This window comes from Stenella coeruleoalba (genome assembly GCF_951394435.1).
Source record: "Stenella coeruleoalba genome assembly, chromosome: 14".
NCBI classification, from domain to species: Eukaryota; Metazoa; Chordata; class Mammalia; order Artiodactyla; family Delphinidae; genus Stenella; species Stenella coeruleoalba.
In genome coordinates, this window is record NC_137160.1 from 71,664,043 (window position 1) to 72,764,511 (window position 1,100,469).

Consider the following 1,100,469-nt stretch of genomic DNA (forward strand, 5'->3'; position numbering starts at 1 on the left):
TTTTCAGAATTTTGTGAGTCAGTTGTTTCACAGTTAAATTACATTATATTAAAAACCAAGGTCCTCAATACTCAAAACTCATCACTGCCTCATGATTTTACTACATCCTACTATTACCTACCCTGTTGGCATTATTTACCTTTTTGTATCATCTACCATATAAATGGTTGGTTTCTCAAAATCAGCCATGGGAACATTTACAGCAAGGAAATTAGCAAGCACTGCAAATCGTACCTTGGGCACCAATCCACCCAACGAGCCAGTTGTTAAATGTATACCAGCACCCCACTGGGTTTGGAGCTGGGTCCTGTTTGAACCATCCCTCCTTCATCCTCAGAGACTGGACCAAGGGAGCTCCAGGCTGCCGTTGGCTCCAAGAGCTGGTGGCGGGCGCCCCCTGGTGGCTTCTTCAAGCACCCACCATCCCTGCTGCTGACAAATCCTGCACCTTGAAGAGAAGGCGGCAGAGGGGTGGTCCTCTTCCAGTAGAGATAGAGAACCAACGTCCTGGAGCAGAGGCGCTCCGGGAGCCCTCAGGGGAACGCAGAGACCTGCTCCCTGCCCAGATGGACGGGGAAGCAAGACCCCAGAGGGACTGCCCAAATGTGCCCCCAAGTCCTTCAGCCTCTGGGTCCCCACCGCCGTGATGTGGAGCTCCCCCCGACTTTTCTGATCACTGCCAAAGGCGAAGTGAACTCCTGTTGTTCCCTTAGGAACCGGCCTCCTGCAGGGTCAGTTGTTCCCGCCCACGGCAGATAACCCTCTCCACCAGCGCCCCTGCCGAAGCACCTTGAACACAACTTCCTGTGCATCACACTTGTTCTAGAGGTTCGGGGTGGGGTGGGGGAGGGTAGAAGCAGACAGTTCTCTGCTTATCCCTGATTCTGTCCCCCACGGCCCTGCTGCCTTTCGTGTTCCTCCTGCCTTTCCAAGGGAACAGTCTCTCCTGTTCCCCCAACCCGCCTCTCCAAGCTGCAGCCAATACCCCTCAGATTCAACATTTTCTCTGAACTCTCTCTCTACAGGTTATGCCCTGGAGTGGAGGAGTCCTGCATTCCCAAAGAGGCCCCTGGAGGTATTTTTCTAGAAGAGAAAAAGTCCCCTGAGATGAATGTTTTAGAAGGTAGAAATGTGTGTGTGTGTGTGTGTGTGTGTGTATTGTCCTTCTCCCTGTACAAAAATGACTAAAAGGCACTGGGAAGCAAAAATCAAGAGTTTGGGGCTTCCCTGGTGGCGCAGTGGTTGAGAGTCCGCCTGCCAATGCAGGGGACGCGGGTTCGTGCCCCGGTCCGGGAAGATCCCACATGCCGCGGAGCGGCTGCGCCTGTGAGCCATGGCCGCTGAGCCTGCGCGTCCGGAGCCTGTGCTCCACGACGGGAGAGGCCACAGCGGTGAGAGGCCTGCGTACCGCAAAAAAAAAAAAAAAAAAAAAAAAAAAAAAAAAAAAAAAAAATCAAGAGTTTGAATCCCAGCTCAACCATGGTCAGGAAGTAAGCCAGGCTCTTCACTTCTCTTAAGCCTTTGGCTTCCTGATCTGACCCTCAGGGTCCACGTGGGTTTCAGTGCTTAAATAGGGCCACCCAGTGTCCTGATTGCTGGAGCTGAAAGTCTTATATCCCATGATATAGGACTTTCAGTGCTAAAATCAGGGCAGTCTCAAACAAACCGGGACATCTGGTCACTCTACACTTAAGTCGGGGACAAGCTAACTTTTAGAGCCTAACCCAGCCAGCTGCCTGTTTGTAAACAAAGTTTCAATAGAATTCAGCCAAACTCATTCATTTATGACACAGAGTCAATCGCTGCATTCACGCCATGATGACAGAGTCGAGAAGCCTGCCAAACCCGAGATATTTATGGTCTGGCCCTTTAAGAAAAAGTTTACTGGCCCCCAACTCTACGTGACAGGTGGTCAGTTGTAGGAAGGCCTTGTAGGATGTAGCCAGGCTCCCCCTGTGAGGAGGGGCCGCCGGGTGTTAACGGGAGATGGGCCCCATGTGGAACAGAGGGGTCAGGGTGGGCTTCTGGGGAGGATGGCGTTGATGTTTAGAGGGGTATCTGGCTGAGATTTGGCGGGGGAACCAAATTCCGTAGGCTTGAACTGGGTCACGGGAGGTGCTGAAAAAAGTGGTTCCTGAGGCCAGCACCCTCTGTCCTCCAACAGCCTGAACCCCGCCTCCCAGCTGCCCAAGGGAACAGCAAGATGCCCCCTGAAGTAACCGCAACAGCCCGTGCTAGGGTCTTCCTGAGGGGCCTGGGGCCGGGCGTGAACAGCAAAGGACCAACTCCCCACCTGAAGGAGGCACCTTGGTACCTTGAAGAGTTCGTTCAGCCATCGCTTGTTTACCAAACATTTACTGAGTGTCTGTGCTCTCCCGGGCCCCTGAGCTGGGCCCTGGGAGACTTCGGGGAAGAAGGCAGAGCCCACCCTGAAACAAGGCCACAGGGGGAGGCGAGGGAGGGCGGGACGGGGGTCACTCTGTCACCAGATGGAAGCTCATTGGTCCACAAAGTCCCAGAGAAGCCTGCAGCCTTGGGCTTTCCAAGCCTGTCCAGCCGTCACATGCCCAGCCCTCACCCTGGGCTCCTGGGAGAGATACCCCAAACCGGGAGTGACAGGAAATGAACTCAGGAATGGTGTAACCCCCCCAAAAGTGCCCCCTTCCTGTGCAGTGACCATGGCCACCAGAAGAAAGTGGCAGTGGGGGTGTGGGCAGGGAACGCTGAGTCCTCCTGGGCACATGGGGATGAGATTCCAGCAGCCGTGGGAGGCATTAGAGGGGGTCAAGAACACATGGGAGAAAAAAAAAAAAGAACACATGAGAGGCAGGGAGGTGGAGGCGGCCTCTCCAGCCTCCACTGGAGGCTCCGTTTGTCAGGCCTGGTCTGGTGCCTGGACCTTGACTGTTCTCAGTCCCGTGTAGGGCGGCCAGGGTTCCCACCCTAAACATTCCCATCCCCAGGCGGCTCCAAGGAAGCCCGGACCCATGGCATAGAGCCTGGGTATGGGTGGCGGCCCAGCGAGGCCGCCTGGGGGCTGGTCCTGCTCAGGCAGCCCGGCCGGGAGCTAAGGGAGGAAGCTGTGCAGGGTGAGGTCATCCCCCTCGCGGTCCTCCCCAGACCCCGCCTTCAGGCCCTGGCTCTTGGCCTTGGGCAGGCCCCCGTTGGCCATGGCAGCTGGCCCCTCACCCCCCTCGGGCAGCAGGGATGAGATGCAGACCATCTCGGTGGGGGAGTAATTGCGCACGGGGTACAGATGGTTCTTGCGGGACAGGCGGATGGCCAGCACCACGGTGCATATGAGGAAGATGGTGGCCACCAGGGCCAGGATGAGGATGGCCAACAGACACTGCTTCACCGAGCTGGGGTCAAGCAGGCCCTCTGTGGAGCTTGGGGTCACAGAGCTCCGGGGGAAAAGACTCTGACCATTTTTCCATTTGTCGGTCAAGTTATCAGATGAATTGCCAACTGCCACAATGGTGCTCTTGGGAGGGTCAGAGGGCACAGCGAGGGCTGTGGTTAGGCCCCTTGTGGTAGCAGGTCTTGTGGGCAGGGTCTTCACAGTGGCTGGATCTGTGGGCAGGGCCCCTGTGGTAGTGGGCTCCATGGAAAGAACTGCTGTGGTGGCCAGTTCCGTGGACAGAGCCTCTATGACTGTGGGTCCCATGAACAGGGCCTCTGTGGCAGTGGATCCTGTGGACAGGGCCTCTGCGGACAGGGTCTCCGTGGCAGTGGGTTCTGTGGACAGGGTCTCCGTGGCAGTGGGTTCTGTGGACAGGGTCTCCGCGGCAGTGGGTTCTGTGGACAGGGACTCCGTGGCTGTGCGTTCTGTGGCCAGTGCCATTGTGCTTGCTGGCTCCGTGGGCAGGGTCTCTGTGGACAGAGCCTCTGTGGCTGCAGGTTCTGTGGCCAGTGCCGCTCTGCCTGCTGGCCCTGTGGACAGGGCCTCCACTGCAGCTGATTCTGTGGATGGAACCTCCATGATGGGAGGGATTACAGTGACTGGTTCTTTGGTCAGAGTGACCAGTATGACCGGTTCCATGCTCACATTCCCAGTGGCTGTCCCTCCTGCATCCAGGACAGCAGGGTCCCTTGTGGCCACCTCCAGAGTGGTTGGCTCAGGTGTTAAAGGCCCTGCAGACTCTCTCTGCTCCAGTGTTCCCATCACAGGCAGAAGCTTGGGGGCCTCGGTGCTATAGTTAAGCATTTCTGGAGGGTCCGTCTGTATGTCATAGTCATATATGTCGGAGTCGTCCTCATCCACTTCTCTCCGGCCACGGACAAGCAGGGGGCCTGGGGCCTCCTTGGTTCCATCCTCCCAGGTCTCCCACAGCTGGAGGCTGCTTCCAGGGCCCAGCAGGGCCAGGAGCAATAGGAGTTTCAGAAACATGGCACCTGGAGGGGGATACGGACAGAGGGATGTCAGGATAGCTGTACCCCTGGACCTGCCAAGCGCCCTCGATGGCCACAGCTGGGAGCTCATCTGGCCTGGGGCACCCTTGTGATCCAGCACATGCCTGGTGCACAGAAGACCCTCAGCAAATAGCAGCTATTATTACTTATCAACATCAATGACTCCGTCTGGGGGGTAGCCCTTCAACTCCCTCTACATGGTGCATAGAAATGTGTTTGCCTCCTTATTCTTTTTTATTAAAACTTTTTATTTGTGGGCAAGACAATCTACTGGGGTGCGGGAAGATAATATTAGATCTTCTAGTTATATTAACTTTTATGTCACTTCTTAATTTCTATCTTTGTATACATTTATAATATATTATGAGTGCAGTGGTCCTTGTATACAATTAATAAACAGGCCAATGTTCCTATATCGTCCACTGATGGGGTCCATGAGCAAGTTTGGTGGCTGCAGGTTTGCAGGATAAAGTTGTTCATTTGGCCCTTTGAGGCTTCTCAGAGTCCGATCCTGACTCTTCTCTCCACATCATTCTGTTCCACTTTTCCTTATCTTGGCTCCCATCCCACACAGCCCTGTCCTGTCCCTCAGATGCTCGGTTTTCTCATCCTTTATTGGTGTCTTGGATTGGCCCAGTTCCCTTTGGCCGGGTCCTCACTCACATGATGAGGATGACAGCACCTATCTGGAGACTATTGTGAGGATAACATGAGGAGATACCTGCAAAGCCCTTAGCACTTTGCTCCCATCTCCAGCTCCCACAAAGGGCAGCTACTTGAGTTCTTTCAGTAAATCTATCCCATAAGTCCTCAAGGGCCCAGAGCCATCAACTGCTCTATCTGGGGCCAGGAGATAAACTCAAATCTTTTCTGAAGAGGCTGTCCTCAGCGAGTTGACAGTCATCTCATTTGCCTGTGAGTAGGGAGGGCCACTGTCCATCCTGGTATCACCCCTCAGCCTCCCGAACAGGTGGCCAGAAAGGGCAGTGCCTTTCCCTTTGGACATCTCATTGATCTTTCTACTTGGCCTTGTGAATGCTCACGCCCTCTGGATTTCCCTCTCTCCCCTTACGCTCCCCCTGGCACTGGCTGGTATCTGTGGGATTCAAAATCTTGCAGCTGAGACTCCTGTGGTGACCAACAGCTGTGTTCTGGGGCAGGATTCATATATCACTCGATTCCCTGACATAGCACCCTTCAGCAATACACAGTCCCAGGCACAGTGTCTGGGGCAGAGCCTGGATAATTTCCAGTACCTTTCCTTGTTTGTTTTTTTTTGTTTTGTTTTGTTTTGTTGTTTGTTTTTTTAATTGGAGTATAGTTGATTTAAATGTTGTGTTAGTTTCAGGTGATACAGCAAGGTGATTCAAGTATACATATATTGATACATATATATCTATTCTTTCTCAAATTCTTTTCCATTTATTCAATAGCTTTCCTTGCACTTCATGTAATTCGGGGCAGAGAGCAATTATTCATCATTCTTTGAGTGACTGTAACTCACTCATGGATCCCTCAGCTTCTAGGCTCAATCCAACCTCTCACATGTTAGTTAGAATTATGACGGTTTCTAAAATGCCAGCCTGATTTTATCTTAAAATAATTTCTTAAACCAAACTTGATGATATTTGCACCAGACACATCTGGCTCTCACAGTTGTCCTCACTTTACTGAGGAGGGATGAGACTCAGAGAGGTAGAGCCACTTGCCCAAAGCCACACAGCTGCCGAGTGCCAGAGATCAGATTCGAAGCCAGCGAGGACTCAGGAAGGCTTTGTGGAGAGACCCGATCTAGTTGGAGGGGCAGAAGGAGCAAAGGCTTGGAAGACAGCTTAGCTTGATGGGTTTGTGGCTGCTGTTGGGGACCCAGCTGGGGAATGGAGGGCCAAGTAAGAATAAGGAGGACCTTGAAGGCCGTATCACCCAGAAAGGTCAGCCCCCTCTGTACTGGGTGCTATGAAGGGCACAAGATTGAGGGCACAGATTTTGGGGTCTAACAAAATGATGTTCAAGTCCCAGCTCTGTCCATTACAAGAGGAATGACTTTGACCCAGATCTTTGCCTTTCTGAGCCTCAGTTTTATCTGTAAAATGGGAACAACAAACACTACCCATCTCACAGGGCTGTTGGGAGAATGCAATGAGATGAGGGATTCAAAGGTTCTAGGCTCACAGTAGGTGCTTAATAAGTGTGTTATACACACACGCACACACACTCGTTGCCTCTGAACTTGCCTTTGGGAGGCAGACTGTTTTGCACAGGGGGTCGAGTTCCTTCTTGGGGGAAGAGAATATGGCCTAACGTTGGCCCCACTTTCCGGCAGGTGGGGGACTTTAGGAATAAGCCACCAGCTCTGGGACATATTTCATAACTTGAAGACTCACACCCACCACCCCCACTTGGGCAGTTCTCGGTTCCTGGAAGGCAGAGCCCTCAGTCACTTCCTGGAAGCAGAGAGGGAGAAACAAAAACAGAAGATGCAACCCACCAGTTCCTGGGTCAGGGAGGTAACTGGGCGAGTCAGGGAGGCTGGGAGGGTACTATGGAAGGGACCAGGTTGTGTTCCCCAATGTGGGCTCTCCCCCTGCACCCATCCCCACAGTCCCCTGCACACAGAGGCAGCCTGGGGTGGAGGAGAGACCACTTAGCCGCTGTGTAACCTGAGCAGATCGCTTCACCAAGTGTGAGCCTCAGTTTCCTCATCTGTAAAATGGGCGATACTGTCTCAAATATGAGAATGGAATGAGATGCTGTAGGGAAGATCCCCTGATGCTGGCATCCAGCAGGGGTGCTGTGGACAGAGGAGCAGAGGAGAGGGGGGCCTCCAACTCAGGGAGAGTACAGAGATGGTGACCTCCCTACCTCCCTACATTAGGGAAGCAGTTAGGGAAGCTGCAAAGACCTGTGTGAGAGCAGAGACCTCCCCGCCTCTTTGGGATGCAACCGTGAGCACTGGGGAAACCAGCATCTCCCTGCCTGGGCCTGTCTACGGCTACCAGCTTATCCCAGACATCCGCAGTGTTAGCACTGAAAATCCCTCGTCCCAGTCAGTCCCAGGCAATCCAGGTGCCTAGTACCTGCCATACTGTGGGCTTCAAGGGGAAGGGACCAGGGACACAGCAGCCTCTAGCCAGGCCGTGGCTGGGCAGGCTTCAGCCCATGTGACTGAAACCCACATGGCTTCCAGAGGCTCTGTGGCTCCAAAGAGGCACGCAGTTAACAAGGAGAGGAGCAGAGCGTAAGCACTGTGTATGGCAGGTAGGATAATAACTTTAATCTGTGCTAAAACACACTTGTGATGCATTATAAAACCCCCACTGCGGATGGATCATTTCAGTATCTCATCATCTGGGGGCCTCATTCATCTTCACTCCAGCACTGGCTGCTATGGTTCCCGTTACACAGATTAGGGAAGCAAGGCTCAGGGCAGTGAGGTCACTTCCTTCAGGCCCCACCTTTCACCTCTTCTCTCCTCTGATGGCAGGAAAACAGTCACTTACCACAGGAGTGGGGTGGGCAGGGCTCAGAGATAGGCGCAAGGAGATGCCACATCCTATTTTGCTTGTTGCTTGCTTAACGGAGGAGGTCAGTCAGACACTGCCCGGTTCGTCTTCACCCGAAACCAGGGTGCTTCTGCCCCAAGCCCCACCCAGGCTGTGTGGAGGAGCGAGCTGCCAGGGGCCACACCCCAGCTCCGGAGACCGCACCACATGGCTGCCCTGGACCACTCAGGAAAGGTGCTTGTAGGACTCAAGAAGCTTGGGACCTCCCATTTGGAATCCTGAATCCCAGGAGTCCCAGCGTTCAAGAGCTTGAAATCTCAGGATCCAAAAGACTGAGCGTCTCAGCGTGTGGGTTGAGCAGCCTCGAGAGAGGGGATCCAGCAGGGGCCCAAGTGTCCCCCCAGATCGCAGCACAGGTCTGAGTCCTGCTGCACTGGACATGTAACCCAGCAGGACCCTGTGGGGCCTTCCCAGGACAGACCCCTCCCCCATATCCTCTTCTTTAGCTCCTCCCTGAAGTACCTAGATAACAGTATCTGATGCACATTTCCTGAGCTGTTTTACAGATGCTAAACACAGCCCCACCCCAGATGGAAGAAATTAACTACTTGATGACCCCAGACCTGGCGCATGAGGATTGATAATGTTAACCCCTGTGATGCCACCCTGTTACCTCACCATCAACCAATCAGAGAATTGTGCACGAGCTGATCACAGTCCCTGGAACTCCCCTCCCTCACCTGGCCTTTAAAACTGCTTTGCTAAAACTCATCGGAGAGTTTGGGCTTTTTGAGCACTAGCTGTCCTAGACTCCTTGTCTGGCGCCCTGCAACAAACGCTGCACTTTCCTTCACCACAACATGGTGTCAGTAGATTGGCTTTACTGCACACAAGCGAGCAGACCCCAGTTTTGGTTTGGTAACAGACAGGACCTGGCCCAGCTCAGGATCAAATCCAGTAACAAACCAGATCCAGTCCCAGCTCTGTCGCTTACAAGCTGTGTGATCTTGGGCAACTGAACACACCTCTCTGAGCCACAGGTTCTTCACTTGGAACACAAGATACCAGTAGCGCCTACACTTGGTGGGGTTGTTATGTGTGAAAGTGAGCTGATCCAGGTTGAGCGTTTAGCACAAAGTAAGTGCTCAATAAAGGCCAGGTGTTGTCCCTGTCATTCTGCATGTAGGTCCACATCCCTGAAAAATCTACAACCCTGGGACAGCTTTTTTTTTTTTTTTTTCCACGTGCCCCCTGGGACAGCTTTGACACACTTCTGACCTTGTCAGTCAGAGAGAGCTGGGGCCAGGAGCCCCAGAAACCTGTCTCCACAGTAAGTCCTGGGTGCCATACACAGCCTTGGTCTCCTCTGGTTTGTGTATCAAGTGTAGACAATGTGCTGGACACTGTTCTAAGAGCTATGCATGAACTATTAGCTCACTTGGGCCCCACAGCCTCCTCGTATCAACCCCACATGAAAGATGGGGAAACTGAGGCCCACTTGGTGCTTACAGTCACATGGCCAATAAGAGAAGGAGCAGGAACTTAAACCTGGTTGGTCTTGCTCCAGAGCCCTTAAACCTGGTTGGTCTATGAGGCCACCTCATAGTCACCGCTCTGTACCACCTGTGAACATGACCTGGCCATTCTCCGGAGCCGAAGCAAATGCTGCCTCCTCCAAGAAGCCTTCCCAGATTGCCCAGGCATCATTAGTCCGGTTGTTTAAACCATTTTTAAAAAACGTTTGTTTACTTTCAAAACATTCATTCCCATCAGCTCATAAACACTAAGAGGACAGGAACCACAGACATCTTATGGCTCACGCTACACGCCCAGGGCTTAGCGGACGGGCAGGTGCTTGGTGGGCGCTGTGACATTGGCCCACTGGAGCACAGGCACTGTGGCTGCCCTACTGCCCCCGCCAGACCACAAGTCTCCACAGGATCCCTGGCCCCCACAGGCCTGGCATCCTGGGGGCTCATTAAAGGCGTGTTGCAGGAGTGGACACAGGAGTGGGGCTGGGCAACAGGCATACAGCTGCACAGGACGTGCCACCTGCAGGATTTTGGCCTCACATTTGTCATCCTGCACTTCCCAACCTTTTCTAATCAATTACCCCAGCCCTATCAAGGAGCCTTTCCAGACATTGCTTTTCCTAATTACCACCTGCCCCCATGAAATTTTAATACTGCAGATAAATCTGTTGAATGTTCTGTGACCCTTTACAGGGACACAAACCATAGTGATAGCTAAGATTTCTTTTGCCTTCCCTCCCACCCTCCAAAAAACCCACCTCTCAACTGTCGTACCTAAATTTGCTAGCCTGGTACGGAGGAAGTGAGGTCCTTTCACAAATGAATTCACTGAGACTTACACCTGGTTTTAGTTTAACACTGACAATTTTCAGGGGATATCTGTCTGTCTGTAGACAGATGGACCAACACACAGACACACACCAGCCATCTGTAACAGAGAAGCATAAGCCCGACTCCATCTTGTATTTCTGTCTTTAAAGGATGGGGAATATTTCAACTATCCTTAAAGAAAGTCCTCTGGGGTGCATGTTGGATAAGTGGTCTGATTACAGCTATGAACCCACGAGTAAGAGGAAGATGATATTTTATTGTAACAGTGTGTGGCCACAGTACCTGTTAGGATCTAAGGAATGGTGGCCTTTGAATGGCTCTCTAAATTACAATACAATCCTGAAATTAGAGCTATTCTGTGAAGAAGCAGGGAAGAATGATAAAATCCCCTACATGCAAGCACTTGTGCTATTACATCAGGATGAGAAAAAGTCAGACAGTTGTCGCCTTACGGTATAAAGGCTTGAAAAGAAACCCGAGGCAAGAGCTGTCACACAGGAAGGAAAGGAAGGGAACAAGAATGAGGATACATTGCTCCAAACCTTAAACGCTCCCCTGGCTGAGCTGGGTCCCAGCCACTCCAGCCACTATGCCAGTACCTCCACCTCTTCCACTGCCTCCCATTCTTCTTGCTCCAGCCCCAGTTCCCAACCCTGGGGCTCAGGGAGTGGTCAGACTGGCTCCCTCTCCTTACAGGGATCACTTATTTTCCTGGGCCCAGGGACCTTATCTGGTATCACCATCTAAGACCCAACAGGGCACCCAATTTGGACTGGGAGCCATCCCAGAGCAGGGCAATTACCCCGTAGGGTGCATGAATGAAAATGGCCACCTGGCTGGGTTTCTGTGGATGCACAGTCCCTTGTCAACCTTGGACTTGTTTAATTGGACAATCCTCCTTATAGGGAGAATCCTTTCCGAATGACAGAACTGTTTGCTTCCATTTTTGCCACCCATCACCCTTCCTGGACAGACATACACATTCTTCTCAACATGATCCTTACAGGAGATGAAAGGAGGATGGTCACTGATAAGGCCAGGGAAGAAGCGTACCAGCTCCACCTAATGGGCCCAAATGGTACACCCAAAGCCCACCTGGCAGCACCCACAGTTGAACCAAATTGGGATCCTCAGTGAGGCAGCAACGCCCTTTTCAGAGCACTGCCCTAAGTGCACCTTGGCAGGGCTTTGAAAAGGGGTCCCAAAACAAAAAAGTCTGAAAATATTCAAGAAATTCAGCACAAATCAAATGAAGACCACTCTGAATTTTTGGAAAGGATTTATCAGACCTACAGACATTATACTGATGCCAATCCCAAGGGCCCTAAAAATACTAGAAAGGTAAACATGAACTTTATCGGGCAAAGTGCCCCAGATATCAGGAGAAAGTTACAAAAATTAGATGGTGCATTTGGAATGAATCTTTCTCAGTTGGTAGACTTTGCTTTTAAGGTATTCAACAGCAGAGAACACAAACAGAAAAAGAAGGCACGAGGTGAAATGTACTTTTCTAATTGTTGCATTGGATCCCTGGAAGACAGGAGGCTCTGAGAAAGATAAGCCAGCACTAGGTAAAGAACGATGCACTTATTGTAAAGAGAAAGGACACTGAGAGAGAGAATGCCTGCAATTAAAGAACAAGAGGGCTAAAGACGTGGAAGCAACGTACATGTCCAACAACAGATGAATAGATAAAGAAGATGTGGTATATATATATATAATGGAATACTACTCAGCCCTAAAAAGAACCAAATAATACCATTTGCAGCAACATGGATGGAACTATAGATTATCATATGAAGTGAAGTAAGCCGGAGAAAGACAAATATCACATGATATCATTTATTTGTGGAATCTCAAAAACAAGATACAAAATAACTTATTTACAAAACAGAAATAGACCCACAGATATAGAAAACAAATTTGTGGTTACCAAAGGGGAAAGGGGTGGGGGAGGGATAAATTAAGAGTTTGGGATTAACATATTCACACTACTATAAATAAAATAGATAAACAACAAGAACCTATTGTATAGCACAGGGAACTATACTCACTATTTTGTAATAACATATAAGGGAAAAGAATCTGAAAAAGAATAGATATAAATATATGTATAACTGAATCACTGTGTTGTATACCTGAAACTAACACAACATTGTAAATCAACTATACTTCAATTAAAAAAAATTTTTTTTAAAAAGGAGGGCTAAAAAAGGAAAGGAGTGGGGCCTCTCAGATGTAGAGAGGGAAGAATGTTTAGATGATGAATGAAGAGACCCAGGGGCTCCTCTGGATTTATGACACTCAATTCAAGTATCCCCACAGGAGCCCCAGGTAAACCTGACAGTGGGAAGAAAACTGATTGACTTTCTGGTAGACACAGGGGCAACGTATTCCATGCTAAACACTAAGTTGGCACAGAGAACATCCCAGTCTACCCCAGTCACTGGGGTATCAGGGGAAGTACAGAGCTGACAATTGATTTCAAACCACTGGAGTGTCAATTAGGAGATCTGATATTAAAACGTAGTTTCTTGTACATGCCTGAATGCCCTATCCCCGACCTGGGCCAAGATTGCCTCTGTAAACTGAATGCTCAAGTGACTTTTTCACCAGGACAACTTGATATCAGAGTCCCACCAGAACATGCTTTAACGCCTACAGAGGGCTCTCCTAGAAAATTCAGAAACACAGACAGAACTTGATCCCCCTGAGGTCTACAGAAAGGTAAGATGAGAAGCGTGGGCTGACGGTGCCCCAGGAAAGGCAAATTATTCCTCAATTTGGATTGCCTAACACCAAAGTGACAATGGGCTTGCTTTTGTCTACAAGTATAAGCCGACAGGTATCATATTGATTGGAAACTACTCATTTCTCTTGGGATAAGGCCTTGCCAGTTGCCCTGCGACAGATTAGAGCGGCTCCCAGAAGCAAGCTTAAATTAAGCCCTTTTGAAATATTGGATGGTAGGCCATTATAGGTGTCTGTCCAGGCAGGAGAATCTGTAGCCAATAGGTCTGCAGACTTGGACTTGCAAGCCATCAGAAGATCTTAAGTTGCTGTTAAGATCCTACCAGCCTCCTACCAGATAAGTAACAATGACTTTACTCTCCCATTTCACTTGTACTTGTTGGAAAGGAAATGCTTTAATAAAGCTATCTGTGTGGCCAACAGGGGAAATATGCAAAGACAGCTCAGGGCAGAGCAGCCTAGGTGCCCTCATCCCAAGTGCTGGAGTTTATATATATGTTCAAGTGCTTGTCTAAGTGTTGTGACAGGGCCATAAAAAGGGGGAGCAGTATCCTCATAATGCAAACTGCTTATACCCAGCCTAGGACTCGGGAATACTACCAGTTCCAAGTTGATAAATTCTATTCCACCATCACCCCCTCCTTGCCCCCGTTCAGCAGGAAGTAGCCAGAGTGGTCGTCACCCCTTATCCTGCAAGATTGTGGAATGGACATTGACAGTAGGGAATTGTAACAGAGAAGAACAAGCCTGACTCCATGTTGGATCTATTCCTTTAGCGCTAACCTTTGTGCTCTGTTGCCTCTGCTTAGTCCTACTGGCTCTCCACCTTTGTAAAAGAATGTCATCTATAGGTTGAAATATTCCCGGGCTTGACCTTTAAAGGTATAACACTTTTCCATTCATATAGAGATTAAAAAGTTGCAGAACAGAAAATAACAATTGTCTTGTTGGAGGTTTACAGGAACATCGCAACCAGAACTATGTGGACAGCTGCAAGAACGAAAGATTCCAGCACCAAGAAGTTTGCAACAACCAGCCACACCCCCTCCCCTTTTAGGATACAAGAAGCCTGAATTCTAACTCAGGTAAGAAGGTTCTTTGGGACACTAGTGGGCCATCTTCTCAGTCTGCTGGCTTTCCAAATAAAGTCACTATTCCTTGCCCCAACACCTTGCCTCTTGATTTAGTGGCCTGTCCTGCAGCAAGAAGTACAACAGATAACAATCGTATTTCCTTCTAGCCAGAGGCCACCCCCACTGTCTTCCTGCTCCAGCTCAGCAAAGGAGACAGAGAGACAGAGGCCTTGGGTCTTTGTGGGCTTCACGAGGGTCCTGCAGCCAGATGGGGCCACCACAAGTCCAAGCTCGGCCACCTCCCAGCCATGCTGCCATGGGCTGCTGCTTCCCCCCTCTGAGCCTTGGTTTTCTCATTTGTAAAAAGGGGGCAGGGTTCTCAGATGATTCCCTGGCCCCTCTGAAGGCCTAGGTTCCCAGGGAATGCTCAGCCTGGCATCCCAGCCCATTCCATTGAGTTTCAATCTCCCCTGTCTGCCGGCCAAGCCCAGTGAGGGAGGCATCTACCACGTAGGTTGTGGCCTGCCCGGGGGCCGGGGAGCCACCTCCTGAGGAAAAAAGAATTCTAGGAGACCAGAGCCTGCCTGCCCTGATCCTTGTCTATGGGCGTGTGCGTGTGTGTGTGTGTGTGTGTGTGTGTGTGTGTGTAAGGGGACACTGCTTTAGCTACCAGCCCCCCACCATTCTCTTTTATGCCCCTAAAGCACCCCAGATACAAAAGTAATAAGAGTATTCTAATCATTATTATTTTCTCCTTTGCTAGCAGTAGTATCTTAAAACTAATATTTTAATAATTTGCTGTGGACAAGCACCATTTTCTCAATCCTATAAGAATGTGAAGAACACAGTTTGGAAACACTATTTGGACCCATAGCCTGAGCAAATCCCTTCACCTCTCTGGGCTTTGGCTTCCCAACCATGAAAGAAGGAGTAGGATGATTTTTAGGGAAATGCTCCTGATTTCTCCAGTTTTTTGAATTCAGAGTAGCCCCTAAACCGGCAGCTGCTGGCAAACCTGACAGGAAAGGCAGAGCAGGATCCGGAAGAGACAGCAGAATAAGGCTACCAACTCCAGGCAGACCTCAATCCCGAGTGCCCAGGGCTTTGGGGTGTCCTTTCCAGGGGCTGCAGCTCAGGCTCTGCCCAGGGCTGCCCCCCAGCCCGCCCTTGGCTGTCAGGCAGGTCTGCTGGTCCCTGGAGACCCTGCCACCCAGCCACTCCCTGTGGTTTTTGCAAGCTGGTACTTACCGTGCTCAGCAGAGCATGAGACGGCTGCCTCGTGGGCCCAGGAGAAGCGGCTTCTCTGCTTTAGTAACAAGGACCCAGCCTGTGCTGCCAAGCACGGCTGTGGCACCTCTGCTGTGGTCTCAGACCGCTCCAACCCCCAACGGCCGTGTGTAAAAGAAGGAAGCAAAAGTGTGGTTACTCAAGGCCACGTGACGGCCCACACCTCCTTGTTTGTTGCAGCTTTGGGGACGTTGATCAAGCTTGGGTGTGTAGTAGCAGAAAGGGTCCTGCTGAGCCCAAGGCCACTCTTGGGTTCCTGTAACCATGAAAACACCTAGAACCACATGGAAACTTGTGGGGGAGGGGTAGTTGGTGGGGGAGGGGGGCGGCCCAAGCTGAGAAATGCCACAGCAAGAAATGCCACAGCACTACTCCACGGGGATGGAGTGTGGAGGTGAGAGGGCACCCATCCTGGAAGGGAGGGAGTGACCAGATGCAAAGGAGGATGGTGGGGAAGCCAGCAAGTAAACAGGTAAACAGACCGTTAGGACACAGTGTGGTCACGTCACCCCGGGGTGAGCCAGGGAGGGGCCCCTAACCCACCCTGGGTCGGGGGGGAGTTGTCAGGAGACTCTTCCAAGGAGAAGTGGACCTTGATATGACAAGTAGGGGTGGGCTGGGCGGGCAGCCCAGGGGGAAAGCAGCAGCCCAAGGAGAGGGTAGAGCAGGAGCCATGGCCGGGAGGCCTGAGAACGCACAGACTCTCAAGGAAGCCAAGGAGGAAGGGCTGTCTCCCAGGGTCTGGCCAGTGGCTTTGTACAAGGTGGGGCTCAGGACACATGCAGAGAGAGGTTCACATCCTGCCTTGCACACAGGTTGCTTTAAACTGAAAATCAGAGCCCCAGTGGGTTGTTCACATGACAGAACCTTGATCACTTTAGGAAGCTACAGTTGGAAGGGGCCCAAAACTCAGTCTGTACAGACAGGGAAACTGAAGTCCCCAAAGAGGAAGGGAGACACTCAGAGCTTCCCGCTCCTCCCCAGCAGGTGGGGGAGTAGCCAGCCCTCCGGGGCAGGGGCTGAGAAACTCTGAAAGCCTTACCCAGGAAAGGAAGGCCACTCCCCGACCATAAGCATTCCAGGTACGTCTCTTCTAGCCTGGGTTCACAAGCACTTTGGGGGCGGGACAGTCTCTCTGCTAGGATCTGCCCCGGATGTCCACCCCGAATCCCAGCGCATCCTGAACAACAGCCCATCACCAGACCCACAGGTGTGAAGCCGATGGCAAGATCCCTAAGATGCAGCGGTCAAGGAGAGTGAGCGGACCAGGAGTCAGGGACCTGTGTGACCCTGGGGTGACTTCCCCCCATCCAGGTCCCAGTTCTCTATCTATAAAATAGGAAACCTCCAAAGATGGCAGGTCCTCCAAGAACTGGGGAGGATGCTGATGGCCAAGTCAGAGGGGCACGAGGGCAGCTCTGACAGGAACTTCCAGCGGGCCAATCGCCCACCTGTCAGGGTGGAGAGGGGAACATCCATGACTTTGCAGCAGGCAAGACCCAGACTGTCTGGGCTGACAGTCTACACAGAGCGTGACTGACCATCCCGGCCTGCCTGGGACTGAGTGGGCTCCTGGGATACGGGACTTCCAGTACTAAAACTAGGTCAGCTCCAGGCAAAGTGGGATGAGTAGGTTGTCCTAGAGCAGGGACCAGCCCCTCCCAGGCCACAGGGCCAGGGGACCTGATCATCTGTTCTTTTCCGAATGGGGTATCAGAGGCTGTTAGCTTCACCTGTGGCACTGGGGTGGGGTACTGGCCAGGGGGTCTAGAGCAAGCAGATGCAGAGCCCTGCATCTCCCAGACGCCTCCTTTCCTCCCTGACCCCCATGCAGCTACAAGCTGCTTCTCAGAAGATCTGGGCACAGCCTGGGGAAAAGTTAATTCTGCCACTGTCCAGCCCCCAGTCCCTTATGCCCCTGTGAGCTTTGAGAACCAGCCAGGAGCAGTGCCCTGGAAGGGACCACTCTCAAGATCAGGGGCCTCGTAACTGGCCTTTTACAAGCTGCGTGACCTAGGCAAGTCACTTCTCCGGAGCCTGTTTCCTCACCTGCAAAGCCTCGTAATACAAACGCTTAACATTTCCTTGGCCTCTGCTCTGCGCCAGACGCTGTGCATCTATCCTCTCGTAGGCTCACAGCAGCCTTTGGAGGTGGGGATGCTGAGACTCAGAGCAAGGCTGTGCCTTTCTCAAGGTCACACAGAGTCAGCGGCAGAGTCCAGGGAGACAGAAAAAAGCCCCCAACCTCCACCCCTGGCCTGGGATCGTGCTGGCTGAGTATTTGAGTGCTGGTGAATCTTCTCTATACCAGCAAGTGCTCTATGTAAGGGGGAAGGCAATAACTTAGCAGCAGGTAAAGCTATGTCAAGGGAAGACTTGTGCCGCTAAATCTGCCTTGTAGAGGAGGAAATATTGCTAAGAGGATACTGGTTCTTGGTGCCTGTGCGAAGACCATAAAAGTACAGCACACCTCGTGGCACATAAACACCTGTAAGATGCAAGCATTCAAAGTGAGCAGGTTTCCACTTCCACAAATGGAACCCAGAAAAGTACTCCAGAATGCCCTCAAAGATTGAAGCAATGGTATTTCACCTAAGAAACACTGGGAAGAAACAGTCACGTCCCATGCAATGGAAACCTGTCCCCTAATGGGATAAGACGCAGGTGTTAAAGTCCCCTTTATGCTGAATGCCTGTAAAGCACTCACCCCTCGTTAGGTGTAAAAGCAGGGGTAAGAATGTATAAACAGCATACTTTCAGGGGTGTGGGTGCTCAGAGGATGGACTGAAAACAAAGCTTACAGTGCCCTGTAAGCATGACAGTGGCCCTTTCTATTTTCCTTTTCTATAATTTTAAATAGAAAAATGTATATAATGATGTATATGTCAGCTTTATTATCAGGAAACAGATTTTAAATTCTACGAGGACTTTACAGACACCCTACATTTCAGGATGGCTAGACAATCTGCTGCTTTTGTCTGTTTCTATCCTTATGGGGTCTTTGGGGGACAGCTCCTCCCACCCCCTAAGCTTGTGTTTTTCGGGGCTGCCAGCCATGGTTTCCCAATGCCCCCCGGCCACAGCGATGGGACCAACGATATCACTTCTCCAAATGCTCCTCAGCCTGACTACAGAAGATCTCCGTGGAAGATTCTCTGGAGGGGTTTAGGAACCTGCTCATATCACAGACTAAACTCTCAAGAGAACAATGCATTCCCTAGAATAGAATCAGGGAGCTTTTTCTGTAAAGGGCCAGAGAGCAAATCTTTTCAGTTTTGTGGCTCTGTCAATAACTATTCAAGTCTGCAGTTGTAACATGGAAACAGCCGTGGTCCATATGTAAATGAATGAGCATGGCTGTGTCCCAACAAAATTTTATTTACAAAACCAGGTGGAATTCATTTACAAAAACAGGTGAATTTGTCCCACAGGCTGCAGTTTGCTGACCCCTGGCCTAGAAAAATGGGAGTCACTGGCTATGAGGAGAACCAGATTGGAAAAGGGACCCACCTGGTCCCCACTGATGGGCAGAAAGAAACACTGGTCCCCTTAAGACTACACTGCTGGCTTTCTCAGTGCAGGGCACATTTATTGAGCCCTGACAAGCGCCGGGCACTGGGATAAGCCACAAGCAGGACACACACTGTCCTTGTCCTCTTGGGGCCTTCAGGTTAGTGGTCAGGCCAAAAGCTACCAGGTAGGGCCACTGAATGCAGCCAGGTAGAAAAGACAGCCCTAAGAATCAGGAGAATTGGGTCCTTGCTTCACATTTTCTGTGTGTGGCTTTAGGGAATTCACTTGAGCTCTCTGAGGCTGGCTCATCTGGAAAATGGAGATTTGAATGCTTAGTGCAAAACAATGGAAGGACTCAGTTAAGGCCTGAGAGTAAACAGGTAGGGCTGCCAATATACGCAGAGGCCAACTGCCTCACCTCTCTGACTCCCTGAGTCCATTTACCCTAAAACTCAAGAGCAAAACCTGCCATAGGTTTCAGGATGCCATTCCTCAATGAATAAGAGCAGAAGCCCCTTCTTTGCTCCAAGTGCAGGAACTCTCTCCCTATGCAGGTTTCAATGGCTCCCTATTGTTTTTAGAATAAAGACTCAAATCACCAGTATGGCTGGCAATGCTTAACCACCCCCCTCACCCCTGGCCTCATCTCATTCACATGCCCCCTTGTTCTCTGCTCCGGCTCTTTTCTAGCTCCTTTTATGTTTCCCCCGAAACAGGGTCTTTGCATGCGCAGTTCCTTCTGCCTGGAGCAGTCTTTACTGGTCATCACCTGGGTAACCCCTCCCCACTCTTCAGACCCAGTTCATGTGCCCCCTCCTCAGAAAAAGCCTGTCCTGCCCACCCTGCCCCATTCTGCAACCTCAGAACCCTGTGCCCCTCTCCAATGTACATGGGATTATCTAATAAATGTCTATTTCCCCCGAAGCCCCAGGAGAAAACCATGTCTGTTTTGTTCACTGTGGCATCTCCTGGGCCAAGCACAGAGCCTGGCACATAGGAATAAAAACTGCTAACATTTATCAGGTGCTTCTCTGTGCCAGAGAGTGTCCTAGGTTTTTGATATGTGCTAATTTGTTTCATCGTCACAATTGCCCCACGAGGTAGGTACTATTAGTATTCCCATTTTATAGATGAGAAAAACCAAGGCCCAGAGAGATTAAGTAATTTGCCTAAGGTCACACAGCTAGTTAGTGGCAGAATCAGGGTTTGAACCCAGGCTGTCTGATTACAGAGCCTGCATTCAATCAGATAAAAGGTTGTTGAATAAATATGCAAGTAATTCCAGCTTTTCCTGGCTGGGCCTGCCTGCGATGACCGGTCCAAGGGGATGCAATGCTCCCCACCACCCTCTAACCTGAAGTGAGCAGCTGGGGTGTGGAGCAGGAATTACAATCAGCAAAGCCAATGGGTGTTAAGTTCCTTTCTCTACCAGAGTCCAGTGGTGGGCTAGCCTGGGAACAAAGGCCCATTTATGGGCCTTTTGGGAAAATGTGGTCCTGGGCATTAACTAAAGCCTGTTACTGCTGGAGCAGCCCCATCTTAAAGGGAACGGCGTGGCTCCTTGGGCCGCCAACTGGACGACGAAGGATTTGATATCCAAACAGTCCACAACCTCCTTATACTCGGACCCTCCTAGACGATCATTTGTGCGCTAAATGCGGTCGTGCTTCCGTCAGCTGATGGGCGAAAGTGCTGCAGCTGCCACATGGTGACGGTCACAGCCTCACGGTGGGCACCCAGTCCCAACGGCCTCACCACTGCCTGCACAGCTCTGCTTGTGCAGAGGCCTATCTGGTTGTTGCTCCTTAGTCGTTTCTGGTTGTGGAGTGCGGTGGGAAACCGTCCTTATGAAACTTAATACCATAGAGACAAAGAGAACATTAGGTGGCCAAAGCCAGCAGAGCTTAGCTCCATCGTGGTATTCACCAGACATAAGCTGGTCAGTTATTGAGGAAAACGAGAAAAAACATACAAACAAAAAAACACTTGTGGACTTCTGGAAATATGTGGATAGGCAAGGACAGGCCAGGAGTAGCTGAGATCCAATCATCTTTGTAATTTGCTGGGGACCCGCGGGGCCCCTCCCTCACAAGATGTGTCCACTTCCTGTAGGACCCTATGCCCATTTCCCTGAAAATGGAAAAAACTGCAGGAAAACGGGGGTGGCGTCCCATAGAATCATGCCTGCCTTCCTAAGTGGCCATCATGCCTCCTAGGAAGCTGGGCCTCAGGGAAGGGCCCAGGTGGGCCAGACTGCAAAACCTGTGGCTTCCTCTCAGACAAACACGAGTCCAGCTGGCAGCGCAGCAGTTTTCAAATTTACCCACAGGACACTTTGTTCAAGTGAAAGCAAAGGTCTCATGAAACAGAGAACAGGGATATTCTAATAAAAGGCCCAGCCCTGGAGAGGCAGAGGGGAACCAAACCCAAATGCCTGCCCTTCCCTTCTTCCTCCCCACACACCCTCTTTGACCCAAGGGAGGGCTCACAGGCTGCCATTGGTTGATCTGAATGTCCGAAGGGGAAACGGCCGCTTTGGGCGCCACCACAGCCAGGACGTCATTCTGTTAGGGGAACCAATGACCCAAACTGCCCTCCCTGGCAAGGCCCAATAGTAACCACTTGCATGAGCTGCCTGGCAACAGGACCTCCTGGTGAGGAATGCAGAACTGACAAGCTACCACCAACCAGAATAATTCGGGAAAGGTCAGGAGACGCCGGTCCATATGTCCCTACCAACCTCCCAGAATCCTTCTCGCTGGAATCTATCTTGGCTGAGTGACGCGTGTGCCACCGGGTAGGACCATGAGTCAGAATGACTGGCCAGAGACGACCCGGAAACTAACCCCATCACCATTAAACCCGAGACCGCGAGCCACGTGGCAGAGCAGTTCTGGGTTCCCTCACCCTGCTGCCCTCCACCTGGGCGTCCCTTCCCAATAAAGCCTCTTGCTTTGTCAGCACGTGTGCCTCCTCGGACAGTTCATTTCTGACTGTTAGACAAGAGTCCACTCTTGGGCCCTGGAAGGGGTCCCCCTTCCTGCAACAATTCCCCTCTCAAATGGGAACAGAACTTTGAGGAGTTCACGTTCAGCCCGATTCTGGCTGCCTCTCAGGAGCTGGCGGCTGGGATGGGAGCCTGCAAAGTAAGCCAGTCCTCCAGAGTGGACAGGGACTCTCCAGGGCTCACTGGGTCAGCTTAGGGTGGACAGTGGCCAGCGCAGGGGCTGGTCCCAGGCCTAGAAGGCCAGATGGCAGTCAAATCTAAAGTGCTCCAGACTCCATGAGTTTTCCAAGGAGCACAGCAGCTGAAGAAATCAATGTCTCCAAGGAGCCACCCCAAGCCTGGGCTTGGCCCTAAAGGTACAAAGATGAAGAACTCTGGACCTCGGAACTCAAGGGGCTCTGATGACGGAGACAGAGCTGCATGAGGCAGGAGTTTTGGTTGCAGACAAACTCAACTCAAACCGGCTTAGGTGGCAGTAGGATTCCTGGGGTAACTCGTGCAGCAGGATCTCGGGCATGGACTTAGGGAACAGAAGGGACCCAGAGCGCTTTCTCCATCACTGTGTACCTGTCCTGCCTGCTAGCTCCCTGCACCCCCAAATCCCAGGCCTTTGTAAAGGAGAACTCAGATTTGCCGGCACGGAAGGTGGTGGGCTCGCTGGTCCAGCCTGGGGTGGACTGTGGTCAGGGGAGGGTTATAATCTGGAAGCAAAGCACTGTTGCCCAGATAATCCCACAGGTATCCCCATCTCAGATAATAATGTCTATATTTTCAATTCACTCATTCAGCAAGTATTTATTAACACCATATGCCAGAATCCAGGGATACCATAGTCAAGTTCCCATCCTGTTCTCATTCAATTTGGGAGAGACAGAAACTCAATGAGTTGATAGAGCTGGTGGTGATAGGTGTTATGAGCCCTGCAGACACTGGGGGTGGGGGGAAGGATGGGTGGTCCAGAGAGAACAGCACATGTGAAAGCTCAGAGGTAGGAGGCCTTGTGACAAGGGGACATCAGGAGACGAGGTCAGGAGGTCGAGGGCCAGCCTCAACTTACTGTGAGGATCTTACAGCCCTTATTGAGTGGGATGAAAAGCCAATGGAGGGTTTTGGGCCTAAAAACAGGAGTCAGCCAACTTTTTCCTAAAGGGCCAGATTGTAAATATTTCAGGCTTTGTGACCATCGGGTTTCATTCTAACTACTCAACTCTGAGGGTGCAGGGTGAAAGCAGCCATAGATGCTGCTCAAACAAATGGGCGTGGCTATGTTCCAATAAAATTTATGGACGCTAAAACTTGAATTTGACGTAATTTTTACTTGTCACTGGGTTTTTTCCAGCCATTTCAAAATGTGAAAAAGCTCTTCTTAGCTTGTAGGCTGTACAGAAGCTTTCAGTGGGCTGGATTTGGCCTGTGGGCCTTTGCTTACCCAACCCTGCCTTCATACCTTAAGAGGTTATCCTGGCTGCTGTGTGGAGAACAGACTAAAGCAGAGGACAACAGGAAGCTTGGTTTGGAAGATGGTTAACTTTTACGTGTCAACTTGACTGGGCCAGAGTACCTAGAAATTTGGTCAAGTGCTACTCTGGGTGTGTCTGTGAAGATGTTTCTGGGTGAGATGAATATTTGAATTGGTGGACTGAGGAAAGCAGACTGCCCTACCCAGTGTGAGTGGGTAGGCCTCATCCAATCAGTGGAAGACCAGACTGGAACAGAAAGGCTCAGTAAGCAGGAACTCCTTGCCTGACTGCCTCTGAGCTTGGTTTTTTGCTGCCTTTGGACTCAAACTGAAACACTGGGTCTCCAGTTGGCTGACTGGAGATATGGGAACTTGGCCTCCATAATCATGCAAGCCCATTCTTATAATGAATCTCTCACTATGTATATGGACACATCTTATTAGTTCCGTTTCTCTGGAGAACACAGTAGAGAAGAAGCTCAGCTCATTTCAGAGATGATGGGGGCACGAACTAGCAGGGTTACAGCAGCGGTGTGAGAAGTAGCTGGAATGTGGATGTATTTTGAAGCTGGAGCCAACACGAGTGGCTGAGAGGAGACAGGAACCAGGTGGGAGGGAGGAAGGGGCAAGTCAAGGGGGCTCTCCTAGGGGAAGCTGAAGAGCTGGAGATAAGAGGGGAACCACTTGTGTCTCTCTCAGAGATCTTGACAGATTCTGTTCTAGAAAACATCACTCTGGAAGCAAAAAAGGGAACAGGCGGGCAGAGGTAGAGGAACCAGTTACAAGGCTGTTCAAACAATAGTCTGGTCACTCTACAAGGGGGGGTTTCTGGCAGGTGCCCAGATGCCCATATGGGAATCTCCACCTTGCCGTCTTTTGTGACATTTAATCCACTGCCCTGGTAGAAACTGGCCAGGGCAGTAAGAACGCGCTTGTCACGTTGGGAACTGCGGTTGAGAACGGCAGTGCGTTAACCAGGAGGTGCTTCGTCTACCTTCTACAATCCAAATAGCATCTTGGCACAGAAATGAACCTGCAACAACTTCCTATTATGTATGGGGCAACTTCCCAGTTCTCAGACCTTGTCGCTTAGAGCTCCAAAGCTTGGATTTTGTTGCTGAAACCCTGAAGGTTGATTTCTCGACCTTCAGGGAACTGAGCTTCAGTCCAAACAATGTTTCCTGGCTGGGCCACTTAAGTCACTGGCTCCACTCCAATTTTCTGCAGGCCCCTTAAAATCTCGTATTTCCTCAGTGAATGCCAAGATGAATGGAACCATGGTGGGGAGGGGTGGTTTAGAAATGAGTAATGAGAAGATAGCAGGGCTGTGAAGAAGGTGAAGGCTGCCCTGCCCCCTCAGCTGCTGTAGCACCTCAGGGGCCCCGGGACTCTGTGTGTGACCCGTTCACACTGTGATCCGTCTGCATCACCTGGACTAGTTGGCCGTGAAGGTGGGGAAGGTACTAACTTTGTGTTTGAAGCCCTCAAGCAGAGCACCCGACACCAGGCCAGCTCCTTGCTCTTCCCCTTTCAGACACTGATGACTGTCCGTTTCTTTCAACCCAAAGCTTTCCCTATACCCACAACTGTCTGCCGGGCCTTTGTCTGAATCGTTTCTCTCCAGGGCTGCTCCAAACCCACCACATCATCCTTTCCAAAAATATTCATTGAGTCTTTCAGATCAGCATGAGGAAGCCTCCATTAAAACAACAACAAAAAAAACCTCAGCACCTAGTGATTTTGGTAGCAGAAGAGATCCGTCCGCTTGCTTTTCAACTGCTTCCCAACCTCCTGAGCTGAGTGCTTCAGTGGATTAACTTCCGGTCTGACCCGGCTCCCCGGGAAACTGGACCGGCACTGCTCTCCCCTCACGGGAGCTGGGTTCCTCCCCGCAACACGCCCCGCCCCCCATTCATGAACTCAGGCTCTGAAAATCAGTTTTCTCACCCAGTTTCATTTCCATGCAGTAACGTGAAACTACACTGAATCTCAAAGAGCCCACCAGCCTCTCTCAACTCACCTTCCTCAAGGTTGCAACCCATCTACCAAACTTGGCAGCCACCTGACCCCTGAGGATCTTTGGACCTGGAGTAATTTCTCTCCCTCCACTTTTCCATTCCAGGAACTTGCCCCAAGCACACTATGACTAGCGTCTCCTAGCAAACTCCTTCCACTTCTAAGTTTGTGTTAAACCAGTCGCTGGTGGACTAAATTCCTGGGGGTGGGACAAAGAACACTGCTATCTGCACGTCAAGACCCTCTCGGACTTAAAACTGGACACACTCCACCAGGGAGGTGAAACCATCCCATTCAAACAGAGGCGGCAGCTGGGACTCGGATTAAGCATACTAAAATATATTATCCCATATTGTATTGGTTGGAAACATATTTCCCGGTTTCTGTGGCCTTTGCTTTTTGGACATATTGAATACGTAATTCGATTTTTACGCAGCCACCCTATCTTTTCCCTTGTGATTTATTCTATTGCCAGTCTGAAGTCTAGATAAAAAGGGACTTATTTTTACTTCTAAATTTGAAAACAAAACTACTGACCCCATTAACCACGGACACTGGTGTTGCTGGGAGGCGCTAAGGAGTCCCTGCCCCCAGAGCGACTTTAATGTCCCACCACTTCCTTCCCCACCACTGACTTACGATGCCTGCTTTAAGGTACTATTAATTTCTCACTCATACATTACTTTTTTTTTTTTTTTTTTGTGGTACGCGGGCCTCTCACTGTTATGGCCTCTCCCGTTGCGGAGCACAGGCTCCGGATGCGCAGGAAAAGCGGCCATGGCTCACGGGCCCAGCCGCTCCGCGGCATGTGGGATCTTCCCGGACCGGGGCACGAACCCGCGTCCCCTGCATCGGCAGGCGGACTCTCAACCACTGTGCCACCAGGGAAGCCCCATACATTACTTTTAATAACTTCTTTCTGGGAATAAAGACATTTATAGGAAATTTAGAAATTCAGAAAAAATCCAATTAATGAAAAATTACCCACAACTGCTACCCTACGTAGCAACATTTGTGGTCTTTACCCTACACAGAAATATTCATTATTATCAATATAGGCACATATCCCTCAAAGGGTTTGTCAAAAACAATCTGTTCCGGGGTGGTTAATAACTGAGCCACCGTCTGCTGGACTAATTTTCACTCTCCCAGTTCCCAAACATGCCTCCCGCTACTGTCCTGGGGACAAAATTCCCAGAGGTGAAAATCCTGGGCTAACAGGTAAGAACGTCGAAAACTCCTGATCTACCCTGTCAACCTGCCCTCGGCAAGAGTACCAATTTACACACGCTCCCTCCAGCAGTGGAGGAAAAAACATTTTTCATGTGAAAAAGGAACAAAGGGCACTGTGCAGCTGCCCACCTGCAGAAGGAGAGGTGTGTGTCCTTGACCGTCTCGGGTCTGTGACCCAATGATGGCTTTAGGACGTGGGAATGTGCTATCAGCAGAAAGGGAAGGGCTGCTTCGAGTTAACTGATTCTGAAGCGCCAACCAAAATTCTTCTGGACACAGAACACCAAGTACAGCAAGGGAAGTAGGCTTTAAAAAACGGAAGTTCTCCCTCGACGGGGCCTGGCTGGCTGTCTGGGGCTAACGTGGTAACCCTGGGTCTTCTGGCAAAGGAGCAAGGCGGCCAAGGTGAGAAACCAGTCGGTCGTAAATGCCCCACACCACGCATCTGCCCCCTGACTGGGGGCACCGAGGGGCTGCAGACGGAAGCAGCCGACTTCCACTTCCTGCAACCACAGAAGGGCTGACAACGACCCTGGCCGCCGTTCTCCTCACAGACTACAGCAACTTCAGGAAGAGGGTGTTTGAGGACGGGAGGCTTTGTGCCAAGTAGTCATCATAGTGACATTTAGAAAAACCAAATGGAGGGAAATTCTTTGCTACCATCACTGAGATGTCATGGGACAATGTTTCAGTGCAAAAAGGGAAGAGGAGAGAGGGCCAAGAAATTCAAGTGACCTTGAAAACCTTCTGCTGGAATAAAAAGCACAGCTAAGCCAGGAGTACTGGGCTTCCTACTGAAGAAAGAGCTGCTTTCCAAGGCCCCCATTCCCAGGGAATCAGCTTGTCGTGGGACCCATGGTGGCCGTGCAGTGGGCTCCTTGGGTGGCCAGACGTGGCTATTCCTCTCACTTGAACTCTACGCAAGTCTCGTCCCTCCTTCACAATTCGGGGCTCATCCAGACTAGGCTATCTGCCCCAGATCCGCCCCTGGCAGAGGCTGGAGGCAGGATAGACCCCACTCCATCTGCGGAACCTGGGGCCCACCCACATGTGCCCCGTACTTACCCCCTGAGAGGGTGGTTCCACCGAGTCAGAGACGCTGGGTCAGGCAGCAAGCCGCGTGCTGCCTCACAGACAGTGGCGTGCGAAATAAACACGGACACCGTTTGGTAACCAATGATTTTTTTTTTTTATCTTTGAAAATGGAAGCAAGTGTTTTGACAGAATACGATGGCCGCTCTATAAGAGCCGATCTAGGAGTAATTCACTGGTTTTCCTCTGGGATAGCACGGATTTAAAAAAAAAAGGCAAAACAGGAAAAATAATCCACAGAGCTTGAGGCGCCCACTGAGACTGGCAGGGAGTCCGTCCATTAAATAAGCCTACACTACATATTAAGATCAGGATAACTCGCCCTCACCCTCCTCTTCTCTCCGAACCGCATTCCCTACGGTGTTTCACCGCCATCACCAATTTTGTTCACTTAATTAATTGGGTGTCTGAACCTTAGGACACTTCTGAATCTTAAAAATGAAGGTCCTCAACAGATTATGTTGATAAAGAAACACATACAGGTTTGAATATAAATCACTATTATTGTTCTCTTAACACCTCATTATCCACTTTAATATTTAAAACACACACGCACGCACACACAAAACCACACCAAACATTCAGATGCCCTGAAACCATGGAGATGGCAATCCCACGACTGGTAAAGAACACGGTACCTTCTTCTCTATTCAGACACGAGGACAGCTTGACCATGCAGCCCAACCCACCGACGCCACGCTCTGCCTCAGCCTGGGTCCCTGCGCACAGACGCTTCCAGCCAGTCCCAAACCGTCCCCACGCCAGCAAGAGCACGTGCAAGCGTCCCCGCCGTGGTCCTAATGCTTGACACGATTCCCGTTCCACCACAGGCCCTCAGCCCTTCCAAAGCAGAGGCTCTTTAAATCTTGTTCCTCAAGCACGCACTCTGAGAAAATGGAAATGGAGAGAAGTCCTAGCTAACCCGGGAGTGGGGCAGGCCATGGGAGATCAGTGTCTGGCCGGGGGCTGGGTAGTCTCTGTGCTCAGATCCAGCCACAGTGCAGCTGCAGGGGGGTGCGGGGGAGTTCGTGAAGAGGGTGCGCAGGGACCAGTTGCACCATCAAAGCTACAGCAGACGTCTGCTTCCTTCTCGACCCTCGTCCCCAGTCTCAATATCAACATTCAACAGCACCCTCTGGCCTCAGCTTAGCAGAATGCAGTTAGCACCGAAAGGCAGGAGGAGGGAGGATGGCCGAGGGAGCCCTGAGAGAGGGGGCTGCATACAGGAGGGAGAAGAAAGGGCAGGAGCTCCAGGGGTGTGGGGGACCTGTCTAGCACAGCGAGGGGGCAGCACGGGACTCGCGGGAAAGCAGAGGATCACGTGGGGTGAACGCTTCCCTCCAGGTTTCCTAGTCTGTCTCACCCCATCCCAGGGTACTCGGGAGCCAGGCCAGCTGCTGAAAGGGACAAGAAGGAACACCTCACAGCACGTGTGGCTCCTCGTCCTGGACACCCTTGTCAAGTACTGACCAAAATCTGGAACATGACGTTAAAGTGATGAAGGTAATAGATTCTATGTGTGTAACAAAACCGCAGAAACACATGCTAGTTTAGGTTCGATTATAATCATCTGAAGCACAGGATAACCAAGAAGCAAAGTTCCATTCTGGTACAACCACCCAATTTCTAGAAAAGAGAAAGGAAACGATTCGATATGAGCTTTTTTTTGATCAGAAGACTCGATGGAAAGGGAGGGGTGGGAATATGAATCCACGTGATTTTTCAAGTCTTCCTTTTGTACAGTCATTAAGATGACCAGGTTTGTGCTGCAAAGAAGCCAGCACAGAGTGGCTACTGCTCTGATTGTTCTCAGATGAATGTTTATACAAAATAATATCTTCATTTAGTTTATAAACATACACAGTGCTGTCCCTTTCAAATTAAGGAGAAAAAAAAACCCCACACACAAATACTGCAAAGTAGCAAAATACAAAGAAAAAAAAGCTACTTTTGGTTTTGGCAACATTAAAAAAAAAAAAGAAATATAAAAAGCAATGTGGCATTGGTCCCTGTTTGTAAAAAAAAAACCAAAAACAAAAAAAAACAAAGGTACTTGGGCAGGACACTGAATCAGAATTGGTTGGTTTTCTAAAATTCAGAATATCTGGGATTATCAAAGTAGCACTTTTGTCTTTTAGAAGTTCACAAGTCACATAACACTTAAAACATCAAAAAAAGCTTTCTGGTAAAAAGCTCAGCTTTTAAACCACATTTTGTTTCTGCAAATTTGGGAGACGAGTTGAGTCCTTACTGGAATGTGGCCTATCGCTGGTCGACAGATCTGAAATGTCTCCAAGGGGCAGTGCCTCCCTCTCGCCCTCCCTGGGACCACACCAACTACCAGCCACGAGCGCGTTCCTGCTCCGTCTGCGGGGTGGGGGTGGGCCTTCAGGCTGCTATCTTTGCCATCTGCTGTTCTAACTTGGAAATACGCTCATCTTGATTGCAGATTGTGTCTTTTATAGATTTGATCTCTTTCAAAATCTCATCCAATTTGGCTTCATTTTGCTAAGGAAACGAAAAAAGAGGGGAGGGAAGAGGATGACTAAAAAGCAGCAACGTTCAGCACAGGTGGAATGCACGGGGTATAACTGTGACCTCCCATTTTGGAAGTGGCAGGCTGCAGCAGCCCGGCTGAGCCTTGTAGGAACGCCAGGAACGCTGGCTGGGCCAACTGGCACCCACAGCAAAGCAACAGTGTATCACGGCTCCTGGCCCCACCTGTGCGCCAACCTGGATGGAGACTCCTGGGACACAACTAAACTGCAGGAAGAGACTGATCCCTGCAAGGCTGCCCCACATCCCAACCACCCCGATCAGCCAACTCCAGCAGGAGCATCTTCTATGTGACCAGGGTGACGGGTGACCCGCCAGAGGCTACTGAGTTCCTATCAGCTCCTAGAAAGGTCCTTGGGAACCACATCCCTTGCCCTGCCTGCTCCTCTAAAGAGCCTGAGCTTCTCCCTTGTGGAGCTGATTCTTCTGCAGGAAACCCTGCAGTCCCCAAAGCTGTGGTGCCTCATGTGGCTTGCTCGGTCACAGTCAAAACACTAGCTCCTGAGGGCACTTTGCCTCTTGTCTCTGCCACCTCCACATCGACAATTCCCGGCCCCTCCTGGCCCCCAGAACTCCATTCTACAGCCTGCCGACACCAGCCCCCTCTCCTCCCTGGCTCAACCCTGCTCTCCCGTGGCCACAGGGGTCTTCACTGTCAGCCTCTGGTCTCCATCACTCCCCTGAAACAATTCTTGCCAAGATGCCCAGGATCATCTCTGCCTCTAAGTCCCACTCACCCCAGATCCTTCTGCCACTCAAACACTTAGCAACTTCTAAAATCTCTCACCACTCCCTCCTTCCTGGGACCTCATCTTCCCGGCATCGGTAACAGACCGACTTCTATCCTGGTCATCATAAAAAAGAGAGCTAAAGGAGTCAAACTCATAAATGTCACGTCATCAAGGTGGTTCCTACAAACAGTGCCTGTTACCATTACTGAACCCCATCCGTCCAGCGGGGACAGTGCCCGCAGACGCCCAGGCTGGCAGGCGTGTTCGGGAGGGCCAGGCTGAGCCGGCCCAGCACGCCCCAGGCCCTGCGGTCCTTACCACGCTGGCCGTGTCTGCGGTCTTCTTGGGGACGCTGATCAGGTCGCACTTCTTGTTTGCCGTGGGCTTGCTGTCCAGAATGTTCTTCTTGACCACCTTGAGGTCCCTGTTTTTGCCGGGAATGTATCCGTGCTTCAGGGAGATGAGGAGTGGATCTGCATTCCTCCCCTCGAACCACTCTTCCGCCTCCAGCGCCGCTTCGGGCCCCGCCGTGTCAGGGTACAGGTCATCCTGGAAAAGGTCAGACTACACGAGACACAGTGGAGAAATCCACAGGTAAGGAAGGGAGCTCTGGGATTTTTAAAACCTTTTAAAAACATGGATTACCTAGACAACTGGGCACTTACCTTCCTGGGGACAGTCATGATAATAGGCTCACACTTTCTCTCGTGAAGTTTGAAGAATCTTCAAAGAAGAAATAAAGGCAAAGTTGCATTAAGTGAAACAGGAGGCCAAGTAACAGGCTTAATAATTCACTCGTACGTTCTGTGTTTGCCCATCACCTCATCGGACGCATCGTGGGGAGCAGGTAGAACTCAGCGTTCCCATTTCACAGAGGAGAAAACAGAAGCTGAGAGGAGCTATGCTAGGGAACAGCGGATAGGAGACCGAACAGAGGCCTATGCATCATGGTGACAGTCAAGTTCCAATTACCTGGGGGCAAATCAACTGTGGGGAAATGATTAACACCACCGACAATGAGCCGCTTATGAGAAAATTACCAAGCCAGAAGACAGTGAACACCCATGTCTCAGAGAGTACCTATGACCTGGATGCCACGTCTTCTGCCAACGTGAAGTGGCTGAACTTTCGTTAAGTGTAAATAGGATTTTTAAAAAGGAAACGAAGACAATCCTAGGAATTAAATGTTGGCATCCGAGCAAACCACATCATACATAACACTCAAGAAAAATCTGGAATTATCCAGGGTGTGGGAAGAGTAGGAAGACCAAGCCCAAAACCTGTGCGGCTGGCCTGGGCTGGATGGCCAGCTCCACCCCCCACACCTGGGCATGTGCCCACCTGACCCAGCCTCAAGCCCACATGGGGGGTAAACCAGCACCCGCCTCACAGCACGGGTACAAAGAGAAAGGGGATCCGGGCCGTGTGATTAGCACAGCGCCCAACACGTAACCAACGCCCCAGAAATACTGAGTAACCAGGAGGGGTCCTGAATGACTTCCTTATACAGTCATCCCTCGGTATCTGCGGGGGGTGGGTTCCAGGAGGTGCTGCGGACACCAACATCTGTGGATGCTCAAGTCCCTTACATAACATGGCATAGCATTTTATATTCTAAGTCATTCTAGATTACTTACCATACCCAGTACAACGTAAATGCTATGTGAACAGTTGTAAACACAAAGTAAATGCTACGTAAATGGTTTCCCATGCGCCACAAATTCGTTTTGCTTTTTGGAACTTTCTGGAACTTTTGTTTCCAAATATGCTCAATCCTTGGATTTGGAACTTGCAAATACAAAGGGCCGACTACGTCTTTTAAACTTTTAGATGACAGTAAAATAAATGTGTTCCCAAATCCTGAATGTAATTTTGAAATTCAGATTCAATCTGTTTTGAACCACATTTTGATTAGTTTGATTTAAACCACAATTTAGAATTACCTGTGACAGCTTTCCTTCATTACTCTAGCTATAGAGTTGAAGGTATTATAAAAAAAACAAAAACAAAAAGAACCGTGCAGTGATTAATATTAAAAAAAGGGCTCATAAAGATTTCTTATATTTTTAAAGATGTAAGTGTCAATTATTTGCGTGACCAGGTCAGCACGCTTAGAAAAATGTCCATATAAACGCAGCGTTATAAAAACTCCACAGAGTAGTCCAGAGAGGCGGAAGTTACAACACACAGCCAAGCTTCCTAAGCCAAGCTAACCTAACACCCGCTGTAGAACTTTGTTTCTCTAGTTTCGGATCTGCGGGCTCCACAACCCGGTTTGGAACCTGGCTGGTCCCTCTGCAGGGCAGAAAAACCATCCCTCATTTCCATCCCAGGGAAAGGCTCTTCCTGGTTGCCTCCCAGGGGACACTGGCCACAGTCGCAGCCTGAAGACAAGCAACGATGGTTTCACTACTTAAATCAGGGTGTGATACGCCCCAGTGAAGCCTCTTAACCGCTGCATTTCAAGTTTATCATCTGAAGGATGGGGAGGGCACAGCTGGATGAAATGATTTTGAAGAGTTTCTTCTTGCTTTCAAACTCCACGTTTCTAAGAACAGGCAGCAAACAAGATACTAATTCTACGATTCTACTGCACACACACAGGTAGAAAGACTCAGGCGTGGACACGAATGGCGTAAGCAGGCTGAACACTTTCCGATACCGATTCTTTACCTGGCAATCTCACATTTGTTGACATCGAGTCCCCTCTTGGGCATGTAACCCATCCCCCTCTGAGGTTCCTTGCTGCTGAATGTGTTGAGGTAGTGGACATACGGGGATTCGTTCGTGATCTCAAAATAGCGGATACTGCTGTCACCCTACAAGGAATCGGAGACAGGTTTGCGTTTCACGTTAGCCGAAATATCTGATTTAGGTGGGTGTCTCTCTCCTCTATACACCCAGCACTGACTGGGACTCCGCTACACTGGCTGACCTTTCCTCCCGTTAGGAGGCTTGCCTCGAGCACATGATGGTTTCTCTTCCTGGCAGAGCAAGCCCTCGCTTGTGCAAGGCTAGCTCGCCCTTTAAACAGCCTCCTCTGCCTCCTCCTGAAGGTTCTGACTTTCCTGCACTGAGTCTGGCCCCAAGTCAGAGTCGGAGCAGAAAGGTTAACACCTCCGCCCAACAACTGCGCCACAACAAACAAACAGCAGACCAAGAGGGGCTAGCGGGCAATTACTGACTTTTCAGCATACCTCCACGGGCACAGACCTGAGGGCGCTAACACCAGACAATCGGATAATAAGAAGTAAGATTTTTCTAATGAAGAGACATTAGTTTTAGTGAGTAACCTTTAACTTCAGAGGAGAATGCTATCCCATTACAATGCGTCAAGTTCTGTGATAATTTGGCTTAGAATGGTCAGATTTTTTTGAAGACCTGAAGAACGTGCTAGCCTCTCTCAGTGTAAATAACTGTCTGCACAGTTACATGAACCTGCACAATGAAGGCAATCCTGCCTGAGGGAGGAGATGTGTGTGTAAGAAGAAGTGATGAATAGCTAGGCGGTACTCTGCCCTAACAACCCTCTCCTTTCTCATATTTCCATTTGTTTCAAGGATGTAACTATCTAAAAAAATGGAAGACAAGCTAATCATACACTATTTGTTTTCTACATACTCACAGTAACTTTCCACCCAGTGTTAGTAACATCTGGGTAACAATGCAGTCTATGGCAGCTGTTAACATCTCAAGTAAAATGACTTTCAAGGAAACAGACAAGATCTCAGTTTCTAAATAACTGACCTATAAAAATGTCAAGCAGGTCTGCAGCCCACTCCATCAACTGTGAACAGAAGTAAAACACCCCCAGCTTCATCCCCAGCAAGGGACTATCTGACAGGTTTGGGGAAGGGAACATATCAACAGCTCCATTTGTATTAATTCATTTATTTCAACTACAAAAATTCTAAGGGAAATTGAGCCTACAGAAGAATGAGGAATACTGAGGTCTTTACCTTCTAAAATGAAGTAACAGTAATGATAATAAAGCTACCAACACTTTAGTTAGGCAGAAAGCATCAGGCAGCAGGAAGGTGTCCTGAGTTCAGTGTGGGGTCTTCTTGTAACGACTGTCACCTCCTGACACTTGAGTCAGGCCATGTAATTGCAAGGCCTGGGCCTTAACACTGAACTCCAGGAGCGAGAACCCTCTGGAGAGTCTCTGAGGCCCTCAAAAGCTTATACCCATGGAGCACTTTTCTCTATACAATTGCTCATCTACTAAATCTCTGAAGGATAAACTTTTCTTCTTACAGGATTAAATTTAAGATCAAACAGCAAAATTACTGTTTACCTTTCCACATAAGTAAATGATACTGGTGTCGGGGTCATAGAAAGGTAGCAACACCCCATTGCTAGTGTCCATTTCATGAAGAGCAATTGGTTCCTCCATATTTTTCTGGGGAAAAAAAACACACACACACACGCACACACATTTTTAAAAGGTGAATTTTTATAAGATGATACATTTTTCATCCCTAATTAAGTTAGCCATTTCCCTAAAATAATGAAAGTTTAAACAATGCACATATGATATTCATACATGTAATTACCAACAGGAATACTAGATGAGATCCAACTCACTGAAAATTGTGTTGATTTGGCAACATAATGCACACATCAGTGTGATCCCATGACAGAGATGAGAGCCCATCTCCTTTGTGACTGCTTTCTTTTTTAAAAGTACTTTTTTCTTATTACAAAAATAAACTCATGTTCTTTTAAAAATCAGAAGGTACAAGGAAAAACATAAAAATCATCCCATATTCCGTAATCCCACGGTCCAGTGGGGGGTAGAAACAATTACCATTTTGGCCTATTTCCTTCCAACATAGAAGCACACACAGATTGGGATCATACCATATATGCAGTTCAGTACGTTTTTCCCACTTGTGCTGTCATGAACATTTTCCCAAGCATGACTATTTTGATTTAGACATTTGATCATGTTCTTTAGGAAATATTTTAACTAAGTTTAGAACTTATTTCCCAAGTCTAAAACACTGGATTCTTCACGCATTCTTTCTAAAATCTACAGTCAACAGAGACTCCTTGGGAGTATCAAGAATGCATTTTTAAAATACATTTCGCAGTAAGTCTCCAGTGAGGATGAGAACTTCACATCCAACTTAAAACAAGCATGAGTTCAGCAAACGACACTGAGAACCCTATCATCTACTGCCCAACCCAAAGGCCCGCTCAGAAAAGAGAAAACTCGAGGCTGGGGAAGGGGTGGCAGGGCTGGGAAGGGGCGTACCGGGTTCCAGAGGGCCAGCTGCCGCTCGCTCATGCGGCTGAAACCAGTGGTAAAGACGTTGCCGTCAGCCAGAAAGATGGCCCTCATGGGTCGGGCTCCTTCATGTGCTTTCTCCTTCTCCTGGGCGAGAGAGCAAAGAGGCAGCTTACACAGTCAGACTGCAGGAAGGAAAAGTGGGGGAAAGCGGGGGCTCAGACAGTGAACCCCGCCACCCCACATGGCACTCACGTCAAAGGTGTGTGTGTGTGTGCGTGTGCACGTACGTGCACGAGCGTGTCAGTACTGGCCACCTCCCCTCCCTGAAGGAGGAGGAAACAAAGCGACACCAAGGGATCTGGCCAAGGCCCCTTGGCTGGTGAGCGAGCAATCGCGCCAGGTCTGGACTGAAAGGCCTCAGTCCTTCCACCAGCCCCTGCCACCAACCCAAGTCCAGGCTCTGCAAAAACAAAACACACGAAAGAGCTCTGCCAAGCCTTTGTTTCTCAAGAGTATGATGATAACCTGAAGGTGGACGGTCGCTACAGCATCTCGCAATTTCACAGGACAGAAAGTGGAGTCTGGCTAACCCGTTCCTTAGCCTCATCTCTTCAGCGGGAGCCCACCAGCCCCACCCCTTGGAAGGTTCTAGTGGAGAAAGCACGGGGTGTGGGGCCTTGATAAGCACCAGCCATGCCTGTCACTCGACTCTTGGGAATTATCACCGGCCAAGAGCCACCTTCTCAGAGAAGGGCCGTGACGAGGCAGAGTGGGGTGGAAGTGAGGCACCTCTGGATTCGACACTTGCAGTATCAACCTGACTAAAGGCCCGAGTGTCCATCTTTTGCTGTGATGTGTGATTCTGTGGAGGCCTAGCTCAGGTGGCAGAAACGGGGACGCTGAGCTGTGGAGAGAACCCATGGCATCTTGTCAGGCCCTTTAAAGACCGACTGGGGAGCAGCGGAGGGAATCAACAGATCCACCTGCAGTCCTAAGCCAGCATGCAGTAAACTCTGTGGGTTAGCTGCTCTAGACGTGCACATTCTTAAGCAAACTGATAAAAAAAACTTTGTTTCTTTGTGAGAAATGGTCGCCAAGTGAGAGGGAAGGCTTGGGTAAAAGCTAGAAATGCACAGCTCTGGAGAGAAGGGCAACTGGGAGACAGAAGCCTGGCCGAGACTCTTCTGATTCACAGTTTGGCGTCTGCACACAGCAAAGGTCCACGGACTGGCAGTCCCAGCCCCTGTGGTCTGCCTTAAAACGCAGAAAGTTCTCACTCCCTAAAGCGCTACACATACTGGGGCTTTTGTCCTAGGAATACTTACAGCAACAATCTCCTGTTTCCTAGGATCGATTACTCTCACTTTCTTGTCTTTGGAGGCTGTGCAGATCAGACTGCCGTTCCGGTTCCAGCTCACATTGTAAATCATGTCCGAATGTATATCGTCCAGGTTTAAAAGGGCTTCCCCCGTCCCCACGTTCCAGATGATGATGGTGTTATCACAGCCTGAAAGCAAGCAGGGATAAGAAACGCCTGCACAACAACAATTTGTGAAAACTATCGATACAAATACAGGGAGGATAAACACACCTATGTATTGAAATGGAGATGCTAATTATAAGAAGCCTTACTTACTGGCAGTCAAAAACTGACGTGACCAAGAAAAAAAGAAATTTGTGTAAAAGAAACACATTAAAGGAAAAATACAGCTTGTGAAGTTTGGGCTCATGTGAAACAAACAAAAACACCAACCAAACAAAGAACAACAGAAAAATAGAACCCTATGGTTTTTTTTACGAGTTAACTGGGCTGGTGGACCCTGAGTGATCTTAAGTTTCCTTTTCTAGTAAAACAAGCATCAGAACAAATACAGCTTCTTTTTTTTCCAGAGGAACTAAAAATAAAGGGTTTAAATGGTGGTTTAGGAGGCTCAAGACAAAGACTGGATGGCAGATTATTCCCATCAACCATGCTGTTAAGACATGGTCTTGCACAAAAGCATGGAAATTACAAGTGAAGGGAAATGCCTAGCCATCTGCTCACAGCAGATCTTTATCTTTAAAAGGAGAGAAAAATAGGCCAAGACTGGCCTGATTTGAGAAGCACAAACTGTCGTCAACTGTCGTCAAACAGGCACGTGAATTCAGAACCTGATCCCCAAAGAGGCCACAGGTCCACTGAGCCACAGCCCCTCAGCTCTTCAGCTCCATCCTCCCTTCCCTCCAGGGCTGGCCCCAAGTCCCCGAGGCCCCTTTAAAAAGAGGCACCATTTGCTGCTTCCAGGACATTAGCTCAAGGATGAAGCAAAATAAGGGACGGACATCCTGAAGATGGATTCTTGTCAATAAGCCAATTCTGCAAGCACTTAGAAAAATTAGCCACCAATAACCAGGACACCTACGTTACCTAGGGTCAGAAGTAGGAAATGGGTGAAAAAAACTGTACGACAGACAGTATGAAAAGTTGGAGCTAAACTCTGCGATGGAGATTTGACCCATCCTCTGCCTCGTTCATCATAGGCAAATGAGTAACTTCAGCCACTGTGGATGGATCACGTAGTCTTAAACTATGCAAAACTATGCACAACGCTGCAATCAACCATTCTCCTCTGCGTGTAAAAGAGAGACTGGGCTCAGTCTGCTGACGATACCCTAGATTTGACCTCGATGAGGCGGCCAATAGGGTATTTTCCATGAGGGAATTCCACCTTTGGAATTGTTTTCTCTCCTTATCAGACTGAGGTTCTGAGTAGAACACTGGAAGGCTTCCCAGTTATAGTCAATTGTGATTTAAAAAAAGAGAGTCTTACTTTTTTTTTTTAAAGTAGTTCTTGGTTTCAATAGGTACCAGGCATTAGATTTTTAACTTAACTCACTACGTCACAAATACCTTTCATACCCAGTTAAAAACTGACCTGCTCCTCTCCTTTTTACTGGTGAGGAGAAAGATCTTTAAAATTCTACCGCTAACATTAGCACTGCTTTTTTACTAAGCCAATCTTATTAAGGTATAGTTTGCATGAAATACAATGCACCTATTTTAAGTATACATTGGCTAAGTTTTGATACATGTACATATTCATGTAGCCATCATCAGAGTCAAGATCAACATTTCCATCACCCCACAAAGCTCCTTCCTGTCCTTTGTATTGCTTCTATAAAAGCAGATAAAATCTCAGATTTTAGACAAAGAAAAAGATTTCTTTAAGATGAAACTTGGAAACTACACAAGTGGGAAACCAATAGGAACACTAGGACTTGGTCACAAGGGTTCACTGCAGTGCTGTTTAACAGTGAAAAATCGGAAACAACCTCAGTGTCCAAAAATAGGGGACTGACTAAATAAACAGGTATCCAGACAATGGACTATTAATGGAGTCATTAAAAATATCACACAACATGTAATGGCACCTGAAAAGGACCACAGTGTACCAGCAAGTGCAGAAAGCAGGTCACATGTACAGTGTCTGAACCCATCTTTGTATGTAAAATTGTTTATGGGCACAGAAATATCTCTGGAAAGAAACATCAGAAGGGTAATAATGATGTTTCCTCCGGGTGGTGGGATTGTAAATGATTTTTCTTTTCTCCCTTTTGTTTATATATATTCTCCATAGTACACGTGGACTACAAGTATAAGGAGAAAGATGAAAGTATTTTTTAAAAGGAAGGAGGGTATTTGACTAACAGGATCACCCCAAAGTTGGCAGCAACACCAAAGCTGGAACCCAGGGCTCCTGGCTCCTACTCGGGCTCCTTCTACTACATCAGGAATAACTACAACTGAGGGCCATGGAGGCATGGAGGGCCCCAGCAGGAACCACGACTCTGCTGAAATGTGATTATATAAGTAAGCATGTGTCTGTTCCTAATTCTAGGCAGGAAGTCCACAGCTTCCATTGGCTTTGCCCAAGTGGCCTCGACACACACACATGCACACGGGTGTTGGGGAACTCCCACATTTAGGCACCCTGTCGTGGGTTCCAATGATCTGCTTCACAACTGCCAGCACAGTCAGCATGCGTCTGTTGTTCCGTCCACACAGAGGCCACGAGAAGTGAGGGCAAGGAGAAAGCAGAGGTCAGCTCGGCTCCTACCTGCACTGAGAAGCACGTTGCGGGCCGTCGGGTGCCAGGCCACGATGCCGACTCTCTTTGAGTGGCCTTCTAAAATGACCACGGGCTCAGTCAGGGAAAGGGTGAGTCCGTTTTCTGGGATCTGCCATACCTGTTGGCAAAGGAAGAAAGGTCATCCACATGAAAGCGGTCGGCTTTCATTATCACATTTACTGTGACCATCCAGTGTGAAGCCTTGCTCTGCATAAACAGAACATACAGTGGTCTTTGGATGAAAGGCAGAATGTGGTGAAACACGTACAGCTGTTTTTCAAATGCAGTAGGAGAGCAAAGAGCAGAATATCCATAAGGTCTAAAAATGTTAGACCTCTCTGCTTTTATTTACTATTAGTAGAGATTTTATTTTAAATTCCCTGTTAATGGGGCTTCCCTGGTGGCGCAGTGGTTGAGAGTCCACCTGCCGATGCAGGGGACACTGGTTCGTGCCCCGGTCCAGGAAGATCCCATATGCCGCGGAGCGGCTGGGTCTGTGAGCCAGGGCCGCTGAGCCTTCGCGTCCGGAGCCTGTGCTCCGCAACGGGAGAGGCCACGAGAGTGAGAGGCCCGCGTACCGCAAAATAAAATTTAAAAATAAAATAAAATAAATTCCCTGTTAAGTTCAAAACTCTCCAGTTAGAAGCATACCAAAAAATTGAAAGAAAAATACAAAATGACTGAAGCACCCATGAAGAGACGCATTGGAGTGAAAACCCCTAGCTAAGTCCATGATTCTTGAGGGGAAAGCAAACTCCATCCACCAAACCTTCTTGGGGGGTGGTGCAGTTTTTCAAACATCATATTTTCTATAATTCTACATTGAGAAAATGAAAAGATAGCTAATAGCTTTGTAACATGTACTAAAGAAATCTTCTTACAAAAGAAAAACATTAATTGGACTTCATCAAAATTTAAAACTTTTGTGCTTCAGAGAACACTGTCAAGAAAGTGACAAGACAACCCACAGAATGAGAGAAAATAATTTGCAAGTCATATATCTATCCGAAAAGGGACTTTTTTTTTTTTTCTTTTTTGAGGTACGCGGGCCTCTCACTGTCGTGGCCTCTTCCGTTGCGGAGCACAGGCTCCGGACGCGCAGGCTCAGCGGCCATGGCTCACGGGCCCAGCCGCTCCGCGGCATGTGGGATCTTCCCGGACCAGGGCACGAACCCGTGTCCCCTGCATCAGCAGGCGGACTCTCAACCACTGCGCCACCAGGGAAGCCCCCGAAAAGGGACTTTTATCTCGAATATTTAAAGAACTCTTACAACTCAACAATAAAAGGAAAATAACCAAATTTTTTAAATGAGCAAGGAATCTAGATGTTTCTTCAAGGAAGATATATGAAGAGCAAAAAAACACATGAAGAGCTGCTCAACATTATTAGCCATCAGGGAAGTGCACATCAAAACCACAATAAAACATCACTTCATATCCACATAAAACATCACTTCAAAACCACAATAAAACATCACTTCATATCCACATCACTTCATATCCAGATAGCAACAAGCACTGGCAAGGGTATAGAGAATTCAGAGCCCTCATACACTGCTGGTGGGAATGAAAAATAGTGCAGCCACTTTGGGCAACAGTTTGGGAAGTTCCTCAAATGATCAAACACAGAGTTACCTATGACCCAGCAATTCTACTCCTAGGTACCTACCCAAGAGAAATGAAAACATATGTCCACACTAAAACCTGTACACAAATTTTATAGCAGCATTATTCATAACAGCCAAAAGGTGTAAACAACCCAAGTGTCCAGCAGCTAATAAATGGATACACAAAATGTGATACATGAAGGAATATATGACCACAGAAAGAGATTAAGTACTGACACACACTACAACATGGATGAAGTTTGATAATGTTAGGTTAAGTAAAGAAGCCAGTGATGACAGTCTGCATATTGTAGGATTCATGTATATGAGATGTCCAGAAATGAAAATCTATAGAGACAGAGAATAGATTAGTGGTTGCTTAGTGCTGGGGGTGGTGGAGGGGTGCAATAGGTAAAGAATACGGGGTTTCTGTTTTTGGGGGGGTTCTTTTTGAAGTGATGAAAACATTCTAAAATTGTCTGTGGTGATGGTGGTACATATCTATGAATATACTAAAGACCACTGAATTGTACACTTTAAATGGGTAAGCTGTATGTGAATTATACCTCAATAAAGCTGTTAAAACCAGATATTAAGTAACATTTAAGTTTGTGAACAGGCTAAAGTTTAAAACAATTATCTTCTTCTGTATGAAGATTAAAATGAGTAAATCTTCTACCAAAAAAGATCTTATGGAACTAGTTCATAACAAATTTAGAACTTGCCAGGGGGAAAAAATCATACTCAACAGTGGAACAAGTGAGAAACAGAATTTTCCCTTGTTGGGGATTTTTAAGGAGGAGACAAACAACTGTCTGTTTTTGACTGCTTGGTGGAAAGGCAGAGTCTGAATTAGGAGTGGTTAAGGTTCAGCTCGGTTCTCTCGTCCTGAAAAAAATCAGAACAAAAATGTTGCCAGTCTGAGGACTGCAGGAAAGTTGTGAATTAAGCGATCGTTCATAAACCTGCCTTCTGAGGGCATAAGTTTAGGACGTCACCCAATTTCCCCTGCATGCTCATCTTTCAGCAGATTTTAAACACGGCAGATATGAACAAGCATGGAAGGCAAAGGGAACCTACCTTGCCTCTCCCAACCCCTCACCCAGACCACTGCCTCTCTCCACCAAACATAACAGACTCCGAGCGTGGGCATCTGTTACCCTCCAGAGCTATCTGTTTGCTTTCACCTATTTTTATTCAAGGGTTTATGAACAGTAAAACTGCTCCACATTGAACTTCGCTATTTGAATGTAAAGCAGGACTGAAACTGTGAATAGAAGGAACAGAAAACAACTACTGGTTTAATCAAAGCACGAAGTCGGCAGAGAAACAATTATGAAACGAGACTTCAGAGACTCAACAGGAAATGCATTTTGCAATATGAATTCCGACTCACGCTTAGGACGGAAAGCGTGGTAATTCCACCTGCCGTCTCCAGGGGGCACTGTGACCACGGGCTGCTGGGTTTTCCCACAAGGATAGTAAAACCTTCACTGCCTGAATGACCGAGATTAAGCAGTGTGTTTTCTAAATCCCTAATGAGGCGTGGAGTGATGGGAGGCTTTGGATATAAGCAGCATTTCCTGTCTTAAACATGAGAGCTCATAATGGGACTTGATCTTTTCCTTTCTCTAGCTTCTTCATGCATCTTTTCCTTGGATGGCGAGGAGATGTTAATGATGGAACAAAACGTTTATTATATAATTTTAAAAATGAGGAAACTCTCTGTCCCTTTCTTTATCTCACTTTTGGCAGGTTCCATGGTTCCCTCAATGAGGCTTGTGTATTCCATCCAGGCACCTAACCCATCTCACTACCTCGGTTACTCACCTGTGCAGCACTTTTCTTGAGTAGCCACTTAACGCAGGCCCATTACCAGGCAAGTGGGGAAGGACAACTAAACCCAGGTCCCGCTCTCAAAGGGTTTACGGTCTAACAAAGCAGAGCTGTCTATGAGGCCGAAAGTCAAAAAGACAGCAAAAACAAGCAGTTGGATGGAGAATGGGCTCTGGAGCCAAAGAGACCCTGGTTCAAATCCTGCCCGGGCCTTTTACTGTGATGGTCCTCGGCAAACAGTTCAACATCACTGCACAGGGAAGCATCAGTACCTGTGCTTCCTAGGGCTGCTGTGAGGACTGAGTTAAGAAAGTCCTGGAATAGTGCCTGGCACACAGTCTGTGCCCCCAGTACAGTGCAGGGGTGAAGAATATCCTGATTCTGCTACGTATCAGCTGTATGACCTTGGGGACATTCACCTAACCTATCTGGGCCTTGAGTTTCCTCGCCAATAAAATGGGAGTAATAATGAACCTGCCCTCACTGGGGTTGTCTGGAGACCGATGTGGTAACATGAATCTAAAGCACTTAGATGGGACTTCCGTGGTGGTGCAGTGATTAAGAATCCGCCTGCCAATGCAGGGGACACGGGTTCAAGCCCCGGTCCGGGAAGATACCACATGCCGCGGAGCAGCTAAGCCCATGCACCACAACTACTGAGCCTGTGCTCTGGAGCCCGCGAGCCACAACTACTGAAGCCTGTGTGCCTAGAGTCTGTGCTCTGCAACAAGAGAAGCCACCGTAATGAGAAGCCCTCGAACCACAATGAAGAGTAGCCCCCGCTCGCCGCAACTAGAGAAAGCCTGCGCGCAGCAACGAAGACCCAAAACAGCCAAAAATAAATAAATAAATTTATAAAGAAAAAAAAGAGATGGAAAGGGAGAAGGAAGGAAGGAAATCAACGATCCAGTTTCAAAATAAAAAACACAGATGCAGAGAGCAATTTTCTAAAGAGCTGATGCTCCAAAGAGGCTGGCTGAGGGGCTGACAGGAAAAAGTCACCAGAGTAAGAAAGATAACACCGGCATGAGGATTCCCAGAGGCAGGGGAGAGTGACCAGAAAAGCCTGTACGATGAAATGCAAAGACAGTGGCATTCCGGCCTCTGTGGGGAGAAAGGCGGCCTGCGGGGAAGGGCCGGCACATCTGTAAGTCCTTCCACACGAAGCGGACACAGCCCTGCTTCGGGCCTGCTGGCCCTGCTCACAGGCCTGTCAGTACGCGGCTCTCTGCCCTCTGTAGGGCTCTCTGCTGCAGCCGGCAACGGCCTTCCAGTTTGGACTGGAGAGGTTGCAGAAGTCCCATTCGGTCCCTGTTTAGTTTTCTTGTGCATAACCTGGGATGCAGCCTGGTGTGGTGGAAAGGATGCTGGCCTGGAGCATCAGAAGACACGGTCTCCACCAGAGCTGGGACACTAACTGGATGTGTCAGCATTAAGAAGGGGCCTCACTTCCAGGAGCCTTGATTTCCTTGTTCCATACGGAGGACAGCAGCGGCTCTGCCTCCTCAGGGGTAAATGCAAAGGTCAAATGAGCTGATACATTCTGCACCCCCAAGCACTACCCGAATGTGAACTACTGCAAACGGGGTGACCTTTGACAAAACTGTCACCCCCTGGGCCTGCGTTTCCTGAGTGGTAAAATGGGACACACTCCTGCCTCACTGTGCTGTTAACAATGGTTAAATATAATCACCACATAAACGCTTAAAACAGCACTTGGCAAAAAAAGGATCTACTATATGTTCATGATTATTTTTCTTGCTGGAACTGTGACCCCTATGACCCCAACATGTAATTTCAAGTCTGGACAGCAGGATTCTATGGAATGAAATTAATTTGTCTTCAAATTAATTCAGCCCTGTACCCAACTGCAGGGCTGTTTATATCCAAGATATCATATGTGTGAAAGCTCCAGTTCATGCCCGGGCCAATTAGCACAAATGAGATCGGCTCTGATTTCCAGGCTGGTCCGTCAGCTTCTCTCTGTTCCGTGGCTGCGGCTAGGACTCTCATACCACTCGGCTCTTCCAAAAACATATGCGGTGAGTAGAGAGGAAAAGTGGCATCAAACACCCTCTGCTGTGCCCTGAGTGGGCATCTCAGCACGGCAGCCACTACAAGCTATCCCCTCTCCTCCTGATTTTTTCTTTTCTTTTTTTAAAAATAATACTGTGTATTCCTGGAATTTTCTATGTGGACAACACATTACTATGGCAATGTTTTGTCTTGTTTTGTTTTGAAAGAAAGGAAAAAAACCACAATTAGTCTCTAGGGCTTCCAGATGAAAAAGTGAATCAATCGGTGAAAACCCAACATGGTTCTGGAAAAAACAACTTTAAGCATCCATTCAGGAATGACTATATCACTGGCATCCTTTTCCCATGTGAATTTCTAAATATGGAAAAAGGACAGCTCAAGAGAACAGTTCTAACAAGAAAAAAAGCGAGGAAAGTTAAGAGTGGGTTTCTCTCAAGTAGTCATTTAAAAGTACATTTATTTGATGGTTTTATTTCTCAAACACAGCGCAAATTTAATGCAAACACAAAGTGCTTCCAGACACTGCCTCCCTGTTTTAATCACCCATCGTGAACTTGCTACCAGGTTAGGCACTAGAGTTACAGCAATAAAAACGGCTATTCCCCCCAAACGCCACATTTTTTAAATGTAGAGGAAACCAATTCCAAAGGCAGAATTAAGGAAAGAGCTGATCTAAAGAGACAGGGAGAGTCTGAGATTCTGCAGCAGCTGCAGAGCAGCAACCCCCCTGCAGAAGCCACTGATCCAACACCCCAAGGGGCAGGATGCAGAGAGTCAGGACATCCCTAAATGAACCATGACACTGAGAACAACATTGGTTTTGAGAAAATCAAGAAGTGAGAGTTGGGTTCCGATGTGCCAAGGTTATAATACCCACTTGGCCAATGGCCCAGACGCAATCTGTACAGAATGGAAATAACAAGAAGTCCTGCTGAATGACTGAGTAGGACCAGAGTCCTGGGGAATGCGCTCCCATCACCAACCACATCACTTCTACCTTTATTTCAAGGCAAAAACCGCAAGAGGAAAATTTACAACAGAAGCAAAAATGGGTAAAATAGGGAGTTTAGGGCTTCCCTGGTGGCGCAGTGGTTGAGAGTCCGCCTGCTGATGCAGGGGACGCAGGTTCATGCCCAGGTCTGGGAGGGTCCCACGTGCCACGGAGTGGCTGGGCCCGTGAGCCATGGCCGCCGAATCTGCGCGTCCGGAGCCTGTGCTCCGCAACGGGAGAGGCCACAGTGCTGAGAGGCCCGTGTACCACAAAAAAAAAAAAAAAAAAAAAAAAAAAAAAAGGGAGTTTATTTTTGTTGATTTCCACAGGAGTTTAAGACTGATTTGAGAAAAGGGAAAAGTGTCCATTTAAACTTCATCATTTGGGACCAATCAGAACATCTAGGTAAAGGCAAATAAGATGCTCCTCCTGCAAGATCTTTCCCTCTCCCAGACTCTGGAAGAACCAGTCAGGCAGCGCCACTGTCTGAATTCGCCAGTTTTTGCATCTGTGTTTGCAGATAAGGGACAGTGTTGAATCAACATCATTCACTAAACTTGCCTTGCCTGCTCTTTTATTTATTTATTTATTTTTGGCCGTACCACTCAGCTTGTGGGATCTTAGTTCCCTCACCAGGGATTGAACCCAGGCCCTCAGCAGTGAAAGTACAGAGTTCTAACCACTGGTCCACCAGGGGATTCCCCTTGGCTGCGCTTTGTATTATTTAAACACTGTTATTTTCTTAGAGCTAAAATTTTCCCAAGTAAAATACTTAACAGCTACAATTGTTAAAACTTTCTGTGAGGAGAGTTAGAAAAAAGAACTCACAGTACCAAAAATCTGGAAAACTTAGGAGCAGCGTATAGTTTCTGGGAAGAGGGGTTTATATCATTGCTATCTGCTCATACAAAACATCACTTCAAAAGTAGTACACCATGGGGCTTCCCTGGTGGCATAGTGGTTGAGAGTCTGCCTGCCAATGCAGGGGACACGGGTTTGTGCCCCGGTCCGGGAAGATCCCACATGCCGTGGAGCAGCTGGGCCCGTGAGCCATGGCCGCTGAGCCTGCGTGTCCGGAGCCTGTGCTCCGCAACGGGAGAGGCCACAACAGTGAGAGGCCCGGGTACCGGAAAAAAAAAAAAAAAAAAAAGTAGTACACCAGGATTCCCCTGGCGGTCCAGTGGTTAAGACTTCATGCTTCCACTGCAGGGGGCACAGGTTCTGATCCCTGGTTGGGGAACTAAGATCCCACACTACATGCCAAGCAATGCGGCCAAAAAACAGAAAACAAAACAAAAAAAAAAAAAAAAAAGAAAAGGTAGTACACCAAAGGCAAACCATGCCAATATAATTTACTTTTTGGCTGCTTAAAGAAGCCATCTCTAAAAGATGGAGGAATGTACCATAAGGCTGGCATTCCCTCTCTAAAACTGCAATCAATGTAACATGACTGCCACAGAATCAATTCTCACACAGTGAATAAATCACTGCTTAAATGCAGAGGACATAATGGAATTATACTATAAATACAAAAAGTATTTTTTTTAAATTAAGTTAATCAGTTTACAGATCATTTGGTAAATTGGTTCTACTCTGTTTTTTTCTACTGAATTATTTGCTAAAGATATTCTTACTACCATGAATCCACTATAAGTATATATCAAAACTCACTGTGAAAAAACAGTAACTCATTATACTTCCTGGATCCTCTCAATTGGCTTGTTTTATTTAATTTAGTTTTTTAAGCATGTAAGGCAACTGAGGCTGAGAGCATTTAAGTGACCTGGGCTTATCTCAGCATCCTTTCTCTACTGGAGCTGGACCTTCATATCCATCTCCAGTTGCAGGTCCTGGGCTATTACTGCCAGGAGGCTACGCTTGGGAAACTACAGAGAACTTTTCTGCTTTTTTTTTTTAAATTAATAATGTTGCTGTTTGAAATCATTTGATTTGTTGTACACTGGTCCTTCATCTTCAGGAGAACAAAAGGGAAAATGAGGTATTAAGAAACAGGTGGGGAGAGGGCATACAGCAAAAGCAAGAACTATAATTCTGCAGCCTGTGGAGGGAAAAACCACATTCACGAAAGACAGACAAAATGAAAAGCCAGAGGACTTCGTACCAGATGAAGGAACAAGATAAAACCCCAGAAAAACAACTAAATGAAGTGGAGATAGGCAACCTTCCAGAAAAAGAATTCAGAATAATGACAGCGAAGATGATCCAGGACCTCGGAAAAAGGATGCAGGCAAAGATCAAGAAGATGCAAGAAATGTTTAACAAAGATCTAGAAGAATTAAAGAAGAAACAAACAGAGATGAACAATCCAATAACTGAAATGAAAACTACACTAGAAGGAATCAACAGCAGAATAACTGAAACAGAAGAACAGACAAGTGACCTGGAAGACAGAATGGTGGAATTCACTGCCATGGAACAGAATAAAGAAAAAAGAATGAAAAGAAATGAAGACAGCCTAAGAGACCTCTGGGACAACATTAAACGCAACAACATTCGCATTATAGGGGTCTCAGAAGGAGGAGAGAGAAAGGACCAGAGAAAATATTTGAAGAGATTATAGTCGAAAACTTCCCTAACATGGGAAAGCAAATAACCACCCAAGTCCAGGAAGCACAGAGACCCAGGCAGGATAAACCCAAGGAGAAACACGCCGAGACACACAGTAATCAAACTGACAAAAATTAAAGACAAAAATTATTGAAAGCAACAAGGGAAAAACGACAAATAACACACAAGGGAACTCTCATAAGGTTAACAGGTGATTTCTCAGCAGAAACTCTACAAGCCAGAAGGGAGCAGCATGATATATTTAAAGTGATGAAAGGGAAGAACCTACAACCAAGATTACTCTACCTGGCAAGGATCTCATTCAGATTTGACAGAGAAATCAAAAGCTTTACAGACAAGCAAAAGCTAAGAGAATTCAGCACCACCAAACCAGCTCTACAACAAATGCTAAAGGAACTTCTCTAAGTGGGAAACACAAGAGAAGAAAAGGACCTACAAAAACAAACCCATAACAATTAAGAAAATGGTAATAGGAACATACATATCGATAATTACCTTAAACGGGAATGAATTAAATGCTCCAACCAAAAGACACAGGTTCGCTGAATGGATACAAATACAAGACCCATATATATGCTGTCTACAACAGACCTACTTCAGACCTAGGGACACATACAGACTGAAAGTGAGGGGATGGAAAAAGATATTCCATGCAAATGGAAATCAAAAGAAAGCTGGAGTAGCAATACTCAGATAAAATAGACTTTAAAATAAAGAATGTTACAAGAGACAAGAAAGGACACTACATAATGCTCAAGGGATCAATCCAAGAAGACGATATAACAATTATAAATATATACGCACCCAACATAGGAGCACCTCAAGACATAAGGCAACTGCTAACAGATATAAAAGAGGAAATCGACAGTAACACAATAATAGTGGAAGACTTTAACACTTCACTTACAACAATGGACAGATCATCCAGACAGAAAATTAATAAGGAAACACAAGCTTTAAATGACACAACAGATCAGATAGATTTAATTGATATTTATAGGACATTCCATCCAAAAACAGCAGATTACACTTTCTTCTCAAGTGCACACGAACATTCTCCAGGATAGATTAGGTCACATCTTGGGTCACAAATCAAGCCTCAGTAAATTTAAGAAAATTGAAATCATATCAAGCATCTTTTCCAACCACAACACTATGAGATTAGAAATCAATTACAGGGAAAAAAACGTAAAAAACACAAACATGTGGAGGCTAAACAATACGTTACTAAATAACCAAGAGATCACTGAAGAAATCAAAGAGGAAATCAAAAAATATCTAGAGACAAATGACAAGGAAAACACAATGATCCAAAACCTATGGGATGCAGCAAAAGCAGTTCTAAGAGGGAAGTTTACAGCAATACAATCCTACCTCAAGAAACAAGAAAAATCTCAAACAATCTAACCTTACACCTAAAGGAGCTACAGAAAGAAGAACAAACAAAACCCAAAGTTATCAGAAGGAAAGAAATCATAAAGATCAGAGTAGAAATAAATGAAATACAAACAAAGAAAACAATAGCAAAGATCAATAAAACTAAAAGCTGGTTCCTTGAGAAGATCAACAAAATTGATAAAACTTTAGCCAGACTCATCAAGAAAAAGAGGGAGAGGACTCCTATCAAAAAAATTAGAAATGAAAAAGGAGAAGTTACAACAGACACCGTGGAAATACAAAGCATCATAAGAGACTACTACAAGCAACTCTATGCCAATAAAATGGACAACCTGGAAGAAATGGACAAATTCTTAGAAAGGTATAACCTTCCAAGACTGAACCAGGAAGAAATAGAAAATATGAACAGATCAATCACAAGGAATGAAATTGAAACTGTGATTAAAAATCTTCCAACAGGGCTTCCCTGGTGGCGCAGTGGTTGAGAGTCCGCCTGCCGATGCAGGGGACACAGGTTCGTGCCCCGGTCAGGGAAGATTCCACATGCCGCGGAGCGGCTGGGCCTGTGAGCCATAGCCGCTGAGGCTGCGCGTCCGGAGCCTGTGCTCAGCAACGGGAGAGGCCACAACAGTGAGAGGCCCGCATACCGCAAAAAAAAAAAAAAAAATCTTCCAACAAACAGAAGTCCAGGACCAGATGGCTTCACAGGTGAATTCTATCAAATATCAGAGAAGAGCTAACACCCATCCTTCTCAAGCTCTTCCAAAAAATTGCAGAGGAAGGTACACTCACAAACTCATTCTATGAGGCCACCATCACCTTGATACCAAAACCAGACAAAGATAGTACAAAAAACGAAAATTACAGACCAATATCACTGATGAATATAGATGCAAAACTCCTCAACAAAATACTATCAAACAGAATCCAACAACACATTAAAAGGATCATACACCATGATCAAGTGGGATTTATCCCAGGGATGCAAGGATTCTTCAATATATGCAAATCAACCAAAGTGATATACCATCTTAACAAACTGAAGAAGAAAAACCATATGATCATCTCAAGAGATGCAGAAAAAGCTTTTGACAAAATTCAACACCGATTTATGATAAAAACTCTCCAGAGAAAAGGGAACCCTCTTGCACTGCTGGTGGGAATGTAAATTGATACAGCCACTATGGAGAACAGTATGGAGGTTCCTTAAAAAACTAAACATAGAATTACCATATGACCCAGCAATCCCACTACTGGGCATATACCCAGAGAAAACCGTAATTCAAAAAGTCATATACCACAATGTTCACTGCAGCTCTATTTACAATAGCTAGGACATGGAAGCAACCTAAGTGTCCATCAGCAGATGAATGGATAAAGAAGATGTGGCACGTATATACAATGGAATATTACTCAGCCATAAAAAGAAATGAAATTGAGTTACTTGTAGTGAAGTAGATGGACCTAGAGTCTGTCATACAGAGTGAAGTAAGTCAGAAAGAGAAAAACAAATACCATATGCTAACACATATATATGGAATCTTAAAAAAAAAAAAAAAAAGGTCCTGAAGAACCTAGGGGCAGGACAGGAATAAAAACGCAGACATAGAGAATGGACTTGAGGACACGGGGAGTGGGAAGGGTAAGCTGGGATGAAGTGAAAGAGTGGCATGGACATATATACACTACCAGATGTTAAACAGATAGCTAGTGGGAAGCAGCCGCATAGCACTGGGAGATCAGCTCAGTGCTCTGTTACCACCTAGAGGGGTGGGATAGGGAGAGTGGGAGGAAGACGCAAAAGAGGGAGGAGATATGGTGATATATGTATACGTATAGCTGATTCACTTTGTTATAAAGCAGAAACTAACACACCATTGTAAAGCAATTATACTCTAATAACAATGTTAAAAAAAATAAAAAATAATAATAATTTAAAAAACTCTCCAGAAAGTGGGCAGAGAGGGAACCTACCTCAACATAATAAAGGCCGTTTATGACAAACCCACAGCAAACATCATTCTCAATGGTGAAAAACCGAAAGCATTTCCTCTAAGATCACGAACAAGACAAGAAAGTCCACTCTCGCCACTATTATTCAACATAGTTTTGGAAGTCCTAGCCATGGCAATCAGAGAAGAAAAAGAAATAAAAGGAATCCAAATTGGAAAAGAAGAATTAAAACTGTCACTGTTTGCAAATGACATGATACTACACATAGAGAATCCTAAAGGTGCCACCAGAAAACTACTAGAGCTAATCAATGAATCTGGTAAAGTTGCAGGATACAGAATTAATGCACAGAAATCTCCTGCATTCCTATACACTAACAACGAAAGATCAGGAAGAGAAATGAAGGAAACAATCCATTCACCATTGCAACAAAAAGAATAAAAACCTAGGAATAAACCTACGTAAGGAGGTAAAAGACCTATACTCAGAAAACTATAAGACACTGATGAAAGAAATCAAAGATGACACAAACAGATGGACAGATATACCATGTTCTTGGATTGCAATAATCAATATTGTGAAAATGACTATACTACCCAAAGCAATCTACAGATTCAATGCAATCCCTATCAAATTACCAGTGGTATTTTTTACAGAACTAGAACAAAAAATCTTAAAATTTGTATGGAGACACAAAAGACCCTGAATAGCCAAAGCAGTCTTGAGGGGTAAAAAACAGAGCTGGAGGAATCAGTCTCCCTGACTTCAGACTATACTACAAAGCTACAGTCATCAAGACAATATGGTGCCGGCACAAAAACAGAAACATAGATCAATGGAACAGGATAGAAAGCCCAGAGATAAGCCCATGCACCTATGGTCAACTAATCTATGACAAAGGAGGCAAGGATATACGATGGAGAAAAGACAGTCTCTTCAATAAGTGGTGCTGGGAAAACTGGACAGTTACATGTAAAAGAATGAAATTAGAACACTCCCTAACACCATACACAAAAATAAACTCAAAATGGATTAGAGACCTAAATGTAAGACTGGACACTATAAAACTGTTAGAGGCAAACATAGGAAGAACACTCTTTAACATAAATCACAGAAAGATCTTTTTTGATCCACTTCCTATAGTAATGGAAATAAAAATAAACAAATGGGACCTAATGAAACTTAAAAGTTTTTGCAAAGCAAAGGAAACTACAAACAAGACAAAAAGACAACCCTCGGAATGGGAGAAAATATTTGCAAACGAATCAACGGACAAAGGATTAATCTCCAAAATATATAAACAGCTCATGCAGCTCAACACTAAAAAAAGAAACAACCCAATCAGAAAATGGGCAGAAGACCTAAATAGACATTTCTCCAAAGAAGACATACAGATAGCCAAGAAGCACATGAAAAGCTGGTCAACACCACAAATTATTAGAGAAATGCAAATCAAAACTACAATGAGGTATCACCTCACACCAGTTAGAATGGGCATCATCAGAAAATCTACAAACAACAAATGCTGGAGAGGGTGTGGAGAAAAGGGAACCCTCTTGCACTATTGGTGGGAATGTAAATAGATATAGCCACTATGGAGAACAGTATGGAGGTTCCTTAAAAAACTAAAAATAGAACTACCATATGACCCAGCAATCCCACTACTGGGCATATACCCAGAGAAAACCATAATTCAAAAAGACACATGCACCCCAATGTTCATTGCAGCACTATTTACAATAGCCAGGACATGGAAGCAACCTAAATGCCCATCGACAGATGAATGGATAAAGAAGATGTGGTACGTATATACAACAGAATATTACTCACCCATAAAAAGGAAGAAAATTGGGTCATTTGTAGAGAAGTGGATGGACCTAGAGACTGTCATACAGAGTGAAGTAAGTCAGAAAGAGAAAAACAAATATCGTATATTAATGCATATATGTGGAACCTAGAAAAATGGTACAGATGAACTGGTTTACAGGGCAGAAATAGAGACACAGATGTAGAGAACAAATGTATGGACACCAAGTGGGGAAAGTGGCAGGGATGGGGGTGGTGGTGATATGAATTGGGAGATTGGGATTGACATATATACACTTATATGCATAAAATAGATAACTAATAAGAACCTGCTGTATAAAAAATAAATAAAATAAAATTCAAAAATAAAAAAAAAGAAGCAGGTGGGGTAGAAGATCAAATACTTCTTTAAAATTTTATTTCAACTGCTGAGTTGTTGAAGCATTTTGTAATTACCCCAATAATAATAACAAATGATTTGGGAAACATTAAGTGATTAAAATATCAGCACCATAGTTAAGGGAGTGAAAAAAAACTAGGAGGAAGATTTATCCCAAAGCATTATTTAATTTACAAAATGTTCACTCGGGCAATACCAATAAAGGGGCAACGTCAGAGGATTCTGGGACAATGGTGGTGTCAGTGGCAGCACAGTTTTGGGATCTTCCCAAGTCCCTCAAGAAAAACACAGAGCAGGCAGATAACAAAACAAAAACACAGGGACAATATATACACAAAACTAGGTGATAACCCAAATGCAAGTGTGTGGAGGAAAACCACCAACAGCCACACAACCCGTGTGTTGTCGGCCTCTGTGCGAAAAAAATCATGGGGCAGCAATGGGGTGCCCCACAGATCTGAGAAGAGCAGGCCAATATGAGGCCACAACGGAAACGGGAAGGAGCTTTGCCTTCTCCAACAGCAGGTGAGAACAAGGACCTGAAACGAAAAAGGTATGAAGGGGCTGGAGAAATCTAAACCCCAATACCCTAGACACCAACCAGAGAGGACTCCCTTCTGAGACAGGCCCACACTGAGTGGAAATTCCAAGAAATGGAATCAAATCTGAGCAGGACAGAAATAAGATGGACAAAGGAATCAGAAAGACCAAAAAAAAGCAGGTCAGGAAATCTGACAGCAAGCCACCATGTTTCTGAACACTACCTGAAAAGGACAGAAGAGGGAGCTCTGTGAAGTTAGAACAGCTTTATGAAGGAAGCCAGCTTCTGAAAGCTCGGGAAAACTAAATTCCCATAAAAATAAGAGAGGGAGAAGAAAAAAAAAAAATCAAGGCTCCAAAATTACTAGGAGAAAAAAAGAGAATACATCCCTGCAGACAGTACAAGAATGCGAGTAAGACCAGCTCCAAAGAAAGATAAAAACTATCACACACATTTCGAAAGACATTATTAAGAAAACAATACAAGACAGGAAACATAAATCAGAACTTGAAAAACTCAAAAGTAAGGTGGCGGAAATCAAGAAAAAAAATAGAAATAAAAGGAAAAGTACTTTAGAAACGAAGACTAACGAAGAAGCTAAGAGCAAATAAACATAAATAATGTCCCCAAAGAAATAAAAGGTAAAAAGCAGAAAAATTTTAGCCTAAAAGAAATGAGTAAGAAAAAAGGTTTGGAGAGAAACTGACAAATATCGAAGATAGGTAAATAAGATAAAGCATTTGGATAACAGGAGTCCCTGAAGGGAAAAACCAAAGCAAAGGAACAGAACAAATACTGAAGACTCTAAGTCAATAAAACTTCTCTGCCGGGGGGGGGGGGGGGGGGGGGGGCACCTGAAACCATATATTGAAAGAGCACATCACACACAGAAATACCAACTCAGAATAACCAACAATAGTCTAGTAAAATTACTACATTTTAAGAAAAAAAAATCTTATGAACATCTAGGCAAAAAGAACATATAGTCTATAAGGAAAAGAAAATCAGATTTTTTCTGATCATCTGATTTTTTACAGCAACACTTTGTGCCAAAAGAAAATGAAATATTTAGATACTCAAGGAAATACTGCAAGCCAAGAATTTTATATCCAGAAAAATTCACCTTTAAGTATAAAGGTCACAACAAGCTATTGTCAATATAGAAGAACTTAGAGAATACAGTTCCCACGAGCCTTTCCTATTTGATTCCATCCCTTGGAACTGCTCCTCAGGGTGGGGCCTGTCCTGGAAGGGAGCCCTCTCTGGTTGGTTTCCAGAGTACTGGGGTCTAGAATCTACTAGAGAAGGAGCTTCAGATGATCCAAGTGCCTTTTTTTTTTTAAACTGCTTTCAGTAATCATAATGGTGGTGATACTCTTAGTATTTTTAGTGTGAGACTATTGTATGTATACTGTGAAAAAGCAAATGAGATAGATTAGGATATTCTAATTCATCCTGAACTCCTGAGAACCAGGATTCTTGGTGTGAAAGAAAGGAGCAGAGATGTATTATTAAAGAAGTTAGGTAAAAACTATACAGTCCTGAATTTGAACTGGAAAGATTAAGACGAAGTCACAAGGTATTATATCTTTAAATATATATGTATATTCTAGCCAAATTTACTGCAAAGTCTTAAAAACAATGATCGCTACGGTAACAATGAGCATCCCTAAGCACTCAGAGAGTGATCTAGAAACTCCATTTTCCATTAAAACAAACCAGAGCTTCTGAGAGAAGTGGCGGATTTGAGGTGTGGGGTCAGGGATGGGCCTGAGACACCTGGACATACAGAAGAGCAAGGAAGCAACAGAAACAAGTAGGGTCACTTCAGAAGGACTCAGGAACTGTGAAGAGGTTCCCATCAACACAGACTGAATCCCCTGAGCTTTGAGAAAAGAATTGTAACAGATTGAAACCCATTCAGTTCAAAATGAAATGAAAGGGGGAAAAAAACCTCCAAATGAAAAACTAATTGGTCACCTTCTGAGGAAGATAAAGAACCAATTCATTATTTTGAAAACTGGGTAAATAAAAGGAAAGAATCAAGCATTTATCCTGCTTTCCTATATGAACTATACTCCTGGGTAACTAAATAGTAGATAAGAGAGAGCATCACCTTAAAAATTTTACCAGCTGAAAACTGAAAACAAAATCACAGCATTTAATATCACCATTTTGAGACCCCCTAATGAGTTGCTGGATCTAGGTGCTGGGCATCAATCACAAATCAAAAAACAGCAAAAAACCAGGCATCTTGACACCTCGTGCCTCCTGAGGGGAGACCAGAGCACGAGCTCTAGGCTTGTCAAAGGGATGGAATCTGAATCTAATCATGCTCTAGCATCCAGCTGCCAACTTGCAGGGAATCTGAAAGACAGAGTAGCAGGTTGAACTGGACCACGAGGGTGCAATCAGCAAACTCTGGACTTCTGGAAGCAACAGGTCAAAGATCAGGCTTCTTCAACAAGAAAAGGATGGAGGAGGAACCTGTAGATTAGGAAAGACTTAAAAGGCATATCAAGTTTTTAGAACTTGGAAGACTAAGCTCTAGCGTCCAGAGACGCACACTTGAGTGATTAAAACCACAAAGAAAGGCAAGGAAGTGAGTTTTACTGGTTACTTGGAGAGGGAGGGGTGGATGGGGACTGGGATGGGGCACAGGGAAGAGACTGAGAAGCCTGGGAAAGTTCCATTTCTTGACCTGGGTGGCAGTCACAGGGTGTTCACTCAGTAATAAACCTCCTAACTCAGTTCACTTTTTTTTTTAATTAATTTATTTATTTTTAATTTATTTATTTTTGGCTGCATTGGGTCTTTGTTGCTGTGGGTGGGCTTTCTCTAGTTGTGGCGAGCGGGGGCTACTCTTTGTTGTGGTGCGCGGGCTTCTCATTGCAGTGGCTTCTCTTGTTGCGGAGCATGGGCTCTAGGCGCGTGGGCTCAGTAGTTGTGGTTCGCGGGCTCTAGAGCGCAGGCTTAGTAGTTGTGGTGCACGGGCTTAGTTGCTCCGCAGCATGTGGGATCTTCCTGGACCAGGGATCGAACCCGTGTCCCCTGCATTGGCAGGCAGATTCCCAACCACTGTGCCACCAGGGAAGTCCCTCAATTCACTTTTTCACTTAATTGAACTCACTTAACTGCTCGTTTAGTCTGTTTTATAATACAAAGGTTTTTTTTTAAAGGGCAATGTGACCAATAATGCTGGAGATGGGGAGGGATGGATCAAACCCGCTTCTCCAAGAAAGGTTAAGACTCTCAGTTTAAGATTTGGGCATCAGGTCTAAATACTGTTCCTTCCCCTTAGCAAAATGTGTCTGCAGCCATTCAAATGATCAATTTAGCAAGGCATGTTAAATGGAACAACTCCTTTTAATAGCAGCATATTTCTTTAATACACTTTGGCTGCCAAAATCATGAGATCACAGGAGGAGTTATCCTTAGCCAAAAGTCCATGAGGAAAAATGGGTAAACGTTTAAATGGCACAGTTCAGGAATTAATTTCCCTTTATGTAAAATAACTGTAATTAACAAAGCCTTCCAAACAATGTTTCTAAGTCTGGTTCAGTGCACAGAAAACCAAGAGGGGGATAACCAGAGTGCAGGTCTTGCAGCTCTCCACCTGCCAGGTGTGAGGGTGCCTGAGGGACGACCTGCATCCACTCCAGGCATGACTTCAGGGCTCCCTGTCTGTGCTCTTGCCCAGTCTTTGCAGCAGATGTTGCGCTAGGATTAAAAATGGATCCAAACTCATAATTACATTTGAAGGCTAAGAAGAACATAATCAAGAACAAGAAGCTTCACATTCACAAGTACTCCAAAGCGTGGTTTCATTCACAAGTACTCCAAAGCCTGGTTTCATACATAACCTACCTTTGGAATCTAAACCGGGGAACATACAGAACTTACTTTAACAACCTTTCAAATTGGTTATTTGTATATCTGCATAAAAACGACTTCGTTAACCAGGGTCCACTAGACATTAGCTTGGAAATAAGCACCTACAAAAACTCTTTATTATCTTTCAATATCTGTTTCACATTCCATCTATCTATATAACCTTTGGCATCGTATTTCACTGTAATATGCACTGTAATATATCATGGTAGCAATTTTATCTCTCCTTTTTTAGAGGGGAGGAAGGTCATGTGGTGTAACGGCATTCACAGAATTATTTGAAAGTCATTTTACTTTCCCTAAAATCTTCCCATCAAGCAGATGTGTCAACTGTTAACAAGTATGCGCACACACAGAAGCAAAAGAAGGAAAAAGACAAGAGAGTACAACTCCCTGATATAAACTTGTAAAACGGCTTATCTGCAGTTAAACTTCAGTGTCACTAAATTCTTGTATAGTCCAATGGACAATCAAAGCTCTATGATTTTCTGCATTTCAAGCCTACACACACACACACACTCTTTGAAGGCAGTAGGTGAGTCTCGCTGGCCTGTGTGCCCGCCACACCGAGGGAACTTACCATAACCGTGCAGTCCTCTGAGCCGCTGGCAATGACCTGATCGTTATGTGGGCACCAGTCTATGTCCAGCACTGGTCCTGTGTGACCACACACTGTGGGGTAGGATTTGTCAATTCGACCAGTCTGAAAGGAGAGAGAAACAGACCTATTATGTAACATCAATGCCACAGAGTTCTTATGTTTTGTCAGACCCACTTCTCCTTTATTACTTCTACCCCAAACTCTCAAGAATCTACAAATTATGACGTTCATATCAGCCAACGTCAACTGTTAATAAATGTCAACTTGCATTTCTAAAAAACAGTTACTACCAAGGATACTCCATCAAATCAAGGATCTACATTTCCAGAACCACAGAGATTTTATTTAATCAATGGCACTAATAGACACAGCAAAAGAGAATACAAGAGTCTTTTCATCACAATACAATTCTAACAATAGCCTACTGTAAATTATAGGTGTGTTTTTACTGTTTAAAAAAAAAACCAAACCTGGTATTATTCAAAATGTAAAATATAACCTTTAATATGATAAGCTAATGCCCTTGAATATACAAATTAACAGTTCTGCAAGTGGATGGCACTTCCAGTGAGCAAGCAAAGTGAAGGTAATGAAAAGAAAAGCTTTAACCACTGCTCAGTGGCCGAAGGACATAGTACGTTTCAACGTCTCGGTCTCTTCCGTCAACAGAAACGCCAGCTGGGCCTTCTAATTAACCAGCTTAGCTCTCAGCCATTACCCAGATCCACATCTCATTAAGAACACAACTTCTAATGTTGGTCATAGCAACCATCACAACGTGCTCATGTTACACACTTGAACCTAACCAGCCAATCTGGCTTATCGGACCAATTTTGTCTGGTGTTAACCAAGACAAATGCTATTACAACAACAGCTGTACAAAGGCTGCTTCTTTTTAAAAAGGTTAATGCCAGTCCTTGCTGACGTTCTTCTACATATGCTAAACGCAGGTGAACAGAAAGGAATCACCACAATGCAAAAGTGAACCTATTTTTTGGTTGATGCTACTCTCCTGTTATGGCCAGCTGTCACAACACGGGGGCAGGCTTCTTGGAAAATTTTCAAGATCAGTAAATTTGGATTTCTCCACTTTGACTTGACTGTGGAAATCTCCAGAGAAGCAGTGTGCTAAAGCACAAAGACCACAGGCTCCAGAGTCAGACAGATATGGATTGAAGTCCAGGCTCTCTTGGTTAAACAGTGTGTGATCTCAGACACGTAATCTCTCTAAGCTTCAGCTTGTCATCTGTAAAATGAGTAACAGTAATACTTACCTCCCAGGATTACCGTGAGGAGTAAATGAGAAATGAGGTAAATCATAACCTAGCATTACAACCATCTGTATAAGGTGTGTAAAAAATTAAAGTACCCAGAGCACAGTAACTAAATTAATTAGAGTACCCAGAGCACAGTAACTACTCAATAAAAAGCTGGCGCTTACTATTAGTTCTTCCTGTATAATGTTAACTTACTCAATCATTAAAGAATTACAAGCGTGTGTTATCCGTGAACTCTGGGCCAGACACTGAGCTGAGCTGACACAGAGGTGAGCAGGGCGCCCTCCACGTCCTGGCCGAGCGTGGAGTCCATCTAAAGCTCCAGTTACAGCGCAGCACAAGACATGCAGCACCAGGACAGGCCCAAGGCGGCAGGAACACAGAAGAAGGACATTCAAGCAGCTGTGCGGGGGCTCCAGCCTTTGGGAAGGTTTTCTGCGCAGAAAGGTGAGTTCTGAGTTGAGGTGTGAAGGTGCACCAGCCTACGGACCTGAGGCCTGGGTTTTTTCACACGCTCCCCCTTTCTCTTGCAAAACTAATTCAACCCAGAGTTTCGGTCTCCTGAATTGCATCACCAAAAACAGGAATTCATAAACGAAAACGCCAAAGAAGAAACACAATATTACAGAGAACCTGGGTCTTGTATGAGAAGCCACGTGGGTCACTGACAGGCCGAGAAGCAGTGAGGGTCAGGGACCAGGCTGCCAGGGCTGGGGTGTGGCGCTGCCATTTTCTCCCGAGGCTCTGGCCAAATGACCTCAGTTTCTCACCTGTAAAATGAGAACGCTAGAATTCTTTCTTCAAGAGCTGATGTGAGAATTAACTGAGACAATCAAGGTAAAGCACTTGGTACCGCCCCAGCACCTCTAGTGCTCAAAAAACGTTACCCAACATTTAACAACTGCCGGAATCCATTCTACCAACACCCCTGACCGTATCCTTCCTTAAAGAAGGAGCTGCTACTAAGCACCCAAGCCAGGTAGTTTCACCTAATTCCCCCTGTGAGTGCTCCTCCCCTGGAGTTCCTACCCCACGTCATGGTCTACTACTCAAGGTGCTGGCGGTGACCTCACAGGTGTTTTATTTTCTAATATTATTACTGTTTTATTATGTATTATTATTATTTAAGCTATAGATATAGTTACTCTCTTGAATGTGTGATATTTAGTAATTTAAAACATTCTGAGACACAAAGGCCAGGTTGAGGTCTGACACACATTGCAACAGACATTCCAGAAGGAGAGAATGCAAGAGAAACAAAAAACTGAAGAGATGAGGGCTGAGGATTTTCCAAGTTTAACTGAGGGCATAAGTCTTCAGATTGAAGAAGCACAGGTCCCAAGTAGAATATCCTAGTGCAATTCAGAACACCTAAAACAAAGATAAAATCTCAAACCAAAGCAGCCATAAAGAAAAGACAGATTACCTACAGAGAGAATAACTAGACTAGCTGTGAGCAGACTTCTCAAAAGCAAGTACAGAAACAAAGACATCAGAAACTATCTCAGAAATGGGAAGAAAAACAACCATCTGTGCATTCTATGCCCAGATAAACTATCATTCAAAAGTGATGACCAAACAAACAAACAACAACCCCAACATTTTTAAACAAAAAGATACTGAAAATTTACCATTTAAAGACTCTTATTCAAAGAATTAAGTTCTTGGACTTATCTCAAAGAATTTCAAAATTAATTTCAAAGAACTAAGTTCAAGGACTTATTTCAGGAAAAGAAAGTGAACCAGAAGAAAGAACTGGGATACCAAAACAAGAAGTGAGCAAACAAATTGGTAAATGTGGTCAATGTAAATAGGCATTGACTGTATAGAACAGTAGTAATTATGACTAACTGGAGTACAGGTAAGACAAGGCAGAACTAAAACACTAAACAACAATAACATGTAAGATAGAAAGATATGACCAGAATTCAAAGGTTTCAGGGCCCTTCCCTAGAAAAAGGCAGAAAATTTGACTAGTTTTAGACTTTAAGTCATGTAAGTATGTTAAAATTAAGGGTAAACACTAAAAGAGAATATATAACTTCCAAAAAGTGTATGGAGTGGTAGGAAGGTTAGTGGAATTTTAAAAACTCATTCAATATAAGAGAAAGAGGAAATAAAAAGAAAAAAGGGCAAGAAAAAGCATGAAAGCTAGAAAGCACAAAATAAGATGGTGGAAGTAAAACCAACCATAAATCACAAACTGCGGTAAATATGAATGACTTAAACTCACCTGCTAAAAGACGAGGTGCTTCAGATCAGATTAAAACCAGCTATAAGACACATTTACAAAATAATAATACAAAAAGGCAACTAAAGGAGGGGAAGGGATATAAAAATATGTACCAGGTGGTTATACCAGAACAAATAGATTTTAAGGTGAAATGCATTATTTAAGATTACATTTTAACATTTAAAGAAACAAATCAGAGAAAAGCTATAGTCACTATGGACTTTAACTCATCTAACTACATAAGCTTCAAAATAATTAAAGCAGAAATTGACAGACGTACAAGGAGAAAATGACAAAACCATAATCTTAAGAGATTGTAATAAAGACTTAAGAGATCAAACAGACAAAAATCAGTATGAATATAAACGGCTTTAACAAAAGTAACAAGCTTGATCTAACGGATATATACAACTTGTAGCCAACATTTTATTTTATTTTTTATTTTTATTTATTTATTTTTTTTGCAGTACGCGGGCCTCTCACTGCTGTGGCCTCTCCCGTTGTGGAGCACAGGCTTCGGACGCGCAGGCTCAGCGGCCATGGCTCACAGGCCCAGCCGCTCCGCAGCACATGGGACTTTCCCGGACCGGGGCACGAACCTGCATCCCCTGCATCGGCAGGCAGACTCTCAACCACTGCGCCACCAGGGAAGCCCATAGCCAACATTTTAAAACACACATTTTTTTTTGTTTCCAAGCACACTAATAAACATTTTTTTTTAAATCACCAAATAGAATACCACAAAGCAAATCTCAAAAACTACCAAGGAATCGATATTGTACAGAACATGTTCTGAGTACAACGCAATACAATTAAAAATTAACAGAAGAGTACAAGCCAAAAATCTCCAAAGCATCTGAAAAGTTTGTTTTTTTTTTAAAGTGTTTGCCAACCTATCCAAGTCCTCGACATCACTCCTACCCTTCCTACCGTACCAGGAACATAAACGGTATCAGCCTTCTTCTTCTTCTTTTCTTTTTTTAAAAAATGAATTTATTTATTTATTTTTGGCTGCGTTGGGTCTTCGTTGCTGAGCGCGGGCTTTCTCTAGTTGTGGTGAGCAGGGGCTTCTTCGTTGCAGTGGCTTTTCTTGTTGCAGAGCACGGGCTCTAGGTGCACAGGCTTCAGTAGTTGTGGCATGCGGGCTCAGTAGTTGTGGCTCGCGGGCTCTACAGCACAGGCTCAGTAGTTGTGGCTCACCGGCTTAGTTGCTCCACGGCATGTGGGATCTTCCCGGACCAGGGCTCGAACCCGTGTCCCCTGCGTTGGCAGGCGGATTCTTAACCACTGCACCACCAGGGAAGTCCCCCCAAAATTTCTAATTTACTAAATAATTCACATAGAAAGTCATAATAGCCAACAGAAAAAGGTTAAAATTGGTCAGTAAATACATGCCATATCAAAACTTGTGGGATATAGCTAAAACAAAACTTAAAATTCCAGATGAAATAAGTAAGCTCCTAGAAAATGTGTGATGTATCAAAACTCCTTCAATAAACAGAAAACCTAAAGAGACCCAGAATCATAAAAGGACCAGTACTGTGGGCTTCCCACAGTGCAGTGGTTAAGAATCCGCCTGCCAACACAGGGGACACGGGTTCAAGCCCTGGTCCAGCAAGATCCCACATGCCGCGGAGCAACTAAGCCCATGTGCCACAACTACTGAGCCTGCGCTCTAGAGCCCGCAAGCCACAACTACTGAATCCCGCACACTGCAACTACTGAAGCCCGCGCACCTAGAGCCCATGCTCTGCAACAAGAGAAGCTACTGCAATGAGAAGGCTGCGCACCGCAACAAAGAGTAGCCCCCGCTCGCCACAACTAGAGAAAGCCCGCATGCAGCAATGAAGACCCAACGCAGTCAAAAATAATAATAATAAAAAAGAACCAGTACTGTAACTCCATACATCACTGCCCACCCAAAATCAATCAGTAAATACCAAAAATAATAGGCCCAGATGGTTTACAGATGAGTTTTCCCAAACATTCAAGGAAGAAATCATCTCAAACCAGTGTTCCCAGAGAATAAAAAATAAAAGCGCACTGCTGAACTCACTACATAAGGAATGTACCACCTTGCTATGAAGGACAGTGTAAGGAAGAGAAACTTAGGCTTATGTGACTTATAAATATTGATGCAAACTCCCCTCAAAAAAGGAGGGGGAAAAAAAGTAATGCAAATTCAGCAGTGTGGGTTGTTCTCAAAAAACACAAGTAAAGTGAAAAGACAAGTTGCAGATTGGGAGAAGATTTTGTATCTACGTGTGTGTGTGTGTATACATACATATATACATGTATGTATACATAAAATATATACCTGACAAAATCAATAAACAACTTAATAGAATAAGGGGCAAATGATATGAACAGGGATCCACAGGGAAGGAAGCCTGAAAAGCCAACAGATGTATGGAAAGTACTCCATCTCACTGGTAATCAGGGAACTGCAAATTAAAACAATAAGGTAATATTTGACACCTATTAAAATTGGCAAGAATTTAGAAGTCTAAATACAAGTGCTGGCAAACATGTTTGGAAAGAGGAACTCATAAAAACTACGCACAGGAGAGTATCCTGCTACGATTCCTTTTGAGAGCAATTTGGAAACAACTGGAGCTGAAGTTGCCCGCCCCTCAGCAATACCACTTCTTGATGGTCTGTGCGAGAGAAACGCTCCCATATTTTGCACAAGGGTATTCATGGAAGCACTGTTGGAAACAGTGAAAAAAGCAGAAGCAATGTAACTGTCCTTTGGTATGAGAATAAATATCACTTATATAAAAGTTTAAAACATACCAAATAATAGTCTATGTTATAGGTACATTCACATGTAATAAAGTACAAACATATGATACATACCAACTTTGAGGAGACAATTACCTCTGGGGAAGGAGAAAAAATGGAAAGCAGAATGGTAGTTTAGCTACATCTGTTATGCTTTACTGTTTTCAAAAAAGGGAGATATGAAACAAACATGGCAAAATATTAACATCTGTTTAACCTTGTAGGTGAGTACATGAGTGTCCTATTATTTTGTTTCCTATTTTTAAAAAATAACTAAAATATAATAAAGTTGAGAAACACACCAATATATTGTTATTAATTTACATTAAAAAAAAAATCTATGGGACTTCCCTGGTGGCCCAGTGGTAAAGAATCCGCCTTGCAATGCAGGGGACGTGGGTTCGATCCCTGGTCAGGGAACTAAGATCCCACATGCTGTGGGGCAACTAAGCCCGCATGCCACAACTACTGAGCTCACGCACCTCAACTAGAGCCCGTGAGCCGGAAACTACAGAGCCCACGTGCTCTGGAACCCACGTGCCGCAACTACAGAGCCCACGCACCCTGGAGCCTGTGCGCCACAACTAGAGAAGAGAAAACCCACAAGCCACAACTAGAGAGAAGCCCACGCACCACAGTGAAGATCCTGCATGCCTCAACAAAGATCCCACGTGCTGCAACTAAGACCCAACGCAGCCATAAATTAATTAGTTAATTAATTATTTTAAAAATCTAAAAAAAAAACCCTTTAATCCCAAGGAAAAGAGTTTTTCTACCTGAAATGTTTTATTGTATCCCAGGGTCTTTGCATTCGGAGGCTCACCCCAGCACACCCCATCTGGCATCCTTGATGGCAGAGTATAGTCAGTGAACTCTAAACATCGAAGGACACCAAATAATTTTTTTCAATCTGGGCTAGGAAGAGCTTTTGCTCAGATATACAGCAATTTTGAGGGGAATCTGGTAGTACATTAATACTAGTTGCTCTTAATTATACTCAGAAGCTTACTAAATGACTTTTCTTTTTAAGGTTAAAATTATACAACCCTGGCCAAAAGTAAATAGCTACTCACCAGTATTCTTCAATCAAGTAAGATATCTGAGAATAGTAAGAAGCGTTTCTGCCATTCTCAACTCAGCCCCGACAAGTCTATAGCATAAAAGTAATAAAGAGCCCAACAGTTTCACGGGAACTTGAATGTAATTCAAAAGACAACTGCCACTTATTTCCCCCCTTTCTATCAAAAACAAATAATTAGTAATAAAAATCGCTAGCACTTTCAGAGTGCTTACGTTACATGCTAAGAACTGTAGGACAATCTTTTATGTGCATTATCACAACTACCCTCATGAAACAGCAACCCTATTATTCCCACTTTCTAAGTAAAGAAATAGGAACAGAGAAAACCAAGAAGCAGACATCTAAAATATCACTGACAATCCTACTAGGTTTCTACAGAGAAAGAAAATTTCCACTATGCCATGGGGTTGTGAAAAAGGCACAAGAGTAATGTTGAAATTAGTGGCAGCTGGTCATCAGAAACACAAGTTAATAAAAAATGATACCCTGCAAACAGCTGCTTCCTCTGGTTATAACATCATCATAAATCCTCACAACAAATAAAACAGGGAAAGTAGCATCATCCTGCAGCACAACAGAAAGGGAATCGACTAAATGTCTGACAGTGATAGAGGAACAAAAAGAAGTATGAGAAAAAAATGCCATTTTAAATGTGCAATGATGGGTTTACACACAGGGTGTGCTCCACACACAGTCAAGTTATCAGCTGCTGTGATTCCAAGGGCTTGCACCTCCAAATAGCTTCTTACCCATAACAAAATCAAACCTAAAGCACAACAACATATTTCACCCATAAGTATGTATCTTTAAAAGGGCGGAGCTGGGCAATTATAAACTGCTGAGAGCTCAAGTCCATGGAAACTGAAGGAAACCATACAGTAACGGCCTTATATGGTAAAGATGAGGGCACATCACTTCTGAAAGTCATTTTGCCCTGGGATCTAATAAGAATGCATTTCTCATTCATAATCATGACACATCCTCATTTATCATCCCGTGAATAAACCAAGGAATCCATGTCTAATTCTAGATTGTGAAGGACCATTCAGAAAGACATCATTGCAAGTCATGGTGACAACACGGCTTACCTGCACGTCTAAGCAGCAAGTTTAAATGAATGCTGAGGCTGGGAGAAAGACTGACAAAAACTTAGTAACACCTTTTAAAGTATCTTTTTTGGCTGAACAGTGATTTAATAACTACTCATCAATTTCCCAAGGGTTACATATAGAATAATTTCATTTACTAACAAATCAGTCCACTGTTTCATTAAGGATGCATCACCTCAGTTACATCATCTAGAATATTACTACTTTGCTAGCATGGAATTGAAAGTTTAGCTGAGACTAGCCAGTTGGAGATTCAGATTTCTTGCTTTAAATAATTATTCAAATGTATTGATTACTTACTAGTTATCCCGATCACATGCCATAGAGCTTTTATTGTACCTCTCTAGCTAAAACTCCAAGTGATGAGAATTACCAGCAAGTCAACTCAAGTGGCGAAAATGACCAACACCAAGGTTCCCAAAGGCTCTGGCCCAGACCCCAGTTCATACACTTGTGGGACGCTGGTGAAATAGGTCAGGGCACTGGCTTAAGGACTATTATTATCTAAAAGATCCGGTGGCCTGCAGGAGGCCCAGCAATATGAGCCCCAGGGAAAATGCAGCCTCCAAAGTGTGCGTACAGCTGGCACGAGGGAGAGGTGTGACAGCACAGTTTCCATGCGGCGGCCCAAGCTGAGGTTGATGGCTTTGACATGTTCTGGCTAGCAGCCCTTACGGTGGCAGAAAACCACCTAGACACCGGCACTATCATTCACTTTGGGTATGGGGAAGGCCCTCAAAAATTTCAAAGCAGCCAAAAGCCTCAGCAGAGCTCCTGGAGACTGATGCTTCAACTAAGCTCACAGAGTTAGGCAATACTCTCCTCCTACAGGCTCGCTTTCTTTCTTTCTGGGGGGGAGGGGTGAAAAATCAAAATTGAAGCATCAGTAAATACATATCTTTGTAAAACTGCTCTAAGAAGGAATGTTTATAATTTTAAATAAGTTGGCAAAAACATTTCCTCCTTAGGCATACAAAATTCAATGTAACTCTTATGAAACGATATTTCTAGTTGTAAAGGTATTTCCCATTAGTTTGAATAGGAAACCACAACTGCATCCATTTATATCAAATAGTGTACCTTATTTTTTTTTTGGTAATTTTATTTTACTTATTTATTTATTTTTGGCTGTGTTGGGTCCTCACTCCTGCACGCAGGCTTTCTCTAGTTGCAGCGAGCAGGGGCTACTCTTCGTTGCAGTGCGCAGCCTTCTCATTGCAGTGGCTTCTCTGGTTGCCGAGCACAGGCTCTAGGCACACAGCTCCAGTAGTTGCGGTGTGTGGGCTCAGTAGTTGTAGCCTGCGGGTTCTAGAGCACAGGCTCAGTAGTTGTGGCACATGGGCTTAGTTGCTCTGCAGCATGTGAGGTCTTCCCAGACCAGGGCTCGAACCCGTGTCCCCTGCGTTGGCAGGCGAATTCTTAACCACTGCACCACCAGGGAGGTCCTATCTTACTTATTTGTCATATCTCCTTTCAAAAAGGCATCCATATTTAGGAAGTGCACTCATCCCACACGCCGAAGACACTACCGTTCAATCAAAAGAATTCTAATATATACAAACAGACACGTACAGAAATCTTCTCATAGATGTTTCTATAAAGGAGTTCCACCCTAGGATGTTATTTTCAAGGAAGCTAATGGCGTATTTTACAGGTGCAGGCATTTTCACCCTCCCAAAGTCTCAAAATACAACATTGGGATGCTTCCCATATGACCTTTGCATTAATCATTCAGAATGATTGTTTCTTAGTGTAAGACAGACCCCTCACATGGTAATTGTTTTCGATCCACACATTAGCTCACTCAATATTAGACTGAAGATACTACCAAACTGGTGCCAACGAGGCTCAATCTAATAATTACTGGTTCCTTCCAAAAGTAACATTGGTTAAAGCCACATAACACTTTACCCAGCAGGCTTACTCTTTCTCACAACTAACATACATTTCCACAAAGTTAAAAAAAAAAAACTCCTATGGTGCCAAAAAGTGACACCCATTACTTTTATCACTCAAATCAAATATTCCCCTTTCAGATGCTCAGGGTATTCGACATACAATGTCCTTCTAGTTTACACTCTGGATTCAGTTCTAGAAACACAGGCTGGTCTGGGGCGGTGGGTTGTGATCGCTTCCTAGGCCGTCTCCCTCAGCTAGTCCAGAGCAGGAAGCTCCCTCCCAGGACCTCCCTCCAAACTTCTCATCTGCATTCTTCTTATAATCCAGCCACTTTATAATCCATTACTATAATCTGAGCTTATTATTTATCCAAACTGGTTACACCACCCTCAGATGTAAGGCCCAAACAGGCCCCACTCCACCCCCCACCCTGACTCAAGGAACAAAGATTTTCAAACTGTTCATTCCCTACTTTATATTCATACAGGTTTTCATTTTAGGAAAAAATGCTCATCAAAATCACTTGATGTGTCCAAAGTTCAGTAACTTTATCATATTGTCCACACATTAAAAGATCTTTTCAAAGGCAGAGATAATACCTCATTACTGGCCTTGGAGTAATACTCTGAGAATTCTTGAACCCTCCACAAGGAGAATGGTTAAGTCAAACATGTGCTCGGAAGCAAAGGAAAAGTTTGCAGCCTGGGCATAAGGCCTCCATTCATATTGTGCAGAGTTCAAAGGAGTCAAAAAAGGGTATCTATTGAAGTGGGTTTTCGTTTTTTTTCAACTTCCTTTTTCTTGGAACAGTATTATTTATGTGGATACATGTTCCACTGCAATCTCTTCAGGCCCTGCTCCCTCACAGGGAGGAGCTACAGTGACAGTGGTCGTGGCACAGGGGAGAGACTGGCCAGAAGAGCAAGACAGGGACCCCTGCAGCTTACCAGGAAGACCGATGCACACAGTACAGGGCCTGCTGACAGGCTGGTCACCAAGAGTGACAGCTCGTGGCCCAGGAATAAAACATTCTGGGGAGGTTTTACTTTAAGGGAACCAGAAACGCCAGCCCTGAGGGTGAGAGGAGGTGCTCTGGAATAGCACATAGAGATTGGGTTACCGGGTCCTGGAAAGTAAGCCAGCCGCCACAGCTGCCAGGGAGAGGCAGCATGGTGCTGAGAGCCCTCCCCTGCCTGTGAGTGAAAAGGAACAGTCTTTACGGGCACAAGTGAAAATGCCAAGCAAACCATTTTGGCATCACAGGTCCTCTTTAAAAACTGCGTTGAACAGTGAACAGACCATTTTAAAAGTCCATTAAGAACCTGAGGGCAGTTACTATAAAACTACGGATATTTCATTATCACAAAGCAAAAAGGTGGAAGAGTTGGCATTTCCTTACTCAACCACACCTAAATACACAACAGCAAATGGAGAAGCTCTATTTCTTAACTTCCTGACTTAGCAGAAAATTTATAAAGCAAAATCCTCATCAATGCAGACAAGTAATTCCACACGATCCCTCTGGTCTGAGAACAAAGAAAAACTAGGAGCCCAAGATGAGGTAGAACCTAGTCAAAATACAATTCAGCTCGAAAGGAAAAACTGGAAAGCAAAAGAACTATCAGTTTTAAGTGCAAATATAGGAAATTAAAACAAAGCATTTAATATCCAAGCAGAAAGGAGAGTAACTTGTTGCCTAACCCTTGGTACTGAGTGTCATCTCCAATGACACTGGAGATTCCTCCCATGGGACCCTTGGTGAATGAGGAAAAGCCCCAGAGCTACCCCTTCCAATCCCAGCTCTGCACTGGTTTACCCACAAGCCTCAGAACAAAAACCCACCCTTCTTGAAGTGGGGATGAAAAACAGAAAAATATCACAGCTCTCTTTTTTCTTTTTCTTTAGGCAAATGCCTTGGGCTGCATGGCCGAGGCAGCTCACATCTTGCAGTGGTTGTAAACAGCAGGAGGACTGGAGCAGAGACCCAATTCAGTAGCCTGTATCATTTACTCCCGACTTAAAGCTCAGCCAGAAAGGAAACCCTAGTCCCCGTTCCTCTGAGAAAGCCAACACGTGCTGTGCTCATCACTTGCCCTCCAGGCTCAGCCTTCCCTGGACTCAGCTCAGGTCCCACCCCCAACTAGCATGGAATTCAACTTGGTGAGAGCAGAACGTTTACTACATATGGTTATAAAGAGGCTTCTGGACAAACGGGGACAGCAGAAATCTGTCCATTGCACCTGGAGTCTATTTTAGTAGAGTAATCAGTATTCAGAAACCTGCTCTTCGCTGCTTCCCTGACTTGGGTCATCATCACGTTTATACAAGGCGGCTTCTGGCAGCAGCACTTGCCCATGTGCTCAGCCCAGACTCACGCTCCAGAAAACCAGGAAAGAGTTAAATGTTCTTTGCACTTGACTCAGTGGCTTCCCCTCACCACACACTCCCAGATCCCACCATTCTCCGAGCCAGGCAGCCAATCAAAGCAAAGGAAGGAAATGATCCTGGCCGGCTGACAGCCCCAGCGCTCTGATGGCCATATATGGTAAAAACCACTGTCAGAGCCCTGTCAGGCCTGCAGGCCGGCTGCTGTGGACATATCAGTGAACTGCAGCAGCGTGAGAGGCCGGCCAAGGAAACGCACAAAGGACAGGCTGCTTGCTCATCTCCAGGGGAGGGGGTAGGAGGAAGGCAGGGGAGGGGAGGGGGGAGCCGTCATCTGCCAGGGCACACTCTGAGTCACAGCCACTCACTGTAATCAAAAATAGCCCCAGGGTACATGGTAAGATTCCTTCTGCCAGGACTTTGTGCTCCATTGTTAACTGGGGGTGAGTAGGGTGTCCCCCTCCCATCCCCCCCCCACCCAACAAGACTGTGGAAAACAGTCACTGGGAGCAGATGAAAAGGTCCTTCTGTGGCACTTCATGTGGTAATGAGGCCGTGCAATGCTCGTGGGGCTGGCAGCTCGGAAGTAATTTGGAAGTCATTGTTCTGCACCTGGTGCCCCCCACCCCGCATCCTCCACTGCTGGCCCTGCCCTGCCTCCCAGCCTTTCACAGCCCACACAATTGACAGTTAAGGTGCTCAGGGTAGCAGACAGACAGCATCTATTTCAGGAGGCGGTGAATGGGCATCCCAGGACACATCAGGACACTGGCACTGAATAAAAGCCCCTGCCCATCACACCAAAGCTACCCTGTGCCAGATGTCCACATCTGTACAAAGGGCTACTAGCATCACCACCCTTGTCCAAAATGGGGCACCGCTATTTGTGGGAATGGAAATTGCCTGTCAGCAGCGTACAGTAAGGGGGAGGCGCAGCCAATGCAAATCCAGCAGGTGCTGGCAGTAACTGGGGGTCACAGAGAAAAGCACCATCGGGAGACTGCCATTTCTTTTGAACTAGTCCATGAAAGAAGGCACTTATCAGCACGGCGCCTGGCACTTAAAGGAAGCCCTCAATGATGTGAGCTGCTGCGACTCCATCACTGCCACTGTCTACTCGCAAGGCACGGTAGAGACCAAGCACTTTCCAAACCTTGAGACAATTCTCCGAGCTGCCAGAATCAGAGCCCTGACAGGCTAGTGTTTTTGTTATTAAGTCTTCTAATCCCAGAGAAAGAATGCAAAGGATTAAGTGTCAATTAGACCACGGTTTCTATTAAAAAATCTTTCACACTCAGTGGGAAAAAAATGTTAATCAAAAATATACATGTAGGGCTTCCCTGGTGGCGCAGTGGTTGGGGGTCCGCCTGCCGATGCGGGGGACGCGGGTTCGTGCCCCGGTCCGGGAGGATCCCACGTGCCGCGGAGCGGCTGGGCCCGTGAGCCGTGGCCGCTGGGCCTGCGCGTCCGGAGCCTGGGCTCCGCGGCGGGAGGGGCCGCAGCAGTGAGGGGCCCGCGTACCGCAAAAAAAAAAAAAAAAAAAAAAAAAAAAAATATATACATGTACAGGGCTTCCCTGGTGGTGCAGTGGTTGAGAGTCCGCCTGCCGGTGCAGGGGACACGGGTTCGTGCCCCGGTCTGGGAAGATCCCACGTGCCGCGAAGCGGCTGGGCCCGTGAGCCATGGCCGCTGAGCCTGCGTGTCCGCAGCCTGTGCTCCGCAACGGGAGAGGCCACAACAGTGAGAGGTCCGTGTACCTCAAAAAAACAAAACAAAACAAAACTATATATATATATATATATATATATATATATATATATATACACACACACACATATACATGTACAAACCAAATAAAGATTCAGAGACCTAGGTTCTAATCCACGGAAGACCCCACAACTCCAGGCAGTCACTCAGCCTGAGTTTCAATTTCTGCAACTGTAGAACAGAGGTATGACAGCAACCCCACCGTGTGCAAAAACTAAGACATCATATATGAAGGGGACCCTCCAAGCACATTCTGATGTCACTCTGGAGCCTTATTTTTATGAATATAACATGAAGTCACTGCCTTTTCCTGAAGCTGAAACAGTGGAAAGATGCCACGTAGATCCAGTTTTAACAAAAATCCTAAAATGCAGAGCAGTGCTTATCCTGGTTCTTCTCCGTATAACAGTGAAGGAAAACACTAGTTTTGTACTATTTACACTGGAAGTGAAGGAAAAAAAGAGCCAAGAAGTGTGTAATTTTTCTACCAAAAAGCTGTCCTACAGCTCCTCCCAATCCCCCTCCAATCAAGCATTCCATTTCTCCAACACGAGAAAAGGCCATCCCAACGCAGAAAGAAGGAATGTGGCCCCCCCCCCCCGTTCTTCGCCCTCCTGGGAACAGAGCCCCTCTTCTAACACATCAGTTTAGTGAGTTGGTTGGGCTCCTCTTCTGTTTCATCCCTGGCTCCTACACTCAGGAGAAACCCAACTTCCAACAGAACCTTCTCTGTGACATCTTCCTTGAGCCTCATTTAGAACTCATCTCCCATCGCTGTGTCAGAGCCCTTTAGACACAGACAAACCTCCCCATTGGAGAGATCGAGGTCAACTGTTAGCAAAGCTTTTTTAAGAGCAAGATTCGAAACAGGTCCTGGCACAGAGCAGGTGCTCAAATGTCTGAGAAATAAGTATGTGAATGAATTAATGTAATTTTTTTAAAGTACTGTTTTAGATTTCACTTAAGCTTAAACAACAATTCGCTCTTCATAGAGCTTTGGTAATATTTCTGATATTACTACTACAGAATCCCTCAATTATTCATTTAAGATTTATTATAGAATGCTGTATATCTATATGTATGTATCTATCTATACAGATTTTTTTTTAAAAGGAGAGGTGGAAAGAGTGTTTAAAATTATCCAAAGGCCTTTTAGGCCGCTTTGAATTACTCATTTATTTGTGCATTGTGTGACCTAACATTATTGAGTCAAGTGCCATATCCTGAGAATACAGCTGACCCTTTAAGCACAGGTTTAAACTATGCAGGTCCACTTATATGCAAATTTTTTCCAAAAAATATGTACTACAAGATCCATGGTTGGTTGAATCCACAGAGGCAGAACCATGGATACAGAGGGCCAACTGTAAACTTATATATAGGTTTTCAACTGCCAAGGGGTCTGCACCCCTAACCCCCGTGGCAGGTTTTTCAAGGGTCAACTGTACATGTTTTAGTTATCACTGCTGCTTAATGAGTTACCCTAAGATTCAGCTACTTAAAACAATAAGCATTTCTCATCTCACACAGTTTCTGTGGGTCAGGAGTTCAAAAGCAGCTTATCTGGGTGGTTCTGGCTGAGGGTTCTCCTGAGTCAAGGTGTCAGCTAGGTTTGCAGGATCCACCTTCAAGATGACACACTCACGTGGTTGGTAAGTCAGTGCTGGCTATTGGCGGGCGGTCCTATGGACCTCTCCACAGAGCTGCTTGAGTGTCCTTACAGCATGAAAGCTCCAAAAGAAATAAAGAAGCCAATATGCTTTTATGACCGAGTCTCAGAAGTCACACTCCATCAATTCCTCCATATCCTAGTGGCTACACAGGTCAGCCCTATTTAATGTGGGAGGGAACCACACAACGGCAAGACACAAGGAGGCAAGAACCATTGGAGCCCATCTTGGAGGCTGCTACCACAAGAGAGTAAGGTGAGATGCTGGAGAACCCTACCATACACCCATCCATTTTGTATCCTCCATCCAAGCGAAGGTCAAGAGATCAAGAGCATATAATTCCAACCACCCTCCCGTTATCTGTTATGTGGCTAAGAAAATAATTACATTACAATGTGATAATGCAGCCTGTGGTACTAGTGGCATGAGACAAGCAGCTAAGGAATCCCAGAGGATGATTTCCACTGTCTCAGCAAATTGGAGATAAAATTTGAGTTGGATACTAAACATTAAGAAGGAGCACTTAGAACACTGACTGAAATGAATCAAGATTTCTTCCTCAATAAATTTCTTCTTCAATAAATATGACAGAAAAATACACTAAAGCAGCCCTTGTCAACCTGGGTTCTGTGAAGGAATTAAGTCCTAATGCCCTAAGGCAGCTACTTTATGTAATGGATTAATTTCTCTCCTATCCATCTATAAGGCTTAGCTATGTCCCTTTCTTGAGAAAACTAAGAAAATATTCACTGAAATGATTTTCTGTAGGGGCTGAATTCTTTCACAAAACTCTAGTTGAGAAAGACTACAAAATGAGTTGAAAAGATAGTTCACAGACATAAATAAAGCAAGATCCCAAATATTCCCACACACAGTTCTTAAAATATATGGGAGAAACATAACTGTGTATAAGAAGGCACCTCACAGCTACACCAGAGGAGCAAGAAGAGAGAGGAGACAGTGACCCAAAAGGCTGACAAAGACTTGGCCACACCCATCCCATCATGGCCCAGAGCAGAGCTGCTCTCCTAGGCAATTACTGGGAAGATGAAATTAGCCATCACTCCAATCCTCCAAAGTAAGAACAGTCAAGGGAGGAAGGGAGAAAGCGATTAGGGAAGACAGGAGCCCTCCAATTTGCATCCTCCCTCCAAGCGGATGTCAAGACATCAAGAGCATAGAATTCTAACCAACTCCCTCAACCCTTGCTCCAGGTTCACTGGGATCTGAAGTTTTAGTGTGTATGTGCACGCCTGTGCCCACACACATCTAACATTGCTGTTTGTAGGAGCCACCGTGGCTCACAACAGGGATGGGAATGCCTTGGTCTCACATCACGAGCGTGGCTCCTGCACAAGGAGAGGCTCGTTCGTGCCCTTCGTGCCCACGTGGTAGCGCACAGCGGGCTGGAACCTGTGTGCTCCTGACAAGGCAGCTTGTGTAGTTGTGGGGAGAACGCAACGGCCAAAACCACAAAGCCAACTTCTGTTCAACAAGACTGATATTATTCATCCTATGAAAGACCAAAGAATAAGAAAATGTACTAAGCCACACCTTGAGAAGTCATGACTGAACAGCATGCCACAGCTTGAGGGAAGCATGACAAAAGAAACCCTGAATCATGTGTGTTAATCTAAATCGCCCCACCTCAGGGCTGAGCACTTTCCGTATTCCCCCAGCAGTGATCTCTTAAAATCCTACTTTCTCTAATAAAACCTTTCGAACAAAAACCTCATAAACCATACACTTAAATAAACATATATGCATTCCTAAGCTTACCTCTTGCTGTGTATGTGTCAATGTATTTGTCTCTACCACTCTTTCCATTTTTAATTTGAAGTCCTGGAAGACAGAGACCATGATTCTCCTGGAATCTAATCATAAGCCTCACGAGGTTGCAGTAAGTCCTACTTACTGCTGACGCTAACTAACTTTGAAGAAGAATTCATGGAAGGCCATGCTTTAAAATGGGAGCCTTTCAGAAAGAGACACAATACATCTTAAGATCAGTACACACATATTCAATATTAACATGGACAGAAAGCCCCCAAAGCATCACTAAAACCAACCTGGCTGACTATAACCAGGAAAAAAAAAAAGCAGCGGGGGGACACAGACAGACAGACACACACACACATACACACACACACACACACACACACACTCTGCCAGAAGTCTCTTGAGATAGTGATTAAAAACCATACCCACCTCCTTAAGTTCATGTTTAGAGAAATCCTAGACTGCCATCAACACGTACAGGAGCCCAGTACACACCCAGAGCATCATTTCCCACAATCTTCATTTCAAGCATCACTTCTTATTATATGTGGAAATTTGGTTTTTCTTTGCCTTTAAACAAAAGCAGCACCTCATTGTAAAACTACTTCAAACTTGCCAAGACACTGAAGTTGTAGGATCTCTTTTCCAGGGCAGAGTCCTGTACTAGGATCAGTGGGTTCACCATGTACTCAGGTCCCCAGTGTTTTCGTCCTTCAAGGTTGCACTTCTAAAGGTGAGACAAACACCGCAGTACCAGCAATCTCCTGGGGGCCGGGGAAACTGACCACAATGAAAAGCAGATGCAGTGCTCCTGGAGAGCAAAGATGGCACCCAGCAGGCACTCAGTCTATAGACAATCAAACTACACGTGCATAGTCAAAGAACAGTGAAGACCTCGTACTATATGAACAACGAAATATCTGTAAAAATGTAAAACTTACGATCCGTATTCAAATCTTCATTATTATACTAAAATTATAAGGAAATAGATATCCAGAGGGCAATCAGCCCTTTAATGCAGGCAGAAATGCAGGTTTTCTGACAACGTGGAGCATAGTTCTATTTTCTAAAAGCCTAGATAGTAAGTAGTCAAGGGACAGGGTCTTAGGAAGAAAAGAAAGGTGGGTGTCACCTGACACTTCGGGGCTCCGGGCTAGGCCCCGCCATCACAGCGGATCCTTCTAAGACCTCCCGAGACACAGAACTGTCTACAGGAGCCACAGACCACTTTTCTTTGCTGGGCTCAGCCTTGCCCTTTGAGGAAAAGCAGCCACGAGTAAAAAGGCATCTACTTCCCAAAGTTACGTGTTGACACTAAGGAGGGAAAGAAAAGGAACAACAGTGTTTCCTTTGCTGAATTTTGGGTAGCAAACCACTTTTTTTTTTTTTAACATCTGTATTGGAGTATAATTGCTTTACAATGGTGTGTTAGTTTCTGCTGTATAACAAAGTGAATCAGCTATACATATACATATATCCCCATATCCCCTCCCTCTTGCGTCTCCCTCCCACCCTCCCTATCCCACCCCTCTAGGTGGACACAAAGCACCGAGCTGATCTCCCTGTGCTATGCGGCTGCTTCCCACTAGCTATCTATTTTACATCTGGTGGTATATATAAGTCCATGCCACTCTCTCACTTTGTCCCAGCTTACCCTTCCCCCTCCCCGTGTCCTCAAGTCCATTCTCTACGTCTGTATCTTTATCCTGCCCCTAAGTTCTTCAGAACCATTTAGAAAATCACTTTTATATAGAGCCCCTCACGTTACAGGTAGAGATATGGGAGAGCATAAGGACAGAGTGACATATCCATGTCTCACCACAAGTCGGTGACCAAGACAGGATTGAACCCCTGGCTCCAGACCCATGTTCCTTCCTCGATGCCACACTGACCCTAAGGGCTCAATACACACACTTTAATACACAAAAATCCCAGAATACGTGTGAACCTGTCGATTATAAAAGTCGATAACCCCAAGTACTGACCTTATTTCCAATGGGTGTCACTGGGCTTAGTTTATGCCAATGTCACCTCTTCCAACACAAATTAATATTTAAGGAGTAGAGCCACACAGAATGTATTATAAGCCTGGGAAAAAGACAGACCCTCGAGGCTCCTCCAAAAACCAATGTTTCGTTCAAACATGATAATTTCTGAAGCAACTTATTCTGTCCCAATTCCTAAACAGCTGGTTGAAGAACAAAATAATAAAACCTATTTATTAGGTATTGGTCACTTAATGCAACTGAAAACCAAAGCATAAGATCCAGTTAGCTTAGGACCTGCACACAGGGCCCCCTTAAACAGTATAAATGTAACTCTAAGTTTCCCACGGTTTGTGAAAGCAAAGGTGGACTCACAGAGCCTTTTGTGAATGTGGGACTTGAAGAGAACTGTCTGAACTTGGAGGAAGATTAGCCGTTCAAAAGTTTATTTGGGGCTTCTTAATTGGCTTATTCTCCTTCTTTGAAGCAAAAAGTTGTAAATTTATCCCTATTGAACTCAAAAGAGATCATGGTACTTCAGTGCCTGACCTTGGTTGACAAGCTGAGGTGTCTTCTCAGCTGGCTGCCATAAGACCCACAACTGAAAAGTCAAGTTTCCAAATGCTCCTTGCTCTTGGTGAACAAATCGACTAGAAAGTCGTGGAGATCAAACGCGACTGGCATTAAACTCCAACCCAAACTCCCAAATCAGGTAAGTACAGCTACAATAGTGTAATGTATTGTTCATCACTGAAACAACAATCTCCTCCACAAAAGCAAAAGTATCTGAGTAGAAAATTTAATTTCAATTTAATGAAAAGATTCTCCTTTAAAACATGATTAACAACTTCGCCAATAAGAAAGTACGTTTGGAAACATATGTCAGATTTGTTCCCCAAAGGCATCCATCTCCTCTGTAGTGAGATGGTTCTATTGTGTAATATCACATCAATCCAGCCACTGAGATACAAATCAGATGTTAAAATAAAACAAGTTAGTCATGAGCATCTGAGAGAATGAAAAGTACAAGAGAATTGGAAGTTTTCCCAGCAAGAGTTTTCCTAAGGAAAAAACACCAAAATACAATACTTTGACAGAAATTCATGTTACTGTAACCACTTTCAGAATCACATGGTCCATTATGATGAGACATGCCTCTACTAGGCATGGCTCAGACTCAGGGAGACCCACTGTTCCCAGCAGAGTGGAAACAGCTGTAACATGACCCAACATCTGCATCCTTATCATTAGGGCCCAGGACTCACCAAACTTATTTTCCTCCTAAAAGCTAATCAGAAAATGACTCTTTCCAAGCTCTCTCTTCACAGTGTTTCCCACCCCCCATTATTTGCAATTCTGGGATTTCCTGTTAAAGCTAGTACAGACTTTCATCTACAATTTTCAAGAACAGGCAGAAAATTACAAATCTCCAATCTTCTCCCCTATACTGGAGAGGGCTCTCTGGAAGGATAAAGTCAGAAGAAGGGAGAACTAGGAAGCCCAGCGGGTTCAAACTCACACAGAACCACTTTCAATACAGAGCCTTTATTTCCACCGCTTGTTAACGCTGTTTAGATCCTATGCTGAAACCTACTGCTGTCCAGACTTGAAATCTGCATTGTTTGCGGACATTTTCTTGAGCCCTCATCCCATTTACCATTCAAAACCAAAAACAAAGCAAAACCGAAAAGTCTCAGTCCTCATGACCTCACACACAAAAAAGATTCCCTTATAATCTTATCAATTTCTGCCCATTTAAAAACATAACTGTTTCTAAAATTGCACTTTTGGGAAAAACTTTTATGAAAAGTGGATGATTATGAACCAAATCGTAAAATTCCTGTGCCTGTCCATGCTCACAGCATCATTATAAGAATCTTTTTCATCCGCAGAGAGCACACCCAGAACAGAATTCGCCATTCTGTTTAATGATTCTCTGTCAGAGAAAAACTGATGTGGTTAGTAAAGCGTGTGGAACTTAAGCTCAATTACATCCAAGTCTAATGTTCCTAGAAATCACACAATGCTTAGTGACTATCAATCTCCAAAATCAATCTATTACTGACTAAACAGAGATTACCGGAGGGTGTCTCACAGGATGGAAAGTCAGATGACTTACCTTGTGCAAAGGGAGTACAAGGAACGCTCCTCCCCCACTCGCTTCTATGATTATGGCAACGAATCTGGGATTGACAGCACAAAAGGAACTATCCCAGGTCACTCGAGAAACCCGGATATCATCGTAACACTGGTCATTTTTCACCGCCTGTCCAAATACATGGCGAAACTTGCTCTGTCGTACCACTCGCCTCATCGTGTCTGTGGGAGAACAAAAAGTATATTAAAATCATGCCCCTGAGTGAAAGCTTTACTTTTACAAATGAAAAGCTGAAAAATAACAGAATGGTATGGCATTTTGTCTGCTCTTCTAATATGTAGCCAAATGGCAAATCCAAATTTCCTTTAGCAGCACGTAGCCAGAGAAAACTGCAAAATGTGTCAGGGCAAGAATGACAAAGAAATGAAAAATTCCTAACTCAAGATCCAGAAACAGCTCAACAGTTTTAATTTCAAGAGAAAGATCAAGGTAACGAATGAAGGGAAGTAGCAGGATACAAAATTAATGCACAGAAATCTCTGGCATTCCTATACACTAATGATGAAAAATCTGAAAGTGAAATCAAGAAAACACTCCCATTTACCATTGCAACAAAAAGAATGAAATATCTAGGAATAAACCTACCTAAGGAGACAAAAGACCTGTATGCAGAAAATTATAAGACACTGATGAAAGAAATTAAAGATGATACAAATAGATGGAGAGATATACCATGTTCTTGGATTGGAAGAATCAACATTGTGAAAATGATTGTACTACCCAAAGCAATCTACAGATTCAATGCAGTCCCTATCAAACTACCACTGGCATTTTTCACAGAACTAGAACAAAAAAATTTCACAATTTGTATGGAAACACAAAAGACCCCGAATAGCCAAAGCAATCTTGAGAACGAAACATGGAGCTGGAGGAATCAGGCTCCCTGACTTCAGACTATACTACAAAGCTACAGTCATCAAGACGGTATGGTACTGGCACAAAAACAGAAAGATAGATCAATGGAACAGGATAGAAAGCCCAGAGATAAACCCATGCACATATGGTCACCTTATCTTTGATAAAGGAGGTAGGAATGTACAGTGGAGAAAGGACAGCCTCTTCAATAAGTGGTGCTGGGAAAATTGGACAGGTACATGTAAAAGTATGAGATTAGATCACTCCCTAACACCATACACAAAAATAAGTTCAAAATGGATTAAAGACCTAAATGTAAGGCCAGAAACTATCAAACTCTTAGAGGAAAACATAGGCAGAACACTCTATGACATAAATCACAGCAAGATCCTTTTTGACCCACCTCCTAGAGAAATGGAAATAAAAACAAAAATAAACAAATGGGACCTAATGAAACTTCAAAGCTTTTGCACAGCAAAGGAAACCATAAACACCACCAAAAGACAACCCTCAGAATGGGAGAAAATATTTGCAAATGAATCAACTGACAAAGGATTAATCTCCAAAATTTATAAGCAGCTCATGCAGCTCAATAACAAAAAAACAAACAACCCAATCCAAAAATGGGCAGAAGACCTAAATAGACATTTCTCCAAAGAAGATATACAGACTGCCAACAAACACAGGAAAGAATGCTCAACATCATTAATCATTAGAGAAATGCAAATCAAAACTACAATGAGATATCATCTCACACCAGTCAGAATGGCCATCATCAAAAAATCTACAAACAATAAATGCTGGAGAGGGTGTGGAGAAAAGGGAACACTCCTGCACTGCTGGTGGGAATGTGAATTGGTACAGCTACTATGGAGAACAGTATGGAGGTTCCTTAAAAAACTACAAATAGAACTACCACATGACCCAGCAATCCCACTACTGGGCATACACCCTGAGAAAAACATAATTCAAAAAGAGTCACGTACCAAAATGTTCACTGAAGCTCTATTTACGATAGCCCGGAGATGGAGACAACCTAAGTGCCCATCATCGGATGAATGGATAAAGAAGATGTGGCACATATATACAAGGGAATATTACTCAGCCATAAAAAGAAACGAAATTGAGCTATTTGTAATGAGGTGGATAGACCTAGAGTCTGTCATACAGAGTGAAGTCAGTCAGAAGGAGAAAGACAAATACCGTATGCTAACACATATATATGGAATTTAAGGAAAAAAATGTCATGAAGAACCTAGGGGTAAGACAGGAATAAGGACACAGACCTACTGGAGAATGGACTTGAGGATATGGGGAGGGGGAGGGGTGAGCTGTGACAAAGCGAGGGAGAGGCATGGACATATATACACTGCCAAGCGTGGGGTAGATAGCTAGTGGGAAGCAGCCGCATAGCACAGGGATATCAGCTCGGTGCTTTGTGACCGCGTGGAGGGGTGGGATGGGGAGGGTGGGAGGGAGGGAGATGCAAGAGGGAAGAGATATGGGAACATATGTATATGTATAACTGATTCACTTTGTTATAAAGCAGAAACTAACACACCATTGTAAAGCAATTATACTCCAATAAATATGTAAAAAAAAAAAAAAAGAATGAAGGGAAATTAGCCTTTCAGAGTTGGGTGGGAATGGAAAGACAATCCACTCTAACCCGCCCTCCCCTTTTACAGATAAGGAAACTCCAAAGTGAAGTTATCTGACAGATCTGAAACTGAGGAATCCTTCCTCCCCCAAATTATGATATTGTGGCTTTTTCCTCAGTCTGCCAAGGCAATTTTTCCATTTTTCAGCTTTTTCTCCAGACATCAGCACTCTGGTCTGAGAGCGGAGACTGCTCACGAGCGTTTCCACAAGACCAACTACATGCAGTGGAGAATTCAGCACAAGCAAACCACCCTTGCCTTCAAGAGGCTTCCAACACAGGCAGGACAATCAGAGCAACTCGGAACCAAACTCCTGGTGCTGACTGCTACCAGAAGTCTGACTGCTACCATGTGACAAAAGCCAGGTCTTGGAAAAGAGTAGCAAAAATTTTAATGGAAAGTAGAGACGAGGATGACAAGTGGTCTGACGCTAGCACACTGGACCTCTTAAGAGAGCAAGAAGCGAAAAGCAAGGGGATGGGCTAAGAGGCTGTGATGGTGAACCGGGCCTGAGAAAGGCCTGTACTGATCCCGGCAGCGGCAGTGAGACAGAGGAACAGAAAAACTCAGGGAGCGTAACGGAAACCAGGATGTCAGAGCTGATCACTCACCACAGCCACTTCCCAAGTAAACCAGAGGGCCTAGGGGACAGGAAGTGACACCAAGCTGGTATTCCCAGGCTTCCTCATGGGTCATTTCGGACCCCAACTTCCACTGGGCTGTCCAACTGACATGTGCACTGACAGCGCTCAGGCTTTAGGATCAGCAGCCCCACCTGCCTGAGGTCTCCTGGGCTGCACCACAGCGTCCTTTTCCCGTCTGCTAATGCCAGGGCATTCTGTTCACGCAGGCTAGGGAGGAAGGAGCCACGAGAAAACACGAGTGGAGATGGAACACAGTCAAACCTTCACAGCTCAGCTGAAAACAAGTGCGCCTGATCCCCAAGGACAGGAGGGCTAACTAACACCTGTCCACTCATGCCAAACGGGACACATGTGGGGCTGCTGCTAATTCCTCCCCTTGAATTCCCTTCCTCGTGGCTCTGGGCCCACTGCTAAGCACAAAAGGAGAGAAGTTAGTTTTGCCAGTCTCCTTCTACCCTTTCAAGGCATGTGCAGAAGCGGCCTCTCTCCAAGCCTAGGGCGTGTGGCTGGGCTGAGGTGACAAAGCCTTGGCAGGCTGGTGAGCAGGCGTGTTCCTCAGCCCAGCTGCTGCCAGACCTTCCCAGCTGACCACCAGGACCAGAGGCTGAGAGCACCTGGTGGAGGAGACGGCAAATGACTTGCTTCCGCTTGGCCGGGGTCCTCCATGTGTGAAACAGTATGAATACTTCTCAAACTGGAGGAGATAAGACAGCTTCCATGAGGTGGTGAAAACCAAAAGAAAAGCACATCCACACAAAAGCCAATGTACAGCCAGCTGGTCTCAGGATCCATTTCCCTACCCGACCATCTGCACAAGTGAGCAGAAGCCGGAATCCCTGCCATTACCTTCCAGCAAGTGTTTCAAAAGTAAAGTTAACAAAGAAGAAGGGGGAATTACACCATATACCAAAGAGTTGATATCCTTCATATATAAAGTTTTTATAGATTCCAAACATGAAAATCCCAGTAGGAAATTACACAAAGTACATGAAGAGGTAATTTACAAAAGAAACACAAATGGCATTTTACCTCCACTCCTTCCTGAAATCCTAACAAAATGACAGGAAAGGAATAAAAGCTGGTATAAACACCAAAGGAAAAGCGAAAGGACACTGGAAAGGAGCCTACAAGAGAGCAATGTGACCACAAAACCGTGGAAGAGGAAAGCTGTCAGGCGAGTGTAACTGACAGAAGTGAGTGTTCTCCACTCAGCTGCGGTCTCAGGAGGAGCGGCTCACAGAAGGACACCAGGCCCACTGTGAAACTGCCGAGCACTCAGAAGGGAAACAGACGTGGGAGAGGGGCTGCAGGGAAAACTGACCAAAAACCTAATTAGGAGCAGCTAGACACCCAGCTCTGCTCCTGAGTGCTGCACCATCAGGGGCCACCCCTCACCCGTCCCAGAAGCCACAGGGCAGGCCCTGGACAGAACACCACCAGCACAGGTGAGCACGGGTACCAGCAGGTACCACACAGACGACCCGGTCCTGTACAGGGGAGCCTCCAGCCCTGTGTTCTGGAAGCTCCCAGAAGGCTGGCTGCCTGGCTGAGATAGCTCCCGCCCTGCCCCACAGGAAGTCAGCCCTCACCACCCTCTGTGAGGTCCACCACCCACCCAGCCCCCCTACCCACACAGGCACTGGGGTCAGTTTTTTGGGGCCCACTAATCAATGTGAACGGACATTTGAGGAAGCCCTTCAACCTGAAAAATGGAGACAATCTTTCCTCTTCACTCAAATAGGCCAAGATACCATCTAATCTCACCAACAATATGAATATTAACATAAATATGGAAAGTGCTTTGAATGTCTTCACTGAAAGACATCACACAAATCTGCCGGCTGGTTGACACACCTTTAAAAGTCATTTCTGTATTACACAGAGTGACGTATGTTACACAAATTTTCATCTAACTACACGAAGTCAGAATGATAAACAGGTTCTTTTGCTACAACCATGGAGGACAGTTAGCTATAGAGCAGAGAGAGTGAGAAAAGCCGGGGCTCCCGGAGTGCTGTGCTGTCTGGGCCAGGCCATTCACATCCAAGGTCGAATCTGATCTGGGCTCAGCTGCCCACATGTGGCACAGCTGCTTTTGCTGCGCACAATAGAGAAAGGCAATTAAGAGGGCAGGCTCCAGAGTCAGGCAACCTTGTGAGTGAGAAGCACAGCTGTACCATTTACTTCCTGGCCGTGGTTCAGTAGGGCAAAGTCATAATCTCCTTAAGTGTCAGATTCTCTATCTGGAAAGGGGTACATTACATATAAAGTTAAAGTGATATTAAATGAGCACTTGCTAATGGGACTATAGCAGGAGATGATTTCGTTGAAGTACCCTGTCTGGTTAAAAACACATAACTAAATACACAATAAATGTCAGCTATTGTTATCATCCTAGTACTTAACATAAGGTAATCCAGATTCAAATCCCAGCTCTGCCACTAACCTTTACGAGCCTCCGTTCCCTCATCTATAAAATGAAGGGGATGATACCCATCATAAGAATTAAAAACAACATCTGACAACCCAGGTCCAGATGGCTTCACTGCTGAAGTCTATCAAATATTTAAAGAATTAATACCGGTTCTTCACCAATTTTTACAAAGAATAGACAGGAACAAATTTCCAAACAAATTTTATGAGGCCAGTATTACTCTGATACCAAAATCAGACAAAGACATCACAAGAAAACTAGACTAATATCTTTTATAAATATAGACACAAAAATCCCCAACAAAATACTAGCAGACCAAATCTAGCAACATATGAAAAGGATTATACACCATGACCAAGTGGGACTTATCCCACAATGCAAGGTTGGTGTGACATCTGAAAATCAATTAATGTAACATGTATCAATCAGATAAAAACCAAAAATCACATGATCATCTCACAGAAATCTGACAAAATCAGAACAAGGACAGACATATAGGCCAACGGAATAGAACTGAAAGCGCAGAAATAAATTCATACATCTTTGGTCAAGCGATTTCGACAAGGGCACCAAAACCATTCAATGAGGGGAAAAATAAGTCTTTTCAACAAATGGTGCTGGGACCATTGAATAGCCACATACAGAAGAAGCTGGACCCTGACCTCACATCACATAAAATAATTAACTCAAAATTGATCAAAGATATAACTATAAGGGCTTAAAACTTTAAAACTCTTGGGAGAAAACATAGGAATAAATCTTCATGACCTTGGATCTGGCAAAGGATTCTTAGATATGACAGCAAAAGCACAAGCAACAAAATAAAAAGTGTACAAAATGGACCTCATCAAAATTAAAAACCTCTGTGCTTCAAAGTCACCATCAAGAAAGTGAAAAGACAACCCACAGAATGGGAGAAAATTTTTGTAAATCATATATCTGATAAGGCACTTGTATCTAGAATATATAAAAAATTCCTACAACTCGATAATAAAAAGACAAATAATCCAATTTAAAAATGAGCAAAGTACTTGAATAGATATCTTTCCAAAAAAGATACACAAACATCCAATAAGCACATGAAAAGGTGCTGGACATCTTTAGCCATTGGGGAAAGGTAAATCAAAACCACAATGAAGGGCTTCCCTGGTGGCGCAGCGGTTGAGAGGCCGCCTGCCGACGCAGGGGACACGGGTTCGTGCCCCGGTCCGGGAAGATCCCACATGCCGCGGAGGGGCTGGGCCCGTGAGCCATGGCCGCTGAGCCTGCGTGTCCGGAGCCTGTGCTCTGCAACGGGAGAGGCCACGGCAGTGAGAGACCCACGTACAGCAAAAAAAAAAAAAAAAAAAAAAACCACAATGAAATACCACTTCACACCCACTAGGATGGCTAATATCAGGCCAGAGAATAACAAGTACGGATGAGGATGCAGAGAAATCAGAACCCTCATACACTGGTAGCGGGAATGTAAAATGGTGCAGCTGCTTTGGAAAGCAGTCTGGTAGTTCTGAAACGATTAAACAGAGTTATGATGTGACCCTGAAATTCCACAACTAAGAATATACCCAAAAGAAATGAAAACAGGTATTCACACAAATACTTGTACAGGAATTTTCATAGCAGCGTATTCACAACAGCCAAAGGGTGAAAACAACCCATATGTTGGATATCCACTGGATGAACGGAAAAACAAAATGTGATATATCCACACAATGGGATGTTATTTGGCAATTAAAAAAAAAAAAAAGTCGGGGACTTCCCTGGAGGTCCAGTGGCTAAGACTCTGAGCTCCCAGTGCAGGGGGCCCGGGTTCGATCCCTGGTCAGGGAACTAGATCCCACATGCATGCTGCAACTAAGAGTTCGCACGCCACAACTAAAGATTCTGCATGCCGCAACTAAAGAAACTGCATGACGCAACTAAGACCCAGCGCAGCCTAAATAAATAAGTAAATATTTAAAAAATAAAATAAAGTACTTACTAATACATGCTACAACTTGGATAAACCTTGAAAATATTACGCTAAGAAGCCAATTACAAAAGTCTACATATTATGATTTCTATTCACACGAAAGCCCAGAATAGGCAAACCTAGAGACACAGAAAGTAAATTAGCAGTTGCTTGGAGGGGAGGAAGCGGTACTGCGGAATAGCAGGTTACAGCTAAAGAGCACAGGGTTTCTTTCCGAAGTGATGGAAATATTCTGTAATTTGTGGTGACAGTTGCACATATTTGTGAACAAATTAAAAAGCACTGATGTACACTTCAAGTAGGGTGAGTTGTATGATATGTGAATTATACCTCAATAAAGCTGTTCTTTAAAAATCTGCAAAGTACCTAGCATAGAATCTGAAGCATAGTAATAGGCACTGTCCCATAAATGTCAACAATTGTTATTTAAGAGACTGCTAATAGGTTTCCCTACCCAAAGGGAGAAAACCCAAATCAATTTCCTACTGATTATGAGCCAAAAGTATGATTTTCACGTTAATGAACTAGTATCAGTTATCAAGGAACCTTTACAAAATTTTAGTATGCTGTTTACTACAGTATGCTGTTTACCTCAGTATGCTGTTTACTACAAAAAAAAAAACCCTCTTCTCAAGAAAGAGGCCTGCATTATCAAATGGTATTAGTGTTTCACCAATTTTTTAAACGCTTGGCTATAAATTTGCAAACGTCATATCATCAAACTTAGGCGTTCTTTTATTAAATATCTTGTTCCAAATTATACAACTAGAGTGTCCCCAAAACTAAAGCATTTTATAAAGAAATCTAATTTTCAGTTATATTAAAAGGAGTAAGTGAAAGAATCCTGAACTAATACATAGGCACAAAGTCCAAGGATAGAGTACATTCAATTTTGTGGGGGTGGGGGGTGGCACACCCCAAGGCATGCATAACTTCCCCCACCAGGGATAGAACTCACGCCCCGTGCAGTGGAAACCCGGAGTCTTAACCACTGGACCACCAGGGAAGTTCTCAATTTTAAATGTCTTGTCAGAGTTCAACCTTGGAGAGGTTGCCTGCCCATTAGGTCTTTCAAGTACAAATTCTTCAAACTGCATAGGGCCTTTTCTTAGCAATTATCACAGTAATAAAGGATCCTCGTAGTAATAAGGAGGGAGACAATGTAGCAATAAGTCATTCATTAAGCAAATGAAAGAAATGTTTACAAATTTCAAAATAAACTGATTTTAGAAAAAATGCAACGTGGTTTTTAATTTCCACAAAATGTTGGGAATTACAAACCCTACCCAAGGCCTTATAATAGGCCTGCCCAAATTTCCAATAAGACTGGGACTATTCTAGAATGGTTTTCTTTATAATAAAAACTGAGGTGTCTTTGAAAGACAATGTGAGAGCAGGTTGAGAGCACAGGCCCAACTCTGAAATGCTCTCTCTAAGATGTGGTTGAAACCTCAGTTTTAGAAACAAAGACACATGTCTCCTCTGCCCAAGTTTCTAGATGATACTGAAGGCCAAGCAAGAGTTAAGTCTTGATTGTCCAGCAGCCATCGTAGTAAACCTCTTTTTAGTTTATCTATCTTTTTTATAGTCACCATGCTGTACGTTACATCTTATAACTGGAATTTTGTACCTTTAGACCCCTTCACCCATTTCATCCACCCCCCTAATCCACCACCTCTGGCAACCACCAAAATGTGCTGTCTCCATGAGTTTGGGTTTTGTTTTGTTTTTGTTTTCATTTTTAAGATTCAACATGTTAAGTGATATAGAGCAGTAGTCCCCAACCTTTTTTGGCACCAGGAACCGGTTTCATGGAAGACAATTTTTCCATGGACCGAGGTGAGATGGCGTGGCGGGGATGGCTCAGGCAGTAATGCGAGCCATGGGGAGCAGCAGATGAAGCTTCACTCGCTCGCCCACCACTCACCTCCTGCTGTGTGGCCTGATTCCTAACAGGCTGTGGACCCCTGATATATTGAAATGTTATTTGTCTTTCTCTATCTGACTTACTTCACTTAGGATAATGCCCTCAATATCCACCCATGTTGTCACAAATGGCGGGATTTCCTTCTTTTTAATGGCTGAATAATATTCCATCATACCACATTTTCCCATCCATTTATCTGTTAATGGACACTTAGGTTGTTTCCACTATCTTGGCTATTGTAAATAATACTGCAGTGAACACAGGGGTGCAGATATCTTTTCAAGACAGTGATTTAGTTTCCTTTGGATAAATACCCAGAAGTGGAATTGCTGGATCATATGGTAGCTCTATTTTTAATTTTTTGAGGAACCTCCATACCATTTTCCATAGTGGCTGCATCAATTTTACATTCCCACATAAATTTCTAATGAGTAGATAATATATTCTTGTTTTCTGCTCCAAATAAAGAAAATCTAAAAGCTGACTACCAAGATCCACAATACTTAGCAGCTCATCTAAGGAAACAAAAATGATTAAAATTTTCTTTACATGTTGGGTAAACATCTTAACCAAGAACAAGCTGTAAAAATAAGGTCCATGGTTTAAGGACTTATTTTATAAGCATCAGAGTAAAGTTTGATAAAAATCATTCTCAGAAGAAAATTTCCATCTTACAGTCAGTTGATCATCCTCAACCTCCAGGGGAGTGTGAAGGCATGCTTCTTATGGTACTGCCTAGTCAAGTTACAGAGAAAATTTATTGCACAGGCCATACAAGAAATGTGTTGGGTGTTGGGAGGGAAAAATGTAGACAAGACAGGGTGTTTACAATACTGTAATGGCACCAAATAAAATATACTCAAAACACCTGAATAAATGTTACTACCTTTTCTCTATTCTCTCTACTTCCATCAATCTCGTAAAAAATGACGACAATTTTGACATTTTCCTGTTTAAAGATTCCAGCAGATGCACTTCTGTGGTTTGTATGAAAGGAAACACATCCTGCTAGGAACACATACAGGAAAACCCCTACTAGCAGCAAAATCCTGCTCGGCACATTAGCTGAGACCATTCCAGAGCGTCAATTACTCAAGGACTCAGAAGGCTGAGCACGTCCCCTAGCCAGCAGCAACCACAGGAGACTCCAGAATGTCCCAATAGGGAAAGAACACATTCCCTCTAAGTTGATGCTTTTCTGGCCCTTTTTAATGTGGGAGAGATCGGACACGTTATTTAATAGAAAGTGGCAAGCAGGACAGCAGAGGAGGAAACAAATGTCCCGAAATCAGCTATTTAAATGGCAATGCCAACAGTTAAAAATTCTTTGTAAGAAGTTAGAAAGGTAATATGTAAGCCTACGTAGAAGACACATTCACAAGAAAGCAGACACCGAAAGCAAATACGGGAGGTGCTCTGATTAAATACAAAAATTCAACGTTCATCATTTCTGGATATGAGACGGCTGTGCTTTTTTTTGAATGTCCTTAAACAAAATTCATCAGTGACACTTGAAGAGTTCACCTAACAAATCATTTGTACTGCATCCAATTCCTTAGTTAACAGATTCATATATGAGATACTCAAGAAAAATACGCCTAATTTACCTACTTTAATAGAAGTTGTTTTACGAAGGAAGAAAAAAGACCGCATGCAACAATTTGCTTTATATAAAGCACAGCAGAAAGTCAGGTAGATACACAACATTCCTCATACACAGCAGCTAAGCCTGAAAGGTTTGCACTCCACTTAAGACAACTGACTGCAAGTATGGAACAGCCCTTATGTTGGTTCAATTTATCACGACACCAAGAATGGCGAAAGTAAAGGGTGAAAATTCACACTCATTATAGTCTTCCAAACGCTTTCATCCCATTATCCACCCAGGTATTAGGTTAAAATGCCAAGAAGGAGGCGTACCGACTCTAAGTGCACTTTGTTTCGACTCAAGAACCCATTATCATTTGGTTTTTAAATGTTTCTTGGAATGAAAAGACAAAGAAATGCAAGTCGGATTTACCAAGAAACATCCAGGCTGGGTCCTCACAGAAGCCTGGAGTAAAAAGGGTCACCAGTTCCGGACTTTCATTTTCAGCCCAGAGACACTGTGTGACTTGCCCAAAGATAAAGGACTTCGGAGAGAGACACGATGACCTCGAACCACAAAGTACGGAGCAATTCAACTTTTCACGCCTGAACTTTCATACTTTTTCAGTGATAAACTCCACACACACATACAGTTTGGCTTTCCCACGTCAGCCAGTGATGCCTCTCAGAACCGCTCCATGGGGTGCTGCCTCCACAGCTCACAGTTCCACCTGGCCTGTTGGTGCCGTTTTTAAATAGGAAACTGCGCTTGGCTCACACTTTATACAATACACAAACTGGCTGTTCGCATTCAAATATGCTGAGACCAACGAGAGAGAGCATTAGCTGTGCCAAAGGAAACCAATCTTTGCTTCTGACTGAAAACCCTCAGGCTTAGGCCAGAGGGCTCTGTGCTCAACTGTCCAAGAGCCTGAACCGACATGCCTAAAAGGCTGGAATCAACACATCAAGAACAAGTTCTAAAAGGTGAGGTGCAACGGACAGGCTTTTACTCTTTTTAAAGCTTTCTAAGAAAAGGACTCGACTTTCACACTTTACAATTTTGTACTCATTTTAGGAACTGGTTACAAAAAGAAGTGGGGGCTGCCTGCCATCAACACAGGCACTCCCCGCTCCCCGATGACAGAGTGAGACGTGCAGCTCTGAGAGTGACTGCTGAAAACGCAGTCTGACAAGAGACCAAACGAGCTATGTAGGTACATCAAATCACCGCGAGGCCCACTTTAAATATCTTACAATTCGGTGTGTCAACTACACTCAGTAAGGCTGAAATTTAAAAAAAAAAGAAATAAGCGTGACATGGACAGCAAAATAACAACAGATAAAGATCCTAAATACAGAAACCCAAAACCCTCAAATCCACTCTCTCACACTTGTATTAAAGAGAGACCCTTTACAACTAAAAGATGCCCAAAAAGGGCCTGGAACTCCCTTAAAATAAAGAAGAATGACACGACATGAATTTTACAGTTACTAACACATGAGATTACAAGGTTGTAGGGGTCATCTCTAGCTCTTCAATGACAGAGTTTTTTTTAACTACATTATCAAAGGAAGAGCAGATTTTTCAGAACATAATGTGTCAGGATGACATGTTTACAATCCCTCTATCTCCCAGTTTTCTGCTCATCACCAGCATCTTTATAAACACACCCACTATACCCCTCCCTGGAGCTTTGAGAAAGGACTGCTGAAGAAACCCCATCAGAGACAGCAGCAGGCATTGCCTGCCCAGACAACACGGTGGAACTGAGTAGAATCCTCTGAGCTGCTAACATCTCACTAAAGTGCCCCACAGGAGATCAGGCTCGGAAGCTCGACTCTGCCTCTCTCTTCAAAGAGCCAAATTAATCCCAAGAGCTCTCATCCCAACTGCAGAACTTTTACCGCCATGACTGGCCCAGCACTCTCACTTAAAAATTAATGACGAATGTGTTTCAAAATACTCTTTCTATACTGATGACCTACTTTTCTTATCAACAACTGGGGGAAAGCACACTGTGTACGACTGTTCAAACTTGCTAAGTCTGTTTCCACTACTTAGTCAGATGGAGTTTCTCTTGGAATAAAATTTTCATAATTCTTTGGCAATATACTTATACCAGGAAATGAAATTACTGGACTCCAAGATCTTTTTGTGGGTTTTTTTAAGGCATTTTTATGAAGACCCTCATAAGGCTAGCCATAGCAAAAGTAGCAATGTCAAAAAAACAGAGTAATCTCATTCAACTGAAGAATTTCTGTCTTCCCTTTTTTTTTTTTTTTTTTGCGGTACGTGGGCCTCTCACTGTTGTGGCCTCTCCCGTTGCGGAGCACAGGCTCAGCGGCCATGACTCACGGGGCCAGCAGCTCCGCGGCATGTGGGATCCTCCTGGACTGGGGCACGAACCCGCGTCCCCTGCATCAGCAGGCGGACTCTCAACCACTGCGCCACCAGGGAAGCCCTGTCTTCCCTTTTTAATACCCTATACCCTGGGCAAGCAGTGATTAAATAAACATACTCCTGACCATATTTCAAGGGGAGGTAAGAGTAGGAATAACTCTGGCCTGGATGCAAGACTAGCTTATTCTGACACAGTCACCTAACCACTAAATCATTTTAGTCCTATGGTTGATTGTTTCTTCATCTATAAAAAAGGAGAACTAAAATAAATTATTTCTAGGGTCCTATTATTAATATAATTATTATAATCTAAAGCCTACAAATCTATAGAGAACGCTTCTTTCACTGGGATCCAGTTCACATCCGCTAACAAAACACACACAATTCAAGGAGAACGGAGTTTGCAGCACCCACGGGGTTATACACAAAACACATACAATCGACTGTGAATGCTGAAGAGGTCTTTAATCCCAGTCACTCATCACGCATTTATTCAACAACTATTTACTGAACTCTGACCGTGCGCCTGGCGTGATGCTAGACGCTGCAGATGCAATGGTGAGCAAGCAGATGGGCCCGGCTCTCACGAAGTTGACAGTCTCCAGGAGGAGACACCACAATCAATTATTCACACCAACGTCACTGTGCTGCTGCGACAAACACTGGGACACAGAAGTTCACGGGGGCAGGGAGTCAATACAGGACAAAGAACCACTTCTTAGGAGCAGCTCCCAAGAGCCTTCTCTTTACAAGTAGGGTGTCTGAAAAGAGCAAAAACATAGTGAAAATATTTAAATTACTTATTGTGCCTTTTCAGATTAATAACTGGATCTGTGGCTTCAAAATTAAGGTAGTTTGCCCACAGAGGTGCCCAGAGCTCGAAGGTAAACATATTTAACAGGGGCTTCCCTGGTGGCACAGTGGTTAAGAATCCACCTGCCAATGCAGGGGACATGGGTTTGAGCCCTGGTCCGGGAAGATCCCACATGCTGCAGAGCAACTAAGCCCGTGCGCCACAACTACTGAGCCTGCGCTCTAGAGCCCGTGAGCCACGACTACTGAGCCCACTTGCCACAGCTACTGAAGCCTGCGCGCCTAGAGCTCCTGCTCTGCAACAAGAGAAGCCACCGCAATGAGAAGCCCGCACACCGCAACCAAGAGTAGCCCCCGCTCGCCGCAACTAGAAAAAGCCCGCACGCAGCAATGAAGACCCAACGCAGTCAAAAAATAACCATAAAACAAAAAACATATTGAACAGGCTATTTGAAAATGAAACTAACACTGTTTAAAATAAAAATGAATTTTCAGCCATCCTATAGAAAAAGCAGCAGTATACAGGCATACACAGCTCAACGATATTGCAGGTTTGGTTCCAGACCACCACAATAAAGCAAATCTCAAAATAAAGCGAGTCACAAGAAGTTTTTGGTTTCCCAGTGCATATAAAAGTTATGTTTACACTATACTGTAGCTATACACTATTAAGCGCACAATAGCATTATGCCTAAAAGAAATGTACACGCCTTAATTTAAAAATACTTTATTGTTGAAAGCCAACTATCTAATCTGAGCCTTCAGAGAGTTATAATCTTTTTTCTGGTTGGGGGTCCTGCCTCTCTGTTGATAGCTGCTGACTGATCAGGGTGGTGGTTACTGAAGGTTGGGTAGCTGTGGCAATTTCCTTTTTTTTTTTTTCTTTTCTTAGTTTTTTGCCACGCTGCGCGGCTTGCTGGACCTTAGTTCCCCGACCAGGGATTGAACCCGCGCCCTCGGCAGTGAAAGCACAGGGTCCTAACCACTGGACCACCAGGAAATTCCCGGCAATTTCTTAAAATAAGACAACAATGACGTATGCCACATCAATTGATTCTTCCTTTCACGAAAGATTTCTCTGTAGCATGAAAAGCTGCTTGATAGCATTTTACCCACACTAGAACTTTTTCTCAAAATTGGGGTCGATCCTCTGCTGCTGCTTTATCCACTAAGTTTATGTCATATTCTAAAGCCTTTGTTATCATTTCAACAATCTTCACAGCATTTTCACCAGTAGAGTCCACCTCAAAAACCACTTTCCTTGCTCATCCATGAGAAGCAACTCCTCATCTGTTCAAGTTTTATCATGAGATGGCAGCAATCCAGTCCCATCTTCAGGCCCCACTTCTAATTCTACTTCTCTTGCTATTTCCATCCCATCTGCAGTTACTTCCTCCACTGAAGTCACCCATGACGACTGGAATTAACTTCTTCCAAACTCCTATTAATGTTGGTATTTTGACCTCTTCCCATGAATCATGAATGATCTTAATGACATCTAGAAAGGTGAATCCTTTCCAGAAGGTTTTCAATTGACTTTGCTAAGATCCATCAGAGGAATCACCATCTGTGTCAGCTACAACCTTACAAAATGTATTTCTTAAATAGTAAGACTTGAAAGTCGAAACTCCTTCTTGATCCATGGACTGCAGAGTGGATACTGTGTTAGCAGGCATGAAAACAACATTCATCTCGTGGTACCTCTCCACCGGAGCTCTGGAGTGACCAGGTGAGTTGTTAACAAGCAACAATATTTTGAAAGGAATCTTTTTCTGAGCAGTCGGTCTCAATAGTAGGCTTAAAATATTCAGGAAACCATGTTGTAAACAGATGTACTGTCATTCAGGCTTTGTTGTTCCATTTATAGAGCACAGGCAGAGTAGATTTAGCATAATTCTCAAGGGCCCTAGGATTTTCAGAATGGTAAATGAGCACTGGCTTTAACTTAAGTCACCAGATGCATGAGCCCCTAACAAGAGAGTCAGCCTGTCCTTTGAAGCTTTGAAACCAGGCATTGACTTTTCCTCTCTAGCTATGAAAGCCCTAGGTGGCATCTTCTTCCAGTAGAAGACTGTTTCATCTATGTGGAAAATCTGTTATTTAGTGAGCACCTTCATTAATGATCTGAGCTAGATCTTCTGGATAACTTGCTCCAGGTTCTACATCAGCACTTGCTGCCTCACCTTGCACTTTGATGTTATGGAGACAGCTTCTTTCCTTAAACCTCATGAACTAACCTCTGCTAGCTCCAAACTTTTCTTCTGGAGCTTCTTTACTTCTCTCAGCCTTCACAGAATTGAAAAGAGTTAGGGCCTTGATCTGGATTAGGCTTTGGCTTAAGGGAATGTTGTGGCTAGTTTGATTTTCTCTCCAGACCACTAAAACTTTCTCCATATCAGCAATAAGGCTGCTTTGCTTATCATTCCAGGTTCACTGGAGACCTTCAAGAACTTTTCCTCTGCATTCACAACTTGGCTAACTGGCCCAAGAAGCTTAACCGTAAGCCTATCTTGGCTTTCGACGTGCCTCACTCACTAAGCTTAATAATTTCTAGCTTTTGATTTAAAGTGAGAGACATAATACTCTTCCTTTCACTTTAACACTTAGAAGCCAGTGTAGGGTTATTAACTGGCCTAATTTCAACATTGTTGTGTCTCAGGGAATATGGAGGCCTGAGGAGAGGGAGAGAGACAGGGGAATGGCCAGAGAGCGGAGCAGTTAGAAAACACATTTATTGAGTTCACCATCTTATTATGGGCGTGATTTGTGATGCCCCCAAACCATTACAATGGTAACATCAACGATCACTGATCACAGAGCACCATACCAAGTATAATAATGAAAAAGTCTGAAATATTGTGAGAATTACCAAAATGTGACACAGAGACATGAGGTGAGCATATGCCATTGGAAAAAATGACACTGATAGACTTGCTGGATGCAGGGTTGCTAACAAACTTTCCATTTGTAAAAAACACAGTATCTGTGAAGTGCAATAAAATGAGGTGTGCCTGTACCTCTTGAAATCTTACTGCATCTTCAGACGAATTGTTTTGTCTGATCCTTTTTGGTAAAATTACAAACTATTTCCTTATCAGCACACCTCTCTTCTAAAGAGGGGAAAAACAAAAAACTCAGAATATCAGTGTCTACAACAGAGTACAAGAAACTGGGGAAAATGTAGTTACTACCAAATAAATACTTTACCACCACCCAACACCTTCCGAAGGTCTCAGTTCTTTAGGGGGAAAACGCCACACATCTCCTTTTACCAATAAAATGAAAATACCTCCGGGGAAGTGGAGACAAACAAAACTCACTTTAAGGAGGAAACACTTGGGCTAAGTATTTGGGGAGTGAATTCTCTATTACTAGAAGCTTTTACCAGCCTTAGCTGGTAAAACTGTAACCTTAACCATCCCAATTTCCCTCCAAACTGGATAAAGATTTGAAAAGAAAATCATAGTCCTTAATCCTTTATGTTAAATTAATTGGACTGCATAATAGTAACTACTAAAAGAGAAATTCCATACGCCTCAAATGAAAGCAGGAAGAATCCTTTTCTAAGCATTTTGAGTAGAAGGTTAGCAGAAAGATCAGGGGCTTCCCACCCCTAACAGTACTCTTCTAAAAAACTACATTTACAACAAACAAACTACATGTATGGTTTGTAGTAACCTCTAAAAACGGCCAGAAATAACACACACAAAAACGCAGCTACAGAATGATTCTTTTTTTGTGATCACATGTTACTAATAAGATATAACCAGGGCTTCCCTGGTGGCGCAGTGGTTGAGAGTCCACCTGCCAATGCAGGGGACACGGGTTCGTGCCCCGGTCCGGTCCGGGAAGATCCCACATGCCGTGGAGCGGCTGGGCCCGTGAGCCATGGCCGCTGAGCCTGCGCGTCCGGAGCCTGTGCTCCGCAACGGGAGAGGCCACAGCAGTGAGAGGCCCGCGTACCGTAAAAAAGAAAAAAAAAAAAAAAAGATATAAACCAAAGCCTACAGATTTTCAAATTTTAATATTGCACAAATGAACTCCTAAATGATTCAACAGCTGAAAGGGTGCCCAATTCACCCTTTCTTAACGTACTTGGTTCTTGTCAATTTCTCAAGTTAAATGAACCCAAGCACATTAAATCCTTGGAGATCCAGGAGCCACTGAAATGAGCTGAGACCTGCCCTGTGATTCCCCTGGGGCTGGGCCTAGGGGCCCCTCAGCGTCCAATGCAGACACTTTACAGGCAGTCGATTAAAAGATAAGAAACTCGAGGAAAGGAGAAAGACAAGAAAGGGAAACTCAGTTTTTTCGAGGGCTACCTTAACTTTAAATCCTCATCTTGATACAAATTAGGGTTCTTCCCATATCTGTTTTGACAAAACTCTCCAGCTGAAGGCACACTCACTTCCACTAGGACGTTCCTTCATGGATTCATTCTGAAGTCGAAGTTGCTAACCAAACCACAAATCAAAGCCCTAAGAACTCCATGCCACCAGTACTTTCAATTTATTCAAGAAGTTAGTTAGGTAAATTTGCAATAAAGTACCAATATGTGATGCCACCCTATTTTTCATCAGAATTCACACTTTAAATAACCAGAACTCCAAAATTTGCTTTACAGATAAAACGTTTCAGTAAATAAATGTGTGTATATGCTAACACACTTATTTAAATGAAAATCATGACTAGCTTATCGTAAGATAATTTACTAGGCAAATGTTTACAATCAGTAGTCCTTCTACACCACAGAAAATTTCCTCTTTTCCTTTCATCTTCTAGGAAAATGGGAAGACTAACAATCACTACCACAAGTGTACCATGTAAAACTGAAATTCAATTATTCGACTAACATTTACTGAGCACCTACCATGTGTCACACAGCCCACTTGGAAACGGAGGCACAAAAACATTGTGACATTCTCTGTCTTCACAGAACGTGGCTAGTGTTCACTTTCACAAAGTGGAAAATAATAATTCCACACTTACGTTTACTTAAAATTTCTACTCAGTTAACCCAAAATGTAATTAGGAATAGCACAGAAATCAATAACGTTAGGGACACCCACAAATTACACTTCCAGCTACCTTTATAGCTCTATATCTAAACTATGCTTACCTTTTACACAAACACACCTGTATAAATGTGTATTCTGTTCTCATGACCCTGGACAATCTGGGCCATCTCCCTTATCCATTTGACACTACTCTTCCCCAATTACACCTCCTCTGAGTCAGCCCAGCGCTATTTCACAAACCCTCGGGCAGGGCCTCGACCCAGTGTCCCAGAGACACTGACTCCCCACCACCCTGTCCTCTCAACCCCCGCAGAGCTCAGGCTCCACACAGAGAATTCAGCGTCAAGAATTACATACTTGGGGGCTAGAAGAAGCTTGTAATGTATTTTTAAAACTATTATATCTTTTAAAAGTAAATCAAATTATTAAGCCTGCCATTAACACTTTGTGAACAAGACTTTTTCTAACTGCACCAGAAAAATCAAGTCCCTGATCCTTATCACACTTAGCATCATAAAATGCTTGAAGAAGACGTTCTTAAAAACCAGACAATCCAAACCCTTCAAAGAGGCAATAACAAAAAGGAAAGATCAATTATTTCCCTCTGAGGAAAGAAGGGGCTTTGTGGTAAGAGTTTATAAAGGGACAGAGATATAGTCGGGGACCAGCACACAGCTCTAGTAGCACAAGTTGCCCCAACTCACAACCATTACCCTGCCCTGATCTACTTCTCAAAGGTCCTGGAAACCAGTCACTGCTAAAACATAAGACCCTTTCAAGCTGTGTTTCCCGAATGAAAAGAGAGAAAAAAAAAAAGGATCCTGTGTATTTTGAAAAAAGCTGAGCAGATTCACTGTTTTCGAGGTTACAGGAGGAACCTTTCTAAAGCAGGCAAGGCTTCTTCCCGATTCCAGCAACCAGGGCTAGCCTTCTATATGGGCTCTGTCTGACCCCACTCGCCTTCCTTCAATTTTCCCCTTGAAACATTGTTATACTGACTACATGCCAACATTTCAGAGAGATGATGTTTATCAATAAGGAGCTTCCTTTGTAAAAATATTAACACTGTAGCTCTAAAAGGGTTGAGATATGAGTGAAATAAGACAAAGCCCGCAGTCCTTCTAGCACTGAATAACGGTGCTAGCCTAGTAGGAACTGTAGCCATCCAGGAGCACATTAGCAGAAATGAATTTGAACCATCTGCCTGGCGACTACTATTTAAAGGAGATCAGCTTAACCAGGGGAGTGGAAGCTTCAAGTTAAGAGAGAAGGAAGATGAACTTGGAGGGCTGCTGTGGCATGGATGCCACACAGCCTACACAGACAGGCATCTGGGGTGGAGCAGGGTTCCTTACTTCTTTGTCACATGACTCCCAGCTTCCAAGATCCAGAATTCAGCTATCATCATTAACAGTTTAAAAAGCTGTGCTGTGAATTAAACAGATTTCTTCAGTCTAGGCTGGGAACCTACCCACCACTGTAACACTGAATCTGTACCCAAAAATGCCTTCTCAGTTCCAAATAACTGAGTTAGACTTTGGAACACAACCCAGTCCTGGGTTGGGGACTGAATGTACACGTTGCCTCCAAAACAGAAGCTGCCTCTGGGCTCTCAACCTTTCATGGTTGGAGAACCACATGACTCGCAACTATCCTTCGCAGGTAAGATGTATCATTTGTTCCACTTGACGATGTATAATAATTCAGCCCAGTGCATGTACGATAGCTCTATACTGCATAAGAAGACCAGGGACGTTTCAGGGTATGTATGTATGTATGTATGTATGAATGAATGAATGAATAAATAAATAAATACTTCCAATTTCCTTTTTCCTATGTAACACTGTAAAGCAACAGCGGTTCCCATAAGAGAGAGAGCCTAAGGGATGGTTACTCTATTTCTAAAACAGACAACATGCATCTTATTAAATATCACCCCAAAGAGCTGTGGCCAGCACTTGTTGGCTCTGGCCCTTCTCTTGCTTGCCAAGAAAAACTCGGATGACATTGTTAAGCTAAAGACACTACTAACCGCAAAATTAATTCACCATCTAGCTTGTAAAGTGACTAGTCAGTCTCCTAATAAATCCTTCTGCTTAACGGAGATGATAGCTCAAGTTTCTGTGTGTTTCTCAGTCACCGCTCAGGCAGCATTTGAGTTCTTACATTAATAAACCAGCCTCAATTCTTTAAGTTCCTAAGAATGAAAGGAATTAGAGCCTTTAACTAGAAAAGAATGCTTGACCATTATGAAAAGGAATTTAAGTATCTTTCATGTGAAGTAAGCAAATAATGGTGAGTAAACATTCGTCCTACAGAGGGGGAGCTTGTGAATTTTGTCAAGAACCCTGACAATGTCAAGAGTGGAAATACACCCCCAAAGGCTTCACACTCCCAACACTTCCCTTCCCATGTGTGTTTATGGCCGTTCACGAAACTGAAAAACTAGAGCTTTGTTCATCCAGAATGAAGGCCTCAGCAACTGTCAGGACGTGGGGACATATGAGTCCACAATGGGGCAAAAAAGGCTCTTACACCGAACTGCCATGTGCCCAGATTACCAGGCTGCCTTGGTTCCCCAGAGATAGAAGGACCACGCTGTGAAGTAATGATCAACTTCTGCCAATGCCACGGGGTTTTCATTATGCCTGTCTGTAGTTCCAGTACTGGCTGGATGTTGTTCCTGTCAAAATCAGCCTTTTCATATATGGATGGCTTAATGGGGATGACCTTTGTGATATTAATTGGTCTTTGAAACACCCTAGATAAATCCTTACCAAGACTGCATACTGCATACTAATGGTCAGATTGCATGATTGAGGACACAAAAAGGGATCAATAAAATACTGTCAAGGAACTTTACATGTAAACTAGGAAATGAAGTCTACCAAAGGCTTTTCCAAGAGATTCCACGTATTTTCAAGTTTCCCCAAACTGCATCTAAAAAGAAACCCTGAAAATCTGGACCAAGCTTCATAGTTTAATACATGTACGATCTGAAGATGTGAGGTGGGGGGAACCCATTGGTACTAATTACCAATTGTGATGATGAACTGAAGCGATAAACAGTGAGTAGGCTCAGTTTGTAAATCTGGCAAAAGACTGTGGCATAAGCTTAAGAGGGAATTGTTGCATTGGGTCAAGGACTAAAACTAAGGGTAAGAACACTGGGTTCACACTGTTTAAAAAAAAAAATCCACACCATAGTATAAATCCACACCACCTACTACAAAAATGAATTCACACTACCCATGGAAGGAGGTGGGGGCAGAAGGGAGAAACAGTCAAGTTCCTGATCTTGGGCAAGTCTTTCAAGCACCTGTGACCACAGTCCCCTCGTCCATCAGATGAGGAACAAGGCAGCAAGGTACCTTCCGCTCTGGCTGTGATTCAGAGTCACCAGGGAGCTGGAGCCCAGGCAGCTGGACTGACCAAGGTCTAGAGCTGATCCTCACGGGCATCAAGTTGAGGACCTCTGGGCGTGAGAAATAATCTCCCAACCCCCCAATATGATATATTTTTCAAAAGGTGGTGAGATACTGGGGCTAAAAATATGATCCATTATTCATAATTTTTTTTAATGTAGATAACTGCATGACCGAAGGGGGGAAAATATGTATTGTGAAATACCCACCTTCAGTCATACAAAATACAAGCCTTCCTACTCCCATTTATAGTAGTTTCTCTCACTCCGATCTTTGCATTAATTTGATTTTTCTTGACCATGGCAAACAGGAGGAACAATTTTTGTCATTAATGTAAGATTCAAATGACAGGCCTAATTTAACATCCCATGAGACTATGGAGGCTCTTTTCCCACACAGAATGTTACAATGTATCACAATGCTGCCATTCACATCATACTCAACCCCATGAGCATCTCACACCCTGCAGTGCAATCTCCTTCCAAACCCTAAAAAGATCAATCTTTTGCCAGGAACTAAACCTTTTCCCTTAAAATAGACAGACAGACTGAATAGAAGCATAAGGCCTGAATAAGAGAAGTCTGTCTGAATAGACATTTCCAATTCAGATAGATGGCCAAAAACTGCCTCATTTTTAACACTACCTTCCTATCCTAAAATTAGACACTTTTTTCCTCTCCAATGATTCAAGTTTGATTTGAAGTCTAAAATGCTGAGGCAGGAGGGGGAATCCACACAACAATAGCTTAATATCAGAAATAAAATATATTAAATTTACCCTACTTGATTCTCCCGAGTTCCATTCATTAACAGACATTTAAGGACTTCCCTGGTGGTGCAGTGGTTAAGAATCTGCCTGCCAATGCAGAGGACATGGGTTCGAGCCCTGGTCTGGGAAGATCCCACACACAACTAGGCCCATGTGCCACAACTACTGAGTCTGCGCTCTAGAACCCGCAAGCTACAACTACTGAGCCTGCATGCCACAACTACTGAAGCCCGCGGGCCTAGAGCCCGTGCTCCACAATAAGAGAAGCCACCGCAATGAGAAGCCTACACACTGCAAGAAAGAGTAACCCCCACTCACTGCAACTAGAGAAAAGCCCACGCGCAGCAAGGAAGACCCAACACAGCCAAAAATAAATTAATTAAGAAAAAAAACCAAAACAGGCATTTAAGAGTGAAGACAAAGGGAACACAAATTTATTGGGTGTCTACTCAAAACCCAGCAAGGTACCGTTAGCATCTCCATATTACAGAAGAGGCTCAGGGAGGTAGGTTAATTGACAAAATCATAGCAGAGAGTGAAACCCACCTCAGTCTGGCTCTGAAGGTCTGCACCCTTCATTGCCTCAATTTCTCTAGACAGAACTCTTAGAGCAAGAAACTATGTAAGTACAGATAGCTCATTGAGCCTAAGGAGACAAAGAACAAATTTGAAATTTATTTTTCTTTTTACTGCCTTGCCACAATCCAATCACTTCAGTGAACACACAGAAAACATACCCGAAATGGCCAACTGGTTTCTCCTAATTCTCAAGAAGATACTAAGTGCAGTATTTTTAATTAAAGTATTAACCAGATGCTCTGAGAGAAGCAAGAGCATGAACAAAAGAATGAAAAGGAAGGAAGTATGCACCTCTAAAACCCAATTTACACCCACCATCAGGCGTGCACTGGGGTAGTTCCAGCACTGACTGCCTCAACACCACCAGGCTAAGCCTGCTGCATTTGGTCTTGGTAAATCATCCCAAACCAAATGTGCTCCCTGGCCATCTGCCCTGCTGAGAAGGCTGTGCGCCAGTCATCACTGTTTATTAGGGGGAAAGAACCTGGACAAGAATATTCTGCCCTCAGGAAAATGTTTCAAACACTCGGTTTACATCTGAGCAATTTTTTGGTAAGAGCTGGAATTGGGTGCCAGAAAGGCAGAGAGGAATTACCCCTGTACTTCACGTTATTTTAACATAGGCAACAAAGGTGTAAATAATAACCAGAGAAACCCACTGACCTCAGGATCTTTCCAGTTAACGTCAATAAAAATAATCTTTCATTCAGCAAATATCCAGTAGGCACTAGAGACCATTCTCCGTCTGCTTTCCATGTGAATTTCTCTCCCACATTCTGCCTTCTATGGGAAGGCGCCTTTCAGACGGTAGGTTCAAGTTCAAATCCAGTTCCTCGTAGCAGACAGGAGTGATGAATGTCTGATGCATGAGAGCAGGGACAATGTCTGCCTGTGAGGACTAAGGAAGGTTTCATGGAGAATCCCAAAGGACAAGAGGGATTCACCAGGTGTAAGGGGAGCCGAGTAGTAAGCGCATCACAAGATCTTAAGGCTGGACAGTTCAGGGAGTGGCAATGGAGATGAAAACACAGGAAGGGGAGCAGTGAGAGATGAGACAGGCTGAAATCAGAGCTGTCCTCATCCACCACCACATTAAGTCTGAACTTTAACCACAGACAATGGGGTGGGAGACCACGAGAGGATTTAAACAGGTAATGATATGTTCCCTGATGAACCCTTTTTGATGTAGAACTAACTCAAATCTTTCCCTAATCCTTTCACATTTGGATTTTAATTTATATAACCAAACTACCAGTGAGGATGTGATTTAACGTCTAAATAATTTCTAACTCATTATCAGTTTGGACTCCATTATGCATAAATTAAACTTCACCAAAATTAAAAACTTTTCTACTTCAAAGGACACCATCAAGAAAGTGAAAGGAGGGACTTCCCTGGTGGTGCAGTGGTTAAGTGTCCGCCTGCCAATTCAGGGGACACGAGTTTGATCCCTGGTCCAGGAAGATCCCACATGCCACGAAGCAACTAAGCCCATGCGCCACAACTACTGAGCCTGCACTCTAGAGCCCTCGAGCCACAACTACTGAAAGCCCAGGTACCTTGAGCCCGTGCTCTGCAACAAGAGAAGCCATTGCAATGAGAAGCACGTGCACCGCAAGGAAGAGTAGCCCCCGCTCGCTGCAACTAGAGAAAGCCCACGCGCAGCAACAAAGACCCAGTGCAGCCAAAAATAAATTAAATTAAATTAAAAAAGAAAAGAAAGTGAAAAGACAACTCAGGACTTCCCTGGTGGTGCAGTGGTTAAGAATCTGCCTGTCAATGCAGGGGACACAGATTTGAGCCCTGATCCAGGAAGATCCCACATGCTACGGAGCACTAAGCCCGTGCGCCACAATTACTGAGCCTGCGCTCTAGACCCTGCGAGCCACAACTACTGAGCCCATGTGCCACAACTACTGAAGCCCACGCGCCTAGAGCTCGTGCTCTGCAACAAAGACAAGCCACCGCAATGAGAGGCCCGCACACCGTTAACGAGGAGTGGCCCCCGCTCTCCACAACTAGAGAAAGCCCGTGCACAGCAGCAAAGACCCAGCACAGCCAAAAACAAACAAACAAATAAATTTATTTTTAAAAAAAAGATAACTCACAAACTGTAGAAAATGTTTGCAAGTCATATATCTGATAAGGCACTTGTATCTAGAATATATAAATAACTCATAACTTAACAACAAAAAGATAACCCAATTTTAAAAAGAGCAAAAGCATCTAAACAGAGGTTTCTCCAAAGAAAATATACAATTGTCCACTAATGACTTGAGAAGATGCTGGACATCATTAGCCATTAGGGAAATGCAAATCAAAACCACAATGAGATACCACTTCACACCCACTAGGATGGCTAGCATCAAACAGTCAGGGAATAACAAGTGTTGGCAAGGATGTAGAGAAACGGAAACCTTTATACACTGCTAGTGGGATTGTAAAATGGTGCAACTGCTTTGGAAAAGTCTGGCAGCGCCTCTAACAGTTAAACACAGAGTAACCAATATGACCCAGTAAGTCCCAAGAGAACGCAAAACATATATCCACGCATAAACTTGGACACAAATGTTCACAGCAGCATTATTCATAATCGCCAAAATGTAGAAACACCCAAACATCCACCAACTGATGAATGGAAAAACAAAATGTGGTATATACCCATACAATGGAATATTTTTCAACCATTAGAAAAAGAATGAAGTACTTATACATGCTACAACATAGATAAACCTTGAATACACTATGCTTAATAAAAGACACAAAAGACCACATATTGCATGATTCCATTTATATGAAATGTCCAAAACAAGAGAAATCCATAGAGACAGAAAATAGATAAGTGGTTGCCTAGGGCAGGTGAGGGAGAAGAATTGGGGGGAGGGGGGCGGGGGACCGTTAATGGGTATGGGGTTTCTTTTGGAGGCAATGAAAATGTTCTAAAATTGTGGTGTGGGACATCCCTTGGGGCACAGTGGTTAAGAATCTGCCTGCCAATACATGGGACACAGATTCGAGGCCTGGTCTGGGACGATCCCACATGCCACAGAGCAACTAAGCCGTGTGCCGCAAGTATTGAACCTGCACCTAGAGCCCGTGCTCCGCAGCAAGAGAAGCCACCACAATGAGAAGCCCGTGCACTACAAAGAAGAGTAGCCCCCTCTCTCCGCAGCTAGAGAAAGTGTGCACACAGCAATGAAGACCCAACGTAGCCAAAAATAAATAAATTTATTTTTAAAAATTAAAAAATAAAAAAAAATAAAATTGTGGTGATGACTGCACAACTCTGTGAATATACTAAAAACCACTGAATTGTACACTTTAAATGGGTGAACTGTATGGTATGTAAATTATATCTCAATAAAGTGGTTATAAAACAAAGAAGATTCCATTATGTGCCACTGAAATACAAAATAAGCTCTCAAAAGCAGTGTAGAATCTTGTTCACTCATTTTAAAGCATCTGAACTAGGGCAATGAAAACCCAGAGAGATTCTATTACTTAACATTCTAGGTACTAGGTCATACTGAAATATTCATGAGTATTTCCATGTTTTAATAAAGAAAAGGTATCTTAAGTTTAAAAAGACATACAAGTGTCAGAAAAGAGCTCTGACAGGAATAAGGTGACACTGGGAAGTCACCAAAAGGAAACAACAGGATTTGTACCCTGAATCTGAAAGTGGCACTCAAATTTATTATTGTTCCACCTCTGAAAAAAGAAGTCAAAGGTAAAACAATTAATATAATGTTTCTAAAGCACCGTTTGTGACAAATCAAAGTATTAAGAAATAATTCGCCATCATACAGAATTTCCACACCCCCAGTGACATAACAAAGAACTGATCACTTATCCTTTTGAACGTTCTGTTTCATAGGCATCTGAGTGACTCTCCTCATGGTTGGAGTGAATCTCAAAAGTGACAGCTGCGTTAAGCATAAAACTTACATCAAAAAAATCCAAGTATTTAAAAAGTGTTGTATGTCATGGGTGAAGGAAGTCAAGAAGTACAAACTTCCAGTTATAAAATGAATTAAGTCATGGGATGTAATGGACAACACGGTGACTATAGTCAATAATAATGCAGTGCGTATTTGAAAGTTGCCAAGAGAATAAATCTTAAAAGTTCTCGTCACAAAATAAATAAAAGTTACTCTGTATGGTGACACACCGTAACTAGGCTTATTGTGGTGACCATTTCAGTGTATACAAATATCAGATCATTATGTTGTACACCTGAAACTAACATAATGTTACATGTCAATTATACCTCAATTTTTAAAAAAAATAATGAAGTAGCACACACACCGAAAGTCCTGTCAACCCTGAATCTAATCCCAAATTATATATAAAGTAATAGACATAACTTCTGATTAGCACAATCTACAGGTAAAGTAACAAATGATCATGAAAAATTCAATACTTTGTGCAGTGATCTCTCATTGGTATGAGTCTATTAGAATCCATCAAGCTTTCATGTACCTTCCGCAAATAATGAAAAACAAATACGGACAGGGCACATTCCAGATTTGTCAAAAAGGTGTGTACCCAACCTTTATACCCAGTACACATGACATTTACCACAAAACATGGCAGCTCAAGGCCTAATATACAATTCCCACTTTTATTTCACTTTCCCCCCCTATTTATTTATGCAACCTCTCAGACCCAAGAGTTACTATTAGGCTTCATATCCAAACATTGTGACTCTGAAATGTACCTCCAAGCCAAAAAAAAAAAAATTAGTTTCCTTAGTTTTCTGAAATATACAGAATCAAGTCCAAAATAGATTTTTCCCATTTCTTCAGTTTTATAGGGAATGAAGAGAGTGCAGTCATATAAACAGATATCTATTTGCCTTCACAACTGAACAGACGGTGCAAAGCAACTGCTTATACTTAATCATGTTTCTGTCTATTCTAGCAGGCCCTGGTGTCAGGAGAGCTCTGCCAGATAAGGACAATGAAATGCATTATTACACAGAGTGACTACGAGCCCTACAAGTACTGTTTGAGGATGTAATCCCGGGCAGGAAGGCTGCAGTGAGACGGCCTCATATTATATTTTGTGATAACTATTTGCAAAAGTAAACACATTCGCCACCGAGTACCGGTTTAAAAACACGCACTATATTCAATTCTGTTTTAATGTATTATAGGAAAGAAAGGCCTCTTGCTCTCCTGGGGGAGATGAGCGACTTGCAATTTGCTTCTCACACTGAATCCCACGTTTGCAACATGTAGAGCAAGGACTTCAGACACCACAAAACAAGGACAGCCTACATTAAGGCCAAATATAGGATGTGATTCTAAACCGCGATGCAGTAAAGCGTACGTTTCCTTTTCCAGCAATCAAAAACCCTTTGAACACTCCCAAAAAAGGACGGCAGGGCCAGCGCCTCCCTGCAAGAGGAAGCCCCTTTCTTCTCGGCTCTCCCCGCAGCCTGCCACTTCCCAACACATTCAAGTCATTTGAGAGACACAGAGCTGTGTGCGCGCGCCTGTGTGTACAGGCGGGAGAGGGCTCGGTCCCTGCATTTCCAACCTCTACGTCTGAGTTCATCCTCAGTCATTTAGGCGCAGCGGAGCCCCACCTGCACCTCGCTCCTTCTTACTGCGTCCCTCGCCAGCTGCTCCGCTCTTAGGCGAGCGTATCTCTGAATCACCCAGTTCACGCGGACGCTCCAGGCCCCCGACCCTGCAGCCTTCCTGCCCCATTCTTCCTCTCCCAACCCGCCCCCCCGCCCCTCCCCCGCCACTCCCAGCCCTCCGCTCCCAACGCCCGGCTCATCCTCCTCCCGAGTCGCCCCCACCCACATCACCCCAGCTTCAGCCCTGCCCCACCCTTCCCGACCCCCAACCCAGCTCTTCAGGGCCCAGAGCCGGCCTCGCACCCCAAAGCTGGCAACCCCCAGGCCGGACCACCGCCCTCGCCCCTCCCACGCAGGGACCAGCTCCCCCCGGCGCCACGTGAGCCCGGCCCCTAGCCACCCCCCACCCACTCGCTCCCCAGGGCGGCTCAAGTCCCGCCTCCCAGGCCTGGCGCCCCCCGGGCTCTGCGCCCTAGCCTCTAGCAGCCCCTCCCCACCCAAGACCCCACCCAAGCTGGCGGAGCCCTGACCCCTAAAATTCTTCCCGGGGCAGCCTCGTCCCCCCTCAGCTCCTCGCCCGGCCAGGGTTCCGGATCCCTAAAAGTCTCCCCAGGGCAGCCTCCTCCCCACAGGAACCTGGGCTCACTCTCCCCAGGCCGACCGGTTCGGTCCCCAACTCCCTCCCCCACCGGATCCCAAGTCTCCCGCGGCAGCCCCTACCCCTATCCCATGTACACCGGCCAGGGCGGACCCCTGGCCCAAGGATCCGCGCCGCGCGCGCCCACCCAGCCCTGTCCGCTCCACCGGGCCCTGTCCCACGCCCCGCCCGCTCCTGTCAGCCGGCGCCGGCACACGCTTAAAGGACAGGTCCGTCCGCCCGTCCGGCTCGCTCCCAATCCGCCCCGCCGGGCGCGCGCAGCTCACCAGGGCTGAGGTGCCTGAGGCGCCGCTGCCGAAGTCCCCACTGCAAAGCCCGGAGAAACCTCCAACCGCTACCGCCTCCCGCCTGGCACTGAGCGCCGCGCGGGGGAGGGGCGCGGACAGCCGCCCCCGCCCCCGCCGCTGCACGCAGGCCCCGCCCCCGCGCCGCACCGCGCCCAACCAGGGCCGCCAGGTTGCGGAGCACCACGCCCACTTCCGGGAGGGGAAGCCCGCTTCCCACCCGGCGTTCCACGCCTCACTCTTTCTAGCGCCCCCTCTGGTCGCGCCGAGGGATGCAGGAGTGCCGCGGAGGAAGGCGGTGCCCAAGTGCAAGCACCGCCCGCTAGTCCTCTGAGTGGCCGGAGGGCCAGGCCCACTGACCCCAAAGAACCAGGAGCGGTTACCTTAGAGCCCCGCCCACTGACCTGTTCGGCTCGGCAGGGCCACATCCCCCGGCTCCTCAAAAATTCCCCCCGAGTCCCTTAAAACCGTAACATCAGCTCCTCTGAACCCCGCCCATTGCCCCATCCAAACCCCTTGCCAGCCTCCTGGCTCCCTAAGCCCAGCTCCCCTCTCATTCCTTCAGAACTGGCCCTTCTGCGTCACAAACCCCGCCCCAATTTCTAGAAGCCCCGCCCACGGGCTGGTAACCCTATTCGCAGCATCGCAAGTCCCGCCCACTGCCCATCTAACAGCGTTAATTCTCCAAGCCCCGCCCAGAATTCTCGAATCCCCGCCTCTGGCTCCCGAAGTTCCGCTTCTGCTGCCCTCACACCCTCCCACCACCACTTCTGGGGATTCGCGACGCTATGATCCTCCTTCCACTAGACCTTGTCACTTTGCTAGCACAAGGTGGCGGCCCCTAGGCTGGACCACACCCACATATCCCCCCCCACTACACAGAAGGGCCTATCTTGACCCAATTTCGCAGGTGAGGAAATGAAGGATACAGGGTCCCTCCCTTCTTTTTCCTGGCCAAAGACCCTCTCTTAATAACTGGGCGGCCCAGGCCTGAAAGTCAGAGCACCGGGATTCCAGTCCATCTCTGTTGCTGTCAGACTGTGTGTCCTGAGGCAGTTCCCTTCATCTCTGTGGGCCTGAATCTCCTGACCTGTAGCGTGAAGTTGTCCTCTTTATAGCCAGAGTTCCTTTCTCACATACCGAGCTCTGAAATGCCAAGGTTTGGGGAAACTGGGACTGATGAACTGAATGAACAAAGCAGACCTGCTGATGGGGTAGGCTATTTACTTCCCAAACCAAGGCCTTTTTGCAGTTCACAGCGGGGGAATTTTTCATGTTAAGCATCAGCCACAGAAATATGTGTTATGTAAATCAGGGCCCACCTGAACCAAAACAGCTATCACAGCAAATTACTTCTCTCTAAGCCTCAGTTTCTTCATCAGTAAAATAGGGATAATAGCAGATGCACCTTGGGAAGGATTCCATGAGCTCCTGGTTAGTAATACACTTAGCAGGGTGCCTGACTCGGCATAAGCCGTCAGTTAGTCATGACACTAAAGATGCCTCTCTGGCAGCATGACAGAAGAGAAAAACATGGACTGTAGATTCTGACAGACTCGGCTTTAAATCTAGGCTCCACGTCTTACCAGTTGTGTGACCTCAGGCAAATCACTTCCCCTCTCCGTGCCCTGCTCGCCTCGTCTATACAGTGGGATTCGTCTAAATGCTTACCTCAGAGAGTGGTTTTGAAGATTCAGGAGTTTAGATTCAATGAATTAAATCATGGAGAAGTATCCAGCATAGTGCCTGGCATACAGTAGGTATTTAAAACATGTGGATTCCCATCTCCCAGTTCTATAAATGATAAAATTAGAAGTAAAACTTCCCAGGACATCAATTCCCCCAGGATGACACCACCATACTGCAACCATAGAATACGCTGAGAAAGATCCCAAGGCCTTTGCCTTCCAGTTTTATCCTTAAGGTGGGGGAGGTGATTCTTGCACAGAAAGGATGTAAAGCCAGAAGCAATGCCACCTCACCACACCTGACCCAAATGTGGTCAGTGGAGAGCTGCTACTCCCAGAAGCAGCTGGAAAATTGCATAACTCTTTGCAAACCCCTCCTCCCCCATCATCCCATTGTTCTTGAATTCCTTTCCTTCGTGGGCCCGAAAGGAAACCTTGGTTCTGTCCAAACTGGCCCTAAATGGAGAGATTCAGGTCCAGGTAAGATGCTGGATTTGAGAGTCTTTTCCTGCTCTCAAAACCTGATTTCTGAAGTAGCCTTAAAAGATTGATGCTAGATGAAGATGAATTTAATGATCAGGAAAAAGAAGAATGATTCCATACCCCACATGATACACAGGCCAGGTCTTATATGAAGAAGAAAGAACTGCGGGACGTGCATTTGGAAGCTCCTAAGCAAATCATTTTTCTAGTTTCTCTTAGTAGCAAATGGAGACCTTAGCCTTAGGTTGCCAGGGCAACATGGAAGCTGAGTGGATTAGCCCTGTGGAAGCATTTACAAATAATAATACTATTAATTAAATGAGTGACTGGAAGTAATCTCAGATTACTAGAGTAATCTGATGTGTATAAAATGGATAACTAATAAGAACCTGCTGTATAAAAAATAAAATAAAATTCAAAAATTCAAAAAAATGTGTTAATTTCTACTGTACAGCAAAGTGATTCAGTTATACATATATACACATACTTTTTCATATTCTTTTCCATTAGAGTTTATCACAGGATATTGAATATAGTTCCCTGTGCTATACAGTAGGACCCTGTTGTTTATCCATTCTGTATATAATAGTATGGGATGCCTTTTTTTTTTTTTCTTGGCCATGCCACAAGGTGAGGCATGTGGGATCTTAGTTCCCTGACCAGGGATCGAACCTGGGCCCCCTGCGGTGAAAGTACAGAGTCCTAACCACTGGACCACCAGGGAATTCCCTGGGATGCCTTTTTTTAAGTAAATGTTAGATTTTGAGATAATTGTAGGTTCACATGCAAGTATAAGAAATAATACAAAGAGATCACATGTACCCTTTACGAGTTTCCCCCAGTGGTTAACATCTTGCAAAACTATAGTATAGGGAGACGCAAGAGGGAGGAGATATGGGGATATATGTATATGTATAGCTGATTTACTTTGTTATACAGCAGAAACTAACACACCATTGTAAAGCAATTATACTTCAATAAAGAGGTTAACAAAACACTATAGTATATAATATCACACTCTGGATAATGATATCTTGATACAATATACAGAACATTTCCATCAACAGGAGGACCTCTCACACCCACACCCATAGCCACACCCACTTTCTTCCTGCCCCCATCCCCTCCTTAGCTTCTGGCAACTGCTCATCTGTTCTCAGTTTCTATAATTTTGTCATTTCAAGAATGACAAATGAAGTCATATAGTGTGCAACCTTTGGGGACTGGTTTTTCTCAGTGTAAATCTCTGGAGATGCATCAAGGTTGTTACATGTTTGTTCCTTATTATTTTTTGTTGCTGTTATCTTTTCATTTTTCTTTCGTTCTTTTTTTTTTAATAAATTTATTTATTTATTTTTGGCTGTGTTGGGTCTTCGTTGCTGCTTTCTCTAGTTGCAGCGAGCAGGGGCTACTCTTTGTTGCGGTGCATGGGCTTCTCATTGTGGTGGCTTCTTTTGTTGCAGAGCAGGGGCTCTAGGCACACGGGCTTCAATAGTTGTGGCTCACAGGCTCTAGAGCGCAGGCTCAGTAATTGTGGCACGTGGGCTTAATTGCGGCATGTGGGATCTTCCTGTACCAGGGATCCCCCCTGCATTGGCAGGCAGATTCTTAACCACTGAGCCACCAGGGAAGTCCCTTTTGTTCCTTATTATTGCTGAGAAGTATTCCACAGATAGAGCAGAGTTTGTTTAACCCTTCTCCCATTGAAGGACATCTGAGTCGTTTCCAGTTTGGGGCGGTTTATTATGAACAAAGCTGCTATGAACATTATACACATTCATGTACAGGTTTTTGTGTGAACGTAAGTCTTCATTTCTTTGTGAAAAATGTCCAGTAGTACTATTGCTGGGTCGTATGGTACAGGCAGACCTCAGAGATATTGCGGGTTTGGTTCCAGACCACCACAATGAAGAAAATATCACAATAAAGCCAGTCACACAAACTTTTCGTTTTCCCAGAACATATAAAAGTTATGTTTACACTGTACTATAGTCTATTAAGTGTGCAATAGCATTATGTCTAAAAAACAATGTACATACCTTAATTTAAAAACACTTTATTGCTAAAATATGCTAACCATCATCTGAGCCTTCAGCGAGTTACAATCTTTTTGCAATAGTCACATCAAAGATCACTGACCACAGATCACCGTAACAAATATAGTAATAATAATGAAGAAGTTTGAAATATTGCAAGAATTACCAAAATGTGACACAGAGACATGAAGTGAACAAATGCTATTGGCAAAATGGCACTGTAGACTTGCTCGATGCAGGGTTGCCACGCACCTTCAATTTGTAAAAAATGCAATAAAGTGAAGCACAATAAAATGAGGTATGGGTGTAATTGTATGTTTAGTATTCTAAGAAGCTGCCAAACTCTTCTCCAGAGTGACCGTATCATATTACAGTCCCACCCACCTGCAATCTACGAGGCATCCAGTTTCTCCACATCTTCACCAGCCTTTGGTGTTGTCGCTATTTTTTATTTTAGCCTTTCTGATAGGTATATAGTGATACCTCGTTGTGGTTTTAATTTGCATTTCCCTAATGGCTAATGCTGTTGAAAATCTTTTCATGTACTTATTGCCATCTGTATATCTCTTCGTGTCTTCTGCCATTTTTATTTATTTTTTTAAAATATATTTATTTATTTATTTTATTTATTTTTGGCTGCATTGCGTCTTTGTTGCTGCATGCGGGCTTTTCTCTAGTTGCGGCGAGCCGGGGCTACTCTTCGTTGCGGTGCGCAGGCTTATTGCTGTGGCTTCTCTTGATGAGAAGCACAGGCTCTAGGTGCGCAGGCTTCAGTAGTTGCGGCATGTGGGCTCAGTAGTTGTGGCTCGTGGGCTCTAGAGCACTGGCTCAGTAGTTGTGGCACACAGACTTAGTTGCTCCGCAGCATGTGGGATCTTCCTGGGCCAGGACTCAAACCCATGTCTCCTGCATTGGCACGTGGATTCTTAACCACTGTGACACCAGGGAAGCCCTCTTCTGCCATTTTTAAATGGGACTGTTTGGTTTTTTACTGTTGAGTTTTGAGCATTATATATATGTATATATTCTACATGCTAGTCCTTTGCTGGATATGTGGTTTGCAAATATTTTCTCCCAGTCTGTAGTTTGCTTTATGTTTTTTCATCCTCTTAATGGAGTCTTTCACAGAAAAAAATGTTTTCAATTTTGATGAAGACCAATTTATCAATTTTTCCTTTTAGGAATCATGCTTCGGTATTAGATCTAAGAATGCTTTGCATGTATCCCAAAGATTTTCTCCAAGGCCTTTTTTTTTTTTTTGGCCGCACCACACGGCATGTGGGATCTTACTTCCCTGACCAGGAACTGAGCCAGTGCTCCCTGCAGTGGAAGCGCAGAGTCTTAAGCACTGGACCACCAGGGATGTCCCTCTCTTATGCTTTCACTAAAAGTTTTATAATTTTACATTTCACATCTAAGTCTGTGATCCATGTTGGATTAATTTTTGTCCTACTGGTGTTGTGGGAGCATCCATGAGAAAATGTATCTATGAAGAAAATGCAACTTGCATGCTTGGCTTAGGGCCTGGCATGTGCTGGAGGCTAAGTCCATGCACAATAGCCCTGCTGAATTGAGTTGCTGGTAGAAGCCCTGATGTAATGACTGGCCCTGCCACTTCCTGGCTCGGACATCTTGGACAACTTATGTTACCTCCCTGGGCTTCAGTTTCCTCATCTCTTTAATGGGGAGAAATAATACTAACCTGTGATTGTGTTTGTGAGAGTACCTGCCACAGATCTTTAATACAAATAAACACTATGATGGAGCTTGTATTTATTAAGCACTTAGTCCTCACCAGGCCCAGTGTTACTAACTTGCTAGGCACTAACTCTTTGAATCCTCATACTAAGCTGATGAGAAATAATATGGCTTTTAAAATTTTTTATTTATTTTATTTACTTTTGTCTGTGTTGGGTTTTTGTTGCTATGTGCAGGTTTTCTCTAGTTGCAGTGAGCAGGGGCTACTGTTCATTGCAGTGGCGTGGGCTTGCGGTAGCTTCTCTTGTTGCGGGGCACGGGCTTCAGGTGCACAGGCTTCAGTAGTTGTGGTTTGCAGGCTCTAGAGCGCGGGCTCAGTAGTTGTGGTGCATGGGCTTAGTTGCTCCGTGGCATGTGGGATATTCCCGGACCAAACCTCGAACCCATGTCCCCTGCATTGGCAGGCAGATTCTTAACCACTGCGCCACCAGGGAAGCCCTAATATGGCTTTTTTAAATCAGCATTTTACAGAGGTGGAAACAGAGGTTTGTTACACAGCAGGAACTAACTGATACAAACTTGACCTCAGAACAGGTATTCTACCCAGGCTCAGTAATTCCACTGTCAGAAATTTATCCTAAGGCAATAATCATGGTGACATGCAAAGATACAATCAATTCTCATTATTCTATGTAGTTATATTCTATAAAGTCAACAGAAACACTGAGCAAGTGAATATTGAATCATTGCTCCTAGGGGAAATAAAAGGTTAGGTTCCTACAGGCTTCTGGCCACATTTTTGCCAACCAATCAATATATAACCTGGTTTTATGTGTGCTTTGGTTTAAAGACACCTTATTTAATATGTACTGTACATTGCTGAATTTTATACATATATGTATTTGATTTGTTAACACTGAACTCACAGCCAATAGCACCATAACTCACGTCTGAATGAAGCTAATCTAACACATATACTTCCTCCATAAGGCACATCACAGCCTTCTTGTCCTTAGGAACCCTAGACAGCACTTTATCACTATGCTTAGGGGCCATTTTAAGTAGCAAAATCATGCCAAAACACACAAAGGCTAAAAATGTGGCACTAAATATACCAGGAAAGGATACTTGTTTACAGTACAAGCTGAAACAAGACAGAGCTTTGCCTCATTCAACCTCAGCTGGCAATGTGTGCACTGGGTGACAAATTTTCCTCCACTCTGTGCATGCACATGCCCACAAATGACTACAAAAGGACCACGAGTATGGCTTTTGGGGGTCACAAATTTTAACGAGGAGTTGTTGAATTTGCAAATAATGAGGATCAACTGTATACGTGGAAGAATGTTTATCACACGACTGTCTGCTAGGGAAACAGCCCTTGACACAAACAACCAGAGGAGATGCATTCCAGGGCAGGGACTGGACAGGATGCTATAAATGAAGGATACAATCAAAAAGACAGATGGGGCTAGGCACAGGAGAGAACGCACAGCAGCCAAAAACGTCAGTACCTCTCCCCGGAGGCAAAAATGACTTCCCGGAACCCGAGCACTGCCCTCTCCTTTCATGGGGTCTATGGTCTCTGCCTCCATGTCTCCACGTAACTCCTGTACAGCACGAATCAGGAAGCGTGGCCTCATCCTTTTCCCCCTATGAATCCTGACTATTTCCAGGCCTCCAGGAGTCACAGGAAGTTTTTAAGCAGGAAAAATAAAAGAATTTCATGGAAGAATATTTGTCGCTTAATGGTATGTAAAAATGTTCCAGATGCTGTTAGATGAAAAAGGCAGGCCGGAAAACAGTATGTCCCATTTTTATAAAACACACACACACACACACACATTTTGTAATAGTATTTTGGAGGACTTCCCTGGTGGCGCAGTGGTTAAGAATCTGCCTGCCAATGCAGGGGACACGGGTTCGAGCCCTGGTCCAGGAAGATCCCACATGCCATGGAGCAACTAAGCCCACGCGCCACAACTACTGAGCCTGCGCTTTAGAGCCCACGTGTCACAACTACTGAGCCCACGTGCCACAACTACTGAAGCCCGCATGCCTAGAGCCTGTGCTCCGCAACAATGAAGCCACCACAATGAGAAGCCCATGCACCACAACGAAGAGTAGCGCCCGCTCGCCACAACTAGAGAAAGCCCGCGCGCAGCAACGAAGACCCAACGCAGCCAAAAATAAATAAATAAATTTAATTTTAAAAAATAGTATTTTTGCGTCTGTTCATCAATGATATTGGCCTGTAATTTTCTTTACACAGATTGTAACAGAAATTATCTCTGAGTGACAGGATTCCAGTTATGGGTGAGTCTCCTTTTTCCATTTCCTGTCCTGTGTTTCCTACTTCTTTTGCAAACTGCATTCAACGGCATAAAATTGGGAAAAAATTCTCTTTTTTGAAGGGGGAGGAGGAATTCTATCAATTCAAGGTGTTCTATCAAGACCCCAAGCCCAATGTCACCTTTTGACAACCTCAGCAGACCCTAGCTGGAAGAATTTCCGGACAACGCTCCTGTGAAGATTTTTCAAAATTTAAACATGAATCTTGGCACAAAAAGTGCTTACTCATCCGCGTAAATCTCATTATTGAGGTAGGAAACCTTGCAACTGTCTGCAGCGGCGTGAGCTGCAGCTTCCAAAGCTCAACCTGGCTGCCCCTCCCAAATCAGATGCCTCAGACTCACACAAAAAGGGAATTAGTGTTCATTAGTAACAACAATAAAGGCTTAGACCAGAGGTTCTCAACCTGGGGCAGTTTTGCTCCCCACCTCCCCCTCCAAATGTCCCTCCACAGGGACATTTGGCAATGTCTGGAGACATTTTTGGTTGTCACAACTAGGAGGGTGCTACTGGCGTCTAGTGTGTATAGGCCAGGAATAGTGCTTGATATCCTGCAATGCACAGGACAGCCTCCATCCCAGCCCACAAGAAAGAAATCTTAGGTCCCAGGAGTTGGTAGTGGTGAGACTGAGAAACCCAGGGCTCAGATATATGGAGCCTTATTAAGTCTAGCTGGGCTAGGGGCTTTATAGGAAAGATCTCGCGTAATCCTCACAGCAATCCTAGGAGATAGGGCCTATTACGTGCCAATCTTACAGAAGAGGAAACTGAGGCTCCAGGAAAGGAGGGAACTTGAGATTATGACTCCATCCTGCAGAATCAAGATCCTAAGATCCCGCAAGCTGCACAGCGTGGTCAAAAGTAAAAAAAAGAATCAAGTTGAGTTTCTGACTTGATGGAAACAAAAGAAACCATTTGCAGGAAGGCCCCATGCTCCCACTCTCCAGCATCAGGGCTGCACTTGGAATTTCAAGGACACTGTGCTCTCCTACAGAATCAGGAATCCCTGAACACACAGAGAGAAATCACACCAGACTGGGGTCCTCAGAGCCACGGGACCCCCTCTGTCAAGTGGTTTGGATTTTGTTCCCTTTCCATTTACAGGTTTTGATCGTAGCCCCCATCAGCTGCTGCCTTTCCCAGCAGAAAAATTGGGTGTAAGATCATCTCTCTCCCCAAGGAAGTGCACCTCCTTTTCTGAGAGGCGAGAATAAATGGCTGAGATGGGAGAACGAACGCTGTGAAACAAAACACAGACACTCTTGCCACCAAAATTGCGAGTAGCAGGAAGGAACCGTGCGACATGGGAGTCTAGGCAGCTCTCCCTCCGCGTCTGCATGATGCTGAAATTCTTAAGGGAATGGGTGGCAATAGCTTTTATTCAAGCAAATGCTTTCTGGTTTCTACTCTGTGCCAGGCTCGACTGTGTTCAGTCTAGGACTTCAGATGACAAGGGCTTCTTTGAAAGGAGGCCAGACCTTCAAGGTGGGACAGGAGAAATGGGGTTTGTAACCCACATAGAGGCTTCTATGAGTCCCTATTCATGTCTGTACTGAACTACATTTTCTTCTGTGTTGGGAAAAGCAGCAGAAGGGAAAGCTATGAACGTGAGCTTTGGAATCAGCCCTGGGCTCAGAGTCCAGCTTTCACTCTAATTAGCTGTGTGGCTCTAGGTAAGTTATCAACCTCTCTGAACCCCAGTTCCCTCGTCTGGAAAGTGAGCATTGTTCACTCAACATGCTTTGAGCCCAGATGTGCCAATAAATGATTTCTATGATCTTAATTACTGTTCAAAATCTCATCATTTTTCATTTGTTCTTTCCAATATCTCTGCCAGGGCCACTGTGGTAGATTGTAAAAATGCAAATTATTCTCCTCCATCTAGCCATGCCCTGTGGAGCGAGCTGCTCTCCACTCTGGCTCTGGCTTTAACCATGTGACTGGCCTTGGCCAATGGGACATGAGCAAACACAACACATGGAAATGCTTGAAAACTGTGTGGAGCTTGCCTTGTCTTGTTGTCCTTGGATCCCAGCCACCCAGGAAGAAGCAGCTAGCCTGCTTGATGGTGAGAGTCCCAAGGCCCAGACATCCCAGCCAGAAGCTGCCAACCACCAGACGTATGAGTGAGGACATCCTAGACCATCTAGCCATGAGCCAACCTTCCAGCTGACCACAGATGTAAGCACAAACCTACAGCCATCCAGCCCCCAGAATGGTCACCTAAATAATATATATTGTTTTAAGCCACTAACATTTTGGGATGGTTTGTTATACAGCAGTAGGTAACTGATACATAGCCCTCATCCTCCCACTTTCCAGACAAAGAAACTGAGGCTCAGAGAGGCTTGCCTGAGGTCATGGAGCCAACACACAGTCTCTTTCCCCTACACCATGCAGTGAGGCACCTTCTGACATCTCTGGCCCCCTGATGCAGGACCAACTTTTTTTTTCTTTGGCCACACCGTGTGGCTTATGGGATTTTAGTTCCCTGACCAGGGATGGAACCCAGGCCCTCAGCAGCGAAAGCTTGAAATCCTAACCTCTGGACTGCCAGGGAATTCCTATAGGGCCAATTATTGATAAGACAGCTGGCAGGGTGACAGCTGTGTTCACTGGGTCAGCTCAGTGGTCTGCTGGGAGAGCTGGGCCATGCCCTTGGCCTCATTAGCATGGAAGACCTGTAATCAGCTGCTCAGAAGCTCTGGAGAGATATGTCTAGCCTGGTGCATGGGGTGGACACCCACACAACAAGCTAGAGGATGTAAACTCTTCGAGACCCTACCATTCACCGGGGGACCCTCAAATGTTCACCAGTCCCCTCTGTGTCCTAGCCACCTCTTCTGTGTATCTGATGGCGGCATTAGGGGGATGTATGACCTTTCTAAAATATGTATGAATGAAAAAATACTTTGCTTGTACAAGATGGAATAAAATAGCAAAAAAAAGTACCCAGCAACTCCCTTTACAGGGCATAACCTATGTTACAGACTCTGGGTACAGCTCTCTTTATGCGTTGCCTAATTTTATCCTTCCCTAAACCCCATCATGTGGATCGAAAGCTACAGAGTTGAAAGAGCACTGGCTGAGGACTCAGATCGCCCGGGTTTAAATCCTGGCCGGGCCTTTTACCAGCGAGAGATCTAACTTCCCTGTGCCACACCTTCCCCATCTGTAAAATGGGGGTGTGATAATAGCAGCTGCTTCATGGGGCTGGTATGAAGACTAAGCGTATTAATGAATATAAAGTACTGAAAACAAGGTCCAGCATGTAGCTGGCACTCAGTGCATGCCAGCTGTCATCATTAACACTACTTTACAGATGAAGTAGTGATGAGGCTCAAAGAGGTGACTGCACTGATTAATTTCACTTAGCTAAGTCGACGGTGAGCCGAATCGTGGACCCTAGCCTGACGGACTCTGATGACAACTCCATCATGCCTGGAAGTTCCAGGACCATCTGCCCACCACCCAGGGTCCTGCCTCTGCAGCCAGAGTTCCTGCCCCAAAGTCAAATGAGGACTCGCTCTTTAAGTTCCTAGCTACACAAATGGATTGCAGGATGGTTCCTCAGAAATCCACACCCAGCCTTCAAAACCCAAGGGAAAGACCTTGTTACAACATTTATTACACTGCGTTGGAATAATTTGCTTTTCTGATCATCTTCCCTCACAGAGATAGTACCATATACTACGGGTCTCCCGTGTGCTGTGTCCATATGCAGACATTGCCTTATTTAATCTGCACCACCACCCAGCAAGGTACATTGATTATGCCTAGTCTACAGGTCAAGAACTGAGGCTCTGAGTGGTACAGGCATTTGATCCACAGCACACAGTTGGGATTCAAATAGGAGTCTGTCTTATTTTGTGATGTGGGCTCATTCGAGGCACTGCAGGACCTTTTACTACGAACAGTAAGAAACTCAGTACTTGTTAGAAACAGACTCACAGACGTAGAGTACAGACTTGTGGTTGCCATAAAGGGGGGTGGGGGAAGGATGGATTGGGAGTTTGGGATTAGCAGATGCAAACTATTATAAACAACAAGGTCCTACTGTATAGCACAGGGAACTATATTCAATATCCTGTGATAAACCATACTGGAAAAGAATATGAAAAAGACTGTATATATATGCATAACTGAATCACTTTGCTGTACAGAAGAAATTAACACAACATTGTAAATCAACTATACTTCAATAAAATTAAATATATATATATGTGTGTGTGTGTATGTATATGAGTGTCGTATTTTGTGATGCAGGCTCATTCGAGGCATTGTGGGACCTTTTACTACCAACAGTAATAAACTCATTACCTGTTAATTCATGCCAGGATCCAGGTCCAGTACTGTTTCATAGGCATATCTCATTTAATCCTCAAACCACTGCAAATAAATACTATTATCTTTTCCTTTCAGAAGAGGAAACTGAGGCTCAGAAAGGTGCAGAAACCTGTCCTGCGTCACAAAGCTTGTAGACAGGCTAGCTGGGATTTGAACCCAGTACAAACTATAACAACTGTGGACTTTTTACTCCATCTGCTGCCTCTGTGAATAACTTCAAGCACAAAAACTATAACTTACACTCCTTCGAATTGTCTCAACAGTGTCTGAAATGCTAAATAAATATTTACTGAGCATACCAACGACTGAATGAATGGAGCGCTTGGTATCTCTCCAAGCACTCAGGCAGGTTCCTCGGGTCTGCGCATCACGTGGGGAATCTTTTGAGCACATGTGCCAGAGAAATGGAAGCCGCCTTCCTCATGATAACCCATATCCTGGTTGCATGGCCTCTGATGAAATATTCCTTTGCGAGCCAGATGTTTTTGCTTCCACTCCTTAAAAAGCTTTTGAGAATTCAGAGAAAGCAAGGAGCAATTCACTGACAACAGACTGGGCTTTCTCTGCTGCCCGGCTCAGGTTATTAGATGGTTTAGCTGGCCACAGAAGCAAGCTGTGGACATCTCTCCCTGGAAGGGCTCACGGCCACAAATCAAAAACCAATCTTCACATGGGAACAGTTTGGAAAGGGCTGTTGGTCACGTACGGGGCTTTCCAAATGTACTCCACATGCCCAGAGCTGATAGGATCTCCTATCAAGAGGTCACTTTAGACCACCAGGTCAATTACATGTCAAAGTAAGTGCTGACAATCTGGCAATATAAAAAGGAAAGATGGGGACTTCCCTGGTGGTCCAGTGGTTAAGACTCCCCGCTCCTTATGCAGGGGGCCCGGGTTCGATCCCTGGTCAGGGAACTAAGATCCTACGTACCGCAACTAAGCACGCGCGCCACAACTACTGAACCCGTGTACTCTACAGCCCGCAGGCGGCAACTAGAGAAGCCCGTGCACCGCAATGAAGACCCAGTGCAGCCTAAATAAATACATTAAATTAAAAAAAATAAAGTACGTGGTAGCTATACCCCAATAAAAATTTTAAAAAATAATAAAAAGGAAAGAAAAAAATGGCATTCTGCATCATGAGTCTAAAGAATGCTCTAGTCTTTGGTTTAGTATATTAATTATCTACGGCTGTGAAACAAATCAACCATAACATATTGGCTTAAAACAGCAAAATCATTTATCATGTCTTGTGGGCTGGGGATTTGGAAGCAGCCTCCCTGCGTGGCTCTGGCTCAGGGCTTCTCATGAGGTTGCAGTCAGATGAAAGCCAGGGCTGCAGTCAGCAAAAGGCTTGCCTGAGACCCCACTCCCATTTCCAAGTTGGTCCACCTGCATGGTTGACAAGCAGGTGGGGCTGTTGGTGGGAGGCCTCAGTTCCTCCTCAGGTCTGATTGAGTGTCCTCAGACATGGCGGTTGGCTTCCCCAGATCGAGAGATTCAAGAGACCAAGACAGAAGCTGCAATGCCTTTTATAACTTAGCCTTGAAAGTCACACACTGTTATTTCTGTCCACTCAGGCCAGCAAAATTCAGTATGGAAGGTGACATTAAGGGTGTGAATATTAGGAGGTGTGGATCGCTGGGCCCCCCCCCCTTGGAGGTAGGCTGCCATTTCTGAGAACCAGGTCTAAGGAAAGACGGCAGGTGCTACAAATGTTTTAGGCACGAAGATGTTCATCACAGCATTGTTTACAATAGTAAGAATTTGTAAACAACCTATGTGTCCTTCTACATGAGATTGGCTGAGTCGACTTTAGCACAGCCACACAACGGAATAATGATTACATATGTGCAGATGCCCAGAGGAAAACTGGGAAGACATCATCCCACTTTGAGCAATGGTTATTTCTGTGAGCGGGCATGGGATTGAGTCATAGGGGAAGAAAACTGAGGTTCAGGGTGTCCCAATGTGGGACTGAGTGAAGTAGGAAGGAAGCTAGCTCTTCATTTATAAATCCATCCTGCTGGGTTCTTTCTCCTCAACACCCCCAGAAAATTGAAGCTGAGCACCTTGGTTTCCGAGTACCTGTGTGGCTGAAACACCCTCTTAACCAGGCTATCATTCCAAACAGAGGTTTAGCAGCCAGCTATAGGGTTTAATCCCAAGTAGCAGACTGCCCAGCTAGATGTCAGGGGTCAGCTCTCATTCACTTCTCTAATCCTCTCTGTCACCTACACCAATTAAGACACTGAGGGTCCTCTCCAGCATCCAGGGCAGGAAGGGCCATAGGAGACTCCTTCTCCTGTTAATTACAAACAGACGTTCATCCCCTGCTCCCTCCCCCTCCACCGGTTCAGTGGAAAATGATCAGCCATTTTCTTGATCCCCCGACACATTAATTATCCAGGGATAGCAAAGAAAATGAGACCCTTTCTGGAAATCTATGGCCCCATGTGTCCCTATTTCCCTACCGCTCCTGGATCTCAAAAAGCTTTTAGTGGAGGCAAATACAGGTTTCTTCCAGCCAGATTGCTGCAGTCTCCCTGCAGATCAAACTGAGTCCTATCCCAGAGCCTGGGACAATTTTATCCCTAAAGAAGAGGCTGATAGGGTGAGAGAATTGGATGCCAACTCTTCCTCTGCCTCAGTCAGCAAACCAGAGGCGACAGAGAAAACGAAGAAGCCTTCCTGCTATAATCTGGACACAGATGAAGCAGTTTGGCAAATGAGCACAGGTTTTGGCAGCAGACAGACCCCGTTTTGATTTCCATCTCTGCCAAAGACGTGCTGTGTGGCCTGGGGCAGGTCACTCTGTCTCTCTGTGCCTCCCCTGCAGCACTTTAAAAAGGGTAGAGTAATAAGGCCTACCTCTCATGGGTGCTGTGAGGTGCAACGAGATCACATTTAAATGCCTTGCAAAGTGTATGGCACACGATGAGAGGATTATACTGTTGGATTATACAGTCACAGGACACCATATTCGGGAATGCGGTGACGACAGGATATATGTGTTGTAAGTTTGGAAATACCAGCACTAAATGAGTGGCATTCCGTGCTCCTTCTCTCTGGCTAAATTATTCCCACTTGGAAATCGTGGTGCTTGTTTATCACTTTGTGGTTTGTTTAGCCCCAAAGGAGGAAGAGTGGGGGACGCACCCTGGAGTCAGAGCCGGGGGGGCTGGACTCAAGACCAGGCCCTGCCGGCCTAGGTGGACCCGTTGTGGAATTAGGAGAAGGTGCCCAAAGTGACGGGGGCAGATTGCTGAACCCCCCTGACCTCAGTTTCTTCACCTCCGAAATGGGGTTAAATAAGACACAGCCACCTTGCTGGGACGTTCAGATCAGCTGTTGGATCTGGTGTAGACGGTCAAGCAGGTTTCAAACCCCAATTACTGGACCTCACTGAATTAACTGCACCTGCTCTTCCCCCAGTCTTTAGCACCCCATCCCCATTTCCCCTTCACCTGTGACCAGGCTAGGGTTTTCCCATCTCCAGGAAAAATTTCCCTTCCCCCCACCCAGCGTCACCTTCAGTAACAGCCTTAACTCTTTCACCAACAAGCTTCTCAAGAATTGTAGCGACTTCGGGCAGGTCACTTTGTCTCTCTCTGCCTCCCCTGCAGCACTTTAAAAAGGGTAGAGTAATAAGGCCTACCTTTCACTTCCGGTCGGCCAGGCCAGCTGTCGCTGTCCTCTTCTCTCTCTCCCTCCCATTCTCCCGAATCTTCTCTTCCCAAGGTCACCAGCAACCTGGCTGCATCCAGGGCCTGCTGGTCCTGGTCGACAGGTGCCCAGTGATCCCGGCCCTTTTGGCACTGCTCACCCCTGGCTTTGCTGCTGCTCCTCTGGCAACCTCTCCGATGTCAGCATCTCCAGGGCCCTCCTCCGGCCCCTTCTTCTTGTATCTGCATCCTCTCTCAGGTGTGCCCATCTATTCCCAAATCTCCACCTAATCTCCACCCCACACCTCACTGCCAGCCTCCGGGTCCAAATATCCAATGGCCTCCCGGACACCTCCATGTGGCCACTGCACCAGCACCCCAGACACGAGCTCGTCCTCGTCCCCCACACCCACCTGCCTCCCTCCTAGGTTCCCATCTTAGGCAACAGCCCCGCCATCCACTCAGCTGCCCAAGCCAGAACAGAGGAGCCATCCTTGGCTTTCAAACCAGTCACCACAATCTATCAATTCAGCCTCCTGCCGGGCTCCTGAGATCATCCTCTCATCTCCATCCCCGTCACCTCACTCTCATCCAGCCCATGCATCCATTCAGTGGGCTTTTATTGAGCACCTGCGGTGTTTCTGGCACCATGTCAGGCGCTGGCCACCGGCATCTCTCACTGGATTCCCGGCACCCCATCTTCACTGGTCTCCTCCTCCGAAAACATTTTCTACCCAGAACCCCGAGTGATCTCTCCAGCACAGTGCTGTCCATAGAACTTTCTGCGATGGTGAAAATGTTCTATATCTGTACTGTCCAATATGGCAGCCACATGTAGGCACTTGAAATGTGGCTAGTGCAACTGAGGAACTGAATTTTTAATTTAATGAGCCATGTGTGTATTAGTTAGCTCGGGCTACCATAAAAAAATTCATACTGGGTGGCTCAAACAAAAGAAATATATTGTTTCACAGTTCCAAAAGCTGGGGAGTCCAAATTTAAGGTGCCAGCCAATTCAGTTCCTGGTGAGACCTCTCTTCCTGGCCTGTAAACAGTGTCCTTACATGACACAGAGAGAGAGAGAGAGAGATCTGTGTGTCTTCCTGTTCTTATAAGGGCACCAGCCCTATAGACTTAGGGCCCCACCCTTACAACCTCATTTAACCTTTATCTCCCCTCACAGGCCCCATCTCCAAATACAGTCACGTAGTGACTTAGAGCTTCAACATGACTTTGGGGGAGGGCGGCACAAATATTCAGTCCATAACGATGTGGCTAGTGGCTACCATTGTAGACAGTGTGGCTCAGGAGGGAAAACCAACCATGTCCTTCCACAGTATGCAACCTCCTTGGCTCCCCAGCTCCCTTGGGATGGAGTCCAGACCCCTGACAATGGCCCACGAGTCCCTGCAGGGCCTGCACCTGGCCCATAGCTCTAGGCTCTACCTGTTATACTGACTGCTTACAGTCTGTAGAAGCCAGAGTGCTGGCCTCCACCTCTGGGCCTCTGCACCAGCACCTCCCTCTGCCCAGAACACTTGTCACCTCCAGCTGCCCACACACCCCCACTTCTTCACCTCACTCTGATTCCCAAATCGGGGGTCCCTGTTTAGACTTGTGTGAGGGGCCCTCCTCCATCGTGTGTGGAAGGTTTGGGTCACAGGCAGGCTGGGCCAGTGATGCAATGTCCACATCAGCTGTCCCTCCTCCCCAGGAAGGGACATTATCCCCGCCAGTTCCCCGGGGATAATGCAGAAAGGTGGCCTCAGCGACCTGAAAGTGGTGACCAGAAACAGGAGCAAGGACCCCCTGGCCGTTCCTCTGAGAATCCAGCCCTTGCAGGGTTCAAGGAGATGACCTGAGGAGGCAGTGTTTCAGTGGAAAGAGCAAGGGGCTTTGAACTCAGGCCTGCGGCAGGGGGAGGGGTGTGCTGGGCCCTATTTCTGCAACTCTCTTCCACCCACTCACGACCCTCTTTTCTTTGCGGGGGAGGGGGAGCGGCGCGTGTGGCAAGCGGGATTTTAGTTCCCCGACCAGGGATCGAACCCATGCCCCCGGCACTGGAAGCCCGGAGTCTTAACCACTGGACCGCCAGGGAAGTCCCAGGACCCTCATTTTCACATCAGTAAAATGGGGTAACAACAGCTCCCGGGGAGGGTTACTGTGAGAATTCAATAAGGGAAAGGAGGTTTGTATGGACCTGTTATTATAATCCCGCAACCTTTCACAAAATGAAGTCTTGTCTTTGAGTTTTATGGGTGGAAGGTCAAAGTCCAAGCCATGGTGGCAGAGATAAGGAAACCGAGGGTCAGAGAGGGCCAGGAGTTTGCCTAAGTCACTAGCAAATGGGCAGCAGTACTGAAAATGCAGATGTGAGGATGCCCCCGAGGGATAACTGTCCAGTCTGCAGGTACGATGGAGCGGAGGGACACCCCCAAAGGTGCTCACCTTTTCGAGTGGGGGGGGGGGGTTCTGCCTTCCTCCTTTCGGACCTTGGAACTAGTGGGTCCTTCCGTGGGGAATCGGAGGCAGAGATGGCTCCCGAGGTCCCCTGCGGGGCGCACTGGAGATGGTGCACCTGGAGGCCGGCAGGCACGCTAGAGGCCGGGGGCTCCGGGAGGCCCACGCAGCGCGCACTCTCCTGAAGACCTTACGCAACAGCCGGTGCGGGTCCCGGTGGGCGTCTGCGTGGGTGGGGTCGGACGGCAAGGCTCCAGCCACACGCTGTGGGCGGGGCCGCGGGAGGCAACGCCCCGCTTCCACCTCCCCGAGCACCGCCTTGACCCGCCCCGCCCCGCCTCCGGGAGCTGCAGAAGGCTCCTTGATGGTCATTTGCCACCCCTGGGAGGCTTCTGGAACCGGGGGTAGGTGGATGAGGGTAACAGGGCTCCCCCTCCCCATACTTTGTGAGCATCTAATAACAGCCCAACCCTAGATGCTACTGACCTTGTGTCTTTCCCCTACCTCTCCTCCCAGGGTGGGGGAGGCGACTGAACTCCCCAAACCACGGAACTCAGTGTTCTTCGATTGTCCACTGCCTCTTCCTGCATTCAACAAACAGATCTGAGGCTGAAGTCAAGACCCTTCTTTCCACCACTGTGTGCTTTGAGCAAGTGACTGCCCCTCTCTGAGCCTCAGTTTACTCATCTGTAAAATGGGGATGACACTAATACCACTTTCATCGTGGTATTTCAGGATTTGATGAGAAAACAAGTAGGCCCTCAGCAAGGGAGTCTGTTATTGTTGTGCTCTCCTCCACTCCCCCCAGCCCCTCAACCCAGGAGCCCCCTGCCTGGTCTACCCAGACGCCCAGCCCTGCTGGTTATTTGGGGTTGCATAGGGAGAATGGCTAAGGCCAGAGCTGTAATCAGCAAGATATAGGCTCTGCTACGTTGGACAAGACACTGGCCCTCTGTGGGCCTCAGTTTCCCCATCTTTGCAAGACAGGAGCTGTAAAAACTGAGAGACAGCAGTGCCTGGTGCATTTATGGAGTGCCGACGGTATACTCCACACTTCATCTGCTTCCTAACAACCCTAGGGGGTTGCCAGTGTCAGCAACAGCCCCATTGTACAGGAAGGGAGGCTCAGAGAGGTGGGGTGACATGTTCACAGTCACACAGCTAGGAGTAGCGGTGCTGGGCTTGAAGCCTCACTCTCCTGTCTGAGGACCTTGGGCCCCTGGGAAAGCAGGGCTAACTCTGGAGGGACTTCCTCTCCCCCTCCCTCCTCCCTCCTTCCCAGCCTCCACTGGTAGGTGTGCCCTGGAGGAGCAGCTGCCACCCCACCTCCACCAGGCTCAGCACAGAGGCAAGGGCAGGGCTGGTGCTCTGTCTCCACCTCATCGGAAATGGGATGGAAAAACACAGGAGAGTCGGCCTGGAGGGGAGGGCGCTCAGGAGCTGGCGCTGGCTCTCTGGGGCTGCAGCACAAAGAACTGAAACAAGATTCAGTTCCCTCGGGCATCTGAGCACCTACTGTGTGCCTGGCACTGAGTGGGGCCCGAGGGGCGGGTGGGAGAGTAGGAGCCATACCTGCCCCCAAAGAACTCATTCTCCATCACACAAGCCGTCCGTTACTTCACTTACTATAGGGGACTCACTATGTCCCTTCATTCACCACCACTGAGCTACGGGTGCTGTTATCATCCCCACGGGATGTATCTGGAAAATGAAGCCCAGGGAAGGAAAGTGATTTGTTTGAGGTCACATAGATAGTCCATTTCGAAGCTGAGAGTTGAATCCTTTTTTTCTCTACAGTGCTGTTTACTGAGCCTCAATTGTTTCTCTACGGTGTTTACTGAGCATCTACTATGTGCAGTCATTGTAGGTCATCTCCAACCCTCCCCACAGAGGGAAACCTCAGAGTGGTTAGGGAATTGGTTCAAGATCACACAGCCAGGAAGTGGCAGAGGAATGATTCAAACTCAGGCTTGATTCTCCCAAACTTCTCCTGGCCTGAGAGGGGGAAAAGAGATCAGCTCCACCATTCATTTGTTTATTCATTCAACAAATATTTATTGAGCATCTACTCTGTCAGGTACAGGCACAGGGTGGATCACAATAAACCTGCCCCAGCCACTGCCCTCAGGGGGTCCATGGTCTTGAGCATGCCCATGGGGTACTCGGACAGAAGAGCCACCTCTTCCAGAATTGGGGCGGGACGAGATGCTGCCAGGGATGGCTTCCTGGAGTTGGCTCTGGAATTCTGTCTACCTTCTGGCTGGGCAACCTGGCCCCAAAGTCATTTACCTTCTGAGTGTCTTCATCCGAAAAATGGTGACAAAGTCCACCTTGCCCAGTGTGGCTCAAGAAATGTCACCTGTCATTACTCACATTATGGTCCCAACTGAGCCCTCACGGCAGGGCAGAGAAAGTGGGCAGGGAGGGAAGGGGTGTGACACCATTGAGGTCTAGGCCCCGGTTGGGGACAGGCAGAGGGCGCCGAGACCCTGGGAGCCTAAGAACACAGGGCAAACCAGTGAAAAGAAACCCCAAAGGCCTCCGGCAGGGAGTGGCTGCAGGGAGTCTAGGGCCAGGTCTGTGACCTCGGGGGGACCGCTGGGACCTCCAGCAGGAATGAGGTCAGGGCTGGGGCCCTGTGATTAGATGGGAGGAAGGGACCCCCCAAGATGTTCAGGAAGCAGCAGAGGGTGGGGGTTTGGGAGGGTGGAAGATTCTGGGCTTAGAGCTCTAGTGTTGGTATAACCTGGGTTCAGATCCCATCGGGCACTCATTATGGGACCTTCGGCAGGGGAAGGCACCTCTCAGCCTCAGCTTCCTCCTCTGAAAAACGTGTTTCTAATCCCTGCATGGCCAGACGGAGTCAGATCATGTTAACAATTGTTTTACTTCACAGACGTGTGTACAGCACGTACTGTGAGTCAGACGCTGCTGCACGCACTGCACTTTCTGCCTGTGTATCTTTAGCGAGAGGTACGTGCTCCTGCCACCACGAGGGCAGCTATCGTCACTCCTCTACATCACGTGACTGTGTTACAATGACTGCGCTTGACTTCCGAATCAGGAAAGATGACAATAACAACCAGGAAAGCAAATTCCATTTGGGGAGCAGGCCAGAGCCTGGGGCAGCTCTGGGAGCCCGGCTGTGGGCTGGACCAGGATAAGAATTCGGGACAGCCCGGTCCTGCCAGGGCTGTTCTCCAGGACCTCCAGAAAGAAAACCAAGAATTGGGAACTCTCCTCTATGGGAAATCTGTCTGTCCTGGAAGAGGCCAACGTGCGTGTGTGCGGGTGTGGGTGCAAGTCTGTGCATACGTGTGAGTGGCGGCGGGGCGGGGCGGTGTCCGGGCCCTCACCCATCCGCAGCCCCGCTGCCAGCCGCCAGCCTCAGCCATCTGTTGTGGCAGATGTTTGGCTGTCCATGGCAACGCCAGAACAGGATGTACCTCTGGATTGCAACAGGGACAAGCCCACACTCACAGGCCGCCCACACCGTTCCCTTCCCCAAAGGCCTGCTGCAAAGAACCACTTGGGTCCAGGTCGGGGACAAATGGTGTTTGTATCAGGAGACAGGCAGAGCTGGCATCCTCCGAGGGGTCAGTGGCAGGGGAGGAGGAGGACGCATGTGCACAGCCCAGCTGAGTCCCTCCTCCAGTGGGCTCGTGTCGGTTTCCCTCTGCCCTTCAGAGGATGCTAAGGAAGCAGCGTGGGCAGAGCAGCTGCCGTCAGCAGGGCTGGTCTGTGGGCATCGGATCACTGTCTTTCCCACGATTATAGCAACTACTCACGGAGGGAGTTCTTTGTGCCGGGACTCGTGCTCAGTACTTCATCTAGCAAATAATATCTACATTCACGCGCCTTCACTGTGTGCTGATGACACAGCGCTAATCTTTGTAGCAGCACTATGAGGTCATTCCTGTTTTTCAAATGAGGAAAAGGGGGCACAGAGAGGTTAAGCTAGTGATCTGGGTCACAGAGTGGGTGAGTTAGGGAGCATGACCCTGGGGTGTCTTTCTCCAAAGCCCTTGATCAGCGTGGTGACGCTGCCAGGACCGGCGACATAATTTGCAGGGCCCAGTGGGAAATGAGAAGGCCTGGCCCTCATTAAAGAATTAAAGACAGTGACAGCAGAGCATCGACCAATCACAGGGCCCCTGTGAGTTCAGAGTCCTGTGCAGCTGCCCAGGAAGCCAGGCCCCAAGTGCTCAGGGGGTGGGCACAGTGGCCTGGAGAAGCTCACACGCCAGCCCCTACCTGGCACCCCTGAGCCTCAGTGATCTGAGCGCAATTTCTGTTCCAGGGGGCCCATGTTACCCCATCAGAGGGGAGAAGAGACCCTCCCCGCAAAATGCTGTGCTGAATTCCCTAGAACCATGAGCCTGGGAGCTTGGAGGGCAAATTGCAGCTCAATGCCAAAGCATCCTTTTATTAAATCTTTACATTTTCCTTTTTAAGTATGAAAGTAACATAATAATCCTGTTGCGGAGATTTTGGAATAGATAAAAGCAAAAAACGTCCACCTCGAATCCTCCCCATCTAACCCCATTGCTGTTGGCAGGTGGTGTATTTCCTTCCTAGCTTTTACAGATGGGCTTTCCATCAGGACTGCCAGGGGGTGAAACAGACGGGCTCCTCTTTGTCTCGGGCAACTGGCACACGGCAGGAGCACATGAATGGGAGAGGATGACGGAATGGATGGATGTTACAAAGCGGCCTGGTCTGGATGACCTTTCAGATTCTTCTGGTCTCTAAAAACTCAGGATTCATTGATTCCTGCATAGTAAATGCCTGGTGTTGACCTAGGGCTCAGTCCAGTGTGCCAAGCCCAGTGTGCTGGGGCCCCAGAGGTGTCTGATTCATGTCCCTGTCCTGGGAGAACGTGGTTTAGGCGGTCATGGGTGTCCCCAAGCTTTCCCAGTCTTGGTGAATGAAACTTGGGCCCCATTTTCACAGCATATTTCGTTCATTTACTCTCATCTGATATTTACTGAGTGCTTACTACGCACTAAGTACATTAAGGGCTGTCTTCTTTGGAGAGAAGATGGTGGGGTAGAAAGTGTATGAGTTTGGAGTCAGGCACTCCAAGCTTCTGTCCCTTCCTGGCTGTGTGGCCCTTATCCAGGTGACCTAAGCTCTCTGAGCTTCCACCTCTTCGTTTGTAAAACAGTCACATCTACTGTGAGGATCAACTCAGCAACACACATGAAACACCTGCGAGTAGTAGATGCTCAGTGCAGTTTACTTCCTTTTCCCCTCCCTCCCTCCATCCCTCCTGCCAGTACCAACAGTAAGAGCTGCCACTGACTTACTCAGCGAGTGGTGTGCCAGGCAGAAGAGGTCTACATACATTATCAGCTAATTCTCAAATTATTGCCCCCTTGAGGTAGGTAGCATCGTCCTTCACCCGTTGCGACATCCTATTTCAAAACCAGAGGGAGCTCGGCACCTCCAACCGCTTGTGGGAGAACCTGTCTCTTAGGGTCAGATTCCCGTGTATCCTTTTCTGTGCTGCGGTTTCTGCTCACGCAAATGCTGACGCTCGACTTGCTGAAACCATTTACAAAAAAAGGAATTTGGGGCTAAAACGGGACCCTTTGCAAGTATACTTCAGGGTGCATAAGCAGCTTCCCTTTAAAGGCAAAATACGATGAACCCGATTTGGGGGAGGGCAACACACCTTGTGCCGCCCGGATAGCCTTCGGAGCACGAAGTGGGTCAGATTTCCCAAGGGCTGGAGGCTTCATCTCTGACTCGGATGTTTTCTTGCTGGTACCTACAGGGAGATCAGAGGCAGCTTCAGCTCGCAGCTTCCTACTTCTGGGGTGGGGGGCAGCTCCCAGAGGGTTTCAGGTGGGGAAGGAGCAGTACCTTCTGGCTTCACCACTTTTGAGATGTAACCTTGGACAAATGACTTACACTCTGCAGGCCTGATTCTTCAACTGTAAACGGAGGGTAACGTCAACAGGGCCTTTGGAGGATTCAACGGGATTCTTTAAAGTGCTGGGTACGTGGAAGGCTCAGAAGTGTGTTTCTGCTCCCTCGTTGAGGGCGCAGGGGTGGGTGAGTGGTGTTTTCTGGGCAGAGCTCACTTTGTGCACTGCGGCTGGACATCTTTGGAAAGGGCTTTCCTACCATGAAGTGAATCCTTTTGAAATGCCACGTTGTCCTCCATGGTCTGCTTTCTGGAACCTCTTCCAAGCATCTTGTCAAGAGGGGCCTCCCCCACCACCCCCCAGCATGCAGCTCCTCCCCTGCACAACCACGCCCCCTGCCGGCGAGACCTGGGATCACATTCAACCTCAGGATTGCTACTAGGAGGACGAAATCAGGATCAAAGCAGTCAGTTATAGGAAGGTTCTCCGAGGACTTGAGTGAAAGAGTATCTGATGATCTGGGAACACCCACGTTCTGCAAGGGCGATGTGGGTGGGTGTTGTCTCCAGAACGCATGTGTGGAATGTGATTGTAACTAGCAAAGGGAAAGCCTACTCAATTGCATCACGTTCTTATTTCAATGGTTTCTAAACATGGCATCAGAATTCCCAGGGAATCCATGGGAATCATACAGAGTGCTGGGCCCCACCCTCAGCCTCTGTTTCACGTTTGCAGCCCGAAGAGAATTTGTTAGGTGTCTCCAGCCTTTCCTAGGATGAGCGTCCTGAACCATGACCCTCAGTGGTTCAGTTCCAAAAACCTCTTACAGAGAGGGCTGCATTACAGCTTGGTGGTACCAACGAGTACAGTCACACCACTCACCTTTTGCTTTGATTTCCTACTGAATAAGCAATTCCTAACCATACTTTGGCTTCACGTGTAGATTTTCCTAGAAGGGCTCAATGTGGTAATCGGCAAATGAGAGTAATCCGGTCCGCCTGACGGTTTTAATTCTTTTTGTAAAGTGAAAAACTTGCATTCTGGTCCTGTGAGTCCAGGTGAGGGGCAGAGTAAGTCTAGGTGAACTAAACAAAGTCTTTTCTGGATCCACAGGCGCTGGAATTTCATGGTCACGTCAAGGCACTAGTGGCAGATGGTCAGTGCTCACCCACGTGACTCGCGCGTTGGAATGTAATGTGTGGCACCCAAAGGCGGTGAAGAGGGAATGTGAGTCCCATGCTCTTTGCCCTGCGGCACGGCTAGATGCACAGAACTCCAAGAAGGCAGGGTTTTCTGTTGGAAGCATCCTGACTTGGCTTAGACACCAAGGGAGGAGAGCCACCAAAAGCTCTGACCTGCCGTGGTCTGTGACCTGAGCACGAGGTGAGCCTCTGCTGTGTCCAGCGACTGGGATTCCCTGGGGTTCCTGCCTTGGCCGCTAGCCACAGTGAGCTCCCACTGTCCCCTCTCCCGTGTGAGCAGCTAAGGTGGTTCTGTTGAGCACACCTCTAGCTTTAGCGCTTGTGCAGGGAGAGATGCCACCCCAAGTCCAAGTCCCACCCTGGGTGGTGGGGTGGAGGGACGGGACAGGTTATTTTGGTATACGAGTGACCACCCACAACTGGGCCTGCTCTTCCTTACTGGCGAGATCAGGAGGAAAAAGGATGATTCCTGCAGGAGCTGACCTTCTTCCCCTGGTTCTTTCTTTGGTCTCACCTGTCCAGGTGTTTAGCATGGGGCCCAGCATATGGCAGATGCCCAGTCAAGACCGGCCATCATGATGACGAAGCTGCAACCGAGTCTCCTGGCAAGGGCGGAAGAGGCTGTTGCTTTTTGGCACAAGTTTGGAGGTCATCAGGCATTTATAAAGAAAAAGTTTATTTTCATCACAGGAAGCACACAGACTATATACAGTACACACCAACAGAAGTAAAAAAAAAAAAAAGTGCATTCTGCATCTTCTACTGCAAATTCACAGTACAAAAGATACTGCCTTTTAAATATATAATATAAAAAAAAACAAGAAGAAAAACAATATAATAAAAAAAATCATTGATATCATAACACAACACACTGGAACCCACTGGCGGCTTCTGACAACCAAAGGGCAGCCCATCTTGTGGAGCTCCTGATGGCGGTCTGTACCTGCATTTTGTTGCAAAGAGCTCAGGATACCAGTAGAGAGGGAAACAGGGGGGGCCTAGGTGGTAATAAAAACTCTACTGAACAGGAGTACAGTTGCGTGATGGGGGGAACAGGGGAGGGGCTGGGCTGCGGTCCAGGGGGAGCCTGGACCGCGCCACCCCCCCCCCCCCGGCTGGCCAGCAAACCAATCCCGTTCTTTCCTCGCTTACTACGGACCGGGCCGTAGCTGAAACCGTGCCCGCCTTGCCAACAGAAACCGCCAGCGCCGTTTCTAGCAACGCTCCTGGCCTGGCTGCGGGCAGGTGCGAGAAGCCGCACAACAGACCAGCACAAGCACGGGGCAGGCAAGCTCCAGCCCTAAAAACGCCAACCACCACTGACGAGGCAAAGTATCCAATCACAGAAGGCGAGAGCTTAACGGTTGCCCATAAATACATAGTATTTGTAAACTATTATTAAGGCACTCGATTGTAAAACAATAATTACAGTGTCAGGAAGGAGGCAGGGAGGGAGCGGCCATCTCCGTGAGCAGCGCGGCCGACAGGAAGGACAGCAGAGGACCGGGGGTCTGGTTCTAAGACTCCTGCTAAGAGACCGACACAGGCCGGGGCTGCAGCACCCACTGCAAGACAAAGACGAGGTGGTCACATCCACACCCACCGAGGGCAGCACCGCACTGCGTCGCTCCAGACCGTTCAAGGGGACCCGCTTCATAGCTCGGTGACACAGTGTGCGTGTACGTGAGGGAGGAGGGATGCACGTGATGCTCTGATTCAAGTGATAGACAGACAGATTCAAATATATATATTTGTGCAGAGTGAACTCATACACATACGTATTCAACTGCAGAGCAGACAATAAAAAGACCAAGGAGCTGAGCACGGGGGTCCATAAGTACCTTCATTTGGCATGCCGCGTCGGGGAGACGCTGGGGGTGGGACAGCAGCCGGTGACCCTGCACCACGCTGTCCCGATGTCACAAATCTCCTGCCCGCCTGGCTCCCCTGCCGGAGGTGAAGGGGCGGCCGTCACTGTGCCGGCCGCGTGGGGGCGGGAAAGCCCTGCCGGGTGGCGAGCCAGAGCAGGGTTCTGGGAAATGTGTTCTGGCACCAAGCGTTTCCAGCCAACAGACAGCAAGTCGCTCTTCGGACACTTTGGGTGAGGTTACTCACATGCTCTCGACTACATGACAGCATTTCCTCTCACTAGGGAGCAGGGGCCCCAGGGGAGCAGGGGATCCATCAGCCTCCTGGGATGGCACCTGTGCACAGTGCCGACGTACAGGGTTGTCCTGACGATGTTAATTCTATGGCCTCTTTGGCTCCATCCCAGGCATCCTCTGGGCTTATCCAGGAGGGAAAAGGCTTTAGAAAGGGCTGGAATGCTTTTTAGCTGGAGAGGGTGGGATGGAGCGGAAGGGAGCTGGACAGAGTAACCTGCTCGCCTGATGGACCGGGTACCTCCACCCAGCAGAGAGCTGTCTGGCAGCCGAGAGGCTGGCACTGGCGCCTGCACTGAGACCAAGGAGGCAGGTGAGACTGGGGGCAAGAACCTTGTTGTCAAGAAGTTCATGGAATGATGCACATTGCTCCAAGGCCCTGAAGTAGCTACAAGGCAAAGACATGGAAATCGGCAAGGTCAGGTCCCGATCAAGGGCAGCACGGTTTCCCCTCTCTCTGTGACCACCTCTCCTCTTCGACACAACAAAACTTGATGAGAAGACCTCCCTGTATCGTTGCAAGAGGAAGACCTAGAGGAGTTCGCTCTAATTTTGGCATGCCACGTGAATGAGAGTGCAAGGGAGGGAAAGGTGAGGTGGAAGAGGAAATGCAGCTGAATTCACAGGGTACTGAGCTTATTTAGAAAGCTTTTGTTCTTGCCTAGTTCGACAAAGGCATTCCACGAAGATGGCGGTCACCAAAATCAGTGACTTTCACAGCATAAACCACTGCCGCCTCCATTCGGAATCTCCCCCATCTGCTAAGCTTACAGGTGAAGCACTGGTCAAGATGTGGCACAGCTTACGGCTTTTCAGAGACCGGTATGAATCTGTCTTTGCCAAGGTGTCTCCAAGCCTGGGAGAATGCTCTTGTCTTGTTAGTGTAACATTTAAAATAGCAATCTGCCATATGTTTGTGTGCCACTGATCTGGGTCTCAGAGAAAAGCCTTCACCCTCTTCTCCAGGCTACAGTGTCATCCATCAAGAATGCTTCATTTTGCTCTGATGATGGGCACCTGGGCCCTGGTCTGTTTAGATACCGATAGACTAGCTCCCGACAGCGAATGGATAACTTTGCCAAAAGCCAGAGACCCACTAGTACTCGTAATCCTCCTCCCACCCTTTAACTAGATAAGAAAAATTATGGCTTTCAAAATTAAGGTCTTCAAAACTGTATCATACCCAGGCATGGTTAAAAAACCAACATAAGCCTGGCATCATCAAATTTAAAGAATTATTTTGACACAAAAGTTGATCCACCACATGAAATTTAATTTGGCAAAACACTGAACCTGATATATATTTTTTGAGACTGTGCTCTTGTTGGCTGAGAGAGAGGAGGAAACCCAACTGGGTTTTCCGCAATAAGTGGATAATCACCTTTTAAGCTGATTTCAGTTGACAGTGGTGGGAAAAAAATTCCGATAGGGTAAAATAACGTATACTTTAATAAAAAAAAATAAGGCCAGGGAGAAAAAGTTTCCGGAGAGAGGGTTTTTGCAAAAACTCTACCCACTAGCTGAAATACGGACTAGCCTTCTTCCTGCAGACCCTGCCTGGGCTACTCTTGGGGGCCCGGTTCTGACCAACGTAAGAGGGCGACTCATTTGCCCACGTTTGGAATTTGGCTGGCCCTTGAAGGATTTCTAGTTTCACTGGCCAGGGCTCGGCGAAAGTTTTCTATAAAGAGCCTGATCGCAAGGTAGCTAGCTTAGGCTTTGCAGGCTACATGGTCTCTGTCGCCTATTTGTTAATTTTTTGATAATCCCTTAAAACTATAAAAAACAATCTTAGCTCTTGGGGCCATACACCATGGTTTGCTGACCCCTGAATTAAACTTAACAGACCTCTTCTCTCTCTCCAAAATATTTTAACATCCTGTCTTGCTGGCCAACATCAGAGGAGTCCCTCCACTCAAGATCCTTAGAGGGACTACTCCCAGGGACACTCAGGACCACATGCTGTCCTGCCCACTGGGAAGAGCCGCAGAGAAACAGGAAGCAGCGTTCTCACCGCAAGAAGGGGCGACTGTAAACACCTGCCAGGGCTTCCCCCAGTCCCACTTCTCAGAGAAGCTGCTGCTAAGTTGTTCCTTGAGAGTGACTGAGCGTTCCTCACTGCTGAAATCTCCTTTTCCTCCCCAAACGTGAGTACATGTGACCAAATGAACCTGAGTGCTGGGGCTCCTGACGGGGTGACCCACATCTCAGAATCCCCGGCCCCGCCAGACACTTGAGTCCCTACGAACCACAACACGACCGCATTGGGTTCCGCAGCAGATAAGACTCAATGATACTTTGTGGGTCCTTCTCCCCAGATGGGGGACAACTGAAGACTGACCTTTAGCAACAAACTGAGGACCCCACACACATTTCCCCCCACCTCACCCCAGGGCCGCCAGACACACGTCACTCAGCTGTGACAACACGCCAGGACAGGCAAGTCAGCTGCTCAGAGGACCTCCACTCACCCTGGAGTTGGTCTGACAGCAGCATTCGCGCCTTCATGTCACTTTAACTAGCAGTGTTTGGCGCAGGCACCTTAAAAGTCTTAATACTTTTTGGGGTCCTGACAACCGCACAACAGAAAGTTCTCTTTCGGAAAAATCTTTTCTGACACAGCATTTTTCCCTGGAATGAGCCTTGGTCATTATCGGAGTTTAAAAATAAAAAGCAGAGCAGGATCAGAGGTAGGACTTCTACTGCCATCCAGGAGTTTTCCCAGAAGGGCCTGAATGAGCTAGGACACGTGCCGTGGTGGCGATGCCAATGCCACAGCTATTCCTTTGCAGGTTGTGCCGGAGGATGTTTTGTTTTTTGGCTGTGTTGGGTCTTCATTGCTGTGCACGGGATTTCTCTAGTTGTGGCGAGCAGGGGCTGCTCTTCACTGCGGTGAGCGGGCTTCTTATTGTCGTGGCTTCTCTTGTTGCAGAGCGTGAGCTCTATGAGCGCAGGCTCGGTAGTTGTGGCGCATGGGCTTAGTTGCTCTGCGGCATGTGGGGTCTTCCCGGGCCAGGGCTCGAACCCGTGTCCCCTGCATTGGCAGGCGGATTCTTAACCACTGCATCACCAGGGAAGCCCCGTGCCAGAGGATTTTTGATGTGTGTGCATCACTGTATAAATGCTCTTCTTAACACACGAGAAGCACCCGGAACACCTCATTTGGAGTCAGAGTCTACTGGTCAACAGCTGCTGGTTCCCCCAGGCCACAAAACCAATGCTCCCCTTTCTTCTTGTGCTGTATGTTAGGTATTGTTGTTTCTTCTTCTCCCCTTTGCCGCAAGAGGGGAGGAAAAGTAAGGATAACGCCAATTATTTAAAGGAAATCAAGACAGAAGGGGTGGACCAAAATCCACAGTGAAACAAAAGGAGGGATCACAGAAGTCCAAACGCAGCCAAAGGCGGGTCAGCTTTTGCTCATCCACGAAGGGCTTTTCAAGTTTTCCGGGGCAGATTTCCCTGATGGTTTAGAGGTTGCAGTTGGGGTCCTGGGGGCCACTGGGGGCTCATGCAAGAAGGAAGACTCGCTCAACCTGGCATCCTGGGAGTCAGCCACGGTGGACACGTCGGCCTCACTGGACAGGTCCTCCGTCGAGAGGTTGAGGCTCCCGAGCTTGGCGAGGGAGTGAGAGCGCTTGAGCGGGGACGAGACCGTGAGGCCCGCCAGCCGGAGCCGGGTCTCGATCTCCTGCGTGCGCTGCTTCACCAACCCGGGCTTCCCACGGACGCTGTGGATGCTGTCGCTGCTTGAGCTCCGGGTCAGGTTGGAGCTCATGGAGGATGAGGTCGGGGTGTAGCAGATGGTCTTCAGGAAGTCTTTTGAGAAGTGACTGGTGTGGTCTGGGCGGCAGAGGAAGAGCGGGGGGCTCTTCAGTGGGGCTCCTTCTGACGGAGGGGGGCCAGCCTCGGGCTTCTCGTCGCCCTGGGCCTGGCCAGGCAGAGCCGGGTCCTGGCTCTCCTCGGGGATGCTGGCCTCCAGCCTGCTGGCGGGGCCATCCTTGCAGGGGGCCGCCAGGTCGGCCGGCGTGCCCTTCAGCCTCTCTAGTTCTTTGGTGTGCTTGCGGACCAAGCCCGCCTTCTGCAGCTGGATGATGGATTCCTGGTGCTGCATCAGGTAGCTGTTGGCTGTCGGTTTCTCGGCTTCTTTACTGAACAGGAGCCGCAGGTCCTTGGCTGGCTTCGGATCTTTCTTGGGTGGCGAGTCGTCCTTCGCTACTTCCATGTTGGGAGCGTTCTTAACACAGTGAGAATTCTTCAAAAGGAGGGACTTTGGTAGGACTTTGTGAGTCTCTCTGGAAGGTTCCAAAAGGCTGGCTGGTAGCTCTGGGGCAGCCCCAGCCCCAGGGCTACTGATGTCTGGCCTCCTCGAGCCTGCTGGTGGTAGGCATGGGGGAGTTTCGGTTGGGCCAGAGGACAGTTTCTCTGAAGCTCGGGACCTGCTGGCCACATGGGCCATGGGGGAAGACGTGAGGTGGGGCAGGAAGGTGGGCTGGGTGCAGATGGCGGGAGCACCGGGGTTCTTGCATCGCTCCCCGAAGGCCTCGGGAATCCCGCTGGCTGCAGGGTACATGCAGTCGGCGCAGGATTTGTAGGAAGGCTTCACTTTGTTAAGGATCCCAAAGATCGCATCGTGCTGAAAAGGACAAGAACATCGTGAGGGCGTGACGCAAGCCTAAGCCCGAAAAGTACAAGAAGGGCAGGAGGCAGGGCTGGGGCAGGCACTGGGCTGGCAGTGCTCTCACTTCAGCTGGGGCTGGGATACGGCCCTCTCGGAACCCATACGACCGTGACTAATGCACGTTAGGGATGAGTTAGAGACAGTGAATCGAACTTCCCGGAAGCTACGAGCCCACAGTCCTGGGCAAACCTTCGGCCACATGGCCAGGAGCAGGGCCTCCAAGGGCCTCCCTTCTCAACTCCGCCTCCGCCACTTGCACCAAATGACCCTCTCCAGCCTCTGGTGTTGCCTGGAAACCAGAGTGACTTCGCCTCACCCTTTCCCCTCACGGCCTCGTGAGAATTAGTGAAATAACATTTCTGGCACAGTAGCTGTGTCTCCCTTTCAGAAAGGGTCTGGAGTCTGCAGCCTGAAGACAGCACCCTTCCTGTCTGGCACAACAGAGCATGGCTCAAGGAACCACCATCTAACTGTGCTCTTCACAGAGAGGTGGCCAAAGGCAGAAACGGTTCGGGAAAGACTCTAATACAGACCCAAACACGGGTGCCCACGACCCCGAGGAGGGGGCCAGGCAGAGGTGGGTTTCATACACCAGTGGAAAGCACGTTTGCACCACTTCCCAAGAAACGCCCTGCCTCTGGTCACTGGGGGTCTCTGCGAGCTCAACGTGGGCCTCTCCATCCCGCCCTCCTCCTGATGGGCAGGCCAAGCCCTCACTCCCTCATGCGCCCATCGAAAGGCACCAGGGCTGCTCCTCTGGGCCAAGACCCAGCCGAGAACCGCAGAAGTGGAGGCAAGAGGGTGACTCTCTTCCCTCGCAAGTTGTTTCACTGTGAGACTCCTGAGGCGGTTGAAAACCAAGCCTTCTTGGCAAAAGGTTTCTCCCTGCCCCTCTGTTGTGTCAGGGACCCGTACCATCCTGTGTGGCAGCCCGAGGTCCCCGCAAGCTAAGGAGTCAGGGTCCGGTCCAGTCCTGGAGGAGTCAATGGGAAACCCAGCCCCGATTCCTGGAGGCTTGCAAGGGGGCGTGTGGAGAGCGCCTGGTGGGGCAGGTAGGGGGCCAGGTCTCCTGCAGGACCCTATCCTGGTCAGGATTCCTGGGGCTGGTTTCCAGGTCGACCAGTGGGGCTTGGTCACCCCTGTGGTGAGGACCGAACACAGACATTTTCCTGAAGCTTTGGCCAAAGTGTCTATATGTTTGTTTCTTCTAAAACCTTTAGAATCTAACGTCCTAAACCGTGGTAAAATCTACCACGGTGGGAGATTTGAGAGCACCTTTCAGAGCTCATGGGGAGACAAGGGAGGAGGGAATTCATTCATCCAGCTCCTACTTAGGGAGCACGCCTGTCCTGTGCCAGGCCTTGCACTGGGCGCAGGGGCTACGAGCAAGACAGTCCCTGCCCGCCGAGGGCCCTGTCTCTGGATGCCTCCTAAGCTGTGCATTTCGGTCCCTGTCCCATCCTCTGAGCCACCCCCATCTCAGATGCCTGGCTTCCATCTCACCCCATCAGTCTGCCTGCAGACCACTGCCAGAGGGGCCTTGTCACCAACCACCTAACGCCCTCCCATGCTTCCCAGCGCCCTGGGAGGACACGCGCAGGGCCCTGCCATCATGCCCCAAGGCCCCGCGTGCCCGGCCACCTGTCCAGCTGCGCCTCAGCCACTGCCCCTCAGCCAGGCCAAGCTTTCCACCCTCAGAGGCCTGGGCCCAGAAGATTCTCCTCCTGGCTCTCTGCGCAGCCAGCTCCGTCTCATCCCCTCCCCTCCCACCTTACCCGTGTCACCACACCGAGCACCACCTGTATGTTTTCTTTGTTACATCCTTAAATGTTTACCTCCCATCTCCCTGTAAGACCACGTGTGCTGAACTACCTTACAGCTGTACCCCCTCACCAATCTGGCCCCGGAGTTAATAAACACAACTTGAACAAGTGAATGGATGCCTGTCTCTAGGTCCTAGTCCCTAGATAATGTCACCCATCCACACTCTGGCCAGAAAAGGAAGGCTGGGTCCTTCGTTTATCTTCTTATCCAGGCTTCTCTCGTGGTCCCCATTCTACGACTCACAGCTACGTCATCTCGGACCAACCGAGGTACCACTGTCCCGGACAGAGAGGTTTTATATCATCTATCTTGATGGGCATTTGCTCTTTAAAGGGAAGGTGAGCGGTGAGGGAAATTCGAGAGTAATTACTATTCAGTTTGGAATCTGGGTCCTGATTTGGAGTACGGGAGATTTAACTTCCCAGTTTTGTTTGCATTATAACGTGATGATGGCGAACTCTCTGTACAAGGGGATGCCTCTATCTGCCTCCCCAGTGCTCTTACTAGAGAATCACAGCTGGCCCAGGAGGTGGGTGGTCAGGCCATGGGAAATGAAGCTTCCTGCCCCCGGGCCAGGGCGAGCCAGCAGCAGAGCAGAGGGCAGAACCCAAGACCAGGCAACAGAGGACGTCCCTCCACAAAACCAGCCTCCACGCGTGGGCCACTTGGAGGAGGAAAAAGGCTGGAGGAATTCTTGATTTTCTGAGCAAGTGGCAGGTTGAGGCAAAAGCCCTGTTGCAAATAACCCACGAAGTATGAGAGCTACAGGGGACTGCTGGAGTTAGTTAAGCATTAGAGTCTGAGTTGCAAGGCTAGATACTTGATGATGTCGGCTTTTCCAAGGTGGCAGCGGTGTCATGGTTATAGGTTATAAACGGAAGCGTTTGGGATGGAAACGACAGATCTGGGATTTGATTTGTTTCAGGAGAATCCAGGGTATGGGAACGAGGATGGGGGTGAGACGAAAGGAAGAAAAGCCATACACTGGTAAAGGCTGAAGCTGAGTGAGAAGTTATATGTTTTGTGGGGTTTTTTTGGCCATGGCTTGTGGCATGCGGGATCTTAATTCCCTGACCAGGGATCGAACCCGGCCCCCTGCAGTGGAAGCGCGGAGTCCTAACCACCGGACCGCCAGGAAATTCCCATAAGTTATATGTTTTATGTTTTACATAAGAAAAAAGGAAAGACTTTGAAACTCTGCCTCGGACGTGAATGAGGCACCGGGGTGAAGAGGGCGTGGGGGATGGTCACCATTCCCCAGGGGTCCCGGGTCCTCCGTCGTCTACCATCCCCGTCGGCCTGCAGAATCGCACGGAAAGCCACCCACTGAGCTGGCAGAGGCAGCTGTTGCGGGGCTGCCCCCGGGGCAGAAATGGCGTGCGTGCCGCCACCCCCTCGCGGCCCCAGGCCTACCTCGAAGTCGTCCGGGCAGCTCCTCTTGCTGTTGTTGTTATTTAGGTTTTCCCAATTCAGCAGGTTATCGAGCTCAGTAACAGGCTGCCCCCACTTCCCTGCTCCCGGGGCCTCCTCCCTTTCCATCTCCTCCACCTGCGGCGACGCGCCACCCCGGGCGTGGGGGCTCCCAAACTCTGGTTTCTTCTTCACTTCCTTCTCACAGAGTCCAGGACCTCCTGGGGCGTGTCCGGCCGGCTTGGATGCCTCTGCCGGCTGAGCGGCTTCTTCCAGCAGAGCATCCCTCTCCAGATCCTCCAGGGGGACCCAGCCGCCCGTCTCGTCTCTGGGGCAGTGCAACAGGGGGTCTGAGAGTCGCCGGAGACAGCAGGGGAGAGCGGGTCCCCCCGGGGTCCCGCTGCCCGGGAACCCAGGCTGGGCGGCGGCGTCCAGGCAGGGCGGCTGGGCTTCCGGGCTGCCGTCCAGGGTCTCCGGCAGGAAGTCCCCAGGCCCCGCTGGGTCATCCACAGGCTGCTGGCGCCACAGCTTGTTGTGCCGTTGTTTGCTGGGGAAGGAAGGCAGAGGAAGGTCAGCAGACGCCAGTGCCCAAGGGTCCTGGGAGGAAGGGGGTGGGGAGCCAGCAAGGGGCAGTCCAAGGCCCGGGTGGACACCAGGGGCTCACCTGGGTAAAGCCTCTCTCGGTTCACTGACCCCCAAGAAATTCGAGAATGACGGAAATAGCCTTAGGACCCTAAGTCATCATGGCTCCCGTACATATGGCATCCCGCACGTATGACCCGTGTGGGATCACGTAAACAACTTTGTCATGTGATAAGGATATCGCAGACATGGGAAGGGGGTCTGCACCTGGAATCCTATCATGATCCTAGTGTCCCAGCTCTCCTGGCGAACCTGGTCATGCCACGAATGTTCCGTCTCTGTTTCCCCATCTGTCAAATAAGAAACCCCATCCTCTCCTACTTACGTCGTAGGGAAGTAACGCGGATCAAAGTAGAGAGTCGATAAAGACTTATACACACTAACGCGACCATGTAAACACGTAATGCACCTGAATAAAGCTGGGGAGATGCCAGAAAATTGGAAATATTTGTGTAGGTCAGAGAGATTACAGGTCAGTTTTTAAAATAAGTCTTCTAATGCTGTGTTATTACTTTTATGACACATTTCTTAAACGTGAGGGTTAAAAAAAAAAAAAGAAGAAAGAGGCTCAGAGTGAAATCAGGTAAGTGAGTCGCCTCCATTAACCTCAGAGGATCACCAACATCCAGGGTGGCGACGGTTAAGAGGAGAAAGAAGTAAACATAGAAGGACGTGCAAACTAAGGGTTTGCTGTTGCTCTTCGATGCGAGGGAGCAACACGGTCATTCACGGCCGTCTGCTCTGTGTGCACGTTCCGCGCAAGGCCAAGTGGGCCCGCAGACGGGGCTATAATTCAAGGTCAGTGCTGTGCTGCTGTGAACCTGGCCTGGCAACCCCTGGTGGGCCTGCAAACCCCTGATGGCAGCAAATGACTGAAGGGCTACCGGAGGCGAGAGCAGAATGTGCCCCTTCCTCCTCCCCCGCTGTCCCCCTCGGCCCTGCCTGAGCACCTGTCCAGCTGCTCTCTGGTTGACAGTGAAGGAGTCCAGAGATGTCCGGAGCTGTTCTCCAGACCCGCCAGTTGCTTCCCCAAACGTGGCCAAGAAGCTGGTGGACTTAGCCTGTGGCCTCCTCACAACACCAGGCAGAAACAACCCAGCGAGGCCTTGGACAGATTGAACAGAAAAGGAACAGGGGCAAAGTGAGTCCCTAAGTCCAGCAGCGATCCACCTGGGGTCACTGGGGGACCCCTCCATGGGGGCAGGATCACCTTGCACGGGAGCCCCAGAGGCTGACAGACCCGGGCGTGCCCCCCGATCCCTGGGCCGCCCACTGGCTGTGTGACATGGGACACCTTAACCTCCAGCGTCAGTTCCTTACTCCCCACAAATGGGGGATCCCCTGTCCTCTGCAGACCTTTTTCATGGTGGGGTGGGTGGGTGGAGGTGGTGGGTAGAGAATTACAAAGCAGCTATGTCATCACTTACCGTGAGCCGGGTCTAGCGAAGCAGCTGCACGGTGCTCGTGGAAATTTTACAACAATCCTATCGGGGGATTAGTTCTTAACTCGTCAGAGGAGACTGAGGCGGGGGTGGGGGGGAGGATTGATGAGCTTCCCCTGAGCTACCAGCTCGTCAGCGGTGGGCCCAGGGCTGCCTCTGCAGTCCCTGGAGCTGCCCTGCGGTGAAGCCTGGCACGGGCTTGGCACAGAGCAGGTGCTCAGGAAACGGGGCAGCCCCGGGCCGAGACTCACACGGAGTCCTGCCTTGGATTAGAAGCCGTGCCCTGCTCCCTCCAACTGAAAAACAGCTTTACATGCCAACACAATAAGCACAGATCCCTCCTGGAAACCACTAATCAAACCCCAAACAATCGTTGTTTTTCTCAAACCAGCTCCCCCCAACCCCAAGAGGCAGGATTTTGGCTGTGGAAGCCACCGCTGGGCCAAACGGGAGCACGGCTGGGATGTGGCCGGCAGCCCCGGCCGGCTGGGCGGCAGGGCTTCTGGAGCTCGGCTCTGCCAATTCTTCTCTGCAGACAGGCACCCACCTGGCGTCCAAGATGCCTTCATACTCAGACAGCTGCCTCATAAAGCCCGCGTTGGGGCGTGTGATGCTGCGTTTTTGCTTCACGTAGTTGTAGGCTTTCTCCAGGGGCCAGCCAAATTCCTTCATCGCGTAGGCTATGACCGTGGAAGCAGAGCGACTGACGCCCATTTTGCAATGTACCAGGCACTTGGAGTGGTTCCTCCTGCAGCCGCGGGGGTGGGGGGAGAAGACAAAAGTTGATACAACTGCATTCTCTCAGGCGTGGCACAATGGATCTTTTTTTTTTAAACCCTGAAGTTATCTCATTGCCCAAACCCTCTGAGGTCCTGATGTTTAGGCAGCAGACGTCCACACACCCTCAGTAGGAAATAACTTCACTTCAAAATCAATTAGCATACAATGGGAAATCAAGATCAATCTGGCCTGGCCGGGCCAAGTTTTGCAGGGAGAAAGCTCCCCATTCGGGCGCCTTCCCAGGTGGCTGGGATCGGCCGGGAGACCAGAGCCCCTCAGGCATGAAGCAACTGGGCAGCAAAAGGGGTATTTGCACAAGCTACTCACTCAGCTGCTAGAGCAGATGGAGACAGGGAGCAGGTTACTGTAGAGAAACAGGGTCAGCGAACTGAAAGCCACCGGGCCCCTGGCAGAGAGAGTGCCTCGGCAGACAGGAGAGTCAAGGAGCCAGCGTGAGCCCGCAGCACTTGACTTGGCCACCAGAGAAAGAAGCCGAAGGAAACAGATGGGCCGATAGGCTTTTTGTAGGGAGACGCTACCAGCCCAGGCGAGGCTGATTTAACAGACATGGCAAGGCCAGGAACACTGTTGCTCTAGCTGTCGCCTGCTCACAAAGGTGAGGGGCACCAGGCTAGGGAGGGCTGCACCCGTGAAAGTTTATTTGTACAGGAGGTAGGCCGGCCAGCCTGCCTGTTTACATTAGAAGCAGCACACCTGCTCGGCGGGAGCAGGCTCATTTCCTATACCCCAAGCTTAAAGTTCATCCTCAAACCTCAGGGGTTTTTTTGGACTGCCAAAGTCTATCCCCCAGGAACCCAGGGGAACTAAGATTTGGTCCTACATCATGGAGCTTTGACCTGGGTGCAAAGCAGAAGAGGAAGTGTCTCTTGAGAGCATCTCAAAGAGTTGTCTCTTTCTGGTCCTGACTTCAGTGAGACACAGCTGTTCCACAGGAGAATAAGGTGAGGACAAAAGACACGTGACAGCAGTGACAGGCTCGGGGCAGTGGGGACCTCTGATGGTCCATCCCATTCTACGTGAACAGGAGTCACACTAACTCAGGTGGAGGTGGGCCACAGCTCAGGCATCTGCCCGAGTAGATTTCTGAGTAGATTTCTCCAGGGAAGCAGCCCCAAAGGTGCTCTGAGTCATGTACGATCCGCCCGCCCTCCCCTCTCCTCTGGCTCTGTGACTCCCCACGCACAGAGCTCCCAAGAGTGTCCGCTTGGTACAGGGGCCTTGCCTGCAGCCAGGGCTAATGACGAAACGGGGGTCAAATGTTACGGCAGGCGAAAGAGAACGAGCTCATCTGGGGACCCCTGGAGAAGATCAGTGACTTGGCCCTTTCGATGCTTGGGGTCCAGCACTCTAAAACCAGAGGCCCATCAGACGTCACAGGCCCCTCAAGCCAGGAGGCAGCTGTGTCTGGGGTCACCATTAATGTCTGCCCACCCTGCGGCTGCCGGTCAGCTTCTTCCCCAGCCTGGTTTCTCTGACTTCTCCACCCACTTACTTTGCTTTGTTTATAAAATGGTACGCCTCGTTCCAGTGGGCGAGGAGGTCTGTGGTCTCTTCATCATAGACTCGGATGTTATGATACGCAAATAAGCCAGGGAAAAAATTATCTATTTCTCTAGTGACGTTTAAAATGTAGTCAACACTGCAATGAGAAAAAAAAAAAAAAGAACAAATTGGAGAATCAGAATGTGTATCGACAAAAACCAAAGTAACGACAAACTGAGCAGAGAAAAAATTAAATACACATTTATAAAGGGTCTGTGTTTTTATGGCAGGACTTCATATTGGTGGTCTTTGGGGTTTTTTTGGTATCTTCTAAATACCCTCTACATGATGAGAATACATTATATTTATGATAAAAAACAAATTTCTGCCTAAAAGACTTATAAAAAGAAAGCTCCACCCAAAGCATTGCTGAGTAACGTTGATTCTGGAAAGTAATCACACGTATCACCTAAATACATTTCTTAACTCCTTTGAAGTTTCAAAATTCGTAACTCTTATGAGTATACAGAGGCTTTTAAAAAAATAAAATAAAATCAGGGCTTCCCTGGTGGTGCAGTGGTTGAGAGTCCGCCTGCCAATGCAGGGGACGCGGGTTCGTGCCCCGGTCCGGGAAGATCCCACATGCCGCGGAGCGGCTGGGCCCGTGAGCCATGGCCGCTGAGCCTGCGCGTCCAGAGCCTGTGCTCCGCAATGGGAGAGGCCACAACAGCGTGAGGCCCGGGAGAGGCCACAACAGTGAGAGGCCCGCGTACAGCAAAAGAAAAATAAATAAATAAATAAAACCAACGTCTCCACTTTTAAGTAGTTAAAAAGCTGAATGTATCCATCCATTTTTTATGTCCTTGGGAACTGCCTTAACTCCTTTTTGAAACAAGGCAGGCTGTAAATAAATAAATAGTTGGGAGGGTCTGCTAACCCAGCTAACTCAGGTTCTATAGTTCTCTAACCTTAATACTTACATTCCTGGAAGACCAACATAACTTCAGGAGTTTGAAAACACCTCAAATAGATTTCATAAGAGCAATACTTATAAATGCTTTGGAAAAAAAAGAAAAACCTTTAAAATCATTTATTTATTCCCAGCAAGATAAAGCATGGACAGCATCACCCTATACTTTAAGATCACTTTCTCTTGAAAGAACACATCTTAACCAGTAGTTCTAAACATATATTTTAAGATTTTGTTTAGTCTTGACTTTTAAATGCAGTAATTCAAGAATGCCATCATGTCAGACCCACAGGATGGTGATTTTGTGGCTGTGTTGTTTTTTTAAAAAATGTCCAGACATCTGTTCTTGAAGGTCTAGGTTTAAGCATTTTTTATCCCTGCTGCCGAGTCTTTCTCAGATTGAGACAGGCATGTGTTTCTGGCCAACGCCAAGCATTTAGCTGCAAGATTCCCACCAGGCTCAAAAGTACAACCACAGAGAGAACCAGGAGTGGTCCGGGGAGCAGGGTTGCTGACTGGCCCACCGGTAAGTGTGTCCACACTGGTGCTCTCAGCATCTCTGCAGGGCAGGGGCGGGGGGGGGGGGCTCGTGGCCGCATCAGCACCCAGGCTGTCCTATACTATTTGAGGGTGATTTATAATCATTCTCCCTGACACACACATTTCTAAACCCCAGTAAAATCTAAAACCCATGAATTATTCAGGAGATGGCATTCTGAAGCACATCTGTTTAGCTATGCAAATCAGGATGGCAGCTGCTTTGGAGACTGGGGTGGGCAATTCCAGGCAGGCAGGCAGCGCCAGGGCTCGGCTTCGAATGGACGGCTGAGCTGAGTGTTTCTAAGCTGCCTGGAAGGATGAGGGAAGACAAGGGGAGCAGACTCACCCTGAGCCCTGCAGTTCCTCCAGATTGGATGCATTCCATTCAGAGCCCTGGGGGACAGATCACACAAACCCCCGTGAGTGTCACACGTCAGCCTCAGAGCTGCTTACGGGATGCACGGTGTGCGCTAGCCCTGACGGTGATGGCTATCTCATGGGCCCCCGAACTCAGAGGCCGATAAGAGAGCTGATACAAAGAGGCCGAGATCAGAGCAGGTTCCCCAGGAGTTCGTGGCACTGTCAGGGAAAGGGGCTGGTCGAGGAAACCCTGCCCCCTCTCATCACTCCCTTTCCTAAGACTCCAGCAGGGTCCTGTCACCAGAGGCAGTGACCTCTGACCTCCCACGCGGGAGAGGGCGCTTTCACATACCACTGATTAGAGCAGGAATTGGTTTACCTTTTCTGGGAAGTATTTGGCAATATTAAAAAAGTTCCCACCCTCTGACCTAGAAATTCCACTTACAAAAAGCTACCCCGAGGAAACACCCAGAATTCACAGAGGTATATGTACAAGGATATTTACGGTTATTTATAACAAAACAGCAGAAACCACCCAAAGGTCCGACAAGAAGAGATCATATGATGGAGCCGTTAAAATAAATCATACTTTTGGAGGATATTTAATGACACAGGGAAGTACCACATAACGAAAAAAAATTTTTTAAAGCAGGATACAAAACTATATAATCAAACAGTACAGTTCTTTCCTTTTCTTTCTCTTTCTTTTTTAAGAAGCTATAAATGCATTAAAAAAAAAAAACCCATTAGATAGAAAAACAAACATACCAAAGTGTTACCAGTGACTGCCTCTGGATTTGTGAAATTGAGAATGCTTTTAAATTTTCTTCCTTCAACTTATATTTCCTAACTTTCTGTAACATGTTTTAACTTCATACTTTAAAAATGGTATTTAAAAAAAAACCAAAACCCCCCATTTCTGAGCAGGCAAAGAACACAGAAGGGAAAAACCAAGAAAAAAACACCACTTTGCTCTTAGGAAATGCAATCGACACAGAGTCACAAACAGCAAAAGCACCCTCTTGGTCTCCCTATAAGCTTCCTTTCCCGAGAGGGTGGACGGCTCCAGATGCAGGGGCTGCAGGGGCCCCGATGGAGCTGGCAGCATGTGGGCACTAGCTGGATTTTCATATTGGAGGGAGAGGCTCAAACATAAAAATTCCTTTAGTATCTCTCATGGAAAAAGTGACATAAAGCACCAAACCACACTGAAAAAATAACAAAAGCTCTGCTAAGCCTGTGAGCATCCTCTTGCCGTGATCACCACCTAGTGGAGAGACGGGCCGAGGCGCCTTCAGTTCTGTGTCCACCAGGGAAAACAATCAACTTCCCAGAGAGGATTTAGAGCCGGGGCTGCTTTCAAGATTCAGGCTTCAAATCCACACATCTATACACATTTAAGTATATATACACTGAACATTTATAGATCTATGTATATAGATCAATATATATATAAATGCATTAAATATATATTTAATACGTTAAATATGTACCACGACATACACATTTGGGGAACTACTGATTACTTCCTACAGGCAGAAAACACAGTCGTTCATGCCTTTGGCAGCAAATACACGTCCTCGACTTTCCAAGGATGTGATTCCTGCTCGAACGATGGGTACCATTTTTGAGTGCCTATGGAGACCGCACTCAGTGCTTTAAATATGTACTAACTTAATCCTCATATTCATCCCCTGAGGTACAGGGTGAAGGAAAGGAGAGGCCAAGAGACTTGCCCCCGGGCACCTGGCTGGTCAGGCTGGGGAGTGGGAACCTGCTGGGTGGGTCCGGTTTCCATCGCACCGTGCTGCCTCACTAACTAGTAGCGTGCCTTCCTCTATAACCCCCTGACTTTGAAAACTTGCCAGCTGCCTTCTATGGAGACTTACGGCTTTAAGAAAATCTGACTGAGGGACGGAGTGAAGAGAGGGATGTGCAGGCCCCGCCAGCCGTGTCAGCAGGGCCTGCTGCCTCCACGGGCCCTGGGAGCAGGGCAGGGGGCAGCTTGGGGACAAGCGGGGGTGTGGGGGAGGGATGCTGCGTTTCAGGCGTTTGGTCTGTCTCCTCTGCTGTTTCTCATGTCTCGGGACGAGGAGGCATAATTCTGGGGTTAGGCGCGGGTGTTCCCTTTAGTAACTGGGGTTTTTTTAGTTCGCAGACCATCTGGAGGGGGTTTCTGTTAGTGACCGATGAAGGTGGAGGGTGGTGTGCATCTGAAAACGGTTGCCAGCCAGAGAGCTTTCAAACAACTCCCCGCAGCTCAGCTGGGAGCTGCGGTGCAAACATCTGGCTCTCGAGCAAACCCGTAGGCTGCAGGCCAGAGAAAAGGGGTCAAGAGGGGAGTTCCCGTAAAAGTCAGGACGGAGGCTCCAGGAACTCAAGTTTCTCCCCCTCTATGACTTGCTGCAAACTCCAAACAAATCAAGGTCTGATTTACGTTTCCCAAACCAGACCCTGCCGTGCGCTGTGCCTCTTACGAGATAAAGGTGGTCGAAGATGAGGGAGGGCTTGTCCATCTGTCCCAAGATAAGGAGCATCTCGTTGTCTATGAATTCCTTGAATTCTTTCAAGTTACAGTTCATCTGTTTCTCTAATTCATTACGGATCTGCGGAGTGGAAAATATTAGGAAAGGGGGTTTGTTTAAAAAAAACAAAAACAAAAAACAGTTTCTCCAAAGAAGTAATAAAGTCACAACATGAACTATGACTGTTTTCAAAAGTGTTTTTTGGGCTTTTTTCAGAGTAAGCACATGTGCACTTAAACACGCTGCACACACGCGTGGGTGGTGGGAATGCAGGCTACTCGGCCTCAATGTGAACCTGACTATGGGACGTTTATTATTTGAAAGAAGGAATTTGATTCCCTTGGGATCTTTTCTACTGAGTTGAAAAAACTTACGCTTTTCCAGTTATCAAATCTATCACCGTGAAAACGTAAAATCCATTTCACCTTGCTTTGGAAGGTATCACGATAGGGTTTATTATGTATTAATTCACAAAAAGATTGTACGTGACTTTTATAAATGGCAATTTCAACCTCTTAGATCTACTTAGTTTAAGCTGTGACTACAATTCATTGCATTCCTTGGACAAAGGGCAACAGAAAAAAGAAAAAAGTAATCGAGAAAAACATTAAAAGGCAGTTTCATCTTGCTTTGGAAGGTATCACAATAGGATTTTTTTACATGCACTAATTAATAAAGAGATTGTATATGGCTTTTTAAAAAGGCAACTTCAACCTCTTCGATCTACCCGACCTAGGCTGTGCTAGGGCAACAGGACACAGGGATGCCCATGACCTCCGGCCCACCCAGCAGGGAAGCGCTCTTACTTCCTTGGACGTCACGTTCTCCAGGTCCTGACTCATCATGATGCTCCGGAGTTTGGCTTTGATGAGACGCTCCGTCCTCTCCCCTTCAGTTGGCCTGGAGAGAAATCACATTCAGGAAAGCGCAGAGCCATGGGAAGCCACATGAAGCCACGGGAAGCCTGCGGTCGGCGTTCACAGAAACCCCAGCTGCTCCCGGGCTACACGGAACACGGCTTGGGCACGTTCTCAGCAAGAAGGGGAGAGGGACAGGGAAGTCGCCCAGGGGCCACCAGAGAGGACGGCAGACCAAGGGGGCAAACAGTGGTTGGGAAGCGGACTCGTCCTGCGGGTCTGGAGAGCCTCAGCCTCTCAGGGCCGGATGCTGGAACTGCCATGCGACATCCCCATGGCCCAGACCCCCTAGACTCTGCTGAGGACATCACTGTGTCTTCAGGTAGCCCATGGCCCCAGCTGCATCCGGCTCCTGTTACCTCCTTACACGCTTACACGGAACCAAAATCTATGTGTTTCCCTGCAACTTCTACGCATCAGCCTGGTTCTAACCCTGGGGCCACACGGACCGCGACAATCCTTCTTGTACGTCACGCCCCTTCATATGTTCAAAGGCATGTATCCTATCCAATGCTCTCGTAGTTTCCTTGAGGCCTCATACTACGTGGCTCCCGGTCCTCCCCACATTCAGGGGGTCCCCCTCGGTCCACAGCCTTCCTACGTGTGGTATCCCCAAGGAACATGATGCTCTGGGGAGGAGGGTCCCAACCAGGAGAGAAGGAGAGAGCGGCTCCCTCCTTCTGGAACTAGAGTTAATGGAGCGTGGCCTCGGGCCACGTGGGGCAGCGCTGCCGCCTCAGAGCCGGCCGCCCTCGGCCTGCCTTCGTGCAGTTGTGTTTTGGGACCCAAGGAACCGGATATCACATTCATCACACTCTTATAAGCAGAGTAAGAGGCTTTGGAAATCAAGACTTTGGACCTGAGGAGGAGGGACCAGGGCACCGGTACAGGGAAGCTGATGAACGTTACGGAGCTGCTCCCCAGAAATGCATTCACACCCGAATTTGTCTATCATTTTAAAAGGCGGTGGCGGGGGGCGGTGGTCAGACCCTTCCCCAGCCAAAGACACCCACGGGCTGCAGGTCAGGAACCCCTGCGTGGGATGCTGGTTCTGGAAGACAATGGGGCTGTGACACCGTGCAGACTCGGGGTCAGGGGGCAGGCTCGGGGCTGGGGACCGGGACGGGGACGGAGGCTCCGCACTCGCACTCACTTGTCCGCGAACAGGGCGGGGGAGTCGGGCCTCGTGGACTCCAGGTCCTGCATGGCGTTCCACTCGTTGATGCAGCTCTGCTCGGAGCCAATGCAGCTCTCGTAGTAGGAGGCCCAGAGCAGCGCCACGCCCCCGGGGAAGTAGTTGTGCCTGCGTGCCACCTCGCAGGCCTTGTGGAGGACCTGCAGGGCAGACCTGGGGTGAGGAGGGGAAGAGGGTCAGGCCCGGGAGGCACGAGGGGAGCTGGGCTGGAGTCGCTCTTACATCTGAGGTTACGAGGGGGACACGTGGCCGCCAGGTACCACCGCGGGTCTCTGGGACACAGGCACCGACCCCAAGAGCAGAGACGGCGCCTGTCACCATCCCCAACGAGGAAAGGACAAAACTTTCTAACTCTCCCAATCGGGCAGGCTCCCAGGTCACTTTACATCCGCCAATGAACTCCCAGGAACTGAGATTCACTTCTGAGGCTGTGGTTACCTTGAATGTGGGACCCGCAATGCAGCCGAGCAGCTAGAAGGAAAGCATCCTCAACATGCAGCAGAGATATGTGACTGCATTCCCAGTCACTTAATTTCTAGCTCCCTCCCATCAATGTTATAACAGCTTAGATGCTTAGATTGCGTAAGGAAATGAGACACTCACAAGAACTAACTGCAGAAGAAGTTCTGGGAGGCAGAGTCGGGCAGGAGAAACAGTACTGAAAACGTATACGTTGGTAACAGCTAATTTACTTATCCTTTGTTTACTTCTTTTTACAAAAATATGGGCTGAGTATTTCTCATTGAATGGGGTGAATCAGGTATCAGTGAAGGGTGGATGAGCGAGGCCTTGGATGGAAAAGTTATCAGAGAACCAATGGCTCAACCACGGCGTAAAAACCACTGCAACCCACTTCACTTTCCCCAGTGGTCCACATCTGTCCTAGCTCTAGACTGGGGGAGGGAAGAAACTTGAGCTGAATATTTACGAAATTTTATTCTCGTTCTGAAGTTTTGGAAAAACCCATGGGCCTGTTTTTTGACTCGCTCGTAGAGAAAGAGATAACAAATTATCCAGGGCCATAAAGGAACATCTGGGACGTCTAGAGAACGATGAGTTCGTGATTTCCCCCCAAATGATCCTGAACTGACTGCAGGAACAGAAGACGTAAAAACGAAGCAACGATGTTAGCGCGTGGCCCATGGGAGGATCCTGCATCACTCTCACTGTTCTGGAGAAAAGAGTAATTATTTTGAAACACAGGGCAGAATTCTTCTCATCAGAGGCCACTGGCTTTCTCCTGAGTCTTTTCCAGATTATCTGAGGGAGACTGCTGTGTGGAGTCCGCTGTATGAGTGGTCTGTGCGGCCCTCCAAGGATGAGGAGGCTCTAGAGTGTGTATCGGGTTCAGAGAAGGTCTGGAAGTCGAACGCAGTCTTCACCCACAGCTACCTCACCCCCCATGCAGGTGTCCAGGGAGGCCCTACCCTGCCCTGGCCCCTGCACCCTGCAGTAGGTAACCCACAGCCCGGCACCCACCCCTCAGTATAACATAGGACTCTGCTCTGGGTTTATGGCCACCTCCCTCACCAGACTTTAAACTCCAGGAGGACAGGAATTATGTCCGTTTTATGCCTCCGCAGATGCTCAATGCCTAGCAGAGCACTGCTGTTGCCCTCATGGAGCAAACTGATCACCCTCGGTGCGCCAGGGACAAGGGACCAGTGAATTTATGCTAAAATGACATTTTGTCAGCAGGGACGGCAGAAACATAAAAACAAGGTACCTCCAACAACAAAAAGACCAAACAACCCAATTAAGAGCTGGCCAAAGGACTTGCATAGACATTTCTTCAAAGAAGATATACAAAATGGCCAATCAGCACATGAAAAGATGCTCCAGGCTAATGAATTAGGGAAATGAAAACCAAAACCGTGAGATACCACCTCATACCCATAAGGATGGCTATTATGAAAAAAAAAAGCAAAGAGTAACAAGTGTTGACTAGAATGTGGAGAAACTGGAACCCCTGTGCATTGCTGGTGCAGCTGCTACAGAAAACAGTCTGGTGGTCCCTCAAAAGGTTAGACACAAAATTACCACATGATCTAGAAATTCCAAAAGATCTGAAAGCAGGGACTCAATCAGATACTCTGTCCACCAATGTTCACAGCAGCTCTATTCACAGTCGCCAAAAGGTAGAAATAACCCAAATGTCCATCAGGAGATGAATGGATGAAAGCAGTACCTCCATACAATGAATGTATTGTTCAGCCTTAAGAAGGAAGGAAGTATTAAACACGGATGAACCCTGAAAGCATTATGCTGAGTGACAGAAGCCAGATACCAAAGGGCCAATACTGTATGATTCCACTTATATGAGGGACCTAGAATAGGCAAAGTCCTAGGGAGAGAGTAGAAAAGAGGTTACCAGGGGCTGGGGGAAGGGGCAATAGGGAATTGCTGTTTAATAAGTACAGAGTTTCTGTTTGGAATGATGAAAAAGTTCTGGAAATGGATAGTGGTGATGGTGTACAATACTGTGAATGTACTTAATATCACTGAATTGTGTCCTTAAAATGGTAAATTTTGTTATTTATAATATATAATAATTTATAAATTTATAATATATAAATAATTTATTTATATATATAATATAATAATATACATATTTTTGGCCACACACACACAAAATAAACATACCTAAATGTGCTTCTAAGTAGGTGGGGTTTTTTTATTTGTGCTGTCAGCTAGGGAAGTATTTCTAAGGAGTTAAAAGTCCCTAAAACCACACTTACCACATGGCCTGGACAGACACGGGCTTGAAGATGTGCATCCTTCCTGCCGTGCTGACGCTGAATCCACTGAGAATGAAAAACAAAGGACAGTGTGGTGAGAAGTCAGACCCTCCGACCACATCCCTGCCAGACGGCGGGGGGGACAGCCCGTCGTGGACACCCCGAGGACAAGTGTGTCTCACGCTGTGTGATGAGGGACCACAGGCCACAGAGACAAGGGCAAATGCCAAAAGCCAAAAGCCAAAAAAAAAAAAAAGATAGGTTCTTAAATCCGGAAGACTGGCTTTTAACCCAGCAATACAAAGTCAGCCCAAAACTAAAAGCCCAGCAAAGGGTGTGGGGCAGCAGCGGCACTGGACACCATCTTGCTTCACCTGCCTGCACTGTCCCATCCCACCCCCTACCTCCTGTCCCCCACACTCCATCTGTGTCTTTCATACTTGCATAAGAAATACATTAGTGGAAGACAGAAGTTTAAAAAGGAAAAATGTAAACCATAAGCCCATGTCGTCAATAAATCTAATTTTTATCTTTCCCTCTCAGTTCTATCTACAAGGCAACGTAACTTCTACTGTTGGAATTCAAGTAGAGATAATTTCCTCTCCTGCTTCTTCCTACTCGTGACAGTACCTGAGTATTTCCCCCCAGAATCCGGACGGCCCCCTGGCCCTGGTCTACCTGCCCAGGCCCACCTGGATGATTCCTCCTCTGCAGCCCCCCAAATGGCATCTCAAACACTGTTGCACCTGCTGGTTGTGTGTCTTCCCTGCAGCCCTCAAAGACTTGGCGCTCCTGCTGCATCATCCTCATCTGCGAACTTGCAGGGACCAGCCCATGGAGGGCACACAGCGAGTGTTCATTTAACAAATCGAGGCAAATGGATGAATGTCTGTTCACCGCTGTTCTTGAACTTCATACAGCAGCAGATATCCCGTAAATGTTTCTGTTGGTACTTCGTGACCCAACTCCCTTATATCATGTCCCGAATGTACTCTGCCTTGTGTGGCTCATGGGAGGGCAATGTTATTTCTCCTGATGTGGTAAAAATGTCACACGTGTGACTCTGCTGTTAATGATTATCCAACAATGCCCAAACTGACGCATGTTTCGAAGTCTACAGTGAAAGAAGCCTTCTGAGAGATCTCCTTACCCGTCTCCGTCAAGGTGGATTTTTGTGTCGCTCCACAGTCGGAGAACCATCCCAATGGTACAGCTTTTACTACGTGGGAGGGAAGAGAAGACGCCTAGAGTTAGGGTCCACCCGCCTGCACGTGGTCTTCCCTCGCTGTGTCTCCACCCAGCCTGTCCAGCTCATGGGGGACCCACCACCTGCCCTGCGTCCAGCTGCCTAGGTGTGTATCTGGGAGAAGCTCTAAGGCTGTCTGCAAGGACTGCTCACCACTGAATTCCAGAAGATGTGGGTCTGGGATGGCCAGTGACCCCAGCTTAGAGACAGTCACAGGGAACTCTGACCCCAGCATTCTGGTGTGGCTGCAGCTCCCTAAATGCCAGGTCTCAGCTGCGGCTCTCGGGGGCCAGGAGTAACCAGCTGACCACACGCCCACATTGCAGCAGGGTTGAAGCCGCTGATGGCTGGCACACGCCTGGCACAAGGCCACACACAGTCCGGGGGACACAGGCAGGTCGTGGCAGCCACCCCCAGCCTCCTGTCCTGGAGTGACAGGGGAGGGGAGAGTGCCAACACCATGACTGGAGTTCACTTCTGGACCTCTGTTTCTGTACCTTTTGTGCAGCTGCTGTTTTAAAAACTAGTTTAATCTGCTTTTGTTTTGCCCATCCTAACAGTGAAATGATACCTGACCACTTTAGAGCCTGGCGCCGCTGAGAAACACAGAGGAAAAGAAAGGGCTTTATCAGAGGGTCTCCTCGGATCACTATGAAAACTCTTCAGGCATTTGAAAAAGAGTCTGCTTGTGAGAAACAGCCGTCACTGCCAAGGGCAGCTCAGACAATCTCCAGGGATCCTGTGCTGACATCCCTGCTACCGCCTAACAGCCCCCCAGGGAGTACAGTTACACACACGCGACTGTGCACACAGGCAGCTCTGGGGTTCAAGGAACCCACTCTCCCTCCAGCGCTTCGGCAGCCACGGGGGATCTTTTCCACCCTCTGCTTCTGTATCTGTGGGGAAGGTAGTTTCAAGCCCTTTGGGTCAAAGTGGGCTAAGCCTTTTGTGTTGGGCAAATTCTCTGGTGCCACCCTGCAGTCCTACCCATTCTTTTTTTTTTAACATCTTTATTGGAGTATAATTGTTTTACAATGTTATGTTAGTTTCTACTGTATGACAAAGTGAATCAGCTGTATGTATACATATATCCCCATATCCCCTCCCTCTTGCGTCTCCCTCCCACCCTCCCTATCCCACCCCTCTAGGTGGTCACAAAGCACCGAGCTGATCTCCCTGTGCGATGCGGCTCCTTCTCACTAGCTAACTAGTTTACATTTGTCCTACCCATTCTTGATGGGTTAATGATATTTCCTTTGTAGAGCTGCAAAATAAAATTGACGTTGAGACTCAGAGCTCCCAGGGTTACTCAGCTGTGTCGCACTGGGGAGAGGCAAGAAGGGGGCCGCTGGGAGCCCAAGACAGACATGTAGAAAGCCCAGGCTGGAGGGTGCCCTGGGAGGATGTGGGCAGACCTGGACACTCGCCCTTTTTCAGCACCGACGACCCACACCAGGGACTGGAAATGAGGAGAGAAAACGGCACAGAGAGCTACATGGAGCACAGACTGGGGAGCCACAGGCCCAGGTCCGTGGCAGGCGGAGACGAAACGGTCCTTAGGAAACCAGGGCAGCATCTAAACTGCCCTCCTCCGTTAAGTGCAGAGATGGGGAAGAGCCTGGTGAGAGCTACACACGGTGGGCAGAAGGCCACGGAAGACTTCCGCTCAGGGTCTCAACCTGGAGTCAAGAGTGCAGACCAGAGACCAGGACACGACTGTAACAACTGTGCCAATTCCATCACGTCCCCTTATCTGTTATTGCTGTGAGTCTCCACTAGTCCTGTAATGAGTGACAGTGAGATTTTTACAGTGAAGGAGGGCCTGTGGGTTTATATATATGGGAAGTGGGGACGGGACACGTGGTCAGGGAAACTGGGTCTTTTTAGAGGAAGCACAGCCCTGAAGGATAAAACGGGTGGGTGGGGGTACCTCTAGGGGAAGGAAACGGTCCCCGGTCCCCAGGGCCGGTGCGGCAGGGACAGAGAAGCGGGCGGGGCCTGCGCGGGGGCTGGAGGTGTAGGAAGGAGACAGGCCTGTCCTTTACGGGCTGCAGAACACTAACAAGTGGAGGACGGTGTTCGTGCTCACAGCACCCACGGTGTTCCCGAATCTGAAACAAAATAACCCCAGATGGCCCCTGCAGGGCAGCTGCTCTGATCCCCAGAGGAAGCACGTGTAGATGTGACTCCAGGGGAGAACCCGTGAGCCCGCTGTGGCTGGCGTCATCCCATGCTCTCTCCTGACACTGCACTTGGACCCCCTCTCCTCGCGGGGAGTCCTTTTGGGGGCACCTCATCTCTCTCTTTTTTTGAATAGGAAACAAAATCTCATGGCAGGAATTTAGAAAAACAAATGTATCATGCTCTCAGCAGGCCAAAGGCTTCTGTAAGGACGAGGGCTTTGTTTTCAAGCTGGAGATGGATAAAAGCGCCCAGTTCCCGGCCCCTATGCCTGGGCGTGGGGGACGCTGCATCCGGCCCGACAACAGGAAGGTCCATGTGGTTCCCGCTTACACTCTGAAGCCTCTTGACCCATGTCCCCAGCACAGGAGACCAGCACTGGCCTTAGAGTTGGCACCTGTGCTTGGGCTGTGGCGCAGGCTGGGACAGCGGAGGGGATGCTGGCCTGAGCGCAGAGTGTGCAGCAGAGGCGAGAGGACCCAGGGAGCGGGGACACGCTGAGAACTGAGGCTGGTGCCCAGCGGGCAGAGGAGGGGCAGGGCGCTTCAGAGAGTGGGTGAGAATGAGCACGTGGGCCTGTGTGTAAAGAACGGTCTCAGGGTGCTCGTGTGTCTAACCTTCGTCCATCTAGACTGTGAGCTCCAAGGGAGCAGAGGCCGGTCTCTCCCACTGATGTAGCCCCCACGTCTGGCAGGGCACCTGGCAGGACACCTGGCAGGACACCTGGCACACTGAAAGCGTGTGCGAACAAGGGCACGCCCCGTGACGGTATGAACAGATTGGTGAACGAGGGGGCACAGGGGACAACGAATGGGAAGGGAATGAGTGGGTCTACACCACAGGTCTACAATAAAAACCCAGTTGTGAGTCCCAGCTCTGTTACTAGGATGGCCTTGGTGTAACCACTCCAGCCTCTTGGGCTTCTGACTCCTTGTTTGTAAAACGCGAGTCATAGGACCGCCTACCCCACGGGGCGAGATGCTTATGAAGCAGCGGGTTAACTGCTCTGTGCTCTCTGAGCAAAGCCACGGAGATGACCTGGAGGGGGCGGGGGGCAGCCTCCTATGAGGCCCTGGTGGCTCGGGCTGAGACGATGGGCACATTCTCCAGGGAGGCAGCTTCCAGCTCAGGGCCAGAGAGCATTGCTGGGATGGATGACACATGGTGGGGGAAGTCCTGCCCCCAAAGGCCCTCAGAAAGGCCGGCCAGCCACTCCAAGAACAAACATAACCGTAACACCGTTGAACGTCTCTTTGCCGCGTGACCAACGGACGGAGCCCCGGCCACTTCTGAGGGCACCTGCCTGGGAGCACCCCAACCTGGAGCCCGGAGCCCTGTGGTCTCCAAGGGGCTCCTCGGAGCTCACCCCTTAAAGCACATCCTGACACAGGTCCTTCCAGATCCAGACTTCCCCACCAGCTGAGGCTACGGGCGCCAGCTGGGACTCATGTCCCTAAGTGAGCTGCAGAAGCTCACTCAGAATGCTCCTATGTACTGGGAACGAAGTCATAAAGGAAACACCTTCCCTTTTAGTTCATTTACTTGTGACAAGCAGTGGAGTCCTGGCCACGAGTGTGGAACGAACCCCACACTTCCCCATCACTGGGCCCGTCACCCCAGGTTCTGGTGATGGTTCCCTCCATCCCTGAGCTTACAGGCTCTTTGAGGCCGAGAACCGTGGTTACTATTGCTTCTCTGTTTTCCTGGGCTGAGCCTACTGCCTCATACACAGGAGAAGGCAAATGAATGGTTTGCTTAATGAACGAGCAAATTAATGAATGATGAATAAAGGGCGTCTACTTTAATCCAGTTTTAACAACTTCAGGTTCTGCAATGAGCTCACTCGCATTAACTTATCCTAGAGGTAAGGAGAGCCGTGCACCTTCATTTCGCACACATAACAGGGTCTATGATATAACTAACCTGGCCTCCAGTTATTGGGAAATCCCAAACCTCTCCTCAAGCCTCTGACCCAGGACCCATCAACAAGTACTTGGGAATCCACGGGATATGAATACGGCATAAGGTGCTCGATACAACGCCGATCGATCACATACTTCTACATGGGATGGTCGGCCTGGAGGGCGCCTTCCTGCTTTACCTGGCTGGCTCTTGCTTGTCCTGGGGTGTTCGCCACAGCCGTCACCTCCTTCAGGAAGCCCTCCTGGTTAAGGTGCCCTCCTCTAGGGCACCCCTGATAGGACCCAGGGTTAAATCTCTAAGCACAGTGCAGACCCTGAGCTCTCTGAGAGCAGAGACTGGACCTAGCACAGCACTCGGCACACAAGAGCTAAAATCAGGGGCTCCACCGTTCCCAGTGCCTGATCACCCCATCACCTACCATCACCAGCCCCCGTGGATGTGGGACCCTGAAAACCTTCTTCCAGAAGCAACTCTTGCCCCCATCAGAGAAAGGAGCCGCCGTCCATCAGACTCACCTTTCCTTACTGGAAAAGTCGACTCCCAGCAGGATACTCTCCTCCGTGTCCTGGCGCCCGCTGCTGTCCACCACCACCATGTAGCGGGCCCGCTCAGCCCAGGCGCTCTCCAAGCGCACAGCCTAGACAGGCAAAGATGCTCTTACTGGCCTGCCTTACCAGATGGTCACCCCTTTCCTTCACCAATCCAAGACCAAAGACTTTTGTTTCTACCTTTCCCCCGTGAGTTTAGGAATTTAGATGAAAACTCCTACGTCTCGTTTATATCCCCAGCATGAAGGATGGTACCTGGCTCAGAGGAGACCCCCAAAGTTTGTTAAAGGGGTTAACAAATGAATTCCAGTGAATGATGATTCCAGCTTAGCACAGACTGACCCAGAGACCTGACACCCCCTTTGTCTGCACCTCTGGGTACCGAGGAGCAGAGCGGGCTTTGGCTTTTGAGAACGGTTTGGGAGAACTTGCTCTGATGTAAGAGCCCCACCCCCCCAAGCCCCTGCTCGTCAATAAGTCCCTACCAAATTTCACAATTAAAAATTAAAACTTGCCACTCGCGTCTCTTCTTACCAGCTTGATTCTATCTTCACAACGCAGAAGGTTGATCATTACTTGAAGATGTTGAGGCAGGTCCCCTGTTGGATCAATGAAGAAAGTTTAAAAAAGGTCACCCACCCATTTTCTAGGCAGGATAGGTTAGAATAGGCTGATTCCGAGGGTCTGAAAGAAGACCTGGACTTCCCTTAGTCCACTCCTGAATGTTTTGCATGAGGATGGGTGAGACAGTTTATTGCCACGTTTTTAAAAGTTGCTTTTATTTTCTGAAATAATTGCAATACGGGTTGCATAATGAAAATCTGAAAATGAAGACAAGTCTAGAGGAGAAATGTTATTAAATTCAGGCAAACATGACTTTGCGGCGGGGTGGGGGGCAGCAGAAACTATAGACACAGCTGAAGACAGGGATTTGCTAAGGGTTGGTCTGAAGGAAAAAGGACTGGGGGTCATTTCCTGCTTTCAACTCCTACATTTTCCATAAGAGAGAGACATGACTTCTACAACCAGGAGGGGAAATGTTTAAGTGACTCCATAGCGAGCAGGTACGTGCTGGGTACCCAGAGACATAATCTGATTAAACAGCAATGTCATTTTTTTCTTGCTAAAAATTATGTACTCGTTTGTTTGTACCTCCTTGGTTATTTAAAAGAGGCAGTAATGGGGCTTCCCTGGTGGCGCAGTGGTTGCGAGTCCACCTGCCAATGCAGGGGACATGGGTTTGTGCCCTGGTCCGGGAAGTTCCCACATGCCTTGGAGCGGCTGGGTCCGTGAGCCATGGCTGCTGAGCCTGCGCCTCCGGAGCCTGTGCTCCTCAATGGGAGAGGCCACAGCAGTGAGAGGCCCGCGTAGCACCAAAAAAAAAAAAAAAAAAAAAAAGAGGCAGTAATCCAGAGTCAGCTTTTGAACATCTCTGAGCGGCCCCAGGGTCCCAGGGGTGCCTCTGGGCTATAGGGACGGGAGGAAAGGTTCTCTGAGGCAGTGAGTCTCCACAGCTACGCAGGATCCACCTCACCGAAGAAGGGCTGTGTGTCCCAGGCACAGGGGCCCCCGTACCTGAGCTTCGTAACTAGCAAGGAGCGAGGGTGGCTCCAGTGCCACTTTTTTCCTAGCTTGTGTATTTCAAAAAAAAATGTCTGCATGGGGTTCTTTCTGAAGAAATGGTTCATCTGTAAAGATGCTGATCTAGAAGAAAGTGCAGGGAGTAACTCATAGAAAATCCATATTCATTTCAATTTGTGCAACACCCTGAAGAAAGAGAATTATCTTTAAAAAAAAAAATTACCCTATAGATCACAATTAGAACCCCAGAGGGATCAATCCATTGGATGGGTTCCTTTTGCAAAAGCATCCTTTGAATTTTAGGGGAGATTGACAAATGATGTCCAAATGGTACTTCCTGCCTCAGAGAGGAATCAGGTCGTTGGAAACGTGCCCCCTCGTCTGTTCTCTTACAGGATCCCACAGTGGAAGACACCCTACACTGGCACCACGTCCTATGAGGGACGACTTGGAGGTAACGGTCCCTGTTCCCATCTTGTCCCCAACAGCACCCTCACCTGTCGTGTCACCAGCGTGATTGGGATGGCACACAACCACCATGGCTGGTTCTGGGCCCACCTGGGCCCCACCCCCACCCCCACGATCCACTCCGAATCGCAGCAGCGCACAGACGAAAGCAGAAACCAACCCCTTAACTGATGAGTGGCTCAGTGAAAGGGACGTTTTCCACACAGTGGGACTGTCTGCTGAGATGTGCAATTGCTGACAGAGAAAAATCCCAACCCCGGCCTGGTAGCCACACACAGTCTCTGTACGTTCAAGTGTCCAGTAAGCAAAAAAAAAAAAAAGGCAGAGAATGTGAGCCTAAAGCATAGGTCAGCCCTGGAAAGAGTGAGGCTCAGCCTGACTGGACTGGCTGACATGAGCTGCATTACTTGACATGGACAGAGTGAACCCTCCACTGTACTCGGCTCAGCATGGGGCTTCGCTTAGGGGACTGTGGGTCGTCCAGGGGACTTGACGTGACGTCTAGTCTGTGCCTGCCCCAGGGTCTACTGAGCATCTGTGGACAGTGGGCGCCCCCCGTCTCCTGGAGTTCACCAGCCCTCCTAGACCCTAGGGCGGAAGAGCCAGCACACTAGGCTTCCTTCCTACTCCCGTGGACATGCCAGAGATGTGCCAACCAGCAGGACTTCGGGTTTTTACACGACGGTTCTGCAGTCACACACAGTACGAAAATATTCTTTGAATTAGAGGAAGGACACATTTCATACTTAGGGAACAAAGCTGAGCACTGGCTTTGTTTACGGGTTATGGTTAAGACACAAGCAACAGTTACACTCTTAACAGGGCAGAACCGTTAGCAAATTCAAGAACGAAGGTTCTGTTCATAGTGGTATTGTACCAGCAGTCACCGTAGCAATAATTACAGCAATGTACGCTGAGCACCTAAGAGAAGGTAAGTCTGTTTATGTGCGTAAATTTTAAATTCCACGACGTCTGAGTTACCAATATTTGAGGCCCGTTGTAAAGATTAGGAAACCGAGGCTTAGAAGTTGACGATGAAGGTTCTGTACGGCTGTCGAACTGGGATCAGAAGCCACGTCTGTCTGGCTCCAAAGCAAATATTCTTTCCATGAAACACACTGTCTCCTTGGGCAGGAAGATCGTTTCCTTAGCTTAAAACAGACCTAAATCTTGATTATAAACATCAGTATGTGAAAATATTGACTGAGCCTTCGTGTTTGCTATAAAATGCAAGATAGGAAGTTCTAACCTAAGCACTCAGCTCCCAAATGAGGCTGGATGACTTGAGGTGAGACAAACAAGATGATCCAAGTGACAAAAAAAACTGGCCCCAACTGCTAGCTGCTTTGACCTGCCATTGTTCTGAAAGGCAGAGGCCTTTCCAGCTCCTACTCCGACACGTGCTGCCCGTTCAAGAAGTTCCTGCAGAGGCTCCCCGCCAGCTACAAAGATCCACTTGTACGCAAGTGTTTCCTGAACTCCTCTCTCCAAACTGCCTTCAGGTTCAGAGTCAAGTCACCTAAGAAAACCAGTCTTGTTACTTTGCAGGCATCTCTTATTTGCTTCCTTTTGGACCTCAATTAATACTCAGTTTGATCCCCACTTTATCACTTCTGTCTACTTCCAAAAAAACAAACCCACCGTTAAAGAATAAAGACTTCCCACTCCAGTACATGCCCAAGGCTCGTAAAGAAATTCCCCAAATGAGAGTTTTCCAAAAGCTCAGAGAAATGACGTACTAGGCACGTAGGACCCCAGGGTGGTTATTTTCAAGGGGACCACATCTGGCTATAAGGCGTTCTGGTGCATTTGTTAAAAAGTCGTCCTGTAACTTAAAATCTGCAGTTAACTGATACACTGGGTAGGAAATCTTTATATCCAAACAGAAAGCTGCTGACCTTCTTACGTAGACACCGTGGCCAAAGGGTCGCCGGCTCCCGGTGCCATCTGGAAAACGTGCGTCCCTGCTCGAGAGCCTCTCCCTGCAGCTGTCATTACAAACCTGTGCTCCGCTATTTCCCTGGCCTTGAAAACCAGCAAAGTGCTCACCACCAGTAATGGAGGGTTCCTCTGTGGCCCAGAAAATAAGTCCCAGGGTAAGAGCGTCAATTTAGAGCCATCACCTGCATGCTTGTGGGGATGCTGAAGACTCCGCTGGCCTTGAGGGCTGCTTCCCTGTTGTAAGAAGAGGGCTGCTCCTTTCACCATGAAAAAACTCTCACTTAAGCTGCGGGGGGGGAAAAAAACCAGAGCACAGTTAGGCTGGAATTCACAGAGGAGAATGGGCAGAGACATGCTGCAGAGGAAAGGCTGGAGAGTGGCATGTAAAGTGCAAATGGGATAAAATAGCTTCTATAGTAATTTCACACCATACTCCCCCCAAACCTTTGCTACAAGCCTGCTGCTGGAGAGTTTACGTGATAAAATAATGCTTCGGCTAAAACACCCAAGGTTCTCCGTGGGCTCCTCCAGAGCTAGGAGCCCCATCCTGCAAGATGCTGTAAAGGGACCACTCTGTAATACAACATCTTCTAAAAATAGAGACCAGCTCTCTGATGAGCAGAGGGTGGCTCCCTTCTTGAATTTTTCGTACTCTTGCTGTTGATCTTTGCTTCTAACTCTCTGAACTTTTAACAACCTCACTGCTTCTTGGTGTCTTCCCTTTACAGAATACAAGGAAGATGAAATCAACTTTCACTATCTGTTTGCATCTTAAGAAAAGTGGGTGGCTATTGACCAGTTTAACTTAGTCAAGCTTGCTGTGTGGAAAACCTGTAGAAAATCTCAAGTTGACCCAATGAATTTCTCAGCAGAATGAATCTTTGGTCTTTGTTATTTTAATAAAAGCAATCACATTTATATTCAACATATAATTTTAAAAATTACAATAAAAAATTTCACTTTCACGATTTGGCTACCAAAACAAAATCTTTATCTTATGCAGAAATTAAGACTGTATAAACCAATGGACTGTATTAGCTATTAATTACCACCAATTATTTAAAAATAACATCATCTCTGAAAACTACACATAAGACACACCAAAATTAAGTGTTTTTTTTCTGTGGGGGGAGGGTTGTACCACCTATAATTATCTTCTATTTCTTAGCATCTTCCAAACTTACTATATTGAGCAAATATTAACTTTTATAAATGATTTTTTAATTTTCAAAGTAATATAAACATGTACTATACTTTACAATGCAAAAACATTTCATGTTTATTAATTTTGTGAAAGAAGATCACAAATTATAGGGAACTATACAAATCATTCATTCTCTCTTCAGCAACCAATAAACAATTTGATTTGAAAAAAAAATCTCTAAGTAACAGAAGTGCTATTTTTTTTTTTAATAGAAAGCAAAGCAATTCCTGACAGAAACACAAGGACATTTTCTGTAATATAAAACAGCAAAATCACCACTGCCCCAGACAGCTAATGTAAGTAGTTAAACACTCTCATCCTGGACTAAAAAACTCAGCTAAGTCTAAAATACAACCCTAGGAGCTAAGAAAACTCACCACATGGACTAGCATTTAAGTCAGCAGCTCCTGGAACTGAAAAATGGTTGTCTTCCATACTATGAAGTCCATAATAAAATCTGTTCATTTTTCTGGTTAAATTCTCACGCTAAAAATCATGACGGCTCAAATACCAAATATGAAGGTTTCAGTTCTGCCCCTCTCAGCCAGGCCTTTGAGTTACGGACAACTTGGCTTTCTCTCCTTCCTAAAGGCAACGCTTTACATATGGACAGCACTTCTGCATCTACCATCATGCACGTACTGCCAAGTCATCCTTTCCACTCTGTGAGTCCCGTATCTGTGCTGCAAGTTTCAAGTGTTGAGGAGCCCAGGACTATAAATAATGGAAGAAACGAGAAGCACCCTTTCTGTGAGGCTCACTTACCCACGGGAGACAAAAAGCTCTTTAGCATCCATCGGCCAACAGAAAATCCAGGTTGTCTAGTTTTAGCAAATTGCAGACTTACGCAACACTTTTCCACCCCCGAAACGTATCACCCACTCCTTCCTTAAAACCCTACAACTGAGTTTGCTTTCAGAACTATGCTGTTTTAGATAGACACAGATCACTTACTACCTATTCTCATCACTGTCTGAAAGACTCCAAAACACATGAAACTTCAAACAACAATCAGTTCATCGAAGCAGCTGGGGGAAAAAAATCTTTGCAAGGCATCATCAACCTGTTTTTGTTCATGAGTTTAAAAAAAAAAAAAGGAAAAAAAAAAAATCCATACTGACCAGAAACCTGAGCCCTCTGGAAACCGCCAGCCATTGACGGTGACCTTTGCCTTGGAAATCATGGGCAAAAATTCCCCTTGGTTTCCCTTACATTTCCTTGGGGGAAAAAAAAAAAAAAGGAACAATGCAAAAGCATAGGCTGGTTTTATCCCGTGATCACTTACAAGGCCAGTTGTTCCTCAGTGTTCCTGAGGCCAATACGGAATCACAGCCTCCCAGCTACACGTGAAGTCAGGGGGCTGTGTGGACGGGGGCCCTGAACACTGTGCCTCTGTCCTCCTCCCGAAATTAGTCACAGGCGTTTACTGTAAAGAGGAGATTTGAAGCTGCAGGGAAGCTCAGAGAACAACACATCATCCCAAGCCCGCGAGATGGTCCTGCATCTGCAGAGACAGTAAGCAGATACAGCACGAGGAAAACCTCACTGGATGACTCTCGGAGGCGAGAGGCCACAGAGCACGGCAGTCATGGGACTTAGGAAAACGAGACACAGATATTCTTTATGACCCTGTTTCCCGTCTTCTGCTCTGAGCTCACTCTGGGCCCAGAGCCTCCTGCGCCCTGTGGGCGGCTGACGTGAACACTCTCTCCCAGCCAGGGGCCAGGGCTCTGATAGGAGAGGCGCAGAACCCGATTCAATCCATCAGTCTCAAGACACCCCGCCGGGGAAGGCAGTCCCTTACGAAATCCATTTCGGGGTTGGGGGTGGGGGGCACTCGTACTTTACTAGGTTCTGGGGACAAGGAAACCAACTCACAAACCACCCATCCCAACTATGGAGAAATCAGCCTTCTGCCCAAAGATGCTGGTGCCCTGAAGAGAGCGACTAAAGCTCCAGGAGGTCAGACCCAGGCAAACAAAATGGAAAAGTCCTGACGGCGGATTAAGAACAAGTTCAGCCCCTGGCCTCCCTCCTCCATCCTCACCGCTTTTATCTCCACAATACAGATATGTCTCAGACCCCGGTTTTAGGAGATGACACGGGCTCATAATTTCTGCAGGGCACTGCAGACAGACAGGATCCTCCAGAAAACCCCAGCCCTCAGAGCAGCAACAGTCAGTGTCATCCAGAAACCAAGACACGGCAGGGGCGGGTGGGGGGGGGGCCAGAAATCAGCGGTGGCGATACTTACTAACTTGGGCTGGAAACCTCTGAAGAGCAGAAGTAGGGAGCTGGCTGGCTGGAGGTGCAGACGTCAGTACAACAGAAAAGGTCCGGGACTGCCGTGGTCACATCATGAATTGAACTGCCCCCAGCCCCTGCCTTTCCCGCCCTCCAGAGAAGGATAAACGTCTGAAGAAGAGGCTGGACGGAGCCGTCCAGGAAAGCAGAGTCCCGGTCCCGATGGCGTTCCCACCCAGACGGCAAATGGCTCTGGTGGAACTCTCGTCCTTCCCTGATATTTGGGTTTAAAAAGGCCCTTGTCCCTGCACATCCTGATGAAAGAGGGCCATTCACAGGGAGCAAAACAGCTGAAGTTCCTCTAATCACTTTACTCCTACGGCTTTGCAGTGGGCCTTGGGAATGAGCAGCAGGGTGTGTATTAGAAACCGCGAGGAAAAACAGCTTGTGGCCCAGTAACCCGCCCCGAGCCATGAGGACCCCATCCTTGTTCAAACCGTCACATATCACCAACCATTCACCCAACAGTGACCGTGGGCAGCGGCCACCGTTAGTTATTGGGTGTTTTCACAAGCACCGTTTCATTCTGGAAATCCTTCGGTCGTGCTAATCACTCCTGGAGGAGGCAAATCTGGGGTGTGGGGGACGGCATTCCAGGTAGAGGTCAGCAGGTGCTCTGAGAACCTCAAACAAGGGGCGCAGGGCAGGCTGCAGCGGAAAAGCAGGTGCGGGCCCCAGAGGGTGCGGGCCGGGACTCCGAAACCCACCCAGCGGGAGCAGCTGGAAATAAAGTCAGCGTGCAACCAACCACAGTGCAGGGCAGGATGAGATGAGTCCCCTGCCAGAGGAACCCTGTAGGGCTGGGAAAAGGAAATGTCTAAGTGATGGGTTCTGGAACATTCTGTGAAGGAAGGGCACTGAGTAGACTTCTGGGAGGGCCTCGTCTGGAAGGTTCTCCCAGCTCCCAGATGATCGATTAATCCTCACACAAGAGGATTAAGTGAAACATACACTACGATTATGCTTATTTTGCAGTTGAGGAAACTTCAGCTGCAGGAGCGTAATCTTTACAAGATGGGATGAGACCCACTTCTCTCGGGCCCACGCCCACCTTCTTAACCCCTGGAACGCCCTCGCCTCTGCCCGTCCAGAGTGACAATCAGAGCGGAGACCCTGCAGCCACCTCTGCCCTGCCTGCCCTGACGGCCAAGCTCAGCATCACCAAGGAGTAAGGACAGGACCCATCCCCAGTCCTCCTTCCCAGCACGTGACTGCATCAGAGGCGCGGGAAAGATGCAGGGAAACATCCTCAGAGAGAGAAGACTGGGCATCAGCCCCCGGGGGGCAAGCAGCAGGGCTGCCACCATCACAGTAATGGGCCAGGACACATCAATCGGTCCTTCTGGACTGAATGGGGATCCTGGGGGGCTGGAGGGGGGGGGGAGCAGCACAGCCATGCTGGTCAAGAAGCTGCTTCTCAGCAAGAGCACCGCCACTGCCCGAGCGCCCACCACGTGGTAGAGGCCACACGAGGCTCTCAGCTGTGCCACCCTGTCTAATTCCCAAGCTCTGCGGGGAAGGCCTTCTTTCCTCTCTGACAAATGAAGGAAGCCAGCCCAGCTCCTGAAAGCATCCCGGGGAGAGCCTGGGCAACCTCATCTTCAACCAAGGCCCCTGGGGACTCTGGTACACATGGAAGTTCTAAGAAAATACAAGGCACTGGTCTGGGAATCCATATTTCCGGGTTCTAATGCTTGGTCTATTCTGGGTACGTTCTGATATTCACTTACAGGGCTCTCTGTTCATTCATTCGAATAGCCGAGTATTTGCAGACTAAGGAGAACCACGCTAAGCCAGGCCTTAAGGGATGGGGCTGTGTGTGGGCAGTGTGGATGTGTGCCAGGCCACTTAGAAACATAATTCCTGAAGAAGGGAAACATCAGGTGCAGAAACATCACACTACAGAACAGGACACTAACGCTCCTCATTTCCAACTCTGGCCATACATCGGAAGAACCTAGGAAACTTTTCCTTCTTTTCTTTTTTTTCTTTGCGGTACGCGGGCCTCTCACTGTTGTGGCCTCTCCCGTTGCGGAGCACAGGCTCCGGACGCGCAGGCTCAGCGGCCATGGCTCACGGGCCCAGCCGCTCCGCGGCATGTGGGATCTTCCCGGACCGGGGCACGAACCCGTGTCGCCCGCATCGGCAGGCGGACTCCCAACCGCTGCGCCACCAGGGAAGCCCGAAACTTTTAAAACATATTCACGTCCAGGTCTAACGTCAGACAATTCTAGTTCAGAAGGTCTGTGACGAGTCCTCAGCATCTGCTTTTTTAAAAGTCCCAGAAATTGTCCCAACGCACATCCAGGGCTAAGAACCCCTGAACTTAACAGTAACAGAAGACACAGAAGAAACTGGCTCCCCTTGTGGCCTTCATAAGAGTACCTTACACACAGTAGGTACATGATAAATGTTTCTGCTGGTGGAAGATAACACCAATAAAAACGTGTGGTCCTCTCGGAAGGAGATTAACACAATCAGGTGCAATGTAGGGAGGTCACACTAGGTCAAAAAAACAAAATAATACCCTCCTTGGAAGCAGCAAAACAGGTTAGCAGATAATTGCACGGGCCCTTCTTCTACCAATACTGTCAGACTCACAGGTGTTCCTGCCCTTGAAAGGCAACCCTGCATTACAGTCATCTGAGGTGACAATCATAACGAGGGATCAGACCTCTGATAAGCTCTGCTGTTGACAAAGCACTCTGGCTAACGTCAGCCTATTTGATCTTCATGAAGCTCTCCCATGCAGGCTGAGCGGGCATTGTTATACTCATTTTATAGATGACGAAACAGGAAGTTATTAACCGGTTATGATTTTAGGATTTCTGATGCTACCTCTTGCAAAAAAAAAAAAACCCCAGAGAAAATGAGCATAAAAGTATAGGCTCGGGCTTCCCTGGTGGTGCAGTGGTTGACAGTCCGGTTGAGAGTTCGTGCCCCGGTCCGGGAAGATCCCACATCGGTCCGGGAAGATCCCACATGCCGCGGAGCGGCTGGGCCCGTAAGCCATGGCCGCTGAGCCTGCGCGTCCGGAGCCTGTGCTCCGCAACGGGAGAGGCCACAAGAGTGAGAGGCCCGCGTACCACAAAAAAAAAAAGAAAGTATAGGCTCAAAAAAGGATAGAAATTAAGACAACATTGTAAATCAACTATACTTCAAAAAAAAAGATTCAAATTGACTGGCCTGGTTGAAACGAACTGAACTATTGATACTTTTGCGTGGATAGAATTAACTCTCGATCGCACTCAGCTCTGCCCAGTGATTACTGAGTAGACTGGTTTGTCCAGTGGACTTGACGATAATTCAAGAAAAAAATGGAATGCATATAAAGTTGTCACTACAGAAAAGGTGGTGCCCGTGAACACTCCCAAGAGGAGCTTCCATTAATTCCATCTAGGTTAAATACTGACTGTGCCCCTACCGTGCCTGGTCAGTGCTAAACCCTGGGAATTCAAAGTGAAACAGAAACGGTTTCTGCCCCGGAGCAACAGCACAGTCTAGTGGGTCAGACAGACGCAGGACAGTACCTGCAATGTAGCGCAGCAGGTCCCACGACGCAGGGATGTATAAGGTGCCATATATGCACACGCACGCGTGCACACACACATACACACACACACTCAGGAGGGAGGGATGCCCAGCCCAGCCGGGGGGTCCAGGGAGATCTCCCTGAAACACCACCAAGCTGGGCCTCAAAGGACCTGTAAACAGGGACAAAGAGAGCAAGGAGCAGGAGAGTAGGAAGATTCTGCTACACGTGCCCTCCAGGGAACAGGGGAGGAGGATCTGGTCTCTGTGGTAAGAGGTTCCACTGAGAATTCATAAATGTCTATTCAGGTTTATAAGTCAGTTCCTTATAAGTCTGGTTAGCATGAGTTGCTTTCTCAGAACTTGATCACCCCTGGGTGAACTAATATTCCAGTTTCAGAACGTGCAAAGCTAAGAATCAAACCCTGGGCGAGTTATTGAGCCAGAAGTTCTCAGCACCCGAAGGCCTAGTAGCCACTCATCGAGGGTTATTTTAAGTAAGTCAACGATACCTCCAATCCGAATGGGGCTTCATAATTTACAGAGAGCTTGCCCCTACATTTCTTCACTTAATTCTTACAATGCCACTTTTCTGATGAAAGAACCAAAACAGAGAAGATAGACGACGTGTCTGGCGTTGTACGGCCCATAAGGGGCCGGACGAGATTGACAGGCTTCAAGTTCAGGGCTCTTCCTGTAGAATCCCGAGGTCAGACGGCAGGACGGTGTGACCTGCAGCCACAGGAGCAGCAGGGAGAGCTGGATGGATGCAAGTCTACCTTAAAACCACTCCTGGCGATGGTTTAGATGGATCCAGAACCCCCTTCCTACCAAAATGAAGTTTGTAAAGATGCAAAGGAGACGGAAGACCTGTACATGGAGTAAGGTAAGCGGCCTGCAGGTGGAAATGGAAAACTCTCTTCACTGCTCTCCCATGGGTGCCTCCCTCATTTTCAACTCAAGTTCAAAAGTCACAAAGACCCCGGGCTGTGCCGAGGCCTTATTTTTATTTTGTCCTTTACGGGGCATTCAGCAAGGCCTTGTCCCATGTGCCATTCTTCGGGGCCTAAGCAAACAACTCACCTGACACACTGATCAGCTAGAGCCCCCCAAAAGCTCCCCTCCACACAGGATGCTGACAGCAGGGAAACTCCAGCTCTGCAGGGCCTTCTACTCAGGGAATGGGGTCACTGGCAAGAAATGCTGGCAGGGCTTGTTACAAATGTCTTTGCTGCTGGGGCATGTATTGTTTGGCTAGAAGGCGTAGGCTTCTCTCAGAGAGAAGGAATGTCCAGAAGTATTTTGGACAGTAAGAGACATTCTCTGCAGCCAGCTACGCAGCACTCCTTCCTACCATGGGTAGGAGCAAGCAGCCGAATATACCAACAAGCTCGCAGAACCGGGACTTGCCCCCCCCAAAACCCCGGAAAAGCGAGACAGCAAATAACACACCTTGGATTGGCTTCACAAACCGTGGGATAGCTCCTCGATGGCCCCCAAGAGCCCTCAGGCCCCGTGTGTGGAAGCCGGAGCCAGTGTATCTTCCCGTGAACGTCTGGTACACCGGCATCTAAGCCCCCTTCGTGAGCGCAGAGGGAGAAAGGCCACACTGTGCAGGAAACGCAATGGCAGCAGAGGCAACCTAGCCAGCCAGAAACAACAGGCACACGAAGGAAATGTTTTTGAAGTAACTCAAAAATTCCAAGAACGAATTGTGTCAACTGTCCCCGGTTCTCGGCCCTTTCTTTGGGATGCAGCCCATCCCATATTCATGGGTCGCCAAGCCCTAACCTTTCCAGGGCGCCCTTTCCTTCCCAGTCCCCCAGCCCCGTAAGCCATGCGACGTCCACTCACTGTGTGCCCGGTTCTGTGCTTGGTCCTCAGGGTCCCTGCAGGGCAGTGCTTTCCCAGAGAAAAGACATCTTCTCCACCTGTGCCGTCCAATACGGCAGCCACCGGCCATAGAGGCCTATGTTCTGAACACTCGAAATGCGATGAGTGTGACTGATGAGCTGAATTTGTCATTTTATTTGATTTTAATTAAATCTGAATTAGCCACGTGCGGCTACCAGCTATGATATGGGACAGCACAGCTGTACCGGGAGCTTGCAGCCTAACGAGAGTCAGAGCAGAGAACAGAGGACCCCGTGCCTTAGTTCCCAGCCACTGCTCTTGTTACATTATGTCCCAGCTCCAGAACGTCCAATGATGCAGCATTATCTATAGAACCCAGAGTCCTTGTGCTTGCTTTGTACAGCAGCCAGTTAGCCATGCCATGTCGCTAACTAAATTTCAGTCATCCAGCACTCTCGGACCTCAGGGAGCTTATAATGCAATCAGCGAAAGTGATTTATAATAAAGAGCTTCCTTGTATCAGCTCTTACACTAGTCCTCCCACACTCCATGCGATCTCTGCTCCATCCCCGTCTATGTCATTGTCATCATCAACTCTTCTACTCTGGGTCTCTAGCACAGTCTCCTCTCTCCTGATTGCCTCCCCACGTCCTGTCCACCTTCCAACGTTCACGCCTTCTCCAGGAAGTCCTCCCTCACGACCCTAGCTGCAAGCCATGCTCTTCCCTTTCGACATGTTACAGCACCTTCTCTCACCGTGCTGGTGAAGAACCTGAGGCTCAGAGGGTAAGTCACTCATCCAAGGTCATATACTTAGAAAGGGATAGGAACCCAAGGCCCCAAACTACGTTCCTGGACCTATTTACCTACTAACTGGTGGCGATGTTATCTTCACACCAGTATATTTTAACTTCACGATGGGACTCCAGGGCCAGGACACACGTAATTTTTTAAGTCTCCCTCCCTGCCTGACAGATAATAGAGTCGATACTCAGAAGTAAATGCTCATAAACTGGCCGAGCTGTACCCTTCTCCAGCCTCAAAGCATTTTGTGACTAACTCACCTTGGTCACCTCTGAGCAGCTGCAACAGTGGGCGCTCAGCACACACAGGATGAACAGGACAGATAAGACTCACAGATAACAGAGAACAAACCAGTGGTTACCAGCGGGGAGACGGGCGGAGGGAGGGGCAATATAAGGGCAGGGGATCAAGAGGTACAAACTACTACGTTATGCAATAAGCTACAAAGATATACAGTACGACACAGGGAATATAGCCAATAGCTTTTAAAACTATAAATGGAGTACAACCTTTAAAAATTGTGAATCACTATATTGTAACCTGTATTGTATATTGTAACCTGTAACTTATATTATACATCGACTATACTTCAATAAAAAAATAAAGGGCTTCCCTGGTGGTGCAGTGGTTGACAGTCCGCCTGCCGATGCAGGGGACACAGGTTCGTGTCCCGGTCCAGGAAGCTCCCACATGCCACGGAGCGGCTGGGCCCGTGAGCCATGGGCGCTGAGCCTGCGCGTCCGGAGCCTGTGCTCCGCAACGGGAGAGGCCACAACAGTGAGAGGCCCGCGTACCAGAAAAAATAAAAAATAAAAAAATAAATTAAAAAGATGCCCTATTACTCAACTAAAACATGTAACCTGGGAAAATAGTTCTCAAGCTTCAATCAATTATCAGACACCTCTAACTAAGCATTACAACCTCTGGAAAAAACAAAAGACTCACTGCATAAATGCAGTTACAGTCATGTCCTCTTGGCAACGAAGTGTTTCAAACAACACAACTAAGTTCTCCTCATCACTGGAGTCCTGAGAGCCAAGGCTACGACTTCTCCGTCTCTGGACGCCCCTCAGATGTGCACTCAGTAAATATAAAACCGAGAAGAAACATCTTTGCCGTGTGTCATGCTGGGCGTGTCATACATATTAACCTAATATTAACCTAATCCTCAGCATCCACCTGCGGGGAAACTGCAGCTCAGAGACATCAAGTCGCTTGTCCAAATTCACGTGGCCGAAAAGCGGAAAAGGCAGGAGAAGACACCAGGAGTCTCACCTGTAAGCATTTCAAACCTCTGCCAAACTGACACCCATGGGGAAACACAGAGTGAAGAAAGTAAGTCTGCTTCTCTTCCCCAACAATTCAGACCGAAAACCATCTGGTGGGCAGAGCAAGGCAGGCCTCTGGGTTAGGGAGAGGGTGTGGTGAGCAGCGGAGAGGTGGCTGCAGACAGGGGGGTTGATCAGACAAGTAAACACTTTAGGGACAATGGGAGCCAGGTTCCTATCAGAAAAGGGATTACAGGGGCTTCCCTGGTGGCGCAGTGGTTAAGAATCCGCCTGCCAATGCAGGGGACACGGGTTCGAGCCCTGGTCTGGGAAGATCCCACATGCAGCGGAGCAACAATGCCCGTGCGCCACAACTACTGAGCCTGCACTCTAGAGCCCGCAAGCCACAACTACTGAAGCCCGCGCGCCTAGAGCCCGTGCTCCACAACAAGAGAAGCCACCGCAATGAGAAGCCCATGCACCACAACAAAGAGTAGCCCCTGCTCACCGCGACTAGAGAAAGCCCATGTGCAGCAACAAAGACCCAATGCAGCCAAAAATAAAAATAAATAAAACAAATAAATTTATTTAAAAAAAAAAGAAAGAAAAGGGATTACAAATATGGAAAGAGAAAAAACTAGAATGAACCCAGAGATGTTGGATCAGAATTGAAGGTATTAGCTTGAATTCATGGTTTTCAATATATTTAAATAGAGAAAAAAATACAGATGCAAACGTGTGTGTGCACGTGTGTGCTTGTGTGTGCACGTACCTCCACGTATCCCCTAATTCTGCCCACTGAAGGGGTCTGTGGAGAGCAATGCCCCCAACAGTAATAATAAGTACACTTACCTCAGCTTCTTTGTTTTTGCTTTCCAGATTAATTTGGTATAATTTTATTTCTTCAAAACAAAAGTCCTTAATTAATATTGTTTGTTTTTAGAGAGTAGAAAGAGCTTCAAGGAATCTTTATATAGAGTACATGAAAAAAAATGTAATATTTTCTGCTTTTTTAACTTAGTGGACATTTAGTTCTCAGATATGCCCATGGATCAACTAAAACCCAAATAAATGGAACGTGACAACCTGTATCTACCACTTTCCATGTTCTGCATTCCACTGTCAGATTTCTAGGTCCAGCCCCAGCTCCTAATCTCATCCATCAATTATCCCTTCCAATTATTATTCACAGGGGTTAAAATGCTTCATAAATTCTTTATTAAAAAATTTTTTTGTTGAAGTATAATTGACCTAACACCACTGTTAGTTCCAGGTGCACAAGATAGTGATTCACAAAATAATCACCACCTGCCTCGGTTTTGAAATTCCATTCTCTACTAAAAGGAACTAGGTAGGGCTCCTTGGAGAAATGAGGGATTCCAGAGATGGGGGATGGAAAGTACAAGATGAGGTCTGCCATCTGGTGTCAGAAAATAAGGCAGTGCTTAAAGGAAGATGTGGATACGTCAAGGGACAGGGAAGCCACCTTGAAGGAGACCCCACAGGCTAAATCGGGGACAATTTGAACCTTGAAGTCAAGAACACAATTAACAGACTATGAACCGATGCATGAAACAGACAAACAGGAGTCCACACAGATATAAATAAACGGAAAAGTTGAGGGGGCATCGGGTACTGACCTAATTTCAAAGTATTCCCCCCGCAAGAAACACTTCTTGATAAAGGGGGAAAAGAATACCTGTGCAGTAAAGAAGCCGGGCAAAGCCACTTGAGGACCACGGCGAACATCACCGGTGATGAGACACATGGTGTTGCTCCACCCGAATCTAATTTTGAGGGAACATCAGTCAAACCCAAACTGAGAGACATTCTACAAACTGCCGGGTCTCTCCCTTCAAAGTGTCCAGGTCACGAGAGTCAAAGGAAGACTAAGGAATGCCCCAGACTGAAGGAGAGTCAGGAGACAGGACCACTACATGCAGCAGGCGATCCCGACCTGGATCCTTGACAACAGAGGACACCGCTGGGACAAACGGTGGACCCTGAATGGGGTCTGAGGATTAGAAAAATGTTATTTGTACTATATTTGCAACTTTTATGTACGTTTTGTTTCTGAATTTTTAAAATTACTTAAAAAAAATTTTTTTTAAATTCCACTTAACTGGATTTTGGCAAAAACACTCCTTTTAATTCTTCTCTATTGGCCAGTGATTAAAAACTTAAGACCCTCTCACTGGTCATCATCACTGGCAGACGTCCTGACTTCCTGCTTCCCTCTTAGATGCTCTGACCCGCAGCACCTGAGATCTCTCCCTGCCTCAGGACCATTTCCCCTCTGTGTTTCCATAACAGCAGCAGCCTCGCTTCATGCCTAAGGCAGTGGAGGATGATGGGAAGCTCCCCTCTCTGGGCTCCTCTTGGTCTATGGCTGTCCAGATTTCGAGAGCCTCGCACACACATGGCCCTGGCCCACGTAAGACCTAATTTTAGCGTTTTCCTGCTCTGAGACCACACTTTCGGAAAAGTGGGGGGCCAACCTGCCCGGGCGAGCCTCCCATTGTGACAGGCACGCGAAGTCAGGACGCTGCAGACCTGCAGGATGTGACTCAGCATCCTGTTTTCAACGGTTGGGGTGGCCAGCAGATTTGGCACCAAGCGCTGCAGCTGACCTCACCTCTCAAGACAACAAATACCCAGGTTAATGGGTGGGATGGGCCCGTGGCATCAGCTCTCCCTGTGGGCCTCAGGGCCAAACCTAAGACAACCTGCCTCTCTGCCCATCTCGCTGGGTCTCCTCACGAATACCCATCCGCAGGTATCTACCAGGAACAGTTCTTCAGAGAAACTGACCTGGCGGTATTTTAAGGACACCATGAGTCAAGCAACCGATCTTGTTTCTCTCTTTGCTTTGACTCCCAGGAAGCTCAAAGTCAGATGTATAGCCAAACTCCGGTAACTATACCAACATTATGCCTTGAATCCCACATACAAACGTTCTCCTCACTTTGCTTTATTTTCCCCTATGTTCACCATGTTCCACTTTTCCAATTCTAAATCATACTGTTCCCTTTGAATGTTATAAGCTGTTTCAAATTGCTTTTGGGCAGAGCTATGGTAGACACAGCACACATGTTACCTTTGGAGGGTAAGGACTCTTTTTTTATTTAACATGGAATCCCCAGCATTCAGCACAGAACCCAATACACATATAGGCACCAAACATGCTGGGTTGGCCAAAAAGTTCGTTCAGATTTTTCCATAATAGCTTATGGAAAACCCGAACGAACTTTTTGGCCAACCCAATACACTGGCTGGATTGATAAGGCAAATATAACTCTAAATAAAAACTGCTGGGCTTCCCTGGTGGCGCAGTGGTTGAGAGTCTGCCTGCCGATGCAGGGGACGCGGGTTTGTGCCCCGGTCTGGGAGGATCCCACATGCCGCGGAGCAGCTGGGCCCGTGAGCCATGGCCGCTGAGCCTGCGCGTCTGGAGCCTGTGCTCCACAACAGGAGAGGCCACAACAGTGAGAGGCCCGCGTACCGCAAAAAAACAAAACAAAACAAAACTGCCTCCGTTACAAGGTTGCTTCATAAGCGTCACATCTCCCTCCCACTCCATGTGGTGGGGCCTGCACAGGGCGCCCGGGCTTGGGGAGCGGGCTCCTGTGGAGGCCCCCTTGCCGTATGGCTCAGCGGCCTCCACCCCAGAAGCGAACAGCCCCTCCCAACTTCCAGCTGCTTCAGACAAGACACGGAACAGCGGGCTTGGACATCTGGGCAGAAGGGACAAGCAATTTCCAGAGGCGGCAGCGGGCCCAGCTCTCTCCGAAGCACGCCAACAGTCCCCTCCCTTGTGGGTCCCGATCTGGGGACTCATGCCTTGAGAACTCTCGGCAAGCGTGTGGGAATCACTTCTGCCAGCGCAGGGAGGCCCCCCGCAGGGAGGGCACCAGACGTTTCCTAAGGCGGGGCCTCTGAGGCCTTCTTTGAAACAAAGTCTTTTTAAAAATAGCTTCAAAAGTAGCCATTCAAGGGAAAAAAAAAATTTTTTTAACCTGTACAAATAAATAAATAAAGGCAGACAAGACACGATGCTTTGCCTGGTACCAGGCTCAGTGTAACTTGGAGGGAAACAGGTCAGGCGTTGGCTGTTTTTTCCCTTGGGTTCCACTCAGTTGACCTTTTGGTCTTTGGTCTGGGGGGGAACACGGTCAGGAAGGCGGCAGAAGGGACTCTCGCTTCCCACCATCTATGAAAATACCGGTGCCCTGTGGCTGGCAAGGACCAGACACTACACACTGTGCAAGACGCCCTCCCAGCCTCATACAAGTTCCCTGAACCGAGGAGGACCCTTCCTGTTTCGGGGAGGGCAGGGGGCTGGCCTGAGGTCACAGTCACACAGGCGGTCAGGGGGTGGGTACAGACACGACCCAGCAGCCCCACCCCATCGAGGCACAGCCAACGGCACGATTCCGTAATTTACACGGCGGTCTGGGCATTGCTGATCCTCTCCCCGCACGGCGGGGCAGGACGGCCGGGGGCTGCTCTCATCAGCACATTGCCTCTGCCGCGGGAGTGGGGACCATCGCCAGGGCTTTCCACACCCCAGAGTGGGAGCCTTGTGGGCCAGACGCGTGGTCTTGCCCCCAGCCCCCAGCCCCATCACTCAGCACGCCCTGCAAGTGGCTACTCCTGACTTCGATTAATCCTCTCTGATGAATCCTGTTTTCTTCCTGCAGCCTTCCTCAAAACAGAAGGACTCCCGTGGATATCCTCCTTGTCTTAGGAATTTCCCACTACACTGCCCAGATCCAGGGTACCTGACCACAGCACGACATACGCCAAGGATGAACTCTAAAGGCGGGAGTCCCTTCTGTTCAGACGGCCGCCGCCATGCGTGTGGCCCTGCTCCGGGGTGAAGCGTGCCTGGCTTGACGCTCACTGAGAGGGAAGTGGGTCCGAACAGAGGGTCCACTTCCTCTCAGCAGCCACACCAGTTCTCTCCATCTCAGCGTGACTTGGCGAGATGCCCCACACAGGGCTAACCTTGCTCTCAGCCTGAGAAGAAAGGAGAAACTCTGGACGGCCTGTTAGAAAGCTACCGAGAATGGTCAGAAGTGTTAACAAGGTAACACAGAACTAGACTGGTGGGTGTGAGTGAGCACTCTCCTTCTTGCATTTGGAAGCCATAATCTAATCTCATCTCTTCACTTTACAAAGGAGGCAGTGGGGGCCCAGAGACCTTTAGTGACTGGCCTAAGGTTGCACAGCAGATGACACATCGTAGGACAGAACCTAGGTTTTCTGACTCCCACTCACAGCTTTGCTCCATTTACCACGAGGGTGATCGGGTACCACGATCACCCAGGAAGAAAGAGCTCGCGTGAACGAGCATTCTTGGTGTGCACACAGGCACCCCTGGAGTGCAAACACGCTCCCCTGGTTTGTACACAGGCTCCCCTGGTGTGTACACATACTCCCCTGGTGTGCAAACACACTCCCCTGGTGTGCTAAGTGCACAGGAAGGATGAGACCAGGGCTTCCAGGCATTCTTTTTTTTTTTTTTATTTTTGCGGTACGCGGGTCTCTCAGTGTCGTGGCCTCTCCCGTTGCAGAGCACAGGCTCCGGACACGCAGGCTCAGCGGCCATGGATCACGGGCCCAGCCGCTCCGCGGCATGTGGGATCTTCCCGGACCGGGGCACGAACCCGTGTCCCCTGCATCGGCCGACAGACTCTCAACCACTGCGTCACCAGGGAAGCCCCCAGGCTTCTTTTGAAGTCTAAGCACTGGTATTTCAAAAGTTTAATGAAACCTACTAGACTCTGAGCAAAATCCATTTTAAGTTAACCTTAATAACTTTAATTACGTTCCAACAGAATCAAATTAACTCTTCACCTCTGTTCTCACGTGTCCCCATTCCAGGATGAGTTTTCTAACGACAACAAAATCTATTTAACACATGCTGAAGGCGAATTCTGATTTTAACATCAAACGTTCCAACCAACTGCCCGGAAGAATACCGGAGTTAAACCGAAAGGAAGGGCAGAATGGTACAACGGCCCCAGGACGTTCCACGTGTGTGCACGCCACGCGGGTGGGGACAGGAAGGGATGAGCTGAACACAAACCTGCAGGTGCCCTGTGGGGACAGGAGCAGCAAGGAAGCGACACAGGCTTCTGAGTCACAGCGACCTGCATCTCAAGCCTGGCTCCGGCCCCTGGGAACTGCAGTTTCCTACAATGAGGCAGGCACCTTGTGGGGGTGACAGAAACGAGACAAGCTGCCTCCAGTTCCCAGCCCAGGGCCTGCACCTACAGGCCCCCGCTGAACGGGAGCCACGAGGAGCACCCCTCACCCTCCCCTGCTACCCGTCCAGGCGACTGCATGGGAAGGGGCATCGACTACAAGTCTCACTCTAGGTCAAGGTCAGGGAGCTCACAGGACAGGGCACAGGGCTCACGGTGGGGCCCCTGGGGTTCAGGCCAGAAGGGAGGAGGGCAAAGCCACGGGAGGCGGGCTTGTGGAGATGGCTCTCGAATTTTGGGGCTCAGAGCACAGGCTTTGGAGTCAGAGACTCGGAGCATGAGGGCCCTGGCTCCATCACTTCCTACTAACTGAAGTTAGGCCAGCTACCTCCCTGAGGCTTTGTCTTCTCATCCAGAGAATGGGAACAGAAGTGGTGCTTTCCTTACACAGACTAAATAAAACAACGTCCATGAGGCAACTCACAGAGCACAGCACGTCTGAAGGGCTCACGTCCACAGCCTCCGTCCCTGGTTGACTTTTCCTCCTCAGCACCTGCTAACACACTTAATGTACCTGTTCATCTTACCTACTGTCTTGTCTCCCCCAACAGAATGTCAGCCACAAGGGCAGGGATTTCTGTGCTCTGTTCACTGCTATATTCTCAGCTCCTAGGACAGTGCTTGGCACACAGTAAGTGCTCAGTAAGGATTTGGTGAATGAATGGCTTGTAAGTAGATTAGGACAGGGGTGCTGAGACTGCGCTAACAGCACCTGTATTGCTAAACTGCAGGGGGAAATCGCAGGAAAAATTTCTTTGTCCTTTGCTTCCTGTGTGTTGTCCAAGACCACTCTGAGTTCCTCACCATGAGATAGAACTTGGAAAATTCAATTTACAAGACCTCGATGGCCCATCCAGTGCACACAGGCACCGGGAGAGGTGACGGGAGAGGCGGGGAAGGCTCTGTCCTTAGGGTGGGCTCGTGGTCAAGTGGGCAGCCGCCCTGGGCAGTGGCTCAAGGCCTCGTGCTCAGAAGGGCTCCGAGCTTGGTTAATGCTCTGCTGTTGCCACCTTGAAATTCTTCATCACTTTTTAAAAAGTGGGTCTACAATTTTCATTTTGCACTGGGCTCCACAAATCATACAGCCGATCCTCCTAGCAGAGAACATTTATGTACTTCGGTAAATACTAAACAACAAGTCCCAAGTCTCAAGGAAATACTAAGGAGAGATAAACGCCCGTGGGGAAAAAAAGGAAGAGTCAGAGGCGACCAGAGGAAGCGACCTGAAGGAGGCAGAGGCGGGGCATTTGTCGGAACGTCTATGATGCCACAGGTTATTTTGCCCATTGGAAAATGAGGCCTGCCCAGGTCCTATGACAGCCAGGTGAGGTGACAGATGACAGAGGTGGAAGCCAAACCCAGGCCTGTCCCTCCCCAAGGCCAAAGCTCATGGAAAAAATGTCTAAGGGTCACTGGAGGTGTTATTGCAGAGGTCAATATGCAACATGGGGCAAACACGAGATGCCAAGCCTCCAGGTGTGAAGGCGCGTACGGGTGCTGAGTGGAGAAAATGACGGTCTCTGGCATGTGGTCGACTCCTGCCGGCTCCCTGGGGCTCCTGGCCTCTTCCCACCAGCCAGTGATGCCTTTATATAAGTGATGCCTTTACACCCTGCCACATCTGTAACACTGTACAGAAACCTACTCACTTACATGTCTTGTTTTCTCTACATTAGACTGGGGCATCTCAAGAACTCCCACAGACTGAGACTGGTAGGCAGATTCTGAGGTTGCCCAGGACCCCAGGCCTTGGGGCAGGCACCCTGGATGAGCCCCCTATGCTGAGTGTGCTGGGACCAGGGAACAGGATGGGAGAGCTGCTCCCTTCATTAGGTTATACCCTATGGTAAAGGTGATGGGATGGTCCCTCTCCTGATGGCGTTCCCTGATGGCATCAGATTCTCCTGTAGGCCTTGAAGCAAGCCACCACCCGTGGAATCTACAGCTGCAAGAGAACGCATTCTGCCAAGAACCAGTGTGAGCCTGGAGGAGGACCCAAGCCACAGATGAGATCCCGGCCCTGGCTAACACCTTGACTGCAGCCACGTGGACACAGCTCAACCACGTCCGGGTTCCTGGCCCACAGGAGCTGTGAGGAAATAAGCGTGTATCGTTCTGGACCACTGAGTTTGGAGTAGCTTGTTACACAGCAGTAGACAGCTGACACAGCGGCCTGCTGCACAGAGCCTGGATGCCACAAACGCTCGACATCTCTTGCCGGGACTTAAATGGACAGACTCCCAACAGTCACAGTCAAGTCTTGACGGCTAAGAAACCATCAAGAAAGGCAGAGAGAAACCTCAAAGGGTGGACAGGCCTCGAAGAAGAGGTTGTGAATAAAGATTGGGAAGTGTGATCTGAAGAGCAAGGACACACCAACCACCACCCCTTCCTGACGCAGTTGGGGTGGGAGAAAAGCTTATATGGAGAGCAGGGTCCTCTGGGGATTTCCAGGTCAAGACCGGAAGGAGGAGAGGGTAGAGGGAAAGGCAGAGCTGTAAGGGAGTTCACAGTTTACCACTGAAACCAGATAAAACAGAGAAGACAAAGTCCTGCTGCTTTGGCCCAAACGTTTGCTTGGGCAAGTAAGAAAAGAAATTAAAAGAACGCTAATGATCATTTTCACGTGCTTGACTTGAAATACTGGATGATAAAACCCCCCAAAAAAACAAAACCGCAGGGCTTCCCCTGTGGCGCAGTGGTTGAGAGTCCGCCTGCCGATGCAGGGGACACGGGTTCATGCCCCGGTCCGGGAAGATCCCACATGCCGTGGAGCGGCTGGGCCCGTGAGCCATGGCCACTGAGCCTGCGCGTCCGGAGCCTGTGCTCCGCAACGGGAGAGGCCACAACAGTGAGGGGCCCACGTACCGCAAAAACAACCAAAAAAAACAGCAAAACACTCACTCCTGATCCACACTCTGGAAAGAACACAACCATATTCCCTCCCCAGGGCCCCGCCTGGCACACAACCACTTACGCCTCATGCCAGACGGAGGCGACTCCCAGCATGGTGAGGGAGCCAGGAGCTGCTGCCAGCAGGCCATAAGCTCACCAGTTCCCACAGTCTGAACAGCGCAGCTTCCCAAAGAGGATCGCTGGAGGCCGGCGGCCATCTGCACACGCAGAGAACAGGACAGAGGGAGCGAGAGCTGGGTCTACGGCTCTGCGTCACTCAGCTTCCCTCTGGACGGGCGGTAAGCAGGTCTCGAGATGTCCGCCCGAAGGCCTTCGGAGAAACCATCCGGATGACAATAGAGATTCTGCAGAAGGTGTGTTCCTGTTTACATCCTACAGGGATGTCACTGGGTAAAGGACGCAGGCTAGTCCAAGTCACAGGACAGCCACGGGGGTGGCCCTCTCAGCCCCACACAGTGGACGCGGCACCTGCTGGGGGTCAGAGCCTCTACTTCTGAGCTGTGAACCTAACACTGATAGGAACACCATCCTCTGAAGACCAAACGTAGCCACAGTCCTCCACGCCCATTGTGGACCTGGCTCTGTGCAAGGAGCCCCACGCAAAGTATTCGCCAACCCTGAAAGGTCATAGCTTTATCCATTTTACAGATGGAAGAACGGAGACCCACAGAGGCACAGTGACTCCCAGATGCATGCCGGCACCTCTACTAGTGCAGAAGCCAGGCTCCGAGGCTAGATCTGCCTGACTCCAAAGCCCACGTCTTTCCTCGACACATCGTTCTCACACATGAATGCAATTCGCTGCAGAATCAAAACAAAGTTAATATGTTTAAACTGCTGAAGTGCTTTGTGCAGGCAGAGAACTAAGACCCTGTCACTAAGATGTCACCAACAGTTAGGGACGAGACAAAAACACAGGTACCTGCCAGGGAAGGCAGGTATGGTACCCAGCACAGAGAGAAATCAAGAGCCACCTGCCAAGGAGAGGGAAGCCACAGAGGTTTGGGATGGGAGCATGCTGAGCTGGCCATGGACTGTGGCCAACTGGAAAGGGAACTGGCTTAGAGAAAGAGCCTGGTCAGGGAGCAGGGGCAGGACTGAAAAATGGCACATTCGACGAAAGGCCAGTGACGAGGGTGAAGGAGGAAAAAAGCGTGGCGACCAGGAGGAAGAAGCACGGGCGCTTCCAGACTGGCGTCCCTCTGACAGTGGGGACGATAAACTGACGCAGAGCGATGGGTGGATGGGTGGCCCCTCAGTGGATCAGGGGAGGTACAAGGACCTGACTGATGGTGCCACCAGGGGGGGACAGGGGAGGAAGAGGGCAGGTGACAGAAGATCCAACCCACGGATTCAGCAATTTACTGGCTACACGTGGCTCTAAGATCACTTCTTGGAGGACCCGAAAGATGAAACTGTCAATTAAGGGTAGACAAAGGGGCAAAGAGAGAGGCATATCCTGCGGCCTCCCCAGTTTCTCTCCCTCCCCAGCGCCCTTCAGAAACCAAACCAGGCCAGATTACCTTCAGGATGAATGTGAAGCAAAGAGAAATCTCCTCTCCCCAACTCTCCTCCCCAAGACGAGCAACCAATGAGGGACCATTCCACACTTTTTTTTTCTCTAGGAGAAGCTTAGAGAGCACAGGCCTGAAAATGCAAATCCACACGCAGGTGCCAATGAGTTTCAGTCAAAGCTCACGCCAGGACAGCAGGACTGCTCCTGTTTGGTTCGGAGGGTTAGAAACCAGGACGGTGTCCACTGCCTAAAACGGGGCGTGGACATCAAGGTGAAGGAAGAGGGGAGGAAAGGGGAGCCTGTGAGGATGGGCTCAGAGACCAGGTTCCCCCCCCCGCAGCCCAGGTCTCCCAGAGCTCACGATGGCCCTGGGGACCCACTGAGAGCAGCACAGAGGGACTCACGGTGGTCACCAGGGCGATCTGACTTCCTAGGAGGCACCATCACAAGTCAGCAGGGCTCTTGGGTTCTCGCCCTGCCGCGGCCTCTACCCACCTGGGCGAGCTCAGCAAGTTCCCACGCCTGTACGTGCAACACACCTGCTCAACTGAACCACGAAACTGGTCCCCGGAAAGGTGGTGTCCTATGACAAACTCAGGTGTTGCGGGCAACGGAGGGCCCGCTTCGAAGGCAACCTTGGGCCTCGGATTCCTCACCTGCGACCTGGGGGGAATACCCCACCTCCTGGGGTCGTTGTGAGGGTTAAATTTGGCAATGCAGAGAGCTGCCATCACTTCCCTTTGTACGGTCCTCTCCAGCTCCAAGCTGTGCAGAGAAAGGGGCCTTTTACTGGCCAGCAGCACATACACATTTTCCTACCACTGCTATTTGTAACTTCTTTATTAATGGAAACAATTCAAAACACTGTGCTGTCAGTTCAGGAAGGGCAATTAAAAAACGAAAGACCATCTAAGTGAGAGGCTTAAATGCCATCTCTGGGGCAAGAGGCCTGGAAGAAAAGGATCGGCTTGAGGGGGAGAAGAGTCCAAGTCCATGTAAGGGCTGGTGAGGAGCTGGGGGCGCGGGGATGGGGCCCCACGAGGCGGGCAGCAGGCCCTCCGCCCCGCTCTCCCTCCCCCACAGTCTCCAGAGCAGACTCTACTCCTCCCCTCCCCCCTCCCCCACTTGGGAATCCAGCTGATTCCAGCCTTCGAGACTCTCAGCAACCCACACCCCCAGTCTGAAGAGCAAACGTGTCACTGCCGCTGTTCCTCCCTCCAGCATAACGTGAAAACGAGGACCCACAATTGTAATAAGACAACTATTTCTCTACACATATGAGCTTTAGAAAAAATGGTGCCTCCCTTCCCTCAAACACACAGAAAACTTCAAAGACAGGCGAGGCAGAGCTCTATCACTTCCGCGGGTGAGTTGAACCAGGATAGCCTGCTCTCGGTAATAAACGGCTGACCTCAGTTTCTGAACACATATTTCCTTTTCCAATTAATTTTCCTCCTCCTCCCAAGATGAAACAGACATTAAAAAAAAAAATCCTTTAAATTCTGTTTAATTCTTTTTTTTAAATCTTAGATGTTTACTTTTTTACACTCTAAGAGCCAGAGTTTAAGACTAGTTCTTTGGTGCAGAAGAGTACATTATATAATGAAGTGCTAAATCTTCTGTAAACCAACAAAACACCCAATTTTTGGCAAAGAAAAACAAATGTGCTTTTGGCGTCTACTTGTGAATACAGCAACCGAGGACTACAAGCTTGAGAAACTTCTCAAACGAGTATACGTAAAGATTTCTCACTGGCACACACGCACGCGCGCGCGCGCACACACACACACACACACACACACACACACACACACACACACACAAAACACCTTGAATTAATAAACTGAGGGGTTGAATGTCTGTTTCAAATCAGCAATGTACTTACCTCAAAAGGAATACCTTCCCAAAAGCAGGATGGAAAAGTGAGAACATGCTAAAATGATTATTTTCTTTAAAGCAGAAGTAAAATCTGGAAGGAAGTTTATAAAGATACTCATCATCACGGTAAAGCCAGGGGGGTGGAATACTGGCCATCGTTTTTTTTCTTCTCTAAATGTTACATAATGTTATTAAAGCCGTTTACAGTTAAACGTCTAGATCACTTGTAAAGCTCTCCTTCTGTCTATGTGTTCTGGATCGTTTTTAAAGCACTACTAAAAAGCTGGTGTAGTCTTTCTCGAGGGTCCTCCCTTTTGGAAAGGCACAAGAGTATTTCTTACCTGCTTGGAAGAAAGACTTCAGGACGAAAACACTAAGTCTGCTTACCTGTGGTTTAACTTGCGATCTTCATCGCTGCCAGCCTCCAACTGCAGAGAAAGAAAGAGAATGTCACAGCCCAGATGCCGCTATCGACAAGCCTCAGACAAGGCTCACATTTCCTGCTCTGGTGTCTGCAAAAGATACAGATGTCCAGGAAACCTGGTTCCTTCCAGAGAGCCGCACCCTCTCCTTACCAATCCTGCTCTGCTGCTCCCCTGAGTAATTTCCGCGGAGGAATTTTCAGGTTTCCTGATGTTTCCCCACATGCCTTCCGAGGCATCGCAGACGGATGCCTGCTAACAGAGCGCTCCTGGCCGGCGCTGCTACTCCACACGCTTGTTCAGCCCTGAGCTCTCCATTTTCCAGGGCTGCTTTGGAGCATATCCTGTTTTTCTGTTTTAAGGGGAGGGGGCAATGTCTTAAGAGGCTGTTTCCTCCCTTCAAGCTAGGCAACAGCTGAGTGATCAACACCATTTTAAGCCACACCACACAAGTTAAAAAATAAATAAATAAAACCACCACCACCACCACCACCACCACCATTCCAGGCAAGTCTTTCTTAATGGAATGTGGCCAGGATCAGGCTGTCTGTGGGTCATGAAGCTCTTGGTGGTTCTCAAAAAGGCTTAAAGTTTAATATAAAACTTTCTAGGCTATTGGTTTATTTATAGACATGAAAGAAAGGGACATTTAATATTTCCTAAATGTTACAAGGCCAAGGGCGTTAGAGGCTCCAAGAGTAACCACGATTTAAGCCCTGACTGCAATTTTTCCTTTTTTTTCTTTCAAGGAGAAAACTTAAATGAGAAGAAAACACACATCCCAACGACTCTGCACCACTGGGACTTGGCATGTTTTGTATGTTACACAGAGGAGCCCATTGAATGGGGAAGAGAGAAACCTGGAAAGCAGTGATGGCTGGAAGAGATGCAAGGCTGACTGAGGACAGAAACCAGACAGAAGCCAGCAGTGGTGGGAAAAGGGTTACGGAGATCATGTAGAGAGAGGTCTGGGCAGCAAGGCACACACGCCACAGGTGGCAATTTCACCAAGGAATGAGTCCAGCAGAGGGTCCTGGTCCTACGCTGTCATTAGATCATGTATGTAACGCACTGGGCAGAGGCAGAGACCATCAGTTATTTCTCACACTCCCTACCCGACAACGAAGGAGAAGTGGAAACATCGGGGACAGCTCTGCTGACCACAGGGCCACCAACTTCGGTGCCGAAGTGAAACATACACAAAACAACTCACACAACCGCAGGAACAAACTTGGAAGAGACTGCTGGGTCTAACCCAGTGGTTCTCAACTGGGGGCAACGGATCTCAGCAGGGGACGCCAGGCAAGGCTGGAGCCTTTTTTGGGAGGATGCTACTGGCATCTAGTGGGTAGAGGTCAGAGTGCTGCTACACTTCCTCCAACACACAGGACTGGCCCCTGCAACAGACGGCTCACCCAACATCGGCAATGCTGGGGCTGAGCAACCCTGATCCAACCCCGCCACCTCAAAGGGACTGGAGATCTGCCCATGAAAATTAGTCACCTTGAACATCTGTCAAAAACCACAACGTAAAAAAAAAAAAAAAAAAATCACAACATTACAACCCATTCCTGAGAGCTACTGCTTTACCTATTCTTGGGCTCTCTGCCTGTTCTCACAAAAGAATGAGACAAGATTAATGAGATAATTAAAGATTGGGGGGGGAGGGGCTTCCCTGGTGGCGCTAGTGGTTGAGAGTCTGCCTGCCGAAGCAGGGGACGCAGGTTTGTGCCCAGGTCTGGGAAGATCCCACATGCCGCGGAGCGGCTGGGCCCGTGAGCCATGGCCGCTGAGCCTGCGCGTCCGGAGCCTGTGCTCCGCAAAGGGAGAGGCCACAACAGTGAGAGGCCCGCGTACCGCAAAAAAAAAAAGACTGGGGGGGAAGGAACAAAACTTAAAAAGAGGGAAGCACTGCTTTGCAGGTCGGGCTGTGACTTCCCTTAGTTCCCACGCCGTGCAGCAGGACCACGGGCTGGGGAAGGAAAGAAATGCCCTGAGTGTCTCTGACTCAACGAAGGATGCACATTTTGAGGAGTAAGGAAATGATGGGGGGCGGGGGGGATACAGGCTTCAAAATCATTTAATTCTCGCTCACTCTCTGAGATTCTCAGGATGAAAGGCAACACAAGGTCAGTTATTCCAGAGAAGAAAGCCAAAGAACACACATTAGAGGGAAGCCAGCCCTTTCAGATGAGCTGAGGCCCAGAGAAGGGAAGTAACCTGAGGAAGGTCAGACCAGAGGCACAGCCGGCCTGGTCCACGTCTCCTGATCCTGTGCACACACGCCTGCCCTCTCTGTTCCTTCTTGCATCTTTGTGCCTCGCCCCACATGGAAGAAAGCCTCACCTTCCAGGGAACATCCCAGCCTCTGCTGGCTCCCTGGGCAACTAATGCCGCTGATTTACTCAAGTTGAATAAAAGCTGGTTGAGTTTTATTCTTATTTTGGAGGTCACTGGCATTTGGTGAAAATAAGGCTTTCTATTACAATTTAAAATGTGCCTAGTGGAAACAACCCCAATGTCCAACAAAATGTACATCCGTACCATAGAATATTACTCGGCCGTAAAAAGGAATGAGGTCCTGACACGTGCTGCAACACGGATGAGCCCTGAAAACATGACGGTGAGTGAAATAAGCCTGACACAGAAGGCCACATAGTGTATGATTCCACTTATATGAAATGCCCAGAATAAGCAAATACACAGAGACAGAAAGTACATGAGTGGTTGCCTAGAGTTGGTTACAGCAGGGCAGGGGTGGTGGGAGGGAGGCTGTGGCTGATGGCTCAGGGGTGTGAGGTTTCTTTTGGGGGTGATGAAAATGTTCTGGAATTCGTGGTGATGCTTGTACAACCTTGTGCATACACTAAAACCCACTGAACTGTACACTTGACAATGGTGGATTTATGGTATGGGAATTCTCTCTCAGCTAAAAAATGAGATAATAAAATGAAAATTTTTAAATGTGTCTAAAGCAGAAATAGATCAGGTGCAAAGTAACGCAGGGAATGTGGGGTTTAGAATCAGAGACCTAGGATGAGAGGCTCTTCGTCTAACCTCTTCCTGGAGCTGAACTATTCACTCGTTTTTGAGAAGGGACCATGAGATTAAGTGCAGAGAAGTACTTTGTAAACTGCAAGACAGCAGTTGTAGAAATGATGTAGGGGAACAGATGTCTCTGTGGGGAGGCCAGAAGCTACTGCAGACTCCTCAGCTGCAGGCTACTGGCCACCGTGCAGAGCAGGGACTGTTAGAATCTTCTGTCTGTAGACAAGATAACTCATTAATGGCTTCTCCTTGAGAGAAGGGGGCTGTGAGGTTCAACCCTGCAGCCACTCTGAGAGTGCCAGTCCCAGCAAAACAGGCTGAAGAGCTTCCCCACCAGGAGCTGGTGGGACAGGCAGGGCTGTTAAACCGCAAACAGGTCCTCTTCTCTCACAAACACACACAAACCTTTCCATGTTATCAGTCAACTTCCCCCCAGGGAGAAGGGGCCTGAATTGCCCAGATGCTGGCGGGGCCACTTCCTGGGCCTGCAGGGCCCCTCCTCCAGCCTCCTCTCCCTTCCCTAAACAGCTCCCTGCCGCCTCCTCCAGCCTGCTGTGTCTGCAGGTCAGCACTCAGTCCGGCCACAGATGTGAGTTTAGACCCAACTGGTTCTACTGCTCGGAGGCCCGAGGCCCAGACTAGCACGGTCCAACCCAACTGTGCACTCAGAGGACCAATTCCCCAGTAACCCCAGAGCAAGAAGGCACCAGTCCAGGACAGCCTGGGTCACACGCAGACGCACAGAAACCCGCACAGCGCAAAGATGCACTTTCAGCCCCAGAAAGCACTGGTGCAATCCCAGCAACCCCAGAGTCGGCCGCAGCCACATGCACAGCCAGATGCACAAAAACATGCAGCCCCGAAAGATATCACAGCAAGAAAAACCCAGACTCAGCTGCACACAAAGACATGACACACAGTCACCCAGCACCCTGAGCTCACTCAGCCACTGTCACACGGTGACGCCGGCCCCCGAGAGGCACGGCCACTCACACCCAGAGCCAGAACTCCAGGGGCGTGCAGTCGGGGGAAACAATCTCACCACCCACAGGGGCACCCGGCAGCCTCTCCCCCAGCATCACACAGGCACGGCTCCCAGGGGACAGGCCAGATTCACGCACAGGGAGCGGCACACACAGGCTGGCATACACATGCATACATTCAGCCGGGCACACAGGGAAAGGGCCGAGACAAGCCACAGGGTCCTGAATCTTAGAACCAGCATCTCAGGCAGTTACCCAATCAGGAGTCCCGGTCCCACGTCCAGTATCCCGCACAGTCACCCCCGGACGAGAGACACTGTCACACACTCACGGTCACCCCCCAGACGGGGCTCAAATTCACAAGTCACCCGCAGATGGGGGTCCCACACACACAAAGTCACCCCCAGATGGGGGTCACACACACCGGCTCACGCACACTTACCCCCAAACAGGGGTCACACAGTCACCCCCAGACGAGGGTCACACCCGCACACACAGTCTCACTGCACAGTCACCCCCAAACAGGGGTCACACTCGCTCACAGCCTCCCGCAGTCACCCCAGTCCGGCTGCCAAGGCTGGGTCGTCCAGCTGCGGCCCCGCAGGCCAAGAACCCCTTGAAGCTGCCCTGGCGCAGCCCCGGGCGCCCCGCACTCGCAGCCCAGGCCTGGCGCGGCGGCTCAGGCCGGGGCGCGGGCCCGGGGCTCACCTCGCTGTTGCTGGCGGAGGAGGAGGCGGCGCTGGGCGTGGGCGAGCGCTGCAGGGTCACCAGGGCCATGGCTGCGGCGCGGCGCGCGAGCGCCGCCGAAGCCTCGGACTAGAGCCGCAGCCGCCACCGCCGCCGCCCGGGCCGGGCCCAGGGCGCTCCAGGAGCCGCTCACGGGCGGCCGGGCCGAGCCGGGCCGAGCCGAGCCGAGCCGGGCCGAGCCGGGCCGGGCCCGCCCCTCCCTGCCGGCGTCTGTCGCCGCCCCCACCCCCCGCCCCCCGCCTCCCGCCTCCCGCGCCGGCGCGCGCCGGGCCTGAGCGCGGGCAGGGGCAGCGGCCGGGGCGGGGCGCGCGTGCGCGGCGCGGGATCCCCCGAGCGGCGGCGGGAGGCCCCGGCTGGCCAGTCACGTCTCCCGCGCGCCCGACGCGCGCGCCTCGGCCGCGCGCCCGGCCCTCGAGTCTGAGAAGCGGGGGCGCGCCCGGTGGCGAGCAAATCCATCCCCCGGAGGCCAGCCCCCTTCGCAGGCTGGAAAACTGAGGCCCGGCGTCCGCACGGCCTGGAATGCTCGGGGCGGGGAGGTGCAGCTACCAGGAAATAAAGAGCTCCTGGTCCCTGCGCCTTGAACCCCGAGGAGCGGTCTGCAGAAATTAATTAGTTCATTCATTCATTCATTTATGAAATATTTATTGAGCACCTACTAAGTGCCAGGTACGGAGTATTCAACCGTGAACAACATAGATTAGGCCTGCCCTCAGGGATTTGACAGAAGTGAGTCAAATTACTAGGCACTTAAAAAAAATTATTTTGCCAGTCTTTTTATGTGAATTCTTTGTATGTGTCCAGAAACCCAGCCAACTCCTTGGGAAGTCAGGAAGGGCTTCTCTGAAAAGGGGGCATTTGCTCAGAGGCCTGACGGATGAGCAGGATTAACGGGTGAAGGGAGGGGAGACTGGGGGGTGGGGGGAGCTAAAGGCCCGGAAACGGGAAGGAGATTGTCCATCAGAGGCCCGATCCTAGGGAAGGGAGGAGGGAGAGAGTCACGGTGCACTCTAGAAAGCTCTGGCTGCCGCTTGGAGAATGGACTGTGGGATGGGGTGAAGGGAGACCAGGGATGGGCTGCTGCTGTTGTCCTGGGAGGAGGTGACCAGTATGGGGATGGAGGGAGGGACATGGAGTAAGATACTAAAAAGGTGGTACTGGCTTGACTTGGTAATAGCTTCAATTTCATTCAAATCCCCTCCCTCCCCTCTGTCGCCCCACGCAGGTTCACAAGCATCCGCAAATTTACTGGTCCAGTCCTGCTCCCATCCGTCTCACTGCCAAACCAGCAACCCAACAGCCTCCTGGATCCCTCCAGCTGCTTCCGCCAGGTCCAGGGGCTGGGACCTCCTGCACATTCCCTCAGCATCATTCATCTCAAAGGTGGTTCTCTATGGGGTTACTATAGCCCCCACTGAGTGTTGTGGGGTTTTTGTTTTTGTTGTTTTGTTTTTTAACTTGTGGGAATATTTTTTAATGTCTTGCAGCTGGGGAGAGCTATTGGAGGTTCTGGCGTTCAGAGGGCAGGAGCCAGGAATGCTAAAAACACTAAAAGTCGTGCAATGCACTGGACAGTGATGCTGCCCCCGCCCAAGGAGAATTGCTTCATTCCCACCAGACACCTGTGTGGTGAAAACACCGTTCATAGTTATCTGAAGCCAGAACCTAATTCCATTTTACATATCAACACAAAGTATTTTTCACTGAATTTTCAGAAATGCAACTATGTTTAAATAGAGGAAAGAATATACTTTGTTTTGTTTGAGAGCTTTGTCCGGAGTTGTTCACCATTTGGGAAAAAGAGTTTATAGAGGGAAACACCACTCCTAATATTGGAGCAGTTGACCCAACAAGCAGACATCTGTAGCTGTGCTCTTGTAGACAGACCGCCATATTTATTTAGCACTTATTTTAAAATGTCGAGTGTAAGACAAAATTATGGGCAATATTCAGTTGACTAGTGACTATCTTACTTCTCAGCTCTGAACACATTCATTAAAAACAGACACACTTCAACACAATATTGTAAATTGACGCTACTTCAATAAGAAAAAAAAAGAAAAAACCAGACACACTACTGAGACTTCCCTGTGTCCTCCAGGGGAGTTGTGCCCAAGATGTTACATAATGAAATGGATGTTGTTTCATCATGATGAGTTTTCCTTTTATGTTAGGGCATTATAGATTTTGTTTTTTCACATTACATGTGGAGGTGGGCTTTATCATCTATGAATTTGTTGCCAATGAGAAAAGGAATCATCACACACTAGTTGTAAAAGGGGTGTGGGATTTTAGGGTGGAGAACCTTAGGCTGGTGGTTCTCAAATGGGAAGGTTTGAGAATTCCCTGGAGTCAATACAGATTTGGAGGCCCCACCCTCCGGAGTTGGCGATTCACTCAGCTTTTAATAATGCCCTAGTGATGCTGAAGGTCCTGGTATGGGGACCTCGGTTTGAGAACCGCTCCCTGTACAAATGCCAAGGCCTCCTTACTGGTCTTCCCTCCATACCCTTCCTCTCCTACCCATCGAGAAATCCATACCAAGATCTGATCATCAAAACCGCAATGAGGTACCACCTCGCACCGGTCAGAATGGCCATTATTAAAAAGTCTACAAGGACTTCCCTGGTGGTCCAGTGAGTAAGACTCCACGTTCCAAACGCAGGGAGCTGGGGTTCGATCCCTGGTCAGGGAACTAGATCCCGCATTGCATGCCGCAACTAAAAAGATCCCACATGCCGCAAAGAAGATCCCATGTGCCGCAACTAAGACCTGGCACAGCCAAAATAAATGAATGAATAAAATAAATATTAAAAAATCTACAAATAACAAATGCTGGAGAGGGTGTGGAGAAAAGGGAACCCTCCTACACTGCTGGTGGGAATGTAAGTTGGTGCAGCCACTGTGCAAAACAGTATGGAGGTTCCTCAGAAAACTAAAAATAGAATTACCATATGATCCAGCAATTCCACTTCTGGGCATATATCCAGACAAAACTCTAATTCAAAAAGATACATGCACCCTTATGTTCATAGCAGCACAATTCATAATAGCCAAGACATGGAAACAACCTAAATGTCCATCGACAGATGAGCGGATAAAGAAGATGTGGTAGACCTAGAGTCTGTCATACAGAGTGAAGTAAGTCAGAAAGAGAAAGACAAATATCGTATGCTAACACATATATATGGAATTTAAGAAAAAAAATGTCATGAAGAACCTAGGGGTAAGACAGGAATAAAGACACAGACCTACTAGAGAACGGACTTGAGGATGTGGGGAGGGGGAAGGGTGAGCTGTGACAAAGCGAGAGAGAGGCATGGACATATATACACTACCAAATGTAAGGTAGATAGCTAGTGGGAAGCAGCCGCATAGCACAGGGAGATCAGCTCCATGCTTTGTGACCGCCTGGAGGGGTGGGATAGGGAGGGTGGGAGGGAGGGAGAGGCAAGAGGGAAGAGATATGAGAACATATGTATATGTATAACTGATTCACTTTGTTATAAAGCAGAAACTAACACACCATTGTAAAGCAATTATACCCCAATAAAGATGTTTTAAAAAAATGTAATTATGTAATACATGTAAATAAAAATAATATAGAATAAATTTTAAAAAAAAGATGTGGTACATATATACACTGGAATACTACTCAGCCATGAAAAAGAATGAAATAATGCCGTTTGCAGCAACATGGATGCAACTAGAGATTATCATACTAAGTGAAGTAAGTCAGAAAGAGGAAGACAAATACCATATGATATCACTTATGTGTGGAATCTAAAATATGACACAAATGAACCTATCTGCAAACCAGAAACAGAATCACGGACATAGAGAACAGACTGGTGGTTGCCAAGGGGGAGGGAGTTGGGGGAGGGCTGGAGTGGGAGGTTGGGGTTAGCAGATGTAAGCTTTTATATATGGAATGGATAAACAACAAGGTCCTACTGTATAGCACAGGGAACTTTATTCAATATCCTATGATAGGGACTTCCCTGGCGGTCCAGTGGTTAAAACTCTGTGCTTCCATTGCAGGGGGCATGGGTTCAGTCTCTGGTTGGGGAACTAAGATCCTGCATGCCGCATAGCGTGGCCAAAAATCCCAATATCCTATGATAAACCATAATGGAAAAGAATATTTTTTTAAAAAAAGAATATATATATATATATGTATAACTGAATCGCTTTGCTGTACAGCAGAAATTAATACAACATTGTAAATCAACTATACTTCAATTTAAAAAAAAAAAGATCTGATCCTGCCACCAAGAAGGCACTAAACCCTAATCCTTCTACCCTGGCCCAGCTTAGCTTTCTACCCACCCCCACTGGTCCAGAGACCATCCCACCCCTTCTCACTTCCTCTTACAGCTGAGGGGCCCTCTTCCTTCCCACACTATCTCTTGCCAGACACCACCTCCAAAAATCTCTCCCTGCCCCCCAGACTGGACTCAGCGTCCTTCCGAGGATTTCATAGCTCTCCCCCCACCTACTCCCAGACACACAGCATGTGTCACTCAACATTGTCACAACTATCTCTCTGACTTGTCACATGGTTTCTAAGAAAAACCTCAGGAGCTGGGCTGGGACCAAGATGAGGGCACAAAATATAAGGGGGCAACGAAAACAACAAGAAGAAGAAACCTCAGTAACCAAGAGAAAGACTATTTTTTAAAGAATCAAAATTTATGCAAAAAAAAATCTTCAATGAAGGAAATGTCAACATTTTAAATGGGGTTGGGTGAATTCCCTGGTGGTCCAGTGGCTGGGACTCCGTGCTTCCACTGCAGGGGGCACGGGTTCAATCCCTGATTGGGAAACTAAGATCCTGCGAGCCATGCAGCAGCGTGGCCAAAAAAAGAAAAGGGATCAGTACCATATTACTGATCTTCCTAGTGCCACAGGCTCCAGCAGGGCACAGCAAGGCATTTTTACTGATCCTGTCTTTATTTGACCCTGTCTTTATTTAAAATTTTGGTCATTCTAAACCCTTTTGTGAAAACCCTTCTGTGAAAAGGCCTGTGGGCCTGACTTGTGGCCTGTAAGGGGGTGGGGCAGGGAAAAGAGAAGTGAGAGACCCCTGGTCTAGGCTTCAGGAGTGGAGGAGGGGAACCCACTGAAAGAGGCAGCTCCAAAGTTTTCTTGCATCCGGTAGAGCCCTTTCCATTCGGTATCATAATTATTTTTTCATCATGATTTATTTAATTATCTTTGACCTTGTAGTCTCAGCTCAGTTTTGCAAGGACTAAAAACTGCAAGTTATGGAGTTATTTGCTGTCCGCTAGGCTGTAGACTAAGTGATTTGCCAGTGTGTTGGGGACAGGGGTTTATTAACATGTGAATGTCCCCCAGTCTACCTCCAGGGCTACCTCCTCCAGGAAGCCTTCCCTGACCTGAGGCTGGAAGGTAGGTACCCCTTATCTATGCTCCTGCTGCCCCTCTGCTTGTTCCTGGCTTAAGCCTTTTTATTTATTTCTTGTCACATTGTTGTGGTTCTCATTTCATGGCTGAGGAAGTGGATGCACAGAGTGGTTTAGTCACACACCCAAGGTCACATAGCTAGGGAGTGGTGAAGCTGGTATTGGGACAGATGTTCTTCTACTTTAGAACTCAAAGACAGAGGTTCTTCCAGGATAGCCTAGGAGGGGAGAAGAGAACTCTCCTGATAGTTCCCTTTTTAGAGCAACTAATTTGCAGTTCAGAGGTAGCAAAGTTCTGGTAGACTGAATAATGTTTCCCCAAAGATGTCCATATTCCAATGCCTGGCATGTGTGACTTTGCAGATGTGATTAAATTAAGGGTGTTGAGGTGGGGAGATTATCCTGGGTTATCCACATGGGCCTGATGTAAACCCAAGGGTCTTTATAAGAAGGAGGCAGAAGGAGCAGAGTGAGAAGTAGGAGACGTGATGACACAAGAAAGAGGTTGGAATGATGGGAGGAAGGCCGTGAGCCAAGGGATGCAGGAGGTCTCTAGAAGCAGAAAAAGGCAAAGGAGTGAATTCCTACCTCATCATCTCCAGAAAGAATGCAGACCTGCCATCACCTTGATTTTAGACTTCTGACCTCTAGAACTATAAGAAAATAAACTCCTGTGGTTTTATGCCGCTGAGTTTCTGGTAATTGGTTGCAGCAGCCATAGAAAATGAATATAAAACCAACCTACACATATACTGTGTTAAAAAAGAAACAACAGGCTCAAAATGGAGTCACTTGTGCTAAACCCCACATCAGCAAACCAAGACTTAATACCTAACCTAATTACAGTTACAACCACCCCGAGGAATGTAGTCTTAACTGGTCAGTCTGGAATTTTCTGGTCAGCACTAATGAGGTAATCTGCCATGTAGCCCCCTTCTGTCCTCCATAAGTAGGTTACCTAAGCCTGCAACAATCCATTCTTTTCCCCCTTCTGCTATAAAAGCCTTCCATTTTGTGCAGCTCCTCGGAGCTCCTTTCTACTTGCTAGATGGGATGCTACCAATTCTTGAATCATTCAACAAAGCCAATTAGATCTTTAAAATTTACTCAGTTAAATTTTTATTATTTAACAACTATAAAAAAATTATTATGATGTCATAATCCAATATGTTCCAGGCAATTCTTGGACATTGTATCATCTTCACATTCACTCAGTACATTCAACGAGAATTTATGGAGTGCCTGCGCTCTGTTGAGCACCAGTCTAGGATTTGGGGTCCATCAGGGAACACCACAGAGTCACTGTCCTTGGGCGGTGTCCAATCAAGTGGGAGATATAGCCAAACAACTAATAAGTAAATAGATTTACTACAACGTATGCTAATATATGCATATAAACATGAATATTTAAGTAAAACATATTCATATACTATATGAATATTTAAATAACTATATGAATATAATTGGGTGGTGTCCAATCAGGTGGGAGATGTAGCCAAACAAAAAAGTAAATATATTTACTATAACATATGCTAATATATTCATATAATATATGAATATTTAAATATGTCATTTTAAAATGAATCCCTGTCAGTAAAGTTCTTAGAACATGACACGCACAGATCAGTGTCAAATAAATGAAATATGATGTCAAGTAGTAAAAATCAGTCTGGGGGAGAGGGTGGTGGAGGGGGGTCTTTAGGCAAGTGGTCAGGGAAGCCTCTGGACAAGGTGACATTTGAGCAGAGGAATCACCATGACAACCCCACCAGGGAGGTGTGGTGGTCCTGGGATCTGCCTGGTTCAAACTGGCCTCCTGACTTCGGAGCTGTCAGGTGCTTCCTTTTTCTGAGGCTCACTTTCTTGCTCTGTAAAATGGGGATAAGAATGGGACCACTTACCTCATGGGTTGGTTTTGAGGCTTGAATACAATAATGTACATGAAAAGCACATTGTGCTGTCCTGCTCATCGACGTTACCTAATGTCATGGGTTGAATTGTGTCCGCCCCAAAGACGCTGACGTCCTCACCCCCAGGACCTGTGACTATGACCTTATTTCAAAATAGAGTCTGTGCAGATGATCAAGTTAAGGTGAAATCATTAGGGTGGGCCCTAATCCAAGATGACTGTGTCCTTATGTAAAGGAGAAATTTAACACAGAGATAGAGACACAGGGAAATCTGTGGCCACAAGCCAAGAACACCCAAGATGGTCAGTAGATCACAAGAAGCCAGGAGAGAAGCACAGAACAGATTCCCACAGCCCACAGCGAACCAGCCCTGCCAATAGCTTGGTTTCTGACGTCTGACCTCCAGAACTGTGAGGCAACAAGTTTCTGTTGTTTAAGCCACTGGGTTTGTGGTGCTCTGTTACAGCAGCCCTACGAAATGAATACACCTAATATTATCATTTCCTTGGTTCTAGAAACTGAGGCCAGAGCACAGCTAGGATTTGAACCCCAGCTGACCAGCCCCCCGGGGCCCATGTGTAGGTAGTTGGCCTTTCTAGCCTGAGAGGTGAAACTTTGGATGTGCCCCCATGTGCAGGGAATGGTGTTTGGGACTCAAAGCTTTGGCCACTTGGCCCACAGTGTCCAGGGCGGGTCTGGGCAGTTGCTGGGGTCCAGGGCTCCTGATAAGGCATCTCTCTGGGTGGGTTGATAGGTACCAACAGCCAGGCAGCTGCGAGTTCCTTGCTCCTGTGTGGAGTTGGTGAAAGCCTCCTTTCCTCTACTCACCCCTTGATTTAACTTGGGTTCTCCCTGGGAGCTGGGGAGTCTCTGCCTCCCTCCAGGCCTCCCCTCCCCTCTCCAGTGGGTGTACTCACAGGACTTGGGCTAGCCCGACTGCCTCTAACTTGCTGTGTGACCACAGGCAACACACTGACCCTTGCTGGGCCTTGGAATCTCAGCCTGTAATTTGGAGTGATTAAATGTCCCATGAGAGGTCACTGGTTAAATAAATTTGGGTATGTGCATATGATGGCCCTCCTAGTTGGCCCTCAATGGTCCCCATCTCCTGGTATTCATGCCATTTTGGAGACCTTTTCACAATGAATAGACCTGTGTAAGCACTAGGATGTTGCAGATGTGGCAGCTTCTGGCTTCTGAGGCTAGGTCATACAAGACACCGTGGCTTCTCTCTTGCTCTCTCTTGGATCACTCACTCTGGATGATCAAGCCAGCCACTATGTCCTGAGGATGCTCAAGCAGCCCTATGGAGAGAGGTCCTCATGGTGAGGAACTGAGGCCTCCTGCCAACAGCCAGCACCAATCTACCAGCTACGTGAGTGAACCACCTTGCAAGTAAATCTTACAGCCCCGATCAAGCTTTCAGATGACATTGCAGACACAGCCGACATCCTGATTGCAACCTTACAAGAGACCCTGAGCCAGAAGCACCCGGCTAAGCTGCCCCCAGATTCCAGACCCACAGAAGACACGTGAGATAATAAATGACTACTGTTTTAAGCTGGTAGATTTTGAGATAATGTGTTATACAGCCATAGATAACTAATATAGCAGCCATATAAAAATATGTTACAATATAATGCACTACTGGAGAAACAGTTTCATGAAATATTAAGTTTGGGGAAATAAAGTAGGTTACCAATCACTATATGACAGTAGCATCCCAGTTTTGGAAGAAAACTATGAAGAGTTATAAAACTCTACCAAAGAACGAAAAGAAGACATATATGGAGAGATGGAGAGGATTTTTCCTTCTTTCTTTCTTTCTTTTTTTTTTTTGCAGGGGAAGACTTTATAGTAGATTATCAATCACTCTAAGTTAAATGCAATGCAATTCCCATGAAAATCCCAAACTGATGTTTTTGGGTGTAAGGGATCTTGATAAGAGATAACTGAACGAAATGACAATTGTTAAAGACGAGACAACAAGCCCCAAATGGAGTCATTTATGCTAAGCCCCACATCACCCAACTGCGTCTTAATTACAGTTTTGTTTTTCCCAGAAATGGAATCTTAAATCAGCCAGCCGGGAATCACCTGATCAGCACTAGTTAGGTTATCTGCCTGGTAGATCCCTGCCATCCCCTAAAGGAAAGTAACCTTGCAATACCCAATCTGCTTTTCTGCCCAGTATAACTTCCTTGTTCCTGCTCCCTTCTATTTATACAAGTCTTTCATTTTGTATAGCTCCTGGGAACCCCTTTCTATCTGTTAGATTGGATACTGCTCAATTCATAAATCGTTGACTAAAGCCAACTAGAGCTTTAACATTTTACTCAGTTGAATTTTGTTTTATAACACATTTATTGAACATATACTGTGCATCGTGTCATCTTCAATCACTATTTCATCTTAATTCCACAATAGGGCAAAGTCCCTCGTTATTTAATTTTTCCAATAGCAAGAAACTGTTATTAGCTTCCCTCCCCCCCCCACCCCCTACCACAAATTCTACATATAAAGCTTCAAGAAGAGACTTGTCTGAGATTCTGGGGACCATGAGGAATGGAGCTCAGGTTGACCTCATGTGTGTTTGACACTAACATGTGCTCTTGGACCTCCTGCCATGTGCCTTCCTGATTGTTCTCTGGTTTCCTTTAGTACCAGCCCAAGACCACACAGGTAGAGAGGGCAAGGTTGGGGTACCAGCTGAGTCTGCCTGCCTGACTCCAGAGTCCCTGGTCTTAATCACTAGTCACCAAAAAGGAAGAATAGAAAGAAGGGATCTGTCCTACCAGATATTAAAACATGTGACAAAGCTGCAGAAATTAAAACAGCATGAGCACTGGTTTAGAAAGCCACAGACAGATCAATGGAGAGTCCAGGAATAGACCCAAACACACAGGAAAGTTTAGTGAATAATAAAAGTAGGGAAGTATCAGTAGAGAAAATATGAGAGAGTCAACTAACAGTTTTGGTGCCATTATCTAGTAAGTCAAGCTGGATCCTTAATCCCCTTCTTTCTCCAAAATTAATTCCATATGAATCAAATATTTCAGTGTTAAAAAAAACCCTCAAAAGTTCTACAACGTCTGCATGAGTAATTTATAAAATGGGACAGAGAGGGGAGGGGATGCAAGGTTTCTAACTATAACATTAATGGCAGAAACCATAAAAGGGAAAAACAAAAAGATGAATAGATTTGACTCCAAAAAGGTTTTTATTTAATTGAAGTATAGTTGATTTACAAGGTTGTGTAAATTTCTGCCGTACAGCAAAGTGATTCAGTTATACATATATATACATTCTTTTTTTTAATATTCTTTTCCATTATGGTTTATCACAGAATATTGAATATTGTTTCCTGTGCTAAACAGTAGGACCTTGTTATTTATCCATTCTCTATATAATACTTTGCATCTGCTAACCCCAAATTCCCAATCCTTCCCTCCCCCACCCCTCTCCCCCTTGGCAACCACAAATCTGTTCTCTATGTCTGTGAGTCTGTTTCTGTTTCGTAGATATGTTCATTTGTGTCGTATTTTAGATTCCACATATAAGTGATAGCATATGGTATTTGTCTCTCTCTTTCTGACTTACTTCGATTAGTAAGATAATCTCTAAGCCCATCCATGTTGCTGCCCCAAAAGTTCTAAAACCTTTGAATGTCAGACAAATTGGGGGAAATCTTTGCAACAAAAGGATAATACCCATAAATATAAAGGGAGTTCTTACAAAATAATAAGAGAAATAGCCAACATACTTCAAGAGGAAAATGGGCCAAAAAGGGGCCTTTATAAAGAAATAAATCTAAAGGTCCATCAATGTATGAAAAGACTTGCAGTCTTATTAGCAGGGCTGGAACGAGGCTGAGGCAAGTGGGGATGCGTGTAAAATTTAAGGAGGCTCTCACTCTCAGGATGGTGCAAGTACAGGGTGGGCACCTGAGGGTGCGTGCCTCCTTAAACTTGTCAGTTAATAGAGTCCTCTTGGAGGGCTGTCTGGCAAAATGGATCAATATTTTAAACGTGCAAACTCTTTGGCAAAATGATTCCATTTTTAGGACTCGACCCCAGGGAAATAGACAGGTGTGCCAAGAAACGCATCTAGGATATTTGTAATATCAAAAAATGACAAGGACAGTCCCCATAGGGACCGACTTTAAAAATTATTACATCCAAGAATTTTTAAAAAAATTGTGACATCTGCATACAATGGTAACCTGTGTGAAATGGATACCGTTGTTCTACTGTTGTATGGAAAGGTGTTCAGGACACGCCATATTGGTAACAGAACAGAAGGGAAGTCAAAACAGCATGTATAACATGAGCCCATTTTTGTCACCCAGGTGTGTTTATGTTAACGTTTGGAGACATTCACCCAAAATGTTAATGGCCCCTGTTTCTTGGTGCGGGGGTTGGTAGCAGGTGATTAGTACTTTCTTCTCTCTACCTTCTGTATTTTATACATTTACAAAGGTTATGATGATGTTAATACTTAGAAAAGTTCTAATAAAGCTAATTTCATCTGAGAATGTACGTGTGGGTGTGTGGGGTTAACTGGTTATTCTCTAACATCACCTAGCCCTCCACAGAGTTCTGCCTCCTGCAGAGAATTCTCCCAGCCAAGGATCCTTTTGTCCTGGCCTGAGTGTATTTCAGAGCTGCTAGAAGGCCATGTCATTATCAACCAGCCAGTGGGTCAGAAGAATCTTCAACTCCAACAGCTCCAGCCAAATAAACAGAAATTGCTTCCAAAGGTCCTTTGGGGGCCTTCTGGAACCTCCTATCAGTATGATCAGTGAACTTTGGACTTCAGAGTAGTTTCTCACTGTCCCTGTGATCAACAGACTGAGTAAGCCCTACACCTCTGTGGGACTATGTGCACATCCCCGCCGCTCTTTGGGCCTCACTTTACCCAACTGTAAAATGGGCAGATTCAACCAGCTCAGTGTTTCTCAACATTTTCTTGTTTGTTTGGCCACGCTGCGTGGCATGTGGGATCTTCCCGGACCAGGGATCAAACCTGTGCTCCCTGCAGTGGAAGCACAGAGTCTTAACCACTGGACCACCAGGAAAGTCCTCCTTTTTTCAAAACAAAACGAAACTCATGCTCCCTTCTGATAAAGATAAAAATCTCACATGCCTCCTAGGGGATATCTTCTATTCATGCCAAGAGCCGAGAATATTCTGTGAAACTTTACTTTCTATAGATTGGATCATGGAAACAATGGGTGTCACTCCACTTCATTTTCCAATATTAAATACTGTACTGAATTTGCTTTTTGCACACAGCACAGGACTCTCTGAAGCCAAGGCCGACCTCCGGCTCTGGGGTGTGGGAGTCCTGGGTGCCTGGAACCCTTCTCAACTCTCAGTAAAGCTCTCCAGGATGGTGGCGGAGTGTTCCACCTCTGGACACAGACTGCCTGGGTGAGGGTTGCCAGGTATAACACAGGGTGTCCTGTATTTTTATTTGCTAGATCTGGGAACCCTAACCTGGCTTCAATTTTGGGCTTGTGAGCCATATTATTATGGGCAAGTTCTCTCTTTTTCTCTTTCTCTCTCTCCTTCCCTCCCCCTCCCCCCTTCCTCCCTCCCTTCCTTCCTTCCTTCCTTCCTTCCTTCCTTCCTTCCCTTCTTCTTTCTTTCCTTCTCCTTTCTCCCTCTCCCCCCCACCACTCTTTCTTTCTAATTTTGTCAATCCATTCATCTTAATCTTAAATATGAAGCTTCATGACTTTTCACATAGGCATACACTCCTGTTACCACCACCCAGATTAAGGGACATATTTCTAACATCCCAGAAAATGTCCTTGTGCCCCAGAGGTAATCATTCTTCCCATATCCTTTATCACCATCAATTAGTTTCACCTTTCCTTGGATTTCACATCTATAGAAGCACACGGTACGCGCTCTTCCCTGCCTGGCTTCTTCCACTCAGTGTAGTGATTGTGAGATTCACCCAGTTATTGTGTGTAGCAGTATTTAATTTTTGCTTTGCTGTATAATATTCCATGGCGTGAACTGGAAACTGAAAACACAGTTTGTTTATGCATTCTGATAGACATTTTGGTTATTTCCACTTTGGGACTATGAATGTTCTTGTACAAGCCTTTTGGTTGGCGGATGTCTTTACTTCTCTTGGGTATGTACAGAAAAGTAGGGTTGCTGGGTTATAGGATGGACATATTTTTAGCTATAGTGGATACTGGGAGCAAGTTTTAAAATTTCAACTATGAAGAGAGAGTTAATAATAACGGCACCTACTGTTAGGGCTGCTGCCAGATTGAATGAGATAATCCAGGTAAGGTACTTAGAACTGGCACGCTGAAATTCACAGAACACAAATCATTGCTAGAATGGGAACGGGAATAAAGTTATCTGGCTAACTTTTGTTAACTTTTAAATGTTCCCATAATGAATTAGAGGCACAAGGAGTTTCCCTAAGGTTGTGGGATATAAAAGTGACACATGACTATTGTAAAAAAAAAATTCAAATGAAATGGAAGCATATAAGTAAAAGGTGGAGTTCACCCCATCTTTGTTATTATTAGAGAAAAGAGTATGCACTAGTATTTTGCATGAATTTTCTTATGTCATCTGCACGTTTTTATGTGATAATGCCGAAGGTAAGGGGTTACGGGCTGGACCTTCAAAGCTGCCCCAAAGGATGCTTCACCCGGGGCTGGTTGGTCCCTCTCTCTGGCCTCAGTCTCCCCATCCATACGGTGAGAAGCCTGATGCTCTCTGAGCTCTAATAATCACTGCTCCAGGTCTAGCTCTGGCAGAGGAGGGACCTGGAGTCCAGCCATTCGTGTCTCTGGGATACAGGAGCAAAGAGCGACACATCTTTACAGCCCAAACAGGCATCGCCTTGAATCTCTCCTTGGCCTCATCCACCCAGGATCCCAGAATGGCATTAGGCTGGCTGGCTGGCCCTAGGAGCCCCTGTCCTATACCTCTGGCCTCACCTCAGGGGCTGCCAGGCTGACCACCCCCACTGTGCAGACTCCCCTCCCCCAGGGTGGCAGCAGGAAGAGGGAAGAAAGGATCGTCTCCAGCTGGCCCGGGAGACAAACCTCCTTGTGCCCATCAGCCCTCCAAGAACCCCCATCCATCCTCCCTCCCTCCCCAAAGGCCTGTCCACGGGGACTTAGGATCAGCCAGAAAAGTCAGGCAACTTTTCAGGGACTGGAGCGAGGGGAGGTGAGGTCTCCCAGCCTGGCCCAGGTCCAGCCCCTGAGAGCAGCGTGGTGCCCAGCCCCACCCCTTGCTGTGCCCTGTCCGTAACTTCAGACTTTGACCCTGAGCTCCAGTCCCAGCTGAGGACAGGACGCCCCAGCCTCAGGAGCCTCCCTTTAGGAGATAGGACCCTGCACCCGTAGCAGCTGCCTCTTTTCTCCAGAAATTTGGCACGCCAGGTGAGTGGGGGCAGGGGTGGTGGCGCAGCAGATCTGAGTGTCCTCCCAGTGTCGACAGAGAAGGTCCACGTTAGAGCCTGACGCAAGTGACAACCTTGCCGGGACCACAGGTAAGTGCCTTCACTTCTCCAAGCCTCAGTTTCCTCATCTGGAAGATAAGGGTCATAACTCACCTCTTCCAGGGTTAATCTGAGTATGAAAAGAGGTGAGGACTATAGGGGCTTAGCACAGGACTGGCACATAGCAAGTACTCAATAAATGGTCATTGTTACTGTTTGGGGGGCTGGGAGCTGGTAGCCTGGTTTTCCAGCGTTTACAGAATCTGTCCCATTTTAAAGATAGACTCTGAAGCTTCCTAGGGGTTAGCCACACGGAGCTGATTACATTCATTCAAATACCTCACCCGTGACTTGTTCATTTTTTTTAAAAAAGCAAGTCTTTCCTATTCTTTGCACATGTAGCCATCAAAGGCATGAGCTGCTTCAAGGTTCGCTCTAGGGACAAGGGAAGTTATAAGCAAACAAATACAAGACTGAAAAGTAAGCGGAAGGTGTGAGCTGCCAATTTCTTGCCGGCCGCCAATTTCTTGCCGGCCGCCTAAAGAGCTCTATGGCGCAGCACGGAAAAGCTCAGATAGAACTGGGTCCAGATCCGAACGCTGTCCCACACTGGCTGTGTGACTTCGGGGGAGCGACTTCCTCTCCCTGAACCTCAGTCCTGCGTCCCTAGAACTTCTTATAGCAGTTGAGAGGATAAAGTAAGAGGATGTCTGTACTGCATCTATATGTGTCGGGCAAGTGGCAGGCGGCCAAAATTCCCTTCCTACTCCACAAATACATAGACGTTACAATTACACACACACAGGCACACGTAATAACCCCAGCTGTTTGCATCTTCCTGAATGCACACTCCAAGCACGCTTGTTTGAAGTAATGGCATAAAGCAGAAGACTGCAACACTAATAAAAACGTCAGCAACAGCAAGAAAATGGTTGAACGATAACAGAGCTGTGTGCAGACGAGTCCAGGAGTTCATTACCCACATGCATGAATGATTTTACCCGAGGCTGGGTCTGTCAGATGCTACAGTCTGACTGCCAATTCTGATAAGAACCTTATGCATTTATATTCCACTTAAATGCATGCACACACACGGTTGCTACAATCAGTATCAAATCTGATTCATTTATTTAACTAAGATAATTGACTTAGGACACACATTTTCCCTTTTCAGTTCTATGCCTACCACCAACACAATAAAATTCCTGCACTCGTTGTATTTTGTGTTTTTTTTCAACGCAGGACTCGGAAGCCTTGACTGTTTTTCTTCACCTGCTTGACTTGATGGTTTTTCAAATTGTGGGATTAGCACGGGGTGTAAGCACACAGCCTTGAGAGTCAGCCGGCCTGGGCTCTGCTTCTCACCAGCTGGTGCCTAAGCCTCAGTTGCCTCATCTGTAAAATGGGCATAAGGACAACCCTGAGGGTTGTTAGAAGATTAAAGTAGATAATGCATGTCAATTTCTTTTTATTTATTTATTCTTGGCTGCGTTGGGTCTTCATTGCTGCGTGCGGGCTTTCTCTAGTTGCGGCGAGCGGGGGTTACTCTCTGTTGTGGTGCACGGGCTTCCCATTGTGGTGGCTTCTCTTGTTGCGGAGCACGGGCTGGCTCTAGGCGCGAGGGCTTCAGTATTTGTGGCACACGGGCTCAGTACTTGTGGCTCACGGGCTTAGTTGCTCCGCGGCATGTGGGATCTTCCCGAACCAGGGCTCAAACCCATGTCCCCTGCATTGGCAGACAGATTCCTAACCACTGTGCCGCCAGGGAAGTCCCACATGTCAAGTTCTTAGCACAATGAGTAACACATCATTGTGTTACTCACATCATACTAGAAGTCGAAAAGCTAGCAGCTGCTATTGTAATCTCCCCATTGCCAGGTCTTTTCTTTCACAGAGACTTTTAAACCCCAAGACTCTATAGATTTTTTGATCACAAACATGTGACTTTGACTGAGTGGCTCCCCTTCTGTGAACCTCAGTTTCCCCTTCTGCATGATGCCATCTTGCTTATCTTTAGAATTTTAGACATTGGAGAAACTGAGCCCTATGCTGTTACCTGTCCCTCTTTGTCTTGGCCAGTTGGTTCTAGAAGTTGCTCTGGGTCCCCCCGTCATGATCTTCTCTTGGGCATGTGCCACCATTTCTAACCAGAGGCTTTGCCACAGCCTTGTTATTGGAGACGTGCCATGTGATGGCTTCGGTCTGAAGTCTCTTTCTCCCTGCTCAGAAACCTCTTGCTCAGTCAAGTGAAGTGACTTACCCAGGGTCACACAGCTGGTGTGTGCCAGAGCCAGGCTGTCTAACCCCCAGCCTGGGCTGTTACTGTCACCTCTCCAAGCCACACCGCCTCCTGGGTTCATTATGGGGAATTTGGAAAATACAGGAAAACCCTCTATTCCTGCCTTCTTACTGTCAATGTCAAAAGTGGTCAAGGGTTTCCCTGGTGGCACAGTGGTTGAGAGTCCGCCTGCCGATGCAGGAGACACGGGTTCGTGCCCCGGTCCGGGAAGATCCCACATGCCGCGGAGTGGCTGGGCCCGTGAGCCATGGCCGCTGAGCCTGCGCTTCCGGAGCCTGTGCTCCGCAACAGGAGAGGCCACAACAGTGAGAGGCCCGCGTACCACAAAAAAAAGAAAAAAAGTGGTCAAATTTCCAGAGGATATGCAGAGACAGAAAGCCCAGAGAAGGGAAGTAACTTGGCCAAGGTCACACAGCAAGCCGGCAGTGAAGCCAGGTCTGACTCTCCCTCCTTCCTCTCCTCTCTTCCACAGCCAGTGTTTTTCCCATTGTTATTTTCAAGGTGCTAGGGGACAGAAGGAGGCCACCACAGACTGAGGCCAGGCCCTGTACCAGGAACTTTGACCAGGCTACTCATTTAACCTTCAGGCTGACCCCATGAGATGGGGTTAACCCTATTTCACAGCTGAGGAGATTGCATCTCCTGAGGCAAAGGATGGGGGAGGAGGTGAGGGGTCTCTGAGAGGGTCCCCCTGTAACTAAGCCCAGGCTCAAGTCTGGAAGCAGAATCACCCAGAGGAACGAGGCTTTTCCGCTTTTTGGTTTTATCTCCAACTTGGCTGCTGAAACCCCAACAGAGTCCAGTTCTTGTGCGCTGGAGCCATTTTCCCCTTTACAAAACTAGGACATATTGAGAATGTCCTGCCGTTCAGGGCCATGGGCCGCAGTTGCCAGGAGGCGAGGTCTGTGGGAGGAGAGCTGTGAGCAGAGAGGAGGGAAAGTTGAATTTGGCCCTTCCGGGCACAAAAAGTCCCCTTGTTCTGCCTTAGCAGGAGCCTGCACAATATTTCCCTGCTGTGCAGTCCCAAGCAGCTTCAAGGTCAAAAGCTGGTAGGTCTTCTAAACTTCTGAGGACCCAGCCAGCCAAGCACCCCAAGGCAGGCCTGGAGGGGATGTGCCGAAGATCTGAGCTCTGAGGCCAGACATTGCATCTGACTGGCTCACAGCTGCATCCACTAGCGGCCAGCTTAGCACACACTAGGCGTGCAGTGTGTATCAAGTTTACCTGAATTAAAATTAAATCCTGGCAGCACCATTTACTGGCTGTGTGACTTCAGGTTAGTTACTCCACCTCTCTGAGCCTTCGTTTCCTCATCTGTAGAATGGGGCCAATAACACCAGCCCCTACTTTCTAAGAATGTGAGAGACTTAGACGAAATGACGCTTGGGAAGCGCTTAGTGCAGGGGCTGACACACAGTAGGTGCTCCGCAATGTCAGGAAGTCACTTCTTCTGCACTAGACACTGTGTTAAGCTTTTTACGTTTGCCATCTTGTGGAAAACTCCCATCTACTCTCCGGGGCATGAGTTATTTTTCTCATTTTCCAGAAGAAGAATTTGAGGCTTGAGAAGCATCTTGGCCAAAGTCATGGCCAGCAGGGAGCAGAGCTGAGATCTGAGATTTGAAGCCCATTTTCCTAACCATTAGACTAACCAGACTACAGCTGGCCAGGCACGCTGCTGGGCCCTTTTTTTTCCCCAGCCTGGGGACAGGGTATTCGAGGAGAGTCCCCAGAGAAAGCTGCATCGCTTACTGGCTGTGTGACCTTAGGCAAGTTGCTTTGCCTCTCTGTGCCTCAATTTTCCCATGTGTAAGGGCCACTGAGGGAATCAAGTATAAAAAGGGCTGGGCGGTGTCTGGCATCTTCTAAGCCGTCAGTGGACGGTAGCGATGGTGGTGGTGGCATGCCTCAACCCTGACTTCCCCCCGCAGGCTGGCACGATGCGCGTGGTTGTGATCGGAGCGGGCGTCATCGGGCTGTCCACCGCCCTCTGCATCCATGAGCGCTACCACTCGGTCCTGCAGTCGCTGGACGTGAAGGTCTATGCAGAACGCTTCACCCCGCTCACCAACACTGATGTGGCTGCTGGCCTCTGGCAGCCCTACCTCTCCGAGCCCAGCAACCCACAGGAGGCGTGAGTGAGGGTCCCAGAGGGTGGCCTGGGGCCAGAGGGGCTGAGTCTGCAGAGAGGATGTTCCCTCTCAGGGTTTCCGTCACCAATTACAACCTTTTGTGGAGGCTCTGGCCGGACATGCTATAAAGACAATACGCATAAATATTGTCCCTGCTGTGGGCCAGCAGATGCTATACTTGATCGTGACTGAAAGGCTGAGAAGCCATGTGTGCCAGACAGATGGAGACTTTGTCTCCATCCCTCACCTAAACTGGGTGGCTGGGATGCTCAATGCATCTGTCCATCAGGAATGCCTCTAAGTGGGTGGATGGATGTTCAAGTTTAGCAAAGTGGCAGAGGTCATTGTCAGTTTAGAAACCACCAGCTGCTTCAACAAAGGAACCCTCAAATGAGTTACGGCTCAAACAGAAGTTTCATTCTCATGCCCATAAATTCCAAAACCAGTATTCCTGATCAGTAGGTGGCAATTCAGGGGCCCGGGCTCCTTCCATCTCATGGCTCTGCCATCCTCCTTGTGGCTTCCGATGTTGCCACGGACCAGTGCCTGTAGAAGGAGCACAGCATGAGGACCACCTGGGAGGAGACGTTAGGGTCAGTTGGCAAGAACGCAGCCACATGGTCACACCTATCTGCAAGGGAGTCTAGGAAATGTTGCTGAGCTGTATGCCCAGGGAAGGGAGAGAAAGTATTCAGAAGAGTAAGTGATGCCTGCCACTGGCACTTACAGTGGGGGGTGTCCAGAGTGAGCCTGAACCACGGGGTTCACAGTCCCCAAAGCAGTCAAAGCTTTCATTTAAACTCGCAGCTACGTGATCCCAAGCCAGAGGTAGGCTCCAAATACTTACAATGGAGCATCCTTTTTTTTTTTATTTGAAGTATAGTTGATTTACAATGTTAATTTCTGCTGTACAGCGAAGTGATTCAGTTATACATATATATACATTCTTTTTTTATATTCTTTTCCATTATGGTTTACCATAGGATATTGAATACAGTTCTCTGTGCCATACAGTAGGACCTTGCTGTTTATCCATTCTGTATACAATAGCTTACATCTGCTATCCCCCAACCTTCCACTCCATCCCTCCCCCAACCAACCCCCTCCCCCTTGGCAAGCACAAGACTGTTCTCTATGTTGATGGAGCATCCTTTGTTACTCCTCTCCTCTATCCTATTAATGGGAAAATATTAGAAAGTTTGGGGAGGGGGAAGACCCGTAGCATTTGGGGCACTGCAGAGTGAACGTGGTGGATTTCTAGATCTGGACACATCCCACTAACCTGATCACAGCCCCATGCAAGCCAACCCTTGGAGCTTTCATTAGGTGACTGAGATCTGGGGGATCCTTCTAGGCGCTGGAACCAGCAGACCTTCAACTATCTCCTGAGCCACATCGGTTCTCCCAACGCTGCAGACATGGGCCTGGCCCCAGTCTCAGGCTACAACCTCTTCCGTGAAGCCGTTCCGGTGAGTGAGGAGTCCCTGACCATAAACCATAGGGCAGAGCCTTGATCAGAGACCAGGGGGTGGGGGGGGGTGGTACTTTGAGCCTCTTAGGCAAAGTCTCCTGTGTTCAAAACAGGTTTACTTTAATTTCTATTTTTGCTTTCAAAATCATTTTCATTTTCAACTTTGTTATTAAATTGGCAGAGACCAAAGAATCTTCTGATGAACCAGGGAAACTAGCCCTTCTTGAGTGGTACGGGTGAAATACACACACATCCTGGAGTGGGAGGCACTTGACGCTGAAGCCAAAAGGTTTCCTGCTCCCCTGGAGGTTCCAGGACTTTTCATCAAGATGGACTAAAACACTCACCCTGGCACAGACTTCTAAAGTACTTACTATGTGCCAGGCCCTGCCCTAACCACTCTATAACTAATGACTCATTAAATTTTCATCATAACCAGGAAGTTAAGTGCTATCATGGTCCTCATTTTGCAGATGAGAAACTAGAGGCTCCAAGAATTGGGGTAACTGACTTGAGCTCACAAAGCTTTAAGTGGCAAAGCTCGAATTTGAACCCAGCTCGAATGACAGGCAAAGCCATGGGGGATGTTCTCAGGTTGTTTGGAGAGGGTGGTCCGGCTGGGTGCCCAGAATCCCACGCCAGTTCTCCCAGGCTTATTCAATGTCTAGCACTGTGCTAAGGGCATTACTTTCATTATCTGTTACCTTCCAAGAGTGATTATTAGCTCCATCATACAGATAAGAAAACTGAGTCTCAGAGAATTCAAAGTGGTCAGTGGTGAGGCCAAAATCTCCCCCCAGGTTGTCTGACCCTCCACTCTGCTACCTCCCACTCTCATCCTTTGGTGACCTTCACTGTCGCCCCTTTTTTTCTCCCCTATTTATGACCCTTACCCTATCACTCATCCTTAGCCTTATTCTTACCCTTCATATAGCATCATGGTTAAGAACATGGACTCTGAAGCCAAACTGTGTGGGTTTGAATCTCAGCTCCACCATTTATTAGCTGTGTGACCTTAGACAAGTTACTTAACCTCTCTGAGCCTCAATGGGCCCATCTGCAAAATGGAACTAAAAATAGTATCTACCTCAATGGGTTGTTGTAAAGGTTGGATTGGTATGAGTAAAATGCTTGGAACAGCGTCTTACACACAGAAAACATTATATAAGTTTTTGTTATTATCATTCTTATTGATGTTCATCCACCCCTGTGCCGCCTTCTCTTCTTCTAAAGGACCCTTACTGGAAGGATGTAGTTCTGGGATTTCGGAAGCTGACTCCGAGAGAGCTGGACATGTTTCCCGATTACAGGTAAGGTTACTGCCCTGGGTGAAGGAGCGGAGGCCCCACAGTTCAGATAGACTTGTCCGAAAGATGGAGGCATCAAATCTCCTGTTCCATCCCTGGTCTAGAGCCCCATACTCTGGTCTCCCAGTGCTCCGTCCAGCTCTTTCAGAGAGCCCACCCACCCAAACTGCACCTTAGACTAGGGAGGTAGGGGATACGGAATCATAGATCTCAAGCCCCGAAGTTCCATAACACTATCCTATTTTGTAGATGAGGAAACTGAGCTTCAGAGAGGCCAAGTCACTTCCCCAGGTCACACAGCTAAGTGACCAGAATGGGATTGCAACCCAGTCCAAACCCCTCTATTCTTTTCACTATAGCCTGATGCCTCTCTGGTCCTCTCTTCACCTCACCCCATGTCTAAACCCTCTCTACAGATGCACAGTAATCTCCACTTGCACACCCCAATGTCAGGAATGGCTTCGTCTGATAGAAAATATTCCCTTGCTTCGAGCTGAAAACCACTTCCTCCTTGAATGTCACCCAGTGGTCCTTGCTCCACCCTTTGGGGGCCCAAAGAATGTGACAGCTCCCACTTCCATATGATAGCCTTCACATAGAGCTGTGATTCTGATCCTTTATTCCCACCGTTTGCCTCCTGTGACTCTAGCTATGGCTGGTTCAACACAAGTCTGATTCTGGAGGGAAGGAAGTATCTGCAGTGGCTGACCGAAAGGTGAGATTTTCAGCTTCACTTTGAGGAAAGCACCTCCCAGGGACCAGGGCTGTAGTGGATGATGGTTCGTGGGATTTGTCTTTATATTGACCAACCCCAAATGTTGATGAAAACCTTTAGGTTTGGTGGGAGCTATCCTTGTTCCTGACCGCCTCTGTGCACTAAGACAGTGGCTTCCACACCTTGTTGGAACCACCTGGGAAGCTTTTTACATGTGATACAGTATTTATTATCAGCCTTACTAAAATCTGTGATGGCTGTGTAATAGCTTTAAATAGATTCTCTTAAGTTTTCCAGATATATTTACATCATCTACAAACATAAGTTGGGTTTTTTTTTTAATTTTTAAAATTTTAATTAATTAATTTATTTATTGGCTGCATTGGGTCTTCATTGCTGCGCGCGGGCTTTCTCTAGCTGCGGCGAGCCAGGGGTACTCTTCATTGCGTTGCACAGGCTTCTCATTGTGGCGGCTTCTCTTGTTGCAGAGCACGGGCTCTAGGCACGTAGGCTTCAGTACCTGCGGCACGCAGGCTCAGTAGTTGTGGCTCACGGGCTCTAGAGTGCAGGCTCAGTAGTTGTGGCACACGGGCTTAGTTGTTCTGCAGCATGTGGGATCTTCCCAGACCAGGGCTCGAACCCGTGTCCCCTGCATTGGCAGGAGGATACTTAACCACTGCGCCACCAGGGGAGTCCAGTTTTTATTTTTATACCTCATTTTTTTTCTTGTCCAATTGCTGTACCTCTAGAATAACACTAACTAATACAGATGATAGAGGATGTCCCTGTCTTGTTCCTTATGTTGATAGGAATCTTGTAGTGTTCTAAATTAGCAAACATTAGCTTGAAAGATACAATTTGTACTCATATTCACATATATGCATATTAAGGAAGATTCCATATATTTCCTATATATTATTATTTTATTAAGATTTAAAAAAAAACTGGAATGGATGGTGGCTTTTATCAAATGACTTGGGGAGGTTTTTAAAAATATAGATTTCAGGACCTCCCTTTATATCTACTGAATCAGATTCTCTGGAGTGGGGCTCAGAAATTTGTATTGTAAGAAGTTCCCTGAGTGATTGTAACTATCAGCCAGGTTTGGAAACCACTGTATTAAAACATGGTTATGTCTCTTAACCTTGGGACACTTATGACTCTTATCCAGCCCCTTCCAGGAAAGAATGCTCCCAGTTTTTCCATCTTGAGGAAACCATGTGGATAAAATAATCCTGATGTTATGCTTTAGCTCGCATGTGGTTTACTTCCGATTCTTTTAATGTTTCTACTCTATTTCTAATAGTGACATACGTTTTTTTCTCTGTGAAATTTAGGGAGGGGGTGGGTGTCCCCAGCCCACCTCCTTCCTCATGCTCTGCTTCAGATAAAGAAGCAATTGGGCTTTGTCCCAACCCTGCCCCTCCTCCACCCTGCATCTCACTCCCTTTGATAATACAAAGCAGGGTGGTGGTAGTAAGAGGCCTGGGTTTGAGTCCTAATCCCATCATAGACTCACCGTATGACTTTCAGCAAGGCCCTTCTCCCATCTCCATCTGCCCAACGTGGGGCTTGGACCATCTCAGGTTTCCCAAGGGACATTTCGTGGACCACTAGTCCATCAAGGTGCTCATGAACTGGACTACACAGCCATCTTCTCAAGGAGCATCCTGTGGGACTAACACCCACAAAAGGTTCTTTGGGAAATGTCCCCCACGCCATCCTCTTGCAGGGATGGGACAGAGAACTGAATACTGGATTTTTTTTTATGTGTTTGATCATCCCAGGTTAACTGAGAGAGGAGTGAAATTCCTCCTAAGGAAGGTGGAGTCTTTTGAGGAGGTGAGCTGCCGGGCTGGAAGGGGCTGGATGTGGGAGAGAGGAGAAGAGGGGAGGCCTTTGCTTCCTGTTGCAGGGTTGGGGGGCCCCTTCTCAGGCTCCTAGCATCCCTTTGAGGTCTGTCCCAGATTCTAGGTCTATTTTTAATCCCAGAAGGACTCAGGCATTCTGCCTTGATGTTGGTGTCAGAAGCAAAGGGGCAGTGGGATCATGGTGGCCATTGGGGGCTATATCTATACCTGAGCCTCAGTGAGTTTTAGGGCCAGAGAGCTGGCTGCCTTTTCTCAATATCAGCTATACCACACCCCCAACTCCAGATGCTTGGTGGCTTCTTATCAACATTTGAGACGATGTTCCTACAAAGTCAAGGCCCTCCACTGACTTACCTCCAGAGTGACGCCACTATCAATAATAATGACAGTAGCGGCTACCATCAGCAGGTACTGGCTAGGTACCAGGAGCTTTGCTGTACGACCTCACTCAATCTCAGTACCCAGAACAGCGCTTGGCACATGGAAGACTCTTGTACTTGCAGCCACTAACGTGTACGAGCATCTGCTCTAGGTCAAGCCCTGAGGGGCACTTGGAATACATACTTGACTTAGACACAGTTCTCAATCCCAAGGGGCTCACAGCCCAGTGTGGCAAACACTGGTTCATGAAAAATAGCAGTGCGACCCAGCACTGACCTGTGAGGGGGTCACTGGGGCTGGGCTGGGAGTTTGGGTGCCCATGTGCTACATCCTTGAGCTGTGGAGCTTCCCATAGAATGCACGGAGCTGGGGCTTCCAACGTGCCTTCCTCAGATGTCTTGGCAGAGCAGAAGACAAGAGAATGAAATAAAAAGGAGTCAGAAGGAGGGAGAAGACTATCTCTGTGTCCTTTCTGACTTCTTCTAGAAGGTTCCAAGAAGGTTTCCCCCTTCCGTAGTATTCTTTTCCAAACACTTTTCTAGGCAGAGTCATACTGGAGCCTCACAGCACACTATGAACAGATGTTACCGGCCCCATTTTATAGCTAAGGAATCTGATCTGAAACTTGAGGTGATGGGACATTTCTGAGGTCACACAGTAGGTAAATGGCAGAGCGGAATTTGGAGGCAGGTCCATGGGTTCCTCACTGAGTCCCCTCCTGGCTGTTGCACAGGGAGCAGAGAGTTGCAGGCTGGGGAGGATGCAAGGGATACTAAGGTCCTCATCCCCTTCCATCCCACCTGCCCTGTTGGTTGCTACCAGGTGGCAAGAGGAGACGCTGATGTGATTATCAACTGCACTGGGGTGTGGGCTGGGGCTTTGCAACCAGATCCCCTGCTGCAGCCAGGCCGGGGGCAGACCATTAAGGTGAGTCTGAAGGTGAGGGATGAGCTTCCAAAGATAGAGGCTGAATCCGGGAACATCTGTCAGAGGAACCCCCCAGTGTTCAGGGAATTTGCATGTTAAAGAAACAAGAAACATGACCCTCCCAAACATACTCTTTCTTGGGCGGGGTTCTTCTTAATAGTAAAGCGTGTGTGTGTGTGTGTGTGTGTGTGTGTGTGTGTGTGTGTGTGTGTGTGTGTGTGTGTGTGTGTGTGTGTCTATATGTGGAAGCTGCATATGCCCGCCATAATAAAAAGAGCAAACATTTATGGAATGCCTACTAAGTGCCAGGCACAGACCCAAGTACTTCATTGTGTTAATTAATTTGATCCTCACTGCAACCCTTTGAGATGGGTTCTATCACATCACCATCACCATCTTACAGATGGGAAAACCGAGGCACGGAGGAATTAACTAACTTGCACAAGTTCACATCACAGTAAGTGATGGAACTGGGATTAGAACAGGTAACCTGGTTTAAGAGCCCAGGTGTGTAGGCATTGTTCCACACCACCTCTCACTGTGTGTGTGTGCATGTGTCTGAGGCATGCCTATTCGTGGGCATGTGTGCGTGTGTGTGCCCCTGTGAGTACTGGAGTGCATTCGTAGGTATGTGTGTTCCCGAGGTGGGCTAATGTAGACGTGCATTTACACGTGTTGGGCTTTTCTGTGGATGAGAATGTGTGATGCTCCAGGGACTGGGGTGCTCTCAATCAGGGCAGCTCTTCCCACAAAAGCAAGCAGTCTGGTGCAGACTTGGGACAGAGGGGTCACTGAGGGCTAAGGAATGACTTTGCCACTGTTGTCAGAACATCTGGTCATAGAGGGGAGCAGGCGATGGGAGCCCACTGATTTAACTCTTCTGATGAGACTTCTCTGTCTTCAATCAACAGGTGGATGCCCCATGGATGAAGCACTTCATTATCACCCATGACCCAGAGAGAGGCATCTATAAGTCCCCGTACATCATCCCAGGGTAAAAATCTGATATTGTAGGGCAGAAGAGGGAGCACCTTCCTGCTCTTTTTATGCCCCCGCTGCCTGCTCCAGGGCTCTTTCTTAAGTCTTTTCAGGTTTTTTCCTCCAGTGCTTTTAAGTGAGGTTGAGCCATTAAACCTCTGGGAAGGCAGGACTCAGCCTTAACTGCCACATCGCGCGGCTTATGGGATCCCCGACCAGGGATCGAACCCAGCCCCTCGGTAGTGAAACTGCAGAGTCCTAACCACTGGACCACCAGGGAATTCCCCTGGGCTCCTGGCTTCTATCTTGAACATAATCTGGGATGACAGTAGCGGTGATGCTGGAGACAAAGGTAGTGGATGTGATGGCAGTGACACCAGCAGTGTTGTGAATGGCAATAATGGTGGTGGTGATGGGGTTGATGATGACAATAATATGGATAGAGGAATGGTGGTAGTGGAGATAGTATTGTTACAGCAGAGGAGATCAGTGTTGATGGTGGTGGTGAGTGGGAGTTCGGGGTGGCAGTTGGTGCTGATGAAGATGACACTTATCAATGATGACTTTTAATAATATGGCAGAGATGACAGTCTCAAAGGCCATGTTAATGTTGTGACTGTGCTGACTGCCTCAATGGCGATGTTAGTGGTGTGGCGGAGATGATGGTATCAATGGCAATGCTAATGGTGGTGGTGGAAATGGTGAATGGGATTGATCATGATATATTAATGGTAGCAAAGAAGGCAGTAGTGAAGATGATGTTGTTGATGAAGATGACAATGTTTTTCCCAGATTTATTGAGATATAATTGACATATAACATTGTGTACATTTAAAATGTACAACATGATGATTTGATATATGTATACATTGTGAAATGATTATCACAATAAGGTTAGTTAATGCATCCATCAACTCACATAACTATAGTTTTTTTGTGGGTGTGGTGAGAACATTAAAGATCTACTCTCTTACAACTTTCAAGTATATAATACAGTATTGTTAACTATCATTACTATGCTGTACATTAGAAGGGATAACAATGATGACAGTGATGTTAATGGTGATGGTGGAGATGGTGGTGTTTGATGGTAATGACAATGGCAATTGCAGTGATTTTTCTTTGAATTTTATTTTTTTTATACAGCAGGTTCTTCTTAGTTACCTATTTTATACATATTAGTGTATATATGTCAATCCCAATCTCCCAGTTCATCCCCCCACCACCACCCCCGCTTTCCCCCCTTGGTGTCCGTACGTTTGTTCTCTACATCTGTGTCTCTATTTCTGCCTTGCAAACCGGTTCTTCTGTAGCATTTTTCTAGATTTCACATGTATGCGTTAATATATGATATTTTTCTCTTTCTGACCTACTTCGCTCTGTATGACAGTCTCTAGGTCCATCCACATCTCTACAAATGACCCAACTTTATTCCTTTTTATGGCTGAGTAATATTCCATTGTATATATGTGACACATCTTCTTTATCCATTCGTCTGTCGATGGGCATTTAGGTTGCTTCCATGACCTGGCTATTGTAAATAGTGCTGCAATGAACATTGGGGTGCATGTGTCTTTTTGAATGATGGTTTTCTCTGGGTATATGCCCAGTAGTGGGATTGCTGGGTCATATGGTAATTCTATGTTTAGTTTTTTAAGGAACCTCCATACTGTTCTCCATAGTGGCTGTATCAATTTACATTCCCACCAACAGTCAAGAGGGTTCCCTTTTCTCCACACCCTGTCCAGCATCTGTTGTTTGTACATTTTCTGATGATGCCCATTCTAACCAGTGTGAGGTGATACCTCATTGTAGTTTGGATTTGCATTTCTCTAATAATTAGTGATGTTGAGCAGCTTTTCATGTGCCTCTTGGCCATCTGTATGTCTTCTTTGGAGAAATGTCTATTTAGGTCTTCTGCCCATCTTCTGATTGGGTTGTCTGTTTTTTTAATATTGAGCTGCATGAGCTGTTTATATATTTTGGAGATTAATCTTTTGTCCGTTGATTTGTTTGCAAATATTTTCTCCCGTTCTGAGGGTTGTCTTTTCGTCTTGTTTATAGTTTCCTTTGCGGTTTATAGTTTGCTTTTGCTTAAAAGCAAAAACTTTTAAGTTTCATGAGGTCCCATTTGTTTATTTTTGTTTTTATTTCCATTATTCTAGGAGGTGGGTCAAAAAAGATCTTGCTGTGATTTATGTCAAAGAGTGCTCTTCCTATGTTTTCCTCTAAGAGTTTTACAGTGTCCAGTCTTACATTTAGGTGTTTAATCCATTTTGAGTTTATTTTTGTGTATGGTGTTAGGGAGTGTTCTAATTTCATTCTTTTACATGTAGCTGTCCAGTTTTCCCAGCACCACTTACTGAAGAGACTGTCTTTTCTCCATTGTATATCCTTGCCTCCTTTGTCAGAGATTAGTTGACCATAGGAGCATGGCTTTATGTCTGCTTTCTATCCTGCTCCATTGATCTATACTTCTGTTTTTGTGCCAGTACCATACTGTCTTGATGACTGTAGCTTTGTAGTATAGTCTGAAGTCAGGGAGTCTGATTCCTCCAGCTCCGTTATTTTCCCTCAAGATTGCTTTGGCAATTCGGGGTCTTTTGTGTCTCCATACAAATTTTAAGATTTTTTTGTTCTAGTTCTGTAAAAAATGCCATTGTTAATTTGATAGGGATTGCATTGAATCTGTAGATTGCTTTGGGTAGTCTAGTCATTTTCACAATATTGATTCTTGCAATCCAAGAACATGGTATTTCTGTCCATCTGTTTGTTTCATCTTTGATTTCTTTCATCAGTGTCTTATAGTTTTCTGAATACAGGTCTTTTACCTCCTTACATAGGTTTATTCCTAGGTATTTTATTCTTTTTGACGGTATTATGAGCAGAGATTATAATGTTTTTAAAGTTTATTTAATATTTTAATTTTTTTGGAGTATAGTTGATTTATAATATTGTGTTAGTTTCAGGTATACAGCAAAGTGATTCATTTATACATATACATGTTCATTCTTTTTTAGATCCTTTTCTTATATAGGTTATTGCAGACTACTGAGTAGTCTGCAATAATCTATTGCTACACAATAGGTTACACATCCCTGTGCCTCACAGTAGGTCCTTGTTAGTTATCTATCTTATATATAGTAGTGTGTGTGTGTTCATCCCAAGCTCCTGACTTATCACTCCCCACTATGTTTCCCCTTTGGTAACCATAAGTTTGTTTTTGACACCTGTGGGATGATAATGTTGAAGTTGATTTAGGCAAACATGGTGGTAAGGGTGAGCATGGCAATGACCCTCCCCCCGTTATCTCAAAGGCTTTGTTTTCCTTCATCCTTGACCCTGCCCACTTTTACCAAGGATCCAGGCAGTGACTCTTGGAGGCATCTTCCAGCTGGGGAACTGGAGTGAGACAAACAATATCCAGGACCACAACACCATTTGGGAAGGCTGCTGCAGACTGGAGCCCACACTGAAGGTAAGGTGGGGAGAGATATCAGTGCCCTAGACCAGGATCCTAGCAGCTTGATGATCAAAAGGACACTTGAAGATGGGAAGATATCGTGACTGGGATAACTGGGCAAGATAATTCCAACACGGGACTCTGGATTATACCAGAATTGGACAATGTACAGGGAAGTCCTGCTGCGGGTTGATGAAACCTATCTGGTCATGGCTAACAGTTGCTCTCTCTTGAGGTGACATCCCTTAAACACCTTAGTCTGTCTTCACAAGGAGCAGATGTATTTGTTGCAGAAATCTCAGTCTTCACAACTGCCTGCTAGTGGTGGTAACAATAGTGATGGTCATGAAGACAGGATGGAAGTAGTAGTTAGTGTTGATGGTGATGAAAACGCTGAGAGTGGTGATAATGATGGTGATGAGGCGATATTATGGTGGTGGCTGGTGGGGACGGTGACTGATAAAGATGGGATAGTTGATAGAACTGGTGGTGAGATGGTAGTAGTACAGTAATGATGTTGGTGGCCGATAAAGGTGGTGATGATCTTAGTGGTAATTAACAAAAGTGACTATGATAGTGCTGGTGGTGGTGACGGTAATGAAGTTCCAAAAGTTAACTCTCTATCACCTAAAAATGGCATCAGAAAAAAATAAAATCCAGAGATGAATTACCAACAATTTTCTTTCCAGGATGCAAAAATTGTTAGTGAATGCACTGGCTTCCGGCCAGTACGCCCCCAGGTTCGACTAGAAAGAGAACAGCTTCATGTTGGATCTTCAAACACAGAGGTATGCTCTCCCGGCGAGGAAAGCAATGCCATCCCCCAACTCCTAAGAAGTCTCTGGCATTTTCGGGGGAACAGTCATGCTGACCTGAGGTGGGGGCAGGGTGGCTAATATCCCCTCCTCTATAAATGGGGAAACTGAGGCTCAGTGATGGTAAAGGGCCTGCTCAAGTTTACATAGAGGGCAGTGCCTCGATTTACTAGAGCCTGTGGTCGAATAGAAGGAAAAGGGGACTTTATTGAGCATATGCTTTGTGTCCATAACACGAATGACCTAACTGAATCTCCCCTACAGCTCTTTGGGATAGGGACTGTTCACCCCATGCTTCAGATGAGCAAACTGGGGTTCCCAGAAGTGGAAGTCAACTTGCCTACATCAGACCAGTGGTGAGGGGCAAGGCTGGGATGTGGTTTGAATCTGAGTCCAGAGCCACTTCCCAGATGTCCACGTTGTGACTGCTGCATCATCTCTCTGGGTTCCCCTCTCGTGTCCTGTCTCATGGGGTAGGAACTGGCCTTATTGAAAAGGCAGGGGTTGTCCTGGGCTGAAGGAATCTAGGTCACCCTTCCTCCTTTATTCTGATCCTTTGGAGGTGGGCTGTATAGAAGAGTTTTGTGTATGTGTCATGAGAGGGTTGTGTGTCTGTCTGGAGAGAGGTCATGTGTGTGTGTGTGTGTGTGTGCGTGTATGTGTGTGTGTGCATGTGCATGTACGTGTGTGTGTGTGTGTGTGTGTGTATGGCAGTGGGGTTGGGGGGAGAGTCACAGATAGAGTTGAACTCCCTGCTGATGGTTTTAGCTTTGAAAAACCCCCTTAGCGTCTTGCCTCTCTCCAGGGTCCATCCATACAGCGCCCCTTCTTTTCTTTGGTGGGTAGAAGAGTCTACCTATTAACATCCTGTCTGGAGCAGGATGGGAACAAGGAAAGTGATTTAGGGAACTTCAAATAACTTGACGTGGTGGGGGAATCGCAGACCTCAGGTTCCAGGTGATTCTACTTTTTCTGTGTTGAGTGCTTAAAGCAGGTCTGCCTCCTAAACAGAAGAGGAGTCTAGGGTGTTGACCTCCAACTCCCCAAACACTCCCCTTGACTACCCTTCCAGGGGTTCCCACATCCCACCAGGGATGGTACCAAGAGGAGCTCTGGTACCACCAGGCTTACCTAGGATACTTCAGGAAGCTCCTGAATCTTCTAGGGACCTTCTCTCTTGCCTCTCCCAGGTCATCCACAACTATGGCCACGGAGGCTATGGGCTCACCATCCACTGGGGCTGTGCCCTGGAGGTGGCCAAGATCTTTGGGAAAATCCTGGAAGAAAGGAATTTGCTCAGGATGCCACCATCCCACCTCTGAAGATGCCAGTGACCTCCGCCTCCCCCACAAAAACTCCCTGCTCCCCTCAGCCAACTAATCATCGCACCCATCGTTAACCCCCCACTCCACCTGACTCCTTTTTGCAAGAAGCACAAGGTGAGAGGAAACCACGGGGTCAATTCCTGAAGGAGAGTCCTGTTATCCCATGAGTCCTCAGAGGAAGGAAAACTCAGAATATCCAAGTGGCGAAGGAGCTCTGAGCGAGGGAGAGTGTGAGGGAGCCCCGAGTGAGGGAGATCTGGGTGATGGAGGCTGTTGCAACCTTGGTTCCCTAAGGCCACAGAATGCACTTGACGTAACTGGTATCAGATTTCACTGCAGGAATTTATACATAGAACTGGGGTATAGAGAAGACAGAAGAGGAGAGCCATTGAACGAGCAACATGGGATGCCTGTTCCACATGCAGCACTCCTAATGGCTTCAGCGGCCCACCAGCGGCCCCACGGGCACTATGTAACCCTTGAGGAGGACCCCTTGGGGGTCGTCCCCAAAGGAACCCCTTTATAGATAACTAAACTCACCAAGCAGATGGAACGTGTCCCTTACCTTCCGGCTAGCACACTCTGGGGTAGCAAACAGGCTTCCAGATGTTTCTGAGAGCTTTGAAGGAGCCCAGACGGCACCTTAGCATCTTCATCCCTAATTACCTGCCTCAGCCTCTGAGGTGAATTTTTATCTCTCCGGGGCTTTGGTAAAAACCAGAGCCTAGTATTCCTCATGCATCTGGGACCAGTGACACCCTATGTGCTGTGAGGGGGTCTTGATGGGCCCATGCCATCTATATCCATGTCATCTCACCTGATGGGCTCTTCATGGAGCATATGCCATGAAGGTTTTGGCTGGCCCTAAGCTAAGCAGGGTATGAGAGCCAAGATCTCAGAATTCCTGCCCTAATAATAATAACAACAATTATTATTTTTATTAGTTATAATTTTTTGCATTCTAACGGGCTACCGGTGCTCAACTCTTACAAACATTATGCATTTATTCCTTACAACCTACCCCCACCCCCCCCGGAAGTATCTATTATTCCCATTTCGTAGGTGAGAAGACCAAGGCACAGAGAGGCAATACAAGGCCAGCAGCTGGGAAGGGGTAGAATGGAGATTCAGGGCCAGAAATTATGTGGTTCCAGTGGCTCACTTTCAACCACCATGAAACACTGAATCTCAGGTTGGGGGGAAATACATAGTTACGAAGGAATCGGTTGGCCTCCTCCCCAACTACTGCAAACACACTGTAAAGGAACCAGGTCTCTCCTCCTCACAGTCACATTTGGGCCAAGATCAGGGGACTCTCACCAGATTGGAGTCAGGGACACTTCCTGGTGCTTGGAGTGGAACACCATTTTTGACTAAAGTGATTGCCTATCCTAAAATTCCCCAGGGAAAGTGACCCTTACCGCTCGAGGTTCATTGTCAGCAGGAACACTACAGGGCCCAGAACACAGTGAACTCACAAAAATACATGGCCAGGGCTGCCCCGGTGGCGCAGTGGTTGAGAGTCCGCCTGCCAATGCAGGGGACGTGGTTTCGTGGCCCGGTCCAGGAAGATCCCACATGCTGCAGAGCAGCTAGGCCCGTGAGCCATGGCCGCTGAGCCTGCGCATCCAGAGCCTGTGCTCCACAACAGGAGAGGCCACAACAGTGAGAGGCCCGTCTATCGCAAAAAAAAAAAAAAAAAACATGGCCAGGAAAGTCTCTATTCAGACCCAAAGTGACCCTCCTTTTTGTAAATAGTAAAGACCTCTTTGCAATGTGGTTTCCTCTTGATTCCATCCCAAAATTCAGAATAGAAGGAACATGGGGAAAGTCTGCAATCCACATGGCGCTGTAGGACATTTGCCTTGATGTCTTCATTCTTCTTCACTTAACATTCCTGCTCCTTCCCCAGTGGTGATCTACAACCATATTTACAATGAATGCTCGGCCGCTTGCTGAGTTTATAAAAGTTTATCTTTTCTCATTGAATTGTTTTGGAACTTTGGTGAAAAATCAATTGACCATAAATGTATGGGTTTATTTTTAGACTCTCCTTTCTATTCTATTCATCTGTATATCTACCCTTATGCCAGGACCACACTGTCTTTTTTAATTTTTAATACATCTTTATTAGAGTATAATTACTTTACAATGTTGTGTTAGTTTCTGCTGTACAAGGACCACACTGTCTTGGTTACTTGTAGCTTTGTAGTTAAGTTTTAAAATCAGGAAGTGTGAGTCCTCCAACTTTACTCTTCTTTTTCAAGATATTTTTGGGCTACTCTGGGTCCTTTTAGTTCCATATGCATTTTACGATCAGCTTGCTGATTTCTGCCCCAAAAAGCCAGCTGGGAATTCGACAGGGATTGTGTTGAATTTATAAGGTTAATTTTGGGAGTACTGATTGACACCTTAACAATTTTAAGTCTTCTGATCCATGGTCATGGAATGTCTCTCCATGTCTCTCTCTGATTTCTTTCAGTAATGTTTTGTAGTTTGCAAAAGTCTTGCACTCCTTTTGTTAAATTCATTCCTAAGCGTTTTATCCTTTTTGATGCTATTGCGGGTGGAACTGTGTTCTTACTGATGAATCTGGGAAGCGCTCTGTTCTCTGGCATGGTGGGGGTAGGGGTACTTGAAGTGGTTCATCATCAAAATACTCTTGATTAATTTAGAATGATTACACGTGATGTATCCAGATGTTCCAATGTCAAGGAATCAGAATATAGTAAAGTACCAATGGTGACTAAATCTGGCTGTAACCACCGAATCTTTGAAGAGCTGGAAGGTGCTTCAGAATGTTCTAGAGCTTTGGAATTGGCATCCTGTGTGCCTCCCACAATACTCTGCATCCCTCCATTAGCGCCCGTATCAATCTCTGTCCCACCCATCTACGTTCCCCCCACTACGCTGTGAGTGCATGAAGATAAGGACCATGTCTCAATTCTTTTTCGCAACCTCTGTGTTAAGTATCATGCCGATACGTGGTGGATACTCCATGTATACTGACCACATGCCATGCCATGACCCAAAATACACTTATAATGAACAGACTCCAAAGTTCACCTATGTGCTGCTGTGGGTTCTAGACATACCATTAATTGTCTGTGCCACCAGTAGTTGTCACGGCCAAAGCTGCCATGTTCATGCCTCCTGATCCCACCTCTCCCTGACCCAACTGATTGGACCAGGATTGGAACCAACACTGAACTGGGCCAATCAGCTTTCTCTCCTGAGACTTTAGAAGCGGGACACTGAACAGCTGAGTCAGATGTGTTTGCAGAGCCGAGCCCCGGTGAGCCCGAGCTATATGCATAGTCAGTCAGGCATATGCAGCAGCCATGAGGGGTCAGTAGCAAGCCAGCCTGCAGAGAGGGACAGAAACCAGGGCCACGGACCCAGAGAGAGGGCTGCCTCAGGCCCTGGTGGCTCTCCAGGTCCCGTTCCCTTTATTTCAGCGATCGTTCTAACCTTTCAGAGGCTGCAAACTGGTCGCCCGTCGACCCAATCTGGCCTACAGATGAACTTTATTGGGGCCACACATTCAAACATTCAAACAATCCAACATAATAAAATTTAAAAAAAATTGAGCTAACATACTAAAATTCGGAGATTTCACATAAGAATCCAGATTCTTGTCTTGAAAATCAGGCGATTCTATGGTACAACAAAATCAACAGGAGCTGAGTCGTAGCCGCCCCCCATGTCCCATACTCTGCCACAACCTTCCCCTCTTCCTGGTGTTCCTTACACTTCCGCTTCCCGCATTTATAGTCCCCAGGAAATTAACTACTGTTCCCAGCCTTATATTAAAGCTGTACTGCTTGATTTGAATTAATCTGAGTACAATTTCTATTCCTTGCAACTAAAACAGCCTTGATGAGAACTCTGTCAAGGTTTCTCTCAACTATCTCCCATCCCACCACTATTGTCTTCCTTCTACCAGAATCTCAATTTTGTGTTCAAGAGGCTGTGGGTATCTCTTGATCCTGTGGGAGATCGTAGGCTGGGATGGGCATGCGACCCAGGTTTGACCAGTGCAAAGCAATGGTAAATCTGCTGCGGGATTTCCCTTTCCAACCAAAAACAACAGACCCTTTAAAAAGAAAACCTTCTGTGACTGCTCCTTCCCCATTCTAACATCTTGGAAAAAAACTTGATGCCTGGCACTTTGACAGCTATTTTGTGACCATGAGGTTTCACACATAGGGTCAACGGGCAACATGCAGAGGACGGCAGAGAGGAAAGGCAAAAAGAAGCTGGGTCCTTGATGACATTGTTGAGCTGCTGAACCTTCCCTGGAACTCTCTGACTCTGGGCTTGTTGTCAAGTGAACACTTAATATTCTAATGGGTTAAACTACTATTGGTAGGTTTTACTGTTGCTTGCAGCTCAAGGTTATCCCAGTCCTTTGATGCTTACTATAGTAACCAAGGGATGATCTTATCCTTCAAGCCTCTCTGTTGCTTAACATTATTTAAAAATAATGCACATCCATATTCATTTCAAAGCCCATCTCTAAGATCCTCTTTTATCTCACTGCCAGCACATCCCATTTATGTATTCCTGAGCATACTTGAAGGGAAAGAAAGAAACCATATAACCCTAGCGACACGGAACATCTTTTGCCATTTTCTAAAATCCTTCCTAACACTGAGAGAAACAGATGACATTTCCAGTGCTGAAAAGGGGAGCTTCTGGACAGTTCAAAATTAGATACAAAGGTCTTCAGCTAAAGGTCTCACGCATTTCAGAGGTTTGGGCAACTTCTGTGGCAGCTCTTGTATCATTCAATAATATCGATTTTATACAAGGGCAGGCAATTTAGAAGGCCAAGAGTTTTCACCTTTCATTTTCTCAACAAGAGAAAACCCACAACTACAAGCCTCTTTACTCCAGCCCCTGGAAAACATCTCTGCGCACCAAGCCCTCCTTCCCCACGGCAGCCCCCAGATCCTCCAGGTTATTTGAGGGTGAAGCAAGTGGACTTGCTCATCCGGCAGTGTCTGGCCAGCTGGAAGGCAAAAAAGACAAGCATAGGCTCTTAGTTGCCCAGGAGAGCTCAGCAGACCAGAAATAATTAAAGCTTTAGCCACTCATGGTCCAGGGAGATGTGGGTGTCAGAGAAAGGAAGCTCTGCCACGCTGCCCCCTCTGACTGCCTGGGCTTAGAGGGCTGCAGTACATATATTCAGGGATGTGGGATGATTTGCAGTCGATCTAGGACCTGGGCCTGAAGAAGTCACCCACTGCGACCTCCACACCATTAGAAGCAAGTGTTGCTTCCAACAGACTCAAAGTTGGCTGCCAACTGTGCACCTTTTCCCCCTTGCTGGAAAGACTGTCATATTAAAGCAAATGAAAGCACTGAGCTTACCCTACATGGATAAAGTTGGCAACACCGTTAAGCTGAACCATCACTAGGACGTTGTGACAAACGAACAAACTTCAACTCTTGCAACGTCCATCACCAACATGTTTTAATAAAGGTGAACGTACACATTTGGCTTCCTTGGAATGTCCACTTCAAGCAGATACCTCCAAGCAGACGGTCAGTCTTCTCTGGCCTTTGATGGGATCTGGCATCTCCGTCTCTCCTTCCCTAAGGTCCCGCCTTCCTGGCGGGGAAAAGGCTCGTGGAAACCAAATCCTGGAGGTGGATGTTGTCTGCTGAGACACAGCATCAGCCCTTCCTCTGGAGGCCAACCCCCAAATCCAGTTGACCTCCCTTCTCTTTCTTTGAAAATGTACATGTTTCACATATCTGGGCCCGCCCGTTCCTCCCTACCCATGGTATCCATGCCGTGGGGTCCATTGCTGGAACCCCAGGAGCTGCCTCTATGGAAAGACCAAGCCACCCCTTGACAGCAGGGATGGCAGAGAATCCAGGGAGGAAGGATTCCTGGTCCCCTGGCCCGCACGGGAGCAGGTGGCTGGGGGGAGCATCTTTCTGCTTCTCGGTCCGTTTGGCCACCCACCGCGCTCAAACTCCAAAGCACTGAAACCTGACTTAACTGTTTTCTTGCCCCAAGAGTCACCAATCAGCCTGACCAACGAGGGGGCCAGAAAAGAAGCCCCCTGGCGCGACTTTTGCTGCTTCCGAAGGGGAGGGCCCTGCTTTGGTCGTGGGCTTGGTTCTCACCTCCCTTTTGCCTCCATCCCCAATTCCTGGGGGTAAAAGCTTTCTGAGGCTGTCATCTAGTGCAAGCCCAGCTGTCCTCGTGGCCACATTTGGATCCCCCGGAGCCAGAGACAGCAACTCCAAGAGGGGGCCGGGTGGAGGCACACGGCTCAAGTTCAAATGCATGTCCATCGGCCAGAGTCTCCGCTCCTCAGCCCTGGGAAGGCAAAGCGAGGGGCCCCTTCCCTGGGAGCATTTCTCAGACCCGAGAAAAAGCTGCTCAGGCCACACCCAGGTCACCTGCAATTTCAAAGAAGAAAGCCTGGGGCCGGGGAAGCAGGAGAAACCTAAGAACAGGTCCAGCGGGTGAGTGGCAGGTCTCACAGGGGTCCCGGCCTGGAGTGTATCTACAAAGATCTTTCGGTTGTTGTTCACCGAGGCTGTGACCGGCTGACTCTGGATGGTGTCCAGCTGGCTACCGGCGTCACCAGGCACTGCTGAGGTGGCAGTTTTCCCATGCAGATCCACAGGTTATTAACAACCCCCCACACACATATACGGAGAACCCCCCAGAGCAGATGCCTCCCCAGCCCCGGATGGATCTTGATAAATATGAGAAAACAGTCAAGACACAAAACCTCGTTGGTCCAGGTGGCACCCTTGGGTGAGTTCTTGACGTGGGCAGTGACGATCAGTGCCCCAGCCGGGCTCCAGCAGCTCCCCGCTCTCTACAGCCTCAAAAACCAGCTCAGCCCCCCATCAGTCACTACTCCTGAGAGCCCGAGTTCGACCTAGCGACACCTGTGCCGTGCATCCCTCGGCCGACCATCTCCTGGCCCCACTCCCGATGGCTGGACTCCTGCAGTCCACGGCCTTTGGTCTCAATGGGCAAAAAGCAGGAGGCCAGGGCAGCCAGGAGGCAGCAGCCGCTGTAAACCGCCAGCGTCAGGTACACGGACGATTCCAGCATCACCTGGGGGGAGGGAGATGCACGCCGGTGAGAGCATCCCTTCTGACGCACAGGCACCACCAACCACACAGATAATATCGAGAACGCCAGGCCCTCTGGTAAGCCCTCTTTATCACTGGACTCCCATGGAGTCCTCACGACAGTTTTATCAGGTATGTCCTCCACCCCCATTTTACAGAGGGAAAAACTGAGGCTCAAAGAGGATTAAGCGGCATACCCAAGTTCATACAAAGACTAAGGATGGGGCTGAGATTTGAACCCAGACCCCATCAGGCTCAAGAGTCTATTTAAATCTCTCCCAAAGCAGCATGTCTGCTGACTTCCTAGCTTTACGTCCCAGGGCACGTCACGCAGCAGAGCTAAACCTCATTTCCTCATCTGCCGAACGGGCAGAAGAGCAGTAGCCATCTCCCAATGAGAAGATGCCTCACTTGACACCATGCAGGCACATGGCAAGCTGTCAACCAGTGCTAGTTAATAGTGACGTACAATGGCCAAACACAACGGTACCGGGACGGAATGACTTGGCTAAAACACGTGTTGGAATTCTATTTACACAAAATACCCAGAAGAGGTAAAATTCATCCAGACAGAACGCAGACCAGTGGTTCCCAGGGGCTGGAGGAGGGGGAGCTGGGGAGTGACTGCTGAATGGATACGGAGGTTTATTTTGGGGAGAGGAAAATGTTTTGGAACTAGATAAGAGATGGTAGTTGCCCATCATTGTGAATGTGCTACATGCCACTGAATTGTTCACTTTATTTTTAAAATTGTATTTATTTATTTGGCCGCGCTGCGCAGCTTGCGGGATCTTAGTTCCCCGAGCAGCGTTTGAACCTGGGCCCCAGCATTGGAAGCGCGGAGTCCTAACCCCTGGACAGCCAAGGAATTCCCCAAATCATTCACCACCAGGGAATTCCCTGAATTAAAATGGCTAATTTTATGGGAGGTGACTTTTACCTCAATTTTTAAAAAGTGATAAAAACAGGAAAAAATGAACTGCATATTAAAAAAGCAAAACGATTCCCAAACAAGCTCCCCCCAAAAGGAAAGAAATGCTTCAAGACACAAAGAGCTGCAAAATTCTGCAACGACACCAAATCAACCAACTCAGAAACCAGGGCCTGGGACATTTGTTTCCCACTAAGGCATGGTGGCCTGTTTATTCTCATCCAAATTGTTTTCGGCCAAATCATCGGAAAGACCTGAGTTTGATTCCCAGCTCCTCTACTTCACAGCTGTGCGACCTTGGACAAGTCCCTTGACCCTTCTGAGCCTCAGTTTTCTCATCTGCAAGCAATACTTCTTCGTAGGATGGGCTGCTAGGATGAGATCAGGTAATGCACACCAAGGGCAGGGCAGAGGCTCAGGGTACAGTGACAGCCTGCCACGCAATGGCTTTTGTCACGCCCACCCCCTCTGTATTTGGGGTGACACCTACCTGAGCAATGAACGGGGTGATGAGCGCACCCACCCTTGCCATGCCGCTGCAGGTGCCCAGGCCCAGAGCTCGGGTCGCCGTGGGGTAGACCTGAAACACAGCCGCCAAAGTGGCCGCACTGAGAAAATGCAGGCCCCTCCCTCCTCTCTGGCTCGGGAATGATGGGAATCCCAACCGCCGCCCCACACCCTGCCCCCGGGGGCAGGTGGGCCTGAATTAGGGTCAATCCCTCAGGGGTTGGTGATACCAAGAAGGGGTGGGAGGGCAGGGTGGGGAGTCTCACCCCGAAGGGGACAGGAAACTCAACCAGATGAGGAGGGCAAGACGCCAAGCTGGGGGTGGGAACCTAGGAAGGGGGTCCTCCCTGCCCTGGGTGGTTATATCCAAATGAATAAATGAATAAATACTAAACTCCTATTTTTTCTTTCTTTCTATCATGGAAATTTCAAGCACAGACTAAAGTAGAATTGTGTAATCAGTCGTCTAGGACCAAGCCTAGAGGACCTGTGTTAGTTTCAATCATACTCTCTCACCTCCTTCCCCTCCTGAATTACACTAAACCAAATCCTAGCGGTGGTATAATGTCACCCACTAGATATTTCTGTATATGCTGCTTTGAAGAATTTTTCCTCTTAGAAAAAGACTGCAGACATTTCCCATGTCCATATTTGGTCTTCGCCAGTAGCATAATTTTTATTGGCTGCACAGGATTCTCTCATTAGGATCAATCCTCATTTATTGAACCAATTCTTCATTGTTAGGAATAGCCAGCTGGATTACTTTAAGCCAGGAGTCAGCAAAGTTTGTCTTAAAGGGCCACAGAGTAAATAATTTGGGCTCTGTGGACCATCTGGTCTCCGGCAACTACTCAGCTCTGCCCCTGTAACACAAAAGCAGTTGTAGACAACGACAGCACCACGTGAAGGGCTGGGGCGTGTTCCAGTAAAGCTTTAGTAATGAACACTGACATTTAAATTTCATATAATTTTCATATGTCAAGAAATATCCTTTTGATTTTGCTTTCAACCGTTTAAAAACATAAAAACCATTCTTAGCTTTTGGGCTATCCAAACACAGGCAGCAGGTTGGATATGGCCCGCGGGTCGTAGTTTGCTGAGCCCTGGTATTTGCCCTTGTAGACCTTGGGCCTCCCAGTCCCTGCAGGGCAGGCAGCCTTCTCCTGGTACTCTTCTGGGAGGCTCCGGCAACCAATCCACAAGCCTTTGTTGAGGGTACACTAGGCCAGATGAGAGTCACAGAGTAGGAGACCCAGGCCCTGCCCATAGGGAGCCTTAGTCGGAGTCTCCCTGGGGGACAAGCAAGGTGGCATGACTAAAAATACCAAAGAGGCACACAGACACTGAGGGCAAAATGAAGTTGGGTGGGGGTGGATCCTGGAGGGCTTCCTGGAGGAGGCAGCATTGGAGCTGGGCCTGGAAGGTGGGGTGAAGGGAGCAGGGCTCAGGATGATGACTCAAAGTGAGGGCTCTGGAGTGCTGTGCAGATGGCTTCTAGATGGCTTCTTCCCCTGGCACAGCACCTGGTACATACTATCCTCTCCCTCCCTTTGACCCCATCTAAAATAAGATGAGATAAAATAAATACAAAACAAGTAACCCATAATCCCCGAGTGTGGGAAAATGGACACTCTGAGACGCTGTTGCATGGAGCGTAAGTTCAGGCAACATTTTAGAGGTTGATTTTTTTTTTTCAATCTTTCTCAATGTTTGTAATGTTTATTATAGGCTTTAATTCAGAAATTCCACATCTTATTTATTCTAAAGAAACCACACATGTGCACAAGGATAGGTAAAGCTATTTACCTCCACACTATAATAGTGAAAAGTTGGAAAATGATTCAAATATCCATTGGTAGGAGAATTGTTACAAAATTATGATTTGCCCAAACTATACTATATAATATAGTATAGTATGTAATATATATGATACAGTATAATAAAGTATATTATATAATATAAAGTATATATATTCTATAACAAAGTACAGTATATAATATTGATATATAGCATATATATTATATAGTATAGTAAAGGAATGTACCTAATAATATAGTATATAGATTACCATATAGTACAGTACAGAACAGTATAGTACAGCAGCTATTAAAACGAACAAAGCAGGTCCATATGTCCTGTGTTCCTTGTCTTCCACCTTCCCCTCCAGAACCTCTCTCTACCCCTCCCCACCTCATTCTCTGCCCTGGGGGCTGGCCACTGTGGACCACCAAGGGCTCCTAGGCTCTCTGCCTTACGGTTGGGTTCTGCCAATGGGAAGCCACAGTGGGAGATGGGCGGGAGGTGGGAGAGAGAGGCCAGGGTATTTATTCTCCTGCTCCTTCCGGTCTAGGTTGCCTAAGGGCACACGTGTCCCTCAACTAAAGGTCACAGCTTTTCTCTGCACAGCTCCCTCCCGGGACCCTGTAACACCCCATCTCCTCACCCCACAGGCCTAGGGTGGTAGCTGTGTCCCCAGCCACCTCCACCTCATTGTGAGCTCTGGGCGCTGCTCCACCACTTTTGGGTTTCCCTAAGCCTCTGGGCGCTGCTCCACCACTTTTGGGTTTCCCTAAGCCCTATCCTGCACCACTGTAATCCGTCCTTTATTAAACTCATCTCAGCTGCTCAGTTACCCAATTCGATACATGCACTAACATAAATTAGGAAAAAATCTGGAAGAATATACACTGAACCATTCAAGAAGGTGGTCCCTAGGAAGGCAGAATGTGAGGCCCTTTAGTTTGGGGGTTTTATACAGTTCTGTAACATTTGGAACTCGTACACCGACCATAAGTTTTTATAAGCAGAAAACAATGACTGGACGAAAGCCTGAAATAATGAAGGCCTTCACAGCCGCCACTCAGACTCAAGGACAAATTTCACTCAGAGGAGCCCAGGCTGGGTGTTTCCGGAGAAAACACCCGCCCCCTTCCCACCCTGGCTGCTCCCAGGCATCCCTCCTACCTCAGGTGTGTAAACATAGGCTGCTTGGAAGCCTCCAGAAATAAACGCTCTTGCAATGAAGAGTAACAGAGTGAGCATATTTCTAGGAAGAGAAAAAAAAAGCAGATGAGCAAGTATTTTTTCTGACAGTTTCTTTCAGCAAAGTTTTATCTGCCCAGGTAGAATTTACACCCTAGAAACTGGCAAAGCCCACCTCACCCAACACACCATCAGGCAGGCACGCAGACACACGCATCCCAGTGGTCTCTCGGAAGACCTGCTTTTATAAGTTCATCATTCTCCAAAGTTCCAGGCTGAGATGGTGGTGCCCAGGGTGGGGCACGGCTGGGGTGAAGTGATGTAAATAATGAAAAGTCTAGATAGGACCTCGTGGGGGCAGGAATTGAGCCAGGAACCAGCTGAACCAGGGAAAGGAAACTTCTCTTCAGTATTATGAGGATAATCGTGATCTCCAGCCCTCTGTTCCATCGTTCCCAGAATGTCTTTGAATATCAACATTTCCGGATCTAAGCGACATCTCCAGACCTTTCACAGATCTCTCATCTGTGGTTCGGTCTGGGGCCTCTTGGAGATCAACACAGGCCAGTTCCATATTTTGAGGCTCTTGATAGATGGAAAAAATGGAGAAATGCCAGAAGGGGATTATAAAACAAGACCTTGAGATATTGCCATGGAACAAATGAACACTTTTAACCCATATATGAATTAAACAGCTATATGCATGATCTTACTGGGAGATGATGTCAAAAGTCTACATGTAACGGTGTCGGAGCAAAATTTGGACCAAAGTGCCCTCCTACCCTCACTCCCATCAGAGGCCCCAACTTTGAGCCCAATCTGTTGTCCAGTTATGAAGCAGCCAAGAGCCTCAGGCTTCGTGAGGGGCTGGGGGGGTCCTTCAGGTACCCCAGGGGGTGTAATCCACAGTCTGCAGGCACAAAGACCTGACCGCGAGCTGAGAAGTAAGCCTGCTGGCCAGAGAGCTGAGTGCATGACCCACCTTCCAACACAAATAAACAGCAGGAGGCTGCAGAGGGAGAAGATGACGAAGCACAGGGCCATGGTCTTCTTGCGGCCCAGGCGGTCGATAATCCAGAGGGTCACAAGGACACCTGCAAGGGAGCAGGGGAGCCATGGGAGGCAGCATCTGACACGAGCCCCAATAACCCCACCTCCTGGTGCCGCACGCTGTGTAATCCCCCCCTCTTGCGAGTGGGCTGGACCTCATGACTCGCTTCTAATGACTAGAATATGGCAGAAGTGATGGGATGTCACTTCTTTTTTTGAGTCAAAAAATTTTATATCGGGAAGTCCCTGGCAGTCCAGTTAGAATTCTGTGCTTTCACTGCTGAGGGCCCGGGTTCGATCCCTGGTTGGCGAACAAAGATCCCATAAGCCACGTGGCATGGCCAAAAAAAAAAAAAGTTTTTATAGCAATATTTATGACAAAAAGACTTACAACAGTGTAAAAGCAATCACTTAAAATTATACTTTCCATAAATGTCATGAATGTAACTAGATGCTGACAAACTGCTTAAAATGCCTTGAGGGACTTCCCTGGTGGTGCAGTGGTTAAGAATCCGCCCACCAATGCAGGCGACACGGGTTCGAGCCCTGCTCCGGGAAGATCCCACATGCCGCGGAGCAACTAAGCCGGCACGCCACAACTACTGAGCCTGTGCTCTAGAGCCTGCTGGCCACAACTACTGAGCCCGTGCGCTGCAACTACTGAAGCCCACGCACCTAGAGCCCATGCTCCACAACAAGAGAAGCCACCACAACGAGAAGCACGCACACCGTAACAAAGAGTAGCCCCCGCTCGCCACAATTAGAGAAAGCCCGTGTGCAGCAACAAAGACCCAACACAGCCAAAAATTAAATAAATAAATTTATTAAAAAAAGAAAAAATGTATTGAGTTCTATGTCTACTGCAAAGTATATCCGTGAATCTTAGTCCGTGATTAGGATTACAGCTTTTTAAAATCAATTTATGCCAGTCTTAAAGACATATATCCATATGTCACTAGGGAGGTCACTTCTGAGATAAGCTTATGCAAGACTGACGTCTGTCTTGCTGGCATTTGCCCTCTCCCTGGCTCTTCTCATGAACTTGCCTTGATGGAGAAGGCCACCTGGCAAGAAACTGAAGGTGGTCTCCGGCCAACAGGCAGTGGGGAACAACCTGGGGAGTGAGCATGAAGCAGACCCTGCCTCAGCTGAGCTTTCAGATGAGACCACAGACCCTGGGCCAACACCTCCATTGCAGCCTTGTGAAATACACTGAAGAGAGGACCCAGGGAAGCCCAGGTTCCTGACTCACAGAAACTGTAATAAATATGTGTTGTGCTAAGCCACTAAATTTTGGAATAATTTGTTACACGGCAATGGATAACTAATACAGGCACCAAGGGGAGCCTGAATAGCGGCATTCACCGAAACCAGGCAGCAGACACCTGGGCTGGGCGTCAGAAACACGTAGGTTCTAAGGCCTCATCTTGCCTCTAGCTTGTCATGTGGTCTTAGGTTAGTCCCTTGCCTTCTCTGAACCTCAATCTTCCTTTTTTTTTTTTTTTGGCCATGCCCAGCAGCATGTGGGATCTTAGTTCCCCAACCAGGAATCAAACCCATGACCCCTGCAGTGGAAGCATGCAGTCCTAACCACTGGACTACCAGGGAATTCCCTGAACATCAATTTCTTCATTGGAGAAGTAGGACTAAATAAAAATAACATTCTCTACCTCAGTAGAGGTGGTATAGCATATTGCTTGATAATCATAATAATATAATAATAAAATCTGGGCCAAGCACTTTTACATCTATTATCTTGTTCAATCATCAACACAAACCTCTAAACTATAATGGAAGAGAATAAAGAAAAGAATATAGACATACACACATATATATATGAATAACCAAATCACTTTGCTGTATACTTGAAACTAACACAATATTGTAAATCAATTAGACTTCAGTTAAAAAAAAAAACCTCTACAAAGCATGCTAATAGCCCATTTCCCACTTTTATTCAATCAATACATTAAGTACCTACTGTGTGTCAGGAGCTGTTCTAGGAGCTTGGGATGTGTCAGTGAACAAAACAACAAAACAATACATGTAATAATAGGGAGGAAGAATCTGAGTTTCAGAAAGGTAAAATCATAGAAATGGTGAATGCCTGAAGTCCCGAAAATGGCAGCTGGCAATGCTGGGTTTAACTCCAGAGGCTTTAATGTTACCTGCTAAGCTATGTGGGAAAGATAGACAATGTAGTATAGGAGTGGACTCTGGGCTCTGGGGTGGGAACACAGGTCTTAGCTCTGCCAGCTGTAGGACACAGTGTCTTAGTTGGGTTTTCGCAGAAGCAGACCCCAGGACAAGGGTCCGAGTGCAAGGTGTTTACCTGGGAGGTCATCCAAGGAGGCACCAGTAGGAGAGTGGAGAAGTGAAACGGGGAAGGGACGCAACTAATAAGGGTGCATATCAAGCAAGTTACCACCATGGGAAATTGCTACTGGATTCCACTGGAGGGCTCTGGGAGTCAGTGTGGAACGTGCACCTTAGAATTCTACCTGATAGGTGAGGAAATTGGGGTATTTATACACTGGTTGAAGGCTGTTCCCAGGTGTTAACTCCCTGGCACCTGCAGCCACCTTTCTTGCTTCTAGACACTGAGGCTTTCAATTCCTCCTGAGATAGCCCTCAGCACAGAGATGCAGAAATCAGCAGCTGCAACTGGCAGGAACACACCTCTCCAATCCTCAGTTTCTTCAGATGTGAAATGGGAATGATACTACTTCACAAGATGAAATGAGACCATACCTGTAAACTATTTAGCACAGTGCCCGATATACATACAGTAAGCAATCAGTAAATACCAGATATTATTATTGTTGTAATAATACTATTTTTTAAAGGAAAAAGATAGATCACCTTTGCTTTATGTACAGGTTTGGATTTTTAACACCCCACCAATCCTTTCCAGTGTGACTGGTGTTGGGGAACAATTCTCCACGGGTCTCTTGTATTTCTGCACAGCTTGTGAGCGGAGGCCCTAGCTGCCCTTTGGTTCCAGGCTAGCATTTCAAGGTTGTTTGTAGAGCCAACAGCCTTGGAAGACAGAGATACTGCCTCCTTCTAGAGCAAGGGGAAGGTCTGTTTACTGCCCAGTGTAGTAAAGATGATGTCTCTCTCCAAGGCAAAGGCTGAGCAGGTTTCCGGCAGCCCATTATAAAAGATTTGGGTTCCTGAAGTGTGAGATGCCCGAGCTGTGTTGCAAATCCATTGCACGTGTAAGATTCACCCGGACCCGTCCTCATCATCCCCAGGGGACTTGAGGGCAAGAGGAGCCAGCGCTAACATACTACTCAGGCTGCCTGCTGTGCCGTGAGTAATGGTCTTCTGTCTCTGACCCAGGGGTCTTGTGTCTTCTGCCGGTGTGTGTGTGTGTGTGTGTGTGTGTGTGTGTGTGTGTGTGTGTGTGTGTGTGTGTGTGTGTGTGTGTGTGTGTGTGTGAAGCTGGGCAGCTTAACTTGTTAGCCTTCAAATAGAGTAAAATGTCAGCCTCTTCACAGTTCTTGCCAACTTGTAGCTAAGGGTTGAAAACAAATCCCCAGCTTCCCTTAGAAGTGGGATTTGCGGGCTTCCCTGGTGGCGCAGTGGTTGAGAGTCCGCCTGCCACTGCAGGGGACACGGGTTCGTGTCCCGGTCCGGGAAGATCCCACAAGCCGCGGAGCGGCTGGGCCCGTGAGCCATGGCCGCTGAGCCTGCGCGCGTCCGGAGAGGCCGCGACAGTGAGAGGCCCGCGTACCGCAAAAAAAAAAAAGAAATGGGATTTGCTTCCAGGCGGCACCAGGTAAAGCCGCATTCCCAGGAGGCCCTGCCCCAGCCCACGTGGCACAGGTCCCTCACCTGGGAACTCAGACAGGGTGGTCCACAGCAGGTCCATGTAATCCTCCTCACTCAGGTACTCACAGGCCAGGCTGCATTTTGCCTCTACTGCCTTCTTCCGGCTGGAGACTGGAAGGTGGAGAGAGAGAGAGAAAAAGAGCAAGAGGCATGCGCAGTCTTGGGGTGCAGCCTCCTGCTCTCCACACCTTCCCTGGGTATGATTTGGTTGGGATGCCAGGGAAGGAGCATGGGCTCAGGACTCAGACAGACTCAGGTGTGAATCCCAACCAGCAGTGTTAGAGCTTCATCTCTTTAAGCCCCAGGTTCCTCATAATCCTGGGGCTAATAAACCCTGGGGCAAGGCGGTGGAGACACTGAAAGCAGGTTGTGCATATGAATGTGCTTAGCCCAGAACTGGCACATACGAGGTGCTTTTGTGGCAGACAGACTCTAGGGTGGCCCCAACGACCCCCACCTATATTATCTGGCCCCCATTACTTCCTCGATCGCACCTTCTCTCTCCCTCGCTCTGCTCATACCACTCCAGCCACACTGGTCTCCTTGCTGTCCCTTCAATACACAAGGCATGTTCCTGCCTCAGGACCTTTGCACTGGCTGCTCTCGTCCTCCATTGCACTTTATATATCCCCATGACTAATTTCCTCACCCCTTTCGAGTCTTTCTTTACATCTCACCTTCTCACTGAAGCCATCCTGACCACCCCACTTAAAGCTCTGACTTGCCCACGGCCACTTACTCTGCTCCACACTCCTGACATCCCTTACCTTGCTTTATCTTTTTTCCCCCAAATCATTTGTTAGGAAACAGAGTCAAAGACTTTGAAATGGGCAAAATGTCCTGTCTTGTGAACCCTTATAGGTTATCTCAGCTTTCATGATCTTTAAGCTCTTTCACAACTTCGCATTATAGAATACCAGTGCAGATGATTCTTGTGTATAAAAATGCAAGCGGTGTCTGGTGGTGATGCGATTGACTATTGCCTTATGCACACTGCCAATTTTTGCCTCTAAGTGTAAATCCATTTCAGCTTTTCTGATTGCCTACATACATGTGTGTTTTGAATTCTCCTTTGAACCAACTGTAACCTCTTACTGGTGTTAGCAGACAATTCCCCATGGGTCTCTCATGTTCTCTGCCTGTTTTATAAGCAGAGGCACTGACTGCCTTTGTTCTGGACTATATTTTCAAGGATTTTAGTTTAGCAAACAGCCTTGAAAGATAGAGAGGATCTCCCTTTGGTGCAAAGGGCAGGTTTCCTTATGGCCTTTGAAGATAGAGCATCTTTCTGCAGAACAAAGAGCTGGCAGGCTTATTATCTGGTATAAAAGATCTGGGGGCCCTAAGTTCAGAGTTCCTCTCATAACACAATCCACTGCTCCTTCCCTATCACTTTCCCACCCAGGTATAACAGTGAGTTTTTTTTGTTTTTTTTTTTTGTGGTACACGGGCCTCTCACTGTTGTGGCCTCTCCCATTGCGGGGCACAGGCTCCGGACGCGCAGGCTCAGCGGCCATGGCTCACGGGCCCAGCCGCTCCGCGGCACGTGGGATCTTCCCGGACCGGGGCACGAACCCGTGTCCCCTGCATTGGCAGGCGGACTCTCAACCACTGCGCCACCAGGGAAGCCCAAGAGTGAGCTTTTAACACGGGGTGGCAAACGACCGCCTGCAGGCCAAATCTGGTCCCCTGCCTGTTTCTGCCTGGCCAGCAGGCTAAGAATGGTTTTTACATTTTTTAATGATTTTTAAAATCAAAAGAAGAATAACATTTCATGACATAAAAATGACATGAAATTCAAATTTGTGGTCGTAAAAAAGATTTCCTCGGTGGGAAGTCCCTGGAGGTCCAGTGGTTAGGACTTCGCGCTCTCACTGCCGAGGGCCCGGGTTCGATCCCTGGCTGGGGAACTAAGATCCCACAAGCCGTGCTGCGTGGCCAAAATAAAAAAAAAGGTTTCCTTGGAACACAAGCAAGGCTCGCTTGTTTACATATTATCCATAGCTGCTTTTCTGCTACAATGGCAGAGCCGTTTGGCCCCCAGAGCCTAAAGTATTTACTATCTGGCTGTTTATAGAAAAACTCTGCCAACCCTTCCTCTATAACATCCCAATGGATCCTCTGCTTTGCTTAAGCAGGTCCACTGTTACGGTGAAACCAAGCAGGCAAATCCTGAGTACGAATCCTTTCCATGCTCCCCCTTTCTTGCTTGTAGGAAATAGGCTTCATTCAAGCCTCCTAGACCTTCCCTGAGTTCCAAAGGGCAGGTTCAAACAGTTGCTAATCAGGGAAGGGAGGGGATGCAGAGAAAGGGGAGGAGCTGTCAAGAAACAATAGTGCAGACTTGGGGCAGAGTCCTGGTTCCTCCTCAAGGAATATACATAACAATATCTTTGAGTTCTTCTGCAGGAACTAAGGCCCTCACCCAGGTTGAGGATGGTAACTTCAGGCTGAGCACAAGATTCCTGGAACATCACCCTGTTCCCTCACCACCAACGAAGCAGAAGAAAGTCACATACCCTGTGGCCATCCCCCCCACCAAATTCTGCCTCTAAAAACTTCTCCCCCCCGCCAAACCCTCGGGGAGTTCAGGGTTTTTGAGCACAAGTCACCCGTCCTCCTTGCTCAGCCCTGCCATAAACCTTTCTCTGCTCCAAACTACGATGGTTTCAGTTTGTTTGGCCTCACTGTGTGTCAGGCACACAGTATTCGGCCACAGAGGCAAAGGATTTAGGCTCAATCAATACCAAAGCCAGAATTTATAACTGAACTGCTTCTCAGGGCGGTTAAGGCTCTCCCACACCTCCCAGCGAGATGTGATTCCGCTATATTATTAAATCCTTATACCAATAAACAAAACTATTAACTCAGATTATAGAGGCTTCATATGAAAAAGATAATTGGACAAATCCCGCAAACAGGCAAGAACTTGATCCCTTTATCCCCCATCCCGGGTTCAATGCTAGGAATCTAATATTCCCTTAAAGACAGATTGGTTTGAAGTCCAGACATCTGTGTAGAGACTTTGCTCTTTATTCATTCCTTTTGTCCAGTGCCTTCCACCTCCAGCTCTACAACAGAATCACCTAGGGAGCTTTTCAAACCCACTCATGCCTGGGCCCTACCCCCAAAGCCGCTGATTAAATTGGCCTGGGCATTGTTTAAATGGCACTGCCTTTGTGGAAAAGCTCCCCCGGGTGATTCTGTCGTGTGGCCAGGATCGAGCTCCAACCTGATGCTCAGACTTGATGCACACGCAGAGGATGGCTACACAGGGTCACAGCCATAAAACTCAGGGCTGTACTTCATGGACCTCTTTAGGGGACATAAGATGTGATTCTGCTCTAATGTCAGGTCTACCGTGACAAGAAGGTCCAGGTTTCTACAGAGCGTCTTGGAAACCACAACCCAGCTCTTTCATGCTCAGATTTTGCAGAAACTTTCTCCCTGGAGTTTGTGCAAGGCCAGGCCCTGTGAGGGCAGAACCTGGGCTGGGGTGTGTGTGTGTATGACCTCGTGTGTTGGAAGTGGGGAGGGGCGGGAGGGGACGGTGTTAACTGTGAAAGGGCTGTTGATACTCACTGCTGCAGACATCTCCTGCCTGGAAGAGCTCAGTGGTGAGCAGAACTAATCCATAGTAAGAGAATGCATTGGAAAACCTGCCAGGAAGGAAGCAAGAAAGGTAAGGAAATGATGGGAGAAATGCAGGTCCCCATTCCCTAACCCCTCTGGAAGGACTTGCAGCTCTAGCAGCAGAGACTAGGCTTTGGGCTCAGGCCACACTGGGCCTTTGCGGGGCTTTCCTGCTGCTTGAGCAGGAAGATGGTGGGTACAAAGCATAATGATGTGATAAAGGGAAGTGATCCTGTGTCCTTTGAAAGATCAAGAACTGAATTCTGTCACAGATAAAGCTACCTCCAAGGCTGTTCAGTCAACTGGCAAAAGGAGGGGAAAAAATGGGGGAACCAAAATTTGGTAGAAAACAGTCATTTTGACAGATGCCAACAGATGTCAGGGCTTCTGGGTTGAGTTGAATAGGGAGGAGGAGGAAGATATATTTAATAATACAGGTAGCCCCTACTTTTTCAAAAGTTTGCTTTACTGCACTTCGCTTTTACGAAAGACCTACATTAGTACCTGGTTTTGCTCGCCAGAAGAAATCCGAAGAGGATTTTCACTTTTACGAAAAAAGGGAAAAGCGAAAATAGCATCCAACGCTTATTTTACAGAAGCAGCACCTGCCCCAAGCAGCGAGAGTAGCGCCACCAAGCCCCTTTCCCGGGAACTACACTCAGCACCTCAGCATCAAGCTGCCATTAGCTTTTTTTTTTCAATTGATTTTATTGAAGTATAACTGATTTACAATGTTGTGTTAATTTCCGCTGTACAGAAAAGTGATTCAGTTATACCTATATATACATTCTTTTTCAGATTCAAGCTGCCATTAGCTTTGAACTGTGTCTATGAGCATCTGTGCTTTACCTCCATTTATTTTATTTCTTTTATTAGCAAGACATGTCCTCAGGTAATTACTTCTCTTTATGCCACTTCAGTTTAGGAAAGCTTTCATTGGAACGCTCTACTTTTGAATAGCAGGGGGAAAACTGTATGCAGAACTGGGCTCCAGCTTTGCCCCCCGCCCCGCATTCCTGAGAGCTACATCAACTCACCAAGCATTTATTAAACACCTGCTGTGTGCCCAGTCAAATGCGGAGTCTGCAGACTTCTTGAGCATTTCAGATCAGAATGACGCAGTTAACTAATTCCCGACTGTCCTTGGAACCAGAATACTCAAGTCTGTAGGGCCGGAATATTCTCATCCTGTGGTAGTTATGTGGGAGCTCAGTCACAATCAGAAGCCGATGATTACTTTCCTTGAGTTACCACATGTGCTCTCAAATGTGATTTCTATAGTCTTCTAAAATTAGTCTCTCATTAATTGCTTAGTATTTAAGTAGTGTCAGCCCCACAGAATCACATGCACTCAAAGATAGATACTCTCAATTCTGTTTCCCCACCTTTTAAAATATCCCGCCAGCTCCATGCTTGTACTGGGCACACAGCAGGTGTTTAATAAAGGCGTGGTGAGTTGATTCAGCGCTCAGGAATGCGGGGGGCAGAGCTGGAGCCCCGGTGCTTTGTATTATCAAAGCTTTCCCCTCCTCTTCCCTGCAGTTGACCTCTTTGAGGTCACTCCCCTGCTAATTAGCACCTCTGCTCAAAGGTGAATAGGAAAAGTGAGAACTGTTGAAAACAGGACACAGAGCCTCAACCGGGGTGATTTTGTGCAGTTAATGCTGTAGAAAGAATTGAAAGAAGGGCTGAAATTTGACTAGCTGCGGACTATAAGTTAATTACTCACTACAAATGCCCTCCAGCCAATGCCAAGGTTGTTATTTAAGAAAAAGTGGATCAAGAACTGAAAGTTCTCAGAATGCCCATGTTGACCAAATCAGTGGTTCCCCAAATATTGGCCCTGTGCTGCTGGTGGTACCCAAGGCAATATGAATGGAGAGGGGGATGGATACAGCAAAAGTATTCAATCTTTTTGTGAAAAGAAGAGATTCCTTTAAGTTTCCTTTCAATTCTTTAACTGTATCTCAGTCTTATTTACGGGCTAACGAGTCCCTAACACCTCCCTTCTCTGTCTTTTTGTTTGTTTGTTTTGTAATTTAAGGCGAATCTTAACAGATTTATAAAAGCCGTATATACAAAATACATTTAAACTAACCCCCGCAGCTATACAATACACTGTTTACACTCTTAACCTGGAACACAGCATCCGTAAACCGAGGCCTGTTCCCCACTGTCGGTGCCATTATGCGGGCGGGTGTGGAGCTGCAGCGACACCCCAGGGGCGGTGCCAGTGACCCAGCACTCGGCTGTTGCCCTTGAATTTCCTTTCTGAGTGTAGAGACCCCGGAAGAGCTCAGAGCTCCGTTTCTGCAGCCGCCGCCTCCTCCGATCGCCCCTGCAGCCCTGCCCCCTCTGCGGGGTCCCCCACGTGCTACAGGGGACACAGCACAGCACAGCGGAGGACATGGCAGAGAGGAGGGGGCCGAGCACACCGCACTGAACTTCCTGGCTGCAGTGGTGTCAACAGAGAATAACGTGCCTGCCAATTCTAGCAGGTTGGATTGGAGTGAAGGAAAAGACACTTGGAATGTTTTGCCGTTTGCATAACAGGTCAAAAGGTAATGCTTTAAGATCCTAGAGATGGGCAGACTCAATAGAGATCTATTTTAAATTTCTCGATAAACAGGCTTGTTGGAGAATCTAACAGTTAAGATGATGGGGAGAAAGTTTCACAGGCTGCCCGTGAGCCCTCCTGGGACGGGCCTCGTCCCCGGCTTCCACAGACTCTGCAGCGAGAGCTCTGGCCACCTGTTTGCAGGTGAACCTGGAAAAGGTGCCCGGGCTCATCCAGAAAGCTTGGGTGAGGAGGGAAGCCACGGAGAACTGGCTTTGTTAGCCCGACTGTCAGATCAAGGCTGGTTCCACGTTTGTGACCTGAGTTCCAGAGTCTCCTAGGTGACAGTGCTCTCTGCCCACCGTGGGCACCGATCTTTTTTGAGGGCAGCTTGACAGGCGGTGGTGGGGAGACCTCCAGCGTTACCCCGAGGCTTCGGGAGGCTTCCCCGGGGGCCCGGCCACTGAACGGAGGGGGTGGGGCCCAGGGACACGTGGCGGCTCCGTGAGATGCCTTAAAGCACCCAGGCTGCCACGGCGGCTCACCGGGCCTGTCACCACTCCGGGTGGGCGCTGCGCATCACAAAATGGGGCCTCCCGGAACCCCATTCTCAGTTCCTTCCCGACTGGAGAAATTCTGAAGTCGGCTGAAAAGCTGAGCCCCTGGACCAGCTCCAGGAAGCACCAAAACCCAGAGCTGAGGGCCTGTTTCCCACGACTCACAAGGGTCATGCTCTCAGCTGCCTCTACGTTGGACTTCCCTCGGCCGGACTCCGGGTCAGCCTCCCCAGGTGGGATGCGCGATCCCCGCCTCCCCGGTCACCAGAGCGGTCTGGTTCTGCGACCTGCCGGGAAATTCGGTCCCGTGGGAAACCTCCACCTTGGCTGTGAATAGCTGGGGTTATGTTCATTTGGGGGAATCAATCAGCTTCGGAAAGCACAAAATAAAGTGAATTCAGTGTTAATAAAAAGGCGCCTGAGTGACAAGCCTGGAACAGACTGACCAGGACGACTGTGACCCCGTGCGGCTCAGCCCTGTCTACCCTCTGCGGGCTGTGCAATCAGAGTGCCGGCCACTCGCCCGCCCAGGAGGAAACTCGGGCTGGTCCAGGAACACCCAGTAGCCGCTCTAGTGTTTCACTGTGGTTTGTGTTACACACACACACACACAAAAGAAAACCACCAGAATAAAAACACTACCTTCATAACCAGATCAGAAGCGGAGAACCCAATTTCCAGGGGGAGCCAGGTGTGCGCTTCTCTGTGAAGCGAGCCACAGGGCCGCGTTTACGGCAACAGATGCAAAGTCTTCGGGTCCCTGTAATAAGAACCTCACAGTGACGTGCCAAGGTCATTGCTGGATTTGAGGAGGACGAGGGAGTCACCACAGGTCAGGATGGGGTACAACAGCAGTTCCCTCCTGTTCTCATCTACTCCACACCCTAATTGCTCGCTTCCGGGGAGGGCCCTGCTGCCTACGAGTACTGTGTTTTGGGGCAGGAATCTCATGGTCTATTTCTGAGTTCCACCCCATTTCCTACCCCTTGCTATACTCAGACGCCAATTCCCAGGAACATCCATCCTGCCAGGATGTCTGAGAACTCACTCGGGCCCGGCAACATCGCGCTCCTTCCTGCTGTGACCTGGGGTGGGAGCCTCGCGTAGGAAGTTCCCACGTTGAGCAGCGCTCCACTCTCCTAGGGGCTCACGACCACCGTCAGGGTCAGCAGAACCCCCGCAGGTGTGCGATCCACACCGAGGAGCTGCTCTGGGTATGAAGCATCCCATGTTAACCAGCAAGAGGCAGGCACTGGGGGTGCTTCGGGCAGGTAGCAACCTGTTGTGCTTTAAAGTAGTTTTCACCTGAAGAGATGCCAACATGGTGTGGAAACCAAAACCACCTATTTCGATATGCCATCTTGAGCACGAGTGGACACCCAGCCTCTAAGTTCTAGCGGGTTCTGGAGGGCAAGACCTGGCAGGAGAGCAAGGGCCCACACGAGCAGCCGAGCCTTGCGTGACCTGAAGTCCTCCTCCAGCAGAAGGTAGGAACCAGACACCGACAGCAGGACCGAGGAGGCGGAGTGGCCCTTCCACGCCCCACGGGCTCCACTCCACCCACAGCAAGTCTCGCCACTTCCCTGAACTCAGCGCGTACCACATGCCACCTGCCGTTAAGGGCCGTTAACACAGCAAGTGCTGGCCTCTGAGCCGCCTTAACCAAGCAGCTCCTTCCTCTGGGGACTCGCCACCACCCTCTTCAAGGCCCAGGAGGTGCTTCACAAATGCAGTCAGTAAAAGCAGCCCCTGCTCGGGGGGGCTGAGCTCTCAGCCCTCCCAGCTGCAGGCCCAGCACCAACCTTGGCACCAGGGCCTGCGCCCGGAACGCCGAGTCCATGAAATGCAGAATCCCACACCCAAGGCCCACCTCTGCCTAGGGCTGCCAGACAGACTTTAAAAGGGCTTGTCTTCTTCTTCAAACACAGCTCCCTAAATCTCCAGGCATCCCTGAAGAATGAGGTTGCTGAGCGCATCTGATGTACCTTACGGAGAAGGTGGCGTCAAAAGGCCCAGAAGGACAACCCGACACACAGTCGAAAGCTTAGTGGGAACTTGCTGCTCTTCACTTAAACCACAACAGCAAACCCAGCGTCACTTTCTTCCTGAGGCAGGTCGCAGGTCACAGTGAGGGGAGGATTCGGGGGCCGTTACGTTGTGGACCACAACTCCAGCAGCCTGGTGGGAGTCCTCCATGGTCCTCTGCTTCACGGCTCCTAAGCCCGGCTGCACAGCAACCACCCAGGAAACCAAGAGTGCATCCGTGTGATGCCTGTACTGCACGGCCTCGGAGTGGCTCAGCCCAGGGCTTTGCAAAGCCCCTCAGGTGACCAGACGGCAGCGCCAGAGCTGAGCATCATGATCTAGTCCAACTTTTACAAATGGGGAAACTGGAACCCAAAGAGCTTGGCCCTCAGCCACGTGGATAATGACGAGTGCACGTTTCTCTGGGGTGAAGGTGCGCTTCTGCCTTCCCCACTGTGGGCAGTTTAGGGGCCCACACGTGGACGCACACAACGCCTACCCGGGCAGTGGCCACTGGACAATACATATGTGCCTTTTCTACATGAGAATCCTGAGCTCCATGAGCTCTGTCGACTGGGAATCGTTCACACTTTGCGTCAGTGGTTTCTTCGTTTTGCGATGGGGAAAGTCACCCCACGGGGTTGCAGAGAAAGAGTTCCCACCCCTCCCTTCCCTTGGGCTTCCTCCAGCCTCCGGTCTCTGGACATGTCCATGTCCATCACCAGGTCCTCTCCTCGGGCTCCCAGGTCTCAGGGCAGCAGGATCCCTCCCTCACACACACACACGTGTCTTTACATGTATTTGCCGCTGTTTCTTGTCCTGAAGTCGTGTTCCAGAGGCATCCACACAGCAGTGTTGGTGACAGCGCTCCTGTGTCCCATGTGGAAATAAAAACTGTGATCGACAAGTAATGAACCTTCAAGGAACATTAGGGTTTGAGTTATCCAACTGCTCTGAATTTTGGGGACTGAAAAATTAATGTTGGCTTCAAATGCTGAGTTGATATTTTCTATTAAGCAAAGGAAAACTAAGGATTTATCTTAATAAACATCCAGAAACTGAAGGTGGTCAGATCATCAAACCAGCCCCTCCTGCCAATGCTAAAATGCTGTGCAATGTGTAAGCGGTGAGCAATTCACCCCGACTGCTCTCATCCTAATGGTGCCTTTACTCACAATACCAAGTTAGCGTCTGTTCCCAGGATGCCCAAGTTAGTCAGTCATAACTAGTAATCTTGTTTCAAGATTATTTCCTGATCTTGGAGTTAAAATAAACTGACTCATTTTTATCAAAGAAGTAAAAATATTGCAAGAATAAGGAGTCTAGAGATCTCTATAAATTACAAAGCTGCAATGCAATATCTCTGAAACAATTTCTCTACAAACTGAAGGGTTAAAAAAATATTTCAGTAAAAAACATACACGTGTCCTTACGTGTCCTTATGTGAGGAAAATATCTTAGTTTGAGGAAGTTTATTGTTACACTTTTGTAATAATTTAGATGAGGCACAACTATCTCCTGCTTCTCTAACATGTCAATTTAAAAAAAGACAATAATCGAGGGTAACAGTGAAATTAAAATAAAATAGAAAAGCCTAAGGTTTTGGAGAGGAAAGTGACTACAATCTATGTGTAGAAAGGCTGTAAATGGTTTCAGGTGACCTTGCAAAGAGGCATCTTCTTCTCGGATGCCAACGAATCACGGAATTGAGGGCCGGGAGCCGTGAAGAGAGGGGAGCCCGGCCACAGGGGGGAGAGCGGGTCAGTTCTTGGCGGGGCAGGGCCCACCCCCCTCGGGCTGTCCCCCCTGCTTCCCAGTCCGCTCGGCTTCCCTGTCTATACCAACTCGCTTCCGCCTCTGAAAGCAAACCAGCAACCGCGTCAGAAGGTTTAAAGGACAAACGGCGCTTGCCGACCGTGCCGACCCCAACTCTCCAGCAAGCCTCAGGCACCTCCACCGGCTTCGCCGACCGCGAGGGCCGCCGCCGCCTCCTCCGCCAGGGCCACGGGGAGTGTTTCCAGGCTGGTGAGGAAGCGCGTGGGTCCCAACACACGTGTGAGACCTGGAGCCCGGCGGGCGAGGAGCGCTCTTGCCCCAGGACAGGGTCCTCTGAGCAGTGACAGCGGGGTCTCGGGCCGCCCTGACGCAGCCCATTGAGAATGTTCTTCTTCCTTTAAACCGCGGTCATCGGCCCCGATCCCGGGGCACATCCTTTCAGTTCATGAAGAGCCAGAGGAAGCAGTACAAAACCAGCAGCTTTTCTCCAGCCAAAAAAAAGAGCCGAACCCCCAGCAAACACCCCCCGGAAGCTCTGAGCGCCCAGAGAGACGGGATTTCATGTTGTCTCCTCATTAAAACCCTGTGATAACAAGGCTGACTCAGAAGCAGTTTTTTTCCTCCCTTTCCTTCTGGGTCAGCATCCGCCACAAGATCCCTGTTTACCTGCTGGGTGAAGGCGAGCGAGTCACTCACCAGGGACACAGGACTGGGAACAGTGTGGCCTGGGGATGGGGCCCAGGGACGGTTACTAAACCACAGGAACATTCTGGTGCCACTGACAGAGGAAGCTTTTTTCTCTTTTAAATGCTAGGCAGAGTCCTCAACACGCCAGGCACTCTTGAGTAGAGTAATACACAGCAGGGACCAGTTTGGAATGCAATGTATTTTTAAACACAGTGAAAGACACCTGGACAGAGTAACCGGTCAAGTTAACTGAGTGCAAGATTGACCAGCTCGCGTCAACATTCACAGCCTCTGCAGTTTCACTCAGAGGAGATCACGTCCGACAGTTTTCCTGCGACGTGTGTATGTTAGTAGAAGCGAGAGACCTTGATGAGAACCTCGATTCTCGCCGGCCACCGGAAGGCAGCGCGGAGCCAGGCGGTGTTAACGAAGGCTCTGCTGGCAATGCCGCCAGCTCTTGAAAGCCCCTGAGCGGAAAGGAGCTCTCTGCTTCCTCGAAAAAAGGAAAGGCTCCCTGCAGCGGACTGCAGGTGTCTCTCGGAGACAACTCATCTGCAAGGCCAGTTGGTTTAAGTCTTTGCCGAGGGGCGGGCGAGGGGCGGGGAGGGTGGGCACAGAGGCAGCAGGCACTGCCCTGTGCAGAGGGGAGGGGGCCATTCACGGCAGCGTCCGTGTGCACACCTTCCACCCCGTGTCCTGTCGTGTCGTGGGGTGATCTGACAGGGCGGGAAGAAAGCGCAGGTTGTGGGCACATTAAGTCAAGTCCACACCGCCAGCTCTCACTCCCACCCTCTCATCTAACAGCCGGGACCAACTGGCACAAGAGACTTAAAAGGCAACGCGCTCCCCTGGGGAGGTGGCGGGGACAGCCCGCGATTCACCTCCTTTCACCTCCTACAAACCTCCACCAGGTAATGCTCCTCACGAAGCACTCACGAGTTAGAGACAAAAGCCATCTGCAAAGACGTCGGGTTTTGTGTTTCTGTCATTAAAGACAGAGCATGCGTGCACACACACACGCAGTCCTCAATTACACTGTGTCAGAGAAGGAATAGTTTCTGTAAAAAGAAAGCAAGCTGTGTTATTAGGCATTACACATTAATACCAAAGTGATCGCTGGGGTTTTCAGTAGTTTCACCAGTCCCCAGGATTCAGTAGCTAACATCAAAGTGTCACATCCTTTGGCCTAGAGCGCAGCGGCGTGGCGGGCCTCACAGCATCCCTGAGCCGGGTGTTGAGGGCACAGATGCGGGAAACCCGCTCCGGGACACCGGGGAGATCTGGCCTGTGGCCAGCCAGGCTGCTCAAGGACCACAAGAGTGAGGGGCATCCTCTTTCATTGCAACATAATATTCTTTCAGGTTCTCTTGCAGGATGGTGTCCTTCACAGCGTGAAACACAAAGCAGATGTTCTCCGTGTCTATGGCAGTGGTGAGGTGGATGGCTGCGATTCCGTCTCTTCTGGTTGAAATACTGGACCAGGTAGCACTGGACATCCTCCAGCCTGTGGGGGTCGCCCTTGAAGTCTGAGAAGTGCTTCTTCTTCTTTCTTTTTTTTAATACAAATTTATTTATTTTATTTATTTATTTTTGGCTGCACTGCGTCTTCGGTTGCTGTGCGCGGGCTTTTGCTAATTGCGGCGAGCGGGAGCTACTCTTTGTTGCAGTGCGCGGGCTTCATCATCCAGGTGGCGTCTCTTGTTGCAGAGCACAGGCTTTAGCCGCGGGGGCTTCAGTAGTTGTGGCATGCGGGCTCAGCAGTTGTGGATCCCGGGTTCTAGAGCGCAGGCTCACGTTGCGGCACTCAGGCTTAGTTGCTCTGCCGCATGTGGGATCTTCCCGGACCAGGGCTCAAACCCGTGTCCCCTGCATTGGCAGACGGATTCTTAACCACTGCACCACCAGGGAAGCCCCGGGAAGTGCTTCTTGATGCCGATGGTCTTCACTTTCTCCACCAGGAGGTCCATCTTGTTGAGAGGCAGGACGATGGAGACGTTGAAGAAGAGCTCGTTGTTAACGATGGTCTCAAAGATGTTCATGGGCTCCACCAGGCGGTTGGTGCGCCTGTCCTCCGTGAGGACCTGGTCGTACTCACTGGATGAGACCATGAACAGGATCAAGGTGATCCCATCAAAGCACTGGAACCACTTCTGGCGCTGAGACCTCTGGCCACCCACATCCACCATCTTGAAAGGGACTTTTTCTATGACAAAGTCATGCTCCACTTTGCCCTTGGTGGCCTTCCTCGCCAGCAGGATGTCCTGCTTGCTAGGGAAAGTAATTCAGCTGGCCAATCCGATCCAAGTTATCCAGGAAGTACTTCACTGATTCACCCAGCTGAAACTCCCTCCTCCGGCTGAAAGCTTCCCTGATGCCAGAATCCCTGCAGAGCGCGGTCAGAGCAGGTACATAACAGCTGAAAGGTGGCAGACGCCACGGGCAGCCCTGCTTTGTTCTCAAAGGCCATAAGGTACATCCCCTGCTTCTCATTTTCAGAATACTGCCAAGGAACACCAAGCCTGTCTCGTGCATCAACCAGAAGCCTTGAGCCCTTGAGGATGTTGTTGAAGATGGCGTCACGGAACTCCAGAAGCGCACTCTGGTCGAACTCGCGGCCGTGGACGATGCGCATCTGCTTGAGGAAGGTGGACTTGCCGCTCTCGTGGGGCCCAGCAGCAGGATCCTGACGAGGCGCCGCACGGCGCGCCTCGCGCTGTGCCGCGCCTCGCGCTGTGCCGCGCCTCGCGCTGTGCCGCGCCTCGCGCTGTCGCGCCGCATCGCCGGCGGCGTCGGCCTCGGGCGGCAGCAGGCAACGGCGGAGGGTTTGCACCGCACCGGACATGGCTGCTGAGGCCATAGACCCCGCGGCGGGCGAGGCGGCAGCCGGCCGCTCCCTCAGGCCGCGTCCGCTGCCACTGTCCCGAGGTCCCTCTGTCTGGCTCTTAAATACAGTGGTTCTGTCCCCTGGCAAACCATCAGTCTAGCTACTTTTTTTTTTTTTTTTTTTTGTCTGCGTTGGGTCTTCGTTGCTGTGCGCGGGCTTTCTCTAGTTGCGGCGAGCGGGAGCTACTCTTCCTTGCGTTGCGCAGGCTTCTCATTGCGGTGGCTTCTCTTGTTGCGGAGCACGGGCTCTAGGCGCGTGGGCTTCAGTAGTTGTGGCACGCGGGCTCAGTAGTTGTGGCTCACGGGCTTAGTTGCTCTGCAGCATGTGGGATCTTCCTGGACCAGGGATTGAACCCGTGTCCCCTGCACTGGCAGGCGATTCTTAACCACTGCGCCCCCAGGGAAGTCGCAATCTAGCTTTTTACTGTATGGTCACTTCTCGGTATCCGTGGGGGATGGGTTCCAGCACCCCCTGTGGATACCAAGATCCATGGACGCTCAAGTCCCTCATATAAAATGGCATAGTATTTGCATATAACCTACACAATCCTGCCACATAGTTTAAATCATCTCTAGATTACTTATAATACCTATACAGTGTAAGTGCTATGTGAATAGTTGCTGGTGCACAGCAAATTCAAGTTTTGCTTTTTAGAACTTCCTGGAATTTTTTTTTTTTTTTTTTTTTTTTCCCATCTGTGGTTTGGTTGAATCCATGAACACAGAACCCGAGGCTACGGAGGGCCACTTTTTTATCTTTAAAAGTGAGTTCTGGGGGAGGGATGGACTGCGAGTTTGGGGTTAGTAGATGCAAATTATGACATATAGAATCAATGGACAACCAGGTCCTACTGTGTAATACAGGGAACTATATTCAATGTCCTGGGATAAACCATAATGGAAAAGAATATGAAAAAAAATGTATATATATGTATAACTGAGTCACTTTGCTGTACAGCAGAAATTAACACAACATTGTAAATCAACTATACTTCAATAAGAATTAATTAATTAATTAAAGCGACTTCTGTCTATGGCCTGCAATTAAAATTTTTCCTTAAAGCAGGTATACAGAGTTTCCCTTTAAAAGACATTTATCTGAGAAAAAGTGAGTCAAATTTTTAAAAAGGCTAAGAAAATAATAGTATAGAAAATAATTTTAAAAAGGCTAAGAAAATAATAATAACAGGATAACACAGAAGTGAGGAAAGTGATGCTCAGTTTTGCAAATGCTGCTCAAGATGGAAGAGTTCTCTGTCCTCCAAGTGAAAACCCAAAACAGGGCGCAGAGGAGGGGGACCCGAGAATCAACAAACAGCTCTTACCATATAAACCACAGCAGCAAGGTTGTCCATCTAAAATGGGGTGTGAAGAGGTCCCTCATTTTGCCTCGGTCTTCCTGTTTCAAGACAAAGAATACCATTTGCTCTCCTCCCCTGCGGATGTGCGGGCACAGGTTGGTAGCCTGAGACCAGCGGACACCCGAGGCTGGGAGGGAGGTTTCTGGTGGGCAGGACACTCAGGTCCTGAGAACCCGGGACTCAGATCCACGGCACTCAGCGCCCCCCAGCCCAGGGAGGCCTTCAGCCAGGACTCATTGATGTCCAGAGGTGGAGACATTCCACACCCCACCCCAGCCTGGAATCCTGGAGCTGGGAAGCAGGCCCCTCAGGCTTGGCCCCTCTGAGGCCTCTTGGGCGATCCCATGGACCAGGGAGCAAACCACCAGTCCAAGATGCCTCCCGCCATTTCACACCCTCCCCACCCAAAGCCAGCTCTAGGTCAAGGTAACAGAAATTAATGTGCTGAAAATCAATTCACCAAGAGCCAACTTGCCAAAAGACCAATTAGCTAAACGACTCGCTTGCCAATTTTATATAATTTACTAATTTATCACATCTTTGCTTTACAATGTTCTATTTCAAAATATATATTCTGGGGGGGGAGGGATAAATTGGGAGATTGGGATTGACATATACACACTCCTATATATAAAACAGATGACTAATAAGGACCTACTATATAGCACAGGGAACTCTACTCAATACTCTGCAATGGCCTATATGGGAAAAGAATCTAAAAAAGAGTGGATATATGTATATGTATAACTGAGTCAGTTTGCTGTACACCTGAAACTAACACAACGTTGTAAATCCATTATACTCCAATAAAAAATTTTTTTGAAAGCATCAACAAGAAAAATAATTTAAAAAATATATTCAGAGAATCTATATTCTACAGATTATCTTCTTAGATTTATTTAATGAACATATTATTCTTAGCGGTTTGAGAAGTGCTCACTTATTTAAACATGCTAAAAGCTTTTTTAAAAAAGATTATGGGTTATAGGTGGTTTAATCTACCCATGAATATTGTCTTTGTGAATAAAAATATTTTGTAATATATTCTTGAATAAAAAGACAATACTTGAATAAAAAGACAATTGATATGCTTATTGAATATATTTGAGCATGTTTGTATTTATTGACTATATTTTAGAATAGATTCATTCATTAATATACTTAAGAATGAATTCATTAATATAGTTATTGAGGAATATATTATACGTATTAATATAAACACAGGAAAAATATATTCTTATGTGTTAATATATGTATTAGTATTACATAGGAAAAATCTCTCCCTATTTACTAAATATATTCAAAAAGAATAATCCTTAAAACATGTTTTTGGTAAACATACATTGGCAAGAAAAATTGGCTTTTGGAGAATTGGTCTGCTTTCTGGAAAATCCTTCTCTTCTCTTTTTGGTGATGGGGGATTCACCACCTTCTTGCAGCCTTCCTGGACCTGAGAGAACTCTCTCTCTGGGCCTGGCTGCTCCTGGCTGCATCAGCTACGCACCTGCCCCAGTGACCTCCATAAAAAAAAAAACAAAAAAACAAAAACAGGCCCCGCTGCCGGGCACCCTGGAACACAGAGAGGCCCCTGCGGCAGCAGCTCCTTTCCAAAGAGAAGCCCACAACTGGAGCATCCAGCCGCTGTCACTTTGCAACACACATCTGAAATCACTGTATGCTTTCTCCACCCAGAGCATCTTCCCACAGGAGGGACGGGGGAGAATGCAGTCCCTCCCCAAAGGCAACTAAATGAGCCTCCTGCACCCCAGACTCTCTGGGATGCCCCCTACCCCAACCCCGTGCTTCCCAAAGCAAATTTGGGGTATGGCTCCTGGTTTCTATGTTGTCAGACCCTGCCTAGCACTTCCTCTCAATCTGGTGAAATTCCATTCAGTTCTTTTTGCCTAATATAGAAACAGTCAGAAAAATGATATTATTTTAAAAAAAATAGGGCTTCCCCAGTGGCGCAGTGGTTAAGAATCCTCCTGCCAATGCAGGAGACACGGGTTCAAGCCCTGGTCTGGGAAGATCTCACATGCCGCGGAGCAACTAAGCCTGTGCGCCACAGCTACTGAGCCCGTGTGCCACAACTACGGAAGCCTGCAGGCCTAGAGCCTGTGCTCCGCAGCAAGAGAAGCCACCGCAATGAGAAGCCCGCGCATCACAACGAAGAGTAGCCCCCGCTCACCACAACTAGAGAAAGCCCGCTGCAGCAACAAAGACCCAATGCAGCCAAAAATAAATAAATAAATGTATAAATAATAATAATAATTTCCTTGTAGGGTCTGTTGTTTGCTTAAGGGTATTTGTGATGTTTCTCTAAGCCACATGCTTGATTCTTGAGGGCAGGGACTGCAGCCCTTAATCTGGCTCCCTTCTCCCCACTTGCACCTGCAGTAAGTGCTCATCAGTTTGTAGTGTGGTGGATTCCCTGATGGTGTTGCCTGTGGAGTGATGCACCATCCATTAAGGATGTCTACACAGGGGCAGTTTGGTGTCTTGGATCTAAGTCTTTCGTGGCACTTTCTAATGTGATTTTACTGTCAAGCCTTTGCCAATCAATCACATTTGCTAATCAGACTTCATGGGTGCTGAAAGATGAAACTGAAGCAGTAGTTACGGGACCCATTATGGGACATTCTATTACATTTATCTAATCACTTCCCAGGTGGTACTTTTAGGACTTGGCAGTGAAAGTACACAGACTGAAGTTGCCAAATTTCCTTTGCAGATCCTGCCCACTGCACCCCTCACCCACTCACATATACATGCTCCCAGCACGTGCAGCAACATGCACAGTCAGTCCGCCAGGCACTGACCTGTCTGGAGATGATGAGTTTCCCCAGAGGCATGGGGGCTCCGTTTTCTGTGGCTATCCTCTTTAAGGTGGCGATGGCCTTTTCCTGGTTTCCGGACAGCACATCATACCTTGCGCTCTCTGGCAGCCACTATGAGGACAGGAGACCGAGACGTGGCCAGTTAGGGCAGAACAGAATGCTCGGTCACAGCCATACACTCTCATGTGTGTGTGGAGTCCTTAAGGCCGGAGGCTCTGGGGCCAGAAGCCTGGCTTCAAATCCTGGCACTGCCATTGATTATAATGGCTCTGTGACCTTGAGCAATAACTTGACCTCTCTGTGCCTCCATTTCCTCATCCATAAAATGGGGATAATAAGAGATCCTCCCTCTTAGGGTTGTTGAGAGGCTTAAATGGGATAATCCAAACAAAGTGCTTAGCACAGTGCCCGGAATGGGTTAATGTATCTGTTCCTGTTGCCGTTGCTATTACTGTAATTCGGTGCTGCTGAGTTGCAGGTGACAGCTGAACTAAATTAAGACTGCCACCAAAAAAGAAAAACAGTCCGCCACTCTCACCATCGTCATCATTATCCCTATCTCTCAAGAAACTACACCTCACCTGTGTTCAGCATCGTCTTGCAAACTCAGTCTAAGAGACAGAAAGAAATCACAAAGACCTTTAGGCCTACTAGAGTCCCAACCCCAAGTGACTAGACAGAGATCTCTCCATAAAACAAAGCAACAGCAATCTGTGAAATGAGAGAGTGTGAGACTTGGAGTCAGAAGATTTGGTTCATATGAGTTCTGTTGTTTATTTGCTGTGTGTCTTTTGACAAGTCAATCAACCTTTCTGGGCCTCAGTTTCCTCATCAGTAAAATGAGAATATAGCAGAGATTGCTAGCATCCAGTAAAATTCATGCTTCCCTTTCCATAGCATAGAGTTGTCCTTGGATATGGTTGCCCAGCCAGTAACTACATTTCCCAGCACCTCTTGCATCTAGGCATGGCCATGTGACATGCTTTCACCAATGGCACGAGAGCAGAATATTCCCGGCCAAGTTATTTAAGTATACATCTCTACCTGCCCTTCTTCAGTCTACATGTAGAAGATTCCAAAGCCCCAGACAGTGGCAGAGCTACAAGCTGGAAGGAACCCTGGGCCCAGAATCACACCTGTCAAACGGAAGCACCCATTCTGGACTGTTCTGTGAATGAGAAATAAACTCCTATTGTGTTAAGTTACTGAATGTGTCGGCTTTATTTGTTACAGCAGCTGGTATCATCCTAGCTAATATAGGGGTTCATCATAGTCCTACCTCCTGTGGTTATTGGGAGGACTAAATACGATAACGCATATAAAGAGCCTGGCACAGGGCCTGCTACACTGTTACACTAATAATTATGAATACCTATTGTCATTACCAGTAATTATTATGTTATTTATCATAGATGAGACCTACCTCCCTACAGGCTTATTTTGGGGCCCACTGGCTGTAAAGCATTTCATGGATGTGGTCTTCACATGAAATGATAAACGTGTGGTCTGATCTCGCTGTGTGTGCGGGGTAGTTTATGCAGAGATGAGACGGCAGGATCATGTGAGCCCTTGGACCCAGCCATGCCTGAAGCCAGATATTCTCTCATATGTCTCTTTCACTCAAGCCAGTTTGAACTGGGTTTTGTCACTTGCAACTTAAGAATACACTCACCTTAAGTGTAGCTCTTGTAGTGCAGGGAGAGGGAGCAAGGTATCCCCCATCCCCTTGATATCTCCCTCAAGAATATCCCAGCAGTGTCTGCCTGGAGGAAACCCAACACCCCATACTGGGCCCACCCCAGGCCCTGTACCTTTGTCTCATTTCCTGATTCAAAGAAATAATCTTAAAAGTGGCTTTAGTACCCTCCTCCACACCCTCCCCACCAAAATATAATGAACGGCAGGAGACCAAGTAACAAAGGCTGAGATGTCTTAAAGGATACCTACAAAACACAGAACAGCAAAGAGGAGGAGTGGGACAGCCGAGAGGATGAGCAGCCAACGCCAGCCCAGGCTGGGCATCACAAACACAGCCAGGACAACCTCGAACACTGTCCCGATGGCCCAGAACACCTGGCATGGGAGAATGGGGGTCAGTAATGGGGCAGCATTGGTCAACACAGTGAGCAATTTCAGGATCATTGTAGACAACGTTATCCATGTTGGTAAGGGGGTCCTTGGGGGTCAGGAAAGTCAGAATGGCCATCACTTCTCCTGTGGTTCATATGGTTGGGCCAGGGTCTCCATGTTGTCTATCTCCTGAGGGTACCATCCACACTGTATGATATTTGCATGGTGCCCACTGGAGTGTGCAGTGTGGCAGCTCTGGTTAAGGAGATCAATATGATCAATATTGTGTGGGGCCAGTAGAGTAGTGGACACATTGGTTTTTGTCTACTCACATCCATCTCCCTTGCCCAACAGTGCCCCGGTATCCTTTATCAGAATTGTCTCTCCCCTGTGGGGCTGAATATCTTCTGTCTGTTTCTCTGAATCACATTCCTTCCTTTTCCACCTTGCTCTTTGTATGGACTGCATCCACGGTCCCCCTGTCCTCTGGCTTCACATTGGGTGCAGCCACACAGAAGATGGGGAGGAAAGAGGGATTCGGGTGCTTATTCCTCTGGTTCCTTCTCTGCAGGGTGGTCATGCGCTGGCTGCATCCCTTAGTTGAAGGTCACAGCTCCTTTCCAAGAGCCTTTGCCATACAACTCTCTCTCTCTCTCTCTCTCTCTCTGTCTCTCTCTGGGCTGCTAATTACTCTCTCCCTTTGCCCCTTCAGGGACCTTATAAATAGTCCCTTTATGAAACCCTCTTCAGCCAAAGCAATCTTGAGGGAAAAAAATGGAGCTGGAGAAATCAGACTCCCTGACTTCAGACTATACTACAAAGCTACAGTCATCAAGACAATATGGTACTGGCACAAAAACAGAAATATAGATCAACGGAACAGTATAGAAAAACCTGAGATAAAGCCACGCACCTATGGTTAACTAATCTCTGACAAAGGAGGCAAGGATATACAATGGAGAAAAGACAGTCTCTTCAGTAAGTGGTGCTGGGAAAACTGGACAGCTACATGTAAAAGAATGAAATTAGAACACCCCCTAACACCATACACACAAATAACCTCAAAATGGATTAAACACCTAAATGTAAGATTGGACACTATAAAACTCTTAGAGGAAAACATAGGAAGAACACTCTTTGACATAAATCACAGAAATATCTTTTTTGACCCACCTCCTAGAATAATGGAAATAAAAACAAAAATAAACAAATGGGACCTCATGAAACTTAAAAGCTTTTGCTTTTAAGCAAAAGCAAACTATAAACCGCAAAGGAAACTATAAACAAGACGAAAAGACAAACCCTCAGAACGGGAGAAAATATTTGCAAACAAATCAACGGACAAAGGATTAATCTCCAAAGTATATAAACAGCTCATGCAGCTCAATATTAAAAAAACAGACAACCCAATCAGAAAATGGGCAGAAGACCTAAATAGACATTTCTCCAAAGAAGACATACAGATGGCCAAGAGGCACATGAAAAGCTGCTCAACATCACTAATTATTAGAGAAATGCAAATCCAAACTACAATGAGGTATCACCTCACACTGGTTAGAATGGGCATCATCAGAAAATGTACAAACAACAGATGCTGGAGAGGGTGTGGAGAAAAGGGAACCCTCTTGACTGTTGGTGGGAATGTAAATTGATACAGCCACTATGGAAAACAGTATGGAGGTTCCTTAAAAAACTAAACATAGAATTACCATGTGACCCAGCAATCCCACTACTGGGCATATACCCAGAGAAAACCATAATTCAAAAAGACACATGCACCCCAATGTGCATTGCAGCACTATTTACAATAGCCAGGTCATAGAAGCAACCAAAATGCCCATCGACAGACGAATGGATAAAGAAGATGTGTCACATATATACAATGGAATATTACCCAGCCATAAAAAGGAACGAAATTGGGTCATTTGTAGAGACGTGGATGGACCTAGAGACTGTCATACAGAGCGAAGTAAGTCAGAAAGAGAAAAACAAATATCATATATTAATGCATACATGTGAAATCTAGAAAAATGCTACAGATGAACCGGTTTGCAAGGCAGAAATAGAGACACAGATATAGAGAAGAAACGTACGGACACCAAGGGGGGAAATCGGAGGTGGTGGCGGGGGGGATGAATTGGGAGATTGGGATTGACATATATACACTAATATGTATAAAATAGATAACTAATAAGAACCTGCTGTATAAAAAATTAAATTAAATTAAAAAAAAAAGAAAAGAAACCCTCTTCAAATTATCCTAATGTGAGTATGTTGTTTCCTGCTGCAACTTTGAGTCTACAACCATTGTCCATTCCAAAACATCATCCTTCATCTTCTCCATCTGGGAGCCCCCAAGAGCCTTCCTAAATCCCCTTTCGCTTAAAGTAACCACAGTCCATTTCAATTGCTGACAACCAGAGGGACAGTCAAAATGGCTAACAATTTATAAACTGACCAATCAGAGTGTACACCATACAGTATTGGCCAATCAGAATGAACCCTGGTCACACGCCTCCCCCAACCCTCACCAGACTTTAGTTGCTGCATCATGGGGAGCTCTAGGGAGTCCTTAGAAAGGACAGCGTGTCAGGCAATGAGGGCCAGTCAGGGTTCAGGATCATCTGGCAGATGCATTTCAATATTAAACTGGTTCATCCATACCAGTGTGGACCAGCTGACTACCACCCTGATTGGTCAGGGGTAGACACAGTCAGGATGGTTAAGTTGGGCTGTGGATCAATATTGTCATGTAATCATGGTGATTAGGGATAGTCGTGACTGTGGACCTAAGTGTCCACCAGGGACAAATAATACTGCCGCTGCATGGAGGAGGGCTGTTGGGCAGCTATGTATTTGCCCTGAGATCTTCCAGATCATGGTTGGAAAATGGGTCACAGGACCCTGGCAGAGGGAGGGCTTGAGAGGGACTGGATGGTCCAAGAGAGTTTTAAGGCAGCCTACTGGCCACAGACGTGGCCATGAATAGCGATCTCACACAAGACACGAGTCAATCTGGTGAGGCGGGCAGGAGTTTGGTCCACTCAAGCTACAATGTTCAGCACCAACTTTCAGATAAAAGTCATTTCTAGTTCAGGAAGGACATACTACCTGCCTGCTACCATTTTTTTTCAGGGGTGGTAGATTGAATTTCTTGTCAATGGAAGAATTTATCCATATTGCAAAACAACCATGTTGAAATCAACATACATGATCCATTTAAATCCTTGCATAATGGATCTGTTATATTTTTCTTAAACTCCCTTTCCTTGTCCTATGGCTCAAGAAACCTGGGAATCTCCTGCTCAGAGACTGAGGAATATCCAGAATCCCAGACCATCCTCCTTACCTCAATCAGCAAAATACACTTAGCTCTGGCTTTCATGGGAAGGAACTCAGCATACAGCGTCACCCTGGGAATGCAAAAGACAGAAAGGGCATTAAGGTCGGGACTGAGTGGGAAGATTGCTATGGTCTTCTGAATTTCTCGGCCAACTTTCCTCCAAGAGTGGTCTGTGGACCACTTACATCAGGATTTCTGGGGATGATGGCTAAATATTCAGGGTCCATACCAGACCTTCAGAAACAGACTCTCAGGGGTGGGGTCCTGGCATCAGCATTTTTAACCAACTTCCCCCCGCCACCCCATGTGATTCTCAAATTTAATACCTACTATCACTGAGCATTCCCCAAAACCCAGTAAATGTAGGTGAAAAAAGAGTGGTGGGATGATGGGCAACTTCAATCTAGAACCGTTCCTTAGATTTTCCCTATCACTCAAGTCCTGAATAGTCTTGGAGTAGGGGCCTTTCATACGGCAGGATGCCCCTCATCCCGGGTCCATCTGATGTCTCCCTGTGACTAGACTCAGCCCATGTCTTCTTGGCAAGAACCTCACAGAAATGATGCTCAACTCTTCCCAGTGCCTCACACTGGGGACATGACATCAAGCAGTCCCATCATTGGTGATATTAACTTTCATCACCAGGTCAAGTTTTCTGATAGATATTTCCATCCTAAAGTTATCAATTTTCCATTTGTGATTAAGAAGTACTTTATGGGGGAACATTCAGAGATTATGTCAATATCCTGCTCCCCACAGAACCTCTACTCACCAGCTTTAGCATTCCATCTTTTGACTATTTCTGCCTGAATCAACCACCACTATGATGACAAACTGTATTTATTATTTCCATAACTCCTTCAACATTTACTGGTTGACATTCTACTGTAAGGAATGTAAGCTTTCTTTTCTCCTGTCTCATTTATCTATCCATCCATATATCTATCTACCTACCCACCTATCCATTCATTTCATCAGTATGGACTTGCGGATTCCTGTTTTATTCAATGGGTTGTAATCCATTACTGTCTTTATTATTTTGATGCTCAGACTGTCCCAGATCTGGTCAGCGGAAGCCCTTTCAAGATGATTCCTATGTCTTTTTGACATGTCTCCATCATTCCTTGAGCTCTTTCTTACTTTCTTGTACAAAAAGATGTCCAGGCTCATCTAGTACTTTCTTTGCCCCAACCATGGGGTCAGACATTTTTCTAAGAAGTCCTGGTTCCTTTTGGCAGAAGATGGTGTTTAGAAACCAAGATCTGAGTGTTCAGTGTGCTCATTGCTATGGGGGTTCCCATTGCTTCTAGGCCCTCCCAGTGGACACAGCTAAGAGATCTATCATCCATCCATCTATCTATCTATCATCTATTCATCCATCCTTTCTCTGGGCGTCTCTATTTCTCGCTCTCTCTCTCTTCCCACATGCACACCATACATCTATATCTATTTCAATACCTGTGTATATGTATTTTTAAAAACAATGAGTTCATACTGATATTTTCAGTACCAGTCCAACACTTTAGGATTCTTTCTAACCTTTAAATTTCCAATTTCTTCTTCTTCCATGCAATTTTCTTTTCCAACATTGAGAATTCCATGTCTCATTATCCTCAAAATATTTCCCATCTACTCCATCAATTCACTTGTTTACTCAATGTAACCAATGTCGCAACCATATTGGCTGCCTCCTCCATCTACCTCCACATCCTCCTCCCCTCCCTTTCACTTGCTCAGCTAATGGGCATGCTGGGAAGAAAAGGAAACTTCTAAACTACTCCCCATGCTCCCTTCCATTGTGCTAGGAAGATAAGCCCTTCTCTTTCCCCTCACCTCCCACCTAAGCCAGACAACCGAGCTACTAGATGACCTCGTCTTACTTACTCTCCTGGCTCCTCATAAGGGAGGAGGGGTAGAGGGAGGCTTATTTCCATTAACCCTTTTGAGGCAGGTGGTGTATCTCGATCTCCTGGGATCCCTTTACTAGATCATGGGGCCCATCTATCTGATGCTGCTTCTAACAGCTCATACCTGCAACCCTCTCTTAGGATTGCTTTTGAGTAATTGGAGTGGCCTCGCCACAGAGATATCTGGGAGTTATGCCCTTTCTCTCCAGGGCAGGCTGAAGACTAGTGTTGGGTACAAAAGGCTCATTCCCTGCCTCAAGATGGGACAGACCCTATGAGACAATGAATACTCCAGCTCCCTATGGGATCAAGCTGAGTCTAGATGTCACCTGAAACCACATCCTTGCTTAATTTCTTCCCTTCACCTTTCTTGCCTCTTTCACTCTTTTACAGGATCCTCCTGAGAGCATTCCCTGAATAAATTACCTGTACAAAAATCTCTGCCTCAGTCTGTCTACTTCTATGAAACCCAACCCATGACACCTTTCCCTGCAAAGCATCTATCTTTTTAAATGTTGGCCTCAGCAATACCATTAAGATCTAGAAATAGTTCTATCACTGGTAAAAGTCTTTCTTAGGGTTATGATAAAAGATGCCTCTGTCCAGAGAAGGAAGAATTCTCAGGAGCCTCAGAGGGATAGCTAGGGCTTTAGTAGTTCAGCTATACTCTATGTAGAGAAAAGCAGGGAGAAAAAGTCAATGTCATTTAGTCTTACTTCCCAGTGCGTTTTAGTAAATCCTCTCTGTTTTGGTGTTCTGTCTCTCTCTTTCTCTCTCTCTTTTCTTCATCTCTCTCTTTCTCTCTGTTTGAACCCCTATCTGAGATCATATTCAAGAATTTTGAACCCTATTTTTATTGACTTTATAAATAGTATTTCCATGACATTTTAAATCCTCTTACACACATATATTCTATCATATTCATGAACCATATTTTCCTTAATAATAGCTACCTTTTATTGAGGATCTACTATGTGCCCAAACATTCTTCTAGATATTTTACATGAATTATCTCACTCAATAAATGCTGCAAGTCAATGGGGTAGGTAATTATAATTCCCATTGTGTGTGTCTATCTTTAATCCCTATTTTCATCTTTATATCTGTGTCAGATAAGTTATTTGACCAGGATCACGTAGCTAGTAAGTTGGTCAGTAGAAGAGCCAAAATTTTAACCTAGGTCTGTCTATATTATGCAGCCCATCACTCGCTTCCCTATTTAGGTGGTTTCACAATTATAAACAATACTTCAATAAGCATCCTTCGTCTTAAATCTTTGTTTGCATGTGGTTTCCTTAGGGTATATTCCTGTAAAAGAATTTGAGTCAAAGGGTACACGTTTTAAGGCTTTTGATATATATCATCAAAGTGCTTCCTAAAAAGTTGTTCCAATGTATAGTCCTACAAGTGCCTCTCCAACAAAAACCATGAGGAATTTCATTCACTCAGCTCTGAGAATGGAGACCAATTGCAGTGGTTGTAAAAGATTACAGTGATTACCATGAATGACTCGGAAATTTTATTCTGTTCTCCAAATGGTGTGCTTATATTATTTTTAAAACATCAATACTGATAATAAAATAGGAAGCATGTTTACATTTTCCCCACCAAATTAAAATCAAATTACTAACCATGAAAAAAATGTGCAGTAGCATATTCTAAGGGCAAAGCTAACCCTGTCCTTAGATGTCAAGGATTTGTTTTTATAATGAACTTACAACATGCAGTCTTTTTTTCTTTTTTAGGCACAGAATTAGTACATGAATGCATTCTCATTGTAAATAACTTAGCAATATGCAAGAAGACAGAGTGTATGATGAATTTTCCTCTTCCTCCTTACCCCTGCTTCCATTCCCCTTCCCCAAAGCCATGACTAATAGCAGTTTGCTTTGCAACCTTCCAGCCCCTTTTCTATGTAAATGAATATATAAATTTAAAACTGAATAGACATTTTTCCAAAGAAGACATAACAGATGGCAACAGGTGCATGAAAAGATGTTCAGCATCACAAATCATCAGGGAAATGCAAATCAAAACCACAGTGAGCTATCACCTCACACCTGTCAGAATGGCCATCATCAAAAAGACAAGGAATAAGCGTTGGCAAGGATGAAGGAAAAGAGAACCCTCGTGCACTGTTGGTAGGAATGTAAATTGGTGCAGCCACTACGGAAAACAGTATGGAGGTGCCTCAAAAAATTAAAAATAGAACTACCATATGCTAGCAATTCCACTTCTGGGTATTCATCTGAAGAAAATGAAAACACTAATTCAAAAAGACATGTACATCCCTATGTTCATTGCAGCATTATTTACAGTAGCCAAGATGTGGAAGCAACCTAAGCGTCCATCAACAGATAAATGGATAAAGAAGATGTGGCATTTATATCAATATATATATATACACAATAGAATATCAACCACAAAAAAGAATGAAATCTTGCCATTTGTGACAACATGGATGAACCTAGAGGGTGTTATGCTAAGAGAAATAAGTCAGACAGAGAAAGACAAACGCTGTATGATTCCACTCACATGTGGAATCTAAACACCAAAACAAATGAACAAACATAACAAGACAGAAACAGAGTCACAGATACAGTACAGAGAATAGACAGGTGGTTCCTGGGGCCGTGGGGAGGGGAGGCGAGCAGAGAATTAGGTGAAGGACGTGAAGAGGCACAAACTCGAGCTGCAAAATAAATGGGTCACAGGTATGAAATGTACAGTATGGGGAATATATGCTGGAATTAATTATATAATAATAACAGTAATAATAAATTTAAACAACAGAGTATCTTTTTTTCCCTTCCCTTCCCCTCTCTCCCTCCCTCCCCCTCCTTCCCTCCCCCTCCCTCCCCCCTCTCTCCCTCCTTCCCCCCCTCTCCCTCCCTCCCCTCCCCTCCCCCTCCCTCCCTCTCTCTTCCTCCCTCCCCCTCCCTCTCTCCCTCCCCCTCCCCCCTTCTCTCCCTCCCCCTCTCTCCCTCCCCTCCCTCCCTCCCTCCTCCCCCTCCCTCCCCTCCCTCCTCCCCCTCCCCTCCCTCCCTCCCTCCCTCCTTCCCCTCCCCCCTCCTTCCCTCCCTCCCCTGCCTCCCTCCCTCTCTCCCTCCCCTCCCCCTCCCTCCCTCCCTCCCCTCCCCCTCCTCCCTCCCTCCCTCCCTCCCTTCCTTCCCTTCTGCTCACACATGCAGCATACTGCCAGTGCTCCACCCATACAAATGCCCCGATTCTCACCACCTCTGGCTATGCCAGTCCACCTTCCAACTGCCAGCACTCGCACCTCTTCCCTGAGTGCTTTCTCTGGTCATTAAAGCTTGCTTTGCCAACCCATGTGGCAGACCAGAAGTGCCAAGGAAGTCAAACTTCCCAGGAGCAGCTCTTAACAAATGACAGTTGCCTCGTCCCTCGAACGGGACAGTTTGGAGGATGTGTTGCAGTGTCTCCCAGAGGAAACTCCTTGCTTTTGAATTTCTGTGTCAGGATCTGCTCCTGATAAGACAGTCTGGAAATCTTTCCATAGTAATCTATGTAGAGCCACCAGATTATTTTTTAATAGCCGTGACCTATTAATTAATACTTAGATCGTTTTCAACTTCTTGTTTTTGCAACCTATGCCACAAGGAACATCTTTTCCTGTAACTGTTGTGCCCCACGTCTGGCCATTATTTATAGCAGTTCATGATGAGAAAGAGTCGCTTCACCCAAAGTATGGGGATTATTACAATCACACTGAAGAGCTGAAGAATAAGCGATGAAATTAGCAATGCCAAGCAGCAGCTGATACGGGCACAAACAACTACCCACTGCGAATAACCGCATTTACAGCACCTGGCAGTTAGAGGTTTGCCATTTGGATCACATGCCTGGGAAGGAAATGACCTGTGATCTCCATCTGGCATTTCTGCTTGGTCTTTGGGGGAAACAGCAGCGCCAAGGACAGATTTGTGAACCAGCTTATTCTAGGCACCAATCTGAAGCAACTTCTGAGACAGGTCTCAAGGCAGAACAGGTGGGCAGCTACCTGGGGTATTCATCTTTAAGAGCAGCTAAAACACTCACTCGTAGGATGCCAGGTAGGGCAGGCTTCCATCTCAAAGGTAAGTGGCATTTCTGCTGAAATACACAGCACCCTCTCCTGGAAATAATAAACCATCTGCCTTGGTGCCAACCTGTGTCTTGTATATTTTTTGTGAGGCAGTATGTGCAATTAGAGGTGATTATTATTTTTCGGTGCCTATTTGCATTTTCTAAAACAAAAATGTACTGTTTGTAATGATAAAGTTACATTTAACTCTTTTGCTTGGATTAAAGTCTCTTCCTTCTTGTGGGAATGTAAATTGGTACAGCCACTATGGAGATTCCTTAACAAACTAAAAATAGAGGTACCCTATGATCCTTCAATCACACTCCTGGGCATATACCCAGAGAAAACCATAATCCAAAAAGATACATGCACCCCAGTGTTCATTGCAGCACTATTTACAATAGCCAAGACATGGAAGCAACCTAAATGTCCACCGACAGAGGAATGGATAAAGAAGATGTGATATATTTATACAATAGAATATTATTCAGTCATAAAAAAGAATGAAACAATGCCATCTACAGCAGCATGGATGGACCTAGAGATTACCATACTAAGCGAAATGAGTCAGACAGAGAAAGACAAATATCATATGATATCGCTTATATGTGGCATTTTAAAAAAGGTGCAGGGCTTCCCTGGTGGCGCAGTGGTTGAGAGTCCGCCTGCCGACGCAGGGGACACGGGTTCGTGCCCCGGTCCGGGAAGATCCCACATGCCGCGGAGCGGCTGGGCCCGTGAGCCATGGCCGCTGAGCCTGCGCGTCCGGAGCCTGTGCTCCGCAACGGGAGAGGCCACAACAGTGAGAGGCCCACATACCGCAAAAAAAAACAACAACAAAGAAAAAGGTGCAAATGAACTTATATACGAAACAAAAACAGACTCAGAGACATAGAAAAGAAACTTATGGTTACCAAAGGGGAAGGCAGGTGAGAGGCTTGTGGAGCAGAGGTGAGTCAGCTGTGGCGATAGTAGCCTAGCCAGTCCCCATCCAACTCACCAGCAGACAAAAGACACAAGAGTAAAAGCCCTGCAGAGACCAGAACAAGCAAATGGCCAAACTGCAGTATCGTGAATTAAATAAATTGTTACCATTTTAAGCCATAAGTGTTGCGGTGGTTTGTTACAAAGCAAAAGGTAACTCTACATTCCACTTAAAAACCATCTGACCTTAAGCAAATCCCTCAGGATCTCTGAGCCTTAGTTTTCTCAGCTGTAAAATGGGGATAGTAGGGCTGTCCAATGGACAAGAAGAGGTAGTGTGAAGAGAGAGCTTAGCATGGGCCCTGCACCTGGCAAGCACTCCACTGACATTATTATTATCACCATCACTACTACTCTTACTGTTATCACCAAGGACCAATGTGAACACCTACTCTGAGGGAAGAGAGAAAAGAAAGAAGAAATAAAGGGAGAGGAGGAGTTAGAAAGGCAAAAATTAGGGCAGAGGGATGGGTTCCTTATTAACAATATAATTTCTATATGAATTGGTGGATGTTAGCTAAACTTACTGTGTGAATCATTTGCAAGATCTATGTCATTACACGGTACACCTTAAACTTATACAGTGCTGAATGTCAATTCCATCTCCATAAAACTGAAAGAAAAACAATTTTTCAATTAAAAAATTTTAATAATATAATTTGTATTTATACTAAAAATTTGAGTACATTATAAGGACTTGTGATTGTTGAGCTTTTAACAATTATATAGCAAAATCTTATTCACTTGGTTTTGTGAGATAGCACAACTGGGTAAAGTCCTTCTGAATGAATGGAAACTCTTAGTTCCATTTAATTACACAAAAAATATCTTCGACTAAATGTTTCCAAATAATGAACTTAGGGGAGCCATTTTTATAACTAGATAAGAGCTTTGCATAATTAAGACATGATTATTTTTATGTAAATAGCTGGCGTGAAAGTGCTGGGGAACCAGTGAGTCTCTTGGGTGGCTAAATATTTCTTCTGTAATTTTTTTTTGGGGGGGCCTCGCCACCTGGCATGTGGGATCTTAGTTCCCCAACCAGGGATCAAACCCGTGCCCCCTGCAATGGAAGTGCTGGGTCTTAACCACTGGACCACCAGGGAAGTCCCTCTTCTGTAATTTTGTTCGTGGTTTTTATTTGCCCTCCTTTTACTAACCGTGTGATCTTACACATGTTACTGCTTTAAAGCCTCAGTTTTCTTACCTGTAAAATGGAGGTAATCATATCTACGTCTTAAGGTTTTGTGGGTTTAAAATGGTCATGTGCCTGGAATGCAGTAATAGCTCAATAAACAGACAGAAGGGCTATAGCAGCATTAAGTAAATGAACAGCTAAATGGGGAGGCAAGACATTTGGTGTGTGGGGGAAGGGAGCAGGTAGGCAAGCTCAGAACACTCACGACATCAGGTAAGGGGGTGAAGGCCCTTCCAGCTGCTCTGTGTCCTTAATTTTATTTCCCTGGTGTCCTGTACTCTCTGCCTGAAGATCTCTTCCCTTCACAGTTTTAGGGGATTTTTTTTTTTCTCTCCTCTAGTTATTCTGCCATTGGAATCCCATCTGCTTACAGTCTTCCAGAGGTTCCTCAAAATTTCTGTTCTGCTGATAGCACCTTTTTCTTGCTTTCCAGCACTCTTCAAGATTTATTTCTTATACCTTTTATGACACTTCCAGAAAATGCGGAAGAAGAGGACGTAGAAAAGAGCGTTTCTCATGGCACCATCTTGAAAAAGAATCACTGTGCACATTCTGAATCCCTGGTTCCTTTCCCTTTCGTCATATGGAAAGAAAATCCAGGGGGCTGTTTGGAGGCTGTTCTGTTGCCATCTCCCCGAGCATCCCTGGGAGAGGAATTTAATGTGTACCTCTGTGATCTCATTCCTTCCAGTATGAGGGGAAAATGGTCCCCTAGTCAATGAATGGCTCATGAATGAATGGGACAGTGGCTATAGCTAGAGGAATTCGTGGAGTCAGGCCAGAAGTGGAGCACATTGGCCACAAGCCCCTGCCAGCCCAGATTAATGGACTTGGCTTAACGGCCTCTGCTTTAAGCTCCAGTGGTTTTTAAGCTCATCCCAGATCCAGGAGTCCATGTCAAATGCCTACTGAGCACAGCCCTGGAAGATCAATAATGAAAAAGGGAGGGAAGGATGGAGTTGAACTGAGAGCCTCTAAGTGGCAGACAGTCTGGATTTGTCCCTGTGTTAAGTCCATGTTCTCACATCTCCTTTCCTCTACATTTGTTGTTTCCATAATTATACACCGAGTCCATCGTCCATCTCACTGATGCCTGAGTCTCTTACCAAAGCCTTCAGCAGACGAGCTGCGTGCTGACAGTTTTTGAGTGTCTGCTAGCCACTGTCCTGGGTACTTCACATGTGTTGCCATTTAACATTCTAAGTGACCCATGGGGTAGGTATGCTATTATCCCCATTTTAGAGATGAGAAAACTGAGGTGTAGCAAGGCTTAATGACTTGCCTAAGGATGCACAGCTATTATGTGACAGGGCCAGGGGAGCCTGGTTTTGGAGCCCATGATCCAAGCACCCTGCTTCAGTATTAGCATCCTCCTGTGAGATCACCTCTCCCAGCCTCCCCAAACCGTGACCCTCCAGAGGCTCAAGAAGTCAATCACTGAGCTGTTGACCCTCGGAGGGCAGGGGCTGCGGTGGTGCCTCACCCCAATCTTCACCCACCAGAGCCAATCTTGCCATTTCTGCTGCCAAAAAGCCAGTCTGCCAGCAACAGAGGCCAACATGGAGCCCTCAGGGTGGAACCATCCCATGTCACTTGGTGGCGAGCTTTTTACATTGGACATCTTCCATTTGGGAAGAAGCAGTGATTCATCTTGACCGGAAATGGCACATATTCTGGGTATTGGTTTGCCTTTCCTGCCCACAGGGTCTCAGGCAGCATTATTATCTGAGGGCTTTCCAAGTATTTGACCCATTGACACAGGATCCCCTAGTGCATGGGACCAAGGGAGCCGATGCATAACAAAGGAGATGCAGCAGTGGGTATATGACCATGGAATCCACTGGTCCTTTCACATAACATGCCGCCCTGGAGCTGCTGGCCTGAGTGACGGAGCAGCCTTTTGTAGGTGCCGTGGAGGTGTCAGCTTGGAGATGATACCCTGTGAGGATGAGGCACTATCTTCTAGGACACAATATACCCTTAAATCAATGATTATTACATGGTGCTGTGTAGAAAGAAGACATGGTTCTGGAAATCTAAGAGTCGAAGTAGAAGTGGCCTTCATTGCCATCATTCCCAGTGACCCACTTGGGGGGATCTGTGCTTCCTCCATTCTGCATCTTCTAGGCTCTGTGGGTCTGGAGGTCCTGGTTCCCAGAGAGAATATGCTTCCACCAGTGTACGCAGCAAGAATCCAATAACTTTAAGCAACAGCTATCATCTAGTGACTTTGGGTTCCTTGTGTCAAGAAATGAGTAGCCACGAAAGAGAGTCATCATCCTGTCCCAGGAATTGATCCTAAGCTTCAGGAGGTGGTAGGATTACTGTTACCTACTTGGGTACCTAGGTGATACACGGGACATCGCTTGGTAATCCCCCTGCCCAGTCTTGGTGTTAAATGGACGGGCAGCAGCAATGACCTGAGAAGGGCGTGGTAACAAGGGGCCTCATCTAGATCAGCAGAGGTACTAGCCAAAGGGGAGGAGAATCTAGAATAGGTGGCAGAGGGCAGAGAATAATACACATCGGTTGTAGTCATGAGGCCAGCAGCCATAGCAGGGACTGTAGGTTGTCTCACTAGCCATCCTTTTATAAGTCTTTTCAGGGAAAAGACCAACCAGAATCCTGGACGAGCTGTTCCCAGACGGGGTGAACTTACTATACGATGCGAGCACATCCAAAGGGTCCAGGGAATGGACTGTAGTGGATGCTGTGATGCAGCGCCTGGATTCCCCCTTCAGGGCTGAGGCATACGGTCCCAGGAGTACTGCCTGCTAAGAGCTCAGAATTGAGGCCCTTGCAGGAATTGCCTTGGCCAAAAATAGCTGACTTCCCCAAGGTCATGTTCCCTCCTTGCGGACAGCCCACATCCAAGGTGGCTGATGTGTGGGTACAAAGGCCCAGCCCCCAGGCCTCAATTTGGAACAACCCTAAAAAGCCATCCCAGCTTCCGAACCCCTACAGGATTGGCTGAGGCCCCCATCAGCTGTTACAATCGCATTGCCACTCAGCTTCTCCCTCTGCCTGTGCCCGTTTTTCTCACTCCCTCACAGGTGTTGATCCTGGCCCCCTCTTGCACACAAATCTCTATCTCAGTCTGTTTCCCAGGACGCCAGCCTGTAACAGGAACCGTGCCTGTTTGGCTCACTGCTGTACCCCCAGGACGTAGCACTGGCCCACGTCATAGCAGGAGTTCAAGAAATGTTGGTTGAATGAATGAATAAACTAGAAAGAAACCACCTGGTCCTTGTGCAAAATTTTCCTCAATTATTGCAGTAGGGTTCCTTATCTCCAACCTGTCCAACCCATCACTGCCAGATTAATACTTTTAAAGTACCTCTCCTGCTCAAGAACTTTCAGTGGCTCCCCACTGTCTATAGACAATCCCTTTGGCCTGGGATTCAAGACCTTTAAGAAGCTTGCCCCGGTCTATCTGCCCCATCTCAGTTTTCAATTCTCATGTATCTCAGTCTAACAAGCTACCTGAACTGGACCATTAGCCTTCCTCAGACTCAGCTACGGCTTCCTCTTTTCATGAAATTCCCTTCCTATGAGATATCCTACATCTTCCCCAGTCTCCTCTGGGTCTTTCCAAATCCTTTTAATCCTTCATAGCAAGGCAGTAAAATGCAATGGTTAGAGCCCAGGCTCTGCAGTTAGAGGGAGTGGGTTCAGATTCCAACTCTGCCTCTTGTAGCTGTGTCACCTGGGGCAAGTTACTTTACCTCTCTGTGCCTCAGCTTCTTTATCTGTAAAATGGGGTTAATAATGGAATCTACCTCATAGGGAAATTTGGGGGATTAAATGAGACAATCTGGGCAAATTGTTTAGAACAGCACCTGCTCCTTAATAAACACCAAATATTGGCTATTAATCATCATCCTTGAGAGTGGGGTCAACACACTTTTTTTTTTTTTTTTTTTTGCCACACTGCCGCTTTCAGGATCTTAGTTCCCCAACTAGGGATGGAACCCAGGCCCTCGGCAGTGAAAGCGCAGAGTCCTAACCACTGGGCCGCCAGAGAATTCCTAAACACACTCTTTCTATGAAGGGCTGAATAGTAAATATGTCAGGTTTGCAGGCCATACAGTCTCTACTGAGACAACTCAACTCTGTTGCTGTAGCATGAAAACAGGCGTAGATAATACATAAATGTATGGTGCGGCTGTGTTCCAATAAAACTTTATTTAGAGACCCAGTAATCAGGTCAGATTCGGTCCACCTGCCACCACCTGCCAACCTCTGCTTCAGGATTCCCCAGTCTCCCAGGAGACAGTGACCTCTTCCTACAAGTCCGACTACTCTCAGCATCTTAACAACAGCAACAACAAAATAACACATAACTTACAGGTAATTAGCACCATCCCCTGCCTCCTGGTTAGGTTAGAAGAGGGTAAGAGGCAGCACGCAGTGTAGTTAAGGGCACAGATGTTACAGGCGGACAGACTCAGGTTCTTAGTTCCACCTGCAGCCTGTGTGACTTGGGCAAATGATTTCACCCGCTGAGACTCAGTTTTCTCAGCTGTAAAGTGGAGACTGCACTAATTCAACACGCCCCCGCAACATCTTCTGGGGCTGCTGTGCTGTGTCAAAGAGAAACGTCCAATCAATGCTAGCTCTATTATCTTTATTATCATTTCACATCTACGACCTTCCAGCTACCGTGTTGCTTTTGCTGTTGGTAATCATTATAATACTGACAATGACACCATTCTCTGGCTCCATCCAGAGCCCCTGGATACCAGAAGCCCTAGCGTATGTACCATCTTTGCACCCCTCTGAGGCCATGAACATAGTTGGCTGGCTGCCTGGCTGGGTGGCCAGAGCTGGGTCTTTACTTACGACTGGGGGACCCCTCCGATCCCGAAGCCCACCAGGCCCCGGAGCACCAGGATCCAGCTGTACACGGGCGCGAAAGCACTGAGGATGCCATAGTACAGGGTCCAGAGCACACTGATCTTCAGCCCCTGCGGAGAAGGAAGACACAGGGCTTCTCAGCATCTCCAGGTCACATGTCCCCTGCACATGTTCAAAGTCACCAATAGGGTCATGGTAAAGGGTGAGCCACACAGCCAAGGGGATGCTTGGGGTTCTCTGCATGGGTGGCACCCACCCTGAGGGGGTGTGGGGGAAAACTGTGGGTCATTCTTGGTTGTCCCAATGATCGGCATTTAACAGATACATCCCAGAGATGTTAGATGTCTCACAGCGCGTGAGACCTAATAAAGACTTATCCTGTGTCCCGCACCAGCTCGAATCAAACTTCCCACCCGACCATCGTGCAGTTGAAAACTGTGTATGGTTATCAGCGCCTAGATCTTCACTCTAGTTTACATATAAACAGGATTTTGGAAGGTGGGTCGCGTAATTTTTCAGGAATGCAACTTCTAGGTAAATCAAAGGAGGATACACTTTGTTTTATCCAGAATTTTACAAAATGGTTCATCATTTCCGAAAACCGTGTTGCCAATGGCAACGCTGCGTGTGATAGTTGAGTGACTGAGGGAACACTTCGGCATCTGTCTGCATTTATGGGGCTTCTATGTGTATCTATGAATAGATTGATCTGAATCTTATTTCAAAACGTCAGATATAAAGAAAAAGCATTGACAAGATTCCATTAAATCCAAACTTATTTATAATTGGGGCAAATAGTAACTACTTCCTTTTAGGATCTAGGCAGAGTTGTGTGTGAATATTTGCATACTGAAAGTAAATTTATTAATTACCTCCTTTAAAAATGTTCTCCCTTGTGTCATAGTTAGAGCATTATAACTGACTTTTTTATTATTTTTATTTTTTAATTTAATTTCTTTTGGCCGCACCACGAGGCTTGTGGGATCTTAGTTCTCTGGCCAAGGATTGAACCCCGGCCTCTGGCAGTGCAAGCATGAAGTCCCAACGACTGGACCACCAGGGAAGTCCCTGACTTCTTTTTTAAAACTGTGTAAGCAGCTAGGTTATTTTATCTTTGAAATTATTTCTGGATTATTAGGGGCACTATTAAAAATTTTATAATTTTTTTAAATAAAGGGGACACTGTAGGGAATTCCCTGGCAGTCCAGTGGTTAGGACCCAGTGCTTTCACTGCCATGCCCCACGTTCGATCCCTGGTCAGGGAACCAAGATCCCGCAAGTCGCGTGGTGCAGCCAAAAACAAGAAGACATTGTATTTGATGGGGTTGAAAACCACCTAGGAACACAGTACTGCAGGACAAACCTGGTACGTATTCCTGGAGTGTCAATGACCCTTAGAGACTGAGAAAAAATGAAGGGTGAATGTAATTGAAAATAGAGTTTTTATAACACAACCAACACCAAATGTACTATGGAGTAGAATGCAAATTTAACATGAATTTTAGACCCGCCACATGAGGTCTGAGCAGACCTCCCTCGGCAGCACTCTTCCTATATCTGTAGGGTTGAGCTCACCCTTCTGCCAGCTCCCCATACCCCCATGCTTCAGGGAGAAAGCGTGAGACATACTAATTTTAGCTATAAAATGAAAATGAATTAAAAGGGACTAGAGAGGGAATGTGGAGGTCTATCAGATGATTTCAGGTCTTTTGGAAAACAATTTTAGGTGGAAGAGAGAATGTTTTAAATAACTTTGCATCACCTTGCAAGCAGGCGATCTCCTTTTCATTTGAACCTTCACTTGTCTGATTACGCCCAAGAGGAAGTATCCATGTGGTGCTGGTCTGCCTTTCTTTTCTAAATTTATTTATTTATTTTTGGCTACATTGGGTCTCCGTTGCTGCCCGCCGGCTTTCTCCAGTTGCGGCGAGCGGGGGCTACTCTTCGCTGTGGTGCGCGGGCTTCTCGCTGCGGTGGCTTCTCTTGTGCGGAGCAAGGGCTCTATTCGCGCAGGCTTCAGTAGTTGTGGCTCATGGGCTTAGCTGTTCTACGGCATGTGGGATCTTCCCGGACCAGAGCTTGAACCCGTGTCCCCTGCATTGGCAGGCAGATTCTTAACCACTGCGCCACCAGGGAAGTCCCCCAGCTAGAATTTTATAACATTGTTTTCTTTGTATTTATTTTTGCAGATACTTCCTATTTAGTGCAGTTGCTATTGATTTCCCATTTAAGACTCTCTATCAAGTTTCCTTTTCAAAAAACATGCATTTGAGGATTTTAAAAAATGTTGATATAAAGAGAGATATTAAGTATATAAGAGAACAGGTGGAGCAGGAATTATTCAAGCCCAGGAAAACCTGGATCTATTGTAATAGTGAATAACAATAATAACTAATAAATAATAAAGCAACCTTTCTGTTCCCCTAAACCCAGGGCTATGATATTGGTACCTGCCACACATATACTTGGTTCCTTTCTTTTGGCTTAAGCTAACTTAATAGGGATTTTCTTTCTTGGAACCCAACAAGTCTTGAATCAGTAACAAGACATCATTAGCAGCAGAGAAAATAAAAGAACAGAAGGAAAACAGCAGGAGAAGAGGAGAGGGGAGAGAGGAGGGCACCCAGACTGGCACATGGCAGCCAAGCCTCTCTCACGGGGCTGCCCGGCAACTGTGCTATCCCAGTGAGGTCACCGGGTGCCCCGATACCAGGCAGCAAAGACAAGCAGGCTGATCTGTCCTGTCAGGTCATAGCAGGGTACAGCTGGCTCTGCATTTGCCCGTCTATGCCAGGGCTTTCCAGCTGCCCAGAAAATGAGGACTCAGCAACCATTTGGAAGTACTGTTATAGCTATTGCAAAAGCACCGGCAGTGCCAACAAGCCCCATCTAAGCACTGCTTGGGGACTCTGCAGAAATGTCCTTTGGGTTTCTCATGACCTACAGTTGTCATTCTACCTAACATCTGTTCTGCCTTTTAGATTGTTACCCCTCCCTCCCTTCCTCCCTCCCTCCCTTCCTTTCTTCCTTCCATATTTATTAAGCATCCTCTGTATACCAGGCTCTAGAGATAGATGGATAGATATTATACATTCATTAATTTGCTGATTCAGTTATTCATTCAACAATCAGCATGTATTGAGTGACTGCAGTATACCAGACACTTAGAGATACTGATATATTTTATTCAATACACAGGTATCGAACACCTGCTGTGTGCCCAGCACTAGAGGTACTGAAATGTATCATTCATTCATTCACTCATTTGTTCACTATACATGTATTGAGCACCTGTTGTGTGCCTGGCAGTTGAGGTCCTAATATACATTATTCATTCATTCACCCATTCACTCTGCACACATTGACAGCCTACTGCTTGCTAAGCACTTGGCTTTGTCCTGGGCTAGGGCAGGCCACATGACAGCCAGAGTCTCTGACTTCATGGAACTTTCATTTGCATTTCTTAAATCGCAGCCCCATCATTACACTGGATCCTCACAGTGGCCTGTGGAAAGACGTTATTTTCATGACCACTTTATGAATCAGCATGTTGAGGGCCGACGGAGCTGAGTGATTTGTTCAGGATCAGCAGAGTCAAAACTGGAGCCAGGATGTCTAATGCCCGAAGCTGTACTTGAATGAACCACTCCCCTCCTCCAGGATCTTTGACGGCTCCCCATTACCCCTGGCAGAGAACATACACACATGATGCAGGTGTAAATGCAGCGAGGACAGGTGAGCCTGGGTGAATGAAAGAGAACTTGCCCTGCCTTGCCAGCCTCAGCTCCAGACGAAAGCTACCATCACAGAGTGTGGATCCCAAGCTGCCGGATAACGCAGCTTTCCAAAAACCCACACCTCTTTTTACTTTTATGCAAAAATATGTGATGTTTGAAACGGAGGCAACTGATTCAAAATCCCATAAAGCATTGCATGGGATAAATCATACACATCTGGGGGCCACATTTGGCTCATGGCCCACCTGTTTGCCACCTGGAGCCTGGAAAGGCTTTCATCTTGCTGCCACTTGGATGCCAGGCCTGCAACCCCAGAGGAGCATGCTGATCTCATCGCCATGAGCATTGCTCAGTCTCCTGCAGGACTGTCTGGCTCAAGTCTCCTGGTACTCTCCAATCTTTCTCAAGCACAAGGAAAATAGTCACAGGCAAGGAAACCCGAGGATCTTCAAAATATTGAAAAGAGAGGCCCAGTGCCTGCCAGCCACCTCCTTTTCCTCCTTAGAGATAACGTGGTCCTGTAGCCTTTGAACTAGAGGATGACCTGATCACATTCTAAATCTTTTTTTTTCGAGTCCCAACCAAAAGTAGTTACCATTAATCACGGGCTAACCATGCATCTGTAAATACTGTTCTAAGTGTATTATATACATTTTCTTTTTTTTTTTTTCGGTACGCGGGCCTCTCACCATTGTGGCCTCTCCCGCTGCGGAGCACAGGCTCTGGAAGCACAGGCTCAGCGGCCGTGGCCCACAGGCCCAGCCGCTCCGTGGCATGTGGGATCTTCCCGGACCGGGGCATGAACCCGCGTCCCCTGCATCGGCAGGCGGACTCTCAACCACTGCGCCACCAGGGAAGCCCTACATTTTCTTATTTAATCCTCCCAGCAATCCTTTGAGCTCCTACTGTTGTCAACCCTATTTTGCCGATGGGAAAACAGGCTCAGAGAGGTAAAGCAGCTGTCTCAAGGTTACCTCGCTCGACAGGGGGCGCTACGTTATGAACCTGGATGCGTTTATCTCCATCTGCGCAAGGCCACACACCCCCAGTCGCCCTTCCTTTCTGCGGCTGCCACAAGCCCCCAGGCTGTATAAACTTCTGTAGGAATCAAAGCATTCTCGGGGCTTCCCTGGTGGCGCAGTGGTTGAGAGTCCGCCTGCCGATGCAGGGAACACGGGTTCGTGCCCCGGTCCAGGAAGATCCTACATGCCGCGGAGCAGCTGGGCCCGTGAGCCATGGCCGCTGAGCCTGTGCGTCTGGAACCTGTGCTCTGCAACGGAAGAGGCCACAACGGTGAGAGGCCCGCGTACCGCAAAAAAAAAAAAAGAAGCGTTCCACCGAGTCCTAACCCCACATGTGATCCTCCTGCAAAGTCACGCAGCAGACACCCTCACAGAAACCTCCCAGCTGAGCCAAGGAAGATCAGGGAGCTAAGAGGAGGTTCTCCGAGCTTGCCAAGACTCGCCAGCTGTCTGGCTCGCCTGCTGGTCCTGGAGGAGTTCTGGGGAAGCTTTATAATTAGAGCCGGATCCATCCTCCACGAGGTTGGGCCAGAATTCCATGCTGGGGAGAAGGAGGCTCTTCAATCTGGCGGCGCTTTCTCGCTCTCTCTCCGGTCACGCCAGCTTTATGTTGGGTGTGGTATTTAGCAAGCTGCTCAGGAGATCTGGAGGAACCCTCTGCAGGCAGCCCCCTCCAGGCTTCATCTATTTGGGGTGGATGAATGTTCAACTAATCAACTGAATTCCAGGGAATCGTTCAGTGATGTCTCCCAGCAGCCAAGGTCAAGGTGATGGATGTGAACTCTGGAGCCAGATGCACCTGCATTTTAACACTGGCCTTGCCATGTATTGGCACCGTGAGCTTGGCAAATAGGAAGGATAATGGAAATTGAAGAAACATTTCCTCTGTGTCAAAAGCTTTCTGTCACAAGGGTCATTTACTCCCCGTAACAGCCCTATGGGGAAGACTATTATTATACCATTGACAGATGAGGAAACTGTGGCACAGACAGATTGAGCGCCAAGGGGATGGGGGTGGGCACCTCCAGCATCTTCTACGTTCTGAAATGCACATCCTTGGGTCCCACTAGGGATATGTGATTTCAAGAGTCCACAGCCTCAGAGCAACATCTTCTCTTTGCCCTTCAGTGTATCCCTGAATTAATTAGACCCCCACCAAATGCTCAGTCAGCATAAGTTTTGCTACTTTGTCAATGCCATCACAAAGATAACCCAGAGGACACGAGCTTAGGAGAAGTTGCCTTACTGTTTTCCTGCCATACTGGTCTGAGATGTTTCCCCAGAGGGTAGAACTGGACATCATGCCGACAAAGACCACCTGTGTGGGCAAAGACAGTTTCTGTTAGATAATGACATGGAGACGTGGAGAAAAGGAACACCAAATTGAAAGTGTGACATCACACTCCTGTAATAAGAATGAAGCAAACTTTACTGAGAACGTGTTGAGATGCAAATACTAGTCTACATGCTTCATGTTACTGTTTAAGCCTCACAACAATCCTATGGGGCGGGTGCTATTATTATCCCCATTTCACAGATGAGGAAACAGAGACTCAGAGAGGGGAGGTCACATGGCCTGGGTCACACAAGTGTAAGTGATGCAGCCTGGGCTGGAATCAGGCTGCATGGCTGCAGAGCTAGTATTTTACCAATTTCTCACCAAACCCAAGAAATGTCTTATGGCTAAAAAAATGTTAAAGGTTGCAAGGTAGAGTTTGGAGGATATGAAAACAGGAGACAGGAGGTGAGGATGGGAGTTGTAAGCTATTAGCAAGAGACAGCAACCATGGAGTGCTCACTGTGTGCTGGGCAAAGTCCTTGTTCCGTTGTTAACCCTTGATCAGAGCAGATGAGTTATAAATGCTCATACCCATTTTATAGATGGGTAGCTTGGGGTTTAGAAGTTTCAAGAAACCTGCTCTTATCCCAGGGAGGAGAGGGTAGAGACAGGTCTTAAACCCAAACAGGCCGACTAGAGCTCTCTTCACTGTTCTATCCTTTCCAGAGCACTCACCAAGTGTCAGACACCACACTGAATGCTTTTTACATATGTCTTACCTAATTCTCACAGCAGCCCTAAGGAGTGGCTACTGTTATTATCCCCAGTTTACATATAAGGCCACCGAGGCCCAGAGACGGGAATGGCACTGCTTAGTGTGGTCTGAACCCAAAAGCATTCCTCCAGGCATGGCCTAGAGCAGAGGGCTCCAAACCGGCTACACAGAGGTGTTCCAAGGGAGAAGCAGATTCGGATAGTTTTAAAGGAATTCATTTCCAGGTCCTCAACTTCCATACAGATTCTTTCCTGAGAACAGGTTAGGGGTCTCACCAGTTCCCTCCTCCCTTTCTCAACCACCCCTCCCCCACTTCTCCCTACCGCATCCTCCCAATGCACCTCACAGCACATTGCTTTGAGGTTAAACCCTCCAGGATGCCTCCAGAAGGACACCAATGACACAGTTACAAATCCTTTCGCAAGTCATCTTGATTCCAATTCCATTTTATTATTATTTTTTTTAATTTTATTTATTTATTTATTTTTTGCGGTACGCTGGCCTCTCACTGCTGTGGCCTCTCCCGCTGCGGAGCACAGGCTCCGGACGCGCAGGCTCAGCAGCCATGGCTCACGGGCCCAGCCGCTCCGCGGCATGTGGGATCCTCCCGGACCGGGGCACGAACCCGCGTCCCCTGCATTGGCAGGCGGACTCTCAACCACTGCGCCACCAGGGAAGCCCCATTTTATTATTTTTAACCAAATTGCAGGAGAGCCTAATCAAGCTGTCAGCAAATTAGATCACTAAAAATAATTTTTCATAAACGACTGCTGTGTGCTCTTCAGCATGAAACTTGGAAGTTGTTGAAAAACATCAAGTGGCATTAGTTTATTGAGTTATTACAAAACTCCTTCAGTTTCCTCCCCCCAAAGTCTTTATATGTGAACAAAGCCTTTCATATTCATATCCGTTCAATAAATATGAAAAGTAGGAGTAGCCTAGTGGCTGAACCCTGTCTCATTTTAGCAATAAGTAATGATTCAAGAATGCATGACATAATTGGGAAACACTCCGTAGCCCTCATGAAGAGGTGTGTTCCTGATAAGGTGACTTATGTTTAGCAATTATTTATCAAAATTAATTCTATCTTGTTTTGATCTGTTGCTTATTACTAAAAATTATCATGATAACTTACTGCAGGAGAAAAATGTTAATACTCAGAGCCTTATGGTCTCAGAAAATTAAAAACAATAACTTAAAATGTCACAAAAACTATGAGAGGGTGACAAATGAAGTACTTTCAAGCATAATAAAACATTACATTAAGATAAACTTATATGGAGAAATGGAATGAAAATACCAGTTCAAGAAGAAAACAAGACAATGCAAAATTTCCAAATTCTTCTGAAGAGCTCATTCATGTTATTTTTACACAGGTGATGGTGGGTAGCAGATAAATATTTCAATTCCATTGGACACATTAAAAAGAGTGATATGGGACTCCCCTGGTGGCGCAGTGGTTAAGAATCTGCCTGCCAGTGCAGGGGACATGGGTTTGAGCCCTGGTCTGGGAAGATCCCACATGACGCCAAACAGCTAAGCTCGTGCGCTACCGAGCTTGCGCTCTAGAGCCCGTGAGCCACAACTACTGAAACCCGTGCGCCTAGAGCCATGCTCCGCAACAAGAGAAGCCACCGCAATGAGAAGCCCACACACCACAACAATGAGCAGCCCCCGCTCGCCGCAACTAGAAGAAGCCCACGCACAGCAACAGAGACCTGACGCAGCCAAAAATAAATAAATAGATAAATAAATAAATAAATTTTAAAAAAATAAAAAATGAAAAGAGTGATATGAAAATTTAATTTGAACTTTTAATATTTCAATACTCCAGAAATTATATAAGCTGCAACTATAATTTTAAAGTTTTAACGTCAATTTAAAAACTTGTGAGACTCCTGGGGGCTGCATAGTTTTTACACAATTCTTTTCTAGATTAGCGAGAGCAAAAGTGTTTGATGATTACTGTCTTGGGGTAAAGTGTGGCCTTAGTCACATGCTAAATGATATCCTTACATCCCGAAAGAGTCAAGCATCCCTGTAAACACCCGTTTTCCCCCATTCTCACTCTCCCAGGGGAGACCTAGGCACCGCAGAGTACTGGTTATATATCACAGTAATTACAGTAATCTCACACAGTATTGCCTGTGACAGCAACGATGGTCAGTCTTATCCTTCTTATGTACTTTATGCAGCTGAAGCAGCTCCTGCAGTGCCCTAACTTTTCTGAAGAAAACTTGGCCATGGAACTTCACTGCTTTACTAGTCCATGAGTCCAAACCTGATACCATAGGAAAGTGATCCAGGGCAGTAAGCTGGGGGCAGGGGCTCTGAGTCTGCCTGGCCTTGATTTCAATCCTGCCTCTGCCTCTGATAGGCTGTGTGAGTTTGGGCAAGTCATCGCACCTGTCTGAGACTTAGTGTCCTCATCTGTAGAAATGGGAGGAGTAATAACAGCACCTCTTTCATAGGTTGAGAGGGTTAAAGAGGTAAAGCATGGAAAACCCCTAGCACAGATGCTGGCATGTAAGTGCTCGTTGATAAATGGTGGCTGTTAGGAACCACTGACAAGGGATCAAAAAGGCCTCGCATCACAAAAACACAGACCTGTGATTATTCCTTAGGAGGTATTAGTGAGAACGAGGAATATAAGAAAGAAGTATCATCTACCCGACCTCTACCATGGGCTAGGCACTCTAGGGATTTTGTTGACCATCCGAAGTCAAACAGGCGTTATCACCCCTATTTTGCAGATGATGCAATAGAGCCGAAAGTGTCTCATTCAAGGTCACACATCTCAAGGTAACTAAACCACAAAAATCCAGATGTATGCGCTTATGAAGTTCCTTATTGCCTTGTCGCCAAAGGCCAAAGGCACTCAGGCCATTCTAGAACAGTTGTCCGTAGAAAAACAGCATTCTGGGAGGCATTCCTAGTCAGCAATGACTCTGCCACTAGCTAGGCTGTGTGACCTTTTGTGAGTGACTTAACCTCTCTGCACTCATCTTCCTCAGCTCATAATAGTACCTACCTCATAGCACTGTGAGGATTAAAAAGCACAATGTATATTGCACATATATTGTATACAGTGTATATAAAGTCATTTGCACTGTAAATGCTCGATAAACATTAGCTTTTGTGGGTATCATTATTTTTATCCTCTTATCCAGCCTGGCCATTCCCCTCCCTTTTAGAAGATTGCCGTTGAACTATCTCTGACAAAAATTAAGCGTCTGACTCATGCTCCTCCAAGCCTTAGTTCCAGGGAGCAGCAGCTCCTACAATTTATTGAACATGTACTATGTTGTTTCCAATCCTCAAGTCACCCTCATGTGGGAGGAACTGGCATCTCCTTTTTGGAAGAGTGAGGCTTATAAGGTTTAAGTGATACGATCAGGCGTGTTCCAGCTTCCTGGCAATTGAGCAGGATATCTGGGGCCCCCAGGTAGCTGGAACCCCCAGGAGAGGTTAGAGTTGGCTGCAAAGCTGCCAGGATATGTGAGATGGAGAAGGGAGGAGGAATCTGAGGTAATGGTGTTTCCATTCAGGGTTTAAGTCTTTTCTGTTGAGTCCTTGGCAGCAGAAGGAGGAGGGGGACATCCTACAGAAACCACCCCTCCCCCCCGGGGGGACCAGAAATGTGCACAACAGGAAAGGGCTGCTGGGCTGCCTACCGAGGTCAGCAACGCCACCTGCCAGCTGGGCAGCCGCCACTCGCAGTGCAGCTGCGGCGCAAGGATGCTCAGGATCATCATCTCCATGGCGTCGGCCATCTGCAGGGAGCAAGCAAACATCATGAGGCCAGGATGCTGCCCGGGCCGGGGACGGCTGGCCCTTCACCAAGTCCACGACCCCAAGCGAGTGTGTACAAAAATCCCTCTTCTACCTTCTGCTGAGTGCCCTATCACACATCAAAACACACTGAAAGTTGGGACTTCCCTGGAGGTCCAGTGGTTAAGACTCCACCCTCCCAATGCAGGGGACACGGGTTTGACCAGGGCGGGGAAGTAAGATCCTGCATGCCGCTGCAGAGCGGTCAAAAATACAATAGCTAAATTAAATTTTAAAAACACACTGAAACAAAGCACCGTCTGGAAGGGTGGGATAGGGAGGGTGGGAGGGAAGGAGATGCAAGAGGGAAGAGATATGGGAACATATGTATATGTATAACTGATTCACTTTGTTATAAAGCAGAAACTAACACACCATTGTAAAGCAATTATACCCCAATAAAGATGTTAAAAAAAACAAAAACAAAAACAAAAAACACTGAAAGCTCTAGTAGTTAAAACAGTGTGGTGCCATGCAGGAATTGACAACTAGACATTCAACATTCTTTGTGTGTGTGTGTTCTCCCATGTTTGGAAAAACTTAGGGGCACTCCCCGAATGAAGTGGTAAGATACCATATTTCGAAAATCAGAAAAACATTTTTATAGAGGTAGAGAGACAATGACTTTTTTCTCTTATAGCTCAATTAAAAACTAGTTTCTCTTTGGTCATCATTCATGTAGAATTGTCAGTATTGTTAATGAGTGACCTTTTAATATTATTAAAACATACTGGGAAGCCCTGGTAATTAAATATAGTGGTACCTTTACTGGATTAAACAGACAAGAGCAATGGCACAGAAATGAGAGTCAAGAAGCAAACCCATGTAGCCGTGGGAATGTGGTGGATGATAAAGGCGGCTCTGCAAATTAGTGGGAAAAATGATGTGGGGAAATTGATGACTGTTTGGAAAACTATGTAGTTAAATCTCAGTCTTGCACTAGTCACAAAAATCAATTTCAATTGTATTAACGGTCCAGATGCATTATTTGCTTTAGGTAGATTAAGGGAGTTTGACGAGGGCTCATGAGCCCCTTAAAACAAAGGCACATTTTGATCTGTGCATGTTTTTCTAGGGTGAGCCTCACAGATGACATCAGAATCTTATAGAAGCCCTGAGCCTCAAAGGGTTGAGAGCCACTTAATTAACCAGAAGCTTCAACTTCTCCTTGAGGGCAACTGTCAACCACACCTAACCTCCGCAGCCCCCAACCCCCAGACCTTCATTATCACCCAGGGTCACTCAACCCAAACTCTGCTGATTCAAGCAAAGGCTCTATGTGGAAGGAGCTGTGTCCTTCCATGTAGACCATGGAAAGCCAGTTGAGCAGCACAGGTGTTCCTTGGAAACTGAAGGGGAGGTCACTGTCCCCAGAGATACTTGCCCAAGCCAAGCCGGTGAGAACAGAGAGCTTCCATTGAAATTTTCCAAAACCAATGGCTTCCACCGCATCTTCCACCATGAAAGTATCTGGGAAGGAGAAGGGGGAGGTGGAGGAAGGAGTCAGTGCATCTCGCAGTTGTCCTAGTGTGTGGGGCCTAGGTGGGGGCGGGGGTGTCCCTGGCCAAGCTCTTTAAAGGCAGTGCCTGCTGCTTCTAGAACTTATCCTAGAAAAGCCTTCCAGCAAGCATGAAGGTCTATCTTGCTGCGAAGTCCAATGCAACACTGTTTCTACAAAAGGAAAAACTGGACCACCCAGAATGTCTATCAACAGGGAATTGGTTAAATTATTTTATATATTATATTTAAATGTTTATATATCTACATTATGAAATACAACCCATCTGTTTAAAAATGGGCAGATATAGAAAGATGTATATATTGCTAATTTTAAGAAAACAAAGCAAGATGGACCACGGGAAGCAAGTGTCCACAGACTGTCGACAGGGTTATCTGTCAGCATTCACTTTTTTGTACATTTCGATCATGTCTGAATGCTTCCTAAATAAACACATATTATTTGTATACTCAGAAAAAAATAAGGATATAATTTAGAAGCTCATAAGTGTTTTGAGAAAGACGAAAAGACTAAATGCAATGTGGTGTGCTGGATTGGTTCCTGTAACAGCACTGCTGGGAAAACTGGTGAAATCTGAATGAAGTCTAGAGTTTCCTGGACAGTATTGCACCGGTGTTAATTTCTTAGTTTTGACAAGTGTGCCATGGTTAAGTAAGATGTTAACTTTAGGGGAAGCTGCATGAAGAGTATATGAAAAACTAACAAACAGACAAAAAAGATTTTGAGAAAGACAAAAAGAGTATACGAGAACTCTCTGTGCTATCTTTGCAAATTTTCTGTAAATTTAAAATAATCCAGGGACTTCCCTGACAGTCCAGTGGTTAAGACTCTGCGCTCCCAATGCAGGGGGCACAGGTTCAATCCCTGGTCGGGGAACTAAGGTTCGCATGCTGCACAGCAAGGCCAAAAAAAAAAAAAAGTCCAAAATAAAAAGTTAACTAAAAAATAAAAATACTAAAGGAGCATGCTGGGTGGCCTTCCTGTGGGGCCTCTGAGGATCTCATCAGCCTCTGCTGGGAGTTGTCATCTTATTAGAATTTCAATCATGGGCCCCTTATAGCAATCATAATTTTCTCTAGAAGTATGAGCTGGTGTTTATCACACCAGCAGGGTCTGGTTTCCTTCAGTAAAAATACTGAGGAGAAAGCAGAGTGAGTTCTATAACATCATCAATAATAAGAACGGTAATAGTAATAATATAATGGTGTCTTTATGGAGTGCTCCCTGTGGGCCAGGCACTGCCCTAAGAGCTTGATGTACATTATCTCATTTACTCCCTGTCACAACTACTAGTTAAGGCTCAGTCTTAGCCCCATTTTACAGAGGAGGACACGAACTTGCCCACTGTTAACGTAACTGGCACACTGAGATCTGGGAACTGAGCCCAGATCAGCCCGAGCCTGAAGCCACTGCTTCTAACCTCTGCCTCCCCTTCCTCCCCAGTCATTGCCTCCTTAGATCTGCCAACAACAGGCCTTGGGCTCAAGCCATTAATCCTCTCTCTTGTTGGGAATCGCTCTCAGGAATGCATAGAATGTTTTCATCCATCAGCATCGTCAGGTGGTGAGGGGAGACCAGGTCCCCTAGCACCGCTTCAAGTCTCTTGTTTGACCATCTGTATTCAGAGGGAGCACAGGGTCATGGGTAGGAATGTGGGCTCTGAGGCCAGATTTCCTGGGTGTAAATCCAGCTTGGCTAAGTCCTAGCTGTGTGACCCTGGGCAAGACACTTAACCTTCTGTACTTCCGTGTCCTCTCCTGGAAAATGGGAAAGATAATCGTAATACTTCCAATTGGAACTGTTGTGAAGATTAGATGGGTAAGATGTGTAAAGTGCTTAGAACAGTGCCTGGCACAGAGTAAATCCTCAGCCTGTGTCTGCTGCTCTCATCACTACTGTCATCTTCACAATCACCATTGCCACCATCATCATTACATTATCATCAGCACCATCATCATCTCTAGCATCATCATCATCATCACCATCACCATCATCATCACCATCTCATCATCATCATCATTATCATCTCTATCACCATCATCATCATCATCATTGTGGCTGCCATCCTCAGCGAAGTGTTAGTCAATGTTGTTGACTGTCAGGGATTATGATATAACCCTGCCTGCTGAAGAAAGCCATGTAGGTCCAGCCCCACACTTCCAGTGTCACCCCTGGCCTCCAGGCCCTCCTACCTGCCCCTTCACAAGATCCCTCTGAGCATACCACCTAGAGAGGCAACCCTGGTACCTCAGAGCCCCTGACTGTGGCCTGGGTCGACGCCCCAAATTCAGGGTCCCCTCACCGTCAGTGGGATTGGCAAACTCCTTAGGCACAGCTGCCCCATCATCCAGCTCGACGGCCTCTAGGCCTGCACGGACCCCTTCAATCTGGACCTCATGCTCTCCCGAAGCCGTGTCGTCCTCTGACCTTGCGCTCTCGCCTGTGCGACGGAATTTCACCACCCTAGAGGACAGAGCAAATCTGGTCATGATGGCTAGAACTCCTCCTCAACGGCCTTGCAGTATAGCTGTTGTGTCCAAGACAGGTAACAAGCTTTCTCTCATGGTCTAGAGAGTTGAATGGGTGGAGGAGAGGTGGGGGTGGGCATTTCTGTTGAGTTGGACTGTGGGGAGGGTGACAACTTTAAGGGCTGCCTAGTACAGTTGGATGGGTTGGGCACTGCACAACTCCAGGGGGAGCCCTGTTCACATGGCAAGTTATGTGAATGAGGATATCCTTGCGCTAGACCTAAAAACTGGTTGGAAGTACATGTGTTTCAGAATTTACGTTCCTCTATCTATATCTAATGGACGTAACAATTTGGTCACCTAAGGGTAACATTATGCCCACCAAAAGTTGCCCACACAGTACTTTTTTTTTAATTTAAAGTGCATGCCAATGTTTTAAAATTAGGAGAATTCACATAAAAATCCAGATTCCCGACATCTCTTTCAAAAGTAGAATATCTGGCCACCTGGGGCACACATTCTAATAAGGGACCAACGTGGCTAGACCAGGGCAGTGTATCCCCTGTAGATGGGACACACGATGCACAGGTGACCACAGTCTTGTCCTCTCCAAATAACCTCCAGCCCTGACAGTCTCCTGCCACTTATCTTTATACTTGCTCTGTGTTCCACTCACTTGGCACTTTGTCCCCTTTGTCTGGCTCTGTAGGCATTTGAGTTTGAGACCCCGTGGACTCCACTCTCAACACAATACATTCCTTCACACTGTGCTGCTTCTTGTGACTCTGGGAAACGCCTTGACTTTTCTGAGCAGCAACTTCTTAATCTGAGACTCAGAGGCAAAAATACATGTCTCCTCCAACTTCCTCACCCCCAAACACAAAACTCCTGCTCTCTGCCAGCCCTGTGGTGAGTTTCAGGGTGACAGCAGCAACAGGAGAGATGAGTCCCTACCCTCCCAGGAGAGTCATATGGAATGAGTAATGCCCATTTCTCCCAGAGCTTTGAAAAACGGAGTCTGCGATGACATGGGCATGAAGGGCAGAGGGCTGATGAGGGACTGGAGGGCAAATATGGGCAACGTTTTTAAAAGGTAAAAATGGAGACATTTCTAAGTAAAAAGTATTGCTATCAACATCATCATCAATTAATTATTGCATTATTCCATACATTTCACCAAGAATAACTGGTACTCTGGCATAGAAATGGTAAATCTTCAGATTCCAGAAGGCTGGGGAACATTCCCTGCTTGTGAATTTGGAGAAAAGACAGATGAAATCACGGCAGTTTTGTAAATACCTGAAACTCCATTTGATGGCAAGGCTGGGCTTGGACAGCTCCAGCTGTTAATCTCATCTTGTGTTGGAAATACGCGGCAGAGCGCAGAGCACAGGGTTTGCAGGCGGATCGGCTGGGATTGAAGCTTGGAGCAAACACTCCATCCCATCCACTACCACCACTGCACTCTCCACCACGCCCACCACCGTCTAGCAGCACCTGTGCCTCGTTCTAGGTGTTGCTTTCCATGCACTCGCTCTGCACGACAGCTCTATTAGGTTGGTATTATTATCACCATTTTACAGATAAGAAAACTGAGGCCCCAGAAGTCACAGGACTTACCCCTGGTCACAGAGCTAAAAAGGCATGGAGCCAGGGTTCACCCCCAGGTCTGTCTGATCAAAACCTTGCGTTTCTGGCCAAAGACAGGATACCATTCAAACCCTTCCATTACTCCCCATTTACTCCATTCCCCCCATCCAAAATCTTTTATTTTGAAATATTTAAAGAATATAAGATTGAATAGATAACGATGACAGAAATGTCTTTGATTCTGCTGTCCAGCTTAAAGACTAGACACTACTAGTAGGTTGAACCATATGAAATTGCCAACATTTGACCATAATTCAGTTGAAGCCACAATGTCTCTTTTCCAGTCTCTCTCTCTCACATTTTCATCGTTAATACTCTTCCTTGATCAGTGCTCTTTACAGGCATCGTTATTGGACTTCACCCTCACAATAACCCTGAGACGTGGTGACCATTACCATCCCCACAGCATAAGATATACCTATAGTCACTCTGAGCCTCAGTTTACCTTGCTATAAATTAGGTGTAATAGTTTTGTCATAGGTCGAATTCCTTAGAAGCAGATCCTAAAATGGGATTCTCTTTTTTTCACCTGTGGTAAAATACACGTAACATTAAATTCAACATTGTAACCCTGTTTAAGTGTAGAGTTCTGTGGCATTAAATACATTTACATATCGTGCAACCATCACCACTGTCCATTTCCAGAACTTTTTCATCTTCCCAAACTGACACTCCGTACCCACTAAACACTAACTTCCAATCCCCTTTCCCCACCAGCCCCTGGCAAGAACGATTCTACTTTTTGCCTCTATGAATTTGACTGCTCTAGGGACCCCACATAAATGGAATCACACAGTAGTTGTCTTTTCATGATTGGCTTACTTCACTTAACATCTTCAAGGTTCATTCACGTTGTTACATGTGTCAGAATTTCCGTCCTTTTTAAAGGCTGGATAATGTTCCATTGTATGAAATGTGATCCACAGGGAGCTCTGGAGTGTGAATTGTACCATGGAGATTGTCCCACCCAGAGGTCTGGGGGCTTGGCTCGAATCAGTCAATCACTGGTCATGCCACCCCAGGGATGGAAGGCATAACTTCCCAGGTATCCCCAGGTGAAGTGGCTCCCCTCAGTCAAGGGACACCCTCCAGAGGTGACTGCAGCTGTGAGCTGTGAGCACCCATGATTGGCAGCAGCTGGGGGATGATCAATCTGGTAAAGGGAATCTGGGACAGGCACCAAGGGTATCTGCTACCAAGGGTATCTGCTGTATGGACCAACCATACAGCTATTTATTGAGCACTTACTAAATGCTAAGAGCTATGCCTTTTACATTATCTCCTGTTAGTTACCCTGATGATCAACCTACGAATGAGTTAATGTTATTATCCCCATTGTACAGATGAGAAAACAAATGCTCAGAGAGGTTAAGACACTTGCCTGAGGTCACACAGCTTGAAAGAACTGAGGCTTCAGCCTGGACGTCTTTGGTATTAGAGCCCTGGGTCCTAATCACTAAGCATCAGCGCCTCTCGCGAGCATTCACCTGTGTCTGGGGAATGAATGTGAAGCCCGAACCCAGCTGCCCTGTGTGGGTGGGCTTGCCAGAGAGTGGATAACGACGTGACCTGGCGCAGGAACAGAAAGGCACAGCTCGATTCCAGCCTGGCTGACAGCTCTTCAGGTTGTCACATTTGTGCAGGGGCTCTTGAGCTGGATGGAACTTCGAAATCCCTGCGGGGCTGGTCACAACACAGAAGTCGGGGCCCCACTCCAAGAGGGTGTGACTCAGAAAGTCGTGGTTGGAGACTGAGATTTTGCATTTCCAGCACGTTCCCAGGTGGTGCTGCTCTGGCTGATCCAGCGACCGAATTAGCGCCTTAGAGGCAGGCAAACAATTCTGCCCACCCCACCTTCCCCACCCCGAGTGCTGAGGGGCGGAGGCTCCTACTCTGTTGGCTGAGCTGGGTGCCTGCAGCTTACGCTCCTCACGCGAGAGGCCCGGAACCCCCGTGGCACGGGACTCAGACAAACGTCCCTGCAGTCCAGAGCTGGGGCTTCCTTTGCAGCTGGAAGGCAGGTGTCACCTGGGAGCAAAGGCCAGGAGACAGACTGCCTTAGGCTTAGCTATCCGGCATGAAGTTGGAATCTGGGGCTTCATTTAAGCAACACTTTTACAGCAAGAGCACCATTTTATTCACAGTATGTATTGTGTTGGCCAAAAAGTTCGTTCGGGTTCTTTGCAGAACATGGGGGAATCCGAACGAAGTTTTTGGCCACCCCAAAATTTATTTGGGGGTAGCTCTGGAGGGATGGGGATTATGGGGATGCTCTGAAGCCAGTGCCTACAAACTGAGTCTCAAAGCCCCCAAACCATACTGATGTATAGCATTTGCCAATATCTGTGGGGTAAATACTCCCACTGTGACCAATTTTAAGCTCTCAGTGGTTAAATAACAGGCTCTGAGATGTTCTGAATATTTCACAATCTGCGCACTAGAGCTTCTGTGAGCAGCCTCCAGCATAACTACTGTAAAAAGTCCTCAAATCGCTGTCACAAGCTACAACACAGATGAACCTTGAAACACGATGCTGAGTGAAAGAAGCCAGACACAGAGTCACACATGTATGATTCCATTTATGTGAAGCAACTTCATAGAGACAGAAAACAGATCAGTGGTTGCCAGGGGCTGGGGAAAGAGGGATGGGGAGTGACTGCCTCATGGGTACAGAATTTCCTTTTGCGGTGATGAAAACGTTCCGGAATTAGATAGAGGTGAAGGTTGTACGACACTGTGAATGTACGTCCATGTTCCCAGCAGCACTATTCACGACAGCCCAAAGGTGAAAACAACCCAGGTGTCCATCAGTGGACGAGTGGACAAGCGAAATACAGTCTGTACATAAAATGGAATATTATTCAGTTTCAAAAAGGAAGGGAAAGGGGAATTCCCTGGTGGTCCAGGGGTTAGGTCTCCGTGCTTTCACGGTCAAGGGCCCAGGTTCAATCCCTGGTGAGGGAACTGAGATCCCACAAGCTGCACAGCCAAAAAACAAACAAAAAAGGAAGGAAATTCTGACACATGCTATAACATGGATGAACCTTGAAGACATGCTAATAAGTGAAATATGCCAGTCCCCAAAAGACAAATACTGCATGATTCCACTTGTATAAGATACTTAGAGGAGTCAAATTCAGAGACAGAAAGTAGAATGGTGGTTTCAGGGGTTGGAAGAGGAAGGAATGGGGACTTAGTGTTTAATAGGTACAGTTTCAGTTTGGGAAGGTGAAAACTTTCCGGAGGTGGATGTTTGCACAACAATGTGAAGCACTTAATGCCACAGAACTGTCCTCTTAAAAATGGTTAAAATGGTAAATTTTATCTTATGTGTATTTTGCCATTCCCCCTCCCCCCGAAAGCCCCAAACCCTCAACCCTTAGCACTGCATGGATATTATTACTTCTTAGTGAAATAAGTCTGACAGAGAAAGACAAATACTGTATGTTATCACTTATATGTGGCATCTAAAAGATGAAACAAACTAGTGAATGTAACAAAAAAGAAACAGACCTGTGGATAGAGAGAACAAACAAGTGGTTACCAGTGGGGAGAGGGAAGGGGGTAGGGACAGGACAGGGGTATGGGATTGAGATATAAACTACTATGTATAAAATAGATAAGCAACACAGATATATTATACAGCACAGGGAATACAGCCAATATTTTATAATAATATAAATGGAGTCTAACCTTTAAAAGTTGTCAATCACTATGTTGTACACCTGAAACCAACATAATATTGTAAATCAACGATACCTCAATAAAAAATTTTATGTATATATCCACATGTATTTTGTAATTTTTATATGTAAATAATTACATACGTATATAAATATATATTTGTATATAGTTATAAATTTATATATAATATTTATACATTATACATTTATAGATCAATATATAAATTAATGTTTCTAAATATATTTGTAAATATAAATAAATATGTATTTAAATATAATACACATGGATGTATATATTACTACATAGATATTCCTGCACATTGTGAGAAAAGCTGCAAATAAAACGAACCTGATGCAGAGAGAGGCTAGCGGGGGCGGGGGTGACATTTCAACTCTGCAAGCCACCAAGGGGTGGAGCGAAGTGGGTTCCAGGGAGGGAACGACAAAGGAGTAGGACACCCTGTCCCCAGGAAGCAACCTCCCAAACCAAAAACATAAACAGTCCCCCAAGGTATTTGCAGAAGATAGAAATGTAGAGAATTATTAAGCGCAGAAAGGAAATGAACATTTATGGGCATTATCAATGGCTTTTCAGGGGTGAGGGGAAGGCGCATGGCTCGCCCTTGACTCTGCAGGTAACGTCACAGAAGGAGATGGCTGTGTGGCCTGACACTCTCCCTCTCATCACACCCTCTCCTCCAGGACCGTCCAAGGCTCTGTGCTTCCTTCTGTGACTAATAGCGACCACTGCAACCTTTTGGGAAAGTAATCCGCGTTATCTTTCAAATTTTTCAGTGCTTTGAGCTCCCACCCGGAGTGCGTTCTGCAGGCAGTTCATTGTGGGGACGGGCACAGTAGGCAACGATTTACCCTACAAATAATGGCAGATATGATTGCTGGCTTGCGCGTGTCAAGTCTAGTGTTTGCACGTGCATCGATTATCTTATTATTCCCACTTTCATGGTCCCCTTTTTACAGATGAGGACACTCAAGCACAGAGGGGCTGGGAGCTCGCCCAAGGTCACACAGTAAGTGTCTAGGCCTTGGCAAAGCCATTGGATTTCAGTGTCCCTGCTCCCAGCCACTCTGCTGTAGTCTCATCTGGTGCCAGCACACTCCTTGCAGCTTTGCTGCGGTGATACCAAACCAGAAACAATCTTCAGGAAAGGAGTAATTAGATAGACGATGGCACATCCACTAAAGAAAATGTTAAAAAAAAAGTATTTATATTGATCTGTACCACATTAGCCGAAGGTGGAAACAACTTAAGTGGTCATCAGTGGATGAATGGAGAAACAAAGTGTGGCCTACCCATACGATGGAATATTACTCAGTCTTAAAAAGGATGGAAATTCTGACCCGTGCTACAACATGGGTGTACTTTGAAGACATAGTGCTAAGTGAAATAAGCCCAGCACGAAAGGACAATTATTGTACGAGTCCACCTATCTGAGAGGGCCTAGAATAGTCAAATTCACAGAGAGAGAAAGTACAACAGTGGTCACCAGGTGATGGGGGGTGGTGCGGAGGGGAATGGGGAGTTAGCGGTTAATGGGTACAGAGTTTCAGTTGCAAAAGATAAGAAAATTCTGGAGATGGATGGCGGGAAGGGTAACACAACATTGTGAACGTAATTCATACCGCTAACTGTACAAGTTAAATTGTTGAAATGGTAAATTTTATTATGTATATTTTAACACAATAAACACACACACACTAAACACACACACACGTTGGTTGCAAGAACCAACAGGAAAAGATTGCTGGGGCTCATTTTTTTTTTTTTTGGGGGCTGCACCATGCAGCTTGCGGGATCTTAGTTCCTCAGCCGGGTATCAAACCTGGGCTTCCGGCAGTGAGAGTGCTGAGTCCTGATCACTGGACCACCAGGGAATTCCCGCTGGGGCTCCTTATGAAATGTGCTAGACTGTGGTCCCGTGATCTAGGTCCTCGGTACTAAGACTTAAGTGTGGTCTCGAACCAGAGGCCCCAGCCTCCCCTAGGGACGTGGTAGAAATGCTCAGTCTCGGGCCCTGACCCAGATCTACTGAATCAGCATCTGCATTTTAACCAGGTCCCTAGTGAATCTGTGTGCATGTTCAAGTGGGCTCAAGAATATTTTTGCTTCTACAGTCGAACATTCTGGAAGGATACTTAAGAAGCCTAAGACTGGTTGCTTCTGGGAAGGAGGATTGGATGGGAATGGGGAGTTTTAAGGAAAAGAAATTTTTTTTTTTAACTTTTCATTTTGGATCCCGCTGCAATATGTAAATTTTTTAACCTGCACATCTATTAGTTAAAGAATCAATATAAATCGCAATAGCGACTATTCACAGCGCTCTTGTTGGTCTTCTAACATCAGCTAAGCATGTTACAGACTCGTTCGGCTGTGAAATGGGATGTGGACAGGCTTGCAGGACGGCCGTGAAGATTAACTGAGATTGATGAACGGGAAACTGAGGGGCATGGTGTCAATATTGGCTTTCCTCCAACCCAGCTTGGTTCAAGTCACCTTTCTGCCTTGAGCGTGGAGTACACTGACCTTTGTGAAATTCGACTTTGAGAAAATGGCTTAGCTCCCTGGAGTTTTAAACCAGGATGTGTTCACCTTCCTTCTCTGGCAATTCACTAGAAGCCAGGGCCCTTTATTTATTACAACTTGTTTTAGGACGAATGTAAAGAGAGACCTCTGACATGAAATTATAGTCCGAAAGCCAGACTACATTTTGAATCGGCTGGGTTCCTGAAAGCAGTTATCAGCTACAGGAGCCAAGATTTCCCAAGGGGAAAAAAAAAGTAATATGACAGAAAAAGAAAATAGCAGTGGCATATGTTAAATATAGGAGGGCTTCCAAACAAGCTGGCTAATTTCTTGGCATTTGTTGTGTATATATAGCATATCATTTACCAAAATAGCAGGGAACATTTGTTTTACATAATTTTGCTATTGAAAGAAGATAAGAGCTTGAGGAAATGGCTGTCAACCCAAAGACCTCGCTTGTACCATGATGTCATTCACCTCTGTACCTTCAGTTAGGGTCTGAGACTTGATTAGGGTAAAGGCTTGAGTTCTTTTCATCTCAGCTTCTGGATACTTAGCCCCTGAGTTCGTGAATCTATCAGACTGAAAAGGAAGCTTGTACCTAAGTGTGACTATTACAGGGTAGCATTTAATGTCTGAAGAGAGGGGGATTGTCATAGAAAGAAGAGCCCCACTCTGCAGACAGACTGATTTGGGTGTGAATCTCCTGCCCACCCCATTCAGTAGCTATGAGGTTAGGTTACTTTACTTCTCTGGGTCTCAGTTTCCTGCTGGTAGAAGGGAAATGGTAATTCCTATCTCACGGGGTTGCCATGGAGACTAAAGGAGTTAACAGAACATCTCAAAGAGCCTGGCCCCATCATTCTTCAGTATTTTAATAAGTTTATTGAGTGCTGACTATGTGCTGAAGGCTGGGATACAATAGGAGATAAAATACACCTGCCCTCCGGAAGTCCCAGCTGGGAATGCCCTAGCTGGGATGCCCTAGCTGGGAAGACGGTTAATGTACTAGTAACAAGAAATCATTATACATCTGCAAATCAATGAATCTTGAGAGGGAAACAGACAGGGAATAGAGAATGATTGGAGGGAAGAGTAGTCAGGATAGAGAATGATTGGAGGGAAGAGTAGTCAGGATAGAGAATGATTGGAGGGAAGAGTAGTCAGGTTAGACTTCCCTGAGGTCTGAGAACCAGGAGAGTCCCACACAGACAGGGGAGGAGGAGAGAGAACAGCCAGTGCAAAGGCCCAGAGGTAGGACCGAGGAGTAGAGGTCAGAGAAACAGGCTGAATTATAGAGAGCTCTGGAGACCACAGGGAGGATTTTTCATGCTATCCTAAGACCAATGGGATGCCACTGAAAGCTTTCAAGTAGGGGTGACACAGTGGAAGATGATCAGAGTTGATTTAGGGAAGATCGTTCAGGCACATTTTTCTACAAGAAGAGGAATAGATTGGGGAGACTGTTTTAAAATATAGGTTTTAAAAAATGTTTTTGTGTGTCACACTTTTATTTATTTATTGGCCCCGCAGTATGTGGGATCTTAGTTCCCTGACCAGTGATCGAACCCGTGCCCCCTGAATTGGAAGGGCACAGTCTTAACCACTGCACTGCCAGGGAAGTCCCTAAAATACAGGTTTTATTATTATTTAGGTGTGGCAAGGCAAACAGATCAGGAGACAACTGCCTTTGAAAAGATTAGACTCTGTTATACTCACAGATTCCAAGAAGAGGGGGTACACCACACCTGGGAAGCCAAATGGGAAAGCACCAGGGTCAATAACAAGGCAAGAGTGAGGGGAAAATGTGGGCAAGAGTCTTTACTGTGGTTTCCATAGGAAGGAAAAGGTGACGCAGGGTCACCAGGCTGAGGACTGGCTCGTCTGAGTAATTTCTCCAGGCTCTGAGCGTAGGGACTGTCTCCAGTTGTCTGGGATTTGGCTGTGGAGTGATTAGGGCAGGTGGATTAATGGGTCTGGATTGCTTGGTTTGCACATGAAAAGTACACTGGCGGGTGAGTTATTTACTAATTAACCCTGGGAGGGGAGTGCCCTCCAGGACCTTTGAGGCCCTAAGATGTCAAAACATCAGAACATAGAAAATAAAAAGCCTGATTAACACACAAAGATGGGGAGAGAAAGCAGGGAGACTGTGTGGTCAGCTGAGTGAGAAGTGATGGTGGCTCGGACCAGGGGGTACAGCAGGGTGGGTGGGCAGTGGGGTGCTGAAGCTTTTATTATTCACCTCCCCACCCTGACCCCCCCACTCTTCCAATCAGTAGAGGAAAACAGCCACACAGGGAGGCCCATCTGCAAAGCTAAACAGCAAAGGGCCGAGTTATATCAAGTGTCCTCAGATTTGGGGAACTCAGTCAACAAAACTGATGACCAGGGCTTCCCTGGTGGCGCAGTGGTTGAGAGTCCGCCTGCCGATGCAGGGGACGCGGGTTCGTGCCCCGGTCCGGGAAGATCCCACATGCCGCGGAGCGGCTGGGCCCGTGAGCCATGGCCGCTGAGCCTGTGCGTCCAGAGCCTGTGCTCCGCAACGGGAGAGGCCACAACAGTGAGAGGCCCGCGTACCGCAAAAAAACAAAACAAAACAAAACAAAACTGATGACCAGTGCCCCTTAGCTCCGTCCCAGGTACTCAGCTACATCACACTGGGACTTCTTTGGAATCTGAAACCTACTGACAAATGGGGTTAGATGCTGTGGGCCTGGAGCAGAGAAACTGCCAGGGTCACTGACAAATGGACTTGCTTTGTCTCCTTCAGGATAAGACCTGGGGACTCGCTGATCTGCCTGATTTGGTTAGAGTCTTCTCAGGGGCTGAACCTCTGTCTTCCAATATGTGAACTTCTGGCATGTGAAAGAAGGTGCTTGTGCACGTTGGACCCTGAGGATAGAGCTTGAACTGCTGGATATAAAGAGGGAAACAGATTTCAACAAAATATAAGGAGGCTTCTCAGGTAGAGAAGTCCAGAGATGAAAAAGGCTGCTTTAGATGGTAGTGGGCTCCCCTTCATGGAAGGTCTAGGAAAGGCAGGTGTCCACGTGTATGGACTCAGGAGTAATGATGTTTAATACGTAGCACTCAGCATGCCAAGGGCAAGCCTAAATGCTATATATAATTATATACAGTAACTATATAGATAGCATATATATCTTTTTTTGAGTTTTTGTGGCATTATATTTAGTCATCTTGGCTGGTTTAGTCACATTGTTGTTGTTTATTTTTTGGCTGCCGCTGCATGGCATATGGGACCTCAGTTCCCCGACCAGGGATCGAACCCACACCACCTCCATTGGAAGCATGGAGTCATAACCACTGGACCGCCAGGGAAGTCCCTAGCATATGTATATCTTATATAATCTCTTCAGCAACCCTAGGAGGGAGGGTTATTAATATCCCCAGTTTATAGACAAGTAAACTGAGGCTCTGGTCCAAGTCCCCTAGAGTGTATATAGTATCCTAGGTTCCTGGCCTGAGTAGCTCCAGAACCCATGATCTTAACCAGTAGCAGATGCTCCTCTGAGGCCAAGAGTACCCCCTAGGGAACCAATTACAATGCCGATTCCTGGCCATTCTCCAGACCTAAAGCTTTTGCATCTCTGCAGAGCAGGGCCCATGAATCTGAATTTTAATAAGATGTTGATGGTGGCCACAGATGTTTAGAAGCCACCACTTGGATCCCCTCTTGCGTGGAATTGAGAATATGAGGTATAAGGGGTTGGAGTGATGACTTTTAAGGTCCTTTCCGTTCCTGAATGTCTATAAGTCTATAATTAATGGAAAATATAGTTCTCTGTGGATTTTATTTTTTTGTATTTTCCTGCCACCCCCCATTGACCTGAATAGCTTTGAGCTTGTTCCCTGGATAATGGACCAATAGCTTATATTCTAGACAAAAGGCAATGAACACAAATAAATAATAGTTAAAATTTGTTAAGCCCTCACCACGTGCTGGGAGCTCCACTAAGTATTTTATAAGCCTTATGCCCTGTGAGGTGGACGCTATTACTATCCCCACTTTACAGATGATGAAACTGAGGCCCGGAGAAGAAAAGTAACTTGCCCAAGGTTACCTTCCAAGTCTGCAGGAAAGTCAGAATTCAAATCCAGGTCTACTTGAGCAGAGAGGCCACACACTTAATCATTCTGTGATGTGGCCTCAGTGGGGGGATGGGTAACTTCTAACAGGGGGAACTGAAAGCCTGGGGGACAACTTTCCAGGCAGTTTGTCTTTGCAACTTATTTATCCACTCCTTCATTCAACAAGCAGTGGTTCTCAATGGGGCAGCCATTCAGTCTCCCAGGAGACACCGGCAATGTCTGGAGACAGTTTTGATTGTCACAACTTGGAGGGGCAGTTGGTGGTTGTGACATCCTGTGGGTAGAGGCCAGGGATGCTGCTAAACAGCCTATAATGTCTAGGACAGCCCCTCATGACAAAGTGTCATCTGGTCTAAAATGTGAACAGCGTTGAGGTTACAAACCCCATGTTTAAGAAAGAGATGCTCTTAATAATGACACCAGAATAATCACCGTAAGCCAGATGGTACCAGGCACGTCCATCTAGAGAGCTTAGGATCACAGTCTTTTAAAGCCAAAAATGGGGACTTCCCTGGTGGTCCAGTGGGTAAGACTCCACGCTCCCAATGCAGGGGGCCTGGGTTTGATCCCTGGTCGGGGAACTAGATCCTGCATGCATGCCACAACTAAGAAGTCCGCATGCCTCAACGAAGATCCCGTGTGCTGCAACTAAGACCAGGCGCAGCCAAAATAAAATCAAATAAATAAATATTTTCTTAAAAAGCCAAAAATGCCCTTGAAGGTGGCCCAGGCACCCTCTTATGTCTCAGGGAAGTTAAATGAATTGCCCAAGATCACATAATGGTTCACATTCAGATCTGTTATTCTTTTAGACAGCCCAGAGAAGAGCTTGGCTGGGCTGTAAAGCCACTGTCAGGGTCAGTAGGCCCTTGAACAACCCTCTCTAAGGCCTAAGACCACCTAAGCAATGGCGTCTTGGCAAGGAGATTTTCTTTCTTTGGCCTCCAGACTGTTCCACTTAAGTCACTGAAACACATATTCCCTAGAGGTGAAGCTGGCTGGCATGTGTTTGAAACGATGGGGTGTGAGCAGCTTTGAGCCTGAGAGTTGTTTTTTTTTTTTTAATTGAAGTATAGTTGATTTACAATGTTGTGTTAGTTTCTGGTGTACAGCAAAGTGATTCACTTATACATATATACACATATTCTTTTTCATATTTTTTCCATTACGGTTCATTACAGGACATTGAATATAGTTCCCTGTGCTATACAGTAGGACCTTGTTTATCTATTTCATATACAGTAGTGTGTATCTGCTAATGCCAAACTCCTAATTTATTTCTCCCCCACTCCCTTTCCCCTTTGGTAACCGTAAGTTTGTTTTCTATGTCTCTGAGTCTGTTTTTGTTTTGCAAATAAGTTCATTTCTATCATATTTTAGATTCCACATCTAAGTGATATCATATGGTATTTGTCTTTCTCCTTCTGACTTACTTTGCTTAGTATGATAATCTCTAGGTCCATCCACGTTGCTGCAAATGGCATTATTTCATTCCTTTTTAATGCCCGAGTAATATTCAAATTTGTATATATACACCACATCTTCTTTATCCATTCATCTATTGATGGACACTTAAGTTATTTCCATGTCTTGGCTATTGTAAATAGTGCTGCTATGAACATTGGGGTGCATGTATCTTTTCGAATTATGGTTTTCTCTGTGTATACACCCAGGAGTGGGATTGCAGGATCATATGGTAACTCTATTTTTAGTTTTTTAAGGAACCTCCATACTGTTCTCCAGAGTGGCTGCACCAATGTAGAGTCCTACCAACAATGTAGGAGGGTTCCCTTTTCTCCACACCCTCTCCAGCATTTGTTATTTGTAGACTTTTTGATGATGGCCATTCTGACCGTGTGAATACCTCACTGTAGTTTTTTTTGTTTTGTTTTGTTTTGCTTTAAGAAACTTAGTATTATCTTTATTTTCATTTATTTATTTATTTTGCTGCTTAGCATGTGGGATCTTAGTTCCCCGACCAGGGATCGAACCCACGCCCCCTGTATTGGAAGCTCGGAGTCTTAACCACTGGACTGCCAGGGAAGTCCCCTCATCGTAGTTTTGATTTGCATTTCTCTACTAATTAGCAATGCTGAGCATCTTTTCATGTGCCTATTGGCCATCTGTATGTCTTCTTTGGAGGAATGTCTGTTTAGGTCTTCTGCCCATTTTTGGATTCGGTTGTTTGGTTTTTTGTTACTGAGCTGTAGGGAGCTTGAGTTTTTAAAAGCCTGTGGTGGGTTAACCTTGAGGATTCCTAGGCTATTACAATAACTCCCTACTTTTTGCCTGAGGTGGGTGACAATGAAACTCCCATCTCTCCTCCTTGGCCAGGAATCCCTTCCTTTTGCCCCGATGAGCCTCAGGGGGATGGGAGCCAACATGAAGCCCCATGTGTGCCTTAGCCGCCTACTCTGGTCCTGTCTCTGTGCAGCAGTCTCCCCATTTAGAGGAAACAAAACCTGCTTCCAGTTCCTTCCCTAGAACCAAGAATGAATCCTTATGGGCACAAAGAACTTGCCTGGGACAGTTTCAAGAACGTAGTCATGTAATCAGTAAGTCAAACTGCATTCTCTCAACCTCCCTGATTTAATGGAAGGGGATGGGGAAGCAGAATGGCAAATAGGATGAAACAAGGTTATGTGTGATCTTTCCATGGGGACTCAGTGCTTTAGCTGCTAAAACTTAATAATGGGGGCCCCCACTGTTAAGGAGAATGATTAAGCTGATGGACAGATTTTTCTGATTTTTTCATTCATACAGTTTTTTTTGTTGTTGTTGTTTTGTTTTTTTGCGGTACGCGGGCCTCTCACTGTTGTGGCCTCTCCCATTGCGGAGCACAGGATCCGGATGCACAGGCTCAGTGGCCATGGCTCACGGGCCCAGCCGCTCCGCGGCACGTGGGATCCTCCCGGACCGGGGCACGAACCCGCGTCGCCTGCATCGGCAGGCGGACTCTCAACCACTGCGCCACCAGGGAAGCCCTCATACAGTTTTTATTTAATCCTTTGGCCTGGTCTATACTGAACTCCAGTATCAGATGGAATGTAGGCAATGCCCCACCTTCTTGGGATACATTAGACTCCCGCCGTGTGTGAAGCTTTCACACTAGTAAGTAAAGACAGACACTAAACAATAAGTAAGCAAATTACATGGCACGTTAGTAGGTGATAAGCGCTATAAAAAAAGAAAAAGCTGAACACGGTCTGGAAGATGGGGGAAACGGGCTGCAATTTTTTTCAATTATGGTAAAATACACATAAGATAAAATTTATCATTTTAACCATGTTTTTAAAGAGTACAGTTCAGTGGTATTAACTATATTCACAATGTTGCACAACAATTACCACTGTCCATCCACAGAACTCTTTTCCTCTTGTAAAACTGAAACTCTGTACCCACTACGCAGATCCCCCTACTCCACTTCGCCAGCCTCTGGCCATTCGACTTTATGTCTCCATGAATCTCATTACTTTAGGAACCGCATATAGTGGAATCATACACCAGCTGTCCTTCGGTGTCTGGCTTATTTCACTTAGCATAATGTCCTCAAGGTTTATCCATGTTGTAGCACGTGTCAGCATTTCCCTCCTTTTTCAGACTAAACAATATTCCACTGTATGGATAGACCACATTTGTTTATCCACTCATCCATGAAGGGACACTTGGGCTGCTTCCACCTTTTGGCTATTGCAAATAATGCTGCTATGACATTGGCTGTACAGATATCTCCTCAGTACTCTGCTTTCAATTCTTTTGTGGGTATATACCCAGAAGTGGAATTGCTGGGTCATATGGTAATTCTATTTTTAATTTTTTGAGGAACCACCCTACTGTTTTCCATGGAGGCTGCACCATTTGTGACTCTCGCCAACAGTCAGTGTGTAAGAATTCCAACTTCCCCACATCCTCACCAACACCTGTTATTTTTATTTATTTTTGGTAGTTGCCATCCTAATGGCTGTGAGAGAGGGCTGCAAATTTTAAGGAGGTGGTCAGGGTAGGCTTTGGTGAGATGGTGGCATTTGAGACTTGACAAAGGTGAAGCAGATACTCTGCAGAAGAGCTTTCTAGGTAGAGAACAGTGGGTCCTGGGGCAGAAGCCTACATGGTGTGTTTGAGGCAAAACAAGGAGACAGAATGGCTGCATGAGGGGGTGGGAGAGGAGAAGAGCCCTGGAGGGTTTTGAACAGAGGAGGGATGTGACCTGACTTTTAAAGAATCCCTCTGGTGCTGTGTTGAGAATGGGCTATAGGGAGACAAGGGCAGGAACAGGAGGACCAGAAAGATGACCACTGGAATCTGAGAGGTGATGACTGAGAGGTGATGGAGGCTTGAACCAAGGACTAGCAGTAGAGGTGGAGAGAAGTGGTAGGAGTTTAGATGTAGCTCAAAGGCAGGACCAGTAGAATCTCCCGATAGATTGAAGTGAAATATGAGAGGGAAAGAGGGGTCAAAATTGACTCCAAATGGGATGGACAGAGTTACCATCAACTGGTATGGGTGAGGCTGAAAGAGGAGCAGAGTGCAGGAGAGATCAGGAGTTCAAGGTTGGACATGTGCTTCCATGAGCTAGCATTAGGACATTCCTTAGTATTCTGAAAAGGAGACCATGGCTTCTAGGTACTCTGCTACCTGAATAAGCTGGAGGATAAGGGAAACAAGTCCAGAGTCAGGAAGACAAAAAACACCAGCACCACTGGTTGAGCCCTTACGTAGAGCCAGCCACTGTACTGGGAGCTTCCCAGTGGTGACGTCCCTCATTCTCACAACAGCCCTGCCATGCAGATACCGCCATTATCCCAACTTTACCGATGAGCACCCAACCTTGGGGAGATGAAGTCATTAGTCCAAGGCCACCCAGATGCTAAGTGGCAGAGCCAGGGTTTGAACCCAGATCTGCCTGACTCAAGAGTCCACACTTTTACCCCTGCTGCTGCTGAAGCCCAGGAGATGTCAGGAGATTCATGGAGGTGATGGACTTAAGCTCAGTCTTGAAAGACGGGGTTAGTAAGAAAGGAGAGAGAGTGGATTGAGCAAACACAGGATGAAGTTCCAATGTCTTGTCCTCACTCCAGGGCCCTGTGTGGCCGGGTCCCTGCCATCCTCTGCATCCTTCCTTCACACCACTTGCTCGTGAAGCTCCACTGGCCTGATTTTGAGCTTTTCCCCCACACAATTCCCTCTATTTGAAATGCTCCATCCTAGCTCTTTTTCTGGCTGACTCCTACACATGTCTGGGGGTTCAGCTCCAAGGTCACTTCCTCCAGGAAGCCTTCTCTGACTCTCCCCTCCGCTACCTAGAACTACTCTTGTTGCATCATGCACTTGTCCTTTGTAGCCCTTAAAACAATTCTCATAATTATTGTGCAATTGTATGTTCTACATCCGCTTCTCCCATCGAACCAGTGCCGTCCAACAGAACCTTCTGCAGTTCGGGAAATGTTTTGGACCCATGCTGTCACAACGCAACTACAGCAGCCACTGGCCACATGTAGCTAGAGCACTTGAAATGTGGCTAAGGCAACTAAGGAACGGATTCTTCAAACACCACCTACTTTACTTATAAGTCAAATTTTATAGTGTGTATTATATATGAAAATTATTTCACATACTAATTACATAAGTTAAATTTAAATAGCCACATGTGGCTAGTGGCTACTGTATTGGACATTGAAGCTCTAGACTGTGAGCTCCTTGAGGGCAAAGACCATGTATCTTATTTGGTTGTAGAATCCCTTGACCTAGGATGGTACCCAGGAAAATCACTGAATGAATGAATGAGTCAATCAATCAATCAATCAATGTAGTCTGCATAACTTGCTTTCAAGAAATCATCCTAGAAAGGAGAGACCCAGGAAAATCTGACTTGCATAAGATCTCACAGTAAGGCAGAACTAGATATAAAATCTCAGCTTTCTGAATCTCCTGTCCATGGTGCTGTGCCTGAGTGGACAGCAGGTGAAAGGCAGAGGTTGTTTGTGGTCTCAAATGACCCATCCTAGAGCTGTGTGAAGGTGCCTCTAACAGCAGGAAAGGACTATTTCTTAGACACCCTCATCCCTCTTCCCCCTCCCCTGACCCTGTTAACTACTTAGCAGCTTGTAATCTATTAACACTTGGCCTCCTGTGGGACTGAGCCTGTTCCAAGGTCCACTCTTGCCCACCCCCTACAAGGCACTCTGATTTTTTAAAAATCCATATTGCTCTCAGGCAGTCTGTTGCCAGCAATCTGTGAATAATATGTATAGAGTGTGGTTTAAAAAACACCTATGTCGTGACGTGTAACCCACTCAGATTCACACGGCTGCTCCTTTTCTTCTATTCTTTTTTATAAATGGAGGTTAACATATTTCAGGGCTAATTTTGACATCATTCAAATGTACTTTGGGGTTTGCAGATTACATTTTGGGGGAGTCCAGCATAAAGAGTCTACAGATTTTGTTTTTATAAATTCTTTTTCAGATGTCATAATAATAATAGTTAATATGTGTGACTTCTTTGTATCTGCCAGGCATTAGCACACATTATCTCATTTGATCTTCCCCATAACCCTCTGAATCAAGTACTATTATGATTCCCATTTTATGGCTAAGGAAACTGAGTCTCAGAAAGGTTAAGTCACTTGCTCGAAGTCACACAGCCAGGAAGTGGCACAGTCAGGATTTGAAGCCAAGTCTGTCTTCTCAAGAGTCAGTGCTCTTAACCAGCATACAATGTGGCCTCGCTAATAGATATTATATGTATTTATGTGTATAAAAATCAGAAAAATAATCAAGAAACTTAACACTGGGGTTTGGGAAGAGAGAGACTTACTTTTATTTTTGTGCTTCTTTTTGAACTTTATTTTCCCTATCTATATATTATATTAGTACATTATATTATATATTAGTATAAAAACTAAATTAATTTAAAGCTGAAGTAAAAAATTCTTATTAATTTTACTTTTTTAAATTAAGGAAGGAATTGTCATTCTAGTGTCATGTCTATATATTAGATTAAATATACATGAATCTTTGAGTAATTTGCAAAGTTCACATGCTCTGACAGCATTTGAAAATTTATCCCAGTAAAACTGCAGTTCCAATATGTATTCTTATTCTGAGTACCAAATTTCATATTTTAGTTTCTGAATTATTTTTTATTTAGAGATAATATGATAATATTATTATCAGAGATAATATGATAATATTAAACATGATATTTATTTTCAATGAACGTGGTATGTTTTCCTTGAGATATCTGCACTCAGATGTGTACATTTTTATGTATTCACACATCAGCTTTGGATATTATAACTAAGTGTCCTTTAGCATTTGTGAAATAATGCTGTGTTACATAAGATATGCTATTTGAGGATCAATTAATAAAAGCTTAAAAGTAAAAATTTAATTAATTAAAAATATTAATGAAAATTAATTTTATACTGATTGAGAAGCAGACACTACAATACCCTTCAGTACTTATAGCTTCAGAGAGCTGTATCAGTCACGCTAAAAGTCACTTGGGAGAATTCCTCAGTGGCTCAGACAGAAAAAAACATTTAAGTCAAGAAAATACACACATACTAACAACAATGTACCCTTTCCAACAATTCCAACAATTCCAAATGGTGTCTAGTTTTACCATCCAAATGGCTAGTACTTCTAAAAATTAAAACAAAACCCCCATTAATGTTCTTTTTAATGCCCCATCTCATACTCTTGGAATTTGCTTAACAAATCACCATCAGCTTGTGGTAGGAGACATTTGGAAGCCCCTTTACAAGCTCCCTATACTTGCCACGCTTGACTGTATTCCCCCAAGATTTTCAGAGCAAATTTGGCATCCCTGAAAAATTCCAATCCTCTAAGCAGTGTATTTCTGAGTTCCCAAGGAGAGCCGACAGTGAGTCTCACTCTAGCTAGCTGTTACAAAAGCCGTTCATTCAGAAGGCAAGAGGTTTCAGCAACGATGCACAGCCCTCTCATTCACACACTTCATAAACAACAAGACTTTGCAGAAGCCTCCTCTCTAGGAAGGAATCCCTGCTTTTTAGAAACCAGTTTGCAACATCAGTATCATTCCCTTCTAAAAGACCTTGCAGGAAAATTAGGAATTTCACAGCATAGGAGAAGGACTGGAAAGGACCGATGTCATTGCATGGACTCATCAATTCAGTCCGCATCTCAAAACAGCAGCTAACGCTTTCTTAAAACACAGACCTCAAAATGCCTTTAGGATTGAGAGCCATTATAAGGGAAAACATAACATGGGTAGGTCCCCATAAGATTCCGACGGATCTGAAAAATCGAACTGAGTCAGAGATACAGATGCTGAGCTGCTGGGGTAGGAAAATGGCTTGTCTCCTCCAGGCCTAATTCTCTCCTCTGAAACAGTTCCCTTTAAATTCAGGAAGCCACGCTGAGACGCCCCTCTGCAGGTTTTCCTTTAAAAAAGGAAAACCTGTCTGCGTCTCACTCGCCCCCAGGATACTCACGGCAGCTGCCTTAGCTGGAATAAGTCCTCCTCCATGTCCGCGCTGCGCCAGGACGAGCCCTTTTCATGGCCCTTACATGGTGGTGGTGGATGACGAGGGCTCGGGGGCTTCAGCACTAGGGCTCTGGACCGCGCGGCTTCCTCCCTCGGTGGCAGCTGTTCCGGGGAGGGAGCCGCCAGGGGCCAGCCCAAGAGACAAAGCCGCCGCCGCCAGGAGACCGCGGCGAGAGTGGGCGGAGAAGAGGAGGTGAAGGGCAGGGCTAGCTGCGCGGCGAGAGGGGGCGGGGAGAGCCCTTCTGGTTAGCGGAATTTACAGGCTGTCTGTGGCTGGTGGTGTTTTACTGAGATGCCTGTGGGGCACACCAGCCTGTGAAATGGCTGTCTAGGTACCAATGAGCACTCTTTGCTTGACGAAGCCTCTCTAAATATTTATTTGTAGGGATTCATTAAGGTTATTACTGGTATAATATTCTTGAAACCCAGGCTGCTATAACAAAATGCAGAGAATGAAAAAATTGTATACGTACTCATGCATTGAAGCATTGTTTATTGAGCACCTACTGTGTGCCAGGCACTGTAAGACTCACCGGGCATATGACAGAGAACAAGTTAGAAGTGACATTGACATCACAGAGCTGAGGTCTTTTATTTTATTTTACATATTTATTTATTTTGGCTGCGCCGGGTCTTAGTTGCAGCATACAGGCTTCTTAGTTGTGGCATGCAGACTCAGTTGCGGCATGCATGCGGGATCTACTTCCCTGACCAGGGATGGAATCCAGGCCCCCAGCATTGGAAGCACAGAGTCTTACCCACTGGACCACCAGGGAAGTCCCACAGAGCTGAGGTCTTGTGAAATGAATCACACACAAAAAAAATGTACGTTGAGTAGGAGAAAGCTACTCATTCATTCATTCAACAAGCATTAGTGAGTGATTTCTACAGTTTTGGGGGAATCAAAGATTAATAAAACCAAATCCCTGCCTTCAAAATCCTCTTCATCTTGTTTAATGGCTCTCCCATCCCCCTTCCACGAGAATGTCTCCCCCCCCTTTAGCATTTAAGCTCCATAAAGGTTTGTTGATGTACCCCAAGGGCCTGGAACAATAAAATTTATTTATGGACACTGAAATTGGAATTTTATATTCCTAGCTACACTCAACCCCAGGGCTTTGCATTTTGAGCACTCAATAAATGATTGGTAAACTGAAAACAAACATCTTTCATTCAAGTGAGGAGATTCAGTATCTATTTTAAGCCCTAGAGAGTAGGGATAATAATTTATATCAGGGTTGGCAAGTTGGAGATCTATTGGTAATGGATCCAACTCACCCTGGTTTGTTCAGGACTTGAGTTATAGCACTGAAAGTTCCATGTCCTGGAAAGTGCTGGGCTCCAAGCAAACCTTGACAGTTGGTTACTCAACTCCATACAAACCGAAAGCCAGATCCAACACAGAGATGCTTAAAAGGTTTTGAATACTTTTAAGTGCAAGATTTCAAACTATACAACTCTTAGATAAAACTCTAAGACTCATAGGAATAAGTCTTTATGACTTGGAATTAGGCAGTGGTTTCATAGACATGACATCAAAAAGCATAAGGGACACAAGAAAAAACAAAAAACAGATATATTGGACCATATCCAAGTTAAATGCCTTTATGCTGCAAATGATACCATGGAGAAAGTGAAAAGACAACCCACCGAATGAGAGAAATATTTGAAAATCATATAACTAATAAGAGATTTACATTCAAAATATGTAAAGAACCCTTACAACTCAGTAAAAGACAAATAACCCAATTTAAATGTGGGCAAAGGATATGAATAGACATTTCTTCAAAGATGTATAAATAGCCCATATGCCCTTGCAAAGAAAAAGTGTAACAACACCGCAATCAAGATACAGAATGTTTCCATCACCCCAAAAGTTCATCTCTGGCTCCAGACAGCCACTAAGCTGCTTTTATTACTATAGATTAATTTGCATTTTCTAGAATTTATATAAACAGAAGCGTAAAGTACATATTCTTTTGTGTCTCAACTTCTTTCACTCAGCATGGCTTTGAGATTCCTAAGCGTTACTGTGTTGTTTTAGTAGTGCATTCTTATCACTGAGCAATAGTCTATTGTATGGATAGGCCATATTTTACTTACCTATTCATCAATTAATGACCATTTTGGATTTTCTAAATTTGGAGTTATGATGAATGAAGTAGCTGTGAACGTTCATGTACAAGTCTTTGTGTAGATTTTCATTTTCATTTCTCTTGGATAAATAAATAGGGAAGAGTGAAATGGCTGGGTCATTGAGGTAAGATTATGTTTATCTTTATAGGAAACTGCCGGCTTTCCAAAGTGCATGTATCATTTTACATTCCCATCAGTGATGTATGAGAATTCCAGTTGCTCCAAATCCTCACTAACACACAGCATTGATAGTTTCTTTAACTGTCACCATTCTAATAGGTGTATAGTGGTATGGCATTGTGGTGTTCATTTTTGTTTCTCTCATGACAAATTATGTTGACCATATTTTCATGTGCCTATTGGCCATTTATATCTCTTTTTTGTGCAGTGTCTTGTCTGTCCAAATATCTTGACAGTTTGAGGGGAATTGTGTGTCTTCTTACTAAATTGTAAGAGTTCTTTACACGTTATGGATACAGGTCTTTGTTAGATATAGGTATTATAAATTTTTCTGAAATTTGTGGCATACTTTTTCATTTTCTTAACAGTATCTCTCAAAGAGGAAAAATTTAAATGTTGATAAGGTTGAGGTTATCAGATTGTTTTTCTTTTATGATTTGTGCTTTTTTTGACATAAGAGATCTTTGTTTACCCCAAGGTTGCAAAGATTTTTCTCCTATGAAAAAACTCCTCAGAGAGTTTTATCGTTTTCACTTTTACACTTAGGTCTATGATCCAGTTCCAGTAAATTTGTGTGTTTTGTAACATTTGTTCACAATAGTATTCCCTCTATATTTTTAGGTGTCCTTCCCTTTCTCTAGATCTCTATGGGTTATTTGGCCATGGAGGAATAGTGTATCTTGCAAAAAAGTTTGAGCAGGAAGACAGGAGACAGGGCTTGCATTCAAGCATTGTGACCTTAGACCGGCCTCTCCACCTGTATGTGGCTGTGTTCTCATCTGTAAAAGTGGCACTGATCATACATTACCCTGCCTGCTGTCCAAGAGTGTGGTGAGAATGGAAGGAGATGCTACAGATGCCAGCGCTTAGAACTGGTCCAGTTCCAGAGAACATGTGGGGTGCTGTAACTCTCATCATTTCCAAATGATCTCTGTTCCTCTGTCTCAGTGTTCTACCAAGTATTGAGTGTTTACTTTTGAGTGTAATGGAGATGACTTTAGGTGATACATGGGATAAACATTTAGCCTACTTAAATGATCAAATACAGATACTTATTTTTATGTATATTAGAAAAACATGGTTTTTTCCAAATGTGAAAACAATCTAAAAACAAAAGAAATTTTAAAATATTTATGTGATATAGATAAAAAAACTAAACTAATTAAACAAATTGGGAGATTAGGATGGACATATATACACTACCATGTGTAAAATAGGTAGCTAGTGGGAACCTGCTATAAAGCACAGGAAGCTCAGCTCGGTGCTCTGTGATGACCTGGATGGGTGGGATGGGGGCAATGTGAGGGAGGTTCAAGAGGGAGGGGATATATGTATACATACAGCTGATTTACTTCATTGTACAGCAGAAACTAACACAACATTGTAAAGCAATTATACGCCAATAAAAAAATAAAATGAAAAGAAAATAAAGTGACTTCTACAGACAAAAAGAAAATTAAATTAAAAGTAAAGGTGACATCTGGATATGGCCAAAAAACTTTAGGATGCTATCCAAATAGCTGAAGCTTGTCAAAATGCAGATGTATGGGCATCACACTGATACATTCTGATCCATTTGGCTGGGATGGAGCCAGGAACCTACACTTTTAACCAGGAAGTCAGGGGATTTTTGAGCTAAGCTGTGTAAGGCCCACATTTTGAGGAACATTGTTCCTAGTGTCTTAGTTATCTATAGCTGCATAACAAATTACCCCAAAACTTAGCATCTTTGAAAAATATTAACAATTATTATCTTGCACAGTTTCTGTAGGTCGGGAATCCCAATGCAGGTTATCTGGGTGGTTGTAGCTCAGGGTCTCTCATGAGGTTGCAGACAGATATCAGCCAGGGCTGCAGTCTCATATGAAGACTCGAACGAGACAGGAAGGTCCACTTTCAAGATGGCGGACTCACATGGTTGGTAAGTTGGTGATGACTGTTGGCAGGAGGCCTCAGTTCTTTGACAAGTAGACTTCTCCATAAGAAGATCCTCTCCTGAGCATCTTCACAGCTAACATGGTCAGTGGCTTCTTCCAAAGTAAGTGGTCCAAGAGAAAGCAAAGTTGATGTGAGAATGTCTTTTATGACCTGGCCTTGAAATTTACATACTGTCCTTATCACAATAATCTTTTGGTTACACATGTCAGCCTTATTTGATGTGGGATCACATCAAATATAAGGGGGTCTTTGGGGCATATCTTGGAGGCTGGCTACTACACTCAGCTTCCCTTCGCAGCGCAGTATTGTTCCCCATGTTTGAAACTCTCAGAAAAGACAGTAGAGAAAAAACACAAGAGTCTCTGCCAGGAAATGGGGTGACTAGTTTAATTGATGGCAGAAGTTAATTCTGTTATCAATTAACTCTTCTGGGCCTCAGTTTCCTCACGAGTCAGATGAGCTGGCCTCTCATGGCCTCTTCGGTTAAGGTCCTTCCTGATTAGAAAAATAAATAATTGTGACTTTTAAGATGTCATGATCAGATGTTCTGGGAAGCAATGGGCTAAAGTCTTACAGGGCTTCTGTCTGAACAGGAGGAAGTGACTTTTAAGCTAATCTCATTCTTACTGGAAAGTAAAAAGGAATCCAGGCACTGTTTGACAACATAAAAAGTAACATCAAATAGGAGGAGACAAGCAAAACACCATATCCAAGTTCTTGGAAACTTGCATGGGCTTGCTGATTTAAGAACACGAATGTATGTGAAATATGAACTGATCAACCATATAAATTAGGTAATAATTCCCACAATTACTTATTGCAAATCAATTATTTTTATAAAGGATTTATATTGAAGAGCTCCCAAGAAGGCTTAAAGGCGGGTTTATTGTGAGGATCTGAGAGGTAAAGCAAGTTTAAAAGCTGATTTTAAGATCTCTCTGGAGATTGGAGATCAATCCGAAAAGGAGGGTTTGAGTTACAAAGGCTGCAACAATTCAGAACTACCTCATAAAGAAAGATAGACTTATATAGTCATGTCTTAAAAATGTTTCTAATTATGAAAGAAATAAATGATCATGGTAGAAACTCAGATAACATAGAAAAGCATTCAGAAGAAACTAAAACTTACTACTAATCTACCACAAAGAGATAACCAGAGTTACCATTTGGGGGGTATAGCTTTCCATCCATTTTCTGATGCAGGGACACATACACAGACGTCTTCTTACAAATTTGGAATCATATTTATCCTATTAGGTGGCCTGTTTTTTCACTTTTCATGAGCTTCTAATGAGCATTTTTTACCAGAAGGAGTAATAATTTTGATGCTATATTTCCCCTGTGTTTTGATGATGCTTTTCAAGTTTAAAATTTTAAATTATTTTTTGAATAATAATGCATGCACATAGCACAACATTCTCAAAGGACAAAAGGTGGCCTCAGTCACACAGTTCCCTTACCAGAGGCCAGCAGTGTCCCCAGTTTCTTAATTATCTCTATATTTATAAACACTGAATCTTATTCTCACACAAATAATAGCATTCTCTTCCATTGCCCTGCCCCTTACTGTTTTCCCTTAACAGCACATCTTAGAATCTCCCTTATTAGTACACAAGAGCTGGTGCATTATTTTCATAGCACATAGTACTCCACTACACGGGATTACTATAATTTTTCTAGGTATTTAGATGCTTCTAGTCTTTTATTATTAGCAGCAATGCTGCAATACATATCTTCATTCTTATGTGTGTGTGATAAATATGTAGGTCACAGAGTATGCAGATTTGTCATTTTTGTAAATAGTCCAAATTGCCCAGGGTGAAGATGGCACCCATTTACTCTCCCACAGGGATGCCCAAGAGTGTCTGTTTCCCCATATACTTACCATCACTGTGTATTGTATTTTTCATGCTTTGTCAATCTGATGGGTGGGAAAAAATGTTTTCTGATTGGAGTTTTAATTTGCATTTCTTTCATTACCAAGTAAGGTGGAGCATCTTTTCAAAGGTGTAAGAACCAGTTATGCTTCCTTCCTAACTACCCCAGCTGGAATCAAGACCATGTGCCCAAGTGGGTACTTGAAACCAACACAATGTGGAGTACTGATCACAGTGTGGGGTAGTAATGGTCCCATCTTGATGGACTCAAGTCTGAGGCAGAAGTGTCCAGCCTAAGACACAGACCTTAGATCCACACAGATCTGCCTGACATCCTGTATGGTCACAAACCAGTTGTGTGACCTTGGCCAAGTCATTTTACTTCTCTGGGCTTTCCTCTTCTGTGAAGTGGAGATTTTTTTTTAATACATTACACTTTATGCACATGTAACACAACTTTCTAGCAAGTCATCTTTTTAAAAATTAATTATTTGTTTTTATTTTTGGCTGTGTTGGGTCTTCGTTGCTGTGCGTGGGCCTTCTCTACTTGTGGCGAGCGGGGGCTACTCTTTGTTGCAGTGCACAGGCCTCTCATTGCGGTGGTTTCTCTTGTTGTGGCGCACAGGGTCTAGGCACGTGGGCTTCAGTAGTTGTGGCACACGGGCTTAGTTGTTCCGCAGCATGTGGGATCTTCCCGGACCAGGGCTCGAACCCCTGTTCCCTGCATTGGCAGGCAGATTCTCAACCACTGCACCACCAGGGAAGCCCCTGAAGTGGAGATTTTAATAGAACCTACTTGGTGGGGTTGTTGAGAGGATGAAATAGGACAGTGCACGTAGGTACTTAGCACAGGGATCTAGCCGCTAGCAAGTGTTTGGCAAGCGGTTTCAATTATTATGTTTACAGCAAGGAAAGTGTGAAACCCAGTGTATGAGTCAGGATTCTCCATATTCCTCAATTTTAATTTTTAATAGTATAAGTATAGTTAGGTATAATCCACTTAAACAAAACTCTCTATAATTTATAAGCGTATAAAGGGGTCCTGAGACCAAAAACTCTGAGAACCACTGAGCTAGAACTTTGATTTCCTTACTAAAGCAGTTGCAACTACTTGCTCTGGAGTTGGGGGAAGTGATTAAACGGGAGGGCAAATCCTCTCTGGCTCCAGTGCTGTCCAGCGCAGTAGCTGCTGGCCACTTATGACTATAGAGTACATGAAAAACGGCTGGTTCAAATTGAGAGGTACTTAGTACAAAAGAAGAATGTAAATTATCTCATTAATAATTTTTCCATATAAATGACCATATTTTGGACATATTGGGTCAAGTAAAAGATATTGATAAAATTAATTTTATCTGTTGTTTTTCACTTTAATGTGGCTACTAGAAAATTTAAAATGTTTACTTCCATATATTTCTATTGGACACTGCTATTCTGGAGACACACAGACTTGCCTGCCAATCTTGTTTCCACCACTTACAAGCTGTGTCAAAAGACTTTTTCTCTAAATTTCTTGTATTTCCTGGGATGTAAAAACTGTGAAGACTGAACATGAATAATGCATGTTACGTACTTAGCAATGCATTTAAGTAAACAATAAGTTTGGTAGCTGTTATTATTAAAGGTCTCGGTTTCTCTATAGGTGTCGTCAGAGATGTGCCCCATGCTCATTAAAGGCCCTTCCTCTGCGATCCATTTCCACTCCGACGACAATTATAACTAAAGGTGGCCAAGTTGTGATCCCGTTTTCAGGCGGGGGTCGCCCTCTTTACACCGAAAAATAAAAATGACCCAGAGTCCCTTCTGCAAATGGGATATGTATAACTATGAACAGGGCCCGAGCAAAACTTGAAAACCAAGCGACCCCGGGCCGCACGGTCTCCCTTAGTAACCGACGAAGACGCCAGTGACTAAGGGGGAAAAGGAAAAACAAGGCGGTGGTCCGTCGACTCCAGTCCTCCGGTGAGAACCACTTCCGTTTCTTCCGGGAGCCCGTCCTTCTGTGTACCCTCCCCGGAGGAGCTGGGACTTTGGCCGCGGGTTCCGCCGTCTCGGGAGCCCCCGGAGCCCTGGGTCCGGCCGCGGAGATCGCGGCGGGGGTGGCGGCAGGCCTCCCGCGCAGCCGCGATGCTGAGCTGCCGGGCTGAGGCGGCGATGACCGCGGCCGACAGGGCCATCCAGCGCTTCCTACGGACCGGGGCGGCCGTCAGGTGAGCTTTGGGGGGCGGGACGGCCGGGGAGTCCGGGACCAGAGGGACCAGGGTACCGAGGCTGGCCTGTGGCGGCCCTTTCACGCCCTAGTAAGGGTCCCCAGGGGCCGGAGTGCGCATTCCAGAGGTTTCTGCGTTCCGAAGTGTTGGAGGCCCAGGCCTTGGGGCGGGAAGGGCGACGGGCCTCCAGGGCCTCCAGGCAACGGTGATTCTGTCGGCACTCCCCAATTGTGCTGGCGCTCCCAGTTTTATCAGTGCCCCCTCCACCCCCCTCCTCCGCCTGCCAGTGCCTCCTGTAATCCTGTCATTGTCCCCAGAATTTGCAGGGATCCTCAGCCTTGTCAGTGGCCCCCTCGGAGCTCTCAGCGCCTCGCAGGCCTTACCGGACCCCTTCATCCTTTCAAGACACCCCCAATCCTTCTGGGCTCCCTAGTCATGTCAGTACCTGGCCTGCTAGGGTTCCCCAACCTGTCAAGCTCCCCAGTCCTGCCATGGTTCTCACAACCCTGTAAAGTGCCCCGGGCTTGCTAGCGCCCCCCCACCCGCACTTTGTCAGTACCCGTCTTCCTGTCACACCCCCCCCCACACTTTTGCCAGGGATCCCTTAGTCTGTATGGGTCCCTAATCTAATTAGTGACTCCTTATCTTGCAAGGGCACCTAAACCAATCAGGACCCCTTAACCTGTTAAGGCTCCCAGTCCTGTTAAGATCCCACATTCCTGCTAGGACCCCCAATAGTGCGGGTTCTCAACCCTGTCAGTGTCCCTATGTCCCTTCTCTTATCCACCCTCCCTCGGGCTCCAGGCTTCAGAGCTGAGCAGTGTGGCTCCGTCCCTCCCCGCAAGCCCCCTTCCTGACCCTAAATGACTGAGACCCATTGCTCAGGTCAGCTTCCTCCCTCTGGAACTGGAGCAGTCTAAAGAGCTTATCATCCCAGGGTTGGAAGTCCTCAGTGGCGATCCTGTCCAGTGCCCCCATTCTGTAGTTGGGACACGGGCCTTGAAGTGACCATGCCTGTGGTCCTACAGCTGAGCTGACAGCAGAGCTGCGGGGAGAAGCCAGATCTTTTCACTCCCAGGCTCCACTACTCTCCTCGTGTTGTGGAGTTTCCAGAGTTGGCCCTGGGTTTTTTATCCATGCCCTACATAGGACCTAGGCAGGCCCTCTCTCCCATCCTTTTGACATTCTGTCCTTCAATTTCCCCATGAGCTTCCTGGTTTGAAGCACAGACTTGGCAGCCCAACAGACATGAGTTCAGATCCACGTGGCCTCACGTGAATATACCTATTGTGTAAAAATCAGCACAATGTTGCATTAAGAAACTTCAAGAATAACTTTCATGAATGAAGCTGAGATTATAATACTTGATAATTGCAGCAGCTAATATTTGTTAGGCTCTTACTATGCACCCCATGCATTAGCACTTATTCAGTCTTTACAATAATTCTGTAAGGTAGGTCTCACAATTGTCCCCATTGTACAGATGAGGAAGCTGAGGCTTAGAAGGTGCGGTGACACCATAGGGAATAGCAGAACCAGAACTGAACCAGATTATGGAATTCCACTTTCTTAACCAAGTTCTGTGCACATTCTACCGACACTGTCTTGGGAGAACAAAGATTTATTTGAAATTCAGTCATCAGTTGTGTATCACATCAGCCATGACACTGGAAAAATGTTGGTTGTTGTAGACAGAGTTACTAGTATTACCAGTGGCTCTTCCCTGAGTTAACGTTGACTGAGTTGAGGTCAAAACAATATTCACATGATCCATACATGGGGATAAGAATATTTTAAACATACACACACACATATATGTAGCTAACACATATATATAGGTATATATTGCACAGATATATGTAGGTACATATATTGGTTGCCTTATTTAGTGGAAATACATAACTGTGTATGAAGACAGTGTTTTAAGTTACTGGTGAAATTTCTTTATTTGTAGTAAAAGAATAACTTCGGTATTCGAGTCAAGCCTCAAATGAAGAAAACTGTAATATAATAAATATTTAGAAGATCTTTTATACTATTGTATGCCTCTCCCTTACCCCGTTTAATAACCTACAAGATAAATCCATTTCTGTATTTCTCCAGGTCCCAATCATTCAATAAGTATTATCAAGAACCTACTATGTGATCTAAATACTTGGAAACACTTGGGATATGTTAGTGTGTAAAACAAAGATCCCTGCCCGTGGGGACTTTGCATTTCAGTTGCGGGAGACCGAAAATAAACGTGGTGAATAAGTGAAAGTTAGGTTGGAAGGTGGTGAGCTCTGTGGTAAAAAGAAAACGTAGAACTGGGTAAAAGGGCCACGAGTGCAGGTTCTAGTAGTTTGTTAGAAGTGAAGGGATGGGGAGGGAGTGAGCCAAGCAGTGGGACCTGGGGAAACAGCATCTGAGGCAGAGGGAGCACAGTGCAGAGTCCCTGGGGTGGGAGCTTGGCTGTGGCCCCGGTGGCGGGGCGGTATGGCAGCAGAATGAGAGGCAGAGCAGGAGGAAAGCCCTGGCCGGTGGGGCTCTGGGGAGGTTGTGCTCTGACTTCGGTTTCAAATCCTAATGTCTAAATGTGCTGATTTTCAAGACATAATCCTATACTGTATATTACTTTAATCTGAAAGCAAGGTATTTGGCAGGCCAGTGGTTATTTTGATGAAATGTTACTTCTGTGTACCTGTACCTGTATATACACATATTGCATTTGTGATGAGGAAAGACAGTAAACTTATTTTCTTTTTTAGATATAAACTCATGAAGAACTGGGGTGTTATAGGTGGAATTGCCGCTGCACTGGCAGCAGGAATATATGTTATTTGGGGTCCCATTACAGAAAGAAAGAAGCGTAGAAAAGGTAAGAATGAAGCCTTTGGATCATGGTCTATAGACTGGACCCAAACTCTTATTGTTTAAAAACAGTACAGAAAGGGGAAGACATTTTTGGTTCTCTTGTATCTTCAATTTTGTCAGTAGTACTTTCTTTTAAACAGAAGTTAATTTTAATGACTCATTATGTTATACTCCACAGTAAAAAGATTTATGTTTCACCCGCACTAAGGTCATGAGTTTGAGACATGCTTCGTAATGAAAAATTTCAAGTGGCTTAATTGTCTAAGTGTTCTCATTGCTATGGCCATTGTGTTTTTCAGTTGTACAGTTGCCTAATTGTGTGACGCCTTTGTGCTTTCACTGAATAGCTGCTAGTCACTAGTAAATGTTTCAAGTTTGTTTCTTCACTAACACAAAAATCTATTTCCTTATTTTTAAAAATGCCCCCCTTTGTCCATGTTGCTCTACTTATATTGATTAAAATTCAGCCAAAATAAATAAATATATAAAAGGGACAGGTGTAGCAAGATGTTGATCACTGTTAATTCTGGGGATGGTTGTAACTGGGGTTCATTAGATATCTACTCTTCTTTTGTGCATGTTTGAGAACTCTCATAATAAAAAGTTGTTTTTGTTTGTTTTTGTTTTTTAATTTCAGCGGAAGAGGGAAGTGTGTCAGATTTTGTTGATCTCTTTGCAGAAGGACTGATCAGAATGGCAGTAGTGGTGTCTTTCCCACTGATTATAAGAACAAAATCATTGTCCTGGGGAACAGGAACAGAACAATTGTTTTCTTCTGTTGTGAGAAACATTGCTTTCTTAACAAAGAAGAGAGAGAGTGAGGGAGAGAAAGAGAGAGAGAGGTTACTAAGTGTCTCTGAACATTCAATGGAAGCCAGGCTGTGCCAGACACTCTGGTGCATTTCAGTAGTCACACGCGGCCCGGACTTGTCCTTCTGCGGCTTACGGTCCCCTGAAGGAGCAGTGGTAGGACTGGGCCTCGGCTAGGACAGGATGCCTGGCCCCCTGCTCTCTGTGGATGAGGACTTTCTGAGGTAGGGGTTTTCAATCCACGGCCACGGTGCAGGAATTCTGGGTCCCAAATGGGAGAAGATAAAGGAGATGGTCCAATGCGATGCACTGTTCTCTTGTTGCCCCCACTTTTTTAGGGCTTGTGCCTGGCCTTGTCAACCTGGGGAACACCTGCTTCATGAACTCCCTGCTGCAAGGCCTGTCTGCCTGCCCCACCTTCATCAAGTGGCTGGAAGAGTTCACCACCCAGTACACCAGGGGTCAGGAGGAGTCCCCCCAACAGCAGCGCTTGTCCTTGACACTGTTGCGTCTCTTGAAAGGTACCTACCTGGAAATGTAAAGGGCGCGCTGTGCACTTTCAAAGCAGCAGCCCAGATGGCAGGCAAACGGTTAATAGCCTTTATGTAGATAAAGATCATACCTATCATGATAAAAGCACTAAGGGCCCAATAGGTAGAGACAGGTGTTTTTTTTTTTTAATCAAAGCTGTAATCGTTTATTTTAAAACTTGTCAGTTTAGTAACAGCTTTTTAGGGAAGGAGAAAAATCCACTTCCATTTAAGCATTTTGACTGTAAGAAGTACCCTGGTTTCACAAACATCAAAGTTTAAAAACAAAAAGTGTCTTAGCCTAGGAAATAAGCTAATTCACAAAAGAAATAATACAGATTGTATTGAGATAGATACAGAATGCATCTAACAAACAAAATAAGCAATTTGGCCATCATCAAAGAAATGTAAATAACATAATAGTGAGGTACCATTTTTTTGGCCTGTCAGCAAAGATTGGAAAATCCACAATCCTGACCAGCTAGCTGCTGGGTGACACGTTCATAAATGCTGGTGGTGGTGTAACTTGGGGCAGCCTTTCTGGAAAACAGTGGAACCACACAGTAATAGCTTGCAAAATGTTCAGTACCGTTTGACCAAGTAATTGGTGGACTATGATTTACACTAGCCTGCAGTGGAGTTCTCAGGGCAAACAGGTGTGGGACTGGCCCGATACTGGTCCCGAGCTTGGAGAGTCACAGTGTACACGGGCTTGGTAAAGGTTTTAGGAAGCCACCAATCTAACTTCATTCTGAAACCACTTTTTTTGACTGTAGAGCTGGGTTTCCTCCTGTAGCATCTGGACAACCCCACACGCAGATACCAAAATCTGCAGATGCTCAAGTCCCTTATATGAAATGGTGTAGTGTTTGTGTATAACCTATGTACATCCTCCCATAAGCTTTAAATCATCTCTATGCTACTTACAATACCCGATCCAATGTAAATGCTATGTCAGTAGTTGCCAGTGCCTGGCAAGTTCAAATTTTGCTTTGGGGAACTTTCTGGAATTTGTTTTCCTGAGTATTTTCTTTTTTGGGGGCTGCACTGTGCAGCGGGATCTTAGTTCCCCGACTAGGGATTGAACCTGGGCCCCTGGCAGTGGAAGTGCGGAGTCTTAACCACTGGACCGCCAGGGAATTCCCTTCCTTAGTATTTTCAATCCTTGCTTGAATCTGAGGATGCTGAACCAGTGGGTATGGATGGCCGATGATATGTGCAAAGATCTCCAACGCCTAGTGGTAATGGGGGGAAAGGAAAGAATATGGTTATCCAGCAGTAGAATGATTAAGCAATCAATGGAATGTTGCATAGCCATTAAGCATCATCTTTATGAAATGTTTCTGTTTTCTTTTTAATTTGGGAGAGGGCATAGGCTATCCTATTAAGTTTGAAAGAGTGGGGTACGAAATATGGTATAACTTTACTTCAGCCAAAGCAAAAACTTCCACAGATAAAGGCTGGACAGAAAAAGCCAAAATGTTAGCCATGGCTCTTTTGGCATGGTGCAGGTGACAGTTTAAAAACATGAAAAAAAAAAAACAACGTTCAATAATAAGCGTGTATTACATAGTCAGAAAAACAATTGGATTTTAAAAACACTCAGCTAAATATTGCTTCACTGAGGTATGATCTCAGCTTGACACAGAAACCAGTATGAAAAGTAAGTTCTGCTCTTCTGTATAAGAGGCAACTTGAAAAAAAAAGAGGCAACTTGGAAATAATTTTTTTTACTGCCCTGTTAAAAAAAAAACATACCATCCCAAAGACTGTGTTAAGAACTGACACGTCCACATAGGTGTCATGATGTAGGGTTAGGTGTTGTCCTCCCATTATATCCTTCCTTCTCTGCTTCTGCTTCTCAGTGTCTTTTATTTTGGTTTTTAGAAATAGTTTTCCATTATATAAGTAATTCATGAGTAAATTCTTCTTGTTGAAAAATTAAAGCATTACAAATAAGGCTAAAATTCTCTTTATCACTACCCGCTCCTTTCCTTCCTTCCCAAAAGTAAAAGATAAGTGTAACCTTCCAAACCGCTTTCTGTGCATTTAACTATGTTTCTAAATACCCATAGAAATGATATATTGTTTTGTTTGTTTTTTCATGACCAAATAACATGATATGTATTAGAAAAATGGCCATTTCATTACTTGTAGCTCTGCCTCATTCACCGTTTTTTTTTTCTTTTTGTGAGTTTACTGGTCTCATGTATTTTGTCTTCTGTGAACTGCCAACTCATATCCTTTGCCCATTTTTAAAAATTGAGGTGAAGGGGCTTCCCTGGTGGCGCAGTGGTTAAGAATCTGCCTGCCAATGCAGGGGACACGGGTTTGAGCCCTGGTCCGGGAAGATCCCACATGCCACAGAGCAACTAAGCCTGTGCACCACAACTACTGAAGCCTGCATGCCTAGAGCCCGTGCTCCACAACAACAGAAGCCACTGCGATGAGAAACCCGCGCACCGCAACGAACAGTAGCCCCCGCTCTCCACAACTAGAGAAAGCCCGTGTGCAGAAACGAAGGCCACATGCAGCCAAAAATAAAATAAATACATAAATAAATAAATAATAAATAAATATTTGAGGTAAAATATTCATAATGTAAAATTTACCACCATAACCATTTTCAAGTAAACAGTTCTGTAGTATTAAGTATATTCACATTGTTGTGCAACCATGACCACTATTCATCTCCAGAAAGTTTGCACCTTCCCATATTGCAACTCTGTATCCATTAAACAATAACTTTCCATTTTCCACTACCCCCAGACCCTGGTAACTACTATTCTATTTTCTGTCTCTATGAGTTTGACTATGTACCATATTTAAGTGGAATCATACAGTATTTGTCCTTTTTTTTTTTCAATATTTTTTTTTTTGCGGTACGCGGGCCTCTCACTGTTGTGGCCTCTCCCGTTGCGGAGCACAGGCTCCAGACGCGCAGGCTCAGCGGCCATGGCTCACGGGCCCAGCCGCTCCGCGGCATGTGGGATCTTCCCAGACCAGGGCATGAACCCGTGTCCCCTGCATCGGCAGGCAGACTCTCAACCACGGCGCCACTAGGGAAGCCCAGTATTTGTCCTTTTATGTCTGGTTTGTTTCACTTAGCATAATGTCCTTGAGGTTCAACCACATTGTAGCATGTGTCAGAATTTCACTCCTTTTTAAGGCTGGATATGAGTCATATTCCGCTGCGTGTGTATATGTATGTATATACACACTACATTTTGTTTAGCCATTTATAGGTCAGTGGATGCTTGGGTTGTTTCCACCTTTTGGCCATTGTGAATAATGCTGCTGTGGAGACTGGTGTACAGATATCTGTTCAAGCCCGTGCTTTTAACTTTGGGGGGTATAGACCCAGAAGTGGAATTGCTGGATCAAATGGTAATTCTGTTTACTATTTTGAGGAATCACCATACTGCATTCCACAGCAGCCTTGGCATGTTACATTCCCACCAGCAGTGCACAGATGTTCCAGCTCTCCACATCCTCACCAGCACTTGTTATTGTCTTTTTTTTTTTTTTTTTTTGCGGTACGCGGGCCTCTCACTGTTGTGACCTCTCCCGTTGTGGAGCACAGGCTCCGAACGCGCAGGCTCAGCGGCCATGGCTCACGGGCCCAGCCGCTCCACGGCATGTGGGATCTTCCCGGACCGGGGCATGAACCCATGTCCCCTGCATCGGCAGGCGGACTCTGAACCACTGCGCCACCAGGGAAGCCCCTTGTCTTTTTGATGAGGGTGAAAGTGATATCTCATTGTGGTCTTGATTTGCATTTCCCTAATCATAGGTTATGTTGAGCATCTTTTCATGTGTTTATTGGACATTTCTAGGGGTTTTTGTGTTTTTTTTATGAAACGTCTATTCAGATCTTTTGTCCATTTTTTAATTTGGTTTTCTGTATTTTTGTTGTTGTTGAGTTTTAGGAGTTCCTTATATATTTTGGGACTCAAGCCCTTATCAAACATGTGATTTACAGACGTCACACACCTTTACAGCTGCAGAGCATCCATAATCGCAAGACATCCCGGTTTAATTAGCCATTTGCTCCCGGTGCCTCGTCTACATGAACAGGCTGCAGTGAGCATCCTTGTACATGCCCATCGTGCACATAGGCACCTCTTTCCCTGAGGCAGATCCTGAGAAAGTCATACTGCTGGATTGTAGGATATGAAAATTAGTAGACATTGCCACATTGCCACACAGCATTTTCGGCAAAATTGGGCTGAAGGGGACATTCAGATTTTCCTTGGGAGGGTAAAAGCTAACAGAAGGGCTGCCTCGGAATGCAGGAGGAAGAAGGAAGGAACAGGACCTCTCCTGACGGGTCTCCTTCATACTGGGGGGTAAAGGTCTGACCTCAGGGTTTATTTGCACTGATAACTGGCTACTGGCTGCCAACGCTGCTGCTTCTCCACCGCAGGTCACCACCCACGGCACCAGCCATGTTCTGAGAGGGGTGGCGTTGGCAATGTTCAGACCCTCCAGAGTCAGAGTCTGAAGTATTCAGAGCTATCTCTCAAGTTCACTGACTGCAAATCAAGGAGGAGAAACAGGCTGGCTTAGTTTATCTGGAGAATCACTGAGCTCCCAGAAACTGCATTGAGAGGGCAGGCTCCTGTATTTTTATCTCCTCTGCACTAGCAGTACTGGCCCAGTGTGATATACTGGTCCATAATAATATGCTGTGGGACGGGGGGTGGTCAAGATCAGGAATTAACAAACTATGGCCCTCGGGCCAAATTTGGCCTACCGCCTGTTTTTTTTAAATAACTTTATTTATTTATTTTTGGCTGCATTGGGTCTTTGTTGCTGCGCATGGGCTTTCTATAGTTGCGGCGAGCGGGGGCTACTCTTAGTTGCGGTGCGCGGGCTTCTCATTGCAGTGGCTTGTCTTGTTGTGGAGCGCAGGCTCTAGGTGTGCGGACTTCAGTAGTTGTGGCTCACGGGCTTAGTTGTTCCGTGGCATGTGCGATCTTCCCGGACCAGGGCTCGAACCCATGTCCCCTGCATTGGCAGGCAGATTCTTAACCACTGCACCACCAGGGAAGTCCCACCGCCTGTTTTTGTGAATAAAGTTTTATTGAAACAGCCATGGTCATTTGTTTACATATTATCTATGTAATATGTAATATTACATTTTATTTATGTAATATGTAATATTACTTATCTGTCGTCTATGGCTGCTTTTTGTGCTACATGGGCAGAGATGAGTAGTTGCTACAGACACCTGCAAAGCCTAAAATGTTTACTAGCTGACCCCTTACAGGAAAAGTTTGCCAACCCCCATCTAGATGTAATTGTAATATAAATTCATAAGCCCATCAGACTTTTATTTTTGTCTGTTAGGCTTGATTCTACCTTGATTGAAAAGTAAACAACTCAGAAGACCGTTTCAGGCTGCCTCACAGAGCTTGATGCTTTGCGGTGATAATCAGAAACTCAAATGCAAACAAGTCCCAGAGAAGGCCTTATGGCCACAGGAGGGAGTCCTGTAGAGAGGGGTTAGGGCAGTGAGTGTAGGGTTGGACCAGATGGTTGTTTAAAGGCTGGTTGTTTAAAGGCCCTCCTGTCCCTCAGAGTTGTGAGTTAAAATCATTTTATTCACTACAAATCTTGCAACAGTAAATTTATATTGATGATAGTAATTCAGATATCTGAAAGTCAATTACTTCATTTAAATGGTGCAGCCTCATGAAAAATTACATTCATTCAACAAACACGAAGTGTCTGCTAGTGTACTAAGCATTGGGTAAGGCTACAAGGAAGAATAATGAAAGAGATATAGTTCCAAGGTGAATTTTACAGTCCTTACATTATTAATTAGCTTTGACACGTGTGCTGTGCAGCTTTTCTGGTTGGTTGTCATGCTGGTTCACTTAATAACTGTGCTCCTTTTTTGTTCCCAGCTTTATCCTGCCAAGAAGTCACTGATGAAGAGGTCTTGGATGCAAGCTGCTTGTTGGACGTCTTAAGAATGTACAGATGGCAGATCTCTTCGTTTGAAGAGCAGGTGAACACAACATTCAAAGCAGGTTTCCTTGGAGAACGTTTCCCACTAATGAGGTGGGGCCTGAGCTCCAGAAACAGCTGCATTGCTGCAGGGGGAAAAATAAACGCCAGCATTGACCTTGCAGTTGTCTGACCTGCGTGGACATTTCTGTGACATTTTAGACAGCCTTAGTGTCCCGAGACCAGATTGTGAACTTTATTCCTGCTCTCGCAATCAGGGGAGAGGGAAGGTTCACAGGATAGGGCGTGAGCACACAGCTGCCAAAGAGGGCAAATCTTTTTAGTTCCTGAGTGACTTTGCATTTCAGTGGATGGTGGGGACATCTGGGGCCTATTAGAGAGAAGCAGGTGGCTTTACCTTAGAGGCTCAGAGGTTTGGGTGAGACCCTTTTTTAGACTATACCTTCATTAAAAAAAAAATCAGTCTTCGGAGGCTGGGTTAAAGTGGCCGCAAACCTTGAGCAGCTGTCATATGCAGTCCCAGGGCCTTCCTCCAGCCACTCTCGCCCCCCTTTTCCACGACTACAGCTTCCTTGTCTTCTTTGGTACTGGCCACCCTCCTCCTCTTCCCCAGAGGACGAGGCTGAGGCTGAGAGAGTGAAGCTCTAGGGACCAAAACTTTCGCTTCTGTTTGTGTACACTTCGGCGGTCCATCCCCGCCGCCACATTTCCAGGCTGGCCCTGGCCAGCGTTGGGTTGGCTGCTTCTGCCTCCCCCAGGGAGCCCCTGGACCAGAGCCCCTGGGCTCCCAAAACTGTGGGGCTGAAGCAGGAGGCATGTAAAAACGGAGAAGTGAGGCGGGAAGGCTTCCTCTCTCCCCTCTTCTTTAGAGATGATCTCTGTTTCCACTTTCATCTGAAGCCATGTATGTGTTACTTCTTAAACACGACGTTGAGAGTATCCTATACTTTCTTAACAGTGCTTCTCGATTGATCCATTATATGTTGAAATATTTTTCCATTTAGAGAATACTTTTTAAATCCTCCTCTGGTAACTGGAATTATTTAGCTACATTTTACATTTCTCTAAACTGAGACAGTGACTGAGATTTAGTCCTTAATATCAGATACCTGTCGGCTGAAAAAAAAATGCACAACCTCAAAGTTGAGAATTAGGTTTTATTTGACAGACGTCCTGAGGACTTAAGCCCGGGAGGCAGCCTCTCAGATAGCTCTGAGGGACTGCTCCCAAGAGGTAAGGGAGGAGCAGGATATATCAAGTGTTTGCAAAATCAACAAAAACAAAAACAGATAGAGCATCAGAAGATTACTGTCAATTAAAGAAAAAACAGACATGTCAAGTTAATGAATTTAGCATTTTTCTGTGTAAGGGAAGATGCAAGTGTCTGAGTTCATTGAAATCATTCCTTGGAGATGCCCCTTAGCTGTCTAGGGCCGGTATCCTGCTTTTCTCCATCTTGAATCCTCTCAGAGGACACAGTAGGGGGCGGCTGCAAGAGCTGATGGCTTGGTGGCCAGCAACGTCCTTTGTTTACTGATATGACAGGTGACATTCTTTGCCCACATTCCTTTTCTAAGTCCTGCTCTTCTGTCAAGGACCCACTTAAGTCCCAGTTGCTCCTGGGGAGTATTTCCAGTGTCTGACACTGAGCCACAGAGTGCCGTAGTATGTGTGGGAAGGAGAAAGCATGTCTGTCTCTGGTTCTGTTCCTTTTTGAAGGTACCCAGAGCATCTAGCATGGGGCCTTGTCCACACCTTCACTATTAATGATCTGGTCATCCAACCACTTTTCAGTGTCTAAAGCTAGAGCTGTGGGGTGCTTTGGGCCAGGTATGTGAATTATCTGATGGAATCCTCACCACAGCCCTGTAAGGAGTTACTGTTACTATCCCCATTTTGCAGATGAGAACACTGAGGTTCAGAGCAGTCAAGTGACTTGCCCAAAGTCACACAGCTATTTGAGTGACAGAGCCAGGATTCAAGCCAGTCTGGCGCTAAAGTGGCTGCTCTTCAGCTCTTCTGCGATACTGTTCCTTTTCTCAAGGCCAAGTAATCACATGGCTGATGGTGACAGAATAGGTTTTGGATCCGACTCCATCCTGTCTTGGGATTTTTCTCTGTGGTGAACCCTTGCTCATGCTTCATGGGCTGGCCCAGATGCCTGGTCTGTCAAGGCTCCTCGAGCCTTGCAGGAAGAGATGATCCTCCCTCAGCTCCATGTCCAGGGCTCACTGGTCATAACAGGGCCATAGCATTGCACTGCTAGATAGTAGCAAGGCTGCCATGTCTGCCCCTGGGTTGTGAGTCCCTGAGGGCAAGAGCCTTGCCTTACTTACCTTGGACTCTCCATCACTCTCTCGCCAACTGCTGGTCACAGCCTCAGAGGGGATTCATTTATATGTGCAACAAATGCTTATGGAATGCCGGCCTCGGGAAGGGCCTGCTGAGGGCGCTGGGTGGTAGTATCAGGCGTGACTTGCAGGGACCCTGTGCTCAAGGAGCTCGCGGTGTAGTGAGGGTGGGGCTGCAGACCGTCCACAGGTAACTTTAACATGTGCTAAGAAGGTGACGTGAGAAAGTGTGGGGAGGACGGGCGGTGAGAGGAAAGCGGCAGGGGGACTCCTTAGAGGGGGCGGCTTCTCTAGAGGCCTGAGGTTTCAGCTGAGACCTGGAGTCTAACGAGGAGCGAGGCCCGGGGTGCTGTGGGCGCAGCGTGCCAGCCGGAGGAGCAGAGCCGGGGCAAAAGCCTTGAGCAGCTGCAAGGACACAGAGTTGAGAAGGGCAGGAAGGGCAGGGCAAGCAGTGGAGGAAGGGGGCTGTGGGGACTGCAGGGCCTGGGAGGCCAAGGGCTGGAGCTGGGCTTCTGCTCTGCGTGCAGGGGCAGCCGCTCGGAGCTTTGGCAGGGGACCGCTTTGGCCCGACCTAACGTGAACAGGACCATGCCGGCCTCTGTGTACAGGAGGGGTGCAGGGGGGCAGGACGGGAGCAGAGAGGAAAGCTGGCGGTGTGCAGACACCCAGGCCGGGGAGGGTCCAGCTCAGGCCGGGGCTGAGGCAGGGCAGTGGAGAGACCTCAGAGATTCAGCGGGTGGTTTGGAGGGAGAGCCTGCGGGGCCGCTGCTGAATGGCCGGGGGTGAGGTTAGGTCAGGGAGGGCTGGTGACGGAGGGTTCCCTGAGGAGACCTGAAGGATGAGAGAGGCGGCCGCGTGAAGGCGTGAAGACCCGGGCGCGGGAAAGACCCAGGCGCGTGAAAGACCCAGGTCTGAGGTGGGAGCCGGCTTGGCACATTCAGGGAGCAAGAGAAGGCCAGGGGCTGGGGCGCGGCGGGACGGGGAGAAGGTTCTAGGGCCGGGGCGTGTCAGGGCTGGCCAGCCAGCTAAGAAGGGAGCCGTTCACTGCAGCAGTGAGGCCATCGGGAGGTTGAAAGCAGAAGAGAAAAGTCATTTCCCTTTAGAAACAGATCGCTCTGGTGACTGTGGACGGAGCCAAGAGTGGCAGCCCAATGAGTATCAGCCGCATCAGAGTTCAGGGGGGACAGGCTGCCCATCCCAGGAGAGTCTGGGTGGCTTTGGCTTTTGGGGAGAGGGGCGTTTGAGTTGATCCTTAAAAAATAGTCCCCTGCCACATGAGGCAGCAATTCTGCTCTGAGTGTACGCCCGAAAGAGTTGAAAGCAGGGACTCATATTTTGTGTAGCCCGGTTCACAGCAGCATCATTCACGACAGCTGAAAGGCGGAAGCAGCTCACCTGCCCATCGATGGCTGATGGATAAACAAGATGTGATGGGTGTGCATAGTGGAGTATTACTCAGCCTTTAAAAGGAAGGAAATTCTGTGCCACGTCATAGATGAATCGGCATATTGTGCTAAGTGAAACAAGTCAGTCACAAAAGGACAGATACCGTATGATTCCACTTCTCTGAGGATAAGCGGAATTCATAGACAACAGAGGAGAACAGTGGGTGCCCAGGGGTGCGGGGGATTGGGGAGTTAGTGTTTAGTGGGCGTGGAGTTTCCATTTGGGAAGATGAAAAAAGTTCTGAAGATGGGCAGTGGTGATGGTAGCACAACAGCGTGAATGTGCTTCCTGCCAATGAGCTGTACGCTTAACAAGCTTAAACCGGATGAGCGTTTTACCACAAGGAAAACAAAACAGCAGTCAGGTAGCGCAGAGGTCAGAGCCGTCTCAGTAAAGCCAAACCAGGCTCAGAGATGGCTCAGATCAGCGAGAAGCCTGCCCACCCAGCATTCGTTCCTTCTCTCTCTCCTTGGGCCTCTCCCTTGAGGGCCTTTACTCGTGAAGATGTCTAGGATGTAACCATTTCCATGTAACGCACTGGGCCTTGAGAAGGTGGAAAGCAAATTCTGCCCACCTTAGCCATAGGGGGTCTTCCTGGTGGTCCACACAGGGGTGGTTCTGACGTTGCCGCGGCCTCTTCGGGCCACTCTGAAGAATGCTTTGCCCTTTGACAGGACGCTCATGAGTTATTCCATGTCATTACCTCGTCTTTGGAGGATGAGCGGGACCACCAGCCCCGGGTCACACATCTGTTTGACGTGCATTCCCTAGAGGTAAACCATTAACACTCTCGATACAATGAATGCGGTCTGTGCATATCGAACAGGTACAGGGAATACAAATGTAATTTTCGTGTAACTTTAAACTCAAAAGTACGATTCGATAAAAACCCAGTAGTGGGAGTGAGGCTGGGGGAGGGTCTTAAACGTCACGCTTGGCAGCGGGTGACTTTGGTTAGAGATGTCGAGCTCTTAAAAACGATTCCCTGCTTCAGTCTGTGTTGGGCTTGAGACGAAAGAATGTATTTCCCCCCCTATTTAATACAGGAGAACAAGGAGCCACAGGAATGCTAAATGAATCTTATTTCTCTGGCACATTATAAATGTTAGGGAGTCGATAAAAGTTAATTAGTAAAAGGGGGGGAGTATTCCGGAGAGGCAGTATGTTCAATTGCATTTGGTGAAGGAACAGGTACAGTAACCAACCAGAGAGCATAATTAAGGCCCCTTTTAGGAAGCTTGGTTTAAAGTTGACTTTGAGGGACTTCCCTGGTGGTCCAGTGGTTAAGCCTCCATGCTCCTAAGGCAGAGGGCTCGGGTTTGATCCCTGGTCGGGGAGCTAAGATCCCACGTGCCGAGCGGCATGGCCTAAAAGTAAAGAAATATATAAATAAATAAAGTTGATTTTGAACTGTGCAGTCAGCACAGAAACTTGTGAGATTTAGGAGTGGGGTGAGGGTGGGTGATCAGAGAGATTGCAGTAGGGTTTTCAGCCTCTCTCTTTTTCGTCCCCTACAGCAGCAGTCAGAAATGACTCCCAGACAGATCACCTGCCACACCAGAGGTAGTCATTTTCCATTGAACTGTAACACGTGAGATATGTACTTTTTAGAAATGACAATAATTTGCTTTATGTTTTCTAAAAATAATGTTTTTTCTGGTGACACCCATTCTGACTTGGAGTGTGTGTACTTGAAAGGAACCTGTGTTTTGGGAACAGTTATAAACTGTCCCCCGGTGAACATTTTGAATTGTTCCATCCCACCCGAGCCCTGCTCAGTTTCCTCTGAACGGACTTACTTCTCCCTCAGACTAGCGTTTTTCTTGACCTTCTTGAATTGGTCCTCTGGTGAACTTAATAAGCTGAAACCGCCGTGTCCTCAGCATCTACACTTTGGCCAACTATTCCTGCAAATGATCCCTTCCTCCTTGGAAGGAAATTATTGTTTTCTTAACACTTAAAAAAAATGACGTATCCATTCCTTTGCACACTGGTAGTAATGAGAACAATTCTCTTTTGGGTCCATACCGTGTGCCAGGCACCGTAATATCTCACTTAAGCCTCCCAACAGCTCTATGAAGTTGGTGGTATGGAGGATAGTGGGGTCATAATTATCCCCATTTCCGGCAAACTGAGGCTTACAGGGATGAAGTCTCTGGCTCTGGCCACGTGGCTAATAAGCAAAGCCAGGACCCAGCCCAGGCCGGCCTGACATGGCGCCCGTGGTTCCAACTAGCACACCACGCTGCTGTGTTTATTCCGCTAGCCCCCATCCTATCCCCCCCAAAGCTCGTGTTTTTCAGAACTTGCTTATTCTGATGATTTCAGAGGTTTATCTCACTTTATGGAATGTTCACCAGTGGTATCATTCTTGTGACATCTCAAACATTTGAAGCAAATGTTTGTAAAAAGACATTATCAAACACAAATTTCTTTTTTAAATGTGGCTGTGCCTATTATATAGAAACCACATTTAAGGACCTGTGTAAATTCTCCTGTGAAGGGAACTGGTTGTGTTTTTGATGGATTTCAATAAGGGAAGCTCTTTCAGTGTCCTTTTCAGGAACTTTTTTTTTTTTCTAAAGAAGGTGTGTCTACCACATACTAAGAAGGGGGGTGAATTTTGAGGTTGGTGCCAGAGGGCTAGAGGTGGCCTATCCAAAGGTGTTCTGTATTCCAGGGTCACCTCATCCCACATCCAGCCACTGGAAGTCCCAGCATCCTTTTCATGGAAGACTTACTAGTAACATGGTCTGCAAACACTGTGAGCACCAGGTAAATACTATACCAATACTTGATATTTTCTGGCAAGGTTTTATTTAAGTTAAGATTCATGGGGCTTCCCTGGTGGCGCAGTGGTTGAGAGTCCGCCTGCCGATGCAGGGGACACGGGTTCATGCCCCGGTCCGGGAAGATCCCACATGCTGTGGAGCGGCTGGGCCCATGAGCCATGGCCGCTGAGCCCGCGCGTCCGGAGCCTGTGCTCTGCAAGGGAGAGGCCACAACAGTGAGAGGCCCGCGTACCGCAAAAAAAAAAAAGATTCATGAAGGGTCCAGAGCATGAGGACTGACATTGGTGTCTGGCTTCTGTGATTTTTCTGGGGTCTGTAGGCTTGGTGGACCCACTGCCCCACCTTGGTCAGTGCTGACATATCAGTTGATTCTCAGATGGCATCTTCTGTACCAAGAGCAGCAGACCCATTGTGATTGGCAGCGTTTTGAGTCCTAAGGTTGGGTCTATACCCATGGTGAACACAACAGATTCTAGGGCTGTTTTTTGGGGGGTGTGTGTGTGTGTGTGTGTGTGTGTGTGTGTGTGTGTGTGTTTTGCTTTTGAGATTTTAAATTTTTATTATGCAGAATTTTGAGCATGATGCAAAAATAGAGAATTGTACAACTGTCACCTCAGTCAGTTTTAGAATATTTTTCATCACCCACCCCTTGCTCCCGCACACACAAAAAAACCACCCCTGTACCCGTTAGCAGTCATTTCTCATTTCTCCCCACACTCTGTCAGCCCTAGGAAACCACTAATCTACTTTCTGTCTCTATATAGTTTGTCTATTCTGGACGTTTCATATAAATGGAATCATATGGTGCTTTGAGACTAGCTTCTTTCACTCAGCATAATGTTTTCAGGGTTCTTCCACATGTTGTATCATGTATCAGTACTTCATTCCTGTTTATTACCAAATAATATTCCATTGTATGGATAGATCACATTTTGTTTATCCATTCATCAGCGGATGGACATTGGGTTGTTTCCACTTTTGCCTTGTTTCAAATCTTAAGAAACAAATATTTGGTGTTTCGTAATTAAGTATGATGTTATCTTTGAGTTTTTGTATTCTCCTTTTATCACACTGAGAAAGTTCTTTTCTATTCCTAGTTTGCTGAGAGTTTTTATCATGACTAATAATTGGATTTTGTCTTGCTTTTTCTACATATATTGAGATGATCTTTTTTTTTCTTTTATTCTGTTAATATGGTGAATTACAGTGATTGATTTTTCTAATGTTAAACTACCTTTGTGTTGCTGGGATAAATTTCATTTTATTGTGATGTCATTCTTTTTATATATTACTAGATTTGGTTTGCTAACATTTTCTGAAGGCTATTCGTGTTTTATGTTTATGATTTTCTTGTAATGTCTTTCTCGGGTTTTATTATAAGGGTTATGCTAGCCTCATAAAATAAGCTGGGAAGTATTCCTGCCTCTATTTCCTCAAGGTCTTTGGGTAATATTGGTATTGCTTTTTCCTTAAGTGTTTGCTAGAATTTGTTTCTTTTTATTTCTTTAGTTCTATTTTTGCTGAATTTCTTTTGAGACTTTGCTGTTAGGCACATACACATGAATTAATTATGATGAGTTGACTCTTACTGTCGTGATAAAATGTCCCTCCTTATCTCTAGTAAGACTCCTTGTCTGGAAGTCTGTTTTGTCTGTTTAGTTTCCATCTAACTAGTGTTTCTATGGTATGTCTCTTTCTGTGCTCTTATTTTTGACCTATCTTTTGTCTTTGTATTTAAAGTGTGGCTTTTGTAGAGAGCATATAATCGGGTCTCGCCTTTTTATCCAGCTTCCTATCTGCCTTTTATTCGGTGTGTTTAGTCCATTTACATTTAACGTAGGTATTTATAGGGTGGATTTAGGTCTGCTGTTTCACCGTTGGTTTTCTACTTGTCTCATATAGTTTTTGTTTCTCTGTTCCTCCATTCCTCCCTTCTTTTGGGTTAATTGAATACTTTTTAGTATTCCATTGTAATTCCTCTGTTAGCTTTTTAGCTACATTTTTTCACATTTGTGTGTGTGTGATTACATCCTGCAGTGTTAACTTATCACAGTTTGTTTAGAGTTAATATCATATTCCTTTGTGTAAAATGTAGGAACATTATGAAAGTATAGTTCTGTTACCCCATCTTTTGTGCTTTGTCGTATATATTATTTACATGTACATACATTATAAACCCCATAACACTGTCATAAAAATTTTTACTCTAAACAGTTATATGTGTTTAAAAGAAATTAAAAGAAAAAAATTTCACGTTTACCATTTGCAGTATTCCTCAGTGCCTTCTGTAGATCCAGGTCCATTTGATGTTTTTTTCCCTTCAGTCTAAAAATATTCCTTTAATATTTCTTGCAGGTCTGTTGACAAATTCACGTAGATTTCATTTATATAAAAATGGTTTTGTTTTGCCCTTCTTCTTTTGGAAGACTGGTTCGGCTGTGTATAGAATTTTGGGTTGACAGTGTTGCTGTTGTTTTGGTTTGGTTACATTTATGTACACTATTTTCACCAACTTTGAACATTTTTTTGGCCACTGTTTTTTTCAAAAAAATCTATGCCCCACTCTCGACTTGTTAGTCCATTTCATATTGTCCCACAGGTCACTGAGGCCTGGCTGGTTCTTTTTTCTTCAGTCTTTCTCCTCCGTGTCCTTCAATTTAGATAATTTCTATTGACCTATCTTCAAATTTCCTGACTGTCTTTCCCATCTTCAATCTCTGTTTGCTTGCCCAGTGAATTTTTCATTTTAGTTATTGTTCCTTTTAATTATCTATCTCTTTCGGTTCTCTATAATTTCCATTTCTCTGCTGAGATCCTCTCTTTGTCCTCCGCTAGATCTGAATAACTCTCTCTTCCTATATGTCCTTGGGCATATTTATAATATACTCCTTTAGGGTCCTTGTGCCAATTGCACCATCCAGGTCCTCACCTCCTCTTCCCTACACACCACGGGTCACACTTTCTTCTTTCTTTGTACTGTATGTCTAGTACTTTTTTAATATTGACACTGTAGTAGAGACTCTGGATTCTGGTATGTCTCTCTGAGAAATAATGAACTCTGTCCTAGCAGGCAGTTGCCTTGGCTGAGCTTAAACTCCAACCCCCCTCTCCAACACTGGGCGGCAGACTCTCCGCTCAGTTTTCTCAGCCTCCAGCCGCAGCTTCTTGCTGAGTCCCTGGAGTCTCTTCCGTGTCTGTGCACTTTAGGGATCAGCCATGGAATCAGGCAGGGCTTATACACAGATTGTAGGGCCTATCCTCTCCTGGCTCCTCTCTTTCTGGGATTTCCTCCAGCCTCTGTACCAGCCCTGAACTCTGTCTCCTGATACCTTAATTCTGTAAGACTGCTGCTTTTTCCCACCCAACACTGAACTGCATGGATTAGGGGGGACCCTCAGGCAAAGAAGCCACACATAGCAAATCTCACCCACCGAGGTCCCGTTTCTCCACGAATTGACTTCTCCATTTCCGCCTGCTTTTGGTAGCCCTCCAGTTGTTCAATTTGTTTTGTTTTGGTCCAGATTTTACAATTGTTATGTCAAGGAGAGTTAGTCTAGCCAAACTACTGTGCCATAATTGAAAGCAGGAACTCTTTTTTTTTTTAAAATAAATTTATTTATTTATGTATTTATTTTTGGCTGTGTTGGGTCTTCGTTGCTGCGCGTGGGCTTCCTCTAGTTGTGGTGAGCGGGGGCTACTCTTCGTTGCGGTGCGCGCGCTTCTCATTGCGGTGGCTTCTCTTGTTGTGGAGCACGGGCTGTAGAGCGCAGGCTTAGTAGATGTGGCACATGGGCTTAGTTACTCCACGGCCTGTGTGATCTTCCCGGACCAGGGCTCAAACCTGTGTCCCCTGCATTGGCAGGCAGATTCTTAACCACTGCACCACCTGGGAAGTCCGAAAGCAGGACCTCTTAACCCTGTTTTATCATTTGTTGTTTTGGGGCTTTTTTTGCAGTTAATAATATAACATGCACATCTTTCCATATAATCATGTGTAGTTCTACTACACTATTTTTTTTTTTTTTTTTTTTTGCGGTACACGTGCCTCTCACTGCTGTGGCCTCTCCCGTTGCAGAGCACAGGCTCCGGACGCGCAGGCTCAGCGGCCATGGCTCACGGGCCCAGCCGCTCCGCGGCATGTGGGATCCTCCCGGACCGGGGCATGAACCCGTGTCCCCTGCATCGGCAGGTGGACTCTCAACCACTGTGCCCCCGGGAAGCCCCTCTAATGCACTATTTTTAATATAGTATTCCATTCTATAATATATGGATATGATATAATTTATTTAATCACCCCCTGGAATTTTCACCCATTCACATTTTGCCGTCATAAATGATGCTGTGATAACCACATCCTTGTAGTTATATTATCCATGGTTATTTCCTTAGGATAAAAATCCCAAAATTGCTGGGACAGGTATGCTATCATATAGTTTTTCCAAGATATCCTTTAGTATTATTGTAGTTCTTATGTTTACAAGGTTGTTCTTAATAGAATTTGCTTCTAGGTAAGTACATTATGTTTGACTGTTACTGTTGGGCATGTAAATATTAAACTGTTTTTATAGGCATATATCTTCCCATCTATAAAGCTTTGAATTGAACCTAAGTCCTTTCTGGTTTTTGCTGCAATATGTGTTTCAGAGTCCCGTTCGATTTGATACCTTCGATAGCCTTTCACTAAGTATTCCAGCTGCCACATGGGTATGTACTGATCTGTGGTTTACTTGGGGTCTGTTTTGGAGACATTTGAACCTGAAAGGGCTTTGAGACATTTCGTGTAGCTCAGCTACTACACATGACTCAGACACATGGTTGGTTGAACCCATCTTAGTTTTAATCTGTGGTACCATGGCCTGTCTTGGGGGGAGAAGGTGGGCATTTTCTCTCTTGCTGCAGAAATTTTGGCTTTTTTGAACACACACACACACACACACACACACACACATTAATCTCAATTTCAAAGCTATCTACAAGAACATGGAAGCCCATAATTTTCTGCAGTGTTATGTCCTCATACCCTTGAATCCATCCATAAGAGCAAATCCAAGATGCTCTGGGCTCCCCATCTGTTCAGGAAACACCCAGTTGTGTCTGTGAAGCCTCACTGCCTGCCTAAGCAGAATAAAGCTCTGGGCTTCACACTGTTAACAGTTTCAGTCTAGCTCTCCTTGAATTGTAATCATGAATGTCCTTCTTGTGCTGTAGGGTCATCCACTGACCCTGGACCACTGCCTTCACCACTTCATCTCGTCGGAATCCGTGCGGGATGTCGTATGTGACAACTGTACGAAGGTATGGCTTTAACCCCAAGTGCCATTTCCTGAGCCGGCCCACGTGTCCTGATACAGCGCTTCCCACACCGTCGGCCCTGAGCTCTGCCGACTACCCCCAGAGGCTCTCTGCAGCCACAGCCACGTCCATCTAAGTTGCTGAGGAAATTGGCAGCCCACGGACCAAATCTTTTTCCCAGATGAGTTTGGTTTCATCCACAAAATGTTTAAAGAAAAAAATTTGAATGCCATGCTTTGAGGTGGGACAGGCCCGCTCCAATTCACTGCAGTTCCCTCCGCACCCACCTGTTTCACATCTGCCTCAGCTGAGCGACCTGCCCGACTCCCCCGAGCAATTAAACATCACCCTCTGAATTAAGAGGAACTGTGGGGGCCAGAAATTTTGAAGATACAGAACAAAACAGATGACATGCTAGTGTCAGTTTCAGTGCGGCCTCTTTACTTCTTTTGCCTCCACGGTCACCATTAGTTAATGACTAAAAGAGTGAAGACAACGCACAGAAAACTGGGCAGCTGAGTTCCTTCAGCAGGTGGACGTCAAGTGCCCAGTGAATGCACTTGTAACGCCAGCCTGACCCGCAGCTCTCCCTAGGGGTCCTGTTTCAAGAATTTCTGCAGGGGGACTTCCCTAGCGGTCCAGTGGTTAGGACTCCGTGCTTTCATTGCCGAGGGCGTGGGTTCGATCCCTGGTCGGGGAACTAAGATCCTGCAAGCTGCGCAACGCTGCCAAAAAAAAAAAAAAAAAAAAAGAATTGCTGCAGAGAGATGTTTCCTTTATTTCAGATTGAAGCGAAAGGGACGCTGAATGGGGAGAAGGTGGAACACCAGAGGACCACGTTTGTCAAACAGTTAAAACTAGGGAAGGTGAGCCCATGCCGCATGCTTGGCCGGCTCTGCTCCCGAGGGCCCCCCGGGTCCCGCTCCCGACCCGCAGCTCTTTCCGTCTCTCCCACCCGCAGCTCCCCCAGTGTCTGTGCATCCACCTCCAGCGGCTGAGCTGGTCCAGCCACGGCACGCCCCTGAAGCGGCACGAGCACGTGCAGTTCAGCGAGTTCCTGATGATGGACATCTACAAGTATCACCTCCTCGGACACAAACCCGTCCACCGCAGCCCCGAGCTGCATGAGAAGGCAGGACCTGCACTGGAGCTGCAGGACGGGCCGGCAGCCCCCAAGCCAGGTGCCCGCCCGAGGGGCCAACGCAGCTGGAATTGGCGGGTTCCTTGTGCCACGAGGGCCAGGCTCACCCGACGGCTGCTTAAATTCTTGAGAACAGCAGGATTGGGGGTGGGAGAGGAAAGGTTTTGTAGAAGAGGTTTAACTGGCACAGTCACGAGATGTCTAGTTTTTAAAAACTCTCTGACAAATGAAAAACTGTAGGCAGGAAAGCAAAATGTTGCTTTCTGGTCTTCTGACTAAACAATAATTGGCTCAACTCATTCCAGTGAATTTCTTCTCTTTTCTTCTCCCCAGTACAGTCACCTCGTTTAGACAGGAACTGTGGGGAGGAATGTCCTGGCTGAAGATCCCTGAACATCTTATTTGGGTTGATACTTCTTTGCTGAATTGCTTTTTGTCTGATCCCATTACCATCCTCCCTTGAAGCTAATTATTGATCGGGTCCCAGTGAAGCCAGGTAGCTATTATCACTCTGTCTCACTGAAGAGAAAACCAAGGCTCCCAGAGGCTGATTGGTCCAGGGGCAAACAGCAGATGGGGGATCTGGTACTGGAATGAAGTGTCGGGACAGTTTTTTTTGTTTTTTTTTTTAAATTTATTTGTTCTTGGCTGTGTTGGGTCTTCGTTTCTGTGCGAGGGCTTTCTCTAGTTGTGGCGAGCGGGGGCCACTCTTCATTGCGGTGCGCGGGCCTCTCACTGTTGCGGCCTCTGTTGTTGTGGAGCACAGGCTCCAGACGCGCAGGCTCGGTAGTTGTGGCTCATGGGCCTAGTTGCTCTGCGGCATGTGGGATCTTCCCAGACCAGGGCTCGAACCCGTGTCCGCTGCATTGGCAGGCAGATTCTCAACCACTGCGCCGCCACGGAAGCCCCGTTGGGACAGTTTTGTAAAGGTGTTGTATGTAATTTGTTCAGTTCTTTGTAAATGAGGAAAACTCACCGACTTTCAAGGCTCCAAGCCTGAACTCGCCACCCGTGTGCCAGGACTGTCTTCCCTGCACCCCAGACTTTCCCCACCTAACACCCCTTACTACCATTATTCTTTCCTACATCCATTTGTGTGGCCTGACAGGACATCATTCACAGGGAGACCGAGCTTTGTCCTTTCTCAGAAGGTCAATAGTTTAACATTGGGAGCAGCTGGGGTGGGAAGAGGGCCCAGTTTTACATCCAGGACCTCCTTGCCCTGGCTTCCTCTTCTCCCTGGCAGGGGTGCAGGTCTTCAGCAAACAGGGCTGGGAATCTCAAAGACTCACAGAGTTGTCAAAGTGAGCAGGAGGCTAGGAGCTGGGTACATTTTTCCTATTTGGGGATTAAAACAGGCAGAGACAAAAAGGAAGTTTTATGAATCAGCATAGGACAAAATCACATATCTGTTTTTCCTCTGTAGCCTTACTGGGGAGTTAAATTTCAAGCTAATCCAAACCATGTCTTGTTTACCCAAAGCTGCTGCTCACTTTCATTGCCTTCGGCCTTTTTCTCTTGCAGTTCGGAGTCACCCGGGGGGCCCCAAAACACAGATTTTCATGAACGGCGCCTGCTCCCCATCTTTCTTGCCCACGCTGCCGACCCCGATGCCCTTCCCCCTCCCAGCTGTTCCTGACTACAGGTGAGCCACTTTTTAGACGCATATGCCTCATTCACTGATGGCTTTCAAAATAAGAATTATAAAGTCCATAAAATGTAAATGTTATGTGTGTATACATGTACATATGTATGAAAGTATGTACATAGAATATAAAGAAAGAAATTTAAAAAATTTTGGGGACACCACCTAAAGATAGATCACCAATTAAATCTTTGTCTTCCACTCTGTAAAGCTGTGTGTGTGTGTGTGTGTGTGTGTGTGTGTGTGTGTGCACGCATATACTACACAACATACATACACTCACAGAATGGACAGTTTACCAGGCCAGTAAATACAGGGCTCTATTTCAGTGCTTGCATAGTATTCAGTTGTATAGCTGTACCATTGTGTCAGTCCCCTATTGTTGAACATCTAGTATTTTTTACTCTTTGCTTTTTTTTTTTGTGGTACGCGGGCCTCTCACTGTTGTGGCCTCTCCCGTTGCGGAGCACAGGCTCAGCGCCCATGGCTCACGGGCCGAGCCGCTCCACGGCATGTGGGATCTTCCTGGACCGGGGCACGAACCCGTGTCCCCTGCATTGGCAGGCGGACGCTCATCCACTGCGCCACCAGGGAAGCCCTCCTCTTTGCTTTGCCTCTAAACCTTCCTTGTTGTATTTGTAAACCACTGGCATTTGTTCCTACCGTTCAGCTCCTCCACGTACCTCTTCCAGCTGGTGGCAGTTGTTGTCCACCACGGAGACATGCACTCGGGACACTTCGTGACCTACCGACGGTCCCCGCCTTCGGCCAAGAACCCTCTCTCCACCAGCAACCAGTGGCTGTGGATTTCTGACGACACCGTCCGCAAGGCCAGCCTGCAGGAGGTGCTGTCCTCCAGCGCCTACCTGCTGTTTTACGAGCGTGTTCTTTCCAAGATGCAGCACCAGAGTCAGGAGTGCAAGTCTGAAGAATGACTCTGCCCTGGCCCCAAAGCTAGAGCTGATGGCTCCGTCCAAGCTGTGTGCGTGTGCGTGTGCGTGTGTGCTGTGGTGTGTACGTGCAAGCAGCCCCACTAGAGTCCTGCAGCCTTCTGGTGTGTTCTAGGAGCAGGCTCCACACAGGAGCTGGTGGCCCCGATTCAAACGAGGTCAGGCTCCCCGCACAGCTCTGCCCGTGCGTACCAGGGCAGCGGTGCCAGGCTAGGATAACAGTCATTGCGTCTAGAGCGTGTCTTGTCACTCACCTGATCCAGGTAATGAAAAGAAACCAGACTCCAGAAGCCACCTTTTTTAGATTGATACATTAGGTGTTCTCAGAGGGGAGTTAACTTTGTCTGATCCTCCAGCGTTTCAGCATAGATCTTTTATTTTTAATAAGCAGTCCCATAAAAATGGTTGAATTAGTGAAGTTACTAAAGGCAACAACTTCGAAGAAAAAGTGCCTTTCACTCTCAATTGCTTTCGTAGCGCGTCCCTTCTGGAAAACACACCTCATCTGGGAATCATATCAACAATTTTTGAAAAGCTCCGTACCTTCCAAAGTTACCGAATAGAGAGCAACAGAACAGTTAAAAGACGCCTGATGCGCACCCGCCTTCCCTTTTTATATGTCTTTTTCTAACCTTTCGATTCTTTATATGTAGTAAAAGCTCATGTGCCAAATCCGCCCCTCGGGGAAATTCTTTCTCTACTTTGTCAGTTACCAGTGACCAGCTTTCTCTTTGCTGTTATCTTTTGTATCCTGGACTCCCAAGTGTGATTATCGCATATTATATAACTGTGTGAACAGCCAGAACTCGGTGGCCTGTGTGCCACACCTAGGACTCCTCCGCTCTGTAGAAAGCCCTTTCTCACACGAGGACCCCACGGTGGACAGCTATTCTCATCTATTTATTTATTGCCCATGAAGAGCTCCTGAGGTTTACAGGTGGAGCCGGGGGCTGTGTCAGAAAGACAATCCTGGCCTCCATTTGAGAGCTGGATTCTGAAAGAAGGGCACTGACCTTGGGGCTGCTGCCTCTCTGGACCTCAGTTTCCTCATCTGTAAAGTGATGAGTTAGATTCCATGACCATCCAAGTCCAGCCCTTCCCACAAAAAAGAAGTTTAAAAAAACTTTTTGAACATAAAATTATGGCTGATATCTAGTACTGTCATTCTGTTCTAGGTCCATATTCTAAATGTATTCGTTTCCAGTAGCCTCATACAAAAGGCCTCTCTTGGGCATCCTCCCCTCTCTTCAGGTAAGTCTAATGAAGGCAGCCCAGGGCCGAAGGAATTTTGATGACACAGGGGTATCTATGTTTTAGCTAGGCTCTTTTATTTAAAACAAAAAACAAATGCAGACTGACTCTTCAGAGGTAAGATTTGGAATCAGACGTGTCCAAAAGGTCACCTGAGGTCAGGCTGAGGACTGTGCTTGCCCTGGTGGGGACCAGCTGGCAGACACTTCCAGACAAGGCCTTGGTGTCAGCTGAAAGCGCTAGAGGCCCAGGTGATCCCCATTCCCCCAGGCCCAGCGTGCATCCTGAGGACTCGGAACTCTCGCTATTGACAGAACGGACTGTGAAGTTCTCCAGGCCACACACCTCAGGGAGAAAGGAGCCGCACAAAGCTTCTGGTCTGTTCACGGCAGACGTCCCTTCCCGACTTCTTACAGACCCCGGCTTTGACGGTGAAAGGCACGTCCCCGTGGTACCCGCGGCCTGGGGGAAACAAATGCTCAATCACGTGACCTTAACCTGCCTGGCAAAGTTGTAGCTTGGAGCAACTGCTGCTCTGCCGCTGCTTACGCTTTGCAATCTGCCATTAAAGAGAGATGAACGGGGCTCATCCTTTTAGCGTTCAGTTGTAAGCAGATCTTTGGTCGGAGGGACTGAGCCACAGCTGTAAATGTGAATGATCTCCGTGCAAAGTCTCTTCCCCTGACTTAAAGGTGACTTTCTCATTTTTTGTAAATCATTAGGCGTTAAGTAGCAGCCAAACAAACACTCTTACTTCTAGCTTTAAGTTATTTACAAAGTCGCTTCTTTTTGCAAAAACTGAAGTTAAACTCGTAGTTTATGCCATAATAACTGCTGATTTATGTTTTTGCTAAAGGTACCTTTTGTATCTGCTGTGTATTATAGCAATAAAAGAATCATTTTGTTAGGAAAAAAATCAACTGGTCTTCTTTCATAATTCACCGACTCGATACAAACATCCTCTGAGTTCAGCATTGTATGTGAGAAGCCCTGCGCTTGGGTTCAACCTTTTCCATGTTCCCTGTTGGTAAAGGAAATGCCAGCTCCCTCTTGGAGTAGAGAAGGAAGGAACTAACAGAAGTACTAGCTGTTGAAAACGTTTTTACTTTGTAATAGGCAGGATTTTCCGAAATGTCAGGTTGACCCGGGGAGCCAGAACATTCTTTCGGACGGGGAGACTGTGGTACCAGTGAGTGTTGGTTGGGTGGTTCATCATAAGTAAGCTTCCGTGGGCCAGCTGGAGCCTGACCACCCCCAGCCTCCGGGAGGGGTGCTTCCCCCGGGAATCCTTATGCCGGAAGAAGAAGTCTCTGCAAGCCCCAAAGGAGACAGAGGCGATGGGGCTCCCGGGAGCCAGCTCTCTCTCATCATCTCTGTGCTCACCAATGTGGTCACGGCCGTCTTTGTACCTGCGGTGAGAAAACAAGCAGAGTTCACAGAACAGCCCTCTGTGGAAACACGCCCACACCTTGTTTGCCTGCAGGGAAACAGTGCCACGAGCACAGGTTTCTGCAGGGGCTGGAGGGCTGCATCTGGTCCACAGATGAGGCAAGCCTTTCACTTTGTTATCAGCCCTCTTTGATCACACGCTTTAAAACCAGTAAGGAATTCCCTGGCGGTCCAATGGTTAGGACTCTGCGCTTCCACTGCAGGGGGCCCAGGTTTGATCCCTGGTCAGGAAACTAAGATCCCACAAGCCATCAAACAAAGCACACCAACAGAGGCCAAACACGAGTCTTAGAGTTCTCCTGCAGGGTTCGTATGTGTAAACCTTCATCGCGTAAGACGGTTTCTCCCTACACTTAAAACCCGTATTCCTCGCAAAGTCTGGCCCCCGCCGGCCTCTGAGCTCATCACTGCTTTCCAGCACCACCGGCGGGATTTCCACTCGAGACACTCCAAGCTCCCTCTGCTCTCCCTCCAGCTGCCTGTGTGGCTCCCACTCTCTCTTGGTTTAGCTATCAGCTCGGACGTCACCCCTCCGTGAACCCTCCTCTAACCATCTTCCCTTAAGCCCAGAGTTCTCAACCAGGGTGACTCTGCCCCCCCAGGGGGCACTAGGCGATGTCTGGAGACATTCTGGTTGCTCTGACCAAAGGGGCCCCCGAAAAAAATGCACAGTCTAAAAGGAGGCAGCCTGTCAGCCAGCTCTGGGGGACTGCTCCGAAGAGGTAAGGGGGGAGCCGACAGAACACGGTCGTTAGAACATCAAAAGGTTACTGATCGTTAAAAGAAAACCAGACATCTCGAGCTAATGAGTTTAGCGCCTTTCTGTGTAGGGGACAGTCTGGGCTCACTGAAGTCATTCCTTTGAGATGCACCTCAGCTCTCTGGGGCCAGTATCCTGTCCTCTCCCATCCTGAGTCCCCTCGGGGCACCCTGGCGGTGGCTGCGGGGCTGAGGGCTTGGCAAGGGTATGTCTCCATCCTGAGTTCCCTCAGGGCTACAGTGGCTTGATGGCCCCGCATCCTCTGTTGGACGATATGGCAGGCAACGTTCTTCATTCACAGGGTGGTCCTGGCATCTGGTGGGTGGAGGCTAGGGATGCTGTCCAACATCCTGCAGCGCACAGGTCAGCCCCCGAAAGAGGATTATCTGGCCCCAAGCATCAGGAGTTGCTGTTGAGAAACCCAGACTCCTTCCTCCCAGCAGTTCTTACATCAGCCTGTTCAATTTTCTACGAGACACTTATCAACGTCTGAAGTTATCTTGTTCGCCTGTTCATCAGTTTGCGGCCTCTCACTCCCGCCATGGTGACAGCTCCATGAAGACTAATTGCTTATGTTCCACTACCACTCCCCTAACTACACGGAAGGGTTATTTGTTGTACAAATGAGTAAAGTACGGTGGAATCCTAAACTCTTCTTTTTGGAAGAGACAGGTTTATAAAATTCAGTCCACTGTCCTAAAAAGTAAAAGGTACAAACAGTTAGGGGGTCACCTGTTGACAAGCACGAAGTTGAAGTTCTGTCCAGTCACTACAGAAACGCGATCCCGGATGCGCTCTAGGACAGGGAGCCAGGGCTTTGGAGACAGAGTAAGGCCCGAAAAGGTGTAGGTCAGCCCAGTGTCACCGTATGTCGCCTGCTTCCTTGGGACATTGTGCCACTTCCCAAACACCTGGATCCTGGCCAGCGCACCTGTGCAGGGGAAACATGGCAGCGCCTCAGACAATCCACTCACTCCCTGAGTATTCAGAAAAGGAAGTAAAACAGGAATAACATCTAATACCCCGACCAGGGACCCCCTCCTCAAAAATCATTGTGGCTCGTCCAAAACGTTCATGTAAGGACAGTGATTCTTGTCCGACACTTGGAGATACACAGCCCTAGTCCAAGTTTTTTATAAAAACACCCTAACTTAATTGCTCACTAGAACCGTAATACAGAGGCTGAAATTGGAGCAAAATGAAGTCAGGTTACACGCTAGCACGGTGATTTTGCCAACTGTGGGGACAAAGGGCATCGATGGAAGATGGTGCTAATTCAGCTCAGGATGGAGGCTGGGTCTCCCGTGGGCATTTCTACGTCTCCCCGTCCCTGTGCTCCGCCACATTGCAGCGGTTCTCAGTGTGTGGTCCCCGGATCAGTAGCACCCGGAAACTCCGGACACTAGACTGCAGGGGCAGGGCAAGCCATGGTGTTCTCACAAGCAACAAAGTCCTCCAGGTGATGCTGAGAACCTCGTGCATAGGAATTACCTGGTAATTTACCATCTCTCCGCTCTCAGCGGACAGGAGATCCCTGTTATTAAGTCTGTATCCCAAGCACCCAGCAAGTTGCTTGGCCCAGAGGTGCCCGGAATATGTGTTCAGTCAATTAACAAACTCATCTGTAATTAATGGCTCCTGGGTTCAGATTTCCCTAAACACGGACCACTAGTTTTATCCAACAAGCCTTCCACACACACCCCACCGTCCCCTGCTTACCTGTAAAATATTCCACTTCTTTCTCTAACTCTTGGAAAATCTCATCTGCTTCGTCTTTGCCAAACAGGACTGTGTAATCGCAGTTCAGGCCCTCGGCTGCAATGTGCCTCCAGCTGAGGCCTGCCGAGTGGACTCCATTCCCCGGGGCTGCTCTCCTGGGCTTTTTCCTGCTGGTCCCCTCCTCTTCTGCCAACCCTGCTGGGCCTCCTCCGGTCTGCTCTTGCCCCCTCTTTCCCATAAGGCCCCTGACAGCCCCCTTCACCAGGAATCTGTCCATCTAGTCTCCACAAAGCAAACACCTGGTAGCCAGTGGCCAGGCCAAGAGAGAGAGAGAGATTGCCCAGGCTCTGTCCCAAATGCCAAAATCCACTCTGCAAAGTGGTCTCACAGTGGCATTCCTCCAGTTTTTAAGTTTCCATTTTAAAGTTTAACACCATGTCCTATAAAGGAAGTAAGAGGAGGTTAAAGCTGGAAGGATCCCTCCCACACCTGGGTAGGTATTAGAATCAGCGGCCTAGCTTGCAACACCCACGTGTGCCTGCCCTCCACCCGCAAATATCCGAATTTTTAAAGAAACACCCGCCCCCCGGAATTCGCACGCCAATGGCAAACTTGGAAACTGCAACCCAAACCCTCACTTTACATATGGGGAAACTGACACACTGAGAGGGGGAGAGGTTTGCTCAAAGTCACCCAGAAAAGCATGTCTCTCTCTCCCTTCCACCCTGCAAAGGACAGGCTGGGGGGTGGGGGGTAGATAACTGGCCGGCCTCCCACGCAAGTATTAAAACAGGTAAGTATTGCGATCCTTACACGGACAAGATTCTGAATCTAAATGTAACAACGGTTAAACGTGGTCATACACCAGGCACGCCGAATTCTGATAGAAAATAAGAATTGTAACACGTGCGGGGGGTGGGTGGTGCCTAGGGGGTCTCTTTAAAATCTCAGCTCCCGCGAAGCTCCGCTTCTCCCAGACACTGTAGAAAGGTCCTGCGGGAAAGAGGAAACACTTACCCCCTCTACAGAACTGCTTCCGGGTAGATTTCAGCCGCGAACTGGAGAAAATCCAGGCAAATCTGCAAAACAAAGCGGTGGGCGGCCTCCGGGCGCCACCTGTTGGCCGTCCGGGCGCGTTGCAAGCACCGCCGTATTTCTGGGTAACGTTATTTGTTCCGCAGCGTGCAGGGTCCCCGGTGGTTTGGCAGCTGTTGTTCGGTATCCTCTCTCCCTGGGGATTAATTTCGTTTCCTGACAGGGAGTTGGGCCAACCAGCATATTGTCGCAGATAGGAGCACGAATTCTGCAATCAGACCCCGTAACTTCCATTTCTGTCTCGTCAACTGTAGCTGTGCGGCTCCTACAGGTCACTTAACCCTTCTGGGCTTGAACTGCCTTCTCTAAACAGTGGGGACTACAAAACCTATGCCATGAGAACACCATGAGGAGTAAATGAGAGGATGTGTGAGAAGGGTTTCTGTGCTTCAAACAAATGTCAGCTTTTATTATCACCAATTTTTATTTACTCTCTCTCTTGGCCAATGGAATGAAAAGAGTTTGGGGGCTTTGTTTTGAATCTTCTTAGCGTCCAGCTCTGCAGATTTCGACAAAGGTAAACAGTTGTGTGACCACACCACAATCAAGATCTAGAATTCTATCATCCCATAAAATTCCCCCAAGTCTCCTAGTTATCAACTCGCCCCCTTACCCAGCCCCTGGCAACCACTGATGTGTTTTCTGTCCCTAGAGTTTTACCTTTTCCAGAATTTCTTGTAAATGAAATGATACAATATATAGGCTTTGTGTCTGGCTTCTTTCACTTAGCCTGACGCTTTTAAGATGTATCCATGTTGTTCGTATCAGTTTATTCCTTTTTATTGCTGAGTAAGCTGCCCTTGTACTCATGCCCTACAATTTGTCCACCCACTTGCCACTTGAGGGGCATTTGGGTTGTTTCCAGTTTGGGGAAAATACAAATAAGGTCACTATATCTATTCATGTACAAGCTCTCATGTGAATATAGAGTCCAATTTCACTTGGGTAAATACGTAGGAGTGGGATCGCAGGGGCACATGGTAAGAGTATGTGTCACTTTATACAAAGCTGCCAAACTTTTTCACAGTGGCTTTTTTCTTATTTTAAAAATAATTTTAAATTATGAACATCTCTTCTTCTTACACATCAAGCTCCTTGTCCTAGGCGCTGGAACACAACAGTAACAAGAATCAAGTCCCTGCCCTCACCCAGGTTACGTGTCGGAGATGGAGACAGAAATAAACAAGGAGAGAATAAATAAGATTATTTTATTTTATTTTGGCCACACCACAAGGCATGCGGGATCTTAGTTCCCTGACCAGGGATCAAACCCATGTGCCCTGCAGTGGAAGCGCAGAGCCTTAATCACTGGACCTCCAGGGAAGTCCCAATAAGATCATCTTAGATAGTACAGAAGTTGAAAATAGAGTGACCTGCTAGAAAGTGGGGCAGGAGGAGAAGGCCCTTCAGAGGCAGGGTCTCGAGCTGAGACCTGAGGTTTTCCAGGCAGGGGGACAGTGCGTGCAAGGTGTAAGACCACACAAGGGACAGCTGGGTATGCCTGGTGACTGTGCTGAGAACCAGACTCATCATGTCACAGCAGCTGGGCTTCCGTGAGAGGGTGAAGCAGCCTTGCCAACTGGTAAGAAGCAGGGATTTTTTTTAAAACCATTTTTAAAAGTTGAAGTATAGTTAATTTACAATGTTGTGTTAGTTTCAGGTGTACCGCAAAGTGATTCAGTTATACATATATACATATATTCTTTTTTCAGATTATTTTCCATTATAGGTTCCATTGAATATAGTTCCCTGTGCTATACAGTAGATCCTTGTTGTTTATCTATTTCATATATAGTACTGTGTACATGTTAACCCCAAACTCCTAATTTATCTCTGCCCCATCCCCTCTGGTAACCATAAATTTGTTTTGTATGTCTGTGAGTCTATTTCTGTTTTGTAAATACGTTTATTTCTATCATGTTTTTAGATTCCACATATAAGTGATATGATATTTGTTTTTCTCTGACTTCACTTAGTATGATAATCTCTAGGTCCATCCATGTTGCTGCAGATGGCATTGTTTTGTTCTTTGTTACGGCTAATATTCCATTGTGCGTATATACCACAGCTTCTTTATCCATTTATCTGTCAATGGACGTTTAGGTTGCTTCCATGTCTTGGCTGTTGTAAATAGTGCTGCTATGAACATTGGGGTGCATATACCTTTTTGAATTAGAGTTTTTTCCCTATATATGCCCAGGAGTGGGATTGTTGGATCATATGATAACTTTATTTTTAGTTTCTTTAGGGAACCTCCCTACTGGTCTCCATAGTGGCTGCACCAATTTACATTCCCACCAACAGTGTAGGAGGGGTCCTTTTTCTCTACACCATCTCCAGCATTTACTACTTGTAGACACTTTAATGATGACCATTCTGACTGGTGTGAGGTGATACCTCATTGTAGTTTTAATTTGCATTTCTCTAATAATTAGAGATGTTGAGCATCTTTTCCTGTGCCTGTTGACCATCTGTACGTATGTAGAAGCAAGGATTTTATTCCAAACATATTTGGAAACTATAGGATTTTAACCTGGGGATTATTATGGTGTAATTTACATTTCAAAAAGATGATTAGGTAGGAAAAGAGAAGACCCGCTGGGATTGTAGTTAGTAGACCAGAGATTGAGAACAGCATTTGAATTTGGGCTTTATTATGGAGATGGACCCAAGAGGACCTGTCCACAGTTTGGATGTGGGGAGGGAGGGAGAGGGGAAGAATCCCAGGTGTATGGGGATGTCTTTCAGAGGATGACTAGTTTGGAGTTTAACCTTAATGACCTCTGTTAAAGTCTCCCCCAAACCTTACAGGTTAGGCTTCTAGGCCTTAGTTTGTCGTCAGTAAAACAGGTTGTGAAAATTGGACAACTAAAAGCAAAACAATTACTTTTTTTTTTTTTTAACAATTACTATTTTAAAGCTAATTTCACTCCCACAAAAAACCCCACGGGGCGGGTACTTTTAAGTTCTTTCACCGGCTGAGAGGTGGAGGGACTTGCCCAAGGCAGAGGTATGATGGGTGAGAAGAATGAATGAAAGAGTAAACATCTGAGTGAACCGACCTAAGGAACCCCGCCCGCTCTAAAGACCTTTCTGAGCCCCACTTCGCCTCAGGGACCTTGCCCAGCGGCCCCTCCCACACATGCGCACTAGGACCTCCGCTGCCCCCTCGCCCACCCCCCACGCCCGGTCGGAGCATGCGCGGGTTGCTTGGCGCCAATTGCTGACCGCCGCGGCTAGCGCCAAGCTCGCGGGTCCCCGGGCAGCGCGCGTTCGCTCCCTCCTCGGCTCCAGGATGATTGGCCAGAAGACCCTCTACTCCTTCTTCTCCCCGAGCCCCGCCAGGAAGCGACGTGCCTGCAGCTCCGAGCCGGCCGAGCAGTGGAACGGAGTGGCGGCGGTAGCTGAGAGCGGGGATGCGGCGGTAAGGCGCGGCGGGGACCGCTCGTGGGGCCGGGGGTCAGGGGGAAGGGAGGGTGAGGAGGGCGAAGAGGGCGAAGAGGGCGAGGAGGGCGGCGGGCCCCGCGCGACCGAGGGGTTGCAGGAACATGGGGCTGACTGGGTAAACTGGGGCCTCCACGTGTTCAAAACAGCCGCCGTGGCGCCTCATCGGCGGCCATGCTGAGGGGTCAGCCAATGGAGGCGAACCTTGGGGCCGACGGCGCCAATCAGAGGCGAGGGGCCCGGCCCACCCTCCAATCAGAGGAGGGAGGGGGTGGGTCCTGGAGGGGAGGGTTTTTGCCGCGAAAAGACCACGTGGGGACGCTAGTGGCGGGACCCGCGGGGCGGGGCCCTGGGTGCTGGGCCCCTTCTCCGCGAACCCCTAGCGAGGCGCTGCGGGCCTTGCTCACAGACCTTTTTCCTGCCCTGTTTTGGTACCAAACTCGAAATTTGGGGCAGCGGCCTGTTAGTGCCGGACTGGGATCAGCCCTGGGTTTCCAGAGTCCGGTTTTGTACGTACCTGCAGAGCGGGGCTGAAACCCCAAGAATGGGTGTCCTCTACCCTGGGCTGTTGGGTTGGGGACGGAAGCTGCGGGCTCCCGGGAGAGGTCCGCTGCAGCTCGTGACCCGTTTCTGCGGGGACCACTTTCAGGCCAGCTCCGCCAAGAAGATCCGGGCCGGTCAGGAGGAGCCCGGCACGCCGCCCTCGTCGCCACTGAGCCCCGAGCAGTTGGTGCGCATCCAGAAGAACAAAGCCGCCGCACTGCTCAGACTCGCAGCGCGCAATGTGCCTGTAGGTTTTGGTGAGAGTTGGAAGAAGCACCTCAGCGGGGAGTTCGGGAAACCATATTTTATTAAGGTAAAGTTGGAGACTGCGGGCACTTGTAAATATAGCAGGCCAAGCCCACGTTTATAGGATATTGCTTTCGTGAGCTCCTACTTTCTGTCCTTCAACATACAGCCATGATGTTTTGAATATGCCCAGTTTAAGATTTTTAAAAGACTATGAGGTGATATCATAGCTTCTTTTTTTTTTTTTTTTTTTTTGCGGTACGTGGGCCTCTCACTGCTGTGGCCTCTCCCGTTGCGGAGCACAGGCTCCGGACGCGCAGGCTCAGCGGCCATGGCTCACGGGCCCTGCCGCTCCGCGGCATGTGGGATCTTCCAGGATCGGGGCACGAACCCGTGTCCCCTGCATCGGCAGGCGGCCTCTCAACCACTGCGCTCCCAGGGAAGCCCTCATAGCTTCTTTCAACCCATTTGTTTAGTCTGCTCCCAAGGAAAGAGTGGCCTGGTAAAACCACAAACCCGACTGAATGAAACCTGCCCTTTAAACAAAAGAGGGAGGGGTTGGCACCCGCAGGAAATCAAGGCTGTCAGGCCAATCAACTTTGACGCAGCCCAAAGAAAGGAATTAAAATGTCGGGAGGGGAACTGTTTTGATTTTTACGCAGAATTTGGATATAAAACTTGGCAAAGAGCTAGCTAAAAGCTCTTCCAGTAGCTTTCATTGGAAGCTTTCTTATTGAATTCTTATGCTTTCCAGTGAGAATCTGATTGTAAATCTAGTTTATCTTTCCATCAGCTTATGGGATTTGTTGCAGAAGAAAGGAAGCATTACACTGTTTACCCACCCCCGCAGCAAGTCTTCACATGGACCCAAATGTGTGACATAAGAGATGTAAGTACAAGTTGTGGATGAATTTTACTAAAAGGGGAGTAGGACTCAAATGGTAGTTTTTAATTAGGGACACTGGAGTTAAGCCACTGTCCATAATTCAGTAATAAATAAAATACTGAAATTGTGAGGTTTGGCGGGCCGTATTTTAGCCTGTACGTACCCTGTTTAACTTTTACTGTGTGTCGTTCATATGGCAAAAAAAGAAAAGTATGTATGTAAACCATGGGTCTGTATGCTCTCACTTGTATTTTATTTTATCCTTAAACCGACCCCATGCCCATGAGAGGTAAAGTGTGGTGGTGAGGAAACTGAGGCACGAAGCAGTTAAGTCTTTTTCAAGTGGTTGTCGGGGGTCCCACCTTGACTTGCGGCTCAGTGTTCTTTCTGTCTGACCACACCATCCTTTACCGTTGATGCTTTCAAACTCTTGACTTGTGGCCTGAACACATCTCCTGTTAACAGATTCCTTTGCTTTGGTTCAGCGTATATACAATGGCTGCTCGCTGTCAGAAGCTTGTTTGTGGCTTCCCACGGTGCAAACTATGAAAGCTGAGGGTGAATACGGCCACTTCCTGCTTCCCAGCCTCACCTCCACCTTCCATTCTCCTCCTTTGGAGCTGGACAGGGCGGTGACCCTCTCCTCACTTCTGTCTTTTGAAAACCAACTAGAGGCATCTCTGGCACCTCCCGGAAGGAGGCCTGTCCCCCACTATATTTGTGATGTGGGTTTCCTTTGTGATGTGGGGGTTTTAGTATCTGCTTGCATTGGAGGTGTTCCATTTTTTTGTTCTCCTTTTGCCTTACTGATTTTGTAAGCTGAGGGTAGGGATCCCGTGATTTAATAAGCACCTGTTAAATCAAAGAGAAGTGAAATTGTTGAAGAAGCCATCGTGATAAGGCTGACACTCGTAATACTTAGCAGACTTCACAATTTTCATTTCAGAGCAAGCACTTCGAACGTACCTCCTTGTTTATAAAGTTAAAAAAAAAACAAGTCCTATTAAATTCAGTACTAGTTTGCCCCTTGTTTGAAGTATGTCCTGTTTTGAGTACCAATGAGCAATATTGTAAAGAAAGACTAAGAAAAGTGCATGAGACTTCTGAGGATCAGATGGCCCGGTGGGGCTTCTTTGCCAATGAGCATGTGGAGGGTCGGGGATGTTACCTGGCTCCTCTGAGGTCCTTATCCGGGACCAGACTGGAAAGCTTCCCCGCTCGGACAGGTTGCTTCATGTTGGGGAATATGCCAGGGGCAGTGTGAGTACCAACCAGAGGAATGGAGAGGCCCATGAAAGCTGCCTGATTGTGGGAACATCTGAAGCTGGATTTTGAAGAATAAAGTGTATGTTGGCTACGGAAGGAGAGTCTTAAGAAGGAACACGGCAAAAGTGTGGGAATGAAGAGAGATGGGTGGGCGGGCACCCGATCAAAAGGCCTAGTAGTATTTTCACACTGACGGTGACAGTGACCTCATTCTCCTCTGGTTCCATCCCTTAAGAGGACACAGGCAGACCTTGTTTTATTGCGCTTCGCAGATCCAGCGATTTTTACAAATCGAAGGTTTGTGGCAACCTTTCATTGTCAGATGATGGTTAGCATTTTTTAAGCAATAAAGTACTTTCTAATTAAGATACGTACTTTTTTTTGACATGCAATTGCACACTTAATAGACTACCATATCGTGTATGCGCTAGGAGACCAAAAAATTTACGTCACTTGTTTTATCGCGATGTTTGCTTAATGAGACAGTCTGGAGCTGAACCCACGGTGTCTCCGCGGCGTACCCGTCCAGGGGAGCAGGCTCCTTCATATGCTGCTGCTGGGCAACTGGAGTTTCTTCAGCTCGTGGAAAAGCAATTTGGCATATGTCGATGAAAATTTTAAATACACTTAATACTGTGACCAGCAACTCTACTCTTCTGAATCTATTCCATAGAAATGAAAGCAGCAGTATGTAAAGATACATGTAGTCGGATGTTTACTGCGTTACTTTTTTAAGGGAAGAAACTGGGAAACCAGCTGACTGCCCATCAACAACTGAGCTCTGTTGACTTAAAGGAGGCCTACAGTGTATGATGTGAGAAACACAAAAATGTAGGGTGATGAGTACAATGACCCTCATTATATATCAATAGGTGATTATAAATGGTTGGATCAGGACTGGGTAGGGATGACCGGGAGATCTTGATATATTTCTGGATGGACGTACTTGTGACAAGGGCGTATTTCCTTTTGTAATTCGAAAAACGAAGGGGATGAAAGCAAAGTTGACCCCAGCTTGTTTCAAACACGTGGGTCAGAGAAGGGAGGAGGCACTGCAGCAGGTGACTGAGGGAAGGATAACTGGGCAATGCAGTGATGGTGCCAAGTCACCTGCTCCCTTCTGGGGGCTCTTAGTTGGGCCGGGAGGGGGGCCTGCCCTTGTCCTCATAGTATAAGGAGTCCTTTGTATAAGTTATCAGCCAGCCAAGGTGTCCGTTCAGACTGCCTGTACTGTAGTGTTTGATCCTCGCCATCTGGTGTTCACAGGTGAAGGTTGTCGTCCTGGGACAGGATCCATATCACGGACCCAATCAAGCTCATGGGCTCTGCTTTAGTGTTCAAAGGCCCGTGCCACCCCCGCCCAGGTACGCAGGCTCTACAGGTGGCTCAGCTCCAACTGTGATCATGTTCAAATTACAGGTGCACCTGTTTGTGGGACCGTCACTAGCCTTTGGAGCAGGATTTCTCAGTTTCTGCACTACTGACATGTGGGGCTGGGTCTTTGTGGTCGGGGGGCTGCCGTGTGCGTGGTAAGATGTTTAGCAGCACCCTTGGCCTCGAGATGCCAGCAGCACGCCCCACCCCCACCCCATTTGTGACAATGAAAAATGTCTTCAGACGTTTTCAGCCGTCCCTTGTGGGGCCACATCACGCCTGGTTAAGAACCCCTGCCTTGGAGGATTTTACGTATCATTTACAAATATAATGAACATTAAAGGTATAAACTAAATCCATCACTTGGGAGTGGGGTGGTAACTCCTGGGCTAACTTGCTTAGGTTTTCCAAAGTTCTCTTCCTTAAACCCAAGCACTGACCGAAGTAAAGGCGTTTGGCAGGTGTGCCTGTCTAAAGGAAGGGCAGCGTTTCCCATGAATCAGTGCAGTTCGCCTGTTGTCCGCCCCGAGGGCTGGCTTTGCAGTTCGCGTGTGTGCTGGAGGGTCCTGGACTTTCCGAATTGTGCTTAAGATTCTGTTTTTCTGTTTGTTTTTCTTCTGGCTTGCTTTCAGTTTGGAAAACATTTATAAAGAACTGTCTACAGACATAGATGGTTTTGTTCATCCTGGTCATGGAGATTTATCCGGATGGGCCAGACAAGGTAAACCAGCCACTGCTAGATGTGTTTTGGATGGATTTCAACTGTCTTTTCTGTCTAGCTTGCTTATATTTTTAAAAGATACCCGTGAGGAACCAGAGAGCTCTAATAAAATGGCTAAGTTTATGTAAGTCAAAGAATGTATCTCACCACCCCCTGATATCCAGGGAGAGGAGATGGGCTGGAGGTTGAATCCAATGCCAGTGGCCAGTGATTTAATCAATCCTGCTTATGTAATGAAGCCTCCATAAAACCCCCAAAGGATGACATTTGGAGAGCTTCTGGGTTGGTGCACGCATGGAGATCGGAGAGAGAGGCAAGCTGAGAGAGGGCATGGAAGCCACGTGCTCTTTCCCTCTGTCTTGCCCTTTGCACCTCTTCATCCGACTTGACTGCATCCTTTAATATCCTTTGTAATAAACCAGTAATCTAATCTAGTGGAAAAAAATGTATTTCGCTTTTATCCTGCAGCCATTGGTTTTTCATGTTTTAATCATAGCATGAAAGGGAAAAGTTGGTTCCTCGTCATTCATATTTTACGTTGAACCACTCAACTTCGACCATTCAGAAGGTGGCCTCAAGTTTTCTCATTTTGACACACGGGTTATGTTGTGTGTGTTTAATACCTATCTGTGGGACGTCTTTCTCCTTTTTTAACAAACTATAATCAGGATAAGGAAAGAACATCTGCTCTTTCCTTGCAGTGAGATTTTTGTTTCAGTGAAACGTCTTGGCCTCCTTGTGTTACTTTCCAGGGTTATTTCATATCAGTTAGGGTATTTTTTGTTGTTGTTGGTGGTGGTACCCGGGCTTCTCACTGTTGTGGCCCCTCCCGTTGCGGAGCACAGGCTCCGGACGCGCAGGCTCAGCGGCCATGGCTCACGGGCCCAGCCGCTCCACGGCATGTGGGATCCTCCCGGACCGGGGCACGAACCCGTATCCCCTGCGTCGGCAGGCGGACTCTCAACCACTGCGCCACCAGGGAAGCCCAGGGTATATTTTTTTAAACAATTCTTTCTGATGATGGATATAATGCACGGTCACTGTTGCAAACTCAGAAGTTCGGTCTTGAAAGTGCAGAGGTGAAAATGAATCTCGCACAGAGGCACCAGCTGGTCACGTCCTAATGCTTTCTCCACCACCGGATTTCAGGGGGCTGCACCAGCTTACATCTCGGGGTGGTTTTGTCATGCGTTGAGCCCATTATTGGGTGTTTAGGCCAACTCGTTTCAGCCTCCCCCTTTTTTTTCTTTTAATTTTATTGAAGTATAGTTGATTTACAATGTTAATTTCTGCTGTACAGCAAAGTGATTCCATTATACATATACATATTCTTTTCCGTATTCTTTATAATTATGGTTTATCAAAGGATATTGAAGAGTTTTCTGTGCTATACATCCTATATATAATAGTTTGCATCTGTTAACCCCAAACTTCCAGTCCATCCCTCCCTCATCCCCCCCATGACAAGCACAAGTCCGTTCTCTCTTATCTGTGAGTCAGTTTGTTTCGTAGATATGTTCATTTGTGTCGAATTTTAGATTGCACGTTTCAGCCCCCCTTGAACCTCCTTCTTCACTGTGTGCTCGCAGGTGTTCTCCTGCTCAACGCCGTCCTCACCGTCCGGGCACATCAGGCCAATTCTCATAAAGAGAGAGGTTGGGAGCAGTTCACCGATGCTGTTGTGTCCTGGCTCAATCAGAACTCGAACGGCCTTGTCTTCCTGCTCTGGGGCTCTTATGCTCAGAAGAAAGGCAGTGCCATTGATAGGGTATGTTTTGGGTTTTTTTTTTTTTAAACAGGTTAGAGAATTCTAGCAGTCCCTTTATGTGGTCCTAGAAAGATCATGTCCTAAAATGAAGCTTATTTTCCCTTAAAACTGTGATAATTAGGATTAGGTTTCCCATCGAAAACTGAACAGAATTCAGGGACTTCCCTGGCGGTCCAGGGGTTAAGAGTCCGTGCTCCCAACGCAGGGGCACAGGTTCTATCCCTGGTCAGGGAACTAAGATCCTGCATGCCACACAGCGCAGCCAAAAAAAAAAAAGGAAAGAAAGAAAATTGAACAGAACTCAGACGAAATGATTAGTTGTGTATGAGGAGAGCAGCTGGCCAGCTTCTGCTTAGATGCAGTTGGTAACACTGGCATAAACTTGCTGCATACACAGAAAGATAACACAGGTCCCCAGGTTCCATTCATGTAACAAACGATGCAGTAGATGATGAGCCAGGTAAGTCTCTTGCTTTCAACAAGTTTGAGGGTATATGGGAAACATGAAGAGTTCCACCTAATCGCAAATGTAACCTCCCCCCATGAAAACACCATCAGCGATAATTATTAAACCTGGGCCCTGGTTGCTGGTCCCTGACACCAACCCAGCTCTTCAGTCTCTGGCCACCCCACCGCATCCTCCCCCGACCCACCTGCGTATACTTGGTTGCTGAGATTAAAAACCGGAAGTCATCCTTGAATGCCCTCCCTCATCCCCTTAAACCCCGTCCTAAAACCATCCTAATCCTGCCTCCCCTCTGTGCTGAGCACTGGCATTTCTCTCTGGGATGCCTGTGACCGGACTGGAGGTGATGCTGGTATGAAGGAGACTGGCAAGGGGAGGAGGGGGCATGGGGCTGGGAGGGAGGGAGACGGGAAGGAGGAGTGTTTAGCTTGGGCTACTGGGAGGCACTGAATTGGGCAGTGAGGGTGGGGGGAGAAATCATAGCATAAACACGTCATAAGTGAGGTAAAGGGATGAACCGAGGCGACATGGCAGTAGCTTATGGTGTATCAGATACGTGCAAACAGGTGTCAGGAGCAAGTCCAGCACTTTTCACACAGCATCTCTCCTGACCTCGACGCAGGCTGTTGGGGGTGGGAGGGATACGCTGACCCCGCTTTGTACTGGGGCTCAGGGAGGCGAGGTCACTTGCCCACTTGGGGTGAATGGAGCTTCGGACTCTGATCCGAGCAGCCAGCTCACCTGGGCGGGCCCGTGGGGAGGCCTGCCCAGCCCACGGGCGAGGGTGGCAGGGTTCCAAGCCAGCCATCAGCTTTAGAGACTTGACTCACGTGTCAGTTATCTCCTCCATTTTCTCTTAAGTGGAGTTCTACCTTTATTTCATAATTTAGGCCTTTTTTCCTTTTTTAAGGTAGTAGATTCAATTCACATGGTTAGAAACTAAAGGATTTCAAGGCCTCCCCTCCCAGTCCCCATCCGTTCCAACTCTTCTTGGCCTCGGGTAGGCACTGGGCTTTACTGTCTGACATCTCCGGCCAGTGTCTTTTTTTTTTTTTTTTTTGCGGTACGCGGGCCTCTCACTGCCGTGGCCTCTCCCGTTGCGGAGCACAGGCTCCGGATGCGCAGGCTCGGTGGCCATGGCTCACGGGCCCAGCCACTCCATGGCATGTGGGATCTTCCCGGACGGGGGCATGAACCCGTGTCCCCTGCATCGGCAGGCGGACTCTCAACCACTGCGCCACCAGGGAAGCCCCGTCCAGTGTCTATACACATGGATGCAAGCAGCAAGGGGGCGTGTAGGTCAGATGGAAGAGCTGCTTTCTCTATAAAGGTTCTCTGTGAATGAACAGGATGTTTTCAGGTGTTTTTTTTTTCGGGAAGAGAATAGTAGGAATAAAACCTGGCATGAACGAACTAACTGCTAAGATCTGATTACCTCGGTAATGAAGTGTGTGTGGGAGTGATTTCCAGTCTGTGTCTTAGGGAGGTTTGTGGTCAGAAGCGCCCTTACTCAGTGTATCTGTAATCTTAATAATGGTTCAGTTTGAAAGTAAACAGTTGTTAAAGTAGCTTGACCATTAAAAACCAGACTTCCCTGGCGGTCCAGCGGTTGGGACTCCGCGCTTCCATTGCAGAGGGCCTGGGTTCGATCCCTGGTTGGGGAACTAGGATCCTGCATGCTGCATGGCACAACCAAAAAAAAAAAAAAAACTGGTAGATTGACCATTAAAACCCAAGTTGCACATCTGTAGCCCGGGGTGTCTCCTGAGCACTAGGCCTGTATATTCAGCTGCTGCCTTACTAGGGACCTGGAAGCACATCAAATGCAACATTTTCCCATTCTCCTTTCCTCGTCCATCCCTCACTAAACTTGGGCCCCTGGATGCCCAAGGATAAAAAGGGCCGCTGTCTACCCAGTTGCCCAACCAGAAATCGCATATCATTCTTGACCCCTCCCTTTCTTTCCCCCTCTACTTCCCCCTCTCCACCCTTTGTATCTGTCCCCACCTCCTGCAACCAGTCATACACAGACTTTCTTCTCTCAGCCCCCCCACCACCTGCCCAACTTAGCCTCAGGTCAGCCCCATCTCATCTTGCCCAGAGCAGAGCGTTCAGACGCCTTCTCCTTGGAAGGCCTCGACCTGGGCTCATGAGCTGGGGTCTGGGCACGGCCCCGGCCTGCCTGTCACCCTCTGTGAACTCCAGGCCCCCTGAACCACCTGGACTTCTCCCCACCCCCTACTCCCCTGACTGCCTTTGAACGTTCTGCTTCCTCTGTCCAGCATGTAGAGGTCTTTTCCTTCCCTGGAGGCTGGCTCACTGGTCCTTTATAATGCACACAGCTCTCGTGTTCAGGGGCCTGCCCCATATGCTGTACCCTGTGCTGAGCACCCGGCCTGCATCCCTTCCCGGGATGCTCTGCGCACACGACCCATCTTTTGTTCTTCACAGGATCTTCCTGAGCTGGCACTGCTGTTAACTTCCAGTCCACAGGTGAAAAGTGACCTGTGGCCTAGGGAGGGTCAGTGACTTCCCTGGGGCTGCGCCACTGCTGAGTGGCAGGGCCAGGACCTGAAGGAACCCAGGTTCCATGCCCTGACCCACACTGGGCTGCCCGGCTTCACTGATGGCCCCTCCTCAACCCAGCCTTGAAGGCAGGGGTATCTTGAAAGACGATTATTTGTTGGGTGATTTTTTTTTTTAATTTTTATTTATTTTTGGCTGCGTTGGGTCTTCATTGCTGCGTGCGGGTTTTCTCTAGTTGTGGCTTGTGGGCTCTAGAGCACAGGCTCAGTAGTTGTGGTGCACAGGCTTAGCTGCTCCACGGCATGTGGGATCTTCCTGGACCAGGGCTCGAACCTGTGTCCCCTGCATTGGCAGGCAGGTTCTTAACCACTGCACCACCAGGGAAGCCCTGTTGGGTGATTTTTATTTAAATACAGGAAAGAATAAAGAAGAAAGCAAAAATGGTCCAGAATCTTCCTACTAAGTTAACTACAGTTGACATTTTAAAAAATTTTAAGTATTCTATTTTGGTGGTGAGATAATGCAAACAGCATAGAAAGGTACAATCTTTCACCTAAAGGAACTACTATAAATAGTGTCTTGGGTCTTATCCCCCCACCAAAGAATTTTTTTTAATTTAATGCATTTATCACTTTTTCTTGCTTTTTTTTCCCACTTGACATATTTTAGAGGTCTCCCTGTGTCAGCATATGCAGCTTGATCTTGTTCTTCTAGTAGCTGTGTGGTGTTGCGTTAACAGAACTTTAGAAAAATATTTGTAATCTGTTTCATAACACTGGATTTATAGTAGGTTTTACCTGATAGGAGCCGTGCACCTCCTCAAGCCTGCATCTTTATGGAGATGTGTGCATCATGGCGTCCTTTACCAAATAACAGTCTCAGCAGTGGGACTGCTGGGTCATAGGACAAGGGCACCTACGAGTCCTATCGAGAGTGCCCAGTGGAGAGCAGAGACGGGTGCTCTGCATCCTTAGGGCCTAGCCCAGGTAGTGGCTCTACCAACCAGTGGAGGATGAACGCACGGACCTGTGTGGATGCTGCAAGTAAACCAACACCGTGAGGAAAGTGGGCGAATTTAGAGCGGTCACAGGGGAGCGGCAGAGCTGACAGAAAGCGCCACAGCCAGAGTGGTTTTTTTTTTAAAGTCCTGAGAGTGTCCCCACAATCTCACTCCCCGTCTCCTCCTCTTTCAGAAGCGGCACCACGTGCTGCAGACCGCGCATCCCTCGCCGTTTTCGGTGTACAGGGGGTTCTTCGGATGCAGGCATTTCTCTAAAACCAATGAGCTGCTGCAGAAGTCCGGCAAAGAGCCCATCAACTGGAAGGATCTGTGACCTTGACCCTTGGGGGTCAGGGGTCTTTGAGTGGTTTTCTAGAAGCTGTGATTGAAGTATCTGTCATTTATGAAGTCAAAGTCAAAAAACAATTTCCCTCATTCTTCAGCACACTGCACAAGGGCACACATTTTCCGAGGAGCAGCAGTGAACTAGGCAGCCTGGGAGCAGCTTTACCTGGCCAGAAGCACAAAAATCTTCCTGGGACCTCTGGCCTGGAATATGCTGCCTGTGGGTCAAGGTTCTTGGAAGGGAGATGAGGTCAAATACTCTGGACTCTGTTCCCCTTTGTTATTACTTTCAAGCAGGGAGGAGATAAGCACCTTTTTGGTACAGCCAGCTTCTACTTGTTTTTACCTGGCAGGTTAGACTTTAGGTTTTGTGGTGTTGGGTGTTTTTATTTGGAAAGGCCCCCTTTCTTTACCCAGCCTGGCGTTCCAGTCTTGGTCAGGTACACTGGCCCGTGATCTTTCACGGAGCTCTCAGGAAGCCTGAGGTTTTTGCAAGTTCCCAGAAATTAGGGATCGAGTTCCTGACCGTCGTACTGGCGAAAATTGCTAAGGAACCATCCTTGGTGTGAACTTTCACTTCTGGAGGCTGGGGAAAGTGAACTGGGTCTAGTCTATGCAATTAGTTATGTAATTCTTTGGGTGTTTCTAGGAATAAGGTATGGAGGTTGAACAGAAAGGAGGAGAAAAGTTTTTGTTTTTTTTTAAGAGGAAAGATGCTTTTTTCCTAGCTGCATCTCGTCTGGGGTTTGTGCCAGCATACACTGCCAGTGTTTTTTCGTGTGTGGGGGGTAGGGGTGCGGTTAGACTGAAATCACTTTGGGATTTTTTTCGGCAACACTGGTGAATTTTGCTTTTTTAAAAAAGATACTTAACGCAGATGTGTACATATATATATATATATTTTTTTTAATCCTTTTTTTAAGAGGCAGTCTTTATTAGGTGTGCACCTCCATCCCAGATGCCGTTAGAGCGCTGTTTTGCTGTTAGCTGGGTTAAAGGGTTAACCCCGCGAGAGTTTGGTAATAAAAGATTGTTGAAGTTTCGCTTGGTGCCTGGTCCTTCTGGGCCCTGGGCGGACGTCCTTCAGGCTGCTCTTGGCTTGGGGCGGCCCGCGGTCGCCATGACAACCAATGTGGGCCGGAAGGGCCGCCTCCGTGCCGCCCTTCCTCCTTCCCCCCTCCCCCCGCCCCTCCGCGCCAGGCCCCGGTGAGCCCTGGGCCGGGTTCCCGGGAGGGGCGCGCGCAGGAGTCGGCGAGGGCGCTGTGGAGGGGGTATGGGGGCTGAACGGGGTCGGGGTCTGCTGGGACCCTAAAGGAGCCACTTCGGACTGGAAAAAGCATTTCTCCACGGATCTTGGCATACTCACCATGGCTGCGTGTCCTGCCAAGCCCTGCGACAGTGCGAGGGCAGCTTCCCCCCACCCTCCCTCAGCTAGTTTTCCAGACTCTTCTCTGGGCTTGAGGTGTGAGGCCAAGGCACTGGGAAGACCCCCTGATGGTGGCCCACTGACCTGGCAGCACTTGGCTCCAGTAGCTGGGGTGGAACATCCAGAGAAAAGGTCGGTGTCCCCTGCTGTCTGATGAAGGGAGCAAAAAGAATAAAGAAGTCTTGGGAACGCGGGTGCTCGTGTTTAAGTGGGCGAGAAGGGCCGCATCCAGTGAGAACGTCCAGTCTAACACGTTTCTTAGGAGGGCAGGGATTTGGAAACTTGCTTGAGAAGATTACTTCCCCTCCGGGCCTCAGTTTTCTCATGTCTGAAAAGAAGGGTTTATGATCCCACATTGTGCAAAATCAGCACGAAGATGCATTTGCAGTTTTCCCTCTGGTAACTTTGGGGTCCTCCACTAAGCGTTCCAACGGATTCCCTTTATCCAAAGAAGAAGTAAGAGAAGAATGTTTATCAGTGAGGTTTTAACACCGATCTCCTAATGCAGTGCTGTGAGTAGGGAGGAAGCAGAAAGCTCTGAGGTACCACATATAATTGAAAAGCAAACTAATTTTTTTTTTTTTTTTTTTGAGTTACGCGGGCCCCTCACTGCTGTGGCCCCTCCCGTTGCGGAGCACAGGCTCCGGACGCGCAGGCTCAGCGGCCATGGCTCACGGGCCCAGCCGCTCCGCGGCATGTGGGATCTTCCTGGACCGGGGCACAAACCCGTGTCCCCTGCATCGGCAGGCAGACTCTCAACCACTGCGCCACCAGGGAAGCCCCTGCAAACTAATTTTTAAAGAAATTATATTGAACCTTGGAAGTGTAGTGACACTTTAAACAGAACACAGAGCAGCATCTTAAATGGTCTATGACCACCCCCGCCCCCGAAAAAGAAATACAAATTCGATCACTGATTTTTTTAGAAACAAGGTTAATTTTGATGAACTTTTAGCTGTGTAGTTGTAACTTTTTCACGTGTTTTCAGATTTGCTATGATTATAGCACTGGGTCACTGGGTATGCAGAGATGTGTAAAAGGTGTTAAAAAGTTAAGCTGAGTAAATGAAGATCTAATTGGCGTCATTAAAAGATTCATGAGTCACGCACCATCTCATCTAGCAGAAACATACTCTGAGGGGTGGAAGGCATTTGTAGAAAGGAGGGTGGAACAAGGAAATCATCGAAAAAAGTGAAAGTTCATTGGAGGAAAGTCAGTTCAAGTGACAGTGGCTTCTCATTGGGGTTTGTGATTGACACTGTGGGGTAACTGACCAGAGTCAGTTACCAGAGGGCATAAGAGCTTCCTCTCCAGGCCTTCCCAACTCCAGTTTTAGTTGAGGTTTCCTTTTATTAATTTTCAGTTACTGCCTTTTGATCAAGATCTTCCTCGAAAAGCATCGCTGATCCAGAGACAGGCTTTCCAAATTCAGCCTTCACTCCTCGGTGCCAGGAAAGACCTTTTCTGGGTGTCACGTCCCACACTGGAGGGAAAGTGCACTGACCAGAAACTGCCTGAGGCCACATTTGAGTAACAAGAGACAGTAGTAGGGAGAACTCACAGGCATTTCTTATCCCAAGTCTGTATTTTGTCAAGGTTGTAAGCGTTGGAAATCATCTCAAAGCGCTGAGCTAGCATCACCTCATTAAGCACATCATTTTCACTAAGGTCCAACAAACAGGAGGTAGAAAACTTAACAAGTATGCAGAGCAGAATTTAAAACAACATAACAAAACCATCTTTACACAGAACCATAAAGATGGTTCTAAACCAAAACCTTCACATACAAAGATGTAGCCAGGAGGTGTGCATAAGGCTGCTGCATAAGTGACAGTATCTGTGGACCCGTTCATTGTACAGAGGCATTAGCATCATTCAACCAAGGCTCATAGACTGTATTATTACCTATTGAAAGGCTGTCTAAATACATGGGTATGTCAGTAAGCTTACAAATGGCCTGATTACATTGGCTGCCCCAGAGTTTCTTAAATAGATACTCGAGAGACCTCATTTTCCCATCCCAGGGTCGGGTTAGATTGAAGCAAAGAACAAGGTTAGGTGGGCTTAGTACCCTCACTTTATAAAACGGGCCCTTGGAACAATTTAAACACAGTGGCATTTGGGATTCCGTTGAAATTACTTCTAGGGTGGAGCCAGGCCAAGTGGCAGTTGAATGAAGTCCAGCTGCAGGTGTTCAAGGGTCTCAGGGCTCCAGGAGCAAGAATATTTTTTCCAGGATTATGGACCTGGCAGATAAGAATCGTTGGTAGTCTGTTTTTTGCAGTTTTGTAGACGTCTCCCCACCAATGGTGATTCATAATTTGAGTCATCTTAAATGTGCAATGGTGGATGAAGGAATGTAAACACAAACGAAAAACAAAAAAAGGGATTTACCAGGGTTCCAGGAAGAACCAGGCAGCCGTCTTGGGTTTTTCCAAGAGCCCTGACCATTCACTTAGTTTACAGCCATTGTTTACCCACCTTAATTTCACTGATTCAGGAGCAGACCGTTGCCATTTTACAAGGACATCAGGATGGCAGAAGTCTGGCAGTGAGGGATGATTTTTTGCAGAAGCAGAATGGATTGCATCCACATGTGTTAACAATCTTTATAGATTCTGTTGCTGTTGCCTTTGAATGAGAGTCATCCAGGACATTTCCCTGATACTCAGGTTCAGTCCTTTTAGTGTGAGTCTTAATTTTGATGACAGCAATTTCAGAAAATAAGAGAATAGCAGTAAGAAGATCGTTTACTTGTTGCCCATTTTCTGTTGGGGTCCCAGAGGATGTCATACAACATTTTAAGATAATAACTAGAATTACAAGTGATAATCATTGTACCAGGTCCTATCAGATTTCTAGGAATTTCACACAATTTCTGGAACGCTTACATACCTGTACAAACACAACATAGAAAAAGCTTAGTGGGGACTTCCCTGGTGGTCCAGCAGTTAAGACTCTGCACTCCCAATGCATGGGGCCCAGGTTTGATCTCTGGTCAGGGAACTAGATCCCGCATGCCGCACCTAAGAGCCTGCATGCCGCAACTAAAGATCCCACACGCCATGATGAAGATCCCACACACGGCAATGAAGATCCCTAATGCCGCCATTAAGACCTGGCGCAGCCAAATAAATATTTTTTTTAAAAAAGGTTTAGTACTATTTCTTGTTTGACAGTGCTTCTCGTGTAATTTAACATATCAAATAAGCCTAATTAGTTTAACAAATATTTTGGTAAGTTCCAGGGGCCCTGTGGGAATATCCCAAAGTTCCTTCCAGGTCAAAAAGACTTCATTTAGAATTTGATTTGGGGAAGCTTGTTAAAAATATGAAAAAAAAAAAAAGGTTTAAAAACACTGCATAGATAGGATCACAGGTTACTGTAAAACATTACTTAGTTATCTATTTAACCAAAGTGACAAAAATAAAATTAACAAGAAAATATAGAAGGTTATACAGGTGTTAGCAAAACTTTAGCTCTTTTAATATTAAGAAGACTCAGTTTTCCTGAGTAACCAAGGACCTGATGACAAAGAGCACAGGAGATCACTGTGATAAAACACAAAATCTTTGCTTTCTAGGCAAATTACTTTTTTTTTTTTTTTTTTTTTTTAGGCAAATTACTTTTAAAGAAAAAGATTTTACAATCTTTTGTCAGGAGCAGATCAACAATCCCAGAAAACTTGTTCTTTCAGCAGATGAAAGAAAATTAAGCTTTAATTTTACATAATATTGAAGCCTATTTCCAGAACCCTTCTGGTAGCAATCCAAATTTTAAACCACTTGACTACAGAAGGTAAATTTGTCCTTCATAAGCAGAAGTTCTAGTTTAGACAAAATTACACTCACTTCCCTTAACAGAAATGCATCTTTATTCTTCATGCCTTTTCTTACCTTTCCTTGCATACAGGGTTGTTTCCCTTATTATTTCTAGTAGTTTCAATAACATATGTTAGAATTTTTAGCCCTGAGAAATCTTTAATTTCTAGTGAAAACTAAGAAGCAAGTAATTATGAACTGTCTTTAATATTAGCATTCTGTGGCTTGGCAAATTTATAAATACTTTTAATAGTTTATAGAAACATGCTTTTTGGTGTGGCTTAAAACATGTTTACTAATAGATCCACTTCGTTTCTCTGCAGTGGGAATTCAAAAGCAGATAAACCTATGATCAGTAATTAATATTCAATATTTTATCTTACATGGGAATGATCCATATATTCAATAAGTTTCTATCATTTAATTTAACTTAGCAAAATTCTAAAGTTTCAGGTTGCCGGAAAGATTTGTGAAACTTATCTGAAAAGTTCACCTAAAAAACCTTTTATCTTACATTTATTTAATTTACTTGCCCTTAGCAGTTATGTTTAGATTACTTATGAAAATTTCATCATACCGAGTTATTTTTCTTGACAAATTTGTAAGCCTAGGTAGAATAAAAGTATTATATTTAATGCTAAAAACTCTAAAGACATGCCTGTTTTATTTAAGCCAACAAACTTAAACTAGCTTTTATTTACTGAAGATTATCCCAGATCACATGAGGCATTTGGGTTAGTTTCTATTTTTCTGAGAATTTAGAATGCCCAATCTTTAAAAGTGCTTGACCTTCAAACCAACTAAATAGAGCTCTTTTACAAAATAATTTTAGCAGTACCATCCGGAAGTAGAAAAATATCTCACATTTAATATCTATATCTACCTATTTATCTCTATATATCTATCTAGATACCTTTATATACATGTACACAAATATATAAACAGATGCAAACAGATTATAAGTTTTCCTTCTTTTGTGCAGGACAGCTCTATAATGTCCTGATCTATTACAATAGGGGAGGTTTGGGGATTGGCAAAAAGGGTGGACAGACCCCTCCACTTATTGTTGGACTGTCTCTTTCTCTCTGGGTACACAGTTCATTTTAACTTAGGGGAGGAGCCTAAAAAAATTACACCAGGCTCTGAATATCAGCTTCCACTTTTCTGATCATAAAGTTATTGAATCCTTTCAAACATCTTGTCAAGATTTAGCCAGGGCAAACAATAAATACTACTGGCAGTGCGAACGTGAGTTGTATTTGTAGTTTCCCCTTGGCTGTTAAAGGGAATAACACAGCAGTTTACCAGAAAATCCCTCAGCGTCCCGTCAACTTTGGTAGGGGCCCATATGGGGGCATTTAAGTTGATGTTGAAGAATTTGCATAAAGTTTTAAGGACAACCACTTTCCCACTGTCCCAGGTGATTACAATTGAGACATCAAGTTCTCTGCCAGTGTTTTTTCTTTTTAATATTTATATATTTATTTATTTGGGGTACTCGGGATCTTTGTTGCGGCATGTGGGATCTAGTTCCCTGACCAGGGAAGTGAACCTGGGCCCCCTGCATTGGGAGCTCGGAGTCTTAACCACTGGACCACCAGGGAAGCCCCTGGGCCAATGTTTTGATAATGAACTGCTAAGAGGGTGAAAAGGGGGAGGCCTAGGTGTTGTTTTAGATACTTTTGCATCTTTAATTGTTTTAATTACCCTTTTGCAATGAATCTTCCAGTGAAACTATTTTGGAATCCTGAAGCATTTTGGTAGCTTCCACGTACCATTTGAAATAGGTGTCCCATCTGTTTGTTCAACTTGGGATCCCTTTCTCTCTAGCGTATTTCTTTCTTTTTTTTTTTTTATCTAGCGTATTTCTTAAATGAACAATCTTGTCTGACTGGAACATTCCCCAGGATGGCCATTGTAATTCTATGTAGTCTTTATTAAGACTTCGCCATTTTTGTAGATATCTACAGCTTCTGGGACCACAGTTCTTAGACAGAATAAGCAGGTGTGTTGGAAGGTGGTGAGCTCACCTCTTTGGATATAAAGCATCTGTTTCTTTTAGCTAAGTCTTTGGGTTTCTTGGAGCCTCACTAATAATCTGGGGAGTGGGGAAAGGGTTTAACCTCCAGGCCCCAAAGAATGAGGACTGTGGGTTGATTCCAAACAAATGAGCTGCAGCTGCTACCAGGAGTTCCCGAAGTGGAATCTGGGGGAGGATTCCAAATAAATGGGGAATTGTAGAGTAAACTGTTAGCAGTTCCCAAAGTGGAATCCAGAAGGGAGTTTAAGGGCTGGTATTTTTCCATCTGGGAAATTGTGGTCTTAACGGCTAGGGACTTAGCTTCAGGTAGAACCATCTGCCAGCTCAAGATGACCTGCCCTGTAAAGGAAAGCCAATGGGGTTGCGAGCTTGAACGCAAAGAGGGTGGAGCCCAAACAGAGGGGAACTTACCAATGGCCCTCGCAAACGGCAAGAAAGACAGTGAACGCAAACCATTGCTCATTGTCCCCGATTGTCATCAGGAGTTTGCTTTGGATCCCCTCACTGCCACCAATCTGTTAAAAAACAAATTTAAACTGAGTAAATTTGAAGATCTAATTGGCTTTATTAAATGATTCACAAATCGGGCAGCATCTCATCTAGCAAGCAGAGAGATACTTAAGTTGTACAAAACGGCAGGTTTTTATAGAAAGGAGGGTGGGACAAGGAAATCAACACGAGAAAAGTGAAAGTTCATTGGAGGAAAGTGAAAGTTCAGGTGATAACAGCTTCTCATTGGCTGAGCTGAGGCCATTTCCATTGGCTGGGCTTGTTACCGGGCAGGAAGAAAATCTTCCTCCTTCTGGAGTAGTAAAGTAGTTGTATTTGGGAGTGCTAGGTATGTCTCTTCTGGTTGGGATCTGTAATTGATGTCTTCCTGTTTGGGGTAATTGATGAGGAATGGGAGGGTTGAGAGCGCCCTCTACAGGCCTTCCAATATCAGTTGCGGTTTCCTCTTACTAATTTTCACAAAGGCAGTCTTGGCTTTGTAGAGCAGGGATCAGCATACTTTTTCTATAAAGGGTCAGATAGTAAATATTTTAGGCTTTGCAGTCATCCCGTCTCTGGGAAATACTCAACTCTTCATTTACACGTACAAAATGTAAATGAATGGTGTGGCTGTGTTCCAATAAAATTTTATGGACACTGCAGTTGGCATTTAATATGATTTGTGAGTGTCACAATCTTTCGATTTTTTAAATAAAGCATTTAACAAATGTAAAAACCACTCTTAGCCCGGGAGCCATAGGAAAACAGGCAACACGGGCCATAGATTTTGGCTCCCTGCTCTAGTACTTCCACTCAGATGGCAGCAGTGATGGGGCCCATCTGTTGCGTCCTCCCACTGCCTGGCCAGTTCCGCGTGGCTTGCTGTGGGAGCCTGTGAGAGCCCAGCCAACAAATGATTCCCTTCTCAGGCAAGGAGAGTAGTATCTATCTGCTGAGGGCTTTTGGAAACACGAGACATTCAGTTATGCAAAACGTTGTTCTGGGAACCCCAAGTTATAAATTAATCGTGTGAAAGCTACTATCTTGTTTGTGACTTAAGTCCAGTGGGGCAAGGACAGGGAGTGGGAATTTTTTTTTTTAAACTGTAGCATGTTGTGGGTATGCTTTCATTATTAGACAATACATTCTCTCCCTCTTAAAATTCCTCTGCGGCTTCAGTTTGCTCGTGGTATAAAAAGCCTTAAGAGTTTTGGATTGGAGAAGCAAACTTTTTGGTGTCTGTGTGTGTGACAGTGGCTTTTCATCCTTGTCAAAGCTTCAAGGCGTACAAGAAAGAACTGGTGGGGGCTCTGGGCTACTTGAAGGAGGGTCCTGGTCAATGACCTTGTCTGATCTCAGTGGGAACCAGTTTTAAAATTTCTGAAGTATGTTTGGAAATGCAGATATTCGTGAGAGGGGCATCCCCAGAGATCAATACATTGCTCCTCAATTGTGTACTTCCTGCGTCCTTGTGTCCCTCTCAGTTAGTGGTATTTGGGGTGATGAAGGGGGGATCTGGCTTCTAGAAAATGCTATGCCGTAAACAGAGTGTCCAGGGAAAACTGAGTGACAGAAAGAGTTCTTTGTGTGTGTGGAACAGGAGGGGGAAGTGTTTCTAGTCTTTTGAGAATAAGGAATTTCATAAAAAAAATTTTAAGTGCCTGTTCTGAGCAAGCCACCATGCTAGAAGTTCAGTGCACACCATTTCGTTTAATTTTCTCAACCACATGGTGAAGTAATTAGATGAAGAAACAGGCTTGGCTATTTGCCCAAAGCCACAGGTGACAGAGCAAGGATTCAAACTCAAGTCAACCTGATTTCAAAGCCCAATAGCCTTACCACTCCTGACACTCTGCCCAGATCACAATTATTTGGAGTCATCGAGGAGGGATTTTCAATGGAGTGTTAACGCAATTTCCCTGAGTCACAGATGGCTCTCCCCGGAGACATAGGAGACCATGTCTATATTTTGAGAGATGCTTCTTCCGAAGGATTGTATGAGCTACTCTAGAGTGAAGCAGGCTTGATAAATAATCTAAGCACCGTCATCGGCTGAGTCCTCGAGCTGCATTATTTCATCCCCAGCTCCTATGAAACACATGTGCTGCTCTCCCAGGCTCCCGCTGTGATACCCAGGCTCCAAGAGGACACGGCAGCAGGTGAGAAATATGCTTCCCGCTTACAAGTCCAATGAAGAAGATTCCAAGAAGTCCACTATTTGATAACTCTTCCTTCTTGGAAAACAAGCCCAGAAATGAAGTTGCTCTGGCATGGTGAAGGCTGCACCTGCAGTCACTGTTGAAATCATTTTTGCATCAGTTCAGGGCCCTTCCAGATGTTTCCACTTGCCAAGCCACTGAACTGCGGTCCCCTTAGCTCTTCTTGGAGCACAATGCAATGCCACCCCCACTTACTGGAGTATGGTTGCTTTACAATGTTGTGTTAGCCTCCACTGCACAACAAAATTCATCAGCTATACACGTACAGATATCCCCTCCCTTTTGGACTTCCCTCCCATTTAGGTTACCACAGTGCATTAGGTAGAGTTCCCTGTGATATACAGTACGTTCCCATCGGTTGCTGCAATGCCCTTTTGTGTGGCCTCTGCTTTCCCTGCTCTGGCTTGGACCTGGACGTGACCTTTATCCTACATGCCTCGGGCTCTCCTCGAGCTGTAGAACACTCTGTCACTGTGGCATAGGCTGGATTTCTGTCTTCCCCGCCAGCCCGAGCGAGAGCCAGCTGACCCCGGCTGGGAACGGAGCTGTTTTGTTTCTTTTTCCCCCACAAGTCCCGAAAAATAGGAAACATTTCATCAAGTGGCATCTTCCTGGAGAGGGTTTTACAAAATCTCTTCCGGGGAGAGGAGCCAGAAGAGTTTTTGATAACGATCATTTATTAACCCATTCGAGCCTTCACTGTGGGCTTGTTCCAGAAGCCATTTCTCAAACACCCAACAACCTGCATGGGGTTAATTTTCAGCATGTCACAGGAGGGCCAGAATGACTTTGGACTTTAGCTGCGCCGTGGCTTAGATATCTAGGGATTTTGAAATAAAGCGAGTGATGGGATTAAAAGGAGGGAGGCAGAACTGCTCCCACTTCACCTGGGTTATGCCTCCTCTTCAGAGTCTTGAAAGTTAAGCGCTCTGGGGATATTTTTAAATGGCAGGGGCCAGTTAATCTAAAAGTGACATTTACAGTCACGGCAGTGAGCAACTAGCTGGCTGAGATGCAGGTCCTCGGCTAACAGGGAACCCGGAAAACCTCAGCCTGAACGCACAATTGAGAGGACACGGGGAAAGAAAAGGTGGAGAGATAGTGGTAAGTGAGTTCCCCCCCTCCCTGGGGTCACTGACCATTCAGCCAGCATCCATGTGAACAGGAATTTAACACATAGTGAGGGCAGCCCCTGGACAGAGACTTGCATGCGGGCACAGAGGCACGGCTGTTTGCGGGAAGCTGATGTAAAGGGCTCGAAATGTAATGTAGATGAAGGACCTTTTCTTTGCTTCTGTAAGTGGTTATGTTGCTGGGGATCCCTGTGCAAACTTGCATCAGCTCCACACACCAAAATAGTTCAGGCTTTAGTTTTACCTACAATGCAATTCTGGGAGATTTTGGCCCCCAAAGCTTCTGTCTTCAAGAAGAGAATTCTGGGGCTTCCCTGGTGGCGCAGTGGTTGAGAGTCCGCCTGCCGATGCAGGGGACGCGGGTTCGTGCCCCGGTCCGGGAGGATCCCACATGCGGCAGAGCGGCTGGGCCTGTGAGCCATGGCCGCTGAGCCTGCGCGTCCGGAGCTTGTGCTCCGCAACGGGAGGGGCCGCAGCAGTGAGAGGCCCGCGTACCGCAAAAAAAAAAAAAAAAAAAAAAAAAAAAAAAAAAGAAGAGAATTCTGTTTCTTATAGATGTCCAATCTCTCAGACTGTTGTTCATTTTTTTTTAAAAAAGCAGACTCTGAGAGTAAAGCATTTCTGGTGGTCCTCTGTTGCTAGAAAGACACAATTTTCTTTCATTTTTAAAAAGCGTAGTACAGAGTAAAAGCCTTGAAGCAGCACAAAGTAAGATGAGGCGTCTTCGTGAACCGTCCTCTGTCTGTCCCTCCTCCTCCCGGGAGGCACTATCCCCTCACCTTTTACAAGGCACAGTTTGGTATAAAGCTTCCCAGGACTTGTTTCCTTCAGACGTTTTGTTCTGGGCATTCACTGTGTGCGTAATCATATCTCTCACGTCAATCATTACTGTTATTTTAACATAAACAGGCAGGCCTGAGGGGGAGTTCCCGGGAAGCAGGTCTTTCCATTTAAAAGCTGAAAGGTATAGACATTGTTTTCTAAATAATTTTTCCTTCTAACAGTGTCTTGGGGGATCTTTACAAGATGTGATTTCTTTACTGACTTCTCCAGATTTTAAATGGAAAGACCCAGCCAATCCTAAGTCAGGTGGTCAGAGGTGCAAACATCCCCAGATCGTGACGTTATTTGAAGAGCTCTCGGAAGGCGTTTTATATTCATGCAAAAGAGTTTTATTTGCTCCTGCTCTGGTGTCACGTGAACTCCCTCAGACTCTAATCACCTTCAGACGTGAGACAGAATTTAGACTATGAGGTTGTATGAGATACTTGCTCTTTTTTTAAAAAATAAATTTATTTATTTATTTTTGGCTGCGTTGGGTCTTCGTTGCTGCGCACGGGCTTTCTCTAGTTGCAGCGAGCGGGGGCTACTCTTCGTTGCGGTGCGCGGGCTTCTCATTGTGGTGGCTTATCTTATTGTGGAACACGGGCTCTAGGCACACAGGCTTCAGTAGTTGTGGTACACGGTCTCAGTAGTTGTGGCTCGTGGGCTCTAGAGCACAGGCTCAGTAGTTGTGGCACACGAGCGTAGTTGCTCTGCGGCATGTGGGATCTTCCCGGACCAGGGCTGGAACCTGTGGCTCCTGCATTGGCAGGTGGATTCTTAACCACTGCGCCACCAAGGAATTCCGAGATACTTGATCTTTATTGGGAAATAAACATTTTAATCTTTTGAAATGGAGTTTCCTCAAAGTCTTATTCCCATAGAAACGTTGGGATACCTTATTCTAAAGCTTCCTCCACATTTTGACTCAGGGATCTTACTTCGGAGGAGAGTGTTATCTGTTCCTTGGGGAAGCCTGGAAGCATGGTCAGAAATCTTGCATTTTATCTGAAAACATCATGTAGAGTTCACATTCTGTTTTAATAGATCTCTTTGTTATTATAACAGTAAGCTTATTACCATAGAGTAAGATGGTTCTCCAGGAAGATAGTCTGTGTTCCATTATTCTAGGGATCCAGGGCTGCTGGGTACAGCAAGGAAACCGAGGTATGGATTACTGAGTGGCTGGCATGTGCCAGGTGTTTACCCACAAGGACACTCCTGGTAAGGAGATATTATTTACTCCTTTTCACAGCAGGAAACCAAGGTTTGGAGAATTTTGGTGACAGGCTCAGGTCAGTCAGATGACAAATGTCAGAGCCTCCACCCAGGTCACTCCCACATCAGAAGTCCCGCTCTCTGCCCCCCTGGGGCACCCAGCACACATTTAGCCACCCTGACCTGTGCTGGGGCCCCAGGAAAACAAGCACACTCTTCCGGGGTTTTGTGCCAGTCCTGTTGGACTCACTAAAGCGCCACCTCTTCAAATCAAATTAAATCCTGAGTGGCAGTGATATTAGAGGGAAACCTTGAATGCACCCTCCTTTCTATTTAGAAGTAAATCGGTCGCAGGCTCCAGTACTAACTGGAATAATCGGTTGCTGGAAACGCCTCTCTTAGCAGGCTTCCTCCACTCTGTTATAAGGAAAGCTGTGCTCTCTCATTTCCACACTCCCAATAAAGTGGGGCTTTCGGAGCCCTCCTGCTGTGGAATAACCGGTGCAACGTGGAAAAACTCCTCTGGTTCCAAGCAGTTCTGGAAACATTGGGCTGCCTGTGGGGAATCCAGACCCTTTCCAGCAGGACTTGTCAGAGCCTTTCCTGGGCTCACCTGCAGTGGGACCCTCCAGGATGTGACTTTGGGATTTGGCAAGGATGGGGACTGTCTTTTGTACCGCACAGCCACCTCTTGAGAAGCATGGAACAATTTAATGCCTTCCTCCCTTCCTTTCAAGAATCCTGGGAGGCAGGATCGTGGAAGGATAAGATTCCAGGCTTGAACTCCTGAGCAGGGTTCAAAGACTGTGTGTGTGTGTGTGTGTGTGTGTGTGTGTGTTTGAGTATACGGAGCTCAAGCTCCCAGGGCTCTGGATGGATTGGAACAGGGAGATCTGCTAACAGATGATTGCACTAACTCAGCTTTGGGTGGAGCTGGGTATAGGAGAAGGGATGGAGAAAACACATGTGCACGTGCACACACACACAGACACTCACACACAGCAGCTGGACAGCCCAACTCAGGTCCCCGACCTGCCACTTGATGATGTGACCTTGGGCAACAGACTCCCCCTCTGCACCTCGTCTCCATTCGCAAGGCAGGAGTACATCCTTCATAGAGTTTCTGCAGACCTTTAAAGGGATGATAAATGTAAACTACGCAGCATAATGCCTGGTAGGTAGTAAGTGTGCAACAAATTTAGCCTTTATTATTATTCAACAGTTTCATTGCTTTCTCGAAGAACTGCTTACGTTCCTCCCGCTGTGTCTACACAGGATCTACCGAAGAGCCCTATTTCCAGAGTCATTTTTTCAGATGCCTGCTTGCTAGGAAAGGGGTGGGTGGGGAAAGATTAAACCTGGGTAAACTTGGGTTTCAAGCCCCGGCTACCCTCCCAGAATTGACTTTCAAGGTGGGGAGACAGGTATGCCCATAACAGTGACCTCACACACAACTGCACGCTCTGATGAGTGCCAGGAGGGCGAGGGCAGGGAGTCATGAGGGTGCAGAGCAGATGCTGGGCATTCTAGGTGTTCTATCTCCTGCAGTCCCTTATATCACAGGGAGGGGGAGCAGGGTGCCTGTCCAGGTGGTTGCCCCAAGCCTCAACTTGGCACTCACACCCTTGGGGCAGGAGGACTGTGCCGGGAGGCAGGAGGGCTGGGCGATCAGACACACCTGAGCCAGGTGCGGGCATCCATGCGTCCAAGAGGTACTTACCGATCCTTCCGTGTGTGAGGCACTGCACTGGGGAGCGGAGAGCAAGACAAAGCTGGTCCTTGTCCTCAGGAAGCTTACATGCCACTGGGGCAGATGGATGAGAGTATGAGTGAAAATATGGTATCATTTCAGCAGGTGATAATTGACAAGGGAAGGGATGTGTCATAGAGAATAAGACAGACCCATAGTGGGTCAGGGCAAGTCTAGCGGGGGAACACTGGAGCCAAAGACAAAAATAAAGGAGCAAGAGATAACCATGCCAGGAGGCAGAAGGAGGCAGGGAAGGGAAGAGCATTCCAGAACATGGGCCAACGCCTCTGGGACTGAAGGGGACCACTGTGACCAGATCACCAGGACCACATGGACCATGGGAAGCAGTGCAAGTGCAGTTCAGCTGCTCACTGCCAGCATGACCTTGGGTGAGTTTTTTTTGTTTTTTGGCTTGGGTCTTCGTTGCTGTGCACAGGCTTTCTCTAGTTGCGGCGAGCGGGGGCTACTCTTCGTTGCGGTGCGCAGGCTTCTCGTTGTGGTGACTTCTCTTGTTGCAGAGCATGGGCTTCAGTAGTTGTGGCATGTGTGCTCAGTAGTTGTGGCATGCAGGCTCAGTAGTTGTGGCACACAGGCTTAGTTGCTCTGCGGCATATGGGATCTTCCCGGACCGGGGCACGAACCCGTGTCCCCTGCATCGGCAGGTGGACTCTCAACCACTGCGCCACCAGGGAAGCCCTCTACCTACACTTTTTACACATTTCTGTTTTTTTTCTTTTTGGCCACACCACGCGGCATGCGGAATCTTAGTTCCCCGATCAGGGAATTACACATTTCTTATAAATTGCAAACATCAGTACCTTTCCCCCTGAATACTTCAGTGTACATATCAGTAGCTCGAGTTCTGTTTTTCTGGAGTATTTTCAAGCAAATCTCAGAGCCAGATAAATACTTTAGTACATATCTCTAAAAGAGATGAGGACTTTTAAAATTTATTTATTTATTTGTGGCTGCGTTGGGTCTTCGTTGCTGTGCGCAGGCTTTCTCTAGTTTCGGCGAGCGGGGACTACTCTTCGCTGCGGTGCACGGTCTTCTCATTGCGGTGGCTTCTCTTGTCATGGAGCAACGGGCTCTAGGCGTGCGGGCTTCAGTAGTTGTGGCACGTGGGCTCCGTAGTCGTGGCTCGTGGGCTCTAGAGCGCAGGCTCAGTAGCTGTGGTGCACAGGCTTAGTTGCTCCATGGCATGTGGGATCTTCCCGGACCAGGGCTCGAACCAGTGTCCCCTGCATTGGCAGGCAGATTCTTAACCACCGTGCCACCAGGGTAGCCCTATAAGGACTTTTTAAAAAAGCCATTGCCATGATTATCTACCTCCAGCACCATTATTTATTTATTTATTTAGGCTGCGCTGGGTCTTAGCTGCGGCACACAGGATCTTTTTAGTTGTGGCATGCGGCATCTTTTAGTTGCAGCGTGCGGGCTTCTTAGTTGGGGCATACGGACTCTTAGTTGCAGCATGCAAGTGAGATCTAGTTCCCCGACCAGGGATCAAACCCAGGCCCCCTGCATTGGGAGCGCGGAGTCTTACCCACTGGACCACCAGGGAAGTCCCGTACCGCCAGCACAATTAATGCTATTTCCTTAATCCAGTATCCAGCTCATGCTCAGTGTCTTCCAGTTGTCTCAAAGGTGTCTTCGAGGTTGTTTTGTTCAAATCGGGACCCACAAAACGTCCTATTGTCTCTTTTAATCTATAATAATCACCACCATTATTTATTGTTTTTTTCACCACCATTATTAAATGCCAGTTACTTATTGAAGAAATGGAGTCATTTGTCCTGTAGAATTCTCCCCATCCTGGGTTTGGCTGATTAAGCATCCTCCAAGTGTCTTTTAGCACGTTCCTCTGTCCCTCTTTTTTTTTTTTTTTGGCCGCACTATGCGGCTTGTGGGATTTCAGTTCCCCGACCAGGGATTGAGCCCAGGCCATGGTAGTGAAAGCCCAGAATCCAACCACTAGGCCACCAGGGAGCTCATCCTCTGTCCCTCTTAATAAGTATTAAGTCTAGAGGTTTGAATCAACTCAGGTCCAAATCCAGTGCATTGTGTCATGTCACATGACTAGAACAGAATGTCTAGTCATCTCACTTTTTTTTTAAATTTTTATTTAATTAATTTTTTTTTATAGAGCACGTTCTTATTAGTTATCTATTTTATACATATTAGTGTATATATGTCAGTCTCAATCTCGGAATTCATCCCCCCCCGCCCCAGCTTTCCCCCCTTGGTGTCCATATATTTGTTCTCTACATCTGCGTCTCTATTTCTGCCTTGTAAACCAGTTCATCTGTACCATTTTTCTAGATTCCACATATATGTGTTAATATGCGATATTTGTTTTTCTCTTTCTGACTGACTTCACTCTGTATGATAGTCTCTAGGTCCATCCGTGTCTCTACAAATGACCCAATTTCGTTCCTTTTTATGACTGAGTAATATTCCACTGTATATATGTACCACATCTTCTTTATCTGTTCGTCTGTCGATGAGCATTGAGGTTACTTCCGTGACCTGGCTATTGTAAATAGTGCTGCAGTGAACATTGGGGTGCATGTGTCTTTTTGAATTATGGTTTTCTCTGGGTATATGCCCAGTAGTGGGATTGCTGGGTCATATGGTAATTCTATTTTTAGTTTTTTAAGGAACCTCCATACTGTTCTCCATAGTAGCTGTATCAGTTTACATTCCCACTAACAGTGCAAGAGGGTTCCCTTTTCTCCACACCCTTTCCATAGTCATCCCACTTTTAGTGATGTTGACTCATCAGAGACTTTGGGGATGGCAGCCTGATCTCCATTGTGAAAATCCCCATCAACCTTTCACCAGATGGTTTTACAAGCCACTGATGGTCGGAGCCTAAAACATTTCATTTCATTGCTGATTGTGGTTGGTGGTTTTCTACCTCTACCAATCCTTCTGCGTTTATTAGCTATAACTTACAACTTTCACCCACCGTTTGGTAACCTTGAAATATACGGGGTCTTTTCCTATAGGAAAGGCAGGATAAATGCTTGATTACACCCCGTATTTTGTAAGTCAATTTCCAAAGTACTAAGTGGTGCCATGGCAACCTTCCAGTGTGTCAATGAGGTCGTTTTTGTGTTTGTTTTGAGTAACATTATGACCTCATGATTTCGAAAATATATTTGATGTATTTCAATCCACTGCAGTTGTCATCTTTTTTTGGCCCCAAATATCTTTTCTTTGGCAGGGAAGCCCATTCACGTGGTGCCTTCTGTGTTTCCATTTCTGCCCCAGCCCTGGAGTCAGCCATTTCTCCAAGGGGTCCTGGTTCCTTTTAGTAGGAATCATAATCCGGACACTAGGGAAGCCTGTGAACATTTTACACGCTCCCTGTGGTTTCTCTGTGCACAGTGGACTGGAGGGACATGACAGGGGCAGCCAGATGGGTTAGGAGGCTGGTGCAATGGTCCATGTGAGAGATAACAGTGGCTTGAACTTGATCTTAGGGAAAGCCCTTAGCACAAGGCTTGATACATCATGGAAAGTGCAACCAATGTTAAATGAATAAATGAAACGTTCTTTCATGATTTGCATTGTTTAGGTATTAGTGAATTGAAACCTCACCAAAACTATGAGGAAGGTATTCTTACCATCCCCACTGAATTCTCAAGAAAACCAAGGCTCAGAGAGGCAAGGAAAGTTGCTCAAGGTCACACAGGAAATGTAGAATCTAGCACCTCCAGATCCTGTGCTCCAGCCAATACACTGTGCTGCCCATAGGGGTCTTAGTTTCAAACTCAAAAATGAGCTAGATTGGGCTTCCCTGGTGGCGCAGTGGTTGAGAGTCCGCCTGCCGATGCAGGGGACATGGGTTCGTGCCCCGGTCCGGGAAGGTCCCACATGCCGCGGAGTGGCTGGGCCCGTGAGCCATGGCCGCTGGGCCTGCGCGTCTGGAGCCTGTTGCTCCGCAACGGGAGAGGCCACGACAGTGAGAGGCCCGCGTACCGCAAAAAAAAAAAAAAAAAAAAAAGACCTAGATTAATTGTTGGCACAAAACCTGATCCATCAGTGAGGCCGACCTGCTCACACTTCATGAGACTGTAAACTGAGATTCTGGTGTGGGGGTGCGTCCCAAGGGCTGGGCCATCCCTCAGACCCTCTCCCTGCCCCTTGACCTTCTGTGTCGCTGTACCTTAGCAGGAAGTGGCCCTCGAGACTGCTACTGCTACTGCTCTCCACACAACCTACGAGCTCTCCCAAGCGTTCTCATTATTCAGTCTTTGCAGGAGCCCCGTGAGGCTGGCATGTTTCAAAACTGGGGAGTTGAGGTCCCAAGAGTCTAATACAAACCATTAAAGATTTTCCTCGTGATGGCACCAGGGCTTGAACCCACAGATTCTCTGATTCTGTATCTACAGCCATTTTTGCTTTTCGGTCTGGACAGAGGAGAGGTTGCTTCTTTTTAGGGAGCAAATCATCCTTGGGGCTCAGTCGATTCTGCTCCGACATTTGCAACCAGATTTCCAAAGCTGGCAGGAAGCTGTGGGGCAGCCTTGGAGGGGAGCCGCTATCCCCAGGGTGGTGTATGGCTCCAGTGGGGAGGAGGACGCCTCCTCCTGAGTTACACCACTGCCTTTCAGTCTGGATGCTGCAATGGCCCTGCCCTGGGCTAGCCTGGGTGGAGGCCCCCAGCCAGCAGAGCCAGGGCAACAGGTGGAAGAGGTGCCCGTCACATAACAGCTCGACATCAGGGGAAAGAGTTGCATAGGATCCCTGGTCCCCAAGGCAGGGACCGTCAGCACTGCTGCTCTAGCAGTCACAGCAGCTCCTCCCGGTTGCCTGCTTCATGTATGCCAGCCTAAGCAATCTACCTGTGTGAGTGCATTTCATCGCCCCGATGGGCTGCTTGGGCTGGGGAAACTAAGGCTCGGGTTAAGCGCTCTGCTTGTAGGTGGCACAGCCAAGATCCCACCCCAGGCGGCCGGACTGTAGCATGTGCTCTCGCCTCCCACGCTGTAGCTGTCCCTCCATAGCTCCAAGAAGGAGCTTTGACTCCCTTAAGCATCTCATGGCCCTGCCTCAGTCTCCATCCCTGTCTGCTGCCCCACACCCACCTCACTGTTTTCTCAGGGCCAGGCCGACTGTGGGGTTCTTGGAGAGGTTCTGTCTCCTCCCGATTCCGGGCTTCTGTATCTCCTGCTCCGTCTGTCTCCAACACTATTCCTCCTCCTTCCTGCCCTGGCACCTTCGCCTGGTGAAATCACACTCCCTCCGTCTCAGCAGAGATACTCCTGAGAAAGCTTTCCCTTGCAGACCCAGACCGGGGCCTCTGTTACTGGCTCTTCAAGCGCTTCTCCTTTGTGGTGATTCTCCTGGTCGTGCCCTTACAGTCCTCCGTGATCTTACTTGCTTCCCCGTGAGACTGTAAACCCTGCGTGGGCAGGACCATTCCTGCACTGTTTGGCCCGTATCTATGGCAGTCAGCACCATGCCTGGCAGGTGCCCAGGAATTACCCGCCGGTGAACGAGTGATGGTTGAAGAACGCAGATTCCCGGCACAGAAAGAATAGAGGGGAAGGAGGGTAGAATTCCATCTGCGAAGGTGGCAGGGGACCAGGACCTCAGGCGTGTGGGACACTTGACTTCGGCAGTTTCTACAGGGATGACTCAAGTGAGACAGGCTCGGAACATATGAGCCCTATAGGCCTTTGAGACAGCAGAGTAAGTTTTCCATTGGAGGCGGGGGACCCGCTCCTCTTACATTTCTTCGAGGCAGGGGCCAATCTGGAACCGTTCGGGCTGGGTTTGCCTGGGCCCCCGCACAGGTCAACCCTATCAAAAGCTTGGCTTGGCTCCCCAGGTGTTAATCAAGCACCTGCAATGCGACAGGCACCGAGGAAGTGCCCCTTTCTAGGTCAGCAGTCCTGGAGGACCCTGGGACTTGTGGTATCTGAACCTTTTCTGAACTGGGGGAGAACTGAAATTCACAGACTTTTCTCAAATGTGTTTTCCTACTGGAAGCTGTTCTCAGATCGGTGGCCCCTGAGGCTGCATACCTGCTCGATTCTAGGATCAAGTGGTTGTAGATATTTTAGGCTTACTCTAAAGGCTTTTGTTTTAGGTTTACTTTAGGCTTTTCAGTATTCGCTGAAAATTTTCCAGAGACCTAGATGTTCTGGCAGGTGATAAGTCTCAGAACTGCTGACCCTCCCTGGGTCTCTTTCAGGCTTCTGATTCCCCCCATCCAAGACAGTAGCCGGTTAATCAATTGAATCAATAGTCTGCTCACCTCCACCTCTTATCAATCTAGGCTTTGGAGCCAGGCAGAGCAGGGCTGGATTCTATCTACCTCCAAAGCTGTGTGACTTTGGGAAATTCACTTCCCCTCTCTGGGCATTGGATTCTCATGCCTGGTCTGTGAAACAGGGTAAGAATAGTACTTCCCTTGTAGGGATGCTGTGAGGAGTAAATGAGATCCTGAATGCAAGGTGCTCATTATAATGGGAGGTGTAGTTGTTGTTATTTATTAGTTAATGTTTGTAGTTAAAGAATAACAGAGAACAGAATCTGTTCTTAGAGGTGAGGGTTGCAGTTCTCTTCCTGTCTCTGAGCATTGATTGGTTCCTCTGGGGTAAGGAAACATGACCTTGTACCAATGCCTTCAGCCATAATTGCAGGGGAAGGTGATGTTTTTAGATTACACGGGGTGTGTGACTTCTCAAGTCTCTCAGTTTTTAGGGAGCTACACCTCCCTCTCCTGTCACCCGAAATGTTGTCATATTTCTTCTTCAGATGCCAAAATACTAAAGAAAACAAATGACTATCCTTCACAGTAGAACCAATTTGCTAATCGCTGCTCCTGGTTTAGTAACTTTGGCTGAATCCCTATCTTTATTTTATTTATTTATTTATGTCTGTGTTGGGTCTTTGTTGCTGCGCGTGGGATTTCTCTAGTTACGGCGAGCGTGGGCCACTCTTCGTTGCGGTGCGCGGGCTTCTCACTGCGGTGGCTTCTCTTGTTGTGGAGCACGGACTCTAGGCATGCGGGCTTCAGTAGTTGCAGCACGTGGGCTCAGTAGTTGTGGCTCGCGGGCTCTAGTAGCAGGCTCAGCAGGTGTGCCTCACGGGCTTAGTTGCTCTGTAGCATTTTCCCGGTCCACAGCTCGAACCTGTGTCCCCTGAATTGGCAGGTGGATTCTTAACCACTGCGTGGTGGCTAAATCTTGATTTGAAAAGCTTTTTTTTTTTTTCCTTTGGGTTGAACTCTCCTGTTTCCCCCAAAGCCTTTCCCAGGAGAAAAACCCCAAGGCTAGAGAAGTAGTTTTGTTACTTATTTCTTGTTTGCATTTTCATTTCTTCGGGGAGTGGACTCAGAGATTTAAAAACAAACCCGTGGTTCTAAGAAACCAAGCAGTACCCCCTGACGCTCACTTCTCAGGTCCGCTGATTTAGGACCTTTCTCAGGGTTTGTAGAAGGAAATTCTGCACAGAGAGCGGAGGGCGTGAAGATTAGGAGTGTGGGCTACAAAGGGAGGCCACCTGGGTCCTAAAAGAGTGAACCTGGGGAGTGGTGGAGCCTATAACAGGGGAGGAAGAAGCGGGACCTCTTGCAGGGGCTGCAGGGGGTTGATGAGATCATGTGTGTGAAGCTCTTAGCACCAGAAAGTGCTGGTGGCAGGAAAGCACTCCCTCTGATTTATTAGAGGGATAACCTCCTTCCCCTACCACCCTCCTCTCCTTAACTTATCCTTTCTTCCCCTTTTTTTTTTCTAAACTCATTTATTAGTTTTATTTTTTCGTATAGATTCTATTCCTTTCTTCCTTTTTAAAAATTCTTTAAAATTTATTTATTTACTTATTTGGCTGCATTGAGTCTTCGTTGCTGCATGCGGGTTTTCTCTAGTTGTGGCGCACGGGGGCTACTCTTCGATGCGGTGCATGGGCTTCTCATTGCGGTGGCTTCTCTTGTTGCAGAGCATGGGCTCTAGGCACGCAGGCTTCAGTAGTTGTGGTTCGCAGGTTCTAGAGTGCAGGCTCAGTAGTTGTGGTGCACGGGCTTAGTTGCTCCATGGCATGTGGGATCTTCCCGGACCAGGGCTCGAACCGTGTCCCTTGCATTGGCAGGCGGATTCTTAACCACTGCACCACCAGGGAAGTCCCCTTTCTTCCATTTTTTAACCCCTGTATTGGCATTTAAGAATATCCTCTCTCTGAATAACATAAAAAGTCACACACACACACACACACACACTCACACACACACATACACACACACACACACACACACACACACTTCTCAGGACCATCTCCACTGATCAGGGAACAGACAGAATTTAATTTACAGAATTTAATTCAGCCTGACGCAGGCTGCTGAAGCCCCAGAGATGCCTCCCCTTTGGGAAAGCACCTGCCCTGCGGGGCTGAAAAGCTGAAGTGAGTCCAAGGACTGTTTCTGATGTGAGTATCTGCCTGTCCCATCCAGGCACCTGACCAGTGTCGGACGGGTGCCCCCACCCACGTGAATCCATTTCTGTGCCTTGGTGGAAGAGGACCCTTACTCACCATCACCAGCTGCATTCTTTCCATCCTGGCTCACCAGGAAGGGGAAGGTGGTGTTTAGCGACCAAACAGATCTTGGTTGATCCTGCCAGTAATCCTGTGAGGTGGGTGAGGCTGGGGATTCTCCCTCCTCTTCTAACATCTTACGGAAAAACCTGAACGAACTTTTTGGCCAACCCAGTAGATGGGGAAACTGAGGTTCAGAGAGGGGACATGATTTAGCCGAGACAACACTCTGTGGGTAGCAGAGTGTCACCACGCGGTGACTTATCCTGCCTGAGGCTCTCAGCTCAGATCGCTAATGACGATCGCTAAGATGACCTGCGCCTGGCCCTGTGCTCAGCGCCCTGCATGGGTGACCACTTTGGACTGTCGAGAACTCCATCTTGGAGCTGCGTTCCTTATGCTGCTTTGCATAGCATAGAACTCCATCCCGGCTCTGCAGCAGAGCTGACGTGAGAACCCAGATCAGGGCACCCAACAAGGTACCCAAGGACAGTGGCTCTTTTTTTTTTTTGCGGTACACGGGCCTCTCATTGCTGTGGCCTCTCCCACTGCGGAGCATAGGCTCCGGACGTACAGGCTCAGCAGCCATGGCTCACGGGCCCAGCCGCTCCGCGGCATGCGGGATCTTCCCGGACCGGGGCACGAACCCGTGTCCCCTGCATCGGCAGGCGGACTCTCAACCACTGCACCACCAGGGAAGCCCGACAGTGGCTGTTTACTGTGAATATCACCCCACACAGGCCTGGAGCAGGGAACCTTGGTGCTAGTCACGGCTGTGTCGTTAACTTCACATGTGACCTCTGGCCTCTGCTCACCTACAAGGCAAGGACACTGGACACGCCAAGTGTCCCCCTCTTAGGCTGCAGGTTGGAGGCTAAGTGGCTTTTTGGGAAACGCAGGGTGACCTGTGATGCCCCCTGCCCTGTGGACTGGAGTGCAGGTTGAAGTATCCACCTGGCAGCTTTGACCACACTGGCGGCCCGGCATAGCTTCCTCTATCACTTTAATGATCTCTGAATTTGCAAAACGTCGTTGCACCGTCGCCTGCCAGCCAGAGGGTCCTCAAACTTCGTCCTGATGCTTTTGCTTCTCTTTCCATCAATATCACCTTGGCCAAACCCAGGTTCTGCTGGGACTCATGCTCCCCTTCTAGCAGGTGTCTTACAGATGAACACATGGGAACAGGAGGCTGGCGTGATTATGGGAGTGTTTAAAACTCATAGAGTGTTTAAAACTCTATGCATAGCACAGGGAGATCAGCACAGTGCCTTGTGACCACCTAGAGGGGTGGGATAGGGAGGGTGGGAGGGAGACGCAAGAGGGAGGAGATACAGGGAAATATGTATATGTATAGCTGATTCACTTTGTTATACAGCAGAAACTAACACACCATCGTAAAGCAATTGTACTCCAATAAAGATGTTTAAAAACAAACAAACTCTAGAGGCTCAGCGTTGGGCAAAGGGGTGGCTGATCACACGAGCAGCTAAGTAGGCTCTAAGTCCAGGAGTGTGGCAAGCCAGAAGGAGGTGGCCTTGTGGGCCAGAGAGTATACACGGCCTCTTAAGTACTTGAGCTTGAAGCTGGGGGAGGGGGAAGGGCGAGGCCCTTGGCAAATGGCTTATATTTGTGGATGACAGATAAGGGCACCTGACTTGGGGGAAAACTCACTCGTGTCCAGCGTGAGCTGGTCCAAACTCCTCCCCATGGACTGATGCATGACACCAGCCTCCTGCTGAAAGGTGACACTCCACGGCCCCAGTTCCGTCAGGCACCCTGTGGGAGCCTGTCAGACCCACATGAGAATGGAGCCGGTGGCCGTGGCCACAGTGGCGGTAAGTGGCAGCGAGCAATCGGGAGTTCATCTTGGCGGGAGGAAACATCCGAGTGGGGAACAGGATGGCTGGTTTAATGCTGACATTCTGCCCTCCTCTGTCCCGCAAAGGCCAGGCCAGGTATGGGTGGCTGTGTTGGAGGCGGGTGGCTGGAGAACAAACTCCCGACCCCCATCCCTCTCCAGCCCTTGCTTGGCTGCCAGCCAGCACCTGCTGGAAGCGAGCAGTTTCCTGCGTTCGTTACGGTCAGGGCCACGATTGCTCTGCACCAGGCAGCTGTTGCTCGAGTTCGGTTTGCAACAAACAAAAATAGCTTCGGCCCTCGCTGGGTTTTCAGGTCAGCTGGGTTGTTTCAGCAAAGGGCAGCAGCTCGGCATGGCATGTCCACAGGGTTCACTGGAAGGACTTCTCTGGCCTTGACTGTCCGTGGATTTGAACCACATGCACGGTGCTCCTTCTAGACCACTGTGCACATCTGGCTCCACCCTCCAGGTACACAGCCAGGTATCTGATTTTAGGGTCGTATCCAGGTGCTTGTGGGAACACCCTCCGCTTTATGGAATTTATTTTTATCCAGTTTCAGTGGTGGAGCAGTGGGAAAGGTATGAGCACTGGGCCTGGATGTGAGCAAAGTCAAGGAGCCGAACTTCTCTGAGCCACAGTTTACCGAACTGTAAAATGGGACTGTAATAAAGACCATAGCAATCGTAAGATCCACCAAGTTGTTCTGAGGATTGGAAGCCTGAAGGCACTGTACATGCTTGGTGGCTTTTTGATGCTTCTGATAGCATTGACACAATGCTATATAGGTGATTCGAAGAGCAACTGTGAGACAGGTAAAGGGGGCAAGACTCAGCATCCCCATTTTACAGATGAGGAAACTGAGGATCAGAGGGTTTCTTTGGGAGCTTTCTCAGAGAGTTCATCATTTGTCTCTATGTACTTACTTGGGAAAAGTTCTCATGTGGTGGCCTGTGGGTCCACCATCATCACACTGCCAAGAAAAGGGAAAGACCCTGAGGTTTTTTGTGCGGGTAACCTCTGCAAGGTAGGTTTGGGATGTTTGACCCACCGGCTCCTATCAGAATAACAGCAGCTCATAAAGGATTTGTCGAGTGAGGGAGGGGGCTGAACTGGGGAGAATTGCCGGTCCCTCCATTCATTAGAACTTCCAATTTAGAGCTTGGTAACTTCACCCACCAACCCTCAATTGCTTACCATGCATGTGTCTCGCCATCTTGCCAACCTGGCCGTCCACTCAACCCCTCTCCAAGCACCACCTATCTATCCTTCCACCCACAGTCCCCATCCGCCATCCATTCATCCAGCCAGCAAGTTCCCAAAGTGCTTGTGTTATGCAAAACCGCATAGTTCAATTGGTTTTCCAATGGAAATCAATGTAAAGTATTCATTCTCAGGGTTCCCAAACTCTGAACCATTGTAGCATATTTTTTCTCTTTTATTTCCTCAGCAATAACTCAAGTATTTTTCTATTTGGGGTAGGGGGAAGCTCAGCATTTCAATGTAATGCACTTAGTATTTCTTATTTCTCAGAATTTCCAGTGGGTACATTTAAAGTGTACCTAAAATTGGCCACATGTGTATGAGGTCTTCTGCTTGGCACTCTACTTCAGAACTGCCATGGAGACACCCAGCTCGTTGCCCTGGTGTTCCTGAATGCAGCTTCAGAAATGAGATCCTGAAACCAAAATTCCTGCCTGCCTCAAGCCATCTGCTGGTGCTCAGTGGGTGTGCATGGATTTATCATTCATTCGGTACATACTTTTTGAGCACTACTAGCCTGGGCACAAGGATCCAGAAATGGGTGACAATTGGTCTGTGTTTCCAAAGGTCTCTGAGTTGGCCAGGGAAGACCAGTGAACAGGCTGTTTCCATGGTGGAGGTCTGTACTGGCTGACTTGCAGGGGGTGGGCAGTGGAGCTGTGAAAGCACTTGGCCCATGTGGCCAGCAGAGGGTGTGAGGGGGGAAGTGGCCAGTCGGCACAGTCTTGAATAACTTCACGCACTACCATAACCTCCTGCTTGGGGAGGATGTAGGGTTTTAAGCTGTCGAGCCTCCAGTAAAGCCAGGATAGCCTTTGCACCATTTTTGGCAATGCCATCTGCCAATTACCAGAGAACACGTGTGAGTCAGTAATTTCAGGACTCTGACCTTTCTTGCTGGTGCTTTTTAAACTTGTCTTGAGAACTTACTGTATACAAGAGATGAGTAAGAAATACACCTTTTCCCCAGAAGCTCCCGTCTCACAGTCTAGAAGCAGGGGGAAAGGAGTGCAGAGGTACAGGAGTTAAGACCAGGGGTTCTCATGTGAGGGCAATTTTACCCCCCAGGGACATTTGTCAATGTCTGGAGATAGTTTTGGTTGTCACAGCTGAGAGGGAGGAGGTGCTACTGGCATCAAGTGGGTAGAGACCAGGGACGCTGCTCGATACCCAACAATGCACAGGACAGTCCCCACCACAAAGAGTTACCCAGCCCCAAATGTCAGTAGTGCACTGACTGAGAAACCCAGAAGTAGGAACAAGGCTTGAGCGTCAGGAAGGTGGGGTGCCGTCGTGAACACGTGCGTTTATGTATTTGTTTGCCCTTGTTTTCAATTCTTTTGGGATATGCCTAGGAGTAAAATCCCCGGGTTGTATAGTGATTCTATGTTCAACTTTTTGAGGAACCCCCAAACCACTTTCCATAGCAGTTGAATTATTTTACATTCCCCCTAGTAACTTACAACTTCTCCACATTCTCACCAACACTTGATATTGTTTTTCCTCCTTTCTTTCTCCCTTCTTCCCTCCCTCCCCTCTCCCTCCCTCTTTCTTTTCCTTCCTTCCTTCCTTCCTTCCTTCCTTCCTCCCTCCCTTCCTTCTTTCATCCTAGTGGGTGTGAAGTGGTACATTGTAGTTTTGATTTGCATTTCCATAATCACTAAGGATTCATGTTTTCATGAGCTCTTTGTATATCTCCTTGGGAGAAATTTCGATTCAAGTTCTTTGCTCGTTTTAAAATCAGGTTGTCTGTCTTTTGGTTGCTGAATTGTAAGAGTTCTTTATGTGTTCTGGATACTAGGCCCTTACCAGATATATGGTTTGTAAAAATCTTCTCCCATTCTGTACATTGTTTTTTCACTTTCCTGATAATGCCCTTTGGTGCACAGAAGTTTTTAATTTTGATGAGTCTGATTTATCTATTTTTAAGTTTGTTGCTCATGCTTTTGGTGTCATATCTAAGAATCCATTGCCAACTCCAAGGTCATGAAGATTTACCCCTATGTTTTCTTCTAAGCGTTTTATGGTTTTAGCTCTTGTATTTAGGTCGTTGATCCTTTTTTTTTTTTTGCGGTATGCAGGCCTCTCACTGTTGTGGCCTCTCCCGTTGCGGAGCACAGGCTCCGGACGCGCAGGCCCAGAGGCCATGGCTCACGGCATGTGGGATCTTCCCGGACCGGGGCACGAACCTGTGTCCCCTGCATCAGCAGGCGGACTCTCAACCACTGCGCACCAGGGAAGCCCCTATATGTCTGTCTTTATTCTAATACCACACTGACTATAGTTTTGTAGTAAATTTTGAAATTGGAAAGTGTGAGTCCTCTAATTTGTTTTGCTTTTTTAACATTGCTTTGGCTATTTGGGGCCCCTTGCAGTTCCATATGAATCTGTAGATTGCTTTGGGTAGCGTGGCCATCCTAGCAATAGTAAGTCTTCCAATCCATGAGGATGGGATGTCTTGCCATTTATTTAGGTCTTCTTTAATTTCTTTCAGCAATGTTTCATAGTTTTCAGTCTATAGGTCTTTCACCTTCTTGATTAAATTTATTCCTAGATATTTTATTCTTCTGGATGTGATTATAAATGGAGTTATTTGCTTAATTTCCTTTTCAGATTGTTCATTGTTGGTGTATAGAAACAACTGATTTTTGCATATTGATCTTGTAGCCACCAACTACTTAATTTATTACCTCTATTAGTGTTTTTTGGTGTTCCTTTAGGATTTTCTATATAAAGAATCATGTCACCTGTGAATAGAAATGATTTTATGTCTTTTCAATTTGGATGCGTTTTATTTCTTTTTCTTGTTTAATTGCTCTGACTAGGACTTTCAGTATGATGTTGAATAGCAGTGGTGAAAGTGGGCGTCCTTGTCTTGTTCCAGATCTTAGGGGAAAGCTTCCCATCTTTCAACATTGAGTATATATTTTCTGTGGTTTTTCTTCATTAATGTGCCTTATTCTTTTGAAGTTCTTTCCTATTCCTACTTTTCTGAATGTTGTTATTAATGGATGTTGGATTTTTTTTTTTTTTTTTGGCTGTGCTGTGCAGCTTGTGGGATCTTAGTTCCCCAACCAGGGATTGAACCTGGGCCCTTGGCTGTGAAACCGCAGATTCCTAGCCACTGGTCCATCAGGGAATTCCCAAGCATGTTGGATTTTTGTCAAATGCTTTTTCTGTGTTCTTTGAGAGGATCATGTGTTTTTTCCCTTTGTTCTATTAATATGGTTTGTTCATTGATATTGAACAACCCCTCGACTAACTTTTTTTTAAAAGGAAACTTGATCTCAAAAGAAAAAAATCTCCTGACCCTTTGTTCTATTAATGTGGTTTGTTCACTGATATTGAACAAACCCCTTGATTGACTTTTTTTTAAAAGGAAACTTGATGATCTTAAAAGAAAAAATCTCCTGACCCTGTGTATTACCTAGAAAATACCCCTGACAACATTTCAGCAAATTCTGTTGCCCAAACTGTGCAAGAAGTACTTGGACCATGTAGTTCTGGGAAATCTTGAGAACTTTTCCACTTCCCTTAAGAGTGTTGTATTGAAATTTAAAAAGAAAATGCAGGACTTCCCTGGTGGCACAGTGGTTAAGACTCTGTGTTCCCAATACAGGGGGCCTGGGTTCGATCCCTGGTCAGGGAACTAGATCCCACGTGCATGCCTCAACTAAGAGTTCGCATGCTGGAACTACGAGTTTGCATGCCACAACTAAGGAGCCCACCTGCCGTAAGACCGGTGCAACTAAATAAATAGATAAATAAATAAATAAAAAGAAAATGCCTTTTAGATACTAAAGTGATAAGCTTGAGTTTTGTGGTCCTCCTTTTTTTAAAAAATTTATTTAGTTTTGGCTGCGTTGGGTCTTTGTTGCTGCGCGCGGGCTTTCTCTAGTTGTGGTGAGTGGGGGCTACTCTTCGTTGCGGTGTGCAGCCTTCTCATTGCGGTGGCTTCTCTTGTTGCGGAGCACAGGCTCTAGAGCGCGTGGGCTTCAGTAGTTGTGGCGCGCAGGCTCAGTAGTTGTGGTGCACGGGCTTAGTTGCGGCATGTGGGATCTTCCCAGACCAGAGCTCGAACCCATGTCCCCTGCATTGGCAGGCAGATTCTTAACCACTGTGCCACCAGGGAAGCCCTGGTCCCGCTTTTTTAATGCTTCTACTGGATAATTATGGCAAAATTGGGTCAGAAATCTCAATACGTTCAGGTTGCGTTTTCATTTGTTTGCTTTTTAAACTATTTCCTGCAAATAATAATTATCTGTTCATTAATAGGGTAGAGTTAGTGTGGTGGTCAGAGGCATGGGTTAGAAGTCGGAATATCTGAATTCATGTATTCAACAAAATGAATTTTTGTCCATTGTTAAGCTCTCACTCTCTACCAGGTGCTGTTCTAGACCCTGGAACAGAACAGACCCTCCTTGGTCTTGCTGAACTTTCTTTCTAGCTATGAGCGTACCTGCATCAGGTGTACTAGCACTACAAAGAAAATGCGACAAGGTGCCCATTCCTCTTTCCAAGGCCGTGATGATGATTGTGATAATAATACAGTGACACTGATGATCCTGGTAGTGATGAAGATGATGATCATAGAAGCCAACAATCCTTTTCACCTACAAATTGGAATATAATGAAGTCTTTTTTTAAGATAAGCTTTGTTGAGATATAACTCATATACTGTTTGACTCATGTAAAGCGAAAAATTCAATGGTTTTTAGTCTATTCAAAGAGTTGTACAACCGTCACCACAATCAGTTTTGGAACATTTTCATCACTCCAAACAGAAACCTTGTACCCTTTAGCTTTCACCCCCATCCCATTAGCCCCAGGCAACCACCGATCTTTCCATCTCTATGAATTTGCCTAATCTGGGCATGTTATCTAAATACATGGAATCGTACAAGATGTGGTCTTTTGGGACTGGCTTCTTTCACTTAGCATGGTGTTTTCAAATTCAGCCATGTGGTAGCATGTACCAGTGGTTCATTCCTTTTTGTGGCTGAACAATATTCCACTGTATGGATAGACCCCATCTTGTCTATCCATTCATCAGTTATTGGGCACTTAGATTGTTTCCGCTCTGGGGATACTATGATTCATGATGCTCTAACAGAGTCTTTTTTTTTTTTTTTTTTTTTTTTTCATTTTTTTTTCAGAGTCTTTTAATGTACCTGATCTCATTTAGTTCTCTCTCACATGCATGTTTATGATTTATGGTGAGTGTGTGTTAGTTTATTTAGAGGTGGGAAACTGAGATCCAGAGAGGTTAAGAAACGTGTCCCAGGGACTTCCCTGGCAGTCCAGTGGTTAAGACTTTGCCTTCCAATGAAGGGGGTGCAGGTTTGATCCCTGGTTGGGGAGCTGAGGTCCCACATGCCTCGTGGCCATAAAACCAAAACATGAAACGGAAGCAATATAGTAACAAATTCAATAAAGACTTTGAAAATGGTCCACATCAAAAAAAAAAAATCTTAAAAAAAAGAAACATGCTGCAGACCACAGAGCATGTAAGCCGGGAGGAGCACCCCTTCTCTGCTCCCTGTCTAGTGCTTTTCCTCTCCAGCTCTCTCAGCCGAATACACAGAACCTTAACTGGCTCTCACCACCACCTCCTTTAAGAGCTGGATAACACGATTACATAAATCCTAAAACGTCTCTCTTATTCCCTTACAGATTTTGTGAATGATCCTGCTTCTTTTTCTATCTTATCTGATTTTGTCCTGCCTGATCTTTTCCTGGTTAAAAAGCTGGGGGAAAATGACGGACTCCAAGGAAGTCACCAAGAGTAAATTGAAGGTGAGCTTCATCGCAAGTCAGGAGCCTCTTCCAGCCTCAGACAGCTCCAGGGAGCCACTGCAGGAAAATTGCAGCAGCAGCTCTCTGCCAGAGACCCCTGACCAGGCTGAGCCAGCCTCCCACAAAGGTCCCAAAGACACCTGCCAGCAAAGAAACTCCCAGCCACCCCTGCTGCAGAATCCCCAAGGAAACCCCCTTTCCTCCGATGACCCCTTCCCAACACGCCAAGCTAACAGGACAGAGAACGAAGGCCTGGAGACCCCAAATACCAGTGGCCCGTCCGTGCTAGCCAGACCCCAGGGCCAGCGAGCCAGAACCCTCTCCAAAGAAGACAGGAAGCGGGCGCACATCAAGAAGCAACTGATGACCAACTTCATCCTGGGCTCTTTTGACGACAACTCTTCCGATGAGGACTCTGGCACTGGCTTGTTCAGAGAATCTTCCCGGAAGGGCAGCCGCGCCAGCCTGGGGACCCTGTCCCTGGAGGCTGCTCAGACCGCAGGCGAGACTGAGACCCCTGTCCCCACTATAAGGTAACGTACCCTCTGTCCTCGTAACCAGGAGGCGCAGAGTTAGGGTGGGGTCCACACCCTTCCCTGCTCAGCCCAGCTCCCCGCTCATGCCAATGCTTTGAGGGTAGCTATGTGCCGAGCAGAAGACATGAGCCTCCCTGCTTCCTTCCCTCCCTCCTATCAAAGTCATTTATTGAGCATCTACTGCGTGTACAGGGTCCCAGGCCAGGAAACTGGCTTTCTAGAAGATCGCGGTCTGGTTGGGGAGGATGACCTTGTATGCAACAACTAGTTATAATTTAAGCAGAATGAGCTCAGGTTGGCAAGAGCCAAAGCAATGATGGGAACCCAAAGGGAGGGACAGTTTCCCCTGACTCCTGATGAGACATTCATTTACTTGTTCGTTCATTTGTTCATTCATCCAATAGGTAATTAACAACTGTAAAACATGCCTTCCCCCAGTGATGCCTTAAAAGCAGAAATTCAAGGGAATTCCCTGGCTGTCCAGTGGTTAAGACTCTGCACTCTCACTGCCGAGGGCCTGGGTTCAATCCCTGGTCAAGGAACTAAGATCCCACAAGCCATGCGGCACGGCCAAAAAAAAAAAAAAAAAGGGGGCAGAAATTCAAATACTATTACCATCCATCAGACTGATTGTTGGAAACAAATACCTACGGGTCCATCACAGGTGGGACTGTCCCGGGAGTGTAGTCAGTGGCTTCATTTCTGTTGTTCTTGTTATCAGACTTTGCCACCCCCCACTCCCAAATTACAAATGGAATACGGTAATTCCAGGTAGAAAACATGGACAATATGGGAGAGCAGAGAGTACAAAAGAGCCACCCACCATGACTTTGCCAGCCGGAAAGAACCCCTGCTGTGTTCTAGTGTTTGTTCGTGCTTCCAGTCTGTTCTTCTGCCCTGGGAGTGGAATCTTGTTGGCCCTTTTAAGCAGCTCTTACACGCTCTCTGCTAAAACGAGGAACACCTGGACTAGGACATGGGCTCTTACAAAGGCACCATGTTCCCGGTAAGCATGGTTGCTGGAACATTTTTAACCCTGGTTACTGGAAATTGGAGATAGAGAAAAGAGAAAAATGCAAATATTCCCTATGCTGATCTTTAGGGGAAGACTGTTTTGAGTTTCTGGAAGGGTTAAAGGAACAGTCAGACGTCAGAGTTGAGTTCCACCCTGGCTCTGCCACCCCGCACTGTGTGACCTTGGGCGTGGCACATCGCCTCTCCTGGCCCAGGTCCCTCATCTGTAAAATTCTGAAGGATTAAATCGGATAATGTTTATAAAGTATGCACAGAGTTTTGTATACAGTAGGTGCTCAATAAGCAGTAAATTCCTCCCCAGCTCCTTTCCCACCAGCACCCACTTCACCCAGCACTCGAATTCACCCAGAGCTTCCCCACTTCTACCTACCCCTCTTCTACCTACAGTTTATATAAATTACCCAGTTATCCTTTATAACAATGGTACAAGGCTGGTGGTGGATCCCTATTCTGCAGATGAGAAAACTGAGGCTCCGAGAGGTGAAATAAATACTACCCAGCTTTAAAAAATAATGAAATAATGCCATTTGCAGCAACATGGATGGACCTAGAGATTATCATATTAAGTGAAGTAAGTCAGACAGAAAAAGACAAATATCATATGATATCACTTACATGTGGAATCTAAAAAAATGATACAAATGAACTTATTTACAAAAGAGAAACAGACTCACAGACATAGAAAACAAACTTATGGCTACCAAAAGGGATAGCGGGGGGGAAATAAATTAGGAGTTTGAGATTAACATACACACACTACTATATATAAAACAGATAAACAGCAAGGACCTACTGTATAGCACAGGGAATGATACTCAGTATATTGTAATAACCTATAATGGAAAAGGATCTGAAAAAGAATATATATATGTGTGTGTGTGTGTGTGTGTGTGTGTGTAATCACTTTGCTGCACACCTGAAACTAACACAACACAGTAAATCTACTGTACTTCAATTTTTAAAAATGGTTAAAAAAAAAGAGGCAAAGTACCTTTTCCAAGATCACGCAGCTAGGAAGTGGCAGAGCGAAGTTTCGAGGCCAGATCTGTTGGACAGCAGGATTCATTCCACTGTGTCACAGTGTGTTCTCCAGTAATCTCCAACATTCTCTTCCTTCCAGACCCTTCTTTCCCTCATTATGACGGTTTCAGCAGGGATTAGGGAAAAACAGTTTATTAAACCAATTCACCCAAATGAAAAAGCATCAGCGATTATGTTAGATGTGGATGTCCAGTGAGGGGTTGCTAAGTGACATCTAAGGAGGAGGACTGGTGAGATACATTTCCCACACTGGCTCCAGCAGGAAACAAGATGCAGAGTCCTAGCAGGGAGATAGGAAATGTACAAATAAACAGGTAAACTGATAAGATAGTTTCCAAGTATGTTCAACGCTAGGAAGGAAACAGGCTACAGAAGAAACACCTGTGGGGATGTTTTAGAAAGATGTGGTCAGGTCAGGGAAGAGCTCTTGGAAGAGGCAACTTTCAAGCCAGAACAGAGCAGTCCAACAGAACTCTCTGCCACCTTGGGATGTTCCAGAATGGAATGTTCTAGAACTCTGCTGTTCAATATGGCAGCCACTCATCATATGTGACTATTGAGCACTTGAAATGCGGCTACTGTGGCTAAAGAGCTGAATTTTATTTATTTATGTATTTGTTTGTTTGTCTTTGGCTGCACTGCATAGCTTGTGGGATCTTAGTTCCCTGACCAGGGATCGAACCCACGTCCTCAGCAATGAAAGTGCAGAGTCCTAACCACTGGACTGCCAGGGAATTCCCAGAACTGAATTTTAAATTTAAGTTTTAATTAATTTAAACTTAAATAGCCTCGTGGCTGGTGGCTGTTGTCTTGTATGGCACAGACCCAGCCCTAATTGATAAAAAGGAAACAACTGTGTGAATTCTTCCTACTGGTGCTAATTAAGAACTTATCAAGCAAATAGGCTTGCCAAAATAATAAATGTTACATTATTATTTTCTCCTGAGTCTTGGATTCCAAGAAAGTTCTGAAGATTAAAATCAACTCATATTTCTAAGGTGCTTAGCAAGAGAATAAAGCACTTAATAAATGGTAGATTAAAATGGTAGGGCGGGGGGAAGACTCCCAAGTTTCTTCTCCCTGTCTTCCACTACTATTTTGAGGAGTCTTTGCTGGTTTGTTCTTAAAAAAACAGCTTTTCTGGACTGGCAAATTTATAAAGGTAAACGATACTTAACTGAGGGCCTATCTTTGCATATGGCTGTGGGCCAAAACAGGAAGTGAATTTTCTGCCCTGGTATCTTCATTGCATAAAACTTAGCATTGTAGGTGAATCATTTTTCCTGCCTTGTCCCAGCAAAGGACTGGGGGAGGGGTAGAAGGATCTTGGATTTTATAAACCAGAGGCACCGAAACATAGAGATGAAGGTGCATTGTGGGGTGATGGGGCACAGGGAGGGCCAATGTGCTGTGTGACTTGGGTAGGCCTCTTCCCCTCTCTGAGCCTCCAATGCCTCATCTGCAGCATGAGGAGGCTGGACCAGACTCCTGAAAGCTCACAGGGCACTGTGAGCTCACTTTTGCCCCCAATACATGTGCTTTTCAAAGTTGAGAATTTTGAATTTTAGTACCAGGGGCAACTCAGGTGGTTCTGCTGGTGCTTCCCAAAATCCTGGTATTTCCATTAGAACATTTCCAGCCCTAGCTGAGTCCCCGAGTCCGGGGCCTCTGATGGAGGAGACTCGCACGTGTTCGCTGTTTCTAATGACCTGGCACGAGAATCCCATGTGGAAGTATCTCCAGGGAGTCAAGGCCCACCTTTACAGTATTGCCCACGTGCCCCTAGTTTCTTGATCGATCACCCTGATGTGTCGTGAAAACTTAATCACTCCTTGAGATCATGTCTTTAGTTTCTCTATTTGTTTACTTGGTTGTTACCTGTCTCCTGCATTGGACCACAAGCTCCATGAAAACAGGGCCATATTTTTGGGGTCTCCGCTTTTCTCCACTGCCTAGCCTAGTGTGGGTTCATGGTAGACTTTGAAGAAATACTCACCAAATGCGTGAATGAAACAAGCAACCCAAACCTGCCAAAGACAGAATTCTGAATTTCTGGGGCAAGCAAGACACTTTGTGAATGAGTCTGGGGATGAATGAATGAATGAATGAATAAATGGATGGATGGGTGGATGGACGGATGGGTTGGTGGATGGATGGATGGATGAACAGATGACTAGGCGTTTTGTTGTCCCTCTTTAGAAGCAGTAGGATTTCTGTTTTCATAAAATCCTTTTTGTATAAATCTTGTGATTTGTAGGCTAGTTCTGAGGTTAAACTCCAATTTCAAATGTTTCTTCTCCCTTTAATACAGTTAGGCAACCTCACACTTCGCTTCCATTTTCCGACTGGACAAGGGCTGGCTACGATTATAGATTGATTACAGATTCAGTGACTGTGCCATCTGCTCAGGGCTTCCCTCCTGTCTCTTTCCTTTTGGGTTCATCTCAAACCAGGAGTTGGAACTTGGTCTTTCTTTGGACTTGGAAACAGTCCCCCATGCAACCTTTCAAAACAGAGCTGATGAGAACATTACATGATGTTAATAGCAAAATAGTTGCTCACATATTGTGAAATGAAGGTTACAGGGCAATCCCACATGTTTAACAAGCAGCAAAGTGGTTAGTACACGATGGACCTGGGCCAAGACACCAGGTTCAAAGCCGCCTCTTACTATCGTGTAACCCTAATAATCCTACCCTATGGGGTGCATATGTGGATCGAGTGGGATGGGACGCATTCAGGATCACGCAATTGCAGTCCTGAAATTTAAAGTTCTGAAACCTAAGTTTATAAGTTGGCAGTGAACTCACTAGCAAAACCTGCCTCGATGCAACGTTATTTATAGTCTTGTCCCATTTTGTGTGAATATTTATGCCTTCTGCTGGTGAAATACTAATACCATAACGTGCCACATAAGGCTTTACCTTCCTAGAAAAATTTCCAAATTCTAAAATACATTGGGCCCTGGGAATTTCTGGTAAGGGATTGTGGGCACATGTATGTCATGTGCTGAGAATATTCCCTGGTGCATAATAAGCACAAAAATACTCATCCTTAATAAATGTGTGTGTGTGTGTGTGTGTGTGTGTGTGTGGCTGGAGAGACTGTAAGGAATGTCTCCAAATAGTTAGTAATCATTGTCTAACTATAGTAATAATTGTCTAATTATGTGGTACACTTACGAGTCATCTAAATTTTCTTCTGCATTTTCTAACTTTCTGCTGTAAATATCATTGTTATAAGAAGTTTTAACAATGTTTAATAATAAACCAGTATAAAAATTACGGGGAGGAAAAAGCAAATCAGTCATCTCACTTCCTAGATAAGAAGCTGAAACCCAGAGAGGTGCAGGGGTCTGTCTGAGGCCTCCCAACAAGATATCACAGGCCCTTCAGCCATTCAGACCCAGACCCTCAGCAGAGGCAGATCAGAAAGTGGTCTTCAAACTCCCAGTGTTGATGCTGCCGCCTAACCTGGGCCCCAGAAGAAGCACCTCCACCCTCCTCCTAACTTGTTCTTTCTATAAATGGGAAGCGTGAGGAGATGAGGCAGTGTATCAGGCAGCCTTCAGCTGTGCATTCGTGGGATTGTCACCTACCCTCTCCATGGCTGGACTGGATGCTCTAAGTCCTTTGTGGCTCTCATAGTCTTTGCTTTTGTGTGGAGGGTTAGACAGGTCTGGGTTCAGATCTCAGACCAGTCCCATGCCCTCTCCGCTGCAATTTCCTCCTCTCTTGAAGGGGGATAACATCAGTGTCTACCTCAGAAGGGTGCAGAGATCAGGAGAGCGGAAGTGCTGGGAGTGGACAGCCCAGAGGCTGCCTCGGTTGCCATCATTTGCTTTTTTTTTCAATTGAAGTATACTTGATTTACAATGTTGTGTTAATTTCTGCTCTACAGCAGAGTGACTCATACATATATTTATACATTCTTTTTCATTGTTGTTTATCTCAGGATGTTGAATATAGTTTCCTGCGCTATACAGTAGGACCTAGTTGTTTATCCATTCAATGTATAATAGTTTGCATCTACTAATCCCAAACTCCCAGTCCATCCTTCAGTTGCCATCATTTGAATGGGCATCTCCCAAAGTTCTTATATGTGGCCACGGCTATTTCCAAGCCCCGCCGGGCATACACCTTTAAGGTATAGCAACCTGTGTCCACAGAGGAAGATGGACTGAAGAGGCAGGTCAAGCTCTCTGATCGAAGGATACAATGCAAAGCAGAGAAGTTGAAATATCCAGTGTCAATGAGTATTGGGGTTTGTCAATAGAGAGTAAATATCTAGAAAAACGTGAGTAAACTGGAGAGCCTAACTGACTTGGGGTAGGGTAGGGTGTTTTGAAATACCTTCGTTTTCTGATTTTAATTGTTTTTCCTGTTTTGAGGTGGTTACGTGGAAGTGTGGGCCATTTGGGTCATGAGTACTTTGGGGTTTTTATTTGAAACTTAAAAAAAAAAAAAAAATCAGCCTACGGCAGGTTTTTTTTTTTTTTTTGGAGGGACTAAAGATAAAGCCATGAAGAGCTTCCCTGGTGGTGCCGTGGTTGAGAGTCCACCTGCCGATGCAGGGGACACGGGTTCGTGCCCCGGTCCGGGAAGATCCCACATGCCGCGGAGCGGCTGGGCCCGTGAGCCATGGCCGCTGAGCCTGCGCGTCCGGAGCCTGTGCCCCGCAACGGGAGAGGCCACAACAGTGAGAGGCCTGCATACCGCAAAAAAAAAAAAAAAAAAAGATAAAGCCATGAAGAAGCTTCTGGAAACTCTGAAGAACTAAGAATTTTGTTCATCTATTTTATTTATGAAAAAAATTTTTTGTTGTTGTTGAAGTATAGTTGATTTACAATATTATGTTAGTTTCAGGTGTACAGCAAAGTGATTCAGTTATACATATACATATACTCTTTTCCATATTTTTTCCGTTATAGATTATTACAAGATATTGAATATATATATTTTAAAATTATTGTTGAAATGTTGTTGAATGTATAGTTAGAGGGCTAACCAGCTAACCAGTGCCCTCAGGCAAGGCTGCTTACACGACTGCAGGGAAAGGTTACTGTTCACTTTGTGGCCGCCTGGATGGCGCCCCCTGGACGTGTGGCCCTAGCTGTGCCTTTAGAAGAGAATTCCTTTGCATTTATTTTATTTCTAATTTTTCGGGTTTGCTATCCACATAAGCTACATTTACTACTATTGCAATGCTTGCTAGGCAGTGTGTCGGGTCTTTTTTATTTATTATAACTACTTGGAGAAGCCAAGTTCATTCATTCACTCATTCTAACTGGAATCAGATTGCCTGGGTTCAAGTCGCCAGCTGTGGCACCTTGGGCGATAGACATCTCTGCGTCTTCTTTCCTTATCTGTATTACGGAAATAAAACAGTAGGATTGCTGCCACGATTAAATGAGACAGAGGCAAATACCTTATCAGAAGAGGTAAATACCTTATCAGAAGGAAACTTACTTAGGGTCACAGGGCATCTGCGTCTTTCCTGTCTTGGAGGCCCTTATTTTAGCTGGGGACCCAGGTGGTTCCAAGTGTGTTGTAGAAGCTCACTGAGGGGAGGGGAGGCATGGAGCAGACACGTCCCTGGAAGTATAGGTGAAAGAATAAGCAAAAACCGGAAATTGGAAGCCAAAAGTTGACTGCGGGGGCTTTTACCAGGCACCGTGGTGACGTCTGACTCACATTTTAAATAACCCATATTTTCCACTACTTCCCTATTGTGTGCGTATTCCAGCATGTGAATTGCTTGCAAGTTTTTCCCAGCTGCCAGTCTGTAGGGGGGGATGCCATCCTGGAATTGTTCTACTCCAGTCCGGGGAGCTGGGGAGCCAAGAGGTTTCTTAAAGTCTCGGGCCACACTCTCCCGGCGCCCAAGGTCAGCGGAGGCTGCGCTACTGGCTGGTCCGGGGCGGGGTGGGGGGGAGGCGGGACCCGGTGTGGGAGATGGCGGGGTCCGTGTCCTGTCCCGGGACAGGAGGCGGGGCTCGGTCAGGGGGCGGGACCTCTAGGGAGGCGGGGTCCGCTTGGTCGGGGCGGGGCCTGGGCGGGCGCGTCTGCCCCGGACACAGGAGGTCAGGACGCCTTTCGGGATGGAGGAAGATCCGCGCCGAGTTGGGCTTCTGCAGGGTGGTGCGCCGCCCGGCCCGAGGCGCTCTACGACCGCGCTTCCGCCTCCCTGTCGCTACCTGGCTGGGCCCCGGGACAGGGGTCTGCCTCACAGGGGTAGGGGGTGCATGCTGTGTATCCGAGCAGGAGCCTGGTGGGCGGCGGGAGGGTCAACATGAGTCCCGCCAAGGGCAAGGTCTGTTTCCCCGATCGCAAAGTAAAGTAAGTAAGACTTCAACTTTGATGACCGTTGTTATCTTTTTTTAAAAGAAATTTTATTGGGGGATAATTGACTTACAATGTTGTGTTAGTTTCAGGTGTACAGCAAGTTATCTTTTTATAAACTCCTGCAGGGTCCCTCCCACCCCCCACTTCCCGCCCCCAGCCGAAGAAAGGCCGGCTTCAGTTTGGCAGCTGGGGAGATGGAGCCTGCCTCACAAACTCTAGCTGGTCTTGACGGTGCAGGTGGTTGCCAGATTTGGCAGAGATGTTGATTGGAGAAGGGCTCTCGGGAGCGCACAGGTGCCTCAAGGTTGGCTGGCTGGCTGGGCCCACGCTTTCCCCCTCCTCCTCCCCTTAGCCTCGATAAAGGTGATGGTTGCCTGATGGCAGGTCGTTTTGAAGCCTGGTGATCGTGAAGCCCGGGGCGAATCCACGTACCCTTGGGCAGGCATCCCACTTACGGTTATTTTCTGAGCAGTTTAAGTGTAGGCATTTCTGTGCCTGAGCCCTTCTTAGCACCACCTGCTTCATTTCATTTCTTTTTTTTTTTGTCTTCATTTTATTGCATTTTTTAAGGTTACCAAAGTGATGCTAAATGTGTTTGTTGTTGAAAATTCAGAAAATTATAGATAAGCAAAAAGGAAGAACAAACTCACCCATACACCTTCCCTCCATTTGATCTTTATTAACAGCTGCTCTATAGTCTTTCAGCCTTTTTTTATTTTTGGTGCAGGTGTGCTTTAATTTATGAACTCGAATCATACAGAACCCTATATTGTAACTTGCTCTTTCACTGGGCATTAAGTAGTCTACCAGTGGACTCAGCTCACTGTGGCCCACAGCCTGTTTTTGTGTGGCCTGCGAGCAAAGAATAGTTTGTAACTTACTTACTTACTTATTTATATGTTTTTTGGCTGTGCTGGGTCTTTGTTGCTTCGCGCAGGTTTTTCTCTCTAGTTGCTGCGAGTGGAGCTACTCTTCATTGTGGTGCACGGGCTTCGCATTGCGGCGGCTTATCTTTGTTGCGGAGCACGGGCTCTAGGCGCGCAGGCTCAGTAGTTGTGGCTCGCGGACTCTAGAACGCAGGCTCGGTAGTTGGGCGCAGGGGCTTAGCTGCTCCACGGCATGGGGGATCTTCCCGGACTAGGGATTGAACCCGTGTCCGCTGCATTGGCGGGTGGATTCTTAACCACTGCGCCACCAGGGAAGTCCCAGTTTTTAACTTTTAAATGGTTGAAAAAAAATATCAGGGAATTCCCTGGCGGTCCAGCAGTTAGCATGCTTTCACTGTGGCGGCCTGGGTTCAATTTCTGGTCAGGGAACTAAGATCCTGCAAGCAGCGCGGCATGGCGGAAAAAAAAAAAAAAAAAAAGAAAAAGGACAGTTGAAAAAATTCACAAGAAGGCTACTATTTAGTGAGATGTGAAAATTACATGAAGTTCAGATTTCAATGTCTACAAATAAGGTTTTACTGAAACATAGCCACGTTATGTATCGTCTATGACTGCTTTTGTGCTTCAAGGGCAGTATTTAGTAGTGGAATAGAGACTGAATGGACTCCAACACCTGAAGTATTTACTGTCTGGTCCTTTACAGAAATCATTTGCCGACGCTTGTTCCGCATGGTGCATTCTAGGGGTCCATAGTGTTCCTTTAAATGGATACACTTTAAAATTTATAAACAGTCTCCTACAGAGAGTGGATATTTGGGCTCTTTCTCCCTTTTTGTTATTATAACTAACACAGTGAAGAACAGCCTTGTAGCTAAGCCTCTCCCTATCCTTTGTTCTTTTCCCAGGATGTATCCATCTGGTCCATAAACATTACCTGACTATCTCCTGAGTGTAAGGCCTGCATCTGGAACCAGGAAGGGACACAAAACTGTTTGGGAAACATGACTTCTGCCTTTTAGGAACTCTTTTTTCTTTTTCTTTTTTTTTAAATTTATTTATTTTGGCTGCGCTGGGTCTTTGTTGCAGCTTGTGGGCTCTTTTTTGTGGCTTTTGGGCTCGTTTTTGCAGCGCGCGGGCCTCTCTAGTTGTGGCATGTGGGATCTTAGTTCCCCGACCAGGGATCGAACCTGGGCCCCCTGCTTTGGGAGCATGGAGTCTTAACCACTGGACCACCAGGGAAGTCCCTAGGAACTCTTGATCTAATGGGGGAAGCAGGTGTTTTCTTAGTAATTCAAATTCAAGGCCCATGGGAGCAACAGTAATTAACTGCTACCCTTCATGGGGTGCTTTCAGGATGCCAGGCTGAACACTTTGTACGTGTGATCTCATGCCAAGTTTACAACAGCACCATGGGACACTCAGTGGGTGCTGTCGTCTCCATTTTACAGATGAGGAAACTGAGGATGTCAGTGCTGGTGATAGCGCAACGGGGATTCCGCTCAGGCTCTTGCCCAAAGGGCTCTTCATGGGCAGCCAGGTTTTAATGCATAATGTGCTTGAATAGACTCTTTCCAAATATAAGCCCTTCCTAATGTTGGACTAGTCAGAAGACTAAAGGACTCGACTGGTAACTAGTTACTGTGGCTGGTGAGCGTGCCAGGGAAGTGAAGCCTCTTAGAGCCAGAAGGGCCTCAGTGGTTGTTTAGTTTCTCGGATGCAGGGTTCAGAGAGGGCAAGAGATCCAGATGTGTGGCCAGCCCACCAGGAGGGAGGCTGACCCTCCAGTTTTTTTGGTTTTTCCGCAGAGGAGACTAACAGAGCCTTCAGGGGCACCCTCCTTGGAGTGCTCAGAGCATGTCTGAGCAAAGGGCCCACAGAAGGATAGGGGTCCCAGATTTGAATCAGAGTCATTCTTGTGCGCTGAGTTTTTTGTGGAGCATGGTAGTCACATTCCTTCCACATTTGGAGCCTTGATCTAACCCATCTGGCCAAAACCCTCAAGTCTTACAGGAACGAAAGCAGGCCACGTGGTCTACAAAGGATACCTTTTTTCTGATCTATAAAACTATTAGCACAAAAAGTTTAACCTATAACTCTTGAATCACACTTAATTGTACACTTTAATCCAAAAGAATAGCTTTCACAAACCACTTTATTTTTTATTTTTATTTTTTAAAATTTATTTTTATTTATTTATTTTTGGCTGCATTGGGTCTTTGTTGTCGCATGCGGGCTTTCTCTAGTTGCGGTGAGGGGAGGCTACTCTTCGTTGTGGTGCGTGGGCTTCTCATTGCGGTGGCTTCTCTTCTGTTGCAGAGAACAGTCTCTAGATGCATGGGCTTCAGTAGTTGTGGTGCGTGGGCTCAGTAGTTGTGGCTCGCGGGCTTAGTTGCTCTGCGGCATGTGGGGTCTTCCTGGGCCGGGCTTGAACCCATGTCCCCTGCATGGGTAGGCGGATTCTTAACTGCTGCGCCACCAGGGAAGCCCCGACACAAACCACTGTAATCCAAAAGAATGAACTTGCACGAAATTGGAATTGTCCCGGCAAGTTCAGACCATGTGACCACTGTATATATAATAATAGGAAGATGCTTTATTGGGTCACTGTATGGCTCCTCTCTTAGCTTAAAGTCGCTAAAAAGATGAAGATAGACAGCTGCACTCTGCCGCTGAGCTCTGTAGCCTTGAAAAGTGCCGTCAACCCTTTGAACCCCGGTTTCCTCCTCTATCAATGGGGCTGATTCTAATTGGCCTTTCCAGGGGTTCTTATGCCTAGCACTCAGGGCCGTGGGTGCGGTCCTAAGTCAGCACAAACATTTGCACAACTGATAACAGTGATGACAGAATTCTGTTGCAAAAGAGGCCTATGCAGTTAAGACGCATTTGGGATCCTGTCCTGGAGGCCTGGACCATCTACTAAGGAACCAGAAATAATAGGCAGGCAAGGTCCCAAGTGCTGGCCAGCATTCCTTGGTGTGCAAACAGGGCCAGAGTTCAGAGAACAGAGAAGTGAATGTGGGTCGGAGTGGTTGGAGGACATCTCAAGAAGAGACTTGAGTCTCTGTTGGGATGAAATAAAGTTGAGGACCGGAAGGCAGAAGAGTCTGGTCTTCAGTGAGCCCCACAATATCCCGTTATGATGTCACTGCCGAGGGAATCCTGCTCAGGACCGAGGCCCGCTGCCCATGTTGAAATGTTGGTTGTTGATCTGTGGGTAGTCTCACTCCTATGTCATGCACATTAGAATTTCCTGAGGGGCTTTTGAAAAACCAAAGTCTGAAAAGTTTTTTTTTTTTTTTTTTGCGGTACGTGGGCCTCTCACTGTTGTAGCCTCTCCCGTTGCGGAGCACAGGCTCCAGACGCGCAGGCCCAGCGCCCATGGCTCACGGGCCCAGCCGCTCAGCGGCATGTGGGATCTTCCCGGACCAGGGCACGAACCCGCGTCCCCTGCATCGGCAGGTGGACTCTCAACCACTGCGCAACCAGGGGGGCCCTGCAAACTTTTCATAAAGGGCCAAATAATCAATCTTTTCGGCATTGTGACAGTATGGTCTCTGTCACAGCTACTCAGCCCTGCCTTTTACTGCCCCAGCTCCCACAGGCAATGTGTAATTGAATGGGCCTGAGTGTATTCCAGTCATGATTTACAGACACTGAAAGTTGAATTTCATATAATTTGCACGTGTCACAAGGTATGCTTCTTTTTCAACCATTCAAAAATGTAAAAACCTTTATTAGTTTGTGGGAGGTACAGAAGCAGGTGACAGACTGGATTATTTGGCCCTTGGGCCCTAGTTTGCTGACCCCTGGCCCAGCCAAAGTGGCCATCTCTGGAGGCACCGAGGGGGCAGTTGGCCTGCGAAATTTCCAAGCGTCCACTTATCTGGGGGTCCAAAGATGAGTTCAAAGCTATCGACCTTTCCTGGGCTATGCAATGTCCTTTCTTGCTTACTTGCTGGGTGATGATAGTAAGGCCTTTACTTCCATCAGGGCATCAGCTCAGAGCAGTGACCATCCCTGTTTTATGAAAGAAATGGTAGGGTAAGGGATTTAAGAGCTGGTTAATGCCAGAGCCTTAGCCTGGTGGCCTCACACTGGGGCTTTTATACTGGCTCCCATGCAGAGAGGCACCTCAGCTAAAGCTCTTTCCTGCAGGCTGGGCCCAGTGGTGAACCCTGGACACACGCTCTAGGCGGCAGATCCTATTCATATTATAAATATTTACATCCTATCAGGGAGGCAAGGCACAGAATATTGAAGCAACTTTCCCAAGATTACACAGGTCATAAGTAGTAGATTTTGGATTCAAAGCCTGGGAGGACGGTTCTAGTCTACTGGGCTTTCTCACTTGTGGCACTGTTCACATTTGGGGCCCTGTAATTCTTTGTTGAGGGCTGTCCTGGGCTCTGCAGGGTGTTGAGTGGCATCCAGGCTTTTTATCCACTACATGCCAGGAGTACACTCCACTCTGTGATGACCAAAAATGGCTGCAGACAGTGCTGTGCGTCCCCAAGGGAGCAAAGTTGCACCCAGTTGAGAACCCCGGATTACCATATTGTCTCTCAAATGTTAAGTGCTTGTTTTTGAAAGTCCAGACCATAGAGTTACTTCCATTTATCTCAGATAGCTTTGTGCCTTGAAATTAGATCCCAGGGGTCAGATAGAATTGGATTGGAAGCCCAGCTCTGCCACTTGCCAGCTGTGTGACTTGAGGTCAGTGGGCCTCTCTGAGCCTCCGTTTCTTCATCGTGAGCAGGAGATGATGGTCTCCCCTGCATAAGGCTGTGGGGATTCAGGGAGGAGCCCCCCTGTGCCCAATATATGGTGACATTTGAGGATGTTTATTCCTTCCTTCCCAGTGCAGTCCTGCCTGGTCTCACGCCTGGGCAGCTCATGGTGTTGGGTGTTTGGCTGACAGCTCTGTTGTGTAGTTGACCGCACCTGAAGCCACTTCCAAAGTCACCGTGGAATATTTCAGCCTCCACACTTGCCTTGGAACGAATACCAGCCAAAGGTCAGTCCCCCAGAGCCAATGTTGATTGGCCTCCAACTTCATCAAAAACAGATAAAAATAACCACTAGCCTCAGGCTGGCCCCACCGAAGCAAAGCCACACCAGCATTGTGCGTTCACCCGTGTGCTTTGCTGGGATGGGTTTGGGACCCTTCTGGTGGAGGGGCTGTGTCACCAGTTTTGAAGTCAAAATGGCGCCGTGAATGGTTTTTCCCAGGCCACAGAATGGTGTTTGTCTAATGGTTGAGTTTTTCTTTGTTGCTCTTTAGGTCAGATTGCTGAGTTTTAATGTTCTGTGTATAAAAGTGGGATGTCTCAGACTTTCTGAAGCCACAGGATCAAGCCAGCCAGTTGGGGAAGACCATGGACAGAGTGGGGAGGGTGGATGGTTGGGGAGGAGGCCATGGGCAGAGGAGTGGCCTGATGCCGTTCTTGGTTAGATTGGGAGATCAGTAGCCCCTGATCCTCCTGGAATCACTGCATTGAAATAATATAGAGTTTACCGTGTGCCAGATGCCATCTTTTACTTTCTATGTATTGACATGAGCTTATTTAATCCTCGCAATCCAATGAGGTACATGTTATTATCCTCATTTTACAGTGGAAGATACTGAGTGCCTTACCGAATGGATACCAAAATGACCATGGCTTTCAGCGTCCCTATTACAAAGTTAATAGCTTTTTCTTCTGACTGAAAATAATATATCGTGGCAGAAGATTTAACAAAGATAGGCAAAGAGGAGAAAACAGAAACCACCCATAATTCAACCACTTTGAGAAAGCTGCTGTTAACATTTTGGTATCTGTTTCCCTAGATCAGGGGTCTGCAAACGATGGCCCTCAGGCCGAATGCCTGTTTTCTAAAGAAATAAAGAAAGTAAAGTTTTTGGGCTTCCCTGGTGGCGCAGTGGTTGAGAGTCCGCCTGCCGTTGCAGGGGACACGGGTTCGTGCCCCGGTCCGGGAAGATCCCACATGCCACTGAGCCTGTGCGTCTGGAGCCTGTGCTCCGCAGCGGGAGAGACCACAACAGTGAGAGGCCCGCGTACCGCAAAAAAAAAAAAAAAAGAAAGAAGGAAAGTTCTTAGAAACAAACTGAACTGCTTGTTGGTTAATGGAATGTAATTATGATGAAAGCACTGTTCATATTTGTAAGATCATATTGACCTTCAGAGTCCTTTGCTAAGTCCTGTTTCATTTCAGCAGTTCAGTCCTAGGAGGTTTTAGAAGAAAAGCTGCTTGCAGTTTGTGGGAGGCAGGAAGGCCAGTTCAGGGGCCGGAAATCATTTGTTCATTTGTTTGTTCTTTTGGACAACATGCATAAGCCTTGTTGAACGGAGACAGTCTTAATTGAAAATACAAATCCTGTGGTGGCATAGCATCATTATCGGTTTCTGTCATTCATTTCTGGTTTTGTTTCCTGGCCAACAAGTCCGTTTTTTCGTTTCTGATAGGCAGGGCTTGGGTTGGGGCAGGGGTGAGGGGGACAGACTGCAGGTTTGTAGAGGCTTTTCCCACGGGGAACTGTCCTGCATGGATAGACTTTATACAACAGAAAATGCCCACACCCAACATTTCCTGGTGTGATGGAAAGAGCCCCAGTCCCGCTGACTTGCTGGGTGATTCCCTTTGCCTGATGGGACCTCAGTTTGCCCATCTGTAAACTGGGCTTTCTCTCCCCAAAGTGGCTTATTGGCTTCCAGCTTTGCTTTTCCCGGTGACGTGCTGGCAGTGTTCCTTAGGGTCTATCAGTTCTTTTTTTTTTTTCAAATATTTATTTATTTATTTGGCTGCACCGGGTCTTAGTTGCGGCACGTGGGATCTTCGTTGCTGCGTGTGGGATCTTTTGTTGCAGGATGCGAACTCCTAGTTGCAGCATGTGGGATCTAGTTCCCTGACTAGGGATCGAACCCAGGCCCCCTGCATTGGGAGCACAGAGTCTTAGCCACTGGACCACCAGGGAAGTCCCGGGTCTATCAGTTCTTCACCAAAACTTTTGGCCCCCAAACCCACTCAGCCCCAGCCTCCCAAAATGCCTGGTGACACAGTTGCTGGATGCACCCCTGGGTGGCGAACCTCTAACTTAATGCCTGGCAGGTGGCTTGGCAGGTGGCTATCTCCCTGCTTGAATAGCCCATTTCCGGGTTGAGAGAGTGGGCTGAATGCCTGATTCTGCACCTGTGAAAACCCCACCAAATGACAGCAGAGATTTTCTTTTTTTTTTTTTTTTTTTTTCCATACGCGGGCCTCTCACTGTCGCGGCCTCTTCCGTGGCGGAGCACAGGCTCAGCGACCATGGCTCATGGGCCCAGCCGCTCTGCGGCATGTGGGATCTTCCCGGACTGGGGCATGAACCCGTGTCCCCTGCATCGGCAGGTGGACTCCCAACCACTGCGCCACCAGGGAAGCCCAACAGAGATTTTCTTAAAGAGCTGGAAACCCATCAGGTCCTGGAAGAACAGGAGGGGAAGTTAGCAGCAACATTTTGGAAGCCAGAAAAGCAGAAGAACAAGCAGCCACTGGCTGAGCAGAACCAAGGTGGCTGAGCCGTAAGGCAGCAGTGAGGGAAGCTGAGAACCTGTACCCCAGAAGGCGCAGGGATTGGCAACATTGGGTGCCTCCGCGTCTGGGAGCATCTACATGAGAAGGATTGGGTGAAAGAATCCCAGACCCCTCATCTGCTCCAGGTGGCTGGGAGCTTCCCACTTCCACCCCAGTAGCAGGCAGGCGGTTTGATCTCTGGAGAGGGAAAGGCAGAGGGTCTTTGGGCTGGAGACCGATGGGCACTATGGAGCCCAAACCGGAGGATGGGTGCTGTGTGCGTGCTGAATCCTGAAAGCTGCCCTGCCCCCCAGACCTGTCCCAACACTTCTCCCACTTCCCCCTGGTCCCTAGGCTCCTGGCCAACCTTTATCCTCCAGGCAGAAGACCCCAAAACTTTTCCTTACTGGGGGAATTGGACCAGCCAGGGAGGATGACTCTAAAAATACTTGGGGTTCCCCAACACACAGTCCTCCCAGATCACCCTGCATTGAGGTCAGGGTCTAGTGACCCCAGCACATGCTCAGTACTTCTCATCAGCCCTCTAGTTACTGCTCTTGGTCATGAGGAAGCAACCACAGCTTATGAAACATTTGGGTGCAGTTTCTGAGATGGAAGGCAGGCCCCAAACATACCAACAAAGGGGACACAGGAAACGTGGGAGACACAGAAACCACATCAGGAGAAGAGAACTTGGAGAAGCTATCATAAATACCCTCATCGGGGGCAGGGAGGATATTATACACATAGGAACAGGATGTATAGAAAAGGGGATATTGACAGACCAAAACCAAGCTCTTAGATGTTAAAGACTCCACTGAACAGTTAGGAGATAAGGCTGAGGGAATCGCCCAGAAGGTAGAAGAAAAGAGAGAGAAAATAGGAGAGGGGAAAAATACATAAACTAGTGGGCAGTCCAGGAATTTCAACATCCAGGTAATAGGAGAGAATGGAGAAAAAAGAGGCAGGGAAGTCACCATGGACATTTTTCTTTTTTTTTTCCGGTATGCGGGCTTCTCACTGTTGTGGCCTCTCCCGTTGCGGAGCACAGGCTCCGGATGCGCAGCCTCAGCGGCCATGGCTCATGGGCTTAGCCGCTCTGCGGCATGTGGGATCTTCCCGGACCGGGGCACGAACCCGTGTCGTCTGCATTGGCAGGCAGAGTCTCAACCACTGCGCCACCAGGGAAGCCCACCAAGGACATATTTGAAGATAAATTCCCAGACCTCAGTTTCTAGATTGAAGGAGCCTGACAGCTTCCCAGCCTTACTGATGGAAGTAGGCACACACCTCAGCGCATCACTAAAATCATCCCCTAAAATTGTAGAATACTGGGGCAAAGAGAAGATCCTATAACCTTCTGGTTATGAAAAAACAGGTCACCTACAAAAGGATCAAGGATCATCATGGCTTTGGTTCTAGCATTCTTGGAAGCCACAACAACAGTGACATAAGGCTTCCAAAATTCTAAAGGAGAAGGTTTTCCCTCTTAGAATTCCATGCACAGCCAAATGATCGGGTCCAATGTGATGGCAGAGGAAGACAGTTTTAGAACATGCAAGGCCACAAAACGTTTACTCCCCTGAACACCTTTTCTTAGAAAGCTACTGAAGGATGTCTTCCATTGAAACAAGAGAGTAAAGCAAAGAGGAGCAAGACACGGAGGACAGAAAAAAGGGATCCGAGAGAGCCAAAAGGAGTCTCCGAGGTGATAGTGGCAAGGGAACCCTATGCAGCCAGGCTAAGACAGGCATGTTGGGGGCATTATTGTCATGTGTCCTGCTATTGTACCATCTTTTTAACTGGATGAAACTACTGGCAGATATACCCCAGGAAAACATGGGAGTCCATCAAGAAAGAGGGAGCCATGTGGTCCCTCATTCAGGATCAAACCCCAAGGAAATGCAAAGGGAATCCTAAGGATGCCAGTGAAGGGAAGTCCCAGTTGATGGTTGCCTAGGGGTTTAGAGAACAGCGTCTGGATGAAAGGAGAGTCGAGGCCTTCAGGAATGATGTGGTCCATGGAAAACAATGGAACTGATCAATTATCTTATGTGTACTAAGAGGCTGAGGAGTGAGATGAATTAGCAACAGATGCAAGGAAAACCAAGCCAAAGAAAAAAAATCACTACAGGAAAAAAAAAAAAGGAACATCTGGTATACCACAGCCCCTCACCTGTGAATAATGATCCCAGACTCATAAAACACCAAATACTGAATTTACCAAATTGCAGTATACCTGTATTGAGAGGTTGGGGAAAGGGGAGCAGATGGGATGGCTGCTTAAGAGCACTAATTCCACATCTGTCAAGATAAGAAGTTCATAGATGGATGGTGTCTTAAATGGATGACTCACGAGATAATGTACACACATTGTTCAGAACCGTGGAGATGTGTAAACGCCAGAAAGAGTCAAACGTGATTTCCTCTGGGGTGGGGTTCTAGAGGGGGATGGGGCAAGGACCCTCTATTTGTTATACATTTTTTTGTTTTCAGTTTTTTCAAAAAATTTGATATACACGTACAGAAAAGCACATGAAAGATACAAACTGTTGAACAAGTGTAAAGTATTAGAATGTGGGAACTTCCCCGATCATAAACTTGTACCCCTGTTCTAAGCTTTTTTGTATTATTTGAGCTCCTAAATTATGGGCATATAAAGTAAGAATGACTCTAAGATGAAAAATGTGATCGTGCAGCTTGGAGCAGGTCAGGGGGTCGTTCCTACTTCATTTGTGATCTGACCTCTCGAGTCTCCTAGTAAAGTGTTTCAGGCTCCCCGGAGAGGGACTGCAACGCAGCTGGGGTCTGGTGGGCTTTGGCTTCTCTGTGGATGTGCATTTCATAGCTGCCGGGTGCCCGACCCCCTCCCCGGGCATCCCAGACCTGCTTGCTCACGGGTCAGTCCTGTTCCCTGGCAGGCCCAGCATGTCCGGACTCCACCTGGCGAGAAGAGGCCGAGAACAGAAGAAGCCGGACCTGCACAGAGACTTTACCGTGGCTTCCCCTGCCGAGTTCGTCGTGCGCTTTGGGGGGGATCGGGTCATCGAGAAGGTACAGATGGGATCCCGGCACTCGGTGTGGGGTGAGGTGGGCCAACCAGCCTCAGGCTGCAGAGAAGAAGTCCTGCCCCTTTGTGAGCACTTGCAAAGGGCTGGGCGCTGGGGTTCATCAGCTTTTCACCCTCACGACAGCTTAAGTGACAGGTGCGTGACCCCATGTCACAGAGGAGGAGACTGGGGCCTCTGAGAAGGGTGGGGAGGCAAAGACCCTTCGTGCAGGGGGCTGCTTTCTGGGTTTCTAGGAGGGGAGCCTAAAACCCAGCCCTGCCCTCTCGAGGGGTATAGCTCCTTACAGGAGAGCAGACCCAGATACTAGAATGACAGGGATGGAAGGAAACAGCTAAAATTGGTGGTTTGTGAAGGCTTTTCACACTGTTTCCTGTTCTAGCTGGTAAAGGCCCTGACCTCGTGCTGTTTGATCATTCCCGTCGTATTCACGGAGAAGCTAGAGCTCAGGGATCTGACATTGGTTGTCCAAAGTCACGTAGGTAGTAAGTGCTGAAGTCAGGACTTGAACCCAGCTCAGTTTGACTGAAAGGCCTTTTGCTTTTCCATTTTATTTGAGGGTGGTAATAATAATGATAACAACAACAACAATGGCGCCAGCTACCATTGATTGAGGGTCTCCTCTGGGCCAGGCATCCTGTTAACTGCTTACATTGTTGTGTCTCATTGAACCATCCCCACAGCGTTGTCAGTGGGTATTACTTTACAGATGAGGAAACTGAGGCCCAGACAGGGGAAGCGGCTTGCCTGGGTCTCACAGCTAATCAGTGGCGGAGCTGGAATTTGAAACCAGAGCCCATGCCCTCACCCCAGCATCCTAAGTACAGCATTGAGCCACAGAGACTCATATAGGTTCCCCAACCTGGCTGCCACCAGTCTCCCTGGCTGAAAATGCACACACCCACACGACCCCCACCCGACCTGCCCCAAAGCCTTGATCTGATAATTAGGTTGAGGAAGCATAGCCCAGCCGTTCTGTCATCACTCATGGGAGGCATTTTTGAAAGGCGATAAGGAACGCAAAAACTATGGTGGCTACTTGCGGGATGTGATGTCTGGGCTCGCATTCCCTTCTGTAAAATAGAGGCGATCACATCCCAAATCTCCAGTGGGACTTGTCCTTCGGGGCCATCATGAAGATTAGTCAGAGATGGAAGGACCTTAAAATTATGGACTTGGTACAGAAGTTGGAGCTTTGAACCTATACACCTAATTTTTTTTTTTTTAACAAGAAAACTAGAGCTTGGTTTTATAGAGACCAAACCAGGAGGTTTACCAGTCTGAGCTCCTCATATGAAGATGAAGCACAGAGTGGGAAGGGATCTGCCTAAGGCCACACAGCAAGTTCACAACACAGTGAGAACTGAAACTAGGACCCCTCTGTTGCTGGGGACAGCCAGCCTCACTTTTTTTCTTCCTTCCCAAATCTGGGACCTTTAACCTTCTGGACACAGAAGCAGTCACCAGGACAGTTCAGAGCATAGGTCATGCTGTGGAGGGCCCACCAGTGCCAGCGCTGCCACTTACTAGCTGTTTGATCTTGGGCAAGTGCCTTAACTCCTCTGGGTTTTAATGTCTTTAACCCCAAATAGTGATACAAATACAACCTCTTTCAAAGGGCTGTTGTGAGGTTGAAATGAAATGGTGCCGGTGAAATACACTGTACTGTAGCTTGGTACATACTAAACGCTCAAAAAATGTTACATGAACGTGATGGTGCCAAACAGAGGAATCAACACTCATTAATCCATCCGTCCATCCACCTGGTCATCCATCCTCCCATCATGCATTCAACCATCCATCCATTGGGTCATCCGTTCATGCATCCAGCAGACTTTAAGTACCTGCTCTGTGCTGGGCTGAGTGCCATAGAACTACGAAGAGGGGCCGTGGGAGGCTCACAGAGGTGAGATGAACCCTGGGGCAGCACTCGGCCTCCAGCACAGGTAGCTGTGCAACTCTGGCCCCTCCCTCGTTTTCCCCTGTCCAGGTGCTCATCGCCAACAATGGTATCGCCGCCGTGAAATGCATGCGCTCCATCCGCAGGTGGGCCTATGAGATGTTCCGAAATGAGCGGGCCATCCGGTTTGTAGTCTTGGTAACCCCCGAGGACCTCAAAGCCAACGCAGGTATTGATACTTGGGCCCTGACTTTCTTCCCCTCTGCCACGTCCCCGCGTCCTTACCTGCGCTCACCTCCTTCACCCCACCTGGGCCAAGTCCATCCTGGACCCCAAACAGCATCGCAGGGGACCTCTCCTGAGCTCGTATTTGTTTCCCCTTTCTTTATTTAATTAAAATTTCTGCTGACAACAAGAGTGACCCATATGTCTTATAAAAATGCAAATGGTTAACATGCAAAGCGGAAATCTCGCCTTTGAGAAACGTTACAGTAGGTTGGTGTTTCTTCCTCCATATGTTTTCTTCTTGCACTTGTATGTACTGTTTTTCAATCATTCCTTCATTTTTCTATTTCTTTACCTCTCCATGTCTATTACCATTGATCATTCTGTTAATAACTATTGGACAATTTGCTTTTTTCCCTGAACAATTGTATCCCTTTACAGACCCTGCACACAGCAGCCAAACAGATCTTTTAAAAACACAGCTCAGGTCCCATCAGCCCCCTCCTGTGTCCAGCAACAGCTACCTCAGCCCCCCGAGCCTCCCCAGAGTTCAGGCACTTGGCTCTGCTCTGCACAGACGTGGCCTCCTTTTTGCTCACTACAGTGAGGACAGGTTTCCTTGTTAGCCCCATTTTACAGATGAGATAATCGAGGCATGAGCGTGTAACTCACTTGCCCGGGGTCATGCAACCAGTATGTGATGCAGGTGGGATTGAAACACTGGGCTGAGTCCACAGCCTTAGGCTGTCGGGTCTCCCATCGTGCTCAGGCTAAAATTCCAGAACCTCACTCAGGCCAATTAAGGCCCACATGACTTGGCCACTGCTGGCCTCCTGGACCCCCATCTCCCGCCTCTAGACATCCATCCCTGGGCCCCAGTCACACTGGCCTCGTCAGTTTTGGCCTCGCTCTTTCCTGTTGCAGAGACTTGGAATGTTCTGGACCTTCTGCTGGCAGTGCTTCCCCGAAGCTCTTTGTACAGCAGGTCTCCACCCCTCCACGCACGACTTGGGTCTCATAGTCCTCCTGGGCAGCGCTATCAGAGAGCCCCGGTGCTGTTCACACCCTGTAGTTATCATGTCTGTCTCTTGTTTATCTTCTCCAACATGATAGTAAAATTCAGTGAGGAGAGGGTCATGGTCTGACTTCTTGCTTTATAATCTCTGGGACCTCTCCAGTCGCCAGCACAACGTGTTGGGTAAGCATCAGAGGCCGGCGGGCCCGGAAGGAAGCATGGCTCTCGAGTTTCTTTCCAAGTCTGCACATAAAGTTCGACATCATTTCTTTTCAGGTCTTCAAGAATTTCATAGTACAGATGTACCAACTCCCGACTTTTGATTGAGTCTAGCTTTTCACAGTTCAAAACACTGCCCCGTGAACACCCTCTTACATCAGTCTTTGGCCTCGTCGATGAGTGTTTTCTTAGAACGTATTTCTAGAAGTGGGATTCTGGTTTTAAAGAACATGAATATTTTTAAATCAAAACATTGTATTGTATTCAGCTTTGAAAAGGAAGGAAATCCTGTCTCATGTTACAGCAGGGATGAACCTTGAGGATATTATGCTCAGTGAAATAAACCAGTCAAATACTCTATGATTCCACTTATATGGGGCACCAAGAGTAGTCAGATTCATGGAGACAGAAAGTAGAATGGTGGTTGCCAGGGGCTTCGGGGAGGGGGAGGGGGAATTGTCATTTTATGGGTATCGAGTTTGAGATGCGTGAGATGAAAAAGTTCTGGAGATGTGTTTCACAACAATGTGAATACTCGACAGTACTGAGCTGTACACTTCAAAAATGATTAGATGGTAAATTTTGTTATGTGTTGTTTTTTTTGTTTTGTTTTGTTGTTTTGGGGTACGCGGGCCTCTCACTGTTTTGGCCTCTCCCGTTGCGGAGCACAGGTTCCGGACGCGCAGGCTCAGCGGCCATGGCTCACGGGCCCAGCCGCTCCACGGCATGTGGGATCCTCCCGGACCGGGGCACGAACCCGTGTCCCCTGCATCAGCAAGTGGACTCTTAACCATTGCGCCACCAAGGAAGCCCAGCCCTTCTTTTCTTTTCTCTCCTGTTTAATCCCAGAGTATATCAAGATGGCAGATCAGTACGTCCCCGTCCCAGGAGGGCCCAACAACAACAATTATGCCAACGTGGAGCTGATTGTGGACATTGCCAAGAGGATCCCCGTGCAGGTAAGTCAGATGGGACACCCCAGTCTACCCACGGCGGGGGTGATGCCCTGAGCTCTGGAGCAACCTGATTCCACAGTTTGGAAGGGATGAAGGAGCTGGGTCCTAGGAGACCCTGAAATCCCGGGCTGATGTGACCCAGCAAAGAGCTTCTGGGGTGTGATGGGAGGCGGGTTCTTGAAGAAAGACCTTTGTTCATGCCTCTTTGTGTTTGCAGGCGGTGTGGGCTGGCTGGGGCCATGCTTCTGAAAACCCCAAACTTCCGGAGCTCCTGCACAAGCACGAGATTGCTTTCTTAGGTAGAGTGCGCCTCCATCAGATGCGTGGGAATTGGGGTGTTGATGGGATGCTCGGTGGGTCAGATTCTCTTTAATACAGCCCTGTAAGGAGGGGACCAGTTTGATATCCCCACATCACACTTCCATGGTCAGGAGCAAATGAATCCAGGGGTGGGAGGTCACGTGGATAGGTCGGCCAGCCCAGGGAAATAGGAGCCATTACCATGGTTACCACAGCAGAATAATGCCGGGCAAGCAGAACCCTCTGCCGCTGTTCCTGTTGGCACTGAGATACCAGTCATGTTCAGATTTCTAACTAGGTTTGGAAACCTTTCTGATAAGGCCACACCTTTTCTTGGGCTGTTCTCAGACCTTTGGAATGCCCTCACCCCTTGGGACCAGAGCCTATCATCTCTACTCCTTATTAGGTAAAATGATACTTATTGTCTATGGCATCTGTTTGTTTCAGGATTTGGATTTGAACTTTGTAAACTTTGCTCAGTTACCCTATCTGTTACGTGTGATGGGAATCATTTACCATCCCCAATAAATCCCTATCGCTGCTCCTTATCTCTGGGCCCACAGCCCAGACTCGCATATAAAGCAGCTTGGTGCTAAGTCAATACCTGATATTCACCTAAGGGTCTGCCTGGTGACCTGTGCTCGCTGATGTATTCTTTGTCCGCGACCTCTGATTGGCTGTCACATGGGACTCTCATTATCTCTCATGTTTAATTCTGGAGATTGATGATCCAGCCCCAGAGCCAGCCAACTACAGCCCAGGCCAAATCTGGCCTACTGCCTGCTTTTGTAAATAAAGTTTTATTGAAACACGGCCCTGCCCATTCATTTATGTATTGCTTATGGCTCGTTATAGAAAAAGTTTGCGTGGTCTAGTGTTTTGAGGTGCTGGCTTGCCCCCTTGGTCTAGCTTTTTGCTAGTGAACTTTGTATAGGCCACAGAGCTTAGGTTGTAAATCATGTTTACAATCCACATGTATTGAAAGTTGACTGGTAAAGTAGCAGACTAATAGATTTTTTCTTCCCCAACTTGATGTTAAATCCTTGGAAGCTGGGACTTGGGGACTTTTCTTTGTGCACCTGGTTGGCACCTGGCTTCCAGGGCCTTGTGGCTGACTTGAGTCTGCCTTCCCCTTTGCCCCAATCCCTCAGGCCCTCCCAGCGAGGCCATGTGGGCAGTGGGAGACAAGATCGCCTCCACCATCGTGGCCCAGACGCTGCAGATCCCAACACTGCCCTGGAGCGGAAGCGGTAAGGGACCCTGAACCTCACGTCGGGGGAACTCCTGGGCCCAATCTTGCTAATGTGAGCAGAGGGGGTGACAGGAGTATAGTTTTTTAATTCTTTCATTAAAAAAATTTTAAATGATCATGAAAGTGGTCCTATGTCATTGTAGACAACTTAGAAACTAGGAGAAGTACAGAAGAAGAAATAGAAATCCTTTATAATCGACTGACCCGGTTTTGATCATTTGTTATATTGTTCCAGCCTTTTTTCTAGGCACATCCTTTAAAAAACCAGAGCTCTTACATTTAATAGTTTGTGACTTGTTTTTTCTCACTAATCTTTCTATGTCAGTAAATACACTTTACAACATTTAAAATGCCTGCATAGGACTATATTACACAGATGTACCGTAATTGACTTAACAATCCTCTATAGCTATACATTTAGGTTGTTTCCGACGAATTTTTTTCTAATTTTGAAAATATTAAAAGCTTTGATAGTCCTGTACCTAACTCTCTATGTTCATTTTAATCACGTCCTTAGGATAAATTCCTAAAAGTGGAATTTCTAGGATAAATTAAAAAAATAAACAGGAAAAACGTCTCAAGAGTTTCTTATTCAGTTTGATTTTTTTCCTCCAAAGATTGAATTTTAAATTTAGAATGAAAGGTTTGTTTCTGTTTTTGTTTTTTAATCTTCACAGGGTTTTGGAAAGTAATGATTCACATACGAATGACTCCATAGGGTAGAGCTGGAGTTGGGATTTTTTTGGATTCAGGTTAATATGGCTGTTCTTAGTAGACTCAGTCTGAATTTTCTTAAGCTTGGTTTCCCATTCAGGGTTGAGTCAGTCCTTAAGGAAATTAAAATCCACTGCAGGAAGCTGAAGGGCTGTGTCTGAATTCTGCTGGTCCAGAGGCCAGGTCTAGAGTGGCTTTGGTGGGAAGAGGCCCTGTGTTTCTGTGTCATGTCTATGCTCTTTTGGGGAAGATTCCGTTTTCTTTGTGACCCTCCAGGTCTGACGGTGGAGTGGACAGAAGATAGTCTGCAGCAGGGGCAAAGGATCAGCGTCCCAGAGTACATTTACAACGATGGTTGCGTGAAAGATGTCGATGAGGGCTTGGAGGTAAACACTCCTGGGGGGGTCAGATGCCAGAACCTTCTCATCATCCTGGTAGCAGCGGAAACCTCTAAAGTGGTCTGTTTGTCCTTTGCCCCCAGGCAGCAGAAAAAATTGGTTTTCCCTTGATGATCAAAGCTTCTGAAGGCGGTGGAGGGAAAGGCATCCGGAAGGTGGAGACTGCTGAGGACTTCCCAATACTTTTCAGACAAGTGAGCTGTTCGCACTGCGTATTTTTCCATGTGTCTTTGGGAATTGTGTTTATTCAGTTGGTGGCCACCAGATTCTTTCCACTAACATTACTGTGTCACAATTAAGAGGACACTTGCGGGAGCTGCAATATTGCTGTGTTGTGTTGCAAAACAAATGTATACATTTTGACTCGCAGAAGTCCGAGGTTTTTGTTGATCTGTACACTGTTTCCTTAAGATGGTTTGATTCTATGAACCGGTGTGTCTCTAAAGGATTTCAGAGGTATCTGTTTGTGAGAATATCTGTTTGTGTCAATATTTGTCTATCGAGAGATGGGCTAGTTTGTACATTTTAGCAGTTTCAGTATTTCTAACATTTCTAGACAATTGATTTTTATTGTCTGAACGAATCGTATATTTACTTATTTGTAGCTGGTTTTCCACTTTTAAAACATTATACACAGGGGGTGGGGGAAGGGATAAATTAGGAGCCTGCGATTAACATATACACACTACTACGTATAAAATGGATAACCAACAAGGGCCTACTGTATAGCATGGGAACTATACTTAATATTATGTAATAACCTATAAGGGAAAAGAATCTGAAAAAGAAAAAAATGTATATATAAAACTGAGTTGGGCTTCTCTGGTGGCACAGTGGTTAAGAATCCACCTGCCAATGCAGGGGACACGGGTTCAAGCCCTGGTCCGGGAAGATCCCAAATGCCGCGGAGCAACTAAGCCTGTGCGCCACAACTACTGAAGCCCGTGCACCTAGAGCCCGTGCTCCAGAACAATAGAGGTCACCGCAATGAGAAGCCCGCACACCACAACGAGTAGCCCCCGCTCGCCACAGCTAGAGAAAGTCTGTGCGCATCAACGAAGACCCAATGCAGCCAAAAATAAAATTAAAAACACAAAAAACACTGAATTGCTGTGCTGTACACTTGAAACATACATGATAGAGTAAATCAACTATACTTCAATTAAAAAATTTTTTAAAATGTCACCTAGCTATAGATTAAAGAAAAACCCGTTATGCCCATTGTTGGCAATGTTTATAAAAATTTATACCGGAAATCTTCCGGTTCTGAACCCAACTATTTTAATATTTCTAGGCTTTCTTGTAGACCTTGCTCACGTGTATATTTAATTTATTTTATTTTTTAAATTTTTAGTTTTTTATTGAAGTATAGTGATGTACGATGTTTCAGGTGTACAGCGAAGTGATTCAGTTATACATACATATCTCTTCTTTTTCACATTCTTTCCTCTTATAGGTTATTACAAAATATTCACATGTATATTTTAAAGAGTTGTCTTTGGCCTACACAATATTTTGTTCTACGTTTAAAAAATTTCAAATTGTGAATCATAAACAGTTTTACCCTGTCCAGTCCTTAGAGTTATTCTGACGATTGCACAGCACTCCCTATGTGGCCATTGTCTCATTTATCAAACGTTTCCTTTTTCGTGAAATGTGAAGCTTGCTTTCATTATTATGCACAGTTCCACTCTAGTATAATATGGTAGTTAATACTATAAATAATATTTAGCTTTTTTTTCTTCTTCTGAATTATTTTCTTGGGTAAAGACCGTAAGAAAGGGGGAAGAAGGATTTAGTTAAATAGCATGTACTTTACATGCACTGACAAATACATACCAGTAAATTGCGTTCTCTAAAGGTTTACCGTTTATACAGCTGTGGGCCATGTGTGAGTATTATATAAAGTAGTGGTTTCACTACCACATGTCCCTATTGGGGTGTACTGGTTTGGGAGTATTTTGGGGGGAAGAATTTATGTTTTCGGGAAAGTTGCAACAGCAGTACAGAGTCCCCATCTACCCTTCACCTCCTTTCCCCTATTGTTAACATCTTTTGTAACAGTACCATGATTGTCACAACTAAGAGATTAATTTCATTAATCCATGTCTATTAAGTGAACTCCAGAGTTGATTTGAATCACCCCACTTCTCCCCACTAATATCCCCTTTCTGTTTCAGGATCCAGTCCTGGATCCTACCTTGCATTTAGGGGTTGTACAGATTTTAAAGCTTTTTTCTTTCTTTTTTAAAAAGCAGGCTTTACTCTTTAGGGTAGTTTTTAATTCACAGCAAAATTAAGTGGAAAGGACAGAGTTCCCATATACCCCCCTGTTCCCCAACTGCATGCAGAGCCTCCCCCAAGCTTCCTTTTTTTAATTACATGAGTGCAATATGAAAATATTCTCGGTGTCAACATTCAGGCAATTCAGTAATACGTTACGAATAAAAAAGGAAAGGTCCCTTTTGCAACATCACCTCTCAACCCCTTGCCCCTTCTCAGATGTAACCCCTGTTAGCCACTGGGTTTCTTTCCAGTACTTTTACTGTAGTATAGACTTTTACATAGACCTTCATATAATTCTGTTTTATTATTTTTCACATAGGTGGGATCATCCCATGTGTTATTGCAACTTGCTCTTACAAAGAATTTGTCTTAGAAATAATTCCATGTGAACACTTATTTTTACCTCATTTTTAAGGGTCTCTGGACAGCATGCCTATGAGACAATGCCTGTCAGATGTTAAAAGTATGGAGTAAATCGGTCTGTAGGTTCCACCGAGGAGAGCTAGCTGAGAGAGTGAATTAAGTGGGAGGAAGAGAAGCCTACAGAGTAGTGTGTTTTGGTTCTATTTTTGTTTCAAGAAACATTTTCTCTGTACACATAGAAGAAAACCAATTTGTACCCAACTCTTAACAGCATATTATCCTTAGGAGATGTTGTTGCAGGAGAATTTCAGTTTCTGCGTTATGTATTTTCACATATTTGACTTAAAAACCACGAGAATGTAATGTCTTTGATGGGGGTAAAACTGAAAGATCGGCAAAACCGCGGGCATCCCTGCCATCGTTTTGCGCCCCCTTTGGAGAACTTCCTGCTCCAGTCCTGCTTCCCCAGGGAGGAGCCAGCCACCCTGCCGTCCCCCCAGGTGCAGAGCGAGATCCCCGGCTCCCCAGTCTTTCTCATGAAGCTGGCCCAGCACGCCCATCACCTGGAGGTCCAGCTCCTCGCGGACCAGTACGGGAACGCCGTGTCCTTGTTTGGGCGCGACTGTTCCATCCAGCGGAGGCATCAGAAGATCATAGAGGAGGCGCCGGCCACCATTGCCACGCCAGCCGTGTTCGAGATCATGGAACAGGTGGGCTCTGGGGAGTTTGGGGGGACGCATCTCAGCTCAGAACCATCAAGAGCTCTCAAGAGTCCAAGTTGCCAAAGTGGGGTGGGTGTCCAAGAGGAGACCAATTGGCGTGGGGGGGGCCCATCGTGGAGATGATTTCAGCCTCACACGGGGTTACTAGAGTACGATCTCAGAGGTCCCAAGGCAGTTTACACACAGCAGGTCCTCAGCCTGCCTTTCGTGAGGGAGCTAGTACGTTTTCCCCGAGAAAACCGCTGGAAGCCCCTCGCGCACCTCCGTCTCTCTGCAGTGTGCCGTGCGCCTGGCCAAGACCGTGGGCTACGTGAGTGCGGGGACCGTTGAATACCTCTACAGCCAGGATGGCAGCTTCCACTTCTTGGAGCTGAATCCCCGCCTGCAGGTGGAACATCCCTGCACGGAAATGATCGCCGATGTCAACCTGCCGGCCGCCCAGCTACAGGCAAGGAAATGGGCTCCGAACCCTGGGGCTTCTGCACAGAGTGGGGATCCCCTGTCCTGCTCAGATTAGACCTCCCTGCTCGTCTCTTGGCTGGTGTCCTGGGGAGGGACTGTTTTAATGTGTGGGTAGCACGGAGAGCCATGCAATGGTTTGTCACCTTCGTCTGGCCATATAGCCCTTGGAGAAGCTGGCAAAAGCCATGGCCCTTCACCCTGGAAAAATCTATTTTATACAATTTGGGAGCATTTGTAGACCTCCCCAGTACCCATTCATAGACCGTTTTTTCATCCCAGCCTCCTCATGGAGCCCTTTTAGACATTTCCGCCCCTAATTTCTCCCCTATGAAATGTTAATATCACAGATATACTGTATATCGGTTTGGGTACTGTAGATATAGCTGTGCGTTATACAGGCATACCTTGTTTTATTGCACTTTGCTTTACTGCATTTTTTGTTTGTTTTTTACAAATTGAAGCTTTGTGGCAACCTGTGTCGAGCAAGTTATAATGGTGCCGTTTTTCCAGCAGCATTTGCTTGTTTCGTGTCTGTGTCACATTTTGCTAATTCTTGCAATATTTCAAACCCTCCACTAGCAAAAAGATTAAGACTCTCTGAAGGCTCAGGTGATGATTAGCATTTTTTAGCAATAAAGTATTTTTTATTTAAGGTACGCACATTGTTCTTTCAGACATACTGCTATCGCACACTTAATAGACTACAGTAGAGTGTAAATGGAACTTTTATATGTGCTGGGAATCCAAAAAATGTGTGTGACTTGCTTTGTTGCAATATTCGCTTTATCGTGGTGGTCGGAATTGAACCCCCAATATCTCCAAGGTCTGCCTGTACATAGGAAGAGTAAGATTATTTTCACCCCCAAGAACAAATGTTTGCCCTCTTGGGCTCACCCCTGCTAAGAACATGTCACCCAGAGTTAGGAACTCTTGCATTAATAGAAACTCTTTCATTTTTTAATTAATATCTCCTTCCTTCCTCCCTTTCTTTCTTTCTTGAAAATTTCTTTTAAATTTTTAAAAATTTAAATTTTGATTAAATTTAATTCACTGAAAATTTAATTTAATTAGTTTTACTTTGATTTCATTAGAATTTAACTTTAATTTCTTAAAAATCCTCCCAGAATTTTTATTCCGTTTTTTATTTTGTTTATTTTTTTCAGTTTGAAAAATTTCAGAAAAGTTGCAAAAATAATACAATTAACACCCATACCCTGCACCTCGGTCCACCACTTGTTAGCATCTGACCACATTTGCTTCCTCTCTCTCTATTTGTGTTTTTGTATAATTTTTGTTTTTTCTTCGCTCAACCTTTTGAGAGATGTTTTGGCTTGAACTTCATGCCGCTTTGCCTCTAACTCTTTCAGATGAGAACCTCCTGGGAATAATACAGTGATAGGATCGCCCCACTCCAGAAATAGAGCTTTGATGCCCTCCACTTACCTATCTAATGTTACTGTCTACATGAAAGTTTTCCCTGTTGTCCCAATAATTTGTTGCTGTCCTTTGTTTTTCAAGTCCAGGATCCAGTCCAGGACCCATACATCCCTTTCCATTTTCATGTCTCCTAATCTCTTTAATCTGGAACCGTTCCCCAGTCTTATTTTTTTGTCCTGGATGTTGACATTTGTGAAGTGTTCCGGCAGAATGTCCTTCCATTTGGATTTGCCTGGTCATTTCTTCCTGCTGGAAGTCACTTAAACACTTTGGCAGGATATTACACAGGTGCCATTGGGTCCCTTTTAGTGTGTCACATCCAAAGACCCAGCAGATTCAGTTTGATCTTTTGGTTCACCTGGTGTCCGTCACTGTCTGTTTTTCACTCGGTCCTCCAGCCCAGCTTTCCCTGTGTCCTTCACAAAACCTTCTTTGACTCTGCAGCTGGACACCACCATTCCCCCACTCCTTCCACAGCGCTCAGGATCTGTAACTTTTATTTGATGCTTGCGATGTTGTTCTGTGACTGTCGCTTCTTTTCCCAGCGACACAGTTCACTCCTTGGGGACAGGGTCAAGCCATCTGTCTTTCTCTCTCCGTGCCTCTCCTGCCACCATGTCGCCCGGTCTGGTGGGCACAGGAGGAGCTCAGTATATCCGAAATCATTCACCCCCTACCACCACCTGCATCGCCTCTAGCACTGGCCTCCACGTTTGGGGACTGACCCTCTGTTGGGATGGATTTCTTGATTTCAGATCGCCATGGGCGTGCCTCTGCACCGGCTGAAGGATATCCGGCTTCTCTACGGAGAGTCCCCATGGGGGGTGACGCCCATTTCTTTTGAGACCCCTTCCAACCCTCCCATCGCCCGAGGCCACGTCATTGCGGCCAGAATCACCAGCGAAAACCCAGATGAGGCAAGTCTGAGGGCCCTGAGTTTCCACCATCTCCGACCTCTCAGTGTGTGGCAGACCCCGAACCTTAGCCTGTTGAGACACCCAGGTTCACAGTTTATAGGCGAGGACGCAGGGATGCGGGAAGGGACATGCCACAGTTTATCCACATGTGATGTGTCCCAGGTACCAGGCAGATGCCTTCATATGTCAGTTACATGACAGCCCTGCCGCTGGGCTTTGTGACCCCACATTACAGCTCGGAGGTTGGGGTGACCACCTTCACACCCGGGACTTGGTGAGGCCATGGCCAAGGCCCACTGGTGGACTTTATAGACCACGTCCATCTTTGGGACAAACAGCCAGGTTTAGAGCACAGGCCCTTGGATTTCTGGCCCCATGAACTTTTTGCTGTAACATACAATCTGGTTCATTCTAAGAAGTCCCTGTGTGACTTGTTCCTACTTGTGCCTTAAGATACCAACCAGCTGGCATCTATCAAGTTTACATGCTTACTGACAGTTGATGGTCACATAATCTCCGTGACCTACCACAATTTAGTTGTTTAATAACTACATTTAAGAAATTTGGGATAAGAGAGGTTTGGGTTTTTTTATTTTTACCCCCCCCACCACCTTTTTTTTTCTGGTAAATAAATTTATTTATTTATTTTCGGCTGCATTGGATCTTCGTTGCTGTGCCTGGGCTTCCTCTAGTTGTGGAGAGCAGGGGCTACTCTTCGTTGCGGTGCGCGGGCTTCTCATTGTGGTGGCTTCTCTTGTTGCAGAGCACGGGCTCTAGGCTCGCGGGTCAGTAGTTGTGGCACGTGGGCTCTAGAGCACAGGCTCAGTAGTTGTGGCGCACGGGCTTAGTTGCTCTGCGGCATGTGGGATCTTCCCGGACCAGGGCTCGAACCCGTGTCCCCTGCATTGGCAGGCGGATTCTTAACCACTACGCCACCAGGGAAGTCCTCCCACCCCACCCCCACCTTTTTAATGAAAGAATTTTAAACTATGGTGACTGTATTAGTTTGGGATCTTTGGCTACAGGCTAACAGTCAGTTCTGATGGTGGACAAGCAAAAGGGGAAATTTTCAGAGGGTTGATGCCTTGTTCACAGGTGCCTGGGAGGATGGAGGATCACGTGTAGAAATAGCCCAGGCACCTGGAACTTTCCATCTCTTGCCTCCAGGCATGTCTGCCAAAACGAATGCCTCCATCACAAGCTTCAAGGGTTCTAATCCCAGCAAGAGGATCCAACCCACCCCTCCCTTTACCACAGTTATACTCAGAAGGGGATGTGTCATCCCCGCAAAGGGAATTATGTGTGTGTTAGCATCAGCAAGGGCTAACCCTGGATTTCCTTACCTGCTGAAATGTTCATAATCTGGAATTGGAAATCCAACTCCTCTTTTTTTTTTTGGCTGTGCTGCACAGCATGTGGGATCTTAGCTCCCCGACCAGGGATTGAACCCGTGGCCCCTGCAGTGGAAGCATGGAGTCTTAACCACTGGACCACTAGGGAAATCCCGCCAACTCCTCTTTTATTTACACTTTTTATTATCAACAATGGCAAACATTTAAAATCAGTATGTACCTTCGCTCAGCTCCATCAGTGATCACCGGTCCCACTTGGTGGTGGTTTTTTGACTTTTTTTTTTTTTTTTAAGTAAAAATGACACACATTGACGTGCTCACCTGGAAACACCTGCACCTCTAGTGAGAAGAATCAGTGTTTTATTCGTCACACTAAGCTCTTGGGTGCGGGGGCGGGGCGGGGCTCTTGGGTTTTCCTAGGATTTAATTCTGATGAAAATATATCTGGAGTAACTATTTCTTCCATTTTGCTTTTTCTGTTCTGGGCTCCAGGGGTTTAAGCCGAGCTCTGGAACGGTCCAGGAGTTGAATTTCCGCAGCAGCAAGAACGTGTGGGGTTATTTCAGCGTGGCTGCCACTGGAGGCTTACATGAATTTGCCGATTCCCAGTTTGGGCACTGCTTCTCCTGGGGAGAGAACCGGGAAGAGGCCATTTCGTCAGTATCTCCCTGCCTCCCTTCCTTCCCTCCCTCCCTCCCTTTGAGGAACTAAAAATTAACCTGCTGCTTCAGATGTAGCAGCACTTTAGGAGATGGGGAGCAGATCCTATTTTATTTTATTTTATTTTATTATTATTTTTTTTTGCGGTACGCGGGCCTCTCACTGTTGTGGCCTCTCCCGTTGCGGAGCACAGGCTCCGGATGCGCAGGCTCAGCGGCCATGACTCACGGGCCCATGTGGGATCTTCTCAGACCGGGGCACGAACCCGTGTCCCCTGCATCGGCAGGCGGACTCTCAACCACTGCGCCACAAGGGAAGCCCCATGTATCTTTTTAAATTGGAGTTTTGTCCAGATATATGCCCGGGAGTGGGATTGCTAGATCTTATAGTAATTTTATTTTTAGTTTTCTGAGGAACCTCCATACTGTTCTCCATAGTGGCTGCACCAACTTACATTCCCACCAACAGTGTAGGAGGGTTTCCCTTTTCTCCACACCCTCTCTAGCATTTCTTATTTGTAGACTGTTTAATGATGGCCATTCTGACCCACGTGAGGTGGTACCTCACTGTAGTTTTGATTTGCATTTCCCTAAAAATTAGCGATCAAAACTCCCTCATCTTAACATTTCTCCTGCCTTGACCTGGGAACAAAAAGGTAAACACCAGTTCAGTTTGTAAAATTAAACATTCTTGTGGAGGTGTCTTTTAGAGTGAAAGACATTTCATTTGCAAAGCATTTAAATCTGTCTGGGCTGGGGCACTTAGCCGTGAATTAAATGGCGTTTGCTGCTTTGAGGGAGAGAGTTTCTTTGCCAGCTTTGAATAATTCATCTTAATCAGTGAAAAATTGAGACGCTTGGAGCAAATAAGGATTAGTAAAAGGTGGGATGGTGGTCAGCCAGCCCAGCTGTCTCTGAGTGAAGGGACCTGTGTCTTGTCCCACACTGTGAGTGGCCAGTAATCACTTCAGCAGAATAGGAAGGAAAAATTCCAGCTCTTATTGCTGTCAGTGTCCAAGAGGGGGATCAACTGTCCCTGTTTTCCCAGGACTGAGTGTTTCCCGGGATGTGGGATTTCTCAGTGCTAAAACTGGGGAAGTCCTGAGCCAACCGGGACAAGTTGGTCACCTTTGAATCCAGTGACTCAGCCTGTAGATGCAGGTTCGGGTCCCACACCCAACTTGCAGTAGCCTATTTGACACCCTCATTTAAGCTCACTGCGTCTTCATTTTCTCACCCTCCTGCTGGGGTCTCGTGGCCCCTTTGTCACACCTGCTGGCAGCATGCAGGAGCGTCGTAACTGGTGTGAAAGCTCTCCTCTCCCAGGAAGGGTTCCTATGCCCCCTCTTCGTCTGGTGCCTTTTCCCCATAACTCTCTCCCTATTATTTCATGGAGAGCGGAGGTTTCTGCCCCTTGGACTGGACACCCTGTTTGGGGGGAGGCAGCCCCTCTGGGAAACTGGAGGCGGTTACAGCCAAGCACGTGTGGGCTGGTGACCGCCACGCCCAGAGGGGGGCACTGGTGTTAGCCGCCTACTCGTGCAACCCAGGCACACTGGACAGCTGTGTGGACAGGTAAAGAGCGGCTCGTTCTTGGGACACTGGGGGATTTTGGTAGGTCCAGCGGGAGAGGGAGTCAGAGCAACTGGCATGGTTAATAACAATTATAATCACTGTAATAAGTCATTTCATAGCAGTTAAGGTTTGTTGATCAGTGACCATGTGCTTTATACAGACTGTCTCATTTTAATCCCCAAGCATCTGTGTGAAGGCAGGGTTATTCCCCCATCTTCCAGATGAGGAAACTGAGGCCCAGGCATTTAAGCCACTGGCCCAAGATTTGCTGTACCAGTCAATGCTGGAGCTGACATTGCCCCGAGCCGTCTGACTCAGGGCCCTCCCTAAACTTCTGTGTGGTTCTGACTCACTGGAAACCACTCTAGACCTCTGATGACGTGTACGTTCATTGGGAAAACAATCCGTGTGCCTTCCCCTCAAGGAACATGGTGGTGGCGCTGAAGGAACTCTCCATCCGGGGCGACTTCAGGACTACCGTGGAATATCTCACCAACCTCCTGGAGACCGAGAGCTTCCAGAACAACGACATTGACACCAGCTGGTTGGATAATCTCATCGCCGAGAAAGTGCAGGTGGGGAGCTGCACGTGTCTCCCCCGGGGGTCCTGGAGCCCTCCTGGCTCCCCGTGGCTTTGGTCACTGTGGATACTGATGTGCAGAGTCTCTCCCAGGCCGAGAAGCCGGATATCATGCTCGGGGTGGTGTGCGGAGCCTTGAACGTGGCCGACTCGATGTTCAGGACCTGCATGACGGATTTCTTACACTCGCTGGAGAGGTGGGGCCCATGGGTACTTCCTTTCCCCTCTTGGGATGTGTGCTGGTGGCAAGTGAGGCAGAAACACGCTTTGTTTGGGTGTTAATCCATCAGCAAGCAATCAGTGACCCTCTCCTACGTGCTTGCGTCTGTAGAAGTCCTTGGATAAACTGCCCTAGAAGACGCTGGGGTAGGGGGCGGGAGGGGAGGGATACTCGAGGCCAACGCAGCCATCATCCTATAGACAGCGGTGCGCTTATTCGCGCTGACCTGTGCAAGATACGTCGTAACACTCAGGAGTCCAGAGAGGAGGAGGTGGATTTGAGAAGCAAAGCAGGTTATAGGTCACCTCTACAAATGGTCCTTTCCCAGACCCTCACCTGAATCAGAGGTCCAGTGAAATGGACCCTGTGGAAGTGGCCAGGAGCTCCCTCTTGGGATAGACCAGGGTTTCCCAACCTCGGCACCACTGACCTTTTGGGCTGGGTCCTCTTTTGTGGTGAGGGCTGTCCTGTGGGACAGGGTAGGAAGTTAGCAGCATCCCTGGTCCCATCCACAGCATCCCCTCTCCCCCTGGAAGTCAGAACAATCCAGTATGTCTCCAGATATTGCCAGGTGTCCTCGGGGTAGAGGCAGACCCCACCTTGAAAACCACTGTGGTAGGCAAAGGAAGCTACTGAAAGGGAACTAGAAGGGCGAAAGTTCTTAGTGCTTGGAGAATATGCTTTTGGATGGTAATAGAATCCCAATCCGTGATTCGTTTCTTTCATAAGCGGGTGGCAGAATTCCCACATAAGGAATTTTTTCAAGAAGCAATATGGTTATTGCTTCTTAGAGGAGCCTTTTTGAAATGTCACATCCTGTAGCAAGAGCAGTTTCCTTAAGTTCTAAGGGATGTCAGGTTCCTTGGGACTCTCCATTCCTTGCCTTTTATCAATCAGGTGTGTTGATAGTTAGAAGAGGCAAAGAGTGGGTGGATTTTCATATCCAGGGGATGGATGGCTGCGGAGTTCTTGGTCACTCCCAAACTGACCACAGGTCTGTCTTCTCTCTCAGGGGCCAGGTCCTCCCCGCAGACTCTCTGCTGAACATTGTGGATGTAGAATTAATCTACGGAGGCGTTAAATACATCCTCAAGGTAAAGGTCCCTGTTAGATGTCTCCCACACTCTGGTGGCTCAAGGGAGTTTTATTTCTGCAGTGGGCCATCCCTGCAGTGGATTTTCTCATGCTTGGTCCCAGGACTCCCCGTGCAGTCCCATGACCTTGAAATCTAAGGTCTTTGGATTTCAGAACCCGTAGGCTTGAGCCACGCTCACAAGGCACGTTAGAGCATGTGTTGGTTTCCCGTGGCTGCCGTAATGAAGTCCCATAAACTGGTGTCACTTCAAACAACAGAAATTTATAGTCTCTCAGTTCTGGAGGCCGGAAGTCCAAAATCAAGGTGTTGGCTGGACCATGGTCTCTTTGAAGGCTCCCAGGGAGCATGCATTCCTAGCTTCTGGTAGTTGTGGGCAGTCCTTGGTGTTCCTTAGCTTGTAGGTTGTCACTCCAGTCTCTACCAGTCTCTGGCTTTGTACGGCCGCCTTCTCTGAGTGTGTCTGTGTCTGTCTGTCTGTCTTCACACCCTCATCCTTCTGTGCCTGTCTCTCTGGGTCTCTTCTCTTACAAGAACACCAGTCAGACTGGATTTAGGGTTCAGCCTAATCCGGCACAACCCCTCCTTAACTAACTACATCTGCAAAGACCCTGTTTCCATTAAGGTCACAAGCCGAGGTTCCAGGGAGGACTTGAATTTGGGGGGACATAATTCAACCCCTTACACAGTGTGAGCCGGACCACTGCTCAAGAGCAGAGCATCTGGCTGCACTTCCCAGGGCTGTGAGACTGGCTTTGTCCAGCGTCTCTGCACCGAGAATCAATGTGTGGATTTCTGACTGCTTCCGGGTCTGTCACCGGCATCCCTGGAGCTTGTCAGGGTCGCTCTTCTCTGTTGGAAATATCTCGTTACCCGTCCTGAGCCGTCCCAGGCCAATTCAGCAGAGTATCAAAGAATGTTTGAGATGTGCGAGCACAGGGTGGGTCCCCCGGGTCCAAGTCGGGGTGACCTTTGGAGCGATGTGTCCCTGGGAAGCCAGGGCCTCCCCAGCACTTCCCAGCCTCACATTCCATGGAAAAGGCAACAGAATTTTTATTTTCTCTTACTTGATTTTGAACGTTGCTGAGCATACATTGAACTTTCAGCTTTGGAGATTCTCAGGCGTCGTTCAGCCACACGAGTGTGTTATCCACGTAACGTGTGTAAAATCGCTTCCCTTTTGCCTCTGATGCTTCCTGGCTACCTCTGGGGGTCCCCTCAACTTGATTTTAAATATGACACATGCTCGTTGCAGAGGATTTCAAAACAGCAAACAAGCATGAAGCGTCAGAAAAACAGTCCACCATGGGGAGCTCCCTGGTGGTCTAGTGGTTAGGATTCTGCGCGTTCACTGCTGTGGCCCGGGTTCAGACGTTTTAGCAGACTTCTTTTCAGTTATTTTTTTCCTTATGCATTGCTTTTATAAAGTTAAGATCATAGTGCAGATGTTTTTACTGCTTTGATATTGTCATGGCCTATAGTTTCCCCCTGTTATTAGCAAGTTTTCCTAACATCAGTTTAGAGTCTGCAGCACGGTCCAATAGTACTTTCCGCAGGTATGGAAATGTTCTAAATCTGCTCTGTCCAGTATGGGCCACCTGGGGCTATGGAGTACTTGAAATGTGGCGAGTGTAACTGAGGAGCTGAATTCTATCTTTCATTTAATTTTAGTTAACTTACATTTGAACATCTGGCTAGGGGCTACCATATTCGACAGTGCAGTCTAGAACATTCCACGGCGGCACCCACTGTTGGAGAGCTCGTTTGATTCTAGGTTTTCCCATAAATAACGTGGCAATAAATATTCCTCTATTTCTTGCCATCTTTTGTCACTATATATATATTTTAGAGGTTGAGGGCTCTTTAGGGTGTTACTTTTCTGAGAGAGAGCACATACTTTGAACTGAGGGCCAGGTGGGGCTGGTATTTCAGATTGAAATGCAGAGCTGAGGCCAGGGCCTGGCCATATATGTCTCCTTCCAGTGTCCCAGATCCATTGTGTGCCCCTGGGCAGGGCCAGGTCTAGCGGGCAGAGCCCAAGTCCATGTCCAGGCCACTGATGGAGGCCCCAGGTCTGCCTCACCCAGAGCAAGACCCCCATCTCCCTGGCTCCCAGGGCAACCCTGCTTGGAGACAGGATCAGAAGAAAGCCCCCAGCCCTCAAGGGCACACAATGGACAGTGATGCCTGGCCTGGGGCTACACCTGCGGCCGGCAGCCACTAGCCCACCCACAGCGCAGGTGTGGCTCGCTGACCCCGGGCTCCCTCCCCGTCGCTGCTCCCTTGGGGTGAGCGAGGGCTGGGTCTCGAGAGGTGAGGTGTCCACCCCAGCACTCCCGCTGTGGACACTAGCCTTTGCTTGTGGTCAGGGGGGCCAGGCGGTGCTCTGGGGGCACCGGGTCAAGCAGGCATCCTCATTTCAGGTGGGGACATTGAACTGTCCCCACAGGTGGCCCGGCAGTCTCCAACCATGTTCGTCCTCATCATGAACGGCTGTCACATCGAGATCGACGCCCACCGGCTGAACGACGGGGGGCTGCTGCTGTCCTACAGTGGCAGCAGCTACACCACGTACCTGAAGGAGGAGGTCGACAGGTGTGTGGTCGTGGAGGGCACACAGAGCCAGCTGTCCCCTGCAGGTCTGAGGGTCTTAGCTAAGGCACCTTCTCTGGAAAGTTCTGGGGCTCCTGGAGAGGTTAATCTCTCGGCTGGAATTCCATGCAGCTGGCAGGCATTTATGGGAGGCTCCCAGGAGGCCCTTTTCTAGTGACTTGGGAGGGTTCAGAGCCGAATGGGACGTGACTCCCAGCTCCACGGCCTGCAAGGTGTGTGCTGAGTGCCAGAGGCTCCGGGTCTGAGCTGCAGTGTCCACACCCATCAGATCAAGGCTTGGAGAAGATGAGGTCGTCCGATTAGGGAAGGGGCTATTTATTGAGCATCTGCTTACACCAGATGCCGCGCTAGGTGTTAGGAGACAGCCGTGGTCGTGACTCATGGAGTCTGTGGGGGAAGAGACACATCGAACGAACAGATGGCGGCAGGAAAGCTTGCTCTGTGTCTGGATGGGTGGAGGACGGGATGATCCGGAAGCACTTTGCACGGGGGCATCGCGTGTCCTCCTGGTCCAGCGTGTCTGACCACCCTGAGCTCACACGATGAAACAGACCCGCCCACCCCCACGGAAAGGCAGCAAAGACCCCCCCCCCCACCAAGAGAATAAGATGGGGAGGAGTGGGGTTCCAGAGGCCCCGTGCCTGAAAAAACTCCAGTTAGATTCCCTTCCGAATCCTCGATGGAAGAAGGTGGACTAGATTCATCCCAGATCGGTGTTTTTTTTACCTCTTTTTAACCCGTGTTCTATCTGCCAAGAATGTTCAAGATGATGATAAGGCATGCTCTTCCCAATTCTAAGGTGAAGGCTTTCAGTGGGTCAGTATTTACTGAATAATAGTGATTGATCGCTTTCTTTATGCCAGGGCCTGTTGGAATTATGTCAGGAAAAGGAGCTAGTTTTCAGCCAGTAAAGGGTCCCACCCAGCTCACTCCCAAAGTCTCTGCGGTAACTGTCAAATGCTACCATTTGGGAAAAATGGAGTAAGTCCCTCAACCCACACACAGAGTGATGCTCCCGGCTGCCTTTAGGAAGGGAAGAGGCTGTCGAAACCCTGACTCGGGCACCTGGGTCGACGGTCCTCCCCAGTCTCCCCACCACCTCCCCACTCCTTCTCTCTCCAGTTACCGAATCACCATCGGCAACAAGACGTGTGTGTTTGAGAAGGAGAATGATCCCACGGTCCTGAGAGCCCCTTCGACGGGGAAGCTGATACAGTACATGGTGGAGGACGGGGACCACATCGAGGCTGGGGGCAGCTATGCTGAGATAGAGGTGACTGCAGAGCTAGCCCCCTGGGAGGGAGGTTGGGCTGCAGCCAGGTCTCCCTTACACCCCCTCCCCCAGGGAGGGCCATCTGCCAATGCTGCTTCACCTAAGCCAACAGACCTCCCCTCTCACCTGGGCTGTCATCTGCAGATTCCTAAGAGAGCCATGTGTGTGGGGTTCAGCCCCAATTCCCTGCAATATCCAAAGGGAAAAAAAAATCTCAGAAATGTATACCTCCCCAGGAGTGAGTAAGAACCGATGAACGATCATGATGCGGACAATTAAACAGTGGTAAGCCGGGCTTCCCTGGTGGCGCAGTGGTTGAGAGTCCGCCTGCCGATGCAGGGGACATGGGTTCGTGCCCTGGTCCGGGAAGATCCCACATGCCGCGGAGCGGCTGGGCCCGTGAGCCATGGCTGCTGAGCCTGCGCGTCCGGAGCCTGTGCTCCGCAGCGGGAGAGGCCACAACAGTGAGAGGCCCGCGTACCGCAAAAAAAAAAAACAAAAAAAACAAAACAAAAAGTGGTAAGCCAACAGAAGCAAAGCACTTCCCACATGGCAAGCACTATTCTAAGCATTTTATCTGTCTTTAATTACCTTCTTTAATCTTCCCAGCAATCATATAAGTTGGACACAAATGGGACCCCCATTTTGTACATGAAGACACGGGGCCCAGGCAGGCTAAGGAACTCACTCAAGGTCACATCAAGCCAGGATTCAAACCCGGCCTCCATTCTCTGCTGCCCAGGAAAATAGTGATTTTTGTAATGAAAATACAGCAACGGTAGTAGCTGACGCTTGTCGGCCTCCTACTATGTGCCATCCTGCTTCATCCTTATCAGCGCCCTGTGAGGCAAGACTGTCATTTCCTCCCATTTTACTGTTGGGAAAACTGAGGCTCAGAGAGGGGAAGGCACGTGTGGAGATCACAGAGTGATGGGTGGGAGCAGGGTTCCATCCCAGGCCTGGCTGACTTGGGTGCCCAAGCTGTGAACTTCTGAGCAAAGGGTGGGACAGTCCTGTCGGTCTGCAGCCCACACGTGATAACAAAACTCATCACGTCCACACGGCCCGACTCTCAGACCAGTTCAAGAGGCTTATGACTGTACTGCCGTCATGTTCTTCATTCCCCAGAGGGTTTTCTCACTGCCTTTAAAAACCGGAGCTGGTCACAAAATGCACCGCATTTTAGGAATGTGTGTGTCAGTCACCCTACATCGTATGATTCATCTGTATTTCTAAGAGAGAGGCCTTCCTTTGGAAATAAAGATCAGTTTCCATGTCTGTAAAATGGGCACAAGGAACACCTGCCTCTCTGGCTGGCTTTGCAGATGGAAAAAATGTATGCCCAGCACTGTGCCTGGTACACAACAGATTGTGTAAATGCTGGTTCCCTCTCTCCCCTCCGCTTGAACTCTGCCCACGGAGTCATTCAATGTAAATGACACGGCCCCTGCTCCAGAGTTACTAGTTTGGGGTGACACCGGCCAGTCCTAGTGGGCTCCGTCTAATTTCTTCTTTCTGCAAAACAGGTGATGAAGATGATCACGACCCTGAATGTGCAGGAAAGTGGCCGGGTGAAGTACGTCAAGCGCCCAGGGGCTGTGTTGGAAGCAGGCTGTGTGGTGGCCAGGCTGGACCTCGATGACCCTTCTAAAGTGCACCCGGTATGTGGCACCCGGCACAGCTACCCCGTGAGCCAGATAGGCTTGTGGCCCCGGATCTCCCGCCACCACCTGCTCCCAGCAGCCAACACGATGGGCGTAGGAGTGTGTCTGCCTGTGCTCACATCCTTCTCAGCAGCTTCCCATCCCACTTAGAATAAAAGCCATGTGTTTCCGATGATCTCCAAGACCCCCCTTGAGCTCTGCCCTGCTTTCTTCCCTGGCTTCATCTCCTCCCCCACTACCCCTCCCTTAATCTAATGCTCCAGACCCGTCCCCCTGGGGCCAGCTCCCTCTGCCTGGAAGAACCTTCTCCCAGACGCTTACAGGGGAAGCGTTCTTCCTGTGAACTTTGACGCAAACATCATCCCCCCAGTACGTTATATAGAGCTGTCAGGTCTCTGTGACATGACATGACTTACCCTCCTAGAGTGAGCCAGGCCTGCGGGGAGGTGGCTTGCCATCTATGCATGTAATTTTGTTTTCTCTACAATAATTAGTGTATATGCCCAGGAAAAAAGAAAAGCTAGAAAAGCATTTTTTTTAAAAATCAAATCGATTCTTTTCTTCAGACTATTCTATTAGTTTCATTTGTTTTCTTCTCCTTCTTTTCATTATTCTTTTTAGAGGGTTCCCAAAGCTAGAAATAGACTGAGCTTTGTTAGATCACCAGGAAGGTCTGTGCTTGCTTTGTGATTCCTTTTAGCAAACGTTTCCCGGGCTAGGTTCTTGAGACAGCGCCCAGCCACAGGTCAGGAGGCTCACAGATGCCCGTGAGAAAGACAGGCAGATAAGCCTTTGTAATTCAGCTCAGTAAGTGCAGTCAGAGGGACTGCGCTTGGCCGCTGGCTGTGAGGGCCCAGGTGGAGAAGCCAGCAGCAGATTGTGGAGAGGGGAGACCCTCTGGTTAATCTTCAAGGGTGAGAGGAGCCTGCAGGGTTGGGAGTGGAGTCGAGGGACAGGAAGCTGAGGGTTCTGGGCCAGCAGAATAGCATGCCCCAGCTCCTGGGTCCCAGTGCCTCCCACAGTTGGTGTTGAGTGGATATTTGTAGAATAAATTAACAGACGAATGGATACATTAAGTCAGTGTTGCCCCTTTAGGGAGCTTTTTATTTGGGGATCCTTTAAGGCTAAATGTTTATGATTTACAAAAAGCACGTACACGGGCTTCCCTGGTGGCACAGTGGTTGAGAGTCCGCCTGCCGATGCAGGGGACACGGGTTCGTGCCCCAGTCCGGGAAGATCCCACATACCATGGAGCGGCTGGGCCCGTGAGCCATGGCCGCTGAGCCTGCGTGTCCGGAGCCCGAAACGGGAGAGGCCACAACAGTGAGAGGCCCGCGTACCGCAAAAAAAAAAAACAAAAACAAAAAAACACGTACACTTGCATGACAGTTTCCTAAATTTTCACCCTGCTAGGCATTCATCTTTGGGGTTCGAGTGAGACTGAAATAAATAGAAATAAATAGATCTTGGTTTGAAAGCAAAGCAAAACAAAAACATCTGTCGACAAAAATAATAAACAGTCTTTAATAGGAATAGCAAAGAGTTTTATTTGAACCAAACTGAGGACCATAGCCCGAAAGACAACCTTTCAGATAACTCTGAGGAACTGCTCCCAAGGAGCATTTTTTTCAGCACAGTTTTATGTCTTGTCAGAACAAAGAACATGAAACAAGTCAGGGATACATTCCTTCAAGGTTTCAGGACACACACACACACACACACACACACACAAACAGAACAGATCAGCATGTACACAGCGAGTCCATATGGCCTTGGCACCTGGGAAGGGAATCTTATCATCAAAGGAGAACCAGCATGGGCGTCCGAGGAAGGGAGGCATTTCATCTTTATTTTTAACGTGGACATTCTTTACTTTTATTTAACAATTAAAACTCATGTACAGTGTATGTTTGATTGGCTACAAACTGGCTGCTCTAGTTAGCATGAAATTCAAGTTAACTCATGTAGAAGCCAGAATCACTTCCCCAGATCTCAACATGTGAACGTTTTGTTTTCAATCACATCTAATGCCCTCCAGAATTATCTGGGGTACATAATTGACTCTGACATTTGTAAAGGGGAAGATGTGGAAACCTCACACAGGGGTGTGAATGTAGCAATTTTAACTTTCCAATACAATGTTTTCTTCTGTTCCCCCCTCCCCCGCAGGCTTCATGATAACCGCATTATGTGTATTGTGTATATTGTGTGTTGGTAGCTCTGCCTCGGCCCTTGGCTTGCATGTCTCTTTCAGAGGCCACAGTGGCCTTGACCTCTGACTCCTGTGGTGTCCCATCAGGCTGAGCCATTCACGGGAGAGCTCCCCTCCCAACCAACGCTGCCCATCCTCGGAGAGAAACTGCACCAGGTTTTTCGCAGTGTCCTGGAAAATCTGAGGAACATCATGAAGGGCTACTGTCTGCCGGAGCCTATTTTTAGCATCAAGGTGGGTCACGTGGGCAGGGTAGGTGTGTATCACACACACGTGCATAGGTCCGCATGAGAGCCAGAAGATCCCAGAGATCTTTATTGAGGTAAGAAATGAGAAAATGATTCATCCTCTGTTGTTTCTATCAAGGACCCATTCTCAGGAAGTTCCTCAGTTTCATTGTAAACATCAGTGTATGTTTCTCTCTGATTATAAACTGTTGTAAAGGTGACATTGCTTTTTGGGGTTGGCTTCAGCTCAACACTGAGAATGTTCACATAGTAAGTTAAGAAAGGAGTCGATGTGGGTCACCCTCTTAAAGAGACGGCGAGGAAGGGCTTTGTCCAGAAACACAACTCTGTTCATCATCCCAGGGTCCCGTTGTCTGTAGAGAAACAAGTCCTCAAATTTTCAGACCTCCGTGAAAGACCCATGCTGCTAAACTCAACGTCAGTAACTATAAAACTGCTACATCCCATTCCATCCCAGAAAAGCCAATCACGGTGCTGGTGGTCATAGTAATAACTCAGCCCTTGTCCTGTACATGCTATGTGCCATCTACTACTCCAAGTACTTGAACCTTATTAAGTCATTTCACCGTCCCAACAACCTAGGAGGTAAGAACTGTTATTATTTCCATTTTACAGGTGAGGAAACTGAGGCACAGGCTACAAAATTTGCCTGGTTTCACCCATGAAGAGGCAAAGAGGGGACTTGAACCCTGGCCCCCTAGCTTCAGAGTCCATGCACTTAGCCCCTAGGTTATGCTGCTTAACTGCTAGAATTACAACATTTTTTTAAGTCTTTGCACTTGCCTGTGTGTGCATGGTTTCATTTTTAAACCTTACAGCCACATTATGGGGTTGGCGCCATTATCCTCCCCATTCAAAGACCATCAACAGTTCTGCTTCCGGGTGAGCCGGAAGCAGTGCAATGCAGCTGTTAAGAGTCTCTGAGTCTGCCTGAGTTTGCCTCCTGGCTTTGCTTCCTACTAGCTGGGTGACTTTGGGTAACTTAATTAACCTCTCTGTGTTTCAGTTTCCTCAACTGGAAAATGCAAATAATGATTATTCCTACTTTGTGGGGTTGTCTCTGAGGATCAAATGAGAATATGCAAATCCAGGACCTAGGACAGTGTCTGGCACAAAGCCAGCGTCCCACAAATGTTCGTTTTTCCCAGGGCCTGGTGTTCTATCCCCACACCAGGCTGGCTGTTTGGATGCATGGAGAGGGGAGTGGGGCCTTCCTGGGTCGGGAAACTGGGTGTTCATTCCCCCTGTGGTCAGGGGGCCATTCTACTCTGGACTGTTCCACAGGCCACTGGGTCTAGATCTTTGGCCACTCAAGTGCACGGGGCCTGGATGGGCTGAGCGTGTCAGCTGCCCCATGGTGGGCGGCCGCGGCCGTGCCCATGCCCCCAGCACAGCCTTGGGCCGACTCTGTGCTCCCCGCTGCAGCTGAAGGACTGGGTGCAGAAGCTCCTGATGACCCTGCGGCACCCAACGCTGCCACTGCTGGATCTGCAGGAGATCATGACCAGCGTGTCGGGCCGCATCCCCGCCCCCGTGGAGAAGGCTGTCCGCAGGGTGATGGCCCAGTACGCCAGCAACATCACCTCGGTGCTGTGCCAGTTCCCCAGCCAGCAGGTGGGTGCCCCCCACCCCCACTCCAGCCCCGCTGGGACCTTGTCTCCCCATCAGTGCGGACGTCCGGTCTCTGATCAAATCGGGCTTCACGAGACCCACCGACAGCCAAGATGCTGGGGACTGGAGTTTTCTTTCACGTCTCCTCTGCAGGATCGCAGCATTTCCCCCAAAACGACAGTTGTTTAGAGGAACATAAACAGTTATTAGGCCTCACTCTGTATAACTCGGCTGCGGAACAGGAGTAAGCAGTTGGTGCAAACAGAGTGAACGTTTTCCAAAAATACGCTGGCTGACACAGTAGAGGACATTGTGAGTTCTTCTTGCCAGTGTGTAGAACTGATTCTCCCCCTCTGCTTTGTGTAAGGTGACAATCTTGGGGCTATATGTATATATAATATTATTTAAGAATGGAAACCATTCCCGGGTAGTATCAGAAATCTCTAATAATTCTACAATGGCCTCGTTTTGTTCTTTTTTGGGGTCGCTTTTATCAGGCGTTTTAAAGGAAATCTGCATTTTGAAGAGCCATCTCTTTTTTATCTTCATGCCCTCTGCCTGGTTATAAGGGCTGCCTCCCACCATCACCCCACCCACATGTCAGCAATTTGGGGCGCCCGAGGTCAGTGTAAGTCAGTTTATTCCCAGAGGTCAACCTCTAGGTTGGAGTATCGTTCGGCCATAAAAAGGAATGAAATACTGATTCATGCTACCCCAGGGATGAACCTTGAAAACATGATGCGCAGTGAAAGAAGCCAGTCATTAAAGACCACGTGTTGCCTGATTCCATTTATATGAAACATTCAGAACTGGCAAATCCACGGAGAAGAGGAAGTAGATCAGTGGTTGCCAGGGGCTGGGGGCGGGGGGGTTGGCGAGTAGCTGCTAATGGTTATAGGATTTCTTTTGGGGGAGAAGAAAACGCTCTGAAATTGGATAGCGGTGATGGTTGCACAACTCTGTGAATATACTAAAAGCACGGAATTAATTGTACACTTTAAAAGAAGGGGAGCGGAAGGTGATGGTATATGAATTCTACCTCAACCAAAAAATAATGAAAACAAAGCTCTCAGGGACCCCAGTTGAGAAAAATACATGTTGGAACCTTCTGGGAATTTGTTATTGATGCAGGTTTTTCATTACATGTTTTTTTTTGTCGCCACAGACAACATGCCGATCGCATTAAATCTAACTGTAAAAATAGGACCCCCATAGCCAACACCCTCATGCTCCCTGGGGTTGGAAATTCCCTTCTCCTCTTTCCCCAGAGCATTTGAATTTGTGGAGAGGGATGATACAGTGGTGCGTGTCTTTATGTGATTGTTGTCATTCTGAGCTCTTGAGTCCTCAAGCCACGTGTTGAGTGGGGTGTGCAGAGCTGTTTCTGGGTGGCCAGAGGGCTTTGGGGCTGGAATTTTAAATTTTTGAATGGGATCCCCATGGGAGCCTGTGGTGGGTCCTTCTGGTGACTTCTGTGTGGCAACCAGATTGTGTGGTTTGAGTGGCCTGTGACCTGTCCTGTTTTCCCATGCAGATAGCCACCATCCTGGACTGCCATGCGGCCACCCTGCAGCGGAAGGCCGATCGGGAGGTCTTCTTCATGAACACCCAGAGCATTGTGCAGCTGGTCCAGAAGTGAGTCCTGGGCCCTCCTTGGGGTGTGGTTATCACACTCAGTTATCCATGTATTGCCCCAGGGTGGTGCTATCTTAAGGGCAGGCTAAGACTGAGAGACAGTGCCTGGGGTCCGATACCCCACTTACAGCCCCAGCACAGCCCTTCCTAACAGCAGAACAAAGCAACACCCTTTACCTCCGTGAATCTCAGTTTGCCAGTCTGTAAACTGGGGATAAAAACACTTCACACACCATAAGTCATTTTGAGCTATGAGCAGATTGATTTTTGTAAAGTGCTGACACATAGTGAGTCCTTGTGGTAGCTTTGATTATGAGACAGTGGGATGAGATGGCTTTATAGGCTGTAAAGGTTTATACAGATTATCCTTGCGGTTTTGGGGGATCCTTGCAAAGGAGGAGTTGGCGAAGAATTTGTATTTTATCTTAAGTAGTTCTTGAGCAGGGAGAACTCTTCTGATGATAAAAAGAACTGCCCTTTTGCATGAAAACTCTACCCAGCAAGAAAGCTTTGCCTATAAGGACAGAATCCAAACATTCTCAGACTTCAGCGAATTCATTCAGCGCATGTTAGCCATGAGGCAGAAACTATCAGAGGTACAGAGGATATAGGACTATAGGAAAATGCCGTCCTTTTCAGGGCGCTCCCTGGCTCATGGGGACTCATACTAATAAGATAGGATCGCAGCTGAGGAAGGAGATGGGAGTTTGGATTCCCCACCAAGTGAGAGTCACAGGTGGATGTGCAGGATCCCTTTGCCTCCCTTAGCCTGCTAACGCTAACCCATCCTTCAGCAATGGAAATGCCTGGGAGAAATGAACAAATGACAAACGAATCAAATTCCATAGCAGGATTTTGTGTGTTAAATATAAATCGCAAAGCTCTGTCTTATGTTGTGTTCGTGTGTGTTTTTAAAATCACATCTGAATAAGAGAGTATTTTAGGTTCTTCCTCTCTTTTGTTGTCCTTTGGTGATGCTGGGGTGAAGCTGCTTTCAGCTTCCCTAAAACTCAGCATCACATTCTCTTACACACTCAATTCCCTGTGTTCTGAAATAGTTTAGAAGAGGAAATGGTTTAAGGAACATCCAGGTTACCATTTGGTTTTAAAACGGAAGTGAAATTTACACAGGGATCTTTTGGTAAATGTCCTTCAAGTTTTGTTTTGTTTTGTTTTCCAATCTGTCTTTATACATTGAGTGGTTAATTGAAAATTTTTGCTTTTCAACCATGCATGCAAGGCTGACCCCTTTCAGCATCCCAACTCTGTAAGTGTTTTTCCTTCTCTCTGGGGACGGGCAGGCATCATCCAAAGGCTCAGGCTTGGCCTCTCGTTGGATGTGTGACCTTGGGCAAGTCACTGCTCTCTCTGGCCTGCGGAGTTATTAGCACAAATGAACTAACTCACACATCCCTCCCAGGCCTAAAGATTAGAGGGAGCAGCCTCCAGTTTCTTTATTAGTGTTTTCTCCTTATTCAAATCATAAAAGTCCTGGCTGTGGATAACTCCGGCACCCCAGGAAGTAGAGTTGATCACTAAGCCAGGCTTCCCTTCCTCCCCAGATACCGCAGTGGGACCCGGGGCTACATGAAGGCGGTGGTGTTGGATCTCCTGCGAAGATATTTGCTGGTTGAGCACCATTTCCAACAAGGCAAGAGTCGCCACCGCAAGCATTGGTGACAAGCCCACGGGGGCAGGAGGGGCCCCGAGCCTTACCCCACGTGGCCTTTTGTCTCCCTGCAGCCCACTACGACAAGTGTGTGATAAACCTCAGGGAGCAGCTGAAACCAGACATGTCCCAGGTGTTGGACTGCATCTTCTCCCACGCGCAGGTGGCCAAGAAGAACCAGCTGGTGATCATGTTGATCGTAAGCAAGAAAAGTCACCCTTTACCCAGAGTGGGGGTAGCTCAGGGCTCCACCGACTTTTTCTGGAAAGGGCCAGAGAGTAAATATATTAGATTTAGCCCAGGATATGGTCTCTGCCCTGACCTCTCAATGCTGCTGTGGCACAGTGTAAGCAAATGGGCATGGCTGTGTTCCAATAAAACTTTGCTTATAAAACTAGGCAGTAGGTAGGATTTGTTGACCCCTGGGGGAGATCATGACTAACCCACAAAGCACCTACTGTGTGCCAGGCACTCCTGACATGCTTTACAAATACTAACTTGTTTAATTCCCTAAGCAGCCCTAGGAGGTCGGTACCGTTCTCATCCTCCTTTGACAGCACAGAGAGGTGAAATCACTTTCCCAAGGGTACCCAGCTTATAAGTACAGAGCTGGGATTTGAACCCACAGCATGGCTCCAGAGTCATGAGCTATGATTAGTCAAGGGGTATTGGATTCCGAGTCTTCTGGTAGGGCTTTCATTTTGCCTTCTTGGTGAAGCGTGGAATGTCTTTGTTCTTATTTCTCCTCCTACTGGGTAATAATTAGCAATCCTTTATAGCTAAAGATTTTTTTCCTTGACGTGACTTAGAAAATGCAGGATCAGCAGATAGTAGCAGAGACTTGGGCTTGGCTTATAGCAGGAAGGGGTCGGCAGATTTCTTTTTTCTGTAAGGGGCCAGAGAGTAAATATTTCAGGCTTTGGCCATGAAGCCTATGTTGAAACTACTCAGTCCTGCCATTGTAGCGTGAAAGTGGCCATAGACAATATGTGAATGAATGAGTGTGGCTCTGTGCCAATAAAACTTTATTTACAAAACTGGGCAGTGGGCCAGATTTGGGCCTGGGCTTATAGGGCAGTTAACACTCTAACAAAATGGATTCATAAATATTGATATTTTTGTAAAGAATCATTTAAAAATCTCCTAATGCAGCATGAGATTCTCTTAATCCAGGCTGTACTTGAGAACCACCTGGGGTGGGGGTTGGGGGAGCTTTTAAAAAATACAGATGCCCAGGCCCCACCCTTGGTCCATTAACTCAGGGTTTCTGTGGATGGGGCCCAGGCATTAGTACTTTCTGAACGCTTCTCCAATGGGAAGTTTAAACGGGGACTGTATATTAGATAATAATATTGGTCTAGTGTTCAATTTTTGGAGTGTTTTAACAGTTCTACAGTTAGCTGGGGAGAGATCTTTTTTCTCAAGGGGGTACATTCTGAAGTAGTGGGAAGGGTCATGGTGTCTGCAACTGAAAGAAAGAGAAAAGAGTGAGAGAGTGTGTTTGCGTGTACAGGCATGCACGTATGCTTACTAGGAAAGCAAATGTGAAAGTTTAGCAATTGCTGAATCTGGATAATTTTCGATGTACTGATCTCCTGTAGTTTTGAAGTTCTTCAAAATTAAATTTGGGGGACTTCCCTGGTGGCGCAGGGGTTAAGAATCTGCCTGCCAGTGCAGGGGACACGGGTTCATTCCCTGGTCCAGGAAGATCCCACATGCCACGGAGCAACTAAGCATATGCGCCACAACTACTGAAGCCTGCGAGCCACAACTACTGAGCCCGCATGCCACAACTACTGAAGCCCGCGTGGCTAGAGCCCGTGCTCCACAAGAGAAGCCACTGCAGTGAGAAGCCCGCACACCGCAACAAAGAGTAGCCCCCGCTCGCTGCAACTAGAGAAAGCCCGCGCACAGCAGCGAAGACCCAATGCAGCCAAAAATAAATAAAATTTTTTAAAAAATTAAATTTGGGAGGAAGGATCCCCAAGTGATTGCAATATGCAGCCAGGATTGGGCACTTAAGACCAAGGACATATCTAGTCTTGGGGGGAATTTCATTGCTAAAATAATATAACCCTTTTCTCAAAGTACCTCCTTTGGATGGAGTCTTCTTAAGTGTGAGTATCTGTAAAACAAAGGATGCCTATAATTTATTACAGTCCACTCACCATTTGTTCATAGGCCAGGGCTTGGGTCTGTGGGTTATTCTGCTGTTTGCTACTCTTTGTGTACATAATAACTCTCTTTTGGGCATGAAGTTCTTAAAAATAATGTTCATCAGAGGATGGCCTGGGGAAGAGGACGGCCTGGTGGAATGGCCCCCAGATCAGAGAACTAGGGCACTGCCAGGGGCTTCTTGGTGAAGGAGGCTAAAAATGTTGTAGCAGGTGTGGTTTGGGGGTTACATGTGAGATTCATTATTCTTCTGGCTCTCTTGTTTCCATTTGCTAGAAAATGGTGAGTTCTTTGCATTTGACGGTATTTGATGCTTTGGAGATTTTGAGCAAAGACTTGTTAATTGAGTGATTACTTGGAAATGAAATGTTTTTGAGTCTTTACAGGGAACCTCATTTCTGAACATCAATTCAGTGGTTATAGGACTTTGCTAATGACAAAACAGAGAAAACAAAACATGATGCTGTGAGCTAAAATACACGCCATGGGACCACTTCACAAAAGTTAACAAGAAAGAGAGTATTTTAGACTTTTGTGTGTAGAGTGTGGTGGCCAGATTTTAAAATTTTTCATACAAAACTTGTCTTGAGTCTTTCCTCTCTTATTTATTTTTTATTCCTATCTTTGGCCATGCCACACGGCTTGCAAGATCTTTCCCAACCAGGGATTGAACCCAGGCCACAGCAGTGAAAGCCCAGAATCCTAACCACTAGGCCACAGGGAACTCCTGAGTCTTTCCTTTCTTAGAAAACCACTAGCCTGGTTGTTGGACAGCGCCTACCTTCTGTGCTATCCTTGGAGTCACAGGCTGGTGGAATGATGGAGACTAATGCCACCGCCACTTGATAAAGCAAATCAGAATTTGGGAGGGAGAGAAAGTTTAGAATAATTTCCCACGAGATTTCTTCAGCACTGACATGCTATGTGTTTGTGTACAAGTGTGAAATATTAATATGTTAAAAAAATTTTTTTCTGACTGTAAAAACAGTGTGGTCTCATTCTAATTAGGAAAATGCAGAAGCAGATGCGGAAAAGAATGACCCCTGGCACCACCACCTGGTGACCACTTGGAGAACGGCCTGGTGCAAGGAAGGGGGGGTGTGATGCCCAGGCATTCAGATTCCCAGCATTCATTGTTCTGTCTTTGTGGGTATTGAGGGAGTATAAGCTCTGAGCCATTACCGAGCCCTTCTTGCATTTAGGGCATAAGAGGAGTTGCAAAGACCAGTCGCATGCGGCCCTGGTCTCCAGCAGAAAGGTCCCTTGTTCAGAAGCAGAGAGGAGGGATGCACGTAGGAACCCTCATCCCTGCCTCTTCTGCAAGTTCCACCTCTAGATCTTCTTTCTTGCAGGAAGCCTCCCTTGACCTATCCAGGCCCTAGATGCTCCCCTCACACTGGGGCTCCTGGAGGGTAGCTTACACACCCTCACCAAAGCCTCCCATGTGGCCCTTACTCTTTGTTCATAACTGCCTCTATTTCCCCTCATCCCTCTTCTCTGAAACTGAGCTCCATAAGTCAGGCAGCAACGTTTAGAGGAAGGACGGAGAGGCCATAGCGACAGGAGAGCCCTGGGTTCAAATCTGGCTCTGCCTCGCACGTGCTTGGTAGCCTTGGGGCAAGGCGCGTTGCCTCTCCGAGCCTCAGTTTCCTCATCTGTAAAATGGGAATCATATAGTAACTTGTCAGTGGGTTGGGGGCATTTGAGGAAATGAGTGGAAAGGGTCTAGCTGCTTGCCCGGCCATAGTAAGTACCTGATAAGTGCTGGCCATTAACAGTGATGCAGGCAGAGACTTTGTTGTCTTTTTCTTCATGCCAGGAATTTAGGGCATGTTTTGGGGTGGATGAATGGGAGAGTGAATGAATAGGGGGGTACTTGGTGGAGAGTGGCCAAGGGTATGTGTATCACACTGTGCGGGTTTGCGGGGGCAGCCACACCCCCACCCCCCTGGCCAAGGGTGAATGCTGGCCTGTTTCCTTCTGGTAGAACAGAGAGCCATTTGGATTGTTTCTCTCCCCCAAAGGATGAGCTCTGTGGCCCAGACCCTTCCCTGTCAGATGAGCTGACCTCCATCCTCAGCGAGCTCACTCAGCTGAGCAAAAGCAAGCACTGCAAAGTGGCCCTCAGAGCCAGGCAGGTAGGGTCGCCAGCCGTGGTCCCCACCGTGCATGACGTCACAGGGTGCCGCCCTTCCCCACACGCGGCCCCCACCATGCATGTCCCCTCTGCTGCAGGACCCGCCCCTTGGCTCCTCCCCATGAGGATGGCTCACCCCAGCCCCTCTGTCCCCTCCCCCTGCAGGTCCTGATTGCCTCCCACCTCCCCTCCTATGAGCTGAGGCACAACCAGGTGGAGTCCATTTTCCTGTCTGCCATCGACATGTATGGCCACCAGTTCTGCCCGGAAAACCTCAAGGTGAGGCCACCTCCATCCATGCACTTGGCAGAGAGCATGCGCCGTGGCCCACGTGGGGCCTGGGGGTGGGGAAGCGGGCTCCCCTTCCCTCGATGGGCTGGCACTCGGGTGCAGGGCACAGCTGCCAACTCCAGTGGTTTAGTCCAGTGTGGCCAGGGCTGCCCAGGGGAGGCTCTGGGAGAGGTTGAGTCCTGCAGGATGGACAGAGCCTCAGGCAGCCAGGCTCTCCCAGGAGGTGTGATGTTAAAAGTTCATGTGTCATGGAGCTTATTGGAAGCTGGGAGCACTCACATGGTTGGGTCATGGCTTCATCTTCCCAGGGCTCCCCCACCTCCTAAATCTGCCTCATTCACAGGCTTCCAGGCACCTCCTCCACATCTGGAGCTGGGAGCCCTGGGAGCAGTCACCCCAGAACTGCCTCCATGTTCAGATCTCGTGGGCCTGGGAAATGGGCAACGTTTCGTGATAACAATACGACCAGCCTCCTTCCCTGCCCCCATCCCTCCTGCTTATCTGACTGCTGGTTAGAACTCGTTAACATTCCCTTTTCCTTCTTTTTCCCACTTCCATTTCCTGTAGAAATTAATACTCTCAGAAACGACCATATTTGACGTCCTGCCCACTTTCTTCTATCATGCTAACAAAGTCGTCTGCATGGCATCCTTGGAGGTAAGTAGGAGAGAGGCCCCCGTAACAGCACCAGTACTGACCATGCCGGTCCTAACATCCACTGCCCGCCTGCCACATGCCTGACCCTGGACCACGTGCCTGGCAAACGTGATCTTATCATTCTCTGTACAAGGTAGGTCCTGTTACTTACACCTGTCTCACGGAGAAGAGAACAGAGGCTCAGAGAGGTGAAGCAACTTGCTCAAGGTCACACAGCTAGGAAGTAGCAAAACCAGGATTCACATTAGGTCTGTCTTAGTCCAGAGTCCTTGCTGGTAAGCCCTGCTATCTTGTGTGCCATTCTAGCCTCCTCCGGACCAGGCACAGTTAAATATGAACCCCCAAGGGCCAAGTCTGAGGCACTTCATCCAAACTTTCCAACTCACCTGCCTTAGATACCTTTGAAAGACTTTTCCACTTGGAACTATGAGAGCCGGAAGGAGCCTAGGTGACAGTTTAAGGTGACCTCCCTGTGTGTCAGGCAGAGATGAACACGAGCAGTGGCAAAACCTGGATTAGAGCCAGGTTGTCTGCTTCCGCTCTGGTCTTCCTGAATTCAGGGGCTGAGAGGTGTTTGGTTAATTTCAGGACATCACGATGTTCCATCTGCTCTTTCAGAATCCTTTCAAGGAGTTATGAGATGATGGGTGTTTTCAACTTGACTGTCTTCCCCGGTGATTTCTCCTCATTTCTTCAACTTGACTGTCTTCCCCTGGTGATTTCTCCTCATTTCTTTACCCTCTGAACTTGGAGTCTCAGTCCCCTGTGGTACCCACTCTTCTGCCATCTTTTAGACCCCATGGGTCACCCATCCTGATGCCAGAAGGTTGACTGGGTCTCCATGGAGACCATTTTGGGCTTGTAAGCATGTTACAGCCAGTGTCTCTGGGCCTGCAATTTTTACCCCTCCCCTGGTTTCGACTCCAAGAACCCCTCCAGGCCCCACTCTTTGTTCGCAGCAGTGAGACCTAATACAGCTCTTAAGTAGCTACCAAGTGTTTTCCCCCGTCTTCAGTTTTCACCAGTAATTATTGAGACCTACTGTATTCCAGCTGCTGGGGATACATTAGAGAATAACCATAGTCTCTGCCTTAGTGGAGCCTCTCTGGCTGGGGAGAGACACACACTCAGTATTTCTTTAATTATACGCGTGATAGGGCCACAGAGGGAAAATGCAGGCCATGATGAGAATTGCACAGCAGTACTTAACCTTACCAGGAGGTTCGACTCAGACTTTGATGAGAAAGTGACATGAAAGTGTCTGAAGAGCAAGTAGGAATTTGTGGGAGGGAGAAGCAGAGAGATTCCAGTCAGTGGCGTGTGCAAAGGTCCAAGCTGTGTGACCTCTGGCAAGTTGCTTTCCTTCTCTGGACTCTTAGATTCGTGTACTTTAGATAGGGATAGTAATGCTGACCTCACAGCATGAGTAAGCATCAGATGTGAGTATTGATCACCATTGTCACCCATCATCCAAACACCTGTCCTATGTAGGGGGTCCTAAGTCTAGGGGTCCTGAGTCAGATAGAAAGCAGCAGCCCACCTTCCCCACTTAATAAAGTGCTGAATCCCATTTATTTCTGTTTGTGATTTTTCTAGGACGCTTTCTTAACACGTTCCATCACTTGGTTGGGCAGTTTTATTGAATAGGATCCAACCTTTTCTTCACGACTCAAGATGAACATTGTAAACATAAGGTTTTCACTTGGCCTCTTGAGTTGTGTAGAGTTTTGTCCCCGCGTAAAATGTGTCTGGTCCTCCCAGACCATGCCCAGGGTCACTGATTCTCTAGGAAGACTCCAGGACTCAGCATATAGATGTGCTCACAGTTGTGGTTTATTACAGCAAAAGGATACAAAGCACAGTCAGCAGAGAGAAAGGGCTCATGGGGTGAAGGCCAGAGGACACCATGCACAAGCTTCCAGTGGTCCTCCAGGCACTTTTAATTCCTTGACAAACAAATTATGGCCACACATGGAAAAGTTGTCTACCACAGAAGCTCATTAGAGACTTAACACCCACAGTTTTATTGGGGGCTGGTCACATAGGCACTCTCTGCCTGACACATACCAAACTTCTAAACTCCCAGGAAGAAAACACACGTTCAACATAAATCATGCTGTTTGCATAGATTAGGCAACGTCAACCATTCTTATCTGGGAATGGTGGGAATCCTCCCTAAATCTGGGTTCTTAGTTGCTAGCAAAAGGCCAGCCTTGCAAGCAGGCCTTTCAAAGGATAGCAATTAGGCCTGCTGTGTTAACTTTTGCTGCACAGTCCCTGGCTTCCCTATTCAATTAAAAAAATTCCCAATGCTTAGACTCTAGAACCATGTGGTCCAATATGGCAGCCACTGGCCACGCATGGCTTTTGAGCCACACTTGCAGTGTGGCCAGTCTGACTGAGCTGTGCTTGAAGTGTAAGATACACACTGGATTCCAGAGACTCAGTATGGAGAAAGAATTTAAAATATCTTAATTTTTTTAAATTGATTACATGTTGAAATGATAATGTTTTAGGTATTGGGGATGACATGAAATATATTATTAAAATTATATTTAACCTCTTGCCTTTTTTTAAGTATCAACTGGAAAAATCTGAAATTGATTTAAAATTGCCTACGTGGCCTGTGTTGTATTTCTGTTGGACAGTGTTACTCTAGAGCAGGGGTCAGCAAACTATAGTCTGTGGGCCACATCTGGCCCACTGCCCGGTTTTGTAAATAAAGTTTTATTGGAACACAGCCACGCCTGCTCATTTACGTATTGTCAGTGGCACGAATGTATGCCCCCTGTAGTGGAAGCGTGGAGTCTTAACCACTGGACCGCCAGGGAAGTCCCTACAACAGCAGAATTGAGTAGTTGTGATAAAGATATATTCCACAAAAGCCTGAAATATTTACTATCTGGTCCTTTGCAGAGAAAGTAGCATCCTGAAGAGTGAGCAAATTTGCTGTTAGCTACCACTTTAGGGATCATATTTCAAGATCGTTTCTGGGACCCTTCAGCCTGAGTTTTCTCAGGTGTTGAGGGCACTCCGTCAGCTGTGCTTCTGTTTCATTAGGTTTATGTGCGGAGGGGCTACATCGCCTACGAGTTAACCAGCCTGCAGCACCGGCAGCTCTGGGACGGCACCTGCGTGGTGGAATTCCAGTTCATGCTGCCCTCCTCCCACCCAAACCGGTACAGAGTGGTACCCACCTGGGGGGCCAGCTTGTGCTGCTTTTCTCCCTGACCACTGTAGCCCTGTTTCTGGAGGGACCCAGCAGGGATGTCTGGGAACTGCTGGGAAGACGTCAGGTGCACCACTTCCCCACCCTGGCATCTCCCCCCATCTTTGTTCTCTCGTCTGTGAAATGGAGATAGCCCAGTGCTTATCTCCGGTAGCCACTGCCCACCTGTGGGATATTGAAATTAAAATGCGTTACAATTAAATTAAAAATTCAGTTCCTCGGTTGTACCAGCTGCATTCAAAGTGTGCACTGGCCACAAGCTCACATGTGGCTTGTACAAACAACGTGGGCACAGTGAGCCTCCCTCATCATTTAGGGAATGGGGGCAACCCCAACTTCCTGGACGCCAGCCAAGGGCCAGCCTTGCAAGTAGGTCCCTTTTTCAGGAGAGCAACTCAGGCCTGCTCTGTGGACTCTTTTCTGCCCCCGTCTGATGAGCAGCCCCTCCTTTGCTTGATTCCAGGACCCTATCCTAACTCCCCGGGGGACCCATTTGGATTTGCCCCTGGTGTGCAGTCAGTTCTGGGGGCAATGGCCACCTGAACTCCAGTGGGCTGCTGGCCTGGGGGTCAGTTTTGGTTTCTGGCCCTGTCCGTAGGGCGGGTTTGATGGAGGGGAGGGGTTAGGGGAGCAGAGGCCCGGAATGTCTTTCAGAACCAAGGCTGGCCCTTCCCCAGCCTCCGGGGGCTGGGGCTCTCCAGGAGGAATTGGCGCTGAGTGCATTCTTACTCTGGGCTGAGTTCACTACTGTGGATTTATCAGGCGACCATGTTGGAATTGGACTTGCCTGCATGCACGTACCGTTCATTCATTTATTCATTCACGTGTGGAGCTCTTGCTCTATACCAGGTCCTGAGGAATCAGATGAGACTCCCCAGCCCCTGTCGCTCTACCCCATCCCTTCCACCCCGATTCTAAGCCCCCCTCTTCCAGAAGGCTCTAATGTGGCGCTGGCTCACCGCAGCTTCCAGGGCAGGAACAGCTCTTGGGGCTAGATCCACGGGTGGCTGCCTCACCCCCTCCTTCCCACTCCTCTGCAGGATGGCCGTACCCATCAGCATCACCAACCCTGAACTGCTGAGGCACAGCACGGAGCTCTTCATGGACAGTGGCTTCTCCCCCAAGTCCCAGCGGATGGGGGCCATGGTTGCCTTCCAGAGATTTGAGGATTTCACCAGGTACCCAGTGTGGCTCAGTCTCCCCAGAACACCCCATGCACAGGGGTTGAGTGAGCTTCCCCTGACCCCCACCCATTCATTGCACACACAGGTGGGGGTGGCCCAGACACACGGCACAGCGAGTTAATAATAACAGAATAATAATATCATCAAAAGCGTGGGCTTTTGTGTCAGCACCTCCTGCTCTTGAATTCTGGCTCTGCACTGCTTCCTGACTATAAGACTCTGAACAAATGATTTCTCTCTGTACCTTCGTTTTCTCATCTGTATAATGGGCATAAGAGAAGGACTGACTTCGTAGGGTCACAAGGAAAATTAAATGAGATAATACATATAAAATATTGTATTTAAACTATAGTTAATATGTAAATAACGTGCTCAGAAATGTCAGCATCGTTGCCCTTTTTTCAACTTGGTCCTGTATGTTATGCATCGTGCTTGGACTATCTGTGTTTGCAGCAGCCTTGGGAGGTGTAGTGGTTACTTTTGTTATCCTCAGTTGACTCAGAGGAGTGAGATGAGGTTGCAAGGGTCTACCGGCCAGTAAAAGGGGGACCCCAGCCATGCCCCCAAAGTGTTGGGAATCATTTCTTTTATTCAGCATCTCAAATCACATAGGTTCATCCTTCCCTTTTGGGAAAGACCCCATCGATGGTGCCTTGGACCTAGTCAGGAACCACAGGAATTCTGCACAGACTTGGATGTGCTTGCAGAGTGGTGGTTGGGAAAGAGTGAGGGTCAGGCCTGACCTATTGCCTTGTGGGGCAGCGGCCCCTCAGCCCTCCCTCTCTGCCTCGTGCCCCCAGGAACTTTGATGAGGTCATTTCCTGCTTTGCCAACGTGCCTAAGGACGTTCCTCTCTTCAGCAAGGCCCGTACTTCCCTGTACTCCGAGGATGACAGCAAGGTGAGTGTCTGAGCAGGGAGCAAGCGGAGGAGGGGGCGGGCTGGGGCCCTGGGCCCTTCTACTGCCTACCCTTGGTTTTCTCTCCCAGAGCCTCCGAGAAGAGCCGATCCACATCCTGAACGTGGCCATCCAGTACGCAGACTACCTGGAGGACGAGCAGCTGGTGCCTGTTTTCCGGACATTCGTTCAGTCCAAGGTATGCTGGGCAGCCTCTGGTTCTGGGTCCCTGGAGAAGGAGGAAGGGCTCTCTTGGTGAGGTGTCCATGTGCCCAAGTCACTTACATAAACAACCATGTACGCATATAACTGTGGGTTGGTTTGGTAAGCATGTGGTGTCCATTGCCGGCATGGATTCTTACCCAGCAGTAGGGACAGCTGTTACATATGCTTAATGACCCCAGCTGCAGACAGATGTGGAGCAGCTTGGCAAGTGTAGGTAGTAGAATTACGGGGCAGGTGCTGTGTGACCTCCAGCAGGTTACTTTATCTCTCTGATCCTTAAGTTTTCCCATCTGTAAAAAGGGATACTTAAGCTCATAAATTAATCACATCTGCCAGGCACACTGTATAGCTGTTAGTTCTTTACCCTCCTGACTTGGTCTCAACTTTAAGAACACTTGGAAATTTTTGGCTGTCGCTTTTTAGTGTGTTCATCTGTACATGTGTTGTATCCCCCATGTTATTCTGGTGGGAGGGACACTTCTTACCTCCTCTGACTTGGTGTCCCTCAGAGGACCTGGCCTGGTGCTTCCTAGGCAGGAGATGTTGGGTGAATAATGCACGGATGATGCCATGAAAGCTTAGGGACATTGTTGTTAGTGATGTACTTAGCCTTGTGTGATTGATTAATCAACAGTGTAATGACGTACATTGTAGAAAATGTTGAAGGGGCAGACGGATCTGAAGAGCTTGCCCCCACCATCCAGGGCAGTGACTGTGGTATATTTCCCTCTAGCCTGTTTCTTAACATAGCTGATGTCCTTACTGGACTTTGAGCTTGGCATCCCATGGCTTAGATAAGGCAGCGTTTGAGCTGTTGGCAGTTTGCCTGCCCCCTAACCAAATCAGATGATGCTCAAGATACTTGGTGGTTCTTCCCCCGAGGGGGCAGTGGAGGGACGTCAGAATCACCTGTGAACAGCCGTGCTATGGGGGGCAACGTGGCTGTGTGTGGGAAGGAGACAGTTCTCTACATATCGACCCAAGAGGATATGCATGAACTAGAAAAGATTAAACGTATGTGTCTCTGTACAAATAAGTGTTTATATACAGCATACCAAAGAGAGGAAAGTTAGCAGAATGTACACCTACCAGGAGAGTGGGAGACATTTTAATGTTACATATTTCTATATTATTTAAAAACTTTTGCACTAAGAAGATACATACGTACACATTCGCAGACACATACACACACCTGTACATTCACGCACACCTGTACATTCACGCACACCTTTAACTGAGAAGAGTAATCAGGCTCCCAGTAGAATCCTCTTCATTTTCCAATTTATCCCGTTTTCTTTGCAACCTGCATTCTGTTAAGTGCCTTACCTCTTTCTGAAATAGGCTAAGACTCTTCATTTCTCCTAGTAATTTTCCTTATCACATGGAGAAATTTAAAAATATCCTTGTTTTCTGGTCTTCTGGGTTTTTTTCCTTTCCTCAGAGAACTATACAGAATAGTATTTATTTCGTTTAGGGAGCAACTAAAAACAGTTTAGTACTTTCCTTGGGTAATTTTTGACTGAAGTCGAATATACACAGCAGTGCACAAATCATGAATGTACAGCCTGGTGAATTTGCACAGGGAATTCCCAAGTGTGACCAACATTCAGATCAAGAAATGACTGCTCTGGCCCCTTCTTGAGCCTCTTCCCATCACTACGTCTCCGCCGCCAGAGATAACCAGCCAGTAGCCTGACTTCTAATAGTAGAGATTAGTTTTGTCTATTTTAGAGTTTTGTATAAACTAAAGCATATGGTTTGTACTTTTTTGTGTCAGGCTTTTTTATTCAGCTTGTCGTCTTCTTTTTTTTAAATACAGCAGTGCCCCATCCCACCAATTTCATTAAAGAGTTCATGAAATGTTAAGATATATATATATATATATATACTGTGTATTCATAGAGTTGTGTAGCCATCATTATGTTTTAGGACGTTTTCACCACTCCCACCAAGATACCCATTAGCAGTCACCCCACGTTCCCTCCACCCAAAACCCTTTCCCCTGCCCTAGGCAACCACTAATCTACTTTCTGTCTCTATGGATTGGCATGTTCTGAGTGTTTCCTATCAATGGGATAAATGGAATTTCATACACTATGAGGTCTTTGGGGACGGGCCTCTTTCACTCGGCATGCTTTCAAGGTTGATCCGGGTGGTGACAGATATCATTCCTTTTTGTGGCCAAATATGATCCCACTGTGTTTTTGGTTTTTAATGCAGCAAAACATCCTTGTGGAGTATGGACTCCGAAGAATTACGTTCCTGATTGCCCAAGAGGTCAGTCCGATTCTCAGCGCATCTGAGTTTTTCGCATTCTTCAAGACTGGGTGCCATCTGTTTGATGTTTACTCTGTAGATTGGGGTGGAAAAAATCAGTCCCTAGAGAAGAGATGGCTTTCCAAACGATTCATTCTAGAAGTGGACTGGGTTAGGGTTAAAAATCACAGAACAGGTCTATAAATATTTAAATGAGTCTTGCTTGATTTGTCTTTCATATGGATTTCTTTTTGCAGAAAGAATTTCCCAAGTTTTTCACATTCAGAGCAAGAGACGAGGTATGGTGAAGAGCAATGAACTGGTTCTGGCTTCCCTGGGAGATTTGATATTCAGCAAGAATATGGTTCTTAGTCCTTGTGGTGTCCCCATATTCTAGAACATGCAACTTTTGTGTAGATTCCAGCCTTCCTCTGGGCTGGTATTTCCAGTGAGAGCCCCGTGTTGCTCTGTGGAGCTCAGACCCCACGTTTCCCTCCCTTTCAGCCTTCACTACAGGTTTCTGTCTCACCTGGATACTTTTTGTACTTGCCGGTGTAACTCTGTAAGACGGTTCTCCCAAACTCTTTTTCTTTTCTTTTTTTTTTTTTAATATCTTTATTGGAGTATAATTGTTTACAATGTTATGTTAGTTTCTACTGTACAACAAAGTGAATCAGCCATACGTATACATATATCCCCATATGCCCTCCCTCTTGAGCCTGCCTCCCACCCTCCCTATCCCACTGCTCTAGGTGGTCACAGAGCACCAAGCTGATCTCCCTGTGCTATGCAGCTGCTTCCCACTAACTTCTGTTTTACATTTGGTAGTGTATATATGTCAATGCCACTCTCTCACTTCATCCCAGCTTACCCTTCCCCCTCCCCGTGTCCTCACGTCCATTCTCTACGTCTGCGTCTTTATTCCTGCCCTGCCACTATGTTCATCAGTACCGTTTTTTTAGATTCCATATATATGCGTTAGCATATGGTATTTGTTTTTCTCTTTCTGACTTACTTCAGTCTGTATGACAGACTCTAGGTCCATCCACCTCACTATAGATAACTCAATTTCGTTCCTTTTTATGGCTGAGTAATATTCCATTGTATATCTGTGCCACACCTTCTTTATCCATTCATCTGTCAATGGACATTTGGCCAACCTCTTTTTCTTATGTTCTTCCAGAACAGTGGTTGGCAAACTATGGCTTGCAGGCCAGCCTCCTGTTTTTATAACCACAGTTTGATTGGGACGGAGGCCACACCCATTAATCACTTACTGTCTCCTGTAGCTTTCTCGCTCCAGCAGCTGAATCGAGTACAGTTGGCCCTCCGTGTTCACGGATTCCACATTCGTGGATTCACCCAACCATGGACGGAATCTCCGCAGTTGGTTGTGTCCGCGGATGCAGAACCCGCGGATTCGGAAGGTGGACTGCGGTTGTGACCGACCGTATACTCCATCAGTCCTCTGGCCTTTTAAGAAAAAGTTTGCTCATCCTTATTCTAGAACAGGTGGGCTTGTTCCCAGCACAAATCCAGTCTCCACTGAACAGTGTTTTAATTTATCCAAAGCCTTACTTTCCTAGTTAAGACGCATCCTTTCTTCAGCTTCTTCATTTTCTCTCCAGTCTCCAGCACAGTCAGTCGCCTCCTTCTGAGGACCGATTTCCACAAGGAAGCTAAGGCTTAGTGACTTCTTGAGAAATACTCTGTGTGGTGGCAGATAGAGAACAGCCCGGTGGTGCCAGCAGGTGCTGGGGACTAGCTGGCTCCCCTGGGGCCAAGAGGCTTATGCCAACACAGGGTTCCATGCTCGTGGCTCTCCTCTGCACCATCGCAAAATCCCAAATCTCTTGAGCTCCCAATTAGAGGACATCATGAATGCTTCATTCCTGAGTTCTAAACCCGCAAACACCAGGGATCTGCAGGACAGGGCGTGGATCAAGCAGGCACGCAGCCCCAGTGTCCAACGCCACCTGTGTCTGTGTGTCCATCTGTTTTCTCTCTCTGGTCGGCCCACAGTTTGCAGAAGATCGCATTTACCGTCACTTGGAGCCGGCCCTGGCCTTCCAGCTGGAGCTCAGCCGGTTGCGTAACTTTGACATAACTGCCATGCCCTGCGCCAACCACAAGATGCATTTGTACCTGGGCGCTGCCAGAGTGAAAGAGGGCGCAGAGGTCACGGACCACAGGTTCTTCATCCGCGTCATCATCAGGCATTCGGACCTGATCACCAAGGTAGGATGTCACAGGGTCTTTCTCCCCCTGAACTTGTCACTCACGTGCTGCCCTTGCCTTCATTGAGTTCCTGCTCTGGGTCAGGCCCTGGGCTGCACTCTGGGGATCTCAGGGTGCACAGGGCACACACAGCCCTGCCCTTGTGACTGACACTCCAGTCTGGGGACGGAGTGGGAGGTGGAAAATGAAGTGGTCTGTTCTCATGGGGCGTCATGTGAATTCTTCCTTCTGTCACAGAGATCTCTCTGCATGAGGAGAGAATTGGGAGGATAGAAAAGAAATATCCTGATTTGTTAAGGGGATTTTTTTGTACTTGCTCATTGCGTGAGAGATCACGTCCCATTGTTTCTTGCATTTAGAAAAGTAATTCATGATTATATTGTGAAGATTGCAAAAAATACTGAAAATATTTTTAAAAATTAAGGAAAAGGACCAGAATCCTGCCATTCAGGGGTCAGCCCTGTTGGTGACCCTTTCTAGGCCTAATTCCATATATGTATTGGGATTGGGTTGTAGGTGTAATGTTACAGATAGGAGCTCAGGCTGGACAAATCATTTAAAGGCTTTTTTTTTTTTTTTCACTGTAGACCTCTTTCCATGTTAATGAAGATGATTTCCTTCATGCAGTTCCCTTGCATGGATGTATATCTTGTGTGTGTAATGTTTTTTAACACATCCCCTAGTGGTGGATGTTAAGCTAATCAGTATTTTCCTGCCTCTGTCACCTAGATATTTTAATAGCTTTTATGATTATCCAGGTACGGTAAGGCCGACAGATCAGGAGACAGTTATGATCAAAAAGATGGTTTATTTGTTATCACAGATTCCAAGAGGAGGGGGCGTGCTGAGCCGTGGGGGCCACATGGGGAAGCACCAGGGCTGCTCAGGAGGCAGAGGGAGGGGGGATACATGGACAGGAGCCTTTATTGTGGATTCCGCAGGAAGGAATGGGTGAGGCAGGGTGAGCAGGCTTGGGACTGGCTAGCTTGAGTAATTTCAGCAGGCTGTGAGCATAGGGACTGTCTCTAGTTGTCTGATACCTGGCCCTGGGGTGATTAGGGCCAGTGGATAGTGGCCTGGAGGGTGAGAGCCTGACAAGGAGGTCGTTGGGGTGTGGGGTCTGGATTGGTTGGTTTGCCTGAAACGCATGCTCATGGGTGAGTTGTTTATAAACTCTAGGAATTGGCTAACCTGGGAGGGGCAGTCCCTCCAGGGTCAGCCAGGCCCAGCTGTCAAAGCCTCAGAATACAGAAAATAACAGAGGTGCTGAATACACGAGACAGCCTTGGACAGCCCGTTACCTCTGGAGGCAGGGCTCTGCTGTCTGACCTGGCACACCTTTTGGAGGAGGGGGATGCTCTCCTTTCCCTTTGACTCTCTGGGCCTTGCGCCCCTGGCCTAGCGGCTGCCCCTCTCCCCCCTTGACAGGAAGCCTCCTTCGAGTACCTGCAGAACGAAGGCGAGCGGCTGCTTCTGGAGGCCATGGACGAGCTGGAGGTGGCGTTCAACAACACCAGCGTGCGCACCGACTGCAACCACATCTTCCTCAACTTCGTGCCCACCGTCATCATGGACCCCTCTAAGGTCTCACCTCTGGGGGTGGGGCTCTCACCAGGCTCCAGGTTCACCTTCACTGGGACCTTCCTGCTTCAGGGTATCGTCTCCTGGTGCTCGAGACCTGAGCTCCAGGATGCGTATGTGCATGTCTGAGCCTCACTTGCTGCAGGTGGAGAACAAACCTTCCATTGATTAATTGTAGAGCCGTTTTTCAGCCACCACCCTTAGGACTGTCCCTAAGGATATTCCCCCTCCGTGGGCACGCTTCACGTTTCGGAAGACACAGATGCCCCAAATGTCCTTTACAAAACAAAATTTTGTCCTCTCCCTAGTTGCAGGCTCTGTTGGGGGCTGCATGTGGGTGGGGGAAGCGGGGTGAGAACCTGAGGTCCGTGGCTCAGCCATTCTCCATTGGCTGGTTCTTCACGAGCAGGCAGAGTCTGTGGTGGTGATTCTGGATGAAAGAAGTTCTAGTCCATCAGCTTGGCATGTGTGGGGTGCAGAGGCCCATGCTGATTCCCCAACTCCACCAGTTCACATAGTTCCTTGAAGAAGAAAATGCATAGGCTTGGGATGCATGATGGAGAGAAAGACAGGGTAACATAGGGGCACTAGCTCTTACCAGCCTCAGTTTCCACATCTGTCAGTGGGGGACAAAAGTACCAGCCTCTCTGAGTAATGATGGGGACAGAGTGAGATAATGAGCTTACATGCTTAGCATGATACCTTTGATTATTATCAGCTTAGAGTTAATGGATACATGCTACGTATTCCTCTGCTATATACATGCAGTGCGTTTTGCATTCAGTATATCTCATCTTTCTGTTATAATCAGAGCTAGAACTATTACGAGTGTGCGCGGAATGGGTCCTGAAATTGAATTGCTGTGGTATGCTGCAGATTGAGGAGTCAGTGCGGTCCATGGTGATGCGCTACGGCAGCCGGTTGTGGAAACTCCGCGTGCTCCAGGCTGAGGTCAAGATCAACATCCGCCAGACCACCACCGACCGCGCCGTTCCCATCCGCCTGTTCATCACCAACGAGTCAGGCTACTACCTGGACATCAGCCTCTACAAAGAAGTGACCGACCCCAGATCTGGAAACGTAAGGCCGGGCTGGCTCACAGAGGTCGAGTCAAAGTGGAGGCAGGCTGCCCGGAGAGCAAGACGTAGATTAAAATGGCACTTGGAAGCTTTGCTGTGTCTGACTGGGGCTGCTCCTCTGAGTTTTATGATAAACGCGTTAGCTTTTGAATCCCAGTTGTTCATTCCTCTGGGAAGGAGAATGAATCCAAAGTTTAATCCAGTCTAGAACCATGTTTGGGATAAGATGTGGAGTATTACGGCTTATTATAATACAGTTCCCAAGTTAGTTCAGTTAGGGAAATGTTATTTTCCCCAACTGTGTTTTGGAATAGACTTTTGTAAAATGAATCAAATTTCCTATTGTCTACTATATATACATGTAGTGGATTACATGTATATGTATATAATCGTTTTATTTTGAAACACTTAAAGACTCTCAAAAAGTTGCAAAAATAGCACAGAGGAGAAAATTTAGGACAGAGAATACTCATGTACCCTTCACCCAGCTTTCCCCAATGATAGCATCTTTTTTAACCAGAGACATTGTCAAGGCAGGAAGTTGACACTGGTCCACTTCCTGTCTTGACAAGTCTATTAACTCAAATGCAGACCTTATTTGGGTTTCACCAATTTTTACATGCACTCTGGTTTGTTTGGTGTGTGTGTGTGTGTGTGTGTGTGTGTGTGTGTGTGTGTGTGTGTGTTAGTAGTATGATAATTACAGTTTTGGAGCTGTGTCTCCACATCTGTTTCCCACAGTGGCAGAGAAGAGATTATTCTCCCGGGCACTCACTTTGTTATGTGATATGTGGTATGCTTCCCCTCATTATTGTAGTTGATTTACGATGTTGTGTTAATTTCTGCTATACAGCAGAGTGATTCAGTTATACATATATATACACATTATTTTTTTAATATTCTATTTCATTATGGTTTATCACAGAATACTGAATATAGTTCCCTGTGCTGTACACTAGGACCTTGTTGTTTATCCATTCTATATATAATAGCTTGCACCTACTAACCCCAAACTCCCAGTCCGTCCCTCTCCCACACACCCTCCCCCTTCACAACCACCAGTCTATTCTCTATGTCTGTGGGTCTGTTTCTGTTTCATAAGAGTTCCTTTGTGTCATATGTTAGATTCCACATATAAGTGGTATCATGTGATATTTGTCTTCCTTTGTATGGCTTATTTCACTTAGTATGATAATCTCTAGGTCCATCCATGTTGCTGCAAATGGCATTATTTCATTCTTTGTTCCGGCTGAGTAGTATTCCCTCATTGCATTTTCACTGAGGACTGGGAAGAAATAAATTGGGCAGGAGTGTGGTTCTCTGAGACTTGCCCTCCTCACTCTCTGTTTTTCTTTCTTTCTGGTCCAGATCATGTTTCACTCCTTCGGCAACAAACAAGGGCCCCAGCACGGGATGCTGATCAATACTCCCTACGTCACCAAGGATCTGCTCCAGGCTAAGCGATTCCAGGCCCAGTCCCTGGGTACCACCTATGTGTATGACTTCCCGGAAATGTTCAGGCAGGCAAGTCCTGAGGCTGAGACTCAGCACTGCCCAGGGTCCCCTTAGGGACTCCACTGGCATCCACACCCCCCATCCTTAGTTACTCTTTTTTTTTTTTTTGGCCGCACTGTGCGGCTTGTGGGATCTTAGTTCCCTGACCAGGGATTGAACCTGGGCCCACGGCAGTGAAAGCACCAAGTCTCAACCACTGGGGCACCAGGGAATTCCCCTTAGTTACTCTTCTGAAGACCCCACTCTAAAGAACACAGTATTCGTGAAGGAAAAGAAGCTAATATTGAGAATGACTTCATAGTATATTTTTCTAAAACAAACCTAATTTCATCCCAGTGATAAAAAGGAATATAGTATAGAAACTTTGGAAGGTAAAGGAGAACGGAAAGAAGGAAAAAGTGACTCCTTGTTCCACGTACTAAAGACAAATTGTTTACCACTTCCTTTTGGTCTTTTTAATGCTTATATTAAGTGCTGGCTACATGCCAGGAACCGTTCTAAGGGTAGATAGACCATGAGGAAGAGGATGGGGTCACTGCCTTTGAGGACTTTTTGGTCTACTTAAAAAAATAATGTTTTATGTTTTTATGATTATTAAATATACACTGGATACAGAAAAATAGGAATAAGCAAATAAAATTTCACTCATAGGTAATCACTTGTCTACCATTGAGGACTGCAATACCATTTTAGTGTATTTCCTTCAAGTATGCTTTCTATGCCTTTATTTTTTTTTTACGTAGAAGGGCCCTTCAAGGAGACTGAGCACACTGGCATTGGTGATATGGGTGCCTGTGTACATCTTCTCCGTTGCCTTGTGAATGACGTTCATGAAACTGAGGTTGTGGACTTCTACTGTCCGCAGGAAAGCATCAGTGTACTTTAGGCATAGGAGATCCAGGATAGTAGGAAAAGCTGCCGTTTAGGGTCCGTAAGGCCTGGGCCTGAGTTCCAAATCTGTCCTTTGCTTCCTGTGTGTCCCTGGGCAAGTTCCTTCACCTCTCTGGGCCTCACTTTCCTCCTCTGTAAAATGAGGCTAATAATATTACCTACTTCCCCAGGTTGTGGTAAGAAATATATATAAAGTATTCAGTAGAATGGAAACTTTTATAATTAAGAATGTCATTGTCTGTATCCTTTTGCCTCAGAAGTCACAGGCCATAAGAATAAGAAACAGACAAATCAGGAATAAATCCATCCACTTTCTTTTAGATAAAGAAACAGAGTATGGTGGACAACACATAAATTTGAAGACAGATGAAAATTTCTGAGAAAAATATATCTTATCAAAACTGACTCAAGAAGAAATAGAAAATGTAAATAGATTATAAGCATCAATGAAATTGAATTAATAGTTCAAAAACATCCATCTATTAAAATTGGGCCCAGCCAGGGACCTCCCTGGTGGCACAGTGGTTAAGAATCCACCTGCCAATGCAGGGGACACAGATTCGAGCCCTGGTCCGGGAAGATCGCACATGCCGCGGAGCAGCTAAGCCCGTGCGCCACAACTACTGAGCCTGCGCTCTAGAGCCCTCAAGCCACAACTACTGAAGCCCGCGTGCCTAGAGCCCATGCTCCGCAACGAGAAAAGCCACAGCAATGAGAAGCCCGTGCACAGCAACAAAGAGTAGCCCCCGCTCGCTGCAACTAGAGAAAGCCCACGCGCAACGAAGACCCAAAGCAGCCATAAATAAATAAATAAATAAATTTGGAAAAAAGCATTAATGAAATTGGATTCGTAGGTCAGAAACACCCATCTACTAAAATTGGTCCTAGACAGTTTTACAACAATTGTTGTCAAACCTTCAAGGGACAGATAATTCCCTTTGTATACAAACTGTTTAGAGAATAGAAACAACAAAGGGAATGCTTCTTAACTCATTTTATCAGGTTATTATTACTTTAATATTAATCCAAGGTAAGAACATTAGGAGAAAGGAAGTTTATTGTCTCATTTATGAACACGGACACGAATCATAATTAAAATATTAGCAAATGAAACCCAGTAATGATTTTTTAAAAAAATTTAGACTAAGTAGTATTTATCTTGTGACAGCTTGTCTGGTATTAGGAAGTCTATAGTTTACCATGTTAATAGATTAAGAACGAACTTAAATTTCTCAATAGGTGCAAAAAATGTATTTGAAAAGATAATATCTATTTATAATAAAAGCTTTTAATAAACTAGGACTAGAAGGGGACTTTTTTTTTAATTTATTTCTGGCTGCATCAGGTCTTCGTTGCTGCACGCGGGCTTTCTCTAGTTGCAGCAAGCAGGGGCTACTCTTCGTTGTGGTGTGCAGGCTTCTCGTTGTGGTGGCTTCTCTTGTTGCAGAGCATGGGTTGTAGGCACATGGGCTTCAGTAGTTGTGGCACGCAGGCTCAGTAGTTGTGGCTCACGGGCTGTAGAGCACACCCTCAGTAGTTATGACGCATAGGCTTAGTTGCTCCGCAGCATGTGGGATCTTCCTGGACCAGGGCTCAAACCCGTGTCCCCAGCATTGGCAGGGGGATTCTTAACCACTGTGCCACCAGGGAAGCCTCAAATTTGTTTATTTTGATAAAAGACATCCACCTAAAATTAATAGCACCTAATGGTGAAATGTTAGAAGTATTCGCTTCAAAGATAGGTACAGATAGAAATATCCATTAACACCCCTTCTATTCAACTTTTTTTTACTAGAGTTCTTGGCCAATGCAAAAATATGAGAAAAAGAAATAAAAGGTATAAAGACTAGAAAGAAGGAAGCAAAGTTACGTTTTTCATAGATGATATAAATGCCTATACAGGAAATCCAAGAGAATTTATGGAACCAATTAGATAATACAGCAAGATCGCTAGATACAAGAGCAATATACAAAACTTAATTGTACTCTCATAGACCAGCAATAATTGTAAAATCTAATTGGAAAAAATGCCATTTACAATATTAAGATCAGCTCCAAGTTTAGGGATAAATCAAACAAAAAACATACAAGACCTTTATGGAGGAAATTTTGAAACTTTACAGAAATACTTTAAGCCTAAATAGAGAGATATATCATGCTTATGTATGATGGGAAGATTCAATATTGTAAAGATAATAGTTCCCCCCAAATTAATACGTTCAGTATAATTCTGGAGTTTTGGTGCAACTGAAAAACTCATAGGGAAAGCAAAAGTTCATGAATAGCAAAAACACTTCTGAAAAAGAACAAAATCAGGAGGACTTGTCTTAGCCATCCTTTAAAATAAGTCATTATTTGGGCTTCCCTGGTGGCGCAGTGGTTGAGAGTCCGCCTGCCGATGCAGGGGACGCGGGTTCGTGCCCCGGTCCAGGAAGATCCCACATGCCGTGGAGCAGCTAGGCCCGTGAGCCGTGGCCGCTGAGCCTGCGCGTCCGGAGCCTGTGCTCCGCAACGGGAGAGGCCACAACAGTGAGAGGCCCGCGTACCGCAAAAAAAAAAAAAAAAAATTAAAAAAAAAAAAGTCATTATTTACTTTCAAGCAGTAGTACGTACTACAGTGTGTAATATTATTGTAACAGAGCTAAACAAATAGACCAATGGAACAGAATAGAGTCTAGAGTCAGACCCACTCACAGACAGAACCTTGATTGAATGCAGAGGTGGGATTCTGAATCAAGGGAATAAATTTCACTAAAAGGTACAAAGAAATTTCTTATCTAATTGGGAAAAAAATTTTTCGATTTCTACCTCATCTGGTGTACAGAAATAAATTTCGAGAGGATTAAAACTGCTCGGAGTGAGTTGAAAGCCTAAGCATAGGAAAACCCCATAAATGTGACTATGTTAAAATTTAAAAGTTATTTATGTAAAAGAGAAAAGACAAACCCCAGATTGGGAGAATATGTTTAAACATCTGTTTCCAGCAAGGGGTTAGAGCAATATTATCTACAGAGCATTTATAAATCAGTTGGAAAAAAAAAAACAAGCAAAACTATAAAAAATATGGGCAAGAGTTATAAATAGGAAATTGACCAAAAGAAAGAGAAACTTACAAGATCAATCAATATATTCTAAGGTGCTCACCTCACTGATAATCAGTGAAGTACCAACCAATATCACAGTACAAAAAAAAAAAAAATCACAGTACAGTTTCACACCCAGCAGATGGGTAAACATTAAAATATTTGCCAAAGCCAAGTGTGGACAAGTATATGGAGCAAAGGAGCTCTCACACATTCTTACTAGAACTGTAAAACAATTTGATAATATCCAGTAAATCTGAATTTTCACATACCCTATGACCCAGCAATTTCATTCCTAGGTATACACCCATTGAAACACTCATCCGTGTTTATTAAAAAAAAAAAAAAAAAAAGACCATAAAAATGTTGATTACAGCATTGTTGGTGTAGAATTGGAAACCTAAATGTTCCTAAAAAGGGTTATGAGTAAATAAATTGTGATATGTTCATATCATGGAAAACTGAACAGCAGGGAAAATGAATAAACCAGAGCTAAATTTATCAATATGGATAAATCTCTCAAATATATTGGAGAACTGGAAAAATAAGTTGTGGAAGGACGTGTCCAGTACAATACCATTATTTAAAGTATAAGTCATGCAAAATAATGCTATGTTTTTTGGGGGGTTTTATTTTTATTTTATTTATTGTTTTTGGCCGCGTTGGGTCTTCGTTGCTGTGTGCGGGCTTTCTCTAGTGTGGCAAGCAGGGGCTACTTTTTGTTGTGGTGCGTGGGCTTCTCACTGCGGTGGCTTCTCTTGTTGTGGAGCCTGGGTTCTAGGCACGCGGGCTTCAGTAGTTGTGGTGCATGGGCTCTAGAGCACAGGCTCAGTAGTTATGGCACACGGGCTTAGGTGCTCCGCAGCATGTGGGATCTTCCCGGACCAGGGCTTGAACCCGTGTCCCCTGCTTTGGCAGGCGGATTCCCAACCACTGCACCACCAGGGAAGCCCAATGCTATGTTTTAAATGTCTGCACATATGATGAAATAAAAATGTAAAAGCCTACAGAGGACTGATGGACAGTAATTCAGGATAATAGTTACCTGAGGGGAGCAGCGGGGAGGAGGGATGGGAATGGGATGGGGAGGGGTACACCAGGGACTTCAACTGCATTTTTCTTATTTCTTTAAAAAAATCTTAAGCTACTGTGGAAAAATTCTGATTTGACAGAGCCATGAGATAGATGCTTGGGTATTTATTTTTCTGCATGTATGCTTTAAATAGTTCGTGATTGAAAGAGAGAGAAAGGAGTAGAAAATGTACTTCCTTACTGATGACTTCAGGTTTTTCTCTTTCCTGTCCTCTCTGTAGGCTCTTTTTAAAATGTGGGGTTCCCCGGACAAGTACCCCAAAGACATCCTGACATACACCGAACTAGTGCTGGACCCGCAGGGCCAGCTGGTGGAGATGAACCGACTTCCTGGAGGAAATGAGGTAAAGAACTGAGTCGCTTTGCTGTACAGGAGAAATGAACACAACATTGTAAATCAACTATACTTCAATAAAATTAAAAAAAAAAAAAACCTCACAGAGCCCAGCCCCTGGCCGGAATCACCCTTTAAAACAATTTCCTCCTGGGGGACTTCCCTGGCCGTCCAGTGGTTAAGACCCTGTACTTCCACTGCAGGGGACATGGGTTCAATCCCTGGTCGGCGTACTTAGGTCCTGCATGCTGTTCAGTGCGGCCAAAAATAAATAAGTAAGTTCCTCCTGAAGAAACAAGCCCGTTTTCTTGTGCATTCGTGTCCTCGCCAGGTGGGCATGGTGGCCTTCAAAATGAGGTTTAAGACCCTTGAGTACCCAGAAGGGCGCGACGTTATCCTCATCAGCAATGACATCACCTTCCGGATAGGATCCTTTGGCCTTGGAGAAGACCTTCTGTACCTGCGGGCATCCGAGATGGCCCGGGCAGAGGGCATCCCCAAAATCTACCTCGCTGCCAACAGTGGGGCCCGTATCGGCCTTGCAGAGGAGATCAAACACATGTTCCAGGTGGCTTGGGTGGACCGGGAAGACCCCCACAAGGTACGTCATAAAGCTGGGGTGGCAGTGTGACTGCGCTAAGCTCATGTTGTATTTTCTGTGCGGGTGACAGCACCTCCAAGGGGGCGGACAAAATCTTCTTGCTCTTTGTGTAGACAGCATAGATATCCATAAAGTACATAAACAGGCAGTAAAATTTCATGGGAGGGGGTGACGATTAGGAAAAAAGGTCTAAATGGGATCCTTAGGGGGACAATAATGAAAAAAAGTTATTTTTTATGTAAACACAGAGTTTATACATACTGAGCATCTCTTGGAACACAGTGCACACCAAGGATGCAAATGTGAATGACAACGTAATCCCTGGCCTCAGGAAGTTCTTAAAAATCATGCAGGAGACCTAGAGACACCAGCTCCATAAAAGGCAAAATGAATAGAGAAAAGCACACATCTTGTGATGTGAAAATGCAGGGGACAGAGTCATTCTGTGCAACCGGAGCATGAGTTCTCAAGGGGGTGGTATTGCCCCCGCCATGGGGGCAAAAATGATTCTTTTCATGTAAAAAGCATACACACACACATATATGTATACATACATACACACATAAACAATATATCTACAATAAAATTTTACTGGGGGGGGCGGGGGGGGTTGGCATTAAGGAAAAAAAGCTCCGTAGGGGAAAGAGAATGAAAAGATGATTAAAAAACATTAAATCAGAGAGCCCAGGAAGAAAGTGAGGTTGTATTGTAAGGACCAGTGGAAAGCACAGAGCAGACCTTCCCTTTATTACTGTTATTAACATGGTATTAACATCAGACAGGTGACTGTGTTATTAACATGGTGTTATTAACACCCCCGCCCCCACCCACCCAAACCAGTGTTGACGTTAAAACAAAACAGTGGCTGTTGAGTGCAGGAAGCTGGACTCATAGCCTTACTGAAGTATATATTTTTAAGGGAATTAAATACCTGTACCTGACTCCCCAAGACTACACCACAGTCAGCTCCCTGAACTCCGTCCATTGTAAACACGTCGAGGAAGAAGGAGAATCCAGGTAAATAACTGACCAGGCAGCGCCTTCATTTTACCTGTGGTTAATTTCAGCTACTCCCAGGGGAATCTGCCTCTTCGCCTCTGGGCTTATGACAGTATATCAAGCAGGTGGTAGCGTTTGTACAATGGGACCCCCCGAGCTCCACTGGGGGCACTGATAGCTCAGACACCTGGGGCATCCTTTAGGGTGAGCCCATCCTTGTCATCCCCAAATGAGGCACGTCCTTCGCAAAAATACCACATCATGCAAGGAGAATTAGGTTGGATTCCCATAGTGTCCCCAGAGCTGCAGGTTCACATTTTGTGACCAAATTAGCCAGACTGACTCAGCGGTGACTTGGTGAGCTGGGAAGATGCCGGGAGGGCCTGCTTCGTGAGAACGTCAAGGGCAATACCGGCTTGTGGGTTGTGGGTTTTTAAAATCAGATTCTGATTTAAATCAGAATTTCCCAGGCTGAGTTTCCTGGAATGTTAGTTGGTGATTTGGGAGGATGGGAGGGAGTGAAAATTTTCCGTAGTCAAGTAAGTTTGGGAAACACTGGGTTAAATGAGATCCAACAAGCATCTTTATCGCAGGCCTTCTCAGAACATTTAATGCACTGAAATGCCGTGTGAATCCCTAATGGGTTAGGCTGTACAGTGTACTTACATGGCCACGGAATCTTGACTGATTGATTATGAACCACGTGGCTTCTCCTTGTATACCCCCATGTCTCTGTAGACCAAAGGCTATTCTAGATTGCTTCTGGAGGAATGCAGGGTGGGGTGACATTTCATTAGGATAGCCTCTGAATAGGCAAACTTTATCTTTGGTTGGAGGGGTGATGATTATCGATGCTGTACTTGCCCTTCTAGAAACTTTAGGGCCAGTCATCAGGGGCCTAGACCCCCGCCTTCATCTCACCTCCAGCTGCTTTATCACCTTCCAATCCCTCACCTTGCTTAGCCTTCCTTCCTCGGGTCCTTGGGAAACGCATCAGCCTTGGATTTTTCTGGGCTAGAGCTCAGTGTTTAACTCGCATTTGGTTCTTGAAGGTATGTCATCACGGATATCATTGGGAAGGAGGATGGCCTGGGCGTAGAGAACCTGAGGGGCTCAGGCATGATTGCTGGGGAGACCTCCCTGGATTATGATGAGATTGTCACCATCAGCTTGGTGAGTCCCCTCCTATTTTCTTTTCCGTCTCAACTTTTTATTATAGAAACTTTCAAATAGTCAAGAAAGCAAAGAGAATTGCTAATGAGCCCTATGTACTCATCACCAGCTCCAACAATTATCAACGTGTAACGATTCCTATGTCCCCATTCCCTCTGCCCCCCTGTTCTGGAATATTCTAAAGCAAACTCCACTTATATCTTTCCATCTGTAAGTACCCCAATGTGGATCTTGACTAGATTAATTTTTTAAAAACATAACCACGGTACTGTTACACCCAACAGTATCAGTGGCAATTCTTTAATATCATCAGAACACAGTTTGGGTTCAGTTTGAAGTGTTATCTCAAAAATATCCTGTTAAGAGTTGGTTGGTTTGAATCAGGGGCCAATCACCTCTTATTTAAAAGGTACCGAGTATTTAGAAGAACTTTTGTCCAATTTTAACTGGTACTAAATGACTCTCTTCCCGCTCCCCAGTTTGGCCTTTTCAAAAATATTTTCTGTTTCTGGTAGAGTCGTAGTAATAGTACTTTTCAATGGTAAACTGTCCCTCAAGATACGATTTTTACCTTCAGTGTTGTATCTTCAGTTTCCAAGGTGGAAGATGTTGGCCATGAGTGTCTTCCTTAGGCTTGTTTTCTAGATGTCATTTAAATATGTTTCATATATATTTCAAAATAAAAAGATTTATGCATATATTTACATATTCCAAAATATTTTTATTTTGAAGAATATAAAAAGATATGTATATCTTTACATATTCCAAAAATATATAAACATATATGTATCTTTTATTTATATATATACAGACAGGCACACCTCAGAGATGTTGCAGGTTTGGTTCCAGACCTCTACCATAAAGCAAATGTTGCAATAAAGTGGATATAGCAATAAACGTCACACAGATTTTTTGGTTTCTCAGTCCATGTAAAAGTTATGTTTACACTATATCGTAGTCTATTAAGTGTGCAATAGCATTAATGTCTTTTTTAAATGTACACACCTTAATTAAAAAATCCTTTATTAAAAAAAAAATCCTTTATTGCTAGAAAATGCTAACCATCATCTGACACACGGGGTTGCCAGAAACCTTAAGTTTGTTATAAAAAAAAAAAAAGCAATATCCGTGAAGTGCAATAAAATGAGATCTGCCTGTATGTCTTTTTATTTTTTTTTATTTTTTTTTTGTGTGTATATCTTTTTATTTTGAAATAGTTTAGGACACACCAGATACGAGATAGCATAGGCAGGTCCTATGTACCCATCACCCAGCTTCCCCCATGACAGTATAACCATCGGACGTGATTGACATTGACGTTGACACAATACTGTTAACTCGGTGCAGACCTCGCTCGGATTTTTCCAGTTTCACACGCCCTCTTAGGCCTCCTTTGGTTGTGTGAACGGCTGCAATGTCTCAGGAGTGACCAAGCTCAGAAGAGCCACAGACATGCCTCTTGAAGCAAGAACCAGAACATTCCACTTCCGCTGTCTTTATAACACTCTTCTTTGCTAACCCCATTCTTTCTGGTTAGGAGGTAGAGGTCAGGCACCCTGAAGGAAGGCTTGTGTCACGCTGTTTGGCCTCCAATCAGGTTGCCAGTGGCCAAGCTTAGCTTCCGTTGGTGCCCAGCGGGTCCCTGGGCTGTCCCCACTGTGGGAGGTGGGGCACGTGGCCCTGGGGAATGCAGGAGGGATCCTGTCTCCACAGGTGACCTGCCGAGCCCTTGGGATCGGGGCCTACCTGGTGAGGCTGGGCCAGCGAGTGATCCAGGTGGAGAATTCCCACATCATCCTGACAGGGGCAATGGCTCTCAACAAGGTGACCTTGAAGGGGCCACTGGGGAGTGGACATGTAGGGGGCGGGGTGGGGGAGGGGTCATTTTAACTTTCCCAGTGTCCCTGATGGGGGATTTTTCTCAACATGAAACCAGTTTCATGCCTACTGATGTAAGAGCTGTTTTTCCATTTTGCAGTTATATGGGCCTCTTATGAGCCAAAAAAAATACGTACATATATTAGGCTCTTCTGGTGGAACTAACTCTGTATTACTGTAATTTAAATTTTTAAATATTTTTGAAATGTTAAAAATTATTAAAATGGCATTACACATTGCAGAAAATTGGAAAAAGACCCCCCAAAAAGTAATTTTGCTCCTACTATAATTTTGGTGTATTTTCCTCTCGTCTTATATCTTAACATGGTTAGACTCCTAGTGAGTGCAGTTTCATTCGACATTTTTCCCTGTATTAAAATGCTTTCCACATTGCTGTAAAGCCTCCATAACATAATATCTGCTAAAACCCCACTGAGGGTCTCAAAGTCCGGCCCCTGAACCGGCAGCATCACCTGGGATCACATAAAAATGCAAATTCTCAGGCCACACTGCAGACCTGCTGCATCAGAAATGTTAGGTAGGGTTTTGCTTTGGAGTTGACTAGAGTAATCAGCTGGATCACTGGTTCTCAAATTGTGCTACATGTTGGAATTTTCTGGAAGTTAAAAAAGAAAATACCAAAGATTCTGATGTAATAGGTCTGGGTACAGCCAGGGCATCGGGACTTTTGAAAGCTCCCAGATGATTCTAACATGCAACCAGGGTTGAGGACCACTGAGGGAGATGACTTCCGAACAGGTGGAAGGGCCCCGGGCCGGGCAGAACCTTGCTAACCCTGCCATGTCAAAGCAGGTCCTGGGCAGAGAGGTTTACACATCCAACAACCAGCTGGGCGGCGTGCAGATCATGCATTACAATGGTGTCTCCCATGTCACCGTGCCGGATGACTTCGAGGGTGTTTGTACCATCCTGGAGTGGCTGTCCTATATGCCAAAGGTGCAGTATCCCCCCCTGCAGCTAAGAGCCTGGAAGACTCTGTTGTCAAGTTCATTTGCCAGGTGGTGTGGGAAACAGGGAGCACTAAAGATGTGTCTGGGTTTAATTTTTCTTTACTCCTCCCTCCTTCCCTCTCTGATACCAAGCCCTGTACTTGCTGTTCTTTGCTTTTTTTAAAATGCCACTGTAAGGATGCTCTCTGTCAATCCTTTAGAAAGAGGTGGCAATTTCAGTGTGGGTGGACATGTGTTAAATGTGGAATGATGTATTTAATGAATTTAAAAACAAAATAGAGTTCTTACAACTCCTACACCAAGACCAAGATTTAAGAGTCATCACTAATATTTGCTGAGCACTTACTAAAGCCATTATGTGAAGCCCTTTATCTTCATGATGTTGTTAAATCCTCACAACAGCCCTATCGGAGAGCTGCTATTATTATTACCACTTTACAGATAAGGAAATTGAGATTTAAAGAAATGCAGTACCTTGTCCAAGGTAATATAGCCAGTAAGTGGGTGGAAACAAGCCTCTAAAATGCACATGCCATCCTGTATGACAGTTACTAGCAAACTAATTACCCTGAATAATACAGCTAGAATTTTACACACAAGGTGCTTTGAATTTTAATGTCAAACATCAACCACTTTAATATTTATTTTTAAATCTTTGTTTGTTAATCCCACAACTCAGAAAGTTAATTGCTAAATATCCTCTTTATACCCAGGGAAATAGTTTATACTATTTACAAAAAAATAATTTACAAAAAAATAATTTTTGTAATAATAATTACAAAATAATTTTGAAATAATTTACAAAAAAAATCACCTCTGTACTATTTCCGTGTCATTGTAAATTCTCTAAGGGAATAGTCGATGGTTGGTGCCTGAACAAACAGAATAAAAGGCTGTTCTCGAACAACAACAAAAACTAGGTGACATTTCCTCTCATCAAAAGAGGTAACATTGGACAACAGAGAATCCTCAAGCTTTGCAGTCAGGCTCGATTTGATTCTTGGCTTCCTCCTCCATAGTAATGAGGCCTCAGGACCATCTCTTAATCTTCCTGAGCCTCGGTTTCCTCATCTGTGAAATGGGAGTAACAATAGCACCCACCCCAGGGTGTTATCGTGATGGTTAAGTGACATGATGTGTCGAGCCCGGCGCTTACTAGCCCCCCCTCACCAAATGCTACTCATAAATGTGATGATGAGCTATTTGGGGTTGAGCTTCTGTCACGTAACCAGGCATCACCACCAGAGGAGGAGAGGAGGGCAAAGAGCAGGCGGCAGATGTTACTGACAAGCACAGAGGACTGAGTTGGAGACCTGGCTTTCTTTTCTAGGATAATCGCAGCCCTGTCCCAATCATCACACCCACTGACCCCATTGACAGAGAGATTGAATTCCAGCCATCTCGCTCACCCTATGACCCCCGGTGGTTGCTTGCAGGAAGGCCTCACCCAAGTGAGTTCTAAAGGGCTTTGCCTGAGACCTGGGTCTTGGGGCTTCTTTTCTGCACCTGGGATAAAGGAACGTATCGATAGAAGCACTGTTACTTGGTCAGATACCCCAGAGGGATACACCAGAGCTCGAATGCAAAGGGGGTGGAGGAATGGAGATTTTTCTCTAAGCTTTTCCTGAGCTATTGACCAAGAAGGGGTGGAAACAGCCTCCGGTTTCTGGAGCTGATGGATGGAGGTGAAGGGTAGCAGAGGTCATGGCCTCCCTCCCCAAATTTCCCCAAATGTGGTAACATAGGTGAAAACTCTGGTGCTGTGACATCAGGGTTTCAAAGAGAAGAATGCTTCTCTCTCTCCCTCTCTCTCTCTTTCTTTCTTTTTCTATTTGGCTAAACCTAATAAGGTGATTCTCCATGAGTTTACTCAGGACCAGCAACTTAGCCTCTTCTGTCCCCATGTTTGCAGATTCACGTGGCTAGATGTGCACACACAGGTTCAAACACCCCCGTGTGCACCCACGTGCTTTCACACACACAATTCTCTCTCTCTCTCTCTCTCTCTCTCTGAAAGGGACAGGTAGGCCTCCTGGAAGGATTTGATTACATTCGGAGCAACCAGAACAGGAAAGCTGAGCCGCCCCTGTTACCACAATCCCGAGTCTAGAATTTCACACGCTGTCCCCTTTAGAACTTGGCCTCCCCATCCAGCTGTGTGGGGCAGGGGACGTGCTGCCAGGAGCGTGCCAGGCCTTGCCAGCAGAAGAAGCCCCAGGCCCTGCTTCTCCCTCTGCCATTTCTCTTGGGCTCTCTCGCCTGCGAGCACTGGCTTTATCTTGATTTAAAAAACGCCTGATACATTACTGACAGTTTTCTCCGGCTAGTCAGGCCAGCCCCCAGGCAGACACTGAGGCTGGGCTGCTTTGTTCCCAGAAGCCCAAGCTCCCGCTCCTGCAACTTGAGATCTCTCGTGCTACCTGGCACCTCGTGTCCAAACTGCAGTCATTTACACCGTGGTGTGGATTCCTGGCCCCACGTCCTCTCCAGGGATGGCTGCAATTGACATCATCATATTCATTCTCTCTCTCTCTCTCTCTCTCTCTCTCTCTCTCTCTCAAATTGAACACTTTCTTCCCAGTTAAATGGTTTTGAAGCTGAAGCCACCATGTCAGGGATGAGTTTTTGGGGGCAGGTGGTCCCTTCTTGAAATCCTACCTTCTGAAAGCATCCATCAGCTCTCTTTGCCTCTTGGGAAGAAAAGGCAGAGACGGTGATTAGGGTCTCCTTGTCTTTGGCCTTGACAGGAGTTGATGTATATAGTTGGATGTTCTATATGGACTGAATTCCTGACTTGCTGTATTTTTTGCAGCCCTGCTTTTGTGTGTTGGGGGGCGGGGGAAGGGTCGGTATCTGTGTAGTTTTCCAGGAAAAAAGGTATTTGGGCTGTCAAGGTCAGGCTGTCCTTAGAGAGACGGGAGAGCAGTCAGCTGCTCCAGGCGGATGCTGGGGGGCCCTTGTCAACCCAGCCCCTGGCCTGGACTTCTGCCCTTCTGCCCACAGCCCTGAAGGGATCCTGGCAGAGTGGATTCTTCGACCAGGGCAGTTTCAAGGAAATCATGGTGCCCTGGGCCCAGACCGTGGTCACGGGACGAGCAAGGTAACCCTGAGGATGGGGCAGGTAGCACACACCTGGCCTCCCCAGGTATTGGGACTCCCAGGTACAAAGCCAGGGGTTCTTTCCTCCTAGGTGGCCCCTAGGGACCCTTTTTCCTGGGCCCAGGATTTTCTGAAAGAAAAGCCAGTGGGGGGCAGGGGGCGTGGTTTTCTGGGTGATGAACTTCTTCATGAAGTCTGGGTTTGTCTCTGGCTTTAGGCATCTCAGCCAACCTCTTGCTGGGGGCCAGCACCCTTGTCCCTCGTGTCTGCCCCTGGGGCAGGGCTCCCTAGCCAGGGGGGCCATGGACCCCTTTGGGAATCAGAAGGTGGTACTCCCCCCGGAAACTGCGCAGACAGTCAGAACCGTGAATTCCCATTTCAGGAGGGCCACAGGCAGGAACCCCTGTTGTAGACCATAGCTGGCAGAAGCCTTAAATGCTTGAATGCTTTGAAAGCGGAGCCTCTCATTCCTCAGTGGTGTAGCCCGTATCTTTTTGGATCACTCCAGCTGCCCAAAAGTTCCTCTTTATATGGAGCCCAAAGCAGCATCCTCATAATTTACCACTCAGATTCCTGACACGATGTAGTTGCTTCCAGTCCAGGTTTGGAGTTGGACCTGAGCTCTGTCATTCACCCTCTCTGGGCCTTTACATCCTCATCTGTAAAATGGGGCTAATAATTCGACACCTCCCCCACCCCAAAGGATTGTTGTGATGATTAGAAGAGATAACATACGTTAGGCACTTAAAATATAAAAAAGGAGTTCCCTGGCGGTCGAGTGGTTAAGACTCCACGCTTCCACCGCAGGGGGCGCAGGTTTGCTCCCTGGTCAGGGAACTAAGATCCCGCATGCCACACAACGCGGCCAAAAAATTAAAAAATAAATAATAAATAAAAAGCTTTTAAAAAATCATAACCACTCCACATGTGGTAGCAGCTCCCATCACTGTCATTATTGTTGTTATTATTTACCTCCCTGCAATTACTATGAAAATACTAAGGCTAGTATTAGAACTTAGCTGCTTCTCCATAAGTGTTTTATTTTTTTTAATATGTTTTTTAAACATGAGATGAAATCTACTCCTCCCTCCATAAGGAAGCTCTTTATCTGAAGACTGCTCTCCCCAAACCTGCCTCATACAACTGTTGGGAGTGTAAATGAGAGTAATTAAGCGCTGCATGTGGCTGGGGGCAGCCAGTGGTAAGCGGTGATAGATGCCGATGCCACGGACTCCCCGTGACTGAAGCTCCTTCAGGCTCAGCATCCCTCAGCCCTTTTCCAGATGTGACGTGGTGTCTGGACCCACGCTGTCCACCGTGGTAGCTGCTGGCCACACGTGACAGTTCAAATTCAGATGAGTTACAGTGAAAGAGCATGACATATTCAGTTCCTCCACTGTCCCTGCCGCATTCCAAATGCTCAGTGGTCACGTGCAGCTCGCGGCTGCCACACTGGTCAGGCAGGTGGAGAACGTGGCCATCATCAAGGAAAGTTCTAGCGGACAGTGCTGCCCCCGTCCCTGCACTGGCCTGACCCTCCCCCCAAACATGACCGCTGTTGCCCCAACAAGGTCACCCAGAGGACCTTGCCAGCCTGCTAGTTTGTGAGGCTTTTCACTGCTTTGGGGCTGCTGCTTTGCCTTCCGGTAGAATAACCTGCCAGACTGAAAACAGCACTGTCTTCTGTATGCCCTCATCCCGGCCACCCAGGACCCAGCCCCTATGCCCGTAGACTATCACGTGTAGAATACCAGCTCGGGCTGGCTGGACCCACCGGTCCCCGAATCTGCCTGGGATGCTGCCCAGCGCCCCAGTTCCCTTGTGCTCCACCTTGCAGGCTGGGGGGGATCCCCGTCGGAGTGATCGCTGCAGAGACACGGACAGTGGAGTTGGCTGTGCCCGCGGACCCTGCCAACCTGGATTCCGAGGCCAAGGTTAGGGGCCAGGGAGCTGGGGCTGCTATTTTCGTGTTGTTTTGGGTTTTTTTTAATTGAAGTGTAGTGTACTTACATTATCATATTCATTTCAGGTGTACAGCACAGTGATTCAGCATTTTTATAGATTATGCTCCATTAAAAGTTATTACAAGATAATGGCTATAGTTCCCTGTGCTATACAATAGATCCTTGTTGCTTATCTATTTTATACATTGCAGTTTGTATCTCTTAATCCCATACCCCTAATATGCCCCTCCCACCTTCCCTTTCACCTTCGGTAACCACTAGTTTGTTTTCTATCTGTGAGCCTGTTTCTGTTTTGCGTATATGTTCATCTGTATTATTTTTTAGATTCTACATATAAGTGATATCATCCTGTGTTTGTCTTTCTCTGACTTATTTCACTAAGTATAATATTCTCTAGGTCCATCCACATTGCTGCAAATGTCAGAATTTCATTCTTTTTAATGGTTGAATAGTATTCCACTGTATATATATACCATTCATCTGTTTATCCATTCATCTGTTGGTGGGCACTTGGGTTGCTTCCATGTCTTGGCTATTGTAAATAGTGCTGCTATGAACATTGGGGTGCGTGTATCTTTTCAAATTAGTGTTTTTGTTTTCTTTGGATATATACCCAGGAGTAGAAGTGCCGGATTGTATGCTAGTTCTATTTTTAGCTTTTTGAGAAACGTCCTTACTGTTTTCCAGAGTAGCTGCACCAATTAACATTCCCACCAGCATCGTACGACGGTTCCCTTTCGTCCACATCCTCACCAACATTTGTTATTGTAGACTTTTTGATGATAGCCATTCTGACAGGTGTGAGGTGACATCTCACGGTAGTTTTGCTGGGGCTGCTGTGTTGGCTGGCTCAGCTGACAAGAGTGGGTCCTAGGTGGTCACACGTCTGTCTTTCCCGCTCAGAGACTCAGGGGAGCCCTTGGCCCTGGGGGGGCTTCAGCACACTCTATGGGGTGCATAATGCTCTGCACTGTCTTCCTCAGAGGATGACGGGTCCCTAGGAATCCCTCCCACCTCCAGCCCCCATCGCTGTTGCTATTTCTAGGGTGGGCCACACCGCATACTGGGAGGAATTCAGAAGTCAGAGGGCAGGTCCTCGGACCCCGCTCAGTGGCCTCTTCTAGCTTGTGCCTGTCAGCGGGCAACGGGAACCTCCCCGGGCTGCAGCGTGAGGGTCACGTGTCTGAGGGTTACAGACGAGCTGTTGGCTAGGTGCCAACTCAGATCAGACTGCCTGTCCTCCGGGGTGGAGTGTGCGGCCGTCCCGTGTTCCGGGGCTGCCCTTGCACAGCGGAATCGGACCCGGGCCACTCTGTGTTGCAGATAATCCAGCAGGCCGGCCAGGTGTGGTTCCCAGACTCGGCCTACAAGACGGCGCAGGCCATCCAGGATTTCAACCGGGAGAAGTTGCCCCTCATGATCTTTGCCAACTGGAGGGGCTTCTCCGGTGGCATGAAAGGTAAAGTGGCCTTCCTTGTGGGTGCCCTGAAGCCTCGGGGTCGGCACTCAGGACAGCCCCCTCGGGGTCCCACCATCACTTTAGCTCAGCTCCCCCAACCCTGAGCCATTCAGGTAACGCTGCCCGTTTTACAGTTGAGGAACTGAGGGTGCCTGGTGTGACTTGCTAGAGGTCACGGTCACACCAGGAGTGGCAGGGGAGGCAGGGGCGGCCCCGGGAAGCTGCCCGGTGACCTGGGCTGTCACCTCCCCGCTTGGTAAGATGGGGAGAAGGCGCCTGCCCTCCTCAGGGGGCTGCCGTGAGCATCAGTGACCTGACAGTCAGGCAAGTGCTTCTGAAGCCACCAAGCGCATTTCAAGATACAGTGACCATTAGTGGGATGTTGAGGAAAGAGCCGGACGGGGGCCGGCAGACCTGGTCTGAATCCTTGCTGGGTGGGTGACTGCTCTGAGCCGCAGTTTCCTTCCTCCATGAGGGGAGTAAGAATAGGACCAACTCAAGGGCCAAGGTGAGGACTCGCTGAGCCCATCACTGGCACGTGGTGTTTACTCTCAGTTTGATTATGGTGGATTTTGTTATGGTGCTGTTGTTACCATGTGGGGTGCCTGGTACTGGATGGACGCCTCTTGGTAGAAAATAAGGACCATCTGCCTGTGGACAGGAGGGAAGGGCCTGTGTTATTGTTGGGGAGGATTCTGTTCTGGGAATAGTGGGACAGGCCAGGTGCATCTCGGAGTCAGAGCTGGAAGGAATCTTAGAAATCGTTCTGTGCCTCCTTTTCCAGGTGCGGACACTGAGGCCCAGGAAGGGAGGGGGACCCGTCCAAGGTCCCGTGAGCACTTAGGGAGCAATCTGTGCCTGGGCCGGTTCCTGCCTCTCGGCCCAGTGAGAGTCTTTCCGTAGCGCTGTACAGCCTCCCAGCTGACCACGCTCTCCCAGAACCCCCAGGACAGCGAAGACCGGGGCCTGCAGTCACCTCACCGGGCGGCTGCCTTGCCTTTCAGACATGTACGACCAGGTGCTGAAGTTTGGAGCCTACATCGTGGATGGCCTCCGGAAGTACAAACAGCCTGTCCTGATCTACATCCCGCCCTGTGCGGAGCTCCGGGGAGGCTCCTGGGCGGTCATGGACACCTCCATCAACCCACTGTGCATAGAAATATACGCGGACAGAGAGAGCAGGTGGATGCGCCACCCCCAACCCACCTTAGCCTTTTCTTGTTCTCACTCCCAGTCCTTAGGCCCCATCACCTTTGAGCCACTGGTTTGAGGATCACAGGGGTGTTCTGAGTTTCTGAAGGGACAGAGAGCCTCCAGTTTTACCAATCTGAAACTAGCATCCAGTGTGCGACTGGATGGTCTCAGTAGAATTAGTGGCTGGAGCCCAGAAGTGGTGGAGGAATTGTCTCTTCTCTCATCACTTATACTCACCTGCTTCCCAAGGAAGTTTGCAATCAAATTAAGAAAGACCCAAAGCATCTGAGCTTCCTGGCAGCCAGGATGAAAAGGGAAATATGACCAGTCATCTAGTTCTTACTAGACTCTGAGTCTCTCCCAAAGCTCTTCTGTAGAGACTGGGTTTTTTTCAGTTTTATATAACCCAGGGCCCAGTACAGTGCTTGACTCCTAGTGGGTGCTTGGGAAATACTGGCCAAACAAATGACTGAATGAATACTTGCATGAGAGGATACCAGTTCTTCAGGGGAGAGAAACCTTCTTGGCACTTTTTTTTTTTTTGAATCAGGAATTCATCCCAGGAACTTTACAGAAAGAATAATTACAATAATACTTGCAACTCAGTGTTTGAGTGCCTTCAAAATGAAGACTATGCCAAATGCTGTGTAGACTCTAAAGGCTTCAAGAGTAGTTCTGCCCAAAATATAGATAGGCACCTTCTTCCTGTGTCTATTCCCTTATTCATTCCTTAATCCAATGAATATTTATTAGGTACCTCCTATGTCTCAGGTGGTGGGTTAGGCATTGTGATATGGTGCAAATGAGCCAAACCTGCCCTGCCTTCAGTGGCCCTAGACCTTCATGGAAGGCTGCTGAGATCACCCTCCCGGAAGACTCAGGACGAGAACAGCCTTGAATGGGGCCATCATTAACTTTTCACTCTGGCCACCAGGAAGCTCAGAGCTACATATAGTATTGCTCAGGGTTTCCAAGCTATCAAAAGAAAAGGGGGCAGGGGGAGCCTGAGGGGTGAGTGAGAGAGTTGGGAATGAGAGGGTCACTCATACCTTGGATCCCTCCGTGTGCCTTTGTGTGCTTTAAAGAGATCAGAAACAGTACCCTGGCCCTAGGAGAGCAGAGATTAGGAAGGCCACAAAGGACTGTGGCTGAAGAGCTCGAGGCTTATGTTGTTCTGGAGAAAGTCATAGGCTCTTGGAGCTGAAAGGGCCTTCCAGAGTTCAGAATAGTCCATTCCATTTTTTACTTTTTGGCCTCACCATGAGGCATGTGAGATCTTAGTTCCCCGACCAGGAATCAAACCCGCACCCCCTGCAGTGGAAGCACGGAGTGTGAACCGCTGGACGGCCAGGGAAGTCCCAGAACACTTTATTTTAAAAGCTGGTTTAGTTCTTCATTCTATGGATGTAGAAGCAGATGACCAGAGAGGGGAAGTGACTTGCCCACGGTCACACAGTGAGTCAATGAAAGAGCAGAGGACTCACACCAGATTTCCTGGCTGTCTTGCCTCCCCCTGCCGTGTCCTCTGGCTGTCGCTTGCTGGGGGACACCTCACACACCAGCACCCCTGCTGCTGTTTTTTTCAGAGCGAGTGTTCTGGAGCCAGAGGGAACAGTGGAGATTAAGTACCGGAAGAAAGATCTGGTAAAGACCATGAGAAGAATCGACCCAATTTACCAGAAGCTTGTGGAACAGCTAGGTGAGTGGGTCTGAAATGAATGACTTCTCAGAGGTCAACAGAGGCTCAGCCCTCTCATTGCTGGAGGTTTCTGGTATGTTAAAAATAGTGAAGACATACCAAAACACAGCAGCAAAAATTATGAGATATTTTAAATGTTCACATACAGTGTATCAACTGCTTTAACATTAAAAAATATACACTATGCCTTAGTGAATGTACTTCTCGGCACACACAAGATATAATAATTGAAGTATTTCGAGCCAATAAGAAACATTAGAATTTTGGTAGCAAAATTACCCTTTAGAATTTTTCCATCAGACATATTTTTGTTTGAGTGACAGCTTTGTTTCACTTGTAACTTTAGGTGTAATTCTCTTTAAAAGTCCATGTTAGGTGTCAGTGTCTTTATAACTGATAACTGATCTGTGTCATCATAAATTCACAGGATTTATGATGATGGTGATGACGGGTGTATAATTTCTTTGATTTGGTATCAGGGTAATGCTGATATCACAGGGCGAGTTGAGAAGTGTTTCCTCCTATTTTCTGAGTTTGAATTGGCACTATGTCTTTAAATCTTTGATAGCAGGTTTCTAACTACAAATTCAACTCCTTTATTATATATAGGAATGTTCAGTTTAATCTGTTTCCTCTTAGGTGAGCTTTCATAGTTTGTATATTTCAAGGAATTGGTCTGTTTCATCTAAATTATCGAATTGGCATAGACTTGTTTATAATATTCCCCCTTAGATTTTACCATATATATTACAAATGGTAACTGATAGTGTCCTGTAAGCACAGCGGGCCTGATAAAAGGCAATAAATTTGAAGTTGCGTGTTGAATGCTGTCTTGCAACTCTGGGTGCATTTTTGAGGCTGCACGAGCGACTTGACTTCTGGGCATTATCAGAGTTAAAGCTGAGGCCTGTCTTGCCCACCCTGGTTCTTGCCCTTGCCTGCAGGAATGTCTGAGCTCTCCGACAAGCACCGCAAGGAGCTGGAGGGCCAGCTGAAGGCCCGGGAGGACCTGCTGCTGCCCATCTACCACCAGGTGGCGGTGCAGTTCGCCGACCTCCACGACAAGCCCAGCAGGATGTTGGAGAAGGGTACCATCTCTGTAAGAGCCTGCAGCTCTAGGGTCGGCGCGAATGGCCCATCCTAAGGTCACCTGGTTTCCAACACACAGAGGATATTTGGGCTCAGGGCTTTGGGATGAGTCAAATGCCACACGTTAGAATCACCTGGGGAGCTTTAAAACAAAAAAATCCTAGTGCCTAGGTGGCTTTCCAGACCAATTAAATCAGAATATGGGTGGTGGGAGTGGGGAGAAGCCAGACATCAGTATTTTTTTTTTTTCAGATCCCCAAGAGATTCCAATAAGTAGCCAAGTTTGGGAACCACCAGTCTAACCTCTGTGTGTGTTTAGAACTGCAGGTCCAGATTTGGGAACCATTGTTCCCACCCTGCATTCACCCACCACTGACCATCACAACCCCGCCCTATTGCCCTGTCCCCACGAGGACATCCCCAGTCCTGCTCCCCCTGCGTCCCGTGCTCCTTCCTACCTCGCCTAAGCCCTCCGTACCTCTGGTGAGCCCGTGTTCTGTGTCTGGAGGTGGACGTGGGCGCCAGGTTTGTTCTCCAGGAGAGGCAGCCTAGAGACCTGGCAGTGTCCTGCCTCTGCCGCCTCTCCAAGCCTCAGTTTCCCGGCCTGTAAAATGGGAATGGTCCCAGAGCCTTCCCCAGCACAGGGCCGGGCCCCGGCAACCTCCCGAGTCCCCCGCCCCACCGTTTCTGGGGGCTCAGGCCCGGGGCTTGTCCACAGGACATCCTGGATTGGAAGACTGCCCGCACCTTCCTGTACTGGCGTCTGCGTCGCCTGCTGCTGGAGGACCAGGTCAAGCAGGAGGTCCTGCAGGCCTGCAGCGACCTCAGCCACGTGCACGTCCAGTCCATGCTGCGCCGCTGGTTCATGGAGATGGAGGGGGCCGTCAAGGTCCTGGGGCAGAGATGGGTGGGCTGGCAGGCGGGGGCCAAGGGGGGCCCGAGGGGGAGCCCCGCCCGGCAGGGTGTCCCTCCCTGACGCAGCCTCTGTTCGCTCCCCAGGCCTACCTGTGGGACAACAACCAGACGGCAGTGCAGTGGCTGGAGCAGCACTGGCAGGCGGGAGAGGGGCTGCGCTCCACCATCCGCGAGAACATAGAGTACTTGAAGCGAGACTCTGTCCTCAAGACCATCCGAGGGTGAGTGCCCGCCCCGCCTGCCCACCCACCTCTTGGACTTGTCAGCGAGCGCAAAAGCCAGGACTCGTGTGACAGTGACCACAGCAGGAAGAGTGTTGGGAGCTCTGGGTGGTTGGCTGCCCCCCGCCCCAGGAATGGGAAGGGGCCCTGCGCAGGGATCTGGGGCTGCCGTAGGGCCCAGTGAACTCAGGAGCAGGAATGGCCTCACCCTTCTTTCCCCTCCCGTGCAGCCTGGTTCAAGAAAACCCCGAGGTGGCCGTGGACTCCGTGGTGTACATATGTCAGCATGTCAGCCCGGCCGAGCGGGCCCAGATCATTCACCTCCTGTCCACCATGGACAGCCCGGCCTCCACCTGACCCCGGTCCTGCCGGCCACTTGCAGGTCCACGGGCAAGAGAAACCGCACTGATCTGCTGACTGCAGGCCCTCGCCTGCACCTTGGGAATTTGCTTTTTAAAACTGCTGCAAGGCTGCTGACCCCCAAGTCGCTCCTGTTTCAATAAAAGTCTCAGAAGTGGCCCCTTCCAAGCAGAAATCACCTCCTCTCCATTGTTGGCAAGTCTGTGTTTTGTCTCTTAAGACATTTTGCTGCGTCACTGAATTGAATTGAACCCAAACACCCCAGTTTCCAGCCACTTTCCGGTGCCTGCTTTGTGGGATCCAGGTGTTCTTTTTAGGCTCATTTTATATCAGAGCATAGAATCTTATTATTATTATTTTTACTCTGAGACCAGCTCATGATGTAATCATCTTATAGCAGCATAACAAAGCAAGAAAAATAGAGGCAAGACAAGAGAAAACCTATTTTTGTAATGGTGCTTATTCGGATCCTGTTGCGTCACCCAGGAAAGGGTATGAATGATTTTTTATTAAGAGCGTAAAATGGTATTTTGCTCCCCATGTGGCCCCTAGTAGTGAATCACTAGCAATGTCCCATTACCAGGCTTAGTTCTCTCATTAGCAGAGAATTGCATAGCCGTAGGTTCAAGGGCATTGGGAGACTTCTTTTATGTGATTCACAGCCCTCTGCCTGCCCCTTCCCTCCGAGGAGGAGAGGACGAACCCTCCCATGTCCTGGAGGGTGCATGAAGAGGCAGGCATCCTCCAGCCCAGGTTGGGAGGACAAAGAAGAGAAGGAAAGCCTTCTCCAAACTCGCAGCCCATCTTGCTCACAGGTGTCACCACTGTGCTTGCTATCACCTGCCTTGGAGGGCCCTTTGGGTCACCTTCACTGTTTCGCCTCTTGCCTCAATGTCCGTCGGTGGGATCTGGCCCTGATGGACAGAGCTGTTGGTTCCCGAGGACTGGAGCACGAGGACCACACTGATTCACTCAGGGAGGGCTTCGCGCTGCATCCGCCAGTACCTGAAGGCCGCACAGCATCAGGACCCGCGACCCTTCTGGCCCCGTCCATCTGTCCCTGGGTGCCAGTGATGGGAGGGAGTTGGCCACCCTCCACTGCTGTGATGGGCAGTTTGAGGACACCAAACATTACACCTGTCCAACTTGGAGGCCAGCGAGGTTGCCCGGGGAAGCCCCTACAAGCTGGGATGCTGGAGGATGTTTGAGGCCGTCGGCCAATGACAGCTCTGGCCGATGAAGGTGGTGTGGGTGCAGCGAGGGGTGGGAGAAAGATAAATTAGCCGTTGTCGCATCCTGAGACTGGAGGGGGCAGGGAAGAGTCCATGCTGCTTTGGGAACTGAATGCTTTCTGTTGGGGGGAGGCCCTGCTGGTTTGGGAGGGATGATAAGTCGATGACTAGCTGCTACCCAGGAACAGTGGGCGGAGGAACCTGCCGGGAAATGTGTGGAATGAATAATTTTTTGAAGGAAGTACTTTGACCTTGGCTTATTTGGACCAGAGAAAGCAGGCCGCCTCACTGGGGAATCACTGCCCATTCTCCGACAACCACTGAGATCTTGTGCAAGCCCCCATCTCAGGAGGACAAAGCTCTGATTTGACTTCCCCTCCCGAAGGCCACCGGGGGAGCGGGGGACCACTTCATGCTTGCAGCTCAATTTCAAACATGGACGCAAGCTGCTGTCTGCCGGCAGCTGAACAGACTTTCCCTGATGGGGTCGACTTTTCTTCCCTCGAGAGACTTAGCACAGGCGCCTCCAGGGAAGGGAGAAAGGATCAGACCCCTGAGTGTGCACAGAGGCCTGGGTGGGCAGCCCGGGTCTAAACTGAATGCTCAGGGTGACGGCCACTGGCTACCTCCAGTGCCCTGGCCTCGTCCCGTGCAATCCCATGAGCTTTTGAGGTGGATGCTACAATTCTGTCTACTTTCTGTCTCTCTGAACTTAGCTATTCTAGGTGCCTCATAGAAGTAGAATCATACAGTATTTGTCTTTTTGTGACTGGCTTATTTCATTTCGTATAATGTACTCAAGGTTCATTTATGCTGTAGCAGGTGTCAGGATTGCCTTCCTTTTTGAGGTTGAACAATTCCATCATTATATAGATCACATTTTGTTTATCCATCATCTGTCGATGGACACTTGGGCTGCTGTGAATAGTGCTGCTGTGAACATGAATGGCAAATATCTGTTCGAGTCTCTACTTTCACTTCTTTTCTTTTGGGTGTATTCCCAGAGGGGAATTGCTGGGTCACGTGGCCAATCTGTATTTAAGTGTTTGAGGAACAGTCGCCGGTTTCCGTGGGGCAACACCATTTTACATTCCCACCGTCACTGCACGAGGGTTCTGATGTGTTCGCATCCTCATTAACCCATGTTGTTTTCTGTTTGTTGTTTTTTTATGGTAGCCATCCTGTTGGGTGGAGCCTAGAAGCCATTTTAACTCAAAAGACATTGAACCTTTTTCCTTGCATCCCTCAGACATCTTGGGCGGGATGTACAGACCCCACCAGCGAGCCTGTAAATTCCCAATTCCTCTGCCTCCGCTTCCGCTGCCCACTCAGTTGCTCCTCCCCCGGTTGCCCTGCCTCCCTTCCTTCCGCCAATGAAGTTTCCCGTGTTTCAGCTGCCTATTTAGTCTTTGCCCTGCTACCCCTGCACTCGGGGGACTGTGACTCTGGAGATGGAAGGTTCAGTATCTGTACCCAGAGGAACGGCATCGGTACAACCAGCATCCTCCAGAGGCACCACCTCATCTCCTACTTCTGACCTTTTATCCTTCCTCTAACCTCCACCAGCTGCCTTTCAGGAGCAAACACTACACCAGGCAGTACGGTGCCGTGGAAGGGGCCAGGAGATCTACAGACCCAGGGTTAAATCCCAGCAGCGTAACCTCAGAGTTTTGGCTCCTTTTTATTTTATTTATTTATTTATTTATGTATTTTGCGGTACGCGGGCCTCTCACTGTTGTGGCCTCTCCCGCCGCGGAGCACAGGCTCCGGCCACGCAGGCTCAGCGGCCATGGCTCACGGGCCCAGCAGCTCCGCGGCATGTGGGATCTTCCCGGACCGGGGCACGAACCCGTGTCCCCTGCATCGGCAGGCGGACTCTGAACCACTGCGTTGGCTCCTTTTTAAACCAGCAAGTAGACAGTGTCCACTGAGCCCTCTGAGACAGACGACTGACCGTGGGGAAGCAGAGTGTCATCGGAATCCCATCTCTACCCCTTGCTAATCACAGGTAAGCTACTCGGCCTCTCTGAGCCTCCGTTTCCTCTTCTGTAAAATGGGGGTGTGTTTGTTTTCTACGGCTGCTGTAACAATTAGCACAAACTCGGTGGCTTAAAAACAACACAAGTTTATTCTCTTACAGTTCTGGAGGTCAGGAGTCCGAAATAGGTCTCGCTGGGCTAAAATCAGGGTGCTGGCAAGGCTGCAGTCCTTCTAGAAGCTCTAAGGGAGAATCTGTTTTCTTGGCTTTTGAAGCTTCTAGAGGCCTCCTTCCATCTTCAGAGCTTGACATTGACTTCCCTCTTCTACTTTGAGCCTGTGATTACATTGGGCCCACCTGGATAATCCAGGCTGCTCTCCCAGCTTAAGGGCAGCTGATGAGCAACATTGATTCCATCTGCTACCCTAATTACCCTTGCCACGTAGCATACAGTCACAGGTGCTGGCGATTAGTATGTGGCTGCCTTTGGGGGCCATTATTCTGCCCACCACAGAGCGTGGCGGCTTTACACCATGGGGAGTAGGAGGGAAAAATAAGATACACTGTGTCATAGTGCATATTGTAGCATGGAGTAAGCCCCCTCTGCTGGTAAGCCAGTGTTATTTGTCTTTTTGTTGTTAGACTGTGGGTGATTTCTCGTGGAGGGGGAAGAAAAGCTGCACAATCATGATCTGAGACTCAGTTTTCTCATCTGGGAAATGGGACCATCCCACTGGCTGGGTGTCTGGTTGTGCTGTTTCAGGGAGATGCTGCGGGAGCAGCGTTTAACTCCACGATGCACACGGCGGGCCCTCAAAGGGTGGCAATGAGTATGTTTCTCCCATTAGTTGGCCAACTGCAGAGAAACCCTCAATTAAGCCTCATTCCTCCGTCTCTCCTCTATGCTTTCTTCTGGCGTCAGTGTGGTCCCTGCACAGGTGGGGTTCTGGCTGTGACTGGGGCTCTTGCCCAGAGCCCGTGACCCTGTGGCCTTGGCATTTTTGCCCTGACTCTGTACATACCTGGCCCCATTTGCCTGTGGTAAGGAATGGATGCGACTCAAGAAAGGGCTCCCCAGCCCTCTCCACGTGGTGATCCAGCCACTCAGCCGCCATCCTCCCAGCTTAGCACCCCAGGAGGAGGGCACCCCTGTGTCTCAGAGCTTCTACAGAGCCCCCAGGTGATGCTTATTGGCTGTGACCAGTATGGCCTGAGTCACTTGCCCCCCAGTCAGTCACCGGGGATGCCCGGGGGTTGTGATGCTCTTATCGGTCAGGCCTGAGTCAACAGGGCCACCCTGGAGCCAAGCTGAGGAAGAGGGGTGCTGGGGAGAGAAAGGCATCCCAGGGCTGCTGCAGGCACCCCCTCCCTGCGGCCTGCCTGTTCTCCACTGAGGTGGGGCCCCATTCAGCACTTCCCGATACCACCCACAGCCCCATCATCCCCTACCTTCCCTACTTGCTAATCGTTGCATGTGTGAATCTGGTCTCCCCAGTGAGGCTGCAAGCCCCTTCCTGGGTGGGCTTAAGAGTTCAACCAACTCCTAATTAACATGCCCTTTTGCTGTTACCTTGGGTGGCAAGTCACCTCCATTAGTCCTCTGAGCCTCAGTTTCTCCGTCTGCAAAATAGGTGTAATAACTAGTAGGACACGCCTCTTAGGGTTGTAGCGAGGATGGAATGAGCTAATTGACAGCAGTGACTGGCGCAGGGCCTGGTGCTGAAAAGGGTGCCCCCTCCTCCCACCTTGCTGCCTTCTCTGACCCCAGGCGGGCACCAAGAGCCAGCTCTGGGGAGCGCTGCTGAGCTCGGGCTCTGGACCTGGCACACACAGACTCAGTCCTGCCTCCTCGCTGGACCCCAAGTCCTACCCAACCTCTCTGAGCCTCGCCTTCTGAACAGTAAGCGGGGTTCACATCACTGCCTGAGCGAATGCCCATCCAGAGCCTGGCACCATGGGATGGTGACCGGCGGCCAGGCTAATTTTACCGATAACGACAAAGTCCTCCCAGTGTCTGGCACAATGGGAACCTGGCATCAGAAGACCTGGGCTCAGTGTTGCCTCTCTGGGCCTCGGTTTTCCCATCTGTAAGGGGGGTGTCTCCGCCGTGAGGGTCGAGGGGCGCTGTTGTCCTTTACCCCTCCCTCCCCCGTCAACCCCACCCACCCACCCAAGCCACAGAGCTGCGTTCAGCCTTTATTGACAGAAGACGGTTCTCCACCACAATGGTACACAGTCCTGGCATCACCCGAACACGCGTCTTCCTTAATGACTCAGACATCTTCTCGGCGGGGGGCAGGTCACGTCACACAAAGCAGCTGAGCAGTGCCAGTCAGACGGGCAGCACTGAGCTGTGTGTAACGATGGTGATGCTTGGTGGAAAGTTCCAGAATTAGGAAGAAGTTAGAGATGGTCCTTTGAGACAGGCCTGAACACCAAGCCTCCCAGGTGGCTGTGGATGAATCAGAAAATTCTGGCTCTAGGGTTCAGGAACTCCCAGATGTTGGTCAGGACAGTGGTATAAGCTGCTGCCGTAGGCTGATCCCTGGTTACCTCCTCTGGTCCCAGCCCACTCACCTGGGTCCCCTCTAACCCGACTGTCTGCAGAACCTGCCACTTGGAAAGTCAGTAACTGGCAACAAGAGGGGGGAAAGAAACATAAAAAAGGTCACGGGGCAGTGAGACAGGCCAAAAAGTACCCATAAATACTCTGCATTGCGGCCTCGACAGCCCCACTCGCTACGTGGGTCAAGTTTTACCTGGTTCACAGTTTACTTTCTTTCCATCAGGGGTGTCTTCAATTCCAGTACAGAAAGCCCCCTGCCATTCCTCCCATTCCCATCCTGACTTGAAGCCTCCAGCGCTCAAAACTAGGGCGCCTCTCTTTTTAGGTACACGTGGCAAGAGATTCGAATCATGACTGAACGGTTAGAAAAATATCTGGTCTCTAATTTTAAAAAATAGGATATTTCCCAGTATCAAAAGTGCTTGCTTGTTCTAAAAAGCAGCCCAAGGCCGCAAAGAGCTGAAGAGCCAGTTGGAGACGTGGTGCGCGGGTAATTTAGGAGTTAGGATCGTTGGGCTGCCGGGAGGGACCATAGAGTCTTGTGCCAGGGGCCACGGGCTGAGTTTGAAGAAGTGGCCTGGACGTGCTCCAATAAATATAAATAAATGTTCGCAGGGTCACAGTGGCCGGCATGGCCCAGGGATTCGCTCTGTGAAACCCTAACGGACTAAGGGAGAAGGGGGCCCGGAGGCCAGCGGGGCAGGTGCCTGGTTCAGAGTTCAAGTTGCTCCAGTCCAAGGGAAGTCGTACGGTCTGCCAGCCCCGCTCCCAGCCTCAGGGCCTGTCCGCCGGAGGCTAAGGCAGGTGTTTCGTCCTAGGAGAATAATAAATTAAAGGCCTTCCCCCTGGGGTGTTTGCATGGCACACCAATGCGTCCCAAGGCGGGCTGCAGGTTGTTTGGGAGCCAGACTGGGGAAGCAGTCTAGAGAGACCTTGTTCTCAGCTCGGCTAGGCCTCGCATCTCCAGCCTCGGAGAAGCGTCAAGAGTGGGGGAGGCGGGGATGCTTGTCCGCTCTCCTCTGTCCTCCTGACTTGGGGAGGCCCCAGAAACTTCCCGTGGAGGTCAGGGAGGAGAGCAGCTACTGCCCTGTCGGCCAGCAGTCCCAGCGACCGTTCAGAGGCCTGTGGGAGGGTGAGGGGCCTTTCTTGCAGGAACACCCGGCTCGGTGAGCATCCTTCCTGGGCCCAGGTTCTGGGGCAGGCGAGGCTGTGGGCTCAAAGCAGGGCTATAGGCTTGTTCCCCGGGGCTCCCAGGTACTGAGAGGAGGAGGTGACGGCTGGCGTGGCCGCACTGTCCGGGGTCGAGTAGGTGCTGTAGAGACCGGTCACCTGCAGGTCTGGGAAGGACTGGTCACTGCCGCCGGAGACGGGGGTCAGGCCCGAGGCCCCCAGCTCACAGCCCAGTGGGGAGTCTCCGAAGGCGCCCAGTGTGTCCAGGCTGAAGCCCTCATCCTTGATCTCCTCCCAGAGGTTCCCTTTCAAAGACAAGAGCGTTCATGTCAAACGGACCCGAGTTCGAAGGCCGTCTTAGGGCTGGGGCAGAGACCACGTGTGGTGTTTAAAGTCACGCGTCACAGGACAGCTTGGAGGAGCCAGCGTTCCCGGCCCTTCCCTCTCCACTGGGCGTCCTTGGGAACGTCACTACCATCTCAGAGCCTTGGGCTCCTCGGGAGGGAATGAGATGATCAGAGAACCCACCGCCTAGGATTGAGAGGCTGAAACTAGGCGATGAGTGGGAAACGCTCGGCCCTCGTTAGGTGGTACCGTCACGGTCAAAGCCAGGGGACAAAACCATGATTTTCCCAGCACGTTTTAACTGCACGGTAATCCAGGCGGAGAAGCAGGGCAGTTCAGACATACCCATTTCACAGCTATAACTGACTAACTTGCTAACTAACTAACCTGATACCTCGTCCAGTTCCCTCACTAGACACGCAACTCCTTGAGGGCAGAGGATTTCTCGGCCGTTGGCTGGCACACAGTAGGCGCACCAGTGTTAGCGAACAGATGACTTATGAGCCTTCACTGAAGCCTGAACTCCCCTTGCTCATTCATTCATTCGTTCCCCGTGGATTGAGGATGACCATGTGGGTCAGAGTGTGACCTGGCACGAGGTTGGCACATGCAGGTTGAAGCAGTTCCTGGTTGAAAGTTTGGGGTCAGAGAGGCCCGGGTTGAAATCCCAGCTCTGCCACTTACTAGCCGGGCGACCTCAGGCCAGTGACTTCACTCCTCTTGGCCTCAGTTTCCTCATCGGCAGAATGGGAATATGAAATGGCAGTGGCCTCCCAGGACTGTTGCAGGATGGTGCCTCTGAAGTGCTTGGCACAAGGCCTGGTATACCGCAAGTGCTAACTAAATGCTTGCTGGAATTTGCTAGGATCAGGTGGTTGGGAAGTGTTTTCTGAAGGGACGCGCTGTGGGGTAAATGCAGACCGCCCTCCTTTCCCTTGCCCTCCCTGACCTTTCGGGCTGCCCCTCCCCCCTCTGTGCCCCTCCCCCCTCTGTGCCCCTCCCCCACTCCCTCCAGCCTCACCCTGCAGAGCGAAGTCCATGATGCTGGGGTCCAGGGCGTCCACCTCGGTGTTCATGTCGGTGCTGATGTTGATGAAGTCCACAGGCGCCCTTCCCACGGTGGGCTGGGGGAGGGGGCTGGGGCTCAGGTGCGGCAGGGCGTGCAGGGGTGGGGTCTGGGCCGGGGCAGGAGAGTCTGGGGTGAGATGTGCCTGGGGCTGGACCTGGTGGTGCAGGGGAACCGACTGCAGGGACAGGGTCATCAGTGGCTGGGGTGGGAGCTGGGAGACGGCCAGGCAGCTGTGGGCCATGGCCACGGTGGTGGCATGGGTCAGCACGGGGGCCTCGGGCTCCCCTGGCTTGCCAGGGCGTCGGCAGCTTTCTGGCCTGTCCGAGATCAGCTTGTCCAGCTCCTCTGCAGGCAAGTGGGAGAGGTCACTCATCAGAAGCCACCCTATGGTTTCTGGGCCCCAGCCCAGGCCTGGATTCACATCCCAGTGATTTTAGCAAGCCTCCTGACTCTCTAGGCCTCAGCCGCTTCATCTATGAGATGGCATCACACGCTGTGCACAGGGTTGTGAAAGTGGAGTGAAATCACAGATTACATAGGGTCTTTGAGGAGTGAGAGGAGTCTCAGATAACATGGGCTCCTCCCGTGGGGACAGTGTTTTACAGGACAATCCTGTAACTCTAGGACTTCACTTAAACCTCATCACAGCCCTACGAGAGGGAGGTAAGGCAGAGGTTACAAATCCCACGAGATTGGGACAAAATTTATTAACATACAAGGGGTCCTAGCCACTCCCTGCTGCTAAAGAGACATGAAGCGTTGCTGTGGATTGAAACCCGGATCCTCCTTAATGCTCTTGGATAGAACAAGACGCAAATTACTCTTGAATTCTTTTTGGTTGTTGGCTTGTGTCTCATTGACTACAACACAGTTTTGAGACTGGATCACTAGGGTCCCAGGATCTATTTGGGTTGCACGCATTTTAGAAACGAGGACACTTGGAATTTAGAAGGTGAAATGGCCTGCCCTAGCCGTCACCCCAAATATGTGTCAGGATGGGCCCTGGATCTCGAACCAGACCCCGGAGCTCTCAGCTGAGGGCCTAGTGGATCCTGCTATGGTCTTTCTCCCCATCTTACTGAATTGTTTATCTCTGAGCTAGACTCCCATCCCCCCTGATACTCAAACCTCAAACACGATGACATTCACAGGGCCAGGCCAAATATTCCTAAGGCTGGGTGGCATTAGCCTCCCATGTCACTCTTTCCATTCATATGTCACTTGTATGTCCCCAGCTTCCATCTCTTAAGTAAAAAAAAAAGCGGGTACAATATTTTTTTTCTAATCTAAAAGTAATTCACGAACAGGGTAGAAGATTTGGAAAATAGAGAAACGTGAAGAATATAAAAATTTTCAGTGGTCTCTCCATTCACAGTAAAGATTTTGGTATATTTCTTCCAGTCCGTGTGTGTGTGTGTGTGTGTGTGTGTGTGTGTGTGTGTGTGTGTATGTATATATATGTATACACACACACACACACACACATAAACACAAATGGGTGTGGATATATTTTAGAATTTTAGAATGTGATCATGCTGTGTATATTGATTCATAACCTGCCTCTTTTCACTTATTGTATTGGGAGCATTTCTTTATATTCCCAAAATATTCTTATCTCTAATACTTGCACGGTATAACATTACATCTATTTAAATAATCCCCTATTGCAGGATGTCTAGATTGCTTTCAATTTTTTACTATCAGAAATCACTTCATGATGGATAACTTTGTTCCTAAACCTTTTGATCAAATCTTTGATGAGTAGAATAAGTGGACCAAATTGGAGGACCAAGTTTGCAAGGTTTCGCTACATTACTTTGCCCTGGAAAAGTTTCACAGCTTACGTTCCCAGCAATTGTACATGATGCTGCTGATTTCTCCACATCCTAGCCCACACTGGGTATTATTGTTCTGTTACTTTGGGAATCTGTACTGATGTGGTAAGAAAGGTAAGGAAGCCGTGCTTTCCCATGGGTGTTTCGTTCGACATGTCTGTGGGAGAAACTGGGGTTGTTAGCGAGATTCTACAGCTGTTCACGTTTCTGACCAGACCCTTCAATGGACCAGCCACCACATAGGGATGGAGAGGAGACGGGTATTCAGGGGAGGGGAGGGGGGATGGTCACCAGGCGCCCATGTCCCCGCCATGGTGACTGGGCTCGTTGTGGGATGGGCAGGATGCCGGGTGGGGATGTGTGTGTGTGTGTGTATGTGTGTGAGGCGGGGCACCCGGGCCTCACCGGGGTTGGCCATGCTCCGGTGGATGGCGGCCAGGTCCTTCCTCTTCCACTTGTGCATCTCCTCCTCCATCTTGTCGATGCGGGCCAGGTTCAAGGCCCACAGGCAGCCCTTCCGCGAGGAGCCACTCATCTTATTCTCCACCTTCTCAAAGCACTTGTTCAGGGACAGGTTGTGTCGCACTGAGTTCTTCCAGCCGTCGGGAGCCGTCTGTGGGGAGAAGTGGGCCTGTGGGAGACCCCTGCAGGGACGCCCCTCTGAACCCTCTCTCTCCTTGGGGATCTCAGACTCAGGGCTAGAGGGGCAGGGGGACGATGTCAGTGTCCAATGCTCAACCTCGAGTCAGGAAGACAAGAGAGAGCAGGGGGGCAAAGTGGCAAACGGGAGGGTCCATGCCCTGATGGTACATGGGTCAGCTGCACTTTAGCTCTGGGCAGTGGTTAAGACATGAGGACAAGGCCCAGGGCTGCCAGATCTCCCGCTCTTTCTCTCCCACTCAGGAAGCAAGCAAGATGATGCTAATATGTGGATAACTGGTCGAGTGCATTAAATGCTGATCATTTTTATAAATGCTCATACTTTATTGTTAGGTAACCAGATATTGCAATGCACCTCATACCTTATTCATTTTATTCTCTCTCTGTCTCTCTCTTACTAGTGGTCAACCAGGTGCCCGGAGCTGCCAGTGCCTTTACATGCAGATCCTTACTAACCTTGCCAGCTGGGTATCATTCTCCCCATCTTACAGAGGGGGAAACTGAGGCACGGAGGGGGAAACTGAGGCTCAGAGAGGCAAAGGTTCTCACCAAGTCTGTGTGTAGCATCATTATGTTTTACTGAATCTGTGCTGAATAACTAGGTTGGCCCTCTACCCTTTGCCCCTTGGGATGCCTGGTGAACTCCTCTTCATCCATCAGAACCCAACTCAAATGCCCCCTTCTCTTTCTGGATTTCTTGGCCCATGTCTGTGTGAGTGCACATTGCAGGTGTCTATGGACATAACTAGGGGACTAAAAGGGTGGTCCCGTTTGGCCCGGGGCCAATCCTGGGTTCTAGCAGTGCCAGGGAGAGGCCAGAGCTACTCCAACATCCCTACCCTGGCTGGGCCCCTCACCTTGAAGTAGGGGAAGTGCTCCTTCATGAAGCTGTAGATCTCGCTCACAGGCAGGCTGCCTGTCTTGCTGTTCTTCAGGGCCATGGCGATCAGACAGCTGGAGGCAAAATGTGGGGCAGGCCAGGCATGAAGTCATCTCAGGCTGACAGCCTAAGCCTCCTCTGCCAGGAAGCTGGCCCTGCTTAATCCTACTGGTTCCAGCCCCTACACATAGTGTTAGCTCTTGATACCTTTTCCTGGCCCTATGTCTTTCCCACCCGCTGACCTTGACCCTGAGCTCAGCCATTGGTACCGATTTGAGAAACCTTGTCTTTTCTTCCTCCTTTCTATCCATTTCCCATAACTAATGGGCCTTTAGACTTTCACTAGGCTGCTTACCCCCCTCCCCAAAATCTTGTGAGGTACATAATACTATTATTTGATGACTTTTTACATCAGAGGGAACTGAAGCTCAGAGAGGCCAAGCCACTTCCCCAAGACCACACAGCTTGTGAGTGACAGAGTAGAGTGCTGGGCTCTGTGTCTGGGGTGGGTTCTCAACCCTGGGGGTTGACTGACCACATGACGGTCCTTCCTACGAACGAGTCCCACCTGGGGGTCCCCCACTCCCCGAAACCTCCCCCTTGGAAGCCTGGGCCACCACACCCAGCTGTCTGAGGTGCCCTCAAGGCAGCCCTCACCCCTCTCCTCCCTGAGGTCCCCACAGCCCCAGCCCCCCTGGACCTCACCTGTATGAATAGATGGGCTTGGGGTAGTGTTTGGGGTGCAGTTCCTGAGATGAATGCACAGCCATGCGGGGCTGGGGGTAGGGAGGCCGTGCCCCAAACGGGGAACCATACAGGCCCACAGGAGCGCACTTCCCACGGGTGGGGACGGGGAAGAGTGGCAGAGAGAGAGACGGTGAGAGAGAGCATCAGTCACTCACGATGACCCCGCCCCACCCCACCTCAGAGAGCCAGATGCAGGGTTTACACCCCCAGCAGACCATCTTGTCTCCGCCCACCGCAGGGTTTTCGGGGGAGCCGAATGGACAACCCCATGACATGGTGAAGCATGTTATTCTCATGTTCCATGTAGGTAAACTGAGGCTCAGAACAGTCCCTCGCCAGTCCAAGTGAGGAGTGTCTGCCTCTGAGTCCAGGGCCCCTCCAAGCCCCCGGTACCTGCTGGACGCCCGGGGGTAGCGGGAACTGTGGTTGGGAGGTGGGAGAGTACAGCTGTGGCGGGTCCTGCAGGCTGGATGCGGGCTGGCCCCCCACAGGGAACTGGTTCATTTGCTGGGGCCGGGAGAGAAGGAGACGGAGGGTCAAGGGGGACTCCAGCCCTGTCGGACACCCCCCTCCCTCCCTGACCCCTGTGGTGGCACTTACGCTGGCTCCTTGGTTGGTCAGGTGACCCAGACCCAGCATGCCTTGGGGGGCCATGCCAGCTGGGCCATGGAGCAGGGCACCTGGGGCGGCTCCCACGTGCAGGTCAGCTGCCCTGGCCAAGGCACCTGGATGAAGGAAGCACAGAGATGCCCAGGCTGGGGGAATGGTGGCTGCGGGCAGGGACAGCTCAGTCCCTGGGCACCTACAGAGAATGGAGCCATCCCCCACCCTTGGGGCCCGGCATATAGTAGGTACTTGACAAATTACTCCTCTGGGTATAGTGGGGGAGAGTGGGTTCCTACCAGCTGCCGGCCCCTATCTGCTCTTCTGCCAAGCGTTAGCTCAGGGATAGCAGATGTACCCCCTTCTCCTGTGCTGGGCCTGTGACAGACATTGCATCTGCCACGGATTCTCACTGCACCAGCCTGCCTTTAGGTAGCCACCTCCAATCCAGCAAAGCTGATGTACAAGGTGGTCCTGCCTTGGGGCCTTCAGCTCTCCTCTGAGTTCTGGCTGCCACCTGGGCTCATCCTTTGTGCTTTGGTCTGTCTGCCTTGTCCTTCTGTCTGACCAGATCCTTAGCTCCCTGAGAGCCAGGACCTTATTTTATGTGACTCAGTGCTCCAAACACCTGGCATAGTGACAGGCACGCAGGAGGTGTGCAGTGATGGAAGGGGCTTGCTTGTTTCACAGTTTACATCTACGGAACATCTACTGTGTGCGAGGTACTTTCTGCATCGAGTCCTCACAGCATCCTATGAGGGCAGTTTTATTATCTTTTCATTGCAGATGAGGAAGGAGGTTCAGAGGGGAAGGCACCCACCCAAGGTCACACAGCTGTCCCTTGGGGTTCTAGATCAGGGATTGACAAACTATTGGCCACTAGGCCAAATTGGCCCACAGCATTTTTTTTTTTTAATTAATTTACTTATTTCTGGCTGTGTTGGGTCTTCGTTGCTGCGCATGGGCTTTCTCTAGTTGTGGCGAGCGGGGACTACTCTTCGTTGTGGTGCACGGGCTTCTCATTGTGGTGGCTTCTCTTGTTGCGGAGCATGGGCTCTAGGCACACGGACTTCAGTAGTTGTGGCACGCAGGCTCAGTAGTTGTGGCTCATGGGCTCTAGAGCACAGGCTCAGTAGTTGTGGTGCATGGGCTTAGTTGCTCCACGGCATGTGGGATCTTCCTGGACCAGGGCTCGAACCAGTGTCCCTTGCATTGGCAGGCGGCTTCTTAACCACTGCGCCACCAGGGAAGCCCCACAGCATGTTTTTTTATATAAAGTTTTATTGGCACACTACACCCATTCACTTACATGTTGTGTATGGCTGGTTTTGCACATCAGTGACAAAGTTGGAAAGTTTCAACAGAGACCATCTGGGTTACAGGGTCTAAAATATTTACTGGCCCTTTATAGAAAGTTTGCTGACCCCTGCTACTTGGCCAAGAACAATTTGTCCAATGAAAGACATACTCCTGGGGACTTCCCTGGCAGTCCAGTGGTTAGGACTGTGCCTCCACTGCAGGGGGAGTGGGTTCGATCCCTGGTTGGGGAACTAAGATTCCCACATGCCACACGCAGCACAGAGAAAGGAAGGAAGGAAGGAAAGGAAGAAAGAAAGAAAGACTGACTCCTAGGCATTAATTTTTCAACTACGGGTACTTTTAATGTACTGTGGTGATTTTCTTTTTCTGGCTTAAAATTACCACGGCATATTTATTTTTAAATACCAAAAGCCTCTCTCTGGTCCATTTTTTGAGTTTCTTTTGATCACTGACAGGCATTCAATTCAGATGTAACCACTTGGTCTGCTGGAGAGAAAATTACACTTATCTAAAAATCTGATTCCATTAATTTTAGCACAGAAATACAGAAGTCTGTGAGAACAATATATTCCTGCTTGTAGCATCTGTGTTTTATTTTAAGAATATAGCTTTATAAAATATAGGAACTTGAGAACCACTCATAAGAGGACAGAAGCAAACCCAGTGTTTGTGTACAGTTAATCCTCCGTCTTGGGGAAGGAAGGCTGCCTAGTGCATGCACTGCAGTGATTGTTTTAGTTGACTGTTTTTCTTTGACACTTTCTTTGTCTCTAAACATTTAATCCACTTGCTTTGACTGCAACTAGCTGCCATTTACTGAGCACCTACTGTGTGCCAGGTCCTGAGCTCAGCACTTTCTTGGAAGAAGTCAAAGTACTTAAAAAAAAATTTTTTTTATGATCATTTTTTTAAATTGCAGCGTAGGGACGTCCCTGGTGGCACAGTGGATAAGACTCTGCGCTCCCAATGCAGGGGGCCCATGTTCGATCCCTGGTCAGGGAACTGGATCCCACATGCATGCCGCAACTAAGAGCTCACGGGCCACAACTAAGGAGCCCGCCTGCCACCACTAAGACCCAGTGCAACCAAAAAAAAAAATTGCAGCGTAGTTAATTTACAACGTTGTGTTACTTTCAGGTGTACAGCAAAGTGATTCATAGCTATATGTCCTTTTTCATATTCTTTTCCTTTATAGGTTATACAAAATATTGAGTATAGATCCCTGTGCTATACAGTAGGTCCTTGTTGTTTATTTTATATATAATCAATGATAGTGTGTATATGTTAATCCCAAACTCCTAATTTATCTCTCCTCCCCCTCAAAGTACTTCTTTACTTTTTAGAGGTAAATGAAATAAACTTTTGTAAAGCGTCAGACAGCAAATACTTTAGGTTCTGCCAGCCATGTCATCTGCCTTCTTTGTTTTTTAATAACCCTTGAAAAATGTAAAAGCAATCTTAACACAAAGGCCACAGGCCACAGGCTGCACTTGGTTCCGGAGACCATCGTTTGCTGACTGCTCTAGGTGTTCAGGATGGACAGGGGTAAGGGAAGGTCTGTCTTTATTTGTTGCTGAAAACTTAGCTCACACAGCGCCTGGCACACAGTGATGACTATGAACAAACCACATCCCCCTGGGGAAGGTAGAGTTAGTCCCATTTTACAGAGGAAGAAACAGAGGCCCAGAGAGAGAGAGGGTGACCTGGCCACGGCCACACAGTGGTGGATGGCAGTGCTGGGCATCGCCCCTCCCCCGCCACCCCACCCCGCCCCCGCGCCTACCTGGGTGCGCGTGTGGCGCACTGGGGCCACCCAGGTCCACACGGCCACTCGTCACCTGCTGCAGCCTCGGCACGTCCACGGCCGTGAGCCACGACAGTGATTGCAGGTCCCCAGGAAGGTCATCATTGCTGGTGGCGGCCAGGAGCCTGCGGGGAGGGGCAGGAGCTCGGGCAGGGGTGGGGAGCTCAGGCCAGCTCTTGGGGCGCTCGCCTACCTCTGGAATCACCCCCTTTAGCCTCTCACCTCCCCCAAGCCACCCTAATCCTCCAATCTACCCACTCCCAGAGATCCCCCTTTGGCAGCCAGATCGCACACCCTCAAATCTTCCCTTCCTTTATTCACTTAACACGTCTTACTCAGTCCCTACCCCCAAGTAATAAGCACTAATGTCTGTTGAGCACTTACTATGTGCCAGGTACTGAATCACGTCCTTCACAGGTATTAACCCACGGAACACCCCAGTCACCTGATGAGGCAGGTGCTATTATTATTCTCATTTCACAGATGGGGAAACTGAGGCTCAGGGCACTGAGTCACTTGCCCAAGGCCACACGGAACAGGAAGGGGTGGGGCTGGGAGCCCAGCCTGAACTCTTCACCGTGACCCCAGGCAGCCCCTGGAGGTTCCAGTTAGGACCCACACCCACCAACCCTCAACTGATTCACAAGCAAAAGCATAGCTTTCTATGGAAAGAAAGTCTGCCCACCGAGGACAGCAGGCAGGTACCCCAATTTGGGGTAACCATGGCTCCCCGGTGCCCTTGAAGTCATGCTCGCCCCACAGCTCCAGGGCCCTGGGCCTCACGGCAGCATCCTGCCCGTGTTATAATGTGGCTGCAAACCGGCCAGGAGCCCACGCCACACCCAGCACACCTGAGGCCCCGCAGGCCAGGCGCCTTCTGGTCTGTTGCCCAGAGGCCCATAGTCCAAATTCTAAACTCCAGGTTTCAAAACTAGGTGTCCTGGGGCCTCAGAGAGAGAGAGAGAGGGACGCAGCCTGTGGTTTTCTCATGCACGTGACCGTGGACCCAGCTGGGGCATCAGTCTCCACCCGCTCCTGCCATCTGCATGGCTGCCTCAGGCCTGTGTTCTCTCTCCTTCCCTCACTCTGTCTCTCTTCCCCCCTCCTTCCCATCTCTCCTGCTCTCTCTTTCCTTGTGTTTTAGGGCCACAATTAGCGTTGCCATGGCACCCGCTGCTCGGTTGTAGCCGGGCCTGGGCCCTCAGCCCACCAAGCTGGCATCAGGTGACCACCCGGCTGCCACGGTGATTGGCTGCCTCGTAGGAAAACAGGGCCTGGAAACGATTTGAAAACTCGGCTGGTCCGTGTCCGTAGCAGCAGTTGGCCCGGCTGCTGTCCCCTGGCGGCCCATTGTGTGACAAACGACTGTTGCCCCCATGGCACGTGGCTCCCATTGTACTGGGGTCTCCCTGCAATTGTTTTTACAGCCCCCCCGGCTGCCGCCCATTTGACCCACTCATAACTCATCTGGACAAGTGACAGCCACAGGCCAGGCCTGGGCGATGCCATCTGTCCCGTCAGGCCCGTGGAGACCATGGGGTGAGGCTGAGGGGCAGGGCTTGACGTGCCGCCCGCTGTAGCTGTCGGGGGAGCCTGGCCAGCCCCCACCCAGGCTCCTCCTCACCCCACGGCCAGCCGACCTCCCAGCATCTGGTGGTACGAGCTCCACTCCCGCTCAGTAACCTGCTATGGCTCCCCAGTGTCCTTGCTGCTCTACCTGGTGCTGGGGCCTCAGGGAGGAGTGGAAATGAGGCCCTGGTGGCAGGTTTCTCAAGAGGGGGGCCCATCAGAGCCCCCTGAATGGTGGGGGACTTGTAAACACACCAGGTTCCTGGGCATCACCACGGAGCAGGATCTCTGGCGGCAGGGTGAATCTGTTAGGTTATGTGTTAGTTAAGAGCTTGGACTCTAGGCTCTACTCCTGATCTTCACTTACCTGTGTGCCCTTGGGCCACTGACTTAACCTCTCTGAGCCTCAGTTTTTGTTTTTTTTTAAATAATGTATATTTATTACTACAAAAGTAATATGCCACAATAACTAATGATTGTGAAAGCTGTGAACTACACAAAAACAATTATTAAGAATTTATAAATAACTATAAGTTTAATGCACAAGGAAATAGGTGGAGTATTAATACAAAGACTGAGAGACAGTGTTAATTGGGTAACCTTAGAAAGACCTTATATCCTTTTTTTTTCTTTTCTCTCATATCACTTTTTTTTTTCACACACATGCACTGTATTTTATTTTTACAAGAGATAAACTGACACCAAGCATTGTAAATGGATGACCACAGAGCCTCACTTTTTGATCTGTAAAGTGGGGCTAAAATAATCGTTCCTATCACATAGGGTATGCTGAGGATTAAACATAGAGTTGCATGAAAAGACCTGGAACCATGTCTGACTTTGCTGTCATTAATATCAATATTAATGTTAATGATAATATTAGCCAAGTCCTCAGGGGACTGGAAATATATCAAAGCTTTGGGCTCTGGGGTCACACAGACCTTCCCCTGCTGCAGCTACCACTAGCGGCTTCCACTTACTGAGCACTTCTTGTATGCCAGATGCTGGGCTGCATGATGTGCCCATTTTACAGATGGAGAAACTGAGGCCCCGAGCTCACAAATGCTCTGAGCTTATTTCCCCCAGAGTGAGAATCACATAATGTAACTGCTTAGCACACAGCTGCACGTGTGGTAGGGGCTGAGTTAATGGTGCTCTTCTGATCATTCTTTTCTTTTTTTCCTGCTGTTTGTAAGCCCTGTTGGGCCTCCCCTTCCCTCATAGCAGCAGCCCCAACACCCCATGGCCCCACCTCCATGCTAGGAAAGCCCTTTTGGCTCTTCCTCCCCCACCCAAACTGTGCCTATCCCTGGAGGCTCACTTCAAACTCCGTCTTCTGGCCTCTTAATGCCAGTCTCCTCAGACATCACCTGACCCCACCCCTCATTTTACCCATGGGGAAACTGAGGCCGAGAGAAAGGAGGCAGTTTGCTTCCAATGTCATACTCCAGGAAACGACCAGGGCAGGGGCTCCTGGCTTCCCACGTGGCCCTTCCTAGCCCAGGAGTACCTTCTCCTCCGGGAAGTCTTTGCCACCCAGACCCCAAGCTCAGGGACCCCCTCTGCATCCTGACTGCTCCCTGGGCCAGTGAGTCCTGCCTTGCCATCCCTCTGCCCACATCCTGCCCCTTGGCTCGCTGAGGGCTGGCCCTGAGCCCCCCCATCACCCTGTATCCCAGGACACAGTGGCACTACTTAAATGCCTGCTTGGCCAGTTGAAACAGGCTGACCCCAGGCCACCAACCCAGAGAACTGCTTGACAGTGACTGTCACATCCAGCACTTTTAGCTGTCCTCTGCCCCCTTGAGTCCTTGAGACAGCCTCAGGACAAGGATAGGGAACAGACAGCCCCACTTTACAGATGGGGAAACTGAGGCCAGACTGGTGAAAGCAAAATTGTGACCAGGACTCGAATTCGGGTCTATCTGCTGACATCTTGGGCTGTACCTGCAGCACCACAGGCAGAGAACCTGATATCCTCTCAGGCAGATGCCCCACCCTGAGTCCTCGGCTCTCAGCTGGGGCTGTGTGAATGACCATCACCCAGGGGCTGGTTCAAATGCAGAGTCCAAGGTCCATCCCAGACCCTGGAATCCCACCCTGGGGCTGTGGGGCCTGGGAAGCTGTGTTTTAGTGCCTCCCTAAGCTCTGGGGGGAGGGCAGCCCTGAGGGGGTGTGGTAGGGGCTTCGGCACAGCTCAGGCTCTGGTTGGATGGGTCTGGGTTCAAGTCCTTATGACCTGCCCCCCCCCCCCCCCCCCCCCGGTCTGTGAGACCTCAAACAAGTTACTTCTGGCCCCTGAGCCTCCATTTTCTCATCTGGAAAATGGGAGAGGAACAGACCACATCTCCCTGGGTTGTTGCAGGGATCAGATGAGCCAGTGTGTGTTCAACTTTTGGCACAGGCCTGGCCCCCATTCTCCCTTCTTGGGGGTTTGCTGCTCATTCTGGGGGTGGGCAGCCAGGTCCTGTTCCCCTGCTGCCTCAGGCATCCCAGGGTGGTCTGGTCCCCCCTCCAGTTCAGGCCAGAATGCCTGCTTCCACGTGTCTGGCCCAGCTGGCCCTGCTGGTCTCCTGAGATGGCTGTGGATGCCCCAGAGCTCTGTGATGGAGTCTGCGGGCCCCAAAGCCTGGCTTATGTCCTGCTGCCCCCTAGGCTCACCTGGCATCCAGGCACCTCTTCACTGTGTGTCACAGGAACCAGGAGGTGATGCTCTAGGGCCTAAATGGGAGTGTCCCATACCCACTGCCGGCCCGGGGCCTTGACCATCTCTGTCTCCTCTCCCACCCTCCTGTGCCCTTGCAAAGAGGCACAAAGCCCCCTCTCCACGGTGGCATGTAAAGGTCCCCCAAACCTCTCCCTTACCAATGCCTAGAATCCCCTCGTTCAAGGTGTCCCCGTGTGCCCCATTCCTGCCCTCTCCTAGCACTTCATTTTAAGTGGCATAAACCATGGGATCCTTGGCAGTTGTGACAAGAGAAAGACTTCTTGGTTCAGGAGCCACCATGGCTTCTGAGCCATAGCCCTTGGAAAGGCACTTAATCCCTAGCCTCAGTTTTCCCACCTATAAAATGGGCACAAATGATAATATGAGCTGTAATATCTTATACCCTGCCTGAGACCAGCTTGCTGGTGTGGAGGCCAAGTGGCTTGTGAACCATCCTGTCATCTGCGAGGGTTTGGGATTATTCCCTGGAGTGTGTGTGTGTGTGTGTGTGTGTGTGTGTGTGTGTGTGTGTGTGTGTGTGTGTGTGTGTGTGTGTGTGAGAGAGAGAGAGAGACAGAGACAGAGACACCCTGTGTCAGTCTCCTGAGTGGGTTTCTCATCTGCTGGAAAATGATGGGATATTTGCAATGCAAAGGAAGAGGCAAACCTAGCCCCATCGCCCTGGGATCTCCCAAGACCTGTCCTACTCACTCTCTGCATCTCTGGGTGAGGAGGAGAGCCAGCCCCAGGTCACCATGTCGCTGATGCCTCCCCACCCAGGGTCACCTCCAGAGGAAGCTACAAGGAGAACAAAACTATGAAACTTCAGAGACACAGCTCCTTCCATCTGCTCCCTCCGCTCTCCCCACCGCGCCCCCGCTGCTATCTCACCCCCGTCCCTCTGTTCTGACTCTCGCCCACTCTTTCCTTGCTGGTATCTCTGTGTTTGTCTCTGTGTATGTCTCTCTGTCTCTCTCTCTCTGTCATTGTGTCAATGGTGCCCAGTGATGAAGTCCTGGCCCCACTTGTCCTGCCTGGTGACATCAGACCTGCTTCCAAACCTTCCTGAGCCTCGGTTTCCTCCTCTGCAGAGTGGGGTAACAATGACAGAGGCAAAGCGCTCACAAGAGGCTCTTAGCAAACCTCTTAGCATCCTCTTCTCCTGTCCCATCTCTCTCTGATGCGGCATCCAGGGCCCCCAGATCTCTTGCAGACCCGTCTCCGTCCCACACACTCATTCACCCATCATTCCTGTGTCCCCAGTGTCAGCACTATTTAAAGACACTGAGCCAGGCTTTCAGGGGATGAAAGCAGTTAACCCATGCTCCCGCGCCCAGGTAATTCCCACACGCCCAGTGCTGGGGAGCCATGGCCCCCGCCACACCCTTCTGCCAGCTCAGGTGACCCCATGCTCTGACACGGGTGTAGTGTGTGACGGGCCCTGGGCCCCAGGGTACCAAATGTTCCCACCTCCTCCAGCACCCTCCATTGTGCCTGCGTATCTTCTCTTCTTTCACAAAGGATGCCTTCCCTTCTCCTTCTCTGGACCTGTCATCATCCCCTCACTTGAGCCCCCATTTCTCTGAGCTCCAGGGAGCCCCTTAGTGGGCCACAAGCTTCCACCTTCTGAACCTGGCTGATGTCCCCAGGGAGGACAGGGGCTGCACTCCCAGATCTTGGGGGGCCCCAGGTCTGGCAAAGAGGAGGCCGGGACAGGGGCCAAGTTCGCTGCTGGGTGCTGATGGTAAAGCAGGACCCTTGCACCCTGGCAGGGGCCACACACCCAGAGCCCATCACAGGGCCGGGCATACAGTGGGTGCTTAATAATTGCTCAAAGATTGGACAAGTGAGCAAACAGATCCAGCTGTCTAGATGTCCCACCCCTACTGCCCCCGGGGCCCAGGCGGGGGTGAAAGACTCAGTGTAATTTTATTTAATTTTATAGTTAAATAAAATTGAATCTTATTACAGCCTGTGGACACAGGTTGGGGTGAGTGAGCCCCCGGGGTGCACCTTGTCCCTAATGGAAGTGACTGATCTCACGTCATCCTCAAGAGAGCCTGATCAGGGAGGTATGTTACCATTACTACCTTCCCATTTGCCAGGTAGGGACCCTGAGGCCCAGGAGAAACAGGCCTGTCTAGGGTCCCCCAGCCAGAGCCTGGGTTGATTACAGCCCCACCGTCCTCTCTCTCTGCCCTACAAGGAACAGTTGAAGAAATGTGCTCTGTGAGTTCTAGAAAATCCAGGCACTGTGCTGCCTGACAGGGAGCCACAGGTGGTTATTTAAATTTAAACTCACTAAAATTAAATAAAATGATAGATGCAGTTTCTTCGTCACGCCAGTCACATTTCGAGTGCTTGGTGCCCATACGTGGCCAATGGCTTCCATAGTGGACCGGGCAAATGTGGCACATTCCCATCATCGCAAAGCATCCTACTAGGCGGCAGCCTTCTGGAACATTCTTCAATCTTGGTGGAACAGTCTGTGGTGTTTCTACCTTGCCTTAAGACAACTGGACATTTGATTTGGATTTGGACATTTAATAAAACATTTGAGTTTTATTAGATGTGGGTGTAAAAGGGTCCTCCACCCCACCCACCCACCAGTGAGGAAGTTATGGGGAAGGGCTCTGTAAAAACTGGAGCTGCATAGAGGCAACTCATGAAGTAGTGAGCTCTCCATCCTGGGAGCATGCAAGTAGGAGCCAAGGGATGGCCTGTCAGGCCCCTGTTGGATGAAAGATGAGCCTTAAGCAACCTCCAAGGTTCCTTTTGATACAAAGACCCTGTAACTCAGGGGAGCAGTCTGCAGCTAAATCCCTGGTTGCATTTGCAAAGTTCTAACATCTTGGGCAAAAGCCCCTTTCCCTCTCCAGGCCTCAGTTTCCCCATCTATAAAGCATTACTGGCAGAGTAGAAGTTCCCGCAGGGTCCCACTGGTCCTAGGGCTCTAGGAAGGCAGAGTAGCACCCCAAGGTTAGGAGTGGGTGTGAACCCCAAGACAGGTGGGCCCGGGCCTGACCTCTTCCTGGCTGTATGACCATCACCTGCCCTGGGCCTCAGTTTCCCTGCATATAAAATGGGAATAATAATAATAATAGCACCTACCCTAAGGGGGCTGTTGAGAACACATTAAGAGTCCATTTAAGCATCATATCAGATGAAGCATCTGATTTCAGTTTAACCTGAAAAAGCAGGTTAAGCTATTACCTCAAGGGTTCCAAAGGGGACCCCTGGCCATGCATCCTTCTCAAACCAAGTGGAGGATTTGTCACCAGCAGGGGATCCTCATTAGTGAATAGAAAGCTTTGGGGGCAAAAAGAAAAGAAAAAGACCTAGGTAGCACTCCAGAGTCCCCTTCTGAATAAAAGGGTTCACTCGCAGCTCCCCGCCCATACAGGAGGCATTTCATTTCAAAGCTCGGCCACATCCATCTTCTCCTGATTAAAACACACACACACGCACGCACGCACGCACGCGCGCACGCACGCACGCACGCGCACGCACGCACACGCCCAGAGGGCATCATCATCCCCTTTCACAGATAGGAAAGGTGAGGCCAAGCCAGGTGAACTCGCCTCAGCAGCCTCTTGGCAGTGGCCCCAGGTACTGGCCTCAGCACCTCCAGCCTGACCCTCCCCAGGCCTCAGTTTCCCCATCTGGAACACAAGGGGGTTGAACCCCTTCCATCTCCATGGGGCGGCCACTGGGACACACCACCTGCAGGGCCACGTGGGGTGGAAGACTGTAGAGGTGGGCAGCCCACCTCTGCCGGGAAGTGAAATGCTGAAGGGTACAGTCCCCTTCTGAGGGGGTTGCGGCATGGAGGGTCTGAGAGGTGGCAGACCCTGGTCAGGAGCCAGGTGGTACCCCGGGAAAGTCGACATCAGAGTGATAACCCTTTCTTGTCAGTGCAATAATGGGGCTGCCATTTCTCAAGTGCTTCCTCCATGCTTATCACTTTACCTGTGTTTCCTGTAATGAGTTTTGCTCTAAAGGTTCTGGGCTTATCAGAAGGCCCAGGCCTGCCCTCCGTAATGCTACATTCTGAGCCCATCTCAGCTAGAAAGCCTGGGCCCTGGCTCCCGTGTTTCTCTTTTTGCAGCATTTCAGTGTAGTTGGTTACGAGGGTAGCCTCTGGGGTCCACCAGGCCTGGCTTTGAATCCCACTCAGTCACTTAGTAGTTGTGAGATTTGTCTGCAGTCATCTGCTTCTCTGAGCCTCAGTTTGCTCATCTGTAAAATGGGAGGGCTAACGCCTGCACACATCTCATTGGTGGCTGTAAGGACTGAATGAGATAGTTCAGGTAGGGCGCCCAGCCCATCAATGTGTATTGCGTGCTAGTGGTTCAGATTAGTGTCAACGTCCTCCGAAGAGTATGGATTCAGCGTAAAGTGGGCTCCGTGGAGAGGTCAACGTGCAGAGTACCCGACACTCAGGAAGCACCAGCTTCATTCCACAAATTTTGCCTGAACTCCTACCTGCCAGGCCCTGTTCTGGCAGACAGACACAGTTCCCTCTCTCCAAGGAGAGAACTTTCTAATTGACCTAGGGATTCAAAGAAGGGGGAGTCTGCCCCGTGGCATGCCCACCTTCCTGCCAGCCCTCTTAGGTCTGCATCTCCCTCGTCTCCTGACGGCCTGTGGGATGGCTATTTGTCATGCCCATTTCGTAGATGGGATGGCTGAGGCCCAGAGAGAGGAAGGGATACCCCTCAGCCACACAGCACGTCAGCAAAGGAGCTGGGACTTAAACCACCCACCCTGGAGCCTCTTCACTCGATGTTCTGCCAGTATGGCTGAAACAAATCAAGACATAAGCAGGAAGGGCAAACCATTATCACGTCATTTTTAGAAGGATCAGGCTGCAGGGTGCCTCCATGGTGATGGGGCCACTGGTCGGGGGACTCTGTGGTAGCCTTGGGCAAAGTGAGATACAACTGGAGTCCATGGCTGCCATTCTGCACTGGCCAGGGGACCAAGCTGATAACATTAATTAACAATATCCTTAATTGATCAGCCGTGTTAGCTAATCCCATGGAGGGATGGAAGATGAGCCGGGAGAGTAGGGCACTGGATGGGGTGAGCCCAGGGGGGGCCTGGATTCCAGTCCTGGCTCCACTCCTAATGGGGGTCCTTGTGCAAGTGACTCAATGCCTTCGAACCTCAGTTTTCTCAGGTGTAGAATAGAGGTGATCAAAGGGCCTGGCCTGCTTCCTGGTTCAGGGTAGGTAAATCACTGCAGGACGTGGTACAGTATGTGGCTCGAGTGCTAGGCAAGTGTTTGTGGAATGGATGGATTTCATACCCAGAATTCAGAGCAACCTTTCAAAAGGGACATTAGAACTAGAACTTGTCACTGTCCTTAAAATCCATCGGGGTAGTAAGAGTCGAGCTCCTTGCCATGATCTGGTCCTTGGCCATTTCCTTCCTTCTCCCCTTTCCTCTAGCAAACCTGTCCATCTTTCAGGTCCCCAAACATTCTATGTTCTCTTTGCACATGCTGTTCCCTCTGTCCGGAATGCTGTTCCATGCACTCATTCACAGCTGGCTCTTTCTCATGTTTCTGGCCATAGCCTAAAATTTCCCTCCTCTGAGAGGTCCTCCCTGGTCACCCCCACCCCTGGTGGTCTTTCCTGTGTTGTGTCTGCAGAACATTTAGCATTTTGCCATGAGGTATATTCATTTATACATGTTTCTAGTCTTTCCACTCTAGGAGGGCAAGGATGGAGAGGCTCTCTATTTTGTTCAGCACCCACCAAAGGGCCAGGCACCCTGTGGGCATTTATTCCATACGTGCTGGAGTAGGAAAGGGAAGAGGGATCCCCCCCAGTCCAGCCCAGTTCAGCTCCAACACATCTTATGTTCCCCAATCTCTATCCATTTCCTGCCCAGCTTAGACACCCCCTCCCCCAGGAAGCCCTCCCAGACCAGTCCAACATCTCCCAGTGTTTCCATCCACGGGAATGACTAGTGCCATCAGTATCTACCCATGGCATAGATTCCTGAGATCACTCATTAATTTTAACTCTCTTGTCTACTCCTGCCTTCTCAGGGCAGAGCCCACATTTAACCCTTTATTTCCTATCTTGGGAATTCCCAGAGTTGAGACAGCAATTGTGCAGTGGAAGGAACACCTGTTTGGGGTTCGAGTCCTATCTCAACCCCTTTGTAGCTGTGTGACCTTGGGCAAGTCACTTCACATCTCTGTGCCTCAGTTTTCCCATCTGTAAAATGGAATAAGAATTCCCACCGCAAAGGGAAATTGTGAGGATAAGATCAGATAACCTGTAAGAAAGGGCACCAGGCAGGTACTCAAACCACATTTCTTTCTTTTCTCCTCTGACCTTTCATGGCTACTAGGAGGGGTTTGCCAAGAAAATACTGTCTCTGCGGGAGTGGGGTGTCAGATCAGCATCCCTGCAGTACAGAGAGGCACGTCCGCTATGATTATAACCAGGAGGTTTTACCTGCCTTCTGGAGATATGGTTAGTAAGAAATTGTTACATCGTTAGCAACTGTTCTTGTTTACAATCCAACCTTTACACAAAAGGGATTAAACATTTCACGGAGCTGTTTATTTAGCGAACGTATCATTTGTAATATCTTTCCTAACCGTTTACAGGAAAAAGAAAATCTAATGCCATTTTAGCAAGCTTAGAAATTCCCAACTGGGCCAAGAGTGAGCGTAATGTGACATGATTGGATTAGGAATTTGGAAAAGAGACTCTTTCCTTTTTAGAACTTGGCTCAGGACTTGGTGTGCGTGGGCATGCTGTGTGCGTGTTTCTAGGGGTGGAAACACAAGACCCCAAAGGAGGACTGCACCCCACGAAGGCTACCCCTCTTTCCTTGTCCGAGGGTGGGCTAAGGAGCTATTCTGGCCACCCTGAACACCCTGAAGGGTGCAGGGTTGTAAAGATGCTCAGATGGTCACTGCTCCTGCCATATGGAGCCCCTCACCCACGGAGATTACAACCTATGGGTGGAGCCACTCTGGAATGGGGGTAAACCGTCCCCCACAGTCAATGCAGTGGGAGGCTTAAGAGGAAAGGCAGGTGGTGTCCGCCTGCCCTGGTCCACGGGACAGGACTTTGTCATCACTTGAGAGTGAAACTTCCCTGAGTTTCCGTGGATGTGCTATTTCTCATGTGATATTTATCCATCCATCTCTCCATCCGATGCATATTTATAAAGTATCTACTGTGTGCCTGGCACTGTGGTTCACTGATGAGAAAACCACTGTCCAGAGAGGGAAAGGGTTTTGCCCAAAGTCACCTCCTTTATTAGAGGAGGGACTGAGGGTTTGGGGAATAAACACCCGGCACAAGGCTCTGTAATGATAACCACTGAGCTGCACGGCCCTGGGAGAAGCTGAAGTTCCGAGGAGCTAGCAGCCTGCCTCCCTTTGCAGCTCTGGGCCTCAGTTTTCCAATCTGTAAAAGGAGGTTGTTAGATCTGACCTCTAAAATAAGGAGTTAGCACACAGTAAGTGCTTAATAACTCTCATTATTTCCTAGTGCCCCTAAGAGTGGATTCCCTCCTAGTTTAGAGCCAAGGGGAAAGCAGCGAACCCACGTTGAGCACGAGCTGTTGTTAGCGGGATGCTGCTGCCCATTTGCTGTCTAGGCCGGGCCACTGACTCTCGACAGCTCCCTGGGGACAGGGCAGCTGCCTCCAGCTGCTACGCCCCCCACCCTCCCTGCACACAGCCATTGAGGCTTAACGGCCAAACTCAGCCCCTGGGGATGGAGGGGCAGGCAGCTGCATGGAGGGCTGCAAGGGGGCTGGAACCAGGCTGCACTAGTGGTCCTCAGAGTCATTCTCTGGAGATGTGGGAGGGGGAATGAGAAGCCCATAAACTTCTCCTGGGCTATTATTCAGGGAGAAAAATGGGAGTGGTTGGAAGGGGTGGGGGAGTCTCTGTATAATCATAAAATCTCCCCTCCATGAGAAAGCACTCTACCCCAGGCCTGGCTGAACACCATTTCTAGATGGAAGCACAGGATCCTCCCAGTGACCCACAAATTGGGCTCTTTCATTGCTCCATTTCCCAGATGAAGAAACTGAGGCACAGAGAGGGGCAGTGACTTGTCCAGGGTCACACAGCTGTGAGGTGGTGGAGAAACTTGCTCTGTTCCAACCCCATGCGCTCTTCACCAGTGGGGCATGGGGGGGGGGCGGTGGTCATGGTACCCTCTGGGTGGGACAGCCTAGGGTTCGAGTCCCCACTGTCCCCGTAACTACCTGCATCATCTTGTAATGTCACTTAATCTGGCTGAGCCTTGATTTCCTCATCTGCCAAATGGGCACAAGAGTGCTACTCTCATAGGGTGGTTGTGGCACAGGGCAGGCAGGTACTAAAGGGTTAAGAAACCACCAGCTATTATTATTGTTGTTGTTGCTATTTTGTTATTCTGCCTTCTGTTTATGCTGTTTAACATAAGAAAACAGCCCTGAATCCATGTGGAAAGGAACAGCTGGACCCCCAGGATTTTTCCAAGATCATATAGTTGGCAAGTGATAGAGTTAAATTGTTATTTAATCTTTCTAACAAGTCTATGCAGTAGGTACTATTTCTGTCCCCATTTCATGGATGAGGAAACTGAGGCTCAGAGGTCCACACAACCAGAGAAGCTGGGATTCTAACTGACTCCAGAGCCAAGCTCCTAACCCTTAGGCTGTCCCCAGCCCACTTGCCATAATTTAAACCCTTTCAGCGCAGAAAGGAAGCCCATAGGTCTTTGGTTGTGCGACCTTGGGAAAACCATTTCACTTTTCTGAGCCTCAGTTTCCTCACCTGTACAATGGGGGCTCATCTGAGCAGCCTCCCAAGCTGGGCATACAGTAGGTGCCCACACACTGCTGTGTGCCTGGCCCACATCTGGGGTCCCAGCCCCGCCCACAGCAGTCTCTCCGCAAATATTTGTTTGAATGTGTGGCCTCATTCGGGCCTCAGAAGGCAGCCTTCAGGCTCACAGCCTTCGGGAAGCAGCCACCCGCTAATTGGGGGCTTCGGTCTTCGCCAAAGGCACCGCTGGTGAGTTGCAATGGCTCCGGGAGGTCAGACAGCCGCTGGGGAAACAGGGCTGAGCTGACGTGACAGCCTGCTCTTCCCAGGCCAGCCCCTGTCCTGTCCCCACTCCACAATCTGGGCTGTGCCCCCTCTACCCATGGACACGGTACTTGCCTTGTGGGTGGGGCACTGGGAACCAGGGCAGCCCTTCAGTGGCTCAAGGGAGAGAGGCTGCGATACTTCCTTTTTCTCCTCCTCCCTCCCTTTGCTGGTGACCTTGGACAAGCCCTTTCTCCTTTCTCGGGGGGCATTTCCTGGAGCCCTGTTAAGACCACTGGAGGAGAAGCAATAACTGCTATTGTCCTCTTAACATCTACCCAGTTGCCCAGCCTCTCACCCAGGAGGGGACAAAAAACTGCAGGCTTTCAGTGGTCCCATTGCCCCACGCCACAAGTCACACACCCTCAGAGAGACCACCTTCGAAACCCAAATCTTCCAGCTCTCCTGCAAAATCACAGAATTTAATGTAACCATAGTTCTTGGTCAATTTCACAAACTGTAACCAGCACATAAACACTTTAAACAATTCAAAAAGCTATCATTTGTTATTGTTGAAGCCCTCACCTGTATTCCTGTGGAGAGGGGTGGTGATTTTGCCCTGAGTTTCGAATAATTCCTGACATCATGGGTGAGATGTCACTTTCTATCATCTCCTTGGGGAAAAGACAAGCAGAAAACAAAGCTCCCATCAGCAACGATGTGGACAGGGCAGAAAACTCATAGTTTTCCCACAGTTCAGAAGGATGGAGCTCAAACAACTAACAGAACACTTTAAAAAAAAAATTGTAAAGCAATTGTATTCCAATAAAGATAAATGAAAAAAAAGTACTAGAGGATTCCTGGGTGTCACAGGTCACTTTCCCAGGGCAATTCTACAGGGCTTTAGAAGCAAATGAAGAGAATGGAATGAAATTCCAGGTTCTTTCAAATTAATGGGGGAAGGGCAGAGGAAGCCTCTAGAATCCAAATGTCAAGTCTTGGATAATGTGGACTTGCAAAATAGGAAGCAGAAAAACCCGATTCCCTTCCAAGCCTAGTGTTTTCAACCACGGCTCGGCTTGACCACTTTGGAAAAAATAAACAAAAAAGGACAGTTTGATGTGTCATGTATGTTTCTCTGGGGGAGCCAAATTCCCACTTGCAAAGGGAATAATCTCCGCAGGGCTCCCGCCCTGGAAATGCCTTCAAAAATGCCACATGCCCTTGCTGGAAACCCAACCCAACTCCCCACTCCACCTCCTCAGCCCCCGCTGCACACAAACTTAACCTTGAAAAGAAATCTTCCCTAAGTTTCTCAAACTCAGAGGCTGAAACGAACACAGAAACCCACTAGACTCTCAGATCCGCCCCCAAAGTCATCAAGGACCCCTGGAAAGGAGAAAAGGGGGGCAAAGAGAGGCAGCCCCCCGCTGCCCCTGCCCCGGGTCTCCCCCCAGGAAACGCAATGCAGGGCACTGCCCGGGAGGAGGGAGCAAAGCCAACCCTGCAAGGCGGTACCTGGAGCCGATCCTCGCTGGGCCGCCGCCGCAGGCGCTCCTGGGGCGGGATGGGGTTTCTGAGGGGGACTCCCTCGCGCTCGCCCCTCGCGTTCTGCAATTTGGCCGCCGTCGCAGCTCGAACCGTTTTTAAATTTCCCTCTCTGGAGCTGTCCAGCTCAGAGCATGCGCAGTAGCTGTGCGGGGGGCTTTTCCCCAAGGGTCAGTTACAGGGCAGGGTCAAGGGGATTGCAACGGGCGTTTCCCACCAGCAGCGAGCCTTGCACGCCCCGTGGCTCCGAGTGGGGTATGGTGCAGGGGTAGGGACACCCCTCTTCAAACTTTGCCAGCAGTGGCCCCAGCTGCACGCCTGCGAGCATGCGTTGAGGAGCAGTGGGAGGGTGATTTAGGCCAAAAGAATTAAGTTGCAAAAGGATGCTGGGTGCATTAAAATTTGCAATCCGTCACTGCCCAGGGGAAAAGGAGGTGGGTGGTGTGGAGATCTGTAGCAGCCCCTTCTCTTCCCCAAAGGGGGGACGGGCCAGGAGGCCGAGTCGGGGCACCAGGTAGACGCGGATTCGGGCCACCTGTCTCTTTAAGAAAGTTGCGCCCGCGCGCATAGGCGCGGCGCGTGGCCGGAGGGAGCCCTCGGAGCCGGGAGCGCTCGCGCCGGGTGCCTCCACCTGCTGGGACCGCTGGGGGTTGGGAGGGGGGAGTGGGCCGGGTGCGGGGCGTTTCGGGTCTGCGCGCCGCGCCCCCCTGTCCCGCGTGGAGGGTGAGTCGGCCCGGAGCGAGCGCGGCTGGGCCAGCGGCTGTGGTAGAGGCTGCGATGGTCGGGGTCCCGCGCGGCCAGCGGAGCGCAGCCGAGCCGTTGGGAGCCGCGGCCCGCCGGTGCGCCCGCGCTCCCGCCTTCCCCGCCGCCCGGCCCGCGCCGCCGGCTGCCCCGCCCCGCGCCCGCCGCGGGAAAGGTGGCGCGGACCGCGGGCGGCGGCGGGGTCGAGCGCGGACAAAGGTCTCCCCAGACGCCTTAGAAGTGGGGCTTGAGTTAGTTTGATCCCCCGAAAAAGCTTGCATTTTCGACTCCCTCCCTCTTGAGCCTCTATTGGAATAGTTTGAAATAACAACAGCAATAATAGTCACAGTCATCCTTTATTTGCTTATTTCTGCCGCCTCGTTTATCCTTCACACCATCCCCTTAGGGGAGAGGATGGTCCCCTTTTGGCACAGAGGGAAACTGGAGCTCTGGGAGGTAATGAGTGGACAAGGGCGCACGGGCAGAGTGGGGATTCGAACTAGGCCACGGCGACTCCACAGCCTCTGCCCCTGCGTGTGGATATTCGACTCAAATCTGCGCCTCTGGCCGAGTGAGGCCGGGCATCCAGTGCTTCTTGGGTTTCTCCAGGCTGTCCTCACGTTGTTTGTTTATCCCGTAGCGGGCAGGGGAACCGCGTCTCCGCACCTGTGGTTGGGAAGCCTTTCCGACCTACTGTTTACTTTCAAGAAGGAGCCGGGACTGCCTAGGCTGAGTGTACAGTACCTGGATTTCATTTTTCACTCAGGTGGGCTGTGACCTGGGCGTTGCTCCATGTCCCGAATGGTTTTCTTGTAGCACCTGGGCGCCCTTGCTCCTTTCTTCTCTGCCAGAAGTAAATAGATCAGCTTGCAGTCTCTAGGGGGGAAAATGTAATTTACAGATGTTAGTTAAGGTCATGGTCATGGTCATGAAACGTCTCAGTTTTCATCTCTCTGCGACCTGCATATATTGAAAATGTGTATTTTGACCGGTTCTAGTTTACGTTGTAGTAATGTAGTTCACTACGTCACTAATGTAGCAATGTAGTTTACATTGCTTTGAATGTCCCCGAATGACCTCCAATTAATTCAGAGGTTAAGTTGTAAGCATTCAAAGCATTTGGGTTTATTTCTGTTAATCCTTAATGGAGTTGTCAGTAAATAGTGTGGGAGGGGTGGGGGGTTGACGTGACAACCTCCTTTTGAAGTAACAGTCCTTTTCATCCAGGTATAATTTTATATCTTTAGAGTGGTTTGCAAAGAAAGTCTCCCTTCTGAAGCCTGGTGGAGTCAGTAAAGCTTTTAAAATAAAAGGCAGACAATCTGAGTTCTGTAGACTCATGCACTATGGAGAAAAAAGAGCAAAGACCTTTCACTAAAATAAAACATTTTTTAAAAATAGAGGTTCAGTTTGTCCTGGGCAGTCCTCAAAACCCCCTTGTTTTCCTTAGGAACTTGGCCTCTCTGCAGGGATTTTTGGTTAGCAACTGTATCATTTCCCTAAAGAGTTGAGCTTTTGAGTTCTTTGCTTCAGGGTTGGTTGGTGACGATATTGGCACTCAAACGCCTACTGTTAGAGTTATTCAGAAAACCCAGGTAACTTAGCAGAAATCCTTCTTTTGTTAGGTTAATGTATTTTCCCTTTTATAAATGTATGGTATTTCTCAAGCCTGCTGAATTATAAGAGTCACCTGGGGTGAAATTAGAACCATAAAAGGGAAGAGCTGGGGAATTCTTGTTTTGTACCAAGTCTCCGGCGATTCTCTGATTGAATAAATATGGGCGCCTGTACCAGGTGATCTTACTGAATTACATAAAGATGGCCAATACTACCCTTTTTTCTTTTTTAAATGAAAGAATGTGAAATTCACCTGTTTCCATGGCTCTATAGCACCTTATCATTTGCTTCTGGCTACGGAGAGCCTCAGATCGATTCTGATTTTGCAAATGGATCTGCTTCCCTGCTAGCAAGATTTCCAAAAGCCTCAACAGTTCCTCAGTCCTCTGGTTATAAAGGAAATGCAGAAAGGAGCAAAAACAATAGGTATATGGCTTTTCTGCTTGCTCTCCGGTTTGATGTAGCAGAGAATGTTCCAACTTGGGCTGGTTATTTCTGAAGTTTTGGGAGTTAAGCAGTAGATTAATTTGCCTGGTCTGTTCAGAGCTAGGGTGCCCAAGGCTATGTAAGAAATGTTTGTTTGGGATGTTGTTGATGAGCTTAAAACCAACTCAGTCATAACTGGGAAGACCAGTTCATAGGCAGTGTGTAGGAACTGTGCTGCTCTTGAAGGATTAAAAACTACTCACTCACTTAGCAAGTTTAAAGCAGGCTTTGTTTGACCAGAAAGCAGCTTGATATTATTACAGGCTATGACTCTTTCTTCTTTTTCCTAAGTTCTTGACTTTTGCTTTGCTTTTTCTAATTTTCCGGTAGTGAGGGGGCAAAGGGCGCATGGTCAGGAATATATGATTTGTAGCAATAAATAATCACTTCTCTTTCTCCCACCCTGATTCACTGGCTGGTGTAGTGAACCACAGGGCGTATCTTTGAAGCAGAAACGTCAAGGTGCTTTTTCACGAATGATTATACTAGAACAACCCGTCTAGGCCACAGCGCCCTGGACTGTGTCTGGCACGCAGGAGACTTACAGGCTTAAAAAAAATTTTTTTTTCTTGCTTTGTCAATTGCAAAATCTAGTCAGGTGGCATTTTCTCATAAGAAAGTTCTCAACAGAAAGCTTACCCAGTATTCACTCCCCAAGGTTGATGCTGCCTCTAAAAGGAACTTCTGATTCTGATTTCCTAAGATGTCGGTTCCATGGCGCTGTGAAGCCCCTGTTTGATGTCTAAACACAGTTTCTGCAGATGGGAGGACAGAATGGGTTTTTTCTGTGGGAGATCATGAAAGTACGCGGGCCGTTGATCTCTTTTGCTCTTGTTAGCATGACTGATACGTGTATTATGGTTCTTTGGGAGTGCGCCTGTAGAGGATAATGCCACTTATAATTGCTGGCATACGTCTTATTTAATAAAAGGATGCTAAACCCTTGGAGGTTTCCAGGAAGGGAGTACTCTAAGGTTTTTATATCTTGATGGTACCCTATTGCTTCCGCTAGTTCAATCACTGCCCTGTCCTACTCTTCAGAAAGGTGGTTGGTAGCTAATAAATTCAGCCTTTTATGGAGCGGGACCCTTGAATGTGCTCCAAGCAGGTTGTTGGAGCTTTGTCCTCCCCTTTATAATAACTTAATTTAGTTGTTGTTTTGGCAATGTCTAGGCATTCCTTTTATTAATTTTTTTTCTTTTGAGAATTTGAGTGTTGAAAGAATAAAACCCGGAGGCTTTTTTTTCTGCGATTTCCCCAAAGCCAAACTGAGATCACTGGGTTGTAGGTTCCAGGGCTTATTTTAACCCGGATAAGGAAAAACTTGCTAACACTAAGAGCAGTCCCAGGCTGGCCTGTCTCCTCTGATGGTAGAAAGTGCCCTTGACCCAGCTGCTGATGCAAAGGTTAAGAAGAGGTGAAGGGGGATTCACAAACCAGAGACAAGTCGGATTAGAGCTCTGAGGTTCACCCAGTGCCGAAATTCCATGGAGTTCTACACCTCACCCTAGAATGTCAGTGCCAAGTCCATGTACACAAGTAGCAATTTTTCTGTTGAACATGGACAAGCAAGTTTCTGTTGTTTTAACAAATTTAATTACAGCTAATCGTGATAATTCAGAGTAAAAAAAATAAAATGCTTTAAAAAAACCCTTAAAATCCGGTATCAATTTCAATGTATGTATCTGGGCAGTGACCCCATTGAAACTATTGGCCTGTTTTTCTATTTGGCTTCAGTTTAAAAACACAAAGACTTAAAAACAAAAACAAAAACCCAAAAACTTTAGAGACTAAAACAGGCTCCTAGAATAAAAATATTTTAAAAAGCTGGGTGATCTTGGCTACCTACATTGTTATAATGCTCCTTGATGTAACGCTCATTTATCCGGCCCTGAAAAACTGTGAGATACTTCTTGAATAAAAAAAGACATATCTAATGGTTTGGCGTAATCTTGACCTGAAGCATATTTTATTTTTGGAAAGTAAATAATCACAGACATCTTAACATGGCAATTCCATATGAATTAGAAGATTTAGAATCGCCCATTCCCTGCAGACTCTAAATGTGATGACAGCACCCTAGGAGGGGGACTTTGTAATGGCTCAGCTGTGAGGCCAACCCGGGTTCAAGTCTCAGTGCTGCCCCTCCCTTCTGAGTAGTTTTGGGGTGAGTTATTCCCGTAATTTTGTTTCCCCATTTTGAAAAAACAACACCCATCTGTCAGGGCTGTGTGAAGCTTGGAAATAGCACCTGATGTATAGGAGATGCTCAACCAATGACGGGCTTGTGTTTCCAGAATTCCTAAAGGTTCTTAATTGTTCTGTAGCTAGATTCTGCTGGAGCAAATAAGGAATCAACTGAGTCACTCTGGGAAGCTCTCAACCTTTCAAATCAATAGTCTGGATTTACTATAGTTCTCTCGTGCTCTGAAAGGTTGGACAGCCTTTTTCTGGCATCCAGGGAGACATGAGATTAGGCTCCCTCAAGATAATGCTGTTTTAGGTACGAAAAAAATATCCAAGATCGTTATCTCCTGCCCCAATCTGTACTTTTACCCAATCTAAGCCCTTTCTTTCATTTATCCACCAGGAATTCCCATTCAGCAATCAGCATGTGGGGAAGGCTCTTGCCTCTGAATTCTATAATTGATTTAATCTGGCCACTTTGCGTACTTTGTCGTGTGTGTATATGTATATTCTCATTGTATATTGCTGCAGCCTCAAGATCTATATTATGGGTGCGATAAATATACCATTCCACATCTAATCAGAGTCTACATTATTAGACAGAACTGTGACGATCGCTATTCTATATTCTGTTTTCTTTGTATGTCTTTTTCTATTGGTTTCTAGCAGGCATCCTTAACCAGGGGTCTGCAGGCCACACGCAGCCACACACAGGCTTTGTTTGGGTCATGGGCTTTCTTTTTAAAAACTTGAATTAGAAGCCAGCATTTTAAAATCCTTCAAGCTGTGATTTCCAGCTTTTCTTGAAAAATCTGAAAAGTTGGCCATGCTAGGCCCACAATCCCAGGGGGGAGCCCTCGGCTCGGATGGCTCAGACTGAATGCCGCTGCCGAACCCCCCACCCCCCCACCCCCGTTAGAGGGAGGGTCACGTGCTTTCCAGTTTGCCACAGGCTCCACTACTCCTTATCGCCCAACCCCAAGGCCAGGGTCTTTGCCATTGGTCTCTGACCATGTTTTTCTTGGATCTTTGTTTTCTTATGATAATGAAGACAAAAGTAAAATGGTTTTTGTGCCCGTGATGCTGTCAGAACCTCAGAAAGATGGTCAGTAGCTAATAAAAAAAAAAAATAAGGTATCCTTTCTGGAAAACTGATTCTGCATGATGATGTGCTAAGTGCTTTGTACATCTTTCTTGGTCCTCACAATGGTGTGTGTGTGGGGGGGTGCGATTGCACCCATATGAGACAGGAGGAAATAACTCTGATTTGGCTCACTTTAGCTATTCTACCTGACCGTGTCGGGGTTGGGGAAGAAGTGGTAGCGGGACCCCACCCTCCTACACTTCTGCCCTGAGTGGTTTCTAATGGGCAGGCCCTTTTAGGCATCTTTTTGAATGATGCATGGCTTGGGACAAGGCACATCCCACTGAGAGGGTTGTAGCTACACCCCAGGGAATTGCTGGTCACCACACAGGTCCCATAGGTGTCATACGTTTAGTTTATGGGGTAGATTATAACAAAAATGAAGTTGAGCGAACTTTGTAACTGCTGAAGTGGTTCCAGCATCTGGGCCATCTGATCCATAAAAGGGAAAATTTGAACCCACCCTAAAAAGTTCAGGAAAATAAAATTGCTGTATGCGTTTCAATCTAGTGGGAAGGCTTCATTCTTAGTAAAGTATGCAAAACTGTCTCAATGTTTGGTATCCTGGCTGTGGTTAGATTTTATTCCAAATAATATACTATTTTGGACAGTATATTTTGAAATTCGTAGCGTTAAAACTTTTGACTGGAGTAACACCTTTTGTGTAGCAAACCAAGACGTGAAAAAGAATATTCTCTGCACACTTCAAGCCAGCTCTTTTTAATATCACAGACTGGTTTTGGAGGCTCCTCATTTGTCTACAAAAAGCTTTTAACAGTTCTTTGCTCAATAGAGAATCCAAACTTGGATTTTTTACTGTAAGTTTCTTTTTTCTGCAAACACCAGACAACCCTGAGTGGTTTTTAAAGACTGCTCAGAGAATTCTCTTACTTTTATCACTACTGCACGTTCAGATCCTGTTCACCAGGAATAAAAAAGCAGTGTGTTCCCTTACTTAAAACCCCTTCCCAAGGTTCTGGGCTGGGTGGTTTTGTTTTTTTTTTCATACCTCTATTTGTGTCTAAAGAGAAGTGAATGTAAAACAGTAGCACACAAACTTTTTGCTTTTTATTGCAAGGTAACAATCCTGGCTGTTTGTTTTAGAAATGGTAATGTTGTATCATTGTAACAAATTATACTTAAAAATCATTTAGTGTGAAATTTCAGATTAATCCCATAGGGACAGGATATTAACAATCACCCAGCCCTTTGGAACATACAGATGGTGAATCTGGGATTTACAATAGGAACAATCGCTGATTACATGCATGGGTGTAACGGACAAAAAGACCTCCACAACTTCAGCCTGGAGAAATGCGGTGGAGGTCCTAGCGCCTGACTTGTTTGAGATGCTCAGTCCCTAAGGATGCCTGCGTTTCATCACCTAGCCTGTGCCATATTCTGCAGTGCCTTCTGTGTGTTCTGAAACCTACCAAGTGCCTATGCAGAAGCATCCTCTCAGTGTGCTTAGCTTTAACGCTTGTAAATTCCACGAGAATTCCTGTAAAGAGCAACTTCATAGTGGGACATGCAGTGGGAATTTGGCAGATGTGCCCAGCCCAGAGAGCTGGTTATCAAAACCAATACCTGCTATTCACTAATTGCGGGGAAGAAAGTCATCCTGTGCTGCATGGACTGGGGGCTAGGGAGGGGTCTCTGCTTCAGAAATTAATCTGCACCAGAAATGAAAAGGACTCCTAAAGATTGATACAATGCCCCTGATTTTGAAACTGTCGGTCCGCAGAGCCACAGACTGAAAACCCCTTGACATACTTAATGTTGAGAGTGAAAACGGCACCCTCGTACACAGTCTTGAATCCAGACCACGTTACAGTAAGTGAGTAGCCAGTGTGTTCTTGGGACTCTGAACTAGGTAAGTAAGCCTGTTTTCTTTTTAAACTATTTGTACTCTTAAAATAACTGTTCACAACAGTTTAAAATCGGAGCCTAGCCATTTCAGTGGTAATTAAGATTCATAGGCAATGTCTATATACAACCACATAAGTTCTCCCTCCAAATCTCTGGTTTGATTTCAGATGTAAAGGTGAGAAATAACTTTCCAATCAGGAGAATAAGTTGTCGCCGAAGAAAACCCAAAAGCCTGAATGCCTAAAAGAGCTTAAGGCAGTTCTCTTGGTTGTTTAGGATTTGTTTCTGAAAAGCAAAGCAAAACCTTATATCCAAATGGACTGTTTATCCTAAGTATTGTTTCCAAACACCGTTTTGTTACAGAGCTCAAAACAAAAGTACGAGTGAACACTGTGTATGTCTGACTCCAGGAATTATCTTGCTTTTAGGCATGTGCACCCCACACGGGTTTTATTGCTTTTCCTGAACCCAGGGATTTGTGACAGAGATGGGCCAGCTGAGTGATAATGACCATGTCCTCTATTGGACCAATTAATTACCCTCCCAGAAGGGTTTGGCAGCCCCATCTTGAGGGGACGCTTGTAAGCTTCTCAGGATTATTCTAGAGCCAGCGTGGCAACTGGCTCTTAGCTCAGCTCTGTTTCTCAGGTGCTGGGGTGGATAGGACCTTGTTCAGAATGATCAATGTGGCCTTTATTGTCATAAATATCAATGATATCAGTAACATTGAGGCAAGACTCATTCCTTGGAAAAAGCCTATCAGGTTTGAAACATGTTGAAGTATCAAGTGCAGGATACATAGTTGTTGATATACTGTTTAGAAAAGCAAGGGATGGCCAAAACAAACAGAAAAATTGGAGTATAACCTAAAGTGTAAAATAAATACCCATGAGCATGTACCGACATGAATGACTGAAAAAAAGCGATAAATGGGGGAGAAACGAGAAATATTCTTAACGGAAGGTCCCAAATAATGTATTTACATCCTCTCTCCTCCAGGAGGCGGATATTAATTCTCTCCCCTTTCCTCCCCCTTCCCCACTGGGCTGGTCTTAACGACTCACCTCCGAATAACAGTGTATAGAGAGGGAAAAATAGTGACGTTACAGGGGAGCAGCCTGGCCCATACAACCTTAACCAAGTGATAAAAGTTAATGTCAGTGATGTCATGTGGATCCCATGAGTCCCTGAGGGGATGGGATAGGATGCGACGAGATGCGCTTCACCTCTGGGGTATTCTTTCTAAATCTCTAACTTTTGCTCTACTGATGAGAACAGATAAACCCAAACTGAGGCACATTCTACAAAATACCTGACCCGTGCCCTTTAAACCTGTCATGGTCATGAAAAACGAAGAACAAGAAACTGTCCCAGCCCAGAAGGGACCGGGTAGGGGTGACGACTAAAGGCAGTGTGGTGTCCTGGGTTGGATCCTGGAGGAAGAAGAGGGCATTAGTGGAAAAAAACTGGTAACATCTGAATTAAGTCTGGAGTGCAGTTAATAGAAATGTCCCACATTTGGTTTCTTAGTTGCGACAGCGTACCATGATGATATGAAATAGTAATGGAGGAAACTAAGTGAGGAGCAGATGAGAGCTCTCTGTATCATCTTTGCAACTTTTCTGTAAGTTTAAAATCATTCCCAGTTTCTTTTAAATCAATTAAATGACACATCCATGTTCACAGCGTTATGGAAAAGAGTCAAGAGGTGGAAGCAACCCACGTGTCCACCAGTGGGTGAACGGATAAACAGAACTTAATGGTATTCAGCCTTAAAAAGGAAGGAAATTCTGACGCATGCTACAACATGGATGAACCTTGAAGACATTATACTAAGTGAAATAAACCATCACAAAAAGACAAACAGTGCATCTTTCCACTTATATGAGGTGCCTAGAAACAGTCGAATTCACAGAGACAGAAAGTAGAATTGTAGTTGCCATTTTATGTGTTTACTCCACAAATTTTATCTGTTTTACCATAATTTAATAGTTTTTGAAAAATCAAGAAAATAACAGTTGTACAAATTATGAAAAGCCTCGCTTACCATAAACAAGACTAGAGAAGGATTCTCAGCCTTGGTGTTAACATTTGGGCTTGTTGATTCTCCGCTTGGCGGTGTGGAGCTGTCCTGTGCTTTGTAGGATGTTTGGTCTACCCACTGGATGCCAGTGACATCCCACCCCCCACGATGAAACCAAAAATATCTCCAGTGATAAATGACTCCTGGGTTTCAGGGGCAAAGTTGCCCCTGGCTGAGGACCATTGGACTATTGTAAGACTGGGGAGGAAAGGAACAGATTGAAAAAAACAAAACCTTCACTGTCTCATATAGTAGTCAATAGCCACATGGGGCTGTTTAAAATGAATTAAAATTTAAATTTGTTGCTTGTTCATTAGCCACATCTCAAGTGCTGGATGGCTACCATATTGGGCAATGCAGACCCAGATCATCACGATCGTTATAGGAGGTTCTACTGACGGCACTGTTCTAGATGTTGAGTTTATTCACTGTATTGGTTTTCATCTGTTTGGTGTGTGTAGCTTCTAAGTCCTTTACAGGCTCTCCGTGCGTACGATGTTGATGGTGAACGATAGAGCAGACTCACCCTTAGCCACGCTGATAACTGTTAAGCAAGCTGCCCCTCGTTACCTGCTCAGAACTGTCCCAGTCAGGAGAAAACCAAGGGGGACAGAAGGCAAAATAACTTGAGCTGAGCTTACCCACCTGTCAATGATCATAGGACACAGCATGGTCTAAGAGCTCCTCATTGCCTCTCTTAAGTTAGGACAGAGCCCCCCATCAGCTGAAAACAATCCTTGTTAGCAGTCCCTCCCAATTCTGGCCATCTTGGTATCTTTCCCACCCAGCTGGGTCTAAGGAGCAAAGAAGCAGATGGAAGCCAAGGTCTCTTGGTCCCAAGGGCAGAGGGTAGAAGGAATGTGCATGTAGTTGGATGTTGTGGATTACGTCTTGCAAGCACATAGAAAGCACTCCTGGATTATCTACTGTAGGTCTACTCTCCTCTCTTAGACAAATAAAAACTAGCTGTTACTATTCAAACACACCTTTAGGTCTCAGAATCGGGAAATGCAGGCTTCCTCCTTCTTTTTTCCAAGACCTTCAGACAGGGTCTTCTGGTGAAAGGATAGCTCCCTAGGATCTGACACTTGGCAAGATCCTGGGTACAAGAGCAGTCCAGTTAGTTGCCTGTTTTTCTTTCCAAATAATCTGCCTTCCGGTTGTCCAGGACAGTGTGAAGCCATTCTTTTATGCTCTTATCTCATTCCTTGTTGGTGTTTTAAAATTCAGTTGTTAAATCACCAATACCTTGTTTATCCACCTGATTTCCTCTGGTCTGGAAAATAACAAGAAAGAATTGGGCTCCTTGTGGGAGAGGGGCCTGGAAAGGTGTAGGATGGGGTAAGGTGTCTGTAGAACACTTAACAGTAAAATACACTTAACAACACTGTGTTACACAGTTAAAAATTTAAGAGGGTAAAACGCATGTTAAATGTTCTTACCTCAATCAGTCAATCAACAGACACATGTTATATGCCACTAAAAAGAATGAGATGTATCCAAAACTTTTTTTTAGCTTTTTTGAGGTATAATTGCCAATTGTAAGATTTAAAGGGTACAACGTGATGGTTTGATAAACATAGACGTTGTGAAAGGATTTCCCCCCATCAAGGTAATTAACAAATCGCCTCACATACTTACCTTTTTTTGTCTGTGAAAACATTTAAGATCTGCTTTCAGCAAATTTTAATTATATAAGACAGTGTTATCAGCTATAGTCGCCATGTTTTTCATTAGATCTTCAGACTGTTCATTTTGTAGCTGAAAATGTGTACCCTTTACCAACCTCACCCTATTAACCCCAGTCCCCAACCCCCGGCAACCACTTTTCACTCTGTTTCTTTGAGTTTGTCTTTTTATTTTTTTTTTTAAGATTTCACATGTAAGTGATACTATGCAGTATTTGTCTTTCTCTGTCTGGCATCCTTCACTTCACATAGTGTCCTCTAGCTTTATCCATGATGTCGAAAATGGCAGGATTTCCTTCTGAGGCTGAATAATATTCCATTGTGTATATATACCACGCTGAGTTTATCCATTCATCTGTCAACAGACATTTGGGTTGTTTCCATACCTTGGCTGTTGTGAATAATGCTGCAATAAACAAGGGGGTGCAGATATCTCAACAAGAGAGTGATTTCGTTTCCTTCAGATATATCACCAGAAGTGGGATTGCTGGGTCATACAGTTCTATTTTTAATTTCTTGAGGAATCTCCATACTGTTTTCCCTAGTGTCTGTATCAGTTTACATTCCCACAAACAGTGCACAAGGGTTCCCTTTTCCACACATTCTTGCCAGCATTTGTTATCTTTTGTCTTTTTGATGAGAGCTATTCTAACAAGTGTGAGATGATACCTCATCATGGTTTTGATTTGCATTTCCCTGATGATTAATGATGTTGAGCATCTTTTCATGTACCTGTTGGCCATCTGTGTGTCTTCCTTGGAAAAATGTCTATTCAGGTCTTTTGCCCACTTTTTAATTGGGGTTTTTGTTTTTTGCTGTGAGTTGTATGAGTTCCTTGCATATGCTGGATATTAAACCCTTATCAGATAGGAGGTTTGCAAATATTTTCTCCCATTCTGTAAGTTGCCTTTTCATTTTCTTGCTAGGTTTCTTTGCTGTGCAGAAGCTTTTTAGTTTGTTTCACTCCCACTTATTTTTGCTTTTGCTGCTTTGCTTTTTGGTATCAAATCTAAAACATCATTGCCAAGACCAGTGTCAAGGAGTTTATCCCCTATGTTTTCTTTGAGGAGTTTTACAGTTTTAGGTCTTATGTTTAAGTTAATCCATACTGACTTGATTTTTTTTTTTTGTTTGGTGTAATATAGGAGTCTAGTTTCATTCTTTTGCACATGGCTGTCTAATTTTCCCAGCACCATTTATTGAAGAGATTGTCATTTCCCCACTGTATATTCCTGGTGCCTTTGTTATAAATTAATTGACCATATACGTATGGGTTTATTTGCGGGCTCTCTATTTGTTCCATTGATCTGTGTGTCTGTTTTAATGCCGATACCACACGTTTTGACCACTATGACTTTGTAATATAGTTTGACATCAGGAAGCATGATGCCTCCAGCTTTGCTTGTCTTTCTCAATATTATTTTGGCTATGAGAGTCTTTTGTGGTTCTGTACAAATTTCAGGATTTTTTTTTCTATCCCTATAAAAAATTTTTTTAAAAAAGTTGGAATTTTGATAGGAATTTTGCATTGCATCTGTAGTTTGCTTTGAGTAGTACAGACATTTTAACAATATTAATTCTTCCAATCCATGAACATGAAATATCTTTCCATTTATTTGTGTGTATAATTTATTTCAATGTGTTGTAGTTTTCATTGTACAGATCTTTCACCTACTTGGTTACATTTATTCCTGAGCATTTTATTATTTTTGATGCTATTGTAAATAGGCTCATTTCCCTAATTTCTCTATCTGATAGTTCATTGTTGCAAAACACTTTAATGGAGAATAGTTTTAAAACTTTGAAAGATCCAGAAACAAGATGAGAATAAATGGAGAGAGAGACAATTTTTCATCCATGAGATAATTTATTTATGGTGGTAAAATAAGTAAAATTTACCATCTTTTTTTTTTTTTTTTTTTCCGCGGTACGTGGGCCTCTCCCATTGTGGAGCACAGGCTCTGGACGCGCTAGCTCAGCGGCCATGGCTCACGGGTCCAGCCGCTCCGCGGCATGTGGGATCTTCCCGGACCGGGGCACAAACCTGTGTCCTCTGCATCGGCAGGCGGACTCTCAACCACTGCGCCACCAGGGAAGCCCAAAATTTACCATCTTAACCATTTTTAAGTGTACAGTTCTGTAGCATTAAGTACATTTACATTGTTGTATAACTATCACCACCATTCATCTCCAGAATTCTTTTCATCTTCCCCAGCTGAAACTCTGTACCCATCAGACATTAACTGCCTTCAGTCTCTGGCCACAAGCATTCTTCTCTCTCTCTCTCTATGAATCTGACTCTACTCTATGCCTCATTTGTGCTTTTGTATCTGGCTTATTTCACTTAGTGTAATGTCTTTCAGTTTTAGCCATGTTGCAGCGTGTGTCAGCGTTTTCTTCCTTTTTAAGGCTGAGTAATCATCTTCTGTCTGTGTGTGTGGGTAGACACACCACATTCTTGTTTATCCATTCATTCATCAATAAACATTTAGATAGCTTCCACCTTCTGGCTGTTTTGAAAAATGCTGCTAGGATCGTGGGTGTGCAAATATCTGATTGAGTCCTTGCTTTGAATTCTTCGGGATATATACCCAGAATTGGAACTGCTGGATTGTATGATAATTCTATTTTTAATATTTTGTGGCACTTCCATACTGTTTGCCATAGCAGTTGTACCATTTTACAGTCCTACCAGCAGTGCACGAAGGTTCCAGTTTCTCCACATCTTCACCAACATTGGTTATTTTGTGTGTTTTTTAAAAACATTATAACCATCCTAATGGGTGTGAAGTGATATCTCATTGTATTTTGATTTGCATTTCCCTAATGATTTGGAGGTGATAATTTAGCATTGTAAATATGTCAGTTCTCCTTAATTAAACCATTTGATAAAATTCCAATCAATTATTAATCCACACTCTTAAGGCATAATGAAAGCACACATGAACAGTGAAGAAGAATAGAGACCCAGAAATGCACTCATGCATGTGAGAAAAGTTTCTCTGACTGGCTCATAAAGGTGAAACTGACTAGCTAATAAACATTTGTGGTTAATCATTCTCTCTAACTTCACAAATAATCAGTAATACAAAGTAAACTGCAATGGAATACCACTTTATACCCGTGAGACTGGCAAAGACTGGAAAGCCTGAAAGTGCCAAGGAAAGGCTATGATACAGAGAACCAGGAGCCATAATGCACTATTGAAGGAAGGACAGACTGACTTCTACGATCATTCTAGAAAAGGGTTTTGCAGAATGCAATGCAATTATGTTCTTATGTGCCTTATGACCCAGTAGTCTCACTCCTGGGCATACACTCCCGAGAGGACTTGAGTGTATGTTCAAAAGAGAACACATCTGAGATGTTCATCACGCTGGATTTTGAGGGAGTGGTGAGCTGGAAATGACCTAAGTATCTATCATTAGGGAAATGGATGGGTTGAACAGGGCGGATCTATACCTGGAATACTGTACAGCAATGAAAAGCAGAGAACCAGATGTGTTTTTAAAATGTTTCGTGATGCGTTGAAAGACCTATACATAAATTGGATCTTCCTTCTTTAAAAGATTTCTTGAAAGCCTCTCCCAGGCACTCCCACTTGTAGCTCTTTGGCTAAATATGGGCCATGTTGCCTCCCCTAGCTGCAAGGGAGCCTGGAAAACCCAGCATTTTACATTTCCATCCTGTCAGATAGGAGGCAAGGGAGGAAGGAGCTCTGATTGGTCTTTGGTGCACAGTGTCTGCCATGCATTCTGAAATACTCAGACAGAATCCTGAGTATTTTATTTTAACCGGGAGATCTTATCAAAAGGCAGATTCTGATTCAGTAAGTCTGGGATGGGGCCTGAGATGGTACAGTTCTAAGCCCTCCCAGATGATGCTGAGGCTGCTAGTTCCTGGACCTTATGTAACAAGGTTCTAGAAGGTCTTCTGCTTTTGAGAGTTCCGCAGGCCTGGGTGTCATCAAGGTGTCAACAGGGGATGGAAAGAAATGGCTAGTCTTGGGATTTGGTCCATGGAGGTCAGTCAAGAGAGTATATGCCTCATTGTTTTGTTTACTACTGGGGAATAAAAAACCACCCCAAATTTTGTGGCATAAACAACCATGCTTTTATTATGCTCACTAATCCTGTGGGTGATGAATTCCAGTAGGGAACAGTGGGATGGGCTTGTCTTTGCTCCTTGATATCCGGGTCCTCATCTGGGAAGACTGGAAGGCTGGGATGGGAGTGATTTGATAGCTGGGCTCAAGCTATCTGAAAGCTTGTTCACTCTCGCATCTGGCACCTGGCTGGGGAGACTGGAGGATGAGAGCTGCCAACCAGAAGGGCTGCAGGTGGCCTCTCCACATAGCTGGGCTTCCACACAACGTGGCAGCCTCAGGGCAGCCGGGCTGCTCTGATGACAGTTGTGTCTTTGAAGCCACACAGTGTCCTTTCTGCCACATTCTGTTGGTTACAAGTGAGTCACAAGCCCACCTAGATTCAAGGGAGGAATTAAACTCTACCTTTTGATGGAGGAATGGAAAGATCTAGAAGAACAGGTGGAATGGGCAATACGCTTGTGACCATCTTTGGAAAAATCCCATCTGCCAAACTTATTTTTAAAACTTTTTTCCTCTTTATGATTAAGATATTTTGCAAAATACACCATTTCAATATGTCTCTTATATAGGTGTTAACGTTGTCATTTTGTTAGAGTTTAAAATCTTGCTCAGGGAACCAGGGGTGAAGACGGTGGATTCACACTGAATCTTTCCAAATGGACCATCCTGAGAGTGGCTTAGTTCTCTCTTCTTTAAGGCTTACACAAGACCTTTGCATCCTTGATGACTATTTTTCATTACAGGGTAAACCCTCTGTCTAGAAAACATTTCTGTGCTGAGGTCCTCTCAGCTCGCAGCCACCTTTGCCAGAAGAGGGTAATCAGATACCTTGGGCACAACCTGCTTGCCTGTCTGTACCTGTGCAGGTGATCTCTTTCACCTGGTGAGTGGTCCCATTATTGTCCCGGTTGCCCAGGGCCCCAGCAGTTTGTATGTTTCTGAATTACTTCCTGCTGCAGCCCTGTCCCTCTACTTCAATCCCATCACACCATCTTGGTCTCTCTTCTCCCAGTCCCAGACTAATAAGTGTAGTTGACAGAAATGGTAATTTCATTTCTTAGTTGTGATAAACCTGCCAGGTTATATAAGATGTTAACATTAAGGGAGACTAGGCGAACGTTATATAAGAATTCCCTGTACTGTCTCTGCAACTTTACTACAAGTCTACAATTATTCCAGATAAGAAGGGCGAATGTGTGTGTACACATATACACGCATGCATAAACACACATACGTGAAGTCAGCCACACTTCCGTTCCAGTATTTTTTTAAACAATCAGTTAAAGGTTACGGTCATTATTTTGAAGTTTTTAATATCAATAGTCACCCTGTTTGGCTAACAATGTAGATCTGAATGTGGTGGGGTGTAAGTGGCCGATGAATGAACGATTTGTGGTGTTATTCCTACTTCCTTATTTAATAACTGGATTCGTAAGGGCTTCTTAAGCCTGAGTGACCCATGTTTTGTTGCCAGACCTATCCCAATGACCCCGACCAAGACCCCTGTCCCAATTCGTCTATCAGAGAAAAATGAATCTATTTCAGGAACTATCACTCCTTATTATCTCTAATTGGGTCTGGCGGCTGGAGACAAGCCTCATTATTTTTAATTGGGGCCCATCGTTCTAGAACAAAACGCCACCCAGTTGCATGCAGATCATGCCTGGATATTTTCTTGCAAGTTCAAAGTGAAATTGCATCGTGGGATTTCTAGGAAATCACACTATTTTTATCCCTTTGTTTCACCTGGCTTTATAGTTGTAGCCTTGGGTTGTTAAACCAAAAATAATCATTGGATTGGGACTGTCTCTGTTTACGTCAGAGGGTTGGTTTTTTGTTTTTGTTGTTGTTGTTGTTTTTGAATATGGGTAGCAGTAGAAGTTTTTCTTTCAAAATTAATGCATATTATAATACTGGACATAATTTGACAGACTGCTCACTTAAGTATCATTTAAATGCTGCTTTTGGGCATGGCATTATGCCATGGATAAATTTTCCTGGTTGCAAGGGACTCTTTTTTGTTAATTATTCTAATTTACTCTAAAATAATCCTTCACGTATCATACGCTTTAGTGTTTCATCATTATTATCCTGTTACTAAACCGTCCGTCAGCGTCTGAAGTAGGAAATCCATTTTAGAAAGTTTGCAGGAGTCTGTCTCCTGTTGATTTTCAGAGCTTTCGGTTGTCCCACCTTTCATATTTTAACAATCCAAGATGGCAAATAATTCCTTCTTGAGCTCACCTGACTTCAGAAGGCCTTTTGAGGAATGGTTTCCACAGGAGGCAGAAGTTCTGAGATCCAGCCTGGGTCATCTCTCTTGAGAGAGCTCATGCCCACACAGGGTGAGGGTCTCTGAAGTCCCCAGACGCCTGGCCAAACATTCAGACACAACGTCTGGGCCCTCCTCAGAGCCAAGAGCTTCTTGGGAAGAAGGGAGACCACCCTGGAAGGAAAATTGTTAGGAGCAGCTTTTATGTGCTTCGCCTCCTCAGGAGAACTTTTTAGACCTTTCAGAAAAGAGAAAAGGGTCGGGACAGGTCTTCCATGTGATGGGAAATGATGGGTACGGCAGGGGCCAATTCCTTCAGTCCCCCCGCAATGATTTGTCCCTCCTGCTCTCAGTTGTAGAGTGTAACTCCTTTTTCAAAGCTGAAGATTTGTTGCTTTTGTTTAATAGTGTAGTTCTGTAGCAGACACACAACCTAACCCGATAAGGATTTTCTGCCACCCTCTCGTGTTTGAGATTCCTTCTGAAATCTCTTTTTGTCTCCAGTAGACACATCAGAATTGGCGCTATGTCTTTTGATGGCAGATTCACCATATAAAGTAGAGGGATTTGTCACAGATCTTCCTGTTTTCGTTCTGTGGACACTCAATGAATATTTACTGATAAAGAAGAAAATGAAGAAACAACAGATGGGCAGTCAATAACTTCTACAAGCATAGGCACTGTTTTCCCCCAATGCACGTAGAACACGTTTATGGCTCCGAAAATTAGCACCACGTGCCTCTTGACTGGGGAAATTTGCCCCCTTGCAGAAAGGAAAAAATAGAACCCTGTGGTCTCTAATTTATGGGAAAACACTTGCTCAAATTGTGATAAAACTGTTCATTGAGAACATTGTCTAGACCTTACATCTGCTGATTTCGGTCCCAACACCTCTCAATTCACTTTTTAGAAGATTGGGTGTGAGGTGTTTGGCCATATTTCTCCCTGAGTAGGGGACCCGTTCACCATTTCCCCAAAAAGCTCGGTGGGAGGGATGCCAGGCTCGCCGCCCCCATATGAGAGCCCCAGGGTCTAATTCCCTGACAAGGCTCACTCCCCAGGCTAGTGTGTGTTTTACATCTTTTCAACTTCATTTTCATAGCACATTTGAAAGCTCAGTTACAATAATCGCGTGGCTCTTAAGAGATCATTTCAAGCTATTACTAACCCAAGTTGCTCTGACATTTTGGTTTTGTCACACTTCATAAAGCAAACATTTTGAAGGTACAATAGAGAAAATGCGGAATAGAGAAGAACCAGGTACTATAGCTGACTTTCTGGCTTTGTGACTCTGGGTAAGTTATTTATCTCCTCTGTGCCTCGTTTCCTCAACTTGAGAACAGGAACAATAACAGTATCTATCTTGTAGGTTATTGTAGGGCGTAAATGATTAAAAATGTATAAAACACTTAGAACAATACTGGCCACAGAATAAGTACTGTGTCAGGATTTGCTACTATTACCAAAGAGCTGCAAGATTTTCATGGACCTTAGTCGTTTTTAAGCCAGCTCCCAAGTTTAGGTGGTACCTAAATGCCTTAGCTACTCTACATCTATCCTGCCATCTCTAATGACCCACTTGCCCATTTGCTTATCCATCACCTTCTCCTTCTTATTTATTCATTTCCTAGTTTTCTCTCCCTCTCTGTAGGCAGCAGTCTCCTCTGATGTTCTTTCACTTATAACCTTTGCCTATTCAGTCTAGTCACTGCCGACTTATTCTTTTTCTTGAGATGAACTGAGACAGCAACCAGAAGCACACAGCTATACATGATTGTGGCTGACATGAGTCGCAGTCCTACTGTGTGTGAAGGCCACCCTCATACCAACCCTGGGAAGTAGCTATCACTATCTACATTTTCACAGATGAGAAAATAAGGCTCAGGAAAATCAAGCAATTAGGAAAGCTAAGATTAGATCTGCTGAAAATGCCGGCTGAAGCTACTACATTTTTTTACCGCCTAAAGCTGCCTCCTACTTTTTTAGCAGGATATTTTCTTGGCCATGTATCTAGAAGCCTCTGTTTCATTTTATAGACATTTCCCCCCTCTTCTTATATTTAGCATTCTTATGCTGTGGTTAATTTTTCTTCCCTGTTTGTTGTTGTTGTTTTTAATACCATCTTTATTATCATTTGAAAACCATAAAATTTACCTGTTTAAAGCGTACGGTTCAGTGAGTTTTAGTATATTCACAAAGTTGTGCAAGAATCACCATGATTCCAGAACATTTTTGTCACGTCACAAAGAAACTCCATACCCATTAGCAGTTGCTGCTCTTTTCCTTCTCCCCTTAGTCCCTAGCAAACACGAATCTACTTTCTGTCTATGGATTTGCCTACTCTGGACACTTCATATAGATAGAATCATACAATATATGGCCTTTTGTGTCTGACGTATTTCATTTAGCAATGTGTCAAAAATGTATCCATCTTACAGTATGTGTCAGAACTTCATTCTTTTTATTTTTTTGGCCATGCAGCACGGATTGTGGAATCTTAGTTCCTGGACCAGGGATTGAAAAGTGCCAAGGCAGTGAAAGTGCCAAGTCGTAGAGTCCTAACCACTGGACTGCCAGGGAACTCCCTCATTCTTCTTTAAAGCTGGATAATATGACATTGTAGGGATATACCACATTAGTCTATTCATTTATCAGTCAACGGACATTTTGTTTTTTTTTTTTCATGCTATATAACTTAGTCCACAATTTCTTTTGAAGAAAGAAAAGAAATGGTCTTTTTGAGGTTGACTGGGTTAGGAGACTTTGTGGCAAATGAAATTATTTCTTATAGAATTATGTATACATTTCATCCCCTTTTCAACAGTATTGTACAGAATTGCTCTTTTCAGTAGCGTAAAGGGAATCAAAGAGAAATAAACCTAACAGATACATAATCTCACCAGTATTCTGCAATATTTTTTTCTGTTCACGTCTGATTTTTTTTTTTTTTTTTAAATCAATGAACTTTGAATCTCAGCAGGTCTGGAACTAGGATGAGGCAAGGGTGTAAAATTTAAATGGTTGCCAAAAAAACCTCAATAGTCAAGATAAACAATGTTTTTAAAAAATCAAAATTAATGTAAAAAAATCCATGATGAGTAAAATATCAAAAATGTAAATAAAGACAGGATCAGTATCTCTGACATATCATACTTCTCACACAGTATGACTAGGTTCTTTTTGGTAATATCCTACTTAATCATACCTTAATCATACCTTAGGTTTAGAGAATTTTGAGTCTATAAAGTGCTATCTTGAGACTACTTCTGTGCCTGGTACCACACTGGTTACTGTGAAGGGCAGGATGCAAGCAAGAACATTTGGATAAGAAGTAAGTTTCAGATATAATTTTGCATGTTGGGATTGGGTGGGAAGGAGGAGGAGCTTTTTGGGTTTTTTGTTTTGTTTTGCCAACAAAGAAAAGTACAAAGAAAGTTAAATAGTTAAAATAATTTGGATGTAATGTTGTGATTTATAAGAAATATATATTTGGTCTTTGTCTATAGTTGCTGGCTCACAGCTTCCCAAACTCTTGGAAGTTTCTAAGTGTTACAAGTGATAAAAGGCATCTTTTGTTATGTTAATGAGGTGGCTTTTGGGATGCACTGGAGGATGGGGGCTGGTTGCCAGGAGACCAGGGCTCGCCCCCCACCCCAAAACCTCTTCCCTCTCTGGGGAGGGAAGAGGGGCTGGAAATTGAATCAGTCTCCAATGGCCAATGATTTAATCAATTGTTGACTTGGGGAAAAAAGGCACAACGGAAAAGCTGTGGGTTGAGTTTATTCAGTATCTTACTGAGGACTATAGCCTGGGAGAGAGCCTCTCAGCTCTGAGGAACTGTTCCAAAGAGGTAAGGGGGGAGGACAGTGTATGTGTGATTTTGGTGAAAGGTACTGAAACCAAGCCCACATCTCAGTAGAAGTTTTCTGCTGGTCACAAGGAATTGATATCTTGGTTAATGGTCTTAGTGCTTTTCTAAGTATGGGAAGATATAAGAATCCAGGATCATAAAATTTTCTCCTGAAAATATCTAACTATCTGAAGGTCTATTTTGCCAGTTTTCCCAGTGTGCAGAGTGCCTCATTCCTGATCTCTGCCCTGAATTCCTTTCAGGGTGTGTTGAAGGCCATTGACTACAGGGGCTCATGACTTAATTCTTGTAGAACTGGGAGGCGAGCAACCTTCCTTAGCTGGCACAACCATGCCAGTGTAATGAAGCCTCCATAGAAACCCCAAAAGGACGGGAGTCAGAGATCTTCCAGGTTGGTGAGCACGTGGAGATTCTGGGACAGTGGTGAGCACAGGACATGGGAATTCCATGCCCCTTCCCACATACCTTGCCCTGTGCATCACTTCCGTCTGGCTGTCCCTGAGTTACATTCTTTTATAATAAACAAGTGATCTAGTAAGTAATAGGTTTCTCAGAGTTCTGTGAGCCACTCTAGCAAGTTAACTGAACCTCAGGAGGGGATTATGGGAACCTCTGGTTTATAGCCAGTAGGCCACAAGTGCAGGTAACAACCTGGACTTGGGGTTGGCATCACAAGTGGGGTGGGGGTGGGGGGATGAACCCTTAACCTGTGGAATTTGGGTATAGTGTCAGCATCAACGAATTGTAGGACACACAGGGGGTGTCCTGAGAATTGCTTGTCGTACAATATGTGTGGGGAACTTCACCCCCCAAAATTGGAATTCAGTAACCAGAACACTAAAAGGGTCTTGAGGAATTTCTTTAGGAATATGACCAATATAATCAGCTTTGTAATTATCAGAAACATACTGAAACCGGGACTTCCCTGGTGGTCCAGTTGTTAAGACTCCAAGCTTCCACTGCAGGGGGCATGAGTTCACTCCCTGGTCGGGAAGATCCCACAAGCTGCCTGTGAGCCGTGCAGCCAAAAAAAAAAAAAAAAAAAGAAAAGAAATATATTGAAACCAAACCTGGAGTCAAAAGGAAGATTGGTTTTATATATTTTTTCTTAATGTTTAAGTTTACATACAAGAATGAGAATAGTGCCAAGAAGACCCATATACCCTTTACCCAGATTCCCCTATTGTGAGCAGTTTATCCCATTTGCTTTATCTCATGCTCCTTTTGCCCTGAAATCATCTTCTTTCTAGCATCTTTTCTCCTCCAGTGCAGGATTTCATCAAGGGTCAGGTTTTATGTTTAGTTGTCACAACTCTTTAACCTGGAACTTTTTCACAGCCTTCCCTGGTCTTTTTTGTTGTTGTTGTTTTTTTGTTTATACTGCAGGTTCTTAATAGTCATCAATTTTATATACATCAGTGTATACATGTCAATCCCAATCGCCCAATTCAGCACACCACCATCCCCACCCCACCACGGTTTTCCCCCCTTGGTGTCCATACATTTGTTCTCTACATCTGTGTCTCAACTTCTGCCCTGCAAACCAGGTAATCTGTACCATTTTTCTAGGTTTCACATACATGCGTTAATATACGATATTTGTTTTTCTCTTTCTGACTTACTTCACTCTGTATGATAGTCTCTAGATCCATCCATGTCTCAACAAATGACGCAATTTCGCTCTTTTTCATGGATGAGTAATATTCTGTTGTACACATGTACCACAACTTCTTTATCCATTCGTCTGTTGATGAGCATTTAGGTTGTTTCCATGACCTGGCTATTGTAAATAGTGCTGCAAATGAACATTGGGGTGCATGTGTCTTTTTGAATTATGGTTTTCTCTGGGTATATGCCCAGTAGTGGGATTGCTGGATCATATGGTAATTCTATTTGTAGTTTTTTAAGGAACCTCCATACTGTTCTCCATAGTGGCTGTATCAATTTACATTCCCACCAACAGTGCAAGAGGGTTCCCTTTTCTCCACACCCTCTCCAGCATTTGTTGTTTGTAGATTTTCTGATGATGCCCATTCTAACTGGTGTGAGGAGATACCTCATTGTAGTTTTGATTTGCATTCCTCTAATAATTAGTGATGTTGAGCAGCTTTTCATGTGCTTCTTGACCATCTGTATGTCCTCTTTGGAGAAATGTCTATTTAGGTCTTCTGCCCATTTTTGGATTGGGTTGTTTGTTTTTTTAATATTGAGCTGCATAAGTTGTTTATATATTTTGGAGATTAATCCTTTGTCCGTTGATTCGTTTGCAAATATTTTCTCCCATTCTGAGGGTTATCTTTTCGTCTTGTTTATGGTTTCCTTTGCTGTGCAAAAACTTTGAAGTTTCATGAGGTCCCATTTGTTTATTTTTGTTTTTATTTCCATTACTCTAGGAGGTGGATCAATAAAGATCTTGCTATGATTTATGTCAAAGAGAGTTCTTCCTATGATTTCCTCTAAGTTTTATAGTGTCCGGTCTTACATTTAGGTCTCGAATCCATTTTGAGTTTATTTTTGTGTGTGGAGGTAGGGAGTGTTCTAATTTCATTCTTTTACATGTAGCTGTCCAGTTTTCCTGGCACCACTTATTGAAGAGACTGTCTTTTCTCCATTGTATATCTTTGCTTCGTTTGTCATAGATTAGTTGACCATAGGTGCTTGGGTTTATCTCTGGGCTTTCTATCTTGTTCCATTGATCTATGTTTCTGTTTTTGTGCCAGTACCATATTGTCTTGATTACTGTAGCTTCGTAGTATAGTCTGAGGTCAGGGAGTCTGATTCCTCCAGCTCCATTTTTTTCCCTCAAGACTGCTTTGGCTATTCGGGGTCTTTAGTGTCTCAATACAAATTTTAAGATGATTTGTTCTAGTTCCGTAAAAAATGCCATTGGTAATTTGATAGGGATTGTGTTGAATCTGTAGATTGCTTTGGGTAGTATAGTCATTTTTACAATATTGATTCTTCCAATCCAAGAACATGGTATATCTCTCCATCTGTTGGTATCATCTTTAATTTCTTTCATCAGTGTCTTATAGTTTTCTGCATACAGGTCTTTTGTCTCCCTAGGTAGGTTTATTCCTAGGTTTTTTTTTTTTTTTTAACATCTTTATTGGGGTATAATTGCTTTACAATGGTGTGTTAGTTTCTGCTTTATAACAAAGTGAATCAGTCATACATAAACATATGTTCCCATATGTCTTCCCTCTTGCGTCTCCCTGCCTCCCACCCTCCCTATCCCACCCTATTCCTAGGTATTTTATTCTTTTTGTTGCAGTGGTAAATGGGAGTGTTTCCTTAATTTCTCTTTCAGATTTTTCATCATTAGTGTATAGGAATGCAAGAGATTTCTGTGCAATAATTTTGTATCCCACAACTTTATCAAATTCATTGATTAGCTCTAGTAGTTTTCTGGTGGCATTTTTAGGATTCTCTATGTATAGTATCATGTCATTTGCAGACAGTGACAGCTTTACTTCTTCTTTTCCAATTTGTATTTCTTTTGTTTCTTTTTCTTCTCTGATTGCCATGGCTAAGACTTCCAAAACTATGTTGAATAATAGTGGTGAGAGTGGACATCCTTGTCTTGTTCCTGATCTTAGAGGAAATGCTTTCAGTTTTTCACCATTGAGAATGATGTTTGCTGTGGGTTTTTCGTATATGGCCTTTATTATGTTGAGGTAGGTTCCCTCTATGCCCACTTTCTGGAGAGTTTTTATCATAAATGGGTGTTGAATTTTGTCAAAAGCTTTTTCTGCATCTATTGAGATGGTCATATGGTTTTTCTTCTTCAATTTGTTAATATGGTGTATCACATTGATTGATTTGCGTATATTGAAGAATCCTTGCATCCCTGGGATAAATCCCACTTGATCATGGTGTATGATCCTTTTAATGTACTGTTGGATTCTGTTTGCTAGTATTTTGTTGAGGATTTTTGCATCTATATTCATCAGTGATATTGGTCTGTAATTTTCTCTTTTTGTAGTATCTTTGTCTGGTTTTGGCAGCAGGGTGATGGTGACCTCATAGAATGGGTTTGGGAGTGTTCCTTCCTCTGCAATTTTTTGGAAGAGTTTGAGAAGGATGGGTGTTAGCTCTTCTCTAAATGTTTGATAGAATTCACCTGTGAAGCCATCTGGTCCTGGACTTTTGTTTGTTGGAAGATTTTTAATCACAGTTTCAATTTCATTCCTTGTGATTGGTCTGTTCATATTTTCTATTTCTTCCTGGTTCAGTCTTGGAAGGTTATACCTTTCTAAGAATTTGTCCATTTCTTCCAGGTTGTCCATTTTATTGGCACAGAGTTGCTTGTAGTAGTCCCTTATGATGCTTTGTATTTCTGCAGTGTCTGTTGTAACTTCTTTTTCATTTCTAATTTTATTGATTTGAGTCCTCTCCCTCTTTTTCTTGATGAGCCTGGCTAATGGTTTATCAATTTTGTTTATCTTCTCAAAGAACCAGCTTTTAGTTTTATTGATCTTTGCTGTTGTTTTCTTTGTTTGTATTTCATTTATTTCTGCTCTGATCTTTATGATTTCTTTCCTTCTGCCAACTTTGGGTTTTGTTTGTTCTTCTTTCTCTAGTTCCTTTAGGTGTAAGGTTAGATTGTTTCCTTGAGATTTTTCTTGTTTCTTGAGGTAGGCTTGTATAGCTATAAACTTCCCGCTTAGAACTGCTTTTGCTGCATCCCATAGGTTTTGGATCGTTGTGTTTTCATTGTCATTTGTCTCTAGGTATTTTTTGATTTCCTCTCTGATTTCTTCAGTGATCTCTTGGTTATTTAGTAACGTATTGTTTAGCCTCCATGTGTTTGTGTTTTTTACATTTTTTTCCCTGTAATTCATTTCTAATCTCACGGCATTGTGGTCAGAAAATATGCTTGATATGATTTCAATTTTCTTAAATTTACTGAGGCTTGATTTGTGACCCAAGATGTGATCTTTCCTGGAGAATGTTCGTGTGCACTTGAGAAGAAAGTGTAATCTGCTGTTTTTGGATGGAATGCTATAAATATCAATTAAATCTATCTGGTCAATTGTGTCATTTAAAGCTTGTGTTTCCTTTTTTTTTGTTGTTTTTGTTTTTTGCCGTACGCGGGCCTCTCACTGTTATGGCCTCTCCCGTTGCGGAGCACAGGCTCCGGACGCGCAGGCTCAGCGGCCATGGCTCACGGACGCAGCCGCTGCACGGCATGTGGGATCTTCCCGCACCAGGGCATGAACCCGCGTCCCCTGCATCGGCAGACGGACTCTCAACCGCCGTGCCACCAGGGAAGCCCCTTGTGTTTCCTTTTTTATTTTCATTTTGGATGATCTGTCCATTGGTGTAGTAAGTGAGGTGTTAAGGTCCCCCACTATTATTGTGTTACTGTCGATTTCCTCTTTTATAGCTGTTAGCAGTTGCCTTATGTATTGAGGTGCTCCTATGTTGGGTGCATATATATTTATAATTGTTATATCTTCTTGGATTGATCTCTTGATCATTATGTGGTGTCCTTCCTTGTCTCTTGTAACATTGTTTATTTTAAAGTCTATTTTATCTGATACGAGTATTGCTACTCCAGCTTTCTTTTGATTGGCATGGAATATCTGTTTCCATCCCCTCACTTTCAGTCTGTATGTGTCCCTAGGTCTGAAGTGGGTCTCTTGTAGACAGCATATATATGGGTCTTGTTTTTGTATCCATTCAGCAAGCCTGTGTCTTTTGGTTGGAGCATTTAATGCATTCACGTTTAAGGTAATTATCAATATGTATGTTCCTATGACCATTTTCTTAATTGTTTTGGGTTTGTTTTTGTAGATCCTTTTCTTCTCTTGTGTTTCCCACTTAGAGAAGTTCCTTTAGCGTTTGTTGTAGAGCTGGTTTGGTGGTGCTGAATTCTCTTAGCTTTTGCTTGTCTGTAAAGCTTTTGATATCTCCATCGAATCTGAGTGAGATCCTTGCCGGGTAGAGTAATCTTGGTTGTAGGTTCTTTCCTTTCATCACTTTAAGTATATCAAGCCACTCCCTTCTGGCTTGTAGAGTTTCTGCTGAGAAATCACCTGTTAACCTTATGGGAGTTCCCTTGTCTGTTATTTGTTGTTTTTCCCTTGGTGCTTTCAGTAATTTTTCTTTGTCTTTAATTTTTGCCAATTTGCTTACTATGTGTCTCAGCGTGTTTCTCCTTGGGTTTATCCTGTGTGGGACTCGCTGCACTTCCTGGACTTGGGTGGCTATTTCCTTTCCCATGTTAGGGAAGTTTTCGACTATAATCTCTTCAAATATTTTCTCTGGTCCTTTCTCTCTCTCTTCTCCTTCTGGGACCCCTATAATGTGAATGTTGTTGCATTTAATGTTATCCCAGAGGTCTCTTAAGCTGTCTTTATTTCTTTTCATTCTTTTTGCTTTATTCTGTTCCTCAGCAGTGAATTCTACCATTCTGTCTTCCAGGTCACTTGTCTGTTCTTCTGCTTCAGTTATTCTGCTATTGATTCCTTCTAGTGTAGTTTTCATTTCAGTTATTGGATTGTTCATCTCTGTTTGTTTGTTCTTTAGTGTTTGTTCTTTAATTCTTCTAGGTCTTTGTTAAACATTTCTTGCATCTTCTTGATCTTTGCCTGCATTCTTTGTCCGAGGTCCTGGATCACGTTCACTATCATTATTCTGAATTCTTTTTCTGGAAGGTTGCCTATCTCCACTTCATTCAGTTGTTTTTCTGGGGTTTTATCTTGTTCCTTCATCTGGTACATAGTCCTCTGCCTTTTCATCTTGTCTATCTTTCTGTGAATGTGGTTTTTGTTCCACAGGCTGCAGGATTGTAGTTCTTCTTGCTTCTGCTGTCTGCCCTCTGGTGGATGAGCCTATCTAAGAGGCTTGATGGGAGGGACTGGTGGTGGGTAGAGCTGACTGTTGTTCTGGTGGGCAGAACTCACCAGACTAAAACTTTAATCCACTTGACTGTTGATGGGTGGGGCTGGGTTCCCTCCCTGTTGGTTGTTTGGCCTGAAGCAACCCAACACTGGAGCCTACCTGGGCTCTTTGGTGGGGCTAATGACAGACTCTGGGAGGGCTCATGGCAAGGAGTACTTCCCAGAACTTCTGCTGTCAGTGTCCTTGTCTCCACGGTGAGCCACAGCCAGCCCCGCCCCCGCCTCTGCAAGAGACCCTCCAACACTAGCAGGTAGGTCTGGTTCAGTCTCCCCTGGGTTCACTGCTCCTTCCCCTGGGTCCCGATGCACACACTACTTTGTGTGTGCCCTCCAAGAGTGGAGTCTCTGTTTCCCCCAGTCCTGTCCAAGTCCTGCAATCAAATCCCACTAGCCCTCAAAGTCTGATTCTCTAGGAATTCCTCCTCCCGTTGCCGGACCCCCAGGTTGGGAAGCCTGACGTGGGGCTCAGAACCTTCACTCCAGTGGGTGGACTTCTGTGGTGTAAGTGTTCTCCAGTCTGTGAGTCACCCACCCAGCAGTTATGGGATTTGATTTTGCTGTGATTGCGCCCCTCCTACCATCTCATTGTGGCTTCTCCTTTGTCTTTGGATGTGGGGTATCTTTTTTGGTGAGTTCCAGTGTCTTCCTGTCGATGATTGTCCAGCAGCTAGTTGTGATTCTGGTGTTCTCACAAGAGGGAGTGAGAGCACGTCCTTCTACTCTGCCATCTTTGTTCCTCTCCCTGGTCTTTATAACATTGACATTTGGGAAAAATACAGTCCCTCTCACCCCATTTGCTTAAAGGAACTTGTTCATCTTGTGTTTGTCTGATGTTTCCTGGCAATTCGATTCCAGTTATGCATTCTTGTCCATAATGCTGCAGAGGTGATGTTGCTTCCTTCTCAAGGAATCAGATCTGGAGTCTCACCATGTCCGTTTGCCCCTCATTGGTGATGCTGACTTTCGCCACCCAGTGGAGGCCTTGGTCTGATTTTTCCACTGTAGAATTACTATTTTCCTCCTTTCTGTTAATGTGCAGTCTGCTGGAAGATATTCTGTACCTTAACAAAATGTCCCCCTGGGTTCAGTATCCATTCAGGATTCTAGCCTGATTCAGTGTTTACTAAGATGGTTGTAAAATGCTGGTTTAAACTCTTAAATGTAGCCCAAAGGCAACAGAATAGAAAAGAAAAAAATATGAGAGGTTTTTGTTCTGATTGTACCAGAACCTGATAAATGAGAACTGGGTACATTTTCCCAGCATCTGGCACAGTGGTTAAGAATACTGGCTTGCGTGTCTATCTCGTATCACTAGTTACTAGCTGTGTGATCTTGACCTTGGGCAAGTTACTTGGTTTCTCAAATCTATATCTTGCTCCTCTGCAAAATGAGGTTATTCGTATTTGACTCAGAAGATTTTTTTTTAACATCTTTATTGGAGTACAATTGCTTTACAACGGTGTGTTAGTTTCTGCTTTATATCAAAGTGAATCAGTTATACATATACATATATCCCCATATCTCCGCCTTCTTGCATCTCCCTCCCACCCTCCCTATCCCACCCCTCTAGGAGGTCACAAAGCACCGAGCTGATCTCCCTGTGCTATGCGGCTGCTTCCCACTAGCTATCTATTTTATATTTGGTAGTGTATATATGTCCATGCCACTCTCTCACTTTGACTCAGAAGATTTTTATAAGGCGAGATGGTTAATTTTATGTGTCAACTTGACAGGGCTAAGGGATGCCCAGGTACCTGGTAAATGTCATTTCTGGGTATGTCTGTAAGGATGTTTCCAGAAGAGATTAGTATTTGAATTGGTGGACTGAGTAAAGATCACCCTCATTAATGTGGGTGGGCGTCATTCAGTCGTTTGAGGATCTGAATAGAATAAAAAGGTGGAGGATGGGGATACATGTATACATATAGCTGATTCACTTTGTTATACAGCAGAAACTAACACACCATTGTAAAGCAATTTTACTCCAATAAAGATGTTAAAAAAAAAAAGCAAAGGTGGAGGAAGGGTGAGTTTGACTTTCTGTTGTTGAAGCCACAAGGTCTCTGGTATTTTGTTGTGACAGCCCAGGCTAAGATAATTACTGAGTTTTTTGACACCCTCTTAAATTTTGCACCCATGAGACACTTACCTCACCTTAGTCCTGGCCCTGCTGCACTGTGAGCATCCTGAGGTCATACCTCACCTGTCTCGTTCACTGCTGAATTCCTAGTATGTGGTACCCGGTACCTCCACAAATATTTGTTGAAGGGTACATGGATGATTGCATTTGGGCATCGCACCTGGGCTCTCTGGCCTTGCTGACCTCATGGTGACTATTTACACCATTCCCACAAGAAAGGACACGCAGCGCCTGCCTTGCCCTGGAGTGGGATTCATTGTCAGGCATCAGCCTCTTGTTAGTTGCAGTCACATCCAATTCACATACCACACAACTCACCACTTTAAATCGCACAATTCAACGGTTTTAAAAAATATATTCAGAATGACACAACCATATACATTCAGAGTCATACAGCCTCGTACATACACATGGAACTATTATAGCTCTACAGTGTTTTACTATCTCAGCAGGACAAACTCCCCCTAAATTGCAATCCTTTTTCTTAGCTGTTATCATCTGTTTATTCTTTTTCAAAACACTGACAATATTTTGTCAGTTTTCAAATACAGATTCATCCGTAGATTGGAATTGCATTCGATCTATATAAATATTAATGGAGGGTAACTGACATCTTTAAGTGTTGTCTTGGTAGCAGGAATATTCAAGCCATCTTTATCTCTTAGTAAACTTAAAACTTTTTCTTTAGGAGACTCCTGTGCATGTCTTTTTAATGTTAGTGCTAGAGAGCTTATGCCCCTGTAGATGAGGTTTTCTTCCCAATGTATTTTCTGTTAGAAAATCAATAGGCAGGGAATTCCCTGGCCGGTTCAGTGGTTGGGACTCTGTGCTTTCACTGCTGAGGGCTCAGGTTCTATCCCTGGTCGAGGAACTAAGATCCCACAAGCCATGTGGCATGGCCAAAAGAAAGGAAGAAAAGAAAATCAATAGGCAAGTGTTGTGTCTTGTATTTATCCTGTATTCAGCCACTTTACCGAGTGCCCTTTTTAACTCTAGGGGTTTTTACATTATTTCTCTTAAGTTTTCTAGGTATGTCATCATTTCATCTGCATTCCTCTTAATTTTTGAAATCTCTGCATGAAACAGCACTCTAGCTAATGTTTCCCTGACTCCTCTTATGCAAATCCGTTTGGTTCTTCCTCGATGCTGTCTGTTAGGTCTCTTACTTCTCCTTCTCTTTTTCCTTCCTAAGCCCCAAAGGACCCTCATCCAGTGACCTAGACCATTCCCAGTCTAGCCCTTTCCTTTCCCCTCACTTCCCCATCCATCTCGCCAGATTCCCTCCCTTCCAACTCCTCTCACTACATCCTTCAGAGCTACATCTGTATTCATTAACACTGTCAGTTTCAAGTGGCAAAAATCCAGCCCAGACTGGGTTGAGTATTGGATCACACGTCTGAAAAACTTGACTGGACCCAAGGGTTTTATGCTGATATCAAGACTTGCTCTCCAGCTCTATTTTCTTCCAAGATGAGTTAATCCTCAGACAGATTTTCTCCTTGAGATCACTTCTAAGAACTACAGGCTAATATCCTACAGTTTATCAACGTCAGTGGAATAAGAGGGCTTTTCTCTCCCAAGGATTCTTTTAAATTCCAGAACGAACTGTTGTCAGACTGGCTTGGGTAAAGCATACAGCATCTGTGCTAATAATAACCCGCTCCCTTTGCTTAGAGTTCCTGCCATAGTACTTATGTTTATAGGAGGCTTTCAAAATCTTGTATATTTTTCTGTAAAAGAATGGTTTGTTCATATATAAAATTTTAGGGGGGAAGAAGTGCTTCCCATTAATAAGTTAACATTTCCACCTGGAGCCATTGCTGTCCCTTTAAAGACTAGAGGCCTTAGGGCGGCAAAGGGCTTGAGGAGCAATATCCCAACCTAGAAACCATTAAGGAAATGACTTCCAATCAAATTTAACTCTATGCAAATTGAAAACAAAGTTTGAAAACGCCTAGAAAATGTCAAAAGGCAAGAAAGAAACTGAGATAATTATTTGCAACATGTGACAAAAGGGCCAATTTCCTTCAGTTATAAAGAGCTCTTACAAATCAGTGAGATGAAGAGCCAGGGTCCAGAAAAGGGGAGGGAGGAGAGAGACAAGGATTAAAGATGAAGAAATTCAAGTGGCCGCTAAGCATAAGAAAAAAAAAGTCTCAGCCTTCTTTACAACTAAAAGAAAGTTGCAGCGATCAAGACTTTTGATAATATGTAGCTGGCAGGCCATATTGTGATGGAACTAATAAGCATCTTTGGGCCTGGCTGGGCATGTAAATTTGCGCATCTTTGACGGAGGACAGCGTGGCAATGTTGAGCAAATTATAAAATGCACATAAACCTTGACTTAGCAATTCCACTTAGGAATTTAGTATCCCACAGTTCTTCGTATATGCGTGCCTCAAAGTCAAGTGTACGGCATTATTTATGGTAGCAAAAAACTTGAAACAACCTAAACACTAATCTCTGGGGTCTGGTTCAATATTTTATGGTGAATTCACACAACAGGAACCTACACGGCCATGAAAAAGACCATTGGCCAATACAGTTGTGTACCTAGAGCGTCTGCCACCTGCCGAGGTCATTTTCAACACCTCTCTCTTCTGTACAGTAAAACTGTTTTCAGTAAGAATCATGAAATTAGACAACGATAGTCAGAAAAAATGTGGAGAGAGTGAAATTTGTCTTATTTCACTTTTTATTGGTTTGGCCAAAAAGTTCGTTCGGTTTTAAGTAAAAGTAAAAGACGTTTTTCGTTTTCACCAAGAATTGTATTGAACAACATATTCACTAAACGAATGAACTTTTTGGCCAACCCAATATATGTAAAATCATGCCAGTAAAAAAAAAAACTTCAAAATCAAAATATTTCAGTACAAAATAGGAAAAGAAGTAATGGATCAGTACTTTTAAATTACATTAATGTGTTTTGTGACAAAAGGGGGAAAAAGTTATGCCTACATATTTTCTGTCACAGTGATGAACAGTAACATTACATTTTGAGTTTTTAAACCTTAACTTCTGCAAATTTTGCCAACGTCTTCATGGCTACCGATCTTTTTTGCATATGCATGTTCAATAGATGTGAAGAAACAGCCCATGCAAACAGTTAGAAAAAGTCTTAAACTTAAGGATAAACTTGGTAGATACTCATAAAAATTCGTTTTCACAGTACATTCCAGAAAAATGCAATATCGCCCATGTCTATTTCTTCAGCTCAATTCTTGCAACTTTCCAATGTCTCCAGAGATGAAAGTTTCCAGCACAACAATTTTATCAGAGAATTCACTATATTCAGTGAAAATTTCTGAAGTTTTTCTTCTGCAAAAATCAGTGAAAACGGCTGAATGACAGCAACTGTGGAAATAAATGAAGACCAACCGAATGACAACAAAGGCTGTTTATTCAGAGCTTGGGACAACAAGGGAGTCAGCCACCATCATTTGTGTTTGGGCAGGGAATCAAAAGCCGGGAGAGGAGTGAGAAAGCCTGCATAGTGGGGAAAAAGGGAAGGCATCAGGGATGCCTCAGCTGGATGTTGTTGGCACAGGGAACTGGACGTGGGCTAACTAGAAGCAGGGCATCGTCTGTGATTATCTAAGGGTACGTATTTGGCTTTCTCTAATTGGTCCTAAGTTGGAAGTGGGGACAAAAGCTAGGGGAGCTGGTGGTTTTTCGTCAAGTCCTGGCCATTTTGAGCCAACAGTTACGGAGTTATTGTTTGGTTTTCCTGAATTATTACTGCCGCAAAGTAACTAAGGCTGTGTGCCACAACTACTGAGCCTGTGCTGTGGAGCCCGTGAGCCACAACTACTGAAGCCTGCGCGCCTAGAGCCCGTGCTCCACAAGAGAAGCCACCACAATGAGAAGCCAGCACACCACAACAAAGAGTAGCCCCCGCTCGCCACAACTAGAGAAAGCCAGCGCTCAGCAACAAAGACCCAACACAGCCAATAAATAAATATTAAAAAACAAACACAAAAAGACTGTGTAGAACTGGTATAAGGATAGACGTGTAGATTAGAGGAATAGAATTGAAAGTCCAGAAATAAACCCATACATTTATGCTCAACTGATTTTCTACAAGGTTGCCAAGACAATTCAATGGGGGAAAGAAGAACTTTTCAACAAATGGTGCTGGGACAACTGGATATCACATGCCAAATAATGAAGTTAGAGCCTCATATTGTATTTAAAAATTAACTCAAAATAGGCCAACTATAAAATTCTTAGAAGAAACATAGGTGTAAATCTTTGTGACCTTGGGTTAGGCACTGGTTTCTTAGATAGGGCACCTAACAAACAGATGAATTTGGCTTCACTGAAATTAAAAACTTCTGTGCTTCAAAGGACACTGTCAAGAAAATAAGACAGGGACTTCCCTGGTGGTCCAGTGGCTAAGACTCTGCACTCCCAGTGCAGGGAGCCCAGGTTCGATCCCTGGTCAGGGAACTAGAGCCCGTGCACTGCAACTGAAGATCCTGCATGCCACAACTGAAGATCCTGCGTACTGCAACGAATATCCTGCATGCTGCAATTAAGACTCAGCACAGCCAAATAAATATTAAAAATAAAATGAGAAGACAGCCTGTAGAAAAGGAAGAAAATATTTGCAAATTATTTATCTATTAAGAGTCTAGTATCCAGAATATGCAAAGAGCTTTTACAACACAACAATAAAAGGATGGATAGTCCAATTTAAAAATGAGCAAAGGATTTGAATAGACATTTCTCCACACAACATATACAAATGGCCAAAAAACACATGAAAAGATGCTCAACGTCATTAGGCATTAGGGAAATGCAAACCCAAACCACAGTGGAATACTGCTTCACACACACTAGGATGGCTATAATCAAAAAGAAGAACAATAACAAGTGTTAGCCAGGGTACGGAGAAATTGGAAGTCTCGTACATTTCTGATGGGAATATAAAATGGTGCAGACACTTTGGAAGATTTGGCAGTTCCTCAAAAAGTTAAACATAGAGTTATACATAACTTACCAGCAATTGCACTCCTAAATATATGCTCAGGAGAAATGAAAACATATGTACACAAAAACTTTTACATGAATGTTCATAAAGCCATTGTTCAGAATAGCCAGAAAGTGGAAACAACCCAAATGTCCATCAGTAGTGACTTAAGATTTTTTTAAAATTTATTTATTTTATTTTATTTATTTTTGGCTGTGTTGGGCCTTTGTTGCTGTGCGAGGGCTTTCTCTAGTTGTGGCGAGCAGGGGCTACTCTTCGTTGCGGTGCGCGGGCTTCTCATTGCAGTGTCTTCTCTTGTTGCAGAACATGGGCTCGAGGCATGCAGGCTCAGTAGTTGTGGCGTGCGGGCTCTAGAGCGCAGGCTCAGTAGTTGTCGTGCACGGGCTTAGTTGCTCCACGGCCTGTGGGATCTTCCTGGGCCAGGGTTACGAACCCGTGTTCCCTGTATTGGCGGGCGGATTCTTAACCACTGCACCACCCGGGAAGCCGCGAGTTAAGATTTTAAGCATGATCTAGTGATAGCCTGCTGGGCACTGAAATGCCAAGAACTCCAAGCTGAATCATTGAGTAAAAATATCAAATTGCAGAACTTTATATACCATGTGATACACTCGCATAAATGTGCACATGTGATCATACCCCTACACACAAATCAACACCGTACTTGTTATGGGTACATGTACAGGCACGTACATGCATAGAAAAAATCTGGAAGGAAACACAGCAAGAAAATAATGGTGGACCCTTGTGGGGAGGGGCCTGCAGAGGAGGTGGGCTTAAGGATGCCAATCTTAGCTATAATATTAGTACTAGCACTTAATGATGCCACTGGTGCCAGGCACCTTTCCAAGTGCTTTACAGGTATTACAATCCTCGTAACAGCCTGGGGAGGTGGTATCATAATCCTCCCAAGTTGTTTTTTTTTTTTTGCAGTATGCGGGCCTCTCACTGTTGTGGCCTCTCCTGTTGTGGAGCACAGGCTCCGGACGCGCAGGCTCAGCGGCCATGGATCACGGGCCCAGCCGCTCCGCGGCATGTGGGATCTTCCCGGACCGGGGCATGAACCCGTGTCCCCTGCATCAGCAGGCGGACTCTCAGCCACTGCACCACCAGGAAAGCCCTCTCCCAAGTTTTATACAGCAGGAAACTGAGGCCCAAGAGGGGAGCCACTTGCCCATGGTCCTTCTACATCCTATAGGGATCATGGTGGGGGTAACAACCCAGATACCTGCTCCACAGAAGTCTTTTAAATAGAATACAACTTGACAAACATAAAATTAGTTCCAGGACTTCCCTGGTGGCTCAGTGGTTAAGAATCCTCCTGCCCATGTAGGAGACATGGATTCGAGCCTGGGAATATCCCACATGCCGCGGAGCAACTAAGCCCGTGCGCCCCAGCTACTGAAGTCTGCGTGCCTAGAGCCCGTGCTCCACAACAAGAGAAGCCACTGCAATGAGAAGCCCGCGTACCACAAGGAAGAGTAGCCCCCGCTCGCTGCAACTAGAGAAAGCCCATGCGCAACGAAGACCCAACGCAGCCAAAAATAAAAATAAATAAAGTTGTTAAAAAAGAAATTAGTTCCAAGCCTGGAAGGGACCAGCTCTGAGTTTCACAACAAAGCCACCTGCAGTTCCACTGCCTCCAAAAACCTGAACGTTGTAATTCTTTTTAATTTCACAAAATTTTCTTTTTAAAAAAATTTTATTGAAGCATAGTTGATTTATAATGTATTAATTTCTGCTGTACAGCAAAGTGATTCCGTTATACACCTATATATCCTTTTTCATATTCTTTTCCATGGTGGTTTATCACAGGATGTTGAATCTAGTTCCCTGTGCTGTACAGGAGGTCCTTGTTGTTTCTCCATCCCTATATGTAATAGTTCTGCATCTGCTAACCCCACCCTCCCAATCCTTCCCTCCCCCACACACCCTCCCCCTTGGCAAACACCAGTCTGTCCTCTCTGTCTCTGAGTCTGTTTCTGTTTTATAGATACCTGAACACTGTAATTTTTTTTTTTTTTTTGCGGTACACGGGCCTCTCACTGTTGTGGCCTCTCCTGCTGCGGAGCACAGGCTCCGGATGCGCAGGCTCAGCGGCCATGGATCACGGGCCCAGCCTCTCCGCGGCATGTGGGATCTTCCCGGACCGGGGCACGAACCCGTGTGCCCTGCATCGGCAGGCGGACTCTCAACCACTGCACCACCAGGGAAGCCCTGAACATTGTAATTTTTAAATGAGGCACACATGCATGATATTTGCTTCTGAAAATGAATAAATGAAAACAAGAGAAATCTCTGGGGAGAGCTAGAGTCTCCACATTCTGGATCTTGAAGTTGCCCTGTCAACTTGCTTCCTTGAAGTCGGAGGATGTAAAGTTTTCCAAACAGAATCAAGAGAGGATTCCAAGAGGATTTCTGCTAAGCTGGATCTAGGCTGGGAGGTCGGGAGAATGTTTACTTTTTCAGCATAGCTCACTGAAGGACCTCATGGCGACCTGTCAGGAACGTAAGTGACTAATCAAAGATCAGCAGTAGCTGTAACATAATCTCGAGGGAGGTCCAGTTTCCAGTTCTTATCACTCTCCAGCAGCCCCGTGTGCACACAGCGGGGTGGCCATAGGACGCAGTCACTGCCTCCCGTGATAAATTATGAATGCTGCTCCGCCCAGCAAGGTACAGTCACCTCATACTTTGCTACTGAGCACCGGGCGTCGCGGGAGCATAAGCCCGTGGGAAGCAAGCTTTGAGTGGCTTAAGCGGAATCATTGCTAACAACCCAGTCTCTTCTGTGCAGGATGGCATCCAAGGTAATGGGACTCAAAGGTGGCCTCGCTGTGACGTTCTCTCTTCTACCTGGAGCCACCTAGACACAGTAATACCTGGGCTTCCATTAGGCATGGGGAGAGAACAGGACTCATGGATAAGATTCTGAAATTGCTGAAAATTTTATTTAAGGCAGTGTTTGGATGCCTCCCTTTTGTTGGTTGGAGGAGGTGGGATCACTGAGAACTGAAATGTGGTGTGTTACAGATTCATTTCAAATCGGTCTAGAGCAGAGCCTTCAATCAAACGTTCTGTGGTGATGGAAGTGGTCTGTTTTCTTGATGTCCCCTGTAGTAGCCCCGGGCCATGTGTGACCTCTGAGTGCTTGTGACGTGGCTGCTGTGACTGGAGAACTAAATTTAAAATTTTCTTTATCCTAATAGCCACATGTGGCCAGTGGCTACTGTGTTGAGCAGCCCAGCTAGAACCTTAAATAATAGATGGTGACCTAATAGTGAAGAAAATCGTAGGTAATTTTTGCCCTTAGATGTGAGACTACCTGTAAATTTTCTTTTTTATCCCAGGTATGTTGTGTTTATTCTTAGACGTGGTGACTCCAAATTATCCCAGGTAAAAATGACCTTAAAAGGCGAAAACAGATATTTTCATTAGCCTGTAGACAATGAGAACATTCTCCTGAGGTGACGGAAGATAGAATTTGAGTGTCAGACCTATTGTCTTTTTCCAGGAATTAATTAAAAGGCATAAGATCTAGAAGGACAGTTTTTTCTGGTTCCCCCCCTTTTTTGGGGCATAACCATCTCATACATTATCTATTCAGAAAAAATTGTGGAAGGATTATTTCTCCTTCTCTAGACAGTCAAAAAGGTTACAGAAGCATTTATATATATAGTTAGAATAATTTAGTAGCTGGCCACAGAACCCTCCTGCACAATGAAGAAACTCTAGATACAGCTTGTCATCGAGCCGTGCAGTCAATGATTCATTTCTATATAGCACCTAATACTGTCTCCTTGGCAACCGGTAACTCCAAAAGGCACTGTCCTTGACCGAAAATGTATTTGAATGCCCAGAGGTCCTGGTTTTACTTGCCATTCCTGCATTATATCTTTTTTTTTTTGTCTGCATTGGGTCTTCTTTGCTGCGCGCAGGCTTTCTCTAGTTGTGGCGAGCGGGGGCTACTCTTCGTTGTGGTGCACGGGCTTCTCATTGCGGTGGCTTGTTGTGGAGCACGGGCTCTAGGCGCATGGGCTTCAGTAGTTGTGGCTCGCAGGCTCAGTAGTTGTGGCGCAGGGGCTCAGTTGCTCCACGGCATGTGGTATCTTCCCGGACCAGGGCTTGAACCCGTGTCCCCTGCATTGGCAGGTGGATTCTTAACCACTGAGCCAGCAGGGAAGCCCCCTGCATCATATCTTAAAATAGGAACTCTGGAAGCCTGATTCACTGGGAGAAATAATTTGGTTGATTGGTGGAGAGGAGTATTCACTGTTGATGGGGTCTTCAGAGAAATGGCACAGGTAGACCTGTCCTCAAGCAAGGTCATGTGTGGTATTTTCTATTGTCATGGCCATATGAAATTCATGTAGAAATTCATGTAGATGTATCTATGTGTAGTTATACTTTCCTTTTTTTTTTTTTTTTTTTGTGGTACACGGGCCTCTCACTGCTGCGGCCTCTCCCGTTGCGGAGCACAGGCTCCAGACGCGCAGGCTCAGCGGCCATGGCTCACGGGCCTAGCAGCTCCGCGGCACGTGGGATCTTCCCGGACCGGGGCACGAACCCACGTCCCCTGCATCGGCAGGGGGGCTCTCAACCACTGCGCCACCAGGGAAGCCCTATACTTTTTTTTTAAATGAAGGAAGTTATCCTTTCTTAATTGGTGAATTAATTCCCAGACTCACTTGGTAAACCATTATTGGAATGGAATACTACTCCATAATAAAAAAGAACAAACTATTGATCCATCCAAGTTGTTGGGTGGATCTCAAAGTCATTATGCTGAGCGAAAAAACATGTCAAAGGTTTGTATACTGTACGTCTTCATGTAATTTTTGAAATGATATTGATTATAGAGATGGAAAACAGATTCCTGGTTGCCAGGAGTTAGAGAGAGGATGGTTGGTATGACTGTACAGGGTAACATATCTTTAGGGATAACGGAGCAATTCTGTATCTTGATTGTCATGGTGGTTACATGAATCCTTACATGTGATGAAATTACATAGAAGCACACACACGAGTACATGTAAAAACTAGTGAAATCCGAATAAAACCTGAAAATTGTCCCAATGTCAATTTCCTAGTAGTAAAGTTATATTTGGGGGACTTGGGTAAAGGTTACATGGGATATCCCTGTATTATTTTTGCAACTTCTTATGGGTCTATAATTATTTCAAAGTAAAAAGTTGAAACTTATTTCGAAATATTAGAGATGAAGCCATTTAGAAATGACCTCAGAGGGAGCTGGGTTTGATGAGAGAAGCAAAATGAAGAACTTAAAGCCCCATGAATAATGATGCTGATAGCTTAGTACTTCGTTCCTGCCACTTGATCGGGCATCATCCATGTTTGGGTATTTCCATATGCTCCTCACTTTATGCAAATCATGTGGTCAGTTGCTTCTTTCCTTCAAGTTAACTGGATCGTAGGGACTTGATCAGAAATCAGAAAACTCTCCTATCAGGTAATAAGGAAGAGACTCATGGTTTACATCCATGTTCAATATCTATAGAGGATGGCTTTCATCATGTTTCAAATAAGTACTTTGCTATGGTTCAAATATATTTTGTGCCTTTATGATACATTAAAGAGTCAAAATGCAGGCTTCCCTGGTGGTGCAGTGGTTGGGAGTCCGCCTGCCGATGCAGGGGACGCAGGTTCGTGTCCGGGTCCGGGAGGATCCCACATGCCGCGGAGTGGCTGGGCCCGTGGGCCATGGCCGCTGAGCCTGCGCATCCGGAGCCTGTGCTCCACAATGGGAGACGCCACAGCAGTGAGAGGCCTGCGTACTGCAAAACAAAACAAAACAAAACAAAACAAAGAGTCAAAATGCAATAAGCAATTTTTAAACTTTTTATTTTTAAAATAGAGACTCATAAAAAGTTTCAGAAATTGTGCAGAGAAGATCCCATGTACCCTTAACCCAGTGTGTCTCTATGGCTACCTCTCACAGAGGTATAGTCAATATTTAAACCAGGACAGATGACATTGGTACGAAGTGCATGTGTAGTTCCATGCCATTTTTTATCACATCTGTAGATCCATGGAACGATCACCACAATGTATTTCTTTTTATGCTGGTGTCTTAAGTGCTCATTAATTAAGCTCATTAAGCCTCTAAGAAACTTTTTCTCCTGTTCTGTTCAGAGGTGGTTTCACTAGAATGTAGGTGAAGTGGTGTCCAAGTAATATGATGGGTTCAGAGAATAATTGGGCTGGATGAGTTGCGTCTTGGGTTTCATTTCCAATAACTTCATTTTTAATTTTGCCACTAATTTTGGTATGGCTTATTTTTATAGCAAAGCTGCATCTAAACCAGGCTGCATGTTTTTGTTATTACTACTATGAAAACTCTTATGAACGCTTTCCTCCAGTCCACTTCCACTATCTTACCTTATTTTTTGACTAACAAAATAAATATTTTATACTAAAATCTTGAAGAAAAGCAAAATCACACCGAATTTTACAGCAGGAACTTATGACACTTTTAAGTAACTTTGTAGTTAACCACTTTTTACTAGAATCAGAGAAAAGCCATTTAAAAGGTTAGTCATTGAGTCCAGGGTTGTTGTCTTGTTCACTGTTCCTATCATTGTATTTTATCTCTAAAGAGATTATAAATTCCCTATAAGGACCAGGTACCTACCACAATGCCTTGCACACAGTAGATGCTCAGAAAATATTTGCTGACTGGGTGATCAGGTGCTGTGTTCATTTGAAAAGTAAGACGAAAGCCCCCATAATTATGATGATTTGCAGGCCTCTCACCGTTGTGGCCTCTCCCGTTGCGGAGCACAGGCTCCGGACGCACAGGCTCAGCGGCCATGGCTCACGGGCCCAGCCGCCCCGCGGCATGTGGGATCTTCCCGGACCAGGGCACGAACCCGCGTTCCCTGCATCGGCAGGCGGACTCTCAACCACCACCAGGGAAGCCACAATTATGATCATTTTGATTGTGCTTATTGTCGTGGTCCGAACGCGGGTTGGAAAAGAATTTCCAGACACAAGGCAGAATGTAAAGAAGATAGAATTTATTAGAGGGAAGGGTCACTGCCGGAACAGTGGGCCGACTTCCTAGTAGTCTGGGAGGGTTGAGCCCGAACATGTGCTACTGATCAGCTTTTATAGCCAGAAAACAAGGAATGGTCCGAGGTGAAAATTTTATTTACTGATTGGTCAAGGCACATATACCTTCCTTCTATAGGGTGGAAGTGGGACAGGGCATATGCCTTTCCTTATTTGGGACAGGTCCCGTTGCCCAGGTGGGCGTTGCCCAGGTGGACTCAGGAATTTCTTAACCATTGGTAGGGAGGGCGATTAAGAGTCCGGTAGGGGGTGTGTCGCTGAAACTTTTTCAGGCAGGGTCGTCCTTTGTCCTTGAAGCACCATTGTCCTTGGGGCACCACATCATGTCCCTATTTAATTGGATCACTCAAATTTCCAATGTGATCGTTGGCTTCGTAAGTGGACAGTACAGATTCTAGGGTCAGCATTTCCAGTAGTAGTTATAGCAGGCTCTGTAAAAGTTTCTCTGCTTGAATCTAACGTAAATGATTCCATGGTAGTCGGAGAAGCTGGTTCCAATTATGCTTTTTTACCGCCATCACTTTCATTTAAAGAAAATGAAACTCTATTTTCTCTCCCCTTTGATTTTCTAGATGTTCAGGATTCTGTCAGATGAGCTTTACTCTCTTTCTTTGCTTCAGAATTTGTTTTACTAATGGAACAAGAGGATGCCCTCAGTATGGTTCAGAAGATGAAGGGTTTTTTCCTCTTTTCAAGGTTAGATCCTTTGTTGTCACAGAAGCCTGGCTCTGCTCATGATTCCACTTTTAATGAAGTCTTTAAAAGATGACATGTAATGATGAAAATAATTCTAGTTCTTAATACTTTAATATCAGGGGTACTTGGCCATAAGACTTAAACAATACCATTGTGGCCCAGAGAACTTATTGGGAAATTAACTGTTGCCTGAATTTTGATTTCTAACCTTGTAATTCTGCAGGTTTCAATTCCAGATGATCTTATACCATGTGATATTTTATAGTGTCCTTCTTAATTTATGAGAATTAATCATGTTATTTTAGAAAAATGACATAAAATCACATATAAAACAGTATCCCAGTATTTTTACACACACACATACACATGGGTGGGAAAGACTAAAAGGAATATTCCAAAAGGAAAACAGTGGTAATTACTTTTTTTTTTTAATTAATTTATTTATTTTTGGCTGTGTTGGGTCTTCGTTTCTGTGCGAGGGCTTTCTCCAGTTGTGGCAAGCGGGGGCCACTCTTCATCGCGGTGCACGGGCCTCTCACTGTTGTGGCCTCTCTTGTTGGGGAGCACAGGCTCCAGACGCGCAGGCTCAGTAGTTGTGGCTCACGGGCCTAGTTGCTCCGCGGCATGTGGGATCTTCCCAGACCAGGACTCGAACCTGTGTCCCCTGCATTGGCAGACAGATTCCCAACCACTGCGCCACCAGGGAAGCCCCAGTGGTAATTTCTGAGTGGTGGGATTATGGATACTTTTTTTTTGTGTGTGTGTGTGTGTGTGTGGTACGTGGGCCTGTCACCGTTGTGGCCTCTCCCGTTGCGGAGCACAGGCTCCGGACGCACAGGCTCAGCGGCCATGGCTCACGGGCCCAGCCGCTCCGCGGCATGTGGGATCTTCCCGGACAGGGGCACAAACCCGTGTCCCCTGCATCGGCAGGCGGACTCTCAACCACTGCGCCACCAGGGAAGCCCCTATGGATACTTTTTATTCTCCTCATCACATTTTCCCAAAATGTCTAAAATGAACGTGTAATTCTTTTATAATCAGACAGGAAAAGAAAAGATAGCATTTTAAAAGAGCTATATTTATGGGGGAGCTTTTAACCGTTGCCTATTTAATAAGTATACTTTTCATCCTCATCTCCCTACTTTATCTCATCAGAAACCATTCAGTGTTTTTTGTTTTTGTTTTTTTTCTTTTGGCTCAGCCGCGTGGCTTGCGGCATCTTAGTTCTCAGATCAGGGATTGAACCGGGACCCTGCAGTGAAAGCACAGAGTCCTAACCACTGGACCAGGGAAGTCCCAGAAACCATTCAGTGTTAATAGCAAAATCCAGAAAAGTCAATTTTAAAAAATGGTACACGTTGATCTTTATCTGTTGCATATTTGTCCCCAAGGGATACGTGTGTGGTCTCCCTCTCTCCCCCTCCCCTTCAGTGAGCCCTTTTCTCAACGCTAATTCTTTCTCCATTTTCTCATTCATTCTGCCTCAGGGGAATTACAGTTTCCTTTTACTTTCAATCTTCCTTAACTTTAAAATTTTCCCTAGATCACTGGGTCTTAACACGGGTTTTATTCAAACCGTAAGGTGCGTACCAGTCACAGAGGGCTGTTGTTAAAATGCAGGTTCTGACTCACGAGTTCCGGGGCAGAGCCTGAGACTGTAATTCTAACAGGCACCCAGGTGATGCTGATACCTTGCACCACAGTTTGAGGAGCAGAGTTATAATTATGATCCTGGGCTACCCTCATTGGAATGGTCTGGGGTACCCGTTAAACACGCAGATTCCTGGGCCCACCCTCTGCACTGTCCCAGGCTTCACCCGGAGATTCTCCTGCGTGTTGAAGTTTGAGAACCGCTTCCTTAGGTTTAAGTGATTGCTGACTGTGCGGGACGCCACAGCCATTTTTCCCTGAGTGTTAGGAAAGCACCCCTTTGGGGATGGGGAATAGTTTAAAAAGCTGTGTTGAAAGTTGTCTATTCTGTGATGTCTATTAATTTCCTCCTTGTCCCACAGGGATGTGGACTGGGGTGGGGGGTTCCCTGGGAAAATTCCAGGCCACACATGAGCATTTGTTGTTCCAGATAGGTTTTAGTATAATCCATGGCCAAGGTCCAGTTTCTGTTGAGTGTTCGCAAGGCTCCCAGACCACGAACCATCTTTCTTTCCAGTGAAAGATAGCTGAGGATACCAGGAAGATTCTCCTTCAGGCAAGAAAACGCTTCTTTTATAAATTCATCTATAAACTCAGAGCAATGGGACTTCAGGAACTTCCGTGGACTTGAGCAAAGGCTAAAAGTAATTAGGATAGATATCCTCCATTCAGAACTACTAGGTTGTACCACCACATTCATTGCAGCATCATTTATAATAGCTAAGACATGGAAGCAACCTAAGTATCCATCGATAGATGAGTGGATAAAGAAAATGTTGTGTAAATATACAATGGACTATTAGCCATAAAAAAGGAAGGAAATCTTGCCACTTGTGACAACATGGATGGAACTGGAGGGCATTATGCTAAGTGAAATAAGTCAGAGAAAGACAACTACTGTATGGTATTACTTATATGTTGAATTTTTTTTTATTAAACTATTGTTGATTTACAATATTGTGTTACTTTCAGGTGTACAGCAAAGTGATTCAGTTATATATATATATATAATTCCATATTATATATATATTCTTTTTCAGATTCTTTTCCATTATAGGTTATTACAAAATATTGAAATATAGTTCACTATGCTATAGAGTAAATCCTTATTGTTTATCTGTTTTACATATAGTGGTCTATACCTGTTAATCCCATGCTCCTAATTTATCCCTCCCCTCCCCCTTCCATGTTGAATCTCAAAAACAAAATAAAACAAAATCCCAAGCTGATAGATACAGAGAACAGATTGGTGGTTGCCAGAGTTGGGGGTTGGGCAAAATGGATGAAGGTGGTCAAAAGATAACAAACTTCCAGTTATAAAATAAATAAGTCATGGGGCTGTAACGTACAGTATGGTGACTGCAGTTAATAATATTGTAGTTATATTTGAAAGTTGCTAAAAGAGATCTTGAAAGTCTCATCAGAGGAAACAAATTGTGTAACTATGTAAGCTAATGGCTGTTAACTAGACTTTGTGGTGATCCTTTCCTAATGTATACAAAAATCAAATCATGTTGTACACCTGAAACTAATATGATGTTATATGTCAGTTACACCTCAATTTTAAAAAAAGAATGTGTATGGAGGAAAAAATTGCTGTAAACATCCAAAGAGCTTTCTTCTAATATTTACGGATCTAATTTATTTACTTATTGTTGGGAAGTAGTGAGAGAAGTCTAGCCCTTGCTTTTGATATTGTTTAGTCCTTTATGCTGAAAAGTATGTGCAGTTAATGGCCATTTCTTTCTCCACCTGCAACTCCCATGGGGCAATTAAGACTCCATGAACTGTTCTAATTCTTACTAGGAGACCATCTAATCCCTAAAGTAATTTAGAAGCATTATTCTCTTTACTGATATTCATAATTATATGCTTTCAGTAGTGATTAAGCGGCCGCAGTTGGATCATCAAAAGCTGACGGTTTTCTTGTCGTTGCATGAAAAGATAGCCCCTCGTTTCAGCCGTTGAGCCATCGGTGTTGAGCAAATTGGATACGTAAAAACTTGCAATATTATAATGCTCTTATCACTCAAGTATGAGCCTCGTCATTTCCACAGCTGTGACCCTTTCAATCAAAATACCAGGCCATGCTTTCTTTCTGGAGGTCTGTTTGGTTTAAGTTTGAGCTGCCACTGAGTACTATCATTCAGATTTGGGGACGGTGCCTTCAGAAGGGTTTTCTTGAGAGCTAGAAGTGTTGTCTATTTAGGGAGCAAACACTAAGTTCTACTCGAGAAACTGCTACCTGCTGTTTGCACAGTTAATTTTTGGTTTGTGTTTGGTGAGCAAAGAAGCAGCTGTGGGTCTGGAAAAGTAACATCTCACCTTGAGTTCTCAACGACCTTATTTTTCAACGTCTAACAATGCTAACTGTAAAAATCTTAACTAAGAAGAATCCTAGCCACAGTTTGAGGGATGTGGCATAAACCATCAGACATTTGTTTGGAAAGGGTTATATTTGAAATTCCACTTTGCTTCTGTTGGTGCGGGCAGCTTTTAAATACCATGGATTCAGAAGTCTGGTTCCTCAGGAAAAGAGAAATTTTTTATAAAGGACCAAATAGGAAATATGTTAGGTTTTGTGGACCATCAGCCTCTGTTGCAACTACTCACATCTGTCGTAGCAGGAAAGCAGCCACAGACAGACATACACAATATCGTGGCTGTGAATTTCATATGATTTTCTCATGTCTTTTAAAAAAATTATTATTATTTGTTTTTGGCAAAAACAGGCGGTTGTCTGGATTTAGCCCGCGGACCGTGGTTTGCTGTTCTCTGACACGGAGCATCAAAACTGTGTTGTTTTTAGAATTTCATTGACCACTGACCGAGCTTCTGTAACTAGCTTCATTATGAATTTTGCTTTCTCCTTAAGTACCCACTGATTTTCTCCAGCATCTTTTCGCTGTTTGACTCTGTGACCAGAGGCAGTTTCCTATGACACATCAAGATGATAATAAGAAGCGAGTGTAACATGCCAACCTCAGGATTGCTATAAAAATAACCATAAAGTGACATGAGTCATTTCTGAGAATCTATGACAGCCAAGCCCATTGGTACTCACTGGTTTCTTATCAGCATCACTAGGTGGTGTATAATCTTCATACAGTTGCAAAGTAGAAACAGCACCAGAGGTGTTTTAGATTTGTACATATTGCCGTATGATTAGCTACATCTTAATCTGGCCAGACTTTCAAGATGGGATTTTTCCCACCACCTTAGGGAAGGATCCTCTGGTGTTAAAACTATTTTATTCCTTTGAGTACCTTTAAAAAATTGGCTCTAAGATAAATGTTTCCCAACTTTTCCTACGAATCGGCTTCTAGGTCTTTGGGTCTGAGTTTTCAGTTAAATTTTTTAACGGAGGCATGAAAGGAATACAGATACAGCCCATCGGGAGTTGGCATGTAGGCTTTCGCTGATGGAGCAAATGTTTCAAGCTGTTGTTATTCAAGATGGTTTTCGGTGTCTGCGCCCGGGAGATGGTCCTTCACTACGGGAGGGTGGGAGGTGACTGGGAGCTGCCTCACTAACTAACAGAACTGCGGGCCGGATTTCTGGCCTGAACCCAGACGTGTCAGCGCCTCGTAGCTCCTAGGGAACCTGACAGGCAATTGTATTATGAAAGCTGACATGCTGAATGGGCCGCTTTTAACGATATTCTTTACCTGTCTCTTTGTGTTAAAGTGGGAACGAGCAAAGTAGCAGAGGAGAGAGTCAAGGAGGGCGGGAGGGAGCTGGCAGGTGGACTAAAATACCGGGCGGGTTTCATGTGCGGAGCCCAATGTAGACTGCGTAACAAGAAAGGGTTGCACAGAACAAATCTCTTTTGTTTCCTGTCATCTTTAAATGAGTGTCAAAGTAGGCAGGGGGGCTTTGACCGTTAACCGCACAATTTAGCCGGCCTGTTGTGTCCTGTGGGCCCCACCTCCTTGGAGTTTCTCAGATTAGAAAAGAAGACCCCAGCCCCTTATAAATGGGCCATCTCTTGTTCTTTGTGTCCAGACTGCCCAGTGTGAAATCCACAGTGACGTTAAATGTTTTCTAATGAATAATTACTGAAAGGAAATGGAGGACTATATGTGTAATGGATTGTAGCGCATTAAAATGTTTTATTTTGCGCACAAAAATGTTGTCCTTCACAAGCACCGTGATTGTTGCAAAAAGGCCTTTGTGCCGGACCTGTTTCAATGGATTATCTGCAAGCGTTTCCATCCCAAATGGGAATCAAAGGCCGCTTTTGGCAAACTAATGTTTTTCAAGATGGCAGCCATGAAACACATTTAGTATTTAAAGTTGCGGGGTTTAAAGGAATGTTTGAACTCGGGAGATTTTCTCACTTACTTTCCCCCCTTTTGATTTGGGAAAGGGTAGCAGCTCCCCCCGCCCCCCACCCCCGACCTCTGTCCTGTTCCGGCAGCCGGACGGACGGTCCTCCTTTAGCGACTCTTGGAGCCTATTTCCTAGAGACAAGCAAAGATGTCCCAGGCGTGGGTGGTTGGCTCTTTCTCTTGGCTAAATTTCATTCTATTTTTTTCCTGGATGCATGTGGATGAATATGTGACTGCAGAGTATTGCAGATGTCACCTTGTGGTGAACTTATTAAGAATTTCCCAGTGGGTTTTACGGGGCAAACTATTGGGATTTGAGTGGCTATTCAGCGTCTAAGCATTGAGATCCTTGGGTTTGTGTGCCCGCTCTAATCGGTTTATGACAAAACTAATGGGAGTTTCTGTGCTGCTTGAATTGGTGCGGGGATATCTACTTCAGAGTTTCAATACTGTTTTGTTGCCAATGAGACAACTGCCATAGCAAGGGTCTTCTCTGTCTTTCCCTGGAATTTTACTAATACTAATGTGAGGGTGCTGAGGACAAGAAGAGCTGTGTCTGATGCTTGGCGAAATTTTTCTGGAAGGTAATGTTCCAAACTCTTTGGTCATCTGCCTTCATGGGGTCGAGGGTAAATGTGTTCATTCCCTGGAAAAAGTCTCTTTGGTCCTCATGGATGTAGCCAAAGACATCCACAGTCTTGCTTTTTTCCATGGGATTAATCATATTGAAGTATTGTACTAAGAAAAAAAGACCAGATATGCATTTCTCATCTGCGAATTAAAGATGTCGACAGAAGTGGGTCTTGCTTGCAAGATGCTGCCTGAAATCCTCGTTGGTTTTTAAGTTTTAGGTAAGAGACACGCCACAGGAGTCTGTGTTAGAAACAGATACAAAAATCAATAGTTTTAACAGGTACAACAGAGTATTGATCTCCTTTCCGATAACGTGAACGTAACTTCCACTCCCCGAGTCCTTCTCTGTTGGTTTATCCTGGTTACCTGCTGTCTTCACAAGTCTAACGAATTTTCCAGGTGAAACAAGCCTTCTCAGTGACTTAGCTTGCCCAGCTAAGATTTTATAGAGAATAAATGAAAAATAAAAGTGTGCACTTCCTCACAGACACTGTTCTCCTACATTCTTTATCTTGAGAGGAAACATGACGATTAAGAGGTGATATTTTTTGGTTTTGTTTTTTAATTTATTTATTTTTGGCCGCATTGGGTCTTCATTGCTGCACACAGGCATTGTCTAGTTGTGGTGAGCAGGGGCTACTCTTCGTTGTGGTGTGTGGGCTTCTCATTGCGGTGGCTTCTCTTGTTGCGGAGCACAGGCTCTAGATGTGTGAGCTTCAGTAGTTGTGGCACACATGCTCAGTAGTTGTGGCACACAGGCTTGGTTGCTCCGCGACATGTTGGATCTTCCTGGGCCAGAGCTCGAACCCGTGTCCCCTGCATTGGCAGGCAGATTCTTAACCACTGTGCCACCAGGGAAGCCCCAAGATGTGATGTTTTTTAAAAGGCTTTTTATTGTGGGGTATAACCCACACACTGAAAAGAGTATAAATAAATGTGCAGTTTGATTAATTATTATAAAGCTCACACCCGTATAACCACCATCCTGGTTACCCCAGAAACCCCTCATGTGCCTCTTTCATTCAACTCCTTTCATAGCCACTAAAGATAATCACTATTTGGATTTTCATGACTTTTTAAAAAATCAATTGCTGAGCATTTGCAAACAAAAATTACAGTTTTAAAAAATCAGACTAGTTTCACAGAGCGGAAGCATCTAGATGATTTTAACTGGTACAGAGATGGCATAGTTGTGCATTCATGTGTATTGGGGAAAAGAACTAGCAAACCGAATGCATCCCTGTTCAGATACTATTACTTAGAACAAAATGAAAGTAGGCCTTGTTGCTGACCTTGCATCAATACAAAGAAAAACAACGGAGTCAATAATAGAAAAAGGTCAGACTTGGACCCAGCAAAAGTCACAACTGAAACGTGCATGACTGGATTCATTAATGATTGTCTTTTGGATAGAGCAGATTGCTTCCAATTTAAGTTTGGAAAGAGAAAGCAGATATCCAATAGCCTTATTGTTCAGCCACCAGAGGCTTTGTAATTCTGTCAGCAAAAATGAGAGCTTTTACTCACAAGCTACAAGTCACCAAATAACTGTTGAGGAACATCAAGGTGTGTCCTTGTTATTTCGTTGATGGAGGGCAGGGCGCCACTGATGGAGAGATTTATTGAGAAGGCATATCCCTGTATTGAACCTCATGGTTTAAAATTTGAGCTCTAGCTTGAGCCCAAAGATCATCCTTTTTCTACTGAATTTATAAAAAAAATTCTATCCATTATGTTATTGTTACCAAACGCAAGTCATGCGCCTGAAGCACAGTGAGGCCAAACAAACTAAAACCTTGGAGTTTGGAGCAGAGAAAGGTTTATTGCAGGGCCGAGCAAGGAGACGGGGGCTTGTGCCCAAAACCCCCAAGTCCTTGAAGGGTTTCAGCAAAGCACTTTTAAAGGCAAGGTGAGGGAGGGCCATGGTTACTTGTTGCAAACTTCTTGGTGTGGGAATCCTTTGTTTTTGCAGCTGTCCACATAGGTCCGGTCACCATGTTCCTGTAAACCTCCAACAAGACAAATTTTATTCTCTGTCCTGCAACTTTTTATCTCTGTGTGAATGGACTCTTAAAGGTCAGAGCCCTGAGAATAGGCTACCCTGTATATTTCAGGCTATAGGCAACATTCTTCTACAAACCATGCAGAGCCAGCATGACTAAGCACAGGAAAAGGAACAGATCTAATATGGAGTCAGATTTGTTCTTCCCTATTACATTATGTCTTATTTCACTGGTTACAAGCAATAGAAATAACTCTAATTAGGCCAAAAAGGAATTCCTTTTTTCTTTTCTTTTGACCTTAGATGCAGGTGACAAAGATGGAGTGTCCCCAAGTTCCTATCACACATTGTGGTCTTTGTGAAGCCTCTCTCCCGATTTGTTTTCCTCCTCCTTCTCCCCTCCATTCACCTTCCCAATTAGAGACTCCCTCCCCCTCAGGGCATTTGGAACACATCCTTAAATATGGCTATATCCACGTGCAACATGTAGCTTTGATTTGCATGTTGCTTGAAGGGTAAATTTGTTTCTTTGTCCGTCATAATGCATGTAATATCTTTCCACGATACTGTGACTTCCCTGGCGGTCCAGTGGTTAAGACTGCTCGCTTCCACTGCAGGGGGAATGGGTTCTATCCCTGGTTGGGGAAGCTCCACGTGCCTGCAGTGCGGCCGGGGGAGGAAAAAAAAAAAGATTCCCTGGGGTGCATCTCCCATGCTATTCAGTCCCTAGTGGTAGACACTGAGGTGACCTCCAAACTGAGCTGTCAGTAATGACCATTTCTCTTCTTTATATTGCTGCAGTCAAGGTCTAAGTCCCTGGAGAGAGAAATCTGGAAGTCTGAACTCTGTCTTCCACCCCCTTCTTGGCTAAAGGAGGTGGGAGCATCTTACTGGACTGGACCACGTGACACCTTCCAGTGGGAGAGAGGACACACCTGTGGTAGGGGTGTAGTCAGAGGAGGAGGTACAGGGGCTGTGAGAGCAAAAACAGACATTTAGTACCACAATAGGAAAAAGAAATAACAATACTCTTGGACTCAGTGTCTGACCAGGCAGTGGGAAAAGCAGACAGACACAAGAAGTGGGAACAGTGTGGACAACCGAGTACCTATACCTGTCACCTCATGTAACTCTGTCTGGCCCACATCCCAGTCCAGTCTGGGACTATTAGCATATATTTGCATATATATTTTGCAGTCACAGTACACATATACATTTGTACTCTGCTGCTCTCCTTTAAAAGGGAGAAAAAATTGGCTGCATCATCTCATAAACATTACTTTAATCTCTATACATACTCGCTCCAGTTGGTGTAATATACTTGAATCTTTACTGTTGTAAATTTGTTGTAGATTTTAGAGGACACCACAGAAACATAGAAACATCAGTTACTCGAAATATTTCCTTAGCAGAAATTCTCAGGCACAGCATTACTGGACCAAAGGTATAATAATTATTCTAATGGTTTTTTTTTTTTTTTTACATATGACATTACCTTTCTAGAGAGAATCAAAACTTACTATGCTACTTGCAGTGTATTTGGTTTTAATCTCACCTCAACCTTGCAAGTATTGTGTATTATTCTATCGCTTACTTGATATTTTCTGATAAAAGCATGATGCTGTTGTTATTTTCATTTGTATGAATTTAAATATTACTGATGTTGAGCTCCAATAGGTAATCTTTGGCCCAGATGTCAGGTACTGCACAGGCAACGGTAGTAATGACAGTAACGTAGCTCAATCCAGGGCATGTTCCTTATTCCAATTTTGTTGCAAAACTGAAAATGCTTCCCAGGCAAGTGGCAGTATGTAGGCAAAACCAAAGGAGATCCAGCTTCTATTTAAAGAATGGCTTTGGGATTTTTCTTCCCATCCTTTTCTTCCATCTCATACTTTTCCCCTCTGGCACTTGGAGCCTCATGGGGGAGGGGGGTAAGCTTGGAGTTGGGTGCAAGAGCTCTGGAGTCGAGCCTCCCTCACTTACCGTCCGTGGGCCTTAGATAGTTCTTTCCTCTTTTGAAAAATCAAGATAGGTGCTATTATCTTTGTAATGGGGCTTTGTAAGGAATAAATGAGATGATGAGGTGGTTGACATAAGGCTAAGGACCCAGCACCAGCACGCAGGGTGCATTTGTGGCCCATCCTCCATCACAGAAGGAGGGTGAGATGCCTCTCTGAGACCCACTACCACCCAGACCATGGAGATGTGCCTTCCCCGGAACTCCGTGTGCTTTTTCTTTTCAGTTCACTTCTTTTTGCCAAAACTTCTCAAACCTGTGTTCCATCAACTTTAGGCACTACAATCGAACCCAAAGCAAGGGGGTCCAGTGGTGAGCTTTTAGCCAAAGCTACAATCTATCCAAGATAGGGGGCTTTGGAGAAGTTTGGGGGTCCCCATCTGTACCCCTCAAGTCTAACCACATAGGGATCCTTGAAACAGCCCTAGAACTGGCTTTGAGGCCATTGTATCTGGTGGTTTTATTTTGTGGTTTAAGTAGGATGAGCAAAGCTATTCAAGGTTCCAGAACAATCTCCTTGCCACAGAACCAGAAGCTCTAAATGCAGGACACATCTGTGGTTCTCACTCAGATGCAGATAAACCTGTTATATGAAAGGGATGAAGTACTATGTTGGAACATTGAAACAGACATAGAAAAACACTTGTATTTGCTACATAAGAGGCCAAATTGAGTAGAGAAAGAAGAATGAGTTGGGAGTGACAGGTGTGTGTTGAATTCCAGCTCAGCCCCTTACCGGCTGTAGGAACTTAGTCAATTCTCACTATCATTACTACATCCATTGTTATTTTATTATTTACTACTTCTGGGGGAGGGACTACTTTTTATTTGGTGCTACCTCATACCCTTACAACAAATCTATTAAAGAAATATTGTGGGCTTCCCTGGTGGCACAGTGGTTGAGAGTCCGCCTGCCAATGCAGGGGACAGGGGTTCGAGCCCTGGTCTGGGAGGATCCCACATGCTGCAGGGCAACTAGGCCCATGAGCCACAACTGCTAAGCCTGCGCTCTAGAGCCCGCGAACCACAACTACTGGGGCCCGCACGCCTGGAGCCCGTGCTCCGCAGGGACAGGCCACCGCAATGAGAAGCCCGCACACCGTGAACTCGCTGCAACTGGGGAAAGCCCGTGTGCAGCAAGAAGACCCAATGAAGCGAAAAATAAATAAATAAATTTATTTAAAAATATATATATATTGTGACCTCACGTTATATGGTAGCAACCTATTTGGGAGATGCTGTACCTTTATAGAGTTCCATTGTATTGCATGTACCATAATTTAATTTACCTGTTTCCTTATTGATGAATATTTGGATTTTATCTTTGTGAGATCATATATAATAGGATAAATATAAATTACTGCATCAAAGAATGAATAGCAAATTACATTTCATTGCCATACTCACAAAGAGTATGTTCTCAAACTTTACCTATCAAACTGATAAAAATGAGAAATGGTATTTCAATAGTATTTCGATATATTTTAAATAGCGTTTCTCTTTGGAGAGAAGTATTTTTTCCTTGTGTTTAAAAGACAAATTTTCATGTTCTTTTCTGTGAATTATTGTTTATCTCCTTTGTCCACTTTTGGGGTGTATGGATGTGGAAGGGTGTTCGACTTTTTCTTATTGATTTATGGAAGCTCTTATATTAAGGAAATGAGTCATTTGTCTGAGCTGTGAGTTGCAAATATTCTTTTCCAAAATTGTTTTTATCTTTTGACTCTGCTTTTGATGTTTTTTCCTAGGCTGAAATTTTTCTGTGTAGTTGATCAGTCTTTTCTTCTGTGGCTTCTGAATTTTGTATCATAGTTAGAAAGGCATTCCTCCCTTCACCTGTATTTTCTTCTAATATTTTATTTTATAATTTTCTTTTTTAATGTTTCAATCTGTGATCCTCTGGAATTTGTTTTGGTTTCTATTGTTTTTGATAAATGTAGTTATCAAGAATGAAATGAAACTTTATCAAATACCATTTCAGAATCTATGAGATGCATAGTTTTTCCACTCTTGATCAATTGATACGGTAGATCTATTATTAATAGATTTTCTAATATTGAATTCCTGAAATAAATCCCACTTGGTCACATTTTGCTATTCCTTTATTGTTACACTGAATTCTGTTTACTAATCACTTATTGAGGAAGTTAGTATTGATATACCTAAATGAAGTTAGCTTAGTTTTTTTTTTTTTTTTTTTTTTTTTGCGCGGTATGCGGGCCTCTCACTGTTGTGGCCTCTCCCGTTGCAGAGCACAGGCTCCGGACATGCAGGCTCAGCGGCCACGGCTCATGGGCCTAGCCGCTTCGCGGCATGTGGGATCTTCCCGGACGGGGGCACGAACCCGTGTCCCCTGCATCGGCAGGCGGACTCTCAACCACTGCGCCACCAGGGAAGCCCTAGCTTAGTTTTTAAAAATATTTTTATTGCAAAATACCATACATGGAAAAGAATATGTATGTGTGTGACTTAAAGAATAATAACTATATGCTTCCACCCAGTGTAAGATACTAAGTACAGTCCTCGGTTTTCCTGGTAGTTGGATCACCCGTGAATGTATCCTTAAGCAACATATTGCTTAATTTTGCTTGTTTGGGGCCTTGACTAAAGCAGAATGAAACTACAGATATATGTGTATATTCTTATGTGACTTGCTTTCTTTGAACGATGCTGCTTTTTTTTGTGTAAATCGAACCATGTTGATGGGCCTAATTGTGATTCATTCACGTTCACAGCTGTGCACAACATAATAGTTGAATTAAACCTCTTTGTTGAATCTCCTTATCCAGGATCTGGCATGTATTTCCATTTCTTGAAGTCTTGTCTTGTGTGCTTCTGGAGTGTGTTAAAAAGAGCATGGACTCTGGAATCAGACTGTTGAGGTTTGAATCTCTGTCAACTATACTATCTGTGTGGCAAGCTATTTAACCTCTCTGAGCCTCAGTTTTCACACCTGAAAAATGGCAGTAAAGTACCTATTACCTCATAGGGTTGTTGAAAGGTTTCAAAGGTTTCAAATGAATTCATATATGAAAAGTACTTGAGGTAGTGCATGTGCTCTGTATAACTGTTTGGTATGGCTATAGCATTATGTGATAGTGATAGCCATGTATTTTATTATTGTTAGAACTTGAGGTTGTTCCCTGCTTGTTACAAATAATGCTGCTGAGTGCTTCTTGTGTTTGTCCCTCACTGCACATAAACAAGAGGAATGAAGTTGCTTGGTCATAGGGTGTGTGTCCTCAACTTTTACTAGGCTATGCTAAATTGTTTTCCAAAGTAGTTGTACCAATTTACACTCCTATCCACAGAGTTTGAGAATTTCTGTTGCTGGACATTTTTGCTATCCTGTCCCATCAGGTTTTTAAAGTTTTACCAGTTTGTTAAGTATGCAATTGTATTCCATTGGGGTAAAAATTTGCCTATTTTGTATTTTTATTGGCCATTTCATTCTTCAACAAAATGCCTGTTTGTCATTGAGCCGGTTGGTTTTTCTTATTCATCTGTAAATTCTCTTTATGTGCTAGAAATAGTTTTTCTTTCACCCTGTACCTTTTCTTTTCACTTTTTAACTATCTTTTGATAAACAAAAGCTCTTGATTTTGATACAGTCAAGATTGCATGTCATTCCCTTTATGGTTGATATATTTTTGTATGAATTATGAAGAAATCCTACCCCATGGTCATGAAGATAACTTTTACATTCTCTTCTAAAGATTTATAGTTTTGCCTTTCACATATAGATCTTGATTTTTGTCACATCTTTGAGATATAATTCACATACCATTCAGGCAATTCACCCTCTAAAATGTACAACTCAAGTTTGTTATTATCAGTATATTCAGTTGTACAACCGTCACCAAATCAATTTTAGAACGTTTTCACCACCTTAAAAAGAAAATTTTTATACTATAGCCGTCACTTCTCATTTCCTCCCAAACCCGCTAACACTGGCAACCACTAATTAACTTTCCATCTCTCTCTATTTGCCTGTTCTGGACATTTCATATAAATGGAATCATGTGATCTCTTGTGACTAGATTCTTTCACTTAGCATAGTGTTTTCAAAGTTTATCCATGTTATGTATCAGTACTTCATTCCTTTTTATTGCCAACTAACATTCCATTGTATGGACACACTACCTTTTGTTTTTGCATTCATCAGTTGATGGACATTTGGGTTGTTTGCACTTTGGGGCCATTATGAATATTGCTGCTGTGAGCATGTCTATATGAGTTTTTGTGTGGACACATGTTTCCATTTCTCTTGGGTATATACCTGAGAGGAGAACTGCTGGGTCATATGGGAAGTCTATATTTAACATTTTGAGGAACTGCTAGGCTGTTTTCCAAAGTGGCTGCACCATTTTATATTCCATCAACAGTGTGTGAGGGTTCCAGTTTTTCCACTTCCTTGACAACACTTGCAGTTGTCTGACATTTTGACTGTAGCCATACTAGTGGCTATGAAGTGATGGCTTATTGTGATTTTGATTTGCATTTTCCTATTTCAACTCTTTTAATATACAGACTATCTTGCAGTGTCCTTCCACAAATGATGAAGAAACTAGATAGTTTGTTCTATAGAATTTCCCAGGCTGAATTTAGGTGATTGTGGCGGAAGCGTTTTTTTTTAAAGTGTTTCTCATTCTTTGTTTTCCTTTGAATTGGAAATTAGATTCCAGACCTGTGCAGCCTAAACACTAGTCACTAGCCAACTTTGGCTATTTAAATCTAAATTAATTAAAATTAAATATTTCAGTTCCTCGGTCTCATCATATTTCAAATGCTCAGAGGCCACGTGTGGCTCGTGGCTGCTGCATTGGACAGTGAAGCTGCAGAATATTTTCATCCTCTCAGAAAGTTCTATTCTTTGAAGTGTTGGCCTGATCAGGTTCAGTGAGGCTTAATCAAGATTAAGCTGTGCATGATTTGAATCCATTGAAATCTGAGATTTGCTTTATGACCCAGGTGGTGGTCAATTTTTGTCAGTGCTCTATGTGCTAAATGTATACTGTGTGATTGTTGGGTGTAGTGTTATACTTGTGTTAGCTAATTGTGCTGTTTAGATTTCCTCTGTCCTACCGATTTTTTGGCCATTGTTTTCTGTCAGTTGCTGACAGAGGTTAGTTAAGGTCTTCCACTGTTGCAGTTGACCCCTGAACAACATGGGGGTTAGGGGTGCCGACCCTCTGTATAGTCGAAAATCCAGTTATAACTTACAGTTGATCCTCCGCAGATTCAACCAACCACAGGTCCTGTAGTACTGCTGAAAAGCAGTTTACTCTTGAAAAAAATCTGCATTTAAGTGAACCCACAAAGTTCAAACCCGTGTTTGTTCAAGCGTCAACTGTATAGTATGAACATACAGTGGAGTACTTTGCATCTAAAAAGGAATGAGGAATGTCATTGTAAACAACTCTGAAGGGATCTCCCAGGTAGATTTCCCAATGAAAAGACAGGTGGAAACATAGCATGTAGAGTTTCCAAGCATATGCCTAAGAAAGGGGGGAAACAAATCTACGTGTGTATTTGCTTCCATTTAAGAAAAGAAACAATTTTAGCATTTTAAAGCTTTTGAAATGATTGTTTACAGTGGGAAGAAGGGAATAGGGCGGAAGGGACAGGCGTGGGAGCTAGCTCTTTGAATATGCCTTATTTTGTTTTTGGCACCATTAAATACATTTTACATAATGATAAAACAAAATTTTAAAATTAGTCTCCCCAAATAAGGAATAAAACAACAGGAATGGGCTTCCCTGGTGGCGCAGTGGTTGAGAGTCCGCCTGCCGATGCAGGGGACACGGGTTCGTGCCCTGGTCTGGGAAGATCCCACATGCCGCAGAGCGGCTGGGCCCATGAGCTGTGGCCGCTGAGCCTGCGCGTCCGGAGCCTGTGCTCTGCAACGGGAGAGGCCACAACAGTGAGAGGCCCACGTACCGCAAAAAAAAAACAAAACAGGAATGAACCTAAATATGTATCTGGTTGCTGGTATAGATGGCCACATGGAAATCAACTATTTCAAGGGAGCTTAAAAACACAGTAATGTGCCTATACAAACCCAGTGAAGTACATTCTGAATAATTTAAAAAATTTCAAACTGTCTTCAGTAATCATGTTGATGATGGTGTTCATATTGCTATTTTGAGACGGTTGTGTGTATTGTGGAATAAAGCCAATGAGTAATTGACCGTGTCACTGAACTGGAATTTTAGATAGGAGAAAGAGGAAGAGATATAAGTAAAATAAGTTTAAGCACAAGCCCCTTAGTTGTGTATATGAATTGGTAGAATCAGAATAAACTCATGATGTATATTATTTTAAGAATACTTCCTTGCTCTCTAGTGAAAAGCCTTAGAAACAATGATCAACCCAGTGGCAATGAGCGCCCCTAGTGTCTGATTATGGTATTTACCACCTCCTCACTGAAAGAAACCAGAGCTCTTTGGGTAGATTCAAGGTCTGGGCTGAGAATATATAAAATAAACCTAAAAACAGCTTGGCAATTTGATATGCATGGGAAGCTATCAAAGACTATTAAGGCCATGTCAAAAGGACTCAAGAGCCCACTTAAAAGGTTCCCACTGGCCAAAAATCGGATAATTTTAGCATCAGTAAGGATAAATAATTGTCACGGAATGAAATATATCAAATACATTTAAACCTACTAGCTCATAATATTAAAAACTCATTGTCCCCTTTGAAGGATGCTACAGAACTAACTTACTCTGAAAATGGGAAATCAAGCATTTATCCTGCCTTTTTTTTTTCTTTTTTCAAACTGTACCTCAGGGTAACCAAGTAATTGATAAAGTTTCTCTTTATAGAAAGATCCCAGCTAATAAATGAAGAAGCGGTAGAAGTGGAACATTACCATTTTTTTTGCAGTCTTCTAAGAAAATGTGGGTTTAGGCAATGTGTATAAGAGCACTGACATCTCAAAATGACAGCGAGCCCTCATGTGCCTTCCACTGGAAGTACACTTCACTGCCTATAAAGTCTTTTTGCCAGGGTAAAACTCAAGCCTGTATTTGATAAGTCCTCTAGGTCACACTACCAGTTTTTAGGAAATGCAGGGCAAAGAAAAACATGTTAAATGACCCCATCAGTATGCAATCAACAAAAGTCCAGAAGGTGGGAAATTCTATAGGACAAATTGTCCAATTTCTTCAACAAATACACTGCAAGAAAAAAGGAGAGGGAGCCCTAGAACAAGAGAGACTTGAAAGACCCATTGACGAAATTCAGTGTGTAGACCTTGTTTGGATCCTAATTTGAGCAAACCAACTATACCAATATCCCATAAGATAGAGAAATTTGAACGCTGATTGTGTATGATAATTAACATTAAGGAATTATTGTGAAGGTCTTTATATATGATAATAGTGTTGTGTACATATAATTTAAGAGCTTTTTACCTTTTAGAGATACCTACTGAAATATTTATAGATAGTGATATGGTATCTGTGACTTACCTTGAAGGAATCCCTCCAGTGTCGGGAGGAGTGGTGAGGCATAGCTGAAGTAAGAGGGGCCGTCGGTTGGTATTTGTTGAGGCTGAGTAATGGGTACATTGGGTTTGGTATGCGTTTGATAATTTTGTGTGTGAACATTTTTTCATAATAAAACTTTAACTGTATATATTTACAGGAAAAAAGCTCTTTAAGGAAACATTTGAGGTAAAAAATAGTACTGGTGGTATACTGATATGACTATAAATGTAAAGGAAGTCATCAAATAATGAAGATTGGGGAACATGATACAGGGGACATGCAGGGGTTTGCAAACTCTCCTTTGCCCTCAGGGCTCCTCAGACTCTCTTCCAAGGAGACATTCCCTTCCACCTTAATCAGAAAGGCTCTGCTTTTTAATTTTGTATATTGAGGTTTCTTATGACTTACCTTGAACAAAGTTGCTCTGAAGTATAAAATAAAATTCAAAAGCTACAACTCTAGGGCTTATTTTCTCCCTTAAAAAAATGCCTCCTTCTCATTTTCCAAGCTTAAGGATAGTAGCCAAACCTGTTGGCTGAGTTTAACATGCAAGAGCTGTGGTTCATATTCAAACTGCTATTCTACCAATGGAAAAGCCTTTTGGCATCTGTATTAGTCAGGTTAAGCAGCCTTAGGCTACAGTAACAAACAGCCCCCCAACTCTCAGAAGTTTACCATAACAGAAGTTTATTTCTTGTGTTCACAAATTCTACTAGGGTCTGGATGATTCTTTAGAACTTCTCCATGTGATGACTCGGGAATCTAGGCTACTTTGGTTTTGTGGCTCATGCATTCAATGAGAGAAGTTCTCAATCATTGCAGCACTGAAGGAGTCCTATAACCCACTAAAGGGTCTGGCACAAATGTCACTTCTTTTCACAACCTGTTGTCTAGAAGTAGTTAATGTGACACCACCTAACTGCAAGGGGAAATGTGGGGCAGCCCATGGAACATCTGGCAGGCATTTCTGTTGCTACCAAAGCTTCTCACCGTCTTTATTCACATTGTGCCCACCTCCTCCACTGCCCTCCATCCCCCGGACACACTGGGTCGAGCAGTAGATTGTGTAGAAGGTGATATGATCAGATCACCATTGACAACATGATGCTTCCAAAACAGTGGTCCCGTTGGGAGCATCTCATTGAATCTCTTGCCTTCAGATGAGTGAAACACCTAAACCATCCAAGACAAAGGGTGGCCTGCTCTATTTTGCAGTGTCTGCTGCGGAGCTTGCAGACTAGTGTCCCATGAGGCTAAATACATGCTATAGGACTTTACATAAAATTCTACGTTTTAAACTTTTCTTAAGGAATTGAAAGGTTTGGATATACAAGGAATATACGTTTTAAACTTTTCTTAAGGAATTGAAAGGTTTGGATATACAAGGAATATATCCTTCCTTGGATATACAAGGAAGGATATACAAGCCTTATATCCGTCAACCAGCCAAAACCGAGCAGTGGCTGCACACAGATGGCCATTCACTCCCTAGTCTTAAGTGAGTCCCAGCCACCTGCAGCTTGACTGAATCCCAGTACCTGCTCTTTAGGTAGCAGAGTTTGTGATCACTGCTGTGTGTGTTTGCGCGGTGGTGTCTACTACAGTTTTATCACCCCAAAGATGGAGTTCTTTCATAGGTATAGTAAAGACCTCTCACTCTTTAATTTCCCTCTTATCTGGTCATTTATGGTGTTAATGTTCTCTTCTTGATAAAGTCTCTTAATCGTCTTCCTTTTGGTCAAAGCTGAAATCCTTCCATTTCTTTATTACTGTTCCCCTTTCTGCTCCAATATTTATCCTTCTGACCATTCTTGTCAATATCATTAGGCTCCTCTAGCTTGTTGACACCCTTCTAAAGGTATTTTGAAACAAACTAGATAAAAGAAATCCAGATATTAGCATTGAAATACTGAGACAAACAAAACTCCAGGCTGACATGGATAGACTGTGCTTTGGCCCTTGCAAGTTAAAATTATTGTCACATTCCTTAATCTAAGAGGCTTTGTCAAATCTCTTTGGGCTGGAAGGTCGCATAAGGCGCTGGGGCTGACTGCAGGACTCACTCCTGTAAGCATGCTGCGGCTCCCATCTCTAGGACTGGAATAAGAAAGAAGCTGTGTTACAATCTCTGCACCCTCCACCCACAGAGGTCCAGCTGCAGTAATATTTGTGGGTACAGCTCCAGAGATTACTTCAGACTCCAGCCCCCTCCTAATTTAATATGGGGCTGGTTGACTACTTACCAGTAGATTTCTTTTTTGCTTTATTATGGTCTTGTTTCTAATAATCGAATTATTAATATTAATGAGGACAGAAGCCAGTACTCCCAGAGCTGATATTGTATCTGGCACTGTCCCAAGAGCTTTCCATGGTTCTGTTCAAACCAATAACCCTATGGAGTAGGTACAATTATATTCCATTTTACAGACGTGAAACAGACTGGGGCTTGGAGAGATTGAGACTTTCCCAAGGATTTGAAACTGGAAAGACTCATGTTCCAAAGTCCTTGTGCTTCATCACTATGCTATACTGCCTCCCTTATAAAAAATATTTAAAACTGGAATATTTGTAATCACTAATATAGTTTGATCTAAATGCATCGTCTTCATTCTTAAGAGCAGATGATTGCGCCTTCTAGCTCCATTTAGCTAGTGAAGGGAGACACCTGGTGGTGATCTTGTTTTTTAAAACTTTTCATTATGGAAAATTGCAAGCAAGTACAAAGTAAACAGAAGAGTATAATCCCTCCTGTACCCATCACCTGGCTTCAACAATTATGAACATTCTGCCATCCGGTTATCATTTTTACCTCTACCTATTCCCCGTCCTCTCCCCACTTGATTATTTTTTATGGTTCTTTTTAAAACAAACTGTACATGTATCATAACGTACAACATTGTAACCATTTATCTTGACAAATAGATACACCCATGTAACTCAGAGTCCTCTCAAGTTAGAGTATATTTCCATCACTCCAAAAATGTCCTTGGCCAGTCAGTCCCCCCATAACCAGGCAGCAATTGTTGTGATTTTCACTGTCGATTAGTTTTGCTTGTCCTAGAATTTCATATAAATGGAATCATACAGCATGCAGTCTTTTGTGTCTGAGTACTTTCACTCAGCATAATGTCTGTGTCATTGTGCATACCTGTCATTTCTATTTTATTGCTGTACTCATTCTATTGTATAGATGTTCCACAACCATTCTCCAGTTGATAGGAATTTGGATTGTTTCCAGTTTTGGACCATCATGAATAAACTCGATGCAAACCCTCATGTTCCAGTCTTTTTGTGGACATACGTCTACATTGCTCTCGTGTAAATACTTAGGAATGGAATTGCTGGATGAAAGGGTAGAGGTTTGGTTAACTTCATTAGAAACTGCCAGACTTTTCCCCAGTGATTCCATCGCTTTACCTTCCTGCCAGCAATGTATGAGAGTTCTGTCTGCTCCACAATCTTGGGAATGTTCGATATCGTCAGTCTTTTTCATTTGAACTCTTCTGGTGGCATCTCATTGCGGTTCTGATGTGCATTTCTCTGATTACTAATGACGTTGAGCACTTTCCTATGTGCTTATTGACCATCTGTCTATCTTCCTTTGTGAAGCATCCATTCAAGTCTTTTGCCCAATTTCTGTGTTTTTTGCTTTTTTTTAAACTGAGCTGTTGGAGTCTTTTATTCTAGATACAAATCCTTTGCAGGTATCTAGTTCATGAACATCTTTTTGCCAGTCTATGGCTTGCTGATTCATTTCTTAACAGTATCTTCTGATGAGAAGGTTTATATTTGATGAAGTTCTAATTTCTTTTTTTTGTCTCTTACAGTTATTTCTTCCTGTGTCCTAAGAAAATTTTGCCTTTCTCTGGATGCAAAGATATTCCCCTCTATTTTCTCCTAGTAGCTTTACAGATCTTGCATTTATATCTAGATCTAAAATCCATCTCAAATTAATATATATTAACTCTATATACTTATGTATATATATATAAATGTATATACTGTACAATATATTTTATTGTATAATATACATATGTATGTAGTCTGATGTAGGGGTTGAAATTCAGTTTTTCCTTATAGATATCTGGTTGTTTGTACACCATTGGTTGAAAAGATTTTCCTCTTCCGCACCAAGTTGTTTTGGTACCTTTGACAAAAATCAGTTGGCACACAGTCTTGATTATCTAAAGAAGTGTGAGTCCTCTAGCTTTGTTTTTCTTTTCCAAGATGGTTGCGGCTATTCTAGGACCTTTGCACAGCCATATGTGCCAGGTGTCCATTTATTGTCTCTCAGATCCAAATTCACCCTTCTGTACCTGCTCTGGGATAATGAAGTGGACTCCTTACGCATTTCTCCTTGAAGAGGGCATGATGTCAGTCTTTGTCACTAGAAGGTGCTGGAAGGGCATTGCAATAGCAGAAGGTTTCTCCTTACGGCTCCTTTTGTGATGTTTTGCTTTTCCTTGCCTTTCAGCTGCTGTCAGCTGCACAGTGGGATGTGGTGGGCAGACATACACGGACTGGGTACCCAGAGCACGGAGTCCCTAGTGACTTTGCAGCCCTGGCCTGGTCACCACCTTGCCACAGTCCTCCCAGTACAGACATCACACACTCCAGCCCTCCTACCCACAGCTCCCCACTCCCTCTGCACACCCCCAGCCTCAGCTTACCTGAGCCCTGGAGAGCTGTTTCCCACGGCCCTCTCAACCCAAACAGGGCAGCACCAGGTCTCCCGCCCAGTGGTGATCTGGCTCCCTTTGCTCGTCTGTTCCTGGGAGGGTTGTTCTGCTGCCTGGTCTGGACTTAGTAACCTAGCAAGATTCTCCACCATCCAGTGGGCTGCCACCAACCTTCTCCGGGGAGGTCTGAAGCCCAGCCTTTGGGAGGAGACCCTCCAAGTTTGTCCTTTGTTGATGTTGAAATACTCCTCTGCAACAAGATAGTCTCCTTCTGACCAACGTTCTCATCACTCATCTGGGAATTACATAGGAAGTTTAGGCAACTAACATTCAGTGAGTACATCATGGTCAGGAAAGCAGGCTATAGGGCCAGGCTATCTGGGTGCATATCCTGGCTCTGCCTTTTGGCAGGTCTTGGACATGTTTTATAACCTCTCTGTCCTCAGTTTTCTGGCCTGTAGAATGGGCATGATAAGAGCATAGGGTCAGAATGAGGATCAAGAGAGATAATACACGTCAAGCATTTAGTGTAGTGACTAACAGTAAATGCTCAGTTCCTGGCAGCAGCCGCTGTTACTACAGTTATTGCTTTTACTATCATTACTTGTATCCCTAACTGGATCATAAATGCTTAATGAAGAGAGCATAATTTAATCTCTGCTCTCAACTATCCCCAGGGTTTGGGATCTTGCTATTTCCATTTTAGACGTGCAATAAAAATGACAGAATAAGTGAGTTGCTGAGGAATGTTCTGTTTCCTGTAGAAAGAAGAAGTGCGGCGGAAGCACATTCGTCTGCACATGGAAAGCGCGCTGACTGCCCGGGACAAGGTCGGGGTGCAGGATTTTGTGCTGTTGGATGCCTACACCAGTGAATCTGCTTTTCTGGACAACCTTCGCAAGCGTTTCAGCGAGAACCTCATCTATGTAATGTAACCCATTTCTCAGCTGTTTTTCCTAGAGTGGTGGCTCCCTTCTGGTCTTGTCTCGATGATCGTGAACAGTATCACTCTAATTAGGTTAGGCATTAAAGAGGGGTGTCGAGGGACCACTGTCAGGTACACTTTGATTCTTTGAATTAAGACTTTTATGTCTGCTGGTGGCAGAGACCCAACTTAAATCGGCCTAAGCTGCAAGAGGGAATCTATCAACCTGTGTAGCTTCAGGGTCCAGAAATAGATCTAGGGTCTAGGGTGATGCCTTGAGGACTCTTTCCCATCCCTCTGCTTTCTTTTGCATCAGTTTCCTTCTGGAGCAGCCTCTCTGCATGGTGGTGAGGTGACTGCCAGCGGAACCAGGCTGATACGTTATCCTCTTAAAGCTGCTACTGAGAAGGGAGCAAGTCTTCTGGGAGACGGAGAATGGTCGGCTCTGATTGGCCCACGTTGGGTCATGTGTCTGTCTCTGAACCAATCCGCATAGGTAGAGGAATATTCTGACTGGCCAGGCTATTCCCAGGCCCACTTCTAGAGGTGAGGGATGAGGCCAGTGGTCCCCTGACCTCATGATATGGACTGAGAGCTGGAGAAGTTCTCTCAGAGGAATCTGTTGGAAGAAGGGGGACTTGATGGCAGGCAGGCAAAAATAAGAGATGTCCACCATATCCCAGGAATCTTCAAGGGTCAAGACTGCAGTATTTTACCAGAACTCTGTTCAAGTTGGTCTCCTTGCTTCTAATGGTCAATTTTTATGAAGATCTCCATTTATCACTCCACCTTGGTTTGATTGGTTGCTGTTCAGGTAAATTCCTTTAAGGGTGCACTCAACAGTGTTTCTCTGTGTGTGTGTGTGTGTGTGTGTGTGTGTGTGTGTGTGTGTTATTGTTTAATTTTATTAGCTTTTGCTAAGAGTAAATGAGATGATCAGAAGCAGTTTAAAAATATTAAAAAATTAAAAAAATTTTTTTCTTATAGTTATTTTGTTTGTAATAGTGCCCGTGACAGTCTACATGTGGAAACCAAGGTTACCAAAAGAAACAAGCAAAGTGTTTCTCAGAGTGTACATTTTTAATTGTGGAAATAGATTTCATCTGTAAGTTTATGTATAAGCAGAAGAGAAATAGTATGGTTTGGGGAAGTATAAGTGGGATGATAGGATCATCATGGATAAACGAAATGTTTCCAATCTGAACAGGTAAATTTCAGAAACTGTGTTCTATCCTGGAAGATTTCTACTGATGGAAGCGATGCAGAGTTTTAGTCAAAATACTCATCTGTGATCCGGTTCTCTGTTTGACTTTGTCCTAGAGATTGGAAACAATAGTTGGAATGATTTTAGCATAATTTAATGTAGGTTTGAGTACCTCCAGTCTTTGAAATGAAAAGCAACAACAAACTCAGAATCTGAAAATACCAGATATATTTTTTATACCATTTTAATTAATTTATTTATTTTTGCGGTACACGGGCCTCTCACTGTTGTGGCCTCTCCCGTTGTGGAGCACAGGTTCCGCACACGCAGGCTCAGCGGCCATGGCTCACGGGCCCAGCCGCTGCGCGGCACGTGGGATCTTCCCGAACCGGGGCACGAACCTGTGTCCCCTGCATCAGCAGGCGGACTCTCAACCACTGCGCCACCAGGGAAGCCCTATACCATTTTTAAAGGTTACTTTCCGTTTACAGTTCTTACAAAATATTGGCTCTATTCCCCGTGTTGTACAATACATCCTTGAACCTATCTTACACCCAATAGTTTGTACATCCCACCCCCAAACCTATATCTTGCTCCTCCCAACCTCTCCCCTCTGGTAACCACTAGGTTATTCTCTATATCTGAGTACCAGTTGTATTTTTTTTTAAATACTGGGATTTTTAAAAATAAATTTATTTATTTTACTTATTTATTTTTGGCTGCATTGGGTCTTCGTTGCTGCGCGCAGGCTTTCTCAAGTTGCAGCGAGCAGGGGCTGCTCTTCATTGCGGTGCGGGGCTTCACCGCAACTACTGAAGCCCACGCACCTAGAGCCCGTGCTCCAGATGTATTTTTTTGTTTGTTTGTTTATATTTTGCGGTACGCGGGCCTCTCGCTGTTGTGGCCTCTCCCGTTGCGGAGCACAGGCTCCGGACGCGCAGGCTCAGCAGCCATGGCTCACGGGCCCAGCCGCTCCGCGGCATGTGGGATCTTCCCAGACCCGGGCACGATCCCGTGTCCCAAACCTTTGTCCCCTGCATCGGCAGGCGGATGCTCAACCACTGTGCCACCAGGGAAGCCCTCCAGATATATTTTTAAAGGAGCCTAAATATTTATTTTTATATATAAGAGCTTAGAACTTTTATTCATAATCATATTCCAAGAAGCTTTCTTCAGTGGCTATACTACAAATATAAGTACTTCAAACACTTGAATATTAGTTGAATCCAACAATGAGATCTAGAGACATAAATGCAGGTAGTGGGAGTGTTTGCCCAGTTTTAGATGGCAGTTGTATATGCTGCCCTGCTTTCACTCAGTCACCAGAAGGACCTTTGTGAAACATGAATCCATCAGATCATGGTGCACACCCTCAAAGTCATCTCTTTTACGTGATAGTTCAGGCCAGTGTTTCATTTCAGTAGCGGGGAGTGGGCTCTCTGACATCCATTGCATGTGGAATGAATCCCCCCAGTTCCTGACACCCTGCGTGGTCTCAACTCACACCCTCCCCAACATCCTCTCTACCATCTTCTAGTCTCCCCTCCCTCACTGGCCTCCAATGCAGAGCCACACATGTCCCCTCAGCCTGAGATGCCCTTCCTGCCTACATTTTTCATGACAGGCTCATCATCCTTCACGTCTCCGCTCAGATGTCATCTCCTTAGAGAAGCGTCCCAAAGCCCACTAGCTGGGTGGCCTTCCTTAGTCATTCACTCACTCGTTACTCTATGTATGCCCTTCTTAGCACACTCATTGAAGCCGTCTTGGGCCCTCAGCTGTTTGCCTGCCCGCCTGTGCCATGTAGGCTCCATGACAGCAGAGACCCCCCTCCCCACCTGTCTTATTTATCATGTTATAGTCCCAGCACTGAAGGAACACAAGGGGATTATAGCACGTGATGGTCTTTTACTGTAGCCATTTGCACCCCGAAATTCCTCACTAGTGCTTTGGTCTATTCCTCTAGACATATATTGGGACCCTCCTCGTGTCTGTGAACCCATACCAGGAGCTTGGAATCTACACTGTGAGCCAGATGGAACTTTATCAAGGGGTCAATTTCTTTGAACTGCCACCGCATGTGTAAGTAGCACCCATGAGGTCAGCAATAGGAGTATTTTTCTCACTTTCTACCTCTTTTTCCCCTCTCTCCCTTCACCCCACACATCCACCCGCCACCCATCCATCCATTCATCTACCCACCCATCCACCTATTCACCCACCCATCCATTCATCTACCCACCCACATACCCACCCATCCACCTATTCACCCACCCATCCATTCATCTACCCACCCATCCATCTACCCACCCATCCATCTACCCATCCGTTATCCATCCACCCATCCGTTATCCATCCACCCATCCGTTATCCATCCACCCAACCATGTACATCCTTGATGCACGCTCTTTAGGTTGTGTATCTCACTTAAACTGCTGCCTTTCAACAGAGTGGAAAACAACAGCAGATCAGATCTAAGCTTAAATATGATGAGAAGTAGAATCTTTGTATGACTCCTGAGAAATCTAAATGTGGCCAGAGAGGTGTCTTCTCTTGGAAATGGATTGCTATAGTGCCTTCTACTGGTACCTGAATGTCATGGCAGCTGAGAAGAATGCCCATTGGTAGGAACTTAGCAGGGCTGCAGATCCATAAGAAAAGCAATTTCCTGCCTGGTCTCTATGTGACTTGGGGTTTGCTGAATTTCCCAGTTCTCCTCCTTGGTCGACTTCTGGGCTAATTATCTAGGTTCTCCCTTCATTTTTCTTGGTGATTTGCCTATTCCACTCCCAAGGCATTTATGAACCTTTCTGCCTCAGCACCACCAGTGATTTCTGAAATACCCAGCTTTCAAATTCAGCCACATACTAAGGTTATACCCTTGGGAGACCTTCCTGCTTTGGTTTCTGATATTGTAGATAAAGCCCTTATACTAGTTTTACCTCTTGTCCTAAAGTTATCACAGAGCTTTTCAAATCTTTCTGGCTTCCTGTCTCTATACTCTTAGTACTTTAGGTTTTGAAGGGAAGGAAACACGAGATGTTATATCTATTGAGTTACTCAATATTTAGACATAATGTTAGTTCCACCTACAGTTAATAGAGCATCTCTTGGGGATGTAACTTAGTATGTAGTTTATTCTTATAAGAAATGTTGATAGATTTTAAAAAAATTGGTAAATTTTGAAAAATCTTTTTATTCCTGCCCCAATTCTTCACTGTAACTCTTCTATTGTTAGAGTTTTGATATCTAGTAAACTCTGTGAGGGATCAGTCAATGGGTCATGGTGAAGGTTTGCTCTCTGTCTGAACTGAGTGCCTTGTACCACAATCTGGACGTGGCTTCTGGGAGGCAGGGTACTTTGTCCTTCTGCTCTGGTGGGCATCAGAGTCAAGGGAAGGAGTGTTATAGTCACTTCCATTCCTTGCGTTTCTGTCTCACTACTTCCCCAGCTACGCCATAGCTGACAACGCTTACCGCATGATGTGCTCTGAGCTAAATAACCACTTCATCCTCATTTCTGGAGAGAGCGGGGCAGGGAAAACGGAGGCCTCCAAGAAGATTCTCCAGTATTTTGCAGTGACCTGCCCAATGACTGAGTCACTACAAATAGCCCGTGACAGACTGCTACTCTCCAATCCAGTGCTGGAGGTGAGCGATCTTTGAGGACCTAGAGAGGGCAGTTCCAGGGAGGTCACTAAGTAAGAAGAATGTTCTGTTCGGGGAGGTCGGTCAAAATGGGCAGGTCTGGAAGTTAAGAAGAGGGCAGTGGATCACATGGGTAGTATTGTGGTTGAAGGGCGTGACCTTGAAGTCCAGCAGGCCTGGAGACTAACGCTGGGGCAGTCATGCACCAGCAAGCTTCTGCAGTCACTCCCCATCTGGAGAATGGGTCTACTCGTAGTACCTACCTCTTAAAGAGGTTTTGAGGATTAAACAAGATGAATGCATAAAAACCACACAGCAGAATAAGTAAGCACTAAAATAATACTCTTATTATTCATTAGTATTTTTATTGTTTAATTAAAATCTTTTTGATGATTATTATTTCTACTATTGCAATTCACTGACTTGCTGGATGATTTTGAACACATTATTTTCTCCTGTGTTTTGGTTGCTCTTTGCGTAAAACGTGTTTATGGTTGAAGGGATTTTCCCAGTAGACCTTTGGGCTGAACAGTTTACATCTTTGATATAGGAAGGTGTCTGGTGATGGGGGCCAATAACTGTGCCCTTCTAGAACAGCAAGGGCCTAGGGTCCTATCTACCTCTCCTTAGGCCAGTTCTAATCTATCCCTAGATTGGAGTCTAGGGAGAAGATATTTTTCCCTTCTTTTCTGTGGGTCCAGCCCCAATATTTGGCATCAAATCCTCTGTAAATAGTGATTCCTTCTTAGAAGATAAAGTATGGCTTTCATTCCTGGTGCCCCCTCCCCTCCTCCAGTGAGCATGTCAGTTAGGGTCAGGGATTCGACGAGCATGGCGAATGACTTAAACGGCACTGAATGACACTTAATGTCATTGAGTGACACGTTAAGTGACACTGAATGACACTGAATGACTTAAATGGCAGTGAATGACAATTTGGTTCAGTCTCCCCTCCCTTTGTATTCCAAGGCTTTTGGAAATGCCAAAACACTCCGGAATGACAACTCCAGCAGATTTGGAAAATACATGGACATACAGTTTGACTTTAAGGTACACTGACGTTCCTACTACTGCTTCATGGGGACCCCTGAACTTGCCAGCAGTGGAAACCCATCTCAAGGCACCTTAAGGGAGGAAGGGCATTTATTGGCTCAAAAAGTTGAAAAATCCAGGATTAGTGCTAGTTCTAGGAAATGCAAATAAAGACCACGATGACATATTTTACTATGTGGGCAAAAATTAAGAAGTCTGATAATACCAAGTGTTGGTAAAGATGTGGATCATTAGGAACTCTCACACATTGCTGGCGGGGAGTACATTGGTACAGCCCATTTGGAAAACGGTGTATCATCTTGTGATGTTGAAATCACATAATCTAAGATGGAGCCATTCCCCGCCTGGAGATACTCCTACAGATGTGCAAACATGCCCACAACAGCACTGCTCACGATGCTAAAGGGACTGGAAAAGAACCAACACATCTCGAGAGAGCTGAATGCCCATCAACAGGAGAACGGCCAAATTGCGGGATGCTCACACAATGAGATGTTTTATGGCAGTGAGAGCATGTGAACGCCAGCTACGCACAATGCAGACGGGTCGTGAGAACGTACTGGGTGTCAGTGTGATGCCATTTCTTATAAAACTTGAAAACATTCCAAAGTAAACAATATATTGCTTATGTGTACAAAATTATATGGCATGGGTTGGCAAACTTATTTGGAGAGGGCCAGATAGTAAATATTTTAGGCTTTATGGACGGACCATACAGCCTCTGTCTCAGCTACTCAACTCTGCTCTTGTAGCATGAAAGTAGCCAGAGACAACACATAATGAATGAACGTGGTTGTGTTGTACACAGAGTTTAAATGAGGCTAATGCAGGTAGGAGGGGTAGACAAAGTTCTCAAGGACATATAATTCCAAGTGACAAAATGACACTTAGGCTAGAGAACAGTAACTGGCTCAGTGTTCAGTGCAGTGATGAGGACAGACTGACTCAGGGTTTCCCAGAGGCTGGAACATGGGTTTCTGGTGGTGTGTGCATAGACTTTGAAAAAAATTTAATAACGATATATATTTTTCACTTTTTATTGAAATTCAACACATAGTAAAAAGGACACAAGTCATGTACACAGCTTGATAAATTTTTACATATGAATCTACCTGTGTAACCACCACTCAGATCAAGATATAAAAATTTCTAGCACCTAGAAGGTTCTCCTACCTGTCTCTGACAATACCCCCCCTTCCCAAAGGTGATCGCTGTTCTGACCTCTATAATCACAGATTAATTTTGCTGCTTCTTGAACTTCAGAAAAATGGAATTATACAATTGTTCTGTTTTGTGTTTGGCCTCTTTCAATCAACATGTCTGTGAGATTCAACCATGTTGCTGCATGGAATTGTTCATTTTTTGATTGCTCGACTTTTATCACCATTTATCTGTTCTCCTGTGTTGGACATTTGGGTTGTATCCAATTTGGGGCTATTGCAAATAGTGCTGTGAACATTCTTGAACCTCTTTTAGTAGATATAAGCACACTCCTTTATGTTGGGTATATATCCAGAGGTGGCATTGCTGAGTTCTTACCAGCAATGTTATAATTGAGAGTTTCGGTTTTTCCACACTTTTGCCAACATTTGGTATTGTCAGTCCTTTTAGTTTTAGGCATTCTGGTGGGGTATAGTGGTTTCTCACTGTAGTTTAAATTTGTATCTCCCTGATTTTTAATGAAATTTTGCCCGTTGGTCATTTAAAAACCCTCTTGTATGTTAAAGTCTTTTGCTCATTTTTAATTGGGTTGTCTTTTTTTTTCCCTTATTGATTTGCAAGTGTTCTATATATGTCCTGGAACACAAACTCTTTATTGGATAGCTTATTTAAAGCAATAATTAAGACAGTGTGATGTTGGCACAAGAATATATAAAGAGGCTGATGGACCAGAAGAGAGTTGAGAAAGACCCCTCCCCCCACCCCACTCACGTATATGGTCACCAGACTTATGACCAAAGCATCACTGTGATTCAGTATACATAGAATTGTCTTTCCAATAAATGGTGCTGGTCAACTGGAAATCCATATGGAGGATAAAGAGATCTTTGGCCTCAACTTCACCCCATATACAAAAATTGAATAATGATAGATCATAGTCCTAAACGTGAATGGTAAAACAGTTGCTTCTAGACGAAAACACAGAAAATATCTTCATGACCGTGGGCGTAGGCAAAACTCTTTTTGAAACGGAACCCAGAAAACACTAATCCTAGAAGATCGTTAGATCAGACTTGATTCAAATTCAGAATTTCAGTTCATCAGAAGACACCAGGAAGAGAGTGGTTTGATTATTGGGGTTTTTTTCCCCGAATTTTTTGTTCTCTTTTGAAGGGCATTCCTGTAGGCGGGCATATCATCAGTTACTTGATAGAGAAGTCTCGAGTCGTCTATCAAAATCAGGGTGAGCGGAATTTCCACATCTTCTACCAGCTGCTAGAGGGTGGAGAAGAGGAGCTCCTTGCTTACCTGGGACTTGAGCGAGATCCCCAGCTGTATAAATACCTCTCACAGGTTGGAAAGACCAGCACCGGTTCTGGTGGCCCTTTGGAGGGCGGGATCAGGGGTGTTTGGGGGACTTCTGTGGGGTGTTCAATAACTTTCTTATTACCATGGTGGAAGTATTCTACTGATTGGTTTCTTGACCCCTCCTTTTACACCTGGCAGGTGTATCATCTTGGTAAAGTAACCAATATCTCGGTGAGTGGTTCTCAGCCCTGACTGAAGCTAGAATCACCCAAGGAGCTTTTGAAACACACAAATGCCTGGGCTCTACTTTCCAGAGATTCATATTTAATTGGTCTAGAGCAAGACCTGGACATCAGGGTGGTGTTATTTTTTTTTTTCTTATAATTTTTTTTATTATAAACATTTTCAGTTTTCAGAAAAGTTGGATCAAGATCATTACATGCCTCACTCACATTAAAAAATTATTACCACTTTGCTATATCTGTTCTGTCATCTAACTGCTGCTGAACCGTTTTAAAGCCATTTGCGATTTTATAGCACTTCCATCACAAATAATTCAGCATGTAGCTTCTAAAAAGAAGAGTATTTTCTTATGCCGTGTTGCCATATTGAACCTTAAACATTAACAATAATTTCCTTATATCATCTAACTAGTCCGTAGTCAAATTTTCCATTGTCCTCAAAATACTATCTATAGCAGTTTCTTCCAACTAAGATAAAATCATGCATCGGTTATTATGTTTCTTTCAATCTAGACTCTTACTTCTTTTCATAAAATTAACAGTGTGAAGAGGCTAGAGCAGTAGATTGAGATTAAATATTTTTGGTAAGGACACTGCATAGATGCTCTGCGTAGGCATCCTGCATCATCTCAGCAGACGCACGTTGTCCATTGCTTCACTGTTAGTGATGCGAATTTGATCACTAGGTGAAGGTGGTGACAGATCTTTCCACTGTAGAAATATTTTCCATCAGGGTTGTTTTAAACATTCCTTGGTGATTAAATGTCATTCAGTGAATCCCCTGGGTATTCTAATGCACAGCTGCGGTGAGAACTTCTGGTCTAGTGTGATAGAAACACACTGTCTATCTGAGTCCACAACCTATGGTACTTCATTCTGCTTTCAGAACTAGTTTGGAAAAGACTTTTTCTGCACCTTCCTGCCTTCCATCCCGAGAACTGTTTTCTGCGAAATGAATGAACATCCTCCCTTACAGAAATAGTTCAGACCATTTCTATGAGCAATCCTAGGATGTAGTGTTGTACAAAGTGGCTTCCAGAATTTAACTTCCCAGCACTAATTTTTTTGCAACCAGCACTAGGGTGTGGGATGCTCAGGATGTCTAGCACCTCTCAGTGTTTGATGTCACTAGCACCTTTTTGCCCCAAGGTTTTTGGATTTTTCTCTTCTCTCTGGGCCTGGCTTGAACGGAGGTCACTTGGTAGAGTACAAAGCAGGGACATCATTTAAGAAAGAGAGCCATGTCTTGTAAAGTGAATATTGTAAAACGAAGACCAGCGTATCATAGTAAATCATGGAGGAAAAGACGACTTGATGGAAATTTATTTTGAAAAATGCAGCTAAATCAGGAAGATAAAAGAATCTCATAATCTCATTTTATACTTAACAAACTTTGTACTAATTTTTTTTTTTTTTTTTTTTTTTTGCGGTACGCGGGCCTCTCACTGTTGTGGCCTCTCCCGTTGCAGAGCACAGGCTCCAGACGCGCAGGCCCAGCAGCCATGGCTCACGGGCCCAGCCGCTCCGCGGCATGTGGGATCTTCCCGGACCGGGGCACGAACCCGCGTCCCCTGCATCGGCAGGCGGACTCTCAACCACTGCGCCACCAGGGAAGCCCTGTACTAATTCTTAGAGCAAAGAATAAATCAAATTTGATTATTTTTCTTTTTGAGGACCTCATTTTTCCAACAGAGCTGTACGGGAGCATCACCTTTGGCTTTTCATAGCATGATCAGAGGATCAATTTGTTACACTCTTTGAGGACTTCATCCATTAAGGATGGATTTCATCCATTTAAGAGGACTTCATTTATGTAGGGCTTCTCCTAACCATTCGATTATCAAATCACTCTCTTTGGGAATGTATCATGCCTCTATCCTTGCAGATTTTTTCTGGCCCGATTAATTTGGCAAGACCCTCATGCCACAGTGGCTTTCGAAATGGCTCAAGCAATTCACCAGTATTATTTTGATCGATTTCATATTCTCCGGTAACTTTGGCAAACTTTGTGACTGCTTTGTAGTATATTTGCACTGCTTCCAAACCCCTAAGTGTCCTCTGAGGACTGACTTAGACTAGCCCTGCCCCTGGAGAGGCAAGAGCAGATGTTGCTAGTTGTGTGGGCAGGGATATTTGGGAGGTTGCAGATTTAACACTGGCCAGTTCACTGGTGAATGTTTTCGTGGTATGACACCTTTGTTTTCCCCACGCAACAAGGAACTCTTTTAAGATAACCAATCTTCAGATAATCAGGAAACTAGGAATACTCGGCACTACAAAAGCAAAACAACGACAACAAACCCTCATCTATAAGGTTTTCTCTTTAAATTGTGATACTGGTAGTCTGTTACTGGTTTAAAACACAGCCTCTAGAGTTAATGGGAAAAGTCTTATTACACTTCCTGTAGAATCTGTGTTTCTCTAGATGCCGAACTTTTATTTCCTTGAGTGAAGGAAATCCTGCAGTGAAGTTTCTGATGTTGGTTGCTAAGTGTGTCAAGATTATTTTCAGAATTTAAACACTGTCATTTTCCTGTATGTTTCAGCAGATATCTATTGAGACAAGTGTTTCCAATGTATTCAGCAAAAATGGCAAGAAAACCTATTTTTGAAAACACACTAAAGATATACCACTAATATGTAACTTTGAAAGTTTTCCCAGACAGATTTTTTTTTTTTTTTTTTTTTTTGCGGTACGGGGGCCTCTCGTTGCTGTGGCCTCTTCTGTTGTGGAGCACAGGCTCCGGACGCGCAGGCCCAGCGGCCATGGCTCACGGGCCCAGCCGCTCCGCGGCATGTGGGATCTTCCCGGACCGGGGCACGAACCCGCGTCCCCTGCATCGGCAGGCGGACTCTCAACCACTGCGCCACCAGGGAAGCCCTCCCAGACAGATTTTTAAACAAAATTACAAATAAATTTGAAAAAAGCAGCAGTTGGCAAATCGTCAGGTGCTAAACAGAATAAAATCCATTTTTTTCACAGCTCAGAACATTATAGAACTAGCTTTTTTGTGCTTGTAGAGAAAATCATTTTGATTAGGAGTGTTTATAAACCTAACTGTCCTTATAAAAATGCTGTTAAGCGACCCAATTCTGTGTCAACAGGGCCACTGTGCCAAAGAATCGTCTATTAATGACAAGAACGACTGGAAAACTGTTTCCAATGCCTTTTCTGTCATCGATTTTACTGAAGATGATCTTGAGGTATGAGCCCCCCGAGGGCAGAGATGCCAGTAGTCAGGTCTGGGATTGAGGAAACCATCCTGGTTTCTTGGTGATTACACGGTAGGGTTGCCAGATTCAGCAGATAAAAAGGACACTTAGGTACATTTGCATTTCAGATAAACACTGACTAATTTTTTAGTAGAAGTATGTCCCAACATTGCATGGGACAAACTTCATACTAAAAATTAGTCATTGCTCATAAATACACGACCATGTGTAAAATAGCTAGCTCGTGGGAACCTGCTGTATAGCACAGGGGGCTCAGCTCGGTGCTCTGTAATGACCTAGATGGGTGGGGGATGGTGGGGGGAGGGAGGTTCAAGAGGGAGGGGATATATGTATACATATAGCTGATTCATTTCATTGTACAGCAGAAACTAACACAACATTGTAAAGCAATTTTACTCCAATTAAAAAAAAGAAAACAAAATCAGTCATTGCTTACTTGAAATTCAAATGTTAACTGGGCATTCTGCATTTCATCCAGCAGCCCTGAATTTTCCCAGTGCTGAGTGCCAGCAGGTGGTCATGTTTCCTCTTCCCCTTAAACCCAATCTCAAATATTTAATCCCCTAGAGTGCTAGGAATATCATTTATTTATGCTTCTATACTGGAACAAACTGGACCAAACTGTAGGATTTATAAACAGTTTGTTTTTACATCTTTTTGTCCTTGTTTTCTGGGTGGGGGTGGGTGGGTTGTTAAACTATTGATCTTTCAAGGACCAGGATATAATTTTTAAAAATATATATATGTATGTATATATATACATAGGTGTGTATATATATATATATATATATATACACACATATATCTGGGATCATGACATTTGAACATTAGATTGGTGGGGAGGCACAGGGTGATATCAAAATAGCAGTGTCTTGTGCTGGAGATGAGTGAGGCATCATCCTGCCCTCCGCAGAGGCTCTTTCCCGGCTTCCCTTAATATCTGGGGAAGGAGGAGACTCCATTCGTTCTGTGAGCTCCAGGCTGGAATTCAGGGGCGGGGAGTTCTCCCTCGGGTATCTCCCCTGATGACATTTATCAATTAGGCAGCCACCGTCTTCTCTCCCTGTCCTCCTCACCACTTCCCACATTCCTAGAATCTCTATGGAATTATTGCCAGTGTCCTACACCTGGGGAACATCTGTTTTGAAGCGAACCAGCAGGGCTGCGCCTGCATACGAGACACCCACGAGATCAAATGGATTGCCAAGGTGACGGTCCAGTTTGGGAGAGCCCCGGTGCGGGGGGAGCAGACACTCTCAGAGATGGAGAGGCCGGGGAGGGGAGTGAGGCAGCCGGATGCCCACGTCCCAAACGGCTCACATCGTGTTCTCCCAGCTGACACTGGTTAGGAGGTTTAAAGAGCGTGGGGGTAGATGAGGGAGCGGGTAAAGGCCAGTTGGTTGAAAGACCAAATATGATCTGTTTTGCATTAAAGCACAGTTAGTAGGGCAGGTACACCTGGACCTGGAAACTCTTTATGAGTGAGTAAAGTTGGGTTACTGAATGGCATTTTGATTTCCATTTATTCAGCTCCTAGGGGTCAACCCATGGGACCTTCTGGAAGCTCTCACCCATAGAAAGATTGAAGCCAAAACGGAGGAGGTAAAAATGGCTCTAGGTGGAAATGTACCTGCCCTTCCCACCACTGCTGCCAGCAGGATGGTGGCCCTAGGGGAGGCCAGACTCCTGAATCCTGCCCACCAGGTCCTGTGTGGTCCAGCTTCTGGCAGCATCTCCTGCCTTAACTTCCCCATCCCCCAACATCCCACCATCACAAGCTCTCTGTGCCTCACACTCGCCCTGCCTTCCCTCCACAGAGTCTTTGCATATGCTGTTCCCTCTGCTGGAACACTTTTCCCTATGCTTCTTGTAGTTAACCCAGCCTTATCCTTCAGTTCCCAGGGATCATTTCTTCAGAGTCCTTTCCCTGCTCATCCCACCCCTACCCTGAAGCACCATATGTATCTCCTTATAGCACTTGTCACTCTCAGCTTGAGAGCAACATGACGCTTCTTTGTGTGACTTGTTGAATGTCCCCCTGCCAAACGTGAGCCCACAAAGGCTGGAACTGTTTGTCTTGGTCATGTCTATGTATCAGCACAGGGCCTGGCGCTCAAGAAATAGCATAAACAGCACAGGCGGGAGGCGCATCTTTCCCCAGCAAGTATCCTTCCCTAGTCATCTTTAAAGCCTAGGTTGAACACTCAGGAGGCCTTTTAATTATTTTAACCTCTGTAAAGATGTACCTGTCGTTCTTCTCAGGTGATATGCCCACTGACGCTAGAACTCTCTGCCTACGCTAGAGATGCAATGGCAAAGGCCGTTTACGGACGAACATTTACTTGGCTGGTCAACAAAATCAATTCCTCCTTAGTGAACAAGGTTGGTCCACACACATTGGGTCATGTGCTCACTAACATGGTAATGTTTTATAACCAACCTCTTGAAAGAATTTGTGAGAATTGACTGTACGCTCCTGGTGGGCAGGGATGGTGTCTTTTCACGTCTACATTTCCAGTGTCTAGCACACAGTAGGCTCACAAAAATGCATGCTGAATGATCTTGGCTGGGTGTCCCCAAGTGTGGGACACACAGCATTGCAAGTATGCCAGGTGGCTTTAAGTATACACAGAAGCTTTTCCTTTTAACAGTATATTTTAATGTGTATAAGAAAAAACAGGCTGACTCCTTTGAATTTACCCCATGGGCATGTTTCCTTTTTAAGTGGAGTTATTTAAATAAAAAAGGGAGTTTACTCAAAGCTGGAAATTAAGGAAATGATGATATGAGGGCAACGGGGTACATAGATGTGGTGAGACTCACGGAGGAAGCATGCAAAGGACAGATTTGGATACATTGACTCAGTACATCATATACAATGTTAAATTGTGTCCCTTAATAAAAAAAAAAAAAAAAAAGGCATGCTCGCTTTAAATAGCCATCCTTGCGGGACAACACTTGGTCCTCTGTTGAAAATGATATCCAAAGTATCTGCCTTCTCTCCTGGATAAACGTCTCCTTCGTGCTGTTTATAGCTTCCTTCTTTCCTTCCCTCCCTCTCTCCCTTCCTTCCTTGTTTTCTTTCTTTTTTTTTTTCTCTTCCTCTTCTTTTCTCTCCCTCTTTCTCTATCTCTTTCTTCTTCTTCTTCTTTTTTTTTGGATTGAATGTGGGATTGGGAGGCTGAAGAGGGCTGAAGCAAGGAAGTGAATCAGAAGATGAAGGTTTCACTGCTCCGGTGATGGATAAGGAAGCTGGGATGGGATCTGGGGAGGCTGCAGGCAGGAAGAGGCAGGCTGGGAAAATTATTTCTACCCTAAGATTCTTCTGTGAGCCATTGCTGGAGAGAGAAGGCATGAGATTTATAGCCAAGTCCCAGATTCGGGGACAGCTACCAGGTTTTGAGGGTCACAGAGTAAACAACCTTAACGATTAATGGTGTGTGTTACATTGACTAGGATTACACTGGGAAAACGGTGATTGGATTGCTGGATATCTATGGGTTTGAAGTCTTTGACAAGAATGGGTGAGTTCGTTGTTACCCACTGGTTCTTTGTTTTTCTTTAAGGTCTGAGTCTGGTTTATGGCATCTCTGATGTTATTGGAATTCATTTTCCTATTTCTAGAAATTCTCCAGATTTGCATAGCCCCTACCTAATAGACTTTTCTAGAACCGGAATAACTATAAAAAATGCAAATGTCTTTTAGCTTGACTCTTCTGATCTATTTAGTAAATTATTTGTTTAATAAGGGCTTTGGTTTTTCTGTATGGAAAAGCATCCTTAAAAATAAGTAAAAGCAATTTTTTAAAACTTGGTCTACTCACGTAGCTTTAGTTACTTAAATCTTTTGCACCTCTAGTTTTGAACAGTTCTGTATAAATTACTGCAATGAGAAACTCCAGCAACTATTAATTGAGAGAACCCTAAAAGCGGAACAGGCAGAATATGAAATGGAAGGTATAGAGGTAAATGTTTCGATGTTTTCTCCTCATTTGATTTCTTAACCTAGCAAAAGACATTTACTTGAGAAATATTATTTCATTGGAGATTTTTCCGGATTAGTACTAAGGATTATTTTTCACTCCTTCTCTGCTTATTGTGTGGGAAGTTATTTTGATATTCAGCAAGTATTCTTTTTGAAATGTTAGAGATAAAAATCAGATTTGGGAAAAACAGTTGGAAAATCAGTTTAAAAGAATTATATTTGATGTTCATCTTAATCCTTCTTGGAGAATTTTTTTCCTCTTTGTCATTTTAGTGGGAGCCAATTCAGTATTTCAACAACAAGATCATCTGTGACTTGGTAGAAGAGAGACACAAGGGAATCATTTCCATTCTGGTGAGAAAATTAACATTGACTTGGGGCCCATTCAATGGTATTTACAATACCCGGAAGATCTTTTCCCCAGGCTTACAAGGGGTTAAGAGTGAAATCCACTGGATTATTGAAGAATGCGGCCGAGCTTCCCTCTCTTGTTCAGATTCACAGACCTAAATTATAGCCCATCAGGAGATCACAAGGAAAGACCTTTTATCATGAAAGCATGCGTGTCTCTCTTCGATAGACATGGCAGGGTGAGCCAGGGAACTGGGGACCTGGTTTAGGCACTTGGGGGAGGGGCTGCTTTCATGCTTAGCACTGAGCAGGGAGCCAGAAGACTTAAAGGAAGGCTTTGTAGAGAATATCCATGGATCCTGAGTTGAGGCTCTGTGAGGTGGGCCTGTGACCTTGTTTTGAACTATTGTGACTTCTGAGAACGTCAGGGTCCTCGAATCCACGATTGTTCCACTTCAAACATCAACGTCTCTAACAAATTCTGAAGGCCAGTGAGAAATGACTTCCCTGCCTTGCCTTCCATTCAGGATCATCTGTACTACGGTTTGCCTCCCTGTTAATGAGAATTACCGGTCCCCTTCCTCCTCCTGCCTCCCCGACAGCTAACTGGTGTGTGAACCCACGATTCTGAAGCACAGCAGGGACATTGATGGGTGGTGACTGTAGTCGCCAGGAACATGGGCACCATCTCGATTCAAATCCCAGCCCTACTGCTTATTAGCTGTGTAAGCTTAGGTAGGTGTCTTAACCTCTCTGAGCTCCAATTTCATCGTCTTTCAGTGGGTCCAGTGATAACAGCACTTACCTCAGAGAGGAGCTGTAAGGACAAATTAAGTGAAATAATACATGCAGAGGGCTTAGAACTATACCTGGTGCGTGGCAAGCATTCAGACTCTATCCGTTCAACAAATACCTATTGAATGCTTACTTTGTGCCAGGATTCTGCCTTGTGCTTTGGGACACGGCAGTGGACAAAACAGGTCAAAACAGCTGCACTCAGAGGCTTTAAATTCTCGCATGGAGAGACTAACAACAAACAGGTGAATGGGCAAAATGCACGGATTGTGCAATGGAGAGAAAAGCAGGAAAGGTTAGATGTGCTGGGGAGGGAGGTTCAATTTTAGCTAAGATGGTCTAGGAAGGATTCTCTGAGAAGGTGACATTTGAGCAAAGACCTGAAGGTGGGGACAAGCTGCGTGGACGTCCAGGAAGCACAGACTGACGTAAGCTAGTACACGTACGTTCAACGTGCCTGCAGATTGCTAGACTAGTATTTTAAAATACCTTAGTAATAAGTACTTGTTTCTATTTGGTTTGCCATAGATGGAATCAGAAAGCATAGAAATGATGCTTTGTAAGAATTGTTTCTCCAACATGAACCCAGCTTTTTTGTTGTTTTAATAAAAGCTACAGGGTTGATTCATTTTTTTTAAGATGGTCAATTAAATGTTATCACTGTTGAGGACCCAAAACGGGAAATAGACGTAGCTTGTGAAATAGGAAAGGTTAGACTTAACTAGTTTTAAGGCTCACTTTCCCTGAGGGCTTTGCTCCTAGTCAAAGAGGGTATGTTCTTGGCCAGCTGGTTACGAGTGGTTAAGAGACAATGAAGTTGAGTGTTTCAGCTGGTTATGAAAGCTGCAAAGTGTCCCTGGGAAGACTTTGGACACAGGTGTCAGACAGGTGGGAGAGTTGACTTTTCATGGAAATTTCCAGTCTCTCTGGTTCCAAGCTTCCCTGATCAGATTTGAGAAGCGGAGCACGTGTGATGGATTACCCTTCCTCCCCCAGAAATGTTCACCCAAACTTGTGTGAGATGATATATTTCAATCCACTACATTTTGCCCCAGCTGGTGGAAGCATTTAAACTTGGAATTGATGGAGGGTGGCGCCATGAACAGAGACTTCTGTTTCTGTTTTGTAGGATGAAGAATGTATTCGTCCTGGTCCTGCTACAGACTTGAGTTTCCTGGAGAGATTGGAAGAGAAAGTGGGCAAGCACGCACACTTCCAAACGTAGGTGTCTCCTTGCGAGGCTGCTGCGTGGGGGAAGGTCACGTAGAGTTGACCTTCGAACAACATGAGTTTTAACGGCGTGGGGCCACTTATACATGGGTTTTTTTTCAATAGTAAATACTTACAGTATTACGTGATCCCATCCCCTGTTGGTTGAATCCATGGATACGGAAGGCCAGCTATGAGTTATACACAAATTTTTGACTGCGTGGAGGTCGGTGCCCCTAAACCCCATGTTGTTCAAGGGTCAACTGTATCTCCGTTATCTTGGATATATGGACAGTGCTCTCCAAGAGTACAGATACTTCTTCATTCCTAGAAATATGATACGCCAACTGCACAACTTTTGTTGGTAGGGGTCAAGCTCATGTGAATTCCAAGTAGAATTTTTTTTTAAGATTTTGTGTCTTTATTCATCATCATTTCATTTTGGACATGTCCACATGCATGAAATGTCTCTTCTTGATTCAGGTATAAAATTCATGCAGTGGTGTATGTAGATCTGAATTGTACAACCAGATGAATTATGATATTTGTGTGTACCCACATCACCATCCCACAGATGAAGACATAGAGCATTTACAGCACCCCAGAAAATCAACTAGAAATTTAACATAGTCTTTGAGACAAGGAGGAGAGAATTTAAGGGCATGTGCTCTGGAGTCGTAGGGAGCTGGTTATGAATCCCAGTTCAGCCACTTATGAGACACGTGACTTTGGGCAAGCAATACTCCTGAGTTTGAGTTTCCCCTTCTACAAGATGGGATAATTAATATACCTACCATATAGCATTGTAAATGACTACATAAATCATCTAGTGTAATTTCTGGCCATAGCAAAGATTCAGCAAATTGCAGTGGCTTCATCAAACCCCTTATAGACTATTGAAAGGATAAATAAGTGGAACTGGATAAGTATATGAATCAAGAATGGGAAAATAAGTTGTAAGATCTTCACAGGTGGGATCATATATGGCCATGAGAATGAACAATCTATAATACATGCAATAATGTAGGTAAATCACAAAAGCATGTGATCAAAAGAAATCAGACACAAAAGAGTACATACTATATGGTTCCATTTCTATGAAATATCAAACCAGGTAAAAACAACCTCTTCTGTTAACTGTCAGGTTGTACCTGGAGAGGGCTCAAGGTTGGGAGTTCTCAGCGACTAGTAATGTTCTGTCTCTTGATCTGATGCGAGTCACACAGAAGAATTCAGTTTGCAAAAATTCATTGAGCTGTGCACTTGGGATACGTGTGTACATAATATATATGTATATACATTTCAAAAAATTTATAAAAAATTATGAATCACCAGGATCTGAAAAACAATGTTTCATCAGTAGTTTAGTCTCTGAGCATCATCAAAATGTAAAGTAGTAAAACTGACTTTTAGGCATCACCTAGAAAAATGGAAGTTATTTCATTGTACAAATAAATGTGTTTCTGTGACTCATGTATTTTTTTCCATTCCTCGGTGCTTATGAGAAGGAAGGATCTAATTTTAGAGAGACCTTGGTCTGTAGCCAGAAGAAATCGGAGGCAAGGTTTCCTGGGAGCTGCCCTTTGCGGTTAGCTTTCAGTGCTGGACTTCAGCTGATTGTCACAATCCTAAATAACTCTTTTGCTTTATATGTTGGTGCATTTTGTGGCAGTGAAGTAGAAAGTTTCAGTTCGTGTCTATTTCTGTCTTGCTGCAGCCGGAAGCTGGCAGGTCCAAAGTGCAGAAAGAGGATTGGCTGGATGGAGTTCCGGCTCTTCCACTATGCAGGAGAGGTCACATACTGCACCAAGGGTGAGTGTCTGTGGGGCACAGGTTACAGGTCACAGCCATGCAGGTGCCCCCGAGTCCACTGAAAAAATGCTGCACATCTGTCTCAAATGTTCCCTAGCCCCGCGTGCAAATACGCCATTTTAAAAGTATTTTAAAAGTTTTTACTTTTATATATAACCACTTTATTGTGATAATTCACATAGCATCTATTTCACCCGTTTAAAGTGTACAGTTCAACAGTTTTTAGTATATTCACTCTGCAATTGTGCAATTATCACCACATTCTGTTTTAGAACATTTCCCCATCACCCCAAGAAGAGCCCCTTTACTCATTAGCAGTCACTCCCCATTTTCCCCCAGCCCCTCTCCCCAGCCCTAGGCAACAAACCAGTCTACTTTCTGCCTCTGTAGATTTGCCTATTCTGGACATTTCATAGAAATGGAATCACACAACATGTGGACTTCTGTGTCTGGCTTCTTTCACTTATATAATGTATCATGTTTTCAGGGTTCATCCACGTTGTCATTCCTGTTTAATTGCCAAATAATATTCCGTTGCATGGTTACACCACATTTTGTTTATCGCTTCATCAGTTGATGGGCATTTGGGTTGTTTCCTCTTTTTCGCTATTATAAATAATGCTGCTGTGAACATTTTTTTCAAAGGATTTTTCAAACGCTTTCTTTTGTCACTTCTGCTTTAGGTTCTAGATAATTTTTACTTGTAAATAAGTTTATTTTGCTAAAAAATCTTTAAAAAGTAAAATACTGTGTATTAGGTTTTTTCCCTTAAGTACAGAGTGGTATAAAAAAGAAAAAACTTTTAAAATAGGACAAATCTCTCTATGTATATAACTTATTGATTTTTGTTTAAGAATAAAGTAATACACATGCAAGGCTAGAAATTTCTGACAGTACAGAAAAGCACAAAAGGAAAACTAAAAACCCCTTTTATTCTTAGTCTCTCCCTGAGGTAAATACAAGAACCAACTGGAAAATACAAATGTCTTATGCATATACTTACACACGTGGGGACGTGCACGTGTGCACACACACACACATCTAAATAACACAGATTGTTATTTTGTGTTATCTCTTTTGCATTTTTCATTTAATGGATATTGGCAATCATTTGGGCTCCCAACTAATATTCATTGAGCTCCCACTATGGGCCAGGCACTGTCCCAAATGCTTTACCTCTGTTGCTCGTTTAGACCTTACAGAACCACCCTGTGAGGTGGGTAGCCTTATTAGCCCCCTTTTAATCTATGAGGCACTGAACTCAGAGAAGTTAAATAACTTGACCAAGGTCACACACTCAGGCCTCTTGCCTCCCGACCTGCATTTGCTCTCCATAGCAACAAACAGATTCCTCTGCATTTCTTCTGAAAAGCTACAGGTACTCCCTGTGGGGCTGTGTCCTGTCATCTGTTTGATGGCCTCTGGTTGTTGCCAGCTTTGTCTCTTGTAAACGCTGGTGTGTTTGACATTTTTGTCTATTCCCACTTAGCCAATTTGCGCACATTATATACCTAGGATAAATTCCCAGAAGTGGCATTGCTAAGTTAAAGAGTCTATCAAAAGTTCCTTTTGACCACTTCTGGGCATATATCCTATTTGTACACCCGTGTACATAGGAGCATTATTCACAATAGCCTAAAGGTGGAAGAAACTCAAGTGTCCATCGATGGATGAACGGATAAACAAAATGTATTCTGTCCTTTCAATGGAACATTATTCAGGCTTAAAAAGGTAAGAGGGCTTCCCTGGTGGCGCAGTGGTTGGGAGTCCGCCTGCCGATGCGGGGGACGCGGGTTTGTGCCCCGGTCCGGGAAGATCCCACATGCCGCGGAGCGGCTGGGCCCGTGAGCCATGGCCGCTGGGCCTGCGCGTCCAGAGCCTGTGCTCCGCAACGGGAGAGGCCACAGCAGTGAGAGGTCCATATACCGCAAAAAAAACACACAAAAAACAAAAGGTAAGAAATTCTGACACCTGCTACAACATGGATGAACCTTGAAAACATTATGCTAAGTGAAAGAAGCCAAACACGAAAGGACAAATCCATTCCACTTACGTGGGGTATGTAGTCAAATTCCTAAAGACAGAAAGTAGAGTAGGGGTTATCAGGGGCTTCAGGGAGGAGGAATGGGGAATTAGTGTTGAACCAGTACAAATTTTCAGTTGGGGAAAAAGAAAAGTGTTCTGGAGATGGATGGATGGTTGAACAACAATATGAATTCACTTAATGCCACTGAACTATACACTTAAAGATAGTTTAAATGGTAAATTTTATGTATGTTTTACCGCAATAAAAATGTAGTTTTGATAAGTCCAAATTGTCATCTAAAAAGGTTATATCTTAGACATTGCTGATGCATCTTTTTTTTTTCCTGATGCATGTCATCTTTAGCTGGTTTTGACTTTATAATGCCATCTAGTTACTAATTTAATTACTAACTGGCTAGGTTTTGAGTGAGCATTGATAAGCCAAGTTTTAAAATTGGAAATAATGTGTCTTCCTTTGATGCCATTGGGTACCACTAGTCCAAGTGCTTGTGCTTGATTTTGTCAGTGATGGGGGTGATTGTCTCATCCATCTACATAGTCTCACCTGGCTGCCCTTGGCAATCAGCTTCCTTCCATTGTTTCAATGTCATTCATTGTATGTGTAGTTCTTTACTAGGGCACGTGTACAATACTCAGTGTAAAGACTCTACATTCATGTGATAGCTCATCGGGGTTTAGCGTGTAGCATGTGAGCTATAGGTCAGTTCTGAGGACTTGGTTCTTGACCAAGGATGGAGTTATCCCCCAGGGACATCTAGCAGTGTCTAGAGATCTGGCATCTAGTGGGTAGGGGCCAGGGCTGCTGCTAAACGTCCACAATACACAGGACAGCCCCCAAAACAAAGGATGATCCAGCCCCAAATGTCAGTATTGCCAAGGCTGAGAAACTCTCATCCTAAAAGATTATTTTTAGAATTTCCCTTTACAATCAGTTGGGACAGAATTGTATTTTTAGTCAAAAACATTGATTCAGGGATTTCTTATTCAATGTTTTACAGGATTCTTGGAAAAAAACAATGATCTCCTCTACAGACATCTGAAAGAAGTAAGTCTGAAACTTAAGTATGTGTGTTTCTGATGGTTATGAGATATCACCTGTGATACTGACTTTGGGGTAGATTTGGCTTTCTGGATTTTTCTCCTCCATATATTATATTAGGACTCCAGCATGTCATGGCCGGAACAGACATTTAAGATCATCTGTATGAACACTTGACTCAACAAACCCATTCATATGTGTGTGGTGTCCTTCCTGTGTGCCAGGCATGGTGCTAGCTCTGGGGTCTCAGTGGTGAACAGGACAGTCCTCGTTCTCAAGGAGGCTTATCATCGGGGGTTGGGGGCAGGGTGGGGAGGGAGGGAGGAGTGGCTGAGAATAAATACATACACAATTAAGTTATCCATCAGTGAGAAGTGCTATGAAGAAAATACGGAACTATGATTGAGAGGGACATTTTAAATTTAGTTTAAGTGGTCAGAGAAAACACCCTCGTTGAGGTGACTTTGAGCTGAAACCTGAACGAGAAGGATCTTGGCCTTGGAAAGATCAGGGGCTACTCCAGGTAGAGGGACCAGCATGTGCAAAGGCCCTGAGGCCCAGGTGAGCTCAGCATGTGTTCAGTGAGGGGGGCATTGAGAGCTCAGCAGGATGAGGTCTCCAGGGAGGAGTAGAGACCTTGTCTTGGAGCAGTGGGAGTACACTGGGGTGAGACAATCCAAGGATGAAGAAACTGAGACCCAGAGAGATCATGACTTGTTCAAGATCATATCTCAAGGTGGGGCTGGAACCAGGTTATGCCCCTGGGGCTACCAATGAAATTCCATCTCTTTCCATATGCCTCACTGATCAGAGAAACCTTCGGGTTTTTTTAAGCCTTTATTTTGTATTAAAATAGTTAACTGTTTTTTTAAAAATTGGATCGTATTCAATGAGCTTGGTTTATGAAAAGCTTAAATAAACCTAGAGAGACATTTTCAGAGAGAACATGCAAACGGTTCATCTCAGGCGTGTTTTCTGCCCTTCCCTATTTTTCTCTACCACTTTAGGACCACTTGTCCCAACCTCTGGGATTCAGGATGGATAAACGATTCCTAACTTTGGATGTTTGCTCCAGGCGGTGCTCTCTGGGTCTGAGTCTCAGCCTGACCCTGTCCCAGCTGGTGAGGGGTGTCTCATGGCGGATTTCCCCATCGGTGAAGTGGGTCTGTTGATGCCTTCCTCTTGGAGTGGAAGGTCCTGTTGGACAAATGGGAGACAGTGTTCCCCTTGTGGCTTTCCCCTCTGTGGGCATTGCCCATCCCCTTCACAAACCCATCCATGGAGGGTGCTTCCCACAGGAAGAATCTCTAAATCTCCCACTTTTCCCACCAGGGCTGAAGTTCCTTGTACTTTCTGAGATGGGTGCTTTCTAATTTTTAAAATTTCCTATCTGCAGATTACTCTCTCATGCCACTGTGAGTTTAAAATCGGGGTGAGTTTAAAAAAATTCTTTTCTAAGTTTTAACTGTGGCAAGATACACTTGCATAATATGAAACTTACTATGTCAGTCATTTTTAAGTGCACAGTTCAGTTGTGTTAAGTACATTCCCACTGTTGTGCAATCCACCTCCAGAACTCTTTTCATCTTGCAAATCTGGAACTCTGTACCCATTAACCACTAACTCCCTTATTCCCCCTCCCCTCCAGCCCTTGGCAACCACTATTCTACCTTGTATATGAATTTGGCTACTCTAGGTACTTACATAAGTAAAATTACACAGTATATGTCTTTTGTATCTGGCTTGTTTCACTTAGCATCATGTTGTCAAGCTTCATCCGTGTTGTTGCATGTGTCAGAATTTCCTTCCTTTTTAAGGCTGAATCATCCTCCATCGTATGGCTATAAGGAAAAAAAATTTGTGTGTGTGTCCAATTAAAATTTTTGAAAAGATATGCACAGAAGGAAAAATCAGACATACCAAAGCTGATGTCCTTGGACCCATGTCAACAAGTCCCTCTCCTGAGAGCCAGCTGTTCTAACCAGTTTATTGTGTATCCTCCCAGGGATGGTACAGACCACGACATGTGTGTGTGTGTGTGTGTGTCCCCCTTTTTCTTTTCTCTTCATACACACTACGCATGTGGTCCTGCATCTTGCTATTTTTTCACTTAACACCGTATCTTGGAGATCATTCTTAAAGAGCTGGTGTGTTCTGTAGCAGACTAGCTGGACTGGAAATAATTATTGCTTTATCATGTCCAGGGAAAAATAATCAGATGGCCTCACCAAGTAGACAGAGCACTGGATATAGTACAGATCTTCCTCAACTTACATGGGTTACATCCTGATAAACCCATCATATACTGAAAATATCATAATTTGAAAATGCATTGACTACACCTAACTACTGAACATCGGAGCTTAGCCTAGCCCATCTTAAAGGTGCTCAGAATGGTTACATTAGCCTACAGTTGGGCCACATCACCTAATACAAAGCCTGTTCTATAATAAATGATTGAATCTCTCATGTTATTGATTGAATACTGTACTGAAAGTGAAAAACAGAATGGTTTTGAGTATATTGGTGGTTCACCCACGTGATCGCATGGCTGACTGGGAGCCGTGGCTTGCTGGGCTGCCCAGCATCATGAGAGTGTTGTAAGCCCAGGAAAAGTTAGAAAAACAAAATTCAAAGTATGGTTTCTATTGAATGTTCATCACTTTCACCCCACTGTAAAGTCAAACCATCGTAAGTCGGGGACGGTCGGTATTTGAACATTTTCTTCTACATACGATTGTGGTTTTTTAAAAAATTAATTAATTTTTTTTTGGTTGCGTTGCGTCTTCGTGTGGTGCACGGGCTTCTCATTGCGGTGGCTTCCCTTGTTGCGGAGCACGGGCTCTAAGCGCGCAGGCTTCAGTAGTCGTGGCACGCGGGCTTAGTAGTTGTGGCGCACGGGCTCTAGAGCGCAGGCTCAGTAGTTGTGGCGCACGGGCTTAGTTGCTCCGCGGCATGTGGGATCTTCCTGGACCAGGGCTGGAACCCGTGTCCCCTGCATTGGCACGTGGCTTCTTAATCACTGTACCACCAGGGAAGTCCCTATGATTGTGTTTTTTTTGTGTGTGTGTGTGGTACGCGGGCCTCTCACTGTTGTGGCCTCTCCCGTTGCGAAGCACAGGTTCCGGACGCGCAGGCTCAGCGGCCATGGCTCACGGGCCCAGCCGCTCCGCGGCATGTGGGATCCTCCTGGACTGGGACACAAACCCGTGTCCCCTGCATCGGCAGGCGGGCTCTCAACCACTGAGCCACCAGGGAAGCCCCTATGACTGTGTTTATTCCCCTCTTCTTCTTCAAGTGCTCCCAAGGCAGATGGCTCTGGTCCACTGTGCACACTTCTGTGAACTTTCCTGAAGACCCTTAATGATTTCTGAAGCAGCAAATGTGGTACTCATTTCTCTTTACCTACAGGTGCTGTGCAGGTCCAAAAACAGAATCCTGAAGGAATGCTTCCGGGTGGCCGAGTTAGAAAACCGGAGAAGGCCACCAACAGTGAGTGGCAGGGGGAAATGCCTGTGCAAAATTGGAAAGGTAGCAAAAATCACCCAGAGGGTGCAAGTGCTTTAGTTACCTATGCTTTTTAAGCTGTCCTCTCCTTTGTTTGGAAGTATCACTCTCTAAATGTTCTACTAAATATATATTTTCCAGGGTTAGAACCAGTGTGTTCATTTGCAGACATTCATTGAGCACCTACTGTGTGTCAGACACTGTGCTGGGCACAGGGGTATCTACCAATAACGGAACAGACAGTGTTCCTGCCCTCGTGGGGTTTACAGTCTAGTGGGAGATGGTATAGGAAGATACAGTAAGTCCCCTACACACAAACCTTCAAGTTGCGAACTTGCAAAGATGCAGACGTGCGTGCCAGCAACGTCAGGCGTGAGTGAAATGGCAGCTCGCCCTCCATCTCCCATTGCTGACGGTCCTTCAGCTCTACCGTCTCCCACCTCCTCTCCCTCCTCCAGTCAGTAACTCTTCTTGCCTGTTCACTCCATGCCAGCCCCTGTGTGCCAGCTGTGGTACTATACTACTGTACTTTTCAAGGTGCTATACTGTAAGATTAAAAAGGTTTTCTTATTTTTTGTTTGTTTTTAATTCACTATTTGTGTGAAAAGTATTATAAACCTATTACAGTATGGTACTATGTAGCCGATTGTGTTAGTTCAGTACCTAGGCTAACTTTGTTGGACTTATGAACAAATTGGACTTAATGTGCTCTCAGAACGGAATTTGTTCATATGTAGGGGACTTACTGTATCATCAAATAAAGAAAGAAATTACGGTAGTGCGAGTGTCATAGAGGAAGCTTGGTAACAAGGAAACAGGAAGGTGGTGGAGGGTGACTGGCTCAGCGGCAATGCTGGCTCCTACGAGGTGCTCACTTTGTATTCGCCAAGTGAGGGAAGCATCCTGGAAAGATGCTTGTCCAGCCTCCACTTGACCAGACTGAGCTTGGGCTTCTCAGGCCAGGACATTCAAAGCCTTCTCTTAATGGACAAAACCGTTTGTGACAGGTAACAAGCAAAACAGTCTGTCGAGTGTTTGGGTCTAAAGGGCCAGTCTTGTGATTTAACCAGTCTTCTCTGTATACATGGGGAGCAACAGTGTCTGTTTAGCTCATTCTCTCTCTCCCTGCAGGTGGGGACTCAGTTTAAAAACAGTCTGAGCAGCCTTCTGGAAATTCTCATCTCTAAGGAACCTTCGTACATCCGTTGCATCAAGCCCAACGAGAGTAAAGAACCCAGTGAGTTGTGAATTGTTCAGAACGCTGAGCTCAGGGAAATGAGGCTGGGCGGAAAACCGAGACGACAGTGGGGCAAGTCCTAAAAACCACCACGGGCCTGCTGCTTGTTCTCTGTATTAAATAATAGAAGGCAAATGAATAAGGAGGAGGGTTCCTTTCACGGTCCTGTGTGAGCTTTGCTCAGAGCGTGGCCAGTTGCAGGACTAACACAGCTGAGCCAAGCAGACCTCAGACGTGAGGGGAAGCAACACTGCTTCTCTCCAGCCAGTGAAGAATCTTCCAAAATGGTCTATGACTTGGGTATTTTCTAAGCTTGTGCCGTGGTCTCATAACAAAGCTGTACAGTCAAAGGCTTATAGAATCCAGGCAGGAAGAGCGAATGAGTGAAGCAGACCAGCTGTAATGCAATAGGGGACGGAGGGGACTGTGGCCAGCTGGAGAGGGCACACCCTGTCTAAAGGGGCAGTCCTCCTTCCTTAGGGCCATTTGTTGCCATGTGGGGCTCTAGGCCCAGAATGGCCAGATCTCATGGATTTTCAAGAGAAACCAGAAATTCAGACTTTCCTGTAAAATTCCCCCATTAAGAGAAACACAATTAGGACCTAACAAAACATGCCTCGTGGCCAGACCCAGCCCACATATCGTCAGCTTGCAGCCTCTGGTCTGCCTTGATTGAAACAGAGCCACAGGGTCCTTCACCATCACTCTTCCTTCTGTGTTTCCAAAGGCAAGTTCGATGTCTTCCTCATCAGGCATCAGATCAAGTACCTGGGGCTGATGGAGCACCTGCGGGTGAGACGGGCTGGCTTTGCGTACCGACGGAAATACGAGCATTTCTTGCAAAGGTAAAGTTTGTCTTGTTGATCTGAAGCCAGTGAAGTGTGTGGCGATGAATAAAAGGCCATCCCCGAGGGAACTCCATTTGCTTCTTAACTGCTGTAGCGGTGACAGTGATGAACACTGACATTTCAGAGAATAGGAAGCTTAGTTTGCCACCTTCTCTTCATTTCGCTAAGCCCCTAAGTTCTTGGAATCTAGGAAGTACGAGACGCGATGCACAGACTTGCCCCCAGGGGGCAGACGTGGGACATGCACCCTTGGGGTCTGTACTTGGCTGGGGAAGACCCTTCCCATGGCGACCATGGGTGCTGGTTTTAGCGCCGTCAGTCTGGGAGCAATCCCCTTGGCCGTGTGGGCTGTCCAGAGACACAGGTGTAGTGGTGATAACATGGGCGTTGGAGCCACAGATTCTTGGGTGGGAATCCCCATTCTTTCTCTTCCAACTGAGACCTGATTCCTCATGTGTAACACGGGGATTAAATTGCTCTCGAGGGGTTTGTAAGGATTTAATCATACATCCGCCACCACTATTACTATGGCCCAAATCGCTTGTGCGTGCAGTTGGGCTGCATGTCGTTCGTGCTACCAAGAAAAGAACACATTCACACTCGCAAGAGAAGCATAATAAAATGGTTCTTTTTGTGGGTCAGCATGGTTGAATATCAGTAATTTCATATTTTAACTTAATATTAGACTTTTTATTTTTAAAATTTTTTTAAGTTGAAGTATAGTTGATTGACAATGTTGTGCCAGTCTCTGCTGTATAGAAAAGTGACTTGGCTATACACATATGTACATTCTTTTTTTAATATTCTTTTTCACTGTGGTTTATCCCAGGAGATTGGATCTAGTTCCCTGTGCTCTACGGTAGAACCTTGTTGTTTATCCATTCTAAGTGTCATAGTTTGCATCTGTTAACCCTAAACTCCCAGTCCATCCCTTTCCCTCCTCTTCTCGCCCTTGGCAACCACAAGTCTGATCTCGATGTCTGTGAGTCTATTTCTGTTTGGTTTTTTTTCGTGGTACGCGGGCCCCTCACTGTTGGGGCCTCTCCCGCCGCGGAGCACAGGCTCTGGATGCGCAGGCCCAGTGGCCATGGCTCACGGGCCCAGCCGCTCCGCGGCATGTGGGATCCTCCTGGACCGGGGCACGAACCCGCGTCCCCCGCATCGGCAGGCGGACTCCCAACCACTGCGCCACTAGGGAAGCCCTATTTCTGTTTTGTAGATAGGTTCATTTGTGAATATTAGGCTTCTTTTGAAGTACAACTTCATAATTATAAAAAGCACACGCGTGAGGTTACATTTTCCATCCAATTCCTCGCATTTTGCAATTTACGTCTAGATCCTGTGCTCTGAAACTTCTTTTGGTGCTCTTATTTTCAGCCCCTCATTTAATCTCAGATTTTTCTCTACCCACGGATCTTGCTTACTTTTCTCCCTTGAGCCTCGTGTCTTGATAATTAATATCTGTTTATATGCATTTATTAAGTAACCATCTCTTTTCTCACTGTTGTTTTTTAATGATTTACCTGCCGATCTAAACCTCTGATGAGTGTCATCAGCACGAACCTTTTGAGTTGATACAATTTCAGCTAAATACACTGAGGATTGTATTGACCTGTGTGGTTCTATCTTGAGGAACAGTGTAAGTGTCTCTGGGCTTTAGAAACAGTGAAAAGAGTTACAGACAACTCCACCCCAAATACTACCTTGGAAGGCTCAGTGGGGCCCGGGACCCCAGCCTTGGAAATCTCTGCCCGGCTTTGCTCTACGCTGTAGGTATATTTGGGTAAGCATCTCCGTTCCAACCCTCACAGATAAAACACCATCACAGGTGTCCCCCTGGAGCCCCGTCTGGAAGGCAGGTAGGAAGGAAACGTGGGACCCTCGAGCAGCCTAGTGTCAGAGGCTGGCTGTCACCCCACTCTCCTTTTTGTCCTCTCTCCTTTGTTCTTTCATCTGTCACCATTTGGGGACCACATTGCCAGTGGATAGCCGTGGTTTTCTTTTCCTAAACGGCTTCATTGAGATATAATTCATCGACTGTACAATTCACCCACTTAAAGCATCAGTGGTTTCTGGTATTCACAGATCTATGCAAGCACAGTCCATTTGAGAACACTTTCATGCCCTCCAAAAGAAACCTCATACCCTTTAGCTATAAATGCCCTAACTCCTTACCACCCTGCCCCAGCCCTAAGCCACCACCACTCTCTACTTTCTGTCTTTATAGATTTCCCTATTCTGAACACTTCATACAAGTGTGGTCGTATCATATATGGACTTTAGTGTCTGGCTTCTTTCCCTTAGCATGATGCTTTTTGTGTGTGTGTGCGGTACGCGGGCCTCTCACTGTCGTGGCCTCTCCCGTTGCGGAGCACAGGCTCTGGACGCGCAGGCTCAGCGGCCATGGCTCACGGGCTCAGCCGCTCCGCAGCACGTGGGATCTTCCCGGACCGGGGCACGAACCCGCGTCCCCTGCATCGGCAGGCGGACTCTCAACCACTGCGCCACCAGGGAAGCCCAGCATGATGCTTTTAATGTTCATCTATGTTATAGCACATGTCAGCACTTCATTCCTTTTTATGGATGAATGATACTCAATTGTGTGGACAGACAACATTTTATTTATCCATTCCTCTGTTGATGGGCATTTGGGTTGTTTCCATTATTTGGCTATTCTGAATAATGCTGCTGGGAACACTCAAGTACAAGTTTTAGTGTGATCATATGCTTTCATTTCTTTGGGCACATACCTAGGAGTAGATTACTGGGTCAGATGATAACTCAGTGTTTGTTTGAGGATCTGCCAGTCTTTTTTTGTGTGTGTGTGTGTGTGTGTGTGGTGGGTTAGGGTTAGGTGGGGGGAACCTCCTTGACATACCAGTTTTGTTCATCAGCGACTTGTCATTCACCCTTATCTCATCCGTTTTTCTGAATCTGAAGTCTAGTGAAGACGGAGGCAGCAGCCACTGGCCACCCCGGCCCCAAAACACACAGGCATCTGCCGTTCCAGTCTTCCTGCGTTTTTTCCTACTTTGCTGCTGTCGGGCTTGTTTATTCTTTCTAGAAATACTAGTGAGCCCCTGCTTTGTACCAGCACTTTCCAAGGTGCTGGGTAAAGCAGTGAACAAGACAGACCCCACCCCTGCCCATATGGAGTGCCCTTTCTACTGGCGATAACAAGGAGATATAGGAGGTCAGGTGGGGCGTACATTCATGGAAGGAAAATGAATCTGGGTTGGGGAAAACGTGGTCCAGGAGGGCCTCTCCAGGTAAGGAAGTGAGCCATGAGGATATTTGGAGGCAGCTGTCTGGGCAGGAGAGCCTGGAGGTGGGAACTGGGCAGCTTGAGGACCAGCTAGGAGGCTGGCATTGTTGCAGGACAGTGGCCCAGGGGAAGGCAGGAGAGGCCCGTGGGAGCGGGCTGGAGATGTGTCCGAATGTGCGCACCCTCCCTGGCACTGCTTCCCTTGATCAGGGAGCGACTGCATCTCAGAGTTAAAAAGGACAGAAGTTATGAGTCCCTCTACCCTGCAGGCATTTCAAGCATCTCCCCATCTCCTCTGTGTCTGTCTAGCCCATGTTTAGACAGCTTGGATGGTGTGTGCTAGTGATGGGCCTGACCAGACAGGAGGGAGCAGGGCCTGGCGTTGCTCTGCGTTCCCTGGGGTTGGCATGTGTCTGTACCTTTGTGTGTGGCAGTAACAGAGGGAAGTAATCAGGGAAGAACATGTGACACTCAATGCCTGTCTTAGTTCAGGCTGCTATGACAAAGTACCATAAACTGGGTGCCTTATAAACAACGGAAGTTTATTTCTCACAGTTCTGGAGGCTAGAAATCCAAGATCAGGGGGCCAAGCACGGTCAGGTTCTGGTGAGAGCCCTCTTCCGGATCGCACCCTGCTCTCTTCTCATCACATCCTTACGTGGTGGAAAGAGGGCAAGGGAGCTCTCTGGGGTATCTTTTATAAGGGAACAAATCCCAAGGATGAGGGATCCACCCTCCTGACCTAATCACCTCCCAAAGGCCCCATCTCCTAATACCATCATATTGGGGGTTAGGATTCTTCAACATGAACTTGGGGGTGGGAGGGCACAAACATTCAGTTCATTGCAATGTCCTTAATGGATTTTCTCACAAAGTATAATTCCAGGAAAATAAACATGTTCTTAACGGTTTGACATTTGATTTTAAAGTAACACAAACCATATAATGATATTAAGGGAAGGAAGCGTAACAGGAATACCGTAGCTAACATGTTTTGAAGTCTCAGACTGTGCCAAATACTTTCCACGGGGTATCTCATTTCAACCTTGTGACGATCCCACAAGGAAGGTCCTGTCATTCATTGTTTGTGCTGCAAAGTGAGGAGGTGAAGCGACTTGTCCAGCTCCTGAGCTGGGCTCCAGCCCAAGCAGTGCGGTTCTAGTCCAGTGGCTCCAGTTGTATCACTTCTAGCCTCAGTCCACAGGCACTTCTGAATCCTGCATTCACTTTTTTCATCATATTACAGACATCATGGTTATCTTTATCGTGACCACATATTAGAAGGGAGTTGCATTTTATACTGAAATCAGGTTCTTAAGTCAACCTTGGGTCCAAAATTACCCTTGAAAAATCCCTCGTCCCTTATCAAGCATGATACCTTTTCTTCCCGTGCTGGACCATACTTGTTTATACATTCCTTTGTCTGCTGATGGACATTTGGGTTGTTTCCACCTTTCGTCAATTATAAATAATGATGCTCCGAATATTCACCTATAAGCTTCTGTGCGGACATGTTTTCATGTCTCTTGCGTATACACCTAGGAGCAGAATTGAGTTTCTTGGGTAGAGTGTCTGATGAGGTCATTGTTCTATGAAGACAGGCCAAACCTCCCACCCTGTTGAAACAGTTCCTCTTCTTTATTGCTGAGTATATATCGTTGAATTCTAGGAAGTGGGTGTGATGAGTCTACTCTATTACTCTGAGTGGCTGGCGTGCCCAGCGGAGTGAAGCTGACCTCTAGGGGAGCTAGTTAGTGTAAGGTCTGCGGCTTCCTAAACATGCCTCTCCCCTCCCTAGGTACAAGTCCTTGTGCCCAGACACCTGGCCGCACTGGCACGGGCCTCCAGCAGAGGGCGTAGAGCGGCTGATCAAGTACATTGGCTACAAACCCGAGGAGTACAAGTTAGGGAGGTGAGTGTCCCGGAAATCGCGGTCAAAATGTTTTCCTAATCGATCTGTATCCATCTTGAGCCTGGAGATCCATTCTTCAGGAGTTTACGTAGATTTATAAGCAGATACTTGGATTCACTCAATTTAAATGCATCTCTGTAAAGAAAAAACTCTCCTGTGTGTCTCTACTCTCAACGCTTCCCTCACACTCAGAACACTCCATCACACTTCTAACACCAGCTGGGTGTCCGACAATTAAACTCACTTCTGACAGTCTACCTGGAGATGGTGTCAGATCCCGCGGGTTAAGGGCTCAGTCTCCCAAGACTGTCCATCCTCCCTTCAGAGACCAATCACAAGTCCCGTTTGTCACCTGTGTTTCTGACCAATCAGCTATAAATTGGAGGTCCCCATGACCCCCTCCTTGGGTTTGATTAATTTTTCTAGAGTAGCTCAAAGAATCAGGAAAATACTTTACTTCCTGGATTACCAGTTTATTACAAAAGGATATAACTTGGGAACAGCCAAATAGAAGAGATAGGGCAAGGTGTGTGGGAGGGGGTGCGGACGTCCCATGCTCTCTCCACGTGCACCCAGAAGATCTCCAAATCATGCCTTTTGGGGGTTTTATAGAGGCATAGGCATGATTGATAAATTCATTGGCCAGTGGTCATTCATTCAACCTCACGCCCAGGAGTGGGGCTGAAAGTTCCAACCCTCTAATCTCAAGGTTGGTTTCCCTGGCAACCAGTTCCCATCCTTAGGTTATCTAGGGGCTTTCCAAACATCAGCTGTTAGCATAAACTCAGGTGTGGTGCGGTTGAAAGGGGTTTGTTATAAATAATAAAAGACACCCGGAGAAAGGGGGTGGGGAGGGATAAATTGGGAATTTGGGATTAGCAGATACAAACTACTATAAACAACATGGTCCTACCGTATAGCACAGGGAACTATATTCCATATCCTATAATAAACCATAATGGAAAAGAATTTTTAAAAAGACACCCATTTCCCCTTTATCACTTTGAAGCTATTTCAGGAACAAAAACCAAAAGATAGATCATAGTGAAAGATGCCCCATTGCTCTAATCACTTAGGAAATTACAAGGGTTTTGGGAGCTGTGACACTGGAACGGGACAGAGACCAAATACGTATTTCTTATTATAAAGCACCGTATCACAAGCGCTAAGTGGTTAGAAAGGCTACATAGTTGCCTGTTGGAGGGGATTAAGTATAAAGGAGCCCCGGGTTCTAAACCTGCACTGGAGACTGGGATGAGCTCCTTTGTGCACAAAATGAGGAGGGTGTCAGCGCGAATCCCCTCATCTCTCTGTGCCTACATTCTTTCATTGTTCAAAATGTATGCATGACTTCTCGGAGGGGATATTTGGACTTCTGCGATGAGAAAGCTCCTCTAGCATCTCCCAGAAAGTGGTGTTCTAGAACTCTAGGTATCATTACTGTAGAGCTGTCGTCCGTGAGCAGGACTTTGCGTACACATTGAAAGCATCAAGGCAGGACTCAGTGGGGTGAACCAGGATAATTTTCATCTGTTCTCTTAGACGTTTTGGTCAGCGTTCATTTGATTGCAAAGCACAGGGCCCACACATGAAGAGGATCTACTCCCAGGCCGCAGAGATTCCAGCGTCAGGGATCGCTGCCTTTGAATCTGTCAGTGGGCTTTCCCTGCCAACTTGTACATGGCCCTCTATGACCACCCTGGCCCCGTTCCATCCTTTATTCTTCTATTCTGGGCCCTGCTCCAAGGAGCAGTTACTTTTCCAAGCCAGATTTCTCAGGAATAGGGCTTAGCACATCCAGTGGGAGGTGGGTCATGGAGGTCAGAGGTGTTATCTGCCCCCGGTATAAAACCTCTGATGGGTTCACGTGGCACGATGCTCTGCTGTCCCCAGTGGCTGGCCTGGGAAGTTTCCCTCAAAGCGTGGGTGGCCGGGGGGCTTGAGGGCAGGCAATAGGAGCTCGATATTTATAATTTACCTTTGCTGGCTGATGGGATCTTCTCCTAAACTTAGACCCATATTCTCTGTCATCACTTTTTAAAGCCCAGGGAAGTCACTTTGGGTTAGGAAGGTGAATTAACTTCCTAGCGCTGCATAATGAATTACCTACAGACTGGTTGGCTTTAAACAACAGAAATTTATTTTCTCACATTTCTGGAGGCCAGAAGGCCAAAATCCAGGTGTTGGCGGGGCCGTGCTCCCTCTGACGTCTCTCTGGGAGGATCCTTCTTTGCTGCTTCCGGCTTCCAGTGGCTCCTGACATTCCTTGGCTTGTGGCATCACTCCAATCTCGGCCTCTGTCTTCACACGGCCTTCTCCCCTGCGTCTGTGCGTCTTTCCCTCTCTCTTATAAGAACACTCTCATTGGATTTAGTGTGATTTTATCTCAATCTTTACCTTGATGACATCTGCAAAGACCGTATTTCCAAATAAGAATCACATTCTGAGGATCTAAGTGGATGTGACTTTGGGGGTGGGGGGAGGACACTATTGAATCCACTACAGACGGTGACGACCAGTTAATAATGAAAACATTTTTTTCATTTCTAGATCCAAAATATTCATTCGCTTCCCCAGAACTCTGTTTGCTACTGAAGATGCCTTTGAATTTAGTAAACATCAATTAGGTATGGTTTTTTTTTTTCCTGCCCTGATTTTAACAGAATGTGATATGAACAAGCTTAGCTTGGGAAACATCTTAAACATGAGTGTTTGATATAATGTTAGAAGCACTGGCTTTGGAAACCCAGAACAAGGTAACAGGATTATAAGATACAGGTGAACTTATGCCTTAACCCAGAACAAGGCAACAGGATTATAAGATACAGGTGAACTTATGCCTTAACCCAGAACAAGGCAACAGGATTATAAGACACAGGTGAACTTATGCCTTAACCCAGAACAAGGCAACAGGATTATAAGATACAGGTGAACTTATGCCTTAACCCAGAACAAGGCAACAGGATTATAAGACACAGGTGAATTTATCCCTTATGTTTGGAGGGCTGTCACGGATGCACCTGGAAACTTAAACACTGCAGTTCTGCCTCATTTTTAGTTTGGATCCAACTTTGTCGTGCCACACCAGGACCTAAACCCATGGAGTCCATCCCCCTTAAATGAAGGGTTTTTTTTAAACTTCATTTGTGTGTGTCTGATGTCGGAAGGTGTAGCTGCAAAGCCCACAGCCAGGGTGTTTGTTGTGAATGGTAAATAAGAAAACTTAGACGGGAGGAAAATGCAAAAAATCACAAATCAAAACGACCAGGGGGTAGGGGCTTCCCCTCTGAGATCTCACCTGGCCTGCTGAGCCCAGCTGTGCTTGAGTAATCTCAGTGCTTGCTGTATTCATGATCTCATTGTATTCTCGGAACAAACCTGTGGACGAGTGGTATTATTATGTCCACTTTACATGTGGGGAAGTTGAGGCCCAACAGCAGCAGAGCGGGGGTTTGAGTGTGTGTCTGTCTGGCTTCAGGGCCTGGGCTCGTAACCACTGTTGTTGGTGGTCTGTTTTTGACCCCTCCGGCAGCGGGCACTGATCACCCAGGATCAGGTTCATGGGCAGGTGCTGAATGCGGGGGCCTGGGTTAACATTTCTACCCAGCTCCCAGGGGATGTGATGCTGCTGGTGTGCGGGACCCTCGAGGAGCCTGGTCTGTGGGGGGACCCCAGTCACTGGGTGCAGGGGGCACACAGTGAATGGAGAAGCTACACGGCATGTGTGTGGTTCCACAGCCCTGGGTTCACACTCCTGCTTCATAGCCGTGTGGTTGCCTCGCACCTGGCAAGGGTCTTCACCAGCTGGGTCTGTGATCTGCTTTGTCAAATGTGCTGATGCCTGCCTGCCTGCCTTGCAGGGTTGGGTGGGAGGATGAAATACAATGCCTAGAACCAGGGGCCAGCAAGCCCTCCAGATGGTGGTTCTGTTCCTTAGCTGGGGGAAGGCAAGAGGAAGAAAGGGAGCCCCAGTTACTGGCCAGCTCTGGCACTCAGGCTGAACGTAACCCGCCCACTCTCGTTTCTATCCCGTCATATCCCGTGGCTTCCTGTCACCTCTACCCTGTGTGCCCCTAGGGCCACAGCCGACACCTCCTCCGAAGGTCACACCTACCAAGCTGCACAACTGAAAGCCATTTCACCAAAAGTTTTGTTTTCTTTTAAGTTGCGAGAATCCAAGCCATGTACAAAGGCTGCCTGGAAAGGAGAGCATACGTGAGAAAAAGACAAGCAGGTAAGAACTGAACAGGACCTCTCGGGTTTGCCATGGACAAGTTTCCCTCTCATCCACATGGCACCTAGACGCACAGGTTCCTTTGAGCATCCTTTTCGCCTGCCTGGCCTTGAAACCTTGGTGTCGGGCATTCTTGGGGTCTGGTTCTGGGGCCTCATTTTTACTCAACAATGTAGCCTATACTTGTTACACAGACATGTTTTATTTGATCCACAACATGTGCATGTTTTTTTTTTTAATTTATTTTTGGCTGAGTTGGGTCTTCATTGCAGTGCGCGGGCTTCTCATTGCGGTGGCTTCTCTTGTTGCAGAGCACAGGCTCTAGGCATGCGGGCTTCAGTAGTTGCGGCTCGTGGGCTCTAGAGCGCAGGCTCAGTAGTTATGGCGCACGGGCTTAGTTGCTCTGTGGCACGTGGGATCTTCCTGGACCAGGGCTCAAACCCATGTCCCTTCCACTGGCAGGTGGATTCTTAACCACTGTGCCACCAGGGAAGTCCATGCATGTTAAAGAATAATTTTTTATTAATAAAAAATAATTTTATTATTTTTATTAACTAACACCATGAGTGCACTTGGAGCCCCTGCACTTTGTCCCTCCTCAATCACTTCTCCGCATCCCCCCACAACACACACACTATTCTTCTGAACTTTCCCTTATTTCCTTGTTTTTTTTTTAATAATTTTATCATCTATGGATGCATCACTAAATAATATACTTGTAGGCTGGAATGTTTTGAACTCCATAAAATTATGCTGTTTGTATTTTTCTTCTGCGACATTTCTGTTGCAATAACTTTACTTACAGACACAGGTGGCCAGCCCGAGGGCCGCAGTTTGCTGACCCCTGTGTGCTATATGAGCGTACCGCAATTGAGCTGTTCCGTTGATGGACATTTGGGTTGTTTCCAGTTGTTTGTTTTTGTAACAATGTGGCCATGAGGAATAAAAGAAAAGCATTTTGAATATCTGAATTAACTGGAAAAACAATCTGAAAAGCATTTAAAAACTGGGACACAAGCCAGAAATCTAATTTTTGTGTATCCCAATTTATGTATCCCCATTTTTTAACGTAGACAACTAAAACTAAGCATGGGGTGAGACAAAGCAAATGCAGTGGCAAGACTAATCTGTGCCGTCAAGTGCCACTCTGGTCCCTCAAAAAGACCTCAGAAAACTGGCCCCTTGTGTAATTTTGGAGCTTCCCTTGATGCTTCCCAGCACCCTCTCCTCCTCTGTCACTCTGGTTCAGTTGTCCGTCTGGGCACATCCGGGTAGAGACTGATGACTCTCATCCCACTTTCCATCTCGAGGGCTAGCGGAGTGCGGTGCTGGGCATCCAGGTGTTTGCGGAGTGGATGAATAATTCTGGAAAAGGCTTTTGTATTTAAGTGATTGTGCTCACCTTCTAATGCCAGCAGTGAACTCTTTCAGCCATTAAACTTGAAGCCCACTGGCGTGGAGCCCTGGCTCGGAAGGAGGCCAAAAGGAGAAAGTGGGCTGTGCAGATTATAAGAAAGTAAGTTCTCAGTTGGGTCCAGTAGGGAGGAAAGGTCTCTAAGTGCTATTGTGCTGCAGAGGGTGGTCATGGACTTGGAGGTTTTGGCTCTAGGCAGAAAAGTCATCTTCCCTGCAGGATGTCAACCCTTAGGAATTCTGTTCCCTCTCCTTCTTCTGAGCTTCCTAATTTGACAGTGATCGCAACTCAGAACGTTTGTTGTTTCTCTTAGCCTAGTTCAAAAGTCACAAAGTCGAATGCCTTCTGAGGCCAGGCAGGGACAGCGAGTCTCATGAGCTGGGCTAAGGCAATAAGGTAGGGTAGGGACTGTGGCAAACTGGAAAGCTCAGTCCACCTAAGAGGGGCAGTCACTACTCCACTTTAGCAGACTGCGGCCAGCCCGGTGTTGGCAGATCTTTTTTTTTCAAGGAAAGCTGGAAATCTGGCTTTCATGTAATACTTCCCAGTTTGTTGTTGTTGTTGTTGGCAATGAATTCAAGTCACTCAAAAGAAAACAAAAAATGGTGTGGGTGAAATAGAACATATCTTTGGGCCAGATTTGGCCTGTGGCCCTACTTGGAGAACAAAGTAATCTCCACCGTTTTGGCCACCATTAAATCAAACCAGTGGGGGAGAGAACGCAAGTTTCAGTGAAGAAATGGGAAGTGAAGAAATAGAAAACTAACAAAACTCTCTCCCGCTTAGGTTCATAAAGGGATTCATCCATCGCAACAAGCCCCTCTGTCCTGACAATGAGGAGTTCATCGTGTTCGTGCGGAAGAATTACATCTTGAATCTTCGGTATCACGTCCCAGAGAACGTCTTGGACGACAGCTGGCTGAGGCCTCCTGGCCTCTTGGAAAATGTAAGGACTGTTCCAGGACTCAGGTTGCAAATGGCGTGGGCACGGATGGAGCTTAACTTGTATATCTTTTGGTGCCGCCCCCCTCGCCTTGAAAGGGCTGCCTCAGCAGACAAACCACTTCCCTGCAAGAGTGATGCCCAAGGGATTTAACTCTTCGCAATTCGTATATCCTCTCTAGAATTATAAAGCCCGTGGAGGTCTGTTTACACAGAGCACTCTTGAATGCTTTCTGTCCTTGATGTAACATTTACAGATGGGTTTAGGGACTGTTGCCTAGAACAGTGTTTCTCAGTAGATGCTCTGGGGACCCTCTGTGTCTGGAGTGCAGAGTGGGGGTGACTAAGATTCCTGGGCCCCAACCCGGGCCCAATGAATCAGCGTCTCTAGGAACCTCCTGGCCAGCAACTCAGGTGACTCAAAACTCATTCAAGATCAGGAACCACTAGTTTAGCAGCGGCGAACAGTGAGCCCAAGACTGGAAGATGAGCTGCTTTCTTTGACTAGAAAATATTAAGGCTGTCCTTTACCTCAAACTGAATTCAGCTATGCTTTCAAAGCTTCTGTTTTGGCGGCTGAAGCCTAAAGCGGGGGCGGGTGAAGGAGGCAGGTGGAAAAGAAGAGTGTTCTCCACGCAGGCATCGAATCTGCTCAGGAAAATGTGCATGAGGAACCTGGTCCGGAAGTACTGCCGAGGGATCACAGCCGAGAGGAAAGCCCTGGTAGGGACGTGGCGTTGCGGGCAGGTGGCAAGATGCTGGAGGGGTGGGTGCTGGCCCCTTGTCAGCAATCCTCACCCACCATCTCACCTGTAAGCCAAGGGTCACACAAGGCTCATGCCTCATACATGCTTTGAGGATGAAACGCATGTAGACCACTTAGCACAGAGCCCTCGTTAACTGGCAGCTGTTCAAAGTAGCATCGCTCTTTTGTTACCATGGGAACATCATCTAGACGGCCTCTGAACCGCAAAGCATGCAGGGCCCCTTCTCTGCTGGTGGCGTAGTTCTCTTTATGTTCATTTGCTGGTCAGCAGACTTTTTCTGTAAAGAGCTAGAGGGTAATATTCTAGGCTTTGCCGGCCACACCATCTCTGTTGAAATTATTCTGTCCTGGTACACACGAGCTGCCAGAGACAACCTGTAAATGGATGGCATGGCTGCGCTCCAAAAAAACTACTGGATTTGGCCCACGGGCTGCAGTTTGGGATCTCTGACCTAGAAGAAACTCTCAACTCTGAAAATTCCACTTCCAGGAAGTCAGTGCAAGCAGAGACAAGCCTAAGTGTCAACCTCAGACTCTAATCAGTAGAATTTTTGAGGCATTTTGGCCAAAGCCAAATGTGATTGACTTCTATGTGTTCTGACTCCTATGCAGAAGTATGACAAGGCTCCTTGAGGAGCCTTACTTATTCAGGAAAGCAAGCACTAGTGTGGACCTCTTTAGGTCCCCAAAAGCCTCACGGCCACCATTTTGTACTTCTAATTATGTATTACCAGATGCAGCAAAAGGTGGTTACAAGTGAAATATTCAGGGGAAAGAAAGAAGGCTATGCAGAAAGCTTAAATCAACCCTTTGCCAACAGCCGAATAGGTAAGTCCCTTTTTTCATCTATGTGCTCACTTCCCCTATTTAAAAAAAAAAAAGTCAAAGGAAGATGCTTGATCCGCATTTCCTGACAGCTAGCTCCCAGGCTGAGCTCTTGGTCACAGAGGGACAGAAAACGAGCAGATGCCAGCGGCCTGTGCACAGGGGTGGTATTTAGTGATTTGCTGTGCTCTGGTTGCTTCCTTAGATGAAGGAGACATTAATCCCAAAGTGCTTCAGCTCATCAGCAGTGAGAAAATCCAGGTAAGGAAATGTGTGTCCTTGCCTGAGACAGGATTCCCCTGTGGGGTCTGAGAACAGGGTCTGTCTTCTACGTGAAGGGGGTCTGGAAGCACTATTAAAAGGCAGGGGTGCGTGTGCGTGGGCCGGGCTCTCAGCTGTGATGCTCTGGGTGTTAAAATGGTAGGGATCAGAGTTACGTGTCTATTAGGTACCTGTGGCTGTTCTTATGGCCCTCACCCGTCACCCAGGAACTGTGTTTGGCTTTCTATGAAGTTAAGCGAAATGCAGGCATACACTTAATCGTTAAACATCCCCTATTAGAAGCAGTGTGCCTGGGCGCCGACGTGGGTTTCGTAACTTAGCTGTGTGATCCTGGGCAGGTGACTTACGCCTTCGGTGCCTCCATCCTTCTGTGAATGGGGAGGACGGAGGGGTTGATGGTGTGAAGGGCACAGGCTGCGGCCTGGCATGCGGCAGCTGGTGACTGGCTCCGGTGGCTGCTTGGTCACTTTGGTCCCTGGGGACTAGAAACCTGTGACTAGGTTGGATCACCCTCTGGCTGTCAGGGCTCTTAACGCCTGCAGAGTGTCTTCATCTCTGCTGACCTTTCAGAGCAGCCCCGTGAGGCAAGTGGCTGTGGCCTTGAATACCTCAGAAGGTCAACGTCATAGGCAGAGCTAGGAATCACAGCCTTTCAGGCAGAGAGCCAGGGTTCAGGGAAAACTCATTTATGCAAGATCTGTTTGAGCCCCTCTCCGTTCGGGTGCTCGAAGCAACGTTTCCAGAGGCCGAGTAACAAGGCACTCGGTACGCTGCCGCCCTCCCCCGCGAAGCAAGCGTCGCCTCGTAGTGACGGTCACCTCCTTGCAGTACGGTATCCCGGTCATTAAATACGACAGGAAAGGCTTCAAGACACGGCAGAGGCAACTCATTCTCACTCAGAAAGCAGCTTACGTGGTGGAACTTGCCAAAATCAAGCAGAAAATAGAGTACCCTGCGCTCAAAGGTAAGCAGCAGGCAACCTTCAGAAAATTCACTGGGTTGACTCAGCTCCCGGGCACACCAGCAATGCAGCAGCCTTTCACGGAAAGACCTAAGTGAAGATGCCCACAAAACCCAGGGCGGCCCGGGCTGTGCCTCTTATTCTGGCACAAACGCCAACGGCATCTCACTCCGGCATCCGGGTCGGACACTAGTCACCTTTGACAGGGACCAGCTTTTTATTCCGAGCACAGGTGCTGATTGCAGGGCCACCCCACTTGGCCCAGCTAGGAGGGAAAAAGCCTGGGGTTGGGGACCCCCCAGGCATGCCTTTTTTCTGTATTAATGTCAAGTTGTCCAATTCTTGGCCTCTAACTTTGGATCTGTCCTAAGGTGTCTCTACCAGCAGCTTCAGCGACGGAATGTTAGTCATTCACGTTTCGCCAGAAGGCAACAGGCAAAAGGTAACCTACGGCCACAGGGCTGCTAACAGAGGGAAACACTGCCTAAATCTTTAGCTGCCCCCAGTGAAGCCTCAGTGATGTTCTTCCGTGAAGCCGCTACCACTGAACCGGCCGTGTTCTCTCCTCTCTGCCGCAGGGGGATGCCGTCTTACAGTGCGAACACATATTTGAGGCAGTTACCAAACTCGTCATGCTGGCTAAGAAGGAGAACATTGTAAATGTTGTTCAAGAAAGGTAGGTGGTTTCGTCTGTACTCAGGAAGTCATTCAATGTTAAGTGTCTATTAACAGATCAAGGAAGACGCAAATGTTAATCGTTTCTCCCAGGCCTGCCCCTCCCCGCAAAGTAAGAACTGCCTACCCACAAGGGGTTGGGGGTACCCTTGCCCCCTCCGATCACCAGCTTTCTTCCCTCCACCCCCTAGGACTTGGGCTCCACAGAAATGAAGTCAGTGATCACTTATTCACCAAAGGGAATGAACAGTGGTCTCACCATCTAGTTTTCAAAGGAGGTGCTTATGGTCCTAAGGGAATTTGTCACCCAGTGAAAGGGGGACCCACCCCGGGCGAGAGCAGGTGCCAGCCACACCTCTGCTGTTGATGCCTGTGGAAGAACTGTGCTAAACCGATTTGAAAATAACTACAGGAAGGCGTGGCCATTTTCCCAGTTGCAGAAACGGGTTTCTTTCGATTACTCAAATATACAATAAAACTCTGTAATGAAACAGGAATTTGATCTCGAAACTAGTAAGCGTCACAGGTGAATTTCTTTTGCAGGCCCACAGCTGAAGGAAAAAATACAGTATGCCAGTAATTTATCACTTTGTGTATTTTAAGTTTACAGTTTTATATTAGTCCTGGAAAAGAAGGCACAATAGTTTTTGACACTGGACCAGAAGAACAAATCTATAAAGATAAAAACGGACAGTTAACAGTGGTGAGTGGCCGTGTCTGGGGAAGGGGAGGTGTAAGCAGTTTTAAGTAAGACTATAGGTTAAGATTCTGCCAATTTCAGTCCTCCTGTAGATTGACCAGAATCATAGTCTAGTTTATTTCTCCCTCTGTCCCTGATTCTGCGTTGAAAAATAGGAAGGAATGGGTACTAGAGGTGCAGATTCAAACACAGACTGAAAAGGAGAACAGTTTACTCACATTTGTCAGTGAACCGGAAGCTGACATTAAACTTTTCACACTATTAAATGTCAAAGCCCCTCTTTACTGGATGCCAAAGGCCTCACGCCCTATCACGTGGTTCTCAAGTGAGTCTCCACGGGGGAAACTCCCGACGAGCTTCGAAAAATACCAGTGTGTGTGTCTCCCCCGACCTGCTCCCCGACACCATGACGTAACTGGCTGGGGGTGAGGCCTGGGCTCTGGAAAACAAGGATCCCAGGACTGAGGAGGAGAGGTTTGGGAACCAGGCGCACCTTAAGAGGTCAAGCCTGAGTGCTCGGGGCTTTGCCCTCGCTAGCAAGTCTGATCCAATTCTGCTGGCAAATGACAAACTGAAAGCTGAGGGGGCTGAATCTTTAAAACATGGTTTGTAGCAAATTATGAATACTTGGTATATATATACAAACTAAAAAATGGTCTAACATGGACTGTCTCATACACATTTAACGATGAAATTGTTTTGTGGACAAAGACACATAATTGCCCCTGAAAACAGGTAACTCCTTTGGGGACAAGTTAAAATACTGAAGCATGATTTTTAATGTAAAGTATAAGGTGACTTTTCAGTTTACATGCTGTCTTAAAACTTACCCCCATTCCTCCCTGGCTGGCTCAGGCGGAAGCTGAGGCCTCAGTGAGCCCATTTCTGGATGTGGCTTGTCTCACGGGAGGTGGGGCAGGAGACGGTGTGGGTGACGGGGCTTGGCTGCTCGCAGCTTGTCCACGTCCCCCTCAACCATGCAGGCGGCTGCACCGCTCACTGCCTCCTCCCGAGTGAGAGGAGAGACCTGTAAACCTCAGCGTGTACCTTCCCCAGGTGTCGGTCCGCAGGAAGTCCTGATGGAGGATGACGTCTGATCTCTCCCATCGCCGTTTCTGCTGCAACTGAGGAAAGCTCGAATTTGGTCCAGTTAGCGACACCTTCAAGCAAAGGTTCCAGCAGCTCTAGGAAAAGGATCGTCCCTGAAGAAGCAGAGTGGCATCTTATGCCAAAGGCCAAACCCTCAGGTGTTCTGTCGCACTACATGTTCTCTTTAGGGAGCCAACCTCAAGTCACCCAAGGGGGTGATTTTAAACATCCCCAATAGGACCTACACTTGACGGGCACTTGAACATGTCAGTATGGGGGGATGACAGATTCTCTTTGTCATGCTGCCCCTGGGGCACAATGAAGTATTATACGTGGTCTGAGAGCATAAAGCTGCAAAATCTGAATTTTGCTTTAAATAAATGGAACTCAGAAACATACCCAGTTCCTGCACGGCTTTAGGCTCCACATGGTGAGGTGTAGCTCTCCCCACCCCAAACCTGCAGTCGGAGGCAACAGCAGCCGACCGCTGTTTCACAAGCCCAGCAGCATTTCCACCCAAGGCTTCCGTCCAGTGTTTGAGTTCAAACACTACGGAAAAATGACTCATCTTTTCCACCCTGAGCAGCAACCTTTAGGTGGTGAAGTAGAAGGTGGGATCTCTGCTCTCTTTCCTGTGAACTGCACTTCAGTTCAGTGGCTGGACTGTGCTGGGCATTTCTGAAAAGACCCAGAAAAACAGATTTAAGTAGAAGCGTTATATAACTTTTATTTTACATATGTCCACAGATGCTTGTACAACACACAGTGACTACTTCTGAAGCTCATAGCGTTTTTTTCCATGGCACAAAGAGACAGAAAGGTTAGTGACACACACGTGTTACAGTGACCCTGGGTGGAGCCCTAGAAAACACACATTCCAGAGGGAGGGCCAGGGTACCTGCACAGCGACCGCCCTGCTAAGCCACTACAGGAGGACGATGGAGAGGCAAGGTCCCCAGTCACCACAATCAGATGACTTATTTGAAAAAAAGCCTCATTACGAGGGACCCAAAGCTGTTCTGCTTTTTCCATTGTAAGTTATTACAGTGTAATAAAACTTAGCTCTTCACCAAATCTTAGGCCAGTGTTTGTTTTTACTTGGATGGTTCTTAAATACAAATACTGACTTTTGTTGCCCTTAGTGCTCACATAAGAAATCACTTCTTTGTAGAATATGTTTGATAACAGAGCCTGGACTAGCCAACACTTTGTCATTGTCAGCTCACAGCTGTATGCAACTAACAGTATCACTCACCATGGAATGTTTCATGAACTTGTTCATATCCCAGGGAAGCAAAGACTCCAAACTACAAGTGCAAAGTTGAAGGAAATGTGAAAGTAGAGAGACGGCCAGAAACATTTGGTCATAAGGTGTAGAAGCCCCAACTAATCAGACTGTTCCACAAAGTTAGTTACTCTTCACGTAAACATTTGAAAAACAGAACTTACATGATGGCTTTTCCATTCCTATAGAAAACATCAGAACTGACATTCACTTTAACTTTCTAAAAAAGTTCAACCCAAACAGCAGGGTTGGTGTTTAAAACTTACAACAGTATAAAATATTTACAAAACATTATTTAAGCCCCCTCCCCTCCCATCCTTAGCACTTAATAAAATCCAAATGGCCTAATATGAAAGTTTCCCACACAACAGTTTAAAAAGCATCTACCCGATACATGATTTTTAGGTTGGGTCATGATTGTTTTAAAGTTTTATTGTAGGCTTTGCTGCTGGATACAAAATAAAGGCATACAACTGTCACAAGTAGGGCAGGGTGTACAAAGTCTAAGCTGTAAAAACCATTTCAAAATATAAACTCGTTTTGTTCGAATGCACTGTATCAAAGGCTGCCCGTGTTAACACCTTTGGTATAAAATGGTAATGTTTCCCTTGAATAGCAGACAAAACCCATCCATACCTCACACACATCCGAATCTCCTTGGAACTACTCTACCAGCCTAGTCTCAACCACCCACATTTGTCACCACTCCCTCTGTGCGTCACGGGCGGGCGCGGAGACGGGGAGGTAGGTAACCGAGAACGTCCGTCCCACACGAGCGCCGTGCAGACAGCAGGGCTCCAGCGCGGGCCACCCAGGCGCCATGGGCACACATCCTCATCCACAATCGCACACGTCCCTTAAACAAACATGAACATGCACACTGACCGGACCCAAAAGGATCTGCACGTCCTCTCCGTCTGCTCACCGATGGCCACTCCACACCGTGTAAGGATCAGAGACAGGAAGGGATCTCCAGGCGACGGCTGCGTTGACAGCAGGTGAACCGTCCTGAGGCTGCTGGTGTGAGCAGTGGTCCTGTCTGGACGCCAGAAAAGAGTCTGGGGCCATGTTTAATTTCTTCTAAGCAAAGGGCAGGGCATCCGCTGGGGGCAGTAAGCCCCGCTTAACGGGGCATAAGGCCAAAGAGGAAGGAATGGAACCCACCGGGCAGTGGTTTGTACGCTGTGCCCATAAGCAGGCCAGGCAGCCTTCCCGGAATGGAGTGGGTCAACAAGGAGGGCAGAGGAAGGGGCAGCTCTGCTCTCGGCCAGGCCCTGCAGGGTCCCAACAAGCACCAGACCACAGATCAGCGGAAGGGGCAACAGGCCTGCCCCTTCAACGGAGCTGGGCATCCAGAGCCACACTAGGAACAGCGGCTGAGAGGCAGGAACCCCCAGGTGGTATCTCCACTGCTAAGAGCTGTGGTCCTTCACCAACAAGCTCCAGGATCGATGCCCGAGGCGGGACGGGCTGTTCGCAAAGCCGTGGAGCCTGTGCCGGGCACGGGAATGGGGCCAGGGTGCTGGGGCGGAGTTAGGAAACACTGAGCTCGCAGACACCGACTACAGGACCCGTTTCGGAGTTGACAAACTGAACCGTGGAGGAAAGGCGGCCCAAGAAGCTCAAAGAGGCAGTCAACACCCACAGAAATAAATACCGCAGACAAGTTCTCACACACACACCACACCCACTCATCCTCTTCCTCCAGAACCAGGAAAGCCTGGCTCCAGTGCTTCTCGGATTCTCAGGAAAGCAGAGACCTTGGACCCAGCTTGTTCACTGGCAGGGGTGTGTTCACCTGGGTAAAGACAATCCATTCACCTGGTCGAGAAATACCAAAATCGTCATCTGGCTTTTTATGCAGTCTCTCCGGACGCGGGGGCAGCGGGAGGCCCGGGAGCTCTCGGGGAATCTGAGTGCACAGCGGGGAGGAGCAGGGCGGGCGGGGTGCAGGCGGGGCCCCTGCCCGCTCACTGGTGGAGGTGGGCCCGGTCGTCCGGGCGCTTGATGTGGATCCGCCGCACGCGCTCGATCCGCTCCCGCTCCCGCTCCTCGTCCTCGTCCAGGTGGTGGGAGCGTCCGGCCGCCCCACCCGTGGCCTCCAGGAGTGCGTTGTCGGGTCCCCGGCCATCCTGGGCCTCATACAGCAAAATATTCAGGGTCTCCTCATAGATCCGGGCTTCAGGGAACTCCACCTGTAGCGCCACAAAACACAAGGCAGGTACATTAGCCTCTCAAACCCCCCACCCCACCAGCTCCGCCACCACCCAGGACTTCTGAGCAGGGCCATCTGTCTACACCAGGCCCCTACGACTCCGACTCCGTAAGACCGTCGTTATTATGTTTAAAGCAGTTTTTATTGTCAATACGCAACACTTACACATGGCGCTACATTCACAAGAGACAAAAGGGATACAGTGAAACAGATCTCCCTGCCCTCTCTGCCCCCTTTGGAAGTTTGCCTTCCTTTGGACATTTACATCATTCCCAATGTGTTACTTCTAACAATCAGGGCTGCACCCTTGTACACGAGGCATTCCACACCTTAAAGCAGCATCCTTTCTGAACAGGCACCAGCTGGGGACCCTCATAAAATGGACACAATCCCTCCCACTCAGTAAAGCGCTGCGTGCACTTACTGCCCTTCGGGGTCAGGTGCCGAGAACTAGAGGTGGGTCCCAGGCAATCAGTAAGAACTGGTAAAGCACTTCAAATGTTCTGCCAGGGAAGATACCGATTATGCAAAAACCCAAGTGGAACATCTGTGCAGTTACGGGAGACAACGAACCATGAGTGTCAGCTCGAAAGCACAGGTCCCGGAAGTGTGGGATAGAAGGAGAGGAAACTGTCCCTGAAGGGGCAGTCATCCCAACACCAACTCCCTGGAAAAAGGAAGGAGCCCTGAGGGACAAGAGGCAGAGCGAAGGGAGCCAGGAGAGGGGCTCTGGCCTCCAGCCCGGCTCCACCACTAACCAGCTGCACGAACATGAGCACAGGCTCACTCTGGAACCCGTCCAGGAATCTATACACAGTGGGGATCCGACCACGAGGTCTCTCAGTGCCTTTGCTCGCTGTTAAGCTCTAAAAACGTAAAATCACTATTTTAAAGTTTAATCAATATGACGATTAGCTTTTGAATATCCAAGGGCAGAGGCAATCCATGTATACAAAAAAACCAAACTATGACAAAATGGAGAGCCTAGTTACAGGTGGAATTCACAGCCCTAAAGAAAAGAGGCACGTCTTGTTAACGTAGGAGGAAACGTGAATAATTCTGGTTCCCCCACTATCTTTTTTTTTTTTTTTTTGCGTTATGTGGGCCTCTCACTGTCGTGGCCTCTCTCGTTGCGGAGCACAGGCTCCGGACATGCTGGCTCAGCGGCCATGGCTTATGGGCCCAGCCGCCCTGCGGCATGTGGGATCCTCCCGGACCAGGGCACGAACCCGTGTCCCCTGCATCGGCAGGCGGACTCTCAACCACTGCGCCACCAGGGAAGCCCTCCCCCACTATCTTTGAAAGGAAAAAAAAAGAAAGTGTTTTTCCCTTCCTGGCTACCTTACAACAATATATACCTTTTAGGATACATTCTAAATACTAATGAACCAGATGTTCTAAGAAGTTAAAAAAAAAAAGGGCTTCCCTGGTGGCACAGTGCTTGAGAATCCACCTGCCAATGCAGGGGACACGGGTTCAATCCCTGGTCCGGGAAGATCCCACATGCCATGGAGCAACTAAGCCCACAAGCCATAACTACTGAGCCCGCATGCCACAACTACTGAAGCCCGCGTGCCTAGAGCCCATGCTCCACAACAAGAGAAGCCACCACAATGAGAAGCCCGCGCACTGCAACGAAGAGTAGCCCCTGCTTGCTGCAACTAAAGAAAGCCTGAACGCAGCAACAAAGACTCAATGCAGCCAAAAATAAACAAACAAAAAAAACATGTACCCTTTTAAAAAAAGAAAAAAGAAGTTAAAAAAAGATTTTTAACTCTGGTTTCTACTTTGTGGTCTGATTTTCTCTCATGTGCATTTTGCCTTTGAGGCTGCTCTAGCATCACAGAGCTGTGGGCTCCTGGGACTGCAGTAAGGATAATAACCTGAGCAGGTGACCTACAGATCTGTATGAAGGTGACTAGAGGCATGACCTGCTGCATGTGTCCCTGGTCATCAGATTTCCCCAGATAGGTTGAAAAGGAAATGACACAGTGTATGGGATGATTTAAAAAAAAAAAAAAAGCACAATCAAGATGGTAGAATAGTAGGACATGAACCTTACCTTCCCCCACAAATACAGCAAAAATATATCTACATGTGGAATGATTCTCACAGAATATCTACTGAACACTGGCAGAAGACCTCAGACTGCTGAAAGGGCAAGAAAATCTCCACGAAACCAGGTAGGAAGAAAGAAAAAAGGAAATGGAAAAGAAAAGAAAGTGAGAAAGGAATTGGGACAGGACCTGTGTCACTGGGAAGGAGCTGTGAAAAAGAGGAAAGGTTCCCGCACCCTGGGAAGCCCCCTCACCGGCGGGGAGATGGGCCGGGACAGGAGAGCTTGAGCCTCAGAGGAGAAAACAGCAGCTGGTTTGCGTCAGCCAAAGCAGACGGAAGACTGCACAGTCAGTCAGTCAGTGCTGCCGCCCTGCACTCCCCAGCCTGACACACGAGTCTGCCAGTGCTGGCGGGGGCTGGGTGCTGGAACTCGGGCTTCAGAGATCAAAACTGGGGAGAGGACTGGGGTTGGCATGTTGTGCAGACGGACCGGGGGGGCTGGAATCCAGTGTGACCACAGCTGGGGGTGTATGCAGGGGAAGCCTGGGTCACCTTAGAGGCCAGTCGCCATTGTTTGGGGGGTGCATGAGGGGAGGGGTGGGATCTGCATTGTAGCCTTTTTCTCTGTGCGTGCGCTTGCAGAGGGCAGGACACTACCTGCATGGGCTCCAGGAGCTGACGCAGCGCCCCTCCCCCCGACACCAGGAGTGGTTTCAGGCTACCATCACCTCCCTCCTGGACCCAAGGAGTGGTTACAGGGCCCCCACCACTGCCTGCCCAAACTCCAGGAGTGGCTGTGAGATGCCATCATGCCCATCGTGTGCTCTGGGGGTGCCTGAGCTGCCCGCCGCCACCAAGAACCCAGGACTGGGCATCAGCCACTGCATCTGCACACCCCCGTCAAGGGGATAACGACCAGCACATGCTGAAGAAAAAGGCCACGGGCTTCCATACTAAAAACTGCCCTCACACCAAATATATTAAACTCACAAAAGCTACACAGGGATGACCCCACATATAAACAGCCCTCCAAGACCACAGCAGACAACTGTTTCTCCTAAACTCAAAAGAGAAATATGTAAAAGGAAGAAGCAGAAGAACTACTCCCAGATAAAGGACCCCTGAAGGAACAAAGAGTGAAACAGACCCCTTCAGTCTAATAGGCACTGATTTCAAAAAGAAAATAATGAAAATACCAAAGGAATTAAGAAAGGCTATTGAAAGAAACGCAAAGTACTGTAAAAAGGAAGTAGAAACTATAAAGAGGAACCAAAAAAAATTAGAAAACACATTTGCAGAGACGAAAGCTGAGCTAAAGGCAATGAACAGCAGAATGAATAATGCAAATGAATAAGTGATCTGGAAGATAAAATAATGGAAATCACCCAATCAGGACAGCAGATAGAAAGCCAAATGAAAAAAACCGAAAGCAAGCTAAGAGACCTGTGGGATTAATATAAAGTGTGCCAACCTATGCAGAATAGGGACTCCAGAAGGGAAAGAAAGAGTAAAGGGGATCAAAAATGTATTTGAAGAAATTATGGCTGAAAACTTCCCAAACCTAAAGAAAGAAACATACCCAGGTACCGGAAGCTCAAGGGTCCCAAACAAGATAAACCCAAAAAGACCTACACCAAAACGTATTATAATAAAAATGGCAAAAGTTAAAGAGAGGATTCTAAAGGCAGCAAGAGGAAAACAGAGTTAATTACAAGGGAACCCCCCCCCCCCGCAATAAGACTATCAGCTGATTTCTCTACGGAAACATTGCAGGCCAGAAGGGAGTGGCAAGATAAATTCAAAGTCCTAAAAGGGAAAAAATCTGCAACCTAAGATACTCTACGCAGTAAGACTATCACTTAGTATAGAAGGAGAGAGAAAGAATTTCTCAGACAAGAAAAAATAGAAGAACATAGCAATACTAAACCTATCCTAAAGGAAATATTGAAAGGTCTTCTCTAAATAGAAAAGAAGTAAAAATCTATAGGAAAGAGAAAATCACAATTGGAAAATAAATCACTTAAAAAAGCCAGTAGAGGGCTTCCCCAGTGGCACAGTGGTTGAGAATCCGCCTGCCAATGCAGGGGACACGGGTTTGAGCCCTGGCCCGGGAAGATCCCACATGCCACGGAGAACTAAGCCCATGCTCCACAAATACTGAGCCTGTGCTCTAAAGCTTGCGAGCCATAACTACTGAGCCCACGTGCCACAACTACTGATGCCCCCACGCCTAGAGCCCATGCTCCACAACGAGAAGCCACCACAATGAGAAGCCCGCACACCACAACAAAGAGTAACCCCCAATCGCCACAACTAGAGAAAGCCCATGAGCAGCAACAAAGACTCAACACAGCCAAAAAAAAAAAAAAAAAAAAAGCCACTATACAGATTTAAAAAAAAAAAAAAAAATCAAAATATTTTCGGGCTTCCCTGGTGGTGCAGTGGTTGAGAGTCCACCTGCCAATGCAGGGGACATGGGTTCGTGGCCCGGTGTGGGAGGATCCCACATGTCGTGGAGTGGCTGGGCCCATGAGCCATGGCCGCTGAGCCTGCACGTCCAGAGCCTGTGCTCCGCAATGGGAGAGGCCACAGCAGTAAGGCCCCTGTACCGAAAAAAAAAAGTATTTTCTGTGAAAGTGATGATAAGACAATGAACAGCAAAAGGATGAACATGAAGATGTAAAAGAGGACATCAAAATCATAAAACGTTGGGGAGGAGAGTAAGAAAATGTAGATTTTTTCCCCCTAGAATGTGTTTGAGCCTATATGACCACCAGTCTAAGGCAAATATATATAGGAAGGGCTTAACATGCTTGAAAAACAGGGTGACCACAAATCAAAAACATACAATAGATTCACAAAAAATGAAAAGAACATAAGTATAATGCAAAAGAATATCATCAAGCCACAAAAGGAAAAACAAAAAGGACAAAGAATATGAAACAACAGGAAAACAAAGTTTAAAATGGCAATAAATACATATCTATCAATAATTACCCTAAATGTCAATGGACTAAACGTTCCAGTCAAAATACACAGAGTGGCAGACTGGATTAAAAAAACAAGAGCCGGGGCTTCCCTGGTGGCGCAGCGGTTGAGAGTCCGCCTGCCAATGCAGGGGACACAGGTTTGTGCCCCAGTCCGGGAAGATCCCACATGCTGCGGAGAGGCTAGGCCCGTGAGCCATGGCCACTGAGCCTGCACGTCCGGAGCCTGTGCTCTGCAGCGGGAGAGGCCACAACAGTGAGAGGCCCACGTATGGCAAAAAAAAAAAAAAAAAAAAAAAGAACCTACAATACGCTGCCTACAAGAGATCCACTTATCCACTTCAGGGCAAAGGACACACACAGACTGAAAGTGAAGAGATGGAAAAAGATATTTCATGCAAACGAAAGTGACAAGAAAGTGTGGGTCGCAATACTAATATCAGACAAAACAGGGCTTCCCTGGTGGCGCAGTGGTTGAGAGTCTGCCTGCTGATACAGGGGACACGGGTTCGTGCCCCGGTCTGGGAAGATCCCACATGCCGCGGAGAGGCTGGGCCCGTGAGCCATGGCCGCTGAGCCTGCGCGTCCGGAGCCTGTGCTCCGCAACGGGAGAGGCCACAACAGTGAGAGGCCCGTGTACCACAAAACAAACAAGCAAACAAACAACAACAAAAAAAAACAGACTTTAAACCAAAGCCCATAAAGAAAGATAAAGAAGGACACTATATAATGATAAAAGGATCAATATAAGAAAAGGATTTTATACTCATCAACATATATACCCCTAATATAAGAGCACCCAAATACATAAAACAAATACTAACAGACATATAAAGGGAGAAAATTAACAGGAATACAATATTGGGTTGGCCAAAAAGTTCGTTCGGGTTTTTCTGTGACATCCTCCACAAAAACCTGAATGAACTTTTTGGCCAACCCAACAGTAGGAGACTTTACCATCCCACTCACATCAGTGGACAGATCTTCCAGACAGAGACTCAATAAGGCAACAGAAATACTAAATGATACAATAGAACAGTTAGACTTATTTGATATTTTCATGACATTACATCCCAAAAAACCAGAATACACATTCTTTTCAAGTGCACATGGAACATTCTCTAGGATTGACCCACATACTAGGGCACAAAACAAGCCTCAACAAATTTAGGAGTACAGAAATTATCTCAAGCATCTTTCCTGACACAACAGCATGAAACTAGAAATTAGCCACAGAAAAAGAAATGAGAAAAAAAAATTACATGGAGACTAAACAACATGCTACTAAAAAACCAATGGGTCAATGATGAAATCAAAGAGGAAATTAAAAAATACCTTGAGACAAGTGACAATGAAAACACAACCATACAAAATCTATGGGATGCAGCAAAAGCAGTTCTTATAGGGGACTTCATAGATACAGGCCTTCCTCAAAAAAACGAGAAAAATCTCAAATAAACAACCTAATCTACCACTTAAAAGAATTAGAAAAAGAAGGAAAAACAAAACCTAGTCACCAGAAGGAAGGAAATAATAAAGATCAGAGGGGAAATAGAGATTTAAAAAACAACATAAAAAAATTAATAAAACCAAGAGCTGGTTCTTTGAAGGATAAACAAGATTGATAAACCTCTGGCCAAGCTCACGAAGAAGAAAAGAGAGAGAACTCAAATAAACAAATTAGAAATGAAAAAGGAGACATAACAACTGATACCACAGGAATACAAAAAACCATAAGGGAATACTAAGAACAATTATATGCCAACAAATTCAACAACCTAGAAGAAATGGACAAGTTTCTAGAAACATACAGCCCACCAAAATTGAATCAAGAAGAAATAGATAATTTGAACAGACCAATCAATAGAACTGAAATAGAATCTATAATTTAAAAACTCCCTATAAACAACAGTCCAGAACCAGACAGTTTCACAGGCAAATTCTACCAAACATACAAACAAGAACTTATACCTATCCTTCTCAAACTCTTCCAAAAAATTGAAGAGGAGGGAACACTGCCAAGGACATTCTATGAAGCCACCGTCACTCTGATACCAAAACCAGACAAAGACACCACCAAAGAAGAAAATTACAGGCCAATATCTTTGATGGTACAGGTGCAAAAATTCTCAACAAAATATCAGCAAACCAAATCCAACAACACATAAAAAAGATCTTACATCACAACCGAGTGGGATTCATCCCAAATTCATAAGGATGGTTCAACATATGCAAATCAACGTGATACACCACATAAACAAAAGACAAAAACCACATGATCATCTCAATAGATGCAGAAAAGACATTTAACAAAAATGCAACATCCATTCATGATAAAAACTCTTACCAAAGTGGGTATAGAGGGGACATATCTCTAAATAGTAAAAAATATTTATGACAAACCCACAGCCAATATAATACTCAATGGTGAAAAGCTGAAAGCCTTCCCGCTAAAATCTAGAACAAGACAAGGATGCCCGCTGTAACCACTTCTATTCAACATAGTATTGGAAGTCCTAGCCACAGTAATCAGATAAGAAAAAAAAATAAAAGGTATCCAAATTGGAAGGGAAGAGGTAAAACTGTCATTATATTTAGATGATATAATACTATATACAGAAAAACCCTAAGGACTCCACACAAAAACTACTAGAACTGGTAAATGAATTCAGCAAGGTAGCAAGACACAAGATTAACATACAGAAATTGGTTGCATTTCTTCACACCAACAGTGAAGTATCAGAAAGGGAATGTAAAAAAAATCAATACCTTTTAAAATCACAACCCCCCCAAATAAAATACTTAGGAATAAACCTCACCAAGGAGGTGAAAGACTTATATGCTGAGAACTATAAAACATTAATAACGGAAACTGAAGATGATTCAAAGAAATGAAAAGATATCCCATGCTCCTGGGCTGGAAGAATTAATATTGTTAAAATGGCCATATTACCTAAAGCAATCTACAGATTTAACATGATTCCCTATCAAATCACCCATGACATTTTTCACACAACTAGAGCAAATAGTCCTAAAATTCACATGGAACCATAAAAGACCCAGAATTGCCAAAGCAATCCTGAAAAAAAAGAACAAAGCAGGGGGCATAACCATCGCAGACTTCAGATAATACTACGAAGCTACACTGATCAAAACAGTGTGGTATTGGCATAGAAACAGACACATGGATCGATGGAACAGTATAGAGAGCCCAGAAATAAACCCACACACCTACAGTCAATTGATCTTGAACAAAGGAGGCAAGAATATACAATGGGAAAAAGTCCCTTCAGCAAGCGGTGTTGGGAAGATTGGACAGCCACATGTAAATCAATGAAGTTAGAACACACCCTCTCACCACACAAAAAAATAAACTCAAAGTGGCTTAAAGACTTAAACATAAGATATGACACCATAAACCTCCTAGAAAAGATCATAGGCAAAACATTCTCTGACATAAACCATACCAATGTAGGTCAGTCTCCCAAGGCAACAGAAATAAAAACAAAAATAAACAAATGGGACGTAATCAAACTTACAAGCTTTTGCACAGTAAAGGAAACCATAAACAAAACGAAAAGACAACATACAGGATGGGAGAAAATATTTGCAAATAATGCGACCAACAAGAGCTTAATTTCCAAAATATACAAACAGCTCATACAACTCAACAACAAAAAAACAAACATACCAATCGCAAAATGGGCAGAAAACCTAAAGAGACATTTCTCCAAAGAATACCGAAGGCCAATAGGCATATGAAAAGATACTCAACATCACTAAATATTAGAGAAATGCAAATCAAAACTACAATGAACTACATGCTCACACCAGTCAGAATGGCCATCATTAAAAAGTCTACACGGGCTTCCCTGGTGGCGCAGTGGTTGAGAGTCTGCCTGCCGATGCACAGGACACGGGTTCGTGCCCTGGTCCGGGAAGATCCCACGTGCCACGGAGTGGCTAGGCCCGTGAGCCATGGCCGCTGGGCCTGCGTGTCCGGAGCCTGAGCTCCGCAACGGGAGAGGCCAAAACAGTGACAGGCCCACGTACCGCAGAAAAAACAAAAAACAAAAAAAAACAAACAAACAAAAAAAAGTCTACACAACATCGTTAATCAACTATACTCCAATATAAAATAAAAATTAAAAAGTTAAACACAAAAAAATTAAATAAAATACCTTCAAAAAAAGAAAAAGGTCTACAAATAACAAATGCTGGAGAGGGTGTGGAGAAAAGGGAACCCTCCTACACTGTTGGTAGGAATGTAAGTTGGTGCAGCCACTGTGGAAAACAGCGTAGAGGTTTTCCTCAGAAAACTAAAAACAGAATTACCGTATGATCCTGCAATCCCCAGGCATATACCCAGACAAAACTATAATTCAAAAAAAGATACATGCACCCCTATGTTCATAGCAGCACTATTCACAATAGCCATGACATGGAAACAACCTAAATGCCCATCAACAGATGAATGGATAAAGAAGATGTAGTACATATATACAATGGACTACTATTTAGCCATAAAAAGAAAGAAATAATGCCATTTGCAGGAACATGTATGCAACTAGAGATTATCATACTAAGTGAAGTAGGTCAGAAAGAGAAGGACAAATACCATATGATATCACTTATATGTGGAATCTAAATTATGACACAAATGAACCTATCTATGAAACAGAATCATAGACACAGAGAATAGAATGGGAGAGGGATGGATTGAGAGTTTGGGATTAGCAGATGCAAACTGGTATATATAGGATGGATAAACAACAAGGTCCTACTGTATAGCACAGGGAACTATATTTAATATCCTGTGATAAACCATAATGGAAAAGAATGTGAATATGTATAACTGAGTTACTCTGCTGTACAGTAATTAACACAACATTATAAATCAACTATACTTCAATAAAAAGAAAAAAATAAAAGGGAGGAAAACAAAAGACAAAAACAACCCAGTCACATAGCCTAAGGAGGAGGGTAGGCAAGCAGAAACCTAAAGGGAGTGAATATCAATTAACAGATCTCTAACCACACTCTGCAGCATGATCTAGCTTTGCAAAACATCACAGAGACAGAAGCCAAGGGAGAGGTCAGGTCCACTGGTTTGCAGAGGATGACATAAAAATGGGTCCAGAGTCCAGATCGGTCAGGGAGTCACATGCTGGGAAGAAGCCACCAGATTCACAAGGAGTGCTGAGAGGGCCCCGTGAGGGTGGAGGGCTGCCCAAGTCGGTGGGTAAGAGGAGGACAGATGACAAGGAAGTAGGGGCTCACGACTAGAAGGCCAAGGTCAAGACCTTGAAGGTAGCACTGCTCCTGATGAGTGAGATGGATGGGGCCAGTGTGGTGGGAAACAGCGTCGAGAGGAAGACGGCAAGGAGCTGGCATAGGTGGGGTCAGATCGTTGATGACAGAGGAGAAAATGCAGGCAGCGGGGTACACACGGGTACAAGGACCTGTCTGAATCAACCTTTACAGAAAAGGAACCCATGAGCAGTATGACGGTCTATACTTACTGGGTGTCAGAAAGGAAACGCCATTCTGTTCTTCCAAGCCTACATTTGGATCTTTCCAGGGCCCAAAAGAGAATGAATATTTGAACAACGAGCAGTCAAGAGTCAAGGAAAGCATTTTTAGAGCCTTTCCCTCTTGAAGTGTATTTTGCTCAAGGAGAAAGGGAAGTTTTTCAAATACAGATTTCAGACTAGCCACTCAGAACCGTCCTCTGGAGGCCCTTACCTTGGTCTGTTTCTTCTCGGTGGCGTAGACGATAGAGGTACAGCAGACTTCAGCGATCTTGCGGCCCTGGCCGTAGAAGGACCAGCAGCAGATTTCGTCCCCAATGACATCCTTTATGAACAGGACCCTTCCATTAAAGCGCAGCGATAGCTTATCAAACAGTTCGATGTTCTTCAACATATTGTCGTCAGAATTGCTGCAAAAGAACATTTGATAAAGTGATTGATTACAAGCTGGTGTTAACAGCCACCACTAGTGGGGGAGTGTTTCCACACACCGGGCCCATTATCTCCAACATCCCTTTTCAACCTCACAGTAAGCCCGTGAAGAAGGCACTACAGTCCCCAAAGCTCAAAGGAAAGCAAGGGTCAGAGAAATTAGGGAACTGGCTGAGGCCAAAAACTAATAAATGGCAGAGCTGAGCCTCAAAAAGACAGCTCTGGCCTCTAAGTCTGCGCTCCTCACCAGCGAGCTAGGGCGGACGCCCTGCTGTGCAACAGCCAGGAATGAAATGCTGAAACCACGGGGTCTGCAGGCAGAGGCACCAGGTCGGGGACATGGAGGAGAGCCCCACAGAGCCACATGAGAGGCTGAGTGACCTGCCCGAGGGAGACTTTTTATCCTGGGCCCATTTATGGGTCTTAAATAACTTCATCTAATACCCCTACAACCCATAAGTTCCTGATTTAGAGCCACATGTTCCCAAGAGCCAAAAGGCATTCTAGAAACCTGTATATATTGCTAGTGGGAACATAAAATGGCATAGTCACTTTGGAAAACAGTTCGGCAGGTCCTCAAGTGATTAAACGTAGAGTTACCATATGACCCAGCAATTGCACTCCTAGGTATCCACCCAAGAGAAATGAAAACATGTATGTGTACATGCATGTCCACAGCAGCATTATTCCTAACGGCCAGAAGGTGGCAACAACCCTAATTGTCCATCAACTGATGAATGGACAAGCAAAATGTAGTCTGTCTGAACAATGGAGTATTCTTCAGCCATAAAATGAATGAAGTACTGATGCGTGCTACAACGTGGATGAACTTTGAAAACGTTATGCTAAGTGAAAGAAGCCAGACACCAAAAGCAACATATTATAAGATTGTACATATATGAAATGTCCGGTGTAGGCAAATCCATAGAAACAGAAAGCAAAGCAGTGGTTGCCTAGGGCTGGGGGAGATAAGAGGGTGGGGGCCATGGGGAGTGACTGCTAACAGGTATAGGTTTCCTTCTGAGGTGATGAAAATGGTCTACAATTAGGTAAGTGGTGATGGTAGCACAACTCTGAATATACTAAAAAACACTGAATTGTGTATTTTTAAACGGTGAATTTTATGGTATGTGTGAATTTGATTTCGTATCTATCGATCCATCTGGGCATTCTAGAGGTGCAAAAAGGCCACCCTCATCTGAAGGGAACGAGGGGAGTGGGCCCGGCTGGTTTGAGTGCAGACGTCTTTTCTGGCCAACACCTTACCTGGTATACGAGTATTTGTTGTTACTTCTGTTGTAGAGCAACTTCACGGCTGGCTGTGGGTTGTTTTAAAAAAAGGAAGAAGAGAGTCACTTGGAGTGCAGGTGCAAAGGACCACCGGCTTCCCACAGCACTGGAGCCCTGCCATCCGCCTGAAGAGGCAGATAAGCATCGCCTGCTGGCTGGGGTGGGGCTGGAGAGGGAGACTGCGTGAGCCAGCACCAGGAGAAACAAAAGATGAGCTATACTCTCCCATTCCTGACCCCTTCTCAGGCCTTGCCCGGGCAATTTCGCACATTTTTATTCCAAAACTTACTCAGAATAACCTCCACCACTTTTGGTAGCAAAAGAAATGCCACAAGGTTGCCTCCACCATACCTTATTTGAAGTCGCTATAAGTTTCTGTTCTTCCTTGGATGAGGTGATGACAGGAACTTTGCAGAAAGGCTCATAAGTATCTTTGTTCTGCTGGAACAAAACATGCTTTCAGCCTGGGAGGCCTGCCCAGCATTGAACTGTTTAAGCTGGCCTGCCGGGCAAAGACGGACTCTGGCGAGGGGAGATGGGGCAGCCGTGGCTGGGAAGAGAGGAGGATTCTCAGCACCAGTGAAGTAGGATGGGGGACGACCAGGAGTGGAGTTCTCCAATGAACCCGCTCTTCGGCCAGGACTGTTATATGCCAGGGTGCTTGGCATATAAATACTAACAACAATGACACATTTCACAGCCCAGGAAGCCACTCAAAAATAAACCCTAAATGTGGCAGATGAAATATGATTGCATCAAAGCTCCTAAAACCCCACTGCAATGACTGCGGAGGAATTATAAGCCCATAAGGAGAGAAAGAATGGGAAAAGTGAGGTCAGCAGACAAAAGATGTCAAAAATTCAAGTCTGGAAAGCAGGTCTCAAGTGAGTGATAACCAAGGAGCAGAACGCTGAAACCTAAGTTGGCAGATGGGAAAGAATCCACAGCTTTGAAGGCTGGTGGACTCAGGGCAAGAGCAGAGGGTTGCTTGCTAGTCGACAGAAGCACTGGTGAGACCTCCAGATGGATCCCCTACCCCAGCCGGGCAGGAGAAAAGTCCACTTTCCTGGAGCAGTTTGTACAGGAGAAGACAGGGCTGAGCTGCTATTCCGAAAACGGGAGATTAAGTGAACCATCTACACACTAAATGGTGAGCCCTACCCCCACCCCAGCCCCTTCTCCTACTCAGATCTCAGAAGGCAGCCAGTTGGGCTTATACCCACCAGGCAAGAGAGTGGAGGATTCCTCTACAGGGAACCACCTGTCCAAAAAAAAAAAAAAGGCTTACAGATTCTGACATTGAGAGTTCCCACTGAAAAAGCCAGCCTTATCATCTGCCACTGAAGCCCACTGGACAACAATACATACAGTGTTTCAGATCCTTTACTCTTGAATTTCAACAGACCAAGGACCATCAGATTATACCCGGAAAGCCTCTCAAATATGAGACTGAAACCAAAACAAAGAGAAAAAGTAAGAGAAGGAGTCACACAATGAAGGCAGCAGAAAGAAAACTTCAAATAGTATCATCAGACAGATGAGAGCAGATACCGCATCCCATGAAACAAGATCAGCGTGCTATATAAAAAAGAGCACTCGGAGAACTAGAAAAGGCTCTCGGGAGTCAGAAATACGATAGCAGAAATGAAAAATTCAATAGAAGCGTTGAAAAGATAAAACTGAAAAAACGCTCTGAGAAAATAGAAGGATAAGGGCAAGAGAAATTAGGAGGTCAGTCCTGGAGGTTTAATCTCAGACTAACAGAAACCACAAAAAGGAACCCAGAGGGCATGTCTCTAAGACAAAGATGAAACAGAGATTCCCTGATGTGTCTGAACATACCAGAAGGAGACTGAAGTTTCTGAGAATTTAGGGCTGAATTAGGGATGTGTGCTTAGAAAACCAAGCAAATGAAAGACAATGAAGCAATCACTAATTCTGGCAAACTGAAAAGTTACACGAGAAAGGAAATAATCACTGTATACTCTGTGGCTCAACTGTTAACAATATTTACACAACTCAACGTAAACTCTGAGTACGGATTTAATCAAAACTGTGATAAACTATACTGGGAGAAGGAATACGTGCAGGCAAGTTTGGTAGTGGCTGGGGTGGTACATGAGCTAAATTTTAATCTTCTACAGAAACGCCAGTAGATAATGTGGTAAACTGGAAAATCAATAAATAATATAAGAAACAGGTGAGTAAAGAACTGCTGCAAGAATTAAAAGAGGCTGCTGCAGGGGTGGGAGTGGGTGGAAGGCGTATGCTAGTGTTTTTGACATCAACCTAGCTTACAATACTAACTTGCCTTGGTAAACGCTTTACATGCATTACTTTAATAAACATAACAATGAAATAAAAAATAACAAAGTAAAAGCTACAACATTCAGTTAGATTTACAGAGAGTTCACAGACTGGCAGTAGCGGCAGGGGTGGTGCAAATAACAGCTCCTCAGGCAAATACCAGTTCCTCAGGCAGACTGGCATCGTGGGTACTGTCCCAGTGGAGAGCCACCCAAGAGCCTCACGTTTACAGATCCAATTCCTAGGACAACGCAAAGGGGTTCTTCTGATTCTCTGCCATGTCTTAACTTGCCTTGAAATAAATGGCTGCTGGCTACATCTAGAAGCGTTCTGGTTTTGTAGGGATTTTACTGTCCCTAGACTTGACCCCAGCAGTCCTTCCCCAGCTCCAGCTGAGGAGTGAGGGGTGTCTGTCTGTAGAGATTACGCTGGGCTCTCAACAATGACTTGTGGGATGAGAATAAGTCTCCCAACGAGTCCAGAGAAGGATCAGGTTTTACACCCCATGGCTCGGTACTGAAGGGTTACAATGCACACAGGGAGAGGACCCAACACCATGGGGGCTGAAATAAGCCAGAGAGCAGTCAGGTGGCCTCAGCATCACAGGGAAGCCTCTCGGGGGTCGCGCAGGCCAGAGGGGAGCAGCTCCGGGGTCAACTCATTAACTCTCACAACAGCTCAATGAGGGAGGGGGACAGTGAGAAAGGCAGATGAGTCTGGGGCTCTCCCCGCCCACACGGGGAGAAAAGGTGATACCTACTTGCAGGGCTGCCTGGCACTCTTCCACCAGGCCCTGGACCAGGTAGTACTTGGCTTCTGCCAGCAGCTCCTCGATCTCCCGGCGGCTCTCAGGCAAGGGGACCGCCCCGTCACGAAGGTAGTTGAGTATGGTACCAAAGTGCTTCCCACACCGGTCAATGAGGATCCAGCCTGTGGTGGGAGGAGGCGGGAGGAGAGCTGGGGTGTCTCTTGGCTCCCACCACCTCCGGGGAGAGCAGGACCACAGAGAGGGTTGCGGCCCCACCTGCCCAGCTACCAGCAAAGGGCTGACCAGGCCCCGCTGGCTGCAGACAAGCACACCCCAGACTCACTGGTTTGGGCTCCTTTATTTTATTTATTTATTTTTAACTTTTTGGCCACAACAAAGGAAGGATTGAACCGGTGCCCCCTGCGAAGGAAGCACGGAGTCTTAACCACTGGACTGCCAGGGAAGTCCACGGCCCCTGGGGCCTAAAAGCATGTTCCTCAAGTACCTCAAAAATCCCTACGTTAAGACTATCGCAAGAGGGCCTACCCCACACCTGGATAAAATGGGTCCAAATGAGCACACCCCATTGACAGGGGAAAGGCTTCTGGTGTGAAAATATCTATTCCCTTTTACAACAAAGCTTTTTTTTTCAGACTCCCAAATAACAGAGCCATTTCTAAGGAAGCAGACGGCTCACGCTGCAGGGAGTCAGTGACATCTGACTCCCAAGGGTGACCCCCAGGCACTCACCAGCACCACCACAGAAAATTCCATCCGTAACCCCCCAAACAAGTGTTTAGTGGCTAATGACAGCGATCAGAGATAAAATGGTGACCAGCCAGACCCTGCCCTCAAGCAGTTCAGTCTAACTTGGGGAGATGGCGCTGGCATTCATGAGATACGGAAACACATTCCAGCTGCTGACCGGAACCAGGCACAGTGCGAAATCGTGCCTTGTGGGTGGGGACAAGGCGAGTCCTGCCGCTTCTCAGTGTCTTCTCCAGTCTCCAGTCCTGGCCCTGGTCTGCAGGGCCGCTATGCGGCTTCGCTTCTCGAAATTCCTCCGCTGAAATGCAAATGCTACTGGGAAGAGGAAAGAGGACTGGAGCCTGGGAAGGGGAGGAGGAGGTACCAGAAGGGGAAGCAGGGTTGAGGTGAAGACCAAGTACATCTCAAGAGAAAACGTGAAGCCAGACAGGCGGAGAAGTCCCGGCCTTCCCGATAAGCAGGGTCACCCCGGGAAGGGGGCCCCAAGTCTCCTGCTGCGCACTGCAGGTGAGGAAACGCCAGCGCCCAGGGAAGTTAGGAGGTTCACACAGGAATCACTCATTCTCTGCCCCTGCTTTCCCTCAGCTTGGGAAAAGAGCCAGGTTTCCACTCCTAAGACCACTATGTCTTCCCAAATCCTCCTCAGATCCCAGGCCCTGGATCAGCAGCAGAGGCCAATGGAGGCCAAGGGCAGCCAAGGCACCTTTTCACGTCCGGTCACAAGTCGGCCCGCCTCCCCCGAGTCCAGCCCCGCCAAGTGTGCTCAGGTGTTCTAGTGCACTAGTTAGTGTTCCTTGCCGCCATCACCAGGAGAGTTGACAAGGAGGCCATTTCCACGTTCCGCTTTGCAACTACTCCTCAGTCCACGGTTCCTGGGCCTTTGGTTAAAGGTCCCGTCTCGTCCCCCCAGAGCCTTCTGCGCGGCACTTCCACGCTGCTATGGCCTCCTGAGTACAGCAAGAAGTTAATCCCCAATCTCGGCAAACACAAAGCAAATGTGTGGCCTGGAGTCAGACCCGGGATCCGAGGAAGGACAACGAGGCCTTCACAGGTGTGGTAAATCCTGTCACCTTGACAGTGCCCGCTGGACATTATGTTCCCGCTCCTTTCTCCAGCTGAGACAACAAAGTGCGGACTCAGTATCTGTTCTGCAGCTCAGATGCCTACAGGGGCCTTGAGCACACAGGATAACCAGGTGCAGGTGGGCAGGGCGGACCACAGCCCAGGCCCTGCCTCTCCCCGCCCCCGCGCCCCAAGGGGGTTCTTCCCACTCCAGCCAAAACTGGCCAGGCAGGAATGAGGCCCAGGGCTGACAGAGCCCCTGATGTTCCAGGAGAAGCCAAAAATGCAGATTTCCCTGTGAAATCTCCAGACTTCTAAAGAACAGTAAACTGATTTTTTTTTTAAAAAAAAAACAGAGCCACAACAGGGCCTGCTGGCCAGCAGCTTGTGACCCTTGTTGTTACCGTGGATCAAGTGCTCTCCCTCCAGCAAGCCGACAAGGTATGGAAAGACCGTATTATCTCCCCAACAGTTCCTGGTGATGGAGGCTCATTCCCCTGCATTCTCCTCAGATGAAAACAGAGGCTCAGGGAGGTCCAGGGACACTCCCAAAAGCTGGGGAGGCAGACCGAAACCACAAAGAACAAGCAAGGAACTCGTAGGAAAACTCTTTTCATCATACGAAATTGAGAAGACACGTAGAACCTCAGTCTTTGGGAGAAAGGGCAACAAATTCCACCCAGCCGCTCTGGGAAGAAAATGTCCTCGTCTGCCTTTGATGCGTGGACAACGCAGCCACTCAGAAAGAACGAGGGCCCCTGAAATCAATTACCCAAGTGACAGTCCAGAGTTTCCATAAACGAACAGGCGGACCGTGACACTGGGCTCTGGCTCAAGAATGCTGTCAGGAAATGCTTGTGGTGAAGGAATCATACTTTGGACAAATAAGGGCAAAAAAAAAAGAGCAGAGCCAGACGCACTCTCCATGAGGTTTCAATTAACATTTTGACTTCAAAATATTTTAGTTGCTTTCAAAGCAGGAATCGATCCCTTTGAAGCAGTCAGCTCCAGTCCCCAGCATATAGACAAGCTAAGGGAAGCCAAGCCAGGTCAGGGTGACCTGGGCTCCCTGGCCCCTTTGGCAGGGCTGGAAAGAAGAGTGAGGGGTGTAGACCCGGAGGCTCTGGGACGGGTTGAGTGAGACAGCACAGGCCTGTACTGGAAACCCAGCTCTGCACCTACTTGCTGGATGACGTTGGTGTCTCACTTAACCTCTCTGTCCTACGGTTTCCTGTTCTAAAAATGGTTCCTCCCTGGGCTGGCATAAAGGTAAGATGAGAGAATGTACAGGAAGCACAGAGCACAATGCCGGGTCTGCCAGCAGCCATCAAATAGGTCTCTGATGGTGAGCCCTTTACATATGTCATCATCACTGGAGAACAGACGGGAGTGACAGCGGCATCCAGAGGCAGAATGTTCCAGCCCCCAGGAAGGGGGTCTGCGTGGTTTTTGGGGTGCCTGGGAGGAGGCTAGGCTCAGAGACGGGGGGCTGGACCGCCGGGCTTGCCCCCTCCCAGCCCCGCCAGCAGACCAGGTACATCCTCTCTCCTTCCCTCCCCCACCTCCTCCAGGGAGCTTTCACTGACCTCTCCTTCTCCATACTAAGGTATTTAGATTTTTATGGTCCCCAAACTTGCCTGTTCATAAGTTGCCTAAGGTACTTGGGTCCTTGTTACAAATTCAGGCTCTTGGAAGTAGCCTCATTCCTAAATCAGAATCTCTAGGGCAGGGTTTCTCTGCCTCAGCACTAGTGACACTTTAGACCGGGTGATTCTTTGTTATGGAGAGACTCTCCATAGGGTATGTAGCCGCATCCCTGGCCTCCACCCGATAACATTCCCACACCCAAAACGTGACACCCAGAAACGTCTCTGGATATTGCCAAGTGTCCCCGAGGGTCAAAAATCATCTCTGGTTGAGCACCACTGACTGAAATAGATCAAAGATCTAAATGTAAAAAATAATGTAAAAACTTCGAGGTATCAAAGTCAACAAATCAGACTGGGAGAAGATATTTACAACATAAGACCACAAAGAAATATGATCCAGAATATATACTTCTACAAAGAAAGAAAAAAGGAAAATGGGAAAATGTGTAAAGATACTGCCCGGCAGCTAAATGATGAAACACAACGGCCAATAAACGTAAGTCACTCAATGCACTGGAAATGCTAAATAAAACAACAAAGTACTGTATCATAACCATCAGATTGGCAGTAAGCAAACAATGACAGGTGCCCAGTGTTGGCAAAAATTCAGACCCCTGTGGGGAGGATAACTGACACAACCGCTAATACCTAATCAAGTCGAGGATATGATCCCCAATTCCCCTCTTGGGAATCAACTCCAGGACAGAGCTCCCAATGGTGGGTAGGACCTTAATGCTGTGGGCCCTGGGCCGGGGGTGTGGGGGGGTGGGGTGGGGCTGGCTGGGGCCTGGGGACTCCAGAGCTTTTTCATTCACCAAAGTAAAAATATTATTTTCTGGGTGTGCCATGATGTGGCAAAGGTTGGGAAGCAGAGCCCACACATGCACTGGGAGAGTGTTGGAGAATGATAATATTCCTAACAGTGAACACTGGAAACAGCCTAAATAACCATCACAGAACATGGATCCTTAAACTGCATGGAACACTCTACTTCAGGGAAATGTGTGAACTAGAGCTGTTTTCTCATGGATCAATCTCACAGGCATAACGCTCAGTAAAGCGAAAGCTAAAAGGCTACGTACAAACTATAACATGTAACACCGTTTATATGATGTTTAAAAATGCACCAACTATACGGTGGTTACGGACATAAACAGCTGTAGTAACAGTAATTCACACAAAGCCCCACACCAGTGGTTCTCAGCCCTGGCCGCGCATTAGAATCCCACGGCGAGCTCTTAAAGTCCTAATGCCCACCACACCCTGTCCAGTTACATCTGGCTGAGGAGCGGGGGCGGGGGTGGGGTGGGTGGACGACAGGCATCAAGGTTTAGCTCTGAGGGTGACTCTGTGCAGCAAAGACTGAAATCCACCCCAGTGACCCCACAGTCAAGCTACTTAGAGGTCATGGCTAGAAGGGAGAGAGGCAGAGAGGTTAAGAGAAGCCCCATGGGTCCAGGTAATGTTTTAGTCCTTGTCTGAGTCGGGGCACAGGGGAGTTTGTTACATTATGCAGTTTAAACGCTTTCAACTTATTTCAGAATTTTGCATAAGGCAGGAGGCCTGCGGGTACTGCAGTTTTCCTGCTTATTCCACTGCCCCACTGGTTTTCTAGGGAACGCCTACTGATAATTAGATTAATGACTCTCTTCTCTGATCTAGTTTATAGACTTCCTTACTCCAAAAACATTAGCCAGAGACCAGACACCAGTTAAGGCGGGAAAGTACTACAAGCAACAGGGATGAGGCAGGCAACTACAGGTGAGGGCCGGACAGAAGTCGTGTTATGAAAGGGCCACATAAATCCACCCGCCAATGACGACAATGACAAGGGCTCCGGGAGAAATTCTAGCACTGCAGGAACTGAATCTTTCTGGGGAGGAGTCTGGGAAAGGTCTAATCACTGCCACCGTGTCCTCTCAGAAGAGCGACCCCTGTAGGGGGAACGTGAGACCGCAACACCCTCATCCCACAAGGCCAAGGCAGGCCACTTCTCCACAGCGTGCTGAGACCCTTCCCCACAGCCCCGGCCCCTCTACACCCCAGCCCAGGCAGGACTAAAGCAATAACAGACAGCCCCCATTTACTGAGTCTCCCAAAGTGCCGGGCCTCCTGTCAAGGGCTTTCTAACGTCCTCATGTAATCCCCATGACAACCCTGAAAAGCATTATCATTTGCAACTTTTAAATGAGGAAAGAGGCTCAGAGAAAAAGTTACTCGACTAGTGTCACATCACCAGTGAACAGCAAATGAGCCTGTGTGAGCACAATGCCCAATACGTGGAAACTGCTCCACAGCGGTTAGCTGGGACAGCTACCATGGGACAGAGCAGGACTCAAATCCAGGTCCACCGCCAACACCCACGCTCCTCTCTGTTGAGGAATTACATGCACACGGTATACAACTCAGGCAGGCAGAAGGGCGTGTAGTGCAAGAGAGTCTGCCACCCACCCAGGACCCCAGGTCCCCTCCCCAGAAGCAACCAGCTTCTCAGGTATCCTGTACAGATTTCTAGCAACACAATGCATATACTGTTCGGTATCTTCAGAGCCCTTGTTCTTTAACCAGCATGCCGTCCTGCTGGCTTCACTCGCCTGGGTGAGCCACACTTGGCATTTGGGCCTGTTTGTGGCAAATTTCACTGCCACCGACAAGCTTCCTGCCTGAAGGCCAGGGTGAAGCTGTGAGATGCAGAAAGTCTACCGCGCTTTGTAGATCCAAGGGTGTGCTTAGGCCATGGGTCAGGCTGGGCAGTGTACTCCCCAGGGGCCAACAGGATTGCTCTGCCAGCACAGCGCTGGCTGGAAGACCAGACACTCAGCCTGACACCCCAGGCCCAAAAGGGCTTCATCTCTAAGCTGGTGGTTGCACCATAAGGCTGCCACACTCAGACGACCAGGCCTAGGGCTGGGCCCACATCAAACCACGCACAACAGACAGTTAGAGCCAGCACATCCTGGGTTCAGTAGCTTCATCATTTCCAGCCCTGCAGCTTTTGAAAAAGCATTTCACCTCTCTGAGATGTGGATTTCTCACTTAGCAACTGGTAACAGCAGCCACCCCTTAAAGGGTTAAGGTGAGGCTTAAATGAAACAAAACCCATAAAAGGCCATACTGTGAGCTTTTCATGATGACTTGAAGGGGGCTGGAGTTCTGTGAAGTGGAAACAGCTGAGGTTTGGAGTGTCAAAGGCAGCACTGCTTCCCTGGAGATGCTGGGTTTTCCACGAAGCACCGAGGAAGGACATCCTCTGGCAGCTGTTTAGAAGCCTGCACAGGCCCACTGGTTCCACTCTCGTGCGTCTCCCAGTTGGGGGATGGGAAAGCTTGCGGACTCTGTCTCCTTTGTGACACAGCATCAAGCCACCAAGGTGAGGGCTCTCAAGGAGACACGGCTTCCACGTTGCCTTGGAAGCGAGCCAGCCGCTTTTCCTGAGCCCCGCCAGAGACTGGGCAGGGCGGAAGAAAGGCCACAACAATCCTGGGGTCGCAGATAAGGTCCACTTCCTTCAGCAGCTGGGGTGCTATTGTCTTGATTTCCACAAATACTCCCGGGCCATGCTGGGTGCGGCCCAGCAGAGGGGATCCTCCTACTCATAAAAACCCTGGCGTTTTCTGGGTGGGGCACTGAGGCAGCTCTGGGGCTCTGACCTCATTCACCTGCTGCTGGGCCAGAAACCCAAGTTTGTGGGGAGCCCAGGGAAGTGGGACTGAAGGTCCCCCAGCAGCCTGGCTTCTCCAGGACACAGAGGGAGACGCCCCCACTAGCCGACAGTCCAGGGTGTGGCCCTCTTAGGATAGGAGAACACGCTGTGCACACCAGGCCCAGAGCCCCCAATCCCACCCCTGTGTCAAAACTCGCCACTCTTCCAGGAACTACCATCTCGAGAAAGGCAGGGGCGTCAGCACAGAGGCCAGCCTCGGAAACAGGTAAGGTAGGGTCAAGCCAAGCCGTGGTCTGGCCTGGTCTCAAGCAAGCTCAGGCCAAGGAATGAAGGATGGGGCCATCTTTAAACCTCATGTGACCTGCCCCATAAACCCAGCCAAAGAAGGATGCTCCCTCTTGCAGGGGTCTGAGTGTTCCAGGTGGGTGGAAGTAGTTATGGGAAGTAGGACCATTTTAAACAATTCTTTGCCCTTCATTAACATGACTTTCCACAAAAAGAAAAAAAAAACCACACACTGGGGACTTCCCTGGTGGTCCAGTGGGTAAGACTCCACGCTCCCAATGCAGGGGGCCCGGGTTCGATCCCTGGTCAGGGAACTAGATCCCGCATGCATGCTGCAACTAAGAAGCTCGCATGCCGCAACTAAGAAGTCCGCATGCCACAACTAAGTTCCCATGCCACAACTAAGTTCCCATGCCGCAACTAAAAACAAGCAAAAACAAAAAACCCACGCATTGAATATACATATTGAATGCTTGCTATGGGCCAGCAGTCCCCCCGGGGTGGGTGTCATTGTGCCCATTTGCCAGATGGAGAAATGAGACGACGACAGGCTAAACAACTTGATTAGGGTCACCAGACAAGAAAATGGGGAGCTGAGACTCCAAAATCCAGGTTTGTGAGTCTTTTATCAGGACCCCATCCTAGGAGGACAACGGTCCAGAGAAAACGCTCCCACCTCTGTCACACTCGAGTTTCACTCTGACATCACAGAATCATGACCGAGAGAATGGGAAGAGAGCCAACCAGGGCAGCCAGTCCAGCGTCCACTGTACAGAGCTGATGCCTGGGGCAGGGAAGTGACTTTCTCACAGTCACACTGCAAATCAACAGCTAAGTCGAGATTATGACCCCCCCCATCCCGCTGACTCCTACTCATCTTCAGCTCTCAGCTTAGGTGTCACCTCCTCAGGGAAGCCCTCCTTGACCACCTCCCCCTCCCCCCCGATTAGATCCAGTCTCCCTGTTACTCACTCTCAAGGCTCCCTGCACGCCCAGTAACACTGAGCACAACAGGAAACCTGGGCCTGTGGACACTGCCTGTTTCACGTTGGTTTTCCGAACTGGAAGGAAGCCCTCGACCACAAGCATGTCCCAGAGGCTGGGCTTACCTTCACTATCCGTGAGCACCTCCATGCGCCCGCTGAACATGGCCTTCAGCATGGTGTCCTGCTTGGTCAGCGTCTGCATGGTGGTGTAGTACAGGGCTCCACCCACGTTCAGCTTCACGTACTTGGAACTGGGGCTCGTGCCCTTGAACGAAGTGGTGCGGGTCGCAGCTGCTGGCACCGCTGAGCTCACCACACTTTCTCCTGACATCTCTTCCTGCCAGGGGACAAACACAGGGGCACTAGGGTCACAGCACCAGGCCTGATTTACTTTTCTCAGCCAGTGTGCTGCAGCTGGCCTCCAGATGTGTTCTGCTTAGTCCAAGTGTATACTGCATTGAAAACAAAGTTTACTCCCAGCGTTGACAACTCGGGAGAATTCACAGGAAAATCTGAGTTTCTGGCTTCTCTTAAAATCAGAGGCCAACTAGGCCAGCAGGGGAACCAGTGGTGGGAGCTGGGGTGTCGGCTAACCCATTGGGAGGAGCATGCACTCCCCAACCTGCCCCAAACTCCAAGCAGACAGCCTCATACACTGGCTTCACTGCTGACCCTGCAAGTACCAGTTTGCCACTAAGTCTTGCATTACAAGGACTTCCTTTGTGCCCACTACCCGTATAAATGAACACCCTGGCTGTATCCTAAAGTGGCCGAAAGCACTGCCAAGGTCCCGTTTCCTTACTGCTATGCACAACGGAACAGCTAAAAGTGCCACTTTTCCGTTGAATTACCCATGAAACAAGCTTTCAGGAAATTGAGTGGGGTCTCAACTACCGTTCCCTTACAGGGAATAAGTGTTTCTAAGTACTCAACAAAAGACATAAAAACTCTTGGAAGCAAGTTATTGCAAATTGGAGACTTCCTGTACTAGTACTTCCCCAAACAGCAAGATCCGCTGAGTCTCCCTAAAGAGCACTGCCAGCGACCATGTACATCCCCGTAAGACAAATGGATGCAGTGTCTGATCTAAGCAGACGCAGGAAAGGAGACTGGTACCTGGCATGTGTGTATTCAAAGAAAACTTCTCTTTTTTCCCAAATTTTATTTTTTTAATTGAAGTCTGGCTGATTTACAACGTTGTGCCCATCTCTGCTGTGCAGCAAAGTGGCTCAGTTATACACATGTTTAATATTCTTTTCCACTGTGTTTATCATAGGATACGGAATATAGCTGCCCGTGCTATACAGTAGGACCTTGTTTATCCATCCTATATATAATAGTTTACATCTGCTAATCCCAGACTCCCAGCAGAAAACTTTTCTTGAATAGGGAACATTCTATAGCTGACGATTCCAAGAGTGGCTGAGTCTTTACTGGATCTGGAGCACAGCACTGCTGGCCACGAGCTGGCCCAGCACTCACGCCGCGGCCTCGGGGTTCCCACAGAATGTGAATGACTTCACAGCACATCACCAGCAGACAAGGCAACTCGGCCGCTGATGCATCAAGACAAAAGCGAGGCCCCCCTGTAATTATGTCTGAACACAGACAAAAACAAGGACATTGTCCCCCAAAAAATGACCAATAAGGGTCCTCATGGCTGCTTCTTTACCAATTAGAGCCCCATTCCATCCTTCCCGCCTTCAAGTGAGGAATTACTAAGACCCAATCCCAGAATTAGCCCTGTTTCCCGGCAGCATTCAACACAGAGCAAAGCCCCACTTCCTGAGTCCTTCCCACAATCACCCACCAGAAGCCCGAGTCCTCTTTCTGAGACCCTCCACAGTTCTCCCTCAATGCACCAAGAAAACAAACCCAACTATGACTACAGACATACTCTTGGTGGTTTCAGCTGGAGGGCACTGACAACACAGAACCTTTAAAACTATACCCTGGACTGAAAAAGGACTGTTTTCGTTTTTTATTCTTTATGCTTTTCTTTTACAGACCTCCCACAATAAACACATATTACATTTATACCTGGTAAAACACAACTGTTATTTTTTTAGAATTTATTTATTCATTTTTAATTTATTCATTTATTTATTTTTTGGCTGCTTTGGGTCTTTGTTGCTGCACACAGGCTTTCTCTAGTTGAGGTGAGTGGGGGCTACTCTTCCTTGCGGTGTGCAGGCTTCTCAATGCGGTGGCTTCTCTTGTTGAGAACACAGGCTCTAGGCACACAGGCTTCATCAGTTGTGGCACACAGGCCTCAGTAGTTGTGGCTTGCGAGCTCTAGAGCGCAGGCTCAGTAGTTGTGGCACACGGGCTTAGTTGCTCCGTGACATGTGAGATATTCCCGGACCAGGGCTCGAACCCAAGTCCCCTGCATTGGCAGGCGGATTCTTAAGCACTGCGCCAACAGGAAAGTCCCCACAAGTGTTATTTTTTAAATGGGCTAAGGGACTAATGAGTGGCAACCTGCAATCCACCAGTGATAGTAGAGGCAATGGCCAACTTGCTTGACCTCCATCCCCTCAAAAGAATGGCCGGGAAATCACCCACTGGGGAACCCACTGCTGTCAGGGCGCTGCAGAATGACACGGACGAAGAATGGCCTCCTGGAGAGAAAGGTGTTTTCTCAAGAAACTGTTCCTGCTTCGTTCACCAAGTGAAAACATCACAAGAAGGTTAAGTTTTCAAAAGCTCAGGCTTAGCTCACCTGGGGTCTCTGTGGCCTGATGCCAAACACAAAAGACAGAGGCCAAGAGGAAGCAGTGATGCCTCCCTCCTAGCTTTCGTGTGAAATCAGTCCTCAGAGACCTGCCACTAACAGTTATGACCAACCATTTCCCCCAGAAAGACACGTTGTCCATTTGATGGCAGAAATGGCTTACGGGAGTAAAGAGTTTCAGAAAACTCTGAAGACCTGGAGCAGGGGGGAAAGAAAAGCTTATAATTATGGATTGGGAGTTTTTTTGGGGGGAGGGGGTTAGTTAAGGAAATTTGCCCCCAAACGGAAATACTTTTTTAAGCACCCATTTCAGATCTAAATTTATACAAAAATAAATATGTTTTTGGGAAATGGTACGGCATTTTGTAAGGCACTTACCGTGAAACAGACAAAAAAAGTCATAAAGAATAATTTTATGTGCTGTACTTTTTTGGCTTTCCAGTACCTTTTTTTTTTTTTTTTTTTTTTTGCAGTACACGGGCCTCTCACTGCTGTGGCCTCTCCCGTTGCGGAGCACAGGCTCCGGACACACAGGCTCAGCAGCCATGGCTCACGGGCCCAGCCACTCCGCGGCATGTGGGATCTTCCCGGACCGGGGCACGAACCCATGTCCCCTGCATCGGCAGGCGGACTTTCAACCACTGCGCCACCAGGGAAGCCCCTCCTTACCTTTTTAAAGATAATCTGCATACACTAAAGTGTATTTTAAGTGTAGAGTTTGATGAGTTTGGGTCAACTTATGCATCTATGTAGCCCCTACTCAAATCAAGATAGAGAACATTTCCATCACTCCAGAAAGCCCCTCCCTGACCCTTTCCCACTCCTCCCTTCCAGGAGATACCACCGTTTTAATTTCTATCACCACATACTACCATTTAAATCCAAACAATGCTGGAAGACAGTTATCACTATCTTCATTTTGTGGACTTGGATACCTCAGCCCACAGACAATCAGTCACTTCTCCAAGTGCACTTCTCCAAGTGCACTGGTGTCCTGATGAGGAAGCGAGTGAAGGATGTGGGCAAGTCCTGCTTGGCCCCAAGCCCATGGTTTTATCAATGATCATGCTTGGTATATACAGAGCTATGACACAGAAATTGAGAAAGGGGGCCCCCACCCCCCCATTCTTCAGAAAGTACAAAAAAGCTCTGAAAGAAAGACAGGAGGTCATGTGTGGCTGAGAGCTTGGGTTTGGAAGTCAGACCTGAGTTTAGGCCCCAAGCCCTGCCACTTACCAGCTGTCTGAGTCTAGTCCCGTCTAGCGAGTGGGGACAGTGGCCACACCTTCTAGGGCTGCGAGGCCCCAGAGAGCACTCGGCCCAGCCCCTGCCTCAGAGCAACACAAAGCACTCAAACTACGATGATCTGGGAATGCACTCCAAGTCTCAAATTATCTTCTAAGTCCATTTCCAGGTCTACTGACATTCGACCAAAACACTAAGAGAGAAAGGCAGAAACCATCCTGATCTAGCTTGAGACTTGCAAGTAGACAGAGAAAGCCCTGAACCTTTCCAGAGCCCACCCTTCTAAAGGTCAGTCACTTCAATACTAGGAGAGGCCCTTGGAAAAAAGATTCTGGCTGTGTTCATCCCTAAGCCTGAGTCGCAGGGAGCGGAGGACACAAAGCAGTAGACGATGAGCCTCTCACAGCAAACCTCTCTTCGGAGGCCTCCTCAGCCATCCCTGCTGGGATCCTGCCTTTGTTTCATCGTTAATGAGGTTGGGGAGGTGAGGCAGGAGAGAGCACAACTGGTTACAAGAAAGAGGTAATTAACACTTGCAGTATTGGTTACTGATTCTACTCAATCAGAAGTTTATTCCAGTTAGATCAGTAAGTCCAGGCTTCTCTTTCCCACCTCCCTTGAGCACACTGCTGCTGATTCTAAACAGTGGCTCTCCACTTTAAAAAAATCCTGATGCCTGGGCCTTACTCAGGGAAATTCTGATGAAATTGGTCTGGGGGTGTGGCTAGGCAATAGCACTTTAGAATTCCAACTCCCTAGGTGATTCCAATGTGCAGCCAAGATTTCAACCCGCTGTTCTAAAAGTTCTGTGTCGCCCCACTCCAGTCAGCCTACATTTAACTTCCTGGTCTTGGAGAAGCTCCCCAACCTCTGGCTCTATAAGTCCTATGAATTTCTGACCACACAGAAAAACAAACCAAATCGGAAACAAAAGCAGGCCCCTGCTTCACAGCTTCAGGCCGCACACAGACAAGAAGCAACTGTACGCATGCTTAAAAAATAAAAATCAGCCTAAGGGGTAAAACCTCTGACTCGAAAGGAGACCCAGGCAAGTACAACAGGAAAAAAGGCACCAAATCCCTCACCCTTCCAAGTTTCCTCTACCTCTGTAGAACTGTCTCGTGTGTGTGTGTGTGTGTGTGTGTGTGTGTGTGTGTGTGTGTGTGTGTTGGAGATGTGTGTAGAAAGTCTGAATAAGAGTTCAGCAAACCTAAACCTGCAGTTCTGTGTGATGTTCAGACAAATGGCTTCACCGAGTCTCAGCTTCCTAACTTGTAAAATGAAGTTAAAGCCATAATCTTCAGAATAACCCTCAAGGAATAAATATTTAAGTATTTAGTATAGTTGTCCTTGAGGCCAGAGCTTCCCAGCCTTGGCTGTACTGGAATCACCTGGGTGCACTTAAAAAGTGGTGATTCCTTGGCTTCACCCAGAACAATTAATCAAACTGGGGAAGGGCGCGGCATCTCAGAAACTAGTGTTTAAAAAGCTCTTCAGGTGATTTTAATGTGCAGCCACAAAGCTCAGGTGTTTCTTTAACTAGCTAAGAGTCATTGTCTTGAGGCTAATTATAAAACTCCCCCTACCCTCCAAATCAGGGCACTTCTACAACTCAGAGGTCTGCTGTTCCATTTCAACAAAACTAAATTCAACCAGTGGACTTCCCTGGTGGCGCAGTAGTCAAGAATCCACCTGCCAATACAGGGGAAACGGGTTTGAGCCCTGGTCCGAGAAGATCCCACATGCTGCGGAGCAACTAAGCCCGTGCGCCACAACTACTGAGGCTGTGTGCCACAACTACTGAAGCCCGGGCGCCTAGAGACCACGCACCACAACGAAGAGTAGCCCCTGCTCGCCACAACTAGATAAAGCCCGCGCGCAGCAATGGAGACCCAATGCAGCCAAAAATAAATAATAAGTTTATGAAAAAAATAAAAAAAATTCAACCAACCACATAACTGTAGCATTATTTTGCATCCAAAACTTACAGGACAGCCACTGACATTTCCAAGAGTTTTGTCGAATTACTTTCTCTTCCTGTGTTGTGCACACAAACCATTGGCCTATTTCTTTCAGCAGGCTAGTGAGAAAAACGTTATCATCACTCCCATTTTTAAGGGGAGAAAAGTAAGTACCAGAACTATTAGGATCCTCTGACTCCCACTCTCATGCACCTCTCATTACAGAGCCCAAATCAAGAAATCATCACTCTCATCCCCTGCAGGGCTTGCTAAAACAGATTGCTGGTCCCCACCCCGAGACTGACTCAGTAGTCTGGTAGGTCTAGAAAACTTGGCCATTTCTAACAAGTTCCCAGGTGATGCTGCTGGTCTGGGGACCACCGTTTGAGAACCACTGCTTTAATGACTTCTCTCTCTCAAGTGGAACTTACTTTGCACAAAATGGAGCTGTTCAAAGTCAGATATGGGTTGAATCATTTTTTTCTTCAACATTGGCCTTGGGACCGGTGTTCCCTAAAGACTGCACTTGCCAGGTTAAAGACTTGGGGCAAGCAAGTAAAAAGAGGGTCTGGGCTGAACTTTGGTCATTCCCACCCAGGGAAAAAGGGCTATTCAAGAACAGACCCTTGAAGGATTCCAAGCACAGAGAAACTTCCCACAGCTAGAAGATGAGTGTGAGGCATCCCCAGCTCCTTAGCTGTGGCCACCCCGGGTCTCGACGCAAGTGACTAGATAGGTACCCAGGCGCCAATTAAGGCGCTGGATTCCGTGGCGAAGGTACCCTGACCTCAGGACCCTGGCATCATACCTCCACGGAGTTCCCAGCACCGAGCGCACGCCCACCGGCGGGCTCCCTCGGTTTCTTTCCTCCGCTCCACTGGCCCGTGTGTTCAGACGCACTTGTAAGCCTCGTCCCCACTTCACCGAAACCCAGCGACTCTAGCATAACTTCCAAAAACCCCGAACACTCCGCTCCAAGGAATCCCACTTCGCCCTCTCATAAATTACCCATTTTCCTTCACAGCCCTGCCCAAATCCTCATTTTCCACTCCAGATGTCTATCTTCAGTGACATCTCTTTGTTCTCTTTACAATCACCAATTCTCATTTCCGACCAGCGCTGAAGTCTCAGACCCCCCACTCATCCATGCACATATCTACTCCACGAGCCCAAATGCCCTTTCCCGGATCCCCCAACAGCTAGGGACAGCACTCCCCTACACACACACACACACACACACACACACACACACACACACACGCACACGCACACACGCACGCACACACACTTCTCCGTCCAGAGCCCTTCCCCCACCCCCGGCCTCGCCCCCCATCCATTCCCCCAACCGCCTCTCTCCTATCGCGACAGCCCCTCATCAAACCCCCTCCTCTCGGTCCTTGCCCCCTTTATTCTACCTCTGTCCCGCTCTCTCGCCCGCCCAGAGCCCCCAGTCCGCGGGCAACGCCCTCCTTACCATGAAAAGCCGGAGGACGCCGGAGTCTCCAAACCCGGACTAAGAAAGACAGGAAACACCCAGCTCGCGTGAGCCTAGGGCGGAGGCGGGGCCGGGGCGAGGACTTCCGCACTCGGCCACGCCACTTCCGCCCCGCAGAGGACACCTTCCTAAAGGGTCCGTTGTACTCCTAGATATCGGCCGCTTTCCTTCAAAGTTCCCTGGTTGGAATGGGTTGCATCTCTTCTCGGCTGGGTCAGGCATTTATCCCGCTCCTAATGCTCCGCTTTTTCGGCTTCCATAGAGGGGGACAAGGTACAGGGAGGTTTTCCTTTCCGGACGAAGAAGCTCTTCGGAACTGTCGTTTCCGGAACTGGATAGTGGTTTCCCGGCGGAGCTCTCAGAGTGAACATCCCGGGGCAAGATGGCGGTCGGGCCTCGGCTGCTGCCCCGGGTCAGGCAGAGCTCGGGGGTCTTGGGCTGAGGCGGTGGTAAACTGCGGCCCCGACCCCGAGCGCGGGGGCCTCGAGCGGATAAAGGTCTACGGCCTGCGGGTAGCGAGTGGCAACAGGGTTGTGGGTTCTCTGGGTAGTGGGGCCGGGGACTTGGAGGGAGGTGCCCCTGGGGCTGGGTCCCTGCTTCTCCTGGTCGGAGGGGCAGGTGCTGGGGGCTGGCTTTCGGGTTCCGGTAGGGGGTGGGGAGGGGTTCTCCGTGACCTTTTTATCTCTGGGGTCAATGAGATAAAAAGGGGCAATAGGCCTTTATAAGCGGACTAGCGCTGGACGAAAAAGATTTGTTATTGTGGTTGTTGATGCCGGGGAAAGACGCCGGGCCGCAGAAGTCACCCAAACCGGAGTTCGAACCCTACTCACTGTAACCTTGGGTGAATTCTTTCTCCTCTCTGAGCCCAGTTTCCAACTCTGTGAAATGGAGTAATTAGCTCATGTCACAAAGGGTATTGTGTAATTAAAGTTTTAGAACCATGTCTGACATTCAGCGCTCAATGGAAGCAGCTGGTGTTAATGATACCAATAAAGGAAAGCTTGGTAGTAATTTGACTTTTAGCCCCATGGGCAGCCTTGCATTCTCGATTTTTCTTTGCCTTCCGTGAATAGTGGCGTCCCTGGGTCTTCTCTGTTGCACTTAAAATAAATAATTGCTTTGGGGTTAGAAGTGGGTTCAAATTCAGGAGCCTAGTGACCTCTGACAAGTCATGTCCCTTTCTACATTTCATTTTCTCTGTGTGAAGGTGGGATTTGAAAGCATGCACCTACATAGGCTGTAGCCTTCAAAACCTGTTGCTTATTCTTAAGAAAGTTAGACTGTTGAGACCTGATAGAGCTGAAAAGACAGGTGGTTAAATATCTGTACAGTGTTTGATCCATGGTCCACCCCTAACAAATGGTCATTCAACCAGGTCATTCAACCTAGCTGCCCAGCTATTCCCACCATAAGCGGAAAATTGCCTTGGGCTCAGACAGCAGTTATATATGGTGCTTCACCTTTGGACTACACTCTCTAGACTGTCAGGCTCTTTCATAGTGCTCCATGAAGTTGGCCTGATCCGGAAAAGATTGATTTTGAACAGTCTCATGGAACTATAGAAGTAGAGAAGAGTCCTGACTCAGTATTAAAATCTTGACTCTGCCGCTTTTGGGATTATGGGAGATATTAAATGGGATTCTGGGAGATATTAAATGATCTTATAGGGTTGCTCTTCTTGTTAGATGAGATCACATAGAAAGGACTTGACAAGCAGTGGGTACTCAAATCAACATGTTTCCCTTTGCTTTTCAGACCATCTTGGTTATCAACAATCTCTTGTTTCCTTATCTTTCCACCTATAACATTTTTGTTTCCCTAACTGGATTGTAAACTTCTTAGGGACAGAACAGTAAAGCTCACTTACCTGCTATCTGCTTTCAGATACTCCTTATTAACATTTTCCCGTTTAATCTAATCACAGTATCCTGATGACTAAATCGAGATACGAGAAGGATAAGTTTTCATTTAATCCTTTTAGCAACTCTAGGAGGCAGGTACTATTATTATCCTCAATTTACAGATAAGGAAACTGAGGCCTAGAGAGGATAAGTAACTTGGCCAAATAAGGTAGAACCAGAACTTGAAAGAACCAAGGGCTATTTTGACCCAAGGCTTTCTCTGCTACTCACAGCCTTTTCTATGCACAGCCTTTTCTTTGATTCTCCAGGGCATTTAGCAGAGTAAGTACTTAATAAATACTTCTGATGTGTTTTTATTTGATTGATGAACTGTAATAGATGTTATGCAGGTAGAGGAGGTGAATAAGAAAGAATTTGAAGAACTGCAAAGTATAGACCATTATGTGATGTAAACAGAAACCAACATAGAGCGTTGCCAAGGGGATGATGATCTCAAGGAAGGGATCTTACCCTGCAGGGCCCGCTGGGAGAAGTGAAGTTTTGACATAGTCTTAGAGGTACTTAGTCACAGTTAGCATGCAACCTCCTGTTCTTCTATTGGGAAAAAGTGCTCTCTTCTCCTTCTGCTCCCTCCCCTTCTTCCCCCTGCCCCCCAAGAGGGACTGTCTCCACGTTAAGGAAAGAGTATACCATTGTGCTCATGGCTTGGGCCGGCTTGTTTGTAGCTCTCAGGACCTTGAAGCTGTTACCCAATATAAACAGGGCCCAGGGCTCATAGCCCAAGTGACAGGACTGGTGAGTCTTAGTACACCCAGGGATAGAAAAAACTCTTAACGGGTGACTGTTATTTCCTACCCAGAGAACCACAGTGCCTGTACAGATGAGGGCCTCTGCTGAAGAGTTTTAAAAAAGAAAATCTGTGTGTCTATAAAAATAATACGCCAATTAGACTTACTGACTGTGCGCCCCGTCAGCCACCTCTATAGGTGCTTGAGGTCATCATCTCATTCAGTGCTCATGATCGGCCTCTAAGCTGATTAACAGACAAGACAGAACGACTCCGAGATACCTCCCCCCCGCGGTACACGGCAGAGCTAGGGGCTGGCTCCAGCTCTGACTCACAGTGCCATGTCACGCTACCACATGCCTTCTGTGGAGAGTTCGAGAAACAGACTAGTTAGGGAAGCAAAATTTCCCACAGTTCCCCTACCTCAAAACAACCACTCTTTTTTTTAATATTGAAGTGTAGTTGATGTACAATATTATATATAAGTTACAGGTGTACAATATATATGTTACAGGTGTATAATATGGTGATTCACAATTTTTAAAGGTTTTGCTCCATTTGTAGTTATAAAATACTGGCTATATTCCCCATGTTGTACAAAAGATCCTTGTACTTTATTTTATACCTTACAGTTTGTACCTCTTAATCCCTTACCCCGATACTGCCCCTTCCTCCTTCCCTCGCCCTACTGGTAACCAGTTGTTCTCTGTATCTGTGAGTCTGCTTCTCTTTTGTTATATTCATTAGTTAAAACAACCATTCCTAACGTGTTTTTCCCCCCAGTTTTGTATCTACCTGCGCACGTGATTTTTTCTCTTTCGTTGTGTAATTGGGATCATGTTGTAATAGGGAAGAACCCTTTGTATTCTATTACAAGTTAATCACTAAAGGGATGTTGCCTGTAAGCTTAAATTATACATAATGGCCCACCTCTGGGAACCCTGCCTCCCAAGTAGTGAGCATTAAGCTAAAATACCTTTGTTTAGCTCACAGGAAACATCCTGACCAGGCCCACCTCCGAATGACTGCAGGGAGGAAGAAATTAACACGTCCCCTCTGGAGGCTGACCAGAACCAGGAAATGTTTGACTTTCCTCCCTCCCCTTTTAGTATAAAAGAAGCCTGAATTCTAATTCAGGCAAGATGGTTCTTTGGGACATGAGTCCACCATCTTCTCGGTTTGCTGGCTTTCCAAATAAAATCGCTGTTCCTTGCCCCATCAACTCGTCTCTCAATTTATTGGCCTGTCGTGTGGCAAGCAGTATGACCTTGGACTCTGTAACAGTGTTGGTTCGCAGCCAGCCTCCTTTTCATTTCTTAGACATAAATATTTTTCCAACTTGCTGAAAACGTCAAACATAATTTGCAATGGCTTTTAAACATGTCATCCCCTCTGTTATTCTTAGTTGCCATCACAAAACATTTACAGCTTTAATTCAGCAACTTCTTTGGGCTTATTCTCAACCTATTCCCTTTCAACTGTGAGGACTGGGGAGATACGTCTACCATTTAGATCCAACATTAACTAGAGAGGACACAGATGTTTTTGCACTGTCTTTATTACTTTTTCTCAGTGAGGAAGGTATATGATGCCTACCTAGAAAACTAATCCTAAATCTGGATTTTTTTTCTTCTGCTTCTGCCAGAAAACACAAGCTCCTCTGAAGTGAGAAGATGTCCTCAGCTGTGAGCCCTGTGCAAAGTCACTAATGACTGATTACCTGACATTTCTGTGTCACCGGCAGGTCCTCAGGTGAGTGCTCCAGACTTCCACTTTTGGGGCAGAGTGAATGGTTTGGAAGACTGGTACCTTTTTATTGCCTGTCTTCTCACGCTCCCTCCCATCATCAGGTAAAAGTTTCAAGATGGTCTTACAGGTACTTAGTCACAGTTTGTGTGCAACCTCCTGTTTTACTATTGGGAAGAGGCTCTCTCTTCTGCTTCCTCCCCCACCCCCGACACCCCATGAAGGACCGTCTCCATGTTCGTTTGTCTTGAGAATTACTGATGAGAGACCCACATGTAGGAAAAGCCATACTGTTTAACAGACGTGAATCAATGTCGAACAGGGGCCACAGAGTTCCCCCCGATTTGCTGACATGGGAGGAGCCTCTCGTGACCTTCTTATCCTTGATGTTTTCACGTGGACACTGCTTTGAGTGAGGTAACCTGGTAAAGAGATGGTTTACAAGAAGTCTAGATTTCTGAGGATTTCATTTCAGTGCCCATGTCAGCTGGTCTGATTATATATTTTGGATAGAATGACAAAGTTTTCAAGCATCTAAAGACATCATCTCAGTGTGGGAGGCTCTGTGGACCAGTGCTATGTGCTCTAGGCTGATAGCCAAAGCCATCCCTTTGGGAAAAGACAGTTACTGATGATTTAGATTAAAATGTAATGGCTAATTTAGAGTCCAAAAATACCAGTCTGTGGATGGGGGCCTTTCTACTCTAACGTCTTCCTCAGCCCTTGGCAGGATGGGAACGGTGAGGACAACAGAATAAGTTATGCTTAAAACCAAACATGTTTGATTTAATGGCTTGTCTGGCATTCTGGAATCTTGTACCTTTGGCTGTTTTAGTGTTTAAATGGCCCTTTAAAAAAAAAATGAAAGGCTTCTTTTGTGTTGGGCACAAAGTAGGTATCAGTAAATATTCGTTGAGTGAATGGATAAATAAAATAATGGTGACAGTAAATAATTATGTTTAATGTTTTTCCCTCAAGTCTTCACTTGGCAAAATAAAAGTTGACTGCTCAGTGAAATATCCAGGGACCTTTGACTTAGAGGATGCCTGGCTTGAGTTAGAGCTTTGTGGTTGGAATTGATTCATGCTTTGTTTATTCATTAAACCATTGCAGAGCCCAGACCCTATGCCAGGCACTCTGTTGTTTCTCTTAAAAAAATGTGATAACTTAATATAGGAAAAAGCATCGCTGGTCTGAGGAGTTGCATGAAAGGAGCCGACAGGAAGCTGGGACTTGTGCGGGGACAGCTATCAGCCATTTGGGAGGGAGCTGGGGGGTCCCGAGTAGCTTTCTGCTGCTGCCCAAGTCCCTTCCTGCCCTTTGCTCCTGAGCCCCTTTCCGTGAGTGTTTTTAGTATAATGACCTACATCAGCCACTTGCCATTTTCTTTGCAGGGTTTGTGCAAGTTTGCAAACATGTTCACTGTTTCTCAGACCTCGAGAGCTTGGTTCATTGATAGAGCCCGTCAGGCTCGAGAGGAAAGGCTGGTGCAGAAGGAGCGGGAGAGGGCAGCTGTGGAGATTCAGGCCCACGTACGGAGTTTTCTCTGTCGGCGTCGACTGCAAAGAGAAATCAGGTGGGTGTCAGGAGCTCCTCAGCACGTTTTCTTTTGTTTCCAATTCATAGCAAAAAAAAAAAAAAAAAGATTGCTTTTCTCTTAACAGTTCTTGAACAGCCTTCCAGCTGCTTTGAACTCCTAATTTAAAACGTCTTTTTTTACCCTTCCCTCCCTAGGAGAGAGATTGATGAGTTTTTTAAAGCAGATGACTCTGGGTCCAGTAAAAGAAGTGCACTTTGTATTTTTAAGACTGCCAGGAAACTGCTGTTCTTGTTCAGAATTAAAGAGGATGATGAGGTAAAATAATAATAGCAAACCCACATCGTGCTTATGTGTCAGATCTTTTTGTAAGTATTTGATAGATATTAACTCATTTAGTCCTGACAGCAGCTGTGTGAGACAGGTTCTGTTACCCCCACATCCTGCCCCTTTTGTTTTCTTGGAACCTGTTTCGTAGGGATTATGCCCAGTGCTGGGAATCATCACGATTGTTTTCACATTGACTCTTACAGGCACTTGTCCTCAGATGCGTAGGTTAGCAGATTTATGAGACACAGCATGGTACAAGTCATAATACATGGTAACTGACAGGCGGTGGTGAGGACATTGGAGGAAGAGGTGGGCTGTGGTGTGCCATCAGAGGGGTGGCCGCTCCTCTGCTCCAGCCACTGGGGGACTGATACTCTGATTTTTTTAAAGACACTCCAGAGCTGTTTGACACTCAGTTTACTAATTTGTAAAAATTGGCCGCTAATTTGAAATTTCTCTTAAAATCCTGCAAACCAAACAAAACAGGCTAGTTTTACCTTTGGAATTAGAAAAATCAGCCTAGAAAGTAAAATTCCAGGGGAGCAGCTAGTCATCTGTAACAGTACTAATGGAGACCCTTGAGGAGGGCCTCTGTGTTCCTGGGGGTTAGGCATCCATTACTGCTAAGCTTCACATTGTGCCAAACCCTCTTCTGAGTACGGGGCCCCAGAAGGAAACAACGTGGGCAAGGTCTTTACCCTTGAGGAGCCTGTAGCCCAGCAGGAGAGAGAGAGGAGGACGCTGGCAGTAAACGCAGTCACGCAGATGAGGACAGGCAGGCGCAGGGAGGTGACGCCTGTTTACAGAGGAGGAAACCGCAGCTCAGTCTGGTAGAGCAGCAGCCAGGGCCACACCTCTTTTAAGGGTGGATCCAGGGTTGGTACAGCCAGGGTGTACCACTTTTCTTGCTTTTGCATTTCAAGATGAAAGTGATGATATGACAGTTTGTGAGGCAAAAGTCAGCATCCGTGGTGCTTACAAAATGGCAAATGGCTGAGCACAATTCAGGAGACAGCTGCTAGTCTGCAGGAATCCAGGCCCAGTTTGCCAGGTTGATCTTGTTTTTCAAAAGGAGCCCCAGTCTAAAACACTTGTAGGGCTCATCCTGCCTGCGGGTCACCAGTTTGAGAGCCTTTCCTTAGGCTTTCTGATCCTCGGTCTCCACATCTACAAGTGGGAATTAAATAGGATCCCGATGTGAGTCATCTGGCGTCAGGCTGGCACATCCATGCCAGGGGTCCGCGGAACATTTGCTGCTTTCTCATTTCTCCATTCATTGTGAGAATTTATAACCCCCATTCTGCCTCTCTGCAGAGATTTGAGAAGTTGTGTCGCTGCATCCTGAGCAGCATGGATGTTGAGAATGAACCCAAGGTAAGTGGGGCGGAAGCCAGAAAGTCTCCCGCGACCACTCAAGCTGGGCTGTTTGCCTCTGAAAATTCCTGTTGAATGTTCTGACTGTTGTGTATGACTCTGCATATTCGCGCCCATGTGTAAGTAAGTAATGATCGAAAACATTAACAAAGTGCAGGTGAATTCCTTAGTCTTTGCATTATCCAAGAAGCTGTGCGCTGCTCTTGCCTCATACTCAGGATGGTAAATCCACTTACCAGGCTAGTTTTACCTTTGGGTTTAGTGTTAAAATAAGTCCTCCTTGCTGCTTATTTTTGTGTTCATCCCCCTGCCTTATCTGGCTCTGGACCTAGCTAATTGGTCCCATTCCAGTAGCTGGAATGTGTGGCGTTTGATCCCTGTAACTGCCCATTACATTTCTCTTTTTCCTGTTTGTAGGTGTGGTACGTGTCCCTGGCTCTTTCCAAGGATCTCACCCTCCTATGGATTAAACAGATCAAAGACGTCATGTGGTATTGCTGTGAGTTTCTTGAGCAGCTCAAGGTAAAAAATAAAAACGAGACTGTAAATCTATCCCTCCCACTTGAGGCCTGTAGAATGTATTTTCAGAGTCCTCGTGGTTCCCTCATAGGTTATACCTTTGTGATGTATCAGTTGGAGTCTAGTAAAGAATTACTGGAGCCCCTGTTCCCAGAGAGTGAGTTAGATGCTGTTATCAACTTGAGAGCTTCTTTCATGCACGGTGTTTTGGACATTGACCTGCACTTACCACAGTCTTGATGGCAGGGAATCTTGTCTTCCTTTCAGTGCTTTTGATACAGTGGATACTTTGTAGCTGGCATTATTATACTAGTCAGGCCCCTTGTTACAGTGCAGAAACCCAACATGAGTGCAGCTGGTAATACATACTAGAGCCAGGGGGCTTCTGGATTTTCCCTCTCTTTCCTTCTTTCATGTGTGTTCCCTTTTGGAATCACCTTGTCCTCTCCCACTCTAATCATGGCAGCTGGCAGTTCTAGCCTCACATCCTGACTCTGTCTTGACCAAAGACAAAAGGGAGGCTTCCCCCATCGATTCAGAAATCTGGGAGGACTCATAAAGGTCCAGTGGGATCCTGGTCTCAACCCTGAACTGGTCACAGTGGCAAGATGGGTGGGGTACTGCCACCAGCCCTGCCTGGTCCAGTGCCCACCCTTGTGTTATGGGAAGGTGGGCAGGGGTGTGAGTGTGTACAAACAGCAGCCATTTGCACTTTGCACGTAGGGAGGGAGAAGTTTCAGGGGCAGGGGCTTGGCAAGGACTCTGGTAGTAACTGAGCAATGGAGCAGATGTCCCTAGAGCACCCAGTGATCCATTCCCAGACATCTCTCTCAAGGCACTTGTGAATGGCTCTCTTGGCCTTGACCCAGCATCAAGCATGAATTATAGTCATCGTTATAGTAACAGCCAATAGTATCAATACATAGTGTTCTCTGTGTGCGAGGCACTGTTCTCAGTGCTTTATATTCATGAATCCATTTATTTCTCACAACAACTAAACGAAGGAAGCAGTGTTACTGTCCCTAGTCAACAGAGGAGGAAGCTGAAGTACAGAGAGGTTAAGAAACTTGCCCAAGATCACACAGCTAGTAAGTGGTAAAGCCAAAAGTCTGAGCCCAGAGTCCTTGTTATGTTCAATTGCATTTATACTCTGTTGCTCCAGTGTACATGCATACATATGTTAAATACTGAATGCGTACATGTAGCAGGCCAGCCCTGGTCATTTTGTTTTCTAAGAATTCTCAATTCTCCATTCCCAAGAGTATTTCAGTTCTATGGTCAAGCACTAGTGCGCTGAAATCCCTGTTGTTTAACTCTTACAGTTGTTGTTTAACTCTCATAGTGGTCATTCCTCAAGAGAAAAAGAATAAAGACTTAGAATCCTGACTCATTGGTTTGCATTCAGAAAAGCTGTAAAGCGGTTGCTCTACTCTCTTGGACTGGAGGGCGTGTGTCTTAATCTTACTCTCTTTATTGTTTTTAGCCTGAAATTTTACAAGACTCCAAACTCATCACACTGTACCTCACGATGCTTGTCACCTTTACAGACACTTCAACATGGAAAATTCTCCGGGGAAAAGGTCTGTGAGACTTGCTTCAAAATCTTTCCTAAGTAGCATTTCCATGGAGAGTTCGGGGACCTTTTCAAGAAGTATTTTTGCTGCCACAAGCCTCAGGGAAGGCCCTAGAACCACACACATGGAGACGTTGCACTATGGTATCTAGGATAAGTTCAGTATCGTGTGCTCAGCTCTCTCCCTTCTTGGAATTCACGTTTGAAGGCACAATCCCTCTGAGCTCATTTGTTACAACTCCCACAGCACCTCAGCCTTCAGATTGATAATATTCACTTAAGCCTCATCATTTCATTTGGAGAATATTCGGCAGCAAATAATTCTATTTTGCCCATAAAATTGCATGGTAAAGCTGCCTTCTTCCTTGAACACTGAACTCGGCCTTACATGTTTCATACATTCACTTTATTTATCCGTTTACCCAGTAGCCTGCTGTGTGCCAGACACTCTGCAGGCACTGGAGATAGGGGAGAGGTCACTGCCCTCCAGGGGCTTTAGGTGCTGAACTCTGTGTGCCCGCCCTTCCTCCCAGCACCTGAGTCTGGTGGGGTGGGGAGGAGACAGACACTGAAGAGAGGTTGTATATATATGAATATCTGAGTAGTATACGTGGGTGTGTAGGTCACGACAACAGTGTGACAAGGGGCGCTTGGAAGGAAGAGCCCAGGAGAAACGAGAGTGCAGTGGGGAGGGAGGCCTTGCCTTGTGTGGGGCTCGGCCTTTCCCGAAGCAGTGACATTTGAGCTGAGAGCTGCAGGGGGAGGTGGAGTTTGCAGAGCACAGTGGTGGGGCAGGACTCTGAAGCAGAGGAAACTGTGTGCCGAGGCTCCAGGCCAGGAAGGAGGGTTCATTTAAGTCATGATCCTGGACTCTGGGGGGGGATTTAGAACTCGGTGCGTTCTGGCCCTGCCAGGGGGCTTGTATCCCAGTGGGGAGAGGAGGTAGCCACCGGGGGTAGAAAGTGCCAGGCCCTCGGAGGGAAGTAGAAAATGTGCTGCAGGAGCTTGGAGGCCGGGGATGATACTTCTGGGAAACCAGAGGTCCCGTCACCTAAGAGGTTACGCTTCCACCGGGCCTTGCAGGAGAGAGAATTCTGGAGATGTGGCGTCTCCCTGTCCTCTGGTGCCAGACCCCAGGGGAGCAGGAAGGCAAGCCAGAGGAGCTCTCGTTTCCTTACGGCCTGGGGCCTGGGGTATGTAAACAGTTCACGTTATGGCCAGAGATTTTTTTTCTCAGACTTTTTTCTTCGTTTAGGTGAGAGTCTTCGACCAGCCATGAACCATATTTGTGCAAATATAATGGGCCATCTCAACCAGCATGGATTTTACTCTGTGCTGCAGGTCTGTGACCCCATCCCTAATGCGGGACTCACTCTCCATACCTGAACTTGGGTTTTTACCTCTGGTTTCGGCCTATCTGCTGCCCGCCTCACAGAAGCGCTTTCTGCAGGAAGCGCTCTCTCCTCCCTCCCCGACCCCGGCTTTGACACCCTCTCGATTTGTGTGAAGGGAGGACAGTGACTGGGACCCCTTCACTGTGCTACATTTTTGACTATGAGGATAATCCAGTCATTTGAGACTTAAACTCAGGAAGGAGGTCTCAGGATGTATTCCCTCAGGTTCCTTCTTGGTTGGTGTCTGGAATCGTCTTTCTAGCTCTGTGTCCTCAAACAGCCTTCCGTCCACACTGCATGTTATCGTGCCAGTTCGTACATCCAGGGAATTGTCAGAAATGTAACTAATCACTGTTGAAAAGTATTGATACTTTGGAATTCTTGAGTTTGAGAAGTGACATTGATCTAGGCCGTCCTCCGGCCTGGCACTGAGATGGGCTGTTTCCTGGTTGGGTTTCACTTTCTCCTCACGACAACCCTGCGAGGTGCTGCGGCAACCAAAGGTGGATTCTCAACAGTTCATCTCAGTGGAAGAGTCTACTTGATGCCATAACTCTGAATTGCTTCTAAAATAATTGAGATTTTAAATCTGGTGTTCTTCTTATCGGCTGCTAATTTTTTTAACTATTATTTTTTAAAACTCAAGTGTAATATTTAAACTAGAGAGAGAGTGGTACAGTGAACCTCCATACATACCCATTGCTTTTCTTTCATTTTTTTAGAAACATTCCAATACAGTTTTTTATCTGAAGCACTTACTGTACATTTTTTACGTGCACATGAATATAAAGTTGGCGTCGCCCCCTGACCAATTACAGTGTTCTTTGCAGGTATTGTTAACCCGTGGCCTGGCGAGACCCCGGCCTTGTCTGTCCAAAGGCACTTTAACAGCAGCCTTTTCCCTAGCAATGCGGTGAGTAAGAAACTGCGCCTGAGGAGCCAGCTTGCTTCTGAAGGCCTGCTCCTCCTGCTTTTCTTCTCTTGTTACTGGTATTAGATACGGGCTTGCCCACTTTGTTAGAATTTACAGGAAGTGTTGTTCTTGATGAAAATGACACATCTGTGACTGCCCTGTTCTTAATCTTCCGGCTGTACCCTTGAATGTTTTTGCATCATGATTTGAGGGAAGCTATTCAAAATGAATTGCTTTTATTCTGCCAGGGGCCAAGATATGACCATTTTTCCTTTTGAGCTTTTAGTTGATAAAGGAAACCTAAGAGCTGAAAGAGGCCCAGCAAAGGGCAGGGTGAAAGGATTCAGGGAATAGTGTTGCGAACACGGGTTTAAGACACTGGCGTTCGGAGGACCAGAGAGGATGTGATATTTATCTTCACTTAGTCAGTTTGGAGATGTAAAGTCGTAAGAAGCTAAATATTTCCTGATAGAAATCATACCAGCAAGTCTGAGAGCTGCCAAGTGTAAAGAGCTGTGCTTGTTAATGGGTCCAGAACATACTTAAACTGCTGAAAGGAGCAGTAACTTGGAGAGTTGTTGATAAGATAGCTTGATAATCTGAGATCATCTTAATCCCCAAGATAATAATAATTTGGGAAAGAAGGAGTGTTGTGGTCAAACCAGCTTGGTAAAGCTGCCCGTCTGCCCCTTCCTGGTAATTCACCAGGCACCTTCCTGCTGAAAGCTCTGACAGATCCTGTGGTAGCAAACTCTTTGGGCTTGTTTAACCTGATTTGACCCAAACATATCTGAACATGGAGTACTCTCGCCCAAGTTTTAGATGATGGAACATGTCTGTTACTATCCTGTGGAATCATTTTCCATGGAACACCAATTTGAAAAATGATGGTCTAGATTATAGGTTGGCAAACTTTTTCTGCAAAAGGCCAGCTAGTAAATATTTTCAGTTCTGTGGGCTACGCAGCTTCTGTCACAACTACTGTGCCACTATAGCCGCCAAGCAGCCATAGACAGTACATACACAAATGAGAACAGCTGTGTGTTCCAATAAAACTTTATTTACAAAAACAGGCAGTGGGCAGTTTTTGACCTGTGGGCCACAGTTTGCCGACCTGATCTAGACTGTGTTTTCTACTAACCATTAGCCACGTGGGGCTGTTTAAATGGAAGTTTATTAAAATTAAATAAAATCAAGAATTCAATTCCTTGGTTTCATTAGCCATATTTCAGGTGCTCGGGGGCCACGTGACTAGTTGAAAACCATATTGACAGCACAAATGTGAAACATTTTCATCATCACCAAAAGTTCTATTGGACAAGGCTGGTGTACACCGTCCAATAGAAATATGATGAGAATCACATTAAATAAGTCAAAAGAAAGGGGAAATTGAGTTTAACGATATATTTTATATAAACTGCTATATCCAAATTTATCATTTTTGCATGGAATCAATACTTTTAAATTATTTTAATTAAAATTAGATAATTTATTAATTTTTCTTTCCGTGCTGAGTCCTCAAAAAGTGGTGGCTATTTTACACTTAAAACATAGGAATTTGGCCTAGCCACATCTTATGTGCCCAGTAGCCCCTGACATGTGGCCAGTGGCTACTGCGTTGGACAGCACACCTCTAGAGGCTAGACCTTCATAGCAGGAACAGAATCCAACTGGTTATGCTATGATTAAAGAAGTAGAACAAATTATCTAGGTAACAGTCATACGTTTGTTACATACTTTGAGAGGAGTTTCATAGAGATGTATTTAATGAGTCGTAGCACATGTTTTCCTAGATCAGGTTTACTGCAGCTCCCTCTCCTGAGTCACCTGAGCAGCTCATTCCAGCAGCATCACCCACCCTCTCCTCTGTCACAGACAGCGGAGGATTGACACACAGACGCCTGAGCCCAGGAGTGCAGCAGCATCCTCTAGCTCCCCTGTCTTCCATCTCCCAAGAACACAAGTCGTCTTTCCGTCCCAGCATCCTTCCCTTGTCCCACTGTGGCTGCAGTTCACACTGTGATCCACCAAGAGGGTCATCTAGTCATTCCACCACGTTTCTTCTCCTTTGAGAATATAATAGCGTCCATCATTTTAAGTTTTTTCTTTCCATATGTCAGAATCCATTGACTCACTTGTTAAGGCCAGGCTGTTCTAAAGCCTTTTTCTTGCATAGTGCACTTTTTTTCCTCCTCTGAATATTTGTAAGTAATTGAACAGGACCAGGGCCTTGTAAAACAAGATATTCAGTGGTTTTGTCATACAATATGTAGATACTACTACTAAAAGTCTATGAAGTCATAACTGATATGTTTAGATGTGATCACCAAGTCCTATAATACAAATAGCTAACATTCACGGGCCGCACGTTGTTTTAAGACTTCTACACACATTAACTGACTCCTCACCACATTCTCGTATCTCCATTTTATAAATGAGGCAGCTAAGGCCCAGAGAGGTTAGGTCAGTTGCCCTTGGTCACACAGCCGGGAGGGGCAGGGCCTGGAATTAAACCTGGGCCATCTGACTCCAGAGCCCACACTTTTTATTCCTTACTCTTTATACTTGCTTCATATATTCAACACATTTTTATATTCTAAGATCAATATATATTTCTTAAATTAATGGCCCATGGGAACCTTCCCAAACTCACCTTGTTCCATTTATTATCTGGATATATATTCAGAATAAATTGCCTAATTGAAGTATGAGTTATTGGTGATTTATCACCCAGTAAACATACCCATGTAAGCACCACCCCACCTGTGAAATAGAACAATAGTAGTAGCACCCCAGAAGCCCCTCTTTTCCTCCTTTCCAGTCACTTTCCCCATCCTCCTCTCCCGTGTACATAGTTTCTCATTCTGCTTTTTTTTTTAAGTTGATTATAGCATGAGGATTCTCTCATGTCAGTAAAACTTCAGTAAATTGATTTTTCATAGCTGCGTCATAGACTAAAGTATCACTTATTCAACCTTCCCCCAGTGAATGGGCCCATTTTCAGCCTTCAGTCTTCCTAGAAGTCCTGTGAAGCATAATTCCAAGGGATTTGGGGGTGTTGGTAGGGTTGTTCTTTTGTTCCAGGTTCACATTAAACGTGTCTGAGTAAGGTGATATGTCTGTGTCTAGCCCTGTGATGGCTGCACAATTTTCAGACAATCTGATCCGGCCGTTCCTCATCCACATTGTGTCTGTGCCCGCTCTCATGACTCATCTCAGCACAGTGACCCCTGAGGTGAGTGGGCTCTGAATTCCCCCAATTCCATCTTTGCCTTTGTCCTTAAAATAGAAAGTAAAATGTTTTCTCTGTTAATTTCGACCTCGTCTCCTGATGATTCTCCTAAATCAGTAGCTACCGTAGACACACTTGTGTTAGAAGCCCAGAGAAAAAGGGTCTCATCTTTGTTCATTTTCTTCTTGGTGATGGATAACATGTTTGGCAGCTAGGGGGTGATCTGCAGGGATAGAGTTCACACTCTGGTGGGAAGCTCCTTTTATCAGCTTCCGCTTTAACAGTCTACGATTGTTTGCAGCGCCTCACTATTTTAGAATCTCATGACATGCTCCGTAAATTCATCACATTTTTAAGAGACGAAGATCGATGCCGTGATGTATGTGAAAGTTTAGAAGGATGCCATACACTTTGTCTCATGGGTAAGTATCTATGGCTGGAATTTTATTGTGTTCTGGGCGTTGGGAAAAGCCCAGGTGTTTAGCTTTCCACCATTCTGGAGGCCACAAGCTGTTTTTAGTAAAAGTTGGAAGTGCTTACAATAAAAGACAGGTAATGAGGTAAACAGTTTAAGTAGACACATGAAACTGAAAATCACGTGGAAAAATACATCAGCCTGGCAAACTAGCTGAGTGACTGTAAATGAATGTTAACTTTCAGCCCTTAGCTTCCTGGCAGCCAAGGGAAAAATGAAAACGAGTTACCTGGATAATTCTCATCTCAAGAGAGAAGAGAGCACAGTTTGGTGGGGCTTAGATCAGAGTAGGGTCTACAATGTCTGTTTTACAGTGTTTTCATTTAGATGAGAAAAGGGTTTGGGGATAGAGAAGCATTTGAAACAGCAGAGGTACACAACTCTCGTTGCCTAATTAGAGGAAATTTATTTTACATAGAAAAAGGTTATTGGGGCTACATTTTAAGGGAGTCGATGGTAAGAGTCCTCACAGAAAACATTAAATAAATTCAGTGAACACTGAATAACAGTGATTTTCCAGGACTTTTCAGCTATTCTTCAGGAGGTCATTTCTTGTGTTGACCCTTGGTTTTAGAATCTTGGTGTAAGAAAATGTTATACTAACTTAAAAATCTGTGTACCTGACATTTTACACGTTACCTCTTATAGTCCTCACATCAAGAGTGGGGGTCATCACTCCAGTCTTACAGATGAGCAAACAGACTCAAGAAGTAGGTTGAGGGTCACCTAGCTCGCCTGTGGCAGAGCCAGGATTTGAGGCCAGGTCTGCCTGTTTCTAAGCCCTGCACAGCACTGCAGCCCCAGCACTGATGGGTTCCTCTCTACGTGGAATTTCTTCCTGCACGCAGACATGGATGCATGAGCCCCAGGCAGAGAGCAGGGCTGGGAGGTGAGGAAGCGTGTCTGTCCGGGCCTACCGCACTCAGCCTTCTCTCTTTGTAGGCAACCTCCTGCACTTGGGCTCCCTCAGCCCCAGGGTGTTAGAGGAGGAGACAGATGGATTTGTGAGTTTGCTCACCCAAATGCTCTGCTACTGTCAGAAGTACGTGTCCCAGAAGAAATCCAACCTGACCCACTGGCACCCTGTCCTTGGCTGGTTCTCCCAATCCGTGGACTATGGGTGAGTTCTGGAGGCAGATCGCCGTCTTCCTTGTCTCTGCCTGCCTCTCTTCCACCACTTCCCCCTTTTCATCGAGATTTGTGGGCCAGGCCTGCAAGCCAGCTATGTAGGCATCAGGAAGCTTTTGTCGACTGGGTGGTAAACAGGATGGAATTAGGGTGAAGAACAGATAGAGGGTGTCTGGGATGTGACTGTGACACGTGGGGCCTGGGGGGAGCAACAATGCTGCTGGCAGCACAGGAAGTCTGTGTGGAGCGAGAGGGCCAAGAAAGAGCTTGGTGCCTTCTGCGTCCAGGCCTCAGCGGCAATTTGTGGATCCCATTTCTCTTATAGCATCTTACTTGCCGTGCTGAGTGGCAGTCCCCAGCTACCCTTCCGTGTGGCCATCCAGCAGGTGGAACTGACGTGCCCGCTCTCCTGCTCTCTCCTAGCCTTAACGAGTCCATGCCCTTGGTCACCAGACAGCTGCAGTTCCTGTGGGGGGTGCCTCTGATCCGGATCTTCTTCAGTGACATCCTGAGCAAGAAGCTGCTGGAGAACCAGGAGCCCGTCCACGTGCCGCCAGCGTCCCCACAGAATGTGCTTCCTGTGAAGAGTGAGTGGCTCTCCTTCCCCGAAGTGCAGCGCCTGCCTGGCCCTGTGTACCTGCTCCCCTCTGTCATGTGACCTCTGACTTCTCCCCTGAAGATTTTGAGACGGCTTAAATCAAGTTCACATTTAGCAAAACAGTGACTGGAAGTCCTTAGGGATAGTAAACAAGGACTAGGGAAATGTAACTATGTGAACAAAATCAAGGTTGTGTGTAGAGAACGTCCACAGATGATCCATGAGGGCTGCCATGCTTATCTCTGAACTGCCATTTGGCTCTGAATTTCCAGTGGCCAAAAATGAAAAGGGATTTGTGGACCCTTTATTACTTCTCATTAGTAGGAAGAAGGAGGAAGATCTATTTCCTAGGGGAAGTAGAGCTTTTCTGAGTTCCTAATCATAAAATAAATCTCCCCTGTGGAGCTGCTTATACAGGTGGTAGTGATCACTGACCAGGCTACCACCTCAGCGGCATCCCCGTTGCAGGGTCACTAATGGGTTCCTTGGAAAGGTTTCTTATTGCGCACTCTGATAAAAGTAAGGCAATGCTGTTAACACATAATTCAGTGGAGTTACTTGCCTATGGCAGATTGCCAGGTTCGGTGTGGTTTTTCTTCTGCCACCCAGTGTGTCACAAAGCTCCATCTTGTAGCTGTCAGTGAGCATGGGCTCAGTGTAACTTCAGCAGGATATAGATGCGAAGGTGTAAAACGAGAGTACAACCCCAAACTGATAATGAGTACTGGAGGCTGATGCTCCTACTTCCCTCTGAAAGCACAGAACATTGGGAATTAGCCAGGCCCCCCACCTTTGCCCCTCTTCCCATAATTCAGTCCTTGGAAGTTTCACCTTTGTGGGTTCTGAAGTTAAGTGGTTACAGTAAAAGAATCCACAGTAAGAATCAAATATGTTTGGCTTGTTCTGACAGATCTTGTGCTGTTCTAAAGAGGTCTTTGTGTTCTGTCTACAGACCTTTTGTTACTGCTTTTCTGATTTACCCAAAAGAGATGATTTGAATCAAAGCTGCAGCCTCACTGTCTGGCTCTGGCTGGAAATTAGGAGCTTTACTGAAGCGCTCTCCCCTTTATGGGGTGGAGTTTGGCAGATGGCTGAACTTCTGCTCACACGTTCCTCCTTCTCTCCACGCCAGCTCTCCTGAAGCGTGCATTTCAGAAGTCGGCGTCAGTTCGGAATATTCTCAGGCCTGTTGGGGGTAAACGTGTTGATTCTGCGGAGGTACAGAAGGTTTGCAACATCTGCGTCCTCTACCAGACCTCACTGACGACTCTAACCCAGATCCGGCTGCAGATACTCACAGGTCTGGAGTCCTGAGGTGGTCTCCGCCATCTCTCACATTTGCCAGACAAGTTTTCTTAGAAGTTGATTCTCTCCTGGCTTCCTTGACTCAGAAAACAGATTCTGAAGAAGGGTATTTTTGAGCTATTCTTAGAACTTGATTCTCTTCAGTTAAATAGCTTAAGGTCATTGCAGTCCTAGCACTTCTAGCTTGTTCCTGTGACCTGGCTTTTATTTTCATTATGAAGTGCAACTTGCTTTTTTAAAAGTTAACATTTTTTTATGAATAGAAAACTAGAAAAGACAAGGAAGCAGAAAAAAGAAAACTTAAACCACTCTTAATCCTACAGTCCATAGATAACCACCTGATCCTGAGTGTGTTACATAAATATATATTTAGATTGAAATGCATAATTTTATTTTTTCCTTTCCATTAATCACATTATAAGCATTTTATCATGTCAGAATTCTTTAAAAACCTCATTTTTATTGGTTGTGTAAGATCTCATTGCATGGATATGCCCGACATTTTCCTTTTTAGCTGAGCAAGGAAGAAAGTCCCCACTGTGAGCAGCACAGGAGTTGTTAGTATGATGGGTGTTATGAGGACAAAACGTCTATAAACCTTGAAGCTGTTGACTGCATAAAGGGTTAAGAACTTCTCTGTTACGTTTTACGTTTTTTAAATCAAAGTGCTGCTACTTCTGTCTTTCACACTTACTTACTCATCTTCAGATATTTATAGAGCACCTATGTGTGCCAGGCACTGAGGATGCAGAGGGGAATAAGACAGCCAAGGTCTGTGTTCCCAAGAGGATTACATTGCAGTAGTGAGGAGACCAATGATAAGTCAGAGGAAAGTATATTTAATATAATGAAGGACACTGTGACAATGAAAATAATGAGACATTGTTGACTTGGACTAGGGCAGGGTTTCTCAGCCTTAGCACTGTTGACATTTGGGGCCAGATAATTTGTTGTTGTGGAGAGCATCCTATCCATTGTAGGATGTTTAGCAGCCCCTGACCCCTACCCATAAATTCCAGTAGCACCTCTCTCCCACTTTTGACAACCGTACATGTCTCCAAACATTGTCAAATGCCCCCTGGGGTGGGGCGGTGTGCAAAATCATCCTTGGTTCAGAACCACTGGGCTGATGGAGATGGAAGCCGGAGGATTTACAGTCCACTCCAGGAGTGGAGTTTACAGGTCTTACTAGTAGATTGGATTTGGGGGAGTGAGGACTATAAGTTTCAAAGATGTTGCCAGATTTCTGGCCCAAGCAACTGTGTGGATGGTGGGGCCATTTGCTGAGCTAAGGGATGTGGGGGAGCAGGAGGTGGAGGGGGGATTGTGGGCCATCGAGAGTTCTGTCTGGCTGTGATGAGTGTAAGGTACCTGCTGGACCTGCAGCAGAGATGCCAAGCCAGCATACTGTGTACTGTGTGGAGGCTTGAGCAAAGGGGTGGGGTGAAAGGCCTGGGCCTGAGGGCCATTTCCCTAAGGAGAGTGCAGAAGGAGAAGGGGCCCAGATGAGCTGGCACCCCAGCACAGTGGGAAGGTCTGGGAAGCATACTGAGTGAGATGATTTTGAGGTAATAGCCTGTGTCCACCTTTATAAGATAACCACATTAAGCGTCCCCCATTGTCCCAATGAGAGAATTGAAAAAGAAGGTTTTTGGCCAATTTGAAAGTATATGATTTTAGGGAATTCCCTGGCGGTACAGTGGTTAGGACTCAGCTCTTTCATTGCCAGGGCCCGGGTTCAATCCCTGGTCGGGGAACTATGATCCCACAAGCTGCGCTGCGTGGCCAAAAAAAAAAGACGGAAAAAAAATACATGATTTTAAAAAGGAAGATGAGCTAGTCTAAAGTATATGTATAATATTCATTCTATTAGCTTGGCTATACACAAAACTATACACAAACTAGATTATAGAAAATAACATACTTGTTTTAAAAATACTGCTGTTTTTCTGCTCTCACAATTTACAAAATGTCTTTGTTCGTGCTCCTCACATACGTGTGTTGGTCCTGGAGCCACGTGCTGCTCCTCTGACCCGGCTCTCCAGAGCATGGCATCTTCATTTCTGTCTAAATTGCTCAGGATGCAGCCCTCATTGAATTGGTATATCATGCTGTAAATGAGTATATTTGTCCTGTAGAAGTATACCTGTGATCTCTGCATTGTAACTTCTTACTCCATTTTTTTTAATTGAGGTATAGTTGACATGTAACATTATCTTAGTTTCAGGTGTACAACATGATTTGATATTTGTACACATTGCACAGTAAGGCTAGTTAACATCCATCACCATACATTGTTAAATTTTTTCTTTTTTTTCTTGTGTTAAAGACTTTTAAGATCTACCCTCTTAGCAACTTTCAGAAATGCAGTATATGTTATTAACTATAGTCACCATGCTGTACTTTACATCCCCATGACTTATCTGTTTTATAACTTGAAGTTTGTCCTCTTTGATCCCCTCCACCCATTTTGCTTACCTTTCCCCTACCACCAACCCCCTGCCCCAGCAACCATAGGTACACCAATCTGTTCTCTGTATCTATGAGCTTGGGATTTTTTCTTTGTTTTTTAGTTTCTGCATATAAGTGAAATTGTATGGTATTTGTCTTTCTCTGACTTATTTCAGTTAGTATAATGACCTCAAGGTCCATCCGTGTTGTCACAAATGACAAGATACCATTCTCTTTTATGGCTGAATAGTATTCCTGTGTGTGTGTGTGTGCGCGCACGCGTGCGCACACGTGCACACCACATCTCTTCATCCATTTGTCCATTGGTGGACACTTGGGTTGTTTCCTTTATCTTGGATATTGTAAATAATGCTGCTGTGAACAAGGGGGTACATACATCTTTTCAAATTAGTGTTTCTGTTTTCCTCAGATGAATACCCAGAAATGCAATTGTGGAATCATATGGTAGTTCTATTTTCAGTTTTTTTGAGGAATCTCCATACTGTTTTCCATAGTGGCTGCACCAGTTTACATTTCCAGCAACAGTGCACAAGGGTTCCCTTTTCTCCACATCCTCACCAACACTAGTTATTTCTTGTCTTTTTGGTAATAGCCATTCTAACAGGTGTGAGGTGATATATCATTGTGGGTTTTTTTTTTTTTTTAATTTTTATTTTTTTTTGCGGTACGCAGGCCACTCACTGTCGTGGCCTCTCCCATTGCAGAGCACAGGCTCCAGACGCGCAGGCTCAGCGGCCATGGCTCACGGGCCCAGCCGTTCCACGGCATGTGGGACCTTCCCGGACCAGGGCATGAACCCGTGTCCCCTGCATCAGCAGGCGGACTCTCAACCACTGCGCCACCAGGGAAGCCCTATCATTGTGGTTTTGATTTGCATTTCCCAGATGGTTAGTGATGTTGAGCACCTTTACATGTGCCTGTTGGTCATTTGTATGTCATCTCTGGAAAAATGTATTCAGATCCTCTAACCATTTTTTAAACAGATTACTTGTTTTTTTGTTGAGTTGCATGAGTTCTTTATATATTTTGGATATTAACCCCTTATCAGGTATATGATTTGCAAATATTTTCTTCCATTCCATAGGTTGCCTTTTCATTTTGTTGATGGTTTCTTTTGCTCTGCAGAAGCTTTTTAGTTTGTTGTAGTCCCACTTGCTGATTTTTATTTTTGTTGACTTTGCTTTTGGAGTCAGGTCCAAAAAAATCATTTCCAAGACCCTTGTCAAAGAGCTTACTGCCTGTGATTTCTTTTAGGAGTTTCATGGTTTCAGATCTTACATTCAATTCTTTACTCCATTTTGAGTTTATTTTTATATATGGTGTAAGGTAGTAGTCTAGTTTCATTCTTTTGCCTGTGGCTGTTCCAGTTTCCCAATACCATTTATCGAAGAGACTGTTCTTTCCCCATTGTAAATTCTTGCCTCTTTTGTTGTAAATTAATTGACCATATATGTCTGGGTTCATTTCTGGGCTCTCTATTCTGTTCCATTCATCTGTGTGTGTGTTTTTATGCCAGTACCATACTGTTTTGATTACTGTATCTTTGTAATATAGTTTGAAATCAGGGTGCGCGATGCCTCCAGCTTTGTTCTTCTGTCTCCAAATTGCTTTCCATTCAGGGTCTTTTTTGATTCCATACAAATTTTGATTCTATTTCTCTGAAAAATGCCATTGGAATTTTGATAGGGATTGCATTGAATCTATAGATTGCTTAGAGTAGTATGGACATTTTAATAATATTAATTCTTCCAGTCCATGAGCATGAAATAACTTTCCATTTATTTGTGTCTTCTTTGATTTATTTTATCACTGTCTTTAATTTAATTTTATTTATTTATTTATTTTTTTATTTTTCATTGCATTGGGTCTTCGTTGCTGCGCGCGGGCTTTCTCTAATTGAGGCAAGTGGAGGCTACTCTTTATTGTGGTGTGCGGGTTTCTCATTGTGGTGGCTTCTCTAAGCACACGGGCTTCAGTAGTTGTGGCACGTGGGCTCAGTAGTTGTGGCTTGCGGGCCCTAGAGTGCAGGCCCAGGAGTCGTGGCACATGGGCTTAGTTGCTCCGCGGCATGTGGGATCTTCCTGGAGCAGGGCTCAAGCCCGTGTCCCCTGCGTTGGCAGGCGGATTCTTAACCACTCCGCCACCACGGAAGTCCCTTATCAGTGTCGTATAGTTTTCAGTGTACAGGTCTTTCAAAACTCCTTGGTTAAATTTATTCTAGATATTTTATTCTTTTTGTTGCAGTTGTAAATGGGATTGCTTTTGTAATTTCTATTTCTGATAGTTCATTTCTGATAGCAGCGAATTTTTGTATATTGATTTTGTATCCTGCAATTCTACTGAATTAATTTATTCTAACAGTTTTTTTAATGAAATCCTTAGGGTTTTCTATATATAATATCACATCGTCTCAAATAGTGAATCTTACTTCTTCCTTTCCAACTGGGTACCTTTTATTTACTTATTTTTTCTTGCCTAGTTCTGGCTAGGACATCCAGTACCATGTTGAATAAAAGTGGTGAGAGTGGGCCTCCTTGTTTTGTTCCTGACCTTAAAGGAAAAGCTTTCAGCTTTTCACAATGATGTTAGCTGTGGGCTTTTCATATATGGCCTTTATTATGTTGAAGTACATCCCCTCTGTACCCACTTTGTTGAGAGTTTTTGTATCGTAAATGGATGTTGAATTTTTTCAGATGTTTTTTCTGCATATATTGAGATGATCGTGTGATTTTTATCTTTCATTTTGTTAATATTATGTATCACATTGATTGATTTGCAGATACTGAACCATCCTTGCATTCCTGGAATAAATCCCATTTGATCATGGTGTATTATCTTTTTAATATCTTGTCAAATTCGGTTTGCTAATATTTTGTTGAGGATTTTTGCATCTATGTTCATCAGAGCCTGTAATTTTCTTTTTTTTGTTGTGTCTGTCTGGTTTTGATATCAGGGTAATTCTGGCTTTGGAAAATGCGTTTGGAGGCATTCCCTCCTCTTCGATTTTTTGGAAGAGTTTGAGAAGGATGGGTATTAATTCTTCTTTGAATGTTTGGTAGAATTTATCATTGGGGTCATCTGGTCCTGGACTTCTATTTGTTGAGAGGTTTTTGATTCAGTTTTCTTACTAGTAATAGGTCTATTCAGAATTTGTTTCTTCATGATTCAGTCTTAGAAGATTGTATGTTTCTAGGAATTTATCCATTTCTTCTAGGTTCTCCAGTTTGTTGGCATATAATTGTTCATAATAGTCTCTTAGGATATTTTGTATTTTTTTTTTTTTTTTTTTTGCGGTACATGGGCCTCTCACTGTTGTGGCCTCTCCCGCTGTGGAGCACAGGCTCCAGATGCGCAGGCCCAGCAGGCCATGGCTCACGGGCCCAGCCGCTCCGCAGCATGTGGAATCTTCCCGGACCGGGGCACGAACCTGCATCAGCAGGCGGACTCTCAACCACTGTGCCACCAGGGAAGCCCGATATTTTGTATTTTTTCAATCAGTTGTCTCTTCTTTCATTTCTGATTTTATTTGAGCCTCTTTTTTTTTTTTTTTTTTTTTTTTGGTGAGTCTAGCTAAAGATTTGTCAACTTTATTTCAAAGAACCAGCTCTTAATTTTTTTTTTTAAAGAAGATGTTGGGGGTAGGAGTTTAGTAATTTATTTATTTATTTTTGCTGTGTTAGGTCTTCGTTTCTGTGCGAGAGCTTTCTCTAGTTGTGGCAAGCGGGGGCCACTCTTCATCACGGTGCGTGGGCCTCTCACTATCGCGGCCTCTCTTGTTGCGGAGCACAGGCTCCAGACGCACCAGCTCTTAATTTCATTGATCTTTTTGGTTGCCTTTTCAGTCTCTATTTCATTTATTTCTCCTCTGATCTTTGTTATTTACTTCTTTCTACTAACTTTGGGCTTCATTTATTCTTTTTCTAGTTCCTTAAGGTAAAAAATTAGATTGTTTGAGATTTTTGTCGTTTCTTGAGGTAGGCATGAATCACTATGAACTTCCCTCTTAGAACCACTTTGCTGCATGCCATAAATGTTGAAATGTTTTATTTCCATTTTCACTTGTCTCAAGGTATTTTTTTAATTTCTCTTTTGATTTCTTACTTGACCTATTGGCTATTTAGTCACCTGTTTTTTTTTTAAACATCTTTATTGGGGTATAATTGCTTTACATTGTTGTGTTAGTTGCTGCTGTATAACAAAGTGAATCAGCTATATGTATACATATATCCCCATATCCCCGCCCTCTTGCGTCTCCCTCCTACCCTCTCTATCCCATCCCTCTATGTGGACACAAAGCACTGAGCTGATCTCCCCGTGCTATGCAGCTGCTTCCCACTACCTATCTGCTTTACATTTGGTAGTGTATATATGTCAGTGCCACTGTCTCACTTTGTCTCAACTTACCCTTCCCCCTCCCCGTGTCCTCAGGTCCATTCTCTACATCTGCATCTTTATTCCTGTCCTGCCCCTGGGTTCTTCAGAACCATTTTTTCCCTTTAGATTCCATGTATATATATTAGCATACGGTATTTGTTTTTTTCTTTCTGACTTACTTCACTCCATATGACAGACTCTAGGTCCATCCCCCCCACTACAGATAACTCAATTTCGTTTCTTTTTACGGCTAAGTAATATTGCATTGTATGTATGTGCCACATATATAAAGAAGAATGGATATCTTCTTTATCCATTCATCTGTCGATGGACATTTAGGTTGCTTCCATGTCCTGGCTATTGTAAATAGTGCTGCAGTGAACGTTGTGGTACATGACACTTTTGAATTATGGTTTTCTCAGGGTACATGCCCAGTAGTGGGATTGCTGGGTCATATGGTAGTCCTATTTTTAGTTTTTTAAGGAATTTCCATACTGTTCTCCATAATGGGTGTATCAATTTACATTCCCACCAACAGTGCAAGAGTGTTCCCTTTTCTCCACGCCCTCTCCAGCATTTATTGTTTGTAGATTTTTTGACGATGGCCATTCTGACTGGTGTGAGGTGATACCTCATTGTAGTTTTGATTTGCGTTTCTCTAATGATTAGTGATGTTAAGCATCCTTTCATGTGTTTGTTGGCAATCTGTATATCTTCTTTGGAGAAATGTCTATTTAGGTCTTCTGCCCATTTTTGGATTGGATTGTTTGTTTTTCTGTTATTGAGCTGCGTGAGCTGCTTGTATATTTTGGAGATTTATCCTTTGTCAGTTGCTTCATTTGCAAATATTTTCTCGCATTCTGAGGGTTGTCTTTTCATCTTGTTTATGGTTTCCTTTGATGTTCAAAAGCTTTTAAGTTTCATTAGGTCCCATTTGTTTATTTTTGTTTTTATTTCCATTTCTTTGGGAGGTGGGTCAAAAAGGATCTTGCTATGATTTATGTCATGGAGTGTTCTGCCTATGTTTTCCTCTAAGAGTTTTATACTGTCTGGCCTTACATTTAGGTCTTTAATCCATTTTCAGTTTGTTTTTGTGTATGGTGTTAGGGAGTGTTCTAATTTCATTCTTTTACATGTAGCTGTCCAGTTTTCCCAGCACAACTTATTGAAGAGGCTGTCTTTTCTCCATTGTATATTCTTGCCTCCTTTATCACAGATAAGGTGACCATAGGTGCATGGGTTTATCTCTGGGCTTTCTATCCTGTTCCATTGATATATAGTTCTGTTTTTGTACCAGTACCATACTGTCTTGATTACTGTAGCTTTGTAGTATAGTCTGAAGTCTGGGAGCCTGATTCCTCCAGCTCTGTTTTTCTTTCTCAAGATTGCTTTGGCTATTCAGGGTCATTTGTGTTTCCATACAAATTGTGAAATTTTTCTTCTAGTTCTGTGAAAAATGCCATTGGTAGTTTGATAGGGATTGCATTGAATCTGTAGATTGCTTTGGGTAGTATAGTCATTTCACAACGTTGATTCTTCCAATCCAGGAACATGGCATATCTCTCCATCTGTTTGTATCATTTTTAATTTCTTCCATCAGTGTCTTACAGTCTTCTGCATACAGGTCTTTTGTCTCCTTAGGTAGTTTTATTCTTAGGTATTTTATTCTTTTTGTTGCAATGGTAAATGGGACTGTTTCCTTAATTTCTCTTTCAGATTTTTCATCATTAGTGAATAGGAATACAAGTGATTTCTGTGCATTGATTTTGTATCCTACAACTTTACCAAATTCATTGATTAGCTCTAATAGTTTTCTGGTAGCATCTTTAGGATTCTCTATGTATAGTATCATGTCATCTGCAAACAGTGACAGTTTTACTTCTTTTCTGATTTGGATTCCTCTTATTTCTTTTTCTTCTCTGATTGCTGTGGTTAAAACTTCCAAAATTTTGTTAAATAATAGTGGTAAGAGTGGGCAACCTTATTTTATTCCTGATCTTAGTGGAAATGGTTTCAGTTTTTCACCATTGAGGACAATGTTGGCTGTGGATTTGTCATATATGGCCTTTATTATGTTGAGGTAAGTTCCCTCTATGCCTGCTTTCTGGAGAGTTTTTATCATAAATGGGTGTTGAATTTTGTCAAAAGCTTTTTCTGCATCTGTTGAGATGATCATATCTTTTTTTTTTTTTTTTTTTGTGGTACGTGGGCCTCTCACTGTTGTGGCCTCTCCCGTTGTGGAGCACAGGCTCCGGACACGCAGGCTCAGCAGCCATGGCTCACAGGCCCAGCCGCTCCGTGGCATGTGGGATCTTCCCAGACCGGGGCACGAACCTGTGTCCCCTGCATCAGCATGCGGACTCTCAACCACTGCACCACCAGGGAAGCCCGAGATGATCTTATCTTTGTTTATCCTTCAGTTTGTTAATATGGTGTATCACATTGATTGATCTGAGTATACTGAAGAATCCTTGAGTTCCTGGGATAAACCCCACTCGATCATGGTGTATGATCCTTTTAATGTGCTGCTGGATTCTGTTTGCTAGTATTTTGTTGAGGATTTTTGCATCTTTCATCAGTGATTGGCCTGTAGTTTTCTTTTTTTGTGACATCTTTGTCTGATTTTGGTATCAGGGTGATAGTGGCCTCATAGAATGAGTTTGGGAATGTTCCTCCCTCTGCTATATTTTGGAAGAGTTTGAGAAGGATAGGTGTTAGCTGTTCTCTAAATATTTGATAGAATTCGCCTGTGAATCCATCTGGTCCTGGGCTTTTGTTTGTTGGAATTTTATTTTATTTTTTTTTGCGGTACATGGGCCTCCCACTGTTGTGGCCTCTCCCGTTGCGGAGCACAGGCTCTGGACGTGCAGGCTCAGCGGCCATGGCTCACGGGCCCAGCCGCTTCGCGGCATGTGGGATCTTCCCAGACCGGGGCACAAACCCATGTCCCCTGCATCGGCAGACGGACTGTCAACCACTGTGCCACCAGGGAAGCCCCTTGTTGGAATTTTTTTTTTTTTTAACATCTTTATGGAATATTTTTAATCACAGTTTAAATTTCAGTGCTTGTGATTGGTCTGTTTATGTTTTCTATTTCTTCCTGGTTCAGTCTCGGAAGGTTGTGCTTTTCTAAGAATTTGTCCATTTCTTCCAGGTTGTCCATTTTATGGGCATACAGTTGCTTGTAGTAATCTCTCATGATCCTTTGTATTTCTGCAATGTCAGTTGTTATTTCTCTTTTTTCATTTCTAATACTGTTGATTTGAGTCCTCTCCCTTTTTTTTTTTGATGAGTCTGGCTAATGGTTATTCAATTTTGTTTATCTTCTCAAAGAACCAGCTTTTAGTTTTATGATCTTTGCTATCATTTCTTTCATTTCTTTTTCACTTATATCTGATCTGATCTTTATGATTTCTTTCCTTGTGCTAACTTTGGGGGGGTTTTGTTCTTCTTTCTCTATTGCTTTAGGTGTAAGTTTAGGTTGTTAATTTGAGATTTTTCTTGTTTCTTGAGGTATGATTGTATTGCTGTTAATTTCCCTCTTAGAACTGCTTTTACTCCATCCCATAGGTTTTGAGCCATCGTATTTTCATTGTCATTTGTTTCTGGTATTTTTTTAATTTCCTTTTTGATTTCTTCAGTGATCTCTTGGTTACATAGTAGCGTATTGTTTAGCCTCTATGTGTTTGTATTTTTTACAGTTTTATTCCTGTAATTAGTATCTAGTCTCATAGCATTGTGGTTGGAAAAGATACTTGATACGATTTCAGTTTTCTTAAATTTACCAAGGCTTGATTTGTGACCCGGGATACAATCTATCCCGGAGAATGTTCCATGAGCACTTGAGAAGAAAGTGTATTCTGTTCTTTTTGGATGGAATGTCCTATAAATATCAATTAAGTCCATCTTGTTTAATGTATCATTTAAAGCTTGTGTTTCCTTATTTATTTTCATTGTGGATGATCTGTCCATTGGTGAAAGTGGGGTGTTAAAGTCCCCTACTATTATTGTGTTATTGTCAGTTTCCCCTTTTATGGCTGTTAGCAGTTGCCTTATGTATTGAGGTGCTCCTATGTTGGGTGCATATATATTTATAATTGTTACATCTTCTTGGATTGATCCCTTGATCATTACGTAGTGTCCTTCTTTGTCTCTTGTAATAGTCTTTATTTTAAAGTCTATTTTGTCTGATGTGAGAATTGCTACTCCAGCTTTTTTTTGATTTCCATTTGCATGGAATATCTTTTTCCATCCCCTCACTTTCAGTCTGTATGTGTCCCTAGGTCTGAAGTGGGTCTCTTGTAGACAGCATATATACGGGTCTTGTTTTTGTATCCATTCAGCTAGTCTGTGTCTTTTGGTTGGAGCATTTAATCCATTTACATTTAAGGTAATTATCAATATGTATGTTCCTGTTACAAACAATTTTCTTAATTGTTTGGGGTTTGTTATTGTAGGTGTTTTCCTTTTCTGTGTTTCCTGCCTAGAGAAGTTCCTTTAGCATTTGTTGTAAAGCTGGTTTGGTGGTGCTGAATTCTCTTAGCTTTTTTGCTTGTGTGTGAAGGTTTTAATTTCTCCGTCGAATCTGAATGAGATCCTTGCTGGGTAGAGTAATCTTGGTTATAGATTTTCCCTTTCATCACTTTAAATATGTCCTGCCACTCCCTTCTGGCTTGCAGAATTTCTGCTGAAAGATCAGCTGTTAACCTTATGGAGATCCCCTGTATGTTATTTGTTGCTTTTCCCTTGCTGCTTTTTTCTTTTTCTTTGTATTTAATTTTTGATAGTTTGATTAATATGTGTCTTGGCATGTTTCTCCTTGGATTTATCCTGTATGGGGCTCTCTGTGCTTCTTGGACTTGGGTGGCTATTTCCTTTCCCATGTTAGGGAAGTTTTCAACTCTAATCTCTACAAATATTTTCTCAGTCCCTTTCTTTTTCTCTTCTTCTTCTTGGACCCCTATAATTCGGATGTTGGTGCATTTAATGTTGTCCCTGAGGTCTCTGAGGCTGTCCTCAATTCTTTTCATTCTTTTTTCTTTATTCTGCTCTGTGATAGTTATTTCCACTATTTTATCTTCCAGGTCACTTACCTGTTGTGCCTCAGTTATTCTGCTATTGATTCCTTCTAGAGACTTTTTAATTTCATTTATTGTGTTGTTCATCATTGTTTGTTTGCTGTTTAGTTCTTCTGGGTCCTTGTTAAACGTTTCTTGTATTTCCTCCATTCTGTTTCCAAGATTTTGGGTCATGTTTACTATCAGTACTCTGAATTCTTTTCCAGGTAGACTGCCTATTTCCTCTTCATATGTTTGGTCTGGTGGGTTTTTACCTTGCTCCTTCATCTGCTGCATATTTCTCTGTCTTCTCATTTTGCTTAACTTACTGTGTTTGGGGTCTCCTTTTCACAGGCTGCAGGTTTGTAGTTCCTGTTGTTTTTGGTGTCTGCCCCCAGTGGGTGAGGTTGGTTCAGTGGGTTGTGTAGGTTTCCTGGTAGAAGGGCCTGGTGCCTGTGTTCTGGTGGATGAGGCTGGATCTTGTCTTTCTGGTGGGCAGAACCGTGTCCGGTGGTGTGTTTTGGGGTGTTTGTGAACTTAGTATGATTTTAGGCAGCCTCTGTGCTAATGGGTGGGGTTTTGTTCCCATCTTGCTAGTTGTTTGGTATGGGGTGTCCAGCCCTGGAGTTTGCTGGCCATTGAGTGGAGCTGGGTCTTACCATTGCGACGGAGTTCTCTGGGAGAGCTCTCGCCAATTGCGATCACGTGGGGCCAGGAGGTCTCTGGTGGTCCAATGTCCTGAACTTGGCTCTCCCACCTCAGAGGCTCAGGCCTGACCTCCGGCCAGAGCACCAAGACCCTGTCAGCCACATGGCCATGTACGTGGGGAGTTTCTTGCTTTTTGGGAAGTCTGAGGTCTTCTGCCAGCATTCAGTAGGTGTTCTGTAGGAGTTGTTCCACATGTAGATGTATTTTTGATGCATTTGTGGGGAGGAAGGTGATCTCCACATCTTATGCCTCTGCCATCTTGAAGGTCCTCTCATCACCCTGTTTTTTGTTTTTGTTTTTTTTAACTTATTTTTAAATTGTGAGGTTTCTGCATTTTGTAACCACATCCCCTTACCCTTGAAAACGTGAGGTCAAACCTTTAGGAATAATAATGAGATTGTTGTTAAATTTCTTTGCCTCCATTACAGTCCCTTCAGTTCACCCTCTAAACATCCATAAGTAGCATTGATTGAGTCTGCCCCCAGGCTAATATATCTTCCCCAAACAGTTTGTTCAAAATCTTTGTTCAAAATTAAGCCATTCAAAGTGCTCTGTAAAGTGAGGGGCATTATAAGGACTCAAATATAAGGTGACTCCTCCTTTTCTGAGGAATAATTTGAGGAACACATCTTACTGTACATTCAGTGACAAGTGGAACTTTAGAGCCACACTTTCTAGGTCAATAGCCGTATTAAAAGCCTTCATAGAGAACAGTGATGCAGCTTGTGTGCCTGAGGCCTAGCCATGGAGAAGCCCTCTGCTTCTCCCGGGGTCAATTTTTTGTGTAACTCTTCAGAGTATCTCATATTGTCATTCGCTGCTTTCCCATTTTTAACAGAGATAGAATAATAGCAGTAGATGAGAGGAAAGCTTTGCTAAATGTGGATAAGCCTGCAAGATAGTTTAAAGCAGGGGTTGGCAAACTATGGCCCATGGGCCAAGTCCAGCTCACCGCTTGCTTTTGTAATTAAAGTTTTGTTGGGAACACAGCCACGTGCATTTATTTACCTATTGTCTATGGCTGCTTTCATGCTGTGATAGTAGCACATTGAGTAGTTGTGACAGAGACTGGTCCAGACTGAAAACCTAAAAATACTGACTCTCTGGCCCTTTCCAGAAGAAAATTGCTGATCCCTGATTTAAAACATAATCACTGAGTCAGCAGATCTGGGTTCTGTTCTTGGCTCTGACACTTACTGGTTGTGTGATTTGGGGCCAGTTACTCAATCTCTCTGAGCATCAGTGTCCTCCCTTAAAATGGTGATAACATCGGGTTTCCCAAGGTGAAAAGGAAGTATTTAGAATGGTATCTGACACATAGCAAGCACCCGTTAAATATTAGCCTGCTATTATCATTGTTGTTCTCATGGTGATGTTATTCTTCGTGATTGCACCTTCTTTCTCTCAACATGCATTAAATGGTCACTAATAGGTTTAAGTGTTTTGTTTTCCCGAAGGAGAGGAGACATAAGGGACCAGGTGGAGCCCCACCTGAAGCTTGGGTTTCTCTATCCTTTTCCAGGTCTCACTTACCTTGATGACCTGCTGCCCAAACTTTGGGCGTTTATCTGTGAACTGGGGCCCCACGGAGGGTTAAAGCTCTTCTTGGAATGCCTCAACAATGACACTGAAGAGTCTAAGCAGCTCTTGGCCATGCTGATGCTGTTCTGTGACTGTTCCCGGCACCTCATCACGTAGGTTGACTGCTGTGGGGCTGAATTCCTTTCCTAGAATGTGGAGAGACCAAATTACAGTGTCAGCAAGGAAGCATTTGTTAATGTGATTACTGCAAGCATTTGGACCTGTCATTAGAAGAATTAGACAAGACATTTACAAAGTGGGTGGCACTTAGTAGGGATTCAGCAGTTGTTAGTTCCCATCCTTTCAGGAGAGCTGGGTCATTACCACTTATGTGGGCTTTGGGGTCTTCTAGAGCTCGGTTCAAATCACACCTCGGCTGTTTACTCACTGTGCTAGGTAGTTAATTGGAAAATTCCAGAGCCAGTGTGCAGAACCTGGCTCAGCCACTCACTGAGACACCCTGGTCCAGAGGGGAAGGGGCTCCACCTCTCTGGGCCTCAGTTTCCTCATCTATAGATAGGAGTTCATAGCACCTACCTCTTAGCCGTGTGGGAAGGTACAGAAGAGATCAGTGATAGGCATAGTCCCAGGCACCGGCAGCAGTCAGTATGTGTTGGCTGTTATTCTTACAACTGTTGTCAAGCTGACCCTGGGCAAGTTGCTTAACCTCTCTGAGCCTCAGTTTCCTCAACACTGGAATGGAGACAATATTACCAATCTGATAGGGAGTAAATGAGAAAAGGAATGTCAAGTACCTAGTACAGTGCCTGGCACAGTGAGAAATTAACAAATGTTAGTCCCATTCAGTTCCTTTTCTTTAAGCTTATGTGTCTACTTGAGTATTTGGTATTCTTTTAATTCCACTTTTTCCCAAAAGGTTGGTGAAGAATTGTAAGATAGAATGGACCTCAGGAAGTTATATTCGGTCTGGGAGAGATTGGCAGGAGGGGATTAGGGGTATGTAGGTGGCGGATTGGGTATGAGTCATGGAGGGAGGGCCCAGTGAGTAGTTAGAGGGGAGAGCAGGGGTCTTTGGCTGCTGGTGACACCCCCTTAATTGCCTGGTCAAGGGTGACCCAAGAGTGAGTCAGGCTCTAAAGTGAATAGAGCAGTTATAGGAGATTTTCAGATAGAGCTGCATCTTATGGTTCATTTATTCATATATTCTTTCAGACATTTATTCATTCACCCTCAAATACTTATCAAGCACTTACTCAGTGCCCCTAGTGTCTGTTACAGATGCAGAATAAGATTCCACAACTTCCCTCAGTAGACACAGACTCTCAGTCAAGATTCCTTAATAATTCAGACATGAATTCATAAGCAGTGTCACAGTCAGATTCTAAGAAAAGGGTAGAGCAGAACGTGTCGTTTCTTTCCTTTCTCAATTGTATTTTTTAACTTCTTACTATAGACGATTTCAAATAAATAGAAAGTGGAAAGAATAATATAATGAACCTTCACGTACCTGTCACCAATTTCATTAGTTAGTTATTGACTCATGGCCACTCTTGCTTCATCTATACCTCCACCCACCCTTCCATCATATCCTTTTACCTGTAAATTTTATCTAACAGATAGAGCTTATTTCTTAAAATTATTTTGTCTAGTATGAGGAATAGATCTTTTTTTTCCCCTTCTTTTTAGTGGGAAATTATGAATAATTTTCTGTCTGACTTAGGATCCTTGATGACATTGAAGTTTATGAAGAACAGATTTCATTCAAACTAGAAGAACTGGTCACGATCTCCTCTTTTCTGAATTCCTTTGTGTTTAAGATGATCTGGGATGGAATCGTAGGTAAGGTAAAGATGTCAGCCGTTGTTTAATTGCTGCTACACATGGGAAGTCTAGAGTCTATAACATCAGCTGCTTCTTAGCCTTGTTGTCCATCAAAGTTAATTCAAAATGCACATTTATTCACATAGTTAGAAGTTTTATTTCTCCACTCTTTATGACCCCTTAAGATAGTAGTGTGGTTATGGAAGTCTTACTCTCCCAGGCATCCTTGAGGATTTACATGTGTGTGTGAAGGATTATTCATGATTAATTTTGCCCTGAAACTCCTTTTGATTCTTTGAGTTGATTTTCATGAAGATAAAACACGTGCCTGGTCCCACTTCAAGTTAGAGTCTACCTCCTGAAGTGTTTCCAGTCGATCAGCACCAAACCCCTTAGATTAAAAGGTCCTTTGTATGACATACAAGTGGGAGGCAGCGCGAGTGGTTGTGTCTGAGACATTCCCGGGTCCCACAGGCCCTTAGAATGTACCCAGGGAGCCTTTTAATCCTGTTGATTCCATGTAACGTTCAGCATGAGGGAGACGAAGAACTGCTGGGCCTCGGGGCTGACGAGAGGAGACTCGGGCTATCCTCCTGTCCCCTCCAGTTCTGAGCAGCTCCGAGACTGTGGCTCTCCTGGTTGTTTTCCCCACAGAGAATGCCAAGGGTGAGACCTTGGAGCTGTTCCAGTCCGTCCACGGGTGGCTGATGGTGCTCTACGAGCGGGACTGCCGGCGGCGCTTCGCCCCCGAGGACCACTGGCTGCGCAAGTGAGCTCGGGGTGGGAAGGGGGTTTACGGAGGCTGGAGTCCCTCTGTCTTGCCGCTGGGACCATTGTGGCCTGTTGCTCAGCACTTAAGTTTTAGGGCAGAGAGGACTTGGTCCGTCTTCTTCATCTTGTCCTTTCATCTGCATATGTCCCTATAAAGCACCTGTCAGGACAGGTCACCTCACAGTTGCTTCTGTTAGGACACAGTACGCTGAAGATGATTAGAGCTCAGTGTTGGCAGCCAGAGCTCGCATTGAGCAGATGTTTCACACGCAAACTGGAAAGAAAAGTTCTTTCAGCTGAACTAAGCAACAGGTTATGATCATTAAATGGCAGTTTTTATGAGCAGAATTAGCGGGATAAAAACCACAGCTAGGTTTGTTGGGGGGTTGGGTACGGAAATCCTCTTGCAACAACTAAACATAAGATCATGTCTGCCTTTTTTTAATCAATGACAGATCAACTCTTATGTAACTATTGAAGTTGTGGCACTAGAATAGAGATTAGCAGACTTTTTCTGTAAAGGGCCAGACAGTAGATATTTCAGGCTTTGCAAACCAGACAGTGTCTGTTGCACCTCCTCAACTCTGCCATTGTAGTGCGAAAGCAGCTAGAGACAGTACCTAATGAATGGGTATGACTGTTCCATTAAAATTTTATTTACAAAAATGGGCGGCAGGCTGGATTTGACCCATAGGCTGTAGCTGGCCAGCCCTGCACTAGAGGATGGTTTTCTTGTTCTTTATCCCAAATCCATGTCTTTGTTTTTAAGGGATCTCAAACCTAGCGTGCTCTTCCAGGAACTTGACAAGGACAGAAAACGGGCTCAGCTGATCCTGCAGTACATCCCGCACGTCATTCCTCACAAAAACGTGAGTTGCACTCAGAGCTGGGGTCCTCCCACCAAGTTCCTGACTGTCCATTTTTGTTATCGCGATTATTAGAAATGAATAAAAACGATCATTCAGTAAACACAGATGCTGACTGGCTCCTATGCTGTTGCAGCTGTTATGCCAGGTGCTGGGGGTGCAGAGATTGAAGACAGTGTGAACTGTCCATTTGGCTAGTGTGGGGTGGATGCTATGGGGATGGATGCCGTGGGCACCCAGGGCAGGGGCTCAGGAGAAGACTCCACAGGTAGTCGGACTGTGCTTGCGGGCCCAAGGTGAGAGAGAATGTGGTGCCAAGCGAGAGCCGGGTGGAGTCAAGAAATGAAGCTGAGGAGGTTCGTAGAAGCTGGAGCAGGAAGGGCCTCATAACCCAAGGGTGGGAGCGTGGATTTTGTCCAGAGCCATTGGAGAGTTTTTAGCTGTGGAGGCACCTGGTCAGAACTCTGCTTTAGAAAATTCCTTCTGGCTGTCGCCTGAAGGACTGGCGAGAGGCAGGTGTCATGGCCAACTGGCCTGAACTCGGGTGGGCCCACGGGAGTAGAAAGACAATGACATCAAGAGATTCTGAAGGAGGTAGCACCTCCAGGCCTTGAAGAACGATGGCACTCTGGGGGAAGGAGAGGAGGAATTCGGAGCATGCTCAGGTTTCTGACTTGGGGGCCTGGCTGCTCGAGAGGGCCATTCCCAGAGGTGGGGGCACAGGCAGGAGCGGGACTGGGAAGAGCCGGGAGCAGGCGACGTGTCTGTGGCTCCTCGAGGGTCTGGAGTACAGGAGAAAGGACGGGGCTGGAGGTGGACTCGACATGCGGACGGCTTGCGACCTCCTCAGTGCATTCATGCATGAGGCTGAGGTGGTCAGGGAGCCAGCGGGAGCGAGCAGACCGGGGACGGAGGCCAGAGCCCTGCACGGAGAGAGGAGTGATCAGAGGAAGGAAGAAAACCGGGGTGTGTGGCATACAGAGCCATGGGGCGTGAGAGCCTTGGGAAGGGCCAGGTGCTGCGGCAGGGGCTCCCGGGAGATGAGGGGCATCCCTGGTGTGTCGTGAGCGCTCCAGAAATGTCTGCTCCTTCGGGGGGAGGCTCCTTAGAACCCACAGGTGCCCTTTCCTTTCTCTCCTGACTTACTTAGTCCTCCTCACTGTTCTCTGGTATTGTCTTGACCTTGATGTCATACTTGTGGCTGCCCTTCTTTACTTCCCCTCAAGCAGCGGTTCACAAACATGTGGCCGTTTAAATTCTTACTGCGCCTGAGAGCAGAGCCTCTCAGAAGGCTTAGACAGAACTAAGCCTCTCATGGAGATGACTTAGTCGCGCGCCCTCTATGCGTGAGCCCCTTCAGCGGCATCCCTGCCCCTGCCTCAGATAGAGGATGCGCAGCTTTGCAAAGCAGGCCATTGCATGGCTTCTGTCTTCCCAGTGGTGGAACATCCTTCCTTGTCTTACACAATCTACTTCCCTGTAACTTCTACCCTTTGGTCCTTGAACAGCCACTAAAAGTGGATGGTGTCATCTTCTGCGGTTTGCTTTCTGGGTGGTCTGTTTTCCAAGGGTGGTGCCCTTCCCTTCTCCAGCCAGTCCTCATTTGAAGTGGGTTCCAGCCCTACACCTCGTGGGTCTAGTCCAGGTTGGTGGAATCTGACTTAAAGTGCGGCTCCTCGCCCTGTTCCTGGGTGTCTGACTTCAGCCCTGGCCCACAGCGTCTGCTCTGGAATCTCCACTCTGTGTGTCTGCAGTTAACAAACGGTGCGCTGGGGCACCCCGGTTGCTACAGGATATTTTAATTTTTTGAGGGAAACACAGTGAAATCTGTTGGGCACCGTGTGAAGTACTTGCTTGAGATCACAGCGTCAGCGTTAAATTCTGCTCCATTCTTCTTGATGATGTCCTATTTGCTAAGCTGGGTTTTAAAAAAATGAAATTAAAATATTTTAAATTTCAATTTATGCGTGTTTTTTAAATACAGCTACTAAGTTCTTAGGACATAAACACTTATTAAGTTGTTAGGACTTAACTGTCTACTAAATGGAACTGTTAGGTATTTCTTTTGACCTAAGATTGCAGTAAGAAATATTACTGAGCCGTTAGGGGTGCTGAGAACAGGAAAGTCTGGGAAGCTCTGGGTTTAGCTGACCTGACTTAAGAGTCCAGGCTGTATGGTAATCCTCACCAAGGGCGGGGTGGGGGGCGCTTAAGATCTACGTCATGAAGATTATGAGCCATTCGTCCTTGGCTCATAAATCTATTGCCTCCCTTGGGAAAATAGGGCCCTTCTTCATCTTCTGGCCCCTGTCCTGCTCCTGTGATGGCACCAGCAGGCCTGGGATAGTGTCTGAGGCTTGGCGTGTTTTCTGTGTCTCGGGATTCCCCTCTCTCTTCACAGCGTGTGTGCTGTTCTCTTCCGGTGACGTTCTTACTGGGGCATACAGGGGGTGAAAGCCTCTCTCCAGGCCTGCGTTGTCTCTCTCATCTGTTACTGTTATGCCATCTGCCCTAGACACCGAACCTCTCCCTCATTCTTGATCCCACCTGAGTGGGTGGCTTATAGTGCCTTTATTGCTTTCCTTAATATTTTTAAAAGTCTCAGCTCTGCCTGGTTCACACATGCAGCACTTCATCCTCTGCACTCTCTTATGTTGCTTTTACATGTTTACGTGCAGTTCATCTCCTGACTGGTACTTAAGGCCTCCCTCCCTCCCTCTCCCTCTCCCTCTCCCTCTCCCTCTCCCTCTCTCTCTCCCTCTCTCTCTCTCTCTCTCTCTCTCTCTCTCTCTCTCTCTCTCTCTCTCTCTCTCTCTCTCTCGCTTTGGCCTAGAAGGCCTAGGGCCACGTGTGGTGGGTAGGGGTGGGTAGTGTGGTGGTGTGTGCATGGGCCCTGGTCCCCCGTGCACCAGCTGTGTGACCTTGCATGACAGTTTCCTCATCTGCAAAGTGGGATGATGATCCTTACTTAGATGTCCACTGTGCTCACTGAGGTCTCCTAGCCCCTTGAGAGCTGGTGAAAGTTACCCCAAACCTTCTTCCCTGCCCCACAGAAATCCAGAGCCCCATCCAGTCTTTCTGCAATTCATGGGAGGCCAGCAATCTTGTGGTCACCTCTGTAGTTCTGCCTCTGTGTCCGCTGTCTCTGCTGCATATAGTATTAACCTTGACAGGAGGCTTATCTTCTGCCTCAAGTTCCACAAGACAGCACCCCTTGTTCAGCTGATCGTGCTAAAGACTTGGGGGTCACGGGAAGCAGTCATGCCACATGGCCCCCCGTGAGTTAAATACCTGTGCTTGTCTCCAGCTCCCCAGCACAGAAGGCAGAGGCGAGAGTCCCCGGCATGTGCATCTCCAGCCACCCTCGCTGTCCTCAGCCCGCGCTCTCCCTTCCGCGTTGCCAAGGAGCCCCGAGAGCTTTTGCTGTTTTTCAGGGCACTTCAGTCCTAGTTTCTAGACTTGTAAACCAGCCACATGGCACCCCTTCACTGACTAGTGCCTCCACTGAGCACATCCCCATCTCAGGAGGTTGTCAGCAGTGGCTTTTGCTGTCACCTTATTTACTTCAGGGAGCTAATAGAATGATCAAATGAAAATGCAGTAGCCTCCCCTCATGTATAGTTAGCTCTTATTACTACTGTTATTACTAGTGGCTGTTACTACTTGTTACTACTGCTATTACTAGTGGCTGTTACTACTTGTTACTACTGTTATTACTAGTGGCTGTTATTTTTTGTATTTAACAATGCTCTTGACTTTGGGGAGATTTCCGTTTTTCAGAAAAACAGCTGAGGTTGGAGTTATTCGTTCATTCCGCTGACATGATTTGAGTGCTATTACAGGATGGGGCCAAAGGTCAATGCTCTCCTAAAGGAGCCTGTCAGAATCTTGAGAATGCAAGAGGGTTCTATTTAAATGATACTTGAGAAATATTACTGGTGGGACTGCGATGTGCTTGAGGAGACAGAGGAGGCAGGTAGAAAGGTCAGGGACCTTTATACTGTAGGGTCATTTACACATTTCTGACAGCAAAATATATATATCTTTGAAATGTTTCTGTGTTTTAAATTCATGCTATTGATTTCCTCTAAAGCAGGCACGGCTATATAAAGCACCCTCTGTAATGCGTGCTGCCGCAAGGTTTTTACGGTGGATTATTGACTGAACAAGGAGAATGATTTTTCTCCCAGACTGTTCTTAGCTGGGCTCTGGCTGCAGCCAGACCACTCATTCTGGAACCTTTCCCCTTGGCATGTATTCAGCTATATTTCTAATTCCCAAGAGCATTTGGGGGGAAGTTTACTGTGCTCACAAAACACTTCTAACCTGTAGCACACATCAAAGCATCCCATTCTGGGAGCCTCTCACGTGCTTACATTTCATTAATTTTGTACAGTGTGTTTTAGGGGATCCTCAGTTGTTGACCCCTTTATCGGTCTCACCTTTGCTCATTTCAGAGAGTTCTCCTGTTCCGAAACATGGTGACCAAGGAGAAGGAGAGACTGGGGCTTGTGGAAACCAGCTCTGCCTCCCCTCATGTCACTCACATTACCATCCGCCGGTCCCGGATGTTGGAGGTGAGAAGCCTGTTGCAAAGTGCGCTCTGTAAACCGTAGGGTTTCTAGTGGGTGACCTGTTGCCTCTGAACTGTTCTTATCACTCCTTGATCTAATGACACTGAAGCCAGGGCTGTGGGTGCAGGAAGGGCCTGTTTGTCCTGCCAGCTGCTCTGAGCACTGCTTGATTAAACACGCCCTCAGTTCTGGAGACCCCAGCGCAGCATTTCCCTCCCTTTACCCCACGAGGTGAGAGTGGCCAACACTCTGTGCCTCTGAAATGAGGACAGACACGCTTAGACCTGTGCAGACTCTGTCTGTCCTGGCAGGTGCTTTGCCCAGCCGCCCAGCTGTGAGTGTGGAGGCTGGAGTGCGGGTGTTAATTACTGAGCCATCCTGGGAAATACATCGATCACAGAGCTACACGTTCTTTTTGGACATAAACTTAGGAGCTGCACGTGAAGTGGCCCACCTATGCCAAACCCAGCATCCAGGGTTCCTCCCATGCAGCGACTTTGTGTGACTTTGAAATAGGTGCCTGTCCTCAGGACACTGTCCTCCGTATGTCAGGAAGTTGTCGTGATATGTTGATTTTGCTGGAACAAGACCCTGAACATTGTCATAATAAATGCACGCACCTGCAGCGTCTGCATCGTGCCTGCCACGCGCTCCTCCGGCACTGGGCAGCGTATGTGCGCGTATGGTGATTGAGTCCCGTGTCCCCATTCCCAGGAGCGGCTTGGCTTCGTTGATATGCCCATGCTTGCTCTCTTGCCTTTCATCACACTCCAGCCACAGTTCCTCATCGGCATGTTCTGCAGCGTAGAACAGTCAGGGGATCCCGGACAGCCCGGGGCCGCATCGCCAGCCACCAGCAAACGGCATTGGCAGCAGCCCTTCCTCCGCACACGTTTTCATTTCTGCCTCGGGGCATTTGTGCTGTGTTTGTCGCTCCTGGAGAACTTGTTTAAGTTCTCTGACCACTGGTGATTGACACTGAAAGCTGCCGGGGAAAGGCAGCAGGTGGTGAACAGATGATTTTGACATTCTCAAAACTAAGGATAAGAACTATAAGTGCCCCCAGGGGCCCTGCCAGTCATGGAGATGAGTAGTGCTCGCTGACAGTGTCTCGGCACGGAGCGTTTTGTTTGCATGCTAAATGAATAGAAATATTCTCCACTTCCACTGCTTGCTCCCGTTTTTCTTGAAGCACAGCCCTTGGACTGACCTCACAAGTGAGTTGATAAATGACAACTGACAACCAGCCTCAGTGTTGGGGCTGGTGGAGAGCACATGCCTCTAAAAGAGGCCACCTGAGTATTGCCTTGTGGAGATTTGGGCTCTATAATGCTCCGGCTTGTTAAGAAAGGACCAAAATTTAGGGTTTTGTGTGAAATCCACAGATCCTTTGTGTTGTGAACTAGTCAGGTTTTGTAAAGTACCTGGAAGGTCAGATAACACCTGTCTGCCTATCAAATTCAACCTGCTGGCCACCAGTTTGCAACCTCTGCTTTGACTCAAAGGAAAAAAGGCCCAGCTGTGTTGTAGGAACTCACTTCGCCAGCACTTCCTTTGTTGGACCCAGATGCACCTTTCCTGTCTCTTAAACTCCTCCATCCCACCGTCCGTCATACCCACTCCCATGTGGCCAGCACAACGGGGAGTCTGGGTGGTGGAAACTGTGGTGTCTCCTGAGAGTGACAGAATCCCCGACACCCTCCTCAAGTGTCACTGGGAGATTTACCAGACACCCGCTTACCCTGGGCCAGCTTGTTTAAACACATCCCTCAGGGACGTCAAAGGAGGGATTTCTGTCTTAGATTTTAGGCAAAGTCCATTTTCCTCTTTACGTTCCATTGGGATAGATCCTGTCATGAAATTGATCACTGGTGTTCGTACTGAATTAGGAAGGAGAGAGGGTCATTGATTCAGTTACCCCAGTTCTCACGATTCAGTGGTTTGGGTATCAGAACTTGAGAGCCCAGTCGCCTTTGCTTGATTAGGACACAAGGGGGCATCAAAAAGCCGATGTTTGACCCATGATATCCTGGGCCTTTATTCTGTCCCCTTGTTTATGGTTTGTACTGAAGGTGAGGCTTGTGTATTAGGCTTCCAGGTGATGGTCCAAAGTCCTGCAGGAAGGCCTCTCCTCACAGGGGTGAACGGGGGCCAGAACACCAGCACTGCAGAACTAGAAGGAGCTGTGGACACACCCTTGCTCATCCCTTTCCCCTCACCCCGTCAAAGGCAGGACTGAGGCCAGAGGAATTCAAGGTCACTCAGGTGTCAGTGACAGAGCTGGGCCTGGAAGCCAGTTCTCCCATTCCCCTTCAGTGTTCTGTGCATCCGCTCTTTGAGATGCAGAAAAGAAGAGGAACGCCCAGTCCCCCTTTCACCTTCCCCTGGGGCACAGATATAGAATTCTCCAGAGAGGGCAGTGGGGTGCAATAGGAAGTATGTCAGAGGAGGTGGGCAGCAAATTCCTCTCTACAGTGTTTCAAGGGGAGGCTAAAGTGGGGCTGACCCAGCAAAACTGAGATTTGAGTCCAGCAAACATTCCTGGAGCACCTGCCATGAGTTTGACCACTTGCTAAGAGCTTTCACATGGACCATCTCGTTTAATCTGCATGACTCTGACACACCTCCTAACACATGCTAAGGTTAGGGAGCCATCATTTTAAAGCAGAATGGAGGAAGTCCTGCAGGCAGGGGCATGTTAGAATTCGCTCCCCGTCCCCACTCAGTGCCAAGATAATTACCTTACATTTAGGCAGAATGGTTGAAATGCTGCAGCAGCTGCCTGGTGACTCCCTGTTTTTCTCTCCTTTTTGTCTAACTTAATGATTTTCATATTTCATGTGCATAAAAAAGTACTTTTCAGGATTGTGCATTCAAAACCGTGCTCTTATTCCTTCAGGTGACTTAGGGGACTTCAGAGGTAGTTTGTTCCCTGCTCACTAACTTTGGAACCTAACTCCTAAATAAGAAGGGTAGCCACCATGGCACAGGCCTTTGCATCAGTAGGTGAGCACAAGGAAAACACGACCAGCAGGAAGGCAGCAAGCGTTCCCCAAAACGGGTCTTGCCATACTGGCCTCATTTGCTTTGTGACAAGGAGCCAGACTGGCAGGTGAGTGGGTGCTGTGGAGATGGCCTGTCTGATGTCAGCAGAGCATCTGAGAGCACTGCACTTGTGCCTGAGGGGAGGAACGTGGGGTGGCCACAGTAGGACATGGCAGCTGATGTGTAACCTGTTCTGTGACAGTATCTGAAGACATCGGTTTGACCCTGGTTATGGGGCCTCTCAGGCTGGGCCAGAGTACTCCCCCCTGGGCCCTGTCGTGTTCTAAGCATGGTTTTTTATAATCACTGCTCTGAAATGAAAGCCTAAGCAGCTTGCCCGTCAGCACCCACCTGCCAGGAATACATTTGAGGACAGGCTCTGGAGCCAGGAAGGCCTCGACAGATCAGAATCAAGAGATAGACCGTGCACGATGATTTAGCAGGAGAGCTCCAGAGTCATGTCCTAGCTTTCTGGACAGCGAGACATACCCAGTGGCTGCGTGTCTCAAGGGAGCTGACCGCAAGCCGGAGGTGCTGAGGCCTCTCTTCCCACCGCTTCTGCCCTCCTCCAGGCCCAGCGGCACTCCTGGCACCCATCTCCCTGCTCCCTGACATCCCTCTGCTTTGCTTCCAACAGAAAAATCTTCCTAAGACAGAAAGCCAGCCATGTGAATCTCTGCCTAAACTCTTCTGTGGCTCCCCAGCGCCCTCAGGATATAACCTGAATTTTCCAGCATGACTCACAGCCTTTCATGATCTGGGGAAAGGTACCAGGAGTTGAGTGGTGGGGGGCTCCTCTGATTTTTCATCTTACAGCTTTCGTCTTGTCTCAGCGTCTTCCGTCCTGTCTGATGACCGAGAGCTTGTCGTGACTCATCTTGTCTGATCTCTCCATCTCCTTGCTCTGCATCCTCCTGAGGGCAGCCTCCCCTTGCCAAAGAGTGGTAAAGTCACATCCCCAGAATGAGTTTTTCTTTTAACAGGCTGTCGTCTAGAAGCAGGTGAAAACTGCTGGCTCTCGTCATGCACCCGTGCGTCCTGACACATTTAGTAATTACACTGGGAATGCTTCCCACAGAGGAGAGGGAGCTTTGAGGAGGGAGCCCTGAATTATGCAGAGGGCCTTGGCTTCCTAATGGGCGGTAATTCTGCCCTTGGCAGGACGGCTACGAGCAACTTCGGCAGCTCTCCCAGCACGCCATGAAGGGCGTCATCCGCGTGAAGTTTGTCAATGACCTCGGGGTGGACGAGGCAGGGATTGATCAAGACGGTGTTTTCAAGGAGTTCTTAGAAGAGATCATCAAGAGGGTGTTTGACCCAGCGCTCAACCTGTTCAAGGTATTTAAAGGGCACGAGAGCGTGGTTGACGGCAGCCAGATTCGAGGTGACAGATGAGAAGTGAAGGCCTTGCTTGTTGCAAGGCATTTAACTTCCCTGTCCCTACCCATCCTTTTGCCTTGCAGACGACCAGTGGGGACGAGAGACTCTACCCTTCGCCCACGTCCTACATTCATGAGAATTACCTGCAGCTGTTTGAGTTTGTGGGCAAGATGCTGGGGAAAGCTGTGTATGAGGTAGGCACGTTAAGAACCAGTGAACAGGAATGGAAAATAAAATGTTCTAAGTACTGTGGGCTTCGTATACATGTAAGTGATCAGGTACATAGTGGCAACTGCCTGTCACAAGGATAAAGGTGAGGAGAGAGGGACGGGAACCAGTACCAACCGTGTTCTTGTCAGTGAAGCGGGGATAGTAGAGCTACGTTATTGGGTTGCTGCAGGTGGTAAATGAGGTAATACAGGTAAACATCTCCCACGGTGGCTGGCAGCTGGTCACGGGGGAAGTCGGAGCTGCCATCCTCACTGTTATTAGGAGGAAGGGTGTCTGAGCTTCTGCTCCCGGTGTCATGGGGCCGGGGTGGTGTGGCCTTCTGCAGGCTCTGGGCGAGCCCTCCCAGCTCCTGGTCCCTCTCCCCTGAGAGCCCACCAACTGGCAGGACTGCTTCCAGGTGGCGCTTTACCCCCTGCCCTGAGGATCCTGCTCCCCAGGAAGGAAGTAACGCTCCAGCTTCAGCTCATCAGCAGCCTGTCCCTGTGGCCTCACAGTGGACTCCAGAGCCACAGGAGACCAGTCCCTCCCCAGCCTGCCTCACCCCCAGCGGCCGCCACCTGAGCAGTGCTCGTGTCACACCCATCACAAAGCCCAGGGAGGCCAGGATGCCTTCTAGAGGCAAAGAAGCTATAGCGGGCCAGGCTGAGAGAGGAGGTCATGTGGGGTGAACATACTCTCTAGTCCATCATTCTCTCTGCGTAAACAGCCCCGGTCCACGGCCTCAGCCCTTGCTGTGATGATGTCAGGTGCCCCATGTGAGTCCAAGCACCCTCCAGGCCTCCTCCTGCCCTGGACTGGTTGGGTGGCCTGGGCTCATTCTCTGTGCTTCTGTTTCCACATCTGCAAAATGGAGACAATTTCTCAGTTGATTCCTCTTTTTTACAAACAAAACAAAACGAAAAAAAACAAAAAAAAAAAACCATGAGGCCCTGCCTGGGCATATGCCGTGTTTTTCCTTTGAGCGTGTAGCTGTGATGAGACCCAGGAGAGGCTGGGCCAGCTGAAAAACACCACTTCCTCGCTTTGTAAATGTCCTCCCCCACTTCCTGGGCCTAATCTCCGTCTCCTCCCTCTCTGGCAATAAGGACCTCCTGGGTCCTGATGAGGAGTGGCCTGTGTTAACTCACTTCACACTCGTCCTCAGGACAGGCCCGTTGTGGGGTTTGATTGGCTCTCCCTTCTCAGTCTCTCCAGCCCGCACACCTCTCTCCACCCAGTACAGTCTGTCTGAAGTTCCTGGCGTTGTGCAAGGGCTTCCGGGCTGTGTCCCTGCCTCCAGGCCACTCCCCACAGGAAGTACCCGTGCGGAGAGCCCTCCCAGGGCTCCCTGCTGCCCTCTGGATAGAAACCAGACTCCAGGAGGCTTATGAGCTCTTCCTGATCTGCCCTGTTTGCCTCCCTGGCCTTCTCGCTCACCCCCTCCTTCACACCCCGTGCTGGGGCCAGACAGACCTGTGTTCCAGCCCTGGAGGGCACCTGTGCGCCTTGTACTAAAGGCCTCCTGCCCAGCTATCCCTTCCTCCTGGAAACTTGCCCCACCTTGTTCGTTTAACCCTTAAAACTGAGGCTCTTCTGGTCCCCGTTTACAGATGATAAAGCCAATGCCCCGTGGTCTAGCAGCAGCGGAGCTGAGGTGCGATCCCTGAGCTGTGCCGCTGCAAAGCCTGGGCCCTTAACCACTATGTGGTAATGTCCCCAGGAGGCGCTCGACTGTGTTTAGGTGGTAGGGATGTATCGCTCTCCAGATTGAAAATTTAGGAAGTCTAGAGATGTCATTGGCGCCCTCGGAGCCCCATCTGCAGCCCGAGCCGCCCTGGATGAGATCACTGAGACGGGCTGCTGGGCAGCAGGTGGCAGCTCCTGTCTCCTCTCTGGCAGGGAATTGTGGTGGACGTGCCCTTTGCATCCTTCTTCCTGAGCCAGCTGCTCGGGCACCACCACAGTGTCTTCTACAGCTCTGTGGATGAACTGCCTTCTCTGGATTCCGAGTTCTATAAAAACCTCACTTCCATTAAGGTCAGTGTGGAAGGCGGCATGGCTTAGCTGAGTGCCGGTGTGAACTCAGCCAAGTGACGCCCCGTGGGGTTCAGCTCTACCCCGTCGTCGTGGGGTGGAGTGGGATTTCCTGCTGTGGTGAAGTGGCACACTCCTTAGCCACTGCAGGGCCTCGTGTCCCTGCCTGAGCACTTCCTCCCGGGACTGATGCTCACAGCCTCCTTCCTCCAGGTGACGAGTGGCCTTTTCCTTTGTTTCAAGTTGTACGGCAGCCACAGTGGTAGCTGCCCAAGCCGATGTCATGGGCGGGGAGTGTTAAAACCTTCAAGGATGTAGCACTCCTTGGCCCCTACATTGTCCCTTTCTCTGTTGCTTTAGCGGTACGATGGGGACATTGCTGACTTGGGCCTGACGCTGTCATATGATGAGGATGTCATGGGTCAGGTAGGTGGGCCACTGGCTGAACCTTGTTCCCCCTCCCCACTTTGGCTTCCTAAGACCTGCCCTAGTCTGGGTGTTTTCCGCAGGAGACCCACAGACTGGGGCTGTGTCTGTCTGTCTGTCCACCCTTCTCCTCTGCCTCCCCAGCCCCTTTGCCACCCTGCCAGGAGGGAGGGCGCTCCCCTCCCCTTCCCAGCTGACCTGGCCTTGGCCTGCTCGCCACCCAGAGAGCTCCCACCGAGACCCTGCTCTGCTTCCAGGGCACTTTGGGGTCATTTCTGATGGAAGCTGTGACTCCTACTTTGTACACTGCCTTTCATTACCATGGTGAGGATTAGCTGTTCCAGAGGATCATGACTGAGACATGGGGAAGGAACCACCTGACAGGGTGTGCCTCTAACAGAGCCCTGTCCTTGCTCCTCCTCGGCATGGAGAGCAGAGCCGGGAAAAAAGACCCTTGAAGTCGTGGCAGCAGAGGGGCTTCCCCCGGACTTTCTCTGTCCTGATTTCCCTTGCAGGGCTCCCAGTCCCTCCATTTGCATCCCCGGACCCCTGCATGAGCCCCAGTGTGCATGTGGTGTTAGGGCCGCTCTGGAGCTCGTAGTACAGGGCCGACTTCCCAGGGCCTCAGCGAGGTCACTCTGTCTCCCTGAGCCACACTTTCCTTATCTCAACAAATACCATTTGCCGAATTAGTCCTTGCTGGGACCAGTGTCACCAGACGCCCTCTAGACCACACGCCCTGTCCTCCTCCTGAAGAACCACTGAGCACGCTGGCACGTCAGGGCCCTAAGAAGCCCATGAGAAAGAAACCTGCTGTGGTTGTGTTAACCTCAACCTTCCCCAGCTCATTTGGTCACAGAACTCCTCTTTCAGGGAGGGCACACCACCTCACAGAGAGATTCTCCAGATGGTGGTGCACAGATCAGGAGTTCCCTGCAACCTATTGTGGGAAACACCTGGCTGGGCATTCCTAAGGGCCATCCAGCTTTAACATCCTGCGGCGTCAGCCCCGAGATGTTGATAGCAGTGGGACTAGAGGGCACCGTTACTCCTTTCCAGGTCTCTAGAGTTACAGTATATTATGTTAGGAGAATTTCTATTAAAATTAGCTTTGAAATGATGCATTCTTTGATTTTTAGGCGACCACAGGACTTCTTGAAGTTGAGGAAAGCAGTTGATTCTATAGCGTTTTTGAATCTTTAATCAGAGACTTTAATCTTTAATTTTGAGACTTCTTCCCGACATTCTTAATTTTCTGTCCTGACTATAAAAATAATGCAAACTTCTAACCAAAAATTCAGCTACAATAAAAGCATAAAGGTGAAAGTGGAAACCACCTATAGTGCTGGTGCCTGGAGAGGGCCACTGTTAACATGTGGCCTGAGCCTTTTTAGGTTTTTTCTCCCTGGGCACATATATAATTTTTTGCATACCTTGACTGCTGTTATATAATCTGCTCTTTCCCCCCCACCTTTTCAAGAAATATACTTTTTCATCATATTTTTTAATAGCGCCACTGTATTCCAAGGTATGGTTGTACCAGCATTTATTTATCTGTCCTCCTGTGCTCTTCGTTGCTAACACGTTCCCCTCCACAACACCCCGGGGCCTTAATACACACGTTTGTACGAGGATCAGATGGGAAGGAACCTGTCATATTGATCATGCAGGGCCGGCTTGTTGATATTTAAGCCCTGGCTTTTTGTGAAAATGATTGTTCCCAAACATGTCTCATCTTCCTCTGTTGTTATTATGGATGTCGGCATCAGGCCCTTCCATCTTCAGGAAGCTTTATTTTCTCATTAGAATTCTCTTGAGTAATTGTTCCCCTTCCTCTCCCCCAGCTTGTTTGCCATGAACTGATTCCTGGAGGGAAGACCATTCCTGTTACAAATGAAAACAAGTGAGTATGGCAATTAGATTTTTAAGGTCACCACTTGAAAAGACTTCATTCTGGCTCTCTGGGCTTACTTTGAGAATTTATTAAGATAAATTGAAGTAGAAAGAGGCCATAAACATCATAATGGAATTTACTGGTTACAGTTCATAGGCCGAAATCGTATTAAATTCGATTTGCAAAATAAGAATTGACAATTTATATTTGCAGTAGCACTTCTAAGGTCAGAGGCACCCAGGCTGTGGTGTTCCTAGAAATTTAATGACGGTTCTAGATGCAGACAGATGGGTTCTGAGCCGGTCGGGCACGAAGTCCTGAACCCAGAGGGCACGGAGGTGGAAAGACTCCTTGGAGGGGCTGATCATTTTAGAATGAGGGTGTGTGGCAGTTGTATAAAACACTGTTCTTGAGAAGACGCAGTGATGACGTCAGATGCAGCAGGCAGGTCCTTGGACGTGGGGAGACCCTGAGGCCCAGCAGCTCTTGTCACAGATAACAGGCTTTTAGGAATCTGTCATCAATGGTCCCTCAAAGCAAAGCCCCTGCATGCATGTCTCCACCCAGCCCTGCACTCACCTAGTTAAACGGCAGGACCCGGCTCAAGGGGTAGATATTGGCCCTTTTGTCAGTCTGTCAATCTCCTGCCACTAGGCTCAGCTGAGCATCTGAACTGTTAATCTGAGCATCACTCTCTTCAGTGACAAGCGAGAGCTTAGTCCTACCCGGTGAGTCATTTGGATCAGATGCACCTCACAGCCCAGTGTCCCCAAGCATCGTGTCCCTCTCGGGTCGGATCAGTCAGTCCACGCACTCGGGGAGCTTTTATTTAGACTGTCAGAATAGTCGGGAGAGCAGACCCAATTCTCATCATGATTGAAATACACCCATTTTGACTCTTGGCCACGGGGCCTTAGAGTGACAGAAAGTACAGGGGCCACAGGGTGGGTGGAAGCTGCCTGGGGGTGTCAGAGAGCAGGGTGGGCCCTGAGCCTGCCCACCGTGTGCCTGTAATCATCCCTTCAGAGGATTTCACATGAGAATGCATGTAAAGTACCTTCCAGGATGTCTGGCTCAAAGGAGGCCCTTAATAAATGAGAGCAGTGATCTCACCACCATCAGATATGTTACCCTCGGATGGGCCCTGTTTTGCCAGGCATGGCACGGGGACGATGGTAGGAGCCGTATGTACAGCAGCCAGTGGAGGTGGGTTGATACAGCCTGGGTTGGAGTGAGGTTTCTGTCCTGCCTGGAAACCTACGTGGAAAGTCATTTCACTAACTCTTACGTGTTCTTAGCATAAAACCCCAGTGTAAGGGCAAGGACGTTCAGTCCTGCAGACTCTTAACAGACATCACCAGGACCTGCTCCTGCAGAGATACTTGAGCTTGCACTTCCTGGGTGTTCGATGGGAAAGTCTCCGAGGCTCCCTCCCTCTTTTGGTAAAATGGAACAGTATTAGTCACCTGCTTCAACGAGTACATGAAAGAAATAGCAGTGATAGAAAAAAATCATATTTAAGTATATGAGTGTGCAAGCTTGCCACTGGAAGCTTTTTTTAAATAGGCATATTTTCCAGGTCAGTAACTCAGATCTGAGCATCGTGGGGTAAAACAGATTTATTTGGACTGTACTAATTTGGAATTTTGAGAGTTGCACCTGGGCTGGGCTCACATTCTTTCATCTGAATAAATGGTTTGCTAAGAAATCAGCAATGCTGGCAAGCCTGTGAAAAGGGATTTCACCTGGGCAGAAGCATTGCACTGTGCTGTGCAGCTGCAGATGAACTGCTTGTGTCGGTGAAAGCAGACCTGGAAGACCGGCTGCTGGGAACCGTTGTTAGTGCTCCAACTTCCTCATTAAGCCTAATCGTCAGCCAGCTGCGTGTGGTTAAAACTTTGCGCAGCCTTACCTTCTCATGGCCTAGACTCCTTGTCCAGTCTAGCAAGGTTTTGGTTGAAGTTTCAACATGAAACAGTTTTTCTCTGGAGGACTGAACAGTATCTTAATTGGTTTATGTCCAAAAGGATGAAGTTAAATAAAAGTCCCTTTGTCCAAAGAAGGGCCCTCTCCTTAGCTGGAGATGCCTCACTTTGATTCTTGACAGTGAGGTTACCCCAACGTCTGACCCACTGGCTTTCCCGAGGAGTGCATGAGGTGACGCCCTTGACACTAACGCTTTCACAGTGGCACACCGTGGGCCGTTCAGGAGGGCTGTCATCCTCATCGCCGTTGTTCTGGTGAAGTGCTCTGGTGCTATTTGTGTTTTTGTAAAATGGTTCAGAACCGACTGGACTCATCTTTCAGCGCGTCAGCAACTGCCCACCCTGTCCTGTTAATTTCCGTTGTTTTCCCTTGTTGGCAACAGAATTAGCTACATCCATCTGATGGCCCACTTTCGAATGCACACTCAAATCAAGAACCAGACAGCTGCCCTCATTAGTGGATTCCGTTCCATCATCAAACCTGAGTGGACCCGGATGTTCTCGACCCCTGAGCTACAGCGACTCATCTCCGGGGACAATGCTGAGATCGATCTGGAAGATTTAAAGTAAGGAGTGAGTGCAGGGGCAAGGTTGAAATTCTTAGGCCTCCAAGAAAGCAAGCTGCTCCTTTTTTGGGTTCCTTTTGGAGAGTTTTCAGGGTCCTGTCTCCAGATGGACTCCTCTTCCCTGATCTCTGGGTGAGTTGCTTTGGAAGAAAAGCTCAAGCCCTTGTCTGCCTGGAGACTGAGAAGCAGAAGCAGAGCTTGAGGCCCGTGGGGCTCTCCAAAGTCCTAGGGAACAGTGGTGCAGGGTCTCCTGTCAGCTTCTGCTGGGAAACAACAGGGCCTACAATGCAACGCTCCACCCACTGAGCTTCCGGAACCTGGGGTTACTAAGGCACGAACTTCTGGCTTAACAGAAGTTTGTCGTCACCCAGGCTGGCCAGAGTTTGCTGTGCCGCTTGTCTAAATTCCATGCCTGCCTTTGTCTGTAAGCGCCCATCAGAATGTGTGGTTGAGCCCTTGTCTGCATTGTTTTCAGGAAGCACACAGTGTACTACGGTGGTTTCCATGGAAGTCACAGGGTCATTATCTGGCTCTGGGATATCCTGGCCTCTGACTTCACGCCCGACGAGAGAGCCATGTTTCTGAAGGTATTTCATATGTTATCTATACGTGCAGGGGGCCAATTCCAGAAGTTGATTCTCAAGAGAACCAGTTTTTCCAACAGGGCCTCTTGTAGGCATAACAATCTCTGCCAACCTGTTGAGCTGCTTACCCCCCTCTCCTAGAAAGAGGAAAGCCGGTCTCTCCTAACCACGTGGTCGGTGCCCCTCACAGCAGGCATATTTATGTCTCTGGGTGGCCTGTCACCACACCTGCAGTTCCTTGCCCTGTGCCTGCCCTTTTCTGTGGCTGCAGACAGCCCCAGAGCCAGGGGGAAGCCACAGAACTGTTGTACAGGAGAGAATGTGACTGTACTTTCTTTAAATATAGTGATAGCAGAGCCCCAAGGTTCTCCCTGCCCTCCAATCCTCCTCCTGTCCCAGGAGACTGACCACCCCTCCCTCCCTGGACCAGCTCTGGCTGGCAGCGGGCAGCAGGCCTGATCAGCCTGAACTGGGAGGGGCATAGACTCACCTGCGTCTGTTTCCTCACCCTTCAAACGGGTCGAGTCACACAGCACCTGTGGTATGATTAGCTGAGCTCGGGTTCACAGAGGACACAGCACGGTGTGGAAATGCTTCTAAGTAGGATCCACTGCTGCGTTCTTTATGGTGGAAAATACAGGATATTAGGATAGTAATATATCTTGTCAATACTTCTTGTAAAAACCGTTTCTGAAGCATGACACATAAACTTTTTGGATCGTCTCAGGAATCTCACTACCATTCATGACATTGTTTAAATGGTAATATTTATTTTAAGACCTAAACACTCAGCCTGACACAGAGTTTTGAAGCACAGCTTGGTGTTGTAAGTAGCAGGTCCCTAGATCCCCTGGAGAAGGGAGAGCGTTGGGCTAATGTTGAACTAAAGAAAGCAAACGGTTTCTTAGGATTTCCCTGTGCAGGTTAAGCACTTGGATTTCCAGGTGGGTAGATGCCTCTGTCCAGGCAGGACTAGTCATTTTGGGAAATGACACAGGAGCTACCATCTGGAAAATGCAAGGAATTCCAAGAGTGTAGCAAGGAAGTGAGACTGGCTGCCCACAGGCCCCATTTGGGGCATCCAGTACCTTGGTCTGCCTTCAGCCCCGCTGGCTCCTGAGGCCTGGTTTTTGTTAGCGTGCTGAGAGGAGATTAGGAACCAAGCTCACAGGGGCTGCCCGGCAACCCAGCAGGCCCGCGTGCACATCCTCTGCGTGGCGAAGAAGCCAAGCGGCAAGGCAGGTGCAGAGCGAGCACTCACGCTTGGTGGTGTGCTGCGTGCCCCTGGCCTCGGCCCTCAGCTCAGGCCTCCCCCTGACACGCTTAGCGGGCCCCCCGGCTCCTCCCTCTCCGGTGCTCTTGTCGAGTGGTCTCTCCCTGAGGGCGGCGTCAGCCAGGCCCACTCTGACTCCCGGCCCTGCTTCGTGTTGCAGTTTGTGACCAGCTGCTCCAGGCCCCCGCTCCTGGGATTTGCCTACCTCAAGCCTCCCTTCTCCATCCGCTGTGTGGAAGTGTCGGATGATCAGGTACCGCTGCTGGGGAAGAGCCGGCCCCTCTTGGTGAGGTCTGCTGCACCTACCGGGTGGGGCGCTTGCCCAGTCGTATCCACAGGGCGGGCAGCCAGCCTCCTTGGCCGGGTGAGGAGGTGTCGCGGTTCTCGGGCCAGGAGCACAGGTGGGCCACTTTGGGGCCTCAGCTCTCCTGGAGGTCCCTTCCTCGTTACTCCCTCAGGGAAGAATACCTGCGGGGCATTTTTCGTAGCTGCTGGTACAGGTCTGAGCAGCAGTGTGGGAGAGGGGTTGGAACGTGGGCTCAGGAATTGGACAAGCGCAGGCTTCAACTCCTCCACCTGCCGGCTGTGCACACCTGGGTACGCGGCCTCGTTCCCTCCTCTGCAGAGGGAGAGTGGACGCCCTAGGGGTTATCATGTTCTGTGTGCCACAAGTCTGACCCACAGTGGGTGCTCAGATGGTAGCCGTTGTTATAAGTTTCTCATCCCCACAAAAACCCAGTGGCCTCTGAGTGTAGCTGCCTTCCACGATGCCACCGCCCTCACGCTGATCCCTCCTCTTAGGTGACACTAGACGACCCTCAGCCACCTTACTTAAGGAAGGCTGCCCCAAGTTACGGTCTGTCGCAGGCCACAGCGCTGGCAAGGTCAGGAAGGAGTTTGTTACCATAACGTTTTTACAGTGTTCCGGCTCTTTGCACATTGGTTTACCGATGGTTAGCAGTTAAACCAGAGGTCCTGTTTCCAACTGCTGCTTCATGCAGGCTTCCGCCGTGCAGGACCCCAGGAGCCAGGCTTGCTTCTGTGCACCCACCTCTCCAGGCTGGTTGTCCTCCGCAGGGGGCCGGTCCAGCCCTCTCCCCAGGCGCCCCCCAACCTGAGGCTGTGGGATGTGCTTGCAGGACACTGGCGACACCCTGGGCAGCGTCCTGCGTGGCTTCTTTACCATCCGCAAGCGGGAGCCAGGTGGCCGCCTGCCCACCTCCTCCACCTGCTTCAACCTGCTCAAGCTGCCCAACTACAGCAAGAAGAGCGTCCTGCGGGAGAAGCTGCGCTACGCCATCAGCATGAACACGGGCTTCGAGCTCTCCTAGCTCCCAGCCAGCCTCAGCCCCAAGAGGCGGCGTTCCCCTGGGAGCACGACTGACGCGCCAGGGCACGGTGGCCCCCAGACCCTCTCTATAGCCATAAGACGTCCCCTGTGGCCTCAAGAACTTTGGATGCACGTGACAAAGCTACCCAGCACTCTCCAGGTGACACTAACAGGAAGGGGGTGTTGAAAATAAACCTCCAGATTCCGCCAGCATTGGTCCTTCTTTCCTACTTTACAGCGGCCTGAAGCCGAGGCCTGTGATGGCAGTGGGGCTTCTCTTTTTGTTAATTTGGTCTTTTCGTGAGTTTCTGTTCCTTAACTTTCTGAGCGAGCCATGCATGAACAAGTCCCAGGAACACCAAGGCTCCGGAGTGGTTTTCAGGGCGTGGGCCTGAATGCATGAAGCCGACCTAACGTGAGATGCGTCCCTTCAGTTTCTGAAAACTCTTTACTCAGGTAAGGCCTCGCCAAGCCTCTATGCACCCTGCAGAGTCTCAGCCTCCGTCCCGTCCGCAGCAGCCTCTCTCCAGATAGCCAGGCCCACCTGCCCCCGGGCAGCAGAGGTGCCTGCCGGTGAGACCACGGAGCACTGGAAGCTCAGGGTGCTGCTCCCACCTCAGAGCCACGAGTTCCACTCGGCGGCGGTCCTCTGCCCATTCTCACCTCAGATGCTCCGGGTCCTCAGCAGCCGGGCTGCCAGGGAGCCCCTCCTGGCTTGCTCCCGTCTTGGGCACTCACGTTGGCATCCCGGGTTTGGGAGAAAAAACCCGTCGTTCCTTAAGAGCAGCTCCGTTTCCAGAAGGCGCTAGCTGTTTCTCGAAGCCTGCTGATGCCTGGGGAGGGCGGCTGCCTTTCCCCTGCTTGTTGGCCACACTTGTCGTCTAGTGAGGAACAAGCACCAGCTGAAGGTACCTGTCCCATCTGGGCAGTGGCTTTACTCTGTAGATTGTAAAAGTCCCAAGAAACTTGGGTCTTGTTTCCCGTCCTTCCTCAGCACTGGGAACCCGGGAGCCCTTTGCACTGACGGAGGCTCATGAGGCTGAGGAGACTTGCGGGCCCTCCGGGTTTTTTGGTTTGGGGTTTTTCACTTTGTTTTCTCTTCCAACCCATTGCACTCTTCTGCCGTCATTCTTCACCTTTATCACGAGAACTGTACTCTAGATCCAGGGAACTGAGGCAGAAGCCATGTTATTGTTCTGTGTGGACAGCCACCCACCTCGCCCACGTCACCACACTCCCGGTGCATCCCCACCAGCCAGATTGAAGCCAGACTAGAGGCCAGGAGCCGGCAGAGGACTCACAGCTCTCTTCCACATAGCAAAACACCTTCCAGAAAGAACCTTCATGTTGGTGGCAAAGCGGGCAGGACCTGTCTCCATGGCCTCCGGCAGAGGGTTTCAGCCAGGTGCCGGCATCCTGCCCAGGCTCACGTTTGGCCATGTTAGAGCCCCAGGCTTCTACGAAACAGAGCACGTGTTTTACCTTGATGGGGAGACGGCAAGGAATTTAAAGACAGATAGGAATTTATTACTCTTATTAAGATTTGTCAGTAATCTCCAATTCTGTGGACTTGCCACTATCTTTAAACACTTGATTCCTTGGGAAATTCCTTTTAAATGTGCGTGTTGTGCTCTGGGCAGGTGGGTACATTTATGCTGGTGCCTAAAAGATTGTCACCCTGCACTAAGAGGTTTGATTCTTATTTCCTAGGGGTCTGCCAGTGTGGGATGCAGAGAGAGTGGGTTCCTAAGCACCAGCATCGACTTTGTTCTTCTGACGAGGGGGGGTAGTTTGTCATTTCATTTAACTTCAACAGCTGGAAGTATTGCACTATCTGAAACCCTGAGTCTGTGCTTTTCTAGGTGGTGTTCACAGACACCTCGATGGCTCTTGATGGCTCTGAAAAGTTGTGGGGTGGAGCTTGTTTTCATAGATAACTTCGGATTAAAACAACAAAAGCTTTATTAAATTTGTACTCAGCACACAGTGGCTTTGTTCTGCTTTTTATGTCGGGAAGGAGCACTTTGCAACCGAGTGCCTGGAGAGCTCAGGATGGGGCATCTGGGGCTTAAAGGGCGTGCAGGCTTCCACAGCGGGAAGAAGACACAGAGGATGATGCAGCAGACAGCCGAGGCTCACTGCCTCACCAGGGTCAACAGTGCTGGACAGTGTGTCACCTTTCAGGTAAAGCTAAAGCCCCCTTAGGCACCCTGCATGCTCCCCATCCTTCTCACGCATTTCCCAGAGGCAGCCACCACCCTGGATTACATGCCTTCCACGGTAACGTAAAATGGTGACAGGTGTTTATTGAAAAAAATCCAGATAATTCAGAAGTGCTCAAAGTAAGATTTTCCAGCTAATCTGGGTGTATTCGGCTTTCCTCCATTACTGAGGGTCGCATTTGCAGGACACGCCAGCCCTGTCTCTTCCTGTTACACAAGACCAGGTTTACACCCAGCAGAAAGCCCATCTCAACCCTGCCAGTCTTTCCAGCTCCTCCCGTGAGTTCTTGCTGCCTCCCCTGGCCTGGGGGCACCTGAGGATCTGAGCATCAGGAGAGAGGTCTTGAAAGCCTGCCAGTTGGGCCACCTGGGCTCCCAAGAGGAATTCGCATATGCCAGGCTCCCTCCCACAGAGCATTTATATCCTGCAAAGGAAAAACATTCTGCAGAGTCCCCCAAATCCATCAGTGGCCTCCAGTGTGGGACACACCCACCTAAAAAACTAAAGCCTTATGCTGTGATATTTTGGCTTTTAATTACAAGTTAGTACTGCAAACAGAAAGTTTGTCTTTATAACTAGGGAAAACAAGTGGGGTGTTTTCCATTACTATTAAAATGAGGACAATTCAATACACTGATAGAACTTGCAGGTGCCTAAGAATATTTAGGTGGAACGCAGTTGGAGGAACACAGGTCAGCACTGTTTCTGACTCCAGCAAAGCCATCAGCCTATGTTTGTGCTGCTGGTGTAGCCGATACACGCTGCTAACTGTGAGAGGTACAGACAGGCGGGTTGTCTCTAAAGCCTGGCTAACGTGTAGACCCAGGGCCCCCCTTAGGCTGAAGTCTTATTTCCTGGAAATGTCTTAAATTGATAAGAGCTGGTGGAGAACTGTGGAAAGTGTTCATTCTGTGTCTTTTCCAAGAAACAGAGGCACGTGTGCAAACCCGGTCCCTCACTTCCTGCTCTAATTCTTATGGGGCAGCCTGGTTGTGTGCATTTCCGGGAGTCCTGGTGCCACCACGGGGGTGGCCAGAGCTCAGTGGCGTGATGTGCACCCAGCACGAGTCAGCACTCAGATGTCAGCCCTCTTCCTGCCCTTCCTCACCTTTCACGTTGCGAAACCCGGGCTGCCCCCGCACCTGGTCGTCGGGCTCTGGCCAGGCTTCCAGAGTAGTTTCTGGTGCTACCGACAGTCACAGCAGGATGAAGAGAGATGACACGGAGGAGGGTCCTCTGTGATCTCTGTGGAGCTTCTGCAGAGTGGGGAGAAGCACACGCCCTCCTCTGCACTGCCTGCGGCGCAGGGCTGAGCAGGAAAGGACACAAGCAAGAGCACGTCAGCCAGAGGATCCTGGCCCAGGTGTTCCCAGGCTTGTGCCCCCCATCCCCCAACCAACACATGTGCACACAGCCACACTCCCACACAGTGTGACACTTGAGTAACGCTGAGAAGGGGCTGCTCTGAGGCCCAGACGGGATCCACGGTATTCTCCAGCCTTTGGAGCATGGAGTCAGAATGAAGCAGCCTCTCATTATAATCATCGTGATGGTTAACATTTGTTACAAGTGTGTGCTTAACAGGTGGCAGCTGACTCCCGAGTCTGGTGGAGTGCAGCTCTAACTGAGGACGCTAGAGAGAGCAAGGGCTTCGGAGCATCTGGAACTGGGTTCGCGTTCCAGCTCTGCCTCCCGCCAGCTGGGAGGCTGTGGGTGAGGCCCCTCGCTTCCCTGGGCTTCCATTAAGTAGGCGGGTGGCACTCACCGTGCCACGGAGGAGTCGGAGTCAGCGGCCGCAGGACCCCAAGGAGCTGGGCTCCACCATGCTCAGCCCAGCCCCAGGGGTGCAGGTCCTCCTCTGCCCGAGCCCTGGCGGAGCTCTGCGCTTCCCCGCACACTCAGGCCAGGCATCTCCCCAACCCAGGACTCACAGCTGCATTCCCTTTGTGGTTTTCTCAGCTCTTGGAAATTTGGGGGGACTGGGGTGGGTCTGTCAGTTTACAGACCCTACACCTAGAAGCCAGACTGCAGGGATCCCCCCAGCGACAGCAGAAGACACCCCACTGAAGCTGGGCCACAGAGGAAGCCAAAGCAGAGCGTCGAAAACACTCACGTGCACACGAGTCCCCAGGGAGATGCTGCTTCAGCTGGTCTGGCTGGGGCACTGCGCCGCAGACCACGCAGAGGAGCAAGGGCTGGAGTGTCGTCCGCTAAGCCCCAGCGATCAGGCTAAGACCCTGGACTTGGCATCAAAAGCTGAGTGACCCTGGGTAAGTTTCCAGCTCCCTGAACCTTCTTCCCTCATCAGTAAAATCACCCCAGCGATGGTGGTATCTGTCCTGAGAACCTCACGAACAGCTGGGGTGGAAACATGGACTGTGGGGTCACAGACACAGGTGCCAGGCCCATCCCGGCCACTCATCAGCTGCAGGAGCTTGGACCACCTCCGCCAACCTCTCTCTTCTTATCCAAGAACTGGGCATAGTGAGTCGTGCCTTAAAGAGCATCGTCATGGTAACAAGTAGTGTGCAGGGGTCAAAGAAGAAGGGTCACATCTGTTTAGGCAGGAGGGGGCCGTAAAGGAGGTGTTCTTTCATTTTCACTTAGAGGGTTTCCACTTCAGAGATGGGAAGGGAGGTATTTGGGGCAGAGGCAGCAGCCAGACGGAAGGTGTGAAGGTGGTGGACGGTGGGAATTAGAACACATCTATCACCAAGGACGGGAGTGGGAGCGTCCTACCATAAGTATAGTGATGGTAGCTGCCATCCCTCGGCCTTCGCCCAAGCCCAGCACTGCGCTCAGCCCTCTGCACAAGTGGTCACGTTCAGTCCACCCGGGGACCCTGGGCCCTGGGAGCGTAACTGGTCTGTTCTGCAGATGAGGACACAGGTTCAGAGAGGTGGGTTCGCTTGCATGAGACCACACAGCTCAGAAGTGCCAGAAGCGAGATTTGGCCCTGCGTCTGTGAGACCACGGAGGTCCCCCTTCCACCACTACTAGCACTGCTGCCAAGGGGAACGGTCTGTGCAGGACACCCCATGCCGTGAGGGGCGCTGGAGGTGGCAAAGCCTAGGGGGTGCAAACAGACCCAGGGGGGCTGCAGGGGAGGGGCTGCCAGGGGAGACCGGGGAGCCTGAAGTTAGAGGCAGAAAGAGACAGGTCGGGGAGACACAGTGACACTTTGTCCTCTTGACAGTTTGGGCTGCTCTGGACACCTATCCCAGACGTCAGGCTCCATGGTCCTTTCGCTTTCCCTCTGGGCCTGGCCCCACTGACTCCCCACCCTGCTTGTGGCCCACCCAGGGACGCTGTCCAAGGAAGGGACCATCACCCAAGTGGGGCAGTGCAGGGCCGCATGGCGTCTGCTGTGCAGCGTGGATGGTTTGGTCACCGTTAACAATGGTGCCAGATGGGCCTGGCAGCTGGCAGGTGTCCCAGCCAGGAGCTGGCCCAGGAAGCCATACTGCCAGGGAGTTCAGGCTCATGCCCATTCATCTAACAGATAGATAGCCAGGACCTACTATGCTCTGGGCTGGGCTCGGTGCTGGAGGTACAGAGAGAAGAATGTGGGCACCACCCTGCCCTGCAGAGCTCGATATGGGGTGGGGGAAGAGGCGTAACTAATCCAAGGAGGACGTGTGTGAGCACATACGGCATCACTTGTCTCCAGCGTGGTGCTGCTAGGATGCTCACTTCACAGCTGGGAAAACTGAGGTTCAGAGATGATAAGCCCCTTGTCCGATGTCTCAGCATCAGTAAACGGCAGAGCCAAGGTTTGAACCCAGGTCTGCACACTGCAGAGCCCTTACCTGGTTTGAGCAGGCAGAAGAGGGCGTGGGAGAGCCTTCTAGCCAAGGGGCCAAGCTTGAGGGAAGCCCCAGGGGCTGTTCTGTCCCTTGTCCAGAGCCCGCTGTGTCTGCTGCTGTCCCCTGTCCCACCTACCCTCTTGGGGGCTGAAGGAAACAGACAAAATTGCACCCACCTTGCAAATAAGGCCCTGCAGCATTTTTAAGGACTTGCTGAGGACCCCAGAGCTCAGTCTCCCTGAGTCCTGGTAAAACCAGAAGTGACAGTTTGCACAGCTGCACAGGTCCCCAGCTAAAGAGCTAAAAGGCAGGGTTGGGTTTGGGAGTGCACCTGATAAGGGGTGCCCTGCCCTCGTATTGTCACTCCCCTGGCCCCTCGCACAGGTTGGGGGCTGTGCCTGTCTGACCCTCCAGTGTTCCATTGCAGCTTTAGCCTCACACATTCCTCCCTCCTAATAGAGGTTTATTAGGACACCCCGTCATAGAACTACCCCTGCTTCCTTGAACCTTCCCCAGAGGACCTGACACAAGCCCAAATCCTCTAGGTCCTTTCTAACACCCTGTTCCTGAAACACCCCGCGGCTCTCTGTATTGTGTGCTCTCTCGTTGCAACAGGACAGTCGATCCGACTTTGCTCAACTACGGGCGTGGGTGTGTTCTTAGAGGTCTTTAGCTGGAGATCACTGTAAATTGGAGACCCAAAAATGTCCCCCTGAACAAAGCGTTTGCCTTAACTAAATGTAGCACTGCAGGGAGGGGAGCAGGACCTGGTCCCTAGCACAGCAGGAAACAGCCTTAGAGGGAACTGAGAGGGAAACAGCCCAAGGAAGCGGCTTCCAGAACTATAGCCCTTGCCCCTAGGAGACCCGCTTGCTGGTGAGAGGAGCGATGGATGATGGAGGCAGAGGCTGGAGGTGGGCTGGGGGCAGGAGGTGTCACGCCACTTTTCACTGGCTTTAATCTTAACTTTGCATGTTTTAATGTGAAATGTAATTACAGATTCTAAATTCTGCTGGTGAGCTCATCAGGGCTGACTGATCAATTAGACTTACAAGTGTTTGGGTCTCAAAGATCTCTGACCCTGGTGTGTCGTCTCAAAGCCCTGAGAAATCCCTGTCCTGCTGGTTTGCTCTCTTGGGGAGCTGTAGGGTTAGGAGAACCCTTAGGCAGCCTGAAGACCCATACCTACCTCTGAGGCCCCCACCCTTTTGAAATCTGCGAGGGATTTGGCCCAGGAATTCAGAAACGTCAAATACACATTATTTATTGCATTACCTCCGTAGGAAGCCATGGCAGATATCACTAATGGATTACCAAACTCCTTCCTGCTGCATCGGATGCAGCTTCAGGCTCCTTACCACAGCCCTTTAGGCAGCCACTACCAATCAGTTGGAATTGGCATTTCTTGCCCATCCCTGGGATAAGCCCTGTCTCAGCAGAACAGAGTTGGACAAGGAAGCTGGATTCTGATCTAGGAAACCCGGGTTGAGTGCTGGTTTTTCCACTTGCTGACTACGGCACATAGGATTCATTACTCTACCCGATGGGGCGCCAGTTTGTCCGGGTAAAGTTAGGGTGATAATCCAGAACAAAAATCCACATAAAATAATTAAATGTGAAAGTCCACTGTCTACTCTCAAATTCTGTACAAGTTAAAGATGCAGCAGCCAACGAGGGACAAAGAAGAATGCCAGCATCCTCAACATCCTGTGAAAAGCTGGTGTGATTACCGGCCGGGGGCACTTTAGTGGGGCTGCGATCATTTTTCTTCCCTCAGCTGTTGTCCTAGAATGGAAGCCAAGCGTCCACATTCAGGCTGCACAGGGGCTGCACTCCAAACAGCCAGCTGTCTCCAATAGAACGAACGCAGGGCACACTCACCAGCCTTCTAGTTTTTGGAGGGGCCCCGTGGCTTTGGCTGCTGGTGGGCGCCCTCCCCTTGGGCTGTTCTCTTGGCTCCAAACATCCCAAGGGAGGTAGATGATTTTTTATAGGCAGGGAAAGCAGTTGTCAAGTTTCTTTACACTTTTTCAATCATGTTTATTATACAAGTACGCCTCTGTCAAATCTAACCCAAATATGTTGTAAAAAAAAAATTAGGAAATCCAAACAAAAATGTAAGTAGAAACCACCCAGTAATCCCACGATTTAGAGATAAGCATTATTAACATATAGAATGAATCCTTGCATCTTTTTTCTATGGTATATTTACACTCATGTTTCTTTTACAGGATTTGGATCATTCTATACCTACCATTTTATAATTGGGGTTTTTTTCCCCACTTAATAGATTGTGAACACTTTTGCCTAGTAATAAATATATAGGCACCATCATTTTCAGTAGCTTTATGATATTTCCTATAGTCCCTTATTGTTAAATATTTCTTCTTTAATAATAAGCTCCCTATTGTTGGACATTTGTTTCCAGTTTTTCTCTGTAATGAGCAGCATGCACTGAAAAGAAAAAAAACAACCCTATGACTCCACTGATGAATCTATTTCCTTCCGAGAAATTCTCAGACACGGAATTGCTGGGTCAGAAGGACGCACATTTCCAGGACTTGGATAGGCATTGCCAGATTGCCCTCCTGAGAGGTCGTACCTAACTCCACCCACCACAGTGGAGTCAACGTTTCTCTCTCCCCGCTGACACCTGCAGGTGGAGATCCACAGGCTTAGAACTGGCTCCAGCTGCCAGTCCTGCAGCCGGACCCCTGAGGGCTGCAGGAATCAAGTTCCTCCCCTTCCATGCCCCATCCCAAAGCGCCTGAGAGAGCCCGTCTGCCAGGTAAGGCCAGGGTCCCGATGCCACCCGGTGCGGTCCCCCGCAGACCCCGACCTCCTCCCCTTCCACGTAGGCGCCTGATGTCTCTCCTTGAGGCCTGCAGCCCACACCTTGTGACGGGACAGCGAGCTTCTGAGCTATCGGCAGCCTGATTTCCCTCTACAGCTCCTACGGAGTTAACAGATGTACACACGTCTGAGGCAGTCATGCGGCAAGAGACTTTGGGGCCAATCCTTCCCGTTTTGACAGTGTGTAATCGAGGTGAAGCCATAAATTTTATAAACAAGAATAAACGACCCTCAGCAACATATGTCTGCTCGACCCTTTCCAAGGTGATCGTAAATAAAGGCACCTGCTCACTGGGGAGGGACGTGGGCACTGCAGATGGCCAAAGACAAGGGCCAAGGGTTTGTGCCTTGGGAGCAGCTGGTGCGGGGAGGACCCCCAGGTCCTGGGTCAGCTGGACGCCTTTCTGCCATTTATTCAATCCCTTCCCCAGGCTGCCTTTGCCCTGGTGCACGCTGAGCGGGCCTGCTGCTCACCCTTCCTCAGAGAGGTAGCTTGTAGGGGGCTTCTCCCGGGTTTAGGTCCCCTCGTCTCCTCCTCTGCCCCAGTTATTTGTCAATCATGTCCTCTGTCCCAAGAGGGCACCTTGTGGGAATCCGAAGACCAGGTTCTGCTGCTGCCCGCAGGGAGTCCTCGGGCACTGATCCCTTTTGGCTCTCGCTGTTCTGTGACCGGGTCACCCTCCCTTTCACTTCGGCCTGTTGCTCCTGGAGCCACATCCCCCTGGGCTGGCCTGGCCCAGGACCCTCTGGAGGTCCCCATCTCCCACCGGCTCGGGAAGTCTTAACAAACCAGAGGTGCTACTCCCGGTCCTGTGCGCTCCACCTGGGCCTGAGCTATTTGAAAGTGCTTTGAAAAAGGATAAAACCTGATTCAAAAGTAGCTACATTTTATTTTTGTTGAGCTGCTGCCGTGTGCCAGGCCCATGGACATATTTCCTGAACCCTTGGAAGTTGGTATCATTGTCCCCAAAAATAAAAGCTGAAGATTGAGGTTCAGAGTGGTTACAGATGCCCTCACGGTGACTCAGCTAGGAAGTGACAGAGCTGGAACTTGATTTCAAATAATAATAATCAAAACAATAATAGCTAACATGAGACGGGGGAGCATGCTAAGCCTTTTAAACATTGCCTCGTTAAACTCTCCCAGTGGTCCTGTGGGGGGGATATGATTTTCATTCCCATTCTACAGTTGAAGAAGCAAGTCCAAGGAAGACGGAACGACTTGCCCAGAGTCGTGATGCTAGGAAGTAACAGAGCTGGTCTTGGACCCAAGTCTGCCTGAAGCTGACACCCATGCCGGGCGTTTGACTGTTCTCGCACCACAAGCCTGGGGCTCCGCAGAGCCAGCAATGAGGCCGCTGGAGCAGGCAGCCCTGTGCACGGACTCACTCCTGAAGTGGGTGCTGCACTTGAGAACTGAGAGCAGCGGTTCTTCCCCGGGGCTTCCACGGGTTGTACGCAGACTGCTGTATCTACTCAAAGAACTTCTCTTGTCCTTTGCAGATGTTTCACTACGGTGGGAGAGGATGCACAGAGCCTTCATCAGGAGTTTGTGAATCTGTGGAGTGGGAGAGCACCGGGACACCCCCAAAGTTCCTGGGTGTCCCCCAACCTTCCAAATCCCGGTGTCCCCAACCAGCTCATCTCCTGCCTCTGCTTGCGCCCAAGCATTGTCTTCCACGATGGACTCCAGAGAAGAAAAGTGACAGGTCAAGGCAAATGAACACTGCACCCTGGCTGGGCTGCAAAGGGGGCCTCAGTCCTCTCCCTAAGCAAGGTGGGACCAGCGTGGGTCCAGTATCGCCAGTGGGCCTGTTCTGAAGGGAGGGGTGAGCCACAAATCCTCCCAAGGCACTGATTTATGTAGCATTCATGTGGAATTTATTACACAAAGGATTTTATTCAAGTAAACTTGAAATGTGTCTGGATTCTTAAAGGTTCAGTAATGATAACTGGGACAGAGGGATCATAAAACTGTAGGGGTTGTCGGAGGAAGGTGTGAGGGTGGGGTGGGGGGACATGAGGGTGACATTGCAGCTGATGGGGGATTTGGTACCGGGGACGTTTGTCATTGGGATGCGTTACAAGTTCGGGTTATGAAAATTACTCGGTGAAAAATGCACATTAACAATAGCCATGAAGTATCAGTTAAGGGAAAGTAGGTTGAGAAATGAGACAGCAGAATCTATTAGTGCCTGACATTGTTCTCAGCGGCCCAGGGCGTGATTAAAATGACTGTCAAGTGGCAGTGGGGGGAGGAGCACTGGGCCGGGAGTCACAGGGCTGCGTCCCTGGCCCACATCTTGGCACTGACTCCCTGACACAAGCTGGTTTGCAAGTCTGTTTCCCCCCTCCTGCCATAGACAGTGCCTCCCTCGGGGTTGCTGTGAGGTTTCAATGCAATGATGTTTGTGGAGCCCCTGGCCTGGGGCCTGGCATGTCAAGCCCTTCGACAATGCTGGCTGGTGGGCTTCTCGCCGCTGGAATATCCAACCACCTCTGACTGTGGCCCTAAATACGATCCTGAGAGCCAGGCCTGGACCAGGGAGAGGCAGGTGGAGCACTTTCTTGGGTGCAAAATGTATGGGAACACCCCCAAATCCAGGAAGCAAGAGAAATAACTTTCATGCAATTTTTTACAGAATTTTTTCCACTGCAGTATTTTTTTTTAAGATTTTTTTTTGATGTGGACCATTTTTAAAATCTTTATTGAATTTGTTACAATATTGCTTCTGTTTTATGTTTTTGGTTTTTTTTGGCCGCAAGGTATTTGGGACCTTAGCTCCCTGACCAGGGATCGAACCCACACCCCCTGCACTGGAAGGTGAAGTCTTAACCACTGGACCACCAGGAAAGTCCCTCACCGCGATATTTTAAAAAATCAAATTTATGCAAAAACAAAATCTATGATCGACAAGGTATCACCATTATAAGTAAAAACAGCCTGCCATTTCTCTCCCGACCTGCGTTGCTGTGTGATGCGGACGACCATTTACAAGGGTTGACAGCGGTTGCAGACGGGCTTTATATACAGTCATGTGTTTCGATCACAGAGTTTTCATTAACTTTTCCCACTGGGTTCGAGACCGGGGAGGATGTTTTGCTAAGTGTACGGGAGTGAACACATTTTTCCTTTTGCTTCCAGCTCCCACATGGCTATGTAAGGTACAGCAGAGGAGCGAAAGTTTCAAACTGACCCGTCCCCTGGGCGAGCCCTTCCCCAGCAGGCCGCCTCAGTTCTTCCCAGGTCAGTGGCACAGGACATGCCTGCACCTGCATGTTTCTCAGGGGTGTTTGTTTCTCGGGGATGTTTGCTGGTGGAAGGGATGATGCAGGGGGTGTGGGACCTGGGAACCCAGAGTTACCATCTGGCCTGCGACAGCCCCTCCCAGCAAGGGCTGCTGGGGAGGGGATATGGCTACAGGAAAAGGCCTTGTTTCAGAGATCATCCCATGAGGACGCTGTATCTACTCAAAGAACTCCTCTTGTCCTTTGCAGATGTTTCACTACAGTGGGGCATGTGGGACTTTTTATTATGTACGTCCTGCTCCTTCCAGGAAGATGCTAAGGTGTGGGCAGGACCTAGTCACTTGATGGATTTGCTGTGGGCTCTTGGAACATAACCCTCCCCGGTCCAGCCTGAGTGCCTGCCCGACAGTGAACCACCTTTAGCCTGTTCTGTAATGTTCCCAGTTCTGTTCACACAGGCCGAGTGCCCACCATGCACCAGACCTGGCGCCAACTGCTGGCCGGGGCCACTTCCTGGAGGGTTTTCACTTTCACTCACGGTCACCTGCACCTCAGCCACTTTGCCCAAGTCCAGGAACGAAAGGACCCAGAAGGGACGAGATAATGATGTTCCTCCAACAAAATGAGCAGGTAAGGTGGTTAAGAACGAAAGCAAAGCTAGCACAAAACTCATCATTTTAATGTTTCCTAACTGCTGGCAAGGATGGCTGGAGGGACCAGACTTCCGAGCTTCAGGCTAATAAATGATGGCTGGATGGAGTTCACTGGGCATTTCCGCCCTGACAGTTAGTGAGAGCCTGCCCTTCCCAAGTTGTTTCCTGCAATTAGTGGCGTGGAGTCTTCAGGTTCTCAGGGCTGCCTCCTCGCCCTTCATAAATATCCCCCTTCCCAAGGACACAGCTGGCACTGGCAGGGTCACTTCCTAGCGGGAGGGAGCAGCAGTGACAACTGAAATAAAATACAGCTGTGGCCCGGATCTCAGAGGCATAAACCAGCCAAGTGCAACATCAGAGAAGTAGGTCTGGTCTGCGTCAGTGTCGCTGGAAACATAAGAGCTTATAGTCTGAAGCTGAACGCAGTTCACCTCTGACCCTGGACGCCACCTGCCCGGGCAGGACATGCCCTCATTAAAGTGGTGGTGTTCCTCTCCCCGGAATGTCCGTCCCTTGATGGAGGAAGGCTCCCCTTTAGAGAAGATTCTCCGGGCTGCACCCTCGCCACACATGCACTTCAGTCCAAGTGTTTCCGAGGCCTCGCCTGTCAGTCTGCAGCCGTCCTTCCCCCTTGATGAGTGGCTCAGAGGTGACTAAACTCCAAATCCTGTCTGCCTTACTCTTTATAAATGTGACATTTTAAAGCCCCTTTGGCACAGGTAAATCACAATTACATTTCCAAGGGCCTCTGGTACCATTCCAAATGAGCTGCCAGTGGAGGGCATCTGTCTCTTTCTCGCTCTCTCTCTCTCTCACACACACACACCCACACAGACACACCCCACACACACCCTCAAGCCTTTCCCACTTTTATTCTTTTTTGGAAGGCTGAGGAGAGCCCAGGGGAGGGGGCTAGAATTCTCCACCGGCCTCAGCTCCTGAAGGAAGTGGGGGACCCTGAGAGGAAGCGGAGTCTGGACAAAAGACCAGCTTCTGGCCCCTCTGGGTGAGATCTTCAGGAATCAGGACACGAGGGCAAAGTCTTCCTTTCCCGTTGTCACTGTGGAGGAGTCTGCAAAGCTCCCTTTTTCCATTATTTCCAAGCGCCTCAGGCATGGACCGACAAGTCATTTTTCTTGTATATTTTTTCTGGATTCCCCTCCTTCATGGCTGTGTATCTGGCTAACGTGAAGAGATAGTCACTGAGTCTGGAGGGGCAGAAGAAGGCAAATGGAATGATCTGAAATGAGAGATCAATGCTAACAGGGTCCTCCCTATATTAGCCTTCTAGGAGGAAATATCAGTCACGTGCCCCAGGAGCATCGGGTGCGACAGCGGGTGCTCAGCCCACCTGGGCTTGATGGATGGCGCTCCAGGCCAGCTTCCTGAGAGCCCAGCGCCCGACTCTGGCGCCAGGGCTGGGGTGGTTCCTGCAGGATGAGGCCACTACCCTGTCTGACCTCACAGGGCTGGTGACTTTGGGCCACTCCCTGGTTTCTGCACCTTCCAGTGAACAGGACTGGTGCCTCCCAAACTGGGGTGTGCACACAAGTCAACTGGGGATCCTGGTGACATGCAGATCAGATTCTGATTCGGGAGGACTGGCTGGGCCAGGCCCAGGATTTGGCAGGTCTAAACTGTGCCCAGGTGATTCTGGTGCTGCTGGTCTACTCTTTGAGTAGAGGGAGCCTAGAGCAGGCTTCTCAAGCTCGGCACTAGTGACATTCGGGATCATTCCTTGTGGCTAGGTGATCCTTCGTGGCAGGAAGAGGGAGCTGTTGTGTGCATCGTAGGACACTGGGCAGCACCCCAGCCCCCACCCACTTGTCTCCAGACATTGCCAGACATCCCGGTTGAGAAGCACTGGCCTGGAATGTTCTAGTGGGGTAGACCCTAGTGCCCCCCTCCCTTCTTTCTTTGACCCGGCGGCGATGGGGCCTCTGGGCAGGGCTGGGTGGGGAGGGAAACAGGAGAGGCAGCAGCGAGCCTGCCCCTCAGCGGCTGGCAGTTAGCTTGCGAAGCTGCCCTGTGCTCTCCCTTGTTTCCGGGCCGCACGGACCCCACCCTCCTCTCCTCTCCCTGCCCCAACCCTACCCCGCGGCCGGCTCCATGCCAGGTCCTGCTGGAACCTTCCCTGACCCGTGCCCCCTCCTGGAACCATGGCCCCCTCCTCCTGATGCCTGGCTGTCTCTCTGGGAGTGTGGTGGGGGACTGGGCAGTGGAAGAGACTCCGCTCTGGGTGATCGCCCCCGCCGCAGAGCTGTCATATGCTGGTTCCTCATCTGCACGGTGATGCCTTCCTTGCTAAGAGAACGAACTGGCTCAGCCCACACAACCTACATGGCTGGAAGGCTCCCCAGGATCACTACTGTGACATGAACAGAACGGTCCTCACTCCCCTCAGGCCCACTCCCCTCCCAGGAGGAAAGGAGCTGGTCAGGACCATCAAAGCCCAGGCCATGTCCTGGGGGAGGAGTGACCACATCAAGGGGCCAGACCCTGGCTGTGAGGTCACTTTCTGGACCCCAGGCAGCTCCTGGGGTCCCTCAGCTCTCAGCCCTGGCCTGGCCCACGCTGGAGCCACACGAGCCAGGGCTGGAGCCACGAAGTGCCTACCTTTTCAGAAAGACCCTCCAGATCCCATCTGAGTACCTGTTTAAGAACTTGGCCACGTTTGCATCCGTCTCACCGGACTGGACAAGAGGCACCACGCTAGAAGGGGAGGAAACAGCATCACACTACGTTACGGGCTCAACACGCTTGGGGGCAGGAGCTGCGTCCTGAGTCAGCATTTCACTCCCGCTGCAGCCTCGCCAGTCTGTGTGCAGACACGCTAGATGGTGCTGTCTGCTGAGCGCCAGTGAGCTGGCAGCCCCTCCATGCACGTCGCCTCTGCTACGTAACTCCTGCTGGGAGGTGCTCGCCCCAAACCGAGGCCCCAGGTTTGTGTCTCCTGCCCCAGGGGCTTTGTCACCTGGGCACGGGTTTGGTGTCCTCAGGAACCGCCCCCCCGGCCATTCCCTGATGTTGGGCCTTTGGGTTGTTTCCAATTTTTTGCTACTCTGAGCACTGCTGATGTGGACAGCTTTGTACAAATGACTTTTTTCCTTTTGAAGCTGAAGCTCTTTTGTGACTCAGCATCACTTTAGGAACCACTTGGCCCCAAGGGCCTTTCATGAAAAGTGAAATCTTTATGACATCGGGCTATGGACGGAGCTCAGGTATGGAGCAGACACACCTGGGCTCCAATCCAGACTCTGCCATGGACCACCCAGGTGACCCTGGCCACGGTGTCACCTCTGAGCCCCAGCATCCTGACTCCAGTAGAGTGGGGGCTGCCACCACCTCTCTCCCAAGGTTACCACAAGGAATCAATGAAATAATGGATACAAAGTGCCCAGCACGGTCCTGCCGGTTATACAAAGCAGGGCTTTATTCCCATTTCTCTGTAAAGCCGGCTGGCAGCCTGGCCTATGAGTGGTGTAAATGGAGATGTTGCAATTACTCTTTTTTTTTTTAATTTATTTTTTATTTTTTTGCGGTACGCGGGCCTCTCACTGTTGTGGCCTCTCCCGTTGCGGAGCACAGGCTCCGGACGCGCAGGCTCAGCGGCCATGGCTCACGGGCCCAGACACTCTGCGGCATGTGGGATCTTCCCGGACCGGGGCACGAACCCATGTCCCCTGCATCGGCAGGTGGACTCTCAACCACTGCGCCACCAGGGAAGCCCCGCAATTACTCTTTTAAAGTTTCCTTGAAAAGGCAGTCAGGAGCTTCTGGCGGGGGGCAGGGGGGTGTCCCTCCTCTCCTGAGTTGGGGGATTGGGGTAGCAGGTGGCTGATCTGGGCCCTTCTCCACCCAGCAGCCAGCATGTCATCTCATGGCCTAAAACCCATCAATGGCTCACAGGATAAAGGCTCTCAGGATAACTGCAGAGCTCTCGGGGCACATGAGGCCCTGCCCGGCCTGGCCTCAGCTCAGCCTGTAGCCTCGTCATGCCTCACGCCCCTCACTCTGGACCAGACACTCGGCGTCCTTTGTGTGTGTTCCATGCAGACTGCCGCCTCTGCCCTTGCTGTCCCCTCACCCTGGGCACTCTGTCCACTGTGCCCCCAGTACCCCCCATGCCCAGTCCCAGGCTGGGTCACTCTGGTGCCAAGTACCCTCCCTCATAGCTCTTATCATGGTGTGGAGCTTTTCAATCCTTTCTGCTCAGCTGAGACCACCCCCACCATTTAAATTAACCCCAGGAACAGGGAGTCCTCACTGAATACGCACCTGAATTTCATACCACGTGAGTGTTGTTATAATTACAAATAATCGCCTAGACCCGCTGGGCCTCCCCCTCCCCTTTCCTGGAGCTGCCTGCTTCTGCACAAGCTCTGATCCCGACGTGCTGTTCCGCCCCCACCCCACCACCCCCGTCAGGATCACTGTCTCTCTGCCCAGGCCCCGCTCCCTCGGCCCCGCACCCCTGTACCGTCTCTCAGCTCGGCGGCACACGGCCCGACAGAAATGCAGTGCGGAGCTGCTCTTGCCTCCGGACTGAAAGGAGAAAGCGGGTGTTGGCTGGAAGGGTGGGGGGAGGGTGCCCACTGCAGGCAGGGAGCCTGGATGGACGGGGGGACACACAGGCCCCGCCCATAACAGGCAGTGTTCTGTCTCCAGGGGCCCTGCCGGGGCACACCCACTGGGTACCCCTCTCCAAAGCAGGCAGGACTGGGGAGGGAGCCGTGACGGTCTGGAGGGGACTTGGGGGCTGGGGGAAAGCTTCTGTCGCTGTTAAAAATTAAAAGGGGGGAGGCTGAATCCCTGCCTGTGTGTTTTGGTCAACACACTGGCCCGCAGCCACCCCCAGGTTGAGGCAGCCCAGTACCTACAGGCAGGATGAATGCCGTGAGCGGGGGCAGCTGGCTGGAGTATCTGTCGATCCACTGCTCCAGCTCCAGGATGGGCCCTGCCTCGAACGTGGCATGTTCTGTGGAGCCAAGGAGAAGTGGCCGTGAGGCCACTGCCCCAGGATCACAAGGAGCCCACCCCATCCCTTCCACCTGGGTGCCCACCAACCATTCCCCTGGCTCAGAGGGACCCTCTGTCTCAGGCTGCACAGGCCAGGTTGACAGGGGTCCCAGGAGACACCCAGGACAGAGTCATTCCCCCCCGCCCACGGGCCCAGGCGCCCCAGGGCCCTCTGAGCACACACAGTGGGTTCAGGGAGAGAATTACTTAAGTGAGCCTCCCTGGCTGAGGAGCGCGGTGTTGCCAGTGCAGAGCCGACGTCCTGCAGGGAGCATTGGATCTGGGGAGGAATGGAAGGCGTGGGTGAAGACCCTGTTACACGGGCCAAGCGGGGCTCTCGTGCGTCCACGTGCAGGGCTGGGCCTGCCGGGAGCTGTCAGACCTCTAAGGAGCCGGCATTTACAAAGGCTAATCAGCAAACTGTCTGAACCTGCAGCACAGCACTTCTGCCCCGTTGGGAGGGGCCCTGGGTGACGCAGACGGGGAGTGTCAAGCGCCCAGGGATAGTCAGGAGGAGTCTTCTCACCCCGACCCTCCTCTCCCATGTGCCGGGCCCTTCGAGGTTTTTCTTTTCTCTAAACTGACGGCCTTGGTTTTCTAACCTATAACACCTGGGCGGAGAGACCCAAATTGACAGTGCTTTTTAAACTATACAGGACAGGGCTGTGCCCTCTGATGAGACAGCCACCGTGGCAGTGTGCCGGGAGCAGGACACAGTCGGTGAGAGTAGACGGTGCCCACCCGGGAGTGGACTGGAACCTGTTGAGCCACCGAGCAGCAGACTCTGGGTAAGTTCCTTAACCTCGTGGCGTCTCTGTGGCTTCCGATGGAAAGGGGCGTCACAGTACTACTCCGCGCCGGCCACCTGCGGCGTTTACCCCGGGGGCTGGAGAGAGGTGGCCCCAGTCTGGGAATCCGATCCCAGCCCCGCTGATTCCTGGCTGTGCGGCCTTGGGCTGAGCCTCAGTTTTGTCCTCTGTAAAACGTGAGGGCTGGCCTCCACCTCATGGGCTTCTGCAGGGAGAGCCGGGAACAGGCTGCCTGGCCTGCCATAGGCCCGGAGCAGCTCCCGGGGGCCAGGCGGGGAAGCCAGCTGAACAAGTCACAGTCTGCACCCTTGGGGCGCCCAGGCCACACTCCTGGTGATGCTTGCCTTTAGAGGCAGAAGCACAGGAGCTGCGGAAGCCTGGGAGAGGCACCAGCTGGAGGCAGGGGTGGCCAGGGAAGGCCCCGGAGGAGGTGATGTTGAAACTGTTACCCAAAGGACGTGGTCTAAAGCAAGGGAGGGGCTCATCACGCCACTGACCCCCTCTTCCCTCTGCAAACCCCGCTCAGAGGTGAGCAAGGCAGACAGAAACGACCACTGTAGACGCCAGCAATTCCTCATTCTGAGGCTGAAGACCAGTCTCCCTCGTACAGGAGGTGCCTCATTCATAGAATGTTCCAGCAGTTTAGGCCTCCCATCTTTCTGCAGCCCCTCACTACCCTGTGTCTGCTCCCAGGGGCCCCAGTGGGCTCCAGCCTGGCCTGGAGGACTGAAGCAGGCCGAGGGCTGACCCTCCAGGGAGCAGCTGACTCAGGTCAGCACGCAGACTAAAACCCCAGGTACATTCTCCATGTTCTGGGGGTGGTGGCCCTGCCTCTATTTCTGAAGTCCTCTCTGTGGGCCAGAGCCCCCGCTGCCTCTTAAGGAACAGAACAGTAATTCTAAGAACCCTACCATCCCCCCCACTGAGGGCTAACCACAGCTGGGCCTTTCAAGTCTCTCAACCTCAGGGCCACTAACACTTTGGCCCAGGTCATCCTCTGTCACGGGGACCGTCCTGTGCGTTGTAGGACGTTTAGCCTCATCCCTGCCTCTACGCACTAGATCCCAGTAGCACCTCCACCTCCAGTGTGACAACTTAAAACATTTAAGTTGCCCAGACAACTTAAAATATCTCCAGACATTGCCCTGTGTCCCCTGAGGGGCAGAACTGCCTGGGCTGAGACCACTGCCCTTCACATTTCCCTCTCTGAGGCCAAACCTCACCACTCCCCTGTGAGGGAGGGTCATCTCTGTGTGTCCCCATCTTACAGATGAAGAAACTGAGGCTCACAGAGGGTAAGTGGACTAGTCCCAGGTGACACAGAAAGGAACTGATGGTCAGTTGGCAAATCCAGTTATGGCCACCAGGCCTTGGGGTTGGAAAATCCCAGCTCGGGGTGAGACAATGTTACTCACTTTCTGAAGCTCTTCCACAAACGGGTGGCCCTTTTCTGCAATTAATTCCATAGCAAACCTGTGAGGAAGAAGGAAGAAGAATTTGCCTCGAATATAACATCCCCAGGCCCTGTCTTGCCGGAAGGCAATACATTCTCAGGGGATTGGCCATTTTGCTAATTGAGCTGTCACAGGAAGGCCGTTATTTTCTTGCTGACATTGAGGAACATCGTAACCTTCCATGTGGTTGGGGGTATTTGTTTTTCGCCGCTCATCCAGCCAACAACTCCTCTTTCAGCGCCTACTCTGGCCAGGTCCAGGTGATTCAGTATAAACAGAGGTGACACAGGCCCCGTTAGGCAGGACAGGGAGATGTGAATCAGATGTCACACGACTAACAGTGAAGTTGCAAACTGAGGTCAGTGCTCTGAAGGAAAGGGTGAGAGTCCTGGGATATTTGGCCTTGATTAGGGTTCAGGGAGGGCTTCCTGGAGGAAGCAATGCTGGAAGTGGGACTCTGAAGGCTGAGTAGGAGTTCGCTGGTAAGGCTGGGTGGGGCAGGAAAATCAAAGTGCCCCCGATGCAGGTCAGGACTGTGGCCCTGGCCTCCCTCAGAACACTGCACCCTCTTCTGTACCAGTCAGGGTCCTGGCCAGACAGTGGTGTGTTTGAAGGGTTCCTGGAGAAAAGCTTCACGAAGGGACTACTGACAGAGTGGGAAGGCTTATGGGAACTGCAGATGGATGGCAGAGATGAGCAAAAGCAAGAGCCTGAAGGGGCAAGGGAGGGTCAAAGGCACTACCAACCCTGAAGAGAGCTGCATTCTGGGCAGAGGCCACCGCCAGGAGCTGGGCAGCTGGGAGAAAGCAGTGGAGAGCCCCACAACTGCCAGAGCCGCACAGGGCTGGGGGCAGGGTCACACATACCCCTACCCCTCTCACCCTCATCCGATCTCCTGCTGGTGCTGCCCATTGGTTGGACCAACTCTAAAGCCAGAGGACAAGGGAATCGGGGTGAGACCGTCTCCAGGCCAGCCTCACAGGCACAGGAGAATGGCTTTGAAAGGGCAAAAGAAGAACTACTGTGCATCTTCTAGCCCACCTTACAATCAGAACTAAATAAGCACACACGTAAGCTGTCCCGCGTTGGTCTTCCCCTCTGGATGGTGAGGCGGGGGCGTATGCCTCAAGCCTGGCACATTGGAGATGCTTGGGAATATCTGCTCACCGAGGATGTTCCCACGACAGAGGCCAGTGGGAGGCCCCTCCCCATGCTCGCTCCATGCCCGCTCCCACCACTTGTGGCTGCCCCTCCAGCGTCTGTCTGCTCCGCCCCACCCGCTGCACCGCACCCGCAGACCGCAGGCTCCATGAAGGCAGGGCTGAGGCTCCCCACTCAGCAGAGCCTGGCACACGCAGATGCTCCGCCAACATCTGAGGATGGAAGAATCCACAACTGAGCTGTGGCCAGGCCCCTGCACCACATCACCTGAGGGATGATGGCCTGCTGATTTGCTAATTCTAAACAGCCGATGCTAGAACCCGCCTTCCTGCCCCTCTGCCCACTTCATCTTGTGTGCACTTCCCCCTCGCCACACCCTTCCCACACACACCAAGGGGTCTGCCCTCTCTCCTCTGCTGGCAGACTAGCTACATTATCTTTCCTGAGAACCTCCCTTAGGCCCATCACTGAGAAATGGCCACCATGAACAGGTAAGTTTTAATAATTATGATGATAATAATAGCTAGCATTATGATTGGTGCTAGCTACTGTTCTAAGGGGGAAACATGGAGTTCTCTCATTACATCCTCACAAAAACCCAATGAGATTGGATACTATTACTAGGATCACTTGACAGAATAGGAAACTGAGGCTCAGAGAGGCCAGGTGATTTGCCTGAAGTCACACAGCCAGTCAGCAGTGGGAGAGAATTTGAACCCAGGTCTGTCTGATTACCATGATCTTCACCCACAAGGCCGAGTCAGAACTTGTGAACTAGTACTTATAATAACTGCAGCTCATGCTGCCAACGGCTTGCTGAGCATGGTGGCCTGAACTTTGTTCTCAAATATTTGCGGCCCCTCCCACCCCTGCTGCTGTCACATGTGTCCACGTCCCTGGCTCTGGCCAATGAAGTGTGAGCAGAGGTGGCGTGTCACTTCGTGGAAGCTTTAAGAGCCAGCGTGGGCATCACTGTGATCTTTCTTCCCTCTGCCACAATTACTGGTGTTGTTCTAGACAGAGGCTGTCCCACCAGCCCGGGTCCCAGAGTGAAGGCCAGGCAGAGAAGAAACATACCCAACCCACGATAGGCTTGAAGTGACAGGATGAAATACGCCTTTGGTGGTTTAAGCCACGAAATGCGGGGGTTGTTTGTTACACCAGCATGGCCCGGCCAATCCTGACTACTTCCCTGAGTCCACCTTCTAAACTCTGGCTGTGTATATGCTTAAAAAATAAGCCTCCCGAAAGGGATCATGTCTGATGCCCTGTGTACTGTGCTCGACTCACCTGTCACTTTGCACGTGCACCTCAATGGCACACACATACGAGCAGAGTGAGGGAGCAGGGATGGAGGGGCGAGGCAGCATCACGCGGTGAGGGACGGAAGCCACAGGCCAAGGAAGGTTTATCGAGGGCTGGCAGCCTCTGGGACTGGCGGGCACTCTGGAGAGCTGCACATCAGTCATGCCCTCTAACAACCAACTCAAGCCCGACCTCAAGGCCAATCCCGTCCCCCTTACCCAATGGCTGAACTTAATTCATCTGTAGTTCCCACGGCTTCAAACACCTGGTCGTCTTTCGGTCTCCTTTCTCCGGTGAAGGTGCTGGAAAACCCTGTGAAAATGTTTTGCTGCCCAAATTAAAGAGTTTTTTTTCCTGACATGCTCTTTTAAAGCATTTTTCCACTTGAAGGATAACATACACAGAAAAGTGCTCGAATCATAAGTGTACAAGTTGATGAATTGTTACTAACTGAAACAGACCTCTGTGATCAGCATCTAGATCAAGGAATAAAATAGGAGCCTCACCCTAGAGGCCCCCGTGTCCCCGCTTTCAGTCACTGCCCCCCTCCCCAGGGGTAACCACTGTCCTCACTTCTTCCCTGATATACTTTATTTATTTATTTATTTATTTTTGGCTGCGCTGCTTGGCTTGTGGGATTTTAGTTCCCCGACCAGGGACTGAACCCAGGTCCTTGGCAGTGAGAGCGTGGAGTCCTAACCACTGGACTGCCAGGGAATTCCGTCCCTGGAGTCTTTGGCTGGAGGGCATCAACACTGTCATCCCTTTGCATCTTTTCTTTTCTTATTGTGATAACATAAACATAATGTAAAATTGGCCATTTTAACCATTTTTAAGTGTACAATGGCATTAAGTACATCTATGAATGTTTTTATCTTCTTACTACATAAATATACCCCCAAAGCAATAAATACTGGTAATCTGCGTGGTTTTTTTTTTTGGTGGGGGGGGCCATGCCACGCAGCATGCGGGATCTTAGTTCCCCAACCAGGGATCAGACCCGCGCCCCCTGCAGTGGAAGCGCCAAGTTCTAACCACTGGACCGCCAGGGAAGTCCATGCGTGGTTTAAAACTTTAGAAAATGGTATCATACTGATATGTTCTTCTGCATCTTTTTTTTTCTGTACATCATGTTCTGGCATTTTTTTTAATTATCAAAGCAATATATGCTCATTACAAAATAAATAATAGAATAAAAGTATGTACAGGAAACAATGAAAGCCCGTCTATTTATTCCCCTCTCCCACAATTCAATCTCTCTCCCAGGTAACAGTCCAAGGTATAACCTTTCACAATGTTCTATGCACACCTGAACACACATATAAATATACACACACACTTTTATTCAATGGATTCCAACTATTTGGATTGTTCTGCAACTTGCTTTTATCACTTAATATATCTTGGGCATCTTTCATTTCACATCACATTTGGGTGACGCCTATTGAGATCTGTTACATACTTTTAACGTCTGCAAACAATTTGGAAGAACTTTAAAAAATATATTTTAAAGCTATTATTTATTTAATTCTCATTCCAGAATTTTCCATCAATTTCTAGTGCCGCGTGACATACAGGATCTTAGTTCCCTGACCAAGGATCGAACCCATGCCCCCTGCAGTAGAAGCGTGGAGTCTTAACCACTGGACTGCCAGGGAGGTCCTAGAATTTGGAAGAACTTTAAGATGGAATCTGCCATGTCTTTCTTTGCATTTTTCACCTGTCCCCACCCTACCTTTGTCTCCTGTTTTGGTGTAGATCTTGGGGAGCTTGGGTGTCTTCGAGGAAGGCCTAAGGAGAAATAAACATCAAGAGATGATGAGTGAGGACGGCATATATACTGGGGCACGTCCTTCAGTGGGTCACAGTTTGCTACCCATATCCTCAGAGGCAGCACTTACCCCCTTCTGCTTGGATCTCTTGAAATCTTTCCCCTCCGTTCCTCTTAGTTTTAAGCCCTTTGTGGGCAAGTTCTATGTCTTGCCACACCCGCATCTGCAGAATAGCTGATGTAGTGCATTGCTCAATGCAGACGCTCTATAAATATTGGCTGAAAGAATTTATTGATCACTTTCCATAGTCTCTGCACTGTGCTAAGTGAATTACAGGCATTATCTCCTTGAATTATCCCTGGAATCTTCCCAAGCACTACCTATGATGTTCATTTTTTTTTTTTTTTTGCGGTATGCGGGCCTCTCACTGTTGTGGCCTCTCCCATTGCAGAGCACAGGTTCCGGACGTGCAGGCCCAGCGGCCATGGCTCACGGGCCCAGCCTCTCCATGGCATGGGATCTTCCCGGACCGGGGCACGAACCTGCGTTCCCTGCATCGGCAGGCGGACCTTCAACCACTGCGCCACCAGGGAAGCCCGTTCATTTTGTTTTTGAGGAATCTGTAGCTGACGGGATGAGACTCTGCCTCCTAGGTCACCACGGGAAGAAACGGTAGGGCTGGGATTCTTGCCCAAGACTATCGACACCCCAAAACTGTTACCTCTGCTCTACCAAGCCAGGGACTCTTGGAGGGAAAAATCCCTGGGCCATTACCATACTGTAAAGCTTCATGTATACTCCGAAATGGAGAATTGCCAAAACAGGGTTCGAAAACTGGCATTTTCAAATAGCAACACCTTTAATAAAGACTTCAACATTAAAATGTGACATTAAAAGGTTATTCAAAGGTTAAATTACTGGATCTGTGAAATAGATTAATCCATTATTAAGTCAGGTTCTGAGGTCCGGAAACGGGGTGCAAGTTTCAAGGTATATGATGACAGCCATCTTTAGACCGTATTGGTGTATCTCTGTGCCTTAAAGTATAAACTGCTTTGGAGAGAGGTTAATATCCGAATCGAGGCCCCTCCTGATTGTGAGGCCAGGCAAGATGACCCTCTTGGCTCACATGGGATATGCCCTGTCCTGATGGATGCTGGGCTTCGTTTGGACTTGTCTTGCGCCAAGAAACCTTGGTCTCTGGCTTCCACGGAGCCCACGTTGCCACGGTGACGTCACGACTAAAGAGGACGTCACCTGGCGATTGCTGCGGTGACCTCCCAGCGGTTTGACGTAACCATGGCGACAACATAACTCAGGGCAGGTGCCTGAGTTACCCTCCCAGCCAGGTACTCACCTGTCCCCGTCTTCCACGCCCTGGGGGCCGCGGCTCTGGAAACGGGGACACAATAGCTTGCGGGCGCCGAGGCACCCGCGCAAGCCAAGGCGACCTCCTAGGCCCCACACAGCCATGGTCCAAGGATCTGGAAGGGGACTGACCCTGCCAGGCTCCCGTCCAGACCCCGGGGTGACTCCACCTACCTCCGGCCGCACCACCCATCAGCCGCCATCTTCCATTGGTCCGTGGCTCTCTCCCCAGGGCGGGACACTCCCAGAGACTTGTTTCTCATTGGTTTATGGAAGGAGTTGGGCGGGGAAACCCGTGAAGACTTAGTTAGCAACAGCTATTGGCCAACTCTCAAGCCAATTGGTAAAGGGGCTCTCGGTTCGCGCGCTCTGATTGGCTGAGCGAAGGAAGAGGCCTCTTCCCCCCGCCGCCCGCGAGCTTGGGGATGGAGTCCCGGAGCGGCTCGAGCTCGGAAGCAGAACCCCTGTGGCGACAGGTGAGAGGTCGGGGTCCCGGGACAGGGTGGCGCGAAGTCCGAGGCCGAGACCCAGGACGACCCTGGACCGGGCTCCCGGCTTCTCTGGCTTAGTTTCCCCAACTCTGAGAATCCGTCCTGACGAGCCGGCAACCTGGAATCTGACAGACCGGATTTGGAGTTTCGGACAAGCGATAGGCCCCCCCCCACTCCGAGCCTGAGTTTCCCCCGCTAAGAAACAGGAATCACTGTAGTATATACTTAGCGCATAGTGCGGTTCTGGTCTCACGCTATTGAGGTAAACCCTTAAATGGATGGTAGTTTTGCATTATTTATAAAAATCTAAAACGCGCACACGTACGCCCAACAAGTCACTTTCTAGGACTCTGTCTTGTAGAGAGCCTGACTTAAGTGTGCAAAAAAAAAAAAAAGTATAACAGCTGTTTTCTGCACCCTGTTTGTAATTGTGAAACGTTAGAAACAGCCTAAATGTCCAGGAAAAGGTTCCTTCCGGTTCATGATTTCATTTAAATTTCTATCTTTAATAGTAGTAATAATAAAAGCTGGAACCAAGAACAGAGCCATTAATAAGTAACTATGAGTATTTGAGTGATTATGGTGTGCCAGACCATAAGTGTTTCCCTTGCATTATTTAATTTAATCTTCTCAAAACCCATTGAGGTAAGTACAGTTATTGTCCCCGTGTAACTTTTTTTTTTTTTGCGGTACGCGGGCCTCTCACCGCTGTGGCCTCTCCCGTTGCGGAGCACAGGCTCCGGACGCGCAGGCTCAGCGGCCATTGCCCACGGGCCCAGCCGCTCCGCGGCATGTGGGATCCTCCCGGACTGGGGCACGAACCCGCGTCCCCTGCATCGGCAGGCAGACTCTCAACCACTGTGCCACCAGGGAAGCCCCCCCGTGTAACTTTTGAGGCTCATAGCTATTTGAGTGAGTTAGCTAAGATGATATCACTGGGGAGTGGAAGAGCTGGATTTGAACCCAGATCTGTTTGATGTGTCTAGCTGACTGCTACCCTGCACTGCTTTTTTGGGCACATAGCAAATGCTGATGGTAGCTGCCTTTTTTATTATAATGGTGAGCTTGAACTAGGCATTTTCTAAGTTCTGGGGACCTTCCATCCTCTTTCTGGCTTTCCTTTTCAGGACTCCCAGGAGCCATGTTGTCAGAAGTCCTGCTAGTGTCTGCTCCAGGGAAAGTCATCCTTCATGGAGAGCATGCCGTGGTCCATGGCAAGGTACAAGGCCCCCTGAGCCTCTGAGGATTAGGAACTGCTTCTCCCTGATGCTAACCTTAAAAGAAGCTGAAAGGAAGCCTTGAGGCATAGCTTGGGAGTACATCAGAGAGGAGGTCAGTTTCTCCCCAGCTGGGCAAAGAAAAGACAGGTCTTAGGCCCTCTGAAGGGCTTCTCTGGCCCACCCAGTAAGAGAGCAAAAAGGTGACATGGAAAGCCCCGTGGGTGGAATGAGGCCACTTAGGAAGTGAGCTTCGGTGGAGAAGAGAAGAGTTTTAAGGACTAAACTCTGGGGAAAACGAGTAGGATTCTGCAAAGGAGCCTGAGACATGCATTGTCTCATTTACCTCTTACAACTACCCTCTGATGTTAAACTTTTATTATCCTATTTTGCAGACGTGGAAGCTGGGACTTAGGAGGGGATTGGTAACTTGATCAAGGTCCCGTACACCTCGGTAGAGCTAGGAGTGAACCTAAGTCTGCTTGAACCCAAAGCCATGCTTTTTCCACTCTTTCAAGCTGTCGTTTTTCATATTTTTAACTTATATTTATCTTTGAAAGCATGGTGATTATGGGGAAGCCATTCCTTGGTGTTGAGAACGTGTGAAGTTTTACGTGGGGAGGGCAAATATAAGTAGGTATTAACTCCTGATTGACTGGTAGTGGCTGTGCCTAGGCGCGTGGGAGAGGGTGCCAAGGTTGATTAGCAGTGTCTGCCAAGGGCATAGGTGAGAGTAGCCTGTGTGCTTGTATTTGCCCTCTCTTCTCAGCTCATTGACAAGGGCCCCTTTTTCCTAAGACAGGAGCCATGCTTGTTGCCAACCATGCTCAGGCTAACTGCTTGTGCCCTTCATTCTATAGGTAGCACTGGCTGTGGCCTTGAACTTGAGAACATTCCTCCGGCTTCAGCCCCACAGCAATGGGAAAGTGGGCCTCAACTTACCCAACATTGGCATCCAGCGGGTCTGGGATGTGGCCAAGCTTCAGATGCTGGACACCAGCTTTCTGAGTAAGTGCAGGGAGCAGGAACCAGGTGCGGGAAGAGCCTGGGCCCCGAAGAGAAGGGGAAGGAGGACAGCTGGGCTGTCAGCCCAGGCTGTCCCCAAGGGACCAAAAGCCAGCCACTCTGGGGGTGTTTTCTCTGCTGTCCCCACAAAAATAGCTTCACTTATTTATTAATATTTTTTAAATTTAAAAGCATAAAGTGATGCACTGGGTCTATGTGAACCGTTGGGACAGGTCATCAGGGCCTACTGTTGAGTGAAAAAACACAAGATGCAAAACAGCACATATAGATTAAGTATCAGTGGGTATGTAAATGCAGAGAAGAGGCCTGGGAAGATATATATCCACTGACAATGGTGATTAGTTATGTCTTGGAGGGTCCTTCGGTCGGGGAGTGGACAAAGGGAACCTCCCTTCTACAATGTTGTTTTAACAAAGAGAATGTTTTGGTGTTTTGTGTGATTGAAGATCGTTAAAAATAAAAGTAACTTATGTTACTGGAAAATACGGTCAATGCTGAGATGTTGCCAGGAAAAAATATCCCCAATTATCACTGCCTCCCAGTCCACCCCCCCCCAAGACAACGCTAAGCATTTTGGTGTTCATCCTTCTGGGTAATTTCCTGTAGACTAGTAGTTTGATTGATTGAGATCGGGAGAGAGCTTGTTTTTTACCCAAAATTGGATCAAGCCACATAAACTTTTTTTTTCTTTTCTCTTTCTTTTTCCTTCTTTTTGTTTCTTTCTTTTTCTGTTTTCTTTTTCTTCTATTTTTTTTTCCGTATAAACTTCTTAGAAGCGTGTGGGATTTTTGCCTTCTTCGAGATATTGGGGCTCTCTTCCCATGCCAATAAATAAAGGCCTCCGTGCTCATTTTTGCTAGTGTTGGGACTGTTTTGTCCACTCCTGAGCAGACACAGTTCGTTCATCAGCGGAGTGGCTGTCTGCAGCAAAGCTGCGGTGTGTTCTTCGCTCTCAGTGCCTCCTGTCTGGGCTGACACCTCATCCTTTGGAACAGTGTCTCCCAGCCAGGATGGGGCAAGTGAGACTCCTCCAGGGGCCTTTCTTTTTTAAAAAATAATTAATTAATTAATTAATTATATTTGGCTGCGTTGGGTCTTCGTTGCTGTGCGCGGGCTTTCTCTAGTTACGGCGAGCGGGGGCTGCTCCTGATTGCGGCGCGCGGGCTTCTCGTTGCGGTGGCTTCTCTTGTTGCGGAGCACGGGCTCTAGGCACTCCGGCTTCAGTAGTTGTGGCTTGCGGGCTCTAGAGCGCAGGCTCAGTAGTTGTGGTACACGGGCTTAGTTGCTCCGCGGCATGTGGGATCCTTCCAGACCAGGGCTCGAACCCGTGTCCCCTGCATTGGCAGGTGGATTCTTAACCACTGTGCCACCAGGGAAGCTCTAGGAGCCTTTTCCAGACGGTTCCCTGTACCCCATGAGAATCAGTCCACAGCTAGTCACTCAGCCACTCCCAAACCCTGCAGGGAGATGAAGGAAGAGTTGAAAACCCACAATTTCAAGCAAGCCTCAGTTCTGCCTTGAGATCCCCGGGGGAGGTTTTTGTTGTTGTTGTTTTAACAGTACAGATGGCTTCCTGGCCCTGCCCCTCTCCTATTGAGAATCGGTGGTGGTGGTAGGTGACCCGGCGTGTGTATTTGGGTGATTGCAGGGACAGCCTCAATTCAGAGTCACTACTTTGGAGCAACCTGGCCCTTGCTCTCCGTGCTACCCCAGGCCACTCAGCCTGGCCGGAAACGTTCCGTGAGAACTGGCTGCTACTTTTGTATGTCAGTAGCACGGATTGAGCAGCCAGGTATAGTGGCACACGTCTCAGACCAGCTGTCTGAGACTCCCTGTGTGAGCCTGGGAGGGTCACTTACCTCTCTGAGGCCCTGTGAGCAGAGTCATGATGCCTGGGAGGGTTGCTATGATGATCCCACAGGGTGGGAGGTGGGTGGAGGCTGTGATATGGAGTGTAGTCGTTCGCGAGGGCTCGTTAGGCTACTTCTCCAAGGAGACAAAGGGGATCTGAACTTTTTGGTGTCAAGTTTTCTACTAGGTTGCCAGGGTCTGCCACATTTTTCTTCCAGTGTTTTTTGTTCCCTCCTAATAGTCCTAAACATAGTGAACATTTGGGCATTTATGTGTCCTGGTTTTATGTGTGTGTCCTGTTCTCACTAATTATGTTTTGGGAGAGGGAAATAATACTGCCTTTGGTTTTGATTTTGTACCGTGGAGTTCAGTCCTAGGCCTTTGATTGTGTGTGCGTGTGTGTGTGTGCTTGTGTGTATTTGAAAACTACTAGCAATTAAGCCCTTACTGTATGCCAGGAGCAGTGCTAAGGATACCCTGTACCTTATTTAAACAACCCTGGGAGGATGTACTGCTGTTATCTCTGTTTACCAAGGAGGGAAACTGAGGTGCAAATAGATTAAGTCACCTACTCAAGGTCACAGTAACTGGCACAATCAGGGCCCAAACCCAAGTCTGCCTGCCTCCCAAGCCTGCAGTCCCCTGACACCCTCAGCTGTGGTGCTGGACCCTGAGTCCATGTCCATCCAGATGCTGACTCCCGTGATTGCTCGGCCTTTCGTATTCTGGTGTCTATAAAAGCCCCGAGGCCCTCTCACCCACCCGCTTGCACTTGTTTGCCCATGTGACAGAGCAAGGTGACGTCACAGCACTCACCCCGGAGCAAATGGAGAAGCTGAAGGAGGTGGCGGGCTTCCCCGAGGACTGTGCCGACCACGAGCACCTGGCTGTGCTGTCCTTCCTTTACTTGTACCTGTCCATCTGCCAGAGTCAGAGGTGTGTGCGCGGTCGGGGCAGGGAGTCCGGGTGCAGCCTGCCCCGGAAACTGAGCCAGGGTGGCGGTAGTTTTGGCTGCTGGACGATGCACAGGGTCCTTCCCAGGCTCTGAATAACAGCAGCTGTCCTCGCCGCGTGCCAGGAGCCGTGCTAGACCCTACATGTATGGTCTGCTTTCAGGTCTGCTTTCAGTATTCATGGCAACCCCACGAGAAGGACACTCTCCTCATTTTGCACAGGGAGAAACTGGGACCAAGAGAGATAGAGACATTCAGGGCCACACAGCTACTTAGTAAGTGGTGAGAGCTGGGAAATCAACTTAGTTCCCTTCAGTGTCGGCGCCTGCCTTTTTAACCCCACACTGCCTCCTCTGGCCTCTTCGATTCAACCAAAGCCAGATTCCATTCTCAGATCCACAGTGTATCTTCTTCAAGCCATGCCCAGAGAGGCACCCTTGTTCCACATCCCACAGGCTCCAGGGGAACTCCGTGATTAGCAGAGTGAAGCCTGTGTTATGATAAGATCTGGGTTGTCTCCTCTCTCGGGAAAGCCGGCTCCTAGAGGGGGACATTCCTGCTGAGGTGGTATCACATGGTGACAGAGGGCACGGGCTGAGGGTCAGACGGTGTTGGTTCACACCCCAGCGCGACAATTTACTAGCTTTTGTGAGGTTCTTACCCTTCCTGAGCCTCAGTTTCCTCATCTGTAAGATGGGGGTGGTAATAGCACCTACCTCGTAGGGTTCCTGTGAAGTTAAATGAGTTCATTTACTTAAAGTGTTTGATTCAGAGCCTGGCACGTAGCTTGATAAATGTTAGCTATTATCATTATCACCTTCCTCAGAAAAACTATCAGAGGATTAGAAACATTATACATGAAATGGGCCTAGCACTGTAACTGGCACACAGTGCGGTGGTCCAGAACCTGAAGGGAAAGCCTCAGGGCGCAGCCCTTCACTCGTGCAGCAGACGCTGGCTAAGTGGCCACTGGGCCCGGGCGCTGCGCTGCAGACGCATTCAATCGCGTCTTGACACTTGCAGTCCAATGCCGGGGTTTTCACCTTGAGAGGGGCGTGTCCCTTTCTGGGGTGAGGGCGGGGGACACATTCCAGAACCTGATGTGGCTGGGGTGGGCATGTGCAGTTTGAAAAGGCAGATTCAGTCTTATAATGTTATATTTGGAAAACGGGAAGAGTGCTTAATGGAAATGATAGAACCTGACGTCTGACGGTTCTTGCTGAGGGGAAGTAGAGGTAAGGCGCAGCGATTGGGAACTCTCTGCTGATCCAGAGCAGGCCTGTGTTACACGCGGCTGGGAAACGCTGTCCGGCAGGAGAGGCATCCCATGAACACAGTATCAGCGCCCAGGGGGATCATTTGAGGACGGTCTTGCAGGATGGGTAGGAATTCCCCTGGGGGAAAAAGGGGTGCAGAGCTGTCCTGGGCAGAGGGACCAGCCTATGCTGAGGGCAGGGCATTGAAAGAGCCTTGCTTGTGTGGGGAGCAGGAAGGAGTTTACAGGAATGGTCGGTGGATCGCGAGGCACTTTTAGGAAGAGCTCTGGTTGGACAACAACATAGTGACTTAAACGACCCTCTCCCTATTTTCAAGTTGTCTGATTCGCCATGAGTTCCTGCCATCCAACAGGGGTGCCTTTGGGGTTGGGAGATCTCCCCGAGGTCAGAAAACTGGTCCAGACAATTAAGAGTCAGGCCCTGCCCGTGTCCAGTTCGGGGTCTGGGCCGCCAGTTCAGCGCTGGCCCCTCACAGCCCTTCAGGAGAGTCACGCTCTGCTGCCTGCTGTGTTTCAGAGCCCTGCCCAGCCTGGACATTGCCGTGTGGTCGGAGCTGCCCACCGGGGCCGGCCTTGGCTCCAGTGCCGCCTACTCCGTGTGTTTGGCGGCTGCCCTCCTGACTGCGTGCAAGGAGATCCCAAACCCACTGAAGGATGGCGAGGCCGCCAGCAGGTAATCAGGCCCTTGCCTCGCTCCTTGTCCTTCCTGGCCTCCGCACCCTGCACCAAGAGGAGAGAGGTGTCCCTTGGCCACGTTACAGCTGAGGACACTGGGGGACAGGGCGGCCACACAGCTAGTGATGGCAGAGCTAGATCTGGACCCAGCGGTCTGAATCCAGAGCCTGAGCTCTTTGCCCCCAACCCGCCACCCCTCCTTGCCTCCTTTGGGTTCAGGTGCCCGTGATTTGGTAGAAAGAGCCTGAGCCCAGATGTAGAGGGCAATGGATCAGAGGAGCCATCGGGCCGCCCCTGCCATCGACTCGCTGAGGGACCTTGGCCAGCCTGCTGCCCCCCCACCCCACCCTGGGAGCCTCACTCAGTGAGGCTGTAAATGTCGATACGGATACCCGGCGGGTGTTGCCAGCTGGTACCAAATGGTTATGAAAAGCAGTGTAACGTGCTGAGAAATAAACATAGGAGTGTCCGTCAGGTCAGGGCGTCTCCCCTCCCGCGGGTCCTCGACCCGCAAGGTCGCAGCGTCTCCTCCGCGGCTTATTGTAAGTCACTGAGGCTTGTCCAGACAGGGCTGCCGGTGGACTGTTTCTGTTACTTGGGGAAACTTGAGAAACCGGCCCTAGCGCAGACAATGCAGTTTGCCCTGGGAGTTGGGGATGAGGCCCCAGCATCCAGCCTGGCAGCTTCTTGGTGACACCTGCCCTGGGCCCTCATGGCTCCGGGGAGCCCTCCCGCTGGGGGGCCTTATGTACCAGCCATGTCCGGGGAGCCCTCCCGCTGGGGGGCCTTATGTACCAGCCATGTGGGCCCAGCTGTGCTGTCAGGGGCTCTGCTGGCCAAGCCCGGAGGTCGCTTTGGTCCTGGTGGCCACAGCAGGTGTGTGGGACTGTTGATGTGATTCCGGGTCCAAATTCCCCAGGGCTGCTCCGAAGGGCGTGTGCTGGAGAGAGGCTGGGGCGGGGCTGGGGGGGAGGGGCCCGCGGAGGTGGCCGTGGGAAGCATTCGGCAGGTAATGAGCCCAGTAATGATTGCACCTGCCGGGGATGTGAGGCAGCTATTCTCCGGAATCGTTTTCAGGAATCTCAGGTTTGCCGGTTAACTGGCTTCTCTCTGGGGCTCCATTTCCTCATCTGAAAGTGAGGGGCAGCACCTATGATCCCTTGGGTGGGGGGAGCTTCCAGACTTGACATGTGCTGATCCCGAGATAAGATGGTGACTCAGGAAGGAGGCTTCAAGACAGCCGCTCATTACTGTGTGCTGATCACTGCTTCTAGCCCAGAGCAGTGAAGGCCGTGTTGCCCTGGGTGTCCCAAATAGACACCTGCCCACAGGCCGGCCAACTGGCTCTGCCTTTCAAAGGATATGGGTGGTTTTGTGTGCGTGCGTGCATGTACACGCCTGTGGGTGAGCCAGTGTCCAATGTGCACGGGGGTGTGGTCTTTCTCGTGCTGCTTCCTTCCACCCAGTTCTCCCACCTCCCCTGAAGACCCATCATTCCTTCTCAGAAGCTGTGAAGAGAGCAGACCCACCCGCCCTGCCCCCCAGCATTTCCCAGTCGGAAGGAAGGCTCGAGTTTGCAGAGTGGGCCAGGCCCTGGGCTATGTTCAGCTACCCCTTCCCCACCTTGCTGGCTTGCTCGCTCACTTTTCGGTCCTGGAAAGGGCCAGTTCTTGTCCAGTTCCAGGAGTAACACGGGCTACACAGCCTCGGGCTGGTCTGCTCTCCCGCTATGTCTTGCCTCACTGACCCACCTTGTCCCTCAGCCCCTCCATTCAGAACAGGGTGTGCCCCGTCCAGCCGGCATCGCACTTCCCAGAGGCTGTAGTTAAGTTCTGGTGGCTTCCTGACATCTGCTGTATATTAGACTCCAAGCTGCAAGCAGTTAAGGACCACGTCTGTGTGGGCTTAGTCACAGGTACATAGTAGATGCGCAATAAATATTGGACAAGTGAGTGAGTCTCGTCAGCACCAAAAAGGTCAGTAGTTAACGAGCTCAGGCAGTGAGTGGTACTGTGATCTGAATCTCGGTGTCCTCTGCTGTAAGAAAGGGGATGGTAATTGTACTTTCCCTTTTGAGTTATTGTGATTGTGAGCATTACAGATGGTCCATTAGAGAAAGCCTTTAGCGCAGTGCTTGGCCCTGGGTAATCAGTAGCTTTGAGCAGTGTTAACTCACTATGAGTCATAGCCTCACAACCACCGTGTGAGTCTCAGGTCCCTAAAATCCTCATCTGACAGATGAGGAAAGAGACTCAGAGGGGGTGATTGACTTGCCCAAGGCTCCACAGCAAAGGAGTGGGTGGACCAGGCTTGGAGTGACTCCAGGTGCTGTGATCCCAGGTGGCCTCTTTTTCCAGAGCACATACTCTCCCCTGGGCATTTTACAAAGCACCTGTGTGTTTTTCCATCCCATAAAATCCTCTGTGAGGTAGACATTTTTATCCCTATTTCCCAGATGAGAACACTGAGGGTCGGAGGTGACGCAGTTGCTCAGGGACGCCCAGTGAGTCAGCGGCGGGATGGGGTTCACCCCAGCTCCCTGCTTGATTCCCAGCTCAGCTACACAAGCCCCAGTGGCTTCTGCCGTTTCACGGGGCAGGGACTCGACAGAAAGGAAACGAGCTGAGAGAGAAGGTGGGGCAGTGGGGCTGAGCACTCGCCCTCGTTCGATACTCAACATGTTTTGGGTCTGTTCACTTAAACCGTCATTGAGTCCGCACCCCTTCTGGGGAGGCACTGTGGCCACGGGCTGGGGAGGGATCCAGAGATGACCCACATTCCACAGCCCTGCGCTGAGCCTGTGAGGAGGGAGGAGTTACCATCCTACAGAGAAGAGTGAGGCTCAGAGAGGGCAGGCAAGGGGCCCAGGGTCACTCAGCTCGTAAGAGGCAAAAAGCAGGATCCCGTGAACTCAAAGCCTTGGCTCTTTTCGCTGTAGCAGGCGAAAAGGCATGCTTTAGGGCATGCTCTTTAGCCGGAGAGGTTCAGAATTGTTTATTTTTCTCTTCTTTCTGAGTTCGGGGGCCCAAGCCCCTTTGCCTTTTGGTCTCCAGCAAGCCCAGCCTGTGACCCCTGCCCTCTGCTTCCCTCGGTGACCCCCAGCCCCCTCTTCACCACCATGGACAGTAAAGACAAATCTTTGTGTCTCCTTCAGGTGGACTGAGGAGAGCTTGGAACTAATTAACAAGTGGGCCTTCCAGGGGGAGAGGGTGATTCATGGGAACCCCTCCGGAGTGGACAACGCCGTCAGCACCTGGGGTAGGTGCTGCCTCGGGCCTGTGTTCTTTATTTTTAGTCCTTTAGAAATTCTTATGACAAGCGTAGCTGCCCAGGCTCTGTGGGTTTGGGGTGAGCAGCATCAGTGGATTCTGAGGAAGATGGTATTTTCCTGGTGGGAGGGGAACGGGGGACGTCTCAGGGCCTCACATGTCCTGGATCCAAATCTTGGGAGGTGGGCCGGGGCCTGGGAAGCTACGGTTTCAGTGGGACCCCCAGCCCCAGGGGTCCAGATGGTGAAGCTGTGGAACCATTGCTGTGGGGTCTGCAGACCACACCAGCTGGGCTCCCCTCCGGTGAGAACGCCTGCTGTAGTCCCACCTCCACCCCATCGCCGTGCAGCCCGTCGGAGGGAAGCTGGATGCCTTCATGTAAGGGAGGGACCCCAAGTCCTGGGTGCAGAGCGCCTTCGCGCCCTCCTGGGCCTTTGCTGCCTGAAGCTGAGGTGCCTAGTTATGGGGTTGAGTCTAGTTACGGTGACACTCTACCCCTACCCCAAACCCAGCCCCTTTCCCAAGAGGCACAGGTACGGAGCTTTTCCTACGACTCTGACCCACTCTTTCTTCTCTTTAGGAGGAGCGCTCCGATACCAGCAAGGGAAGATTTCATCCTTAAATAGGTAATTCTGGGGGAGCCGCAGCTTCCGCGTCTGGCAGGGAAGGGGGGAGCCCCATTTCTTTGGGAAGGAGTGAGGGGCATGTGCCCCTGGGCATCCCCTCCCCTGTGTGGTCCCACAGGGCGTGGGCCGCGAGGAAGCCTGCTCTTTCCTCTCCACTTTAGCTGTTTTTTTTTTGGCTGCGCTGCGTGGCTTGTGGGATCTTAGTTCCCTGACCAGGGAGGATTGAACCGTGGCCCACAGCAGCGAGAGTGCAGAGTCCTAACCACCGGACCGCCAGAGAATTCCCCACTTTACCTCTTAAATTGCCGAGAGATCAGAGGGGGAGGTCATGCGAGGCTGCGCCATTCCACTTCCAGGAAGTGGCTGTTTCCCCAGACCTTCATTCAGTTACCTGTTCATCCGTTCAGTTACCTGTTCATCCGTCCATTTGTTCAGTAGACAAGAAGTGATACCTTCCTGTGTTCCAGATGACACTGCATTAGGGCCTAGGGATATAAAGATGAATCTCGGACATAGTTCTGGGCGGTTAGGGACAGACATACACACACAAGCCACCAGAAGACAACGTGGGAGTTGCTATAGTGACGGCATGGGAGTCCGAGTGGACGGGGCATTTAACAACTTTCAGCTTGTTTTATATTTCCTTCCGCCTTCCCGCCGGAAGCCTTGGAATTACAGACATGCGTATTAAATTCCAACACCCTTTGTTCTGTTTGCACTCAGTGTGGAAACGTCAGCGGCAGGAGTGAAGCTCATGGCCAGCAGGAGCAGATGCCTCCTGGCTCTTCCCTGAGCCCTCCATCAAGTTGTGGGGGGGGCAGTGGTTGTCCCAGGGTGCTCTGCCGCCTCAGGGCACCTTTCCACACTCTGAGGGTCCCAGGGCTCCCTGTCACCTTCTGCAGCCAGGGTGGTCTTCTTGGCAGCTGGACAGCAGGTCCTGGCCCTCTGCCTCTGCCAGCTGGGCCGCTCCATTTGAGGCTCAGTGACCTGGCAGGCCATGGTGCGGACTCCTGCCTGCACCTCTGGCATCTCCCCACCCCTGCTCTGTCAGCTTCTGGGAGCCAAGCCTGCCTTTCTGAGGCCCCACATCAGCGTTTCTTTAGCCTCAGCACTGCGGACATTTGGGGCTGGAGAATTCCTTGCAGTGGGGGTGGTCCTGTGCAGCGTGGGATGTTTAGTAGCATCCCTGGGCTCTGCCCACCGGATACCCATAGCACCTCCCCTGTCTCCCAGTGTGACAATCAAAGATAGCTCCAGACATTGCCACCTGTCCCCTGGAGGGCAAGAGCCTCTGGGTGACAGCCACTGCTCCACACAAAGGAGGGAGCGGAACCATTTAGGAGCTCGGAACAGCTTCCTCCGGCTGCTTGTGGAAGCGATGGCAGGGCGGCCTTGTGCCCAGGTGGCAGCTGGCCCTGCCAGGTGGACCGAATCCACGTGCAGTGAGAGCAGGAGCGAAGGCGGGATGCAGAGGTCTGTGGGCCCGTGCCTGCCCTCAGCCCACGGGCTTTTGGAGGAGGCAGTCATGGCTGTGATCCTCGGCACACAGGTGTCCTCGGGGTTCTGAAGCCGCTGGGGATGACAGTCATAAGCAGGCTGCAGACCTGGGGAGTCCTTCTCAGGGCAGGGGCAGGTCATTCACTCTGTTCCCTGTGAGCCTGTTGTATCCTAAGCCCTGAACTGGGCCCTGGGGACAGAAGATCAATGCAGATGTGGCCAGGCACATGCATGGCCTCTGGGGGGAATTAAGAGCTGAGCGCTGGAGGGTTTCCCAGGCATGCGGAGGCGTGGGGAGAGGCCCCAAGGTGTGCACAGTGACCGGTGGTGGTGGCGCGGTGGTGGCAGATTCTCTGGGGTCCACAGGCTCAAGTTTGAGCCCAGCTCTGCCATTTGCCTGCTGGGGGCCCTTAGGTGAGTCACTTCTCCTGAGGCCTCTGTCTTCTCATTTACGTAATAGGGATCCTGGGCATGAAATCAGAAACGGTATTTATCAAGTGCTTATTCACTCCTTCCTGACCAAATTCATTCATCCAGTCTACAAATATCTCTGAAAAACTACTGGGTGCTGGGGCCTCAGCAGGGAACCCAAAGTCCCGCCTTCATGGAACTCCCACTTTGTGGGAGGACAGCCCACAGACAGATGTCTCTGTAAGGGCACGGCAGGCCACCCCCACGGCCTTAGGACACATAAAGCAGAGTGAGGGCCGGAAAATGAAGGGGGAAGTTGGGCAGGCTGATCAAGGGAAGCCTCTAACCAGACGGCATTTGAGCAGAGCTGCCGAGGCCGGGGCAGGTCCCTGGAGGAGGAGACGCACGTGCAAAGGCCCTGAGGCAGGAGTGTTCCTGCCGTGCTTAGCAGCAGCCAGGAGGCCAGCGTGGCTGAGTGGAGTGAGCTCCAAGGGAGGGCAGAGATGAGATGAGGCTGAGGACATAGCCAGGCCCAGATCACTTACAGGGCATAGCCCCAGGTGGTGGTCATTGGATGTCATAGTACCCTGAGTTTTGTGGGGCCCGCAGGGCTAGCATCAGGCCCGTTTGCAGAGGACTTTTTCTGAGAAAGATGAAGATGTGATACCCAAAGTTCTCCCATCCCGATGGATGGTGACAGAGCGGCTGACCTTTGCTGCTGGTTACAGGGCGCTGCGGCGAGCAGATGGCAGATTCTCTGAGAAGCCAGGAGGCCAGACTCCACATTAATCCCGCCAATGGCTTAAAGAGGAGCCCTTGCACCCCAGACCACACCTGGTGCTTCTCAATAAAAAAATAAAATAAAAGCATTGTTTGCGGAGAGGATCAAGATGCGACCTCCCAGAATGCTGCCCTTTTGAGGAATGGCTTGTCTTTAAAGGGAAGAGAAAAGCCAAATAGAATGATCATCGTTTGTAAAGTTAAAAAAAAGCCAGTCTCCAAGGCTGAGAATCGATATTAATTTCATGGGCTTATGGGCGGTGAGATCAAGCAGGTTTCTGACAGCCTTTTCCAGCCCTGTTGGATTTTACAATCTTGATCTGTGAAAAGAAAAGCGAATAAACGTATCAGGGGCCTGTCGGTCTCCAGCTATCTCTGGCTAGAGCTCATCCAAATTCTCCACGCTCTGTCCCTGGCCTTGGAGCAGTGCTCTGAAAGGCAGGTTGGATTGACAAGAAAGAGTGGCTTAAGTCCCCAAAGACAGCCAACCACAAGGACAATTGGGGTTGTGGCTTTAGGAGAGATTAGAAAGCCCAGAGGGCAGATGAGGACGACGGGGTCGTGCTGGAGAGCCAGCTGACCGTGGCCACCCCAGGCCCTCCGTTCTCCCATCTGGGGGTGACTGACTTCCTCTAACCACACCTAGTATCATACCAGGGCCACCGGTCTGGGCACCGTCGAGGCAGGGCAAGAACTGGCTCAGAGCGCTGGGACCCTGACTCTCCCATAAGGCTGCCCTCCCCTTGCGTTCCTGTGCCCACTGGAGCATCCTTCTTCCCCATGCCCCCTCCATGACCCATCCCTGGTCCTGTGGCTTTTTCTTTTTGAATCTCCAGCACCCTCCTCTCCAGTTCCCTGGGGTGGCCCACAGGACAGAACCTCAGCCCCTTCTTGTACCCTTTGAACTTCTAACTCCATGCATGCCAGGCCCTCCATGTGCATGTTCGCTCGAGGTTGAATGAATGAATGAGTGAGTCACAAGCCAAAGGAAAATGTCCATCCGCTGAAAGGCCAAAGCAGGGAGGCAGCTGTAGGCGGTGGTGGGCACCCCAGGGTGGGCGTCAGGAACGCATGCTCCCTGGACCTGTCTCCAGCCTGCCATTGACGTCGCCTCCCCGGGCCTCTGCTTCCTGCACTGGGTCAGGGTGGGGCGGAGTACAGGCAGGCCCCCAGCCCTGACCCAGCTGCCCTGTCCTGGGCTCACTGTGGACCCTCTTCACCCCACAGGCCGCCAGCTCTGAAGATCCTGCTGACCAACACCAAAGTCCCTCGCAGCACCAAGGCCCTGGTGGCTGGCGTCAGGAGCAGGCTGCTGAAGGTGCCGCTGGCTCCACTCCTGGGCGGGTTCCCGGCAGGGCCACGGCACTCACGTTTGGGTGTCCAAGCCCTCCCTCTGCCTCGTGGGTTAGTGGAGGGGGGTGGGGTGAAGGGGACCTGGGAAGGTGCCGTCTGTGCAAACCCCTGCCGGGGGGCAGAACAGGGATTGTTAGACGTGCTGGCTTTGCAGTGAGAACCCCCGCTTGGGTCAAGCGTGGCTGGACAAGGCGGGGACCAGGCCAGAAGGAGAGTGGGTCTCCTTAGATGGTGGGTGTGGGCCCTGGGGACACCTCCTCCCCCTGCCCTGGTGCTGGAGCAGCTGTCCAGTGTCTGCCAGCCCCCAGGCCTCATGGGCCCTCTATCCCTTTCCCTGCAGTTCCCAGAGATCGTGGCCCCCCTTCTGACCTCCATAGACGCCATTTCCCTGGAGTGCGAGCGGTTGCTGGGGGAGATGGCGGCGGCCCCGGCCCCAGGGCACTACCTCGTGCTGGAGGTAAGAGCCCGCCTGCAGGATCGGGGTCCCTCACCCATGGCGCTGTCCCAGGCAGGGGCTCCCCATCTGCGCTCAGAATCCCTGGGAGCTAAAACACAGAGTCCGGGCCTGGGCACCCGTGTGTGCACCCGTGAGCACGCGTGCCTTCTTTTGAAGCCTCTTCCCAGGTGACTCGGAATAATCAAGTGAACACCCAGACAGCACTGAGGGCGGTGCCTGGCATGTGCTAAGTACGACGGGCCAGGTTTGGGATCATGCATGTAAGGACACAGTCCTCCATAGGTCCAGGAGCAATTGCTCCCCTGGCCGCTTCTTTCCCATCATGTTTGCTAAGTGCATCTATTCATGCAGTAACTGTTTCTCACCTGCATGCTGTGGATCAGATATGGTCTAAAATTCTCTCACTGTCAATACTCCAGCCACCACCCTGTGCCTAATTCTAGTGTAGAGGTTGAGACTTCACGCTTTGGATTTCCTCAGGCCCAAGTCCGAATCGTGGCCTCACTGGAGTGTCTTAAGAGTGCAGTGAGGCCCTGTGGGTAACACACGAGCACAATGCCCGACGAGCCACCAGCTCAGCCAGAGGGCCCAGGCTCATTCCCAGACCCGGTCCATCTGGCCCAGTGAATGGACTGCATTAAAAAGCCATCTGGCTTCCCTGCAAGAATCAGAAGATCCGGCAGCCCCAGCTGACATAGCTGTGTGGCAGCGGTCAGCTGGAGGTGCCCAGGGGACCCCCTTGAGAGTGGCCCTGGGGTCTCCATTTCTCCGTAGTCCCCACCACTCCCTAAGTATTACCCACAGCCACTATACTCTTTGCCTGGTGCCTTCCTGTCCCACTGTAGGCATTTGAGTCTGCAGCCCCTGTAATGAGTGGGAACTGCTACTCTCCCAGGTCTCTTCACAAATGATTCCTCACTTAGTCCTACAACAACCTACCTGTGAAGTGGATAAGTTGCCACCCTTTTACAGATATAAAAACCAAGACCTAAAGAGAATGACTTTCTCTGAGGTTTTCCAACTAGTGAGTGGCCCTGAGCTAGGGAGTCACTGACTTACTTGTTTATTCCTTTAGTCAACAATTTTTTTTTGGCCTCGTTGCACAGCTTGCAGGATCTTAGTTCCCTGACCAAGGATTGAACCTGGGCCACGACAGTGAAAGCCTCGAGTCCTAACTGCTGGACCGCCAGGGAATTCCTAACAAATTTATAATGAGTATCTACTACAGGCCCGGTGTAGGGACTCCATCTAATTCATCTCTGGGCTTTTGCCCTCGTTCCCCCAGCCTTTGCCTGCTCATTCTCAATTCCTTTCACGTAGAAAGGAAGGGAACACAGTCCTCCCGAGTAGGAAATTAATAATGATGGAGTGCTGCCTAAAATACCCCCTGTTGAGCCCCTGGAGAATGCCTCAGAACAGCACGTCGATTATACATCGTGTATATTTTTGGCTTCGGCAGCCGCTGAGATGTGCAGTTCGCCTCCCGGATACCTCTGCGCTCAAGCCAGCGAGCTGTTCTCCTGTGTCACAGCCTGTCATCTGATCCTTGACAGATTTTGGATCAGAATGTGACAGGTGTCTGGAACCTGCCTTGGCAACGTGACACCTGGTGCTCAGGCGCAGAGAGAGGCCCCCAGAAGTTTTCCCTCCCATCCAGCCCTCGGGGCCGGTGAAAGGCACCCGAGGTTGCCACCGGGCCATCACGCCTGTCTGCTCGTTTGTCAAAAGTACTGGGGTGTGTGAGGCGGGCTGCGGGGGGGAGGCAGACCCGACCCTGCCCGACGGCTCCAGGCAGGAGAACCAGGTGGGCCTCGGCAGACAGCCCTGTGATTGGCAACCATTATGGCACACAGGCGCTCCCAGGACCCCGGGGCAGAGCTGCATGCTGTCAAGCCACACACGGCAAGAAGTGGGTGGCAGGAGGGATGCCAAGGGTGCTCTCAGAGGCGGGGTAGATGCACGCTTCGCATCAGGCAGACCCGGCTTCCCGTGCCAGCTCAGTACCTTACTAGCTCAGTGACCTTAGGCAAATCACTTTCTCCTCTGAGCCTCAGTTTTCCCCTTTGAAAAATGGGGATGATAGTAATGCAACCATAAAAGTACTAACAGCAGCTGACGTTTGCCAAGCACTTACCCCATTCCACACATCATGTGAAAGATACCTCATTCCATCCTCACAGCAATGAGGCAGATACTCTTACAATCCCTGCTTTACAAGGGGGGAAACTGAGGCTCAAAGTGAAAGACCTCTTCCCAAGACACACGACCAAGAAGTGGCAGAGCTGGGACCCAAACCCAGGCCCCTCTGCCTCCAGATCCCACATTTGTAACTTCCCTGCAGACCGGAGCTCATCCTCAGAGCCTCAGCATCTAGCAGGGTGCCAGCAGCATGTTGAAGGGATTTGCCAGACGCGATGGAGTAAATGAAATGTAAATAGGGAACGCCTGGGCAGTGAGGGTTGTTAGCTGTGTTATTTCATCAGCCTGCATCTTGTTTGATCTGCAGGAGGGCAGGAATTTTATTATGCATAATCAAAGAAACCTGAACAAACATTTAGCAATTTCCCCCACTTGTGACCTTGTTAGAACTACAAACCTGTTCTTATTCTGAAAATTGGTAGCTGAGGGAGCTGTAGGATGGCATATTACTTGAGACTTCTTTTCCTGCAAATGACAGAAATCCATCTCAACTAGACTTTAGCAGAAAAGGAATTTGTTGGCTTATAACTGACACGACCAGAGGGGACAGCTTCAGGCATAGCTGGATCCAGGGGCCAAAGATCTAGTGTGAAATCTCCAACTTCTCTGTAATCTCTGACCATGTGCAGGGAAGATAACTCTGGCGGCCTACCTCTGAAGTCAACCAGTTTTGGCAGCTTCCCAGGAAAGAGGCAGAGTAAACCCTGGGAGGGATCTCATTGGCCCAGCTGGGGTCACAAGCCTGATCAGTCCCCATGGCCGGAGCCTTCTGTGGCCAGGCCTGGGACATGTGCTCACCACCAGCTCCATCCCAGCCCCGTGGGACGTCCTGCAGGAAGGAGAGGTTCTTTTATCAGTGGAGAGGGACAGTGTGCTGGGTAGTCAGAGCCATTTGCGTTCCCAAACCAGCAGCTGTCACGTGGACAGGGCGGGCACAGGACCTCGACCTCAGGCAGGCCAAGCAGGAACAGAGACCTCTCTCCCTCAGGAGCTCATCGACATGAACCAGCACCATCTGAATGCCCTTGGTGTGGGCCATGCCTCGCTGGACCGGCTGTGCCAGGTGACCATGGCCCACGGACTGCACAGCAAGCTCACTGGCGCGGGCGGCGGGGGCTGTGGCATCACGCTTCTCAGGCCAGGTACCCAGGGGATGGGCAGGGTTCCACCTGGGCAGTTCCCTTGGGAGAAAGAAGAGGCCTCTGAACAGTCTCAGCTCTGCTATATGGTCTTGGTCAAGTGAATTAACCTCTCTGGGCCTTTGTTGCCACATTGGTAAAATAAGGATGCTAACAGTCTAGTTTATATAAGATTGTTGCCTAGATTCAAGGAGGAAAAATGCATTTAGAGAGGCTGGTGCCGGGCTTGTTCCCACCACTTCCTTACCTGCCAAGCCTCCCACGAGCTTGAGAAGTAACCAGGACATTGTCACCACCAACCCTACCAGCCTTGCATCCCTTGCTGCCACCTCCTGATGGGGCCACGATGCGGACTGACCTTGCTACAAAAGAAAGGGGTCTCTTTCCTCTTAGTCTCTGGGGAAAGAGCAGGGCCGAGGATGAGGAACGGGCCTAGAGCAGCCCCTGTGCTGGGGTGGGAGTCACTGCTCCTTTTGGTTTCCTTTCTCTCCGTCTCCCCTTCTTGGCCTCCTCCTCCTTCCTTTTCTTGTCCTGCTTTTCCCCTTTGCTCTGCTATGAGCCCTCAGTGGCCCACAGAGGCCCCCTCCACCTCAGTGGGACTCCCAGGCCTCAGGGAGTCACCGTGTCCTAACTTCAGGAGACCTTGACTGTGGGGACCTAGTTCAGGCGGCGATGACGATGGTGAGAGAACATTCTTGAGCGTGTGTGGTGTACCAGGCGCTGTGCCAGGCTCTCCACCTGCAGTAGCCCATGCCAGCCTCACCGTGACCCTTGAGGGGTAGGTCTCATTATTATCCCCTTTCCCAGATGAGGAGACTGAGGCTCAGAGCGGGGAAGTCATTTGTCTGAGGCCCCACGGCTGAGCCAAGGCCAGGTCCGTGTGACTCGGGATCCACAACCCTCCCGGGGAGGGTGCCAGGCTCGGCATACCAGCAGGAAGACCGGCCCCTGGGCCTGTGCCGTGAGCGGAGACAAACATTCTCCAAGGGAGTGGACGGTTGTCAGGGGTGACCTGCTGCCCTTCCTCCCCACAGATCTGGAGCGGCCGGAGGTGGAGGCCATGAAGCAGGCGCTGACCAGCTGTGGGTTTGACTGCTGGGAAACCAGCATCGGTGCCCCTGGTGTCTCCGTCCACACGGCCGCCTCCCTGGACGCCCCTGTCCGGCAAGCCCTGGATGGCCTCTGAGATGAAACCACCCCGCCACGAAGCCCCTTCCCGATCTTCCTGGGCACTAGAGTTGTCCTCTGTGCCGGCCAGTGGGCACCCAGCTCCTGACGCTGACCGGGAGGCCCCCAGCCCCTCTGTGACGCCCTTCCCACTGGCCATGCCCCCCAGTCCCCAGAGTGAGTCAGGCGGCCCAGAAGCCATGTCTGTGTTCTACAACATTCTCTGGAGCCGGCGGGCAGTGGGGCCATGTGGAGTCCTCTGAGACTCAAGGGCCTCTTTCCTGTCCTCCCTGCAGCGCCCACAGACCCACAAATTCCCTGGCAGAGCTGCTTGGATCCGAGATGCAGGGGTCTGGTTCCCAGAGCAGCGGGCCTTCTCCCTCCTTCCACCTCTGCTCACCTCCCCCAGGAAGCCTTCCCAGGCTGTTCTCTCCAGCTAGACTGGGTTCCCTCAGGCGGTGTCCGGGTGGTGGTCTTTGCCTTCTACCCTGCAGCCCGAGGGTTGGCCAAAGGCAGGGTTGATGTGCAGTTTCTTCCAGTCTGAACCCAAGGGGTTTGCAGAAAAGATGGCAAAGGGGGAATAAAAAGATCTTGAGTAAACAGTGCTTCACTCGTGTCGGGAAAGAAGAGGGAGGGCCTGGTAGTCTCCAGCTGCCCACACCTTCCTCTCCTGTCCTGTCCCTTCTCCAGCCACTTTCTCAGTGGAAAGAAAGGCTTTGGGTCACTTGGTTGTGTGTCTCGGGGGATGGGGCGGGGTTTGCCCAGATGGCCCTGGCCAGACAGGGACGGATGCCCGGACATCAAGCTCTCAGCCCCTCAGCAGAGCTCCAGCCCACTTTTCCAAAAAGGGGAATTTTAAGCTTCCTTCCTTCTCAAATCGTGAGTACCCACTAATCCGCAGACTTTTTTAAGAAATGGAAACAAACCTGCTGTAGGTCATGGAATATTCCTTTCTTTCTAAAATTGACTGGATTGACTGGGGGTGGGAAAGAGACGAGCACTGGTAGCCAGTGCCTGGCACCTGCTGGCCCTGTTGGAATTTTATATTGCAAGTCAAGGCTCTGTGAAATGGCAGAATCCATACAAAAGCTCTGGTAGCTAGCACGTTGCCACCGGAAGCTCTGGAAGCCCTGGGTCTGCAAGAGGCCGGACGAGAAGTTTGGGGGGGCTGGGGCAGGGAGTGCAGGATTTGGTTAAAATGGCTCTGTGCTTCTGCCCTTGACCACTAGGGGGCAGCTGGCTTCTTTCCCAGTATCTTCACGGGGAGGGCGAGTAGGAGCCAGCCTTAGAGCACAGTCTCTCTGCCCCCCACACCAGGGTTCTCTCTCCAGGTTCCGCCTGGGGTCACTGCCAGGAATCTGAGGGCGATAGGAAGAACATCTGCCCCAGCTTAACATGTGAAAATGACCCTAGCATCACTGATGGGGGGTTGCCTGCCTCTGCCCTTCAAAACAAATAATGCATAAAATGATAATACTGAGGGCTTACCATGTGTGGGGCACCGTTCTAAGCACTGTCCCTCAGTCATCGCTTTTCATCTACCCCAATCTTGGAGAATAATTGCCAGTCTCAGTCTCATTTTACAGATCGGGAAACTGAAGCTCAGAGAGGTTGAGTAACTCATCCAAGGCCACACAGCGAATCAGCATCCAAGGCAGGATTCCAACTCAAATGGTCTGACTCCAGCCCCTGCCCTCAGCCCCTACGTGCTTTCTGCCTGGACACAGGTTTGTTGTGATTCTTGCTGTTTTCCACGCTCGGGCTCCTGATTTCCTCCGGACTCTGATGTACATGGTCAGAGTGGGGCTTGGGCCTGGGTGTTTTTTGAAAGTTCCCCATATGGTTAGAATGAGCACTCAGGGTTGCAAGATGCTTTCTCAGGGATGAGGCTGGTTGGCAGCATTTCTACACTGCAGGAGGCGGGCCTGAGAGGAGGGTGTCCAGAGGCTGAGGCCCCAGAACCTACCTGCTCCTTGAGACGCTCCCTCTTCCTCGCTCCCTGGGGACCAGGTGTCATTCCTGGAGCAGAAGCCAACCTGTTACTCTTGCCCCACTGAAGCAGCCACCTGGTGTGCCTTGGCCTCCAGGCTCTCACCTCAGCCACTGTCACCAGCCACCATATGGGCCTAGTGGGCCCCACTCCTGGCCACCTGTCTTTGATATAACATTTGTACACGATTTGCATTTGTAGCCTCGCCCTTCTCGTTGCCTAGCGTGGTGGTTCTCACTCCCAGCTGCGCCTGGAAACCACCCCTGAATGCCTAACCCCACCCCCAGCTGTTCTGATTTAACAGATCATGGCGGGACTCAATCATGGGTAGTTTGTCCAAGCTCCTAGGTGACTCGAATGTGCGGCCAGGCTGAGGACACTGAACTAGATGACACCTAAGGTCATTTCTGCAGACTTCACGGCACTGAGAGCTCGCCTGGGCCCCCAGTCGGCTCTGCCAGCCACTAGCCACGTGACCTCGGGCAAGCCAGTCCACTCTCGGGGCCGTGGGCTCCTCATCGGGAAGATAGAAGTAATAGTAATACCCACCTTATAGAGTTTCATGAAGATTGAATGAGAAAATGCACGTAACACCCTTGGCACCATGCCTGGCACAGTGTAAGCGCTCAGTAAACGCTCATTTTAACGGTCCTGAGCTGAGAGATGGTGTCTCTCAGAGCCCAGAAATGGTGCACAGAGCTGGTTAGATGCACACAGCCCCGTCTGTTCAAAGCCCCTAGGTGGAGAGCCCCGGGGTCGCAGTTCAAGAAACACAGCGAATGCCAACTGGCTTTCCAGCCTCCTGGCTTCCTCCCCAAAGAGGCGGTGACGTAGCCCCAAGCCCTCTCCGGCTGCCGGAGGACAGCAGTTTCTCAAGTCAGCATTTGGAGCGGCTCCCAGCCTCTCCAGCCAGTTTAACACTCACCCCCCGCCCCCCACCAGCCAGAAGTCGCAGGACATTTGCCCGCTCTGGCAGAGGTCTCGCTTTGGGAGACAGGCAGCAGACGTTGTGATCCACAGCAGAGGAGCCGCTACGGTCACACCCATGTTCTTTCTGTCGGTGGGGATCTTTTTCTCCCTGAGACCGGCTCCCATGGACGGCTGGCAGCCTGTTGAGTCAGGCGCTGGCTGCAGGTCAGCAGGTTGGTAGGGCCCGCCCTGCCATACCAGTGTGCTTGGGCCCATCCCTTTGCCTCTCGAGGTCCCCATTTTCATTCTTATTCTCCTGCGAAAGCTTTTTGTTAAAAAAAATAAAACTAGCAGGCGCCCCCTTCCCCCGCCCTTCCTGCCTTCCAGCTCATTTGGACCAGCTCCTTGGCTGTGTCTTAGCACTTACTGTGTGCCAGTCTCAATCATCAGCTTACGTGAGGAAGGCGAGGCCCAGAGAGGTTAAGCAGCGTGCCTACAGTATGCTTTCATCTCCAGTGCCCAGGCCATAGTCACATTTCCTCCCAGTTGTTCCCCAAATGTCCAAAATCCTGTCCAGGACCACACATCTGGCTGTTATATCCAGATGTGCCGCAGTTTCGTCACATGAAAAATGCCAGGCAGTGTGCTAAACCCCGCAGGCATTGTCACATTTAATTCCCACAGCGACTCTGCGGTGTCTGTAGGACAGGACCACGGTGCCTTATCTGAAACCCTGGGACCAGATGTGATTTGGAATTCAGAATTTTGCAGCTTTAGGGATAGACACCCTATGTTCCAGCCTTTGTGGCATCTGGGGCAGCGCCACTCCAGACTGCAGCGACGGGTGTGAAGGGTAAAGGTCACACATAGTGTGTCAGCCCGTGTTGCATCTGCCGACAAGTGAGTTTTGGTGCCAAGCTTCTGGGTTTCAAAGTGTCTTGGACCGTGGGCCTGAATGGCCTTCCCATTTTGCAGAGGAGCAGACAGATGCTCCCTGAGAGAGTTCAGTGACTCACCCAAGGCCACAGATCTAAGCGGGTGAAGCCCAGGCTTGAACCCCATCTGTCAGACTGGACACGACATCCCTCACTGCAGGGTCTGACCAGGGCCCATCTTTGGCCACCAGGGTGAGAGGGCTGGGGTGTCAGTACAGACGGAGGGTGAGGGGCGCTGGGCTCCAGCTGGTAAGTCAAACTGGAGTCCTCTACCGTATTTGTTTCTTTCCCACGGTAAAGCTTGTAATGTGACAAATGCGACCGCAGGAAATGGCCCAGTCCACCTGCTGGGCCCTCTTGAGGGGTCTGCTTCTTCCTGAAGACTGGGGGCAGAAGTGAGGGGCCATAGCGTGAGGGGGAGGGAAGGGGCCTCCCTCTCCTCCTGGGCCGCCCCTCCTCCCTCCAAGGCAGCGGGAAGGGGTGGGGAGGCCAAACGCATCCATTCTCACCACCCTCATGGGCTAACGGGGAGGCCACCTAACTGCACACGTAGGGGAAGAGACGGGGGAGTTGGGCCTCTTTCGCAGGCTGCTGTGCCAAAACCCCCCACCCCCGCACAGAAGATGAGCTGGGTCTGTTCTCACTGTTTAGATCTGATAAGGAAAACATCCATTTCAATGCATTTACATAATGCATTGGCTGAGGCTGAGGTGTCCCCCATGAATGCTGATGGGGGCACACCGAGGCTTTCCTGGGATGCACCTGGCCTCCCCCCCGGGCATCCTCCCTGCCCGGAGAGAAAGGGGTTGCCCTCCTCCCCACGACTGCCAAGGGCTGTAGGCAGATCCTGGCCCCTGAGCTCATGGACAATATTCATTCAGCAGATATTAAATCGGCACCTATGCATGCCAGGGACTGGGCTGGGCCCTGGGGAAGCTAGGTGACTGATGGAGCTGCTCCTACCCTTGTAGGCCTGACGGCCTGTGGCTCTGGATGCTCTCATGATCATTCTCTCCACCTGTACCCACAGCAAGCCTGTGAGGAAAGTGTGGCGAGCCCCATTTTACAGATGAAGAAACTGAGGCCCAGAGGGAGTCCCTGCTCCAAGCCACAAAGTCAACAGGTGCAGGAGCTAAGCCCTGAGATGGGTCTCTAGACGCCAGTACAGTGCTCTTCCTAAGATGCTCTGGCTGTGAAGAGGAAACCAAAAGGCAGCTTGCTGTGTGACCTTAGGCAAGTCTCTTGCCCTCTCTGGACCTTGGTTGCCCCATCCATAGAAACCACGGGGCCCATTCACCGTGCCAGGAGCTTGCCCTTGTGCCCTCGTTTCATCTTCCCAGTGATTCCTATTTTGTGGTCTCTGAGGTCAGACAGGTCTGGCCTTGTTCTGTGGCCTGATCACCTCCAGCTGTGGGGCTTGGGGTGGCCACATCACCTCCCTGAGCATCAGGTTCCTCGTCTGTAAAGTGGGAATACTAGGTAACAATGCACATCAAACACTTAGCCTGGAGCCTGGTATGTGGAGTGAGTGTCCAATAAGCAGGAGCTCTTGTTATTATCAGAGATGGGGAAACTGAGGCTCAGAGAGGTGACAGGACAGCTTGGAGGTGGCCGAGCGGGGATTGGAATGCAGCAGTGTCTGACGGCAAAGCCCGGGGTTTCCTCCGTTTTCCTTGCCGGTCGAGGCTGGGTTTTCCCGATGCGACGTCCTGCCTTAGGAGAGAGAAGATTGGATGCTAGTACCTCCCCTGACACCCTTAGGGAGCTTCGACCAGAGCCTGCTTCCAGCAGGGGTGATGTGATAGCGCACAGATGCAGGAGTCTTCGTGGCTTTGATGGGGAGCGGGGAGGGGAGGTATGGTGGGACCAGAGTCACGACCCCCCATCTCCCCACCAGCCTCATGTGGTTGAGGAGAGCACTACCCACGAATTGGGAGATTTCTAAAATGCTGTGTGACTTACACTTGAGGCCTTCCCTCTCTGGGCCTTGGTTGATTGTTCCTGAGGATATTATTTTCAGCTCCATGAAAAGTACCCTGGGGTGTTCCACCTGCCCCTTAGCCCTGCTCTGAGGAACCCTACCCACCCAGAAGTCTCACATTCACAAACCTCCAGGGGCCAGCCAGGCGACACAGAAAAGCCAGGCCTGGGGGAGGGTGCAGCACCTCCACCCCCAGCTCCGGACAGGTCTTTCCTTGCGGGGTGGTAGGTCCTCTATCGCCCAACATTTCTATTTAGTTTTTAAGGAGAATTCAGACATCTGGGTTTTGGGGGTAAAATAACCTGGTTTTTAAATGCTGTCAACCAGTTTTTAAAAGCCCCGAATGGTCAAATTAAGCTCTTCTGCAGATGGAAAACCGACAGGGGTTGAGACCTCTTTCAGAACCCATCTCCCTGGGGCTCTGGAGAGTGAGCCGGGGAGCAGGGGCACCACCTGTGGGAGGGCACCCCGCCCCCAGCGGAATCTGATTACCCCCGGCGCCCCAGCCAATGGCAGGCGGCGGGAGGCAGGGGCGGGCCGGGGCGCCAGAGGTTGGGTTGAGAGCGCTTCCCCGTCAGGCACAGATGGTATTTTTTTTTTTATCAGTGTCAGCATTGGCTTCTTTCTGCTCTGATGAATAGATTCTAAAGAGGCAGTGACATTATTCGAGATAACAGAGGGAACAGAGAAAGGGTCAGCGACGGAGAGAAAATGGCAGAGCCAGCAGATAAAGGGGAGGCCGGAGGGGGCGGAGTGCCGCGGCTGGCGCGCCCCCCGCCCCCCATTACTGCGATGCCCCCCCCCCCCCCCCGCAAGCCTGGCTTCCTGCAGCGGGGGCTGCGGTGCCTGCCCGGCCCAGGGCAGGGGAGGCCCAGGCAGCTGCGCGCGCGCGCCTGCTCCCTCCCGGCGTCCCGGCCGCCCATTCCGCCTTTTCAATTCGATTCAATTAGGCCTCCCCGCTCGGAAGCTTGTCTCCTCTGATATCCAGTTTAACTGACAGGGGATTAGAGCTGTTTGTATTACACACACACTCTCTCGGGCTGCTAAACCACAGGCAGGGCCCGGGGACCGGGTTATTTATGGAACGTGCATCACTGTTTCTCTCGACCTGCTTCCTTCTGGGGGAAGCTAGGGGGCCTGTTGTCTGCTACAGCCCCACGCCTCCCTCACCCCCACTCCAGGCCTGGGCAGTAGAGCAAAAGAGCTCAGGGAGAACTGAATCTCAAGCCCAGCTCTGCCACTTGCTGGCTGTATGGCTGCGGGCAAGCCTCAGTTTCTTCATCTGGAAAATGGAGACAGCCAACTCCATCGCCTCCATTAAGGCAGGTGTAGGGACGACCTGCAGGAACAGGTGTAGGGCATTTAACACGGTGCCTGTGCATTCACTTGGCATATCACTCAACAAATATGATTGAGGGACAGCCCTGTGCCAGGCGCTGGTCTGCGTCACTGAGGAAGTAAGGCCCCCTGTGCCTGCCTTCAGGAAGCTTACATTCCAGTGCAAGAGTTGGAAAATAAACATGGACTCCCTCCCGGTGCTACATGGGGAGGACCAGGCAGGTGAGAGTGAGGGTGGCGGTGATGGTGATGGAAACGAGTACCACAGCACACCCCCACCCCACCCCACCTGTCTCTTTGTTTTATTTCCAAAGTGCCGTCATTTGCTCTTACATCACCTGTCTCCCCAGTCAATTGCCAGGTCTCTGAGGGCAGGCGCCAAGGCTGTCTTCTCACTGCTGCCCCCTCCCCAGGTTAGCACAGTGCCTGGCGCATGATAAGAGTGAAGAGTGAATGAGTGAATGAATGGATGGATGGATGGATGGATGAGAAGGTAGGGAGACAGAAAGTGGCCACTCTTGCCTGCGACGTGGCTACCCTGCTCAGCTCAGGAAACCTGGCCATCCCCAAGCCCCCCTCTCCAGACCACCTCTCTAAAGGGGTTTTGCTGGGTTTAGGAATGGGTGGGGGTCAGGGTCTTGGTCAGAGGGCAGGGGGCTCTTCCCTTCTTATCCTATTTTCACTCAGAGGGAAAGAAGGGCCTCCACAGACCCTCCCTCTCCCAGCAACCAGGGGCTGGGGAACAAATAGTATTTCTAAAGTCTGGGGGTGGGGAGGAGGAGGAAGTGTCCTCATTGTTGGGGGAGGGGTGATGCTGCCAGCACCCATCTGCACCCTTTCCTCACTCCACTTACCAGACCTGGAGGGGACCCTGGCCCTAGGGGAGTGCAGGTCTGGACGCTCATAACATTCGGTGCAAGAGAATAACAGCCACCAGTAAATGCACACATTCCCCGTGTCAGTCTTGACACGCAGGACCGAATTATTTCCCACAATGGTTCTCAGTGGTGGGAGTTGTCTCCATTCTCCAGAAGAGGAAACTGAGGCTCAGAGTGGTGGGAGGGCAAACCCAACATCACCCAGCCAGGAAGGAGTGGCACTGGGTTGGAACCCAGGACTCTGAGGTTCAATACCTGCTCATTCATCTAATGTCTGCTGTGTGCCAGGCACCTTCATGTCTCCAGACATCCTGAGAAGTGGGTATTCTGTCCCTCATTTTGCAGAAGGGAAAACCGAAGCTCAGCAGAGAGGTGAAAGGGCTGGCCCTCAGTCTCACAGCCTGTTAGAGGCAGGCAGAGCCAAGTGGAAACACAGGTCTGCCTGACTCCAAATCCACTCTGCAGTCTCTACCCTGCAGTTTGCTCCTCAGCTCAAGTGTCCAGGTTGTTTCAGATTTGTATTAGGCCCTGGGTAGTGAAGGGTCAGATCAATCAACCAGCAGTTGTTGGGTCCCTCAAAAGCCCCTGAAGTATGACACTGTCCCTACAGGTAAGGAAGATGTCATCTAGTTGGGAGGGTGGCATATTAATATGTAAAGAGTTATAAGAACTAAATGACAAACAGAAACTTTGGGCACTCTCACAAGGGCATGTGTATGATCCACAATTCTGAGGAATTGGTCAGGGAATGTGGCCTTGAAAGATTTTTTAGAGACAGAAGTCCACATGATACGCATTACAATTACAATGAATTGATCATCATTATAATGACAAAAACCGTTAATAATCACTATAATTAGGCCCCATTGCTGTTCCCATTTCACAGATGAGGATGCTGAAGCTCAGAAAGAGAAAGCGACATCCCCAAGGCCGGCCAGCTGGTAAGTGAGACTCAAGCCCAGGTCCTCTGACCCCAAAGCCAGTTTCTCTCCCCCTACCCTGGGCAATCTGAGTGTCACAAGCAGGAAAGTAACTGGCCCAGGTGTAGGTGGCTGAGCTAACATTTGTTCCCAGAGCCAGCTTCTTGGCCAAGGCCTGAGTTTGACTGGGGCCAAGGGATCAAGTAGACATACTACCTGACCTCGAACAATGTGCTGGGTGCTAGGGTCTCAGGGGTGAATGAGACCCGTCCCTGCCCTCCAGGGCTCACAGGCAGAGCCAGCTAAGCAAAATGACAATGAGAGTAAAGAGCGGCAGGTTCCGAGTTACCATGGAGCCCAGGGAGGCGTGGTACGTGTCCCAGCTAGAGTGTGGGAAGGGAATCAGGGAAGGCTACCTGGAGGAGGAGGTGCCTTTGCAGAATTTTGGCTGAGCTGGGAAGTGAGCGAGGGCATTCTAGGCAGCAAAGGCACTGAGGGGAGCAGTGCTGGAGTAGGTGCAGAGAAGGCACACATGGTTCGGTGTTCAGATGGCACCTGTTGTATGAAGCAGGGTCTGGGCCAACACGAAGCAGGGGCCCTGGGGAGCCATGGTGTGTGTTAGACACGGGAGGGCAGGTCACAGTTGTGCTTTGGTGAGTCCTCTGGCTGTGGTGTTACAGAGGCAGGGGGATAAGGGGAGGTGAGAGATGGCTGGAAGGGAGTGGCGGCAACGGGAACAGACGGACTGGAGGTGACAGATGGAAGCATTACCCAGGTGCCCAGAGGGGCCTTTCAGTTTTGGAGTCCCACTACACTCCCCCATTCAGGGAGCAAGTCTCCCCTTTTCGGATAGTCTCCTGCCTGGGGTGGGGCCTCTTCGCTACTTCTTTAGTTGGCATGCAAGCCCCTCGTATTAGCGTCCAAGGGCTGCTGGAACACAGTACCACACACTGAGAGGCTGAAAACAACAGAACTTTCTTGTCTCACAGTTCTGGGGGCCAGATGTCTGAAATCAAGATGTCAGCAGGGCCCCGCTCCCTCTGAGACCTTAGGTGGAATCCTTCCCCGCCTCTTCCCTAACTTCTGGTGGTGGCCGGCAATCCTTGGCATTCCTGGGCTCGCAGCTGCCTCCCTCCCATCTCTGCTTCTGTCGTCACGTGGCCATCTCCTCTCTGTCTCTGTCTTCACACGACATTTCCTCTTCTTATAAGGGCACTAGTCACATTGGATTCGGGCCCACCCTCGTGACCCCATCTTAACTTGATGACACCTGCAAAGATCCCATTTGCAAATAAGGTCATGTTCACAGGTAGCACGGGTTAGGCCCTCACCATCTCTTTTGCGGGGGATGCAACTGAAATCATAACACTCTTCAGAGCAGGGGTTTTCCTGGTTCGTTTCTGCATCTGCGGTCCCTGGCACAGAGCCTGGTGTATGTCAGAGCTCAGAGGGAGTCGTGGGATGAACAAATGAGCGGACTGAGTCCGGGCGTCCAGCCTCTCCTCCGTGGCTGACCCAAGCTCCTCTTGCGACGGCAGCCGCCCCAGCCCGAATGGCATCCAGGCCAGGCAGGTCTCGGGGGCGGCCTCTCCCGCGGGTTGTTCTCCAAAAGAAGTGCTGTCGATGTCAGCAGATGCCTATCACTTTCCTTCCCCAGCAGAGTCTCAGCTGTCAGAGGAAGTGAAATAGTCATTGCCTATCCTTGCGTTTGAGATTTTATTGACAGTTTCATTGTCACCCAAAAAAACCTCCTTTTCTCCAGTGGCATTTTCATCAGGAGAGCCTGGGGGCAAGAGGGGAGGCAGGGCTGGTTCCTGAAAACTGGTTTTGGCAGGCAGTGAGCACGGTTCCTCCCGCCTGGGGTCAGTCGGGGTAGAAGCCGCCTGCCACCAGCCTTGTCTCCAGCCCTGCTCAGCACCCCCCTCCAGGGGACAAGAGGGAATGAGAGGTAGGAGAGGAAGGCACCCCGAGGGGCCCTGGAAATAGCCACGGTGGCCAGATGGGGCAGCCCAGACCCCACAGGGGGTCCTCACACCTTTCTCCAGCCCTCCACGGTGGGCATTCGGTGGCATCAGGGGGCTGGGTGAGAGCACGGGCTGTGCGATCAGGCCCACCGAGGTGCAGTTCTCAGCTCGGTGATGCACCTCAGGGCAAGTCCTTAACCCTGCGGAGCCTCAACGGCCCCATCTGTCCAATGGGGTAGTAACTCGTAGCTCCAGTGGCCGAGGTTCCATCTGAGCCAAGCACCCATTATCCTATTCAGTTCTCCCCAGAACCCAGAGAGCTGGTGCCGTCAGGATCCTCACTTTAACGATGTGGGACCGAGGCTCAGAAGGTGGGGCAGCCTGGCCAAGACCTCCATGGCTAGAAGGTGACAGAGGCTGTGTCTGAACCCAGGTCGTGATACGCCAAGTCTGGCTGTGAACCACCTCATGGTGTCAGTGGGAGGGTGCAGGCATGAAAGTATCACGGCGCCTGCGTGTGGGAAAAGCCATCTGCTATTATTATCGTTATTGTTTTTGTGGGGTGGAACCGGGCCCCTCGACAGCCACTCTGCCCCGAGGACTCTCTGGATGTCACTGGGAGGTGTTGGCCACACAGCCAGGTGAGCTCAGGGGCTGAAGGCCCTATCAGCGGGTCCTATCCTGCTCCATGCCGCAGCCCCTTCTGCACTCCCCTTCCCTGGCCCCCAGCAGGGCTCCAGGCAGAGCTGTCAGTTACCAAGTGGGCAAGGGCAAGGTCAGCTGACCACAGCATCAGCCTGAGACCTTGCAAAGCTGCTTCACCATGTCCAAGCCACCCAATGGGAAATGAGGGCTGGACAGCTGCCCCTGCTCAGGGCCGCCGAGCGAGGGAGGTGGATACTGTAGTTAAAACAGATCGTGGAGTCCCCGAGTTTGAGTTCTGGTGTGGCCACCTGCTGGCCGGCGAAAGTTGCCAAATATCACTGAGTCTAAGTTTCATCTTCTGGATGATGAGATAATAAAAGGTCCCCCTCGTAAGGTCCGGGGGCTAAATAACACCGCACAGAAAACACTTAGCACAGGGTCTGGCACAAAAAGAAGACAGAATTTTAGCACCTAAAGGCTTCTTAAAGGATCTCGGGCTGCCAACCCCTCCACGGTGCACAGGAGGAAACAGAGGCCCAGAGAGGGGAAGAGTTTCCTCTTAGCCAGTCCCCAGAGCGGGGCTCGCACCTTGGCCTCTGGACCCCCAGTCCAGTGCTCCGCCACCTCTCCGCCCAGCTTGTCAGCCGAGTACCTCCGGCCCTTGCCCATCCTTCTCCCCATGTCTCCGGCCCCCGTGGCTTCGAGAGCCTGAGCCGCAGGCCCCGCAGCGAGGCCTGCCATTCTCCCTCTCTCCGGCACACCGAAGGTTTTGAAAGTTAAAGTATTACCGTCGGCTTTGTTGTTGCCTAACTACGACAGACAAATTGAAAACCAGTTGTCAAAATGTCAGTGCACAACAAATCAACATGCAGAACGAGTGGCGGCCCTCTGCGGTGTATAATTAAACAAAAAATCCCTTTTAGAAATTTCAGCGAGCGTTGGTTCCACTTTATATTTGTCTGTGTGATTAATAAAGGCAGCTAATTTTCAGACTTTAAAAACAGCTAGAAAATAGCTCCTAATTACATATTAGGTTCCTAGCGGCCCCCGCTGAGCTGCACCGGCATTGGTGGGCCAAAGAATTTGGCAGAAGCTTAATTGCATTCTGAGCATCATCTAATTTTAGTTAAATGTAATGTAATCAGCAGCAGATGTCTGAAATAAAATATGAATTATGAATATGATGAAATTTCATTCTTGAATAAAAAAGTAATTTGCTATTTAGTTCATTAAAGTCTTAGAGTTTTATTAGGAGCAGGTATATACAGCCTGGCGAGGTGATATATTAAATGATATCTGGGGGAACGAGAGAAACCCCGAAGGGATGGGAAACTTTATCCAGAGTGTCCAGTTATGATTAATTACTGTGAGGCCTGGGGAAGCCCCTGGGGACCCCGATGAATCTCTCAGGCTCCTTGAGGTAGAGCCTGAATTTTAGGGCAAGGGGCTTGGAGTGGGAAGCCATGGGTGCCTCTGAGGCCTGTGCCACCCCTGGCATCCCACCCCTATCTCCCTCCCACCCACAGCTGGCGTCCCCTGGCTTCTGAGATGAGTATGTGGAGGGCTTGCTCCTGGTGACACTGCTGCATGGCGGGCCCCGCGCTGGGCTTGGTGACACCATGTGGGACGGCCGTGGGCATCCCAGGCAGGGATTCAGTCTCTGCCTCTCACTGTCTGTGTGACCTCAGTTCAGGGCCTCAGTTTCCTCTTCCATAAAATGGGCATTAAAAAAGCGCCTATCAGACACTCAGAACAGTAGCCGGCATGTGGCAAAGCCCCTGCTTCATGTTTACTATTGTTGGAGTTGTTCTTACTATTCATAGAGGTCACAGTAAATCAGTATTAAAATGCCTTCTTTGGTTTCGTCTCTCGGAGCAGCCCGTGATGCAGATTGTAAACTCTATCTTGTTTTTCAGCTGAAGCTCAGAGAAGTCAGACAACTTGCCTGTTGCACAGCTAGTAGTTGCCAAAGTCAGGATTTGAACCTGGGAACATCCCTGCTTCCAGTGTTTCCCACGGCATCCCAGGAGAGCTGTCCTGGTGGGAGGCCTGGGCTGAGGATTCTGGAACGGGACTGGGCAGGGTGCAGGAGGGAGCAGGGTTCATCTGCCCCAGATTCAAGGCGTAGAGAAGAGGGTAAAGGCGGGAGGCTGGGCAGAGGGTCTAGGCTGGTATCCTGGGCTCTGCCAGGAGCTGCTCTGGGCAGGTGGGGAGACAGAGGCCACCTCTCCACCCTCACTTCACACCAACCAATAATTTCCTGCAATTATCTGGAAAAGATTCATTAGCAAAGTGCACCGTATTGAGTGGAGGCTGCCCTGGCAATCGATAAACTTGGGACAGGCTCCCGGGTGCTTGGAGAAAAGGACCAGAACTTGAAAGCGGGGGAGGAAGGCCAGCTCTGGCAGGTCTGAGCCTTGTTTTCCAGCCCTGGGGAGGGCTGGTTGGCTTCCTGGGTGGGGCTCAGCTCTGCGTGACCTCCTGGTGGCTTTGAGCAAGTCCCTTTGCCTCAGTTTCCCCACCTGTAATGTGGGGGTCCAGGCTGCCCCCAGTCAGGGATCTTCCTTCTTCTCTTATAAGTTCTGGGAGGTGTAGGGGAAAAGGGGGTACAGGGGGCCAGTAGGGAAGCAGCTGTGGAGGGAGCCCCTCTTCTCGTGGCCTCAGCTTCCCTTTGCTGACTTGGGAGCCTGCTGGGGACTGAGGAAGCAGAAAGGGTTCACCGAGACTGCCTTTTAAGGACAAAATTGAGCATCTGGTCCTTCTGAGGAATCATCGGTGTACAGCCCCAGGAGCCCACCACTGTCCCAGGTTCTGGTCAGCCTAAGAGCTGAGCACACGCAGCCTGGCGGGGAAGGTGACAGAGCTAGAGGTCAGGCGAAGGATGGCTCAGGTCCCGACTCCCCCACCTCCCCACTGGGTGCCCCAGCCAGTCTCCAGGCCTCCTGGGGCCCCAGTGCTCCCCTCTGGAAATCACACACCCCATTGAGCAGTTGGGAGTTTCCAATGGGCCAGGGGATGCCGGTGGCCCAGCCTGGTGCTGGCACAGAGCAGCTGTGGGGAGGATGGAAGCTGCTGTCCGTGCAGATCCCCACCCCGACCCCACCTGCATCCGGCAGCGTCCAGCCGTACCCAGCGTCCCACTCGGACGGTACAAGTGAAGAGAGTTCCGTGGAGGGATTCTGTACACAGAGGTGCAAGCCAGCCGGGGACACTGAGGCCCCCGCACTCAGAGGGACATGGCCGCTGCCAGGAATGCCACACCGAGGCAGGCATACCCCAAACTCACCCTCTCCCTCGACCCCCAGCCTCTGATCAGGTGATCCTTCCTGGAAGCCAGAGGGTGGGAAGCCTGTGGAGGTCAGCTTCCCAGGGCACACAGCCGGGCCAGGAAAGTTGGGAACAGACACGTGGTAAAAGGGAAGACCCCACCCCACCCCCTTCCCAGGACTTTGGATAAGTATTGGGGGAGGGCAGGCTTTGGGTGGGAGTGGGGACGAGGGTGTCCTAAGCAGGCGTGGTGTTCACCCCATGTTGCTGATGCTGAGTCCCATGTGACCTCTGCCCGTGACTCCTCCCCTCCCCCCCAGGGCCTCATCTCACCCATCAGTCTCATTTGGCATCAGTGCTCCCAAAACAGTGCTCCCTGGGAAGTCAGAGAGGATTCCAGACAGGCTGGGTTCTCCAGTTCCCAACTCGCTTGTGCCCTAGGCTTAGGGGTTCCACCTCCCTGAGATTAATTGAGGCCACATCAGCCAAGCACCTCGCACAGTGCCTGACACACAGTAGGTGGTCCACAAAGCATGCCCTTGCCCCCCTCGCCACCCTCTTCCCAATCAGCCCCTGGGGCATCAGCCATTCATCTGATAGTGATTGGGCTCCTGCCACGTGGCAGGCCTGCGTGGGCCCCCGACCCAAGCTGCAGGGAAGCTGGAGTCGTTTGTCCTGCGGTGAAAACTGACAGGGCTTCTCCTACGAGCTGGACTCTGGGGACACGGCAGTGAGAGGACAGTGCTGGACTCTGCTCCTGTGAGGTCCACGGGGTCTTATGGAGGCAGACTTGGAGTGGGAGTTTCCAAAGTTTGAGGTGCTGTAGCAGGGGGTGACCCAGAGGGCTGTGGGGTGAGGCCCCTGATGTCAGTCGGCAACACGCTTCCAGGAAAGAGCCCCTTCCTCTGTCCTGTCCTTAGATGCAGGGGGTGCTCGTGTGCAGAGCCCTCCTAGGTGGGTCCAAACAGCCCTAAGTCCTGTGCCTGGAGGGGACCAGGAAGGCTGGACGGCTCCCGTGTCCCACCTCCACTCACCTCCCGGGTCCCCCCTCACCACCTCACCTCCCGCCAGGCCCTGAGGCCACCTGCCTGCCTGCCACCCCCTGGCCACTCCCCAGCCCAGGTCAGCCGCCTGTCCCTGCTCTATTCGTCAAGGGCATGACAGCTAAAATTCATTTGAAGATGAAGAAAGTGCCCGCTAATCCGTTCTGGAAGACATTGATAGACTAGCAGCTCAGGGAGAATTGCACAGCAGTAATGAAATTAGGCTAAAACTGCTGGCGGATTGCAGATAATTGCCCTTGTCTGTCACTAGGAATAACATCTCCCAAATCCAACACAAGGATTGTTCAACTTGCAGGAATTTCTTTTCTTTTTTTCTTTTCTTTTCTTTTTTTTTTTTTGAGAGCGAAAGCCAGTCAGGGCTTGGAATCTTTGTCTGGGCAACAGCCTCAGGAGGGTTGGGGAGCAGACATTGCTGTGGTGACTGCCTTCCCTGCCCCTAGAGGCCCCCAGGAGCCCCAGCTGCAGCCAGAGAGACGAGGGGGCTGAGCCACGGTCCCGGGACCGTTCCTCCACGGCCCTTTGTGGGTCGCACCCTCAGCCTTGGTTTCTCCTTGATGCCCACCAGCATGGCCCAGCTGGCAAGGCTCTGGGTAGAAATCAGGGAGGAGGGAAATCTTAGGGAACTGCACCTACAGCAATGATGGCTCTGGGTTCTGGGGGGACAGAATCTGGTTGGAAGAGGGCCATAGGACCTTGTATGGAAGTTACCTTTGCATTATGTTGAGATAAAATCAATCCTTCATATAAGAGGATGGACTGTGGGAGATGGGGACAGATAAGGTCTCCTGAAGCCACTCTCTGGTGCTACCATGGGGGTCTAGATTCCTGGAAAGGAAAGTTCTGAGAAGGGACAGTTTATGGACTCACAGTTTTCCCCTGGCTGTTGGCGTGACCAGCACACAGCTGGCACTCAATTCACACTGATGTCATAGAGCGTTCAGTGTCAGCCACAATCCCTGTGAATGTCAGCATAATGTCTTTTCACGTGTTAGCATTATAGACTGTTTGATGTCGATATCACTGGATGATGTCACAGAACATTTGAATGTCAACGCCATGCTACGTTCAAATGTCGGTGGTCCGGAAAGCTTGAATCTCCCTCTCACAGGAGGTCAGAGTGTCAGTCAACGTCAAGGACCGTTAGTACATGAGTATCATTGACTCAGAGAATTTGGGAGCTGTAAGGAGTCTTAGAGATTGATTTAAACTCTTCATTTGACAGATGCAGAAACCGTGGCCCAGAGAGGTTAAGTGATTCGCCAAAGGTCACACAGCGAGAAGGACCGCCCCCCCCCCCAGATGTAAGTTTCATCAAGGTCACAGTTTTCTCTGGGTCAGCCGTCAGAAAACGTGTAACTCCTCCCTCTCCTCCAAGCCCCACCTGTCCCAGTCCCCACAGGGTGCTGGTCCCTGGTGCTCAATTCTTGGGGATATGCCCATGTTCTGGGATTCATAGCAGGATCTCCCAGGATCCTCTGGTCTGCTACCCACGGTTAGCCAGTGTCACTAATCAGCCCCAGCCATTGGCCGAGTCACACTTTCCATCTCCTCATTCCTTTGGATCAATGTGGTTCTGTTGAGGACTTATTATGTCTGATGAGGGTGCCGAGAGTGAGGTGAGGCTGGAAGAGAGATGCTGAGTGGACAGGAGGTTCAGAGGAGGGAGACATGATCCTCGCTGAGGGCTTGTGTTCAGGAAGAACTTGACTTTGAACAGGATCTTGAAAGAGCCAACAGGTTTCCATTAGTAGCTTCACTTAGGGTTGGGATCGAGGGAGGAGCTGCACGTGGGGATGGAGGACACTTGCCCCCAGAATGCAGAGGCGGCCTGATGATAGGGGCAGGGACGGTGGTATCCGAGGATGGACAGCAACTCGTTAAGGACCGTTTGCCCATCAGACTTCATCCTCGTCTTCCAACACCTCTAGCGGTACCAGGGATCATCACCCTGGATCAGTGGTTCTCAAAGTGTGCTCCGCAGACCTCCTGGGACACCTTTCAGGGAGCCTGTGAGATCAAGACCATTTTCATAATAATCCTAAGTCCCTACTTGCCCTTTTTCACTGTGTTGATGGTGTAAAAGTAATGGGTGGATAAAACCTGCTGGCCTCATAGCATGAATCACGGCATTGGCACCAACATGGAATAGAGATGTTTGCAGTTTTTACCCTGAACACTCCCTTGGTTAAAAATTTGACAGCTAGTTTCACTGAAGAATGTTCTTGATGAAAAATAAAAATTTTAATTTTTAAAAATCTCAACTTTTGAGTACACATCTTTTAAATACTCCATGTGACAAAATAGGAAGCACACCCAGAAAGGCCCAGAAAAGTGCCACGTGACTGTTTGAGTTGCGAGCTGCACTAGCCACTTTTTTCATGGAGCATCATTTTCACTCTAAATAATGACACACAGACACACTATAGCCTTGCCGGCTCGGCGATTTGGTAGGTATTTTCTCGAAAATGCACAAAGTTGCCTGTCAGCTGACAGTATTTGTTGCCAATGATAAAATTTGACTTTCAAGCAAAAATTTGAATTTTGGAGAACTTGTACCTGCCGCTCTGGGTTTGACAGCTTCCTACGGAAAGGCTTACCAGAGAGCTGGGTGGTAATAGTGAATGTGACTTTTTTTTTTTGGATATTGTATCATGAACTATGTCAACATTTGGAAGAGCTACATAACTCAGTAAACCAGTATGTTCCCAATGACTAATGCAGAGTGTTACAAAATGAGTAAAAGAGCCATTCAAAGGGCAAAATAGACCAATGGGTTTTAATTTAACAGAATCTGAGAGTTAATGGATGTGGTTTCAGGTGCCATAGGGCAGCTAACCTTTCGCGAACTGCCACAGAAGAACTTTTGGTTTAATATCAAAGTAGAATATCCATTATCATCTGAGAAGGCTATTAGAATATTCTTCCCTTTTCTAGCACACATCTGTGCCAGGTCAGATATTCTTCCTATGCTTCAACCGAAACAAAACATAGCAACAGATTGAAATGCAGAGGCAAATGTGGGAATCCAGCTGTCTCGGTAGGCCATATGTTAAAGAGATTTGTAAAACTGTGAAACAATGAATGAACCGCTCCATTTTACAGATGCAGAAACTGAGGCTCAGAAGGCGACAGAGGTAAGCCTTGGACCAAATCCCTTTCCCCGTCTGGGCCTCCATCTCATCTGGTTGCCAACCTCCAAGAATCCCCTGGCCAAGCGTCTTCTCACGGCTCCTGCCCAGGCATCCGGGAGGCGGAGCAGCGCAAAGCCAGGCCTCGCCTCCCTGGCCCCTGCTAGCCCGCTTCTTACCCTGCTGCCCAGGGTGGGCGGGGTCCAGGCCAGGGCAGCTGGCAGCTGGCCCCACGTCCCTCCGGCTGGTGAGGAGGTGACCAGGGCCATTTGCGGTAATGGATTGCGGGCGGGTGGTGGCTGGGTGAAGGAGTACATTGGCCGCGGCCCTTAATGCCTCACAAGCCAGCTCTGGCATGGGTAATTTACTGCTGCCGACAATAACATATTTCACTTCCCGTCGCCCCGATGAAGATTAGTTGTGTTTGAAAGTGGCTGAGTACACAGTCAATTCCACTTAAACGTTTACAGTCAACTGAGCACAGATAATGCCCCCTCCAACATGTGTCTGTGCCTCCTGTGGCTAGAGGAGGGGCCTGGAGTGGGGGCAGGGGGTCGCAGCCCAGGGAAGGGGCTGCAGCTGCACGGAGGGAGGGATTCGGGAGCTGGGGGCTGGGCAGAGGTCTACGGCTTCCTTCGGCCCCACTTTTCAGATTGTCTTTTAAAATCATCCGTGCAACAAATACTTCCCCGGGACTGGCCAAGGACATCTGTGTAGATGGGTATGGGGAGGATTCAAAGCCATGATTACATTTCATCCAGTCAACATCCCTGGGAGGCAGGTCTTATCTCCAGTTTCCAAAGAACGGAAACTAAGGCTCAGAGAGGCTCATTAGCTTTCTGGATGTCACACAGCTGGTACCAGATGGGGCCATGATTTGAACCCAAGCCTGATGGAGTTTCTGAGTCTTGAGCTGTTCCTAGTGACGTGGATTCTACCAGCTTAAGCCCTAGGCTGGGCAGGGTTGTCTGCCCAGGGCTCCCGGGTAAACTGTAGACTTGCATCCTCTATGCACCCATGTTTGGGTCGACTACCAGGCTCCAAGGCTCAGACTTAGAATCCCTGGGTCATATGGAGGGTCCCGTGAGTGCCATGAGTCTGATGGGATTGGAGGCTGGACAGAGTCCCAGGCACAGAACTTCACTTGTTGGGGAGGGAAGTTTCCCCTGATAAGCAGGCTTCTTGCCGTCTTTGGGAGCAGAGTGGTTTGAGGATTGGGTGCACCTCCCGCCAGGCCTGCCGGTGACACTCTCAAGGCTCTGGATCGGGTACAAATGGAGGCCCCAGCACCAGCCCCTGAGGCTTCTCTTCCCATCATGGGCCATGTCCAGAACTGGAGGGGCCTCACTCCCACACAGGGGGACACCAGCTTGCTAGGGTCACACCACCCCCTTCAAACATCCACCCCTTGACCTTGGGCTTGGGGGTGTTCACATATGTGACAGGTTTGTCGTGGGAGGATGGACCTCGGAAGAGGACTTCCAGGCCTTGGAAGTGGGCTCAGGGCTCTTAGAGAAGGGGATTCCAGGATGCCGTCTTCCTGAGTATGGTAGCAGAGGCACAGGCTCCTGGTGGGCACGTCTCCTGGGCCCGTAGATACTTCACCCTGTGGGAAGGGGTGTGGTCAGCCCTGTAAGACACAGGTGGCGCCCATCCAAGGTGGTGCAGCCGCCCAGCCAGACTTGCTCACAAGACGGGGGGAGAGGGGGTGAGTGGGTGGCCTGGGCTTCTCCCCTCCTCACCGCTCCCCGCCTTGAGCCAGCCCCGAAATTCCTCCGAGGGGCATCCACGCCCGGGGACGCTGCAGGCACTGCACCCAAGGCCTGCAGGGAAGAACCAGAGGCTTGCCTGTCTGGCCTGAGGCTGGGCCTTCCACAGCCAGAACCACGCTGTAAGCAGCAGCCTTTATTAAGCACCTGCAGTATGCCAGCTGTCCTCCAGGCCCCTCCAGCATTATTCCACTCAAGCTGCATGGTATCCTGGCTGGTGGCTGTTCCCTCTCCCTTTCTCAGAGGAGAATGAGACTCAGAGCGGGGAGGAGGACACACAGAAGGAGGGATGGAGCCAGGATTCAACCCTGGGCCTCTGCTCCTATGGGGGGGCCTGGCCTCTGTGCTCGGGACATGTGGTGTGAGAGAGAATGTGCTTGTGCGCGTGGGTGGCCACTCATGTCCCTGTGTGACAGATGGGGAGTAGCCCATGCTGAGTGTGATACCGTGTCTGGTAAGTCATGCCCGTGGATGCCATGGGCACTGCGTCTCCCAGGGTGACACTGTCCCAGTTACGCTATGTTTTTCCATGTCTTTAGGACATGGCCATGTGACCCTAAGTTGTTTGTGTGATATCGGTGTCGGTGTCTGTCCGTGCCTGATGACACCATCTGGGTGACCTGTGTCTGTGTGACCCCCATCTATCCGTGTCTCATGACATTGTTGGGTGACCTTGTTGTGTACGGGTGGTGCTGTCCCCACTGAGGAGCTGTAACTGGGTAATTTGCAGGGTCGAGAGGCCGTGCTGGACACTGGGTGCTGGCAGAGCTTGGTGGCTGCTGGACCCATCTCTGCAGTCCCGGTCACCCTGTCCACCTACCTGGCCATGCAGGCACCCTGAGGCCTGGGCCCCCGAGTGGAGGAAGTGGCCACAGAGGCTGCGGTCCTCGGCCACACCGACCAGAGTGCCTGCCACTGGGCAGGGCTGACCCCATGTCATCTTGTCATCCCTCCACCCCAGGGGGCACCTCTCACCATCAACTCTCTGTCCTCAGCAGCAGCAGTGGCAGAGCCCTCCGTCCGGGGCTGCACCCCATCCCAGCCATGTCCAAGTCTGGCCCCTCTGCGGGGCCCCCAGGACCCTCCCCCACATCCACTTATCAAGCTCCACGAGCCAAGCCTATTCCAGGCACTGGGGATTCAGTCCATTCCCTGCCCTCACCAAGCACAATGAACAGATGTGCTCAGGCCAGGAGCGCCCCCATTAGACCACCCTTGGATGCTGAGCCCCTGCCTAGCTCCTGCCCCCATGGTGCCCCCAGCACAGCTGAAGCCTCCTGAATTGGAGGATAAGGAACTCGGGATGGGAATTGTGAGCCTGCCCGACGTCCCCTTGCTGTGTGACCTTAGATATATTGCTTAACTTCTCTGGTCTGAGACACGAGATGACCTAAGAAAGGGCTTGACCGTTTGGAAGGGCAGCAGAAACAGCAGACTGCCCTGCGTGGCACAGAGCTCTGCGGTGTTCAGAGGGCTGCTGCCTCCACCACCGATGATGACAGAAATGGCAACTTCTGTCTCTTAGCACAGGCCTGGGGCCAAGCTCTTTGTGTGTTGTAGCTTCTCGGAGACAGGCCCTCTTTTATTTTCACTCTGCAGATGTGGAAACAGGTTCAGAGAGGGCAAATGACTTGCTCAAGGCAACCACCGCAGGAAGCGAACAGGCTTAAACCAAACCTGTATTCAGGACAACTCCCGCGTCCCCTACCGTCGTCTCCAGTATGCATGGGGCATGGCAGAAATGACTATCCCTTTTACAGCTGGGGAAACTGAGGCTTAGAGAGGGGATGTGATGTTTTGGGGTGTCTGGACTCCCAAGCCACTGCTCTCTCCCACCCCTCCCTAATCTCTCTACCCTCCTGAGTTCAAACCACCGTGGTGGGGTTGGGGAGGGCTGGGAGGCAGAGAGAAAGGCTGTCAGAGACAAAGAGCTGCTGTGGCCGCACAATGGTGACAATCCCAGCCAGATGACAGGCACTGGGCTTCAGGAGCAGCTTGGAGCCCACCTGCAGCTTCCTCCAGACAATGAGAAGCCTATGCTCCTGGGGGGTGGGGCACAATAGGCACCCTGTGTTCAGGGGCCTGCCTCTCCCTGCACCACTCTGGGGACGAGAGATGGCCCAGACAGCCACTGCCTGGCCTAGGAACAAGGGGCGAGGGGCTGGTGAGCTCACACATGGTGGTGGTGGGAGGGGGAAGGGGCAGCCCACCCACGTGGCGGGATTTGGAAGGTCTCTCTTTCCTGACCCAAACACCCCACCATAAGTGGCCTCTTACCTTGCCTGAAAATGTCGAAGTAGCTCTCCAGTTCCCTCTGGGCAAGCCGCTTAAGTTTATCTCCAAACTTCTGGTTCTCCATCTGTAAGATGAAGATGGTAGATTTTGCTTGGCAGAGGTGCTGTTGGGATTAGATGAGGGAGACACATTGAATGACATGTAGTAATGGCTTGAGATGTGTTAGTTCCTTTTCATGATGGGTGAAAGGATGGCTGGGTGGGTGGGTGGGGTGATGCGTGGATGGATGTATGGATGGAGGGGAGATTAGATGAGTGGAAGGACTGGTGGATGGAAGGATGGGTGGGTGGATGGACGGATGGATGAACGGCTGAAGGAGACAACAGATGAGTGGAAGTATGGATGGGTGGATGGATGAATATCACATTAGGGTCTAGGTAGTAGGTGGATGGAGGAATGGCAGATGGAAGGAGGGATGATGGCTGGGGAAGTCTGAGAAGGCTTCCAGGAGGAAGTAAGCTGCAGATGAACAGAGAGAAGGGTATTGTGTGTTCCTCAAGGGCAGGCAGTGTGCATCTCCAAGCTTTGAATCCCCATCTTCCGGCCTGAACCTCCACGCAGAACAGGTGCTCAGAGATCCCCTCTCCCTGGATCTCAGGTCTGTGCCGATCAAGGTCCTAGTGTGTCCCATCTCTCACCAGGCCCTTCCAGTGGGTGGGATGAGGACTGCAGTCCCTCTCCATCCTTGGCAGAGGTGGAAATGCAGGAGACTTGGAGTCAGGTGGCCCTGGACCCGAGTTCCAGCTCTACCTCCTACTTGCTGTGTGACTTTAGGCCCGTCTCTTCCCCTCTCTGAGACTCAGCTTCCTCTGCTCGTACACTAGGCACCCTCATCCCGACCTCACTGGTATTGTGGGTAGCAAGAGAGATGATGGAGATAGAAGCTCTCGGCACACAGTAGGGGCTGAGACTTAGGGCAGAGTAGAAGCGGACGGCAATGAGGACTCAGAACCCCTGCCAGGCCTGAGCTGTCCCCTCCTGAATCCTAATAGTCCCCTGTCTCCTGTCCTCTGACCCCTGAAACTAGAAGCAGCCAACGGGACATTTCATAATTTAAAGAGAACAAGCAAGAGACTCTCGAACCACAGCCACCTCTTAATGGAATTACCAAAAAGGGCTTCTTAATTAAAAACAAGAAGCTGGGGACAGGTTCATATCCATGATTCAGGGCCCGGTGCTGCGGCCGCCCATGGTTTCATTTCCCTTTATTTGTGTCTCACTCTCGGCATGATCTATATTGTTAAAATCCTGCGTGAAAAATGGGCCTGGCTTTTCAGGTGGAGCTGTAAATATTTACCCTGCCTAATACGGGTCCCCCTGTCGTGGGAAGCTTGGGGGCTTTTCAATGCAGCTTAAGACATCCCGGCAATGTCTCATTAAAATTAAGTCTTGCCTTTTCCGTCTGCTCTGATTAACACTCAGGGCATGGGAGAGGCAGCTGCGGCAGGGGTGGGGACATAGAAGTTGAGTGGGGAGCGGGTTAGGGGATCCTAGCTGTACGGAGCTGATGCCCTCCCTTTTGGGGTCACAGGCACCCCAGCCCGGAAAAGCAGACAAGGCAGGGGACATGGCCGGGAGCTGATTCTGCCTCTGGGAAGGGGCTGCTCAGGGCCGACCTGTGGGCTGCTCCAACTCTACCCTCCCAGCCCCTTCCTCACAGAGCCAGGGGTCCTTCCTCGTCCCTCCCAGCCCCTTGTCCCTCCCTTTCTTTTTCTGAATACACCATGCTCTCTTGAGCCTCTAGGGCTTCACATCTCCCTTTCACCCTGCCTGGCTACTTTTCCACCCCTGAGCTCCTTCCCATCTCTGCCTACATGCCCGTTCCTTGGGAGATGGTCCGGGTCCCAGGCTGGGTTAGAAGCCCTCCTCTCTGTGCTTGCCGGGATTGTAGCAATGTCACACTGGGCTGTCATTTCTGCCTACTTGTCAGCCCCACTCCATCTGTCTGTCGACTTCCTGGAGGTAGGGAGTGTTTCTTGCTCCCCACCAAGTCCCCAGCTCCAGGACTGAGCCTGGAATGGGGAATAAAGGTTGAACGGCCGCGCGGGTTCAGGGACGGGCCCAGAGCGACTCGTATGGCGATTCCCTGTGTCACCCCCTGGGCTGTGCCACGAGGCCCTGCCCAGGTTTGGTGGGGAGTCTGAAGGCCTGGGGGTGCCCCAGCTGGGCTCTCCCCTCAGCTCAGGTGCAGGGCCTGAATCGCAGAGACACTGGGCAGGGGTCTACTCGCCGGGGTTTTGGGAACAGCTTCAGTGAGTTATAATTCACACATTCGAAGTGTATCATTCAATGGTTTGTAGTATCTGCACAGAGTACAGATATTGCAACCAGCACCACAGTTCTACAACGTTTCACCATTTCCCCCAGAAGGGAACTCCCTGCTCATTAGCGCGTGCGCACGCGCGCACACACACATGCAGCCCTGGCAACCACTAGTCGTTCTGTCGCGTGGACTTGCCTATTCTGGGCATTTCATATAAATGGAATCATACAACACGTGGTCTTTTGCGACTGGCTGCTTTCACTTGGCATCCTGTTTTCAGGGTTCATCCACACTGTAGCATGTGTCAGCGTTTCATTCCTTTTTAAGGCTGAATACTATTCCATTGTCTCAATGGGCCACATTTTGTTTATCCCTTCCTCAGCTGCTGGACATCTGAGTCGTTTCTGCCTTTTGTCTTTTATGAATAATGCAGCTTTGCACATTTGTGCACAAGTTCTTGGTGTGGACACGTTTTCATTTCTCGGGGGTGGAAACTCAGGAGAGGGAGTTCCCTGGCGGTCCAGCGGTTAGGAGTCGGCACTTTCCCTGCCGTGGCCCCGGGTTCAATCCCTGGTCGGGGAACTGAGATTCTGCAAACTGCGTGGTGTGGCCAAAAGAAAAAAGAACCCGAGGAGGAGAATATGCTTGGGTTTCGTGATGGCGTTTTGGCAGCTCTGAAGCTTTTTGGCAGCCTTCTAGGTGGCAAGAGAGGGATTGTGCTGAGACGTGGTGGGAGGGGTGGGAGCTCCAGCAAGAGGGGAGCACAGCAGTCCCCGTCTACCTGCCGGGAACTCAAGAGTCGCTCTGTCTCTGAGCCTTGGGCTCACCATCTGCCCAACGGGGACAACCAAGGCGCCTCCCAGTGTTGGTGGGGGCCACGGGAAACGACAAGGCTGCAGGAAGAAGGCTCACAGGAAACATTCTCCTTTGCTGGGTGTGGGAAGGGCCCTGGAGATGCCGTGCCGACTGTCCAGTACTGCCACCCCTGCCAGCAGGGGATGGGGTGGAAGAGCCAGGCTTGATGGCATTGACTATATCGCCCTGAGAGGGAGGTGTCATTACGGCCCCCATTTTGCAGATGAGAACACGGAGGCCTCAGGAAGCGAAGTCACTTGCCGGGTCACAGTTGCAGTCCCCACATCTGCCGGATGAAGTCTTTCCCTCAACCCGCTCCCAGCCTGGTCCTGCCTCCTCCTGGCTGCCGTGAGAAGCAACAAGAAGCCAGGTTCCTTTTGTGGGTGCGAGTCCCCAGAGGGCTGGGACGATCTGTCTCGTCCCCTGATGTGGTCCCAGTGCCCAGAACAGTCCTTGGCACAAAGCGGGCGCTAGGCAATTTTGCCAGGATGCATGATTTGGAGACTCTGGTTCCCCATCTGTGAAATGGGCATAACATCCAGCCCCTGCATTTGTGAAAGCACCGGGCACAGAGCCTGAGCTTTTCAGATGGCGTTCCCACCTCTCCCTCCTCCCTCACCTGGGGGCGGGTCCCCTGGGAGGCGAATGGGACGACAGTCAGAGTCCATGGCTGGTCCTGCCCTAGAGCTTGTGGGGGCACCTGGCGGCTCTCCTGCTGCCCTCTCCCTCTTCCCAGGCTGGTCCCCATCAGTCAGCTCCCGCACACTTCTCTGGGGTCCCGACCTCAAGTTCTGCCCATCCTGGGGTGCCAAATGGGTATGTCTTCTGCGCAGAGATGGCCTCGCTCCTTTTCCAGCTAGTGGAGCCAATTAGTGATGTTGGAGGCCTCTCCCCTGTGATTCCACTACAGCAGCCAGATTTTTAAAGTCCAGATTATCAGATGCCCAGCCCTGCCCCTTGCCCACCCAGAAGTGGTAGCAGAGGGAGGGGTGTCCCCAAGGTGGAGGTGGTCAGAGGCCTGGCTTCGAGGGGGCCCTAGCTTCCCTCCCCCCATTTGCAGGCACCCTTCTGCCAGGGAATCGGCCCCTGGCCCCTGTGGGCTGTGGGCTGGTGGGAAGGGGAGTGGGACCAAGGCCTCCCCGCTTCCCAACGGCCGGCCTTTCCCTGAACCAGCTCACAAAGGTGGCACCATTGATTGCAGAGCTGAAATTCCCCTGGGGTTGCAAGACCCAGAGCCCGTGCTTTGTCAACCTCAGCGACAGGTCGGTGCTGCTATTGCGTTATTATTATTGTCAACATTCTCCACAGATACACTTGGCAAATTGCTGCCCTGGTGGAAAAAATTGTGGGGTGGGATTGAGGGGCCTGGGTCCTGGCCCCTATCTGCTATGGCCCAAGTGATCTTGGGAAATCCCACCCCTCTGAGCCAGGAGCCACCCTCCGTACAGTGGCAGTGTCTTGCGGTGGCCGAAGCCCAGGCTGGACGCCAGGTTGCCTGCTCTGCTCTGCATAAACAGGTGAGCTGGGAGAGGTGACTTAAACACTCAAGACCTCCGTTTCCTCACCTGTAAAATGGGAGCATAATAGTCCTCACTCAGCTGGGTTGTGGTGAGGATATCTGTTGGGGTTACGTGTGCAACGCCCGACTCAGCAGATTGCTGAGCAGTGGACCGAATCAGGGGGTTATAGGATCAAGACCACAGGGAGACACCTGACCCCTTGCCTGTGGCAACCACGCAGGTAGATGTTTGAGGGGGCCTGTCCGCCCGCATCACCCAGGGGCTGCGGTTGGAGGAGAGCCATCGTTTGTGTCATTTTCCAATCTGCCACAGGGAATCAAAGGCTCTGAGGGGCCTGTTAGCACCCATTCTCTGCGGATCACTCAGACAATTTCCACAGTGCTCCACGACAATGGGCCATAATTAAGGTGTCAGCATATCATTTAGCCCTTTCAGCGCAAAGCCCAGAGACAGGCCGGGCAGTCTTCAGCCCCTTTAATGAGAGATGCTTAGAAGGAGTGGGAGGGTGGGAGGTGCGCATGCGCGAGTGGGGGGCGGTGCACCTCCCCCAGAAGCCTTCGCTGACCCAGGGGGACCGACCAGATGGGTGTCTGAGCAGTGGAGTTGGGAGGAAGATGAGATAGGCCTGGAGGTGAGGAGGGGCACAGAGGACCAAGGACAGGCTGGCTGGGTGCATCAGCTGTGCCCTCAGCCCCCTGAGTCCCTGTCAAAGCCCTCTTGAGGCTGTGTGGCCAGTGGCCTGTGCAACCTCACTCTCCTTTCTAGACAGTGAGCTCCTTGAAGACAGGCACCACGGGTGCCACCTCTGTCTCTGTGCCTCCAGTTCCTTGACCAAGAGCGGCTTAAAGGTTGTAAGAAAGAATGGAGAAAGGGAGGGAAAGACAGGAAAACAGACAAGGTAAGAGGAACCAAAGGCAAAGGTTTGATAGTACGAGGGATGGGGTATGAAAATGATAGAAGCCTGAGAGAAAGGTGCAGAGAAGTGTGTGTGTGTGTGTGTGTGTGTGTGTGTGTATGTGTGTACGTGTGTGCACACGCATGTGTGTGTTGTGGGTTGAATTATGTCCCCCACCAAAAAAAGATATGTGAAGTCCTAACCGCCAACACCTGTGAATGTGACCTTTTTGGAAATGGAGTCTTTGCAGATATAATCAAGTTAAGGTGAGACCAGGGAATTCCCTGGTGTCCAGTGGTTAGGACTCGGCGCTTTCACTGCTGGGGCCCCGGATTCAGTCCTTGGTCAGGGAGTTAAGATCCTGCAGGCTGCGCAGCATGGCCAAAAAAAAAAAAAAAAAGGTGAGGTCATTAGGGTGGGCCGTAAACCAATATGACTGGTGTCCTTTTAAGAAGAGGAGAAAAGACACAGACACACAAGGGAAATGCCTTGTGACGACAGAGGCAGAGATTGGAGTGATGCAGCTGCAAGTCAGGGATTTAGGGCCACCACCAGAAGGTAGGAAGTGACGAGGGAGGATTCCGCCCAGCGTCTTAGAGGGAGAACGGCTCTGCTGACATCTTGCTTTTGGACATTCGGCTTCTAGAGCTGTGAGAATGCATTTCTGTCATTTTAAGACTTCCAGCTTGTGATGTTTTGCTTTAGCAGCCCTAGAAAATTAAAGTAGTGTGTATACACATGTGTGTGTGTGTAAGAAAGGGAGGAAAGACGCGCGCGCGAGAGATGAAGATGCAAAAACACCGTGCGTTAGTGCCTGTGAAAACGAAGTCTTCAACACAGCCTGGCCTAGTGCACTTTCTGTGTTGAAAGACTCTCTTAACAACAGCACCACTATCCCCATAACTACGTCCACCCCCATCATCACCACCATCACCATTACGACCACCACCGTCATCACCATAAACACCATCATGACCACTATCACCATCACCACTACCACCATTATCACAACCACCGTCATCACCATCATGACCATCATGACCACCACTATCATCACCATCATTACCACCAACATCTCCCGTCATCCCCACTATCACTATCATGACGACCGCTATCACCATCACCATGACCACTACCATCGCCATCACCATCGTGACCACCACCACCAAGTGTGGGAGGAGAAGCAAAGAGGGAGAAGGCAGAGCCCTGGGGAGCACCTGCATTCAGAGGCAGGCAGGAAAGGAGGCAGCTGCACAGGCAGACAGCCAAGCAGTCACATCTGGGGAGGCAGGAGGAGAACGAGAAAGAAGGAATCTCAGACTCGCAGGGAGGAGGGAGTTAGAACAGTGTCTGGTTTCCCAGAGAGGCCTGTGAGGTGGGGCTGGTGCACATCCCAGGGTAGAGGAGAGCATTCTCAGGGGATGGGGGCCCAGAGCAGATGGGAGTGGGTTGAGGAGTGAATGGAAGGTGGGAGTGGATGAAGACACCAGGCTGGGAGGTGGAAAGATTGTCCTGGTGGCTGGGTGGAGAATGGATGGAGGGGACAAGCCTGAGATTCCCAAGGAGACTGGGGAGGGGCTGGGCTGGTCCTCCAGGTTGGGGACAGGGGCAGCCCCACCTGGGACAGAGGCCTGTCGGAGGGGCCTCAGGAGCCTGGAAGGAAGCAGCCTTGGCTGGGCTGCCTCACTGGGCAACTCATCCTCATCCCCTCTGTTTTAGTGTCCTAGGGCGGCTGTAACCAAGTACCATGAAGTGAGTGGCTTAAAACAGCAGAAGTGTATTCTCTCGGAGTTTTGGAGACCAGAAGTCTGAAATCAAGGTGTCAACGGTGTTGGCTGCTTCTTGGAGCTCTGCGGTCAAAACCATTCCACGCCTTTGTCCTAATTTCTGGTGGTTGCCGGTAACCCTTGGTGTCCCTTGGAGTCTAGCTGCAGTCTCTACCTCTATCATGACGTGGCGTTCTCCTCTCTGTGTCTGTGTGCCAACTTAGAACACCAATTATTGGATTTAGGGCCCACCCCAATTCAGTATGAGCGCATCTTAACTTGATGACACTTGCAAAGGCCCTATTTCCAAATATAGTCACATTCACAGGTACTAGGGGTTTTGTATTTTGAGGGTGGAGACACCATTCTACCCACTACAGCCACTGGCACACCGGCAGTTCTTTTTCTTTTCTTTCGGCCGTGCCACGCGGCGTGTAGGATCCTAGTTCCTCGACCAGGGATCGAACCTGCATCCCCTGCAGTGGAAGCGTGGAGTCTTAACCACTGGACCGCCAGGGAAGTCCCCCTTTTTTTTAGCAGCTCATTACTAGAGACATTTAATAAGCACCTCATGGGCACTGGGGCCAGCCCAGGCATGGGGCTCCTAGTCTCACAAAGCTTACAGTCTATGACCAAAACATGTGGCAGAAGCTTTGGGGGACAGGGCTGGGGCTCAGCAGGGGGTGTGAGTGCCCAGGGGCCACGTGTTGGAATGCTGCCCTCAGAGTTGGACTAGGAAAGCAGGCAGGCTGGGGGGAAGGGGCTGCAGCCTCGGCCCCCAGCCCTTCCCTACCTTCCCTGGCATTTGGATAAACCCACAGAGGAGCTTGTGACATCTGGAGCCCATGTAAACGGAGCATAAATTAGCTCTAACAATCACATCTGCAGCCGCCATGCTGCAGTCTGTTTCCTGCCGAACGCTGGGTGGGCTTGGCGTGGGCAGGAGGGCAGAAGCTGGTCCCATATGTGCCTGAAACCCTCACTGATAGCATCGCCGTGTTTAGAAGCTTCTGCTGAAATGTGTTCGTGTTCGGGACACATGGGACCCAGGATTCTCTTCATAGATGGTGGAATTGGGGTGTTAAGAGATGTGGACATAGACAGGAGAAAATTTGAAGGGTGGAGAAGGAGGGATGGGGCACCTCCGGGGGTGAAGGAAGGTAAGGGCAAGACCAAGTGGCGAAGAGTCCACGGGCGGGTGCACAAGCAAGAGCCGGTGTGGCCTCACACCCTTCTCCATGCTCCCTCCCTCCCACCCCACGCTGGGGGTTCCAGAGCCAGCCAGGGGTAGGGGTGGGGAGCAAGGGGCCACCGTGGACCAGACCTTTACATAAATTAAGTCATTGTCCTTCATCTAACCTTGACCATGTCCTTGTGAGGGTGGTTTGTATCATGCGCATTTTACAGATGAACAAACTGAGGGGCTGAGATCGTACCATTAAGAGGCATCTATACCAGGACCCGAACCAGGTGCTTCGACTCTTCCTCATCTTCACTGTGTCACCCTGCACCTGATCAAGAAAGGGTGTTGCACATGTGTGTGCATGAGTGTGACTACGTGAATACGTGTGTGCAGAGTGTCAGCGTGTGAGTGTGTGTGTGAAAGTGAGGGGAGGCAGCCACAACCCAAGATCAAAGTGTAGGAACCAGAACCTCCTTCCCCCTCCTGCCCCAATCAGCAGGGCCACCATGGGTAGTCATCCTCCAGTCTTAAGCACCTACTGTATACAGGGACCAGCGCTTTGACGCGCACAGCCGCTTACCCACCTACTCATTCATTCAATTTCACAAGCCATTTCATGAGCACCTACCACAATCCAGTCTCTGCACCAGGCACTGGGGACACGAGATGAGTGGGGCAGTCCCTGACCCTAAGGTGCTCGCTCTCCAGTGCAGGGGGGCGCAGCCGTGGAACAGCTGAACTTGGTAGCAAACTAAGAGATTACTTGGACGCCAACTTGGTTGGCGTCCTAAGAGATTAAAGAGATAGGTTTCCAGAGGGTGGCGTTTGGAAATTTGCTTCCCGAGCACAGGGACCATGTCTGTCTGGTTCATGCTGAATCCCAGCTCCCAGCGCAGTGCCAGGCACACCACAATTGCTTGCGCCTGTACGTGTTTGTTGAATGACTATTGATTAAAAGATGGGCAGGTTCTCAGCACGCAGAGTTGGGGTAGCTGGTCATCCTGGCTGAGGACCCTGCGGTGCAGAGGTGGGGAAGCACTGAGATGTCTGGAGGAACAGCTTTTGGGGAGGCTCGACTAGGAAAAGCATGTCCCCGAGAATGAAATAGACCTGAGGGAATCCTGGCCCCAGCGCTTATGCACTGGCTGGGTGAGTCTAGGCAGGTTTCTTAACCTCTCGGATCCTCTGCGTTATCATCTCCAAAGCAGAGCCTCCGATATTTGCACGGTTATTATTATTTGGGGGGAAGTGTTGTCCTTTTTATTGTGGAAGCCTTTAAACACATAATGAAGGGGAAAGAATAGAATAATGAACTCCTACGACCCCATCCTCCAACCTCAACACTTACCAACATTTTGCCATCCTGGTTTGAAGATACTTAGATGGTGATTAAACCCAGTAGATGAGTGACAACAATAGCAGTGGCTCTGGCGGGGTTAGGACACGCGGGCAATGACAATTCCACCGTCACTGCTGCCTGGCAGCAGGGGGTAGGGGGTTGAAGGGAGTGGGACTGGAGGCCACAGCTACTGCAAGGTGCACCCAGATTTCAGAGACGTTCAAAGGTGAAGAAACGCGCATCCTAGCATTGATGAAAAGCAGCAGTGAGACCAGGCTGCATTTTACTTGTGAGACATAGAGTTCGTACCTAAGGTGGGGAAGAGGTCAAGATTTTCCTCACTCGATGTTTTGTGAGTTTCCCTGTTTGTTTGTTTCAGAGAAGAGCCCCTTGCAAGGTTATTAGGATTAGAAGTGATCATGGGGTGTAGGGAGGTGGCTGCTTGCGGTGTGGTTGGGTGTGGAGGATAGGACCGGGAGAGGCGACCCTTGGGCTGAAACCTAATTAACACAGAAGAACATTCCAGGCAGAGGGACAGGCTAGAGCTGACCTTTAGGTTTAGAAATCTGCATGAAGTTAAGTGAGCTGTTGCCTGCACAGTGATGGGGGGCGGGGAGCAGGAAACGAGGCTGGGGCAGCAGTAAGATCACTCTCGGCCTTGGGGGCCAACCTGTGACATTTTCTATCTTTATTTGCTCCATGTCTGCCTGTCCCCTCTGGAGTGTCAGCAACTTGGGGGCAGGGACTTTCTCACTGTATTAAGGTTCTCCAGAGAAACAGAATCAATAGGAGATGTGTGTGTGTGTGTGTGTGTAGATGTGTGTGTGTGTAGGGGTGTGTGTGTGTGTGTAGATGTGTGTGTGTGTGTAGGTGTGTGTGTAGATGTGTGTGTGGGTGTGTGTGTGGGTGTGTGTGGTATTGGCTCATGCAGTTATGGAGGCTGACAAGTCCTAAGACCTACAGTCAGCAAACTGGAGACCCGGGAGAGCTGATGGGGTAAGTTCCAGTCCGAGTCTGAGTTGGAAGGTAGGAGAAGATGGATGTCCCAGCTCAAAGACAGTCGGGCAGAGAGAGAGACAAATCTTTTTCACTCAGTTTTTTGTTCTATTCGGGCCCGCAGTGGATTGGTTGGGGTCCACCCACATTGGGGAGGGCAGTTTGCTGTCCTCAGATCACAATTCACATGTTAAGCTCATCCGCAAACACCTTCACAGATACACCCAGAATAACATTTGACCAAATGTCTGGGTACCCTTGGTCCCAGGCAAGTGGACACATAAAAATAACCCTCATACTCCCAGTACCCAAGACAGCCTGACACAGAGTAGGAGCTCAGTCCACATTTATTGAATGAATGAATGAATGAATGATGGGGCTGGAGAGACTTGACTTTGACATGGGATCCCCCCTGTATGGCTGAAGCCACTCTTGCTTCAAATCCACACAAACCCCACCTCCTTCTCTGGGGCATCTTCTCTGCATCTCCCCCTCCTGCGTGTACCTGACCTCTCTGACCTTGGGCCTCCCAGAGCCCTGGGTCACGTTGTCTCTGTTGGGACCCTCCAGGTTGTCCCCAGGGATGGCATCCCAGGGGAGGACCCCTCCCCCCATGGTAGATGTCCTCAGGGGCAGCATCTGGATTCCATTCACCTCCACATCCTGAACGTGCAAATGACAGATGCCCCCTCCCTGCCCCACTCAACATAAAGGATTCATGAAGTAGATGCTTTTTTTTTTGCAGTACGCGGGCCTCTCACTGCTGTGGCCTCTCCCGTTGCAGAGCACAGGCTCCAGACGCTCAGGCTCAGCGGCCACGGCTCACGGGCCCAGCCGCTCCGCGGCATGTGGGATCTTCCCGGACCGGGGCACGAACCTGCGTCCCCTGCATCGGCAGGCGGACTCTCAACCACTGCGCCACCAGGGAAGCCCCTGAGTAGATGCTTTGAAGGATCTTCTAACCCTCAAAAGGGCTCCCCATTCCTCATAGGGTGCCTGGAATCCCCTGGAGCATCAGTCTGAACATACGTGTGGTGTCCTCAGAAGACCCCCAGGGAAGATGTAGAGGGTCCACGTTGCCAGCCCCTGGGAATCGTGAGTATGTGGACGGAGCACAGGCAAGGTGTGTCCCCTTGAGCCCTGGGAGGTAGCCACGGTGGGTACCGCCTCTGTGCCCACGTTACAGATTGGGAAACTGAGGCTTATTTGTCGAGGGGAGTCGCGGCACTGAGAGCCTGAGTGACCTGCCTAAGATTTCCCTGCTGCTTCTCAGAGGAGCCCAGACTCAAATCCAGGGGTTTCTGACTTTAAACTCCATTCGCTTCTTCCCAGACCATTTTGTAGACCACGTCTGGGCCCTGGCCCATCTGTATTAGATTCACTGAGGGAACTGGTTTGCAAAGGCAGGATCCCAGGCCTCACTCTGGAGATTCTGTTTCAATGGATCTGAGTTGAGACCCAGGACTCTGCCTTTTTAGTCAGCTCCCAAGCCAATTCTGATGCTTTCTGAAGTGTAAGACCCACGGGCTACGCTCTGCTGCTTGTAAGGGGGTAAGACGTGCATCTCAGGACCTACAATTTTTTTTTTTTTTTGCTGTACGCGGGCCTCTCACTGTTGTGTCCTCTCCCATTGTGGAGCACAGGCTCCGGACGCACAGGCTCAGCAGCCATAGCTCACGGGCCCAGCCGCTCCGCGGCATGTGGGATCTTCCCGGACCGGGGCACGAACCCGTGTCCCCTGCATTGGCAGGCGGACTCTCAACAACTGCACCACCAGGGAAGCCCCAGGACCCAGAATTTTGAAAGCATGAGTGACCTGGTCTCTGCCTCCCTGAAGGGGGCTGGTCCCCCGGAGCCCTGCTTGATGGGGACTCGGGCTTCTGCCTCTGCCCCCCTACCTCCACAGGGGCTGCTGCCAGCAAGTGCAGCTCTGCTGTAAAGTCTTTATCGGGAATGTCGCCTAATGCATTCATATCAAACAATAGCGCCTCATACATCATCCCTGCCAGAGGCCACCTCCGCTAGGACAAGCACAGTCCATTACCCTGACGGGCGCAGGCCGTGCGCAAAACAGATAACAGGTCCCAGCTGTGGGGGGCAGCCATGGGAGGGGAGTTGTCACGGCCCCAGCCATCATCAAGGGGACCCTGGGCACCTGCCATTCTGTGCAGTTGGGACAGTCTCACAGTCTTACAGCGCAGTTGATAGAGTATTGGTTGAGAACCTGGCTCTGCATCTTCAGGGAAGTAACTCAACTTCTCTGAGCGTTGTTTTCCCATCTGTAAGAAGGGCTAAGCGTAGTATTTGCTTCACATAGAACTGTAGGTGGGGCTTAAGAAGAGGAGGCCGGTAAAGTGCTGGGCACAATGCCTGGGGAAGAGGAAGCAACCTATAAACAGTAGGTGTGACTATTGCTTTATCAGCAGGACCCCATTCACGCTGGCCTGCCCCTTTCCAGGGATGGTTGTCAACAGTCCTCACGACCCCCAAGCTCCCGTGGATGCAAAGGGACCAGTCACCCTTCCCAACTGCTGGCTCCCCAGACCCTGAGACAGGGATTTGCAAGCCTGCAAGTCGTTTATTTTGGAAATGAAGCTCACACCACGAGGGAGAGTGGGGAAGTGAGGCAGGGCAGGAGGCCGCCAATAAAAGGCGTGTTATAAAGCCCAGCTGTCACTGTGGCGAGTGGGGCGTAAACTTGCAAGGGAGCTCTGGGATGCAGCTGGGAACACGCCAGCTCAAGAAGCTGGGAGCTGGGGTATGTACAGATCAACTCCCATCACCACTGGGGTTGCTCCAGAGGACATGAATCCCCCGCTTTGGCCTACAGGTGACAAAGCAGGCTTCACACGCTGGTAGCTAGAGGCTGGATTAAGGTGCACCCAGGTGGTAAGGGTGAGGGGATATGGTGGGGCACTGCTATGGGCTGAATTGTGTCCCCCTAAAAATTCGTACGTTCAAGTGCTAACCCCCAGTACCTCAGAATGTGAGTACATTTGGAGATAGACCCTTTACATAGGGAGCTAAGGTAAAATGAGGTCATATGGGTCACAGCCACTCCAATATGACTGGTGTCCTTCTAAGAAGCTATCAGGACACAGATACACACAAGGGGGAAGCCCATGAGAAGACACAGGGAGGAGAAGATGGCTGTCTCCAAACCAAGGAGAGAGGCTCTGAAAACTCAAACCTGCCCACACCTTGACCTTGGACTTCCAGTCTCCAGAGTCTTGAGAGTAAATTTCTGTTGTTTGGCGCTAGTCCTCTGGTTAACATCACACGTGACTTTGAACTGTATGCAGTTGAATGCTTTGGCCCCTACTTTTAAATATTATGGCAGGGGGTTAACAGCTTAGAAAGCATTTAAACGGTACTGTGTAAGTGTTAGCTATTATTATTAATCTCATTTTATAGATGACAAACCTGGTGCCAAAGCTGGCAGCTGGCAGAAGGCCAAGGGCAGGAGAGGGCATTTTGGTGCCCCCTGACATGTGAGGACAGAGTGGCTTCACATACCTCCATCCTCCCCAAGGGGCAAGGGGCAAGGGTCCCAAGGGGCAGCAACTTCATTACATGCCCCAGTTTCTCCACATCATCTGAGTCAAGTGAAGGGATCATAAACCAGGGTTTTATTAGCTGCCCTATTGGTGGGTGAGCTGGGCTGGGCTGGGTCTCCTCCCTGAGCCCCTGAATAATCCAGGAGGGTATACCTAGGGCAGACAGGAATGGAGGTTGGGTTTGGGGTTGCATAGCAGCCCAGAGAGTAGGGGAGTGCACCAGGGTCTTAACAGCATGTGATTAAAGACCCTAGTAATTGTGTCTGACAGGGGACTCATCCCCAGGGCTGGAGAGGAGGGGGATACCAAAGCCCACATGTAGCCTGGGGTTGGAGGCTGATGGGGATGGGGAGAACCCCACTCGGAGCTCCTGAGCAGTGAGTCCTGTGCCATACATCACCCGACACGCCTTTCCGTGGGACCGGCCTGGCTGACAGCAGCCATTTATCTGAATGTCATTGGCAGTAAACTGGCGAGGGGGAGGGCAGCGAGGAAGGAGGCAGCCAGGGGGCGGGGTCTCCTTGGGAATTTCCCAGAGGCCAGTTCGCAGCCCCAGCCTCGGAGGGGAGCTGTTATAAGCAGGGAGGTGCTATCCGTGGTGCTGAATCCCACCTGCCCCTTTCTCTTTCTCCCTGGGGACAAAGAGGGCAGAGGTGGGGAAGTCCTGTGAACTCAGTGCTACCCTGTAATCAGACGGGAGCTGGGGGCAGCCCCAGTGGTGAGACACTTACAGGGGAGGAAGGTGACAGTCATATACTTCCATGGTTATGGACATGAAATTTGGAGCCATAGTCCTAGTGTGTTCGTTCATTTAAAGGATATTTATTTATCAAGAACAGGTTCCCCAGGACATAGTCCCTGAAGATGTCAATCAGTCATACAACCTAAAAAATGTCGACACTAACTGTGTGACCTTGGGCAAGTTACTTAACCTCTCTGTGCCTCAATGACCTCATCTGTAAAATGAGGGTAATAATCATAGCCACTTCAGAGGGTTGTGAGAGGATTGTGATTATGTAATTAAAGTGCTTAGAACAGAGACTGGCTCATGGAAAGTGCTCAATAAGCCTTAGCTCGAGTTACTGTCATTATTTATACTATGAAGTGTACAGGGAGCTCTCAGAGGCAATAACAGGGGGAGCCAGACTTTGTTCAGAGAATCAGGGGAGACCTGAAGGATGATGAAAGCTTGCATGGGGGAGGTTGGAAGGCATTCCAGGCAAAGGGGACAGCATGGGCAAAGGCCCTTAGGCAGGAAAGGTGCAGGACACCATCCAAGAGCTAAAAAGAAGCCAGAGGGACTGGACCACTGAGAGTGATGGAAGAGCCTCAGTTTCTTAATCTGTTAAATGGGTATAATAGTAGAACCTACCTCCTGCAAAGCTGTGAGGGTTAAATGAGATGGTGTTTTAAAGTTCCTAGCACAGAGCCTGAGCACTCATGCTGATTGGTTAGCTTCCTGGTTCCAAGCCCAGGGAAGCCACATTCAGTTTGCCACACCCCACATCAAAGCTGGAAAGGACTTCAGAGGCCATTCATTGTACAGATAGGAGCACAGAGGACTTTAGAGAGATCCACTGGAAAGGGAGGCTGCTGGGGCTGCTTGTTCCAGCCTCCTTAGATGGGAGAGAGTGTGGGGCAGTGAAAACAGTAGAGGCTTGGGGGGTCGAGGGGTGGGGTGAAGTCCTGACCCCAGTGCTAACCTGTTGTGGGACTTGGTGGGATGGATGCCTTGAGGCACTCAATTTCTTCTTCTGTAAGATGGGGATAATAACACCCAGAAGGCATTTATGGTTATAAGAGTGGGTCAGACACTTGGAAACCCACAGGGACCAGGCAGACGATGTAAAGGAGACTTCCCAAACTAGTCTTACTTCTCAAGAGAACCCTAAATCCCGATTTTATGTAGGATATCCCTATTTGTAAGTGTTAGAAACTAATTTAAGCTTTTTTAAAACACAAGGTGGGTCAAAGCTACCACGTTTGTGGCTTGAATTTGATCTGTGGACTGCCAGGGTGTAGCCTCTGGCAGAAGGTGATGTACTTAGCAGGTGCTCGATAAGTGTGGTCCCTTTCTCTTGGGGAGCCTCTCCTTCATCCACCTCTATGCCGACACCTGCCTTCTAGGAGTTCAGACCTTCCTCTAGAACCCTCGAGTTCAGGAAGGGGCTGAGTCCTACCCAGATCTAAGCCTCTGGCCATTCTCACCCCTCCTCTGTCTCCATCCCGGGAGATCCTGTCTTACCAGGAAGGTGCTGCCTGCCTGGGGACCCAGGATCACAGAGCACACAGGTGGCTGGTGTGGGAGGTACGTGTCACAGCCTCGTCATCAGCATGGCGGCCCCCTCCTCCTGTCTGTGGCATCAAGAAACCCTGAGAACCAGTTGACACAACTCCCCAGGGAGTGTACCTGCCTCGGGGAGTGGTGGCTGTGACTCAGAGGTGCAACTGGGCTCGGATGTTGGTGGAGGCACCAGTAAAACAGGCAGAAAAGGAGTGATAGCAAGTCAGAGCTACATGGGGCCTTTTAGGGCAGCCCAACAGTGTTCCGTGGAGAAACAGAGGCCTGGAGAGAGGAAGGTTACATGTCTACTGATTCGTAACTGAGTGCTTTTTCCGTGACATCTTCCTGCCAGACCAAGATCTAGAGCAGGGATGTCAGAGTCTGGGGAGGAACCACATTTCTTGGTCTTCATATCCCCTAAGTCATGGGAAGAAGAGGCCTACGGACTTTGTTTCCATCCTGGTTCTGCCGCTTACTGTGTGTCCTTGGGCAACTCACATAGCCTCTCTGGTCCTCGGTTTCATCATCTGTAAAGTGAGAATAAACGCTTTGCCAAGGTTAAAATGAGAGCTTGTGTAGAATGCCTGGTTCATAACGGATGCTTCAAAGTCTTTTTCTAAAGGCACTTATATCTGGCCTCCTTTCAGAAAAGGCTTAGAAGTGGCTTACAAACACACGCTGCAATGCCAATGCAGGAAAGACCTAGATGAGAGGACGGGATGACAAGATGGTGGGGTAAAGTCTTGTATGGTGGTGAGCAGGGGGCCACACATCTGGATCAGAGTTTCCTGGCAGCCACAGCAAAGGGAGAAATACAACCATTATGTGACTCTTGGTATCCATAAGCTGAGAAACTACTGCTTGCTTAGGTAAAAAAATTAACTTTTCTTGGTAATGGGATATGAGTCATTTCTCACGTGAGTCTTCAAAAACAGGGCCTGTGGCAAGAGTAATTCTCTTTCCTTTCCACTCCCTCGCTTCCTTCTCTAGCTATTCCTTGGGGTCACCCAAACCCTACAACCATAGCTGATGGCATAATGGTTAAGAGGCCCAGCCCTGAAGACAAAACCAGTCTCCACCTCTGCGCAGCCTTGGGCTCGAGACCGCCCCTCTCTGAGCCTCAGTTTCCTCATCTGTAAAATGGATGGTTATAGAAATAACTACCTCTAGGTTCTTGAAAATTAGAGGTGGTGAAACAGCGTGTAAAACACTGACCAGCTTAAACTGGTTTTGCTTCCTTAAAATGGGTTGTTGATTAATCTAACCTGGAGTTATTTTTACAGACAGCATTGCGCATGTGCAAAATGGGAACGCATGCCTCCAGGATGACCCCGGAACCAGGAATCTTCAGCTGACGGAACTTAAAGAATAGAAATGTTGCCAGCGGAGCCCTTTACGAAAGGAGAAGTCCTTCAATCAGGAGACTCTGGCTTCCAGCAGTAGCTTATTTGGACTGATTCGAGAATAGCCAATCAACTTCCAAGTCTGAAGTTCCCTTAACCCGTTAAATTTCACCCAGAAGCCTGGATTGAGGAGAGAGATTTGAGTCCTGCTTCCTGTTTCCTTCCAGGTCGACCTCGCAGTGAAGCTCTTTCTTTCCTCAAAAGCTGGTGCCATAGTGTCAGCTCCTACGTGCATCAGGCAGCCAGCACTTGCTGGGTAACAGAGGTATCTTCTATAAAGACCTTCAAGTGACATTTTGCATACAGTAAGTGTTCCATAAATGGTGGCTGCTCTTATAGCAGGAACTCAATAAATGGTCACTGAATGAGTATCATAGGGCAGCAAAAGCATTTTCTCTTCCAAACCGTCTCTTCAGTGCTTCTCAGCAGCAGGCGTTCTCCCCAAACCAAATTGAAACTGCATGTGTGTTTTAATCAATTCCATGGTTTGTGGGAGCCAAAGAGCCCAGGTTAATGGAACACAGCCAAATCCCCCGTGAATTTCTAACCCTCCTTGAAAGGCCTCTGCTTTTTCCTGCTCAGCCACTGGGAAGCTGTTGCCTCCACTCGGGGAGGAGAAATTGAATAATTGATGCAATTTGAATAACACTAGGATTTATAATGATATTGAAATGTAAAGATAAAAGGGGGCGTGAACGGGAGGGGGGCTCATAGCGGAAGAGGCAAGTTGTTAATAGGCACTTAGGGGCTCTGTGGGGTGGGGGGAGCTCCCCTTGGAAACATGTGCTGAAAAGTCATTTGAGAGAGGAGGCGCTGGGAGGGGGGTGGGCTGGGAAATCTCCACCCGGAGAGGGAGAAAAGCCATATTCATAAATAAGATTCGGAAATTTCTCCCGACTCAGCACCACTAACAGGGAGTGGATAATTATTTAAATGCCAAATCATTCCGCTCATTAGAATCCCAAATCATATCTGAAGAAACTGATTGCCCAGGGCAGGAATGAAAGGGGGCGGAGGAGGAAATGGGGTGGCTAGGAAAGCGGGAAATGGGAGGGTCTCCCCGACTTCTGGTCCAGGCCAAGGGGAAGATGGAGTGGAAAGGACGGCAGGATGGTAGGGAGGGTAGGAACATGGGGTGGAAGGAAGTCAGAGAGTCGTGGGTTCAAGGCCAGGATCTGATACTTCCTTATTGTGGGTCTCCTTTGTTACCTTACCTCTCTGAGCCTCAGTTTGCCCAGCTGGAAAATGGGGTTGATGCTAAGATCTACTTTGCAAGCAGCGAATGTTAGCTGCTGTGATTAGGGAGGCAGGACGGAGAGGGGCTCAGGACGGGGCACGGGCTAGGGCTGGGGGAGGAGCCTCTCATAAGCCCCAAGCCAGGCTCCTTTCCCTCCCAAACCTACCCTGTCTCTGACCCCAGTCACAGACAGGAGCTGACTTGAGAGGTGGAGACTGAGTCTCAGAGAGGGTAAGGGATAAGGGACTTGGCCAAGATGACACAGAGCCAGGGACCCCAAGTACACACACATCCTATCACCCCCACGAGTCCACAACTCCCAGCCTCATCTGGCCGCCCTCCCAGGTGCCGGGAGGTCTCCAAGATGGGAGTCGGCTCAGCCCCCGGGAGCGTTATCCTGTCTGTGGACCGGAGTCACAAGGGCAAGTCGGTAACAATCCAATTATGCCGAGAGATTCCGGGCTGGCTGGTGCCCCCTCCCATGGTGGATGACCATGCCACCCCTCAGAGACGAGCAAGCAAGCGGGGGCCCTGGAGCAGGGGGGCCACAAGGAGCGCTGGCTGGGCTCAGCAGGGGCAGGGAAACCCCAAAATAGGGAAGCAGCGTGCACTCACGTGCTCTCAATATAACTATGAGTAGTAGTAATAAGGCAGCCGCACACCTGTTGTGCAATAGCATGTCGGCTTTTATTCTGTGTCAGACCCTGTGCTCAGCATTTTATATCATTTAACTCTCATTAGAACCCTGTGAGCAGAGGCGATGGGGAAGCCGAAGTCTGGAGAGGTGAGGCGACTTGTTCATGCAGCTCAAAAGCTGTGAGCCTAAGGTTTGAACCTGTTGGCCTGAAACCCAAGCCTCTTGGTAGCTCTGGGCTGCCCCCCAGACTCAGTCCACAGCCAGCGCCTGGCTTTCTCCTCACCATGGCTCTGGGAGATCCCTTAGGTGCTGTTTGCAGGCGAGACCCTCCATAGCCCCACAGAGAGATCGAGAAGGAGCTGGGATTCAGACATGGGTTGTTCCAATCTCAATCTCACACAGCCCTCTGTCTGCCCCCTCTGGAGCCTCCGGCCCACCTTGCTGACCTCTCTCCACTCTCCCCCACCCCTGTGGCCTCCTGGTCAACGCAGAGAGCAGCCCAGCTGCCACTCCCCCCATCCCCTTCAAATAAGACTTGTAGTAGCCACTTGCCTGTCCCCAGAAGCCTGGGGAACCAGGTGGGGCCCCCCACCCGCTTGCTTAAGGTCACCCTGGCGTTCGCATTCAGTAGAGGTTGGGGGCCAGGCCTTCCAAGGTTTCCCAAGTAGTGACTGAAACATTAGCTCAATTAATATTTCAGTGGCCCAGTCCTGGCTGGTGATTGCTGCAGCTGGGAAGCTGGGTCCTTTCTCTTCCCAAGAGGCCAAGCGGAGACAGCTGGGAAGCCTTGGGGCCAGGGGCAGTCAGAGGATCTGGGATGGAGCCTGTCTGCTTGGCTGTGTGGCCTTGATCAAAACCCTTCCCCTCTCTGGGCTGTGTCTGTCAAATGGTGACATCACTCTTTCCTGCTTATAGTGTTATTGGGATTAGCCTGGGGCCTGGCATATGGTCGGTACTCAGTAAATGATAGTATTCGCAATACCTGTGTTTTCCAAGGTGAGCTGCCCATTCTACCTGCTCCAGAATTCCATGGGGTGCTTGTTACAAATACTGTCTCCTGGGCCCCGCCTGGACCGGCAGAGCCTGGATGCAGGGGCCCTGGAGTCTGCACTTGTGCCAAGGGCTCCCAGTGACTCCCCAGCACCCCTGCTTCCTAGTGAGGGAGTAGGAGCCTAGGCTCTGAGACAAGCACTTGCACGTCGGTTTCCTTGTATGTAAATGGGAACAGAGACATTGACCTCTCAGGGCTTCTGGGAGGAAAGAATGAGATTAGGGGCTGGCACATAATAGGTACTCAATAAATGATTTCCCCCCTCCCACCACCCACTCCCCTTCAGTGGAAGACCAAGCATCAGCCCCCTAAAGAGGGGATGAGGGGGGTGTCCTGCCCCTCAGGAGCCTTGTCAGCAGGGCCCGCTCCAAATCGATCTTTTCCCCCCCGTTTTCGCTCACAGCGTCAGCATCTCTTGGGGCGGGAGAAAATGCCAGCATCAGCACGCTGCGTGCCCCAGCCAGACACGGCTGCTCTTTATTAATTAACCACCAGATGTTAGTTTTGCATCTTTTATCAGAGGGAGGTTTATCGCCAGGACCCTGTATGTCAGGCCGTTAGGGAGAGGCAGGAAAACATCCCTTGGGGGGCCCTGGAGTTGGCAGGGAGCGGGGAGGGGGACAAGAAGCATGGTCGCCAGCCCAGAGCACCCCTCCGCCCTGGCCACCCCCCGCCCAGTGCCTCCATGGTCACGTCCGCAGTGGCCATTTGGCCCATTTGAAGTGGCTACTTGTACATCAGCTCACAGGGCCACCATGATGAGCAAACCAGGCCCAGTCCCTGTTCTCCAAAGCTCACAGTCAGTTGGTGAGATAGCCACATTCCAGTAAACCCAAATAGATAAAACTATGACAAATTGTAAGCGGTGTCATGAAGGAAACTGACAAGGTTTTCAGAGCAGGCGAATAGCTGGCAGGGGACCTAATTTAACGGAGCGGTTTCCCTGGGGAGGTGACATTTAAGTGGCCTCACGAAAAGGAGCCGGGGCAGAAGATTCCAGGCAAAGGGCACAACAAGGGCAAAGGCCCTGGGGCAGGAACCGGCTCAGCGTGTTTAAGGATCTGAAAAAAGATCCGAGAGGCTGGAGCGTGATGAAGGAGGAGGCCACCAGGATGCTGAGGTCAGCTGGGCCGGGACCAGGGGTCCTCGTGGGGCATACGGAGGAGCATGGATTTCTCGTGTTGAGGGCACCAAGGGGCCACAGCAGGCTGTTGAGCAGGGGAGCGATGTGATGATGGGATTTTGACATGAGAAAGAACCCTCTCTCTGCCCTGGAGGGTGAGGGACGGGTTAGAGGGGAGGGAGGGAAGCCCGCCAGGTGGTCAGTCTGGGAGAGATGGTGAGCCCTTAGCATTGACTGGGCACTAACAGGGTGTCGGGCAGCGTTCACATGCAAGAAATATTATGAAGCAGAAACGGGGGGCGAGGGTGAAAGAAGGGTGTAAGGTGACTCCGGCTGCCTTGCTCCAGACACACCCGAGTCCTCTCACGCCCCCAGCACCCAAGAGACTGGAATTAGGATCATCTTCATTTCACAGATGAAGAAATGGGGGACCAGTGAAGTGTAGCAGCTTGTTCAAGGTCACACAGCGAGGAGCAGCAGATCCCACACTTGAACTTGGTCTGCCTGCCGCGCTGTCTTTCCTGCAAACAGCTGCCCAAGCTCACGCAGGCTGCAGGTAACTGCTGTCTTCCTCCTGCTGTTTCATGAATGCTGTGCTCCCCTCCACCAGTTACTCAGTGAAGTCCACTGGGCGGAGCAGAGGGGGCCCGGCTGACCCGAGCAGGTAAGGGGCAGTGGGTCCCAGATCCAGCCCTTAACTTGACCAAGGCACAGCAAATCCAGACACGAGTCTATGTTACCTCCTTTCAAATTGATGTGACACCGTTACCCAGGGTGATTATTTTCTGCCTGATCCACTCACCATCCGATAAACAGGTGATTACTTCTCCCAGTTCAGTTTCTGATTTGCATACAATAAATATCACCCCCTGGAAGTGTGTGTGTGTGTGTGTGTGTGTGTGTGTGTGTGTGTGTGTGTGTGTGTGTTGGGGGTGGAATACGGGTCTCATGTCTTATTTATGAGAAATAAACAGGAGCACGAGCTCGCATAATCAACACATATTTAATCTAGCTCTTTTCGCCCTTTTGACTCTAATCAGGCCAGGTCTGTGCATGGCTCTGTGTGTGTGTGTGTGTGTGTGTGTGTGTGTGTGTGTGTGTGTGTGTGCGCGCACCCGCACACTCAGGCTGCAGGGGACACCCCTGCCAAGATCTTCATCCCAGCCTGTTTGGGGCTGATGGTTGGGGCACAGGCTGCCTAAGAGGTCTCCTGAACCCCAGCACACTTAGTTTGAGGATGCAGGCTCAAGGTATGGGAGGGGGGCAATTGCATTCCCCCAACAACTTCGCAGAGGTTAATTATTTTAAAATTGTCGAAACATCTTTGAACCGTCAAAAGTACCAGCAATATAATTGGGCGACATTAGCCACAGTTCTGTTGGCAGTGACACCCAACATCACATATATATATATATATATATATTTTAAATTTATTTATTTAATTTATTTATTTTTGGCTGCATTTGGTCTTCATTGCCGTGCACGGGCCTTCTCTAGTTGTGGCGAGCGGGGGTTTCTCTTCGTTGCGGTACGCGGACTTCTCATTGTAGTGCCTTCTCTTGTGGCGGAGCACGGGCTCTGGGTGTGCAGGCTTCAGTAGTTGTGGCACATGGGCTCAGTAGTTGTGGCTCGCGGGCTCTAGAGTGCAGGCTCAGTAGTTGTGGCGCACGGGCTTACTTGTTCTGCAGCATGTGGGATCTTCCTGGACCAGGGCTCGAACCTGTGTCCCCTGCATCGGCAGGCAGATTCTTAACCACTGGGCCACGAGGGAAGTCCCTCAACATCACATATTTTTCATCAAGATAGAAAAGCCAAACAGAAAATTTTTTTTAAAAGCTAAGCATTGCATGGAGAATCAAGGTCACGTGCTCATAAATGCCAGAGCCAAGGCTTGAACCTGGGACTCTGACTGCAAAGCCCAAGTTAGTAGCACCCCGTGATGCTGTCTTCCTGACATGATGAGTAAGAGATCTGGGAGAAACCAGCAGTGTGATCACCTACTGCCATCCAGCTCCTGTTCCACTGATAGAGAAACTAAGACCATAAAAGTAAGGGAACTTGCCCATGGTCATATCCAAACCGTGTCAGAGCTGGAATTCAAATCCAGGTCTTAATTGTGTGCGTGTATGTTTAAAAAATAACTGTTTTGGTATGTTGACCTAGGCAGAGCACAGAAGGGATAGCTGTGTTTGCTCACCAATGACTGGGTCCTAATTTGGAGTGGTTTGAAAGACTAGAAATATGTCTGGGGTGGCAGTTCTGGCTGCCAAATGGGCTCCTTGGTTCTTCTCCAAGTTGCATGTGCTGGGACTGAAATGTCCAACATGGCTCGCTCACTTGCATATCTGATGCCTGGGCTCAATGGCTGGGACAGCTGGAGCTTCTTCAATATCTCCCTCCTTTCTACACAGCCTCTCCACTCAGCTAGCTTGGGCTTCCTCACAGCATGGCGGTCTCAGAGTAGTCAGGCTTCTTTCATGGCGGCTGACTTCCACCAGAGAAAGAAATGTGAAATCTTGGGTGTGTTTTCTATTTTGGTATGCTTGTTTATGTTTATGAATGTATCATTTTTATGCAAACACATATGATGGATGTGTGGTGTAAAAATTCAAACACTATGGAAAAGTGCAAAGATTAGAGGGGAAAAAAAACATTCAAGATTCCACTACCCAGAAATTAGCATTTGGTGAACTTTAATCAAGGAAACTTTTTCTTTTAATTTTTATTTATTTATGTGGCTGTGCTGGGTCTTAGTTGCAGCAGGCAGGGTCTTTAGTTGCTGCATGTGGGATCTTTTAGTTGAGGTATGCGGGATCTAGTTCCCTGACCAGGGATCGAACCAGGGCCCCTTGCATTAGGAATGCAGAATCTTAACCACTGGACCACTAGGGAAGTCCCAAATCAAGGAAACTTTTTACAACAAAAAATAAAAAGAGCAGAATGGGGAATTCCCTGGCTGTCCAGTGGTTAGGACTCGGCACTTTCGCTGTCGTGGCCCAGGGTTTGATCCCTGGTTGGGGAATTAAGATCCTGCAAGCCGTGTGGCGAGGCCAAAAAAAAAAAATCGGTGAACGGATGGATGGATAGATGAGGGAGAGATGGGTGGATGGATGGATGGGTGGGTGGTTGATGAGTAAATGGAGAAAACAAAAGATAGAGGAAAATTCTGACTGTTGAGGATTCTCAGAGCTGGGAAGAGAGACAATTAAGTTTCTCAGTGTTGGAAAAGTGGTGATGAGAGGCCTGTCACCCCAGACCAATCACTACTATTACTATTATTACTTCCACTATCACTACTCTTATTATAACTACCACCACTATTGCTATTACTACCAGTATTGCTACTATCACCACTATTACCAATATTACTATTACTGTTGCTGCCATGATCACTACTATTGCTACTTCTTCTCCTTCTCCCTTTTTTCCCTTCTGCTGTAATTTTTATTGTTATTTTTAAGTTATTATAAAGGTAACACATGTTCATGATAGAAAAATCAAGAAAGAGGTAATTTCAAAGATAAAACTCACCCTCAAATACCACCATCCAGAGGTGTCAGCCCCTGGCAGGTCCCATTCCTCAGTGGGGTCTGCAAGGCCCTCCATGGCCAGCTGCTGCCCACCTTCCCATCTCATCTCCTCTCTGACCATGCGCTCCGGTCAGACCAAACCTCTGATGCCCCCAGACCCACCTGCCTTCCCTCCCCTTGTCTCTGGGCCTTTGCAGGGGCTGTTCCTTCTGCTTGGCATGGCCTTCCTCCATCAGGCTCACCCCCATGCTCCCTGAACTCTGAGCAGAGACACACATCCTCTAGGGAGCCTCTCTGAGCACCCCACCCCCTAGACTGGGTCAGGGGTCCCCTCTGGGCCCCAACCATCCCTGAGTGTCCCCTGCAGAAGTACACCTCACCCTTCTTTGTTTATCTGTCTTTCTTCTCCACTGTAGAAAGCAGGGACCATGTTGCATCACCTCTGTGTGCCCAGCATGGACCTGCCACATAGTAGGGGCCTCCATACGTGTTTGTTGAATGAATGAGTGAACGCGTCAGTCTGGAAAGGTTTCCTAGAAAAAGTGGCCTATGACCCATGCTCTCCTGGCGGTACTGGGGAAGAAAGCAGTCAGGGTGTAGGGCCAGGCAGCTTCTTCTACACCAAATGACAGCTGTCTGCATTGACTTTTGATCTGGGCTGTCACCTGGGCCCAGGGGCCCCATGTTTGCAAACGCACCAGGCTCCCAGTGGAGTGTTTGAGGAGGGCAGTGTGCTCCCGCCCTCCCGCACCACTGAAGAGGCAGCGTCAGACATGAGAAGCAGGGTTCCTCTGTGCACTATTGATTTGTCATAACTGCCTGCCGACAGACAAGGTGAACAGTTCACTTTTATGAATCCTTATTAACAGTGTGGCAAGAGGTATTTCACTTTAAGTGCCCCCTTTTTGCTGAAAAAGAAAAAGAGCAGAAAATGTAAATTATCTCATCACAGAGAGATGCTGAGAGCTCCGAGCTGGGGCCTTCAGAGGAGACAGAACAGAGACTGGCTGGGACACGAGGAGGGGAGGCCCCTTCACGTCCCGTAAGTGGTCAAGGCTGGCTCCGTGGAGGTTCCCAAAGCCGAGGTCGGTGGGGAAGGCAAACTTGGCAGGGGGAGCGTGGCCATGCAGCCGAGGGCTGTGGAGCAGGTGGTTACAGCATGGAAGCCAAGTCTGTGCTTAATGGGCAAAGAGAAAAGCACAGGAATGCTCATGGCAACCTTAAAAAAAGCGTAAAACTGGAAACAGTCTAAATGTCCTTCAACAAGGGACTAGATACATGTATATTATAATACAGCCATTTGAGTGGAATACTAGGCAGCTAAGAAAAAGAATGAGATCATCCTGTGTGGACCAGTAGAGAAGAAAGTATATGAGATATTACTGAGTGGAAAAAGCAAGTTACAGGACAGTTTATAGTGTGCTCTCATTTACATAAAAGTAGGCATATATGTGCTTCATGTGCATGGAAAGTATGTAGAAAGAGTCACACAAATATCTACTCACAGCAATTCTCTCTGGGAAGTGAGACCAAAGAACTGGGGATGGGGTCAGTTTTTGATTCTCATTTCATCCACTTTCGTGCCAGTTTAATTTACTTTTTACTATGTGCAGTAGGACTTGTATTTTTTAAAAGTTTTAACTCTTTTAAAATGTTCAGCTCCAGGGGGGTAATTTAATTGTCTCCTTTATAACCTTCTCCATGGTTTGAGTTTTTTTTACAATAACCAACTAAGATGTCTGTAAGTATAAAAATGTAATACAAAATTTTTGGACAAGAAAACACTGGTTTTGGAGTCAAGCCAATCTGGTTCTTGTTCTCAATCTTCCTTCTACCAGCTGAGTGACATTAGGGAAATGACTTAATCTCTTTGAGCATCAATTTCCTCCAGCAATAGTGGATATTAATAGTATATACAGATAATCTGCAAAAAAAAACACAACGGAATCCCTATGCTGTGTACCTGAAACTAACACAATATTGTAAATCAACTATACTTCAATTAAAAAATAGTATATACAGAGCAAGCATACAGTAAATAGTAGCTTTAGCCTTATAATTATCATTATCCCATCGAGAGAAATGGCAAACCCTTGCATGCCCTCCCAGTTGGTGAATTCATACCCATCCCTGTGACAGACCCTAGGAAGCTATTTTAAATGATCCTCAAACAGTTTTTAGGTATGTAATTCATTTACAAATGGAATCTTAGGTAGAAACCCAATACGTGTAAAACAGGAACAAGAACGTTTTAGTAGCATTCAAACCGTGACATTTGTACTCAGGGATGTTTGCAGCCTCCTGGCCATCCTGCATCCTTTTTCCTTTTTTTTTGCTGTACGCGGGCCTCTCACTGTTGTGGCCTCTCCCGTTGTGGAGCACAGGCTCCGGACGCGCAAGCTCAGCTGCCATGGCTCACGGGCTCAGCCGCTCCGCGGCATGTGGGATCTTCCCGGACCAGGGCACGAACCCGTGTCCCCTGCATCTGCAGGCGGACTCTCAACCACTGCGCCACCAGGGAAGCCCCTTTTTCCTTTTGGTGATAACATCCTGACCTTCCTTCGGGGGGATTGTCCTTCCCCCTCTCTCAGCTCCTCACCCCCACCGGAGTTGGTATTTACTCAATGCCAAAGACATCCCCTGGCCACAGGGAAAGTTTCAAGGACCAGACTGTGGCCAATGTGAGCCAGTCAGGCTTATGATTTCCATGCAAATTATAGAGGGAAAGAAGGTCCTTTTTCTCCTAGATTTGAGCCTGAGATGGGGGTTGGGTAAGCCTAGAGTTCACCCCTGGAGTCTAAGAATGAAGCCAATACCCTGAAAGGCAGAGCTGAGAGATGACGAATACTTGAACCCTGGTGACATCACGAGAGCCCCTGAATCACGCTGTGCCTGAAAGTAGCACCACCTCTGGAGATTTTTGTTGCAAGAGCCATTTATGCTCTAGCCAGTTGGGTTTTCTATCACTTGTGACCAAAGATAGGCTAAATAAGGTAATATATGTATTCATAAAGCCAGTTAGAAAAAACAAGGAAGTTGCTTTGACAGATGTAAACATTTGAAATCAGGCGTTAGGGATGACAGGTGCTGTCTTGTATCAGCCCCACATCTAATTTATTTCCATATTTGTTTCTGTTTTTTTCTTTTGGCCACACTATACGGCATGCAGGATCTTAGTTCCCCAGTGAGGGATCGAACCTATGCCCCATGCAGTGGAAGCGTGGAGTCTTAACCACTGGGCTGCCAGGGAAGAACCCTGTATTTGGTTTTGATTGCCCAGCGTCAAGAAAATTTGGAATCATAGGTAAGTAGAGCAGCAGTTTAGTGTAGGGCTTTGGTCCCCAGGCTCTGGAGTAAGACAGTCTGGGTTCAAATCCCTACCCTGATCCTCAGCAGCTGTGGGACCTGGGGCAAGTCACTTGACCTCTCTGAGTCTCCATTTCCTAACACCTACGTCACTGGAGGGTTGGAAGCAGTAGATGAGTTGCTTCGCGTGAAAGCATTTAAATAGTACCTGACACCTGGCCTGGGTGAGCTCGTTATTATTATTTTTTTAACACCTTTGTTGGAGTATAATTGCTTTACAATGGTGTGTTTCTGCTTTATAACCAAGTGAATCAGTTATACATATGTTCCCATATCTCTTCCCTCTTGCATCTCCCTCTCTCCCACCCTCCCTATCCCACCCCTCTAGGTGGTCACAAAGCACCGAGCTGATCTCCCTGTGCTATGCGGCTGCTTCCCACTAGCTATCTATTTTACGTTGGGTAGTGTATATATGTCCATGCCACTCTCTCGTTTTGTCACAGCTTACCCTTCCCCCTCCCCATATCCTCAAGTCCATTCTCTAGTAGGTCTGTGTCTTTATTCCCGTCTTACCCCTAGGTTCTTCATGACCTTTTTTTTTTTCTTAGATTCCATATATATGTGTTAGCATACGGTATTTGTCTTTCTCTTTCTGACTTACTTCACTCTGTATGACAGACTCTAGGTCCATCCACCTCACTACAAATAGCTCAATTTCATTTCTTTTTATGGCTGAGTAATATTCCATGGTATATATGTGCCACATCTTCTTTATCCATTCATCCGATGATGGACACTTAGGTTGTCTCCATCTCCTGGCTATTTCATGTACCAAAATGTTCATTGCAGCTCTATTTACAATAGCCAGGAGCTCTTATTATTCTGCCATGTTCCTGCTTGTCGGAGCACCTGTGTGCTGCCTTGAGCTGAGAGCTCTGAACCAAACCTCGCCTGCTGCGTCGGTTTCACTGACAACCATCCCGAGGTGGCAGGGTAAGCTTTTACAAAACGTATCGGCACCTGCTTATCTGCGGCTTACGGTTTTCTGGAGAGTGACCTCGGTGCTGTGCTCCAGGGGAAGGAGTCCTAGAGGAGTTGGAGGGACGTGAGCTTGAGCTCAGAGGGGACTATTCTGGTGCCTGACGTTGTCTAGGGATGGACCAGGCTGTCCTTCAGGCAATGAGCTCCCTGCATTGGGAAAGAGTGCACAGTGAGGCTGGGCTGCCGTGCGGTAAACGTGTCATAGCGAGGATGCCAGCGCCAGACAGAAGGAAGGCTTCATTCATTCATTCATCAAATATTCACTATGACCCAAGCACTCGGCTGAACATCCCCCCCTCACGCTCAGATGAGGTCATTTCATAAAGAATTTCTTGCTAAGATAGGACTCCCTCCGCCAGCCTTCTAGGGGCCGTTTTCATTTTTAAAGAGGACCCTGTGTCAATGGTAAGAAAAGGGTTTCTAATGGTGGACTCCCGGGCGCTTGGGCAGCTCACCCGGGCATAGAGATGGGAGGAGGCCCACTCATCTCGCCTTGCAGTTTGCATGACCAAAGTGGACGGAATAAGGGAGATGGACATGCTCCACACCCCCCAGGGGGGGTTTCAGATCACAGTAGCGGTATTAACGTGACCGGATGAACATGTGACACGTGTGCTACTTCATTTCATCTCAGCTGCCCTGGGCAGCTGTGAGGGTCCCCCAGGCAGGCAGTTTGGCCTCAGGCAGCCCTCCCCTTTCTGCCCACCCCCACCCACCAGAAGTCCTCAACCTCCTCCAGTGCTGGGTGAACAAACAGGCAGGCTGGGGATGACAGGTCTATCAAACTCCCATTTTCAGATGAGGCTCTAGAGGAAAAGGTCTGGCCTGAGGCCTGCCTCCACAACTCCCATAATCCTCCCAAAACCTCCAAGGGTGGTTTTATGCCCATTTCACAGGTTTAGAAATAGAGGCCCAGAGAAGCAAGTCACTTGCCCAAAGTCTCATGTGAGCTGAGCTGAAGCTCAGCCCAGTTCCATCTCATTCCCCATCCTGGGGTTCGCCCTTCCTTGTGGCCTCCCTGAGTAAGACCGTGCAGGAGAAAGAGTGGGTTGCACAGGCCCATTTCTCACTCAGGGGACAGTGTGTGTAGTTGGGGGGAGTGGGCTGCAGGCCTGTGGTGGGAAACCATTGACCCGCCTCTTTCTCTGCAGCCTGGGGAATATCTCACCCCCAACAGGGGCTGCAGGTGTAGCAAATACATCTGTATGTTTCTTCCTCTAAATGTAAACGGCAGATGAGTGGGATGTTATGGGATTTGGTAAAATAAAAAACAACAGAAGAGTAATTTGCATTAGGTGTGTGACAAAATCTCAAGAGACAAGTGTTCCTCCGCTCTCGGTTCAGTCCTGGGTCTCCACCCTGGAGGGTGGTGAGGGTCACGGAGGAATGAGCGGGCCCTTCATGTCCCTCTCTCCCTCTCTCCCTCTCTCCCTCCTCTTCCCTCTCTCTCACCTCTCCTTTTGTCTTTCTGCCTCCCTAACCTCTCCTCCCTTTCCCAGCTCTCTGATTTTCTCTCTCCCCAACCCCCAAGAACCCCTCTGGTGCAGCACTGCACCCAGAAGCAATTTATAAAGCAGATGTTTATTGCAAGGTTTCACACAAGCTTGGTGCCTCGCCAAACGTTATAGTAATTGGAGGCTGTGTTTAACTACTGATCGATGTAAAGTTGGGACGAGACAGGCCTGGAAACTGCCTTTGGTCTAGACTCTCTTCTCCGTTTCAGAGAAGGCAGGAGGTCTCGGCCCTCCATCTCTCAGCCTGTCCAGAGCCAAGGCCTGGACGGCAGCAAGGAAGGAGGATGTGGGCTTATAAGTAGCTACTGACCCACTGGCTTCTAGGAAATGGCTTTGGGGAGAGGAGACCGAATTCTGCTATTGTCCTTTACTTGCCATCCCATTACTGTGGAGGCCTAGTCTGTGCCAGGCATTTGGGGTTACAGTGATTAATCAGTTTCTCCCAGTGCCTGGACTAAGAGCTTTACATACAGTATCATTCAATCTAACATAAGACAGGTGTGGTAGCCAGGCTCCAAGTCAGCCCTCAGTGATCCCTGCCTCCTGGTATTCATCTGCTGTGTAGTCCTCTCCTACATGAAGAGACTGACCTTTGTAACCAACATTGCAGAAATGACAGTTGTGACTTCCAAGCCTCTGCCTTGCTCTATTGGATCACTTGCTCTAGGGGAAGCCAGTAGCTACATCATAAGGACACTCAAGCAGCTATGGGAAGCTCCACATGGGGAGGAACTGAGGAGCCACTTTGGGGAGTGGAACCTCCAGTCCAAACAAGCCTTCAGGTGAGACTGCAGCCCTGGCTGACACGATAGCTGCTCATGAGAGACCCTGAGCCATAAACACCCAGCTAAGTTGCTCCCAAATTCCTGACCTGCAGAAACTATGAGATACTAAGTGGTTATTGTGGTAAGCCACCAAGTTTTGGAGTAATAGATAACTAATATAATAGCCACGGGAAAGAAGGAAACAAAAGGAAGACTGGTAAATAGGAAACAAAACAAATATGGCAAGAAAGAGTGCAACCATATAATCACATAATTATATAATCACTATATATGGATATAGATTTTTAAAATCTACTTATATGTTGATGGCATATATTTTATATATGATAGTATAATCACAATAAATGTGAATGAGTTAAATTCACCAATTAAAAGAAAAAATATTACTTCATTCTTTCCTTCAAATAATCCCATAAGAGGCATTTTACATCCACTTTACAGATGAAGGAGTTAGGCTCAGAGTGGGGGGAGAAACTTGCCCAAGGTCTCCCAACTCAAGACTAATAAGGTTGGGATTCAAACCCAGGTCTTTCTGACTGTAAAACCCAAAGCTCTTACACCATACTGTATTGTTAGCTCCTTTGGATAGAAGAGGAAACTGAGACTCAGAAGGGGTGGGTGACTTGCCTGGGGTCACACAGCAAGTCGTTTCAAAACTGGAGCCAGAACTGGGGAAGATTTGTTGTCTGGTGTCTGCCTCCGTGAACTTCAGGCTCTGCCATCAAAGCACAAGGATCTCATGGGTCTTCTATCTTCATAGATGCTTAAGACAGCTGGGGACCTTTGGCTGTGGCCAGAGAGACCCTGTGGGGTCAGGTTGGGAGTGTTTTCAGGGAAGAACACCAGCACAAAGCAACGTGCAGGGGTACAGAGTGGGGGCGGCTCAGGCATCGAGCTGAACTCCAGTAATTACATCAGGACCAGCAGCATAATTTGTATCTGGGTGATGAATGTCTGTGTTTTCGGGCCTGATTGCCCTATTTACATTTGGAATTTGCTGATCTATTATTAATGTCTGCTGGAGGCCAGGGTGACAGGCATGAGCAGCTGGGGAGTCCCCTCCCCCCCGATCCAGGGAGCACTAGCTCCCCAAAGTCCCACCTTAGTCCCCTTTGTGTGACCCTGACTTTCACAGGGCTCTTGGACCAACTGGCAGAAGGGTTGACCTGGGATGAGGTTTCCCAACCTCTTATCTGAGTGTACACACTCAGATATACATGTGCATAAACACAGAATGTGCTTACATGCACATACTTGCCCATGTATATACATCCACATCCTTATATACCAATAGGCACCTTTATAGAAACACGCACATACATGAAATGCATGCATGGCCATGCAAACACACCACACTCGTGTACATGCACACTCATGCATGTACATGTGCACAAGTATATAGCACACATACTGTTATGGATTGAACGTCTGTTTCCCCCTGCCCCCTAAATTTATCTGTTAAAACTCTAACCCTCAAAATGATGATGGTATTTGGAGATGATGTCTTTGGGAAGTAATTAGGGTTAAATGAGGTCATGAGGGCGGAGCCCTCATGATGGGATTAGTGTGCTTATTAGAAGAGATACCAGAAAGAGAAATCTGTCTTTCTCCGTGCACATGAACCAAGGAAAGACCATGTGAGCACACAGCAATAACGCAACTGTCTACAAGCCAGGAAGAGAGCTCTCACTAGGGACTGAATAGGCTAGCACCTTGATCTTAGACTTCTTACGCCTCTAAACTATGAGCAAATACATTTCTGTTGTTTAAATCACCCAGTCTGTAGTATTTTTATGGCAGCCTGAGCTAAGACACACACATGCACACACACACACACACATCCTCATGTGTCTCATCATTCTGGGAGCAGCACAGCAACTTGGCAAGGTCTCCCAACTTGAGAGGGAAGCATCCATGAACCATGGGCCCAGATAGCCTGGGTTTGAATCCCAGCTCTGCCACTTATCAGCTGTGAGACCTTGAGCCGCTTACTTCGTCTCTCTGTGCTTCTGTTTCCCCATATGTAAAATGGGAATGATAATGTTACCATCTCATAGAGTTGGTGTGAGGATTGAATGAGTTAATGGAAGTCACTTGCCTGGTGCACCATAAGCAGTAGATACATATTTGCTGTGTTATTATTATTGTTGTTTATGTGCTTGTCACATAATAGGCTCTGAATCATTTTGTTGAAGATGATTAAACACACTCTTCCACACCTACGTATTCACACATAACACACACACACACACACACACACACACACACACACACACACACACACACACACACACACACACACACACAAACACAGTTTGTACCCTCCCCCGTCTCTGCTTCCTCAACCCCTCCTGAACCTTCAAGGACTTCATGGCCTCTTCTCCCTGAAGCCCCTCCTGACTGTTCACTCTTCCATGCCCACCTCGAGGCTGTAGGCAGGATGGGACTGGGGAAAGACCACTGGATTTGGAGTCCCCAAACCAAGAATCAGAACTTGGCCCTGCCACTTGCTGGCAGCATGGTCCTGGTCCAGCCATTCTTAGCCTCACTTTCATGATCTACCCAATGGGCGTAATGATAGAAATGACCTCACAGAAATTGAACCTCCAGGGGGTAGCTAGGGTGGAGTTACAGGCACAGTCCCTGGCCAGGCTGGGTCCTGCTAAGGGAGTGGCTACACTGGCATGCAAATGAGCATGCAAATTAAAGCTAAGTCCCTAAGACTCTCAGAATCCAGGCACTCCCCAAGCTGAAAGGCTCCTGTCTCCAATCAGCTCTTTGCAAAAAGGCACTGGGTAGGAATGGAAGAACACTGGACAGGGAGTCGGGAGATGTGCTCCAGGTACAGCACATACATGCTCACTTGTGGGTGGACACCCACATGCTTATATCGGCACCTCTAGGCAAACATGCACACACACGGGAGGCAGGCATATGCATGAACATGCAAACGCTTGTAGCCAAGCAGGAAGGGTCTGGACTTGGAGGCAGGTGGTGCTGTGTAGCCATGCCCGAGACTCTGTACTTCTCTGGGCCTCTGTTTTCCTCCTTTGTAAAAAGGGGTTAGTCATCTCTGGCCCATACTTGGTGTGGTGAGGACTGAATAAGACGATAGAGGGTAAGCTATGACTGTGGTGTGTGGAATACAGTAAGCACTTAAGATATGGCAGCCATGTTTGAGCATCCTCATCTGTGAAGTGTGAGGCTGGAGGGGGTGCTCTCTGAGGCCCCTGCCAGCTCCAAGTTTCTGTGGTTCTTAGCGTTTCACTCCAACTCAGAGCCTGTCCGCCATCAAGGCTGGAGGGCCTTGCGCACGTTCAAGTAATTGGCCCCCCAAAAAGTGATTCTGCCACTCCTCAATTATGCTGGAACCTATGGCCCATGGCAGCTCTGAGTACTGTGCTGGAGGTCCTGTGACAAATGAGGAAACTGAGGGAAAGGCAGGAGACACCAAGGCCAGCCCAGAGTTGGAGGTGAGACCGACACTGTGACCAGGCTCCTGGTCACTGAGGCAAGGCTTACATAGCCAGCATTTTCTGCAGCCGTCTCTAGTCAGAGCAGAAGCAGGGCCTGGTGGCTGAGCCTGGTGGCTTTCTACTTTAAGATATGTCCCACCCCTGGGTCCCCAGGCCCCAAGCAGTGGCTGGAAATAAAGAACATATAACTGGATGTGAAAACCCCAAAGCTGCAATAACCACAACCTTATCCTGAGTCTTTACTACACACTAAACATTTCCCATCTGTTTCATCTCATTTCACCCTCATAACCAGGAAGCCGAGGCAGAGACCCACACATACTTAAGGTCACACAGGGAGCAGAGTTGGGACCTGAACCTGAGTCTTCACTGACTCGCTGCCCTTAGCTTAAGCTCCGGCACCTCCCAGAAGCAAAACAGAAAAATGGGTTTGCAAAGTGTAACAGACCAGCCGACCTGAGCACGGCTCCTGGGAGCCATTGCCGGGAGGGGCGGATGCATGGCCCAGCGGCTAAGGCTGCAAGAATCGCCCGCTGCGCCCTCCAGAAAGGGCCCCCAGGTTCCCTGCAATCCCGGGGAAGATTGGGCAGCGAGCACATTAAGGCCATAAATTTGTCATGAAGGCCTGGAAATGAATGGGGCTTATCATTTATGGATGGAATAATTAAGCCACTGAGCTCGGCGGTTCACCAAGGCCTGTGCCCGGACACCAGGCATCAATAGCTGCTGAACTGGTTTGGGGTGTTCATTATCGCTCTCCCCTTCCCCTCTCTCCTCTCCCCCTCACCCCCGCAGCATCTCAAACTTGACCCTTGGGTGTGCAGACTCCACCAGCACCAAGGCAGGTGCCAGCACGCATTTCAGTAGCGATGGCCCCGCCCTCGTGATGTCATACCAGCCCTGGCCAATCCCAGGGAGACCTCTCTCGAAGCTCCGTCCATGGGGGGGCGGTGCCCAGCCCGCTTAGGTGGAGGTGACTGGCCTGGCTTCTCTTTGGGAGATAAACAGGCTTCTTCATATGGTAGCGAGAAATTTGGACTGACTTGGGTTCAGATCTTGACTCACTCTCCAGCTGTGTGCCCCCGGGCTAGTACTTCAACACTCTAAGCCTTAGTTTTCTCCACTCGAAAATGGGCAAAATAATATTTTTATGGGTTATGTGGTGGATCAAATTAGACAATGGCTGTAAAGTACATAGTGAGGGTGGGTCTGGCTTATAGTAAGTGCTTCACAAATCCAGCATTTCATGACTTTCTCCCAACAGAGTGCTCAGGCAGGCAGGAATCAGAGGCTCAGAGAGGCAACGGGACTTGACCAAAGATGCACAGCAAGTGAGAAGAAAGTGGGCACCTACTCCCTTTCCCTGGAGTTCCTGTGACCTGTCACTTGTGGGAGGGTTCAGCCCATTCCTCAACGAAAGGTTGAGGCTCCTGTTCCCTCCCTGCCCCAACTGCCCCAAGTCAGTGGAGAGGAGAGGTGATTGCAAAGGTGATCGCCACCACTAACATTTATAGAGCTCTTGCAGTGGCCAGGCACTCTTCTAGATGCTCTGCAGTTATTTCACTTTGTTCTCCAGATAATCCTCAGAGGTAGGAACCATTATTAGTATTCTCATTTTAGAGGTGAGGAAACTGAGGATTGCAATCAGACCCCTGACTGGAGTCACTCAGCCAAGAAGTGGAATTTGTGTATAATTTCCTATTTCCTGGGTCCCAGCAAAGCCAGGCTTCGGGGGAGGGTGGCAAATTAAACACTATTTGAATTATGAAAGTGACATCACTCAACACATTCCAGAATTCCAGCTTTGATATTCTATATTCTCAAATGGGTTCAAGCCCTCACTTTACAGATGGGAAGACTGAGGCCCAGCCACCAGAGGCAGAACCTTGGCGCTTGCCTACCAGTTCCCCAGGGCCTGTCGCATCGGTGGTGGACACCAAGACTGGTGCAGAAGAGAAGCCTTTGGTACCTGCCTTGAGGAGGAGCCTGGACCCTCCTTGCCACCCTACCCCACCCACCCTCCATCACCGTGGCAACTATGCAGGTGAGCCTCATCACTGCTAATCCTCTAATTACCAGCCACCTCTTCAATCGGCTGTAATTACTTTGGGGACACAGTTAACCTCTCATTAGGAACGCACGGCCGCTTTCTCCAAAAGCGCAGCGGTGACATGCCTAGTAATTTACCGCCCCGGCTCGCAGGGCCGCTTTGTGTTTAACTCGGGCGCCATCGCATCCCTGTCATTACTCCAGCCTGGTTGTCATGACGATTAATCATTCAATCCTTCATCAGCAACTTTTGCCAAATGTCACCCCGCTCTTGATCAAAATCCATCCTGCAGCCCGACACTGGGGGACTAATGACTTGGAAATAGGCTTCTCCATTCCCGAGAGCTCTTCCCCAGGACTCCTTCTCAGCTCCCTCCAGGAAAGGGAGAGGAGGGCCTGAGTTCACTGTGGTGGTAGAGTGTGATGGGGGCAGAAAAACTGGCATGTATTGGTGGCTTACTCTGTGCTAGGCACCTGAGGGGCATTGATGCATTTAACCTTCATGACAACCGGATTCCTGGAAGAGGAAACAGAGGCTCAGGGATGCCGGTAGCTTGCCAACAAGGAAGTATGGAGAGATTCGAACTCAGATCTGTTTGACTCCAAACAGAGCTCTTTTTATCAGACCTCTAGGAGGATGAGCATTACCTACAAGCAAGGATCCTAGAATGTCAGAGTTTGGGCAGCATTGTAGAAATCAGCTGGCCCATTAAATTCAAGGCAAAATAAGAAAGCCTTAAGAGACAACGCTGGGCACTTTATGATAAGAAGTCCAAGCCAAAGTCAGCAGTTAACTGTCATGAATACCTATGTCCCAATCAACATGGCAGCAACACCCAGCAGAGAGCAACTTCGGAACCCAGGTGGTGGTATCAGGTCAACCATACTGGTAGTAGGTCCATGAAATGATCTGGATTGAGATTCTTGAGCTGGGGTCCTTGGAGCTCTAGGATGGACTTCAGTGGCCCATGAGCCCCCTGAAATGCAGGCTACACTGTGATTAGCTGTGAGTTGGGGCATTTTTCTAGGGAGATGCTCCAGAACATGTTAAGAACTACTGATCCAGTACATTTATCTTTCCCCGTATCCTTATTTTATAGAAGGGGATACTGAGGCCCAGAGAGGAGCCGTGACTTGTCCAAAGTTCCACAGCAATTCGGGGTGGGAACCACTGGTCCGAGCAGGGCTGACCTCTTTCTTAGGTGCCCAGGGCTGTGCAAGGCATTCTTCCTCCTTCACAATGGCTTTGAAAACCTTAGTCCCCAGCCTCCTGAGAAAGCCCAATCTCCCACCCCACTAAAGGAATCTTTCCAAAGCCCCTCCTAGGGAACGTTCCTGCTGGCTGGGCCGCCAGCATGTGTGAGACATAATTACAGCACGTTGTAAATGGCATTAACAGACTGTCACAGCAGCCACATGGTATTAGCAAACGGCTCTGTCTTCATCATGCAGTCCCCACAGCCCCTGGGCTGGAGCACTTCCCAAGGGGTCTTCTTCCAGGTCCAGGTTGCAGAAATCTCCTGGTGGGGCACAGGCGGTGGGGGCAGTGATTCAGATCACAGAAGCCTGGAGGTTTCCCCTAAGGCTTTCTTTCTTTTTTTTTTTAATTTATTTATTTATTTTTATATTTATTTTTGGCTGCGTTGGGTCTTCGTTTCTGTGCGAGGGCTTTCTCTAGTTGCGGCAAGCGGGGGCCACTCTTCATCGCGGTGCGCGGGCCTTTCACTATCGTGGCCTCTCTTGTTGTGGAGCACAGGCTCCAGACGCGCAGGCTCAGTAGTTGTGGCTCACGGGCCTAGTTGCTCTGTGGCATGTGGGATCTTCCCAGACCAGGGCTCGAACCCGTGTCCCCTGCATTGGCAGGCAGATTCTCAAGCACTGGGCCACCAGGATTCTCAAGCATTGCGCCACTAAGGCTTTCTGAGACCTCAGCAAAGAGCTGAGTAGAAAGTTAGGAAATCTGATTTGTAAACCTGGTTCAGCCTCGAAGAACTAACCTTTATCGGGCAGCGACTTATGAGCCAGATACTCTGGAATGTAATCTTGTTTCAACCTCATAACCACAACCCAAAAGATTATAGTCTTCACTCTGCTTTATAGATGAGTTCACTGAGGCTCAGAGGGGGAATGTCACTTGCCCAAGTACCTTCATCTAATGAGTGGCAGCTGTAGGATTTGAACCAAGTTCTGATGTTTCCAGAACCTGTGCTTTTTAATATATCATGTCGCCTCCTTGGAAAAGTCTTTGATCAGTTTTCTGCCAAAAGATATTGATACTATAGCCTTGAAGGTAATTCCCTGAAGCTACCAGCCCACCAGAAATTTACCAGCCTCTGAGCTCTGCTCACTAGGGCTACCGCAGGAGCAACATAGTAACAACATAGTAATAATCAAGATGATAACAAATATTGTGAGTTTCCATACAGTTTCTCCTATGATCTTTGTAGCAAATCAATAGGAGGAAGAGGAACAATTCTTAGTTGACAGAGTTGAGAACAAAGGCCCAGAGAGGGAAAGTGACTTGCTTAAGGCCCCACAGCAAGTCCTGTGGTAAAGCTAGAATGAACTCCCCTTGTCTCTTGATACCCAGTGCTGGTTCTTCTCCACAAACCACTGAGAACATGTCCATAGGCCTGTGGCTGGGGACTAAGCAGGGGGTCATTCACTCTTCCGGGTGCCTCCTGCCCTCGCCGTATGCACCAGCGGTTTATGCTTTATCCAGGAGGCCTCCCGGCTGCAGGCAGCAGGATGGGCTGCCTCTCCACTGGTAAGCAAATCCCCTGCTGAGCAGGTCATTTTATCCAGGCCGCCACCTGCCAGCTCATTTGCTTACAGATACAGGTGCTTCTAGGGAGGAATTAGTGATTACTTAGCCCGGAGACCCTGGCAGACAGAGAGCAAGCTGGGGCCATAGCTGGGGTGGGAAGCCAGGGACATAACTGTGAAGTCTCTACCTCCTCCCAGGCTGCTTAGCCCTGCTCTGGAACCAAAGGGTAGGAGTTAAGGATAGGAGGAGAGACCTCTCCGCTTTGGGGAAAGCTGACACCCCACCTCCCACTGCCCATCCCATCCGTATCCTACCAGTTCTCCAAGGCTTGGTGCCAATAGCCCTATTCCCTGCAGCCTTCCAGGATCCTCCACTTACCCTGCCAAAAATAATAATATAGTAAATCTGATAGTCCCAGAGAATTTATTGGTGCCTAGCACTTTACGTACATTGCCTCATTTAATCCAAATCAATTAATAATTGGCATTTTTAAATCCCCATTTTATGGATGAAGAAACTGAAGCTCAGAAATTTCGAGCAACTTGCTGGAGGTCACACAGTAAGGTACAGAACCCAGGCTGCTCTGATTTCAGATGTCCCCTCCTAACCAGGACATATTATTTCCCCCGGGCTGTTCCCTAAACCCTGTACGTTGCTTGTTTGAAGTTTATTTATTTGTTTATTTATTTTCAAAATAATTTTTCGGGGACTTCCCTGCTGGTCCCGTGGTTAAGACTCCACGCTTCCACTGCAGAGGGCATGGGTTCGATTCCTGGTTGGGGAACTAAGATCCCACATGCCATGCAGTGTGGCCAAAAAATAATAATATTAAATCTCAGAACCATTTTAGATTTACAGAAAAATGACGTAGATAGTGTAGAGAGTTCCCATATGCTTCTCACCCAGTTTCCCCTATTATTAACATCCTACGTTTGTATGGTCCATTTGTCACGATTAATGTGCCGATATTGATACATTATTGTTAACCAAAGTCTATTCTTTATTCAGATTTCTTTCACTTTTACCTAATGTCCTCTTTCTGTATCAGGATCTCACCCAGGAGACCACATTCTATTTTATCATCACTTCTCCTTGGGCTCCTCTCGGCTGTGATAGTTTCTCAGACTTTCCTTGTTTTTGATGACATTGACAATTTTGAGGAGCACTGGTCAGGTATTCTGCAGATTGTACCTCACTTGGGATTTGTCTGGTATTTTTCTCATAGTTAGACTGAGCTCATGTGTCTGGGGGGGAGGAAGACCACAGATGCCATTCTCATCACGTCCTGTCAAGGGTACATACTATGAGTTTGACACATTGTTGTTGACCTTAACCTTGATCACATGGCTGGGGTAGCATTTGCCAGGCTTCTCCACCGTAAAGTGACTTTCCCTCTGCTTTCCATACTGTCCTCTTTAGAAGGAGGTCATTGTGTGTAGCCCCCACTTAAGGAGTAGGGAGTTAGGCTCCCCCTCCTTGATGACAGAGTACCTACAAAAATTATTTGGAGTTCTTCTGCACAGGAGATATGTATATTCTCTCTTTTGTTTATTTATTCAGTCATATATCACTATGGACTCATGGATATTTATTTTATACTTTGGGTTATAATCCAATACTACTCAGTGCTTTTTAAATGACACTTGGTTCTTTCTTCCTTGGTTTATCTGCGTTTCCCCAAATCTGTTCTGAGGCAATCTCATTCCATGGGATTTTAACAGGCAATCCTCTTAAAATAAGTTCTAGAGGCAAGTCATGTGGGGTAACAGTGATTGAAAAGAGATCTTAACTAGAGGACTTGTCAGATATTTTAATGTGCTAATAGTGTGAGCAGTGAATCACCCAGAGGGGGATCTAATAGGCAACATTTCCCAAACATTTCTTTTCCTGATACCCTGGGGTGGGGTGGGTAAGATAGATATGAGAAAATAATCTAGCTACATATCTTATCTTCCTCTAGAGACCAGAAGTTCTTTTCTTTTTTTTTTTTTAAACAGAAAGCTACTTTTAAAAATTATTTATTTATTTATTTGGTTGTGCTGAGTCTTAGTTAATGGCAGGTGGGCTCCTTAGTTGAGGCAGGCGGGCTCTTAGTTGAGGCATGCATGTGGAATCTAGTTCCCTGACCAGGGATGGAACCCAGGCCCCCTGCATTGGGAGCATGGAGTCTTAACCACTGCACCACCAGGGAAGTCCAAAGACCAGAAGTTCTTAAGAGCAAAGTTTATGCTTTATTCTCTTATCTCTGGAAATTAGCCCTTAGAAGGTGCTAAGGAATAATGGGATAGGTGAAAGGATGAATGATGAAAGGATGGACAGATGGATGGATAGGTAGGTGAGATGGATACATGGATAGATGAACAGACAGAAGGATTTGTGGTTGGTGGATGGATTGATTTGTGGTTGGTGGATGGATTGATGGATGGATGGGCAGGCTGGTGGATGGATGGGTGAATAGGTGTGTTGGTAGTTGGGTGGATGGATGGATGAGCAGATTGGTAGGTGGATGGGTGAATGGGTGGGTTGGTAGTTGGGTGGATGGATAAATGGATAGCTGTTTGAGTTGGTAGGTGGATGGATAGATGGATGAATGAACAAATGTATGGATGGACAGACTGGGAAGTGAGTGGATTGGTAGATGTTGACTTCTGGTTTCAGTAGTTCCCTTTGTTAGGACCGAAAATACTCTCATCTCTCAGTCACCCACAAACTTCCAGACTTAGGGCTTGAGATAATTGTTCATAGCTGACAGAAGGCAGTGAAAGTAGTGCCCATTTATTATGCCCTGACTGTGTGCCAGGCATTCTACATGCTCTTTCATCCTCATAACAGTCTGTATGATTATTTCTCCTCATTATTCAAAGAAAGAAACTGAGGATCAGAGAAGTCCAGAACTTGGAGCAAGTCCCCTAACAGGAAAAAGTGATGGAGCTGGAATTGGAGCTGAGATCTAAGTATCTTTGCTTCTTGTGTTTCCCATGATGTCCCTGAATTTTCAGGCCCATAATCATCTCTGATTCCCTTTCCTGGGCCCCACCAGGCCAATGGGAAAATGATAGAGATCTTCAGCAACCTGGGGAAGAGAGAAGAGTCACTGCAGGACTTAATCTTTTTATCCAGCACCAGGCTCCAGAATGTTCCAGGTGAGGGAGGGCAGAGCATAGGCAAACCAGAGTCCCAGGAAACAAAGAGTAGGGAGACAGGGAGGCATTCAGACCAGATGTGTATGTGTGTGTCTATGTGCGTTTGTGGTCATGTGTGTACCTGTGCATTTGAAGACAGGTAGTGTTTTGTACAGCTAACTGTGTCACTTCCAAAAAATTATGTAAGGTAGTTGACATTTTTTTAAAACCCTGCCTAATTAAGATTATACCATTAAAACTGGAAATAAAATACAAGAGCCAAGTATAAAGAGGGTTGGGAACAGAGAGGTAGCCAGACCCTAACATCAGAGGGAATGAGCTGCAGGGAGGCCTATGCCATTAGATGGGGGTGCAAGGGAGATGCACAGAAAAAGGCTCCATTCTCTGACTACTCTCTCTCTGTTTTCCATAGTCTTGCAAGACAATTATTAGGTCAACATATTCCCTTAGAAATTGTTTAAAAGGCACTTTTTTGGGGAGAATGTGCTTTTTCTCGGACAGTATGTGAGGAAACAAATTATTTCAGAAAACCTAGGGTAAGGTAAACGATGGCAATCAAAATGTAAGCCCTGTCCTGAGCTTCCTAGCAGCCATGGCAAAAAGGCAAACAAGTTTCTTTCCCTAGTTCTCATTGTGTACCAAAAGCCAAGTTTAAGAGAAGTAAAACTATGAGTTTTCCAGAAAAGAGAGACTTCTCTCTTAGGTCTGAGTCCTGAGAGGGATGTGGCCCCTGGGCCGTTCTGGAATCCATGTGACGTAGAACAACCATGGACAACATTATGGATCAGCTTCTTGACAGTGGTTTTGCACAGAGACATTCCACATATGATTCTTTCTCACATAAACCCTTAGTGACCGCCAAGGGCTCCATCACTTTGTGGCCCTGGGTGGGTGGTTGTCCCAGGAAAAGATTAATTTGATCTGACTTGATCCAGGGACAAAGCCTGGGTAATCTGGAGGATGGAAGCTGAATGTCTTGTGGCAGCAGCAAATAGGACTCTGGCATCCATGGGAGCAACAGCAGGGTGTGAAGAGAGGGGCACAGAGCAGTTGACATTCCCTAGCACTCAGGGTCAGGCTAGAAAAATCAGGCCTTTGACGTCGTTCTTTCTCCCAGCAAAGGCACAACCAGGGCATCTTCCCTCTAGGAAGAGACCCACCTCTGTCACTAGCTGGGTGATCTTGGACAAGTCTCTTAGCCTCTTTGAGTCTCAGTTTCCTCATCTGTAAAATGGGAATAGTTACTACCCCACAGCATTGCTGAGAGCCTTAGACAAGCTAATACATATAAAGTCAGCTCAGTAGATGCCAGCTTCCTTCCTTCCTTCTTCTCTTCTTGCTCTGTGGAAGAATCTAGTGTCCCGATGGCCCCCCCTGGAGGGGACGGGGAACTGAGCCTGCTGCTTCTAGAGTGGGAGTTCTTTGGGGTCCATGGTTAGGTTTTACTATGTTCATGAACCCTTGAAGCAATATGCAAAACTGTGTGTGCAGATACATTTTTCTGGGTAGAGAGGCCATAGTGTCTATCAAATACCCAGAGGGGCTCATGACCCCCAAAAGCCAAGGACCACTGCTCTGAGGGCTGGATCTTGTCTCCTGGCATGTGCCTCCCCAGCCCTAGATCCCAGCTCCAGTCCTCAGGTTATCTGCCGGCCTCGCTAACCATTGGGCCACAGCTAGATTCTTCCTCTGCTTTGGGGAGGGTGATGGGCAGGCCTGGTCCTTAGGAGGGTACAGCCAGGGATCTGGGCTGGGGCCAGGGAATAAAGGCCCAAGCGTGTATTGAGCACATAGGAAGGACCACACATGGCTGTACATATCATCTCCTCTGTCATCCCTGAGCCCTGGGATGGAAGAGCTGTTATCATCCCCATTCTAGAGATGAGGAAACTGAGGCCCAGAGATGAGACGGGAGGGCACACATAGGGCTAGAGGCAGTGCTGGGATTTGGATCCAGTGCTAGCTGGTTCTGGAGCCCATGCTCTTTCCATGGTGTCACAGGGGACCAAAGCAGTCCCTAGGGGTCTGAAGATGGGAACAGGATACAGTTTTTCAGGTTGTGCCCCACCCAGGGGCACCTGGTTGAGGGAGTGGGGTTAGGGGTGAAATGCATCTGAAATTCAGTCTGAGGTCCACTAGTTGAGGCTTGTACCAAGGGCCTTCAATAGCCTGGAGAAAGTGTAGCCTTTTGGTAATGATCACACCCAGAGGGGTGCTTTTTCCTCATGGGTCTGCCCAGAGGGGGATACTTCTTTCTAATTCCAACAAAGCCCCCAGATGGGCTGCCTGCAATCCCAGCAGAAACACATTTTAAAAGGCAAGCACATCCGCAGGAGCTGAGAAACCCTGCCCAGCTTCTAAGATGACACTTTTGAGGTGGGGTCCCATGGAGCCCCCCTGTCCGGAAGAGCCAGCCCAGACTCAGCAGGTGGGAGACAGTTCCTGACAGTTTCCCAGGCAAGCGGGCTGGCAAGGAAGGGGGTCGGAACCCAACCACTCTACTCAGCTGCCCTAGAGCACCCCCTCCCATCCCACCTAGCCCTGTCTCCCATGCCCCTCCTACCTCCGAAATCCAGGCATGGGAGGCAGGGCCCCATCTGTGGTCATTTCCTGAGCCGCCTTGATCTAAAATTCTGTACTGTCTTTCTAGGGAAGGGTGAGCAAGCCCTCCTGGTCCCCCAGAATATCCACTCCCCTCCCCTCCCTGACCAGTGGCACCTCCCAGAAGCAATGGCTGCTTCTCCCTAGGCCAGCCTGATGGCCACTTGTAAGGACGGATCACCCGGATACTTAGGACTCAGCACCCATGCTTCACTCTCCTCCGCTTCTCCTCCGCCCCCTCCCTGCCACCACCTCCGGCCTCATTAATTCCCCCAAATCTGCCATGCCACAATGACTAATCAGGCCCTTGCCCCACTAATTGGCACTCAGAGACTTGACAAATGCCTCTGCTTATGGGATACAGAGGCTGGGCTGGGTTAACTTCCCAGACCCAAACAACCCCAGGTTTGTCCCTAAGATTTGTGAGCTGGAGCCTTGGAGAGGAGAGGGGAGCAGAGGACCCAAGACAGAAGGGCAGGCCCCACCACGACCCTCTGATTAACTCAGCTCTGACACTTCCTGGCTGTGTGACTTAGAGCAGGTTATCTCCCTCTCTGAGCCTGACATTCAGGCTCCTGGACTATCTGAACTGGGCCTCATCTCTACCTTTAGCCCCTCAGACACCTTGTCCCTTCCACTCCATCCAACCTGCCCTATCATAGTGGCTTAGTCCCAGCTCTTTGGGGGAAAAAAAAAGTGTATATGTTACACGTGCCTTTGTGCATAGTTGGAACCTTTATTGATATATATTGTATTGATACTGATGTGTGGCACACAACTTAAAAATAATAGTGAGGGCTTCCCTGGTGGCGCAGTGGTTGAGAGTCCGCCTGCCGATGCAGGGGACACGGGTTCAGCCCCGGTCCGGGAAGATCCCACATGCTGCAGAGCAGCTGGGCCCCTGAGCCATGGCAGCTGAGCTTGCGCGTCCGGAACCTGTGCTCCACAACGGGAGAGGCCACAACAGTGAGAGGCCCGCGTACGGCAAAAAAAAAAAAAAAAAAAAAAAAAAAAGTGAAACATACAATAGTCTTTCTTGTAAATTCCATAGAGCCAATTGATTCTCCTAAAATGCTTTCACTGAAATTTGCCAAGCTCTGGTATTAATAGCCAGCCTATGGTTGGACTCGATGAACAAGTGTAGTTCAGGCATGAATACTGGTTGATATTTTCATTTAAGTGTTAATGGGTAAGCTGAGAGTGAAACAGTGGAGATGTGTGTTAGAATTTCACCCATTTGTCAGTGATGGGAGCTGCATGATGGTTTTTGAATACTGGAAGAATATTTCTTCAATTTTGTGTGTTAGTCACATTTAAGGGCTATAAACACAGCACACTTTCAAGTTTGATCTGTGTTATTAACATTTTCTCCATCACTTTCTAAGTTTAGATAATCAACAGCACAATAAATTAAGCCCTGATCTGTAGCACTTGCCAATTTCTGTGGTGACAATACTCTGATTTCAAACTCACCAACATTTTAGTGAATGTGGACTTGGAGAGACATACGGAGATACCAGTTGTGTAATATTTCCACCATATAGACACAATAGATGGAAATAACCTCAATGGCATAGATAATAGCAAAATGTAGTAAAACACTAAGAAATGATGAGTTTTGAGTATTTATTGCTGTTACGATATGATTTGTTTAGCTGTAAGTTTATACAATTTAAATTTCTTGTATAAGAAAGACTGACTGGCCTTTGTTCCTGGTTCCTATGAGGGAGGCTCTAAATCCTTGGAATTTCTGGAGTAATAAGAGTGTCTTTGTGGGACTTCCCTGGTGGTCCAGTGGTTAGGACTTGGCACTTCCACTGCAGGGGGCATGGGTTCCATCCCTGGTCGGGGAATTAAGATTCCACATCTTAGTGGAAGCGTGACCCAGGAAAAAAAAAAAAAAAAGATTGTCTTTGTTATTCCTGAACCCCTGGATCACACCTAAGTTTATGCTAACAAATGAGATGACTCAGGATGGGGGCTTGTTACCAGAAAGACCAACCACGTGATTAGAAGGTGGGCCTTTGTGCCACCCCCCGCTGACCCCAACCCCCTCCAAGCAGGGGAGACGCCTGGAAATGGAATTCAATCACATGGCCAGTGATTCAGTCAAGCTCATCTAGGTAATGGAAACTTAGTAGAAACTCTGGACACCAAAGCTCAGTGCAGCTACCTGGTTGGTAAACATATTGATGTGCTAGGAGGTGACGTGCCCGATTCCACGGGGAGCAGGCACGGAAGCTCTGAATTCTGAACCTTTTCAGACCTGAATATGTAGCCAGTTGGTCCTAAGTGTCAGGACCCCTGAACTTGCAGCTGTCGTCTGCAGCGAGGGCAGTCTTGTTGGCGTCTGTGCCCCTTAACCTGCCGAGTCCAATGTTGACTGATGGTTAAGTCTGATGGTTAAGCATCAGAACTGGATTGAATGAAAGCACACCAGCGGGGATCAGAATACTATGTTCATAACTGGCTCACGGAATTCCTGAACCTTTGACAACTGGCTCTCGTCAGACGGGTATAAATGCTGAAAAAAATGTACAACGTGAGAGTGGTGAGTTAAGTTTTACTTGGTGCAAAATGAGGACTGTAGCCTGGGAGAGAGCATCTCAGATAGCTCTGAGGAACTGCTCCGAAGAGGTGGTGGGGAAAGTCGGTATTATGTGTGATTTTAGTGAAAGGGGCACGTGCGTCAAGCACACGTTGGCAGAGGCTGACTGCTTAGTCACGAGGAGCAGACATCACCATTAATAATTTTAGTGCTTTTTTAGATATGAGAAGATGCAAGAGTTTGGGCTCATAAAACCTTCTCCTGAAAATATCTAACTATCTGAAGTGTTGTTCTGCCAGTTTTTCCCGGAGCACAGAGCGCCTCATTCCTGATCTCCGCCCTGAACTCCTCTCAGGGAGTGTTGACAGCCAGCACCAGCAGTGGCTCATGACTTTATCCTTGTAGAGGCAGATGGCGAGTGACAGTTTTTAGTTGGCGATGTCTAGTTCTGCTTTTGAGGCTTTGCATATGCCATCGCTTCTGCCGGAATATTGTCTTTACACTCACATTCATTCTTTCATTCATTCATTGATTCACCAAGTCTTTCTTGAGTGCATGCTTTGTGCCAAGCGCTACGCTGGGTTCTTGGGATAGTGAAGAAAAAAGATCTCATTTGCAGTGGGTACAATCACATGCCACTTATCTCCTGGGGTCCCTTTGACCATTTCTATATGTCCCTCCACCAGCTTTTGTGTGCTTTTTTCCGTGTGTCCACATTTGTGACTCCTTCAAAGAACTATCTTCAGGCCACTGGAGCTACTTTGCAGGCATGTGCCAGAGCCAGGGAGTTTATATACACCTTCATCCCCATGCTGGGGCAGTTCTTAGCCAATGGCTGACAGCGAGGGTGGAAGCCCAGCTTCCTTGCCTCAGGTCAGGATAACTGCGGTGTAACTTACACTCCCAAGCTCCCGGTCAGGATGAAGCCACCCTCCGTGGGGATTTGCCTGGAATTGCACCCTTCTTGGCTTCCTCCCCTTCCCCATCCTGCTTTCCCCATGCTCTTACTCATCTCTCCTGAGATCAATTCCTTAATCCCTTGCGAACCAATCCTGGTCCCAGGGTCCAACCCAAGTTTCCATCTCTGCCCTGTGGAGCTCACAATCTAGTGGGGAGACAGGCATTGTTCACAGGATCCTAGAAAAACAAATTTCTTTATAAATGGACATCAGTGCTCTGAAGGAAAGCAATGGGGTCTCTGAAAGCTGTTAACAGTCAGAGCAATCAGGGAAGACTCCCTGGAGGAGGTAGTGCTTCCTGTAGGATGAACTCTGAAAGATAAGAGGGCATTTAACCAGGCGACGGGGACAAGGAGGAGGGAGGAAGCTTTGCAGGCGGATAACATAGCAGGTGCAAAGGCCCTAGGGTAGGGCAGAGATCAGTGTGGCTGGAGCACAGGGTGAGATGAAGCCAAGTGGAATTGGTAGGGGCAGGATGGTGCAGCTTGTCGGTGTGTGTGGAGATTTAGGTTCCCTTTATGAAAAGGGTGGAAACACACCCAAATGTCAAGAAGAGGGCGGACTTGAGAGATTTAAATTTTTTTGAAATTTTGAAAAATATTCTTCAACCCGCAGGAATATACCCTGTAAATAAGCCCAGTTGCAGTCACAAGAATGTTCACTGCACCTCTGTGTGTGATATTTTAAAAATGTAGAGCCAAGTGGGATGTCTGTCAGGAGAGGGCAGGTTAATAAATTTGGTCCATCCATTCAGTGAACTCCTGGACAGCCTTTAAAAAGCATGGAGGAGGTGTGAATTCACCCCATCTCTCCTTAGGCTGGGCTGTTGGGTGGGTGAAAAATGTGCAAAATAGACTACTGCGTGTTCACAATTACCTAAAAACAAAGTGTATCTAGAAACTGTTTCTAGAGAATTACACGCAAACACACGATTGTTAAAAGTAGCTACAGCAGTGTGTAGCACATAGTAGGTAGTCAGTATTAGTTGAGTAAGTGAGTGAATGAAAGTCTGAATGCACACTTGGGTTGTTGCTTCTGGGGAGTTGAAATGAAGGTAGAGAGTTTTACTTCTTTCCTTTTTTTAAAAAATTAATTAATTTGTTTGTTTGTATTTTTGGCTGGGTTGGGTCTTTGTTGCTGCACGCGGGCTTTCTCTAGTTGTGGTGAGCAGGGGCTACTCTTCGTTGCGATGTACGGGCTCTGGGTGCATGGGCTCAGTAGTTGTGGCTCACGGGCTTAGTTGCTCTGCGGCATGTGGGATCTTCCTGGGCCAGGGATCGAACCCGTGTCCTCTGCATTGGCAGGTGGATTCATAACCACTGCACCGCCAGGGAAGCCCCTACTTCTTTACTTTTTTTTTTCTTGCAGTACGCGGGCCTCTCACTGCACTGTTGTGGCCTCTCCCGTTGCGGAGCACAGGCTCCAGACGCGCAGGCTCAGCGGCCATGGCTCACGGGCCCAGCCGTGTGGGATCTTCCCGGACTGGGGCACGAACCCATGTCTCCTGCATTGGCAGGCAGACTCTCAACCACTGCGCCACCAGGGAAGCCCACTTCCTTACTTTTTAATCTTACATTCTTCCGAATGACGAATTGTCTTCTGCTTGCCTGTGGGTTTTTTACTGTAATTTTTTTAGCCTTTGTCCAAGTGTAATTTACATACAACAGAATTCCCTGATGTTAAGTGTGCAGTTTGATGAGTATACAAGTATATACAAATGCATGCAATTAGTATACAAATATATACAATCATGTCAACCACACCAGATTCAGCTATAGGACGTCTCCATCACCCTCCGCATTTCCCTTCTGACCCCTTTGTGGTCAATCCCCACTCCCCACACTTTGGCCCCCCGATCACCACCAGTCTGCTCTCTGCCACTATAGTTCTACCTTTTCTAAAATTTCATACACATGAAATCGTACGGTGTGTAGTCTTCTGAATTTGGCTCTGAAGGATGAGGGGGAGTTTAGCCAGATAAAGAGGTAGGGGAGGCGGCAAGGAAGGAGGAAGCTTTGCGGGCAGATGGCAAAGCAGCTGCAACTATATGGTTTTGTTTTTTTTTTTTTGAGATTCACATATGTTGTTGCTTGTATCAAGAGTTCGTTCCTTTCTATCGCTGAGTAGTACTCCATGGTGTGAGCAGACCTGGTTTGTTTATTTGCTCACCATTTCACTCCCTGGCATACCTGTCCGAGTCCCAGGTCACATGGCCCCCCCTCCACCCACCCATTTTCCCACTGTCCTGGTCCCACCCCCTCACCCTCACACACACAGCCCCCTGCCCTGCACACACCTCCTGCCACTTTATTGCCTTCCCGCATAAAGCCCTGTGAAGGGAAGAGCCGCATCCCTCCTCGGTGACCTTTAAAGGTGCAGGTAAAGGAGGTGGCCGTGACGCCAGCGCCGTGGACGATCACGGTGGCCGCCTCCTCCACCAGCTGAGGCCAGGCCTTTCGTCCAGGAGAAAGCTGGGCAAAGGGCCAGGCAGGGGGCCTTGGCCGAGGCCTCTTCCCCCTGGGGCCCTAGCTTTGCCTCCTCTGAGCCTTAAGAAAGGAAGCCGAGTCTGGAGAAGGAGGCAGAAGAGACCATTGCTCCTTGGAGGGTGGCTGAGCATCCCATGTGCTCCCAGGAACGACCTCCTTTGATCCCCACACAGCCTTGCATGGTGTGAAGCTCCCTGTTTTCGAAATAGGGGAAGGGCAGCTCAGAGAAGGCAAGGGCTTACTTGAGATCACACAGCTCAGAGACCAGGCAAGCTGGGACTTCACCTCCTCACCTGCTATTGGCCACTGAGTTGCTTGGAGGTCCCGCAAGATCCAGAGAGTGAGAGAGAAAACCTCCTAGAAGCAGTCAGGCCCCTGTGAATGTTTGACAGGAGCCAAGCAAGGTCATCCTCTTCTTCGCTCTGGCCTCACTTCACTGCAGAACCAGGCGGGAGCAGGGAACACACTGTTTCTCTGGACTGTCTACTTGGGTCCCTCTCTCCACCACCCCCATGAACTGGCCTAAACCATTCCAGCTGTCACCTGACTGATAAAAAGGAAGAAACACATGAGGGGGTCCCTCCCTACCAGGCAGGGTGGAAGGTTAGACCCCAGGGCTAGGAGGAAAGGGATAGCCACCTGCCTCGCTAAGAGCTCTTTCTCCCCTACCTGCCTATTTACATTCCCTGTCCCCCTCCCTCCCAATAAGCCAGTAATAATAATCCATTTTTTAAAACCTCGCAGTCCCTACTGCTGGGCTCAGGGATGTGAGATAGCTGCCTCTGGCTGTCCATAAACAGGAGAGACAGATGTTGCCAACATCTGGAGACCAGGGAGGCCCAGTCCTGCCTGGAACTGGGAAGAGTGCCCAGCTGGGCAGAGTGCTCCAAGGGGAGGGGACCCCTACCTGTCACTCATCTGGGCAGGGGCCACTTCCACCCCAAAGGAGGGCCCCTAGGGCCTGGCCAGGGCTCCCAGGCGTGGAGGCCCTTTGGAAGGGAAGCTGTGCGGATGCTGCCTGGAGGGAGGGGACTTCAAAGGCTCCCCTAATCCCCAGTGACATTTTCAGACACAGGAGTTTGCTTTTTTATGCTGTGGATCAAAGCCCGAAGCTTTATGAATAGCCCTCATAAAAACCAAGGGGCTTGTAAAGTTAACAATAAGTCACAAGGAGTGTGAGCATCTGGGGGCAGGACAGAGGCTGGGGGAGTCCTGATCTGCCCCACCGGCTGGCCACCCACCCCCAACCCTGATGAGACCAAAGATTGAAGTCCCTGCCAGAGGTCAGGAGGCAGGCCTGGAGGGCGGGGTTGGACTTGGCATCTCTTCTCCAGCCCCCTGCCCGCCCCCTGTAGGCATCCTAGAGCTGACCATTCATTCATTAAATCATTTCTTCTCTCATTCATTTTTTCAATTGGTCAATCAACAAACATTTCCTGAGGTTATCCCTGGGCAATAGCCCCAGCCAAGGAGCTTTGGCATTACTGGGGTTCGAATCACAGCATTGCTGCTTCCAAGCTGGGCAACTCCTAGAAAATCACCTCACCGCTCTGAGCCTCAGTTTCCTCATCTGTAGAATGGGGATACATTTCAATCATGTCCTAAAAGAGTCATTGGGAGTCCTAGGTGGCATGGCATTTGGTAAAGGCTCAACATGTGGGTTACTATTATTATTAATCAGGCAATTAATAATAATAATTATTATTAATACAAAAAAGAAGGGGGCTTCTTTTCTTTGTCTGGTTCCCACTCCTCTCAAAATAACTTCCCCGTCTACCCTCATATCTGTGGGGCCTCGGTTGGGGGGTGGGTATTTTCTGTGCAGTTACAGGGGCCATGAGCCATCACCCAATGAGAGGCTGTTTCTAGAGCTGGGGGCAGGGGAGATGTGAGTTCAAATCCTGTCTCCAGCACTTCCCAGCTGCGTGCCCCTGGGCCCCTGTCCTCCCTCTCTGAGCCTCAATTTCCTTATCTGTAAAATGGGGGCAGAGGGGAGGATCCAGTGAGGGCAAAAGTATCCAGGCCCTGGAACATAGTAGGTGCTCAGTAAATGACAGTGGATCCTTTGGGCCCTTCTCACAGTGGAAATTTCCAGAGGGAGAGCTCAGCATCAGTAGAGAAGGGGAAGGAGAGACAGAATTGGCAGGTGATGAGGGTTCCTAAAACCCAGCACACTGGGAGCTGGAGCCCGGGCCCTCCCCTGGATGAGGAGGCCAGGATGTAGGACAGACTATGCTTGTGTGAAACCCCCTGCCCCATCGAAGGGCCTCCCCTAAGTGCACGTGGCAGCTTCAGGATGGCGGCAAGTCCACTTCATACGTGAGAAAACTATGGCCCAGGGTGGAGGCATTTGCCTGTGGTCACCCAGCTAGATTGTGCCAGGACTGGAATTAGAACTCAGGCCTGGCTGATTCCAGATCAGCCTTTTCTGCTGCTCCTGTAGGCACCAAAGGTGGGCAGCCCAGAGCTGGTTTCTCCTGAGCAGCACCCACCTGACCCGGCTATTCCCGACAAAGAAAATGCGCTCCCAGAACTGGGAACCTGGTTTCACATCTGTGCAGCTCCTGTTATGGGAGATTCAAATTTAGCTGCTGCCACCCAAGCTGCCAGCTTCCATGTTCTCTGAGAAGAGGGATTAGTGTTGGGGAAACAGGAGTGGTGGGCACGTGTCTTAGTCTGTTTGGGCTGCTAGATACTAGAGACTGGATGGCTTATGACAACAGAAATCTATTTCTCACAGTTCTGGAAGCTGGAAGTCTGAGATCAGGGTGCCAGCATGGTCAGGTGAGGGTTCTCTTCCAGGTTGCAGATTTCTCAATGTGTCCTCACATGGCTGAAGGGGCGAGGGATCTCCTGAGGTCTCTTTTATAAGGGCACTGATTCCATACCTGAGGGCTCCACCCTCATGACCTAATCACCTCCCAAAGCCCCCACCTCCAAATACCATCACTTTGGGCATTAGGGTTTCAACATATGAATTCGGGGAGGACACAAACATTCAAGCCATAGCAGTGTGCTGGTGAATTTCACTCACTGGTTCCATCACTCAGGGAGTGAGTCAGTCATTAAACAAACGTTTATTAGCCCCTGCCACATGCCAGGCCCCATGCTGGACACCAAGTCTGCCATGCACACCAGATAATCAGGGGCCCTGCCCTGCTAAGCTGACAGGGAGGAAGCAGGTACAGTCCAGAGTGATCAGGGAGCACAGAAGTGGAACTCAACCTATATGTGGAGGAGGGTCAGTGAGAGATTTCCGGTAGAGGTGACAGTTGAACTGGGACACAAACAATGAGTAGAGGTCAGTCTGGGAAAGGGGGCCAGGAAGGACATCTCGGGCAGAGGGAACAGCCTGGGAAATGTGAGAAGGCGCAGGATGTAGACACAGAAGGGGCCCTCCCACAAGCCTCCTTTGTTTCAGGATCAGAATCCTCTGAGCGGCAGGTGTGTCCAGCACCATGTGACCCTCACAGCCACCGTGCCCCTCACCCCTATCCCCAGCTAGATATTATTCCCATCATGGCACCTGAGGCAAGGGAGGCTCAGAGAGGTTGAGTAACTCGATTGAGGTCACACAACAAAGACACTTTGGATCTGGACCAGCTCGGTGGTCCAAGGAGCTGTTTATCGGGGGCCCTCCCGGAGTCTCCAGGGTTTACAGCCTGCACCCTCAGCAAGTCACCTCTCCCTGATGAGTCTCAGTTTCCTTACCTGCAAAATGAGACCTAGGTGAAGTGTCCCCTCACACACCTGTTAAAGCCACATCTCTCACTGACTTCATTAGGGCAGTTGGCCTAGAAGCAGTGGTCCCTGGGGGAGGCTCAGCTACAAACCCTGTCCCAACTAGGCCAGGGACAAGGGCATCCCCCTGTAGGCATCTGGCCTAATTGGCAGGAGAACCCCCGGGAGCTGTGCCCGCTTCGCTGTGATCATTTCATGACCCGTGAAACATTGGTCTCAAGCGCCTCTGAGCCAACCCCAGGACCCAGCTCCTCTATGGCCGGAGAATGGGCTTCAAACACCAGACGGAGCCCTTCTCCCTGCCAGGCCCACAATGGATACCTCCAATAGATGCCATCACTTGATTCCCAAAGCACCCAGGGAGGTCAGTACCTGTGTCTCCACTTTCCAGAGGAAGATTCAGGGTTGGGGCACCACCCACAGAGCCCTAGCCATGCTGGGGGCAGCCCTTGAGGGCTCCCCGCCTTCCCAAGCCTCGGTTCTCTCATCTAGAAAATGATGAGGAGGCCCCTCTTTGGGCAAGGGATGGCCTAAGTTTCCTCATCTGTAAAATGGTGGGAATCTGACTTGCCAGGTTCCCGAAGGATTAATCACCAAATAATAACAATAGTGCACAACTATTGAGCACCTACTGTGTGTCGGGTACTTTTTAGGATCTCTGCAGGTATTAACTCTTTTAATTCTCATAGCCATCTCTGGAGGTAGCTCCTAGTATCATTCCCATCCTACAGTTGAGCAAACAGAGGCACCGAGAGTTTAAAAAACTCACCCAGGACTTCCCTAATGGCGCAATGGTTAAGAATCCACCTGCCAATGCAGGGGACACAGGTTCGATCCCAGGTCTGGGAAGGTCCCACATGCAGCAGAGCAACTAAGCCCATGTGCCACAACTACTGAGCCTGCACGCCTAGAGCCCGTGCTCAGCGACAAAAGAAGCCACTGCAACGAGAAGCCCGCGCACTGCAACTAAAGAAAGCCCGTGTGCAGAAACGAAGACTCGATGCAGCCAAAAAAAAAACCTCACCCAAACTCATAAAGGTCTTAACACAGGAGGCCTCAATAAAGGTTAGCTTTCTTTTTTCTGTTCCACTCCCTTCAGTATCCAAAGAACGCTCCCCACACTCTCCACCCTTCCCATATCTTCCACCTCCTTCTAAACAGTGACGAAGTGTGTCATTTGTGGGATCACCTAGGGGACAGAGTTGCAAATGCTTTTACCTTGACTAAAGTGAGACAGCAGAAGGAACTTCCCAGCCACGGGAGCTGTGAGCAAAAGAGTGTGTTCTGCAGAGTCAAGGCTGAGAGATGCTGAGATAAAAACTTTCACGAGACAGCAATAGGGGCAGGGGGCAGACAGCCCTTCCAAGTTCCTTCTGGCCTTAGGATTCTAGAAGCAGGATGGCAGCAGGCCCACATGATGCCATCTTGCTTGTATGTTTCTTCCTGGGGCTGGAGAATGCCAGGCTATTGTCTGGCACTGGGGGAGGGGGAGCTCCTCGGCAACAGGATCCTGGGATTGGTGACAACACCCCCTTCGCCACCCCAATGCATGCCAGCCCCCCAGAGCAGCTGGGCAGCATTTCTGCTGTCTGTGGGCTCATTTATCATTCCAAGGGGGGCATCGCTGCCGTGAGGTCCCTGAGGACAGCTCTGCTGGGCCCCATCTGATTGAAATCCAGGCCCAGTGCACACACGGCCCAGGGAAGTGGCTGCCCAGAACCTGAAATAAATAATACCACAGGCAGGAGGCACAAATCTGCCTCTAATTATGGCATATCCTGATTAAATGGGGTGCGTAAATAAATATTTCAGCTTGAAAGATGAATCGGCCTGGAGGACCGCGGTGGCCAGCCCCGCTCTGAGCCTCTGTTGTCCTGCTTCTTCCCCGTAGGGGCAGACAAAGGACAGAGCCTTGGCCTCTCGTGCTGTGTGACTCAGGATCAGCCTCTCTCCCCACTCTTGGTCTCAGTTTCCTCATCCATCAAATGGGTATCAGTGATTACCCTTCAGCCAAGTTCAAAAGTCTGGAGTTAGAATCTGAAAGGGCATTTGGGGTGACCGGGTTTCACAGAGCCAAGGAGGAGTGATATTAATAGTAAAGAATAAATAATTGGGGGCCAGGTGGTCATGAGTTTGAATCTCAGTTCTGGGACCATCCCAGTGCCTCAGTTTCCCCTTTTGTATGTTGGGTAGATGCAAAGAGCCAGTGGGTGCTCTGAGCTGCGCCTGGCACTTAGCACAAATGGTAGCCGCTTTGAGGATAAGCGACACCACACACGTTATTGTCACTGAAGTGGAGGTCCCCAGAAGACCCAGCCCCAGGCAAGGTCCACATTTTCCACACCTGCTCGGAGGCCCCCACCTAGAGACTTCTGTGCCTGGCCTAGCAGATGCCACCTACTGACTTCTGAGAGGCAGAGTAGTAATAGAATCGGGGGCCCAGGGGAGTGGAGGAGGAGGGAGAATCATCCCGGAAAAGTTTAAATCAATTAACTCCCTTCCAGAAAACAGGCTGGGAAATGTAATGGAGAAATAATGACTTTTCTCCACAGGATGAAATGACATAGACCAGGGCTCAGGAAGGAATCGGGGAGGCAGGAGCAAGAGCCCTGTCTGTCACTGCCTGTGTGGCCTTGAGTAAGTCTTGTTTCCCTCTCTGAGCCTTCATTTCCCATCTGTGCAAGGGGAGGGCTTGGGCCAGGAATGGCTAATAGATGGCATGCCTCCTGTCACTCTCCCCTCCCATGCCCATGGCAGGCATTGCTAATCAACTGCAGTACTGTTTTCATTGAACCAGGATGAGGTAGCAAAACTAATCCAAGCCAATGCTCGAGGCATTTCCCCTGGATGAGCCAGAGTTGGCATACAGGCACAGACTGGGTTTAGAGGGTCTGCAAGTCCTCCACTAGCACTAGGTCAATATTCACCAGTACCGTTATCACTGGTTTGATAGACTCAGAATCCATCACAGCACTAATAGCAAAGGTTAGCATTCCCTGAGTGTTAGCTCTGGACCAGGCACTGGTCTAAATGCTTTCATATATTAATCTAATCTAATAACCATTAGATCTAATAACCATTAGATAAACCATTCCTATTATTATTATGCTCATTTTAAGACCAAGGCTCAGAAAGGGGAAGTGATTAGCCCACGATCACACAGCGAATAAGTGGGATCAAGATTCAAACCCATGCACCTGTCTTGCCGGAAACAGGCCAGATGGGGTAAGGGAGACCTTCTCTTCTCTTTTAATTGAAAGCCTAGGGAAGAGAACCACCATTTCTCCCGGCCAAGCTCTGTGCCAAATGTGTCACACACATTCTCAGTTTGGAACTACAATTATCCTTATATTCTGGATGGGGAAACTGAAGCTCAGAGGGGTGATGGGGCCTGCCCAAGGTCATATGGCTGGTCGTTTGCTAGGGGTGGCGTGAGATGGCACTGTTCTCTATTTTCCACTGGCCCCCACCTGCAGGAATGATGCCCGTTTATCCTGGCACCTCCAGTGCCCTGCCCAGGACCTGGCACCCTGGGGTCATGGAATGAATGAATGATACTAGTACTAGAGGAGTTCCAGGCTTAGGGTACACAGCACCCCTTCCATTACCAGCCCTTGGACCTCTAAGCTGACTCCTTGTCCCTGTGCCTTGCTGACCCACCTGCCCCAGCTGGGTGATCTCTCACCTCTGCTCATGACCCCAGATGACCCTGGAGGCTTCTGGTTGGGGACTAAATCCATCACTCCTGCGTGGTCTGTCCCAGCCCTGGCTCCCCCCATCCATCTTCCCACCACAGATAGAGGGAAGGGGAAGGTACTGCTCCAGGAAACACTGTCCAGTGTCCTCCCATCACCTCCCAGACACCCTCTCCCCACCTGCAGAACCATTTGGTCAAATACCTTGGAACCTAATATATGACACTAAAGGCAGAGGGCTGTAGCTGGAGGGTACAGGGTGTGAAGGCACCTGCCTAGTACTCAACCCTCCCTTTTTGCCTCCCAGCAGCCCCCAGGGTGGAGACCCCAGAGACCCTCCAGAAAGCCATGGAGAAAAACTCTGTCCTGGGGACCAGGAGACCCGGGTTTGAATTCCTGCTCAGCCACTGGCTCACTGTGTAATCTGGAGCAAGTCCCTCCCCTTCTCTAGACCTCACTTTCCCCATCTGCAACATGAGAGGATTGAACTCAGTGGTTTTCAAACCTTTTATTGTTGGAACAGTGGAGAGCTTTTTTCAAATTAAATCACGTGCTGAGCTCTGAGAGGAAAAAGAGATGAAATTGAATGTTCTCTGGTTGAAGTTGGTGGGGTGAGGGGTAGAGTGTGGACCTCCGAGCTCTAACTTTTCCAGCTCCATTTGCCCACTCCCACCACTTACTAGTGGTCCCTGAGGCATCTTTCTAAAACTCTAAGGTTCCTAGAAAGACTTTGAAAATATAGGAATAGATATTTTTTCAATCATTTTATTATGAAACATTTCAAACCTACAGCAAAGTCGAAAGACATTTACCATGAACACTCAAATATCCACCATCTAGATTCTACCATCAATATTTTACTGTACTTCCCTTATCAAATAAGGGCACCCTCGAAGCTCTGCAAAATGCCATGACTCAGAGAGGACTGTGCTGAGGGCAAGGGTGGTTCTGAGTCCTTCCTGGGAAGCCCTGCGAACTCATGATGGCAACACCAGCTGCTGTAACAAATAGACCCCGGCATCTTAGGGGCATATCTCAACAGAGGTTCATTTCTCACCTAACAGTTCAGAGCCTGTGTTGTTGGTCAACAGGTGGGCAACTTTCCTCAAGTGATTTAGGGGCCCAGGCTTCATCCATCTTTGGTCCTTCCTTGACCTAGAAGGGTCGATCACCTGCCTTAGGGCAGAAGAGAAAGCTTATAGAGAAAAGGCACATTCACTTCTCACATCATGCTCGCATTTCGTTGGCCGAAGCTACTCATTCAGCCACGCCTGGAAGTGTCATCCCCAGCTACATATTCTCCCTGGGCTCTGCTTCTCGGCGTCATTTCGCCCATGGAATGGGCTATGAATTTCAGCAGGGGGTTGGCTATCTTTGCCATACCCAGCATGGCTGGAAGCCCCACCGGCCACCCTAAGTCATCCTAACTATCCCCTGTCTCCATGCTATCCCATGCCCAGCCAGCTCTCCAGAGGAGTTTAACTTTGCTCAATAAACACGTATTGAGCTCTTACTATATACCTGGGCTCTGCGCCAACCCTTGACCATACAAAGATGAACAAGACCAGCCCCCTGTCCTTCAGCACCTTCCAGTAAATGAAACAGACAACTCTTTCCCCTCGAACCCTCCCTTTCCTGAGAGAAAGCCCGTGAGATTTTCCACTTAGGAGGGAGGGTATATGTGACGTTGGAACACTAGAGGAAGGATCAGATGCGATAGATCTTTACTAGGCACATTTTGTGTGCCCAGAACATTCACGTGGGTGAGCTCATTTTTCTTTCACTCTGGCAAAGGCACTTTCTCCATTTCATATAAGGGAATGGTTGCCCAGGCTCAGAGTGGTGAAGGACTTGCCTAAGGTCACACAGCTAGCAGTGGAGAGGGGATTTGAACCCAAATATCACTTTCTAGTTCTCTGCCCTTTTCTGTTCCACCAGGGTGTCTTCTGGAATCTGTGATAGAAGAGAGACACAGAGCATTAGCTTCCTGACACAGGCCCTAAGCTAGGGGCTTCACACATGTCCCCTGATTTCTAAATCCCTACACCCATGAAGTTGGGGCTGTTATTCTTGTCATTTTAGAAGGTAGAGAGCCGAGGCTCAGAGAGGTGAACTGACTTACCCAAGGCTGCACAGCCAGTTTAATTTCATATCCTGGTCTGTTTGACCCCATTAGGTCACATCTTGATGTATGGGTGGTTTTTGTGGCTAAACATAGAGGCAGTGGGACTGTTCCTTGTTACCAGAATGGCTTAAAAGGCAAAGGGATGCTTTCTCCATTAACGATGGCGTGAACATATTTTAAGGAATGGAATGGTGTCTCTGAGCAACAATGGTTTACAAAACAGCTGCAGACAGCTTAGCAGATCCCCTCCCTGCTGGATCCCAGCCAGAAGGGGGCTCTGGGGCAAGGGAGGAGGCACCTTCCTGGAGCTCTCTGGGTCTGAGCCAGGGGCTGGGGCTGCGGGATGGAGCCCAAGGCGATCGGGCAGGAAGCAGGGACCCAGCCCATCGACAACAAGGGCCCAATCAATGCTATCTCCCCAGGCCATGCCTGGCCAGACATTGATTTCTGCCGCTGTTGTTAACTCCCTGTTTATGTAACGCCTGAACTTTGCACAACTGAACCGTTTCATGTTCAGAAGAGGGCCTGTTGCCATGAAAACCAGGCTGCACATGACAGCCGGGATGCGGCGGTATCCCTGTTTTATTGGCCTGCGCTGAGTGTATTTTAACCTTGATAAGTCAATAACTTTTTGTACAAAAGGAGATCTGCCAGGCGGGCTGGGGAGGGCCTGCTGGCCTTTCCAGGCCAGAGGGGAGGTGGGGCGGGCTGGGTTTAATCTCCTGGAAATCTCACTGTCACTCAGAGCCCAGGAGAACCAGGTCCAGCTGGCCAGAGAGCAGAGATGACCTTGTTGGGGGGGAGGGGTCGCCTTTGGGGGGGGTTGCCAGGACTACCCCCATCTCCAACCGTTTCTGGTTTGTTAAGGCCTCCAGCGAAGTCAGCAGGCCTTCGTGCAAAGACACCCACCAGAGCTCAGATCCTAGTTCCACCCACTCAAGAGCTCTGTGCCACCCTGATCAAGGCCACTGACCCCACCTCAGGGTCCACACCTGTAACACAGGCCAGTGGGTCCTCTTCATGGCTTGTTGCAAGGTTTACAGATCACGTATGAGAAGCACCTGGGGTAGTGCCTGGTCCATAGCAAGGCCTCAGAAGATGGATGTTATTACTATTATTGTTGCTATATTTTACAATAATAATCATTGATTATGCTTATAAAGAGCCCATTAGGCTTTTGGAAATGTTATACATATTTTCTCATCATAGTCCTTGAGTTAGGCAGGGCTATTCCCAATTTTCAAATGAGGAAACTGAGGCCCAGGGAAATTGGCTGGCTTGTCTAGGGGGTCATGTGATAAGATGGTGGTGCTGATTGAAGGAACAAAGCCTCCTGACTCCCAGCCCAGTGCTCTTTTAAACTCTTGCATTCCTCCATGCACAGGAATAGCCAACCCTGACTCTGGCAGACGTCACTAATCAATGGTAGCACAGTGTTCTTTCCATTCTAATCCTGAGTGAGGCCTCAGAATCCTCCTCAACACAGAGCTGGTATTTGAGATGAGACTCATATGGAACTCTGTGCTCCCAAAACGGCTCCGGGTTCAAGTCCCACCTCTGGCCCAAATGTACTGTACAACTTTGGGTGAATGCCTTCCCCGGGGTTTCCTGATCCCCAGTAGCGAAACAAAGGATGGGGGGCATTTCATGGTTCCTGGATTTTTCCGGGGGGTCTCCCAAGTGGAAGGGACCCCCACCACCTCCTGTTTCCCATCCCAACAACCCAGGCCCCTCGAACCCTCCCCAAACTCCATCTACAAATATTGACAGAGAAGCTGGTATGTGTCTGTGATTACACAAGGTGCTGGGGACACAGCAGTGAAGATGGTGACATTGAGTCCCACCCCTACAGAACTGACAGTCTAGACAGGGAGACAGGAAACAAACAAGTCAACCCACAGTGCTCAGAGAGTTGCCAACAGTGATAAGTTTGGGGAAGGGAAAAGCAAAAGGGAGGTGCTCTGGGGAGAAGAACTTCAGACGGGGGTAGTCAGGGAAGGCTTCTCCGAGGAGGTGACATTTAAGCTAACGAGCCAGCCGGGTGAAGAGCAGAGGAAGAGTGGTCTGGGCAGAGGGAACAGCTCATGCAAAGGCTTCGAGGTGGGAAGCAGTTTGGCACCTTCAAGCAACCAAGAGGAGGCCAAAGTGGCTAGTGGGATGTGAGGGTGGGGTGTGGTCGGGGAGCTTGTGGGTGCCAGTCCCTGCGACTACCTGGGCCTCCTCAGCGCCCCTCTGTTGGCCTTCTTGCCCCATCCCCGCCCAAAGCTTGGCCCAGAGAGAGGCTCCAGGTTCTGGGGATGGGGGGCAGGGCCGGGTGAGTAACAAGGTTACACGTGCTTCTTCTTTCTCCTTTTCTCCAGAAGAAGCATAAAGAGCTCTTTCTTTTCTGCTTATTAATAGCTCTGATTAAATTATCTCTGAAAAACCTACATGGCGTGCACCAATGGGGGCTCGGCTCCCTCCAGGCTCTGGCCTAGATTACAGCAATGAGGGCAGGTGAGGCACCTGGGGGATGGGGAGGGAGGCTGGGCCAGGCCTGCTCCCCCTGCCAGGATAAAGGCTCAGTCTCCACCTCCTCGCCTCCCTGCCCAGCCCCAGCTCAGCCTCTGAGCCACCACCACTCTGGGGACATTCACCTGGGACAGTGGGCCTTTGCATTGACAATCCCTTTGCCAGGAGCACTCTTCCCTCACCTCTCCCCTTGGCTACCTCCTACTCATTTTTCCCAGGACAGCTGATCCTTCTTTCCACCACCACTAGCCCACCAGCTGGGTCAGGTGCCTGCTCTGTGCTTTTCCCTTCCCTGTTACCCTAGGTGATAACTGCTAGTCGCCTTGTCTGTCCCCCATGAAACTTGATTTCCACAAGGCCAGGGACTGTGTCTGGGTTACTGCTGAATCCTCAGTGGCTTGCACAGGGCAGGTCCTTAGGAAATGATGAATGAATGAGTAGGGTTAAAGGGAGAATGATCAGGCCTCAGTGAGAGAGGCATGACTAACCTTACATACGTGGGAGAGTGGAAGCAAAAATTCTAGGCTCCAGGCCTCTTGAGCAGTGCCGCTGTGTCAATTAACCCCATTTCACCGATGGGAAAGTGAGGCACAGAGCAGATGAGTCACATGGCTAGTCACCTGAAGAGTTAGGATTCAAATCCAGCCTGTCTGATTGCCCTCCCTCTTCCTCTCCCTGCTCGGCCTCTACAAGAAAACAAAACAGAAACCTGGGCCACATTCATCTATTGATTCAGAGATTAATTCAACAAACCTTTATTGAGCATTGACCGTATGTCAGGCCCATGCTGGGGATAAAGCAGTTTGAATGCAGCCCCTGACCTCACAGAGCCCTCAGGTTGGTGGGGAAGACTGACAAAAGAGTGGGCCATTATAACACAGACTGGGTGCATCTATGAAAGGGGAAGCACTCCAGCCTGGAGAGCAGTAGTCAGGGAAGGCTTCCTGGAGGAGGTGGCAGCCTAACTGAAATCTGAAGGCGGAGCAAGCATCAACTACCTACCTGGAAAAGAGGACATTTTAGATGGAGTGGACAACCTGGGCAAAGGCCTGGAGGCCAGAAAGACATCTGGGAGGATGTACAGGTATTTTAACAAGGCTGAAGTGTAAGGGGCATACAGGGCACATGAGGAATGAGGTGCTCTCAGTCCCCTTTCCCCCTTGGAGCCTCTTGGACCCCTGGCTGGAGCCAACACAATGTTCAGGGGCCGACCTGCCTGTTGGTTCTACGGACCGTGGCAAATCCATCTTGACATTGTCTCCATTCACATAATGCAGAGTTATTGGACATGACCAAAAGCAAGGAAAGGCTGGGTCAAGGCTGAGAGTTGGGGGGCCAGGGGGCAATGGTACAAGGGTCTGACCTCAGGGATGTGGGCTGTGGGAAATGGTATGGGGCAGTAGCACTGAGCTTGTGTATGGGGCATAAGTGAAGGTCCAAGGCTGAGCATCTGTGAGGACATCCACCTGCCTAGAAGGGTAGAGGGGCACCTGGAAGATGAGTTCCCTATGTAGCTACCTTCGAGCCTGGTGCTGCCTGAAATGCCACCATTTAGCACATCATGGACTCACATACCTTCAGAGATGGAGGGGCCTTTTGAGATCATCTAACCCCTGGGCTGCACTTTGGAATAATGTGGGGATCTTTGGAAACTACGGAGGCAGAGACAGGTTGCCAGCTCCAGGGTCTGATTGGCAGGGCTGGGTTATAAGCCCCAACCTCCATTTTATAGCAGAGGAAACCGAGGTCCAGAGAGGAGAAGAAACTTGCCCTCAAGGTCACACCCAGTCAATGAGAGGCTGGCACACAGCACAATAAATCAAGGTCAGGGGCTCGGGTTGGGACCCCAATCTGTCATCGTGTGACCTTGTGCAAGTCGCATGGCCTTCCTTGGCTGTGAGATGTGGATAATAATGGAATAGACCTCACAGAGTTGCTGTGAGGGTAAAAGGAGGTAGAAATATGTGATATAAATAGCACTGAGCATGCGCTTTGGCACATAGTAGGTGTCAAGTCATGGTAACCTACGACAGAAGAAATCCCAAACTTCGCAAAGGCTCTGGTGTGGCCCCCTGCCGCCATCTTCCCTTCCTGCTCTCTCTTTCTTCCCAGGGTTTTGATTGTCGCTGTCCCTCGCCTTGCACCTGGCCTGGGTCCACCAAGCATTCTCCCCACCTGTTCACGCCCAGGTCCACACAGCAGGTCGCCTGGGCAACCCACCCAGACGTCACTGGCAGCTCTGGCGGCTGGCCCAGGAGCTGAAGCAGCTGGTGGCTGGATCACGTTTCCAGGTGAATCCCCTCCCCCACCACAGCCCCCCTCTCCGGGGGGTTTGGGTGGGGCAGCGGGGAGAAATAGAGTGGGGCACGGAGACAGGGAGATGCTGGGAACGGGGAGCGTGGCGGGCAGCCTGAAACAGGGCCAGCTTCTGTCCTAGATAAGGCAGTGCGTGGCCTACTTGGGCCGGCGCTGGAGCTTCCCTGCCGGTGCCTCTCCCAGGCTCTGGGTAGCTGTGGGTTGGCTCCTGGAAGTAGGCTAGGGCCCAGCTATAATCAGCTCCTCCCACTGGGTACATTCACCAGGGTCTCCAGAGCTCCCCACATCTGAATGACCACAGCTGGCATTTATTGAGCACTTACTGTGTTCTGAGTCCTTTCCAGGCAATAACTCACTCTGCCCTCACACCAACCTGTAAGGTAGGAATTATGATACACAGACAAGAAACTGAGGCACAGAGCCATGAAGATAAATGTCAAGGCCACAAGGCCAGGGCTAGAATCCTGCCCAGGTTTTGTGGGACTGGGGGGTGTGGGGTGGGATGGGGGTGAGGGTCACACAGACATAGCCTGAGTGTGGTGGGAGGAGTTCTGACTGCTGCTTTGCATTTCTTTAGGGATCCTGAGATCTTTCCTGGAAAGCTGCCTCCCCAACTTGCTGTGTGATGCACACATGGCAACTGAGGGAAATGTCCCTCCCAGGGCTCAATTTCTCCAGCTGTAAAATGGGACTGCTAAATGGGCCAACCCGCGGGCTATCAGACAGAACAAATGAGAACCTATTAAGCTGCTTAGAAAGTAAAAGGCAAGGTGCGTATAGTTTGATGGAGTCAAAATTTGGACCCCAAAGAAAAAAGCAGGGCAAATAAACTTCCAATGAAGTATCAAACAAAACAAAATAAAACAACAAAAACAAAAACCCCAGGTGATACTGTGCCTCATTTTCTCCATCCGTTAAGTTGGGGCAGTGGGTACCAGCTCCTACCTCCCACATGTGTGGTGAGGATCTGGTGAGGTGAAACTTACAATGAGCATGGGGCCTGGTTTTATAGTTAGTGCTCCACAGATCTCAGCTGTGATGCCAAAATCAATCACTGCCAACAATATGAATTGAGGCAAAACATTCTGGAGTGTCACTTCACATCTCTTAGCCTCAATTTTCTCTATAAGTTGGGAGTATAATGATAGTACCTGCTATATCAGTTTTCTCATGTGTAAACTGAGGGTGATAATACCTATCTCACAGGGTTGTCTGTGAGGTTTAGGTAAAGTATCAATACTTGGTTACATGTGTTAGCTTCTTTTTTTTCTTTTTTTATGTTGGGGGTAGGAGTTTATTAATTAATTTATTTATTTTTGCTGTGTTGGGTCTTCGCTTCTGTGCGAGGGCTTTCTCTAGTTGTGGCAAGCGGGGGCCACTCTTCATTGCGGTGCGCGGGCCTCTCACCATCGCGGCCTCTCTTGTTGCGGAGCACAGGCTCCAGACGCGCAGGCTCAGTAGTTGTGGCTCACGGGCCTAGTTGCTCCGCGGCATGTGGGATCCTCCCAGACCAGGGCTCGAACCCGTGTCCCCTGCACTAGCAGGCAGACCCTCAACCACTGCGCCATCAGGGAAGCCCTGTTAGCTTCTTTTATTAATTTTATTATTTTTAACAAACTCCTCATTGGGGTGTTTCCAAAATTAAGTGAAACAATGCAGACAATGCACCTAGCTTGTGCTACCAAATACTTGCTCAATAAAATGATACCGATTTTTCCACTCCTCGTTCCCGACAAAGGGACTACAAGTGCCAGCATGCCCTGCGCCCCCAGTTGGGGCCCCTACGGCCGGCGCTGGCGCGCTGCATGCCGGGAGTTGCAGTCCTCGCGAGGCAGGCTCCGCCTCGCCCCAGCTTGGGGGAGGAGGTTGGAGAGCCGCCCTGCCGGCCTTTGAATTTTGCCGCGAAAAGCGCGCGTGGCGGCCCCCGGCTCCGCCCCCCGCAGGACGCGGCGCCGCGTCACCCTGGTAACCGCCTCTCGGCCGCCGCTGATTGGGCCAGACCGCAGGGGGCGGGCGGGGGGCGAGACGCGGCTGCGGCTGCGGGCGCTAGCGCCTGTCAGTCGGACCGGAGCGAAGCAGCGGGCAGGACTGCAGGGCTGACGGTTCCGCCGAGAGGCTGCGCGCGGCACCCGGGGGAGGCGAAGAGCCGGGCACGCCGCCTGTGGGGCGCGGCGCGCGGCACCCGGGCCCGAGGCGAGGCGAGGCGCCGGCGCGCGCCAGGCGGCTTGAGGCTGAGGCCCCGGGAGCCCCCACGCGCCGCCCGGGGCCATGGGCGCGTGAGAGCCCGGCGCGCGCCGCCCCTGCTGCAGCTCGAGAGCTCGAACGCCCAGTGCACCATCCTCCGGGCCGTCCTCACATCCGCCCAGCGCCACCCGGACCGGTTATTTCTCGGCGCCGAGGCCCCCGGGGCTGCACCCGAGCCTCCACCGCCCGCTGCCGCCGCCGCGGCTGCCGCTGCTCTCCGGCTTCCCCTCCCCCCACACCCGGGGCTCCGAGCAGGAGGAGGAGGGGCCGGTGCATTCTCGCCGCCTCTCTTTGCAACCTGCGGGGGCCGGTGCATGCCCAGCGAGGAGCCGGGCCGCTGCAGGTGCGTGCAGCCTCGGAGGAGGCGACCCCCCCACCCTCGGGCGAACCGGGGGGCTGCAAGCCACGGGCGGGCGGTCGAGCGAGAGGAAGCAACAAAGACAGGCTGCAGCTGGGGCCGGCGAGAGGAGCCGTGGTCCCCGGGCTCCTGGCGCGGGCAGAGAGGGCGCCCAGGGGAGCTGCAGCCCCGAGCGGGACCCCGAGGGGAGGCGCAGCGCCGCCCGCCGGACGCTGTGAGCACAGGCCTCCGGCGAGGATGCGCCGCCTGAGCGCCCGCGCGGCCCGGATCCCGGGCGGGCACGACCCCCGCTGAGCCGAGAGAACCCCAACCCCCGACTTCGGACGGCGTGGGCCGGCGCCTGGATAGACCACACCGACAGCGTCTCTTCCCACCCGGAGAGAGGCATCGGCCCCCAAAGGGGGCTTCCTCAGGCAGCCGCTGCCGCCTCTGCCACCTCTGCATGGCTGCGACCCGGCGAGCGGAGAGTCGTAGCCGCTGAGACCTGGTGCCCTTCGACGGCCTGGCTGATTAGGTGAGTTCCGCGGGGCGGGGTTCCGGGATGAAGCTGGGGGCACTCTCTGGCGTCGGGGCAGCCAGATTGGAAATAAAGAGGCCCTGGGCTGTTGGCGATCCTGAAGCAGCAGTGGCCCTTGTCTGCCCCTTTCCCCCCGCGCACAACTTGTCTAGACCGGCCTGTCGGCCAGAGTGGACACGGGGGGCTCGTTGTGAGGACTCCGGCAGAGCCCTGGGTGGGGCGTCTGCCGGAGAGGAAAGGTCACCCCACCCCTAAAGCCAACAGACAAAGGTAGCAGCTCAGTCATCCGAAAATTCCCCGGGAGTTCTCGCGTCTTAGAGTGGTTGGGGGAGCACCCAGGATGGGACACCTTGGGCTTCTCCCGAGTAGCCTCTGAAATCTTCAAGGGACATTAGCTCAGAGGGGGACGTGGTGTCCCGACCATGCAGGTGGCTGCGTTGAGGATTGTGCCCTCTGAGGCTGCACTGTAGCAGGGTTCACCTTACCGCCGCGTTCCTACAAAGAGCTCGCAGGGACGATGGTTTCCCCAGTGGGGTCACGGCGTGACGTCACTGCCAGACCTCTGACGTCGCTGCGGTTGCCGTGGCGACGCGACTTGTCCTGACCCAAGGCCGGAGGGGGCGGGGTCGCGGTAACCTGGAGCGAGGCTGGATGCCTTTGAGTAGTGGAGGGGTGAAAGCAGACTTCCCCCACCTCCAACTGCAGTCCTCTGACCTAAATCCCCAGCGCCCCAATGGGGTGGGGGAGGGAGGCAGTGCCAGCTGTCCCTGCTGATGCTCCTCCCCCCAAAGACAGGTGTTTAGCTTTGCCCATATAGCCTGGCAGTGCCTGGGGGCGCAGGACTCCCAAGCAGAGCAACTTTCTGCTTTCAAAAGGGGATGCTACAGAGGAGAGCTCCCTGAACCCCAACCAGCAGGCTGAAGTTCCCAGGGTCCCCAGAGTGATGTGGGCCCCCAGCCTTAAAGCAGGCTACTTCTGCTCAGGGAAACAGGGGTGACCCACCCCCAGCCAGGGAAGGTGCAGAGGAGCTGCTGCTTGCTGCCCCTCCAGTCCAGGGGTTCCCCCTGCTGCTCGACCCCAAGATGGCAGGGCCTTGGCCAAGCCTGAACTCCCGACTGCCCCACTCTCCTCTTGGTGTTTAAGATGATTTGACAAGCACAGTGTGGTGCTCATTAAGTGAATGGAGGATAAGTCAGGCCCATCAGTGCCAAGGTCTGAATAAGCGTGCCCCTGCCAGGGGCCAGCTTTGATGGGGGTCAGGCAGCAGTCCTCTCTTCCCCGCCACACCCCAGCCCTGGCCCTGTTCCTTGTGAAGGCCCAGAGCAGCATTCTGCTGCTGGCTCTTTGATTCCTCTTCTAAGTTCCTTCCAGCAGTTGCTGCCGGTGTCGGATGTGGGTGAAACTGCTGTGATCACATTTCTAGGAAAAGGTTAGAGAACTGTGTCATTGCTTAAGCGGTGCGGGGTGGAGTGACAGCAGAGGGGAGTGTGTGTGGGTCATTATGAGAAGCCAGGCCCCAGTCTCTACGTAGTGAGCTTTTTCTCCCCCGCCCCGTTCTCCTACCAGGCTATCTAGCTAGATTTAACAGGTCGATAAGTATCAGTGGAGCTGCTTTGGGGGGCTTGGCAGGAAGATGATATTTCCAGCTGAAATGGTGTCGTTAAACACACAGGCTTCCAAGGACAGAGCAACGGCAGATGGGGGTAGAAGCGGGAGAGGTGGGCAGAAGGGCTGTTTGCGCTGCCTCTAGAAGCTTCCCAGTTTAGAAACAAACTCGGAGTGCGCGCCAGAGATCCACAAACACAGGCAGTCGGAGGTCCTCCGTGGAGTATTTACACTTCCACAGCCAAGGCGGAGGGAGAGGCTGTCAGAATTGGGCAATTCCTTCTGTTCCCTTCCCTGGGCTTGGCAATAGCACCAGGCAACAAGCAGGAGGGAGTGCCAGCTTACCCGGCGTCTCCTACGTGCCTGGCATTTTACAGGATCTCAGTTACTCTTTGGAGTAGCTTATGTGCTGTGGCCCATTTTACAGATGAGGAAATTGAGGCTCAAACAGAGGAAGCAACAGGCTACAGGTGCTCAGCCAAGGCAGCTGCAGAGGCTCAGCTCTGAACTGCCTTGGCTCCTGAGTCCCCAGGTCTTCCCGCCCCCTTCCATGGGTGGAGGGAGGCACCCCCACTTGTTGGACAAGGGTCCCTGTAAGACTCAGGGGCCATCTGCTATGGAGGCACTGTGATGCCTTCCCACACTGAAACCCGGGTTTGAATCCTGCTTCCCCATTACCTACAGGACAGTGTTGAGCAGAGTAGCAACTTGTGTCCTGGCCTTGTGAGCAGACTGTTCCCCTCACCCCCAGCACCCCTTTCTCCAATACTGGGGTAAGAAAGGTATGGCATGAAACCTGCCTTCCAGGAAGGGTCAAGAGAGCCAGCCCTAGGCTCCTTGTCACCTGCCCCTCTGGGCTTACCTCGGGGAGGGGTGTGAGTCTGCCCTCAGCCATTCTGGGCACCCTCTTGGTTGGCCCTCAGCTGGTGGGGAAGTCAAGGATGTTGATGGGGCAATGACAACTTTGGCTCCCAACCCAGCCTGAGGGTCAGGAAGGGCCCTATAACATGGTACCATGTGAGTCTCAGAAAGGACACATAGAGACCTGCCAGGCAGGGGAGTGGAAAGGTGTTCTGGGCATTAGGAGTGGCCGTGTAGCAAGCCTGAGTGCTGGAGTGTGCTGCTGAGGGGAAGAGGTGGCCCTGGGGTGGGTGTGTCCTGGAGGCTGAGGTGATGGGAGAGATTTAAGCAGGGAGAGGATCCAGTGAGGGCTCCCTTGACAGTGACGGAGACCCTGGACATCCCTTCCAGTCCGGGGCAGGTGGAGGGGGGTGTGTGGAAACCTTCTCAACTCTCTGAGCAGTCTCCTCTCTCAAGGTTAGCTCCCTACCTTCCACCCGCAGTAATCCTTATCACAGGTCTAATTCCATATAAGCTCACCCACCCCCTATCCCTTCTGAGCTTCACAGTTGCTCTGGACCGGGGCTGCACTGGGCTGGGTTTCTTAATGCCCAGTGGCTCGTGATTAAGAGCCAGGCTGTGGAGTGGGTCCACCTTGTTGGCTGTGTGACCTTGGGTGAGTAGCTTTGCCTCTCTGAGCCTCAGTTTCCTCATCTGTGAGAAGAAGCAGATAATAGCATCCACTGCCCAGCCTCGTGTTAGGGATTCAGTGAGGGCTGAGCACAGACGATGGCATACCATAAGCACTCCATAAGTGCACATTCTCATGGCCACTGGTAGCCTTATCCTCAGAACAGGGCCTTGAATGGCTCTCCCAGTCCCTCTTGGAGCCAAAGATCAAAGACCCTAGGGCAGGTCAGGGACCCCCACCCTTCCAGCTGCCTGTGCTGTGTCTCCCACCCACCTTCCCAGAGCACCCCACGTGGTGAGCACACGTGGCTCCCATGTGAGCCCTTGGGGGCCTGGGGCCTGGCCAGGGGCCCCCCCTGCCCAATCTCCCTTCTGCCCTCTCCGCCTTCCAGTCCCTCACAAACCGGAGGAAGCTAGCGGAGCAGCTCATATTCAAGGACCGTAATTCAATCGGGCGGCGGAGATTCCTCTGGGCTCCGGGGCGGGGGTGAGAACGGGGAGGCGCACACAAAAGGGCCGCCTTATTACCTCCCGCGGGCCGGGGATTGCTGCTCTCCCCCAGCAGCGGCCGGAGCCGCCTTTATTGTGTTAACCCATTTGCGTGTCAAGAGCTATTGTGCGCTTTCTCTGCCTGTGGGGGGCGGGCTGCGGGAGGAGGGCTGCGCGCCGGCCGGTCACCTCTGCGGGCGCCGCCCACCGCCCTGATTGGTTGCTAAGTGATTTGCATCCAAGGTAATCACTTTTATCTCAGAAGGATGTCGACTATAATTATAAGCTACTGACATCTTTTGAAATCTGCCTAATGACTATTTTAGTCTGCACGGGCTGGGGGTGGGGAGGGGGATTCTGGAGGCTGGAGGGGTGGGGTGAGGGAGGAGGCTGGAAGGGGGAGGGATTCCTTCCACCTGGGCCGTTGGTTGGTTTGTTAGTTGAGAAATATCTGAATGCCTACTGCGTGCCTGGAACAAAAGGCGGGGGGGGGTGGGGGTGGGCGGGTTGCATTCCTAGGGGCGGAGTTAGTACCATTTTAGAGATGGGAAAAATAGAGGTCCAGGGGATGAGCCACCTGCCCAGAATTATACACCCAATAAGTGGTCAGTCGGGACCTAAGTCTCTCTGACCCTAAATTCACGCGCTGGCCACTGGAGTGGAGTGTAGACAGACATAATAATAGTAATCATTCCTGTCTGATACCTCCCAGCGTTTATGTCATAGCCCTAAGAAATGCAAATGCTATTACTACCCCCATTTGACCAGGGAGGAAACAGGGGCACAGAGAGATTACATTACTACCCAAGGTCACACAGCCAGGGAGGGGCAGAAGTGTGAGATCTGTTGATGGCCAGAAATAGGGGTGCAGCGTGGGCAGTGAGAAGGGTGAAAGGGCAGGCATGGGTTCCAGCTCCCCTCTCCCTCACCCCTTTGTGTTTCCATTTGGTAAACAATGGGCATCAGCCTGGGTTGAGGGCACCCTGCTGGCCACTGTCTGGGTGGCAAAGCTCTAAGGAATCAGATGGCCTGCAGCCTCCATGGGGAGTAAGATGAGTCTGCAACTGACTCGAATTATAGACAGAGCCAGAGCAGGGCTGGAGGAGAGACACTGAGGAGGGGAAGGAGGCTGGTCGTGGAGGGCTTCCTGCAGAGGAGGCTTTTGCTCTGGGCCCTGAGGACTGGGTGGATCTGCCCAGTATGGAGTGAATGGGGATGTCACTATGAGGGAGTTTGAGAACCCAGGGGCATGACCAAAGGGGCAGGGGGAGCTTATAAGAGGGCGGAGGTAAAAGGGAGTTAAGCTAGGAGGATGTGCAGTTAAGCTAGGAGTGTTGCGCTAAGTACCTGACCTGTCCAGGGGAAGAACAGCCAGAAGCCAGTGAAGGTGTCTGGCAGGGAGGGGTGCAATACGATCTGGGTGCCCGTAGGCCAGTCTGGCAGCCTCTGTAGGGGCTTGGGCGTTGCAGACTGGGATGAACCTTGGCTCCATTCTCGCTGGCTGTGTGTCCTCAGACAAGTCACTTTGCCTCTCTGGGCCTCACTTGCCTCATCTGTTCAAGGGCGTAATAGCAGTTTTCTCACAGGCTTGTGGGTGGGATGAGCTTGAGTGTGCGGAGTGCTTGGGGGAGCTTGACTGAGCCTTTCAGAGCTAGGTGGGCTCAGGCCCAGGACCCAGCCAGTCATCCTGGCCTCACAACAAACCAGCATCCGGCCACAGCAGCTGTTTGGGGCCCTGGGAGCCCCTGCCATTGTGCAGAGGGCACAGGGGACAAAGGCCTGGGAGGTCAGGGGGTAAGGCCGAGGCTGGCTGTGAACAGGTTCCTGAGGATGGGGACTTAATGACTCAGAACTTACTGACCTAGAGTCTGTGGGGCAGGGGGCCGAGGAGGGGGAGGAGGAGGGAGGTCCAGCCACCAGCTGTCTGCTCCAGGGTTCGCTGCCAAGGCAGGGGCAGCTGCCCCGCAGGGTCCAGGCCTGAGCTTGGCACTGGGAGAGGCAGAGGTGGCAGAGCCTCCTGGCCTGCAGTCCCCAGGCCTGAACTGGGGGCTCGGCTTTGCCCCTCAGCATCTGCGTGACCTCAGTCTCCTCATCTGTCAGATGGGCCAGAGGTCCACTTTGGAGGGCAGCTGTGAGGTTTGGCAGGAACCGACAGCAAGCGGGCAATACACAGGAACTGCTATTTTTGCTCTTTATTCATCCGTTCATTCCGGGAGATTCACCGCTCTGTGCTAGGCTCCCTGCCAGAAGCTGGGGATGCAAAGATGAACAAGCCCAGTTGCCTTGAGAGGTGGTGAGGCTTTAGACACACCATCACAGTATAGTGGGTAGGTCGCCACAATATAGGAATTCACAGTGTGCAGGCGCTGTGCCAGAGGCGGGGTGACAGCAATGAACAAGCCAGATATGGCCCCTTCCCTCTGGGGCCCCCAGTCTTTCAAAAGCATGCTAGGAAATCAGAGGTGGAAATGACTACTTCGAGCTGTAGTATTCAGGGAGGGCTCCCTGGAGGAGGAGGCACTTTCTATTGCTAGCTTTGGGGGCTTCTGTCTAAACACCATCACCTATTATGGGAATCACAGGACACGGCTGGTGTCTGCTGTGTACCAGACAGAGCTTTCCGCTTCGGCAACCACATCCTCATGTGGTTCTGGGAAGGGTGTTTTTGTCCCTGTTTGTAAATGGAGAAACTGAGACTCAGCAAGGTTTTGTCCCTGTTGTGTAAATGGTGAAACTGAGGCTCAGCCCAGGGCCACATGGCAGGTCAGCAGAATCCCCTTCGTTATCCACACAAGCTTTTGCCTGTCCTCTGCCTGTGAGGGTGCTGGGCTGGGTGGGGCTGTCACAGGAGGATCCTTGGGCAGGAGCTAAGGGGACCAGTTCTGGGCCAGCTGTTGCTTTCATGAGCTCACGACCTTGAGCAGTTCACCCTCCACTCTAGCCTGGCCTCAGCCGTGTCCTTTGTAAGATGTCAAGGATAGCAGATCCGTGGCAGGTCTGGCTTGCTTTACACTGCTGTGCCCTTGGCAGACATTGCCAGTCAGTTGCTGCCCTCTTCCCCCGCTGAGTTCTTCCCCTGACCTTGGGTTCTTGCCAGGGAGGGCTCTGGGCAGGTGGCACCAGTCAGTCAGTGGGGCCTATGTGCTGAAGCCTGCTTGCCTGCCTGGCCTCAATAAGCTCAGGGGTCCCTTTAGCCCATCTTTGCACGGTTCAGAGGACCAGGGTACCAGAGCGAGGGATTTCTGGGGAATCTCCTCTGAGGATATGGGTTGTTCTTCAGCCATGAAGACTGTTGAGGTGTGAGAGTCTGTTACCTTCCTCCAACTCCCAGAGTTGCACAGCCCATCACATGCTCAGCATGGAGTGCTGTAAGCAGATTGCAGATGCTTTCAGTCTGGATAATAATAATAGCATTTATTGAGCTCTTCCTGAGAGCCAGGTCCTTCCTGGGCACCCTCTCATTCATATTCCCCAGAGCACCTGCAGTGTGCCTCTCAGCACTCCTAGGAAGAAGTCTTAACCCATTTTAGAGATGTGGAAACTGAGGCTAAGAGCCATTAAGCAGAGCAGGGTTACATACTTAGTGGCTGAGCTGGCATTCAAATCCAGGTCTTGAAGTCCACAGCCTAGGACAGACCGGGCAGCCTTCCTGGAGGAGGTGTCATTAAAGGCCAAGGCTTTAAAGGCTGGTGGACTTCTGACAGGCAGAGCTGGGCCTTCTGGGAAAGGGAAGGGGGTCCTTTTAGGTGAAGGGAACAGCATGAGAAGCAGCTCAGAGGCTACAGGCAAGAGTGTTTAGGTTGAGGGACTAGTGTATGGCTGGATGTGGCTGGAATGTTGGGGGGGACGGGGCTGTGGAGGAGACTGTGGTGGTCTTGGCATTTAGACTCTGCCCTCCCGTAGTAGGGAACTATGGCAGATCTTGGAGCACAGGAATGATCCAGTCTTGTCTAAGTGTATTTATTCAGTGCCTCCATGAACCCAGGGTGAGGTCAGCTGGTGCTTGGGGCTACCTCTGGTCTACTGGAGGCTTTAGCCTAGAACCTTGCCTGGCACATAGTAGGTAGGCATCCAAGAAATGTTTGTTGAATGAATCAATGAATGAAAATGCTTACCGGGTTGAAACGCTCCTGGTGTCCCTGTGGGCCCAGCTGCAAGGAGGAGAGAGGCCAGTCTCTCTCTCCAGGAAAAGTTGAACACCAGGCCTGGGGGTGAGGGCTGGGGGAGGGAACCAGGCAGGTACCTGGGGCAGGGACTTCCCGCCTTCCCCAACCCTGCTGCGTGTCCCCAAAGCCCTCCTAGACCTTTCCACAGGGCTGTCCGCTCTCCTCACCACCAGGCGTGGCAGGCAGCCTGGACCCAGCGCTTGGTGGGGATAAAAGATGAAGGTTCGTGACCATTTTTTAACTCAATAAAGGGAGAGACAAGCTGCAGGCTGCAGGCCGGAGATATAATTAGTTCACAGCAGTGGCGCTTTCTTGATTTAGCTTCTAAGAGAACAAGACAAGGATGTTATACCCAATTAGCAGTAACATCCAGTCGGGGCCTCAATAGGTGAGATAACAAGCTATTTTTATGACTTTTCTTTCCCAGCTTGGAGGGGGTGAGGGGAAAGGGGGTATCGGGGCCTTATTTCTTTTCATCGGGGAACAATTATTAGTGAACGCGGGATTTCCCAAAGCCAAATGATGCATTTATTAACCCAGATTAAGCAGGCATGCCAGCGTGGCAGCTGGGGTGGCATTTTGAGGCCAGGACTAGTGGAAGGGGTGCAGGCCCCTCACCTCCACTTTGGAAACCCTTGGAAATGGCTCCAAATGCAGAGGGTCCCTTGGTGTGGCAAGGGGAAGCCCAGGCCCTTGAGATATTCTTAGTGACTGCCTCGATTTCCCTACCTGCTTCGAAGAGGTACAAAGAGGCTTTGCCAGTTCCCCTGGGGATGAGGAAGGAGCCAGTTCTGGCCCGCGGCAGCTCTTCCTGGCACCACCTGATATCCTTTCTGCCAACTGGGCCAGAGGTTCTGGCTCCTCAGCCTTGAACCTGGCATTGCACTCTGCCCGCTGGACCCCCATTACGGCTCGTGCTGCCCGACCACACTCCTGCCTGTCCTGGGTCCCAGCCCCAGTCTCTGGCAGGGGCTGAGTGGTGATTACCTCCCCCCCCCCTCATTACCCACACAGCCGGGGCACCCAGCACTGGCCAAGTCTCCGCTGGGTAGGGGAGTCCTGCCAAGCCCCACCCCAGCTGCCTGGCCATACTCCGACTCCTGGCGAGGGCTGGGGGATGCCCAGAGAGGGAGCTGGCATGGCTGTCTCAACACACCATCATCTTGGGCCACAAGCCCAGAGCAGGTTCGTGGGCCTGCAACCGTCCTGCAGAATGTGGCCCCGCCCTGCCCCAAGTCCCGTCTCCCCGTCAGCGTGGAGCCCCGTGCTTGTGGCTCACACAACTGACAAATCCAGCCATGCAAAGTGGGAGTTTAATTGCAAACAGTTTTTATGGATCATGGGCCCATCTGTGCCACCATATGCAAAAGGGAAAAAAAAAATTCCCATAAAAAAGAAAAAACGTCTCTCCCTGCCCCATCCCCCCAGACTGACTCCAAAAGAAACATTTGCCAGGGTTTTTCTGGCTGGAGCCAAGCATGGAGCTGGGATCCACCCTGGGGGCTTCCTTTAGTGTGGGCCCGGCAAAGTCAGGGGGCTAGGCGGGGCGGGGTTGAGCAGGCCCCGTGGGGCCTGACTGCTGAGACGAGGCTTTTTTGGCCTCAGCAAACTGCCAGAAGTTCCTGAACCCACTGGGTTTTCTCTGGGCTCCGGGCCTTTGCACATGCCGTGGAGCTGTCCAAGTATCTGCTGTTCTTTCTTGGCATGGAATGGGCATTGCGCAGTATCGATGCAAATGTGGGCACGAGTGGGGCTCCTGGAACGAGGCGCCTCTTCTTCCGTTTCTAGCCCAGGAAATTCAGCCCCAGGAATTCATTTCCCTCAGGCTGCCCAGGCCTCACAGACTCCACTCTTCCCATTGGTCCTGACCACCTGGCATGGTGCCCAGCCCGGCTGGGCCGATGAGCCCTGTCCATGGGGTCAGCGCTCCTTGGGACCTCAGGAGGGGCTGAGTGGGCTGGTCATCTGAGAGCACTCACCTCTGGGGCAGCCTGCTAGGGTTCTGTTGCCGCACCACCTCATCCCAGCTGGGGGATGTCAGACTGTTGTTTTTTTCCCCTCCATGCCTCAGTTTTTTCCTCTGTAAAATGGGGATAAGAACTAGATGCGATACTGCATGTGAAAAGCTTCTGTTATCTGTCTGTCATATCTCTTCCGCAAGTGAAGGTCTTTGTTCACTGATGTCTTCCCAGGTTCCTGATCAGGACACTTGATGTTTATTGAATGAATGTCAGCGAGTGAATGAATGCATGCATGAGTGAGTGAAGTATTTGGAGGACTCTCTGGGGAGGGAATGAGACACAGGCTCCAGGCCAGCCAGAAACTCAGGGTTTTTACACCCTTTCTATTGGAGTCTAGAAACCACTCTGCAAACTGTGGGGATTATGAGTTCCATTCTACTGATGGGGAAAACTGAGGCCCAGAGAGAGCCAGGGCCTCTCCCAAGGTCATGCAGCTGGAAAGAGGCCCGAGTTGGGACCGGAACTCTGATCTGACCATGTTCCTCGCCCTCACATTGTAGGTGAGGAAGGTTAGGCCCAGAGTGGGGAAGGGATTCAGCCAAGGTCACACGGCAAGGAAACAGCAGGCAGCGTTTGTGGGGTCCTTCCTAGTCCCTTGTAAACTGAGGAAACTCAGCCCCTCCAGCCTCGGAGCCAGGCCAGCCAAGTGTGCTGCTCCTCCCTCCTCCCCTGCCCTCCAGCTCCCCCAGGTCTGCACCAGGATCCCTGTGCCAGTGGGTTTCCCCATCAACTTCACCAACTGGCAGCTCCAGGCCGCATGCTGGGGTCCTGGTGCCTGAGGCCCGGTACTTGGGGCAGCCCTCCTGCAACAGGTAGCGGGGAAAAGGGGACCCCTGGGACCCGAGCAAGCACAGGCCAGCCAGGCCCCTGGCAGGAGCCCAGGGCAGACACCAGGCAGCCCATTCCCCACCTGGCAGTGATCACCAGCTCCTGTTGTAATCATTAGAACTATTAGAAGGAAACGTTCGCTTGAAGCAAATGTCAGGCGCCGAGTTGTGCTTTGTAAACGCTCACAATTAATGCCAATCAGGGCCGGAAAAAAGCCGGCCCGGAATCCTGTCTGTTTCATCTCATTTGTCAGCTGGTGCCGCTCCGTGTTGCACATTTTCATACAATTGCTATAAACATAAAAGGGAAACTCCACAGTGTTCCCGGGCGCCCGGATGGTGCACGCCGGCTTAATTACTTGGGATTCTGCTGTTCACTTGGCCGCCCCGCGCCCATGGAAGGGAGAAAGGGGCACTTTGTGTTGGCAGGATGCGGGCTCCTGGGGGTCAGCCAGGGAGATGGGTCAGGCGCCCGGCCCGGGTCTCCGGCCATACCCTTCACAGGCTGAGGATGACTGTGAAGCAAGAAAAAAAAAAACAAAAAACGCCTAAAATACGTCTGCAAAATCCTCAAGGAGAAAAGAGGGGCTCAGTGTTCACCAGACTTTGGCTTTGAATCCCATCTCCTAGAATGATCCATCAGGTTTATTGCCCTCCCCCTGCATGCCAGGCCCTGTGCCACTTGCCAGCCGGGCCTCAGTTTCCCCACCTGTGAGTTGGGGGTCATAGCCCAGTAGGTCGGGATTTCAGGCTGGCTGGGGCCAAGCTCCGGGCTGCAGGCATGAAGTAGGCTTTTTCTCATTTAGTTGTTACATGGACCCTTTGAGGGTGGGCTGCTCTTCTTAGCAACAGGGAGTGTGAGGCCCGGAGTCTCACAGCCAGAAGTGGTGGAGCCAGGATTGCTGGACTCCAGAGCCCACCCTGCTGTGCCCTCCCAGGGTAACTGTAGGGTCAGAAGGAGATGATGGAGCTAAAAGTCCCAGCACACAGTAGGTGTTTTCATAAACAGTAGCTGCTGTCATCCCACTGCCTGCAGATGGGCCAGGGGTAGTAAGGGGCTCAGGCCCAGGCCTGAGGGACAGCACCAAAAGACATAGACCTTGCTGGATGGAGGTAGTGAGGGGAGTGGTCTATAGGGGGCTGCTGCCTGCTGCCCCCTCCCGCAGTTGCCTCTGACCTGCCTCGGAGGTGCTGGGTGCTAACTGCATGCCAGGCCCGTATACCTAACCAAACCCTCCACTGCCCAGAAAGCTGGGCAGGTTGTCATCATTGCCTCCATTGTACAGATGAGAAAACTGAGGTCCAAACTGATCTAGGGCTGCAGAGCTAGGAGGTGGGGAAGCTGGAGCCAGATTCAGGTTTAGCCACTCCAAAGCCCTTCTCATGCCTTTCCAGCCCCCTCCCCATCAGTGGCCTGGATGTGAGGCCTGGCCAACTCTACGAACCCTCCCCAGGACCCTTTTGAGCTCTCTAGCTCTCTGTGGTTGGGGTCTTCTGAGGCCAGGCTGGCTCGGCAGGGACACACCGGCCTTTGTGTAGGCTTGGGCAGGCTTGGGCCAGGCGGGGCAGCCAGTGGAGTGGGGAGAGGCGGTGCAGCCCAGCCGGCCAGGGACAAATGCTCAGAGCAGGAATAGAGGCTCCTTTGTGTGGTGCTCAGTGGGGGAGGGGGTGCTGCCAGCTGCCACCCTGTGTGACCGGGGAGGCCTGAATCCTCCACAGAGGCCTGCCGCCATCCCCGAGGGACTGGCCAGGGAGCCTGTCATCTTCTCCCTGCCACCTCCTTCCACCAGTATTTGCCTGCCTCTTGTTTTCTGGGGGCCCCGGCTGCTAGAGGAGCCAAGGGCAGCCATTAACCTGGTTTGCCGTGGGCCTACTGTGCGCCAGCACTGGGCCAGACACTCCACCATCCCTGCAGGTCAAGGGCAATAGTCCCACTTACAGGTGAAGACACTGAGGCTCAGGACAGGCCACTTGTCATAGTCACACAGCTGGTCCTGGGGCCAGGATTTGGCCGACTTCAAAGCCTTTTCTTCCCATGGAGTTGCCTTTTGGGCCTAGACCCAGAGCTGCAATTTGAGGTGCCGCCTCAGTTGCCGGGGTGGCCTGAGGAAGGCTGCTGGCTGTCTCTGTTGCCTGGGCAACAGGGTACCAGGCGTCCATTCCATCCCCATCCTGGCCAGGCTCTGGGCTAGCAGCTGCAGCTTTAGTGGAGACCAAGCCCAGGACCTGTTGAGGGCTGCCTTACCCATTAAACCTTCTCTGAGCTTTGATCCCCTTGGCTTAAAAATGAGAATGAACTAGAATCCACCCCTGGGAGCATCAGGGTTGCTGGGCCAGGGGGCAGGTAATGTGCCAAGCTCAGTGCCTGCACGTACTCAGGCTGCACAAACGTGGCCTGGGGTGTCCCGGCACCCCTACCACCTCCTGGGAGAGGTGAGAGGACAAGGCAGTGGGTGGGTGGCAGGGATGTGAGGGTAACTCTTAGGAGCACAAGCACATGGCAGGGATTGGCTCACTGTGTCCCTGCCGTAGCCCCATTTTGCAGGTAAGCAGACTGAGGCTCAGATAGCTGAAGTGGCTTGTCCAGGGTCCCAGGGCCCTAAGGAGCCCAGGAACACAGGGGAGGTAGCTTCCCAGAAAGCCCAGCTCTTAGTGTTTTTCTGACCCCCACCTGGCCTGCAGCCACTGACCAAGTCCCGTCTGTGATACCAGCCCTGTGGGAGGCCCAGAACCACCCACAGGAAGCCCCCAAAGGCCACTTGGCTTCCCATGGCGTAGTCCAGCAACCTGGGACCAGCTTGCATCCACCAGGTCGTTCCCTGCTCCGTGCCTTTGCTCAGGCCGGGGCTCCCAGGAAGCCCCGGGAGCGCCTTCCCCACCCCACGCTCGTGCGGGCACACTCCTGCCTTCTCTTCAGGGGTGGCTCCAACTCTCCTCTTCCCTAAAGGGCTCCAAGTCCCTCCTCTGGGCCTGTACCCTGCTCACCAATGCCACAGCCCCAAGCCTCTTTCTCCAAACTCTCCGTCCACAGTGTGGCATGTAGTAGGCCTTCAGTGAAGTCTAAACAAAGATGCAGCCCTGGCCATCAGGACCAGGTCCCTGCCTAGCCTAGTGGAAGAAACAGATACAAACAGATCAGTGACAAGGCTGCATGTCTGGGGATGGGGTCAAGTGCAGGACATCCGAGGAGCAGGCAGGTTCCACCCCAGCTCTCCCTCCTCTACCCAAGGGAGCCAACACTTCCAAGCCCTTACTATGCTCCTGAAAGCTCGGCCATCTCGGTTTAATCCTCCCAGGGCGAGGCAGGGGTTTACGGATGAGACAGGAGGCTCAGGAAGACAGATGCCGGCTGAGGTCACACAGCTTCTGTGGGCAGAGCCTCTGTTGGAGGCTTGGACCATCCGATCCCAAAGCCTGTGCCCTGCTCCCGGGTGGAAAACTCAGGTACCCACGTTGGCCAACCAGGTGACACAGTGAACAAAGCAGCTGCCACTGGGCCTCGTGGGAACGTGGGCTCCAGAGCTGCCAGCTTTAGTTTGTTTTCAAGAGAAACCAGACAATGAGAATTTTAGATGGAATTTTAGTTCTTTCCTTTTCAATACTGGCAACCATGTCACAATTTCTTTTTACTTCAACAAACAGAGCACAGAAAAGATGTTTGTGGGCAGGATTTGTACCCTTCACTGATGTGGTGTTGTCTGGGTGGCGGGAATGATGGGGCTCCCAGGATGTCTTGCCTTCCCCATCCCCGGCCAACAAGAGTCCCCAGAACCCAGTGGCAGCTCCACGCACCCCTGAAGGCACCCCCAGCCGCCGCCTTCACTGCCGGAGGCAGGAGGCAGGGCCCGAGCCCCACGAGGGCACCATCCAAACAGCTATAATCAGCGCCTCGCCAAGACTTCCAACTCACCCAATTATCCTGCGAGAGAAAAAAAACCACAAAATGAAAACAAATTAACATGTTTGCATAGAAACCGCTGCAGCAACACACACAGCCACGCACACGCACGTGCTGGCGCATGCCCCGGCGAGGCTGGGAGACACCGCTGCCACCCCTCCCCAGGCCTGGCACCCACCTGGCAGGGCCGGGCCGGGCCAGGCTGAGCCCACGGCCCGGGGCCAAAATGTGCCCTAGGCCCAGCGACCTGACTGTCCCCACACCTGGCAGGGCACTGTCTTAAGTCCACTGGCTTTCACGTTCTTCACTTTTTTGTTTTCTTTTCCAATTTAATAAATGCATGAAATTCATCGTATGCCAAAATTCAGCCTCACTGATCTGAACCCCTTTCTTCAGATGGGGAAGCTGAAGCACGTGGAGGTTAGTTGACCTGCCCAAGGCTGCACAGCTGGAGAGGAAGAGCTGGGGTTTGAACCTAGAGGGATCAGCTCTGGAGTCCTTGCCCACCCCTGCCCAGCGCGCTGTCTCGTTCCGAGGGCTATGTGGGTATGGTGGTCAGGATCGCAGAGCCACGTGGAGACGAGTTCAGATCCCTGATCCGTCGGTCCCTCACTGGATGGCTTTGGGCAAGTGACTTGGCCCTCTCTGTGCCTCAGTTTCCCCTCCTGGAAGACTGGGATAATAACGGTCCCTTCTGCGGGGAGGTTAGGAGATTCGGTAGGTGAATGACTGCAAAGTACTACCTCTGGCACCTGCCCACGGGGTGGGGTCCTTCCCAGCCCCACACCGTTCAGTTGGCCCTCCAAGGCCTGGCTTGTCAGAGGAGCCCCTGTTGGGGGCCTTTGGGCTCCGAGCCAGGCGCTGCCCTTGCCCCCGGAGCACACAGTCAAGGGGCTCAGGGGCCCTCCCTGCTGGGAAGCTGCTCGTCCTGGGAATGAGCCCTCTCCTGCGGGCTCCTGCGAAGCTCCGTCTGACCCAGGGTTGGGGTTGCAGGGCGTGCGCCTGATCCTCCCTGCTGTGTCTGATTCTTCTTCAGGTCCTCGCAGCCTGGCGCACAGCTGGCGCTCAGGCAAGGCTCTGTGACTGGAGCCATCCCCTCGCTCCCACCCCCACCTGGGCATCTCTGGGGCTTGGCCCTGGGAGTTGAAGGAGAAACTGTGCTGGAAGGACTTGGGGCTTAAGATCTTGGGGCTCAAGGGTCCCCAGGCCAGGGCTGCGGACGCCTCCCCAGCCCCCTCCCCCTGCCCTGCAGGACCACAGACAAATCCCTTCACCTCCGCAAGCCCCTTGCGTTCATCTCTGGTCCATGATGGTGAAAGCTGAGGGTGGACATCGCCAGCACGATGGGCACCTAGCGGGCAGTGGATTTGAAGTTGCTAAGAGGGCAACAGAGTAGCCCCTGCCCCCGATCGAGTGACAGTACTTGATCACCCGGCTTAGTCCTCACCACGACTGGGTGAGGGAGGGGAGGTTTCTAGCCCCATTTTTCAGATGGAGAAACTGAGGCCCCAAGGAACTCAGACTCAAGGGAGTCCCACTGGTAAGTGGCAGGGCTGGGGTACAAACACAGCAGTTCTGGGTTTGCGCTTTAGCCGCGGTGCTGTTTGGCCCTTCCTGGATGCCTCCGGTCCGGGGTGAAGGGGGCAGTGTCTGGCAGGTCTGGACAGTGAGGACCAGCAGGCCGCCGTCCTGGTGGTGGTGGTAGAGGGTTAACTTCATTGGCCTCAGGTTATTTGGCATCAGCTTCGGCCTACAGTCACGCCCACCACTCAGGGCCATGGTGGCCCCCTGAGGGCGGTGGCCCCCTGAGGGCGGTGACCCAGTGCCCCCCCCCAGGGGTGGCTGGTGGGACATTGGGTGCCCACTTGGAATCCCAGCCCTCCCTTGGCATGGCCCTGCCACAGGCCTGAGGGTCCAGCAGACGCAGCTTCATGCCCCCACCCCACCAGCTGGCCTCAGACAAACCCTTGTCCTGTGTCCCCCGGGAGCGTGGGAGGCATGGCTGTGCCCGCACCTCTCAGGATGGGCTCAAGCTTGGGACGTGGCTTCAGCACGTGGTCGCTGCCGGCTGAAGCAGCCCCTTGCTCAGACCTGTGAGGAAGCAGCCCTACCCCTCTTCCAGAGGGTTCCCAGCCCTTGCGCCTCCAGGACACAGCTTGGGATGGGGCTTGCGTGGCCTCCCATCCAACGTGCCGCTCACCTACCTGCGTTGACAAACACCCGCTCGGTTCTCTGGGGTCCCGGGTGTTCCAGACGTGCAGAGGGGTGTGTTGGATTGAAGTGGTAAACTGCGCAGTGCAACAAGGAGGGGAGAGACCCCAGGGGCCAGGGCAGATGACCAGAGAGGAGAGCTGTGAGCCCGGGCATGCAGGGAGTGTTCGGGAAAGAAAGGCCCCAGTGTATCCTCTGTTCAGTGCGGATTTATTGAGCATCTGCTTTGTGCCTGGCCTCAGAGTGGGAAGACTAGAGCTGGGTCTGTGAGGCCCCAGGCTCGGCCGCCTCCCGGCTGTGCACCCCTGGGCAAGCCAGGCAGTCTCTCTGGACCCAGCCTCCTGCCAGGGGGCTGTGGAGAGGGTCAAGGTGGGACGACATTCAGTACGAGGTGGTTGAGAGCCAGGGAGTTCCACCCTCAGAGGTTCAAACCCCTGCCCTGCCCCACCCCTTGGGGGTAGGTGGGAGCCGCTTCGGTGGCTGTGTGTGGAGGGGGCATGGCCCCTGGCTCTGAGAGCAGAAGCTGGAGGCCGGTGGGGTACAAGAAGCAGGGAGAAAGTTCTTTTTCCTCCCCTATGACAAAAGTAATATTTCTCTTTTAGTGTTTGGAAATGACAAGTCTGATCAAGAAAAATTTGGCCATCATCCAGCTGCCCAGAGCTGGGGACTTGGTCTCACGCTGGGGCCATCCTTCCCAGGTGTAGGGCACTTGGGGAGGGTCTGGTCTTGCGTGGCATGAACGGCCGTCCTGGTCAATCAGACCTCACGTGAGTCGGTGCAGGGACACGGCCAAGTCTCGCCTGGGCCCCGCACCGATCGGCACGTTCGGGCCTGGGCTTCTGGAGCCACCTGCCCGCTCGCCTGCCCACCCGGCAGCCCATTGTCTGGCGTGTAGGGGCCGGAGCAGACGTTGTTCTGCACACATCTGATCCCGTCTTTTCCACATCAGATCATTTGTAACCGTCACCAGGCGATCGGCCCCGTCGCTGATTCAATCTCGGCTTTGTGCTGTCACAGCCGTTTTTCTGCGCCGGGCTGATTTTGAAAGGAGGCCCATCTTCTGGGCCCGCTTTTCAGAAGCAGGGGGAGGGGGGGGTCTTTATGTGTGCGTGTGTGTGTGCACGTCCCCCCCACATGTGCGCGCACACACACACAGGCCTCTGCCTCTCGTCACTGAGAGTAGAATTTGGAATGAGGCAGGCAGACGAGGGCCCCAGGCTGCCACCTCCACCCCCCACCACCTGCTCACCCTGAGTACCTACTGTGTGCCCCAGTGTGCAAACACAGCAGAGTCTGTGCTTCCGTACAGGAGGTAGATGCTAAACCATTCCTCAAGAAGATCATTTCAGAGTGGTAATGACAGTGAAGGAGCTGCAGTGGTGACAGGATAGTGGCCGGGGCAGAGCGTTGCCAGCTTAGACAGAGTGATCAAGGAGGGCCTCTTGGCGGAGGTGATGTTTGAGTTGAGGTGTGAACGAGGGGACGGAGCTGGCACAGAGAGTGCCACCCCATCTGAACTGAGATGTCTTCTACGTGTGAAATCCACCCCAGATTTCAAAAACTTACTATGGAAAGAAGGTCATAAAATACCGCATTAGTAATTTTTGAATACTGCTTCCATGTTGAAGTAATACTATTCTGGATATATGGGATTAAATAAACTATATTATTAAACATAATTCCCCCTGTGGGTACTAGAAAATTTATAATGACATTGTATTTCTATAGGAGAGCACTGGATCTAGAGTATTTAGGTAGAGACAAAACTGTAATTGCAGAAGCCCTGGGGTGAGACCAGGGTCGGCCTGTGAGAGGACCAGGTGCACCAGGGGAGAGTGACAGAGTGGGCAAGGAGTGAGGAAGGGGTACGTGCAGGGCCGCGGAGGATATTGCTCGAAATGCCTTGGAGGCCAGCGGGGGAGTTTTCAGTGGGGAAGGCAGTGAGTTCCATATAGGAAAGCTCAGCCTGGCCCCTGCAGGGTGGAGTGTGGAGTGAAGGGGCCCGAGTGGAGGCCTGTAGGTGATGGGGCGCGTGGTGGCACCAGAAGAGTGGTCCACAGGACCTGCTGGAAGCTGGGCTAGACCCGATACGCTTCCATCTGTCTGTCTCTCCACTCCTGGATTTCGATGCCTTCCCCTCCTCCTGTCTCTCTCCCCGCCCACCTCTACCCTCCTTGGCCGCTGTCTCCCTGTCAAGTCAGTGAATTTACAGCACCCCAGCTTTGTGTCCAGGTGGTCAGTGGTTGAAATCCCTTCCGAAAAGTTATTTTTAAGAAAACAGAAATGATGACATATTTACCATAGAAAAATTATACATGCAGAGAAGCACAAAGAGGAGAAATCAGACTCCCCAGAGGCAGGGGAGGCTCCGGCCCAGCTGGGGTTTGAACCCAGGTGGTCTGGCCCCCGCACCCCAGCACTAAAACCATGGCGCCCTGTGGCCAGATGACACGGAGGGAGCTCCCCTACCAGAGAAGGGCTTAGGGACACTGCATCCCCAGCCTCGCTCATAGCAAGGGCAGAATGGGGAGACCTGGCCCACACAGAAGTGGGGTTTGCCTCTCAGGGGTTAATACTTTTATGTTCGTGCTCTTATTGGTCCCAAGTGCCCTGCCCTGTTCCCCCACCCCTGCCTGGAAGGCTCTACTGATTTCTGCCCCAGCCTGACCCCCAGAAGCATCTGTTGATCCTTGACTTAAAGACTAGCCCTCACCGGCCGCCCCCACCTAGGCTTTTCTCTCCTAAGCACTCCTGGCCGTTCCTGCCAGGGCCCAATCTTCCATTGTTCTTCCCCTCCCCCCAGGGTCTAAACCTCTTGCCCGGCTGGCCCAGGCCCACCTCTACCAGCCCCTCCCCCTCCTGAGGCCTCTGTTTCCTCACGGGTACACACACCATGGTAATCATCTCTCTCCTTCTCCCAGGCCTGGGGTGGGTTAAATGAGGTGATGTCTGTAAAGTGCTGAGCCCATGGGGAACACTAAAAATAAAAACGAGCTCCCATTATTGCTCTGAGTATTAGATTTTCTCCTTCTCCGTTGCTGGGTTAACCCTGAACTGTGGATGTAGGGACCTGGATAGGTGGGAGGATGGCTGGGCGCATCCAGCCCTTCCTGGCTCTACAGTGGACCTTACCTGTGCCCTTTGCACACAATGTTTCTTCTTCCAGACCCCTTATCCCTAGAGTCATCGGGTAACGTGTTGCTCCTCTTGGAAGGGTCCATGCCCTCCTCCAAAAATACTGGGTTGGGCCTTTCTGCTGGGTTCCCCCCACCCCGGCCCCCATTGTAGTGGCATCACAGCGCTGATGACGTCTGGTATTGATTACGGCTTCACCGCACGCCCCGCCCCCCACCCCCGCCCCACCCCTTTGCTGGAAGGTGACTGCCACTTTGTCATTGAAGAGCCAAGGCCAGAACCAGGAGAGGAACACATGACTGGTAGGATGGGACCCCGCCCCAGACTTCCCCCCTTGGGAGCTGGCTCTCAGAGAAGAAGGCTCTCAGGGAAACTGGCCAGGGGTTCTGAGACGTGGGGGCTTTGCTCTCCAACCAGGGCTTCCCGAAGGTTCACTTTCATGCGAATGAGCCCCGCATTCACTCCCTAGGTACTGTGGTGGGGGCCTCTGGGATAGAGCCAGCCAGGCCTGCTGCTGGTGGCAGTGACTGCCCATCTCACCCCATCACTGATGGGACGGCTTTTGAGCCTTTGTGAGCCCCCCACCTACCCATGCACCCAGCACCTGCTCTTAGCCTCTCCTTGCCCTGACCCAGCACGTGTCCACAGACAGCGGCTCTCCCCACCTTGAGGTTTGGGGGACCCTGCCGCTGTCCCCTCTGTCCTGGTGACCCTGCCAGGCCAGGACAGGATGCTCTCGGTCTTCTCCAGCAACCCAGAGCTGCTTCAGGTTCTCCATACTCACTGATTTCTTTCAGGTCTCCAAAAGCTTGTCTGTGTAGCTCTCTGCTTGGGACCCCCTCCCCCTTGCCTTGTTCACTTGGCTGTTTCCTACTTACCTGTCGATAATCATCATAAATGATACTAGTAATGGCTACCACTTAGGGAGTTACTACTGTGACCCTAGCACTTTCTTCGTACTAAGCTGTGGTAAGGAATTAACTCCTTTTTCAGACGAGGAAACTGAGGCTCAGAGAGATGGAGGCATTTGCCCAAGGCCAGACTTAATGGATAAAGCTGGGATTTAGTTAAGAGACAAAGCTCAGGCATCTGGCTCTGAAGCCTGGGACACAATACTGTCACCCTCCTTATGAGGCAGGGGGGCTGCCCCTTTGTCTTGACAGCCCCTAAGCTAGGTAGGTCGGCTCCATCAAGGGTACACTTGTCACCCTGCCTTGTAATCGCCCCTCTGACGCGCACACCCCTCTCCTGGCATCTGCCTCAGCATCTAGCACAGGACCTGGCACGTAGTAGGTGCTTAATTTGTCCCGTGGTCATCTCTGTAGGTTGGAGTGCTGCCCAGGGCAGATCACGTCAAGGTAGTTCCCATGGCGACCGACAGCTAGGCTCCCAGGCTCCGCCCCGCCCCTTTTTCCAGGGTGCCTGAGCTGGGAGCTGGCCATGGTGCTGAACGGCCTGGGGACCGCCGCCCACCCCAGCCCGCAGCCCTGTGTCCCAGTCGGATACGTCCTGAGCCCCGCCTTGCCCTAGCTCCCTGGGCCAACCTCTCGCTCATCCTCCCTTCGTGAGAGGGTTTCCTGAGGGCCTACTGTTCACAAGCACTGGTCATGGCACCGTGAACCCATGGAGAAGGGATCGGGGAGAGCCGCTCGGGGCACTCCAGTTATTCATCAAACATTTATCGGGCATCTCGTGTGTCTCCAAGAAGCCTTTGAGGAACCTGGGCTTCAGGTGAATGCTGAGTAGAATTTCAAGGGCTTCACGCAGAAGGGGCTGCATGGGCAAAGGCTTGCAAGTGTGCAGGTGAGAGGCATGTCTTGAGGGATGCCTGCCTCTGGACTCTGCTGCCCGCCATCCAGAACTCGTGGCTGGTGGTTCACTCTTTGGCCTCCCCTGCAGCCCAGAGCCACCAGCATCTGTGGCTCCAGTGGTCTGCCCAGGGTAGGGCCCAGACAAGGTGCTAGAAACTATGAGTGAGGATTAAATGGAGGGGTGCTGTCCCCCAGGCAGGAGGCTGGCATCTCTGTCCTAGGAACAGAGGGAGCCAGGTTTTGCTCAGTGGCCAGATTCGCATTTTAGAGAGACCTCGAGCCTCTGGGGGTGGGGATCGATGCAGTGGTAATACTTGGCAGTAGATGAGGCCTCCTCTGGAAGGGGCCAGTGCCCTCCCCCTCCCCCAACCTTAAAAAAAAGAAAGTGAAACTCCCCTTTCTGGTGCTGCAGCCCAAATGGCAGTGGGAAATAATCACTTTTCACAGGCCCCTTTATCCACAGCCAAGCCCTGCGCCAGTTTAATCAGCAGTGCCAGTGTGACCTGGAGATTCCCGGGCTTGAGAGATCAGGAGAGGGGTTAAAGAAAATTACCCTGCCTCCTCCATGCTAATGCAATCTCTAACCAGATCTGCCTAGCCGCAGCTCAAATTGCTTTTTAGATTAACATTTAATTATTAACAGGGTCCCCTGGAAGGCCTCGGGCTCGGGCTTGGAACGGGAATGGGGGAGGGAGCAGCAGGAGGGGGTGGGGGAGGGCTTCTACTCTGGCTGCCTTGCGGAGAGAGTTGGGGTGGGTTGGAAGGGGTAGGGGAGAGGGGGGTCAGGAAGGGAGTGAGAAAGGAGACAGCAGGGAGGAAGAAGGGAAGCGTCAGGATAGGAAGGCAGATGGAGTGAGCGACAGCCATAGAGACAGGAGTGAAGGACAGACAGTGGATCCACCCATCGTGGGGGAAGGGTTGTGCACCCAGGTTCCCTATGGCAGTCTCGGGCAAGGGCCCCTCCACCCTTCTCTCCTGGCCAAGGGCAGGCAAACCCTGCCCCTTGTGGTTTAGGGGGCCCTGAGCTTTCTGAGTATTTGTGCTGGCCTGGCTCATGGTGGTGGGGACCCATCCAGAGAAGGATGCCGGTACTCAGGGCCACACAGCCAGGATCCGACCCAGCTCTTCCAGGCTCTCCATCCAATGCTCATTCCCCTCCCCAGGCCCTTGGCCTTCTGCCTCTACTTCAAATTCTTCCCTGTATTTGGGGGCAGGCTCTGGGGCCAGGACAGGGTGAAGGAGAGCAAGGCTTCAAGTGCAGCCCTGGGGATGGAGGTGAGAACTGGGGGGCGGGGGGGGGAACTCCTGCCCTCTCCCCGTGAAGGTTGTGAGGCCCTGGGAATAGCACGCTTCTCCTTCGCCTGTTTTTAGGGAACTCAGAGTCCCGACTGTCCACTCAGCACTTAACGTGCGGGTTTTACCAGCTTCCTGACTCAACATTCCAAATCCCTCAAGAGCAGACTACATCTAGAACCCACCCTATGTGGACTCAGCCCTGTGTCTTGCACACAGGTAGTGCACTGGATTGTGTTTGAAAACCACATGGTAACATCCCCTGAAAGGCCCTCCTATGATCAGCTGGGCCACTGCCCGTCAGGTTTCAGCAAGGGAAACTGAGACTCAGAGAAGGGCTGTCGCTTCCTAAAGGTCACTCAGCCAATCAGAACCCTGGTGCTTGCCCCCTGCCAGGCAGGTGCGACCCTAAGGCCTCCGGGGCTGGCCCTCTACTGTGAACTTCTAGTCCCGTTGGACGCAGGGAAGGCCTCACATGACCTTCTCCTCCAAGCCACAGCGGGTCTTTGGCCTTGAGTGGAGCCACAAAGGCCAGAGTAGGGAGCTCCAGGGAGGAGGGAAGGATGGGGGCTGGCAGCGGCACCGCTCATGGCCTTCACAGGGTCACAGCCTCCTCCTGCTGTGCAGCCCAAGTACGTCCCTGCATTCCACGTGCTCCAGGGCCAGCCCAGTCTGGTGAGGGGCAGACTGCTGACCTGCAGGATACATGGGGGAAAGTCCTGCCCACCTGCCACTTCAGAGCAATATTGGAGGCCGGAGGGAGAGGCCAGGGAAGTCCACTTTGAACAGGCTGGCCTTGGGAGTAGGCAGTCACTTCCGGTTGGATATTCTGTTTTGGCAGGATGTTCTCACCGATTTCCATACTCCCAGCGTATGGCATGGGGCTGGCCCCCAAAAGATGCTCAGGGAGTGTTTGCTGCCTGAATGAATGAATGAGTGAATGAAGGGCTGGGTAAATGACAGCTGCCTTGAAACAGTTCCCTCCTGGAGGCAGGGCCTTGCTTTCGCCACCTCTGTACTGTTCTGCTCACGCAAGCCTCTCGCGTTGTCCTCCATGAGTGTTTATGGGATGAGTAGGTGGATTCCTGAGAGTCCCTCTTCCTCCTCTCCCTCCTCTCATCTCCCTCTCTGTGACCCCAGCCCCTCCTGGAGTAGAACCAAAGACTTGGGCACCGGGGAGAAGCAGGACTTTGCTTCTGGAGCCAGGGCTGGAGGCCGTACGGTGTGGAGCCGTGTTGACACCCTCGGGCTCTGCCACCCAAAAGCTGTGTGACCTTGGGCAGATTACTTCTGCTCTCTGTGACCATTTCCTAATCTGTGAAATGGGGCTAAAAACAGAACCCACCACAGCAGCTGCTAGGAGGATGCTGTGAGATACAACAGACAGGATGCACACGGGGCGTGGCACAGAGGAAGCATTCAGTCGATGTGCACTGCTACTATTAGCAGAAACACGCGTATTGTAATTTTCAAGCTCCCTGTTCCCACTGGCAGCGTGGGGGGTGGCTCCCCAACACCCTCTGCAGCCGGACAGGCTGGGAGAGATGACAAAAGGCGGGCAGGGCCAAAGGCCCCAATTCCCTGTTCTTTTAATAAAAATAAAGACAGCCTTTAGACATCCTTCTGCTGTGCATTGTTCTGCCAAGGCGAGCAGCACAGACTCAGTTCCTCCTCGGACTTGGAAAGTTCCTTCCTTTCTTTCCCCTCCCCTGTCACATTTTCTTTATCTAAAGCCTCAGCTATGAAAGGGCATATCGACAGCTGGGGGCGTTATCTGGTGGAGGGGACCTTTTCCTAGGGGTGCTTCCGAGATAAGGCGTCTTATCAGCCCCCACGTCAGGGACGGTGCCGAAGCATTCTAATCATTGAGGCTTGCGACATTTCCCCCCTCCCCCCTTTTTTATTATTAAAGTCACAAAAGACCTTGGGCTTATAAACAGCCCGATTTACTGATAGGGTTTCAGAATGAGCAGCGCTCCCAGGATGGTCCCTGGCTGGGGGAGTAATGAGCTGGGGCGGGGGCTCTGAGGGGCCGGCTTTCTGCAGATGGGATGATGCCAAGCGGGGGGCGGGGGGTGGGTCATGGGAAGATCATGAGTGTTTTAGGCACCTGCTCCAGTCCTGTCTCCAAGCTTGCTGTGTGACCTTGTGCAGGACGCTTGGCTTCTCTGGGCCTCTATCACTTCATCTGACAATAACTGATTCATTAATTTAGCCATTCATTCAACACCTATTTATAAAGTGATTACTCTTTGCCAGGCATTGGGGAGAAAGAGACAAATAAGACATGGTCCTTGCCCCTGAGAAACTCACAGTCCAGTGGAGAAAGACAGACATGAAAATTGGCAATTACAACTCTGTGTGATTAGGGCTGTGAGGGGGGATGCCCAGAGGAGGGGAGCCAGAGTCTGAGTTAAAATGGATCACGTGGCGGTGCTGTAGGCAGAGGGACCAGCACAGGCAAAGGTTTGGAGGTGGGAGGCTGCCAGGCTGGAGGGAGCGCTAGGAGGGAGCTAGGAGAGATGGGGGTGGGAGGCGGGGAGGACAGGTCATAGCGGCCTTGAGGGCCAGGTAAAGGAGGTTAGGCTCTACTCTGGGACCAGAGAGAATTTTTATGGCCAAAACCAGGGCTCTGTTTTGTTTGTCTTGTTTGCAGATGATGTGGATGATACCGAACTGGCCCCTGCCCACGTCCCACGCTGGAGCCGCCCACCTGCCCCAGCAGCAGGCACAGGGCTCCTGGGAGGATGGGCAGTGGGTTGGGGGGATTGGGGGTGTAGAGAGAGAAATCGCTCCTCTCCAAGTGAAGACAGCCTCTTAGGCTGCGGATCCTCCAGGGGCGAGGGATGAAATGATCCAGGTGGCTGCACCAGAAAAGCTGAGCTGAGGCCTTCACGTGGATACCGTCTCCTCTGGGGGCTCCTCTGTGGTCCCCTGGGCTGGGCCACGTGGCCGCTCAGCTCCCAGAGCTGCCCGGTCGTCCACCATCCGAGCACTCGGAAACCAGAGCCCTGCTGGGAGGGCAGCTGATGGGGTCTAGAGAGGCCCCAGAACAGGCAGCCTACCCCTCACCCGATTAGCACTGCAGTCCCAGCCTGCCCTTTTCAGCTGAAAAGCGTGCTGGGGTGCGTGGCCCCTGGGGAGGGGGGGCGCTGGAGAGGGGCTGGGCTTCTGGGCCCCCAGCACCTGGTGAAAGGCCAGAGGTGGGGAGGACCTCCCAAAGTGGGGCTGGGCTTGGCCAGGACCCTGGAGAAAAATGACCTGGGAAGGATCATGGAAGCGCTATTACAAGGCCAGAGAGGGGCAGTAGCTCCCCTGGGGTCACACAGCAGGCACTGGGGCAGGGGAGGTCCCAGGCTTCCAGCCCAGGTTTCCTCCGTGTGCCAGGTGGCTGGCCTCCCTCCTTCCTGGCCCAGCGCTGCCCCAGCCTGTGGGGAGCAGTGCAGCCCAGTGGAGAGGGGGCAGGTTCACCCTGTCACTGTCTGCTGGGTGGCCCCGGGGAGGGTGCTGCCTCCCTCTGGCCTGGGTTTCCCCATCTGTGGAGGGAGAGTGGCTGCTGCTCTGGGCTGGAGCAGGGGGAGGGGCCGGGCTGCCAGGGTCAGCACAGGCCTCTTACCTTCCAGGTGGGCACATGATTGTGCGTGTCCGTGCACTTCCCGCGTATGCTGAGAGGTGCCAGAGGAGTGTGTCATTCGGGGTGGGCGAGGGTATGACAGGGTGTGCCCACCTTCAGGAAAACGTATGCAGCGAGCATGTCCGGGATGCATGTCCACGTGTCCCCAGGTGTCCAGGGGGGCCAGCTGCCCCCATGTGTACGGGTGTGTCCCAAAGGGCCCCAGCATGGCCCGCTCCCGCTGTCCGCGTCCCCAGGGAGCGGCGCCTCGTTCCCGCAGTCAAGGGCTTTCATCCCTGCAATAGCCCTACTTCATTCCCTTTTTAAACTGTATAATTTCTGCCTGATTGTAATGGCATATTTTAAAATTACCAGAAATCAAAGCCAGGAAGTGGATACCAGATCTTTCATTGCATCGCTGCATTAAGGCTGGCGACTGGGCGCGTGGCGCATGAGAACCACCGACCCTCCCCCATCCACCCCCACTTTCTCTCTCTTTTTTTTTTTTTTTCTGAGACAGTAATAGGAGAAAATTGGTTTTGAAACTGAATAAAAGTCCCTTTCAGAGTAAATCATTTCTTTCAGGCTACCTTTGCTGAAAGTAAAATAGAGCATAATGAAAGGTGGGTACGTGATTGTCTTTCATTTACCGGGAGTCCAGGACAGACAGGAGGCTGCACCCGTCTCGGGGAAATACAAGATTGGAATAATTGCGCCGTAACAAGGAGCTTGTTGTGAAATTAGTATCTTAAGAAAGTAGTGAAAAAAGGCTTTTCCTCATGAATACTTCATTATTAGAAGAAAGCGGCAGAATTTAGGGCTCCAGACACCTGTTTAGTGTTAAATAACTTCTCTTTCTTCCCCTTCAACACACCCTCCCCTCCGCTTTCTTCTTTTTTCAACCCAGCCCAGCTTGGTGGCTCAGGCCTTGGCAGTGGCGGTGGTGTGGGAGCAGGACAGGGTGGGCATGGGGCGCCCAGGCTGGGTGGACATCAGTAGTGTCCAGGGTTGAGCCCGCCTTCTCCTTACCCTGACCCTGGCAGGAGACCTCCCACCCTCTCCCCATCCATCCAGGGCAGGCTGTGTCACCCTGCCCCTCGGGGGCTCTGGGTTCTCGGAAAAGTGGGTTCTGTGAAGATAAAGATGCTCGTTTCTGTGTGAATCTGGGTGAATGAGCACAGGTGGACCTGTGTGGAGCCACATCTGAGCTGCTGCCCATGGGGGACCTCGCCCCAGCCTGGCAGAGCTGCCCTGGGTGGCCCTGCCCTTTCCGTTCGGAGTAGGGCACTCGGTCAGGGGGCCGTGATGGCCCTCGGGGCCTGGGCTCAGGGCTCAGCACAGGTCACCTCTGGTTCTCCCGGGGACACCATCCCGGGCATCTCCCCTCCAGGGGCGCTGTGAGAAGTCTCCAGGCCGGGGATGAGGGCAGACCATCACCTGAATAAGTGGGGACACCCATTCGCCCACTGGCCATTCCCGGGCACCCTTCCATGTTGGTTCCCAAGATGACCGGATGGGGTCTTTGCCCTTGATGAGCTCAAGGCTGAAGGTTGGGGGCGGGGAGGTTGGTACGGATTTGCTGGCAGGCGGTTACAAGAGAGCTGGAGGCCACCACTCTTGGAAGGATGGCCTGCTGGGGGAACACGAAGGGGGAGAGGGTCTGAGCAGGCCTGGGGGCGTCAGGAAGCCCCCTGGAGGAGGTGGCCCACACAGTGAGCAGGGCTGGGCGGGGAGGGGGGGAGGTGGGCACAGAGCAGCCCCGGTGACCAGCGCCTCCTCTCCCTCCTCACAGGGCCCCTGCCGCAGAGCGCGTCCCCCCCACCGCGGGCCCCCAGCTCAGCCATGCTGGCCTGCCTGCAGAGGACCCAGAACGCCCCCGGCCAACACCTGGCCTGCCCGACAAAGAGCCTGGAGCTGCGCAAGTGTGAGTGACACGCCCTCCTTATGGCCCTAGCCCCACCCCTTCCTCTGCCCACCCCGCAGTCCACGGGGCTGCCTCTCTCCTGGACACACCAAGCTTTCCCCACCTCGGGCCCTCGCAGGGCAGCTCCCAGGCGGGGAAAGCCGTCCACGCTCCGGCACATCTGCCCACCACCACCCTGCTTTGGACCGTCCGTGTTCTCCCAGGCCTTTGCCCAGGCTGTGCTGCCTCCCTGGGGCCCCTCCCCACTCCCTTGGTCTGGCTGACTCCCACTGGGTGTGACCTCCTCCCCAGGAGCCTTCTCTGACCACTACCAGCACCATGGCCCCGACCCCAGCACTTCTTCTGTGACCTGACTGTGTGTCCTGTCTCCCTCTGCATCAGCAGAGAGGATGACGGGGAAGCAAACACAGCCAGCCCTCGAACAATGTAGGTTTGAACTGTGCAGGTCCACTTACAGGTGGATCTCTTTCAGTAGTAAATAGTACAGTACTACAGGGTCCGTGGTTGGTTGAATCGCAGATATGGAGGAATCGAGGATATGCGGGGCCAACTGTAAGTTATGCCTGAATTAACCACCACGTTGTTCAAAAGTTCACTGTAGTCCTGAATGGGATCCCAGCTTGCGGCCTGAATTGCTGGGTGATCTTGGGCATGTCTTTTCCCTCTCTGGGCCATTAGGGAGCTGGACTTGGTAACCTCCAAGGGTCTGTCCTCCTTTACCATCCAGGACAGGGCTCCCAAACCCTCTGATCTGATTATTTTTAACCACCATAGGTTGTTTGGTGTTTTTTTTTCCCCCAAGTATTTAGACACATTTAAAAACGGAGAGGTTTGTATAAAAATCTGGATGTAGTGTGTCTCGAACACAAATCAGAGGATCTGGTAACATAAGCCTGTGTTCCTGTCCTGTAGCTATTGGTTAGAATGTAACTATTGCCTCTTTAAAGGGGACACCCATCTCCAGTTCACCACAGTCCCCACCCTTTCCTATTGCCTCTGTCCTATAGTGCAGGAGTGGTTGCCATTTACAGTGTTTACGTTGTTGCTTTTTGCTTTTTTAATATGTATTTTATCTTCAGACATGGTAATATACTCACGTGGTCCAGTATTCAAAAGGAATAAAGGGGTGTAGAGATAAAACTCCTCCTCTCCCCGCTGTTGTGTGTCCTCTCAGAAGACGTTTTATGCGCATCCCAGCAAATGTGTGTATATACATATTTTATCCACTGTCCTACCCCTCACTTTTTCACTTAGCAGTATATCCTATATGTCAGCCTCTAAAGAGCTTCCTCATTCTTTTGCCATATAGTTTTTCATAGCACGGATGATCCATAATTTATTTGACCAGTCCCCTAAGAAGAACATACCCAACCTGTTGCCATTACAAGCAATGCAGCAACAAACTCTGTCACTGGGTATGTCACAAAGGTGTGAATAAAACTACAGCATAAATTTCTACAAGAAGAAATACTGGGTCGAAGGTATGTGCTTTTGTAATTTTGATGGATGTGGTTTGACTGACTTATCTCTTCATCTCCCTGATCTATTTTTCTCATTGGGTTTTGTCCTTATTAATTTATAGGAGCTCTTTGTATATGATGGAATTAGACTTCTGTCTGCCATATGAATTGCAGATGTTTCCCCCAAATTGTCATTTGTCTTTGATTCTGCCATGGACGAGTTTTTTGAAGTATGGCCTTTGGATTTTGTGTCATACTTAGAATGTCCTTTCTCATGCTGAGATTATTTTTAAAAATAAAAAAAAAGGTGTCCCCAGGGATTCTTCTAGTTCTTCTCTGGTTTAATTTTTAAAATATACGATCTTTGATTATTTGATAATTTATCTGGTGCAAAGTGTGGGGTATGGATGCAAGTGTATTCAAATATCAGTGCAATACTGTTTTCATTGTTGTAGCATTATAACACATTTAAACATTTTTAATGGCTTTACTGAGATATTATTCACGTACCGTACAACCCACCCATTTGAAGTGTACCGTTCAGTGGTTTTAGTGTATTTACAGAACTTTGCATCCATCACCACAGTTCATTTTAGAGCATTTTAATCACCTCAGAAGAAATCCCTTACCCACTCCCTCATCCCCCTGGCTCCTCCCTTCTCTATAGATTCCCCTGTTTCGGACTTTGCTAGGAAGGGACTCATGCAGTATGTGGCCTTTTGTGACTGGCTTCTTTCTCTCTGCATAGTGTTTCAAGGTTCATCCATGCTGTAAGCATGTGTATAAAACATTTTAATATTTGCTGGTGCTTCTTATTCACCATCCTCTTATGCAGAAATTCCTTGGCTGTTCCATTAGTTTTCTGTCTGGACTGTAGAATCAACTTATCTAGGTAAGAACAAAATCCTGTTTGGGTTTTTACTGGGATTGCATGCAATTTATAAATTAGGAAGAAATGACATTTTTATGATGTCTTTCCCTCCAATAACATGATCTATACCTTTCTGTTTGTTCAGACTTTCTTTTATGTCCCTCAGGAATGTTTTAGTATTTTCTTCATTTAGATCTTACACATTTTTAAAGTTTCCTTCCTCTGGAAAGTTAATTTTTTTGTTGTTGATAAATTTATTTATTTTTATTTTTGGCTGCCTTGGGTCTTCGTTGCTGCACGTGGGCTCTCTCTAGTTGCGGCGAGCAGGGGCTACTCTTCATTACGGTACGCGGGCTTCCCATTGCGATGGCTTCTCCCATTGTGGAGCACGGGCTCTAGGCGCACGAGCTTCAGTAGTTGTGGCGCACGGGCTTAGTTGCTCCGCGGCATGTGGGATCTTCCTGGACCAGGGCTCGAACCTGTGTCCCCTACATTGGCAGGCGGATTCTTAACCATTGCACCACCAGGGAAGCCCCTTGCAAGTTTTATACCTTGATTTCTTTGTCTTATTTATTAGTGTTGTCTACTATCCCTGGCACAGTGAAAAATAATAGTGGTGACAGTAGACATTCTTGCTTTGTCTTTGCCCTTGAGAAGTTTCTAGGATTTCCTCATTACACAGAATGCTGGTTTAGGGGCAGATATTTTATCAGGTTAAATAAGTGTCCATCTATTCCTATTTTATTGAGAACTTTAAAAATCAAGAATGGAATCTGAACTTTACCAAATGACTTTTCAATGTCTGTGAAACTGATCATATGGGTTTTTACTTTGTTCTTTTAATATGAATAATGATATAGATTTCTTTATATTGAACCATCCTTGCATTCCTGGTTGGTTCCCACGTGGTCATGATAAATATTACATTATAACATACCATAGAATTGGATTTTATATTTTGTTTAGGAGTTTTGCCTCAATTTCATCAGTGAGAATAGTCTTTAGTTTTCTTTTTTTGGAACAGTTTTTGTTGGGTTTTGCTATCAGTGTTACATTTGCTTCATAAAGACAATGGAGGCTTTCCTTCTTCCTCTGTGCTTTATAACAGCTTAAGTAGAAGTGGATTATCTGTTCTTTAAAGATTGTTTGATCCTTCATGAAGCAGTCTGGGCTAGTGTATTTATTTGGGAGATGGAGGGCTGGGTAACTCTGAGATAATGTTCTCTATTTCTTCTGTAATGATTGATCTAATTGTTCTTGAATGAGTTTGGTAAATTATGTTTCTCTAGAAAAGTACCCATTTTGAATTTATTTGCATGAGGTTGCACAAAATAAATTCTTTTAAGTGATTACTTCACCCTTGTTTCTTATATTGTATATTTTGTGTGTGCTCCCCTCCGCATTTTCTTGATTAGGTTAGTTAGCTAATGAGGTTATCTACCCCCCTTTCCCAAAGAACCATCTTTAGGATCCATTTATTAGTAATTACCCTTTTCTGGTGCCTAATTCATTAATTTATGCATTTATCTTTATTAAAATCTTCTTCCTGCTTTCCTTTTTAAAAAATGTCTTGAGAGGCTTAAATCTTTATACTGCTAAACAAGAAAAAAAGGAAACTTAAGGCTGTGAATTCTCTCAGCACTGCTTTAGCTGTATCCTGTAGGTTCTAGCATGTGTTTTTATTATCAGTATTTTCTAGATAACTTTACAACTTTGGCTTTGATTTCTTCTTCTTTGGCTTCAGGCTCATTTGAGTTCCATCTATCCACCCAGGTAGTAGGTGCCTTTGTATTTTGTTATTTCCCGTTCTATTGCATTATAATCAGAGAATGCTATCTATGATTTCTACTTTTTTGGACTTTAGTGAAGTTTTCTTTGTGATATAATCTCCGGTGATTTTTGTGACTTTTTATGGGAATTTGAAAAGATGTGGCTTTGTTTCCGGGATTCAGAGTTTGGTGTTAACCAGTTATATCTACCCTGTTAATTACATTAGTTAGGTCTTGTGTATCCAAGATGCAATGGAATTTAATGCACAGGTATTAGTACCTTAAATCTCCATAGTGAACTGCATCCTTCTTGGCTGTATTTAATACTTTTTGGCCTGGATTCAATCTTACCTATTAAGATGGTAACTGCCTATTAAGATGCTTTTTTTTTTTTTAAGATGCTTTTTTAATTCACATTTTTCTTGAAACCTTTGCCAGTCCTTTTATTTCAACCTTTCTGAATTACTTTGTTTAGATGTGACTCATATAATATAGAGTTGAATTAAGCTTTGTGATCCAATCTGAATGCCTTTTAAAAAATTTTTAATAGAGTTTAGGCCATTTACATTTATTGATATAACGGATGTCTGGTATTAGTTCAGTCATGCTGTGCTTTGTTTTAATTGCTTTGAAAAGTCTTTCCCTGTGTGATCTAAGTTCTCTGCTTTGTGTACCTACTACTCATAGGGAAGGCTGCTGTTCTTGTTCTAGTGGTGCAGCATTAAATAATCCCCTAATTTTTTTATCTCTTTGTAACAGCATCTATTCCATCTACCCTAAAATGAACAAAATGATGAAATTAGTGTATTTCCTTTTTCTCCCTACAGCACTTTCTCAGCATTCACTTCATCCTTTTAAACCTCTATTAACTGACATCAGCTTTAAATATCTTTTGATCCCAGCTATTAAGAATGAGGACACCTGTGTACTTATACTACTGTTCCCCTCTTTCCCCATCCCCTCTCTTCTTAGTGATACCATTACTTTACTCCTAGGGCTTGTGATGTTAACATCTGGTTACATCACCACACTCCCACAGTTCTATCCATCTCAGTCTCCTAGATAAACAGGGTCCATGCTCATCACCAGTTCTTTTGCCTTATTTTTCCACCATCTGAAGTTGCCCTTTAGTCTATGGCTTAAGGCCTCCTGTGAACAACACCCCTGGAATTCCCGCACATTCAGAATGGTCTGTCGACTTTCTACTTGAATGAGCAAAAAAATAATTCCTGGGTCACTTTGTTTCCTTGAGGATTTTTGTAGACCCTGTTCTGTTCTTTTCTTATGTTGAATGTTGCCATGGAGAAGTTGAAGCCTGAGCCCTCCTCCTTTATATTTCATTTTGATCTTTCCACATCTTTCATGCCATTGCTTTACTAGCCTGTGTCTTGAGATTGACCCTTCAGAGTCTGTTTCTCCTGGAAACAGTCTGTGCCTTTCGACAGGCAGTTCCAAGGCTTGTATTATTTCACTTTCCTTCTTTTGGGGGCTCTAGTTAAGCACAGATTGGCTGTCTTTTGCCCATCTTCCCTATGTACCCTCTTCTAATTATGCCTTTCTGACTCCCTATTTCCCTTTCATTTTGATCACTTTTCATCCTGTTTTCTATGACTTTTTTTCTCCCTGTGCTCATTCCATTTCTCCTTTCATAGTAAGTTTTTTCCTCCTACTCTTTGCATTTCTGCGTTATGAAAACAGTTGCTTACTACATTGTTTCCTTCACAATGAAATATTTGGCCATAATCTTCATCTCTTCTGTGGCCACATTTTTCTGATGGGAAGTGTTTATTTGCCAACCATTACTTATAACTTGCCTTTCCTTCCCTTTTCTTATATATTTTGATTAGGTCCTGTGCTGGTTCAATTTTGATTACTTGCCTCTGGAGGGTATTTCCAGAAAGACAAGGGGGACCTAAGATGTTATATCAACATCCTCAGAACTGAAGGTCCTCTGAGGGTGTTCTTTCAGAGATAGGGGTTTACAGAATACATGTCTGCCTCATCAAAAATAGAACAATGACAGATAATCTGGAAGGGCCTTCGGTTCCAAGGAAAAATGTTTTTCATGCACAGCCCCCTTCCCTCCTTTACATGGCCTCCAGGGAGAACACGTTCTCTTTTATAAAATTGGATACTTCACTGAATAGATTGTCCGTGGCACATAATTCAGAAGGCATGAGAATTTACAGTGAAAAATAACTCTCCTTCCCAGAGGAAACCAGCATTAGCAGTTTCTTAAATACCCTCCTGAAAAATGCATGCACGTAGGAGGGGCAGTAAATACCTTTTATGTAAACATTTGCACCCCGACATACTTCTCAGCTCCTTGCCTTTTTTCTTACCGATGTGTCTTGGAGATTATTCCTCACCTGACAGAAAGAGTACCCTCGTATTCCATTGTACAGATGAATATAACATTTTAACCATCTCCCTGTTGATGGACATTTAGGTTGTTTCTAGTCTCTTGCTATTCTGAACGGTGCTGTAATGAACATCAACTTTGTACACGTACGTATATCTGTGCAAAAAATTCTTCCAGGGGCTTCCCTGGTGGCGCATTGGTTGGGGGTCCGCCTGCCGATGCAGGGAGCACGGGTTCGTGCCCCGGTCCGGGAGGATCCCGCGTGCCGCGGAGCGGCTGGGCCCGTGGGCCGTGGCCGCTGGGCCTGCGCGTTCGGAGCCTGTGCTCCGCAACGGGAGAGGCCAGAACAGTGAGAGGCCCGCGTAACGCAAAAAAAAAAAAAAAAAAAAAAAATTCTTCCAGGGTGGGCTTGCTGGCTTAAAGGATCTGTGCATTTTAACCTCTGATTGCCACTGTCCAGGTGCCAGTGTTTCCTGCCTTGCCCTCTGCTGCCAACTGGCTGGAGATAAGGGCTGGGCACAATGACCTGGGCCGGTCCTTCCTTCCTGCCTCAAGGCCGGAACTAGAGAATGTGGAGGGCCACCAAGGATGTCCTGCTTCCCCTGCCCACTCAGACCCTTTGACATCTTTGCACTTATTGGAAAAGACACTGACTCTGCCTGTAACTGAAGAGCACAGGAGAGAGGGCGGCAAGAAGGGAGATAAGCAAATTGAATTGGGTGCCCTGCTGCCTGGTCAAGGCCTGGAAAGACTCCCGGGCATTCAGGCCTAGGCTGACCCTCTTGTCCCTGTGGCCCCCAGGCAGAACCGAGACAGGAAGGGCTGGCCCTGAGCTTTGTGACCAGACCTCGGGCTATGCTGTTTCTCACTAAGGGAGAAAGGTCTCGACTGGGCCACATGTAGCGTGACCTTGGATGAGTCAGTTGGCCTCCTGGGGCCTGCATTCTCCCTTCTGTAAAGCAAGGGGTCAGATCAGATGGACTTAAGAAGCCATCCAGCTCTGACCATCTGTGATAATAATGTCAAAAAACCGGTGGGGAGAAGACGTGGCCTGGTCTGAGCCCCCCCTCCCTCTTCTTCCTGTGAAATGGGATCAGCGCTGCCTGACTACACTGGGCTGCACGAGGACTGACCTCCACAAGCGCCCAGAACATAGTCAGTGAACCAGAAATGGCTGTTTACCTCTCTAGGACCTGAGGTCAGGCAGGTGGCCGAGCCGGGGGTACGGGCAGCCACGTGTCCAGGAGCCCAGGTGGCTGGCTGTTGTAGCCTGTTCCAGCTAACCGGAGAAAGTGACCTGGAGAAAAAGAAAGGGAAAAAGATGTGGCGGGAGGCAAAGTCCATCCCCCTTCCCTACCTCAGGCCTAAGATCTTGGGCTACTCCCAGCTGGGTAGAGTCCCTGGGTCCCAAACAGGACCCACCCATCCCTGGGACAGAAGCCTGTTCTCAGCTGCTCAGGACTGTGCCCCTAATAAATATTTGACTTTCTCATCATGGTTTTGATACACAAACTTTGAGTCACACGCCGCTAAAAGTATGGGCCAGGCAGAGAGGCACCATGGGGGCTTGGCTGGTGCAGGGGTAGACTCAGGGACCTGTCATCCAGGGAGGGAGGGGCCGTGGCAGCTACCCTAGGAGACTGGTGTGAGCGTCCAGCCTCGCTCTGCCGGACCCTGGGTGAGGGACGCAGCCTCTCTGTGCCTCAGGCTGGTCCTCTGAAGATGAGGATTGAGTGACTGTCCTGCTCTCTTCCCCAGGAGCCCCCAGGACACAGGCTTTGAGACCAGATGGCCTGGGGGGTCAAATCCTGGCTGTGCCCTGAATGGGACGTATGTGTGGTCTTGGGCAAATGACGGACTGGCCCTCTCTAGGCCTTAGTTTCCTCCGCTGTGATGTGGGAATAAGAAGAAAAGGAGAGAATCCCCAGGGCCTGGCAGCAGACTCAAACCCTTTACCTGCCCCCATCTCCCCCAGAGGGCAGGACCCCTTTCCCCACACCCATACCCACAAAGGGATAAGAGGTTCCCCAGCCCATCCCTTGCATCTTCACAGATGAAGCTTCTCTCCAACGCCCACCCCTCCTCACCTGACTCCTGCTCAACGCCCCCAACCCCAAAGGCTGGCGCCATTGCCCCTGTGGGCCGTAGCCCCACAAGCATTCCTGCAGGTGCAGCTGCTTCCACTAACACTAATAAAATAAGGAAGAAACAAAGCAATTTAAAATTCCAATAAAATTAAAAACCCACCGCTGGCCGCACCGCAGATTCAATTACAGAGCTGTTGCTGAGCACAGCCCCGGGGATGGAGGGATGGTCCAGGGCCACCCCCGCCTCGGAACCGAGCCCAGGAGAGGAGAGACGCTCAGAGGTGACAGCCAGGACAGGCCCGGATGGAGTTAGCCTCCTTTTACGATTGAATGAATAAAAATAAGCTCTTAGCAAACTAGGACGGCAGGCAACTTCCTTCTTCTATTACGGAGGATACAACCACAGTCCACCACAAACCAACCCAAGTGTTGATAAAATCAGAGGAGGACAGAGACCCAAATCACTGCCTTCCCACACTGTACAGAGGTCCTGGCCATCTCAGTAAGACAGGGGATAATAAATAACAAGTTTTAAAGATTAGAAAGAAGTCAGACTGTCTGCATAGAAACCTCAAGAGAACAAGAATTCAGCAAGATTTGCAGACAGAACATCAACATACAATACATAAAGTAGATAACCAACAAGGAGCTACTGTACAGCACAGGGAACTATACTCAATATCTTGTAATAACCTATAATAGAAAAGAATCTAAAAGAGAATATATATGTATATATATACACACACGCTAACTGAATCACTTTGCTGTACACCTGAAACTAACACAACATTGTAAATCAACTACATTTCAACAAAGTTTTTAAAAAATAAAAGTGGAATAATAGAAAAAAAATTAAAAAAAAAAGAATATCAACATACAAGTGCAGTTTCATTCCTCTACAGCAGAAGTGGGCAAACTTCTGTAAAGAGCCGATATTCGGCCTCGCAGGCCACACAGTGTCTATTGTAACTACTCAGCTCTGCGGCATCGTGGTGTGAAAACTGCCACAGACGCACAGAAATGAGTGTGCATGGCTGGGTTCCAGGAAAATTTTATTTACAAAAGCAGGTTGCGCACCACATTTGGCCTGCAGATGGTAGTTTGCCAGCTCTGTATCTATAACAAAGAGTTGGAAAATGTGTATTACAAAAAGATACGATTTCACTTGGGGGTGGGGACAGTTTTACATGTATGGTAACAGGGACTATACAACTCACCCATTAAAAGTATACTAGTGAATTCTTTTTAGCATAAATTCACAGTTGTCTAACCATCACCAATTATGAACTTCCAGACCATGTTCTCCTCACCCCCAAAAGAAACCCCATACCCAATAGCAGTCACTGCCCAGCTACCCCTCAGCCCCCTCACAGCCCTAGGCAACCACTAAACTACTTTGTCTCTCTAGATTTACCGACTTTGGATATTTCATATAAATGAAATCATGTCATACGTGGGCTTTTATGTATGGCTTTTTTAACTTAATGTTTTCAAGGTTCGTGTTGTAGCATGCATCAGTACTTCATCCTTATTAGTGCCGAATAATATCCCATTGTATGGACATGCCACATTTTGTTTACCTACGTATCAACTGATGGACATTTGGGTCATCTCCACATTTTTGTTTACCTACGTATCAACTGATGGACATTTGGGTCATCTCCACATTTTTGGCAATTATGAATAATGCTATGAACATTTGTATATAATTTTCAGTGTGGGCGTATGTTTGCATTTCTCTTGCATATGCACCTAGGAGTGGAATTGCTGGGTCACATGGTAATTGTTTGCTTACGTTTTTGAGGACCTGCCAAATTGGTTTCCAAAGCAGCTGCGCCATTTGACATTCCCACCAGCAGTGTATGAGGGTTCCAGTGTCTCCACATCTTACCAAAACTTGTCATCTTTTTGATTCCAGCCATCCTAGTGCAGATGAAGTGGTACCACTGTAGTTTTGATTTGCATTTCCCTAATGGCTAAGGATGTTGAGCATTTTTTTATGTGCACATAGGCCTTTGTATATCTTCTTTGAAGAAATGTCTATTCTGCTCTTTTGCCCATTTTTAAATTGGGCTGTCTTTTTATTAAGTTGTAAATGTTCTTTATATATTCTAGATACAAGTTCCTTATCAGATTCATGATTCACAAATATTTTCTCCCATTCTAGGGTTGCCTTTATCACTTTCTTCATGGTGTCCTTTGAAGTACAAAAGGTTTTAACTTTGATGAAGTAAAAATTTCTTTTTCCAAAAAAAAAAAAAAATTTTTTTCACTTGTGCTTTCGGTGTTGTATCTAAAAAGGCTTTGCTAACCCTACATTAAGAAAATTTACTCCTGTTTTTGCCTAAGAGTTTTCTAATTTTAGCTCTTACTTTTAGGTCTGTGATCCATTTTGAGTTAACTTTTGTGTATGGTGTGAAGAAAGGTCCAGCTTCATTCTTTCGCGTGTGGCTTATTCCAGCACCATTTGTTGAAGAAACCAATCTTTCCCTATTGAATTGTTTGGCTCCCTCGGCAAAAATCAGTTTACCATAAACGTGAGGGCTTATTTCTGGATTCTCAATTCTTTGGATCTACATGTTTTTCCTTATCCCAGTGCCACACTGTCATGATTACTGTAGCTTTGTAGTAAGTCAGGAAATCAGAAATTGTGAATCCTCCAACTTTGTTGTTTTTCGAGATTGTATTGGGTCTTCTGGGTCCCGTGAATTTTAGGATCAGCTTGTGAATTTCTGCAAAGAAGCCATCTGGGATTTTGATAGGGACTGTGTTGGATCTGTACAGCAGTGTAGGGAATATTATCATCTTGATATTAAGTCTTCTAATCCATGAATGTCTGATGTCTTTCCATTTATTTAAATCTTCTTTAATTTCTTTGAAAAAATTTTTTTTCAGATTGTAACTTTTGCTCTTTTGTTAAATTTACTTCTAAGTTTTATTTTTTGATGCTCTTGTATATGCAATCATTTTCTTAATTTTGTTTTGGACCGTTCATTGTGCATGTATAGAAATACAGTTGATTTCTGTACACTGATCCTGCAAACTTGCTGAACTTGTTTATTCTAATAGTTTTTTTAGTGAATTTCATAGGATTTTCTTTTTTTTTGGTAAGCTAATTTATTTATTTATTTTTGGCTGCATTGGGTCTTCATTGCGGTGCACGGGCTTCTCGTTGCAGTGACTTCTCTTGCTGAGGAGCACAGACTGTAGGCGCGCGGGCTTCAGTAGTGCCACATGGGCTCAGTAGTTGGCACGTGGGCTCAGTAGTTGTGGCTTGCAGGCTCTAGTGCGCAGGCTCAGTAGTTGTGGCACACAGGCTTAGTTGCTCCGCAGCATGTGGGATCTTCCTGGACCAGGGCTTGAACCCGTTTCCCCTGCATTGGCAGGCGGATTCTTAACCACTGAGCCATCAGGGAAGCCCTCATATGATTTTCTATGTGCAAGATTATGTCATCTATGAAAAGAGACAGTTTTATTTCTTGCTTTTTAATGTGAATGACTTTTTCTTGTCTAATCACCCTGGCTAGAATCTTTAGTACAATGTTGAATAGAAGTGGCAATCTTATTCCTAATTTTTGAGGGAAAGCATTCGGTCTTTTACCATTAAATGTGACATAATCTGTGGATTTTTCCTAAATACTCTTTCTCAAGTTGAGGAAGTTCCCTTCTATCCTAGTTTGTTGAATGTTTTATCATGAAGGTACCTTAGGTTACATCAGATGCTTTTTTGCATCCACTGAGATGACCATGTGGTAGTTGTCCTTTATTCTATCTATATGGTGTATTACATTGAGTTTTGGATGTTAAGCCAACTTTATATTCCTGGGATAAGTCCCACTTGGTCATGGTGTATAATGCTTTTTATATATTACTGGATTAAGTTTGCTAGTATTTTGTTGATTTCTGCATGTACAGTCATGGTATCCATGGGAGATTGGCTCCAAGACTCCCCCCTGCCCCCCGGCAATGGATACAAAAATCCACAGATATTCAAATCTCTTATATTGATACATAAAATGGCATAGTATTTGTGTATAATCTATGCATATCCTTTTTTCTTATTTTGGCCACACCGCGTAGCCTGTGGGATCTTAGCTCCCCGACCAGGGACTGAACCCCGGCCCCAGCAGTGAAAGCGTGGGGTTCTAACCACTGGACCACCAGGGAATTCCCCTGAATATACTTTAGCTCATCTCTAGATTACTTATACCTAGTACAATGTAAATACTATGTAAATACTTGTAAATATAATGTAAATGATATGTAGATAGTTGTAAATATGATGTAAATGCTATGAAAATAGTTGCTGGTGCACAGCAAATTCAAGTTTTGCTTTTTGGAATTTTTGGTCCTCGGTTGAATCCACGGATGCAGAACCTGTGGATACGGAGGACCAAGTACATATTCATAAGTGATATTAGTCTGTAGTTATTTTGTGGTGTCTTTGTCTGGTTTTGACATTAGGGTAATACTGGTCTCACAGAATTAGTTTGCAAGTGTTCCCTCCTAGTCTCTTTTTTAGAAGAGTTTGTGGAATAATTGGCATTAATTCTTCTTTAAATGTTCTATAGAATTCAACAGTGAAGCCTTCTAGGCCTGGGCTTTTCTTTGTGGGTAAATGTTTTGATCACTAATTTAATATCTTTATTTGTTATAGGTCTATTCAGATTTTCTATTTCTTCTTAAGTCAGTTTTGGTAGTTTGTGTCTATGTAGGAATTGTCCATTTTATCTAAGTTATGATACTATTACAATTTATTAAGGGACCTAAAATAAATTGATAAAAGAGGTAAATGACCTCTATGGAGAAAAATTTAAGTTTATATAATGACAGTTTTTAAAGACCAGAACAAACTTAGACATATGTCCTGTGCATGGACAGAGATTCAATATGGAAAAAATTCAATCCAATCCCTACATCCTGGCCATCCTGTGTATAACTTGAAAACCTGGTGTGGAAGTTGATAAGGAAAGAACAAAGGGCCAAGAATGGCCAAGGTGCTTTTGACGAAAAAGTATAAGGACCAGGGACTTCTCTGGTGGTCCAGTGGCTAAGAATCTGCCTTCCAATGCAGGGGACGATCCCTGGTCGGGCAACTAAGATCCCACATGCCGCCGGACAGCTAAGCCCGCACACCACAACCACTGAGCCCACGTGCTGCAACGAAAGATCCCGTGTGCCGCAACTAAGACCCAACTCAGCCAAATAAATATTAAAAAAAAAAAAAGAAGTATAAGGGCCAGTACTGCCATGGCTTAAGGCTGAAACCGTGGGACTAACAAAGGGAAAGAGGGGACCAGGGGATGGAGCAGAGCATCTAGAAATAGATCCACACACTACCAGCTCCATCTAGGATGAATTGGGTCTTGCAGATCACTGGGGATGAATATGCAGTGCTGGGACGACTGGTTATACATATGGAGTAAATGACATTGGAGCCTTACCCAACACCATACATCAACAGGAATTCTAGGAAAAAGTCAAGATGAGCCCCCAGACTGAGAGAGGATGTCTTCAGCACTTAAAACGGACCAGTATCCTAAATAGAGAGCCACGATGTGGTGGCACAAAGACAGCAACGGGGAGGGGCAGGGAGCCAGTGGTGGGTGGGAGGGGGTGAGACTAAGGACTGGAGACAGAGACTGGAGGGGGGAGGGAAGGGATGGGGGGGTCAGACCAGCATGGATGTGGACGGAGACAGACAGGAGTAGGAAAATGGCCAAAAGGAGGGAGAGATGAGGCAGCAGTTCCAAAGGGCAAAGACAGCTGCCACGAAGACAGAGGGACAGGGACTTCCCTGGTGGTCCGGTGGTTAAGACTCCGAGCTTCCACAGCAGGGGGCGCAGGTTCAATCCCTGGACGGGGAACTAAGATCCCACATGCATCATGGCCAATGCAGCAGGGTGAGACGGGAACACAGGCAAAGCCCAGGGCGGGGGATGGACATTGCTGGGTCCTGGGAGAGAGTGAGGGGTGGGCTCCCAGAGACCGAGCCCAGTCAGGGAGAAGGCCAGGGAAACCGAGGTGCAGGAAAGTCAGACTGGGGAGGGACTGAAGTACTCCCAGACCTGCCTACGGGGAGGGACACCTTGGCCGCCGCAGGGCTCTAGCTGGGGCTCCAGCGGGGAAGGAGGATGTAGACACGGGTACGTGTGCCTGCGAACACCTGCCAGTCTCTGCATGTACAGGATGTCCCTGAATATCTGGGCACACGTGGCTCACGTGTGACCCTAGGCATCTGAGCATGTGTGTGAGCTTGGACATGTGTACACACACATGCCTAGAGAATGAGAGGACCCTTTGTGCGGCGCCCAATGACCACCACTACCTTGTACTGCCTGCTCTGGCACAGAAAGAGCTAGAAGGCAGGCAGCCAGCCTTCTCTGAGCACCACTATGTACCAGGCCTTCTGACATGCGTCCTCGTTTAATCCTCACTCCGTCCCCTTAGGAGAAGTGGCGGCCAGGGAGCTGGGGCCACTCCCCTACCCCCAGCTGGTAGCTGGGGCACCTGGAGTGACACCCGGGCCTGACCTCCAAGGCCCTGGGGCTGCCACCGGGGCAGCGGGCTGGAGGCAGGTCAGGGTGGCTGGCCACCGCCCTTCCCCTCCCTGCCTCCCTCCCAGCAGAGGCCAGAGAACAGCTGCGTCTGCCCGGCCCAGCGCCTTCCCCTGCCCCCCTCCGGGACAGCCTCATTAGGGATTCTGCTGGTGCCACCAGCTGATTAGTGTCACGTTAATTGAGCATTCAGAAGGCTGCCACCTCCAAGGGCAGTGTCGGCAGCAAAGGGGAATGCGGATACGGGCTGCTCCTCCCGGGGGGCTGGGGCCAGGCCCCAGGCCCAGGGACCCCTCCTGTCCTGGACACCCCACCCCAGCCCCGTTTCAACACAGATCATGTCCAGTTCCTGAGCCTTAGGGAGGAGGTGATAGGCAAAATCTGTGGCAACATAACAAGGAAAAAAAACTCACCAAACACCTGCTGTGCTCCGGTGCCCGGCACACCTTTCATTCTCCCACCCCTCCTCTAGGAAAGCTACAGTTACCAATGGCCCCATTTTACAGTCAGAAGGTCTGAGGTCCACCAAGGGAACAACTTCGCCGGGGGCAGGGTTGGTGGGGACGTGCAGTGGCTCAGCAGGAAGCCGCACTCAGCTGCACAGGGACTGGCGTCTGGCTGGTAGGTGCCTGGGGGCACCTGGGGCTGCCACCCGGGCAGCACAGAGAAGCCCGGAGCGTGGGAGCAGGAATCCTGGGCTGGGGTCCTGCCCTGGCCACCCCTCCCACCTCCACCTGCCCCCTGATGGGCAGGTACCACGTGCCTGCCCGTACAGAGTATCACGCTGACTTCGGCAACCCCCGATGCGCCCGCCCCTTCAGCCCCTTACAGACGAGAAACTGAGGCTCACGTCCAGCGGCTGCCCCAGGTCACCCCCAGCAAGTGGCTGAGCTGGGCGTCAAAAGGCCATGGCCTGCCTCCAGTCGGAATCCGAGCTGCTCACCTCTCCCCAGTCTCACCCCTCCAGCTTCCGGAAGGCAGAGTGCCACTGAGGCCCACTCTCCTGTCTCCCTGTGGCAACATTAAATCCCACTCAAAGGGCTGCTTTTAATTGGCTTAATGTACTTGTTAATAACTGCGTCTATTTAACACACCTGTAAAAGGCCCATAACATTAACTTAACGACAGCGACGGCTCGCCTGCACCGCCAGCCAGCCAGGCAGTCTTTCGCATTTCCCGACAAGGCTTTCACAGGGGCCATGGCGGGGGGGGGGCAGGGGCAGCCCAGTTCATGGGGGGAGATTCGCTAGACCCCGCACCATCATTCACGCAACGCTCCCGGGCACCTGCCACGGTTCCACACATTCTCTTAGGCATCAGGGTGCTGAGAAGGAGCAAGGCCTGCCCTCAGACAACTCCAAATCCAGCCCAGGAGGCAAGCCAACAGCTACAGCGGGGGAGTGCTGGGGGGCAGGCAGGGAAGGCTGCCTGGATGGGGGCCGGGGCCGTGTCTCAGCTGAGACCAGGGGGTGTAAGCAACACCTCTTCTTCATCCTCTCGGCACATAATTCAGGCACCTACTGCGTGCTGGGCACTGCATGGACAATTCCACCCCACCCCAGGTTCACCCTTCCAGATCAGGCACTGGAGGGGACCCAGAGATGGAGCACTTCTCCTCGGGGTGTGGGGCGGGGGAGACAGACGGACACAGACTAGACGAGCAGGGTGTCCAGGCCATCGGCATCAACCTGAGAGAACCGGTCCAGCCATGGTGTCCACGGTGCCCAGTGATTGAGAGCAGGGTCCCGGGGCACAGATGCCCGGGGCTCACATCCTGGCTCACAAATTGTTTCTCTGCCACCAGAGGTCTCAAACTGGCAGCCCACGAGCCACAACTTGCCCACCAGGTGTGTGGTGTGTCCTGCTGGTGTCTGAACACTGTTTCAAAAGAGAACACCTCTGGGGACTTCCCTGGGGGTCCAGTGGTTAAGACTCTGTGCTTCTAATGCAGAGGGGGCGCCGGTTCAGTCCCTGGTCAGGGAAGTAAGATCCCACATGCCGCGCGGCCAAAAAATATAAAACAAAAAACCAAAAGAGAACACCTCAGGGCAGGGCACGCCTTCCCCGCCCACCTCCGTCCTTGCCCCACCTGGGCTCTGGCTCCTTGGCAACCCATCTGTCTGCCAGCAGTCAGCAGACCACGCAGGGATTTGCGTCTGCAACCCTCACCGATGTCCTGTCCCTTGAATGCCTATCCTTCTCTTCTGGAACCCAGGGCCCACCTCCCAGGGCCTCCACAGGGCTGGCAGAGGGGCGAGGCCCGGGTGTTTGGGGCGATGCTGGACCCAGAGGTGGCACTCAACAGAGGGGGGCCGTCAGCATGTACAGGAGTCCCGGGGACACCGTGCAGGCATCCAGGGGCCTGTGGGGGGGCGCTGCAGAGGGAGGTCAAGGCCAGGTGGCCTGAATGCCACCCTGAGCAGCTAAGACTTCACGCAAATGGGGGGCTCACGGGAGGGTTTTGCAGAGAAAAGCAAGGCAGCTGGGGGCCTGGAGGCAGTGAAGGGGCTTCAGTGAATTCATCACCAATAACCTTGGCACCCACTGAAGGCAGGCACCCTCTCCAGTGCTCACAAAAACTCTCGAACGTCAGCAACAGCAGTATCATCCCCATTTTACACAAGAGAAAACCGAGGCTCAGAGAGGGCAGCGGCCTGCCTAGGGCCACACAGCCTGTGTGTGGCAGAGCTGGGATTTGACCGTGATTCCTTCTCAAAAGGCTGCCGACCACCCTCTGTGCTCTGCCCAGGAGCAGACGCTGCCCTATGACATGGGGAGCCGGGGAGCCTCAGGCTGCTCAAGGCCAAGGGCAGTGGAGGATGCTTTGAAGCAGACATCAAAGGCAGCACCCTGGGAGGAATGGGAGCCTGTGCCTGTCCCCCACCCTAAAGCAATACTCAGGTGCAGCTGGCCACCGGCAATCACAGAAAAGCACAGAGAAGAAGGAAAATATGCCTCCCTCCCAGGCCAGCCCCTGCTGGCATCCAGGGCTTTTTTCCTTCAAGTGTTGGTTCGAGAGGGAAGGAGGAAGACACAGCCCCCTTTGTGACCTCTTTCCGCATCCCTGTACTGTACCCGCTTCCCGGCATCATCAGAGCCTTCCAACACCCTAAGCGTTAGTGCCCAGCGAGGTGTGTTTCTGCCAGGGGCCTCCTGGGTGCTCTGTCTCATAGGCACAGTCAGGCTGCTCCCGGGATGATTTCTTCCTGGTTCCCACCCAGTAGCCTTAGGGGTCCCATTAAAACCCACATCAGGTCATGTCCCTCCTCTGCTCCCAACCCTCCCCTGTGGAGCAAAGCCCAGGTCCTCTCAATGGCCCCAAGGCCCAGCCCGTTTGCTCTGTGCACCCCCTGCCTCTCCGGTCCATCTCCTATGACCTTCCCCCGCCGGCCCCGCTGCGCCCGGCGCACTCATCCACTCCCCTCAGCCTCTGCTGCCGGGTCCACTCTCCCATCAGACGTCCACGCAGCTCACTCCCACACCGCACCTCCTTCTGCGGTCCTGAAGAGCTGCTTTATCAGAGAAGCCTCTGCGCTGACTGCCGTGTCCGAACGAGGCGCCCTTCCATCCCATCCCTCTCCGTCCCCCACGCCCTGCTGTCCCGATGACTACGGCTGCGTAACAAATCACCCCAAAGCTCAGCGGCCTCACACAGCTCTGTCGTAAGCTCAGGACTATGGACAGGGCACCATGGGGTTGGTGTCTCTGCTCCGTGATGTCGCTGGGAACGGGGCTGGGGTAGGGGGCCTTGCGGGAAGACCCGGGCTGGGGCTGGAATCTTCCGAAGGCCTGCTCCCTCACACATCGGGTGGTGGGTGCCGGCCGTCGGCTGAAACACCCACACATGGCCTCTCCACGTGGCCTGGGCTTCCCAGAACATGATGGCGGGGATGGACATGACTCCAGGGATGGATCTCCTGAGAGACAGATCCACCTGGAGCTCCAGGAGGCAGCCATACGCCCTCAGGACTGAGCCATGACAGTCACCAGTGCCACTTAGTGATAACCATGATAGTCACTCAGCGCCACTGAGCCACGACAGTCACCAGTCACCACGCGTTCTATTCAGTAGAATCGAGTCGCTTAGTTAGTTCATGTTTAAAGGAAAATTAGCCTCCGCTGTTTGTGGGAGGAACGCCAAAGAATTGTGGACATAAACTACGACACCTGCTCTCTCCTTGTTCGCGGGGCCTATCGCTGCCGGACGCATTACACGTTATTGTCTGTCTCCCCCGACTAGATATCAACTCGGAGAGGGCGGGGACTTTGGTTTGCTTTGACCGCTGCTCGTCTCCAAGCCCAGGACAGTGCCTGCACATGGGAGGGCTCAGGAGACACCCAGGGGATGCGGGCTTGGGGGGAGGCGTCTCTCCATGGGGCTGTCTCTGGTTTAGTTCCTCCCAGGACCAACTCTCCCAAGTGTCGTGACTGGCGGTGAACAGGGGCTCCCAGGCTGGACGGGTCCTTCTAGCCACAGCCTCGTCATTCCTTCAACGCAACATTCCTGAGTTCCTACTCCATGTCCTGTGGGCAGTGGGGACAGCACTGAACAAGCCAGCTCAGGGAGCCCAGTCTGCTGGGGCAGCAGGACAAGCCCAGGGCAGTCAGAATCTGCCGTGGTGCCTGCGGCGATGCACTAGGCGCCGATGGAACCTTCGCTGGGGCGCCCTGGCCAACTCGGGGAACCAGGCAAGGTGGGCCCTGGGGCTCCCCAGGGGGCCCACAGGGCCATGGGTCCCCTCCTCTGCCCATGAACCCCGTGAGCGCTGCCCCCCACCCTTGCCACTGCATAGAAGCCTGCCACAGACAGCTGGCTGGCTGCTTCCTTCATGTGAGGCCTTTTTTGTGTCATGACATGTGCCAAAATGGGGCTGTGCAATTGCACTGAACACTAGTGGTGGCGCCCACCTCCGGGGGAGGGTCAGGAGCCTTCGCCCAGCGGGACTCCGGGGCCCAGCCTGGCCCGGGTGGCCAGAGGACCCCCCCGCCCAAGCCAGGGCTACTGTACGCTGGTGGACAAGGCTGGGGTTGAGGCGCCCTGGGTGGCTCAGCAGAAAGCCCTTCAGGAACAAGGGAGACAGTAGAGGCCGCAGATGCAAAGACTCACAGGGGTGCAGCGATCGAGCCAGGTTTGGAACAGGGCGACCCTGGAACACGCCCACCCAGAGACAAGCACATGTCCAGGGGAGGCCTGCCGAGGGCCACCGGCCGGCAGTCTCCGGGAGCCGAGCGCAGCCGTGAGAGCTGCCCAGCCGTGTGCCCTCTGATGGGTCACTTCCTGCCTCTCTGAGCCTCCGGGCTGACTCTACAGTCCCTCCTCAGGACTGTCCGCCTCCTAATTCTAAGGAGGAAGAGGGAGAGCCTCCTGAGTCTCCTGGCCTCAGCTGGGGCCTGCCTTGGGGTGCAGGTGAGGGGATGATGACATGGAAGGCAAGTCGCAGCTCAGCCCCTCCCCGGCTGTGTGTTCTCGGGAAGCTTCCATCTCCTCCTCTGTAAGATGGGGGCCTGGATTAGTTAGCTACTGCTGTATAGCAAGTTGCTCCAGAACTCAGTGGCTTAAAGCATCAGTGATCACGGACCGTCTCTCACGGTTTCCGTGGGTCAGGAGCTCAGGGGCCACCTAGCCAGTGGCTCCGCTCCGTGTCTCTCGTGAGGCTGCAGGCGGATGTTGGCAGGGGCTCTGGAGGCTTGGCCAGGGCTGGAAGACCTGCCCCCGGGAAGGCGCACGTGCCTCTATGGGGGCCTCCCCCTCGGCTGCTCCGGCATCCTCACAGGCGGCCGCTTCCTCAGAGCAAGTGATCCAAGAGGGGAGGAGGCCACAGAGCCTTCCACGACCCTGCCCTGCAAGTCACACTCCTTCACTTCCAGGGTATCTTACAGGTCACACAGGTCAGCCCCATGTGGAGTGGAAGGGCGTGAATACCAGGAGGTGAGAAACACTGGGGTCGGGGACAGATCTTGGAAGCTGCCTGCCAAGTGCCACAACTTGTCTGCTTCCTTATCTGTAAAATGGGACCACCTCCCACCTCTCGGAGCTGTCAGGTGCTCCAAACAAGAGGCATGGAGAAAAGCTGTAGGCAGGGGGCCTCACATATACTAAGCGCTCACCAAAGGACGGCCTCTGTGTCACGGCACCACGGTCGGCTCCAACAAAGTGGAGGGACCAACCCACCCTGGCTGAGCCCTGTTGACCAGCAGAGGGGCCAGATGGGCCCCTTCTTTCAATGGATGGAAACTAGTAACAGGCATTGCTCTTTTTTTCTTCTTCTTCTTAAGGTTTTAAGCACCTAATTTATTCCATCCATTAGATGGATTTTGTAGATTTAATCATTTTCACAGTTGGTGGCTCATTGGATACTCAAGATAAACTCCAAATGAAAGTATACGGGCGAGGACAAATGAGTTTTCACACCACAATGGCAGAAACTTGCTTGGGAAGAGAGTTTAAGAGGAACAGAAATACATACAGATATAATTTTTTTCCCCCGGCAGCCGCTTTTGCTGACTATAGTAGGTTACCACAGTTAATTTCACCAGTTTTGTTCATCTGTAAAATTGCATAAAAGTGACATTTTTGTGCTCATTATAGCAACTGCTGATTTATGGCTGGTAAATGAAGAGCTGGTCCCTTTTTTGCGGGACTCTCCGAGCGGCGCTAAGTGCCCATGAAATTGCTTGTATAATGTAGTTTAAATCCAATCTCGGAGAAAGATTCCCCCGTTGGCCAAAGTGACATTTCCATTCTCCACACCGAGTTTATTTTAGGCCACTTAGGAGTGGGGGCTGCCCCAGGCAGGGTCAGGATGGGGGGCCTGGGGTCAGCTCCACCCACCTGGCCCAGGTTAGGCCACACGGATGGAGGGGCACTGCCCCAGCCTCCTTGGGGTACTGGGTGCCGCCACCCTCTTCCCTCCCCACTGTCCTGCCCAGGTCAGACCACATCCCTGCGCCTCAGGGCAGAGAAGAACGGTCTTCCTAACGCAGGCCTGCCCTGCCCCTCACCTGCTTAGAACCTTCCACAGCTGCCGATGCCTTGGGCGAGGGCTCCCAGCACAGCAGTGCAGACACCAGGGGCCTGACAGGTCTTTGTCCTGCGCATCGCAGGGCGTTTAGCAGCATCCCTGGCCCGTACCCGCTAGCTGCCGTAGAACCCTCTCTGCAAGCTATGACAACCGAACTCGTCTGCGGATGTCAACAGTGTGCCCTGGGGACAGAACCATTGAGAACACTGCCCCACAGCGAAGAGGCCCTGCTCTGGCCCGACACCCTCCTGAGCTGCCTGTCGTGGTCTTTCCTCCCCTGCATGCCTGCTCTGGGCTTCTGCTTTTATTCTGGTTTATAGTTCCCACTGGGACAGGCTTCCTCACCTCTGGACCTTTGCCTGTGCAGTTTCTTCTGCTGGAATATGTTTCTCTCCTCCCTCCTCGCTCTTTTCGCCATTGCCTTTAGCAGGGATGCCCTTTCTTCCAGAAAGCTACCTCTGAAGCCCTGGGGGTGAGGCTCCCCCATCACGGCATGCATTTTGCTCAGACTGGCTCTAAGTCCACAAGGGAGTCGGGTGAGGCTTGGGAAGGAGGGGATGTGGTGGGAAGGCCTAAGGAAGGCGGTGGGGTCTGCACTATGTCCTAGCCACAGTGCCACGCCCAGCCATGCACAAGCCCTACCCCTTCCTCTCCCAGGAAGACCCCTGTGCCAGGCAGGTGGGAGGCAGTGTTAGCAGAAAGACCCACTTAGCACACTAAGAGACCCACTTAGCACACTTAGCACACTTAGAGAGACCCACTTCTGCTAACGCTCCACCGCACAACTCATGAAAGCCTCACAGCCCTCCTGGGAGGCAGTGTTAGCAGCGGTGTAAGCCCATTTTAGATGAGGAAACTGAGGCTCGGAGTGGTGAACACCCCCCACACCCCCGCAGGAGTCACTGTTGGGTCCCAGGGGTGCCCACAGGGCCGAGAGGAAGGCAGTGCACCATGAGACCTTGTAGGGTCCTCCTCACCCAGGGGCCCAGCCAGGTCACGATCTCCCATCACCTACTGTTTGTCTCACCCCCTGCTCGGCCCCTTGGCACAGACATTCCTTGAGGCCGCCCTGCAGATCTGCCACAGTCCTTATCCCCATTCCATAGGTGGGAAAACTGAGGCTCGGCCCGGCCAACAACTTGCCCAGGGCCACACAGCCCTGCAACCAGACAGGACTCCACCTAGACAGCCAGCTCCAAAGCCCAGGGTCTCTCCATCTGCCTCACGCAGGCCTCCTGCTCCACTCCCCACCCCAGAGGGGGTCCTGGGCGGCACTGAGGAATGTCTTAGGACCAGGGACGGGCTTTGGATGGGAGAAGGGGGTCTACCCACCGGCAACCCGCCTCCCCCACAGCAGGGCCCAGTTGTGCCCACTGATGGTGGGGACAGTCAGCCTGTCACACAGAGTACACCCTTCAGGGAGTTTCCCGGCGGCCCAGTGGTTAGGACTCCACGCTTTCACTGCCGAGGGCCCGGGTTCAATCCCTGGTCAGGGAACTAAGATGTCACAAGCTGTGTGGCGTGGCCAAAAAAATAAATAAATAAACAAAGTACACCCTTCAGCTGACGTGCTGACAGCTCACAAAAAAGGCAGTGGCCACCACACAGGTCTTGCAGGTGACAGGCAGACCTGGGGAGGGGAGGGGCAGCCAGCAGGGGCAAAACCCCTCCTTCCCAGCTGCCTGTTGGTTGAACGAGGGTCGGTGAGCACCAGGATGAAAGCCACCTGCGGCAACTTGCCCCGCGCCAGGCCACATAGCAACTCACTGAGCCATCCATGGGCCATCATCACCCCATTCTACAGACTGAGGCGCCGAGAGGACAACTAAAGGGGCGGAATGAACACCCACCAGAGTGGTGGTGTTGGGGTTGGCCAAAAAGTTCGTTCCGGTTTTTCCATAAGATGGCGCGGGAAACCTGAACGAACTTTTTGGCCAACCTAATACAATGGACGACGGTACCAGACAGGTGGAGTGGAGGGTTTAGAGCCCCCGTAACTCCCGTGCTGGGGGGGGCGGTGTGCGGGGAGCGCAGCCGGCACAGTCTCTTCGGCAAGTTGTCGGGCATTCTCTCCTGAAGCTGAACATTGTCTCTCCTTGGTCCCAGCAGTTCTGCTCCTGGGCCTATTCCCAGCAGGACTCACTGAATACGTGCCCCAGGGGCTGTCACACTATTTGTATCAGCTCCAAACCAGAAATGACCCAAATGCCATCAGCAGTGGGAAGGATGAGTAAACTGTGAGGTAGTCACACTCAAACATCACACGACCATGAGAATGAACAGACCGCACGCCCATGGCCACCCGGATGAACCTCGAAACATAACCTTAAGTGGCAGAGACCCGACAGTGCAAACGAGCATGCACTGCAGGATCCCAGCTCACCTGTGCCAGGCGCAGGCACCGTGAGTCCGCGCCGTTAGGAGCCAGGAGAGCCGTTCCCTTGGTGTGGGTACTGACTAGGAGGGGGCGCAGGGGGCCCTCTGGGGACTGGCACAGGCCTCTCCCTTGACCGAGGTATCACACGAGTGTGTTCTGTTTGTGAACGTGCAGCCAGCTTGTGATGTATGCAGTTTCCTTTAACGTACTTTACACTTTGATCCGAAGCTTAACGATTTAGAAAGAATGAATGAAGGAGCGAGTGACTGGACGGAAAAAGCGAGGGAGGGGTGGCTGGCGAGTCCTTCCGCGGACAGTGGCGGGGTGCGGCCTCCGGGCCTCGCCGGGTCGCAGGGTCGGCTCTCACCTGTGCTTCCTCCCCTCCTGTGTCCCCACAGGCGAGACGGTGGCCAGCTCCATGCATTCCTCCCGCTACCCGAGCCCGGCCGAGCTGGACGCCTACGCCGAGAAGGTGGCCAACAGCCCGCTCTCCATCAAGATCTTCCCCAGCAACATCCGCGTGCCCCAGCACAAGCACCTCAGCCGCACCGTCAACGGCTACGACACCAGTGGCCAGCGCTACAGCCCCTACCCGCCGCATACGGCCGGCTACCAGGGCCTGCTCGCCGTCGTCAAGGCCGCCGTCACCTCCTCCGGCGTGGCTGCGCCCCCCGGGCTCACCAAAAGCGTGCTCAAGAGCGCCGAGGGCAAGCGGACCAAGCTGTCGCCGGCCGCCGTGCAGGTGGGCATCGCGCCCTACCCGGCGCCCAGCACTCTGGGGTCCCTGGCCTACCCCAAGCCGCCCGAGGCGCCCGCCCCGCCACCCGGCCTGCCCGCGGCCGCGGCCACCGCCGCCTCCGTCATCCCCCTGCCCGGCCGCGGCCTGCCCCTGCCGCCTTCCAACCTGCCCTCCATCCACAGCATCCTCTACCAGCTCAACCAGCAGTGCCAGGCCCCAGGCGCTGCGCCCGCCGCCTGCCAGGCCGTGGCCGTTCCCCACCCCAGCCCAGCCAAGCACGGCCCGGTGCCCAGCTTCCCCAGCCTGGCCTACCCGGCCACTGCCGGCCCACCCGACTGCCGGAAGGGCGCCGAGCTGGGCCAGGGAAGCACGCCGGCCTTGACGTTGGCTGGGGCCACCAAGCCCACAGGGTACGCAGACGGAGGCCTGGATTACCTGCTGTGGCCGCAGAAGCCGCCGCCGCCGCCACCCCCGCCCCAGCCGCTGCGGGCCTACAGCGGCGGCACGGTGGCCAGCAAGTCCCCCGAGGCCTGTGGGGGGCGGGTATACGAGCGGGCCGGCGGGTCGCCCGTCAACTGCGGCGTGGGGCTGCCCACCAGCTTCACCGTGGGCCAGTACTTCGCCGCCCCCTGGAACAGCGTGCTGGTGACCCCCACCAGCGACTGCTACAATCCGGCAGCCGCGGCAGTGGCCGTGACCGAGCTGGGGCCGGGGGCGGCCCGGGAGCTGGCGGGGCCCCCGGCGGAGACCCTCTCAGGCCTGCCCAGCAAGAGCGTGTGCAACACGGCCGTGCTGAGCAGCAGCCTGCAGTCACTGGAGTATCTCATCAACGACATCCGGCCCCCGTGCATCAAGGAGCAGATGCTGGGCAAGGGCTACGAGACGGTGGCTGTGCCCCGGCTGCTCGACCACCAGCACGCCCACATCCGCTTGCCCGTCTACAGATAAGGCCTGCCTGGCAGAGGCACAGACGGACAGGGCGCCCAGGGGGGAGGCAGGCCGCAGAACAGGGTGGGCAGCACGCGGGGCGGGGGCGCCAGCCCCGCCCTGTGTCCGAGTGCCCATTTATACCCACAGGGAAGCCAGGCCGGCTGCTGCCGGCTGCTGCTGACATGGAATGGCAAGGTGACCTCACTCGCCAAGGCCCCTCCCCACCATCAGCTGCCCCAGGACACGCGGAGGGCCGGGGGGGTGTGGGGGGGGCAGCTGCCAACATCCACACCTTCCTCCATCCAAGCTGGCAGAGGCAGGGAGAGAGAAACCACTTAAAACAGAAGCGGTTCTTTCCGGCTCTCCGGGGGAGGGGGTCAGACCACAGTGGGATGCAGAAGGCAATGTTAGGGTCTAGAGTCGGGGTGGGATCAGAGCGGCCCCTGGGGCTTAGACAGCTCCTCCCTCCACGAGCTCCCCAGTATCCTGGAAAAAGAGCAGAGGGGGCCTAGAGGAAGTCATCGAGCCCACAGCGCCCTCACTGCCCTCTCCAGGCGAAGACCACTCGAATACAGGCTCCGGGGACTACAGGTCCCCCTGCTCCTCCTCTTCTAGACTCTCTTCCCCTCCTCACCATTCCTTCCCAACACAGAATCCCCTCTCCATTCTCCAAACCCTGGACTACCACCTTCTCCCTTCCCTTCAGTACATCTTACAGGGCTTCTGGGCATAGTTGTGCAGGCTGTGTACTGCACAAGGCAACTCATCTGAGGAGACACCATTTGCATCCTAGACTTGTATATTTATTACGGCAATTTTCTGAATCTTGAGGAAGGGGCACCATTCACCCATGTGCACAAAGGCGCCATAGGGGCTAACAATGTCAGAGGGACCAGACCCCGCCTCCTTCAGGGGTTCTCCTAGGAGCCAGTTCTGGGGGCAACCTGCTGGTTTTAATTGGGAGATCCAATCCAACTCTTTTCCTGCAAGCCACCCTCCAAGGCCTGCCCCACACCATTCCGGGGGATAAGGCAGGCAGGGGGTCCCCCCAGTAAGTCTCCAAGGCCCGATTTCCCCAAGTCCCGGCCCCTCTGGCACCCCAGAAGTGGTACTGTATCTCTCTCCAAGGCCTGTTCAAGCACTAAGTGCATTTACAAATCTCTGAGAATGTTTTTTTTTTATACTAAAATTGACCATTATATTCTACTGTGAGAAGTGCGGTCTGCACTATATTGTTTTAAAAACGAAGAGAAAGAAAAAAAAAAAGGAAAACACAGATGGTGTCTCAGCTGTGGGATGTTTTGCAGCTCTTGTTTTTGTTCGTTCTTCCTTCCTCCCCTTAGGAGTAAAAGGGGCTGTCTCCTCCCCTGCTGACTGGGCTTGGAGCCCTCGGAAGCAGGCCAGGAGCCTCCTGGCCCCTCCTCTGCTGGGCCACTTCGTATGCAATGTTTCATTTACTTCTCCAGCTCTTTCGAAGTGGACACTGTCATTTACCCTGTTTACATGTCAGCCACTCAGTTGGGTCAGTGATCGGTCCTAGAGCAGCCGAGACAGAACTGAGCCCGGGCCGCTCTGGCTCATTCCCTGAGGGGTACAGAGATGGTCTGGGGCTGGTGTTCCCCTGCATCACTAAATTCCTTCCCAGCTCTTCCTCTGTGCCTGGCACCATCCCTGCTTCCCTGGAGGCAGAGTGGCTGGGGACAGGCCAAAGTGGCTGAGCAGTGGCCATCTCCCTGGCCAGCCCCAGCACACACCCACCCCGTGCCCTGGTGCCTGGGGATGTCCAGGAGACCATCCCTGCTCCAGGATGCTCAGCATTTTTCAGGCACTTACTGTGTGCTGCCCATTTTCCTATACACGGCAGCTCTTTGGAGCCTCACCACTGCTTGCAAGGTACGGGGTGTTCTAGAGGAAGAAGCGGCTCAGAGATGTGAAGCGACCTGCCTGAGGTCACACAGCAAGTCTGTGGAAAGTTGTAGTTCAAGCAGCAAAGCACAGACTCTTCCTCACGTCCTGTCCCCACCTTCTCCCCTGGCTTGTTGGCCCAATGTCTGAACAGGGGGAGTCCCCAGTCTGATTCAGGCCTCCCCTCTCATGCATGGAGCCCTGTCTGGATGCCTGGCATGGTAGGTTCAGGGCAGAAGAGGGACAGAGGGGACACCGTGGATGTGACCTTGCAGTGCAGACACCCACCTCCCTAAGGCCAGACCCCTGAGCCTGGCAGCACACGGAGGCTCCGAGAGGAAGAGCCTGTGTCCAGGGCGGGACCCGGGCCCTTCTGAGCTGGGTCAATGAACCAAACACACCACCCAGGCCCTGGAGAGCAGGAGCAGGGGTCCTGCTGGGTGACACGCTAGGGAAGTCAGCGCTGCGTGAAAGGCCCCTGGGAGTTATCACAAATAGGATGTAAACGGCAGCTGACACAGTGCTTTTCTGACCACACATAATTGAATCTCATGACAGCCTTCTCAGGTATGTAATAAAAGCATCCCCACTTTACAGATGAGGACGCAGAGAATCTGAGAAACGGCCACAAGGATGGTAAGAGGAAGCCAGGTTCCGGCATCCAGCCCCACACCCTGGGCCAGGCTGCCTCGACGCTCCACCCTCATCCATCACTGAAGTACACCTGGGGGCATCGCAGCTCCCAGGGCAACCCAGCCCCTGGAGTGAGCTAGCCCTGGGTGCAAATCCTACCAATGGTACTTTGAGTGACCCGGAACAGGTCCATCCCCAAAGGGGGCAGCGCCATAACCAGAGATGGGATTCAAGGAGACCACAGCACAGGGCGGGTACTTGGGAGAGGGACAGAGCAGCAGGGTCTGCAGCCAGGTTTACGGCTGCTCGGCAGCCTGTGGCTCAGCTGTTCTAAGGGGCTACCAGCACCAATTCCAGGTAGCCCAGGCCCCCACGTCCTGGGCCCACCACCAGGCCCGCCCACACTGGGGCATCAGGAGAGAGGACAGAGATGGGAGCCACCCTCCAGGTCAGGTCCCTCACACCGGGGGTGAGGACCCGCCCCCTATCCTGGGAAGAATCTTACCCTCTGCAGGGCGGGTCTGCAAGCAGGGCAGGTGCAGGCACGGAGCACAGCCAGTCGGGGCATGGCCCCAGGACCCAGCTGGGGTTCTAGCTCTGGCCTAGCACTGGCTTCCTGGGTGCCTTGGCCAGTTTTCTTCTCCCTGGGAGCTGAGCTAGCTGATCTCAAAGGGCCCTCCTGCCCTTTATACCACATTGGAGGAGCAGCGCAGGTGATAACGATGTTATCATTACTACAATTACAGACAGCCCAGTTACTGTGGGCAGACTGGCTACCAGGCTCAGCACTAAATGGTATTTAGTCCTCACAACTGTTCAGGTGCGCGTGATATGGGCCCAGAGAAGAGCAATCACTTTGCCTAAAGTCACACAGCTGAGGATGGAGATCAGCGAAGCAGCTCGGGTAGAACACCAGCCCTCTGACTCAGAGTCTAAGCTCTTAACTGTTGTGCTATGCAGTGACTAAAACTACCACCGACCCCCAAATATGGCCTGCTTGGCTCCAGAACGCAGTCCGGCCTCAGTTGCCACACCCCGCGCCGCTGGGACTTCATGTTGGGTGAACGAGGGAGAGGGGAGCCGCTGCCAGCCGATCCAGCCCCCTCCCCCCACCCGAGGTGCAAGCCTGTCTCTTCATAAGGACGCTAGGAGCCTCTTCTCCGTGTAGCTGTCTTGGGTTCACCCCCAGTTAGAGCTGAGCTGTCCAATACGGTAACCACGTGTGGCTGGCCCAGAACCGCGTCTATTACTACCACTTCAGGTCATAACAGCAATTAGAACATCACCCCATCTTCCAGAGGCATCAGACTGGAGGGAGGGCTTCGACAAACATTTGAGTGGAGGGAATCCACGTGGGGAACACTCACCTTTTCAGGGTGGCTCCGTGTTTTCCTGACTCATCCCATCCTTTAGATCCCGCTCCCATTTCGAGCCCTGCCTTGCCTCCAAGCAGCGAATTCGAACCCGCACCGCTCAGCTCTGAGCTGCATCTGAGACTCCACGTGCGCCTGGGATTCCCCCTGCGCTGTATTGCGCCTGCGCGTCCCGGGTGCTCTTAAAGGGCCCACACGGCCGCCACAGGGCCCCCTTCGCTGGCCATTGGAAGGGGGCCCAGCCAGGGGGGCGGGCAAACCCGGTGGACAAAAGGTTTTGTGTTTAAATCATCACCATCACCAGCTCACTAAAGAGTGGCAGGAGGAGGGGAGAAGTCAGGAAAAACTGGCCTCAGTGTCCTCATAGACTCCATGTGTGACCCTGGGTGACTTGTATGGCCTCTCTGAGCCTTGGTTCCAGTTCTCTGAGCCTCTGTCAAAGGGAGTGGAGGCATTTGAAGGACTGGGATGGCATCAGGTGATGTGTGATCAGGATGACAGGGCAAATTAGTCCTGTGAGTGGGACCCACCCCCAGAGCAGTGGGGCCCAAAGGTTCCAGTCCTGAGGCTACCGCCCACCAGCATGTGGCCTTTGGCAAGTGACTGCCCCTCTTTGAGCCACCTATGTCTCAAATGTAAAGTGAAACTAATATTACAATGCACGTACCATGTGGTGTTGAACAGAGGAGACAGGTAGTCAGATCCACTAGGCAGCACAGATCCTGTTCTGTAGATGTATTATTTCTGTCTTCACCTAGTCTGGCTGATTTTCACCTTGGAAAGTGGGTTTCTAGGTTAAAAGAGTTTGAGAAATAGATGCCTATGTCCCCCTCCCCCCACCACCTTGGAGATGCACAGATCACATTAGCATATTAAAGGCTCTGAAAAGTCCTGCAGGCAAGATACCCTTCCAGCTTTAACCCAGCATTTCCCTAACTTTTTCCGATCACCTAAGTTTTTGTTCCTATCTGTTAGCATCCCAAGGAACAAATGGGACTTAAGGAAATACTGAGTCCTTACTCTTGTGTTGCAATTGGGAAAACTAAGTCCTTTCTCCTCACTGGGCCTCAGTTTCCCCAATTGCAACACAAAGACTCCTCATGAGTTTGCTGCAGAGCCAGAACTGGAATCCAACCCTGACCTGAGTTGTTGGGCCTCACATCCTAATTGGCCTTTGTCCACTGTGTAGAGCTAGGCCCCAAAGAAGGGAAAGACCACCAGGGAGAGAAAGGAAGCCCTCACTTGAGAACTGGGGATGATCCTCCATTTTGAAAATGAAAAAAGGTTCAGAGAAGGGAGGCAACTTGCCTGAGAGCACACAGCAACTAGGTCCTAGACTTTCCAGAGGCAGATATAGACTCCTTTTTCTCCTTGTGGGAGTGGCAGTGGCAGGGTTTCCTCAGTCTTGTAACGTCAGCCTCACTTAATGGGGAGCTCACTCTAGGGGCTCCCGACCACATCCCCAGGTTCCAAGTTTCCCTAAGGCCTCCTCCGAGGAGACTCCCGGGTGTGACTACAGCAGCCCCTGGTGGCCAGTCTCCACGACCAGCCACCCCACCCTGTAGTGGCCAAAGGCAGATCTGTGGGATCCAGTGGGTATATCCCAAACTGAGGGGGGAGTCTCTGATGACGCTGAGAAGACTCTGAGCTGGGATATGGGGATCTGGGTTTGAGTCCCATCTCCACCCAACCTGTCCCATCTTCACCTGTTAGAAGCCATCACAGCCTGTTGCTATAGAAAAGCAGAATGCCCCCGTGCTGTGGAAATGCCAAATCGCTAAAAAAAAAAAAAAAAGAAAAAAAGAAAGAAAGAAAAAAAATCCTGCCACCCCCCAGCAGAGGTCTCCTTCTAAGCCAGAGGATTCAAATCCTGAGTCCACCACATCCAGGCTGTGTGTGCTTAAGCAAATGCCTTTACTTAAGCACACACAGCCTGTGGGTCTCACGTTCTTCATCTGCAAAATAGGCAGAAAAATTTGTTCTTATATCTTCATGATTTTGGCAGGGTAATAGGAAATCCTGACTCATTGGTATAAATGAGGAAAAAAAATTGATTATCCCAAACAACCATAAGAAACCCATGGTAGGGTAGCTCCAGGGTTCGTTAATTCAATAGCACAATGGTGTCATCAAGGACCCATGTCCTTTTCATCTGTCTGTTCCACCAAGCCCTATCATGGTCACAAAACGGCTGCTGCAGTTCTGGGCATCACATCCAGACCTGACAGTGCCCAGCAAAAGAGAAGATAGTGTTTTTTACATTTCTCTTTTTTCCCCCAGAATTCTTCCTCCTTTGGCAGACTTTCCCTTCTGTCTCATGGTCCAGAACTGGTTCACGTGGCTATTCCTATACCAATACCTAGTAAGGGAGATAGAGTCACAGTGGTTGGCTCGGCGAAAGCCCATGACTGTAGAGCAGAGTGGAGAACTCTGAACAAAATGAGGTGCTGTGAATAAGGAAGAGAGTCATGACTTTTGGAGAGGCATCCACACCAGTCCATGAGGTCCCACACATGGTTCCTGAAATATGAATGCCAAGCACTGAGCACAGCGCCTAACACATGGCAGGTGCCTTATGTGTGTTCATTTGTTCTCTCCTTTTTGGGCTTCCCTCCAAAAACACAAGACTCCCAGCCTGGCCTCTCCTGACCCAGCCTCCCGCCCTCCATCCCTCGGGCTGGGGTCTCCACTGCCCAATGCCCCTTCTACCCTGTCCTCTGGTTCCATCACCACCACCTCCTTTTGTTTCTGTCTCCAAAGCTTGGGATGAACAAGGATCTCCCCATTGTCCCCCATGACTTCAGATTCCTAAAAAACAAAAGACGGGATGTGCTCGATTCTCATGCAAATGCCTTTGCCAGGGAGTCAAAAATTAATAACAGTATAAACAGAGGCCTGGAGTATTTCACCACCCCGTCCAAGCAACCAGAGTGATCAGAATACACCGTTATCCGGGCAAGGTGTGGAGACTGACTGCCAACTCCATTATTACATTCGGAAATGTCAGAAGCGTGCGAATGCCAGGAGGAGATGAACAGTATGGTTGAAAATGACTTCTGATTAAAAAAAAAAAATCCCCAGCATTCATCTAAAACAATAATAACAGCCAATAATAACAGTGCATGTAATAATGAACTATTCACAGGCATAAGAGGTAATTGTTCAATTAAGATCCAAGAGTTTCTGAGACTGTCTTTTCTGATGGGGTCCCATTGTTTTTGACTCTGGTAGCACTAATTATTTCCCAGTAGCGCTTTAAAGTTGGGATGAAAAAAACCCTGCTGTCACACATGACATACAAGTGCTTTAACATTATTAAATACACATACACGCACATAATAAGAAATCCTTGTTGGAATAAAGTTAAGCGTATGTTCAAACTGACAGTCTCCAGGGTTCAGCTGAAGTGGCAGGCAACAGCCAGGGTCTTACCCCACTGCAGAAGCGATCTGGCCTCACCACCTCTCACCCCTCAGGGGTCAGAGTGTTTTCTCTCCAGGATGGGGTCTGAGGGCAGAATGCCTGGGTTCAAATCCCACCTCCACCACTTACCAGCCAGCTGCCCTGGGCAAGTGTCTTGCCCTCTCTGAGCCTCCGTTTCCCCATTTATAACATGGAGTGCAGTGGACATTCAGTTTTTTGGGTTTTGTTTTTTGTTTCTTTTTGGCCTCACCAGATTCTAGTTACTCTTTCTTCTATTGTCCGTATTCATTAGCTATTGCCACAAAATTGATGCCTGCCCTTGAAAAAAATCACAAAACTCAATGACATACAAAAAAAATGTTTTTGGTCCTGCATCTGTGGGGTCCCTCTGACCTCTGCGAGGCTTGCCTGGGATGACATAGCTCTATTCCACGTTCTCTCACCCTCCTCCCGGGTGCTGGCGCCGGCATGTCTGCTAACATCCCACTGGTTAAGACAAGTCACATGGTTAAACCCAGGGATGCAAACTTATGCTTTGCCCACAGTCGAAAGACAAAGTTGTACTGCAAAGGAATGGCTAAAGGGAAGAGTCAGGGCCACTGAAGCAGTCTAGCACAGGTATCAACACTCCAACTTGCCTCGGGAACTTCCCCTCCCCACGCTCAGTCCCTGTAGTCCGGGAGAAGTTAACATCACCCCTGGTTCTAGCTCTACCTTTCAGAGATTCTGATCCTCCGGTTTTTCTCCATTAAAGAGAGATTAGTGAGTGTCAGGAAGGTCATCAAAAGCCCAGAAACATCAAACTGAGACCATGTCCTAATCAGGAGGGACGTTTTCCTCTAAGTGATTCTATGTCTAATGTGTCCCCTGAAAATATTTTGACATACCACCAGTACCTGCCCTATATTTTGAAGGACATTGGGAAAGGTCATCTTTCAGATCTTACAGGAACAAACAAAATCTCAATGGCCTGAAAATATTTTAAGTTCCCCCTGAACAGCTTTTGAGTTATAGAACATCAACACCCAAACCACCAAATATTTAGAAAATCACAGTTGAAAAAGTTACTATGTATTTAGCTGAAAATGTTCTCAGAGGAAAATTCATAGCCTACAATTCTTCCGTTATTTTTTTTAAAATGAATGAATTAAACATTCACCTCACTAATTTATGGAGTCTCTTTGAGTTGAGAGGGTGTTTTGATTTTGTGGGCCAGCCCATCATAAAACCCCCTAGAGAAATGACCTCTTTATAGCCCCAGAATAAGTCATAGCCGTTTTCCATGACAATGTTGCCCAGATCGGGTAGAGGGGTGGGCATCTGGGAGAAGGCTTGTCGCAGATGTTACTGGCTGCCTAGGCAACATTGGTTTCCCCATCCTCCTTTCCCACAGAACCGAGACCTGGCTGGGGAAACTACCTTTCTCCATATTGCCTTCTGCTGCTTTGAGACAACTGCTGCTTCCAGCCTGCTGATTGGCTGAAGCATGGGACACATGACACAATTCTGGCCAATAATACAAGAGGAGAGGTTGGCTGGGGGACTTCACGGAAAGGTTTCCTCCCTCATAAAAAGAGACACAGGAAGAACTATTTCTCCTTCTTCTTCTGGATGCTGCCGAACCTGGATGTGATTCCTGAAACAGTGGCGCCGTCTTGTTTCTTTGATGGAGGCCTGTGTGAGGAAAAAGCCAGCACATCTGCTGGGTAGTGCCTAGCACAGTGCCTGATAAATGTTTGAAGGGATAAATGAGCTGGCAAAACCCTTAATGAATCACAGAGACTGAATGAACCAGCCTTACTGCCCTTCCTAACTTGGGACTTCCTGCCGAGACAATAAATATTCTTTTCTTCAAGGCAGTGTAAGTTTTCTGACTTGCTGCCCCAAACACATAACTGTTGGAACACCACAACCACAATCCTCTCTTCTTTGACAGGCCCAGGGAATCATCTGACCTTCACAAAAGCTGTGCCCCATCTTACAGTTGAGGACACTGAGAATCAGAGTTTAGGCCCTACCCACGGTTACCCAGAAGGCTTGGCTCAGCCAGGGAGGGCATCCCAGCCCCCAGCACAGGATTGGCTCAGGCATGACATGTGACCCGAGTCCGCCCAATCAGAATGGCTCTTGGGACCTCCATTGAGAATGGTGGAATGAGGAAGCAAGTAGCCCTGGGAGAAGCGGGGTCATCCCTGGATCACGAGGACAGCCCATCAGCCCCTGCCCATCAGCAACAGAGGGAGATGGAAAGAATGCGTCTGTGGGAAGGTTGGCGCCCCTCAGCCACCCTCAGCGGTAATACAATGAGTCTCCCCTTCATTCTCATATAGCTGAACAGACGATACACCATCCTTCTGACCGACGGGGACATGGAGGCCCAGAGTAAAGGGACCCATTGCCACCGTTTGGGCAGAGGGTGTGAACTCGGGTCTCAGACCCCAAGCCCTGTGCGTCTCCCACTGCAGCTGCCCTTGGCCAGGTCCTCAGAGACCCAAGCTCTTCTCAACTGAAGCTTCAGAGAGGAAGGAAGGCCTAGTCCAAGCCGGGACCAGGAACCTGGGAGGTCGGAGGGAAACCAGCTGGCTGCAGGTTCCTCCACTTCAAGGTGGAGCAGGAGGATGGGGTATTTTGGGGGCCTCTCCTCATGCCCAGAGGCTTGATCAGCAGCGGGGTGGGACCCTGGGGAGAATGGCTGCCCTCAGAAGGGAAGCAGGCCGGCCTTCAAGTCCAGCTCACATTCACAGCCCCGACGGCAGGCGGTCCCATCCACAAGCACTCTCACGGCTCCAGTCACCACCGCTGTCCTTACTAAGGCCATCATCCTCAACATCACCCCACTGCTGACACCGGATGGCTCACCTATCTCTGTGCCTGTCAACTCCGCCTCTGCTCTGCCCTCTCCCAGCAGCCTTCCTACCCACCAGCACATCACTGTCCCCCCACCAGCATCACTATCCCACGATGGGCTTTACGATCTCCCCACTGGCATTACTCTCCCCCACCAGTGTCATTACGCGCTCCCAGCATTTCGACAGATTTACTATCTCCCCGCAGCATCACTATCCCTCCGCCAGCGCTCCTCCTCTCCTCACTCCCTTTGTCTCTACCTTCCCATCACACTCCACTCACCTCCATCTCTCAGGCCACCACCCCCCATCCAGCCCCCACCAACCATCACCCTAAACGTCACCTTGGTCGTTACTACTAACCCTCGTTCTGTTCTCATCCCCACCGCCCCATCCCCCCGACACAGGCATCTCTTAGCTCGTCCATCTCTGTGCTGTCATCCCCGTGCCTATTACCGTCTCCCCCACCGTCTCCACCATCAGTGAACATTTATTGAGCACCAACAATCCCCTACAGAACACACAGAAGGCGCAGCCCCACCCCGAGTGCCCGGCCCTTCAGCAAAGCCACCCTACTTCAGCCCAGGGTGGCCTGTGCGGCCACAGCGTGGGGCGGGGCCGGGGGCTTAGCCGGCGGCAGTGCACCTGGGACGGGGGCCTGAGGCCTCTGCCGGGCTCCGGTTGGGGGTGGAGATTGTGCCACTTTCCTGAGAACAGAGCAAATAAATAAATGGAGAGGCCAGGGTCTGAGCCCTGGTGGGCGGAGAAACTGGTGTTGCTTATGTGACTCCATGGGAGTGAGACAGGTGGCCAGGAGCCTCGTGCCCGGGTAGGGAGGTGGGGCTGGAGGCAGGAGCCTGGGGACCAGAGGGTCCTGGGGCCTCCCTGGCATCTCCACCTGGCCCTCACCTCTGGGGGTCAAACAAGGGTGCGGGGGACACCCCAGGAGGCGCCGCTGAAATGCAGGTGGACTAGAAATGGGCGGTGGAAGGGACCCTACTCCTGCCTGCAGCCCCTAGAGGGGGGCGTCGTCAGTCCTCCACCTGGGGGGATAACTCTGCTGGTGGCCGTCACAGCTGGGGTTCCCCACGTTGTCCAGAGGCACCACCACCTCGTCCGGGTTCGAGTTCTTGTTCAGCTCCACCACGCGGGGCACCACCGAGGACCAGCGATCTGTAGTGAGCGTGGCGGAGGGAAGGGTGAGGGTTGGCGGAGAGTGCACATGCATATATTGAGCACCTTCTGTGTACCTGGCACTCCACAGTGCTCTAAAGGGGGAGGTATATTATCCCTGTTTTATAGAGGTGGAAAGTGGGGCTCAGAGAGGTCACAGAGTCCGCCCAGGAACACACAGGAGTAAATGAAAGAATAAGAATTCAAGCCTGGGTCAGGACGCCTGAGTGCCCATGACCTCTCCACTGCATGTCATGCACTCAGCTGAGTGGAACGGAGGGGCCCCAGGCCTTCACAAGCAGCGGAGGAAGCTCAGTGGCCAGCCCATCAGACGCTTCCATTCTACAGATGAGAACACTGAGTCCCAGAAAAGGGACAGGACTGCTCAAAACAAATCAGTGAGGAGCAGGACCAGGGCTCCCCCTCTGCACCCCTGAATGTCCCCCACCCCTCCACTCCGCCCTCTACTCACCCCTCCGGAGGCGGCCCACGGTGTGCGAGAAGCCGTAATACTGGTAGTTCTCGTTCTTGCCGGGGTCCTCGTTAATGATACCCAAGTTCTGGTTCCAGTGAGACCAGTTTACCTCATCCACCCTGGTGGGGCCACAGCAGAGGGAGGGTCAAGGGGAGCTCCCCAGAGATAGCACCCCTTCCCCACCCTCAGGCAGCATCCCTGTTCCAGCCTCCCAGCATACCCTCCTACTATTTTTTATTCTGATAAAATATATATAACATAAAATTTGCCATTTTAACCACTTTTTTTTTGTTTTTTGGCTGCACCACGCAGCTTGCAGAATTTTAGTTCCCCTGCCAGGTGTCTGTCCTGGCAGTAAAAGCATGGAGTCTTATCCACTGGGCCGCCGGGGAACTCCCCCTCAACCACTTCTGAGTGTACGATTCAATGGCATTAAATACATTCCTAAGATTGTGCAACCATCACCCCTATCTATTTCCAAAACATTTTCATCACCCCGAACAGAAATTCTGTCCCCATTAAGCAATAACTCCCCATTCCCCTTCCCACCAGCCCCTGGTAACCTCTGTTCTACTTTCTTTCTCTATGAATTTAACTATTCCAGACATTTCATGGAAGTAGAATCATTCAGCACGTGGCCTTTGTGTCTGGCTGCTTTCACTTAGCATCATGTTTTCAAGTTTTATCCACAATGTAGCCTGGATCAGTACTGCATTCCTTTTCATGGCTGAATAATATTCCGTTGTGTGGAAAGACCTTATTTGTACGGCTATATATCCATTCACCTGTAGGTGGACACCCTCCTTCTTGATATTCTCACTCTTATTAGTGAGACGCCCTCCTAAAGTCAGGTTATACCCTTTGGGGCCCAAATGGGCTCAAGATCATTTTTCCTTTCTAAAATTATTTTTAAGTTATTTTCATTCAGTTTCCATTTTTTGAGCATTTTTTCCTATGGGTCAGGACCCAGCAAGGAAGATACATTCTCTGTTGCCATTTTACAGATGAGGAAACTGAGGCTTGAGCTATTCATCCAAGGTTACAGAGCTGAGAAATCACAGTCGGGGCTTGAACTTCAAATTCACACTGAACAGGACTGACTCGCTGGCCTGTGAGGTGGGGGCTACCGTAGCAGAAACTGACTTTGCCTGACTCCAAACGTGATGCTTTCGCTCTGTGCTGGCAACCACATTACAAAGACTGAGTCCCCTTAAAAGAAAAGACTCACCCAGGGGTTCCCCTAAGAAGCTGGCATTCCCTGTGCATCTGGGTAACGTCCCAAGCCCTGGAAGCTGCAGATAGCTCAGATTCCCCCTTTCAGCCGGAGACCTGAAACCCACCCCATTGGTTCGCCCACAGAGGGCGGTGCCCTGTGATGAGAAGCCGCCTCTGAGCCCGCTTCCTCCACCAAAGGACAGAGCAGTAACACCTGTTGCCATCGGGGGGGTGTCTGTCCCAACGTGCATCAGGTGCTGGCCGTGCACATCTCACGTGCCAACCCGTCTAATCCACACAGATGGCCGAGGGAGTGATGCTATCATTGTCCCTACTTCACAGATGAAGAAACCAAGGCTGAGAACTAAACCAACTGGCCCAAGATCAGCTGGTGGAACTGAGTTCTGGTTGGGCCCATGGGGGCCTCAGTGGCTCGGGAAGTGGCAATAGGTAGAAAATGTAAGGAGGCCCGATGGTCCTGTCCTGCCCACTCACCCGGCCTCACCTGAAGCACCACCTGCGGTCTGGAGTGCCGTCTGAGCTCTTGCCCACGGTCACCATCTCGCCGGAGCGGAAGGCCTTCCTCAGGAACACAGGGAAGGAGCGCTCGATGTCCAGAATGGTGGTGGCCCACTGCGGGGAGGGAGGGAGGGCGGGCAGGCGTGGGTGAGCCGCCCCCAGCCTCGCCTAACTGCTCTCAAGGCAGGAATGATTCAGTGGGCCAGTCTGGGCAAAGAACTAGGCTTCCCAGCTCCCACTGCCTCTGGATTAAAAACTCAAACACCCACAGGGGCCTGGCAGAAGAAAATGAAGGAAGAAGGATCAGCAGCCGGTGCCCCAGGACACCCTGTGTCCCCTCGGTGCTGGGCATCCCCAGGGAGGGGTGGGGACTGGGGCAGACCAGGGGGTGCAGGTCCCCCACCCCGCGTAAAGGGGGCAGCCACCTCTCATCTATCTGAGCGCCGCCAGGCAGGAATGTGAGCTCACCTTGCCAGCCTTCCAACCTTTCAAGAAAGGCCAGAAATCTGGATTTTTCTATGAAATCTCTTAATTTAAAAGTTTTGCATTAATTAAAAAAAAAATATGGTGATGCAGGAAAAAAATAAATCTGGGCTGGTCAAATCCAGTCCATAGGCTGCCAGTGGCATCTTATGAGTTATACCCAGTGGGGAAACTGAGGCCCAGGGAAGTAAGCGGTATGGATAAAGGTTAAGAGCAAGTCCAGATGGTTCCCTGAGACCCAGACCTGCGAGGAGGACCTTGGAGTTTTTTCTCACTGCGCCTTTTCCTGGAAATGCACCAAGCGATGGGAAATGTGGATGCTGCGTTCCCGGGCCTTACAGCGACAGTGAATTTATTGGGAACCCCAGTTATTGAACTGCATGCACCCAGGCGGGCTGTGACCCCCACCCCCAGGGCCTCTGCTGTCTAGGACTGCACAGCAACCTGTGGGAAGCAAAGGCAGCAGCTCCCCAGCACCCACGAGGCCTGCATCTACATCCAACCACATCTGCTTGGCGGGGGGCAGGTGGGGAACCTGGAAGCTACCCCTGGGCTGGGAGAAGCCCCTCTGATGAGAATGCCGACGCCTCCTGGTTCTGGGGTGGCCTGTACGCATGCCAGCCTTGTCTCTTGGGCCAGGGTGGGGCACGGAAGCTGCCCCCCTCTGCCGTGCTCACTGCAGAACCCTCACTGAAACGTGATGCTCTTTGAGCATTGCCTGTGCCGACAGAGCTCGCTCGCCGACAGAGCTCGCCCAGTGGAGCCGGGCGAAGCTGACTGTATACCACAGACTGGACCACAAGGGAATCTGAGCCCACTGTTGGCGGTCAGGCAAGAAGCCACCTGGAAGTGTGTTAGGCGGCTCTGGGAAACAGACGGCAGTCCTCGGTGCCCACTTTACAGACAGTGGAGGCAGAATGAGATGGTGCGGCTCGCCCAGAGCACGAGGCCGAGGGCTTGAGGCGGGTCAGGTGGGCCCATCTTAGAAGGAGAAGAGTGGCCGGCAGGGTGGGGCTGGGAGTCCGGGGGCCTCACCTGCAGCTTCCAGATGTGCTTGCTCTCCTTGGACACCTGGCCCACCGTCTCCCCCATGAGGGCAATGAGCATGTTGAGGAGCAGCACGAACGTGAGGATGATGTAGGTGACGAGCAGGGTGATGAAGACCGCGGGGTACTTGGTGCTGCTCAGCATCTCCAGGTCGCCCATGCCGATGGTCAGCTTGAAGAGGTCCAGGAGGAAGGTGCTGAAGGTCTCGCTGTCACGGCACGAGGGGTACGTGGGCACCGTGCAGTTGGTGTGGTCCTCGCTGCACATCTTCACATTGGCACACGGGTTCAGGAGGGAGACCAGGGCTGTGGGAGGGACGGCGGCGATGTTCACCGAGGGTGAGGACGCCGGCTGAGGAGTGGGGAGGACCCTTCCCATTTGATGGAGGGGAACGCTGAGGCCCGGTTAGGGGATAGCGCTGGCCCAAGGTTACTAAGCGAGGAAGCCATGCCAGCAGTCACATCTGGGCCCCCCTGCATGCAAAGCCTTTGCTCTGTCCACAAACTCTTGTTAAGGAAGAGGTTCCCAGGACCTAGTCCAGTGGTTCTCAGCCAGGAGTAATTTTTCCCCCAGGGCACCTCTGGTAGGTCTAGAGACAGTTTTGGTTGTCACAACTGGAGGAGGGAGCACTACTGGCACCTAGTGGGTAAAGATTAGGGATGCTGGGACTTCCCTGGTGGTCCAGTGGTTAAGACTCCGCACGTCCACTGCAGGGGGCGTGGGTTCAATCCCTGGTCAGGGAACTAAGATCCCGCATGCCATGCGGCATGGCCAAAAAAATTAAAAAAAAAAAAAGACCGGCAATGCTGCTCAACGTCCCACCATGCACTGGACAGTTCCCACCACAGAGAATTATCTGATCCCAAATGTCAGCAGTGCCAAGGCTAAGAAAAACCTCATCGTGCCTATTGTTCTTAGACATCTTGGGAGCCTGGAATGCCAGCATTCTGGGGGCAGACTCTCTCGCGTGCTCCTGTTTCCCAGCTCACAGCAGCCCAGAGAGGAAGGGTGGAAGAAGCTGTTCTCACTAAGACCCTCACCCTCTCCAGACATCTCAAACTGATCGTGGTGCTCACCCCTTCCCATTAAACCCAGAATAAGCTTCAGAGTCCTTCTCAACACAGTTTAGCACCAACATGTGCATCTGCTCCTACACCATTCACAGCGGGGAGCGTGAGGGGGCTGAGCCCCTTCAGTCAGTGGGGCATAGACTGTCACCATGCCTTCAACCTGGGATTACAGTAAGCAGGTTCCAACTCATATACTAATGCTATTCAATTCTGTAGCGACTGCTGAAATACATGTTGAGAAGGATTCTGTGATCCATTAGCAATGTCTGTCATGGGCACAATAGTGGGAAACAGCAGCACATGTACCATGTTTGGGATATGTTAGCCTCAGAATGAAGATCTAGTGTTCCCTAGCAGGAGAAGCCCTGGGACCAAGCTGACCACTAAGTTGCTACTTTAACCCCTAGGTTTCTGCCTCAGTTTCTATATTTAGGACTGTGGTACGGCTGGACTCTTGATATGACTTTCAAACCATTGGAGAACCCTTGACAATCTGTCTAGTTCTTTCCAGTCCTACTCCTGGTAGGGGCAGTTGGCCCCTGTCCCTCTCTCCCCAGCTAAGCTAAGGCCACAGTTCTCCTTCTGCAAAATAATCCACACAGAGCCTTGGCACCATCTGGGTTAAAATATCACCATCATCAGATTTCCTGCTGCCAGTGCTGGTTCCTAGACCAACCTCCTCAGATGTGAATGTGGCCTGGTGAAGCCTGAGTTGGCCACTCCCGTTTGGATACTGGGCATTGGATGGCAGATCACCCACCCCTTGGGAACCAGCCCAACAGCTTGATTAGTTTCCCCATCCCTGGTCCTTCCCCCATGGTCTGTGCCACTGAAGTCCCACAGCATCAGGTCATCAAGGAGAAAGCCTATTAGAGGGAGCCAGTGCTGAGCCTTAAAAAAGACCTGGGCTGGGGCTTCCCTGGTGGCGCAGTGGTTAAGAATCTGCCTGCCAATGCAGGGGACACGGGTTCGAGCCCTGGTCCAGGAGGATCCCACATGCCGCGGAGCAACTAAGCACACACGCCACAACTACTGAAGCCTGCACACCTAGAGACCATGCTCCGCAACAAGAGAGGCCACCACAATGAGAAGCCCGCGCACCGCAGCGAAGAGCGGCCCCCGCTCGCTGCAACTAGAGAAAGCCCACAAGCAGCAACGAAGACCCAGCGCAGCCAAAAATAAAATAAATAAATTTATATAAAAAAAAAAGAAAGACCTGGGCTGGTAGATGAATGATTAAAATGCACCCTCCCCTGTAACCACACCCCTTCAATGTGGCTTTGTAGCTCCTGCCACCAAGAGGGTAGAGTCTATTTCCCACTCCTTGAATCAAGGCTGGCTTTAAGACTTGCTTTGGTCAATAGGGTGAAGCAGAAGTGATGCTGTGCCAGGCAGTGACCTTGAACACTTCCGCTCACATTCTGGGAACCCTCAGACCACCATGTGACCAAGTCCAAGCTAGCCGGCTGGAGATGAGTGACCCCAGGGAAGACAGCGAAGTCACCCCCAACTGAGGCCACCCCCTAGCTACACCAGTCAGCCGGCAGCCAACCCGCCAGCTGAGCACAGACACAGGAGCCCATCAAGATTAGCCAAACCTGGCCCAGGTCGGCACAACCACCCAGCTGGGCCACAGACTTGAATGTAATCGTCAGTGGTGGTTGTTTTAAGCCACTAAGTTTGGGGTGGCTTCTTTTGCAACAATAGCTAAGACACCAGTCTTACCATTCCCTAGCTTTTGAACTTGGGCACATTATTTAACCTTTCTAAGCCTCGGTTTCCTTATCTGTAAAAGGTGATAAGAAAGGCACTTCCCTTACAGACCTGCTGGGAGGATTAAATGAGGCAGGAACGGGAAAGGACTTAGCCCAGTGCCAGGCACACAATGAGAACTCTACAAACGCTGGTTATTTTCCTCCACACATTGTGGTGGCCGCTCCAGTCCCAGTACCACCCCCGCCAGGCCCACCTGGGCACCCGGAGCTCACCTGAAGCGTAGCCAATCATGAAGAGCAAGTAGACCAGCAGGAAGCGGAAAAGATCTTTGAAGAGGATCTAAAGACCCCGGCGGGAATATGGAGGCAAAGATGAGACACGTGGTTTCTCGCTTTCCCAACACCTCATCCCGAATCTTCTCTCCAGCTCCACCCTGTCCCTCTCCGATGTCCAGACCCTGCCCACTGCCCCCACAGCACCCCACAGCCTCAAGGCCGCCAGCACTGTCTGTACATATGTGGTGTGTGTGGCTTCCTCCAAGGACACACCAGTCCAGAGGGAACCCCCCGACCCCATACCTTCTGGATCATGATGCTATAGGTCCCCGTCAGCTTCAGCCCACGGGTGAAGTAAAGGGCGTTCATCCAGCCCAGGACCAAGGCAAAGACCATGACGGCCAGGTAGGCCTCAATCCCCGCCAGGTAGAGGGCCGCCGAGACAATCACCAGCACAGAGTAGATGAAGCTACAGGGCAGCAGAGATCACAAGAGGGGCCAGAGGGGAGAGGGGAGAATGAGGCCCTGGAGGGGGAGGCATGCCCTCAAGCCCTCTAGGTAGTAGGTCAGTCCAATGACACCCAGAAGAGAAACCATGTGGATTCACTGGGTTCCCCAGCATCCTGTTAACCAGAACGCTCAATTAATTGGCAACTGATACGTGTGTGTAATGGCCCCGAGGCCCTACCAGAACCCAAAGTGATGTCCTTTGGAACTGGTAGAGAAAGATTCAGTGGTGTTCAGTGGCGATTTTGTGGCTAAGTGAATATTCATTGTTCTCTAACTCTAAGGAAAAGGGAAAAGCAGTCACACACACGTAACAACACATCCTGTGCCCTAGGCAGACATCATTAATCAATCCCAGCACTCTTTCCCACTAAACACAGACACAGCCTCAAGATTCTTAACATGGGCACTCCTGGCAGACTTTAGCAATTAATCACAAGCATAAGAGGTTAAATTATTTCTATCCATGGTGTATATGGTGATAACTCTTTAGCAACCAGAATCTTGCTTTAACCAGAAGACCCTTTTGCTTGACACTGGCCTTGTCCTGATCAGGCTGGGTGAATTCACTCCTAACAGAGTCAGCCCCTATCCCACCACCAAACCTGGATGATGTCCCTCCCAACCCCACCTTCCTCACCCAGAAGCTGCCACTCCAGGGACCTCTACTCACTAGAGTAGTTGGAAGGAGCCATCGATGAAGAGAGAATTCACTCCAGGGCATTTCTTCATGAACAAGTCTTTGATCTGGAGGACGGGAGGGGACGTGTGAGAGAGGTGGAGCCAACAGAAGTGTGGAGGGGAGGAGAACGGAGCTAAAAGAGGTGGAGGGAGAGGAGGGGGACGGGCAGGGTGGGCGGGGGGATGAGGGGGGAGGCCAAGCACTCACGTTGGTGAAAAAGAACAGGACCCCGGTGAAGAGCGTGATGATCTCGCCGGCCAGCCTCAGGTAGTCCACCGTGGTGAGGTAAGGGTATGGCGGCTGGGGGGCAAGGGGCATGCAAGTCCTCCTCCAGCCCCACCAACATCGGGTCCCAGATCCATATGTTCCCCAATGCCCCGAACATCTACGTCCTGTGGAGCCTCCTCCCTCACCCTCTTCCCTCTGGGTGTGGGGTAGGCACCTCCCCATCCATTTCTTTCTTTTTTTTTTTTTTTGGCTGCACCACACAGCTTGTGGGATCTTAGTTCCCCCGACCAGGGATTTACTGAACCCAGGCCCTCAGCAGTGAGAGCACGGAGTCTTAACCACGGGACCACCAGGGAATTCCCCCTATCCATCCCTAAGCCTTCTCCAGTCCCTCCCACGGGGGAACCCGCTGTGCCCCAGCTTCTGCCTGGTTCGTGGTCACTCACAGTGCCCTCCAGCGGCTGGTAGTAGGCGGTGAGGGTAAAGATGACCATGGCGCACAGATAGGAGGCCACGTTGATGTAGAAGGAAACGGCCCCAAACTTTCGCCACTTGTCCCGAAGTAGTTCATTGATGGGTTCCACGGCCAGCATCTCGTGGCGATTCTGTGGAAGGCGGGGTGGTCAGGGGGCTAGACAGGCTGACTCCAGTACACCTTCCCCCACCCTCTGCCCTGGGAGCACTTTTTCCTCCTAATTTATTCTTCAACGACACCCAAACTTCTAGATATCCCTAAAGAATATCTATTCTTGTGGTCCCCAAACTCCAGTCTGTGGATGGTGCCAAGCCACTGGCAGCAAAATCACCTATGGAGCTTGTTAAAAATATAAATCCCTGGGTTTCAACCTCAGAAATTCTGATTCGGGAAGTGGGACTTGGAAATTTAGCCCAAGGGTAATAAATACTTGACTCACCACAATTTTCCAACTCTGAACCCAGGACAGACATCAATAATTGAGTCCCACAAAATAGTTCTCTACACAGTTCCCTGGGCAGACACTACCAATCAATCAGAGTTTGCAGCAGAGATGCTAAACTTCCCACCATCCCCAATCTAAATCAAGTTGGTCACTAATTTCAAAGATGAGGGAAGTGAGCTCTGGTAGGGGAAAGGCATCTGTCCAAGCTCACAGAGCCAGGGCTAGAAGGGAGACCTTCTGCACCCAGGACCCAGCACTTTCTGCCCCATTTGTACAGCATCCTGTCCCTTTAATGACTTGAGTTTCTTTATCATCAAGGATTTGTGCAATTATGTAGTCACGAAGATGCCACTGCAGTGTTATTCCTGATAGTTAAGTGCAGAAACAAACCCAAATGACCAAGAATAGAGGAATGGTTCATTAGAATGTGGTACATTTCCACACAGCAATGATATTGCAGAAGAATATTTAATGGTGCAGAACGATGTTCATAAAATACTCCTAAGTTAAAAAAAAAAGAGCTTTTAAAAACTTCATATAACAAATGCTAATGATAATAGCTGACACATAATGTTCACCCTGCGCCAGGCTGTTCATTTGGTCCTCCCAGCAACCCAATGAGAAATGCTCTATCTTTATCCACATGGTACAAAAGAGGAAGCTGCAACTCAGAGAGGTTGGGTAGTTTGTCCTGAGTCATACAGCACGTAAGTTACAGAGCCAGGATTCTGAACCAGTCCTGCTTGCCCCTGAAGGCCGACCCTTACAACCTCTCATTTCCCCCCAGTGCCAGATGCTGTTCTGGGCACTTAGTTGGCCTCTTCTTCTGCATCCAGTTCACAGACCCACCACTTTGGGCCCCTCCTTCACTGGGCCCCATCTCCTGCCCTGATGCCTACCTCGATCTTGCTGTTGTACACCAGGATCTCCAGCACAGAGGCCTCTTCCCCACACGTGTCCAGGGAGGAGAGGTCATAGAGTGAGGAATACACTGGCCCATAGGCCCAGTCCTTGAACTTGCGGGACAGATGCCTGGTGTCCTCGTCTGTCACCTCCCGACGGATGATGTGCTGAAAGATCTGCATGGGAGGAGGGAGGGTCAGGGGGTCCTCTGGGGGGCGGGGAGCACTGCTGCTGGGCCACACACATTGGAGGGACCCTGGGAGCTTGGTCAGCCCATCAGATAGCACCTTCCCAGAGAGCAGGATGGAGGGAAGGGTAAAATATTTACTGAGCACCTGCTGTATGCCGGACCCTTTCCTCACATCATCTTGTTTATTTCCTACCCTTACCATCCTGGTTGACAGATGAGCAAACAGAGGCTCAGAGAAAAGAAGGATGTTCCCTGAGGCCACACAGCCCACTGAATCCAGACTGAACCCAGATCAGCCTTAAAAATCTGAGTTGTCATGAGTATCTTCCTTACATAATTAAAACAGCAATTAATCAATCTTACTGATCAGTTAAATCTAGTAACAATTATCCTATTCGGTCCTTCTTATTGCTACTCCCACTATCTCTGGCTTACACACAGGGGAACTGGGCAACAGATCCAGGTGGGAGTCCCCCCAGGCCACAGAGTTCAATAGGCAAAGCCAGATTTTAAACCCAGGCCTTTTCTACCGCCTCAGGACTCTGGCATAATTGTGATTTTAGTAATTTTTTGCTATGTTTTTAATAGAGGAATAATAACTCTTACCGATTATTGAGCACTTATTACCCATCCCAGGATCTTTATTAAGAGCTTTAAGTGGATCACCTCATTGAGTTGTCAGAACACCATACCACAGGGCACTATTGTTATCCCCATTTTACAGATGAGGAAACTGAGGCACAGAGCGGTGAGATGCCTGAGGTGACATGCTGGGAAGTGGCAGAGCCTGGCCTTGGACCCAGGTGCTCCTGACTCGAGAGAACCCCAGATCTGGTTCTCAATCAGGTCGATGGGTGCCCCACCCAGGGGACAATTTGGCAATGTCTGGAGACATTTGGGGTTGTCACAATCGGTGGGGGGTACTACTGGCATCTAGTGGGTCGAGGCCAGGGATGCAGCTAAACATCCCACAATGACACAGAGCAGCCCCACGCCCCAGAACATCCAGACCCAAGCTGAGAAATCCTGCTCTAGGCCCTGTGCTGTGAGGCCAGAGAGGGAAGCAACTGGCACACAGCCACTCAGCAGGTTAGAGGCTGAGCCAGGACCCCTGCCATGGAGTAGAGGGGAGTACTGCAGGGCTGCAGCTCTGGGACTCAGTTCTCTGTCAGTGGCTTGCCCTGGCTGGTGGGAATGGGGCAGTGGGCATCCAATGGGGTGGGAAGAGCAGAGAGGCTCTGGGATGAGGTTGAATAGCTTGGCTGGACAATAGGGAGCCACAGCAGGTTCTTGAGCTGGGACATCTGCACACTGGAGTTGGCAGGATGGGAGGTGGGTGTGCACATTAATAATAACGCATGCCAGCGGCAGCCCCTCCCCTGCGTGTGTGCGTGTGTGCATGTGTGTGTGTGTGCGTGTGTGTGCGTGCGTGTGTGTGCGTGTGTGTGCGCGTGTGCGTGTGTGTGTGTGCGTGTGTGCGTGTGTGTGTGTGTGCGTGTGTGTGTGTGTGTGTGTGTGTGTGTGTGTGTGTGTGGAGGGGCAAGAATGGGTGTGTGCCCCCGGCCCTGCACTCACCCCAATCTTGCCCGTCTTGGCGGCCATCATGAGGGGCGAGAGGCCGTCGTTGTTGAGCACGGCCTCCAGGTTGCTGTCGGGGAAGAGGCGGGCACACTTGAGCAGCAGCAGGTCATACATCTTGGTGACGAACTTGGTGTTCTCGCGAGTGTTGTCAGCGATGGCCACCAGTGCGTGCAGCACTGTGTTGCCACGGGAGTCCTGGCGCCGCATGTCCGCCTTCTTGTGCGGGTTCTCTGTCAGGTAGTTGACGATGTGGGGCTGGTTGGTGCAGGCTGCCAGCGACAGGGGCAGCTCACCTGTAGGTGAGGGGGTGGTCAGTGACGGGGCCCCGGGGGCGGACACTCAGGGGCAGACACCGTGACCATGGACGCAGTGCCCACGGTCAACGTGGGCGAGCCCCGGCTGACTGCACGTGTCTGGAGGCGATGCCCCCGGGTAGGCAGGGGCCGGGGGGGGGGCGTCATGTGACTTGGAGGCTGTGAGGGATTCTTTAAGGGACTTTGTACCTGAACCCCAAATAACATGTGCCTTTGAGCAGGGGTGAAGTTTAAAATCTTTCATGGGTCCAACTGGGACATGGCGGTGATGCAATCCGACCATCAGTCCCAGCTTAAGTCAGACTGGAGGATGCGAGTGTTAAGGGGCAGGGACACCCCATCACAACCCTCTGATCCCATCACGATCCCCACCGTAGAGATGGGGACACTGAGGCTCAGGGCAGTGTGGTGATGCTCTACTCCTCAAAGACAAGACCTCAGTGACCAAGACCAGTAAGGCGGCCCGTGTACCGGGTGCTGTCTGGGCCCGTGGCCAGCGCAGCCCTGGCTGTTTGGGGAGGGCTCAGGGCTGCCAGCACCACCATAGGCCCCCAGCCCCCAGCCTCTCCCCCGTGGGCCCCAGGCCCCACCGGGCCCCTCCTCACCGAAGTAGAAGTAGCCTCCCTCATCCTTGGGCTGGAAGAAGCGTCCCCGGGCCTGGGCGTGAACATCGGCACCTTGGGCCACCAGAAGCTCCACATAGTGTTTGCAGCGGCGCTCGATGGCGATGTGCAGGGCGGTCTGGCCTGGGATGGGGTGGGGGACAGTCACCGGGGGCAGAGACCCGACCAGTCGTGGGAGGCGCTGGGGTGCAAAAGGGAGAAATCCACCCGAGGGCAGCAAATAGACCTTCAGACATTCCCAGACGTGGCGTCTCTGACGCCCGAGGTCCCAGATCTGCTGCGTCACGCAAGCAGAATCTTGGGCTCAAGGGATATCCAACTCGGAGGGTCCCAAATGTGGGAACTTTTCAGACTCATAAGAGGCTTTCATCCTAGAGGAAACAACGGCATCATGGTCTCACAGAATTTGGGATGTAAAATTCACAGCCTTTGAATCTGCATATCCAGGAATCTGGAAGGTCAAGTTGGATTCACAGATCTCAGAATTTAGACCCAGGGAGCTGGCCCCGGTGACACCTGTGCCTCTCTGAGCTGGTGGCTCATAGAACTATTGCAACAAAGCCTCAGAGTATCCAGAACCAGAGCATCTTGGGTCCAGATTTCCAGGTTCACGGCCCCTTTGGCTCACTGCATCTGGGAACCTTGGAACCTTTGATTGTGAAACTCAGAATATCCAAGTTGGAAGGGGTAGTTATTGTCCTTTCGTCCGTTCATTCATTCATTCAACAACTGGTTCCTGGGGACGTGCTGGCACTTGGGGCCCAGACTGAAGCTCTCAGTTGGGGGGATGGTTGGACAAGTGAAGACGGTGCCCCCCTCCCGCCCAGCCCAGGGCCTCACCTCGGTAGTAGATGTCCCGGAAGGGCGAGTTGATGAATTCGCGCATGTTGCCCGTGCGCTCAGCGATGTCCAGAAGCACAGGGATTGTGTCGTTGCGGCCGTTGCTCAGATTCAGCAGGGCTTTGGGCAGGCAGGTCTTCCCCGTGGATGGCTCTGTGAGTAGAGACATGCGGGAGAAGGGGCGCTCGGCCCGTGGCCCAAACTGCTGGGCAGCTGTGGACAGGGCACTGGGCAGGGAGCCAGAGGTTCTGGCCGTGTCGGTCCTCCTCTCGAGCCTGTTCCCTATCTGCTCCCCATGGTACTGAGAAGGTCAAATAAACTCAGAGGAGCAGAAGTTTTTTTTGTTTGTTTGTTTGGCGTACGCAGGCCTCTCACTGTTGTGGCCTCTCCCGTTGTGGAGCACAGGCTCCGGACGCGCAGGCTCAGCGGCCATGGCTCACGGGCCCAGCCGCTCCGCAGCATGTGGGATCTTCCCGGACCAGGGCACGAACCCATGTCCCCTGCATCGGCAGGCGGACTCTCAACCACTGCGCCACCAGGGAAGCCCAGGAGCAGAAGTTTCTTAAAATGTGGGAAGCTGCAGCCTGTAGAGAGGTTGGTGTTTACCAAAGCATATCTGGAGAGAATTTTAAAAAATCAAATAAAAAGGGGGAATGCTGGGTTAAACAATGCCAACCGTATTTCTTCACTACAGGACTTCTCAGAACCTTTAATCTGTTAATGAGGACTGTGAACCTCTAAAAGCAGACCCAGGAGGCAGTCTTTGCCTGCCTATTTGCACATAGATCCTTTTCCCATGAAGCGATTACACTAGTGCCCCTAGAGGGGAGCAGAGGGAGTGCAGCATTCCCCAAAGTGGAGGCTGTGAGCCATAGCGAACATGAAATTACCTTCGAGGATTTGGGGGCTTCTGCAGATGCAGCAATAATAACATTAAAAACCCGAGTGTGCAAGGTTTCATCCGCTTGACAAATCCCTCCTGTGAAGTCAGTCTTTGTTTTGTCCTAATGGGTCCTTAACATCTCCCACTAACGCTTACTGTCCCTTTGCAATTTTCTTTCCCTTGTATTAATTTTTATGGTGACAGGAGTTGATTTATATCTTTAAAAGAGCGAGTCAATGAAAAGAGAACTTACCTGTGAATCAGGCAGGGGGCAAAATGGCCAGATGCAGGAAGGGGATCAGGAAAGGGATGAGGAATGCGAAAGGCAGGTGTGGGCTGAGGGGCCCGCTCTGGAGCCAGGTCTTTGGGGGCTCAAATTGGGCTTTGCTCCTGATTTCTGTGTGACCTTTTCTGCTTCAGTTTCTTGTCTAGCTAAATTGAGGCTACAAAGGGAAATTGTGGGACTTCCCTGGTGGCACAGTGGTTAAGAATCTGCTTGCCAATGCTGGGGACATGGGTTCGATTCCTGGTCCAGGAAGATCCCACATGTCACGGAGCAACTAAGCCCGTGCGCCACAACTACTGATCCTGCGCTCTAGAGCAGGTGAGCCACAACTGTTGAGCCCACGAGCCACAACTACTTAAGTCCACGCGCCTAGAGCCCGTGCTCTGCAACAAGAGAAGCCACCGCAATGAGAAGCCTGCGCACCGCAACAAAGAATAGCCCCTGCTCGCCGCAACTAGAGAAAGCCCGCGCACGGCAACAAAGACCCAACGCAGCCATAAATAAATAAACATATATATATAAAAGGGAAATCATGAGCTAATAGGTATTTGTTGATGAGCCCAGAGCCAGGCAGATAGGAGTCTTCAATAAGTAATACTGCTGCCTTTATTACGCCACGAGAAATGCTTTAGAGCCTCTCCTTAGGTGCTGGGAAGTGGTGAAAACGCAGAGACCTGAATTTCTGTCCCACGCTCCTAGGAGTGAGGTTGCTCGGACAAGCCTTGTTCTGTTTACTTTTTGCTACACCCCTGGCGCCCAGCCCAGAGTCAACACCAGGTAACTATGTACCGAATGATAATGGACTCCAGTTCCCCATCTTCATAAGGTGGAGGGGACCCCAAATGCTGGCCGAGGCCCCTGGGGATTCTGTCCAGACACACCCGCACTCAGGGGAACCTCAATCAGTCCGTTTTCTAATTGTCAGGCAACTCATGATTCTCCACGCTGACCTCATCATCTTTCCCTCCCCAAAGCCCAACCCGGTCTGCATGTGTCCCCTCCGTAGATGATGGTGTCCCCAGCCAGCCAAAACTTGTGTGTCACTCTTATCTTTGTCCTCCCTTCTCCCCACATCCAGCAAGTCCCACAGATTTTACCTGTTTCTCCAACCCCTCCACCACGCTCCATCTCCACTGCCACCAACCTGGCCCAGCCACCATCTCTCTCACATGCCTCGTTTCCACCAGCCTCTCTGGACGTCCTTTAATCCACTTTCCACATAGCAACTGAGTCCAACTCTGGTCATGTTTAGCCACAGGGCCTTTGCACATGCTGTTCTTTCACCTCCTCTCTAATCCTTCCTCCACCTCTTTTTACCTGGCTAACTGCAATTCATTCAGACTTAGCTCAAGTGTCACCTCCTCCCAGAAATTCTCCCAGATCTTCCTGATTAGGTCAAATTGTCCAATACAGCCTCTTGTGGACACAAATTACAGTTTGTAATTGTGTATTTATTTCTGTGATTGCTTGATCAAGTTGGTCTCACCCTCGAGACTGAGAGCAACTTGAGGACAGGGTCATGTCTGCTTCACTCACCACTTCCGCCCCACACCAGCACAGAGCCTGACACTTGGTAGGTGCCCAATAACCACTTGTTGAATTAATACACATTCAGCGAAGGGGCAAGCTGGGCACTGCAGGGAATTCCAAACCACAGGAGCTCAAGTGGTTTGTGTGGGATGTGGAACTAGACCCTGGATTTGCACTTCCACACTCCGAGGCCCAGGCTGTAGCAGGGTCCGGGGCTGCCAGCCTGGGTCCTGGTATAAGACACGAAGAACGGCGGCTACCCAGAAATGGGGAGGGGTTGCAGTTACGGACTCCACCAGCAGGTGGCGAAGTAGCTCTGCCCATGAGGGGATGAGGGGAGGCTTGGAGCTAAGGGCCCTAAGTTAACTGCCAAGTTGGAGGTTGTGTGTGGGCGGAGGGGCGGGCCGGTCACTGACTCCCCTAAGAATCAATGAGCCTCTGGCTCACGAGCCTCTGGCTAGAAAAACACGCGGGGGCAAATCCAGGTTTTGGGGAGCCTGAGACTTACACAATTTGGGGATCCTGTTAATGAAAGCGAACACACAATTACAAGTTCCAGATTAGGTCCAGGGCTACAAGGGGCCAGAGCAAGCAAGGGGCCTGAAGCCTAATGAATGGGCCTGTAGAGGGTAAATCCCCCTCTACAGGTGCATTACTCTGTACAATTTCAGGGCCCTCTCCCAGCCTATCTTAGGGTCCCCCACCCACCCTCAGGCAGACACACTGGCCCGGGGGTTCCCAGCCTAGGCTTAGAGCCCCCTTTCAGCTCAGTCCTGAACTCAGAAGCCAGAAGGCTTGGCAAGCCCAGCCTGACGCTGCTCTGACCGCCGAAGCACAGGCGCCATGATCCCCATCTCACGGGGGTTCACTGCACACCAAAGCTCCCCACTTTTGCCTGGTGAACTTGGGGGGCCAGGTGGGGCCATTTGGTCGGGGCTTAAATGTGGGTTATCGCCAAATGAGATTCACACCATCACGGAGACCCTCTCCACAACTCTAAGCTCGTGCCCCAAACGAGGCCACAGCACCTGGCTGGGTACCATGAATGAATATTTTTTATAAGTCCGGTAATTCTCTTCGGATGGACACAATAATACAGCATCGTATCGTTTTGGTGTTCAAAGAATCTGGTTGATAAAGGTATATGTGAAAAATATACTACAGACCCCGTCAGCCTACTTTCACACTTAATTTACTGGAAGTACCTAAAGTCTCCAAAAATGGCCCCTGATCTCCCTGAAGCTTCGTCAGCCCCGAGCTGCCACAATTCTCGACATTTTATATGGATTTGTGGGGTCACTCGGCCCGTTAATTACAGCTCACCTGGCACCCGGCACTTAGCAGGTGGCTGACTTGGGTGGAGAGGCTCACAGCCCACCTTCCCCAATTTGCAGGGAAGCCCTGGGGTAGCGGAGGGAGCTAGTGCCCCGAGGTGGGTGTTCTGAGCCTGGACGAGGCTGGAGAGTGAGCTCTCTGGGCTGAGTAAGTCCCAGGGCAATGGTGACTGGGCTCCAGCCTATAGCGGGGAGCCAGAAAGCTGGGTGGGGAGGGGGGCAGAGCCTCAGAAGCAGAAGCAGGAATGCCCTGCTCCCCACTCCAGAGCTCCCCTCAGAGGGGGCAGGAGCTCCTGGGACCCCAGCTGCCTTGTGCTTGGCACTGTGGAATTCTCTGTCCTCAGAGGCCAGGACTACGCTATTATTATTCCCCAGGGTACAGATGAGGAAACTGAGACCCAGAGAGGCCACACGTCCCTTAAGTGGTAATGGTGGGATTTGAATCCAGGTGGGTAAACTCTGCTCACCTATGACACTAATCTTTTCATAAATGAAGGATGAATGAATGAACAAAGAAAGGCAGCAAAGGCCCAGAGAGGTTAAGTAATATGGTAAAGGACACACAGGACCAGACTCCCTGTCCAGTGCTCTTCCTGGCTAGCGCAGCCCACTAACCGAAGGGAAAATGCTGAGGGGAAAGGGGGCCCCCAAGGCCAGGCCTCCCCCAACCTCCAGCTGGCCCACCTGCTATTCCTGGGTGGCTTACCCCGGAACTCCTCGTCAGTCAGCCGCTTCTTGTGGGTCAGCAAGAAGGGGAGCAACCCGTCCAGGTCAGCGGTGGAGCCCCGAGACACGATGTCAAAGAGGATAGGCCGGTTGAAGACTTTGAGTATGGGAGGCGGCTGGGGCGTGGGAGCTTTGGAGCTCTGTGGCTGCTTCCTGAAGGGGGAGGAAGCCGGGTGATAGGAGGGCTCATCCTCTGCCCATCCCACAGTCTCTAGCCTTAGGGGCCCAGGGATTGGGGGGTGGGGGCAGCTGGAGCCCTAGGGAGGGACCAGACTGAGAGGAGAAAGACATCTGGAGACACAAAGGAATGTTTTATCCCAATAGACTCTACCTGGTACCTGTGTGTTGGTTGGAGACAGACAAAGAACACACAGCCCACCCATCCACCCACCCACCCACCCATCCATCCATCCATCCATCCACCCACCCATCCATTCACCCATCCATCCATCCATCCATCCATCCACCCACCCATCCATTCACCCATCAATCCACTCATCCATCCATCTACCTATCCATCCATCCATCCATCCATCCATCTATCTATCCATCCATCCACACACACACACACCCATCCACCCATCCACTCTTCCATCCATCCATCCACCCATCCACACACCCACCCATCCACCCACCCACCATCCATCCATTTGTCATTTACTAAGTACTTAAGAATCCAGAGACTGGAAGAGACAAAGATAGTAAGAAAATAAAGGAGGAACACCAGACTAAAAGATAAAGCAACTCTATCTTTTATTCAATCATTCACTCCTTGATTTATTCATTCAACAAACATTTGAGACAACTGAGGCCACGGACATAGGTGCTTAGTCCAGGCCCCACCAAAGTAAACACCCAATAAATGTTAGCTGATATTCCTGTTATTATTTAGCGCCTACTGTGTGTCCAGAGTCTGTATGTGTGGGAGAAATGCCGAGCTACAGAGGCAGGTGGAGACAGAACAAGATGGAGAGGGCTGGGGGAGAGGAAGCGATGGAGAAAGAAAAAAGGGAAAAAAACACATTCATTCAGTCATTCAATAAACACTCATTGGGCACCTACTGTGTGCTAGGTTTTGAGAGCCAAAGAGCTGGAGCAGCAGCAGCCCAGGGGCACCATGAGGGCAGGGACGCCCTGTGTCATGTCCTCACACACCCAGTGCCCGGAACATACAAGGGCGAAGAACAATCTGTGAAATGAAGACAGGATGGAGAAGAGAAAGAGGTGGAGATGGGGAGGGAGAAGAGGGGGTGTAGGGGAGCAGAGAGTGAACCACGACAGAGGTGGCAGGGCCAGAGGGGGAAGGGACACTGAGGCAGGGGCTTCAGGGCAGAGAAGGCCAGCGGCTCACCAGGGGGAGTGGACAGCCGCTCTCCCTCCTTCCTCTGCCCGGGCCCCAGATTTTACACCCCAGGGCAGGGCCTCCAGTGATGGGGGGCCAGGGAAGGGGGAAGAGGTGCTTCCTGACGACGGGGGCACACAGGCTAGGGCAGCCCCCATTTTATCTGCTCCTGAACTGTGACCTTTGAGCCAAAAAATGAGATGAAGTAACACCCTCGCCCTCAGTCTTCACCGAGGCAGCCTTCGGGGTCTCTGAAGACCTCAGCCGCTTAGCCACGTCCCAACTCCTCTGCAGCCCCCGCAAAGCCGTTAGCCCTGGCTGGCTGGGGTAATGGTGGGGATGAGGGCTTGAAGGAGGGGATCTGAGGGAGGGGAAAGGGAGACAGGGAGTCCACCAGCTTCCAATGGGACCTTGGAGGGATGGGACACCAGGGCACTTTGCTGCCCTGGGCCTGTTTCCACCTCTGAGTGGAGGTTATGCAATTTGTCCAGTACACCATGTGGACTGCGAGGCCCCATTTCTTGGACACATTGAGCCCCTCTAGCCTTGGGCCCCTGTACATGCACTTCCCTCCACCTGGAACACCTTCCTCCCACCACCCCCGCTGTGTGGCTGCCCTTTTTCACCCCTTAGCGTTGGGCTTAAATGTCAGCTGCTCCAGGAAGCCCTCCTGGACTACCTTTTCTGTATCAGCTCCCCTCTCCCACCTCAGCACCTCCCCAAAAGTGAATTGTCTAATCACTTGCTTATTACCTGTCTTGTCCTCCAAACTGAAGGTACCAGTGACAGCTACTCAGTGTCTGAGCTGATAGGAGTAACGTCTGTTCTGACTCACCCCTGGAGCCCCAGGGCCAACCGCCCTACCTGGCATGTGGCGGGTGCTCCAGAAACGGTCACCGAACAAATCGGTGGCTCAGTGAATAAATAAAGGAAACAAAGCAAGGGCTGAGGAGGTGAGTGGGCTTCATCCAAGGGCATAAATGAGTCTGTGATCATCAAGGGGGAACAGAGGAGGACCAGGTGACAACAGGGCATCTGCAGACTTCAAGACTCTCCTCCAGACACACACACAGGCCTGAGAGAGGTTTTCATGGGCGGATGGCTGGGCAGAGAGACAGCAGATGAAGAGATGGGTCGATAGATATTTGAATGAGTGATGATGGATGGATGGACGGACTGGACAAGTGGATGGGCAGATGGAAGGGTGGGTAGCTGATGACAGAGAAAGAGAGAACAAAAGAAAGACATGGAAATGAAATGAATGAATGAATGATGAATAGTTTGATAGCTGACTGGCTGGATGAACAGAAACAGTGAGTAGGTGGGAGAATGGATGGATTTTGGCTAAGTATATGGTGGATAAATGGAAGGTTTGTTGTATGAGTGGATGACTGGCCAGATAAGATGGGACAGATGGATAGATGGGTAGATAGATATTCGAATGAGTAGATGATGGATGGATGGACGGACTGGACAAGTGGATGGCTAGGTGGAAAGATAGGTAGCTGGATGAATGAATGAGTAGATAATGGATGGATACACAGATGGATGGATATACAGATGGATGGATAAGTGGACAGACAGATGAATGAATAGACAAGTATACAGAAAGGTGGACAGATAGGTGGATGGATGGATGAGTGAATAGGTAGACAAATGAATGAATGGATAGAAGGATGGATGGATGGGTGAATGGATGGATGGATGGATGGATGGATGGATGGATGGATGGATGGATGGATTCAATACAGAGGCGGAGACCCTCGGCCAGGCAGCCAGCAATACTCACTCTATGACCTTCCTCCTCCACCGCTTGTCACTGGGGTGCTGGCGATAGGTGCCATAGTCAAAGAGCGAGTCCATGGGTGCCTTCTTGGGCCCAGGCACCACTGAGGACTCATACAAGGTGGACTCCAGCAGGTCGATGGGGTTGGGCACCCCCTTGCGGAAGGCGCCCTGGAACTTCATGCGCAGGTTTGGTCGCCCATCGCCTGGGCCGGCGGGGCGACCACTGTCAGCCGGAGAGGGCGACGGGGAGCCGTCCTCCCCCTCGAACAGGTTGGCCAGCGAAGAGAGGGGGAAGGCCTCCCCGCCGGGGATGCCACTCTCATCCCCAGGGGGCTCGGCTACCTCCCCAGGCCCCGCGCGGGGGCCTTCGCTGGGATCCGCCATGCTGCCCCTGGACCTGTCTGCACTGCTCTGCCTGCAAGGGAACAGGAGGGGAGTCAGGCCGGCTCCAGGAAGCCCCCTCCCACGTGGGCAAACAGCACTGCTGCCAGCTTCTTCAAAGCCACCGTTGTAATGACAGGGGTTCAGGGTGGCCACTCCCAGATGTGGTTGGCCGCCAGCCCCCGGCAGGAGCTGCAACAGAGCCTCTTTCAGGGACCTGGAAACATGAGTCTGCCTCAGGTCCAGCTACCCTGGACGTTAGCTGGAGGAGAAAGGGCATCCGAGTCACACTGGGTCCCCAGATCTGGAGCCTGGGGCCTACTCCTGGCCAACCAAGCCAGCTTCGGGGCCCCCAGAGCAGGGTTCAAGTCCCAAGCTCCACATTTAGCAACCGTGTGATGCGAAAGTGGATGGTTCGCAGCCTCGGTTTCCTCACCTGTGAAATGGGGATGCTGAAGCAGAGAGCACGTGTTCCAGCGGCCAGTGCCGCGCCTGCCACGCCGTAAGCACCTACTAAAACAGAACCACCGCATCTGTGCTTCAGGGACACTAGGTGCTCAGAGACACGCACGAACCCACTGTGGGAGTCAGTGGCCCTCAATTTCCCAGCACCGTCATTATGACCCCATTTCACAGAACAGGAAACCAAGGTTCCGAGGATTTAGTTAACTGCCCACAGTGCACAAACGCTGCTCCCCAGTGCCAAGCGCTGACCCCTTCCCTCCCCTCTTTGCCTGGTTAACTCCTGCCCACCTGCGATCCCAGCTCATGTCCATTCCTCTGGGAAGCCCTCCCTGACCATTTGTTCATGAGATTCGTTAATTCCTGAGCTGTGAGCACCAGAAGATAGGGAATGCATCTGTTTCGTTCACTCCTGTGTCCCTGACACCTAGAAGGGTGCCCCATGGACACACGACCTGATGACAAAGGTATTATTTGTTCCCATTTGTCAGATGAGGAAAATGGAGCTTTAAGAGGGGAAGTCATGGGCTTCTCTGGTGGCGCAGTGGTTGGGAGTCCGCCTGCCGATGCAGGGGACGCGGGTTCGTGCCCTGGTCCGGGAGGATCCCACATGCCGCGGAGCGGCTGGGCCCGTGAGCCGTGGCCGCTGGGCCTGCGCGTCCGGAGCCTGTGCTCCGCAACGGGAGAGGCCACAGCAGTGAGAGGCCCGCGTATAGCAAATAATAAATAAATAAATAAAAAGAGGGGAAGTCACGTAGCTTGTAAGAAGAGTTGGACTTCAACCCAGTTCTCTCTGGCTCCCAGGCCCAACTTTTAGCCAGGAGAAGGGCAAGGGAGGGACAAGGCCCTGCTGGCTGTCAGCCCCCTGCCCTCTGCAGCACGCCACTGGGAGGGCTAGACACCAAGGGCAAGTTTCCTGGAACTCCTACCATCCCACCCAGGCTGCAGGAAAATATCTGGAAAGCCCTCTTTTCTATATCTCTCCATCCCCACACACTAGCAGAAAAACAAATAAAGATTGGTCTCCACCTTGTTTGTTTTGTGGCTGCCGGGAGGGAAGGCTAGGGCACTGCAAGAGGCCTCTCTCGGCAGGTGCAGCAGGGCACACAGAGGGGCAGAGCTCCTGCCGGGGACAGTCCCCCTTCTAGGCACCAGAGGGTAGGGAGAGCCTAGATTTTAGAGTCTTCCAGGCCTGGGTTCTAACCCCAGCTCTGCTATTTATGTGCAGCATGACCTTGAGAAAGTGACCTTAGCTACCTGAGCCTCAGTTTCCTCATTTGTAAAATGGGTACAATATAGTAGCTTTTTTCATACGTTTGCAGGAAGAAGTAAATGAGATCAGGCATGTCCAGTGTCAACCCTGGGATTAAACTGGGAGCTGTCAATGATTATAATCAAAGGAGTAAGTAAGGGTTAGGAGCACAGTTGCTGAAATCAGATATACCCAGTTCCCATCTTGGCCCTGGTTAATTAGCAGCTGTGTGATCCTGGGCAAATCACTTCCTCTCTCTGGGCCTCAGCTTCCCCACCTGTAAAACCAGGGTAACCACACCTACTCCTAAAGCTCTTGGGAAACGCCAGTGCCCTCAGGAATTTGAAGCACCCACTTGATGCCAGCACTTAGTAGGACTTCAGGAGACATTAGTTCCTATCCACCTGCCAGGTGGGAAAGGGAGACCCCTAGTGGTTGCCACCTGAGTCTGGGCTTAGTAATGCAGGAATGGGGGTATGTGGAGGCAGAGAGGGTGTCCACTGGGGTGCAGGCATTGAGGGGGAAGATTAGACTTCCCCCGGCCCAGTCCTGTTCACCTCAATGGGGACCCAGGGTCAAGGGAAGAGGAGGCATTGGGCACGTGCTTCTGCGGTTAACACCCTCCTTATTACTGCACCCCTGCCCCATGGGGGCAGGACAGCCCCTGCCTTGGGGGGGGCAGAGGAGGCAGCCGCTCAAACCCCCGCCATGCCTGCACCCCCTGCCCTAAGAAATCTCAACTCAGATGGCATCCAGGGTTTCTGGGGACTCCACAACAAGGGGTCTGGAGTCAGCCAGCCCCAGGTTCAAATGCCCCCTCAGCCACTCACACACTGCTCGTAGCCTTGACAAGACACATAGAGATCAGTATGAACATATTAATTATGGTGAAGTAGCAATTTTGAACTAAACCCCCATCTTCATCGTGATTATGTGGCTCTGATGGGCCCAAGTGCTTCATACACGCACTCCCATCCGGTCCTCACTGCAACCTTAAACCAGCAGTTCTCAGCTGGGGGCCCTTCTGCTCCCCAGGGACACTCGGCAATGTCTGAAGACATGTTTGGTTGTCACACTGCGCAGAGGAGAGAGGGCTACTGGCATCTAGGGGGTCAAGGCAGACCAGGGATAGTGCCAGACATCCTACAATGTATAGGACAGTCCCCACCACAAGGAACGACCCAGCCCAAAAAGTCAATAGTGCTGAGGTTGAGAAATCCTGCCCTGGAGGTAGGTACTGCTATAATTCCCCTTTCACAGAGAAGGAAACTGAGGCTCAGAGAGGTTAAGTGACTTGCCTGAGGCCACCCAGCAGGTTAGTGACAGAACCAGGATTCAAATCCTGGCAGTTGGCTGTGGAGCCTGGGCTACCCTAACCCCTCAGTTGAAGGCATGGCCTGGGAGCCAGGCGCCACACCAGACCCTTAGAATATCTTGTTCAAGGTGCACAACAGCCCCGGGAGGTAAGGGTTATTATTCTCAGCTCATGCTAATCTCTCTGAGCCTTGGTTTCCCTACAATAAAATGAGGTTGCAAAACAGCTTCTATCCCATAGGGCTGCTGTAAAGGGCAAGTCAGGTGTCTCTTGGGCACCTAATAAGCACTTGACAAATACTTTAGTCATCGTCGCCATTATGATACGGTCCCAGTTTACCTGTCCTCCTCACCACCCCGCCTGCCGGGCACGCACATGTGGTAGGACTACAGCCTGGCATTCACGGCCCAGGTTAACATTCACCAAGCCCTCCCAGCCTCTCCCTTGGTTAACCGGCCAGAGCCTCCCATTTTACAGCTGAGGAAACTGACTCTGAGCTGCCACACGGAGAGTGAACGAACGGCCTTGAAGAAGGCCTCTGGACTCCGAACCTTGGACCCCTTCCACACCACACAACCCAAGTGCGTACAGACACCACTATGCACATCCACACACATATACACGTGTACACACACACACACACAGCCTGCTCTGTGGCCATCCCCTCCCCAAACACTGCCCTGTTCTCTGTGGTTGGGGATAGAGTTCACTCCCTGTTCTAATTTGCCCTGTAGCCTGTCATTACACATTCCAAACCCATGCCAGATTTAGAGGGGAGGAGGGGTACAGGGCAGGAGAGAGGCTGAGAGTCCTCCTTCATCTCCTCTGTGTGTAAATATCGTGTATGTTTCTTCCTGTCTCTCCCCATGTGATCCGGCACATGCCGGCTTGCCTGCTGTGAGCCCCTGGGAATGCCTTTGCAGCAGGTAGCACCCAGATGGCACCAGGAGCATGTCTGGGGCTCAGCGAAGGACATTTAGGCAGAGCGTGGACATCCCCACACACTGTGTGACCGCTGTGTTCACTTAACGCAGCAGATTTCAAATGTTTTTGTTTTAGCATCAAGCAGCAGGACTGGAAACCATTCACCTATGTATTTACTCAACAAATGTTTATTGAGCACCTATTGTGTGCCAGGTCTTGGGGACACAGACGTCAGCAAGACAAAGAACTCCTGCCCTGCTGGGGCTGACCTGGTGGGAAAACAGAAGAAACCGCTATAGACAAAGCAAGAGGCTGAGGCATGTCTGGTGGCAAGAGCTGGTTAGACCAGAAGGGCTCGGGAGTGGCCGAGGTCAGGGGTGCGGGGGTCCCGGGCGGGGTGAGGAGATACAGTGCTGAGCCAGGGTCCCCAAGCCTTCCTCTCTGCCTGGGTCAGACTCCAGGCTCTCCAGAAACATGGCTGAAGGTCATGCATGCCTCTGATGGCCCTGCGGACTCAGTCAGAGCAGCCAAACCCACGATCCCTCCCCCCTAAGGAGGGGGCACCTGGCAGGAGCTAAGGGGGCATGGAAAGAACTTGCATTTTGATGTCAGAGCAGCGGGTTGGCTCCCAGACTCACCACTCATCAGCTCGAGGAGCCTGAGAGACTGACTTAGCCTCTCCGAGGCTCGCCTGCCTCACCTTTCCTTGAGGAACTTAACTGGGTCACCGTGAGGATTATATGAATTGAGTCAAGCACCCGGCACAGAGCAAGCCCTCAGCAAACAGCAAACCGCAAGACTACGTGAACGGCAGGTGCCTTCTGAGAATCCCGGCCTCAGCAGGGGTGGGGTGGAAGTCTCTTGCTCCATCCCCCTGTCCCCACGCAGAGGGTAGAAGAAGGGACCCATCCTCACCGTTACCCCGTGGCTTTGCCTGATCTCGTGGAAACCCTGGCACGTAATGTCAAATCCCATCCTCCTGATTACGTGACCAAGGAAAGCTGCTTAAATCTGGGGGCAAGTTTAGGCGTGCAGGGGCTGCTCTACCCCAGGGGGAGGAAGTCCAGGGAGCTGGGATCAGTGCACTCCAGCTGCTGAGTGCCACCTGCTTGCAGGGCAAACAGGAGTGGAAGCTCAGGGAATTCACAGTCTAGGACGGAAGGCAGATGGCTTTCCCCCTCCAGGCCTTTGCCTGGGCTGTTCCCTCTGCCTGGGATGTACTTCCTCCACTAACCCTTTCTTTGAGTATCATCTCAACCAGCACTTCCTCTGAAAAGCCCTCCTGCCACCCCCCCCACAGTCTAAACCGGCTCCCTTGTGTTCACTCTTAGAGCAAATTGTGCCTCTCTTTATAGCGCTTCTCATGATTAGACTTTGACCTTTACTTATATCATTCTTTTATTCATCTTCTCTCTTCTCCTCTAGTTTTGAGTTCCATGAAGGAGGGACTCTTTTGTGTCTGCTGTCTCCCCAGCAATCAGCATCGTGCCGAGGCATCAGTAAGTTCTTACACTGCAAAGCAAGGTCCTCTGAAGTTCTGGAAGGAGGACGGTGGGAGGAGGCAGCACTAAACCTGACGGGCACAGGGAGGGGCTGCAAGGAGGAGGGCTTGACAAGTGGAATGGGATACAAGAGCAGAGGAGACAGCAAGGTCAAGGGTACGGAGCTGGGAAAGAGCAGGGGGCACTGAGGAACGGTGCAGCCTGAGGCATCAGAGAAGAAAGGTGGGAAGGAAGAAAAGATGGGTGAGTGGGTGGGCGGATGGGGAGATGGGGAGGAAGATGAGGATGGATCCCAAGGTTTGCTGGTGCCGAGAGAGAAAACACCGGCTCTGTCCAACCCCCCTCCCTCCAGGTGAGGAAACTGAGGCTCAGAGAGGTGGAGTCACTCTTACAGGGTTGCCCAGCTCCTTAGAGGCAGAAGCAGGTCTAGGATCCACGTGGCCCCAGGACCTATGCCTTCAGTGGATACTTTACAAGGACCAGGAGACTCGAGAAGAAAAGGGTGGAAGATGGGGGTGGAAGAAGAGTGGTTTCAGGTGAGTGGTGGGAACCAGGGGCCCCAGAGGCAAACTGCCCACTCACCGGTTGTGTGACCCTGGGCAAGTCACTGGCCTTTCTGTGCCTCTGTTTTCTCACCTGTAAGTGGTGATGATCATAGCACCTATCTCCGGATTGCTGAGAGGGTTAAAGAAGGTAGCACCCAGCAGAGAGCACACACCCAGTAATGATGGCTGTTGTCAGCATCACCGGTATCATTACATCATCATTAGTAGAAGATGAACTGACAGACTGAGGACCAAGGGAGGTATGATAGCCAGGGAGGGCGGAGTGGCTGGGCCCAGAGCCTGGGACTCTGGCAGCCACCTCAGAGCAGCTGCCACTGGGAGCTCAGCCCCTTGGCCAGGCAAAACCCACTGCCTGCCAAGCTGCCCGAGGCTCCCTGGGCCCTGGCGGGCGGCAGCAACAGGGGGCATCACGCCATGCCGGGCACCTTCCCCAGACAGCCTGTATTTACCTAGCAGGTCTCAGCCCAGCCCGCTTCCTGTTTGCTGCACAGTGGCTGCCTGACCAGGCCTGACAGAGCCCCAGTGTCCTGTCGGGTCCCCCCACCCAGGAGGGTGCCCAGGCAGGGAAGGGCTGGGGTGACTCACTGGGCCCCACAGAGGGCAAGGCCAATGTGACCACGGCAGTTACGTGGTCATTCTGCAAGTCCTTGGCCAGAGGGATTCCAACCGTGCACGCAAATACCCCCCCTGAGCTCTCACGGGCACGCATTTGCTTCCAAGGTCCCTGGCCCCAGGGTGGGAGCCACCAGGAGGCAGTGTGGCTGAATGGGTTAAGAGCACACGCTGAACAACACTGAAGGCCACATGTGATAGGATCCCATCTACACGAAATGTCCAGAATAGGCACGTCCATAGCAACAGAAATCAGGTTCGTGGTTGCCAGGGGCTGGGGGAGGGGGGGGGACAGGGACTGCTAGCGGGTACGGGGTTCATTTTGGGGGTGATGAACAGGCACGGAAACTAGACAGTGGTGATGTCTGTATAACTCTGAACACTCTACAAAGCCACGAAATTGTACACGTTGAAAGGGTGAGATGCATGTGAATTCCATCTCAATAACACTTCCCAGCTTGGTGACCTCAGACAAGTCACTTCCCCTCCCGGAGCTTCAGTTTCCTCGGTGCAACAAGGGAACGGCGTGAGGTTAGACGCGCGTAAAGGGTCCAGCACAGGGGCTGGCACAGAGCAGGGGCTCAAGGACATGAAGTCCCTGTCCCAGGAGGCTCCGGCTCCTTCTTCCCTTGCCTCGCCCCCTCCCATCAGAGCACAGCCCTGGATTCCACCCTCTAACTCAGCCCTGCTCAGAGCGTGATGCTACCCAGATCCAGCTAGGAAGACGGAGGCCCCTTCTCCCTAGCCCAGCCCCTCTCCTGGAGGACAGTCACAGCCACACAGAGCCCCCCCAGAGAGGATTCTGTGACCTCAGAAACTACCCAACCTATGTCCTCTTCCCCACCTGCCACTTCCTGGCAGGGCAACTGGGAGCAAGTCATCTCTCTCTGGGCCTCAGTTTCCTCATCTGTACAATGGGCGAAACAATTACTGCCACCTGGGAGGGGTGAACCCATATTTGCTTTATAGTTATTGGTTGGACTCTACATTCACGCTTTGAATTAAAAAATAAAATGATAGCTCTTACACCAAAAGGCTGTTGTGAGGATTGAATGATAATGGAAGATAATTGATTGAGTTGATAATTCAAGAGTTTAAGACAGCGCCTGGTGCATAATAAACGTTAACAAAAGGCAGCTGCCTTTTCATCGTTAATATTCCCTCAATTTACAGCTGGGGAGACGTGACCCAGGACTTGTGACTCTACACGAAGCCCTGGCCTTCTGAAAAGGTTTTCTCCCCTCCTCGTTTCCATCTCTCTTCCATCATGGCCCCATTTCCTAGCTGGGAGACTGAGGCCCAGAGGAGACAGGATACCCACCCACCCATACCTACACACACCCCTCCACCTCATACCCACGTGCAAAAATCTCGAGGTGACCAAGTCAGAGAAGAGAGCAGACACTGTGGAATGAATGGGTCGGGCAGGAGCCGGGAAGGGAGCCTCAGGCAGCAGAAAACCAGTTTGAGATCCTGTCTCTGCCCCAGCCAGCCTCACCAGCCTATGCCAACAGTAGGCTGCATCTCTGGCTAACTGCTTGCAATTATGGCTGAGAGTAAGGCCTGAAATCCCACATCAGCAGTGCCTATCCTCCCCTTGGTACATGCCACACAGCATCTTCTATCTCTTTTAATCCAAAAAATAACTCTAGAAGTTAGATATCATCGTCTCCATTGTCAGATGAATAAACCACGTCTGGGGAGAATGGAGGGGAGGGGCTGACATTTATCCAACACCCATCATGTGCTGAGCGCTCTCGCGTTTACTTCTCATCCCCATTTCACAGATGAGCAAACTGAGGCTCGGAGAGACCAAGAGACCCAGCCGAGGTCACAACTCAACAGGAAGGAATGCGGCTAGGATTCCAGCCACCTGCTTTTAAGCTCATTTGAGTTCATCCCTTCAGGGTCTATGAAGCCCTCGCCCTGGGGTCATCTTTCTAGATGCCACGCCCCTTGGAAGTCACGGGGCAAGCGGGCACGGCACAAAAAGACTTAGAGTTTCGATCGTGGCTTTGCCACTTAGTAGCTGTGTGACCCCAGGCAGATTATGTCAGCTCTCTGAGCCTCAGTTTCCTCATTTCTAAAAGCGAACTAATCACAGCACCTACTGCTGGGTTGCATGGTCACTGTGGGTGTCAGGGCCTCATAAAGTGCGGCCCCCAATGATGGGAACGCGGACACAAGCTCCAGGAGGGCAGGGACCTCTTCTGTTCCAGTCACCACTGAGTCCCCAGTGCCTAGGACAGGGCCTGGCACATAGTATCTATCCAAGATATACTTGCTGAATGAATGAACAAACGAATGAATGAACTCATGTATATAAGTGAAAGGAATCATAAACAGCTAAGTCATTCTCCACAGGGCAGACAGATCTCCACAGCTGAACCTCTACCCAGCTAGCTAACTTCCTCCCTCCCATCCTTTAACATAGTTTATTGAGCACCTACTGCGTGCTGGGCTCTCTGACCTATGAGGTTCAATGTCCCCCCATGAGGTGGCAGCTATCATGAGTCCATTTTGCAGATGAGGAAACTGAGGCTCAGAGATGCCAGGACACTTGCCCAAACCCAAGTCTGAATCTGAGCAGGCGAGTTCTCCTGATGCCCCCGCCTTGCTGATTCATCTGTTCAATCACTCATTCCTTCCTTCCTTCACCATTCACTCTGTCCACAGGTATTCCTCAGCCCCTCCTCTCTGCCAAGGGACACAGGGACAGGAGTGAACGGGCAAACCGGTCCCTGTCTGAGGTCAGTTGGCCCCTTGCCCACCGGGGTCCCCCTGAGCCTGTGGAGCCCATCGGGGACACACGTTGGAAGTAGCCCCCCCCTCATATATACCCTTGACGAGCTGTCCCAGAAGGTGGTCAGCCCTCCAGGTCAGCCGGGTGGAAGCCAGGCCACTCCACCCTCAGGGAAAAACAGGCGTCCAGTGAGACTGAGGACCCTTTGTGCGGCGGCAGCAAGGGCGGGGGCAGGAGGGGCGGCCGTTACTCACCACCCGAAGAAAAATAAGCATGTTCCCATTTGGTCAATGGCCCTCCTGTCTGCCCCGCCACACCACCACCTCCTTCCATAGCCTCTCCCACCCTCTGACCTCACCTGGAGCAGACCTGTGAGCGCCTCCTATGCCCTTGGCATGCCGCCCGTGACCATCCCTCACAATTGAGGAAACATGCTCAGAGACGTGGGGTGACTTGCTTGAGGTCACACAGCCTGCAGTGGGCAGGGCTCGGAGCAGAAAGCGGAAGCCGATGACCAGGAAGGGGCTCAGAGGTGGGAAGGAAGTCAGAGTCACAGTGAAAGCGAGGGCCTGGCCTCCCTTCCTCATTCCTGCTCGGCCAGGGTGACGACAGCTCAGGGGCACTCAAGGCAGGGGGAGTCCAGGCCGGGGCAGGAGTGGCAGTCAGAATAACCCAGATCTCCCCAACTGGCAGAGCTCTGACCTCCAGCAAACCCCAGGTGGCAGCCCAGGAACACCGCAGCAAGTGGCCAAGCTGGGACGCGAACAGAGGTGGGTCAGACTCCAAGAGGGGAGAGTCCAGTGGCCTTCCAGGAAGGAAGCTGAGCCACCCACTGGGTTTTCAGGGACCCAAGGTGTCCAGTCACTGGGATCTGGCTTTCAGGTCCAGCTCTCCCATGAGCCAGCGGGGCATCCCTAGGCAAATTACTTCTCTCTCTGAGCCTCTCTGAGCAAATTACTTCTTTCCTCTGCTGTAAAATGGGACTCAGTATTCCTGCCCTGCCCACCGCCAGTGGGGGTGATGCCGTGACACCATCAAGGGGACTGTCAGGCAATAGACACTGGTTACACACTGAACAGTCCGTGTTGCTCTGGAGACTGTCCACAACGACCCCACGAAGCAGGCACTAACATTATCCCATTTTACAGATGAGGAAACTGAGGCCCAAGAAGAAGTAAGGGGACTTACTGAGAGCCGGGATCTGAACCAGGTAGCATTACATTAGGAAAGCAGGAAACTCTGGCGGTCCTGGCGCTCAGTCAATGCCCGTAAATATTTTGTAGCTGAAAAGGCAGCACCCCTTGCCCCAACGCAAGTCTAGCTCTGCCCTGCTACCTTCCACCTGCTTTCCTGCCACAGAGGGGTTCTCAGAGAGATGAGCTGGAGGATAAGGCACCCTGGCACAGGCCGGGGGACAGGATGAGGAAGACGATAATGCTCAGAGCCCCATCTGTGTGCCCTGGACTGTCCTCGCAAAGAGGGGGTTGACAGCCTCAGTTGACAGATGAGGAAACCGAGGCTCAGAAAGATGAGGTGACTTGCCCGAGCTCCCCTGGTGAGAAGGCAGCAGGCCTCAGATTTAAACCCAGGCCTGTCTGAACAATTCAGGTTCTTATCTCTAAAGTGCAGACGAACTTCCCATGACCCCAGATCCAGACAAATGCGGAAAGGCCACTTTGGAAGTTAAGGGCATGGAGTTTAGAATCAGATAAATGGAGTTCAGATCCCAGCTCCGGCCCTTCCCAGCTGGGCAAGCAACTTCACCACCTTGACCTCAGTTCCTCCCTCTCAAAAATGGGTATAATCCCAGCCTTGCATCCAAATGTACTGAGTGTTGGGCTCAGTGCCTGGCACACAGTAAGTGCTCAATAAATGTTCGCAACCATCGTAAGGACCACTGATGCAGCCCACGCTTGGCTAAAACCAGAAAGAACCTTGCACTCAGAGTTCAGAGCGGCAGCTGCGGGGCCCAGGACCACAAGCATCTCAAGAGATCTGAATTAATCTTTAACAGGTGAATTCCACCCCAACTTGGTGACACACAGCATTCCAGAGGGCTTGCTAGCATGAAATGTTCCCTTGGCTCCCCAGATCGTGTGTGTGACAAGAAGAGGAGCTAGTCCCTGGGTCCCCATGAATTGGGGAGGGGCCTGGAGTGTCTTTCCCGGAGTCAAATGGGAGAAACTGAGGCAGACAGCAGGCCGTGGGCCTGGGAGGGGTAGAGCTGCCTGCTCCATGTGGCCCCCTCCCTCCTGGGAACACACGAAGGACCTCAAAGGACTCTGGCCCTCTCAAAACGATGTTTTCAGTCACTCAACCGTGCAACAGTGATTTACTGAGCACCACGTGCCAGGTGCAGTGAGGCCAAGGCTTGTATGGTTCTCTCCCTCCTACACCTTCCAGCCGCCCCTGCCAGTCCCTACCTGGGGCCTCACACCTCTGGCCTGGATGGCTTCCCCTGCCTGGGGACTGGCCTCCCCGCCTGGCCCCCACTCTGCGGACCTTTCAAGACCACACATCCGGCATGTCCTTCCCAGCCTGGACCCCTGTAGGGTTTCTGGGTCTGACCCAGTCCCTGCCTGTCTGATCCCCTGTCCTTCCTGTTCATGTCACACACTCCAGACAAACAGGAGGATGTCTCAGCTCTCCAAACCCTAGTCTTACCACCTGGTGACAGGTAGAAGTCAGGTCTTTACCTAAAACCCCTTTTGCCCAATATCTGCATTTATTCCTCCAGGTGAGGCTCGAGTGCCACCTTGATCAAGCCGTCCCGGGTACTGGGTCGCCACAGTGCCACCCCCAGAGCGCTCTCCTGGCCCCCACTCACGGCATCCAGCACAGTGATCCCTTGCTGGGCGCCCTCAGGTCTGGTGTGGGGGCTCCTGCTGGAAGCCACAGCTGGCACGAGGGGCAACCCCAGGGTCAGGGAGGCAGCCGTGGGAGAGAGGCAGCCCTTTCTCCCATCTCACCGGCTCTCTTGGACTGCTCAGTTCACGCCCCTCGGGCTGGGGCTAGTCTGGGTCTGAGGTGCCTCAGTGCCCAGCCCAGGGCTGGCACAGGATGGCTTTCCCGGAGGGTTCGATGGACAAAGGAAATGGCTGAGGCCCAGCTCACACCTGAGGAGGTGGCGGCGGTGTCCACAGCCGCGGCCCGGATGTAAGGCATCTGGTCTGGATTTAACTTGGGGAATCCCAGGCATCTCCACTGGGGCTCTCTTGCACGCTTCTTCCTCAGGTGCCCATTCCCTAAACCTCGGAAAACTCCACTTCAGAATGACCCCACCCTGCTTTCACAAACGTGAGCCTGACTGGCCCATGACCGCCATTTGCCATGTGTCTTGGGAGCCCCTCCCCGCTCCGATTGACCAATGAAGGTGGGAAAAGGGGCCCCCAGCCTTTCTGGTTCCCACTGTCACTCAAACAGAATGATGCAGAGAAATGCGGAAATGGCCAATAACCTTTCTCACCCCCTTCCATTAAGAAGACGTTACAACAACAGCACAAGCATAGTAACAGCTGGGGCTCCAGGCACGGCGTGGGTCCCCTCACAGGTCCGCTGTCCTCACCTCAGCCCCAGGGTTCACCTTCAGCCGACCCCATTTTCCAGATGAGCTCTCTGTCCCTCAGGCAGCTGAGGGAGCAGCCCAGGGTCACACAGTAGTGGGGTGGCAGAGTGAGGGTTCGGGCCCACACAAGCCCCACTTTTAACCTCACAGGTGACCTGGGCCGACCCTAGTACCTGACCTCTCAGAAGAGGCCACCTCTTCACCCCGCTGTCCCCGCCCCAGAGATAAAGTGGCAAAGCTTAAACCCTCCAGTGGGTCTTAGCGTCCCAGATCAAAGCTCACACACGACATCAGGCCCCTACCCCTGCTCCCAGCAGAAGCCCTTGTTGCAGACACTCGGCAGCCATAAGCCCAGCCCCTCCTGGGTAACTTCCAAGACACCCCCTGGGCACCAGGCAGGGAGGACGTTGGAGCCGGACAGCCCTGGGTGTAAATTCCACTTGGCTACATCCCCGACCTGAGAGCCTCAGTTTCCTCATCTGCAAAATGGGGAAGACAGATGGAGAAACCCGCTGGGGCTGGGCCAGGCAGGGGTGCCTGTGGCTGGAACGGCCAGCCAGGCGGGGAGGATGGGAGGTCTCTCCCCGTCTTCAGAGACCTCCCAGGAGTCTCCAGGGCATAGCTGGAGGGGAGGTTAAAGATTTTCCTGCCTCTTGCGGGGAAAGAGCCATCTCTCTGGGGCTCAGTAACTAAGAAGTGGCCTTTGGAAGTTCCAGGCTCCCAATTCCCTCCCAGAGGTGGGGGGCAAACCTCAGGACCCCAACTCCCTCTTCCAAGCTCTCCAAAAAGGAGGTGACTCCGGGGTGGGCTGCAGGGCCTTCTGTGTTTGCTTCCTGGGCTTGGATATTGGGGGACCTGGGCCCGGAGCCCACGTTGGCGCCCTCTTCGCAGGTAACAAAACCCAAGCCCAGAGAGGTGGTGCCCGGCCCAAGGGCCCCCCGCGGGTCCCGCGCCTCCCGCGCTCCAGGCCACCACTCCGCAGCTTCCAAGACGTGCCCGGAGGAGCGCGAGGTCCTCGGCTGGGCCGTCCCTCCCGGGGTCCCCGCCCCGAAGTTCCAGGCCCCACTCACCTCCGGGAGGGCTCCGCGCCGGCGGCCGGGAGCACAGCGCTTCCTGAATCCCGGCAGCCGGCCCCGCTCCCTCCCGCCCGCCGCCGCCGCCGCCGCCGCCGCGTCCCTCCTCCCCGAGCTCAGGTTCCACCTCGCGCGCCGCCCGCGGACTGCACCCCGCCCACCCCGCCCGCCCTGCAGCTGTGGCACCGAGCCTATCCCGCACCCGGGATCGGCTCCCCTGCGGGGAACAGAGGCGGGCCCTCAGTTTTCTCACCGGGAAAGTGGGCGTCATGATCCCTGGTAGAGGGCAGGCGCTCCGTGGAGGGGGCTCTGGCTGGAATCCTGAGATCATGGACTCCTGACCTCTCCAGCCTGGGACTCCTTCCTTATCTGTTAAAGGGCATCTCGCTGATTGCTCACCGCTTTCGCTCGTTCATTCATTCAGCAGACAATCCAGAGACAGGTCTGCGGTAGGTCCCGGGCCTCAGGTAGCTCCACGTCCAGGAGGGGAGACACCTGTGTTACAGACAGTGCAGGTCCAGGACTAAATCAATGTGAGCTCCTCTTAACTTCACCTCTACCCAGCGCCTAGCACGGAGCCTGGCACTGAGTAGGAGATCAGTGAGTGCTTTTTCTTTTATCAGATGGTGAAGGTAAGCCCCACCACCCAGACACACCTTCTACCCCAGACACTTGAATACCTCCATGGGACGGGCAGCTCACTTCTGCCGGGACTGGTTGGAAGCCTCGAGCCAGACTCCCTGAGCCCAAGCCCTAGCTCTGTGACTCACTAACTGAACAGCTGGTCCCTTCTCTGTGCTCCAGTGTCCCCTCTGTAGAGCGCAGTGTAGATATGTCCCCACCTCACATCACAGTGAAGATGCTGGGAGCACCAGGTCTGTGCAGAGCCCAAGGAGCATTCTTAGCCCTTTTTATCGTTATTGTTTTTACTAAACTGAGCTAAATCTCCCACTGGGAAGACAGTGGGGTACATCCTTCCTCCTGAGCTTGCAAGTAGAAATAGTTCCCATGGGGTGTCGGTCCGGCAGCTAGAAAGTGGAATTTGAGAATCGCTGGAGACAGAGAACCTTAATGGAAGTGATGTGTTCAAATCACCAGTTTGAGGACTCCCCTGGTGGTCCAGCGGTTAAGACCCTGTGCTTCCACTGCAGGGGGCATGGTTTCGGTCCCTGGTCGGGGAACTAAAATCCTGCATGCCTTGCGGCCAAAACGAACAGACAAAAAATTAAAATAAAATTCAAACCACCAGTGTGAAACACTTACCAAAAAGAAACCTTAATAATGAACTCGCTGAGCAAGGGGTGGGGTGTGTGGGGGTGTCATGTAAACCTTCCTCCCACCAGGCTATGAGGTAGGGATTGCTGTGCCCATTTTACAGATGGGAAACTGAGGCTTGGAAGGTAGTGTGGCCTCTCCAAAGCTCCCTCCATGAGGGGATGGGGAAGAGAAACTTTTTACTCTGGGTTTCCAGGATCTTAAACAGAGCAGACAGGCAGCTATCTGGCAGTGAGGAATGTAAACAGGGGGCCCCTCATACTTCCCTGATGGAAAGCCCATCTGTTGGGGGCCTTCTGGGCTGGGGCTGGGGCTGGGCCAGGTTGGGAAGCAGAGGAGTCATGGGCATAACTAGTCTGGAGCCCATTTCTGCAGAAAGACCCTTCTCAAATGAAAAGAAAATGACAGGGATAATTCAGGTTAGTAGGAAGGTGATGGAGGGGATGAGAGAAGATAGGGTCGGGGAGGGTGTCCGCTCTTCTCCAAAATTAGGGGGAAGAGGTATGAGCCCTCAGCATCTGTATGGTTAACCCAACTCCCTCCTGAACCCAATTTCATGGACGGGGCAACTGAGGCCCCATGCAAAAAAGTGACTCATCTTTGGCCAAGAAGCTGGATCTTGGCCCCTATGCCAGCCATGGGTTTAAACTCTGTTTTGCCACTGATGAGGTGGGAGCCGTGAGCAAGAGCCTCTCCCTCTCAGTGCCTCAGTCTTCTCATCTGAAAAATGGGTATCAGTTCCTACAAGACAAGGACCACGTCTGTCTCATTTGCAGCCACAGGACCAGCCCCTTGGCACTTAGTAGGTGCTTTTAAAATACTGTTTGATTGAGACTTCCCTGGTGGTCCAGTGGTTAAGACTCTGTGCTCCCAATGCAGGGGTCCCAGGTTCAATCCCTGGTCAGGTAACTAGATCCCACATGCATGCCGCAACTAAAGATACCGCATGCTGCAACTAAAAGATCCTGCATGCCGCAACTAAAGATCCTGCATGCCGCAACAAAGATCTTGCGTGCCACAACTAAGACCTGGCGCAGCCAAATACGTTATAAAAAAAATTATTAAAAAAAAATACTGGTTGATTGAGCTGGAGGAAGGGGGGAATAGAGTTACAGTTTAATGGGTACAAACTTTCAGTTTTGCAAGATGACAAGAGTTCTGGAGATGGATGGTGGTGATGGTTGCACAACAATGTGAGTGTTCTTTGAGCCACTGAACTGTACACTTGCAAATGGCTTAAGATGGCAAATTTTGTTATGTGTATTTTACCACAATAAAAGAAAAATTAGGGAAAAAATACTGGCTGATTGAAAGCATGCAGGCCTGCCTTGCAGGAAAGTGGGGAGTGGGAAGAGAAAGTGAGGTGCTCGGGGCACCCAGCAAACACTCGGTGGCTTGACTAAATATGAACAAGGGCCACTGCTAGGATGTGACTGCCATTATTTCACTGTTTTTTGTCTCTGGTGGAACTCTCCAGCTCTACCTTGGAAGAACAAGAGACTCTCAACAAAAGGAACTTTTCCTCTTAGGGAAGGAAAAATTTTCAAAGCCCTTAAAACGGGCAGAGAGTCCTGTAGAGGCTATAGGCAGGCCCAGCACCTTGTCCCACATGGGTCCCAGAGTCCCTAGCAGGGGCACGGCCACTTCCACTAAGGGAGGTTCCTGGGCAGCATCGAGGGTCTACACTTAGCAAGCACCTACAGTATGCCAGAATCAGTGCCAGGCACTGGGGAGAGATCGGGAGCCAGATGGGTCCACATCTCAGGGACTTTATACCTGGTACATCTGCCCCAACCCCCGGTTATAAAAACATATATAAAAACATATAAAGACATACGCACCTCACTTTACAGTTAGCATAGCCCTGATGCTGCCAGTTCACCTCCTGACAACAAGGAAGGGAGAGATTCCTATGCCATCTTCTATAAAAGGACACAGACAGCCCATGTGCCTGAGATCCTACAGCTGGTAGTATTTGAACCCAAGCTGGGCAGACTCTAGTATAGCAAAGTCAATGAGAATATGGTCTCAAAAAGACAGATCATAGGGCTTCCCTGGTGGCGCAGTGGTTGAGAGTCCACCTGCCGATGCAGGGGGCGCGGGTTCGTGCCCCGGTCCGGGAAGATCCCGCATGCCGCGGAGCGGCTGGGCCTGTGAGCCATGGCCACTGAGCCTGCGCGTCCGGAGCCTGTGCTCCGCAACGGGAGAGGCCACAACAGTGAGAGGCCCGCGTACCGCAAAAAAAAAAAAAAAAGTTGAGTCCTTGGTAGCAACCTCAAGGACTTGATTTAAAAAAAAAAGACATGTGTCAGCAAAGATGTGGAGAAGCTGGGACCCTCATACACCACTGGCAGGAATGTAAAATGGTGCAGCCACTGTGGAAAAGTTTGGCAGTTCCTCAAAAAGTTAAATACAGAGTTACCATATGACCCAGCAATTCCACTCCTAGGGATACAGTCAAGAGAAATGAAAACATATGAATACCAAAAAAACTCGTATACAAGTGTTCACAGCAGCACTATTCATACCAGCCAAAATAGAAACGACTCAAACGATGAACGGATAAATGAAATGTGGTATATCTATACTGTGGAATATTATTTGACAATAAAAAGAATGAAGTAATTCCCTGGCGGTGCAGTGGTTAGGACTCTGCACTTCCACTGCCGAGGGCCCAGGTTCGATCCCTGGTCGGGGAACTAAGATCCCACAAGCCACATGGTGCCGCCAAAAAAAAAAAAAAAAAAAAAGAATGAAGTGTTCATGCCTGATACGAAGTGGATGGACCTTGAAGACATTATACTGAGTGAAAAAAGCCAGACAGCAAAGACCGTATACTGTATGATTCCATTTATATGAAATGTCCAGGAGAGGCAAATCCATAGAGACAGAGAGTAGACTAGGGACTTCCCTGGTGGCACAGGGGTTGAGAATCCGCCTGCCAATGTAGGGGACATGGGTTCGAGCCCTGGTCTGGGAAGATCCCACATGCCGCGGAGCAACTAAGCCAACGTGTCGCAACTACTGAGCCTGGCTCTAGAGCCTAAGTACCGCAACTACTGAAGCCCACACAGCTAGAGCCCGCACACCTCAACGAAGACCCAACGCATCCCAAAAAAACAGAAAGAAGAAAGAACGTAGACTAGTGTTTGCAAGGCGCTGGAGGGGCTTGGAGCGGTGATGGCTAAAGGGTATGGGGTTTCTTTTTAGGATGATGAAAATGTTCTAAAATTGACTGTGGTAAGAATTGCATCTATCTGTGAATATACTAAAAACCATTGAATAGTTCAAGTGAGTGCATTGCATGGTATGTGAATTGTATTTCAATAGAGCTGTTACAAAAGGTTAAAAAAAAAGAAGAAGAAGAATGTGGTCTCTGGAGTCCAAAGTATCTGGGAGTGGCTGTACCATATTTCTAAGCTGTGTGACCTCAGGCAGGTGACCTTGCTTCTCTGAGCTTTACTTCTTTGTCTATAACATGGGAATAGCAACTGCCCCTACCCCTTCTCCTACCTGGGAAGATTAAACACCATCATGTTCGTGAGGGCCGGCAATGCCGGGACATAGTAACGCTCAGTAACTAGTCCTGTGAGGGCACCGTGCTTCCCCCACCAAGACCAACATCCCCTTCTGAGCACTCTTATGTTTACCCTACACTCTCCCTTACACATCTTCCTTCCCACATCTTGTGAGGTTGGCATTAGTGTCTCCATTTTACAGATGAGAACTACTGAGTCCAGCAGGCAGCAGGCATCCCTGGCATGGCTCTCCCCTACACTCCCAGGCAGAAACTTCCTTCCTCTCTGTTCCCACACCCCATGCTGTTCTGCCTCTGCCCTCTCCCCTCCTTCTCTCCCCTGGGCACCCCCTTAGCCCTGCTGGTGTCCTCACAGCTCCAGAGCTTGGTTTAGGCCAAGAGTTGGTATCTAGGCTCCTGGGGGCCTGAAGCTCTCCTCAGAGTTAGGGATGCAGCCAAAACCACCACGTGGGGCTAGATTCCTGCAGACCCTGGCCATCTCATCCCAGTGAGATGGGTGGGTTTCTCCAGCCCTTTTCACAGATGGACAAACTGAGCCTCCATACAGTGCAAGCCCTTTGCCTGAGGTACCTGCTGGTGATGCGGTCAGGATCTGAACCCAGGACCGTCTGAATTCAGACGACACTCTCCAGCCCCTCTAGCAGCTACTTGGCACTGGCCCCTGTGCCTTAGTGCCCTCAACTCTGACATGGGAAGCCCTGCTCACATCCACCTGGGTGAGATCGGGGAACATGGGGTTGTAGGCGTGAGAATTCTGGTTGGCCTTTTGGCTTTTTCTCTGAGTGCCAGGGAAGGGCTCAAGTCATGAAGTGGAGAAGAAACAATTGGGGACGAGGGTGGGGGAGAACCAGGGCTGGCCTGTGTGCATTTATGCAGCACCTGCTGTGTGCCAGGCACTGCATAGGGCTTGATCCTCACCAATCCCTCCCAGCTACAGGACAGGAACATACTCAGAGAGGTGAAGGAACCTGCCCAAGGTCACAGAGCCAGGAGGGTGTGGGGTCTGATGGTCTTCCTCTGGGGGGCTGCCCCAATGGACAGTAGGCCCCCCATGAGATCACATCTCCCCACATTTACCTAGAAGACACAGAGACAGGATACCAAGAGGCTGAGGACACTCAGCTGGTTTGTCCACCTGGGTCCTACAAAGAGCGGGCTTTGTCCCAGAGACCATGAGGCTCTTCTGGAATTCTCCCTGGGGCAGAAACCTGAGGCCAGGTCGGGAGGAAGCCCTTCCCCTCAGACATCCGTTGCCATGGGAACAGCCACCCTCAGCCCTCAGCCACTGGCTGTGATTCCAGTCCGCTGCTGGGCAGCAGGCCTGGTGGCCTGTGGGTGTGGCCGAGCCACAGCTGGCCACGGGCATTTTGGAATTAGCCTTCATCTGGAGCTATGGCCTAGAGAGGGCGGGGAGCCTTGGCGCCAGTGGGGTTTGAGTAATTCCAGGCTTCCCAGCTGGGGCCCCTGGGTGGGCTACTGGGGATGCATGGAGGCCCTTGGGATGGTGACCAGAATTGTGAGGGGGGGTGAGTGAACATGTTTCTGAGAGGTCCATGACTTTCACAGAGGCCTGGGAGCCCCTCCCCCGCCACTCCTCCACCCCTGCCCCCTGGCACATAGGTGATGAAGAGCTCAATTCTCCCAGCCAGGAAGGGGCAGAGGTTGGGGCAGCAGAGGGAGCAGCCCGGACGGTTAAGATCCTAGCTAACAGCTTTTTTTTTGTTTTCTTTGTTTTTTGGCTAACAGCTTTTTCAACTGAGAATTGTCTTTGTCACCCTGTACTCACAGAGGCTTATGACTTCCCTTGCTCTAAAATAAAAACCAAACTCACACTAGCCTCAGCATCGCTAGGTTTCCTCCCTCACTCTCCTCCCCGCTTGATCACCAGGCGCCAGACACTTTGGCCTCTCTCTGTCCTTAGAACGTGGTGCTTTCTCTCCTGCCTCAAGGCCTTTGCATCAGCTGTAGCGGCTTCTTTTCTTGGTCTGTTCTTTCTCCCTCTTCAGATCTCAGCTCAAATGTCACCTCCTCAGAGGGGCTCTCCCTGCCCTCCTCCATCTAAATGTCTTCCCGTGGACCTTGAGCCCCTTGGAGGGTGCAGCCTTATCTGACTTGGGGCTCCCATATAGTAGGTGTTCAGCAAACAGGAGTTGAATGACTTGCCTTCCAGACACTCCTCTCTGGGCTAGGTGCACAGCTGATTGTGATCAGCATCATCATAGCTGCCCTTTATCAAGCAGCCTCTAGGTGCCAGGCCCTGTGCTAAGTGCTTTGCACATGTGGTCCCATTAGATGTCACAAGGAGAAACCGAAGTGCCCACTTGTGGATGGAGTGTTGATTTCCCTGGAATTACGAATACAAACCAGGGACTGGATGCAGTGACAGTCCACTGTAGATTGACAGAGCTAGAAAGGAGCTTTGAACTGTCCAATCTCCTGACTTTATAGATGAGGAAACTGAGGCCCAGAGGGGAGAAGACACTTGCTCAGAGTCACACAGCAGATTAGGGCAGAGCGAGGAATCCCAGCCATATTGCACGATGTTTTCTGGGGTGTTCCTGTGGAGGTGTTGCCGTGCACCCTGCCGTACCTTTCAAACCAAGAAGTGAACATGCTACGGTTTACCTGCATTAGGGGTCGGGTTGCCCCTCGGGAGCCCCTGGCAGGCCATAGAATCATAATAAAAATATTAATCAACGCCAATTATTGAACATTTTCTGTGGCAGGCATTTTACACACATTATCTTATGTAATCCTGCAAGGTAGAGGTGTTCCTGTCCCATTTTAGAGATGCAGAAACTGAGGCCCAGAGGGGTGAATTGACTTCCCTGGATCACACAGCTACAAAGATATAGAACCTGGACTTGAACCCAAAAATTGTGAGGTGATGATGGTGATGGTGCTAGTGGTAGTGGTAGCAACAGTAGTAGCAGCAGCAGTACTGGTAGTAGTACTAGTAGTAGTAGCAGAAGTAACAAGACATACCTTCGACTCAGCGGCTGACATGAAGTCAGAATCCCAAAGCACCCACTTAAGAGGCTTCAAACTTTTCCAATAGTGTTCAAATAGGGCTCCTCACGTAGCCCTTGGAAACCACCCCGAACACGTTAGCGAGGCAAGGCACACACCCTGGGCTCGGGCTGCAGTTCCGGGAGGTGCGGACAGGCGAGGACTCCCAGCTCTGTCGCAGCGCCGCGGTGCTAACAGCGCCACCTACCGGAACCCGTGGGACCTGCAGGAGGTCAGCGCGCAGGCGCAAGGGCGGTGGGGCGCGCAACCCGAAGATGCAACGGCATGAACCAAAGGAACCCATCAACCAGACAACTAAACCCAGGGAATGGAATCCTCCTCCGTTCTCCCATTAAGCTTCTGTAAATGATGATCATTGGGTCAACACTGAACGATTAGCAGCCAAGCGCCTGCCTGGGAAGTTTCATTGACTCTCAGTGAGCTAGGAACCGTTAGTATCCCCATTGTACGGATGAGGAAACTGAGACTCAGAGAGGTGAAGCGATTTGTCCAAGGTCACTCAGCTGATAAATAACAGAGCCAGGACTCCAACACTCGATACATTGCCATACGCCCTTCATCACACACCAAAAATATCCATGCAGTTTTATTTAACACTTACGAAGACAGCTTACTACGTTGCAGACACATCTAATTGCTTTACAAATAGTGACTTTTTTCCTTTTTTTTTTTCTTTCTTTTTTTTTTTTTGGCCATGCCACACAGCTTGTAGCATCTTAGTTCCCAGACCAGGATTGAACCAGGGTCCTCGGCAGTGAGAGCTTAGAGTCCTAAACACTGGACCACCAGGAAATTCCCTACAAATAGTAACATTTAATATAAGCCTCACAACCTGTGAGATGGGTGTTAGCAAGACCCCCATGGTACAGAAAAGGAAACGGAGGCTTTTTTATGGAGAAGTGAGCTTCAGTTCCTTGTCTGTAATAGAGATGTATTAAGACGGATTTGAACTATTGCTCATGAGGCTTAACTGAATGCAGCAACAAGTGAGTAAAGAGTCAGCCATTGTCAAACTTTGGGGCTCGCTCAGGTTTCGGTGCACCATCATGTTAACCTGGGTCACATCCGGGGCTTCCCACGGTGGGAGTGTCCTGGCAGGATGTGTGCTGGAAGGCAGGCTCACCCTGTCTGCTGGCACCGGAGTGGGCATGGCTGGGGGGAGATATGGAGTCAGATGTGAACTCCCAGTGCCCCCAGTCCTGGCAAGATCACCCTAGAAGAGTCCTCTTGAACCCCTGGGGGGTTCAGTTTCTTCATCTGATAAATGGTGCTCCTGATGCCCACATGTCAGGGCGCTTGTGAAATGATGCATTTGAAGCACTTGTGCAGGGCCTGGTATACAGCTGGTGCTCAATGTGTTCCTTCCTCCCTGCCCCCGGCAGAACTCAGTCCCACTTTGACAAAGATGAAATGAGAAGGCATACATGCACTGCTGGCTTTGTCTCTGGGGTCAAAAACCCAAAGGGCTCCTGGGGCCAGGCAGGTACCAGGACTGAAGGAGGCTCTCCTGGGAATATTCTGACCTTCCACAAAGAAACTGCCTTCCCGGTCTCACTGTATTATATTGAAAACACGAAGAAAAGCTCTTGTTTTAAAAGGAATACACAGAATTTTACAATTTTGTTGGCAGAATTTTATATCCAAAGGGAAAAATCCTCAAAAGCAGTTCGAGTTTAGAAAGATCAGTGGCATTCTTACTATCAGCAAACTTAGAAAATATAATAAAATCAGAGACAGCAAAAAACTTAGTTCAGGCATCCAACCTTTGGCCACATCAGAGGCAGCCTTCCGAACTGGATATCCAACTGACTGTGCACAAGACCCTTGAAGGCGTTCCATAATTTTCAGGGTCAAATTCAAATCCCTCAGTGGCATGATGTCTCATATACACACAGCCTGCTCTGGGTCAAGCCACCAGGACATTGCCGATGATTTGCAGTGTCCCCTCCTTCTCCTCCTCTACCGGGATCTTCCCAACCCCAACCCTTCCATCGAGGTTTAGCGTCATCCCAGGATGTGCCCCCCACACACACACCTGTAGCCCCAGGCTCCCTCTGGGCACTGACCACTCTATATCATCACTGGTGATTTACTGGTCCATCTTGCCCACTAGACTATCAGTTCTGTAGGAGCAGGAATGAAGTAAAACATTTCCTTCTACATTTGACCCTAGGAACAGAAAAAGCATCAGCCCACGATCAATTCCAATAACCAATGGTCACAGGGTTGGGGAGGCAACAGGGATTGGTGGGGACTGAGGCAAAGTGGAAATTTTATCCACCCACTCCCCGCATCCAGCCAAGGGGGCAGTCATCTCTCAGCTCCTGACAGGCAGTCTGATTTTTCAAAAGAAGCTAGAAATCAAGATTTTTCTGTGACATGTTCCCAGTTTCTCAATGTGGCAACCAGTTCTATTTTTTTAAACCAGAAATAGGACCTGGAGGCCAGAAAACAGGTCCTTGGCTTATCCCCAGTTGTAACCTCTGATCCAGAAAGAACAGAAAAAAAAAAAAAATCAAGAACCAAAAGAGCACACCAATGTGATTCCAAAATAGAGATTTATTTATTAAGGATTATTTAGTTTCCACATAAAAATCACCAATTGTTCCTCACTGGGTTTTTAACACATATCAGTTCTTTGGGGATTGCTCTGTTCGCCCCAACACTTTCAAAGATACAGCTCTTTTTAGCGCCAGGAAGGACAGTTAAGGCAGCAAGGCGTGTTCTTGGGTTCATCCTCTCCCCCTTGAAAGAATACACATGGTAGGTAGTTTCTTAGGTTGGAAAAGCCGTCCCTGAAGAAGATAATTATGGAGAAGAATGCAAATACAGTCATCTATGGTCAATTATTTGTGCCTGATAGCTTTAAAATAACCCTCCCCTTGGTCATCAAAGGCTTGCTGGTTGGTTTCAGCTATAAAAACACTGTCTAGCAAAAGACAGTAAGAAAGAGCAGGCTCTAATGACAGTGCTGTGAGGTTGGGCTGTGCAAACCACTGAGAACACACACCAGTCTGCTTTAAAAAAAATCCCACAACAGGGGCCCTGTATAATTTCAGATCAAACCCCCTCGTGGTCCTTAAAATACCCCAAACATCATTCAGCCAGATCCTCAGAAGGACACATGCCTATTTTTAAAGTGAGGAGTCTGACACCAGTTCCCCCAGAGTCACGCTCCGCATGGGGTGGTGGTGGGAAACCAAAAAAACCCTAGGACTTGATTTATTAGAAACATTAATCAATTTTTATCACACTGAAATGAAGGCATAAAGTCAGTCTGTGCTGTCATGAAATTCAGAAGTGAGATCGTTATTTATTGCTCCAGGAGGATAGACCCCAAAAGTGACTTTTAAAAGAGCAGGGCCGGTCCCCTGCAGACCCTGGTCCGTCTCTGGGCTGCTCTGGGGGGCGCCTCAGGCTGGGGGTGGCCGGCCGGCTGGATTCACAGTGATTCGGGTTTGCCTGTTCCTGCGGGGGGCTGTGGTCAGGGGCATGTGGCCCGGGGTGCCCGCTGAGGGTCTGGCCTACACCTTGTAGTTGAGCTCGGCGTTCATCTTGGTGTACATCTCGTAGATGACGTCGATGGTGGCCGTGTAGTTGACCAGGAAGAGGCGGATCTTCTCCAGGCATTCCTCTTCCGTCACGTTCTGGCCCTTGGAGAGTGCTTTGAGGAGGTCGGACTTATAGGGGGCCGCGTACAGTGCTGCCTTGAGACGGGTGAGAGGGGGGTGCTCAGTGTTAGCGGAGGGGGAGACCCTGAGCCACCGGGCCAGGCCCGTCGGGGTTCTGGGAGGGGACTCCCCAGAGGTCCGTGCTGGGCAGGGGTCTGTGCTATTCGTGGTGCTGGGCGGGAAAGGCCAAGGGGGATGTGTGTCCCCTTCTACTCCGGTGAGAGACAGCAGGAAGTTTTGGGGACAGACAGACCTGGGTTCAAATTCCAGCTTGTGCCGCTGACTAGCGGTGAGCCTTGAGCAAGTTACTTAGCCTCTCTGAGCCTCAGTTTCCTTATCTGTAAAATGGGGATAATAATGACACCCACCCAATCGGGCTGCCTTTGTGAGGATTAAGGAGGTCATGCCAAGTGCTCAGCACAGCCCCAGGCACATAGCAGGTGCTCGGCGTGGACGAGCCTCTTCCCCCGGGGCTCCCTGCCCTGGAGAAAGTGAACCGCTTCCTTCTGAGACCCCACCTTTCTGAGCCGGGGAGGGGATGGCTGATCTGTGCTGTTCCTCTTTTGTCCTTCAGGGGGTGATACTTCCCTAAATTTCAGGGCTTCCCTGACAACTTGAAAAGTCCAGAGAACCGGACATACACAGAATTTCACAGCCAGAAGGAAAAGGATGCAACCGGATAAAAAGCTTAGGCTACAAGCCTTTTGAGAAGGTGAGGAAATTACAAATAATAACGTTATCATTAGGAATCAAAATAGAAATAGCTTCAATTTGCTGAGTGTAAACCACACGCCAAGAACTTTACACAGAGTAACACGCTGACTCTTCACAATGAGGCTGTGAGGCAGGGCCTATTTTATACCCATCTGCAAGATGAGGATACTGAGGCTCAGGAGGTAGAATCCCAGCTGCCCGTTTTTCTTACTGTGTGACCTCTAGCAAAATCCTAAACGTCCCTGGGCGTCAGTTTCCTCATCTGTGAAATGGAGGCAAGGACAGTACCTCTCGGTGCATTTGTGAGGATCACCCTCCGCCGGCAGCCCGCCAGGCCAGGCATCCGGCACACATGGTTATTACTGAGGGGGTGGTCGTGAGGCCTTCAAGGGGGAGGGGGTCTGCCGGGGATGGCGGGGGACAGGGCTCTTGCGGTGCCCACCCAGGATGAGCACTGTCCCCAGCCGTGCCAGGGCAGATGGCCCAGATGTGGCCCTATTTCCTGCCTGGATCCAGCAGATTCCCGACCCAGCCTACCCTCGACCTGTGCCACGTGGGACAGAGACCAGCCCTCAGATGCCGGTTCTCACGGGAGTGAGGAAGAGCGGGTGGTGGGGGCTTCAGGAGGGAGGGCAGCCACGACAGTGTGCAGGGCACCCTGAGGGCTCTCCACACGTCCCCAGTGGACCTCTCCCAAAGCCGGGCTGGTGCTGAAGGCCAGTGGTCATCATCACCCCAACACAAGTCACCAAGAGCCTCGTGGGCCAATGTTCTTTCAGCAGACGCCCCCGTGGGCACAGGGGCCCTTCCTCCCCTCCCCACCCCACCCCAGTGCGAGGGTCCCAGCTGAATCCAAGGGGCCAGTGAGGCCAGCCCACCATCAACCCGACAGCCTCAGTCTCTGCCCTGCTTCCTCCCATGGCCTCCCAATCAGGCCCCTCATCAGAATCACCACGGAGCATCTAGGAAAATGCCCACCACTTGGCAGGGGTCCCTCGGAGCACCAGCCTCACCCCAGATGGACAGGGGAGCCCTTCCTGAGCCGGGGTGGGAGGGGGGCGGGGCCCGCAGCCACAGGGCGCGGGGCAGAGGGCGGGCCCCGCGAGCCGGTGGTCCTTCCGGGCCTGCGGCGCGGCTCACCTGGAAGATCTTCTGCACGATCCAGCCGTGGTACTTCTTGAGGGCCATCTCGTAGGCCTTGGTGGCGTTGACGCGGACGAGGCTGGGGTGGTTCTCATCGCGCTCGCCGTCGCAGATGCTCTGGAGGAACACCTGGATGAAGCGCAGGCCTCTGCAGCCGGAAGGGAGACTGCGCTTCAGGGCCCTGTACGCCCCCGTCGGCATCACCCGCCAGCGCCACACGCGGAGACCCGGATGCGCTCTGTATTAACCTCCTACAGTGAGCCGGGGGCACGGACACCCCAAAGGGAGTGACGATTCCTCCGCTGTCATGTGTCTACAACAGCTTCCGTGTAACGTGACTCCCCGGCTCACATCACATGTCCCAAGCACCTCGTCTATACCAGGCCTGGTGCCAGTCCCTGTTGGGCTGTAAGGTCTATGAGGGCAGGGTCTGGGCCTGTCTTGCCTATTTCCATGGCCACATGGCCATCAGTGCTTGAGGAATGAAGCCAGTCAGTGCAGGGTTGAAGCTACAGCTCTGGTCCTCAAAGGGCTCAGGGACCATAGACCAGGGACATGCTGAGAACACAGGCGAGTTTGACCCTGTGGGTTCCCCGCCTCCATCACTGCCTGAGCCACGGTCCGCATCCTCCAATGGCCACTTGAGCCCTTCCTCTGGGGTAGGATGATGCTTCAAGAGCCAGAAGAAGGGTGTGGGTCACGGCAGGGTGACCAAGTTGAAAATCAGATCAGTACTAGCCCTTTAATCCACCTCATTTCATCTGCTCCCCTCAGCCCTGTGAGACTAAGTTCAGCATGACCTGCCCACTTCACAGAAGGGAACACAGAGGTACCCCAAAAGCTCAATCAAAGGCCGGGATGTGAACCCAGCCTGTCTCACTCCCCAGCTGGGGTCCTCTGCTCCCTCCCTGCAGGGCGGTAGGATTCAGGTTGGGGGGTTCTTAGGGGCAAGTGTTCTGGGCCCGAGGACTAAAGGAATAAAAGTTAAGCTTTATCACCTATGAGGTGAAGGGAAATACTCCATGCTTGGATCACAACCCTCAACCATTGGGGATCAGCCTGGGGTGTGGAAGCGAGCTTGGGGTCCAGTCCCAGCCCTGCCCTGGCTGACCACCTCTCCTGAGCCCCTGCCTCTCCCAGCCCAAATGATCCCCCTCTAACCAGCAGCTGGGACGATTCCTTCTCAAGCCCCATCTTACCCTGTTGCCAATGGACTTCATGCCCCTCAGTGGCTCCCTAGCACCCCTGAGGAGGCTGGAACTCATCCTTGTCCAATCCCATCTCATCTTTCCCTGCTCCTGCCTTGCATCCCGGGCCCTGGCTAGACCAGATCTTCCTGGAGGGGCAGATATGCTGTGCCTCTCCTGCCCTCCCAAGGCCTCTGCAAGGCCTCTTCCTCTTGGAACCCTCCTGTTCCCTGCTTGGCGATTCTCCTCCAGGAAGCCCTCCCTGATTTCTCTCTGCTCCAGGGTCTGATAACCAGCTGTCAGGATCTGCCCACCAGCCTGACCCCTTGCCCAGGCTGTGATACCCTAAGAGGGACCACGCCTCTCCAAGCAACATCCCATGCACCCGGCACCATGCACAGCACACAGCAGGTGCTTATTATGTGCTCGATTTGTTGACATCCACCGGCACGTGCTCTCCCAGTCACCTGGCTCTGCCCATGTCTGATCTGGACACAAACCATCTAACTGATCTGAACGTCACTCTCTGGCTTGCTCTTCCTGAAAAACCTATGGAAGCTGCCAATGGATAGACCCAGGGGCGTTCCTTATTCCAGGTCTGTGAGTCTCTTGTTGACAGACAAGAGTAGGTAGCTCAGTGGGGGCGAGTCATAAAATAGGCCATAAGGTTGTTAATTATAGCCCACTTACCCCCTGATGCCCACACAGGCCACACCCTCCAGGGAGCAGATTCTTCCTGTTCTGTTTCACCAAAGAAGTGCGTGGGGGTGGGGGTGGGGTAGCTTCAGGGAATGGAGAGAGAGACAGGGGAAGAGCGCCTTTCCTGGCTCCTGACTCCAGGCCCCAGAGAAAGGGCAACATTGGGAACATCCGTGGGGCAGAGAATGGGTCCCTGGCTTCACAGTTGTTGCCAGGGACTGTGGAGTTTGCACAGCTAAAGGAGAATTCTGGAGCTGGTAGAGAGCAGGGTGATCTCAGCAAGCAAGCTGCCTGGCCTCTCTGAGCCTCAATGGCTTCATCTGTAAGATGGAACAATTGTATGCGGCTCCAAATATGTGCTATGAGGACAATATGTATCACGGTTACAAGCACTGTCAACTCTGGGGTAAGACTGTCTGAGTTCATATCCCATATCGGGGTACCCTGCCCCCAGGCCACAGGACGAATTTGTGCAAATTAGAGTTCTTTGTCCTCAAGATGCTGTATTTCTGTCAAGAAGCTGTCATAATATACAAATCTACCATGTGTGTGATGTGACCGGCCCTAGACGGAACATCTTTGTGCAGTGTACAACCTGCACAGCTGTGCTCAGCCACTCACTCCCAGCACTGCCACTGTGCCCTGGGCATGTGATTTGGCCTCCAGAAGCCCCAGCGGCCTCCTCTGGGAGATGGGGATAACCACACCTAACTCACAGCACATGAAATGTGATTGGGTGTCTAAACAGCTTAGCACAACGGCCAGAGTACCCGCCGGCTTGCTATGCCTCTGGTGGGGCTGGAACAAGCAAGGAAGCGTCACCATCAGGCTGGCCTTGGCCCCCAGGGTGCTTTTTCTCTGTCACTAACTAGCTTTGCACAAGAAGAGCGCCTATGTGAAAGACAGGAAGTGCCCGTCCTGCCCCCCTGGGGCAGTGGCGGGGTTGGCTGTCCCTCCTCTGAAGAGCAGGACTCCGGGCCCACCAGCCACACACACCCAGCCACCTGAGCCCATCACCTCTTCAGCCACATCAGCGCCAGCGTGGCCCCCACTTTGGGCCACTCTGCTCCATACATTTCCTTCTCCACCTCCAGGATGTTCTGCAGGGTCCGGAACTTGGCCGGGTCGGTGTCATACACAGCTTTGATTTTCTGAAACAGAGCACACAGGGTTTCCCCCTTAGGAAGGCTGCCCCCATAGACGGCTGCCCGCGTGCTGGGTGGAGGGGCACCCCGCCAGAGCCTCGCTCTCCTGCCCCCCAGTGCCAGGACCTGCAGCGGGGCTTGTCATAACAATAACCATGACTGTTCGCATTTGCAGGACTTGCGAAGTACTTTATGGGCACAGCCTCATTTGATCCTCACGGCAACCCTGATGCTGCTGTCATAATTCCAGTTTGCAGATGAGGAAACTGAGGCTCAGAGAGGGGAAATGACGTGCACAAGGTCACATAGCTGGTGCAGGTGCGAGCGGGTTCCAGCACTGGCCAGGCCCCAGAGTCCACATTCTCCAACCACTACTGACAGCGCCTCAAACCCCAAGCATCTGAAGTTTCGCTTTTGTGGACAAATGGAAATAGGTTCTTAGGATTCTGAGATGTCCAGGAAGAAGGCTCCTGAGTTGGAGGCAGGCAGTTTGGATGTGAATTCCACCTCTGCCACTTCCGTGCTATGAGCCCCTCAACAGCTCTGAGCCTCAGCTTCCTCATCTATAAAATGGGGATAATGACACACAACCAGCCTCAGAGTGGATCCTCATGGGGGGAGGGTCAGTGGCTACGGGATGCCATCCGGAACTCTCAGAATTGGGGAAGGGAAGGGCAGGGTCAGTGCACCTGTGGACCTTGGAGTTTATTTTTTGTTTGGTAGAGTGAATACAAGAACCAGCAGGTTCCTTCTCAGGTCAACCCTCCAGACTGTGGTCCTAGTTTGGCTATGACTGGATGGCATGACCGCAAAGAGGACCAAGAACCTGGAGCTCCAAGTCAGAGAAGCTGGGGCCCAGGCCCATTTCCACATCTCCTTCCTGTTCCTCAGCCTGGGGAACTTGCGGCAGGGAGCAGGGCACTGGTGACCAGACGGGATTATAGAGTCCTGATCTGGGTACCGGGGCTGTAGGGCCAAGTACGTACTGTGATGTTGCCACTTATGTCCACCTTGATGGGAGTAAACACTGGGGAGCCGAGGCAATCTGGGGACAACACAAGAAGAGAGATTTAGATTCCCAATGAGGGTGATATTCAGGACCTCCATGGGCCATGGGGACAGGAGGGGAGGTCACCTGGTGTGTTTAAGGAAAGGCAGAGCTGTTTGTTAAGTACTAAAATGGTTCATGGGCAATCTGGAGTGCTGGGCTCTGAGTGAGACCAGTTTCTTACTGCAGGACTTGTCAGAGCCTTTAAAATACACCTGGACTAGGACTTCCCTGGTGATCCAGTGGTTAAGACTCCGCACTCCCAATGCAGGGGGCCCGGGTTTGATCCCTGGTCGGGGAACTAGATCCCGCATGCTGCAACTAAGAACCCACATGCCGCAACTAAAAGAGGCCGCATGCCACAACTAAGACCTGGCGCAGCCAAATAAATAAATAAATACTAAAAAAAAAAATACAACTGGACTATCTAGGGGGCAAACCGTTTTGTCCACAGCACCCTCTCTCCCTAAGACAAAATGTTCTATATTTGCACCATCTAACATGGGCCACATGCAGCCTTTGAGCACTTGAAATGTGGTGAGTGTGATCGAGGGACTGAATTTGTAATTTGATTTAACTTCCATTCATTTAAATTTAAATAGCCACACGTGGCCAGTGGCTACCTAATTGGACAGCACACTGCAGAGTATCTTGCAAAACTAACACTCTAAGAAACCATCTTGGCTGACATGGCGGAGGCCACGAATGGACCAGCTGGCCAGGAGGCAGCTCGAGGAATCTTACGAGCTGGAAGAAGAGCTCGTTCACCAGCTTCTTTTTTTTTTTTTTTTTAATTTTTATTGGAGTATAGCTGCTTTACAATGTTGTGTTAGTTTCTGCTGTACAGCAAAGTGAATCAGCTATATGTATACACATATCCCCTCTTTTTCGGATTTCCTTCCCATTTAGGTCAGCACAGAGCATTGAGTAGAGTTCCCTGTGCTATACACTAGGTTCTCATTAGTTATCTATTTTGTATATAGTAGTGTATATATGTCAATTCCAATCTCCCAATTCATCCTACCTGACTCATTCACCAGCTTCTAAGGAGGAAGTGAGCTGGCGACCCAGAGGCCCCACCGCTCTGAGACTCTGCATAAGAGCCCAGGAGAACCCACCAGGAGTGGGACTCTGGTCACTTAGCAGAGCTCGATGAACTGGGGCTCCATACCCGCTCTGCACACCCTGGCAGTGTGGGCTTGGTCATGTCCCTTCTGCTCTCTGAGCCTCAGCTTTCCCATCTAGCAAATGGGCCAACAGAACCGATCAGAGCTGCTGTGAGGATGATGTGAAACAACCCACTTCCAAGACACAAATTTTGTTCACCTCTGGAATCGGAATGTTCTTAACTGGAGGCGTTTTTCCTGTCTTGGTGGTTCATAAAACAACAGAGCATTTTAAAATAGGTGGCACCTTTAAGTTGATCAAATGTGGACCTAGAAACTGGCAGTGCCTGGAACTCAGGGCTCCATGGGAAATGTGAGCTGCCTGTGGACTGTCCCTCTTCCTTTCCCTCCTCTGTGATCCCCCAGCAGGCTGTCACAGGGACCAGAGACAGCCCACAGGTCAGAGCCCCCTGCTAAGGGCTGGGCACGGAGGAAACACATGGGGAAGGGCCAGTTCTCTCCTGAGCAGACTCAACAAGGACTTCACCTCAGAGCCTAAAGACAGCTGTGCTTCCCCAACACCTCTCACCATCCTCGATACAGAACCCAGGGGGCAAAGATGCCCAAGCAGGACGCAAGTGAGTACCAAACCCGCGGCAGGGAAACACCAGCGCCAGCTTCCCCTTGTCCGCTGGCCAGGCTGGGGCCTCGGTGTGCGTGCCAACTGACCGCATGGGGCGGAGGACTGGGGGAGGGACACCTGTGGGCTGAATTCCACCCAAGGTGACCCAGCACACCTGGCCGGCCATCTGGAACATTCTAATCGCAGCTGTTACAAAAAAGGTGCATTGGGGAAACAGCATTGGACGTTATAAATGAAATACCCCAAAACCCAATGGAAAGAAGGTCGGGTAGATATCCAGACACCCTGGGTTTGAATCCAGTTAAGCAAGTCTCCTGTGCCTCAGTTTCCGCACATGTCAAATGGGGCAGCAGTGGTACTTATTTCATAGGGTTGACGTGGGGATTAAAATGCACGCGCTGAACGCATTTAGCAGAGTGGCCAGCACAGGAACCCTCAGTACACGAACTGTGACCATCTTTACGACTTTGTAGCATGACCGGGGCCAGGCTCCACGGTCCAGCAAATGTCACCCAGGCTCGGAAGGCACCAGGTCCGTCAGGACCTCTGCTGAGTGGGAACACTGGGCCTGTGCCCCCTGCCACCTCTACTCTCCTACCTCCCGACTGAGGCCCTCATGGGGCCCGGGGTGGCTGCCTTGCCCCACTGCAGGCTCCCGGGCACAGAATCCTCGGGCCGAGAGGTGAGCCCACTGCTCTCAGCTACCGGCCTCTCTCTCACGCCCGTGGGAGCACATCTCCATCCACGGGGTTATGCTGGACCTCCCCCGGGGTGGCCACAGGAGCTGCTCCAAGGTGCTGGGTGGGGGGATGCAGGCTGCCTGTCCCACCTGATCTTGGGCGCTCTGGACTCCCAGGTGGACCTGCCAAGGGCATTAATGAGGTAATGATTCCACCCACCCTTTCATCTTCCCTGATGTATCGCTGACCTCATCCTGCAAGGCCAACCTGGGAGTCTGTGCAATTTGCTAGCCCTGTAACGTGTTCTCTCCCAGGACATTTACCACCGACTCCCCCAAAGGACAACGCATTCCAGACTTAAAATAAGAATGCAGGGGGCAGGGGACGCAGGTTCGTGCCCCGGTCCGGGAGGATCCCACATGCCACGGAGCAGCTGGGCCCGTGAGCCATGGCCGCTGGGCCTGCACGTTCAGAGCCTGTGCTCCGCAATGGGAGAGGCCACAACAGTGAGAGGCCCACGTACCGCAAAAAAAAAAAAAAAAAAAAAAAAGAATGCAGGGAATTCCTGGCGGTCCAGTGGTTAGGACTCAGCGCTTTCACTGCTCAGGGTAAGGGTTCAATCCCTGGTCAGGGAACAAAGATCCCACATGCCGAGCGGTTTGGCCAAAAAATAAATAAAAAGAAACCTCCTTTAAAAAAATAATAATGCAAGACAGCCAGGACTCTCCACCACTGGAGACTCTTCCCCTCTTGCCTATGCAACCAAGGGTCACCAATTCCGAGCCTCACAGGAGCCGGGCAGGTGCCAAGGATGGGCAGCATAGGGACTGGCGAAACCCTTCCGAAGGGGGACTTTTCTGGTGGCGCAGTGGTTAAGAATCCACCTGCCAATGCAGGGGACACGGGTTTGATCCCTGGCCTGGGAAGATCCCAGATGCCGCAGAGCAGCTAAGTCCGTGCACCACAACTACTGAGGCTGCACTCTAGAGCCCTCGAGTCACAACTACTGAGCCCACACGCCACAACTACTAAAGCCAGCGTGCCTAGAGCCCGTGCTGCGCGACAAGAGAAGCCACCACAATGAGAAGCCCGCGCACCGCAACGAAGAGTAGCCCCTGCTCGCCGCAGCTAGAGAAAGCCAGCGCACAGCAACGAAGACCTAGCTCAGCCAAAAAAAAAAAAAAACCCTTCCAAAGGGATGGCCAATGGCTTCACCTCCACATCTTTCAAAATGTGTGTTGTCCAAAGACATGAGGTGGATTGATGGATGGATGGAGAGGTGGCTAGAGAGGTATGGTCAGGTATTAATGGTAGAATCTACGTGACAGATTCATGAATATTCACTGTAAAATTCTTTCCATTTTGCTGTACATTCTATTTTTTTTATGGGTATACTATTTTATTAACATTTAAATTTCACCAAGAGTTCACTAGTCATTTGTTCAGATTTTTAAAGACAAAATGGGCAAACAGCTTTAAGGCTGCGATGGATTTAACACTGCACCATATATTCACCAACTAGTCAATCGAAGGGGTATGACTATACCCTTAGGAGCACCAAGTATAGGAACAAGCCCTGGAATTGGAAGACAAACTTGCCCCACCATTCAGGACTGAACAGAGGTCTTTGGTTGCTGACAGAATCTCCCCTTGACTTCAGACTTGAGACAAACCGAGGGAGTCTGTCAGTATACACAAACCACTGCCTTCAGTAACAGGATGGACTGGCCAGAACCAGTTCAGATTGTGGAGGCCAGTCTGAAGTGAGCAGGGTTGGCTGGAGGCTGGAAATGTCGCAGCTGAAAGCCAGCATCGGCAGATGACAGCAGCCATCTTCTAAAAATCGCTGATTCGTACACAAGTTCCTGAGATGCTTTTCCCAAACAGGGTTGCTGTATGTATTAAATTTTTCATATATAAAGTTGGAAAAGAATGTCAGACTTGGGACTTCCCTGGTGGTCCAGCAGTTAAGATTCTGTGCTTCCACTGCAGGGGCACGGGTTCAATCCCTGGTGGGGGAACTAAAATCCCACATGCTGTGCGGCACAGCCAAAAAAAAAAAGAACAAGAATGTCAGACACTTTTTTCTGCTCATAAACGTCATACTTCTTCCTTCCACTTTTTCTCCAAGTCCACTGCACCGCTACCGTGATTGTGGTTCCACGTGTAACTCTGTTTTCCACCCATCCCTGCCATGGACTTGAGCTCAGAGAGGGCAGAGACCAGGGGGCCTCAGTCCGCCTCTGTGCCCCCAGCACCTGATATGGAGCTGGACCCCAGCATGAATGAGGGGGCAGATCATAGGAAACTGAATCTAGAGGCACATTTCCTGCCAGGTTCTTTTTCTAGCCACTTTCTTATAGTGAAGATTGACCCAATGCACCGGGTCTAAGGACCCACGTGACTAACACGGCAGAGGCTATGAGAAGGGGCTTTGGCCTCAGTTTCCCCGCCTGGAAAGGGACCACCCCTGGAGAGTTGCTGTGATGGGGCAGGCGCCATATGTGCCACGTGAGGGCCCTGAGCCTGGCCGTGATTTGATTCCCGCCACCGGCCATCCCACGTTGGAGATGCGGACACAGAGCTTGGTGACAGATCATCACCAACCGTGCGTGGGTGGCTTCCTAGCTTTTCCCAGCGACAGGTCACTGGGTGTGCATTTTAGACATGCACAGAACGTTATTCAGCTTCCCTGGCTCTAGAAACGGCGCTGGTGTGGTTCTGAGCGCCCGCCCCACCCTGCGAGGGCGGGGAGAAAGGCTTTTTGTTTCGCCTTCTCCCGAGAGCGTGTCACTCGGGTCATGAGACTGCCATGGTTGGCAGGAGCCGGGCCCCAAGGCAGCTGTTCTTGTGCGTCGTGGCTACCATGCAGGGACAGAGCTTCTGCTCTACTGTAGGGTAGGATGTGGGGTCTGCATGGACTTCTGGAGCCAATTGTAGAGCAGAAGCAAGAGAGGGGAGAGTCGAGGGCTGCGAGATGGACCCCAGCAGAGGGAGGTGGTGAGGCCGACCGACCCCAGAATCCACTTCCCCGCTGCATGGGGCCGGGGCGAGGGGGCAATTGCTGGTAGGAAAGGCATCACTGTGTACACGTAGATGGGCACAGAGGAGTCGGGCTGGCAGCATCCGGGGGTGGGCCGCCTGTGATCAGGGGAGGAGCACGGTTGTGCTCCAGAGCCCCGGTCCTGGGTTCGGCTCTCAGCTCTGGTGTCTGGACAAGTGCCTGAACCACGCTGGGCTCAGGCCCCTCCCTTTCCAGAGCCCTGAAGTGCTGGGCAAACAGGAGGCGCTCCAGGTAAGCTGAAGCCAGCTTCAACACGCCTCACGGAAGGCTCTGGGTTTATGTTTGCTTTGGCGCAGCCCGAGGCCACCAGGCCCAGAAGAGCCAAGTGACTGGCCCAGGGTCACATAGCGACAGTCAGGCACGCAGACACAATTAGCCAAGGCTGGTGCCACGACTTCCTCTAGCCTTTCTTTCTAGGACATTTCTATCTGTGTGTGTGAACTCAACAAAAGCGAAAGGACTCTAACGGGAAAACCCTGAAATGATTTTAACCCCCAAGCACACCGTGGCCTAAGCCTTGAAACGCAAACTGGCCGCTGCTCTGGATACGACACGACACAACATCCTTCTGGAGGGTTATCCAGCTTTACCTTTCCTACAGAATGCAGCCCTGCCTCAAAATTATTACCTTTCTTGTTTTACCTGTTTTGCAGTTAACTGAAACTTGTTTTTCATTGTTGTCAGCCAACAGGGTCTTTAGAATGACACCCAGAACCTGCCAGAAGGGAAGGGCAGGGGGTGGGGGGGCGGGGGGGCGCTCAGATGCTTTTCTCATTCATCAAAGGAAGTTGTCTCAAAAACAAAAGAAAAATCAGGTACAATTTCACCATCTCACTGCATGGAACCAACTCCAATAAGCACGTATTCCAAACACAGTCAAGCCTTGGTTACCTGGAACGTGTTGGCAAATGGCCCCTTCTGTTTAGAAGACTTTTCTAAGCATGCTACTCAACCCAAAAGGCATAAGGAAAAGACCAGTAAGTCTGATTACAAAACCCAGAAACCTTCTATATGGGATGGGGTCGGGGTGGGGGGAAATCCCATCACCAAACTAAGCCAAAGAGCAAACTGATTGGGGGAGGGGATGACCTGTGTAACAAATATCATAGACCAAAGACTATCATCCCTAATATGTAAAGAGCTCGAACAAATCAATAAGAAAAAAACAACAACCACCTTACAGAAAAATGGACAATTAAAAGAAGAAAGGAAAAGACATTTAATCTCAATAATAAAAAGAAAATAAAGCAGTGAAATATTTTCCATCTACCAAATTTTATGAATGTACCAACTTTCACATTCAGCCATTCTGGATGGAACTTCTCAAAATGTAACTCAAACGTCCCTGCCTTTGTACAGCAAGCCATTTGCAGTTCTCTAAACAGGGCCATCATCAAAAACAGGAATTATGATAAAGGTGTGGCCCACTGACGTCACAGGCTCCCTCAACTCTTCTCTAAATGGCCCTACATGGTATGTTTTCAGGGACTTAGGACAGTTTTGTGTAGTTTTTTTAAACTCCTCTTGTTTTCTCTGCAGTGCTTTGATCCTGCTAGATACTTGGAAAACAAATAGCTAACTTTGTCACCATTGCCTGCAAAATAAGAGGAAACAGGCACCAAGCGAGCATTCTGTGCAGGACCTCTGTGACAGTTCTGCCCGGGTCTCTGTCATAGCTCAGATGGTTGAGATTGCCCAGACAGCAGAATTCCTCGTAAGCCAGCAGTCACCATATGCCACACAGAATCACATTCACTTCCTCTTTTTCTGGCCTCAACGTAGTTGGAAAGCACCTGCCATCATGCTCTGAGCAAGCCCCCAGCATATATCTGGAAATTTCCATCCAAGCTGCCCCTCAACACCTGCCTCTTCAGACAACCATATCTTCCAACAGGTGATGTTCCCAACATTAGGCAAGAAGGTGAGAGAACCGCCCCCGCCCTGGCCCGCCCTCTCATTTCATCTCAGGAATAATTTTCCTTCAAGAACAAAAAGCATTCCATTTTTAAGACGCACAGCTTCACTTTCAGCCTGTGTGATTCAGTGTGGGAACACCAGACCCAACCCATATATACTTATTTGAAAAAGGATGAAGAGTGTACCTGTGTCATGACTCTAGGAGCCTGGTTTGGGGAGGTTCTATTTCAAATTCAATTTTTTTTTTTTCAATAGCTGGATAATAAGGTTTCGTTGTTAAACACATGGGGCAGATTAACTTTACAGATCCTGGGTTACAAGGATCATAATGGGAGGCACTCAAATTACAGCTGATGGAGATGAATCATTTATTAATCCACGGGTATGTGGGGGTGTGTGTGTGTGTGTGTGTGTGTGTGTGTGGAGACGGCTCAGTCTGCAATAAGGCCTATTTTGAAGCATAAGAGCCCTGAGAATGCCCACCTTCCTAAAACTAGTTCCCATTCTAAATTCTACTATCCTAATATCTAAGAGAAAAGAATGTTTACAAAACGATGCTTTTAAAAATTACCCCCATGACATGCCAACTCTCTTTATCCAAAATTGACCCCTTTGTCAAAAACCAGCCTTCAATCGGGAATGCAGATGGGAAAATGATTTCTCTTGCTTGCTGTGTGGCCTGGGAGAATTTAGTTAAACTCTCTGAGCCTCAGTTTCCGCATTTGTAAAATGAGGCTAATACCAGGCCTCACCTCATAGTTTCTGGCTAAATTTTTTTTAAAGTATTCTTTATGATTATAATAACTATTATTCTACATTATATCATCATTCTTTAGAGAAGAAATCCAGAAAAGAGTGATTCCAATGATTAAGAAATCAAAAGAGAAAGAGAGGAAGGGAGGGAGGAGAGAGAGGTAGGGAAAGAAGGTGTTATCAGTTGATTGATATGGGTAAAATTAACAGGAGCCCTTCAGTTATAAAATAAGGACCATGTATTCCTGACCATTAATGTCTGAGATCAGAAGGGAGTGGAGAAAGGAACTCGGGGGGACAGCAGTGCAGAAAAGGAATCATTTCTGAGCCAGGGGAAGTGTGAGCTGACTGCGGAACTGCAGGGACAGAAAGCAGAGGTTTTACAGGACTCTGGAGAGGGCTGATCCGTTGTAATGACTTTTTTTTTTAAATTTATTTATTTATTCATTTATTTAATTTTTGGTTGCATTGGGTCTTCGCTGCTGCGCGTGGGCTTTCTCTAGTTGCAGCGAGTGGGGGCTACTCTTTGTTGCGGGGCGCAGGCTCCTCATTGTGGTGGCTTCTCTTGTTGCAGAGCACAGGCTCTAGGCACACGGGCTTCAGTAGTTGTGGCTCACGGGCTCTAGAGCGCAGGCTCAGTAGTTGTGGTGCATGTGGGAATACTTCCCGGACCAGGGCTCGAACCCATCTCCCCTGCATTAGGCAGGCGGATTCTTAACCACTGTGCCACCAGGGAAGCCCCCATTGTAATGACTTTTAAAAGCTCAGATACAGTTAACACTGTAACAATTTAAAAAAAAAAAAAAAAAAAAAAAGAAAACCCTGTTACAAGTAACTCTGTAAGAATGTAACACAAGGAGTTAACATCCATCCAGGCCATTTTAAAACTGAAACAATGCAACCTACATTTCCATTCTAATAAGCTCATTGAAATAAGCACACTGCCAGATGGGAACTTACTTCCTATCATTTCCCCTCCCCTACAAACAGCTCAAAAAGGCCCTTTCTGCTCTGGAAGACTTGTGGCAGGGCTGGCCCCCTACAAAGCCCTTACTAGCTGTGTGACCTGGTTAAATCCCTTCACCGCTCTGAACCTTGGTCTCCTCTTCTGTAAAATGACACCAATTCCTCCTAACTCATAAGGTCATGATAAGGACTGGAAATGAGATATCGGCACATGGGAGTCACTCAAAACAGGGGTTATGCTAGCTATGATGGGGTCATGCCTTATATTTTCCATGCTGGCTATGATGGGCTCATGCATTATATTTTCCTTTACAAAGCCCTTTGTCATGCATTCTTTCCATTCCCTTTCAAGTCCCATGTTGGCTGGGCACCTACGCTCCGCCAGGCACATTGCTGGGGCCTGGGAGGCGATTCACAATGGGGCACTGTTCCTCCAAGAAGCCCTATGCGACAGACACCCCACAGATGAGGAATGAAACGGGGGCTGGATGAGCCAGCAGGTGACAGAGTGGACGTTCGGGTCTTTTCCCTCTTTCTTCTCCATCCTCTTCCCTCCAGGAGCAGAGGCCAGACCTCAGTCCCTGACCTCAGGGCTGGACTTTTCTGAACCCAGAGGATCAAGAGGATCTCATCCTTATCACTGGGGGAACAGAGCAGGTGGGCACCATTTGTCCATGCTCTGCACTGGCCTTTGGATGTTATAAGTGAGAATTGCTTCAGTAGCCAGGCAGCTCAGCTGGCCCCAAGCCCTGGCAGCTGGTCACCAAGAGCCAGAGGCAGCTTGTTTTTGCAAGAACCTTGTTTCCAAGGGCTGTGTGGCAAGAAGTGCAGAGTCTAAAGGTCTGAGGATGTCTGTCCCACCTGTGCAAAAAGATGGAGTGATTCTGGGCATTGGGTGCCAACATCATTTGGGGGAGGCCGCCTCCTTCGGCCCTCCTGGGAGGCCCAGCTTCCGCCTTGTACAGTTGGGGCTGCAGGCTCAGAGAGGGGAACCACTAGGGCATGGACACACAGCTGGGGCACCATGGAAGCAGCACTCAAGCTCAGGCTGGCTGTTTGATGCCAATATCCATCTATCTAGAGACTTCGATTCATGGACTTCAGTGGACAATAGACCCAGGTTCAAAGCAACTTCTTCCCTCTAAGCCTCCAAAGCAGCCAGCTCATGGGCTGTTACACAGACGGATGGGATAAGACAACAGGGCCAGCGGCAGCCCTCTATACAGGTGTTACTTGGCTCTAACTTGGGCCAGGTGAGCTCATGAGCATGTCCCACCAGCACGCAGTAGGTGTTCCTCAAGGCTAATGAATCCTCACTCACTACTTGCAAACACACTTCCAATGGATGAGAGGAGTCTGCAGGCCGGTTCAAACTTGCAAAACCCATTGCTGAAAGTGACTTATCCACCGCCCTCCGCAAAGTACATTGTTTCTTCCTCCTAGAAGCGGTCTACTTCCGGTTCCTACAGCATCCAGCTCTCAACAGACAACCAAAATGATAACTAACCTGCTATTGGACGAGAGTTAATACAGTTTCTTGTTTCTCTTTCTTGGGATATTCTGTACAAAACCAAAAATAAACATATATTTGTATCAACTTAAAAAACAAAAACCAAAAAAATTGTGGTCCCAAGTCCTGAAAGGTGCTTGTTGCAATGGTAGGAACAACTTCTTAGAGGCCAAGCGGGTGTGGGTGGGGCTGGTCCCCAGGCAGTTAACTCAATGTCCCAATTAAAGGAAAAACTGAGCTGTCTGGGGCCTCCCCACTGGATGACTTCCATGCCCCAGCTATCAAATCTGCGTTCAATTAGACAAGAGATATGGTCCCAGCATGGCAAAATGATTATGAGGCACGCAGCTCCAAGGAAACCTGCATAGCTGGTCTGGGGTTCCCAGTGTCTTGGATAAGCCACAGTGGAGCCAGCAGAGCTCCTGGACTTTGGTGGCCAAACAGGCTGGCTCCACTGACCAGACAGGAAGCCAGGAAAGCAGGCAGGCACAACAGCAAAAGCACTGCATAAGCAGTCCAGAGGCCTGAGTTCTAGTCTGGCTCTGTGGTCAATTGCTGGCTGCGTGACCTTGGGCAAGTCACCTAACCTTTCTGGCCTTGGTTTCTTTGGCTGTAAAACAAGATAATTCTGTGCCTCTGGGCCTGCCATTCCCCCACCCACCCCCCATCCCCGCCAAATAGAGCTAGCATTGAACCAAAGTGACGCAAAACCACTCTTTCTGGGGCTACTCTAGGACTGTTTCGTGAGTATCAGATATCTGTAAGGCTCGATTCTATGCACATCCATTTAATTAAGCTAAGAAGCCTGAAGGAAGTAAAATCACCCCTGGAATCTGGATCTCAAGAACCAAGAGGTAGAAATCATTACTTTCAGCTCCTGCATCTTTGGTTGCTCCCTAAACAGTGAGAGCAAACAGGTGTCACCTCATGCATCAATTCTAATGGACCTCGGAGTGGTCGAGGCTGTGTTTAGACTTAAAGGGGGAAAAAACAGTATCATGATTGATTATTAACGTCTGCCATGGGTACAGAATATGAGTTATGTATCTTAATTTGATTCTATATTTTAACTTAGAAAGAGAGAAGAAAGCAAAACACTTTTAGAAGAACCCAGGAAAATGGGAATGGAACCAAAAGCATTCACTCGACAAACATCACTAGCTCACCAAGTGCACTGAAATAACTCCAAGTGTCAGAATGGGGTAGATTCCATGGGAGTCAGGAAAGATTTTCCAGATGAGGTGACCCCTAAGCTGATTCCTTAAGGATAAGTGGAACCCAGCCAGGTGAAAGGAAGGTGATGGGCCAGAGAGGAGTGGTACCCGAGGCAGAGAAATTGACGCGGGTAAAGTGCCAGAGGCAGATGATGGCATGGTACCCTCTGTGGGGCTGCAAGCCATTCAGAAAGGCTACAGCACAGATATCAAGGCGGGGTAACAGGGAGCCACTGAGGCTTCTAGGCAGGGAGTGACAAGACTAAATGACTAAGCCTCTCCCTCACCCTCCCCCCACCCCCCCCCATCCTCCAATTGCAAATGCTCTAGAACAGCTGCATAACTGACCATAAAAGATTAGAGAGCAGGGCCTCACAGAAGTCAGCTGCAAACTGATCAGTCAGAGGTGAGATCCAATTACTGGGTCAAGGTAAAGAAAGAAGATGGACAAAGGGCTGACCTCTAAGTGGACACAGCAAAACCTATACAGCTCGGGAGACTCAGGCTGGAGATATGGAAGAGTTAGCCCAGGATACAGATGTTCTGAGCTACATCTGACCTGCAGCCCAACCAATTAGCATTCATCAAGCCCAACCAATTCTGTCCCAAACCACCACCGATGATGGTTTAAGAAATGGGGTTGTGCTAACAGGTTAAAAGCCTTCATACCCTTCAACCCAGCAATTTCCCTTCTAAACGTTAGAAATAACCAAAGAAGTATGCAAAGAAATATATACAAGAATGTTCACTGTAGCATAGTTTACAAGAGCAAAAAAACAAAAAGGAAGCAATGTAAATGTCCAACAGCAGGGGATTGGTTAAATAAATTATGGCCACATTCAAACAACGAAGTTCTAGGCAGCTATGAAAAATGCTGATTGATGGGTAAAAGTGGTTATGCTATATTGTTGGGTGTAAAAAAGCAGCTTATACATTTCCCCTTAAATATAGATAAAGATATAAATGGGTCTGGAATGAAAATACTCTGAAATGTCAGCATTGATTCTCTCAAATAACAATAACAACAACAACAAACTCTGCCTCAAAAGGTTGTGAGAGGATTAAGTGAATTCATCTACATAGAATGCGTAGCACACAGTAAATGCTCAATAAATGGCAGTGAGATTTTTAATTTATCATTTCTTCTTGTTCCATTTTCCTTTGAGAAACAGATCTTCCTTGCAGAATTAAAATACTTTCAAAAAACACAGCTTTCAAAAAAAAAAACCAAAAACCAAAAAAAACACAGCTTTCAGCCCTCTGCCCTATTTATATCAAGAGCGGTAGCTCTCAACCAAGGGTAACTCGGTCTCCCTGCAGATATTTTTGGTTGTTACAACTTGGGGAGATGGGGTGCTACTGGCATCTGGTAGAGAGAGGCCAGAGATGCCACTAAACGTTTTACAAAGCACAGGACAGACCCCCACCCCAAAGAATGGCCCAGCCCCAAATGTCAGCAGTGTCACGGTGGAGAAACCCTGATTTGGAGGAAACTGGCACCGAATGCCTTTCAGACTTCTTGTGTCCATAATCCCAGGCCTGCTCCATTCCAGAAACACACCGCCCAGATCATCCAGGGGACCAGACGTTCCCAAGACCTAGACAAAGCCCGTGTGTCAGAGCTGACGGCGGATCTCCACCGACCCCTGAGTGCCAGAGAAAAGCCACTGGTGGGAGCATCCTCCTGAAGCTTAGACCCTCAGGAGGAACTCTCCCCCAAGAAGAGCCTGAGGCTTCAAAATGGATCATCATGTTTTTTTAAATAGTGCTAAGAATTATCTTCTGTGGGCCAACCCACTGAGGCCTCTGTATAAATGGTGGTTCTGTCAACAGACGTGACAGCCCACAGCACCCGGCTCGCAGCAAAGACAAGGGTCTTTTGAGATCAGGGAAAGGAGGAGGGGGTGCTCTCCAGCAGGGGCACCAGATCACCGCCAGCTCCAGCCGCCACCACCCCCCTTTCCTCTAAAACCGGCACGATAATCGCATCAAATGAGGGAGCCCCCAGATGCAGAACTGATGGGCAACCTTGCTGAAGGTGAGGGAGGAAAGGGCCACAGAGCTTAACTCGGGGTTTCTCCACCTTGAGATCCAGCTAGCATTTGGGGTTGGATCAGTTCTTTGTGGTGAGGGCTGTGTGTGCACTGGAGGATGTTTTCAGCATCCCTGGCTTCTACCCACTAGGTGCCAGTAGCATCTCCCCGTGCCCCTCACCGGCCCGCCCCCCTCCCAGGTTGTGACAACCAAAAATGTCTCTAGATATTGCCAGATGTCCCCTGAGGAGGCGAAACCGCCCTCAGTTGAGAACGACTAGCTTAAACAGATTCTGAATCCTTGTTCAGGGCAAATGCTCACAGAACCAAGGAGGGGGGAAAAACCTGTCACAAAAATCAACAACTCCTCAGTGCTCAAACCAGATAGCTCCCAAGCTCCTGCCTGGAGAGTCAGTGTTATCTCAACACTGAGATACAGAAAATAAGAATGTTTTATACATTTAACAAGTTCTGACTGAGCACCTACTGTGTGCCAGGCACTGTTCTGGGTACCAGGGATGTAACAGTGGACGTAAAAGAGCCAGTCTGAGAATCGTACAAACCAGCCAATGGCACTCACTCAAATACTACTCATTACTCAATTATCCACTCTATTAAGGAACCAAAACTGAATCCAGGAACTTGTATAACAACCACACATCTCCCCTTGCCAACAGCTAAGACCTGTTTGGCACTTAAGGCCTCAGAACTTTACACACACCACCTCATTTACTCTTTGCCGCTAGCCTAGGAGATCAGCATGCCCATTTCACAGATGGGGATGCTGAGGCTCAAGAGGTGGAGGAGGAGAGCTGGCACATGACTCCACGTAGTCACAACCACCCCAGAGCCCACGGCACTTCAGGGACTACTGCCCACCATGAGCCCTGGTCACCCACTAGGGGGCAAAGGGAGTGACTGCCCCAGGTGCCACTTCCCTTCAGTTCAAGTCAGTGTCAAGGTTCTGTCAGTTTGCGGGTTTCAGCTAGACTCTGCCCTCCGGACTGGTCTCTTCCTGCAAGGCCACCAAATGAAACAGCAGGGCGGGGCGCTGGGCAAGCCCACATAGAAGAGGAAAAAGCAGAGCTCAGGTTTCAGCCTTTACTCAGGACGAGCAAAGCAAAGGGCAGGGGCCGATGGTACTGTCTTCAGTTTCCCATTTTCCATCCAGGGTGTGGGCTGGGCTGAGGGATGGGAGAAAGGAAGGTCTGCAACCAGCTCAGTGCTCCTATGACCTCCCAGGGCATGACATATGGAGGAGGGGTCTTTCCCTTTTGGACCCCATCCCAAGCACTCCATGTCTGATGTCGCCCCACATAGCAGCCCCCCTGTCCTGAACCCTGTTCTAAATGGAGGGAAAGCTTTAGGTGGTTCTCCCTAGGAACGGGCCCCAGAGTTTTGCGACTCCCTCCAAAAGGCCCCTCCTCACCCTGCCAGGCTTCCTGCCCTTGGAGTGGGGGTGGTGGGTGGTGTCTCTGATCTGAAATTAGGGAATTCTAAGGAAAGAAGTGTTCACAAGGTCCCATGAGGGAGAGGCTGGGAGAATTTACAGAAAAGAGGGGGTTTATGAAATGGGGGGGATTCATTTTAAGGGGAGGGAGTTGAGAGCCACTCTGAAAGGGAAGAGGGGGATGATAGGGTGAGCGATGTTTTCGGGGAGATGGGGGATTGGAGGATTGGGGATTTGGAAGAGTAGGGGTGTCTGTGGGGAGAGGACGACTGGGGTGCACCAGGAGGCGGAGAACTGCCAGCATCTGAAGGACATGTTGGCATGTGAGGTGTCTGGGGAGACAAAAGGGTTGGGAGAGTCTGAGGGAGATGGAGGATATGGGGATGGCTGGGAAGAGATGAAGGATGTGACATGTTCGGGGGAAAGAGGATTTGGGAGCGGGCAGGGATAGGGAAAATTTGGGGTGCTTGGAGAAAAAGGGCATCTTGGGTGCGTGGGGAATTAGGATTTGCGGTGTCTAGTTGAGGGATGGTTGGGGGATGCTCAGGAGAAGAAGGATGCGGGTGCGCTCTGGGTCAGGGCTGCGGGCCAGCTCCCCTCTTCACCCCGGCTCACCGAAGAAGGGCGGCAGGTGGGACACCGCCTCCAAGAAGGGCCCCGTCTCGATCTGCTTGTCCGCGGGCAGCGGCTTCAGCAGGTGCTCCGCCAGCAGCGCCATTTCGGGGTCGAGGCCCTTGGGGATGCCCCAGCCGGCGCCGCGGGCGTCCACACCGCCCCCCGGGCCGCCGCCGTCAGCTCCGGGGCCGTCACTGCCGCCCGCAGCAGGATCAAGGGACGCCAGCGTCGCCACTTCCGCCCGCTCCGCGCCCGCGTAGACGAGCAGTCAGCGCCGCCCGCCGGCCGAGCGCCTAAGCTGCCGGACGCCCCGCCCCGCCCGTCCGCCCGTCCGCCCGCGCCCAATCCTCGCCCACGGCCGCGGACCTCCGCGTCACCATTGGCCGAGGGGCGGGGCTAGCCCGCCCGGCGCGAAAGCGCTCCGACTCGTGGATCCAGGTACGCCCAGGTGAGCCGCTCCCAGGTGACCCGTCCTCGGGTGTGTTACCTGCCGCCCCCGGCGTGGCACCCCCCCAACCAGGCGGGCTGGCTTGGGCCGAGTCCTCGCCTGATGGACCAGGTCACAACTCACAACCCATCCACCAGCCCAGGTTACAGCCCAATCCAGCCAGCGTCCCTTAGGACATCTGTTTCCCCGCAAACAGAGCCTGTCTTCCAACAGCCCCCAGTGACGTTTTGGACACTGCTGTGGTCACAGTTCTCTTTGGCTACAACCACTGGGGACGCATAATTCTTCTCCGTGAGTGATCCTATGCCTGTTGGACACTGCTCAAGTCACAAGTTAACTCAGCCATGCCTAACTAGGACTCCTGTTACCTGAAATCTGGGGTCGAGTCTGACTTCAACAGTCTGATATTACCTGATGGATTCAGCCCAGTTTACAATCCAACTCAATCAACACCTGACTGATGCTTGTTTCCTCAAACCTGACCTCAGCCCACTAGCTCAGAGTACACGCCTGTCACAACCTGGAGCACAGCTCACCTCAGCCAAAACCCACCTAGATGCTTGTGTCCCAAAATCTAGCACACAATTGTTGAGAGGTCATTCATTCCAGAATAAATAATTAACTGTGCCCCCACTATGTGCCATGCACTGTGCTAGGCATTGAGGATAAAGTGATGAAAAGTACAGCAAAATATCTGCTCCTGTGAGGCTGACATTCTAGTTGGGGAGACAATACAACCCAACACAATACAATACATTATAACACAATACACAAATAAGACAACTTCAAATACTAAGTGTAAACAAAGAAACTAAAACAAGGTGGAGTGCCAGGGAATGACTGAGGACATGACTGGGATAGGATGTAGAGAGTTAGGGGCAGTGAGTACCTATGAAGTGGTGACATTTGATCCAAGACCTGAGGGAGAAGTAGGAGACAGCCAGAGTGGCTGGGACATGTGCAAAAGCCTTAAGGTGGCAAAAAACTTGGTGTGTGCAAGCAGCCAGGGGGGACGGGGGAGGGAATGGGAGTGGAGCAAGTGCGAGGAAGAGGCAGAGGAGTGGAGGGATAGGAATTGAGCTCAGGGAGGTGAGCAGGGGCTTGTTGGGTTAGGTAGAGTGTGGTATAGTTTGGATTTTATCCTAAGGACAATGAGAAATCACCGGTGTCAGAAAAATAATTGCCAGACCTTATTCAATATTTTCAATTTAATCTTTCAGGGGGCAAATGGGAGAAGAGGCTGTTCCAAACCAAGGACACGACCCATGTACAGTCAGGAAATGAGAGGGTCTGGGGGAGACAAGGCTATCATCACTTTTCACCCATGACCCACACCCTGACATGTCCCATAAAGTCAGCTCACCCACTAATAGCAAGCCCAAGCCATCAACTTTGGCTTGTTCCCACCCCACCCAACTTCACCCCCTCAGGCATCCTAAGATACCATCTCCTTGAAGCCTCCCTCACCAGTCCTCCCAGCACTTTGACCCAGTGCCAGAACCCCACCTACATTTCAGACACTGCCATTAATTCCACAGAAAGATCACAACCCACATGGGGACCTCCAGCCTCAGACAATGCCCTGATTTCTCAACTTGCTCCATTGCAGCCAAACCACCAGAGATTATGGCTGATATAAAAAATTCAAGTCTGGAAGAATTGTCTTGCCATGGAACATGGGTTTAAGATGCTGCGATAGGTTGTTGCTCTGGGTTAGTGCGATGTCTTGAAAGTTCGTCCATCCATCCGTCTACCCACCCATCCATCCAACAAATGTTTTAAGTGCCTGCTCTGTGGATTCCCATAGCTTATGACAGGGGTTGGGCTGGTCCTAGGGGCCAGGCTGGAAGCATAGATGGATGCCGTGGGCTGAGGGTTACACAATAAGGAGTGGAGGGGACTGTGGAGAACTGGGGATCGCACAGACCATCTAAAGGGCATTGTGGCACAACTCATTCCCGGAGTTGCTAGCTTTTCAGATTTCTCAAGGGAAGTCAGAAACCTAGAGTTGAGGGCAAAAATCTCTTGATTTTTAGATGTTGGCAACTAATTTTAAAAAACTTTTTTAATGTTATGTAAGCAACACAAAACATTTTTTTTTCTTTTGACATATCTCAAACTTACACAGAAGTTAGGTGTACAATTCAAATAGCTTTTTGTTCCTGAATCATTTGAGCCTAAGTTGCTGACAAAATGCCCCATCACCCTAAATACTTCAATGTGTATTTCCTCCAAACAAGGATGTTCTCCTACAGAATCGCAATGCATCCATCAATGCAGAAAATTAACACTGATGCATTTTTAATGTGTCTAATACTCAGAGCTCATCAACTTTTGCCATTTGTCCAAAGGATGTCCTTTGTAGCAAAAGGGTCCAGTTCAGGATCTCATGTTGCATGTAATGGTCCTGTCTCTTGAGTCTCCTTCAGTCTGGAACATTCCCCAGTCTTTGTTTGGCTCTCGTGACCTGGACTCTTTTGAAGGGCAGGCGCTTTGGGGAATGTCCCTCAGTTTAGGTTTGTCTGATGTTTCCTCTCAATTAGGTTCAGACCATGCATCATAGATTAGATGCAAGTTGTGGCTTCTGTATATCATGAAATATCACAGAAGTGATGCTGTGTCCTTATTGCAGCATAACAGATGATATAGGTGACTTCAATTTGTCCAATTATGGATGATGTTAATTGTGATCACTTGAATAAGATGGTGCCTTCCAGGCTTCTCACTCTGAATTTCTTCTTTTCCTCTTTGAAATTAATAAATATTTCATAGGGAGGTACTCTGAGACTAGGTAAATATTCCATCTCTCATCAAATTTTCCCTTTATTTATTTCCATCAGTACAGGCTCTTGATTCCATGGGTTACAATCCATTACTGTTATTATTTATTTGGGTGCCCAGTGTATCCTAGATTGGTCCATGATAGCCCCTTTAATCTAGCTTCTGTGTCCTTTTGACATGTCTCCATCATTCTTTAAACACTTCATTACTGTTTGACACAAGATATTCCAGGCTCATCTTGTACTTTCTCTGCCCTAGCTCTGAAATCAGCCGTTTCTCCGTAGAACCCAGGTTTCTTTTAGTAGAGAATGGTATTTAGAAACCAAGATCTAGATGTGCTTATGGTTTGGGGGGTGTCACTGCCCCTAGATCCTATCAGTGGACTGAGTTATACACACACGTGCGCACACACATTTATATCTATATTTATATCTATAGTCTTTTATCGATATTGAAAACCATGAGTTCTCCCTAATAGATCCAGTTCCAGCCTAACTCCACAGGGTTAATTCTAGTCTTTCCATACTGGTAACTCCCTGCTCAGACAGTGAGAAACCTAGTATTCTCACTGTTTTCAGTGTGTTCACTTATTTGACCAACTCCCCGTATGTAACAATTTCTTATTGTTGATGATGCCCTCCCCCCAACAAGGATACCCTCTACACCCCACTCAAGTTCTGACACCACATACCGAGCTGCCTTTCCATGAGGATGACCTTCTCACTCACGCAAGCTCTGGCCCCCTGTGCTGGGCCACCCTCACCCCATGCAGACACTCTTCTTATCCCTTTTGAACTATGACACCCCTCTTTGGACCGGCATGTACCCTCTCCCCCTCCCCCCATCGCTGATGTTTACCTTGCTGGGACCCACCTAGGGGATCAAATTGTTAAAGAACAGAAGGGAGGGGAAGGGAAGGGAAGGGAAGGGGAGGGGAGGGGAGGGGAAGGGAGGGGAGGGGAGGGGAGTGGAAGGGAGGGAAGGGGAGGGGAAGGGAAGGGAGGGGAGGGGAGGGGAGGGGAGTGGAGGAAAAGGGGAGGAGCCACATAGACCTTTAGCCAGCTGGCTTTAGCTATAGGTCATCAATCCCTACCTTTAGCTTACTGTAACGGGGCAGACTTCACACACTCAGTACATATGTGTTGAGTGTTTACTCTGAACCAAAGAGGACAGAGGTTGTAATCAACAACAAATAAAGTGTCCTGGGGGAAATGCTGCCAGACACAGAGGAGCCACCTCTGTGGGCCATCGCACTTGCTCCACTGGCTGCACACCTGCTCTGAAATCGATTTGTGGGACCAGCTTGGCCAGTGGAGTTAATCCTAGTGCTTGCCATTGACTCAGTGGGAGTGAGGTGTTCATGCTACAAAGTTGCATCATTTTCCTGAACCCGCTCCACCCAGTGTTAATAGCTTCTTCCCAAACTGAATCATCAAATCCGGGTTACTCAGACTGACCCTTCCCAACAGAGTCTGTTGGGATGGATAAAGTAGACCATGTTGGTGGTCTTTTGGACATTTCATCCTATAAATCAGCCTCCCCACGTGCACCTGGTCATAATAATAATAACAGGTAACATTTATTGAGCACTTACTATGTTTCAAGCCCAACACCTCCACTTTATAGCTATTTGGCCGTGGACAAGTCATTTTCTGTATGAGTTTCCTGTGGCTGCTGTAACAAATGATCACAAACCTGGTGGTTTAAAACAACCTAAATTTATGCTCCCCCAGTCTGGAGGCTGAAACCTGTATCACTGGGGCAAAATCAAGGTGTCGGCAGCGCTGCACCCCCTCAGAGGGCTCTAGAGGAGAATCTGTCTCTGGCCTCTTCCAGCTTCTGGTGCCTCCAGGTTCCCTTGGCTTGTGGCTGCATCACTCCAGTCTCTGCCTCTAGCTTCACATGGCCTTCTCCTCTGTGTGAAGTCTCTCTCTGTCTCTCTCTCTTTTTTTCCTTTTCTTTCTTTTTTTTTCCTTTAGCCGCGCCACAAGGCTTGCGGGATCTTAGTTCCCTGACCAGGGATTGAACCCATGCCCCCTGCAGTGGAAGTGCGGAGTCTTAACCTCTGAACCGCCAGGGAAGTCCCCCTTCTCTCTCTTATGACACCTGTGATGGCATTTAGGGCCCACTCAGATAATCCAGGATGATCTCTCCATCTCAAGGTCCTTAATCACATCTGCAAAGACCCCTCTTCCAAATCAGGTCACATTGAGGGCCTCCAGGGATTAGCGCCTGATCTCTTTGAGGGCCATTACTGAGCCTACCACACTTCCCGTCTCTGAGCCTCAGTTATCCCACCTGTAAAATGAGGACAGTAATAATGGTAACTACCTCTCAGGGCTCATGTGGGGTTTAACGGGTTAATGTAAATCAGGCAGTTGGTGACTTGGCAGGCAGGCAGCCCTCAATGAATGGCGTGGTTATTACGAGTCGATTTCTTGAGTTATTTCTACCCAGGACTGGCAATTGTGGGGGTAATTGATTCCAGTGATGTCACATCCCCAACTGCCAGGTTTTCAGCAGGATTAAATGTGCCAAATTGGCTTTGTTGAGCCAACTCCCCTGGGTGTGAAGAGCTGCCATGCCAACCCGCCTTGCTGTTTCGCGGGGCCCGTCTGCCGCTTCTCCCTAATTAACGCAAAGGCGACACACACCAGCAGGCCCACTCCCTGCCATCCCATGAAAACAGCACCGCATACTACAGCTAAATATTTGAACTTTTTTTTCAGTTGCTGCATGAACATAGTATTTGGGGCATGTAAACAGCACAGAGTAAAGGGAGAAATGCCACCTCGTCTTCTACCTATAGGGGCAGCCTCAGGGGAAAAAATGCTATAAGGAAACCCAACCATGTCACTGACAAAAGACAGTGTCACAACAAAGTACCATTGCTATTAGTAGCTCTACCACTTCCAGCTGTGTGACCTTGGGCAAAGAACATAATCTCTCTGAGCCTTGGTTTCCTCATCTGTGAAATGGGTATCCTAATAGCCCCTCCTTCAAAGTACTGAGAATATTCAAGGAGATGGCACCTAAGAATTTAAGGATCCACCTGGGACACAGGTTGGCACTCGGTATATGTCACATGGGGATGCTGAAGGTGAGGACGTTGATGGTTCTAGAAATGCCCTCCCCAGCTCTCAGTAATTCTGGGTGGAAGTAGAGTGAAAGCACCCAGGCCCACCTCTCAGGGTACCCAGGATCTGGTCCTGACTCTTGTTGACTGGTTTCCAGACTCTACTTCCCTTTGTGAGCCTCAGTTTCCCCATGTGTTGAGTGAATGGGTCCAGCATGATGATTTCAAAAGCCCCCTTTGGTCAGGGGGAGGGATAAATTGGAAGATTGGGATTGACATACACACACTGCTATATATAAAATAGATAACTAATAGGAACCTGCTGTATAGCACAGGGAACTCTACTCAGTACTCTGTAATGGCCTATATGGGAATAGAATCTAAAAAAGAGTGGATATATCTATATGTATAACTGATTCACTTTGCTGTACACCTGACTAACACAACGTTGTAAATCAACTATACTCCAATAAAAAAATTTTAAAAATAAAATAAATAAGCTAAGCTGAGGCCATTAAAAAAAAGTCCCTTCTACCTCCTAATTCCACTAGTGGCTCTCGGGGTGTGTCCCTCACTCCTACTGCCCCCTGGCAGCTGGCTTTGCTGCAGGACCCAGGCCAGTAACTTTACTGTCCCAATGAGTGTGCAGTGGAGGCACACCTCGGTGGACAGGACGAGTGGCAAAGCTTTTCTCGGGGACAAAGGCTCCTGAAACTCAATAGAGGAGTCTGGGAACATCCCAGGTGCTGCTCAACAGAGGTCGCACTGAATTTTTAGGAACCCATTGTGCACACTGTCCAGGTTCCGCGGGAAACCTCTCCAGCAGAGGTGTGGCCCTCTAGCCCATGTCCCCACTCCCCCCCGACTATGAGGACATAGTGCCCCACTTGCCATAGTTTCATTCACCCACTCTCTAGGTATTTATTAAGCACCCACTGTGTACCAAGCAGTAGAGCAGAGGCTGGGACACACAGCAGGAACCAGATAGCCAGGTCCCTGGCTTTCATGAAGTTCACGGTCTAGTGTGGGCAGGATGTTAATTTTTAAAATTATTTCTTTAACACTGCAGTGAACACTATGGAGGAAAAATCCAGTGTGTTCTGAGGCCAGGTGACCTGATCCAGTCAGCGGGGCTGGGGGAGGGCTTCTCAGAGGAAGGGGCATTTACACCAAGACCTGAAGGATGAGGAGAAGTTAGAAGGGGAAACAGCCTTCTAGGCAGAGGGAACAGCACAGCAGAAACACTGGCCGTGAGACTTAAAGAAAAGGCTAGTGTGCTTGGTGGAACTGGCCAGGGCCCAGACCGTGCCAGGTCCAGCGGCTTGTTCATGGTGTGGCTTCACGTGGAAGGAGAGGGGGAGCTGAGGAAGCCTCAAAGTTAAGCACAGAAGGGAGCTGCCCGACACCATCCACCAGTCACCTTGAACTTAGGAACTTAGGAAGTGGAGGCTCTCTGCCATCCAGGCATGGCCATTGGGTGCCCATGTTTGGGAAAGGCATGGAAAACACAGGACTGGCTTGAGGCCCCATCTCAGTGGACTGTGCCCAGATCTGACAGCCCAGCAGGATGGAACCGGCATGGGCTCTGGGGTGGTGAGATCTGACTTACACCATACAGGCCAACCACACTAAGCTTCAGTTTCCCCATCTGAAAAGTGGAGTTGTGATAACCCATAATTCCTAGAGACGCTGAGGACAAGGGGAAGTCACACAGGACAGTAGATGTTCAGTAAGTGCTAAGCAGGTGCTGGCCAAGTCTTCCCTTCTTTGCCGCTTCTGTTTCCACCTCCACATGCTGAGGCCACCAGATGCTCTCACTAGAGACACTGGCTCTGCCACTTACCTCATTTGGGCATGACCTCTCCATCTCTGGGCCTCAGCCCCCCATGTAAACAGAGGAATTTGGATGGGGTGAACTCCACCACACTGGCCCAGGTGGTTTTCCAGCTGTGGTGACGTCAGATCCAGCAGGGGGAACTTGTCACAGAGATGTGTTTTGGGGCCTGAGCCCCCAGAGGGAGCTAGGGAAGAACCTCTGACATCCCTTCCCCAGCTGTTGTCATGGTCCAAGAATTACACTTGGATCCTAAAAGCGAGGGTCTCATACACCACCTGTTTTCTAGAAAGTGTGCCATTTGCACGTCGTGAGGCCTGTCTTCAGAAGTTCAGCCGTGGGAAAGCAGCCCGAGTGCTGAAAGATCAGAGTTAAAACAACCACGTTAATCCATGCCCCTGACATACCGCCCAGAACAGCATTCTTTTGGAATTCTCTTGTGAATGTGGGCCACAGCTGACTGCCAACCTGCCTGGGGAAAGGAGTGTTTGAATAGTTATTTTGTTTTCTTGTGGTTTCTCTTGCCAATAACACATGGAAATATCTATACCCACAGTGTGATGTGTGCTGCAGAATGACGATGATGATGATTTATATTTCCATGACCTGACTTTTTACATTAAAAAGTTGAAACAGAAAAAAAAAAATCACACGTTGAGATGGTTGTACAATATTATGAATATACTTAATTCCACTGAATTGTACACTTAAAAATGGTTAAAATGTTGATTTTTATGTGCATTTTACCCCCAAAAAAGTCATGTATTAAAACAAAAAGAATTGTACTTTGAGCAATGCTGCTCTAGACAAGTCCGTGTATGGGAGTACTTCCTGCTGACTGAAAAATTATTTAAGCAACAAGACTCTATTTTACCTTCTAAAAAGGAATCCCATTGTATGTATAGATCACGTTTTCTGTATCCATTAACAACTCTGTACTGTACACGTAAAGATGTTTTAAGAGGGTAGATCTCAGGTTGTATGCTGTTTTACCATAAAAAATAGTAAAAAGAAAAATCTTAAAAGAAAAAAAAAAGGAATCCCAAGCTATGGGGTGGGGTCCCACTTGGTGGGTTAATTCCATATTTGACATCACCATCAAGGACCAGATTCTTCTGTTCCTGCCCTGCGAAGGTCACGGTCAGCTGTGTCAGGGGCTTCCTCCTGGAGAGGAGGGCCGCAGCAGTACCACAGGTCTCCCACAGACCCAGTAAAACCACCCCTACCCCCAGGAGATGTGCCCTTAAATGTCATTAGGCAGGACTGGGCCCCAAGCCCACCGCCAGCCCAGTCAAGGGCATGGCTCCATCATAGCTGACTTAGACAAATCAGGATTTACTCCTGAACCACACGCAGAGAGGAGTAGACACCCCACCCCAATCAGTGTGCAGCTCAAGCAGGGAAACTGGGAGAATGGCTATGTGTTTATCAACTGGTGGTGAGCAAATTAGTACAGGCAGATCTCACTCTATTGCGCTTCACAGATACTGTGTTCTATACAAATGGAAGGTTTGTGGCAACCCTGTGTCAAGCAAGTCTGTCGGTGTCATTTTTCCAACAGACTTTGCTCATTTCATGTCTCCGTGTCACCAAGACACTGGTAATTCTCACAATATTTCAAACTTTTCCATTATTATTATATTTGTTATGGTCATCTGTGACCGGTGATCTGTTTTTTGTTTATCGGGGTTTCTTTTTTTGGCCGCACTTCGGCGAAGCATGTGGGATCTTAGTTCCCAACTAGGGATCAAACCCGTGCCCCCAGCATTGGAAGTGCAGTCTTAACCACTGGACTGCCAGGGAAGTCCCTGATCGGTGATCTTTGATGTGAGTGTTGCAAAAAGATCATGACATGCTGAGGCTCAGATGATGGTTGGCATTTTTTATCAATAAAGTATTTATTTTATTTTATTTATTTATTTTTTGGCTGTGTTGGGTTTCTTTGCCGCGCACCAGCTTTAGTTATGGCGAGCGGAGGCTACACTTCATCACAGTGTGTGGGCTTCTCATGGCGGTGGCTTCTCTTGTTGCGGAGCACGGGCTCTAGGCGTGTGGGCTTCAGTAGTTGTGACTCGTTGGCTCAGCAGTTGTGGCTCTCGGGCTCTAGAGCACAGGCTCAGTAGTTGTGGCACAAGGGCTTAGTTGCTCCGTGGCACATGGGATCTTCCCGGACCAGGGCTCGAACCCGTGTCCCCTGCATTGGCAGGCGGATTCTTAACCACTGCGCCACCACAGAAGTCCCAATAAAGTTTTTTTGGTTTTTTTGCGGTATGCGGGCCTCTCACCGTTGTGGCCTCTCCTGTTGCGGAGCACAGGCTCCGGATGCGCAGGCTCAGCGGCCATGGCTCACGGGCCCAGCCGCTCCGCAGCATGTGGGATCTTCCCATACCGGGGCACGAACCCGCGTCCGCTGAATCGGCAGGCGGACTCTCAACCACTGCGCCACCAGGGAAGCCCCAATAAAGTATTTTTTAATTAAGGTGTGTGTATTGTTTGTTTAGACATAATGCTGTTGCACAATTAATAGACTACAGTATAGTGTAAATGTAACTTACATATGCATGGAAACTAAGAAATCTGTGTGACTCATTTTATTGTGGTATTTGCTTTATTGTGGGGGTCTGGAACTGAACCTGCAATATCTCCAAGGTCTGCCTGTAACAGTTTCTCAGCTCCTTCCCTTAGGAGAAAGGGAACTAAACCCAGCACTTGAGCAGGCGCTATGCAGAAAACTGTCGGCATTAAGGCAATTATAACACGAACAGGTATCACTTGTCAAGTGCTAATCATGTGTCCAGCACTGGGTTGAGGCAGCTGTTAAACAAACCAGCACTACTATCCCCATTTTACAGGTGAGAAAATTGAAGCTCAGAGATACGAAATAATTCAGTGCTAGTCAAACAATTGAGTGCTAATAAAACACAAAACTGGGGCTCTGAGAGGCAGCCCCATAGCCCCAGGGTCTTTGAGCTCACCTGTCTGCTTCTGCATCCTTGTCTTAGGGAGGGTAGGGAGCCCAGCTCAGCAGAGAAACCAGGGTGGTTGATGTTGAAACGCTGTGAAAACCCAGCGTAGGTAAATGTGCCTTGGCATCGCCACCTGCTGATTAAGTGAGGGCATTGCATGGCCTCCAGCACTGTCACGTTTCAGCTAATAGGGAGCTGCTCCCGTGTCATCATGCCACCTCCCCATTCCTGTTTTCTCCTCCCATGCCAGGACACCCAAAGACAAGTCCAAGAACAGCCCCAAGGAATGGTGCGCTGACCCAGGGCCCAGTGTGTGCAGCGTCCACCTCGATGGTTGCCTGCCAAGGCTTTCTCTCCTAGTCCCCTGTGGGCCGTAGTCATCAAACTATCACTAAATATTGAATATTGCTGAACTCTTTATATGGCCCAGCTGGCCCACATCTGCTGGCCTCTTTTAAGAGCTACATCTACAAGTCACAAGCTGCTGGAAAAGCAGACTGAAAAGAGATTTACAAGCTCTGGAGGTTGGGTGTAAATCCTGACTCTTGTCGTCCTTGCCGTGTGACCTCAAGGGAGTTGCTTGAGATCTCAGTCTCAGTTTCCTCATCTGCAAAATGCAGGCAGGAACCTCACATGTTAGAGGGAAGCTTAAACAAGAAACTACATCTAAAAGCATCTGACACATGGTAGGTATTCAAACAATGTTAGTCCCTTTATGTCTTTCTTTTTGTTGTCTTTCAATACCATCTTTCCCTTTTTCTTTTGGAGAAAAAGAAGGGACTCAAGTTGGGGGGAATCTACTCATTCATTCTCGACGAATATTTATTAAGTGCCTACATTGTGCCAGGCACTGGAGCCACAGCAGGGAAGGTAATGATCCCTACCCTCTCGGTGCTTCAGAGAGTGTTCAGGACCTGGAATCAGACAGAGCTGGGTTCAAGTTCTGGCTCTACCACCTACAAGCTGTGGTTCCTTGGGCAAGTGCCATCCCAGAAGAAGAGGCCCAGAGGCTATGGCCTGGGGCCTCAGGCTTCCAGGACCAGGCCAGTCAAGCCCTAGGCCCTTGATCCCAGTAGTGGAGCTTGTTTGGTCCTTTAAGGCCATTATACAGATGAGGCAACTGAGGCCCAGAGAGTGTAAGGCCCTTGCCCAAGAGGCACAAAATCAGGACCTGAAGGCAAGTCTCCCACAACACAATTCACATGTTTCTAAAGTTCCTACCACACTCAAGGAGGCCCATCAACAAGTATTTATTTATTGGGCTCTTTTGTTGTGTGGGCAGCTCTGGCTGGGTTGATCAGAGTGGGTGGCTGCTTCCCTTCTCCACTGGGGACACAATATGGAAGAGTGGCCATGACCTTGGCCAAAGGGGTTGGGACCAATCGGAGGCTGACCCTAGGGAATCTCACGCATGAGGCAGGGCAGATGCTGAGTAAACATGTGTCAAGTAAAGGGGGATGTAAGAGACAGTGCTCACCTGAGTAAAGGGGGATGTGAGAGACAGTGCTCACCTGAGTAAAGGGGGATGTGAGAGACAGTGCTCACCTGAGATGCTCACCTGAGCTCACCTGAGGTGCTCTGCTGTTGGGCCCTCTCCATTTAAACCTTCATTTCCTCTCACAAGGGCAACCCTAGAAAGCAGCCCCGATGGTATTCTTTTTAAAAGCTAAACTGAGGCACAGTAAAATTTTCAAGACTTACTGATTTGAATCAGGCAGCACCAAAGAAAAGGTGGTCGGGAGCGCTCCACCGGCAGAATCTAGGAGAGAGGTTTTTAGAAAGAAGATGTGAAAGCAAGGGAATCATTTGATTGGCTATTGCTTAAGGGGTTGCCTTGTTTGGGAACGCCTAGCTGGCTGTTGGTGATTGGTAAGTTTCATTTTCTCGGATTCAAGTGCATTGGCTCTGGCCTCGGTTTAGGTTGGCTTGCATAGGCTACGGAGGCATCAGGGCCTCCCCAGTCTCACGGCCTCCTTTTTCAATTACTTTAACATTCTCATTTCACAGACGAGGACACTGAGGCACAGAGTGATGAAATGACCTGTCCAAGATCACATGACTAGCGTGGTGGAGGTTGCAGCAGAGGCCACACTGTTCAACTGGACATTATGCTGCATCCAGGAAAACAGAGAATGGAATAAAGGGAGGAAGGAATGAAGGAGAGAGTAAATGAAGACAAGAATGGGAAAATGAAAAGAGCATGAATCAAAGAGCGGATGTTTTCATTTTTTTAACGGAATAGTTGATACATAAGATAATACACGTAACACCTGCGAATTATAAAACACACTAAGAGAATGAACAGACTTGAACCCACCACTATCCTAAGACAATAGAAAGTTACAATAACTCGTCCCTACTGACGCCAGCGGTTCTGCGAGCTGGCTGCACGTCGAAAGCACCTGGGGGGCTTAGACAACCACTGATACCCTCAGGGAGCTTGATGGGATTTGTCTGGAGTTTGGTTTGGACATCTGGATTTTTTAAGAGCTCCCGAGATGATTCTCATGCGCAGCCAGGTTTGAGAACCACTGGCTTATAATCACTTCCCCTATCATATCCCTCTGATTTCCCCCCATCCTCACCTTTATCCTGAATTTGGTGTAGTGAATGGATTCTTTTCCTCTTTCCTTGCCTGTTTCCAGGACTAGCGATGTTTGCGATTGAGCTCCCGCCCATCACGCGGGGGCACCAGAGAAAAACACAGCCTTCTTTTTCCTCTCTGCGCGTCTAGTAATCGCGCTGTAGGAGGCTTGGCCCTCGCGGCGCTCCGTCGCCGACCCGTTGCCCCGGCAACGAGCGGGGAAACGGCCGGCGTAGGTGCAGCTCTGCCCGGAAGGGTTGCAGCGGGCGGGACTGGGCTCGGTTGGGACATGCTGCAGCTCGGGCCGGGACAGCCTTCGAAAATTCCGGGGCGCAGAGAAACGTAAGTCGGGGGTTTGGGCTCGGCCGGGGGCCGGCTTTGAGGCCGGGACCCTCAGAGCCCCGCTGCAGTCGGCCCCGCGCTGGCGGGAAGCGCGCCCGCCGTCGCGGGACGCGATCGCAGGGAGCCCGAGGGTTCGGCTTCCCGTTCTCACTCTGCTTCCCGCGCGCTCTGGGTCCGACACTTTCCTCTGTAACCGCTTTTGTTACAGAGGGAGGCGACTCTTTCAGGGAGCAGCCCAGCTTGTTGGTGGCAGATCCGGGACCGGAATCTTAAGTTTTCTGACTCCTGGTGCAAAGATCTATCCGCGGGCGTCTCACAGGGCAAGGAAAACAGTTTGTCAAGCCTGCCACAGTCTGAAGACAGATCATAAACTGGCAGCCTCAGGCTAAACTCGGCCCATAGACGCAGATCATTTTCCTTCGGGATCGGAGGACTCTGAGTTTGCTTATTCAACAGAAGCTCCTTAAGCATTGTCACAGCCAAGCACTGTGTAGACCTTGCACATAGGGCAGCTTTTGGACCAGGGGAAAAGGTGTCCGGAGTGAGACTGGTTCTGCTTTCAAGTGTCCAGCTGTGTCCCCAGATTACTCCTTGACCCATGCAAATTGATTCCTCTCTCTGGGTGGTGGTTTCTCCATCCGTAAGATGAGGGATCTCCCTCCATGCTAATCCAGAACACTTCCAGATGTGACACCTGGATTGGGCCACTCTCTGCGGGTTGCCGAAGCCAGGGCATGTTGGTCCCAACAGGCAGCCTCTTGCAGTCTACAGAGCCCAGGCACTCATCTCAGACTAACATGAATTAGGATCCCAGCTCTTCTATAAATTTCCTCCACTTCCTGGTTTTGTGATCTTGAGCAAGTCATTTTACCTCTTTGAACTTAAGTTTTCTCACCTGCCAAAAAATGGGGCGATAGTAACAATGAAAAAGATCGTATATGTCAAGGGCTTGGCACACACAAGTATTCCTTAAATTATTATCTATGTTACCTTAGGCAGAGCATAGAAGTCCCCAGTGTACTTGTCCAGCGTTGCCAGGACTGGTTCTCTGTCTCTGTCTGCAGTGCCCTTCATGATGTCTGGCTCACAGCCCAGTGCAGTCCACGCTTATTTAAGTAGATGATTTGCAGTCCTGATGACAAGTCATTTTTAAAATACTGGTGCCTGGGGGCCTACACTAAGACTTTTTGATTTAACTAGTCTGGCGTGGGGCCCAGGCTCTACCAGGCGATTCCAGTGTTCAGCCAAGGGGTGAGGATCACGCATGAAAGGGATGAGGGGTTGCAGCAGGCTCATTTTCTTACCACTGCTGTTTTCCTCAGATGGCACTCCCCACACTGCCCTCCTCCTGGTGCAGCCGGAGGCTCCCGGATCAGCAGGCTGCACGACAGCAACGCCGGGAGCAGGAGGCCCAGCTTCGGCAGCAGTGGGATCAGAACAGCCGCTACTTCAAGGTGTCTGACATCTGCAGCTCCAAACAGGCAGAATGGAGCTCCAAGGCCTCCTACCAGAGGAGGTAATTGTGTGGTGACCGCCATCAGTTAGGGTTGAGGGCCACTTGCTGTCAGGAGATGTGACCTTAAGGACCTGGGGGAGTGTGGCTGGACAGCATGGATTACCTGCACAGTGATGTCTTTCCAACTGGAAATTGAAAGAAAGATCATCAGTGAAGTAACGAATTCGCACTGAAAAAGATAAAATGAGAAATGTATGTAGAATGTGGAAGTCTCCTTCGTAACCCCATACCCCCAGGAGAGAACCACAATGAACTGTCTGGTGCATATCCTCCCATACTCTTCTCCATTTGTGTTTGTGTGTAAATATATATACACATATACACCCATTTTCTGTAGAAATGCATGTAAAAACATCGAAGTTAAAAGCATAGGTTTTAGGGGCTTCCCTGGTGGCGCAGTGGTTGAGAGTCCTCCTGCTGATGCAGGGGACACGGGTTCGTGCCCTGGTCCAGGAAGATCCCACATGCCGCGGAGCGGCTGGGCCCGTAAGCCATGGCCGCTGAGCCTGCGCGTCCGGAGCCTGTGTTCCGCGACGGGAGAGGCCACAACAGTGAGAGGCCCGCGTACCGCAAAAAAAAAAGCATAGGTTTTGGAGTCAGACAGACCTAGATAGAAACCCTGACTGTGTCACTTGCTGTATGAATGAGCTCAGTTTCCTCATCAGTGAAGTGGCGCTAAAACAGAACCTACTTTATAGGATTTATGTGATGATTAATATAAAACCATCCGGGTATGTAGTACCTGGTACACGGTAACTGCTCAAATAATATTAGCTGGTACCGTTAGCACGCGCATATATAAGCCCATTATACATTTTCTTCTTGCAAAAACAAGATTCTATTATGCGTAGTGGTTCTGTCACCTCTGTTCACTTTGGCTGGAAGAAACCTTCCCGGGTCACCACATTCTGTCTGCCTCAGCCTCTGTCACCCACACAACCAGCTACGTGTTCCCTGTGCGGCTGTAGCACATCTGGTTGATGGTGGCTCCTTCTTACCCAGCATGTACGCCTACCAGCGGGAGAAGATGAAGGAGGAGGGGAGGAAGCGTCTGGAGGCCCGACGGCAGAGACTCAGGCAGCTTTTGGCGGAGGAGCAGGACCTGCTGGCCAGAGAACTGGAGGAGCTGAGGCTGAGCATGAACTTGAGGGAAAGAAGAATCCGGGAGCAGCACAGGAATCTGAAGTCAGCCCGAGAGGAGCAAAGGAAACTGGTAAGTAGCTTTTTAGGAGGCTGCAGAGCGGGAGTCCCCAGCCTGTCAGTGATGCCACGTGGGGTCCCCTCGGGGGCTCTGACCTGTTGAGACGGCACTTCACTCCAGAGCCAGTCGGGAAAAGTGCTTACTCTGAGTTGTTCTTTATGTGTGTTTTCCATGAGTCATCTCTATTCTCTTTGGCCCCTTAATCATTACATCTGAGTCCTTTTTCTTTATTCTAGTTATCTGGTCCCACAAAGGGCTGGGAGTGGTATATTTTATCTTCCAAAGTAGTCGTGTGCGATGGTGAGCCCCAGAACTCTGTTTTTAAGCCTGTTGTATATTTTGAAACAGATCTTTAGTGTCTAGGACCCATCTGTAGCATCAGATTTGGGCCCCCTTTTGTCACCATTATAAGAGTCATTTGTCAGCACTGTGTGCTTCCAGTCAGGTGTCTGGCTCCCAGCGCCGTGGGTGTGAGGCATGTGGGAGGTCTGAAGGGCAGGCACAGTGCCGGGTGCTAGTGGAGGAGGTCTTAGCCTGAGCTGACTTCTATTGTGGGTTATCCAAAATGTGGACAGATTGGAAAAGTGACATCAGGCTTCCCTCTTTGTGTTTTCTTGACAGATTGCTGAACAGCTTTTGCATGAACACTGGAAAAAGAACAACCCCAAACTTCGAGAGGTGAAAACCAAGGAGATCCTTCTGTTGATTTGCCTAAGTAGATGAAGTCATGTTTCCCGTCTTGTTTCTAAGCTTGCATCTTGTGCTGGGGTGAAACAGAGATCACTCCAGCCACCTTGAAAAGAAGCCCCACACAGAAGATCTGGGTCATTCGGTTAACAGCTACAAGTGGCTGTGAGGTTGGGACGTCTGATAGGGAGGGGGGACCCCAAGGGCAGAGGCTGTGTAGGCAGAAGGGGCCACCTTGGACGGCCTCATACGGTCTTCCCCTGGAAGTGCTGGGGAGCGCCTGCGTGATTTTAAGCAGGGGTGCAACAGGGTCCCAGCTGCATTTTGGGGAGCAGCAGCTTTGGCAGTAATGTCGAGGTGGGGGGGAAGGGGTGATGTCAATTGAGGGGTTGCTGCCGCAGCCCAGGCAAGTAATGGTAAAGGTCAGAACTGGGGTGGCAGGAGAAAGGGGGACAAATCCACAGGCTTCGGGGCAAGGAGAGAGCGGGGCGTCTTGGCTGGGGTGACATCACTCAGCAGAGATTGGGCTAGAGGGAGAGAATCCCATGAAGGATATAATTAATTAGTTTCAGTGTATAGTTTGTGTATCCACTTGGTGTGTTCACTTGTGTGCTCATAACTTCATGTAGAAATTGCCAGTCACAAGTACTAGAGCGTCTGGCTGCTCTGCAGTGCTGTGCGGTTAGCGCTAAACCCGGGAGGACTCCTCTCCCCAGCCATTTGTAGATTTCAGTGGCTCCTCCAAGTCATGTACTCAGATGTTTATTCAGAACATTCAAGTTAGTTGCAAAGGTTTACATGTGTGAGCTGAGGAAGAAATTTAAAACTTTTATAAACAATTTCCCAAACAAAAGCTTTTGGACAGTGGTACAATTCATTTTCTGATCCAAAAGATTGTTTAAACCCAAATCTCTTATTAATTACCCTAAATTTGTTGCATCTATTGATACAGGTAGTGCTTGTTTTTACAGCTGCTCTTTTGCAGAGGGAGTACTGGGGAGCCAGGCCAAAGGTTGAGTCTGTTCCTCATCCAGCTTCTGCCCTGGGGCCTGGCAGGCTTTAGACCTACCAGGGTGGCCTTTGAGATTAGATTTCCATTTCAGTGTCTGCTGACCTGTTCTGGCTCAGCCCCAAGGGTACTGGAAGAAAAGTTTGTTACTTTTTTCCAATTCTTGACATGGTTTAGAATTGACTGGTCCTTTGGTTTTCTAATTGACTTGTAATCAGACTGTATATGTTGGGGTCACCATGCACTTACTTAAAAGACACCTGGCCACATTCCAGGCCATGACACTGTACTCGGCAGTGAATATGTGTCCAATGAATCAGTTAGGAAGTTTATTCTCTGCCTTCTCGTCCTCAGATTGAATTGGAACTTCACAAGAAACATGTGATAAACTCTTGGGAAACACAGAAAGAGGAAAAAAAACAGGTGTGGTATGTGTTGGGAGACTGTCTCCATGTCTTTTTTTTTTTTTTTTGAGGTATGTGGGCCTCTCACTGTTGTGGCCTCTCCCGTGGCGGAGCGCAGGCTCAGCGGCCATGGCTCACGGGCCCCGCCGCTCTGCGGCATGTGGGATCTTCCTGGACCAGGGCACGAACCCGTGTCCCCTGCATCGGCAGGCGGACTCTCAACCACTGCGCCACCAGGGAAGCCCTGTGTCCATGTCTTTGAATTTGTTTCTTGTTTTCAATGTTAATGACTCCAATACAGGAATAGACTTTTTCTCGGTTTACTTAACACATGTTAAAACTGAATGTTTGCTGCTCTTATGCAGACAAGAATCCTACGTGATCACTCCCAGGGGCAGAGTAAGACAAGGCGTCCAGGGCTGGTTGATGGTAGACGCAACATGCATCCTTAAAGGTTGTTTCTGTTGCAGCACCCTCTTTTGATGTAATTTACGTCATAAAGTCTCAACCTTGGTTTATAGCAGCAACTCTGGGGATAAAAGTCCACACCTCCGTGGACCCATTGCTTCACCTCTGGGTTCATTTTGGAAAGTGTTTTGTTGACTTGCGGAAGGGAAGGAACCCTGGTGTTCTTGAGCCCCTCCTCTGTACCAGGCACTGTGCTGAGAGCCTCCCCAGCTTCGTCTCTGAGGGCAGCACCACTCCCGTGGTTCCCACAGTGAGAATCGAGCCCAGGAAGATGCACCTTTGCCTGGGCCACACAGCTGATAAGTGCGTGGCCTCCTCGGGTACAGATGTGTTGGAATGAGGAACGGGCCCTGAGGCCTGCTGACCGGTGGTGGGGAGCTGGGTCTTTGCCAGCTCCATGCTACAGATACTCACCCCCGGGTCCCTTTGGCTCCATGCAGCAAGAAGCCGCCGAAGAGGAAAAGGAAAAACGGTATGAAAATGAATATGAAATGGCCCGACGGGAAGCGCTGGAACGGATGAAAGCAGAAGAGGAGAGGAGGCAACTGGAGGGTAAACTGCAGGCAGACGCGCTGCGCCAGCAGATGGAGGAGCTGAAGGTGAAGGAGATGGAGGTGAGGGCGAGCCCCGGCGCCAGGGCCTCCTCGCTCGCAGATCCTTCTTGTTAGGAAACGGGCGTTTAAAAAGCTGCGCTAAACAGAGACCATATCCGGGGGGGCGATTCTAAGAAGGGAAACAACGCTGGGCTCTCCTTCTGACATGTGCTCCCACCTGTGGTTCTTTCTGTGCCCAGATTCTAGAGTGTCAACCGTCAGGAGATAACACGCGTCCCCTCCGACGTGTGTAGAGAGGCCTGCTGTCCGAGAGCCTCCTGAGTACTTGGATTTCAAGTGCTCTTAGTAGACTTGACTTAGTCTGATGATCCAGCACACAGCTCTCGCGGGAGACTAGCAGTTTGGGGGTCTCAAGGCACAAACCATGAGGATCTTTGGTCCTGGAAGCTGTTTTGAGAATACTGTGCACAGTTGCTCTGAGGGGCTGGATCTTCTCATGCAGGCGAGGGGAGCACTCCCCCCTTCCCCAGGCTAGAATGATTCAAGAACTAGATCCTTTGTGCCCACTACGTATTCTAAGTGCCGAGCACTGGGCTGGCTGCTAGGGATACAGCTGGGAGCTGTATCGGGTCAGGGAGACAGATGTTTAGTTACAACAGGCTTGGAAAGTGCAGGGCCCTGTGGGAGCACGGGGCAGGGGTTCATCCTTGTTGGCAGGGTTGGGAAGGCCCAGCAAGATGAATGAGTGAGCTGGGCCAAGGGGCTCAGAGCCCCGGAGGTGGAAGGGGATCCTGGCACCAGGTGGCCAGGCCACCCTTGTTGCGTCGTGTCTGCTGAGGGATGAAGGAACTCTGATTCTCATGCACTTACCTGGGCTTACCGTCTTGTACCCATAGGCCACCAAGCTAAAGAAGGAGCAGGAGAATCTGCTGAAGCAGCGCTGGGAGCTGGAGAGGCTGGAGGAAGAGCGGAAGCAGATGGCAGCCTTGTGGCAGAAGGCGGAGCTGGGGTGCGTGTGAGAAGGACCCCCAACCGCTCGCCTGCCTTCCCCAAGCGGGCGAGCCTCTCACTTTCTCAGACGTGCAGTGGTAACCCTGAAACCGAACGGGATACAATCTGCAGAAAGCAGCTGTCTAACCTCTGCTTAATTCTTTAGGAAACACTGAAGGCAACCCATATTTTCTCATTTCTAGACGCTTTTTGAGACATCAGTATAACGTGCAGCTCAACAGACGTACACAGCAGATCCAAGAGGAACTGGTAAATCTGAAGGGACAGCCTGGCGTTTCTTTCACTTTCTTTTGAAAAGCATGTTTTCCATTGCTTAGTAATGGGTGCGTTCTCATAAGAAAACACCAAGTGAGATCCCCCCTTGACCAGCAGCCCCCGCAATCCCTGCCCCTCCCAGAGGTGTCTGTTTGGGTGTACATCTTTCTAGATATGCAGTTGACCCCTGAACCACGTGGGGGTTAGGGGTGCTGACCCCCACGGAGTTGAAAACACACGTACTGCTCTCTCTGCCTCAAAAACGAATTGATAAATGACCCACTGAAGGGCAGGAAGCTAAAACAGTTTGGTTAGAATCAGGACTCAAACCCTAGTTCATTTCAGTCTACCTACGGTACTCTCTAGTCAAACACTTTTCCCACACTTAGTTAATTTAAAGATCTGTAAAATAAAAATACTAGTATATTTATTGAAAAAAATCTGTAAGTGGACTCACACAGTTCAAACCCATGTTGTTCAGGAATCAACTGTATTTACATACACATACAGGGAAGTGGTGAGTTTGGGGGGTTTTCAGTTTCATTTTTAAATGTACTTGAAGTGGCATTGCACAGCATAGTACCTAAGAGTACACCTCAGGCTTCCAGACCAGTGTTCTTAGACTGAGCTTGTTCTTTTTGACTAGCTGCTCGGTATTCCTTGCAAGTATTTTGATGGGCTCCCTCACTGAGACCAGACAGGAGAGTTGCTTTCCCACCCCAGTCGCTTTCCTCTTACGGAACAGCTGCAGTGAGCACTTTGTGCATATATCTCTGTGCATTTGTGTCTCTGTAGCTTATATCCTGTGAAGTGGAATTGCTGGCAAATTGTGTTCTAAAAAGCTGTGCTACCAGATGTGTCCGAGGGCAGAGATGAGCGTGTGGTGGCAGAGGGTCTCTCCCTGTGGGCAGAGAAAAGCTCCTGGGCCTCTGTGGCGTCTAAATCATCCCTACGTGATCACACCCTGCCTGCTCTGGAAACAGCCCATGTCTTCCCAGAACGCCTGCTTTCAGTGCCGAGGGGCCGGCAGAGCTGAGGCTGTTGCTACTGCAGGGCTGGGCACCGTGCCCACTGCGCTTCCTCGTCCTTCCTCTAGGAGGCAGACAAGCGCATCCTGCAGGCGCTGCTGAAGGAGGAGGACGAGACCCAGCGTGTGCACCTGGCCCGGAGGGAGCAGGCCCAGGCCGATGTGGCCTGGATGAAGCGGGTCATCGAGGAGCAGCTGCAACTGGAGAGGGCGCGGGAGGCGGAGCTGCAGATGCTGTTGAGGTGAGAGGTGGCATCCCGGCCTCTACTTGCACCTCGATCCCCGCAGGTCAGCAGGTCGCTGTGAGGGTTGTGTGCTGTTGATGAAACTCCCATCCTTGTTCCTCTGTCCATCATTCGTGAGGAGCACATCTTTGCTAGTGGACCTGGCTTGTGGGGTGTTTCCCTCGGGTTATTTAAGGTGGAAGCCGTTAGGGTTTAGAGTAAGGATCTGTTCATCTGAGATCTTAGAAACTTGAAAGGAAATGGTTATAAATTATGGAGACATTGAATGCTTCTTAGGTCTATATGAATGGGTCTGGATCCTAAAACTTAATCTGGTAGATTGAAGTTCTGGAATAACAGGTAACACTTACTGAGCACTTACCGTGTGCCAGACACTGTGCTAAGTGCTTTACGGTCCTCCTCCTGTTTAATCCTGACATCCAGCCCAGTGCTGGGGTCACAGAGTACTTGGGTCACGGGGAGTCGAGGCAGTCACTCACTTGCCCCAGGCCACAGGGCGAGCTAGAGTAACCGCAGGAACATGGTGACAGAGCTCAGGCACCGGCGTGCCCCTCCTCTTCTCCAGCCCCGATGGTTTCATTCACTTCAGTGTTTAAATGTCCTGGATGCATGTCTTCACCAGTGCTTTTTGTAAGGAGATGGAGTGTTAAAAAAGGGAACTTAAAGTGCTTACGATACTAATACTTTCTGTGAAGTTGTCCTTCCCTGTAATCTGCTGTAAATTTATTTGGAGGTCGGCTGCACAGAAGGTGTGTGCTACCTGGTGCCTTGGAGCCCTGTTGGTTCTCTTCTACCACCGGTGGTGGTAAGGATCCAGCTGTCATCCTCTCTGTGTCTCCCTAGGGAGGAGGCTAAGGAAATGTGGGAAAAGAGAGAGGCAGAGTGGGCCCGCGAGAGGAGTGCTCGAGACCGGCTGATGAGCGAGGTAATCCGGGAGTGGGTGCAGGTGGCCGGGCGGGTATCGGGTTGGTGACCACGTGCTGACCCTGCCAAATGTTCTGGGAACAGAGTCCCCTCTGGGCATTTTCAGTGGACTTTCAATATCATTATAAAAGTAATATACGCTTACTAGGAAAAAATTCAGTACAGAAAAGTAAAAAAACAGTCACCATCTACATCATCTACACAGCCACTATTTATTTCCTTCTACGCTTCTGTTTCTATGGATAATGTTTTTTTTACATACTATACTGAGCTATTTGATTTCAATCATTTTATTATACTATTATATCTTCTTTGTAAATGTCATTTTGATGGCTGTGTAATATATCTTGTGGGTATACAGTAGTTTGTTTTTCCGTTTCCTTTTGTGGATCCATTTTTTTTCTGATTTTGAGCTGTTATATATTACTGCAGTGAACATCTTGGTGCAGAAGCCTTTTCCACATTTAGGATTTTTTTCTTGGAGTGCAAAACCAGAAGTAGACTAAGGAACATGACTGTTTTATTTGTCATATATAAGTAGTGCATTATAAGACACACCCCAATTCAAAGGAAATCTTTTGGGGGAAAAAAGGTCTTTATTATCCATGTATTGGAAGTTATCTTAAAGTGGTTTAAAATGGAAATTATATTCTGTGCATGCCAGCATGCTACATTTTAGAACCCATGGGAAATCCGGTCTCAACTGGTGCTTTTTCACTTTTGTGAATACCAGATACTCTCCAGCATCTTTTTATTTTTTTTCCTCCATTTAAAATGTTCCTCCTCATTGTGGCCACTTTACATGTCCACCCCAGAGAGCATGACTGTTGGGTATGGCAGGTGGCTTCCTGCTGTTCCTGGTTCCCAAGTCCTGACCATCATGTGGACATAATCCTGCTCTGGCCAAGAATCAAACACAGCAGGTTTCTGCTGCTTTGAGCAGTAAATTTAAATCCACAGGTTGGTGGGATGACCCAGACTCTGCCTCTGGCCATCTACGTGGCTTGTGATTTCTTACTTTTTCTAGAACTCACTGATAGGGAGTGAGAGTCACCTTGTTGCTATGTGTCTGTGCCCTGGGGACGGAGCTCCATCCCTGCCTGCTTTGATCTCTTTGGTGCTTATCTGTCTCCATACGCACAGTCCACGTGCACTCTGTGTGCGATGGGGACGCGTGGGAAACGTGGCCGATTGTTTGGACCGATCCCGTAGTCTGGGCTTGCCTTCATCTTGGTGTATTTGGGCCTGAGGCTGAGGATTAGGCTGGGTCTGGTCTCCATGTAGCTGCAGCTGCAGACTGTCCATGGCTGGTAGAACAGGCATCTGTTAAAGTCTAACCAAAATCTTCCCTCTTCCTTTCCGCTGAGGATAGGTTCTGACAGGAAGACAAAAACAAATACAGGAAAAGATTGAACAAAACCGACGGGAGCAAGAGGAATCCCTGAGACACAGAGAGCAACTTATTCGAGATCTTGAGGAGGCCAGAGAGTCAGCTCATCGTGAGAAAAAGGAGAGCGAAGAACTGAAATCGGCCAGGAAGCAGGAGCTGGAAGCCCAGGTGGGGCTGAGCCCTGGGATGAACGCATGGGCAGCAGGCCCTGCTGAGGCTCCTGCACCATCATGGCACAGGGTTCAGGGACCCTTGACTTATTTCCACAGCCTGGCCTGGACTTTGTCCAGGAAGCCCACGTTTGGGAGCTCAGAGCATCCCTTTTCATTTCCCACTGGAACCCTGACCCTCCTGGTTGTAGCTCCAGCCCCGCTCCGGGTCCTTTGTCTCCTGTGGGAACAAGGCTGCTGTTACTGTTCCTTGCCTCTTTCCTGGCTGCATCTGCAAGCACCTGGCTCACTGGCCACAAGTCTCTTTTTATTCAATTCAGTACCTAATAGTTAACACAGAAGGATCTTCCCAACACGTGGCTATGTCCAGAGCTTTATACAAGGTGCATTTTACCACACACATAACCTCTCCAGTACCATGGTACCATTCAGTACCATGAATGTCCTTCCCATGAGGGCACTGCCACCACTAGCACTGAGCGCTGATGCTCCAGTGGGGGGACCTGAGCCTCTCCCTCTGGATCAGAGGCAGGGTTCTGCCCTGTGGCCCGTCCCGGGTGACTTTGCTCTCGGTGGCCAGGTTGCAGAGCGCCAGCTGCAGGCGTGGGAAGCGGACCAGCAGGAAGAGGAGGAGGAAGAAGAGGCGAGGCAGGCAGAGCAGCTCACAGACGCCCTGCTGCAGCAGGAGGCGAAGATGATGACCGAGCAGGGCTACTGGCCCAAGGTAGGGAGCGCAGCGGACGGCGCTACTGCTGTGCTGCTCAGCCTGGCCCTGCTCTCCCAGGCTGGCTTACAGCCCAGGGCGCAGGGCTGCTTCCCAGCAGCTCAGATTCTTCCTTGCTCCTCTTCTCGTGTGTTTCTTCCTTTCTCGACTGGTAGGGAACCTTGACACAGCGTCTGTTTCAGTCCTTCATTGGACCTCAAACAGCCCTTGTGGCAACTTTGCTCTGGCTTGGGCCGCTGCCCAAGGACTGAGGTCCTGACTGCTAAGCTGCGTGCCTGGCCACCCTGTTCGGGATAGAGAACAATCCAAGAAGAGCTTTGCCGTGGCTGGTGAGAGGTGAAGGCGCAGTGGTGCTGGGTCCTAACTGTCCAGACAGCAGAGCCCAGCTGACCGGGGTGACCAGGGGCTTGTTTCCCTTCCTCTCCTGCCCTTGGCACCTGCGGTTACCCATCCCTGTCATCTAATCCTCTCCTTCCTTCTTTCCCTGCCTCACGAACTACTTGAGTGACCCCCGATGCGGGGCATTGGGGGATCACAGACAAGCAGAGGCTGTCACCCCTGCTTCAAGGGAGCTGATGACTAAAGCACCCAGGAACTGACTGAGGGCTCAGCAGGCGTGTCGCCTTTGTCCCTCCTTTAACAGGGCCACTCTGGCGTTCTAACAGAGAGGCCAGCTCCTCTGTGGTCAGAAACTCTGGGAAGCTGATGAAACAGAGCAGGTACCACACCTGCTGCAGAACGTCAGTGTCCTAACTGGCCAGGGATCTCAAGGCGCAGGGAACAGCATTTTCTAAACTTACTCCATCATGGATCAGTGAGTGTCTCAGATCGAGGTCTCAAAGAGCCACGTGAAATGTTACTTAGGGCTGGTACTTAAAAAAAAAAGAGGGCCTCATTTAGGGCCTAGGGTTAAAGACTTTTCAGCTCTAAATGAAAATAGCCATTTATACTGTGCTTGTAGCTCTTTCTTAAAATGAGATTAATTTCCAGCGCTCCAAAGACTGCTGACCTAATCAGTCTTATGTTTTCTTTCTCTTCTCAGCCTTATGGACATCCCAGAATCGCTTGGAACTGACTCTGTTGATACTGTAAGCACAGAGAGCAAGGTTGGTGAGGCCTCTGACATGCAGCCGCCAGACCGTTTTACGTGTTCTGTTCCAGCGTTCGGGTCACTGTAAAATAGTTCAGCGAGCCTGTTCAGTTCCACAGTTAAACAGAGAGAGGGTCTGGCCAGACTTTAAGCTGTGATGGATTTGCAGCATGCAGCAGGAGGCCCTTTCCTGCCTTCCTTATCCTAGAAAGGGGCTTCATAGTTAACACATTGACAGTGCTGTCACAGTCTTGTAATATGTTGATAAATAATGTAGATTCTAAGTCAATGCTCAGAGTTACACGTTGTGTTCCACGACAGGATACATGGTTTCCTGTTGTCTCACCCCTAATTGTCAACCTCCAGTGAGGACTCCAGCTAGAGATAGAGAAATTTTTCAGTTTTTAAAATTGCCATTTAAATTTAACTCTTCTATTGAAAACAAATTTGTGGGTCTTGGTACAGTTTATTAATTTCAGGATTTATTAATTTAGTTGTCCCAAAAGGATCACATCTTGTTTTATGGAAGAAAAGAACTATGAACCCTGAGACAGTCTGATGTCATCCATGGATACTTTCTAAAAAGGTGGTGATAAATGAGTCTTTCCTCCTTAAAGAAGCATTTTGGTAGAATTTCTATAGAGCATTGCGTGGGGGCAGGGGGCGATGATCCCAATGTGTATGTAACTGAGCCTCAAAAAGGGACCTCAGGGGGCTTCCCTGGTGGCGCAGTGGTTGAGAGTCTGCCTGCCGATGCAGGGGACAGGGGTTCATGCCCTGGTCCGGGAAGATCCCACATGCAGCGGAGCGGCTAGGCCCGTGAGCCATGGCCGCTGAGCCTGTGCGTCCGGAGCCTGTGCTCCGCAACGGGAGAGGCCACAACAATGAGAGGCCCGCGTACCGCAAAAAAAAGAGAAAAAAAAAAGGGGACCTCAGAAGGTCACCTGGTTGGCTAACCTTTTGGCATGACACCTTGGACCTCTAGTGTCTTGGGAAGGGCTCAGCTATATGGAGGCTTCTGGGATTTATGTGCCCAGAGGAAGGGGCACTGAACCTGAAAAAACAAAATCAGACTCAACCACAGATCGGCCAAAAATCTGTCTTCCCACTGTTCTATCAATGTGACATAGTCCTAGATTTATCTCTATAAATAGCTGTAAGTTCCTTGCAGCAATAATCGTATTTTTATGACTTGTATTTTTTTTCATGTTCCTCCTCTGAGGTTTCAGTTTTCATTACATTGTGTTCAAGATTCCATATCTCAGTAAATTACAGCTAATTACAGGGCTGGGTTCCAGGTTATTAAAACAGTTTATTAAAAAATCCCGAGTCTAAGGGCTGCATTGCCTTTCACTTCCATTGTGCTGTAAAAACAAATTGAGCTGCGAACTGTATCCTTAATCTGTTTTTCACTTTCTTTTTTTTTTTTTTTTTTTCTTTCTATTTGTTTTTCACTTTCTTGTCTTACATTTCTTTGGATATGATCCCCTGAGCACCACTGTCATTATGTGTGCTCATATTTACTTCCCTTCTTTCAGGTGTTCATTAGTTGTGAAATAAAGTTCTGGTTTGACAGCATTGCTTCCAAGCTTTGTCATTGTTGCTTTTATTAATTGCTGCAAAGTGGGTTGTATAGAATGATAGGTTTTTTTGTTTTTGTTTGTTTTTTTGTGGTACGCGGGCCTCTCACCGTTGTGGCCTCTCCTGCTGCGGAGCACAGGCTCCGGACGCGCAGGCTCAGCGGCCATGGCTCACGGGCCTAGCCGCTCCACGGCATGTGGGATCTTCCCGGACTGGGGCATGAACCCGCGTCCCCTGCATCGGCAGGCGGACTCTCAACCACTGCGCCACCAGGGAAGCCCAGAATGATAGGTTTTTACTGATTTAATCCACATCTCTTACAGGTTTGAATATTTTCTATGGTCACATTTTCTAGGTTATATTCATTTTTCTTGTGAAAGTGGTATTGTCTCTCATTTCCATTGGAGCCTCTCCTAAGTAGGCTACAGGGAATTATTAGCAGTCATACATTGTCCAAGCTCCAGGACAGAATCGATGTGGACAGAATTTTTTTTTTCCGCCACGCCACGCGGCTTGTGGGATCTTAGTTCCCCGACCAGGGATTGAACCTGGGCCCTCAGTGAAAGCCCAGAATCCTAATCACTGGACCACCAGGGAATTCCCCCAGATTATCTGTCTTTTTGTTTTTTTGGCCATGCTGCATGGCTTGTAGGTTTACTGAATATTTCTTATTTCTTTGAGTTTTTTGTTTTTGAAGCCTGGCAGGAATCTTATTAGCATTAAAGATTACATTATATTGGTTCTACACACTAATATATTTAACTGTTTCCATTCTAAACTGGGCCTCAATCTTTGTTTCCAGATTTAGAGATTCCACTGTCTTACTGTTTCTGGCATAGCACATACTCTTCTTAGCTCTTATCTATTGATTGTGTTGTAGTTATATACGTACACATATATTGGTTTTATTGTTTTAAGCACCTTTTTCTACTGACTGTAAAATTAATAATTTATAGACATTCTATAGCAGATTCTTCTACAAGGTTCAATTCCTTTAGAACAGATGGTGTTGAAGCCATTCCTAACATGTTCTGTGTGTAAACGATTCTCACTCTTTTTGCTCCCTCAGCACATATCCTGTTTAGGGTGGATGCTCTGTGAGGCCTGGGGAAGTTAAAGAGCTGAACAAGAACAGGCACAGGAATCAAACAAGTGCATGGATAAGCAGGAGTCACTGGTGGGCACAGAGCCAGTTGTAACTCGTGGGACTGCAGGAACCATGTGTGCCATAAATATATTCAGTATATCCACATTTCCTTATGAATATAATGAATATTTTTTCACAATCTGGGTTTTTAGGTAGTTTTCAGTCTTCATAAAATATAAAGCATCATTATAATGCCTTCAAAAGCATTAACGTCAGCAGTGCCTGCTGACCTTGCCGAACTTCAGCCGTGAAGCCACCTGGAATTTTATTTTATGGAGTTTGACATTGTCATGTCTTCATTTTAGAGGGTTTTTACTTTCTGACTTAATGTTATGATCACTCAGAAGTTCTAAAAGGTAGAAAAAAAAATCTACCTCAAAGGATATAAGCATGTGATTTTTTTTTTTGTGGTACACGGGCCTCTCACTGTTGTGGCCTCTCCTGTTGCGGAGCACAGGCTCCGGACGCACAGGCTCAGCGGCCATGGCTCATGGGCCCAGCCGCTCCGCGGCATGTGGGATCTTCCCAGACTGGGGCATGAACCCGCGTCCCCTGCATCGGCAGGCAGACTCTCAACCACTGCGCCACCAGAGAAGCCCAGCATGTGATTTTTTAAGTTAATTTTTTATTAAGACTTTATACATAAGTATTTCATTTTTGGGGTGCTAATATAAATGGTATTAATGATGGTATTATTATTTATTCATTCTCATTTGGCTTCTAATTTTTTTCTTTTAAAAATGGTGTTTCTTGGACTTCCCTGGCAGTCCAGTGGCTAAGACTCAGTGCTTCCAGTGCAGGGGGCACAGGTTCACTCCCTGGTCGGGGAACTAAGATCCCACATGCCATGTGGCAAGGCCAGAAAGTAAATAAATAAAAATAGTGTTTCTATAAACATATGGACACATAACTTATGTTGCACACATTCAAGATTATCTCTGGCTAGATAGCTAGAAGAACTATTTCAGCCTTACAGTGATGATGATGGGAAAGCCTTGTTTTATGTTGTGACACTGTCCTTGTAGGGCTTTGGCACTCTTTTTCTCATTTTGGTTATTAGCTGACCTAAAAGACTTCTCTTTTGCTCATTTTTTTCCCCCTAAACACCCAATCCTCCATTTCTATGCAGAAACAATTATGGTAGAGAACATTGCCGTGTTGAGAGCTCCCCATGTGTGCGATTAACCAAGCCGTGTGGCACTGTCATTCATGCTGCTGACTTGTCACTCCTGAGACCAACTGAACAGCCTGGCTTACAGTTACCATACACATTCTTGACGATACAAGCGGGGTTCTTTGGGCACCTGTGCAGAGTTGCTTTGGCCTCTGCCAGCCTGTCAGGCCCAGGCACCACACAGGCCCTTCCTACATGATGTGAGCCAGGTCCCTGGCATCCAGTGCCATGTACACATCGATAACTCCTGGATCTGTATCTCTGGTCCTGACTCCTATATCTGCTAGCGCTCTGACATCTCCACTATATGTCCCAAAGATGCCTCAAATTCAGCACAACAAGAATAATCAAAAGATCTCTCCTAAACTCCCATCATTAAACGAAACAACAGCAACAGCCATCTGGCCCTCCTGTGGCGTTCTCAGATAAGTGAATGGCATCACCATCCACCTGCCCGCTGCAGGAGCCATACCCCAGGGCACTGAGTCCTGCTACTTTGACCTGAAATCGCTGAGTCCATCCACTTTGCTCCCTCTCACCACCATCTATCTTTCATCCCTACCACTGACTTCTGCCTGAAGTCACCCATCCACCTCACTTTTCTCTCCATCCTGCAGATCTTTTACAAACACACACCTGAAATGAAAATCTTCCACTGTCTTCAACGGTGTCCCTCTGCATTTAGGACCAAGACCCAAATCCTCCCCTGGCCTACCAGGCCCCACAGTGGCTAGCCCTCCAGGAGCCCTCCCTAAATGCACCAAGCTGCCCCCTAGCCCAGGAACATAAGTAACAATCAGACTGGAACAAAGATGTTCCTCACAGCATTAGTTAGAATAGCAAAAACTGATAACCTATATGTCCAACACGAGGAGGCTGTTTGAGTTTGGGGTATTATACAGTGAATTAAAATGAAATGGAATGCTTAAAATTTTCTGAAAATTCTGGAGAAATGTTCATGCTGTGTTAAAAAGCTGATCAAAAGCAATAGCTACGTAACTTCATTTTTAAGGAAACATACTATTACTTTGTGGGTATTTCTCAAAGTTGGGATAATGGGTATTTCTCATTTTGGGTGCTTTTCTATATTTTCCACAGAGAACATTTATAACCTTTGAAATGAGGGGAAAATGTTATTAAAAAAACAAAGAAAAAGGCAAATACTAGATAATTAACAAAACTACAAGATAAACCCAAACTAAATAACCCAGCCTCTATTCCTTAAGGAGGTATTTCCTACCCTCTGGCAGGAAAAATTAAGGACCCATTTCCAAATATGGGTGTGGAAGGTTTCTGGTCAGGACACAGTCCTGCGGTGGGTTCTGGGGCCCCTCCCCATGACCTCGGTCTCTGAACAACTTGGATGGGTATTACGCTGAGTGAAAAAGCCAATCTCAAAAGGTCACATGCTATATGGTTCCACATATATAACATTATTGAAAGGAGAAAATGAGGGAGAACAGATTCATGGTTGCCAGGAGACAGGTATGACTCAAGGGGCAGCAGGAGGGAGGTGTCTGGTGATGCAGCAGGTTGTATCTTCATGTGGTGACAGGAACCTACTTGCGTGGTAAAATGGCAAGAACTACACACACACAAATGTGTCTAAAATCTATGATATCTGAATGAGGTCTGTGATTGCACCAAAAGCAGTGTCCTGATTTTGATACTGTACTATAGTTATGTAAGATGTCACCATTGGGGGAAGCTGAGTGAAGGGCACAGGGTACAGTTTTTGCAATTATTTTGTGGGTCTACGATTATATCAAAATAAAACATAATAGTAATCTAGTGTAGGGAAGGTTTCTTAAGACCCAAGGCACACTAACCATAAGGAAAGGATTGATAAATCTGACTACATTAAAAAAGCTTATCTTCAAAAGACACCTGAGAGGGAGGCATGCCCACAGAATGGGCAAGGATGTTTGCAACACAGATAGCAACAAAATGTTCAGAACATTAAAAAAAAAGAAAACCCTCCTATGAATAATTTAAAAAGAAAAAAAACAGCACCTAATGAAAAATAGGTAAACACTCAAACAGGCACTTCACCAAACAGGAAATCTAAATGGCTATGATAAACATGGAAAAGCACGCAGCTGAATTATAGATCAGGAAATGCGAATTAAAACCACTAGATACAAGCCCACTGGATTGGCAACATTAAAACTGCTTATTACACCACTGTTGATGAAGATGTAGAACAAGGGGAAATCTCATCTTCTGCTGGTACAACCCTTTGGAAGACAGCATGGAAACATGTTACAGTTTGGAGATGCACATCTCTATGACCCAGGAGTCCCACGCCTAGGTATACATATACCCTACGGAAACATACAATACATGTACCAGAAGATATATTTTTCAAAGCAGTATTTTTCATAAGAGCCAGAAACTAAACTCAAACGTCCATCCATAAAATACTAGATAGATAAATCATGGTGTATACGATCAGTGAAGACTGCACAACATGGGGAGTGTACTAAATAGAGCTACACACGCACGTTGGCCTAGATGAATCTCAATGTGAAGGAAGAAAAGCATACATCAGTGGCTCCGGTTACAAGTTTGAAAACAGGCAAAAGAAAGCTCTTACTTAAAAAGGGGTGCACACAGGTGTTCAACCAAAAGCAAGGAAGCACTAAAGTCTAGGGAAGGAAGGACCCATGGTGCCTTCTAATGCAAAGGCAATGCTCTGTTTCTTGACCTGGTGGCGGAGACACAGGGGGCCACATTATAATTCTGCATGGATGCGTTAGACATATTTCTGTACATAAGAGTCCAGGTTGGGGGAGGTAGGGTGAACAGAATGGAGGGAGAAGGGCAGAGGCTGTGGCCCAGGCTGGCCCGGGTTCCTGTCCTGATGCCCCACCACTTAGAGGCCAGGTGACCCCTCTTTGGGCCAGTTCTTCTTCATCCATGAAAAGTGGAGAATGGGGATGTGAGGATGGGTAAGATAGATACCGAAACCACCAAGCTCAAATGGACCTATTTTTCCTGCCAAGAGGATCCCCGCCTCCTCCCCTGCCCAGTAAACAACCTGCCAGTGGTGGAAGCACCCTCATCTCTGCTGCTGGACTCTGGCAGGATTTCCACCTTGCTTGAATAGGAAGAAGCAGGCCGGATAGGCTGCGCTCCTCCACTGAGCCAGCTTCCTCCCTCCCTCCCTGAGTGCAGGGAGTCCCATCCAGTCCCCTGGAGGGAGCCCCCCTGGCTTCCAGCAGCAGGCACAGGGCTGCTCCTTCCAGAAGGACCGACCTGGGTGCCTCTACCATGCCCTGTGGGATCTGTGAGGCCCTGAACTGTTGAAACAGCTGAATTGGGCAACATCCTCCACTCACAGATCAGAGTCTGACTTTGAGTAGTGGTTACCAAATGTCTCAATTTGAAACAGACAGAAAAGACAAGAAATACTGTGGTAAACGCGGAATTGGAAGACAAAACAAAAACTTGGTGTTCAACATTCCTTTAAATTCCCCCGGCACCCAGGGTGGGCAGAAGACCACACAGAGACCAGCATCCTGGCCTTCCTCTCTGATGCTCCCAGGCAAGAGGATTGCCGCTGAGTCTGCCCCACACCTCCCTCCCACCTTACCTCTATCCAGGTCGTGGCCATTCCTCACCCTCTTCTGCTTCCAGAAGGTCTGCTATCTGCCACATTCCTGCAGCCCTCATCCTGGAGGGTCCACTGTGCCAGGAAGAGCCCCATGGTTGAGCACAGGCCCTGTGCTCTGACTTGCTCCGCCACCACTAACTGGGCCTCAGTTTCCTCATCTGCAAAATGGGGGGTTGTTTCAGTTGCTACCATAGAAAATTGCACTTAGCCCAGTGACCGCACACAACGAGTGCCAGTATGAACTCAGCCCTTCTGGTCTGAAAGGAACGGGGTGGGGTAGGGTGGGGAAGTATTGAAAGAGGGAGAGGTCCTGAGAGGGGAGGGCTGGGAGAGGGAAGCAGATAGCAAGATGTGGGGCGAGGGGGGCTAAGAGCCACTCTTAGGCCATTGTGTGGGTGGGGATGTATGTGCAAATTTTAAGACCAGACTTCCTGTCCGTAATGTGTCCTGGGCTCCTGAGGAAAGTAGGACCTGGGAGAAAGATGGCGCTTACAGGACTAAGGCAAGAGAAGAGGCCAAGGCTCAGTGAGAGGTAATTACCTGGGGATCTGAAAGGGAAAGGAGGTGGAGAGAAGGCTGAGGGCAGGGGCAGGACACAGAGGGTGGTGCTACAAGGGCTGGAGAGGAAGGGAGGGGAGTGAGGGGCCTGAGAGGGAAGAGAGGGGAAGGTGTTGGGAATGGGTGAGGGGTGAAAAGGGATTTGGGGGAGAAGATGCACTGGGGTGAGAAATGGGCTGGGAAGTTTGGGGAGCGTGGTCAGGGAAGCTGTGCTTGTGAACAAGGACCTGGGTGTGGGGGAGGGAGGATGGTATGTTTGGGGGGGGCAGGATGAAGCAGGGCTTCACTGTGCCTTTCCTTGTCCCAAGAGGCCCCTCCCCGGGGACCTGCTCTGTGGTGAGCTGCCACATGCCCCCGTAAAGCTATGAAGGAATCCGTCCCACCCGGTGTGGCTCTGGTTTCTGGTTTGGTGGCCACCTCTGCCCGGCGTCCGTGGGCCATGGGGGCCGGCTCCTGGACAGCCTCGCAGAGTGTCAACCTCAGATGGCCTCTGAGCTGTCCCTGTGGTGAGGCCGCCTCTGTGAAGCCCCACGGTTGGGAAAGCAATGCCCATGGTGCTTGGGAGCCAGTGGACAGTCCTGCCAGTCGGTCGCTCAACAAATGCTGGAGGGGTCCTGGTGCCTGGGGCTCAAGGGTGAGACACGTCTTATGGGCACAAGAAGACTGTGCCCTGGTTACTTACTAATGCCTTTTATTCACATAATCTCACATCACCTCTTACACAGACGTTCAGGGATGCAGCCTCCCCAGGCTTCACCTCCGCACAGAGGCCATGTTCTCTGAGCTCCTTAGTCACAGACCCCTCTAGGGTCATGAAAACCCACCTTGGCTGATTACGAGGAAGACACACCGGACTGACAATAACTCACATGCTCTCCCTCATCTCTGGATGCAGGACGTAACCTCAAGTGTAACTTCCTCATCTGTAAAATGGGAACAACTCCTCCTGCTTCATAGGGCTGCAGATAGGATTCAACAAGTTAATATACATAAGGAACCCAGCACAGTGCCTGGCACAGAGTAAATAGTTGATAAATGTGAGCTTTAATTATAATTATTACAAAAACATGGCTAAAAGTGATACCGACCAGGGTTCTTGGCCTTCCCCAATCAAGAGAAATTGACTAGAGGCCAGACATGAAATTCAGGCAAGACTTTATTGGGGCCCCTGCTGCAGCCGGGGGGAGTGAGAACAAACAAGAGTTTCCCTGGCTTGCTCGCTAGCTGGCAGGTGGGGCAAGCCTGTTCCTTATATGGGGTGAGGGTAGGGATGTGTCCAGAGGTCTAGCTGGAGGGGTGGCTTAGGTATTTTACCTCCCCTTTAGGTGGTGTTGAGTGCAGGGAGCATGCTCAGTACCCTACTTTTGCTCCCAACACGCTGTTTTTGCTCCTGGCTCTTCAGAAATGGCAGTTTTTGTTTTTTTTTTTTTTTTTTGTCTTTTTGTATCTTTTGGGTCCAGAATTTGCCCCAACTGCCCATGCACACAGTGATTTTTAGTCGAATATAGTTTCTCTGTATTTTGTAGCTTGAGGCGAGGTGGGTCCAGGTGCAAGCTTTGCAACACTGCAGTAAAGGGTCCCAGGTCCCAGGCATGTCTCGAAAGCAGAAGGCAAGGAGCTGTGTGGTGTTGGTGACGGGGCCTAAAAATGGCCTACAGCGGTGCTTCTCAGAGTGTGGTCCCTGGACCACCAGCAGCAGCATCCCTGGGACCCTGTTAGAAACGCAGATTCTTGGGTCCCTGCCCCAGAGCTGCTGAATCAGAGATGAACAGGAGACTTTCACAAGCCCTCCAGGGGCTCTGATGCTGGCTCACTGGAGAACCCCTGCCCTAGGAGCTGCCTCTGGGAGTGAGCTGATGGGTCTGAACTGCGAGGTCCTCGGACGAGCTGGATCACACAGAGAGGGTGCTCCATCTTCCCCGGACTTCTCGCTTAGAAAGGCACCCGTGCTGCCCCACCCCTTCTTCCGTTTGGGAGAAGTGCCCCAAGTCAGCCGTCGGGAGGACAGTTGTTGGGGACTGTGGGTATCCTTGTTGAACCCAGTGTGAATCTATCCCACAGCTCTCCCATGTGAACCCGCACAACAGCCCGGCTCTGAAAGTAAAAGACTGGGGGCCTCGAGAGACCGAACTGACTTCGCCACCCGATCGCCTGCCCAGGAGAAGTGAGGGCACCTGTGCTTGGCTGGCTTTCGCTGAATTTACAAAATTTAACGTGAGGAGTAAATGCATCATGATAAGATACATGGAACTGATTCCCTGATGCAGGACTTCTTGTAAGAAAGCTATCTGCTGAGCACAGAGGAGGAAAAGGTCATCCTTTCTGAAAACGGACAGAGCCCCCCCAGGGTGGAGGCACATTTGATACCATCTCTTATCAAAGATGAGGTTCTGTGGGAAGAACTTTCTAGGAACGTTGACCTAGTATCTGGAAACATCAACTTATTGATGGGAAGCATAGAATTACCACAAGGACACTTACAGAGCCTGTTTATTGCATAACTAGCAGGCACAAATTCCAAAACGATTTTACAACGCTTAAAGGGATGAACAATAATTACAGGAATAGAATGTACAACAAACAGGAAAAATAAGTACAGAATAATGGGTGACATGGATAAAACACATTGGAATAAAAGGCATTTCATTTTTCCTATGCAGCATTTTCTTTTGTAAAATCAAGGTGACCTTCAACCGGGACAAGGAAAGAAGGAAAACTCTCTGCTTTGGGAGCTCAGGGTGGCTGCGGAGGACACTCATGCCGGTCTCACTCTGGTTCCGCAGCTTAAACCGCTGGAGGAATTGGAGGACAGCTCCTGAGTTGTGCGTTTATAGTTCCAATTGATGAGATGCTGTATTTGGTCTTTGGGCCCGATTCATTGTTCTTTGGCAATAAGAACTATTTGCATGCCGAGGCAGAAGATGACTTCAGTTGAAGGAGCTCAGGGGTGGAGCCGTCTCCCCCAGCAAGTGGCAAATGCCGGTTTCCTACCTCCGACCTCTCAGCTCCGAGGGGCTTTTGAGGGGGCGGGGATTTGAGAATCAAGGGTAAGAGAATGACATTACAGAACGCAGACACTAGTGCAAGGCTGTGGAACCCATGTGCAAAAGACGGTGAACGACTGTTCAGACAAGGTGCGAGTTGTCCGCAGGCCCCGGGGACCTCTAACCCCGGCCTCTCAGGGCCGAGGAAACGGGCAGGGCACTTTGATGAGAAGGACGAGCTGTGGCCCTCCTGTCACCCCACCTGGGAACTTCCTTCCCGGGTTTTGGCACTGTGGGTTAACAGAGCAACCTCCTGTGGTGTTCTCACAACGGGAAATGCTTTGGTGGTCCCCACGTTCCTTGACTTTCTCCAGGGGCACGAAACAGCGTCCTCCACTGCAGGTCCTGAGTGTTGGAGTGAAGACACCACTTCACCCACCGCAGGCGACTCATTATGCAGAAGCCCGTCCTCCCCGGGAGGCCAAGGGCACTGACTCTGAACTGCTGCTGGGCCTTTCCCGAGGAGCCCATGTAGGCCTGGCAGGAGGGCACGTGTTTGCAAGGAAGAGGAGGGACAGCCCGGTACATGCAGCATGCAGAAAAGGTTCTCAGACAGTGCTTGAACTTAAGGTAGAAGACATTCCTCGAGAAGGCGTCCCCTCAGCATCCAATAAGAGCACGGCACTTAGGTTTGTGCAGACAAGTCTTGGAGATGTGGACCCTTTCCCCACACTACTCAGTGCAGCAAAAGCCGGCGAAAGCACCCATTCACAGTGACTTAGTAAACCAAACACCATTGCGGTTCTCCTCTCCCGACAGCATTCGGTCACACTACAAAGGTGTTTGTGAATCAAACAGTTCTGTGAAAATACAGGCTTATTGAGAATGTTTTTAGGCAACTTTGATTATTTTGACTTTTTCACGTGTGTGAACGAGCGCTATGGGACAGAAAAGATGGGTGAAACAAGGACTAACAGCAACTGATCACAGGGTACAGTGGCCACGCTACAGGTAAGGTTCAGAGGCTAAACCGGGGGAGACCAGGGAAGCCAGGCCCTCACACTACACAGCAGAGCTGTGAGCTGGCAGCCTAGAGGCCTAAGCTCACCCACACGTGTGCCGTGAACACTTTTAGATGAGTTGCGAACATTTACAAATGGAGAGACGGCACAAAAAATATCTGGTGTCTCCTGACAAATCAAAGCTCCAGCAACCCCAGGCCCACTTTTCCACGTGGCAGCCTGAGTGGAGCCAGGGAGATGCTGTGACCACTGATGTGCCACGGGCTCCCCCACTGTCCCCTGCCCTGGGCACCTGGCTCGCTTCACTCACCAATGTCAGTACCACCTGGCCCCTCTGGTCTAGGTCAGGGTCTGAGCCACACCCACACAAAACTGCGGGAACGAGCGGGAAGGAATATGCTTTAGCTTTTAGAACAACAAAGCTCTTTTTACTAACTTGCTCCCCAACCAGGGATCGAACCCACACCCCCTGCATTGGAAGTCCCTTGAAAGGTGATGTCTAATTGTGAAGTACCAGTGAGATAATGGAAGAGAAGCGAACTCAGGTGATTGTACACATCTTACCTCATAAGAAGTCCTTAAAGGTGGCGAGATATGCGAAGCAGATCGTGTGGGAAGGCTTTAGGCGGCTAGAGGAGTAAGGGGAGCAGATCACTGCTCCTGTCACCGTTTATGGCAGTGCTATCTGAATGGGGAGGGACAAAATTAGTTACGGCTCGTGGGACTGAGGCTCCACAGAGTGTGCGTGATAACACGGCCAAGGGACACACGACAGGGAGCATGAGTGCTTATCGGATGCCATGGGGACTTGAGGATGATAGTAAAATAGAAATAGAAGATAGGATCAAAAAATTAGATGAGAGAACACCTCATATGATAGAACAGTTAAAAGAAATTGAACACTTCATTGTTTCCTTCCAAGAGAGATTGTTACACTATTTTTAGAAAGTGGCAAAGTCCTTTCTCTAACATGCCTGCTTGGAGATACCCCAAACTTAAGAGATTCTGCAGTGGAGGCTGGAAAATCTGCTTATTGCACAATACTTGAGAGGGAACAGACAATGCTGACTTTTTTTTTTTAACCCAACTCTCTCCAGAGAATGTTTCAGTAAAACTCTCTCTTATAGTTTTAGCCATAGGCAAGGAGTCTGAAGGGATGGAAAAGTTCTAAAATACTCTAAACAATGAAGATCTGCTTTTGGATATCTATGATCATTAACTCGACGGTCACGGACAGCACAACAGCACGTCAGAAGGTAAACTGGCAAACAGGCACAAGTAAGGCAAGTGGGTTAAATTAATAGTTGAAAATTTGTTAGAAAACATGCAAAAATAATACTGAATTTTCTTTTAAAAAGTTTCAAATTTTCATTAAACGTTTGTTTCTGTAAAAATTGGAAGAGTTCCATGTCTAAATTGGAAACCGGACTTAGAAAAGCCTCAAAAACAGAAGGGCCGGGCCAGCCCTGCCATTCAGTTGTTGTTCTCTTTGGTGGTGATGGTGACCAGCTGTTTGGCGGCCTTGGCGATGTCGTACGCACACTGGATGACCTGCTGCGTGACCAGCTGGATGTCCGTGGGCGGGCCCGGGTCGCCTGGGAGGGTCTTCTTGCACTCCGACTGGAGTCGGTAGGCACTGGATGTCAGTAAACGGAGGGAAGTCCTCACCATGTCGGACCTGGGTTTCTAAACAGAAAAACATAGGCATTCGCCATGAACTGCAGGGTGGATGTATCCGAGAGCACGGACAAGCATTCCTCAGAAAACAACTCAAACTATTCCACAGTGAACAGCAGTTCTGTCCAGCACTTTTTCACTGAGGGTGCTCGGAACATTGCAAGCTTGGCAACCCACAGTGTGGCGGATGCTGAAGGGCTCTGTCTCAAAGGTCAAAGTGCGTGCAGTGTATTTAATAGTATGCATTTAGTAGTGCTATACTGAAGTGGTTTTTGAAAAATATTAATCCACTTGGGTGAAATATTCCAGATAAAATTTCATTCTATTAATGCTTTACCTTTCAGCATTTGGCTTGTACATTCTTGTCTTATTAAACCCAAATCAATACTCATGTAGCACAAAAAGTATTTCAAAGCTCTATATGGCTATTTGCATATTCAAAACTTCCTGTGCTACAAAAAGATTAATATAATGTAAAGGTCATAAAGAAATTTCTTACGGTTCATTAAAAGGGATCTGAACCAAGTTAGTAGGGAGTGACTTACTTTGGGGAATAATGCTGCCATTTCTGTAACAGCTACATGTATCCTCTCTGAGCAGGGAATATAACTGCAAGAATATTGAAAAGGTTATTCAAAGACAGTGAAAATAATTCAGAGACAGAGAATACTCGGCTAAGAATAGGTCCCATTTACATTCCTGTAACAAAGGGGTCGAGGCCACGGCCAACCTGCTGTGGATCCCACATCAACAGGAGGTGCTCTGTGATAAAGCAGGGGCCCCATCCTTTCTTGAAAGTTCATTCAATCAGACAAAAACAGTCTCCAGGTATGAATGTAGGCAATGTCCACTACCAGCCAGGTGGAACCACAGAACAGTTAGTCTGTAAAGGTATCTACACCTCCTCAAGGTGTTCATTTAAATTAATACTGCCTACATTTTAATTAAATCATTGCATCTCAAGAAACTGGTTTGAATTATACCAAAATGCCTTCCAACTGGGAATTCCCGACTTTTACCTTTATGAGCAGTTAGAACCATACACCATGTAATAACAAAAACACCAATGCATAGGAGTTACTTAACTTGCAAATGTGAAGGGGCAACAACCCATCAGGTGACAAAGACCCTCAAAAAAAGGCAATGTCCACAGCAACCACTGTATCAGCCACAAATGTTTCTTGAGCATTAACTGAGATCCACACCTAAGAGTTTTTTATGTTTTGCTGGTTATGGTTTTCATTTTGACCCAGAAATATAATTCACCCTTTCCTCCTGCTACATAGAGGAGACATTTTTCCTAAGGACATCTCTCAAAAACTCACATTATGACATATTTTAGGAAGTCCTCAATAAGCCACGAAAGAAAGCACATGCAGATTAATGACAAAGTCCTCCTCCTTCTCTACCACAGGGAGTCCATGTTCACAACTTGTTATCTTTCCTTGAAAAGGCTTTTGTGCATAATATGCAGTAATCCCTGGACTGTGTAATTGTGTGTAAGAGAGAGAGACAGAAACAGAGACAGGCAGGGAGTGAGGCTGGAGGCTGAGGGGATGGGACCAGGCTGAGGGAAGGTCAGGGGCTGTGGGGAGCTTGCTCAGCCCAGGGGACCAGGACTAAGCCTGACCGTGTCTGCATGGGCTAATGGTTCACTTAGGACGAGCATAAGCAATGGATATCGAGAGGAGAAAACAAGAGAAAAAGGCATGGGTTTAATTCATATAATGCAAGATTATAAATGAAAGTGTCGGGACTTCCCTCGTGGCGCAGTGGTTAAGAATCCATCTGCCAATGTGGGGGACACGGGTTTGAGCCCTGGTCCGGGAAGATCCCACATGCTGTGGACCAACTAAGCCTGTGTGCCACAACTACTGAGCCTGTGCTCTAGAGCCTGTGCGCCACAACTACTGAAGCCCGTGCACTCTAGGGCCTGCGTGCCGCAACTACTGAGCCCACGTGCTACAACTACTGAAGCCCGTGCACTCTAGGGCCCGTGCTCCGCAACAGGAGAAGCCACTGCAATGAGAGGCCCGCGCACCTCAACAAAGAGTAGCCCCCGCTCACCGCAACTAGAGAAAGCCCGCGCGCAGCAACGAAGACCCAATGCAGCCAAAAAAAAGAGAAAGTGTCTCAGATACACAAGGAACCAGAGATTTTAAGAGAACACTGAACAATTTATAAAATATAAATTCTCTAGACCAATTCTAGTTTAAACCAAAAAAGTGAGTTGATGATTAAAAATCTCTGCATCATTCTCTCATGGTTCTTACAGAAAACAGATCATGACATATATTGAATGGATTTGTACATCTTAAAAAAAAAAAAAAAAAAGAAACTTCCCAAACTGTACCAAGCACCACATATTGTGATATTTGAAGCCAGAAACAGCTCCAGGGCAGATATTTATATTTTTGATAACCATCAAAGAGAGAAACTTAATGTAAGCATAGTTTTTGGCTGCTGTTTGAAATATGAGCAAGGCACTTCTGAGCTGGGGGAAATGAGAAGTGAAGCATGCTGTTCAATGGTGGGAGAGCCCCAGGGAAAGAGTTCACCCTGTTTTCACGGTGCCTTGATACGTTTGAGGTGTGAAACGTTTTGCTTTATGTAATGTGGTAACGAAGTTGCCTGTTGCCAAGGCTGGGTGAGGAGCAGAGGAACTCCACACCTGTAGCGTGTGAGGCAGGAAGGGCATGTGATAAAGAGGATGTCCGGGGGAGGGGAGCGATAAACAGCTATATAATTTTCGTGGAAGGAGGCTGAGAAATTATGCAGGTTCCTCTTTTTCTCTGAGGAGCCTCCAGCAGTCCATCCATGAAGACTAGCTCTGCTCTTTCAATAAACACTGACCATTCCTCTCCTACTGAGTGGGAAATAATGACACTGGGAGAAGTCTGAACTGTACAGCAAAACGAAGAGGGTAGAAAATGGGGAGGTGAGCATGGCAGTGCGAGGGACACGGAGAATGCAAAAGACACTGGTGCATCTTTTCATGGAAGAGAACAGGAAAAAGAAGAAGCAGTACTGTGTTCCTTGAACAACTTTTGTTCGTGCAAAGGCATGGAGAGAAGTTCTTCACTGAAGCCCTAAGCTTTGCTGACTTAATGAAAACAATGAGATTGTTCTTGGGTTTTGATCAAATTTTGCCGCTTTCATAAACTCAGTGGGATGATGTTAAACGTGTCATGATTGTGTCTGGAGCAGGCCGGCCGCGTGAGACTAGGATACCACCTGCAACAGCTAACAACTTACCAGAGGACAGAGGGGTGAGTTAGAACGAGAGCTGGACCCTTCTCTGCAGTAAGAAATAACTCTGCAAGATATGGTTCTGCCCAGAGTGAGCAGACTCTTCATTCAGGAGCAGAGAATGATTTGCGTGACAATTAGATCAACTTTTCTAAAAACCACTTGCTTCTTAGACGTGCACATGCATGAGGGAAAAAGGTAAGAAATCAGGTTCATTTCAGGATACCTTCTATGGCAGTAGATTTCTCCCCAGCTAAGGAGACCACAGACAGCAGTGTGGCCGGGAGAATGTGTTGCTAGTTTTGAGGTAGCTTCTTTCACCTCAAGAACTGGGAATGTCACTACCCCAAATATGCTGCAGTTCTATCTCTAGAGGCAGCTATATTCAGAGCACTTCATAAGAAGATGAAAGATTAAAAAAAAGACAAATTTGTTTTTAAGCCTGTTACATAAACCTGAAATTTTCAACAACTTTTTTTTTTTTTTTGCCGTACGCGGGCCTCTCACTGTTTTGGCCTCTCCCGTTGCAGAGCACAGGCTCCGGACGTGCAGGCTCAGCGGCCATGGCTCACGGGCCCAGCTGCTCCGCGGCATGCGGGATCTTCCCGGACTGGGGCACGAACCCGCGTCCCCTGCATCAGTAGGCGGACTCTCAACCACTGTGCCACCAGGGAAGCCCTTCAACAACTTTTGAAGTGAGCATATTAAAAAAAAAAATCCCCATCTGTAAGGGAGCAGCAGCATCTCTTCCAGAGCATGTGCACACGTCCTGCCAGGCCGGATATTCAAGCCTCCTTACCTGTCGTGTTTATTTTCTTGGGCTGCTCTTAAGAGCTCCTGTATGTTTTTAGTGATCTGTTCAGTCTTCCGGATGACGTCTTCGGTGCTGGGGAAGACGGGGCTCGGGGCCTTGTGGGGCTCTGCCACATCTGGGCCTGAGCCATCACCTTGCCACACTGTACTTCTTTGCCTTCCCTTCCTGCTTGACCTGTGAGCATTGAAGAAGTGGTTAAATGTGACAGGTAGTTATCAGCTGCCTCTCTGCTTCTAGGAGCCACAGCATGTGCATGTGCCAAAGGCACGAGTGGGCTGCTTTTGTGGTTTCCTTTATCCTGTCTGACAGGAGACTCAGGGTAAGGCTGGTTCATCAGCAGGCAGCCACAGCTCATAGAGAGGCTGTTTCACTCTACCATGGGGGTGGACATGATGACCCTAGTAGGAAGGCTAAAGATGGGGAAAGGGAGGGAACAACCGGAGCAGGGAGGGTGTGTGGTTATGAAGCCACCCTAATCGAGCCAATTCCTCGGGATGTAAATGCAGGATGTAACCTAACGTTGACTCGAAAATGAAATGGAGTACTGACTTTAAGCGCATTACAGACTCAGAGATGAGTCTAACCTGCTGGTAAAAGAACAAAAGGCCCCTGTGGCAATAATGGGAGATGGGAAGAGGTGTGAACTATGAACTTATGCCTTAATATCTGAGGACGTTATGGGTCTGAAAACAGAGAAGCGGGTGCAGGTGGTGAAGTGTGCCTCCTGACCACGCTGCTCGGTCTCTGGTTGAAGAGCCCAGCCCCAGGGCATTCTTCCTGCACATGTACCCCAAGTCATCCAGGTCCCTGTCATTGGGAGTGTTGTCATAGTCACTTTCAGGTGTGCTGTTCTGCTTCTCCAGCCTGGATGCCTACAAGAGAAAAGGCGACCCCATTAGTTGAGAGCACCAGACACTTCTTGGGTGCCTTCTCAGGAACTGTTACCTGTCAGGCTACGTGGCCATCATGCCCCAGATCTCATCTGGGATGGGGGCCGATGCTTTATTAAAAATTTAGGAACAGGGAATTCCCTGGTGGTCCAGTGGTTAGGAGATGGTGCTTTCACTGTCCGGGGCCCGGGTTTGATCTCTGGTCAGGGAACTATGATCCTGCAAGCCGCGTGGCGTGGCCAGAAAATTAAAAAAAAATTTTTTTTTAAATTTAGTAACAGATGAATAGTGGATCCAGAAACGGTTTCTTTCCTTCTCTGCCCCATTTTCTTCTTTGCTTCTTAGCTGCTCCATACACAGACCCCCGGTACAAACTAACAGACGCGCAAGGCAACGCTCATGTTTAGCTCTCTGAGGAGTATGGAGTTTAACTATAATATAATGGGGCCCATTTAAGAAGCAAATGGGTCCGCACATATATCCACAGATGTGAGCACTGGGAGTTGCCTGCAGATCAGCTAGTCTAATACCAGATGAGAAAAGGAAGGGCCAAAAGAGCTGGCGGTCACCCCCAAGGCCAAAGAGTCAGCAGAAAACCTGGACTAAGAACCTGGGCTTCCTGTCTCCTGCTACCTCCAATACCCCACACACCTGGGGCCCTGAGGACCACCACTGCTCACAACACAGCTCTCCAAGAACTGTCCTCAGAGACGGCTCGTGTGAGCCACACAAGGAAACCAGAAACCATTCATTCATTGCCACACGTTGTTTGTGAACCAAAATGGAGTAACCTGGTGTGACATTTGGTTTCCAACCCCTTTCATCTGTCTCCCCAAACATCTACCCTTAAAACATAAAGATATGGTGCAACAAAAATGGGACACAGGAAGCCTACAACTGTTTTGAGCAAATGGCAGCACTGCTAAGTACAGGGCCTTCTGGGTGACAACATTTGAAGGGGACCACATTCCTTTGAAGGGGAGTATGTTAGTTCTGGAGCATTTAATACAAAGGATTTCCCCTCAGTATTTATTTTACCCACAGTGCTTGGGAATTTCTTCATTTGAACAGGAATCAGTGGAAGCTGATTTAAAACCTAAATTGATTAGCAATAGCAAAAGAGAAATATGAGCTATTTCTAGCTCTGTAACTTGAATTTAATCCAAGTTAATCAAAACATGTGCCTAAGGAATTTTATGGTTGCTGCAATGAAATGTGGCTAAAGTTAAAGCGCCTGTAAATTCAGAGCCCTGTTTAAACACACGGAGACCCTGTAGCTCCACTCAAATGAATGGCTCCCTTAGAGTGAGTCAGTTAAGTCAGTCTCCATAAAGTTTAATTATTTGTTCCTGATAATGCTGCTTGGCCCTCTGAAGGCCCTATGCGGGCGGGTAGGCAGGGAGGCAGCCAGCCCTGAGATGGGGAAAGGCTCCTTATTCATACCACGTGTTGCTTACTATCCCCATGACCCCTCTCTGTCCTCTCCCAGGGAGAACACTCTTTCTCTGTCTGCTGAGGTCTTTCATGTTTCCCCCAAATGCTCTATTTGGTCCCAGCCACTTAACGTAAGACACTTGCACTGGGCTCCTAAAGTTCAATACGAGTTCGTACTGAAACCACTCAAATACAACTGGCAAATGACTGAAAATGTTGGCCTGCAGCTATAAAGAGAGTCTGTAAAGCTAAGTTCTGTAAAAACTACTATAACATTTAAGATCCCTTTGTTTACATCTCCTACCAGCAAGCAGTTCTGCTTCACTAGCTGCTTTTGGTTTGGCTTTATGGATCAATCAGTGAGTTACTGGCTACTGGCTATCTACATGGAAGAGCAAAGGCAGGCAGGGAACAGTGAAACCAGGCTCTTGCAGAGATGATCTCAAAACACAAAACAAAACAAAAAACAAAAGACAAAACAAAACAAAACAAATCTCTTCTTACCTTTCACAGTGAATGTCTGACTAATACATTTCTTTTCCTTTAGTTTTTATATACACATACACACACAGAGATGAGTGTGTACATGCACATACACAGCATAAAATGGAATGTAAAAAATGTGTATTTAAATAATTATTCTGGGACATTTGTCCAGAGCTGCTCCGGTGGAAAAAGCTAGAAAACGGAATTAAACCCAGAAAAACCCCACCTTTTTATAATGGATCTTTTTGCCTTCCTTGATGTAAATTTGACAATTACAAATCAAATGCATTACCTCCACAATGATCAAAAGTACCAAGTTTCATTGAAACATTTTAGAAGAGTAATGACTCATATATCTAATAAAAGTACTCAGGAAATGTTTCTCAAATACAGAAAACAACGTACAACAATAACCACCCAGGAAATCCGTTACTTACATTAAATCCTTCATCGTTACCAACAAAAGCATATTTCAGGATTTCAAATTAGTCAGCATTAATTTTATGAAAATTATTGTAAACATGCAGAACTAAGGTCTACTAGTTAAAAGTGCTGCTCTCTCAAAGCTGTTAATAGAAAAGTTACCTTATAGCTGGTGCTGGTTCAGTTTATTTAATAGATTGGTAGTTTTCTCTGCGTACAGACATGCCATAAAAGCCTAACCTCACGATGAAGCTGTCAGGAGCAATGAGGATTACCCGTTTAAATGGCCAGTATAAAACACTGTCTCAGTAAGCAGTCCTTGCAATAATTCTCAAAACTACCAAAAAATTTTTAAAAACTTTCACAGTGGACAAAAAGAGGTTTACTTGACTCTTAGCAACAACATTTCAAATAAGATATTCATTTCTATTTAACTGCCCCTTACTTTAACTGAAATACTGTAATATAAACAGTGCAGTTCAATTTCAGAACTGCTCAGAAGATAGTAGCATATGTCAAGAGGTTTTTTTTTTAAAGATTACCTCAAAAGTGCAGAAAAGAACCCCCAAAGGGCCTCCACGTGCCATAAGGCACTGGCAGTGGGCAAGATTCTCCATCGTTCCTGCCGATGTGGAGGGAACGGACAAAGGGCAGTGCAAATCCCCCTGGTCTGTAAAGGTGGTCCCTCACCCACACCCACCCTCCCTCCTCTCACTTTAGCCACACTGCCCTTCCAGTAAAAAACAAAAGAGCCAGGACCTGAACGCAGGTCTGCAAAGCCTGTGCTCTGTCATGACTTTCCCAGCTTGCTGCCATATACTCTTCATGCATGAAACTGTTTTTTAAACTGACAGTGCCTTTGGGAGCAGGGAGGTCACCTAAGTCCCCAGGACCCTTTAACTGACTTTCCAAAAGGCTGGGTGTGGACAAGGTGCTTGATAAATACTTGCTGCCTGGCTACTCTAAAAGGAGCTTACCTGTATCATGTGCTGTTACTGGGAATGTAAATTATACGTCGGCAAGCTGGACTTGACCAAAGAACAAAGTGAACAGCTTCATACTAACAGGTGCCTACACCTCCAGTGCTGCCATGTGTTGCAATCTGGGTGCAGAATGCAGGGACTGCAAAACCTTGGTTTGTCAAGTAAGGTGCTGAGGTAAAATATGTCAAGAGGTAAAAAACAATAAAAAATAAAGAGCACGATGTCTTAGTGTTTCCGTTAGTCCAAATACGCTAGTTCTCTGAACAAATTTGGACAGATTTGCCCTATTATAATATTTAGCCAGCAGCCAGCTAATTTTCTGATTGTTTAAAAAGACAGAATGCTCAGAATCAGTGTTACAGGGTGAACTGCAGACTGTGTTAAATGTCACGTGAGACTGAGCAATGTGGAGTTCGAGGAGACGGAGGCCGCCTCCTGCAGGCACGCATGCGTGTGTGAGTGCTGAGAGCTGAGACACCAGGAGGGAAGCGCTGCCTCATGCAGGACAGAGAGCAGTTAGCGGAGGGAGGGGGGGCTGGGCGAAGCACAGAGCGCCAGGAGCACTGCCCCTCCTCCAGAGAGCAGAGCATTCAGCGTGTACTTAACCCTTCGGGCGCTCTCGTCCCTCGACCAGGAAAGTGTGGAGGGGAAGGAAGGCAGAGACGAAGAGGAGGTCACAAGCGCACTCCTCCCAATCTGGAAGGGGAAAAAGAAACACACTCGGGAAAACACAAAACAAACAAAAAACCCCACCTCCTACCCTGGCTTCGGCCCAGGTTTCCCAGAAAAGAATCCTAAAAAGCAACTCACTACACACATGAGATCAGTGCTGAAACTTCCACGCTAGCCAATGACAGATCCCTAGAGATGTTTAATCCCTTAGTGAAATGCCTCTCGGAAATTACTTGGAATTTATAAGGCTACTTTTCTATGAGGGAAAGACAATACCTAGCATAATTTGTCAAATTTGCCAATGTTTCTTTTTTTTTAATAGACAGCCTTAAACAAATATTTGTTTTTTAACCAGGACAGATGATATGAAATGAAAAACTATACAAATGATTTAAAGTTGGTATACGCTATCAATCTGCTCCTTAGTACAGATATAGAACTTTTACAATAATAAGACGTTCTTACATTTTAAATGTTTCTAAAATTAAAAAGTATACTGTGAAAACTAACAAAGTGGCTTTTTCTAAATTTTGTTTTCAGTTATACAAAAATAAGATTCTTAACTTAGTTCAATGGCATTCCCATTACACCCAATGTATCAAATCAATTGCTTTAGAATGTTCAGCCCAAACAACTTAAAAAGTTGAAGTAGTAGACTCCCAATTACAATATAACAACACTGTAATTTTATCACATTAAAGCTTGACAAAATTAAACTAGGGCTTAATTTCCTACACCATATCCTTTACTATCCTTTACTTTCTATTTACTCTGAGAATTTTTTGGAAATTCCTATAAGAGTGGACTGAAGAATAACTCTGACATTCAAAAAGATAAATATTACTCTTTGAGAAAACATCACACAGGTTCAAAATGCCTGCAACATTTTGTCAAAACATAGGTTTTTTAAAACAAATTAATCCCCAAGAAATATAATATTTGAAACCCTCACAACACAATAGTTATTCCACTGTAGAATAGGAGCATTAGTAGCCTGTTACAGAATACAATCTTTGGAATGTAACGCTTGTAAGGTCGATATAGAATTCTTACATCTCATTCTTATGAAGTGAAAAAGCAACACTTTCTCCACGCAGGGAGGAGGATGCAGCTAAGCAGGCACACTGACCACAGGTGCAGGGGCTGCGGAGGCCCAGAGGCTTCCAGACCTGGCCTGCATGCCCAGGCCACAGACACCACCCGCTCCACTGGGAGGAGCAGAGGAGGCGCCTTGAATTCTCAGGGCTCCTGTGCGTAAGGGGGCACATGCCCGTCTACCTCGAAGAAGACGGTACTTACTGCTGCCAGTAACCTTTATAATTTGCTTTTGTTTTTGGAAATAGGGAAGGAAGCTTGTTACCAAAAAAGTTCCAATAGTGGCTGGCGGGGAAAGTTATTATGGATACGGGGGAGAAAAAGGGGAGAGGGGCTGAGCAAGAGCCAGAATCCCCAGGGTCGTTGGAAAACTTTCGGCCAGTGGCCCTGAGTGCTTGTGGGAACACTGCAAGCACCTGTCGACATGTTAATACAGCAAACACAAGGACGACTCTTGTAGCCCAATTTGGCAAAGCAGAGACTGGGGATCTGCAGGTTCAGAAGAGGGAAGGCAGGAGTCAGGCTGGACAGAGAGTGAAAAGCAGAAGCGCCAGTGGTGTTACTTACGTGCGCGGGGAAAGGCTGGAGTCTCGTCCTGCTCTCTTCGGGGTGGTTCACTTCTCCCATTGGGAGATAGGGTTTCTGACCTGATCCCGTCTCGTACATGGACATGGGCCTACTGCCCCGGGCAGATGGACGTCTCTTTAAAGAAGAGTGGTTGGAAGTGTCTGTGTACTCAGAATCAGTTTGCACCTGATATATATTGGTTGTGGCCTGTTTCCTGAGGTTCGAATTTTCACTCTGGAGTGTTTGAAGCTGAAAGACATGTTTGGCAGTGGGACTGTGTTTTTCTATAGCAAGCAGAAAAAGCAAACACCAAGTAAACGCATACAACTACCAGCTTTAACAACAAGAACAGTTAACAGCTCGCTGGGTTGAAAGTCAAAGGCAACTACAAACCAAAACTCTTTCTTCTAGAATAAGTGAAACACAATCAACTCACTTTGTCACTTAAGCAAATTAAATAGCTAATTTCTGAATGTGAAAAGGTTGCAGTTTGGACTTTTTAAAAGCGAACTGTCTAACCACGTAAAAATTGGTCACGGTGGGCCTGGGAAACGTTTGCAGGCAAGCTGCACTCTGGATTATTCTAAGGCTGTTTCAAGCAAGAGCTTGAGATCATTAAGACATCACTTAGGTAACTTGCTTTTCAAATGAGCCCTGAGCAATTTGCAAATGCCAAAAATGTCAGCAGACACCATGGAAGCAGCACAAAGATAACTAGAGTTGCTTTGCAAAGCAAGAAAGACAGTGAAATTCAGCTTACGAAAAATCAGATGAGCTACTGCTTCCCAAAAAGCCAACAAGAAAAAATAAGATCAACAAGTTTTTATTACATAATACTCTTTAAAATTCCAAACAATTTAGCACTTTTTTAAAAAGAGAGGGAACCAGATCTTGGTTAAGTTTGCTATATTAACATATCACGAAGAAAACCGGAGACCTATTGAACTATCAACATCTTCATCTGAACGCTCCACGTAGCGCGCGCTGCCCTCTGGTGATCGGTCATCTTTCAGCCAGGGCCGGAATACCTGGCCTCTCTCTCCTTTGGCTCTGCCGCCCAAAAATGCGACCGTCGTGGTGTCAGCTTTAGACACTCTAATCTGCCTGGCACCACCCCGTTTTAGTTAGAGGCTGTCACTTGGAGACCCTGAACGCTCCTTCCATTCCTTACATGCAGGCTGCTTCATGGCGCTGGATGAATTAGAGTTAAGGGATCAGCAAGGAACCGAGTTACTCTTTAGCATCTGGCATTTTAAACACAATTAACTGAGTCCAGGCTGCACAACGTCCTTCCCCTTTGGTGCTCCTCCATCTTCCAGGACATTTTATAAGCTGGGTGTGGTGTGAGTTCAGCTGTCTACTCTTTGACAGAGATTGTAAAATGGGACCAAATTCCCCACCAGGGCCAAGGCTTAAGTCCACAAGCAACTGTGTTTGCACCAGGAGATCATTACTTTTTCAATAGCAAGCCCATTCAGTGTTAGGAGTTACTTTCAATTTCTATTTAAGAAAGCACCGATCTGTGAAAAATATACCAATAGTGGCTGCTCCTCTTCATTAATTAGCATCTTTTCCAAGCAACTGTTAAATGTGAAAGATCAGACACAAATCATGCTACTTCGTCAACTATATATATATTAAAAAACTTTACCTAACTTTGCAATAAAATCAATGCATCTTCGCTAAATAAACAAATTCCACATACTTTATACTAGTAGTGCCAAACTTTTGTGAAAGTCTGATTTACTGTCTTTGCAACAGAAATACTCTCATTCTCAGTTTTCTCAAAGCGTGATCCCTAAGAAAGGATAGATTGCTTCTACACCAGAAAGGCTTTCAGGGCATAACTTATATCTGCAACTCCCTTTCCAAAGAAAGAACAGCTGCAAAGTGACAAGCAGCTACTGAAAATTCCTACATTCTAGGAAACAGACAGGCATCAAGTGCCTGTCAAAACTACTTATGGGAACCCGTGTTCTACAATGAAATGGTCAAGGTCCAACCAGTGAGGAGCATAACTGACACATGGTCCTCAGTGTAGGACTGGGGGATCTGGTCACATGCTCGTGTGTCTATGTGAAAACCTCTTAGAGTATTTTAGACAAGGTCTTGAAATCTTAAACTTTATCTTCACACTTTTCACTCTAAAACATCCAGCCTGGATTTTGCTTTAATGTGCTTTGATGACCACTAGTTCCTGGTCTCAATTTTTTTAAATTTTAGTACTCTGTACTTAGCGAGATATCCTCAGATAAATCTGAATGGTGCTTATCTTAATAAGAACCAGACTACACTTATTTTGTCTGGAAGGAGTATAACAGGACATGAAAAGTTATAGATAATAGGTTCATAAATCAAAAGCATTTCTAAGAATTGAGGAGATAATCTATGAACAATGGCAAATAATTCCACTCTGCATTTCTTAAAGAAGCTTGAGACATTTGCTTTCAGAGATTCGAGGTTATCTCTGGCGATTTCTACAAATACTAAAAGGAGAATAATAAGAATAAAAATGGTGATGCTTAACAGACTGATTTGCAGTGGCAAAGTCAGCATGTTTCAGAAAAAGTCACCTCAAAAAAATGCATTAGTTCAATTAATGAGACAAACTGTAATTCATTAAACAAAAGATATTTCAGAAAAGACAGAAAAAGTGCAAGCCCTGTATGCTATGGCAAAAAGGCACTTTGTCTGTCTTGTTCATGGCTGCACACCAGCCGGTGACAGGGCCAGGGTGGCACAGGACAAGTGTTTGATTAAAATCTGATCGATCTTCAGGCATTCTTGTCCCCTTCTATTATAGGTATTGAGGCCATCTATCTCAAAACGTCTCCAAAAATGATCTAGAACTCAAAAGAATCCTGGACCAAGCCGCAGGCAAGGGTGCACTGCAGTGTTCTTCCCTGACAAGCAGAGGGGCACAGACCTCTTCTTAGATCTTCAGCCTTCCTTTAGGAAGCACCACTGAAAAGGGCCCAGCCACAAATGAGGTGCACCATGTCCTCTGTTCTTGATAATGATTCTGAAGCATCACTCTTCAAATGATAGTAGGAAGACACAGATATATACTTTGTTTTGTTTCTGTTTAAGGAAGTGTACAGAATCTCATTTTGTAGAGCACTGAATGATGGGAGCAGTACCTACAAAGTCTCGGGCAGAATTCTGAATCTTTCCACTTCTTTTTCTTAGCATTCTTATAAAGAGTTATATACGTAATCCCCTCTGAAGCATATTCCTTGCTATTATTAGCCATACTTTTTTTACAGATAGAGATTAATATATTTATATATTTCTAACTCTCTCAAAAGGTGGCAAACAAGGAAATGCCGAGCAAATGGGATTGTTTCTTACCAGCGTACGGTTCTCGCTGGTGCAAACACAATGTTTTCTTACATTTACTGAGTACCTATTCTGTGGCTCTGAGGACATCATAAATTAGTGGTAATTACTGGTGAAAAAAAAGCAGGGCTGTGGGACTGGGCTGCCAGGGCAGGGGTGGGTAATATCTTAGACTACAGTGAACAGGGACAGTACCCCTTGTGTGGCATGGGGTTTGAAATGTGGATAAACACATACACCTGTCCTGGGCTTTCGTCTGCCCTGTCTTCATGGCGTGCTTATTCTTTAGAACAAGCAATAAATTGGAAGAATCACATCCATGGAGTGGTGTCTAGCTTCCCAGGAAGCACAGGATAGTGCAAGGGTTTCTACAACTGACACAAACACTTAATAGGCTGTAATGTTTTCCTACCTGGGAAACTTACACTGGATTTATTTCTAATCAAAGCTACTTCATTTAAAATATCCAAAATACATACTGCTTCCAAAAAGACAGCTTGGCCCAAAGATTTTTAGATCTGTGTTTCTTCCCTCTGACCACAAGCATCATGCCTGGGATTCTTCCTTATACTATGGGGTTAAAGAGCAACCGTCCTGGCATTTATTGACATGTTACCTTTTTCTGCATAATTCTCAGCTCGTCACTCAAGTTGTTATTCACCTTCATTAGCTGTTGTATCTTGGCCTCAGAAGCCACTAGAGCGTTTTTGACCTCCATAAATTCCTGCACAGTGACTGGTCCATCTGATAAATCTGAATCTAGGCTCTAAAAATAAATTGGGGAAAATGTTCACAATCTGAGACAATGATAACATTCAAGACTAACTGCTAAAGAATTTCAAATTCTGACCATGCCAGCTGGATCGCAAAGTTAATCAAACCAAATCAAAGCTTCTAAGCGTAATGCAAAAATAAAACATAAAGGTAGGGCTACGAAAGTATTTGAAAAATTTTCAAGTCAATATTTTCTAATAGATCAGACAGTGGGGCTACAAATCCTTTCTGACAATGACTATGCACATCTGTCTTGTCTGCCTTTCTCTTGCTCATTCATTTTTTTTTATTCATTATTTCATTAATTCACTCATTCCAACTTTTCTGATGCTTTTTTACTAAGCATCAGGCAGTGTTCTAGGAGCTTGGGATACATAAGAAAAGAAAATAGACAAAGATTCCTGCTTCCATGGTGTTTACATCCCAACAGAGTGAGAAAGGGAAAAAATAAAAAACTATATAGTACGGTGAAAGGTGATAAGTGAGATGGAAAATAAATAGAATAGATCAGAGTGAGGGGCTGGGGAGCTGAAGCTGGGGTGAAGGCGGGTGCATTTTAACCTGAGACGTGGGTAGGTGGGACATGAGCAACAGCCTGCAGGAGGGGAGGTCATTAGTCAGATGGCTGTCTGGAGGAAGGGTGTTACAGCCAGTGGCAGGGCTCAGCTGGAGGGAATGGGTGTGCAAGGCGGAGAGGAGGCGGAGGCCAGCCAGTCTAGGGACCCCGTCGTGTAGGGTCCTGTCATGACCCAGCTTTCACTCGAGTGAACCCAGCGCTTCTGTGGAGAGCGGGCAGAGATGTTTCAGATGGAACAGGTGACTCCTGCTATCCCCTCCACATTCCCTGCATCTGCCAGTGGCGCCACTGGTTCTCACAGCTGTGTAAGCTGGAAAACTCTGGACAGAACTCCAGTAAGTCTACCTTCCCACTTCAAATATCCAACTTATTGCCAAGCCCTGCCTTTTTTATCTTCCTCCTGTTCATCCATTCTCCAATGTTCGCTGGGCTCCTCTGTGGGCCAGGTCTGGGACACTCAGCAGTGGGTAGACCAGCCAGGCCCCTGCTGCCCTGTCCTCGGGCTCACACTTTGCTACAGTAACTGTTCTTCCATCCAGACCCTCCCAGCCAAGGCCCTGAGGTAAACCTGTGTCACCTCTTGTTTGGACCTCATCAGCACCTCCTACTTGGGTTCCCTTCCTCCACTCCCTGGTCCACCGGAACAGTCCTCCCAAAACAGAGGACCCAACATGGCTGACATCGCCCTCCTGCCCTGCCTAAAAGCTTCCTGGGCTCTGCACTGTTGGCCAAGGTCCAGGCTCTTCGGTCTGGCATCACGCTCCTGCATATGGTGTGACCCCTGCCCTCTGCTGCAGCTCTGACTCCCACTCCTTTCAGGCTGACTCCACACATGACCAGATTCCCTTACCCCCCCACGCTATTGTCTCACTTCCTCTCTGTCTAGCCCACCCTCCCCAGCCTCTCCACACGCCCACATCCCAGGCATTCTTTTTTTTTTTCCCCAGGCATTCTTCAAGGCACACGTTAAAGCCTCCCCTGATACTCCTCCTCAGTGACAAGTTGTGTCTCTGTTGACCACCCCACCCCCCTCTTGTGTCTGTGTTTATGACCCTTGTACTGCAGTTCTCTCTCCTCCTGGGCAGGCGGTGACGGCCTCGTAGAGGAGAGGGACTAGGCCTCACTCAGGATAATATTATCCAGGGAAGTGTGGATAACTACCCAACGAAAGTAAACATTCGTTGAAAGAATAAAACCCACCAGTCCTTCCTCACAGGTTTTATAAAGTCAAAACTGCAGAAGGGCTGTGAGTCAACAACTGACTCAGGGACAACAGACCCCCTATTTTAAAACTATTTACCTCATTGACCTTTGCTTGGCCCAAGCTAGTAGAAAACCTAACTCTACTTCCAGAGCACTTTTCACAAGCCTAGCCCTCAAGTGATTTACAAAGCAGGCAAATTTTCAGGGGGAAAGATCTGAAAAGAAAACACAGTCTCTTTCTGTGTGCGGTGTGCCACCTCACCTTCTGCCTGTGTGCCTTGCTCGCAGTGGCGTCCAGATCCGTGTCTTCATCTGATGCCACACTGTCATAGTCCGGCTGGTCATTGTCCTGACTCTCACCACTGTGCTGGTTACTAATTGTTTTCAGTATGAGCTCCACATTGTCTATCAATAGAAGCAAAAAACTTTACTTCAGGCTTGCAAAAAACTTTTTTCCTAAAAAACTAGCCATTTAAAAGACTGGAAGAAAATGACAGAAATAGCAAGGTTATATGCACACCAAAAAGGGATAACAGCAAGTTATCAACTGGACAGAGAGTCTACTAAAAACTGCAGAGACAGATTTAAGCATTCCTCTGAGCGACCTGCCAAATGTGGGCAAATTAATTAGATGGTTTAGGAAAAAGCTGCTCAGATAAGGGGATAGGTTCCCAAATTTGTAATCATTCAAGGAAACAGGGTGTAGCTCGAAATCATGAAAATAAAGCTGTAACTAATGTAAGATTAACTGCAATTCAGTTATAATTGTACCTTGTTTACAAGGTAATGTCAAGTCAAAACAGAAAGGAAATTGTTAAAGTGGAGCCTAGAAACTAGGTGATCGAAGAGTAGGCACATCGGCCTTTCGTTAGCTGAATGCCAGTGAGAGAGAGAGAAAGAGGAGAATGATCCATTGGACACACATGGGCACACCAGGAAGGTATGGTCTATAGGGAAGCAGGGATGACTCCATTGGCTCCAAGACATTTTGAATGAAAGATTTCACAAATTATCCAAGTCTCTCCACTTTCTTTCAGGCAACTCAAGCAAACCTCTAATTTCCAATATTGTTTCTGGATATTTCGATGGATAATATCTTGGTGATAAATTATGTTTACTTAAAAGGAATTTTAATTTTTAAAATTAATATTTAAAATATACATGCCGGGGCTTCCCTGGTGGTGCAGTGGTTAAGAATCCGCCTGCCAATGCAGGGGACACGGGTTTGAGCCCTGCTCCAGGAAGATCCCACAAGCCTCGGAGCAACTAAGCCTGTGCACCACAACTACTGAGCCTGTGCTCTAGATCCCGCGAGCCACAACTACTGAAGCCCACATGCCACAACTACTGAGCCCGTGCACCTAGAGCCTGTGCTCCACAACAAGAGAAGCCACTGCAATAAGAAGCCCGCGCACCCCAACGAAGAGCAGCCCCTGCTCGCTGCAACCAGAGAAAGACTGTGCACGGCAACGAAGACCCAACACAGCCAAAAATAATTAAACAAAATAAATTAATTAAAAAAATATATATATATACGTGCCATCAGATTATAGAAGTGATAAAGATTCAATATAGAAAAATTGAAACTGATAGAGTAATCATTCATAGCTATTGATACATGTGGTTCTATTTCCTTCCAGTCTTTTTCCTAAGCATATACACATACATACAGTCAATTTCATTATTTGTAGCAGTTACGTTCTATAAAGTTGCTGTGAAGAACGAATTAGCAAATACTAAACCATTGTTCTGACTGGAAACACAGGGTTAGTTTCCTGCAAACCTCTGATCACATTTTTGTCAACTGATAAATATATAACCTCGTTTTACATGTGATTCTCTTTAAAGACATCTTTAATATATGTTGTTGATCCATTAACATTGAACTCATGGCCAACAGCACTATAACTCACGCCTGAACGAAGCTAGTCTAACACATGTATTTTCTCCACAAGGCACAACGCGACCTTCTTGCATCTAGGAATCCTACACAGCTCTTCAGCACTCTACTTGGGGACCACTTCAAATAGGGAAATCACCAACAAAAAGGATAAAAATGTGAAAACTGTGGCACTAAATAAATCTCCAAAAGGACACCTGTTTACAGTATAAGAGTTGCAATAAGGCAGAGCATGGCCTTGTTCAATCTCAGCTGGGAACGTGCATTTTGGGTGACTCAAATTTCTCAGCATGTTGCATACAGCCACAAATTACCATCAATGTGCTGTCAGTATGATTTTGAGGCAACAAATTTTAATGAATAGGTGAATTGGCAAATACGAGATCCGTGAGTAATGGGGATTAGTGGTATATTTATATTTACATGTGATATATTCACTTGTACATATGTATATATATAAATGTTTTCCTTACAAAATTTGGATTATACTAAAGCTTTTAAAAAAAATTAATCTATTACTTTATGTCATTACATAGTCTCTGAAAAAAAGTGTGCACTATTCAAATATGTAACTAATAATTGCTCTATTATTGCTTATTTGTTTCTAATGTTTCCAGTGCTATATACAACATACATGTAACATCTCTATTTCCTCTCAATTAACACCTAGAAATGGAAACACCAAATCAAAGAATTTGTACATTTTGAGACTTTAAAGGACCCTTATCACTGCACCTTCACCAAAATTTAATAAAGTTTCTTAGAACTTGTTTATGTCTTGTTGAATAAGTAAAATCAAGAAGAACAAATCGCTGTCAGTTAACGATTACTATCTCTGGGGAATGTGATGCTGACTGAAAACTGAATCTTTACGGTATGTATTTTTCCTGTTTACATGTTTTTCAATTTAAAAATGTATTATTTCTACAATTAGAAAAAAACAAAAAAGATACAGCATCAGTGCTGGGGAGGAAGTATGTTCCCAAGCATGGAGACAGGACCCTGAGCTACTGAACAAGACTCAAAGGGCACCTCGGAAATAGGTGCTTGGTGCTCTCTTCACAATTTTAAACCCCAATAACTCTTGCTGTAGACATCTAAAGTTTATAGCGACAAATTCTAATTATGGAGAACTCAGTCTTGTAGGTAAACAACAGCAGGTGAGCTGGAATTTCAGTCAAGAGGGTTTAGTTTCTTATGTCCTTTAACAAGATCTAAGTCAGACTTTTGAGTTAATTTCAGAATGCAATTTTTTAGGGAAGACAGGTGACCCAAGAGGTAAAAAATCATATATAAGATAAATTTGAATCACAGTTAATAACGCTGAAATATTTATAATTCACCAGGACTCAAAGAGAGAAACTTGTCGTCACAACGTAGCACCAATAAAACTTACAGGGCTTTAACTAAGCTGTGGTGTCAATGACTGCTTTAATTATTTTTTATAACTTTAACACTCGTGTGAAGTTTTAAGGCCAAAGAAGCAAACATTTAGAGGTCTGAAACAGTTACCTTTTGAACTAGAGAGAGGACTACCTTGCTGTCTCCTCTTGGCATCACTGAGAATGTCGATAACCAGAGTGGCAAACTCATGGGCGTTAAACCGAGCTAGTTTCTGTCTGCCCTGAGGGTGAGAAAATAATTGGAAATATTCCCAGATGTAAAAATACACACATATTCACATAAAACTAGTCAGACTACTGTTAAACTTCGGCAAAGACCTTCCAGCATGCTCAAAGTATCATCAATCACAGCCATAACTGAATCAAATTTAACATTTTCCTTGTGAACAGTTTAAAACCATTTACATAATAGAACAATATAACATTTAAGTTCTCACAATGCATATCTATTTTTGTGAACCAAAACAAAATTGCTCTCTTAATGCTTTCTTTCTAATATCAATTCAGTTCTGAAGTAGGCCTACTAATCAAAAATTAATTTGAAGGGACAAATTTTAAAATTTCAACATAAAGTTATAGTCTAGATGCTGGGACTCTATCATTATATATAACCAGTAATCAATGAAAATGAAAAGAGCTTCATAATTTACTCAGCTTCACAGCTCTTGGTGGATGGTTAGGCTTTTTTCAGTGCTCTGTTATTACACACAGTGCTTCGATGAAAATGTGCATAAAGCTTTGTATTTTTAGTTGATTAGAACATATTCCCAGATGAGGAATTCCTATGTGGAAGGATGCAGTTAATTTTGAGGCCTCTGAAACCAGTTAACAGATTGCTTTTCTGAGGTCTGCAGCAATTTAAACTCTTATCTGTAGCATGAGAAAGCCCATCTTGCCACATCCTTACCAGTCTGGAGTATCCTTTAGTATGTATTGATACTTTATTAAGTTGATTGATAAAACTTTCATTAATGCCTTCAGGTTGCTTTCTTTGATTACTAATGAGATTAAACATTTCTTCACATTTGAAAGCCATTTATTCTTTCTTTTTTTCTTTCTTTTTTTGCCCTTGCACTTGTGGAATCTTAGTTCCCCAACCAGGGATTGAACCCGTGCCATCAGCAGTGAAAGTGCGGAGTCCTAACCACTGGACCGTGAGGGAATTCCAGCCATTTATATTTCTTTTGTGAATTGTTTTATATTCTTTCCCAGTCATCTATTAACTTCTATTGCTTTTCTTATCAACTTGTGAGGGGGTGTGTGTGTGTGTGTGTAAAGGATATTAACATTTTAATCAATCAAAAAATCTTACATACCTGTCCTGGGAAAATAAAATACCATGATATCAGCCATTTCCCAAATATCACTACTAGTGAGTTTTTGGACTTGGCCACTTGCCTGGTTCCGTGTCGATGAATACTCGGGATTGACTGGAAGGAAGGGGACGACGGTTGTCTCGGTCACCAGGGTGCTGTGATTTTGCGTGGCAAGCCAGACTAGCCAGAGGAAAGAGCCAGAGATAGAATCTCATCACCACGGGCGCCACTGCTCCTCTAAGAGCCGTGGCTCTCGCATTACTAGGTAGACTAGGGGCAGCACGCTCCGAAGCCAGCATACACAAGAGTCAATGTTGACACACGTGTTATCAGGACAGTAAAAACTGGGCAAAACACTGAGGCTGGCAGCTTGTTGCTGCCTACTGATAACAGAAGCTTAGTAGATAAAGCCACATGTTAAGTCACCTGCATCAGTCTCTCGCCTGTCAACTTCATCGTACACATCCATGGCAAGTTCTTCAAACAAATGATTACTTAGCTGAAAGTAAAAAAATATCAGGAACACAAGGGACAAGGATTAACACTAGGAAAATGAGTGGGAACTGCGACTTATTCACCCTTCTACCTCCAACGTCTTATCCAAAGCCAGTGCTTACTTAGTAAATGCCCACCATTATTAAACAGACAGTAACATTTCCAAAATAGTACAGATCCTCTAGAAATACCTGCCACCCACAGCAGCCTCCCTCCTGATATGCAGATAGGGCTGTGCCATAAGGGAAGCAAGAGGCATCTAAAGTGCCCATCTCAAAGGCAGGGTCCAGTTCTCCGCTCTTCGTGTGACATCACCTCTTTAAAGTCTCTTCTGCTCTTTTGAGAATGTTTGCCAGTACCCGCTCTGCCCCCAGTATATGGGATCTGAAACCCTTGGTAGGATAAAGAAGCCAAAACACACCATTTCGAGAGGATAAAACGTGCCACTGAAGGAAAATAGCACCCAGACCTCGGTTAAGTCTCTCTGCTGTCTTCCTCAGTAGGGGTCCCCCAAACCCCTACAAAACTACCTGAGCGTCCCCTACCAAGGACAGCCCGTCTAATCAGTACATTGTGCAGTGTCCCAACAAAACAATCCCCACAGACTGGGGTGCCCTCCTGGCAGCAACTGGGTCTTCCTCAACCCAGAGGAGGCTAAGCCCCTACCAGGCTGGCTCCAGCTCTTTCTGTACTTTTTGCCTCATGAAACCCTGCCGCTCAGTGGCTGTTACTTCTGAGTTGACTGCTTCCCCACTCTGTGAGGGAAGATGCTGAATTTGTTCCATCCTCTACTGTTCCCTACATCCCCACACAGTACCCGGCACCAAGATGGGACCCAGTAAATATCCATTCATACACTGACCAGAAGGTACTTCATGCAGAATTTAAAGCTGGCTGCACACACCTCATTAAACTCGTTAAAATGGGTACAATGCATTGTTAGGTGACAAAAGCATGATATAAAATTCTATAATTACGCTTCAGTTAAAAAAAAAAAAGGTAGGCATCGGAAACAAGAATTAGAAAAAATATACCAAAATATTGAGCGTGAACCCATTAAGAATATAGTAAATGAGGATGATTCCCCTTCTCTATTTTCCAAATTTTATCTAGTGTGGTTACATTACATTTATATTTAAAAATAAACTCTGAGAGCCTTTTGCTGGATAAGGTGATGAAGGATTGGGAAACTGAACTTGTACCATAAACACCCAATCTGTTTCCTCTAAGGGGCTACAAGCTAATGTTATTATTACTAACAATAACTACAGCAGCAACACTGTTGCGGGCTTACATCCCAGGAGCCTTGCTAATACCATCATCATTGTAAATACAACACCTCTCTGAAGACAGGAATATTATACCACTTTACAGAGAAGGATACCAAGGCACAGAAGTTAGCTTACCTAAAGTCACAAAGCCAAGAAGTGATGGACCTGGGATGCAAGTTTCTCTTAAAATGTTAATATTTACTAATTCAAGGAATACATTAGTGGTCTTATATTTCTCCCAGCTTTTCACTAGGGAGGGAGGAAGGAAAGAGGGAGAGAGGGAGGGAGGGAGGGAGAGAGGGAGATATTGTGGGATAAACACTGAATTAGCACTGATAGGAGGCGGAGACCACAGCGTGGGGGCAGCTCACACTCACTGGGCAGCTCTGACTTGCTGCCTCTGCTGGATCACCATCTCCCTTTCTAGGAGAGGACACCGAGGTACAGAGAGGTGAAGGAGCTCGTCAGAGCCGAGATCCACACCTGACCAGTCTGACCCAGAGCCCAAGTTCTTGAGAACTATGCTCAACTTTGTCCCAGATGTTTATCTAGTGCCTGCCACACGCTAGAGATATTACAGACATAATCCCAGCTTTCAGCCTAGCAAATGTAGACTAGGATAGTCAAGGGGAGCTTGGATTTTATCCATGTTTGAATTATTTAAAATAAAAATTGGCTTACATACTGTTAAGTAATTAAAAGGAAATCACAGAATATTCACTGCTGACTCCAAAGCTTATCATCCTAATCATCTTACTATATGACCTCCTTAATTTAAGAAAGGCAATAAAAACACATACACACAAAACTGCAGATAGAGAACACAGAGACACCAAATTGCATAAAATACATTTATTTCATATTACAGTTAAATGCTAGTAATGAGAAATTCATTTAATATAATATTTAGTACTTAATATTATATGAAATTCTAGTAAAGAGTCTTCTATGAAAAGGGGAATGAAGAGTAAGACATAAATTAGGGGAGTTGCAAGTTCAGAGTTAGGCTTTGGGAAAACTCCTACCTACACTGTGAAGGGGGTCAGATTTCAGCTACTTGAATGATGAAAGGGAGGGTAGCTGGGAAAGCACAGCAGGCAAAAGAGGATTCCTGAAAGAGGACTTGAAGGTGGCCTCCGAGGGTGCTAACCCTTAAAGAAATATTTAAACGCACGCACCCACCCACACCCACACCCACACCCACACCCACACCGTGGGAACCAGATGGGAAGCAGGGCAAGAACTGAAGGGTGAGAGTGGGATGATGCCCATAAAGGCTACGAAAAGAAGTTAAGAATCTTGGTTCTGATCTTGAGAGCAATGAGAACAGCTGAGGCGGGTAATCGGGTGGTTAGAACGGCTGGGGAAGCACCGGGCGAGGCTTCATTTGTGGGGACTAAACAGAGAAACTGTTCCCAGAGGAGTAGATTTCTCGGGGTCCTGACTAAGGCTGAAATGGGCAGGCTGAAGAGAAACACAGAGACTAAAGTGAGCTTGTGACCTGCAGAACTGGGCAAACTCTGAGCACATAGCTGAGGCAGAACCAGCAGTTAAAAGCCTACATTTACAAAACTCTGATGAATGGCGTGGGACACGCACGACAGTTAGCGGTGGCTGGATCCCAAATAGCAGCTAGTCAATCTGCAGTACTCACCATTCCAGCTTCAGCTCTTATCATTCTCTAGCATCCTATGAGCCTACAGGAAGTAATCCCAAGAAGTGTGTCCCACTTATTCATGTACATTGAGAGAAACTAGGGAACTCTTACGGGGAGAAACAACTTCCTAATGTCAAAGGCACAGTCTTCGCTTTTAAAATGACAGAGAAAAATGCCATTATTTGAAGCCAAGCCAATAAACTGGATATACTAAACTTACTAGTACTTTCATTCTTCTTTGCTACATACTCGATGGTCTGCTTCTGATTTAACATCTGAGAGCATGAAACAAAGTCATTTGATGTACTAGGTAATGGGCTAAGAACAGGTATTAGCAGGACACATGGTTTTCCATACTGGAGTTCACTAGGAAAGAGAGATACTCACAGACTGAAGTTTCTTCTTAGCAGCTTTTGCCAATTCAGACAAATCCAGGCTGCTAAGAAAGTGTACAAAACTAATAAGCAAATAAATAAAACCATTTTCATGAGCTCTGTAGAAGATTAAGATAGCCAAGGGATTAAGATATTAATTACAGTTCATGGACAAGGTCAGAGGCCAAAATTCTACAGCCCAATCGTCAGTGAGGAAACTGAACAGAACTTAGTGAAAGTATCTCCCAGAAATACCATAATCATGCAAAGTGGTAAACTGAAAAATAATCACCTACTAACCAAAAGGCAAAATTATTGCCAGGTTAGTCCCCAGGCCCTTTATGTGAGAAGTTGTAATTTTTAAAGTATTAAAAAAAGCATGCAGAGGAAAATACAAAAAGGGCAGAATGTTAAAAAACAGAATGGCAAGATTACATATGGAATAGCAATTAACCATTTCATAAACTCTTGACAGTACTTATGCAAAGTTTATTGGCTAAATCAGGGTTTAAAGTTCATTTCTGCAGCCGTGAACTCATCTGACCTTATAGACCAGGGGCAACAGATTATTACCCACTTTTTGTTCGGCCTATGAGCTAAGCATAGTTTTTACATTTTTAAGTGGTTGGAAAAAAAACCCCAACAAATGATACTTCATAATATGTGAAAATTATATGAAATTCAAATTTTAGTATCCAGAAATAAAATTTTATTGGAACAGACACGCCCTTCATTTACATAGTGTCCACGGATGCTTTCATTTACAACTGGTAGAGTTGAGTAGTTGTGGCAGAGGCTGTATGGCCCAAAAAGCCTAAAATATTTACTATCTAGCCCTTAACAACAACAAAATTTGCTGATCCCTGTCATAGACAAAGGCTACACTCTTATAACACAGAAATATTCTGTGATATATCCAGAGACACAATATACTGTCACAACTAGCTAAAACTGTGACAGTATCTCTAACTCCAATTGGATTAGCAAATTTCTTACTTGTGCTTTTTCAAACTTAAGTTTTATATGGTGGTTTACTTACAGCCATCTTATTTCCAAATTGCATAGCCATAAAAGAGAAAAATGTATGGGCTTTGTTAAACACAAAATATAATACACTTAAACACTATACAACCAAGGAAATACTAGTGACAGATAATATTGATTGGTATTTCAATGGCCTTACCTGTCTGCCATTTGAGGTATTATAAAGTGCTGTCCATTTTTGTGATCTGAAACAGAAACCAAGTCAAAGTTTTGTTCACATAAATATTGATAAGATCTGTAAAGGAATACCATCATTATTTTCTCAATTTATGTTTTGCAATTAGTATCTTCCCATAATTATGATCTATAATGGGAGAAACAGAAGTTGCCAGATTGACTACAACTTCTCAAAATCTGGCCAGTAGCAAGGATCATTTCCTTATTTTCTTCTGGTACAAAGGTCCCAACGTCATTAAGTGGAAAGCCTATGCTCACCCTAATCCTTACGCTGTTTGTCCCCAGTATAACTAATGATCTTCAGCCATGGAAAGGACATTTAGGGAGCTGAAGTAGCTTGGAGCAGGCTTCCATCTGCTCTCCCATGTGGGATGGTGGGGCTTCCTTGAGCTTTAGTGGCTTACCTTCAAATTAATCAATGAGCATAAAACAGTCAGGGCTGGCCCAGGTGGTCTGGGCAGGTCCAGGCACGGGCTCTGTCTCCTATAATGCTGACTGAGTCCTAATCAAGCTTGTGGAGGACACTGATCATGTGTCAATGAGTAAAGCCACTATGAGCATTCACATACAGGTTTTTGTGTAAACGTAAGTCTTTGCTTCTCTTGCGTAAATACCTAGGACTTCTGGGTTATAGGTAAATGCATGTTTAACTTGGTAAGAAACTGCTAGACTTTTTTCCAGGGTAGCTCTATCACTTTTCTAACTGCAACGTATGACAGTTACCATTGTTCCACACCTTCCCCAGCACTTGTGTTGGTTTTTTGAGTTTTATTTTGGTCATTCTAATAGGTACTTAGTGGTATCACACTGGGCTTTTTTTTTTTTTTTTTTTTTTTGCGGTATGTGGGCCTCTCACTGTTGTGGCCTCTCCCATTGCAGAACACAGGTTCCGGATGCGCAGGCTCAGCGGCCATGGCTCACGGGCCCAGCCGCTCCGCAGCATGTGGGATCTCCCCGGACCGGGGCACGAACCCGTGTCCCCTGCATCGGCAGGCGGACTCTCAACCACTGCGCCACCAGGAAAGCCCTTAACTATAGTTTTTGCAGAGCAAAAGCTTAAAACTTTGACGAAGGCCAGCTTATCAATATTTTCTTCTAAGGATTGTGCTTTTTGTGTTACATTTAAGTATTTTATGTAATCCAAGACCACTAAGATTTTCTCCTATGTTTTCTTCTAGAAGTTTTAGGTTTTACATTTACATCTATGATCCATTTTCAGTTAGTTTTTTAAAAAATATTTTACTTATTTATTTGTTTGTTTATTTATTTATTGGCTGCATCGAGTCTTAGTTGCGGCACGCAGGATCTTTGTTCAGGCATGCGGGATCTTTTGTTGCAGCACGTGGGCTTCTCTCTAGTTGTGGCATGCGGGTTTTCTCTTCTCTAGTTGTGGCGCACAGGCTCCAGGGCACATGGGCTCTGTAGTTGTGGCGGGGGGTTCCAGAGCGTGTGGGCTCTGTAGTTTGTGGCACACGAGCTCTCTAGTTGAGGCGTGCGAGCTCAGTAGTTGTGCCATGCGGGCTTAGCTGCCCTGGCATGTAGGAACCTAGTTCCCTGACCAGGGATCGAACCCATGTCCCCTGCACTGGAAGGCGGATTCTTTACCACTGGACTATCAGGAAAGTCCCCTCAGTTTTTATACAAGGTGTGAAGTTTAGGTTGAAGCTCATTTTTCTGCACATGGATATTCAGTTGTTCCAACACCATATATTGTACTGTCCTTTCTTCATTGAACTGCCTTTGCGACTTTTGTCAAAAGTCAATTGAATGGGGCTTCCCTGGTGGCGCAGCGGTTGAGAGTCCGCCTGCTGATGCAGGGAACACGGGTTCGTGCCCCGGTTCGGGAAGATCTCACATGCCGCGGAGTGGCTGGGCCCATAAGCCATGGCCGCTAAGGCTGTGCATCCAGAGCCTGTGCTCTGCAACGGGAGAGGCCACAGCAGTGAGAGGCCCGTGTACCGCAAAAAAAAGAAAAAAAGTCAATTGAATGTATTTGTGTGAGTCTATTTCTGGATTCTCTATACAGTTTCATTGATCTGTATGTCCACCTCTTCACCATAACCACTGTCTTGAGTACAGCAGAGCTTTACAGCAAGTCTTAAAATTGGGTGGTGTGATTCCTCCTATGTTACTACTGTTCTTTTGCAAAACTGTCTTGGCTATTCTAGTTCCTTTGTTTTTCCATGCAAAATTTAGAACCAGGATGTCCATGTCAATAAGCAAATCCTTTAATTGCATTAAATTTACAAATTAATTTGTGGAGAATTGTCATGTTAACTATATTGAGTATTTCAATCCATAAACATAGTAGAAACCCTTTTTCAGGCTTTCCTTGATTTCCTTCATCAGCATTTTGTAATTTTTGGCATATAGATTCCACATATATTTTGTTAGATTTATACCTAAGTATTTACTTTGGAGCTATTATAAATGTTATTATTTTTCTAGTTTCAGGTTCTAATTGTCCACTGTTAGTCTACAGAAATATGATTGATTTGGGGTTGTTCATCTTGCATTCTGCAACCTTGCTAAACTCATTCATTAGTTCTAGAAACTTTATTATAGATTCCTTGGGATTTTCTACATGGAAATCATTTCATTATGAATACAGGCAGTTGTATTTCTTCCTTTTTAATCAGTGTGGCTTTTATTTGGTTTTCTTGCCTTATGGCACTGATTAGGATTTCCAGTGCAATGTTGAATAGAAGTGGTGACAGTGGACATTCTAGCCTTGTTTCTGACTTTCAGGCAAAAGCATTCAATCTCTCATCATTAAGGATGATGTTAACTGTGGCTTTTCAATAGATACTCTTTATCGGATTAAGGAAGTCCCTTCTATTCCTAGTTTGCTAAGGTTTTTCTTTTTTCTTTAATCACAAAGGGATGCTGAATTTTATAAATGCTTTTTCTGCATCAACAGGTAAGATTGTACAGCTTTCTTTTTTAGTCTGTTAATGTGATGAATCACATTAACTGATTTTCAAATATCAGTCATATATCTGGAAACCCCACTTGGTATATTACATTTTCCTTTTTACATGCTGTTGGATTCAATCTGCTTATAATTTGTTGAGAATTTTGGTGTCCCTGTTAGTGAGGGATATTTTTTGGTGCCATCTTTGCTGGGTTTGGTATTGGGGTAATGCTGGCCTCATAAAATTACTTGAGAAGCATTTCCCCCCACCTTTTTTTTTTTTTTTTACTGTTTTTTTTTTAAACATCTTTACTGGAGTATAATTGCTTTACATGGTGCGCTAGTTTCTGCTTTATAACAAAGTGAATCAGTTATACATATACATATATCCCCGTATCTCCTCCCTCTTGTGTTTCCTCCCACCCTTCCTATCTCACCCCTCTAGGTGGGCACAAAGCACCGAGCTGATCTCCCTGTGCTATATGGCTGCTTCCCACTAGCTATCTATTTTACATTTGCCTCTCTCTCACTTCGTCCCAGCTTACCCTTCCCCCTCCCCATGTGCTCAAGTCCCCCCTACCTTTCTATTTTCTGAAAAATATCACATAAAACGGATGTTATTTCTTCTTCGAATGTTTGGTAGGATAGTCTCATTTTATGTGCAAAAATTGAAATGTGAATTCCGAATACTTAAAAATATCTGTGAAGAATTATAACTGCAAAGCTAGCAAGCCATGTGAGTCATAAGCCACACTGATTGTATTGCTGTATGGCAATACCACTTCAGCTGGTTCACAGTATTTACTAGTGCCATCATCTGGGCTAGGGTTTTCTTTAATGGAATGTTTTTAAGTACAAATTCAAGTTCTTTAAAATGTAGGATTATATATTTACATTATCTCTTTCTTCTTGGATAGGTGTTGGTAGTTTGTGGCTTTCAAAGAATTGGTTCATTTTATCTAAGTTGTCCAATTTATATGTACAGTTATTTATATTTTGCATTACCCTTTAATGTCTGTGGGTTTTTTAGTGACATCTTCCTATGTGTATTCTTTCCTTTTTTCTTTGTCAGTATGTCTAGACATTTACCAATTTCATTAATCTCTACAAAGAATCAGCTTTTGGTTTCATTGATTTCTCTCTACTGTTCTCCTTTCTCAATTTCATTGATTTCTACTCTTTATTATTTCTTAATTTCTGCTTGCTTTGGGTTTATTTTGCTCATCTTTTTCTAGTTTCTTGAGGGTTGGGAAGCTTAAATTAGGATTTGAGACCTTTCTTCTTTCTAACATAATTTAATGCTATAAAATTTCCTGTAAGCCTTGCTTTAGCTCCATCCCACAAATTTTGATTTGCTGTCTTTTCATTTTTGTTCATCTGAAAATATTTTCTAATTTCCCTTAAGACTTCCTCTTAGACCCATGGATTATTTAGAAGTATGCTGTTTAATTTCCAAGCATTTGGGTATTTTCCACTTATATTTTGATTATTTCTAGCTTAATTCCATTATGGTCAGAGAATATACTTTCTAGGATTTTAATTATTTTAGAGTTGCTAAGGTTTGTTTTATGACCCAGAATATGGTCTATCTTGGAATGTTTGACTGTGTACTCGAAAGGAACATATGTTCTGATGTTGTTAGGGAGAGGATGCTATAAATGTCAACCGGATGCAGTTGGTTGATGGTTTCAGTTCAATATCCTTGCTGATTTTCTACCTCTAGTTCTATCTATTAACTAAATGAAGACTGTTGAGTCTCCAACAATAATTGTGGATTTGACTTTTTTCTCCTTTCAGTTCTATCAAAGTTTGCATCCTATATTTTGCAGCTCTATTGCTGGGTGTGTACCCATTTAGAATTGTTATGTTTTTTTAGTGAGTTGACCCTTTTATCGTGTTGTGTCCCTCTCTATCCCTGCTAATTTCCTTTGCTCTGAAGTCTACTTTGCTTGATATTAATATAGCCACTCTAGCTTGCTTTTTGTGTGTGTGTGTGTGTTACGCGGGCCTCTCACTGTCGTGGCCTCTCCCGTTGCGGAGCACAGGCTCCGGACGCGCAGGCTCAGCGGCCATGGCTCACGGGTGCAGCCGCTCCACGGCATGTGGGATCTTCCCGGACCGGGGCACGAACCCGTGTCCCCTGCATCGGCAGGCGGACTCTCAACCATTGCGCCACCAGGGAAGCCCCTGCATCACATTCTTTATGATCTCTTTCTGGGAGTGCGATGATACAAATGTTTTGATTTTGTCCCATAGGTCCCTAAGGCTCTGCTCGGTTTCTTTTCCTCCTACTCTTTTTTCTCTCTGTTGCTCAAACTGGATTATTTCTAGTGATCTATTTTCAATGCACTCTTTTCTTTGCCATCTCCATCTGCTATTAAGCCCAACCAGTGAGTTTTAAAATTTTAGTTACTGGATTTTTTAATTCTAACATTTCTGTTCTGTTCTTTTCTATATCTTCTATTTCTCTGCGGAGACTGTCTATATTAGATTTGTTTCAAGAACGTTCACACTTACTTCTTAGAGCATGATGTTACTATCTGTTTTAAAATCTTTATCTGATAATTCCAACATCTGAGTCATCTAGGGTTGGCATCTGTTAACTACCTTTTTCCATGCAAGTCTTTGGGATTTTCCTGGTTCTTCACATGTGGAGTAATTAGGGTGGTATCCCTGACATTTTGCATATTATGTTGTGGAGACTCTGAATATTCCTTAAACTCTATGGAGAATGTTAATATTTTGTTCTAGCAGGTACCTGACCAGGTGAGGTTCTGTCTCCAGGGCCAAGTGGTGAGAGAATAAAGAGAAAAACAAAAGCAATCAGGATTCCCTTCAGGCTCTTGGTCAGAGATTTAGGCACCTGTGCTGCCACTGCTGTTGCCACTACTGAAGCCATAGGATTGCCTAGGGACTAGGGTGGGGAAAAAAGGAAGAGAAAAAAAACCCAGGGGAATTCCCCTATTCTTTGTCCTGTAGGAATCCCATTTCCTGCTCCTCAGACCACACAGAGAAGGCTTCTTTGCACCTGCTATGCAGTTCCAGGTTTTAGGCTGTCCTGGATGCCATATCAGAAGCAAAATAAAGGGGACACTCACCACCAGCTTGATGGTACTTTGAGTTCCCTAATCTACCTGCTACAGTCCTCAGATAGCTACTCCACGTATTTGGTCCATAGTTTATAATTGTGTTCAGCAGAAGAGACAGGGTGGGGGTGTGCTTATTCCATCTCACTGGGAACTGGAACCATACCAAGGGCTCTTAACTCTGTTGTACAACCAGGGTGGAGAACCACTGTATACATGTATGTGGATATTCTATATCAAGGGTTGGCAAACTTTCTCTGCAAAGGGCCTGATTGTAAATATTCTGGGCTTTGTGGCCGTATGGTCTCTGTTGCAACTACTCAACCTACTTAACTCTGCTGCTGTAGTGTGAAAGCAGCCGTAGATAATATGTAAATGAATGGGCATGGGTATCTTGCAATAAAACTTTATTTGAAAAAAAACAGGTGATAGGCTTATCTGGCCCATGGACCACAGTTTGCTGACCCCAGTTCTACCTCATGAGCAAAGCTGGTTAATGGTAAAGTTCACTTTTTTACTTTTTCCCATTCCTTAGATAGCAGAATTCTGCAAATAACTACAAAAGTTAATCCTTTGCTCTTCCATTCCTACTCCCATTAATCACAAGAACCGTTGCGCACGTTCAGTTTGAGTTCAATTATGCTCTTTGATTCCTGAAACAGTCACTACTGTAGAGCTAAAATTTTAAAAACTAAAATTCAAGATTTGACCGATGTTACATATTTCACATATAACAAAAAATGCTGTAGCTATCATTGCAAATAGAAATCCTTATTTGCAATTTTCTCAAGGATACGTTAAAGCAGAGATCATACATGATAGTGTCCCAATTTGTTTTTCCAGAGACTGACTGGCTGGAGGTGTGGAGAGGCTGCTGTCCTTTCAACTCACCTGGTTTCCTGCCACACAGATAGAAGGCTAGTCTGTCAGTCAGCTCATACTGTATTTCTACGAGGCGTTCTGCCAGCTCATGGTGCCCTCCTTGCCTACCAAGAGAAAACAAAGTACCATTTATATTGCTCGCTGGCCACTGGAGCTAGAATAGAAAAGTACAGAGACGTCCCCTGAGATACCTGAGTCATTTATCAAACGTGACTTTTTAGAATAATCAACCTTTTTGTGTGAGGTAAACTGTCAAGGTCTACTTCGATTCCCACCTTTATAAAAACTGTTTTCACAATCTCAACTATCGCCTTTCCTTTATTAATTTATAAGACAGAGTACTTAATAAGGAATTCAAGGACTTATGAGAGGGACAAAGAATAACTTCATCTAATGAGGTAGAAAATAAAATTAATAAATGGTCAAGGGTAGAGGTTCTCAAAAATTAACTAGCATGCTTAAAAAAATATACAGATGTCCAGGACCCACCCTTGGAAATTCTGAATCAATAAAAACAGGAGTAGTGTGGACATTACTATTTTGAAAAAGGTCCTTCCCCTAGATGCTTCTCATGCAGCCAGCCTGACTTCTGGATTAGAGTTCAGTAATCACTTCAAGGTCTTTGATTCAGGGAGAGACAGACCAACCTAATGCACAGCTCACACCTCCTTGTCTTTAATTTCCATCACAGAAAATATTAATTTTGCCTTTGAAACAAATATTTAAGCTGCTTGAAATCCTTTAAGTAACAAGGCATATAAATAAATCATTACCCTGAGAGACTATTATGTGCAAGGTACAAGAGGAAATTCCAAGATAAGTGGTAAGTATCATTTACTGAGGGCTCTGTTCCCCTTAAAAGATGAAGTCTAGTTTCTGCCAGTTTCTCTTCCCACATACAACGTACTACAAAAATATTCTCCAACCTACCCACACATCTTTGATTTCTGTGATGCACATCTTTTTTTCTCATTTTTTAACATCTGTGAAATCAGGAAGTTGATAGTACAGTTGATAGTACATCATCATTGAATTGGTTGAGTCTTTTCCTTTTTAATGGTATATGAAATAATGATGACCCATATAAACAGTAGAGTGTTAGACCTGATGAAATACTGTATTCCTCAATACCTTAGCTCTTATTCCCAGACACACTCTGCTCTATCCAATTATGTCTCCTGCTGTGCCGAACATCCCTGTCCATCCCTCCTTCCTGAACTTGACCCACACCCTTCTTCTCACCTGGAACACCTTAGCTCATCTTCACACACCCAAATCCAATCTACTCTTCAAAGACCAACTAAAGACATTTCTTAATGATCTGGGCCACAGTGAAGAAATCCTATATATGTATCAATTTTGGTAATGAGTTCTACATTATCTTGCCTCATTTAACTCTTACATGCATTTATGAACCTCCTCCTCCCTGAGAGAGTGAATTCTAGGAGGGCAGAGTTCATTTCACTTGCCATTTTCAAGTTGTCACTTGTCATTTTATCCTCTGCAGACTATAATTCTTTGCAGTTAATTTGGAAAAAGTTAATTTGGAAAAAGAAGGAAAGATGATCCATCTTCTGTCATTTAAATGATATTCAAGCCTAATCTATGGATGTATTTATTTATTTTCCAGCACTTCACAGCCAAAATTTTGAAACAAAAAGTTAAAGAATTTTATAGCAAGCACCCAGATGTCCACTACCTAAATCCTGCAATTAACATTTTACTATACTTGTTTAACCACATATCTATCTATATAGATTTGTTTCTAAGTTCAAGCAATGAATAAAACTATTAAAAAACTGAGAAGTGGGTTCTGCAATTCTTCATACTTGATCTGTACTCCAACTATGGCTCAAATACCACTGCGTTTAAAGGATAAAAAGAAATGAAAGACTGGAAGCTAAGCACAATGGTTAATGGTTCTACCCTCCCTGACTTTAGCTGGCTCTAAGATCGTATGCGTTTGAAATACCTTCATCTGCAAAATAATAGCATGCAAACCTCTGAAGGGGTTAAATGTTAATCATACACAATTTAGCCACTTAACAATGAATCATACACAACAGAAATAATCCCAAACAGAGAGAGGTGACAAGAATCTAGTCTCTTACCTTGCATAATCAACAGGAGTTTTCCCACTCGCATCTTGTGTGCCTGGGTCTGCTCCATATACTGCCAGTAATTCCGCCTGTAAAATCTGCCCTGCTTTAGAGGCAACATGGAGTGGGGTGTTTCCTTTCTCCTAAGAATCATTAATAAAAAGTATACAAAAAGAAGCAAAATTAAATAAACGAAAGGCTACACGAATGCAACCCATTTAGTTTCAATTTAATATCTGAATCAATTCATGCTTTCTTACAGGGTGAAAAAAGTTGGCTTGTGCTCCTAATGATAATAGCCTCAAACAGGTTTCAAGATTCCCTGTTCTCACGCTTGAATGGAGTTGCTGAAAAATACACACACAAGAAAGAATATTTGTTAAAAATGTAAAGAATGACGTAGCAGAGCAGCTGGCAGACTATTTTAATACACATTATAGTAGTACTACATCATCTTTATTTAGCTCAGTAAGGTGGATGAAGCAGTCTCTCCCTTGCTGGTCACCACCATCCCCGGGCTCTAAGGCAGGGTCAGGCCCATTTTCCTGACAGGAAACTAGGGCTGGGAAGGCTGACCTGCCCAAATGCATGATCTAAGTGGCACAACCAGACCTTGAGTGAGAGGGAGTGTGAAGAGGTGGCTGAGCATGGCTCTGAAGTCTGAATTTCAAACCATACACCCCTCAAGCTGTGTGAACTTGAGGAAGTTCTTTAGCAATCTGAACCTCAGTTTCCTTATCTCTAAAATGGTGATAATAATGCCACCTATTCACAGGGTTACTGTAAGGACTCAATGATATAACAAAGCATGGAGCCTGGTACACAGGAAATGCTCAAAGAATACAGCTGCTATTATTATTGTTGATGTTGTTATTTGTTGTTATTATTGAACCTAGGGCTTTAGAGCTTCATATCCTATACCGTGCAAGTCACAGGATTCTGCCTTATATCACACCCTCTCCTCAACACTATTCTTGGCCTTGTATACAATGATTTAATGAAGTCTTTCAGGGTGGGAAATAGGCCTGTGCTATACCAAATTCTGTACCACTACAGAAATGCCTTTATACATTCAGAAGAGCTGCCTTCCTTCAAGTCTAACCTAGAATTGTCCAAAATGCAATAACTCTTATCATAGCAATGGAGAAATCTACACTAACATCTGTATCCAAGTCTTATTTTTTAATTATATTTTTAAAAATTGTGGTAAAAAACACATACCAAGTCTTATTAATAAATGGAAGTAACAATCATATACATTTCCATGCAAAGTTTAAAATTCTGAATTACGAGTGCCTACGATCTGTGTGAGCATTTGCCGAAAGCAGTGCTTTGATAATAAGGATATGTATTTTCGTGGCATCTCTCAAAAACATGTAAAGGCCCACATAAAGAAAACCATCTACTCATTTCGCAAGTTTAATAAACCATCCTGTGTACTACAGCTTCGAGTCACACCCTGCTTCCTGAAGATCCCACTCAGCATGCAACCTAGAAGCCTGCAGAAGTCCCACAAACCTTCTAGTCCCTCCTAGAAACAAACTCTGAGATGGCTCTTATTTCAAAGCTAAACAAAAACTTACAGAAATACAATTTTAGAACCATATCTGAAAAACACAAATAGTTTTCTGGATACTTATTTGTTCCTCTGCTCCTTATACCTCCACTAACATGAATGCTTGCCATTTGAAGTAAGATGAAAGAAGAAACCAACTGCAAAAAAAGCTGTTACTAATTATTTAGTGTACAGAAAGAAGTTTTTGTTTTTCTTTTCTTTCTAAGTTTTTTTCAAATCAGCCGATATGCTGCTTCATCCAGCAATTTCAGGGATTTTAAAAGGTGTGACCCACCTTACTAAGATCTTTGGCAGTCACACTATCGTCATCCCGGCAGGGCAAGCGGTGGACAAATGCTAACATCTGATACTTTGCTCTGATGAATTCTGCTTTATTAGGACTGGTTCAAAAAAAAAAAAAGAAAACAGTTCACTTGCAGTTCAGATATGACATTCCCCATTCTTCAGACTGTAAAAAGAAGAGGAAGTGACCCACATCCCCCACTCAAGAACAGAATGAACAATACTGAAGTAAGTTTCAGCAGTGTGTTGTCAGGCCTGAAGTCTGAAAACATACATTAGTCATTATAATGGCCAGGACTGCAGAATACCTGCTTTTTATAGCATTTTTCTGCTCTGTGTAATTTTCTTAATTGACCTAGCAACCTTGCGAGGAAGCAGCTCTTCATCCCATCTTATAAGTGAGGCATCAGGCAGACTGGAGCCCAGAACCAAGATTTCTGGTCTGACTGCCTACTGTTTGAGTGCCAAAGCTCAAATGTGATTACATCAAAAGCCACCAAGCCTTAGTCTTAAACCGGAAAAACCACTGAATTGTGCTGGGTAACCATGCAAAAGAGATGGTCCCATGCCTGGCTTTGTTCTGCATTCCTAATAGCAAAGAGGTCAATGCAAAACTGGGTGACCACCTCACATACTGCCCCTGTAGGGGCTGGTCAAAAACAGCTGCACTCCTTTCAGCGGGCCCCAGGGGTTACGAAGAAATAAGAGTATTTATAAACATTTCACTCACTGTACTTTATCCTGTGGATTAGCCTTGCGTCTTCCACTGATAAGAGAGGCAGGGTCCAGCAAAGAATGCTCCCATATAGAATTAGCACCATTATTATACAAGGTTTCAACCATCTAAAACCAAGCAGCATAAAATCATATTTAAATTTCTTTCTGCAAACATCCAGTGGGAATCAGTGACTGAACTGGGAAAACAAAGCCCTATTACAAACACTAGCATGACTGGGATATCACACACATCATTATCTTCTGTTTTAGAATGAGAAAGATGAACCTGTACGCAGGATTCAGGTTTGACCAGCAGGTACTTAAATGGGTTTGATTACATTTTCTCATAGATGATGAAGAAAGAGTACTTTGACACTTTAGGACAGTATTTCCCAAGCCTGAGCATCCAAATTCTGTTTTCAAGGTTCTTAATATTTTTCTTTAAATCCACTTACTTTCTAAAACTTTCACTAGCAATTATAATTTGATGTGCTAGTTACAGTTCTAGGCAACCATTTAAATAAATATTTGAGTATTACCTACATCTGCCTTGAGTACCACTGGTGGTTCACGTGCCATACTCTGGGAATTGTTTTAGGGTCAAATCTGGCATTTTAAACTACTCATCTCTGAACTTTATTCAGATCCTATAATATAATGAGTACTCTGTATAATCTGACAGCAGTAAACATCCATGTTCACATGAGAATGAGCTGCTAGAAACTTCTGAGCAAAAGTTATTAATAAACCATGTCTCCCAATTTCATTTCAAAGCATGACTCCTGACACGGCCCCATCTGTTTTTTACGTCAGTGAAGATATTGTCACATCAAAGATCCACACTCACTTGTTCTGATCCTTTGGTACACATAGGCAAGTTTTAAGGACATGTTGTGCAGCTGGCACAGATTTAGTAAAATATGTACTCAAAACAAATGAAGGCGAAACACATGCGTAAGTCTGAGTTCCAGCAGAACTCGAAGAATGTGTACCCTGAAATAGAAGTACCGGTGACATGACAATGGACCCCCAAATAAAACAAAGGGCCCCCTGAACACTTAGCAGGGTGTTAGGCATTCAATCAAAACAGAACTTAATTGTCTCTAACAGGTTACAAGAACTTTAAGAGAACTTAAATCAGATGTTTCAGAAATTTCTGAGGAATCCCAGTCCATGCTTCTATCAAAGCGGACAACTTCATGAAAAGTTTCTAAGGCAGTCACTTTCAGAAACATTCATCACGGTATGTGGGAAAGACAGACGGTTTAAAAACAATTTCTGGTGACATCTAGAAAGTCAGCAGTGAAACATGAGCAGGAAATTCTAATGACTGTCCACCTATAGTTCAGATTTTGGGACAAGATTTACATTAGGAGGGAAAAAAATCTTAAATGATGAATTCAATAATTATATATAGCATCAATAAGCATGGCACCTCTGCTCAATTATGAGTCAAACATTTCTGTAAGATTTAAGAAGTATAATTTTAATGCTAAAACAGTGAGCCCTAAAAACTTAAATTACAAACCATGAGCAGAATTCTTATTCTTTACCTGAAGCAATGTTGGAGGCCATGGTGTGTGTTTAAGATGCCTTACTTGAGAGATATGGCGCCCTAGACTCCGATGGACACTGCAGCACTCGTCACATATAAAAGTTCCCCTATTTACTGATGCCCAGGAAGGATCTGGAAAGGAGAATGAAATCAGCGGCAAGGATACCAGGTGGTTGCTATTCCGCCAGATGGCAAAAGATGACTGCGGTTTGGTTTTTCAGAAAAACAAGACATTTCTGTTGTTTTAGTATGCTAGTCAACATATCAAGCTGGCGAGTTTGTCTGATACCCTAATGAGATCTACCATCTCAGATGTGTGCTCTTTCAATCAACGTAAGAGAAGCAAACTGAGAGGATTCACCTGAATCATTTTGAATCCATCTCCACAAGTAGCAAGATAACATAACTGTGTCAGTGAACAATCCACACAGCATTATGTGAAGTGAGTGGTGAAAAGACAGCTACCCTACAACTGCTACACATCTACATGCCACTGGGCTTAGCAGAAAGCTGCAAGTGACACAACTATACAACTGCTCAGCTGCTATGGTTCTGAACACAGACTGGGAAACCTGACCTCCTGTGCTATCATACCCATTAGGTATTTTAAATAAACTGTTGAGTCCGATCTCGCCACTGATCTGAAAGGACAGAAGCTGTAAAAACAGCGGCTTCACAGAAGCAAAGATGTAAAATACAAGGGAGTAATACTTTTGGTGTGTGCACAATACTTTTTTTCCTGTGAAGTCCCACAGAGCTTCATTAGACATCCTTTGAAACAAGGAATAATTCACACTTGGTAAGCAGTAAGAATAACTCACACTGGGAAAGTAAACTGAATATTTAGAAACTCAAAATAAAGACAGACCTTCTACATTTCATCAGACTCACAATGGGGTGACAATAGGTGCTGCTCAAGCTGCCTGGCTTAAGGGGTATATTTAAAAATTCTTCAATGCCCACAAAAATCTCTAAAATGCATGTACACCATCTTTACCATTTCTAACAGTTTATTCAAACCCCTTCCAACCATATAATGAAAAGTTATGGGATTTCAATCAAAGACAAACTGGGAGTCAAAGAGTGTAGTGGTTACGAGGGTTGGCTCTGGAGATAAGCAGTCCAGGGTTTGAACCTCAACTCTGCCACTTCTTGCATAATGATCTCAGGCAAGTTATTTCTCTGAGGGTCCTCATCATGGATCAAATGGGAAGAACAACACATCTCAGGGTGGTGAGGATATAAAAAGTAAGTGAAGTTCCTTGCATATAGTAATATTTCCAAATTATTTTAAGTACCATTCAAATATTTTCAAGAGCCCACTGAAATTCATGGCCACTAGAGAAAGTTTTTGTTTGCTAATACATGAAACATTGAATGTTTCACATGAACACTGTCTTACTACAGTGAAAAATCTCAGTGGAGTTTTCAGGTAGTTGAACTCAGAGTAGGATATGAACTAGATTCACTTTAAAAAAAAAAGGGTAAAGTATTTATTGAATACTAAGATTTGATCATAGTTAGTCAAATGTTTGCCATGAAATAAAACAGAAACAAAATTATTCAATGAAGTACAACTATGTCAGTACTACTAAGCCATCCTAAAAAATAAAGTTTGGAAACACCAAGATGAAGGATCCCTGCAAAGATACATAACAACTTTGCTTTTTGCAGTATGGTACTACGACTAATGACACACACACAAAAAGACTGTTCGTTTTGAAGATTACCTTTGCTTTTCACGTATCATTCAGAGGATTCACAATCTTCTTGGAGGAAATTAAACAGGAACAAGACAACAAGGATTTAACACACACTAAGCAAGGCTCTATATTAATCACCTTAACATCGTGAATCAGAATCCCATGGAGAGAACATCAGAATGTTAACAACACAGTAAAATCCAAATCGAGTTTGTACGACTGAGAGTGGGTGAACCCCTTCCAGTTTATCTGAACGTTTTATTCCAGGGCTTCTTAACCTGGGTTCTAGGAACACAACCAATGGGCTTCAGAAATGTCTATAACTCCTCTGAGAAATCTTAACATAAATTCTGTATGAAAGAGTTAAGCACGTGTGCATTTTCTGGGAAGAAGGCCTGAGCATTCATCAGAATCTCAAAAGGGTCACTTCCCTCGTGGCACAGTGGTTAAGAATCCACCTGTCAATGCAGGGGACACAGGTTCGATCCCTGGTCTGGGAAGATCCCACACGCCACGGAGCAACTAAGCCTGTGCGCCACTACTACTGAGCCTGCGCTCTAGAGCCCACGAACCACAACTACTGAGCCCACGTGCCGCAACTACTGAAGCCCACGCCCCTAGGGCCCATGCTCCGTACAAGAGAAGCCACCGCAATGAGAAGCCTGAGCACCCACCGCAATGAAGAGTAGCCCCCGCTCACTGCAACTAGAGGAAGCTCGCATGCAGTAACGAAGACCCAATACAGCCAAAAATAAATTAATTAATTAAAAAAAAAAAAAAAAGAATCTCAAAGGGATCCCCAACCCTAAAGGTAACTCTTTTACTAGGGCTTTGCAGAAAAGGCAGCACAAATTCCCAGCTGCTCAAGTTCAGAACATTTCAAGGTAGCCTAATTATATTCAAAACAGGAAGGAAGTGACTCAAGTCTCTGTAGATGAGGCATGAGACAACAACTAAAAAGATAACAATGGAAGAGAAAATGTTCTGAAATGCACAAAACGCCGGAGAAGTGCAAGACTGTATTTATTATTTAGTTGAGTATTTAGTGTGGCAATGGAGATGCAGTTTTCCTTTGCCCCATACCATCCACTGAGAAGCAAAGAAAATGCATTTCAACAGGAAGTTTGAATCTAAATTCATGTGAATCAAACATCACAGAAAGTTCAACTGAAAACAGGCAAGAAAATAAGGAAGTGGAACAAATAACATTTTTAGAGAATACAATGGAGCTCGTACAACACACTAACTTGGTTTCTGAAACACTTCTTTTAAAACTCCTCCACCCATCTCCCTATCTTCAAAGGAAACTGGTAACCCCACTTACAATATACAGGCCGTGAAATAACCACATAAGGTTTGAGTTATCACAATACTATTTAAAATCAGTCTCCACTTCCATGTGACAAGATGAAGTTCCGAACAGTTGCAAAAACACTGGTGCTCATTTCGTTAAGATCGTTTATTGGATGCTATTGTGCCAAAGAAGCCATCTTACAACTTCAAATTCAAAGCAGATAAATCCAAACACTGAAAACAGCATAGAGACCTGTCAACCCAGTTCCAACCGCTAAGATGGATCTGAACTCTAAATCTGAAAACTATGCATGGGAGGAATGGTTGTGGCCTTTCAATGCTCCCATATGCCTATACTGCCTGAATGCACAAATGGGTATACTTGCCCGTGATTTGGTGTGTGGTTGTTTTGTAAGGTGTAATTAATGTATGATTTAGAAATTCAACTATAGCTTTAAGGGGCTGTAAAGGTTCTGCACACAGTACAAAAAAGAAAAAAAGGAAAAAAACCGCCTTAAATGAGATGAGTCTAAGAATATTCATTGAATCTTCCCTACCCCTGAGCACTGTACTCCCAATTATCCTCATCGGAAAAATGAGGAAATCAAGACTCGGCCAAATGAAGTCACTAGCCCAAGGTCACCGAGAGGCAAAATCTAGTTTGAACTCAGCTCGTTCAGATCTCAGAACTTGAAACCGGCATTGCCTCCTAAGTGCTGGTCGCATTTGCAAGACCCCGACATCCTGGAGATTCTCCGCGGTGGAGTGGGAGTAGGGATGTCAGGAGCGGGGAACTCATCCATGGGGGTCCTCTGGCGAGTCTCAGTGGAGGGAAGCGGCGAGTGTCACCCACTCCGGGCAGGGCCCCAGGGCCCCCTCCTGGGGCGGGAGTCTGGGTAGCTGTGGGGAGGGGGCTGACACCTGCAGCCTCTGGGGGCCGCTGCCGGGAGGACGCTCGGATTTCACTTCTGTAACTGGCCTTCCTGTAGATTGCCCAAGTCCCTTCCTGTTGGGAAAGCGGGCCCGACCCCGCCGTTTCACCGCCCGGCCTGGGACAGAAGGGACGAGAGGGAAGGAAGGGACGGGAGGGCGGCGACCCCCTGCCCGCTCCGGCTCAGACAGGCCCGGGACGGTCCCGCCCCAAGGCCGCCGAGATTCCTCCTCGTCCCGACCCCAGACATAGGGTGCAGAGCTCGACAGCCGGGACCCGCCCGGCCCGAGGGGGCGGCCCCGGGACAGGGGTCCCGGCCAGGAGAGCTGAAGGGAGCGGGCCCGGCTGGTGCGACTCACCCGGCCCGCTGCAGTCAGCGCACACCTCGCTGCTCCGGAGCCGCTTCGACATGGCTCCCGCCTCCCACCTGCCGGGAACCTAGTGGCCGGGGACAGCGAAGGCGGCGGCGGCGGCGGCGGCGGCGCTTCCGCTCTAACGGGTCCCCACGGTGGTGCTGGCTGCGGCGCCTCTCCCCTCAGCGCCTCACAGCCGCGGCGCAGCACGCACGCGCGAGGAGGCGCCCTTCGGCGACGGGCAGGTCATGTGACCGGAAAGGGCACGCTGCCTTGTCGCCATCTTGAGTGAGGGCAGGTGTCTTCTGTCCTTCCAAATTTCCTTGATTTGGTGTGTCCCTCTCTGGAAGAGATTCGCTTCTTCCCAGCGCTGATTAATATCAGGGGAGGCAGCAAAATCTAGTGACTAGAGGTATGCAGCCACAACCTTCCTGAGGCAATCAGTAGTCAAGTCATCTAGCATAACTTTGGCCAAGTTCACTTATTTATGCATTCCTTTATTCAGCAAATATTTATTGAGCATCTACTATGTTCCACACACTGCTCCAGGCACTGGAAAAGGAGCAGTGAGCCAAGAAGACGAAATTTCCTGTCTTTATGGAGCTTACTTTCAGCTGCACTAGATCTACAATAAGTAAAATAGGAATATGTTAGATGTTTCCTTACGCTGCAGTTTTAATCTCATCTGCAAAATGGAGATAATGTGTATCTACCCGTAGCCCATGATTTGCTTTTGTATAGCCTGTTACTTAAAAATGATTTTTACATTTTTAAAGGGTTGTAAAGAAGAAAAAGGAGAGAAGGGATAGGATGAAGAATATTCAACAAAACATATATGACGTGCAAAGCTAAATATTTACTGTCTGGCTAAGGACAAATGCGATAATTTACAGAAGAGTGTGGTGTGCCTGCCCCATAGTAAGCCCTCAATAATAGTAGCTCCTATTATTATTGGAAAAAAAAATTTTTTTGGCTGAGTTGGGTCTTTGTTGCTGCGCACGGGCTTTGTCCAGTTGCGGTGAGCGGGGGCTACTCTTCCTTGCGGTGCACGGGCTTTTCATTACGGTGGCTTCTCTTATTGTGGAACATGGGCTCTAGGCATGCGGGCTTCAGTAGTTGTGGTTTGCAGGCTCAGTAGTTGTGGCTCGCGGGCTCCAGAGCACAGGCTAAGCAGTGTTGGTGCATGGGCTTAGTTGCTCCGCGGCATGTGGGATCTTCCCAGACCAGGGCTCGAACCCGTGTCCCCTGCATTGGCAGGCGGATTCTTAACCAATGCGCCACCAGGGAAGCCCTGGAATTTGATATTACTATTATTTTCTAATCACAACTTTTTTTTTTTGTCTTGAGGATAAGAATAGATAATCTAACTCACAGGATGGTGTGAGATAAACACAATGAGATGAGTTTAAGCAGTGGAAGAAGAGCAGAGATGTGACCCTAATGCTAATGAATATTGTATGCATTATATGTAAACACAACCATGATCTCCCTTCAGCAAATATTCCATGCCTATTGTGGGCCAGGTACTGTTTTAACTTTAGGTACTCTGGTGAGCAGTTATCGTGGAGTTTTCCGACTAATGGATTAAGAGAAATGTTCAATAAACATAGGATGATGAAGAGAAAGAAAATTAAATTGCACAAGCCTTCTGAAAGGAGAGAAGTCCTGGAAGAGGTCTCAGAAGCACTGGTCTTTGGTTCATCTCTCCATTTTTATAAATGTGTGGTATGGGCATAACCACATAATTCCCACACATTCCACAGTTAGAGCCTCTGGGTTCCATCCTGATGCTCCTGCATCCTGTTTTGGTTTGCAGACTAACAAATCTTCTGGACTCAACACGTGTGGAGAATGGATTAGGCCAGGATTCTTGAACAGCTGTTGTTGCAGGCATCTGAAAAGCTGGATGTGCACAAGCAGGGAAGGCAGAGGGTATGCTTTCAAGAAGCATTAAATAACTTTGCCCAGTTATGTGGTCTAGTTGTAGACAGCTGTGCAGAAAGCTCAGGCTGGTGAGTAGCTGTAAGTTGACTTGGTTCTTCATTGAATCAAGGAGTTATAGTGTCTTAGATTGAAACCCAAAGAATGAACTTAATAGTGGCTGATTGTGGTCAAGTCTAAGTATTATCTATTAGTCCTTTTGGCCATAACCCCAAATTCAAACGGCTAGCTTCAAAAATAGATGACATTCATATGTGGAATAAACCACCACCTTAGGTAACTTTGAATCATAACCCAGTTTGGGGTTCAGGTAGAACAGTGCTTCTCAGTGGGGGGTGGGGGATGGATTTTTGTCCTCCAGGGGACATTTGGCAATGTCTGGAGACATTTTGGGGGTAGTGTTACTGGCATCCAGTGGATAGAATGGCCAGGGATGCTGCTCAACATCCTACAAAGCACAGGACAAGTCCCACGTAAAGAATTATGTGGTTCACATCTTCCTTTCCAATTTGAGTTCCTTTTATTTCTTTTTCTTCTCTGATTGCTGTGGCTAGGACTTCCAAAACTATGTTGAATAAAAGTGGTGAGAGTGGGCATCCTTGTCTTGTTCCTGATTTCAGAGGAAATGCTTTCAGCTTTTCACCATTGAGTATGATGTTAGCTGTAGGTTTGTCATATATGGCCTTTATTATGTTGAGGTATGTTCCCTTTATGTAGTATTCAACAATGGAATACCACTCAGGCATTAAAAAAAAGAATGAAATTTTGCCATTTGCAGCAACATGGATGGACTTGGAGGTCATTATGCTAAGTGAAATAAGTCAGACAGAGAAAGATAAATACTGTATGATATCACTTATATGTGGAATCTAAAAAATACAACAAAGTTGTAAATATAACAAAAAAGAAGCAGATTCACAGATATAGAGAGCAAACTAGTGGTTACTACTGGGGAGAGCGGGAGAGGGGTAATATAAGGGTAGGGGAGGAGGCACAAACTATTGGGGGTAAGATAGACTCAAGGATGTATTGTACAACACTGGGAATATAGCCAATATTTAGTAAAAACTGTAAATGGAAAGCAACTTTAAAAATATATATATTTATTTATTTTTGGCTGTGTTGGGTCTTTGCTGCTGCATGCAGGCTTTCTCTAGTTGTGGCGAGTGGGGGCTATTCTTCGTTGCAGTGCGCAGGCTTCTCATTGCAGTGGCTTCTCATTGTGGAGCACGGGCTCTAGGCGTGCGGGCTTCAGTAGTTGTGGCACGCGGGCTCAGTAGTTGTGGCTCGCGGGCTCTAGAGCACAGGCTCAGTAGTTGTGGCACACGGGCTTAGTTGCTCCGCGGCATGTGGGATCTTCCCAGACCAGGGATTGAACTCGTGTCCTCTGCATTGGCAGGTGGATTCTTAACCACTGTGCCACCAGGGAAGCCCCGGAAAGCAACTTTTTAAAATTGTATAAAAAATCAAAATAAATAAAAGTAAAAAATAAATAAATTAAAAAGAATCAGAGCTACCAGAATAGAAAAAAAAAAAAAAATTACGTGGTTCAAAATGTGCCGAAGTTGAGAAATCCTGAGATAGAACCATTCTCTTATTGTGCAACTATTTAATGCCACTTCTCCAGAGTTTATAATTCCCCCTTGAAAATTGTTTGGTGCTGCCCACTTCCAAAATGGCTCCTGACCAATCGTGGAAGCATATGCCCAGGTCCAAAAAGGCTAGGGAGTCAGTAACTAGAATGGTTTGGTCCAGGCGCCTGTTGTCAACCCCGTGACCACAGAGCCGGTGGAATAGGCCCAGTTGTGGACCGAACCA

At 48.2% G+C, this 1,100,469-nt stretch overlaps 20 protein-coding genes, 3 long non-coding RNA genes and 1 pseudogene across 59 annotated transcripts; 11 read left to right on the top strand and 13 right to left on the bottom strand.

Moving 5' to 3' along the window:
• Nucleotides 1–2,342: 2,342 nt before the first annotated feature.
• Nucleotides 2,343–15,689, bottom strand: SELPLG (selectin P ligand). The gene is made up of 2 exons (XM_079942929.1): nucleotides 15,352–15,689; nucleotides 2,343–4,395 (listed from the first exon to the last, which is right to left on the bottom strand). The coding sequence occupies exon 2, from the start codon at nucleotides 4,388–4,390 to the stop codon at nucleotides 3,068–3,070; it is 1,323 nt and encodes a 440-aa protein (XP_079799055.1). The 5' UTR covers nucleotides 4,391–4,395; nucleotides 15,352–15,689; the 3' UTR covers nucleotides 2,343–3,067.
• A 13,567-nt stretch (nucleotides 15,690–29,256) lies between these two features.
• On the bottom strand, nucleotides 29,257–113,162 carry CORO1C (coronin 1C). Of its 2 annotated transcripts, none has more exons than XM_079941900.1 (11): nucleotides 113,144–113,162; nucleotides 82,081–82,280; nucleotides 59,972–60,094; nucleotides 40,331–40,460; nucleotides 37,559–37,740; nucleotides 36,258–36,377; nucleotides 35,295–35,399; nucleotides 33,671–33,816; nucleotides 31,663–31,720; nucleotides 31,316–31,561; nucleotides 29,257–30,218 (listed from the first exon to the last, which is right to left on the bottom strand). In XM_079941900.1, the coding sequence occupies exons 2-11, from the start codon at nucleotides 82,273–82,275 to the stop codon at nucleotides 30,099–30,101; spliced, it is 1,425 nt and encodes a 474-aa protein (XP_079798026.1). In that variant the 5' UTR covers nucleotides 82,276–82,280; nucleotides 113,144–113,162; the 3' UTR covers nucleotides 29,257–30,098. The 2 variants fall into 2 exon arrangements, with proteins under 2 accessions (XP_079798026.1, XP_079798027.1); XM_079941901.1 differs by lacking the exon at nucleotides 113,144–113,162 and adding an exon at nucleotides 112,722–112,826.
• Nucleotides 113,163–137,956: 24,794 nt separating this feature from the next.
• SSH1 (slingshot protein phosphatase 1) lies at nucleotides 137,957–201,071 on the bottom strand. Of its 2 annotated transcripts, none has more exons than XM_079943582.1 (15): nucleotides 200,823–201,071; nucleotides 196,049–196,089; nucleotides 172,300–172,403; nucleotides 168,662–168,726; nucleotides 168,095–168,216; nucleotides 163,380–163,448; nucleotides 162,230–162,295; nucleotides 159,450–159,644; nucleotides 158,186–158,279; nucleotides 157,332–157,460; nucleotides 154,841–154,887; nucleotides 152,995–153,141; nucleotides 151,249–151,449; nucleotides 148,621–149,164; nucleotides 137,957–145,338 (listed from the first exon to the last, which is right to left on the bottom strand). In XM_079943582.1, exons 1-15 carry the CDS (start codon nucleotides 200,889–200,891, stop codon nucleotides 144,112–144,114), a joined length of 3,120 nt encoding a protein of 1,039 aa, XP_079799708.1. In that variant the 5' UTR covers nucleotides 200,892–201,071; the 3' UTR covers nucleotides 137,957–144,111. The 2 variants fall into 2 exon arrangements, with proteins under 2 accessions (XP_079799708.1, XP_079799709.1); XM_079943583.1 differs by lacking the exon at nucleotides 200,823–201,071 and adding an exon at nucleotides 196,237–196,851.
• A 180-nt stretch (nucleotides 201,072–201,251) lies between these two features.
• Nucleotides 201,252–202,572, top strand: LOC307197160. The gene is made up of 3 exons (XR_013831335.1): nucleotides 201,252–201,527; nucleotides 202,084–202,241; nucleotides 202,346–202,572. It is a non-coding gene; the product is annotated as an uncharacterized lncRNA (long non-coding RNA).
• A 17,129-nt stretch (nucleotides 202,573–219,701) lies between these two features.
• DAO (D-amino acid oxidase) lies at nucleotides 219,702–233,900 on the top strand. The gene is made up of 10 exons (XM_079943588.1): nucleotides 219,702–220,109; nucleotides 221,462–221,576; nucleotides 222,812–222,888; nucleotides 223,535–223,600; nucleotides 225,388–225,442; nucleotides 226,675–226,779; nucleotides 227,691–227,773; nucleotides 231,118–231,235; nucleotides 231,910–232,008; nucleotides 233,226–233,900. Exons 1-10 carry the CDS (start codon nucleotides 219,865–219,867, stop codon nucleotides 233,355–233,357), a joined length of 1,095 nt encoding a protein of 364 aa, XP_079799714.1. The 5' UTR covers nucleotides 219,702–219,864; the 3' UTR covers nucleotides 233,358–233,900.
• Nucleotides 233,901–238,264: 4,364 nt separating this feature from the next.
• On the bottom strand, nucleotides 238,265–321,817 carry SVOP (SV2 related protein). 4 transcript variants are annotated; one of them, XM_079943586.1, is made up of 17 exons: nucleotides 321,635–321,719; nucleotides 306,511–306,542; nucleotides 301,002–301,162; nucleotides 298,565–298,650; nucleotides 297,024–297,122; nucleotides 292,542–292,613; nucleotides 286,522–286,646; nucleotides 273,513–273,576; nucleotides 270,041–270,166; nucleotides 268,076–268,204; nucleotides 265,221–265,294; nucleotides 253,360–253,436; nucleotides 249,781–249,888; nucleotides 245,873–245,984; nucleotides 244,873–244,954; nucleotides 241,892–241,981; nucleotides 238,265–240,453 (listed from the first exon to the last, which is right to left on the bottom strand). In XM_079943586.1, the coding sequence occupies exons 4-17, from the start codon at nucleotides 298,640–298,642 to the stop codon at nucleotides 240,247–240,249; spliced, it is 1,443 nt and encodes a 480-aa protein (XP_079799712.1). In that variant the 5' UTR covers nucleotides 298,643–298,650; nucleotides 301,002–301,162; nucleotides 306,511–306,542; nucleotides 321,635–321,719; the 3' UTR covers nucleotides 238,265–240,246. The 4 variants fall into 4 exon arrangements, with proteins under 4 accessions (XP_079799712.1, XP_079799710.1, XP_079799711.1 ...); XM_079943584.1 differs by lacking the exon at nucleotides 306,511–306,542 and having other exon boundaries at nucleotides 321,635–321,817; XM_079943585.1 differs by lacking the exons at nucleotides 270,041–270,166; nucleotides 306,511–306,542 and having other exon boundaries at nucleotides 321,635–321,817.
• On the bottom strand, nucleotides 262,319–264,244 carry LOC307197386 (guanine nucleotide-binding protein subunit alpha-12-like; annotated as a pseudogene). Its single transcript has one exon. The product of its transcript is annotated as a guanine nucleotide-binding protein subunit alpha-12-like (transcript).
• Nucleotides 321,818–329,866: 8,049 nt separating the features above from the next.
• Nucleotides 329,867–355,802, top strand: USP30 (ubiquitin specific peptidase 30; the record flags this gene model as incomplete). Of its 2 annotated transcripts, XM_079943489.1 has the most annotated exons (13): nucleotides 329,867–330,028; nucleotides 332,779–332,888; nucleotides 334,033–334,215; nucleotides 340,137–340,240; nucleotides 344,672–344,770; nucleotides 345,515–345,560; nucleotides 346,678–346,772; nucleotides 351,434–351,493; nucleotides 351,998–352,084; nucleotides 352,867–352,947; nucleotides 353,043–353,262; nucleotides 354,747–354,867; nucleotides 355,538–355,802. In XM_079943489.1, exons 1-13 carry the CDS (start codon nucleotides 329,946–329,948, stop codon nucleotides 355,800–355,802), a joined length of 1,554 nt encoding a protein of 517 aa, XP_079799615.1. In that variant the 5' UTR covers nucleotides 329,867–329,945. The 2 variants fall into 2 exon arrangements, with proteins under 2 accessions (XP_079799615.1, XP_079799616.1); XM_079943490.1 differs by lacking the exons at nucleotides 329,867–330,028; nucleotides 332,779–332,888 and adding an exon at nucleotides 332,895–333,918.
• A 2,368-nt stretch (nucleotides 355,803–358,170) lies between these two features.
• Nucleotides 358,171–361,981, bottom strand: ALKBH2 (alkB homolog 2, alpha-ketoglutarate dependent dioxygenase; the record flags this gene model as incomplete). The annotated part of the gene is made up of 4 exons (XM_079943499.1): nucleotides 361,810–361,981; nucleotides 360,997–361,436; nucleotides 360,010–360,208; nucleotides 358,171–358,477 (listed from the first exon to the last, which is right to left on the bottom strand). Exons 2-4 carry the CDS (start codon nucleotides 361,271–361,273, stop codon nucleotides 358,171–358,173), a joined length of 783 nt encoding a protein of 260 aa, XP_079799625.1. The 5' UTR covers nucleotides 361,274–361,436; nucleotides 361,810–361,981.
• Nucleotides 361,982–365,326: 3,345 nt separating this feature from the next.
• UNG (uracil DNA glycosylase) lies at nucleotides 365,327–378,180 on the top strand. Its single transcript, XM_079942308.1, has 7 exons — nucleotides 365,327–365,515; nucleotides 366,185–366,391; nucleotides 367,118–367,213; nucleotides 369,743–369,840; nucleotides 370,483–370,571; nucleotides 372,161–372,339; nucleotides 376,525–378,180. The coding sequence occupies exons 1-7, from the start codon at nucleotides 365,387–365,389 to the stop codon at nucleotides 376,663–376,665; spliced, it is 939 nt and encodes a 312-aa protein (XP_079798434.1). The 5' UTR covers nucleotides 365,327–365,386; the 3' UTR covers nucleotides 376,666–378,180.
• On the top strand, nucleotides 367,117–505,621 carry ACACB (acetyl-CoA carboxylase beta). Of its 2 annotated transcripts, XM_079942307.1 has the most exons (53): nucleotides 367,117–367,213; nucleotides 408,935–409,590; nucleotides 429,373–429,505; nucleotides 431,510–431,648; nucleotides 433,728–433,837; nucleotides 434,052–434,133; nucleotides 435,286–435,384; nucleotides 436,377–436,486; nucleotides 436,582–436,692; nucleotides 439,648–439,857; nucleotides 440,147–440,317; nucleotides 442,524–442,685; nucleotides 444,530–444,693; nucleotides 446,696–446,846; nucleotides 446,945–447,048; nucleotides 448,084–448,165; nucleotides 450,614–450,759; nucleotides 451,900–452,050; nucleotides 453,577–453,711; nucleotides 456,014–456,160; nucleotides 457,600–457,788; nucleotides 459,320–459,420; nucleotides 460,983–461,071; nucleotides 461,164–461,288; nucleotides 465,289–465,402; nucleotides 465,567–465,680; nucleotides 466,260–466,349; nucleotides 469,410–469,528; nucleotides 470,619–470,756; nucleotides 471,563–471,662; nucleotides 471,751–471,858; nucleotides 474,105–474,161; nucleotides 474,398–474,439; nucleotides 476,163–476,378; nucleotides 477,807–477,962; nucleotides 478,836–479,039; nucleotides 480,407–480,562; nucleotides 485,841–485,963; nucleotides 486,285–486,554; nucleotides 487,474–487,571; nucleotides 488,606–488,726; nucleotides 490,440–490,550; nucleotides 491,418–491,561; nucleotides 492,906–493,026; nucleotides 494,579–494,675; nucleotides 496,512–496,608; nucleotides 497,962–498,097; nucleotides 499,102–499,279; nucleotides 500,878–500,990; nucleotides 501,935–502,089; nucleotides 502,798–502,968; nucleotides 503,079–503,215; nucleotides 503,446–505,621. In XM_079942307.1, the coding sequence occupies exons 2-53, from the start codon at nucleotides 408,944–408,946 to the stop codon at nucleotides 503,570–503,572; spliced, it is 7,371 nt and encodes a 2,456-aa protein (XP_079798433.1). In that variant the 5' UTR covers nucleotides 367,117–367,213; nucleotides 408,935–408,943; the 3' UTR covers nucleotides 503,573–505,621. The 2 variants fall into 2 exon arrangements, with proteins under 2 accessions (XP_079798433.1, XP_079798432.1); XM_079942306.1 differs by lacking the exons at nucleotides 367,117–367,213; nucleotides 408,935–409,590 and adding an exon at nucleotides 417,780–418,007.
• A 532-nt stretch (nucleotides 505,622–506,153) lies between these two features.
• MYO1H (myosin IH) lies at nucleotides 506,154–648,139 on the top strand. 9 transcript variants are annotated; one of them, XM_079942187.1, is made up of 32 exons: nucleotides 506,154–506,815; nucleotides 602,134–602,295; nucleotides 605,465–605,580; nucleotides 606,951–607,149; nucleotides 608,116–608,196; nucleotides 610,534–610,713; nucleotides 614,016–614,114; nucleotides 615,239–615,352; nucleotides 615,675–615,746; nucleotides 616,407–616,526; nucleotides 617,601–617,668; nucleotides 618,004–618,109; nucleotides 618,403–618,483; nucleotides 620,405–620,496; nucleotides 622,202–622,296; nucleotides 625,341–625,387; nucleotides 628,793–628,912; nucleotides 630,020–630,125; nucleotides 630,853–630,970; nucleotides 636,037–636,150; nucleotides 638,701–638,777; nucleotides 640,316–640,384; nucleotides 641,816–641,900; nucleotides 642,585–642,744; nucleotides 643,380–643,463; nucleotides 644,241–644,334; nucleotides 644,537–644,592; nucleotides 645,442–645,577; nucleotides 645,946–646,016; nucleotides 646,153–646,250; nucleotides 646,853–646,952; nucleotides 648,006–648,139. In XM_079942187.1, the coding sequence occupies exons 2-32, from the start codon at nucleotides 602,170–602,172 to the stop codon at nucleotides 648,027–648,029; spliced, it is 3,108 nt and encodes a 1,035-aa protein (XP_079798313.1). In that variant the 5' UTR covers nucleotides 506,154–506,815; nucleotides 602,134–602,169; the 3' UTR covers nucleotides 648,030–648,139. The 9 variants fall into 9 exon arrangements, 8 of the variants coding, with proteins under 8 accessions (XP_079798313.1, XP_079798311.1, XP_079798314.1 ...); XM_079942186.1 differs by lacking the exons at nucleotides 506,154–506,815; nucleotides 648,006–648,139 and adding exons at nucleotides 556,143–556,192; nucleotides 556,975–557,123 and having other exon boundaries at nucleotides 646,853–647,021; XM_079942185.1 differs by lacking the exon at nucleotides 648,006–648,139 and having other exon boundaries at nucleotides 646,853–647,021.
• Nucleotides 509,959–534,176, bottom strand: FOXN4 (forkhead box N4). Its single transcript, XM_079942467.1, has 9 exons — nucleotides 533,704–534,176; nucleotides 519,764–519,909; nucleotides 516,658–516,782; nucleotides 516,451–516,561; nucleotides 516,016–516,143; nucleotides 515,288–515,384; nucleotides 514,176–514,383; nucleotides 511,888–512,280; nucleotides 509,959–510,826 (listed from the first exon to the last, which is right to left on the bottom strand). The coding sequence occupies exons 1-9, from the start codon at nucleotides 533,826–533,828 to the stop codon at nucleotides 510,567–510,569; spliced, it is 1,593 nt and encodes a 530-aa protein (XP_079798593.1). The 5' UTR covers nucleotides 533,829–534,176; the 3' UTR covers nucleotides 509,959–510,566.
• Nucleotides 647,044–682,806, bottom strand: KCTD10 (potassium channel tetramerization domain containing 10). Of its 8 annotated transcripts, none has more exons than XR_013831236.1 (9): nucleotides 682,720–682,806; nucleotides 675,429–675,642; nucleotides 666,904–667,073; nucleotides 664,188–664,277; nucleotides 663,813–663,865; nucleotides 662,329–662,524; nucleotides 650,209–651,518; nucleotides 649,294–649,345; nucleotides 647,044–648,716 (listed from the first exon to the last, which is right to left on the bottom strand). XR_013831236.1 is itself a non-coding variant. In XM_079942194.1 (8 exons), the coding sequence occupies exons 1-8, from the start codon at nucleotides 682,720–682,722 to the stop codon at nucleotides 651,118–651,120; spliced, it is 951 nt and encodes a 316-aa protein (XP_079798320.1). In that variant the 5' UTR covers nucleotides 682,723–682,806; the 3' UTR covers nucleotides 647,044–651,117. The 8 variants fall into 8 exon arrangements, 3 of the variants coding, with proteins under 3 accessions (XP_079798320.1, XP_079798321.1, XP_079798319.1); XR_013831239.1 differs by lacking the exons at nucleotides 647,044–648,716; nucleotides 649,294–649,345 and having other exon boundaries at nucleotides 650,348–650,362; nucleotides 651,006–651,121; nucleotides 651,298–651,518; XR_013831235.1 differs by lacking the exon at nucleotides 649,294–649,345.
• An 89-nt stretch (nucleotides 682,807–682,895) lies between these two features.
• On the top strand, nucleotides 682,896–740,407 carry UBE3B (ubiquitin protein ligase E3B). Of its 3 annotated transcripts, none has more exons than XM_079943390.1 (28): nucleotides 682,896–682,953; nucleotides 687,035–687,141; nucleotides 688,530–688,711; nucleotides 688,870–688,990; nucleotides 690,317–690,376; nucleotides 690,794–690,898; nucleotides 692,379–692,475; nucleotides 693,724–693,809; nucleotides 694,693–694,775; nucleotides 697,905–698,010; nucleotides 698,309–698,429; nucleotides 699,425–699,602; nucleotides 700,034–700,197; nucleotides 701,341–701,508; nucleotides 715,647–715,818; nucleotides 717,387–717,505; nucleotides 718,142–718,256; nucleotides 719,028–719,127; nucleotides 723,582–723,701; nucleotides 727,905–728,081; nucleotides 728,207–728,317; nucleotides 730,233–730,370; nucleotides 730,728–730,793; nucleotides 732,638–732,696; nucleotides 735,056–735,238; nucleotides 735,714–735,825; nucleotides 737,256–737,348; nucleotides 738,235–740,407. In XM_079943390.1, the coding sequence occupies exons 3-28, from the start codon at nucleotides 688,551–688,553 to the stop codon at nucleotides 738,424–738,426; spliced, it is 3,207 nt and encodes a 1,068-aa protein (XP_079799516.1). In that variant the 5' UTR covers nucleotides 682,896–682,953; nucleotides 687,035–687,141; nucleotides 688,530–688,550; the 3' UTR covers nucleotides 738,427–740,407. The 3 variants fall into 3 exon arrangements, with proteins under 3 accessions (XP_079799516.1, XP_079799514.1, XP_079799515.1); XM_079943388.1 differs by lacking the exon at nucleotides 682,896–682,953 and adding an exon at nucleotides 683,102–683,252; XM_079943389.1 differs by lacking the exon at nucleotides 682,896–682,953 and adding an exon at nucleotides 683,125–683,237.
• A 9,592-nt stretch (nucleotides 740,408–749,999) lies between these two features.
• Nucleotides 750,000–764,217, bottom strand: MMAB (metabolism of cobalamin associated B). The gene is made up of 9 exons (XM_079942668.1): nucleotides 764,087–764,217; nucleotides 762,693–762,748; nucleotides 761,176–761,269; nucleotides 758,453–758,510; nucleotides 756,436–756,508; nucleotides 756,090–756,187; nucleotides 755,690–755,754; nucleotides 753,862–753,921; nucleotides 750,000–752,417 (listed from the first exon to the last, which is right to left on the bottom strand). Exons 1-9 carry the CDS (start codon nucleotides 764,200–764,202, stop codon nucleotides 752,318–752,320), a joined length of 720 nt encoding a protein of 239 aa, XP_079798794.1. The 5' UTR covers nucleotides 764,203–764,217; the 3' UTR covers nucleotides 750,000–752,317.
• Nucleotides 764,218–764,514: 297 nt separating this feature from the next.
• On the top strand, nucleotides 764,515–785,508 carry MVK (mevalonate kinase). 3 transcript variants are annotated; one of them, XM_079942490.1, is made up of 11 exons: nucleotides 764,515–764,573; nucleotides 765,716–765,807; nucleotides 766,666–766,813; nucleotides 769,474–769,618; nucleotides 771,429–771,584; nucleotides 774,741–774,844; nucleotides 775,436–775,481; nucleotides 779,397–779,487; nucleotides 779,863–779,979; nucleotides 783,167–783,320; nucleotides 784,352–785,508. In XM_079942490.1, exons 2-11 carry the CDS (start codon nucleotides 765,730–765,732, stop codon nucleotides 784,501–784,503), a joined length of 1,191 nt encoding a protein of 396 aa, XP_079798616.1. In that variant the 5' UTR covers nucleotides 764,515–764,573; nucleotides 765,716–765,729; the 3' UTR covers nucleotides 784,504–785,508. The 3 variants fall into 3 exon arrangements, with proteins under 3 accessions (XP_079798616.1, XP_079798618.1, XP_079798617.1); XM_079942492.1 differs by lacking the exons at nucleotides 783,167–783,320; nucleotides 784,352–785,508 and adding an exon at nucleotides 781,439–781,624; XM_079942491.1 differs by lacking the exon at nucleotides 764,515–764,573 and having other exon boundaries at nucleotides 765,796–765,920.
• A 39,972-nt stretch (nucleotides 785,509–825,480) lies between these two features.
• On the top strand, nucleotides 825,481–837,486 carry LOC307197387. The gene is made up of 3 exons (XR_013831398.1): nucleotides 825,481–825,933; nucleotides 836,376–836,510; nucleotides 837,377–837,486. It is a non-coding gene; the product is annotated as an uncharacterized lncRNA (long non-coding RNA).
• A 39,776-nt stretch (nucleotides 837,487–877,262) lies between these two features.
• Nucleotides 877,263–933,354, top strand: FAM222A (family with sequence similarity 222 member A). The gene is made up of 3 exons (XM_079942587.1): nucleotides 877,263–877,385; nucleotides 905,780–905,911; nucleotides 930,815–933,354. The coding sequence occupies exons 2-3, from the start codon at nucleotides 905,830–905,832 to the stop codon at nucleotides 932,101–932,103; spliced, it is 1,371 nt and encodes a 456-aa protein (XP_079798713.1). The 5' UTR covers nucleotides 877,263–877,385; nucleotides 905,780–905,829; the 3' UTR covers nucleotides 932,104–933,354.
• A 9,352-nt stretch (nucleotides 933,355–942,706) lies between these two features.
• On the bottom strand, nucleotides 942,707–965,327 carry TRPV4 (transient receptor potential cation channel subfamily V member 4). The gene is made up of 15 exons (XM_079942876.1): nucleotides 964,917–965,327; nucleotides 961,766–961,938; nucleotides 957,027–957,179; nucleotides 956,169–956,309; nucleotides 955,244–955,542; nucleotides 953,475–953,654; nucleotides 952,102–952,260; nucleotides 951,635–951,727; nucleotides 951,419–951,492; nucleotides 950,542–950,707; nucleotides 950,236–950,302; nucleotides 947,166–947,482; nucleotides 945,634–945,761; nucleotides 943,911–944,032; nucleotides 942,707–943,438 (listed from the first exon to the last, which is right to left on the bottom strand). The coding sequence occupies exons 1-15, from the start codon at nucleotides 965,297–965,299 to the stop codon at nucleotides 943,281–943,283; spliced, it is 2,613 nt and encodes an 870-aa protein (XP_079799002.1). The 5' UTR covers nucleotides 965,300–965,327; the 3' UTR covers nucleotides 942,707–943,280.
• A 24,249-nt stretch (nucleotides 965,328–989,576) lies between these two features.
• Nucleotides 989,577–1,012,954, bottom strand: GLTP (glycolipid transfer protein). The gene is made up of 5 exons (XM_079942903.1): nucleotides 1,012,712–1,012,954; nucleotides 996,699–996,757; nucleotides 995,585–995,718; nucleotides 992,679–992,829; nucleotides 989,577–990,860 (listed from the first exon to the last, which is right to left on the bottom strand). The coding sequence occupies exons 1-5, from the start codon at nucleotides 1,012,812–1,012,814 to the stop codon at nucleotides 990,678–990,680; spliced, it is 630 nt and encodes a 209-aa protein (XP_079799029.1). The 5' UTR covers nucleotides 1,012,815–1,012,954; the 3' UTR covers nucleotides 989,577–990,677.
• Nucleotides 1,012,955–1,023,854: 10,900 nt separating this feature from the next.
• LOC307197006 lies at nucleotides 1,023,855–1,026,535 on the bottom strand. 2 transcript variants are annotated; one of them, XR_013831299.1, is made up of 3 exons: nucleotides 1,026,402–1,026,535; nucleotides 1,025,518–1,025,575; nucleotides 1,023,855–1,023,952 (listed from the first exon to the last, which is right to left on the bottom strand). It is a non-coding gene; the product is annotated as an uncharacterized lncRNA (long non-coding RNA). The 2 variants fall into 2 exon arrangements; XR_013831300.1 differs by lacking the exon at nucleotides 1,023,855–1,023,952 and adding an exon at nucleotides 1,025,012–1,025,293 and having other exon boundaries at nucleotides 1,025,328–1,025,575.
• Nucleotides 1,026,536–1,026,648: 113 nt separating this feature from the next.
• TCHP (trichoplein keratin filament binding) lies at nucleotides 1,026,649–1,042,284 on the top strand. 2 transcript variants are annotated; one of them, XM_079942931.1, is made up of 14 exons: nucleotides 1,026,649–1,026,742; nucleotides 1,028,065–1,028,258; nucleotides 1,029,261–1,029,471; nucleotides 1,030,081–1,030,137; nucleotides 1,031,510–1,031,578; nucleotides 1,032,468–1,032,641; nucleotides 1,033,478–1,033,590; nucleotides 1,033,775–1,033,841; nucleotides 1,034,944–1,035,116; nucleotides 1,035,963–1,036,044; nucleotides 1,037,416–1,037,601; nucleotides 1,038,184–1,038,327; nucleotides 1,039,370–1,039,433; nucleotides 1,042,068–1,042,284. In XM_079942931.1, exons 2-13 carry the CDS (start codon nucleotides 1,028,065–1,028,067, stop codon nucleotides 1,039,400–1,039,402), a joined length of 1,503 nt encoding a protein of 500 aa, XP_079799057.1. In that variant the 5' UTR covers nucleotides 1,026,649–1,026,742; the 3' UTR covers nucleotides 1,039,403–1,039,433; nucleotides 1,042,068–1,042,284. The 2 variants fall into 2 exon arrangements, with proteins under 2 accessions (XP_079799057.1, XP_079799056.1); XM_079942930.1 differs by lacking the exon at nucleotides 1,042,068–1,042,284 and having other exon boundaries at nucleotides 1,039,370–1,041,601.
• Nucleotides 1,042,285–1,049,752: 7,468 nt separating this feature from the next.
• On the bottom strand, nucleotides 1,049,753–1,096,927 carry GIT2 (GIT ArfGAP 2). Of its 8 annotated transcripts, none has more exons than XM_079941903.1 (20): nucleotides 1,096,717–1,096,927; nucleotides 1,092,429–1,092,562; nucleotides 1,090,889–1,091,001; nucleotides 1,090,151–1,090,256; nucleotides 1,088,561–1,088,647; nucleotides 1,088,313–1,088,443; nucleotides 1,086,211–1,086,305; nucleotides 1,079,282–1,079,327; nucleotides 1,078,112–1,078,160; nucleotides 1,074,728–1,074,800; nucleotides 1,074,384–1,074,481; nucleotides 1,073,095–1,073,206; nucleotides 1,069,945–1,070,087; nucleotides 1,067,745–1,067,894; nucleotides 1,063,790–1,064,038; nucleotides 1,062,062–1,062,151; nucleotides 1,058,029–1,058,111; nucleotides 1,057,225–1,057,413; nucleotides 1,053,722–1,053,785; nucleotides 1,049,753–1,053,185 (listed from the first exon to the last, which is right to left on the bottom strand). In XM_079941903.1, the coding sequence occupies exons 1-20, from the start codon at nucleotides 1,096,766–1,096,768 to the stop codon at nucleotides 1,052,973–1,052,975; spliced, it is 2,277 nt and encodes a 758-aa protein (XP_079798029.1). In that variant the 5' UTR covers nucleotides 1,096,769–1,096,927; the 3' UTR covers nucleotides 1,049,753–1,052,972. The 8 variants fall into 8 exon arrangements, with proteins under 8 accessions (XP_079798029.1, XP_079798030.1, XP_079798028.1 ...); XM_079941904.1 differs by having other exon boundaries at nucleotides 1,067,790–1,067,894; nucleotides 1,078,112–1,078,163; XM_079941902.1 differs by having other exon boundaries at nucleotides 1,078,112–1,078,163.
• Nucleotides 1,096,928–1,100,469: the final 3,542 nt, after the last annotated feature.

What these genes read in the sequence shown, in the direction of transcription:
- SELPLG (XM_079942929.1), bottom strand. Translation starts at nt 4,390, where the DNA reads ATGTTTCTGAAACTCCTATTGCTCCTGGCCCTGCTGGGCCCTGGAAGC.
- CORO1C (XM_079941900.1), bottom strand. Translation starts at nt 82,275, where the DNA reads ATGAGGCGAGTGGTACGACAGAGCAAGTTTCGCCATGTATTTGGACAG. An exon ending in TTGTACTCCCTTTGCACAAG is followed by an intron (nt 60,095 to 82,080) that starts GTAAGTCATCTG and finishes CTCTCCTTTCAG; the next exon opens with ACTGGTCGAATTGACAAATC. An exon ending in GGAAACAGGAGATTGTTGCT is followed by an intron (nt 36,378 to 37,558) that starts GTAAGTATTCCT and finishes TCTCTCGCCCAG; the next exon opens with GAGAAGGAGAAAGCACATGA.
- SSH1 (XM_079943583.1), bottom strand. Translation starts at nt 196,308, where the DNA reads ATGTGGGGAAACATCAGGAAACCTGAAAATTCCTCCGCGGAAATTACT. An exon ending in GCATCCCCACAAGCATGCAG is followed by an intron (nt 168,727 to 172,299) that starts GTGATGGCTCTA and finishes TTGATCCAACAG; the next exon opens with GGGACCTGCCTCAACATCTT. An exon ending in GAGGAACTGCAGGGCTCAGG is followed by an intron (nt 153,142 to 154,840) that starts GTGAGTCTGCTC and finishes TTCTCATTGCAG; the next exon opens with TGTTGACTACATTTTAAACG.
- DAO (XM_079943588.1), top strand. Translation starts at nt 219,865, where the DNA reads ATGGTGGTGGTGGCATGCCTCAACCCTGACTTCCCCCCGCAGGCTGGC. An exon ending in GCCGGGGGCAGACCATTAAG is followed by an intron (nt 226,780 to 227,690) that starts GTGAGTCTGAAG and finishes TTCAATCAACAG; the next exon opens with GTGGATGCCCCATGGATGAA. An exon ending in TTGGATCTTCAAACACAGAG is followed by an intron (nt 232,009 to 233,225) that starts GTATGCTCTCCC and finishes TGCCTCTCCCAG; the next exon opens with GTCATCCACAACTATGGCCA.
- SVOP (XM_079943584.1), bottom strand. Translation starts at nt 321,669, where the DNA reads ATGGAGGAGGACTTATTCCAGCTAAGGCAGCTGCC. An exon ending in TTCCAGCTAAGGCAGCTGCC is followed by an intron (nt 301,163 to 321,634) that starts GTGAGTATCCTG and finishes TCTGTCCTCTAG; the next exon opens with GGTGGTGAAATTCCGTCGCA. An exon ending in GGCAGGAGATGTCTGCAGCA is followed by an intron (nt 249,889 to 253,359) that starts GTGAGTATCAAC and finishes TCCACCTTCCAG; the next exon opens with TCTCCAGCCGGAAGAAGGCA.
- UNG (XM_079942308.1), top strand. Translation starts at nt 365,387, where the DNA reads ATGATTGGCCAGAAGACCCTCTACTCCTTCTTCTCCCCGAGCCCCGCC. An exon ending in GGAAACCATATTTTATTAAG is followed by an intron (nt 366,392 to 367,117) that starts GTAAAGTTGGAG and finishes TCTTTCCATCAG; the next exon opens with CTTATGGGATTTGTTGCAGA. An exon ending in CCCGTGCCACCCCCGCCCAG is followed by an intron (nt 369,841 to 370,482) that starts GTACGCAGGCTC and finishes GCTTGCTTTCAG; the next exon opens with TTTGGAAAACATTTATAAAG.
- ACACB (XM_079942307.1), top strand. Translation starts at nt 408,944, where the DNA reads ATGATCCTGCTTCTTTTTCTATCTTATCTGATTTTGTCCTGCCTGATC. An exon ending in AGATTTGAGGATTTCACCAG is followed by an intron (nt 470,757 to 471,562) that starts GTACCCAGTGTG and finishes TCGTGCCCCCAG; the next exon opens with GAACTTTGATGAGGTCATTT. An exon ending in CGTTCCTGATTGCCCAAGAG is followed by an intron (nt 474,162 to 474,397) that starts GTCAGTCCGATT and finishes TTCTTTTTGCAG; the next exon opens with AAAGAATTTCCCAAGTTTTT.
- FOXN4 (XM_079942467.1), bottom strand. Translation starts at nt 533,828, where the DNA reads ATGGGAGCTTTGTTTTCTGCTTGTCTTTTCCCCAAGGAGATGATAGAA. An exon ending in CCCTCTCCACAGGAATACAG is followed by an intron (nt 519,910 to 533,703) that starts GTGAGGGCTTCA and finishes CCCTCCCCGCAG; the next exon opens with GCTCCTGGCCGCCACCAGCA. An exon ending in CCGGAGCATGGCCAACCCCG is followed by an intron (nt 512,281 to 514,175) that starts GTGAGGCCCGGG and finishes ACTTGCCTGCAG; the next exon opens with AGGAGCTGGACAAGCTGATC.
- MYO1H (XM_079942185.1), top strand. Translation starts at nt 602,170, where the DNA reads ATGGAAAGCGCGCTGACTGCCCGGGACAAGGTCGGGGTGCAGGATTTT. An exon ending in ATTTAGTAAACATCAATTAG is followed by an intron (nt 638,778 to 640,315) that starts GTATGGTTTTTT and finishes TTTTCTTTTAAG; the next exon opens with TTGCGAGAATCCAAGCCATG. An exon ending in CAGCCGAGAGGAAAGCCCTG is followed by an intron (nt 643,464 to 644,240) that starts GTAGGGACGTGG and finishes ATGTATTACCAG; the next exon opens with ATGCAGCAAAAGGTGGTTAC.
- KCTD10 (XM_079942194.1), bottom strand. An exon ending in TTATAGCGACTTCAAATAAG is followed by an intron (nt 663,866 to 664,187) that starts GTATGGTGGAGG and finishes AACAACCCACAG; the next exon opens with CCAGCCGTGAAGTTGCTCTA. An exon ending in CCGAGAAGAAACAGACCAAG is followed by an intron (nt 651,519 to 662,328) that starts GTAAGGGCCTCC and finishes GTGGCGCTACAG; the next exon opens with GTGGAGTTCCCTGAAGCCCG.
- UBE3B (XM_079943390.1), top strand. Translation starts at nt 688,551, where the DNA reads ATGTTCACTGTTTCTCAGACCTCGAGAGCTTGGTTCATTGATAGAGCC. An exon ending in TGGGGAAAGCTGTGTATGAG is followed by an intron (nt 728,318 to 730,232) that starts GTAGGCACGTTA and finishes CCTCTCTGGCAG; the next exon opens with GGAATTGTGGTGGACGTGCC. An exon ending in AGAGAGCCATGTTTCTGAAG is followed by an intron (nt 735,826 to 737,255) that starts GTATTTCATATG and finishes TTCGTGTTGCAG; the next exon opens with TTTGTGACCAGCTGCTCCAG.
- MMAB (XM_079942668.1), bottom strand. Translation starts at nt 764,202, where the DNA reads ATGGCTGTGTGGGGCCTAGGAGGTCGCCTTGGCTTGCGCGGGTGCCTC. An exon ending in GGCGTGGAAGACGGGGACAG is followed by an intron (nt 762,749 to 764,086) that starts GTGAGTACCTGG and finishes ATTTCTCCTTAG; the next exon opens with GCCTTCCTCGAAGACACCCA. An exon ending in GAATTAAGTTCAGCCATTGG is followed by an intron (nt 758,511 to 761,175) that starts GTAAGGGGGACG and finishes TCTTCCTCACAG; the next exon opens with GTTTGCTATGGAATTAATTG.
- MVK (XM_079942490.1), top strand. Translation starts at nt 765,730, where the DNA reads ATGTTGTCAGAAGTCCTGCTAGTGTCTGCTCCAGGGAAAGTCATCCTT. An exon ending in CAACGCCGTCAGCACCTGGG is followed by an intron (nt 774,845 to 775,435) that starts GTAGGTGCTGCC and finishes TCTTCTCTTTAG; the next exon opens with GAGGAGCGCTCCGATACCAG. An exon ending in TCAGGAGCAGGCTGCTGAAG is followed by an intron (nt 779,488 to 779,862) that starts GTGCCGCTGGCT and finishes CTTTCCCTGCAG; the next exon opens with TTCCCAGAGATCGTGGCCCC.
- FAM222A (XM_079942587.1), top strand. Translation starts at nt 905,830, where the DNA reads ATGCTGGCCTGCCTGCAGAGGACCCAGAACGCCCCCGGCCAACACCTG. An exon ending in GAGCCTGGAGCTGCGCAAGT is followed by an intron (nt 905,912 to 930,814) that starts GTGAGTGACACG and finishes GTGTCCCCACAG; the next exon opens with GCGAGACGGTGGCCAGCTCC.
- TRPV4 (XM_079942876.1), bottom strand. Translation starts at nt 965,299, where the DNA reads ATGGCGGATCCCAGCGAAGGCCCCCGCGCGGGGCCTGGGGAGGTAGCC. An exon ending in GACTGACGAGGAGTTCCGGG is followed by an intron (nt 957,180 to 961,765) that starts GTAAGCCACCCA and finishes CTCTACTCACAG; the next exon opens with AGCCATCCACGGGGAAGACC. An exon ending in CGTGGGCCGCCTCCGGAGGG is followed by an intron (nt 943,439 to 943,910) that starts GTGAGTAGAGGG and finishes CGCTCACTACAG; the next exon opens with ATCGCTGGTCCTCGGTGGTG.
- GLTP (XM_079942903.1), bottom strand. Translation starts at nt 1,012,814, where the DNA reads ATGGCGCTGCTGGCGGAGCACCTGCTGAAGCCGCTGCCCGCGGACAAG. An exon ending in ACATAAGTGGCAACATCACA is followed by an intron (nt 995,719 to 996,698) that starts GTACGTACTTGG and finishes GCTCTGTTTCAG; the next exon opens with AAAATCAAAGCTGTGTATGA. An exon ending in GCGCTGATGTGGCTGAAGAG is followed by an intron (nt 992,830 to 995,584) that starts GTGATGGGCTCA and finishes TTCCGGCTGCAG; the next exon opens with AGGCCTGCGCTTCATCCAGG.
- TCHP (XM_079942931.1), top strand. Translation starts at nt 1,028,065, where the DNA reads ATGGCACTCCCCACACTGCCCTCCTCCTGGTGCAGCCGGAGGCTCCCG. An exon ending in TGGCAGAAGGCGGAGCTGGG is followed by an intron (nt 1,033,591 to 1,033,774) that starts GTGCGTGTGAGA and finishes TCTCATTTCTAG; the next exon opens with ACGCTTTTTGAGACATCAGT. An exon ending in GAGACCGGCTGATGAGCGAG is followed by an intron (nt 1,036,045 to 1,037,415) that starts GTAATCCGGGAG and finishes CGCTGAGGATAG; the next exon opens with GTTCTGACAGGAAGACAAAA.
- GIT2 (XM_079941902.1), bottom strand. Translation starts at nt 1,096,768, where the DNA reads ATGTCGAAGCGGCTCCGGAGCAGCGAGGTGTGCGCTGACTGCAGCGGG. An exon ending in CTGCCAAAGATCTTAGTAAG is followed by an intron (nt 1,088,648 to 1,090,150) that starts GTGGGTCACACC and finishes TGTATTTTTCAG; the next exon opens with CAACTCCATTCAAGCGTGAG. An exon ending in CTAAGAAGAAACTTCAGTCT is followed by an intron (nt 1,074,801 to 1,078,111) that starts GTGAGTATCTCT and finishes TTTTACTTTCAG; the next exon opens with CTAAGTAATCATTTGTTTGA.